At 46.3% G+C, this 1,100,334-nt stretch overlaps 1 protein-coding gene across 4 annotated transcripts; it reads left to right on the top strand.

The window, feature by feature from the left end:
- Nucleotides 1-244,737: 244,737 nt before the first annotated feature.
- LOC144782641 (uncharacterized) lies at nucleotides 244,738-834,009 on the top strand. 4 transcript variants are annotated; one of them, XR_013601190.1, is made up of 7 exons: nucleotides 543,910-543,992; nucleotides 562,492-562,646; nucleotides 584,717-584,843; nucleotides 741,538-741,667; nucleotides 751,338-751,362; nucleotides 751,523-751,755; nucleotides 833,208-834,009. XR_013601190.1 is itself a non-coding variant. In XM_078661997.1 (6 exons), the coding sequence occupies exons 5-6, from the start codon at nucleotides 584,740-584,742 to the stop codon at nucleotides 594,498-594,500; spliced, it is 336 nt and encodes a 111-aa protein (XP_078518123.1). In that variant the 5' UTR covers nucleotides 244,738-244,840; nucleotides 244,964-245,045; nucleotides 543,916-543,992; nucleotides 562,492-562,646; nucleotides 584,717-584,739; the 3' UTR covers nucleotides 594,501-594,658. The 4 variants fall into 4 exon arrangements, 3 of the variants coding, with proteins under 3 accessions (XP_078518123.1, XP_078518124.1, XP_078518125.1); XM_078661997.1 differs by lacking the exons at nucleotides 741,538-741,667; nucleotides 751,338-751,362; nucleotides 751,523-751,755; nucleotides 833,208-834,009 and adding exons at nucleotides 244,738-244,840; nucleotides 244,964-245,045; nucleotides 594,269-594,658 and having other exon boundaries at nucleotides 543,916-543,992; XM_078661998.1 differs by lacking the exons at nucleotides 741,538-741,667; nucleotides 751,338-751,362; nucleotides 751,523-751,755; nucleotides 833,208-834,009 and adding exons at nucleotides 284,398-284,415; nucleotides 594,269-594,658 and having other exon boundaries at nucleotides 543,916-543,992.
- The last annotated feature ends 266,325 nt before the right edge of the window (nucleotides 834,010-1,100,334 follow it).

Genomic DNA, 1,100,334 nt, shown 5'->3' on the forward strand with positions numbered 1-1,100,334 from the left:
TGAAGGACAGGGAGAGGATTCGCCTCTATGGGCTGGCTGAGAAGAGAAGATCTCCTTCTAGAGGCAGGACACCGATGAAGAAGAGGAAGGAGAGAGCATCCACTCCATCCAGAAGTAAGATTCCAGTGTGCTCTCCATCGGCGTCGGGCTCGGCCCCTGAAAATCCTCGAAGAAAGGTACGTCGAATCCTCCGCAGTCATCAACCCGGTGACGATCGGCATTGAGGAATCGCTCTCCGTTGGTGTGGGCTCACCCAGCGTCGAGAGGCAGATCTCTGCCATCGATGTGGCGTTCGGCGTCGAGACAGGCTCCGCCGTCATCAGGTGACCGGCCATCCACGTCGAAGTATGCATCTCCGTCGGCGTCGACGTCAAGACAAGCTCCGCCGTCGCAGGGTCAACAGCGATCGGCGGCGAAGCATACTTCTCCAGTGTTAGGGGTGTCTTTCATAGATTCACATGCTTGAATATTCCCCGTCGTCGAAGTGGGAGTCCCACGGTACATAAAATAGTAGTAAAATATATATATATATATATATATATATATATATATATATATATATATATATATATATATATATATATATATATATAGAAAAATTATATAAATATAGATATACATAAGAAATGTAATACATATAAAATATATATAACGTAAAGTTAAAAGTACCATAGAACTGAAAAGGCCCATAGAAGCCTTAAAGGGAGAATTCACTTTAGTAACATATCTTAGTCATTATAATGGTCCACATTCCAGCCAATCAGGCAACAGCACCCTCTAGAACCTTCTCCTCAGAAGCTCAAGCCCTCAGATGTTCTAACGTACGTCGTGTGAAGGGAGTCTCCCTGAGCTCTGCTCAGTTTCTTCAACTCTTTTGCTCATTTCAATTGTCAAAATGTCTACAACTAAAAAATCTTTATTTATACCTTGTTCATCCTGTGGAAAGCTTCGCCTTTTTCATGAAGATCCTCACAGTAAGTGTACTTACTGTCTTTATCTGGACCATGAAGTAAAGAACTGCAAGTTTTGCAGGACCTTCTCTCAAAGACTTTAAAGGATAGAGAGGCCTGTCTCCGTCTGTGGCAACAGAAGTTGAAGACTTCCGGAGATACTATTTCTGACATGGAAAGCGTGTCTTCTTTCCATTCTAAAGCCTCTCTCAAGCGTGGGTCAGAGCCTGAGATGCCTTCTCCTTTCCTGAAGAGAAAGAAGCTCGTCGACGCTTCTTAATCTGTCTCCCCACAGGATTTGCTGGCCTCCACGCCTACGGGACCTGGTTGTCTGGCGTCGCAATCCCAAGCTGTGCCCTCGTCATTTAAAATGGGCGCCAGCTCGTCGACGGGACCGTCGACGCCGTACCAATGTTGACGACGACATGTTCAATGTCTACGAAGACGACGACGTCTACCTCGTCGTCGACGCTCCCCAGAGGTGAGCCCTATTTCCTCTATTCTTAAGATATCGTCGACGGCCATTAAACCTGCCTCGTCGAAGCATTCATCGTCGAAGGCCCCGTCGACGCGTCCATCGTCGACGGCCACATCTTCGTCGATGGCCACATCTTCGTCGACGGCCAAGACTTCGTCGACGGCCAAGACCTTCGTCGACGGCCAAGACTCCGTCGATGGCCAAGACCTCGTTGACGGCCGCACCCTCGTCGAGTCTTACCAGTTCATCGACGGCGACGTTGACGATTCCACCTTTGTCGACGACTGTCTCGTCGACGGCGATATCCATGTCGACGACTTCCTCTTCGTCGTCGACTCCGTCGACGGCACGCAAAGCTACGTCAATGAAGGCAAAGAAGAAGATATTATCTCCGTCAACGGCTCCATTGCCATCTACATTTGTTTCCACTGCCACCTCGTCACTCGCTACTGCAACTACTTTCACGGTGGTCATAGCTTCAGTGGTCAAACGCCCAGTTCCTTTGAGTCCTATGACTGAAACTCTACCAACACAATTATTTGAGTCTGCAGAAGACGATTCTGATGACGGTTCCTATGTGAATGACGTTTTTCGTCCTGCATCCAGCCCATCTGAACTCAATATAAGGTGCCAAGAAGATGATGAAGAGTATGAGGAGGAAGGGTGTGCTCTCTTTCCTGTCAGTGATGCTCGCTTTGAGGCACCTTTGAATGACTCAAATACCATCTTCTTTGGTGACCAACCTACAGAATATGTTAGATGATTATAATCGCAGGTTCCCTCCATCTGCGCCTACTTCACCAACTCCTCAACCTGCGGCGCCAGCACCCATACATGCGGAGATGCCGCAGTCGCCGGTCCGTGCGCGGCCAGATACTGATGATGATGCGGATGTGCACCAGGACACTGATCAGGATGAAGATAATGTCCTCGCGGATTGGGATGATTATAGAACCCAAACACCATCTACGCCACCGACATCGCCTTTGCCTTTCCCGCCGGTGGACATTGGAAGCTTTCATAATTTAATGGTGCGTGCTGCCAAACGTTTCCATTTAACCTTAGAGATGCAGCAAACGGATTGCTTCCTCTATGATTTCAAAGATCAGCCTCTAAAGCAAACCCATACCATCCCAATTATAGATTTTATTTGGCAAGAAGGCCTTAAACTTATGGCACGACCAAATTCCTTCCCAGCTGTGTTGACACGTCTGGACAAACAGTACAAGGCGCCTGCAGACTCTCCAACATGCCTTGTTTCACACCCAAAGGCAGACTCCTTCGTAACGCAGGCTGCCCAGAAGCGTTCAAGGAATCCGGCCACTCCGCTTACCTCCCCTCCGTACCAAGAAGGACGCCTGTTGGACTCCATCGGCAAGAAATTTACCACCATGGCTGCCACAACGGTCAGAGCGGCCAACTCCCTGGCCATCCTTGGAAGATATGACCGCCAAATGTGGTCAGAGATCGCAGCTTTGATTGACCAGCTTCCAGATTCCGTCCGAGCCGAGGCCCAGACGATAGTCCAAGAAGGGGAAAGATCTCTTCAGAGATTATAGATTGCGCTGTTGGCATCTCTTCTACAGGGTTCAGACAACTTGCTGGAGCCGCTGTTTTACGACGCCGGGGCTGGCTCAAATCTACAGCTTTTCGCCCCGAGGTGCAGGCGAGAATTCTTGACTTGCCATACGATGGTGATTCCCTTTTTGGCACGCATGTCGACGACGCTCTGGAATCCATCAAAAAGGACACAGATACTGCTCGTGCCTTAGGAAGCCTCCAGTACAGGAAACCGCCTTTTCGAGGAGCACGTGGCAGAGGTGGCTCTTCAACTTTTCGTGGCTCCTCCCAATATCGCTCATATGGCGACATCAAGCAAAGATACAGCTACCAATCTCAAAATCGCCAGACCGATTCAAGTCCTTATCGGAGGAAAAATAATTACAGAGGGGGAAAAACCTCCAAAAAGCAGTGACTTCCCCAACAAGTGCTCTCCGACTCTGAAGATTGGAGGTCGAATCTCCCAAAACTTCTTCAATTGGTCTCATATCACCTCGGATCGTTGGGTCCTAGATGTCATCTCGAAAGGACATCTTCTCGAGTTTACAAAATTTCCACCCACCCGTCAACCTTCTGGTCCCCCCCACCTCATCTAAAAGATTTGTTGGCTCAAGTCAAGATCATGATACAAAAAGGGGCTGTCGAAGTGGTCCCTCGAGCACAACAGGGCAGGGGCTTTTATTCCCGCTTCTTCTTAATCAAGAAAAAATCGGGAGAATGGCGCCCCATTCTGAACTTACGAGCCCTCAACAAATTCATCAAGTCACAAACTTTCCGAATGTTGACCCTACTGGAAATTTTGCAATACCTCAATCCCGGAGAGTTCCTCTCCACTATCGACCTCCAAGGTGCATATTTTCATGTGCCAGTACATCACAAACACAGAAAATATCTTCGCTTCACTGTCGGATCGAAGCACTTCCAGTTCAAGGTGTTGCCTTTCGGCCTTCGATCAGCGCCGAGAGTCTTCACGAAGATCATGGCTCCGGTCGCAGCTTTCCTTCGCCTGCAAGGCATTCAATTTTAACCTTATCTGGACGATTGTCTAATAAAAGCATAGACACGTCAAACAGCAAGACAGCATACTCAGGCCTGTCTGTCACTTTTTCACACCTTGGGCCTCTCTGTGAATCAGGAAAAGTCCCATCTTCCCCCCTCACAAAAGAGAATCTTTCTAGGAGCCTTAATCGATTCTTGTCTGGCACAGGTGTTTGTGTCCCAAGAGCGACACCTTCGCATACTCAAGATGGACGCTTATCTCAAATCAAAAAAAGTCAGTTTCTGTCCGGATCTTGAAATCTTTTCTGGGCATGGCCTCCTCTTGCATACATCTGATCCCACATTGCAGACTTCACATGAGAGTCATACAGAAGGAGGTGGACAAACAATGGAAACAAAAAACGACAAACCCTACCTGACCCCCCACATTCAAACAGCTTTAGAATGGTGGGCTCACCTTCCGAATATCGCCGCCGGACGGCCCTTCCAGGAGACAGCTCCTACGCTCACCCTCACAACGGATGTTTCCTTGGAGGGTTGGGGGCACACCTCGAGGGAATGTCGGTCAAGGGCAAGTGGACTGCAGCTCAACGCACATGGCATATAAATCGACTAGAACTCTTGGCCATCTTCCTTGCCTTGAAGTCTTTCCGGATATTGATACAAGGCCAATCGCTGCTGGTGCGGACAGACAACACCACCAGCGTGCACTACCTCAACAAGCAGGGAGGTACGAGATCTCTACTGCTTTCCAAACAGGCGCAAGAAATCTGGAATTGGGCAATTCAACATCAAGTTCACCTGACAGCAGTTCATGTGCCGGGCGTCTCCAACACCCTCGCCGACTGTCTCAGCAGATTTCTGGCAGACAATCACGAATGGGAACTCCACCAACCCATTCTGGACTACATCTTTCGTCAGTGGGTGCCAACCACAGCTGGATCTGTTTGCGACTCCAACCAACCGCAAATACCTACGCTTTGCAAGTCGGCATCCCCACATAGAGTCGAGTGGGAATGCGTTTTCGATCAACTGGTCGAGCGGATTCGTCTACGCTTTTCCCCTGCTCCCTCTCATTCCGCGCCTGCTGCACAGGATGAAGCTTCAACCATGCCATGTCATACTGATTGCACCCAGGTGGCCACGTCGCCCGTGGTTCACAGACCTCCTCCTATTGTCCATGTGCGATCCGATACCACTTCGCCCTCTGCCTCACCTGCTTGCCATGAACCAAGGCCGCATTTGCCATCCGGATCCGGCATATCTCCAACTGCATGCTTGGAACCTGAACACAATGAGTTTGCAGGTTTGAATATCACTCCGAAGTGCAGGAAAGTGCTGGCTCATGCACGCGCTCCTTCCACCATTAAAACATATCAATTGAAATGGAAGCGGTTTTGTGTCTGGTGTCACAAGGAAGCTCTTGATCCAATGCACACCAAGCCGGAGCAAATCCTGCATTTATTCTTATCTCTAGCGAAATCATGACTTTCTCATCCCACTCTTAAAGTCTTCCTGGCAGCGATTTCCCGCTTTCGTCATGATGGGACCACATCTTTGTATTCCTCTCGGATCATTCGGCAGTTCTTCAAAGGCCTCTTTCGAATGTATCCGCCTATACGTCGTCCTCCGCCTTCGTGGCGCTTAAATCTGGTTTTATCTCAGCTCCTCCTACCCCATTTTGAGCCAATCCTGTTGTGAATCTATCTAGGACCCTAATTAGATATCCCCGATTCATGCCCTTATGTGGTTATAACAAAACATAACCTTATAAAGGCATAAGAATCATGTCCATATTTAGCCATAGCCAATGCAGTCCAAATACGGCAAGGCTACTCCCATAGACTCCTAGAAAGTACAACGCGTTCTTTAAACAAACCAAGCCTCCAGCAGCCCGGGAATTCCCCCTGCTTTTGTTTTGATGTATACAAGAACTCCTGGAGTCCAGAAAGAACTGTTAGTTCTTAGTGACGTCTTATGTCCAACCTTACGTCAAACTCGTCACCTTTCAGGTATAAATATACCAGCATTTGCTTTAAGCAAACACACAGTGTTTTGGAGCAGAGCGGCTATCTACTTGCCCGACGCCCAGCTGATGCGAGTGCTGAAGGAAGCCGACCCTCCGATTTGACGCACTGAGAGAGACGCTGTCTTTTCTCCTGCCGAGAAATCCAGCTCCGGTGTTTCCAGTCACCCTTGCGGGATGCTGGGAGATCGAGTCCTGAGAGAGAGATACAAGACCTCCTTCATTCTATAACCAAGGCACGGGGCTGATTAAATCCTTAAAAATATTCTTGATTCAGATTCTTGGCAAAAAAACAACTTAACTTAAACTGCAACTTACTTACTCCTTCCCACGTATTAGGCTTAGGTCAGGTACACCGGGGTAGGCGTATATTAGAAGCACCAGTTGAGTACGTTAATCAATGTTTTTATGTATGTATATATTTTATCCGTTTTAAAGTATCATATGGCTAAGAAACCATATCAATGCTTGTACAGTATTATTTCATAATACTACTTTTACTGTACGCATTTTACTTCATGATAAGTATTGCAATTGTGGCAATTCATTTCTCTTGCATGAGAAAGAAGACTGCTTAATAAATAACAACTTTTATTGAAAACGCCCGTCTCTCTATTTCTCTGCACTCCTGGTGAAATTAAGCATGCACGATTGACTGAGTGAAATAACTGTCTATTGTTTTCACACGACTCTGGAGATATACTCTTTATTCTGAGGGAGACAAGTTGTCATGTTTATGCGGTTGTCAGAAGCTAATCCCTTCTTGTCTATTCAGGGAAGTTAACACCTCCTTGTTTACTCGAGAAAGTTTCTAGTGACCTCTGAGCTAGCTGGCAAACCTAATTAAGTCTAACATAGACAGTAGAGACCTAGATGACCTCAGTCCTACCTCTAAACTGCTGTTTATGTTATTCCAATGCGCAGAGCCTATTGGGAATATAGGAACTACACTACATGGCGCCCAACGTTTGGTAAGGCGATAATCTAACGCAAGACTCTAGAGTAACTCAGTCGTGCTTTTCACACAGACCCCTTTTTCCGTAAATACTCCAAAAGACATCTGGAGTGGGTAAAAGGTTAATATCCGCCGGAACTTAGTAGGATGAGAATCCTATGTATTAGTTTTTGGTTTAGTCAACGTTGAAGGATACAGTGTTCCAAAATATTGTCCACCTAATCTTTGTTTCCCTTGAAACTTGCTCTGCAAACAAAGCTTTCTGTCATTAAAATGGGAGAAAGTGAAGACGAAAGAGAGAGAGCTAGAATAGCAGCTCAACTCCTAGCGGATGACACAAGTCTCCGAGAAGAAGACCCGAATGCTATAATCATTCCGGTAAATGTAAGAAGAACTATAACTCTTAAACTTATAGAAAATGGACTATCACCAAGAGGTGGTACAGTCATATTGGTGGTAGAGGCCCATGAATATCGGCAGACAGAGGTATTCAATTCATGGATACATTTTCCAGCAGCACACGCTGTGACACAAGATTTCCACTATTACAAAATAGAGGAACCTCCGGATGAATACGCTCCTTTCGAGGACGTTGAAATTCCACTAACAAACCAAGAGCACCTGCTCTGGTTTAATGGCACCCTAACACATCAAAATCACATCACCAGGCTCGGTCCACTCGGTAGACCAGGAGCCATGTGGCCGGTTCTAGCCAGCTACACACCACATCCTGACATTGAAAAGATGTCAAGTGAAGAACTTTTAGTTAAACTAAAAGAATTAACAAAGACATACAGAGAATTAGTTCAATTGGCAATGGACGATATAACATACCTCCAGAAATTGAAAGAAACAGATATAGCAGAACAACCTTTTGAACTTGCCAGAATCATAGAAAAATCCTATGAAGAACTAGGTACAGATAGTTTGGGTGGGAAACCACTAAAACCCCAACTAACTGAAAATCCTGAAAAAACATTTATTAAAAATAATCACATTACTTCAAAAAAGAGTTGGGAGGGTAATAAACAATCCACTCCCAGAGAAAAACGGTTTCAATCCAGAGGAAGGTCTCCTCAACGAAGAGATAGATCTCCAGAACGAGGAGGCAAGTCTCCCCAGAGGGAGCCCTCTGAGAAAAGATACAACCTTAGAGATAGGGATAAATTGAGGAAACCTGACAGATATCAAGATATTGATACACGTCCCTCTTGATCTTTTCAGAATTCCTCACAGAAATCGGAAAGAAGAGGACGGTCAGAACACAAAGAAGAGCACGTCAAGTCCAAAGACATGGACCCTGCTCATCAAAGTAAAAAATTACAATTTCCAAAGAAGAAGGTAGCTAGTATTAAAATAAAACATCCCCAGGATTCTGAGGACACAACTGAAAAACGGAGAGTGGGCACAGACAATGCTAGACAGCGCAACAGAAGTAACCATAGCTCGCAAGATCCTGATGAATCTTCTGGAGACAGTGGACACGAATGAATACATTCAAGTGGAAACTGCAGACAACAGAGTTAGCAAACCCCATAAATTATATGAAATAACATTACGTATAGAGGGGGACAAGACTAGGAAAGTAAGGGGTCTCTTTTGGGATAACCTTTCGAAAGACTATGACATCCTGTTAGCTTAGAAAGACTGGCCACCAGAGTTTGTCAGGGAGTGCCCTCATGGCGAAGAAATGATTATGCCTGCCTTCTCAAATCACATTCCAATTCATAAAAAATACACATTTGCTAGAAAATGGGCAGTGGCCCAAGCTCCTGCATTATATAAAAAGCATGTAGGATGGGATGAGGATTCTCCTCACCATAACATCCAGTTAAAAAATCAACCAACTGCACAGAGGCAGTATCCTGTTAATCAAGAAGCTAAAAAACAAGACAGGGAGATCTTGGATCAACTTGAATATAAGGGGGTGATTGAAACATGCACCTCACAAATGAACAATCCTTTGTTTCCTGTCTCCAAGCCAGACGATTCATATCGTCTAGTTTTGGACTAAAGACAGCTAAACTCCTGCTGCAAAACATTTGCAGTACGAAACTCACACAGTGCAGCACTAATGAATAACATCGTGCGCAAAAAATATAAAACGACATTAGATATCTCAAATGGCTTCTTTTGTCAAAACATTGCACCTGAAAGCAGGCATTTGACCGCTTTCTCAACAATGGGAGCGCAAAAACAATTCTGTCGACTCCCACAGGGATTCAGGAATAGCCCAGGATTATTCTCAGCAAGGGTAACAGAGTTACTACAAATGTATGATGATGAGGCATTATCATATGTCGATGACATCTATCTTACAGATGACGACGTGGAGACACACTTGAAAAGAGTGAACACCATAATACTTGGATTCACAGCTGAAGGGTATAAATTCAACTTTAAGAAGTCACGAATTGCCCATCTAACTGTCCTGTTTTTAGGATATGAATTATCAAGTGAAGGCAAAAGCTTAGCAGACAATTTCATCAACGTGATGGCGTTCACGTTGCATGGAATTCATTGGCTAATCGAGCCACAGCGGCAGCGGTTCAACCGGCTTCCGTAGCCACAAAAAAGCGTTCTAAAAAACACATAGATGGAGAAACCATGCTGGCAGCTCATTAAAAGGCGACTATGCAGCATTACCTCTCAACTATCCACTCAGTAATACATACACAATTGATGCAAACTCCGTTCCTTTTGCTCAAATCCCTGGAGTGGGGGACAGAGTAATTCCAAACACGAACCGGAGGGCTTACTTGATTCAAGAAGCACACATGGGACAGGGTCTGAGGCACCAAGAGATCGTGAAATCTTGAAAAGAATTACAATCAGAATACTGGTGGCCGGGGATGAGCCTGCAAATTTACAACTTTGCAATGGATTGTCAAGACTGCAACAGAGATCGCAGTTGTGAACCGGACCAGACTACTGCCAGGACACCTTTATTAGAAAGCATCAGGCTATCTATACGCAGAAATCCAGCCGGAGAAATGCGTTCCCATAATTATTAAGACTAGATTCACTTAAAATGTAGGCCCCAGCGCTCGGCTGACGCCAGAACTGTTATAAAAGATTTGCGAGTCTTTATCGGTGTGAGAAGTTGGCCTGATATATGATGCTCACTAGTTCTAGTGATCACCTTGTATCAGTCCAAACAACCCTTATGGTGATTGGTTGTAAGTCAACCTTATAGACCAGCTATCCTAATGGTAGCATGGACAAAGCAGTCTTAGGCTAAACTCTTTTGGCATGTGAAGCCAGCTGTTTTACCACAATATAACCCCTTGAATACCAAGTGAAAGGACACCACACAGGTTGTTATGAAAATAAACTGTATATTTATTAATCACAACACCTCTGAACTCTTTATGAGGTCAGAGGGCTAAAAACATGACAATCTCTTACGAAAAATACTACAAGTCGCACAAAATTACAATGGTGCCCTAGGGGCACGACAAACCATATACTAAGTAAGTGGAATGTGAAAGTCGATAATCGGAATGGAGCTGTCCAGAGGCTGTAGGATCGATGGGACCACGCTATACTAACTTCAGGTAAGTAATAGGAGGCCCACGGAACGTGTGTGCAGAGTGTGAACTCACACGCGAGATGCGTAACAACGTCTATGGACAGTACAGTTCAAAGAAAAGGTGAGTACGGACAATCCTGACTAGGTAGGACTATAACGACTGTGGAACTGGACACTAGGACAGTTAAACTACCCTTGAGCATCGAAATGCTCTCGTTACCTCACCCACGGGCCGCGGGTGCATAGGTGTCAAAGTGCGTCGGGTTCTCGCGTTGAAGTCTATGGAGCCTGAAAGAAAAGATGCTGCAGGCGACCAGGAGGAAGATGTCCGATGCAATCCAAGGGTGGATTGTTGAAGAAGGAGACCTGAAAGCAGAGGGGACAGTGTTCACAGTCACTAGCCAGTGACTGGAGTGGAACCAGGAAGAAACCAGATGTCGACGTCGCGATCAGGTGAAGAGTGGACGCTTGACTCTGCAGCCACGTGGACCAGGAGGTTTCTTCGACGACCAGGATGGAGGCACGAGCTGTCCCACACAGGCTCTCGCTGTCGGCGGTGTTGGATCCGGGATTGGAGGCAACAGGCCTTGGCAAAGGCAACCCACGCGGTGAGTGAAGAAAGCGTCTGGTGCGGACTAGGAGAGTCCGGGGTGCCCCTCTTTTGGAAGGGAGCAAGGGCAAATCTGGAGCAACCAGATCAGCAGTGAAGATTCAAAGGTTCGTCGTCTAGGATGCCACTAGCCAGCCGGCAAGTGACCAGACAACGCGTCGAGCAGCAAACAAGCAGAAGGGCCCCACGCAGATCTCGTGGATGCTGGAGGGCTGATCTTCGGTGCAGGGGCTGCTCGGGGCTGGGGCTTCTCAGTCCCCAAAGCACTTGGTCGAGTTTACCTCGGGAGTCGTGCTGGAAGCGAAGTGCAGGTTCGTTCAAGATGGCCGGTCCCACGTGTCTCGTTGCACCCACGGGTCTCAGCTTTGCTGCAGATGTGAGTTGAGGTCGGAGAGGTCTGGGAATCCGGGTCTCGTCGGGCTCTGAAGTCTGGATCCTCGAGGGAAGACGACAAAGTGAAGCCTGCTGGACGCTTGATGGTGCCTGCAGTTGCAGGGTGGACACTCCTTGTCCACAAGGGAGATTCTTCAGTCTTCTGTGGAGCAGAACGTCGAAGGCCAGAGTTTCTTCTTGTTGAATAGTTCAGGATAATCTAATTTGGAATGGGACCAGCTCTTACCTTAATTCTCCTAAAGGGGGCTACACTACTGACTAGGTCCCTCCCCTGGGTGGGACCAGGACGGAGGGTGGCTACACCCCCTATCCTTTGTCCGGTTTCCCGCCAGAGCTGGGGCAGGGATGCCCCAGCAACTGGTTTGAACCGGTGTATGCACAGGGCACCTTGTGTGCCCCAGGCATGTCTCATTCCTTTCAGGCCTCCCTACCTCTATACACAAAATCCTGTCTGGGGTGGTGCTAGCACCTCCCAAGGCAGGAAACCCTTTGTCCAAGCCATCCTCGCTGGAAGGACTCCCAGCAGCAGGAGGTCAGACTTGTGTCTGTGGTGGCTGCATCCATTTTGTGATGCTGAGGCTCGAGTTAACTTAAACCGGGGTTCACAGTTACATACATGTTGTGTCCCTCTAGAAGGGTGGAATGCTACCCCCGTCGCCAGAATTGGCGAGGGGGTAGTATTCCAATTCGTATGACACCTTACTCGACATGTTTTGATAATGTTATACCAGAGTTAGCATTTAACCGCAAGGTTGATAATGCACTTAAGAGTATATGGTATAGCGTTATCATGGAACAGCTATTAGGACTTGGTTCCGCAAGCTGCAAACAGGCTCAGCTCATGCCAGAGCACCATCTCACATAATTCCAAACACTCTGCCTTCAGGATTGATAAGGCCTTCCATAGGAGTGACTGATAGGAATCTATGTGTCCATTTTAGGGTTAGATATAGGTATACTATATCTACAGCAAAGGGTGTTTACACCACCTTGCCCCAGCTGTCATGCAGCCAGTTGTGTCAGATTTAGATGGCCAGCCAGGGGTGGCATAATACATGCTTCAGCCCCTGGTAGGCCCTGGGTACACCTATGCCCTGTGTACAGGGACTGATAAGGTGGCCCAGTACCAATTGGTAAATGCACCTAAAGTACATGCTTGTCAATTTAGAGAGAGAACAGCTAGGCTGTGGGTCTGATTAGCAGGCCCACAGCCAGGGAAAGTCGTAAACCAGTGAAGCAAAAAGCAAAAATCTGGGGTGACCATAGGATTGCAGACCCCACTCTCCTACAATCGGCACATACGCAATTGGCATGCTACATTCTGACCAGGGTCCTGCTTTTAGCTCTCGAGCTTATAAGGAGGCCATGACCAGCATGGGCATTGCATTGCGGTACTCTTGTCCATTCCATCCTGAGGGAAATGCGGTAGTGTAAAGAAAAAACCGGGACATAAAGCAATCTATAACGGCGAGGGTATTAGGTTCGGGTGATGGGTGGGTCCAACATTTAACAAGTGTCCAACGTAGTCTTAATAATCTGCCAAGAAATTCTCTAAAAGGTCTCAGTCCGTATGAACTATTGTTCGGTACAAGAATGCATATTCAGGACCTTGATAGCCAGACTTCAGTGGTAGAAAAAAAATGCTTTGATATCAAAGACCGTTTGGCTGTTTTACAGGACTTAAATGAAACAAGACGAAACCTGAGCAACGTAAAGTTAAAGCAACAGCCAACAGCCACTGAAGAAAAACCACCTGTCCCAGCAAGACCTGTCTGGATTCCAAAGATTGGGGATCTGGTCAGAGAGAAGATCGCGGTGAAGAAGGAATTTGGGCGTTCTTACAGAAAAGCAGTACCTGTCTTAGCTGTCAGCGGAACAAGATCAGTTGTACTACCGCCCCTTGCTGGTAAAAAGGAGAACAGAGTTGTATCCATCGACCTGGTAAAACCACAATCATGTGGCCAATAATAAGTAGTAGGCCCAGTGGACCAAGAAATAGCAGAAGACCAAATCTTGCTACAATCCAAGAGGTTCAAACTGAGAGACTAATCACATTTGATAAACCTGCAGTGAATAAAAAAGGACTATGCAACAAAGCCATAGAACTTGTGCCTCTAGAAACCCAAATTGCAACAGTTCGTCAAGAAACACCTGTCTCCAACGATGTAGCCTCAGAATATGCTAATGAAACAAAGACAAAAGCAAAGACAAATGAAAATCCGGAAGCAATTCCAACAATTGACAGAACTGCATCTGGCTACTTCATCAATTTCGATGACTTTTCTGATTATCCAAGTGACATGAAGAAACGCCAGCAACAAAAACTTTCAAAAAAAAAAAATGACTAAACTCTTTCATCAACTAAAAGAAACATATCTGATTTCACCATGGATTGCATTTTGGATTGTGTTAGGTGTACTTTTCCTCCTACTTTGGCTCATCATGGTTTTATGTTTGGGTAGATTTATTGATGGAAAATATAGTACAATGGACACAGCAAGTCAGAACATCAACTTGGTCCTAAAGCCTCACAGATCTTCACGGTAAACATCCTTTACAACGCAACTTTTACCACGCAGTGCCTTTACGACACAACTTTTACAACGCAAACTATTACAACGCATAGCGCTGGGGGGCGCTCTAGGATAGGGAATAGGTTTAATGTACTATCCAACACCTTCCCTACTATCCACGGGGACTGGAGTTGGAATAGTAAATTAAACTATTCACTATCCAGCGCCTAAAAGCACTATGCTTTGTAAAGGTATGCGTTGTAAAACTTGCGATGTAAAGGTAGGCGTTGTAAAAGTATGCGTCATACATCCATCTTCACACATTGAAAAAAGAGAACTGTCATCAGTAAACATAACAGCCAATCCTATACCTGGTGGGGTAGCATGGGACAAATCGGATTATAAAATCTATGGCCCGTTTGAGCTCTTGAAATATCCACATCAATTCAAGGTTTCCTTAAGTGACTTTGTGACACCAAGTACTTTATCTGATGATTGGGACTTTGAAAATATTAATAATATGATGTCAGATTTAGTAATGTCAGCAAAATTTACAGAACATTATTATTTACAGGGTTCATCGAACTATGAAGAAATGTACTCTTTTAACCACTATGGTCATCACTATTTGCATAAATCTGCTCAAACTAGAAATGTTTTAACTTATAATCAATGGGAACATTGTCCAACACCGCCAAAAGGCAGCTCGAAAACATTTAATAAGAAATTCACATACTTCTCAGGGTTTAACAACAGTGATCCAGAAACGTTTTATTTAAAAATGTTAAATAAGACAGGAATGAAAACAATGTTGACAAATACTAAATTGATTTATTCTAAAAAAATATGATAAAATGTCTACATTTGGTTTTGAATTTTGGAAAAACAACATTGAAACAAAAACCATCTGGGGTTCAAAAGACTGGCAGGTACAAGGTCTAGAAGCATTATTTAGAGCCTGCATGATCCCAGAACAGATAATATTCCTGAATGACACCATTCAACAGACAACCTGTCTTGGTTTAGCCAAGATAAAAGACTTAAACAAACCGTCTATTCCGAAGCCCATACCTGATAGTAATAGCACTACAGATGTGGAGATAGACGTATCCCATATTTTACACCAAAACAGAACAAATCCTAATTGGAAAAAATGGTTGATCTGGCCCACAGACACAAATAACTGTCAAGATAGATTCCTGAACAAAACACAGGGGTTCAAACAGAACAGACCAGACCCAAGATATTCCCAGAGACAACATCCAGGGATAGTTACAACATATAGTGTAGGAGAACTCTGCCTTAAGTGGCTACAGAAATCCACACTGCCAGAAATTAAGCAACACTTGACTTTACTTAAAGAAGGTGCTGACTTGCGAGATTTCATACTGGGACCTCGCAAACAGCGTCAAAAACATTTCATATACGCCAGTATATACGCTGCTTACAACGAAGCTTGGAAAGTAACGCAAATTGAAACTGCAGAAAAAATACAAGAAATTGATCGTATAAATTTGGAAAAATCCCTTTCTGTAGTGGACAATGGGTTAACGTCTCTGTCCTCCAGAATGTATTCACTGGACAGCATTGTATCATCTGCTATTGATATAATAGAATGCTAACAAGGGGTTTTATTTAGTAATACCTTAGTGGCAGGTAATTGGTCGATCTCTCGTTGAATGTTTTTATGACCAACTTAATAAAATTAAGACCTGTACTTAAAATAAATTATGTCACTTTTAATTTTGACCAAGTGGTGAAAACTCAACAGAAAGAGAGCTACACGGGAAATGATTTTGATAGAAATATTATTTTATATAAAGTTTTCTTCATCAATGGTACAGTTATATAAGAACAAATCAATAGACAAACAAATGGACAAGAAATTAATAAATTTTCCTTTGGTCCACTTGTGTTGTGTTCCACTCAATATTGATACATGACAGCTTATCCTGTTAAATATATACAAAGATATCGCTGTGCAAAACAAATCATAATCAAAAGAAGTGGACAAGTAAGTCGACGTTTCAGCCTTATGTTTGTTAAGAATCCTTAAGGCTATCTTCAGGACCTTCAATCTTTCTGGATTGTGACCCCCTGTAAATGATACAATAACCATTATTGTTACCTTGAAAAACTTAAATTCTATTTACATTTCATAACCCGTGAGCTAAAAGAAAGCAGACAATCTATGTGTGGCTTTGAGTAATATATACAATCATTTTCACAATGTTTATATCAAATGCGAAACCATAATAAAACATGCAACCTGAATCTAAATTGCAGAGACATGATCTGTACATTGGCTCACTAGTCTGATCGGAGCCTGTTTCAATTAATAACACCAAACATTTGTATCTATCTCTGTGTTCTCGGTAGTAAAGCTTCAATTTAGAAATAGGAATCATAGAGCAAAACAAGTTTACATTTTCCGAAGTAACTGTTGACTCACTTGGTGTATTTAAAATACCTGTGTTTCCAGTATTCGTCGCCGCCTGTGTGATTCGTGTGGGACTGCGTGGGACCAAAGTTTAAAATTCACCTGGCAAGAGGAACATTTAGATTTGTGAATTGTACTAGTTCCTTATGATTTAATTTATACAAAGGTACAAGTGACCACATCTCCTATTGGGAGGTGACTGAGTTGGACATTTTACCTTTTTGCTGGTGAAGAAAGGGTATGCGTAAAAGAACAATCCAACGCGCCCAGTTCACATCAACAACGAATGTCTGGAGAAAAGAAGGAGTATTTTAATGTCGTGTTTGACATGGCCCACGAGGTCGTTTATATTTAAAGCTAGCCGTTTAAACTATTTTATACATGCCAATCAATGTGGATTCTGGATAATAAATAAAAAGAAATCCCTGAAATGAATCTATGGTCAATACATATTAATAGAGTCATCTATTCGTTAGTGTGGCGCTGGTCTTTTTCAAAGCAATTGATGGACCTGGGGAGGGCGCTATTTGTGGACCTGCCCCTATGTCCTTGCCGGCTATAATCGCTAATAATTTTCTAGGGCCTCATCAGAAATCCATTCTTCAGGCAACCTTTGTTTTTTTAAAAAGAGAAAAACGCTGCAACCTTCTTATCAACTGGATTCGCAGATTACTGACTAAATGTTTTAATCGCGGAGAGCGCATGAGAACGCCTAACTAGTAGGGACAGCGAACTTACTTGATGAACAGCAGAGCTTCGTTCAGAGTGGCGTAGTCTCGCGAGAGTTCGAGTCAAAACATGGCTTGACCTCGTTTGTTTTTATACTCTTTGTTTACACAGACTCCTCCCTGTCAGAGGAGAGGAACTCTGGACGCCATGATTGAATGGGTATTTCAACTACCTACAAAGTGTACACAGTCTTGTTTGTATTATTTAGAGTCTAGTTATATTCATAATCCAAATATCCAAATAAAATTATCAGTTCAGTGATATCGATAAATGGCAAGAAAAATCGAATGAGGTATATTGTTAATAAGTGCTACAGTAATCTGAAAAACAAATTTATACGGTATCCACATAATTGCTTGAGACACATTTACATGCAATATACATATGCACAAGAAGTCATTTTGAGTAACCATTTCGAATGTGGATTAAAACACAGCTTATTTACAATAGATTATTATTATTATGCAGTTTGACATTGTATTATCCTGTGCTGTCATCCGGGATGGTGCTCACAATCTGTCTCTCATGTGTCCCCGCTTTGTTGAAAGTATATATACAGACAATAGGATCACTGTTTTAACTTAAGTTGGCCTAAATATGCCACTTTCATCTGGAATTTGATAAATAGGTCATCATTGTTCTATCTATCAGTTGATCTTATATGATCCTACGCTGTCATCCAAGTGGGTGCTCACAATCTTACTGCCCTATATACACATTATGGGACCAGTATATGTCTAACCAGCCTATGAGGTCTTACTGTGCATCATCTTGAATTTACCTCAAGCAAGCCAAAGTGTGCCATTCTGTTGTAGAATTCAGTCCTTGTTTAATACTATTGGCTGTCTCTATCCAACGATTTTCCTTTCACAATCTTACTGCCCTATATACACATTATGGTAAAATGTCCAACTCAGTCACCTCCCAATAGGAGATGTGGTCACTTGTACCTTTGTATAAATTAAATCATAAGGAACTAGTACAATTCACAAATCTAAATGTTCCTCTTGCCAGGTGAATTTTAAACTTTGGTCCCACGCAGTCCCACACGAATCACACAGGTGGCGACGAATACTGGAAACACAGGTATTTTAAATACACCAAGTGAGTCAACATTTACTTCGGAAAATGTAAACTTGTTTTGCTCTATGATTCCTATTTCTAAATTGAAGCTTTACTACAGAGAACACAGAGATAGATAAAAATGTTTGGTGTTATTAATTGAAACAGGCTCCGATCAGACTAGTGAGCCAATGTACAGATCATGTCTCTGCAATTTAGATTCAGGTTGCATGTTTTATTATGGTTTCGCATTTGATATAAACATTGTGAAAATGATTGTATATATTACTCAAAGCCACACATAGATTGTCTGCTTTCTTTTAGCTCACGGGTTATGAAATGTAAATAGAATTTAAGTTTTTCAAGGTAACAATAATGGTTATTGTATCATTTACAGGGGGTCACAATCCAGAAAGATTGAAGGTCCTGAAGATAGCCTTAAGGATTCTTAACAAACATAAGGCTGAAACGTCGACCTACTTGTCCACTTCTTTTGATTATGATTTGTTTTGCACAGCGATATCTTTGTATATATTTAACAGGATAAGCTGTCATGTATCAATATTGAGTGGAACACAACACAAGTGGACCAAAGGAAAATTTATTAATTTCTTGTCCATTTGTTTGTCTATTGATTTGTTCTTATATAACTGTACCCTTGATGAAGAAAACTTTATATAAAATAATATTTCTATCAAAATCATTTCCCGTGTAGCTCTCTTTCTGTTGAGTTTTCACCACTTGGTCAAAATTAAAAGTGACATAATTTATTTTAAGTACAGGTCTTAATTTTATTAAGTTGGTCATAAAAACATTCAATGAGAGATCGACCAATTACCTGCCACTAAGGTATTACTAAATAAAACCCCTTGTTAGCATTTTCTTATATTAAATTGAAGCCCAAGCTCGCAAGGGTATATTGGGTCACCCACTTTTATTGAATTGATATAATAGAGCAGGACTTGCTAATGTTACAACATGGTCAGTCTCAATTACGTTCCATTGTACAGCTAGGGTGGACGTTGCAAAACCTGCGTTCAGGCTACGTGCCATGGCGTCTAATCAACACAACGTCATTATTTTCTATCTTTAACCTTACTGATAAACAAATCAGTTTGGCACAAAAAGGAGCAGACTATACGATTCTTAGCATTGAAAAACTCCATTGACAATGTCAGAGAGACCTGTCATTGAATGGATAATACATGGAACGATTACAATCCCAATAACAACTTTCCAGTTTAAATATTGCCAAAAGTATATACAAGCAGGCCTGTATGAAAGGTTGGGTAAAGGATACATCAAATCAACCTGCAAACTACCTTATACACATAAATGTTATCGTAAAGGGAAAAAAGAGGTATTCCTTAGTGGTAACAATTGTAAAAAATCACTAAGCGGTACACTTCTGTGTCAAGGTATTAACTTGCACGAAGCCTGCGAAGGTTCATCAAATAACCTTTCATTTCACCTGCACGACACTCCTGCAACACAGATAGAGCCTTTTTTCAGACAGCTTTCCAACGGCAGCTATGTTCTAATAAGTGACCACAGCTGTTGTGGCATGGTGCCAGGAAAAGCCTATCTCATAACCGTTACTTCCAGGGTCATTTGCTGTGTGCAAGTATTGTATCCAAACAGCAATCCAGACATGGAGGCTGCAATATGGCGTTCTTTGAATATCTCTTCTATTCGAATTGATACTTTAAGCAGAATGAAGTCTATTCTTTTACAGACAACTGTACCTTTAACCTCGACCAAAGAGACATATGATCTGCAAGTTGCAAGGACAGCGGCAGAGATACATACCCTATTATCAACAAATTGCCCCGTACATTTCGTAGAAATGTTAGGTCAAATTTTAAACATGTCTGATACCAGTGGCATCGCACATGTATTTAAGATAATTTTTTCGGGACTGTTAGCACCCTGTGAAACAGTTCTGGGCATCTTCCCGAATTTTGTGCATTCTGTATTTGGCGGACTGCCTCTTCTTTTGGGACTCGTAGCAGGAATTTCATTTTTGTTCCTTCTGCTTCGATATGGCAAGCCAAGCAACAGACAAAACTCAGGCTACAATGGAAGAAACGATGCTGGCCATACGTTACAGAGAACGGATCACTAAAGTCCTCGGCTTTGCCTGGCTAAGAGATCTGAGTACTACCTGCTTTCTTTCATTCAGACCAATCTGGCAGGATTGCATCTTACCTGTGCTTCGATGTCTGCTATGCGGAGAAGAATGCGTGTTGGACGTCTGTCTTACACTACCATCAGCAGTACCTTTGGATATCAATACTTTGCTTGGTTCGGTAACGGCTCATGCAACGTGTTGTCCCCAGCGGCTACCTATTCTGATGACGGCATTCGTTGAGACTTCACCATTACGATTAGGTGGCGGTGAAGTACGAGATGAAAGCAGCACCACACAGGTACAACCTTCTGTGTGCATTGCTGATCCAGAAATCGATGATAGCAATGATTCTCACATTTGCACAATTTCAGCTTTTTCGAACTTGGTCGAACTTTCACCTACTGTTGTCAACCAATTTTTCGTAAGCCTGTCTGATATGATGTTCTCTCCTAACAACGAGAATAACTTTTAAAACAACGAACACACAGCGTTCCCTGAACTCTGAATTCGGCCTTCAGTTTTTGATAAACAACACTACTGAAAACAATTGGAACTATTTTTCCCCTGAAAACGAAATATTTTTTCCATTTCCAAAATATTTACCTTTTTTTTGGCACATGGTACTCTGCTTAAAGTAGAACTATTCTTAGAGAACAGAACTTCTATTTTTAGAGACTCTAGAGACAATATTTTACCTCAGCCTCTAGCACATGTACAGTATTGTATAAATATGTGATGAAATGGTCTCGACCTTCTTTTCTGTATTAAGAGCCATTTCATAAATGTAATTTTCGCAATTCATTCAGCCGATATTTTTATATGCATTATCTGAATGATACCACTGCTTGAAAGACATACAGTATAATACTCATTTTCGTGTATACACCATACACCATTTTCAAATGCAATCTAAGTATTTTGGGGTGGGTTGGAAAACACACATGCATCGTTATATGTTTAGTATTGCTTAGTATTTAGTAATGATGGACATTAATACGTGGAGTGGGTGTTGTGAATCTATCTAGGACCCTAATTAGATATCCCCGATTCATGCCCTTATGTAGTTATAACAAAACATACCCTTATAAAGGCATAAAAATCATGTCCATATTTAGGCATAGCCAATGCAGTCCAAATACGGCAAGGCTACTCCCATAGACTCCTAGAAAGTACAACGCGTTCTTTAAACAAACCAAGCCTCCAGCAGCCCGGGAATTCCCCCTGCTTTTGTTTTGATTTGCACAAGAACTCCTGGAGTCCAGAAAGAACTGTTAGTTCTTAGTGACGTCTTATGTCCAACCTAACGTCAAACTCGACACGCCTCACCTGAGGCTGGACATTCATCACCCCCATCGGCTTCCAAGCATTGTTAGACGTCGAGGACTAGATCGTCGCCGGTGCATTCGACGTCGAGACCAAGGGTGAAATATACAAAACGTCGTTCGATGTCGAGACGGCGATCTTCGTCGACGTCGTGAAGTGTCCCACCATCGACTTCATTGACGTCTACCAGGCAATCAGCGTCGAGGGAACGATCGACGTCAAGAAGGATTTCTCTGTCGCCCGCACGCTCAATGTCGAAGGCGAGGTCTGTGGGCTCCAGGCATTCGACGTCACCCCATTCAACATCGAAGTACACAGAGAGATCGACGTCGAGGAGACAATGAGATTCTCGGGGTGCACCAGTAATGGTGACACAGAGCAGATCAATGTCAAGACATTCTCCATCGATGTCTCATCGTGACGACGTTCGCGATGCAGTAGCCGCAGAGAGGCCTCCCTGTAGGAGAGTAGGGTCTACTCCTATGGTCACCCCCACTTTTTGCTTTTGCTTTACTGGTTTTCGACTTAGATGTGGCTGTGGGCCTGCTAATCAGACCCACAGCCCAGATGCACTCTCTCTAAATTCTAACCATGTACTCTAGGTACATACACAACTGGGAATTGGTTCACCTTGTAAGCCCCTGTAGAAGTGTACCTTAGGTACTCAGGGCATAGGTGTAACCAAGGCTTACCAGGGGCTGCAGCATGTATTATGCCACCCCTGGCTGGCCACTCAAACTGACACAACTGGCTGATCACTCAGCTGGGGCAAGGTCGTGTAAACATCCCTTGCTTAGGTATAGTATTCCTATATCTACCATTATATATAGACAGACAGTAACCTATAAGACACTCCTATGGCAGGCCTTAACAATCCTGGAGGCAGAGTGCTTGGTTATGTGTGAGATGGTGCTCTAGCATGAGCTGAGCCTGTCTGCAGCTTACGGAACCATGTCCTTATAGCTGTTCTATGATATTGCCATACCATATACACAACAGCCCCAACAGCGCTGGGATGCCTGGCTTCACCTTGGGGGTGCCCTGGAGGGGGCATCTAACAGGGAAAGCCAGGAAGGGTTCCACAGCGGTATAGAGCCCCAGGATGCCCCGAGATGGGGCGGCAGTGCGCTTTACAAGTATACACACATTTACATTTACAAGTGCATTAAAATCCTCGCGGTTGAATGCTGACTTTGGTTTGGCTTTATCTAAACATGTCGTGTAAGGTGTCATACCCTTTGGAATACTACCCCCTCTCCAATTCTGGCGACGGGGGTAGCATTTCACCCTTCTAGAGGGAGAAGACATGTTAGTTCTGACTATCCCGGTTAAAGTTAACCCTAGCCCCAGCATCACAAAATGGATGCTGCTGCCACAGACACAAGTCTGACCTCCTGCTGCTGGGAGTCCTTCCAGCGAGGGAGGCCTGGACAATAGGTTTCCTGCCTGGAGAGGTGCGAGCACCACCCCAGACAGGACTTTGTGTATTGGGACAGGGAGGGCTGAAAAGAAACAGACACTGCCTGGAGCACTCTAGGTGCTCCATGCATACCCCAGTTCAAACAGGTTGCTGGGGCACTCCAGCCCCAGCTCTGGGGCGAAACTGCACAAAGGAAAGGGGGTGTAACCACCCCCTTCCTGGTCCCACCCATAGGAGGGACCTAGTGAGTAAACCAGCCCCCCTTAGTTGTATAAAGATAGGAGCTGACCCAGGAGACTTTAGATTAATCCTGATGAAACTTTGAAACGAAACTCTGGACCCTTCGACATTCACCTGAGCTGAAGACTGAAAAATCTCCCTTGTGGCCAAGGAGTGACCACCCTGGGAAACCAGGCACCATCCAGCAACTCGACGGCTTGCTTTTTCCCCGTTCCCGCCTGAACCCGAGCACTGAGCCTGACAAGACCTCGACTCCCGGACCTCTCTGACCCCACTGCACGACACCAGCACAGCTGAGCCCCGTGGAAGGCGTCGGAACCCGTGGACCCAGGCAACTTGGAAAATCTTCAACTTGCTAACAGCGCAGCTCCTGAGGCATCCTCGAAGCTGTGCACTGGGAACTGAGACACCCCGACAACGAGCTCCACCTGCACCGAAGACCAGCCCTCCACACTCCACGAGATCTGCGTGGGGCCCTTCTGCTTGTATTCTGCTCGACGCGTTGTCCCGGTTGCCGGCCAGTTGGCTAGTAGCCCTGTGACGACGATCCTTTTGAAAATCCAATATTGGTCTGGTTGCTCCAGACTGGCACTTGCTTCCCTGAAAAGGTGAAGTACCTCAGACCCTCCTGGTCTGCACCAGAAGCCTTTTGTGTATCCTGCGTGGGTTGCCTTTGCTTAGGCTTGTTTGCTCCGATCTTGAAGTCGACCCCTCCATCTGCGAGAACCTTCGTGGGACAGCTCCTCTCCAGCACCTGGTTGTCCTCGACGCCTCCTGGTCCGCGTGGCTGCAAAGACAAGCTTCCCGACAGCACCTGATGGCTCCTCGACAACATCTGGTTCCTTCCTTGTTCCACCCGGTCACTGGCTAGTGACCTAGACTCTGTCCCTTCTGCTTTCAGGTCTTCTTCAACTCCGATCCACCCTTGGATCCACCCGGACATCTTCCTCCTGGTCGCCTGCAGCATCTTCTTCCAAGGCTCCATAGGAATCAACGAAAAAACCCGACACACTTTGACACCTATGCACCCGCAGCCCGTGGGTGGGGTAACGCGAGTACTTCGGTGCTCCTGTAGAGATTGACTATCCTAGTGTCTAGTTTTGTTAGTTGTATCTTCCTAGTTAGACCGAAAGTGTCCTAAATCTTCGTTACTTACCTTTTTAAGTTCCCATTGACTTTCTATTGACTCTCGCGTGAGTGTACTGACACTGCATGCGCCGCCTGTGGGCCTCCTACTCCTAAACCTAAGGGTCAGATAGTGTAGCCTCAGCGATTCCCTAGGCCCTAGGCCTCTTCCTTTCACAAGTCGTGGTTCTTATACCACTTACTTAGTATATGGTTTTACGCGCCCCTAGGGCCTAACTGTAAATTGTGCTATTTCAAGTATTTCTGAGAGTAACTTGTTATGTGCTTTTGCCTCTGACCTCATAAAGAGTTCAGAGGAGTGTGTTAGTGAATAAATACATATATTTTATATATATCCTGTGTGGTGCCCGTTCATTTGGTATTCAAAGGGTTACATATGGTAAAACAGCTGGCTTTAAACGCCCTCAAGAGTCTTTTAGCCTAAGACTGTTCTGTCCACGCTACCACTAGGATAGATGGTCTATAAGTTTGACTTACAACCATCACCATTAGGGTTGTTTGGACTGGTGCAAGGTGCTCACTAGAATAGTGAACATCATATACCAGGCCAACTTCTCACACTCCCACTCTATTCGGAGCTCTCCACACTGCATCTGAAAGAGACACGTTAGTGATAGATTCCTTACCTTAGAATATCCCCAGGCGTCAGACTGGATCCGGAAAATTTTGCATAGCAATACCCCTGCGCGCCGGCAGGCGTCGTCCGCGGCTCCGCGTCCGTCGTCCGCGTCGTTACCGCCGGAATGACGTCGTCAGAGTACTTAGACACCGCCCTCGCGCGCTGACGTCAGTTCTTCTTTTTCCGCGCCAGCTAGCACTGATCCGGAGAAGCTCTACCCCTTAGTTATTTTTCGACTAAACTTTTTGATCATTTCTCTATTCGAGTCTTCGACTCCTACGGTGCCGGTAGGGATGCCCGGGTTCAAACCCTGTTCCAAGTGCAGCCGACTGATGTCGGTTACCGACCCCCATCGCCGGTGCCTTCAGTGTCTAGGCCTCGACCACGACAACCGCACCTGCTCCGACTGCCGGGCCCTGACGTCCAAAGCTAGGCGGGAGCGGTCCCGCAAGCGACTGGAGCTCCGGCAGTCGGCCCTGCGCCGCTCCAGGTCCCGGTCCCACAGGAGGTCGAGGGACCGGTCGCGGGGTCGGAGCCCTCGTAGCTCCGAGAGTCGGCATCGGTCTTCAGGATCCAGGTCCTCAGGTAAGAGGCATGAGAGGTCGGAGAGACGTCATCGCTCTCCAGACACCACCCACGCGGCTCCGACGGAGTTGCGGACGTCGCCACCTGCCCCATACCTTTTGGTCCCTGGGCACGGTGCGTCGCCAGAGGAGATCGAGCGGTACCTCATGGCCATGAGGTCCCTCCCTCCTCCGCCGGGTTCCGTGGCGTCTTCGGGCCTAGCGGGTCGATGCTTCGGCCCGACGCCGTCGGGTGCTCCGGCCCCGGCGACTTCAGTCCCGGCGCCGCAGGCCCTCACTGGATCTCATTACGGATGCGGGTCGGCGCCGGTCGACCTCACCGGCGCTGGCCCTGTGGGTGTCGCCCCCGGCGCCGCCTACGGGCGCCGTCCCCGATCCTGCCCTCGATTCTGTTCCGGCGCCGCTCTCGACGTCGTATGGAGATTTCTATTTCAACGAACCGGCCCCATCTGTTGAACCTGAACTACAGGAGATGGGTGACGAGGGTGGTTGGGAGGGGTCTATGGACCCTCTGACACAGGAGTGCCAGTCTCAACAGGACTGGACATATGAGCTTGGGGAGGCCAGTCGAATTGACACTTCGCCAGACACTGGATTTGTCTCCACTCCTACCGTGGCTACGGAGGAGGGGGCTGCCTACAGTGTAGTGTTGACGCGGGCGGCCAAGGCCTTAGGCCTGACGCTTCCCGTCGCGGCCGTGAGGACTAACCTCCTCACTGAGGTCCTTAAACCGCAGGCATGCTCCACTGAGCCTCTGCTGCCGTTTAATGAGGCCCTCTGTGACGTTCTTGTGGGCACTTGGTCCATTCCCGCTACAGGTCAGCCTGTGGATGGGAACGTGGCCAGACGCTACCGCCCGTCCCAGGGCGACCCTTGCTTTTTGTCCACCCATCCCACCCCCGAGAGCCTGGTCATCCAGGCTTCCACTTCCCAGACCGCATTCCCGACGGCTCCGCCTGATCGGAAATCCTTGGGCCTCTCTGCCCCACGCCAGCAAACGGGTGCCTTTCGCTCCTTTCGTGGCCAAGGAAGGGGCGCTCCCACACGTGCTGCCAGCCACGCACCACAAAGTACTACACAGCGCGGTGGCGGCATGGAAACCACCGTGGTGGCGTTCGGGGACAACGGCGAGGCCAGTCCACACCTTCCTCTGCAGCACACGCCTCAAAACCCTCCTAGTCCGTGCTTTCAGGCCCATGTGACGCCAGTGGGAGGCAGGGTCCGCCATCACCTCTTCCACTGGCGCACTGTCACGTCGGACAGGTGGGTGCTGCAAATCGTCCGAAGGGGCTACTCCCTCCCCTTCGAGGCGACCCCTCCAGCCATGCCACCGCAATACCACCGCGTCTGGGGAAACCCTTGACACTTCTGCAAGAGGAAGTTACGGCCCTCTTGGCCAAGGGGGCCATCAAGCGCGTTCCTGGGCCAGAAGTAGGGTGTGGTTGTTACTCTCACTACTTTCTGGTACTGAAGAAGGGCAAAGGGGGCCTACGCCCTATCTTGGACCTACGGAACGTCAACGGCTTCCTCCGGAAGGAGAAGTTCAAGATGCTGACATTGGCTCAGGTCTTAGCTGCCCTAGACCCTGGAGACTGGATGGTAGCGTTGGACTTGCAGGACGCTTATTTTCACATGCCCGTCCTGCCGGCCCACCGGCGTTACCTGCGGTTCACGGTAGGCCACGAGCATTCAGTTTACCATGCTCCCCTTCGGCCTTACCAGCGCCCCACGGGTGTTCACGAAGGTGATGGCGGTGGTCGCAGCTCATCTGCGTAGGTTAGGGGTTTCAGTCTTCCCCTACCTCGACGACTGGTTGTTGAAGGTGGGCTCGCCCCAGACAGTCGTCAGTCACCTCCAGACCACGGTCGACCACCTGCACCTGCTGGGGTTCTCCATCAATGTGCCGAAGTCACACCTGTGTCCCTCTCTGAAGCTCCTCTTCATCGGAGCAGTTCTAGACTCGGCGCAGTTTATCCTCCCGAACAGCGGGTTCGGGATATTCAGGCTATGATTCCGATCTTTCAGCCTTTATCCCGAGTCTCGGTGAGGTTGACGCTGTCGCTTCTGGGGCTGATGGCCTCCTGCATCCTTCTGGTGCATCACGCCCGGTGGCGGATGCGGGCTCTGCAGTGGGACCTGAAGTTTCAGTGGGCCCAGCATCAAGGCAACTTGTCCGACCATGTCTTGATCTCGGAGGGCACTGCAAGTCAGTTTATTTATTTATTAATGCAATTTATTTAGCGCACAAATACCCTAAGGTGTCTCGGCGCTGTACAGATCAAGTGCAGAAAGGGGTCAAGTTCTTACTGAATAAAAAGCCATGTTTTTAATTGTCTCCGGAAAGTCATCAAGGAAGGACAGGATTTTATATGAAAGGGAATAGTGTTCCAAAGCCTGGAGGCCGCAACTGTGATGCGTCTGTCCCCCCAATTCACTTTTTTAGTGCGAGGAATTTGTAGCAGATTGGCTGTAGAGGAATGCAATGCTCTTTTGGGCGTGTCAGCTGACAAGGCTTTCTTTAAAAATTCTGGCCCTATGCTGTTCCTAGCCTTGTAGGTGATGCATAGCGCCTTGAATTTAATGCGGCTCCTGACCGGGAGCCAGTGCAGTTGTCGGATAATAGGGGAAATGGAGGAGAATTTGGGAGTATGGGTCAGGATTCTGGCAGCGGCATTTTGGACAAGTTGTAGCTTGTTCAGTACTTGTTCTTGGGCATTTAGTAGTAATCCATTACAATAATCAACCTTAGATAGAACTAAAGTTGACATCAGGGTTTTGCCTGCGCTGGCTGGTAAGAACGGCAGTAATTTCTTGATAATCTTTAAGGTATAGAAAGATGCTGAGACTACCGCATTGGCATGGTTTACAAATGATAGCTTGTTGTCAAATAGAACCCCTAAGTTCTTGACTTTATTGACCGGTGTTGGGGGAGTGCCTAAGTCAGAAGGCCACCATACTGGAGACCAAGACGGGGTCAGGCTGCCAAATATCACGACCTCCGTCTTGTCTGAGTTTAATTTTAAACAATTGTGATCCATCTAGGAACTGATGGCCATCATTCCATCCTGAAAGTTAGCCGCAACTGTTCCTCCGTTATTATGAACAGCCAGCACCAACTGGGTATCATCAGCATAGGAAGTTAACCCAATACCGTATGATTTAATGACCCTCGCCAAGTCCGACACATAGATGTTAAATAGCGTCGGGCTTAGCGAGTATCCCTGGGGAACACCACACGGTAAGGAGAAAACAGGGGAGAAGAAGCCACCCAGTTTAACTGACTGCTCACGGCCAGAGAGGAAAGAAGTAAGCAGTGATTTGGCTTTGTTCTGAATGCCAATCTTTCCGACACGGTCGATCATAATGTTATGATCGACCGTGTCGAAGGCTGCAGACAAGTCCAATAACTGCTGCGCCTCCTTGATCCATGATCACTCTGATCTCCTCTGCTGCCTTTATTAGGGCGGTTTCAGTTCCATGACCCTTCCTGAATCCGAATTGGGTCTCATCAAGAAGATTATTCTGGTCGATGTAATTGGCCAACTGATGATTCATAATTTTTTCGAATATTTTTGAAGGACAAGGAAGGGATGCGATGGGTCGGTAGCTTTTGGATTCTGAAGGGTCCAGACTTGTTTTTTTTAATAAGGGTTTGATGATTGCCTTCTTCCAAACCGAGGGATAGGAACCTGAACAAAACATAGCGTTACAAATGTTTGTCAGGATGGGAGCTATCAAATCAGTCACTGGTTTAATTATCATAGGTGGGCATGGGTCCAGTGGTGATCCTGACTTGATAGTTGCCATAATTTCCTTTATCTGTGTAGGGGTAATTTGAGTGAATTCAGACAGAGCTGTGGAAATAGGGGAGTGATTTGTATTGGAATTGAAAGGTTCTGAGATTGATTTTGTGGAAAAGTTGGCATGGATGTCGTTGACCGTAAGTTTGAAAAAATCTGCCAGTTCGTTACAAAGATTTTGAGATGGTTCGATGGTAGTGCACATGGGTGGGGTGGAGAGATTCGAAACCACTTGGTAGAGTTGTTTAGTGGAATTTTTTGCTAACTCTATTTGTTCCATATAATATTTTTGTTTTTCTGTAATTAGCAGCTTTCTATAAGAGGCTAGGGCTTTTTTGTAGGCATCTCTATCATTGTTGTCATAGCGTTTTCGCCAACGTCTTTCTAAATTTCGACAACATTGCCTTTCCAGTCTGAGGGTTTCGGAGAACCGAGGGGCGGAGGGTGTATTGCGATTTGTCCGTATAGATTTCACAGGGGCCAACACCTTAAAGGCATTATTGAGCCAGGCCATATAATTTTCTGAGGCGATGTGGGCATCCTTTGTATCCCTTGGTTGGGTAGCGAGCAGGGTGGACTGTAAAGTTCGATCGTCCAAATTCTTCCAGTCTCTGAATTGTGTGAACCGGTTTGTCAGGATTGTATTTTTAACATTCCTGGTTGTAATAGTAAACATTAGTGCAGCATGGTCCGTCCATGTTAATGGTCGTAATGAAAGTGAGGTGATATAAGGGTTATTGGAGAAAATACCGTCCAATGTATGCCCAGCCTGATGGGTAGGAGCGGTATTCAGTAATTTGAGACCTGCAGAGGAAAGGTCAGACAGTAACATTGACGAATCTCTATCATTAATAAGATTTTCTAAATGAAAGTTGAAATCACCTAATATTGTGTAGTCTGGATTAGCTGCTGCGGGCTCTAGTAGTGTATTGAGGGATGCTAGAAAGGGGGTTCGAAGGGAGGGTGGGCGGTAAATAAGGGTACCATTGAAGGATTGTATGGGGGAAAGTTTAATGCAAAAAGCGAATGCTTCCGCTGACTCAAGGTTAGTTGGTTCTATCCTTGTGACCAAATTATCTCTATATACAATGGCGATACCGCCTCCTCTTTTCCCTAGGGGTCTGTCCTGCCTGACCACAAAATATCCATCCGGGACGGCTGTACGAAGATCAGGACCGGATGATGGATCCGTCCATGTTTCTGTTATAAAGAGGAGATCTAGGTTCTGGCTTTGTATAAGTTCACAGATATCCTCTTTATGTTTTATAAGTGATCGAGCATTAATAAGCGCACATTGTGTAGGTTTGGCCATGGTGTTTAGTTGGGGTGAATGTTGTATTTGTTGAGGATCTGGGAATGTTAACTTATACATGCAGTTGGGACATTGTACGGTTTGTAGGTTGATTAGAAAGTCTACCTTAAAGTGGGGACAACGCGAGCTTCTCATTGTGTTTCTTATGTTCCTCAAATGATTGCTAGAGTATGAGATAGCCTTACCTCCTTGATGGAATCTAGGAGGGCCAGGGGGCATGGCGCTCAGCGCGGTCTTAGCGCGGACGGGCGCAGACGGGCTTGCCTTTGGCGCGCCGCCGGCGCGCCTGCTGCGCCCGCCCGCTGCGCTGTCGGGGATAGTTGTTCATTTATAGGAGGAGTAGAGGAGGGTGGGAGTCAGCCAGCAACTGGAGCGCTGCCCCTGCCTTCCCCCAAGATGGCGTCCGCCTTCTCTCGCCCCAGCAAGTAATCTGCTGTGCGAGGAAAGTAAGTGGATATAAGGGAGAGCTTGGGACTGGAACAAGTGCAATGTCAGGTTAAAATCACAAGACAAAAACACAGGGCGTGATATTACAATTTTAAAAATTCGATCGTGAAACTAGGTAAAAACGTGAATAGCAGCAATGTTACAACAAAATCCCTCCTTGTCTAACAACCCCCGGCTTCCGCCTCAGGGGTGTGAGTACACTTAATCTGTGCTGCGCGTCGTTCGAAAGCGGGGTTTTATATCAGCTGGGAGGGCGGGAGTCAGCCAGCAACTGGAGCGCTGCCCCTGCTTTCCCCCAAGATGGCGTCTGCCTGCTCTCGCCCCAGCAAGTAATCTGCTGTGCGAGGAAAGTAAGTGGATATAGGGGAGAGCTTGTGACTGGAACAAGTGCAATGTCAGGTTAAAATCACAAGACAAAAACACAGTGCAGTGGTGGCTCACGGACGGCGATTGGGTCAGCGGCAGATCCCTCTCCCTACCCCAGCCGGAGCACGTAGTTGTGACGGACGCGTCCCTCCAGGGCTGGGGGGGCCACATGGGAGAGGCAGAGATCAGAGGCCTCTGGTCACCGGCGGAGTCCCAGCTCCACATCAACCTTCTGGATCTGCGGGCGATCCGGCTTGCACTGAAGGCATTCCTCCCCTCTGTCCGGGGGAGTGTAGTGCAGGTGTTCACGGACAACACCACTGCCATGTGGTACTGCAACAAACAGGGTGGGGTGGGGTCGTGGACCCTATGCCAGGAGGCTTTGCGCCTCTGGCAGTGGCTGGAACATCAGGGTGTGACCCTGGTGGTTCAACACCTGGCAGGTTCCCTGAACGCCAGGGCGGACGAACTCAGCCGTCGGTGCATGATGGATCACGAATGGCGTCTGAACTCGGATGTGGCGCAAGGCCTCTTTCAGCAGTGGGGAGAGCCTTGGTTAGATCTATTCGCCACAGAAGACAACGCGCAATGTCATCAGTTCTGCACGTTGGAATTTCCAAGGCGGCATTCGCTCGGAGACGCTTTTCGTCGCGAGTGTAGTTGTGGTCTATTGTACGCCTTTCCGCCTATACCACTTCTGCCCAGAGTGCTGAAGAAGATCAGGCGCGACCGGGCCCAGGTTATCCTTGTGGTTCCGGATTGGGAACGAAGGTATTGGTATCCAGAGCTACTCAGCATGTCTGTCGATCCCCCGATTCGTCTGCCTCTTCAGGAGGACCTTCTGTCGCAGCAGCAGGGGACGGTCCTCCACCCGAACCTGTCCAGTCTCCACCTACAAGTTTGGAGATTGAGCGGCGACAGTTGAGGCTATTTGACTTGCCTCCTGAAGACTTTAATTTCATTCTGGCAGCCAGGCCTCCCTCCACAAAGTCGGTATACGCCTGCAGGTGGAACAGATTTGTGGCATGGTGCACAGCAAAGGCTGTGGATCCACTCTCTGCCCCCCTTTCTGAAGTTCTCCTCTTCCTTCTTTCTCTTGCCCAGCAGGACTCTGCTCTGGGTACTATTAAGGGCTACCTTTCTGCCCTTTCCGCCTTCTTGAGGCTACCTGATCAGCCATCTTTGCTCAAGTCCCCGATTGTAAATAGGTTTTTGAAGGGCATCACACACATGTTCCCTCCTGTTCCATTCGTGATGCCTCAGTGGGACTTGAACCTTGTACTTACTTTTCTGATGTGTGCTCCCTTCGAGCCGCTTCATAACTGTCCTCTCCTTCTTCTTACTCTAAAGACTGCTTTCCTGGTTGCCATCACCTCTGCCTGGAGAGTGAGTGAGCTCCAGGCTCTTTCTTCCAAACCTCCTTTCCTTTCTGTCCATCCGGACAAGGTTGTGTTGCGGACAAGACCCTCTTTCCTGCCCAAGGTAGTCACAGCCTTCCACATCGGGCAGTCCATCACCTTGCCCACCTTCTTTCCGCCTCCGCATCCCTCTAAAGAGGAAGAGCAGCTCCATCGTCTGGACCCAAAATGTGTGCTGTCATTCTATCTAGACCGCACACGCCAGTTCCGGGTGGATGACCAACTCTTTGTTGGTTACGTGGGCGCTAAGAAGGGACGGGCGGTGCACAAGCGGACCATCTCTCGGTGGATCATCTTGTGCATCCAGGCGTGTTACTCCTTGGCTAAGAAAGAACCTCCTATTGGGCTGAGAGATCATTCCACTTGGGCCACGGCGACTACGACTGCCCTAGGCCGAGGAGTGCCCTTGCAGGACATTTGTCAGGCAGCTACATGGGCCTCGCTGCACACGTTTGCGAGACACTACTGCCTGGACAGCCAAGTCCGGAGGATGGCTTCTTTGGCCGCTCCGTCCTCCAGGACTTTCTGGTGTGATCATTGGTTCGCAGACCCACCACCAGGGTTGGTATTGCTGGGGTATCTATTCTAAGGTAAGGAATCTATCACTAACGTGTCTCTTTCAGATGCACAAGTTACTACTTGTGTAACGATATATCTGTAAGAGACATTAGTTAATGATAGATTCCTTACCGACCCACCCATCCTCCCCGTTCTGCGAACTGTCAGAGGGAGAGTTATTACAGGGCAGGAGGGGTCAGGTGCTGGGGCGCAGCGGCTCAGAAGCCTGCGCTGGGAAGAGTGAGCTAGGGACAATTGGGGTGGGTTAATTTGTACCCGGTTGTGCAGGAACCCTTGCTCTAAAATAGAGAAAAACAGATATATGAGCCGTGGAAACTGAGGCTGAAAGTCTTACAGGTTTATTAAAAAGGTACAAATTCTAGAAATTACAGTCACAGCATGAAAAATCACATAAGTTCATAGTCCAGCGCTCCGCATTTACTGAATGTCGCATGGACCAATTTTGATTATACTAAATTATACTAAATACAGTTTCCTGAATGAGAGTGAGTCTATACTTAGAAGCACATGTAGGCTTTGAGGTAGATTTGTTTAAAAAAGGTGAAGCACACTTCATTGAGAATTCTCATATATGCCTATAAATGAGAACTTCTGTAATTATCATGGAATACAAAGTACATATTATTGGGAACACTCACAAAACTATATGAGTGAGATATCCTGCAATCATAATAGAAAAGCATGTAATGCGATTAAAGTTGACACAAGTTTAAAAAACATTTGCTGATATATATTTTCTTATTATTAGAAAAAGCAGCTAAAATACAATACAGGTAATATATATATACATGAAGTACAAAATACTTAAACAAGACAAGTCTCAAGCAAGACAAGGGCCCTTGGAGACAACTCGCTGCCTGAATACCTACAAACAGACGAGGAGTTGTCCGAAGATATTCTTGCGGACCTCCTTTTTATATGTTTCAGGCTGGTAAGCCGTTCACGTCATCTCACGCCATCTCGTACCACATGCCCTTCCATCGTCACCTACAGCCTGGCCTGTACCTTTCCCATCCATACGCCCAAATGTAGCCCTATTCTTGTAAATGCGACACGTACACTTGTCTAGACTAAGGTCGTGCCTTGTTGACTGGAAGGTTGTCATAAATTCTACTTGGGCGGCAGAATAGGCAGAAAAGTGTTATTATTGCGCAAAAGAATTCTATTAATGTGTGTATGTACCAGTCTGTAATGCTTGTCGCCACATTTATCACCCAATCTTGTCGTAGCTGCGGTGTGAACTTCCCCTTTTCTCATGCACAGCCTTAGGTGGTGGTCCGGGGTGTGTTGAAAGAATAGTGGGGAAGTTGAACTTTAACGTTGGTGAACTTAGCACACAGTAGGGTGGGGGCTAGAACTAGGAGTGCAGAGCCTCGCAGAAGTGGAGCTGGGTGAAGCTTGGGTCAGACCTGCTTTCTGATTAAACTAAGAGAAAATGGCAGTACTCTGGTCAACTTAACTGAGGCCTATAACTTTCAAGCAGCAGGGCCTACACAGGGGTTAATGCTGGCTAAGCGATAAGAATATCCCAGGATATTTATACAGTAAAATCTTCCCCTCCATCAGAACCGATATCTATGGTTAAGGTCATCCCCTTTCAGGGCCCTAGTTTGGCACCAGTGTTGGTTCTATCATGGCTCTGCGTATCTGGCGCGGAAAAGCTGTGTATCAGAACTGACGTCAGCGCGCGAGGGCGGCGTCTAAGTACTCCGACGACGTCATTCCGGCGCTAACGACACAGACGCGGAGCCGTGGACGACACCTGCCGGCGCGCAGGGGTATTGCTACGCAAAATTTTCCGGATCCAGTCTGACGCCTGGGGATATTCTAAGGTAAGGAATCTATCACTAACTAATGTCTCTTACAGATATATTGTTAAACAAGTAGTAACTTGTGCTTCTCATCACTCTCAAGGGCCTACAAGATCACCAAGAGTCTCTCCAAGGAGACAGCGTTCTCCAGTATTAGGGTGTCTTTTATAGTTTCACATGCTTGAATATTCCCTGTCGTCGAAGTGGGAGTCCCACGGTAAATAAAATAGCAATACAATACTAATAACATATGTATGTAAAAACATAACATAAAATACACACTAGAAATAGTTGCAAATACCAAGTCATAATTACTACATAGGAATACAGGGCAAGAGAGAAAAAACACGTGTAGCATATCCTTGTCGTTATGTTAGTCCAAAGTACAGCCAATCAGGCGCAAGCACCCCTCCGGAACCTTCTCCTCAGAGCTCAGTCCCTCAGATTTTATACCGCACATCGTGTGAAGGGAGTCTCCCTGAGCTCTGCTCAGTTTTTTCTACTACTTCTGATTTCAAGTGAATTCTACTATGTCTTCAAATAAGAAGTCTTTATTTAGACCTTGTTCTTCTTGTGGGAAGTTGCGGCTCTACTCTGAAGATCCCCACAAGAAGTGTATCTACTGTCTTTATCCGGACCATGAGGTAGGCAAATGTAAGATCTGTAGGACCTTCTCCCAGGAGACCCTTAAAGATAGGGAAGGTCGTCTCCTCCTCTGGTTACAAAGTTTAAAAGACAAAGATTCAGCTCTTTCTGACGCAGAAAGCCTGGTGTCAGGAACTTCTAAAACCGCCTCAAAACGTAGCAGTGTGAAGGAATTGCCTTCTTTTTTGAAGTAAAAGAAACTGTCACTCAAAGAGGCTCCTGCGGTGTCTTCTCCTCCTCCTGCTACGCCCACGAGATCTGACTCTCAGGCGTCTACGGCTTCTTCCCATCATGTTTCTGCCAAAAAACATGTGAAATCGTCGACGGGAGGGTTGACAATCGTTCCGATGACGAAATCTGCCGTCTCTGGCTCGGCGACGACAACAGTGACGACGACTTCTGCTTCTGGCACGTCGACGACGGCTGCGTCAACCTCATCCATGTCGACGAAGGTATGTCTCAGCTTTAAAACAGTCTCGTCGACGATACCTATCGCCTCGTCGTCGAAGAAGACTCTTTCGTCGACAGCAAGATCTTCGTAGACGAAAGTCGGTAAGAGTGCCTCCTCGCCGTCTACTCCGTCGACGGGTGCTCCGTTGACTGCAGCTTCATCGTCGATGGCGGCTCCGTCGACCGTGGCCCTGTCGACGGCGGCTCAGTCGAAAGCCTATGCCGTCGTCAGCGTCTACTTCTACTTTGACTATTTCATCCTCCTTTGCTTCATTGCCACTGGTGCCGCTTCCTTAATCCATCGTTGACCCTTTGCACCAGCGTCGACAGGTGCCAGTGGACCAGATATCCATTCCAAGTGACACGCAGCCTCCATCACCCTTGTTTGCCACAGGTTCTGAACAGGACTCTGGTTCTAAGGAGGATGTAGATGATCATTTTCGAGCGGCACGAAGCCCGTCTGAATTGGTTATTTAAATGCCAGGACTATGGGGATGACCATGAGGATCCGTATTTTCAAGAAGATCGTTCTATTCAAGTTCCTACAGCGACACTGCCTCTGTCTCTCATCTCCAATCTCCAGCACATGTTGGAAGATTACAACAGGCGTTTCCCTCCATCTCACCAGGGTTCACCCGTGCCAACTGCACCTGCGCCTGCTACGGCTCCTGCTGCTGCCCCACTGCCACAACCAGCAGCGCCATCTCCTCAAGTTAAAACTTCTGTTCAGATACACACTACAGTGTATGCTGATGAGGATGATGATGTCCGCCCAGAGTGAGAGGATGGTGAGGTTCAGGATGATGACGATGACGATGGTAATTTGGCCAGTGGGACGATTACCAGATACAGACCCCATCCCCGCCTCCCGTGACGCCAGGCGATTCCTCTCCTGTGGACATTGCAAGCCTCCACCAGCTTATGGATAGAGCGGCTCAACGCTTTAAGCTGCCTAGGGTCCAAAGAGATGAAGACTGTTTTCTATACGATTTCAAAAGTCAACCGTTTAAGCAGATCCATACGGTCCCTATCATCGATTTCATCTGGAATGAGGGGGTAAAATTTATGCAAACGCCAAATTCCATCCCGGCGCAACTGCCTCGCTTAGAGAAAAAGTACAAGACGCCACATGGTTCACCAGCGTGCCTGATTGCGCCTAAACCTGATTCTGTGGTCACCCAGGGTACTCAGCGCCGCTACAGAAACCCAACTTCTCCCATTACGGCTCCTTCTGATTGGGAAGGTCGTCGCCTTGACGCCATTGGGCGAAAATTTTCTACAATGGCCTCTACTACAGTGAGAGCGGCAAATTCCTTAGCCATATTGGGACGCTACGACCATCAGATGTGGTCTGACATGTCTACCTTTGTGGCCGTCATCCTGGAGTCCTCCAAAGCAGAAGCTTTAAAGATTCTTCAAGAGGGAGAGAGAGCGTCGGAAGAAATCAGTGACTGCTCTGTAGACATCGCTTCCACTGGCTTCCGTCAGCTCGCAGGGGCAGCTGTTTTGCGACGTCAGGGTTGGCTCCGCTATACCTCTTTTTGCCAGGAGGTTCAGGCGAAAATCCTGGATATGCCGTATGACGGCGAGTCACTCTTTGGTGCGCACGTCGACAGGGCACTGCAAACGATAAAAACGGACACTGACACTGCTCGTTCCTTAGGCACTTTGCAGTTCCGTAAGCAGCCCTTTCGTGGTGCGCGCGGACGCGGCACCTCCTCTAATTTGCGTGGTGGATCCACTCAATACCGCTCCTACAATCAAGGACATCAACGATATTCCTCCCAGCCACAACAGTCCTCCCGTCAGTAATCTTCTAAATCCTATCGAGGGAAGTCATCCTATAGAGGTTCTGCTTCCAAAAGACAATGACTTGCCTTTTCCGCACAAAATTGGAGGTCGAATATCCCTGTTCTCTTCTCAGTGGTCCTTAATCACCTCGGACCGTTGGGTACTGGACATTGTAGCAAAGGGCCATGCTCTGGAGTTCGTCAAATTTCCTCCTCAAACTCCTCCATCTGGCCCGCCTCCAGCCCACCTCAAAGAACTTTTCAAACAAATTCGTATTATGATCCAAAAAGGTGCCATCGAAGTGGTTCCCAAGTCTCAAAAGGGGATGGGATTCTTTTCCCTCTTTTTCCTTATCCTCAAGAAGACAGGAGATTGGCGTCCGATCCTGGATTTACGAGCACTGAACAAGTATCTCAAGTGCCAATCCTTCCGCATGCTAACGCTCGTGGAGATCTTGCGTCTTCTCTCCAAGGACGACTTCATGACCACCATCGACCTCCAGGACGCCTATTTTCATGTGCCAATTCTTCCACGGCATTGGAAGTACTTACGCTTCCGGGTGGGACAGAGAGACTTTCAGTTCAGGGTGTTGCCTTTCGGCCTACGCTCCGCCCCTCGTGTCTTCACAAAAGTTTTGGCTCCAGTGGTGGCTTACCTGCGTTTGCAGGGCGTCCAAATTTTTCCATACCTGGACGATTGCCTCATCAAATCACAATCTCGCAGCCAGCTGTCTCGGGATACTCAACTCTGTCAGGACGTATTTCGCTCCCTCGGTCTTTCCATCAATGCCGAGAAGTCGCAGGTCGACCCAGCTCCCTGCAGAAACTTTCTAGGCGCCACTCTGGATACGTCACTAGCCAAAGCATTCGTCTCTCACGACATCAGCTGAAGAGTCTCAGCCTAGTGGCTCTTATTTGTTCAAACAGTTCGTTTCAGTTCGGATCTTGATGTCATTTCTGGGGATTGCGTCATCATACATCTCTCTGATCCCAAATTGCAGGCTAAAGACTCTCCCCGTCCAAGAGGAATTGGACAGACAGTGGCGTCAGGTCACCGGCTCTTTCAACGACCTGATCAGTGTAACCGCTTGCATGAAGGCGACTCTCAAGTGGTGGGCGCAACCGTTCAACATTGCAGCAGGGACTTCTTTCCTCACCACCGCTCCAGTACTCATTCTGACCACGGACGCCTCCTTGGACGGATGGGGCGTGCACCTTCAAGGGCTGTCTATAAAGGGCAAGTGGACTTTGTCTCAGCGCTCTTGGCACATCAACACGCTGGAATTGATGGCCATCTTTCTGGCACTCAAATTGTTCCATCTTCTGATCCAGGGAGAATCGGTGCTTATCCAAACGGACAATACAACCAGCATGCACTATGTCAACAAGCAGGGCGGAACCAAATCTCCTCTCCTGTCTCGGCTGGCTCAGACGATCTGGGACTGGGCACTCCGTCACCAAATTACCCTGACCGCAGTTCACCTACCAGGCATCTCCAACATCCTAGCGGATTCCCTCAGCAGGTCCACGTCTTCGACCCACGAGTGGGAGTTACATCAGCCAACGCTCGACTCAGTCTTTCGACTGTGTTGCGACTAAGTCCTGCCCTATGTGTGGGACCAGGAGGGGGGTGGTTACACCCCTCTCCTTTGTTCGGTCTCTCCCCAGCTCAGGGGCTGGTGTGCCCCAGGAACTGGTTTGAGCCGGCATATGCACAGTGAGCACCGGGGTGCCACTTGCAGTCACCTTCCTTTCAGCCCTGCCTACCTGGGATACACAAAATCCTGTCTGGGATGGTGCTAGCACCGCCCCTGACAGGAAACCCTTTGTCCAGGCCTCCGTTGCTGGAAGGACTCCCAGCAGCAGGAGGGCAGACTTGTGTCTCGGTGGCAGCACCCATTTTGTGCAGCGAAGGTTCTGTCTAACTTTAACCGGGGTTACAGGTTACATACATGTTGTGTCCCTCTAGAAGGGTGGAATGCTAACCCCGTCGCTAGAATTGGCGAGGGGTTAGTATTCCAATTCGTATGACACCTTACTCGACATGTTTTGATAAAGCGATACCAGAGTTGGCATATAACCGCGAGGATTATAATGCACTTAAGAGTATATGGTATGCGTTATCATGGAACAGCTATTAGGACTTGGTTCCGCAAGCTGCAAACGGGCTCAGCTCATGCCAGAGCACCATCTCACATGATTCCAAGCACTCTGCCTTCAGGATTGTTAAGGCCTGCCATAGGAGTGACTGATAGGAATACATGTGTCCATTTTAGGGTTAGATATAGGTATACGATATCTAAAGCAAAGGGTGATTACACCACCTTGCCCCAGCTTTCGTGCAGCCAGTTCTGTCAGATTTGGATGGCCAGCCAGGGGTGGCATAATACATCCTGCAGCCCCTGGTAGGCCCTGGGTACACCTATGCCCTGGGCACCTAAGGTACACTGTACAGGGACTGATAAGGTGACTCAGTATCCAATTAGATATGTACCTAAGGTACATGGAATCCATTTTACAGAGAGAGCAGTAGGCCTGGGGTCCTGAATAGCAGGGCCCCAGGTCAACTAAGTCAGAAAACCAGCAAAACACCAGGCAAAAAGTTGGGGGCAACCATAGTCAGGGATCTACCTTCCTACACATTTGACCTAACAGCTGGTTATTGGCAGATCAGGTTAGCTGAGGATGCCAAGGCCAAAACAGCATTTTCTACCCCAGAAGGTCATTACCAATTTGTGGTGATGCCCTTTGGTTTGAAAAATGCACCTGCCACTTTTCAAAGGTTGGTGAACCAAGTTCTCACTGGGTTGGATGACTTCTGTGCAGCATATCTAGATGATATTGCTGTCTTTAGCTCCACCTGGGAGGATCACCTGATCCGCCTGAGGAAAGTTTTGGAGGCCCTGCAAAAGGCAGGCCTCACTATCAAGGCTACTAAGTGCCAGATAGGGCAGAGTCAGGTTGTGTACCTGGGCCACCTTGTGGGTGGAGGTCAGGTTCAACCATTGGAGAGCAAGATACAGGCCATAAAGGACTGGGCTCCTCCAACCACCCAGACACAGGTCAGAGCTTTCTTGGGCCTGTCTGGTTACTATAGGAAGTTTGTCAAAAATTATGGGTCCATTGTGACACCCCTTAATGACTTGACAAGCAAGAAAATGCCAAAGAAAGTTCAGTGGACAGTTAGCTGTCAGAAGGCATTTGATGACCTAAAGCAGGCCATGTGTACTGCACCTATTCTCAAGAGTCCTGACTACTCCAAAACCTTCATTGTCCAAACAGATGCATCTGAGTTGGGTGTGGGAGCTGTTCTTTCTCAACTGAATATTGATGGTCATGACCAGCCCATTGCTTTTATAAGCAGAAGGCTGACCCCTAGAGAGAAACGTTGGTCAGCTATTGAGAGGGAGGCCTTTGCTGTGGTTTGGGCCCGGAAGAAGTTGAGGCCATACTTGTTTGGAACTCACTTCAAGATTCAGACCGACCATAAGCCCCTCTTATGGCTAAATCAGATGAAGGGTGAAAACCCCAAACTTCTTAGGTGGTCCATTTCCCTACAGGGGATGGACTTTACAGTGGAGCACAGACCAGGGACTGACCATGGCAATGCAGATGGTCTCTCCAGGTATTTCCACTTAGAACAGGAAGACTCACCTGGTCAAGGTTAGTTTAATGTCCCTAAGTTTGGGGGGGAGGGGTTATGTAGGAGAGTGGGGTCTGCAATCCTATGGTCACCCCAGATTTTTGCTTTTTGCTTCACTGGTTTACGACTTTCCCTGGCTGTGGGCCTGCTAATCAGACCCACAGCCTAGCTGTTCTCTCTCTAAATTAACAACCATGTACTTTAGGTGCATTTACCAATTGGTACTGGGCCACCTTATCAGTCCCTGTACCCGGGGCATAGGTGTACCCAGGGCCTACCAGGGGCTGAAGCATGTATTATGCCACCCCTGGCTGGCCATCTAAATCTGACACAACTGGCTGCATGACAGCTGGGGCAAGGTGGTGTAAACACCCTTTGCTATAGATATAGTATACCTATATTTAACCCTAAAATGGACACATATATTCCTATCAGTCACTCCTATGGAAGGCCTTATCAATCCTGAAGGCAGAGTGCTTGGAATTATGTGAGATGGTGCTCTGGCATGAGCTGAGCCCGTTTGCAGCTTGCGGAACCAAGTCCTAATAGCTGTTCCATGATAACGCTATACCATATACTCAAGTGCATTATCTACCTCGCGGTAAAATGCTAACTCTGGTATAACATTATCAAAACATGTCGAGTAAGGTGTCATACGAATTGGAATACTACCCCCTCGCCAATTCTGGCGACGGGGGTAGCATTCCACCCTTCTAGAGGGACACGACATGTATGTAACTGTGAACCCCGGTTAAAGTTAACTCGAGCCTCAGCATCACAAAATGGATGCTGCCACCACAGACACAAGTCTGACCTCCTGCTGCTGGGAGTCCTTCCAGCGAGGATGGCCTGGACAAAGGGTTTCCTGCCTTGGGAGGTGCTAGCACCACCCCAGACAGGATTTTGTGTATTGAGGTAGGGAGGCCTGAAAGGAATGAGACATGCCTGGGGCACACAAGGTGCCCTGTGCATACACCGGTTCAAACCAGTTGCTGGGGCATCCCTGCCCCAGCTCTGGCGGGAAACCGGACAAAGGATAGGGGGTGTAGCCACCCCCCTTCCTGGTCCCACCCAGGGGAGGGACCTAGTCAGTAGTGCAGCCCCCTTTAGGAGAATAAAGGTAGGAGCTGGTCCCATTCCAAATTAGATTATCCTGAACTATTCAACAAGAAGAAACTCTGGCCTTCGACGTTCTGCTCCACAGAAGACTGAAGAATCTCCCTTGTGGGCAAGGAGTGTCCACCCTGCAACTGCAGGCACCATCAAGCGTCCAGCCGCTTCTCTTTGTCGTCTTCCCTCGAGGATCCAGACTTCAGAGCCCGACGAGACGCGGATTCCCAGACCTCTCCGACCTCAACCTGCATCTACAGCAAAGCTGAGACCCGTGGGTGCGACGAGACACGTGGGACCGGCCATCTTGAACGAACCTGCACTTCGCTTCCAGCACGACTCCCGAGGTAAACTCGACCAAGTGCTTTGGGGACTGAGAAGCCCCAGCCCCGAGCAGTCCCTGCACCGAAGATCAGCCCTCCAGCATCCACGAGATCTGCGTGGGGCCCTTCTGCTTGGTTCCTGCTCGACGCGTTGTCTGGTCACTTGCCGGCCGGCTAGTGGCCTCCTAGACGACGAACCTGTGAATTTCCACTGCTGATCTGGTTGCTCCAGATTGGCCCTTGCTCCCTTCCAAAAGAGGGGCACCCGGGACTCTCCTAGTCCGCACCAGACGCTTTCTTCACTCACCGCGTGGGTTGCCTTTGCCAAGGCCTGTTGCCTCCATTCCCGGATCCAACACCGCCGACAGCGAGAGCCTGCGTGGGACAGCTCGTGCCTCCATCCTGGTCGTCGAAGACACCGCCTGGTCCACGTGGCTGCATAGTCAAGGGTCCACTCTTCAACTGATCGCGACGACGACATCTGGTTCCTTCCTGGTTCCACTCCAGTCACTGGCTAGTGACTGTGAACATTGTCCCCTCTGCTTTCAGGTCTCCTTCTTCAACAATCCACCCTGGGATTGCACCGGACATCTTCCTCCTGGTCGCCTGCAGCATCTTTTCTTTCATGCTCCATAGACTTCAACGCGAGAACCCGACGCACTTTGACACCTATGCACCCGCAGGCCGTGGGTGAGGTAACGAGAGCATTTCGGTGCTCAAGGGTAGTTTAACTGTCCTAGTGTCCAGTTCCACAGTCGTTGTCGTCCTATCTAGTCAGGATTGTCCGTACTCACCTTTTCTTTGAACTGTACTGTCCATAGACGTTGTTACGCATCTCGCGTGTGAGTTCACACTCTGCACACGCGTTCCGTGGGCCTCCTAGTGCTTACCTGAAGTTAGTATAGCGTGGTCCCATCGATCCTACAGCCTCTGGACAGCTCCATTCCTTTTATCGACTTTCACATTCCACTTACTTAGTATATGGTTTGTCGTGCCCCTAGGGCACCATTGTAATTTTGTGCAACTTGTAGTATTTTTCGTAAGAGATTGTCATGTGCTTAGCCCTCTGACCTCATAAAGAGTTCAGAGGTGTTGTTATTAATAAATATACTGTTTATTTTCATAACAACCTGTGTGGTGGCCTTTCACTTGGTATTCAAGGGGTTATATTGTGGTAAAACAGCTGGCTTCACATGCCAAAAGAGTTTAGCCTAAGACTGCTTTGTCCATGCTACCATTAGGATAGCTGGTCTATAAGGTTGACTTACAACCAATCACCATAAGGGTTGTTTGGACTGATACAAGGAGATCACTAGAACTAGTGAGCATCATATATCAGGCCAACTTCTCACACTCTCCTCCCTCAACATGCAGCACATAGGGGGGGACGATGTCCACACTGTTCCCGCTTCTGCGTTGTGCCAATGCTGAGCCAACCCCGAGGGGCCACCACATATACCGCTCTCACCAGCCCAGGTGCATGTAGCGCTGCGCGCTCGACCCCCGCCCCACCTCCGCAGCACAGGGGACAGGCACACAACACCCCACTCACCCTGGCTCAGTCGGGGATCCTTCAGCGGCCGCTCCACTTCTCATGCGCCGATCGTCTCCCTGCAGCTCTTTACTGTGGTGACCCCAGCGACCTCAAAACTCTCTCCTCGTCCGCTGCAGGCTCAGAATACCCAGTGGCACTCACGCCAGCTCCCGGCAGCTCCACCACCAATCGGCACCACGGGCTTCTCTTGGTCTCTGGGGACTCAATTCCGCCACAGCTGTACTCCGACGGTGCCCCGATCACACAGCTCCGCGACGTGCCCCGTTGTTGGTCTGATTCATCCTCTGGTCTGCCGCTCCGTCGCCATTTTCAGAGCTCAATGCCGGGTTGGTGCGGGTCCCGGACCTCAAACCACGGGGCTCGCCGTTACCAGCCGTCGCCTTCCTCTGCAACCGGAGCAGGTCCCCAGTATATACTCATGTTCGGGGTCCGGTTACCTTCACCGCAGGCTTCTAATGTTTTCCGTGTAACAGTTTGTCAGCACCATCGGGGTCCCGCCGCCGTTTGGTCTGTCCTTGTCAGACGGATCCAGACAAACAATTCGTTCCTCTGGCCTTGCAGTTGGCCCTCTTCGCTCCGTTCCCGAGGCTCTGGGTGGCGGGAGCCCTTCAGGGACCCGATGCGCTGGGTCTCATACGCGGTGGTGGGTAATTAACAGGATTTATGCAGGGATCGGGCACGGAGCTCCGGGCTCACGCCGCCTCTCCCATTGGCGTCCAAGCCACGCCCCCCCTCACGATGAGTGAGTGATATTCACGCTTTCACCCTTAAGCCTCTTTTCCTCCAATTTAAATCGGACTGTGTAGTGCTTCGCACCAACCCAGCGTTTATGCCTAAGGTGCCCACTGATTTTCACATTAATGAACCTGTTTTCTTAAAAACTTTCTTTGCCAATCCTCAATCTCCGGCAGAGCAACGCCTACATTCCCTTGACATTAAAAGATGCCTTAAATTTTACATCAACAGGAGGGCGCCCTTTCGCAGGTCCGATCAACTGTTCATTGCCTATGGACGCACACACAAAGGACGTCCTGTTACCAAGCCAACTATTGCACGTTGGATTTCTTCCGCAATTGTCTTCTGCCATCAGAAAGCCGGCAGGCCTCTTCAGTGTTCAGTGAGGGCTCATTCCACCAGGGCATTGTCATCCTCTACTGCCCTCTTTGCTGGTGTACCGCTCCATCAAATTTGCCGAGCAGCCATGTGGTCCAGCAGGCACACTTTCACGAAACAGTACTGCCTGGAGGCCATTAACGAAGCTGATACGGCAGTGGGACAGGCAGTGCTTCGCAATCTTTTTAACTAAAGTGAGCCTCTGTCTTCCCTCCGCCTTTATGGTTTTATATGGCTGTTGTGATTACTTGCATGACTTTATTATGTCTCTTTGAGTTTTATACATGCTTATGCATGGCTGGTTCGAGCCTCACACCGGCTACTACTGCTCACTATTCTATTCAAGCATGTGAATCTATGAAAGACACCCTAATACTGGAGAAGAACAATTGTTACTTACCTGTAAACAGGTGGTTCTCCAGTATTGGTGTCTTTCATAGATTCACATGCGACCCACCCACCTCCCCATAGAGGCTCGCTTCTCCTCCTAGACTCTTTTGTCACTCCTGTGCTACGAAAATCTGAGGGACTGAGCTCTGAGGAGAAGGTTCTGGAGGGGTGCTTGCGCCTGATTGGCTGTAGTTTGGACTAACATAATGACATGGATATGTTTCAAGTGTTTTTTCTCTCTTGCCATGTATTCCTATGTAGGAATTATGACTTGGTATTTTGCAACTATTTCTAGTGTGTATTTTATGTGTTATGTTTCTACATACATATGTTGTTAGTATTTTATTGCTATTTTATTTACCGTGGGACTCTCACTTCGACGACGGGGAATATTCAAGCATGTGAATCTATGAAAGACCCCAATACTGGAGAACCACCTGTTTACAGGTAAGTAATAATTGTTCATCTCCTTCCATCATCTTTCTCCCGGGTAGCTTCAACCTCTTCATCACTGGCAGACAGTATCCACAGGTCATACTCAACGGCCTGCAGAATACACCAGCCCACTACACAGATTTCCCTTACAGCGTCTCGTGCAGGAAGTGGACAGATCACCCATCACTTGGACCAGAGAACACAGAGGCAGATCCCCTGAACGCAGGTCAACTCAGGGGCATCACAAAAGACGGCATACACCGTCTTGGTCATCCTCTTCAACACACTCATCGAAGAGGGATTTCTCACCTACCCTGATGGATAGTCCTCCTTCCAGAGTGTCGCCTATAGATGATGTGAACACTTTTCATGATGTTCTCACCAGAGGAGCTCATGAGCTGGGCATCACCATGTCAGCTACTCAGACGACCACGTCTATTATTTTCAAGACTCTTCATCAAAAGTCTGCAGCTAGACCATTGCTCCCTCTGGTCCCTGGAATCATTGAGCTGGTAATGGATGTCTTCCTAGCTCCATCAACGGCTAAAGCAGCTCCAGCACAGATTGTAAAAAAATACAAACCAGCAGCATCGGATCCTCTTTTCCTTAGATCATATCCACCTACGGATTCGGTGATTATTACTGCAGCAAAAAAGATGCATGCAGTTGCATCTTCCTCCTCCGGATAAGGAGAGTAGAGCACAAGATTCTTGGGGACGGAAGGCTTGTGGTTCGGCAGCATCTTCTCTGCAAGTGTCCAACGTTGCAGCTCTCCTGGGTCATTACGACAGATCCTTATGGGATTCACTGGAACGCTTTAGAGACAAACTCCCAAAGGAGGATCAGCAGGACTTCTCTGAAATCATTCAGGAAGATGCTCTGGTGGCCAACCGGGTAATCAGCACTGCAGCAGATGGTGTGTCTCTGGCAGCTCACTCTTATGCTCATGGCATATGTGCACGACGATCTTCCTGGTTGCGCCTCACAATATTAAAACCGGATGCGCAGCAGCGTATACTGAATCTTCCTTTTTCTGACACCTTACTGTTTGGGGCCCACACAGACGAGGAAATGGCGAGAATTAAGGCCAAATTAGACACCTTAAAGGCGGTGAGCTTAGAGAAGAAAAAGGTGTATAGGAAGCGATACATGCCCTACAATCGGAAAGGTAACCAACAGAGAGTTCAAACCAATAAGTGGTCACAAAACAAACAGGGCAAATCCCAATACCAAGGCCAACGCTCTTCAAGGGGAGAGGAGGTCATCAACAGCAGTCCTCCTCCGCAACAACAACTACACTAGCACTGTTGCGCACTCCAGTGGGAGGAAGTATAGCAGGTTACATTCAAGAGTGGCTCAACATAACCAAGGATCAGTGGGTGCTAAATATACTAGAAAATGGGTACGCACTAAGCTTTTGTGCATCTGTGAGAAGTTGGCCTGATGTGCAGTGCTCACTATTCTAGTGATCACTATATATCAGTCCAAACAACCCTTATTGATGATTGGTTGTAAGTCAACCTTATAGACCAGCTATCCTAGTAGCATGGATACGAGCAGTCTAAGGCTAAGACTCTAGAGGGCGTGTTAAGCCAGCTGTTTTACCATCACATTACCCCTTGAACACCCAGTGAAAGGACACCACACAAGTGTTATGAAAATAAACAGTGTATTTATTAGAATCACAACAACCCTGTACTCTTTATGAGGACAGGGTGCTAGGCACACAACAAAACTCTTACGAAAATACTTAAGTTAGCACGTTATACACAAATGCCCGAGGGGCACGAAAAACCATATACTTTAAAAGTGGAATGCGAAATTACTAGCAGGTAAGTACAGTACTAATAGGCTTTGGACTCGCTAGGACTTGACTATAGAATCGTTAGATTACTTCTAGGAGGCCTAGGGGACTCGGGTGCAGAGTGTGCACTCTCACGCGGGATGCGGGACAAAGTCTATGGAAGCTAGTAAAGGCAAAGTTAGTGTTCACGGGCGAACCCGACCTGGTAGGAAGAAAACGACAGTGGATCCTGACCCTAGGATAGTGAGGCTATGCTGGGACACCGAAGTGCCGAAGTTACCTAGCCCAGGGGCTGCAGCTGCATAGGTCTGAAAAGACGTCGGGGATCTCGTTGCCGGACCAGGAGCCTGGAAGAAGGAAGTTGCTGGCAGGCGACCAGTGAAGGAAAGTTCGTTGGATCCAAGCCTGGATCGAGGAAGAAGAAACCTGAAAGCAGAGGGGACCAAGTTCTTGAATCACTAGCCAGTGATTAAGTGGGCACCAGGATGGCACCGGGCGAAGTCACCTCGACTAGGTGAGTGGGCGACGCTGGCTCTGCAGATCTCACGGACCAGGAGGCGTTGTCGGCGACCAGGATGGAGAGGCGAGCTGTCCCACGATGGATGAAGCTGTCGGCGTCGAAGTTACCCAGGATTGGGCAACAAGCCTTGGCTAATTCAAGCCCACGCGGTGGACTCAAAATGGCGTCTTGAGTGGACCAGGAGGGTCCGGGGTGCTCCTCTTTTGGAAGGGAGCAAGGGCCAGCCTGGAGCAACCAGACCAGCAGCAGAAATGTCGTCGGGCGTCGTTCAGAAGGCCACAAGCCAGCGGGCTAGTAGCCAAACAACGCGGTGAGCAGCAAAAAGCAGAAGGGCCCCAAGCAGATCGTGGAGATGCTGGGAGGCTGCACTTCGGTGCTGGAGCTGCTCAGGGTCGGGGCTTCTCGGACCCCAAAGCACTCACCAGGAAATTACTCGGCGGGCTTGCTGGAAAGAAGTCGTGCAGTCTTGAAGATGGCCGGTCCCTCGAGGTCTCGTCACACCCACGAATCTCAGCGTGACTGATGATGCAGGTAGAGGTCAGAGGTGCCAGGGAAGCCGGTTCTCGTCGAGCTGGGCAGTCTTGATCCGGAGGAGAGACTTGCAGCAGACCGCAGTGTTCTTAAGATGGTGCCTGCGGATGCAGGGTGACTACTCCTTAGTCACAAGGGAGAAATCTTAGGAAGAAGTCTTGAGTTCCTTTCGTGGAAAGTAGTTTCAGGATTCAAAGATGATCTGATTTGGAAGGGGGCCAGTTCCTACCTTTATCCTGTAAAAAGGGGCTGGCACGCGACTAAGTCCTGCCCTAGGGGTGGGACTAGGAGGGGGGTGGTTACACCCACTTCCTTGGCGGGCTTTTCCGCAGCACAGGGTCTGGAGTGACCCTGGAACTGGTTCCAGCCAGCCTATGCACAGTGAGCACCGGGGTGCCACGTGCAGTCACCTTCCTCTAAAGCCCTGCCTACCTACAATACACAAAACCCTGTCTGGGACGGTGCTGGCACCGCCCCTGGCAGGAAACCCTTTGTCCTTATCTCCTGCTCTGGGAGGACTCCCAGCAGCAGGAGGGCAGACTTGTGTCTCGGTGGCAGCATCCATTTTGTGGAGCTGAGGCTCTGTTTGACTTTAACCGGGGTTAGGGGTTACATACATGTCGTGTCCCTCTAGAAGGGTGGAATGCTAACCCCGTCGCCAGAATTGGCGAGGGGTTAGTATTCCAATTCGTATGACACCTTACTCGACATGTTTTGATAAAGCGATACCAGAGTTGGCATATAACCGCGAGGATTATAATGCACTTAAGAGTATATGGTATGCGATATCATGGAAACGGCTAAGGGATGGATCCCGAAAGCCGCAGACAGGCTCAGCTCATGCCAGAGCACCATCTCACACGATTCCAAGCACTCTGCCTTCAGGATTGTTAAGGCCTGCCATAGGAGTGACTGATAGGAGATCTGTGTGTCCATTTTAGGGTTAGATATAGGTATACTATATCTACAGCAAAGGGTGAGTACACCACCTTGCCCCAGCTGTCGTGCAGCCAGTTGTGTCAGTTTAGTTAGTCAGCCCAGGGGTGGCATAATACATGCTTCAGCCCCTGGGAGACTTCTGGGTACACCTCAGCCCTGGGTACAGGGACTTGGAGAGGGCCCAGTGCCAATTCAGTACCTGAGTACAATTTGGATAGAGAGAACAGCTAGGCTGTGGGTCTGATTAGCAGGCCCACAGCCAGGGAAAGTCGTAAACCAGTGCAGCAAAAAGCAAAAATCTGGGTGATCATAGGATTGCAGACCCTACTCTCCTACATGACCCCCCCCAAACTTTGGGACAATAAACTAACCTTGACCAGGTGAGTCTTCTTGCTCTAAGTGGAAATACCTGGAGAGCCCATCAGCATTGCTGTGATCAGTACCAGGTCTATGCTCCACTGTAAAATCCATCCCCTGTAGGGAAATGGACCACCTAAGCAGTTTGGGGTTTTCACCCTTCATCTGATTTAGCCACAAGAGGGGCTTATGGTCTGTCTGAATGGTGAAGTGAGTGCCAAACAAGTAGGCCCTCAGCTTCTTCAGGGCCCAGACCACAGCAAAGGCCTCCCTCTCAATAGCTGACCAATTTTTCTCTCTGGGTGTCAACCTCCTACTAATGAAAGCAATAGGCTGATCATTACCATCAAAATTCAGTTGAGACAGAACAGCCCCCACACCCAACTCAGAAGCATCTGTTTGGACAATGAATGGCTTGGAGTAATCTGGACTCTTTAGGATAGGTGCTGTGCACATGGCCTGCTTTAGGTCATTGAATGCTTTCTGACAGCTTGCTGTCCACTGAACTTTCTTTGGCATCTTTTTGCTTGTCAGGTCATTAAGAGGGGTCACTATGGAGCCATAATTTCTGACAAACTTCCTATAGTACCCAGTCAGGCCCAAGAAAGCTCGAACCTGAGTCTGGGTGATTGGAGGAGTCCAGTCCTTGATGGCCTGTATCTTACTCTCCAGTGGCTGAACCTGGCCTCCACCTACAAGGTGGCCCAGGTATACAACCTGTGTCTGCCCTATCTGGCACTTGGTGGCCTTGATAGTGAGGCCTGCCTTTTGCAGGGCCTCTAACACTTTCCTCAGGTGGACCAGGTGATCCTCCCAGGTGGAGCTAAAGACAGCAATATCGTCCAGATATGCTGCATAGAAGTCATCCAGCCCAGTGAGGACTTGATTCACCAACCTTTGGAAGGTGGCAGGTGCATTTTTCAGTCCAAAGGGCATTACCACAAATTGATAATGCCCTCCAGGGGTAGAAAATGCTGTTTTGGGTTTGGCCTCCTCAGCTAACCTGATTTGCCAATACCCAGCTGTCAAATCAAATGTACTTAAGAAGTTGGCAGAAGCCAATTTATCTATAAGTTCATCTGCTCTTGGTATTGGGTGGGCATCAGTCTTAGTGACTGCATTGAGGCCTCTGTAGTCTACGCAAAACCTCATCTCTCTCTTACCACCCTGGGTGTGAGGCTTTGGCACTAGAACTACTGGGCTAGCCCAAGGGCTATCTGAGGGCTCAATGACTCCCAGCTCCAACATTTTCTGCACTTCAGTTTTGATGCAGTCTCTAACATGATCAGGCTGTCTGTAGATTTTACTCTTGACAGGCAGACTGTCTCCAGTGTCAACATCATGGGTACACCAATCAGTTTGGCTGGGTGTCAGAGAGAACATATGTCTGAAGGATTGCAGAACTTGCCTGCAATCCTGTTGCTGATGTTCAGAGAGGCTGCCACAAAAGACAACACCATCAACTGATCCATCATCAGGATTCTGAGTGAGCAGGTCTGGGAGAGGGTCACTCTCTTCCTCCTGTCCCTCATCTGTGGCCATGAGCAAGCTCATGTCCTTCCTGTCAACATATGCCTTGAGCCTGTTAACATGGAGCACTCTGAGAGGGCTCCTGGGAGTTCCAAGGTCCACCAAGTAGGTAACCTCTCCCTTTTGCTCAATGATGGTGTGGGGCCCAGACCATTTGTCTTTCAGAGCTGCTGGGGCCACTGGCTCCAGCACCCACACCTTCTGTCCTGGCTGGTACACAGTCAGAACAGCCTTTTGGTCATGCCAAGCTTTTTGAAGTTCTTGGCTGGCCTCAAGGGTTTTAGATGCCTTTTCCATATACTCAGCCATCCTGGAGCGGAGACCAAGTACATAGTCCACTATGTTGGTTGCAGGCTTTTTGAGAGGTCTCTCCCATCCTTCCTTCACCAAACACAGGGGTCCTCTTACAGGATGCCCATACAGAAGCTCAAAAGGGCTGTAGCCAACCCCCTTCTGTGGGACCTCTCTGTAAGCAAACAAGAGGCAGGGGATCAGGACATCCCATCTTCTCTTAAGAGGTTCAGGTAGTCCATGAATCATCCCTTTGAGGGTCCTGTTGAATCTCTCAACAAGCCCATTGCATTGTGGATGATAGGGTGTGGTGAACTTGTAGTTCACACCACACTCTTTCCACATGGCAGTCAGATATCCTGACATGAAGTTTGTACCTCTGTCAGAAACGACCTCCTTTGGAAAACCCACTCTGGAGAACACTCCAACTAGGGCTCTTGCCACCACAGGGGCTGTGGTGGTCCTCAGGGGAATAGCTTCAGGATACCTGGTGGCATGGTCCACCACCACCAGTATAAACTTGTGCCCTGATGCTGTCTGGGGTTCCATTGGACCAACAATGTCAATCCCCACTCTTTCAAAGGGGACCCCCACCACAGGTAGTGGTATGAGGGGGGCCTTTGTTGTGCCACCTGACTTACCACTGGCTTGGCAAGTGACACAGGAGCGACAAAACTCCTTGGTATTCTCATTCATATGGGGCCAGTGAAAGTGTGAGACAAGCCTGTCCCAAGTCTTTGTCTGACCTAAGTGACCTGCAAGGGGAATCTCATGGGCCAAGGTGAGAAGGAAACCTCTCAGAGACAAGGGGATGACCAGCCTCCTGGTTGCACCAGGCTTGGGGTCTCTTGACTCAGAGTACAGGAGTCCATCTTCCCAGTATACCCTGTGGGCACCTGTGGCATTCCCTGCAGCCTCAGCAGCAGCCTGCTGTCTGAGGGGTTCAAGGGAAGGGCAGCTCAACTGTTCCTTCCCCAGGTCTGCTCTGGAGGGTCCCCCTGAGCCCAGAAACTCAACTTGATCAAGTTCAAGCTCTTTAGGCTCAGTTTCCCTCAGCTCTTCCAGATCAGCCTCCTCAGAGACTTGATCCTCAACCTGGGGCAAGGGGGAAGGCAAAGCCTTACCCTTACTGCTCTTCTTCTTGGAAGGTGTCTGGTCCATCATTTCAGGATCCAGCACCTGTTCAGTGGGGCATTTTCTGGCCTGTGACCTAGTCACAGCAAGCACATGTGCTGGCAAGCCTAACATTTCCATGTGAGTCCTCTGCTCCACTTCTGACCACTGTGATGACTCCAAATCATTGCCCAACAAACAATCAACTGGGAGGTCTGAACTGACTACAACTTTCTTTTGTCCCTTCACTCCACCCCAGGAGAAAGCCACAATTGCCACACTATGACTAGTAGTGACATTGCTGGCATTGGTCACCAGGAAATCAGTACCTGGCATGATCTGTCCAGGGTCCACAAAGTTAGGCGTCACCATGGTGACACTGGCACAAGTGTCCCTATAGGCCTGAGCCATTTTGCCATTAATCAAAGGTGTCTGCCTGTATTTGCCCAAAGTATTGGGACTTATTTCAGGGGACATATCCATATCCCCTGTACAGACAAGGACAGCCTGAGTGAGTGTGCCAACTAAGTTGTCAGACCCCTCAGTACCCAAGGTTAACCCAACTAATGCCTTGGGAGGTACACTACCACTACTGACTGTACTAGGGGGTGCAGTTGCCTTAGGGGCTGTAGTGGCAGGAGTTTGTCCTCCTCTTTTGGTGCACTCACTAAACCAGTGAGATTTACTTTTACAGTACTGGCACCACCTTTTTGACTGGCCTTCTTGAGTCTTCTTCTTCTGGGAAGCCTGACCCCCACCCTCTTTGGTTTGTTGGGGACCTGGTGAAGACTTCTGGTCATTTTGCTCATTCTTAACATTACCCTTCTGGTCTGCTTTCTTCTGACCACCCTGGTTCTGGTTCTGGTTCTGCTTGATCCTTGTCCTGACCCATTTGTCTGCCTTCTTTCCCAATTCTTGGGGAGAGGTCAGATCTGAATCAACAAGGTGCTGGTGCAGCAACTGGTTCTGACAATTGTTTAAAATTTGTTCTCTCATCATTAGATTATACAATCCTGTGTAATCTGTAACCTTGCTACCCAGCAACCAGCCCTCCAAAGCCTTAGTGGCACAATCCACAAAGTCAGACCAGTCCTGAGACTGAGTTTTCTGGGTGTCTCTGAACAGCAACCTGTACTGCTCAGTGGTTAAACCAAACCCATCAACCCGTGTATTCTTCAGGACCTGGTAATTGTTAGCATCCTCCACTCTTGTAGTGAGGAGCTTATCTCTACCTTTACCATCAAAGGAGAGCCACAGTATAGCTGCCCACTGACTCTGGGGAATGCACTGCACAGTGCAGGCCCTCTCCAGAGCAGCCATCCATTTCTGGATATCATCCCCTTGCTTAAAGGGGGGCACTATTTTAGTCAGGTGTTTAGTATCTAAACCCTTCTCTCTATCTCTTGGGAGATTGCTGCCACCAGTGGGAGCTAACCCACTCATCTGCTGCTCTCTTGCCAGGGCAAGCTTCTCTTTGGCCAGGGCAATTTCTTCCCTTTCAATCCTCAGTTCAGCTTGTCTCATCCTAGCTTCATGCTCCCTTCTCTGAGGGGAAGTAAATCTCCTCTGTGGAGGATTCCTTCTCCCCTGAGAAGAGGCATTAGAGTGCAGAGATCTATTGGAGTCCCTAGAAAGAGATCTATCTCTCCTAACTCCAAGGTTAGGCCCACTTCGGGTTAGTACTGGGGGTCCCCCAGATCCTAGCCCAAGTAAGTCTAAGTTGGCCCTGGTTAGCCTTCTGACTACCTCAAGACCTTTGTCTACCTCATCCCCAGAGAGTTCCTCTTGATCCTCCTCCTCAACTGCAGTAGCAATGTTGGGGAGATCTGGATCCCCAGAGGTTCCCTCTAAGGCTGGCATGTTCTCATGTAACTGAGAAAGCTTTCTGGCATCATATGTCTCTAAGAGACCTATCAGAAAGGGAATGGTGGGGTTAGACCCCTGCTTCAGTTTTCTGGAGACACAGATCTGTCTCATCTCCTGGAAACTGAGAGCTGCATATCTTGAAGTGACCTGTGGAGGGTCAACACTGACCAGGGGAGTCTCAGTAGAATCTCCCTGGGTAGACATGTTTTTCTAGTGAGGTGTAAGTGGTGCACTTACCTACACTATATGTTTGCCTACTGATCCCTTGCTAGAGTTGTAGTTTAGGGTGGGCTAAGCCCTAGGAGCTACAACAGCTGGTTCAGTAGAACTCAGAGTATTCTAAGCTAAGTTATATGTACCTTTAGTACTTATGTGATCTTTCACAAGATATTCTTAGGGCATGTGTGGTAAAACAACAGCAAGCTCAAATCCCAACCGCTGCTCACCAATGTGAGAAGTTGGCCTGATGTGCAGTGCTCACTATTCTAGTGATCACTATATATCAGTCCAAACAACCCTTATTGATGATTGGTTGTAAGTCAACCTTATAGACCAGCTATCCTAGTAGCATGGATACGAGCAGTCTAAGGCTAAGACTCTAGAGGGCGTGTTAAGCCAGCTGTTTTACCATCACATTACCCCTTGAACACCCAGTGAAAGGACACCACACAAGTGTTATGAAAATAAACAGTGTATTTATTAGAATCACAACAACCCTGTACTCTTTATGAGGACAGGGTGCTAGGCACACAACAAAACTCTTACGAAAATACTTAAGTTAGCACGTTATACACAAATGCCCGAGGGGCACGAAAAACCATATACTTTAAAAGTGGAATGCGAAATTACTAGCAGGTAAGTACAGTACTAATAGGCTTTGGACTCGCTAGGACTTGACTATAGAATCGTTAGATTACTTCTAGGAGGCCTAGGGGACTCGGGTGCAGAATCTGCACTCTCACGCGGGATGCGGGACAAAGTCTATGGAAGCTAGTAAAGGCAAAGTTAGTGTTCACGGGCGAACCCGACCTGGTAGGAAGAAAACGACAGTGGATCCTGACCCTAGGATAGTGAGGCTATGCTGGGACACCGAAGTGCCGAAGTTACCTAGCCCAGGGGCTGCAGCTGCATAGGTCTGAAAAGACGTCGGGGATCTCGTTGCCGGACCAGGAGCCTGGAAGAAGGAAGTTGCTGGCAGGCGACCAGTGAAGGAAAGTTCGTTGGATCCAAGCCTGGATCGAGGAAGAAGAAACCTGAAAGCAGAGGGGACCAAGTTCTTGAATCACTAGCCAGTGATTAAGTGGGCACCAGGATGGCACCGGGCGAAGTCACCTCGACTAGGTGAGTGGGCGACGCTGGCTCTGCAGATCTCACGGACCAGGAGGCGTTGTCGGCGACCAGGATGGAGAGGCGATCTGTCCCACGATGGATGAAGCTGTCGGCGTCGAAGTTACCCAGGATTGGGCAACAAGCCTTGGCTAATTCAAGCCCACGCGGTGGACTCAAAATGGCGTCTTGAGTGGACCAGGAGGGTCCGGGGTGCTCCTCTTTTGGAAGGGAGCAAGGGCCAGCCTGGAGCAACCAGACCAGCAGCAGAAATGTCGTCGGGCGTCGTTCAGAAGGCCACAAGCCAGCGGGCTAGTAGCCAAACAACGCGGTGAGCAGCAAAAAGCAGAAGGGCCCCACGCAGATCGTGGAGATGCTGGGAGGCTGCACTTCGGTGCTGGAGCTGCTCAGGGTCGGGGCTTCTCGGACCCCAAAGCACTCACCAGGAAATTACTCGGCGGGCTTGCTGGAAAGAAGTCGTGCAGTCTTGAAGATGGCCGGTCCCTCGAGGTCTCGTCACACCCACGAATCTCAGCGTGACTGATGATGCAGGTAGAGGTCAGAGGTGCCAGGGAAGCCGGTTCTCGTCGAGCTGGGCAGTCTTGATCCGGAGGAGAGACTTGCAGCAGACCGCAGTGTTCTTAAGATGGTGCCTGCGGATGCAGGGTGACTACTCCTTAGTCACAAGGGAGAAATCTTAGGAAGAAGTCTTGAGTTCCTTTCGTGGAAAGTAGTTTCAGGATTCAAAGATGATCTGATTTGGAAGGGGGCCAGTTCCTACCTTTATCCTGTAAAAAGGGGCTGGCACTCGACTAAGTCCTGCCCTAGGGGTGGGACTAGGAGGGGGGTGGTTACACCCACTTCCTTGGCGGGCTTTTCCCCAGCACAGGGTCTGGAGTGACCCTGGAACTGGTTCCAGCCAGCCTATGCACAGTGAGCACCGGGGTGCCACGTGCAGTCACCTTCCTCTAAAGCCCTGCCTACCTACAATACACAAAACCCTGTCTGGGACGGTGCTGGCACCGCCCCTGGCAGGAAACCCTTTGTCCTTATCTCCTGCTCTGGGGGGACTCCCAGCAGCAGGAGGGCAGACTTGTGTCTCGGTGGCAGCATCCATTTTGTGGAGCTGAGGCTCTGTTTGACTTTAACCGGGGTTAGGGGTTACATACATGTCGTGTCCCTCTAGAAGGGTGGAATGCTAACCCCGTCGCCAGAATTGGCGAGGGGTTAGTATTCCAATTCGTATGACACCTTACTCGACATGTTTTGATAAAGCGATACCAGAGTTGGCATATAACCGCGAGGATTATAATGCACTTAAGAGTATATGGTATGCGATATCATGGAAACGGCTAAGGGATGGATCCCGAAAGCCGCAGACAGGCTCAGCTCATGCCAGAGCACCATCTCACACGATTCCAAGCACTCTGCCTTCAGGATTGTTAAGGCCTGCCATAGGAGTGACTGATAGGAGATCTGTGTGTCCATTTTAGGGTTAGATATAGGTATACTATATCTACAGCAAAGGGTGAGTACACCACCTTGCCCCAGCTGTCGTGCAGCCAGTTGTGTCAGTTTAGTTAGTCAGCCCAGGGGTGGCATAATACATGCTTCAGCCCCTGGGAGACTTCTGGGTACACCTCAGCCCTGGGTACAGGGACTTGGAGAGGGCCCAGTGCCAATTCAGTACCTGAGTACAATTTGGATAGAGAGAACAGCTAGGCTGTGGGTCTGATTAGCAGGCCCACAGCCAGGGAAAGTCGTAAACCAGTGCAGCAAAAAGCAAAAATCTGGGTGATCATAGGATTGCAGACCCTACTCTCCTACAGCATCCCCAAGAGACATTCCTCTGGTAAATTCTCGTCATCTGCATCTACATCTCCTGAGTCAGGAAGTGTCGACCCTTCTCGAGAAAAAAGCAATAGAAGAGGTCCCTCGTGCACAGAGAGGAAAATGAGTATTCTCAAAATACTTCCTTGTTCAGAAAAAAGACCAACCGAACAAGTTCAGGCCCATATTAGATCTACGGGCTCTGAACAAATACCTCCAAAAAGAAAAGTTTCGAATGTTGGTGCTCCATCAAATATTTCCACATCTGAAAAAAGGCAATTGGATGTGTCTGGTGGACCTTCAAAATGCGTACGTTCACATTCCAATCTCAACACGACATCGCAAATTCTTGCGATTCATGGTGGGAACAAGACATTACCAGTTCAAAGTCTTGCCCTTCGGCCTAAAATCAGCTCCAAGGGTATTCACAAAATGCATGACAGTTGTAGCGGCAGCATTACACGCCAAGGTCTGTACGTGTATCCATACCTAGACGACTGGCTGTTGAAGGGATCATCTCCTCACATGGTGAAGGAACACCTTCACATCTGCATGAATCTCCTTCAACGCTTAGGCCTGCATGTCAATCTGGACAAATTGGTCCTTTAGTCGACTCAGTCACTCCACTATCTGGGTGCCAATATCAACTCCGACCTAGGAAGAGTGTTTCCTTCGGCGGAGAGACTGTCATCAATGAGAGTCAAAGGAAACATCATCCTTCAAACTCATCAGCCATCAGTGAGACAAGTGGCTTCTCTACTGGGATTGATGGCCTCTTGCATTTTTCTCATACCCAACGCCAGATTGAGGATGAGACCGTTACAGCAAGATCCAGAGGACAAATGAAATCAATCCTTGGGTCAGTGGAACGACCGGATTCTCCTGTCACCTGCAGCAAGGAAGTCCATTCTCTGGTGGCTGCAGCCGCAGAACCTTCTGGTAGGCGTTCCTTTTCACCAACCTCTGTCAGAGCAATCTCTGATCGCGGATGCGTCGCTTCAGGGCTGGGGAGCACATCTGGGTCATCTGCAAACTCAGGGCAGATAGACCACCAGAGAACAGACATATCACATCAACATGCTAGAACTGCGAGCGGTTCATTCAGCCCTCAAGGATTTTCAGCCGTCAATACAGACCGGATCAATCTTAGTTCAAACAGACAATACAACCACCATGTATTATTTGAACAAACAAGGTGGAACGCGCTCCCGTTCTCTGTCTCTCGAATCCCAGACGATCTGGCACTGGGTGCTAGCCAGGAACCTATCGATCACGGCAGTCCATCTGCCGGGAGAGCAAAATGTGCAAGCAGACGCCCTCAGTTGTCACTTCCAAGAGCAAGAAGACTGGGTGCTCAACGACGAAGTGGTAGCAGACATCTTTCAGCAATGAGGCCATCCTTTCATCAACCTCTTTGCAGACGATCAAAACAGAAAATGCCACACCTTCGCATCCAGGTTTTACCAACCAGGAATGAGGGGGAATGCACTTTTGATCAATTGGTCAGGGACGTTTGCATACGCCTTTCCACCCCTCCCTCTCATTCCGAAGATGGTGGCCAAACTTCTGAGATCCAGAATGAAGATGATCCTCATAGCACCGGACTGGCCTCGCCAATGGTGGTATCCGGATCTGTTGCAACTCTCAATTTGTCCACATCAGAGACTTCCGTGCAGGCCGGACCTTCTCACCAAGATGGGAGGGAAGATTCTGCACCCCAGCCTTCCCTCGCTCAGCTTGACAGCATGGCTCGTGAAGTCCTGCAGTACGGACATCTGAAACTCCCTCAAGACTGCATGGACATTTTACGGGAGACAAAGAGACCTTCCACAAGAACCTCATACTCTCTTAAGTGGAAAAGGTTTTACTTGTGGTGTGTCCGTAATGGTTGAAGTCCAATTAACAGGCAAGAGGAGGTAATCTTGCCTCACTTACTCTACTTAGCCAAATCTGGTTTAAAATATTCTTCCATAAAAGTGCATTTGGCAGCTATCAGAGCATATCGTAAATCACCTAGTTAACCTTCCTTTTTTCAACTTCAGGTGGTCATGGACTTCCTACAGGGGCTGAACAAGGTCTATCCCCCTGTTCCACCTCCTTCTCTTCCTTGGGAGTTGAACCTAGTATTGTTAAAATTGATGGTACCTCCATTTGAACCCGTTCATAAGGCCACATTGCAAAATCTTTCTTGGAAAGTAGTCTTTCTAGTGGCGATTACACCTGCACGCAGAGTCAGTGAGATACAAGCACTCTGTTCCAAAGAACCCTACACGGTTTTCCACCACAATAGGGTGGTTATGCAAACTCACCCTTCCTTCCTACCCAAGGTTGTGTCGGAGTTCCATGTTATTCAGATGATTTCTCTACCCTCTTTCTTTCCCTATCCTACCACACCAGCGGAAAGGTCTCTTCATTCGCTAGACCTCAAGAGGGTTCTCAAATTCTATTTGGAAGCAACGAAATCCATGAGAAAGTCTGATCAATTGTTTGTAAACTATGGCTTTGTTAGAACAGTCTTCCCAGCTTCAAAAAGATCCATTTCGAGATGGATAGTATCTTGTATAAAGTTAGCCTACTAAATAGTAAATAAGCCTCTGTTCGCTTCCCCTAAAGTTCACTCGACTAGGGGCAAAGCTGCAACGGTTGCATTCCTACACAATGTACCGATGGCCGAGATTTGCAAAGCAGCAACTTGGAAGTCGGTCCATACATTTACCAGACATTACTGTCTGGTTTCGGACCCCAGAGCAGATACCCAAGTGGGCCAGGCCTCCTTGAGGAATCTGTTCCAATGTTAACCTATTGTAGTCTGTATATGCCTTACGGCTGGTGTGTATGAATGATTCTCTGTTTACTTGCCCGTGGGATAAGGAGATGGGCTTGCTATTCTATTCATGTGCTTATGACTATTGATGAGGATCCCCTGAAAGAAAGGATAAGTTACTTACCTGTAATCCTAGTTCTCTTCCAGGGGTATCCTCATCAAAGTCATAAGTAACCCACCCGCCTCCCCGGGCAAGTGAACATGATACATATATTTATTTGTAAAACGGTCTGCTGTTATCCGCAAAGAACAACTGACCTAACTGTCACCCCTGAGGCATGATGGGAAGCTAGGGGTCATGGCTGACTTAAAGGCACGGTGCCAGTTTATTCTGAGTGTTTCTGTGGGTTAGCTTTTCAGCTTTCTACACTAACGTTTCTACAATGCAGCCTATGTGCTGACAATGTTTTTCATTTTTCCTTGCAGGATTATCATTTCTGCTGTATAATAAAGCAGTTTTCAAAGGCTTTATATCTCCCTGCTTTATTGGAATGTACTTATGTGCAAATAATTTGCTTGCAACATTGTTCAGCATGACTGTGGAAGGCTGCATTGTGTTTATATATATATATATATATATATATAAATATATATATATATATATATATATATATTTATATATATATATATTTATATATATATATATATATCTACATATATTGGATATGGATGTGTTTCCGGGGTCCCGCACGTAGGCGGGAATATTCAATTGCTTATGACTTTGATGAGGATACCCCTGGAAGAGAACTAGGATTACAGGTACGTAACTTATCCATCTGCACCATAAAACCCAGGGTACCTCTATGGGAAGCACTTTTGCCCCCACTCTGGCCTGTCTCTACATCGCCAGCTTTGAATAAGACCAGATTCTGTGTACTATCAACCCTTACACTGCCAATATTTTACTTTGACACAGATATATAGACGATATTATGATCCTCTGGGAAGGAGATAGAATTGAGTGTGAAAATGTTTGCAACTGGGTGAATACGCTCAGCCCTAATTGAAGTTCATGAAGAACATCTAAGACAAGGGACTCCCCTTCTTAGATCCTCTGATCACCGTCACAGAGGGGAGATTGACAACCGCTACATTTAAAAAAATGACAGACAGTAACAGTCTGCTTATATAGTAGCCATCACCGGAAAGAGCTCCGGGACAACCTCCTATTTGGCCAATTTCCCAGGCTCGGCCACAATTGCAGCACCACACAAGATTTTGAGATACAAGCACAATCTCTGGGCATGAAAGTGGTGGCACGTGACTATCCACCTCATGGTGTAAAAACAGCATGCACGAGGGCAAGAAACAACAGCAGAGCAGCCCTGCTAGAACCACATACCGAAACATAGCAAGATGTGATAATGTGTCACCATATTCACACCTAATTCCAACAAGATGCAAAAAATCATCAGAAAGTATTGGGCCATTCTAGAGGCAAGCAGTCTGACATTTCCTAGACACAGGTTTGCCTATGAACGCACCACTAACGAAAAATTTGCTAGCTAACGTAACAAAAAGTTTCAATTCTATTAAGGACACAGAAGCGATGATTAGACTTCATCTCTCTTCACTTTATTGTAATCAAAATACTTCAGTAGCCATTTTAAGTTTGTTAAAAATCATTTGAAAACACTACATCTCCCATGAACACCAGAGAGTGACATCAATATGTTCCTACCAATGGTATCATAGTCCATAACATCCTGTGTCGACCTTCTAGCTTCCTCTTTCTTATTGCCATGGCTGTCAATCGTCATTTTACTGTTCTTGTTTGTTAGTCTGCCCCTGTAATAAAGGGATACCCATTACTTGCTACGGTAACAACATTTCAAATATCATACCACATTAAGATTCCAAATTAGAACAACAAAATCATATAACTCAACAGATTTCATATCATAGAGCATTCGTTAATAACCTCAGCTTGACTTCAATTAAGGGAGAGGAAGAATTCTTAAGGTAGGCTAATCCTTGCCTCTGTGTCCTTAATAGAATTTAAACTTTCCGTTACGTTGGCTAGGAAATGTTTCACTCTATGTCAGGACCCGGAGGGGAGGACTAGGCTAGTTCAAAGCGTATTCACTACCACGCTTGCCAGAGAGGGACCCGGTCTAAAGTAAAAGGTCTTGAAGGTGGAGTCATTAGACCAGTCTGCCGCATTGAGGAGATCCTCAAGACGGACTCCTAGACAGAACGCCTTTGAGGCCATGGCCCCTTTGACTGAGTTGGCTCCCAAACGGGAAGTATCAATTTCTGCTTCTTGCAATCGTAGGAGACGAAACCACTTTGTGGGTTTGGTGAGTGCAATTAGTAATTTAGTAATTGTTTCTCCCCATGACGGCGGAGTTCTTCAGTCATAACCTCATAAGCCTTAATAGTGTGAACCATACACAACTTAGGATTTCCCTGCAAAGCTGGGTAAGAAACTGATGAAGAATTAGATTTCATTCTATGAGAAATATGAAATAAAACTCCTTCCGGGGTAAACACTCTACCTGTTGTATCCAGGGCTCGGACATCCGAAACTCTATAACAGGATAACAGAGATTAATGGATTGCCAATTTTGTCGACAGTTGATTTTCTGGATGGATATTTATTATGAGGCCAAGATTGAAATAATGCCAGGACCTTGTTAACATCTCATAATGATGTGTATTTGGGTTCAGGAGGAACTAAGAGTCTAAGTCCCCTTAACAGTTTCCTTACCAACGGATGTTCTCCGACTGGGTGATCATCCACATGCAAATGACCTGCCGAAATTGCTGACCTGTAAGTATTGATCAATAAGCGAAACCCTGGGAAGCCAGACTCGCTAGTAAATTTACTACATGGACAACATCTGCCCTCAAGGAATCAATTTGGTGTTGATGACACCAACATAACCATCGCGACCAAGCGGAACTGTATTGTCTGTTAGTATTATCTGCCCAGGCCTTAGCAAGCAAGGAAGAAGCTTCTGATGAAAGGCCTGGGACTTGCCAGCATTGCCTGTAACCCTCCAGGCCATAAGACGAAGAGATCCGGCTAGGACCAAGGGGTGAGGATTGACTTGTGGATCCCAGAGGAGAGCCGGAAATTGAGGTAGAGGGATTGGAAAATCCCAATAAAGTTCCATCATCACTAGAAACCAAGCTTGAGATCTCCAAACTGGGGTTATCACCACTACTTCTGCCTTATGTCTGGGCACCTGTGCCATCAACCGGGTTATCATGGCGAACGGGGGAAACGCATACGGTTGTTCCCTGCTCCAATCCTGTAGGAAGGCATCCAATGCTGTCGCCTGTGGATCCGGTCTCCAGCTGCAATACCTGTTGAGCTGGAAGTCCAGACAGGATGCAAACAGGTCCATGGTGAAAGGACCCCACCTGTTCTGGATTTGTCGGAAGATCTGTGGATTCAATTTCCACGGGCTGACATCTCTCCAATGCGAGAGTGCCAGTCGGGAATCTGATTGGAGCTCCCAGGAAGATGTTCCGCTGATAAGTACATTTGATTGGACTGACAATGTTCCCAAAGGGTTCGGGCCAGATCTGACAGTGTCTTTAACCTCATCCCCCCAGGTGGTTGACGTAACGTACTGCTGCCACATTGTCCATTTTGAGGAGTACGGAGCATTTCACCTTCTGTTAGGACCAACAGTGGATCGCGAAGGATCCCGCCATCAACTCCAATCAGTTGATGTGTAGAGAACGTTCAGCGGTGGAATATTTTCCACCTGTGGAGAAATCCCCACAACGTGTGCCCCATCCGGAACCGCTGGCGTCTGACTCGATAATGAGGTCGGGTTGAGAGCCGAAAATCGTTCTGCCGTTCCAGGCTTCCATGTGGCTTAGCCACCAACCCATCTCTTCTTTTGCTTCGGACGAGAGAGGAATCATTTGCAAGTACAACAGAATCTTCTGAAGGTGTTCGATTTTCAATAATTTACAACAAGGGGTGGTGATGGACAGAGTCTCTGAATTAAGCAGAGTACTCTCACCCAGTCAAGAGATCAGGGCTAGATCCAACACCGTTTTTTAGCTCATTGCACCATCCCAGTTTCAGAACCTGGCTGTATGCAAATTAGTCTGTCCCTGGCCCAGTGCATCATGGGAACAGGGCAGACCAGACTACAAAAGCCAATTCTTACACTGGGAAGGAAACAAGCTTCCGGGGACCGGTTTCTGCCATTTCAGGCGTCTTCGGCCCGGCTTGCTTGAATCCTGATGGTGCAATGAGCAAGGGACTCACATCTGAGTACACCCTTCCACGCTTAGGGTGGACAAAATAATTTACAACAAGGGGTGGTGATGGACAGAGTCTCTGAATTAAGCAGAGTACTCTCACCCAGTCAAGAGATCAGGGCTAGATCCAACACCGTTTTTTAGCTCATTGCAACATCCCAGTTTCAGAACCTGGCTGTATGCAAATTAGTCTGTCCCTGGCCCAGTGCATCATGGGAACAGGGCAGACCAGACTACAAAAGCCAATTCTTACACTGGGAAGGAAACAAGCTTCCGGGGACCGGTTTCTGCCATTTCAGGCGTCTTCGGCCCGGCTTGCTTGAATCCTGATGGTGCAATGAGCAAGGGACTCACATCTGAGTACACCCTTCCACGCTTAGGGTGGACAAAATAATTTACAACAAGGGGTGGTGATGGACAGAGTCTCTGAATTAAGCAGAGTACTCTCACCCAGTCAAGAGATCAGGGCTAGATCCAACACCGTTTTTTAGCTCATTGCACCATCCCAGTTTCAGAACCTGGCTGTATGCAAATTAGTCTGTCCCTGGCCCAGTGCATCATGGGAACAGGGCAGACCAGACTACAAAAGCCAATTCTTACACTGGGAAGGAAACAAGCTTCCGGGGACCGGTTTCTGCCATTTCAGGCGTCTTCGGCCCGGCTTGCTTGAATCCTGATGGTGCAATGAGCAAGGGACTCACATCTGAGTACACCCTTCCACGCTTAGGGTGGACAAAATAATTTACAACAAGGGGTGGTGATGGACAGAGTCTCTGAATTAAGCAGAGTACTCTCACCCAGTCAAGAGATCAGGGCTAGATCCAACACCGTTTTTTAGCTCATTGCACCATCCCAGTTTCAGAACCTGGCTGTATGCAAATTAGTCTGTCCCTGGCCCAGTGCATCATGGGAACAGGGCAGACCAGACTACAAAAGCCAATTCTTACACTGGGAAGGAAACAAGCTTCCGGGGACCGGTTTCTGCCATTTCAGAGCCGAAAATCGTTCTGCCGTTTCAGGCTTCCATGTGGCTTAGCCACCAACCCATCTCTTCTTTTGCTTCGGACGAGAGAGGAATCATTTGCAAGTACGACAGAATCTTCTGAAGGTGTTCGATTTTCAGCCGTTGTAGGGTCCTGTAATAAAGAGGACCCGGAAAAATTGCCTGGATAGAGGACAACAGAAGTCCCACTATCCTCGCCAGTTGCCGAAGTGACACATGGGATTTGGACATTGTCCTCCGCAGTTCATGCTGAATTTTGGATAGTTTTCTCGTTGGTAGACTGAGAGTTGCTTCGGTTGCATTCACAACGAAGCCCAGAAATTCCATCAATTGGGATGGGATCAGAGCTGACTTGCTCTCGTTTATTACGAAGCCCAAAGATTCCAGCAGATCTACTGCCGTCTGCAAATTTATCGAAAGTCGAGTTGGGCATTGGTCCATAAATGGGATGTCGTTGAGGTAGACAATAAGTCTCATCCCTTGAGCACGTAAATGTTCGATAACCGGCCTCATCAGCATGGTGAAGCACCAAGGAGCTGAGGAAAGGCCGAACGGAAGGGCGGTGAACTCGAAAACTTGGGTCTCCCAGTAAAATAGTGGGAATCGTCGGTGCAGGGTACCGCCAAATGGGCGTCCTTCAGATCTAGGCTGACCATCCAATCGGAGATCTGGAGCAGGTCTCGCGGGAGGTGAATACCCTCCATTTTGAAATGATAATAGAGGAGCCAAGAATTGAACTCCCTGAGATTGAGAACCGTGCGTTGACCACCGTCTCTCTTTTCCACTAGGAAAATAATGCTGACAAAGCCGGAGGGTGAATCACTGAACAAACTATTGCCCCTTTCTGCAAAAGGCTGTCCACCTCCTGGCTCATCATTGCTCTCTGTTCGGGAGGAACAAACAGAGGAGTGGGCGGGTGGGGTTGGGCCGGGGATCCATAAAACTCGATGTGGAAACCTTCTTCCATCTGTAACACCCAAGCATCTGTGGATAACTTTCTCCAGTTCGATTGAAAACGGGCCAACCGCCCCGCAATGGAGATCCCCATAGAATCCTGAATTCTCACCTTGAGTATTGTTGAAGTTGCCCCTTTGGCTGACTTTGCCTCCCGACGACGGTGGTAGGACTTGGTCTGATAGAAATCTCTGAATTTTTCTGGGTCTTGCCATTGGCCACGCCTAGAATGGCTGCCTATGGAGGCTGTTTGGAATGGGCGGCTGGATGAGCGCCCCCTACCTCATCTGGCTGAGGCAAAAACACGGGGTGAAGATTGTTTTAATTGAAGAGTGCGCCTTGTCCAAAAACGTGAAAGTATTGACAGATTTGCCCAATTGCTTTATAAAAGTGTCCCCAAACAGATTCCCCTGGCTATCGTCCCCACCTCCGATGTGGAGAGCTTCCCTAGTTTGAGGTCAACTTTAATCAGGAGGGACCTCCGCCTCTCCGTGGAGATCACGCTCCCCAGAAATATTATAGCCCCCTGGGCCCAGTTGGACAGTGCCTCTGGGGATATAAGGGAGCCGGAGGCCTTGGCGTTCTCCGCTGTAGGAGAGTAGGGTCTGCTATCCTATGGTCACCCCAATTTTTGCTTTTTGCTTCACTGGTTTTCGACTTAATGTGGCTGTGGGCCTGCTAATCAGACCCACAGCCTGCTGTTCTCTCTCTAAATGCACAGACATGTACTATAGGTACATCACCAATTTGGTACTGGACACCTTGTCAGCCCCTGTACCATGCACTATAGGTGCCCAGGGCATAGGTGCATCCAAGGCCTACCAGGGGCTGCAGCATATCTTTTGCCACCCCTGGCTGGTACTTAAATCGACACAACTGGCTGTTCACACAGCTGGGGCAAGGTGGTGTAATCACCCCTTGCTTAGATATAGTATACCTATATCTAAACCTATATCTGGACACATATATACCTATCAGTCACTCCTATGGCAGGCATTTACAATCCTGGAGGCAGAGTGCTTGGTTTTATGTGAGATGGTGCTCTAGCATGAGCTGAGCCTGTCTGCAGTGTTCGGAACCATTTCCTTACTGCTGTTCCAGTGATACTGCCATACCATATACTCTTTTTTTTTTTTTTTTTTTAAACCTTTATTGTACAAAGAAAGCTCACAAATACGGGCCTACAACCCCACGGGCTGGCCACCACACGGTAAAAAACGTAGCAAAGGAGAATAGGTTCTTCACAGGATATGGCACCAGGAGCACAGGAGAAACCACAAAAGCCATCGAGCAATCAGCACAAACAGAATAACAAAAGGTTAATTTTCTAATACGGGGCGGGGGAACAGAAGAATAACGGGCCGTGGAAGAAACAACAAGGGAGGGGCCGCGGCAAGCCGCCATTTTATGAACACAGGATGAAACAATAAGCCATACAAACATAGCTACCAAAGAATATACACATAATCGGAGTACAAAGAAGCTACAGTGGCATCAATCAAACCGCGCCCACCCTTCACCGTCCCCACCCAAAATGAGGAGACAGAACCAAAAAGGCCCCCATTGCAAAATACAATACGATACGCACCCCAACGGAAATAAAGAGACCCCCACAAAGGAGGAAGGGGAAGAGGGAAAAAGGGGACAAAAGAAGGGACTCCCACCAAATCACGCACCCCCAGGAGACAAGACAGAACAACATGACCCGGCAAGTGATATACCAAAAAGTCGATACCAAAATAACCAGCGGGCCACAATCAGACACACACCGGGATACGAACGCCACAGAAACTCCCCAGGGGGACACATGAGGAGACAGAGTCCCGAAAAGGTGAATACACAAGAGCCATAGAACAAAAAAAGGAAGAAATAAGGGGGGAAAAAGACCCCCCAATAGAGACAGACCCCCCCCACCCACCCCTAAGCCCACCCTGCACCCCTGCAGAAGGCTACGGCCTACCCCCCCGCAGTGTGCCTGTCGCCCTAATTAGAACCCGAAATATAGCGGAGCAAAGTGAAGTCGGAAACAGAAGACAAAAACGGGAAGGGCAAGGGAAGGGAACACGGGATGGGAGACACATACATACACATACACGGGGGAGGGCTGGGAAACAGGAGGAAACGCACCCGGCCACCCGCCTGAGTCGAAGGTCCAAGACCCCGGGAAGCCAAAGAATATCAGGTTACAGTCCAAGAGCACCAAAGAGTCACACATAACCATACCAGGACACGTTGACCATCCAAACCAGTACAAGACTACCGCATGCAGATGCTAGTGCACATCAGCCCTGTCCCTGTTTGTCCAAATTGGGAACAGTCCGATCCAGCGAGGTCCAGGCCACGAAGAACAGAAGGCAGACAGCAGGAAAATCCAACGGCAGTCCAGAAAATACACGTGAAGGACAACACGGAAGATCCAGGAAAGTCACGAAGTGTAGCAAACGATGCAGGCACAGGTCCAAGGATATGTCCAAAGAAACCGACCCATCTGGGCCAGCACAGGAGAGATCGCCGGGCAGCGGCGGCAAAAAGGAACCGGGAGAGTCATGAAGGTCAGGCCGAGCAAAATCCAGCTCCCGGGCCAGAGGCAAAGGAAACAGAGCTGGAGGAGGAGGCACCATCAAGTTCCGCACACCCACGGACGCGGTCGTAGCCGGGGCCAATTCTGCCAGGATAATTCCAGCTGCACCCCGCAACGGCAAAGCCACATCCGGCCGTGGGGGCCCGGGAGGCCCGTAGCGAGGAACCATCTCCGAAGTAATGACAGGCGCGGCCACCAAGAGTCGCCAGGAGAGCAAGGCATCCAGGATCTCTTTAAGTGCAGGAAAACCTTTACAGTATTCGTCACCCGGGCCATGCGGCGGGCCTCCAGCGCTCGTCCAGGCCCGGCCAAGACAATTGGGGTCGGTCGCCATTTGAGAGCCCAGCAAGGCCGCGCGGCCGCCAACCTCCGCCGGGGCGACGGCAAGGCAAGTGTAGTCGCGCCGACCAGCGGCAGAGCACCCCGGGCAGGAAGGGGGGCCACCAGAAGAAAGGGACCTCACCGGCCACCCAACGCCGCCGGTCCCGTTCTCCGAGTCCGGACGGCAAAATCAAAATGGCCGGGCCGGAGAACAAAGGGGGAGCAAGCCGGATACACGAGGAGCTCCGGCAATGGAAGGCAGCGCCTCCACCAAAGGCCTCCTCCCCACGGGAATCAGTCAGGAAGGACCTCCGGCCCACACGAACAACGGCCTTCCGACCACCTCCACCGCGCCCCGGAGGGCAGCACCGCAGGCTCCGTCCGGCCCGGGAGCCGGCAAGAAGATCCAGGCCAGTCCGCCTCCGACACCCCAATACAATCGGGGGCACTGCACCGGATCCACCGCAGCCAGGATAATCGAAACAAGAGGTAAGTGCCTGCAGGGCGTCGTAGCACTACCACACAGCAAAGAGGGCTTCCCGGGGCAGGATAACAGCAGGATAAATGTGAAAATACAGGCGGGCGAACGGAGCCGAGCTAAAGCGCGGCCATCTCGGTCGCGAGCTACCCATATACTCTTAAGTGCATTATAATCCTCGCGGTTAATGCTAACTTTGGTTTGGCTTTATCAAAACATGTCGTGTTGGGTGTCATACATTTTGGAATACTACCCCCTCGCCAATTCTGGCGACGGGGGTAGCATTCCACCCTTCTAGAGGGAGAAGACATGTTACTTACTGCAAATGCGGTTAATCCTAACCAGAGCCCCAGCATCACAAAATGGATGCTGCTGCCACAGACACATGTCTGACCTCCTGCTGCTGACCGAATCTTGGCAGAGGACGCCTGGACAAAGGGTTTCCTGTCACAGGGAGGTGTCACACCACCCCAGACAGGAGATAGTGGATTGTAGCAGGGAGGGTTGAATGAAACTAGACACTGCCTGGGGCGCACAAGGTGTCCCTGGGCAGATTCCAGTCAAACCGGTTCTGGGGCACTCCAGCCCCAGTCTTGGCGGCAAACTGGACAAAGGAAAGGGGTGTAACCACCCCCTTCCTGGGTCCCACCCATAGGAGGGACCTAGCAGGTAATCCAGCCCCCAGATTTGGAATATAGGTGGGAGCAGTGCCAATGCACATCAGATTATCCTGACTGAAACTTATGAAACAAAACTCTGGACCCTTCGACATCCGACTCGACGTGGAAGACTGAAGAATCTCCCTTGTGGTCAAGGAGTGACCACCCTGTGCAAACAGGCACCATCCAGCACCTCGACGTTTGCTTTGTTGCAGTTCCCGCCGAAACTCGAGCGACAGAGACCGACAAGAGCCAGCTATCCTGACTTCCAACAGCCAGATCCACAGTCCATGCAGAGCTGGGACCCGTGGAGGCGACCTGAAGCGTGGGAGCGGCCATCTTGAATAAACCATGAAGCGATGACCGTGCAGCACCCGAGGCTCCCACGAAGCTGTGCATTGGAGTTTGAGATGCTCCAGTCCCGAGCAGCTTTTGCACCGAAGCTCACCCCTCCACACTCGACAAGTGTTGCGTGGGGCCCTTTTGCATTTTCCTGCTCGACGCGTTGGTCCGGTCGCTTGCCCGTTGGCTAGTGGCCCCAGAACCGACGAACCTAAGAATTTACACAGCTGGTCTGGTTGCTGCAGACTGGCCCTCGCTCCCCTGAAAAGGAGCACCCGCTCTGACCTTGCTGGTCCGAGTGTTAAGCCTTCTTCGAATCCTGCGTGGGTTGCCTTTGCCAAGGCTTGTTGACTCAGATCGTGAAGCCGACACCGCCAACAGCGAGAGCCTTCATGGGACAGCTTGTGATTCACTCCAGGACATCCTCGGTGCCCCAGAGTCCACGTGGCAGCGGAGACAAGGCACCCGACATCGACCTGATTGCGCCCGACATTGCCTGGTTCCTTCCTGGTTCCTTCCTGGTCACTGCCCAGTGACCCAGACTCTGTCCCCTCTGCTTTCAGGTACCCTTCAGCTTCGATCCACCCTTGGATCGCACCGGACACTTCTCTTGTGGACGCCTGCAGCATCTTCATCCTCAGGCACCATCGAACTGCGTGACGAAACCCGACACAGATTGGCACCTGTGCACCCGCTTCCTGTGGGTGAGATAATTTACTAGCGCCGGTGTTCCCACACTGGTACACACCTCTAGTGCCTAAGTCTAAAGTTTGGTAGTCCTAGTCCAGTCGGAAGACTCCTTTTGCAATAACTTTGTAACTTTTACGCACCATTGACTTTAAATTGGTGCAAGCCGTGCTTCCCGCACTGCACCCGAATCCCGCGGGCTAATCCCGTCCTATCTGTTGTTAGTCCAGTGTAGTCCCAGCGATTCACAAGGCCCTAGGCCTTACCCCCAATCGATTAGTGATTGTTATACCACTTTTTTGATATATGGTTTGAGTGGCCACCGGCCTCATCCAAAAACGTGCAACTTGTCTATGTTATACTGTGCTTTTATTTAAACGCTTGTGCTTTATTGCTCATAAAGAGTAGTGGGGATTATTCTAAGAATAAATACATATATTTTTATAATATATAACTTGTGTGGTGTCCTTTCATTTGGTATTACAGGATTGCATGTGGTAAAACAGCTGGCTTCACATGTCCTTTGGAGTTAAGCCTTTAAGGCTGCTTAGTCCATGCTACCCCTTGGATAGCTTGTCTATAAGGTTGACTTACAACCACCACCATAAGGGATTGTTTGGACTGATACAGGGTGCCCACAGAACGGTGGACATCATATACCAGGCCAACTTCTCACATTGGTGAGCAGCAGTATGGATTTGAGCTTGCTGTTGTTTTACCTTTGCAATCTTTTTATCAAATTGAAAGATCACATTAAGTACCATAGGTACATATAAAAGCATAGCATATTTGAGTTCTACTGAACTTCGTGGTTGTAGGTAGAAGGGCTTAGCACACCCTAACTACAACTCACTAGTAAGGGACAGTAGGAAAACACTTAGTGTAGGTAGGTGCATCACTTACACCACACTAGAGTCATGTCTGGCACAGGTGAAGCTACAGGCTCTCTACCTGTGAGGGTTGACCCTCCACAGGCAACCTCCAGCTATGACAACTTCAGCAACAAAGACTTGAGTGCCCTGTGCACTGCAAGGAAGCTGAAAAAGGGTCACAACCCTATCATTCCTATCATGATAGCCATCCTAGAAAAGGATGACCTTGAGAAAGCTAGAATAGCCCCCTCAGGATCAGGAACAGGAGTGAATCCCCCAGACACTGAGAACACCTCCCCAGAAGTAGAAAATGAGGAGGTAGACCCTGAATCAGAAGGTGAAGAGTCAGATCATGGTCAAGGGGATACCCAGGTACCAGTGGTAAGGCTTAGCCAAGCCAACTTGGACCTACATGGAAATGGAGAGGGCCAGCACCTCCCCAGAGTACATACCCGGATTCTCCAAGGCAATAGGAGAGAGAGAAGCCCTTCCAGGGATTCTCACATTTCTAGTGCCTCAAGGGAATCACAGAGAGGAATAACTTCCCCTCAAAGAAGACTGCATAAGGCCAGGATGAGAGCAGTTAATCTCCAAATAGAGAGAGAGGAATTAGCCCTGGCCCAAGCTAGACTTGCTCTTGCAAGATAGCAGAGATTGAGTGGGGAGACTCCCACTGGTGGCAGCATTATCCCAAAGGATAAAGACAGGTCCTATGATCATAGAAACCTGAGTAAGATTGTGCCCCCCTACAAAGATGGGGATGATATCCACAAATGTTTAACTGCTCTTGAGAGGGCCTGCATGGTACAGCAGATCCCTGAGGATCAGTGGGCAGCAATCTTGTGGCTCTCCTTTTCTGAGAAAGGGAGAGATAAGCTCCTCACAGTTAGACCTGAGGATGCTAAAAACTACTCTGTCTTGAAGAGTGCTCTTATTGATGGGTTTGGCCTAACCACTGAGCAATACAGGTTGTTGTTCAGGGACACCCAAAAAGCACAGACTCAAGACTGGACTGATTTCGTTGATTGTGCCACTAAGGCTCTGGAGGGTTGGTTGCAGGGAAGTAAAGTTTCAGACTATACAGGAGTGTACAATCTTATAATGAGAGAGCAGATCCTTAATAACTGTACAAACCAGCTGTTGCATGAACACCTTGTAGACTCTGATCTGACCTCTCCCCAAGAATTGGGAAAGAAGGCAGACACATGGGTCAGAACAAGGGTTAAGCAGAAACCCCAGAACCAAGGAGGTGATCAGAAGAAAACAGACCAGAAGGGTGGTAATCAGAAAGATAAAGACCAGCAGTCTTCTCCAGGCCCCCAAACTAATAATAAGGAGAGTGGTTCCCAAAATGGAAAAAAGAAGAAGAATGATGGCCCAAAGAAACCTTGGTGCAATACTTGTAAGTCCACTTCTCACTGAGGAAGTGAATGCACTAAAAGGAACCCAGTGGCTACTACTGCAGTCCCTAAGACACCTGCACCCCCTAGTACAGTTAGCAGTGGTAGTACACAACCCAAGGGGATAGTAGGGTTAACCCTGGGATCTGAGGGGGAGACTGGCTTAGTCAGGATCCCTACTCAGGCAGTTCTGATCTGTGAGGGGGACATAGCTATGTCCTCTACTGTGAGTCCTAGTAACCTGGGCAAGTACAGGCAGACGCCTTTAATCAATGACAAAATGGCTCAGGCCTACAGGGACACTTGTGCCAGTGTCACTATGGTGACACCTAACTTTGTGGACCCTGAACAGATGATACTAGGTGAGAATTACCTAGTGACCAATGCTAGCAACACCACTACTACACATAGTGTGGCTGTTGTTAATTTCTCCTGGGGAGGGGTAACTGGCCTCAAAAGAGTTGTTGTTAGTGCAGACCTCCCAGTTGACTGTTTGTTGGCCAATGATCTGGAGGAATCATTATGGTCAGAAGTGGAGTACAGGACTCATGCAGAAATGCTAGGGATTTCAGCACATGCACTGGCTGTAACCAGTTCCCAGGCCAAGAAGTGCCTACCTGAACCTGTGGTGGATCTTGAAACTATAGACCAACCACAACCCAAGAGAAGGAGCAAGAGGGTCAAGGCAGTGCCTTCCCACTTGCCCCAGGTTGAGGATCAGACCTCACAGGAGGGTGATTCTGTGATCCAAGAGGAGACTGTCTCTGAAGAGCTTGAACCTGATCAGGTTGAGTTTCTGGGGACAGGGGAACCCTCAAGGGCAGACTTGGGGCAGGCTCAGTTGACTTGCTCTTCACTTGAACCCCTCAGACAGCAAGCTGCTGCTGAGGCTGCAGGGAATGCTCAAGGTACCCATAAAGTATATTGGGATGATGGGCTCCTTTATTCAGAGGCTAGAGACCCCAAGCCTGGTACAACCAGGAGGTTGGTCATACCTTTGCAATTTAGGGGCTTCCTTCTAACCTTGGCCCATGATATTCCCCTTGCAGGACACTTAGGCCGGAACAAGACTTGGGACAGGCTTGTCCCTCACTTTCACTGGCCTCATATGTCAGAAGATGCCAAGGAGTTTTGTCGCTCCTGTGTCACCTGCCAAGCCTGTGGCAAATCAGGTGGCACCACAAAGGCCCCCCTTATACCACTACCTGTGGTGGGAGTGCCCTTTGAGAGAGTTGGGATTGACATTGTTGGACCAATGGATCCCCAAACAGCATCTGGGCACAGATTTATCCTGGTGGTAGTGGATCATGCCACCAGGTACCCAGAGGCAATTCCCCTGAGGACCACAACAGCTCCTGTTGTGGCAAGGGCCCTACTTGGAGTTTTCTCCAGAGTGGGCTTTCCAAAGGAGGTACTTTCAGACAGAGGTACTAACTTCATGTCTGGATACTTAAAGGCAATGTGGAAGGAGTGTGGAGTGAACTACAAGTTCACCACACCCTATCACCCACAGTGCAATGGGCTTGTTGAGAGATTCAACAAGACCCTAAAGGGAATGATAAAAGGATTACCTGAAAAGCTCAGGCGTAGATGGGATATCCTTTTACCCTGCTTACTCTTTGCTTACAGAGAGGTCCCACAGAAGGGGGTTGGCTACAGCCCTTTTGAACTTTTGTTTGGCCACCCTGTGATGGGTCCATTGTGTCTTGTGAGGGAAGGATGGGAGTTACCTCTCAAACAGCCCAAACTTGATATTGTGGACTATGTACTTGGTCTCCGCTCCAGGATGGCTGAATACATGGAGAAAGCATCCAAAAACCTGGAGGCCAGCCAAGAATTACAAAAAGCTTGGCATGACCAAAAGGCTGTTCTGACTGAGTACCAGCCAGGACAGAAGGTGTGGGTGTTGGAGCCAGTGGCCCCAGCAGCACTCCAGGACAAATGGTCTGGACCCTACACCATAATGGAAAAGAAGGGGGAAGTCACCTACATGGTGGACTTTGAAACCCCTAGGAACCCCCACAGGGTGATCCATGTGAACAGACTGAAAGAATTTGTTGACAGAGAAAGCATGGGCTTGCTCATGGCTACAGATGGGGATCAGGAGGAAGAGAGTGACCCTCTCCCAGACCTGCTTTCCCAAAACCCTGATGATGGCTCAGTTGATGGAGTAGCCTTGGCAGGCAGCCTCACTGACCAGCAACAGATGGACTGCAGACAAGTTTTGCAAGCCCATAGACACATGTTTTCACTCACACCCAGTCATACTACCTGCTGCACCCATGTGGTGGACACTGGTGATAGTCTACCCGTGAAGAACGAAATTTACAGGCAACCTGTTTATGTCAGAGATTGTATCAAGGCTGAGGTGCAGAAAATATTAGAACTTGGAGTGATTGAGCCATCAGAGAGCCTCTGGGCCAGCCCAGTAGTCCTTGTGCCAAAACCTCATACCCAAGATGGAAAGAGAGAAATGAGATTTTGTGTGGAATATAGAGGTCTCAATGCTGTCACTAGGACAGATGCTCATCCCATTCCAAGGGCAGATGAGCTCATTGACAAATTGGCTTCTGCCAAGTTTCTGAGCACATTTGATCTGACAGCTGGCTATTGGCAAATCAGGTTAGCTGAGGAGTTAAAGGCCAAGACAGCATTCTCTACCCCCAGTGGGCATTATCAGTTTGTGGTGATGACCTTTGGTTTGAAGAATGCACCTGCCACCTTCCAAAGGTTGGTGAATCAAGTCCTTTTCGGGGTTGGATGACTTTTGTGCAGCATATCTAGATGATATTGCTGTCTTTAGCTCTATCTGGGAGGATCACCTGATCCACCTGAAGAAGGTTCTGGAGCCCCTGCAAAAGGCAGGCCTGACTATCAAGGCTACCAAGTGCCAGATAGGGCAGAGCAAGGTTGTGTACTTGTGCCACCTAGTAGGTGGGGGTCAAGTTCAACCATTGGAGAGCAAGATCCAGGCCATACAGGACTGGGCTCCTCCAACTACCCAGACACAAGTCCGAGCCTTCTTGAGCCTGACTGGGTATTACAGAAAATTTGTAAAGAACTATGGGTCCATTGTGACACCATTAAATGACTTGACATCCAAGAAGATGCCCAAAAAGGTTCAGTGGACAGTTAGCTGTCAAAGGGCATTTGATGACCTGAAGAAGGCCATGTGCTCTGCACCAATCCTTAAGAGTCCTGACTACTCCAAATAGTTCATTGTTCAAACAGATGCTTCTGAGTTGGGGGTGGGAGCTGTGCTTTCACAACTTAATATAGATGGTCAAGACCAGCCCATTGCTTTCATTAGCAGAAGGCTGACCCCCAGAGAGAAACGCGCTAGTAAATTTACTACATGGACAACATCTGCCCCCAAGGAATCTATTTGGTGTTGATGACACCAACATAACCATCGCGACCATTTGGAACTGTATTGTCTGTTAGTATTATCTGCCCAGGCCTTAGCAAGCAAGGAAGAAGCTTCTGATGAAAGGCCTGGGACTTGCCAGCGTTGCCTGTAACCCTCCAGGCCATAAGACGAAGAGATCCGGCTAGGACCAACGGGTGAGGATTGACTTGTGGATCCCAGAGGAGAGCCGGAAATTGAGGTAGAGGGATTGGAAAATCCCAATAAAGTTCCATCATCACTAGAAACCAAGCTTGAGATCTCCAAACTGGGGTTATCACCACTACTTCTGCCTTATGTCTGGGCACCTGTGCCATCAACCGGGTTATCATGGCGAATGGGGGAAACGCATACGGTTGTTCCCTGCTCCAATCCTGTAGGAAGGCATCCAATGCTGTCGCCTGTGGATCCGGTCTCCAGCTGCAATACCTGTTGAGCTGGAAGTCCAGACAGGATGCAAACAGGTCCATGGTGAAAGGACCCCACCTGTTCTGAATTTGTCGGAAGATCTGTGGATTCAATTTCCACGGGCTGACATCTCTCCAATGCGAGAGTGCCAGTCGGGAATCTGATTGGAGCTCCCAGGAAGATGTTCCGCTGATAAGTACATTTGATTGGACTGACAATGTTCCCAAAGGGTTCGGGCCAGATCTGACAGTGTCTTTAACCTCATCCCCCCAGGTGGTTGACGTAACGTACTGCTGCCACATTGTCCATTTTGAGGAGTACGGAGCATTTCACCTTCTGTTAGGACCAACAGTGGATCGCGAAGGATCCCGCCATCAACTCCAAGCAGTTGATGTGTAGAGAACGTTCAGCGGTGGAATATTTTCCACCTGTGGAGAAATCCCCACAACGTGTGCCCCATCTGGAACCGCTGGCGTCTGACTCGAGAATGAGGTCGGGTTGAGAGCCGAAAATCGTTCTGCCGTTTCAGGCTTCCATGTGGCTTAGCCACCAACCCATCTCTTCTTTTGCTTCGGACGAGAGAGGAATCATTTGCAAGTACGACAGAATCTTCTGAAGGTGTTCGATTTTCAGCCGTTGTAGGGTCCTGTAATAAAGAGGACCCGGAAAAATTGCCTGGATAGAGGACAACAGAAGTCCCACTATCCTCGCCAGTTGCCGAAGTGACACATGGGATTTGGACATTGTCCTCCGCAGTTCATGCTGAATTTTGGATAGTTTTCTCGTTGGTAGACTGAGAGTTGCTTCGGTTGCATTCACCACAAAGCCCAGAAATTCCATCAATTGGGATGGGATCAGAGCTGACTTGCTCTCGTTTATTACGAAGCCCAAAGATTCCAGCAGATCTACTGCCGTCTGCAAATTTATCGAAAGTCGAGTTGGGCATTGGTCCATAAATGGGATGTCGTTGAGGTAGACAATAAGTCTCATCCCTTGAGCACGTAAATGTTCGATAACCGGCCTCATCAGCATGGTGAAGCACCAAGGAGCTGAGGAAAGGCAGAACGGAAGGGCGGTGAACTCGAAAACTTGGTTCTCCCAGTAAAATAGTGGGAATCGTCGATACAGGGTACCGCCAAATGGGCGTCCTTCAGATCTAGGCTGACCATCCAATCGGAGATCTGGAGCAGGTCTCGCGGGAGGTGAATACCTTCCATTTTGAAATGATAATAGAGGAGCCAAGAATTGAACTCCCTGAGATTGAGAACCGTGCGTTGACCACCGTCTCTCTTTTCCACTAGGAAAATAATGCTGACGAAGCCGGAGGGTGAATCACTGAACAAACTATTGCCCCTTTCTGCAAAAGGCTGTCCACCTCTTGGCTCATCATTGCTCTCTGTTCGGGAGGAACAAACAGAGGAGTGGGCGGGTGGGGTTGGGCCGGGGATCCATAAAACTCGATGTGGAAACCTTCTTCCATCTGTAACACCCAAGCATCTGTGTATAACTTTCTCCAGTTCGATTGAAAACGGGCCAACCGCCCCGCAATGGAGATCCCCATAGAATCCTGAATTCTCACCTTGAGTATTGTTGAAGTTGCCCCTTCGGCTGACTTTGCCTCCCGACGACGGTGGTAGGACTTGGTCTGATAGAAATCTCAGAATTTTTCTGGGTCCTGCCATTGGCCACGCCTAGAATGGCTGCCTATGGAGGCTGTTTGGAATGGGCGGCTGGATGAGCGCCCCCTACCTCATCTGGCTGAGGCAAAAACACGGGGTGAAGATTGTTTTAATTGAAGAGTGCGCCTTGTCCAAAAACGTGAAAGTATTGACAGATTTGCCCAATTGCTTTATAAAAGTGTCCCCAAACAGATTCCCCTGGCTATCGTCCCCACCTCCAATGTGGAGAGCTTCCCTAGTTTGAGGTCAACTTTAATCAGGAGGGACCTCCGCCTCTCCGTGGAGATCACGCTCCCCAGAAATATTATAGCCCCCTGGGCCCAGTTGGACAGTGCCTCTGGGGATATAAGGGAGCCGGAGGCCTTGGCGTTATCCGCTGTAGGAGAGTAGGGTCTGCTATCCTATGGTCGCCCCAATTTTTGCTTTTTGCTTCACTGGTTTTGACTTAATGTGGCTGTGGGCCTGCTAATCAGACCCACAGCCTGCTGTTCTCTCTCTAAATGCACAGACATGTGCTGTAGGTACATCACCAATTTGGTACTGGACACCTTGTCAGCCCCTGTACCATGCACTATAGGTGCCCAGGGCATAGGTGCATCCAAGGCCTACCAGGGGCTGCAGCATATCTTTTGCCACCCCTGGCTGGTACTTAAATCGACACAACTGGCTGTTCACACAGCTGGGGCAAGGTGGTGTAATCACCCCTTGCTTAGATATAGTATACCTTTATCTAAACCTATATCTGGACACATATATACCTATCAGTCACTCCTATGGCAGGCCTTTACAATCCTGGAGGCAGAGTGCTTGGTTTTATGTGAGATGGTGCTCTAGCATGAGCTGAGCCTGTCTGCAGTGTTCGGAACCATTTCCTTACTGCTGTTCCAGTGATACTGCCATACCATATACTCTTAAGTGCATTATAATCCTCGCGGTTAATGCTAACTTTGGTTTGGCTTTATCAAAACATGTCGTGTTTGGTGTCATACATTTTGGAATACTACCCCCTCGCCAATTCTGGCGATGGGGGTAGCATTCCACCCTTCTAGAGGGAGAAGACATGTTACTTACTGCAAATGCGGTTAATCCTAACCAGAGCCCCAGCATCACAAAATGGATGCTGCTGCCACAGACACATGTCTGACCTCCTGCTGCTGACCGAAACTTGGCAGAGGACGCCTGGACAAAGGGTTTCCGGTCACAGGGAGGTGTCACACAACCCCAGACAGGAGATAGTGGATTGTAGCAGGGAGGGTTGAATGAAACTAGACACTGCCTGGGGCGCACAAGGTGTCCCAGGGCAGATTCCAGTCAAACCGGTTCTGGGGCACTCCAGCCCCAGTCTTGGTGGCAAACTGGACAAAGGAAAGGGGTGTAACCACCCCCTTCCTGGGTCCCACCCATAGGAGGGACCTAGCAGGTAATCCAGCCCCCAGATTTGGAATATAGGTGGGAGCAGTGCCAATGCACATCAGATTATCCTGACTGAAACTTATGAAACGAAACTCTGGACCCTTCGACATCCGACTCGACGTGGAAGACTGAAGAATCTCCCTTGTGGTCAAGGAGTGACCACCCTGTGCAAACAGGCACCATCCAGCACCTCGACGTTTGCTTTGTTGCAGTTCCCGCCGGAACTCGAGCGACAGAGACTGACAAGAGCCAGCTATCCTGACTTCCAACAGCCAGATCCACAGTCCATGCAGAGCTGGGACCCGTGGAGGCGACCTGAAGCGTGGGAGCGGCCATCTTGAATAAACCATGAAGCTCTGACCTTGCAGCACCCGAGGCTCCCTCAAAGCTGTGCATTGGAGTTTGAGATGCTCCTGTCCCGAGCAGCTTTTGCACCGAAGCTCACCCCTCCACACTCAACAAGTGTTGCGTGGGGCCCTTTTGCATTTTCCTGCTCGACGCGTTGGTCCGGTCGCTTGCCCGTTGGCTAGTGGCCCCAGAACCGACGAACCTAAGAATTTACACAGCTGGTCTGGTTGCTGCAGACTGGCCCTCGCTCCCCTGAAAAGGAGCACCCGCTCTGACCTTGCTGGTCCGAGTGTTGAGCCTTCTTCGAATCCTGCGTGGGTTGCCTTTGCCAAGGCTTGTTGACTCCGATCGTGAAGCCGACACGGCCAACAGCGAGAGCCTTCGTGGGACAGCTCGTGATTCACTCCAGGACATCCTCGGTGCCCCAGAGTCCACGTGGCAGCGGAGACAAGGCACCCGACATCGACCTGATTGCGCCCGACATTGCCTGGTTCCTTCCTGGTTCCTTCCTAGTCACTGCCCAGTGACCCAGACTCTGTCCCTTCTGCTTTCAGGTACCCTTCAGCTTCGATCCACCCTTGGATCGCACCGGACACTTCTCTTCTGGACGCCTGCAGCATCTTCATCCTCAGGCACCATCGAACTGCGTGACGAAACCCGACACAGATTGGCACCTGTGCACCCGCTTCCTGTGGGTGAGGTAACTTACTAGCGCCGGTGTTCCCACACTGGTACACACCTCTAGTGCCTAAGTCTAAAGTTTGGTAGTCCTAGTCCAGTCGGAAGACTCCTTTTGCAATAACTTTGTAACTTTTACGCACCATTGACTTTAAATTGGTGCAAGCCGTGCTTCCCGCACTGCACCCGAATCCCGCGGGCTACTCCCGTCCTAACTGTTGTTATTCCAGTGTAGTCCCAGCGATTCACAAGGCCCTATGCCTTACCCCCGATCGATTAGTGATTGTTATACCACTTTTTTGATATATGGTTTGAGTGGCCACCGGCCTCATCCAAAAACGTGCAACTTGTCTATGTTATACTGTGCTTTTATTTAAACGCTTGTGCATCATTACTCATAAAGAGTAGTGGGGATTATTCTAAGAATAAATACATATATTTTTATAATATATAACTTGTGTGGTGTCCTTTCATTTGGTATTACAGGATTGCATATGGTAAAACAGCTGGCTTCACATGTCCTTTGGAGTTAAGCCTTTAAGGCAGCTTAGTCCATGCTACCCCTTGGATAGCTTGTCTATAAGGTTGACTTACAACCACCACCATAAGGGATTGTTTGGACTGATACAGGGTGCCCACAGAACTGTAGACATCATATACCAGGCCAACTTCTCACATTGGTGAGCAGCGGTACGGATTTTAGCTTGCTGTTGTTTTACCTTTGCAATCTTTTTATCAAATTGAAAGATCACATTAAGTACCATAGGTACATATAAAAGCATAGCATATTTGAGTTCTACTGAACTTAGTGGTTGTAGGTAGAAGGGCTTAGCACACCCTAACTACAACTCACTAGTAAGGGACAGTAGGAAAACACTTAGTGTAGGTAGGTGCATCACTTACACCACACTAGAGTCATGTCTGGCACAGGTGAAGCTACAGGCTCTCTACCTGTGAGGGTTGACCCTCCACAGGCAACCTCCAGCTATGACAACTTCAGCTACAAAGACTTTAGTGCCCTGTGCACTGCAAGGAAGCTGAAAAAGGGTCACAACCCTACCATTCCTATCATGATAGCCATCCTAGAAAAGGATGACCTTGAGAAAGCTAGAATAGCTCCCTCAGGATCAGGAACAGGAGTGAATCCCCCAGACACTGAGAACACCTCCCCAGAAGTAGAAAATGAGGAGGTAGAACCTGAATCAGAAGGTGAAGAGTCAGATCATGGTCAAGGGGATACCCAGGTACCAGTGGTAAGGCTTAGCCAAGCCAACTTGGACCTACATGGAAATGGAGAGGGCCAGCACCTCCCCAGAGTACATACCCGGATTCTCCAAGGCAATAGGAGAGAGAGAAGCCCTTCCAGGGATTCTCACATTTCTAGTGCCTCAAGGGAATCACAGAGAGGAATAACTTCCCCTCAAAGAAGACAGCATAAGGCCAGGATGAGAGCAGTTAATCTCCAAATAGAGAGAGAGGAATTAGCCCTGGCCCAAGCTAGACTTGCTCTTGCAAGAGAGCAGAGATTGAGTGGGGAGACTCCCACTGGTGGCAGCATTATCCCAAAGGATAAAGACAGGTCCTATGATCATAGAAACCTGAGTAGGATTGTGCCCCCTACAAAGATGGGGACGATATCCACAAATGGATAACTGCTCTTGAGAGGGCCTGCATGGTACAGCAGGTCCCTGAGGATCAGTGGGCAGCAATCTTGTGGCTCTCCTTTTCTGAGAAAGGGAGAGATAAGCTCCTCACAGTTAGACCTGAGGATGCTAAAAACTACTCTGTCTTGAAGAGTGCTCTTATTGATGGGTTTGGCCTAACCACTGAGCAATACAGGTTGTTGTTCAGAGACACCCAAAAAGCACAGACTCAAGACTGGACTGATTTCGTTGATTGTGCCACTAAGGCTCTGGAGGGTTGGTTGCAGGGAAGTAAAGTTTCAGACTATACAGGAGTGTACAATCTTATAATGAGAGAGCAGATCCTTAACTGTTCAAACCAGCTGTTGCATCAACACCTTGTAGAATCTGATCTGACCTCTCCCCAAGAATTGGGAAAGAAGGCAGACAAATGGGTCAGAAAAAGGGTTAAGCAGAAACCCCAGAACCAAGGAGGTGATCAGAAGAAAGCAGACCAGAAGGGTGGTAATCAGAAAGATAAAGACCAGAAGTCTTCTCCAGGCCCCCAAACTAATAATAAGGAGAGTGGTTCCCAAAATGGAAAAAAGAAGAAGAATGATGGCCCAAAGAAACCTTGGTGCAATACGTGTAAGTCCACTTCCCACTGGGGAAGTGAATGCACTAAAAGGAACCCAGTGGCTACTACTGCAGTCCCTAAGACACCTGCACCCCCTAGTACAGTTAGCAGTGGTAGTACACAACCCAAGGGGATAGTAGGGTTAACCCTGGGATCTGAGGGGGAGACTGGCTTAGTCAGGATCCCTACTCGGGCAGTTCTGATCTGTGAGGGGGACATAGCTATGTCCTCTACTGTGAGTCCTAGTAACCTGGGCAAGTGCAGGCAGACGCCTTTAATCAATGACAAAATGGCTCAGGCCTACAGGGACACTTGTGCCAGTGTCACTATGGTGACACCTAACTTTGTGGACCCTGAACAGATGATACTAGGTGAGAATTGCCTAGTGACCAATGCTAGCAACACCACTGCTACACATAGTGTGGCTGTTGTTAATTTCTCCTGGGGAGGGGTAACTGGCCTCAAAAGAGTTGTTGTTAGTGCAGACCTCCCAGTTGACTGTTTGTTAGGCAATGATCTGGAGGAATCATTATGGTCAGAAGTGGAGTACAGGACTCATGCAGAAATGCTAGGGATTTCAGCACATGTACTGGCTGTAACCAGGTCACAGGCCAAGAAGTGCCTACCTGAACCTGTGGTGGATCTTGAAACTATAGACCAACCACAACCCAAGAGAAGGAGCAAGAGGGTCAAGGCAGTGCCTTCCCACTTGCCCCAGGTTGAGGATCAGACCTCACAGGAGGGTGATTCTGTGATCCAAGAGGAGACTGTCTCTGAAAAGCTTGAACCTGATCAGGTTGAGTTTCTGGGGACAGGGAGACCCTCAAGGGCAGACTTGGGGCAGGCTCAGTTGACTTGCTCTTCACTTGAACCCCTCAGACAGCAAGCTGCTGCTGAGGCTGCAGGGAATGCTCAAGGTACCCATAAAGTATATTGGGATGATGGGTTCCTTTATTCAGAGGCTAGAGACCCCAAGCCTGGTACAACCAGGAGGTTGGTCATACCTTTGCAATTTAGGGGCTTCCTTCTAACCTTGGCCCATGATATTCCCCTTGCAGGACACTTAGGCCGGAACAAGACTTGAGACAGGCTTGTCCCTCACTTTCACTGGCCTCATATGTCAGAAGATGCCAAGGAGTTTTGTCGCTCCTGTGTCACCTGCCAAGCCAGTGGCAAATCAGGTGGCACCACAAAGGCCACCCTTATACCACTACCTGTGGTGGGGGTGCCCTTTGAGAGAGTTGGGATTGACATTGTTGGACCAATGGATCCCCAAACAGCATCTGGGCACAGATTTATCCTGATGGTAGTGGATCATGCCACCAGGTACCCAGAGGCAATTCCCCTGAGGACCACAACAGCTCCTGTTGTGGCAAGGGCCCTACTTGGAGTTTTCTCCAGAGTGGGCTTTCCAAAGGAGGTACTTTCAGACAGAGGTACTAACTTCATGTCTGGATACTTAAAGGCAATGTGGAAGGAGTGTGGAGTGAACTACAAGTTCACCACACCCTATCACCCACAGTGCAATGGGCTTGTTGAGAGATTCAACAAGACCCTAAAGGGAATGATAAAAGGATTACCTGAAAAGCTCAGGCGTAGATGGGATATCCTTTTACCCTGCTTACTCTTAGCTTACAGAGAGGTCCCACAGAAGGGGGTTGGCTACAGCCCTTTTGAACTTTTGTTTGGCCACCCTGTGAGGGGTCCATTGTGTCTTGTGAGGGAAAGATGGGAGTTACCTCTCAAATAGCCCAAACTTGATATTGTGGACTATGTACTTGGTCTCCGCTCCAGGATGGCTGAATACATGGAGAAAGCATCCAAAAACCTGGAGGCCAGCCAAGAATTACAAAAAGCTTGGCATGACCAAAAGGCTGTTCTGACTGAGTACCAGCCAGGACAGAAGGTGTGGGTGTTGGAGCCAGTGGCCCCAGCAGCACTCCAGGACAAATGGTCTGGACCCCACACCATAATGGAAAAGAAGGGGGAAGTCACCTACATGGTGGACTTTGAAACCCCTAGGAACCCCCACAGGGTGATCCATGTGAACAGACTGAAAGCATTTGTTGACAGAAAAAGCAATGGCTTGCTCATGGCTACAGATGGGGATCAGGAGGAAGAGAGTGACCCTCTCCCAGACCTGCTTTCCCAAAACCCTGATGATGGCTCAGTTGATGGAGTAGCCTTGGCAGGCAGCCTCACTGACCAGCAACAGATGGACTTCAGACAAGTTTTGCAAGCCCATAGACACATGTTTTCACTCACACCCAGTCAGACTACCTGGTGCACCCATGTGGTGGACACTGGTGATAGTCTACCTGTGAAGAACAAAATTTACAGGCAACCTGACCATGTCAGAGATTGTATCAAGGCCGAGGTGCAGAAAATGTTAGAACTTGGATTGATTGAGCCATCAGAGAGCCCCTGGGCCAGCCCAGTAGTCCTTGTGCCAAAACCTCATACCCAAGATGGAAAGAGAGAAATGAGATTTTGTGTGGACTATAGAGGTATCAATGCTGTCACTAGGACAGATGCTCATCCCATTCCAAGGGCAGATGAGCTCATTGACAAATTGGCTTCTGCCAAGTTTCTGAGCACATTTGATCTGACAGCTGGCTATTGGCAAATCAGGTTAGCTGAGGAGTCAAAGGCCAAGACAGCATTCTCTACCTCCAGTGGGCATTATCAGTTTGTGGTGATGCCCTTTGGTTTGAAGAATGCACCTGCCACCTTCCAAAGGTTGGTGAATCAAGTCCTTTCTGGGTTGGATGACTTTTGTGCAGCATATCTAGATGATATTGCTGTCTTTAGCTCTACCTGGGAGGATCACCTGATCCACCTGAAGAAGGTTCTGGAGCCCCTGCAAAAGGCAGGCCTGACTATCAAGGCTACCAAGTGCCAGATAGGGCAGAGCAAGGTTGTGTACTTGGGCCACCTAGTAGGTGGGGGTCAAGTTCAACCATTGGAGAGCAAGATCCAGGCCATACAGGACTGGGCTCCTCCAACTACCCAGACACAAGTCAGAGCCTTCTTGGGCCTGACTGGGTATTACAGAAAATTTGTAAAGAACTATGGGTCCATTGTGACACCATTAAATGACTTGACATCCAAGAAGATGCCCAAAAAGGTTCAGTGGACAGTTAGCTGTCAAAGGGCATTTGATGACCTGAAGAAGGCCATGTGCTCTGCACCAATCCGTAAGAGTCCTGACTACTCCAAACAGTTCATTGTTCAAACAGATGCTTCTGAGTTGGGGGTGGGAGCTGTGCTTTCACAACTTAATATAGATGGTCAAGACCAGCCCATTGCTTTCATTAGCAGAAGGCTGACCCCCAGAGAGAAACGTTGGTCAGCCATTGAGAGGTAGGCCTTTGCTGTGGTTTGGGCCCTGAAGAAGCTGAGGCCATACTTGTTTGGTACTCACTTCCTAATTCAGACAGACCATAAGCCCCTCTTGTGGCTTAATCAGATGAAGGGTGAAAATCCCACACTACTCAGGTGGTCCATTTCCCTACAGGGGATGGACTTTACAGTGGAGCACCGCCCAGGGACTGACCATGGTAATGCAGATGGTCTCTCCAGGTACTTCCACTGAGAACATGAAGACTTATCTGGTCAAGGTTAAGTTTAATGTCCCTGCGTTTGGGGGGTGGGGGGTTGTGTAGGAGGGTAAGGTCTGCTATCCTATGGTCACCCCAATTTTTGCTTTTTGCTTCACTGGTTTTCGACTTAATATGGCTGTGGGCCTGCTAATCAGACCCACACTTTGCTGTTCTCTCTCTAAATTCACAGACATGTACTATAGGTACATCACCAATTTGGTACTGGACACCTTGTCAGCCCCTGTACCATGCACTATAGGTGCCCAGGGCATAGGTGCATCCAAGGCCTACCAGGGGCTGCAGCATATCTTTTGCCACCCCTGGCTGGTACTTAAAGCGACACAACTGGCTGTTCACACAGCTGGGGCAAGGTGGTGTAATCGCCCCTTGCTTAGATATAGTATACCTATATCTAAACCTATATCTGGACATATAAATACCTATCAGTCACTCCTATGGCAGGCCTTTACAATCCTGGAGGCAGAGTGCTTGGTTTTATGTGAGATGGTGCTCTAGCATGAGCTGAGCCTGTCTGCAGTGTTCGGAACCATTTCCTTACTGCTGTTCCAGTGATACTGCCATACCATATACTCTTAAGTGCATTATAATCCTCGCGGTTAATGCTAACTTTGGTTTGGCTTTATCAAAACATAGAAACAGAAAGTTTATGGAGGGTCCAAGGGGAGAAACTATTATAGACCTGCTGGTACCTAGTCCCCCAACTAATCACTAAAACACATGGAAGGTACTACAGGTCTGACAAACACAGAGGGAGAGAAAAGAAAATAGCAAATCTCTCTTTGGGACCTAATAGTGTCCTCTTTTCATACCCAGACTACACATTTGATCTGGAGAAAAACAAGAGAAAAGAGAAGATACAAGAACAGGAAAAGGATACCCATCAGCCCACTCATAAGTGGAATCTCGTCATCTGGGTATGTGTTGGTAAATGGTGTCCTCTAGGCTCTACCTTGGAATGGATCCATAGGACTGCCTAGCGATGGACCCAGAACATTACACCAACAGATGACAGTATATGTCGTGTTTGGTGTCATACATTTTGGAATACTACCCCTTCGCCAATTCTGGCGACGGGGGTAGCATTCCACCCTTCTAGAGGGAGAAGACATGTTACTTACTGCAAATGCGGTTAATCCTAACCAGAGCCCCAGCATCACAAAATGGATGCTGCTGCCACACACACATGTCTGACCTCCTGCTGCTGACCGAAACTTGGCAGAGGACGCCTGGACAAAGGGTTTCCGGTCACAGGGAGGTGTCACACAACCCCAGACAGGAGATAGTGGATTGTAGCAGGGCGGGTTGAATGAAACTAGACACTGCCTGGGGCGCACAAGGTGTCCCAGGGCAGATTCCAGTCAAACCGGTTCTGGGGCACTCCAGCCCCAGTCTTGGTGGCAAACTGGACAAAGGAAAGGGGTGTAACCACCCCCTTCCTGGGTCCCACCCATAGGAGGGACCTAGCAGGTAATCCAGCCCCCAGATTTGGAATATAAGTGGAAGCAGTGCCAATGCACATCAGATTATCCTGACTGAAACTTATGAAACGAAACTCTGGACCCTTCGACATCCCACTCGACGTGGAAGACTGAAGAATCTCCTTTGTGGTCAAGGAGTTACCACCCTGTGCAAACAGGCACCATCCAGCACCTCGACGTTTGCTTTGTTGCAGTTCCCGCCGGAACTCAAGCGACAGAGACTGACAAGAGCCAGCTATCCTGACTTCCAACAGCCCGATCCACAGTCCATGCAGAGCTGGGACCCGTGGAGGCGACCTGAAGCGTGGGAGCGGCCATCTTGAATAAACCACGTAGCGCTGACCGTGCAGCACCCGAGGCTCCCTCGAAGCTGTGCATTGGAGTTTGAGAAGCTCCAGTCCCGAGCAGCTTTTGCACCGAAGCTCACCCCTCCACACTCGACGAGTTTTGCGTGGGGCCCTTTTGCATTTTCCTGCTCGACGCGTTGGTCTGGTCGCTTGCCCGTTGGCTAGTGGCCCCAGAACCGACGAACCTAAGAATTTAAACAGCTGGTCTGGTTGCTCCAGACTGGCCCTCGCTCCCCTGAAAAGGAGCACCCGCTCTGACCTTGCTGTCCGAGTGTTAAGCCTTCTTCGAATCCTGCGTGGGTTGCCTTTGCCAAGGCTTGTTGACTCCGATCGTGAAGCCGACACCGCCAACAGCAAGAGCCTTCGTGGGACAGCTCGTGATTCACTCCAGGACATCCTCGGTGCCCCACAGTCCACGTGGCAGCGGAGACAAGGCACCCGACATCGACCTGATTGCGCCCGACATTGCTTGGTCCTGGTCTGGTTCCTTCCTGGTCACTGCCCAGTGACCCAGACTCTGTCCCCTCTGCTTTCAGGTACCCTTCAGCTTCGATCCACCCTTGGATCGCTCCGGACACTTCTCTTCTGGACGCCTGCAGCATCTTCATCCTCAGGCACCATCGATCTGCGTGACGAAACCCGACACAGATTGGCACCTGTGCACCCGCTTCCTGTGGGCGAGGTAACTTACTAGCGCCGGTGTTCCCACACTGGTACACACCTCTAGTGCCTAAGTCTAAAGTTTGGTAGTCCTAGTCTAGTCGGAAGACTCCCTTTGCAATAACTTTGTAACTTTTAAGCACCATTGACTTTACATTGGTGCAAGCCGTGCTTCCCGCACTGCACCCGAATCCCGTGGGCTACTCCCGTCCTAACTGTTAGTCTTGTGTAGTCCCAGCGATTCACAAGGCCCTAGGCCTTACACCCGATCGATTAGTGATTGTTATACCACTTTTTTGATATATGGTTTGAGTGGCCACCGGCCTCATCCAAAAACGTGCAACTTGTCTATGTTATACTGTGCTTTTATTTAAACGCTTGTGCTTCATTGCTCATAAAGAGTAGTGGGGATTATTCTAAGAATAAATACATATATTTTTATAATATATAACTTGTGTGGTGTCCTTTCATTTGGTATTACAGGATTGCATATGGTAAAACAGCATCATATACCAGGCCAACTTCTCACATCCGCCATATCCATGATTTTCGCCAGGGGCCCGGCGAGATTCAGGAGTTTATCCTGGCATGAGCGCCAGGAACTATCAATCCCTTTTTTGGGATCACGTACAAATTTGGTGAGAAACGCAGCCAATTTGGGATCTATCTTTGGTGTCGTGGCCACTTTCCCTTCCAAGGTAGGACAGGGACATTTTGCTTTGAGGCAGCCCCTCACTTCCTTATCTAAAGGCTTCCTCAGCCGGCTGGCCATGTAGGCTGCCACTTTGGGAGCCAGACACCATTCTGCTGATCATCTGAGTTTAGTAAATCCTCTTGGGTGGTTAAGTCAGTGTCCGTAGGGAGATCATACCCTCCCAGTGGGTTTGTTGTCAGAAGCCATGGTCTAGAAGTATCTCCATCGGAATTGTTGGGTGAGTCATTCCCATCCCCTAAATCCGTCTGTGGTGGTGAGAGCGGAACCACCCCCGAGGAGCCCAGTGTCTGGGCATCCAGGATGGGCTGGGCATCTAAAAAGGCTTTCTTAGGGCGTGCAAAAGAGTCCAAATCAACCCCTGGACCGCTTTGAGGGGTTGCTGAGATTGCATCTGGAATGCTGCTATTCTCTTCTCCAGGGGGGCACCCACCTGCATCACTGCCCTTTGAATAGATGCGTTCATGACCTCTCAAAACTGATCGTCAGCAGGAAGGTAAGTAACCACTTCCTCTTCCATATAGTCCCCAGCCTTCTCATATTCCATGAGGGTTAATATTAATTAAGGGAAGATTCCCACTTACATTGGGTTGTTCAGAGTCTTAAAGACTAATTAAATCAGTGTAAATTTCACTGACAGTGAATGCAGGGACTGCCCCCTATATTTCTGTGGGATAAAGTGCCTGGGGTGTCCCTTTCCACTGAAAAACAAAGTCTTACCCTGCAGGGTGTTTTCCCTTCAGGCACCGGCTCATTTTAATTACACTGGGTTCACTATGCGAGTGCAGGAACAGCTGTTATCAAAGCTGCAGCTTGTGTGTGAATCCCTGCCAATTTCAATATACTATGGAACCGCGCGCTCCTTCAACCGCCCCCACGTTTGGTAATTGCAGCTGGAACAAAGCGTCAGCTTCAAAGAGAGAAACTGACGTTTTCCGGCTGCCTGGAGACAGAAGGATGTGCTGCGTGTGTACACAGGAGCGCTGGCCCCCTGCTGGTCGGAAGACCGCACCACACTACGAGCCTCAGAGGAAACAGCCGCTTAGGAGCGAGGGCTCCCGCTGTAATAATACCACCAATTAAAGACAATTACGCCAATTATGAGCAATTATGAGCGGGCGTAGAGCGGCAGGCTCTCGAGCGCTCACAATATCACAAAGTAAACAGCCTAAAGAATACTGGAGTAAAGGCACTGCTGGAGCAGCGAAGAAAGAGGAAGCTAGGCGGTTGACATAGGATGTTATGGAATGGACTATGATACCATTGGTTGTAACATGTTGATGTCACTACCTGGTGTTCATGGGAGATGTAGTGTAGGAAGGGGCGATCTCCGAGGGTCAGGTGGTGCTCACCCGACCACACCAGGACCCACCTCTCCCACAGAACTTGCCGAGTCTTGATTGTGAGGTCCTCACCGGGGAGGACTTCGGGTCTAGGATCGTACACACTGAGCTCACACCACACTACGAACAGACACCACACCGGTGGGTTTTAGTAACAAGATCTTTATATAAGCAAATAGCGAGGTAGCACTCTTATATACACAGGGGTCAAGGGACCACAAAGTCTTGGAGGATTCGGGAAGGGGGAAGCGGGACAGTCTTTTAGTCTCTGGGTCAATACGAGCCGTACCCTACGCACAGCTCTCAATCCTCGAGCCGGGGGGTACGAGATGATAGTCGTACTGGTTGCCTCACCTCCGTCGAGTCGGCTCGGTCGTGAGGGTAGTCTCGATGGTCCAGCCGGACCAGAGTATTCCTTGAGCCTCGACGAGGTCAGCAGGGCTTGATCGGGAGAGGTTCGTGAGAGCCGCGACAGCGTCAGCAGGGCTCGGATGGTCTTTGAGGTCGAGCCGCGACAGCGTCAGCAGGGCTCCGGTGGTGCAAGTTCAGCTTGATCCGCGACAGCGTCAGCAGGGCTCCGATGGTTCAGTTCAACTTGAGCCGCGACAGCGTCAGCAGGGCTCCGAGGGTTCAGTTCAGCTTGAGCCGCGACAGCGTCAGCAGGGCTCCGAGGTTTCAGTTCAGCTTGAGCCGCGACAGCGTCAGCAGGGCTCCGAGGTTCCAGATGAGTTCTTCTTTAGGGTCAGCCGCGATCAGATCAGCAGGGCTTCAGGTCCAAGATACAACTGCCCGCTAGTTGTCGGGTGGGCCCAGTTATAGTCCTTCTGCTCTTTGATCTCCGGGCCCTCGCAGGCGGAGGTCTCAAGCCCTGGGGGCTGGTCGTTGGCGAGGTCCGGCGGTTGGCTCTTTGATCCCTTTGAAAGATGGGTCCGGGAATTCCCAGACGCCCAGCGGGTCTGGAGCCAGCCCTCGTGGAGGCCAGAGGGGTGATCGAAACTGGCCCACAGGGGAGGCCCAAGGTGTGACAGATACCAGTCTCTCAGGGGAGGCCGGAGGTGCCATCGAAACTCCCTGGCTTATCTCACTCGGGGAGCCCTTTACCCCCCGGCTGGGACTGGCGCGCCTTTGGAGTCTGGGTTTCGCTGGGGCCGGGGTCACGCTAGGCCCAGGGAGACAGGGATGTCAGGGAGGGAAGATGGCGTCCGGGCCTTGTGGGGCATGCCAGGTCTAGGCGCTCGGAGCCGGGAGCGGGACGGGGACGTGCGGCCTGGTCGTGGGTTTACGGGGGTTCGGGCTATTCTTTCGGGGACGCTGCGCAGGGGCTCAGGGTACAGGCCTACGCTCACAGGGTTCTGAGGGACAGAGACGGACCACGCCACGAGGCCGGGTCCAACATGTAGTTTTTTCTAATGATTTTTTACAAACTTAAAATGGCTGCTGGAGAATTTTGATTACAATAAAGTGAAGAGAGATGAAGCCTAATCCTCGCCTCCGGGTCCTGACATAGAATTTAAAAGACATGATTGTCCGCACAAGACCACAGAACCCACATGGTCAGCGTAGTGCCCTCTTTAGGATCTTCCCCCAGTAAGGGATCTCTTTCATGTATGGTCGGTCTACTCACTTAAGTCACTCAGGAAATCAGTCTTGATGCAACACACACTTGGATTCAAAAGACACACAAACTGTAATTCAGAAAATGGTGTCTACATGATTAGCTGTCCATGTGACAAAAAATAGATTGGGATGACGACTAGACCCATCAAGGTGAAATTCATGGAACACTGCAGCAACATCCGCTGCAGAAAACTGACCACTAAAATAAGCACACACTTTATCGCCCTAAATCATGCCCCTTTTGACACTCGCTGGACCATACTAAAAGCACACCAACACATAAGCAAAGGCACCCTATTCAGAAGAGAGCAGAGTTGGATATTCCTAATTTTTAACCATCAGGCCGGTCACAATGCGGATATACCATGGAGTGAATTGGATGATTGACCTCCTGCCCCATGACTATCCTCTGATACCTCTCAGTTGACCACCTATAGACTGAGACCATACTAGAAGCACACCAACAAATAAGCAAAGGCGCCCTGTTCAGAAGAGAGCTGAATTTGATATTCTGCCTTTTGACCCATAAGGTCGGCCTCAATGAGAATATACCATGGAGTGTATTGGATGACTGACCTCCTGCTCCATGACTATCCCCTGATACCTCTGATAATCCTCCCCAATCTTGTTTTCTTGTTGCTCAACAAGTTCTCCACATGACGCCCTATTTGAGAGGGGACTTCCACTACCCCAACCCTCACCCCTACTTTTGTCTGCCTCTTTCAAGGTGGCGTCCACACCACTCTTCGCCCTACTTGCGGCTCATTATGTTGCAATCCATGTATTGCAACCTTGGTTTACATGCCCCCAACTGACATTCCCTCTATTGATTGAGGCTACAGTGTTCCACATCGTTGCGCCCTCATCTAACATGGAGCACATGATGCCACGAAGTGCTGCTCTTGGGCGTACTTTTGACCGCGATATACATTTAGAGTGGCCACTCTCTAGGCAGTTACCCCCATATCTGCCAGTGCCACAGCTTACCCATTTTCATGGAATGACCTTTGTGACAAGAAAGGGTTTTTTACATGATTCAACCTTCGCAGTGGTAAGCTAGGTTTATCACCCCTTCTTATATGGCACCCACACCAAGTTGCCTTTTCATTGCTCCAGCATTTCCTTGTTCTCTCGTAGTGGTTTTTCATGTATAGTCATAAGCGTAGCATATTCCCACCCTCTTGCAGGGGACCCCAGAGCTCTTTTTCAAAGATATCTTCTTAAGTGCTGCAGTTCGCCTTGGATAGTCTCTTAAGAAAGTCAATATGCAGCCTAGTAGACAGGATACAGTGGTCAAAATCTACGTGCCTCCTATGACATCTGCAAAACATTTTCCAGCCGTACCTTGTGTGACAGAAGAGAAGATTCGCCTGCAAGGTAAGGACGAGAGACAGCGCCAGAAAGAAGCCAGTGGGACCTCTGAGCGTGGGGAAGATAATTCTTCCACCAGAGCTCTTCCCTCAGCCTCCAGTGGTTGTGGAAGGTCTGAAAGGCATTTTCCAGGTCAAAAACGCTATAAGTCACGGTCGACGTCGAGAAGATCAACGTCAAGAGGTGGTACGTCGCCAACATGCTTGACGTTGCTAAAACGTTGCAGATTAGCATCAAGACATACAAGAGCGACTTCGAGATCTACCCCTCCACGCTGCCCGATGTCTAGGAGTCTTTCGGCATAGGTAGACTAGGACTCACTGTCACTGAGAAGGCGTTGCCCGATGTGAGACCTAAACGTCGAAGAGACATGTCGATGTTGAGAAGCAGGGCGACGTCAAAATCGAGAAGGAGACTAAGATCAATGTCGATGAGTCCCTCAACGTCAAGAAGATCCCAAACAGCCTCTTAAAGACAGCGGATTTATTTGTCAGCAGAATATTCCAGATCTCCTTCTCTTATAGAACGGCCTTCTTCTCCCATACCTCGTTCTCCGATGCCTAGTCCGCATCTTCTGCTGCTTCTACCAGCTCCTCCACCTCCAGTGGTTCCTATTCCTCTGGTGTTACCAGTACAGCCGGTCCCGACAGCACCTGACATTCCTCTTCCTCCAATACCTCAAGTGCATGCATCTCTAGCTCCCAGGCCATGTTCAAAGTCAAGGTCACACTATCGATCACTTCACGCTGTCATACCTCTGGTCGCTCTTCAACCAGATCGAAGCACTCCCGTTCCAGGCATAGGTCATATAATAGATTGCAATCACAATGACATCGCCATCATGAAGATACGGCCTCCTCTACTAAGGATTATTCTCCCACCTTGTCAGACTCTCCACATCCTCGCACCTCTCCGATTGATGACATCTGCACCTTTCAAGTGGTTCTGATACGAGGTGCAGCCAAACTGAACATTCCAGTGGGAGTTGCAATGCCAGGCCTTTGTTAGCACTAGTGCCGGGTTTACTTGAGCCCGCCATGCACGTGTTTTTAACACCAGCAGTAGTAAAGTCACTCCCATCCATGCTCCAGATGAATATCGTCCTCCAGATCAGGATCCATTATTTTTGAGAGCTGATCCACCACCTGATTCGGTAGAAATTCTGCCTGCCTGAAAATCTCATGCCACTTCAGTCCCTGCCACATCTGCCACTGATAAGTAAAGCAGACGGCTGAAGTCCTCAGGCCGCAAGGTCTGCAACACTGCGGCTACGTCCATGAAGGCGGCCAGTCCTGGACAGGTATCACGGAGCCTTATGGGATTCCATCCTGCATTTTGCAGAGCATCTCCCACAGGATCAACAGGAGGATTTTTTAGAGATTGTCCAAGAGGGTGCCATGGTCGCTAATCAGATAATCAGCACAGCTGCGGATTCTTCTCTCGTGGCAGCGCACAGCTACTGCCAATGAGTGTCTTTACACAGACATGCCTTTTAAAGCCGGATGCTCAACTGCGTGTATACAAAACCTGCCATGCTCCATTTCCACGCTATTCTGCTCTCACTGAGATGATGAGATGGCCCAGATGAAAACAGAAATGGACACTCTAAACGTTGTAGATCTGGAAAGGAACAGCGCAGACCATTTTCTTCCCATCGTTGTTTTTCAACGCAGAGTGTTCAAACCCCTAGGTGGCAATCTGGGAGACATCAACAACAATACCAAAGGTCCTACCAACACCCGTGCAAGCAACAGAGGGGATGTTCGCCCCAACAAAACAGTCAGGAAGGCCGGCAACCAACAGCTTCTAAACCCTGAACTCTCCCTTCCCCCTCTTCCGTCACTATCCGGTATGGGGAAGCATCTCAAATTATCTCAAAAAGTGGCAACGTACTACAACAGATGCCTGGGTCTTGATTATTGTAAAGAATGGCTATTCTCTCAGGTTTACTGCCCCACCACCGTCCATCCCACTGAGGGCATCCGCGACCCACCTCGACCTTTTAAAGAAGAAAGTCAACATCTTAATCCAGAGGGCGGCGGTGGAACCGGTTACTCTTAGGCAACAGGGAAAGGGCATTTACTCCAGGTCCTTTCTAGTGCCAAAGAAAGACAAACAGAAGTTTAGAACTATTCTCAACCTCAGGCTCACCAACAAATGGATTTGCAAAGAAAAGTTCTGGATGCTGGCTTTACATCAGATATATCCTCAACTTCATCAATAAACAACAAAAGAGAGGTTAATGTCTCTTATAAGCCACTTGGATGGAGCCACCAGATTTAATATAATCGCACCCTATTTGGGTTTGAAGGAAAGCCCTCACACACTGACCTAGTCAATGTCATGCTTCATCATCGGGCCCCACCGAAGAGACCTAGTGCCTCTTCGGTGTGCTGCGACGCCAGAAGACTGCGGAGCTGGTATTGTGTAACGGGAGTGTTGTGAGGATAAATAAACTTAAACTTGAAAGTGTCTAAAGGGTATCTGAACAAAGTTTATTAGTGATCCCTAGGACACAAATACAAGAGTTCTATGTGTCTGAATTGTAAAGCCAAGGTAATGGTTGGATTAATTCAGAATTAATATATCATTAGTATGTCAACATGTTTCAGCCTTAGTATTGGTTTGATTTTACCTAGGCATTCGTCAGGACAATGATAAACCCCGGCGGTATGGACTCTCTAATCGTCCACCCTAACCTGGGGACGTGAAAGTGAAAAAATAAAAGGTGTTTAAAGTGCATAAAAATGGCTGTGGTGGCAGCACAAATTCAAAAGCACCAAATCTTGGATGACTGGTTAATCAAGACAGCATCCTTTCCAGAAGCCCAACAGCAGATCAAGTGGACATGCTGGCTCCTTCATCTCTTTGGCCTTCACATCAACTTTCCCATGTCCACATCAACTTCAGTTCAGAAATTGCACTATTTAGTAACACAGTTCACAAAAAGTTGTATCCTTCGGAGGAACGGCACATCTATTCTCCAGAAGTGTCACAATCTTCGCACAGCGTACAATCCAACGGAGCACATAGTCTTGTCACTTCTCGGCTCGATGACCTCCTGCATTTTCCTCACTCCCAATGCTCACCTTCACATGCGTCCTCTCCAGGAGTGACTCTAGGACCAATGGGACCAACTGTCAGATCTCTCAGGTGGTGGTGCTCCCTGACCAATCTCCTGCAGGAGATGCCCTTTCATCCACAAGATCCTACACAGATAGTCATGACAGATGCTTCCCTGCTCAGCTGGGGAGCACACTTGGGTCACCTGGAGATAAAAGGCTCATAGTCGCTGAAGGAGAGGACGTATAACATCAACTTCCTCGTGCTCTGCGCATTTCATCTATTGCTCAAAGCCTTTCACCCATCTTTCACCACCAGCTCCCTGCTTATACAGACAGACAATATAACCACCATGTACTACCTGAACAAGCAGGGGGGAACAAGGTCCAGAGCCCTCTATCAAGAGGCCTAGTCAATCTTGCACTGGCTCCAGGAATCTAAGGATAACAGCCACACATCTTCCAAGCATCCAGAACATCTAAACAGATACTCTCAGCAGGGTTCTCGACAAGAATCACGAGTGGGTGTTGAACAAAGATGTCATTTAAGATATCTTCTGCTTGTGAGGCACACCTTCTATCAATCTTTTCGCCTTAGCAGAAAACCAAAAAATGCGACAACTTCGCCGCCAGGTTTTACCTTCCAGAATCATTGGGCAATGCTCTGTGGATGAACTGGTCCAACACATTTCTTTACGCCTTTCCACCAATGATTCCCCTGATCCAGGCAGTCCTTCTTAAACTCTCATCCAAGACAGCCAAGATGATCCTCATCACACCAGGATGGCATAGACGGTTGTGGTTTCAAGACCTGCTTCTCTGGTCACTGCGTCCACATCTCAGGCTGCCCTGCAGGCCAGATCTCTTAACGAAATTTGGAGGACGAATCCAAACAGATAAACCCTACATCTTGCAAGGAAGATGTGATCCTTCCATATTTGTTACACCTTGCTAAATCTGGCTTGCAATTTTCCTCCAGTAGAGTCCACAGTGTGGCTCTCAATGCATACAGGAAAAGTCCTTCCCAAACTTCTTTCTTTCAGATTCCCATCATTAAAGATTTCTTGGAAGGGTTAATTAAGGGTTTTCCCCCTGCTAGGCGCCCTTCTCTATGGGAACTCAATGTGGTTTTGTCATGTTTTATGTAGCCTCCTTTTGAGACCATACATAAGGCTTCTCTTCAACATCTCACTTGGAAAACTGCATTCCTTGTGGAAATTATCTCTGTGTGCAGAATTAGTGAGATGCTCACCCTCTGTGCTCAAGAACCAGTTACAGCTTTTTATTCAGCTAAGGTAGTAATGAGATCTCATCCCAAATTTCTTCCTAAATTCATTTCTGATTTTAGTGTAAACCAGACAATTTGTTTACCCACTTTCTTTCAAAATCCATCTACTCCAGCTGAGAGAGCTTTTAACTCTCTGGATGTCAAAGGAGTGTTTAACTAGATAAAACTAAAGCCATTCGCAAATCTCAACAATTATTCATCAATTATGGCCCAGTTCGCACAGGATTGACTCTTGTATACTTTTCTGCTATCAGCTAGCTAACAAATCTCTTTATTGTAAACCTAGAGTGCACTTCACTGGGGGCTAGGCAGGTTCTACTGCCTTGATGAGAAATATTACATTGGCAGATACCTGTAAAGCTGCTACATGGAGATCAGTCCACACATTCACTAAACATTACTGTCTGGACGCGAGAATGGATGCTCAAGTGGGACAGGCGAACCTTAGGACTCTCTTTGCCTGATAGCCTAATTATTCTTGTGTCTACTCCACCTCTGTAAGGGAGTTGGGTCTGCTATTCTGTTCTGTACTTATGACTATACATGGAAATCCCCTAAGTGAGAATGTATAGTTTCTTACCTGTAACTCCAGTTCTCTTCCAGGGGATACTCATTATTAGGCATAAGCACTGAATAATCCCCGCCCACGTGTGTATAATTCAGCTATTACCGCCTGTAAAAAAGCACTGAGGTAACTGCCTCTGGCTGAGCATGATGGGATACTGGATGTCTCGGGTTCCTTAAAGGCACAGTCTCCTTTTTCTTCCTTTATAATGGCAGCCTATGGACCACGCTGCTCTGCATTTCTTCATACTTCTCTCACTTTACAAAAGGGTCTGTGAATTTCTTTTCCTGTTATTCTTTGAAATGTACATGCATGGGGGTTGGGCCACTGTAGCAATGGTGTGAGACGTGCCTCTGGTGTGCTCCGTCTCCCTGGGCCCTACTGTAAGGCGATTAAAGCACTCCGGAGCGGCGGCGGGGACCTGGGGCGCATGACTCTGCGCTTGGAGACCGCGATGGCTCACCTGTTCACCAATCATGCCCTGGGAGTCCGGCTCCCCAGCTGGAGACAGCAACGAGCGGAGGCAGTGGCTGGCAGCTGCCATTTTGAGATCGCCGACTGGGCCCGCGGACGAGATCGGAGCAGCGCTGACCGCCTCTGGCGCCCTCGGGAGCGCTAGGGATTCTACCGAGGCTCCTCGATTGCTGCTTGCCTCCACGCCAGAGCTGACAGACACCATCTGGCGCTTCCAGATCGAGAGGAGCTGAAGAGAAGGATGGCGGCTGCCATCTTGCTCAGGTACTTGCGGCGCGCCCATGCCCGCCTCTGTTACATCGCCACAGCACTTGTCAGGCGTCCCCGGTCTGAGACTGCGCCCATCCCTTTGGGGGAAACCGCCTGGGGCTATTGCTCCTGCTCCCGTGGGCTGTGGGGGCGGGCCGAACCACTGCTTGCACCTTGTGCTGGCGATACATTGACTTTCATCAGGGGCATCCCGTAGCCAGAATCAACGCCTTTGAAACTTGCCACAGCATACCTGGGCGCCGCGTAGGCCTACACGTCGGAACTGACAGCAATGGCAGGGGTGGTCAGTGGCTGTCATCTACATCTAAGCAACCGCGGCAAGCCCACACCCCTCCCTTATTTCAGGGGCACAGTTGATAGCTCGGCTGATGTGCTCGACCGTGCTCAGTCCACATGGGGCCCCCATTGGCGGCTTGGACAGCTACAAGGACTGTAGGGAGCGGAACTGCTTGGCGGCTGTCTGGGTGGTCCTGGATTGAGCCCAGGAACCCCCGTTGATGCCAAGGCCCGGCTGACATCGCACCTGACTGCCGCAGGAGATCCTTGGTCGTGGCAGCAGGTGGCCCCAAGCATCTCACATTGGCCTTCGCTTAATCTAAGCCAGAGTGTGGCCCCCCTCGCCCTTGATACACAGAGAGCGCCTGGACGGGGGATCTGGAAAGCGGCCTCGCCCTCCCCTAGCAACCGGTGTGGAGACTGGAGGCTGTGTGGCTGCGGAGAAAGCTCACTGCTACAGCGCGCATTGGGTGCATAACAGCATTCAGCGCACCATATACTAGAGGCAGCCAAACAGCAAGCGCGCTGCCCCGGGGGAACACTCCGAAGACCAGTGCAGATCACCTTGAACACCGCTGAGTACGTGGTTGACGCACGTGCTACACTGAGACCTGACTCTGTGAGTGGCGTGGAACAACCCCACCCTTGGGCACCCCTCATTGCCCTCCTAGACAGATCGAGGCATACAGCACACAGCATAGTGAGAGTTGCCTTCACAACCCCCTGGCGACACGTTGAGTGGGCAAACTCCACCAAGTGACGGTCCTCCATGTGTGACTCCATAACTGTACGCCTCTGGACCTCTGCTATGCCGCGCTCTCAGGCACATAAAGAAAACTCGGTGATATCTTTGTGGAGCAAGGTCCCACCATCGGAAGTGGCAATGCAGTCCTAAGCTTCGACGCCGGTTCCGACGGGCGGGGAACCCTCTGCGCCAGTCACCCAAGGATAAATGGACCGGTTCCTGTAGGAGATACGTACTGATGTCTCTTCCCTCAAAGAGGAATTTAAGTTGGGGCTCCTTGATATCTGAAGAGAATTAACTGAGGTGGGGACCGTGTTGATGACCTGGAGCGAACTGTGGATGCTCGGTCAGAAGATCACAAGATGCTACTGCGGCTCATGTGTGGAAAAGTAAATTTTGTCATGTTCTATGTCCCTACGTGTCATCCATCATATGTTATGTGTGCATGACCAATATGCATATGTATTCCCCATGTCCGATTCAAGACGCAATTATAGTTGTGTCCACCTCTGGTATGTCATTTCCCAGTTCTCGTGAGTAATATGAGTATCAGGCCTATGTAAAGTTATGTTGCCACGTTTCTCAGTGTGCACGTTATTTCATTATAAAGTCCCCGTTTCTAGGCCTCAACAGGGCCCGGACATCAGATTCAGCTCCTGTCTCCCGAACCCTCGCTGAGGAGCGATCCAGCCCCCACCTGTATCCTCGACCTTTCGCTCACTTCCTGCCTCGCAGTGCCCGGTGCAGCTTGGCTCTGCCTCTGAGTCTGCCAAGACTATGTTATGATTCCAGCTATCAGTTTAGTCCTCCTTCTCTGCATTCCCAAGCTACTGAACTGCATCAATAGTTTCCGTCATTGTCTAGCCTATTCGGCCCCATGTTAAGAGAAATACTGTATTTAATGGTCATTTAATATTCTTCATCACGCACTACATGTAGAATAAATGCATGCTCTAGCCTTAGAGTCTGTTAGCTTTTCCCCTCATGACTTCTAGTTATATATATCAACATGTTCCCTAAACATTAGATACCAGATAGGGTTTAGGTACATGTCGCTCCGACCCTCCAGACTTTAGTCTCTGCTCCTAGCACAGAGTTCATAGCCCCCAGCTTCTCCTAGTAACACGTCATTGCCAGTTTGCGCGCACCATCAGGTTAGAGGTCCCGGCTCCTTAGGTAGCCCCCTCCAATGTTTCCGCCCATTCATGACATATTCTGTTACATTTGCATCACATGTCTATGTGCACACCCAGTTACACCCTCTTTAGCCCTTATCTTTCGCGACTGTTTCGCGTCATGCCTCTTGCTCCACCCACTGCTACGCCTATTGCAATGTAATGCTATGTGTTTGCGCTATGTATATATGCTCATGTACTGTTATTAAAAAGTTATTCCTTCCTAGCCTTCTTGTCCAGATCCTGGCAGCGCTGCCAGGCTTGCCATCCTATTCCGTGCAGGTTGTCCTGTTCCTGTCCTTATGCTGTAATAAACCTGCAAAACTCCTACTACCTCGAATTTTGACTCTTATTTATTGAGCTATCTGTTATTCATTCATTCATTCAAAAATAGATCCGGTATTATTTATTTATATACCACAGAATGGCGCCCGAATAGGGACTTGCCCTTTCCCCACGCGTCGGTGAAGCCACGCCGACCCCCTGACCCTCTGCAGTCGTGACGGAACTCTTCTGCGCAGTGGCAGATATTTCTGCTCAAGTATCCCTCAGGCCCACGGAGAAGACGGAGGAGGCGGTCCAGCATCCAAACGAGACGGTGGAGGAACGCGGCGAGTCCCGACCAGAGCCCAAGCCAAGAGTCCAAGGTCCGAGGTATCCGGAGGTCCACCCGTAACTGAAGTCCGAAGTCCGAAGTTCGTCGTCCGTCGTCGTAGCAGTCCAGTCCAGTCCGAGGCCTTCCGTTCTTGCTGCCCGGTGAGTACCGTTACTGGGGTGGTATCTAGACAGGGTCAATTTAATTGACTCTGGTCTGTGGGTTGGTGGTACACAGTCCCACAAACGAAGTGTTCACTTCGGTGGATACGGGTCCTGACGTGTCTCTTTAAGAGACCGGTAAGTTTCGTACTGTTTCAGCAGTGCATCTAGTTTCTGTTCTAGTCAGTTCTGTTCTCGAGAAATCTCAAGTTTTCTGTTCGCAGTATTTCCAGGTAGTATTCTGTTCGAACTGTTATTTTAAATGTCCTTCATGTATTTTAATGTCGTGGTATGAATGGGGGAATAAGTATCGTGTTTATTGTGTATTGTATTATGTCCAGATTATAGTCCAGTCATGCCGCTCTTCTCAAAATTACGTCAGTTAAAGACTAGAAAGGGTCTGCTGGAAGCAGCAGTTCCCGTCCCGCCCAGGGACAGTCCAGGTCACTTTATGTATCAGAAACATGGCATAAGTGCCATATTGTATCTAGATTTATGGGTAGAGTATACCAAACAGTTAGAAGAAAAGTATAGATGGCCCGTATCGGGTACATGGGATGCCGAATGCATCATGCGAGTAGAAGAAGCATTATGGAAAAAGAAAGCCAGACAATCACAGAAAGATGCCATTGAGTTATGGCGCAAAGAAGCTCATAAAAGAACCGAAAAAGAAATCAGAAAGTCAGAACTAAGTAGAGAATCCCAAGAACGAGCCCAAGAAAGGGAATTAATCGAGATAGGTGAACGAGTTAGAACTGAGCAATCAGACAGACAGAGGAACGCCCTCATTAAGGGTATGTATCCTCTTCTTGCCGAGGGCTTGCCAAAAGCGACCCCGGAGGCATCTAGTAATTTCCCGCCACCGTTAGTTCCGACCAAGCTACGTCACAAACCGACCGCAGCTGATATTTTCATCTCGTCCTATTTGGACGACACAATCCCTGAATATGTAAATCCTGTCCGCGCTCCGCCAGTCCCTGTAAATCAGGTAATTCCTACTCCCCCAGACACCGGGGTGCCCTTAACAGCCCCCCCGGGTCAGCCCGCCATACAAGTCCAGCCCACGTTACAATTACCCACCCTGCCAGGACGAAAAGCATCAGTTGATGATTCTAGTTTAGGGGCTGCAGGAGGAGGTCTTCCTCAAACCCCGCCGCCATACAAGCGTTTATCGGCACTCGAATTACATGCTCAAGCATCACAGCGTACTCCTAAAAGTAATAAGTCTGTTGCAGAGATCAGGCAAACCCTTGGCGAATGTGTCTATGACCCAGTTCCAGGCGAGTTTAATATGGTTTTATATTCCGTACGCTATCAGACAAAGTGATTCCATAGTTTTAGGACACTCCCTGACAGTACAAGTTCCACACTCCGTGGAAGTTCTTTTAAATAGAACACAAACACAGCACTTGACAATTGCACGTTTAACGGGTTATGAATTGACACTGTTTCAGCCACACATAGAAATCAGACGCTGCAACGTCCTGAACCCTGCTACACTGTTGCCATCAGCTAGTTCAAATTCTGCCGCACACAATTGTGTGGAAGTAGTCAACATTACGACAAAGCCAAGACAAGACCTGACAGACATTCCGTTACTAGATCCCGACCTGACACTTTATGTGGATGGGTCATGTATGAGAACTAGTACAGGAGATTTAGTTGCCGCGTATGCAGTGACTACTGACACTGAAGTTATTGAGACACACCGCATTGACACTCTGTCCGCTCAAGCAGCAGAGCTAGTTGCTCTGACACAAGCTTGTATACACGCCAAGGAAAAGAAAGTTAATATTTACACAGATTCACGCTACGCATTTGGAGTCGTACACGACTTTGGAGTGCTCTGGCAGGAGAGAGGTTTCATGACTTCTCATGGAACCAAAATTCAGCATGGTTTCCTTATCCAAGCTCTGTTAGATGCAATACATTTACCGACATCCATTGCTATTATGAAATGCAAAGCACATACGAAAGTTACTGACATTATTTCCCAAGGTAATGATCTAGCAGATCGCACAGCCAAGCTTACAGCACAGACTCCAGACATTCAAGTTAATCCGACACAGACACAAACTCCAGATCTGACTACATGTATGACAGTTAAGGACCCCACCCAGGATGTCATAGATATCCAGTTACATGCTACTCCCGATGAAATCAAGAAATGGTCTGAACAAGGAGGGGTCCAGACAGATCAAGGATGGGTAACGAAGGGTAGAACCACATGGTTTCTCCCCGACTCTATGGTTCAAGTTATCATTAATACCGCACATAGTCCAGCACATTTAGGAGAAAAAGCAATGTTAGACAGTATCCAGAACATTTGGTTCAACAAGCATTTACGAGCTGCAGCCAAGCAGAAAGTCCGTACCTGTATGATATGTTGTCAGTTTAATCCAGGTAAAAGTGTCCCGGTGGAACAAGGGGGATTCCAGCCTCCTGACCACCCTTTTGAGGTCCTCCAGATGGATTATATTCAGATGGAGCGATGTCGAGGTTTCAAGTATGTTCTTGTAGTTGTATGCGCTTTGTCCAGATGGACAGAAGCATATCCAGTCCCAGATTACACAGCCGCGACCACTGCCAAGCAGTTGGTTCGTGAGTTTTTCCCTCGTTATGGACTCCCTAGAGTCGTATATTCTGATAACGGTCAGCCATTCTCATCTGAACTCATGAAGCACGTTTCCCTGTTGTTAGGGTACCAGTGGAAGTTTCATTGTGTACGCCATCCTGAAGCAGCTGGTCTGGTCGAGAGACATAATCAGACTCTGAAAATCCGAATTGCCAAAATATGTAAAGAGAAAGGTGTGGACTGGCTAGTAGCTCTGCCAGTTGCTTTGTTTTATATGCGCATGGTCGCACATTCCAGATCAGGTCTGTCCCCGTATGAGGTCGTTTTCGGCCGCCCCCCTAACATGTGGGGTACTCCTAGACCCCGAAGTATTACTGATGTTTCATGTAATATGCTGACAGATTACCTAGCTTCCTTGATGTCTGCCCTCAACTCATGTCGTTCACAGGTTGCCGCCGCATTTCCAGACAATACCGAGGTGGCCCCGCATGAAATCGTTCCAGGTTCAATGGTCCTCGTACGTAACTTCGACAGATCAAGTCCGCTGGAGCCACGTTGGAAGGAGCCCCGTCAGGTCCTCCTCACCACCCGTACAGCCGTGAAATTGGAAGGACGCCGCGGCTGGGTACACCTTTCGCACGTCAAGAAATTCTACGGATTAAAGCCGGTCTCCAAGAACATTTCCCAGGATTTAAAAACTTGTCAAAACATTGTTCCTAAGGACTGTCCCGCAAATGACATTGACACAACCCCTCCCCTGTTAGAGAAAACTCCGCAGCAGGAGTATAAGCAAAAGCTACGGTCTAGTAAAATAAGTCAGCCAGTTTGATTGTATAAGTCCTCCCCTAGGTGAAACGGTTAGACTGTTTCTGACATGTATAAAATAGACCCCCATAGTGAGAGAGTCAGTCAAAACTCAATCCGATGTATCGTTTTTCTAAGTTTCATATTATTTCTCAGCCTTTTGACTTCCTGCACTAGTTACGCATTTTATCTGTGTTTTCCAGTTCCTCATGTAAATAAGCATTCTAATATTACAGTAGAGCACACGTTTAGTGATCTGCCTCCTCATGAATATTCATACCGCCTCGCTATGCGTAACAATACTTTTATCCGCATGTTGCATTATTCACACCAGACCAGCAATGCCACTAATTGTTGGGTGTGTGGTCGACTCCCCCCTTTCCAGACGTCAAAGGGAGTTCTGCCACTCTTTCCTTATCCTTTTTCACATAATGGTTCGTGTGGAGCATGGTCCACGTTAACGTCATCCTCAACAGATATGTCTTTTCTTAACAGCACATGTTTCCCAGACAAGCATGGTCCCCCCCACAGAACAGGTTTAGATCTAGAAAATGAAGTGTACAATTTAGGTAACTATTCGTCGAATTTTATGGTCCTGAATGTTCAGTCTGATACTACTCCAGACTCACCTACTATTTCAGTGTTACCAGTCAAAGGCGAATTATGTGTCCGAAATTATGGTTCTATACACGTAGGACATAGTGATTGTACTACTATTGTCAAGTATAGTGACAGTGGGAAATCTATTTTTAAAGCTTCACGTCATTCTTATTTTGTTTGTGGTCAAACTGCATATGTTCGTCTGCCCCTCGATTGGGAGGGAACCTGTTACATTGCCTTCCTACTGCCACCTGTTTTTCTAGCCCCACCTGACTACCATAGGAATTCCTACCTAGTGCATACTAGACACAAGAGAAATCTCCCGATTGTCGACTATACTGAAACTGCTGCAGAGCAATTCATTGATATTGATAAAGGTGTTTTCCCTTATTTAGGTACAGTTGTAAATAGTAAGCTAATCCGTAGGTTAACAAGAACCCTTGAAGCTGTAGTAGATGAGACTGCCTCCGCTCTAGGTAACTTAACCGAAGAGCAATCCTTTATGAGAATTGTTGTGCTCCAGAATCGTCTCGTCCTTGACGTCATACTGGCCGATAGGGGCGGGGCCTGTAGACTCATCGGATCCAGTTGCTGCATTTTCATTCCAAATAACGCGCCGTCTGTTTATTCAGCTATAACCAGACTTCATAAAATTGCCCATCTGTTACACCAAGATCCAGGCACCTGGACATGGTCCGGTTGGTTCTGGAATATAATTTCCGCCTGGGGATGGAAAGTCCTGTCCTTTCTAGGTATCGCAGTAGCGATCATATTCAGCTGCTGCCTCTGTATACAATGTGGCCCTGCGATTTGCGGCATGTGTGCTACCTCTTGTATTCCTAGTCCCAAGCCCCGTTCTAAATCTCGTTCCAAGACAATTCGAGATGAACAAATGGTACTGTATGAAATGATAGATGGTATCATGAATATTGATGTTTCCTGATGGAAACGTAGTGACAAGGAGGGAATGTGGAAAAGTAAATTTTGTCATGTTCTATGTCCCTACGTGTCATCCATCATATGTTATGTGTGCATGACCAATATGCATATGTATTCCCCATGTCCGATTCAAGACGCAATTATAGTTGTGTCCACCTCTGGTATGTCATTTCCCAGTTCTCGTGAGTAATATGAGTATCAGGCCTATGTAAAGTTATGTTGCCACGTTTCTCAGTGTGCACGTTATTTCATTATAAAGTCCCCGTTTCTAGGCCTCAACAGGGCCCGGACATCAGATTCAGCTCCTGTCTCCCGAACCCTCGCTGAGGAGCGATCCAGCCCCCACCTGTATCCTCGACCTTTCGCTCACTTCCTGCCTCGCAGTGCCCGGTGCAGCTTGGCTCTGCCTCTGAGTCTGCCAAGACTATGTTATGATTCCAGCTATCAGTTTAGTCCTCCTTCTCTGCATTCCCAAGCTACTGAACTGCATCAATAGTTTCCGTCATTGTCTAGCCTATTCGGCCCCATGTTAAGAGAAATACTGTATTTAATGGTCATTTAATATTCTTCATCACGCACTACATGTAGAATAAATGCATGCTCTAGCCTTAGAGTCTGTTAGCTTTTCCCCTCATGACTTCTAGTTATATCAACATGTTCCCTAAACATTAGATACCAGATAGGGTTTAGGTACATGTCGCTCCGACCCTCCAGACTTTAGTCTCTGCTCCTAGCACAGAGTTCATAGCCCCCAGCTTCTCCTAGTAACACGTCATTGCCAGTTTGCGCGCACCATCAGGTTAGAGGTCCCGGCTCCTTAGGTAGCCCCCTCCAATGTTTCCGCCCATTCATGACATATTCTGTTACATTTGCATCACATGTCTATGTGCACACCCAGTTACACCCTCTTTAGCCCTTTTCTTTCGCGACTGTTTCGCGTCATGCCTCTTGCTCCACCCACTGCTACGCCTATTGCAATGTAATGCTATGTGTTTGCGCTATGTATATATGCTCATGTACTGTTATTAAAAAGTTATTCCTTCCTAGCCTTCTTGTCCAGATCCTGGCAGCGCTGCCAGGCTTGCCATCCTATTCCGTGCAGGTTGTCCTGTTCCTGTCCTTATGCTGTAATAAACCTGCAAAACTCCTACTACCTCGAATTTTGACTCTTATTTATTGAGCTATCTGTTATTCATTCATTCATTAAAAAATAGATCCGGTATTATTTATTTATATACCACACATGTAGTGTGTTTTATCTAGGTACCTGAATCAATATCGTATTCTTTGCCCTTGTCCGGTTATAAATCAATAATATCCCTGCAACGGCACAGAAACCCTTTTCATAATTCGGTCATAGCGCATGCTGTCACATTAAGCAAGCCTAGTCCTCCAGCCCCCTAGAAAGCACACCGAGTTCTTAAACAAATCCAAGCCTCCAGCAACCTGGGAAATCCCCGCTGCTATTGTTTTGATTTCGTCCGAGAACTCCTGTAAAGCACTGTAAGAACGACCAGTCCTTAGTGACATCTTTATTGACGTCTTATGTCCATCCTTACGTCAAACCCGGCACCTTTCAGGTATAAATATACCAACGCTGCCTTAAGCAAACACACGGTGGTGGTGAATCTGGAGCAGCGACTACTTGCCCGAGAGCCCAGCTGATGCGAGAGCCCACGGACGCTGCCCCTCCCTTTTGACGCGCTGAGAAAGACGCTGTCTTTTCTCTTGCTGAGAAATCCAGCCTCCGCGTTTCCAGCCTACCCTTGCGGGTGACTGGGATACCGAGTCCTGAGAGAGAAATACCAGCCCTCCTGCCTTCTAATACCCAGGTACTGAACTGACTAAACCCTTACAGAGAATTCTTGAGTCAGATTCTTGGCAAACCAAACTTAACGTAAACTGCTACTTACTTACTCCCTCCCATGTATTAGGCTTAGGGCAGGTACACCGGGGTAGGCATAGTTAGAAGCACCAGTTGAGTACGATTAGTCAATGTATATATGTATGTATCTATTTTATCCATTTTAAAGTATCATATGGCTAAGAAACCATATCAATGCTTTTACAGTATTATTTTATAATCCTGCTTTTACTGTATGCACTTTACTTAACTATAAGTATTGCAATTGTAGCAATTCATTTCTCTTGTATGAGGAGAGAGACTGCTCAATAAATAACACCTTTTATTGAAAACGCCCGTCTCTCATTTTCTCTGCAAACTGAGGTACTGGGTTTTTCAGAACCGGTACCGAACCGGTAACCCAGTGGTGTCAGGGTACACACCCAAAGACCTCGAGTACTTTCTTGATTTAGACCACAGAAACTCAGAGTCTTCTAGGTGAAGTCAAGGATCGATTTTATTGGCTGCAACCAAGTAACAGGTCCTAGAAGTACAACAACACGGGATGTATATTCTCAGGAGACTGCTCAATCTTACAAAGCCAGGCTTCTCTTTTTATACAAAATATTCAGCTCCAGGCAAACATTCTTACACTTACAGTAGACTATTCACATATTTTCACTACAAAGAAAAAAGCAGAGTCATGATGACAAGCCCACATTCCAATTTGTTCAGCCCACAATAAATTACCCGGCAAGGCCCAACAGTTTCATCAGATATCGGTGGACCCCCAATAAAAACGGGCACCTCCTCCTCGTAAAGCAAGTCAGAGAGAAAGGAACAGGGACAGGTGGGAGCAAGATTAGGCAGGGTGTGTGTGCGATGAATAGGGTTTATGACATGTTGTGCCTTGATGCTATCTCGTTCGGCCACTGGGAGAGGAACTGACCAAACAGGTTCGGCCTGGGGCAATGGTTTCAGCCTGCCCAGGTCAGAGAAAAGTCAATTAAGGTGCACGTGTCCTTTGGAATCGAATTTAGCTGTATTATAAGCCTATGTCAGGTCAACCCACAAAATGGCTGCCGTACACAAAATGGAAGCCAAGGGTTCAAGACGAAAATGACGATTTCGAGGTGAAATCGTTACTGGAATATGACGAAAATGCTCGTATATAGTGTACTAGCCATTCTCGGTATTTTGATATAAAAATTGTCATGCTACGACGAAGTTTTATTCACGAGTCCAGAATTTTCAGAACTACAAACCCTCCTTTTGCCCTTACCTAGGCAATTTAACCTAATTTCATGCTAATCCGAGTCCAGGTCTATATTCCTAAAGTCATTGAGATGTTGCTGTAACATCATTCTAGTACTTAGCTCGTCTCTTGATACAGGTTTCCTTACACATGATGTAGCACAGAGGCCACATATTGCAGGAGCACACTGCACGCACAGACAGAACAGGAAAAGAATGGCTAAGACCATCCCAATGACCATCAGAATTTTCCATCCCCAGCCGGATATCAGTTCCCAGAACCATCCCATTAATGACCAATCTCCTTTATCCACATGAATAGATTCGGAAATCTTATGCAGTTTAGAGATGGCCTGGTACACTGTTGGAGCGTTATCTGGAATGAAAACATAGCAACTCGATTGGATCAATCTACATACCCCACCTCGGTCTGCAAGTATGACATCTAATGCGACCCTGTTCTGAAGGGTCATAAGACGATCCGACTGGAGCTCAGCAGTCAAGTTACTAAGGGCACCAGCAGTTTCAATTACGGTGGACTCAACCACCCTTGTCAATTGCCTTATGTTCCTGCTGTTAACCATAGGTCCCCAGAACGGCAGAAAACCCTTTACGAAGTCCCCAAATTCTTGTCCTGCAGTGTCTTCTTCGCTGAAGACACCTCTAACTAACCTTGTCTTGTGGTAATCTGCCGCCGCTGTGTAGGTGGGAGGCAGCAGGAACTAAACAAAACATGTGCCCGAAAAGTCAGGGGGCAACCATGTATAGGCTCTATCATGGCAGATGAAATAGGTACCCTTAGCTGCTAAGAACGGAGGGGAAGTCTGAGATGCAAAAACATATGTTTCAGTGCAGATGCTTTTCCCTAGCTGAGCTCTGGGATTCTTGCCAGTACCTTGCAGACACAGGTGACCCTGATGGGGTACAATCCAAATCGGGGAAGATCTCTTAGCTTGCTGTTTCTCACTCAGAGTAGCTCCATATCCGGTTACGTTCCATCCTATGTATACTAGTGTCTCATCTCTAGGGATAGTTTCGTAGGAGATATCTTCCTTAATCATGTCTACAATACCCTTAACTAGTGCACTATTCTTAGGATTGTCTGTTACAGAACGTAGGGGGTAGACTTCATGTGCATATATGAACATTGTTCTGTATGCCCACACAGAACCATTGTGGCTGAAAGGCAGGACCAGATAAGGGATACCTTTATCTGTTGTGTGGGGCATAATACCACAACACCCAACAGTTAGTTGTGTTCATTACTAGTTGGTGTTGGTGCAAAAGCTGAACAAAGGAGTTATTAATAAACTCTAATCTCCTAGCGGATTCGTGGTCAGGAAGGGGTTGAAAAGAGTGTAGGGAAACAGTAGAAGGAGCAGGTATAGTCGATGTAGTGGGTGCAAATGTTACTCGAAAAGAGAATAAAACATAACTTATTAAAAATATCATCACACTGAATAACATGAAAATGCACAATATAAAAAAGCTTTTCTTTGTCATTATTTTACGTATCCTGGCTTTAAAGTTCATTGTTTTGGCAGGTCTCTCCATCTCGAAAAACTCCATCCTCTCTAAAGTGCTGCCTGCGGTGGGAGGTTGTTTCTGCTAAGGAATGCTTCTGTCAGTCTAGGGCAACTCCCTTGGACCAACCAGAACTGTCGACCTAACGTCGTCAGCTGCACCCCAAAGACTTTGGGCAATCGCGGCCCTAGCAGCGGAACCCGGATGGCGGTTCGGAAAACAAAAATAAGCAAGTTTCTCAGATGGGAGAGCTGCGCTTTCAAAAATAGTACTTGTAGGAGAAAAAAAGAATTTTATTTGTCCATAGGTCTCGGCCTCAAATTGTATCTTTGCTTTCCAGGTATGGTATGATCTCGGAAAAGGAGTTCAGGCTCTGTAGTGTCCAATGGAACTGACGGCGATACAGCTGGTTGCAAAATGTTGTCGCTCTCTTTTTCAGTAAGTGTTCCTTTTACACGTGCATCACTGAAAGGCAGAAAACGTGGCACAGTTTCAGTCTCTGAGTCGGCGACACCCTTCTGGACCCACTGGTCGTATGGCAGAGGTAAAGGTACCCTCTTGCAGTGGACTCCGTGGATCCAGTGCTTCTTCCCTTCCACTCGAACAGCTGATCTCGTGGAAAGAAGGACGAGGTGCGGTCCGGTCCACCTGGGCTGGTCGTTCTTGGTTCGCTGGAAATTCTTCACGAAAACCCAGGTTCCAGGGTCGATGGGGTGACCTGGAGTCTCAGAGACCGGAGGCAGGGTGTCATGGACCTGTTGGTGTAAAACACGCAATTTAGCTGTCAATTCGTACAAATAATCAAGCAAAACAGGGTGTTCAATTTCACTGAACTTGGTGGGCCTTGGCACTCCCCATATGTTGGCCGGGCGGCCAAAAACTCTCATATGGACTAAGTCCCACTCGCGAATGCACAGTCATTCTGGTGGATAGGAGTGCTAAAGGGAGAGCGTCAGGCCATTTAATACCAGAGCTCGCTTGGATTTTGGCCAGTTTAAGTTTTAAAGTGCCGTTGTAGCATTCTACTAATCCAGCTGATTGGGGGTGATTTGCAGCGTGGAACTTTTGCTGAATGCCTAGCCCTTCACATACTCTCTTCATCACACAACCCACAAATTCACTCCCATTGTCACTCCAGACCATTCTAGGCATTCCGAATCTGGGGAAGTACTCTTTCACAAGGGCTTTAGCTGTGGATAAGGCAGTGTTGTCTTTTAGGGGGTAGGCTTCCACCCATCTTGAAAAGGCACAAACAACAACGAGTACGGATTTTAAATTGTTGCACCTCTCCATGTGGATGAAATCTAGCTGCAAAACCTCGAACGGATACGTAGGAGGTGCAAAATGACCAGCTGGAGTTGGAGTTCCCCTACCAGGATTGTGTTTCAGACACACCATGCAATTCTTGACGACATTCTCTGCACACTTGGGAATTCCTGAATTTTGCCATACTGGAGCCAACAACTTGCAAATCCCTTTCACGCTGATATGAGCCATTCCATGAGCCATTGTAACCACTGCAAGCACATATGCATCGGGTAACAACCATCTCTGATGCTCTGACAATTCAATCCAACAACCATTTGCATCCATTCTACCTGTACTTTCTCTCCACATGTTCAACTCTTTCTCTGTAGCCTCAGCTTGAATAGACTTCACACTCTCTATCGTGTCTTCACACATTCCAACATCACCAACCCATCTTGCAGGGCCTGCAACATACATTCGGCTCATCACATCCCTTGCAGTTTCTTTCGCGATTTCGTCAGCAAATGCATTTCCACGACCAACATCATCAGTCACCTTCTTGTGAGCACTACATTTCACAATCGCCACTTGCAGAGGCAAGGTCAGTGGGTCAAGAAGCTCATTCACCAACTGACCATGCTGAATCTTAGCTCCATGCGAAGTCAGGAACCCACGTTCTTTCCACAATCGTCCAAAACTGTGAGCCACTCCAAACGCATACTGGCTATCGGTGTAGATGGTCACTTTCATTCCTTTTGACAACACACATGCTCTCGTAAGTGCAATCAACTCTGCTGCTTGAGCTGAATTATGTGGGATACGTGCAGCTTCAACAATTGTATGCAAAGTCGTGACAGCATATGCTGCAGTCGTGTCACCATTCGGGAGCTTGAAGCATGAACCATCCACCCATAAGGTACCATCACACTTTACAAGGGGAGTATCTAGGAGATCTATTCTCCCTTTCGTTTCTTCTTCTGTTCTAAGAAAACAATCATGCTGTTCTGAATCATCTAACTCCTCTACAATTGGCAACAACGTAGCTGGGTTGAGAGTGTTGCATCTTTTTATGTGCACATGACTTGCTAACAAGGTTAATTCGTAACCTGACAATCGAGCACTAGTTAAGTGCTGTGTCTTGGTTCTGTTTAACAACGTGTTTACTGCATGTGGAACCATCACAACTAACATGTTATTCATCACTAGACCAGCAGACTGTCGAATAGAAACAGCTGCTGCCGCAGTTGCTCTTAAACAACTCGGCAATGCTTTAGCTATCGGATCCAAAGTCGACGAAAAATATGCACATGGACGCTGCTTGTCTCCAAACAACTGAGTCAACACTGATAATGCACAACCCTCTTTCTCATGGACATACAATGTAAAGGGCTTACTGTAGTTGGGTGTACCTAACACAGGAGCCGAACATAATGCTGTGCGCAATTCAAAAAAACTTTTCTGACACTCTTCAGACCAAGGAACGGGATTGGGTGTATCTTTACACGTTAATGCCAGCAAAGGTTTGGCTAATAACGAAAAATGTGGTATCCATTGCCTGCAATATGATGTAATGCCCAAGAAAGCACGCACTTCTCTCTGTGTTCTTGGCACACTCAATTTCGCTATTGCCTGAATTCTTTCTGGGGTCAGTTTCCTTCCCTCCTTCGATAAGAGGTGACCTAAGTAGGTCACTTCTTGTCGACAATATTGTAATTTTGAGAGAGACACTTTGTGATGCAAATCACACAAATGACGCAACAAAGACAATGTGGCTTCTTTACAGATTTCGTCTGTATCTGCAGGAACAAGCAAATCATCTACATACTGAATGAGGGTAGCGCCATCAGGTAAAACAATCGTATCAAGCTGTGTTTTTAAAGCTTGACTATATATTGATGGACTTTCACAGTAGCCCTGTGGAGCGCGTTTAAAGCGGAAGCCAAAAATATCCCTGCTCTCCTCAGCAATCGGGATGCTGAAGAAAGCATTCTTCAAGTCAATCACCGAAAACCAGGTTGCAGAAGCTGGAATCATAGTCAATAGGGCAGTAATGTCAGGAACAACTGGAAATTGTGGCACAACTATTGTATTCACCTCTCTAAGATCAATCACAAATCTGTAAACAGGTGGCTGGGAAGGGTCAGTTCGTTTCAAAACAGGCAGAGCAGGACTATTGCAAACGTTGCCTCTTGTCTCTTCAATCACATCTTTTTCAATCAAATCGTAAATGATCGCTAGTAAAGCTTTTTCACCTTCACTAGAGATTTTGTATTGGGGAATTCGTGGCATTTTAACATTGGCTTTCAATGTTACAACATATGGTGGTATTTCTAAAAGACCCACATCATTAGGACCAGTAGCCCAAAGAATATCAGGAAGAAACGACAATTCTGTTGGAAGTTTATCCCTTGACAAATACATTGGAGAAACCACTTTCTTACCTAAAGTAAGTTGTACTCCTGAAGGAGAACAGTACAAAGTCGCATACAATCTTTTTAACAGATCTAATCCTAACAAGTTTTCACCACAACCTGTTGTCAGAATAAGGGGTGCTTCGAATTCACAAGGTCCAACAGAAAGGGACAAAGGGTCAGAAATCGGGTTTCTAACTGGGGCGCCAGAAAAACCTACTGATACATTCATTTCGCCAGACAAAGGTGCGCCAGGGAGTTTAGAGTGCATAATAGAACTCTTTGTAGCACCAGTATCCAACAGAAAAGGCTCTGACACACCTGATGTAATCACCTCAACGTAAGGTCCACTCTGATCTACTGGAACTGAAACAACTCCCTCTCTTTGTCTATGGCTGTCCTAGCAATCATTACCGTCCATATTCTCATCTTCTGCATAGTAATTATCAGCGTAGTACTGAGCCGTCCTACCAGATGCGTTATTCTGCTGATCGAACCTATTCATCGAATTTTGAGGTGGAAAGGAACGAGCGTTCTGGGGGAAATTTCCACGTCCTCTACCTCTAGGCGCTTGCTGAACACCTCTACCTCTTGTGTTTGACACACCATTCGCGCGCTGTAACAGGACAGGGCAACTATACTTAAAATGACCCTCTTCCTTGCAATATGAACACTGATTGGGACCTACAGGGACACGTGGCTGTGTATACTCGACTCTTTGCGAGTTCCTCTGATACTGTTGAGGCTGCTGATAATTATTCTGATAGTTACTCTGAGCACCACTATTTTTACCACCACGTGGTGGATATGCTTGCTGTAACAAAACCTTCGTTTTCAACTCTTTAGTTTTCTTCTCTGCTCTATCTTTCTCATCTTTGTCTCGATTTTCGTAGTACTGTGCAGTAGCCAATATCTGTGCTGAAGAGGAAACTGCCCAAGAACTCTCTGAATCTTTTAATTTTTTACACAACTCGGGAAGCAGATTATGCACAAATTTATCGACGAACAATCGCTGACCACCTTCTGTGCTCATATCTTGACCACTGTGGTCGACAAACGTTTCTTCAAACCTGGTGAAGAAATCAGACACTGTTTCATCTTTCTTCTGCTTACACGCAGACAACTTATCCCAATTTACACGCATCGCAGGCATTAAAGTTTTCATGTAATCAATGATTTTACCAGGAAGTTCTGCTACTAAAGGCTCAGGTTTAGCACCACCAACTTGTCGGTCATCTGCAGCAGCAATATTAGCCCATGAGTCACCTAACTCCTGATCATGATCTGCATGACGAATCTTTCCCCATAAAGGCTGTGGAACAACGTTCCCAAACAACATGTCTATGTCAGCTAAGTTCATGATACGTGACCCAGCAGTCTGTGACAACTCTTTGTAATACCCTGCAGGATTTTTACGGGGATCAGGCAATGTCTGTTTAAGGGCCAAAACTTCAGCTCGCTTCCAAGGAACATGTACCCACACACGCTGAAAATGTGCTGGTATAGCTGGGGGAATATTATTATGACCAGCTGCTACTTCTTCCTTCCATACCGGAGGAACTTCTCTCATGGGATATTGTCTTCCCTTCTTTTTACCAGAAGAATCAGATTCAAACAACGACTTAGAAACACCTTCAGTCCTAAGTGACAACAACGTCGCAACTGCTTTCTTAACATCTGAACCCACAATTGCACCTTTTGAAAACTCGAACCGTACATGGCTCAACTCAGGAGAATTAGAGTCCAAATCATTTTCCTCTAAATCTTCACACAGGAAAACAAGCATTTTCTCACAAACGTATCTCTGCTTCGATGTTTCCCACTGGGTGAAGACATCCATAACACATTCTAAATGATATTTTTCCGGGTCAGCGACCCATTTATGTGCCAAACAATTCAACGTTTCCTTCTCCCTAGAATCAGGCAGTTGACTACGCAATTGCTTGCGCTCTGTGTCAGGAGTCACACTCGTTGCACCAAAGAGAGGATGCAAAAAACTAGCGACAGTACTAGCCACTCTCTGACGAACAGAAGGAGAAGTCGATGAAAAGACAAGAGGGAAATCAGGGTGAGACGAGGCAGATGCAGAGGCAGTGTCAGGAGAAGTACCAGGAGTGGTAGTCGTCATAGTAGTTAAAGTTGTAAGAAGTATAGGAGGAGCAGATGTTAAAGACGGTGGCCCTTGAGGAGGCTGCACCGGAGGAGCAGGAGCCAACTGAAGAACAGCTGGTGGGTGCTGTAGAGGAGCAGGAGGCAATGCAAACACAGGTTGCGCAACTAAAGGTTGCGGAGGTGCCGTAGCATTTTGCGCATAAGGGGGTGGCGAACTTAACAAATGCGCCATTAAGGGATCTTTTTCAAGCTCTTTTGCTGCATCTTGCTGAAGAGGCGGCAAAACTGGATAGCATTTATCTATTACCATTTTACGTTGCCTGTGCAACTGCTCACTCATCTGTTCTTCTTCATTGTCTTTAAACTGCATAGCAGCTTGCATTATCGAAATACCCCTTTCTCTCTTATTTTTCTTTGCTAATTTAATTTCCTTCTGTTTGGCTTCCTTACGCCATAGGCGAAAAGAGTCAAACATCGCCGGCCGGGCTTTCTTCTTAAAAAGTTTAACTTCGAGGTTATCTAGGATTTCTGTGTCAAAGCTACCATATTGGGGCCATTTTAAAACACCATCTTTTCTAGTGTATTTGATCCACACTTCATTGTATGTGATGGGTCCTACTCCATGTTTCACATACAATTCATAAGTCGGAGTTCCAATCGGAGGAACCGGACACGAGTCCTCCAATCGGGAGTCCCTATTATTACCACCAAGACAAAACAAATTTCCAAATCTGCTAAGACCAGGCATCTTCGCTCTCTAGTCTAGCTTCAAACTTCAAAGGATTATCGATTACGATATTCTCGTGAATACACGAGTCATTTGGCTTTGGCACTTGCAAGTTCCAAAAAAGTGATCCCAAGGGGATACCCAAACTAAGACCAACTAAGGACTGGAAGACGCTCCACTTATACTTAACTGAGATATCGATGACGTCACCAGAAGACTCGTCTTATCGTTTCGCTCTACCAAACTTCAAGGGTCCAAATCAGGGCGATAGCCAGGGCAGCAGTCCTTTGTAGCCGTCGGGAAGCAGGGAACCTCGCAGCAAAGACTTTCGGACCACGTCGACATGCAGGGGTCGATGAAGTGGTTGGCCTTCCTCCAGAATTTTCACACGAAGCTCCTCACAAACCTCTGGCTGGACCGGTACCGCTGGTATCGCCCCACGTTGGGCGCCAACTGAGGTACTGGGTTTTTCAGAACTGGTACCGAACTGGTAACCCAGTGGTGTCAGGGTACACACCCAAAGACCTCGAGTACTTTCCTGATTTAGACCACAGAAACTCAGAGTCTTCTAGGTGAAGTCAAGGATCGATTTTATTGGCTGCAACCAAGTAACAGGTCCTAGAAGTACAACAACACGGGATGTATATTCTCAGGAGACTGCTCAATCTTACAAAGCCAGGCTTCTCTTTTTATACAAAATATTCAGCTCCAGGCAAACATTCTTACATTTACAGTAGACTATTCACATATTTTCACTACAAAGAAAAAAGCAGAGTCATGATGACAAGCCCACATTCCAATTTGTTCAGCCCACAATAAATTACCCGGCAAGGCCCAACAGTTTCATCAGATATCGGTGGACCCCCAATAAAAATGGGCACCTCCTCCTCGTAAAGCAAGTCAGAGAGAAAGGAACAGGGACAGGTGGGAGCAAGATTAGGCAGGGTGTGTGTGCGATGAAAAGGGTTTATGACATGTTGTGCCTTGATGCTATCTCGTTCGGCCACTGGGAGAGGAACTGACCAAACAGGTTCGGCCTGGGGCAATGGTTTCAGCCTGCCCAGGTCAGAGAAAAGTCAATTAAGGTGCACGTGTCCTTTGGAATCAAATTTAGCTGTATTATAAGCCTATGTGAGGGCAACCCACAAAATGGCTGCTGTACACAAAATGGAAGCCAAGGGTTCAAGACGAAAATGACGATTTCGAGGTGAAATCGTTACTGGAATATGACGAAAATGCTCGTATATAGTGTACTAGCCATTCTCTGTATTTTTTTTTCACAACTGCACCATTCTTGGTATTTTGATATAAAAATCGTCATGCTACGATGAAGTTTTATTCACGAGTCCAGAATTTTCAGAACTACAAATCTGGTGAAACTAAGTACGCACCTTTGACTGAGTGAAATAGCTGTCTTTTGTTTTCACACGACTCTAGAGATATACTCTTATTCAGGGAGAGCAAAGTTGTCATGTTTTATGGTTGTCAGAAACTAAATCCCTTCTTGTCTATCCAGGGAGGTTAAACTCCTCCTCGCTTATTCGAGAAAATTTCTAGTGAACTCTGAGCTAGCTGGCAAAAACTTAGGTCTAATATAGCCAGTAGAGACCTAGATAACCTCAGTCCTACGTCTACACTACTGCAGATATTATTCTAATGCGCAGAGCCTATTGGGACTATAGTGACTACACTACATGGCGCCCAACGTTTGGTAAGGCGATAAATCTAACGCAAGACGTTAGAGTAACTCAGTCGTGCTTTTTCACACAGACCCTTTCTCCCATAAATACTCCAAAGACGTCTGGAGTGGGTCAAAGGTTAAAATCCGCCGGAACTTAGTAGAAAGAGATTTCTATGTATAGTTTTTGGTTTATTCAACGTTGAAGGATACAGTGTTCCAAAATATTGTGCACCTAATCTTTGTTTCCTTGAAAACTTGATCTGCAAACAAAAAAACCTTCCTGTCAGTAAAATGTCAGACGGTGAAGGAGATAGGGAGACAGCTAGAATAGCAGCTCAACTCCTAGCGGAAGACACAAGTCTCCTACAGCAAGACCCGGATACAATACTCATCCCGGTCAGCATAAGAAAAACTATAACTATTAAACTAATAGAAAACGGACTGACATCGAGAGGTGGTACAGTCATATTCGTAATTGAGGCACATGAATATCGGCAGACAGAGGTATTCTATTCATGGATAAACTTTCCAGCAGCAAACGCTGTCACACATGAGTTCCACTATTACAAAATAGAGGAACCACCGGATGAGTACACTCCTTTCGAGGAGGTGGAAATCCCATTAAAATACCAAGAGCACCTGCTCTGGTTTAAAGGCGCCCTAAAACATAATAATCACATCACCAGGCTCGGTCCACTAGGTAGACCAGGAGCAACGTGGCCAGTTCTAGCCAGCTACACACCACATCCCGACATTGAAAAAATGTCAATACCAGAACTTTTGGTACAGTTAAAACAACTGATTAAAATACATAGACAATTAGTCCAATATGTAATGCGGACTTCAACAGTCCAACCAGCTATTAACATTCCACAGCTGACCCCTCATCAGGGGAATACAAATAAAATAACACCACAGAACATACAGTCATGTCTGAGTAAAGTACCCGCAAAACGGGAACAAATTCCATTCTGGTTAGCACAAAAATCACTCAAATAGAGGCAGTATTTCCGGATACTACCCCTACTGAGAAACACAGAATTCTGACTATCTGTCTTCCAATGGGGATCGCACCACATGTGGAGGACTGTGACACTTGGGGCACAGTCTTTGCTTCCATTTACACAAAAACACATGGTGTTCCGTCCATGGCGGTAATACCAGATGTGCTAAGACAAATTCAAAACAAATACGGTCCAGAGCATGCTTTAACTCTGGGTATGAAATTACTGAGAGACTTCAAGCAGGTCTCAGCTTTATTATTATCTAACATAAAGGGAGAAGCAGCATCTGTGGCGATCCGCCAGAAATTGAAAGAAACAGATATAGCAGAACAGCCATTTGAACTTGCCAGAATCATAGAAAAATCCTATGAAGAATTAGGAAGAGATAGTTTGGGTGGGAAACCAGTAAAACCCCAACTAACTGAAAATCCTGAAAAATTATTTATTAAAAATAATTTAAACACTCCAAAAAAGAGCTGGGATGGAAATAAACAATCCACTCCCAAAGAAAAAAGATTCCAGTCCAGAGGAAAGTCTCCTCGGCGGAGAGAAAGATCTCCGGACCAAGGACACAGGTCTCCCCAGAGGGAGCCCTCTGAGAAAATATACAACCTTAGAAATAGGGATAATTTGAAGAAACCTGATAGATATCAAGATATTGATACACGTCCCTCTCGATCTTTTCAGACTTCCTCGCAGAAATCGGAAAGAAGAGGACGGTCAGATTACAGGGAAGAGCACGTCAAGTCCAAAGACAAAGAACCTGCTCATCAAAGTAAAAAACTACAATTTCCCAAAAAGAAGGTAGCCAGCATTAAAATAGTCAAACATGCCGAGGATCCTGAGGATACAGCTGAAAAACGGAGAGTGGGCTCAGACAATGCTAGACAGCGCATCAGAAGTGAGTATAGCTCGCAAGATCCTGATGAATCATCTGGAGACAGTGGACATGAATGATTACATTCAGGTGGAAACTGCAGATACCAGAGTTAGCAAACCTCATAAAATATACGAAATAACATTACGTATAGAGGGAGATAAGACTAGGAAAATAAGGGGTCTATTTTGGGATAACCTCTCCAAAGGCTATGACATCCTTTTAGCTGAAAAAGACTGGCCACCAGAGTTTGTCAGGGAGTGCCCTCATGGCGAAGAAATGATTATGCCTGCCTTCTCAAATCACATTCCAATTCATAAAAAATATACACTTGCAAGAAAGTGGGCAGTAGCCCAAGCTCCTGCATTATATAAAAACCATGTTGGATGAGATGAGGACTCTCCTCCTCACAAAATCCAGTTAAAATGTCAACCAACTGCACAGAGGCAGTATCCAATTAAGCAAGAAGCTAAAAAACAGGTCAGGGATATCTTAGATCAACTTGAATACCAGGGGGTGATTGAAACATGCACCTCACAAATGAATAACCCTTTGTTTCCTGTCTCCAAGCCAGACGATTCATATCGTCTAGTTTTGGACTACAGACACCTTAACTCATGTTGCAAAACCTTTGCAGTACAAAACTCACATAGTGCAGCACTAATGAATAACATCGTGCGCAAAAAATACAAAACAACATTAGACATCTCTAATGGATTCTTTTGTCAAAATATAGCACCTGAAAGCAGGTATTTGACCGCTTTCGCAATAATGGGCTCGCAGGAAAAATTCTGTCGACTCCCACAGGGGTTCAAGAACAGCCCAGGATTATTCTCAGCAAGAGTAACAGAGTTACTACAAATGTATGATGATGAGGCATTATCTTATGTCGATGACATCTATCTAACAGATGATGACTTGGATACTCACTTGAAAAGAGTGAACACCATAATACTTGGGTTCGCAGCAGAGGGTTACAAATTCAACTTTAAAAAGTCACAAATTGCCCATCTAACAGTCCTGTTTTTAGGATATGAATTATCAAGTGAAGGCAAAAGCCTAGCAGACAATTTCTTAGAGAAATGTGCTATAATCCAAGCACCAAGAACGCTGAAAAACTTACAATCTTACAACTTTTCGTATATCCATATTTGGAAGACTGGCTGCTAAAAGGTCCTTCCCCACTGCAAGTGGGTCACGACTTCCAGTTCTGCCTGCAGCAGTTGCACGACCTCGGGCTGCATGTAAACAGGGACAAGTCGGTGCAGCAGCCCACCCAGACCATCCACTATCTCGGCTCCGTTCTGGACACAGGCGTGGGAAGAGCGTATCCTTCGGAGGAGAGACTGTCTTCCATGAAGCACAGATGCAGGCTTCTGCTCCAAGCGCAGAATCCGTCAGTCAGGCAGGTGGCATCCCTGCTAGGATCCATGGCGTCCTGCATCTTCCTAATTCCCAACGCCAGGCTGAGGATGCGTCCTCTGCAGCAGACTCTGGAGGACCAGTGGGATCAGTCGACAGTTCGCTGGGAGGATCAGATCTCTCTCTCTCAGGCGGCCAGATCCTCACTCTCATGGTGGACCCAGCAGCGGAATCTGATGGTGGGAGTCCCTTTTTACCAACCGCTACCAGTGCAATCGGTGGTGACAGACGCATCTGTGCAAGGCTGGGGCGCGCACATGGGGTGCCTTCAGATTCAAGAACGGTGGTCGGCAAAAGAACAGACCTACCACATCAACATGCTGGAACTCCGGGCAGTCCATCTAGCTCTGAGAGCTTTCCTGCCTGCGATCGAGTCCGATTCAATCCTGGTCCAGACAGACAACACGGTGACCATGTTCTACCTGAACAAGCAAGGTGGAACTCGGTCACGCCCACTCTCCCTGGAGTCTCAGACCATCTGGCACTGGCTACTTGCCCGGAACCTCTCGGTGGTGGCAGTGCATCTTCCAGGAGAGCTAAACATCAAGGCAGACGCCCTCAGCAGACACTTCGAAGATTAGCCAGACTGGGTGCTGCACGACGAGGTGGTGGCAGACCTTTTCCATCGTTGGGGTCGTCCGGAAATAGATCTGTTCGCGGACGATGAAAACACAAAATGCCACGCCTTCGCGTCCAGATTCCACCGTCCAGGGACAAGAGGGAATGCTCTTTTGATGGACTGGTCAGGGACATTTGTCTACGCTTTTCCTCCGCTGCCCCTGATCCCGAAGGTGGTGTCCAAGCTACTCAAATACAACATGACCATGATTCTGTTAGCTCCAGACTGGCCACGGCAGTGGTGGTACCCGGACCTTCTACATCTGTCGGTGCTTCCGCACAGGAGACTACCTTGCAGGCCGGACTTGCTGTCCAAGATGGGAGGGAGGATTCTTCATCCCAACCTTCCCTCACTGAACTTGACAGCATGGCTCCTGAAGTCCTACAATACGGACATTTAAATCTGCCTCCTGATTGTATGCATATTTTAAAGGAAGCGAAAAGACCATCCACAAGAACGTCGTATGCGTTTAAATGGAAGAGGTTTTTTCTTTGGTGTAGAGAGCATCACTTTGCTCCCACGAAGGTACAGGAGGATATTATTCTCCCTTACCTTCTGTACCTAGCAAGATCTGGTCTTAAGTATGCTTCGATCAGAGTGCATTTGTCTGCCATTACAGCTTACAGAAAGTCACCTAGTCAGCCCTCCTTTTTCCAAATGCAGGTGGTCAAGGACTTCTTACAGGGGTTAAAGAAAGTGTATCCCCCTGTTAGAAACCCTTCACCTCCGTGGGAGTTGAACCTGGTGTTGTCTAAGTTGATGGGCCCTCCTTTTGAGCCCATCCACAGAACTTCCTTGCAGCACTTATCTTGGAAGGCCGCTTTTTTAGTAGCGATTTCTTCAGCGCGCAGAGTAAGCGAGATACAAGCGCTATGTTCCAATGAGCCTTACACTGTTTTCCACCATAACAGAGTAGTCTTGAGACGCCGACTGTAGATGCTGGCAGGGAAGCGCCCTCCCCCCCGTATAGGAGGACGATCACCACACCAACAAACTGCACCTGCGCCCCGCGAAGCACCAGCTCGCACTCTGACTATGCACCGCAGGCACCGCCTAACAGCTCCAGCCCGGGAACAACCCCCCCCCCATTTCTCCCTTCACACTGCAGGATACCCTACCACGCCCCGCCTCGCAACTGCTGCCGCACACGAGAACCCATGATGATCTCTCCCCCCCCCCCCCTTTGACCTCGCTTGCTTTCCCAACCCCCCAGGTTTTCCCCGCCATTGTATAGGCATAGGGAACAGTTTGTTCACTGGTCATGTTCCCCGACCAGGCCCCTTTCTTATTTCAAACGAAGACACCGGATGCATCATGTCACTAACGAGAAGCGATACCTTATTGAACTCATGCTACCCACCGACTGCGGAGTCACGATAGCGCTTACACACTACGAGAGGTACGGACTCGTATTCCACCACGCGCACGCTAGCCAAGGATATGCTGCGCCGTGTATTGGCCACCGCCTCATCCTTTGCGACCTCCCACTAACAGCACTGGGGAGACACACATGCACCACACTGCTGGATATCCGGGCCTTGATCGAAACGGCTGCAGACTAGCTCCGCCAACCATAAACGCTTGCTCCTATGCCTCAGTGAGCTATACCAATACACATTTTACCACACCCCAGTAAGCATTACGACCGCGAATCTGGTGAAACACCTACCGACAATCCCCCCCCACTATTGGCTAACCTCAGCTGCTTCCTAGGCTAACTGTGGGGACTTGGGCGATTACCATATTGGCACTAATGCTGGGTGAAAACTGCAATGCTATTCTTGACAACGAAAAACAAAATCATAAGATCTGTCACTTATTCAGCTAGATACCAGATGTCTGCAAATGCATTTTCATAAGATTCGCCGCCGGCCCCCGGGTTGTCGGCTAAATGGCTGTGTCATCCAGTTAAAGATTTACTTGATTGTTCTCTGCTCGGCTGGCCCCTGTGAGCCGTACAATGCCAACTGTATGATGACAAACTTGTGCAAAATAAAGGTCTTCTAAAAACCCCAAAAAAATAACAGAGTAGTCTTGAGGGCGCATCCTTCTTTTCTCCCTAAGGTGGTGTCTGATTTTCACATCAATCAGTCCATTTCCCTGCCATCTTTCTTCCCTGATCCGGCGACCCCAGCTGAGCGGTCGCTTCATTCCTTAGATCTTAAGAGTACTTAAGTTCTACTTACAGAGTACAAAAGGGATAAGGAAGACAGATCAATTGTTTGTTAATTATGGCGACATGGGGGGGCGCTAGAGGGCGCACTGCGGGATGGCTGGCTGAACTGTCAGCTCCGCCGGATGGACGCCACCATACTGACCATTTCGCCCTTCTAAACCACCGACCCAGCTGAACTGCGACCAGCTCCGCGTGTCGGAAGCTAACGCCGTCAAGATGATCTGATTCTGACGGAGTTTGGTGAGCTGCACGGTGAGAAAACAGCGGAAACCCAAGACGCCGCCGGGGCACTGACAAGATGGCCGCGCCTGACGGCTGCTGCTTTGAAGCGACCAACTGACCAGCGGAGCGCTGAGGGTTGCGGCGGCGTGATCTCAGGCCGAGCCGCAGCGGCTGTAGGAGCAGCGAGGCGACAAGACAACGGAGGCCGGTAGATGCGGAAAAAAACGGAGAAGTCCGGTGTGCGTTCCACTGCGCCTAAGATGGCGGCGGCGCTGGAACGCACGAGACCGGCGGTATCGGCGGCCCCTGGGACAGGCGGCATGGAGCCCCATCGGGAGCGGGAATAGCGACTGACGAGGTGAGCCAACCCAGCGCTAAGCGCCGCCTGACCAGACCAGCTGACCCCCCAGACCGGCGAGCTCCCTGCACAGTACGCTCAACGGAGGTGCGTGGAGCTTCCCTTGAAGAAGTAGACGCCACCTCCCACACCCACAGCGAGAGAGTTCTGGGCCGGAGTGCGCCATTGGGTACTCACCACGTCTAAACTCTGACACCGGACCGGTATCGAGCAGCAATCCAATCAACGTCCCCTTACTGCCACACCCGGGGGTAAATGAGCAGACGCACCCAGAGGGGGGGGGCCCAGGCACCAGCGGGAAAGAGCACGCTAACGGCCGGCAGCCCACACGCGGCCGCACAAACCTCGCCACTACCACTGCGGACTATGGGGAAGCCGGACAAACAACAGTCCAAGCTCCCCTTTGAAACAAGGAAGCAGCCCAAAACAATGTCGGCCACCCTTGAAACCGAAGGTGACGTTGAAATGGCGGAGGGGTCTGCCATGGAAGCGGTGCTTCGTGCAATCCAGCAGAGTCTGCAGGAAATGAATGGGAAATTGGACAGCGTGGTGCAGCGAGTGGACAGTATGGCGGCTAAAATAGAGAAGCACGACGAGCGCCTGGAGGAAGCAGAACAACGGATATCCAGGGTGGAAGACGACCATGCAACCACGTCGAAGGTATGCGGAGGACTGGAGAAAACGGTGGAGACCCTTCGAGCGAAGGTGGAGGACCAAGAAGCGAGGTCCAGGAGGAACAACATCCGAATTTCCGGCCTGCCGGAATCCACCAACACAGGGAGGATGGAAACGTACATAGAGTCCCTCCTAACAGAAATCTTTGGCGCCGACAAACTGTCCTCAGTGTTCCTGATCGAGAGAGCGCACCGCTCCCTGGCGCCAGTCCCGAAACCGGGGGCCGCTCCACGAATGATCATAGCGCGTACGCTCAACTATAGGGACAGAGACACAGTCCTCCGACTCGCCAGAGAAATGGGAAAAATCACACACCAGGGTAACACGCTGGAATTCTACCCTGATCACACCATGGCGGTGCAGCAAGCACGAAAGGAATTTGCGCCGGTGAAGAAGAAACTGCGTGACCTTGGTCTGGAATATGCCATGCTGTACCCGGCCAAACTTAAAATCACAAACCTGAGTAAACCGGTCATCTTGCAATCAGTACAGGCGGCGCACGAATTCATCAAACAGCAGGGGAAGCGAAGGAAGGAACAGAACAGAGCGGAACCGACCAGCGATGTGGAATGAACGATAGGGTGGCATGGAAACCTTGATGAACACGAAAGCGGCCCAGGGACCAAGCAGAGGCGTATGGGTGGCACACACTGACTCACCCCGGAACACTTGGCCTGGAGGTGTACTGCCACAGACCTTTCTTTTTTGAACACTGAAGCAGCGGACCTGAGATGTCTGTCCTCGCAGTGAGTAATGGGGGACCATGGGACCACAGATGGCTGCAAGACGAGGCATCATAAACAGGGGGACAAGTGGCTCCAATGGTAGTAGCGTGTAGTGAGGGGGGTGCAGACGCTAGCCCTAGGACCAACCCTCGTTGCTAGCACTGGAACGAACCGCAGCTACCGAATATCCCTGAGGTATATCGAATCTTGATGGGGGGAATTGTTCGATGGTGCCCGCCTACTTTTTGTTGGAATTTGGTAGGTGGAGGGTGAAAAACTACACACACGACATAAAAAAGTCGACATGGGCGTCCGTCCACGTCCACTACGTGGATGGAGATGTGTGAACCTGGCGATACCCCCGAGCGGGGGCGCCCCAATATGTGTTTTCAAGTTCAGATTAAGTTAGTTAAGGGATGGCTTTGGCACAGTTCGGGCGCTAAAGTGGGTGGGGGGGAAAAGGGGGAACTGGGTATGTTTGAATCGTCGACTCGGTGTCTGAGAAGCATGGCAAACTCCAAGACCATACATGAGCGCACACTATGTAGTAGCGGCCTCACCGACCTGGCGGGGATCACGCATCGAACACTTCACTGTTTACTGCCTGTTTGGAGCCGTACACGGCTGCCACACTTTGAAATAGAAGCCAAGATGAACACAAATGACTATGGCGAGAGTTAACACATTAACCCTGATCACGTGGAATGTGAGGGGACTGGGGAACCCGAGAAAGATAAGGCAGATGTTTGCTTATTTTGACAGATTGCATGCGGATATAGTGTATCTACAGGAGACACACCAAGATGCTGCACACACATCTACACTAGGGACACGGTGGGCTGAATCAGTCACGAGCTCTAACTACTCAACGTACTCCAGAGGGGTTAGCATCCTCATACGTAAGGGAACACACTTTGACATTACGAATGTGACCAGGGACTCAGAGGGCAGGAGTGTGATGGTGGAGGGGAAGGTCAGGGGACAGAGACTCCTGTTACTAAACACGTATGGCCCTAATGTGGATGACCCGGGGTTTTACAGGAAAATCTGGCAGACACTCGCAGATACACATATAGACCACATACTATGGGGAGGTGATTTTAATGTCGCGCTACAGGATCAATTAGACCGGGCTGCACACACCACGGAACACCACAAAAATGCCAGACATATGCTGCGGGACGCAATAGAGGACCTCCAGCTGACAGACATTTGGAGGAAGAGTAACGCAGGGATCACCGCTGCTACACACGTTAATGCTGCAAACAACAGCTGGGCGCGACTAGATTATTGGCTTGGTACCAGAGAGATACTAACATGGGTTCGACACATCTCACATCCGCCCAGGACACTGTCAGATCACAATCCAGTTTTGCTAAAGATAGAGGTCCCTCATTATGAACCGCCGCCCTTCACTTGGCGTTTCAACGCGACAGCTCTGAAAGACCCACTGTATGCCACCACAATACATGAGGCAATAATAGATTACTTCGCTATAAACGGCCCGTCCACGGATGACCCCTGCCTCCTGTGGGAAGCGTTTAAGGCCACAATCAGGGGGGCATGCATTAGCACGTCATCAGGCATACTGAAGGACATCAGGCGGCAGCTGCGCATGCGCGAAACAGCGATACAGGAGCTGGAAGACAAATACACGCACACTGGAGACACTAAGGTGCTAGGAGACATACACACCCTTCTGACAGAACACAAACAGTTTGCATCGGATGAACTCAAATACGTCACTAAACGGGCGACGGCCAGACGCTACGGGGAAGGAGGTAGACCGGGTAGGGCACTGGCAGACAAGATATGCTCAGGGAGGGCCCCACAGAATATAACAGCCATCTGTAAGGACACGGGGGAAACGGTGAGCGACATCAAGGGGATTATAACAGAATTTATGACACATTATGGTACACTTTACCAAGCGCGCCCTACGCCCACGCAGGGAGAATTGCTAGCATACATGGAGGATGTGGAGTTGGCCTGGTTGTCAGACGGGCACAGAGAGTACCTAGCACGTCCTGTCACGATCGAGGAGGTTACGGACACAATCAAGCGGCTGCCGAACAACAAAGCACCGGGGCCGGACGGGTACGTGGCAGAATTTTACAAAGAATATGTGGATCTGCTTGCACCACACTTGGTGAAGCTATACGGGGCGTCACACGCAGCCCAGACCCTACCGGGCTCCATGAGGGAAGCCTTACTCATTGCGCTCCTAAAGCCGGGTAAGGCGGAGGACAAATGTGACTCATACCGCCCATTGTCCCTTTTGAACGTGGACACAAAAATAATAGCCAGTCTACTGGCGGACAGACTGAAACCGCTCATGCCACTACTAATCAGGCCAGACCAATCGGGGTTCATGCCTGACAGGGCCACCACACACAACACCCGCACACTCTTTGCGTTGGCCCATTACCTATCCCCAGACACGAAAGCAGTGGCAGTGCTACTTGATGCTGCCAAGGCATTTGACACAATAGGATGGGCCTTCATACAGGCGGTCCTGGTGCGCATGGGTTTCCCCCCGTTGTTCCTGGGCTGGATTTCAATGCTGTATAACAATCTGTCGGCACGCATACGAATAAACAAACATGTCTCAGCACCCATCCCGATATGCAGAGGGACGAGGCAGGGCTGCCCGCTCTCGCCGATGCTCTTTGCATTGATCCTGGAGCCATTGGCATGTAAAATACGACAGCACCATCACTACTCAGCCATACAGATGCCGTCACGCCCCATCCACATATCGTTATACGCAGATGACATGGTGCTTTATGTCAAAAACCCGGCACAAAACCTGAATCCACTAATGAGGGAGTACATTAAGTTTGGGAGCCACTCCGGTTTACAAATTAATTGGGATAAATCGCTCATTCTAGCCCTGACGGATAGCACACACCCTATACCCCTGGACTACCCACTTGAATGGCAGGAGGAACCCACGAAATACTTAGGTGTGTGGTTCCACAGGGACCCAGAACTTGTTATACGCACCAATTATGGGCGAGCGATAGAGGACCTAGGGGAAAAAATAAAAAGGTGGAATAAACTCCCGTTATCCCTGGCGGACAGGACTGCAATCGTGAAGATGGTGATACTGCCCAAATTTTTATATTTATTTAATAATATCCCAATAAAGCCGCCGGCGGTAGTGTTTCGCAATATCAACTCCTTAGTTCTTAGTCTGCTGTGGGCCGGAAAACAAGCGCGACTGGAACTACGCACCATGACACTTCCGTATGCCCAGGGAGGTTTCAAGGTACCGGACCTCTATCTCTATTATCTGTGCGCCCAAGCGCAATTCGCACATTATTGGCATCACGAGGTACCCTTCCTGACGCATGTGGCGGTAGAGGCGGGTGATGCAGACCCGATACCACTGGTGAACATACTGTTACATAAACGCCCCAAGCTACATGACAGAGACATTAACACGGTGGATACCACCACGGACGCATGGCGATTGATGGGCAAGGCAGCTAAGGCACTGCCACTGTATGCCCCTGCTCTGCCTTTGGCACACAACCCACATATCTGAGTGACACAGGAACAGGTGGGCATGGATTTGCTGCGGAGGGCGGGCATAGATACAATGGGTGATTTGTATCCCAATGGGGTCTTCCTAACGATAAATGAAATGCAATACATCAGCAACCCGTCCCTACTATTCACCTTTAACTATTATAGGCTCCAAAGAGCACTTAGGGAACACTATCCGACGCATCCAGAGGAGCCGACCCCGCTAGCACCCCTACAACTCCTTCTCACGACGCCTGCGGCATCGCACCTGGTATCTAAATTATACACTAGCTTACAGGGAGCGATAGGGGGCAACACAGACAAAGCTAGAGTTAGGTGGGGCGAGGGACTAGTGACACCCATCGAGGAGGAGGAATGGGCAGCAGCATGCAAGCTAACAGACGTGCTGACACCAAACGGTAACCTGAGAATCATACACTACAAATACCTCCACCAAGTGTATTATACACCGCAGAGACTGCAGAGATATGGGTTACAAGAGGATTCGAAGTGTAAAAGGTGTAAGCAGGAGGGGGCGGATTTCATGCACCTGGCATGGCATTGTAGCAAGGTGGCGGGATACTGGGTACGAGTGGTGCAAATGCTGAATGCCATGTTGGAATCTGCTTTACTATGTGATGCCAAGATGTGTCTCTTGGGTATTGAACCAACATTGAGAGCGACGAGGCGAAAGTTTTGTGCGGTAGCGTTGTTGCTGGCGAAAAGAAGGGTTTCAATGCACTGGAACAGTACAAAAGGGCCAGAGGTTAAGAATTGGTTAGAAGATATGGTGTATTGTCGCGACACTCTGAACACCTATGAGGAGGAACTGCCAGCCAGATCGAGACCCAAAGACTATTGGGAATACCTCAGAACCTACTTGCTGGAACGGGGCAGGGTAGAGGGAATGAATGCGAATGATTAGAAATACTACATGAAGTGTGATTAACGGGTGTACGAGAATACTGAGGTATGGGAAGGGAGGGAGGATGCTGTGACACAGAGTATACGTTTTTTGTTGATGGACACTCCGGGTTAATTTAGGGGTGACACCATCCAGTTTACAGTTGGGAGAATAAGTAACCAAAAAATGTGTGAACACTGGCAAGAATATACATAGCTGGAGCACTGAATTGGATAGTGAATATGAAGACGATGTTAAACGCCGCCGGTCCTATGGATGTCGGCTGATGGGCTGTGTACATAACAGAGAGAGCCCGACTGGGCAAGAACAACTGTAGCCGACCACCATTGGTTGTAGGCGACTCACTTGTAAAGTATTTTCATATATGCTAAGTGCGAATAAACTTCTTACACCAAAAAAAAAAAAAAAAAAAAAAAAAAATTATGGCGACATGAGAACTGGGTTCCCAGCCGCTAAGAGATCCATTTCAAGATGGATTGTTTCATGCATTACCTTAACTTATCAGCTGGCGAAAAGGAACTTACCTTTACCTCCCAAGGCTCATTCCACCAGGAGGAAAGCGGCCACTGTTGCATTCTTGCATGACGTCCCGATGTCAGAAATTTGCAAGGCCGCAACCTGAAAATCAGTTCATACTTTTACGAGTCACTACTGCCTAGAGTCTGATTCCAGGGCTGATGCTCAAGTAGGCCAGGCCTCCTTGAGGAATCTGTTCGGATAGTGGTTTTTTACTCTATCCTAGCTTGGTGTTTTTAACTAAGCTTACTGATGATATTTACTGTATTTTCCTTTTCCCACAGGGAGATGAGGTGAGGCTCGCTATTCTATTCTAATGCTTATGACTATTGATGAGGATCCCCTGGAAGAGAAGGATTAGTTACTTACCTGTAATCCTAGTTCTCTTCCAGGGGTATCCTCATCAAAGTCATAAGCAACCCTCCCGCCTCCCCGGGCAGAGGACTATTTGAAGTTGGAGATATTGTTAACCTCTTAGTTTTCATGGTTTTTCAGTCTCCACAAAGAACAACTGACCTAACTGTCACCCCTGAGGCATGATGGGAAGCTGGGGGTCAGGAGTCATTTTATTGCATGCAGCTACAGTTTAGCGTTTCAGTCTTTTTAGACTGTGTGTTTGCAATGCAGCCTGGGAGCTCCCTATGCTTTCAGTGTTTTAGAAGAATTTCTACTGTTTTCTGAGCATTAAAACAGTTCCAAAACAAACTTTATTGTTGTTTCTCATGTTTCTAATGCATGTTATTCCTGTATGGTGGAAATTCTTTACAGCATGATTCAGCTCTAGTGTTTATTAGGCTGCAATTGCTTATTTTTATATATGGTTATATATATGTGGGGCACATATAATATAGTGTTTCCAGGGTCCTGCGCATGGGCGGGAATATTCTAATGCTTATGACTTTGATGAGGATACCCCTGGAAGAGAACGTGGATTACAGGTAAGTAACTAATCCATCTTAAGGATGTAGTATCTAAAGATCTGGATTCTGTGGAGTTTAAGAATGATAGTGGTAATAGGGAGTTAACGCTTACGACTTGGCTAAATGATGATTTTGTTAGAAAAATAATAGCCAATGCTAACAAATTTGAAAATTGGGGTATTAAGGTATGGAGACTTCAAGGTTTGCAATATCCGACTCCGTTAATCCTGATCAAAGCCTCGAGCAGTCCGGTTGTAAAGAAGGATGCCCCAAAATTAATTAAGGCAGATCAAGTCAGAGTCTTGAAAGGCGCCTCAGGTCCATCATCAGAGCTAAACATGTTATGCGGCATTAAAATCAGGAGCTGCCAGCCAGGTTCACGAGTATGTGAGGAATTAAAAATAGTCTCTGAGCCTGTTGAAGATTGGAGTTGGCTCCCGTCAACATTAACAAGAATAAATTCAGTAAAGATAGATTGATGCTGGGGTACTCTAGACAATGCACCATCTTCTTTTAAACTTTGTTCTTGGAATACGAATGGTTTTAAATCACTTATTGAGGATGTAAATGTTGTAGGCTTTTTAAAATCTTTTGATATGTTAATTTTGCAAGAAACATGGAATATGTGTAGCAAACCACTGATTGGCTATTTTGAATATTTAAATTTGGCGTCTAGGGAGGCAGTTTTTGGTCGGCCAAGTGGTGGTCTCTCTATATATGTTTCTTTAAGTCTTGATGTTGAGCACTTCGAGATTGACCTTCAGGTCAAATGGATAGTGCGTTAAATTAATTGCTAGACAATCGCTAATTTTTTTTAATGTTTATGTAAGTTCGAAAAAAAAGGTTAGATCATTACCATTTATTCAGTTATGGGAAATGGTGAAAGTGCTATACTATGATCATATGGATTCACAGATGATCATCTCTAGGGATTTTAATACTCATCTTGTATTGTATAAAAAGCGGGCAATTCAATCAGAACTTCTAGCCCAATGGTCTAACTGTGAGTTTATTAAATATAATCTAAAGATTATGCATGATAGAGAGGATATACCAACATTTAACAAATCCGGTAACTCTTCTATAATTGACTATACAATATTGTCAGATAAACTTTCTGATTTAGTCCAAAGTTATGAGGTAGTCCCAAGGATTGAGAGCGATCACAATCCCCAAGTTATTTCTTTTAATTTCCCTTTTGATCATTTGCCAGAAGCCAGAACACTAAGAATGGCCCCAACCGCTTTTAATCTTAAAAGGCTGATATGGAGCGATAAAACTGAGAAAGATATTTTGGAGTTCCATTCTCATCTAATTCTTGAAGTTCAAGCTGTTAATTCTAAAGGGAATTCGATGGTTGCTCTTTGTCCTCCCTATGTGATTCTCTTTTGGATACATTTTCTAAACAGGAACCCTCTGGGGGTATTTTTTTGAACCCGAAGAACCCAGGGTGGTTTTCCCATCGCTTATTGTACTTGAAAAGAAACCTTAATAAAACAATAAGATCACTGTATAGAAAGGCAAAAGGGACTTCTTACTTTTCAATGTCTCTTAAAATTAGAGGCCTGAAAAGGGGATATAGGAATGAAATCTGGAGGGCTAAACAAACGTACTATGAAGAGACTTGGTCCAAACTACATTTCGCATGCAAGTCCAAGGACTCGCGATTATTTTGGGGCATTATTAATAATTTAGAAAATGGTAATTTTAGAAGTAATAGTGCCAACATAGATGAATTAAGTTGGGTAAACTTTTTTAACCTCTCTGCTGCTGAGGATATTCCCCTGCTGTGCTGGTAAATCGTGAATCCCATTGTTTCATGACGAGCTGGGCTCGTCATGAGCGTGCGAGGAGGCTACACCATGACGAGCCCAGCTCGTCATGAGCGTCGAAGGGGTTAATAATTTGAAAATAGCTTCTCAAGGCTCACAGTGCGATGATGCCGAACATTATCAACATCATTGCCAATTGGAGCCAGTAGAAGGGCGTCTTCTCTCTAGTGTCAGTGATTCACTATGCTCCCTTGATATTGAGCCATGGTCGGTTGATAAAGTTAAAAAAGTCTTAAGTAAGATTAGATCTAATAGAGCACCTGGCCCCAATGGAATCCCCAATGCCATCTTTAAAGCTAAAATAACGAATTGGCCAGAGTTATTAACGCTCCATTTTAATGATATTCTTAAATCCGGTTGTATTCCGGAATCATGGCAGGGAAGCATTATTCAGCCAATTTATAAAAGTGGACCCCAGGACAACCCTGCAAATTATCGCTTAATAACTCTTACAGATGTAGATGCGAAAATATTTGCAAGTTGTCTGTTAGATGAACTCGAGTCTTGGGCACTAAGAGAAGAACTGATTCCAATTTTGAAAACGGGTTTTAGAAAGGGTGAATCAATTCTCACGAATTTGATTTTACTGACATTATTAGGCGAAAGAGCAAAATGTAGGAAACAAAAATTGTACATCTGTTTAATTGACTTAAAAGCCGCTTTTGATTCTGTCCCCAGAAACATTCTTTGGATGAAGTTAATTAATTGGGGTATATCAGAAACACTTTTAAAAATGATCAAATTATTATACTCCAATACTTGGGTACAGATCAAAATTGGCGACGGCAGACACTCTACCCGTCGCCTTGAAACTAATGTCGGCTTGAAACAAGGGTGTGTCCTCGCTCCTTGCCTTTTTAATTTATTTATGTCTGATCTCCCAGCCCATTTTAATGACGTTATCTCACACTCCCCTTCTGTGATGGGTAAAGAAATTAAATACTTACAGTATGCAGATGACACCATTTTACTTAGCCAAACTGTAATAGGGTTAAAAAGGTTAATAAATTCCTTTAATATATATGTTACTCAAAATGGTTTAACAATCAATACAAAAAAAACAAATGACAATAGGGAAAGGCAATTTGATTGGAATATTAACGGTTTGACTATAGACTGTGTTAAAACTTATAAATATTTGGGAATCACATTTGACGATGGATTGACATTTAGGCAGCATTTTAACAATTTAGAGGCTACAGGTACTTACCCCAGTATTGGAACTTTCATAGATTCCCATGCTTTGTATCATTCCCCGTCGTCGGACTGGGAGTCTCGGTAATAAAAAATATCATAGTAGTAGGTACAAAAGAGAAAGGAAAGGCCTAGGCCTCATTCCCTTTTGTAACATATCAGCCTCTTTTTGTAAAAGAGACCAAACTCTAGGCGTCAGCCAATCAGAAGAGCCTCACCCTTAGAACCTTCCTGAAGGAACCTCAGAGCCTCAGATTTTCTACCGCACGTTGTGCTAGGGAGTCTCCATTGAGCTCTGCTCTATTTCTACTCTTTAAAACTCCTTTCTACAGATATTTCTTCAGAATTTTCTTCAGGTTTCTTCAGGAAACTCTTTCTTCTTCAAAATGTCGGAGGTTGAGAAGAAGAAAGCCCTTTTCAAGCCCTGTTCCACCTGTGGGAAGAAAAGGCTGTTTGTGGAAGACAAACACAAGGATTGCATCTACTGCCTGTATCCAGATCACAAGGCAGAGGACTGTAAGATTTGCCGCACTCTCTCCACCAAGACCTTGAGAGATCGTGCTGGAAGGCTTCTTACATGGTTGCAGAGGCAGAAGGAAAGGAAACATGGAGTTTCCAGTGATGAGGAGGAATCGGCGTCCTGTGCTTCCTCTAGCAGGTCAGTGAAGAGGGGTAGAGGTTCCCCATCTTCCTCTATTGGGCGCCCCTCTAAGGCTTCAAAGAAGACCCCCAGGGAGTCTGATGGCCGGGGTTCAGGAGGTTCCCCCCACCACAGTGGGTCGGGCAAGGCAGAACTGGTTTCGCCTCCTAAGGGTGAGAAGACTGACCCAGCCTTCAAGAGACCCTCTTCACACTCTTCAGAGAGGAGTTCCAAGTCCTCTACGACGAAGACTTCGTCGACGACGAAAATGAAGCCCAAGCTCCAATTGGTCCCGTCGACGGGCTCGTCGGCGGGAGCGTCGACGACGAAAGCTTAGTCGTCGTGTAAGAAGAGCTCGACGACTGCAGCGTCGACGGGAAGTATGCCGACGACATCGTCGACGAAGGCGAAGACATCGTCGACGAAGAAACCATCATCGTCGACGACGGTGTCGACGACGGCAGTACCGACGTCGACTTCGACGACGGTGTCGACGACGGTCATGTCGTCGACGAGTGCTTCGACGACGACAACAATTTCTACATCGACGGCGGGCTCGTCGTCGGTGGCGTCGACGACGACATCTACTATTCCTATCTCGTCGACGAGGATTTCACCGGCGTCGACGGACCAACCAACGATACTGGCTGCAGAGAGAAGGGTAACAATATCTCTCACAAGGATCACGCCTGAAATGACATCCCCAAGGAGGGTGACCTCATTACCCCCAACGATGTTGCTAGACCAAGAGTACTCTGAGGGAGACGGTCAGGATGGCTTTGATTATGCGAATAGCCCATCTCAGCTTCTCATTAAAAGTCAAGAGACGGACTCAGAGGAGGCATATGAACAAGGTGGAGGTGACTACCCACAAACAAACCACTTAATGGACTGTGAATCACAAGACATGGTTTCAGTCCCGACGTCCTTCCTGCATGACCTGCACAAGATGTTGCAAGACTACAAGTCCAAGGCCGAGCGACCAGCGCCGAGGAGGTCTACTCCGTCAACACCAGTAAAGGACCACTCTTCAATTGTCCCTCCTGTACACCCAGTGCAGACTCCTCCTCAACCACAGCGGCCAGTGCCCCAGGCTGCGTCTGGAACAGCGGATGATCCGGATGGGGATCATGATAATGATATGGATGCGTCATCCGGTGATAATCAGGACTCGGATCAGGAAGGGAATGAATACAATGACTACATCATCCCGGATCCAGCTTCGCCCCACCAGGACCTAGGTGATTCTCCTCCTGCTGACATTGGCAGTTTTCACCAACTGATGGAACGTGCAGCCGGCCGATTTAAGTTGGTATTGCCTGCGGAAACCACAGACTGTTTCTTGTACGATTTTAAAGACACTCACCGCAAGACTACGAGGTCCATTCCGATTGTGGAACATCTATGGAAGGAGGGTTTGAAGACCATGAAAAACCCAGCGACGGTGGTCCCTGTGCTACCGCGCCTTGACAAAAAGTATAAAGCGCCGGATGATGGACCGGCTGCCCTGACAGGTCATCCCAAGCCGGACTCTGTAATCTCACAAGCGGCGCAAAGGAAGTCACGGAACCCTTCTGCTCCCTTGACAGCCCCTCCTGACAAGGATGGACGGCGGCTGGATAACACAGGCAAGAGATTTTCATCCATTGCTAGCCTTCTGGTTCGCGCCGCCAATGCTTTGGCAATATTGGGACGATATGATCGCCAGTTATGGTGCGATATAGCTCCCTATTTGGATCAGCTTACACCAGAAAACGGGCTGGAAGCCAAGAAAACCTTGCAAGAAGGTGAAGCGGTCTCCATGGAGATAATAGACTGTGCCATGGACATTGCCACAACGTCCTTTAGAGCTTTGGCAGGAGCGGCAGTATTAAGACGCCAAGGGTGGCTAAAAGCGACTTGGTTTCGGCCAGAAATCCAAAACAAGGTCCTTGATCTACCTTTTGATGGCGAGGCACTCTTCGGCAAATTGATCGACGACACGCTGCAAGACATCAAAAAGGACACGGAGACAGCTAGATTGCTGGGAACACTCCAGTACCGCAAAACTCCTTTTAGGGGCACAAGAGGCAGAGGTGGCACCTACAGAGGCGCATACCAACAACTATTCTTCGAACAGCTCTGGGTACCAGCCGAATCGCCAGTCATACCAACAAAGGCAGGGCCAGTCCTCTGGTTATTCACGGCCTTACAACAAAGGCAAGCAAGCGGCCCGTGGACGAGACTCGTCCAAACGCCAATAGCGGCCTTCTGGCTCTGCCTACTGCTCCCTCCTCCGAGAGATCATCAGTTGGAGGCAGGGTGTCAAAATTCCTTCTGAACTGGTCCCAAATTACATCGGACCGTTGGGTGCTCAACATCATCAGACGGGGACATACTTTGGAGTTTACGGAAGTCCCTCCACCCAGACCCCCATCAGCCATTCCTTCAAAACATCTGCATCTCCTGCGGCTAGAGGTACAACAAATGCTCCGCAAAGGAGCGATAGAGCCGGTCTCCTCCAATCAACGGGGCCACGGTTTCTATTCCAGGTTCTTCCTGGTGAGAAAAACGCAGGAGAAATGGCGCCCCATCCTGGACCTCAGGGAGCTAAATGCCTATCTCATCTCCTTATCCTTCAGGATGGTATCCCTACAGGACGTTTTGAAAATGGTCAACCCGGGGGATTATATGGCCACACTCGATCTGGAGGATGCGTACTTCCATATCCCGATTCACCCAGCGCACAGAAGGTTCCTACGCTTCACAGTAGCAAAGAGCCATTTTCAGTTCAGAGTCTTGCCGTTCGGCCTTCGCTCTGCTCCAAGGATTTTTACGAAGGTGCTGGCACCTGTAGCAGCATTTCTGCGGAAAAACCACTTCCAGGTCTTCCCTTACCTGGACGATTGGTTACTAAAGGCCCCGACCAGAGCATTAGCGCAGGACGCGGTGCAGGCTTGCACCACTCTGTTCCAAAATCTGGGTCTCACCTTGAACATGGAGAAATCCACGCTGCTGCCGTCACGGACAGCGCGGTTCCTGGGAGCGATGTTGGATTCGCGGCTCTCAAAAGCATTTCCTACTCGAGAAAGGGTACAGAAACTGCAAAGATTAGCAGGAAGCCTTCAAAGAAAAAAGTGTCTTTCTGTACGCAGCTACAAGTCGCTGTTGGGAGTGATGTCATCTTGTATACCCCTGATCCCGCACTGCAGGCTCCGGATGCGCCCCCTGCAGGAGCAACTGGACCTCCAGTGGCAGCAAGTGCACGGATCGTTCGACGACAAAGTAATGGTCACTCGAGAGATGAAGGAGGCGGTGCTTTGGTGGTCGAATCCACAGAACTTATGCCAAGGTCTATCCTTCGCAAGCGTTCCATCACCTCACATACTGACGACGGATGCGTCATTGGAGGGATGGGGAGCAGTGATGCAGGACCTGCAGGTCAGCGGCCATTGGTCTCCAAGCGACCAAAAGCTACACATCAACCTGTTGGAGCTGAGAGCGATCAGGCTAGCCCTTCAAGCCTTTCTTCCGCGTCTCCAGGGTTCACAGGTGCTAGTCAGGACGGACAACACCACGGCTATGCATTATGTGAACAAGGAAGGAGGGACGAGGTCACTCCCCTTGTCGCGAGAGGCTCAACAGATTCTGGAATGGACCATTCTTCACGGAATTTCTCTAAAGGCGGAGCACTTACCAGGAGTGCTCAACGAGGGAGCCGACAGGCTGAGCAGGCTCGCCTCAGTCAGTCACGAGTGGGAGCTGAAACAACAAGTAATAGATCTACTCTTTCAAAAATGGGGCACACCAGAGATGGACCTTTTTGCAACGCCGACCAACAGAAAGTGCCTAGCCTACGCCAGCAGGTTCCATCACCAAGGCTCATTGGGCAATGCCCTATCGATAGCCTGGACGGGGAGGTTTCTCTATGCATTTCCACCGATTCCCCTGCTTCCTCGTCTCCTCAGGAAAATGAGGACGGAACCATGCAAGCTCATCCTTATAGCCCCGGCATGGCCAAGACAATTCTGGTACACCGAGCTCCATCTGCTATCGCTAGTACCTCCGATAAGGCTGGAAGATGTTCCGGATCTCCTGGCAATGTCCGAAGGACAAGTTTGGCATCCAGACCCAAGATCGTTGCACCTGACTGCATGGCTCCTGACCAGCGAGAATACATGAATGTTCCTCTTTCCAATGAGGTCAAAGACATCCTCTCTCAGGCAAGGGCTCCGTCCACAAACAAAACATACAGACTGAAGTGGAAAAGATTCTGTATCTGGTGCAAAAAAGAAAAGATTGATCCTTTCACGTCAAAACCTCATCAGCTCCTACCTTCCCTACTCTCGCTAGCTAAGTCTAATCTGTCCCATTCTACTATCAAGGTTCATTTAGCGGCGATTTCGAGATTCAGAAGATCTGATTCTGGTCCTTCGTTGTGGTCGGCAAGAATTGTCAAACAATTCCTCAAAGGCCTGTTCAGGGTCTATCCGCCAGTGCGATCTCCTCCTCCAACATGGCATCTAAACTTAGTCCTGGCTCAACTAATGAAGGGACCTTTTGAGCCGATTCACCGCTCAGACCTAAAATTCTTATCATGGAAGTTAGCTTTACTCTTAGCCCTCACATCAGCGAGGCGAGTGGGGGAGATGCAAGCCCTAACTATCCAAGAACCGTTTTTGCAGTTCAAAAAGAACACTACCATCTTAAGGACGAACCCAAGGTTCATTCCCAAGGTCCCCACTGAGTTTCACCTAAATGAGCCGGTCATACTAAAGACATTTTTTCCGAACCCAGTCACTCCAGCAGAAAAGACATTGCACACTCTGGATTTGCAACGCTGTCTAAAGTTCTACATGGACCGAACCAAAGACTTTAGAAAATCTTCACAATTGTTCATTGCTTTCGGCGGTCCAAACAAAGGTCTCCCTCTGTCTAAACAGGGGATCTCGAGATGGATTTCAAGTGCCATTCTGCATTGCCACAAGTTAGCAGGAAAACCTCTAGTGGGCAAGATCCGTGCTCACTCGACGAGATCAGTGGCTTCTTCTACGGCCCTCTTTGCGGGGGTACATATCAAGGACATCTGCAGAGCTGCTACCTGGAGCAGCGTGCACACGTTCACTAAGCATTATTGCTTAGAGTCATTGCAGCAGGATGACGCGGCTGTGGGCCAGGCTGTCCTGAGAAACCTCTGCAAGTGATGGGTGAGCTTTCCTTTCTATCCCACCTTCCATGGGTGACACATTTTGTACTTTTCTGGCTAATGTTATGGTATACTGCTTTACAAAATGTGTTTATGGTGTTTACTGCTTGCTATTCTGATACAAAGCATGGGAATCTATGAAAGTTCCAATACTGGGGTAAGAAAACAAGTTACTTACCTGTAACTTTGGTTCCCCAGTATTGGTAACTTTCATAGATTCCCATGCGCCCACCCACCTCCCCGGGGAAAGCTCAGCCTTCAGCAAGAATGGTGTCTAGCACACTACGGCTACGAAAATCTGAGGCTCTGAGGTTCCTTCAGGAAGGTTCTAAGGGTGAGGCTCTTCTGATTGGCTGACGCCTAGAGTTTGGTCTCTTTTACAAAAAGAGGCTGATATGTTACAAAAGGGAATGAGGCCTAGGCCTTTCCTTTCTCTTTTGTACCTACTACTATGATATTTTTTATTACCGAGACTCCCAGTCCGACGACGGGGAATGATACAAAGCATGGGAATCTATGAAAGTTACCAATACTGGGGAACCAAAGTTACAGGTAAGTAACTTGTTTTCTTCACTTGCCTTTGCCTTTAGAAAACTGAGAGATAAGCTATTATGCCCCAATTTCGATCATTTGCTGAAGGTCATGAGAGCAAAGCTTATCCCATCCTTGGACTAAGGTACAATAATCTTTCGGGGCAAGGATGAGAAACTGCTTGATGACATAGAAGTAAGGACGTATAAATCAGTTTTCAGGATTCCTAAACAGATTTCTCGTGCTAATTTAAGACTGGAATATGGTTTAAGGAAACAGTTTTTGGTCCGTGAAGCAACATTCTTAAAAACCTTATTGGCACTATCTCGAGCCGATGAAGGTACGTTAGCAAATGTGTGCTGGCGTGAGATTTTGAAGGGCGAATATTCAAAAAGCTGGCAGGATTATCTATCTGAGTGTCTATCTAATTTTGAATGCCCAAATTTAGTAGATGAAGTGAGGAGTAAAACGGTTTATAAAAAAATCTATTAATTTAACCGTTGCTCTGCTGTCAGAAATAATGGATACAGATGAATTGAGGAAAAAAAAACACTTCTGGTCTAGTCCAACATTATTTGCTTTTTCATTTAAAACCCTTGACCAAAAAGAAATTTATGTTATTAAGGTTTGGCATATATCCAACTAAAGACGGAACCCCAACATGGGAGTATAAATGGTCATCGAATATTTGTAGGCCTTGTGGGCTGTGTGAGGAAACTTTGCTGCACATTGTAACACTATGTCCAAAACTGTTGCAGGAGAGGAAGACATTTCTAAAACCCATTTTTAAAGAAATGGGAGTTAGAAGTTGTAGAACGGCAATTATATTCTGCTTAAATTGTGTCAATGTTCATATTATACATCAATTTGTTCAGTTCATCCTCAAAGTGGAAAAGAAATTATGTAATGTTGACATCTTAAGTAAAGAATAAATCCGTTACGGCAACGACATGATGATTTTTATTGTTTTTAGGGAGTAGGTGGGCTATTTTACTGCATTTTTAATTCTCTTTGAAATTGTGTAATATATGTATGTTGTAAAATCAAGGGTAATTTTATAACTACGTTTGGCACATTATGTTCAGTTATTATTTATGATTTTAGAGGTCAGAGCAGGTGCACTTTATCCCCGATAGGAGCCTTGTATTATACATCATTTTTTAACATTATATTATAACTTTTTGCTGCTAGCATAAGGCACTTTAGCTTTGTCGTGGAAATATTTCATGCACATTATATTTTGCTGCTAATAGCATAAGACACTTTAGCTCTGTAGTTGAAAATCTAATGCACTTTATATCTTGCTGCTAATAGTTACAGATAATCTGTAAAAAAAAAATGTCATTTGTTTTGCTGCTAATTGTTATTGAAAAACTACTAATACTTGCTGCTAGCACATTGCACTCTAGGCACATAGGAATCAATGTAAAGCGATTCCTTATTTGCGATTCGCAATTAAGGAATCGCAAATAAGGAAAATTAAGAAATCGCAAAAACTTTAGCGAATTCTTAATGCATAGGAATTTGCGATTCCTAAATTGCGATTCCTTAATTTTCGCAATTTAGGAATCGCAAATTCCTACAATGATGCATGTGGCTGTTTATATCTTGTTGCTAATAGGTACAGGCAATCTGTAAAAATTGCTTTTTCTTTTTGCTGCTAACTGTCATTGCAAAATTGTTAATATTTGCTGCTAGCACATTGCACATTAGTTTTGGTAACGTGAGCACATTACACTTTATTTAGTCATTGTGGACTGCTGTTGACAAATGGACATTATTTGCTGTTAGCATAATGCATTATAGTCCCTAACTGGAAAATGGTTAAACAATTGTTGATCAATTTATGTTAAGGCACTGTATCCGTATATGTTCAATCAGACTTTGTGCTTGATATGTACTTTTTTTGTAATGATTTTAATTAATCAACAAATAAACAAATAAACATTTATCCTATCCGTATGCAAACACGATAACCGCATATATAGGACCGAGATATAAGATGCAGATTAGAGGTGCGCAAGCCAACATTTTGAAATGGAGAGATAAGGGTCATTTTGGCTTCAATAGTCCGAGAACAAGCCAAGCATTGAAAATATTTGGCATGTCAATCATGCAGCAAAGATTTCAAAAGAGTCCATTTCTTTAATACGCAAAAATGTTTCACTGTAGTACATCATATTGATAAAGGCTATTTATTACAAGCGAGTATATTGAACTTATGCAAACACGATAACCGCATAAATAGGACCGAGGTATAAGATGCACATTAGTGGTGCGCGAGCCAACGTTTTAAAATAGAGAGATAAGGGTCGTTTTGGCTTTAATAGTCTGTGTACAAGCCGAGCCTTGAAAATAATTGGCATGTCAATCATGCAGCAAAGATTTCAAAAGAGTGCATTTCTTTAACACACAAAAGTGTTCCACTGTAGTACATCATATTAATGAGGGTTATTTATTACAAGCGAGAGTTTTTAGATGTGAAATAACTAGCATTCATGCCCCACCCTGATGGCGATGCTATTAATAAAGTAAGAGGCAAAGCAGCAGTCATGCGTGCCTTCTATGTGGCTTAGATCCTTGCTATAGATAGAGCGACATTATAGGTTAGTAAATCAAACATACAAGGTTTGTGTACAGTGCACTTCCTGAACTCACGTATTTCAACGTACTCTCATATTAATAAATAAATAAAATACTTGCTTAGGATCACACAATTTAGTCAAGTAGGGCAGCTGACATTGATCCCAGATTTTCCAGTTTCACAGTGTGCAAATCTGAGCTGGATGGGCATCTCTGAAAACAAAGGTCAATGCTTGGTCTAAAAAATAATATTACAGCTTTCTCTCTCCTAAAAGCTTTCTTTCTCCTATTACTCCATTTCAGTGCAAGTTAGTGTGGAAATTCAACTCCTTTTATTTTTCTCTTGACTTACTTTTTGGGCCCCCGAAATGGTGGTCTGTATGCAACAGCCATGCTGTAATGAAACAAAAACGCTTAATTCTTTTTTAAATGCATCCCATTTTCCTTTAAGGACAAAAACTGCTTTATTTAAAAGCAGTCCCAGACACGGTGGTCTGCTGAGCCCAGCAGGCCACCATACCTGGGAGGGCCTGCCATTCCCAATGGGGTCGCAAATTGCGAGAGGCTCATTAATATTCATGAGCCTCTCAATTTGCGACCCCATTGAGATTTGCTAACAGTGTGAAATACAACGTTGTACATTGGAAATAGCGCCTCGCAAAATGTGAGTCACAAAGAACTCACAATTTGCAAGGCACTATTTCCCCGGTTGCACATCTGGCCCTTAGTCTTTTATAGTAGCAACTATTTCACTCTCAACCCCAATACAGTATTCTTTCCCCTGCTGGCATGGTAAATGGGGACAAAAAAAATCGTCCATCACATTCTTTTTTCCAGGAACAAATTTTATCCTAAAGCTATACTCTTGTAACTTTGATGTAAGTCTGGTTATTCGTGCTGTTGAGTTACATCCCCCTCCCGGAGATAATATATTAACCAAAGGGCTTATGATCCGTCCGCAACAAGAATTTGCTGCCCCATACGTAATTCCTGAAATGTTCTGCAGCCCAGATGCACGCCAATAGCTGTCTTTCGTTCACCGCATACCTACATTCTGTTTCACTCAAAGTGCAAGATGCAAATTCCACATTCCATTCTTCCTTGCCACTCTTTTGGGACAATAGACCACCCATACCATACATGCTCACCTTCACTGTGATCATACACTCTTTTTTTGTGCAAAAAGGTTTTAGCAAGAGTGCTCCCACAGTCTCTTGTTTTATTTGCACAAATGCCGTCTGTTGTTTGTCCACTTAAAATCCGTTTTCTGTCTTAGTAGTTCTCTCAAAGTTTCCATCTTAGTAGAAAAATTACAAATAAACTTGCTGTAGTATTCACACATACCAGCAAAAGAAAGCGACTGCTCTTTGTTAACCATATCGATGCTCATGACGAGCTCAGCTCGTCATGAGGTACACTTCTCGTACGCTCATGACGAGCTCAGCTCGTCATGAACTCATTGGTTTCCGTTGAGCGTTAGCGCACAGCGGAAATATGCGCCGCATCGATGCGGTTAATAGGTGCTGCAGCATTGGTAATGGCTTTGAGGTTCGATTGTTTCGGCACTACACCATCACCCGAAGATGTGTGACCAAGGTACTCAACTGATTTTTGAACATTTTACATTTGCATCCCTTAAGAGTCAAATCTTGCTCTTTCAGTCTACTACTTACTATGATGATATGTTGCAGATGTTCCCCTTCCTTCTTGGAGAAAATTAAAATATTATCTTGGAAGCATTTGGCATTCATATCAACATCCCTAAATATTTGAAACATTTCCCTCTGAAGCACGGACGCCAAAGAGGCTAATCCAAAATGCATTATCGTAAATTGATACCAACTATTAGGGGTAATAAAAGCTATTAAGTGTTTGGACTCTTCTGATAATACAATTTGATTGTATGCTGATCTGCGGTCGAAAGTGGAAAACATTTTACATCCTCTAACATGAACACCACTTCATTGATGTTGGGCAATGGGTGAAAATCCACAAATATACTCAAATTCAAAGCCCTTAAATATACACATAATTTCTATTTTTTATCGGGTTTGGGGGCTACAACTATGGGAGAAACACTTTATGCAGATTCAGTTTCTTCAATTATATTGTCTTTAACCTAATCATCTAAAACTCCTTTCAATCCATCTCTCACATTGATGGGTAAATCCATCAATTTTTGTGACCCGTACAGCATTACTTTTGATTTTGTTTTTGTGCACAAAATCTTATAATTTTCCCAACTTTTCTGAAAACACCTCTGGGAATTGTTCTTTAACCAATTTCTCATCATCACTTTCCCCAGTACACAGCACCTGTTCTCCAATGTCATCATCACACAACAACACTGATACCCTACATCGTGGATTCAAAATTATCCCTGACTTTCACTGATCCTTCCATTTCAGCATATTTGCACCTTTCACAGCTCCATAAACTTTAATCATGGCACTTCTCCCTTTAAATTCTCTCTTCACACATATGTAGCCAACCATGTCAATGGTGGATCCATCGAAACTCTCTACAATTATATCTAATGGTTGTAAACTACCAATGCCAATGTTTCACACAAAACTTTCCTTAAAAAACTCCTTGGTGATCCAATGAGAACCTGAATCCATAATGAAAGTAAGATCTACCCCTTCAACTTTGACCCAACATCTGGGTGAATTTTTTACAGTGCTTTCATCCAAATTTTCTGCTGTTTCTTGTAACAACACAAACCACTACTACGGTCTGAATCTTTCTCACATTCACTCACATATCTGCTTGTTCTTGCATCCAAAGTGCATAATATTTTCCCCTGCATCTGAGTAACAGTTCTTCTGATATCTCTGCAAACGATAGCAAAGTTTCCCACCAGACCACATTTCTTACATTCTCTGTGCACAGCAGGACACCAAACACACAATGCTATATGCGTACTACACCCGCATCTGTAGCATATTTCACCTTTCTGGCTTGTCTGATTTCCAACCATCAGAGTAAACATTTGACCTTTGCCCATTAGCATTATTGCCCAAGTAACGACCATCATCAGAAGGTTTAACAGTGACAACATCCTCAACAGCTCCTTCACAGTTGACATCCACTTCTCGGATTGTTCTAATGCCTTTACTGTTGGTTGGGTTTTCTTATTCCTCACAAGTGCTATAATTTGGTCTCTTATCAATTTGTCTGACATGACCCCAAAACTGCACTTCATTGACAGCATTCTTAATGCCGTCAAAAATTCATCAAATGACCCGCATTCTTTTTGCGTTCTCATATAAAACTTTAATCTGTTTAGCGCAATAATAGTGGTAGGTTTAAATCTTACTTCCAATCTCATAAGGCTTCTTTATTTACATCTAAATCACCTTGTCCGCTGGCCAGCAGTATTTGGGGCAGAGTCCTAAAAACTGCTTGACCCTCAGAACCAAGGTAGTGTACTAAATGTTTTTCTTCCGTTCTTCACCCATACGTTCGCCATCAATGGCTTTCCAAGTATGTGAAGAACTCCTCTTTCCATATAATCGTGGGACTAGGAGGCTCTCCTTTATTTTGCAGAAATGTAGCTGGCTAGGTTAAACTGCATAACATCAATAGCAACGTGTGACAGTGTCAAAGCAAAATGGAGATATAGTACCTATGCCACGTGTCTCCCACATCTTATCATCAAATCCTCAAGAATCAAGAAACTTGCTAACTTACAACTGTTCTAAAACTTGTTTTCTAAGGATACATAAAAAGCCCACATCAGAGACAATACGAAAATATATTATAATCTGTGGTAACCCACTAAATCTACTGAGCAAAAGAGCATATAACACACCTTAATATATGGTCTGCAAGTCATCAATGATAATAACTCACACGGACCGTTGTGCGTATCACTGCGGAAGACAGTGTGATACACAAGCTTCCCAACTATAATGTTGAGAAAAGTGGTATGCATATCCCCGTGTGCAGGTCAGTTCAGTTTTTCAGTTTCAAAATGCTTTATTCGGTTTGTATAGATACAACCATATAGCAACATTCATAAATACAATTGAAGTCACTTTTATAAAGAATGATGAAACTACTAAAACAATTGCATTAATACAGGCAAAAATAAAATCTAAAAGAGAAAATAATCACTAAATATAGCGTCAGTTTACACGTTTTATGCAAGGCATGCCGGGGGGGATAATACTAAATAAGAGACCTACACAGGGCGAAAAGTGCAGTAATGTGTGCAAAATAGGCAAGGATTGGACATAGCACTTAACGACAATCAGCAAATTAATGCAAAACATATCACATCAATATACCATAGAGTAATCACTTGTAAATAGCAGCCCTTTTTTTACATTTAGTACAACATGCAGATAGGTGGTACTTTAAACAAGAGACCTATTCCAGGCCTAAAGTGCAATAGCATGTGCAAAATATGCAAAGAAAAGGTGCAGGTCAAATAACACTGAAACCCGTGTTACTCCAGTATTGGAGCTTTCATAGATTCACATGACTGAATCATTCCCCGTCGTCGAGACAGGAGTCTTCAGTACATCAAAAAGCAATGCCTCGTAGTATAGCAAACTGAAAAGAGGCCTAGGCCCATTTCTCTTTTGCAACCCATAACCTTTGTTATGTAAAAAGGACCAAACTTTTCCCTGAACCTATCAGAGCTCCTCACCCTCTAGAATACTCCTGAGAGAACTTTTTGCCCCTCAGATTTTCTACCGCACGTTGTGCTAGGGAGTCTCCTTTGAGCTCTGCCCAAACTCTAGCATTTCAGCTTTTGAGGAACTCTGTTTCTTTATATCTTCACTTCGATTTGAGAATACTTTGGCCTGTTTTCAAGTACATTCTGTTAGAATGTCTGTAAAAGAAAAGAAGGGTCTATTTAGAGCCTGTGCTACCTGCTCTAAGAAGATGCTCCACACTGATGACCACATCAAGACTGCATTTACTGTCTTTACCCTGATCACCAAGCCAAGGACTGCAAGGTATGTCACACTTTCTCTAGTAAGACCCTTAGAGATCGTGAGGGACGCCTTTTGATATGGCTTCAGAAGCTGAAGGAGGTAATCCCTAGTGACAGTGATCAGGAGTCCTCCTCTACGTCTAGGAGATCTCAGAAGAGAAGAAAATCTCCTCAGACTAATTCCGCAGGGGTACGGCCTGGTAAGGCCCTAAAAAAGACCACTCATTAGTCTTCAGGGCGTAGTCCTTCAAAATCTCCTCAGCCAAAGGAAAAGGAGAGTAAAGGATACACGTCTGGTGAGAAATCGTAAAAAAGATCCACTTCTGAGCCATCCAAGTCACCAACTCTGGCTAAAGAATCCTTCAGGAAACCATCTTCTATTCCTCCTGTGGATAAAACCAAAAAACCTACATCGTCGACGGAATCGTCGATGAAGAAACCATCGTCGACGGCGACAAAAACAGAGGTACAGAAAATGACAAAACTACCAGCATTGCCTGTTATAACGGTGACGACGACATTGATGACGATGGCAGCGATGACGATGACCACGTCGACGACATCGCAACATCATTTCAGGAGGAGATGGTTGGTATGCCATCCTCTATGATGATGGACTTGCAGACTTGCAGTTCATGCTAGCAGATTATAGGAAGAGATTTCCACCGTCAGGAGCCCCTCAAGAAATTCCACTTCCACACCCATGGTTCATTCCGGCTAGTCCAGTTAGAAGCAGTGAATCGCTGCAAGAGATTACACCTCCAATGCCTCAGTTCAACATCACCATGATCCGGTTACCATGGACGATGAGGACCAGGAAGAAGGGGAGATCACGGATCCCAACAAGGATTGGGACGACTACCTAATCCCATCTTCGGCATCACCCACACCAGGGCCTGCGGATACTCCACCAGTGGATATTGGTGGATTCCACAACTTGATGGAAAGAGACGCGAAAAGGTTTCAACTTCCAATGGCTAAAACTCAGACGGAATGCTTCTTCTATGATTTTAAGGAGCCGTATCATAAATCAATTCGATCCATACCAATCGTCAACCTTGTGTGGGAGGAAGGCTTGAAAGTGATGAAGACGCCAGCGACGGTTACACCTGTACTCACTAGGTTGGAAAAGAAGTATAAGGTCCCTTCGGACGCACCATCGTGTTTGCTGGATCATCCTAAACCGGATTCGATATTTTCACAAGCAGCGCAACAAAAATCAAGAACCCATCAGCGTCTATTTCTGCACCTCCGGACAGGGAGGGAAGGCGTTTGGACAATGCAGGGAAAAGATTCTCCTTCTTGTCGGCTCTTCTCATCAGAGCGGCAAACGCCCATGCTATTCTGGGCAGATATGACAGGCAAATGTGGTGCGATATGGCTCCATTGAAAGAGGTGGTATGCACACCGTATTTCACAAATTGTAATCAGTTTTTGTATCGTCCATTTTTCAACAAACTTTGCAAATTGCGTGAGAAACTGGGCTGTGCTTAGCCCTGGATGCACTTTAATGAATGCAAACATGTGGGGAGCACTTGGTAAATGCTCCACTCCCAGATGCACTGCGTTTAATGGATACCAGATCCAACCTCTGTTTAGCCATTTGACCTAGCTCCAAATTCACCCAATAATTATTAGAAATGCTTTGCCAAAATTTCTTTGTCTCATTTAGCCATTATTTTCCACATAACAAAACGTGCTGTATTTTGGTAACTTCGCATATTAACGAGTGCCCATCCGGACTTCTTCAGAAAATACGGTCCAAATACACTGTGTAGTTCAGAGCAGTACTTCTTTATTTAGAACCCAATGCATTTCGGACTTAAATCCAGCCCTTCATCAGGGGTAACTGTAAATTGACAATAGCAAATATTATGATTCAGAAAAGGGGGTGGTGATGAACAGAGTGCCTGAATTAAGCAGACCACTCTTACCCAGTCCAAAGATCAGGGCTTGATCCATCACCGTTTTTTAGCTCACTGCACCATCCCAGCTCAGAACTTGGCTATATGCAAATTAGTCTGTTCCTGTCCCAGTGCATGATGGGAACAGGGCAAACCAAACTACCAAGCCAATTCTTGTACTGGGAAGGAAACAAGCTTCCGGGGACCGGTTTCTGCCATTTCAGGCGTCGTCGACCCGGCTTGCTTGAATCCTGATGGTGCAATGAGCAAGGGACTCACATCTGAGTATACCCTTCCACGCTTATGGTGGACAAAATGATTCAGAAAAGGGGGTGGTGATGAACAGAGTGCCTGAATTAAGCAGACCACTCTTACCCAGTCCAAAGATCAGGGCTTGATCCATCACCGTTTTTTAGCTCACTGCACCATCCCAGCTCAGAACTTGGCTATATGCAAATTAGTCTGTTCCTGTCCCAGTGCATGATGGGAACAGGGCAAACCAAGCTACCAAGCCAATTCTTGTACTGGGAAGGAAACAAGCTTCCGGGGACCGGTTTCTGCCATTTCAGGCGTCGTCGGCCCGGCTTGCTTGAATCCTGATGGTGCAATGAGCAAGGGACTCACATCTGAGTATACCCTTCCACGCTTATGGTGGACAAAATGATTCAGAAAAGGGGGTGGTGATGAACAGAGTGCCTGAATTAAGCAGACCACTCTTACCCAGTCCAAAGATCAGGGCTTGATCCATCACCGTTTTTTAGCTCACTGCACCATCCCAGCTCAGAACTTGGCTATATGCAAATTAGTCTGTTCCTGTCCCAGTGCATGATGGGAACAGGGCAAACCAAACTACCAAGCCAATTCTTGTACTGGGAAGGAAACAAGCTTCCGGGGACCGGTTTCTGCCATTTCAGGCGTCGTCGGCCCGGCTTGCTTGAATCCTGATGGTGCAATGAGCAAGGGACTCACATCTGAGTATACCCTTCCACGCTTATGGTGGACAAAATGATTCAGAAAAGGGGGCGGTGATGAACAGAGTGCCTGAATTAAGCAGACCACTCTTACCCAGTCCAAAGATCAGGGCTTGATCCATCACCGTTTTTTAGCTCACTGCACCATCCCAGCTCAGAACTTGGCTATATGCAAATTAGTCTGTTCCTGTCCCAGTGCATGATGGGAACAGGGCAAACCAAACTACCAAGCCAATTCTTGTACTGGGAAGGAAACAAGCTTCCGGGGACCGGTTTCTGCCATTTCAGGCGTCGTCGGCCCGGCTTGCTTGAATCCTGATGGTGCAATGAGCAAGGGACTCACATCTGAGTATACCCTTCCACGCTTATGGTGGACAAAATGATTCAGAAAAGGGGGTGGTGATGAACAGAGTGCCTGAATTAAGCAGACCACTCTTACCCAGTCCAAAGATCAGGGCTTGATCCATCACGTTTTTTTAGCTCACTGCACCATCCCAGCTCAGAACTTGGCTATATGCAAATTAGTCTGTTCCTGTCCCAGTGCATGATGGGAACAGGGCAAACCAAACTACCAAGCCAATTCTTGTACTGGGAAGGAAACAAGCTTCCGGGGACCGGTTTCTGCCATTTCAGGCGTCGTCGGCCCGGCTTGCTTGAATCCTGATGGTGCAATGAGCAAGGGACTCACATCTGAGTATACCCTTCCACGCTTATGGTGGACAAAATGATTCAGAAAAGGGGGTGGTGATGAACAGAGTGCCTTAATTAAGCAGACCACTCTTACCCAGTCCAAAGATCAGGGCTTGATCCATCACCGTTTTTTTAGCTCACTGCACCATCCCAGCTCAGAACTTGGCTATATGCAAATTAGTCTGTTCCTGTCCCAGTGCATGATGGGAACAGGGCAAACCAAACTACCAAGCCAATTCTTGTACTGGGAAGGAAACAAGCTTCCGGGGACCGGTTTCTGCCATTTCAGTCGTCGTCGGCCCGGCTTGCTTGAATCCTGATGGTGCAATGAGCAAGGGACTCACATCTGAGTATACCCTTCCACGCTTATGGTGGACAAAATGATTCAGAAAAGGGGGTGGTGATGAACAGAGTGCCTGAATTAAGCAGACCACTCTTACCCAGTCCAAAGATCAGGGCTTGATCCATCACCGTTTTTTAGCTCACTGCACCATCCCAGCTCAGAACTTGGCTATATGCAAATTAGTCTGTTCCTGTCCCAGTGCATGATGGGAACAGGGCAAACCAAACTACCAAGCCAATTCTTGTACTGGGAAGGAAACAAGCTTCCGGGGACCGGTTTCTGCCATTTCAGGCGTCGTCGGCCCGGCTTGCTTGAATCCTGATGGTGCAATGAGCAAGGGACTCACATCTGAGTATACCCTTCCACGCTTATGGTGGACAAAATGATTCAGAAAAGGGGGTGGTGATGAACAGAGTGCCTGAATTAAGCAGACCACTCTTACCCAGTCCAAAGATCAGGGCTTGATCCATCACCGTTTTTTAGCTCACTGCACCATCCCAGCTCAGAACTTGGCTATATGCAAATTAGTCTGTTCCTGTCCCAGTGCATGATGGGAACAGGGCAAACCAAACTACCAAGCCAATTCTTGTACTGGGAAGGAAACAAGCTTCCGGGGACCGGTTTCTGCCATTTCAGGCGTCGTCGGCCCGGCTTGCTTGAATCCTGATGGTGCAATGAGCAAGGGACTCACATCTGAGTATACCCTTCCACGCTTATGGTGGACAAAATGATTCAGAAAAGGGGGTGGTGATGAACAGAGTGCCTGAATTAAGCAGACCACTCTTACCCAGTCCAAAGAGCAGGGCTTGATCCATCACCGTTTTTTAGCTCACTGCACCATCCCAGCTCAGAACTTGGCTATATGCAAATTAGTCTGTTCCTGTCCCAGTGCATGATGGGAACAGGGCAAACCAAACTACCAAGCCAATTCTTGTACTGGGAAGGAAACAAGCTTCCGGGGACCGGTTTCTGCCATTTCAGGCGTCGTCGGCCCGGCTTGCTTGAATCCTGATGGTGCAATGAGCAAGGGACTCACATCTGAGTATACCCTTCCACGCTTATGGTGGACAAAATGATTCAGAAAAGGGGGTGGTGATGAACAGAGTGCCTGAATTAAGCAGACCACTCTTACCCAGTCCAAAGATCAGGGCTTGATCCATTACCGTTTTTTAGCTCACTGCACCATCCCAGCTCAGAACTTGGCTATATGCAAATTAGTCTGTTCCTGTCCCAGTGCATGATGGGAACAGGGCAAACCAAACTACCAAGCCAATTCTTGTACTGGGAAGGAAACAAGCTTCCGGGGACCGGTTTCTGCCATTTCAGGCGTCGTCGGCCCGGCTGGCTTGAATCCTGATGGTGCAATGAGCAAGGGACTCACATCTGAGTATACCCTTCCACGCTTATGGTGGACAAAATGATTCAGAAAAGGGGGTGGTGATGAACAGAGTGCCTGAATTAAGCAGACCACTCTTACCCAGTCCAAAGATCAGGGCTTGATCCATCACCGTTTTTTAGCTCACTGCACCATACCAGCTCAGAACTTGGCTATATGCAAATTAGTCTGTTCCTGTCCCAGTGCATGATGGGAACAGGGCAAACCAAACTACCAAGCCAATTCTTGTACTGGGAAGGAAACAAGCTTCCGGGGACCGGTTTCTGCCATTTCAGGCGTCGTCGGCCCGGCTTGCTTGAATCCTGATGGTGCAATGAGCAAGGGACTCATATCTGAGTATACCCTTCCACGCTTATGGTGGACAAAATGATTCAGAAAAGGGGGTGGTGATGAACAGAGTGCCTGAATTAAGCAGACCACTCTTACCCAGTCCAAAGATCAGGGCTTCATCCATTACCGTTTTTTAGCTCACTGCACCATCCCAGCTCAGAACTTGGCTATATGCAAATTAGTCTGTTCCTGTCCCAGTGCATGATGGGAACAGGGCAAACCAAACTACCAAGCCAATTCTTGTACTGGGAAGGAAACAAGCTTCCGGGGACCGGTTTCTGCTATTTCAGGCGTCGTCGGCCCGGCTGGCTTGAATCCTGATGGTGCAATGAGCAAGGGACTCACATCTGAGTATACCCTTCCACGCTTATGGTAGACAAAATGATTCAGAAAAGGGGGTGGTGATGAACAGAGTGCCTGAATTAAGCAGACCACTCTTACCCAGTCCAAAGATCAGGGCTTGATCCATTACCGTTTTTTAGCTCACTGCACCAACCCAGCTCAGAACTTGGCTATATGCAAATTAGTCTGTTCCTGTCCGAGTGCATGATGGGAACAGGGCAAACCAAACTACCAAGCCAATTCTTGTACTGGGAAGGAAACAAGCTTCCGGGGACCGGTTTCTGCCACACAAGCAAGCGTGGAAGGGTATACTCAGACATGAGTCCCTTGCTCACTGCTCCATCAGGATTCAAGCAAGCCGGGCCGACGACACCTGAAATGGCAGAAACCGGTCCCCGGAAGCTTGTCTCCTTTCTGCTGAAGAATTGGCTTGGTAGTTTGGTCTGCCCTGTTCCCATGATGCACTGGGCCAGGGACAGACTAATTTGCATATAGCCGGGTTCTGAGCTGGGATGGGGCAGTGAGCTAAATAACGGTGATGGATCAAGCCCTGATCTTTGGACTGGGTAAGAGTGGTCTGCTTAATTCAGACACTCTGTTCATCACCACCCCCTTTTCTGAATCATTTTGTCCACCATAAGCATGGAAGGGTACACTCAGACATGAGTCCCTTGCTCACTGCTCCATCAGGATTCAAGCAAGCCGGGCCGACGACGCCTGAAATGGCAGAAACCGGTCCCCGGAAGCTTGTCTCCTTTCTGGTGAAGAATTGGCTTGGTAGTTTGGTCTGCCCTGTTCCCATGATGCACTGGGCCAGGGACAGACTAATTTGCATATAGCCGGGTTCTGAGCTGGGATGGGGCAGTGAGCTAAATAACGGTGATGGATCAAGCCCTGATCTTTGGACTGGGTAAGAGTGGTCTGCTTAATTCAGACACTCTGTTCATCACCACCCCCTTTTCTGAATCATTTTGTCCACCATAAGCGTGCAAGGGTATACTCAGACATGAGTCCCTTGCTCACTGCTCCATCAGGATTCAAGCAAGCCGGGCCGACGACGCCTGAAATGGCAGAAACCGGTCCCCGGAAGCTTGTCTCCTTTCTGGTGAAGAATTGGCTTGGTAGTTTGGTCTGCCCTGTTCCCATGATGCACTGGGCCAGGGACAGACTAATTTGCATATAGCCGGGTTCTGAGCTGGGATGGGGCAGTGAGCTAAATAACGGTGATGGATCAAGCCCTGATCTTTGGACTGGGTAATGGTGGTCTGCTTAATTCAGACACTCTGTTCATCACCACCCCCTTTTCTGAATCATTTTGTCCACCATAAGCGTGGAAGGGTATACTCAGACATGAGTCCCTTGCTCACTGCTCCATCAGGATTCAAGCAAGCCGGGCCGACGACGCCTGAAATGGCAGAAACCGGTCCCCGGAAGCTTGTCTCCTTTCTGGTGAAGAATTGGCTTGGTAGTTTGGTCTGCCCTGTTCAAGCCCTGATCTTTGGACTGGGTAAGAGTGGTCTGCTTAATTCAGACACTCTGTTCATCACCACCCCCTTTTCTGAATCATTTTGTCCACCATAAGCGTGGAAGGGCCTACTCAGACATGAGTCCCTTGCTCACTGCTCCATCAGGATTCAAGCAAGCCGGGCCGACGACGCCTGAAATGGCAGAAACCGGTCCCCGGAAGCTTGTCTCCTTTCTGGTGAAGAATTGGCTTGGTAGTTTGGTCTGCCCTGTTCCCATGATGCACTGGGCCAGGGACAGACTAATTTGCATATAGCCGGGTTCTGAGCTGGGATGGGGCAGTGAGCTAAATAACGGTGATGGATCAAGACCTGATCTTTGGACTGGGTAAGAGTGGTCTGCTTAATTCAGACACTCTGTTCATCACCACCCCCTTTTCTGAATCAATAGCAAATATTATGTCATTTTTAAATGGTACCAAAAGCTACTATATTAGCATAATCTATATTACTCCTTGCATATATCTTATTTTGTGCTCAAACAATCATTATTGAATGTCGGTGATTAAATTGCATAAAACATACCAAGCCCCTTATGCTGAATCTTCTTGACCCTGTTACCCATATTAATAACCCACCCTGAAACATAATTAGAAACAACATGATTAGACAAAAAATAACTGTGAAGTAAACCATGAAACATCCCACTTTAACTCTGATTTCAACCTTTAAAAGTTTCCCTCAAACTGCAATTCCTATACATCAACGTGCACCTGTCTGCTAGATCACAAGTTCTTCCCCTCCTCAATAGGACTAATCATCCTTTACTCAAATCACATGTGCGTGCTAGCACTGTCTCTCCTCCCGATCTTTCATGCTACTATCGCTTTCATATATTTTTCCTGACGGGTGCACAAGACGCTTACTTATGCTCTTGCCTTTTTAATATTACAAACCTTAGTGTGTCATACACCCCTTTAAGTCATCCAAAGTCCGGGCATACCTGCTCGCTTAATCATCTCTATTCCCCGTGCGGCATGTGCCAAGGCAGTTGTTTGTCTCCGTGTACCAGACCGTCACTTTTAAACAATTCGCGCTCCGCCCTCCCTTCCACATCAACAGATACATCACCTGACCCCTTACAAACTACTATGTGAACTACATTACCCATGGTGCACTACGATGTACACTTAGGTAATTCGTGCTATAATGAAACTCAGCGCCAAACATAATACATATATGCATAATGTCCCAAGTCTTATTTAGCCAAAGTCAATCTGTGCATTTCCTCTCTCGTTACCACCATCCTCAAATGTTGCTCGGAACTAGTTGTTTAACCATATGTGGAGTCTTGAATATAATAGGTCTTTTGTTCAAGTTTGACTTTGTGCCGGGTGCAAAACCAACATAGGGCAAATATGTAGAAACATTGAAAGAGGTGGTATGCACACCGTATTTCACGAATTGTATTCAGGTTTTGTATATACCATTTTTCAACAAACTTTGCAAATTGCGTGCGGAACTGGGCTCTGCTTAGCTCTGGATGCACTTTAATGAGTCAAACTTGAACAAAAGACCTATTATAAGACTTGTGACATTTGATATATTCATGTCTCCGAGTACCCTGTCCACCAAACCCATGGTCCACCTATCTCATTTAGAAACCTCGCAGGGTATGGGTGCAATTTGTTTTTTGTTACCAAAACACAAAAAAAGTTGAAAAGTTTGACAGCTGGCTGTCATTGCTGATGGTACCATCCAACACTTTTCCTACATTGTCCGGAACCGTCATGACTGTCGTTTGGGTCAATGTAAGGTGGACACTCTGCAGGTGCTGACCACTTGCACCAACCATATTTCTCTGATTGGTTTTTTTTAATTTTGTGCCGTTACGACTCTATCTAGCTGTGTTTGTATTTTAAACTTAGGCTTTTGCTTGCATTTTTAAACTCGCGCATTTCACTGTACTTACCCTGACGACTCGCCTCTGTCCTTGGTCCGCCGCGGCTTGTGCCGATTGTGCGGAGGGACGAAGAGGCGTTAGTTTCACTTCCGGTTTGCCGGCTTGCCAGCCGGAAGTGTAGTCAGCCTTCCAGCGTTTCACTATCTGCCTTCTGCCCTACATAAGGCGGGGCTGTGCAACGGACGCATATGCTGACAATTCTGCATACTCAATCGACCGCTACCCGCGGCCCATCACTGAGATGACCATGTGATGCAACCTCAACTGTGACAAAGCGTCACACATCAATAAGACAACCTAAACAGCGACTAAAAAATTCAAAATGATTGTGGAGTAATGAGGCTACTGCCTCGGTATCCAAAAACTCACCACTGTCAGAAGGAATCTGACAGACGAAAACAAGACAGCAGACGGACGCGTGCAGCGGTGCGCCAAAGGCAAACCCGTCTGCTCCCGTCCGCGCCAGACCGCTGCCAGCTGCCTGGACCTCAGCTCGTTTTTCTTTTCAGTTCATTTTTATTTATTCTTTTAATAGTTATTCCCAAGATGTCTCTGCTCAGGTATTCTAGTCAGGAGCTGAAGGGTCTTAATCCTTCTTCGTCTAAACATCCAGTTGGTTCAGTTATTGCCTCTTCTTACTGTTCCTGCTTGTGAAACTTTGGCTTCTTGGACATCCACCCTTACTAAAATTTCCAGACCACTAAAGGCACTCTATCTGAAAACACGTTCTATTCCCAAACATGCTGTGGAAATCTCGAGTCTTATTGACTCCGAATCACCAGATATATGCTTTATTACTGAAACCTGGTTACACGAGCATGCCTCTCCAGATGTGGCCATTGCGTTTCCTCCACAATACAAAATAATAGGAGTGGATAGGGAAAAGAATAGAGGAGGTGGTCTACTTATTGTCATTACTATTCCGGTTGTGAATATCACTTCTTTAGAGTCCATAAGCACAAGCAATATGGAAGTATGTATTTTTTAAAATGGATGGTCTGTCAGGAGGAGCATGGAGAGGTGCATTAGTATACAGACCTCCAGGTCCTAAAAAAGAGTTTCCACACAAACTATTGGAGGTTATTGCTCCGCATGTATTAGCCTCTGACTCCTTCCTTTTGCTAGGGGATTTTAACTATCATGCAGAATTACTACATGATACCGATCAGCTAATCTCAAGTATCAGTACCTTGGAATTAGTCCAATTGGTAACTGGGCCTACGCACATTGCGGGTCATACACTTGATCTATTGTTGACAAATTCTACAGAGATCAGGGTTGAGTCTCCGTTACTATTAGTGTGGTCTGATAATTTTTTATTAAAATTCACCATTCTGGATCACACCATCAATATGGTCCCTTGTAAGGAAGTAGTATGGCTACGATCTTGGCGTAAAGTTCCTTTACCTCTTTTTGCTGCTACTTTCAGGCCAATGCCACCCAGCCCTAATGACAGCATCGATTCATGTGAGATTTCCCTAGATAGAACTATAACCAACACTCTGGACAAAATTGCTCCTCTTACCAGAGTTACTCTTAAAGCTCGAGCCGCTCCCTGGTTCACTGACTAACTAAAGTTACTGAAGCTCTCCTGTAGGTCCGCGGAGCGGAAATGGAGGAAAACCAAAGATCAGACTGATTGTGTATCATACAAAGGCGTTCACCATAAGTACATGGAAAACATAAGGCATACAAGGAAATTGTTTCTCTTTAATCGTATTGAGAAGGCAGCAAATTCAAATAAGGAGCTCTATCAAATTGTAAAAGAATTCTCTATTCCTCCTGTTCAGTCCCAACTTTCTACTTCCCAAGACTGGATAGATTCTCTCTCAAGCTTTTTTGAGGAAAAGATTATGGCTATCCATACTGTTTGATAATTGTAATGACTTGGGGAATTCTCAGTTAACTCCTTCTGATCCCCCTTACATCTTGGATGAATTTACCCAGTGTAGCTCTGCAGAGGTGACTGAAGCCATTATTAAAGTAAAAACGGGTTATCCAGTATTGGGGTATCTTTCATAGATTCACATGCCTGAATCATTCCCCGTCGCCGAGGTGGGAGTCCCACGGTACATAAAAAAGCAGTGCCAAAAGTAAATTACGGTAGTAGGCCCTATGAGAAGGCCTGAGGCCTAGATTGTAGTAGCCTAACTACCTCATTATGCTAAAGAGACCAAAGTCTTTGTCCCAGCCAATCAGCTTACAGCACCCTCTAGAACCCTCTCTGCAGAGCCAGTTCTCCTCAGATTTTCACCGCACGTCGTGTGGAAGGGAGTCTCCCTGAGTCTTGACTCAGTTTTCTTCAGAAGCTTCAGGATGACAGACAAGAAGGCCTTGTTCAGACCTTGTAGGACATGCGAGAAGAAAAGGGTCCATGTTGATGATCAACATAAGGACTGCATTTATTGCCTTTATCCAAAGCATGAGGCAAAAAGAAGTCATCTACGCTACTGTCGACGACCGTCTCATCGATGAAGAAGCACTCGCCGACGATGAGCCCGTCGACGACATCGACAACGAGTCCGTCGACGACCGTGGGCCGTCAACGTCGATTCCATCGACAACGGGCCGTCGAGCCCATCGACGGCGGTCCCGTCGACATCAATTCCGTCTACAACGATTCCCTCGTCGTCGACGATCGTTCTATCGTCGACGGCTATGTCATCGCCAGCAAAGCCAAAGGATTCTGCCTCATTGAAGCCTTTCAATACTAAACAGGCTTTCTCTACCCCGTTATCTTCCAAAACCTTCCAGCTGGTATCATATCAGAGGCAACAAGGCTCTTACATTTCACCACTCATGCCTTCTCATCTTCTAGAGTCTTACACTGATGATGAAGAAGATGATTTTCAGGATGACGACAACGAGGGAGCTTTCGGAGTGGCTCACCATCCATCTGAACTTAATATTAAGTGCCAGGATGATGACGAGGATGATTCATATGCACATTATTATCAGGAGGACATTGTAGTGCCTCATCATATGGAATATCAGAGGTGACCCCAGAGTTCAGAAGCCAGTCACTTGCCGCCAAACTTGATTCAGGACTTGCAGGCTATGCTCGCGGATTATGAACAACGTTTTCTGCCACAAACAGCTCAACCTGCGGCCCCGGTTCCTCCGCCTCAAGTTTCACTGCCTACTCCAGTCACGGAAACTCCACTACCTGGTCTACCGACACAGACACCGGACACTTCTACGGACGAAGAAATAGAAGAAGGAGAGCTTCCCTATATACCTCTATTGGATCCATGGGACGACTTCGTGATCCCTATGCCGTCTCCGCCAAGTCCTCAGCCTTCAGACTCGCCACCAGAATATATAGGTGGATTTCACAATCTTATGCAGCGCGCTGCAACTAGATTACAGCTTCCAGTGACGGTGGAGCAAACTGAATGCTTTTTACATGATTTTAAAGAGGAGACTAGGAAGGTGTCTCAAGCTATTCCTATCATTGATTACATCTGGAAAGAGGGCATCAAGGTGATGAAAAACCCCGCATCTGTGCCTGCGGTATTACCAAGGATTGATTAAAAATATAAGGCCCCACTCAGCAGTCCTTCATGCCTCATTGGGCATCCGCGGCCGGATTCGGTCATCTCACAGGCCGCGCAACAAAGATCAAAGAACCCAGCCACCCCCATAACTACACCACCAGATAAGGAAGGGCGGCGTTTGGACCTTATTGGCAAGAAATTCTCTACTATGGCTGCTGTATCCATCAGAGCGGCAAATTCTCTGGCGATTATAGGGCGCTATGATCGTCAGATGTGGTCCGACATGGCTGGACTCATAGATCTGATCCCAGAGGACAAAAGACAAGAAGCACGCAAGATCCTACTGGAAGGAGAGCGCGCAGCAGCAGAAACTATAGACTGCGCACTAGACATTGCGAACACAAATTTTAGACAGCTAGCAGGAGCCGCTGTTTTGAGACGTCAGGGCTGGTTGAAAGCTACTACCTTTCGGCCCGAAGTACAATTGAAAATACTAGACATGGCATATGACGGAGAGTCCCTGTTTGGGAAGCACATTGACGAGGCTCTCCAAGAAATCAAGACGGACACTGATACTGCAAGATCCCTAGGTTCACTGCAGTAAAAAAGAGGATCTTTCAGAGGCGCAAGAGGACGTGGCTGCTCTTTCAGAGGAGGTTACTATCAACAAGGCAGACAATATCAGCCTCAATATCGTCAAAACTATCAATCCTCTTATCGTCAGTCCGGAACAACTGGTTTCTCTCGCCAAGGAGGACGTAGGCGCACAAACAATCAAGGGCGAGACACTCTCAGAAAACAGTGAGGTCAGTTGGGCGCCAACCTCAATTCCTTCCCTCCCTGTGGGCGCTAAGATATCTGCCTTCCAACAACAGTGGCAGCACATCACTACCGATCAATGGGTGTTGGATCTAGTACAGAAACACCCTGGAGTTTATCACCAAACCTCCAACAACTCCGCCCAGGGGTCCCCCTCCCCCTCGTCTTCACTTATTGTTCAAGGAAGTTCATTCAATGCTTCTCAAGAACGCTATTGAGAAAGTTCCAATCCATCAGAGGCGAACAGGTTTCTATTCTAGTTTTTTCCTCACAAGAAAGAAATCAGGGGAATGGCGACCGATCCTAGACCTGCGCAATCTCAACATATATCTCAAGAAGTAGGGTTTCCGAATGGTTACTTTTTCGGACATTTTAAGTTGCATCAACAAGGGAGATTTTATGGCTTCTTTGGACTTAGAAGATGCATACTTCCATATCCCAATCCACCCAAAACATCGAAAGTATCTCCGTTTCACGGTGGCTGGCGATCATTATCAGTTTCAAAGTACTTCTATTTGGCCTCAAGTCGGCTCCAAGGATTTTTGCAAAGTGCCTGGCCCCGGTGGCGGCAGCACTACGCTCATCAGGGGCCCAGGTTTTCCCGTACTTGGACGATTGGCTAGTCAAAGGTCCGTCAAAATTCAAGGTAAAGAACGACATTGCACTCTGCCGCAATCTCTTTGCATCTCTAGGCCTCATGGTCAACGAAAGCAAATCTCAATCGATCCCGAGAAGGATCCTGCTTTTCCTAGGAGCCTGCCTCGACACAATACAATGCAAAGCATTCTTGTCTCAACTCCGTCTACAAGCTTTGGCCATGAAAATATCAAGAAAAAAGTCTCTTTCAGTTCGCCCCTCGCATCCCTTCTAGGGATGTGCTCTTCAGCCATAAATCTCATTCCTCTGGCACGTCTCAAAATGAGGCCTCTTCAGGATGAGCTACAACTTCAGTGGCACCAAGCGACGGGCTCTATCGAGGACACCATCACAGTCACCACGCACATGGTAGAGGCTCTTCAATGGTGGATACAACTACACAAAACTCAAGCAAGGTCTGACGTTCTTGCAAACTCCTCCAGATTTCATTCTGACAACGGATGCGTCCATGGAAGGCTGGGGAGGTCATCTCCAGGACTTACAAGTACAAGGCAACTGGTCTCAGAAATACAGACAATGCCACCTCAACAGTCTAGAGCTGAGAGCCATTTTTCTCTCTCTACAAGCGTTCCTTCCCAGAATTGCAGGGTCCTCTGTACTGGTCCGAACGGACAATACCACCAGCATGTTTTATGTAAACAAGCAGGGAGGAACGAAGTCAGCTACACTGTCAAAAGAGGCCCAAGAATTATGGAAATGGTTGACACTTCACAACATAACTCTAAGGGCAGAACACGTCAGGGGCCTCAACAATACCCTAGCAGACAAACTCAGCAGGTCATCGTCGGATTGTCACGAGTGGGAATTGGACAACAGTCAGCTAAGCAAGGTGTTTCGAATTTGGGGCAAACCAACATTGGATCTATTTGCAACCCAGCAGAACAAAAAATGGCGGTATTACGCCAGCAGATTCCCTTAATAGGGATCAAGAGGGAATGCCCTGTCCATGCGATTGTCCGGGACCTATGCTTACGCCTTTCCTCCGATCCCGATGATTCCACGAATCCTACGCAAGATGAAGTTAGAGAGCTGCCGTCTCCTTCTAATTGCGCCCAGATGGCCTCGCCAATTTTGGTTTCAGGAGCTCATGTTACTGTCGCAAGAGCCTCCGATCAAACTCCTGCCAACTCCAACACTACTGTCACGCAACGAGGGTCAGATACTTCACCCAGACCCTCAATCGCTGAAATTGCTCGCATGGCTCCTAACTTCTTATAGTTCCAACACCTCCAAATTCCTCAAGACTGCCGAGACATCTTGAAGAAAGCACGAGCCCAGAGCACATTGAAAACTTACCGTCTCAAATGGAAACGTTTCTGCGCCTGGTGTGCTTCAAGCTCTTTACACCCTATTGAAGCTCAAGCGGAACAGATCCTTCCTTATCTTTTGCATCTGGCTCGCTCTGGTCTTTCTTTCTCATCGATAAAGGTCCACTTAGCCACCTTCCTGAACCTGGATAAAGTTGCTAACACTCCATCGCTCTGCTCTTCATCGCTAATAAAACAATTCATGAGAGGCCTCTTCCGGGCTTATCTCCAGTTAAGTCTTTACCACCAGAATGGATCTCAACACGGTCCTTTCACAGTTGATGAAGCACCCATTCGAACCGATCCACAAATCCGATCTGAAGTTCTTGACGTGGAAAGTCGCTCTACTTCTAGCCCTAGCTACCGCTAGAAGAGTAGGAGAAATTCAGGCCTTTACAATTAAAGAACCCTTCTTACATTTCTCCCAGGAGTATGTCACTCTTCGAACTAATCCAACTTTCATACCCAAAGTGCCTTCTCAGTTCCACCTGAATGAGCCGGTAAAGTTGCAGGTTTTCTTCCCAAATCCTACAACTCCGGCGGAGAGAACATTACATTCCTTAGACGTTAAGTGATGTTTAAAGTTTTATCTTCAGAGAACGAAGAACATAAGGAAGTCAGATCAATTGTTCGTGGCTTATGGCCAGACTACATTGGGAAAAGCGGTCACTAAAGCCACAATTTCCAGATGGATAGCCTCAGCTATTCATTTCTGTCACATCAAAGCTAACCGACCACTACAAAGGACTGTACGGTCTCACTCTACAAGGGCTATGGCAGCGTCTGCAGCATTGTTTGCAGGAGTGACGCTGGAGAACATTTGCCGTGCTGCAACATGGAAGAATGTTCACACATTCACCAGACATTACTGCCTGCAATCAGCAAACCAGGAGGACGCGGCAGTTGGTCAAGCGGTTTTACGTCACCTGTTTCCATAAGAAAATATTCAGGTAACAAATGTCTGTTTCATTTTATAATGAGTGTCTATATTGTAGATTCAGATAAAGAACTACGGGCCAGATTTAGGAGCCCAAATACCGGTCGGTAACGGCCGTTTTCGGCCGTTACCGACCGGTATTTGGGTTTTGTATTGTAGGGGGCCTTTGATTTACAGAATCGGTAAATTTACCGATTCTGTAAATTTACAGAATCGGTAACTTTACCGATTCTGTAAATCAATATGTAGGTGGCACTGTAATCAGTGCCACAGGCCCTTACCGAATCGTTATTTACCATGGAATACTATTCCATGGTAAATAACGAATTCCTGTGTACATGAACATCTGTGCATGTACATCTGTGCCATGTGACACACATACATGCCCTTAGGGCATGTATGTGTGCCACATGGCACACAAGCCAGAAACAGGGGTGCAACAGGGTGTCAAAGTGACACCCTGCCCCCCTTGCAAAATCGGTATTTTTACCGATTCGGTAATTACCGAATCGGTATTTGCTATTGATTCAATGGCAAATACTGATTCGGTAATTACCGAATCGGTAATTACCGAATCTTACCGATTCTGTATTTTTACCGATTTTTTACCTACATAGCAATTACCGATTAGTAAATACCCAATCGGTAAAATTCGGTATTTACCATTCGGTAATTTACTATTACCTACATCTAGCCCTACATATCTTGCAGGTTAATTGTTATGTTATGCTAATCTTCCTTTCCTGTGAAATACGTTATTAATACTTATGACTACTGTTTTATTAGTAGACTAGCAGCCCGTCCCGACGTTGTCCAGGGATGAAATCGAATGTCTGCAATGCTTTCAATTTGCAAGGCAATTTATTTTTAAAACTTACTCTGAATCGCCCCATCACCGGGCTCAGGCCCTGCGTTTTTTTTTTTAAACTTACTCTGAATCGCCCCATCACCGGGCTCAGGCCCCGCGTTTTTTTAAAAACGTACTCCGAATCGCCCCATCACCCGGCTCAGGCCCCGCGTTTTAAAAAAAACTTATTCTGAATCGCCCCATCACCCGGCTCAGGCCCTGCGACTCAGAATCACCTCATCACCCGGCTCAGACCCCGCAGAAGAATGCGTCCACTGTGAAGCCATGTCCTCAATGCAATATGGGAACGTTTGTGTCCGCTGCAGACGTGAACGTGTTTGTGCGCTCCACCTGACGCTCCGCTCCAGCTGACGGCAATTAGACGCCCCACATCGCGTCAACATGGAACGCCCACAACAATGGTAAATGCAACACCCACTTGTATTGGGACGACGCCCACTCGTATTGGGACGGCTCGGCTCCATCCAAAGGAAATTACACGCCCCACATCGCGTCAACGGCCAATGCCTACAACAATGGTAAATGCAACGCCCCCTCGTAGTTCCAGCAGGCCGCGCCCACCGCTCTATGCACATGCCCATGCACAAGCCCAAATGGTAAATGCAACTCCCCCTCGTTTCAGGACGGCAGTCCCAGCATGCCGCGCCCATCGCTCTATGCACACACCCATGCACACGCCCATGGCTTTCCAGCAGAACGCCCACGCCCACAACGGACTACTTTCCCCTAACGTTCTTTCTTTGGCCCACTGTTGCGGTAAATGCCACCCCCTTCTCACTTAGCGCGGGGACACGCCGAGATGGCGTAACCATGCGCTTTATAAAAAAGAGAAAAAAATGTATATGGTGGCCAGCTGTATAGCCTATGTCCATCTGCTGCAACTGTCCTTTCCAATGCTGTATTGGGTGTTGTGATTGGTGCTGTGGTTCCTGAGATTACCCGCCTCAAAGGTTTGGGCTCTCGCTTTATTATATTAGTATAGATCATGTCATTTGCAATTGTTGGTTGTTTGTCATAAGTTTATGGGAGTATATCACAATAAGTCTCCCACCATCCGCAACCGACTTTTGCTTGGCTTACTGCTTGCTATTCTGATTCAGGCATGTGAATCTATGAAAGATACCCCAATACTGGATAAGAAAACAAGTTACTTACCTATAACTTCAGTTATCCAGTATTGGTATCTTTCATAGATTCACATGCACCGACCCTCCTCCCCGGAGAGACAGTTTTCTAGTTTTGGGATACTTATTCCCACTTGTGCTAGCGAAAATCTGAGGAGAACTGGCTCTGCAGACAGGGTTCTAGAGGGTGCTGTAAGCTGATTGGCTGGGACAAAGACTTTGGTCTCTTTAGCATAATGAGGTAGATAGACTACTACAATCTAGGCATCAGGCCTTCTCATAGGGCCAACTACCGTAATTTACTTTTGGCACTGCTTTTTTATATACCGTGGGACTCCCACCTCGGCGACGGGGAATGATTCAGGCATGTGAATCTATGAAAGATACCAATACTGGATAACTGAAGTTACAGGTAAGTAACTTGTTTTCTTCACCTACCGACCCTCTGTCACCAAAAATCTTTCTTGTGGTTGTCCCTGTGCTCCTAGACTGCCTCACCGATTTATTTAATAAATCTTTGTCAGAATCTGAATTTCCTACACTATGGAAGATTGCCAGGGTCAGGCCCATATTAAAAAAATCGACTGCAGACCCAAAACTCCTAAGTAAATATCGCCTTTATCGCTGCTTCCTCAATTCGGTAAAATGCTTGAGTTCTTGGTCAATAAACAGCTTGTTGTCCACCTTGAGAGCCATGGACTGCTTGATCCTTCTCAATCTGGTTTCAGGGCAGCTCATAGTACCGAAATAGCTTTGCTGGAGGTAACTGATAACATCAGGTGGGCCTTAGACGGGGGGCAGACATCTATCCTCGTCCTGCTTGATTTATCTGCAGAGTTTGACACCATCTCCCATGGCATTCTTGAACGTCGGCTTTGGGAGATTGGTGTCAGGGGAAAGGCTTTTCAGTGGCTTAAGAACTACCTAACTGATCGTACTATGATAGTACAGGTGGGAAGTACAAAATCCTGTAGTAGATCACTTTTTAACCTTTATGTGACACCTCTGGCCAAAGTGATTCGATCCTATGGTATTGAGGTTGTGTCTTATGCCGACGACACTCAGATCTTGTTCATTCTCGGTCCAGACCCATCAGAAACCAAGTCTTGCTTCAAAGACTGTATGTCTCAAATTGAGAAGTCGATGTGTACTAACCATCTTCAGTTGAATGGTGGGAAAACCGAGAAAATGCTTTTTGGCAAGGGGGATGAGTACTGGACACCTGACTGGTGGCCCTCTAGCCTTGGCCTCTGTCCTACTCCAACTCAGTCAGTGAGATATTTGGGCTTCCAAATGGACAATAAACTGTCAATGAAAGACCATGCCAATAAGACCTTTGGCGCTTGTTTCAGAGTTATGCGTAGCCTGCGTACATTTTTAAGTGGATTCCACTGGAGGCAAGAAAACCCCTGGTCCAGGGACTTATCATCCACCGTATGGACTATGGGAATGCCTTACTGGCTTCCACCAATGAAAACCTTTTATCCAGGATGCAGGTTCTGCTTTAAGGTACTTTGCTTGATGCATAAGAACATGTACGAAAAAGGCCCAGCTTTCTGGGCTAAAAAACTAACATGGTATCAACCTGGCAGAACTCTGAGATCCAGCAATCAAGCGCTTCTTCTGTCTCCCAGAATACGCACTACTACAGGTGGAGGGAGGTCTTTCTCCTTCCTTGCTCCGACTTTCTGGAATAGATTACCATTACACCTACGCCCCAAAAGTGATCGCAACTGTTTTCGTAGGAATTTTAAGACATGGTTGTTTGATATCTTGCTGCATCGAAGTCTTATCCTCTCAGAGACATCCACCAGCGCCATGAGACTCTCGAGTGATATGTGCGCTCAATAAATCTTTATGATTTGATTTGATTTGATAAGGAGTTGCCCACAGGGCAAGCAGACAATTCAAACTTTGGCGGGCAGAGTTCCCTCGTGATGGCGGATATATTGTACTCTGCCAAACTGACAAACTAAACTCCATCCGCCAGACTATAAATCAGATTCACTTTTTGATGAAGAGATGATGTTGAGCATGCAGGCGGGGAAGATCTTAAGTTCATGTTTCCCTTAAATTATCAAGATTAACCACTCCAAGAGTTAGAAAGTTTTCTTATGCAGGTCTGTGAGAAGTTGGCCTGGTATATGATGTTCACTATTCTAGTGATCACCTTGCACTAGTCCAAACAACCCTTATGGTGATGGTTGTAAGTCAACCTTATAGACCAGCTATCCTAGTGGTAGCGTGGACAGAACAGTCTTAGGCTAAAAGACTCTTGAGGGCGTGTAAAGCCAGCTGTTTTACCATATGTAACCCCTTGAATATCAAATCTAAGGACACCACACAGGATTTATATAAAATATATGTATTTATTCACTAACACACTCCTCTGAACTCTTTATGAGGTCAGAGGCAAAAGCACATAACAAGTTACACTTAGAAATACTTTAAATAGCACAATTTACAGTTAGGCCCTAGGGGTGCGTAAAACCATATACTAAGTAAGGGGTATAAGAACCACTACTTGTGAAAGGAAGAGGCCCAGGGCCTAGGGAATCGCTGGGGCTACACTATCTGACCCTTAGGTTAGGAGTAGGAGGCCCACAGGCGGCGCATGGAGTGTCAGTACACTTACGCGAGAGTCAATAGAAAGTCAATGGGAACTTTAAAAGGTAAGTAACGAAGATTTAGGACACTTCCGGTCTAACTAGGAATGTACAAATAACAAAACTAGACACTAGGATAGTCAATCCCTACAGGAGCACCGAAGTACTCGCGTTACCTCACCCACGGACTGCGGGTGCGTAGGTGTCAAAGTGTGTCGGGTTTCCTCGTTGATTCCTATGGAGCCTTGGAAGAAGATGCTGCAGGCGACCAGGAGGAAGATGTCCGGGTGGATCCAAGGGTGGATCGAAGTTGAAGAAGACCAGAAAGCAGAGGGGACAGAGTCTAGGTCACTAGCCAGTGACCGGGTGGAACCAGGAAGGAACTAGACGTCGTCGAGGAGCAATCAGGTGCTGTTGGGAAGCTTGTCTTTGCAGCCACGCGGACCAGGAGGCGTCGAGGACGACCAGGTGCTGGAGAGGAGCTGTCCCACGAAGGTTCTCGCAGATGAAGGAGTCGACTTCAAGATCGGAGCCAACAAGCCTAAGCAAAGGCAACCCACGCAGGATACACAAAAGGCTTCCGGTGCAGACCAGGAGGGTCTGAGGTACTTCACCATCTCAGGGAAGCAAGTGCCAGTCTGGAGCATAATAGTGTCCCATTTTTTTACCCAGACCACACAGTTGATCTAGAGAGTTAACATTGTTATACCCAAAGACATGAAAGGTAGAGAAGATACAGAGTCTGAGGAAAAAGTACCCATCAGCCCACTCATAAGTGGAATCTCGTCATCTGGGTATGTTTGTGTTGGCAAATGGTGTCCTGTAGGCTCTTCCTCGGAAGTGAATTTCGAGGCTGCCTAATGACGGACCCAAAACATTCCACCAACAGATGGCAGTGTATGAGCGGGAGGGGCTAGAAGTTTGCAGTGCTCAAAAGAAGAAAAGAAAGGAAAATGATCCAAGTGATTCTAAAAATACCTACAGTGATGTCATAGAAAACTTTATTGGGTCTGACCATCAAAGTGGTATGGTTAAAAAACAGTATAATGATAGCATGCAAGGAATTGCTACCCACCAGATATGTTATTCGGTCAACATGTTTCAGCCTAGAAACGGCTTTCGTCAGGACCTCTATGGTGCTACTGCAACACTTACTATTGTGATGTGATGTGTGATCTACACCCGCTTTCCAAAATGAAAATGGTGTATCTTCTCCTGTATATACAATGTGCGAAAAAACAAACACAAAACACAATAAACCAACAACAGAACAGGATTATTAGTATACAGTTTGTGTATCTCTTATCTCTGTAATGTAACCATATTCATTCATTGGTAGGACACTCACCCTAATTGCAGGGAGAGAGAACCTCACCTCACCTGGCCACTGCTCAGGATAGAAGGAGGCCACGCACTGGAAAATAAACAGGTACATTTTTTAAGGTAAATCCAGAGGCAATTGAAAAAAGAGAAAAAAGTTTAAAACATCTGTATTTGTGATACACATGGGAGAACAAAATGGCAAGAGCAGATTTGCATTGCATCAGGAAAAAACGCCCAATTAGAAACTGACTACACTGGCATGCGCTGTCCTGCATAGTAAAATAGAGCAGCTATCTAACCAGAATGTCAGCGACAAAAGGCGCCTGCTCCTATGCTATCAAATGGTACTTTCAACAAGCAGAGTACATATAGCATCTATCTGAGTAGACCGCAGTCACTAACCTCTCCGTCGTTGCCTCGGGGTAGAAACTGAGCCGAGGGGGAGGCGATGATGAGAGGTTGTGATCGGTTTAAGTATGCATAGTGGCGGACCTGAAAGGAAGCTGTCGCCACAAACGGATGCGATTGGTTTTCAGCATCCTAGGGGGCCGACCAATGGCCGCCGACCTCGCATTGAGCCACACCATCAACACTGACGGACCAATCAGAGCCTGCAGCTCGGGCGGTCAATGATGTTTGACAGCGCGTCCATGGCTGTCAAATATTACGAGCAGATCTCGAAGGAAAATGTTCCAAGCAGATCTCGAAGAAAAATGTTTGCGGGAACCATTCAGCATGACAAAAGGTTCTGTGACAATTCTAAAACCCATGTTTGAACTTGTGATTTCAGAAAAACGCAAAACCAGAAAATGTAAGTGGCGGACCTTAGTGAGAACTAATCTCAGGGACGTCACTGTCGGCTCACGCATTGGTTGCGGCGGAACCAATCAGCAGCGTCTTTTAGTTTCCAAACAAGTGTCCGCTTTTTAGAGGAAAACGAGTGTTTTCAGTCGCTGGTGTAGCCTAAAAAACTCGTATTGGGCTCGACAGAGTCTATCTTGGTCTGTCTATAAACCATCAAATGTTTTCGGAATTTACGAGTGATTTCAGAAAAAGCAACCCAAACAGGTGTCAGCAGTGGACCTTGGAGAGAAACCAAATCAGGGACGTCACTGTAGGCTCACACATTGGTTGCGGCGGAGCCAATCAGTCGCGTTTATTAATTTCCATACAAGTGTCCGCTTTTGGAGGAAAACGAGTGTTATTAGTCGCTGGTATAGACCAAGTAACAGCTTGTATTGGACTCAAATGTTTAACCAAAGTATGTCTAGGCGCTTGAACACTATAATGCTTATGGCAAATATGAGTTAACAAAATCTGCACCGTGACCAAATGGTTAAGGGGTAGAGCAGCCTCGGGCCAACAGGTCACACTGTGGTAACGTAATAATCATGCAGAATAAGTGCCACGCGCTCTGATATAACAGAGCCTCTAAAGTACCCAATTGGTCTCTTAGTTGTAGGCCTGAAATGGGGATTAAAGAAACCCGCGACACCCAATGGACTAAAGCAGCACACACTTCAGAAAACACCTGTTGAACAAGAAAAAAACTTTTCTTATCTATTCTTAATTCTCTCATTTGTTAGACAACTTCAGAAGAGAAAATATCACACATTCAGACTAATCGGTAGGCATTATTGATGAGAAGGTGGATTAACCTATTGTTGATGACATGAAATAGGATGTAGTGTAGTGTATACATATAGATATACTCAAGTATACACTCACAGCTGCATCCATGGAATGGCATCGTTCAATCCCTCCGTGTCACTGCAGAGTTTGTAGACCCATCTTTGCTCTTTCCTTAAGAGAAATAGTGAAACATCAGTGACGTGACTTGGTATATACGGTTGTTCCAAGACCAACCACCTAAGGTCGTCAGGATTGTGTCTTTTGTCAAGAAAGTGCGTGGTGAGCCGTGTTGCCTGTTTTTTGCGCCTCATGGTGCTCATATGTTCCTGAATGCGCAATTTCACTTTTCTTGTGGTCATACCTATATACCTTAAACCACAAGGGCAGGTAATCTGGTAAATCACTCTCTCACTATTGCAATTTGTGTGGCGTTTTAGTTGCCATGATCGGGTAGTGCCAATGTCTACTGCAAGAGTCTTAGTGGTTAATGGACACACTGAGCAATTTCCGCAAGGATGGTGTCCCTGAACTGGTGGTAAATTCCAGAGGGTGGGTGTTGATTCCCCCACTTCTTGTCGAGGTCTTGTGTGAACCAGAGAGTCTCTCAAGTTGTTCCCTCTTTTAAATGAAAAGAGTGGAATGGGAATGTTCTCGCCCGAACTATTCAGGATGCGCCACCTCTTTCTGATCATCTTCTGAATTTTGGAAGATGATGTATTGTACGTGGTCACACATACCAGCCTGTCCATGGGTGGTTTTTTAACAGGGGGTTCCAACAAAGCTTCACGATGGTTGTTCGCAGCGCGTTTCAAAGAAGTGCGGACTAGAGTGTTCGGATAGCGCCGCATTCTCAGCTTAGTGGAGAGATCTTTCGCTTTGAGACGGAAATCTGTTATATTCGAACAATTCCTCCGGACCCTCAGGAACTGCCCGAAAGGGAGGTTCTCACGGAGGGAGCGGGGGTGATGACTGTCGAATCTCAGCAATGAGTTTCGAGCCATCGGTTTGCGATAAAGAGAACTTGCCAGATGTCCATCTTGTGGAAAAATAACAAGATCCAAAAAAGGGAGCTCTGTCCTGCTGTATTCTAGAGTGAACCTTAGGTAGGCATTCTGACCATTCAACCACTCCTGAAAAAGCAAGAGGGATGGTACATCACCGCGCCAGACGACAAGAATGTCGTCAATGTACCTCTTCCACATCATCAATTGATGATGATGTGGGTTGTTGTTACTCAGTACATGGTGGGTTTCAAAATGGTGGACATACAAATTCGCCAGGCTAGGCGCAAATTTGCTGCCCATCGATGTCCCCGATATTTGCAAATACAGGGATTCCTCAAATGCAAAGAAATTCTCGGTCATGGCAATCCGAGCCAGTTCCATGACAAAATGAATGGGTGTTGCCAAGTCAGAAGGAAAGTTCTCCAATAGTTCTTGTACAGTTTGTAATGTTTCAGTTTGAGGTATACAGGTGTACAATGATTCGACATCAAAGCTCGCTAGAATGTCAGTATTGATGTCGAAGAGAACCTCAGGTAGTGTACGAAGAACGTCTTTTGTGTCCTGAAGGTAGGTTGGCATTGTTTTGACAATGGGACTCAAAAAGACATCGACAAAAGAGGACAAGGGTTCGAGCAAAGATCCAATACCCGAAATGATCGGACGACCCGGCGGTGGTCTGGTCGGTTTATGAATCTTTGGAAGGATGTAAAAATAGGGAGTGATAGGACACTTGGTGACTAAAAAGGTTGCCTCTTGTGGAGTGATCCAGCCCTCTGTGCTGGCTTCTTCTACCAGATGTTTGATCTCATTAGTGAGTCTTGTGGTGGGATTTTCAGCTAAGGGGGTGTAGAACTGTGTGTTACCTAGTTGCCTAAGACACTCAGCCCGATAGTCAGTTGTATCTTGAATGACTATGGCACCACCCTTGTCCGCCGGTTTGATCACTATTCTCGTGTCTTTCGAGAGGGTATCAAGGGCTAATCTGTCTTTTTTTGATGTATTCTGATATTTTCCATCCTTGGAGAAATCGATCGATTTGAGATCTTGTAATACTGCTGCCTCGAAAGTACCAACTTTGGACGGTACTTGTTGGAGTAGAGGCATGAAAGTGGATCTAACTTTCAGACCTGTGCTAGTATCAATCGGTGTGTCTTCTTCTTTATTTTTGAAGAAATAGTGTAACCTGATCGTTCTGAAAAAACGTTCGATTTCCCCTCGTATCAAGAAAGGTTCACCGCTGTTGGTAGGGACAAAGCCCAGGCCTCTGTTCAAGACCTCCTGTTCAGTGGGGGTGATCACCCGACTACTTAGGTTCACTACCAAATCTTCATTATTCTGAGGTCCGGTAATCATTGACCTCGTTTGTTGTGAGTCATTGCGGGGTCCTGGTTGTCTGCCCACTGCACTTGCCCTTGGCTCTGACCTCTCCGTCTGCCTCTGTTCCAACCTCGGCCCTGTCCCAAAAAAGCCTGGTTGTCAAAGTACTGAGGCTGCATGGGGTAGTGAGACATGGGTGGGGGAAATTGGGGATAACCCCACGGGGCTGGTGGCCACCATGACCCTGTTTGATACATGTTCCCACGTCCATTGTATCTCCGATTTGGTCGATTACCACGGCCTCTACCTCTAGGCTGACTATTGTCTCCACTGTCTGAGCCAGAGGAATCAGTGTCTGACGATGTAGCATATGAAGAACCTAGAGTGTGTTTAGGTTTATTGGAGTCGGTGGGAGTGTAATTATCACTGGTGTAAGGATACACCTTCTCATGTGAGAATTTCGCCAAGTCTTTTTGGAATTTTTCTATTTTGGCAAAAAAGATTGGTTCCTTATACTCCTTATTGGCTTTGTTGGAATCCTCTTGTTGTTTATCAAATTTCTTAGTTGTTAAAGTGGTCTTAATTTGCCCTTCTAGGATTTGAATCTCAACTAGGATGGCATCTGCAATTCTTTTGGCTGTAGTGATGATCAAAATCAGCCAGTCTCTTGTACATCGCCAGGCTATTATTGACCAGTCTTTAATGAAGGCCTTATCAGTTAAAAAAAGCCTGGGCGCATTGGTCACTATAAGGCCTGTAGGTGAACATTTCCCATGCAGATATTCCGCCATTATCTGTCCGTGTATGATGGTGCGTGAATGACTCTTTTTAAGATTTAATACTGTTTCCCAGTCTCGCACAATCGCTGGAGCTGGGGTTGGAATCTGGTCTAGCATACTTGGATTCTCAGATAAAATGGATGAGAGAATCTCATCATCAAAACCCAAACCGCCAAAATCCGCCATGGTATCACCAAATAGAGATGAAAATGTGCACAAAGATTTAAGTGCACTTACTCACTCTTAAATTCCGAAAACATTTGATGGTTTATAGACAGACCAAGATAGACTCTGTCGAGCCCAATACGAGTTTTTTAGGCTACACCAGCGACTGAAAACACTTGTTTTCCTCTAAAAAGCGGACACTTGTTTGGAAACTAAAAGACGCTGCTGATTGGTTCCGCCGCAACCAATGCGTGAGCCGACAGTGACGTCCCTGAGATTAGTTCTCACTAAGGTCCGCCGCTTACATTTTCTGGTTTTGCGTTTTTCTGAAATCACAAGTTCAAACATGGGTTTTAGAATTGTCACAGAACCTTTTGTCATGCTGAATGGTTCCCGCAAACATTTTTCTTCGAGATCTGCTTGGAACATTTTCCTTCGAGATCTGCTCGTAATATTTGACAGCCATGGACGCGCTGTCAAACATCATTGACCGCCCGAGCTGCAGGCTCTGATTGGTCCGTCAGTGTTGATGGTGTGGCTCAATGCGAGGTCGGCGGCCATTGGTCGGCCCCCTAGGATGCTGAAAACCAATCGCATCCGTTTGTGGCGACAGCTTCCTTTCAGGTCCGCCACTATGCATACTTAAACCGATCACAACCTCTCATCATCGCCTCCCCCTCGGCTCAGTTTCTACCCCGAGGCAACGACGGAGAGGTTAGTGACTGCGGTCTACTCAGATAGATGCTATATGTACTCTGCTTGTTGAAAGTACCATTTGATAGCATAGGAGCAGGCGCCTTTTGTCGCTGACATTCTGGTTAGATAGCTGCTCTATTTTACTATGCAGGACAGCGCATGCCAGTGTAGTCAGTTTCTAATTGGGCGTTTTTTCCTGATGCAATGCAAATCTGCTCTTGCCATTTTGTTCTCCCATGTGTATCACAAATACAGATGTTTTAAACTTTTTTCTCTTTTTTCAATTGCCTCTGGATTTACCTTAAAAAATTTACCTGTTTATTTTCCAGTGCGTGGCCTCCTTCTATCCTGAGCAGTGGCCAGGTGAGGTGAGGTTCTCTCTCCCTGCAATTAGGGTGAGTGTCCTACCAATGAATGAATATGGTTACATTACAGAGATAAGAGATACACAAACTGTATACTAATAATCCTGTTCTGTTGTTGGTTTATTGTGTTTTGTGTTTGTTTTTCGCACATTGTATATACAGGAGAAGATACACCATTTTCATTTTGGAAAGCGGGTGTAGATCACACATCACATCACAATAGTAAGTGTTGCAGTAGCACCATAGAGGTCCTGACGAAAGCCGTTTCTAGGCTGAAACATGTTGACCGAATAACATATCTGGTGGGTAGCAATTCCTTGCATGCTATCATTATACTGTTTTTTAACCATACCACTTTGATGGTCAGACCCAATAAAGTTTTCTATGACATCACTGTAGGTATTTTTAGAATCACTTGGATCATTTTCCTTTCTTTTCTTCTTTTGAGCACTGCAAACTTCTAGCCCCTCCCGCTCATACACTGCCATCTGTTGGTGGAATGTTTTGGGTCCGTCATTAGGCAGCCTCGAAATTCACTTCCGAGGAAGAGCCTACAGGACACCATTTGCCAACACAAACATACCCAGATGACGAGATTCCACTTATGAGTGGGCTGATGGGTACTTTTTCCTCAGACTCTGTATCTTCTCTACCTTTCATGTCTTTGGGTATAACAATGTTAACTCTCTAGATCAACTGTGTGGTCTGGGTAAAAAAATGGGACACTATTAGGTTCCAGAGAGAGATTTATATGGACATCTCTTTCTTTTTTTCTTCAGACTCTTAGTACCTTTCGTGTGTTTTACTGACTAGTTGGGGGACTAGGTACTAGTGGGTCTATAAAAACATCACCCCTTGGACCCTCCACCACCCTTTTGGTTTTTTTGTTCCAGTCTGGAGCAACCAGACCAACAATGGATTTTCAAAGGAATCGTCGTCACAGGGCTACTAGCCAACTGACCAGCAACCGGGACAACGCTTCGAGCAGAACACAAGCAGAAGGGCCCCACTCAGATCTCGTGGAGTGTGGAGGGCTGGTCTTCGGTGCAGCTGGAGCTCGGTGTCGGGGTGTCTCAGTCCCCAGTGCACAGCTTCGAGGATGCCTCGGGAGCTGCGCTGTTAGCAAGGTGAAGGCTTCCCAAGTTGCCTGGGTCCACGTGTTCCGACGCCTTCCACGGGGCCCAGCTGTGCTGGAGTCGTGCAGTGGGGTCAGAGAGGTCCGGGAGTCGAGGTCTTGTCAGGTTCTGTGCTTGGGTTCCGGCGGGAACGGGGACAAAGCAAGCCGTCGAGTTGCTGGATGGTGCCTGGTTTCCCAGGGTGGTCACTCCTTAGCCACAAGGGAGATTCTTCAGTCTTCAAGTCGGTTGAATGTCGAAGGGTCCAGAGTTTCGTTTCAAGTTTCAGTTCAGGATCAAATCTAAAGTCTCCTGGGTCAGCTTCTACCTTTATACAACTAAAGGGGGCTGGTTTACTCACTAGGTCCCTCCTATGGGTGGGACCAGGAAGGGGGGTGGTTACACCCCCTTTCCTTTGTGCAGTTTTGCGCCAGAGCTGGGGCTGGAGTGCCCCAGCAACCGGTTTGAACTGCGGTATGCATGGAGCACCTAGTGTGCCCCAGGCATGTCTCATTCTATTCAGCCCTCCCTGTCCCAATACACAAAATCCTGTCTGGGGTGGTGCTCGCACCTCTCCAGGCAGGAAACCTATTGTCCAGGCCTCCCTCGCTGGAAGGACTCCCAGCAGCAGGAGGTCAGACTTGTGTCTGTGGCAGCAGCATCCATTTTGTGATGCTGGGGCTCGGGTTAACTTTAACCGGGATAGTCAGAACTAACATGTCTTCTCCCTCTAGAAGGGTGGAATGCTACCCCCGTCGCCAGAATTGGCGAGGGGGTAGTATTCCAAAGCGTATGACACCTTACACGACATGTTTAGATAAAGCCAAACCAAAGTTAGCATTCAACCGCGAGGATTATAATGCACTTAAGAGTATATGGTTTGGAAATATCATAGAACAGCTATAAGGACATGGTTCCTTAAGCTGCAGACAGGCTCAGCTCATGCTAGAGCCCCATCTCACACATAACCAAGCACTCTGCCTCCAGGATTGTTAAGGCCTGCCATAGGAGTGACTTATAGGTTACTGTGTGTCTATATATAATGATAGGTATAGGAATACTATACCTAAGCAAGGGGTGATAACACACCCTTGCCCCAGCTGAGTGATCAGCCAGTTGTGTCGGTTTGAGTGGCAAGCCAGGGGTGGCATAATACATGCTGCAGCCCCTGGTAGGCCTTGGTTACACCTATGCCCTGAGTACCTAAGGTACACTTCTACATGGGCTGACAAGGTGAACCAATTCCCAATTGTGTATGTACCTAGAGTACATGGTTAGAATTTAGAGAGAGTGCATTTGGGCTGTGGGTCTGATTAGCAGGCCCACAGCCACATCTAAGTCGAAAACAGTAAGCAAAAGCAAAAAGTGGGGGTGACCATAGGAAGCAGACCCTACTCTCCTACACAACCCTCCCCCCAAACTTAGGGACATTAAACTAACCTTGACCAGTTGAGTCTTCATGTCCTAAGTGGAAATATCTGGAGAGTCCATCTGCATTGGCATGGTCAGTCCCAGGTCTATGTTCCACTGTAAAGTCCATCCCCTGTAGGGAAATGGACCACCTAAGAAGTTTGGGATTTTCACCCTTCATCTGATTTAACCATAGGAGGGGCTTGTGGTCTGTCTGAAACTTGAAGTGAGTGCCAAACAAGTATGGCCTCAGCTTCTTCAGGGCCCAAACCACAGCAAAGGCCTCCCTCTCTATAGCTGATCAACGTTTCTCTCTAGGGGTCAGCCTTCTGCTTATGAAAGAAATGGGCTGGTCTTGACCATCTATATTCAGTTGTGAAAGTACAGCTCCCACATCCAACTCCAAAGCATCTGTTTGGACTATGAACTCTTGTAATCTGGACTTTTCAGAATAGGTGCAGTACACATGGCCTGCTTCAGGTCATCAAATGCCCTTTGACAGCTAACTGTCCACTGATCTTTCTTTGGCATCTTTTTGGAAGTGAGGTCATTCAGTGGTGTCACAATGGACCCATAGTTTTTCACAAACTTCCTGTAGTACCCAGACAGGCCCAAGAAAGCTCTGACCTGTGTCTGGGTGGTTGGAGGAGTCCAGTCTCTGATGGTCTGGATCTTCCTCTCCAGTGGTTGAACCTGACCCCCACCTACCAGGTGGCCCAGGTACACAACCTTGCTCTGCCCTATCTGGCACTTTGTGGCCTTGATAGTGAGGCCTGCCTTTTGCAGGGCCTCTAAAATATTCCTCAGGTGGACCAGGTGATCCTCCCAGGTGGAGCTAAAGACAGCAATATCATCAAGATAAGCTGCACAATAGTCCTCCAGTCCTGTGAGAACTTGATTCACCAACCTTTGGAAAGTGGCAGGTGCATTTTTCAAACCAAAGGGCATTACCACAAATTGATAATGTCCTCCTGGGGTCGAAAATGCTGTCTTGGCTTTTGCATCCTCAGCTAGTCTGATTTGCCAGTAGCCTGCTGTCAGGTCAAATGTGCTCAAGAACTTGGCAGAAGCCAATCTATCAATGAGCTCATCTGCCCTGGGGATGGGATGGGCATCTGTCCTAGTGACAGCATTGAGACCTCTGTAGTCCACACAAAACCTCATCTCTCTCTTACCATCTTGGGTGTGAGGTTTTGGCACCAGGACTACTGGACTGGCCCAAGGGCTCTCTGAGGGCTCAATAACTCCCAGCTCCAACATCTTTTGGACCTCTGTCCTAATGCAGTCCCTCACATGGTCAGGTTGCCTGTAGATTTTATTCTTGACAGGCAGATTGTCACCAGTGTCCACCTCATGGGTGCACCAGCTTGTCTGACTTGGGGTCAGGGAAAACAGATGTCTGAAGGACTGAAGAACTTGTCTGAAGTCCTGTTGCTGATGTTCAGAGAGGCTGTCAGCAAAGACAACACCATCTACTGACCCATCATCAGGGTTCTGAGTAAGCAGGTCTGGGAGAGGGTCACTCTCTTCCTCCTGCCCCTCATCTGTAGCCATGAGCAAGACCATGTCTGCCCTGTCGACAAATGCTTTTAGTCTGTTGACATGAAGCACCCTGTGGGGGCTTCTGGGAGTCCCAAGGTCCACCAAGTAGGTGACATCTCCCTTCTGTTCAACTATTGTATGGGGTCCAGACCATTTGTCCTGGAGTGCTGCTGGGGCCACTGGCTCCAACACACATACTTTCTGTCCTGGCTGGTACACAGTCAGCACAGCCTTTTGGTCATGCCAAGCTTTCTGAAGTTCTTGGCTGGCCTCAAGGTTTTTTAGAAGCCTTCTCCATATACTCAGCCATCCAGGAGCAGAGACCAAGTACATCGTCCACTATGTCAAGTTTAGGCTTTTTGAGAGGTAACTCCCATCCTTCCTTCACAAGACATAGGGGTCCTCTTACAGGATGCCCAAACAAAAGCTCAAAAGGGCTGTAGCCAACCCCCTTTTGTGGGACCTCTCTGTAAGCAAACAGAAGGCAGGGTAAAAAGATGTCCCATCTTCGCCTCAGCTTTTCAGGTTACCCTTTTATCATCCCTTTGAGGGTCTTGTTGAATCTTTCCACAAACCCATTGCACTGTGGGTGATAGGGGGTGGTGAACTTATAGTTGACACCACACTCCTTCCACATTGCAGTTAGATATCCTGACATAAAGTTTGCACCTCTGTCAGAGACAACCTCCTTTGGAAAGCCCACTCTGGAGAAAACTCCAAGTAGGGCTCTTGCCACAACAGGAGCTGTTGTGGTCCTTAGGGGAATAGCTTCTGGATACCTGGTGGCATGATCCACTACCACCAGTATAAATCTGTGCCCAGATGCTGTTTGGGGGTCCATTGGCCCTACAATGTCTATCCCCACTCTTTCAAAGGATACCCCCACCACAGGTAGTGGTATGAGGGGGGCCTTTGTTGATTTGCCACTGGCTTGGCAGGTAACACAGGAGCGACAAAACTCCTTGGTATCTTCTGACATATGGGGCCAGTGAAAGCGAGGGACAAGTCTGTCCCAAGTCTTGTTCTGGCCCAGGTGTCCTGCTAAGGGAATATCATGGGCCAAGGTAAGAAGGAAGCCCCTAAATTGCAAAGGTATAACCAACCTCCTGGTAGCACCAGGCTTGGGGTATCTAGCCTCTGCATAAAGGAGCCCATCATCCCAATACACTTTATGGGTACTTTGAGCATTCCCAGCAGCTTCAGCAGCAGCCTGCTGTCTGAGGGGTTCAAGAGAGGAACAATCTAATTGAGTCTGCCTCAGATCTGCCCTTGAAGGTCCCCTAACCCAAGAAACTCAACCTGATCAGGCTCAAGCTCTTCTAGGACAGTTCCTTCTGGGATCTCAGAATCCTCCTCCTGGGAGGGCTGATCCTCAACCTGGGGCAGGGGGGAAGGCACTGCCTTAACCCTCTTGCTCTTTCTCTTGGGTAGTGTCTGGTCTATTGTTGCAAGATCCAGCACTTGTTCAGGTAAGCACTTTTTGGCCTGTGACCTGGTCACAGCAAGGACGTGTGCTGATATTCCCAGCATTTCTGCATGGGTCCTATACTCCACCTCAGACCAAACTGAGGTTTCAAGATCATTACCTAACAGACACTCTACTGGAAGGTCTGAACTCACAACAACTCTTTTGAGGCCAGTTACCCCTCCCCAGGAGAAGTTAACAACTGCCATACTATGGGAGGTAGTGGCATTGCTAGCGTTGGTCACTAGGTAGGTTTCACCTAGTATGATCTGTTCAGGGTCCACAAAGTTAGATGTCACCATGGTGACACTGGCACATGTGTCCCTGTAGGCCTGAGCCATCTTATCATTAATAAAAGGTGTCTGCCTGTACTTGCTCAGATTACTGGGACTAACAGTAGAGGACATTGCTATGTCCCCATCACAGACAAGAACAGCCTGAGTTGGTACTCTAACTAGGCCAGAGTCCACCTCAGTTCCCAGGGTTAACCCTACTACACCCTTTTGCTGGGAACCACCACCTACAGCTGGACTAGGGGGAACAGTTGCCTTAGGGGCAATGGTGGTTGGTGCTGTGCCCTTCTTGGTGCACTCACTAAACCAGTGAGAGACTGACTTACAGTATCCACACCAGGGCTTCTTTGGACCTTCTTGTTTTTGTTTGTTCTTTTTGGAGCCACCCTCCCCCTGTGCCTTTTGGGGGCCTGGTGAAGACTTCTGGTCTTTTTGTTTCTGCTCATTACCCTTCTGGTCTGCCCTTTTCTGATCACCCCCTTGGTTCTGGTTTTTCTGCTTAATCCTGGTTCTGACCCATTTGTCTGCCTTCTTTCCCAATTGTTGGGGAGAGGTCAGATCAGAGTCAATCGGGTACTGATGCAATAGCTGGTTTTGACAGTTGCTAAGGATTTGCTCTCTCATGATCAAATTATACAATCCTGTATAGTCCCTAACTTGACTTCCCAATAACCAGCCTTCCAGGGGCTTAGTGGCACAATCAACAATATCAGTACAGTCCTGAGTCTGTGTCTTCTGGGTATCTCTGAACATCAACCTATACTGTTCAGTGGTTAGGCCAAACCCATCAATCAGAGCACTCTTCAGGACAGAGTAGTTGTTAGCATCCCCATCACTAACTGTGAGGAGCTTATCTCTACCTTTTTCAGAAAAGGAGAGCCATAAGATTGCTGCCCACTGACGTTGGGGTACCCTCTGCACTTTGCAGGCCCTCTCCAAAGCAGTAATCCACTTAAGGATGTCATCCCCTTCTTTATAGGGGGGCACAATCTTGCTTAGGTGTCTATTTTCATAGAACCTATCTGTATCCTTAGGGATATTGCTGCCACCAGTGGGTTCTAACCCTCTCTCTCTATGCTCTCTAGCACGAGCAAGCTTCTCTTTGGCTAGGGCAACCTCAAGTTCTTGCTTCTCAATCCTAAGAGCAGCCTCTTTCATCTTTGCCTCATGTTCCCTTCTCTGAGGGGAAGTCATCCCTCCCTGAGCAAGGCCACGAGAGCCATTTGAAGCCTGGGAGTGGAGAGAGTCCCTGGAGTGGGATCTCCCTCTTCTCTGCCTCTGGTTAAGCCCATTCGGAGGTCTGTATGAGGGCTGCTCATACTGACTCCCATGTATGCTTAAGTTAGCCTGGCTAAGTCTTCTGAATGGGACCTGGCTGTTTACCTCAAGATCAGAATCATCCTCCTCTTGCTCATCTACCTCATCTGGTACTATAGTATCAGTGGTATCTTCTGTGGAGGGAAGGACTTCTTCTGCACTACCTGAAGCACCTGAGTCAGGTGTCTTTTGAGCATCATACTCTTCTAAGAGCTCAACTAGGAATTTGAGGGTAGGGTTTGAACCCTGTTTTAGCCTTCTAGAAGTACACAATTGTCTCAATTCTTGGAAGGCTAAGGCTTCATATCTTGAGGCAGTCCCCAAGGGATCTACCTCTGGAGGTAGAGAACCACTTGGGTTCACTGTCTGAGACATGGTTTCTAGTGAGGTGTGGTGTTGCACCTACCTACACTATGTGTTTTCCTACAGAACCTATCTAGGAGTTGTAGTCAGGGTGTGCTAGGCCCAGGCTCTACAACAGCTAAGTTCAGTAGAACTTAAGTATACTAAGACTTGTTTTTATATGTACCTACAGGTACCTATGTGATCTTTCAAATGATATCTCAAGATTACAAGTGGTTAAACAACAGCAAGCTCTAATCTCAACCGCTGCACACCAATGTGAGAAGTTGGCCCGGTATATGATGTTCACTATTCTAGTGATCACCTTGCACCAGTACAAACAACCCTTATGGTGATGGTTGTAAGTCAACCTTATAGACCAGCTATCCTAGTGGTAGCATGAACAGAACAGTCTTAGGCTAAAAGACTCTTGAGGGCGTGTAAAGCCCGCTGTTTTACCATATGTATGTGGCACGGTGGAGAAGCAGACCAGGATAGGCAGGTTTCTAGTTAAGGGTTTTAATATCAATAAGGTATAACAAACAAGACTTTTGTTTGATAGAGTCTCTGGTCCAAAGCAAAAGGCAAGGTACACCCGTCTCTGGTGCAAGGGATTCTGGGAGTTGTAGTGTGGCTTGGCCGGTCCTCTTGGAAGGTGGGAGTTCAGCTGGGTTATGCTTGGCAGCCGTGGCACATAGGGAGAAAAAGAAATAAAGAAATCCCTGTAAGGGTTTGTTTGCTATCACAACAGTGGCGCAGGGAATCAGGGGGAAGTGTAGAGGATTGCCACCTTACCGTCACCAGTGTTTACATGCCATTCAATACACGTTGCTACACCGAAGACAGGCTCTGGTCTTGATCTCTCCTTTTTACTCCCCCTTTAGAGCCCTCTAATGCGCGCCCCCACACTGAGCAAAACTGACCCCGTACCTTGTGGAGCCACGTCCCTCCAGGGCCGTGGCTCGAGTCTTCGCGTTGCCAGGTAGGGTCTGGCTGCCCGTCTGTTTCCTCGGCTGGGTCCGTCCCGCTCCGGCTTGTCTCCTCGGTTGGGTCCGTCCCGCTCCGGCTCTTCTCGGTTGGGGAGTCTTCCTGCTCTCCTTGAAGGTTTCCTGCGTTCACCCATGGGCTCACCAGGTAGGTCCTTGCAAACGTCCTCTCCTCGCTTTCTTCGTCCGTTGGTCCTAAGGAACGCCTGCTTCCTCCGGCGGATTCCGATTTGAAGAACTCCGCCCCACGTGATCTGTTCAACTGATCCGGGAAGCCCGACGTTTTAAAGGGCCAGCACTTCTCGGGCAAGCTCTGTGAATACATGAGAGGAGACGAGGACAGATAATGTGGAAAATGTTCCATTGCAGGGACTCCGGGCAAGCTCTGTGAATACATGAGAGGAGACGGGGACAGATAATGTGGAAAATGTTCCATTGCAGGGACTCCGGGCTGCTCATCCTCACACACCCCTACCCCAGTTTGTTCACGATTGGGGAACAATAGAAAACACGAAAGGAAGTCAGCATTCGCATTCTCCGTACCCTTCCGATGGATAACCTCAAAAGAGTAGGGCTGTAAGGAGAGGAACCACCGGAGAACGCGCGGATTGTTCCCTTTATTGCGACTCATCCATAGTAATGGGGCATGGTCCGTAAAGAGTAGGAAGTGGGCACCTTCTAGATAATACCGGAGTTTCTCAATTGCCCACTTAATGGCGAGGCACTCCTTCTCAATTACAGGTTACTTCTGCTCCCTAGGAAACAGTTTTCGACTGATAAAAAGGACAGGATGTTCAATGCCTTCAGGCGAAGCTTGGGACAACACGGCACCCAGACCATGTTCGGAGGCGTCTGTGTGTAGTAAGAAGGGTTTTGAGAAATCAGGAGAGCGGAGAACAGGAGCAGTTGTTATTGCTGTTTTTAAGGCCTGAAAAGCCTTCCTAGCACCAGGTGTGGGTTGCTGGAGGTCCCTGCTCTTTCTATGCTTCTGGAGTAAATCAGTCAAGGGCGTTGCTAGTTCAGAGTATTGAGGTATGAAGCGCCTGTAATACCCAAGGAGCCCCAGGAACGCTCTAACTTCTTTTTTTGTGGATGGAAAAGGGGCCTCCACTATAGCCTTCACCTTCTCTGACTGGGGCTCTATGACTCCATTACCCAAGAGATAACCCATGTATTTTACCTTTCTAAACCCAGCTTTTGATTTTTTTGCATTAATATGCAATCCAGCAGCTTGAAGGGCGGCAAATACTTGGGTACAATGCTGCAGATGGGTGTCCCAGTCAGGGCTGAATATGACTATGTCATCCAGGTAAGCTGATGAGTATTCCTGGCAGTTTTGCAATACCTGGTTCATTAATCTTTGGAAAGTGGCAGGTGCCCCATGCTACCCGAACGGTAGGACCGTGAATTCATATACGCAGCTAAGGGTAGCGAAGGCAGTCTTTTCTTGGTCCTCTGGTTGAGTGTTAATAGTGTGCTCTGCTAGAGCGGTTCTCCTTGGCAAATCAGAGAAGATATGTTCAAAATGAGTTAGTGTTTTCAGAAGGGTATGCTCCTGTTCCTTGGTTAAACCTGGATTAATAACCAATTGTTTTATTGTAGACGTGGCAGAGAAGAGGTCCTCTATGTGGTGTACATCTTGAGGGGGGGACCTAGCCACTTCTTAAGAAGATTTATATAGTATAGTTGACATTTTCTAGGGTTGACTTGTATCTTGTAGGACGTTAGTCCGACCTTTTCTGTCACTTTGTAGGGCCCTTGCCACCCTGACTTGGTTTTACCTATGGCAGCAGGCAAAAGGACCTACGGACAACTGTCTCCACTTCTTCCCTCTATTGCACAGTATTTGTTGTTTTGTTTGTGCCTTCTCTAGATTGAATCAGCGAACTCCCTTAGTTTGTGTACCTTAGAGCGCAGGCCTCTGGTATAGTCAAGAAAGGATTTCGTTTCTTCCTCCTTTACTTGCTCCCACACTTCTTTAGTGATTTCTAGGAGACTTCTGGGCCCTCTCCCATACAGTAGTTGGAATGGAGAACAGCCTAAGCTTGACTGAACCTGACTCCGTACCACGTATAAGGCCATTGGAAGCAACATGTCCCACTCTTTCCCCTCTACAGACAAGAGTTTCTTTAGGGTTAGTTTAAGAGTGGCGTTGTAGCGTTCACATAGACCATCCATTTGGGGATGGTAGACTGAAGTCTTAATATGGGAGATGTCCACAGTTTTACATATTTGGCTCATTAGCTTTGAAACAAAAGGGGTCCCCTGATCAGTGAGTATTTCCCTAGGGAACCCAACCCGGGAAAACAGTTCCATCAGTTTTTCTGAAATATTCTGTGTTGTAGGAGTTCTTAAAGGAAAGGCTTCCGGATACCTCGTAGCGTAATCCACTACAACCAAGGCATACACGTGACCCTTTTTGGTGCGTGGAAGGGGCCCAATAAGGTCCATACCAACCCTTTCAAATGGGTTACCTACAACCGGAAGAGGCTGCAAGGGAACCGGCGGGGGTTTATACGGGTTCTTTTTCTGGCAGACCTCACATTCCTGAAAAAATTTAGTGACGTGTGAAAATATGCCAGGCCAGTACAAATGTTGTAACAACATCTGGATTGTCTTTTGTGCCCCTCTGTGTCCAGCCAATAGGTGCGAGTGCGCAAAAAAAGGACCTGCTCCCTAAATGCCTGAGGCACTAACAACTGAGAGGTGTCTCCCTGCTTTCCTACCCAATACAACAATTCATTCTGTATTTGAAAGGACGGGTAAGATGGAGAGGCCTGCTCTGCCTGTTCCCAAGCTGGGCGGAGGGTTGGGTCATTTTTTTGTGCATACCTGAAACTGGTATCCAGGAGCCATGGGGCTTGAGTGAGGAGGGTTGAATGGGGTGATGGGGATAAAGGGCGCTTCTGTAGCTTTTCCTTTAAAAGGAACAAAAAGGACGGGTTGTCCTGCCCTATTATCATCTGCTCTGGTAGAGTGGGGACAACTCCAAGCCTCACGTCTAAGGTTTGCCCCGTAGGAAGTGTTACTGGAATCCCTATCAAGGGGTAGGCCCTCACATCCCCATGGACACATCTTATGGGTACTGTTCTCTTGATTACCCCTGTTAAAGGGGTCACCAAGGACTGCAGAATTACGGACTGCTTACATCCGGAATCAAGTAAAGCCTTCACTGTTGTCCCTTCTACTTGTACACTTACGTGAAAACTAGGACCCAGTTCTGCTGAGTATAGAATGGAACGCGGTATACATCCAATGTCCATGGGCTCTTCCTGCTGTTTCTTCCTGGGACAATTCCTAGCGATATGGCCCCACTTACCGCATTCAAAACATTGTGGGTTACGAAGTGGAGGAGGTTATAACTTGAATGGTCTAGGTTTCACGCCTTCTAGGGCCGGTTTGACTGGTTTCTTTTCTGGTTTACCCACACCACCCATGGGTTTTGGGGTCTTGTCAGAGTCCCAAGGTAACGCCCTAGGTTGAGCTCTGTTAAACGTTGTGGCCATCTCTACGGCTTGTTCTGGGCTAAGCTGATGATGTTGTTTGAGCCACCTCTGAATGGGATACGGGAGAGCCTCGAGAAATTGTTCCAAGTATATCATGGCCATGATCTCGTCCTTGGAGTGTAGCTGGGGTTTTAGCCACTTATCAGCAGCTGCCTTTAACTTGAAGTACAAGGTTTTTGGATTGTCGGATGACGTGCATCTTTCTTTTCAAAACTTTACCCTGTAGGCCTCAGCGTCCATACCCATGTGGTCTAGGATAAGTTCTTTAATTTCCTTGTATGGCGTGTTACCGTTGGGGTTGGCTACTTGGTAAGCAGCTTGGTCTTCTCCGGTTAGGAGAGGGGAAAGGAAAAAAGGCCACTTAGCTTCGGGCCATCCACAGGCCCGTGCTGCCCTCTCAAAATTAAGAAGAAAGGCATCTGGATCCTCTCCAGGGGCGTACTTTTGGAGGGAGACATTGGGACCGGCACCCGCTCGTATTTGCAGTTGTGTGGTTAGATCCCTGCGATCATCAGCCACTTTCAACATCTGATCGGCGTGGTTGGCTAGGCCATATTTTATAAGTTCCCGGTGTGCATAGGCAGAGGGCATTTGTTTTTCCACCGCCCATTCCAGCTTTTCCTGGCCGCGAATTAACTGCTGAATGAGGTTTTCCATCTTGGAGGCGACCTAATATCCCACTTCTGACACCACATGTGTCGCAGTGGAGAAGCAGACCAGGATAGGCAGGTTTCTAGTTAAGGGTTTTAATATCAATAAGGTATAACAAACAAGACTTTTGTTTGATAGTCTCTGGTCCAAAGCAAAAGGCTAGGTACACCCGTCTCTGGTGCAAGGGATTCTGGGAGTTGTAGTGTGACTTGGCCGGTCCTCTTGGAAGGTCAGAGTTCAGCTGGGTTATGCTTGGCAGCCGTGGCACATAGGGAGAGAAAGAAATAAAGAAATCCCTGTAAGGGTTTGTTTGCTATCACAACAGTGGCACAGGGAATCAGGGGGAAGTGTAGGGGACTTAATCGTCACCAGTGTTTACATGCCATGCAATACGCGTCGCTACACCGAAGACGGGCTCTGGTCTTGATCTCTCCTTTTTACTCCCCCTTTAGAGCCCTCTAATGCGTGCCCCCACACTGAGCAAAACTGCCCCCGTACCTTGTGGAGCCACGTCCCTCCAGGGCCGTGGCTCGAGTCTTCGCGTTGCCAGGTAGGGTCTGGCTGCCTCGGCTGGGTCCGTCCGCTCCGGCTCCTCTCCTCGGTTGGGTCCGTCCCGCTCCGGCTCTTCTCCTCGGTTGGGGAGTCTTCCTGCTCTCCTTGAAGGTTTCCTGCTTTCACCCACGGGCTCACCAGGTAGGTCCGTGCAAGCGTCCTCTCCTCGCGTTCTTCGTCCGTTGGTCCTAAGGAACGCCTGCTTCCTCCGGTGGATTCCGATTTGAAGATCTCCGCCCCACGTGATCTGTTCAACTGATCCGGGAAGCCCGACATTTTAAAGGGCCAGCACTCCTCGGGCAAGCTCTGTGAATACATGAGAGGAGACGGGGACAGATAATGTGGAAAATGTTCCATAGCAGGGACTCCGGGCAAGCTCTGTGAATACATGAGAGGAGACGGGGACAGATAATGTGGAAAATGTTCCATTGCAGGGACTCCAGGCTGCTCATCCTCACAATGTAACCCCTTGAATATCAAATGAAAGGACACCACACAGGATATATATAAAATATATTATATAATATTTATTCACTAACACACTCCTCTGAACTCTTTATGAGGTCAGAGGCAAAAGCACATAACAAGTTACACTTAGAAATACTTTAAATAGCACAATTTACAGTTAGGCACTAGGGGCGCGTAAAACCATATACTAAGTAAGTGGTATAAGAACCACGACTTGTGAAAGGAAGAGGCCTAGGGCCTAGGGAGTTGCTGGGGCTACACTATCTGACCCTTAGGTTAGGAGTAGGAGGCCCACAGGCGGCGTGTGCAGTGTCAGTACACTTACGCGAGAGTCAATAGAAAGTCAATGGGAACTTTAAAAGGTAAGTAACGAAGATTTAGGACACTTCCGGTCTAACTAGGAATGTACAACTAACAAAACTAGACACTAGGATAGTCAATCCCTACAGGAGCACTGAAGTACTCGCGTTACCTCACCCACGGGCTGCGGGTGCATACGTGTCAAAGTGTGTCAGGTTTTCTCGTTGATTCCTATGGAGCCTTGGAAGAAGATGCTGCAGGCGACCAGGAGGAAGATGTCCGGGTGGATCGAAGTTGAAGAAGACCTGAAAGCAGAGGGGACAGAGTCTAGGTCACTAGCCAGTAACCGGGTGGAACCAAGAAGGAACCAGACGTCGTCGAGGAGCAATCAGGTGCTGTCGGGAAGCTTGTCTTTGCAGCCAAGCGGACCAGGAGGCGTCGAGGATGACCAGGTGCTGGAGAGGAGCAGTCCCACAAAGGTTCTCGCAGATAGAGGGGTCGACTTCAAGATCGGAGCCAACAAGCCTAAGCAAAGGCAACCCACGCAGGATACACAAAAGGCTTCTGATGCAGACCAGGACGGTCTGAGGTACTTCACCTTTTCAGGGAAGCAAGTGCCAGTCTGGAGCAACCAGACCAACAATCGATTTTCAAAGGAATCGTCGTCATAGGGCTACTAGCCAACTGGCCAGCAACCGGGACAACGCGTCGAGCAGAACACAAGCAGAAGGGCCCCACGCAGATCTTGTGGAGTGTGGAGGGCTGGTCTTCAGTGCAGGTGGAGCTCGGTGTCGGGGTGTCTCAGTCCCCAGTGCACAGCTTCGAGGATGCCTCGGAGCTGCGCTGTTAGCAAGGTGAAGGCCTTCCAAGTTGCCTGGATCCACAGGTTCCGACGCCTTCCACGGGGCTCAGCTGTGCTGGAGTCGTGCAGTGGGGTCAGAGAGGTCCGCGATTCGAGGCCTTGTCAGGCTCTGTGCTCGGGTTCTGGCGGCAACGGGGACAAAGCAAGCCGACGAGTTTCTAGATGGTGCCTGGTTTCCCAGGGTGGTCACTCCTTGGGCACAAGGGAGATTCTTCAGTCTTCAAGTCGGTTGAATGTCGAAGGGTCCAGAGTTTCGTTTCAAGTTTCAGTTCAGGATCAAATCTAAAGTCTCCTGGGTCAGCTCCTACCTTTATACAACTAAAGGGGGCTGGTTTACTTACTAGGTCCCTCCTATGGGTTGGACCAGGAAGGGAGGTGGATACACCCCCTTTCCTTTGTGCAGTTTCGCGCCAGAGCTGGGGCTGGAGTGCCCCAGCAACCGGTTTGAACTGGGGTATGCATGGAGCACCTAGTGTGCCACAGGCATGTCTCATTCTATTCAGCCCTCCCTGTCCCAATACACAAAATCCTGTCTGGGGTGGTGCTCGCACCTCTCCAGGCAGGAAACCTATTGTCCAGGCCTCTCTCGCTGGAAGGACTCCCAGCAGCAGCAGGTCAGACTTGTGTCTGTGGCAGCAGCATCCATCTTGTGATGCTGGGGCTCGGGTTAACTTTAACCGGGATAGTCAGAACTAACATGTCTTCTCCCTCTAGAAGGGTGGAATGCTACCCCCGTCACCAGAATTGGCGAGGGGGTAGTATTCCAAAGCGTATGACACCTTACACGACATGTTTAGATAAAGCCAAACCAAAGTTAGCATTCAACCGCGAGGATTATAATGCACTTAAGAGTATATGGTATGGCAATATCATAGAACAGCTATAAGGACATGGTTCCGTAAGCTGTAGACAGGCTCAGCTCATGCTAGAGCCCCATCTCACACATAACCAAGCACTCTGCTTCCAGGATTGTTAAGGCCTGCCATAGGAGTGACTTATAGGTTACTGTGTGTCTATATATAATGGTATGTATAGGAATACTATACCTAAGCAAGGGGTGATTACACACCCTTGCCCCAGCTGAGTGATCAGCCAGTTGTGTCGGTTTGAGTGGCCAGCCAGGGGTGGCATAATACATGCTGCAGCCCCTGGTAGGTCTTGGTTACACCTATGCCCTGAGTACCTAAGGTACACTTCTACATGGGCTGACAAGGTGAACCAATTCCCAATTGTGTATGTACCTAGAGTACATGGTTAGAATTTAGAGAGAGTGCATCTGGGCTGTGGGTCTGATTAGCAGGCCCACAGCCACATCTAAGTCGAAAACCAGTAAGCAAAAGCAAAAAGTGGGGGTTACCATAGGAAGCAGACCCTACTCTCCTACAAGGTCCAACACAATTACATTTCTTGCGAAGCCTTCTTAGATTCCTTCCTTTGTTTACAGCTTTAGCTCAGGAATTAAAGAGTCTTTTTTCTAGAGAGCTGTAAAACAAGTATTGCTCCAGTATTGGAACATTCATAGATTCCCATGCTTGAATCATTCCCCGTCGTCGAGATCGGAGTCCCCGGTGTATATATAAAATAGCAATAGAAATCACTATAAAAGAAGAAACCAGGCCTAGGACAATTCTAGTTTTGTAACATATCCACCTCTTTTTGTAAAAGAGACAAAATAAAATGAACAACCAATCAGGTTAGCCTCACCCTGTAGAACCTTCCTGAGAGAACCTCAGACCCTCAGATTTTCTACCGCATGTTGTGCAAGGGAGTCTCCACTCAGCTCGGCCCAGTTTTTTCCTGTTAACCTTACTTCTACAGTTTTTTCACCTGTTTTTCTTCAAGACCTGCTTGGACCTCGTGTCAAGATGTCTGATATGGATAAAAAAGCCCTCTTTAAAGCTTGTGCAACTTGTGCTAAGAAGAGGTTGTATGTGGAGGACAAGCACAAGGATTGTATATACTGTCTATACCCAGACCGTAAAGCAAAAGACTGTAAAATATGCCGCACTTTTTCAACAAAGACTTTGCGAGACCGTGAGGGGCGTCTCTTGACCTGGCTCCAGAAGCTCAAGTCAAGGAAGGAACCAGTCTTCTCCAGTGACACTGATGAGGCATCCCCTGCTACATCTTCCAGGAGGTCTATAAAAAGGGGTAGATCTTCTCCTTCACCTTCTGAAGACCGTCCTGGTAAGGCCCTGAAAAAGACCTCTCATAGGTCTGAAGGGTGTAGTTCTGGCGAATCTCCTCACCGAGGTGTAAAGGAGAGGGAAGGACTGTCAGCAGGAATGATATCTGAGAGGAAATCCAGCTCTGTTCCTCCATCGGCTCCAAAAGCTCTTAAAAAGCCCTCATCTCTCTCTTTTGAGGTAAAATCTTTGAAGAAAGTTCACTCGTCGACGACGTTGTCAACTACTCTGACGACAAAATTGTCCAAGGTACAGTTTAAGGGGTCCATTAGGATGTCGAGCGGTGGCACCACTGCGTTGCTGGCGGTGCTTAAAAATGCATTTTCCCGCCCGCGAGCAGTGGTACTGACGTCCGCCATATTAGTATGGCCAAACATAGACAATTTCCCGTCTGCTGCGTGCGATGCGCACCGCCATCAAAGTGCGCCCGCCACGGCGGCGGTGGGAGCCAATATAGACTCACCGCCGTGCGGAATGACGTTTGCCTCGCTCCACAAATCAGGATGCCTCAAACAAGCAGACGCACCGCTGCGTGCACACCGCACAATCAGAGATGGCGGAAGTTCGACAGCGGAGTGCGAAACCTGAGTCCCAGTCCACACCACCCGGTCACGAATGCCATGGACCCAACTGTACATGTTTTTCCGGTGCTGTACCTGCTACTCATGGACCGCTGCGGACGCCGCCGCAGGTACGCAATTACACAAACACAACACATAGGCTGACACAGGGTCCAAAGCCACAGCAGACACCCTGGTGGGGACAGGAACACATCCACAAGGGTACCCACACATGACCCTCCAGTCACCCCTCTGCGTCCTGGACACACATCTTCCGCGACCATGCAGCAATGCCCCGGACACGTCACCGCAGCGGTTAACACAAGGAAATACATGCGCACAAAGCAGAAGGCAGAGCCAGTGCCAGACATGGGCAGGGCACAAAGACCACAGGGCCACACCTCCTCCCACCACACATTAGCACATCCAAAGAAGGCGGACTGGGAGATGACTGTGTGTCATGGACAGTTGGAGCACTTGACCGTGAAGAGAGAGGCCCAGCTGAGGTAGAGCTATCAGTGGCTTGGCAAGCTGGAGGGCTGCTTGGACCAGGTGGTGTAGTGGCACGTGGAGGTGTAGTCATGCTGACGTGGGACACAGTGTGGCTAGGAGATTGTGGAGGGGTGCCTTTTGACTTCTTGGGGAGTCTAAATGGCCTCACTGTCTTGGTAGGAGTGGGAGGTGGGGCGGACACAACAGGCACACTCTCCAACAAAGCTGCATCAGGTGCAGACGCTGGCACTCCCTCTGGGGATGTGCTGGATCCAGCTGAACGCTTCGCCTTGCCTCGCCTTTGCCCCTCCATCCCCTGTTTAACAGGTGTTACCCCTACAGTGCCCTCCTTCCCCGGCTTCACTGGGCTTGGAATGGGAGTCGAGGTGGTGGGTGAATCTGCCTTGGAGCCCTTCTTAGGTGTACCCTTGCCATGCACCACCTCCTCAGTGGGCACAGAAACTGCATGTTTCTCTTTGCGAGATGCTTTAGGGACAGGAGAGTCCTTAGCTGGGGATGCCTGAGGTATGCTTCTTTGCCTTTTGGGCTTTGGTGTTGCCTGACGGGCTTTTGAATTGGGGTGGCTTTGGTCTTCTGTGGGGATGGTGTCTGAGGCGGGTACCGCTTGGGTTGTTGCTGCTGTGTGCTTCGTGTGCTGTAATGTGACTTTGAGGTATGTGGACCGTGGTCACTATCGTCAGACTTGGCCACTACCTGGGGGGTGGACAAAGGCCCCGGAGCTGGACTAGGAGTATGTCCCTTTTGAAGGGCAGACGTCACTGTGGAGGACAAAGCCTGGACAGTTCGGTGCAGCCCACTCATGCCTCAATGTATGGCCTCCATGAAAGCAACCACCTTGGCCAATTTTTTGTCATGGTACTGAAGGCATTGAGGAGAGCTGTCTGGCCTACACACAGCTGGCACAAAAGCTCCACAGACTCAGCACTGATGGCAGCAGGGGGGACAGGAGCAGGAGCAGCGGTGCCAGGTGTGAAGGAAGCTCATCCCCTCTTACTGAGCCAGACACAGGCAGCACCAGAGGAAGTGGCTGGGAAGGTGGGAACTGGCCACTGTGTGGATGAAGATGATGCAGAGTCCCCATTCCCTGTGCCCGCCAACATGGGTGCATCCCCACTGGCATCAGATGATGTGGTACTTTGCGTCTCAGGCTCTGGATTCCTCCTGCAGACTCCGGTCCCCCTCTGAGGCGCTGGTGACATCTGTGTCACTGGGCTCCTGTGCAGCTGTTGTGCTAGTTTCACCCCCACTGGGGTCCGTATCCTGTCCCTGACCACAGGAGATTGTGCATGAGAAAGAGATGTAGGGTCAGGTCAGTGGCAGCAACAGAACAAACCGATGCAAGCAATGCATTACATAAGATGACCAAATCTACATGTTGCACACCACCCTATAGACTCAAACAGTGCGTGGAACCCGGATTTCCAGTCATGATTGAGCCATGTGATCGCCACACAGCACAACACCTTGCTTGTGGCTCTATTCAACCAGACACACAACTAGCTCTGCGCACACCTAGGGACATGATGGGGGCACACCACTTGTTGCCACTGACAGATCAGGATGGAACAGGAGGGGACAACACAGACACAGACTACATGACAGTCCACAATGGCGATGAGCCCATGCCACCCACCATATTGTACTTTAGGATCCAAAGACTGGTGCACAATATTGTCAGATGTCTAGGCCTCCACAGTATGGGTGCATGCAATGGATGCATTGATGAAGGCACACTCAGATTGGGAACACTGCAGTTCACTCCCAATGTGATTCCCCAGACTACCCCAATGCAGAAGAAACCTGAAGAGCACAACTCAGCCTGCAATGGAAATGCACTGCATGGAAAATTACCTTTTTAAATACAGGTAGGGCAAATGCATGACACTGGCACCCAGCATAGCAGCCACTTACATGCTACTGCATCACACCACCAACATCACATAGGCCAGCGCCGGCACAGGCTCTGTACACATACAGCCACTCCCAGCTAAAGTCACCCTCCCCAAATACTCACCCCTGGCTTGCTGCTGATGCTCCTTCAAACGTGCATCCAGCTCAGGCTGAGTCACCGCAAAGATTCGGCCCATTAGTGGTGTCATGCTGCGCCGTGCCAAACGGCTGGTGCGAGGAAGCAGCCCCAAGGTCATCTCCGCCACATTCTTTGCCAGCCGGCTGATCTCGTCCCACCTCTTGGCTGCAATGGCCCTCCACACGGCCTTACGCTGGTGTACCTTGAGCTGCAGGCTTGGGAGACAAGAGGGGGAAATGATCAGTGACACAGTGTAATGTACCATCATCTATCAGTATAGCAGCAAGATACAAGCTCATTACAAAATCAACGATATGTCCATCAGAGAGTAGGGTACATCTTACATGGGACATCTGCATGGGATAAGCTGATGTGAATGCATGCAGGTGTGAGGGGGAACACAGTCCCTGCAAATCTCACACACATGCAGGATGCCAGCTGTTAGATTTTGGGGTCTCTAGTTGGCACAGGTAGGTACTTGTGACAAAAAGGGACCCTCTCCTCTAGTCAGGACAAGGGGGTTACACACCTAAAATAACCCCTGCTCACCCTCTAGGTTGCGTGGCACGAGCAGTCAAGGCTTATTTCAGAGGCGTTGTAAGTTAAACATTTGTGACCACATACAGTAACCCAGCGACAACACTACAAATGGACACCACACAGTTTTTATATAAAAAATAAGTAGACTTTATATAGAGTTACCACAAGACCATATGATTACTTTAAGATGGTAGATTTAAGCTTAGTTCAGTTCAGTTCTTAGATGCGACACTCTGCGTCAATGTACCTTAAGTTGCGTTGCGCTTCCACGACAAGCAATGTCGCAGCGATGGGAAATGCGGCAAAGTTCAGATACAAAGAAATAAAGACGTGAAGATCTTCTTAATTACACTGGTGAGTACACATGCCATGTTTGTGTATGTGTTTTGTAGATTGGCTTGTACCCCCTCACATGTCACTTATGAATTTGATGGTCGATGAGGCAGGACAGAGTTGTTGTGGACTCTTCAATGTGTACACATGTCAATGTGTTGTGGTGCAGTGACAATCACAGCCATGCTCGTCTCAATGTATGATGTAGTTTCTTGCATGGCCTCTTATGTCTGCTCATGCACACAAATCATCATTTCTGCGCCAACTGTGGTCATTGTGTTGTGGATGTGTGACAGGTACAGCAGCTAGGTATGAGACAGTGGGGTTGATTTGTTACACATATGCTTGATGCTATAATCCCATTACTCCAGTATTGGAGGCTTCATAGATTCACATGCCTGAATCATTCCCCGTCGTTGAGACTGGAGTCTCCGGTACATAGAAAAGCAATGCTTAGTAGTATAGCAAACTGAAAAGAGGCCTAGGCCTATTTCCCTTTTGCAACCCATAACCTTTGTTATGCAAAAAAGGACCAAACTTTTCCCTGAAGCAATCAGATATCCTCACCCTCTAGAACACTCCTGAGAGAACCTTTTGCCCCTCCGTTGTGCTAGGGAGTCTCCTTTGAGCTCTGCTCAAACTCTAGCTATTCAGCTTTTCATGAACTCTGTTTCTTGCTATCCTCACTTGGATTTGAGGATACTTTGACCTGTTCTCAAGTACATTCTGTTAGAATGGCTGGAAAAGAAAGGAAGGGTCTATTTAGAGCCTGTGCTACCTGCTCTAAGAAGAGGCTCTACACTGATGACCCACATCAAGACTGCATGTACTGCCTTTACCCTGATCACCAAGCCAAGGACTGCAAGGTATGTCGCATTTTCTCTAGTAAGACCCTTAGAGATTGTGAGGGACGCCTGTTGATATGGCTTCAGAAGTTGTAGGCCAGAAAGGAGGTAATCTCTAGTGACAGTGATCAGGAGTCCTCCTCTATGTCTACGTCTAGGAGATCCCAGAAGAGAAGAAAATCTCCTCAGACTCATTCCTCAGGGGAACGTCCTGGGAAGGCCCTAAAAAAGACCACTCATGGGTCTTCAGGACGTAGTCCTTCAAAATCTCCTCAGCCAAAGGAAAAGGAGAATAAAGGACACACTTCTGATGACAAATCTTCTAAGAGATCCACTTCTTAGCCTTCCAAGTCACCACCTCTGGTAAACGAATCCTTCAGGAAACCATCTTCTATTCCTCCTGAGGGGAAAACCAAAAAACCTACATCGGCAACGAAAACAGAGGTACAGAAAATGTCAAAACTGCCAGCATTGCCTGTAAAGTGTCGACGTCAGCGTCGACGGTAGCATCGACGCCAGTAACATCGCCGACGACGATGGCAGCAATGACGACGACTACGTCGACGGCGGGATCGCTGTCGACGGTGACGGCAACATCGACGACGAAGGGGAGATAACGGATCGGTTTTAGTGCGAACAGACAACACAACCGCGATGCACTATCTCAACAAGCAGGGAGGCACAAGATCACTCTCTCTATCGTGGGAAGCCCAGAGGATACGGGAATGGGCTGTAGGACACGGAGTATCTCTAAAGCCTGTGCACCTTGAGGGAGATCAAAACATTACAGCGGACACTCTCAGCAGGCAGAGGACGACCTGCCACGAGTGGGAACTCAACCAAGACACATTACTGGGAGTCTTTGGCAGATGTCGAGTACCGACATTGGATCTGTTTGCCACAACCCAGAACAAGAAATGCCAGTTTTTTGCAAGCTGGCATCACCAACGGGAATCGTGGGGGAATGCGTTTTCGATAGCATGGTCAGGCGTCTTTGCCTACGCCTTTCCACCGATTCCTCTTCTACCGCGAGTGCTCACAAAGATGAGGAAAGAACCGTGCAGGACAATATTGATAGCCCCGTTGTGGCCCAGGCAGCACTGGTTCACAGAGTTACTCCTACTATCGGAAAAGATTCCAATACGTCTGCGGCCGATACCAGCACTTTTGACTATGGCTCAGGGACAAGTGCGGCATCCAGACCCGAAGTCACTGCGATTAGCGGCCTGGCTCCTGAATACCGTGAATTTCACCAATTAGACATTCCGGCGGAATGCAGAGAGATACTATCAAAGGCAAGGGCTGACAGCAATATTAAAACATATAGGATGAAATGGAAGAGATTCTGGTTATGGTGTCAAGAACACGACCTGCATTCTCTGAATGCGGAGACCCATCAGATCATCCCTATATTTCCTTCTGCTGGCAAAGTCAGGTTTAGCCCATGCCTCTATTAGAGTACATCTAGCGGCGATCTCTCGTTACAGGAGAACCTCATCGGGTCCGTCCCTATGGTCAGAAAGGATTATAAAAAAGTTCATGAAGGGGCTGTTTAGGGTTTACCCCCCTGTCAGACCTCCTCCTCCACTATGGCAATTGAACATTGTTTTATCCCAGTTGATGAGACAACCATTCGAGCCAATTCACAGAGCAGATCTTAAATTCTTATCCTGGAAAGTGGCTTTACTAGTAGCTCTCACTTCAGCGCTCACAACTCAGGTGCCTTTTCTGCAATTCATAGAGGACAGGATGGTCCTCAGAACTAATCCCAAATTTATACCAAAGGCACCAACGGATTTTCATTTGAATGAGCCATTGATCTTTAAAAGATTCTTCCCTCGACCATCGACAACTGCGGAGAGAACTGTCCATACTTTGGATGTTCACTGTTGTTTAAAATTTTACTTACAAAGAACAAAATCTTTCAGGAAATCTACCCAATTATTTGTGGGTTTTAGTGCCCCCAGAAAGAGGTTCCCATTGTCGAAACGGGGAATTGCAAGGTGAATTTCAAACGCCATACAATACTGTCATCAGGCGGCTGGGAAGCCGTTGAATGCATGTGTTTGTGCACATTCCACGAGAGCGGTGTCCACCTCCACTGCTCTGTTTTCCGGCGTGCCTATCCAGGACATCTGCAGGGATGCTACCTGGAGGAGTATGCATACTTTCACCTGACATTACTGCCTAGACACTCATGCAGAGAAGGACGTGGCAGTGGGACAAGCTGTACTGAGGAACCTTTTCCAGTAACGGTGAGCCTTCTTTACCATCCCTCCTTCCTTTGTTGGTAAGATAAGCACATTTTATTGTTGTATGCCGTATTATATATGATTTATGAACATCTATCTATGTGTATTTACATACAGCTACTGCTATTGTTAAATGACATATGTTGGCTATTTTAGGGGCTTAGGTGATGAAACAAAATGTGCTATAGTTTACTGCTCGCTATTCTTATTCAGGCATGTGAATCTGTGAACGCTCCAATACTGAAGTAAGAAAACAAGTTACTTACCTGTGACTGTAGTTCTCCAGTATTGGACGCTTTCATAGATTCACATGCACCCATCCTCCTCCCCTGAGAGGCTCACCTTGGCACAAAAGGTGTTTTATGGCACACATGCACGAAAATCTGAGGGGCAAAAGGTTCTCTCAGAAATGTTCTAGAGGGTGAAGAGCTCTGATTGGTTCAGGGAAAAGTTTAGTCCTTTTTTGCATAACAAAGGTTCTCCAGTATTATGGTGTCTTTCATAGATTCACATGCTTGAATAATTCCCCGTCGTCGAAGTGGGAGTCCACGGTACATAAAATAGTAGTAAGAAACATATATACATAAAAAAAAATATATATATATATATATATATATCAATCAAACACTCCGTTTTTTCGTGCTCGCGAACGACAGAGAAACGGACACTTGCTGGTTTCCTCTAGAGGCAGGTATTTATTTTTCAATTATTTTCCGTGAACTGCCATGTGTAACCATACATATATATATAAAAAAATAGAAATATAAATATCAAATAGTATGTGTATTTAAAAGTAAAAATTTTGAAGTACCATAGAACAGTATTGACCCACAGAAAGCATTGAGGGAGTGTTCACTTTACTAACATATCCACGTCGTTATAATAGTCCACATTCCAGCCAATCAGGCTGTAGCACCCTCTAGGACCTTCTCCTCAGAAGCTCAAACCCTCAGATTTTCTACCGTACGTCGTGTGAAGGGTGTCTCCCTGAGCTCTGCTCAGATTCTGCTTCTTCAAAATCTACAGAATCTCAAGAATATGTCTTCTTCTAAAAAGTCTTTGTTCAGACCGTGTGCTGCCTGTGGAAAACTTCGCCTTTTTTCTGAGGACCCTCATAAAAAATGCATTTATTGCTTATATCCAGATCATGAAGTGAAGAATTGCATATTGTGTAGAACCTTTTCGTCTAAGACTCTAAAGGATAGAGAGGCCTGTCTCCTTCTGTAGCTGCAGAAGTTGAAGACCTCAGACAACCCAGTTTCTGACATAGAGAGTGTGTCTTCCCACCAATCTAAGACCTGTCTTAAGTGTGGGTGTGAGACTGAGATTCCTTCTCCTTTTCTTAAAAAGAAGAAGCTCACGGACGCTCTGACTCCAGTTTCCCCACGGGGTCTACCAGCCTCTACGCCTGCGGGACCTAGTTCTCTGGCGTCGCAGACTCCTGCTGTGCCCTGTTCCTCTAAAAAAGGTGCCAGCCCGTCGACGACGACGAGATCCATCGACGTCATCCCTACTTCGACGACGACCTGCTCTCTGTCGACGACGACGACATCATCTACCTCGTCGACGATGGTTCTAGAGGTACGGCCTATCTCGTCGACGATAAAAATCTCATCGACGGCCACGAAATCCGTCTCGTCGACGGCTCCCCCAAAACGTCACTCGTCGATGAAGGCTTCGTCGTCGCGTACATCGTCGTCGACGCTAACTTCTTCGTCGACGATGGTCTCGTCGTCGGCAGTCTCGTCGGTGGTAGTCTTACCATCGACGCTGAAGGCCTCGTCGACACCAGCACCCTGTTCGTCGATGCCGGTTTCGTCGTCGAAGATGGCCTCGATGACAACATCGACGACGAGCTCGTCGACTGGACCGTCGACGGTGCATTTTTTTTGGGCGACTGCAACCACCTTCACAGTGGCAACAGCTACAACTAGTGACTCTTTCCTAAAACGACGTCCCTCACCACAGGTCTTGAGCTCTTTGCAGCATCCAACAAGTCCGCCTGCTCAACTATTTGCATCTGCAGATGAGGATGCCTCTGAAGGTACAGATGTAGATGACAACTTTCGAGCTGCAAGTAGCCTGTCAGAATTGCATATAAAATGCCAGGATTATGATGACGACGAACTGGAGTCACAATCGTCGTTTTCCACCCTCTACGCAGGCCGATCTACTAACAACACCAATACCGGTGTCAGTTCTGGTTGTACCGGCTCGTTCACCAGTTCCTCAAGACGCCGATGATGACGATAATCATGTGGACCAGGATGATGACACTGTTCTAACAGATTGAGACAATTACCAAGCTCAGACTCCGTCCCCTCCTCCCGATTCACCTCTGGCATCTCCTCCAGTGGATATAGGAGGATTCCACCTTTTAATGGAAAGGGTGGCGAAACGCTTTCACTTACCTTTGGTCACTAGACGAGAGGATTGTTTCCTCTATGATTTCAAGGACCGGCCTTTGAAGCAAGTGCGTACCATACCTATTATAGACTTTATCTGGCAGGAAGGACTCAAACTCATGCAACGGCCTAATTCAGTTCCGGCTGTACTGCCACGCATTGACAAAAAATACAAAGCACCTGACAATTCACCTGCCTGCCTTGTTTCCCAGCCAAAGCCAGACTCTGTAATTACGCAGGCTGCCCAAAAGAGATCTCGTAATCCGGCTTCTCCACTAACATCCCCGCCTGACCAAGAAGGTCGCCGCCTGGATACTATCGGCAAAAAGTTTTCCACCATGGCTGTGACTACAGTAAGGTTGGCAAATTTCTTAGCCATCCTCGGACGATACGACCGACAAATGTGGTCGGAGATCTCAGCCTTTGTTGACCTTGTTCCGGAATCATCCAAAGCAGAAGCCTTGAAGATCCTACAAGAGGGTAAAATAATTTCGTCAGAAATTATAGATTGCGCAATCGATATTTCCTCTACAGGATTCAGACAGATGGCAGGAGCCGCAGTCTTAAGGAGGCAGGGCTGGCTTAAGGCCACGTCCTTTCGACCTGAAGTGCAAGCAAAAATACTTGACATGTCCTTTGATGGGGAATCCCTCTTTGGCAAGCATGTAGACGATGCCTTGGAGTCCATCAAAAAAGATACGGACACTGCTCGTGCATTAGGATCTCTCCAATATCGGAAGCGACCTTTTCGTGGAGCACGTGGCCGGGGCTCCTCATCCTCTTTTCGTGGCTCTTCCACTCAATACCGCTCCTATAATGACAACAGACAGCGTTACTCTAACCAGAATCAAACAAGACAAACTGATTCTAAACAGTATAGGAGAAAATCTACCTACAGGGGAGGCAATTCCTCTAAAAAGCAATGACTTTCTCAAAACCAAGTCCCATCCTACTGAGAAGATTTGAGGTCGAATCTCCCAATACTCTGACAATTGGTCACAAATAACGTCAGATCGTTGGGTCTTGGACGTGATTTCAAGAGGCCACGCACTAGAATTTGTCAAGTTTCCTCCCAAAAGCCCTCCAAAAGGTCCCCTTCCTACACACTTAAAGGAACTGTTTGCGAAGGTTGCAGTTATGATCCCAAAGGGGCAGTCAAAGTGGTTCCCCGATCACAACAGGGGACACGTTTTTATTCCCGATTTTTTTCTTATCAGAAAGGAATCAGGAGAGTGGCGCCCAATGTTAGACCTTAGGGCCCTCAACAAGTACATCAAGTCTCAGACTTTTCGAATGCTGACATTGACAGAAATCCTACAGTTCCTAAACCCCAACGAGTTCCTCTCTACAATCGACCTCCAAGATGCCTATTTTCATGTGCCAATCCATCAGAGGCACAGAAAGTACCTACGCTTCAAGGTAGGAACAAAGCACTTTTAATTCAAGGTTTTACCTTTTGGCCTTCGGTCCGCTCCAAGAGTCTTCACGAAGATCATGGCTTCAGTGGCGGCTTATCTACGCCTGCAAGGCATACAAATGTACCCCTATTTAGACGATTGCCTGATAAAGGCCCCAACATTTCTCACAGCAAAACTACACACTCAGATTTGCCTATCAGTCTTCAAAAACTTAGGTCTTTCAATCAGTCAAGAAAAATCACAAATACTTCCGGCACAGAAAAGAGTCTTTCTGGGAGCATTAATAGACACAACCCTAGCAAAGGTGTTTGTTTCAATGGAACGCCAAGCACGCATCTCCAACATGGTGACTCCTCTACGCTCAAAAAGGTCTGTTTCAGTCCGAAATTTGAAATCCTTTCTGGGCATGACCTCATCCTGCATTCCGTTGATCCCCAACTGCAGGTTACATATGAGAGTAATTCAGGAAGAGTTGGACAAACAATGGCGACAAGTATCAGGCACGTTCAACGACACAGTCTCACTGATGCCTCGCACACAAGTAGCATTGGATTGGTGGGCTCACCCTCCCAACGTCGCAACAGGGCGCTCTTTTGAAGAGGCAGCTCACACACTTACCCTTACCACAGACGCTTCCTTGGAAGGTTGGGGTGCACACCTCCAAGGACTGTCCATGAATAGCAAATGGACTGCGGTCCAATGCATGTGGCACATCAATCGCCTAGAGCTCTTGGCCATCTTTCTCGCTCTAAAGTCCTTCCGTCTCCTAGTGGAAGGAGTGTCAGTATTAGTGCGTACGGACAGCACCACCAGTATGCACTACCTCAACAAGCAAGGAGGTATGAAATCACTGCTGCTCGTCAAGCAGGCACAGCAGATCTCGGAATGGGAAATAAAACATTGAGTCCAATTGACTGCAGTTCATGTTCCGGGCATCTCCAACGCCCTTGCACTCTCTCAGCAGATCTGACACCGGCAACCACGAGTGGGAACTCCACCAACCAACTCTGGAGTATGTCTTTCGTCTGTGGGGCCAGCCGGATCTGGATCTCTTTGCGACTCCGCTCAATCGCAAATGCCTACACTATGCAAGCTGGCATCCCCTCAAAGGGTCGAGCGGGAATGCATTTTCGATCAATTGGTCGAGAAAATTCGCATACGCTTTTCCGCCGATCCCTCTTCTGCCTCGCCTCCTGCACAAGATGAGAGCACAACCATGTCTCATCCTGCTAATTGCACCCAGGTGGCCGCGCCGACCATGGTTCACGGACCTCCTTCTCCTCTCTCAGTGCGAAAAAATAACTCTTCGCCCCCTGCCTCAACTTCTTACCATGAACCACGGACAGATCTGCCATCCAGACCCGGCATCTCTCCAGCTGACCGCTTGGAACCTGAGCACCTTGAGTTTTCCCATCTAACTATTGCACCTGACTGTAGGGAGGTCCTCGCTCATGCACGGGCTCCTTCCACCATTAAAACGTATAAATTAAAATGGAAGCGCTGTTGTATTTGGTGCGACTCAGTAAACATTGACCCTGTACTCGTTACCCCATAGCAAATCTTACCTTTCTTCCTCCTCCTGGCGAAGTCAGGCCTTTCTCATTCCACTCTGAAGGTCTTTCTGGCTGCGCTTTTCCGCTTTCGACATGATGGTTCCACATCTGTATACTCCTCTCGGTTCATTCGCCAGCTCTTTAAGGGGCTATTCCGGATGTTTAGACCCATCCAACGTCCTCCGCCTTCATGGTGCCTGAATCTCGTCTTGGCCCAGCTTCTCAAGCCTCCATTTGAACCAATCCACTCAGCGGATTTGAAATTCCTTACTTGCAAGGTTTCCCTCCTGTAGGAAGGTGGATACCTGACTATGGTTACCCCCAACTTTTTGCCTAGTGTTTAGCTGGTTTTCGACTTAGTTGGCCTGGGATCCTGCTATTCAGGACCCCAGGCTATCTGCTCTCTCTGTAAAATGGACTCCATGTACTGTAGTTACATACCAAATTGGATATTGGGTCACCTTTTGTGAGTCCCTGTATAGTGTACCCTAGGTACCCAGGGCATAGGTGCATCCAAGGCCTACCAGGGGCTGCAGCATGTATTATGCCACCCCTGGCTGGCCACTCAAACTGACACAACTGGCTGTTCACTCAGCTGGGGCAAGGTTGTGTAATCACCCATTGCTTAGGTATAGTATCCCTATATCTACCATTATATATAGACAGACAGTAACCTATAAGTCACTCCTATGGCAGGCCTTACCAATCCTGGAGGCAGAGTGCTTGGTTATGTGTGAGGAGGTGCTCTAGCATGAGCTGAGCCTGTCTGCAGCTTACGGAACCATGTCCTTATAGCTGTTCTTTGATATTGCCATACCATATACTCTTAAGTGCATTATAATCCTCGCGGTTGAATGCTAACTTTGGTTTGGCTTTATCTAAACATGTCGTGTAAGGTGTCATACGCTTTGGAATACTACCCCCTCGCCAATTCTGGCGACGGGGGTAGCATTCCACCCTTCTAGAGGGAGAAGACATGTTAGTTCTGACTATCCCGGTTAAAGTTAACCCGAGCCCCAGCATCACAAAATGGATGCTGCTGCCACAGACACAAGTCTGACCTCCTGCTGCTGGGAGTCCTTCCAGCGAAGGAGGCCTGGACAATAGGTTTCCTGCCTGGAGAGGTGCGAGCACCACCCCAGACAGGACTTTGTGTATTGGAACAGGGAGGGCTGAAAAGAAACAGACACTGCCTGGAGCACTCTAGGTGCTCCATGCATACCCCATTTCAAACCGGTTGCTGGGGCACTCCAGCCCCAGCTCTGGCGTGAAACTGCACACAGGAAAGGGGGTGTAACCACCCCCCTTCCTGGTCCCACCCATAGGAGGGACCTAGTGAGTAAACCAGCCCCTTTTAGTTGTATAAAAATAGGAGCTGACCCAGGAGACTTTAGATTTAATCCTGATGAAACTTTGAAACGAAACTCTGGACTCTTCGACATTCACCTGAGCTGAAGACTGAAGAATCTCACTTGTGGCCAAGGAGTGACCACCCTGGGAAACCAGGCACCATCCAGCAACTCGACGGCTTGCTTTGTCCCCGTTCCCGCCGGAACCCGAACACAGAACCTGACAAGACCTCGACTCCCGGAACTCTCTGACCCCACTGCACGACTCCAGCACAGCTGAGCCCCTTGGAAGGCGTCGGAACCCGTGGACCCAGGCAACTTGAAAAGTCTTCAACTTGCTAACAGCGCAGCTCCTGAGGCATCCTCGAAGCTGTGCACTGGGGACTGAGACACCCCGACACCGAGCTCCACCTGCACCGAAGACCAGCCCTCCACACTCCACGAGATCTGCGTGGGGCCCTTCTGCTTGTGTTCTGCTCGACGCGTTGTCCCGGTTGCTGGCCAGTTGGCTAGTAGCCCTGTGACGACGATTCCTTTGAAAATCCATTGCTGGTCTGGTTGCTCCAGACTGGCACTTGCTTCCCTGAAAAGGTGAAGTACCTCAGACCCTCCTGGTCTGCACCAGAAGCCTTTTGTGTATCCTGCGTGGGTTGCCTTTGCTTAGGCTTGTTGGCTCCGATCTTGAAGTCGACCCCTCCATCTGCGAGAACCTTCGTGGGACAACTCCTCTCCAGCACCTGGTCGTCCTCAACGCCTCCTGGTCCGCGTGGCTGCAAAGACAAGCTTCCCGACAGCACCTGATTGCTCCTCGACGACGTCTGGTTCCTTCCTGGTGGTTCCACCCGGTCACTGGCTAGTGACCTAGACTCTGTCCCCTCTGCTTTCAGGTCTTCAACTTCGATCCACCCTTGGATCCACCCGGAAATCTTCCTCCTGGTCGCCTGCAGCATCTTCTTCCAAGGCTCCATAGGAATCAACGAGAAAACCCGACACACTTTGACACCTATGCACTCGCAGCCGTGGGTGAGGTAACGCGAGTACTTCGGTGCTCCTGTAGGGATTGAGTATCCTAGTGTCTAGTTTTGTTAGTTGTATCTTCCTAGTTAGACCGGAAGTGTCCTAAATCTTCGTTACTTACCTTTAAAGTTCCCATTGACTTTCTATTGACTCTCGCATGAGTGTACTGACACTGCACGCGCCTCCTGTGGGCCTCCTACTCCTAACCTAAGGGTCAGAGAGTGTAGCCCCAGCGATTCCCTAGGCCCTAGGCGTGGTTCTTATACCACTTACTTAGTATATGGGTTTACGCGCCCCTAGGGCCTAACTGTAATTGTGCTATTTAAAGTATTTCTAAGTGTAACTTGTTATGTGCTTTTGCCTCTGACCTCATAAAGAGTTGAAAGGAGTGTGTTAGTGAATAAATACATATATCTTTTATATATATATCCTGTGTGGTGTCCTTTCATTTGGTATTCAAGGGGTTACATATGGTAAAACAGCTGGCTTTACACGCCCTCAAGAGTCTTTTAGCCTAAGACTGTTCTGTCCACGCTACCACTAGGATAGCTGGTCTATAAGGTTGACTTACAACCATCACCATAAGGGTTGTTTGGACTGGTGCAAGGTGCTCACCAGAATAGTGAACATCATATACCAGGCCAACTTCTTACACCTCCTACTCGCACTTACGTCATCCCGGCGTGTGAGTGACATACAAGCTTTTACCATTCAGCCCCCTTTTCTACAGTTTTCAAAGGACGCTGTCATACTACGTACAAACCCTACGTTTATACCAAAGTTTCATCAGACTTTCACCTTAATGAACCTGTGATGCTCAAGACTTTCTTCCCTAGCCCTCAGTCTCTGCTGAGCGTACTCTTCATTCGCTAGACCTGAAGCGATGCCTCAAGTTCTATATCCAGCGTACTGCTGCATTTCGAAAGTCAGACCAACTCTTTGTGGCATATAGGCGGATGCGCAAGGGACATCCAGTCACCAAGCAGACCATCACTCTTTGGATTTCTTCTGCCATTTCTTTCTGCCATCAACGGGCTGGCAAGCCTCTTTCTGCTCCGGTGCGAGCACACTCGACGAGAGCAGTAGCATCCTCTACTGCCCTGTTTGGTGGAGTGCCTCTGCATCGGATCTGCAGGGCGGCAACGTGGTTCAGCAGGCACACGTTCACGAGGCACTACTGTCTGGAGACAGCTAACGCTGCGGACACTGCTGTGGGTCAAGAGGTGCTTCGAAATCTCTTCAAATAAAGGTGAGCCTCTGTTGCTTCCCGCCTCCTGTCATAAACGTTTTTCTTGTGCAAATAATGCATTGTTACCAATATGTCTTTATATGATTGCACTTTTCATCATTGCCTTTTATGATTATTTTTATTTTGGCTTACTGCTTTCTACTCTTATTCAAGCATGTGAATCTATGAAAGACACCAATACTGGAGAACCACAGTTTACAGGTAAGTAACTTCTGTTCTTATGGGTTGCAAAAGGGAAATGGGCCTAGGCCTCGTTTCAGTTTGCTATACTACTAAGTATTGCTTTTTTATGTACCGGAGACTCCCGTCTCGACGATGGGGAATGATTCAGGCATGTGAACATATGAAAGCTTCCAATACTGGAGAACTACAGTTACTGGTAAGTAACATGTTTTCATCGTGCCCATGTGTGATGTGGCCAGATTCCTATGTGCAATCACATTGACCAAGGTAGTGTTTGAGGTACTTGTTTTGTGTAAGTAGACAGGTGTGCCCTTTGTGTAGTTGAAGCGGTCCCTTCATGTAAGCTGGTCTGTTACTCAATTTTTATGGCAGTCATTGTTGTCGTTGTGTCATCCAGAACGTGAGATGCTGTGCCCATCTCATGATGTATTGCATTGACTTGTGTCCACTTTTATCTCAACTAGGAGGAGGCCAAATCTGCTGCGTCACTTGACGGTGCTGGAGGGCATGGAAGATGTTGCGATCATCCAGAAATTCCGTCTGGATAGAGCCACCCTAAAAACCCTTTGTGATATGTTGGAGCCCCACCTGTAGCCTTGCCGGACATATCCAATAGCTTTCACCCCAACTTATAAGGTGATGGCAGCCCTGCATTTTTTTGCCACTGGATCGTTCCAGGAGACAGCAGCCAACGCTGGTGGAATGTCACAACAGATGTTCAGCATGGTGCTACATGATGTTCTGTCCCCCAGGATGATATACAAGGACAGATATATCCATTTCCCCAGGGGTGCTGATTTGCCACCTGTGAAGGGAGACTTCTATCCCCTTGAGCACATCCCCCATGTTGTTGGTGCCATAGATTGCACCCATGTCAGCCTTGTGCCACCACAGGCAAGTGAGGACATTTACAGGAATCGCAAACATTACCACTCCGTAAATGTTCAAGTGGTGTGCCTGGCAGATATGATCATCTCCCATGTGTGTGCCAAATTCCCAGGCTCAGCCCATGACTCCTACATCCTGGGTAACAGCATTGTGCCCCAGCTGATGGCTAATCTGCTTCCCGTGCGTGCATGGATTGTGGGTGAGTATGCCTAGTCGTATAGCGTGCTGGGTGTGTGACCTGCTGCCCTCTGCTTCAGCGATGTTGTGATGTCTATTTGTGTTTGTCATGCCTAGGTGACTCTGCATATCCCAACTGTCCCTGGTAGCTGAGCCCACTGCGGAATCCCAGGACACCAGCTGACGTACGCTACAATGATGCCATTGGAGGACACGTCATGTGGTGGAGCGTACTTTTGGTCTGCTCAAGTCACGTTTCCGCTGCCTGGACAAGACCGGAGACGCACTGGCATACTGGCCCGGGAAGGTGTCAGATTGTAGTGGCATGCTGCATGCGCCACAACCTAGCCATTCGCAAGGATATTCCCCTGCTCCTGGATGATGATGAGGTACCACGGCCCCCGCCAACAAACCAAGGTAGGTTTTGACATGCGTCAACAGCTCATCACCCGCTACTTCACTTGAAGGTGGGTGACAATGTACAACGTACTCATTGTCTGATGATATTGCTGTTGTCATGAAGGGGTACGTGAGAAGTGTAACAGAAGCCAGTTGTAGACTCAGCAGTGGTTGGCAATGTTTCCTGGACAGGTTATTTGGGGACATGTACAGGACGTGTATGTTGACACTTGTTGCCCATTGTGACGTGTGCATGTTGGCTTATCTTGATGGTGGGTGTTGTGTGTTTTCTGTGATGCCACACCCAGACCAGTGAATGTCGTTCTGTTGTGTTTCCCTAGGTACCTTCAACCTCTCCTTTCCTTCATACACTCCAGTCTCCTGGTACATTGCAATCATGGTGAAGACTGTGCATCCTGGAATAAACACAGAGCTGATACAACAACATGTGCATGTAAGGTGTGTTTCTTTACAATGGGGACATTTGACAGGGGGAATGACTGCTGATTGGTCAGTGAGTTGACAGTCATGGTACATGAGGTAATCGGGTAGTCACCAAATGGATGTGGTGACCCAGTCCAACAGACAAATGCCATTCACAAGGCAGTGTGGGGAAGGGCAGTCCAAAGAGTCTATGCAGTTGTGAAGAGGGTTGCCATCAGGTCTGGCTCCATGACTGGTGTGTGGCAGGTGCTTTGCCTCCAGATACTCCTGGTGTCTTCTTAGGGTGGCCCCTTCGTTGCTTGGGAGGAGGGGGCCCTGCAGCAGGGCCAGTGGGGTCTGAGGATTCACCCCTCTCTGTGGGTGCAGTGGAGGTTGGTGAACTGTCATCCTGCGGCCCACCAGAGGGAGGTGCAGGTGTTGTTTGTGGCACAGGCCTGTCCCTCAGTACCGCCACTTGCTGGCCCAGGAGGTCCACAATTTGTCCCATGCGGGTGTTGATGGACCTCATCAGCAGGATGAGCTGGCGTAACAGGTCGTCCGACCGGCCCGTTTGTCCCTGGGCCTGTTGATAAGCGCCAAGGACTCTGGTGATGTGGTCCAAGGATTGGGTCTCAGCCTCCTGGTGTCTGTGGGTGACCCTGCCCCTCCCACCTACCCTGCTGCCATGGACCTGTTGCCTCACCACTGTGTGCACCCGCATCCTCTCCCTGATGTCTTCAGTCGGTCGTGTGGGGTGTTCATCCTCAGGGACAGGGAGGGTGTTGCAGGCAGCACTGGTGGTGGTGTTGGTGGTGGTGGCGGTGGATGCACAGGCCGTAACAGCAGGGGTCTGCAGTGAAGTTGTTATTACAGCAAATGTGGGGGGGGACGATGGGTTCCTGGGACCTGTTGCTCCCTGGCACACCAGATGGGCCGGCTTCAAGCTCATCATCCAGAGGATCTTGGGTGTCTACATCCGAGAGTCCATGTACCGGGGGGAGACTGGCTCTGCAGGTTGCTGGTGTTGTCCTCTGCAGTGAGTTCTTGGTCACCTGTTGATCAGATGGGAAATGGTCATTAAAGTGCACCCCGCAAGCTCTGTGTTAGCTGTGTCATTCACTGTTTGTATACTACACAATTGACTGCTCATCACATTGTTTTCTATGTGCACTACTGTGCCTCCTGACATGATGCAGTGGTACATGCATTACTTGTCCATGGTGTGAAGTGTCAATGCATACCATGCAACCCATGCCTAATTTATGATTACAAGGACCTGTTGCCATCTAGGGACTGGCACAACATGTTTTTAATTGAAAACTCCTTGTTGATTTGTCTGACCTGGCAGACGTTTACACCTGGGCATGGACTGGCCATTGGCATCTCCTGCATACCTGTGTCATGTCATGTGCATAGCTTGATTTGTACCACCACACATGCTTTCTTATTTTTGTAATGGTTCTTGTTGCTCTGCCCCCATGGCTATGCACATGTCTATAGGTGATGTGCATGTTTTGTCCAGACTACATTCTACAGCTGCATTGGTGTGTGACACTTTAGTAGCTGTGACAGTTTCCTTTGCTTAGATGTGTGCACGCTGTCCATGGCAATGGGCTCGGTGTGAATAGTTGTGCAGTGAGAGGGCTGGTGTTGTCATATGGCACAATTTCTTTTGTGACAAATGTGTGCGTGCACGTACTGGCTACTTACCTGTTACGTGCTCACATTTGGCTTTGTAATGTCACACATCTGGGGCATGGTGGGAGTGGTAGTATAGGCCTCCCACACATAAACAGCTCTACATGGCAAGATGGCTACCTACCTGTTAGTTTGTTTGGTGTACTGCAATGGCTTCCAACTGCTTCTTGGTGGGGTGGGTGGAGTGCTCCATCCTGCTGGGCTGTGAGCCAGGAACAGGGTGGAAGTAGTAGTGCAGGTCTCCCTCCCACAAACAGCCCTCTCAGGGAAGATGGCTACCTACCGGTTAGGTGAGGGTGATCTATAAAATGGCTGCATGCTGCTTCTGGGTGGGGGTGGTGCTCCTTCCTGCTCAGGTGTGGGCCAGGGGGCATGGTGGGAGTGGTAGTGCAGGCCTCCCACACACAAACAGCCCTCCATGGCAAGATGGCTACCTACCTGTTAGTTTGTTGGGTGTACTGCAATGGCTTCCAAGTGTTTCTGGGTGGGGTGGTGGGAGTGCTCCATCCTGCTGGGCTGTGGGCCAGGGGGCATGGTGGGAGTAGTAGTGCAGGCCTCCCTCCCACAAACAGCCCTCCCAGGGAAGATGGCTACCTACCTGTTAGGTGAGGGTGATCCATACAATGGCTGCATGCTGCTTCTGGGTGGGGATGGTGCTCCTTCCTGCTCAGGTGTGGGCCAGGGGGCATGGTGAGAGTGGTAGTACAGGTCTTCCACACACAAACAGCCCTCCATGGCAAGATGGCTACCTACCTGTTAGTTTGTTTGGTGTACTGCAATGGCTTCCAACTGCTTCTGGGTGGGGTGGGGGGGAGTGCTCCATCCTGCTGGACTGTGGGCCAGGGGGCATGTGGTAGTAGTAGTGGAGGCCTCCCTCCCACAAACAGCCCTTCCAGGAAAGATGGCTACCTACCTGTAAGCTGGTTTGGTGTACTGCAATGGCTTCCAAGTGCTCCTGGATGGGTGAGTCCTCCATCATGCTCAGGTGTAGGACATCGGGCATAGTGGGAGTAGTGGTACAGGTCTCCCTCCCCCAGACAGCCCTCCCAGGGAAGATGGCTACCTACCTGTAAGTTTGTCTGGTGTACTGAAATGGCTTCCAACTGCTTCTGGGTGGGGTGAGGGAGTGCTCCATCCTGCTGGGCTGTGGGCCAGGGGTCATGGTGGGAGTAGTAGTGCAGGCCTCCCTCCCACCAACAGCCCTCCCAGGGAAGATAGCTGCCTACCTGTAAGTTTGTTTGGTGTACTGCAATGACTTCCAAGTGCTTCTGGGTGGGTGAGAGCTCCATCATGCTCAGGTGTGGGACAGGGGGCATGGTGGGAGTAGTAGTACAGGCCTCCCTCCCACAAACAGCCCTCCCAGGGAAGATGGCTACCTACCTGTTAGATGAGGGTGATCCATACAATGGCTGCATGCTGCTTCTAGGTGGGGGTGGTGCTCCTTCCAGCTCAGGTGTGGGCCAGGAGGCATGGTAGGAGTGGTAGTACAGGCCTCCCTCCCCCAGACAACCCTCCATGGCAAGATGGCTACCTACCTGTTAGTTTGATAGGGACAATGTTATGGCTGACACATGCTTCTGGGTGGGGTGGGGTGGGCTCCATCTTGCTAAGCTGTGGGACAAGGGGGCATGGTGGGAGTTGTAGTGCTGGCTCCCTTTACACCGGCCGCCATGGTGATGTTAGTGGCTACGTTTGGGGTGAACGGGAGTGGGTGAATGTTGGATCTGTGAGACATGTTTTGTGAGTGTGTGGTGCAGATGAATGGTATTTGTCCTAGGTGGTGTAGCTTTGTAGTTGAGCAAGACAGTACATATCAGTGTGGTGGTAGTCATTGGTTTGTACTTACCTGCCTCCACTCCCCCGGCTACTCCTGTGAGACTCTCTGGATGCAGTATGGCAAGCACCTTCTCCTCCCATGGTGTGAATGTTTTTGGTGGAATGGGAAGGCCACCGCCACTCCTCTCAGCCAGGTCCCGGTCCTTGCATCTCCTCTCTTTGACAACCCTCTTCAGATCATGCCACCGCTTTATGATCTCCTTTTTGGATTGCGAAGTTGCCGCTACTGAATTGACCCTTTGGACTATCCTTGCCCACATTTGTGTCCTTGTGGCTAATGGTGTCTGTTGGATTAGGCTACCAAACAGTTGTGGTTCCACTCTGAATACCTCATTTACCATGACTGTCAACTCTCTGTGAATTTGGGCATTTTATCTGTTGACATGGTGTGTGGTGTGCAAAGTGTTTGTGGGTACAGACAGGGGTGTGGGTGGTGGGTGTGGTTATGATGTGTAAGGTGTGTGATGTGCAGGGGGTTGGTGGTGCAGGTGTGGAAGTGGTGGTGGTGCTGTGTGTGGTGTGAGTGGTGCTGGTGTGTTGCTTTGCCTATCCTTTGTTGTGAGGGTTGGTGGCCTTCAGTCTTAGAAAGTTGCAAAGGATTGTGGTGAGGGAAGGGGCTGGTTTTGTACTCAGCTATGTGCGTGTGTCCAAATGGGGTATTGCTGTCAGGTGTGTTGTCCTGGGAATTGTATTTTACTTTTTGCCATGTGTTTGTATCATTGGGATGTGTTTTGTGTATTTGGGGGACATGGCTAGTTTGCTGTGTGCACTGTTTGGCATTATTGTGGGTTTTTTGCTTCGTCCGCCATATTTTCCACGGATCGTCCGCAGCGGTGGCTATGCTGCAGCTCTTCCGCCGGCTCTCCCATTCATTCCAGTGTGCGACCGTGGCGGTCGGAAACAGTGGAATGGACCGTGGGACCTTCGGGGATATCCTAATTTTCCGTGCGGTGTCTCTACCTTCCAAACCCCCTCACGCCACTGTTTCAAAATATCTCCGTCTTCTACGTTTGGAAGTCCATCAAAGGGGCGATAGAGCTGGTTCTCTCAGCAGGGAGAGGGTTTCTACTCCCGGTTCTTCCTGGTCCGAAGAATTTAGAAAAGTGGCACCCCATTCTAGATCTGAGAAAGCTCAACACCTATCTCATCAAACAATCGTTTCGAATGGTTTCTCTGCAGGACATCCTTAGTCTTCTCAACTCAGGGGATTACATGGCCACATTGGATCTAGAGGATGCATACTTTCATGTACCCATCCATCCAGCCCACAGGAGGTTCCTTCGCTTCTGAGTAGCCAAGAGCCACTTTCAGTTCAAGGTCCTGCCTTTTGTACTCCGATCTGCTCTGCGGATCTTTACAAAAGTATATGTGGCAGCTTTTCTACGAAAACAACTGCATCAGGTCTTCCCTACCATCCTACACTGCGCATATCTTACGCCAGATAAATTACACCGTTACTATCCAGATACATGATTCACATGACCCTGCTGTCAGGCACTAGAGGCGAACTTTAGGCACATGTTTTGGTTTTGTCCATCCATACAGCAATAGTGGGACACAGTACATCATACACTTCAAACAACTGTCAACATCCTGAATATATCCACATGGGAGACATGCGCTTTAGGAGTCTTCCGGAAAAAGAAGTCTGTAAAATTACAATGGCAATTTACGTCATTAGCCATCCTTCTGGCGAAGAGAAACATAGCCATGCACTGGAGAGCCCCTACAGGACCACCAGAGGCAGCTTGGGTGGGGGCGGTGACCAAATGGGGGGTAGCAGAGGAGGAGATCTTGAAAGAGGAGGAAGTGAAAGGTACCTGCAAACTCCCAATCTCCATGGAGTGGTCGCAGTTATTAATTCAATTCAAACAGGAGACAGCTGCAGGGGAGGCACCTGAGACAACACAGCCCCCACCCAGCATCCCCTCCCAACCTCCCAGGTCGCAGACCCCAGTGCCGGGCGAGTGACACCTAGGCAGGAGGGCAGACTAGAGTAGACAGACAACACCACTGGGACTGTTGTCTACCCCCATGACCGCTCCCTTCCCACCCAGAGGAACCTGCGACACACCCCTCGGACCGATAGCCAGCTCACGTACCACTCGTCACCACCACATGCCCTCGGCTGCCCCTAGTATTTCCCCTCCCCTCCCAGTTTGGGAGATGTTTCATTCCACAGTTTATAGTTGAGTTTCTTCTCGGCGATTTGGAAGCCGACTTACCTGTAAAGTACCAATGGCCAGACCCATTACAAGGGATAGCATACACAGATAGCGGGGAGGATGCTGTACCAATCCACACAGCCATATAACTCAAGGGACCAGACACAGCAGGATGCATCATCACATAACAAAGCACATCAATAATAGACCTATGGGTGATGATATGTTACCGTACATGGAAGATTAGAACCTCAATGGAATTGTTATTCAGTGATCATTGTTGATACTCCGCAATTGCAAACATAATGGTTAAACTATGATATATCTGAAGTCTCACATGAGAATCTGTAATGTAAAACCCTAATAAAAGGATTAAAAAAAAAAAAATCAGGTCTTCCCTTACCTGGACGACTGGTTGCTGAAGGCTTCTACCAAGCATGCAACAGAAGAATCAGTCTCTGCGTGCACACACCTTTTTGACAATCTCCGGCTGACTCTCAAAGCAGAAAAGTCGACTCTCTGTCCATCCAGAATAGCCTGATTCCTGGGAGCCATTCTGGACACTTCCCTCAACAAAGCTTTTCTGACCCTGGAGAGGCAAGAAAAGCTGATGGCCCGTATACTATTAAAAAGACAGTCACTTTCAGATCGCCTCTACAAGTCCCTCCTAAGATCCATTTCCTCCTGCATTCCTCTAATCTGCAGGTTGCGGATGCGCCCTCTCCAGGAGGAGTTGGACTTGCAGTGGCGCCAAGTCAACGGATCCTTCGAAGACACAATCTTCGTTACCATGTCCTTGAGGGACGCCGCATCATGGTGGACGAACGAGGAAAACATTTCTCAGGGCCTCCATGATCACCCCAGCTCCTCAGATAATAGCTACAGACGCCTCGCTGGAGGGCTGGGGAGCGGTCTTACAATACCTTCATGTAAGCCGCCGTTGGCTGCCCCAACATCGCCTTCTACTTATCAGTCTGCTGGAGCTCAGAGCGATTCGCCTGGCTTTGTAGGCTTTTCTTCTGCGAATACAGCAGTCTGCAGTTCTTGTATGTACAGACAAAACGACGGCCATGCAGTATATAAACAAGGAGGGCGGCACCAGATCTCGTCTGTTGTCACAAGAAGCCCAGACAAATTGGGAATGGGTGATTCAGCAGGGGATATCGCTCAAAGCGGTGCACCATCCAGGCATTCTCAACGAGACGGCGTACATGCTGAGCAGACTGGAATCAGTCAGCCACGAATGGGAACTAAACCAGTCCAATCTGGAAGTGGTTTTCTGCCTATGGGGCAGGCCTCCCATAGATCTCTTTGCCACACCTGAGATCAAGAAATGCCGATTTTACGCAAGCAGGCTTCACCATCCAGGATCATTGAGGAATGCGCTTTTGATGACCTGGTCAGGTGTATTTGTTTATGCTTTTCCCCCCATTCCGCTGATCCCCAGGCTTCTCAGGAAGCTCAAGACGGAACCTAGGAAGATGATTTTGATAGCTCCTGCGTGGCCCCTACAGTTTTGGTTTCACAGAGCTGCATCTCTCTCTCCCGGGACCCTCTGCTTCTGTTACAGCCGATTACTTCGCTGTTGACAATGTCCCAGGGCCAAGTCTGGCACCCGGATTCTCAATCCCTGCAGTTGTCGGCATGGCTCCTGAGCACCGAGAATTTCTTGGTTTGACCCTTTCAGCAGAATATAGAGATATACTTTCTCAGGCACGAGCCCCAAGTACCAACAAGACATACAAGTTGAAGTGGAAGTGTTTCTGCATTTGGTGCCAACAAGAGGGTATCCATCCTCTTTCTTCTGAACCACATGAAGTTCTTCCTTACATTCTTTCATTAGCAAAATCAGGGCTGGCTCACTCATCTATTAAAGTTCATCTTGCCGCCATCTCTCACTTCAGATGCACATCTTCTGGTCCCTCCCTCTGGTTGGCAAGGATAATTAAACAGTTTCTCAAGGGACTTTTCAGAGTCTTCCCTCCAGTCAAGCCGCCGCCTCCTCTTTGGCACCTTAACATGGTTCTCGCCCAGCTCATGAAGCATCCCTTCAAACCTATTCACCGGATGGATTTGAAATTTCTCTCCTGGAAGGTGGCTCTTCTGATAGCCTTCACTTCGGCTAGGAGAGTGGGTGAATTGCAGGCTCTCACCATTCAGGAACCTTTTCTCGTTTAAAAAAGGGACAGTGAATCTCCGTACCAACCCAAGGTTCATACCGAAAGTGCCTTCAAACTTTCATTTGAATGAGCCGGTCATGTTCAAAACTTTTTTCCCTCAACCTACTATTATCAGAAAAGGCAAGAAAGGCAGAAAAGGCACTCCACTCACTGGACATTCGGAGGTGCTTAAAATTCTATCTTCAACATACTAAAGACTTTATTTATTTTATTTATTTATTTAGTGTATTTATAGGGTGCAAACCTGTCACCCAGAGGGCATCCTGGCGCTTGAACTTGAGCGACAGCACTATTCACTTACACAGCATTTTTAGGAAATAAGTGCGTTTTAAGAGCTTTAGGAACTCTCCTCAACTATTTGTGTCTTTTAGCGTCCCTCGTAAGGGGTTTCCCCTTTCCAAGCAGGGGATTGCTCGTTGGATTACCAACGCTGTCCAGTATTGTCACAGAGCAGCGGGTAAGCCACTTGAAGGTCGGGTCCGTGCTCACTCCACGAGGGCGATTCCTTCTTCGACAGCCCTCTTTGCCAGAGTTCCTATCCGAGAGATCTGCAATCTGCAGAGCGGCAACCTGGAGCAGTACTCATACGTGTACAAGACATTACTGCCTGGATTCTTCACCGCAGAGTGACACAGCAGTGGGCCTGGCAGTCCTGAGGAACATATAAACGGAAAGGGGATCAGAGCTTAAAGGTCCAGAACCAAACAATGATACTTGTAACGGCCTAATCATTCAACAATATGTCTCGGTGCATTGAGTCTGGGATGTGACCCACACACATCCCAAAAGAGTGGTCAAAGACCACCACTGTCAGGAACACAAAATTAACCCTGCACCGAGAAGGACCAATTCTTTTTTGTAATAATACTCTAGTACATTTTTTTTTTTAAACTTTATTTTTTCAGCAGAATAAACAATACTTTCCCCCCCCAAAAATTGGCATCAATGTACAGAGAATACAGGTGTACGCAGTTCACACTCCCAGCACGGCTTCAACAGTTGCAGATAGAACAGGAGTCGCAAGAACCAGATCCACGGGATACAGTGCAAGTATAGAAACTGACATAAGGTAACATGTGCGTAGTCATCAGGGTATTAACCCAGCCCCTACTCTCCCTCCCCATCACCCGCCACCCCTTCCTCAGGTCCCGATTCCTCGGACGAGAACAATGCAGCACTAGTAGCATCAGAGTCGCTGTCAGTCGACCCCACAGCACACATTATACGCCATGCAAGCAAGTCCTCCTGTAGCCGCTCATCTCTACGCGCATGTTGCATGTGCGTTTCTTCAGCCAATGTCCATTCCCCCACATCCCGAAGCCATAATGTCACATCTGGCGCCCTTTGTCCCATCCAGGTGATAGCCATCCGCTGTCTAGCCAGCACTAAAAGCAGCTGCAGCATCTTATGACAGATTCCTCTTCTTAGGTTTGGGGACCAGGGCTAACAAGCAATGGATCTGGGTCAAATCAAGACGCAGTCTCGTGACCCTCCGGATGTGGGCTACTACTACCCTCCAGAAGTCCCCGACCAGCGGGCACTCCCAAGCTAAATGGAGAAATCCGGCTCCTACCGAACCGCACCGAGGACAGGTATCCAATTTATCCGCTGCAATGTGGCGCAGAGCAACTGGGGTTACATAAGTGCGATGCATGAAGTTAAAGTGGATTAATTTGAAACGTGCGTTACACGACACCTTCTTGGTGAGCGTCCCTATCCGCCCTCGCTGTCCCGGGTCCAAGGCAACCCCTAAATCTGCCTCCCACGCCGCCCAGGACGGAGCCACCGGGGGCGCCGAGTCGCATCTCATCGCTGTATATAACAGCGTTATCAATCGACGTCCCGCGCCGCACGACAGCAAGATATTCAAAGTATGGGACACCTGGGGTGCCTCAGGGAATTGTGGCCACGTCACTCTCGCCATGTCCCGCAGGGCTCCATAGTGAAGGTATTGGCCCCCAGTAAGACTGAAGGCCTCGATAGCTCTCTCCAGGGTCACAAAGGACTCGTCCGGATATAAGTCTGCCAATGTGTCGCAACCGCCCTCACGCCATTCCCGAAACGACATGTGCTCTTCCATTAGAGTGACCGGTGCCAATATCCATATTGGCAGCTCCCTATGAAAGGGGGCCCGTCTCAGCACTCTTTCCACCACTCGCTGCCAGATCCCCGCGGTATGCCGAACAATATACGGCAGGTTGCCATCAGCTCCTCTGCCACGCATCAGAGCCAACTGCAACGCCGTCTCATCTGCGCTGCCAGCCAGGAGTCGCAATTCCCAATTTTCCGCGCCTGCGAACCAGCGCGCAGCCGGTATAAGTTGGGCCGCGTAATAGTATAGATCAAAGCGTGGGGCCTCCAAGCCCCCCTCCTCCCAGCGTCTGACCATCGTACGTAGCGCAACTCTGCTGCGTCTGCCTGCCCAAAGCAGGGAGGTAAGCATCGTATTAAGCTTATTGAAAATTCGAGGAGGAAGAGGACAGAGGGTATTCTGTAGGATATACAATATTCTAGGCAGCATCACCATCTTCGAGACGGCTAGTCGTCCCATGAGAGAGAGTGGAAGCGTATTCCAAAAGGATACAGATTGTTGTAGGGAACTAAGCACACGGTCGGCGTTTCGGGCCAGCGATTGTTCATCAGAGACAGCCACCTGAATACCCAAATAGCAGAAGGCCTCCATCTCCCACCGCAGCCCCAGGGACGGGAAACCCACACGAGGGTCTTCACCGCATCCCGCAAGGGGAAAGATCAGGGATTTCACAGGATTAAGACGCAGCCCAGAAGCTGCACCAAAGCGTTCCAAGTGGCTTAACAGGATCGGTATCGACTCCCTCGGGGAGGTCAGGTAAAACAACGCATCGTCCGCATAAAGCGAAACTAGGTGCACCACATCCCCCACTCGTATTCCCCAGGGTGCCATTTCCGCGCGTAGTGTCACTGCAAGGGGCTCAATCGCCAGAGCGAACAGGAGCAGTGACAGGGGGCACCCCTGGCGGGTGCCCCTGCCCAACCGCCACTCCTCCGAGCGGGCCGCTCCGAGCCTGACCCTGGCCGTAGGCGCACTGTAAAGGATACGAATCCAGGTGCAAAAGAGGGGCCCCATCCCCGCCAACCGAAGCACCTCCAAGAGGTACCCCAGATGACAGTATCGAAGGCTTTAGCCAGGTCTATCGACACCAGGACCTGAGGATCCTCCCTATCGCGCACCTCATCTAGAACGTGGTTCAGGCGCCGGAGATTCATGGCGGTGTTGCGGCCCGGAATGAACCCGCACTGATCATGATGAACCAAGTGCGTCATATGTGGAGCCAGCCGGGTGGCTAAGGTCTTAGTAAGAATCTTGGCGTCAGTATTAATTAAAGTGATCGGTCGGTAGGCCGCAGGATCACAGTCATCTCCACCCGGTTTCAGGAGCATACAGACCTCACCCTGCTGCATAGTGGGCGGGAGCGCGGCTCGCTCCATCGCTTCATGGTAAACCTGCAAGAGACGGGGCGCGAGGGTATCAGCAAACGCCTGGTAGAACTCTGGGGGAAAACCGTCTCCTCCCGGCGACTTAGCCCTCGGTAGGGCGGCCACCTCCATCTTGACCTCATGAAGCGTCACTGGAGTATCCATGTCCTCAGCATCCTCTTTAGAGAGGGTCTGAAGGGGCAAATCCCAGAGGTGCGACTGATAGGACGCCTCTGTCACCAGGGGGTCAGCAGTATAGACCTTTTGCAAATGTGTGCGGAGCACCGCAAGAAGTTCCCGTTCGAGTGTACTAGGACTCCAGCGGGATTTCTCAACGCAACAATCCGCGCAGGGTCCGATTCCCTACGGAGAATCCAGGCCAGCAATCGGCCTGACTTGTCCCCCTCACGGTGAAGACGTTGGCGATATCGACCAAGAGTGAATCTATCTAGCCGGTCTAGGATATCATGGACGCCTTCTCGGGCTGTCCGCTCAGAGTCCATGGTCGACCCATCCAGGTCCGGTAAGGACTGGTAGTGACTGAGGCGCTCCTCCGCACTCGCGAGGTCACGGGGCAGCTGTTTACGGACTCCATACGTCAGACCCATACAGGCGCCCCGCACGACTGCCTTAAGGGCATCCCATTTGGTCGCATAAGGGATATCACCCACTTCCCAGTTCAGGTCCAGATAAGTACGCAGAGACGTCTCCACGTGGTCCCGTCCCACCGGATCCTGCAGAAGATCCCCTGGCATCCGCCAGGTTCTTGGGCGGGAGGATCGGTCCACCCACTGTACCGTGCACGCCACGGGCGAATGGTCGGATAAGAACCGGGCCTGATGTGTGACCGATAAGACTAGGGATGGACCAATGTTGGCCGCAAGGACCCTGTCGAGCCTGCTATGTGTGTTATGGGTGGGGGTATAGCAAGTGTAAAGCTTCAGTCCTGGATTACCGAGGCGCCAGACATCTACAGCACCAGACTATCCATCACCTCCCGGAGTCGTGTCGTCATCCGAGGTTTGGTACCCGCCCGGGGTGGATGCCTGTCCAGCAGTGGATCCAGTACACAATTAAAATCTCCAAACCAGAGGAGGGGGGCATCCAGGTCCGTCGCTATAAGCTCCTGCAGGCCAGTAAAGAAACTCGGGTCATCTATGTTAGGTGCATAAGAATTCACCAGCAGGAAGTCCCTCCCATCCAGTTTCACACGTATAAGAACATATCTGCCCTCAACATCAGCCTCAACATACTGGACCGCTAGGGGAACCCCCGGAGCCACCCAGATCAGGACCCCCCTAGCATAGGTAGAGAAGGAGGAATGGAACACCTGACCCCTCCACTTCCTTGCTAATTTAAGAGCACCCTCTTCATTCAAATGCGTTTCCTGTAGGCACGCCACTGATACTCCATGCCGACGAATGAAGGATAGCACCCTATGTCGCTTGGAGCAAGTACCCAGGCCACGCACGTTCCAAGTTAAAAATGTGAATCCCATAAGCGTTGGTCTTGCCCATCCGGGCACCCAAGTTGAACCTCTGCAAACAGCCACCTAGGGGCGCGAACAGTAGTACACACTATGGCAAAAACAGATACCCCTCACAACTCCCCCCAACCCCACATTACACGCAACCACTCAACCCCTGAAACAGTCCCCCCCCCTCCCCCACCCACGAGCAGGAATGACTCAACAGGAAAACACACCCTCCCGGTCATCCCACGCCAGCGCCATCCAAAAACAAGAGGACTCAACACCCCATCAGAACCAGTCCCCCCACCCCCACCCGCGAGCAAGAGGACAGCAACAACCAAGAACGCCACTCTGCCCTTCCCCTGCCAGTGCCAGGACGTGCACAGCCACCCCATACAACACACGCACCCCACACTCACACACAACCAACCAAAACCACCCACCCTCCCCCCCAACTCCCCGAGGACCCAATGTTCCAGGACAGTCTCTGTAAATGTTCAGGAAAGTCAGTTCCAATGCTGGGCGACGGTACGCCATAAACTCTTGGACCTCGCACCACATCGCCTCGGCCAACATGGGTTCCATCCTCCGTTCAGCTTATCAACCAGGGTTCCCAGCGCCAGGTAGAGACAGCACTGGGCAGGCAAAAATCCAGGGGGGGCGACTCACCCAACCTCCCAGGGCAACAACATTTGTACAAAAACAGTACCTCATATCAGAGTTCACTCAGGCCGTGTGTCGGAGAGGGCAGTTTCCGGTATCACCGGGGGAGCAGAGTGTACATCCAGCAAAGTTTCCTGCAAGGTGTCTGGGACCAGGATCTCACCAGGTGCAGGGGCCTCAGGCGACTCCGGAGCGGCCCCCGCCGTTGACGGCCTCACGCGAAGCGCCCCATCCTCTCCTACGGTAATCCGGGACCCAGACCTGCGTCTCCCTCGGCCTCGCCGGCGCCTCGGGGGCCGGGTCCCCCAGGTCTCGCGGGGGCCACCACGCTCACCAGGCGGTAAGTCGTCTCCCCGTATCTCGAGCCACTCCCACACCTCTGCCGGGGACTCGAAGAAATGAGCGCGCCCTTGGGAGAGCACCTTGAGTTTGGTCGGGTAAAGGAGCATGTATTGTAGCTTCATGTCCCGAAGTTTCTGCTTGACTCCCAGGTAGGACTTCCGTTGCTCCTGCACTTGTTGAGTATAGTCAGGGTAGATGGAAACACGACTATTTTCAATGGTGATGGACTCCATTTCTCTCGCGGCCCGTAGAATACAATCACGATCCTTATAATTTAAAATCTTCGCAATGATGGCTCTAGGTGACTCGCCTGGGCGTGGAGGGGGAACCAGGGCCCTGTGTGCCCTCTCAATGACAAAGACACTGGACAGTCCGGTCGGGCATAGCTGGGTACGGATCCATGTCTCCAAGAAGCGTTCAGCGTTTCCCGCCTCAAGACGCTCCGGCACGCCTAGGACCCTGATGTTGCTCCGACGGGCCCTGCCTTCCGCATCTTCCGCTCTTCTCTCCAGTGCACGGGTAGTGGACGTCAGGTGCGCGACCGATTTCTGCAGGGTGGCCACTTCAGTTTGCAATTGCGCGATGTTGCCCTCCGCGTCTGATACCTTGTCCGCCACCTTACGAAGGTCCGTCCGGAGGAGGTTTACATCGATCGACACACTCTCGATCTGCCTCTCCAAGGCCGAATGGGATCCCTGGATTGCCTTCAGGATCTCCGCTTGGGACGGTTCATGCGGTTCATCGCCCCCATCGTCCGGACCCGTCTGCCGCGTGATCCTCTGTGACGGCAGTCTTGGGGTGGTATACTGCACGATGGTGTTGGGTTGGGAGGATTTCGCAGTCCTATCCTTGCGGGTCGTCATCCTGGGGGGCAGACCGGGAGCCCTCTTGAGGCGCTACAGCTAGGACTCGCCCGGTCCCACCGGGTAGGCCCAAATCCCAACCGCAGAGCGAAGGCGGGAGGACCGGTGGAGAGGACAATCCAGCAGGGCGCCCCAGGCAAATCCGGCCCACGCGACGACCCCCACCACGAGCAAAGGGAGAGTGGGGCAACCAGTGGGCAAGGTGCACTCACCGAGCTGGGCGGGAGGACTTCCAATAACCAGATCAAAAGCAGCTTACTTCCAACCAGCGCACCCCGGGCGAGCCCCCTCCAGTTCCAGGAGCAACAGTGTGATTTTCTAGCCTCCGGGGGCAGCACAGTCCGAGTTCAGCTGCCACACAGGGGGGGGGGGGCGCTCCGGCAGCCGGGGAAAATATCACGTAGTTTATGGGGGGGCCCCAAGTCGCCCGTGTCCCCCAAGAGTCGACACCGCAGGACGCCTCTAAGCGCAAGGTCCACGTGGAATGGTCTCCGTAGCACTCCGCAGTAGGGACGGAGGCCGCAATCCCCACTGCCACAGGGAAACCACAGGGGGCAGTCTGCGCAGGCCGCACCGGCTCCCCCTGCAGAGGCGGGCTTCAATGTCAATATGTCCGGCGGGCCAGCGTCCAGCTCTCAGCGATTACACCGCCTCAGTCCCCCAGGAGTCGCCAAAAGCCCCAGGCACCAGGTGAAACACTCACCCTGAGCTGTTCTCCGCAGCCGGGAGCTCCGGTGTAGGATAGGGTCGGTGGGGGGAGGGGTCAGCACCTCAACCCCCTGCACAGGTCAGCGGGAGTCACCGGACCCCAGCTCAGCCCTCCACAGGCCTCACAGGACGTCCACAGCAGGTCTCCGATCGTCGGGGGGGTCCGCCGTGCACGCGAGCAGCTCCCCAGCCGGGAAACTTCTGCAGCAAGCGGGCCGCACGCACCGCTACTTTCTCGCGCAGGCCCAGTCCGCGGTCTCGCGTAGAGACAGGCGGAGCCCTCCGAGCGCGGCGGCGTCAACGGGGCACCGGAGGCTCTCCTGGCGACGTGGCGGTCCCAGACGGGACGAGAAAAGGATCCGGACCGTCAGCTCCCCTTTGGAGGGTCCAGCAAGGATCTTATTGTCAGGATATAAAGGGTCCTCGGACGGAGCTGGTGAAGCTCACGTCCTGTCGGCCATGCTGCTTGGCCAGGCCCCACTCTAGTACATTTTAGTTAAACAATAAAGCAACATATGAATGAATGGCTTCCCAAATGAAAAAAGACAGATGGTTGTATTGCTTGATTGTAGTCAAAATAATTCCTTTATTGAAAAAGCACTTTATTCTTTAAAATCACCACACAATTGCAGCCAACGCGTTTCATCTCTTCTTCAGGGCTAGAAATAAGTACAAAACACTATTTACAATGTGATCACATCATTTTAAAAACATATAATACACATAGTCCAGAAAATTAATTACTGTACTAACAATATTCTGCTATTGGTCAACATCATAGTTGAGCATACTTCTCATCATATAGATGAATAATCAACGGGAAGCCAATTTAGCAAAGGGAGGGAAACAAAGCAGAAGAATACATCATCAAATTTCTTGGTAAAAAAGATTTTTTGATCTATGTAAAGACAAGCTATTGACTCAACACATTTTTTTAAAAAGACGAGAATAGCATGTATATAGTCATCTCTGTAAAGAGCAACATTCACTTATATCCTGAATAGCTTTAAATGTGATGTATTGGCATATTTTTAGGAACCATAGTTTTTCAGTGATTCATATTAGGTCTGAACATTCCTGTGATCTACAGGCACATATAATAATATTTGCACTCTAGCTCATACCTTAAAGAGTATCTGTGTCTGCTGCTGGTATTATTGAGAATTCACGCCAAATCTAAAACACGTGACGAAAACACATTGTATTTATAAATAAAACACAATTGTAACAATTCTATGATTTAAGTTTTGTTATATTGTCACGCTAGAATTTCTTTTGTTTTTTAAGATGTTTTTTAAGAAAGCCACTATCTCAAAGCCTTATTTTTATTGCTCCTATTTATATAAATGAAAAGGGTTGACTTAAAAAGCGTGCACCATCCGCATAACTATATGGCAAATCTAGTATGAAATTTACACACATTTGAGGGGAGACATGATCAATCAATGTAGGAAGGTAGATCCCTGACTATGGTTGCCCCCAACTTTTTGCCTGGTGTTTTGCTGGTTTTCTGACTTAGTTGACCTGGGACCCTGCTATTCAGGGCCCCAGGCCTACTGCTCTCTCTGTAAAATGGATTCCATGTACCTTAGGTACATATCTAAATTGGATACTGAGTCACCTTATTAGTCCCTGTACAGTGTACCTTAGGTACCCAGGGCATAGGTGTACCCAGGGCCTACCAGGGGCTGCAGCATGTATTATGCCACCCATGGCTGGCCATCCAAATCTGACACAACTGGCTGCTTGACAGCTGGGGCAAGGTGGTGTAATCACCCTTTGCTTTAGATATAGTATACCTATATCTAACCCTAAAATGGACACACAGATCTCCTATCAGTCACTCCTATGGCAGGCCTTAACAATCCTGAAGGCAGAGTGCTTGGAATCGTGTGAGATGGTGCTCTGGCATGAGCTGAGCCTGTCTGCGGCTTTCGGGATCCATCCCTTAGCCGTTTCCATGATATCGCATACCATATACTCTTAAGTGCATTATAATCCTCGCGGTTATATGCCAACTCTGGTATCCCTTTATCAAAACATGTCGAGTAAGGTGTCATACGAATTGGAATACTAACCCCTCGCCAATTCTGGCGACGGGGTTAGCATTCCACCCTTCTAGAGGGACACGACATGTATGTAACCTATAACCCGGTTAAAAGTCAGACAGAGCCTTAGCATCCACAAAATGGATGCTGCCACCGAGACACGTCTGCCCTCCTGCTGCTGGGAGTCCTCCCAGAGCAGGAGATAAGGACAAAGGGTTTCCTGCCAGGGGCGGTGCCAGCACCGTCCCAGACAGGGTTTGTGTATTGTAGGTAGGCAGGGCTTCAGAGGAAGGTGACTGCACGTGGCACCCCGGTGCTCACTGTGCATAGGCTGGCTGGAACCAGTTCCAGGGTCACTCCAGACCCTGTGCTGGGGAAAAGCCCGCCAAGGAAGTGGGTGTAACCACCCCCCTCCTAGTCCCACCCCTAGGGCAGGACTTAGTCGCGTGCCAGCCCCTTTTTACAGGATAAAGGTAGGAACTGGCCCCCTTCCAAATCAGATCATCTTTGAATCCTGAAACTACTTTCCACGAAAGGAACTCAAGACTTCTTCCTAAGATTTCTCCCTTGTGACTAAGGAGTAGTCACCCTGCATCCGCAGGCACCATCTTAAGAACACTGCGGTCTGCTGCAAGTCTCTCCTCCGGATCAAGACTGCCCAGCTCGACGAGAACCGGCTTCCCTGGCACCTCTGACCTCTACCTACATCATCAGTCACGCTGAGATTCGTGGGTGTGACGAGACCTCGAGGGACCGGCCATCGCCAAGACTGCACGACTTCTGCACAGCAAGCCCACCGAGTAATTTCCTGGTGAGTGCTTTGGGGTCCGAGAAGCCCCCACCCTGAGCAGCTCCAGCACCGAAGAGCAGCCCCCCAGCATCTCCACGATCGGCGTGGGGCCCTTCTGCTTTCTGCTGCTCACCGCGTTGTTTGGCTACTAGCCCGCTGGCTTGTGGCCTTCCGAACGACGCCCGACGACAACACTGCTGCTGGTCTGGTTGCTCCAGACTGGCCCTTGCTTCCCTCCATCGGAGAAGTACCCTGGACCCTCCTGGTCCGGCTAAGACGCCATTTTAGGTCCACCGCGTGGGCCTTGCATTTGCCAAGACTTGTTGCCCAATCCTGGGTCCAGCGACGTCGACAGCAAGAACCTTCGTGGGACAGCTCGCACCTCCATCCTGGTCGCCGACAACGCCTCCTGGTCCGAGAGACTGCAGAGCCCAGCAGCGCCCACTCACCTGACTGCGGTGACTTCGCCCGGTGCCATCCTGGTGCCCACGCAATCACTGGCTAGTGATTCAAGAACTTGGTCCCCTCTGCTTTCAGGTTTCCTTCTTCCTTGATCCAGGCTTGGATCCATCGAACTTTCCTTCACTGGTCGCCTGCCAGCAACTTCCTTCTTCCAGGCTCCTGGTCCGGCAACGAGATTCCCGACGTCTTTTCAGACCTATGCAGCTGCAGCCCCTGGGCTAGGTAACTTCGGCACTTTGGTGTCCCAGCATAGCCTCACTATCCAAGGGTCAGGATCCACTGTCGTTTTCTCCCTACCAGGTCGGGTTCGCCCGTAAACACTAACTTTGCCTTTACTAGCTTCCATAGACTTTGTCCCGCATCCCGCGTGAGAGTGCACACTCTGCACCCGAGTCCCCTAGGTCTCCTAGAAGTAATCTAACGATTCTATAGTCAAGTCCTAGCGATTCCAAAGCCTATTAGTACTGTACTTACCTGCTAGTAATTTCGCATTCCACTTTTAGAGTATATGGTTTTTCGTGCCCCTCGGGCATTTGTGTATAACGTGCTAACTTAAGTATTTTCATAAGAGTTTTGTTGTGTGCTTAGCACCCTGTCCTCATAAAGAGTACAGGGTTGTTGTGATTCTAATAAATACATTGTTTATTTTCATAACACTTGTGTGGTGTCCTTTCACTGGGTGTTCAAGGGGTAATGTGATGGTAAAACAGCTGGCTTAACACGCCCTCTAGAGTCTTAGCCTTAGACTGCTCGTATCCATGCTACTAGGATAGCTGGTCTATAAGGTTGACTTACAACCAATCATCAATAAGGGTTGTTTGGACTGATATATAGTGATCACTAGAATAGTGAACACTGCACATCAGGCCAACTTCTCACATTGGTGAGCAGCGGTTGGGATTTGAGCTTGCTGTTGTTTTACCACACATATCCTAAGCATATCTTGTGAAAGATCACATAAGTACTAAAGGTACATATAACTTAGCTTAGAATACTCTGAGTTCTACTGAACCAGCTGTTGTAGCTCCTAGGGCCTAGCACACCCTAAACTACAACTCTAGCAAGGGATCAGTAGGCAAACATATAGTGTAGGTAAGTGCACCACTTACACCTCACTAGAAAAACATGTCTACCCAGGGAGATTCTACTGAGACTCCCCTGGTCAGTGTTGACCCTCCACAGGTCACTTCAAGATATGCAGCTCTCAGTTTCCAGGAGATGAGACAGATCTGTGTCTCCAGAAAACTGAAGCAGGGGTCTAACCCCACCATTCCCTTTCTGATAGGTCTCTTAGAGACATATGATGCCAGAAAGCTTTCTCAGTTACATGAGAACATGCCAGCCTTAGAGGGAACCTCTGGGGATCCAGACCTCCCCAACACTGCTACTGCAGTTGAGGAGGAGGAGGATCAGGAGGAACTCTCTGGGGATGAGGTAGACAAAGGTCTTGAGGTAGTCAGAAGGCTAACCAGGGCCAACTTAGACTTACTTGGGCTAGGATCTGGGGGACCCCCAGTACTAACCCGAAGTGGGCCTAACCTTGGAGTTAGGAGAGATAGATCTCTTTCTAGGGACTCCAATAGATCTCTGCACTCTAATGCCTCTTCTCAGGGGAGAAGGAATCCTCCACAGAGGAGATTTACTTCCCCTCAGAGAAGGGAGCATGAAGCTAGGATGAGACAAGCTGAACTGAGGATTGAAAGGGAAGAAATTGCCCTGGCCAAAGAGAAGCTTGCCCTGGCAAGAGAGCAGCAGATGAGTGGGGTAGCTCCCACTGGTGGCAGCAATCTCCCAAGAGATAGAGAGAAGGGTTTAGATACTAAACACCTGACTAAGATAGTGCCCCCCTTTAAGTAAGGGGATGATATCCAGAAATGGATGGCTGCTTTGGAGAGGGCCTGCACTGTGCAGTGCATTCCCCAGAGTCAGTGGGCAGCTATACTGTGGCTCTCCTTTGATGGTAAAGGTAGAGATAAGCTCCTCACTACAAGAGTGGAGGATGCTAACAATTACCAGGTCCTGAAAAATGCACTGGTTGATGGGTTTGGCTTAACCACTGAGCAGTACAGGTTGCTGTTCAGAGACACCCAGAAAACTCAGTCTCAGGACTGGTCTGACTTTGTTGATTGTGCCACTAAGGCTTTGGAAGGCTGGCTACTGGGTAGCAAGGTTACTGACTTCACAGGATTGTATAATCTTATTATGAGAGAGCAAGTCTTAAATAATTGTCAGAACCAGTTATTACACCAGCACCTGGTAGACTCTGATTTGACCTCTCCACAAGAATTGGGTAAGAGGGCAGACAAATGGGTCAGAACCAGGATTAGGCCCAAGAACCAAGGTGGTGACCAGAAAAAGGAATCAACCAAGCCTCAAGAGAAGGGTGGGAATAAATCTACAGATCAAACCACATCAGGGCCCCAAAAATCCTCTGAGGGGGGTGGGTCCCAGAATCCTTCCAACAACCAGAAGAAACCTTATTGTTATCCCTGTAAACAGGTGGGTCATTTAAAAACTGACAGCAGTTGCCCAAAGAATAACAATAAGGAAAACATACCCCCAAGTAACATTCCCAAACCTCCTGTTACTACTAGTAGTAATCCCCCAGGTGGTGGAAGTGCCCCCAAGAATTTGGGTGCATTTACTTTGGGAGTTCCTGGGGACTCTGGCCTAACCAGGTCCCCTGACTTAGATACTCTTGTCTGTGAGACTGGCATGGGGTTTGCCAACTTCACAACTTGTCCCAACACTTTGGGTAAGTACAGACAGGAGCCCCTCATCAATGGAATGAAAGTTGAGGCCTACAGAGACACAGGGGCTAGCATCACCATGGTGACTGAGAGTCTAGTCCCCTCAAGGCAACTTTTACCTGGTGCCACATACCAGGTGGTAAACATTGATGGAGTGAAGAAAACTCATCCCATGGCAGTAGTAAATCTCAGCTGGGGAAGTGTCACTGGCCCCAAGAGAGTGGCAGTGTCATCCAACTTGCCGGTAGATTGCCTACTGGGGAATGATTTAGAGACCTCAGCCTGGGCTGAGGTAGAGCAAGAAACCCATTCTAGAATGGTAAACCCCCATGGTAAGGTTAGTGGGGCAGTGTTAGCCACAGCCCCAGTCCAAGATGCCCTCCCTGAACAGGTCAGGAGGGTTGTGCCAGTCACAACCCAATCTCAGACAACTTCCTTCCCAGAACAGGTTGTCAAGGCTGTCATGGTAACAGCCCACACCCAAACTGAGCCCCCTCCTGAAAAGGTTGGGAGAGTTGTGATGGCCACAGCTCAAACTCAGACAGATGATAGTGTTGTGAAGCCTGAAACTATGGATCACTCCACTCAGACAGAGAGCATTGAGGAGGAAGAGAAATCTCCCTCCCACCAGACTTTAGGAAAAGATCAGCCTCCTCAGGGAACTGATCTGACCCCTTGTGAAGAAACTGCCACAGAGGTAGTCAGGCCTAGCCTGGCAGAACCCCTGATGTCAGTGGACCCTTCCAAGGTGGGACCCAGTCTGGAGCAGGTAACCTGCCCCTCTCTACCCTGCCTCAGTCAGCCCCGGGCTGTAGAGGTCAGGGAGGCCAGTGGTGGACCCCAAGGGGCCCCCTGTCCAAAAGAATTTCCCAATCAGCAGATTAAGGGCACTGAAGCTAGTAGTCCTAGCCCAGTGAAAATAAAACATACTCCTGAGGGATCCCCCTTAAAATTAGTTAGGGACCTCCCACAGATGGACACTGTTGGGCACAGCCAAACTTGGGACCTGAGGGCCCCAGACCTGACCTGTCCCCCCAGTAAGCCAAACAGAGGGACCCAACCTCCAGCTGTAGGTAGCCAGAGGTTGACCCTGAGAGCCCAAAACAACTCAGTCTTGGAAAGAAAGGCCTCTATGGTGGAAAATGATTGGAGGAAGCTGAGCCCAAAATTAGTGGAGCCTCACTTCAGTACTCCATTTCAGCACCAGCCTTTTCCTTTGCCAAAACACACCACAGGTAGAGATTCCCTATGGTGGAGACCCTCAGATACCCTTAGGGTGAGGGATTGCTTAGTGGACCATGAGATAGGGGGTAACCATGCCAGTGCTGGTACTTCCTTATATGGCCACTCAGGCAATATAGGCTTACCTGGCAAGGCTAGCCTTATCTCCTTTCGTTTGGGGGGGGGGGTTATGTAGGAAGGTAGATCCCTGACTATGGTTGCCCCCAACTTGTTGCCTGGTGTTTTGCTGGTTTTCTGACTTAGTTGACCTGGGACCCTGCTATTCAGGGCCCCAGGCCTACTGCTCTCTCTGTAAAATGGATTCCATGTACCTTAGGTACATATCTAAATTGGATACTGAGTCACCTTATTAGTCCCTGTACAGTGTACCTTAGGTACCCAGGGCATAGGTGTACCCAGGGCCTACCAGGGGCTGCAGCATGTATTATGCCACCCCTGGCTGGCCATCCAAATCTGACACAACTGGCTGCTTGACAGCTGGGGCAAGGTGGTGTAATCACCCTTTGCTTTAGATATAGTATACCTATATCTAACCCTAAAATGGACACACAGATCTCCTATCAGTCACTCCTAAGGCAGGCCTTAACAATCCTGAAGGCAGAGTGCTTGGAATCGTGTGAGATGGTGCTCTGGCATGAGCTGAGCCTGTCTGCGGCTTTCGGGATCCATCCCTTAGCCGTTTCCATGATATCGCATACCATATACTCTTAAGTGCATTATAATCCTCGCGGTTATATGCCAACTCTGGTATCGCTTTATCAAAACATGTCGAGTAAGGTGTCATACGAATTGGAATACTAACCCCTCGCCAATTCTGGCGACGGGGTTAGCATTCCACCCTTCTAGAGGGACACGACATGTATGTAACCTATAACCCGGTTAAAAGTCATACAGAGCCTTAGCATCCACAAAATGGATGCTGCCACCGAGACACAAGTCTGCCCTCCTGCTGCTGGGAGTCCTCCCAGAGCAGGAGATAAGGACAAAGGGTTTCCTGCCAGGGGCGGTGCCAGCACCGTCCCAGACAGGGTTTGTGTATTGTAGGTAGGCAGGGCTTCAGAGGAAGGTGACTGCACGTGGCACCCCGGTGCTCACTGTGTATAGGCTGGCTGGAACCAGTTCCAGGGTCACTCCAGACCCTGTGCTGGGGAAAAGCCCGCCAAGGAAGTGGGTGTAACCACCCCCCTCCTAGTCCCACCCCTAGGGCAGGACTTAGTCGCGTGCCAGCCCCTTTTTACAGGATAAAGGTAGGAACTGGCCCCCTTCCAAATCAGATCACCTTTGAATCCTGAAACTACTTTCCACGAAAGGAACTCAAGACTTCTTCCTAAGATTTCTCCCTTGTGACTAAGGAGTAGTCACCCTGCATCCGCAGGCACCATCTTAAGAACACTGCGGTCTGCTGCAAGTCTCTCCTCCGGATAAAGACTGCCCAGCTCGACGAGAACCGGCTTCCCTGGCACCTCTGACCTCTACCTACATCATCAGTCACGCTGAGATTCGTGGGTGTGACGAGACCTCGAGGGACCGGCCATCGCCAAGACTGCACGACTTCTGCACAGCAAGCCCACCGAGTAATTTCCTGGTGAGTGCTTTGGGGTCCGAGAAGCCCCCACCCTGAGCAGCTCCAGCACCAAAGAGCAGCCCCCCAGCATCTCCACGATCGGCGTGGGGCCCTTCTGCTTTCTGCTGCTCACCGCGTTGTTTGGCTACTAGCCCGCTGGCTTGTGGCCTTCCGAACGACGCCCGACGACAACACTGCTGCTGGTCTGGTTGCTCCAGACTGGCCCTTGCTTCCCTCCATCGGAGAAGTACCCTGGACCCTCCTGGTCCGGCTAAGACGCCATTTTAGGTCCACCGCGTGGGCCTTGCATTTGCCAAGACTTGTTGCCCAATCCTGGGTCCAGCGACGTCGACAGCAAGAACCTTCGTGGGACAGCTCGCACCTCCATCCTGGTCGCCGACAACGCCTCCTGGTCCGAGAGACTGCAGAGCCCAGCAGCGCCCACCCACCTGTCTGCGGTGACTTCGCCCGGTGCCATCCTGGTGCCCACGCAATCACTGGCTAGTGATTCAAGAACTTGGTCCCCTCTGCTTTCAGGTTTCCTTCTTCCTTGATCCAGGCTTGGATCCATCGAACTTTCCTTCACTGGTCGCCTGCCAGCAACTTCCTTCTTCCAGGCTCCTGGTCCGGCAACGAGATTCCCGACGTCTTTTCAGACCTATGCAGCTGCAGCCCCTGGGCTAGGTAACTTCGGCACTTTGGTGTCCCAGCATAGCCTCACTATCCAAGGGTCAGGATCCACTGTCGTTTTCTCCCTACCAGGTCGGGTTCGCCCGTAAACACTAACTTTGCATTTACTAGCTTCCATAGACTTTGTCCCGCATCCCGCGTGAGAGTGCACACTCTGCACCCGAGTCCCCTAGGTCTCCTAGAAGTAATCTAACGATTCTATAGTCAAGTCCTAGCGATTCCAAAGCCTATTAGTACTGTACTTACCTGCTAGTAATTTCGCATTCCACTTTTAGAGTATATGGTTTTTCGTGCCCCTCGGGCATTTGTGTATAACGTGCTAACTTAAGTATTTTCATAAGAGTTTTGTTGTGTGCTTAGCACCCTGTCCTCATAAAGAGTACAGGGTTGTTGTGATTCTAATAAATACATTGTTTATTTTCATAACACTTGTGTGGTGTCCTTTCACTGGGTGTTCAAGGGGTAATGTGATGGTAAAACAGCTGGCTTAACACGCCCTCTAGAGTCTTAGCCTTAGACTGCTCGTATCCATGCTACTAGGATAGCTGGTCTATAAGGTTGACTTACAACCAATCATCAATAAGGGTTGTTTGGACTGATATATAGTGATCACTAGAATAGTGAACACTGCACATCAGGCCAACTTCTCACAATCAATGATCCATTTCTTGATCGATAACACATAATTCCATGCACCCTTATCATAATATTTATACTCTAATTCATACCTTGATAAAGAGTCTGTGTGAGCTGAGAATATCTTTGTCAATTCTGGCCAAATTTAAAAACAACGTTGGAGACCCAATCTATCTATAAATAAGCACAATTTATATGACGCCATGAGTGTATATTATGAGAAATACATTTTTTTTCTAACTTATTCTTTATTCTCATTCCACTGTTTATAAAGGATTATACATATAAATAACTTACTAATAATAGTTGATCTGATGCATGGCGCTATCAGCACACACTTAGTCGGGAATACACCTATGTCTCGGCAGTCCATTAATCAGAATGTCAAATCACAAGACATTACACCACTGAGACAATATAAAGATCGTGGGTGTGTGAACAACACCCATTATAAAAGGATTACTAGATTTAGTGGTGGGTAAACATAGAATCCTTGTACCCTTCTAAGATGGCGCTCAGTATCATGGCCGGGTCATGTGACTGGACGGTTCTTAGGTTATCATTTTAAACTTCTGTTTTGGTATAAATCTGAATGTCGAATTACAAAAAACCACACCACAGAGGTAATGTAAAGATCCTGGGCATGTGATTATTCACCCATTATAAAAGAATTACTAAACTCAGCAGCTGTTAAATATAGAATCTTTGGACCCTTTAAAGATGGCGCTTAGTATCACGGTCAGGTCATGTGACCGGAACATTGTTTTCAGTAACAGGTGTGGGTACTTTACCTTGTATAAATGGCACTCAAGTAAGCTATTCGGTGCAACACGACTTTGACGGAACCGGACTACTCTGTACGCCTGTAGGAATTCATATTCCCAGTAAGTTCCGAGATAGGCTTGACTGACTTGGAGTCTTATTACCCGTGTGGGGTTTGGTCAATTGAATCGTCCAGGGAACGCTAGTCACAGTGGGTGACTTACTAACTGCTAAGATAGGGATATTTTGAGACGCTGTTTTAAACTCAGAGATCGTTTAGACTATTTGTGACCACTCTAGTCTGTTTACCAGCTGTACCGTTTGGGGGAAGATTGCTGACTATACGGTTCGTCGACACTGAATTAACTCAACGGTAGTATAGCAACTAATCTAACACACATGCAGTGTTACGCCACATACATTCTGTGGGCTAATGTGTTACTCTATACAAGTTCTCTATGCTAAAGTTCATACCCAGCACAGGCTCTCTGGGCCTAAGAGCGTACCTGAAGAGTAATTGTGCAAGAGGACCAGTATGACAGGTAACTGTTATAAGACGATAAATTCTGTTAGCATTAGACTTTTTACTTACATTATGTGGGCACGTACATCTAGTATGGCTAATAATAGTACCACCGCAATGTTTAAACTTGTATGCGGTGTTAATCCAGAAGGACGGTTTTTACCTGAGAGTCTTCCTATGGGGCTACCGTGCATAACACTAGTTGGATTGGGAATCGCCATAAGATGATAAACTGCGTTCTTCTTAAAAACTTAAAATGCCAGTGTGCTAGCTCCATTTTGATCGCGATATAAAATATATAGAACTATACGTCATAACGAATCGAGACTTAATATCAGTTTTCTATGTCTCTCCACAGAAGAAAACCCCTTTGAATTACTGGTTTATACTGAATTACCAGCCAACACTATATTTGGGTGAATTTTATGGCACGCACAGGCGTAAGACCAACTATTATTAGTAAGTTATTTTTATGTATAATCTTTTATAAATAATGGAATGAGAATAAAGAACAAGTTAGAATTTTTTTTTATTTCTCATAATATACACTCATGGCAACATATAAATTGTGCTTATTTATAGATAGAATGGGTCTCCTACATTGTTTTTACATTTGGCCAGGATTGACAAAGATATTCTCAGCTGACACAGATTCTTTATCAAGGTATGAATTAGAGTATAAATATTATGATAAGGCTGCATGGAATTATGTGTTATTGATCAAAAAATGGATCATTGATTGATCATGACTCCCTTTAAATGTGTATAAATTTCATACTAGATTTGCCATATAGGTATGTGGATGGTGCACGCTTTTAAGTTGACCCTTTTTATTTATATAAATAGGAGCAATAAAAATAAGGAATTGAGATAGTGGCTTTCTTAAAAACATCTTAAAAAACAAAACAAATTCTAGCGTGACAATATGAAGAAACTTAAATCATAGAATTGGAACACTTGTGTTTTATTTATAGATACAATGTGTTTTCGTCACTACTTTTAGATTTGGCGTGAATTCTCAATAATACCAGCAGCAGACACAGATAGTTTTTAAGGTTTGAGCTAGTGTGCAAATATTATTATATGTGTTTATAGATCACAGGAATGTTCACACCTAATATATGATTCACTGAAAAATCTATGGTTCCTAAAAGTATGCCAATACATCTCATTTAAAGCTATTCAGGATATAAGTGAATGTTGCTCTTTACAGAGATGACTATATACATTCTATTCTTGTCTTTTTTTTTAATGCGTTGCAACAATAGCTTGTCTTTACATAGATCAAAAAATCTTTTATTACAAGAAATGTGATGATGTATTCTTCCGCTTTGTTTCCCTCCATTTTGCTAAAGTGGCTTCCCGTTGATTATTTATCTATATGATGATAAGTATGCTTAACTATGATGTTGACCAATAGCAGAATATTGTTAGTACAATAATTAATTTTCTGGACTATGTGTATTATATGTTTTTGAAATGATGTGATCACATTGTAAATAGTGTTTTGTAATTATTTCTCGCCCTGAAGAAGTCCCATGAGGGATGAAACACGTTGGCTAGCAATTCTGTGGTGCTTTTAAAGAATGAAGGGCCAGATGTAGGTAGCCCCTTACCGGTCGGTAACGGCCAAAAATCGGTATTTTCGGCCGTTACCGACCGGTATTGAGCATTTGGGATGTAGGAGACCGAAAATCGTCCGATTCGGTAAATTTACCGAATCGGTAAAGTTACCGAATCGGTAAACATTCCGATTCGGAAAATTTACTGAATCGGTAACTTTACCAAATCGCAACGGTTTGCGAATCGGTAAATTTACCGAATCGGTAAAGTTACCGAATCGGTAAAATACCGAATCGGTAAATAAGAAGTGGTAAAATTGAATATTGAGATGTAGGTAAGCTCTTAAATACCGAATTTGCTTGAAATTCGGTATTTAAGAGTCGGTATTTACCATGGATTGTTATCAGGTGGTAACCAGGTGCAGCCTATAAAAAAGGACCCAAAAGGCAAATCTTTTTGCACAATGGCGGCATTTTATGTCATTGCAAGATGGCTACGGCTACAGGAGGAAGGAGAGAGGGAATGGCAGAGAGAGGAGCAGGTATACAGACAGAGGGTCACCTTGTTCATGCTCACAGAGGCAGAGATACTCCAGAGGTACAGGTTGACCCCAGACACCATCTTGGACCTCATCAGGGACCTCCAACCACTGTTGGAGCACACTACCCGAAGGGGACACGCTATTCCACCCCACGGGCAGGTGCTGTGCAGCCTACACCTGCTTGCGTCTGGGAGCTACCAGAGCGTGGTTGCTGCCGTAGGTGGGGTGACCCAAAGCAGCCTGTCACGCTTTTTCCAAAAATTCCTTGACGCCATGTTACAGAGGATGGAGCATTATATAACTTTTCCTGCAACCCATGCTGAACTGGTCCAAACAAAATCTGACTTTTACCAGATGGCGCGATTCCCCAATATCATTGGCTGCATTGATGGCACGCACATTCCCATTTGTCCCCCTGCTGCCACTGAATATATATACAGGAAACGGAAGTCCACCCACACCATCAATGTGCAGGTGATCTGCAATGCCAAGTGCGCCATCACTGACCTTGTGGCAAAATTTCCAGGGAGTACCCACGACTCCTTTATATTTCAGAACAGCGGCATCTATGCACGGCTGACAGCAGGGGAATTTGGTGAGGGATACCTCCTAGGTAAGACACAGTGTTCGACCCCTTTAACACTATTGCAGTAAGAAGTACATTTATGCATGTGAGTAATGTATTCCCATTTCCTTTTAGGAGACAGTGCATATGCCCTCCGCTCCTTCATACTCACCCCTACCTCAACCCCTCAACACCAAGCCAAAGGAGATATAACTGGGCACAAGAGCACAAGAAATTTCGTTGAGCGTACCTTTGGTATCTGGAAAAGCAGGTTCAGGTGCTTGCACAAGAGTGGAGGTGCACGGCAGTATACCCCCATCACCTGCTGTAAGATCATTGCTGCCTGTGCTATGTTGCACAACCTTGCCGTGAAGAAGGGGACTTAGGTGGAGTTGTCAGACTATGAGGATCATGACGACGAGATTGCTGTGCCTGAAACACAACCTGCTGGAGTGTCAACACCAAGTGATGGCAGATACAGACGTGAGGAGACTACACGCAACTATTTCTGAGTAAGTAATGAGACAAAGACAGGTTGTGTATGAGAACAACGTAATTTAATGTTGCCACAACGTTCAAGCACTGAAGTGCAACAAAATAAACATTATAAACGTGGGGACTGTATGTCCCGGGTTACTTCACCCATGACCTGCAATGTCACTTGCGCCCGCGCTTCCCTGAGCCACTAGGATGTTGGTCGATGTTTTCAGCATGCCCTGCAGCCTCAGCTGGGCGACTGCTACTCCTCCGTGGCTCCACTACAGCGCTTGCCATGCTGCTCCGGCTACTATTGTCTTCAGCCTCTGCCACGTCCAGGGCAGGATCCTGTGCAGTGTGTGAAATCAGCATAGCCTCTAGTGCACTTGTGATTCTTGCCATGCCCCTGGTGACCTCAGCCGTGTTCTGTGTCAAGGCCTCCTGCATATTTATGCCCCTACGACATAGCAGGGATGTGGCAGTGGCCAGACGATTGATGGCCGTATTGTGGACACGGGCCTCCCTGTGCCTTGTGTGGGACAGACTGTCTAGTTTGGAGCAGAGCTGTGTAATTGAGTTGCTCATCTGCTGCATCCCTGCTGCAATGTCCGCATTTGTTTTTGCAACCTCCTTATTTGACTCAACAATGTCTCTCATGCCCTTCCCCATGTCTCCTATTTGCTCATTCAGGACTCGGAATTGGCGATGGCAGGCTTGGATGGATTTGCCCTGCATCCTTTGTATGCGCACCATGCTCCCCTCCAGCCCACGGAACACAGTGCCATCTCCACGTCCACCTGCACTGCTGGGTCTGCGTTGTCTTCTGCGCGCTGTGACTGGCTCATTTGTGGACTGCAGTGCTGCAGAACTCACATCTACAGTGACTTGAGCTTCACCCTCTGCTGCCTCCATTACTGGTAGTGAGGCCACGACACGCCTCCTGGCTGGTGGGGTTGCAGGAGTGGACAGGAATAGTGATGGGGAGGTTTCTGGTGAGAATACCAAGGGAGGGGATTGTGAAAGCTGTGGGGAGTGCGGCAACTCTGGGGTCTGTACAGTGTCATCTTCATGCGCGCTGCCAGTCGTGTCACCCTCCTCCTGCGAGGCTTGTACTTGGCTTGGCCCTGCTTCCTCACTCTCCTCCCTAGCTGGTGCAGTCCCTTCTGTGTCTGTGGGTCGACTGCCAGATTTTGCCCCTAGGTTTAAATAAGCGTATATCAACTGAGTGCTACTGTGTCACAGTCACTACAATAAATGCTTTACACATTTCACTTTCATTTATCTGCATTACTTTCAGTGACTTGCTGATGTCTGCGCAGTTACACATGGTCTTACATTAGCTGACTACATTTCCCACAATGCATTGCTCCTGTATAGTGCTGGCAGTACTGGACTGGGGTTGGCTTGTCCACAAAGGGTAAAGGGAAGCAGGTTGGTATGGGGTGTCATGCTGCGCATGCGTCTTACCTTTTTTTGTTGCTCTGGCTGAGCTGTCCACATCTCCAAGTCCCAAGACGCTGTCTGCCTCAATGGTTGAGGCCACCAACTCCTCCAGGTCAGTCAGGGGGGGCGCTGAGTTCCTGCCTCCACCGGTGACACCAGCTTGCTTGTGTATTTCAGACATCTTCTTCTTGGTGAGGCTCTGGATGTCATAACATCTTTTTTTGAGATCCTCAATATTCCTGGGTGTGACTCCCACTGCATTAACTTTTTCTGCAATTGCCAGCCAGATTTTTCGTTTGGCAGACACAGGAACAGTGAGGGAGTGCCTGCCAAAAAGTTTGTTGTGCACTCGCACTACCTCCTCCACAAGTACCTGCAGCTCCATGCTGCTGAACTTTATTTTCCTCTTTCTTTCTGCCTTCTGACTTTCACTGCTGCTTGCCATATTTTCTGGTAAACCTTCAAATACAACTCTCCCTGCTGCTCTGTGTCTCTGCTCAGCTCTGACTGCCTCTCCAGAACCTTCTAATTAGTTGCAGCTGCCTGGTTAGCCACTTCCTGGTAGGGAGGGGGAGGGTGGTAGCACCTGATTGGCTGTTTTCCTAAGTTTCACTTTTGCTTGCTTTCCGATTCGGTATTTACCGAATCGGTATTTCATATTCATTCCTATGGGCCTTTTGGCCCATAGGAATGAATGGGAAATACCGGTTCGGTAAATACCGATTCTGTAAATTCCGAATGTCAGATACCGAATTTTACCGATTCGGTAAAAAATACCGATTTTTTCCCTACATCTCATTTACCGATTCTTGATTACCGAATCGGTAAAATTCTGTATTTAAGAATCGGTAAATGACATTTACCTACATCTGGCCCTAAGTGATTTTTCAATAAAGGAATTATTTTGACTACAATCAAGAAAAATAACCATCTGCCTTTTTTCATTTGATAAGCGATTCATTCATATGTTGCTTTGTTGTTTAACTATAATGTACTAGAGTATTATTTAAAAAAAGAATGTGTCCTTCTCGGGTGCAGGGTTAATTTTGTGTTCCTGAGGACCTCTTTCATTGAGTGGTGAGCTTTCCCTTTCTACCCTCCTTGCGTTTCTCTGCGTGTGCGCTTAGCACATTTTTAGATGTTCATTTGCTTGTTTCTTCCTTTTTTCCTTATGTTTACAAATGTGTTTAATTTCCATTGATTTTTTATGTTAATGCTTATAATGGTTGAACAAGGAATTAAGGTTAAAAATATGTGCTCATAACTGCCAGCTACTCTGATTCAAGTATGGGAATCTATGAAAGTTCCAATACTGGAGTAAGAAAAGAAGTTACTTACCTATAACTTTGGTTCTCCAGTATTGGAAACTTTCATAGATTCCCATGCGGCCAACCCTCCTCCCCTGGGAAAGCTCAGCCTTCAGCAGTTTAAGTTATGCTTTTACACTACGGCTATGAAAATCTGAGGGTCTGAGGTTCTCTCAGGAAGGTTCTACCGGGTGAGGCTAATCTGATTGGTTGTTCATATATTTTATTTGGTCTCTTTTACAAAAAGAGGTGGATATGTTACAACACTAGAATGGGCCTAGGCCTGGTTTCTTCTATTGTAATGATTTCTGTTACTATTTTATATATCCCGGGGACTCCCATCTCGACGACGGGGAATGATTCAAGCATGCGAATCTATGAAAGTTTCCAATACTGGAGAACCAAAGTTACAGGTAAGTAACTCGTTTTCTTAAGAGACATTCTTCATGTATTAAGAGACATTCTGTCATGATTAATTAATTGATACTTGCTTCTTCCCTACAACTCCAGGTTACACCTATTTGATTGTTAGAAAAGTTTACATTTAGAGGTCTTGGATGTTCTGCTACGCGCAAGATGTCTTTAAACTAAGGCAGTAACCTCTAGTACATAACTATTTTTACTTTGTGGTGCAGATCCTACTCCTAGAATCTCTTCAAATGAATCATGTTGTACATTTTGAGGTTTGTTATTTCTCATGCAGTAAAGAAAGATCTCAACATCGGGGTGGATGCCTGGTAGCGATATCAGCATGTGTTTATTTTCCTAACCAGGAATCTTTGATAAGAATTACCATTCTAGCCATACACATAAAATGCCTGCAAAACAAGCTATTCCCGGTTTAATTTCAGAGTTGTCCAGTGGAACCTAACTTTAGTTCTGACCTACCTGATTGGCCATTTGTTCCAATGCATGGCTGCCCTCTGAGGACTCTGTTACATCAGCGAGAAGGGAGGACTGCAAGCTCTACGTATTTCGTCCCATTCACATTTTTTTTCCAAGGATAAGATAATGTTTATTGCTCAAAGTTGTTTCTGAACTTCACTTTCGCGTTTTTGCAGCGCTTCTCATCTCTCAAAAGATGACGTGAAACCGCACAGACTAGATTTGTAAAGAGCTCTAAGCCATTGCATTCACATATTAGTTTATTACAGGGTGCATGACTGTCTTTAGCTGTTAAATTCCTTCTTACAGTACTTTGAACCCAGTCATCGGACAAACCATTGTATATGGATTTCTTTGTTCATCAAAACATTTTGTGAATTGGCCGATAAGTACTGGGTTAGCACTCACTAAATGAGGGGCAAATCAATCATGTCATTTCTTCTGAGAGACCTTACAATTGAGTCCTTCTACCAAGCACTGTCTGGAGTGCACCCCTTTGCTAAACATAACTCCCTGGAAGAGCAGGGCAAAGCACAAATGATATTTGCAACAGCAGAGTTTCAAAGCTTTTTTTATTTAAGATAAAAGGTTAACCTCAACCTTTCCCCTTCAAGATACTTTGGAGTGGTCGGCAGGAGTAAATGTTCATTAGAAGAACAAGTTTATGCCCATACAGGAGAATTCTTCCTGATGACAATGACAGCTCCCACACATTCCATTGTTCTTAGTATTCCCCTTCTAAAGAACCGATTCCGATGCGGGCAGGAAGGGCTCCGACCTTCCTGCCCGCATCGGAATGTGCAGTTCCTATTCCTTTCCGACCGAGCCATTCTGATGGGCTTGGTTGGAATTTAATCCGACTCAGGTTTTCGGATGGCTTACGACGGGCTCGGAGAGTCTGTCGGCCATCCGGAAACCCTTTAGTACTTCCCCGGCCGGGTCATTCCGGCCAAGGGAGCAGTTTCCCACAGCCTTTCGGAATGCATGCTCTCATTGAAAGATATAGGCATGTGACCAAACACGTTTCAGTCACATCCTACTTGCAGGTCTGTAGTCGACAACAGGAGGTCGTTCGGTTACAGCTCCTGACCGATGTCGGACGGACTCCGGTCCGTCCGACATCGGAATCAGACCCCAAGTTGGGATAAGGTAAGGGTGTTCTTTTCTCTTTTATAATGTTGTTCCACCCTCTCTTTCCTTACCTTCTGTAGGGGTGCAGAAAATAGTTGGAGTTTTAATGATGTTAGTGACTGCTGTGGCACTTTACATGTTCTTCCAACCTCATTTTTGAGGAAGTCACATGGCTCCATGACCAATGCAGAGCAGTGTAGACTGTCATAGGTGATTTGTCGTTCCTGAAGTAAAACTCAGTTCTAGTCTAGTTTCAAGGAATAGAGTTAGTATAAGGACTCTACTGGAGCTGTCATATCCTTCAGAAAGAATGTTTCTGAAGGTAAGTAACTTGAGATAAGGCTGCAAAAAATGAGATGCTGTAGCAACACTTTACAGGTATCATTGTTTTAATTTGTATTAATGTAATTAATGACAGATTAGAACAGCTAAGAAAGAAATTGAGAAAAGTTCACCTAACTGGAATGAGATTATATGACATGAATTATATGTTTAAACATTGGTTTGTTCACATTAATAATACTATGGTAATGTGTCATCAATTATTTTATGCTTTTTGTAGTGAGATGTCGAAGATTTGGTTGATTTTAGTTCAAGATGAATTGTTGTGCATCATTTCTAACGTCCTGATGAAGACGGTTTGAGTTGATTTGAAGCCGCAGCCCAGCGCGAAGTGTCTCCTAGATTTGACCTTACTTTACTGTCTGCTGAATTAAAAATGTCTGGTTATTTGAACATTTTGACAGAAAAATAGGAGGGTCAAATAGAATTTTAAATGAAATTAATGTAATGATCAAATGTCTTAATGTTGGATAGCTTGATTTATTTGTTTATTGTCCTAGTTTTAAATTCAATTTTATACATTTTAACAGCTTAATTTTAAAGCTATGTATGATTTGTGATGGTTGTTATAATAAAATAACTTATTTGTAATTGTTGTATGTTTTGTGTTTACTATCAGATTTTTCATGTAAGTATTTTTTAAGCGAAAAAATGTCATAAATGCTAGGCCTGTATTTGGCATATTTGGGCCAGTATAATGTGGATGCGGATGGTGTTTGCTGGTATTATTTGACTGTGTCTCAATAAATAAATTGCGGGTGGTTGTATGCATGGTTACCTTTTGACAAATTTGCATGTACAGTGAAGATTTGTGAGCATGTTTCTGTGAAGGAACTCCTAAATAAGGTAATCATTTATGTACCTTTTTGGGATTACTAAAATATGGGAAGACGCATCCCATAGCAGGCGCTTGCTATGTCAGTGTTATCAGCAAAGAAGCCATGAAACACTTGTACGATATGCATCATAATCTGGATTCAGAAAAAGTAGGTAGGCACAGCTTTCAAATCATTTATATTATAATCACTAAGACTGATGTATTATATTGTACATGAGTGTACCAATCCCACACATAATTTTTCTCTGTCGCAATTTGTTGTATTTCATGGTGCGTCGTAAAGTAGTTTCACTCCAGACTTGTTTTAATTTTTAGCACTGTGTTCAGAAAGGATGTTATATAGATATATATGCAAATTAACTAAATTGTAGCCTGATGAGTTGATAACTATACATTGCTAAATTGCTGATGCATAGGGGTTTGTAGTGTCCCTTTATATTTTGGCTGAAATTGACTGCATTGCTGACATGTTTAATGTTTAATGTAGCGTGGTTATTTTTTGAAGGTTGATATTTGTAATGTTTTCCAATTTTAAGGGCTGGTCCAGGGAAATAGTGTAAAAAAGAATTCTGACTTTATTGACCTATTGTGTTTCAGCAAAGTTATGAGTGCACCAAACATCTTATTAGGTCTCGCCTATGCAGCGCGCATGCGCTGCATATTATTATTATTATTATTTTGGTTTTTGTATAGCGCGTAGTCACCCTTGAGTATCCCAGCGCTGAAACCTCGAACTCCTAACGGGGGGCACAGGAAAAGAAAAAAAAGAAAGAAAATTCGGAGAGAATCAGGGAAAAAGGAGGGTTTTGAGGGACTTTCTGAATCGAAGGAGGTTTGGCTCAGCTCTGAGGTTTGGGGGAGAGCGTTCCATTTTCTGGCTGTGTTCACCGAAAATCTGCGGCCGCCTATGCGGGTTTTCTTCACCCTGGGGACGACAATAAGGTTTCCTTGTTCGGACCGAAGCGCTCTCGAGGGTCTGTATGGAGTGATCCAGGCGCTCAGAATGGGGGGACCTGTATTGTTCAGGACCTTGTGTGCCAGACAAAGGGCCTTGAAAGCGACTCTTTCCCTTACGGGGAGCCAATGAAGTTTTTTCAAGGCGGGTTTGGCCGAAGTTCTTGCTGGGGTGTTTGTAAGCAGGCGGGCTGCGGCATTTTGAGTTTTTTGTAGTGTTTGCAAGGTGGCTTCCGGCGCCCCGAGGTAGATTGCGTTACTGTAATCCAGCCTTGCTAGCACTAAGCCTTGAATTAGTAGCAGGCGGGACTGGAATGGGAGTAGGGGGAGTACTTTCCTACATGATCTCAGGAGCCCGTAGGCATAGGCAAAAGACCTTTTGCAATCGCTTCGGCTTTTCAGCCAAATAGTGCATTCGTTCCATTGCCTTCAATGGCAACGCGTGCCCGGGTGGCGATTCATTTGCGGGAGCGAGTGGCGCCATATGGTAGCAATTATGGCTCCCGCAAGGGAATCGCGCAGTGCGAAAGTGAAGTAAATGCAAATTTCCCCATATCACAACTAGTTAGTTAATTTTAGTATTTAATTTTTATTGCCGTTTTCTTAACCGCATGCGTGCGGGCGGAATTCCGCTCGCACGCTGACTTTTGCGGATTCGCATGTTACGTGACGAGCTGGGCTCGTCATGAGCGTGCGAGGAGGCTACCTCATGACGAGCCCAGCTCGTCATGAGCGCGGAAGGGGTTAATACAATGTTAAATACCCATATTAGAGCAGTCTGGTACTAGTGGCGGCACTCGTGTGTTTCATGGGGCTTTCCTGCATGTGTGCAGCTCAGTGATTGTAATCCATGCATGATGTTGGACATTACTCAGATTCTACTCTACTTTGATCAGTGCAGCAGGTGCACCAACCCTCTGATCTATTTTAGGCCGTTCTTTTAAATTACCCCCCCCGCCCCACCCGTTATTCTGCTCCTTTGTTAGGCTTCCTATGTTTTAGCCCCACATGGAGCGACTGCAGTTCCCGGATATGTAATTGATGTTTCTGCACAATCTCTGCTTGAAACAATGAGCCATGTTCTCTTGGGCAGGATCCAAGCCCCCGGGATTAAGGGGGAGGGGGCTCTCCAGGAGGTGTTATGGCCAGCATCTCCACAGGACTCACTCTGTCTCACAGGGCGTTGGAGGGGGGTGCGGGTGACTGTGTGTTGGGCGGGAGGTGGGGGTGCAGTGCAGCCGAGCTGGCTCCTTCAGATGCAGCGCTCTGTGCTCTGCCTCCTGTGCCGGGTGAGTGGCTGCGCCATTAATGACAGAGGAGGCGCTTAATTGGATAATTACACACGCACAGAGAGCTGCTCTGGTTAAGAATGCCCTGGAATGCGATACTTTACTGATTTAAGGGTAGACTGTTCTGTCTGGATAATCAGATAAGACAGAGACAGGCAAGTGACAAGGGTGGTTGAATCAAAAAACGTGACAAGGCAGGAGATAAAGCGAACATTGCAGGCAATTGCGAAGAGAGCAGGCACACTCAGTGATGCGAGTGGGGTTGGTTTGCCATCTCTGTTTCTTTTGCTATTTTGCTCCGCCCTATGAAGAAACCCAAATGCAGAATTCATATCTGCTTGTGTGTTTACTCTTAACTGCGCTCTGTTGGACGGGGGGATGGGGGTGTTGCTTCACCGCACTGCATGCCGCCCCCTACGTCTTCGCTCTTAAAAATACCTATACTTTTATATGCCGGGATCTTGAGATTCTGCACATAAATCCCTATGTGAATAGCAAATAATCGTAAATGTACACGGAAGTGTAATTTTGCCTTTGTGAATCAGGCGAAGATACTGTTCCATAACTACCCGCCTCTCCATTTTTCTGCCATGGGGGAGCAGCCTGGGTTTTTACAGAATCATATTTATTGTAGCAAGAGCATTTCCGACCTGATGTTTCGTCAACATTAGTGCCAGGTGTCGGCATGGGAAACCATCAAATACCATACTTTAGCGTTTTATAAAATGTACAGTCTGAGGTAAGGTGAAAGAAATAGGCCCAGGGTCGCACGGTTCTTTGGTGAAACAGCGTCTCCTCCACTGCCGTGCCTATATACCCATCTGACGTCGCACGCACAGCCTTCGCCTCGGGAGTATATCTGTAGCAACTGACTTTATCTGGATACAGAAGGGCTGTGCACACTGGCAACGGGTTTGACTCAGTCTGTGACTGACTGATCTACATTCATTCTCGCATTCTCTCTGCAGGGAGCTTTTTTGTCGAATGCCATCTGTTGTGCTGCTCGACTGAGAACCCCTGTCAGAGCACTCCTTTGCTAGGATAGCGCCCCGGGCAGATAGAAATTTGGCGCCCTGGCTGACGTGGGCTCCTTGGCGCAATAGTCAAACGCAAATCCTGGCTAAGAGCTCTAGCCTGGCTACCACTGCCTAGTTTGCTGGTATAGATCCCTGGTCCCAAAGAAAGTTGGGGGGCTGCCTGCTGCTGGTGAATAAAATAAAGCAGTAGGGAGCCCCTTTTGTATCCACCGGTCAGCTCCTGGCTGATGACATCACAGCAGTGACTGGCTTCCGAACACTAACATCCCTGTGCCTCCCCCAACTCACCTGAATCACTCATAGCTCAGGTCCATCACAGTGGTTTTTTCTGGGTGGTGCTGGTGGTGTGTGGTGAAAGGGAATGACAAAACAGACAGTTCTCATCCAGGGGATACTCATCAATAGTCATAACCTATGAATAATCCTCGCCCATGTGCTGGATTCGAGAGCATATCAAAAATACATATATATATGCATATGTGAAAACATATACATGCAGCCTAAATGTTTCCAACATAGCAAAAATGCTGAAATTACATAGGTTTGCATTGTGGTGCCTATACCTTCCCAACCCATAAGGAAGAGAGGAAGCAGTAACCATTGCCATATCACAATTCTTTAGTGCCATAGAGGAAGGTTGTAATTGCAGGCATTTGCCTGTAGGCTGCAGTAGAGTATAAGAAACAAAGAAAAACTGACATCTTGCCTTTTAAGGGTAACCGTGCCTTTAAGACCTCCAGGAGACCCCTTGCTCCCATGATGCACCACAGGTGGCAGTTAGGTCAGTTCTTTTTTCCATCTCCTTCTATGAGGATCCTGGAGCTTGCGCTCTTCAGTTTTTTGACTGAAAGTGATTTTGTTGATATTTTTCTTAGAAAACTCAACATTTTCTGACTTCTAAAGGCTTATTCTACTGGTTTTTTGGGTTTACCATAAATGTTTTCAATCAGAATGCCAGCCTTATTCAGGAAATGCCCTTCCTGTGGCAAGAAGATGGCACTGGCAGATCCACACTATGTGTGTACTGTGTGTCTTCCATCCTCACACAATCCTGACCGGTGCTACCACTGGCAGAAGTTTTCCAGGCAGACTCTGCGCGACAGGGAACGCATAAAACTGTATGCCCAGCTGGAGAAGGACCTAAGCCATCATGGAGGTGGCCATGGAGTCTTCAAACCACCTTCTCCAAGCAAACAACACCAAAAACGGCGACATACCACCTCTCCTGAGTCCAGAAAGAAGAAGGTAACAGGAGAGTAGAAGTCGATGTCGAAGAGACCTAGACACTCTTCAGCATCGAGGGACAAATCACCTTCTCGACGTCGAGATTCTCCGCCGCATGCAAGTAAAGCGGCGTCGAGGCACAGCACTTCAGGCTTGAAGGCTGTGGGTCCTGAGAGACCTGAAAAGTCTCCTTCGACATCAAGGCTTCCGTCGATGTCGAGACACTCTCCGCCACCCTCGAGGGGGTCGGTGTCGAGAGTCACGACGGCGAACATTTCGCCGCGAGAGGGCTTGTCGACGTCAAGAGCATCGTCGAAGTCCCATCACTCGACGTCAAGAAGATCGACGTCGAGGTCCCCAGGCCGCAAGCCAAGGTCGACGTCCCCAGGTTGACGTCATAGGTCGACGCCGAGGTCGACGCATCGCTGTAGGCGATCGACCTCGAGACCACCGTTCACAGGCAGGAGATAAAGCGAATATTGCAGGCAATTGGGAAGAGAGCAGGCACGCTCAGTGAGGCGAGTGGGGTTGGTTTGCCATCTCTGTTTCTTTTGCTGTTTTGCCCCGCCCTATGAAGAAACCCAAATGCAGAATTCATATCTGCTTGTGTGTTTACTCTTAACTGCGCTCTGTTGGACGGGGGATGGGGTGTTGCTTCACCGCACTGCATGCTGCCCCCTATGTGTTCGCACATAAAAATACCTATACTTTTATATGCTGGGATCTTGAGATTCTGCACATAAGTCCCTATGTGAATAAAACATCTCGTCGCGAGAGGGCTTTTCGATGTCAAGAGCATCGTGGAAGTCCCACCACTCGACGTCAAGAAGATCGACGCCGACACAACGTCATGGAAGATCGACGTCGAGGTCCCCAGGCCGCCGACGAAGGTCGACGTCGAGGACCCCAGGTTGACGTCATAGGTCGACGCCGAGGTCGACGCATCGCTGTAGGAGATCGACCCCGAGACCACCGTCGACAGCCGGACGACGTTCCCATAGCAGGTCACCACGATCGATGCCGATGGTGACGTAGACTTCATCGACGTCGAGGCATTTGAAGTTGAGGGAAAAAATTGCAGCGGCTACAGAGGAGAACCGGCGTAAGTCTATATCCAGGTCCAAATCGTCATCTGGAGAGCAGTCATCATCCCCAGGACTGCATATTGTGCAGATTTCACTGGAGAAATCTCCCAGAGCTGGAGAGAAGGGGGCCTACGGTCTGTCGCCACGCTGGCTGCAAGGTGTCGGGACAGGTGACCGCAGCAGTCCGGGCTCAGACTACTCCTGTACGCACTCGCCATCCAGGACCTCTCCTCAGAGAAGCGCTCCTGCTAGACCCTCCAAGTTTCCCCCCAGAAGACCAAGATCACCTTCCGCGCACCGATCACGGTCCAGGGGTCGCCACTCTCCCCCCAGAACACCAAGGTCGCCGTCCCCACACCTATCACGGTCCAGAGGTCGTCACAGCTCTCATCATGACCATCCCCATAAGAGTAGACGCACAAGATCACCCACATTGTCTTCCTCTACGAGATCCTCGGTTCGGGACTACTCTCCAACCTCTTCAACTCCTCTATCGCGAGTGTCTCCCAGAGATGACATTGCGACTTTCTCAGATGTCCTGGGTAGGTCTGCAATGAAATTAAACATCACTTTGCATACCCCGGCAGTTCCCACGTCCATCATCTTCGACACCTTACACCATCGTACAGCGCCTAGACCTCTGCTTCCTTTGGTGCCAGGATTCTTGTAACCAGCCATGGCCACATTCCTCACCCCTGCTATGGTGGGTTCCCTCCCATCCAGGATTGCCAAAAAGTAAAAGGCCCCAGCCGAGGATGCCTTGTTTCTCAGAGCTGATCCACCAGCGGATTCCATCATTGTGGCAGCAGCCATGAGGTCTAATTCCGCGTCTGCGTCATCTTCTGTCCCCCCGGAGAAGGACAATAAGCAGATGGACTCCTATGACAGAAAAATGTGCAATACTTCGACTTCATCCATGAAGATTGCGAGGGCCTCAGCCCTTCTCGGGCGATATGACAGGTCTCTTTGGGACTCCCTGACAAGGTTTACAGAAAAACTCCTGAAAGAAGACGGGCAGGACTTCAGCGAAATTCTACTAGAAGGTGGGCTAGTAGCCAATCAAATTATAAGTGCGGCAGCGGATGCTTCAGATCTTGCCGCGCATGGTTACTCCCATGGCGTCTGTTCTCGGCACTCAGCCTGGCTGCTCCTCACCGGCCTCAAGCCTGATGCGCAGCTGAAGTTTAAAACCTTCCTTTTAATGGCTGTTCCTTGTTCGGGGCACACTCCGACGGGAGATAAGCAAGATGAAGGTAGAGCTGGATACTGTCAAGGCTGTTGGTCTGGAGAAACGAAAGGAATTCCGTAAATGCTTTCGTCAGGGCGATAAACGTTCCTTCCAGCAGAGGGTTCAAACCCCTCAATGGTCCTCCCAGAGCCAGCAGCGGTCACAATTACACCAAAAGCGCCCTGGAAGAGGAAGAGGGAACAACAAGCAGCAACAGTCCACCTCTAAGCAGCCTCCCAAACAGTGAGGCTTTGCTTTCTCGCACCCGTTTGCCACTCCGGTAGGAGGGAGTATCGTTTTCCACCTGGAAGAGTGGGAAACCATAACAAGAGACAAATGGGTGCTGAATATTGTGTAGCATGGTTACTTGGTAAGTTTCAAGTCTCCCCCTCCGCAAGTGACCCCGCAGTTGAAGCACCTTCCTCAACTTCAAAATCGGCTGTTACGAGACGAAGTATCCATCCTCCTCTCCAAGAGGGCCATAAAGGAGGTCCCATCTCTCCAAAGAAACCAGGGGGTATACTCTTGGTACTTCCTAGTCCAAAAGCGAGGAGTAGCCAAAGAGTACAGACCTATCCTCGACCTGCGCCTGCTGAACAGGTTTATAAGAAAGGAGAAATTCAGAATGCTAGCACTGCATCAAATCTTTCCGCACCTTCACCAGGGAGACTGGATGTGTGCCATCGACCTGCAGGACGCCTACTTTCACATTCCTGTCTCAGTGAAACATCGCAAATTTCTCAGGTTTCAGGTCTCTTGCCACCACTACCAGTATAGAGTGCTTCCGTTCGGACTTAAATCCGCCCGCGGACATTCTCCAAGTGCATGACGGTGGTGGCTGCCTTCCTCCGCAGGCGGAGGAACTTCGTATATCCATACCTAGACGACTGGCTCCTGAAAAGTTCCACCCCTGCGCTACTCCAGAGCCATCTCTTGTACTGCCTCAACCTGATGTATTCCTTGGGGTTGCAAGTCAACTACAAGAAGTTTATCCTCAACCCCACGCAACGGATTCACCATCTGGGCGCCTCCCTGGACTCCGCAAAGGCAAGCAAGTGTCCTTCGGAGGAGAGGTTGTCATCAATGCTTCTCAAATGCCACACCCTTCTCGACACTGCACGTCCCAGAGTCAGGCAAGTGTCTTCACTGCTGGGATCGATGGCCTTGTGCATCTACATTGTGCCCAATGTACATGTGCCCGCTACAACAGTCCCGAGAAGATCAATGGTCCCAGAGGTCAGGTCTCTGGGAGGATCGTGTCTCTCTACACCAAGCTGCCAGGGACTCCATCAGATTGTGGATGAAACTTTCTCACCTTCTACAAGGAGTCCTTTTTCATCAGACGCCTCCAACACAGATAGTGGTCACAGATGCCTCAATGCAAGGCTGGGGAGCTCATATGGGCCAGCTTCAGGTACAAGGTCTCTGGTCCGAGACAGAAAGAAGTTATCACATCAACTTCTTGGAGCTACGGGTGGTCCATCAAGCACTCAAGTCCCTGTATCCGTCTCTTCAATCCAACCACATTCAGATTCAGATGGACAACACAACAGAAATGTTCTATCTGAATAAGCAAGTGTGATGTATTCCTATAGGTTCTGTATCGATCCCCCTATTCCTGACCCTATTCTGGTTAACAAGTTAACTAGCAGCCATCCCATGAGGCAGAAAACCCCCATGATGCAGGAACCGTTATCTGATAAAGCCACACTACGGCACAGGAACGTGTTATCTGATTAAGTCATAACGCTTGCCATCTAATTAGACAAGCGATATTCCTCCAGCCCCTGATAAGGCATACGGAGTTCTCAAAACAAATCAAACCTATGACAGACCTGGGAAAAACCCTGCGGCCATTGTTTTGATTTCACCGAGAACTTCAGCAAAAGAAAGTGCTAACGACCAGGTCGTATGACATCCTTATTGACGTATCTATGTCCATCCTTACGTCAATCTCGGCACCTTAAAGGTATAAATATTACTGATATTGCCCTATGCAAACACACGCAGTGGTGACGAGATCGGAGCAGCCAGACTTGCCGAAGCCCAGAGCAGAGCAGACCCCGCTGGCGCAGCCCCGCCTTCCTGACGCGCTGAGAACGAGACGCTGCTTTCTCCTGCCGAGAAATCCAGCTCCGGCGCTTCCGGGTAGCCCTCGCAGGCAGCCTGGAATATCGAGACCAGAGACGAGAGATACCATCCCTCATTCATCCTAGATTCCAGGTACAGAACTGAATAACCCCTTGCAGAGAATTCTTTAGTCAGTCACTTGGCAAAACAAACTTAACTTAAACTGTAACTTTCTATTCCCGCCCACGTATTAGGCTTAGGTCAGGTACATCTGGGGTAGGCGTAGTTAGAAACACCAGTTGAGTACGATTAGTCAAATGTAAATGTGTATGTATTCATTTTATTCATTTTAAACCTTCATATGGCTTAGAAACCATATCAATGTTTTTACAGTATTATTTTATACTTCTGCTTTTATTGTATGCACTTTACTTAACCATAAGTATTGCAATAATATCGATCCATTTCTCTTGTATGAGAAAAGAGACTGATCAATAAATAACATCTTTTATTGAACACGCCCGTCTCTTCCTTTTCTCTACAATCTGGTGAGACTAAGAATGCACGTACTGACTGAGTAAAATAAGTCGTCTTTTGTTTTCACACGACTCTAGAGATACACTCTTGATTAGGGGAGAGCAAAGTTGTCATGTTCTATGGTTGTCAGAAACTAAATCCCTTCTTGTCTATCCAGGGAGGTTCAACTCCTCCTTGCCTATTCGAGAAAGTTTCTAGTGAACTCTGAGCTAGCTGGCAAAACCCAAAACTTTAAGTCTAATATCGACAGTAGTAGACCTAGTTAACGTCTGGTCTAGGCCTATACTATTGAAGGTATTATTCCAATGCGCAGAGCCTATTGGGATAATAGGAACTACACTACATGGCGCCCAACGCGTTTGGAAGGGCGATAAAACTAACGTAAGACATTTAGAGTAACTCAGTCGTGCTTTTTCACTCAGACCCCTTTTTTCCCATAATACTCCAAAGACGTCTGGAGTGGGTAAAAGGTAATATCCGCCAGACCTCGCAGGAGGAAACTCCTATGTATGGTCCTTGGTTTAGTCAACGTTGAAGGATACACTGTTCCAAAATATTGTGCATCTAATCTTTGTTTCCATAAGAAACCTGATCTGCAAACAAACTAAATAACCTTCCTGTCGGTAAAATGGTAGACAGTGATGAAGAAAGAGAGACAGTTAGGATAGCAACTGAACTCGCAGCAGCTGATAATGCACTGCAAGATGCTGACCCGGATATAATACTCATCCCGGTCATCAAGAGGAAATCTATAACTTTAAAACTTATAGAAAATGGGCTGACACCTAGAGGTGGCACAGTCATATTCGTGATTGAGGCACACGAATATCGGCAGACAGAGGTATATTATTCATGGATACATTTTCCAGCAGCAAATGCTGTAACAAAGTACTTCCACTATTACAAAACAGAGGACCCTCCTAATGAGTACACTCCTTTCGAGGAGTTGAAAGTACCACTTCTGGACCGTATTCGTCTTGAATTTGTTTTAGCACATCTGGTATTACCGAAATGGATGGAACACCGTGCGTTTTTGTGTAGATGGAAGCAAAGACTGTACCCCAAGTGTCACAGTCCTCCACGTGTGGTGCGATTCCCATTGGAAGACAGATAGTCAGAATCCTGTGTTTTTCTAACGGGGTGGTGTCTGGAAACACCGCCTCTATTTGGGTGATTTTTTGTGCTAACCAGAATGGTATTTGTTCCCGTTTAGCTGGTACTTTACCTAGGCAGGATTGTATGTTCTGTGGTGTAATTTTATTTGTGTTCCCCTGGTGAGGGGTCAGCTGTGGAATTTTAATTGCTGGTTGAATTGTTGAAGTCCGCATCACATATTGGACTAATTGTCTATGTAATTTTATTAATTGTTTTAGCTGTGTTAAAAGCTCTGCTTGAGACATCCCATTGATGTCTGGATGTGGTGTGTATCCGGCTAGGACCGGCCACGTTGCTCCTGGTCTACCTAATGGACCGAGCCTGGTGATGTGATTATTATGTTTTAGGGCGCCATTAAATAAGAGCAGATGCTCTTGAAATTTAACCCGCTTTAACTCTTGGTATGAAATTACTAAAAGACTTCAAGCAGGTCTCGGCTATATTATTAGCCAACATAAAGGGAGAAGCAGCAAACGTGGCGATCCGCCAGAGGTTAAAGGAGACAGATATAGCAGACCAACCAGCTGAAATTGCCAGAATTATAGAAAAATCCTATGAGGAACTAGGTAGAGATAGTTTAGGTGGAATACCAGTAAAACCACAACTGATTGAAAGTCCTGAAAAAATATTTTTTAATAATAATTCAACATCACAAAAAAAGAGCTGGGATGGAAACAAAAAATCCAATCCTAAAGAAAAGAAATTCTAGTCCAGAGGAAGGTCTCCTCGGCGGAGAGAAAAATCTCCGAACCAAAGACACAGGTCACCCCAAAGTGACCCCTCTGGGAAAAGATATAACCTTAGAAATAGGGATAATATAAAGAAGCCTGATAGATATCAAGACATTGATACACGTCCCTCTCAATCTTTTCAGACTTCCTCGCAGAAATCGGAAAGAAGAGGACGATCAGAACAAAGAGAAGAGCACGCCAAGTCCAAAGACAAGGAACCTGCTCATCTAAAAAAGAAATTACAATTTCCAAAAAAGAAGGTAGCCAGTATCAAGGTAGTTAACAATGCCGAGAATACTGAGGACACAACTGAAAAACGGAGAATGGGCTCAGACAATGCTAGACAGCGCAGCAGAAGTGAGCATAGCTCGCAAAGTCCTTATGAATCTTCTGGAGACAGTGGACACGAATGAATATCTTCAAGTGGAAACTGCAGACACCAGAGTTAGCAAACCTCACAAAATATATGAAATAACTTTACGTATAGAAGGGGATAAGACTAGAAAAATAAGGGGACTATTTTGGGATAATCTCTCCAAGGGCTATGACATCCTTCTAGCTGAAAAAGACTGGCCACCAGAGTTTGTCAGGGAGTGCCCTCATGGCGAAGAAATAATTATGCCTGCCTTCTCAAATCATATCCCAATTCATAAAAAATACACACTTGCCAGAAAGTGGGCAGTAGCTCAAGCTCCTGCTTTATATAAAAATCATGTAGGATGGGATGAGGACTCTCCTCCTCACAAAATCCAGTTAAAATCACAACCTACTGCACAAAGACAGTACCCAATTAAGCAAGAAGCTAAAAAACAGGTAAAAGAAATCCTAGATCAATTAGAATACCAGGGGGTGATTGAAACTTGCACCTCACAAATGAACAACCCTTTGTTTCCGGTCTCCAAACCAGACAATTCATATCGTCTAGTTTTGGATTACCGACACCTTAACTCATGTTGCAAAACTTTTGCAGTGCAAAACTCGCATAGTGCTGCACTAATGAATAACATAGTGCGCAAAAAATACAAAACAACATTAGACATCTCTAATGGATTCTTTTGTCAAAACATAGCACCAGAGAGCAGATATTTGTCTGCATTCTCAATAAATGGCACTCAAAAACAATTCTGTCGGTTAGCCCAGGGGTACAAGAATAGCCCAGGGGTATTCTCAGCGAGAGTAACAGAATTACTACAAACATATGATGACGAAGCATTATCTTATGTCGACGACATATACTTAACAGATGATGACTTGGATACTCACTTGAAGAGAGTGAACACCATAATACTTGGGTTCGCAGCAGAGGGTTACAAATTCAACTTTAAAAAATCCAGAATTGCCCATCTAACAGTCCTGTTCTTAGGATACGAATTATCAAGTGAAGGCAAAAGCCTGGCTGACAATTTCCTAGAGAAATGTGCCGTACTCCAAGCACCTAGAACACTAAAAACCTACAGTCAATTCTAGGCTTCCTAAATTTCGGAAGAACATACATCGCAAATTACGCAGAAAGGGTCAAACCCCTTTATGATCTAATAAAACCAGATTTTAAAAGAACCAATTGGACTCAAATACACACAGAAATTTTGAGATCCTTACAAACAGACATGTTAATTAAAACAAAATTAGAAACACGTGATAACACACGCAATCTTGTGATTCGAGTCATCCCAGGAAGATGCGGATTCACATACCTAACCTCTAATGAGGGAGAAAAGATACCAATTGCATTCAAATCACACTTATACACAGAAGCTGAAAAGAAATTCAGCATTAAAGAAAACATTGTTCATGCAGTTCAAACCGCAATAGCTAGAGAAAAAGATCAAGCGGACGGTAGACGTATCACAGTCAGAACAGCAGAATCAGCCTTTGAGGCATTAACAACACCTTGTAATTTACCAACAACAACATTGAATCCGGAATGGATACAATGGGTGAATTCAATTACAACGGACAAAGTATACTACTACCTTGATCCAGAACTAAAGGAATTGAAAAATCTAGAATATGAAAGAACATTCCCTCTGCCTATCGACATTCTGCCCTTACGACAATACGCTTGTGTAATCTATACAGACGGACATGCTCAACCCTCCGTTTGGGGAGAACAAGCATACAACCCCACATGTGAGATTACAAAAGAAGTGTGGCGCGGAGGTAAACTAAGACCTCTATTAACAAAAACACACTCAGTAGAAACTAATTCAGAACAACAGACTGAAATAATAGCATTGAAAATGGCGCTAGATAATGCGGATCGCGAATTCCCGACACTTATAGTGTCCGATTCATATTACTGCGTCAAATCATATAACAACGATTTGCAGACATGGATTCAAAACGGTTACAAAGATGACACAGGTGCAACAATAAAGCAAAAACTGCTTTGGGAACAAATAGCTCTTTTACAAAAAGAACTACCAAAGACTCACGTGACACATTCACTGAGTCATCAGCGTGATGGCGTTCACGTTGCAGGGAATTCATTGGCTGAGACAGCCACAGCGGTAGCAACTAAATCGGCTTCCGTAGCTCGAAAAAAGCGTACAGTGAAGTATATTGACGGTGAAACAGTGCTGGCGGTGAAAACGTCATCATAAGGCGACTGCTCAGCGCTACCGATCAACTATCCACTCAATTATACATACATAATCGATGCAAACTCCGTCCCATTTGCTCGAATCCCTGGAGTGGGGGATAGAGTGATTCCAAACATGGACAGGAGAGACTTGTTAATAGCAGACGCACATATGGGCGAGGGTCTCAGACAACTCAAACTAAAAGATTCTCTGGAAGAATTACAATCAAGGTACTGGTGGCCAGGCATGAGCCTGCATCATACCATTTTTGTAAAGAACTGCCCAAACTGTAACAGAAATCGCAGTGGTGAGAGAAACGGTGTAATACCGTGTCGTTTCACTCCAGAAAAAATCAACAGTAAAAAGCAAAGCGTCCGATTAACATATACAGGCTAGTTTCCACTTATAATGTAGATCATCAGCACTCGGCTGACGTCTGGACTGTTATACAAAGATTTGCGAGTCTAAATGGCATATACGCTAAGAGCATGCTACGTTTGACCATTGTTTTCAATCTGGCCCTCCAGCCTGAGGGGAAACATGGCCAAATGAGCATAGCACAGCGGGACTCTTCTCACTTCCTTCCTGAGGGATACGGGATGGTGTAAAGAAAAAACCAAGGCATAAAGCTATCTATAACAGAAAGGATATTAGGTTCGGGAGCTGGATGGGTCAAACATCTTATAAGTGTCCAACGTAGTCTAAATAACTTGCCAAGAAATTCTCTGAAGGGATTCAGTCCGTACGAATTATTATTTGGAACTAGGATGTTAGTCTTAGATCTCGACAGTCAGACTTCAGTGGTAAAGGAAAAATGCTTTGATATCAAAGATCGTTTGGCTATTTTGCAGGACTTAAACGAAACAAGAAAAGACCTGAGCAACATAAAGTTGAAACAGCAGCCAACAACCACTGAAGAACCACCACCTGTCCCAGCAAGACCTGTCTGGATTCCAAAAGTCGGGGATCTAGTCAGAGAAAAGATCGCGGTAAAGAAGGAATTTGGGCCTTCTTACAGAAAAGCAGTTCCTGTCTTGTCTGTCAACGGGACAAGATCAGTTGTACTACCGCCGCTTGCTGGTAAAAAGGAGAACCGAGTTGTATCCATCGACCTGGTAAAACCACAACATGTGGCCGATAACAAATAGTAGGCCAAGTGGACTCCCGAGAAGTAGTAGAACACCAAGATTTGCTACTAACACAGAGGTTCAATCTAAGAGGCTAATCACATTCGAAACGCCTACAGAACTACAACAAGGACTATGCAACAATGCAATGGAACTTAGACCTCTGAAAACCCAAATAAAAACATTTAGCAGAGACACACCAATCTATAATGAAGTAACAAACGACTATGCAAGAAACAGTAATCCTGAAGCATTTGGAACAATTGACAGAACTGCATCCGGCTACTTCATAAACTTCGATGATTCCTCTGAAGGCTTCACTGAATCAAAAACACAGCCATCAACAAAAACCTTTAAAGATAAAGTTAAAGTACTTTTGAAACAACTGAAAGAAACATATCTGATTTCTCCATGGATTGAATTTTGGGTGGGTTTTGGTGCATTTATCCTCATACTTTGGCTCATCATGGTACTAACTTTGGGACGCTTCATTGAGGGAAAATATGCTAAAATGGACACAGCAAGTCAGAAAATCAACTTGATCCTCAAACCACACACATCTTCACACGTCGAGAAAAGAGAACTTTCTTCAGTCAACTTCACAGCCAATCCTATACCGGGTGGGGTAGCATGGGACAAAACTGACTACGAAATTTATGGTCCGGTTGAAATCCTGAAATATCCACACCAAATTAAGATCTCGTTGAGTGACTTTGTAAAACCAAGCTCATTTGCTGATGATTGGGACTTTGAAAGTATAAATAATATGATGTCTGACTTAGTGATGTCTGCTAAATTTACCAAACATGATTATTTGCAGGGTTCGACAAATTATGATAGTATGTACTGTTATAACCACTATGGTAACCATTTTCTACATAGATCTGCACAACCTAGAAATGTTTTAAATTATATTCAATGGGAACATTGTGCAACCCCTCCAAAAGGAAGCTCAAGAACCGTTTATGACAAATATTCATACTTTTCAGGTTTTAACACAAGTAATGCCGAAACATTTTATTTCAAATTGTCAAATAAGACAGGGACAAAGACCATGATAACAAACACGAAATTGATATATTCAGACTCATTCTTTGAACAAATGAATACTTTTGGTTTTGATTATTGGGACAAAAATGTTGAAGTAAAAAGTGTTTGGGGTACAAAAGAATGGCAAGTACAGGGTATAGAATCTTTGTTTAGAGCCTGCATGATCCCAGAACAAATTATATTTTTGAATGACACTGTTCAACAAACTACCTGTCTTGGCTTAGCCAAAATCAAAGACTTAAATAAACCGTCTATTCCAAAACCAACAATGAACAGCAATAGCTCCACAGATGAAGAGATAGACGTAAATTATGTATTAAACCAAAACAGAACACATCCTGATTGGAAACAGTGGTTGATCTGGCCCACAGATACTAATAACTGTCAAGACAGATTCCTGAACAAAACACAGGGGTTCAAAATGACCAGGCCAGACCCTAGATATTCCCAAAGACAACACCCAGGAATAATAACCACCTACAGTGTGGGCAAATTATGCCTTCAGTGGCTACAGACTTCCACACTGGCAGAAATTAAGCAACACCTAACTTTACTTACTGATGGTGCTGACTTGCGTGATTTCATTATGGGACCGCGCAAACAGCGTCAGAAACGTTTCATAGCAGCCTCTGTATATGCAGCATACAACGAGGCCTGGAAGGTGACTCAAATTGAGACAGCAGAAAGAATACGGGAAATTGACCGTATTAATTTGGAAAAATCACTTTCTGTAGTGGACAATGGGTTAATGACTCTGTCCTCCAGAATTTTTTCTCTGGACAGCATTGTGTCTTCAGCAATCGACATAATATCGCAAGACTTGCTGTTGTTACAACACGGTCAGTCTCAATTGCGTTCTATTGTACAGCTAGGCTGGACGTTACAAAATCTGCGTTCAGGCTATGTGCCTTGGCGTTTAATCAACACAACGTCACAATTCAATATATTTAACCTTACTGATAAACAAATCAGTATGGCACAGAAGGGTGCTGATTATACAATTCTGAGCATTGAGAAACTCGAGAGATTACCAGTGACAATGTCAGAACGACCTGTCAGTGAATGGATAATACATGGGATAATTAATATTCCAATATCAACCTTCAGTTTTCAATACTGCCAAAAATATATACAGGCTGGCATGTACGAAAAATTGGGAAAGGGGTACATTAAAACAACATGGAACTTGCCCTATTCACATGCATGTGTCAGTAATAAAGGACAGAAAGTGTTTCTTAGTGGCAATAATTGTGCAATGTCACTGAGCGGTACACTTCTGTGTAATGGAATTAGTTTGCATGGAGCCTGTGAAGGGAACTCAAATAACCTTTCATGTCACCAGCTAGGCGCACCTGCAACAGAGATAGAACCATTCTTTCAAAGACTCTATAATGGGAGTTACATTCTAATTGTAGATCGCAGATGCTGTAGTCTTATGCCCGGGACTCCTTATCTCGTAACTACGACTGCGAAGGTCAAGTGCTGTGGACGCTTATTGTTCCCCAGCTCCCTTCCAGACAGGGAGGCAAGGGCATGGCCCAACTTGAAAATTACTTCTATTCGAATAGATACTTTATGCTTCTTCAGACGCCGACCAGACTCACGTCATCAAAAGAAACGTATGATCTCCTAGTCGCAAGGACGACTGCAGAGATTCACTCCTTATTATCAACTAATTCCCCCATACATTTCGCAGAAATCCTGAATGAAATCTTAAATATTTCTGATACCAGTGGAGTCTCAAAAGTATTTAAGACAGTATTTTCGATGGCATTAATACCATTCAAAGCCATACTGGGTATTTTTCCAGATTTCGTCCATTCGATTTTTGGCGGACTTCCCCTCATTTTGGGACTAATTGCAGGAATCCTATTCTTAGTCCTCATATTTTGTTATGGCAAACCATGTCACAGACAAAACACCTGCGACAAGGGAAGAAACAATCCTAGCCATTGGATACCGTGACCGGATATCAAAAATCCTGGTACTATCCCGGCTTAGAGACCTGAACATGACTTGGTTTCTTTCATTTCGACCAATGTGGCATCGATGTGTTTTACCTGTATTAAGGTGCTTGCTATGCGGAGAAGAATGCGTGTTAGACACCTGTCTGACTCTACAATCAGATGCGCCAATGGATGCAGAAACATTGTTGAGTCCAATAAAGGCTCATGCTTTGTGCTGCCCTCAACGGCTACCAATCCTGATGACGGCATTCGTGGAATCTTCACCACTACGATTAAGGGGTAGTGAAGTTCATGATGAAAGCATTGATCAGGTACGACCTTCTGTCAGCCATACTAATCAAAACGTCAATGGAGACAATCATGCGCACGAATGCATGGTTACACCTTTTTCCGAGTTAGTGGAACTCTCCCAGGAAGCTGTTGACAACTTTTTCGAGAGTCTAAATGATATGATGTTCTCACCAGAGCAGAAATAGAGACTTTTGAGCAAGCTCGCACACGGCGTTCCCTGAATTTGGCCTTCAACTAGAATAGCAAAATACCATGAACGATTTTCCCTCCAGTTCACGGACAGCAATTTTTTTTTCAGCGGCCCCAAAATATTTCTACGAATTTTTCGGGACACTTATTTTCTGCTTAAAGTAAGAACTATTCTTAGAGAACTAAGATTTCTATTTTTAGATACTTTATAGACATTAGCTGCCCGCTGGTATGTTCATAATTATTTTATTCTGTGATGGAATGGTCTCGAAACTTTTTTTTGTATTAAGAGCCATTTCATGTGTAAATTCTCATATACAAATTAGTGGTAATGTATAGATATGCGTGATTACTTTAGCATTATTGTACAGCTTGAGTGCATATATTACATGTGACTGTTTTTTCCGTATATTTGATAAATTCAAAATGCATTTATGTATTTTGGGGTGGTAAGGTATACACGATACTCTACAGTATGTTTTACTATGCATAGATTTGTAAATATGTCCATAGTTAGCGTGGAGTGGGTGTGATGTATTCCTATAGGTTCTGTATCGATCCCCCTATTCCTGACCCTATTCTGGTTAACAAGTTAACTAGCAGCCATCCCATGAGGCAGAAAACCCCCATGATGCAGGAACCGTTATCTGATAAAGCCACACTACGGCACAGGAACGTGTTATCTGATTAAGTCATAACGCTTGCCATCTAATTAGACAAGCGATATTCCTCCAGCCCCTGATAAGGCATACGGAGTTCTCAAAACAAATCAAACCTATGACAGACCTGGGAAAAACCCTGCGGCCATTGTTTTGATTTCACCGAGAACTTCAGCAAAAGAATGTGCTAACGACCAGGTCGTATGACATCCTTATTGACGTATCTATGTCCATCCTTACGTCAATCTCGGCACCTTAAAGGTATAAATATTACCGATATTGCCCTATGCAAACACACGCGGTGGTGACGAGATCGGAGCAGCCAGACTTGCCGAAGCCCAGAGCAGAGCAGACCCCGCTGGCGCAGCCCCGCCTTCCTGACGCGCTGAGAACGAGACGCTGCTTTCTCCTGCCGAGAAATCCAGCTCCGGCGCTTCCGGGTAGCCCTCGCAGGCAGCCTGGAATATCGAGACCAGAGACGAGAGATACCATCCCTCATTCATCCTAGATTCCAGGTACAGAACTGAATAACCCCTTGCAGAGAATTCTTTAGTCAGTCACTTGGCAAAACAAACTTAACTTAAACTGTAACTTTCTATTCCCGCCCACGTATTAGGCTTAGGTCAGGTACATCTGGGGTAGGCGTAGTTAGAAACACCAGTTGAGTACGATTAGTCAAATGTAAATGTGTATGTATTCATTTTATTCATTTTAAACCTTCATATGGCTTAGAAACCATATCAATGTTTTTACAGTATTATTTTATACTTCTGCTTTTATTGTATGCACTTTACTTAACCATAAGTATTGCAATAATATCGATCCATTTCTCTTGTATGAGAAAAGAGACTGATCAATAAATAACATCTTTTATTGAACACGCCCGTCTCTTCCTTTTCTCTACAATCTGGTGAGACTAAGAATGCACGTACTGACTGAGTAAAATAAGTCGTCTTTTGTTTTCACACGACTCTAGAGATACACTCTTGATTAGGGGAGAGCAAAGTTGTCATGTTCTATGGTTGTCAGAAACTAAATCCCTTCTTGTCTATCCAGGGAGGTTCAACTCCTCCTTGCCTATTCGAGAAAGTTTCTAGTGAACTCTGAGCTAGCTGGCAAAACCCAAAACTTTAAGTCTAATATCGACAGTAGTAGACCTAGTTAACGTCTGGTCTAGGCCTATACTATTGAAGGTATTATTCCAATGCGCAGAGCCTATTGGGATAATAGGAACTACACTACACAAGGAGGCACCAGATCACGAGTCCTGTCTCTGGAAGCCCAATCCATATGGCAGTGGCTGCTTGCCAGGGGCCTCTCAATCGTCGCAGTTCGTCTTCCAGGAACCCTGAACGTGCAGGCAGACGGTCTCAGCAGAGACTTCGCAGAAGCGCATGACTGGGTGCTCAATGACGACGTCGCTCAGGAGGTCTTTCGGCAATGGAGAGTGCCAGACATCGATCTGTTCGCAGACGTGGCAAACACGAAATGCCCCTTCTTCGCATCCAGATTCCCCCCAGCAGGGATCACGGGGGAATGCACTTTTGATCAGCTGGTCGCAGACATTGCTGTACGCTTTTCCTCCGCTCCCTCTGATCCCGGGGGTCATACAGAAGTTCTACAGGACCAACACCAGAATGATCCTGATAGCGCCAGAGTGGCCACGCCAGTGGTGGTACCCGGATCTCCTTCAACTGTCAGAGGTTCCACATCGGAGGCTGCCCTGCTGCCCGGACTTGCTGACCAAGAACGAGGGGAGAGTGTTTCATCCCAACCTCCCTTCCCTCCGATTGACTGCATGGCTCCTGAAGTCATACAGTACGGACATTTAGACCTATCGGCAGACTGTATGGATATTCTTAAAGAAGCTAAGAGACCCTCCACCAGAAAGTCTTATGCTTTCAAGTGGAAGAGATTTTACCTTTAGTGTAAGGACAACGCTCTTGATCCGACTCAAGGTCAGGAGCAAGTGATTCTTCCATATTTACTGCACTTGGGGAGGTCAGGCCTGAAGTATCCCTCCATCAGGGTCCACTTAGCTGCTATCACAGCTTATAGAAAGTCTCCTACCCAGACCTCATTCTTCCAAAAGCCTTTGGTCAAAGATTTCCTAGAGGGGCTTAAGAAAGTGTTTCCACCAGTGAGGCCCCCTCTCCTCCCTGGGAGCTTAACATTGTCCTCGCCAAGTTGATGGGTGCTCCTTTCGAGCCTATTCATAAGGCATCTTTACAGCATTGGACCTGGAAGGCTGCTTTCTTAGTAGCCATCACTTCAGCCCGCAGGGTGAGTGAGATTCTGGCCCTGTGCTGCAAGGAGCCTTACACTGTGCTCTACGCCAATAGAGTGGTGCTGCAAACTCATCCAAGCTTCTTGCCGGAGAGATCTTTACATTCTCTAGACCTACAGAGGGTATTGAAGTTTTACCTTGCTAAAACCCTTCCGGCTATTATCAACTATGGTTCTACAAATACCGGGCTGGCTGCTTCCAAAAGATCTATTTCTAGATGGATCGTCTCCTGTATAACCTTGTCCTACCAACTAGCCTACAAAGCTTTGCAGGGCAGACCACGAGCACACTCTACTAGAGGGAAAGCTTCTACTGCAGCTCGTCGCAACATTCCTATATCTGAGATTTGCAAGGCGACTACATGGCGCTCAATACATACCTTTACACGCCATTACTGCCTAGATTCGAATGCACAGGCCAATGCCCAGATGGGGCACGCCTCTTTGAGGAATTTGTTTGCATAACTGCTATTTGAATGTGATGTTACTTCATGTTCTATATGCTCTGTTGCTCGTCCACGAGACTTGGGGTATGGGCTTGCAACTCTATTCATAGATTATGACTATTGATGAGTATCCCCTGGATGAGAAGGATTAGTTATGACTTTGATGAGTATACCCCTGGATGAGAACTAGGATTACAGGTAAGTAACTAATCCCTCGGTTTGCGCCCTGGTCCCAGATCGTCCATGCCTAAAGCAGGCCTTGTCCCCAGCACTGCGTGTTCAAACAGCATGGTAGAATAAATGCATGCAATGAATATGGGTACACGCGCAAAGCGTGGGCATTTCTTTGTTATGGCATCAATATTTGCATAGTGCCTTCTATAACCAGTTTGGCACCGTAGCGCTCCTTAACTTAGGCGCTCATTGTGGTAGGGATCTGTTGTCCTGGTATGTTGTGAATGGTTTTACGTAGATAGTAATGCCTAAACAAGAAAGCATAATGCAGTAGGCATAGCGAGCCAACTCCAAGCGCTTAGGATGGCGAGCACATCGCTACGTTCCCACTCCCCACCAGCGTGCAGTAAATAGCACGTCCATTTCTTTGCCATTTCTGGAGCCTTCTGCGATGATTCTGAGGGTAGCTTGCGCTCCTTGCCCGAGATGCACAGACCTTCCATTTTATACCTCTCTCCCCCGTATTTGTTTTGCTGCTTGTTTTCTATCTCACATACACATCAGCCCTTGAGTCTTAATGGGGGCGACCTTTCACCTGCTGAGCTGAGCTATCTATACAGCACATACATAACACCCTGATCTTGGGGCCTCCTCCTCAAACTGCACCCCGCCTTCCCTGCGCAGAGAAATTTTTTGTCACACCCGAGAGGTACATGGAGGGCAGGGACATAGCTATCATTAGTTCAGCAGGCACAGTGGCACCAGGTTACAAAGCCCCGAGGAGTGTACTGGACCCCCCATAGTTGCTGTTGTAATTTATTTATTTATGTTTTGTATAGCGCTAGCTGGACCCGAGGGTATCAGAGCGCTTCACAGCAATTACAGATAAGCATCAAAAAGACAAGGAGGACGTAAACAGGGCAGGGAGCACAGGGGGAAGTTAAAGTCTGTACAATAGCAACATGAGCACACTACATGGGGGAGATCAAGAGTGAGTCATCCGGCTCTCTCTGGGAGCATAGAGATAGAGATCTAACAAAGTCAAGCGAGGGGTTCTCGTTACGATCCAGCCCGCCCAAGAAAGAGGGCTTTGAGTAGCATCTTGAACTTCGGGAAGGAGGCGGTCATTCTGATGTGGGGGGGGGAATGGAGTTCCATATCTTGGGAGCATTACCCGCAAAGGACTTACTAGATGTTTTATGTTTCTGTGATTTCCTCTTGCACTCTGCCATTTTGGTCTATTCCTTAGTGATAATAGGGTCTTCACAAAATTGCTGCCATACATCCCCAACCTTCTTGCGTGCCACTGGCTTATCAGCCTGTAGTGCCTGTGGCTGCAATTTTTGTGTACTGGAGAAACTGTCCTGGTCCCAACTCGAAAGCCACAAATGCATCGTGTATGATCATAAATCTAGCTGCGGGATAGAGATCAGACAGCCTAGCACATCCACCGCCCTGCCAGAGGTCAACTGCCATAGTCTGAGCTATCCGTGCTAAGGGCCTCACTATTCTGATGTCTAGGTATGTATGCTGCTCTCCGTAGTACACCCTGAACGGCTCTCTCCCAGAGTCGGATTACCATGTGGTAGGGTCTTGGGCACACTTTTACCTCTCATAAGAAGGGCCCCTAGATTGTGGTTGCCATATGCAGTAGCGAGTAAAGTCTTTTCCAAGTTACCACCCTAATCTAGCTAGTGAACTACATGTTGCAACTGAGCTGCTAAGTAGTATAGCTCAAGGTCTAGTACCTCCATCTCCTCTTTGTCCCACTCCAGTTAAAGAGTGGACAATCCCACTCTGCATCCTTTCTCTACCCACATAAGCTCCACCAAGAGCCAATCTAATTCTGGGAACACCTGTCGAAGAATCTCGTACATGATGCTCTGGAGCACATACAAACAGCGGGTTAGCTCCACCATTTTGGTCAGTGCTATTTTCCCCGTTAGGGAGAATTTTAAGGTATTCTTGCATTTAATGGAAGGACAGAGATTTCTTATAACATGCCCCAGTTTCATATCATGACATTGTTGTGCCCCATGTGCAATTTGCAGCCCGAGATATCAAACACTCTCCTTTTCTCCGGGCAGCCCATGACTCCGGAAGAGATTCTCAGGCTATCCCTTTCAAGTGCCCAAGTGGGATCAAGCCAGATTATAAATGATTAAGATGTAGCCCTGATATCTCCCCAAACTCCTTCACAGAATTTAGGAGGATTGGGACAGATGCTGCAGGCTTACGTAGATATGTCATTGCGTCTTCAGCCTAGAGAGAGACAACATGAACTGTCAAGCCTGTCAATGCAGCACTTGACGAAGTCGACCTGCGATGGGCTCTATCACCAAGGAAAGCAGCGGGGGGAGGGGGCGATGGGCAACCCTGCTGCATACTCCTCACGAGTAGTAACTTGTCAGAGACATATTTCCCAGTCCATACATGCTCTACGGATTGTATGTAAAGCAACTTATTCCATTGAATGTACTTGATCCCAAGTCCCATTCGCTCCAGTACTATCCAGACGTATTCCCAGCCAACAGAGTCAAAGGCCCGTTTCATATCCAGAAAGGACAGTCAATATTTTTAATTTTCTATGCAAGGAGCGTTCGTTACATGTGCTAAACGACGCAAGTTACAGAGTGTAACCCTGCGCGGAATGAGCTCCGATTGGTCCACATGGACAAGCCTCGGTAGGTATATGAGTAAGCGTGCCGCCAGGACATGGCTGACTACATTTTATTTACATTTAACATTACAAGGGGGTGGAAGACAATGAGGGGCTCCCTCTTGGGCTTTGGGAACTCTCCTCTCTCTAAGACCTCTGGATAGACCATCAACAGTTTGTCTGACCATGTCCCAGGAAAGGCCTTATTGAATTCAGCTGAGAATCCATCCCCACCTGATGCCCCCCAGCCCCACTCCCAAGATTCTTGGCAGTCTTCAGGGAGTCTATCATTGTATGGAAGACCTCTTCTTTAGTTAGTGGAGCATCAAGCTCTGCACGCTTCACCTCGCTTAGCCGTGATAGCGACGGTGCATAAAATGATTCATTGGCTGGCCAAGGTGGAGAATAGACCCCCCAGCACCCGTAGATGTTCCGCAAACACTGTTGGGATGGGTGAATGCAATGTCAATGAATGTCATGATATATGCGGCCTGACAACAACAAAATCAGTAAATGCAATGTGAATGTATGCCAAAGCCTGCCAATATATACCATAACTTGTACCCCCACAGCAGAGCCGACATCAGCAATAATGATAGCAATGTCTGTCATGATCAAGGCTTGTATGACAATATTATTGTTGCCAATAAGAACAATGTCAGTGTACATTCAGACCAAAGCAAATATACCTTTGACGACACCAGTAAGAACAAAATCAATGTATGAAATGACAGCTGTATGCACCCTGTTGGTAATGTCGATAAAAATTATATTAGTGGCTGCCAAATTATTTTTAGGAATTCCAATGAGCTTGCATCATTGCTGTCCGATTCATGGATTCAAGGTGACCTCCTCATCAACCCCGAGTCAGAGATACATGGCAGGTGGGGTCCCCCATTAGTTACAGGCAAACACGCACCCTGGGAAAATCCTGATTGATTCCACAGATAGATGCACCACAAACAAGTGCAAGATAATTGGCCCCAATAAAACCTCTTTGGACAAAAGCTTGTGTTCCCCAGAAAAACCACAAAGCTAGATACCACATGTAGATAGGTACACTCAACCAGTCAGTACACGACATGCACACCACACTTAGGGCCAGATGTAGGAGGCCATTTACTGTCCGGTGACGATACCGAATTCAGGTGTGCATGCACATCTGTGCATGCACACCTATGTCATGTGACAGACAGACATGCCCTTAGGGCATGTCTGTGTGCCACATGGCGCACATGCCTGTATTTGGGATGCTAGAGGGTGTCAAAGTGACACCCCCTGCACCCTTGCTGGAATCGGTATTTACCGAATCGGTAAATACCGATTCGGTATTGCCCATTGATTCCTATGGGCTTCAATGCCCATAGGAATCAATGGGCATTACCGAATCGGTATTTACAGAATCGGTAAATACCGAATCTTAACGATACGGTATTTACCGATTCAGAAATACCTACATCCCCCCCCCCTTTATTTTACCACTTCTTAAATACCGAATCGGTAAATTCGGTATTTAAGAAGTGGTAAAATAGAATTACCTACATCTAGCCCTTAGTGATCACGCGCTCCTCACACCGGACATCTGGGCACATACACACTGGCCCACATAAACTCTCCCCTAGGTCGAGAGCTATCTGTGACCTTATCAAATGCGCACATGTGATTGATTCATGACTAAGATGCTCTTTTGGAATGTAGAGAAGATTTTATTGTACCTCATGAACTGTATAAATTGACGGCCAAAACTTTGTACATCATGAGATTTTGAGCAGACGCATTCTGTCCAGGCTCTCCCAGTCCAAGGTTTAATTTAACCAACTTGTTCATGTCTTGCAAGACGCCTTTTGTCTTTTCATTTATGTAAGGTAAATTCATATCGGAGCAACATTTTGGCAAGCTAGATAGGAGAGATTGGAAGGACCTCGGCCCGACTGTATTCATCTACCCAAAAAAGATCGGTGAGCAGACATCATAACTGGTTATAAGGTCTGCTGAATCCACGGGGCGGATATCCAGCCGGAGACAGCTGTCATAGAGTAAGAGACTACGGGCCAGATGTAGGAGGCCATTTACCGACCGGTAACGGCCGATTTCGGCCGTTACCGACCGGTAAATGGGTATTTGTGATGTAGGTGGCCAATTTTACCGATTTGGTAAATTTACCGAATCGGTAAAATACCGAATCGGTATTTTTACCGATTCGGTAACTGCCAGATGTAGGTGGGACTCTTCTGAGTCCCAAAGGCCTTACAGATTCGGTATTTTACCACCCAATCAAATTGGGTGGTAAAATACCGAATCCAGGTGTGCATGCACATGTGTGCATGCACACCTATGCCATTTGACAGACAGACATGCCCTTAGGGCATGTCTGTGTGCCACATGGCACACATGCCTGTATTTGGGGTGCTAGAGGGTGTCAAAGTGACACCCCCTGCACCCTTGCAGGAATCGGTATTTACCGAATCTGTAAATACCAATTCGGTAATGCCCATTGATTCCTATGGGCTTCAATGCCCATAGGAATCAATGGGCATTACCGAATCGGTATTTACAGAATCGGTAAATACCGAATCTTAACGATACGGTATTTACCGATTCAGAAATACCTACATCCCCCCCCCTTTATTTTACCACTTCTTAAATACCGAATCGGTAAAATTCGGTATTTAAGAAGTGGTAAAATAGAATTACCTACATCTAGCCCTACGGGCCAGATGTAGGAAGGCCTTTACCGGTCGGTAACGGCCGAAAATCAGTATTTTCGGCCATTACCGACTGATATTGAGCTTTCGGGATGTAGGAGACCGAAAATCGTCCGAATCGGTAAATTTACCGAATCAGTAAAATACCGAATCGGAAATATTACCGAATCGGTAAATTTACCGAATCGCAACGGTTTGCGATTCGGTAAATTTACCGAATCGGTAAAATACCGAATCGGTAAATAAGAAGTGGTAAAAATGGATATTGAGATGTATGGAAGCTCAGAAATACCGAATTTGCTTGAAATTCGGTATTTAAGAGTCAGTATTTACCATGGATTGGAATCAGGTGGTAAACAGGTGCAACCTATATAAATGGCCCCAAAAAATGCAATTCTTCTTGCACAATGGCGGCATTTTATGTCATTACAAGACGGCTACGGCTACAGGAGGAAGGAGAGGGAATGGCAGAGAGAGGAGCAGGTGTACAGACAGAGGATAACCCTGTTCATGCTCACAGAGGCAGAGATACTCCAGAGGTACAGGTTGGCCCCAGACACCATCACGGAACTCATCAGGGACCTACACCCACTGTAGGAGCACACTACCCTAAGGACACACGCTATTCGTCCCCATGTGCAGGTGCTGTGCAGCCTACACCTGCTTGCCTTTGGGAGCTACCAGAGTGTGGTTGCTGCGGTAGGTGGGGTGACCCAGAGCAGCCTGTCAAGGTTTTTCCACAAATTCCTTGACGCCATGTTACAGAGGATGGAGCATTATATATCTTTTCCTGCAACCCATGCTGAACTGGTCCAAACAAAATCTGACTTCTATCAGATGGCACGTTTCCCTAATATAATTGGCTGCATTGATGGCACGCACATTCCCATTTGTCCCCCTGCAGCCACCGAATATATATACAGGAATTAGGAAGTCCACCCACACCATCAATGTGCAGGTGATCTACAATGCTAAGTTCACCATTACTGACCTTGTGGCAAAATTCCCTGGGAGTACCCACGACTCCTATATATTTCAAAACAGTGGCATCTATGCACGGCTGACTGCAGGGGAATTTGGTGAAGGATACCTCCTAGGTAAGACACAGTGTGTGACCCCTGTAACACCTATTGCAGTAAGAAGTACATGAATGAATGTGAGTAATGTATTCCCATTACCTTTTAGGAGACAGTGCATATGCCCTCCGCTCCTTCATACTCACCCCCTACCTCAAAACCCAGCCAAAGGAGATATAACCGGGCACACAAGAGCACACGTAATGTGGTTGAGCGAACATTTGGTATCTGGAAAAGCAGGTTCCGATGCTTGCACAAGAGCGGAGGTGCAAGGCAGTATACCCCATGTTTTCATTTGAGGTTGAATCTCCTCTTTATAACTAGGTTTTTGTCAGTAGAATATTGAAAATTAGTGACCAATTGTACTAAAGTACCCCTGATATTTTTCTGAGGTCCTTTAATTTTTCCTTTCTGACAGAGCGGGGTCTCCCTATTCCCGAGTGGGTGACCGGGTGAGGTGAGGCACATTCCCACATAACGCTGGGTAAGTTCAGACATTTTGACCATTTGTGATTCATACACATCAATCCAGTAGTATTCTACAAACTACTGTGTGACGGCGAGACTTTCTCTACCGTATTGTTTGTATGTATGTTGTTTGTCTGTTGCATCCTTGAAACCATTTTTCACGCTATTGAGTTGTACACTTTTTTCATCTTGTTTTAGGACAGACGGTATGATTGGATTATCACCAGTACACATCTGGGCTCAGAGTAACTGGTAGGATTTATCCATTATTAGTGTACAAATTCATTATTATTGTAAATTCATTTACTCTAATTTGCAGTCGCAGTATTCACCAGGTCCTGAAGAAAGCTAGGACCAGTTGTCCATCTAGCTGAAACATGTCGACCTAAATACACCATGCCTTGGCATAGTTATTATTTAAAACTATTGAGGCATTGTTTTTAGTTTTGACCCTAGTACCATACCTAATAAACTGACTTTTGGTTCTTTGAGTCAATTTTATTTTTCACTTTCACTCTTCACGCGCACTGCACTCCATTGGCATCACTAGTGAGTCACTGTGGTCTATAATTATATCTACAAAATCCATCTTTGCATCAATTCCAGGTGCCTTGATTAAGAATTGGATTTATGATACATTTCCCACGTGACGATACTCCACCAGATGGGTGGGCTGATGGGAATCTTTCTTAGCCCAGTGCTATCACTACAGTGTCATTAATGGATTCATGGTTTCAGACTCAACATGGCATACTTACAGTGACTTTGACCAGGTTTCTTCTGTTTGTTTTGCTAGTATACCCCCATCACCTGCTATAAGATCATTGCTGCCTGTGCCATGTTGCACAATCTTGCTGTGAAGAGGGGGACTGAGGTGGAGTTGTCAGACTATGAGGATCATGACGATCATGAGTGTCAACACCAAGTGATGGCAGATACAGACGTGAGGAAATGACACGCAACTATTTCTGAGTAAGTGATGACACTGAAACCTATATTGAAAGCACAAGCTTTTGTTTTATTTAGTATATTTCCAGGTATGTTAAAGAACAAAAGTGCAACAGTAAGCATTTCACAGCAATGCTCACAGTGAGCAAACACACACAGACAGGTGTTGAATCCACCCACCATAGTTGTATATTGTCACTAGGCAGGTTTAAATGGCACAAATGTGCAACTAATTTTTTTTTATCTATGATTTTAATGTCCAATGGCTGTAGGCCATATTATCAACAGTTTATTTGCGGCCACGCTTTGCACTAGCAGGTGTATGTGGCTCAACCTGTTCACTGGGCGTTTGGCCTGTAGCCTCACCCTGTCGCCTGCTGCTCCTCCTTGTCTCTACGACATGGGGGCTTGCCGTGCTGCTCCTACTGGTGCTACCTTCAGTGTCCGGCACGTCAATCGCAGCAGTTTGTGCACTTTGGGCATTGAGTAGAGCCTCCAGCGCACCGATCATTCCGGCTATGCCCCTTGTCAGCTGATTGCTGTTATGAGTCAGGACTTCCTGACTATTCATGCTACGCCTGCATAGCAGGGATGTGGCTGTTGCCAGGCGGTGGATAGATTTCTCAGTTCTCTCTGCACGCTGCTTCTCCCTGCGCCTTGATGTAATTTCAGAGTCCAGTTTTGTGCACAGTTGCTGCATGGATTGGGACATGTCATGTATGCCTGTTGCCATGCTCTTGTTAACTTCCACCAGCTCCCTGATGCCCTTACCAATTTCCTGCATGGTGATGTTGAGGTTTCGCATTTGTCTTTGACAGGACATGATGCCCTTGCCCTGCGTCCTCTGAATCCTGACCATGGATCCCTCCAGGCCTTGGAAGACACTGGACCCCTCCACACGTGCACCTACACTCCTTCCTTGTACTGTGCGGCGTCTACCGGTACTTGGTACAGGCTCTGTGATGGGCTGCAGTGTGGCAGAGATGGCAGCTTCAGGCAAGTTGTGTGAGTCTTCACCCACCATTTCACCAGCAGCTGTCTCCATTTCCAGCAGTGGGGAAACGACATGCCTGCTGCTAGGGTGTGCAGCAGGTGTTTCTATTTCAAAGGATGCTGGCATTTCGGGTGACGAAACCAATAGTGGGGACTGTGTAGGTATTGGGGAGGCCTGCATTTCTTCACTGATGTCAGGTTCTTGGGAAGGTGGCTGCCCACTCGGAACACCTGTATCCTGTGATGCACTGGGACCTGGCTCATGACTGTCATCCCTCTCGGGTGCCATGCCTTCTGCCACCTCAGACTGCCTTCTGGATGTGTGACCTGTGGACATATGAGCACATATCAGCTAGGTGCAAATGTCTCACAGCCACTACAATTAAACATATGAAATTGCACTTAGTACATGCTGTCTGCCCTTCATTATGTATGCATTCATTTGACTGACTTGGTGATTACAGTGCTGTGTGACATGCTCTTTCATTAACTGACTACGTCTACCATGATGCATTGCTACTGTTTGGCGCAGACACACTGGGACTGGGGTAACTTAGCTTCAAGGGGTGAGGGAAGGATGAGGGTGTGAGGGGGATTGCATGGCATGCATCTTACCTTTTTTAGTTGCAGCTTTCGCCGAGCTGTCCACTTTTCCCAGTCCTTGGACGCTTTCAGGCTCCAAGGTTGTGGCTACCATCTCCTCCAGGTCGGTGAGGGGGGGTGCAGTGTTCTTTCCGCCACCTGTTTGAGAGGCCTGTTTGTGGTGGTCAGCCAATTTATTTTTGTGAGGCTCCTTAGGTCATAGAACCTCTTTTTTAAATCTTCAGTGACTCTGGTGGTCACTCCCACTGTATTTACTTTCTCTAGGATGTCCAGCCAAATCTTCCTTTTTGCTGATTCTGGCACAGTAAGGTACTGCTTTCCAAAAAGTCTGTGGTGAACCTTTACCACCTCCTCAACAAGGACCTGTAGCTCCATATTGCTGAATTTGAGCTTTCTTTTCCTTTCAGTCTGCTCTGTGTCCTTGCTGCTTGCCATGTTTAAATTTGAAAAGAGCACAAACTCTGTCTGCTTCTGCTCCCAGTCTCTGCTCCAACTGCCTCTCCAGAACCTTATAATTACTTGCAGCTGCCTGTGTAGCCACTTCCTGGTAGGAAGGGGGAGGGTGGTTGCACCTGATTGGCTGTTGTGTTAAGTTTCACTTTTGCTTGCTGTCCGATTCGGTATTTACCGATTCGGTATTTCCAATGCATTCCTATGGGCCTTTTGGCCCGTAGGGATGAATGGGAAATACCGATTCGGTAAATACCGATTTGGTAAATACCGATTTGGTAATTTCCGAAAGTCCGATACCGAATTTTACAGAATCTGTAAAAAAATACCGATTTTCCCCCTATCATTTGAATACCGAATCGGTAAAATTCGGTATTTAAGAATCGGTAAAATCAGATTACCTACATCTAGCCCTACATCTGATCCTTAGTTCCAACTTGTTGCTTATGGCAAACTAGTACAAGCACGTATATAACGCTTTTGTTTTCCTCCTAATCAGTACGCTAGAAAAAAGCAGAGGTAGTTACCTGACATTGAGCGTGGAGCATAAGGTAAGCCTCATCTCCGGATGTGAGTAAGGCATAGCCTGGCTTTGAGCTTGGAACAGGGTTTACCTAGTTCCCGGATGTCAGCAAGGGATAGCCTCGACCGCTGGACTTGGTGGCAAGTCGGTTTGCATAGGCTCCAACACTGATAGCACCTGATAGGAGTGAGAGGTGTTCACTTTTAACTCTTTACTGGGATAGATGGGTGTTAGGCAGTGATACGGACAACCCCTGGGTGTAATGTAGGGTATAATTCAGAAGTTAGGAAAACAATTTTGGACTTGGGCGCATCAGGTATAGCTTGTGTCTGGCTGCAGAGGGACAATAGTTTCAGCTTAATCCATTAATCCAAATTATTTTTGCTATTTTTGTCCACCAAGCCCATAGTGACAGACTATCAGGCTCACCTGGATCTGCGTGCTGCGCAGAGCATCCCCTCTCCACGAGCTATAATCACTAGGAAAGGGCTCTGTTTTTGGACAAAATAATTTTTTCGTTTAACCTTTTTAGTCTCTTTTAGCTACTTTCCATTTTTTTAACATTTATTCTTGTTGTGGTACTGTTGAAGTTTGCAAAATCCTGACACTTGTTTAAATGTTTAGTCTCATTAGAAAGCCTATGCTTTTAGGTGATAATAATCATTTTTCTCAAATCAAAAGTTCATGATTGCTAATTTTTTCTGCTTCAAAACGGGGGGCGTGGCTTGGCTGGCTGCACGATGGCCGCACTGTAAGTGGGCTCTGCCGGCCAAGTTTACCTATCCGTCAAAATCCGACAGACATCGCAACTAGACCGGCACTGCAGGGTGTTTTCCTGATTCCGGAGCTCCGGCGACGACTGCTGCTCCGTCTTGCACCCCGCTGCGAGACTCACCGGCGGAGATCAGCGCCTCGTGTCTGGCGCTGCAGACTTGGGCCGGAGGCCTACCCAAGTGCGGCCCGTAGGTCGCTGGTGCTGGCGGACCTTCCGACGCTGCCGGAGCGGGTGAGTGGCGCTGCCTTGGTTGGGGACTGCTGCCGGGGTCGGGGCCGCTTGCTGTGCTGGCTGGTCTGTGGTCGCCGCGGCCTGGTCACGGCCCTCTGGACTCGGGTGCGTGCCGCGGCGCCCGACTGGTACTGAGGGAGCGGCGCCCCCCCCTTGTAATCCTTGGCTAGCTGCCCCCCTCTGGGGGCGCGCGCAATCTCACGACCGCTATTGCCTGGCGCGGGGGGCGCCCTGCTAACTGCCATCACTTTTCCCCTGCGACACCTGCTCCCGGCCTGGGCCTACTGAGTGAGCCGGTGAAGCCCCGGCCTGGATTTCTGGCCCTGTGGCGGGGGTGACCCGGTTGCTGCTTCCCACCCCCTGTGGTCCCTGTGTGCCTACCACCGGTCCTTCGCTACACTACTGCAGCTGGCAGATACTCCTCCTCCCTGACCACGGCGACGGTCCCCTGTCGGTTGCTGCTTGCCTCTGTGGCGCTACACTACTCCTCTGGCCTCCTACCTGTGGTGTGACCTGCCTTCGCTCTGCCGCCAGCCTTACCACTCACCACCTGTGCCTCTGGCTGCCCAGGGGGGCTCTGTCCGACACTGCTGGACCCGCTGGGCCGGGGGTAATCTGCTCCACCCCCCCTCCCTCATAGTTCGGCGGGAGACGCCTCCGGGGTGCCGAGCCCGTGACCCTTGCTGACCAGTGGGTTTCTACGGGGTATCTCCATCGTGCTCACTGCTGGATCCCCTGGGGGTTCGTCTCTTCCTGCTGTCGCGGCGTCCAACGCCCCCTGGTCCTAGCGGGGGTGGACTCCTGTTGGGCCGCCCTTCTGCCCTACCCTCTGACGCTTTTCGGTCCCCCTGGCTGGCATGCAGTGCACTTCTGTCCTGAGGTGCGTGGGGCACACGCGGTAGCTGGGACCCTCTGGCTGTAACGCCTGATCTGCCTCTGCTGTCTCCTTAGCCGGCCGGGGTCTGTTCCCTTTCACCTGGCTGCGTGAGCCTGTGGCGGCCCTGTACCTGTCGTCCCTGGTGGCCTGTTGCCTGCTGTTGATCTTTCCTTGCTCGACATCATGGGGAAGAATGATCTGAGGCAACCCAAGATCACCTTTGATCTGCGCCGTTCTTCTCGGCAGGACGTTGAGGGTGCTGGGGGGTGCGGACTCCGCTACGGGGGCCACCGAAACTTCGCCTTCCCGCAATGACGACCTCAAAGCCATAATCCTGGAAGTCAAGTCTGCGGTAACGGGAATTGCTGCTCAACTGGATCAACTTTCAGCCCGTCTTGATCATGTGAAGTCGCGGGTGGATTCCCATGACAATCGCCTGCTACACGTCGAATCCCGGGTATCCGATGCCGAGGACTCTGCCACCCAGGACCGACAAAAACTGTTGCAGATGGACAAGCTTCTTGCGGTCATCTGAGAAAAAAATGAGGACTTGGAGGCCCGTTCTCGGAGGTGCAATTTGCGCATCACGGGCCTTCCGGAGTCCACGAACAATGCCAAATGGAGGACTTTGTTGAGGGGTTGCTCAAGGAGTTGTTTGGCGAGCGCCTGTCCAACGTCTTCATCGTCGAAAGGGCTCATCGTTCGCTGGGTCCTCGTCCTCGCCCTGACCTTTCCCCACGTCCGATCATTGTGAAGATCTTAAATTATCGAGACCGTGACACCATTCTCCGGGCGGCCCGTGAGAGGGGTACCATCAACCATCAGGGCAACAACCTTTCCTTCTATCCAGACTACACCCTCGCCTTGCAGGCCGCCCGGAGAGAATTCCTCCCTGCTAAACGGATTCTTATCAAGCATGAAGTTTCCTACTCGTTGGCCTACCTGGCTAAGCTGCGAGTCCGTCAGGGGGCTAAGACACTGGTCTTTCAGGACCCGAAGGAGGCCATGGCGTTTGCCAAAAAACTAGACAAGGAGTCCCGCTCTGCCACCCCTTCGTCTCAACCTGATGGGTCCGGGCACCTCAGTGACATAGAATGAGTAGTGTTGCCTTTTCTGTTGAATGGTTCTCCTTTATTGATGTCTGTGGCCTACTGGCTTGGCCACCCTGCTTCCCTGCAGGGGTGTATGCTGGGTCCTGCCATGCCCCCACGGGATGATTCCCAGATCCACTCTTTTGTCTTCCTCTCCTGGTTGTGGGTCCCCGGGGTGGGGTGGGTGGTATGCTCAGCCTGATTGGGGGGGTTGGTGTGGGTGGGGGGTGGTCTGCGGGTTTGTCTCTGTGTTTCAGTTCTGGTTCTATCCGGGGGTGGGGGAAGGGCTACTTCCTGCCTGATTGGGAGGCGGTGGTGGGTGGGGTCGGGTGGGGAGCTGAGGGATGTTCTGCGGTTTGTCCTCTATGTGAAACTTGCAGAGAGGGTTTTGGGGGGTGGGTGGGAGGGGTTGCCTCTCCAGGGAAAGGGTTGTTTGTTTTCTTTGTTGTCGTTTTACTGCCTTTTCTTACTAACACAGGTTCTAGTGCAGATAGGGCCCACTCTTTATGGTCCTTGTTTTTGGCATCTAATGTGAGACACTGAAAATTTTCATGTCTTTGGTCCATTACCTTTGCAGTCTCTACCCTCCAACGTGCTGTCTCTGTTATGCTGATCTCCCCCCGGCCTTCCTGGCTCTCCCCCCTCTCCCTTTCGGGACAGGCGTGCTCCCTGCGATGGCCCCCTTCCCGTCTCAGATCTTACAGCGTCCATGCTCTTCTGCAGGCCCTTCCGCCCCACTACAGCTCCACTGGGCTGCAAGCGGCTTGGCCTCCCGCCCTGCGTTTTGTGTCTGTTCGCCCTATATCCCCTGTCCTATGGCTGATTTAAATTGCTGGTCCTGGAATGTCCGTGGCTTAAATGACCATCGTAAGGCCCGTTTGACACATGCCCACCTGCAGCGCCACAATGTAGACATTTGCCTCCTTCAGGAGACCCACCTGCTACCTGATTCGACCTCCAGGCTGGGCGCACGATACTGGGGGGAGTCTCACTCCTCCACGTACTCTTCCTACACCAGGGGTGTCTCCATCCTGCTGCGCCGCGGTCTCCCCTGGCAGACCACTCGGGTCATGATTGACCCTGAAGGTCGGTATGTAATCCTCCACGGGATGCTGCTTGCTCAAACGGTCACCATTGCTTCGGTGTATGGCTCCAACACGGATGACCCTGAGTTCTTCTATGCGGTTTGGCATTTGATCTCCTGTGGACCTGCGGCGGTAATACGGGGTGGCGATTTCAACGTCATCCGCAGATTTGGACAGGTCAGGCTCTTACCGGTCTCACCCGCGCGCGGCCGCTGCTTTGTCTTCCATCTCGTCGGAATATTTGCTAGTCGATGTTTGGCGTCACCTCCGGCCTGAGGCCCGGGAGGGCACGTGTATCTCGGGTGCTAGGGGCTGTTGGTCGCGCATCGACCTCTGGCTGGTTTCGCCGGATGTCCTCTCCTGGACTGTGGCTGACACTCACATGGTGCGTACACTTTCCGACCACGCTCCGGTCCGTCTACTTCTGCGTCCGCTGGACTCTCCGCGCCGCGCTTTCACCTGGCGCCTTCCTTCCAATGCCCTCAGGCATACCGTCTTCTGTGACGAGATTCAAACCGCCATAGTTAACTATTTTGAGCTCAATGTCGGCTCTGTAGATTCGGCCTCCACGCTATGGGAGGGATTCAAGGTATTCATTCGGGGTGAGTGTATATCCAAGCAGGTTGGTGTCCTCCGGGCCATCGGTTCCACGCTCACCAGGCTTGAGGGGGAGATCCGGGATCTTGACGCCTCCCTCGCGGACAGCGCTGACCCAGACGTGTTGGCGCTCCTGCGCCAGAAGTACTCTTCTGAATTCTCTGAGGAAGCCGGCCGCGAGCTATCCTTTCTGCGTAGGGAGGGTCGGGCTCGCCGCTTCGGGGAGGGGGACCGCCCGGGACACACCCTCGCCAACTTGCTTCGCCCGCCGCGTGCCTCCTGTTACATTACTGCCCTCGCTGACGGCGGTCCGGATCGCACCACCTCTTCTGAAGAGTTAATTCCCTATTCCTTGCCTTTTATTCCCGGCTGTAATCAGCCTGCACCCCCCCCCCGGGGGACTTTGATAAATACTTCGCGTCCATTGCGTTGGTCTGGCTGGCAGACTACCACCACAAATTTTTAGATGAACCCTTTTCAAAAGAGGAATTATTGCCGGCGACTAATGGGCTGCCGTGTGACAAAGCGCCCGGCCTGGCCGCCTTCTACATGCAGTTCGCCCCAATCCTGGTTCGGCAACTTGCAGCCATGTATAATGAGTCCTTTGATACTGGCACGCTCCCACCGTCACTTCGCGAAACCTCGCTAACATTGCTCCTCAAACCGGACAAACCTGCAGACCGATATGATTCCTACCGCCCCCTCTCCCTCATTAATATAGATAATAAAATTTTCGCTAAACTCATCGCCTCCCGTCTCCTTCTTTTAATGCCAACCATCGCCCTCCCCGACCAATCTGGCTTCATCCCGGGCAGGGCAACCTCCCATAACCTTCGTACTATTTTCTCGGTCCTGCATCAAATTAACCCCGGCCTTCCGGCGGTGGCCGCGCTGCTCGATGCCACCAAGGCGTTTGACATGTTGGAGTGGCCGTTCCTCTTTTATGTCCTCTCACGTATGGGCTTTAGTGCTCACTGTTTGAGGAATATCAAACTGCTTTACACAGCCCCACTCGCTCGGTTACGCATCAATGGGCAAATTACCGACCCTATCCCCATTTTGCGTGGCACGTGGCAGGGCTGCCCTCTGTCGCCCATGCTTTTTGCCATCGCTATGGAGCCCCTGGCCGCCCGCCTCCGACAGCACCATACCCACAGAGGCATTGGCTTCTCGTCCCGCTCCCTTTTGGTTTCCATGTATGCTGACGATGTCACCCTCTATGTCCGACACCCCCAGGAAAATCTCAGTCCCTTGGTTCGGGAGGTTATTCAATTCGGAGGGCTTTCGGGGGGTCCAGATTAATTGGAATAAGTCAGTACTTTTCCCAGGGGGCGGAGCTTGCCGGCAACGTTGATGGCCGCCTAATTCCTTAGCTCCGCCGGCACTCGCACAAAATCCTTCATTATCCTGGTACAGAGCCACAGTTTTGACCCCCCACCATTGTACGCCGGAAGGGACCGGAACTCTGGCGGTCCCGCAGTGTAGAGACCCGACACCGTGAGAGGTGCGCGCCGCACTGTGAGGAGTTGCGCGAAGATAGGCCACAAGCCGCGGTCTCCAGCAGCCATTGAATCCGCGCGACGTGACCGTACGGGCGGCTACGGGGTGTGTGTCTACCCCGAGGGCCGTGGATCGGTCCCCACGCTGTCCGGCCCGGAGTGCCCCTAACGAGGACGAGCACTGAGGGGGCGGTGGCGCAACCCTAACTGGACCGGTCCCGCATTGGTGAGTGCTCGAAACAGCCCCGTGTGGCGTTGAAGAGGCAACATTGGGACGGTCCGCCATCTTGAAGACAGACCCGGCGGTGAATGAGGCTTCCTCTGGTCGGGGCTGGGGACGGCTTGCCCGGACCGGGGACACGCCTGAAGGCCCTTTGACATCGCACAGAGACCTGAAATACATATAGGGGCGCCAGTGGGACGCCTGCAGCGTGGGGTACTACCTGACTCGCCGGAAACTCCCATAGGTGACCCACCCGACCGGAGCTCGGTGAACGCTGCTTTTGGAGGGGCAGTGGTAACTCCACCGGGGACAGGCGCGCTCTCAGTGTGCACCAACGAATGAAGGAACGGCACTTAGCACAAGCGAGTGGCGGCGCAGAGTGAGTGGGAAAGTGGCTTAAGAACCGCAGTCAGCGTTTACGGCGCCTGGCCTGATCTGAAAGGGAGACACAGCCTAGCACGACTGGACAAACTGTAACGTACGGGCTCGGGCCCTTACACGTTGTTAGCACAGCCTAGCCAAGTGGTTGGAGACGGACCCGGAGCTGAGCCCGGAAGACTCCTACTCCCAGCGGTTACATCTGGACACTCTGTGGGTGTCCCGGCCAAGGCCTACACCTAAACACTGATTGTGCTGGAAACGACTGGTCCAGCGAGATGGGGAAGGGGGATAAGACACAAAGCAGACTCCCCTTTGCACAGAGACGGGTGCAAGTACAGAGCCCTCCAACACAACACAGGGAGAACGAGCATCCGGATGAGGAGCAGACTGTGGACACCGACATCAAGTCCATGCTCCGCTCTATGGAACAGAGCCTGCAATCCAGCATCTCTGCGCTGGGCACCAAAATGGACGCCATGACGTATAGGATGGACCGTATGGCCGAACGATTGGACAAAGACGCAGAGAAACACGACATGGCAGAAAGGAGGATAACGAAAGTCGAAGAGGCGCAGACAGAACTGGACACGGTCCACAAGCGGGTGGAGAACCTAATGAGATCTCTTCAAGATAAGACGGAAGACCTGGAGGCGCGTTCACGACGCTGTAACCTACGCATAACGGGCCTGCCGGAGTCCACGCAGACCGGCAAGATTGAACTATTCATTGAGAGGCTGCTGTCGACGCTACTAGGTGAGGGGGTGTTCTCGACAATGTTCGTGGTGGAACGCGCGCACCGATCCATGGCCCCGCAGCCACGCCCGGGGATGCCCCCCCGCCCAATTATAGCGAAACTGCTCAACTACAGAGACAGGGACACGACACTCAGACTCGCTAGAACCAAAGCGGACCTACAATTTGAAGGATCGGCGATATCAATCTTCCCAGATTTCACAGCCAGAGTGCAGGAAGCACGTAAACATTTCGCTCCACACAAAAAACGGCTCAGGGAACTCGGACTGGACTACGCGATGTTGTATCCTGCCAAACTGAGAGTCAACAAGCAGGGTCATTCGCACACCTTCACGGACCCTAATGAATTGCAGAAGGCATTGAAGAGTTGGTCAAGGGAGAAGAGGAACAAGGACGTGGAATGCTCAGCTGACGGTGATAATAGCCAATTGGATGAGCAGGAGTGACCGGGACCTTGGCCATCAATGGCAGATTGGACTAGCGGCAGACACTTGCTGGCAGTAGTGAATCCCAGTTGTGCTAACGTGGTGGAGATATCTGATTGACACATTCCGCGAACTGGCAGACGGCATGCAGATAAGTAAAGATGGGTCTCAACTTGTACAGGACAAATATGTCGTAGTCTGCATATGCGAGTCAGGGGCGGACATATATATCTAAAGCCTCATCGGGATATCTGAGTATGGGGCATGCTGCCTTTCGAGGTGGGGGGGAGGGAGGGACAGTTTTCCCCTAAATTGCACTCGGTGGAACTATTCAGAGCTCTGAACACCGCTCAGGGAGTGCACGGCAGAGGGAGGAGGGGGCCTGACACAACACTCTGTGAATATTGAGGTTCAGGAAAAGTCAGGCGACCTTATGCCTCGTGCGCAATGCATTGTTACAGTTCTAATAACAATGTTAGTGGGTATGAAGCGGGGGTGGGTTGGGAGGGTTGGGGACCGACAAGATCAAGTTGGGGAGGGTCTGCTGTGGGAGGAGGGAGGGGGGAAGAGGACTGTTGTTGGTACACTACTGTGCGTAATGCCTGCTCACACTGCCTATGCTAACCTTGCACTTCCTGTTGTCATACATGGATTTGTCTCATTGAAACGATGTCTACTACAAACAGGGTAACCATGAAGGGGGAGATGGGTACACTCAAAGCAATGACATGGAATGTGAGAGGTCTGAACGATTACCGCAAGCTTAGGAAGGTAGTTAATTACTTACAGCGCCATGAGGTGGACCTGGCATTCATCCAAGAAACACACCTACCTCTTTCCAGTAAAATGCTACGCAGTATAGGGCTTGAGGGAAACATCACGGCGGCTGGATTCACAACACATTCTAGAGGGGTGCTGACGTGGGTGAACCCCAAGGCCAAATTGACCTTGTCATTGTTGAGAGCAGACCCAGATGGCAGATATCTACTATCTAGATGCACGGTGAAGGGATACGACCTCATAGTGGTAAACGTCTATGGTCCTAATTATGACTCCCCGGACTTTTTTGACACTCTTTCTCAACACTGCCATACATACACTAATGCTCAGATGCTCTGGGGAGGAGATCTTAACTTAGTACTAAACCCGGAACTGGATAGGTCATCAGGCCCGCCGCGCAGGATCTCGGCGGCGGCTCTGAAGATACAAACGGAGCTCATCACACTAGACCTGGTAGACGTGTGGAGAAGCAGACATGCTGGGAAGGGAGGATTCACACACTATTCCGCATATCACAACATTCACACTAGAATTGATTACTGGCTTATATCTTCCTCAGTGACTAGATGTCACAGCTCCTGCACGGTGCTGGCGCGAACTCTCTCGGACCACTCGCCACTTCTCTTGACCCTTGAGACTCCTGCGAGAAGAATACCACCCTTCACGTGGCGATTCCCACCGTACTCACTATTAGATGAGCAGTTTAGGGGGGAGATGGCTGAAGAAATTGAGAGGTACTTTGACACTAACATTGGGTCGGTTGATAGCTTCCACACAGTCTGGGAGGCATTCAAGGTATACATTCGGGGCATCGCAATGTCGAAGCACTCGAGTGTCCTCAAGTCCATTAGACAGAGATTAAAACACTTAAAACAGCAGCTGACAGAGCTGGAAAGGCGACAGCTACGCGAAGCTGATGACAACGTGGCGGCAGACATCAAGTCCCTCATAGCGGAATACAATGAAGAAGCTGACAGGGAGGTGCGGCATATGGGGAAATATGCCATGGCCCGGTCACTCGGTGAGGGGGACCGTCCTAGTTCCCTCCTGGCCCGGATCTTGAAAAACTCTAGACGACCACAGGTAATATCTGAGCTGGAAACGGCAGACGGAGTAATCCTTACGGAGGAGACCGAGATAGTTGACGAGTTTAAGTCCTACTACTCGGGTCTATACACTTTCAAATCTGGGAATATGGAAGACGATATTGATGACTATCTGAGCCACATACAGTTACCCTTTCTAAAGGATTCCGATCGGGAATTCCTGATGCAACCCATACACAAGGATGAAATTGCGGAGGCGCTGGCGGGCATGCGATCAGGCAGTGCTCCAGGGGCTGACGGTGTCACCGTAGGCTTCTATAAAGCATTCCAGGATATTCTGCTCCCACACCTATCTGCGCTATTCGATGAAGTGTGTGTCGAGGGCACTTTGCCGCGATCAATGAGAGAAGCACTGATTGTGACCATACTCAAACCTGGCAAGCCCTCAACCTCATGTAGCTCATACAGGCCATTGTCCTTATTAAACGTAGATGCCAAGATCTACGCCAAAGTGTTGGCGACAAGACTGGCACTACTAGCTCCGGAGTTGGTAGCGCCGGAGCAGGCAGGATTCGTTCCCGGCAGGAACCTCACCTATAACATCAGGATGGTGCTGGGCACTATGCAGCACGTCCGACAGGACACAAAAGCAATAGCCATTTTCCTCGACATGGAAAAGGCATTCGACTCAGTGGAATGGCCCTTCATGGTACGGGTCTTGCGGAGAATGGGACTAGGCGAGCCGTTCTTGTAAATGATAGGGGCACTGTACCATCACCCCACGGCTCGCCTCCACATAGGAGATCGAGTATCTGACTCCTTTTCGATTAGCAGAGGCACCAGGCAAGGCTGCCCGCTATCGCCGCTACTGTACGCGCTGGTGGCGGAACCACTGGCCTGCGCCCTCAGGGAGTATCACAGTCACGAGGGGATTAGCTTCCCAACGTACAAAATACCATATCAACATACGCGGACGATACACTACTATACGTTCGTAACCCGGACGTGAACCTCCCGTCGGTGCTGAGGGAAGTGGTGCGCTTTGGGGCCCTCTCGGGGCTCAAGATAAATTGGGCCAAGTCAGTGGCGTTCCCACTCACTCCGAACACGTCGCAATTCGACATGGAATATCTGTTACAATGGACGACTGAGCCTGTCAGATATCTTGGTGTTATGCTACATACTGACATTGGACACTCTCGTACGAGAAAATTACGGGACTTTGTACAGCAAATTGGAAGACTAGGTGGAGGTATGGTGCAAACTGCCGCTTTCACTGATGGGCAGAGCAGCCATCATGAAAATGGTGATAGTCCCTAGATTGCTGTTCCTATTTAACAATCTGCCGATAGTGCTCTCGAAGGCCTTTTTTAAAACACTGACACAACTGCTGACCAAACTGGCCTGGGGTGGCAAACAGCCCAGGGTGAAATGGACAACACTGATGCTCCCTTACGAACTAGGGGGACTTGGAGCCCCAGACATGGAACGGTACTACAGAGTGGCTCAGGCCGCACACTTACACACGTGGATCCATGGGCAAGAGGCTATACCCCATGTCAGAATGGACTGCTTGTTTGCAGACCCCCTACCGCTTCCCGCAGTGGTCTTTCGACCGGCGGACCGCAGAGTTGGCATATTGGACTCGATCACGACCACCAATCATGCTTGGCAGGCGCTACTGCGGGCTCGAGGCGAAGCATTGCTGCATTCGCCCCTTATGCCTATTGAATGGGCGTTGTGGCTGTCCCCCATAGCAGAGAAAGGAGTGATACGAGCACTGCACATACATACATACACATACATACTTCCGGCGCCTTGTTTAGTGAGGGCGTAGTGAAAACCTGTGAACAGGCCGTGTCGGCCTTGGAAGGGGCTTCGCTCCTACTACGGTTCCAATATCACAGGATCCGCAGTGCTTTGTTGGAAGTATTGGGCCCTGAATTAGCAGAACCACAGGAGATCCTGGAGCTTACATATGTCATTAAAACGCCTTCCCCCAGGAGGCTGGTGGCTAATCTATATAGAATGCACAGAATACGGGGGGAGCAGTCGCCCTCAAAGGCAAGAATGGACTGGCAGAGTGACCTACAGGTCACGATAGATGATGGTATGTGGGGGTATTGCTGCTCAAGCACTAGGAAAATATCATTAAACGGCAGACACAGGCTGATTCATTTTAAATACCTACAACAAGTGTATTATACGCCGGAGAGGCTCCATAGGTATGGCCTCAGACAATCAGCTGTTTGCGATAGGTGCAATGCACCGCTGGCAGACTTTATGCACCTTGCTTGGTGGTGCCTAGGAATCCGCAAGTTTTGGGACAGCGTGTTTGCTGAAATGAGCTCAGTCCTGGCTACTGACCTGGCTCCGGACCCGGCTTTGGCGCTCCTGGGCCACTCTACGAGCCTACCAAAGGCCCTGCGTAGACTAACAGACATGGGTATGCTGATGGCCAAACGAGTAATTGCAATGTGCTGGATGAGAGGACCACTCCCCACCTTGAAAAGATGGATGCACGACATGCTATACTGCTGCACTCAAACGGAGTGCTACAGTGAACTTCTCCCCCCTGTGAGCCGACCCAAAATTTTTGGGGGGCTTTATCAGGAATACTTGAGATTGCGAGATGTAGAAGGGGAGGCAAATGTGGAGGAGGGGGATACACAGGTGCAACCACTGAATTAGGTTACTTCTACAGAGTAGTTGACATATCTGAGGACATGGGGACGAATGGGTGGGGGTAGCATGGAGCAGGGGTACCAAAGTTGACGGGGGGATGGGTAGGGGAAGGGAGTTGGTCTGTTTGGAGTTTAGTTCACAGGAACATTATAATGGAGCACGCAGTGTAGGCCCTTTTAGTTGTACTGACTTGTAACCCAGTATGGCGAACGCGCGCAGAGAGATGAACATCCAATCTTTATAAAGGAGAAGGGGGAGTAGTGTATGACAATCTATTGCTTATGTGTATTTTAACGCTTATGTGCCACCGGTCCCCCGGGATGTCGGCTGAAAGGCTGTGTCAACTTGCTCTCTGAAGCTTGTCAACAGAGGTGTTCGCTGCCGGCCCCCTGGTTGTGGCAACAAGCTGTGTGTAAAATTGATTTGAACGAATAAAGGTCTGTTTAAACTGTAAAAAAAAAAAAGTCAGTACTTTTCCCCCTGACGGATGCCACTCCTCTGTTTGTGCCTGACTATCCCTTTGAGTGGGCTACAGGCCCCACCCGCTATCTTGGCATTTGGCTGAGCAGTGACCCGGACGACCTCTGGAGGTCCAATTTTGGCCGTGCTGTGGATTGGCTGGAGTCTAAGATTCCCCAATGGTCCCGGCTGCCCCTATCCCTTTCTGGCCGCGGCGCTGTCGCAAAGATGGTAGTCCTCCCCAAATTCCTTTATCTATTCTCTAACATACCTATCCCTCTGACTGCTTATTTTTTCCGCAGGCTGCGCACTCTTATGGTGTCCTTAATCTGGGCGGGGCGACAGCCCAGGGTCGGTTATGAAATTCTGACCCTGCCGATGGCCGCTGGTGGTCTTGGTGTGCCTGATCTCCGGCTATACGCTCTCTGCGATCAGGCCGGTTTCCTGCATTTCTGGCTGCATCCCACCCCATACCAGCCTCACGTTGCGGTGGAGTCTGATGTCACTGACCATGTCATGAGTGATGTAATATGTGACGTCATCAGCAGTGCATTGCACGCGCAAGTTATAGTGAGTCCAACTAACTATAACATGGGAATTTCATTGGTTTTATGCGAATAAAATTTCCAGCTAACTATATGTTTTGCCAAACTATGAAAAGCACCGCCAACAAATTTTCAATCTCCACCATGTGTGGTTAGTAAAGTCTAGGAGCAGTAAATGTTTCAAATCAAAAGACGCTGTATCCGTAAATGCAAAAAAGTTCAAGATTCCTTTAATGATCCAATTGAAATGCCAGCCAACGCGTTTCGTTCCGTCAGGCGGAACTTCTTCAGGGCGCAATAAGTGTAGTCAGGCGTCTTGATCTTCCAAATCACAGTATCACGATCCAATTATTTTAGGCAGTAACCTGTCAGGGTCAAATTATGGGACCCCCAATTGGCGTCTTGGAAATCCACACGCCGGATCTTTTCCCGCAAACGTTTGCGGGAAAAGATCCGGCGTGTGGATTTGCCTAAAATAATTGGAAACTGTGAATCACATTGAGAACATAGAAGATATTTTCTAAGGGTAGTACCCTTAAGACAAGCATCTAACACTATCAAGAATGAAGATGGAGAGATAGGAATAATTTCTGAGGAACATACCCTTCAAAACCGTAAGGTGTACTTTACACTATAAACACATTTGGCGAAATAATTGGAAAGAGACTTTCCGATATACCAATAAGAGAGTAAACATCTTTGAATCTGGATCAAGCCCGCATATAAATTACTCATATTGAGGGTACCAACTCGTGTCCCAATCGTGATACTGTGATTTGGAAGATCAAGACGCCTGACTACACTTATTGCGCCCTGAAGAAGTTCCGCCTGACGGAACGAAACGCGTTGGCTGGCATTTCAATTGGATCATTAAAGGAATCTTGAACTTTTTTGCATTTACGGATACAGCGTCTTTTGATTTGAAACATTTACTGCTCCTAGACTTTACTAACCACACATGGTGGAGATTGAAAATTTGTTGGCGGTGCTTTTCATAGTTTGGCAAAACATTGGTTTTCCCAAGGATTTGGGATATACTCTCAGGGCAGGGAGTATTTGAAAATTGCACGCTATTTGAAAGATTGAATGTATAGGAATATTGGTGACTTTTGAGTTGGTGCTGTGTAGTTGTGAAAGTGGTCCACTGCCCATATCCCCTTTTTTGTAGAAAAATCTTCCAGCTAACTATAACTGGTGTCAAACCTATGGTTTTTTCAGTGAATTTCATAGGTTTTGTAAATGCTATTTCCTAACTATAACGTGTGTAAAACCTATGGTTTTTTCAGTGAATTTCATAGGTTTTTTAAATGCTACTTCCTAACTATAACGTGTTTAAAACCAATGATATATATATATATATATAAAATTTCTATGGCAAAATGAAACCCCTCATTTTGTTCCTTTTCATATTAAATGTATTAAGTGTTACTACAGTAGGTAATATATATATATATATATATATATATATATATATATATATATATATATATGAACGAAACGCCATTCTTTTCCACAGTCGAACAGAATAACGAGAGTGAGCCCAGATTTAGTGCTGATATTTTCGGTGATTTATTTAAATATTCCACCAGCCATCCGCCATAACGCGTTTCACCTCCAACGAGGCTTGATCACATGACGTGGATTGAAACAAACAAGGGTCTTAAATACATCCATACATGGGAGCGGCTTCGCGCTTAAAGTGGTAGGTGCATAATTGGACTTTCAAAGTTCCGTTTTACACAAGATTGAGGGCAAGTGCCCAATATCGTCATATTTCAGTCATTTCTATGTAACGGCATAATGTATACATACAGAGAAGCATTTCATCTCAAACCACAGTTAATTGAAGAAAAGAAGGTAATGGGTTTATCAAAAAATATATATATATATTACTATGTACAAGCAACTATTTTACACCGATTATATACAATCTATCTCTGTAATAATACTCCTTTGAAAAACATATCCCAAAATATATATATATCACACTATATTCTGTAATTCATATATCTACATTAATTTTTACATATCTACACATTAAACAGATTTCCCATTACATATAGGATCTATAAAAGCATGCATATTCATGTTTGAGATGTGATGTTGTTGAGAATATTGTCATTAATATTTGATTGAAGTTGCTAATTCCCATCGAGAAACAAATGACGTTACAACTGAACAAATATCAATCAAAAACTTTTTCAAAGCACCACCCTTTTAAGTAATGTGTACGACCCTTGCGTGCAGCTGTGAACTCCAAAAGTATATAAAAAAACCCTGAATAAAGTGCTAGTGTTTGCATGAACAATAAAAATAAAGTAAAAAAAAGTAAAAAAAGGATGTTTCACAGTAAAGAGAAGTGATATATGCAGGATACCCAGGGGGAAGATTCACATAATAGTGCATATTAATCGTGTGTACTCCAGTACCAATCTATGCAGTAATATTTAATTAGTATGTTATGAAGCCTGCTACAACTGGGAAGGGCGAAGAAGGCCACTATCAAATGTAAAGGGGGGGATCAGGTCAGGGGTGCATCGGATTTACTAAATCACGCAGACATAGGGATTATTAAAGATGTTCTAAAAAACATTTACGGAGCCTTGAGACAGGTGTAAAGATCTTCTCGATCATTAAGTCCATTCGGGCTCTTTGTATTCATTTCGAGAATATATCTCGTCTCGAGTAAACGCAATCTGCCCTCCCTGTCACCCCCCCGTTTTAGCGGCATCACTGTGTCTACCAGATAATATTGTAGATCACTCGGGTCACTGTTATGCACAGCCTCAAAGTGGCGTGCCACCGGGTATGCCTGATCCTTGCTCCCTATAGCCCTAATGTGTTGGAGAATCCGCTTATGTGCTGCTGGGCGAGTGCTGCCCACATAACTCAAGCCACATGGGCATTGTAGCACATAGACGACGAACTCCATTTTACATGCGAGTCTTTTCGTGATGGGAATAGGGTTATCCCTGAACGGGCTGATGTAATGGGTTTTGTTAGTCCCGATTTTGCAGGCTTTACAGAAAGCACATTTTTTGAAGCCCGTGCTTAAAGCTTCCCATGTTCCCGAGGTAACAGGCTCCAAAAGGCTGCTGGTAAGGGCATTTGCCATAGAGGGGGATTTTCGGAAGGTGATCTCCGGTCTGAGCGAAACATCACTTCCAATTACAGGGTCCCCTCTTATCAGATTCCAATTTCTTGAAAAGATCTTTTTGATGGCGGAGTGCTGTTGGCAGTATGGGACTATGACCCTAGAATTTACATGGGTGTCAGCTGGATTATCAATGGGGACTTTGCTCCTGGGTGTCAGTGCTTGCTCTCTAGTGACGGAGTTAGTTTTTCTTATGGCCGTCTCGAGAACCCTATCGCTGTAGCCCCTTTCAAGAAAGCGTTTCCTGCACTCCTGTTGTGCTACTTGGAAGTCAGATTCCGTACTGCAAATTCTTTTCATTCTTAGCATCTCCCCGTAGGGGATGCTATTAATTAGATGACGGGGATGCTGACTAGAGGCGTGGAGCACTGTGTTACCAGCTGTGTCCTTCCTATGTAACCTGGTTTGTATTCTATGATTTTCCACATACACTTGAACATCAAGAAAATTCACAGTTATTTCATCAGCATGGTGTGTAAAATACAAGTTGTATGAATTAACATTTAGTTGTTCCACAAATCGCTCAGCATCTGATTTTTCGCCCTTCCAAACCACAAAGAGGTCGTCAATGTAACGGAGATACAGTGGTACATGAGATGTCATAATGTTACCAAATGTGCCCATCAGGACCCGCTCCTCCCAAAGCCCCATATGGAGGCATGCAAAACTCGGGGAGAAGCAGGCCCCCATTGCGACCCCTCTCATCTGTTGATATGCCTGCCCGTTGAAAAGAAAAAAGTTTTGTTCTAGGCAGAGTTTCAACATGTCCAAAAGCATTCGATTGTGGTTGGAGCAATTCTCTGACCGTTTGGACAAGTAATACTCAACTGCCTTAATTCCATCCCGATGTTTAATGGAAGTATATAGGGCAGTGACATCTAAAGTCATTAAAATGTACTCATCTTCCCAAACCAGGTTGTTCAGCTTGCAAATGAAATCGGTAGTGTCTTTGACATATGATGGTAATGTTAAAACCCATTCCTTTAAAAAGAAGTCTATGTACTTGGAAATGTTCTCAGTTGCGCTGTTAATTGCCGAAAGTATAGGTCTGCCAGGTGGTACACATAGATTCTTATGAACTTTCGGCAACAAATATAAAGTGGGTATAACTGGACAATCTTTTTTGAGGAATTTAAATTCATCATTGGAGATTAATCCTGCGCTCTTCCAGGCTACCAGTTTGGCATTCAAATTGGACCAGGCAGCTTTAATGACAATGGGGTTACTTTTTCTGTAACAGTCCAGATCGCTTAGCTGTGATTCTGCTTCTTTGATGTAGTCGTCCCGATGCCACAGGACGATATTTCCCCCCTTGTCCGCCTGTTTTACAATGATATTTTTATCCGCCTTTAGTTTTCTTACCAGGCTGTTGTAACATTGATTCTGTTGACTAAGAATTACATGTTTCTTGTTAGTAGCCGTGTATAGTTGTTTCAAGTCTTTGATGATAAGGTCTTGGTAGAGGTCAATATTATCGTGGGTCATAATAGGAGAGAACGTTGATTTCCTTCTGAAAGGTGTAGATGTTTCGATGTCTTCCCTTTCAGTTTGTTGGAACTGTGTATTCGATAGTCCCTCTTGCTGCAAATTCCATATCTCATTGAATGTTGTGTCCGCATCCATTGGGAGAAGTGTGGGACTGGCTGCCACAGAAATGTTATGTTGTTTGTACGGGTGTGTACGGTGGTATTTGCTCAATTTGAGCTTCCTAATGAAGCGGTAGTTGTCCATTCTGGTATTTGCATAATTTATGTTACTGGGGGGACAATAAGACAGGCCTAAGCATAAGATTTGTTTTTCTTTATCGCTTAAGGTGATGTCTGTCAGGTTTATGATTGTAGTGCCGATGTTGAGGGTTGAGTTTGAAACCTGTTCCAATTTCCTCTTTTCCCACGATTGCCCCTCTTTCCTTCCGCCCAATTTCCTCTCGTTACATTCCCGGCGTTGGGAGCGTTTGAAGTTTGCCCTCTGGCGTTTTGTTGGGGGTTTACTTTCGATTTTGACCTGAGAGTATCCCGGCGGCTCTCGCAGAGGCAATTTACCTCTTGTGCCGGTGATAATTTTGTAAACCCCTCTTGCAGGTTTTTTCTCCTCCTCTGCTCGTTTTCAGAATCGCTCTCCGCCGCTGAGCTCAAGTCCGTAGATGAGGCTGATGCTGTTGCCTCTTGTCTTGCCTTAGGGTTGTTTTTGCCTACTTGTGCTTTTATATTGTCAAAACGGCGTGCAAAGGTGAAGATTTTGCCGTGTAAATAGTCCAGCCTATCCCTCTCAAATTTGAAGGTTTTCCGTTTTTTAATTATTTCCTCTTCTTTAGCCAGCCTTATCATCATTTCTTCACGTAATTTTTTGCTTTGTTCAGTTACCCCAATTGTTAACAGATCAGCTTCCATTGCTTCAATTTTCAATTGTAGTTTTTCTCTGTCCCTGTCAGCGTATTTAGCCAGGATTGCCATCAAACGGGCGGAATATTCTAAGTTCGTATCTGCCCACTCGGCAAGCATCTCCGGGTCCGGGTCCTCATAGCTCGGGGCTAGAGTACTCCTCAAACCCCGTGGAATGCGCTTAACATCAAGGTACTTTGTGAGGGAAGTATGCTCCCACCACTTCGACTGCTCTTTCTTCATCAGTCGTTCCAGTTTACGAAAAGTCTCTTTAATATTGGGATTGTCGGTGCCTCCCGCAGCATCCCCAGTTGTAGTTGTAGGCATTGTTGTTCCCTCAGGGTTTTCCACAAACATGTGGCCTGCAACCTCCACCCTGCGTTTCAATACGTCAGCGGACATATTGGCTAGTTGTGGTGTACTAGTACTTCACACCAAAAAATACAAGCGGATAAGCGCGTTTTCAGAAAGTTCTTAGCGCTTCACGCTCGGCACACTCCCCACTGCGAAATCTCGGACAGCTGTCCTACCTGGGCTCGGCTGCCGACGGCTCCTCCTGCACTTTGCCGGATACACCGCGACTCCTTCAGCCTGGATAGATACGTTTGCTTTCTCGCAGGGGCTCGGGCAGCTTCCTCCTACCGGAGTAAAGATTCAATTCCGGGTTACGAAATTCTAGCTTCCTGCTGCAACACGCCCAAAGAAATCAGGGAGGAGCTGTTCAGTCGTACCACAAACGCTCCTTGGTACAGTTAGATGAACGAAACGCCATTCTTTTCCACAGTCGAACAGAATAACGAGAGTGAGCCCAGATTTAGTGCTGATATTTTCGGTGATTTATTTAAATATTCCACCAGCCATCCGCCATAACGCGTTTCACCTCCAACGAGGCTTGATCACATGACGTGGATTGAAACAAACAAGGGTCTTAAATACATCCATACATGGGAGCGGCTTCGCGCTTAAAGTGGTAGGTGCATAATTGGACTTTCAAAGTTCCGTTTTACACAAGATTGAGGGCTATATATATATACTATATATATGCATATGTGAAACATATAATTGCAGCCTAAAATATTTCCAACCTGGCAAAAGAAACGCTGAAATTACATAGGTTCGCATTGTAGACACCATACCTTCCCAACCCATAAGGAAAAGCAGGAGCAGTAAACATTTGTCATACAAAACAAAACCTGTAATTGCAGGCATTTGCCAGTAGGCTGCAGCAGAATACTAAGAAACAAGAACAAACTGGCACCTTGCTTTTAAGGCAGTAGAGTAAGGGTCCGTGCCTTTAAGACCTGCAGGAGACCCCTTGCTCCCATGATGCACCACAGGTGACAGTTGGGTCAGTTCTTTTTTCTGGCTCCTTCTGAGAGGATCCTGGAGCTTGAGCTCTTCAGTTTTTGTGACTAAAACTGATTTTGAAGAGATTTTTTTCAGAAAATTCGACGTTTTCTGCTTTCTAAAGGCTTCTTCTGCTGGTTTTGTGGTCTTCCATAAAATCTTTCCAGTCAGAATGCCAGCCTTATTCAGGAATTGTCCCTCCTGTGACAAGAAGATGGCACTGGCAGATCCACACTCAGTGTGTATTGTGTGTCTTCGATCATCACACAATCCTGACCAGTGCCACCTCTGCCAGAAGTTCTCCGAGCGGACCCTGCGCGACAGGGAACGTATAAAACTCCATGCACTGCTGGAAAAGGACCAGCAAGCAACATCAAAAGCGGCGACATTCCACCTCTCCTGACCCCAGAAAGAGGAAGGGGACAAGATATTCACCGTCGAAGTCGCCGTCGAATAGGCCCAGATACTCTTCAGCGTCAAGGGACAGAACACCATCTCGACGTCGAGACTCTCCGCCGCATGCAAGTAAGTCGGAGTCAAAGCACCACACTTCGGGCTCGAAGGCTGTGGGTGCTGAGAGGTCTCCGTCGACGCTTCCGTCGACGTCGAGACACTCTACGCCGCCCTCGAGGGTGTCAGCGTCGAGAGTCGTGACGGCAAACATCTCGCCACCAGTGGGCTTGCCGCCGTCGAGAGGGTCGTCGAGGTCACACCACTCGACTTCAAGAAGATCGACGTCGACACAACGGCATGACAGATCACCGTCGACACGACGTCATGAAACATCGCCGTCGATCGACGCCATGGCAGATCGGCATCGAGATCTCCAACACGACGCCGAAGGTCGACGTCGAGGTCTCCTCATCGCTGTAGGCAATCGACATCAAGGTCACCATCGAGACCCCATTCAACTCCAATGGTGACGCAGACCTCATCGCCGTCGAGGCACTTGACGTTGAGGGAAAAGATTACAGAACAGTCGGTTCCAAGGTCCAGATAGTCATCTGGAGACTGGTCATTGTCTCCAGGACTGCATATTGGGGAGATATCACCCAAGGTATCCCCCAGACCTGCAGGGGAGAGGGCCCACGGTCGGTCGCCTCACCATCAACAAGGTGCCGGGTCAGGTGGCAGCAGTAATCTGAGCTCAGATTACTCCCGCACATATTCGCCATCCAGGACCACTCCTCGGAGAAGCACTCCAGCTGGACCCTCGAAGTCTCCCCCTAGGAGACCAAGATCGCCTTCCAGACCAAGATCACCATCTACACGTCGGTCTCGTTCCAGGGGTAGTGGCGGCCATCATCACGACAGACCCCATAAGAGAAGGCGCACAAGATCACCCACATGGTCTTCCTTTACAAGATCTTCGGTCCAGGACTACTCCCTGACCTTCTCGTCAACTCCTCCATCACGGGTGTCGCCCATCGATGACATCTCGACTTTCACGGATGTGCTGGGTAGGGGTGCAAAGAAACTCAATATCACTTTGCATACCCCGTTGGTGCCCACGTCCGTCATATTTGATACCTTACATCACTGTACAGCTCCTGGACCGCTGCTACCACTAGCGCCAGGATTTTTGGAACCGGCTATGGCCCCCTTCCTCACCCCTGCTATGGTGGGTTCCGTTCCATCCAGAATTGCAAAACAATACAAGGCTCCGGCAGAGGACCACTTGTTTCTCAGGACTGACCCACCAGTGGACTCAGTTATTGTGGCTGCAGCCATGAAGTCCCTTTCAGCTTCTAAGTCATCCTCTGTCCCCCCTGAGAAGGACAGTAAACAGATGGGCTCATATGGCAGGAAGATGTGCAACACTTCAGCGTCATCAATGAAGGTTGCGAGCGCCTCAGCCCTCCTCGGGAGATACAACAGATCTCTTTGGGACTCCCTGGCACGATTCACCGAGAAGCTTCCCAATGAGGACCGGCAGGATTTCACCGAAATTCTGCAAGAAGGGGGGCTGGTAGCCAATCAGGTGATAAGTGCTGCAGCGGACGCTTCAGATCTCGACGCTCATGGCTACTCCCATGGAGTCTGTTCACGACGCTCAGCCTGGCTGCTTCTCACAGGCCTCAAGCCTGATGCCCAGAAAAAGATTCTGAACCTTCCATTTAATGGCTCGTCTTTGTTTGGGGCTCACGCTGACGACGAGATGAACAATATGAAGGCGGAGCTGGACACTGTCAAGGCTGTTGGCCTTGAAAAACATAAGGAATTCAAGAAACGTTTCCGTCAGGGCGACAAACGTTCTTTTCAACAGAGGGTTCAAACCCCTCAATGGTCCTCCCAGTACCAACAGAGATCCCAGTTCCGACATAAGCGCCCTGGAAGAGGAAGAGGAAATAAGCAGTCCACCTCTAAGCAGCCTCCCAAGCCTTGAGTCGTTGCTTCCTCCGCACCCGTTAGCCACTCCGGTAGGAGGAAGTATAGTTTTTTACCTGGAAGAGTGGGAAACCATAACAAGAGACAAATGGGTGCTGAATATTGTGCAGCATGGTTACTTGCTGTGGTTCAAGTCTCCTCCTCCGCAAGTTCCCCTGCAATTCAAGCGCCTTCCTCAAATTCAAAGTCGGCTTTTACAGAACAAAGGAAGAGGTGTGGCGCCGCGGCCAGGGCGACTGACTCCGGAATCTGGGGATCACGGTTCGATCCCCGGCACCGGCGGCAGATTAGCCCAGCACCATGTGACTCTGGGCAATAGCTTGCTTAATCTTCCCGACGGCCCCCAGCGCCTAGAGACCCTAACGGGTGATTGTGCGCTTTACAAATGTGGATATTATTATTATATTATTATTATTATCCTGCTCACCAAGAAGGCCATAGAGGAGGTCCTACCCCTTCAAAGAAATCAGGGGGTATATTCCCACTACTTCCTAGTCCAAAAGCAAGGAGTAGCCAAAGAGTACAGACCTATCCTCGATCTGCTCCTGCTGAACAGGTTCATCAGGTAGGAGAAATGTTGTATGCTGGCCCTACATCAGATCTTTCCGCACCTTCATCAGGGAGACTGGATGTGTGCCATCGACCTGCAGGACGCCTACTTTCATATACCTGTCTCAGTGAAGCATCCCAAGTTTCTCAGGTTCCAGATAGCTCGTCACCACTATCAGTATCGAGTGCTTCCGTTCAGCCTCAAATCTGCCCCGCAGACATTCTCCAAGTGCATGGCGGTGGTGGCTGCCTTCCTCCGTGGACGGAAGATATTCGTCTACCCATACCTAGACGACTGGCTCCTGAAAAGCTCCACGCCTGTTTTACTTCAGAGCCATCTTTCCTACTGCCTCAACCTGATTATTATTATTATTATTAATGGAAATTTGTATGCAGAAAGCGCGACTAAACCCGGAGGCATCAAGGCGCTGAGGATGGAAACCGGAAGGCTCAGATATCAGCCAGGGGGGATTAGAGATAGGCCTCTTGGAATAGCCAAGTCTTGAGTGCCTTGCGAAAATGTATATGGGAAGGAATCACCTTAAGGTCATTGGGGAGTGTATTCCAAAGTCTGGGCGCAAGGAAACGAAAAGACCTTCCACCCCATCTGGCCTTGGCGATACGGGGGACAGTGAGAAGGTATTTACTGGATGAACGGAGTGTTCTCCCAGGGACATAGTAGGCCACCAGGGCACGAATAGCCTCAGGTCCAGATTGATTCAGGGCACGATGAGTAAGGCATAAAGCCGTAAAATTAATCCTTGACTGCATTGGAAGCCAGTGCAGGTCTTTTCTGATAGAAGTGCCCGAGGAACGTTTAGGGGCACTTACAACAAACCGAGCAGCCGCATTCTGAACGGTCTGGAGGCGCTGGATAAGACCATTGCTAATGCCAAGATAAAGGGCATTGCAGTAGTCAAGTCTGGAGGCAATGACTGCTATTGCCACCTGTTTGCGTGCCTCAGGGGAGAGATAATGAGTAATCTTTCTCAGAATCCTCAGGGCATTGCAACAGGTGGACACAGTCCTACTAACCTGCTTGTCCAGAGAAAGGGAGGTATCCAGAATAATCTCAAGGTTGCGGGAAGAAGACGTCGGCACAGGACAGGCCCCAAGAACAGACGGCCACCAATCTAAGGACCAGATCTCACTTTTGCCCCCAAAAACAAGGACCTCCGTCTTCTCGCCATTCAATTTGAGGAAGTTCTTGACCATCCATCCGGCGACCGCCTCCATGCAGTTTTTGAAATTATACGCAATGGAGCTCACAGATTGAGAGATGGAAGCCATAATCTGCGTGTCGTCGGCATAGGAAAGAACTTCCAGCCCAAAGGATCTTATAAGCCTGGCGAGAGGAGCGACGTAAATGTTGAAAAGCGTCGGGCTCAGTGAGGAGCCCTGGGGGACCCCACACTTCACGGCCTTAACAGATGACATGTATTCGCCAAGCTTGACCCTTTGCTTCCGTTGGTCAAGAAAGGAGGCAAGAAGATTAAGTGCAGAACCCTTAACTCCCCGCTCACTGAGTCGGCTGACAAGAATGGAGGGGGACAGGGTGTCGAAAGCCGCCGTAAGGTCAAGTAACACCAGCAGGGTGGTATGACCGGTGTCGACCTTAGAGCGAATACTATCGACCACCACTGTAAGTGCCGACTCAGTGCTGTGGGTCCTCCGGAAACCATGCTGAGAGGGATCCAGAGAGTTGGTGCTGTCAAGGAACGCACTTAGGTGAAGGTTAAGATGAGACTCCAAAAGTTTAGCAGGGGCAGGGAGAAGGGAGATGGGACGAAAGTTCTTTAATGTCCCGGGGTCCAGTGTAGGTTTTTTTAGAAGGGGCTTGACGGTGGCCAATTTCCAGGAGAGGGGATAAATCCCCTCTGAGATGGCCATATTCATCACATCCATCAAAGGGGGAAGGATAGTGTGTCTACAGTCTTTAAGGACCTTTAAGGGGCATGGGTCCAGAGGAGATCCAGACTTCCTTGGGGTTGCAAGTCAACTACAAAAAGTTGGTCCTCAACCCCACCCAACGAATACACTATCTGGGCGCCTCCCTGGACTCCGCAGAGGCAAGCGTGTGTCCTTCGGAGGAGAGGTTGTTATCAATGCTTCTGAAGTACCGCACCCTTCTCGAAACCCAAAGTCCTACAGCCAGACAAGTGTCGTCACTACTGGGATCGATGGCCTCGTGCTTCTACATTATGCCCAATGCACGCCTTCACATGCTGCCTCTGCAGCAGGCACTTGAGGATCAATGGTCTCAGAGGTCAGGTCACTGGAAGATCGTGTCTCTCTCCACCAAGTTGCCAGAAACTCCATCAGATGGTGGATGAAACGTTCTCACCTGCTGCAAGGGGTTCCGTTTCATCAGTCGCCTCCAACGCAGACAGTGGTCACGGATGCCTCAATGCAAGGCTGGGGAGCTCACATGGGCCAGCTTCAGGTACAAGGTCTCTGCTCCGAGACAGAAAGAAGCTATCATATCAACTTCTTGGAGCTACGGGCGGTCTATCTGGCGCTCAAGTCCCTGTACCCGTCTCTTCAGTCCAGCCACATTCAAGTTCAGACAGACAACACAACTACGATGTTCTATCTCAACAAACAAGGAGGCACCAGGTCACAAGTTCTGTCTCTGGAAGCTCAATCCATTTGGCGGTGGATTCTGGTGAGAGGTCTTTCCATCACTTCCAGGGACCCTGAATGTTCAGGCAGACGGTCTAAGCAGAGACTTCGTAGAAGCGCACGACTGGGTGCTAAACAAAGACGTCGCTCAGGAGGTGTTTCGGCAATGGGGGGATACAGACATTGATCTGTTCGCAGACGCGGCAAACGCGAAATGCCCCGTCTTCGCATCCAGATTCCCCCAGCAGGGATCACGGGGGAATGCACTTTTGATCAGCTGATCTCAGACATTGCTGTACGCTTTTCCTCCACTCCCTCTGATCCTGGCGGTGGTACAGAAGATCTTACGCTTTCAAGTGGAAGATGTTTTACATTTGGTGTAAGGACAATGCTCTTGATCCGATTCAAGGTCAGAAGCAGGTGATTCTCCCATACTTATTACACTTGGCAAGGTCAGGCCTGAAGTATCCCTCCATCAGGGTTCACTCAATGGCTATCACAGCGTATAGGAAGTCTCCTTCCCAGACCTCATTCTTCCTAATGCCTGTGGTCAAAGATTTCCTAGAGGGGCTTAAGAAAGTGTTTCCACCAGTTAGGTCCCCCTCTCCTCCCTGGGAGCTTAACATCGTACTCACCAAATTGATGGGTGCTCCTTTTGAGCCTATTCATGAGGCAACCTTGCAGCACTTAACCTGGAAAGCTGCTTTCTTGGTAGCCGTCACCTCAGCCCACAGGATGAGTGAGATTCAGGCTCTTTGTTGCAAGGAACCTTACACAGTTTTTCATGCCAATAGAGTGGTGCTGAGGACTCATCCGAGCTTCCTGCCCAAGGTGGTCTCGGATTTCCACATCAATAAGACCATCACACTGCCTACTTTCTTCCCTCAACCAACCATTCCCCCGGAGAGATCATTACACTCCCTAGATCTCCAGAGGGTTTTGAAATTTTACTTGGCTAAGAATCTTCCACTTAGGAAGTCTGACCGGCTCTTTGTTAATTATGGTACAACTAATACCGGTCTGTCAGCTTCAAAAAGGTCTATCTCTAGCTGGATCTGCTCCTGTATAGCTCTGTCTTACCAATTAGCTAACAACATTTTACAGGGAAAACCACGTTCACATTCCACTAGAGGGAAAGCGTCGACCACAGCTCTCCTTCGCAACATTCCGATATCTGAGATTTGCAAGCACCTACATGGCGCTAAGTACATACCTTTACCTGCCATTCCTGCCTAGATTCAGATGCACAGGCCGATGCCCAAGTGGGACAGGCCTCTTTGAGGAATTTGTTTGCATAACTGCATTTTAAATGTGAAATGGATACATGTTTTCTGTGTACGTGGTTGCTCGTCCGCGAGACTTTGCATATGGGCTTGCTACTCTATTCATAGATTATGACTATTGATGAGTATCCCCTGGATGAGAAGGATTAGTTACTTACCTGTAATCCTAGTTCTCATCCAGGGGTATACTCATCAAAGTCATAAGCGACCCAACCACCTCCCCGGACAAGCATTACTTAGAAGTGTTTTGTTTAATGAATACGGATCTGCACAGGTGCTTAGGCACCTCCAAAAAGAACTGACCCAACTGTCACCTGTGGTGCATCATGGGAGCAAGGGGTCTCCTGCTGGTCTTAAAAGCACTGTACCCTTACTCTAATGCCTTAAAGGCAAGGTGCCAGTTTTTTCTTGTTTCTTAGTATTCTGCTGCAGCCTACTGGCAAATGCCTGCAATTACAGGTTTTATCTATGGCAATAAAGTATTGTTTGTATGACAAATGTTTACTGCTCCTGCTTTTCCTTATGGGTTGGGAAGGTATGGTGTCTACAATGCAAACCTTTGTAATTTCAGCTTTTCTTTTGCCAGGTTGGAAATATTTTAGGCTACAGTTATATTTTTCACACATGCATATATGCATATATATATATATATATATGTATTTTCTATATGCTATGGGATCCCGCACATGAGCGGGGATTATTCATAGATTATGATTTTGATGAGTATACCCCTGGATGAGAACTAGGATTACAGGCAAGTAACTAATCCTTCTACACTCACCAGACAACAGACACCAGACACCAAAGTAACGACAACAGCCACCCGACACTGGACCACAGACAGCGAACACTAAAGGACAGGTCCCGGATGACAGACATTTCCCGAAGACAATTTTACATTCTACAAATGCTTCCTAAATTACATTTTCATTTATCTTTGTACATACTCTCCTTAGCCGGGGTGCTTTTGAGCCCCTCCGGAACCAAGAATATACATGATTTTGTAAGATTGACATTCTTGCAAAGCATGCGGAGATACCTCTCACCTTACATACACCTACACTGAACTAAACGCTAGTATTATCCTGTATTAGGGGTGTCTTTCATAGATTCACATGCCTGAATCATTCCCCGTCATCGGGATGGGAGTCCCCGGTACATAAATAAAGTAATGTCCTATTAGACATATAGAGAAAAAAGGCCCAAGGGCCTTACATTAGTAACATATCCATGTCCTTTTGTAGAAAGGACTAAACTCAAGAGAAGAGCCAATCACCTATCATCCCCATCTAGAACCCGCCTGGAAAGAACTCCAGTCCCTCAGATTTCCTACCGCACGTCGTGCTAAGGGAGTCTCTGAGCTCTGCTCAGTTTTCTTCTCAACTGGGTTTCCAGTGTTCTCTGGTGATATTCTGGACTGTGGTTCTCCATATCCTCATGGTTGAGACACAAAAAAGGGTCTTTTTAGGCCCTATGGTTCCTGTGGGAAGAAAAGGCTACATATAGTGAGTAGACTCTTGAGGCGGAAGCCGGGAGTCAGGGAACGCATTTCTGTGTATTTGCTGCATTTTATTTACCCCCACCATTTAGTTGATCGTAAATCTAGTTGTGTGTTAAATAATTATTTCAATCCATTTATTTTATTTTTCACCATTAGTAGATCGCAAATCTAAGTTTGTGTGGCTTTTAAAACTTTCACTGTGTCACATCTTTTTAATAACATTCATCGAACGCTGTGCTGTTTCGGTGGAGTTTTAAAAAATAATAACACCCTGCCCCTACCTCCTCCTTCGCACACCCAGACAGTCCAAGCTGTTCTCAGTAGCCGATTAAGGGCCTCTGGAACGCGGGACTAGCACGACCAACCTCTCTTCAGGCGCCATATTGGGCGTACCGCAGGCTCAGCGGGCTAGTGTTTAGGGCGATTAGGCCCAGCACTACATATAGAGCTGCAGCCTCTGCGACACGGTGATAGTGAGTAGACTCTTGAGGCGGAAGCCGGGAGTCAGGGAACGCATTTCTGTGTATTTGCTGCATTTTATTTACCCCCACCATTTAGTTGATCGTAAATCTAGTTGTGTGTTAAATAATTGTTTCAATCCATTTATTTTATTTTTCACCATTAGTCGATCGTAAATCTAAGTTTGTATGGCTTTTAAAACTTTCACTGTGTGACATCTTTTTAACAACATTCATCGAACGCTGTGCTGTTTCGATGGAATTTTAAAAAATAATAACACCCTGCCCCTACCTCCTCCTTCGCACCCCCAGACAGTCCAAGCTGTTCTCAGTAGCCGATTAAGGGCCTCTGGAACGCGGGACTAGGCACGACCAACCTCTCTTCAGGCGCCATATTGGGCGTACCGCAGGCTCAGTGGGCTAGTGTTTAGGGCGATTAGGCCCAGCACTACAAAATGCCCCTCCTACCCCGGCCGCGCAGCGGGCGCGACGATGGCGCGCCGGAGGTGCGCCAGAGGTAAGCCCGTCTGCGCTCGTCAGCGCTAGGCAGAGCTCAGAGCCCGACACTATGGGGGGACTATCTCAGGCCCCACTCAAATACTCTAGAGACGCCCTAATGCATATGAAGCAAAATGTAGCATCCCACTGCCTACACTCCATGTCAGGGGATAGTCTCTCCACCCACTGCCTTCACTGCCCTTACAGGTTTAATCTAGACGGGCCTTGTCGAAACACCTCAATCTCATTTCGCATGGCCCTAGTCAATTGCAGATCGCTCCCTAAACACGTCGTAGAAATTTACCATATCCTAGTCGACCTCCAGTTGGAAAAACTTTTCCTAACAGAAACATGGTTAGGACCAGACTCAGATCCCGACATCAGTAAAGCTCTTCCACCAGGCTATCTTATTCAGCACTTAGATCGATTAAAAGGAAAAGGAGGGGGAATTGCCATTATTTATAGGGACCATCTGTCCTGCCGTCTTCAGGGCAGCCCACTCTCTGATTGCGAAAATGTTCTATTTATGATCCAAGTCTCCCCATGTAAATCTCTCTCGGGACTTCTTATTTACCGCCTGCCAGGACCAATGGGACATTTCTGCAGTTCACTCCTAGAACAGTTAATCATACTGGCTGCTACCCATTCTAGCTTTATGATTTTAGGGGATCTTAATATCCACTTCGATAAGAGCGAAGATAAGCTAGCTTCTGATCTACTCTTAGACCTTGAAACTCACCAGCTCAAGCTGGAAAGTCGGAGTCCCACCCATATGCTAGGACACCTCTTAGACCCTATCTTTTCCAACATCACTGACCTCACAACCTTAGGTCCTACCCCGATACCATGGTCTGATCACTTCCTAATAATACTGAACTGGCGACTCTCCAGCCTCGCCCGCCCTAGACCTCCACCTAGTAAACCTACACGTTCCTGGGCTAAATTAGACCCAGAGAAATGGAAGTATAATCTGGAGCTTTCTCCTCCATCTTTGGTCCCGGATCCTGTTCTAGCCGACGCAGTTTTCTAAATGAATTGGAGAGACACTGGATAAAACTCTCCTGAAAAAATCCACCTGCAAACCACGAGATAAAATCACCACGCCCTGGTTCACCAAGGAAGTGCGCCTCGTAAAAAAGCTCTGCAAAAAAATTGAACGCGAATGGAGAAAAAACTTTGATCACACCAAAAAGCTAGAATATAAGCTCATGATCCTTAAATACAAAAAAACTCTTAAAGTGGCACAGTCCAATTACTTCGAAGAAAAAATCAGGCTATCTGCCAATTCTTCTAGGGAGACCTTCCAAATTGCTAAACAACTCCTAAAAATCCCCGACCCTCCTTCCCCTGTGGAACCCTCGGTCAGCCGGTGTAATGAATTAGCCGAGTTTTTCGATTCTAAGGGTAAAAAAATTCTCAACTCCCTTCCCTCACAACTACCGGACAATTCACCCCCCCCCCACCTACCTAGATCTACACCCCAAACTCTGGAGCCCCAGCTGAATCGGTTCCCTCCTATGACAGTAGAGACGCTATCCCCAATATTACAATCAATAAAAAGCGGATCCCCTTTAACATCTTAAAATCAGTTGCCCCAACTATTTCGCCTTTCATAGTGAACTTGATTAACATCTCGCTTTCCCATGGCACTGTTCCACCTAGTTGGAAAAAAGCAACTATTAAGGCACTGATCAAAAAACCACACTTAGATCCCCTGGACTTAAGCAATTTTCGACCGATCTCCCTCCTACCAGGCACCAGTAAGATCGCAGAAAAATATGTAAATCGTCAACTCTCCGACTACCTGGAAACCAATGGCCTTCTTAAACCCTCACAGACTGGCTTTAGACCAGGCCAGAGTACGGAGACTGCGATGTTGGCGGTGGTCGAAGAGGCAAGGAAAATCATCGACTCAGGAGGATCAGGGGCAGTGATCCTCCTGGATCTCAGTGCGGCCTTCGACACCGTCAACCACTACACACTGGTCCACAGGCTCAAAGAGTTGAATATCTCAGGGACGGCCCTATCCTGGCTGGAATCCTTCTTGAGGGACCGTTCCTTTCAGGTTACAGATGGTAATTTCACCTCTAAGTCAACACCTATACACTGTGGGGTCCCTCAGGGCTCGTCCCTGAGTCCAACCCTTTTTAATGTGTACATGTCCCCCCTCGAGAAGATTGTTGCCCCATTTGGGATCAAGCTTTTAACCTATGCGGACGACACCCAGCTGGTGGTATCCCTTAATCAGCATGACCATTCTCCCACTGACCTTTACACCTGTCTTAGTGACATAACAACATGGATGGATAAATCACACCTTAGGCTCAATAGTGAAAAGATTGAGATCATGGTCCTGGGCAACCAGTCGTACTTTCGCTCTGAGTCCTTGTGGCCTCCCTGTATGGGCTTGCCCCCTATCCCCAAGCATGAGATCAAGAGCTTGGGGATATGGCTGGACAAAGGTCTTAACTTTTTCACCCAAGCGAGGAAAACGGCCGGAACCTGCTATGGTCTTCTACGGACCTCTAGAAAAATCCTCCCTCTGCTCCCTGCAAAATCCCAAAAATTATTGATTCAGGGCCTAGTGATGTCCCGATTGGACTATGGTAACGCCCTGTATCTAGGGGCCCCCAATAAGGTGCTGGTGAAACTCCAGACTGTGCAAACACCGCCGCCCGTCTTCTCACAGGGACACACAGCCGTTGCTCGACCAAACCAGCCCTCAAATCACTGCATTGGCTGCCCATCCAAGAAAGGGTGCTTTGCACCACCCATAAAATTCTTCACAGAAAAGCCCCTCCCATCCTAAAGGATCTTATTGCCCCCCACAAAACCATCAGAACCCTTCGTTCCTCACTTTCAAACTTGGCTGCAGTGCCCAGAGTTAGGAAAGCCCGCTCTGGAGGCCGATTGTTTTCATACAATGCTTCCAAGTAATGGAATGCACTCCCCCCAGACATCCAAGCCCAGCCCAACCTTCTTTCTTTTCGCAAGGCACTTAAGACTTGGTTGTTCCGTTAAATCCAATTTCCCTCTCAACCTTCTCTGATCTATTACTAGCGCTGGGACGCTCACGGGCAGCCATGCGCTTTACAAGTTTGTAAAAAAAAAAATATATATAGATGACCAACATCAAGACTGTCTATATTGCCTTTATCCAGACCATTCTTCCAAGGATTGCAAGGTATGTCGTACCTTCTCCACTAAAACCCTCAAAGATAGTGAGGGACACCTCTTAATCTGGCTTCAAAGGCTGAAAGACAGGGACCAGCTGGAATCTTCTGAAGAAAGTGAAGGCTCTTCAGTTTCTTCTAAGTCTTCTAAAAAAAGACCAAGGGTGGCTTCTCCTGGCCCGTCGGCACAGCCTCCTCAAAAGAAGACACAAAAAAAGTCTTCAGAGGTCCACTCCAAGGCTCTTCCATCGAAGGTGTCCTCTCAGGAAGTCCCCACCTTCAAGAAGCCTACTTCTACTTCGTCGACGACGACATAATCGACGACGACTTCAGCGGCGAGGAGAGCTGTGTCTACAGCATTATATGTATCTACGTCGACGACTACTGTTTCCACGTCAATGGCAACGTCGTCATTGACCTCGTCGACGACTACGACCCCATCGTCTACGGCAGGTAAGACCGTGTCATCGACGATAAGCATCAAAAAGACACCGTCGACGTCGGAGCAATCGTCGACGCTGCGCTCGCCGACGACTGGGTCGTCGACAAACTCGACAACGAAGACAACATTGTCGATGTCTACGCCATCGTCGACGAGGACACCGTTGACGAAGACGCCGTCGACAAGATCTCCAGCAATGACACCAGTATCAACGACGGCTCCTTTGGCGATAACTCCACCGGCTACGGCACCCGTCGAGGTTTCACCGTCGATGACCACTCCGTCAACGGGCTCGTCGACAACGATGGATTCAAGTCTCAAGAGCACATATGTGCATCTGAAAATTACGAAAAAGACGCTGACGCCGGCTCTAACATCGCCAAGCAGAGTCCAACCATTGCCTCCAGCATGTCTTCTTGAAGAGGAGGATTCAGATGAAGGGGACATGTTCCAAACTGCGACAAGCCTCCTACACCAATGGTTTGCCTTCCAGCCTCTTTAGTCTCGGACTTGCAGTACCTCATTACCGATTACAAACAAAGGTTTCCAAAGTCTCCTATACCTCAACCCTCAGCAGTATCTCTCTCACCAAGACCACGGCCTCCACCTTTAAATTTTCAGCCGGATCTGGTCAATTTATCACATCCTCCGTCTACTGAGGACGACGAGGAAGAAGACCAACATGAAGAGGGAGAGCTTCAAGACACTCAGTCTAATCACGATGAATGGGATGACTATGTTATTCTCTGCCTGGCTTCTCCAGTACCTGCATAAGCAGACTCGCCACCAGGAGACATCGGAGGGTTCCATAATGTCGTTGAGAGGGCAGCTCAACGTTTTCAAATTCCCATGGTTTCTCTCCAGCAGGACTGCTTCTTATATGATTTTAAGGAGCCTTTCAAGAAATCTGTGAAATTGATACCCATAATAGAATAACTGTGGGGACAAGGTGTTAAAATTATGCAAAACCCCTCCTCAGTACCTCCGGTGTTACCTCGCTTGGACAAGAAATATAAGGCGCCTGATACTGTGCCGGCTTGTTTAATAGGACATCCCAAGCCGGACTCGGTAATTACACAGGCGGCTCAGAAGAGGTCCAAAAATCCTTCTGCCCCGTTAACAGCTCCGCCGGATAAAGAAGGCCGAAGGTTAGACAACATTGGAAAGCGTTTTTCATCGATGTCTGCATTGACAGTAAAGGCGTCCAAAGCCTTAGCGCTTTTGGGGCGTTACAATAGACAGTTATGGGAAGACATAGCCCCATATCTAGCGGCCTTACCTGAGGAATCAAAGGAAGAGGCAAAGAAAATATTACTAGAAGGTGAACGCTCAGCGTCAGAGATAATAGACTGCGCGATGGATATTGTAACAACTGGATTTCGCCAGCTTGCCGGAGTAGCAGTATTGAGACGACAAGGTTGGTTGAAGGCAACTTCCTTTCGTCCCGAGATACAATCAAAAATCTTAGATATGCCTTATGATGGCCAATTTCTCTTCGAACCGCAAATTGATGAGGCACTCCAGAGTATAAAGAAGGATACGGAAACTGCCAGAGCATTGGGGACTCTACAATTCAAAGTCTGTCCTTTCATGGTTCAAGAGGGAGAGGACAGTCCTCTTTTAAAGGGGATTACCAATATCGGTCATCATACTCTTCTGGGCAGCAACATCGACCACAGTATCAGCAGCTCCAGCAGCAGCACCAACAATCCTCTTATGGCAAAACGTCCTTTCGTGGTAAAGACCAGCGAAAAGGCAACGCTCATAGACAATGACCCTTCACTTCAGCCAGTCTCTAATTCATCTCCACCCTCAAGGATGGAGGAAAGATTTCCCATTTCCTAAAAAATTGGAAGCAAATTACCACGGACCGCTGGGGTCTACAATTAGTTCAATTCTGCCATTCACTGGAATTTGTTCACATACCTCCCCAAACCCCTCCCCATGCTTCACAAAAATATACGTCTGCTTCTCCAATGCTCCAGATGGGGGCGATAGAAAAAGTCCCTCTGTCTCAACGAGGGAAAGAATTTTACTCCCGCTTCTTCCTAATTCAGAAAAAGGAGAAGAAATGGAGGCCATTTTTAGACCTCAGATCCCTCAACAAATTCCTAAAAAAGCAGTTGTTTCATATGGTAACAATCCAGGAGGTCTTACAACTTCTAGATGTGGAGGATTACATGGTGTCTCTGGACCTTCAGGATGCTTATTTTCACATCCCGATTCACTGAAATCACAAAAAATTCTCTCAGCACAATGGGTCCAATGCACAGGGTCATTTGACAATCTCATAAAAATGACTCCTCAAATGGTCAAGGCTCTACAACGGTAGATGTCTATTCAGAATCTTTCTCAAGGCTTGCCCTTCTTGCTTCCAGCTTCACCACATATCATCCAAACAGACGCCTCACTGGGAGGCTGGGTAGCTTTCCTCCAAGTACTGCAGATAAGCGGAAAGTGGTCCCCCTTCGAAAAAAGGCCTCATAAATCTCCTTGAGCTGCGGGCGGTCTTCTTCGCACTTCAAGCTTTTCTCCCAAGAATCAAGAATTCTCTAGTGCTCGTACATACAGACAATACCACGACGATGCACTATCTCAACAAACAGGGAGGGACTCGCTCTCTAACGCTCTCTCGCGAGTCGCAGAAAATATGGAACTGGTTGATCCTGCACAATATCTCCCTTCGGGCAGAGTATGTTCTGGGCATGGACAATGTGCTAGCCAATTTGCTAAGCAGGCAGCAGACAACGTCTCACGAGTGAGAACTGGATCAGGGGATCCTCAACCAAATATTCTCACAATGGGGCACTCCTATAATCAACCTATTCGCCACAAAATACAACGCCAAATGCCAACACTTCGCAAGCTGGCATCCCCAGAAAGGATCTCTAGGGAATGCATTTTCGATCGCATGGTGCAACGTCTTTGCATACGCCTTTCCGCCATTTCCAATGATTCCCAGAGTCCTCAGGAAATTGAAAGCGGAGCCTTGTACACTCATTCTAATAGCACCAACTTGGCCATGCCAACATTGGTTCACAGAACTCCACCTTCTTTCTCTGGAACCGCCAATACTGTTGAAGCAGTTTCCATCTCTCCTCACGATGAACAACCAGCAAGTCCAGCATCCGAATCTGGCATCACTCAGATTATCCGCTTGGCTCCTGAGTTCAAAGAACTTCAGAATTTAGATATTCCGCCAGATTTTAGGGCCATTCTGGCTCGAGCACGATCAGACAGTACCAATAAGACATACTCTTTAAAATGAAGAGGTTTTGCATTTGGTGTAAAACGCAGAAGATACATCCTTTTTCTTCTTCTCCAGAACAAATACTGCCTTACCTTCTCCATCTGGCAAACTCGGGCCTTGCTAATGCCGCATCAGAGTCCACTTGGCGGCGATATCCCGTTACAGAAGATCTCCTACTGGTCCTTCTCTATGGTCTCACAGGTTGATCAAACAGTTTCTTAAAGGTCTCTTCAGGACTTTTCCACCTGTGAAAACTTTACCGCCTACCTGGCAACTTAACACAGTCCTTAATCAGCTCATGAAGCATCCCTTTGAGCCGGTACACAGGGCTGATCTGAAATACCTCTCTTGGAAGACGGCACTCCTTCTCGCACTCACTTCTGCAAGACGAGTAAATGAGCTCCAGGCCTTCTCAATTCAGGAGCCCTTTCTGCAATTCAAACAAGACAGGGTAATATTACGAACAAATTCAAAATTTGTACCAAAAGTCCCGTCGGACTTCCATCTCAGCGAACCTGTAGTCTTGCGGTCTTTCTTTCCAAATCCCCATACTGCAGCAGAAAGAACGCTACATTCTCTGGACCTTAAACGCTGCCTAAAATTTTACATTGAGAAGACAAATCCTTCTGTAAATCCAACCAGCTCTTTGTGGCTTATGGTAGACCCAGGAAGGGCCTTTCACTCACTAAGCAAAGTATTTCTCGCTGGATCTCTGCAGCTATTTCATTCTGTCACGAACAGGCGATGCAACCCCTGCAATTTAAAGTACGAGCCCACTCTACTATAGCAATGTCTACATCCATGGCTCTTTTCGCAGGTGTGCCTATCATAGACATTTGCAGAGCGGCAACATGGATAAAGGTGAGCCTTCTCTTCATCCCACCATCCTTTCTCATGTGCGCACATTTCTTTATTGTATTGTTTGATGGTATTTGTGCTTACAATTGACTGTGTATATTCTATACCATCCGAAATGTGCTTATCATTGCTTGCTACTCTGATTCAGGCATGTGAATCTATGAAAGGCACCCCTAACACTGGATAAGAAATGCGTTACCTGTAACTGCAGTTATCCAGTATTGGTGTCTTTCATAGATTCACATGCAACCCTCCCGCCTCCCCTGGAAGGACTCATCTAATTCTCTCAGTGCTGCGCTTAGCACGGTGCTTCCGAAAATCTGAGAGACTGGAGCTCCTTCCAGGAGGGTTCTAGAGGGAGGTGATAGCTGATTGGCTCTTCTCTAGAGTTTAGTCCTTTCTACAAAAGGACATGGATATGTTACTAATGTGAGGCCCTTAGGCCTTTTTTCTCTATATGTCTAATAGGACATTACTTTACTTATGTACCGGGGACTCCCATCCCGACGACGGGGAATGATTCAGGCATGTGAATCTATGAAAGACACCAATACTGGATAACTGTAGTTACAGGTAAGTAACGCATTTCTTACTCCTGCACTACACAGTACACTGCTACACAACACCCGGTACCAACATGTCTGAGGTAGGCACACAAACCAGGAACAGATCATTTTACATCTGTTCATTGATACCTCACGCTGTAAGCGCAGACAGACTGTATTTAGTGCAAGAGATAGCCCTTGTATGAGCAAAATCCCTTGTTCATCTGTACCTCTGTAGGATCAATACAAAAATCCAACCCAATAGAGCAGTACCCTATAGGACATTAGTAAACATCACCCGGTATGAGACCAATTCCACTGCACTATATATCTTCACTGCGGTCCCAGGGCAATGGACCCTAGACACAGAGTTCGGCACAGGGCCTCTCATCTTAATCATGCGGGGGAAATGAAAAACATGGGAGGGGTCCAGTGCCAGCATAGAAACCATGTGCCAAGAAATCTGGGATAGCAAGATCAATAGGTACACCTGGTTGGAGGGAAGGAGCAGTCCCTAATCGTACAGAAAAGTATGTTGTACTCTTTCTGTTTCAGAGGCAAAGGAACCATAATGTTGGGCAGCAGCGCAAATTGTGGCATAATACCACACATACCGGCACCTCCAAGATGATGGATATCTATTGGCAATGTGGTTAACTTGCCTACACCCAACTTGGTCTTGGATGGCGGGGCTTCTGCTCTCTCGTGACCATACATAACCCAACCCTGGTCATCCCTGGCAATGGTATATCTGCGCTGTCTCAACATCTGTTACAGAAGAAAACAACTCTGTTGCATCAGACTCGAAGGAGAACTGCAAATTATTCTGGCTGGGCTCAGTTCAAGGACATTTCAGAAAAATTCAGCCTTTTCACAGGAACTTTAATAAACACTGAGGGTCAATACCCTTTTTCACTGTACAAACAGAAGCAAATGCCCACTGGTTACAAATAACCAGATGGGAACTAATGTGAATGATAAATAATACTGAGCTCTGCCTAAACCCAATCAAAGAAGAACTGAGAGCCATCTGCCTTATTGTGATGCAACATCGGTATGTGTTGAACTTGATGACTGTGGTGAAGTGTGGGGTGTGTGCCAAGATTGGTGCTTCCTGTTGTACTTTTATCCCCGGAAATGACATGAACAATGGGACATGAGCCTGAGCCATCCAAGTTCTGGATAATCTACAAGCCAATATGGTTATGGAGGTAGGTGCCCTGGAGCAAGACTGGTTGCATAGTATATTTTCGTGGCTCCTCTTATGGATGTCTAAGTTACTGACATCTGTAATGTCGATTCTCCTTGCTGTACTTCTGTTATGTGGATTCATACAAGTGGGGGTTTCTAGCTGGAAAAAAAGCAGTCCTCAAATTGGGTAGTATGCACTTAGGGAAAAAGCAATCAACACCACACATACTTTCAAATAACTTGACTATCATGACATTCAAGGAGGATAGTGTAGTAGAAGACTCAGCTAGCGGGGGAATGATGGGATGGGTAAATAGAAAGTCAATTAATGTCATTATGAATGCAGGCCTGACAACAATAATATCAGCAAATGCTATGTGAACGTATGCCACTGCCAGTGACCACATAACCTCGTCAATGCCCGTCAGTGGGTTCACTGACAAAACATTGACACCCAAAACATCCCCATAAAACAATATTGAGTCATAAATATAGATGTCAAAAATATCGACATCCTATATTTCTAAAGGTAAGTAGAAAAATATCGAAAAATAAATATAGGTGTGAAATATATCCTAAAATAAAATATTAAATATATTAAATACTAGCAGCCCGTCCCAACGTTGTCCGGGTATAAAGAGTTGAGTGGGTGACAGGTCGCGCTAGAGATGCGCAAGTGGGAAAGTGCAGTCAGTTTCAAGGTTAGTGTGCCAGCAGGGCCGCTTAGTCGCGTCAACCGCCGCTTGAGGCTGGCTTCAGCCCTGGTTGGTGTTGGGCGCCGTGTGTAAATTCGTTTATGCAGAGAGGTGAGTGACAGCGCCCAGGAGACGCTGCAGTTATTGTCCCCGCAGGCATGCTCAGCGGCGTGTGCCCCCGCTTGAGGCCCGGCTCCAGCGGCGACCGTTTTACAATGCGAATTATGTGACCCTTGAAAGTTATTTCCTGGTATTATTTTTTTAGGACCCACATGGCGTGAAGGCAGGAACGTAACGTCAATTTAGTAAAGCACCGACGGCATTGGGCCCCAGTCTGTTTGACACGCACCCAGCACAAGACGCACCCAGCACAAGGCACACACTGCATTCGGCCCCAGTATGTGTGACACGCCCCCAGCACAACGTGCAGGCCCACAAGTGAGTAGAGCGAACGGTTACTTACCACTCCTCCAGCTGAACGCAGACGCCCGTTGAACACATACACCGAGGTCGTGATTGGCATCATAATTTAGGAATGTGGCGCGATTGTTGGCGGACGATTGCTGTGCCCATTGTCCATGGCCCTTGCTCCCGTGCAATTCCGCAATTGACGCACCCATTGTCGTTTGTCACGGCCCTTGCTCCCTCGCAATTGGCGTGCCTCTAGCTGAACTCAGACGCCCATTGAGCGCTCTTGCTCCCGTTAATTTCCGTGCCCATTGGCCACGCCCCTTGCTCCCGTGCAATTCCACAATTGCCGCGCCCATTGTCGTTTGTCTTGCTCCCGGGCAATTGCCGCGCCCATTTTTGTCACGCCCCCAGCCTTTGTCACGCCCCCCAGCACAACGCACATGTTTATGGAACGCTTTCTTTTTGTCGTCATGCGGCGCCCCGCCCACGCACAGGCCCACAAGGGACTACTTTGCTGGCAAGGTTCTTTTACCTTTCAAATGTATATGGTGGCCATCTGTATAGCCTATGTCCTTCTGCTGCAACTGCCCTTTCCAATGCTGTATTGGGTGTTGTGATTGGTGCTGTGGTTACTGAGATTACCCGCCTCACAGGTTAGGGCTCTCTCTTTATAATATTAGTATAGATTAGTATAGAATACACTTAATTTAAAACAATGGATTTAATATACATTTTAACAAACATTTCAGATAACTTAGCTTAAAAAAGTTAAACACACATATATAATAATTATTATATATATTTACTGTAATACAATTAATAAAGTATTAATGTACATTTATTTTATAATTATAAAAATATAACAAATAAATATATATATGTATATACATGTACCAATAACATAAAATGTATGTTAAAAAAAACCATTCAATTATTAATTAAAACATTAAATTATTTAAAACTATTTCAACCTAAATATCTCACTCCAGTCAATACAACAGTAGGGAACGTGTTGGATAGCGGAAAGGTAAAAATTACTATTCACACTGTGTTGGATAGCGGCGGGGTAAAAATTACTTTCTCCAGTATTGGGGTGTCTTTCATAGATTCACATGCCTGAATCATTCCCCGTCGTCGGAGTGGGAGTCCCACGGTACATAAAAAAGCAATAAGATGCACATAATAACCAAAAACCCTTGGTAATAACCAACCAGGAAGTAAAGTAGCCCTAAGCTACAAGAGCAAAAACTTCCACACTCATGACTATCTTAGTCATTTTGTATAGACCAAACTGCAGCCAATCAGACGACAGCACCCACCAGAATGTTCTCCCCAGAGGCTCAGGCTCTCAGATTTTCTACCGCACGTCGTGTGAAGGAGTCTCCCTGAGCTCTGCTCAGTACTTCACAACTTTGGCTGGTTTTTACCTACTTTTAGAATGTCATCTTCTAAATTTCTCTTCAGGCCTTGTGAATCTTGTGGGAAGCTCAGGCTTTTTTAGGAAGATCCCCACAAGAAATGTATTTATTGCCTGTATCCGGTCCATGAGGTAAAGGATTGTAAGATCTGCAGGACCTTTCCTCAGAAGACCATCAGAGACAGGGAAGGTTGGCTTCTTCTGTGGCTGCAGAAAATCAAGGATCAGGACAACCCCCTATCTGAGGTAGGAAGGGTAGCCTGAGGGTCAACTATATCCTCTAGGAAGAGGATGGCTGAGGAAGAGGTATCTTCTCCTGGGGTTAAGGTGTCGAGAAAAGCTCAATCCGCCAAAGATTCTAGCTTGCCTTCCTCCTCTTCCTCAAAAAAGGCTTCTCCACCTTCAAAATCTAGACTTTTTACGCGCCCAAGAAAGTCTGGAAAGTCTTTGTCATCAAAAAGACTGTTGTGAGAAGTTGGCCTGGTATATGGTACTCACTAGTTCTAGTGATTACTTTGCACCAGTCTAAACAACCCTTATAGTGATGGTTGTAAGTCAACCTTATAGACCAACTATCCTAGTGGTAGCGTGGACAGAACAGTCTTAGGCTAAAAGACTCTTGAGGGCGTGTAAAGCCAGCTGTTTTACCATATGTAACCCCTTAAATACCAAATGAAAGGACACCACACAGGATATATATAAAATATATATGTATTTATTCACTAACACACTCCTCTGAACTCTTTATGAGGTGAGAGGCAAAAGCACATAACAAGTTACACTTAGAAATACTTTAAATAGCACAATTTACAGTTAGGCCCTAGGGGCGCGTAAAACCATATACTAAGTAAGTGGTATAAGAACCACGATTTGGGAAAGGAAGAGGCCTATGGCCTAAGGAATCGTTGGGGCTACACTATCTGACCCTTAGGTTAGGAGTAGGAGGCCCACAGGCGGCGCGTGCAGTGTCAGTACACTCAAGCGAGAGTCAATAGAAAGTCAATGGGAACTGTAAAAGGTAAGTAACAAAGATTTAGGACACTTCCGGTCTAACTAGGAATTTACAACTAACAAAACTAGACACTAGGATAGTCAATCCCTACAGGAGCACCGAAGTACTCGCGTTACCTCACCCACGGGCTGCGGGTGCATAAGTGTCAAAGTGTGTCGGGTTTTCTCATTGATTCCTATGGAGCCTTGGAAGAAGATGCTGCAGGCAACCAGGAGGAAGATGTCCGGGTGGATCCAAGGGTGGATCTAGGATGAAGAGGACCTGAAAGCAGAGGGGACAGAGTCTAGGTCACTAGCCAGTGACCGGGTGGAACCAGGGAGGAACCAGACGTCGTTGAGGAGCAATCAGGTGCAGATGTTAAGCTTGTCGTTGCAGCCACGCGGACCAGGAGGCGTCGAGGACGACCAGGTGCTGGAGAGGAGCTGTCCCACGAAGGTTCTCGCAGATGGAGGGGTCGGCTTCAAGATCGGAGCCAACAAGCCTAAGCAAAGGCAACCCACGCAGGTTAAACAAGGAGCTTCTGGTGCAGACCAGGAGGGTCTGAGGTACTTCACCTCTTCAGGGAAGCAAGTGCCAGTCTGGAGCAACCAGACCAACGATGTATTTTCAAAGGAGTCGTCGTCACAGGGCTACTAGCCAACTGGCCAGCAACCAGGACAATGCGTCGAGCAGAACACAAGCAGAAGGGCCCCACTCAGATCTCGTGGAGTGTGGAGGGCTGGTCTTCGGTGCAGGTGGAGCTCGGTATCGGGGTATCTCAGTCCCCAGTGCACAGCTTCGAGGATGCCTTAGGAGCTGTGCTGGTAGCAAGTTGAAGACTTTCCAAGTTGCCTGGTTCCACGGATTCCGACGCCTTCCACGGGGCTCAGCTGTGCTGGAGTCGTACAGTGGGGTCAGAGGAGTCCTGGAGTTGAGGTCTTGTCAAGCTCTGCGCTCGAGTTCCGGCGGGAACGGGGACAGAGCAAGCCGTCGAGTTGCTGGATGGTGCCTGGTTTCCAGGGTGGTCACTCCTTGGCCACAAGGGAGATTCTTCAGTCTTCAAGTCGGTTGAATGTCGAAGGGTCCAGAGTTTCGTTTCAAGTTTCATCTGAAGTCTCCTGGGTCAGCTCCTACCTTTATACAACTAAAGGGGGCTGGTTTACTGACTAGGTCCCTCCTATGGGTGGGACCAGGAAGGGGGGTGGTTGCACCCCCTTTCCTTTGTGCAGTTTTGCGCCAGAGCTGGGGCTGGAGTGCCCCAGCAACCGGTTTAAACTGGGGTATGCATGGAGCACCTAGTGTGCCCCAGGCATGTCTCATTCTATTCAGCCCTCCCTGTCCCAATACACAAAATCCTGTCTGGGGTGGTGCTCGCACCTCTCCAGGCAGGAAACCTATTGTCCAGGCCTCCCTCGCTGGAAGGACTCCCAGCAGCAGGAGGTCAGACTTGTGTCTGTGGCAGCAGCATCCATTTTGTGATGCTGGGGCTCGGGTTAACTTTAACCAGGATAGTCAGAACTAACATGTCTTCTCCCTCTAGAAGGGTGGAATGCTACCCCCGTCGCCAGAATTGGCGAGGGGGTAGAATTCCCAAGCGTATGACAACTTACACGACATGTTTAGATAAAGCCAAACCAAAGTTAGCATTCAACCGCGAGGATTATAATGCACTTCAGAGAATATGGTATGGCAATATCATAGAACAGCTATAAGGACATGGTTCCGAAAGCTGCAGACAGGCTCAGCTCATGCTAGAGCACCATCTCAAACATAACCAAGCACTCTGCCTCCAGGATTGTTAAGGCCTGCCATAGGAGTGACTTATAGGTTACTATGTGTCTATATATAATGGTAGGTATAGGAATACTATACCTAAGCAAGGGGTGATTACACACCCTTGCCCCAGCTGAGTGATCAGCCAGTTGTGTCAGTTTTAGTGGCCAGCCAGGGGTGGCATAATATATGCTGCAACCCCTGGTAGGCCTTGGTTACACCTATGCCCTGAGTACCTAAGGTACACTTCTACAGGGGCTGACAAGGTGAACTAATTCCCAATTGTTTATGTACCTAGAGTACATGGTTAGAATTTAGAGAGAGTGCATCTGGGCTGTGGGTCTGATTAGCAGGCCCACAGCCACATCTAAGTCGAAAACCAGTAAAGCAAAAGCAGAAAGTGGGGGTGACCATAGGAAGCAGACCCTACTCTCCTACAACTGTCACAGGAAGTTTTACCTCAGAAAATGTCCTCCGTTGACAATCATCATCGTCGACGCTTCTTCAACGTCGGCGGTCACCTTTTCACCGCCGAGGCCTAAAATGATAATGTCTTCAGCCTCTTCCCTGTCGACGCTGGTCTTTGTTTCAGTTCGAACCATCTCGCCGACGAAGGTAACGATAAGGAGGTCCCGTCGAAGAGTGCATTGTCGACAAAGAACACCTCGACGGCGCCTACCCCATCAATGGATTCCTTGTCGACGAAGATCACCTTTGCCATCAACGACCTCAGCGTTGACGAAAATTTCATCGACGTCTAAGGCCACATCGTCGACGAAGATTGCCTTGTCGTCGAAAACATCATCGACGATGATTGCCCCGTCGACGAAGTTGACTGTCTCGTCGGCGGCCACTATCCATACACCATCTCCGTCGACGGTCCTACAGTCGACGCCTCTTCTTTCGTCTTGTAAAGAATTACAAGTTTGGTCTGCTGCACCGTCTGCAGTCCCCTTTGCCTCGCCGTCTATGGCAGCTTCTTTATTAGAAAGACGGGGCTCTTCATTAGCGGCTACTCCCATGCTGAAGTTGCCTGAACAGGGATTGGACTCTGAAGAGGATGAAGAGCAATCAGATGTGGATGAGATGTTCCGCGCAGCTAGGAGTCCATTTGAGCTGCTTATAAAATATCAGGAAGAAGAGCAGTTCCTTGAGCCTACAGGTCAGGCTCCTGCCACGGTGCCTATGTCACAGATGCCGTTAGCTCTCCTCAACAACTTACAGTATATGTTGGACGACTACTATTGCCAGTTCCCTCCACCTGAATCGGCAGTTGCTCCGTTCGACACCCATGCCTCAAGCCACTGTATCGGCGTTTAGACCTCCGAGACAATCTTCTCCAACACCAGCATCCGAAATGCGATCTACAATTCCACCTTCTCCGGCGCCATCCCACCATTCCCAGGAGGCTGTCACCATTGATGGGGACATGGAAGAAGGATAGGTTGATGATAAGTCTGTACTGTCGGAGTGGGATGACTATCAAACACAAACCCCATCACCATCTGCTCCACCTGCTGCGGACTCTCCACCTGTAGATATTGGAGGTTTCCATCTTATAATGGAAAGAGCAATGAAAAGGTTTCTAATTTCCATGGAAACGAAACAGGATGACTGTTTCCTTTACGATTTTAAGGACCAACCGCAGAGGCAAGTGAAAACAATTCCCATAATAGACTTCATCTGGAAAGAGGGGCTGAAGGTCATGTCAACACTAATTCTCTCCCTGCAGTCTTGCCTCGCGTAGACAAAAAATATAAGGCACCACACACCTCGCCTGCGTGCCTTATAAGGCAATCAAAGACTGATTCAGTCATCACCCAAGCGGCTCAGAGACGGGCTAGAAACCCCTCTTCACCGGTAGCCGCTCCACCAGACAAGGATGGCAGACGTCTGGACTCCAGTGGCAAAAAAGTCTCAACTATAGCTGCAACTACTGTCCGTGCTGAAAACTCCCTAGCAATATTAGGGAGATACGATAGACAAATGTGGTCAGATATCTCACCATATATTGAAAAGCTTCCAGAGCCTGAAAGATCAGAAGCCAGAAAGATCTTACATGAAGGGGAGTGTACTTCTGCAGAAATGATCGATGCAGCAGTAGATGTAGCATCTACAGGCTTCAGCCAGTTGGCGGGGGCAGCAGGGCTGAGAAGGCAGGGCTGGCTGAAGTCAACATCCTTTCGCCAGGAGGTCCAGGCTAAGATTATCGACATGCCATATGATGGGGAGTTTCTCTTTGGCCAGCATATCGACGAGGCCCTGCAGGCCATAAAGAAAGACACAGAAACGGCAAGGTCACTGGGAAACCTGCAGTTTCATAAGTCGTCCTTTCGTGGTGCCAAGCGACGTGGATCCTTCTCCAATAGAGGGGGCTACACTCAGCAACGATCGTACCAAGCCTCTCAAGGTAACCAGAGGTATCAACCATACAAACAGCAAACATACGGACAGCAAGGTAACAATTACTCGCAAACAAAAAGGAGGTCTTCTTATCGGGGACGAGATTGCTTCAGAAAACAAAGAGTCATACCAGCTGCCACCAATTCTGCCCATTCCCAAGTCAAAAGTTGGAGGAAAAATATCCAGTTTCAACTCAAACTGGTCCAAAATTACTACAGACAGGTGGGTCCTGGACGTAGTGGCCAGGGGCCACACTTTAGAATTCATCAAAACCCCTCCAAATTCTCCTCCCAAAGGCCCACCTTCAGCTCATCTCAAGGAGCTGTTCTCCCAAATAAATGTAATTATTCGGAATGGAGCGATCGAAAAAGTCCCTCAATTGCAAAAGGGAACGGGGTTTTACTCGAGGTTCTTCCTCATACGCAAGAAGTCAGGGGAATGGTGCCCATCCTCGACCTGCGTGCCCTCAACAAATACCTCAAAAAATTGTCCTTCCAGATGTTAATGCTTCAAGAAATCCTCCAGATTCTTTCGGTAGGGGATCACATGGCCACCCTCGACCTTCAGGATGCTTATTTTCATGTACCGATCCTTCCCAGGCACAGAAAGTTCTTAAGATTCAGAGTGGCTGGCAGGGATTTTCAGTTCAAAGTTCTCCCATTTGGACTTCGTTCAGCGCTCCCTGTTTTCACGAAAGTGTCAGCTCCAGTGGCAGTTCATCTTCACTTAGAGGGCATTCAAATCTTCTCATACTTGGACGATTGCCTTATCAAGGCCAGTTCTTTAGTAACAGCAAGAGCGCATGCTCTAAGATGCCTGTCACTATTCCAGTCTCTGGGTCGCTTAATCAATTTCGAAGAATCCCATCTAACTCCGTCTCAAAGAAAGTCATTCTTGGGAGCCACACTAGACACTCAACTTACTCAGGCTTTCGTCTCAAACGAAAGACAGCTCAAGATCTGCAAGATGGCTCGCCTACTGCAACAAAAAGAGTATGTTTCAGTTCGGATGTTCAAATCTTTCCTAGGGATGATCTCATCCTGCATCCCTCTGATACCCAACTGTCGTCTCCGAATGAGAACTTTACTAGAGGAACTCAACCTCCAATGGGTGCAGGTTTCGGGGTCGTTCGACGACATGATCAGCATAACTCCTCGTATGAGAGAAGTCTTTAACTGGTGGATTCAAAGAAAGAATTTGCAAGAGGGATGTGTATTCCTGACGGAAGTACCACATTTTACCATCACCACGGATGCTTCCCTCGAAGGATGGGGTACACACCTTCAGGGAATGACTGTCAACGGTAAGTGGAATGTGCAACAAAGTGGCACTTCAATCTTCTAGAGCTGTGAGCCATTTACTTGGCCTTGAAGTCCTTTCGAACGGTCATCAAAGGGTCCTCGGTTCTAATTCGGACAGACAATACAACAAGTATGCATTACTTAAACAAACAGGGTGGTACAAAATCGGCCCTTCTCTCCCAGCAAGCCCAGGAGATTTGGGATTAGACACTGGGTCGCAAAATCCATCTTTCAGCGGTTCAAGTTCCAGGGATATCCAATGTACTAGTGGATTCTCTCAGCAGATCTGCAATATCCAATCACGAGTGGGAGATCCATCAACCGACGTTGGACCGAGTCTTTCGGGAGTGGGTAAATCAGGGGTAAATCAATTATCTTTATTTAGATATAACACATATATCTTTAAAAGAAGGTTACAAAATTCACATTGTGTATCAATAAATAAGATTTAAAAATCATTGAAGAATAAAAACATGGTCAATTAACAGTCATTATAAAAACGGAAATTGTCTTCTCTTAAGCCTCTTTAAATAAAATAGAGTAGCTTGAAGCATGATGTATAGGGAAAAAAGTCATCTCTTCCACCCTTTTATATTATACTCGGCATCGATGGTATCCTGCTTTTAGGAAGCATCCGACATTCCTGAGGCTACTGATCGTTTTATTTTAACCTCCCTAAGAGTTGGAAAATGGGAGGGACACTTTAGCAGGGCCTCTTTTGATTGAAATTACGGTATGCTTGCAGAATGAAGTTTATGAGTCTTATGTTTAAGGATGTGTTTTCCGGATTTAAAGCTACCATGATTGCTTGCCTGCAAGTCCTGGCACCCAGCCTATTCCATTCTGGTTTTAGTCTCCGCCTGCGTTCTGAATTAAAAGCTGGGCAGAGGCAGATCACATGCGACATAGTTTCAGCTGTTTTGCCACACCCTCTACAAGTTAAATCTTCAGCGGTGTGTCGCCAGGAGGGTAAAACTTTCAGGAATCGCCAGTCGCCCATTCTAATGGCGATAAGGCTGCGTTTTAGATGGAGTGAATATGTACAGGCCAGATAGGAGGCGGGGGCTAGCCGTCTATAAGAGTTTACAAGAGCCCAGGCGTGACTGCGTTTCAAAAAGAGTGCTTTATCGATGATACTTGATCTCAATCTCACACCCTTTTTTGGGTGAATGGCGTCTTTAAAGAGACGGCCGTATGTTCCACCTGGATTTTTCTGGGTTATTTCTTCCCAGACTAGGGATTCTAATGTATTGGGGTCCGCTTGTCTTAGTTTGTGACTGAGATTAAGATATGCCCCGATGTTGGAGGCATCGTAGTTTGTCAGTCCCATCTCCAGTCTTGGCAGCTGGAGAACCTTTTTATAAATTTTGGTTGTGTGCTGGTTCAAGGCTGTGTTCATTTTCCCCCCCAAATAACTCTATGCCATACGATAGAGTAGGGCCAATTTTTGCTCTCATCACCTCCAAAAGAGGTGATACGGTTGGGTCTGAGAGATTTTTTGCAAGCTTACCTAGTGATACCGCAAGAGTTTTTGCTTTGACTGCGATCTCATTACGCTGCTTTCTAAAATTGTATTTAGAATCCAGGTGGACGCCTAGATATTTATATGACTGGCCTGTTACGAGGCTTATGTTGTTGAATGACCAACCACCACCTGTGTGTCGTTTCTTACCAACAGGAACAACTTGCGTTTTTTTTAAGTTGACCTCTAATTGGTTAATAGTCGTATAGTCATGCAGTTTATCAAGGAGCCTTTGTAGGCCAACCCTAGTGAGGCTAAAAAGGACAAGGTCATCGGCGTACAAAAGGTTGCTTAGACCCAAGCCACCGACTTTTGGAGAATGGCTGTTGGTATCATCCAGGGTCGCCGACAGATCTGCTATAAACAGGTTAAAGAGAAGGGGGGCCAACACACATCCCTGCTTCACGCCCCTAGTTGTCATTATTTTCCGCGAGAGATGTGTGCCGGACCCTAGCTTCACCCGAACCCGAACCCATGTACGCGAGTGGAGTTCGATAATTGCTTGTAATAGATTCCCTGGAATCCCCCACTTCCTTAATTTTACCCATAGAGCCTCCCTGGGGACTCTATCAAATGCTGCTTTGAAGTCGACGAAGCAACAAAACACTAACCTAGATGTTAAAAGTGCCTTGTCGACTATAGTTGAAATTGCTAGCGAATTAGTGCTGGTCCCTGAGTTTGCAACAAACCCTGTTTGATTAATTGGCAACAGTTTATAGTCCTTTGCCCATAACTTTAGATCCACCAGTAGGAGGCCTGCATAATGCTTGGCTTCAATATCCAGGAGGGCAATGAGTCTGTAATTGCTCGGTTGGGCACGTGATCCTGATTTGTAAATTGGGTGGATTATGGCGCCCCGCCATGAGTCCGGGATTGTTGCTGTTCTCAGAGCGTAATTGAAGAGATTAGTTAGTGTTCCGGACCAGAAGGCAATGTCAGATTTAAACAGGCTCTGTGGCAGGCCATTTGGGCCCGGAGCCCCATCAGATCTTGCTTTTGTCATTGCTGTGGCTACTCTTTCTTGTGTCACCTCAAGGTCCATGTTGGCGGGGTGTAAGCAGTCGGCGGGTAGACTCCGTGTGGTGGCAGGCCCATGGTTAATCTCATTTAAAGAGCTGCTTCCTTTGGAATCTGGGTATTCTGGAGACTTATCCAGTCTGATTCCCGGATGTTTGCAGATCCAAAGCTCGATGTGCTAGGATTAGTGTGGTTAATAAGAGCCCAAAATTTTCTAGAGTTTTTTTGCTTACTCTCCCACACCAGTTTGCACCAAAATTGGTTTTCGTGAGATCGTTTATCTTTTTTGATCGCCAGCTTGAAGGATCTTTGAGTGGTTTGATAGTGAATTGTACGTTCACTGTTCCCCGGAGATTTAGCCAGTGCCCGCAGAGCTACGTTTCTGGCTTTCTTAAGTGATTTGGTATGCTGTGAGATTGTAAACTGACGCGTCTGAGTTACCCTTTCGGCCTGATACTTTGCTGGAAAAAGGTGAGTCAGGTGGGAACAGAGCATTGTCCAGGTTACAGTCGGGACTGCCTCTTGCTCGGTTCCTATTCTTATGATGTCCGCACTTGCTTGGAGGATATTCGGGCTAATTTCTTCAGTCCATTTAAGGCGCTTTAGGTTTTCTGTATGTATTCCCCGGCATGCTGATGGTGCAGTTTTGTGTTTCACAGGGTTTATATTAAAGGAAATAACCTGAGGCCTGTGGTCGCTTTCGGTTCTTGGATACATTCGGAAGTTGGTTAAACAGTGGAGCAGGGCGGCATTGCAGATAGTATAATCCAAGTAAGATTGCTTGGTGCCGTTTGTCCAGGACCAGTTTGGCGGGGTGTCACCTACTGTTCTGCTGTTGATGACAAGGTAACCTGCACTGTAACATTTCATCACACAGAGCTCGCCCAGTCCACTTTGAGTTTGGATGGGTGGTTTGGTTTGATTTATAGCCTCGTGATTGAAAGTAGGAAGGGCCCATCAATGTCTGCTACGTTGCCTTGGAATAAGTAGGTATTAAAATCCCCCGTAACAATACAGTCTGAGTTCCAGTGTTCCGAGGCTATATCGTTAATGATTTCCGTTAAGCGTGTCAGATGCTCTTTTTTGTACGAGTGCTGGGGTTGATGTATACGTTTAAAAGGAGCAGTGGACGATGTTTCCGCCAAGCATTAATTTTAACCCCAAGTAGCCAATCTTCCTCAAGGGGCAGTCGTGAGATTGGACCTTTTAAGGTGTTTGAAATGTATATTGACAGGCCACCTTTGGGGTGACCAAAGCGGCTGTCCCTAAGTGCTGGATTCCTTAACTCGATGTACCCGATGACTGGGCACCCTTGTGTGGCCCAAGTTTCCTGCAGGGCTATTACTGAATGTTCACACAGGAAAGAAAAGGTATCAGGATCCTTAATTTTTTGCTGGAGGCCGCTTATATTCCATGACCATAATGAGATGATAGAGTCCGCTTATATATTTAATGCTGCTTCTGGGGGAGGTGGCGTTGTCAAGCGTTTGAGGCCAAGGGCCACTGCCTCTGGTTCGGGTGGTCATTCTGAGCTTTTGGTCGATAGAATGGCTGGAAGCCAATCCCATCCTTGGCTGGTGTCGATGTTAGTGACCTCTGTGGGACGGATATTCTGATCTTCCTCTGGCCCGATGCGTTTTTTAAGATTGAATATGTTTTCTGGTGGTCTTTCAATCTTATGATTCCAGTTTTTTGCGGTGGTGTTGGCTGGTTTAGTAGGGCGGTGGGGTAGCCTGGGGTGTGATATGGGTACGCTCGGATGCCCCATTCCCTTAATATGGCTTTGTGGTCCAAGAACATGCCTGCCCAAGTGGCCGATTTAAATGTCACTAGCGTTACCTCCGACGGTTGGGTTCCTCTTGGTGGGAGAAATTCAATAGATTCAATGTCCTCTGATACTAGACCAGGGAATCCGGGGATACCATTTGCCAGTTTTATAATGTTCGAACTGTTAAGAATGTCTTGGCGGCCCTTTGATTTGTATTCGGGTGCCAATAAAATGTGGGAATATGACGGGTCATTTGAGGGCTCAGTGTGTTTTTGACTTGTAGCCAACTTATTGGGTTTAATAGTAGACGGACCTTCATCCAATTCTTGCTCCTGTTGCGTTGAAAGATGGCGGGCCTTCCAAATGGGCCGACGCTTTGTAGGCGAAGCTGTTTTCTGATTGTAAATTGTTTTCATCAATTTCAATCCTGTCGTTGTGCTGTCTGTCTTTGATGAAAATGAGGCATGCACGGGTTTTAATTTCGCCTGGGTCTCTGTGGGTCCTGGTGTACTTAATTCATCGATTTTCGTGATTGTCTTTTCTACCACAGGGCCAGGCTCTTTTTTTGCGGTTCGCACTGCTGGTTCTCTTGCCTCATGTAGGCTCCCCGCGGTTAGTTGAGTGACTGGTGCAGGTAAATCTCCTTCTGATTTGGACACTCCAGGGTTTCCTGAAGGTGAGAGTGCGTTTCTTTCACTGGGAGCCTGTTTGTTGGATGCCATTGCAAAGAGGGGGTAGTATTCCGGGTGGGCAGCAGTTGTTTTTTCCCTTGCTTTGTTTCTCTGTTTTCGCTGGCGCTTACGTTCTCTTTTGCTAAGTTGAGGTACAAACGCTGGCAACTCTTCCAAAGTAGGAGGAGCAGGGGACGCGGGCTGGTCTTTGGACCTATCGGTGGGTGATCAATGCTCATAGTGCTCATAGTACACCTACACGAAGTCCCAGCGTTTTCCGATGCTGCTTCGGCCAGGTCAGATTGTAGGTGGCCGGATTTTGACTGTTCGCTCGGCCAATTTTCCCTCGTTTGGCTTAGTGCCTTTGTTTGTTGTGGGCTGCAGGTTAGCTGAATCTTCGATCGTGTCTGAAGGATTTTTTGGTAACGGACAGGGAGTTATACTTGGGTTACCGCCTTTCAGCATCCTAACTTCTTTTATAACACTAGTTAGGAAGTCAGGAAGCGAAGAGAGTGAATCAATAATTGGAGAACAGCAGCATACCGACTGTATGAGCTTTGTCGAGGCTTGTGCTCCAAGTATTAGGTTGTTCAGTTTATCAAGTTTGTTGTCAATCCCTGACGTGAACACTGCCAGAGTGTTTAAGAGATCGACCTGCACGTCCAGTTTGACCGAGTGATAGTTTAATGCAATGACGGTTTGTTGGAATGTTTGCAAGAGTTGAGGCCAGACACTGATAGCTATGGGGTCTTCTTGGATTGTGTTAGGGGTGGTGTTTGACGTGTTTGACATGACCTTGGTAGAGTTTTCAGTATTTATAAAGAAAAATGACAGGTCCGCCAAAAGCTGGTCACTTGGGTCGGATTTATTGGGCGACTTTTGTGGCGATGGCTTTATTGCTGCTGGTGTCGAAAATGCAATATGCATTGGGCTTGACGCAGTCAGTTGGTCCATAGGTGTGCTTATTGTTTGAGGTGAGTCGGATGCTTGGAGAGGGTTATTACTCGCTTTGGTACTTTGAACATGGATTTGGGCGAAAGTTTGCTGTTGATGTGGAGCTGTTGATGCTTCTTTTGAAACGGCTGGGTCTTGACCGGGAGGTTTTGCCAGTGATTCCGATTTCTGGTTTTGAGCTATGGAGGGGCTTAGGGCATCCCGTAGACTCATTGGGGATGTTTGCAGCGGGCAAACTCCTTGGATGTCCGGTGCAGTGGGGCGTAATTGCTGACCGGATTCCTGTGCTGGTTGCGGCTCTGATTGGTTGTTAGTAGTGAGCGATACAAGGCTTGCGCCCCCCAGACCTTCCGGCATAGGTTTGTTCAGTGCTGATCCGAAGATGAATACCTCCGCAGGATGGACTGTCCTTTTGGCTTCAATTTGCCAATGTTGTGGGGATAGTGGTTGTTGAAGAAGTATACTTGTTTTGGGCTGCCTAAGCGAGGCTCCACACCTGGTTGTCTCCTGAGTCTGAGACTGCCAGAGATTATTAGACGGTGTTGGAGTTTTTTTAAGTAGTCCAACAAATTCGAAGGTTTTCTGTCGGATGACTTTTCCATGATCATGTTTTTTTGACTAGGATTGCCAAAGCCTTTTGATGGAGATCCTTCCGCTGTTAAAATTTCGTTGCTAGCCCGGGTGGACTTGTGGGTGCCCGGGCTGTCCAAATGGAGGTCCTTGGCCAATTTCAGTTGCTTGGATTTCCTCTGTTTAGGTGCCAATAATGCCTTTCTTACTCTCCCAGGTCTCATGACTTTTAGCTGCTAACAGGAACCGGTGCTGCAGAGGTAGCTGGAATCACTGAAGTGGCACTAGTGCGGCGCTGGTGTGGCACTTCCGGGGCTACTTGTGGTCAGTGGAGGTTTGCGGTAGATCTGATGGGTCCAGTATGATGGGTTCGGTGTGTCTGAAGGATGTTTGGTATAAAATCTGTGCTCATAGGTTGTTTGCTGACTTGTCCGGGCTTCAGCAGGCTTCAACGGTGTCAGTTGATTGGATGCTGGGAGGGGTGGGGTGGAATGAAGTATAGCACTGCTGACTTACAGTTGTGAGTTAACCAGGACACAGCTAGGTGGCGGGACGCAATGGCAGTAGGCAGTCGTCGGGGAAGGGGGTGATACCAGCAGTGGGTGAGTCAATAGCCCTTGGCGGTCAAGAATTCAGGACAACATCGCGACTCCTAAAACAAGGGTTAAGGTATTTAAGGTATTCAAAGCAATTGTTAGGTGGTTGGTGGTTAGTTATTGATTAATAGCCCCTGCAGGGTCCTGCAACAGCAGCAGCAGCAGCACGCCACAGAAGCACACCACAGAAGCCGGGTGCTCTTACAGCACAGAACACAGAACTTGCCGAATTTGCAACGATTTGCAACAATCTCAACTAAAAACAGTTCATGCAGAGCACCATGCACCCACGAGTTTTAAATTTTTTTTTTCTTTTTTGATGTTCAGTGATCAGTGCTCTGTGGTGCTCAATGCGCGATGCAGGGTCGCTGACCTCCTGGGGTAGCAGTATCGCGGTGGCTCCGCATCGCTTATGACCCCGCCCGTCCGTTTATCAGCATTTTGCCCCGTAATGCCTCGGGCCGCCTCTCACCTCTTTATTGTTCCTTTCCTTTCCTTTCCGTACTGTCTCTGGCTTGACCCCCAGTCTCCCAGTCCCGCTCTCGCATCCACTGCATCCACTGCAGATCCGCTCAGGTCAGGTCAGGTCAGGTCGGTGGGGTGAGGTGCCGCCGTAGCTCTCCCACCTTGCTGCTGCTCGGCGTGGCGGTTCCGGCGTTTTTGGCGTTTTCGGCGTTTCGGCTTCGGCTCTCTGCTGCGCTCTACTGGACTTGTCGTGACTTAGGAGTGGGGTCACCCCGATCTGGACCTGTTTGCAACAATTCAGAACCGCAAATGCCCATACTTTGCAAGCTGGCTTCCCCACAAGGACTCATGCAGGGATGCGCTTTCGATGAACTGGTCTCAGATATATGCATACGCCTTTCCTCCGATTTCGTTAGTTCCCAGAGTCATCCACAAAATGAAGAGACAGCCGTGTCGCCTCATTCTCATTGCTCCCAGATGGCCTCGCCAATATTGGTTCACCGAACTTCTCCTCTTATCGGAGTGCGATCCCATTCAGTTTTGACCAATACCGAACCTTCTGGCCATTCAAGGGGGTCAAATTTGTCACCCGGACCCAGCCTCCTTGAAATTAGCAGCTTGGCTCCTCAACACATTGAATTCGCACATTTAGATATCCCTGCGGATTGTCAAGAGGTTTTAGCCAATGCTAGAACACCTGCCACGATTAAGACATACAAACTCAAATGGAAGAGATTCTGTGCCTGGTGTCACTGCCAATTTACATCCAATTCATGGTAAACCAGAACAGATCTTGCCATTCTTTCTTCATTCGGCTAGATTGGAGTTCAGTGGGGGTGTGTGGCTAAGATGGCTGCCTGAGCAGACGTGCTGCTCCGGAGCTCCCGCCGACGGCCAGCCTTAGCACCGGCCCCTCACGGTCGCTCCTGCGACAGGTCGGCACCCATCCACGCCAGACTTTGCCGGGACCCGGTGGCGACAGAGCGGAGGCGTCCAGTGACCCCGGGCATGCTACCTGCCTCCCCCAACAGGCCAACGCGATCAAAGGAGGCCTGGCATGGCCTGGTGCAGCGGCGGCGCGGCGTGAAGTAGATCACGCCGCCCTTTGCCCCAGCGGAGTCTGTGTGCTCCGGGAACCCATCCACGGCACAGTAGATTGCCCCGCTGTGCCACGACCACACCGGGCGGGTGTGCTTCACTCCCGGGGCGACCACCGGAGACAGTGACGAACGAGATCGGGCTGACCACCATTTTGGATTGGGACCGGCCCGCTAGGCTGCATCTCCTGCCGAAGAGGGCAGCGCAGTAACCCCACCACGGGAATCAAGGCAAAGGGAGGCCGCGGTTCTCGGCCTCGGGGGACACCGGAGCCCCGACTTAATAACAGCCCCAGTGGAGGGACCCGGAGACACGGCCGTGAGGGGGCAGCACTGCCGCCATTTTGTGGCTGGGACACCGCCGGCCGCGGGAGGCAGATCCGCCGAAGAGGCGAGTGACCGGTGGGCGCTACGGAGGGTCCCCTGGGGACCAACTGGGCCATCCTGAGACAGCTCATTTCCCAGCCTCCGTGCAGGTTGGAAAAGGCCCGGAAACGTTGACAGCGGCAGGCCCAAGCTTTTCCTCCTCAGTGCCCAGGCGGCAGAGAGATGCAGCGGTGGAGACACCCGGATATGCCGGCCGATGCAGAAAGGAAGGTGAGCAGACGCAGTGTGGCATAGGAGGCTGGTGTGGCGCCGTTGGCTACCTGTGGGCCATTGCGGTGGACAGAGGGATGGCGCAGGAACGTCTTACTATTTGGTGGGGAGGACTTGCCGCCCCTGAGGACACCTACTGGGATTCCGCCCCCTGGTGCACGAAGAGAAGGCTGGCGATTGTGGTGGCAGGGACGGAGCGATCCATCGGGATTCCCCGAGGGCCTAGCCCGGGCTCCAACAGTGCAGCGGTGACTGGGGAAGCGTGTCGCTCACGCCCGGCCCAGGCCTTCATAGTTACAGGCCCGGGGACGGATTTTGCGAAGCAGAGCGCCGGGAGTGTACCCCACCAGCAATATAGGGGTAAGGAGTGGACACAGGGGAGGGCTCCGCAGCCTGCACACGGGTGGAACGTGAGGGTACAGCCAACCAGAATGGTATGACTGAGTGATTGTTTGGAATATCCGAGGGATCTAAGGTGTAACAGCGGGAGCGCCCCCGGACACCACCTCAGAAGCACTTCCCACGCCGATCTCCTAACGAGGAGGGGGAGACGTTCACGGTCGCCACCGGTTGACAACAGACCGGCCCTGGAGCCAAGGGGGAACACTGTACAACGCTCCCGAGCCCTGAGTAGTGTGGGTTATGTCCTCCTCCAGAACTCGGAAGGACTAGACTATCAAGGACTTGTTCGTCAAAGCACAAGTGGACAAAATGGCCTCTAATGGGAAAGCGGGGCCCTCGGATCTGCAATCCGGGAGGGTGGACGGAGCGGAACCCATCACGAAGGCGTTTCTTGAATCTATGTTCACCGCCCTGAGGGAGGACATCCATACCTTGAAACAAGTATTCACATCTGAGATCCGAGAGGTCAGGCGCGATATGGACGGCATTGACGAGAGAGTGGCAGACCTGGAAGGGAAGAGCGACGGGAGAGACACGGAAATGGCAGCTCTGCAACAAGAACTTCTCAGGATCCATGACCAGCAAGTGGACCTTCAAGCACATGTCGAGGACTTGGAGAATAGGTCTCGGCGCCATAATATATGCATCAGAGGGTTGAGAGTGGACGAGAGCTCAAAGGACCTTTTCACCTATTCCAAGGAGCTCTTCAATCACATCCTAGGCAGGCCACTAGAGACAGAGTTGCGGTTGGATCGAGCTCACAGAATGGGACCCCTGAGGGCCCTGTCAGCACTGCCACCCGATATACTGGTTTGCGTGCAGGACTTTTGCACCAAGGAGGCCATCCTGCAGAAGGCCCGACAAATGCACCCTATACAGTTTTGGTCCGACACTCCGGTGCTCTACCAGGATTTATCTGCTCTCACTCTCCAGAGGAGAAGAACCTTCAAACCAATTACTCAGCATCTACAGCAACGCAATATCACCTACAGCTGGGGCCACCCGTTCCGACTAGTGTTCCGCATGGACAATAAACTGTACCAGCTGCGCTCCCTGTCTGACGCCTGCAAGTTGTTAGGCGTGGATTTGCCAGACTCGGAGAGCGGGGAGGCCGACTCCAGAGAAGAAACAGAGGACTCTAGGCCCCGATGGCGCATGCAAGGGCGCAGGCGTCGGCTCCGGAAACCCCGATCTACTGAGGTAATGGAGGGCAGGAAAGCAGCGCTGGAGGCTGTCTCGGCAGATCCCTCAGGCGGGCCCACTTGCTGACTTTGGACACAAACCTCACTGTCTGCCTGATTTTCCATGGCCCAGGCCGTTGGCGGGAGGGAGACATCGTCTCTGTGGATTTTTCACCCCAATAATTCTAGACTGATCAACCATGGTTGATGGACTATTTACTTGTGCTCTTTTTTCTTAATTAGATTGTTTGGTAGTTGGGGAATTGGGGGGGGGGGTTGAGGGAGGGGGACCAGTGGTCCAAGTCTTGTTCTGCTCCAGTGCTCGTGTAGATTCCCCGGCCAGTATGATCCCTCACTGTCAGGCACTCCTGATTGCTGGGGCTGACCCACGTGGCTCCTTATTTCCTCAACATGGCCATGCCACTAATCTGTCATGCCCAATACCACTCTTAGTGTCTTAACCCTCAATGTGAGGGGCCTAAACAACCCTGTGAAGCGCAGAGCAGTGTTGTCATGCCTAGAACACACCCAGGCTGATATATGTTTACTTCAAGAAACTCACCTGCTAGGGCGAGACTGTTATAGATTAAGGGCGCGCAGGTTCCCCACTCAGTTCTTCTCCTCGTGCTCTACTAAAACGGCTGCGGTCGTGATACTAGTGGCGCAGCGCTTTCAGGGGGAAATTCTACACAAAAGATCTGAGATCCAAGGGCGACTTTTGGCTTACCGTTTCGCTTTAGGCGGACTAACGTTCACTATTGGGTTCCTGTATGCTCCAAATGAAGGTCAGGAAAAGTTCCTACACTCTGCCCTAAATGAGATCACCCTACGCCAGATCGCAATATCATTTTGGGGGGTGACTTCAATCTGCTATTTGACAACCAACTGGACAGATCCAGCCAGCGCACACACCAGGAGGGGGCGAGGGCTGGGGAGGCTGCGTGATCTGGGGCTCTGTGACCTTTGGCGTACTCTCCACCCTCTAGACAGGGAATACTCCTACTATTCCAACGCTCATAAGACCTACGCCAGACTTGACCATCTACTAGTCTCAGCCCCGATACGCTCATTCATGAGCTCAGTTGAAATAGGGGTGGCCTCATTATCGGATCACGCTCCAGTGGTTGCCACACTCTCCCTTCCACCCACATCACGACCTTCCAGGGTTTGGCGCCTAAGGGACACTCTCCTACATAGAGCCGAGGTTGTAAAGCACATACATACGGCCATCACTGACTACCTCTCACATAATGCGAATGCAGATACATCTCTTGCTACACAATGGGCAGCGCTGAAGGCTGTGATTAGGGGCAAATTCATTGCTCTCTCAACGGCAGATAACAGGGAACGCCAGCGTAAGCGCGAGGAGCTCACAAGACAGGTCCGTGAATTGGAGCAAATGCACCAAAGGACGGGTGCTCCCAGCGTGTGGCGCCAGCTCAAGGCTGCCCGCCAACAATTAGTGGCACTTGATCAGGATAGGGCAGAGTATGCAGCCCTTCGGCTGTGGCACGCCTTTTATACGGGGGGGATAGATGTGGACGCCTGCTGGCAAACAGGCTTAGAGAGGCATGCCAACGGCAGGGGGTTAAAGAAATTTCCCGACCAAACGGAATTTTGGTCTCTGAGGATACGGCTATAGCAGAGACGTTCCGTGACTATTACGCTAACCTCTACACCGGGGGCCCGACATCTGGCTCCGAGGAGGTTGCCTTTCTGGATTCAGTCTCCCTTCCATCTCTGTCTCCGGCGCAGGCCGAACACCTCGATAGGAACATTCAGACGGAGGAAGTCATTGCAGCTATATCACGCCTTAAATTGGCGAAAGCCCCGGGCCCAGACGGCTTCCCGGCTGTTTTTTACAAAACATTCTGCGTGACACTTGCCCCAATCCTTACTCGCCTATTTAACTCCTTTGCGGAGCAGGGGGCAATCCCGAGTGATCTGTTAGGAGCATCCATAGTAGTGCTACCCAAGCCGGGGAAAGACAAAACCAAATGCGGATCATATCGCCCGATCTCCCTCCTTAATGTTGATCTTAAACTGTACACTGGAATTCTCGCCGCGCGACTAGGCCCCCACATGCCGGGTCTTATCGACCCAGACCAGGCAGCCTTTATCCCCGAACGCCAGACATCTGACAATACTAAAAGGATCCTCCACCTCATAGAGGAAGCCACACGGGTACCCGGAGAGTACATGATGTTAGCCATAGATGCCGAGAAGGCGTTCGACCGTGTCCACTGGCCCTATTTGGAGAGAGTGCTAGAGAGGATGGGGATACGGGAAAAGTTTTGCACCCTTATATTTAATTGTTACAAATTCCCTACAGCCGCAGTCTGGGTGAATGGGTACACCTCCTCTTCCTTTCCCATAGAGAGGGGTACAAGACAAGGGTGCCCACTGTCGCCCCTCCTATTTGTCCTGAACATGGAGCCCTTGGCTCAAAGAATTCGGCAGAATCAGGCAGTGGAGGGGATCAAATTTGGTGGCCATGTTCACAAGATCAGCATGTATGCCGATGACGTGCTGATATCCCTGACTAACCCGAAGGAAGCCCTGCTGGAATGTTTGGCGGATCTTGATGCTTTCACTCAGGTGGCCGGCTTCAAGGTCAATGCAGACAAATCTTTGGCTTTGGATCTATCGCTGTCGCGTTCTACCAGGGAATACCTGCAGACCTCATTTCCCATACAGTGGGCAACGGACACTATCCCATACTTGGGGATACAGTTAGCCTCCTCCCTTCCTACCGTAGCCTCCGCTAATTATGCAGCTCTAAGGGGGACCATCCGTCGCGAGATGGGTCGATGGAAGCATCACCCCCTCTCCTGGTTGGGCAGGATCGCGGCAGTCAAAATGACCATGTTGCCCCAGATTCTTTATCTCTTCCGCACCCTTCCCCTTCGGCCACCAACGGGGTGGATAAGACAGACACAGCCCGATTTAGCCCAGTTTATTTGGAATGGCAGGAAACCAAGGATGCAAAGAGCCCTGAGATGGGAGGCCTAGGGGTTCTCGATTTACAGTTGTACTTTCAGGCGGCTCAGTTACGATACTTGGTTGAATGGAGTAGATGGGAATCGGAGAAACACTGGTTGTTTCAGGATCAGGCAGTTGCGGCGAGACCGCTGCAAGAAATCCAGTTCTTGCGTAAACCACACAGGCCCCCTAATTTATATGCTTCGCATATAACACGGGTCCCTTTGGAAGTGTGGGATGTCACCAACATCAAACATGACCTTACTTCCTTTCCATCCCCCCGCACTCCACTGATAGATAACCCTGACTTCACTCCGGGCATGGATAAGCTGGCCTTTGCAGGCTGGAGGCCAGCTGACTGCCGGGTCCTGTCCCACGTGTACAGAGCTGAGGGGGTTATCCCCTTTCCCCAATTTAGGCAGGAATACGGTCTCCCTGAGACTGAGCGGCTAAGGTATCTACAAGTGCGTCACTGGGCACTCCAGCCCCAGATACGCTCGAGTGCAAATAGGTAGCTATCCTCCTATGAACGCTGGCTTATCACCCATACATCAGATACTAAACTCGTCTCTGACCTATATAAGATGCTCCAGGTTACTCAGACACACACATACAGCCCTAGCAGAGAAAGGTGGGAGAGGGAACTAGGTAGAACACTCAGTCGCAAAGTGTGGGAGGTGATATACTACCAAGCTCGACACTCTGCATACCACATGGGGTTGACGGAGACCTTCACAAAAGTCACAACATACTGGTACTATACTCCGGAGAGATTACATGCAATTGATCAACAGCGGGATAAAACTTGTTGGCGTGGCTGTGGACAGGTAGTCACTCTGGTGCACTTGTTGTGGGAATGCACACACATTCAACCCTACTGGACTCAAGTGCTGGCGGAAGTGGATAAACATTTTGAAACAGAAATCCCGCGCTTTCCAGCTTATGTACTGTTGGGTCTTCCTAATCCCCTTACCTATCCGCTGAAATCCCATAAAGGTACACAGATAGCTATTGCTCTAGGTTCGGCAATGCAAAATATACTGGCACATTGGCGCACTCCCAACATACCCTCCTTTGTGGGTTGGCTCCATAGACTGCGGCATGTCCTGGGAATGGAAAAGTTGACCCTTACGTTAGTGGGGGAGGGATCTACCTACAATGAGCTATGGCACCCATTTCTGTCACTCTTGGCGACGGAGTTCCGGGAAGTCACATGTCCACTAACCCTGAGCGTAGTGGGGCTACGCGAAGCTTCGTGAAGCGGGCATGAATCTACACCCACCCACGTGCTTCGCGTAGCCCCACTACGCGCTGACCGCCTCCCTCCCGCCCTCTTCTACACCCCTAATTCGGATTCTAAATAGGTTAAAAAGTAAAGAAAAGCACTTACCTTTTATGCGGTGTCCCGGGGCTCCATCTTCTTCTTTGCGCCGACTTCTTCCAAACCAAATGCGCATGCGCCGGCGCCCGCGCATGCGCATTTCTCTCAAGAAATGCGCATGCGCATTTGGTTGGAAGAAGTCGGCGCAAAGAAGAAGAAGAAGCCCCGGGATGCCGCTTAAAAGGTAAGTGCTTTTCTTTACTTTTTAACCTATTTAAAATCCAAATTAGGGGTGTAGAAGAGGGAGGGAGGGAGGCAGGCGGCGGGCAACTTGCCTACTACGCCTACTTTGCGAATCGCGTAGTAGGCATCACTACGTGCAATCCGTGGGCGGAGCGAAGCACTCTGCCCAGGGTTAATGTCCACGATATCTTAGACTATTATGCCTTACAGAATCAGGGAAAGCGGATCATTAGATAGGACATCGGGAGGGGGGGGCTGGAGGGAGATGGCTGGGCCTGACGGGGGGGTACGGAGCACTGGACTGGGGAGGGAAGGGGGTTTCTTTGGGGGGGGTTATTGTGTTTGTGCCTTTTGTTCACTTCTTTTTTTTCTTTTTCTTGTATATTTCCATAGCCTCCTTCCATGTACAAGACTTAGATTGTTACCTTACTACATATTGGGCTGGCGCTCTTGATTGGCACTGTTTGGTTGTATTGAATAGAGATAACTTTGACTGGCTGAATGTACATGGATTTGCTTATGTGTTCAAACCCAATAAAGACATTTAAACCATTTGGCTAGATCGGGTTTATCTCATTCCACGCTGAAAGTATTTTTGGCAGCCATTTCGAGATTCCGTCAGGATGGCTCTACCTCTCTTTATTCTGCTAGAATAATTCAACAATTTTTTAAAGGACTATTCCGAATGTTTCCTCCTATTTGACGTCCACCTCCATCCTGGTATTTAAATGTGGTGCTCGCTCAGCTCATGCGTCACCCCTTTGAACCTATTCATAAAGTGGATCTCAAGTTCCTTTCATGGAAGGTTTCTCTACTTTTACTCTGACGTGCCACAACCCCTCTATACCCCCCTCATCTCTACTCCACCCTGACTCTATCTCTAACGACATCTTTACCAAAAACAATGCCTCCTGGAAGGAATTTCGGCCAGTTTCTGAATCTACTGTCCTCAATATCATCTCTAAACTCAAACCATCTTCACACACCTACGACCCTCTGCCCGCCCAATTGGTCCAGGAACTCAAACACATCATTGCCCCCATCTGGACCAATATCATCAATTCCTCCCTTGCCACGGGTTGTGTTCCACCATCCCTTCAACTTGGTCAAATCTCTCCCATCCTTAAAAACCCCACCCCTGATCCTAATGACCTGAATAATCTACGCCCTATCTCTAATCTTCCCTTTCTCTCCAAAGCCCTTGAAAAATGTGTACTTTCCCAATTAGACAAACATATCACTTCCTTCAATCTCCTTGACGTTTTCCAGTCTGGTTTTAGAAAAGGTTGCAGCACAGAAACTGCCATGCTCAGTATCACTGATGACATTCATCGCTCTCTTGACGAAGGTGAATCCTCCCTCCTTATCCTCCTCGACCTCTCTGCGGCATTCAACACTGTCCACCATCCCACCCTTCTTAATACTCTTAAAGACCGCTTTGGGTTTGAGGGCATTGTTCACCAATGGTTCTCCCATCTCCAAAACAGATCCCAACAAATTAAACTCAGTCACTGCCTCTCCAAACCTCAACCTGTCTCACTTGGGGTCCCTCAAGGCTCTATCCTTTCTCCTACCCTATTTAATTTATTCATGGAACCACTCACCCTCATCCTTAAACAAGCTAATATTAACTACCACCTCTATGCGGACGACACACAACTTTACTACAAGATCAAATCCCGCCATGACATCCTTCTCCTCAATGATACCTTGAATAAAGTCCAATCCTGGTTCCATCTGAATCATCTCAAACTAAATCTCCAAAAGTCATTCTTTTCACCCCCAAAAACTGCTCTCTGCCTATCCAACTCTGGATCAATGCACTTAACTGCTCCCTCTCCACTTCTAACTCTGTTAAATCCTTGAGCATCAGCGTTGATAAGAATCTTACTCTCATCCCTCACATTAAGAATGCTGCGAAAAGTGCTCTCTTCTCCCTCCTCCACCTTAAAAAAATAAAACCTTTCATTCCAGCGGATGACTTCAAAATTGTTGTCCAATCTCTTGTACTTTCCAGACTTGATTATGGTAACGCCACCCTTGCGGGCACCCCTAAAGTCCACCTTACCCCGATCAAATCTGTCCTCAACCTGGCTGCTAGACTCATCTCTGATTGTAAACGATTCAATCACATTTCTCCTATCCTCAAAAACCTTAACTGGCTCCCAATTGAAGGTAGATCCACCTTCAAGTTGGCATGTATAACTCACAAAGCCCTTCACCAATACACCCCCTCTTACCTCTCTGACAAACTTCAAAAAGCTGGGTGCTCCAGGTCCTTGAGAAGCACCAATGCCCTTGTCCTCATCCCCCCGAAACTCAACTGTACAAAGACACAATCATGTGCATTCTCTGGTAATGCCCCTACGATTTGGAACTCACTCCCCAAAGATCTTCGCTGCAACCCCTCCTACCCTCTCTTCAAAAAAAGACTCAAGGTGCTTCTTCTAAACAAATATTGGGGCACCTAAGTCCCTATACTGATTCAGTCCTCATCTCATTCTCCTCAACCCACCCCGTCTCTCTTCTTTTCCTACTGCCTCCCCTCCCTCTCCTTGTACCCTTTTCTCTCCTATCTTTCAACCCATCCTCATCTCCCCTGAACTACTCCCTTTCCTCAATCTCCTCCTCTAACTGAAATGCTTTATCCCATGCTAATTTCTATTCACTTTGTAACGATGTTCTATTTTGTTCTAGATGCTTATTTGTTCTTTTGTCTAATATTTGTTCTAGATATGTACTTTTATTATCTGTCTGTAAAGCGCTCTGATACTCCAGGGTCCAGTAGCGCTATATAAAACCTTTTTAAATAAATAAAAAATAAAATAAAAGACGTCAGCAAGAAGGGTCAGCCATATTCATGCGTTCACGATCAACTCTCTTTTCTTACAATTCACTTGAAATTCAGTGGTGCTTCATACCAATCCAAGTTACATGCCTAAGGTTCCCTCTGAATTTCATCTTAATGAACCAGTAATTCTAAAGACATTTTTTCCAAATCCGCAAACAGCGGCAGAAAAAGCTTTGCATTCCCTAGACATCAGGAGATGTCTCAAATTCTATCTCCAACGAACTGCAACAATGCGGAAAACAGATCAGTTATTCGTAGCATATGGAAGGCTACGTCAAGGATACGCTGTATCCAAACAGACTATAGCCCGTTGGATGTTCTCAACGATTAGTCTGTGTCATCAACAGGTGGGAAGGCCTCCACAATCTATGCCAAGAGCACATTCTACTAGAGCGTCTCCTCTTCCACCGCTCTCTTTGCTGGTGTGCCTCTTCATCAGATCTGCAGAGCGGCAACTTGGTCCAGCAGGCATACGTTCACCAAACATTACTGTTTGGACACTGCAAGTGATGCAGATACTTCAGTGGGACAAGCAGTTCTTCGCAATCTTTTCAAATAAGGTGAGCCTCTGATCTCCCTCCTCCTCTATGCTCTTTTTAGACGCTTATTCTTACATGTTATTCTCTTTTACCAAGCATGCATTTGTCACCATTATTCATTTAGATCTACTCGTATTGCATTGAAAGGCATGTTTGCATATATACTGTGATACAAGGAGCGTCGAATGAGCATTATGATTTGTACTGCTATCTACTCTGATTCAGCATGTGAATCTGTGAAAGACACCTCAATACTGGAGAAGAACAATAGTTACCTGTAATCTGTAGTTCTCCAGTATTGGTGTCTTTCATAGATTCACATGCACCCGCCCACCTCCCCACAGCTCCTCTGGCGATAATGTTGGCTTCACGCCTGTGCGAGAAAATCTGAGAGCCTGAGCCTCTGGGGAGAACATTCTGGTGGGTGCTGTCGCCTGATTGGCTGCAGTTTGGTCTATACAAAATGACTAGGATAGTCATGAGTGGAAGTTTTTGCTCTTGTAGCTTAGGGCTACTTTACCTCCTGGTTGGTTATTACCAAGGTTTTTTGGTTATTATGTGCATATTATTTCTTTTTTATGTACCGTGGGACTCCCACTCTGACGACGGGGAATGATTCAGGCATGTGAATCTATGAAAGACACCAATACTGGAGAACCACAGATTACAGGTAAGTAACTATTGTTCATTCCCACTACAGTCAGTGCAACAGCAGGGAAAGTGTTGGATAGCGGAGGGGTAAAAATTACTATTCCCACTCCAGTCAGTGCAACAGTAGGAAATTGTTGGATAGCGCAGAGGTAAAAATTACTATTCTCACTCCAATGAGTGCAACAGTAGGGAAATTGTTGGATAGCAGAGAGGTAAAGAGGATGTTACTTACCTGTTATCCTAGTTCTCTTTCATGGGTATACTCAAAGTCATAATCCCCGCCCACGTGCGGGACCCCGGAGCATATACAAAAATACATATATATATGTGTATGCTTAAGCTAAAAAAATCACAGAGTACCTCCAAAACAAACATATATACACGTGTACATATATAACATACAGCCTATACCCCAGATAGGCTAATATACCAAAATTACATAGGTTTCTCATTAAAGGAAAATAATCCTACATATAAATACTGTAACACAGCCCTTTATATTCAGAGGAAACAAACTGGTAATAGCATGTAGTTAGCCCATAGGCTGCATAAATGAAAAACATCACCGTACTAAAAAACTGGCACCTAGCCTTTAAGACTTCTAAGAACCTGGACACCGTTCTTTTAAGACCTCCAGAAGCCCCCTGCTTCCATCATGCACCACAGGTGACAGGTCAGTTCTTTTCTACGGTGTACTAACATATAGGAACAAGGACATAATGTGAAAAACCCTACTGTACTGTCAATACTCGTCCATGGAGGCAGGATGGTTGCTTATGACTTTAATGAGTATACCCCCGGAAGAGAACTAGGATTACAGATAAGTAACTTATCCTTCTCTTCCAGGGGATATTCATCAATAGTCATAAGCACTGAATAGAATAGCAAGCTCATACCCACTTTTCCATGGGCGAGCAACAGTTCTAAGTACAGCAAAGATAAAACTTTAAAGATGAATTATCCAAACAGATTTCCTAGCGAGGCTTGCCCAAACTGCGCATCCGCCTGTGTGTCAGAGTCCAAACATTAATGGTGAGTGAAAGTGTGTACTGATCGCCATGTGGCCGCTTTACAAATCTCTGCAATCGGTACATATCTAAGGAGAGTTGTGGTTGAGGCCTTTTCCACTGGTGGAATGAGACTGTGGTTTGCCTGGGAGGGACTTGTTGGCTAACTGGTAAGACAAAGAGATATAAGAAACTATTCACCTAGAGATGGACCATTTGAAAGTTGCACAACCAGTATTTATGGAACCAAAGTTTACAAACAGGCAGTCTGATTTTATCAACGCCTTGGTTTTGTCTAAGTAGAATTTCAGGACCCTCTTAAGGTCTTGTGAATGAAGGGACCTCTCCGGAGGGTTTGAAGGATTAGGAAAAGGGTAGGCAGAGTGATGGCCTGATTAATATGGAAATCCGAGACCACGTTAGGTAGAAAACTCGGATAGGTTCTAAGAACTACTCTGTTTGCATGAAAAACAATATAAGGCTCATTACAGCACAAAGCCTGAATCTTACTCACTCTGCGAGCAGACTTGATGGCCACTAAAAATGCGGTCTTCCTTGACAAATGCTGCAGAGAGGCTCTGTGAATACGTTCAAATGGAGCACCCATCAATCTAGCAAGAACTATGGTAAGCTCCCATGGTGGAGACAGAGCTCTGATCGGTGGGTAGACCTTTTTTAACCCCTCAAGAAAATCCTTAACCACAGGAATTTGAAAAAAGGAAGCCTACATTGGAAACGTTCTTTCTCCAGTATTAGGGGTGTCTTTCATAGATTCACATGCTTGAATATTCCCCGTCGTCGAAGTGGGAGTCCCACGGTATATAAAAAATAGCAATAATGCTAATATAACATAAATGATAATATCATATAATAATAAAATAGAGATAATACACTGTAAAAACCTCTACAATGGTAACTTCCATAGGAAGACAGTATAAGAGAAAAAACTCATTTGTAACATATCAGTGTCATTATGTTGGTCCAAACTGCAGCCAATCAGGCTCACGCACCCTCTAGAACCTTCTCCTCAGAAGCTCAAGCCCTCAGATTTTCTACCGCACGTCGTGTAAGGGAGTCTCCCTGAGCTCTGCTCAGTTTTCTTCAAAGTTTGTCTCTTCAAATTATTTTTCCAAGAATGTCAAGTAAGAAGTCCTTGTTTAGAGCTTGCTCTTCATGTGGGAAACTACGTTTGTTTGAGAAGGACCCCCACCAAAAGTGTATTTACTGCCTGTACCCTGACCACAAGGTGGATGAATGTAAAATCTGTAGAGCTCTTCCTTCTAAGACTCTCAGAGACAGGGAAGGTCGCCTTCTTATATGGTTGAAGCGCCTCCAAGATAAAGAAGATGTTCTGTCAGACGCAGTAAGTCTTCAGTCAGGCTGTTCCACTGTTCCTTCCAAGCGTGGGAGTGTTCAAGACTTGCCTTCTCCTTTTCTTCAGAAAAAGAAAAAGCTGGCTTTGCCTGTGGCACAATCTTCAAATTCTATGCCTTCTGTGTCAACGCCCACGAGACCTGGCTCTCAGGCGTCTTGTCCAGGCTCTATCAGTATCCTGACAGTCCTGACTCCCAGGTCGTCGACGGGCTCGTCGACGACCGTTCCGTCCACAAGATTGGCTTTGCTGTCTTCGTCGACGACCTCTGTGACGACGACGTCTGCTTCCTCGTCGTCGACGACGGTGATGTCGACATCCTCGACGTCGACGAGAACTCCTACGATCCCGTCGACGATCCCTATTGTCTCGTCGGCGACGAAGTTGCCGTCGACGAAGAAAACCTCTTCGACGTCGAAGAATTCCTCGTCGACGAAGGTCCCGTCGACGTCAGCCTCTCCGTCGACCACCTCGTCGACGTCGGCATCGTCGACGAAGAAGGCAACGATGGTTCCGACGACGAGAGCCCCGTCGACGTCGAGTGCTCCGTCGACCAGCTCCATGACGACGGCGTCGTCGTCGAAGAAGGCGACGCCGGTTCCGTCGACGAAGGTACCGTCGACGAAGGTACCGTCGACGACGATACCGTCGACGAAAGTATCGTCGACGAAGATACCGTCGACGAAGACACCGTCTCCTCAGATTCCAGCAAAGACGGCTCCGTCGACGCACGTTCCGTCGACGACGATACCGTCGACGACGAATCCCTCAGTGGGCCCTACCTCGTCGACGATGGCGATTTCTTCAGCGGCATGTTCAGGATCCTCGTCAGGATCGGGTTCTTTTGCCACCATGCCTCTGGTACCACTGCCTTCCTTGACCTCTGGCAGGGATTCTTCTATGCAGCTGCCGCCTCCTGATCTCCAATTACCCTCGCCTTTGATGGCAACTGATCACGAGACTGGATCTATGGGGGAAGATGATGACGATGAAGCTCACAGTCCATCAGAATTGATTATAAAATGTCAAGACTCCAGTTCTGACCAGGAGGACGTGGAGGAAGTGGTCCAACCGGATGACCAATTTGTCCAGTTGCCTATGGCATCTTTTCCAGTTTCTTTGTTTTCAAACCTCCAGCATATGCTGGATGACTACAACAGAAGGTTTCCGCCTACCCCTCAGGGTACTCCAAGCCACGCTCCTGCGGAGGACTCCGGCCCTGCCACCCATCCACAGTCTTTGGAGCAGCCTATTTTGACAGAGCTTCCCCGCCCTCACCCCCCTCTTCTTCCGCAACCTGGTGCGCACGGGGTGGATGAGTCGGACAGTGAAGAAGGGGAATTACACCAGGATACTGACGATGATCAGGATCCAGATATGGCGGATTACGACGACTATCGGATACAGACACCTTCTCCGCAACAGCCAGAGGCGGGTGATGCGCCTACCATTGATACAGCAAGCTTCCATGTGCTGATGAATAAAGCGGCGGACCGCTTTAAATTGCCGAGAGAACAACGGCAAGAAGATTGCTTTCTCTACGATTTCAAAAACAAACCATACAAACAAATTCACACCATACCAATCATAGAATTTGTATGGAAAGAAGGGATAAGAATTATGCATTCTCCTAACTCCTTGCCGGCACAAGTCCCTCGCCTGGAAAAGAAGTACAAGGCTCCTGCGGGTTCACCTGCTTGTTTGCTGTCGCATCCCAAACCGGACTCGGTTGTCACACAGGCGGCACAGCGACGATCCCGTAATCCGGCGACTCCCCTCACTACTCCACCTGATAGAGAGGGTCGACGTTTGGACGCCATTGGGAAGAAATTTTCCACCATGTCCTCTACATCGGTACGCGCTGCAAATGCGTTGGCCATTCTAGGTCGCTTCGACAGGCAAATGTGGTCGGACATTTCCGCATTCGTTTCTCTAATTCCAGAAGCGTCCAGAGCGGAAGCCCAGCAAGTTCTCCAGGATGGCATGAGGGCGTCAGAGGAAATGATTGACTGCGCGATTGATGTGGCGAGTACGGGATTTCGCATCCTCGCCAGTGCTGCGGCTCTCCGCCGCCAGGGCTGGCTTAAATCCACTTCTTTCCGGCAAGAAGTCCAGTCGAAGATACTCGACATGCCCTATGACGGTGAATCTCTTTTTGGCGCTCACATTGACGAGGCGCTTGAGTCAATTAAAAAGGACACCGATACAGCAAAATCGCTAGTCTCCTTACAATTTAAGAAGCAGCCCTTTCGTGGCGCCCGTGGAAGAGGTTCGTCTTCCACGAATTTTCGAGGAGGACACACTCAGTACCGCCAATTCAACCAAGGCAATCAACGTTACTCCTCTCAGCAGTCTACTCGCCAAAATCAGTCACGACCCTATAAAGGAAAACCTACTTATAGGGGTGCCAACAACAAACGCCAGTGACTCTCATGTCACACAAGGAGTTGGAGGGAGAATCTCGCGGTTTTATTCCCAATGGTCTCTGATAACATCGGACCAATGGGTATTGGACATTGTTCGCAAGGGTCATGCCTTGGAGTTCACAGAGATTCCTCCTCATTCTCCGCCATCAGGCCCGCCACCTCCCCATTTTCTAGAATTGCAACATCAAGTTCGTCTTCTCATACTAAAAGGTGCAGTCGAAGTGGTTCCTATATCACAACAAGGGACAGGTTTCTACTCACGTTTTTTCCTCATTGCCAAGAAGACGGGAGAGTGGCGGCCTATACTGGATTTGAGGGCGCTCAATTTCTTTCTGAAACAGCAGTCTTTCCGCATGCTCACATTGTCAGAAGTCTTGCGGCTTCTCTGCAGCGGAGATTTTCTGTCCACGATAGATCTGCAAGACGCCTATTTTCATGTGCCGATTCTGCAACAACATCGCCAATTTCTGAGGTTCAAGGTGGGCACTGTCCATTACCAATTCAAGGTGCTGCCTTTCGGCCTCCGTTCGGCACCTCGTGTTTTCACGAAGGTCCTGGCCCCAGTCATGGCTTATCTATGTCTTCAAGGAGTGCAGATTTTTCCTTATCTGGACGATTGCCTTCTGAAATCTCCGTCTCCTCTTCAGCTGGCTCACGACACAAGTCTCTGCCTGCGGACTTTCGAGTCGCTGGGGTTGACCATCAACGTGGACAAGTCACACTTAACACCATCACAAAGAAGGAACTTCCTGGGTGCCATTCTCGACACGGAATTATCAAAAGCCTTCGTTTCCCAAGAACGACAGGTGAAAATAGTACGTCTGGTCACCCTCATCCGTTCAAAACAGTCAGTTTCTGTGCGCATGTTGAAGTCCTTTCTGGGGATGGCGTCGTCCTGCATCGCTCTGCTTCCGAACTGCAGGCTCCGCACTCGCCCTATTCAGGAGGAACTAGACCTGCAATGGCGCCAAGTGTCAGGATCCTTCAACGATCTAGTGAGAGTCTCGTCTCGCATGAAAGACAGTCTCCTTTGGTGGAGAGAACCATCCAACCTAAACGAAGGAGTTTCCTTTCTGGCCCTTCCTCCGGATCTAACGCTGACCACAGATGCATCCATGGAGGGTTGGGGAGCTCATCTCCTAGACCTTTCAATCAAAGGGAAGTGGACACCGTCACAACGAACATGGCATATCAACAGATTGGAGCTGCTGGCGATCTTCCTTGCTCTCAGATCTTTTCTGCCAGTAGTGCAAGGAGAGTCCGTGCTGGTTCAAACGGACAACACAACCAGCATGCACTACATGAACAAACAGGGCGGCACAAGATCTCAGCCCTTGTCTCGGCTAGCTCAGAAGATCTGGAACTGGGCTCTTCATCATCGAATCTCCCTGACGGCGGTCCATCTGCCGGGGGTTTCAAACATCCTAGCGGATTCGTTGAGCAGGTCCACATCGTCTACCCACGAGTGGGAGCTTCATCAACAAACTCTGGACATGGTGTTCCGCCGTTGGGGTCGTCCCCTGATGGACCTTTTTGCCACTCCACTGAATCGGAAGTGCCCCGCCTTTGCGAGCTGGCATCCTCATCCGGGGTCCAGCGGCAACGCCCTTCTCATGGACTGGAGCGGCCTGTTCGCCTATGCGTTTCCTCCCATACCATTGGTGCCGAGGACGTTGTGGAAGATGCGCAGGCAACCCTGCCACTTGATACTGATTGCACCTCGTTGGCCCAGACAGGCTTGGTTCTCGGAACTTCTTCTGTTGTCCCAATGCACGCCCATTCGTCTGCATCCACGTCCAGATCTTCTGTCCATGGACGAGGGCCAAGTCTGCCATCCAGACCCGACCACTCTTCAGTTATGGGCATGGAACCTGAATTCCTCGAATTCGCGAATTTAGAGATGCCCCAGGAATGCAGAGAGATTCTGGCTTCTGCTAGAGCTTCCTCAACTGTTCAAACGTACAAACTAAAGTGGAAACGGTTTTGCCATTGGTGCGCAGAAGCAAATGTCCACCCACTCACTTCTGCCCCAGAACAGCTGTTGCCCTTCTTTCTAAGCCTTGCTCAGTCTGGCCTCTCTCATGCCACCTTGAGGGTCTTTCTGGCAGCTATTTCACGTTTCAGGCATGATGGCTCAACCTCTCTCTGCTCATCCAGAATTATCAGACAATTCTTTAAAGGTCTCTTCAGGAAGTTTCCTCCTATCAGACGCCCGCCTCCGACATGGCAGCTCAACGTGGTATTGTCACAGCTCATGAAGCCTCCTTTTGAGCCAATCCACAGAGCAGACAACAAGTTTCTTACCTGGAAGGTCGTTTTGCTTTTGGCCCTAACGTCTTCTCGCCGTGTCAGCGATCTTCATGCTTTCACAATCAAGCCTCCTTATTTGCAATTCAAACCAGATGGGGTGTCTCTTCGGACCAATCCCTCTTTTTTGCCAAAAGTGCCTACAGATTTCCATCTGAACGAACCTGTCTTCTTGAAGACTTTCTTTCCGAATCCACAGTCACCGGCAGAACAACGCCTTCATTCCTTAGACATCAGCCGTTGTCTAAAGTTTTACATTTCAAGAACTGCCCCCTTCCGCAAATCAGATCAGCTTTTTGTAGCATATGGAAGAATGCGAAGGGGACATTCAGTGACAAAACAGACACTTGCAAGATGGCTCTCAGCAGCCATATCCTACTGTCACCAACAAGCTGGCAAGCCTTTACAGGGTCCTGTGAAGGCACATTCGACGAGAGCGATGGCGTCCTCCACCGCCTTGTTTGCCGGAGTGCCTCTACACCAGATTTGCCGGGCGGCAACGTGGTCGAATAGGCACACCTTTACCAGACATTACTGTTTGGATTCCATCAACGAGGCGGATACCGCAGTGGGGCAAGCAGTGCTTCGCCATCTCTTTAAATAAGGTGAGCCTCTGTTCCCTCCTCCTTTCTCTTCTGTGATTGCTATATGCTTTTAAGCTATGTGTTTACTTCTTGTGAAGATGCTTGCAATCCCAGTGCTAAGGAGTTACTGCTATCTATTCTATTCAAGCATGTGAATCTATGAAAGACACCCCTAATACTGGAGAAGAACTATTGTTACTTACCTGTAAACAGGTGGTTCTCCAGTATTGGTGTCTTTCATAGATTCACATGCGACCCACCCTTCCTCCCCTCAGAGGCTCTCTTCTCCTCATACGCTATTGTTACTAGTGCTACGAAAATCTGAGGGCTTGAGCTTCTGAGGAGAAGGTTCTAGAGGGTGCGTGAGCCTGATTGGCTGCAGTTTGGACCAACATAATGACACTGATATGTTACAAATGAGTTTTTTCTCTTATACTGTCTTCCTATGGAAGTTACCATTGTAGAGGTTTTTACAGTGTATTATCTCTATTTTATTATTATATGATATTATCATTTATGTTATATTAGCATTATTGCTATTTTTTATATACCGTGGGACTCCCACTTCGACGACGGGGAATATTCAAGCATGTGAATCTATGAAAGACACCAATACTGGAGAACCACCTGTTTACAGGTAAGTAACAATAGTTCGTATGTATGCTGTAATAGCTCTAGATGGACCTTTATAAAGGAAAATTGAAGGCCAGATTTGGCCAGGTACAGCAAATGCGGTAAAATCACCTGCTCTTGACCTCAAATGGGATCATGACAATTGTCCATGCACCATAAGTAAAATCACTTCCATTTGAAAGCATACGGTTTTCTGGTGAAAGGTCTTCTGGCTTCTTTAAGTATGTTCATACAGTCAGAATACAAGTCTGAGTGCCCGTATTGAAGGACTTCAGGAGCCATGCTGTCAATCCTAGAGATGAGAGGTTGGGGTGGAACACCTTCCTCTCATTAGTCTGGTCGGCATGGTAACCTCCTGTGCAGAACCTCTGATAATTGAACAAGGTCCAGGTACCACCACTGACAAGGCCATTCTGGTGTGGTCAGTATCATTCTGGTCTTGGCCCTGTAGAACATGTTGATCACCATATGTATCAATGGAATTGGAGGAAAAGCGTAAAGTAATGTCTGGGGCCATTTTACCAAAAGCCCATTCCCTCGTGACCCCGGTTAGTGAAACCTGGATGCGAAGACTAGGCATTTTGCGTTTGCCGCGTCTGCAAACAGGTCGATGTATGGGACTCCCCATTGGTGGAAAATCTCCTGCATGACGTCGTTGTTTAGTACCCAGTCGTGAGCTTCGACGTAGTCCCGGCTTAAGGCGTCTGCCTGGACGTTGAGAGTTCCCGGGAGATGAATCGCCACAACGGCCAGATTTCTTGCAAGAAGCCATTTCCAGATGGCCTGAGCCTCCAGAGAGAGAGGTCTTGGCCGGGTTCCCCCCTGTTTGTTCAGATAATGCATTGTTGTGGTATTGTCCATTTGAACTAATAGGGAATGTGAATGGAAGGAAGGGAACAGTGATTTGAGTGCTAGGTGTACCGCTCTCAGCTCTAGGAGGTTGATATGATACCCGTGTTCTGTCTCTGACCAGAGTCCTTGCACCTGACGAGAACCCATATGAGTCCCCCAACATTGGAGGGAAGCATCTGTGACGATTGTCTGAGTAGGTAGGGCCTGGTAAAAAGAAATTCCCTTCAGCAGATGTGATCACTTCATCTGCCATCTGATGGAATCCTTAGCCGACTGGAGGAGAAACACACGGTCCTCCCAGTGACCCGATATCTGCGTCCACTGGTCCACCAGAGATTGCTGCAGAGGACAAATGTGTAGTCTGGCGTTTGGCACAATGGAAATGCATGATGCCATCCAGCCTAGCAGCGAGGACACCCGTCTGACTGTGGGATGCTGAGAATGGAGAAGATTGCGGCATTTTTCACGATTGACGAGAAACTCTCCTCTGAAGGACACACGCTTGCCCTTGCAATATCCGTAGAAGCACCAGGTTGTGGATCTTTTGGATCGGGTTGGTCGACTTTTTGTAGTATACTTGTAGGCCCAGATTGCTCAACACTTGAAGGCTGTATGAGAGATGACTGAAGCAGAGTGGGTGAGGAGCTCTTCAGAAGCCAGTTGTCCAGGTAAGGATATATGAATATCCTGTTTGCGAAGAAAAGCCGCTACTACTTCCATGCATTTCAAGAACGTGCGGGGGCTGATTTGAGCACAAATGGGAGAAACTTGAACTGGAAGTGCTAGAGAGCTACCTGAAACCGCAGGAATTTCCGATGTTTCCTGGAAATCGGTACGTAAGAGTAGGCGTCCTGCAGATCTATGGAACACATCCAGTCCCCTTGGTGTAGTTGACGAAAGATTTGGTGCAGTGCTAACATCCAAACTTTTTCTTTGTGGATTTATTTGTTTAAAAATCTCAGGTCAGGTATTGGTCTGTACTCTCTGGTAGGGCCTCTTTTCTGTACCAGAAAGTAACGAGAATAGATTTAATTACAAGACCGGAAGCTACCATTATGCATATACTTTTATTTGCTGCCCAAATATGCAGCCCTTTAAAGAACATTAATACATGTTTGCTGCCCAAACATGCAGCCCTTTAAAGAACATTAATACATCATAAGCATACAGAGTGTTCGTCAACAAGTATAACTATCCAAATCTCAAGTTCCAGTCGGCTCTTACATTTTGAATACCTGGAATAAACTCTGCTCTTAGGATAATCTTGTGTTCCCAAAAAAACATACCAAATTTGACGTGCTAAGTCTGAGAGTACCTTGGATCTCACACCTCCTAGTCTGTTTATATAGGATACTGCTGTGAAGTTGTCTAAGTGGATTAGAGTGTTTGAGTTCTTTAGAAGGTCCTTGAAGCTAATAACAGAGTTCAGGGCCGCCAGCATTTCTAAACAATTTATATGGAGAAACTGTTCCTCCAGGGATCTGTTGCTTCCATACTGGTCTTGATTACAACTGTTATGGTATCTTTAATTTAAAGTTTTTAAGTCTAAAATGTGATTGTATTATATGTTTAGCCATAATCTATATTGGTTTTACGTGAATCGCTTCTTTGTGCGCCTTTGTAACTTTCAGGTTATTGTGCCTTACAACACAATTGTTTTCAAGTAACAGATTTGTTTTCCATCTTATTTAATAGCCTTCCAATGTATGGTTGGCTTATTTCCTCATTTCTTTTCTGTGCCTTCGCAATAGTGAAAATAACCCCGCCTTTGGTGCCTTCGCAATAGGAAAAAACCAACGCTTTCGAGGTGAGGCATGACTTCTCCGACGCCTCAGCTGGCTTTCTTTTTAGAGAAATCTAACAGAAAATAACTTACACTGTCGCACGATCTCCTTGACAACGTGCTCTAGCAGCAACTTGCCTGGAGCCTCCAGGCAGAGCTCTGTGCCTCTAGGTCACCCAATGAAGTCCTTCGTCTTCTCCTCCAGCGTAGGCATGGTAACAGCTCTAAACAAGGGCAGGAGGAAACCGCTACATGGAGCAATCAGCTTCCCATTTTAGGCTTTTATTTAAGCCTTTTTTTGATCCTCTCGCACCACCTAATGACCCTTTGCGTTACGTTTTTTGACTGTTTTTATTCACATCGAGAATTAAATACAAAACTTCACAATCAAAGATTCATAACCAATTTTAAAATAGATATAAAGCTCTCCATTAGCTTATTAACCCTCATAATAACTTATGAAGATGATCCTAACTCCCAGAACCAGGGAGAATCAGGCATTTTGGGAGACAATATTAGAAAATAATTACAGGAGGATCTCAAAGCTTCCCTTAAAGAAGTAGTAGATGCTGCATTGTCTAAAAGAAAGGGGATCTCCCACTGAGGATAATTCGTTTTCACTCTCTGATGAGGATTTACCATCTACCTCACTGCCTAAAAAAAGGGGAAAAGTTGCTCATAAAAGCAAACACCTATCTAAAGCTCTTGAACCGACTTATACTACTGGTAGCCCTCGCACTACAATAGATTCAGGTGCTCGCTGCAGCACAAGAGAGAATGGCCACCTTTACAGGGCACAGAGAAAGGTAGCCCATGGCGGCACAATAAGAATGAGTGACCTTAATTGCACAATAGATGTAGAAAATACTATGTCATCAGTAGATAACATCTTTGATAACGATTTAGACAAATTTGTTTTTGACACACAGGATAAATTCGATCTGCTAGATGACTTGGATGAGGATATTGACCAACCCTCTACTTCTCAGGGAATTAAAGACCCTTTTGGGGAAGAGATGTTTAATCCCATAACCATTAAGCACCCACCCAGCGCAGATTGGTGGCCGCTAGAACATGTCTCCCACTTTTTAAGTTTCTGGGTCAAAAAAACCTCGACAAGGGCACACACAACCTCCTTAGGAGTGACTGTCCAAGACCCTCTACAGAGGACAAGGTGTGCATCACTTCTAATTTGGATCCCGGGATCATAAGTTTCCTTTTCAAATATGGCAAGGATCCTAGGAAAGGCATAGCAAGGTGTCTGAAACAGTCCCAGGATAAACTCCTGGATATCCTGGTTCCCCTAACACGCATCTTGGACATGACCGAAGATCCCAGGGGAAAAAATATTCCAGTAAACATTGATCTTTTAAGAGGTTGGACGCAGAGGGCCTTATGCATGCTATGTAACACAAATGCAAACCTCATTATGGAGAGACGGAATTCCATCCTGATAAGAACTAACCCCAAATTGGCAGATCTTGCCTCCAAGGAAGATACTAACCATACCAATGGCCTCATCTTTGGTGAAAATGTCATTAAATCCTTGGGCAAATATGTTTCAACCTTCTCCCTTCAGCAAAGCACAGTACAACATGCCTAGGGTTTTTGCCTCACGTCCACTTTTTGGAAGGGCTTACAGAAGGGGACCACCTGCCAGCCGTGGATTCTTCAGGTCCCAATTCTGTCAGCAAGAATACAGAAACCCCCAGTACTATGGGAGAGGCTGCCGACAAATTGTAACTTCTACCCTCAAAGGGATAGGACCCAGAGAAAGAGCAAGAGCCTCTACTCAAGGTTATCAAGGTGAGCACCTCTTCCTCTTCTTCGTTACTAAAAGTGGGGAGCAGACTAAAACTCTTGCCCAGAATTGGTAATTGATAACTCATGACCCCTGGGTTTTAGAAACAGTTACTAGCCTCAAAATCAATATTTGGGAAACACGCCATCAAGTCAGGGAACCGAAGGAATTACATTTAGAAGAAGATAAAATGTCTCTTATAGACATAGAGGTATCTCAGATGTTAAGCAAAGGTGCTCTAGCAATAGTAGGCAAACAAGACACTACACAAGGTTTTGTAAGTACAATATTCCTGGTAAAGAAAAAGGACAAGGGTTGGCATCCAGTCATAAATCTGAGTTCTCTTCCAGGGGATCCTCATCAATAGTCATAAGCTCTAGAATATTCCTGCCCATGCGCGGAACCCCGGAAACACAATCATATATGTGCCCCACATATATGTATCTCCATATATATATACATTTATATAAAATAAAAAAGCAAATGCAGCCTTATACACACTAGAGCTGAATAATGCTGTAAGGACTTTCCATTATATCATAAAGAATGCATTAGAAAACAGAAAAACAACAGCAGAACATGTTTAACAAGCATTTGCAATGCAATATGTCTCGCATTAATTAAGTTTGAGCTATTGGCATTGCTAAATATTGCAACACCAATTGCAACAAAAGTCTATAAATTGTAGGCCCAAACAAATGTGTATTTATTTTTTTAGTAATGGTGGCATGCTGCGCTTTAGATGAATATGTTTAAAAGTAAAGTGCGCCATACTGCGATTGCTACAATAGTTAATTGTGGATGTGTTAACAATTGATGTGTGCACTTATGGCTGGTGGTGTGTGTGCCCGTAGAAATTGTGCACTGATGGCTGGTGGTGTGTGTGCCTGGTGGAAGTGTGCACTGCCGGCTGGTGGTGTGTTTGCCTGGTGGAAGCGTGCACTGATGGCTGGTTGTGTGTGTGCCTGGTGAAAGCGTGCACTGATGCCTGGTGAAAGCGTGCACTGACGGCTGATGTGTGTGTGTTTATGTGTGTGTGGTTGTGTGTGTGTGTTTATGTGTGTGTGCCTGTGTGGTTGTGTGCTTATGTGTGTGTGTTTGTGGTTGTGTGTGTGTGTTTGTGGTTGTGTGTGTGTGTGGTGTGTGTGGTTGTTTGTGTGTGGTTGTAGTTGTGTGTGTGGTTGTGTGTTTGTGGTTGTATGTGTGGTTGTGGTTGTATGTGTGGTTGTGTATTTGTGGTTGTGTGTGTGTGGTTGTGGTTGTGTGTGTTGTGTGCGTTTTTGTGTGTGTGGTTGTGTGGGTGTTGTTCTGTGTGTTTATGTGTGTGTGGTTGTGTACTGCCCGAGGCTTAGTTAAACACCTGCCCTCCTGTCATAATCAACATGGAGCTCAGCTAAGCTATGCCAGGCCCTGAGCAAGAAGGGCCACAGTAAAACCGGTCAGTGCACAATCCATGGACGAGCGTCGGGCACTGTCCCAGGCTAACACCACCCTCTCAACCTCCTCATCAGAAGGTACGACAGCAAGCACCCACAGGTGATGAGTGGCCATAGCAACAGCACGAAGGCTGCACCATAAAATGTGTCATGGGGCATCCCTTGCGAATCTATCCAATGTTCCTTTGCCAGGGCTCCTTGTGGACTAAGAGCTCTACTGAGGAAGAGAGAGTCAGAACCAACACAGCTTCTGCTGTATTGCATTATTTCAACAACTGCAAACTCGATGTATTCATAAAGTAGAAGCAGTTATGAAAAACTGTGTGGGTTTAGACACTAGCAAATATTCAACAGAATAGCATGGAGGGGAGGCTTTAGGAACGCAGGCAGGAAATTCCCGAAAACACACTAAAGGCGATGCCTGGAATGCTTGAATATAGTATAAACTACTGACACTCGCGCTAGGTAGCATTCCAACCCAACATATATTTCACCTACTATGCCACTCTCGACAGAGGCCCCAATCATGGGAATGGTTCAGTCTGAACTGCCAGGCGAGCGAGGCTCCTTCCACAAGGGTACACAAGCAACCCCAGACCATGTTAGGTCTTGTCAGTGAACTATAACATGGTAGACCTCCGGCAACAGCAACCACAGGGAATACAGTTTTGTAAATACCATCACAGAAGAGTTAAAGGATGACATTAGAAGTGGATGCCATAACACAGATAGATACAGTCTGCCGGTAATGCTGGACAAGAATAAAAACACGTTTGGTTAATTGTTTCAACCAGAAACCCACAGTGAAAAAAATGAAACTTATTCTTCCATTAGTCACAGTGGCTGGGGGTAAGTTGAAAAATAAGGAGTGTAGTGTAATCTGATGCAAATACGAAGGAATTTGCATGCATAAGAATGAATACACTTGCCATCTTGCATTATAATCATTAATAAAGAGGGGCAGGGGGCCTGAGCAAAAGTTGCCTCACTTGGATTCAGGTGTGTTTCACCAATGGAAACTAATCCGTGCATTTTTTTAACGCTCCCCCCACCTTTTTTATAAAATTTCACCAAAGCAGTGTTTTGAGGAAAGGCAATATGCAAATGTGGGCCACTTTTTTTGCGTGCCCGGGCCCATTTTTATTCCCAGTCCAACCCTGGTCGCCAACGGCCCTGCGGGAGAGGGAGAGGTTGTTTTCTCTAACCACGTTGGTGTGTGATTGGGTGGACTGGAGGGTGGGCATTTCCTTGCAGAGATATTCCACACGGGGTTATTTGTGCACGGAGGTTTTCAGTGGGGGTTGTGGCCTTTTGTCCTTGTCCATGACACTCTTCTCGCATGCAGCGAGGGTGATGCCTTCGACTCAAGGATATGTATAGGTAGAATGAGAAAATACAGTCCGGTGGCTCAACTGGATGATAGGTATGCAGAATGCTGCAGGCAACTCTTCCGTCCTAGTGACATTGGAGTTCTTTGTGTCTGTGTTCCCACCTGAATTCTTGGTTGTGCTTAGTTCTGAAGTGTGCACGAGGCAGAGAAAGCCTCGGGGGAATGCTGGCTCTTCCTTTTTGCGTGCTCTAGTGACAAACCATTGAGGCAGTCAGGGTGTCGCCTCCTCTACTCACGAGCCAGAAGGGTCCGCCCAGCGCACGTGAGAAAATGATTCTGCTGTCTTTGACGTGACATCTGCAGCTGGCCAAAGACTTTCCGCCTAGGTGACACTGGTGTACATGGAGGAAGACGTTCCTTGTAAAGTTGATCTGTCGAAGGAGACTTCCACTGAATCGACCACAGCGACAAACTGATTGTCACATCCAGAGGACAAACGGGGAATCTGGAATTGCCTATATGACCACGCCACCCAGAGTCTGCTGAGAGGAGAACGGCACGGAGTCATTCATAGAGAGATGGAGGCTCAAACAGGCACAACAAGTTGCATATGAAACTTGTGCATAAACAGATAACAATAGCTTGTTATCGTTGCCTTATGCTACCACCTTCTGGAGAATGCTGGGCACCGCAATGCTGTCCATTTATGATAAACTGATGTAACCCTGTCGCGCGAACATGCGAAAGTAAGAGCAGCTGAATCCTGTGAAGTCCGGTTAAACCTAGGAAGTTAATGTATTTTAAACGTACTATTTATTTAATAAGCATAGGCCGCGTGGCTGTAAAAGTAAAGCCGCGCAGCCGCGAAATGAAATAATTAAAAAACTCGCGAGTGGTGACGCGCGTGGTGTGCACACGCATCACCGCAAGTGCTACCTTGCCGGCGATTAGCATGCTATAGTGCGCGCTCGTGTGCGCGTTCTAGAAAGCTGATCGCTGGCAAAGTAGCATTTCTCAGAGCCCCAAAATGTCTCGGGCAAGACCAGTGCATGCGCTGGATCAGGCCGAGACCTAAAAACTGTTTTAATGCTTAGCACTTAGCACAAACTCTTAGATAGGACTGAAAGCATTGACAGCTCTCAGGCTGCATTGCAGAAACATAGCCTAAAAAGGCTGAAAAGCTAACTCATAGCAACATAGCAATAAACTGGCACTGTGCCTTTAAGGCAGTCATGACCCCCAGCTTCCCATCATGCCTCAGGGGTAACAGTTAGGTCAGTTGTTCTTTCCGGCTCCTTCAGGAAGGATCCTGGTTACACAGCTCCACTTCTTTCTGATTTTAGTCAGAAATAATCTCCACTTTTTTGGAAGTTTTTGACTTACTTCGGCGTCTTTCATCTTTTGAAGTAAAGTTCTGTCTTTTTTTGACAGTTTTGGGAATTTTTTCCTCTCAAAATGTCATCTCTCTTTGACCCCTGCCCTTCTTGTGGAAAAAAGAAGGCCAGGTCAGACTCTCATGAGGTCTGTATTCTTTGTTTACCTAAGGACCATGTCCCCAAGACTTGTCCTCATTGCCAGTCCCTATTCAAAAGGACTCTAAAAGACAGAGAAAGGACCCGTCTTTATGGGCTGGCAGAAAAGGCATCTTCCAGAGGCAGGTTACCGGTGAGGAAGGGCTCCAAGAGGGCGAGATCTCCATCCAGAAGTAAGGTCCCTCACTCTTCTGCTTCAGCGTCGGGCTCGGCGCTGAAAAATCTACCCCCGGTGGGTCATTTGTCCAAGAAAAGACCATTGACGGCGGGCTCGGCGTCGAGAAGACATCGTCATTCAGGTACGTCGTGGACGACGAAGAATCGTGATCCTCCGCTGTCTTCGACCCGGCGACGATCGGCGTAGAGGAGCAGAAGCTCTTCGTCAACTCGGCGACGATCGGCGTCGAGGAGTAACAGCCCTCTGCCGTCATCAACCCGGCGACGATTGGCGTCGAGGAGCAGAAGTCCCCTGCCGTCGTCAGCTCGACGTTCGGCGTCGAGGGCAGGTACCCCTCCGTCATCGTCAGTCCATTGACGATCGACGTCCGAGGGTCAGGAGTCCTTCGCCGTTGCCAACCCGGCGACGATCGGCGTCGAGGATTGGAAGCCCTCCGCCGTCGTCTCGATGACGATCGGCGTCGAGGATTGGGAGCCTTCCGCCGGCGTCGAGGAAGAGGACCCCTCCGCTGTGATTAACACGGCGATGATCGGCGTCGAGGAGCAGGCCTGACGTCAAGACCCACATTAGTGAGGTCCGGAGAAGGATCTGTGGTTCTAGTGACAAAATCAGCGTCACAACACTCATCTTCTCACTCTTCAAGACATACTTCAGCGGGGCATTCTCCATCTGCCTCACCAGAAAGACATTCAGACAGACCAAGTCATAGATCTTCTTTGCAGCACATGGAGGCTTCCCTTGCTGTTCATTTGTCCCTGAGATGGCTCCTTCCCCTGCATCACTGGAGTAAGGATACGGTAGCATCCCGACGGATGCAAGAATACGCCAGTCCGGCTTCATAAATCACCTCTGCAAAGATTGGTGCAGGAAGTGGATAGATCGTCCTCGCCCAGATGTGGAGAACGTGCGGGCAGGTCGCGGGAGCGCAGGCATAGTTCCCATCGCAAAAGAAGAAGGTCCCCTACGTGGTCTTCCTCTTCCACTCGATCCTCGAAGAGGGACTATTCTCTCACTCTATCGGATAGCCCTTTGTCAAGAGTATTACCGATAGATGACATTAACACATATCATGATGTGCTTCAGAGAGGGGCTCAGAAGCTGAACATTGAAATGTCTACTGCTCAGATGGCAACAACAGTTATTTTTGAGACTTTACATCAGAGAGCAACTTCTCGTCAGTTGGTTCCCGGTCTTCTGGAACCGGTGATGGACATTTTCCTCACACCAGCTACGATTAAGGTTGCGCCTGCGAGGATCCAAAAGAAATACAAGCCGGCAGGAACAGACACTGTGTTCTTGAAATGAGATTCGCCTGCGGACTCTGTTATAATTGCGGCAGCGAAGAAAACTCACGCAGTAGCTGCGTCTTCATCAGTCCCGCCGGATAAAGAAAGTAGGTCCCAGGACTCTTGGGGACGAAAGGTTTGCGGGTCTGCTGCATCATCGCTCAAAGTGTCTAGTGCAGCAGCCTTATTAGGTCGCTATGACAGAGCCTTATGGGACTCCTTGGACCGCTTCAAGGAAAAATTACCAAAGGAAGATCAAAAGGATTTTGAAGAGGTCATCAAGGAAGGGTCGCTTGTTGCCAACCAAGTGATTAGCCCAGCAGCAGATGGTGCTACACTGTCGGCGCACTCATATGCGCATGCAATTTGCACCAGGAGATCCTCCTGGTTGAGACTAACAGCTCTCAAGCCAGACGTTCACAGAGGATCTTAAATAATTGCGGAAGCGAAGAAAACTCACGCAGTAGCTGCTTCTTTGTCAGTCCCGCCGGATAAAGAAAGTAGGTCCCAGGACTCTTGGGGATGAAAGGTTTGCGGGTCTGCTGCATCATCGCTCAAAGTGTCTAGTGCAGCAGCCTTATTAGGTCGCTATGACAGAGCCTTATGGGACTCCTTGGACCGCTTCAAGGAAAAATTACCAAAGGAAGATCAAAAGGATTTTGAAGAGGTCATCAAGGAAGGGTCGCTTGTTGCCAACCAAGTGATTAGCACACCAGCAGGTGGTGCTACACTGTCGGCGCACTCATATGCGCATGCAATTTGCACCAGTAGATCCTCCTGGTTGAGACTAACAGCTCTCAAGCCAGACGTTCACAGAGGATCTTAAATCTCCCTTTTTCCGGCTCCTCCGTTTGGCACCCATACAGATGAGGAAATGGGTAGAATGAAAACCGAGCTCGATACCCTCAAAGCAGTTGGATTGGAGAAGAAAAAAGAGTTTAAATGACGGTACAGACCCAACCAACGCAAGGGCTACCAACAGAGGGTTCAAACCCCTCAATGGTCCCAGAATAAGAACCAAGGCAAGTCGCAGTATCAAGGCCGCAAGTCCAACAGAGGTAGAGGAGGTCATCAGCAACAGTCCTCTAACACGGCCAGATCGGCAGGGAAACAATGAGCAGGAGCTTCCTCTGGCACCGTTGCAGGAAGTGCTTATAATCTTCTGGAAGAGTGGTGCAGCATAACGAAAGATCGTTGGGTGCTAAGTATACTGCGCAATGGATACGCACTATGTTTTCGTGTGCCTCCAAAGGACATTCCTCCGAAAAGATCTCGTCCTCACCAGTTAAAGTTGCTTTAGCAGGAAGTGATAACCCTTCTGTGAAAAAAGGCCATAGAAGAGGTTCCTTCCGCGCAGCGAGGGAAGGGAGTTTACTCCAGGTACTTTCTTGTGCCCAAAAGAGATCAGGAGCACAAATTTAGACCTATCCTGGACCTTCACTTGCTAAACAAAGTCATCGTGAAAGAAAAGTTTTGCATGTTGGCCCTTTATCAAATATGTCCACATCTACAAGCAGGAGATTGGATGTGTTCGGTGGACCTCCAAGATGCGTACTTCCATATACCTATCATTCAACGTCATCGCAAATACCTTCGATTTGTGGTAAGCAGCAAGCATTATCAGTTCAAAGTCTTACTCTTCGGACTGAAATCTGCCCCATGAGTCTTTACTAAGTGCCTGGCAGTGGTGGCGGCGGCCCTACACAGAAAAGGTCTGTCTGTCTACCCTTACTTAGACGATTGGCTCCTCAAAGGGCCATCTCCTCAAAAAGTAAGGAGCGATTTTCAAGTCTGTCTAAATCTGCCCTGCAGACTGGGGCTTCATGTGAACATGGAGAAGTCAGTTCACCAGCCCACCCAGACAATCCATTGTTTGGGCTCGACTCTGGATTCAAACAAAGGAAGAGCGTTTCCTTCGGAGGAGAGACTTTCTTCAATGCAGCAGAAGTGCAAAGCTCTGCTCCAGACAGATCGCCCAACAGTCCGGCAAGTGGCATCTCTGCTGGGATCAATGGCCTCTTGCATATTTCTCATTCCCAATGCCAGGCTGAGAATGAGACCGTTGCAGCAAGATCTAGAGGACAAGTGGGACCAAGCAACGGGTCGCTGGGAGGACCGACTTGTGCTCTCTCAAGCAGCAAAGTCGTCCATCATGTGGTGGACTCGGCCGCAGAACCTATTGGTGGGAGTCTCTTTCCATCAACCAGTTCCAGTGCAATCGTTGATAACGGATGCATCTCTGCAAGGGTGGGGGGCACACATGGGTTGCCTTCAGATGCAGGGCCGGTGGTCCCCAAACGAGCAGTCCTACCATATAAACATGTTGGAGCTACGAGCAGTCCATCTGGCTTTGAAAGCTTTTTGGCCATCGATCACGTCCAACTCGATCTTGATCCAAACAGGCAACACGACCACCATGTATTATCTAAACAAACAGGGTGGTACGCGCTCTCGCCCTGCCTCGGAATCTCTCAATCGTGGCAGTGCACCTTCCAGGGGAGCAAAACGTGCGAGCAGACGCGCTCAGTCGGCACTTCGAAGATCAGCCAGACTGGGTGGTACATGACAAGGTGGTGGCAGATATTTTCCACCAGTGGGGTCGTCCGTCAATAGATTTGTTTGCAGACAACAAAAACAAAAAATGCCACGCCTTCGCAACCAGATTCCACCGTCCAGGGGCAAGGGGGAATGCGCTTTTGATGGATTGGTCAGAGACATTTGCATACGCCTTTCCTCCTTTGCCTCCGATCCCAAAGGTGGTGTCCAAGCTCATCAATCCAACATGAAGATGATTCTGATAGATCCAGACTGGCCGCGTCAGTGGTGGTACCCGGACCTTCTGCAGTTGTCGGTACTCCCCCACAGGAGACTGCCTTACAGAGCGGACCTGCTGACCAAAATGGACGGGAGGATTCTCCATCCCAGCCTTCCTTCACTGAACTTGCCAGCATGGCTCCTGAGATCCTACAATATGGACACTTGAATCTGTCACAGGACTGCATGCATATCCTAAAAGAGGCTAAGAGACCTTCCACGAGAGTGTTGTACGCTTTCAAGTGGAAGAGATTCTGCATATGGTGTTTTCATAATCATTTTGATCCTACAAAGGGGCAGGAGGAGGTCATTCTTCCTTACCTCCTTTATTTGGCCAAAGCGGGTTTGAGATATTCCTCGATCAGGGTTTACTTGTCAGCCATTACGGCATACGGAAAATCCCCCAACCAACCTTTTTTCCAATTGCAGGTGGTTAAGGATTTCCTACAGGGGTTGAAGAAAGTGTATCTCCCGGTTCGAACTCCTTCTCCTACTTGGGAATTGAATCTGTTGCTGTCTAGATTGATGGGTCCTCCTTTTGAGCCCATTCATAAAGCCAGATTGCAGCACCTGACATGGAAGACTGCTTTCCTGGTGGCAATAACGTCAGCGCGCAGAGTAAGTAAAATCCAAGCGCTGTGTGCTAAAGAGCCATATATTGTGTTCCACCACAACAGGGTAGTGTTAAGGGCTCACCCTGCTTTTTTGCCTAAGGTTATATCTGATTTCCATATTAATCAGTAGATATCCCTACCATCCTTTTTTCCCAATCCCGCAACTCCTGCGGAGATGTCTCTCCACTCCTTAGACCATAAAAGAGTTCTCAAATTATATTTGGAGGGCACAAAGGGTATAAAGAAATCGGATCAATTGTTTTTGAATTATGGTGCCATGAGAACAGGCTGTCCAGCCTCCAAGAGATCCATTTCAGGATGGATAGTGTTCTCTATACAATTGGCCTACCAGTTGACAAATAAACCCCTTTTGTTGTCTCCTAAAGCACACTCCACTAGGGGAAAGGCGGCCACAGTAGCTTTCTTGCATGATGTTCCAATGGTGGAGATTTGCAGGGCAGCAACCTGGAGATCGGTTCACACTTTCACAAGGCATTATTGTCTAGAATCCGATTCCAGGACGGATACTCAAGTAGGCCAGGCCTCCTTAAGGAATCTATTTGGATAGTAAGATGTCTATCTGAGCTCAGTTATCTGAGCTGGTTGGTTAATTTACCGTTCTGTTTCCTTTGCCGGCAGGGAGATGAGGTGAGGCTCACTATTCTATTCTAATGCTTCTGACTATTGATGAGGATCCCCTGGAAGAGAAGTATTAGTTACTTACCTGTAATCCTAGTTCTCTTCCAGGGGTATCCTCATCAAAGTCATAAGCAACCCTCCCGCCTCCCCGGGCAAAGGATTATTGTATTTTTAAAGGTAATGTCAACTCTTTGTGTTATGGCTTTTGAGTCACCGCAAAGAACAACTGACCTAACTGTCACCCCTGAGCCATGATGGGAAGCTGGGGGTCATGACTGCCTTAACGGCACGGTGCCAGTTTATTGCTATGTTGCTATGAGTTAGCTTTTCAGCTTTTTTAGGCCATGTTTCTGCAATGCAGCCTGATGCTTTGAGTCCTATCTGAGAGTTTGTGCTAAGTGCTAAGCATTAAAACAGTTTTTAAACATGTTCTGCTGTTGTTTGTCCCTGTTTTCTAATGTATTCTTTATGATATAATGGGAAGTCCTTACAGCATTATTCAGCTCTAGTGTGTATAAGGCTGCATTTGCTTTCTTAATATACACATATATATATATATATATATATATATATATATATATATATATATATATATATATATATATATATATATATATATATATTCCACACAGTTGCAGGAACCCAATTTGAAGACAGCCACTTAGTCGTGTAAGTATTCACTGGTTTAATGGAGAACGCGCTGGCAGCCCAGCTGAACAGAAAGTCACTTCTTCAAAGTGAAACGCCGGACGCGTTTCGAAAGCCCCTTGCTTTCTTCTTCAGCGGCGTTAGTGAAGCTTGAAAGGAAATGCGCGCTGTTTATCACCTGCCACAGTGGGCGTGGCCGACTGCATGGCCTTGTGGTTATTATAGTCCCAAGTGGGCGCGCTAGTCTTCCAAATGTAAAACTTGATAGTATCCCAAGTGGGTGGAAGTTCCAAAACTGTCAGGGAGCTGCCCTGCTTCATCGTGTCCATCATGAAAGGAGCGCGCGTCTCCCTGCAAAAGACGCTTGCTCCACGACCATCCAATCAGCCAGACGCTTTGCGTTGTCTGAGGACCCGCTATGCCTCGGTGAGCTGTCCTCGCGACCGGGAAGGCCGCTAATATTCCACACAGTTGCAGGAACCCAATTTGAAGACAGCCACTTAGTCGTGTAAGTATTCACTGGTTTAATGGAGAACGCGCTGGCAGCCCAGCTGAACAGAAAGTCACTTCTTCAAAGTGAAACGCCGGACGCGTTTCGAAAGCCCCTTGCTTTCTTCTTCAGCGGCGTTAGTGAAGCTTGAAAGGAAATGCGCGCTGTTTATCACCTGCCACAGTGGGCGTGGCCGACTGCATGGCCTTGTGGTTATTATAGTCCCAAGTGGGCGCGCTAGTCTTCCAAATGTAAAACTTGATAGTATCCCAAGTGGGTGGAAGTTCCAAAACTGTCAGGGAGCTGCCCTGCTTCATCGTGTCCATCATGAAAGGAGCGCGCGTCTCCCTGCAAAAGACGCTTGCTCCACGACCATCCAATCAGCCAGACGCTTTGCGTTGTCTGAGGACCCGCTATGCCTCGGTGAGCTGTCCTCGCGACCGGGAAGGCCGCTAATATTCCACACAGTTGCAGGAACCCAATTTGAAGACAGCCACTTAGTCGTGTAAGTATTCACTGGTTTAATGGAGAACGCGCTGGCAGCCCAGCTGAACAGAAAGTCACTTCTTCAAAGTGAAACGCCGGACGCGTTTCGAAAGCCCCTTGCTTTCTTCTTCAGCGGCGTTAGTGAAGCTTGAAAGGAAATGCGCGCTGTTTATCACCTGCCACAGTGGGCGTGGCCGACTGCATGGCCTTGTGGTTATTATAGTCCCAAGTGGGCGCGCTAGTCTTCCAAATGTAAAACTTGATAGTATCCCAAGTGGGTGGAAGTTCCAAAACTGTCAGGGAGCTGCCCTGCTTCATCGTGTCCATCATGAAAGGAGCGCGCGTCTCCCTGCAAAAGACGCTTGCTCCACGACCATCCAATCAGCCAGACGCTTTGCGTTGTCTGAGGACCCGCTATGCCTCGGTGAGCTGTCCTCGCGACCGGGAAGGCCGCTAATATTCCACACAGTTGCAGGAAATCAATTTGAAGACAGCCACTTAGTCGTGTAAGTATTCACTGGTTTAATGGAGAACGCGCTGGCAGCCCAGCTGAACAGAAAGTCACTTCTTCAAAGTGAAACGCCGGACGCGTTTCGAAAGCCCCTTGCTTTCTTCTTCAGCGGCGTTAGTGAAGCTTGAAAGGAAATGCGCGCTGTTTATCACCTGCCACAGTGGGCGTGGCCGACTGCATGGCCTTGTGGTTATTATAGTCCCAAGTGGGCGCGCTAGTCTTCCAAATGTAAAACTTGATAGTATCCCAAGTGGGTGGAAGTTCCAAAACTGTCAGGGAGCTGCCCTGCTTCATCGTGTCCATCATGAAAGGAGCGCGCGTCTCCCTGCAAAAGACGCTTGCTCCACGACCATCCAATCAGCCAGACGCTTTGCGTTGTCTGAGGACCCGCTATGCCTCGGTGAGCTGTCCTCGCGACCGGGAAGGCCGCTAATATTCCACACAGTTGCAGGAACCCAATTTGAAGACAGCCACTTAGTCGTGTAAGTATTCACTGGTTTAATGGAGAACGCGCTGGCAGCCCAGCTGAACAGAAAGTCACTTCTTCAAAGTGAAACGCCGGACGCGTTTCGAAAGCCCCTTGCTTTCTTCTTCAGCGGCGTTAGTGAAGCTTGAAAGGAAATGCGCGCTGTTTATCACCTGCCACAGTGGGCGTGGCCGACTGCATGGCCTTGTGGTTATTATAGTCCCAAGTGGGCGCGCTAGTCTTCCAAATGTAAAACTTGATAGTATCCCAAGTGGGTGGAAGTTCCAAAACTGTCGGGGAGCTGCCCTGCTTCATCGTGTCCATCATGAAAGGAGCGCGCGTCTCCCTGCAAAAGACGCTTGCTCCACGACCATCCAATCAGCCAGACGCTTTGCGTTGTCTGAGGACCCGCTATGCCTCGGTGAGCTGTCCTCGCGACCGGGAAGGCCGCTAATATTCCACACAGTTGCAGGAACCCAATTTGAAGACAGCCACTTAGTCGTGTAAGTATTCACTGGTTTAATGGAGAACGCGCTGGCAGCCCAGCTGAACAGAAAGTCACTTCTTCAAAGTGAAACGCCGGACGCGTTTCGAAAGCCCCTTGCTTTCTTCTTCAGCGGCGTTAGTGAAGCTTGAAAGGAAATGCGCGCTGTTTATCACCTGCCACAGTGGGCGTGGCCGACTGCATGGCCTTGTGGTTATTATAGTCCCAAGTGGGCGCGCTAGTCTTCCAAATGTAAAACTTGATAGTATCCCAAGTGGGTGGAAGTTCCAAAACTGTCAGGGAGCTGTCCTGCTTCATCGTGTCCATCATGAATGGAGCGCGCGTCTCCCTGCAAAAGACGCTTGCTCCACGACCATCCAATCAGCCAGACGCTTTGCGTTGTCTGAGGACCCGCTATGCCTCGGTGAGCTGTCCTCGCGACCGGGAAGGCCGCTAATATTCCACACAGTTGCAGGAACCCAATTTGAAGACAGCCACTTAGTCGTGTAAGTATTCACTGGTTTAATGGAGAACGCGCTGGCAGCCCAGCTGAACAGAAAGTCACTTCTTCAAAGTGAAACGCCGGACGCGTTTCGAAAGCCCCTTGCTTTCTTCTTCAGCGGCGTTAGTGAAGCTTGAAAGGAAATGCGCGCTGTTTATCACCTGCCACAGTGGGCGTGGCCGACTGCATGGCCTTGTGGTTATTATAGTCCAAAGTGGGCGCGCTAGTCTTCCAAATGTAAAACTTGATAGTATCCCAAGTGGGTGGAAGTTCCAAAACTGTCAGGGAGCTGCCCTGCTTCATCGTGTCCATCATGAAAGGAGCGCGCGTCTCCCTGCAAAAGACGCTTGCTCCACGACCATCCAATCAGCCAGACGCTTTGCGTTGTCTGAGGACCCGCTATGCCTCGGTGAGCTGTCCTCGCGACCGGGAAGGCCGCTAATATTCCACACAGTTGCAGGAACCCAATTTGAAGACAGCCACTTAGTCGTGTAAGTATTCACTGGTTTAATGGAGAACGCGCTGGCAGCCCAGCTGAACAGAAAGTCACTTCTTCAAAGTGAAACGCCGGACGCGTTTCGAAAGCCCCTTGCTTTCTTCTTCAGCGGCGTTAGTGAAGCTTGAAAGGAAATGCGCGCTGTTTATCACCTGCCACAGTGGGCGTGGCCGACTGCATGGCCTTGTGGTTATTATAGTCCCAAGTGGGCGCGCTAGTCTTCCAAATGTAAAACTTGATAGTATCCCAAGTGGGTGGAAGTTCCAAAACTGTCAGGGAGCTGCCCTGCTTCATCGTGTCCATCATGAAAGGAGCGCGCGTCTCCCTGCAAAAGACGCTTGCTCCACGACCATCCAATCAGCCAGACGCTTTGCGTTGTCTGAGGACCCGCTATGCCTCGGTGAGCTGTCCTCGCGACCGGGAAGGCCGCTAATATTCCACACAGTTGCAGGAACCCAATTTGAAGACAGCCACTTAGTCGTGTAAGTATTCACTGGTTTAATGGAGAACGCGCTGGCAGCCCAGCTGAACAGAAAGTCACTTCTTCAAAGTGAAACGCCGGACGCGTTTCGAAAGCCCCTTGCTTTCTTCTTCAGCGGCGTTAGTGAAGCTTGAAAGGAAATGCGCGCTGTTTATCACCTGCCACAGTGGGCGTGGCCGACTGCATGGCCTTGTGGTTATTATAGTCCCAAGTGGGCGCGCTAGTCTTCCAAATGTAAAACTTGATAGTATCCCAAGTGGGTGGAAGTTCCAAAACTGTCAGGGAGCTGCCCTGCTTCATCGTGTCCATCATGAAAGGAGCGCGCGTCTCCCTGCAAAAGACGCTTGCTCCACGACCATCCAATCAGCCAGACGCTTTGCGTTGTCTGAGGACCCGCTATGCCTCGGTGAGCTGTCCTCGCGACCGGGAAGGCCGCTAATATTCCACACAGTTGCAGGAACCCAATTTGAAGACAGCCACTTAGTCGTGTAAGTATTCACTGGTTTAATGGAGAACGCGCTGGCAGCCCAGCTGAACAGAAAGTCACTTCTTCAAAGTGAAACGCCGGACGCGATGAACACGATGAAGCAGGGCAGCTCCCTGACAGTTTTGGAACTTCCACCCACTTGGGATACTATCAAGTTTTACATTTGGAAGACTAGCGCGCCCACTTGGGACTATAATAACCACAAGGCCATGCAGTCGGCCACGCCCACTGTGGCAGGTGATAAACAGCGCGCATTTCCTTTCAAGCTTCACTAACGCCGCTGAAGAAGAAAGCAAGGGGCTTTCGAAACGCGTCCGGCGTTTCACTTTGAAGAAGTGACTTTCTGTTCAGCTGGGCTGCCAGCGCGTTCTCCATTAAACCAGTGAATACTTACACGACTAAGTGGCTGTCTTCAAATTGGGTTCCTGCAACTGTGTGGAATATATATATATATATATATAGAGAGAGAGATACATATAGGTGGGGCACATATATGATTGTGTTTCTGGGGTCCCACGCATGGGCGGGAATATTCTAGTGCTTATGACTTTTATGAGGATACCCCTGGAAGAGTACTAGGATTACAGGTAAGTAACTAATCCGTATCTGAACAGATTCTTGACTTACAGACATTACAAAATGGAAGGTATTCACCTGTTGAGAGACATCCTACAGTCAGGAGACTGGTTAGTAAAACTAGACCTCAAAGACGCCTACTTCACGATTTACAAGGACAGCCAAAAATATCTCTGTTTCAGATGGAGAGGCATACTTTAACAATTCCCTTGCCTCCCTTTTGGGCTGCCCTCAGCCCGTGGTGTTTCATGAAGGTACTTCGTCCAGAGATTAATCATTTACCTAGACGACATACTCATCATGTCACAGGACAAGCTAGAGGTACAAAATCATTTACTTATGATTAGGAGTTTTCTGAAAAGCCTGGGTTTCTTTATAAATATGGACAAATCAGTTCTAACTCCCACTCAAATGATAGCATTCCTGGTTTTCAGGTAGATTCGGTCATACGCCATCTGATTTTACCTCACAAGGAAGTGGTAAAAATAAAAAAAGACGTGAGGTCAGTCTTATCCAAGGACACGATACTAATTGATGACCCTGCAAGGGTTTTGGGTCTTCTTTCATCCTCCATCCAGGCCATATCTCCCGGGCCGCTACACTACAGAGGTTTACAGAGACTGAAGACCTTAGGTCTAAGGAAAGGTCTATGGTACGAAGACTCGATTCCCCTTTCACCAAATGCACGAGAGGATTTAACATGGTAGCTAAACAACCTCGGTGCATGGAACAGCTCATGGAAAGAGTCAGATGCAAGCAACAGCGGCTGGGGAACCCGTCTAGGAGAATTAGAGAAAGGGGGAAGATAGTCCCTGGAGGAACAGTCTCTTCATATAAATTGTTTAGAAATGCTGGCGGCCCTGAACTCTGTTATGAGCTTCAAGGACCTTCTAAAGAACTCAAACACTCTAATCCACTTAGACAACTTCACAGCAGTATCCTATATAAACAGACTAGGAGGTGGGAGATCCAAGGCACTCGCAGACTTAGCACGTCAAATTTTATATTTCTTTTGGGCATACAAGATTATCCTAAGAGCGGAGTTTATTCCAGGTATTCAAAATGTAAGAGCAGACTGGAACTTGAGATTTCTGAGGGATTACAGCGATTGGAAGTTACATCCAGAAGTCTTCGCTCTGATTCAGGACCTATGGTTCCCAATCCAGATAGATCTTTTTGCGAGCAGATTAAACTTTCAGGTTCTAATCTATTTCAGCTGGAAGCCAGACCCCCGGGCTACAGCATTAGACGTTTTTCTTTAACCTTGGGGCAAGAACATAGCCTATGCATTCCCCCGTTTCTCCTTAATCCAGAGAGTCTTCTGGAAGGTGAGAGTAGAGTTGAGACTCCCTTCTGGAAATCCTAAGTGTGTTATGTTATGTTATATTTATTCTTATATAGCGCCTAATCACCGATTAGGCTCTTAGCGCTTTTCTTGAGAGCAGGCCAGGGAGCATTTGGACGGTTACATAACATCACAGGCAGGGCGGGGTGAGATGGCGTGCAAGGCCTCCCTAAACAAGATTGTTTTAAGCTGTTTCCTGAATGGTAGAAGTGCAAGTTACTTGCATAGATGATCCAGCAGTAGATTCCATAGTTGCGGGAGTAGGACGGAAAACGATCTACCTCCTTTGGACACCCTGTTTTATCGTGGGGGAACCAGGCAGCAGGCCTTGGAGGATCGTAAAGTGAGAACCGGGACGTACTTCTCAATGCGTTCTTTGATGTATAGCGGGGCTTGGCAGTAGATTTCTTTATGTGCAATACAGAGGCCCTTGAATTTAGCTCTTTGCTTAAACGGGAGCCAGTGTAGCTTGCACAGCAGGGGTGAGGCATGTGTCCTTCTCGGCAGCCTAAAAATCAATCTGGCTGCGTCGTTCAGTACCACCTGTAGTTTATTGATAAGACACTGAGGAAGGCCAATGTATAAGGCGTTGCCATAGTCTAGTCTGGAGAAAATTGTTGCTGATACAATCGTCTGTGGTAAGGCAGTTGAAAGAAGGGGAACCACTTTCCGCAGTTGTCTCAGAAGGCCTATGCATGTTCCGACCACTGTGGTGACCTGATTGGCCATCGAGAGCTCAGAGTCAATCTTAATACCCAAGCTTTTCAAAACAGGTACTGGTGTGGGGGAGGTACCCAGTTCTTGGGCCCAGAAACTGTCGCTCCAAGGATTGTTTTTTGTGGTTCCCCGGAGCGATGGAACTGGCTGTAGACATCCCTCGTCTAGTTCCAGCATCCCTGGGCCTGGTTCAGGACCCCTAGGGTGAAGAACTCCCTTTGGTTTTAGAGGTGAAAATTCACCTTCTTGTCTGGAGGATTTCAGAGGACCTAATAGATATACAGACCTTTCATCAGCGGCTACGAATTTACTGGATGAATCCTGGGCTCCAGGAACAAGGAAAAGATATAAGGGTGTGTGAAAAAAATGGTGCAGTTGGTGTTTGGAGAGGAGTTTGGATCCTGTGGAGGTCACTGTTCAACAGATAGCAAACTATTTAGCAACCCTTTTCAACTCTGGTCTCTCTTATAGGACCATTAATTGTTACAGATCCTTTTATTTCATCTGGGCATGCTTTAGTGAATAATCTAGCAATAGGTAGCAACTCTCTTATCAAACGAGTAATGAAAGGGGTTAGACTTAAAAGACCACCCGAAGCCCATTATGATTCCTTGTGGGATGTTAGTCTAATTTTCAAAGTTTTTGTATCTTGCAAGATAATACCTTCTTATCTCTTAGGCAGATTCCCTTGAAGTTGGCAACTTTACTTTGCCTAGTTTCTTTCAAACGAGTTTCAGATATAAAGGTTCTCTTCCAGGGGATACTCATCAAAGTCATAAGCAGTGAATAATCCCCGCCAACGTTCAGGGATCGGGGAGCTTATACCAATATATATATATATATATGTGTGAAACATAATACTTCCCCCCCACCAGAGCGGCTAACGGGAATGGGGGAAGCCAGAGCTCATTGTTTTGCAGATTGTTTCGCTGCAGAAGATGCTTGTCTTGCAGCTCCCCTTTCTCGACCAGGCCTTCGCTGATGGTAGGGAGACCTGGGCTGATGTTGATGCTGTGTGCACCAGTGAGGAGTTTGAACCCTCTGCTGGAAGGAGCGACTGTCGTAGGGTCGGAACTTGCGTCAAAACTCCTTTCGTTTCTCCAGACCAACGGCTTTCAGAGTGTCCAACTCCGTTTTCATTTCGGACATCTCATCATCTGCATGATATCCAAAGAGAGATGTGCCATTGAAGGGAAGATGTAGAATTCTCTGCTGTGCATCAGGTTTCAGCCCAGTGAGACGGAACCGGGCTGAGCGTCTAGCGCAAATGCCATAGGAGTAGCCATGCGCTCCCAGATCCGATGCATCTGCAGCTGCATTAATGACCTGGCTTGCAACCAAGCCCCCTTCCTGCAGGATTTCCTGAAAATTTTACTGATCTTCTTTAGAGAGCTTCTCCGTGAAACAGCCCTAAGAGTCCCAGAGAGATCTGTCATACCTCCCCAGCAAAGCAGAGGCACTAGCCACCTTCATTTCATTACTGATGCTGATGTGTTGCACATCCTTTTGCCCAACGAGTCGAAGCTCACGACTGGGTACTAATCGCGCAGGACACCACCAATTGAGAGTACCAGCCATCGACCTGTTTGCAGACGCAGCAAACACAAAATGCCCTTTGTCACCAAGCAAGGTCATGAGGGAATGCTCTTTTGATAAAATGGTCTCAGACATTACTTTACGCTTTTCCTCCGATTCCATTGATACCCATGGTGATCAACAAGTTAGACAGGGCCAAGACCAGAATGATACTGATTGCACCAGAATGGCCTGGCCAGTGGTGGTACCCGGACCTTCTTCAGTTATCAGAAGTTCCACACAGGAGGTTACCATGCTGGGCAGACTTACTATCCAAGAACGAAGGGAAGGTGTTCCAACCCAACCTCTCATCTCTACGATTGACAGCATGGCTCCTGAAGTCCTTCAATACGGGCACTTAGACTTGTCTTCTGACTGTATGAACATACTTATAGAAGCCAGACAGTCTTCCACCAGAAAATCATATGCTTTTAAATGGAAGCGATTTTACTTATGATGCATAGATAATGGTCATGATCCCATTCAGGGTGAAAAGCAGGTGATTTTTTTTACTGTATTTGCTATTCCTTTGCCAAATCTGGCCTTCAATTTACCTCTATAAAGGTCCAGCTAGCAGCTATTACAGCATTCAGAAAGTCTCCTATACAGGTTTCCTTTTTTCAAATCCCTGTGGTTAAGACTTTTCTTGAGGGGTTAAAAAGCTCTACCCACCGATCAGAGCTCCGTCTCCACCATGGGAGCTTAACATAGTTCTTGCTAACTTGATGGGTGCCCCATTTGAACCTATTCACAGAGCTTCTCTGCAGCATTTATCATGGAAGACCGCTTTTTTAGTGGCCATCACCTCTGCTCGCAGAGTGAGTGAGATTCAGGCTTTGTGCTATAAAGAGCCTTATACTGTTTTTCATGCGAACAGAAAGGTTCTTAGAACCCATCTGAGTTTTCTACCTAAAGTGGTCTTGGATTTCCATATTAATCAGGCCATCACTCTGCCTATCTTTTTTTCTAATCCTCAAACCCTCCGGAGAGGTCCCTTTCACTAGACCTTAAGAGGGTCCTGAAATTCTCTTCACTTGGAGGTGGCGCAAGGTCTCTTTCAGCAGTGGGGAGAGCCTTGGTTAGATCTATTCGCCACCGAAGAGAACGCCCAATGTCAGCCGTTCTGCGTGTTGGAGTTTCCAAGGCGGCACTCGTTTGGCAATGCCTTTCGTCGCAAGTGGACTTGCAACCTCCTGTAAGCCTTTTCGAGTGTACCACTTCTGCCCAGAGTGCAGAAGAAGATCAAGCGCGACCGGGCCCAAATCATTCTTGTGGCTCTGGACTGGGCACAGAGAGTCTGGTACCCTGAGCTTTTGAGCATGGCCATCGATCCTCCAATCAGACTGCCTCTGCGGGAGGATCTTCTGTCGTAGCATCAAGGGACGGTCCTCAACCCGAACCTGTCCAGCCTCCACCTTCTTGCGTGGAGATTGAGCGGCGACAATTGACAGCTTTCGACCTTCCTCCCGAAGTCTGTAATGTCATCTTGGCAGCCAGGCGTCCTTTTACTAAATCAGTATATGCCTGTAGATGGAACACATTTGTGGCATGGTGCACAGCAAAGGCTGTGGATCCTCTTTCTGCCCCTGTTTCAGAGGTTCTCCTTTTCATTCTTTTTTGACCCATCAGGGCTTTGCTCTGGACACTCCTAAAGGTAATCTTTCTGCCATTTCGGCCTTTCCTTGCCTTCCGGATCAGCCTTCTTTTTTCAAGTGCCCTATTGGTAACAGATTTCTGAAGGGCATTACTCATCTCTTTCCTCATTCTCCTCTCGTAATGCCCCAGTGGGACTTGAATCTTGTCCTCACTTATCTTGTTTGTGTTCTCTTTGAACCCCTACATAATTGTCTTCTTCGTCTCCTTACTTTGAAGACTGCTTTCTTGCTCACCTCTGCTCGCAGGGTGAGTGAGCTTCAGGCTCTGTCTTCCAAGCCTCCCTTTCTTGCTGTCCATTGGGACAAAATAGTCCTCCGTCCTAGGCCCTCTTTTCTGCCCAAAGTGGCTACCCCATCCCACATAGTTCAGACCATCTCACATTGCCTACCTTCTTCCCGCCTACGCACTCTTCCAAAGAGGAGGAGAGACTCGACCATCTGGACCCAAACCGTGCGCTGTCTTTCTACCTTTACCGCACTAAAGACTTCCGGGTGGACGATCGACTCTTCGTGGGTTATGTGGGCGCCAAGAAAGGTCGGGCAGTGCACAAAAGTACCATCTCTCGATGGGTCGTCCTACGCATTAAGATCTGCTAATCTTTGGCTAAAAAGGAACCTCCAGTAGGACTGTGTGCCCACTCTGCCAGGCTAACTGCAGCCTCTATTGCTTTGGGACGTGGTGTTCCCTTACTTGACATCTGCCAGGCAGCCATGTGGGCATCCTTGCATACGTTTACTAAGCATTACTGTCTAGACAGCCAAGTCTGGAGAGACAACTTTTTCGACTGTTCTGTTCTCCAGGACTTCCTGCTGTGTACTTAGTTCGCAGACCCTCCTCTGGGATTGGTATTGCTGGGGTATCTAATCTAAGTTAAGGAAATCTATAACTAGTAGCAGCTTTCAGATGAACAGCTTACTTACCTTTGGTAACGATGTATCTATAAGAGACAAATTAGTTATAGATTCCTTACCGCCCCACCCATCCACCCCATTCTGTGAACTGATTTCTAGGGATAGGGTCCCCCTTGCTGGGCCCTAGTTTTGTGCACCTGTGGTCAGGGTCTTGCATGGCTCTGCGCTTCTGGCTTGGAAAGTCGTGTCAGAACTGATGTCAGCGTGCAGGGGTGGCGTCTAAATAGACACTGCGACATCCCGGTGACCACAATGCCCAAGACGGACGCAGAGTCAACCAACGCCACCTACCGACGCGCAGGGGTACTGCTAAGAAAAAATTGCTCTGGATCCAGTCTGACGCCTGGGAATAATTCTAAGGTAAGTAATCTATTCTATGGTAAGGAATATATAACTAATATATGTCTCTTACATATATGTCTAGATACATCGTTACCAAAGATAAGTAACTTGCTCATTGATCTGTTTTATTGGATTGTGCAGCCTTTGCACCTTTATCCTTGCCCATTGTGGTAACAAAGCGTCAGTCTATAGCCACTATTCCCCAGAAAGCCCGTGGCAACACAGTTCTCTTCCAGGGGATACTCATCAATAGTCATAAGCACTGAATTATCTCCGCTCATGTGCGGGAACCAGGAACATATAGCATAATACATATATATGTGTATGTAGTAGAAAAGGAGTACATAGTACGAAAATATTATATACATATACATGTATAAACCAATATTATGCAGCCATAAACATATCCAATAGGCTAAGAAAGCCAGAATTACATGCATTTCGCTAGTATGAAAATAACCCATAACATAATGTAAGAGAAGGACATGTACAGTAATTGCATTCCGCAAAAAGAAACGTTTTATTTTCATCAAAGAAAACTGGTAATGACAGGCAATTAGCCTAAAGAAGGCTGCATAAATAAATAACATCCCTGTACAGAAAAGGAAACTGGCACTTCGCCTTTAAGGCCTCAGAGAATCTGAACACTTTGCCTTTAAGGCCTCCTGGAGAACCCTGCTCCCATCAAGCACCACAGGTGACAGTTAGGTCAGTTCTTTTTTCCGGCTCTTTCTCAGAGGAACCTGGAGCTTAAGCTCAAATGATTTTGGCTTGTTTCAGTCAGAATTTATATTCTACCTACTTTATTCGATATTTCTTGTTGTTGGTGGTATTTTTCAATCTTTTTCTGACTAATTGGTCATTCTTTTTTAGTCAGATATGCCACCTTTATTTTATAAATGTCCTTCCTGGGGGAAGAAGATGTCTAAATCCGATCCTCATTCGGTCTGTGTAGTGTGTTTACCTTCTTCTCACAATACAGACACATGTTACCACTGTCTTCAACTTTCACAAAGAACTTTGAAGGAGAGAGAGAAGATCAGACTCCTTGGCTTACTGGAGAGAGGATAACATCATAAAAAGCGCCCAGAGAGTCATCTTTCATCTGGAGGGCCCTCCTCACCGAGAATACGGCGAAGATCTGCTTCACCAGAAGCTAGAAGTAAGAAAAGACTTCATAGCGTGCCGTCGAGACAAGCTGAAAAAGTAAGATCAACGTCAAAGACAAGATCGCCGTTGAAAAGTAAGTCCAAGTCAAAACCAGCGGAAAAAGTAAGATCGCCGTCAAAGACAAGATCGCCGTCAAAAAGTAAGTCGACGTCATGACCTGCGACTCAAGCGACATCGACGTCAACGCCAGTGAGATCGACATCGAAGACCGGTTCACCGCCAAGAAGTAGATCGATGTCGACGCCTGAAAAGCAAGTGAGATGGACGTCAGGATCACCGTCGAGACATAAGTCGACGTTAAGACATGCTTCGGGCTTGAATCATGATAAATTGCAGTCGACGTCGAAGCGACCATCGACATTAAGGAGGTTGACATCGAGATCTCCAGCACCTGTTCAAAGGTCGGCGCTCTTTGTCGAGGTCAGAGTCGACGTCGAGGATACCACGTGATCATCAGCGGTCGACGACGTCAAGAGCTTCGTCCCATAGATCTCCGTCTTCCAGAGTGTCACCTCCACGGTCATCGTCGATGGTGGCTCATTCTGGTTCGACGTCAAGGGACAGACAAGGTATCCCTGCGGAAGAGTTGGAAAGACCAGCGCCTAGATCACGGCGCTCGACTTCGAGGGACACTTCTTCTTCTTCGCTGGGGATAAATATTATTTAAGTTAGGCTGGAGGGCTCTCCGGTGCGCAAATCACCTCCTATTAACATGTCTCCTGGATGGATTGAGGACATTAGACACTGGAAGATGCAACCTAGACCTAATGAGAGGCCTCTTACCATGGAGTGCTCAAGGCCTCCTGCTACTAGGTCCCCGAGATGTTCCAGATCACCGTTAAGACGGCGTTCACGCTCAAGAGAGTGCTCCAGATCACGCCGATCTCATACGCCGAGGAGAAGACAGAGGTCTCCTACAATGACCACGTCAACAAGGTCATCGTATAAAGACTATTCTCCTACAATTTCATCAACTCCACCTTCCAGGGTCTCCCCTGTTGATGATCTTGGGACATTCAGTGAGGTGTTATGCAGAGGTGCTAACAAGTTCAACATAACCATGTCTGTACCTCAGGTTACTTTATCCGTTATATTTGAAACTTTACACCATAAGTCTTCGGCGAAGCCTCTACTACTTTGGGTGCCAGGGTTGCTGGATGAGAACTTTTTTAACACCTGCCACAGTGGGCTCCGGCCCCTAAAGGATTTCAAAGAAATGTAAGGCTCCAGACCAAGATCCCTTATTTCTGCGTACCGACCCTCCACCGGATTCTCTTATAGTCGCCGCTGCCAGGAAAGCACATTCTGCTCCGCCAGAGAAGGATAGCAAGAACATGGACTCCTTGGGACGGAGAATGTGCAGTACGGCAGGATCCGTGATGAGAGTGGCTAGTGCAGCCGCTCTACTGGGGCGATACGACCGATCGTTATGGGATTCCTTAACAAGATCCGCAGAGAAATTACCCAAGGAAGATCAAAAGGATTTCTTGGAAATTATGCAAGAAGGAGGCCTGGTTGCTAACCAGGTTATTAATTAGTACGGCGGCCGATTCTGGTGATTTAGCAGCTCATGGATATGCCCATGGTATCTGTTCATGAAGATCAGCGTATCTTCGCCTCACGGGCCTCAAGCATGATGCTCAGAGGAAAATCGTTAATTTGACCTTTAATGGATCGTCGTTGTTTGGGTCTCATGCAGACGACGAAATGGCTAAAATGAAGACTGAGTTAAATACTCTTAAGGTGGTAGGCCTTGAAAAAAAGAAAGAATTTTGTCATCGCTTTCGCCCCTATGACAAGTAGTCTTTTCAGCAGTGAGGGCAAACCTCTAACTGGTCATTGCAGAACCAGGGTCAAACGCTACAAAGGTCCCAGTTTCAACAACGCAGACCGGGACGGGGCAGAGGAGGTAACAAACAGCAGTCGGCAGCGGCAAAGTAGCCACAGAAACAATGAGATGGGTATTCCTCCAAAGCTGTTGTCCACTCCGGTAGGAGGAAGTGTTTCATCATATCTGGAGGAGTGGAAGCATATAACAAAAGACAAATGGGTCATCGTTATTTTTCAAAATGGATATCTTCTCAAGTTTAAGACCCCTCCTCCATCGATACCTCCTAGAGGCATTTCTCACCGCGACCAAAGATTGTTACAAAAGGAGGTGAACACCTTAATAAACAAAGGAGCTATAGAGAAAGTTCCAACTTCTCAAAGAAATAAAGGTCTACACTCTTGTTTCTTCCTTGTGCAAAAATGAGGCCCCACCACTGAATACAGACCTATACTGGATTTGAGACTGTTAAACAGATTCATTCGCAGAGAGAAATTTCGAGGGTTAGCACTCCATCAAATTTTCCCTCAGCTTCACCAAGGGGATTGGATGTGCTCCATCGATCTGCAGGATGCATACTTCGACGTACCGAAATCAAAGAAATATCGCAAATTTCTACGGTTTCGAGTGTCTGTCCAGCATTACCAGTATTCAGTTCTTCCGTTCCGCCTAAAGTCAGCTCCCCGAACATTCTCCAAGTGTATGCCTGTGGTGGCCGCCTTCCTTCGCAAGCAGAGGATATTCACTTATCCTTACTTGGATGACTGGCTCCTGAAGAGCTTATCTCCAGCTCTGCTGCAGGATCATCTCTCGAGCTGCCTTCAACTGCTACACAACTTGGGCCTTCACGTCAATTTAAAAAAATCTATACTAAACCCAACACAAAAGATCTCTTATCTGGGTTCTTTCCTGGACACCGAAAAAGTAAGCGTGTGTCCTTCAGAGGAGAAGTTGTTATCAATCTAAGGAAAATGCCTGAACCTTCTTCACACGCAGTTCCCGACTGTTCGTCAGGTATTATCTCTACTGGGATCAATGGCGTTGTGCATCTTTATAGTACCAAATGCACAATTACACATGCGTCCACTACAGCAATGTTTGGAGGACCAATGGATGCAAGTATCAGGGTGCTGGGAGGATCAGATAATTCTTCAGTAAACAGCCAAGCATTCCATCCGGTGGTGGAAGAAGAAATCGCACCTGATGAAAGGAGTCCCGTTCCACCAGGACCATCCAACCCAGACTCGTCAAGGACGCTTCTCTTCAGGGTTGTGGTGCTCATATGGGCCCTCTGCAAGTACAAGGTCTTTGGTCCGACTCCGAACAGGGTTACCACATCAATCTGCTAGAGTTGAGAGCCGTACATCTAGCTCTCAAGTCCCTGTTTCCGTCGTTCAAGTCTCGATCCATTCTAATTCAAACGGACAATACAACGACAATGTATTATTTCAACAAACAGGGAGGTACCCGATCAAGAACGCTCTCCATAGAGGCTCAAACCATATGGAACTGACTTCTGGCAAGAGACTTGTCAATAGTAGCTGTTCATCTACCGGGCTCCCTCAGTTCTCAGGCGGACTTCCTCAGCAGAGACTTCGTCGAAGCACACGATTGGGTTCTGAACAACGATGTCACACGCAGCATCTTTCGAGAATGGGGAATGCCAGACATCGACCTGTTTGCAGACGCGGTAAACGCAAAATGCACCGTCTTCGCATCCAGGTTTCCCCAGAAAGGATCTCAAGGGAATGCCCTTTTGATCGAATGGTATCAGAACTTACTGTACGGTTTTCCACCGATCCCATTGATACCAATGGTAATCAACAAGTTGTACAGGGCCAACTCCAGGATGATCCTAATAGCCCGGAGTAGCCTCGTCAATGGTAGTTTCCGGACCTCCTTCAACTATCGAAAGTGCCACACTAGAGGTTATCATGTTGTCCGGATCTTCTATCCAAGCAGGCAGGGAGTGTATTCCACCCCAACCTGCCCTCCCTCCGGTTGACAGCATGGCTCCTGAAGTCATCCAATATGGTTGCCTACAATTGAATCCAGACTGTATGGATATTCTCTAAGAAGTGAAACAACCTTCCACGAGGAAGTCATATGCCTTCAAGTGGAAGCAATTCTTCCTATGGTGTGTTAACAATGGACACGATCCCATCCAGGTTCAGGAACATGTGATTTTACCTTATTTGCTGCATTTGGCTAGATCTGGGCTTCAGTTTGCTTCTATTAAAGGTCACCTTGCAGCAATCACGGCCTATATGAAGTCCCCCAACCAGACTTCGTTCCTTAGAATTCCGGTGGTAAATGGAGAAAGGTTGAGAAAGGTTTACCCACCAGTCAGATCCCCCACTCCTCCATGGGAGCTTAACATTGTGTTGACAAAGTTGATGGGGGTTCCTTTTTAGCCGATTCATAAAGCTTCCCTACAGCATTTAACGTGGAAAGTTGCGTTCCTGGTGGCCATTACTTCCGCTCGCAGGGTGAGCGAGATCCAGGCTCTTTGCTGTAAGGAACCTTTTACTGTGTTCCACGCTAACAGAGTAGTTCTCAGAACACATCCTAGTTTTTTGCCTAAAGTAGTCTCGGACTTTCACATTAACCAGACTATAACTTTACCTACTTTCTTTCCGAATCCTGCGAATCCTCCAGAAAGATATCTCCACTACCTAGATCTCAAGAGGGTTCTTAAGTTTTATTTGGACAGAACAAAGACTCTGAGGAAGTCAGACCGTTTGTTTATTAACTATGGTCCTGTTAACACAGGTTCTGCAGCACCCAAAAGATCCATTTCCAGATGGATTGTTTCTTGTATTCTTCTGTCATACCAGTTGGCCAACAAATCCCTTCCAGGGAAGCCAAAGGCCCATTCCACTAGGGGAAAAGCTTCTACCACGGCTCTCCTGAGGAATGTCCCCATGACGGAAATTTGTAAAGCAGCTACATGGCGATCAATTCATACCTTTACTCTCCATTACTGTTTAGGTACGGACACACAGGCAGATGCTCAGGTTGAGCAAGCCTCATTGAGAAACTAGTTTGCTAATACTGTTTAATATGTATATGTCAAGTTAGTTTTCTGTTTTTTGCTTTTCCGCTCGGAAGTGGGTATGGGCTTGCTATTATATTCAGTGCTAATGACTATTGTTGAGTATCCCCTGGAAGAGAAAGATAAGTTACTTACCTGTAATCCTAGTTCTCTTCCAGGGGTATACTCATCAAAGTCATAAGCACCCTCCCGCCTCCCCGGACGAGCAGGAACAGTTTACTGGTGATTCTTGCATCTTGTATGCAGGTTCCTACAGGTTTCTTATACCGTACAAATGAACTGACCTAACTGTCACCTGTGGTGCATGATGGGAGCAGGGTTCTCCTGCAGGCCTTAAAGGCAAAGTGTTCAGATTCTCTGAGGCCTTAAAGGCGAGGTGCCAGTTTCCTTTTCTGTACAGAGATGTTATTTATTTATGCAGCCTTCTTTAGGCTAATTGCCTGTCATTACCTGTTTTCTTTGAGGAAAATAAAATGTTTCTTTTTGCGGAATGCCATTACTGTACATGTCCATCTATAACATTATATGTTATATCTGAAAGAAACAGGTTAGTATTAGATTCCTTACCTTAGAATATCCCCAGGCGTCAGTCTGGATCCGGAAACTTTTGCGTAGCAGTACCCCTGCGCGTCGGTAGGCGTCGTCTGCAGGCGTCCCCTGCGGCTCCGTGTCCGTCGTCGGCGTCGTGCGCCGTGATGACGTCGCTGGAGTATATAGACGCCGCCTCCGCGCGCTGACGTCAGTTCTTCTTTTTTCCGCGCCAGTTAGCGCAGATCCGAAGAGCAGTACTCCGGTCTTTTGACCAAGTTTTTGATTAATTCCTAATTCTTCTACGGTGCCGGTAGGATGCCCGGTTTCAAGAGTTGCGACGGGTGCGACCGCCTGATGTCGGCCCCATACCCGTCGGTCCCTGGGGAAGGCGCGTCGCGCGAGGAGATTGAGGAGTTCCTCATGGCTATGAGGGCGATATCTCCTCCGGCGGGGCCTATGGCGCCTGCGGGCCCGTCGGTCCCGTCTGGGGGCCCGAGCGGTTCGGGTGCTCCTGCCCCGACGCCGCCGGCGGCTCCGGCCCCGGCGCCGCTGGGTCCCTCAGGTTCGTCGCCGGCTGGTCTACCGGCCTCTCTGGCGCCGATTCCATTGGGCCAACCCGTGGTGCCGCCTCCGCGCGACGCCGTGGCTCCGCCGTCGGTTCCGGCCGGCGTCGGGTCCCCGGCGCCGCGCGGCGCCACCCCCATTCCCTCTCTGACTCTTGACGCGGAGTCGGACCGGCATCGTCCGACGCCGAGTCCGGCGCCGTTGGGGCCCATTGGCTCCGAGGAGCCAGTCTATATCGTCGACCCAGACTACGGCGATGAGGACGAGTATGGAGAGGGTTGGGAGGGGTCTGAAGACCCTTTATCCCGTGCCTGCCAGTATGACGTGGACTGGGTAGGTGACTTGGGTGATGCCAGTGGTCTGGACGAGTCGCCCAACCCTGGGTTTGTCTCGCCTTCCCCTGTGGCGTCAGAGGCGGGGGCTGCCTATTCGGTGGTCCTGATGAGGGCTGCCAAGGCCTTGCGCCTTGAGCTCCCCGTCGCTAAGGTCAAACCTAACATTCTGACCGAAGTGTTTAAACCGCAGTCATGCCCTCAGGAGCCTCTGCTGCCGTTTAATGAGGCCCTGACGGATGTCCTTTTGGGCACCTGGTCCAGGCCCGCTTCCGGTGCACCGGTTGACCGGAACGTTGCCAGGCGTCACCGTCCGTGCTCGGACGATCCTGCCTTCCTCTCCACCCATCCCTCCCCGGAGAGTCTGGTGATCCAGGCCTCCACTTCACAGTCCGCATTCCCATCGGCCCCGCCCGATCGGGAGTCAAAGCGGTATGACCAATTTGGCAAAAAGGTCTTTTCCTCTTTGAGCGCTGGACTGCGGTCTTGTAATACCGCGTGCCTTTTGGGCCGCTACACCCACTCCCTGTGGGATACGGTCGCGGAGTGTTTGCCGCAATGCCCGCAGGAAGTGCGGGACAAGCTCAACCAGGCTTTGGTTGAAGGCCGGGACGCGGCGAGGTACTCGATCAGGTGTGGTCTTGACACGACCGACTCGCTGGGACGGGCTATGTCCACGACGGTGGCGATTCGTCGCCATGCGTGGCTGAGATCTGCCAACTTCTCGCCGGACGTCCAGAATGCCCTCATGGACATGCCATTTGATGGCAGTCGCCTGTTCGGTGACAAGGCGGACAACGCGCTGGAGCGCTTCAAGGACTCCAGGGTCACGGCCAAGTCCTTGGGTCTTTCGACCCAGCGCCAGCAGACGGGTTCGTTTCGCCCCTTTCGTGGCCAAGGAAGGGGCGGTCCCACACGTGCTGCCAGCCACGCGCCGCAGAACGCTCCCCAGCGCGGTGGCGGCCGTGGATTCCGCCGTGGTGGCGGTAGAGGGCAGCGGCGAGGTCAGTCTACACCTCCCCCCGCTGCAGCCTCCAAATCTTCCTAGTCCGAGCTTTCGGGCTCACGTGACGCCAGTGGGTGGCAGGGTTCGCCATCACCAATCCCGCTGGCGTGCGATTACATCGGACAGGTGGGTGCTGCAGCTCGTCCGAAGGGGCTACTCCCTCCCCTTCGAGTCCACTCCTCCAGCCATGCCACCGCAGAACCACCGTGTGTCGGGGGACCACTTGACACTTCTGCAGGAGGAAGTTACGGCCCTCTTCGCCAAGGGGGCCATCGAGCGCGTTCCTGGGCCAGAAGTAGGGTGTGGTTGCTACTCCCACTACTTTCTGGTGCCCAAGAAGGACAAAGGAGGCCTCCGTCCTATCTTGGACCTAAGGGATGTCAACGGCTTCCTCCGGAAGGAGAAGTTCAAGATGTTGACTTTGGCAAAGGTCTTGGCTGCTCTAGACCCACAAGACTGGATGGTAGCGTTGGACTTGCAGGATGCGTATTTTCACATCCCCGTCCTGCCGGCCCACCGGCGTTACCTGCGGTTCACGGTAGGCCAGGAGCACTTTCAGTTTATCGTGCTCCCATTCGGCCTTACCAGCGCCCCACGGGTGTTCACGAAAGTGATGGCGGTGGTCGCAGCTCATCTGCGCCGGTTAGGGGTTTCAGTCTTCCCCTACCTCGACGACTGGTTGTTGAAGGCGGGCTCGCCCCAAACAGTCGTCCACCACCTTCAGATGACGGCAGACCTCCTGCACGAGCTGGGGTTTTCCATCAATGTGCCGAAATCACACCTGTGTCCCTCTCAAAAGCTCCTTTTCATCGGAGCGGTTCTCGACTCGGCGCAGTTTCGGGTTTATCCTCCGGAACGGCGGGTTCGGGATATTCATGCTCTGATTCCCATCTTTCAGCCGTTATCCCGGGTTTCGGTCAGGTTGACGCTACGGCTTCTGGGGCTGATGGCCTCCTGCATCCTACTGGTGCATCACGCCAGGTGGCGGATGCGGGCTCTGCAGTGGGACCTGAAGTTTCAGTGGGCCCAGCATCAGGGCAACCTATCCGACCATGTCCTGATCTCGGAGGGCACTGCGAGACAGTTGCAGTGGTGGCTTACGGACCGCGATTGGGTCAGAGGCAGATCCCTCTCCCTTCCCCAACCGGAGCACGTGGTTGTGACGGACGCGTCCCTCCAGGGCTGGGGTGGCCACTTGGGAGAGGCGGAGATCAGAGGCATCTGGTCTCCGGCGGAGTCCCGGCTCCATATCAACCTGTTGGAGCTGCGGGCGATTCGCCTAGCACTGAAGGCATTCCTCCCCTTTGTCAACGGGAGTGTAGTGCAGGTGTTCACGGACAACACCACCGCCATGTGGTACTGCAACAAACAAGGCGGAGTGGGGTCGTGGACCCTTTGCCAGGAGGCTCTGCGCCTCTGGCAATGGCTGGAACGTCAGGGTGTGACTCTGACGGTTCAACACCTGGCAGGTTCTCTGAACGCCAGGGCGGACGAACTCAGCCGTCGGTGCTCGGTGGATCACGAATGGCGTCTGAACTCGGACGTGGCGAACGGCCTCTTTCAGCAATGGGGAGAGCCGTGGTTAGATCTATTCGCCACAGAAGAGAACGCGCAATGTCATCAGTTCTGCGCGTTGGAGTTTCCAAGACGGGACTCGCTCGGCGACGCCTTTCGGCGCGAGTGGAGCTGCGGTCTGTTGTACGCCTTTCCGCCTATACCACTTCTGCCCAGAGTGCTGAAGAAGATCAGGCGCGACCGGGCCCAAGTTATCCTTGTGGCTCCGGACTGGGCTCGAAGATACTGGTATCCCGAGCTACTCAGCATGTCAGTCGGTCCCTCGATCCGCCTGCCCCTTCAGGAGGACCTTCTGTCGCAGCAGCAGGGGACGGTCCTCCACCCGAACCTGTCCAGCCTCCACCTCCATGCGTGGAGATTGAGCGGCGACAGTTGAGGCCATTCGACTTGCCTCCTGAAGTCTGTGATGTGATTCTGGCAGCCAGGCGTCCCTCCACAAAGTCGGTATACGCCTGCCGGTGGAACAGATTTGTGGCATGGTGCACAGCAAAGTCTGTGGATCCCCTTTCTGACCCTCTTTCCGAGGTTCTCCTCTTCCTTCTTTCTCTTGCCCAGCAGGGCTCTGCTCTGGGCACTATCAAGGGCTACCTTTCTGCCCTTTCCGCCTTCTTAAGGCTACCTGATCAGCCATCTTTATTCAAGTACCCTATTGTACTGAGGTTCTTGAAAGGCATCACGCACATGTACCCACCTGTTCCGTTCGTGATGCCTCAGTGGGACTTGAATCTGGTTCTGACATTCTTGATGTGTGCTCCCTTTGAGCCGCTTCATTCCTGTCCTCTCCGTCTTCTCACTTTAAAGACGGCCTTCCTGGTTGCCATCACCTCTGCCAGGAGAGTGAGTGAGCTCCAGGCTCTTTCTGTTAAACCTCCTTTCTTGTCCGTCCATCCTGACAAGGTGGTTCTTAGGACTAGGCCTTCTTTCCTGCCCAAAGTTGTTTCTGCTTTTCACATCGGGCAGTCCATCACCTTACCCTCCTTCTTCCCGCCTCCGCATCCTTCAAAGGATGAAGAGCGGCTCCATCGTCTGGACCCAAAACGTGCGCTTTCATTTTATATGGATCGCACACGCCAGTTCCGGGTGGATGAACAACTGTTTGTTGGCTACGTGGGTGAGAAGAAGGGAAGGGCGGTACAGAAACGAACCATCTCTCGGTGGGTCGTCCTGTGCATCAAAGCATGCTACTCTTTGGCTCGGAAGGAGCCTCCTGTTGGGCTGAGGGCCCATTCCACTCGGGCCACGGCGGCTACTACTGCCCTGGGCCGGGGAGTCCCTTTGCAGGACATTTGCCAGGCGGCTACGTGGGCCTCGCTGCACACCTTTGCGAGGCACTACTGCCTGGACAGTCAAGTCCGGAGGGATGGCTTCTTTGGCCGTTCGGTCCTCCAGGACTTTCTGGTGTAGGTTTGTATTGGTTCGCAGACCCACCACCGGGGTTGGTATTGCTGGGGTATCTATTCTAAGGTAAGGAATCTAATACTAACCTGTTTCTTTCAGATGAACAAGTTACTTACCTTCGGTAACGATATATCTGTAAGAAACAGTAGTTAGTATTAGATTCCTTACTTCCCCACCCATCCTCCCCGTTCTGCGAACTGATACCTAGGGTTAAGGACATCCCTTTCAGGGCCCTAGTTTCAAATGGCACCAGTGTTAGTTCTCACACGGCTCTGCGTGTTCTGGCGCGGAAAAGCTGTGTGCAAAGAACTGACGTCAGCGCGCGGAGGCGGCGTCTATATACTCCAGCGACGTCATCACGGCGCACGACGCCGACGACGGACGCGGAGCCGCAGGGGACGCCTGCAGACGACGCCTACCGACGCGCAGGGGTACTGCTACGCAAAAGTTTCCGGATCCAGACTGACGCCTGGGGATATTCTAAGGTAAGGAATCTAATACTAACTACTGTTTCTTACAGATATATCGTTACCGAAGGTAAGTAACTTGTTCTTTAATACTAGAGAAATGCATGTAATTCGGGCTTTCTTAGCCTATCAGATATGTTTAGGGCTGCATAATATTGGTTTATACATGTATATGTGACTAATTTCTTCGTACTTTGTACTCCTTTTCTACTATATACACATATATATGTATTATGCTATATGTTCCGGGTTCCCGTACATGGACAGAGATAATTCAGTGCTTATGACTTTGATGAGTATACCCCTGGAAGAGAACTAGGATTACAGGTAAGTAACTTAACCTTCAAACATCCGTCTCCTGTGGGTTCCACCCTGGCAGGCTGTCACAGCATAGCAGTGGTAGGCCCCTCACCTCATCAGTCTGCCATCCACTGGTCCTACAGCGCCAGCCCAGTGCCTTCAACATATGTTGCACACGAGGAGCGAGAAGGTACCAGCCACCATCTGCATCATCGATAGACGCCATCTAGGAGATACCTGCACCCATGTACACTCAATGGCAGCAGGCAAGGGGCACACTCAATCCCTGGGGGCTCTGTGCTTCAGTAGGTCACCCAAAGTTCCTCAGAGGCACTTGTCATCTCGTCGCAGGGTCCGATATTGGGAGGAAGGATCACAGTGTTAAGTCCTGCTGCCTCTGCCTAGTCTCTCCTTGCCAGCAAGAGGCCTAAGCTGCCACCCCAATGGTCGCCGTCAGTCATCCAACTCTGCCCGTCCCAGCCTCAGAGGCTGTCCCCGCAGCCCACAGACTTTGCCGCTAACAACTGCAGTCGCAGACAAGCTCTCCATTGTTGTCCACGTCCACTTCTAAGCTGCACTACCCAATATCAGGCTGCCATCTTGCTAGGAGTTACTTTACTCAAGGTGACTTACGTGCCTCGCCCATTCATCTGTCCATCTCCCGGGCCCCGTCTGGGGGGAGTCGGTCCACTTGATCACCCAGGTCCAGGCAGCTCCGGGGGAGCCCAAGCCCCCACACTTCCAGTGAGCACACGGGGACGCCCAGCACTGAGTACTACCTGGGCCTGCAATATGCCACTCTTGGTTTGCCAGAGCCGTCTCTCACCAAGCCTCATGCAGGACCCTTCAGCTATGCCCCCCAATGCAGGGTCAGGCACTGAAATATAGGTGCAGTTGGACTCCAGGGCAGCAACAGCATTGTTGCAAGGACCTCCGCAGGTTAAGTATTGCATGATGCAGCAGGCTTCTGTTCTCAACACCGGGAGTAACTGGGAGACACATCTACTCTACCCAGCCATCTTGGCTGGCCACACCATCTGCATCAAACATCTTTATACAGGATCCCATTGCTGGTGATTTCATATCAGTGTTACACATCATAACATAATTAAATAAATAATTAAAGTCACCTCCTACACAAGAAATTAATTTTAGGTACACAGCACAGGTGCAGAACATTTCTGACTGACAGAGCTACTACTTCTCTACAGATAAGGTAACATTGGTGTAGCAGACAAATGCCCATATATAGATCTTGGTAGATATTTGGCCATGAAGGGGTCATTATCATAGTGTGAAGCTTTAAATATTGTATTAATATCAAGCGATAATGTGCACAAGAGACAAAAAACAGAGATCAACTTAAATCAAAACAAACCAAACTGTGAGTCTTACTTGGGCCACAAATTGAAGAGGCATTAGACAAAGGGAGTGAGATGAGCAAGAAATCCATAAATGCTCTCCAGTTTCTGCTCGAGTACACTACATTTATGTGGTATACCTTGAAGTCCAGCCTAATGGTGTACAGTGAGTCAAACATACTCGATTAATATAATATTATTTCATTCAGAATAACAATACATTCATGTATAAGAACAAAATGCATCTCTCTTGATAAATTCACCAGTTATGAACTCCACGTTAACCTGACTCAGAAATACTTGGCAGGCACTGAGGCCCAGGCCTGATGGCACTGATTGAAAGGTCACAGGTGGGGTGTCACGTAGCTGGCAGACATTGCGCAAACAGGAAACTCCACATCAATCCCACAGATAGGTACAGCAACACCAGAATGGTCATGGGAGTTTGGCCCCAATAAAGCACACAGGGCCGGAGGGGTACACACGTTCCCAAAACACCATAAAGTTAGATGCCACATACATGAAGTTAGGGACACATAGACAATAAGGACACAGCACAGACTGCACGCAGTGATCACGTGCTTCCCATGCCAGATATCTGGACACATTACCCACTGGCCGCATTGTGTCCACGCAAGGTTGAGACCCGCTGGGATTCGTCTTCGAATACATTAATTTATGGCTCCAAAGACAGAGGTTCATATTCCTTACCAAAAAAGGATCACTGGAACTGTTTTATGACATTCAACAAATTGTAACAAAAAAAACAATGGCCGATCGATTGTAAGTTGAGTCAGTCCTAAGACCATATGCCTGTAACTGTAAACAAACTTCCTGTTTTGCCAAACGCCTCTTTACTCTTGTTTTTTCAAGGTATTTCATGATTCAAGCAACATCACAATTGTACTGCTGAACAAGGTCAACAGTTCATGTTGCTTATAGTAACATCTCATGTCCACCCAGCAGCATTTATGATGCTATTGAGGTTGTCCTATTTCAATAGAATTGTCCCTTCATACTCTAAGGATTGTTACACATTTTTCGGGACATGGGAGTCTAGTTCAAGTCAAGTCAAAGGATCTTTATTCGGATATGTAAAAAACATCCATAAAAGTACATAATCATCACAACAATCCTCATAATAATCAATTAAAACAATATAAAACAATTTACAGATAACACAGTGTGATGGTTGCCTAACAGTCTATAATAGGTGGGAACTATCTAATTATATCATTATAAAAATACATCACTCTATGGTCTAGGCTGACACTTAGTAGATGTAAACATTGTATAAACTAATTAGCTGTGTGCCAAGCATTAAAAAACGTTTTGCAAAGTGTCATCAATGTACAGTGGGAACTGCTATAAAGTGCAGATGTGCAATAGATAAATAAATATTCAATTTCTTATACAAAACCGCAATAATGTGCGAGCGATCAATTTATCAGGGCATATTCATAGTTGCTCTGGAACGTATCGCTGATTGGAGGAAGCAGCTTACTCCGAAAATTACTTCATCACAGCTCAACAGTATTTGTTCCTTAAATGCTAGATTAAAATCCACCACAGCATGCTCTTTAAAGTAGGGGATTAGGTAATGTTTTGTATATCTAGCATAAAAACCACAGAAAAACAAAAAGTGTAACAAGCTTTGTTTACACCCTAGATTACAGGGACATTGCAATTTCTCCAGGTTTTTATTGAAGCCCAATGGGAATGATAAAGAATATTTGATGCTTCCATCCCTGAGACGAAAGAGCAAACGTCTGTTCCACCTCCTTAAATTTTTTCTAAGATATCCCTGCGGCATGTTGTTAGGCCTACCATCCTGTGACATGAGGGGAATATATCTTATGATGGCAGATTTGTGGTATTCAGTCGTTTCTCTTTTCTTTCTGATATAAATTGCCCCTCTTACTAGCTTATGTTGTGCTTGCTCGGTGGCTCGGTGGGAGGAGAATAGGTGCTCCATACCCACGCTTGCTAAGCTTCTTTTTACTGCCCCCAACCAAGGTATGTAGTTTGCCCTGTCACACCTTAGGCAATCCATGATTATTTCTTGGGTCAAAGAAGCAGCAGGATTCCGCCATATCTTTAACCAAAATAGTGCTGGTCTTGACCTGATGAAGTCCTCCACATAGAAAAGATTCAGCTCCCTGTGGCAAACATAGGTGGGTGCTGAGATAGATGCCCCCAGAACCTTTCTACAGAATCTGTTCTCTTCAATCTGTATACTGGCGCTATTTGAGTACCCCCACACCTCTGCACCATAGGTTGCCGTAGGTAGGCATTGGGTTCTGTAAATTTGTAGTAGCGGGATTACTATCTCAGCACGTTTAGGTTGTCGAAGGCTAATTATAGAATTTATTGCCTTACCCAGTTTGTTCCTCCCGTGTGCCACATGGGGCTGCCAGGATCCTGTGTTAGAGAACATCAGGCCAAGGTAGGGGAAAGTGCTAGTGCTTTTTAGGGCATCGCTCCCAGACGCAATATGCTGAATGCTATGTTTTTTGGGCCCACACGACATTATATATGATTTATTAAAATTGGTACACAGACCAAGATCCGCCATATAGGAGACGAAGCCCGTTATTAAAGTGTGCAGTGCTGTCAGGATCCGAGTATTCCCTGGTCGCTGATCGGCATCAGCGAGGACACAGACACAGTGAAACTACAGTTCCCGGCATCCCGGGGATAACGTTACGTGCGAGACGTCAGGCACGCAAACCCAGACGTAAAACGGGACATCGGAGAAGAAGCAGCGCCGATAATTCTGCTGTTAACCGGAGACTGTGGTTAGTACTTGCTGTCTGTCTGGTAAGAGTTGCATCCTGGTTTGTTGGTTATTTGCTGGTAATCCCCGTGCCGGATTTGGGCTTACGTCTTTCGAGGGAGGCGAGGCGGAGCCTGTCTCGTTCTCTCTACTTGTTCCTGGGGAAGCCCGATCGGCAGAGAGAGATTAGTCTGGCGTTTTGTTCTGGGGACAGCCAAACCAAATACACCTCTCCGTGTAGTCGCATGACTCGAGCGGTTTCGAGTACAAACGATCTTCAGGTGGTGTTCAAGTGAGTGAAGAAAGACTGGTTGGGGCTCCAGCCATATTCGATTGTTACTTGTCTCCTACCTTGGGATTTCGTATGAAGGGACACTAAATTCTTGGAGCACCAGACATTTCACGACAGTGTTTATTAAGCAGCCTTGGTTAAGAATCCATTAACCCAGGCTTGGTGCATTTTCCTTTCGTTGTTTTCATTAGTTGTTTCTCTTTATGTTCAAACTACAGGGGAGCTGAATTGAGGGAGAATCAGAGGGATTTAGTCTATCAACAAAGTATGAACTTATGAATACATAGGTATGTGGTGAGAGTGCTAACAGGAAATGTTTTACGGTGTAGTTAGGGATAACTAAACATCTGCCTTGCACCTTTCCCTTTGCAGTTGATGAATCTCTGATCTCGCCTCATTCCTCATCCCTGATTTCTGCCTTCAAACTTTTCTTTTACAGGTAGGGACGAGGACAATACTTGGGGAGGAAAAGTAGTGTGTTCTTGTTAATGTGACTTATGAGTGTAGGTTACAGATATATACTCAGTGTATGCTTTTATCGTTTCAGGTCTCCTTCCCTGCCGTCCCCTTCCTTTCCTTCCCTCGCCTGACTATCCTAATAGTCTGTGTATATCCTCCAGACTCTTGGGGACGTCGTGAGGAGGAAGTTATAGGCAAATCAGCACAATCCCGAAGAAGCAAGAGGTGGAGCCTGACAGAATTATCGGCCTACGAATATATCCTCTTCCTGATTGTGCTGAAGCAAGTCATGGCTACTTTAGACGATGTCATTGCTGCCCTGGCATTAGTACAAACTGAACTTGCGGCTCCTAACAGGGAAGTTGCTGCCTCAAGAGCAGAAACTGCTCAGTTACGGGCCAGGGTAGACAGGATCCATGGAAACCCTTTTGATGCAGGAAGTAGTACTGGCACAACACCAGTTCCTTTGGTAGTTGTAGAAATGCCCACCCAAATGCCTTTGGCCCCCCCGGAGAGGTTTTATGGGGATAATAAGAAGATACAAGTGTTCATGACCCAGGTAATGTTGCACTTCATGTGTAAACCAAAGATGTTCGCCACTAATCAGGCTCGGGTGGCTTTCTTGATTTCCTACCTTGGGGGTGAGGCGGCGCAATGGGCAGTCCCTGTGGTGAGAAGAGACGACCCCCTTCTTTATGATTGGGACGAGTTCCGGTCTGAATTTGAAAAAACATTCGACCGGAGGGCCGAAACCTTTTCTGCAGATCGGGAGCTGCTGGCCTTGAAACAGGGCAACGCCGACTTGGTGACTTATCTTAATCACTTTCGTCGCCTGGTGGCCGAAACTGACTGGCCAGAAGCTAAACAAACCGCTTTGTTCTATCAAGGCTTGAACGACGATTTAAAGGACGTGTTGGCCCACATCGACCCTCAACCTCGCACATGCACAGCAGTAATCGAGCTTACCCTGCGTCTGGATCATAGGATGAAGGAGCGGAAAGGCGACCACAAACCCAAAGATCGAGCTGCGGTGCCTTTGGATCGAGGAGGATCAGGGGAGAAAACTTCTGTGACATCAGAGCCTATGGATATTGGGGCAGTAAGGGCATCATTGACTGCGAGCGAAAGGGATCATCGACGCAAGCAGGGTCTCTGTCTTTATTGTGGGAAGAAAGGACACTACTTACGGGATTGCCCGATTAAACCGAAGTCAGGAAGATACAGGCCCGGGCAAACAGCCGCGGGAACATCAGAGATGGGGTCGTAAAACTACAAAGCTTGAAGGTGGACGAAAGGGTGCCATCAAGCAAACACGTTATCCCTTTCATAACGCCGGGTGGGGAGCAGGAGAAGAGCCATCTGTTTCTTGACATGATTCTGGTCATCGCCTCTGAGGAAAGACAGGTGAGGGCTATGGTCGATTCTGGCGCCACAGGCTGTTTTATGGACTTTGCAGAAGCTGACCGATTGGGTGTGGGGCGCATAGTCAAGAAACACCCTGAACTGGTATATGCGGTTGAGGGTAAAGAGTTAGAAGCCGGGCCTATCAAACACCACACCCCGGAATACGAACTCATCTGTGACGCATACCACAAAGAACACCTGTCCTTCAACATCATCCGAGCCCCACAGTATGGAATCATCTTAGGACTCCCTTGGTTGAAAAAACATGAACCCTGTATACAATGGTCTTCCGGAACGGTGCAATTCACGTCTACATACTGTATGGAACATTGTAATGTGCTAGTCGTTAGTCCCTCGAAAACCTTGGCCTCTATGCAACACATAGCCACTGCTGCCGAAAAAGAAGTGACTTTACCCTCTTGTTATCAAGCATACAAGACTGTATTCAGTGACACACAGGCCGAAGCGCTTCCACCACATCGGGAATATGACTGCCAAATAGACCTTGTCCCGGGGGCGGTGGTCCCGAATGGAAGAATATATGCTCTTACGATACCGGAGAATGAAATCCTACGGACCTACCTGGATAAATATCTTGCACTGGGTTTCATACGTCCATCCAGATCCCCGGCGGCATCTCCTTTATTTTTCATACCAAAACCCAATGGAGAAAAAAGGTGTTGCATTGACTACAGGGCTCTTAACACCATCACGGTGAAGAACCAATACCCGTTACCACTCATCCCGGTGTTGCTGGAACAGGTACGATCCGCCAAAATCTATACCAAGCTGGATCTAAGGGGAGCCTACCACCTTGTACGCATTCGCCGAGGGGACGAGTGGAAAACAGCATTTAAGACGCGGTATGGGCTTTTTGAGTATCTGGTGATGCACTTCGGGCTCTGTAATGTCCCAGCCGCATTCCAATTCTTCTTAAATGAAGTATTGAGAGAATATCTTGATAAATACGTCGTGGTGTACATTGACGATATTTTGATCTACTCAGACACCACCGAAGAACATATAGATCATGTGAGTAGGGTATTAAGAGCCTTGATGAAGAATCAGCTGTATTGTAAAATCACGAAATGTGAATTCCACGTCACCACGGTTGAATTCTTGGGTGTGATGCTCACACCATCTGGTCAAGTCATGGCCGAGAGAAAGATCAAAGCCATAATGGAGTGGCCCCGTCCGTGCAACGTCAGGGATATCCAGAGTCTGTTGGGATTCGCCAACTTTTACAGGCGTTTTATTCAGGGGTTCTCTGCTATGGTAACACCCTTAACCCGACTCACCAGGAAGAATGTCCGGTTTGTGTGGGATAAGTCCGCTCAAGCTGCGTTTGATCAAATGAAAATCGCCTTTTCCACAGCACCGGTCCTGATGCACGCCAATCCTGAACTACCGTTCACCGTGGAAGCAGACGCGTCTGAAGTCACGATAGGCGCTGTCTTATCCCAAAGAAAAGAAACCACTGGACTCCTGCATCCAATTGCCTTTCTGTCACGGAAGTTGACTCCAGCTGAAATAAATTACACGATCGCTGAGAAGGAATTGCTCGCGATCCGGGAGGCATTCTTGGAATGGAGACAATGGCTATTGGGGGCAAAACACCAGGTGACGGTGTACACAGACCACCGGAATTTACAGTTCATGCGTGCAGCCCGCCATCTAACCCCTCGTCAGTTACGATGGAAGTTGTTTTTTGAGGAATTCCAATTCATCGTCACGTATAGACCTGGTGCCCAGAATAGGAAGGCGGACGCACTAACCAGGCAAGAAAACCCGGAGATGCATGCCGACAAACCTATCCGGGCCATCATCGAGCCCTCAAAAGTTCTGTGTGTTACTAAATCCGAGGATTTTTTGGTGGGTGTAAAAACAGGTGCACAATCATGTGTATGGAGAACTTGGTTGAGACATCATAAGGAATGGAAAATGAGGCAAGGTGTGCTCATGAAAGGAACACAAGTGCTGGTGCCTACTAAGACGTTGAGGAGAACGGTGTTTTCTTGGTGCCATGAATCTCCTTGTGCTAGCCATATGGGATACACAAAAACTCTTGACAAGGCGTTAAGACAATTCTGGTGGCCTTCCATCCGTCCGGATCTTTGTCGATGGGTGAAGGAGTGTTCAAAGTGTGCCTGTATGAAGTCAGATCGTCAACAACCACAGGGACTGTTACAACCATTGCCCACTCCAGAAACCCCTTGGGAGAGATTTTCAGTGGACTTTATAGTCGGCCTCCCTAGAGATCAAGGGAAGACCGCTATCATCGTGGTAATAGATTACCTTACGAAGATGGGTCACTTTATCGCATGTAACCAGGTTCCCACAGCAGGTCAGTTAGCACATCTCCTTTTGGTTCACGTAGTCAGATTGCACGGCCTTCCCAGGGTTATTGTATCTGATAGAGGGACCCAGTTTACGGCTAAATTCTGGAAAACATGGTGTACAGAGCTGCAGATCAAGTCGTCGCTCTCCACCAGTTTTCACCCTCAAACTGATGGTCAGACGGAGAGGCTGAACCAGTCACTTAAACAGTTTTTGCGTTGTTATGTGCAAGACAACACTGATTCATGGGTGAAGTGGTTATGGGTAGCTGAAATAGCCTATAATAGTGCTCAACATTCCTCTACACTTCATTCCCCTTTCTATTGTTCATATGGGCATCATCCCAGGTTTACTCCCCTGGTGCTCCCGCATACCACCTGCAGATTGCCTGAAGTGAATGAAAGGTTGGTGCGTGTGCATGAAATTCTTCACGCCACTCGCAAAAACCTTGAGCGGGGTAAGGCCAAATATAAATACCAGGCGGATAAACGCCGCCGGCCTTGTCCAGTGTACAAGAAAGGGGACCTGGTGTGGTTGTCCACGAAACACATTAGATTCAAGAGGTACAGTGTATTCAACCCTAAATTTATAGGGCCATACAGAGTTGTGAAGCATGTTAATCCTGTGGCTGTGCAGCTGCGCTTACCTGCTCACTTTCGGATCCATCCTGTTTTCCATGTGTCCCTCCTGAAGCCTTCTCATTGTCCTGTGAGGCGGGCTCCTTTACCCATCTGGGTCCAACAGGACAGGGAGTATGAGGTCCGGAGGGTGTTGGACTCAAAGTGGGTGCGGGGGTGTTTGCTGTATCTGCTTTCCTGGAAAGGCTATGGCCCCGAGAAGAATTCTTGGGAGCCTGCCAGTGCAGTGCACGCTCCGGGATTGGTGGCGAGTTTCCATCATAGGTTCCCGTGCAAGCCTGCTGCCGGTCAGCGCCCCTTGTAAAGAGGGGTGTACTGTCAGGATCCGAGTATTCCCTGGTCGCTGATCGGCATCAGCGAGGACACAGACACAGTGAAACTACAGTTCCCGGCATCCCGGGGAGAACGTTACGTGCGAGACGTCAGGCACGCAAACCCAGACGTAAAACGGGACATCGGAGAAGAAGCGGCGCCGATAATTCTGCTGTTAACCGTAGACTGTGGTTAGTACTTGCTGTCTGTCTGGTAAGAGTTGCATCCTGGTTTGTTGGTTATTTGCCGGTAATCCCCGTGCCGGATTTGGGCTTACGTCTTTCGAGGGAGGCGAGGCGGAGCCTGTCTCGTTCTCTCTACTTGTTCCTGGGGAAGCTCGATCGGCAGAGAGAGATTAGTCTGCCGTTTTGTTCTGGGGACAGCCAAACCAAATACACCTCTCCGTGTAGTCGCATGACTCGAGCGGTTTCGAGTACAAACGATCTTCAGGTGGTGTTCAAGTGAGTGAAGAAAGACTGGTTGGGGCTCCAGCCATATTCGATTGTTACTTGTCTCCTACTTTGGGATTTCGTATGAAGGGACACTAAATTCTTGGAGCACCAGACATTTCACGACAGTGTTTATTAAGCAGCCTTGGTTAAGAATCCATTAACCCAGGCTTGGTGCATTTTCCTTTCGTTGTTTTCATTAGTTGTTTCTCTTTATGTTCAAACTACAGGGGAGCTGAATTGAGGGAGAATCAGAGGGATTTAGTCTATCAACAAAGTATGAACTTATGAATACATAGGTATGTGGTGAGAGTGCTAACAGGAAATGTTTTACGGTGTAGTTAGGGATAACTAAACATCTGCCTTGCACCTTTCCCTTTGCAGTTGATGAATCTCTGATCTCGCCTCATTCCTCATCCCTGATTTCTGCCTTCAATCTTTTCTTTTACAGGTAGGGACGAGGACAATACTTGGGGAGGAAAAGTAGTGTGTTCTTGTTAATGTGACTTATGAGTGTAGGTTACAGATAGATACTCAGTGTATGCTTTTATCGTTTCAGATCTCCTTCCCTGCCGTTCCCTTCCTTTCCTTCCCTCGCCTGACTATCCTAATAGTCTGTGTATATCCTCCAGACTCTTGGGGACGTCGTGAGGGGGAAGTTATAGGCAAATCAGCACAATCCCGAAGAAGCAAGAGGTGGAGCCTGACAAGTGCTTTGGGTGTGCGGCCCATAAGGACCGCGTCGTCCGCATATAAGAGACAGGGGAGTAATGTACCATTAATACTGGGGACATCACTAGTTTGTTTGGACAATGAATTACTTAATTCATTTATATACAAGATAAAAAGAAGGGGGGCTAAGACACAACCTTGTCTAACCCCCCTGCCTATTAAAATGTCCTCTGAAACCTCCCCTTCATTATTTATTCTAACGCGGGCTTTCAAGTCACTGTGCAGGTGGGCCAAAAAATATACAAGAGCTTTGTCCAAACCATCATTTAAAAGAACCACCCATAATTGGGAGCGGTTAACAAAATCGAAAGCTGAACTTAAATCCATAAAACCTAAATACAAAGGGACTTTTTTGGCTATGATGTATTTGCCCATTATTAGATTTAAGTTCAGACATTGCTCCACTGTCCCCACGTTACTTCTAAAACCCAGCTAACACGGGTGTAAAATCTTATTGTCCTCCCCCCAGGCCCTGATCTTATTAAAAATGACTCTACCTAGAATCTTCAAGGTGTTATCAATTAAAGATATAGGACGGTAACAACTAGGATTGAGTCTGTCACCCTTTTTAAAGATGGGGACAATAATACTATTAGACCAGGTCTCCGGGGCAGGGGTGTGGGACAAGTTGTTAAAGACATTACACAATAAAGTTGACCAAAATTCAGGCTCTGATTTAATTTGATCGATGGATAATCCATCAGGACCAGGTGCTTTGTTGCCTGCGCTTTGATTTATGGCATCTTCCACCTCCGTTATCGTGATGTTAAGTGCCATAACTGGGTAATTGATGTCAACTGATGCGCAAGGTGCAGCATAAATATTTGTGAAATGGTCTTCCCACATTTTACCTGATATATTACAGTTCATAGGGGTAATATTTGATCCTATAGACCTCAGAGATTTGACCTCGCCCCAGAACCCGACAACATCTTTGAGAGCAGCTGTGCGGGCAAGGGATTCCCACTGGTCCTTTAATAGTTCTTCGGCCCGAATTTTCGTGGCGCGCTTATAGTGTGCCCTCAATAGTCTTACCAGGGGCTGGTCCCGTGGTTCTGCTAAAAGAGCCTCCCGTAGTTCCCGGTTTGCTTTAGAACCGGAGCTATCAAACCCCCTGGGGTCTTTGTTAGGGCGTGTGACTGGTTTGGAGATCTCCTTTTTAAAAGCCTCACATAACCGTGCGAAGGCCACAATAATATCAGGGCCTTGGAGATCGCTGGATAAGCAGGTATCAACCAATTGGGGGTACTTATTAATAATGCATGCTAAAAGCCCCTTATTGTCTATCCCTTTCCAGATTACTCTGAGTTTATCAGTTGATGCCGCCAGGTTAGTTGCCCATATTTCCTGTCGCTTATCCAATCTTTTAATAGAATTAAAAATAGTCAGAATTGGGTTGTGATCACTGTATACAGTGCTGGGGACGTCGGCCTTTATTAAACAGTCCACAAGTAGAGAGGAAATAAATACATAGTCAATTGTGGAGAAACAGCCGCGCCCAGTATATGTAGCCAGGGGCCCTTCGCCCGTAATGCGACTGGCAATCTCCATGGCATTGACTAGGTCACGAGTGGCTATGTGATTAAGTAGTTCCTCCCCTCTTTTACAAGTTAGCACCCGACTGAAAGGGGCAGCTGAGTTGGTGTTACCCTTGTGAATGTGGGCACTGAAGTCACCTCCCAAAATAATCCCATCAAATTTCCCGTAGGTATGTCCATCCACAATGTTATCAATAAAATCAAACAGCCTTATAAAATTATTATTTGGTTGAGATATAAAATCATTATTATAAAAATTAATTAGACACAGCTTTATCCTACTAGAATAGATTAAAGCCTGAAAATTCTCATCATTGGTCACCAGAGTTTTGGTTTTTCCACCAGCGGTAATCTTTACCCATAATGATAAGCCTCCACTAGGTCGTCACGCGGCCGGACATGGTACAATATGGTTATGACAAGTATAGCCTTCAAGGAGGAGACTGCTAGTGCACCATGTTTCCTGGAACATTAGAATGTCGAATTTATTGATCCATTGAATCAAGTCAATGGATTCCATTTTTGCTTTTAGACCAGCAATGTTCCAGCTTAGTACGGTTAACCTATCGGTAGGGGTAGCGGCTGGGATAACAGGATCAGTTGTATTTAGTTTCCCTAGCGATATAACCTCCGTACAAGGCTTGGGAACAGTAATGGTGGAACTTAGTTTGTTATTACACTGGGAGGCGTTATCTTTGATCATGGGCCTTTCTGTGACATCTGGAGAGCCCGTGGATAGTCAACCCTGGCTCTCTAGGTCAGATAGGGCACTAAATCTGTTAAATAATGGGTAGATTGGTGTAGCTGGATTGGATGGTCTCTGTGGGGGGTCTGTAAAAATATCCCAGAGATTGAGGGGTCACAGCGGTTGAAGGGCTGAAGTAGGTATTATTACTGTTTAAAAGATATGTTACGGTTGAGGGATGCCTGAAATTCATGACAATACAATCTCCATTGATGTTCTTAGGCGAGGGACCAACCCATCCTACCCCTCGTACTGTCAAGATTTCACTAGAAATCTGCATCCCAACGCCTTTATACCTAGACAGCCAATCAACACACTTATTTTTTAACTGAACCCAAGACTCTCTTTGATCCTCTTTCAAGAGGGGGACTCCTGCTAGGATTGAAACATACGGGCAGGCTTCAGGGGGCAAATGGAGGACTGGCCCTGTTTGTTTTTTGGGCCGGGTAACATTGGTTGACCGGTTGTTGGAGACACCATTTTCTGGTTTCCCCGATTTCACAGAAGCAGACCCCGTTGGGGCTCCCGCCATCCCACCAGTAGAACAGGGCTGCCTATCTGGTACCTGCGACACGGTCTGGGGTGGTTTATTCGCAGTCGAACCTTGTGATGGCTGAAGCTGGTTTCTCCCTGTATTGCTATCCCTGGTTACACTCTTAGTATCCAATGTAGCACAGGTGGGCCATTCCCCATAATGCCCCTATTGACAGCCTCCATATCTTTCAGGAATCGGTCTCCCCTTAACTGGTCAATACTAATAGTACCTTTCCTTTTTACATCCTCCTTTTTCACCAGGCTTTCTAATCGATCCAGTCTTTTAAAAATCATATTAAACTGTTTATCCATTTGACTTTTCATTTGTTTAAAAATTGAATCTACTATAGTTTCAATAAAGTTCCCATTTAATTTGTCCTGTTGAGCATTTCCCGTGGTTGTCTCAGTCTGTGTGCAGGCAGAGTTTTGCTCATAACTTGTAGCGGCAGTGACGGTATTGATGTCAACTGAGGGTACAATCTCTGTCTCAAGTCCCCTACTGGATGTGGTTTTCCCACGAGACCACATACTCTGTGGGGTAGGTTGTCCTTTGTTGCGAGGTGGTTTTTTCCTCTTGTTCGGTGTTGGTTTAGTGGGACCTCTCTTCCTTTTCTCTCCAACTGACTTATCACTGGGAGCCGAGGAGGGAATGACAGTAAGGTCCGTGAAATCTTGCTGTGAGTCAGTGATGGTAATAGTGTTACTGTCCACTGATAAAACAGGGGGTGAGTTTGCCGGCAAGACAGTTCTAGATTGTGACCACTGGGGAAAGTGGCAAAGTATCAGTCGTACAAACTGGCTTTGATTCTGGGGGTTCTAAGTATGAACTTGACAGTCCCACAGACATTCTTCTTTCAATGTTAGCTATCTCAGTGGTGACTAGGTTAAAGGCATTTTCCAGCATACGTTCAATTGAGGCAGGTATGACAGAGGGAGCTTTCGTCGACTGGATTGTGGAGTGTAGGAAGGTAGATCCCTGACTATGGTTGCCCCCAACTTTTTGCCTGGTGTTTTGCTGGTTTTCTGACTTAGTTGACCTGGGACCCTGCTATTCAGGGCCCCAGGCCTACTGCTCTCTCTGTAAAATGGATTCCATGTACCTTAGGTACATATCTAAATTGGATACTGGGTCACCTTATCAGTCCCTGTACAGTGTACCTTAGGTACCCAGGGCATAGGTGTACCCAGGGCCTACCAGGGGCTGCAGCATGTATTATGCCACCCCTGGCTGGACATCCAAATCTGACACAACTGGCTGCTTGACAGCTGGGGCAAGGTGGTGTAATCACCCTTTGCTTTAGATATAGTATAGCTATATCTAACCCTAAAATGGACACACAGATCTCCTATCAGTCACTCCTATGGCAGGCCTTAACAATCCTGAAGGCAGAGTGCTTGGAATCGTGTGAGATGGTGCTCTGGCATGAGCTGAGCCTGTCTGCGGCTTTCGGGATCCATCCCTTAGCCGTTTCCATGATATCGCATACCATATACTCTTAAGTGCATTATAACCCTCGCGGTTATATGCCAACTCTGGTATCGCTTTATCAAAACATGTCGAGTAAGGTGTCATACGAATTGGAATACTAACCCCTCGCCAATTCTGGCGACGGGGTTAGCATTCCACCCTTCTAGAGGGACACGACATGTATGTAACCCCTAACCCCGGTTAAAATCAGACAGAGCCTTAGCATCCACAAAATGGATGCTGCCACCGAGACACAAGTCTGCCCTCCTGCTGCTGGGAGTCCTCCCAGAGCAGGAGATAAGGACAAAGGGTTTCCTGCCAGGGGCGGTGCCAGCACCGTCCCAGACAGGGTTTGTGTATTGTAGGTAGGCAGGGCTTCAGAGGAAGGTGATTGCACGTGGCACCCCGGTGCTCACTGTGCATAGGCTGGCTGGAACCAGTTCCAGGGTCACTCCAGACCCTGTGCTGGGGAAAAGCCCGCCAAGGAAGTGGGTGTAACCACCCCCCTCCTAGTCCCACCCCTAGGGCAGGACTTAGTTGCGTGCCAGCCCCTTTTTACAGGATAAAGGTAGGAACTGGCCCCCTTCCAAATCAGATCATCTTTGAATCCTGAAACTACTTTCCACGAAAGGAACTCAAGACTTCTTCCTAAGATTTCTCCCTTGTGACTAAGGAGTAGTCACCCTGCATCCGCAGGCACCATCTTAAGAACACTGCGGTCTGCTGCAAGTCTCTCCTCCGGATCAAGACTGCCCAGCTCGACGAGAACCGGCTTCCCTGGCACCTCTGACCTCTACCTACATCATCAGTCACGCTGAGATTCGTGGGTGTGACGAGACCTCGAGGGACCGGCCATCTTCAAGACTGCACGACTTCTGCACAGCAAGCCCGCCGAGTAATTTCCTGGTGAGTGCTTTGGGGTCCGAGAAGCCCCGACCCTGAGCAGCTCCAGCACCGAAGAGTAGCCCCCCAGCATCTCCACGATCGGCGTGGGGCCCTTCTGCTTTTTGCTGCTCACCGCGTTGTTTGGCTACTAGCCCGCTGGCTTGTGGCCTCCTGAACGACGCCCGACGACATCACTGCTGCTAGTCTGGTTGCTCCAGACTGGCCCTTGCTCCCTTCCAGAAGAGGAGCACTCCGGACCCTCCTGGTCCACTCAAGACGCCATTTTGAGTCCACCGCGTGGGCTTGAATTAGCCAAGGCTTGTTGCCCAATCCTGGGTAACTTCGACGCCGACAGCTTCATCCATCGTGGGACAGCTCGCCTCTCCATCCTGGTCGCCGACAACGCCTCCTGGTCCGTGAGATCTGCAGAGCCAGCGTCGCCCACTCACCTAGTCGAGGTGACTTCGCCCGGTGCCATCCTGGTGCCCACTTAATCACTGGCTAGTGATTCAAGAACTTGGTCCCCTCTGCTTTCAGGTTTTCTTCTTCCTTGATCCAGGCTTGGATCCATCGAACTTTCCTTCATTGGTCGCCTGCCAGCAACTTCCTTCTTCCAGGCTCCTGGTCCGGCAACGAGATTCCCGACGTCTTTTCAGACCTATGCAGCTGCAGCCCCTGGGCTAGGTAACTTCGGCACTTCGGTGTCCCAGCATAGCCTCACTATCCTAGGGTCAGGATCCACTGTCGTTTTCTTCCTACCAGGTCGGGTTCGCCCGTGAACACTAACTTTGCCTTTACTAGCTCCCATAGACTTTGTCCCGCATCCCGCGTGAGAGTGCCCACTCTGCACCCGAGTCCCCTAGGTCTCCTAGAAGTAATCTAACGATTCTATAGTCAAGTCCTAGCGAGTCCAAAGCCTATTAGTACTGTACTTACCTGCTAGTAATTTCGAATTCCACTTTTAAAGTATATGGTTTTTCGGGCCCCTCGGGCATTTGTGTATAATGTGCTAACTTAAGTATTTTCGTAAGAGTTTTGTTGTGTGCCTAGCACCCTGTCCTCATAAAGAGTACAGGGTTGTTGTGATTCTAATAAATACACTGTTTATTTTCATAACACTTGTGTGGTGTCCTTTCACTGGGTGTTCAAGGGGTAATGTGATGGTAAAACAGCTGGCTTAACACGCCCTCTAGAGTCTTAGCCTTAGACTGCTCGTATCCATGCTACTAGGATAGCTGGTCTATAAGGTTGACTTACAACCAATCATCAATAAGGGTTGTTTGGACTGATATATAGTGATCACTAGAATAGTGAACACTGCACATCAGGCCAACTTCTCACATTGGTGAGCAGCGGTTGGGATTTGAGCTTGCTGTTGTTTTACCACACATGCCCTAAGAATATCTTGTGAAAGATCACATAAGTACTAAAGGTACATATAACTTAGCTTAGAATATTCTGAGTTCTACTGAACCAGCTGTTGTAGCTCCTAGGGCCTAGCACACCCTAAACTACAACTCTAGCAAGGGATCAGTAGGCAAACATATAGTGTAGGTAAGTGCACCACTTACACCTCACTAGAAAAGCATGTCTACCCAGGGAGAATCTACTGAGACTCCCCTGGTCAGTGTTGACCCTCCACAGGTCACTTCAAGATATGCAGCTCTCAGTTTCCAGGAGATGAGACAAATCTGTGTCTCCAGAAAACTGAAGCAGGGGTCTAACCCCACCATTCCCTTTTTAATAGGTCTCTTAGAGACTTATGATGCGAGAAAGCTTTCTCAGCTTGATGGGAATATGCCAGCCTTAGAGGGTACCTCTGGGGATCCAGACCTCCCCAACATTGCCAATGCAGTTGAGGAGGAGGAGGATCAGGAGGAACTCTCTGGGGATGAGGTAGACAAAGGTCTTGAGGTAGTCAGAAGGCTAACCAGGACCAACTTAGACTTACTTGGGCTAGGATCTGGGGACCCCCAGTACTAACCCGAAGTGGGCCTAACCTTGGAGTTAGGAGAGATAGATCTCTTTCTAGGGACTCCAATAGATCTCTGCACTCTAATGCCTCTTCTCAGGGGAGAAGGAATCCTCCACAGAGGAGATTTACTTCCCCTCAGAGAAGGGAGCATGAAGCTAGGATGAGACAAGCTGAACTAAGGATTGAAAGGGAAGAAATTGCCCTGGCCAAAGAGAAGCTTGCCCTGGCAAGAGAGCAGCAGATGAGTGGGTTAGCTCCCACTGGTGGCAGCAATCTCCCAAGAGATAGAGAGAAGGGTTTAGATACTAAACACCTGACAAAGATAGTGCCCCCCTTTAAGCAAGGGGATGACATCCAGAAATGGATGGCTGCTCTGGAGAGGGCCTGCACTGTGCAGTGCATTCCCCAGAGTCAGTGGGCAGCTATACTGTGGCTCTCCTTTGATGGCAAAGGTAGAGATAAGCTCCTCACTACTAGAGTTGAGGATGCTAACAATTACCAGGTCCTGAAAAATGCACTGGTTGATGGGTTTGGTTTAACCACTGAGCAGTACAGGTTGCTGTTCAGAGACACCCAGAAAACTCAGTCTCAGGACTGGTCTGACTTTGTTGATTGTGCCACTAAGGCTTTGGAAGGCTGGCTACTGGGTAGTAAGGTTACTGATTTCAAGGGATTGTATAATCTAATTATGAGAGAGCAAGTCTTAAATAATTGTCAGAACCAGTTATTACACCAGCACCTGGTAGACTCTGATCTGACCTCTCCACCAGAATTGGGTAAGAGGGCAGACAAATGGGTCAGAACCAGGATTAGGCCCAAGAACCAAGGTGGTGACCAGAAAAAGGAATCAACCAAGCCTCAAGAGAAGGGTGGGAATAAATCTACAGATCAAACCACATCAGGGCCCCAAAAATCCTCTGAGGGGGGTGGGTCCCAGAATCCTTCCAACAACCAGAAGAAACCTTATTGTTATCCCTGTAAACAGGTGGGTCATTTAAAAACTGACAGCAGTTGCCTAAAGAATAACAATAAGGAAAACATACCCCCAAGTAACATTCCCAAACCTCCTGTTACTACTAGTAGTAATCCCCCAGGTGGTGGGAGTGCCCCCAAGAATTTGGGTGCATTTACTTTGGGAGTTCCTGGGGACTCTGGCCTAACCAGGTCCCCAAACTTAGATACTCTTGTCTGTGAGACTGGCATGGGGTTTGCCAACTTCACAACTTGTCCCAACACTTTGGGCAAGTACAGACAGGAGCCCCTCATCAATGGTATAAAAGTTGAGGCCTATAGAGACACAGGGGCTAGCATCACTATGGTGACTGAGAGTCTAGTCCCCTCAAGGCAACTTTTACCTGGTGCCACATACCAGGTGACCAATATTGATGGAGTGCAGAGAGATCATCCCATGGCAGTGGTCAATCTCAGCTGGGGAGGTGTCACTGGCCACAAGAGAGTGGCAGTGTCACCAAACTTGCCTGTAGATTGCCTACTGGGGAATGATTTAGAGCTCTCAGCCTGGGCTGAAGTTGAGCAAGAAACCCATTCTAAAATGGTAAATACCCATGGTAAGGGTAGTGGGGCAGTGATAGCCACAGCCCCAGTCCAAGATGTCCTCCCTGAACAGGTCAGGAGGGTTGTGCCAGTCACAACCCAATCTCATACAACTTCCTTCCCAGAACAGGTTGTCAAGGCTGTCAGGGTAACAGCCCACACCCAAACTGAGCCCCCTCCTGAAAAGGTTGGGAGAGTTGTGATGGCCACAGCTCAAACTCAGACAGATGATAGTGTTGTGAAGCCTGAAACTATGGATCACTCCACTCAGACAGAGAGCATTGAGGAGGAAGAGAAATCTCCCTCCCACCAGACTTTAGGAAAAGATCAGCCTCCTCAGGGAACTGATCTGACCCCTTGTGAAGAAACTGCCACAGAGGTAGTCAGGCCTAGCCTGGCAGAACCCCTGATGTCAGTGGACCCTTCCAAGGTGGGACCCAGTCTGGAGCAGGTAACCTGCCCCTCTCTACCCTGCCTCAGTCAGCCCAGGGCTGTAGAGGTCAGGGAGGCCAGTGGTGGACCCCAAGGGACCCCCTGTCCAAAAGAATTTCCCAATCAGCAGATTAAGGGCACTGAAGCTAGTAGTCCTAGCCCAGTGAAAATAAAACATACTCCTGAGGGATCCCCCTTAAAATTAGTTAGGGACCTCCCACAGATGGACACTGTTGGGCACAGCCAAACTTGGGACCTGAGGGCCCCAGACCTGACCTGTCCCTCCAGTAAGCCAAACAGAGGGACCCAACCTCCAGCTGTAGGTAGCCAGAGGTTGACCCTGAGAGCCCAAAACAACTCGGTCTTGGAAAGAAAGGCCTCTATGGTGGAAAATGATTGGAGGAAGCTGAGCCCAAAATTAGTGGAGCCTCACTTCAGTACTCCATTTCAGCACCAGCCTTTTACTTTGCCAAAACACACCACAGGTAGAGATTCCCTATGGTGGAGACCCTCAGACACCCTTAGGGTGAGGGATTGCTTAGTGGACCATGAGATAGGGGGTAACCATGCCAGTGCTGGTACTTCCTTATATGGCCACTCAGGCAATATAGGCTTACCTGGCAAGGCTAGCCTTATCTCCTTTCGTTTGGGGGGGGGGGGGTTATGTAGGAAGGTAGATCCCTGACTATGGTTGCCCCCAACTTTTTGCCTGGTGTTTTGCTGGTTTTCTGACTTAGTTGACCTGGGACCCTGCTATTCAGGGCCCCAGGCCTACTGCTCTCTCTGTAAAATGGATTCCATGTACCTTAGGTACATATCTAAATTGGATACTGAGTCACCTTATCAGTCCCTGTACAGTGTACCTTAGGTACCCAGGGCATAGGTGTACCCAGGGCCTACCAGGGGCTGCAGCATGTATTATGCCACCCCTGGCTGGCCATCCAAATCTGACACAACTGGCTGCTTGACAGCTGGGGCAAGGTGGTGTAATCACCCTTTGCTTTAGATATAGTATACCTATATCTAACCCTAAAATGGACACACAGATCTCCTATCAGTCACTCCTATGGCAGGCCTTAACAATCCTGAAGGCAGAGTGCTTGGAATCGTGTGAGATGGTGCTCTGGCATGAGCTGAGCCTGTCTGCGGCTTTCGGGATCCATCCCTTAGCCGTTTCCATGATATCGCATACCATATACTCTTAAGTGCATTATAACCCTCGCGGTTATATGCCAACTCTGGTATCGCTTTATCAAAACATGTCGAGTAAGGTGTCATACGAATTGGAATACTAACCCCTCGCCAATTCTGGCGACGGGGTTAGCATTCCACCCTTCTAGAGGGACACGACATGTATGTAACCCCTAACCCCGGTTAAAATCAGACAGAGCCTTAGCATCCACAAAATGGATGCTGCCACCGAGACACAAGTCTGCCCTCCTGCTGCTGGGAGTCCTCCCAGAGCAGGAGATAAGGACAAAGGGTTTCCTGCCAGGGGCGGTGCCAGCACCGTCCCAGACAGGGTTTGTGTATTGTAGGTAGGCAGGGCTTCAGAGGAAGGTGACTGCACGTGGCACCCCGGTGCTCACTGTGCATAGGCTGGCTGGAACCAGTTCCAGGGTCACTCCAGACCCTGTGCTGGGGAAAAGCCCGCCAAGGAAGTGGGTGTAACCACCCCCCTCCTAGTCCCACCCCTAGGGCAGGACTTAGTCGCGTGCCAGCCCCTTTTTACAGGATAAAGGTAGGAACTGGCCCCCTTCCAAATCAGATCATCTTTGAATCCTGAAACTACTTTCCACGAAAGGAACTCAAGACTTCTTCCTAAGATTTCTCCCTTGTGACTAAGGAGTAGTCACCCTGCATCCGCAGGCACCATCTTAAGAACACTGCGGTCTGCTGCAAGTCTCTCCTCCGGATCAAGACTGCCCAGCTCGACGAGAACCGGCTTCCCTGGCACCTCTGACCTCTACCTACATCATCAGTCACGCTGAGATTCGTGGGTGTGACGAGACCTCGAGGGACCGGCCATCTTCAAGACTGCACGACTTCTGCACAGCAAGCCCGCCGAGTAATTTCCTGGTGAGTGCTTTGGGGTCCGAGAAGCCCCGACCCTGAGCAGCTCCAGCACCGAAGAGTAGCCCCCCAGCATCTCCACGATCGGCGTGGGGCCCTTCTGCTTTTTGCTGCTCACCGCGTTGTTTGGCTACTAGCCCGCTGGCTTGTGGCCTCCTGAACGACGCCCGACGACATCACTGCTGCTAGTCTGGTTGCTCCAGACTGGCCCTTGCTCCCTTCCAGAAGAGGAGCACTCCGGACCCTCCTGGTCCACTCAAGACGCCATTTTGAGTCCACCGCGTGGGCTTGAATTAGCCAAGGCTTGTTGCCCAATCCTGGGTAACTTCGACGCCGACAGCTTCATCCATCGTGGGACAGCTCGCCTCTCCATCCTGGTCGCCGACAACGCCTCCTGGTCCGTGAGATCTGCAGAGCCAGCGTCGCCCACTCACCTAGTCGAGGTGACTTTGCCCGGTGCCATCCTGGTGCCCACTTAATCACTGGCTAGTGATTCAAGAACTTGGTCCCCTCTGCTTTCAGGTTTTCTTCTTCCTTGATCCAGGCTTGGATCCATCGAACTTTCCTTCATTGGTCGCCTGCCAGCAACTTCCTTCTTCCAGGCTCCTGGTCCGGCAACGAGATTCCCGACGTCTTTTCAGACCTATGCAGCTGCAGCCCCTGGGCTAGGTAACTTCGGCACTTCGGTGTCCCAGCATAGCCTCACTATCCTAGGGTCAGGATCCACTGTCGTTTTCTTCCTACCAGGTCGGGTTCGCCCGTGAACACTAACTTTGCCTTTACTAGCTCCCATAGACTTTGTCCCGCATCCCGCGTGAGAGTGCCCACTCTGCACCCGAGTCCCCTAGGTCTCCTAGAAGTAATCTAACGATTCTATAGTCAAGTCCTAGCGAGTCCAAAGCCTATTAGTACTGTACTTACCTGCTAGTAATTTCGCATTCCACTTTTAAAGTATATGGTTTTTCGGGCCCCTCGGGCATTTGTGTATAACGTGCTAACTTAAGTATTTTCGTAAGAGTTTTGTTGTGTGCCTAGCACCCTGTCCTCATAAAGAGTACAGGGTTGTTGTGATTCTAATAAATACACTGTTTATTTTCATAACACTTGTGTGGTGTCCTTTCACTGGGTGTTCAAGGGGTAATGTGCTGGTAAAACAGCTGGCTTAACACGCCCTCTAGAGTCTTAGCCTTAGACTGCTCGTATCCATGCTACTAGGATAGCTGGTCTATAAGGTTGACTTACAACCAATCATCAATAAGGGTTGTTTGGACTGATATATAGTGATCACTAGAATAGTGAACACTGCACATCAGGCCAACTTCTCACATGGAGGTATTATTACATTTTCCCATGTTAAATAATAATAGGCTCACCTTTGTAGCATCTTAGAGGGGTGGCCCGCCCGCCCACTGTTGACCCCTGACGGCCACAGACGGCCTGCCCTTTGCCCGGGCTTAGCCCGCCCGCGTCCCGCGATGCGGGAGGCGTTCTGGTGTTTTATAGCGCCTCCGGGCGCTGCGATGACGTTGCAGGTGCACCCTAACCTCCGGGGCACCTGGGAATTGTAGTGCCGCCGTGCAAGCACCGTGATGGCAGAAGCCGTTCCCCTCACGGCTGGAGATGCGGCTGGCTTGAGGCACCCTGGTCGCTGGAGCCGTTTCCCTCACGGCGTGGATAGCAGCAAGGTAGGCGCTTCCTGAATGACCCTAGTTAGTTAGTCTACGAACGTGCCAGTAGCATCAGGCTTATAGGAGATCATCTTCAGGAGTGCTTGTTAGGCCATTTCTTACTTTCACCATGACATTTCTTGGTCTAAGATCCAAGTGATTTATCACACTGTAACTTGTGTGGTTTTCTGACAGTCTTCTCATTGGTCTCCTGATTTAGCATTTTGTCCTCTAAAACTCAGATCTGTCTAATTTTATAAGATGATTTATTGTAATTCTGTTTCAGGACCAGAGGCGAAGTTTATGCATAATGTCCTTTTTTATTATGCCTTGCTGCTTCACAGAAAACACCCATCAACTGCATTTCCCATAATATTTGGAAGAAATAAAACAATAACACATCCAGTAAGCTATCCGTTATCCCTTCAACAATTGTGATCACTTCCTTCTCCTCCTGTTTCTTCTTTCCAATCAATTGCACTATTTTTATGGAATGCTTAATTGCTGGCTGTATTGAGATTGAAGGTGGGCCCTCGTGCCTTGTTTCACATGTTTTCCCCCCTTACATATAACGGATCGAGGAATCAGCTTTTCGATTCCTTTCATGGCCTGGAGAGAAGATCGGGGCACCCTGGTGCACAAAGGTCCTCCGACTGCTAGAGGACGTGCATGCTTTGTTCCACCTCTGAGTCCTGCAGACCAGCTTCTTGTTGAGTGTCATCGCTGGCCTTCTGCCCTGAGAACTTTGCTAACTGCTCAGCCTGAGCACTTCCAGGCGGAAGTGCTGTCATTAACGCATGTCTTATCTGTACATATCTACACTGTTCAGAGGGGGCTAAGTCGTATTGCTGTTGTAGGGTAGCAAATGAGAGTACTGCTCCTTTCTGCCACATATCCCCAATCGTTGATATGCCTATATCATCCCAACGCTTAAAACCCTTGGTGTGCCTAAGTTTCCCCAACTGCTTTGTGTCCCACAGTGGAGTAAGCTGCGTCAAGACCCCTTGCCACCCCAGTTTTGCCTGTGCTGCATGCCATTGCAAGAGTGTGTGTCTCAGTGGCCCAAACTTTGTCAGAGCTAATTTATTATCGTAGAGGGGAGCCAGTATACCAGACAGTCCCAATTGTGCTCTGTCTGCCTTTAGTGCCGGCTCCGACTGTGGAAGGTGTAACCATTGATTAATTACTTTTAATTGGGCTGCCCAATAGTACAGGAAAATATTTGGGAGTGCTATGCCGCCATCATACCAGCTTCTTGCCATCTTGGCCTGTGCTATACGTGCGGGCTTATAGCCCCACAGCAGAACAGAGACCTGCGCCGCAATTGTTTTAAAATATGGGGTTGTACTGGGTAGCGCGTATTTTCTAAAATGTATAAAAACCGTGGCAGAGCCATCATCTGAAAAAGTGCTGCTTTGCCCAGTAAGGTCAGCGGTAACGATTCAAAGTGTCGAATGTCTCGCTTGAGACGGTCGAGTGGTGACTGCAAATTTCAAGTCACAAGTTTATTTATTATGATAAGGAACTCTTTATGAGGTCCACATAAAACAACATATACAAAGCACAAATACTTAAAAAGAAAAGAAAAAGAAGATATTTTCATCACAATCACATGAGATATCTTAATACAGGTCCAAAAAACATTTAAAAAAGTTGTACAGTTTAAAAACAAACATTTCATTAGGAGGGTTAATCAAGGCTGCCTTAAACGAAGATGCTGATAATATGTTAAGTTGTAGGCAAATTGATCTTAACCATCTACGCCTGCAAGGCATCAGTGTAGGGCAGATGAACATCACGTGATCTAGATCCTGATCATGTAATTGGCAAAGATCACAGCGTGCCGAACAACCAAACCAGCTGGCTTGTAAAACTTTTAGCGGAAGCAAATTATGTCTTAATAAGTACACCAGGCGTCTCACGCCATGGGCGATGTTCCAGTACATATATGGTTGTGCTTTCCGCAGGGTATAAGATTCAATAACAGGCGTACAACCTTTTTTCGCTAGACAGAAGTCTCTATCCAGGCAAAACCCCAATTCCCACGTGGCTGACTTCAAAACTGTTTTTAATTGATGAGAGGACAGTAAAAATAAAGTCTCCTCATCCAATTTCAATTGTAACACAGCAAGTCTAAAGTTTTTTACAATTGATGAGAAGTCATTAAAAGATCCTAATAATTCCTTTTTTATAAGGTCTCTTAAGGTATTGGGTTCACCTTTAGATAAAGCTACTACCCAGCGTATAATACTAGCAAGACCTTGAACCCTGCTGCTACGTAAACCCAATTCCTGTCGCAAGGAAGCAGTCGAGTTTGCAGTGCCTACAGACATTAAACTCCGAAGAATTTTTCCTTCTGCAGAGTTTAGAAAACTCCATTTTTTTAGATCAACTAATTCAATTCCATATAACAGGGAGGCTGGAACTTTAGCTCTAAAAACATCTAAGAGAATAGAAAAATGCCTTCTACCTGTTGCTTTATATAGGGAAACTAAGCTCTTTCCCTGAGAAATAGCCTTCCGGGAATTATTATCTATGTGTGATTTGTCACTTAGATTGTGAGTGACAATTTTACCTAAAAAGGTATAAGATTTCACACATTCTAGTTTTTCCCCCCCCACAACCCATGAAAAGTTAGAACCTTTAAGCTTCTTTCTACCAGAAAAACAAATCACCTTGCTTTTTGCCGTATTTATTGATAAAAAATGACTTTCCGCGTATTCAAAAAGTGCATGCAACCGATTGTTTAAGCCCTTTGGGGTGAGGTCCAAAATTAGGATGTCGTCTGCATACATAAGGCATGCAATTGGAACACCCCCCAAGGATGGGGCAATACCGGCGCAGGCAGAAAGAGTGATGGGTAAATCAACAATATATAATGAAAATAGCAACGGAGCCAAAAGGCAACCTTGCTTCAACCCATTAGATGTTGGGATTAATTTGGATACGCCGCGATCACCTCCAAGTAGAACTCTGCACCAAGTGTCAGAATATAGGGCACGAATTAACTTAATAAGGGAAGCAGGCATACCAAGGTTAACTAACTTTCTCCACAACAAATTTCTATCTACTTTGTCAAAAGCGGTGGAGAAGTCAATAAAGGCGCCATATACCTGACCACCCCGAACTTTCACATATTTTTCATTGATGACTTGCAATGCGGTCAGGTTATCTAAGGTTCCATGATTTTGTCTGAAACCTGTTTGCTCCAGAGGAAGGATATTATGTTCAGATACCCAATCGTTAATTAAAGAAAGCACACACTTTGCAAACACCTTACCAATGGCGTCAAGCAAGGCAATTTGACGATAATTTTGTGGTAGATCTCTTGCCCCTTTTTTATACAAAGGGACAAGGATGCTTCCTTTCCAGGAGGGGGGGACTATTCCACTTAAAAAACAGAATTTAAACACTGGAAAGAGTATTTTACTCCAAAGTTCACTCTGGTTTTTTAATACTAAAATTGGGATTTTATCAGGACCCATCGCACCAGAGGAACGCATGTTCTTAATGGCACATTCAATTTCCTTTTCTGTTGGACAGTCAAGTGTAACAGCAGCATTATCGAATCCAACATTAATACCATGAGAATTATTTTTACTGTACAACTTCTCAATATAGTGAACCCACACCTGTTCCTCAATGGCAATGGGCGTAGGACTGGCTCTAGTACCGCAGCCTTTGCCAATTAAGGACCAAAAGGTCTTAGTTTGGTGGTTAAAAGAGGCTTCCCTCAATTGAATCCAGAGGGCGTCTTCCTTAGAGCGTTTTAAACGAGCCTTAAGCCTAACTCTCCTTCTTTTCAAGATGGACAACTTAGACTTAGCTTCTTGGGTAAAACATAAAAATTGCCCCCTTACAACTTTATTTATTTCTCTATTTATAGCCCGCAAAGGGTAAGGGGCAACAAAGGACTGTTTCACACCTGATTTCTCCTTTGCACAAGCGGTTACAGAATCTAAAAAATGAATAAAACAAGACAGCTCTCTCCCCTCCCAGAGAGGAAGATTCTCGACAGTAACACACAAAAGAGGCGCCAGGTTTTCCACAGTACTGAGGTTCCAAAAACATTTCCCTGAGCTGGAATAAAAATTCACAGAATCTATATCCAGCCTCCATGGAACCACTTTCTGAAGACTAATGGAAACAGAAAGCGTCAATACATTATGGTCACTAAGATTCGATTCAATGACCTTCATATCCTTTAATAGGTGGAAACCGGCATAATCTATCATGATAAAATCAATAATAGATTTTCCCTTATTAGATTTACGAGTAAAAGCTGCCGGGATATCAGACGGAAGCCTCCCATTTACAATTAAGCAATCCGCTTTAAGTAAACCATCTAAAATAAGTTTACCTCTTTTGTTAGTTTTTATGTTAGGGGGAAACTGGGCTGAAGGTATATTCAGAGACTCTTCCAATGGAATATTTCTAAACAACTCCAACCCGCAGTTAGATACATTACAATTTAAATCCCCAAACATTAACACATGCGGAGTTGGAGAGATCTCCAAGACTTTAGTTAAAAAAGTGAATAAAGTTTTTAAACCATTATTAAAACTACAGTTGGGAGGAATATAAATGTTTACCACAATCAGCAATCTATTCGGGCAATCATCAAATACATCTTTCAGAGTTATTGCATGAAACAGTTTTCCTGGATCCAAATAGTGTGAATAGTTCCATTGCAATCTATTAGATAATAAACATGCTAAGCCTCCCCTAGCATGACCTCTTCTAGTGCTGGTTGCGTTAAAATCCAAAACAAAATAATCTTTATCCAAAACGAAACTTCCATCGACCCAGGTTTCTTGCAAGCAGATTATATCTGCCTTTTGAGCATGAAGGAAACCTAATTTCTCCTTATAATCTTTGAATCCGGCAGTGTTCCATGAGATAAATTTCAGTTCCCTGTTAAAAATTAGAATCCTGAGTGGAACGGGGAGCAGATTTACTCGCAAGAACTCCAGGAAGCCAACTCCATTTGGATTGGTCATCCTTCACCGTTTGCTTAAGGGGAGGGTTTTTATAAGAAACCAGCCTTTCATTTCTGGCCACACAAACTTTTAGGTTCTCAGAACCAAGATTAGACCAATCTGACAGTCGCACATCTGAATTAGAGGAAAATGTTAATGAGGGATTAGCAACATTATTTAAAGTACATTTTTCCCCAAAGTGGGGCATCACATCTATCCCTCTAATTTGTAATTCCTCAGCCCATTGTAAAACCAGGTTTAACACCACTTTTGAATAAAATTTCACCCTTGTTGATCTTAAAGGTTTCCCCGCATAAGATTTAAGGAGAAGTACAAGATCTAAATCGGATGTTTGAACTAATTTCAAGCCTTCGATCTCTTTAAAACAGATCAATAGGGCAGATCTATTCAAAATTAAATCTGGTTCAAAAAGGGGAGAAAAATCAAGATATAACGTATCCACAATTGTTTTTTCTTTTGGAAGGACAACTGTCGTTAAAGATGGAGCCTGAAAGGGTATTGCTATAGGATTTAAATTAGACAGAGGCGGAATAGTAAATGGAGAGGTAACCTTAGATAAAACTTGGCAAGAACCTGGATTAACCTTACAAAAGGAAAAGGGATTAGTGGATGGGAGAAAAACCTTAGGAAGAAAAGGATTAGTTAAATTTACTGGACCTAGATCAGAGGAGGGGGCGTCATCCTTGGGCGATGCCACCATAAATTCAACCTTAGGGGTGAGAGACTGCTCCACCTGCGGAGAATCATCTATATTTACTTCCACATTTTTTTCAAAAAGAAGTTTCCTCTGTCTTTTTTTGGCAAACCTACGGATAGGTTTCCTCTTCTTCATTCTAATCTTTTTATGTTTCAGGGGACTCGTATTTCCCATCAATCCCGTTTTTCCTTTAGAAATTTCCTCTTCCTTATTTAATGGCAAGGAAAATATCGGAAAGAGGGAAGGCAAATCGGATTTAGAATTAAGAGGGGGAGTTGCTATTACCTCTATCTTATCACTATGAGGGGCTATACAATTAGCACCGGCCGAAACCACTTTGGGGGGTTTAGAGATAGCTGTAAGTACTATGGGCTGCCTTTCCTTTTGACTTTCTATCAGGGGAGAAGAAGGCGCTAAATCCAAATCTGCTGAAGAGGCAGGAGCGCTTATTTTCTGAGGCATCAACAGGGAAGCCACTGGAATAGGAGGATCTGATACTAACTCGATTTTATTTAACAGGAGAACTTGCAAAATCTGTGTTACGGTATCAAAAATACATTCCGAACCTCCCACAAACTTTTCCAGCAATCTTAAGATCGAAGACAAGATAGATTCCAAAGAGGACAAAGAGTTAGAAATTAGCCTCCCGTTAATATTTGGGGAACCCTCGGCTAAATTGTTCAACACTGGCCCTGAGCAGGTTGTAAAATTTAATTGTGGGAGGGAGAAATCTAATTTATTAGAAGGAGTGCTACTTAGGGGATCAGTACTTGAAATCGTTATAACATCCTCCAAAGGCACACCTTTAGAATTCCCCTGAACCAATTCCACCCGCGCCCTATGAGCTGTTAAATCAATATCAGGCAGAGTGAATTCATTTCCTACTACAGGGGATGTAACTGACGAAGCTAGTAAAAAATCAGTATTCATTAAAACTTTAGGTGCATCCATTAATGTAGCTTTAGAAGGAGCATTATCTTCAGATTTTGCGGGCATATTGCCCGAAGAATTAAGGTGACTATTCTGATTCAGAAATACATTATTTAGCGTCGAAGATGAACCCCTTAGTTCTTCCGAACTAACTAAAATTGGCAAAGATTGACTGGCCACCAAGCTTAAACTAGAGGAAACATCAATGACCCCATTAACAGGCACCGCAACATTAAAACCTAGAGTTTCGGTCGTGGACTGTGAATCAGTGGGTTTGTCTTTCCCTTTATCCCAAAGATTAAAAAGCTGGCATTGACCCTTCAATTGCATAGTAGACGCTATTTTGTTTCGTAGGGGATTTGATTTAGTTTTCGACCCAGATCTCCCCACAATCACTCGTCCAGAGCGTAATTTTTTAGCCGTCATGAGACTATATTAAAAAAGGGAGGAAAGTTAAGAGAATAACGATTGTAAAGTATAATACCAGATTAACAAAGCATAAAAATACAAAATCAGCCTATGGATGCAACAAAACAACTTAAATTACAACAGGAAAACCAAGGGAGAGGGGCCAGCCCGGCCTCCTTCGGCCTCTGACGGCCTCAGACGGTCCCGCCCTTGTCCCGGGCTTCTCCCGGCGCACTCCCGCGCGCTCCCGCGTTGCGGTGTAATTGAAGAGAATTATAGCCGCGCTGAGGTGGGGGAGGAGCCAGCAGGGAGAGCGGGTCAGCTGCTGGTGATGCCGAGTGTCAGGCGCTCCTGGGACTAGAAGTCCGCGCCTGACCACGCTCGCAGCCCTGCACACACCACACCACAGAGGCTCAGTTGTAGGCGGTCTTCAAAGGCACAGCGCCCTTTCAGCAGCGCTGGAAACACCCAAGGCGAAGCGGGACCCGCGGAGCGGGTACCGCGAGCAGTTAGCAAAGGAGATTATGTGAAGAGCAGCTCCTGCGTGCTCACAGTCCGAAGCTCCTACTGCAGACCAAACGAAGAACAGGTGAGGAAACAGCCAGAGAAACTAACAAGCTGGATTATAGCCGCGCTGAGGTGGGGGAGGAGCCAGCAGGGAGAGCGGGTCAGCTGCTGGTGATGCCGAGTGTCAGGCGCTCCTGGGACTAGAAGTCCGCGCCTGACCACGCTCGCAGCCCTGCACACACCACACCACAGAGGCTCAGTTGTAGGCGGTCTTCAAAGGCACAGCGCCCTTTCAGCAGCGCTGGAAACACCCAAGGCGAAGCGGGACCCGCGGAGCGGGTACCGCGAGCAGTTAGCAAAGGAGATTATGTGAAGAGCAGCTCCTGCGTGCTCACAGTCCGAAGCTCCTACTGCAGACCAAACGAAGAACAGGTGAGGAAACAGCCAGAGAAACTAACAAGCTGGATTATAGCCGCGCTGAGGTGGGGGAGGAGCCAGCAGGGAGAGCGGGTCAGCTGCTGGTGATGCCGAGTGTCAGGCGCTCCTGGGACTAGAAGTCCGCGCCTGACCACGCTCGCAGCCCTGCACACACCACACCACAGAGGCTCAGTTGTAGGCGGTCTTCAAAGGCACAGCGCCCTTTCAGCAGCGCTGGAAACACCCAAGGCGAAGCGGGACCCGCGGAGCGGGTACCGCGAGCAGTTAGCAAAGGAGATTATGTGAAGAGCAGCTCCTGCGTGCTCACAGTCCGAAGCTCCTACTGCAGACCAAACGAAGAACAGGTGAGGAAACAGCCAGAGAAACTAACAAGCTGGATTATAGCCGCGCTGAGGTGGGGGAGGAGCCAGCAGGGAGAGCGGGTCAGCTGCTGGTGATGCCGAGTGTCAGGCGCTCCTGGGACTAGAAGTCCGCGCCTGACCACGCTCGCAGCCCTGCACACACCACACCACAGAGGCTCAGTTGTAGGCGGTCTTCAAAGGCACAGCGCCCTTTCAGCAGCGCTGGAAACACCCAAGGCGAAGCGGGACCCGCGGAGCGGGTACCGCGAGCAGTTAGCAAAGGAGATTATGTGAAGAGCAGCTCCTGCGTGCTCACAGTCCGAAGCTCCTACTGCAGACCAAACGAAGAACAGGTGAGGAACATGTTCTCTTCCTTGTCACCTGAATTTGGTTTTCTTACTAAAACCTGACTGAGCCCGACTGCAAATTTAGTTTATAGAATTCTGCAGAATTTGTTGTGACGTAAACCTCCAAATATTTAAACGTGTTTTCTGCCGTCCAAAATGGACAGCCGTCCGGCAGGCGCGGTGGTGGACCATGGAGAACGTACATAGTGGATTTGGACCAATTAATGGGATAACCAGAGGCTCGCCCATAAGCCGTGCAGACATCTAAAAGGGTGATTATAGAACATCTAGGGGAAGAAAATATAACAGGATATCATCTGCGTGTAGGGAGATTTTATCCTCCCAATCATCTGCCCATTTAAGGCCCCTAATAGTTGGTTCCCATCTTATCCATTCTACCAATGGCTCCAAAACCAGGGCAAACAATAGTGGCGATAGCGGGCAGCCCTGACGTGTGCCCCTGGCTAGGGGGAAAAATTGCCGATATATGGCCATTAGCTGTGACATGTGCCATGGGTTTCGTGTACAATAATCAGACCCAGGCGCAAAATCGCGGTCCAATTCCCAAGTGGTGCAGCACCACAAAGAGGAACGGCCAGTGAACCATGTCAAACTCCATGTGTGCGTCTAACGATAGAATCACCGCCGGCTCCTGCACAAAGTCCGCACGTGCCATCACCCCATGCAGTCTTCTTAAGTTAAGTGCTGTGTTTTTGCTGGGCATAAAGCCAGATTGATCCCTGTGTACGAGCTTGCACAAGTGTGGTGTGAGTCTTATCGCTAGCAATTTGGCGAGTATTTTGGCCTCAGCATTCATGAGTGAAATAGGACGGTATGATGTGCACTGATCCGCCGGCTTCCCCGGTTTCACAATGGCTACTATAGTGGCCGTACGCTGGTCCGGGGGGAGCTCTCCTATCTCTAGGCTTTCTGTAAACATATTTCACAGGTATGGCACAAGTGAGTCCGTCATTTTTTTATATATTTCGATCGGTATGCCATTAGGCCCCACCTCTTTGCCCGATTGTAATGCTTTAATAGCTAGTGTCACCTCATCCGTCGTGAGGTCACCTTCCAGTAATTGTGCTTCTTCTGGAGTTAGTTGGGGCATTTTAAGGTCTTTTATATATGTCAATGCTTCCTCTTCTAAGATTGTAGAATCAGAAGAGTATATTTTCATGAAGTGCTGTGCCAGCATATTTACTATTGTGTTTGGGTCTGTAATGGGCTGCCCTCCCTCCGCTGTTAGCTGCGCTATCCATCTGTCCCTCTTCTCCCGTTGGTCCAGCCATGCCAATAGTTTACCTACCTTGTCTCCAACGTCATAAATGTTCTGTCATGTGCAAGCCCGTTGCTGTTTGGCAACGTATGCCTTATGTCGTCGCTGCGCAGTCTGCAAGCTGTGTGACGCTTCGGAGGTCGGGTCATTGGCGTGTTGTGCCTCCGCATTAATCACCTCAGACTCTAAAGCCTGTAGTTCTGACTGCCCTTCTCGTTTATAGCGTATAATAGTGGCGATCGCCTGTACCCTAAGAAATGTCTTGTATGCCTCCCATAAGGTGACAGAGGAGGCGACGGAAAATAGTGTTTTGTCACCTTACTCAAGTCCCTCCTAATCTTGGGATTACGTAGATAGACCGGGCGTATGGGATAAGTCCGACGCCTCGTCTGCTGGTGATGTCTGTAGTTAATCATCAGTGGGGAGTGGTCAGATATGCCCCGTGGCTTGATGTCTACACTGCTGATATTGCAAAGGCCACCGATCGACCTCAGGAGATAACCAATTCTGGAGAGACTATTATGAAAACTGGAGTGATAGGTAAACTGACGGACAAAATGGTGATATTTCCTCCAAAGGTCCACCAATGAAGCTCCCCAAGCGTGAAGACACTGATGTAGCTGTACGTAGGGGGAATCTATCCAATGACTCATCAACCACCAAGTTAAAATCGCCCCCAACCAGTAGTTCACCCTCCGGCAGCCCCAATAAGAATGCACTAAGATCCGAGAGGGCCATCGCCTACAGTGCTGGAGGTATGTAAACAGAAATAATATTGATATTCCTCCCATCCCACTGTGCATGTATAGCGGCAAATCTACCCGCCCCATCGGATTTAACGTCTTTGATGATTAAGGGGAGCTGCTTCTTTATCAAGATACCAACCCCTCTAGAGCCTGAAGTAAACTCGGAGAGGACTGCCATTTTATAACCCCTTCTATCCAGGGCCTTAGTAGATGTGTTCGTGAGATGTGTCTCTTGTAGTAGCACCACTGCTGCGACTCCCCTTTTAATGCTCTGTAAAACCAGGCCCCGTTTGACATTCCACGTGAGTATGGACAGTGACGGGGTCATTGCATCTGACCCTCCCTGTGAGTTAGGTAGTGAGTTATCCCCCATTGTCATATTGAAGGGATCTACAACTGCAAGTGACTTGTCCCATGTGAAGGCCAATGTAAGTTCCTGCGAGGAGTGACATCGTGCAACAATATCTACATCTTTGCATCGCGTAAGCAACATACAACCAACATGTAAAAATTCCCCCCCTCCATCCCCCCTCCCTGCCTACCTGCCTTGCGGACTTAAAACTGCCCGCCACCCCAACTCAGCAGAGTGCTGGAACTGCAGTTGCATGTATGTACAGGGGTGGGAAAGTCCAAGGAAGACCAATCATCCCCCCCCAGTCCCTGAGTCCCGAGCCATTGTTCAATCCCTTGTCGTTAAATAAAGTAGGTGAGCCCTGCCCGGCGGCCAGGCACATTTCTTTAATACAGGAAAAAGGAAAGGGAGATACTTCCCTCGTGCTTGAGGAATTCAGTCCCCGGAGTCCTTATGTAGATGGGCATCCTCCCCCTCTTCCTGTTCGGTTTCTTCGGATTCGCCGTCTTTGCCCCAGTTGTCTGCGCCTCCTTCCCGGTCGACCTGACCTCTCCACCGGACGCCACCCTTCAAGCCAGTCGTGCGCTTCCTCTGGCGTATCAAAAAACCAAGTCTTCTTGTCTGCCATCACTCTGAGCTTTGCTGGAAAGAGCATAGAGTACGACAGTTCGCAGGATCTCAGTGTTTTTTTAACCTCAAAAAAGCTCCTGCTGCGCGCCGCGACCGCCGCCTGTAATCCGGGAAGAAAGAGATCACCGAGTTTTGTATCCGTATTGGTGGGGCCACTCGCTCCGTCTGGAGAATAGCGTCTCTGTCCCGAAAATTGAAAATGCGTGCCAGCACTGGTCGTGGGGGAGCTCCTGGTCGTGGTCTCCCTCCCGGTACCCTATGAGCCTGCTCCACAGAAAAAAAGGTTGAGAGGCCCTTAGGTTGTAGCTTATTCTTTATGAGATCTTCAACGTAGAGGTCCATGGCAGGCCCCCCCTCGGACTCCGGAAGCCCAGTTATTCAAACGTTATTCCGGCGGGAGCGCCCTTCCTGTTCGTCCAGCTCTGCCGCCATACGTCTGTTGTCCTCCTCTATGTATGTATGTATGTGTCTTGTAAAGCGCACTGCTGCCCTGAGGCGTCGTGGCGCTGTAGACCGCTGGGGAACCCATCCTGGCTATCCCTGTGAGATGGTCCCTACTGGGAATCTCCAAGGTGAAACCAGGCATCCCCGGCGAATGTGGGGGGCCGTTGTAGAGATGAGGCAAGCTAATGGCCAGAGTTGCCGAGTGTGTTCCCTGGTTAGAGTAGGCACCAAAGCGAGAATTATCGAGTCCGCTGACCCTGGTCCACGACCCTGCCGCTTCGGGAATTGAACCCTGGTCCCGGGCTGTTCTCTGCTTCCGGGTCTGCCGCCTCTAACCAGTGAGCCACACCACTCCACTCTAGTTGTGTCACTTTCTTTATCAGGAGTTTAGTGTCCTTAGTGAGGGTTGTCGTCACTTATTCTACTTCAGTTACTCTTACCACAATTTTTTGTAAACCCGCTTGTAAGAACGTGACGTCCGTAGAAATCGTACCCACAGTGGTCTGCACCTGGTGGAGGGCCGCCATCACATCTTCCAGTGTTACTTTGGAACCTCCTTCCTCCTCCGCGCCTTTAGCCCCAGCTCCTTTATTTTGATCTGGCAATGGGGGGGGGAGGGGGGGGGCTGTGGTCGTCTAATGGGTAGGACGGGCAGCCGCTCCGTCTGCGTAGAGTGACAGCAAATGAGCACTGTGAGGTCAGACTCAGGTACCACCTTGAGACCGCAGAAGTTGGTTGGGATTCCTCTGAACAAGTAGCAGCTCTAGCTCGGGTGTGCAGGGAAGGTGCAGCGTCGGTTATACACGATATATCGAAGGTTATGGCCATTCCCCCGATTTGTACGTGGAAAGTATGGTTTCCATTTCTTCTACAACTTTCTTGAAATTCTCCAATCCATCTACCCCATCGTCCTCACATTCTCACAGATCCGGAGGGCCTTCCCCATCACCTGATAGTGGAAGGCAACCTCCATCTGATGGCATGGAGGATTACAGGAAACACTGAAAAATCTCAGGCCTATCGGATCACAATGAAGGACTCAGAAAGCAAGGACACAGACCATGACCAAGACACAATAAGTCTGTTTGGAACACATGGTAGGGTATGTGACAACAATTGGGTCCCATGCGGTGAGACATTCCCATACAGATATTTTCTTGTGGGCTTGGCTTTCCAGGTTATGACTTACAGGTTGCTAAACACGTCGATCTGCTATTTCGGTAGGGCATGTGCCAGTTGACGAAACACAAGTGAGCCAGCATCCACTATTGTGTAAATTTGGCAGAGATATCAGTGTTTTCCATTTGTTCCTTTCTTGGTCTTTGAACAAATAATTGAACAGGAAACAGTTGTTTGGTAAACTTGCAATATTATTGTGCTTGATTTCTTGCAGAAGAGTGTCAGATCTCTTGTTAACACAGGAGGTACACAGGGTTACCTTTACAGTGTGCAGGAGTACCAAAACCCATACCTGAGTGAGCCAAAATCAAACATTTAGGGACTCAACCAAGTTGCGATTGGTAGAATATTTGAAAGCGCATGAGTATATCTGTAAACCCCCAGGAAATAGATCATCATTTCTCTCAAGCAAATAGTCAAAGTAGTCTCCAACCATCACCAGATGGATTCATTGGATTTTGCTTTGCAAAGGGCAGGTATTAAACGCATCTCTTTTTGGAGCAAGGGGCACCATGGCATCCAAAGCTTTTTCTTTAGGAGGGAGGCTAGAGGGCATAATGAATGTGGTAGACTGGCCTTGAGACTCAATATTTAAGAGGTTTTACTTTAAGCTCAATTTTGATCTTGCTTTCTTAATGGTAAATAAACTTTAAACTTGCATAGTCCTTGACTCTGGTCCTGACATAGAATGTCACAGGAGCAAGGATTATCCTCCTCACTAAATATAATAGATAATTCCAACCCATTATCTTAGTTTTATCCTATGAGAAACTATTGAAAAATTATGTCATCTTCATTGGTCAGTAAGTAAACTATTGGGCTATTTGCATACTGTAGTCTCAAATGATGCATAGCAAATGGAAAAAGTTTTTCAGGCAGTGACAGAGACCTGTCAATCTCACTGGCAGTATGTTTCTTTTGTAATTAGGGATTGATCAATAGACCGAATGATTAGAAAATTAGTTTATTGCTGTTGTCATGCGAAGGAGGACGACGAAGGAAGTGATCACGACTGTCGAAATGACAGCAGATAACTAATCAAATGTTCTAATGTTTCCCAAGGATTAAGGGAGATGTAGTTGATGGTTGTTTTTCTGTGAGAATGCTGGACAGAGTAAAGAAGAAAGTTATACATAATCCTCACCTCCATCTCTATTGCATCTAGCATAAAACCTGGACTTTTTAGGTAGTCACCGTCAAGTTTGAAGCACAGACGTATCCCTTCTTTAAATCCCATCTTTCACAAAAGGTAAAAACACTAAAACAGCCCTTAAGGAGCTTCCACATGTCTGGATCCCTACCCCTCTAAAAATGAGGACATTTTCTTATGATAAAAAATAATTAAAATATCTGACTCTACCTCATTGCCTCGAGATCATGTAACACAACCAATTGGTTTTGATTTTTGGAAATATTTATCCTGTAATGTTTTTAACTGACTTATTCACAAAGAATTCTACAACATCTTTTTGTTAGGCTTTTTAGCCCATCTAATTAAATGTCTTGGTTTTCATTGGAGAAATGGCAGCCATTATTGGTTCTTGTAACATACTTTTTAATGGGATGTTAGAAATTTAGGTTTCACTTTATATGTTCAGAGTTTTGTATTGTCTCTTTTGTATTTTATGTCTGATAACCAGATCTCTTTTATAGCGCTCTGTCACCCACTGAGTCAAATCTGCATTATAAGGAACTGCTAACAAACAAATAAACAAGCTTTAGCAAAGTCATTATGTCTGGCTTTAATGTGATAAACTCAGCAACCTGTATTTAGGCATGTCTCTGTTAGTTTGTATTACAGCATTAAAGCCGGGCCTATTTTTAGAATTCTAATAATACATTGTGATTAGGGGTTACTGCCCAGCCTTAAATCTTGGATAGCATCTATATTCACCACATGGCTGAAAACCAGATGAAGAAGAAATGTGATCTAAAGCAAGTCTACGGGACGATGGAAATGCATAAAACCAACTAAAGAAAATGTGCATCTTTGTTACTTAATGAACTTTTTCAAGACCATGGTTGTTTGTGTCTTACGCTTGGCCTAAGTGTGTACATGTTCTAAACTGGAACATGTGTTGGACTATACATGTGAATCAAAAACACAAGCATGCTGTTAATGAACCTGCAACGAAAGGCAAATTAACGAGAAGAAAACTGGTGTATATTAATTAGCATGCACACAATAAGAAATGGCAGTTCTCTGATACAATAAAATGCTGCATTGTTTTCATGAATAACGTAAAATCCATTAAATATTTTGTATATATTCAGATTGTTTCCACTATCCACGAGATCCAAGATCTCAAATTGTTGATTTGTGCTCATGCCAACCTTGTAATGAGTTTGAGGAGCTTTGTTTTCTTTTTGCCCAATTTCTTCTATGAATGGGACAGACTTCTTTCAGCAGGTCACCCCTTAATACCAATTACACCGATTATGACATGAATCCTGTAACGTTGTGTGTGAGCATTGTGAGCACCTGGGACAGTCAGTGGTCAGAAACCAGCAGTTAGGTGCAGTGCACCCTTAAAATGATTGTCACAAACATAATTCCATATATCCAATTATGTTGGGTACATTTTCCTGCCTTAGAAATATTTACCTGATGCCAACATAGATGCAGAAACATTTCCCCAATCAATAGCTCTCCAGCACTGCAACTCCATTAACCCAGTATGTGTCAGCATTGGACTGTTTCATGAGGCAACCTGCATTGTGACATAATTTTCTGTTTCTCTGCATCTCATTGATGCGGATCTGGAGTGATTCACTGTGTAAATTCCTCACTTTTCAACAGAAACTAGGTCAAATGTACACCCCTGAGGTAGATGTCCTTTTCACACCAACACAACATCTGCATGTGGTATCTGAGCTCCCTACACAACAACGTGACCTATGACTTCGGCTCATCAGGCTCTTTCTGGCTAAGGACTGAAGGGATATACAGAGGCCTTCCCTTTCAGTTACATCTTTGGACTGTTATATTCCATATAGGTTACATAATATAGGCACAGGTAACATTGCAACCCTTCACCTAAATCCTTCCCTACATTACACACACAACTGTTTAAAGGGACTGACCTTTTACCTAAATACAACACTGCATTCAGAAAGCGGGTTTTCCCTAGTTCGAATCTCATACATTATGCATGAGGTTTCTTGGAAGCACAGCAGGGCTACCATCTCCTGTATCATATCTCTGTATAAAGTTCAGGCCCGACGTCATCCTTCTGCCCGACACAGTAACACAGCAAGGTAGGACCCCTGGGGAGACCTATGGGTGTATATATACACCACATCTTGCTTAGATAGATAGAGGGGACTGAGACTTCCCAGCTAACACACTGACCAGAGAATCTGAAGTTCCTGCATGCAGATTCTCCAGCCCACAGTGGTCTGAACATCCCTCGCGGGGTGTCCAACTCGAGACCAGGACGGGGTCCCACAGTCTCTCACTTCAGGTAATGGGGTTCGACTAAATCTTAGAGTGTTTCTTGACTGAACACCTACATGCATGCTAGGTACATTTAGGTACATCTAATTAGGAAGCATCGTAGGAGTACGCACCTCTTACTGTCATATATTTTATATACCTGTGTGTATACATGACTAATACAAGATGGTAGAATTATACCATCCTTTTACTGTCATTGTACTGCTAATCATATATATATGCTCCTGTCTAACGGTTGCTGCAGCCCATCTATTCTACACTAGAATAACAACTGTGCAATAAATCCTTATTGTAAAACTCCCGACTGTTTATTCTGTGTATCTCTCTGAGAGAAACTAAGTAAGCACGAGTGGCTGAGCGAAAGGTAGTACACAGTTTCCACGATCCTGAGGGATCAGGGTTGTCATATTCTGAGGTTGCCAGGAACTATTCTTCCCTTGGTAAGAGGAGATTCTAGTGGCACTTTGAGCTAATCGATACAGAAAGGCTAACATACCCGGTGGGTGTGTATGGAATCAGTCTGCCACCAATCCCACAGTTTATGTAATCTAAACATGCAGATCCTATATATGTCATATAGGAGCTCCACAACATGGCGCCACCAACGTTGGTTGGATACTTATTTAACAGTAGAATCTGAGTAGTTGAGTTGTGCTATTCTCCGAGACCCCTACTCACAAAACCCAGAGACGTCTGGAGTGGGTGGGCACAAACTCCACCCCAGCTGAGTAAGTGAAAAATCCTATTTATTGGCTGTTGGTTACTGAAGCTTGAAGGACAATTTGTTCCTAAAATTGTGCAAAATACCTTATCTTAAATCCCATGAAAAGTATTTCTGTGTTCTAAACACGACTACATAGGACGGAGAATTAGACCAGTGCACCTCTCAGACGAGGAGGAAGATGCAAATGCAATACATTTTGCACCAAATGTTAGATATGCAGTCACCCTAAAACTGCTTTTGCATGGTTTAGCAGCTAGGGGTGGCGCAGTAGTGTTCGTGATTGAGGCACACAAAGCATATCGAACAGAGGTATTTTTTTCTTGGGTTACATTCCCAGCAGCAAATGCAAGAACAAAAACATTTCATTAATACACAGAAGATGAAACACCAATGGAATATGGTCTGTATCAGGACATTGAAGTTCTGCTAACGTACCAAGAACACATACTGGTTTAAAGGCGCTCTCCCCCATACAAGAAGTAGAGTAAGGCTTGGTCCGCTCAGAAGAGAAGGAGCAACATGGCCAGTATTAGCGGCCTACACACCACATTCTGACATTGACACAATGCCACGAGATGAATTACTCATACAGCACAAAGAGTTGATAAAACTTTACAGAAACATGACGCAATTAGTCATGAGGACACTTACAGTCCAAACAGCAATGGTTACAACAAATACAGTTCCTTCTCAGAGTACAACTACTAAAATTACACCACAATCCTTTGTTTTGAATGTGACTTCTCTCCAATAAGCCACACCCAATCACTGCACTCCCACCTGGGAGGCAAAAATATATTTACACCTTTGAATAATATACACTTTTAAGCATTTCTTACCACACTGGCACAGCAAGACTGCTACACAAAACAAACAGCACCTTTTGAAAAGGAGTTTTATTTAACAAAATGCAAAGACTATTACTTTTAGAATAAGACATGGGGTTTATTACATAATACTCTCTAAACAAAGGCTGTCTCAGATACCAAATGCAAGTGGCTCATTTATTACATTCCACCCCATGACCCTCGACCATCTCCATTCATATATACTCAACAAAACCACAAAAGCATATGTCAAAGCAAGTCTCAACTGAAAGACACAATTATGTCATTTCTCAATTGAAAGCAAACCATCTAAAACTACATGTCATAATTAAAAGAAGGCTGCATTTTCCAAATACATGTAAAAGCAATAACTCCGGTGCTAAACTGAAAAGCACAAAAATAACTCTTACATATCTGGATACACAAAATAAATGAATCAAGCTTTTGAACTTCTACTGCTAAGGCAGCCAAACTATTATGAATTGCCCGCTGAAAAAGAAAAGCATCATCTAAAGGTTTCTCACTGTGCAGTCTCTAGCTCAGAAAATATCTGCTCAAATTGCAGCACAACATCTCAGTTGTTCACTTTCTTTTGTGTTCAAACTAACAGTTTATCTGTGTGAAAGACACACAGCTCTTGAATTCTGTTTCCCTCACAGGTCAAGAAAACAACTCCAATTGCAGTACATTCTGCTGCTCACTATTCATTGGAAACCTAACAGTCTGTGTGAAAGGCACACAGCATTCACGCTAGTCGCATCCTCTCCATCTCCAACACATCAGTTCAGTTCGCTTGGCATAGAAGGACCAAATCCGGTCCATTCAGCAAAGGCTGACCCCATCCGGTCCGGTCAGCAACAGGACTTCAGCTTCCACCGTCCGGCTTGGCAGCTCCACCAGGCTTGGGTGGGGGTACGGGAAGGGGAGGAGTTAGGGATAGGCCCATGCACACGGGGGAAGACGTCACTCACACCCCGGCACCGCAATATGGAAATCTAAAAAAAGAAAAAAGCATCACTCTTCTTGCAAAAAACATTTTTCATCACTGTCTGAACAGCTCTCCTCTAGCTCTGGGGAATTGTCCGAGAATTCTACCCACGCTTTAATCTCTGAATCCTTGGTATGAGAATGGAACTCTCTTTTTCTCTCTACAGCAAGAAGGGCTGGGGCAGTATCCTTCATGACTTTCTCCACTCACTGCTGGATACTTGCTCCCTTTATCTATTGGCAGAAACCCAAGACACTTCATCTGCTCCGGTAATTTTCCTTTCCTCATCCGGCATTTCACTTTCTATGGGACTTGTCTGGCTTGTGCATTCTGGCACATAAGAATCACAATTCTGATCAAATCTAGGGGAAATCCCTTCATTTTCTGCCCACCTGCTTGTATGTTCTTTATCTCCTAGGTGCTCATATTTAGGTATGCACACCAAATCTGAATCATGTCTCCAAGACTTCAGCCTTGTCATCTGTAAGGAAATCAAAGGTTCAGTCATGTTCTGTCAGCACATTCTGGGGAATCTTATATTCTCAATCTCTACCCATGGACTTTTCATGAGGACCTGAGAAATCACATTGTATTTCATAGTAATACTCTTTGTCCAGTATCTGTCAATGCGCAATAACACAAAAGTATCTGTAACAAAAAAACAAAACTATCCTTTCCCTGTTCATTACAAAAACTATAAAGAACACATTTCTCTTGAACTGGCACACAAAATACACTGTCACATTTCTAAATTGCTGCATTCATTTCCTAAGATAACATTCCTCTCTGTAAAACAGAATTCATTATTCACCAACATGTCTAATTTATACCTACGAAAAGCAATCGTCAACTCAAAAAAAAAAACTGATCTGTTCATTTTCCTCACGTTTTCTAAACTCACATGTTTTCACCTCTGACTCATCCTAGCTGGCCAAAACAAATGGCTTCAGTACATTTGTAATTCTGTCTTAAAAAATAAAACTAACTTGTTTTTAAATTGCTTTAAAAATACATCTCTTCAATTAATGTTCAAACCTGTTTCAAGGATGGCAAAAGGACACCATTTAACTCCTATACTCTGTACCTTTTTCCTACTTCATTTTTTCAAACTATCAAAAGCTGCTGTCTTTGTGCTGTCTCTCAATCCCCCTTAAGCGCTGCACCCCCTCCGTAAGGTTTCTGCGGACCCTGCTGGGCCTATTGCTAAAAATAACAAGCAGAGCCTTCGTTCTGGTCCCCACCTTCCTTATTTCCTCCAAGGCCAAAGTGCCATGCACGCCTGCCAACTTTCGTCTGCTCCTATCTGCTCTGCAACTCTCCTCATGGGAGGGAGGAAACCTGCGCATTTGCAAGCCTCCCAAACATCCATCTGAAAGAAGCTGTCTCTGTCTGCTGGGGTGAGGAGCTGGGATGGCCCCTCCGGTGGGAATTCCTCCTCAGTCTTCACTGCACCATCACTGACTGTGTATTTCATTTCTCCTCCTGCACCAGGTTTTTACGTGCCATCCACTCCCAGGACACATTTCATGTCTGAGACGGAAAACAGCGTCACATTTTTTTTCTGAACCCTTTCACCTCTTGTCAGAGTGAAACAGAATTCACAAGCTAAACATTTTATTCATCGCTAATTCATCTCTGTCTCCCTTTCTTCTGTTCTTATCTCAAAGCTATAAACTGCCCCATCAGACCATGAGTCTGTATTTCACTTGTCCTAGTGCACATTTAAATGCGTGTCTGTGCAGCACAAATTCACACTTCATGTTGAATCACTTCCTATGTTAAAATAATGTATATTCATGTGGTTCAGGGGAGGAACAAACTGGGCAAGGCAATTAACTCCATAATCAGCCTTCAGCAAACTAAACGTGCTGAGGTAGTAAACCCGCTACTGCAAATCTATAGAACCCAATGCCTACCAACGGCAACTTATGGTGCAGAGGTATGGGGGTACTCTAACAGCGCCAATATTCAGATCAAAGAGAATAGATTTCGCAGGAAGATTGTGGGGGCTTCTATCTCAGCACCCACTTACATTTGCCATGGGGAGCTGAATCTTTTTTATGTGGAGGATTTCATCAGGACAAGACCAGCATTATTCTGGCTAAAAATATGGCGGAACCCTGCTGCTTCTTTGACCCAAGAAATAATCCTGGATTGCCTACGGTGTGACAGGGCACATCATATACCTTGGCATGGGGCAGTAAAAAGCAGTTTGTCAAGTGTGGGCATGGAGCACTTATTTTTTTCCTGTCAAGCCACCGAACAAGTACAAGATAAATTAGTAAGAGGGGCATTGTATAACCTATACCAGAAAGAGCGAGAAACATCTGAGAAATATAAACCTGCCATCATAAGATACATTCCCCTCCTGGTACAGGGTAGCAGGCTTAATAACATGCCGCAGAGATACCTTACAAAAAACTTGGGAAGGTGGAACAGACGTTTGCTCTTTTGTCTTAGGTATGGAAGTATCAGATTCTCCTTATCATTTCCACTGGGCTTTAATAAAAACTTAGAAACCTTGCAATGTCCCTGTAATCGAGGGTGCAAGCAAACCTTGTTACATTTTTTGTTCTTTTGTGGTTATTATGCTTGATACACACAACTTTATTTAATTCCATATTTTAAGGAGCATGCCATGATGGATTTTAATCTAGCATTTAAGGAAATATTACTGTTGAATTGTGATGAAATAATCTTTAGAGTAAGTTGCTTCCTCCTATCAGCGACACGTTCTCGAACAACTATGAATATGCCTTGATAACTGAATTATTTGTATAATATTGTGGTTTGCACTAGTGTCTGAATCTGTTTATTGCACTTTATAGTTGTCCGCACAGCACATCGGCGATATTTTGCACATAGCCAATCAGCGTATATACTGTTATATTTTATACCTAGCCAATTAATTTACACCATTGTCTACAATTATTGAGGGCCAGCCTAGTTATAAAGTGATGTATTAACAACGTTATGATTGACGGTCCCTATCAAATACAATTGCCATGCATCCATTGCACAAATTGACTATATATTTTTAAAAAATGTTATACTGTTTTTAATCATTTATTATGTGGATTGTGTGATAACTTTGTACTTTTATGGATGTTTCATATATCCGAATAAAGATCCCTTGACTTGACTTGACTTGTATATTCTAGTACTTCTAATCAGACCATATTTTTACATTTGTTACATTTTACAAATTCAGAACAACCAGGACAACAAGAAACTCTTTCCAGGCATTTTCAGAAAAGGACCTAATTTCTTAATTTGCCTGGGAAAGCAATTGCAAATGCTCCTTTTATTTTATCATATTCTCAAAGAAACCAAACAATTTCAAGCGCTTTTCCCAAAGCTGTCAAACAAAGAACATCCCACATTTAAGGGTTCCAGTCAATTCCAACCTGTACTTATTTTGCAATTTATTCTGACAGGCTAACATTGCAGAGGTATTTTTGGCTCCACAAACCATGTCTCTGATGTCTCTAATTCACACTGCAGCTGAACATGTTTTGTATACATTTCTTACTAAACACTTGAAAGGGATCCAGCCCTTTCTGCCTAACGTAGCAAATTATTTATAAGCACTTTTTACAAAATACACACTTCAATTCTCACTCAACCCAGCACAATTAGCTCACTCACGGGCTAGCACACCATATGGGTTACCGCCCATCCAAATATATACATATATCAATTGGTATCTGAGAGTCCGCTTTAAATGTCTAGAAAAACATATTTCTTCCCCTTTTAAATCAATGTTCATATCCTGCAACCGACTACGCCAAAAATATTTTGAATGTGGCTTCTTACCAATAAGCCACACCCAATCACTGCACTCCCACCTGGGAGGCAAATATATAATTACACCTTTGAATAATATACACTTTTAAGCATGTCTTACCACCCCAGGCACAGCAAGACTACAACACAAAACAAACAGCACCTTTTGAAAAGGAGTTTTATTTAACAAAATGCAAAGACTTTCACTTTCAGAATAAGGCTTGGGGTTTATTACATAATACTCTCTAAACAAAGGCTGTCTCAGATACCAAATGCATTAGATTCAAATATATGTAGCAAACTTATAATCTAAAGGCATGAATCAATATCTGAGCAAACTATAATACTGATTAATAAACAAGCAATAACTGATATAAGATAAGATACACTGGACGTCCTGCAAAAGATCAGAAAGAAATATATACAGAGTAGAGGATCACTCTGGATGTGCATCTGCCACACCACAAAGAAAACACCTCAAACGATCACAGCCACTGGCTCACATCACAATGGCAATAACCACAAAACGCAGTACATCACCTGATGCATACACTGCCCACTTCTGGCCAGGGGAAGTCTTCACACAGCTGGATATCAGAGCTCAGCAATCAGGGTTCAATCCGAGATAGACACGTCTGCCCTCAATCGGAATCCAAACTCCCAAAACTTCCACTTCCACCAGACCAGTGGAGGCTCCCCCTTTTAATACAAATGGAAACATTGGTCGAAGCTTCTAGCAAGCCTCGCCTCCTTTTCCCATCAGATTCCGCACCACTCCGTGCGAAGGACACAGCATCGGTTGATCAGGCCTTTGCTATGACTTTGAGAAGGAGCCTGTACATTCCTCTGATAAGAAACGGTTTCTACTAGCACACAGAGTGCAGAAAACAAGTGAAAGCAACACATTCCCTCTTCAGCTCTGCAGCTTCGTGCAGGACAGAAAGACCCAAAGCAAGATGGAATTGAAAAGCAAGATGACAGTAGAGCATGTTAAAGGCAATAGTCAGCACTGCCATAAAGCAAGGTAAAGTCAGAAAATAGAATGGTCAAAGCCAATAGTAAGAATGCATAATTCTCACCAATGCACAATACAATACACATTCCTGCACAACTGCACACCTTCAAATGCACATCCCACACGCTCTGCTCTTGGCAAGACTGTTCCACTCCGTAACAGCTCCCACTGAAAGACAGCAAGATTACAGAACAGAAGAGAAACAGGCAAATGCAGGACCATCCTACATTAAGGAACACACTAAAATCAATTAAAATGGTGGTGGTGAGGGTCATCATAGGGTGCCAAAATCACAAGAGTGGCTCATTTATTACAACGTTACACGCAGTAATGGATAAAATGTCCACGAAACGTGAACAAATGCCATTCTGGCTAGCTCAGAAAATAACACAGTTAGAAGCAGTATTCCCAAAGACCAGCATTCTGTGAGAAACACAGAATGCTGACAATCTGCTTCCATGGGGATAACACCACAAATTAAGAATTTTGTCTCTTGGGGTACGGTCTTCGCTGGTCTATCAAAAGTGAGGCATAGTTAGACAAAAACACATCGGGATCTGAGTCGTAAACACAACCTGTTCATAAATTAGGAAAGGAATCCCATCAGCTCACCTAAGTGGCAGAACTTTATCATCTGGGATTAGTTGTGGATTGCACAACAAGTGCAGCTGACCATATGAAGTGGAAAGCTGTTCTGGGCTGTAACACCAGTGATGGATAAAGCCACAACTTGATTGTAGTTAGTGGTGCTGAAAAATTTGCAGTGCTACAAAACATAAAGAAATAAGTGCAATCTAAAATTGACTACTAAGATACCCCCAAAAAACTTTTAATATACGCTATCATAGTGTCAAACCTAAAAACAGTGTGCTGATAGTTTGACAAAATAACTTTCGAGATGTTTGATTTACGGGTCTACATGTTTCAGCCGCTCGGTTGAGTTTAAACCTAATGGCTTTCTTCGGGACCAACATTTAAACACTGTCCAAATGTGGCAAAACTGTGCTATATCAAATATAAACAACTCAAAATGGTTGGTGCGATACACCCTACCATACTCTGTAAAATCCAAATGTAAGGCGAGTCTCACAGGAGTCTTGAATCCATTCCTAAAAAAAATATGACAATACAGAATAGTGAAAAACGTTGACACCAGGCCCTCTGGTAACTGCCAAACAAAGCTTCAAATTTTTAACAAAATACGTTAAAAAATGACAAACAATTTCACATTTGGTCACAATAGTAAACAATGGTAAACTCACCCATCATTATGTGGGAGCAATCCTCACCTCACCTGGCAACTGCTCAGGGAATGAGGCCCCGCTCTGTATATGGGTAAAAATGTATGTAGACAGAGTAAGTATCCCTGTCTGTCTCTTTCCCATCTTGTATACAGAACCTTATTACAAATAGAAGCAAAATACCACAGCCTAACCCGGAGGCCTTTCAAGATGAATGTGCTTATAGATCTAAAATGGATGACCCCATTCAGATGTTTTTCCAGCAAAGTCTGGACCACCTTCAGCAATGGTAAAAGCGTTAGAAACGCCCCACAGATGGTGCTCAGGACTTGATAACCAGTCTTTTGATAAACCAAAGATCCCCTTAGTAAAAAGTTAATGAAAACAGATCTCAATCCAGAGGTAGATCTCCTCCACAGGAGCCCTCCGAAAGGAAGTACAAAATTAGGAATAGGGATAATATTAAGAAACCTGACAGGTATCAAGATACTGACACACGTTCCTTTCGTACCTTTCAGGGTTCATCTAAGAACTCTGAAAGGGAAGGACAGTCAGGCAGACAAGAAGAGCGTACAAAGCCCAGAGACAAGCAACTCGCTCAAGACTATACTTCCAAAAAAGAAGATAAGCACAAGTCACAGTTCAAAAAGAAGGTTGCAGGTCTAAAGGTCAGACATACCCAGAATTCTGAGGACACAACTTCTGATCGGGGAATGGGCTCTGACGATGTGAGACAGTGCGGCAGAAGTAACAATAGCTTGCCAGAACCTGATGGGATTTCTGGTGACAGCGGACTTAAATGATTATATCACAGTGAAAATGCCTGTTCCTTGGATGAGTGTCCCGCATAAGTTAGATGAAATAACACTCCTGATGGAGGGGCACAAGCCCAGGAAAGTTAAAGGTCTCACTTGGGAGAACCTAAAGATAGAATATGACATCCTATTAGCTGAAAAAGATTGGCTGCCAGCATTCGTTATGGAGTTCCCTGAGAGAGAAACAGTAATGTTACCGGCTTTTTCGACCTCGTTCCTATTAATTTTAAACACACATATGCAAGCGAGTGTGCCCTAGCCCCGGCATTATATACAAACCATGCCGGTGGGATGAGGATTTAACCCACCATGTGTTACGTGATTTCTCCTAATGCACAGAGCAATATCCAATAAAGCAAGAAGCTAAAAAACAGGTCAGGGAGATCCTAGATGAACTTGAATACCAAGGGGTAATTGAAACATGCACCTCTCCAATGAACAATCCTTTGTTTCCCGTAATGAAACCAGACAACTCATATCGTCTCGTTTTAAGACATATGCAGTCCAAAATGCATACAGTGCAGCATTGTGCGTAAAAAATACAAAACATTAGATATCTCAAATGGATTTTTCTGCCAAAATATAGCGCATGAAAGCAGGAATTTAACCGCATTCTCCGTGATGGGAGGCAAGCGGCAATTCTGTTGACTACCTCGGGGGTATAAGAACAGCCCAGGGTTGTTTTCAGCCAGAGTAACTCAGTTACTCCAAAATTTTGATGAAGAAGCATTGTCCTATGTGGATGATATTTATCTAACAGACGATGATTTAAAAAGACACTTGACAAGGGTGAGCACCATAATTTTGGGATTCGCCTCTGAGGGCTTCTAATGTAACTAAAAAATCAAAAATTGCCCACCTCAATGTCTTGTTTCTGGGATATGAGCTGAGAAGTGAAGGGAAAAGCTTTGCAGCCAATTTCTTTGAAAAATGTGTACTGCTCCAACCTCCAAAATCATTAAAAGCCTTACAATCGATTCTGGGATTCCAGAATTTTGGCAGAACATACATTTTGTATTACGCAGACAGAGTAACACCTTTCTATAAATTAATGAAAACTGACTTTTCAGTTAGACAATGGACACAGGAACACACAGATATCCTACGTTCCCTACTAGAAGACATGATTGCTTAAAAACATTTACAGACATGTGTAAACGTATGCAATCTGGTGATCTGTGCAATAGTGGGTCAATACGAGTACACTTACTTAAACTTCAATGAAGATGAAACTGTACCCATAGCTTACAAATCACACCTGTGTACAGACGCAGAGATGCGTTTTACATCAACAGAAAAAATTCTAACAGCAGTACAAACCGCTGTAGCAAGAGAAAGAGCACTGGCTCAGGGAAAGCGCATAATTGTCGTGAGCCCTGTACCAGCCTTAGAGGCTGTTACGAAGGCTAGCATTCCTAATGCAAAAGCCTTACATCCAAGATGGATGCAATGGGCTAATTTTCTTACTGCAACGGATGTTGAATACAGATTTGATCCAAGTCTAAAAACACAGGTATTTCTGCAATATGAACATGAAATCATGCCTCTAGATCAATATAAATATAACATTTTCACTGACAGATCTGATCATCTGGCCATAAGGAGTAAGCGGTACAAAAGGGGGTGGTGATGGACGGAGCATCTGAACCAATCAAACACTCACACCCAGTCAAAAGATCTGGGTTTGATCCATCACCGTTCTTTAGCCCACTCTGCCACCCCAGTTCAGACATGGCTATATGCAAATCAGTCTGACCCTGTGCCTCATGGGAACAGTCCAGCCCGAACTGTCAAGCCATGCCTTCCCTGGACCGGAAACAAGATTCCGAGGCCCGGTTTCTGGCATTCCAGCCGTCTTCAGCCCGGCTTGCTTGAATCCAGTGGCAAAGTGAGCAAGGGACTCACGTCTGAGCATACCCTGCCACACTTATGGCGGCCAAAGCGGTACAAAAGGGGGGGGTGATGGACGGAGCATCTGAACCAATCAAACACTCACACCCAGTCAAAAGATCTGGGTTTGATCCATCACCGTTCTTTAGCCCACTCTGCCACCCCAGTTCAGACATGGCTATATGCAAATCAGTCTGACCCTGTGCCTCATGGGAACAGTCCTGTAACAAACCGGGTCTGGCGTGTGGCACAGTAAGGCTGCGCCAATTCAAGAAACAAACAAAACAATTTGCCAGTACTGTGCAATTTTTTGGATTTTTTGTTGAAGAGCTACTAATTGCTCTCTCGACAATGACCACTCTTTCAGTCCAAACAATTTATGAAAACATAGTTTTTTTATTTTTTATTTATTCCGAACTGTCTTTCAGATTTTTCTAGTTCATGTATTTCGCAGTAGTTTGTTCTGCGGTATTTTTAGAGTACGTATATACTATCTATCAATATACATAACACAGAGGAGGAACAGGGAAATACACGCAGGAAATGATAAATCAATGGGTTATGCAACAATTAGACAATTGACACAAAACATAGACACTGGACGACATTGAACAATCATAGATATCTAAAGGAGGTTGGGGCGGTGGGAGTTGGTGGCATTTCTCTCAAACTGTTTGTCATAGAGAAACAGATTTTGGCTTTGTTATATGTACGATTCAGCTTATTTACACTCAAATCATATTTGAATCCAACTGGATAAATGCTTGCATTAACCACAGTATGAAACAATCCAAGTCAGGCCACCTAACCACTAGCGCCTCAATTGGTCGACGCGTTTCGAATCCTAAAACTTTGATTAGGATTCTCTTCAGGACCACACAAAATCAATCTGTGGAAAAACAAATAAAAAGCAAACTGTCAGTGGAAAACAGAGAGACTCCCAACTTTCACTCAGCATCCAGAACACACTCAAAAAGTTACCTGTCAGTGAAATGGTTTGGGCACGATGATTAGCTGAAAAATCAAAGAACATTCTTATTCAGACCCTATTTAAAATTAGGTTTGCTACACTCAGAATTACGGAAATCTTGTGTACTCACTAGAATGTAGTGGTATCAAAAACCTCATAGGGGCATCCAAACTGGCGAAAGATCCATTTCTTGTGTTGTTTTAACTCAATTCGGGATCCGACCTCGAAACTTAATCTAAAAAGAGAAAACAGCAGCTCTCAGTGCGCTATTAAGGGCTCCTTACTGCATGAATCAACCCTGGTGGTGCCACGAGCGGCGGCATTGTTGCACCGCGCTGTAACTAATGGCGGGATTGTCACTCTGCACGACGCTCCTAACTACATGCCTGAACGGGGATATATCTAACGCGAAGCGGCTCCGGCAAACGAATTGTAAAGACCGCTGACCTGGGTTCTGGGCGGTATCTTAATTACCTGAGATTGTGCGTCTTGTTCCTCCACTGGGTCGCGGTTGACAGTGAACGCGATGCTGGTTTTCGCAGGGTTGTGTAGTTTTGAAGTCAGGGTTGTTTCCGGGTTCAAGCTCTATGACTCATGGGAGTTGTAGTTTAGATGGTATGACTCATGGGAATTGTAGTTTTGAGGAGAGTCCGCCACACTTTGGAGCGAGCGCTGCACTCAATGAGAACAAGGGAAAGGGACTCAGAATTAGTAATCAAATGCCAGCGGATGTATGTTTGATTAATCAGAATTTGGATTCACTTGGCTGGTAGAGCGCCCATTGCGATTGTTAACTTACAGACTATATAGTTCCGACATTTCATTCAGACCTTGTGTGGTCGTATTAAATTTCAAAATCAGCATGGCCTCTCTTTGGCGTAGTTTGGCCTCTACATCTCCGCCTCTTGGGTCATGGTCAATTTTGGATATTATGGTCCATTTCAGATCTTGTTCCCCATGTCGCTCGTCGAGCCAATGTTGGACCAATGGGGCGGTCATCACTTTTTTCTTTATTCGAGACTTATGTTGGGACATCCTTTGTCTGGTTACTTGCGTTGTTTTCCCTATGTACAACTTGTCACAGGGGCATAGGATACCATAAACGACATTTTTGGATTTACAATTCGTAAATTGTTCGTGCTTCCAAGATATTCCTGCATGTTGGAACAGATCCCCTTCTATAGTAGATGAACAACAGAGGCATGTGCCACATTTATGGTGGCCAGTGATGGGTGGAAGATTCACATATTCCCGAACTGTCAGTGTCTTTTGTTTTGGTATTGCTGCTCTCACGATGTAATTTGCGATGCTCTTATCTTTTTTATATGCAAACAAGGGGCTTTCTGTGAATTGACTGTTGAGGTCTTTGAGCAAATGCCAATTTTGATGGATCAATCTTTTAAGCATATTAGATGATGGACAATATGTCGAAACACAGACCACGCGTTGTTGTTGATGCTTTTTTCTTCTCTCAAGTAGATCCTCTCGTGGTGTCCACCACGCTCGTTTGATTGCTTGTTTTAATAGTTTGGCTGGATAGCCACGGGCTAGAAGTTTCTCTTTTAGGACCTCCGCGTGTTCCATAAATTCGTCTTTGAAGGTGCAGTTTCTGCGGATGCGCAGAAACTGTCCTACTGGGAGATTTTGCTTAAGGCTTCTCGGGTGGTTACTTGAGAAATCCAGTGCCTTGTTGCGGTCTGTGTCTTTTTTGAACAGGGTAGTGACTAGTTGTCCATTTGCACAATATACCTCTACATCCAAAAAAGACATTCTGGTGCTCGAGGTCTGCAGTGTAAATTTTATGTCATTTGTCCTGTCATTGATCCAAACATGAAATTGGTTTAATTGTTCCGATGTCCCTGACCATGTGAAAAAGATGTCGTCAATATATCTTACCCAGCCTCCTATCCATTGGAGAAATGGGTTGTTGTTATAGATGTACCTTTCTTCATATTGGCTCATAAAGAGGATCGCCAATTCCGGGGCAAAAGGACAGCCCATGGCGACCCCCTTGGTCTGAAAGTAGAAATCATCGCCGAATTTGAAGTAGTTTTTAGTCAGAGCTAATTTGGCGAGTTGTAATATGAATTCAGTTGGTATTTTTGAAGGCTGAACTCGTTTATCCAAGAAGATCTCCAGGACCTCCAATGCCTGATCTTGGGGAATTTGTGTGTAAAGTGAGACTATATCCATACTCACTAGCAGGTCTTGGTTCTCATTGTATGGTATTTGCTCCAATTTTCTCAAGAAGTCAGTGGTGTCCAAAAGAAAAGATTTGACCGTCAGTGTAAAAGGTTTCAAAAAGAAATCTATAAATTTCGAGACCGGTTCAAACAGTGAGTCGCATCCAGAGATTATGGGTCGTCCTGGGTTTTTTTTTTCGTTTTTGTGTACCTTTGGGAGTACATAAAATAATGGAATCCGTGGGTGTTTATTGGATAGAAAATTGAATTCATTTTTTCCAAGAAAACCTTGTTCAAGTCCATTGTTTAGAATCTGGCTTAATTCTTTCTGTAATTCCAGAGTGGGGTCCTTGTTAATTTTCCGGTAACAGTTTGGATCTGATAATTGTTTGGTCACTTCCGAGATGTATTCATTTGTTCCCCAAACTACTATCGACCCGCCTTTATCGGCTTGCTTCACTATAATGTTTTCGTTTTGTTTGATAGATTGCAGGGCCGATTTCTGTTCCTGAGACAAGTTTGATTTGGTATATCCATTCCTCTTCATTTCTTGTGCAGCCAGAGCTGAAAGTATGGTTTTTTCGAAGTATGTTACCTCCTTGGGTACTTTAAAGGCTGGCGGGCAAAAGCTAGATTTCTTCCTAAAGCCAGTTGTTTCGATTTGAGGAGGACTCTCTTTGTCCGCAAAGAAGGTTATCAATCGGATCTTACGGCAAAATTCTATAAATTCAAGCTTCAACCTGACCTGAGTATTCAATCTTTCTCAAACTGCTCTAACTCCATCTGAAATAAGCGTCCTGGAAAAGGGACTTACTTTTGTACCATCGAAGTTTACAGACTTTGTCAGGTTGAAGCTTGAATTTATAGAATTTTGCCGTAAGATCCGATTGATAACCTTCTTTGCGGACAAAGAGAGTCCTCCTCAAATCGAAACAACTGGCTTTAGGAAGAAATCTAGCTTTTGCCCGCCAGCCTTTAAAGTACCCAAGGAGGTAACATACTTCGAAAAAACCATACTTTCAGCTCTGGCTGCACAAGAAATGAAGAGGAATGGATATACCAAATCAAACTTGTCTCAGGAACAGAAATCGGCCCTGCAATCTATCAAACAAAACGAAAACATTATAGTGAAGCAAGCCGATAAAGGCGGGTCGATAGTAGTTTGGGGAACAAATAAATACATCTCGGAAGTGACCAAACAATTATCAGATCCAAACTGTTACCGGAAAATTAACAAGGACCCCACTCTGGAATTACAGAAAGAATTAAGCCAGATTCTAAACAATTGACTTGAACAAGGTTTTCTTGGAAAAAATGAATTCAATTTTCTATCCAATAAACACCCACGGATTCCATTATTTTATGTACTCCCAAAGGTACACAAAAACGAAAAAAAAAAACCAGGACGACCCATAATCTCTGGATGCGACTCACTGTTTGAACCGGTCTCGAAATTTATAGATTTCTTTTTGAAACCTTTTACACTGACGGTCAAATCTTTTCTTTTGGACACCACTGACTTCTTGAGAAAATTGGAGCAAATACCATACAATGAGAACCAAGACCTGCTAGTGAGTATGGATATAGTCTCACTTTACACACAAATTCCCCAAGATCAGGCATTGGAGGTCCTGGAGATCTTCTTGGATAAACGAGTTCAGCCTTCAAAAATACCAACTGAATTCATATTACAACTCGCCAAATTAGCTCTGACTAAAAACTACTTCAAATTCGGCGATGATTTCTACTTTCAGACCAAGGGGGTCGCCATGGGCTGTCCTTTTGCCCCGGAATTGGCGATCCTCTTTATGAGCCAATATGAAGAAAGGTACATCTATAACAACAACCCATTTCTCCAATGGATAGGAGGCTGGGTAAGATATATTGACAACATCTTTTTCACATGGTCAGGGACATCGGAACAATTAAACCAATTTCATGTTTGGATCAATGACAGGACAAATGACATAAAATTTACACTGCAGACCTCGAGCACCAGAATGTCTTTTTTGGATGTAGAGGTATATTGTGCAAATGGACAACTAGTCACTACCCTGTTCAAAAAAGACACAGACCGCAACAAGGCACTGGATTTCTCGAGTAACCACCCGAGAAGCCTTAAGCAAAATCTCCCAGTAGGACAGTTTCTGCGCATCCGCAGAAACTGCACCTTCAAAGACGAATTTATGGAACACGCGGAGGTCCTAAAAGAGAAACTTCTAGCCCGTGGCTATCCAGCCAAACTATTAAAACAAGCAATCAAACGAGCGTGGTGGACACCACGAGAGGATCTACTTGAGAGAAGAAAAAAGCATCAACAACAACGCGTGGTCTGTGTTTCGACATATTGTCCATCATCTAATATGCTTAAAAGATTGATCCATCAAAATTGGCATTTGCTCAAAGACCTCAACAGTCAATTCACAGAAAGCCCCTTGTTTGCATATAAAAAAGATAAGAGCATCGCAAATTACATCGTGAGAGCAGCAATACCAAAACAAAAGACACTGACAGTTCGGGAATATGTGAATCTTCCACCCATCACTGGCCACCATAAATGTGGCACATGCCTCTGTTGTTCATCTACTATAGAAGGGGATCTGTTCCAACATGCAGGAATATCTTGGAAGCACGAACAATTTACGAATTGTAAATCCAAAAATGTCGTTTATGGTATCCTATGCCCCTGTGACAAGTTGTACATAGGGAAAACAACGCAAGAAACCAGACAAAGGATGTCCCAACATAAGTCTCGAATAAAGAAAAAAGTGATGACCGCCCCATTGGTCCAACATTGGCTCGACGAGCGACATGGGGAACAAGATCTGAAATGGACCATAATATCCAAAATTGACCATGACCCAAGAGGCGGAGATGTAGAGGCCAAACTACGCCAAAGAGAGGCCATGCTGATTTTGAAATTTAATACGACCACACAAGGTCTGAATGAAATGTCGGAACTATATAGTCTGTAAGTTAACAATCGCAATGGGCGCTCTACCAGCCAAGTGAATCCAAATTCTGATTAATCAAACATACATCCGCTGGCATTTGATTACTAATTCTGAGTCCCTTTCCCTTGTTCTCATTGAGTGCAGCGCTCGCTCCAAAGTGTGGCGGACTCTCCTCAAAACTACAATTCCCATGAGTCATACCATCTAAACTACAACTCCCATGAGTCATAGAGCTTGAACCCGGAAACAACCCTGACTTCAAAACAACACAACCCTGCGAAAACCAGCATCGCGTTCACTGTCAACCGCGACCCAGTGGAGGAACAAGACGCACAATCTCAGGTAATTAAGATACCGCCCAGAACCCAGGTCAGCGGTCTTTACAATTCGTTTGCCAGAGCCGCTTCGCGTTAGATATATCCCCGTTCAGGCATGTAGTTAGGAGCGTCGTGCAGAGTGACAATCCCGCCATTAGTTACAGCGCGGTGCAACAATGCCGCCGCTCGTGGCACCACCAGGGTTGATTCATGCAGTAAGGAGCCCTTAATAGCGCACTGAGAGCTGCTGTTTTCTCTTTTTAGATTAAGTTTCGAGGTCGGATCCCGAATTGAGTTAAAACAACACAAGAAATGGATCTTTCGCCAGTTTGGATGCCCCTATGAGGTTTTTGATACCACTACATTCTAGTGAGTACACAAGATTTCCGTAATTCTGAGTGTAGCAAACCTAATTTTAAATAGGGTCTGAATAAGAATGTTCTTTGATTTTTCAGCTAATCATCGTGCCCAAACCATTTCACTGACAGGTAACTTTTTGAGTGTGTTCTGGATGCTGAGTGAAAGTTGAGAGTCTCTCTGTTTTCCACTGACAGTTTGCTTTTTATTTGTTTTTCCACAGATTGATTTTGTGTGGTCCTGAAGAGAATCCTAATCAAAGTTTTAGGATTCGAAACGCGTCGACCAATTGAGGCGCTAGTGGTTAGGTGGCCTGACTTGGATTGTTTCATACTGTGGTTAATGCAAGCATTTATCCAGTTGGATTCAAATATGATTTGAGTGTAAATAAGCTGAATCGTACATATAACTAAGCCAAAATCTGTTTCTCTATGACAAACAGTTTGAGAGAAATGCCACCAACTCCCACCGCCCCAACCTCCTTTAGATATCTATGATTGTTCAATGTCGTCCAGTGTCTATGTTTTGTGTCAATTGTCTAATTGTTGCATAACCCATTGATTTATCATTTCCTGCGTGTATTTCCCTGTTCCTCCTCTGTGTTATGTATATTGATAGATAGTATATACGTACTCTAAAAATACCGCAGAACAAACTACTGCGAAATACATGAACTAGAAAAATCTGAAAGACAGTTCGGAATAAATAAAAAATAAAAAAACTATGTTTTCATAAATTGTTTGGACTGAAAGAGTGGTCATTGTCGAGAGAGCAATTAGTAGCTCTTCAACAAAAAATCCAAAAAATTGCACAGTACTGGCAAATTGTTTTGTTTGTTTCATGGGAACAGTCCAGCCCGAACTGCCAAGCCATGCCTTCCCTGGACCGGAAACAAGCTTCCGAGGACCGGTTTCTGGCATTCCAGCTGGCTTCAGCCCGGCTTGCTTGAATCCAGTGGCAAAGTGAGCAAGGGACTCACGTCTGAGCATACCCTGCCACACTTATGGCGGCCAAAGCGGTACAAAAGGGGGTGGTGATGGACAGAGCATCTGAACCAATCAAACACTCACACCCAGTCAAAAGATCTGGGTTTGATCCATCACCGTTCTTTAGCCCACTCTGCCACCCCAGTTCAGACATGGCTATATGCAAATCAGTCTGTCCCTGTGCCTCATGGGGAGTAAGCAGCAATACCGCACCGCATGTGCAATCGTTAAAGGTCGCATGCAGGACGGAAATTTCCATCCGAGTTGTACAAAAACACAGTCTCTAGGAGACTGCACGGCTCAGCTGGCAGAATTAAAAGCACTAATACTTGCACTGGTAAATATGGATCACATAGTCCCCACATTAATTGTGTGAGGTTCCTTTTACTGTGTGCAGTCAATCAATAAATACCTACATCACTGTGAACAGAATGGGTTCAAAGGCGAGAAATGCTCTGGGAACAGGTAGTTGAGTTGAAAACGATCTACCAAGGGCTCACGTGAGACACACACTGAATCATCAGCGTGATGGCGTTCACATTGAAGGGAATTCATTGGCTGATGAAGCCGCAAAGGGGGCTGTTCGTACGGCTTCCGTAGCTGCACTTGCTTTCATTGCTTCACGCAAAAATAGCTCAGCAGTACCAAAGAAATTTCTACTCAAGTACTCCTACAAGTTAGATGTAAACAACATTCCATATGCTCAGCTTTCTGGAGTGGGGTATAGAGTAATACCAAATATGGATCGTAGGCAAGGCTTAATATTAGCAGCACACAGGTGTTTGGTTTCCGGGCACATAGGGGTTACAGCTGCTGTTTCCTTGTTGAAACAACGCTATTGGTGGCCAGGTTTAGCTTTGCCGACTAAAGACTATGTCTTGAAATGCGACATCTGTCAGCAGATGAAAGGCTCTACCATAACATGCCCGGCGCAGACACCATTATTAATAGCAGACAAACCGCTTGCTTGTGTTTATTTGGATCACTGCGGCCCATTACAATCTGATGGGGCCTACAAGTATATCATGGTTGTAGTGGATCCTAGTCAAGATTCCAATGGGTATGGCCTCAGCGCTCGGCTGACGCTTGAACTGTTATCAAAGATTTGCCAGTCTTCATAGGGACATACGCAATCGGCACATTACACTCCGACCGTGGCCCGGTGTTTAGCTCTCGGCTTTACAAAGAGGCCATGGAAGGTTTTCGTCTAGCATTGCGGTACTCTCTGTACCATCCTGAGGGTAATTCGGTTGTGGAGAGGAAAGACCGGGACTTAAAGCAATCTTAACAGCTAGAGTATTAGGCAAGGGTGGTAGCTGGGTCAATCATTTATATGGGGTTCAGAGAGCATTGAATACACTGCAAGGAGGTTCTCTTGGGGGTGTCACTCCATATGAGGGCCTATTTGGGACGAGAATGAGGGTACCTGATCTGGATTGTGAAGGTGCAGTGGCGGATGAAAAATCTTTTGACATCCATAATTGTTTGGCTATCTTACAGGACCTAATAGAAGCATTACAAAGCAATGTCCAAATGAAGAGGACCCCTACTGGGGAAGTCAAGTCAGTCACTGCAAGACCTGTCTGGATACAAAAAGTTGGTGATCTGGTCAGAGAGAAAATAGCTGATAAGAAATAATTTGGACCATCATACAGAAAACCTGTACCGGTCCTAGCAATTCAAGGAACAAGAACTGTACTTCTGCCGCCTCTTGCCGGATAAAAGGAGAAAAGATTTGTCTCAATCGACCTAATCAAACCACACTATGTGGCCGATACTGAATAATAGGCCGCAGGACTCCGATATAGCAGACTCCCTCCTCTAGCTACAATTCAAGAAGTTTAGACGGAAAGACTCATCATGTTTGAAGAGTCTTCTGCAAGGAATTAAGGACTAAGTAATAATGTTATGGAACTCGTTCCTCTTGAACCATAAATATTAATTCAAAATCAAAATGAAAATCAAGTTTCAATTCGACCATGTACAGATATCTCCATCAACATGTCACAGCAAGAGCAAGCAACTTTTTCCACAAATCCTGCAGAAATACCAAAAATTGATCAAACTGGACCTGGCTACTTCATGAACTTTGAAACGTTTTCTTTGGATCCAAGTGAACCTGAAACGACGCCAGCCCAAAAATCACGCAAGCAGCAAGTTAAAGACTTCATAAACTTTCTCAATAAGACGTACCTGGTATCGCCTTGGGTAGAACTATGGGTAATTACCAGTATACTTTTTTGCTTTTCTGGTTAAGCTCAGTGATAGTTTTTAGCATGCTTATTAATGGAAAATACCTTCGACAAAGCTCTGTTGGCAAAAGGTTAATTTAATTTTAAAACCACACCAATCATCTCATCGAGAACAAAGAGACTTGTCATCAGTGAACATTACAGCAGTTCCTATACCTGGTGGTATAGTTTGGGGCAAGGTTGATTTCGATATATTCGAACTGGCTGAGCTTTTAAAAATTCCACATTTATTTAAAATAATATTGAGTGATATCATTACCTCAAGTACATTCTCTGATGATTGGGATTATGAAACTGTAAATAACATGTTGACTGATTTGGAAAAAACTGCTGTGTTTTCTAATATTGAAACATTGGAAAGCACATCGGATTTTGAAACAATGTATTGTTACCAACATTATGGTCATCATGTTCTGCATTAATCTGCTAATCCTAGAAATGTGTTAATTTACCACCAGTGGGAACATTTCCCAACTCCGCCGAAAAGCAGTTTAAAAACATTTGCACAAAAGTTTCCATATTTTTCAGGGTTTAACATGTCTGACCCAGCCTCATATTATTATAAGGTTGCACCAACACCAGCGCAGAAAAATATGTTAACAAACACCATACAGATTTACTCCGCTTCCTTTATTGCCCAGTTGTCTGACATGGTTACGACTTATAGAAAGACATCATAGATTTAAAATCCATCTGGGCTACTAGAGAATGGCAAGTGAAAGGAATGGAATCCTTATTTAGAGCATGCCTCATCCCTCAGCAAATCATGTTTTTGAATGAACCAGTGCAACAGACGTCTTGCCTTGGACTAGCCAAGAACAAAGACTTGAACATGTATCAAATGCCAACACATCATACACCGAGGGTCAATCAATCAATCTATACTACTATAATAAAGGAAGAACTTTCAGCCTTTGAGGCGGGTAAACTCGGGAACCACAGCGCCAATCCACACACCCGATACACCGTTCGAATCGTCAGGGTGTGTAGATGGTTATAGGCTATATAACTTTTTTTTAAAATGTGATTTAAAAAATGTACAGTAAAAAAAAAAGTAGTCCCTTCGAAGTAGCGCCTGCCGCGACGTGCGTGCTCACGTCAGGAGCGCGGGGAGGAGCGGCGTCCAGGAGCGCGACGAGGAGCGGCGGACATGGCACGGGGGAGGAATGGTGACGTGAGGAGCAGCGGACAGGCCAGCGGCGGTGCGAGCAGCGGACAGGCTGGAGGAGCGGCAGCTGAGGTAAGGGAGCGGCGGACATGGCACGGGGGAGGAGCGGTGAATTGAGGAGCAGCGTACAGGCCAGCAACGGTGCGAGCAGCAGACAGGCGGGAGGAGCGGCGGCTCAGGTAAGGGGACCCATGTCGGGGCCGGTGGGGGTCGGGGCAGGCGAGGGACGGGCCGGACGGGGGCCCGGGCTGCTGCACAATGTCGGGGCGGGCGGGGGTCGGGGAAGCCTGTTGCACCCGGACAAGGTCGGGACGGGCTGCTAGTACATTTATAAAGCGCGCTACTCACCCATGAGGGTCTCAAGGCGCTGAGGGAAGGGGGGCAGCTGCTACTGCTGGAAGAGCCAGGTCTTGAGGTGTTTCCTGAAGGTGAGATGGTCCTGAGTCAATCGTAGGTGGTTGGGAAGGGAGTTCCACGTCTTGGCAGCCAGGTAGGAGAATGATCTTCCTCCGGTGGTGGCTCTGCGTATTCCGTGGTACGCTGGCGAGGGCGATTCTGGCGGAGCGGAGCTGGCGGGTTGGAGTGTGGAACTTGAGGCGACTGTTGAGGTATTCGGGCCCGTGTTGTGGAGCGCTTTGTGTGCGTGGGTGAGGAGCCTGAAGGGGATCCTTTTGCTGACGGGAAGCCAGTGCAGGTCTCTCAGTTGGGCAGATGTCCAGTCAGCTGGTCATGAGGGCCTGGGTGACGGTCTTTCTGGTCTCGGTTGGGATCTACCGGAAGATCTTTCGGAGCATGCGCAGGGTGTTGAAGCATGAGGATGAGATGGCGTTGACTTGCTTGGTCATCGTGAGGGAGGAGTCCAGGATGAATGCTAGGTTGCATGCGTGGTCCGTGGGTGTTGGTGCGCTGCCCAGGGCTGCGGGCCACCAGTAGTCGTCCCAGGCGGATGTGGATGGTCCGAGGATGAGGACATCCGTCTTGTATGAGTTCAGTTTGAGACGGCTGAGTTTCATCCATTCTGCGACGTTTTTCATTCCTTCCTGGAGGTTGGATTTGGCTGTGGCTGGGTCTTTGGTGAGGGAGAGTGTCAGCTGGGTGTCTGCGTATGAGATGATATTGAGGTTGTGCTTGCGTGTGATGGCGGTGAGGGTAACATGGCATCACAGGAGGAGATTACAGTAGATGACGTTACACTATACAACAGATCAGACCCTGATTGGAAGAAATTATTGATTTGGCCCACAAACACAAATAGATGTCAGGAAAGATTCATGGGTAGAACCGAAGGGTTTGGTATCCACAGGCCAGATCCACATTATGTACAGAGAGAACATCTAGGGGTAGTGACATCCTATAGCAGTGGTTGCCAAACTGTGCCCTGCGGCACCCCAGTGCGCTGTTAGGAGTAGCCATGGGCGCCGCGCATAATGTGAGAGAGATAGCGTTTGGCCGTGTGCTGAGCAAGCTTATAATCAAGTTGTGAGAATGTGGAATGTGGGCCAGTAAAATATGCGTCTTTTGACGCCTAACTGAATATAGCAAGTGACGCATATTCCAGACGCAGTGCAACTCACGGGGGAGTTACAAATGCCACCTGCATAATCCGGGAACATGGTTTGGCCCAGGAGCGCAATGCCGCCATACGTGCGTACGTGCTCTCATAGACGAAGCCTCCGCATACACAGCAATGACTGTTGAGTGTTATTGCTGCCCGTCGTGTTCTGCCGTGCCTAGGACGACCCTCTTCACAAGTTACAAGTAGGTAAGTCACTGCGCTTATTGACGGTATTAATTTGACAAGTCGAGTTTGAAAGGGACAAGTTAAATAAATGTGCAGTGGCCCACAGTCTCGTTGGAAAACAGGAGTGCATCTTAAGGAACACGTAGGCTCCTCGCAGAACAAATTACGTAAACAGGTGCATATGAATTAAATGTATGGTGCAGTAAAGATTCGAACAAGAGTTATGTAGGGGGGAAACACAGACTCGTGACATTTTCACTCAAGTCAAGATAAAGATTTCAAATTTTGCTACAGCTTCACATAGCCCGTGTATTTATATGCTGGCTGCTGTTCCCGCACTTTGTGTGAACTTGAAGAAACACTGTGCCGCATTTTATAAACCAGAAATTCCAATGGGCAAATTCGCTTTGGAAATAGGCCGTAATGCAGCCAGGATTAATTTCCTGACCCCAGTCTGACCCTCAGCCAAGGCCAGGCAGGAAGCATGTAATAACTGAAATAACCTGTTTCCCTTTTAGCCTCAGTGAAAGCAGTTCATCATTGTTCCCTCCGTATATTTCCCCATGTTAGTGACAACATAGGAGGCCTCCCAAATTAAATAAATATAAAACATTTCCTGGAACTGGTACTACCCATCCCTATTTCTAACACTACTAGCCTAGCGCTTACCTCGGACGAGGCATCGCAGCTCTGATATGCAAGTTCAGCTCAGACTGCATCAACCTGGGCATCGGAGAGGCTGTTAAATCAACCCAGACTGGTCCACGTATGTTTTATTTCTGTGAAGAGGAGTGCGGCAGGGGAATGGGAAATACAGGAAACTAAAAGTGACACCAAGACTTCAGTCTGAGAAAACAAGGGCAAGCAGCAGGTGGAAGAAGGAATACACTGGGGTAAATTATAGTGTGAAAAACTCAAAGAGGAAGAGAAGGAACGCAGGACATAAGGGCAGAGAGGGCGGAGAAAAAGAATGTTGAAGAGCAAAGGCAGCAACAAGAGGAGGAGGAACAAAAAGGATGTGGGAATAGAAGACGCTTTAGCAGGCTTTTTCATAGTTTAAAGTTTCACAAAGCGTCATTAACTGACCAAAAACAGATACAGCAGAAGCTGCAACAATGCAAGCTTCCTTAAAGCACTGAACAGGCACACATATAGCTGCTCTTTTTTTTTTAGCTTTTAGTAGTGCATTCTTGGGCTTGTAGTGTGCCTTTTTTACATTATTATGCTGAGTATTTCTCGCAACTCATAGCTAAAATGCCTGGACTGCTCGGAGGTGTCATACTCACAGAAGGTGATGGCAGGAATGCTTCGATCTGTCTAATCATGGAACACTTGATAAAGCATATTTCACTGAATCCATTATTAAAGCTTTTATTAAGCAACTGCCTTATTTTTATTTTGCTACAAATATGATTATAATACCTTCATTGCATCCCAATAGATTTCAGGGAGACAACTGGAAGAACTCCCGAGGTCGAGCTCACATTACCCCACCGGTAAAAAAATGGTGGGGAGCCATGGCCAACTGCCAATTAGATCAAGGGAGCCAAAGGTCGAAAAAGTTTGGGAAACACTGTACTATAGTGTTGGGAAGTTGGGCCTTGATTGGCTAAAAACCTCAACACTTACAGAGGTGAAACAACACTTATCCTTACTATCAAAGGATGTGGATCTCAGAGATTTTTTAGTAGGTCCCAGAAAGCGACGTCAAATAAGTTTTTATTATGCTATCTACAATGAAATCTGGAAAAATATCCCAACAAGAGGCCCCAGAGCGATTACGTGAGATAGAACGTATAAATCTAGAAAAATCTCTAGCAGTGGTAGACAATGGGTTAACTTCATTAACCTCCAGGATATATTCCTTAGGCAACATTGTATCTTCTGCAATAGACATATTAGAACAAGACTTGTCCATAGTACAATAGTGGCAATCACAATTACGTTCTATTATGTTGTTAAGCTGGTTGCTACAATCTTTGCGTGCACACTATGTGCCTTGGCGTTTTATCAACCGTACGTCTCTGTTCTCTGCATACAATCTAGCGGATAAACAGATAGAAATAGCACGGAGGGGAGCAAAATATGCAAAGCTGCATATCGAAAAACTGGATAGATTAGCCTTTACAGTGGCAGAATCACCGTCCACAGAATGGTTAATCCATGGCCACATAACTCTACCGGTCACCACTTTTCAGTTTCAGTATTGCCTTGAACGAAAACAGGCAGGCATATATGTAGAAATGGGTAGGGAATACATCAAGGAATCATGTGAAATACCGTACTGGTTTAGATGTTGGATTGGGGATAAGGAAGCATTTCTAAGCGGTACTAACTGTGAGAACACTTTAAGTGGATCACTCATATGCCAGAATATAATGCTGCATGGGGTTTGTAATGGTTCAGTAGCAAACTTGTCCTGCCACTTGAGGGGTGCCCCAGCTGCAGTGATCACTCCGGTATTCAGGCTACTTTCTAATGGGAGTTACTTGATTCTGTACGATCAAGGTTGTTGTGGACTGCTGCCGGGCATCGCATATCTGGTAACCGCGAGGTCCAGGGTTACTTGCTGTATGCAAGTATTGGTTCCTCAGACACATACAGTCAGGGAGGCACCGTTATGGCCTTCACTGAATGTTTATTTAATATGGTTTGATACTCTAAGCAGAATGAAAGTCATGCTTCTACAGAAGTCCTTGCCCCTAACCTCCGCACAAGAGACTTTTGATCTACAAATAGCAAGGTCTTCGGCACAGATACAGACGCTTATACGTACGAACTGCCCCTTCCATTTCATAGAAATGGTTAATCGTATCTTTAACATGTCTGATATGACAGGCATTGTCCAGCTATTTAACACCATAGGTTCTGGACTTCTAAGCACCTTTCAGACGGTAGTTGGAGTCATACCAAACTTCATTAATTCCGTGTTCGGAAGCATCTTTGGAGGACTTCTGCTGATCCTGTTTCTAATAGCAGGCATCCTGATTGTAATTTTTCTGCTAAGCAATGATCGTCCCCATCACCAAGGAGATGGAAAAAGCACGCCTGGAGCTTTAACCCCTTCCATGCTGATGACGGCCCCCAGTCGTCATGCACTACAGTGCTCGTGTGCTGATGACGGCTGGGGGCCGTCATGACCGCACCCGCGTTGAAATCTTCAGCACAGGAGCAGAATCGGCCCAGCATGGAAGGGGTTAATACCGTGATTGCATGGTGCAACATCTTGGCACACCTCACCTAAGGGAACTAAGTGCATCTTGGTTCTTGTCATTTAGACCGGTCTGGATTGACGGCATCTTACCTGTCCTGCGATGCCTGTTCTGCGGAGAAGAATGCGTGTTAGACCTTTGTCTGACACTCCCATCATGTGCGCAGCCGGACGTACATGCTTTACTGGACCCGATAACGGCCCATGTGCTGCAGTGTCCACAGTGTATTCCAATGCTGATGGCGGCATTCCTAGAGCCACCACAGGTAGTAACTACACCTGTTGGTATGGACAACGGCTCCCCCTCTGACACCCAGGCTTTGGACGACGCACAGGCTGCCCCAGCAACGGCTGTGGTCAGTATAGAAGATCAATTGACATAATCTGCGAGGTGATACAGAGACTGTCAAATGCGGAAGCAAGCAACAAAAATGTTGTGTCGACCAGCTAAAACACATAAACATTTGACTAATTTGGCTCGTCGTGTGCTGGAAGAAATTTGGCCTTTTTTAAAACAAGCTAAAATTGGAAATTGGAATTAGGGTTCCACAATACCTCCTCAATTTTCTAGTGAGGCTTCATTTAGGGAACTATGCCCAAGTAAGATGTGGAAAACACGGAGAACTTTCTGCACGTTTCCACGTCAAAAAGGGGGTACGCCAGGGATGCGTTCTCGCACCCACTCTATTTTGTCTTTATATCAACGGGCTCATAGACCACCTAAATAACATCAAGGATAATGACGCCCCTAAACTAGTTTCGGGGAAGGTTCCCGCATTGATGTTTGCGGACGATACCTTGCTACTGTCCATATCGCCAACGGGTATACAACGCACTCATGATGGCTTTGCAGAGTTCTGTAACATGATGGGCTTGGAGATTAACCTAACTAGGACCAAACATATGGTCTTCAATCCCCGAAAAACCACTCGTCCAAATCCTTCCCTAAATGGTACACTCCTGGAAAGGGTGAGGATATTCGAGTATCTGGGTATTACTCTATCAGAGCACTTTGAGTGGGGGTCCCAGATGGCCAAGGCGAGACTTAGGTTAACTCAGACCGTGGGTGAGATTATGAAATTGCACAGAACTTCTACATTCAAGCCAGCTGCCCCTGTTGTGGAAATATATAAAGCCCAAGCAAGGGGGGCAACTCTATATGGGGCGGAACTGTGGGGGCATTGCGCTTCCTCAAACCTTACGAAAGTGGAGAATAACTTCATGAGGCAGTTACTGGGCCTTCCTTGTAGCACCCCCCCAGGTTCCTCTCCGTATGGATTTGGGCATGAGGCCGATTGACGAAGAGATTGCCCTTAGGCCTATTACATTCTGGCGCCGGGTGTGGGTGACTCCAGAGTTGTCCTTCTACAAAGCCGAGCTCAAGGAGATCCTGTCTATTCCAACTACTAAGAAAATACCGTGGCTTTGCCACATAACGGATCTCTTTGCTAGGCTAGGCAGGAAGTACCTCTGGAAAAACCCTGAGATATCATGCCCATCGATTTCCAGGCTGGATCTAGTGCAACACTATAGGCAATCCAACTTGATGTCCCTACAGGAAAGCACCACTGGCGGTCGGATGACATTAGAGTTCCTACAAGTAAGGGATGTATACAGTTAAGAACAATTTCTGGATGTGATCTACCCCCCACTGGCCAGGAAATTGTATATACAATTTAGACATGGGAACCTTCCACTAATGAGCCACACTAGCAAATGGGCCACAGAGAACATGGGAGATTGTCCAGCGTGCAATTACAGGGTAGAGTCTGAAATCCATGTATTGTTTTTCTGCCCTGAATACCACCTGCCTGGGCGTTGCACAGAGGACTACCGAGTCTTTAAATACGATATGCACCCTCCAATTGTTTTCGCTGTATCACGCTTTTTAAACACTATTTGGACCATGTGTTGGGGCTTCCTTAAGTAACATTCTGGGATGAAACTGTAAAAGGCCACAACAGGGTTCAGCAAATAGGGAATCTTGCCTCAGCCTTCCGTTTTACTCATTGTTTTTAATTGTGAATATTTTAGTCTGTCGTTAACCCAATGGTAGCTTTGGATGCCTTTGTATGATCTGCGTGACTGTAGATATATGATTGCGAGTGTGCACACATTCTATTTTTTTTAATATCTACTGTGTTTTTGTAATGATTCACTTTTATGGTCCTAGTGTCTGAAATAAAGTTATTGACTAACTGACTGACTGACTGACTGAAATTTATTTCTAATGCTTATAGTGGTTTGGACTATTCCTACAGACACTTTAGAGCTATGGCTTGAATACTTGTAAAACATTTTTTTAAGATTTTAGAATTTTAGAAGTTTTAAACATTTTTAGCGAAACAAATGTTTTTGTTATATAGTTTTTGCTATACATATGTCGACCAGTTGGAATAGGAGTGGGTGTTATATTCCATATAGGTACCCTAATATAGGCACAGGTAACATCACAACCCTTCACTTAAATCCTTCCCTCCATTACACACATAACATTTACAGGGACTGACCTTTTATGTAGAAATGACACTGCATTCAGAACGCGGGTTTTCCCTAGTTCGAATCTCATATATTATGCATGAGGTTTCTTGGAAGCACAGCAGGACTACCATCTCCTGTATAATATCTCTGTATAAAGTTCAGGCCTGACATCATCCTTCAGGCCGACACAGTAACACAACAAGGTGGGTCCCCTGGGGAGACCTATTGGTATATATACACCAAATCTTGCTTACATAGATAGAGGAGACCAAGACTTCCCGGCTGACACACTGACCAGAGACGCTGAAGTTCCTGCATGCAGATACTCCAGCCCACAGTGGTCTAAAAAGGGTGTCCAACTCAAGACCAGGACGGGGTCCCACAGCCTCTCACTTCAGGTAATGGGGTTTGACTAAATCCTAGAGGGATTCTTGGCTGAACGCGAACACGCATGCTAGGTACACTTAGGTACATCTAGTTAGGAAGCATCGTAGAAGTACGCACCTCCAACTGTCATGTATTTTATATACCTGTATGTATTCATGGCTACTGCAAGATGGTAGAACTATCCCATCCTTTTACTTTCATTGTACTGCTAATTGTATATATATATATGCTACTGTCTAACGGTTGCTGCAGCCCATCTATTCTACACTAGAATAACAACTGTGCAATAAATCCTTATTGTAAAACGCCCAACTGTTTATTCTGTGTATCTCTCTGGGAGAAACTAAGTAAGCACGAGTGATTGAGCGGAAGGTATTACATTGTTTCCACAATCCTGAGAGCACAGGGTTGTCATGTTCTGAAGTTGCCTGGAATAATCTCTCCTTGGTAAGAGGAGATTCTAGTGGCACTGTGAGCTAGCTGATACAGAATGGCTAACATACCCGGTAGGGGTGTACGGAATCAGTCTGCCACCAATCCCACAGTTTATGTTATCCAAACATGCAGATCCTGTATAGGTCATATAAGAACTACATGACATAACAAGGTATGATATTCCCAAAGATCTTCCCATAAAAAGGAGAAAAATATGATTGAAAGGAGAATTATGATTCTACCTCAAAGAAATGGCCCCATCCCTGGAACTGTTATGTTTGTAGTGCTTTTTCCCAACGCTGGACTTACCTTGGGCTTCAGAGCCAATGCCAATATATGAGAAAATAAAGCAGGAGTTCCACACACTGCTGACTGAGCAGGGGTGTGTAATTTAATGAAATATCTACTTGTCCATGGGGCAGGTTGCTTCATAAATCTACTTGTCCTGTAACAAAATCCACTTGTGTCTTTGGTGCCATGTAGTGCGGCAACAAATTATGGCAGCAATCTCAACATATAAGAGTTCTGAAATGCCTCTCTGATTATGCCATGACTCATACCATTGTAGCGTTTGAATACTTGCAATCCCCTGCCACGTTCCCGCAGATCTACATACTGGGGCTGAAGGTTGTGGTAAGCAATAGTTCCAGGGTTAGAATGCCCTTTTGAGGCTGTGCAAATCTACTAACTTGCATGTTTTAGGGGTTTTCAACAACTCAACTCTTATCTTTTCCAATACTGAGAAATGTTGGAAATGTACTCCAGACATAAACCTTCTTCCAGAGTTGGGAAAAAAGTGGTTGAAGGGAAAGTGAACTTGCAAAAAGTCAGATTTTCGCACGAGCAAATCTACTCATACATATTTGCTCATGCTAAAATGCAGTTCACAAATATTTTCTAGGAGTACTATTTCTTGTCCTACTTCTGTAAATTCTTGGGAATTCCCGAAAGCTTTATAGCTGCACTTAATGCAAGGACATACCATGGGTGCACTTTTGAGACTTGCTTTAATAATTGGTCCCCTAATTTGGTATGGCATTGACCATGACCTTTTGCTTTTATTAAAATTCTCTGTATCGGCTGGCTTCAGAGTGACAGCATTCTGATCTTTCACAAGGAGCATATCTGCACACAAAGTAGTTTTGTTCAGTGTCATAACTACTGTGTCAATGTGAGCTTTTTGAGACCAAAAACAATTTTTGCTTTTGCCAACGTTTGTTTAAATGGTGAGGGCCTGACAGCTCCCACACCAATAAGGTTTTACAAAAACCTTGCCTTAACAATTCACACATTGACAAAACTAAAAAGCTGACCACCAATTTCAGACCTACTGACTTTGCCAATGCTTGCTTATTTTTGTTTCCCATAATCTTACTGAAACTAGTTACAGTGGTTTTCCATTATGAATATTTCTTGGAAATACTAGCATGCATCAACATGTTACTAAATGATACTGCAAAGAAATTGTACCTTAGATTTTACAGTAGTTTAGTAAAATGTTTTTTTCTGCTTTCATTTTTTAATGAATATTTTATTTTGAAATCAAAGAATCATGAATCTTTCTTTCAAGCTTCTGCAAATATTTGCCTCAAATCAGAACATTCTGGGAGTATTATATATAGCCTGCTATTGCTAAACTTTGAGATCGTGTGTACAGATTTTTATACTGGAACCACTGTCAGTAGTACAGTCAGGGCTTACAACATTTAGTTAGAGTGCTCACCCTAATAATAAAGGCTTTCAATTAATGAACCATAAATACAAGTTTGAACAGCATTACCATATGGACAAAAGTTTTACCTTAACTGCAGACAATGCCCTTTCCTGATCCATAATGTGTTACTGCAAACTGGCAGCCAGAGGTTTTGTGCTGTAGGAGGTTGGGCCTACTTGTCCAAAGGACAAAATACACATGAAAACATGTTGCCCCTGACCCCAAACAATATGTCCTGGGCAGGTCATGTGTGACATATTCAGAATGGGCTTGTTGTCCTCTGGTCCACTCTCAAATGAAGGTCCAAATCCCAGAGACAGAAATGATGGAATAGAGTGATCTCCTTGATGTATTGCTAACTGTTGGACATGAAGGATTAATGTCTTTTAAACACGTGTGTTACTTCTTACCTTCTGGCATACAGTAGATGGTCAGCAATGCTCTGATTGTGATACGAGATAAGCACAAGTGCAACGACTACCAGAGAGACAAGTTTGCTTTAATTCTGCACTGCTTATGGATGTAATGGAACCGTGGATGATGTTTTGTTGTTGAAAAACTAATAAACAGAATTTCTTTTCAAAAGGTCAAAATCCCAGGGGGTTGGTGGTTCCAGGGGCCGCAACCCCCATGCTGCTCATTACTGCACCATTACTGGCTCTGGACATTGTGTTGCCTCAAAAAAGCTGAAGTTTTTCTTGGCACAAGCCTTGGTGCTTGCTCAGCCCTTGAAAACCGCAGTGATATTCCAAGTGGCTAATTTTGATGGTGTGCAATTGTGTGAACCCCTCTTTAGAGCACAAAGGTTTCCCTGCCTCGAGGAATTATTTGGTTCCATCTCTGGTTCCTGATAGACTATGGCTGCATGAGGGACAATGATTCAAAGGCCTACCATATTCTTCCTCTTGCTGGGCTTAAGCTTGAGCTTCAAAACGCTAACTGACTCAACACTTCACTGGAAGAGTATATTCCTTTTCCCTCTGGCTCTTTTTCTGAAGAGGTCTATTCCTTCGCTACAGTGGTGTGAAAGGCAGCGTAGTCTTCAGCGCTTGTCTTGGCAACCACTGGGGCTAAATCTATCATTTTGATGCAACCTTCCTCTGCAGTTCTGAACTTTCAAAGACACTTTTGGAACCTATTCTGATCAACTGAGAGAATCCCTTCTCTGGCCCTTTGATACATAGAAGATTTTCTTAATATCATGGCCCTACTCTTGATGACCCAAAGTTTCTGTGGTGTCACCGCTCTACAGCTGCTCAACCCAAGGGTACCAGCATGCTGAAACCACTTCGTAGGCAGTTCTACACCATATTCCACATGCATCCAGAAAAGGGTTAGCTGACTGACCGCCTGTTCTGAGCTGCAGGGACATAACAAGCTCCAGAGGCTCCCTGCAACAGCCCATCTGACCTGCAAATGGACCTGTCTGAGCCCTGCTGACCTCTACTTGAGTGAGTTCCTGACCCCCATGAGGTGTCCTTCAGATCCTGGACCCTTGGTGTGGCATCAGTTTAGCTCCTCTCCAAAGAAAAGGAGAAATCCTAAACGTTAAGGCTCTTTGGAACCGTGAACAGGGCTGTTTGCACCAAGATCTTGCCGCTTACACCAGTCACCAACACAAAACAGCAACCGCGAGCTCGGCAACACAAGATCTACATTTCACGCTACAGCATCAAAAGATCGCAGCGACCGCCAACACAAATCTCCAGCAGTGACCGCCCATGATGTCCAACAGGATTTTTGCATGACAGCAATAACCGTCTGTGACACCTAGCCTGCTCTTAGCGCAACATCGACGACCATCCAAGATGCTCTCCCTGCTCCTCGCAGCCCCCACCAGCGAGATCGGAACTCTTCGTGCTGGACTTTGGAAGATAGCTTTTAATGGGACTAACCTGCTTCCTATATTCGGCCCATGCTCCATGGTGGTGGGCCTGAAGTTGTGACTTTCATCCTGTCTCGCACAACCAGATAACCAGATAACACTTTGTGTTTTTAGGTGCATTACTTACCTGAAATCTTTAACATTTCATATCTTGGGTTCTAATGATTGGATTTTCGTTGTTGTGGTCTCAAATAATTTATTACATGTTGTTATATGTTTCTAAATTAGTGTTCGATTTTTCTTGTGTTGTGTTTTTATTTTATTACTGTTTGAAGTGCTGCATAAATACTTCACACATTGCCTCTAATTTAAGCCTGACTGATTTTGTGCCAAGCTATCAGAGTTATGCAAAAGAAACAATTGATGGACGGAGTGCTGGACAATGCAAACATTCACCCCCAGTCACAAGGATCTCGGTTAAATCCATCCCTCTTTTGCTCACCCCACCACCCCAGTTTGGACCCAGCCATATGCAAACCAGTCTTCACCCTGTTCCTTGTGGGAACAGTCCCAAACTGCCAAGCCAGGTCCTCCCTGGACTGGAAACAGCCATCCTGGGACTGGTTTCAGGGCTTCACCCTTCATCAGCCAGGCTGGCTTGAAATCAGTGGTTTAGTGAGCACAGGACCCACGTCTGGGCATACCCTTCCCACTTAAGACGACATATGCAAAAAAAACAATTGAAGGACGGAATGCTGGACAATGCAAACATTCACCCCCAGTCACAAGGATCTGGGTTAAATCCATTGTAGTTCTGAAAATTCTGGACTCGTGAATAAAACTTCATCATAGCATGACGATTTTTATATCAAAAGACCGAAAATGGCTAGTACACTATGTACAAGCATTTTCGTCATATTCGAGTGACGATTTCACCTCGAAATCGCCATTTTCGTCTTGAATCCTTGGCTTCCATTTTGTGTACGGCAGCCATTTTGTGGGTTGCCCTGACATAGGCTTATAATACAGCTAAATTCGATATCAAAGGACACGTACACCTTGATTGACTTTTCTCTGACCTGGGCAAGCTGAAACCTTTGCCTCAGGCCGAACCTGTTTGGTCAGTTCCTCTCCCAGTGGCCGAACGAGATAGCATCAAGGCACAACATGTCATAAACCCTTTTCATCGCACACACACCCTGCCGAATCTTGCTCACACCTGTCCCTGCTCTTTTCTCTCTCACTTGCTTTATGATGGGGAGGTGCCCGTTTTTATTGGGGGTCCACCGATATCTGATGAAATGTTGGGCCTTGCCGGGTAATTTGTTGTGGGCTGGACAAACTGAAATGTGGGCTTGTCATCATGACCCTGCTTTTCCTTTGTAGTGAAAATATGCGAATGGTATACTGTAAATCCAAGAATGTTTGCCTGAAGCACAATATTTTGTATAAAAAGAGAAGCCTGGTTTTGTAAGCTTGAGCAGTCTCCTGAGAATATACATCCCGTGCTGTTGTACTTCTAGGACGCCTGTTACCTTGGTTGCAGCCAATAAAATCGATCCTTGACTTCACCTAGAAGACTCTGAGTTTCTGTGGTCTAAATCAGGAAAGTACTCGAGGTCTTTGGGTGTGTACCCTGACACCACTGGGTTACCGGTTCGGTACCGGTTCTGAAAAACCCAGTACCTCAGTTGGCGCCCAACGCGGGGCGATACCAGCGGTACCGGTCCAGCCAGAGGTTCGTGAGGAGCTTCGTGTGAAAATTCTGGAGGAAGGCCAACCACTTCATCGACCCCTGCATGTCGACGTGGTCCGAAAGTCTTTGCTGCGAGGTTCCCCGCTTCCCGACGGCTACAAAGGACTGCTGCCCTGGCTATCGCCCTGATTTGGACCCTTGAAGTTTGGTAGAGCGAAACGATAAGACGAGTCTTCTGGTGACGTCATCGATATCTCAGTTAAGTATAAGTGGAGCGTCTCCCAGTCCTTAGTTGGTCTTAGTTTGGGTATCCCCTTTTGGGATCACTTTTTTGGAACTTGCAAGTGCCAAAGCCAAAGGACTCGTGTATTCACGAGAAATATCGTAATCGATAATCCTTTGAAGTTTGAAGCTAGACTAGAGAGCGAAGATGCCTGGTCTTAGCAGACTTGGAAATTTGTTTTGTCTTGGTTGTAATAATAGGGATTCCCGATTGGAGGACTCGTGTCCGGTTCCTCCGATTGGAACTCCAACTTATGAATTGTATGTGAAACATGGAGTAGGCCCCATCACATATAATGAAGTGTGGATCAAATACACCAGAAAATATGGTGTTTTAAAATGGCCCCAATATGGTAGCTTTGACACGGAAATCTTAGACAATCTTGAAGTTAAACCTTTTAAGAAGAAAGCCCTGCCGGCGATGTTTGACTCTTTCCGCCTATGGCGTAAGGAAGCCAAACAGAAGGAAATTAAATTAGCAAAGAAAAATAAGAGAGAAAGGGGTATTTCGATAATGCAAGCTGCTATGCAGTTTAAAGACAATGAAGAGGTACAGATGAGTGAGCAGTTGCACAGGCAACGTAAAATGGTAATAGATAAATGTTATCCAGTTTTGCCGCCTCTTCAGCAAGATGCAGCAAAAGAGCTTGAAAAAGATCCGTTAATGGCGCATTTGTTAAGTTCGCCACCCCCTATGCGCAAAATGCTACAGCACCTCCGCAACCTTTAGCTGCGCAACCCGTGATTGCATTGCCTCCTGCTCCTCCACAGCACCCACCAGCTACTCTTCAGCTGGCTCCTGCTCCTCCGGTGCAGCCTGCTCAAGGGCCACCGACTTTGACATCTGCTCTGCCTTTACCTCCTACAACTTTAACTATTATATCGACCACCACTCCTGGTACTTCTCCTGACATTGCCTCTGCATCTGCCTCGTCTCACCCTGCTTTCCCTCTTGTCTTTTCATCAACTTCTCCTTCTGTTCGTCAGAGAGTGGCTAGTACTGTCGCTAATTTTTTACATCCCTTCTTTGGTGCAACGAGTGTAACTCCTAACACAGAGCGCAAACAGTTGCGTAGTCAACAGCCTGATTCTAGGGAGAAAGAAACGTTGAATTATTTGGCACATAAATGGGTTGCTGACCCGGAAAAATATGATTTAGAATGTGTTATGGATGTCTTCACCCAGTGGGAAGCATCAAAGCAGAGATACGTTTTTGAGAGAATGTGTGTTTTTCTATGTGAAGATTTAGAGGAAAATGATTTGGACTCTAATCCGCCCGAGTTGAGCCATGTACGTTTTGAGTTTTCAAAAGGTGTAATTGTGGGTTCAGATGTTAGGAAAGCAGTTGCGACGTTGTTGTCGCTTAGGACTGAAGGGGTTTCTAAGTCGTTGTTTGAATTTGATTCTTCTGGTAAAAAGAAGGGAAGACAGTATCCCATGAGAGAAGTTCCCCCACAATGGAGGGAAGGGGACGCGAATGCTATCCCACCTGTCCAGCCTCATTTTCAGCATGTATGGGTACATGTTCCTTGGAAGCGAGCTGAAGTTTTGGCCCTTAAACAGACATTGCCTGATCCCCGTAAGAATCCTACAGGGTATTACAAGGAATTGTCACAGACTGCAGGTTCTTGCATTATGAATTTAGCTGACATAGACATGTTGTTTGGGAATGTTGTTCCCCAACCTTTATGGGGAAAGATTCGTCATGCAGATCATGATCAAGAGTTAGGTGACACATGGGCTAATATTACTGCTGCAGATGCCCGACAAGTTGGTGGTGCTAAACCCGAGCCTTTAGTAACAGAACTTCCTGGTAAGATCATTGATTACATGAAAACTATAATGCCTGCGATGCGTGTAAATTGGGATAAGTTGTCTGCATGTAAGCAGAAGAAAGATGAAACAGTCTCAGATTTCTTCACCAGGTTTGAAGAAACGTTTGTCGACCACAGTGGTCAAGATATGAGCACAGAAGGTGGCCAGCGATTGTTCGTCGATAAATTTGTGCATAATCTGCTTCCCGAGTTGTGTAAAAAGTTAAAAGATTCAGAGAGTTCTTGGCCAGTTTCCTCTTCAGCACAGATATTGGCTACTGCACAAAATTACGAAAATCGAGAAAAAGACGAGAAAGATAGAGCAGAAAAGAAAACTAAAGAGTTGAAAACGAAGGTTTTGTTACAGCAAGCATATCCGCCACGTGGTGGTCAAAATAGTGGTGCTCAGAGTACCTATCAGAATAATTATCAGCAGCCTCAACAGTATCAAAGGAACTCGCAAAGAGTCAAGTATACTCAACCACGTGTCCCTGTAGGCCCCAATCAGTGTTCATATTGTAAGGAAGAGGGTCATTTTAAGTATAGTTGTCCTATTTTATTACAGCGTGCAAATGGTGCTTCTGGTGTAAGAGGTCGAGGTGTTCAACAAGCATCTAGAGGTAGAGGACGTGGAAGTTTCCCCCAGAACACACAGTCTCTTCCACCTCAAAATTCTATGAATAGGTTTGATCAGCAGAATAACGCATCTGGTAGGACAGCTCAGTACTATGCTGATGATTACTATGCAGAAGATGAGCATATGGAAGGTAATGGTTGCTAGGACAGCCATAGACAAAGAGAGGGAGTTGTTTCAGTTCCAGTAGATCAGAGTGGACCATACGTTGAGGTGATTACATCAGGTGTGTCAGAGCCTTTTCTGTTTGATACTGGTGCTACAAAGAGTTCTATTATGCACTCAAAACTCCCTGGCGCACCTTTGTCTGGCGAAATGAATGTATCAGTAGGTTTTTCTGGCGCCCCAGTTAGAAATCCGATTTCTGACCCTTTGTCCCTTTCTGTTGGACCTTGTGAATTCGAAGCACCCCTTATTCTGACAACAGGTTGTGGTGAAAACTTGCTAGGATTAGATTTGCTGAAAAGATTGTATGCGACTTTGTACTGTTCTCCTTCTGGAGTACAACTTACACTGGGTAAGAAAGTGGTTTCTCCAATGTATTTGTCAAGGGATAAACTTCCAACAGAATTGTCATTTCTTCCTGATATTCTTTGGGCTACTGGTCCTAACGATGTGGGTCTTTTAGAAATGATTCAGAAAAGGGGGGTGGTTCAGAAAAGGGGGGTGGTGGTGATGAACAGAGTGCCTGAATTAAGCAGACCACTCTTACCCAGTCCAAAGATCAGGGCTTGATCCATCACCGTTTTTTAGCTCACTGCACCATCCCAGCTCAGAACTTGGCTATATGCAAATTAGTCTGTTCCTGTCCCAGTGCATGATGGGAACAGGGCAAACCAAACTACCAAGCCAATTCTTGTACTGGGAAGGAAACAAGCTTCCGGGGACCGGTTTCTGCCATTTCAGGCGTCGTCGGCCTGGCTTGCTTGAATCCTGATGGTGCAATGAGCAAGGGACTCACATCTGAGTATACCCTTCCACGCTTATGGTGGACAAAATGATTCAGAAAAGGGGGGTGGTGATGAACAGAGTGCCTGAATTAAGCAGACCACTCTTACCCAGTCCAAAGATCAGGGCTTGATCCATCACCGTTTTTTAGCTCACTGCACCATCCCAGCTCAGAACTTGGCTATATGCAAATTAGTCTGTTCCTGTCCCAGTGCATGATGGGAACAGGGCAAACCAAACTACCAAGCCAATTCTTGTACTGGGAAGGAAACAAGCTTCCGGGGACCGGTTTCTGCCATTTCAGGCGTCGTCGGCCCGGCTTGCTTGAATCCTGATGGTGCAATGAGCAAGGGACTCACATCTGAGTATACCCTTCCACGCTTATGGTGGACAAAATGATTCAGAAAAGGGGGGTGGTGATGAACAGAGTGCCTGAATTAAGCAGACCACTCTTACCCAGTCCAAAGATCAGGGCTTGATCCATCACCGTTTTTTAGCTCACTGCACCATCCCAGCTCAGAACTTGGCTATATGCAAATTAGTCTGTTCCTGTCCCAGTGCATGATGGGAACAGGGCAAACCAAACTACCAAGCCAATTCTTGTACTGGGAAGGAAACAAGCTTCCGGGGACCGGTTTCTGCCATTTCAGGCGTCGTCGGCCCGGCTTGCTTGAATCCTGATGGTGCAATGAGCAAGGGACTCACATCTGAGTATACCCTTCCACGCTTATGGTGGACAAAATGATTCAGAAAAGGGGGGTGGTGATGAACAGAGTGCCTGAATTAAGCAGACCACTCTTACCCAGTCCAAAGATCAGGGCTTGATCCATCACCGTTTTTTAGCTCACTACACCATCCCAGCTCAGAACTTGGCTATATGCAAATTAGTCTGTTCCTGTCCCAGTGCATGATGGGAACAGGGCAAACCAAACTACCAAGCCAATTCTTGTACTGGGAAGGAAACAAGCTTCCGGGGACCGGTTTCTGCCATTTCAGGCGTCGTCGGCCCGGCTTGCTTGAAACCTGATGGTGCAATGAGCAAGGGACTCACATCTGAGTATACCCTTCCACGCTTATGGTGGACAAAATCATTCAGAAAAGGGGGGTGGTGATGAACAGAGTGTCTGAATTAAGCAGACCACTCTTACCCAGTCCAAAGATCAGGGCTTGATCCATCACCGTTTTTTAGCTCACTGCACCATCCCAGCTCAGAACTTGGCTGTATGCAAATTAGTCTGTTCCTGTCCCAGTGCATGATGGGAACAGGGCAAACCAAACTACCAAGCCAATTCTTGTACTGGGAAGGAAACAAGCTTCCGGGGACCGGTTTCTGCCATTTCAGGCGTCGTCAGCCCGGCTTGCTTGAATCCTGATGGTGTAATGAGCAAGGGACTCACATCTGAGTATACCCTTCCACGCTTATGGTGGACAAAATGATTCAGAAAAGGGGGGTGGTGATGAACAGAGTGCCTGAATTAAGCAGACCACTCTTACCCAGTCCAAAGATCAGGGCTTGATCCATCACCGTTTTTTAGCTCACTGCACCATCCCAGCTCAGAACTTGGCTATATGCAACCCCCTTTTCTGAATCATTTTGTCCACCATAAGCGTGGAAGGGTATACTCAGACATGAGTCCCTTGCTCACTGCTCCATCAGGATTCAAGCAAGCCGGGCCGACGACGCCTGAAATGGCAGAAACCGGTCCCCGGAAGCTTGTCTCCTTTCTGGTGAAGAATTGGCTTGGTAGTTTGGTCTGCCCTGTTCCCATGATGCACTGGGCCAGGGACAGACTAATTTGCATATAGCCAGGTTCTGAGCTGGGATGGGGCAGTGAGCTAAATAACGGTTGTAGGAGAGTAGGGTCTGCAATCCTATGATCACCCAGATTTTTGCTTTTTGCTGCACTGGTTTACGACTTTCCCTGGCTGTGGGCCTGCTAATCAGACCCACAGCCTAGCTGTTCTCTCTATCCAAATTGTACTCAGGTACTGAATTGGCACTGGGCCCTCTCCAAGTCCCTGTACCCAGGGCTGAGGTGTACCCAGAAGTCTCCCAGGGGCTGAAGCATGTATTATGCCACCCCTGGGCTGACTAACTAAAACTGACACAACTGGCTGCACGACAGCTGGGGCAAGGTGGTGTACTCACCCTTTGCTTTAGATATAGTATACCTGTATCTAACCCTAAAATGGACACACAGATCTCCTATCAGTCACTCCTATGGCAGGCCTTAACAATCCTGAAGGCAGAGTGCTTGGAATCGTGTGAGATGGTGCTCTGGCATGAGCTGAGCCTGTCTGCGGCTTTCGGGATCCATCCCTTAGCCGTTTCCATGATATCGCATACCATATACTCTTAAGTGCATTATAATCCTCGCGGTTATATGCCAACTCTGGTATCGCTTTATCAAAACATGTCGAGTAAGGTGTCATACGAATTGGAATACTAACCCCTCGCCAATTCTGGCGACGGGGTTAGCATTCCACCCTTCTAGAGGGACACGACATGTATGTAACCCCTAACCCCGGTTAAAGTCAAACAGAGCCTCAGCTCCACAAAATGGATGCTGCCACCGAGACACAAGTCTGCCCTCCTGCTGCTGGGAGTCCTCCCAGAGCAGGAGATAAGGACAAAGGGTTTCCTGCCAGGGGCGGTGCCAGCACCGTCCCAGACAGGGTTTTGTGTATTGTAGGTAGGCAGGGCTTTAGAGGAAGGTGACTGCACGTGGCACCCCGGTGCTCACTGTGCATAGGCTGGCTGGAACCAGTTCCAGGGTCACTCCAGACCCTGTGCTGGGGAAAAGCCCGCCAAGGAAGTGGGTGTAACCACCCCCCTCCTAGTCCCACCCCTAGGGCAGGACTTAGTCGCGTGCCAGCCCCTTTTTACAGGATAAAGGTAGGAACTGGCCCCCTTCCAAATCAGATCATCTTTGAATCCTGAAACTACTTTCCACGAAAGGAACTCAAGACTTCTTCCTAAGATTTCTCCCTTGTGACTAAGGAGTAGTCACCCTGCATCCGCAGGCACCATCTTAAGAACACTGCGGTCTGCTGCAAGTCTCTCCTCCGGATCAAGACTGCCCAGCTCGACGAGAACCGGCTTCCCTGGCACCTCTGACCTCTACCTGCATCATCAGTCACGCTGAGATCCGTGGGTGTGACGAGACCTCGAGGGACCGGCCATCTTCAAGACTGCACGACTTCTTTCCAGCAAGCCCGCCGAGTAATTTCCTGGTGAGTGCTTTGGGGTCCGAGAAGCCCCGACCCTGAGCAGCTCCAGCACCGAAGTGCAGCCTCCCAGCATCTCCACGATCTGCGTGGGGCCCTTCTGCTTTTTGCTGCTCACCGCGTTGTTTGGCTACTAGCCCGCTGGCTTGTGGCCTTCTGAACGACGCCCGACGACATTTCTGCTGCTGGTCTGGTTGCTCCAGGCTGGCCCTTGCTCCCTTCCAAAAGAGGAGCACCCCGGACCCTCCTGGTCCACTCAAGACGCCATTTTGAGTCCACCGCGTGGGCTTGAATTAGCCAAGGCTTGTTGCCCAATCCTGGGTAACTTCGACGCCGACAGCTTCATCCATCGTGGGACAGCTCGCCTCTCCATCCTGGTCGCCGACAACGCCTCCTGGTCCGTGAGATCTGCAGAGCCAGCGTCGCCCACTCACCTAGTCGAGGTGACTTCGCCCGGTGCCATCCTGGTGCCCACTTAATCACTGGCTAGTGATTCAAGAACTTGGTCCCCTCTGCTTTCAGGTTTTCTTCTTCCTTGATCCAGGCTTGGATCCATCGAACTTTCCTTCACTGGTCGCCTGCCAGCAACTTCCTTCTTCCAGGCTCCTGGTCCGGCAACGAGATCCCCGACGTCTTTTCAGACCTATGCAGCTGCAGCCCCTGGGCTAGGTAACTTCGGCACTTCGGTGTCCCAGCATAGCCTCACTATCCTAGGGTCAGGATCCACTGTCGTTTTCTCCCTACCAGGTCGGGTTCGCCCGTGAACACTAACTTTGCCTTTACTAGCTCCCATAGACTTTGTCCCGCATCCCGCGTGAGAGTGCACACTCTGCACCCGAGTCCCCTAGGTCTCCTAGAAGTAATCTAACGATTCTATAGTCAAGTCCTAGCGAGTCCAAAGCCTATTAGTACTGTACTTACCTGCTAGTAATTTCGCATTCCACTTTTAAAGTATATGGTTTTTCGTGCCCCTCGGGCATTTGTGTATAACGTGCTAACTTAAGTATTTTCGTAAGAGTTTTGTTGTGTGCCTAGCACCCTGTCCTCATAAAGAGTACAGGGTTGTTGTGATTCTAATAAATACACTGTTTATTTTCATAACACTTGTGTGGTGTCCTTTCACTGGGTGTTCAAGGGGTAATGTGATGGTAAAACAGCTGGCTTAACACGCCCTCTAGAGTCTTAGCCTTAGACTGCTCGTATCCATGCTACTAGGATAGCTGGTCTATAAGGTTGACTTACAACCAATCATCAATAAGGGTTGTTTGGACTGATATATAGTGATCACTAGAATAGTGAACACTGCACATCAGGCCAACTTCTCACATTGGTGAGCAGCGGTTGGGATTTGAGCTTGCTGTTGTTTTACCACACATGCCCTAAGAATATCTTGTGAAAGATCACATAAGTACTAAAGGTACATATAACTTAGCTTAGAATACTCTGAGTTCTACTGAACCAGCTGTTGTAGCTCCTAGGGCCTAGCACACCCTAAACTACAACTCTAGCAAGGGATCAGTAGGCAAACATATAGTGTAGGTAAGTGCACCACTTACACCTCACTAGAAAAGCATGTCTACCCAGGGAGATTCTACTGAGACTCCCCTGGTCAGTGTTGACCCTCCACAGGTCACTTCAAGATATGCAGCTCTCAGTTTCCAGGAGATGAGACAGATCTGTGTCTCCAGAAAACTGAAGCAGGGGTCTAACCCCACCATTCCCTTTCTGATAGGTCTCTTAGAGACATATGATGCCAGAAAGCTTTCTCAGTTACATGAGAACATGCCAGCCTTAGAGGGAACCTCTGGGGATCCAGATCTCCCCAACATTGCTACTGCAGTTGAGGAGGAGGATCAAGAGGAACTCTCTGGGGATGAGGTAGACAAAGGTCTTGAGGTAGTCAGAAGGCTAACCAGGGCCAACTTAGACTTACTTGGGCTAGGATCTGGGGGACCCCCAGTACTAACCCGAAGTGGGCCTAACCTTGGAGTTAGGAGAGATAGATCTCTTTCTAGGGACTCCAATAGATCTCTGCACTCTAATGCCTCTTCTCAGGGGAGAAGGAATCCTCCACAGAGGAGATTTACTTCCCCTCAGAGAAGGGAGCATGAAGCTAGGATGAGACAAGCTGAACTGAGGATTGAGAGGGAAGAAATTGCCCTGGCCAAAGAGAAGCTTGCCCTGGCAAGAGAGCAGCAGATGAGTGGGTTAGCTCCCACTGGTGGCAGCAATCTCCCAAGAGATAGAGAGAAGGGTTTAGATACTAAACACCTGACTAAAATAGTGCCCCCCTTTAAGCAAGGGGATGATATCCAGAAATGGATGGCTGCTCTGGAGAGGGCCTGCACTGTGCAGTGCATTCCCCAGAGTCAGTGGGCAGCTATACTGTGGCTCTCCTTTGATGGTAAAGGTAGAGATAAGCTCCTCACTACAAGAGTAGAGGATGCTAACAATTACCAGGTCCTGAAGAATACACTGGTTGATGGGTTTGGTTTAACCACTGAGCAGTACAGGTTGCTGTTCAGAGACACCCAGAAAACTCAGTCTCAGGACTGGTCTGACTTTGTGGATTGTGCCACTAAGGTTTTGGAGGGCTGGTTGCTGGGTAGCAAGGTTACAGATTACACAGGATTGTATAATCTAATGATGAGAGAACAAATTTTAAACAATTGTCAGAACCAGTTGCTGCACCAGCACCTTGTTGATTCAGATCTGACCTCTCCCCAAGAATTGGGAAAGAAGGCAGACAAATGGGTCAGGACAAGGATCAAGCAGAACCAGAACCAGAACCAGGGTGGTCAGAAGAAAGCAGACCAGAAGGGTAATGTTAAGAATGAGCAAAATGACCAGAAGTCTTCACCAGGTCCCCAACAAACCAAAGAGGGTGGGGGTCAGGCTTCCCAGAAGAAGAAGACTCAAGAAGGCCAGTCAAAATGGTGGTGCCAGTACTGTAAAAGTAAATCTCACTGGTTTAGTGAGTGCACCAAAAGAGGAGGACAAACTCCTGCCACTACAGCCCCTAAGGCAACTGCACCCCCTAGTACAGTCAGTAGTGGTAGTGTACCTCCCAAGGCATTAGTTGGGTTAACCTTGGGTACTGAGGGGTCTGACAACCTAGTTGGCACACTCACTCAGGCTGTCCTTGTCTGTACAGGGGATGTGGATATGTCCCCTGAGATAAGTCCCAATACTTTGGGCAAATACAGGCAGACACCTTTGATTAATGGAAAAATGGCTCAGGCCTATAGGGACACTTGTGCCAGTGTCACCATGGTGACACCTAACTTTGTGGACCCTGGACAGATCATGCCAGGTACTGATTTCCTGGTGACCAATGCCAGCAATGTCACTACTAGTCATAGTGTGGCAATTGTGGCTTTCTCCTGGGGTGGAGTGAAGGGACAAAAGAAAGTTGTAGTCAGTTCAGACCTCCCAGTTGATTGTTTGTTGGGCAATGATTTGGAGTCATCACAGTGGTCAGAAGTGGAGCAGAGGACTCACATGGAAATGTTAGGCTTGCCAGCACATGTGCTTGCTGTGACTAGGTCACAGGCCAGAAAATGCCCCACTGAACAGGTGCTGGATCCTGAAATTATGGACCAGACACCTTCCAAGAAGAAGAGCAGTAAGGGTAAGGCTTTGCCTTCCCCTTGCCCCAGGTTGAGGATCAAGTCTCTGAGGAGGCTGATCTAGAAGAGCTGAGGGAAACTGAGCCTAAAGAGCTTGAACTTGATCAAGTTGAGTTTCTGGGCTCAGGGGGACCCTCCAGAGCAGACCTGGGGAAGGAACAGTTGAGCTGCCCTTCCCTTGAACCCCTCAGACAGCAGGCTGCTGCTGAGGCTGCAGGGAATGCCACAGGTGCCCACAGGGTATAATGGGAAGATGGACTCCTGTACTCTGAGTCAAGAGACCCCAAGCCTGGTGCAACCAGGAGGCTGGTCATCCCCTTGTCTCTGAGAGGTTTCCTTCTCACCTTGGCCCATGAGATTCCCCTTGCAGGTCACTTAGGTCAGACAAAGACTTGGGACAGGCTTGTCTCACACTTTCACTGGCCCCATATGAATGAGAATACCAAGGAGTTTTGTCGCTCCTGTGTCACTTGCCAAGCCAGTGGTAAGTCAGGTGGCACAACAAAGGCCCCCCTCATACCACTACCTGTGGTGGGGGTTCCCTTTGAAAGAGTGGGGATTGACATTGTTGGTCCAATGGAACCCCAGACAGCATCAGGGCACAAGTTTATACTGGTGGTGGTGGACCATGCCACCAGGTATCCTGAAGCTATTCCCCTGAGGACCACCACAGCCCCTGTGGTGGCAAGAGCCCTAGTTGGAGTGTTCTCCAGAGTGGGTTTTCCAAAGGAGGTCGTTTCTGACAGAGGTACAAACTTCATGTCAGGATATCTGACTGCAATGTGGAAAGAGTGTGGTGTGAACTACAAGTTCACCACACCCTATCATCCACAATGCAATGGGCTTGTTGAGAGATTCAACAGGACCCTCAAAGGGATGATTCATGGACTACCTGAACCTCTTAGGAGAAGATGGGATGTCCTGATCCCCTGCCTCTTGTTTGCTTACAGAGAGGTCCCACAGAAGGGGGTTGGCTACAGCCCTTTTGAGCTTCTGTATGGGCATCCTGTGAGAGGACCCCTGTGTTTGGTGAAGGAAGGATGGGAGAGACCTCTCAAAAAGCCTGCAACCAACATAGTGGACTATGTACTTGGTCTCCGCTCCAGGATGGCTGAGTACATGGAAAAGGCATCTAAAAACCTTGAGGCCAGCCAGGAACTTCAAAAAGCTTGGCATGACCAAAAGGCTGTTCTGACTGTGTACCAGCCAGGACAGAAGGTGTGGGTGCTGGAGCCAGTGGCCCCAGCAGCTCTGAAAGACAAATGGTCTGGGCCCCACACCATCATTGAGCAAAAGGGTGAGGTTACCTACTTGGTGGACCTTGGAACTCCCAGGAGCCCTCTCAGAGTGCTCCATGTTAACAGGCTCAAGGCATATGTTGACAGGAAGGACATGAGCTTGCTCATGGCCACAGATGAGGGACAGGAGGAAGAGAGTGACCCTCTCCCAGACCTGCTCACTCAGAATCCTGATGATGGATCAGTTGATGGTGTTGTCTTTTGTGGCAGCCTCACTGAACATCAGCAACAGGATTGCAGGCAAGTCTTGCAATCCTTCAGACATATGTTCTCTCTGACACCCAGCCAAACTGATTGGTGTACCCATGATGTTGACACTGGGGACAGTCTGCCTGTCAAGAGTAAAATCTACAGGCAGCCTGATCATGTTAGAGACTGCATCAAAACTGAAGTGCAGAAAATGTTGGAGCTGGGAGTCATTGAGCCCTCAGATAGCCCTTGGGCTAGCCCAGTAGTTCTAGTGCCAAAGCCTCACACCCAGGGTGGTAAGAAAGAGATGAGGTTTTGCGTAGACTACAGAGGCCTCAATGCAGTCACTAAGACTGATGCCCACCCAATACCAAGAGCAGATGAACTTATAGATAAATTGGCTTCTGCCAACTTCTTAAGTACATTTGATTTGACAGCTGGGTATTGGCAAATCAGGTTAGCTGAGGAGGCCAAGCCCAAGACAGCATTTTCTACCCCTGGAGGGCATTATCAATTTGTGGTAATGCCCTTTGGACTGAAAAATGCACCTGCCACCTTCCAAAGGTTGGTGAATCAAGTCCTCACTGGGCTGGATGACTTCTGTGCAGCATATCTAGACGATATTGCTGTCTTTAGCTCCACCTGGGAGGATCACCTGGTCCACCTGAGGAAAGTGTTAGAGGCCCTGCAAAAGGCAGGCCTCACTATCAAGGCCACCAAGTGCCAGATAGGGCAGACACAGGTTGTATACCTGGGCCACCTTGTAGGTGGAGGCCAGGTTCAGCCACTGGAGAGTAAGATACAGGCCATCAAGGACTGGACTCCTCCAATCACCCAGACTCAGGTTCGAGCTTTCTTGGGCCTGACTGGGTACTATAGGAAGTTTGTCAGAAATTATGGGTCCATAGTGACCCCTCTTAATGACCTGACAAGCAAAAAGATGCCAAAGAAAGTTCAGTGGACAGCAAGCTGTCAGAAAGCATTCAATGACCTAAAGCAGGCCATGTGCACAGCACCTATCCTAAAGAGTCCAGATTACTCCAAGCCATTCATTGTCCAAACAGATGCTTCTGAGTTGGGTGTGGGGGCTGTTCTGTCTCAACTGAATTTTGATGGTAATGATCAGCCTATTGCTTTCATTAGTAGGAGGTTGACACCCAGAGAGAAAAATTGGTCAGCTATTGAGAGGGAGGCCTTTGCTGTGGTCTGGGCCCTGAAGAAGCTGAGGGCCTACTTGTTTGGCACTCACTTCACCATTCAGACAGACCATAAGCCCCTCTTGTGGCTAAATCAGATGAAGGGTGAAAACCCCAAACTGCTTAGGTGGTCCATTTCCCTACAGGGGATGGATTTTACAGTGGAGCATAGACCTGGTACTGATCACAGCAATGCTGATGGGCTCTCCAGGTATTTCCACTTAGAGCAAGAAGACTCACCTGGTCAAGGTTAGTTTATTGTCCCAAAGTTTGGGGGGGGGGGTCGTGTAGGAGAGTAGGGTCTGCAATCCTATGATCACCCAGATTTTTGCTTTTTGCTGCACTGGTTTACGACTTTCCCTGGCTGTGGGCCTGCTAATCAGACCCACAGCCTAGCTGTTCTCTCTATCCAAATTGTACTCAGGTACTGAATTGGCACTGGGCCCTCTCCAAGTCCCTGTACCCAGGGCTGAGGTGTACCCAGAAGTCTCCCAGGGGCTGAAGCATGTATTATGCCACCCCTGGGCTGACTAACTAAAACTGACACAACTGGCTGCACGACAGCTGGGGCAAGGTGGTGTACTCACCCTTTGCTTTAGATATAGTATACCTGTATCTAACCCTAAAATGGACACACAGATCTCCTATCAGTCACTCCTATGGCAGGCCTTAACAATCCTGAAGGCAGAGTGCTTGGAATCGTGTGAGATGGTGCTCTGGCATGAGCTGAGCCTGTCTGCGGCTTTCGGGATCCATCCCTTAGCCGTTTCCATGATATCGCATACCATATACTCTTAAGTGCATTATAATCCTCGCGGTTATATGCCAACTCTGGTATCGCTTTATCAAAACATGTCGAGTAAGGTGTCATACGAATTGGAATACTAACCCCTCGCCAATTCTGGCGACGGGGTTAGCATTCCACCCTTCTAGAGGGACACGACATGTATGTAACCCCTAACCCCGGTTAAAGTCAAACAGAGCCTCAGCTCCACAAAATGGATGCTGCCACCGAGACACAAGTCTGCCCTCCTGCTGCTGGGAGTCCTCCCAGAGCAGGAGATAAGGACAAAGGGTTTCCTGCCAGGGGCGGTGCCAGCACCGTCCCAGACAGGGTTTTGTGTATTGTAGGTAGGCAGGGCTTTAGAGGAAGGTGACTGCACGTGGCACCCCGGTGCTCACTGTGCATAGGCTGGCTGGAACCAGTTCCAGGGTCACTCCAGACCCTGTGCTGGGGAAAAGCCCGCCAAGGAAGTGGGTGTAACCACCCCCCTCCTAGTCCCACCCCTAGGGCAGGACTTAGTCGCGTGCCAGCCCCTTTTTACAGGATAAAGGTAGGAACTGGCCCCCTTCCAAATCAGATCATCTTTGAATCCTGAAACTACTTTCCACGAAAGGAACTCAAGACTTCTTCCTAAGATTTCTCCCTTGTGACTAAGGAGTAGTCACCCTGCATCCGCAGGCACCATCTTAAGAACACTGCGGTCTGCTGCAAGTCTCTCCTCCGGATCAAGACTGCCCAGCTCGACGAGAACCGGCTTCCCTGGCACCTCTGACCTCTACCTGCATCATCAGTCACGCTGAGATCCGTGGGTGTGACGAGACCTCGAGGGACCGGCCATCTTCAAGACTGCACGACTTCTTTCCAGCAAGCCCGCCGAGTAATTTCCTGGTGAGTGCTTTGGGGTCCGAGAAGCCCCGACCCTGAGCAGCTCCAGCACCGAAGTGCAGCCTCCCAGCATCTCCACGATCTGCGTGGGGCCCTTCTGCTTTTTGCTGCTCACCGCGTTGTTTGGCTACTAGCCCGCTGGCTTGTGGCCTTCTGAACGACGCCCGACGACATTTCTGCTGCTGGTCTGGTTGCTCCAGGCTGGCCCTTGCTCCCTTCCAAAAGAGGAGCACCCCGGACCCTCCTGGTCCACTCAAGACGCCATTTTGAGTCCACCGCGTGGGCTTGAATTAGCCAAGGCTTGTTGCCCAATCCTGGGTAACTTCGACGCCGACAGCTTCATCCATCGTGGGACAGCTCGCCTCTCCATCCTGGTCGCCGACAACGCCTCCTGGTCCGTGAGATCTGCAGAGCCAGCGTCGCCCACTCACCTAGTCGAGGTGACTTCGCCCGGTGCCATCCTGGTGCCCACTTAATCACTGGCTAGTGATTCAAGAACTTGGTCCCCTCTGCTTTCAGGTTTTCTTCTTCCTTGATCCAGGCTTGGATCCATCGAACTTTCCTTCACTGGTCGCCTGCCAGCAACTTCCTTCTTCCAGGCTCCTGGTCCGGCAACGAGATCCCCGACGTCTTTTCAGACCTATGCAGCTGCAGCCCCTGGGCTAGGTAACTTCGGCACTTCGGTGTCCCAGCATAGCCTCACTATCCTAGGGTCAGGATCCACTGTCGTTTTCTCCCTACCAGGTCGGGTTCGCCCGTGAACACTAACTTTGCCTTTACTAGCTCCCATAGACTTTGTCCCGCATCCCGCGTGAGAGTGCACACTCTGCACCCGAGTCCCCTAGGTCTCCTAGAAGTAATCTAACGATTCTATAGTCAAGTCCTAGCGAGTCCAAAGCCTATTAGTACTGTACTTACCTGCTAGTAATTTCGCATTCCACTTTTAAAGTATATGGTTTTTCGTGCCCCTCGGGCATTTGTGTATAACGTGCTAACTTAAGTATTTTTGTAAGAGTTTTGTTGTGTGCCTAGCACCCTGTCCTCATAAAGAGTACAGGGTTGTTGTGATTCTAATAAATACACTGTTTATTTTCATAACACTTGTGTGGTGTCCTTTCACTGGGTGTTCAAGGGGTAATGTGATGGTAAAACAGCTGGCTTAACACGCCCTCTAGAGTCTTAGCCTTAGACTGCTCGTATCCATGCTACTAGGATAGCTGGTCTATAAGGTTGACTTACAACCAATCATCAATAAGGGTTGTTTGGACTGATATATAGTGATCACTAGAATAGTGAACACTGCACATCAGGCCAACTTCTCACAACGGTGATGGATCAAGCCCTGATCTTTGGACTGGGTAAGAGTGGTCTGCTTAATTCAGACACTCTGTTCATCACCACCCCCTTTTCTGAATCATTTTGTCCACCATAAGCGTGGAAGGGTATACTCAGACATGAGTCCCTTGCTCACTGCTCCATCAGGATTCAAGCAAGCCGGGCCGACGACGCCTGAAATGGCAGAAAGCGGTCCCCGGAAGCTTGTCTCCTTTCTGGTGAAGAATCGGCTTGGTAGTTTGGTCTGCCCTGTTCCCATGATGCACTGGGCCAGGGACAGACTAATTTGCACATAGCCAGGTTCTGAGCTGGGATGGGGCAGTGAGCTAAATAACGGTGATGGATCAAGCCCTGATCTTTGGACTGGGTAAGAGTGGTCTGCTTAATTCAGACACTCTGTTCATCACCACCCCCTTTTCTGAATCATTTTGTCCACCATAAGCATGGCAGGGTATACTCAGACATGAGTCCCTTGCTCACTGCTCCATCAGGATTCAAGCAAGCCGGGCCGACGACGCCTGAAATGGCAGAAACCGGTCCCCGGAAGCTTGTCTCCTTTCTGGTGAAGAATTGGCTTGGTAGTTTGGTCTGCCCTGTTCCCATGATGCACTGGGCCAGGGACAGACTAATTTGCATATAGCCAGGTTCTGAGCTGGGATGGGGCAGTGAGCTAAATAACGGTGATGGATCAAGCCCTGATCTTTGGACTGGGTAAGAGTAGTCTGCTTAATTCAGACACTCTGTTCATCACCACCCCCTTTTCTGAATCATTTTGTCCACCATAAGCATGGAAGGGTATACTCAGACATGAGTCCCTTGCTCACTGCTCCATCAGGATTCAAGCAAGCCGGGCCGACGACACCTGAAATGGCAGAAACCGGTCCCCGGAAGCTTGTCTCCTTTCTGGTGAAGAATTGGCTTGGTAGTTTGGTCTGCCCTGTTCCCATGATGCACTGGGCCAGGGACAGACTAATTTGCAAATAGCCAGGTTCTGAGCTGGGATGGGGCAGTGAGCTAAATAACGGTGATGGATCAAGCCCTGATCTTTGGACTGGGTAAGAGTGGTCTGCTTAATTCAGACACTCTGTTCATCACCACCCCCTTTTCTGAATCATTTTGTCCACCATAAGCGTGGAAGGGTATACTCAGACATGAGTCCCTTGCTCACTGCTCCATCAGGATTCAAGCAAGCCGGGCCGACGACGCCTGAAATGGCAGAAACCGGTCCCCGGAAGCTTGTCTCCTTTCTGGTGAAGAATTGGCTTGGTAGTTTGGTCTGCCCTGTTTCCATGATGCACTGGGCCAGGGACAGACTAATTTGCATATAGCCAGGTTCTGAGCTGGGATGGGGCAGTGAGCTAAATAACGGTGATGGATCAAGCCCTGATCTTTGGACTGGGTAAGAGTGGTCTGCTTAATTCAGACACTCTGTTCATCACCACCCCCTTTTCTGAATCGGTCTTTTAGAAATACCACCATATGTTGTAACATTGAAAGCCAATGTTAAAATGCCACGAATACCCCAATACAAAATCTCTAGTGAAGGTGAAAAAGCTTTACTAGCGATTGTTTATGATCTGATTGAAAAAGATGTGATTGAAGAGACAAGAGGCAACGTTTGCAATAGTCCTGTTCTGCCTCTTTTGAAGCGAACTGACCCTTCTCAGCCACATGTGTACAGATTCGTGATCGATCTTAGAGAGGTCAATAAAATAGTTGTGCCACAATTTCCAGTTGTTCCTGACATTACTGCCTTATTGACTATGATTCCAGCTTCTGCCACCTGGTTTTCGGTGATTGACTTGAATAATGCTTTCTTCAGCATCCCGATTGCTGAGGAGAGTAGGGCTATTTTTGGCTTCAGTTTAGGAGGTCGCAGCTTCTGCTTTAAACGCGCTTCCCAGGGCTACTGTGAAAGTCCATCAATATATAGTCAAGCTTTAAAAACACAGCTTGATACGATTGTTTTACCTGACGGCACTACTCTTATTCAGTATGTAGATGATTTGCTTGTTGCTGCAGATACTGAGGAAATCTGTAAAGAAGCCACGTTGTCATTGTTGCGTCATTTGTGTGATTTGCACCACAAAGTGTCTCTCTCAAAATTGCAATATTGTCGACAAGAAGTGACCTACTTAGGTCATCTCTTATCGAAGGAGGGAAGGAAACTGACCCCAGAAAGAATTCAGGCAATAGCGAAATTGAGTGTGCCAAGAACACAGAGAGAAGTACGTGCTTTCTTGGGCATTACCTCATATTGCAGGCAATGGATACCATATTTTTCGTTATTAGCCAAACCTTTGGTGGCATTAACGTGTAAAGATACACCCAATCCCGTTCCTTGGTCTGAAGAGTGTCAGAAAAGTTTTTTTGAATTGCGCACAGCATTATGTTCGGCTCCTGTGTTAGGTACACCCAACTACAGTAAGCCCTTTACATTGTATGTCCATGAGAAAGAGGGTTGTGCATTATCAGTGTTGACTCAGTTGTTTGGGGACAAGCAGCGTCCATGTGCATATTTTTCGTCGACTTTGGATCCGGTAGCTAAAGCATTGCCGAGTTGTTTAAGAGCAACAGCGGCAGCAGCTGTTTCTATTCGACAGTCTGCTGGTTTAGGGATGAATAACATGCTAGTTGTGATGGTTCCACATGCAGTGGACACGTTGTTAAACAGAACCAAGACACAGCACTTAACTAGTGCTCGATTGTCAGGTTACGAATTAACCTTGTTAGCAAGTCATGTGCACATAAAAAGATGCAACACTCTCAACCCAGATACGTTGTTGCCAATTGTAGAGGAACTAGATGCTTCTGAACAGCATGATTGTTTTCTTAGAACAGAAGAAGAAACGAAAGGGAGAATAGATCTCCTAGATACTCCCCTTGCTGAATGTGATGGTACATTATGGGTGGATGGTTCATGCTTCAAGCTCCCGAATGGTGACACGACTGCAGCATATGCTGTCACGACTTTACATACAATTGTTGAAGCTGCACGTATTCCACATAATTCAGCTCAAGCAGCAGAATTGATTGCACTTACAAGAGCATGTGTGTTGTCAAAAGGAATGAAAGTGACTATCTATACCGATAGTCAGTATGCATTTGATGTGGCTCATAGTTTTGGACGATTGTGGAAAGAACGTGGGTTCCTGACTTCGCATGGAGCTAAGATTCAGCATGGTCAGTTGGTGAATGAGCTTCTTGAATCACTGACCTTGCCTCTGCAAGGGGCGATTGTGAAATGTAGTGCTCACAAGAAGGTGACTGATGATGTTGGTCGTGGAAATGCATTTGCTGACGAAATCGCGAAAGAAACTGCAAGGAATGTGATGAGCCGAATGTATGTTGCAGGCCCTACAAGATGAGTTGGTGATGTTGGAATGTGTGAAGACACGATAGAGAGTGTGAAGTCTATTCAAGCTGAGGCTACAGAGAAAGAGTTGAACATGTGGAGAGAAAGTACGGGTAGATTGGATGCAAATGGTTGTTGGGTTGAATTGTCAGAGCATCAGAGATGGTTGTTACCCGATGCATATGTGCTTGCAGTGGTTACAATGGCTCATGGAATGGCTCATATCAGCGTGAAAGGGATTTGCAAGTTGTTGGCTCCAGTATGGCAAAATTCAGGAATTCCCAAGTGTGCAGGGAATGTCGTCAAGAATTGCATGGTGTGTCTGAAACACAATCCTGGTAGGGGAACTCCAACTCCAGCTGGTCATTTTGCACCTCCTACGTATCCGTTCGAGGTTTTGCAGCTAGATTTCATCCACATGGAGAGGTGCAACAATTTAAAATACGTACTCGTTGTTGTTTGTGCCTTTTCAATATGGGTGGAAGCCTATCCCCTAAAAGACAACACTGCCTTATCCACAGCTAAAGCAGTTGTGAAAGAGTTCTTCCCCAGGTTCGGAATGCCTAGAATGGTCTGGAGTGACAATGGGAGTGAATTTGTGGGTCGTGTGATGAAGAGAGTATGTGAAGGGCTAGGCATTCAGCAAAAGTTCCACGCTGCAAATCACCCCCAATCAGCTGGATTAGTAGAATGCTACAACGGCACTTTAAAACTTAAACTGGCCAAAATCCAAGCGAGCTCTGGTCTTAAATGGCCTGATGCTCTACCCCTAGCACTCCTATCCACCAGAATGACTGTGCATTCGCGAGTGGGACTTAGTCCCTACGAAATAGTTTTTGGCCGCCCGGCCAACATATAGGGAGTGCCAAGGCCCACAAAGTTCAGCGAAGTTGAACACCCTGTTTTGCTTGATTATTTGTACGAATTGACGGCTAAATTACGTGTTTTGCATCAAAAGGTCCATGACACCCTGCCTCCGGTCCCTGAAACTCCAGGTCATCAGATCGACCCTGGATCTTGGGTCCTCGTGAAGAACTTCCAGCGAACCAAGAACGACCAGCCAAGGTGGACCGGACCGCACCTCGTCCTTCTTTCCACAAGATCAGCTGTTTGAGTGGAGGGGAAGAAAAACTGGATCCACGGGATCCACTGCAAGCGTATCCCTCTGCCTCTGCCATATGACCGGTGGGTCCAGGAGAGTGTCGCCGACTCAGAGACTGAAACCGTGCCACATTTTCTGCCTTTCAGTGATGCACGAGTAAAAGGAACACTTACTGAACAAGAGAGTGATAACATTTTGCAACCAGCTGTATCACCATCAGTTCGATTGGACACTACAGAACCTGAACTCCTTTTCCTAGATAATACAATACCAGGAAAACAACGGTATAATCTGAGGCCGAGAAATACGAACTAATAAAAGTTTTTTTTTCCTCCAAGTATTATTTTTGAAAGCGCAGCTCTCCCATCTGAGAAACTTGCTTATTTTTGTTTTTGGAACCGCCATCCAGGTTCCGCTGCTAGGGCCGCGATTGCCCAAAGTCTTTGGGGTGCAGCTGACGACGTTAGGTCGACAGTTCTGGTTGGTCTAAGGGAGTTGCCCTGGACTGACAGAATCATTCCTTAGCAGAAACAACCTCCCATCGAGGGCAGCACTTTAGAGAGGATGGAGTTTTTCGAGATGGAGAGACCTGCCAAAACTGTGAACTTTAAAAACCGAATATGTAAAATAATGACAAAGAAAAGCTTTTTGATATTGTGCATTTTCATGTTATTCAGTGTGATGATATTTTTAATAAGTTATGTGTTATTCTCTTTTCGAGTAACATTTGCACCCACTACATCGCCTATACCTCCTCCTTCTACTGTTTCCCCACACTCTTTTCAACCCCTTCCTGAACACGAATCAGCTAGGAGATTAGAGTTTATTAATAACTCCTTTGTTCGCCTCTTGCACCAACACCAACTTGTAATGAACACAACTAACTGTTGGGTGGAGGGCGTGGTTTCAGCGCCGACCGGGATGGCTGCGTGAGCGAGTTGCTCCGCGCCGAGTCCCGTCTTTCCTCCTGATATCCATCGCCCCGTGTCGCCTGGCGGCTGCAATCGTGGTCCGGAGGGGCCGCTGACCTACTGGGGAACATCCGACCCCAGTCGGAACCCTAGGTGACGAGTGCGGGAGGACCTGGCGACCGGCTCGATCTGGCGAGCAAACAAAGGAAAGATGGCGGCGCCGCCTATGTGAGAGCTCCGTGGACGGAGCGGTGAGGGGTGCCGGACCTGCTGCGGGCACCCGGAGGGCCCTCGTGCGGCAGTGTGCAGAGCGGTAGACCGTGGGAGCAGGCCCTGTGCAGCGGAGGAGGTCGGCGAGGGATTACCGGTGAGAGCGGCGCCCCTCCCCCACCTGTTCACTCGGACGGCTGGAGGGCTGGGCCTGGACCTGCGCTGCGCCGGTGGAGGCGCTGCTAGACTGCTAGACTGTGAGGCCGCCCGACCGCTGGCTGTATCGCAGCAGGGGCCATTTAAATACGGCGGAGGGCAGCGAGTTGCCGGGGCACTGGGGGGGCGGCCACCCACGGCGCTTGTGCACCCCGGGACACGGGAAGACGAGGCGGCGGCCGACGGACCGGTCCATGGAGGTGGGCCCACCCGGTGGAGGACAGGGATACGCCGGGCCGACTACACAGTGCTAGAACCCCAACGTGCGCGGTGCTCCACGAGGGCCAGTGTTGCCGGGGACAGTGAGCTCAGCCTACCCAGGGACTCGAACGCTTCACTGGCCGCCTTTTCAATAGAGTTTGCTCACCCTGGCCCTGGCGGGCTTTGCAGGCGCTCGGAGTGTGACGGTGGGGCAGCGCGGAGTGCACTCCTGGACTGGAGGTTGACGGCTGGCCGTGGAGGGGGAACGGTTGGCACCGCGTGTTCCCGCTTGACCTGGGGATTGGAAGCCGTGCTCTTTGAGTTATTCCGCTGGGCGATTCCTGGTGGGCCTGGCCACCATCAGAGGGGGCTGCTCGAGTGGCTGGTTTCCTGCATTCAAGATGGCCGCGCAGGGAAATGGCGACGCCGCGCCGGAGGCCAGAGGACGTGGATGACGGTTTCCCAACGGAGCCCTCCACACAAGAACAGAGGCTGAACCTCCGCCTGGATGCCATCTTGGCCGCGATCACGGCTACGAAGGATGAGCTGCACCAGGACATTGCGCAGGTGGCGACGGGGCTTGGCCTGCTGAGAGCAGACCATGCCAAGCTCTCTGACAAAGTGAAATCTAACGAACAACTGCTCCAGGAGCTGAAACCGGCGGTGGTCACCGCGGAACGTAAGCTTGAAGATGTTATTCACCGACTGGCGATACTGGAGCGGCGAGCGGAGGACGCGGAAGGCCGCAACCGGCGGAACAACGTGCGGGTGGTGGGTCTTCCGGAGAAGATCGAGAAGGATGACGCGGTGGCCTACATGGAGGACTGGTTCAGAACAGTGGTGGCGCCGGAGGGCCTGTCCCCCTTCTTCTCTCTGGAAAGAGCGCACCGGGTGCCCGCCAGGCCGCCCCTGGAGGGCCGTCCGCCCCGACCGATGGTGGTCAAACTGCTGCACTATAAGGATCGGGATCTGCTGATCCAAAGGGCGAGATCCGAAGGGCCCTTCCAGGTGGAGAACAGTAAGGTGACAATTTTTCCGGACTACACGCAGGAGGTGCAGCGGAGTAGAGCTTCTTTCCTGTCGGTGAAGAAAGAGCTGCGAGAAGAGGGGTTCCAATACTCCTTGCTTTTCCCGGCCAAGCTGCGGGTCATCGTTGATGACAGGACTCACTTCTTCCAAACGCCCGATGAAGCTTGGTCCTGGCTGGAACTGTACCGTGCGGGGACGGATCGTGCACATAGGCCCGCCAGGGATCAGCAACCGCCGGCCAAGATCAGGAAATCACAGCGCATCCGCTCCCGGACTCGCCGCCAACGGGCCGAACGAGAAGCACAAATGCTGGCCGACAGACAGAGCGCGTTGGAAGCCACGGCGAGCATCACAGGATCGCAGCGTGAGGACGCTTCCAGAGGCTCGGCTTCGGACGAGGAAGGGGAGAAGACCGGTGATGATGACTCGGAGGTGGGGGGAGCGCAGGGGCCAGAGGTCACCCCACAGACATCAGATGGTATATTTAATGGATGAGGCCACTGGCAAATGAACATTTTTGGGAGACCTGGAGGTGCGGACACTACTAACTTCTATTGGACTGCCAGGTATGGGGCTGCTTTAGCAGTGTGGGGCTACGGGCGCGGGGTGGCGGCTCTGTCGTCCTGGTTTGGGGCTCCATAGCCCTCTTCAGACCCTTAAGGTCCTCTGTGGTGACGACCACAGGTTAGCGTGATGTGTTGGGTGTTTACAGTTTGGAACGGGGCTGAAGCTGGGTTATTAGGCCCTGTCCTGGGGAGGGGGTTGGTGGGAGTTCAGGGGGATGTTTTGAAGGGGTTACACAATTGCTGCAATGCGGGTCACATTTGTTGGCATGCGCCGCTGTTGGGATTGATGCTTTATGGGGACGTTACCTAACCTGAAATGTGTCACATGGAATGTCCGAGGCATTCGAACTCTGGTAAAGCGCCACAGGGTACATGCCTACTTAGTGAGGCGGGGCGTTCAGATAGCGATGCTTCAAGAAACTCACCTGACGCAGCAGGAGTGCAGGGCACTACAGAAGAGGTGGCGGGGACAGGTGTTTGGTACGACGTACTCGGCATTCGCCAGAGGGGTGCTGATATGGATTAGGGCGGGCACGCCATTCGAAGTTACGAGTCAGAGAATCGATTCAGAGGGCCGATATGTAGTAGTGGAGGGGTGGCTATATGGTAGGGAGGTGGTGCTGTGTAACATCTATGCCCCCAACGCTGATCAAGCGCATTTCTTCGAGGGTTTATCGCGCTCACTGGCGCACTATTTGGCAGGCCCTGTATTGCTGGCGCGGAATTTTAACTCCATTAACTCCATTACTGATGTGCTGTTAGACAGGTCGCACCCGCCCCTAGTGGACTCCCCGGTGCGCCGACTTGCGACCCATAGGCGGGATTGGCAGGAAAAGTGGGGCCTAGTAGATGTGTGGAGGGCGCAACACCCCGAAACTAGAGATTACTCATTCTTCTCCGCGCTGCACGATCTGCATGTTAGACTGGACTCAGTGCTGTGCACCTGTGCAGCACCTCACTGGCGAGTGCGGTGACCCACTCAGAGTATTTGTCCCGGACCATCTCTGACCATAACCCCCTGTTGCTCTCTATGCAGTGGCAGCTGGCGAGATCTGCGGTCCCAACGTGGCGACTTCGTCCGGAGACGCTGGAAGATCCGGTGTTCTGCGACGCGGTCCGCCAGGGAATAGACAGCTATTTTACGGAAAATGTTGGGTCGACGGCGTCCAGAGCGATTGAATGGGATGCAATGAAAGTGGTGGTGAGAGGGGTGTGTATGGGGCGGTTTCTGACCGTGAGAGGAACAGTGCTGAATGATCTTGAGAAGGCGGAGGAAGTGCTGAGAGGGGTGGAACGACAGAGACCCGAAAGGCCGGAGTTGCAGGAACGATTGTTGCAAGCTAAGGAGAGAGTGGCGACTGAGACGGAGAGATTGAGGTGTTTTGATTATAAATTGTATGCTGTCAGAGTGCATGAGGAGCGGGACAAAGTGGGCACGCTCCTTGCGAAGCTGGCTGATCCGAGCCCTAGAGGGTGCCCGATCATGAGTGTGCGACGAGAGGACGGGGAAGTGGTCTACTCGCAGTCAGCGGTCCTGGGGCGCTTTCAGTCCTACTATACGGGACTGTATGCTAGCCACCTCGACGCAGCTGCTACGGAGATAGAGGATTACCTGGATCAGATCCCTTTGCCGCTACTGGATGTGGAGGATGCTCGGGACCTGGGAGGCCCCATCACCCTAGCAGAAATAAAAGGGGCAATTAGTCATATGGCACGGAATAAGACCCCAGGGGTAGATGGACTACCGATAGAGTTCTACGCTAAATTTACGGAGGAGTTAGCGCCCAGGTTGCAGATTGTCTACGCGGAGGCGAGCCGGGTGGGGCGGTTGCCTGACTCTATGAGGGAAGCGCTGGTAGTGCCGCTGCTGAAGCCGGGCCGGGATGTGTTGGATGTCTCTTCTTACCGCCCATTGTCTATGCTAACTGTAGACTACAAGATCTTGAGTCGTATTCTAGCTACCAGGCTCCTGCCACTGATGACCTCCCTGGTGCATGGGGATCAGGCGGGATTCATCCCCTCTAGGAGCACATCGATGAATATCCGTCGGTTGATCGGGGTCATTGATGATGCTGCTACGGCGGAACAGGACCCGGTAGTGTTGACGGTCGATATCGAAAAGGCATTTGACAGTTTAGAGTGGAGTTATCTAGACAGCGTGCTGCAGAAATTCGGAGTTGGGGAAGAGTTCCGAGGTTGGACGAGAGTGCTTTATTCCTCGGCTACGGCGCGGGTGCGGCTGGGGACCATGATCTCTCCGGCCTATCCGGTTTGCAGAGGCATGAGGCAGGGCTGTTCACTGTCCCCTCTGCTATTTGCCTTAGCGATGGAGCCGCTAGCGGCGCAGGCAAGGTCGGGCATCGTCTACGACGGGATTGCACAGGGACCCGACTCGCACTATATATCGTTGTATGCCGACGACCTGTTGTTGTACCTAGCGGATTCTGGGAGGGCACTGGAAGGCGCGGTGGACATGTTGGGCAGGTTCGGCAGGCTGTCAGGCCTCAGGGTGAACTGGTCTAAGACATGTGTGTTTCCGTTGCGAAAGTCTACGCTCTGCCCGCAACTCACGAGACCGGTAGTGTGGGAACCCTCTTGTTTTGTTTACTTAGGTGTGCGCATCTACCACGACGCAGCGGACCTCCTTGAGGGGAACGTGGGGCGCTGCATCCGAGCGCTGAGGGGCAGTACGGACTTCTGGGCCTCTCTCCCACTGTCCGTGCTCGGTCGAGTAGCACTGTTGAAAATGGTGGCACTCCCGCGGCTACTTTATTATTTTAGAACACTGCCGGTATGGATCCCGCAGGGAATCTTTAGGGAGCTGAGGACGTTGGTGACTGGCTTTCTCTGGGGCCAGGGTCGCCGGAGGGTGGCTTTGACCACCTTGATAAGACCCAAGTGCGAGGGAGGGATGGCAGTCCCCGACTTTGAATTATATTATCTGGCGGCGCAGTTACAGGTCCTGACACAGAACGTGGCCAGAGAATTTAGGGGGCCTGATACTGCCCGAGGGGTAGGCGTTCGGAGGCATGTCCTGTCCTCTATCATGATGCAACAGAGACTGGCGGGAAGGGATCTCACGATGGAGGAACGGACGCTGAGATTATGTTGGAATAGGAACCTGAAGAAGGCTGGGAAGCGCCGGCCGTATGCGCCGGAGATTCCGCTGGGAATGCTGACCGCCTTGCCGCACGGGGGGGGGATTGGTCCCCTTTATTAACGTGGGAAGAACTGGGCTTGCAGATGGCGGGAGACCTCTATGTGGACGGGACGCTGGCCCCATTCCAGACTTTACAGGAACAATTCGGCCTGCCGGGTGGCACCTTCCTGTTGCATGCGGCGGTTGTAACGGCGATGCAGCGGCATTGGGGGGGTGGACTGGTGGAACCGGAGGTGACGATGGTGTGCCAATATGTGGTGATGGCCGCGGGCACCGTCAAGGCGGTAAGGTGCCTCCACAGCAGAATGTTACATGAAGGACTGGTGCCTTTGGTTGAGTTGAAGTCTCGAGCCAGTATAGGCAAACCAATCCCGGATACCGTGTGGAGCCAGGTGTTACACAGGACCTGGAAGGAGACGAGGAATGCGAGGTTCCAGCAGGTGCATTTTTTCATTCTCCATAGGGCGTATTTGACCCCGGAGAGATTACGTCGACACTTCCAGGTGCTTGACGCCATGTGCCCGAGATGTCTAGAACCTGAGGTAGATCTGGACCACATGCTGTGGGGGTGCCCGAAACTAGGGGACTACTGGCCGGAGGTGGGGGAACTCCTGAACGCTGTCACGGATAGGGAGGTGGACTTTGACATGGCTGCCTGTCTGCTTCTTTGGTTCCCGCACACTAAGAAGACCAAAGTGACGAGCAAATTCATTGGGATGGGCTTGATTCTGGCACAGCGCGAAATCACTTGGCATTGGAAGTCTAAAGAGGGGCCGTCTGTGCGGAGATGGAGGAATGAATTGTTGAAGTGGTCGGGCTGTGAGAGTGTGCTCAGGATGCGTCAAGCGACCAGAACTGGCAACGAGAAAAGTTTAGAACTGGCGCGGTCCTGGGAGCTGGTAGTGCAGGCGTTAAGGGACTACATGACTGAAGGCGAGGAGCCTGACCAGGTATAGGAAGGGATTCCATGGGGACTACTTGTTTGTCTGTTTCTCCTGGTAGATGTCCATCATTAGAGCAGGAAGGGAATATGGGAACCCGCATTAGCAGCAGTTGGTGGGGGGGGGCTAAGGGAAGACACCGAGGGAGGGGGTGGCTGCCGCCCGGCGGCAGCCTCCCGGAACTGGGTAGCCCTGGGAGGTTGACTCGGCGATGGGTGAGAAGTAACAATGGAATGGCCTAGGGCTAGATGGAAAAGGTTGGGTTGGTTGTTATGGGGTAAAAGCGGATATGATATGTTAGAACTGACCTATGGCCCGGGCAGGGCAGGCACTGAGGTACCTACAGCGAACTGGTTAATTGCTGCGCCGCCCAGCCTCCGGGATGTGGGCTAATCGGCTGTGTATTGATTTGCTGTTATACTGTGTGCTGGGGGCCGTCAGTGTATAGGTTGGCCTATTGAACGGGTTTATTTCTGCTTCTGCAATAAAAATATATAAAAAAAAAAAAAAAAAACAACTAACTGTTGGGTGTGTGGTCTTATGCCTCACACAACGGATAAAGGTATCCCTTATCTGGTCCTGCCTTTCAGCCACAATGGTTCTGTGTGGGCATACAGAACCATGTTCATATATGCACATGAAATCTACCCCCTACGTTCTGTAACAGACAATCCTAAGAATAGTGCTCTAGTTAAGGGTATAGTAGACATGATTAAGGAAGATATTTCTTATGAGACTATCCCGAGAGATGAGACACTAGTATACATAGGATGGAACGTAACCGGATATGGAGCTACTCTGAGTGAGAAACAGCAAGCTAAGAGATCTTCCCCGATTTGGATTGTACCCCATCAGGGTCACCTGTGTCTGCAAGGTAATGGCAAGAATCCCAGAGCTCAGTTAGGGAAGAGTATCTGCACTAAAACGTATGTTTTTGCAGCCCAGACTTCCCCTTCGTTTTTAGCAGCTAAGGGTACCTATTTCATCTGCCATGATAGAACCTATACATGGTTGCCCCCTGACTTTTCGGGCACATGTGTTGTTTCGTTCCTGTTGCCTCCCACCTACACAGCAGCGGCAGATTACCACAAGACAAGGATAGTTAGAGGTGTCTTGAGTAAAGAGGACACTGCAGGACAAGAATTTGGGGACTTCGCAAAGGGTTTTCTGCCGTTCTGGGGACCCATGGTTAACAGCAGGAACATAAGGCAATTGACAAGGGTGGTTGAGTCCACCGTAATTGAAACTGCTGGTGCCCTTAGTAACTTGACTGCTGAGCTCCAGTCGGATCGTCTTATGACCCTTCAGAACAGGGTCGCATTAGATGTCATACTTGCAGACCGAGGTGGGGTATGTAGATTGATCCAATCGAGTTGCTGTGTTTTCATTCCAGATAACGCTCCAACAGTGTACCAGGCCATCTCTAAACTGCATAAGATTTCCGAATCTATTCATGTGGATAAAGGAGATTGGTCATTAATGGGATGGTTCTGGGAACTGATATCCGCCTGGGGATGGAAAATTCTGATGGTCATTGGGATGGTCTTAGCCATTCTTTTCCTGTTCTGTCTGTGCATGCAGTGTGCTCCTGCAATATGTGGCCTCTGTGCTACATCATGTGTAAGGAAACCTGTATCAAGAGACAAACTAAGTACTAGAATGATGTTACAGCAACATCTCAATGACTTTAGGAATATAGACCTGGACTCAGATTAGAATGAGATTAGGTTAAATTGCCTATGTAAGGGCAAAAGGAGGGTTTTTAGTTCTGAAAATTCTGGACTCGTGAATAAAACTTCATCATAGCATGACGATTTTTATATCAAAAGACCGAAAATGGCTAGTACACTATGTACAAGCATTTTCGTCATATTCGAGTGACGATTTCACCTCGAAATCGTCATTTTCGTCTTGAACCCTTGGCTTCCATTTTGTGTACGGCAGCCATTTTGTGGGTTGCCCTGACATAGGCTTATAATACAGCTAAATTCGATATCAAAGGACACGTACACCTTGATTGACTTTTCTCTGACCTGGGCAAGCTGAAACCTTTGCCTCAGGCCGAACCTGTTTGGTCAGTTCCTCTCCCAGTGGCCGAACGAGATAGCATCAAGGCACAACATGTCATAAACCCTTTTCATCGCACACACACCCTGCCGAATCTTGCTCACACCTGTCCCTGCTCTTTTCTCTCTCACTTGCTTTATGATGGGGAGGTGCCCGTTTTTATTGGGGGTCCACCGATATCTGATGAAATGTTGGGCCTTGCCGGGTAATTTGTTGTGGGCTGGACAAACTGAAATGTGGGCTTGTCATCATGACCCTGCTTTTCCTTTGTAGTGAAAATATGCGAATGGTATACTGTAAATCCAAGAATGTTTGCCTGAAGCACAATATTTTGTATAAAAAGAGAAGCCTGGTTTTGTAAGATTGAGCAGTCTCCAGAGAATATACATCCCGTGCTGTTGTACTTCTAGGACGCCTGTTACCTTGGTTGCAGCCAATAAAATCGATCCTTGACTTCACCTAGAAGACTCTGAGTTTCTGTGGTCTAAATCAGGAAAGTACTGGAGGTCTTTGGGTGTGTACCCTGACACCACTGGGTTACCGGTTCTGAAAAACCCAGTACCTCACCATCATTCTTGTGCTCACTACACCACCCCAGGTTGGACCAAGCCATATGCAAATCAGTCTTGACCCTGTTCCTTGTGGGAACAGTCCAGCCCGAACTGCCAAGCCAGGTCCTCCCTAGACCAGAAACAAGAATCCTGGGACCGGTTACAGGGCATTACCTTTCATCAGCCAGTCTAGCTTGAAACCAGGGGTGTAGTAAGCACAAGACCCACGTCTGGGCGTACCCTTCCCACTTAAGGCTAGATATGCAAAAGAAACAATTGATGGATGGAATGCTGGACAATGCAAACATTCACCCCCAGTCACAAGGATCTGGGTTAAATCCATCATTATTTTGCTCACCACGCCACCCCAGTTTGGACCCAGCCATATGCAAATCAGTCTTTTTTTTATTTTTTTATTTTTTTTATTTTTTTTGCAATGACAACATTTATTTAACATACATTTCTCTAATCAGGTATAAAGACAAGAAAATAACCATACAATGTCACAAAACACAAGCAGTAACTTAATGGATGGTGAAACAGTTCTAAAAACATAGCTACATTAAATTCTTAGAATCCTACTTTATTTTCAACCAGAGTTCATCATTCTTAGAGAATCTTACTCCACGGTGACTAAATCAGGTTTTCCCTCCCAGAATAACATTTGGCCAGAGGTGTTTTAGCTGCCATACTTTTGGTTTTAGAATACTTACACCCAAACAACTTTCCATTGAAGGAGTGAATTATTCAAGGAAGCCACATAGTCCAACTCACATTTCTGACAGTATATCAGTAGTGAATGCTAATAGCGCTTTAAAGTCCATGCATCAATAAGAACGGCAAAGACAGGAAAACATGCACAATGTGTCAAGGTAATTGCTTTCTTTATAAAATGAGCTGATGGAAAGGTTCATTTACTTAAATCTAAACACTTTTTTGTAGCCTGTTCACCTACATTAATCTTTTTTTTTTGGAAACAAATTTTTATTGTTGCTCTAGGCGTATCATCCGAGAATATAGGAGGACACGGGCTGGCGTCAACATTCAGCCAGTACCCGTCCATACCGCAACTTTTCTTTTGCTCGTGAGGATTATTCAGACATCCAAAACAACAGTACAGTGTTAAAAACCAAAGCTAATGACGAACGTCAACAAATAAGAAAAAACATCCCCTGAAATACAGCTTCTACTATGCCCCCCCCCCTCGTTCCAAAGTCCGTCTACCCTTTGTCGTCGGAGTTACACCCCCAGGAGAGAAAACAGGGATCCACAGCAAGACATTTAACGTGCCCAATCCCCGTCTCCACATTTGGGTGCCTCAAACAGCAAGTACCACAAAACTCCCCTTCAGATCCCCCGTGCGATCACTCTAGTCCGTGGTATTGCCTCCACTTAGCCCACACTCTCCGGAACTTCTTGGGGCAGCCCCTAGCTTTATATGTCACTCTCTCGGCCGCCATATAGAGGTCCAGCCCTCTCCTCCATTCCTCCAGGTCAGGCGGTTCGGCCACTCCCCAGCACCGAGCAATGTCTCTCTTGGCCACCACCAATTCCAGCACTAGGAATATGGTCAAGGGGCGGGCCAGATCGACTTCGGTCGTCAGCCCCAACAGCGCTAGTTTTGGGTCGCGGGATAAAGTGATTCCCAGGACCTCTTCCAGTTCCCCGAATACTTCCTCCCAGTACTTTTGTATGATTGCACAGCCCCAAAGTATGTGGTAGAAGCTCCCCTCTGGTTGGTGGCATCTAAGGCATGCAGTGTCCATGACCCTCCCCATTCTGTACAATCGCACCCTGTAGTAGTAAGCTCTATGCAACACCTTCAGCTGTATGAGGCGGAGTCTGGACTTAATCGCCACCTCACGAGGGTGCATAAGGACCATCTCCCAATCCAGGTCTTCCATCTCCCCCGTGTCCGCCTCCCACTTACTCCTCAGGTCCTGCAGGGTTCCCAGTGTATTATTGGTTAGCGTTCGGTACGTGAGGGACACCGCTCCCTCCCTATTTGCTCTTGCAATAGCCTACCCTCTAACGGGGCGTATTCTGGGATGTCCGTCAGCACGATGTTCTGTGCCCTCCAAGCGTGCCTTAGCCGTGTGTATCTGTAATATTGAGTGTTGTGTAGGCCGAAATCTCCCTGTAAGGCTTGGAATGTTTTCAGTTCTCCCCTAGCAACCACGTCCCCTATGGTTGAAATGCCGATGTCATCCCACTGCCTAAAGCCCAACAGTTTATGAAGTTCACCCAACCACGTACAGTGCCATAGTGGCGTCTGCCGGGTGGGTCGTTTGTCCCATCCCATGCGTTTGGTCGCCCGAACCCATGCAGTCAACGTGATTCTGGTAGCTGGCAGAAGGTGCTTCCCCCTTGGACCTCCGTATAAGTAGTGTAGGACGTTCGTGTGAGACCATTGTGATCGTTCTAACGCATAGGTGGGGTGATCTATTGGTGCATGCAACCATTCATTTATCGGGGCAAGGTGTTCCGCCCAATAATACGCCTCCAGGTTGGGAAGAGATATCCCACCACTGTACTGGTGTCGCTGCAGCGTGGCCAAGGCTATTCTCGGGTGTTTCCCCAACCATAAGAATGTTCGCAGATCCGCGTGGATTTTAGGCAAGGTCGTAGGCGGGAGTGGGTAGTATTCATTCTGCAGCGCATAGAGGAATTTTGGGAGCAGGATCATTTTGTATAATGCTGCGCGCCCTAGTAGGGTGAGCGGGAGCTGTCTCCACCGGTCCATTTCTAATTTCGCACTCGCCATGATGCGGGTCACGTTATTACTAAGGGAGAGTGTCTCGTCTAGCGTTATGTACACCCCTAGGTATTGGAATCCCTCCGTGGTGTGGATGAGGAGTTCCGGTAGGCAACCCCTGCGCTCTCGGCCCCGTGGGTCATACAGAATCGACTTATGCCAGTTAATAGTATGACCCGATCTCGCTCCGAAGTCATCCAACTCTTGGAACAGGACCGGTATCGTGGCCTCCGGCTCCGTCACAAACAGCAGGACGTCATCCGCGTACAACGAGATTTTTTCCTGGGCAGCTGCCGAGTCTCCCCAGGTGAACCCCCTAATACCCTGATTCTGTCGGATCCGAATCGCTAGGATTTCTATCGTCAATGTGAATAGAAGGGGGGGACAAAGGGCACCCCTGGCGTGTTCCCCTGTTGATGTGGAATTCGCGTGACAGTCGGCCATTCACCCTCACTCGTGCCGTAGGAGTGGCATATAGGAGTCTGATCCATTGTAAGAACTTAGGGCCAAAGCCGAATCTCCGGAGCGTCTCAAACAGGAAGGGCCAGTGTACTGCATCGAAGGCTTTTTCTGCATCCAAGGAGAGAAACCAATGGGGCTCGCCCCTCTCCCGGACTTCCTGCAGCCAATTATGAGTGCGGCAGAGGTTTAATTTAGTCGCCCTGTCCGGCAGGAATCCAGATTGGTCCGCGTGCACTAGTTCAGAAATCACCCCCCGCAGGCGTCTAGCAAGGACAGTGGCCAGAATCTTCGTCTCCATATTGAGGAGAGAGATCGGACGGTAGGAGGCGCACAAGTCTCTGGGTTTACCCTCTTTATGTATAGGGACAATCGTGGCCGTGGCCAGATCAGGTGGCAGGCTTGCCACTTGGAGTGCCTCAACAAAGAGCTTTTTAATATGGCGTTGCAGCAGGTCAGCCGTACGTTTGAAGAATTCCGCCGGGAAGCCATTGGGGCCCGGTGTCTTCCCCGGTTTCAGGGATGCAATTGCCTCCGCAATCTCATCTAGTGTGACCTCAGCTTCCAGGTCCGCAATGTCCTCCTGGGACAGTGTCGGGACCTCCATGTCGCATAGATAATGGCTGGCTTCAGCCTCGCCCCCCAAGTCTCTAGCTCTATAGAAATCCTCGTAATACGTGGCAAAGGCCTCTGCTATGGCCTCGTCCGTACAGGCCGATCTGTTCCCCGTCACTTCGATTCTGTCTACCCAACGAGCCGCCCTCTCTCTCTTGCTCAGCCATGCCAAAAGTCTACCAGATTTGTCACCAACATCGTAGAGGCGGTGGAGTGTCGCTAGCGCCTGTGTGCGTGCTTCCCCGGTGACAAGTTCTTTATAGTGCCTTTGTGTGTCTAGCAATTTCCTGAGTATTCTATCTTCCTTCCCATGATAATATTCTGCCTCAAGGGCTAAGATCGAGACCTCCTCAGTCGCGACCGCATGGTGCAACTCCCTCCTGGCCGACCCCCTTCTGCTGTTTATGCGGTCTCTGAGAACTGGCTTAAGTGCTTCCCAGAGTGTGATCCCTGACTCCACTGAACCCTCGTTCTCTGCTACATACACCTTTATGTCTGCTCTAATCCCCTTCAATAAATCCGGTGTTTGCAGGTCCCACGCCGTAAGGTGCCATTCCCTGGTCTGACTCCCCCTCCCACGTCCCAGGTGTACCGACAGGGGGGAGTGGTCCGAGATCCCCCGCGCCTTGTATTCCGCTATGTCATTGACCGTGATTTCTTGCCTAGAGGTGAATATGTAATCCAGCCTGGAAAAGACCTTATGGGCCCCGGAGTAAAAGGAGTAGGCCTCCTGTGTAGGGTGGAGCCAGCGCCAAACATCCGTGAGTCCCAACGTGTGCATTTGTCGAGCCAGCGCCGTGTCGTGTCCCACCGTACGTGGGGTCCCCGATCTATCCCCTGTGGTGCACATTACATCATTGAAGTCCCCCCCCACTATCTGGATCGTATCTGCCGTGTCCAAGAGGATAGCTGTGACTGCCGCGAGGGTGCGCGCCTGGAGCTTCGGTGGGGCATAGACTGAGACTATTGTGTACCTGCGCCTCCTCCATGTGCCCTGTACTCCTGCATACGTCCCCTGTGGGTCTAACCATGTACGGGTGATGGTGAACGGTGTGGATTTTTTAACGAGGACCGCCGCCCCCCTGGAGTCCGCCGTGTAACCCGAGTGTGGAAGCACCACATGTCTACCCCTAGCTATAAAGACGCACTGGGTGCCTCTTAAGTGGGTTTCCTGGAGCAATATAATGTCCGGCGCCAGTCTTTTGAGATATGCATTGACTAGGCCCCGTTTGATCTTAGACCCCAGGCCATTCACATTCCAAGACAATATCGTGACGCCAGTGTCACTGGCGTGGGTGTGATCTAGTGGATCTGCCATTGTATGTTCTCTTCATATTTCCAGGTAGGGCTCCCCGGGTGAGGAGGTGTAAGGTGCGTAGTGGCATGTAGTCGCTGTTTCTGAACTTGTTCCCCCCTCCCGTCCCAACTCCCCTGTACCCCCAACTCACAAGTGCAAAAAAAACGTGTCCTCCCCCACCCCACCTCCCTCCCCTTCCAGTCGCTCCCTTTCCAGGGACCTAACCATCCGCAGGAGAAGGTCTGTCGCCCTCCCACCTCTCCCTCCCATCACACACCCAACAACTGAAAAAACAAGAAAAACAACATAGAAGGGCATGCCAACTTGCGTGTTCCCGGTACCGGGCTGCTATCTCAATGTCCCCCGGAAGTCCGTGTTCATGAGTGCGAGTCTTGGGTGTCCGCCACGGGACCCAGTCCGGATGAGTCCTGTTCCAGCAGCTGTATCTCGGTGACCAGGGGGTGGACCGATTCGGCCCGATCGTCCTCTCCGTCTCCCCCGGAAACATGCTCCTCCGAATCACCCTCCTCGTCGCCCTCTGATCGGATACCATTTCGTAGGCTGCTGAACCTGGAGCCCGAAGAGTTGTTATTGTTTGGGGACGCCGATCTGCCCCCTCTCCTCCCGCTGGTGGTGCGGGTCTGGTAGGGAGTCGCTGGTTTACTTCCCCTGAACTTTCCGGATCGTCGCCTCCGTGGTTTCGGATGTTCCCATCGTGTCCTTTCCCTCAGCGATTGGTCTACGGCGTCTCTGCCCACTGCTTCCCTACTGTTCAAAATGGGACGTTCCTCTAGCCATTGCCAGGCGTCCTCTGGGCAAGTGAAGAAAATGGTTTTGTCTTTATAAATGACTTTGAGTTTCGCCGGGAAAAGGAGCATGTAATCCAGATTCAAGGCCCGTAATTTCAGCTTCACCGAGTCGAAGGAACGGCGTTGCTTGGACACCTCCTGGCTATAGTCTGGGAAGATCATAATCGTGGCATTTTCAAACCGGATCTCCCCCAGCTTCCTGGCTTCTCTAAGGATTAAGTCTCTGTCGGCATAGTTGAGGAATCTCGCTATGACCGGCCTCGGTCTCGCGCCCTCCGGCGGTCTGGCCAGTAGCGCCCTGTGGGCCCTTTCGATCACGAAACAAGTAGAGAACTGAGCCGTGGGGAAGGTATTCCTGAGCCAGGTGTGGAGGAAGGAGGCCATATCCCTCCCTTCCAGTCCCTCTCTAAAGCCCACAAAGCGGAGGTTGTTGCGGCGGGACCTATTTTCGGCATCATCCACCTTCCATTGCAAGAGGCGGTGCGAGGCCTGGAGCTCCGCCATGTCCTTCTTTAGCGCTGTGATCGATGACTCGTTATCCGTGACTCTGGTCTCGGCCACTGTCACTCTTTCTGTTAAATTACGAAAGTCCTGACGTAGCAGCGTTATCTCAGAGCCTACTTCTCCAATTTTTCCCTCCAAAGCCGCCCTCGATTCCTGGATGTCACTTCTAGATGCCTGGATGGCCGCCAGGAGCATTGCCGTTTCTGTGAGCGGTCCAGGCGTATCCGGTCGCTGGTCCCCGTTTGGCCTTGATGTTGCAAAGTTGTCCATAGGGCCTTGCTTCGTCGGTTTAGAGATCGGATCTCGTTTTCCCATGACTACCACCGCTACAGGATCGGCTGCTGTCTGTTGTAATCCTTACCGAAGGCAGCGACTAGTTGCAGTTGCGCGCCCGTACCCCCGGCGCTTGTGCCAGGCACTTCGTCACTTTCTTCGGGTGCAGCCACTAGTCGGGTGTAGCTCCGGGGGGGGGGCCGTGAGGGGGGGGGCGAGTGCCGCCCGACCAGTGTTTTGTAACTCGAGTCCCTCCGTTGAAAGTTCACGTCCCGTCCCCTCCCCGTCGCCAAGGAAGCTTCAAAGGCAGGTGGAGATCCCCGGGTGTCCAGGGTGTCGTTCCCACTCCGGTGCCCAGTCGTTGCCGAGGCGTACTCTCCCTCCACCGGAGGGTCGCGGTGTGGTGCCTGCTGGGGATTCGCTCCTTTCGCCACCCGCTGCTCGGCGTTCTGTGCCTGGCCCTCGCTGCCCAGAGCCGGACCCCCAGGCCCACTCCTCCGGTCTCCCCCCGAGAGTAGGTAGGGGCGCTGGACTATGCAGTGGACCGCGGCCGTCGGCGTCTGTTGTCCTCCGCCGCCTGTCTCTGTACCCCAGGGGGCCTCGCTGCGGCGCTGCACGATGCACTAGGTGGGTCGGGTGCAGGGCGGGAGGGGAGGGGGCCGCACTCACGGCAGCTGGCACTGTCTCTCACCCGGTGAAGATCACCGGCCTCCACCACAAGTTCCTCCCCCGGATGGCCTCACCTTCAGGACGCCGTGCCCCACACGTGGGTGAGGGAGCCACTCCACACCGGTTGTTCTTGCTCCGCGCCGTCGGGAGGAGGGGGGGGGGGGAAGGAGTCAGGACCAGACGTCTCCCGCACTCGTCCCCCGACCACAGCCCAGCGCCGGTATCCACCCCTCCGGGATCGCTCACCGGCTCCAGTCGGTGGCGGGCGCCATATTGGTAAAGGCAGTCAGTGGGCCGACCCCGATGTCCGGGCACCGCAAAGGCTGCACTCCTCCGCCCCGGGACGCGGATCCGCCCCTCCAGTCGTTCCGATTCTCTGCCGGCTCTCCTCGCTCACCCAGCCGGGGCCTCGCGGTCGTCCCCGCTCCCTCGGATCCACAGCCTAAGTCGCCGCCGCCATCTTGCTGGATGCGGGTGCACCCGGTCCGGTGTCGATTACGGCGGGGATCTGGAGAACCACGGCGCCGACGGTGCCACCAGGTCGGGTTCCGATGCAGCGCGCCTGTAAGCACTGCCTGATGTGCTATTTGTGTCCGGAGTAGGATTTTAAACGTCGGATTAGATGGCAGCCCGGCCGGAGCTCCGGCTAGACACGTCTTAGCCGGCCATGCTGCTACCACCTACATTCATATGCAAATCAGTCTTGACCACGTTCCTTGTGGGAACAGTCCAGCCCGAACTGCCAAGCCAGGTCCTCCCTAGACCAGAAACAAGAATCCTGGGACCGGTTTCAGGGCATTACCCTTCATCAGCCAGGCTAGCTTGATTCCAGCTGCACAGATTAATTTGGGGTTTGCATGTGTTTCTCCCTGACAGCGATTGTGGTTGCTGCTTAAGTAGGGTTTCACCACCCCCTCAACCAGTAACCGAATTTCTAATAGAAACCATCTATATGAGTCGACCATGATTGATTGTATAGAACGTAGCTGATAAGGCCAACAGAATTAGCATGCAGGTGGCACAAATGAATATAACGGAGTCTATGTAATCAACTATTCAGGCTGGCTAGTTAAGTGCTGTATGTATTGAGTAACTTATTGTCTGTAATATGTTTGCTGAGTATGAAGCAAGGAGCTTGTCTTCAAAACGTTTGTTGAGCAGAATAGTGACATGTTTTTCAAGGATCTTTTCTAACCAATGAATGTTAGTCATAGGGGCTGCTCCTCCTTTGGAGCGGAAAGGCTTCGCCCAACTTAAATGCCCCCAAGATGAAAAATAAAATGGTAATTCATTACCATGTTATTTTTCAGTTTCCCGTCCCAAACTGAAAGTCAAGACGCGGTGGGGCTAAATGAGAGCAGCAGCAGCCAGGAGGGTGGGCAGTTTCTGCACTTTTCAAAGTGTGCATGTCCCTTTGGCTAGCCATCTTGCAACGGCCAGCCAGATATGCACACTTTGAAATCTCTAGCATAGCTGTTTTAAGGAAGCTTTGTTAGAGTAAGTGCAGGCCTCCAGAGCGCTGTGTAGCTCTGAGACAGGCTGCTATCTCCAATCAGGGCGCTGCTTTCATGCTGGTGAGAGCAGCGCCATGTTTGGTCACAGAGTTGCTGGGGCCTGCACTGCAGTCGCAACGAGGTCCGGAGCAAAGTGGTCCTGTAGTGAGGTAAGTGTTTTTTATACATTTTAACTTTATTTGCATGCCCGTTTATTTTTATATTTTTTAAACATTTTTTGCACGCAACCGCTGCTCTCCATAGATCCTAGCCACCACTGGTTAGGACGATAGTTTGAAATATTGTTTGGGTCTAGATATGGTCATTAAATGAGCAATGAACTGACAGACACTTTATTTCACACCATACGTTTGAGAACGGTTAGAAATTAGCTTCGAGAACCTTTACAGAAATATCATTTTGATAAAAACTTGTGTTTAGATCTTTGATGTTTGTTAATGGGCGACCAAAATAGTCAAGAATCTGCTCCAGTGATTATGCAAAGTGTGGGTAGAGGGACAGGTGATGTCGTCAGATCCATAAACGGGATTGTAGTTCTGATTTTCATAATCCTTGTGAAGAAGAAAATCAAGAAAGCCATTACATTTCCTATGGCTAGCAAGTGTTAAAATGGTGGTGAGTGAGATGAATTTGCTTTCACCCAATACAAGTGTTGTGTTTGTTTGTTTAGTGAATTACTTATGCCATTATTGTATTTTCTTATTGCTTTTTTGCTCTTGGTTAGTGCACAGTGTGAATTTTTTTAGCACTACTTTCGCCCCAGTACCCTCAGTTCTTGTCTCACACGGAAGATTTATTCACAAAAGCAAGAGTTTATTTTGTTTGTCGACACTGTCACTCGATGCAGTGGTGCAATGGAGTTAATTTCCTACAAATCCATTTGCTAAGGCTACTCTTCATAAAGAATCAAAGATTCGTGTGTCTGTGGGATAGAAAGTTGTACCTCAGGAAGATTAGCCCTTCACATGGCAAATGTCATGTACCTTTTGGGTGACATGTCAGCACCCTTTGGGAGCTAGCAAACCGTTCATGGGTGCAGGGACATCTTAAGGATTTTGGGTGCCTTGGCCCAGAGGCATTTTGGGGGCCCCTGTTCAGAACAGCTTTGGACATATGATCCAATGTCAGCTCTTTCATGCACTTTTTGGCCAGGTCACTGACAGACAGTGCACAGGCACATTGGTCACCGGATTCCAGGTACGTTGGCCAAATACACTTGGCCCTATTCCTTTTGCCTCTACTGCTGACAGATACATGGGTGTTTTGTTGGTCTCAATCTCACCATGGGCAATCAAGTCCCCCAAGTAGCCCAAGGGTGTTTGCTCACTCTGTGAATGCCACTTAAAACCTTCACCTGGCTACTATTATCTTTAATATTGACTATTGCAACGGCCTTTATTTGAGCATTGCCGACCATTTGATACACCATTTCCAGGTAATTTAAAACAGAGCAGCAGGCTTATTCTCAGTCTTTCTGCTGTGCACATATTACCCAACATCTTAAAGATATGGACTCACTCCCAGTGTGTCAACTGGCTCTCTTTTAATGTCTACATTGTGCATAAAACCCTCCATGACATAGGCCCATTTTACCTAAATGAGAAACGTATTTTTCACTCTACCACCTGCTCCTTACAGTCTTAGTACATACAACAACTGTCCCTAGAATCGACTGTAGTAAAAGCAGTGGTCGTTCCTTTTCCTGCCTAGCTGCCAAGCACGGAAACTCCATTCCTATTCATCTTTGTACACAATCCATCTTCACTCACTTTAAGAAATATCTTAAGACCCGGCTGTTACAGTAGCTGTGCCGGTCTGTTTCCTTCCTTTGCTGGATGCCATTTGTTAGATCTGGGGGTCTCTAGTTGGCAATGGTAGTCACCTTTGTCCAAATAGGGACCCTTACTTCTAAGTCAGGATAAGGGGATTACACACCTTAATAACCCCTGCTCACCCCCTTGGTAGCTTGGCACGAGCAGACAGGCTTATCTCAGAGGCACAGGTTTTATAAAAATAAGTATTCTTTATTTAGACTTAAACACAAGACCACAAACGACAAAAATCCACAATACTACACTTAAGATTATTTAAACGATGATTAAAGGTGCTTAGTTCAAGTTAATGGTAAATGCGACAAAGTTCTCAACAAAGTACCTGGATACGTAACGCAAAGTGAAGAAAAGGCTCGCAAAAGGGGAGATGCGTCGGTTCCGTGATCCGGGAGAATGGTTGCGTACTGCCTCAATGCTTGCGCAGAGTAGGGGACTCGTCATGAGCCTTAACGGTGCGGAGGTGATGCGTAGATTCTCAGCCTGCGGACCTGTTGCGGTGCGCAAAATGGCACCTTGATGCGATGCGACGATCCGGTTGCGATGCGAGAAGATGGCGCCCTTAATGCGGCGATATGATTAGATGCATTGACGCCCTGACAGCCTTGCGACGACTCTGTACTTTGGAGCCGTGACAGACCCTGCGACACTCTTCTCCGGTGATGCGATGGCGACTCTCTCGATGGCGTCACGCTTCTCCGGTGATGCAACAGTAGGCAGTTTCGATTAACACCTGCTTCCAGGGGGATGCAGCGAAGGCTCGCTTCTCTGGCGTTGCGATGATTTCAGCTGTGGCGGCGACACGCTTCTTCTCGATGCGTCACGCTTCCAGCTCCCAGCGGCACGCAAGTGTCTGGAGTCAGAATTCCCCGCAAGGACATTCAGGAGGGAGCTGGAGGTGATGTCTTTTGTCCCTGAGACTTCAGCAGGAGGCTAGCACAGTTCAAGCCCTTGGAGAATATTCTGTAGATGAAAGTCCTTACAAATGTCCTTCTCCTTTCCCTTGGCAATGAAGCAACCACTGCAGGCCAACCCAGCAAATAGCACACTGGCAGAGGGGCAGTCCAAACTCCTGCAGCTTCCTTGGTTCTTCTCCTTGGAAGAAAGGTTTCTTGTTCAGAAGTGATCTAATTTCTTGGGAACAGGGTCCCAATATTTATACCCCAAAATTCTTTGTTCTCTGAAGGCCAAACCAGTTCCTGAGCACTTTGTTTACATGATTCCTCCTCTCCTTTCACAGTGCAGGGCAGAGACATCAGACAAGCCACAGGGGGTGGAGCCAGCATTATAGAGGGAAGGCCCAACCCTATTCAGGTCCCAGGTGCAACTCACCCCTCCCATCTAGATGCAGATCTCTCTATTCACCACTGGGCTGCCCCAGCCTGTCTCCTGGAATTTCCCAGCCCTGTCACTCACAAACTCCGACAAGGAATACACAACCCAGCAGAGGCAGGCCTGGATAGTTAGGCAAGAAAAAAACCTACTTTCTAAAAGTGGTATTTTCAAACACAAAATATTAAAACCAACTTTACTAAAATATATATTTTATTATTCTGAGTTCAGGCATACTAAATTCGAATTTCTACCATGTTCCCTGTGTCAGTTAGGATTATAAGAATGTAATAATCTAACTGCCTATTCTGGCCTATGAGAACAGGTAGCCTTCAATAGTGAAAAACGAAAATGGCTGTAATTCACTATTAGACCATGCTCCACACATCAGAGCATGTCCTACCTTATACTTACAATGTACCCTGCCCTTGGGCCTACCATAGGGGTGTCTAATATGAAGAAAAGGGAAGGTTTAGGGACTGGCAAGTGGGTGCACTTGGCCAAGTCGACATGGCGGTGCTAGACTGCACACAGTCCTTGCAATGGCAGGCCTGAGACACACTTTACAAGCTGCTTCTGTGGGTGGCACAATCAGTGCTGCAAACCCACCAGCAGGATTTGATTTACAACCCTTTGCACACATGGTGCTCGGTACTAGGGACTGACAGATAAATCAAATAACCCAATCATGGAACACCAATTAGTACATAAATTTACCATTGGGAGCACTTGCACTGTGGCACTGATTAGCAGTGGCACAGTGCCCAAAGCATAAAATCAGCAAAAACATATCAAAACAGAGGAGGTAATCCGTCAAAATGGAAGGGAGACTCACGCCAATGATGCAGACTCTAACACCCTTCCTAGGTTATTTGCATCACTTTACAAATTTGAAATAATAATAAATAAGAAATGAAGAGCCATACAAGGAATATGCTTGTGGTTTAATTCTGCATGATGCTCTTTAGTGAAATTTGTAACACACTCCTCTTTAAAACAAGACTATAAAGAGCCTGGAGGTGCTGGAATATTTTGACAGGCCAGATGATGAATCTCTTTTCAAGCACAAGAGGGCTTTATCCTGCTCATGCTATTCTTAAAAAACACAAGTGCTAGAGGTAGAGACAAGATGGCCGACTGATCGAACATGCTCGATTGGAGCTCCGGCAACACGCATTTAGAGTGCCCCCCGTAAGGGGCTGATAAGGTTTGGGCCAGGGCCTAATTACTGCACAGAATGTTCACACTTTACTTTGTTCCTCCCGAAGATCACGTGCGACCTCGAGCCCCTTTATTTATTCCCTCGGACCGAGCCCAGTCGTGAGGGATGAGGTGCCGATACATTACATTGTCCTGTAGAGGCCGGGATGCTTTCTACATCCCTCCTTTCCTTTAGATTTTAAGTAATGGAAATGTGAAAAGAAAGAGGATAGGAACATTAGAATAAAAGTTAACATTGTCGACGACTCAGCCATGTCCAGGTTTAACTGCACCCGGTGGTTCAGCAAGCATAGTCTCTCAATTTCTGACTGGGTGCGGGGTTGGGCCTCAGCAAATACCTTTGGCTGTGAGATGATTTTCTGTCTTGATCTGTCACAACACTCCCCGATGGTCTCTCACTGTCCCCGCTCTCTGTGGAGCCCTGAGGACTTCCATGCGGAGTACCTGTAACGTCCTGGCCCTGCACCAGCTCTGGAGTCGCACTCGGACTTGCAGATGGTCCCATGGACACGTCCACGGGGTCCTCTTCATCCGACGATGCCCTGTCCGGACAGTGGGCCCCCTCGACTTCCTTAAACCAGGACATGTTACGCACCACTGTGTGTCGGCCTCGTTATGCAGTGACCATAGTTCCCTCACTCTGGTAACTGTCCACACCTCTGGTTCGTATGGTGTGCGCTGTCCATATCCAGACTTGGCGGTGCCCAGTTGGGATCTTCGGGCTATGAAATCCCTTGAGGAGCGTTTCAACAGGAGCTTGGCTGGGGCACACCCATTGTCGAATTAGGTGTCTGACGGTAGGCAAGCAGGAATTGGTGGGGACATGTCTCTGGGTCCTGTTGCTGATCCACTCTGATTCGCAGTGCCCTGTTCAGGGTCCGCATGGACCGCTCGACCTCGCCGTTGGCTTGAGGCCATTGAGGTGTGATCCTGCGGTGCTGGATGGTTTGACGCTCAATAAACTCATGAAAATTAAATGAATGAAAATAGGTGCTTATAAAGCACACAGCTACTCCACAGAGTGTTCCAGTGCTGAAAGACCACCGAAAAACAGTAAACCAGTGCTCAAAGGCCAGGACAAGCCAAGAAGAGAATTACTGCTGGAAAAGCCAGGTTTTTAACTGTCTCCTAAAAGTGAGCAGATCCTGGACCTGCCTATGATGGAGAAGTAGACAGTTCCAGGAGCGGGCGGCCAGCACTTGAAATGAGCGACCGCCCACCTGGGAGCGGGCAAATTTGGGGATAAGCATCAGAGACTGCCTTGAGAACCTCAGGGCTCATTGTGGTGCGTAATGTTGGGACCCTACGCCTTAAATATCCGGTGCCTGTGCCACGGAAAGCCCGAAAAGCCAGGACCAGCACTTTAAACAGGATCCTCTTCCATATTGGAAGCCAGTGCAAGGCCTTCAGATGGATTGTCATGCGTGCTCTGGGACCCACCATGAGAATGGCTCTGGCCGCCACATTCTGAGCCACCTGCAGACGATTCAGTAAGTACTCAGGTAGGTCCAGGTACAAGATGTTAATGTAATCTAGCCTAGATATAATTAAGGCTTGGACTACAGTCTTCCGATACTCGACCGGTAGCAGGGAAAGGAAATTCCTCAACACTTTTAGCATGCCAAAACACATGCCGGCAACGGTCGGATTTGGCCTTTCATTGTTAGGGTGGCATCTCGCTTAACCCCTAAGTTCTTCACAATACTGACTGGAGCTGTGGGAGGGAACATATACAGAGGCCACCATTGGTGCCAAGATTTGCAGTGCGGACAACCAAAAAAGATCATTTCTGATTTTTCAGGGTTACACTTCAATTGATTAAGCCATAGCCAAGAAAAGACATCCGTCAGACAGGTGTTAATCTCCTTGCCTCTGAAATCAGATCCTTTGTCACACGTAAACAGCAAGTGTGTATCATCACCGTATGATACTATCTTAGCGCCGTGGGACTCAGCTAGAAGTGCAAGAGGAGCCATATAAATAATAAACAGCAGGGCCGTACTGGGAACAGATACCTGCCCTGGCAAACTGCTCAGCTGCCCCGCCTCACCCCGGGGCGAGGGAGAGTGCAGCCGAGCAGCTTGCCGACCCCCGGTAATAAAAACAGCCCCCAGGTGCCCAAAACCGGCCCCACCCTAGCGGCCTTCCAGGGAAATGCCCGGTGCCCACTATGGTCAGTCTGGCCCTGTTAAACAGTTACTGGCTAAGGATAGACCCCTGTGGGACCAAATTTCCTGCTGGTGGTCGTTCAAAAAGGAGGCAAACCACTTGAGTACCGTGCCCCCAATGCCGCATTCCAAAAAGCTTTGCAAGAGGCAGCCATGGAGCACGGTATCGAAAGCTGCGGAAAGGTCTAGAAGTATCAACACCACACTTCCACCTTTATCTAGTTGCTCTTTGATGGTTTCAGAGAATAAGGCTGTTTTGGTGCTAAGATGGGCTCGGAATCCAGACTGACTATCATGAACTACTTAATTGACTTCCACGTATTCTGTCAGTTGTAGATTAAAGTACTTTTCGAAGATTTTGGAGAAGACATTCATGAAAGTCCTGCCCCTGGAAGAGTGGTCCATTGTCGGACTTCACTCCTTCTGGCAGTCCAAAGGTGGCAAAGATCGTTTTGAGCGCCAGTTGAACGTGTGTGAACGCCGTTGGGGCTACCAACTCCACCACTGGGAACTTGGAGAAGGAATCCATGACGACCATGATGTCCCTCCTGTCCGGGAAGCTCCAAAAGTTGACACTGACTTTGGTCCAGGGTGTGTCGCAGGGTTCCTTGGTGATCATCTGCTCATGTGATGGTGCAGGGATAGCATTTACTTACTTCAGCGTCGACCATGCTGTCCATGCCTGGGAATCAAACTTTTGCTTGGAGCCGGGCATTGGTCTTGGCAGTCCCTTGGTGTCCCTGGTGAGCTAGTGTGACCATCCATTGGTGTAGGCCTTGGGATCACAATTTGCTGCCCTCTGAGGACCAGCCTGAACCCGCTGATGCTGAGTTCGTGCCTTACCCTCTATATTTGTCTTCAGGAGTTTTGCTCTTCTGCCGGGAGTGCGGCCTGTCCGTCCAGAAACCGATGCCACTGCCCGTTCTCTAGTGCTTCTTTAACCCTAGTCAAGGTGTCGTCCACTACGGTGGTGTGGTACAAGTCTTCCTTGGTGATGGCCAGCGGGCAGGCATTGTCTTTGATCATGCATACGAAAGCCTCAGTGTTCACGCTGTCATCTGGGGTCTTGTCCCCTTCCAACGATGTGGGATGTCTTGACAAGAAGTCAGCGGGATTATCTGCTCCCCGTCTATACAGCAACTGAAAGGAGTATGCCTGTGGTTGTACTGCCCACCTTTCAATTCTCGGGTGCGCTTCTGGTGGATCCGCTGAACAGAGGTATTAGGGGTTTGTGGTCTGTTATTACTCCGAAGGGGTGGCCACACAAGTATATATGAAGATGCTGGCAGACCCATCTGATGGCAAGAGCCTCGTGCTCTATTTGTGCGTATCTTGTCTCTGTAGGTGATAGGGCACGGCTGGCATAAGCTACGGAGACATAGGTCCCTCTAGAGTCCTCTTGTAGAAGCACTGACCCTAGCCCAACGTGGCTGGCGTCGACGACCAACTCAGTCTTCCTTTTGGGGTGAAAGTAGGCCATTGTCATCTGATCTAAGAGTGCCTTTTTGATGCCTTGGAAGGCCACTTCCTCTTGAGGAGTCTACTCCCAGGGCGTTCCGGTATTGGTCAGTTGTCGCAGCTGCTCTGGTATCGTGGCAAGGTTCGGGAGTAACCGCCCACAGTATGTCTCCATCCCCAGGAAGCTTCTTATTTCGGTGGAGTTCTGGGGTACTGGGGCAGTTCGGATGGCTTCTGCCTTGCGAGGATCGACTCGAAGCCCATCCCTTGAGAACACATAGCCAAAGAAGTCTATCGACCCTTGATAGAATGCGCATTTTTTCTTGTGAAGGGTGTGTCCGCATTCAGCTAATCTTTGGAGAGTGGCTTTCAACCTGGCATGGTGGTCTTCCAAGTTCTGGGAGTAGATCAAAATATCATTGCTTAGATTGACCCCCCTACGAGGCCGGAGAGAGCTTCCCTGATGGCATTCTGGAAGACCTCCTCCGCGGATGACACTCCAAAGCTGAGTCGTGTGTATCTTCGGAGCCCTACATGCTTGGAGAAGGTGGTAATGTACCGGCTCTCCAGCGCCAACTCCAGCTGATGGTAGCCTGAGTTCAGGTTGAGTTTTGAAACCACTGGGCGCCATTTAAATCCGCTACGATGTCATCCATCGTTGGGGTCACGTTCCGCTCCCTACGAATGGCTTGGTTAGGGAGCCTCATGTCTACGCATAGCCTGATCTCCTTCGCTTGCTTTGGCTTCGCCGCTTCCACCAGCGGGGGTACCCACGGTGTGGGCCCTGACACCTTCTCTATCACTCTGAGGTCCTCTAGGTTCTGTAGTTCTTGCTCCACCAGGGGACGAAGATGAAACGGTATGCGCCGGTGTTGGAGTGCACGTAGCTGGATGCTCTGATCCATGTGAAGTTTAACTTGGTGCCCTCTGAGCTTGCCCAGTCCTTTGAATAGCTGCGGGAATTCTTTCATCATGTCTTCCACATGGTGCCCATGTACTTGTTTGGCAAAGAAGCCCAGCTCCAAATCTTCCGCCGTGTGGCAGCTCAGCAACGTGCCTTTCTTTCCATCCATGTTGTGGAAGGTGGTTTTCACCTCATATTTGTCGCTGGAAATTTCCACTTCCATCATTCCCCTCAGTGGTATGGGTTTGGTGCCCCATACATGTAGATTTTGGCAGCGCTGGGTGTCAGCTTCAGTTTGGGCGACAACTTGTCATATTGGTCCGAATCCATTACATTAACAGACGCCCCAGTGTCGATGAGGGCCTGTACAGGAATCCCATTGACTTTGATGTGGCACAGCGGGGGAGGGCGTCCTTTGTGACCCCGTCTTCCTGCAAATTATATGACAAACGTGTCATCGTCGTCTTCATAATAGGCATTACCTCTTGTTCGGGTGTGTCCTCTTTATCTTCTATGACCTCTAGCGTGACATTCCTGAGGTTAGCCTGGTGCCCTCTGGTCGGGCCTCCACGGGACCTCCCCCCTCCACAGCGGCAGACGCTAGCGTTGTGGTTAGCTTTACCACACTTTGAACACGTCTGTCCTCTGGCAGGACACCTGTCCTGTTCTCTGTGATCGAACCCACAGTGTCCGCACTTGCCACTCGGTCGGCTCCCTGTAGTTCACCTCTGATTCACGCTGGGTGCCTCTGTATGGCGTCTATGGTCTCTTCCTTCACTTGCACCACTTTTGGCGCCATTGCAGTCGGTGTGTTTCTCACTCGAACCGCTTCCATCTCATCCGCCAGCTTGTCCGACAGCTCATGAGATCGGGCGAGTATCAGGATCTCATCCAGTGAAATCCCTGGTTGTCGAAGCATTTGGCGCTGCAAGGTGTCAGACTTGCACCCCTGTATAATCTGGACCCTGATTTCCTCATTCTGATCAATTCCGGTACATGTCATGGCAGGCATCCTGGGTCGCGCGTCAAACATATCCACTGTTTCCGCTTCCGTTTGTCGAGCCTGGCGCAACTTGAACCGATTGTAGTCCGGGTTCATTTGCGGGTCAAAAGATCTGTTCAGGGCTGCAATTGCTGCATCATACTCATGGACGGTCCCTGTGTTTGGCATTGTCTCAAAGAGCTCATACAGCTCATCTCCCCTGAAATGCATGAGTAGAAAGCGTTTTACCGTGCCATCTGTTTCACGTGTTCCCGTGAAGTAGGGATTGAGGCGGCCTACCCAGAGCTTCCAACGAGGTGCTGCGGTGGCCGGATCTGCCAGTTGGCTGAATGGCGGTGTTGGTGTCACAAACGCGTGAGTGTAGGGCGCCAAAGGCGCTTGAGCTTGCTGTTGGGGCGGTGGTGGATCCCCCAGAGTGCCCTCTCAACTCTGTCTGTTATGTTCAGGCTGTCTGGCTGGTCTCTGCGTAGACCTCTAATCCTTGAAGCCGCCCTCTGTGCTTCCACCTTATTGCTTTGAGGGCTGACAGTAGTCTTTACTGTTTGTTTTATTTGGAATTTGCCTGGTGTGATTTTGCTGTATGCGCAGTGTAGCTAGTGTCCCTCGCCGTTTATTATTATTTTTTTTTGTAGGCAACGTCTCGCAGTGTAGGTAATGTCCTTAGCCCTTGTTACAGTGCCTCTTCGCTGCTAGAGGCTCTGCTGTGCAGTCGTATGCACCTGCTGTGTCCTGCTGGGCTCCCCTTCGCATCTTGACTCTGCCCCCAGAGACTCCTGAAGACTTCACCCCGCCACGTGGTGCAGTCGCGGGCTCCCGCTGTGGCAGGCCTGGTGTGTGTCCTTGCTCAGCGTCATCCCGTGCTTCACACACAGCCACTTGCACTAGGGAGCGCCCTCGTCTTTTGCCCATGGGAAACGCCCGCTTTCGTGCCGGTAGCGCGCACGTGTCAGGCTGCTGCTACACCGTTGCACCAGCCTAGACGAGGCAGGCGTCTCCAGGCACAGCTCCTGCTGGAGCACAGGAATGCGCCAGGGGACTCACCTCATACAGCCGCCGGGTGCTGGCTAGACTCCGAACCGGTGCAGCAAAGGAGACACGTAGCAGCATGCAGGGAACGATCAGCAGCAGGCTCTCCTTCAGGCAAGTTGTGATGTCACTAGGCGTCAGGGAGGCAGGCACACGTCGTGTAGCCCACATGGGGCCATCTCCTCATCTTCGTCGCCAGTGTAAGGGGCTGATATGGTTTGGGCCGGGGCCTAATTACTGCACAGAATGTGAGACACGGTCACACTTTACTATTTTCCCACCGAAGGTCAATTGAAACCTCAAGCCCCTTTATTTATTCCCTCGGACCAAGCCCGGTCACGAGGGATGAGGTAGCGATTCATTGTCCTGTCGAGGCTGGGTGGCTCTCTACACCCCTCAATGTTATTAGCTTCCCCCTGCTGTTGGCAAGGCACACCATTGTGGCCCTCCTCCAGGCGTTTTACAGTGCGGGGTCTCGGTGTGTTGGCGGTCGACATTGTTAAAGTTGGTGAATCGTAATGGCCATGGACAATGATGGCCTGTTAAGCCTGGATCTCGAGTGCGGATGTTGGTGTGCCTGCTTCGGCACACCAGTTGCTGATGCTGCAGAGGAGAGATAAGCGATACCAAAGGGGATGATGTGGGTCCCTTGCTCACTTTGCCACTGGATTCAAGCTAGCCTGGCTGATGACGGCTGATTAGCCAGAAACCGGTCCCAGGATGCTTGTTTCCGGTCCAGGGAAGACATAGCTTGGCAGTTCGGGCTGGGCTGTTCCCATGAGGCACCGGGTCAGACTGATTTGCATATGGCCATGTCTTAACCGGGGTGGCGGAGTGAGCTAAAGAATGATGATGGATTAAACCCAGATAAGTTGACTGGGGGTGAGTGCTTGCATTGTTCAACACTCCATCCATCATCCCCTTTGGTTTTGCAGAGAGATGGCTGGGCTGCTCCGGGCCGGTGTGTGCGGGAACTGACGCTGGTGGCATATAGCCTGAAAGGATCAAGACGAGGCTGCAGCCGTGTCGGGTGGCACTGGTAAGCGCCGCAGCCCTACTCGGAGAAGACGCAGTGAAGGTGTGGGTGGAGCGCTGGGGCCCCCTTCGCCGGTCAGAGGCATATCTGATGACAGATGCTATAATTGTCATCACAGTGCTGCAGTGAGTACTCCTAAAGAGGAGGCCCCAGCCACTGGAGTTTATCGAGGCTGTGGGGTCGCTTACCATTAATTAACTGTGCCATATACAAGACTGCCATTGGAGTGCTGTAATGGGTGATATACACTTCCTATTACTTGTTTTAATGGCAATGAGATAGAGTGGCTGTTTAAGGTAGATCCAATATTGCAAACTTCCCTCCCTATTGTGTAATTGCCTTGACCTGGAACTGGCATCTGGGGAGAGGGGGGCCTAAGAGAGGATTCACTGTACATAACATTCTATGCGTAGGGGGAGTTTATCACCTTCTTTGTTGTTGGTGAACACTGGATTACACCGAGCCAAGTTCTGAACTAAGCTGTGAGTGGGTGTAACGGAGCCCCACCTATGCTTGCATGCCGCCCAAACTTAAGGGAGGTGCAGGTGCATCCTCCAAAAATCGTAACCCAATTGAAGAGAGTATTGCTAAGATGACATAGGCTGGTGCCACACATGATACTGACATGGAAGTGGAACCTGCTCCTCCGACTAATCCTGATATCAAGAATTTGATACTAGAATGGACTAAAAGTATTACTGAATAGATAGATGGTGTGGCGGTAACAGTGACTTTACTACGTCAAGACACAGATAAACTCTGCAAGCGCGTACAGGACTTGAGATCTAGGCTTGATACTGAGTAGGAGTTAGCTGGCACATATACGGGTCAATTGAAAGATCAGGAATTACGCAACAACCGGAAGTGAAGACTGCGGACTTGGAAGACTGGTCAAGGAGAAATAAAGTGTGCATTCTTGGATTGCCGAGGGAACAGAGAGGATGACCGGTGGGATTGTTCTTGGAGAACTGACTTCCTAAAGTGCTCACAGAGTTACAAGTGGCCCTCCACATGAGGACAGAGCTCACAGGACTTCTGAGGGTAGACTTAAACCTGGCGCTCCTCCTTGTATGTTGATTGCGCTTATATTTTATGGTACAGAGACAAGGTTCAGATTTTGGCTGCAGCGCATACACACGGGAAAATACAGTACAACACACTCATATTACCAAGATTATGGCTTTTCCACTCAAAAAAATCATACATCACTTCTAGAAGTTTAAAGGCAATTGAGAGATAAAGGGTGTAATTATGCTCTGCTGCCACGGTGCGGTTAAGAAGTGATTGGGAAGAGATATTTCTTTGAACAGCAGGAGGAGGTCATGCAGTTTCTTGAATATCATTGATCGTCCATAGCTGCTGTTTGATATAAAAGATTTGTCAGCTGGTGCGATTGAGTAGGGGAAGAAGGGTTGATGCTCCATCCGATTCTGAGGGGGGTACATTATATTCGATTATGACCAGGGTGAGTGTTGACCAGAGTAGAAATGGATGAGTTGAGCGTGTTGCTGTTGGAATGCTTGATGTAAACAGCACTGCTGCCTCTGGGAGATCCTATATCAAGACTCTCAGGAGCCATCGAGCTTTTAAAGGGGAATTTACTTGTATTCTTGTTAGGGGGAGAGCGATGATGACTGTGGAGGCCAAGTTGGGGTAGGGAAAACTTCCCTATTATTATCCATGATGAAAGGGAGCAACTACAATTCAGCATTAATTGTTTGGAGCACTTGATGATGCAGACATGTGACTTGATATCTTTGAATATACATGGTGGTGACGGTATTATCTTGGAAAGTGAAGGGGATTCAAAACCCTGTTAAGTGACAGAGAATATGGTGTATTCCCGCAGGCAGCAAGCATAAATACTTATGTTACAGGAAACACATTATTACCCAAGGAAGTTTAAAAAAACTACGAGCTACATGGGCTGGGAGGCTGTGGTACTCATGTTTTACCTCCTCAGCTTGAGGGTTACTGTGGGTGGATAATGGTGTTCCATTATGGGTCAATACAGAACTGAAGACCTCAGATGGACAGTATATAGGGGTGGTAGGGGAGCTGGACGGTAGACCTACAGTACTATTCACTTCATATGCATGCAACTTGGACACTCCTGATTTTTGTGAGGGATTGACGAAAGTCCTGGCCTCCTATGCTCACTATAAAAATATTTGGATGGGGGGTTATAATTGCATATTGAATGGGTAGCTGGATAGCTCCCGGCAGATGAGACGACCGTTAGGTAGAACGTCCAAGGCACTCTTGGAAACAATGGACACGCTACATTTATTGGAACTTGGAGGGCAGTCCATGGTCCAATAAGGGAATATCCTTTCTACTCTCCATCCCTTGGTGCATTTTCCAGTATCGATTACTTGCTAACGAACCCTGAGCAAGTACTTCAGTTTGATGAGATGTAGCACCTTGATCGCACACTATCAGATCATGCTCCCCTGGTGGCTATGATGCGTTCTCAGTCCCATGTTAATCCTCTACAGTTATGGAGATTCCCAAATCGGGCATTACACGATAAGGCATATAGAGAGACAATTCTCACAGCAGCGAGGGAGTTTTTTTTACATTAATACTGGTATGGTCATCTCAGCTGGAACTCCTGGGGAGGCTTTTAACATAACTATAAGAGGTAAATGCTTGGCGAATACATATGGGTTAAAGCGATCATCAACACAGACAGTGACCGCTTTGGAGCGTCAGATTGGGGAAATATATAGATGGGCTCTTCACACAGATGAGATCTGGGAAGAGCGATGCAAATTGTAGGGGGACCTAGTTGAGGGGCGAGAAACTCTATGCCATCATGATTTTGAAATATATGCGGAGCTGCAACATAAACATGGGGATACTCCAGGCCTGCCACTAGCGTTGTTGGTTAATAGAGAACGGGTTGGGAATGCAGTGACTGCGATAAAGGATAAACAGGGAAACATACTCACATACCATGATAATATAGTAAACCAATTTGCAGAATTCGACTCAGAACTATATACTCAGCAGGAGCATATGATGAGGTGGGCATGACTGCACTCTGATATTCAGCTTGACTGCCGGAAGCAGATGCTGAGATGCAAGAGGGGCTAAGTACCCCAATAGATGAAACAGATGTACGGAGGGTGATTACGCAAATGAATATCGGGAAAATGCCAGGGAATGATGATCTGGGAGCAGAATTTTATAAAGAATATGTTGAATTGTTATGTGGGCCACTCTCGAACATGTATAGGGAGGCATTTGAAAAAGGGGTTCTACCTGATACATTGAGAGGCATAAATTGTGAGTTTGCCAAAGCCAGGACGTGATATGATGTGAATCATATCGCCCGTTGTCCATGATCAATATGGACGCTACTGTTAGGGAAGATTTTGGCTCGTCGCTTGGCTAAAGTGGCCAGGGGCACTGGTTCATCCAGATCAATCAGGTTTTTTTGGAGGCCGCACTACCACTACTAATATTAGGAAAACGTTTCCTATACTAGAACAGGTTCAACAAGGGGAGGAGTCTTCTGCATTTGCAAGTTTGGATGCACACAAAGCGTTCAACACTGTGGGTTGGCGGTATATGAGGGGCTATAATCTAGGTGAAATTGACTTAAAATGAGTATAATTACTTTACACCGAAAGCCGGGCCCGGGTGAAAGTAGGGAATGTGTTCCCTGACAGCTGGATGGTGCAGAGGGGGACTAGAGAGGGTTATCCCCTGTCTCCATTGATATTTGCATTAGTTATTGAGCCCCTGCCAAGTCTATTACGGGCTTGGCATGGGAGAGAAGGGGTGACGGTAGGAACGCAAAAATAGTTAATATTGTTATAGGCTGACAATATTTTGTTAACTTTGCGAAGCCCTGTATGAAAGTCACCTATGTCATATTAAAGACGTAGGAGCTCGTTCTGTGTTGATGCTTAATACAGATAAATTTGTTATTTAACCGGTGTGGGTGCCGCAATTGGGAGATGAAGTGATATCATATTACAGAGAACACTCATTACGTTTTTGGGAGTGTACCTATGCTCCAGTGTGAAAGAAATGTATGAGGCCAATGTTGTGAATTTATTGGAGACTAGAACGTAGTACCAAAAAGATGGTTAAAGTTTCCTATGTCTCTAATGGAGCGAATGGCAATTAGTAAAACGTACAAACACAGCAGCAGACTAAGGTCAAGCACCTCAACTCCTTGAGTTTCAAAAAATGATAAGCAAGATAAGTGCACCAATTTCCGACATCTGCTGCTGAAGGATGCCTATTTACAATAAGAATTCAGAACAAAATGAAGGTGCACTTCATAAAAGTCAAGACAGGTAACAAGTAAGTACTTTACAAAATTCTTCTTTTTATTAAATTCTTGAAAGAAACCACTGGCACACAGCCAACGCGTTGTCTTGGCACCAACGGGCAGTCCCATATCATATGATAAAAAGTGGCCGACTGTCGGCAGCCCTTCAGACACAGATCATCTGGTCGGGACCCAATTTTTGCTAGAGTTATCCCTGTCAGATATGATCGGTGTAAAATACGAAGTTGAATAAGTCGAAATCTAAGTGTGATGGCAGCCTCTTTAGGTGACATTAGCGCCTGTCTCCAATCCTCTTCATCAATCGACCCAAGGTCTCCCTGCCAACGCTCCTTAAGCTTCCCGAAGGAATCAGGCATATTATTACTGAGTTTCTTATAAGTGAGGGAGATCGCTTTGGAGTGCAACTGCCCATCCAGCAGACGATCCTCGAGAGGGGATGATTCTGGTATATCCTCACAGCTGGGGAACGCCGTCTGCAAAGCATGGCAGATTTGTAGATATCGAAAGACCTCACTCGGCGCCAACCGGTAAACCTGCTGTAGCTCCTCACACCGGAGAATCTTACCCTTTTTGATCAGGTCATGAACTGTTGAAATACCAATCATATCCCACCTGTCGAATCCCAGGTGGTGGCAAAGCATACTGAGTTTCTGCGAACACCATAATGGTGTCACTTTGGTAAGCATGCCTTTCCAGCCTAATCGGGAATTAGCTAACTTCCAGATCTGCACCGTGTGTTGAGTGGGACCTTTAAAATGTTACCTCCTAGTATGAGAGTAAAGCGCTCCAAGATACCCGGATCGATCCATCTGATATCTATCCAGAGCACATGCCGGGTCATCCGGCGGGACATATCGCCACCTATTGACAGTCACCAATTGCGAGGCCTAATAATACAGCCGTATATCAGGCAACGCGATGCCCCCCTTCATTAAATTCTGAAGAGCAATCCTTTGGACCATCCCAGAGTAGTGTACGTACCTCCCCTTCTACTGCAGCAAAGTACGTATCCGGCACCTTATGCGGGCAGTTCTGGAGAATATATAAAAATCGTGGAAGGGCCAGCATCTTAAAAAGAGCAGCGCGGCCTACCAGTGATAATGGCAGTGACCTCCAATGCTTTACATCGGTCCGCAGCCGTGCCAGCGGGGGGCCAAATTGCGAGTGAAAAAGAGAGCTGTATCCGGCGTGACGAAGATTCCCAAATACCTAAACCCATCCTCCGAAACCACCAGTGCACAATCTCTTAGGAGGCGGGGAGTCTATCCATGAAGCACATATAACACCGACTTGCCCCAATTAATAGCATACCCTGAATACTTCCCCAAATTTGTGAAAATATTGAGGACCATACGGATGGACCTATATGGGTTTGCAAGGTATAACAATATATCGTCCGCGTGAAGAGATATTCTGTCTTCGCACTCGTCTGACCATCGCATACCCCTTGTGATTATGTCACGCCGTATCCATGCTGCCAAGGGCTCTAGCATGAGCGAGAACAGCAACAGCGACAGGGGGCAGCCCCGTCTGGTGCCTCTTCATAAGGGGAACTGCCTGGATGTATAATTGTTCACTCTGACCTGCCCTAAAATGTCGGTGTAGAGTAACCATACCCACCGTATACATTTAGGGCCAAGCCCTGCTCTCGCCAGAACTTCAGACATGTAGGGCCATTCGATCGAGTCAAACGCCATAAAGGCATCCAGTGACGGTATTCCTGCATCCTTCTCTAGATATTGCCGGCGAGCCAACACATTATGGAGCCGGCGTATATTAAGAGCCGTGCTCCGCCCTGGCATGAAGCCGGATTGGTCCGGGTGTACAAGGGAGGATATCACCGTTCCCAGCTGCGTGGCGAGGACCTTCGCTAAAACCTTCGCCTCAACATTGATCAAGGAGATCGGCCGGTAAGAACGACAATCAACCACCGGTTTGCCTACCTTATGAATTTATGAATTACTACAATACTTGCCAGCCACTGGTCCGGCGGTAGAATCCCCTTCTCCCAGCTTTCTTGATATATTTCCCGCATGTGCGGGACCATTTGGGAAGCCACTACCGTAAGAAACTCTACCGGGGTATCATTGTGCCCCATCGCCTTCCCAGATTTAATTTGGCCGATGGCTTTTCGAATCTCCTCATCGGATAGATCCGCATCAAGTAGCTCCCTATCTACGTCTGAAAGAGTCGGTACGTCGCTTTCTGCCCGTAATTGACGCAAATCCACCGCTGTATAAGACGTCGAGGGTGAGTACACCGTTTCAAAGTAATCTGCAAATGCGTCCGCTATTTCGCCGGGGCGGAAAAGAACCTCGACACTTGGCATCGTCAATCGGGGCACCCACCTCAAGCCTTTCCAGCCATGCAAGAGTCCTTCCCGCACTATCTCCAAGCTCATACAGCCTATGGTGGGTAGCCGCCTGTTTAGACAACATGTGTTCCCGCGCCTTAAGCTTGTATTCCTCCTTTTTAGCGTCAGGCAATGCAGCGCCTCCTTCGAAGGGTGGAGCGCATGCGCCGACTCAAGTTCTCGAAGGGCTTCCTCCAGCTGCACCAGAATCACACACCGTTTTGCAACCTATTTCACTTTTAACGACAGGGCATAGCCTTTTAGAACCACTTTATACACCTCCCATATCGTCTGTGCCGACACTACCGACCCTACTTTCTCCTCCCAAAAATATCCAGTCTGCACCCCGAGCTCTTCCCTGATATCCGGGATTTTAACAATAGTGCTACTCTGCTGCTTATCCCCATGAGTAAAGTCTATTCCCACGGGGGAGTGATCCGATAAACCCCTGGGGTATGTCCTGGGCAGCCTCAAGTTACCCACTGAGGCTGCGCATATCAAAAAATAATCAATTCGGGAGAGGCTGCCATGCACACTAGAAAAATATGTAAAGTCAGTAGTAACGCCTTGCAGCTCCCGCCACACATCCGAGAGGCCCAATGCCGTGGTAAACTCTGCCATGAGCTCATTAGGCCTTGCCCCCTGCCTTTGCGGGAATCTGTCAGTCGTATCGTCCATCGTCATGTTGTAATCCCCAACCATTAGCAGAGAACCATCAGGGAGATCAGTCAGTACCCGGCCTAACTCTACTAAGGCATCCTTGCCAAGCGCTGGTGGCAAATAAACAGAAACTATGTTCAAGGCCCTCCCTTCCCATTGGGCCTCAACCACCGCAAACCGCCCAGCAGAATCCGCTCAGGTTTTACGGACAATTAATGGAGTATTCTTTCAAACCAGGATACCTGTACCCTGAGATCCGGTGGTATAGTCAGCATGCACCAAGAGCCTATACCCCCATCTATTCAGGGCCTTACTTTTGTTGCCAACCAAGTGAGTTTCCTGCAGGAGAACCAAGTACCGAGATTGTCTCTTCAAATACTGTTGGACGATGCCTCTCTTTATTTTATCGACTAAGCCATTAACATTTCAGGTAAGGACAGATAGCACTGAATCCCGCTCAGCTCCCATCCCCCAGCACGGCTAACCTCATAGTCCCACAGGTCGAGAACACAGCCAACAATACCACTCGTAACTTGCAAAGAAAGGAACCAGCATAACATTTTAGTCTTTCACATAAGAAAGGAACATGAAAAATAAAACAGTGTAACGCACTACAATCACTGTGAAACTCTTTCCCAAAACCCACGATAGAACCCATCACGGCTGCCGGCAACATCCTACAGGTCAATAACATAGCTAACATTGTGGTACGCAGCTTGCAAAGAGAAAAGGCACCAACATCAAAATGTAGTCTGTCACATAAAAGAAGAACATTGAAAATAAAGCAGGTCAATACAGTACAGTCCCCATGAGGCTCTTCCCCAAAGCGCACTCCAGGCAAATTGTTCAGTCCACAAAATGAAAGTGCATCACTGTGTGAAAACCATGCACAACCACAAAATGACCCCCCACCCTTCAGCTCCCACAACTACCCCCCTCCCTGCCTCCCTGCCTGTGGATTTAGAACTACCCACCCCAAACATGGGAGAGTGCCTCTCACCCCCCTGAAATGCTAGGAATGCAGAGGGAACAGGTCCTCCCTTCCGCAGACACGTTTGACAGTTATCGCAAATTACGGCCATCCCATATGTGTAGAAAAACACAAATACACATCATATCACATCTGTTAAGTTTACCAATAATGTCATGTCATACATTCCCGAGTGAAAAAAAAAAAGAAAGGGGTCTCGCATCACTGAACTTAAACTCCCCCCTCCAGCGCCCCCTACTGTGCAGTACCACCAAATCAAACCTTCCGCCAATCAACACCAAAGTCTTCATCCTTGCTCCTCCAATCCACTAGTCTCTGCCGCTTGGTCAGTTCTCACCACCTCAAGCCGGGTCCCTCGCTGCGGGCCAGTTCTGTCCGGATGACCCCTCCGATGATTACCCACTGTGCTCTAGCCCTCCATCCAGTCCCAGACAGCCTCCGGTGAGTCGAAGAACCACGATTCCACTCGTAGTCGTGCCGGGAAGAACATCGCATATTGCACCTCCCGATCTCTCAGCTCCCTCTTCACCGCCTGAAAACTTCTTCTCTGCGCCTGAACCTTGGCCGTGAAATCTGGAAAGAACGTCACCTCATAGTTACCTATCTTCAAAGGTGGACCGGACCGGGATGTCTGCAGTATTATGTCTCTGTCTCGATAATTAAATATCCTCGCAATCAGAGGCCTCGGGGTGCTCCTGGCTTCGGTCTACCACCCGGCACCCTATGTGCTCTTTCAATGGAAAAGTAGCTGGACAGCGTCTTAGGTTTTAGATGCTTTGTGAGTAATTCCTCCACATACAGGTCCGCAGCTGGCCCCTCCGTCCGTCCGGGACCCCTAAAATTCGTATGTTGTTACGGCGGGCCCGGCCTTCATAGTCATCCAACTGACATTTTTTCCTGCTTTTGCAGCAGTTTGCGCACCTGACTTTGGAGGTCCAACGTGTCCGCCTACAGGGTACCTGTGACGATTTTAATTTCCTTGACCTTCTCTTCCATTTTCCTGAAGTCCGCTCTCAGTAGCGAAACCTCAGCAGTGACCGAATCCACAGAGGTACGTACTCCCCCTATCGCCACCACAACATCATGAAGAGTTGGTTCCGGACCCGGCGCGTGGGCCACCACCTGCCCCTCCTTCTCCGGCCTTGGTGAGTCTCCTTTTTCTCCCACTTTGTTCCATGCGAATTTCGCCAGCTGTTTCTGGGCGTTCGCCTTAGATCCTTTTCCTCCCGTCGCCATGTCTACAGAATCCAGGGTCCGCAGATAGATGCAGAAGACACCCAGCCGACACGCCTTCAGCCAGTCAACTTGAGCCAAACATAGATACAGTATGGAAAATCACCAAGGACCCAAGTTTTATCCCAGCAGGTTGTCCACCACAGACACTGGTCGATCGCAGGAGTCAGGGGCCCCCACCTCCAGCACCAGGCAGATATCCACACGCTCACTTCTTCCTGATCCCCAACAGCACTTTAGAATGTAGCACCTCTGAGAAGGTCATCTAGCAGGGCCCGGCATGGAGGGCCGACACCCACTCCAACACTTCAGGTCACCAGCGTAAAATCAACAAGGGCCCGTGCCTATGCCAGGGGCCCACGCCTGCAGGTACCCCCTCCATCACCAACAGTACCGTGAGGCAGAACCAACCCCACTCTTTTCGTAGCAGGTGTGCATCTGTAGCGGTTCAGGCGGGTCCCAGGTCTCAGGTGAACCCATGCGAACACTTGTGCGGTGTAATCGTTATCACACCGCTACCACTGCTGCTGTCACTCACTTTGTTTATGCCCACATTCCATGGGCGAGGTTGAATCCCCTTCAGATGGCTTCCGATAATTCTCAAGCCCCCAAACAGCAATGCGGCCCAGGTCACCAGGGAACCCGGTCCTCAGGCTCTCCAGGCAGCCCCTTAGGAAAGTTTCCCGCAGCTGATAGCCAGCGCCGGTCCCGCAGCCAAATCTCCAGCCTCGGGAGCGCACACCGCGTCACTCTCCGCCGATCCTCCCGACGTCAGTCAGCCCAGGCCAGCACTCCAAAGCAGCCACCTATACCTGACGTTGGCAGCCCCTCCACAGCCCCTTGCGCACCTCAGGTCTCCGCCGTGCCGCCTCCGCACTCCGTCGAGACGCTACCCAGCCGCGTTATCCAGCTAGGCCCAAAGCCGGGGCCTCGATTTGTGGGAGAACTCCCTGCGTCCCTCCGCTGCACACCACAACAATCAGGGCACGTCCCAGATCCGGCTGCTCGGGTCCCCCGTAGCCACAGTCCAGCGCACCTCCTCACCGCTAGGTAGGTCATTCCAGGAAGGGGACCCATATCCACCTCCAGGACGATGCCTGCAGCCGGTCGCCACTCGCGTCCACCATTTTGCACTCGGGCCCCTCCAAGCTCAAACTCAGGCTGTCTCCGCAGACGGGCAACTCATCGTGGGGTCTAGAGGGTCGCTTCGGGGGGGTTCAGTTAGCATGACCCCCTCATATCAGCATAGCACTCGGTCGAGGATGGCCTTAAATAAAACAAATGTCCGCCGAAGAGAAGGAGCCTGTCTAGGCTGCGGCCATTGCTCACGGCTGCAAGCCACGCCCCCACATACCTCAGATTACTAACTGCACGTCGTGTGAGAAGGAGTCTCCCTGAGCTCTGCTCAGTTCGGTCTGTTGGTGAACTTTTGACCCTACTGTTTCCACTTCAGAACTCTCTGGAAAGGAAGAGGTATTGTTTTCTTCATGTTGGAAAAATGTTTGAGGGCTCTAAAAAGAGATTATTTAGACCCTGCAGATCTTGTGGGAAGGCTAGACTGTTTTCTGAGGACCCCCAAAAAGACTGCCTATACTGCTTACATCCCAACCATGTACCCAGGGATTGTAAACATTGCAGGACTTTCTCTGCTAAGATATTAAAAGACAGAGAAGCATGTTTACTTCTGTGGCTACAGAAGAAGAAATCCAGATCAGAGTCTGGTTCGATGTTGAAGAGGGTCATTCTACTTCAGAGCGTAAAAGAAAGCTGGAGTCTGCTTCTACTAAAACTGACATCATGAAGCCAAAAGTCTGTAAGACCAAGGACAAATTGCCGGCTTCTCTGCCTTCTGTGAGCACTTCTCATAGAAAGTCTGAATCATCTTCCTCAGTACTACATACTTCTCTTAAAGCGTCTGTGGAAAAAAACCACCCTGTCGACGGCAGTCCCGTCTACGAGGGCAGCGAAATTGATGACAGTCAATCCCTCACTGACTGTCAATGACGGCAACACCAACGGCGGCTTCGACGACAGGCGTTACATCCCTTACCATGTCGACGGCCTCGTCGACGGCTGCCCTGACAACCAAAGCATGCTTTTTCGACGCCCTCGACGACGACCTCGTCAATGACGACCTAGTCGACGATGCTATTCAAATCGCCAAAGATACAAGGCTCGTCGACAATGATAACAATTAAAAGGATGCCACCATCGATGACCTCATCAATGAAGAGAAAAAAGAGCTCAATGACGCCGGAATCAGGAAGGATGTCATCAGAGTTGGGATCTTGGAGTAAAATCTTGCTGCTTCCTCCTTCTCATTTATTGGAAATGCAGGAATCAGAGGAGGATGGTTCATTTGGGCCTGTTTATAGTACATCGCAGCTCAAGGTAAAATGGCAGGATACGGATGATGAAGACGAGTATCAAGACAAGTCGGAGTATTTGGAGGCGGATTTCTCCTTTAAAGTTCTCCCACCTCCAAAATCGCATAGGTACGAATCTTTTCAGGAGAGTAATAATTTTGAGGAAGAGGAGGATAATTTCCCGCCACCTCGGGAAGATACCATATCAGTGCCAATCTTGTTGATTCCGGACCTCAGACACATGATTAATGATTAATAACTAATACAAACGCTTCCCGGAAGCTAATGGTCCTGTGCCCAGCACCCCATGTAAGCAGCAGGGTACACCTTCTTTTGAGACTACACAGCCACCACTGGTTCCACAGAAGGCACTACCTCCAAGAGTAATAGCCATCAGAGATGACGATATAGAGGACCAGCCAGAAGAGGGAGAGCTGACACAGGATGTGGTGCCTGTGGGCAATACATGGGACGAGTATGTTGCACCATCCTCTCCGTCTACACCAGAAGACATTGGAGGATTTCAAACACTGCTGGAGCGGGCCTCACAGAGGTTAGACTTATCTCTTCCCGTGAAACAGATGGACTGTTTTCTATATGATTTTAAGGATTCCGCTAGGAAATCAATTTGGGCCTTTCCAATGATGAATTACATCTGGGAAGAAGGTATAAGTTCCTGAAGCAGTTCCGAGAAAGGAGAAGAAATATAAGTTTCCGGAATCTTCTCCGGCATGTCAAATTGGTCATCCAAACCCGAGTCGGTTGTCATGCAGGCAGCCCAGAGGCGCTCTAGGAATCCTGCGGCTACATGTTCTACTCCTCCTAATAAGGATGGCAGAAGGCTGGATGGTACAGGAAAGCATTTTTCAGTGAAGGCGGCCACTTACATCAAGGCATCAAATGCATTAGCCGTATTAGGTAGGTACGACCGGCAAATGTGGTCCGATTTGGTACCTTTCCTAGATCATCTTCCGGTCACTGTGCTAGATTAGGATTCTCTCTTATGAACTGCAGAGTAACAAAAGAATCTCTGTGACAAAAGCAGTAATCCACTAATCTATGCACATAGAATACTGTTTTTTTGATCCAGCCGAGAAATAAATTCTCAAATCCACGTACCTGCCTCCAGTATCTTTTTTAATTCATTATATTTTTCATGTATATTTGGAATGGGGTCCATTATTTTCTGAATTTACTCATTATAATCCCTTACTATGGCTGTTAGTTTTTCCTTGTCGTACACTAACCATGTTCAATGGGGCGGCAGTGAGGGTGGTGCTATGAAGCACCCAGAAATGTGCTATAGTGATCCTTGCTTCTACAGCATATGGATAACTAATATCCCAAATACAATATTAAGGGTCCATTCTGAGTCTTCTGCTGTATTGCCAAACAACAGGGTTAATAGTTCTAGTTTTAATTAGATTCCAGTTATAGTTCTAATTTGCTCTACTATGCTTTTCCATAGCTCTTGTACATTGTTGCATGACAGACACATATGTCTGATTGTGCCCCTCTCCCCAAATCCCCTCCATTTAAGATATCCCGATCCAAACACTGTATGAAGATTAGCTGGGGTCAAATACCACCATAATAATCATTTATAGAAGTTTTTGTGTTGGCTGCATATTGATGCTTTTGCCACCCTAGACCATGTGATCATGAATGATTCTTCTGATATTTGTATTCTCAGATCTGTTTCCTAAGCAGTTATGTATGTGAGCTTATTTTTAGCTGTACGTCACGTTTTAGTCTGTATAAGACTGAAATATCTCTTTCTGTACAGTGTTCTTTCAGTAGGGGTCCTATTGCAATCAGATTTCTATTGGCTTCCCTTCTCCCCTCCCTCTAAGTCATCCTATGAATTCATCTGGGTGTATTTACAGGGGTGATTTTGTGGGAGCTGCCAATGTTGTTGCAATGTTTGCTTAGATTTGGGAAGCTTCTTGTCAAAGAGTTTACCCAGTGACCCCTTAAGCCATTTCAGCCATCCTCTGAACCATCTGTGTTGGTGACAAGGTGGGAAGTCTGGGTTATTATGAATTGTGGTCAGTTGGAATGGAGATACGGTGACGCTACTAGTCAAATAATCAACTCCAGGATTGCATTGTGGAATTCCCTCAGAACTGTGTTATGTCTAACCAGAATGAGCCTATGCAGTTGGTAGGGTTACCGCTTTCCTTTTTTCTCACAGAACCCATTGATGCTTGAAAAGAGGAGAGCGTTTTTGCACTTCTACTTGCCTTGTGGGTAACCTCCTCCCGAATCTTGCATGCAGTCTTCTCTGAGTGAGACAAAGAAACTTTTTGTATTCCAAGTTTTGACATTTACTTTTCACTTGATCCTGGTCTAGAGGTTATACCACTTGTTTGTTGATTTGGGGCCATATGTATCATTCCAATTTGCGATCGCAAACGCCGAAATTCACAGAATTTCAGCATTTGCGATCTCAATTGGACTTAGTGGTATGTATGAAAGAAAAACTGCCTCGCAAAATAAGGAATCACTAAATGTGCGATTCCCTATTTTGCAATTGCATTTAAGGAATCGCAAATTGCTATTCCTTAAATGCAATGTAAGAAGTACAGAAAAAGTGCAATTTGGCCTTAAGGAATGGCAAATTGCCACCAACTTTAAGTTGGTGGTAACTTGCGCTTTCTCTGAAAAATGCACTTTTTTGCATTTTTCAATGTGGCGCACATACATGCCCTTAGGGCATGTATGTGTGCCACATATGCACATTTCAGGGGTGCAACAGGGTTTCCTTTTGACACCCTGGCACCCTTGAAATTGCATTCTCAATTTGCGATTCTCTAATTGAGAATTGCAAATTGAGAATTTCTTCCTTAATTGCGATTCGCAATTTGCAATTCGCAATTAAGGAATATGTAGGATTCACAAAATTATTTGCAAATCCTATATACATAGCGTTTTGCGATTCTCAAATAGCAATTCGCAAAAAAATCGCAATTTGAGAATCGCAAAATCAAAGTTTGATACATATGGCCCTTGATCTTATAATTTTGCTTTCCAATCCAGCAGGGTGCCAGTTTTCCTAGGGTGTGATAAATCCTGTAGGATGATTGTTGAGATCATTAATTCGGGGTTCATTATCAGATTGGCTGCAAACGGTTGCTTTATAGGGCTGTGCAAATGTGAACAGGTCTGAATGATGTAGAACTAGTAATACACAAAAATGATGACTGTGTGTCAACTTCTTGCCTCACAAATGTCGGTGAAGTCAGGGATTTAAGAGGGTGATCCCATTAAGGTCAGTTAGGAAATCACTCTTTTTTGGGGGGTAGTAAAGGTTTGAAAAGTGGATGACTATTAAAGCCTGTAGAGGCACTTTATTAATTAGGCGGCTGAATAGAAGTAAAAACAAGACATCTGCCAAATGCAGCTGAGTTAACATGAATGTGAATGCTGTTTTTATTTTGTTACATTTTGAACAGATGTAACACTTCTCAGCAAGTGAAAAAACTACCCCACAGAAATTTCATATTCATAAGCAATTGGCAGAAAGCAGTTGCTAAGGCCTTCAGCTGAAACAATGGGTCCCTTTGTGTGATGTGTGAGTGGGCATGGAGACGGATGCTAGAAACATTTTTCTAGAAAGGATGCATTTTCCTTTGAGCTTTATCAGATTATGGTAAAAAGGTAGGTCACTTTATTTAGAAACTATTTTAACTTCATTTTATTATGGAATTTCTAACTCCATCTCTATAAGTGTACGGACTTTTCTTCATTTTCTACGCCTTTCTTTTAGAGAGACAAAGTTTGCTCATCGTCGGGAGGTTTACACAGTTTGAGGCAGAAGAAGGCTGCTTTGGAAGAATTTCTGAAGTAAGTGAGACAAAAGCATGACCTGGTTGAGGGGGGGGGCGTCTTCCAGAGTTTTAGCAGCTTGGACAGGGGATTGTCTGCCTTATTTACCTAACTGTGGCGAAACTGAATATTTCAGAGGGTGGCTAACGAACTATATATGCCAGCTACCTAAAGAAATATTGTTTTGCAAAGGGTGAATGCCTGGATAGAGTCTACAAAGCATAGATTAAGAACTTAGGGGCAGATTTACGTTTCCTGGCGCATCCCTGCAAATCAGCAGGGATGCGACAGGAAACTTGCGACACGCATCTCAATCCTTGCGCCACCACAGATGCACCGCATTTACAATGCAGCGCATCATGGCGCAAGTATAAACAGATGCCTGTCGCATCTGCTGCCGTAACGTTGGCGCATGCCAGAGTTGTGTCGCGGGCGCGACGCAACTCCAGCACTGTGCCAACGCTGCCTATGTCTAACATGGTGCGTCAAGCCTTACGCCTGCTTCAAGCAGGTGCAAGGTTTTGACGCAGTGGGGTCGGAAAAGTGACTGAGTGAAAACTTGTAGATTTCACTCAGCCACTTTTCCGAGGTGTTCCTGCACCTGAATGCCCCCCCCCCTGCGCCAGAACTCCCACATGAAACCTGACGCAGGTTTCATATGGCGCAGGGCTTTACAACGTGACGCATCTAACTAGAAGCGTCACTTGTAAATACGCCGCCGCTGCGTCACAGAAGTGACACAACAGTGGCGCAAAAGTGACATACAGGGCTTGTAAATCTGCCCCTTAGTTCTATCACATATCTGGAAATTCCTTGTCACCCGGGTTACAAAACCTTTTATTTTTCTGACAAACATGGATACGCCCACTGGGTTCTAATTTTCCTTTTTTTGAGAGGTATGTTTGGTAGTCTGTCACAAGCTGAGTGGTCCAAGTTTGCATTCTTTCTGATGTCAACTACTGGAGTGTGGAGCTGTGATTAACTCTACGGATGACTTCTTCTGTGAGGTTGCAGCTGCAAAAATGTCCCTAGGTCAGACACCTATTGCGACTTCAGATGGAGATCACTGTTACTCAAAGATTGGGGCGGGGGGGGGGTGAGGGTGAGTGGGGGTGAGAAGCAGTAAGAGGGTCATATTAGAATGCATCATGGGCTATCAGGATGACCTCAGTTTTTTGGCCACGAAGGTTGAGGCCACCACTTCTGCCCCCTTAGAATAAAGAACATGGCCAGTCTGCGGAAATCATCTCGGTAGTGGGTGGTACCGACATTTATCACACCGGAGTATTATCAGCCTAGGAGTTGAATGAGTGGCAAGCATTCCGGATATATATTCCTTAATATATATACAGAATGGCCATATATTAAACAGCAGCTGTGATAGGGTTACCTAAGAGACTTCACAGGTCACAGCAATTGCACCCGTTAATCTATTGCTGAAAAAGGAGTGCCAAATATGTGCTCACGGTCCGAGTTGCTCGCGCCTCTGTTCTTTCAATGTTTCCTCTGTACTTTGCATCACGTATGGCGTGCCAGATTTTTCTCTGCCGCCCATTCTGCACCCTCTGTCCACGTGGGAATCCCACGAAGCCTCCTCCATGTCATTGCTGAGGTGCTATGTTTGTCCCTGCGGATGATCGTTTTGAAGGCAAGGTAAGAAAAATGTCCTCATAACATCAATCTGCAATGGAAGGTGAGATTTCGTGCAATTTCTCTAGCTCTCTATCTGCAGGAGTCTGGACTATAGGCCTCTCTTAGCAAATGAATTTATGACTCAGTCGTGACCCATCATTCTTAGAATGTGTACCTCCTTCGTGGTCGCCTTCTGTCATTTTTCTTTGATTTCCTGCTTTCTTTCTAGCACGAATTCTCTAATGATGCACCATTTTCTCATGTGTTTTTTTAGGTTTTACAGTCAGTTGGCAACAGCCTAACTTTATGCAACATGGACTTAGAGTGTGCTTTGTTCAATCCCTTGCTCGTGATATGATGGCAGTAGCATTCCTTTCTATCTCATTGTTCTTCTCCTAATTCAAGCGCTTACCTCAATATTTTAGTATTTATCACACCAAAGGAGCATTTGGTAGGAGACTCTTTCGTTGAGGTATTGGGGTTCGGTGTTGTGTCAGGAATTTGTAGGCGTGAGTGAGTAGCTTGAAGGTTACCCTCTTCTCGACGGGGAGCCAGTGGAGGTGTTGTAGGTGCTAGGTGATGTGTTCATGTCATGGGATGTCAAGGATGAGCCTGGAGGCGGTGTTTTGGATAGTCTGGAGTTTCCAGAGCAGTGATTTGTTAATTCCAGCTTAGAGGGCTTTTCCGTAGTCCAGTCTGCTGGTTATGGGTGCTTGGGTGACTGTCTTTCTGGATTCGGCGGGGATCCACTTGAAGGTCTTGCAAAGGATGCAGAGGGTGTTATAGCATGAGGAGGAGACAGCGTTTATCTGTCGGGTCATGGTGAGGGAGGAGTCAAGTATGATGCAGAGGTTGCAGGCGTGGTCCGTGAGAGTAGGGGGACTGTCGAGGGCGGAGGGCCACCAGGTATTGTTCCATTCTGAGGGGGTGGGTCCGAGGACGAGGACTTCTGTCTTCTCTGAGTTGAGCTTCAGACAGCTGCTGCTCATCCAGGAAGCAACGTCTTTCATTCCTTCCGGGAAGCTGAGTCTGTTGGTGTCTGGTTGCCTCGTGAGGAAGAAGATGAGCCGGGTGCTATTGGCGTAGGATACTATGCTGAGCCCATGTTTTCTGACGATGGTGGCGAGGGGGGCCATGTAAATGTTGAAGAGTTTGGGGCTGAGCGATGATCCTTGGGGTACTCCACAGTTGATCTCAGTGGGTTCGGAAAGGAAAGGCAGGAGTCTGATTATTGGGTTCAGCCGGTGAGGAAAGAGCAGATCCAGCCGAGGGCAGTTCCCCGAATGCCGGCGTTGTGGAGTCTGGCGGTGAGAGTGTGGTGGGAGGCAGTGTCGGGGGCTGCAGAGAGGTCAAGTAAGATGAGGGCCGCCATGTGGCCCTGGTTGAGGATGGTGCGGATGTCGGATGTGGCGACGAGGAGAGCGGTCTCGTGGCTGCAATTGCTACGGCATCCAGATTGGGAAGAGTCGAGAATGGAGTTGGCTTCAATGAAGTTCGTGAGTTGAGTGTTGATGATCTTCTCTGTGACTTTAGCCCCAAAGGGGAGGAGAGAGATGGGTCTGTAGTTTATGAGGTCTGTAGGGTCTGCGGAGGGCTTCTTGAGGAGGGGCTTGACTTCCGCGCGTTTCCTGTCGTCGGGGAAAGTGCCTGATTTGAAGGAGGCGTTGATGGTGCGTCTTAGCTCAGGAGCGATGGGGGCGGCGGCTCTGTGGAAGATGTGAAGCAGGCAGGTGTCCATGCGGGCTCCTAAGTGAATGCTCTTCATCGTTGTGGTGGGGCCTTCGTGGTGACAGAGTCCATGTTGAGACGGTAGGCTGGCTGACGTTGCTGGGGGTGGTGGTGGTTTCGGCATCAGGATTTGGATTTACCAATGCTTTTCTTACTTGTTAGTAACCATTTCGTTGATCATTTTAAGGCGCTTAAGTGTAACCAGTTATAGAAGCCCATTAATAAATAAATACAGGGTCATAGTACTCACCTGATGGCGCGTTGTTAAGTGGATGCTGAGAGTGAGTGTAAGGAAAAAGGTTCAAGAAATCTGTGCATGGGGATGACCCAGTGCTTAATATGAACTGGTGGGGGCAATCAGCACTAATTTTTGGAAGAACCAGCACTTTATTTTCCTCATCAGATTTTCTCCTTGAGCAAGAGAGTGAGAAACACACAATGGTGGAAAAAAGGAGGAAAGGAAAGATGGGAAAACATGACAAAAAGGAGAAAGCATAAACCTGCATGAATGAGAAAACTGGCAGGTGGTCTGTGATGGTGGATGACCATGCAAGGGTGAACAGTCAAAATATCGACTTCAAAATATGGACTGGACATAATATCGAGTTTTAAATATCGACTGGACGAAATATCGATGAACAGAATATAGACATCAAAAATATCGTTTTTAATAATATTGATTTTTTATAGTGTTTTTTATGTTATTATATGTGTGAAAAGTGTGTATTTATGTTATAAATAATAATAATTAATGACATTTTTATTTTTTTATTTTTGCGTTATTTAATTTAGTAGCGGGTTGTGGGTTTATAGGGGAATAGGGTGGGAAGTAATTTAATAATAATTAATTAAATATGTAAATGTATTTATTGTTATTAATTTTTAATTATTTGTTAATTAATTTATATTTGGTAATTAATTACATTTTAATTGGCAATTAATTTAAATTAATTGATTAATTGTTAATTATGTTAATTTTTCTAATTTATTTTCTGTAGCGGGTTGTGGGTTTATAGGGGAATTGGGTGGGAAGTAATTTATTAATAATTAATTAAATATGCAAACATATTTATTGTTATTGTTGTAGAATTAATTGTTAATTAATTTTTTATGGGTAATTAATTAAATTAGAATTGCTAATTAATTTTATTTAATTGATTAATTGCTAATTATGTCAATTTAATAATTTATTTTCTGTAGTGGGTTGTGGGTTTATAGGGGAATAGGATGGGAAGTAATGTATTTATAATTAATTAAATAAATCAAATTCAATTTATTGAATTTAATTTGAATTTATTGTAAATTAATTTTTAAATGTTAAATTATTAATTGTTAATTTGTAATTAATTTGTATTAATAGTTAAATAATTGTAATAATTAAATGTAATTTGTAATTTTAATGGATTAATTATTATATTATATTAAATTCGTAATTACTTTTAATCAATTTTTGATACATATTAAGTTATATTTATTGATATAATATATGAAGTATTTAATTTCGCTACTGTTGCACTCTCTGGAGTGGGAATAGTAATTTTTACCCCTACGCTATCCAACGCTTTCCCTACTGTTGCACTCTTTGGAGTGGGAATAGTAATTTTTACCCCAACGCTATCCAACGCTTTCCCTACTGTTGCACCCACTGGAGTGGGAATAGTAATTTTTACCCCTACGCTATCCAACACTTTCCCTACTGTTGCACCCACTGGAGTGGGAATAGTGATTTTTACCCCTACGCTAGCCAACACTTTCCCTACTGTTGCACTCACTGGAGTGGGAATAGTAATTTTTACCCCTACGCTATCCAATGCTTTCCCTACTGTTGCACCCACTGGAGTGGGAATAGTAATTTTTACCTCTACGCTATCCAATGCTTTCCCTACTGCTGCACTCTTTGGAGTGGGAATAGTAATTTAAACCCCTATGCTATCCAACGCTTTCCCTACTGTTGCACTCTTTGGAGTGGGAATAGTAATTTAAACCCCTACGCTATCCAACGCTTTCCCTACTGTTGCTCTAACTGGAGTGGGAATAGTAATTTTTACCCCTACGCTATCCAACACTTTCCCTACTGTTGCACTCACTGGAGTGGGAATAGTAATTTTAACCCCTACGCTATCCAACACTTTCCCTACTGTTGCACCCACTGGAGTGGGAATAGTAATTTAAACCCCTACGCTATCCAACGCTTTCCCTACTGTTGCATTCTTTGGAGTGGGAATAGTAATTTAAACCCCTACGCTATCCAACGCTTTCCCTACTGTTGCACCCACTGGAGTGGGAATAGTAATATTTACCCCTACGCTATCCAACACTTTCCCTACTGTTGCACTCACTGGAGTGTGAATAGTAATTTTAACCCCTACGCTATCCAACGCTTTCCCTACTGTTGCACCCACTGGAGTGGGAATAGTAATTTAAACCCCTACGCTATACAACGCTTTCCCTACTGTTGCACTCTTTGGAGTGGGAATAGTAATTGAAACCCCTACGCTATCCAACGCTTTCCCTACTGTTGCACTGTTTGGAGTGGGAATAGTAATTTTAACCCCTACGCTGTCCAACGCTTTCCCTACTGTTGCACCCACTGGAGTGGGAATAGTAATTTTTACCCCTACGCTATCCAACGCTTTCCCTACTGTTGCACTGTTTGGAGTGGGAATAGTAATTTTAACCCCTACGCTGTCCAACGCTTTCCCTACTGTTGCACCCACTGGAGTGGGAATAGTAATTTTTACCCCTACGCTATCCAACGCTTTCCCTACTGTTGCACCCACTGGAGTGGGAATAGTATATTTTACCCCTACGCTATCCAACGCTTTCCTCACTGTTGCACTCACTGGAGTGGGAATAGTATTTTTTACATTTTGCTATTGTACGTTAATAATATTGGATATTATTTAATTATATTATGTTAATATATATATATGTTTTAACAAATATGATTGTTACATTTTTGTATAACTTTTATTAAATATTTAATTATTATAATTTAATTTAAGTATTTTTAAGTATATTTTAGTAATTAATTTTAAATTTTAATTTAATTTAACAGTTTTTAATAAAGTCGATATTTTTTAAAACTATATTTTTGTAAACGATATTTTGTACTCGATATTTTTGTACTTCACTGTTTGTACATACAAACTCGATATTTTGTCTGTAGATATTTTTTCCCCGATATTTTGTCTGTAGATATTTTTTCCCCGATATTTTGGGTAGTCGATATTTTGTCAGTCGATATTATGTCAGTGATCCCCATGCAAGCATAGGAGATGCTTAGTGCTTGTAGAGCTCACCGTGTGCGCGCTTAAAAATCCTTTGCGGGAGGAGCTTGGCGGGCATCCGAGATGGCCGCGTGAGCACAGCGCTCCCCGGACCCCCGCCACTCCCGGCATGATATCCTGAACATATCCTGACTCCTTACGAGGATTTGTGTAGAGGACGCTGAGCTGATTGCCCTGGTACTTTTGTAATTTGATTTGGACCCGGGGTGCCGGAGTTACGGTGATTCGAACTTTCGGGCTCCGCCCTCGAGGTATGCCCGGGACTGGGTGAGGCTCTGTGGCCGTCTTGGAGTTGAACAACAGCGGCAGGGGGATTCGACTTGAGGGTCCCCCTCTTAAGTTTCGGTTTCGTTTCTGCCTCAGACTGAGACATCTGGCAGGGGAGCCTGGCCTGGGCTGGATCCGGGGCGCGAGACGGCTGTCGGGCCTTTGGCTGGTTGATTCTCCTATTTGCTGGCCCTATACTAATGGTACCCTAGCGGCGGTTCTTTGGTCCCGAAGCCCTACTTTCCTGTGGCCATTCCATCGAGCCTGGTAACTCTCCTGGTGACGCAGTTCTAGCATGGCGGGCAGAGGGGACCGAGAGACTCGGAAGACCAAGACGCCCCTGCGTGGGGGCCCGGTCCAGTCTAACGTTATGGACCGCTATACCCATTCAAAAGGGTCCCCCGGAGCCGCCCTGCCCGGTTCAAGTACTGCTGACCACATTGTGGACGCCTCAACGGAGCCGTCCTTGCAAGACATCATGGGCGCCATTTCTGGCATGAAGGAGACGATATGCCAACAATATGAAGCTTTGGCCCACAAAATCGACACCGTGGCCATTGATGTGAACTCGATTCGAGCCGACCTGTCGAAAACCAATGAGAAGGTGAAGTCATTGGATCTCAAGTCGTCCAGCCTCACGGAAGATGTCTCGGAGATACAGACGGAGATCGGCAACCTCCGTAGGGTGAACGATTTCATGACCCGGCGCTTGGAGGACTTTGAGAACAGGGCACGTCGCTGTAATGTGCGCGTGGTAGGAGTTCCGGAGAATCCAGAACCTCACTCTGTTGATCTCCTTGTTGAGGACTTGATCCAGAACTACCTCTCTCCGTCTGGTCTGAGTAAATTTTTCGCAGTGGAGCGTGCCCATCGTGTTCCGGGGGGCCAGGGTAAGCCAGGTGCCCCGCCGAGGCCTATTGTTGCGAAACTCTTTCATTATAGGGATCGGGACGCTATCCTGCAAGCATCACGTGTGAAGGGCCCGGTGGCCTTCGAGAAAGCCACGGTGAACTTTTATCCGGACTTTTCTCAACAGGTCCAGAAACAGCGTATGGGCTTCCGTGGTGTCAAGAAACGTCTCAGAGACATGGGGTTACGCTACGCTATGCTTTTTCCGACCAGGCTGCGCGTTGAGTACAATGACCGGGCCCTCTTCTTTGATCGGCCTGATTCTGTGAATGACTGGCTGGACTCTCTGCCTGACCGACCTCCTGCGACTGAGTCCGCCGCCCACCCGGGTGGTGCTGAGGGTGGTGTGGAGAGCTGAACGATTCGTCTGCACCTGGGCCCTCGTATAGAGTAAACTTTTCAGGGATACTATGCCTCAGTGCCTCTACTGTTTGTGTGTTCTCCTCATTATTTGTCTAGCTCGGGGTGGCGGGTGGGCCAGAGCCTTTCCTCCTCCGGGGTTCTTTTTGTAGAATGGGGGTTTTCTTGGGCGACAGGCACACTGCATGTTGGGGTGGCTTTTTAGCATTTTGCAGGGGTGCAGGGTGGGGGGTGTTTTCTTGATTGTTGGGGGGTGGGTGGTTGGGATGTTCTATGTTTGTGTGTTATGTTCTCAAGGCGACTCAATTTTGCTTCTGATGTTTCTTATGTCATGCTCATTGCAGAGGGGTTTCGGCGTTTCTGTGTGGGATGGGGGGTAGCGGGTTGAGGTTTGTTTCATGGAATGTTAATGGTCTGGGAGATCGCATTAAGCGGAGTGTGGTGTTAAAATGTCTACGCCGTTTATCTCCAGATATTGTTTTTCTACAGGAAACTCATTTGGTGGGCAATACGTGTCGTGCGATGAATAGGTGGGGATATCGCCTTGCCGCACATTCAGGGTTTACCACGGGTTCCAGGGGGGTGGGTATCCTTGTTCGGGCTTCCCTCCCCCTAGCTATTGATGATGTGATCCTTGATGATCGAGGGCGCTATGCTGTCCTCGTGGGTCGTTATGAAGGTCGTACCCTCTCCTTGTTTACTGTTTATGTGCCCCCCGGCCTACAGACTTCTACCTTTTCCGATTTGGGCCGTGTGTTGTTGAACCTCCCTGATAGTACTCTCTTTATTGCAGGCGACTTTAATTCTGTGTTCTCCGGTCTACACGATCATTACCCCCCTAGAGATACTCCTTCAGCCCAACAGTGGCTGGGTGGGTTCTTGGACACGTTTGGCTTGGTGGATTGCTGGAGGCTTCTGCATCCTACCCAGCTTCAATACACTTTCCATTCGGGGGCCCATGGGAGTCTGTCTAGACTGGATTATTTCCTGATGCCCGCGGCGCAGACGCCGGCGGTGCGTGAGATCAGACACCTCCCCCGGGGCATCTCCGATCATTCTCCGCTCTGGCTTTGTTTCGAGTTTGGGGTGGAGGCGGCGGGCCGAGTGGCGCCTATTAACCCCTGGTACCTTGCCTCCCCTGAGACCCGCGACCTTTTGACTAAGTCTTTGGATGCCTATTTTTTAGACAACGAGGGGTCCGTTTCCTCGGCGGTATCCCTGTGGGAGGCCTTTAAGACAGTGATTCGTGGGCAGGCCCTCTCCCTTATTGTTGAATCCAAGAAGGCTAGGAATCGGGAGGTGGTGGACCTTGAGAGAGAGATTGCGGAGAGGGAGGCCGACTTAGAGTCAGATGTCACCTCTGATAAACTCCACGCCCTGGGTTTGAAACAGTTTGCCTATAAGTCCTTGGTCACGGATGCGGCTAAACTGATGTTCCGGGAACAGCAGGGTCGTCTGTATGATGTGGGGGACAAAGCGGGTAAATTGTTGGCGTGGTTGGATAAGAAAGAGAGAGCGAATCGTGTGGTGCCTGTGATTCAGTCGTCGAATGGTGTCGAAGTGACAGACCCGGTTGGAATAGTTGAATGTTTTGTGGAGTATTTTCGTGTGGTTTATACCCCTGTGTCTGGACGGGATATGGCTGACTCTCGCCTTTTGTTGCGCGATATCGCTTTGCCCAGTGTTTCCGAACTGGATCGTGTCTCGTTGGAGTCCCCTTTTACTACGGATGAGAAAGCGACTGCCATTCGTTCGCTCCGTTCGGGCAAGGCCTTGGGCCCGAATGGGTTGCCGATTGAGCTGTACAAGCTACGCCCTGACAGGGTAGCGCCCTATCTTCGTGCCATGTTTTTGGAGTCCCGGGAACGGGGTATTCTCCCGTATGACCAGCGTCTGGCTACGATAGTTGTAATTCCCAAAGACAGGAAACCGCGGGACCTTTGTTCGTCTTATAGGCCCATTTCCCTGTTAAATGTTGAGCCTAAGGTCCTGGCTAAGCTTCTGGCGACCCGCCTACTGACGGTCATTAGTGGCTTGGTTCATCCGGATCAGTCCGGATTTATCCCACATCGCAACACGGCTCTTAACCTACGTCGTCTCCACGGTGCTGTTGCGAGGGCGGGGCTTCTGACGGAGCCGGCCATTTTGGCCTCGTTAGACGCCTCGATGGCCTTTGACACTCTCGAGTGGCCCTATCTTTGGGCGGCTCTCGAAAAATTTGGTTTTGGACCTGAGTTTATTGGTTGGGTGAAGTTGTTGTACGTTGAACCCTTAGCGCAGGTAGTGGTGAACGGTAGAGTCTCAGTCCCCTTCTGTCTTGGTAGGGGGACCCGTCAGGGTTGCCCCTTGTCTCCATTGCTTTTCGCGCTTGCCTTGGAACCGTTAGCTGCGTGGCTTCGATGGGAGCCTTCACTCAAAGGGATCCGTTGGTCACCGGACTTTGAGGACCGCGTCTCTCTTTACGCAGACGACATTCTTCTATATCTTACCTCCCCGCGTAAATCTTTGAATGTCTTATTTGATGTTCTTACTTCGTTCGGTGCTAATTCGGGCCTTGTTATTAATTGGGCTAAGTCCTGTGTGTATGTTCTTTCGGGTATTTTGCCCCCTTTGCCGGACAGATTTCCTATCCAGGTGGTCCAGTCTGGCTTCAAGTATCTGGGGATTTTTATTACCCTGGACCCCTCACTCCGGTTTGAGCGTAATCTCCTCCCCCCGCTTCTTAGACTGCGACTGGATGTGGCCCGTTGGCGTAAGTTACCCCTATCTCCTCTGGGTAGGGCAGCTCTTTTTAAACTGATGTCCTTGCCGCGGTTCCTCTACGCACTTCAAAATTCTTATGACGACATTCCCGCTACATATTTCAGGGAGATCGAGAGTCTGCAAATACAACTGATTTGGGACGGACGTCCACGTATAGCCCTTGCGAAACTTACCATCCCTTGGTAGGACACGGGCATGGCGCTCCCCGATATCAAGAGATACTACTGGGCTGCCCAGCTATCTGCCATTAACCACGCGGTGTATTCGCCGGGTCGCGATCCGGCCTTTGAGATGGATAGGTTCCAGCTGCCGGGAGGGGACTTTAATAGAGCGCTTTATTCTAGATCGGCCGGGCGCCATATTGCGGGCCCGTCCAGGACCGCAGTCAACGTGTGGCGCGCCGCGAATGTGAGTTTGGGATGGGAGAATCGACTGACGCTGGCGACTCCGCTTTATGCTTCTGAACGTTTGGGGTGTCTCTGGTCTACTAAGGGCTTTGACCGCTGGGATATGATTGGGATTTGTAAGGTGGGTGATGTTTGTGTGAATGGTAGCGTGAAGTCATTCCAGGCCCTTAAGGCAGAATACGGCTTGAATGATAGAGAGTTTTTCCGGTATCTGCAGGTCCGGCATGCCCTGGCCTCAGTTCTGACTCCTGATGTGGCCCTGCCCGAGTCCTCCCCCCTTGAAGATCGTATACTAGATGGGCACCTGCCCGACAGCACTATCTCCCTTATTTACAAAAAATTGATTCATAATCGCGTTGATTTGTTGGTCCGACTCAGGGAGATGTGGGTCGGTGACGGATTGGAATTAGATGACGAGGATTGGCAGTCGGCCCTCTCCTCTCCGAAAGAGGTCGCCATTCCCGCCCGTCTTCGTTTGGTGCAGCTTAAGATCCTCCACCGGGTGTATGTGACTGGTCCGCGTCTGGTTGTAATGGGTTTTTCCCCGGATGGCTTATGTAAGCGTGGCTGTGGGATGAGCGCTACCTTTATGCATATACTTTGGGAGTGCCCTGTGGTGGCAGCCTATTGGGTGGATGTGCTTGCGGTAATGACTGTTGTGACTGGTGTTGCCCTGCGGCCTGAGGCCCGTCGATGCCTGCTAAACGTGTGGGAACCCTCCGATTACTCTGTGGCCCAGACTAGATGGGCGACCTTGGGTTACATGGTCGCGAAGCGTGACATTGCGCAACTTTGGGGCGCATCCCGACCTCCTGACGTTTCGGTGTGGGAGGATAACATGGACTGGTCCATGTTCCGAGAGAAGACCGTCTATGTGGCTAGGGGCAGACCCAGGGCGTGGACGAAAATTTGGGGTCAATGGAATGCATATCGTGGAGACATTTGTACCCCTCCCTTGGTTGCCACCACCGATGTTATCCTGTCTCCCTAGGCTGACGTTCCCGAAATTTTTCATTCTCTTCTAGGATTTTCCTGTCCTCCCTGCTTCCCCCCCCCCCGGCCTTGCCGAGTCCCATTGATTTACCTTGGTTTACCTGATTAGTGGCCCTCCCCTCTGACATCCGGGCTGACTTGATTGCTGCATTCGCCTTGTTTGGTGTTCGTTATTTTAATGTCTAATATAGAAAATTGTTGTGTCCTGTCCTATGTCTGGAGCAATTTTACTCCATGATTCGGTCTGGCCACGGAAATGATTGTTTACTTCCTGTGTCGTGCTTTGCGACTTAGCGGCCAGCCCGTGTGGTTGTAGGCCCATCTTTGTACTTTTTATTTGATTGCTCAATAAAAAAATTTTAACCAAAAAAAAATAAAAATAAAAAAACAAATAAATCCTTTGCTTCTGTGAGGTTTAATCAGACACGGAGGGCCTGTTGCTTCCTGTATAGAGGAATTGACATGCAAAGATATGTAAGCATAAATAACTGGTCTCCTTACAATATTTATGTCCACAGGCAACATTTTCCTGATTGTTTTCCACTTTCCCGAATTTCATCGACATACTCCAGAGTGGTGTGATGGCAGTTATACCTCAGTAAATTTTCTTTTTAAAAAAAATAAAGGCAAAATCATGCATTTTCCTGTACAGTTATCATAGAAAAAGCTAAAAGGCGCAATAGGTTCAACAACAGTACATGAACTAGGGGCAAGCACATATTAATGCTAAACTAGAATGAGGGATAGTATCTTTAGTAGAAGTCCTTAGTGCATGTTTCCAGGATGGAAAAAGTTCCCCAACTTAATAGGTGGCAGTTATGAGTAATTATGACCATAGAGGTGTCACATTATTGGTCACAGTGTGTTTCCTTAAATATTAGTGATTTTAACTTTAAGCCTGCAAATGTATGTTGCAGTCCTATCACTTTTCAGGTCATACTGCGTGCATACTGATTGGCTGTGACAGACCATATACTCTGTATGCCCAGTTATGTCTGTGCCAGGAAAAGCGTTAATATGTCCAGTTTCTGTCAGACTGTTTTTGCACGCTCACTAACACATGCGTTCTTTGAATGTAATAGTTTTGCTCTTTAGCCATTTACAGGCCTTCCATTTCTAGAGTTTATGTGCCTGTCACTATGTTTTTAAAACAGCCTGTCTCCTGTCACTGCTTCCATCATCTGCTAGGTCTGCTCAGCATTATTAACTCACAGGTGCAAAACCTTATACTAAGACAGTGTATCACTTAGCTACCCAACTGCCTCTGTGAAACGTTAAATGGTGAGTTACATCACAAAGAAAATCATAAGTGTGGAAAAAATGGCCAATTAGTGCTAACATTTTGTGACTATAAGCACAAAAAATAAGTACTGCTTATTCTTTAATATCACCATAAATTACAATATGTTCCATTCAAAGCCCTGTCACATCATATTCTCACTTGCTTCTTCAAGTAAACCGTAAGAAAAGGCATTCGTGCAGCGGTGCAAAATGCAAAAACAATGGCCATTGTATTTAATCTTTTTCAACTTTAAAACTGAAAGAACACAAACGTTTTTTTTCAGGGGACAGCTCATGAAACAACAAACTGTATGTTTGAATACCTACTGTGTTATGACTCATTTTGCTTCACATAGCATGCACTCCAGGCAGATATAAGGGTCCAGGCGTAGCCACAAATAAACAATAAGTTAAAAAAAACACTATTTTTTAAAGCGGGTTTGGAGACTGTCAGGTGTCTGTAACAAATCTATTCCCCTGCCCATAGTCAACTATTTCCATCTCGTTCATGCACTCTCTCACCATGTTTCTTTCTACCCCTATCATGCTCTCTTGCACCCTATTTCTCTCACATCGTCTTTCTTTCTCTCTCCCTCACCCTGCCTCCTACGCCCTCTCTCACCTGTTCTTCGTCTTTCCCTTTCGTTTCGTCCATGCTGCATCAAAGCATTAATGCTACGCATTCAGTAGAATGAATGACCATGTCACACAATACGAGGTCTTGAATGGGTCAAATGCTGCACTTGCTTCTACTGTGACTGATTAATAACGAACTCAAACTCAGAATCTGAGTCCACAGGCATCTAATGCCACCTTATCCTTGACGCTCTTCATCCCTTTTTAACAATGAGTTCAATCTCTTCTCCATCCTGATGTCACTCTATCCTCGGAATCATTTGACTGCTCAACATGTTCATCAGGTGGGGTGAAGGAGGTAAGCTTCCTCGTTTTCATTTGATGAGCACAGGATGCTGTAAAATCATGCACCACATTTAAAATTGAGTACCGGTGTAGAGAAAAACATTGTTTTTTCTTTTGTCAGTCCTGCATCTCTAACAGTGGGCATTCTAGAAGGTTTCTTTGTGTGATGCTTAGGTTTTGACACCTATTGTGACATTATTTACCGGATGACCCCTTGATAGTAGTTTATGGACCTGAGCTCATACTTTGCATGATTTCCTATTATTCTTATCAGTCCGATCAGAGTTGGCTCCAGAATGAAAAATAAAACACTACTATTCTGAGGCAGAAAGAAAATCCCTATCTAAGCATCAGCTCCGCTGTCTTCCATTTTCACAGTATTTTTTACCAGAAGCATTTTTTTTCACCTATTGGAGGTTCCAGGTAAAATGTAACACGTTCAGCAGATACTCTCTAATACTTGGTGTAAGTGAGAAACTCTTCGTTCCTTACTCAGGCCAAGAGGGAAGATTCCCAAGTGGCTAAAACAACTTATTTTACGTTGTGTAGATCATGGGAGGGGGAGGAAATAGTTTTCCCGAATTCACAGTGCTTTTGCAGGCACAGATTTGTCACTGCATGAGCAAATTTGGATAGTCCCCTCTCCATTACATGCACCATCAGGTTATTTGTCTCCGCACCCTCACTGCAGCCGCTTGTCTTTAATTGTTAGCTTGTGTTGTTGAAGATATCATTGTGAAATATCTGGCTACGATGATGGAAGCGTGTTCATTTTATACTACAACACCCTCTTGAAATATATATTTATATGACTCTGGACCATATAGTCTGAAGTAATACATTCTTGAATGCAACTGTTTTCACTTCAAGTTGATCGTCGGCACTCAATAAAACACATACCCTTACTGCAGTTTTTCTCTGCGTAGCACAAACCAATAGCAGTGTTGAGTATCAACTTGAAAGTACAAAATCTAACGTACTGTTAAATGTGTGTGAATTGCTCTATTGATATTAAGAGCCAGTCCTTACTATAGAAACAATTGCTTCAAGTTTATATCCTCTCTTTAACTTATCATCATGTTATCAGGCATAAAGCATGTGGCTCAGTCCACACTCTGTCTCTTTACTACTAGACTTCCCTCCACGCATTCTCCCGCCACTGCCCAGGCTAAAGGACTGATCTGATAAAAACATAACATTGGAAGCCGGAGGCTAGAATGAAACCCTGATCTCACAAAGAACACAAGGCCAAATATACAAAAGGCATTCTTGTTGCTGTTGAATGGTTTGTCACCTGGAATTCTATTTGCTTTGTGATGTCACTGTTGTTCTTATTAGTCTATTAAAAAAAATGTCCTGGTCACAAAAAGTCCTACTTCATTGACAGTCCGAAGCCTGTGAAGGACAACCAACATTTATCCATTCTGAGTGAAATATATATTTGTTTATACACGTGTCGTTTGATGTTAAATATTCCATCAAACATTATGTCACAAGATAAACCCTGCTTGTACAGATTATATAAGCCTTGAGAAAGCCCTGGTCTAACTGACCACTATAGGACGAAACACGTATCGGCTGCAATTGTTCTCTATACCACCTTGGAAAATCATGGCAATCTATGTATCATGAAATAATGATGAACATCAAAAGCATAAGATAAAAGAATAAAAAAATAAACACATAGGTAAATATCAAATTGGAATCACGTGGCTTCTTGATCAAAAGAATTTCAACATTAACTAAGGAGGAGTACATACTCACTAGTTTTCCTACGCTTATATAAAGAGGTCAAAAATGTCAATTACCTCAAGTCAACCTCCTCCAACTAAATACAACAAATTGGCAATACCATCCAGGTAAAGGATCTCTGGACCTTTCTTTCCATATCAAATCTTCCGCAAAATAGATTCTTTTACCTGGAGTGCCGAAAACATTCATCCATGCATTCCCATTCCCTGCACGTTGACATTTATAGGACTGGCGGAGACCTCATGCTACCATTACACATACATACTTATATACATACATACAGTACAGAGGAGTGGGTTTTGGGTCAATTTAATTCACCGCATGTTACTGATACACACATCACACATATGTGGATTAAGCTGCCACATTAGTTACCCATCCAGCGAAGGTGCCGGAGACTGCCCAGAAGTAAGCGCACTCCACCGCATGCACACAGTTTAAAAAAAAAAAAAGATTTCTTTTTATTAATACTTAACACATTAAACTGTCAGCGCTTACATATGCACACAGTTTTTACAAGCTTTTTACCACCAACTCACTAACTTATTTTAAGCGGTTCTTAACCTCGCCTTTAATGTTTTAAGTCTCTCTTTTTTAAATACTTCCTCGGTCCACCACAGCAACCATTGCTGATTGAGTGGAGGGCAGCTGTTGTTTCTGTTTTTAAAAGTCAAACAGGCTTACCTGCACCGCGACTCGCTATCACTCCTTTTTGCCCCCAGACGCTTCACAAATCCACCCCGATCCTAGTGGTGGGAGGTCCCCTCAGCAGGGGTGACCCGCACACACTTCCGCTGGGCCAGCCTCGCACAGCCATCTTTGAAGTGAGACGGTCTAGTCTCTCTCAAAGTGACGCGGGCTTTTGGCCATAAAAGGCCAACATGGCACCGGCAGCGCGCCTAAGGCAAGCCATCTGCACCTGTCCGCGCCTGGACCACACCCTGCGCCAGTCCCCCTGGTCCATTTGACCAAATGATAGGGGAGACTATCAGCTACTCACGCAATGCCTTGTTATCCTTAAGACCACCAGCTGACAGCATTGCAGATACTCTGCACTGCATTCCTGCCCAGTCCCCCCTGCCTAACTCTTGCCCCTCAAATGCTGGCTCATCCAGGATAAACTGGCAGCACATTTCAGGGGCTAAGGGGCTAGCTGATCAGGTCAACCAAAAGGGTAGGGATCCCAGAATCGCAAGCATTACCTGTATGCCTGTGAATACAAGGTCTTTAGTGAAACATCATCAGGAATTTTCCAACCTGATCATAAACCAGCACGCAGACGTGACATTCATAACAGAAACCTGGGCAGACCTTAGCAGAGGTCCTGAAATGGTCGCAGCCACCCTCCCCCCCCCAGGCTACTCTACCTACAGGCTTGATAGACAATTTAAAAACGGAGGAGGGCTAGCAATATTGTACAGGGATCACTTCAAAACGACTTTCGAACCTCTTACCACTGCTGGGTTCGAGGCTTTAACCTTTTCTGTGCAACCGCCAGGTTTACAAGCCATTAAGGGTCTGCTGATATACCGGCGCTAGGATCAAGGGGTTGCTTCATAGACAAACTTAGCCTACCAATGGAATCCACCATTACCAATGCCAACTACCTGGTACTGGAAGATTTTAACTTTCATTTGGAAAATGAATCAGACCCAGACTCCCAAAAACGTATCAAATTCATGACCACTTTTGGGCTATCCCTAATCACGAAAGATCCGACACACAGAGCAGGACATATGCTTGATGGAATTTCTCAAACTGTAAGGCTACTATCTTACTCCCTTCTCTCCCTCTCACCTGGTCCGACCACTAGGCAGTCAACTAGCCCAGTAGACGCAGTTTATAATGAATCTGATTTTAACATTAGTAGTCACCCATTCTTTTCCAGCAAGAACACTTTCAAGCTTAATAAACTGGAGCTCAGTGAGTTTCCTTTCCTTACTGAAGAAAGGACGATCAAACGGATTGCTCTTACTAAATCAGCCTAGCCCTCAGATCTCTGTCCGCCAAAACCTTTACAAGATCCAGGAGAGACGGTTGCTCCCATTTTGACAAAACTAATGAACAGCATTATTACTACTGCTCAGTACACCAATGAATGGAAAAAATATTCCCCCTCTACTCTTAATCCCAATGCTGTATCTAGCTTTTACACATGGTGGCCAAAATGCTTGAAAGGCACTTTAACAATGCCCTTTCTGATTTCCTGAATAGGCATGAACACTTGGATGAAGCCCAACATGGCTACGGATCTAACCACCGAACGGAAACAGCTTTGGGAGTAGCTTTAGAAGCGATCAGCACCATTTTACACAAAGACAAGAGAGGCAGCCGTGTGTCTTCCTGATTTGACAGCGGCATTCGATACGGTGAGTCATGGGGTCCTCATTCATCGCTTAGCCCACATTGGGATTTGTGGTGCCGCTCTTGAACTTTTGGCTTCTTTCCTTTCAAATAGGGAACAGATGGTTTGTCTGGGTGATTTTAAGTCTAATCCCTTTGTGTTACTGTGCAGCATGCCACGGGCTCTACAAGCCCTACACCGTTTAAAATTTGTGCTGTCCCTTTCCGTAAACTTATTAAATCCTTTGGCTTCTTTGTTATTGCTTATGCTGATGATACTCAAATTATTGGCCCCATTTTGAGCAACAGTGAAGAGGTTGCTAAGAAGTTTACCAATTGCACGTGTGAGGTGGCCAAATGGATGAGGCTTAACTGACTTATGCTAAATTCAGCCAAAACTGAGGTTTTACTCGTTGGCAAAGACACTTCATTTTGGAATTCCCTCCTGGTGGCCTTCTTCTCTTGGAACTCTCCCAAGATCAGCGCCTATTGTTAAGAACTTAAGGTTAATGTTTGATGTTAATCTCACCCTTAGAGGCCAGGTTAGCAAAATCATTATGTCCTCCTTCTTCATCATAAAAATACAAAGGAAATATTTTCACTTTATCCCATTCGAGCTACAAAAACAAGTAGTTATTGCTCTGGTTTTGGCTAGAATTGACTACTGCAATGCGCTATATCATGGTCCTAACTCAGACACTTTGGACAGCTTGTGCAGAATGCTGTTGTTTGGCTTTTAAACGATATTCCCAAATTACATTCAGTGGCACATGTGCTTAAGGAACTTCCTTGGCTCCCACTCAAGAAACGGGTAACCTGTAAGGCACTGTGTTTGGACCATAAATCCCTCTGGGGGGTTGGTCCAAAAGCTTTGCAGAGAAGGTTTAAGTGGTATCTACCCAAAAGACATCTGCGCTTCTCTTCACCCTGAAGCTTGGTAGTACTTTATAGCAAAAAAGTCTCATGTGGAGGCAGATGTTTTGTGTATTCCACTTGTGAACTGTGGAACACACTCCCCCTGGAACTTAAACACCAGCCAAATGTCTCCATCTTTAGAAAGCAACATAAAACTTGGCTTTTTCAGCACTTCTTTAGGCTGGTACCTTTTGCAGTACTTCTACTTGTCAGCGTCAAGACACCTTTTGGCATTCGTCGTGCTTAACCCCTTCGCTGCTAGGCCTTCTCCCCCTAACACCCCCTGTGCTAAGCCTCTTTTTTTACTGTTTGGCGTAGTTCGCTCTTAGGCCCCCTAAACATTTTGTCCACATAAGGCATCCACGCAAATTTTGCGTCCTTTTCTTCCAACATTCTGGGGTGTTCTAAAAGTACCCAGGGTTTGTGGATTCCCTTGGAGGGGACCGAGAAAATAGCCAAAATATAGCTACATTTTGGGTTTTAAAAAAAAAAATGGGGAAAAAGTGCTGCAAAATAAAGCAACTCTGATTTCCTTGCAAATGGTATGAACGAAGGGTTTGTGTTGCTAAAATCACAATCTTCCCAGCTTTCAGGAACAGGCAGACTGACGTTTGTCAGAAAACCAAAATTCTTTACACAGTTTTGCCTATTTAGTGAGTCATAACCTATTTTTCCTATTTTTTGTGCTTTCAACCTCCTTCCAGTTAGTGGTAGAAAACAATATTGGATCCTGAAAAGCAATACATTTCTGAAAATGAGACAAAATTCTGAATTCAGCAAGTGGTCATTTGTGTAGATCCTTCAAGGTTTTGCTATAGAAAGTAACACAAATTGAGTTGAAAAAGCAGCCATTTGTGCCTACGTTTTCACCTGTAATTTCTTTAGATTATGGCAGATTTCGTAAAGCAATATACCATTACATCCGCTGGACCCTTCTGGTTGCGGTGATATATAGAACTTGTAGGTTCACCAAAAACCTGAGGTACCCAGAGCCAATAACTGACTGTTCTTTGCAATCAATGGTTTTTCATTGTGTACAGGGTATACAGCAATTCATTTTGCAAAATATAAAGAGTGAAAAAGAAGTATCAAGGAAAATGAAAACAACATTTGGAATTCAGAAGGAGTGGTAATTTGCACATCCCTGAATTTGTGGGTATCCATACTACCATGTGAATTAGAGGGCATTTTTCAAAATGCCATCTTTTTAAACGATCGATTGTTGCGCGTAAATCCTCCTGAGGCGGAAGCCGGGAGACTAGCACATTTTTAAATTGTACTTGCTTGATTTTAAAATTGTATTTATGGCTCTGGACACTGAACCGTTTTATTATTGTACTGGGGTACAGGACGCTCTGCTTACTATGATCCCCCCCCATTTCCTGATTGCTCCCCTTACAGCCGAGTTAGGCGCTGGAACGGGTAGAGCTAGCTTTGGCCGCCATATATGGGGTAGCCCGGGATCGCCGCTCTAGTAGTTGGCCACTTCAAACCTCGCCCGCATATGAGTATCGCACTATCACGGCCACGCAGCGGACGCGCCGGCGGTGCGCCGAAGGCGTGCCCGTCTGCGCCCGTCCACGGCAGGACGGGGCCCGGGGCCGGAACCCCTGCCCATTACGAGAACAGAAACAGTGGTAGTAATAATGATAGATTACAGTATACCAGACAACAACTACTCCTTCTCTGCCCTAACATCAAAGATAGTTGCCGCCATACCTTGCAAGCAGATACACCTCATCTACGCTGTGCGGACTGTACGTTTGCTTCCCAAATCTTGGGAGTCAGAGGAGAGGAAGCAGACAAAGTTAGGATGATGCTATTAAACTGCCGCTCATTGAAGAAACATAAACTGGAAATATATGATCTGCTTACGGATTATGGCCTGGACAAACTTTTTTTTACAGAGACATGGCTGGATGAAGCTTCGCTGCCCGAAATCCTTAAGGCTTCTCCTCCAGGATACTGTTTACTTAGAATTGATAGGGAAGGCCAGAGAGGAGGGGGGTTGGCGCTAATTTATAAAATAATAATAATAATAATACCGACATTTGTAAAGCGCACAGCTACCTCTGCAGGAAGTGTCCCGGCGCTGTCCATATACCGCTTAGGAACCCTTCCTGGCTTCCCTGTGTGGTGTCCACTCCTGGGCACCCCCCAGGTACAGCCAGGCATCCCAGCGCTGTTGGGGCCGTTGTGGAGATTAAGCAAGCTATTGCCCAGAGTTGGACCCATGATTAGAATAGGCACCGAGGCGAGAATTATCAGGTCCGAGGAAATTGAGCCCAAGACCCGCCGGGGCGGGAATTGAACCCTGGTCCCAGGCCAGACCTCTGCATCAGGGTCTGCCGCTCTAACCATTGCGCCACACTTCTCCATAAAAGTGAGCTGCAATGCACTCTAGAACAAGTTAAATTGCTAAATAGGGAGGTCGGCTTCTTTACGATAAAAATTTGCCCCAAAAACATTATTAATGGCTTCCTGATATACCGACCACCAGGTGGGACCACACAGTTCTGCGACAACCTGACAGAACTGGCAACTCAGCCAGCACTCCGCTACAAGAAACTCCTCATTCTGGGGGACTTAAACCTCCACTTTGAGGATATCGACAGCGGGGAGGCACAGGCAGTTGTCGAAACAATGAAATCATTAATGTTAAATTTACAGTCACTCTCTCCCATGCATCAACAGGGTCATCTTCTTGATCCTGTCTTTGCCAACTGGGAAGGTATAAAGATCTCCACCCCGATAAGAATGCCATGGTCAGATCACTATCTCATTCCTTTTGAGGTAGAATGTGGCTTACACGAATCAGGGAATAAAAAGCCTAGATCTCAAAAACGAAGAGACTGGAAAAAGTTCAATCAGGAAACATTTAGGCTTGCCCTGCTGAATGAACCACCCCCTCGTAGTGACACTTTACAAGAAGCATGGAGAAGGTACGAAGAATGGATGTCAAATGCCTTGGACACAGTAGCACCATGGACATATAAGCCCCCGTCAGAAGGACTAAAACTTCTCCCTGGTTCTCCAAAGAGCTCATGCAGAACAAAGCCAAATGTAAAAATCTTGAACGCTGTTGGCGTAAAAATTACAACCCCGGGTGTAAACTTAATTATAAGACCGAATTAAGAAAATATCATAAACTCTTGAGAGCAGCAAAAGGTGCATTCCTCAAAGAAAGAATTGAAATGGCAGATAACCCTACTATAAAGAACTTTTTGCCATATACAAAGAACTTACGGTCCCCGCTAGACTATCGGCCCAAGACACTTACTTGAACGAGCTATGTGAATCAATAGCAGACTACTTTGTTAATAAAGTAGAAAAAATACATGCCTCCTTTGTGGAAAAGTAAATTTTGCCATGTTCTGTGTCCCTACGCGTCCTCCATCATATGTTATCTGTGCATGATTAATATGCATATGTATTCCCCATGTTCGATTAAAAGACGCAATTACAGTTGTGTCCATCTCTAGTATGCCAGTTTCCAGTTCTCGTGAATACTACGAATATCAGGCCTATGTAAAGTTACGTTGCCACGTTTCTCAGTGTGCACGTTATTTCATTGTAAAGTCCCCGTTTCTAGGCCTCAAAAGGGCCCGGACACTAGATTCAGCTTCTGTCTCCTGAGCTTCGCTGAGGAGCGATACAGCCCCCACCTGTATTTCTGACCCTTCACTTACTTCCTGCCTCGCAGTGCCTGGCCCAGCCTGGCTCTGCCTCTGAGTCTGCCAAGAGTATGTTATGATTCTAGTTATCAGTCCAGCCCTCCTTCTCTGCATTCCTAAGCTACTGAATCGCATCAATAGTTTCCGTCATTGTCTAGCCTTTACGTCTCCATGTAAGAGAAATACTGTATTAATGGTCATTTAATATTCTTCATCACGCACTACATGTAGAATAATGCATGCTCCAGTCTTAGAGTCTGTTAGCCTTTACCCCGATAGCTTTTGGATTCTATCAACATGTTCTCTAAACATCAGATACTAGATACTGCTTAGGTACATGTCGCCCTGACTCTCCAGACTTCAGTCTCTGCTCCTAGCACAGAGTTCGTAGCCCCCAGCTTCTCCTAGTAATACGTCATTGCCAGTTTGCGCGCACCATCAGGTTAGAGGTCCCGGCTCCTTAGGTAGCCCCCTCCATGTTTCCGCCCCATTCATGACATATTCTGTTACGTTTGCATCACATGTCTATGTATACGCCCTGTTACACCTACTTTCACCCTTATCTTTCGCGACTGCTACGCGTCACACCCTTTGCTCCACCCACCGCTCCGCCTATCATATGTACTGTAATGCAACTGTTTTACTATATATGCTTGTGTATTGTTATTAAATGTTAGCGCGCTCATCCCTTATGCTCATCCCAGATCCAGCCCCGGCAGCTGCCGGGCCCTGCCATCCTATTCCTATGCAGGTTGTCCTGTTCCTGTCCTTTATGCTGTATTAAACCTGCAAAACTCCTACTACCTCGAATCTTGACTCTTATTTATTGAGCTATCTGTTATTGCTATGCCTAGTCAAACCTAGATCCGGTATTATTTATTTATATACCACATAATGGCGCCCGAACAGGGACTTGCCCTTTCCCCACGCGCCGGTGAAGCCACGCCGGCCCCCTGACCCTCTGCAGCCGTGACGGAACCATACCGTGCACGTGCAGATATTTCTGCTTCAAGTATCCCTCAGGCCCACGGAGGAGACGGAGGTGGCGGTCCAGCATCCAGACGAGGCGGTGGAGGAACGCGGCGAGTCCCGACCAGAGCCCAAGCCGAGAGTCCAAGGTCCGAGGTATCCGGAGGCCCACCCATAACAGAAGTCCGAAGTTCGTCGTCCGTCGTCGTAGCAGTCCAGTCGAGTCCGAGGCCTTCCGTTCTTGCTGCCCGGTGAGTACCATTGCTGGGGTAGTATCTAGACAGGGTCAATCTAATTGACTCTGGTCCGTGGGTTGGTGGTACACAGACCCACAAAACGAAGTGTCCACTTCGGTGGATGCGGGTCCTGACGTGTCTCTTTATGAGACCGGTAAGTTTCGTACTGTCTCAGCAGTACATCTAGTTCCTGTTCTAGTCAGTTCAGTTCTCGAGAAAATTCATGTATTCTGTTTTCCGTATTCCAGGTAGTATTCTGTTCGAACTGTTATTTTAAATGTTCTTCATGTATTTTAATGTCGTGGTATGAATGTGGAGTTATTATCGTGTTCATTGTGTATTGTAATTACGTATTGTGTCTAAGTTATAGTTCAGTCATGCCGTTATTATCTAAATTACGTCAGTTAAAAACCAGAAAAGGTCTGCTAGAAGCAGCAGTTCCTGTCCCGCCTAGGGACAGTCCAGGTCATTTTATGTATCAGAAACATGGCATAAGCGCCATATTGTATCTAGATTTATGGGTAGAGTATACCAAGGAGTTAGAAGAAAAGTATAGATGGCCCGTATCAGGTACGTGGGATGCCGAGTGCATCATGAGAGTAGAAGAGGCATTATGGAAAAAGAAGGCCAGACAGTCACAGAAAGACGCCATCGAGTTATGGCGCAAGGAATCTCATAAAAGAACCGAAAAAGAAATCAGAAAGTCAGAAATAAGTCGAGAATCCTTAGAACGAGCCCAAGAAAGGGAATTAATCGAGATAGGTGAACGAGTTAAAACCGAACAGTCAGACAGACAGAGGAACGCCCTCATTAAGGGTATGTATCCTCTTCTTGCCGAGGGCTTGCCAAAAGCGACCCCGGAGGCATCCAGTAATTTTCCGCCACCCTTAGTTCCGACCAAGCTACGTCACAAACCGACCGCAGCTGATATTTTCATTTCGTCCTATTTGGACGACACAGTCCCGGAATATGCAAATCCCGCTCCGCCAGTCCCTGTAAATCAGGCACTTCCTGCTCCTCCAGACACCGGGGCACCCCTTGCAGTACCTGCTACGGTCCCCCAGGTTCAGTCCGCCATACAAGTTCAGCCCGCATTTCAATTTCCCGCCGCGCTAGTACGAAGAGCATCAGTCGATGATTCCAGTTTAGGGGCCGCAGGAGGGGGTCCTCCTCAGACCCCGCCGCCAAATAGACGTCCAGGAGCAGTCGAGTTACATGAACGTGCGTTACAGCGTACGCCTAAATATCAGTCCATTGCAGAAATCAGGCGAGCTCTTACTGAATGCTGTTATGATCCAGTTCCAGGCGAGGATAGTATGGTTATATTTTCCGTGCGTGTTAGGCAGGTGTCCGAGTACTTGGTCACTTTACCGAATATGAAGGAAGATCTAGACAGAATATATCGTTTCATCCGTACAGGGGATGATCCAGAAAGTATTAGTGAAGTTATGTCTCAAAGGAAAGTTGAAGTCCAGCTCATGATATTAAAGTTTCTGATTAATTGTCTAATAAGAGAACAAGATTATCCGACCAAAGATCAAGCCGAAATGAGAACCCTGACAAGATGGAGTGATAATATAGCCGACGGTAAGCATAGAACTATCGGTAGTATAGAGAGTATGTACAAGAAAATTCGTAAGGAAATAATAAGGTTACATGATCAACGTAAGGCAGCACAAGTAAGCGAGAAAGAAAATGACTCTGCGGAAGAGGTAGAGGACGAGAATCCCGCCAGAATAGCGTATGTAGGAAAATCTAGATTTCCAGACCGCCATTTACGCCTAGAACACAAGTCAACTTTCCATCATCCAGCACCAGAACAAAGTTCTCTAGAACAAGTATTTCAAGCTACCGACCATATTCTGAAATCACGAATCGGTTATAGCGAGTTAAGTACTATGCATGAACAAGAACTAGTCCGATCAGCAGTCCGATGGATTACTGATTCTACCACTTTTCCAGACGAAATAGTGGCACAAATGTTTCTGAAATTGCCCCCAGCCGAGCAACGACTGGCGGGTATGTATATGATTCAACACCTCATTACTTTGTATGAGGGTCAACATTCTGATCCAGGTCCGTTACACGATGTCCTGAACGAGTTACTCCAGTATAAATGGAAAGGTTTAGGTACCGATTTAATTAGTGTAATTCTAGAACAGCGCCACAAATATAGAACGTTCTTGAACCCGCATTTTGTTCATGTCTCACCCCCAGAAAGTAAACCCTTTTACATAGACAGACAGAATCCGTTACGAGAAGTCCACCCAGTTAGAGGAACGGGTGGCGAACTAGAACGAGTGTTTGTTTACACCCCGATTACAAAGATGGAACTCTTAGAGATGAAAAAGTTAATTCCCTGTCATGATAAAGATCCAGCAGGGTTCCACCGAGAATTAAAAGACATGCTCCGTATGGGAGAATATACGTATCCAGACGTTATTAAAATGTTAAAAGTCCTATTGCCCGCAGGGGTATATGAGAAACTCAAGGAAAAAGATTGGGAGGTGGGAGAGAAAAAGATCGATTGGGCAGTCCTAGAAGCTGAAGATAAGGCACGAGTACCAGGTACCGGTCTTGGAGACAAATGTAAAGAATTACCAGAATTATTGATTCAAGTTTTGCCCAGATTATTAACAACTAAAAAGGAAGACTGGGATGCAATCTCAGCCTGTAAACAGAAACAAGATGAAGATATTAGTGATTTTTATTCTAGATTTGAGAAATGTTTTAGCATAAACAGTGGCCTCAAGACAAGTAGCGAGTCATACCCTCACCTTTTTGTTACTAAATTAGTCGAGAATTCAAGTCCACCAATTAAAAACCGAGTTTTGAAAGTCGAAAGTACCTGGCAAGCTAATACCCCGTCCCAAATGTTACAGATGCTTCAATATCACCAGAATAGAATCAGAGAAGAGCAAGAACACGAGAGAAAACGTATGAAAGACACGAAAATGAAAGTACTAGTTGCACAATCTGTTCCTCAAGACAGTCAGAAGAGGGGTCCGAATCAAGCCAGTCATCCTGCAGCTCCCGTTAAAGGGAACTGCAATTATTGTAAACAGCCAGGTCATTTTATAAACGAGTGTGCAGTTCTGAAACACAACATAGCTACCGGTAAGACTAAAGAAAGACCACGTCCGCCTAGACAAGAACAAGTTTCACAGACTCCTCAGCCACAGAATGCACAACAGACAGTTACTGTACCGCAGCCCATCGCTGCAACACAGCATGTTACACAGCAGATGTACCAGTATGCACAGTCCGAGTATCCAGAGTATCAGCCATATTCATGAAACAGCCTAGAGAGGGAGGTAGGCTTGCCTCTCATCGAGATACCTGTAGATCAAGAAGGTCCCTATGTTCACAGTCAAGTACTAGGGAAAGACAGAAAGTTTCTGATTGATACAGGGGCAAGTAGGACCACTATAAGTCACGCCGAAGTTCCAGGGGCTCCGCTCTCAGGCTCTAGAAATGTTTCCCTTGGATTTTCGGGAAAGCCTATTGTAAATGAAATATCAAAGCCAGTTACTCTAGAAGTAGGTCCATTGTCCCGCACTACTGATCTGTTACTTACTAAGTCATGTCCAGAAAATCTATTAGGCATTAAAACACTGAAAGAGTTAGGTGCAGTTATATGCTGTTCCCCAGAGGGAATACGATTGTTTCTTCGTGACTTCAAGGGTCACTATGTATTACGAGATTTTGATCCGAGATTGTCCAATGTCCCGCAGCATCTATGGGCACAAGGTCCAACTGATGTTGGTTATATGCAAATCACACCCCATCGTGTGACTCTCAAGCCAGGTGTAGTCCTGCCACGAATCAGACAGTACAGATTGCCACCTGAGGCTGTAGCAGCCTTATCCAAAATCATTGACGAGCTCATGGCTCAAGGAGTAGTGGTAGAAGCTGACTCCAATGTATGTAATTCTCCGATCATTCCAGTCATGAAACGTACTGATCCAAATGCACCTCCAGTATATCGTTTAGTGATTGACCTTCGAGAACTTAATAAATGTATTATTCCCCAGTACCCAGTTGTCCCAGATATCTCTTCCCTATTGACAGCCATTGATTCCGAAGCCACATTTTTTACTGTCATAGACCTCAAGAACGCGTTTTTCAGTGTCCCCATTCATCCAGACAGCCAGTTTCTTTTCGGATTTTGTTTAAATGGAAGGAGCTATATGTTCACACGCGCTCCTCAAGGTTTCACAGAAAGTCCTAGTATTTACAGTCAAGCACTCAAGAGACAACTAGACAACATTCACATGCCAACTGACACTGCCCTGCTCCAGTATGTCGATGATCTACTGATCACAGCCCGTTCTGAACATGCTTGCGAACGAGCATCCCTTACAGTCTTGTATTTCCTAGCCGAGATGGGGCACAAGGTGTCCCCTTCGAAGCTTCAATTCTGTGTCCAGCAAGTGATCTATTTAGGCCACTTACTGTCCAAGAGGGGTAGGCAGTTGACACCAGATCGTATTCAGTTAATAGCGAGTCTTCCTCAGCCCAAGACCCAGAAGGAGGTACGTGCTTTTATCGGCCTTACTTCTTATTGCAGACAATGGATTCCTCAGTATGCATTTCTAGCCAAGCCACTGATACAGTTAACGACACAGGAGGCAGCCGTATCGACTGTCCTCCCTTGTACATCTGAACATACACTTAGTTTTAATGAATTAAAGAAAGCCCTATGCCAAGCTCCAGTTCTAGCTACACCGAACTACAGTAAGCCTTTTACACTTTTCGTCACAGAACGTGAAGGTACAGCATTATCTGTTCTCACACAAGATCAAGCAGGACAATACAAGCCTTGTGCTTATTTTTCGAGCACATTAGATCCTGTAGCCCAGGCTCTGCCTGCGTGCCTCAAGTCAGTTGCAGCCACAGCACTAGCTATCAGACAAAGTGATTCCATAGTATTAGGACACTCCCTGACAGTACAAGTTCCACACTCCGTGGAAGTTCTTTTAAACCGAACACAAACTCAGCACTTGACAATTGCACGTTTAACAGGTTATGAATTGACACTGTTCCAGCCACACATAGAGATCAGACGCTGCAACGTCCTTAATCCTGCCACACTGTTACCGTCAGTTAATCCAAATCCTGCCACACACGATTGTGTGGAAGTAGTTAACATCATGACCAAGCCAAGACAAGATCTGACAGATATTCCATTACCAGATCCCGACCTGACACTTTATGTGGATGGTTCATGCATGAGAACCAGTACAGGAGAACTAGTAGCCGCATATGCAGTAACTACTGACACTGAAGTTATTGAGACACATCGCATTGACACCCTGTCTGCTCAAGCAGCAGAGCTAGTTGCTCTGACTCAAGCCTGCATACACGCCAAGAACCTGAAAGTTAATGTTTACACAGATTCACGTTACGCATTTGGAGTTGTACACGACTTCGGAGTGCTTTGGCAGGAGAGAGGTTTCATGACTTCTCATGGAACCAAGATTCAGCATGGTCTCCTTATTCAGGCTCTGTTAGATGCCATACATTTACCGACATCCATTGCTATCATGAAATGCAAAGCACATACGAAAGTTACTGACACTATTTCCCAGGGTAATGATCTAGCAGATCGCACAGCTAAGCTTACAGCACAGTCTCCAGACATTTCAGTTAAGCCAACACAGACACTTACTCCAGATCCGACTACATGTATGACAGTTAAGGACCCTACACAAGATGTCATAGACATACAGTTACATGCTACTCCTGAAGAAATCAAGAAATGGTCCGAACAAGGAGGGGTCCAGACAGATCAGGGATGGTTGACGAAGGGTAAAGCCACATGGTTTCTCCCCGACTCCATGGTTCAAGTCATTATCAATACCGCACATAGTCCAGCACATTTAGGGGAAAAGCTATGTTAGACAGTATCCAGAACATTTGGTTCAACAAGCATTTACGAGCTGCAGCCAAGCAGAAAGTCCGTACCTGTATGATATGTTGCCAGTTTAATCCAGGTAAAAGTGTCCCGGTGGAACAAGGTGGATTCCAGCCTCCTGACCACCCTTTTGAAGTCCTCCAGATGGATTACATTCAGATGGAGCGATGTCGAGGTTTCAAGTATGTCCTTGTAGTTGTATGCGCTTTGTCCAGGTGGACAGAAGCATATCCAGTCCCAGATTACACAGCCGCGACCACTGCCAAGCAGTTGGTTCGTGAGTTCTTCCCCCGTTATGGACTCCCTAGAGTCTTATATTCTGATAACGGCCAGCCATTCTCATCTGAGTTGATGAAACACGTTTCCCTGTTGTTAGGGTACCAGTGGAAGTTTCATTGTGTACGCCATCCTGAAGCAGCCGGTCTCGTAGAGAGACATAATCAGACCCTGAAAATCCGCATCGCCAAAGTATGTCAAGAGAAAGGTGTGGACTGGCTAGTAGCTCTGCCGGTCGCCCTGTTCTATATGCGCATGGTCGCACATTCCAGATCAGGTCTGTCCCCGTACGAGGTCGTTTTCGGCCGCCCCCCTAACATGTGGGGTACACCTAGACCCCGAAGTATTACCGATGTTTCAAGTAATATGCTGACAGATTACCTAGCTTCCTTGATGTCTGCCCTCAACTCTTGTCGTTCACAGGTTGCCGCCGCATTTCCAGACAATACCGAGGTGGCACCGCATGAAATCGTTCCCGGATCCATGGTCCTAGTGCGAAATTTTGATCGTTCAAGTCCGCTGGAGCCTCGCTGGAAGGAGCCCCGACAGGTCCTCCTGGCCACCCGTACAGCCGTGAAGTTGGAGGGACGCAAAGGCTGGGTGCATCTTTCGCATATTAAAAAATGTTTGGGATTGAAACCAGTTTCAAAGAACATTTCCGAGGATTTAAAGGACTGCCAAAGTACTATTCTTAAGGACTGTCCCGCAAAAGACACTGTTACTGCACCCTCCCTGTTAGAGACAACTCCGCAACAGGAGTATAAGAAAAAGTTAAGGTCTAGTAAAATAAGTCAGCCAGTTTGATTGTCTAAGTCCTCCCCTAGGTGAAACGGTTAGACCGGTTTCTGACATGTATAAAATAGACCCCCATAGTGAGAGAGTTAGTCAAAACTCAATCCGATGTATCATTTTTCTAAGTTTCGTTTTATTTCTCAGCATTATGATTTCCTGCACCAGTTATGCATTCTACCTGTATTTTCCAGTTTCTCATGTAAATAAGTCTTCTAATGTTACAGTAGAGCACACGTTTAGTGATCTGCCTCCTCATGAACTCTCTTATCGCCTCGCTATGCGTAACAATTCTTTTATCCGCATGTTACATTATTCACACCAGACCAGCAATGCCACTAATTGTTGGGTGTGTGGTCGACTCCCCCCTTTCCAGACACCGAAGGGAGTTCTGCCACTTTTTCCTTATCCATTTTCACATAATGGTTCGTGTGGAGCATGGTCCACGTTAACGTCATCCTCAACAGATATGTCTTTTCTTAACAGTACATGTTTTCCAGACAAGCAAGGTCTTCCCCACAGAACCGGGTTAGATCTAGAGAATTAAGTTTATAATTTAGGAAATTATTCTTCGAATTTCATGGTCCTGAATGTTCAGTCTGATACTACTCCAGACTTACCTGCTATTTCAGTACTACCAGTCAAAGGCGAATTATGTGTCCGAAATAATGGTTCCGTACATGTAGGACATAGCGATTGTACTACTATTGTCAAGTATAGTGACAGTGGGAAATCTATTTTCAAAGCTTCACGTCATTCTTATTTTATTTGTGGCCAAACCGCATATGTTCGTCTGCCCCTCGATTGGGAGGGAACCTGTTACATTGCCTTCCTACTGCCACCTGTTTTCCTAGCCCCATCTGATTATCACAGAAACACACATCTAGTACACATTAGACATAGAAGGGAGATCGAGTCCCCGATTGTCGATTATACTGAAACTGCTCTAGAACAGTATACAGATTTCAATAGAGGTTTCTTCTTCTTTATAGGACCTATCCAGAATAGCAAGCTAATCCGTAGGTTAACAAGAACCCTTGAAGCTGTAGTAAATGAGACTGCCTCTGCTCTAGGTAACTTAACTGAAGAGCAATCTGCTATGAGATTTGTCGTTTTGCAAAATCGTCTCGTCCTTGACGTCATACTGGCCGATAGGGGCGGGGCCTGTAGAGTCATCGGATCTAGTTGCTGCATTTTCATTCCAAATAACGCGCCGTCTGTTTATTCAGCTATAACCAGACTCCATAAAATTGCCCATCTGTTACACCAAGATCCAGGCACCTGGACATGGTCCGGTTGGTTCTGGAATATAATTTCCGCCTGGGGATGGAAAGTCTTGTCCTTTCTAGGTATTGCAGTAGCGATCATATTCAGTTGCTGCCTCTGTATACAATGTGGCCCTGCGATTTGCGGCATTTGTGCTACCTCTTGTATTCCTAGTCCCAAGCCCCGTTCTAAATCCCGTTCCACGAAAATTCGAGACGAGCAAATGATACTGTATGAAATGATAGATGGTATCATGAATATTGATGTTTCCTGATGGAAACGTAGTGACAAGGAGGGAATGTGGAAAAGTAAATTTTGCCATGTTCTGTGTCCCTACGCGTCCTCCATCATATGTTATCTGTGCATGATTAATATGCATATGTATTCCCCATGTTCGATTAAAAGACGCAATTACAGTTGTGTCCATCTCTAGTATGCCAGTTTCCAGTTCTCGTGAATACTACGAATATCAGGCCTATGTAAAGTTACGTTGCCACGTTTCTCAGTGTGCACGTTATTTCATTGTAAAGTCCCCGTTTCTAGGCCTCAAAAGGGCCCGGACACTAGATTCAGCTTCTGTCTCCTGAGCTTCGCTGAGGAGCGATACAGCCCCCACCTGTATTTCTGACCCTTCACTTACTTCCTGCCTCGCAGTGCCTGGCCCAGCCTGGCTCTGCCTCTGAGTCTGCCAAGAGTATGTTATGATTCTAGTTATCAGTCCAGCCCTCCTTCTCTGCATTCCTAAGCTACTGAATCGCATCAATAGTTTCCGTCATTGTCTAGCCTTTACGTCTCCATGTAAGAGAAATACTGTATTAATGGTCATTTAATATTCTTCATCACGCACTACATGTAGAATAATGCATGCTCCAGTCTTAGAGTCTGTTAGCCTTTACCCCGATAGCTTTTGGATTCTATCAACATGTTCTCTAAACATCAGATACTAGATACTGCTTAGGTACATGTCGCCCTGACTCTCCAGACTTCAGTCTCTGCTCCTAGCACAGAGTTCGTAGCCCCCAGCTTCTCCTAGTAATACGTCATTGCCAGTTTGCGCGCACCATCAGGTTAGAGGTCCCGGCTCCTTAGGTAGCCCCCTCCATGTTTCCGCCCCATTCATGACATATTCTGTTACGTTTGCATCACATGTCTATGTATACGCCCTGTTACACCTACTTTCACCCTTATCTTTCGCGACTGCTACGCGTCACACCCTTTGCTCCACCCACCGCTCCGCCTATCATATGTACTGTAATGCAACTGTTTTACTATATATGCTTGTGTATTGTTATTAAATGTTAGCGCGCTCATCCCTTATGCTCATCCCAGATCCAGCCCCGGCAGCTGCCGGGCCCTGCCATCCTATTCCTATGCAGGTTGTCCTGTTCCTGTCCTTTATGCTGTATTAAACCTGCAAAACTCCTACTACCTCGAATCTTGACTCTTATTTATTGAGCTATCTGTTATTGCTATGCCTAGTCAAACCTAGATCCGGTATTATTTATTTATATACCACACCTTCACGAGTGGCACAGATCTGTCGCTTAAACGGGCGTAAAAGGGAGAAAACCCAGTCAATAACTCTCACCTGACGTGCTTTAAAATTCCAGATAGACAGGAACTGCTGAGTATTGCCAACAGTATTCAGTCAGGATCCCCCAGTGATGTAGTTCCTCCAATACGCTTTAAGGGAATCCTGGAGAGCATAATTGACTACATCGGTCACATGGCAACCCTATCTTTTCAAGAGTGCCATGTGCTAGATGTGTGGAAACGGCTCAGGTAATTCCTTTGAAAAAGAAACCTAACCTGCATATCTCCCAGCTACAGAACCTCCGCCCCATCTCACTTCTCCCCTTTTGTATGAAAGTGGTGGAGAAAATAGCAAATGTGCAGCTTATGAAATATCTTGAAGAGGAGCACCTGCTTCACCCTACTCAGTCAGGGTTTAGAGCCAGTCATTCTACGGAATCAGCTGTCCTCTTCTCCACAGAATGTCTGAGGCAAATTGCAGATGAGGGGCAGACAGGCAGTGTTGGTATTATTAGATCTAAGTGCGGCTTTTGACACCGTATCGCACACCACACTGTTGTCTCGCCTCTCAGAAATGGGAGTAGAAGGATCAGCCCTCAAATGGACAAAATCTTTCCTTGAGAACAGAAACTTTCAAATGCACTACCCTCCTTTCGTATCCTCCCCCCGGGGGTTGAGACATGGGGTTCCACAGGGCTCCAGTTTGAGCCCTACACTGTTCAATCTATACATGGAACCCCTGGCTCATATCGTGGAATCATTTGGAGTAGACATCGTCACATACGCCGATGATACTCAATTAATGATCACACTCACGCAGGGTCAGAAGGTAGATGCAACCAATTTCTCCAACTGCCTTTTATCAGTGGCAAGTTGGATGAATGACAACTGTCTGCGCCTTAATGGTGATAAAACTGAACTATTGGTTATCGGTAAATCATCTTCTGTTTGGTCACCTGCGTGGTGGCCACCTGAATTAGGCCCGACACCCTCTCCCTCAGAGTTTGTGAAGAATTTAGGAGTTACACTGGACCCTAGTCTATCTTTTAAACAACATGTTAGTAAAGTAACAGGAAGATGCCACGGCATACTTAAAACATTACGAAAAGTACTAGATCTTTTGCCTATCAGTGCTAGGAAGAGGCTGATTCACGCATTGGTCACGTCCCATCTTGACTATGGTAATTCCCTGCTTATTGGTTTAAGCAAGAAAGGACTACATCAGCTGCAATGTGTTCAAAATGCAGCTGCTCGCTTGGTACTGAACCTGCCTCGCAAAACATCAGGGAAACTGGCACTGTCAAAGCTCCATTGGCTTCCCATTAAGGAACGTATTAAGTTCAAAACGCTGTGCTTTGCTCATCGCATTGCCCAAGGGAAAGGCCCAGCGTATTTGCAAAAACTCCTAACTATTCACTGTTCTACACGCACTCTGAGATCTGTAGGAACAATGATGTTTAGGGTGCCTCGTATTCGTAAGGCCAGGATGGGCGGCCGCTCTTTTAGGTTTCTAGCGAGTAAATACTGGAATGAGCTTCCCATTCATCTCCGTATGGAACCTTCAGAAATGAGATTACGACTTAAACTCAAAACCCACCTCTTTCCTGTTAACTAACGTCCCTTGCTTCCACTTATTTTCTGGCTCCTTGCTTTAGGTCATCGGCTTCTCGGGGGTGAACAGCAATCTTAGCTCGGGGACACACTGACTTTAGTGTAACCAGGCGCTTTAGAAATGGTTTTATTATTATTATTATTTAACACACTGTCTTACATTTGGAAGACAGAAATATATAGAAAGTCTTTTTTATGATGGAAAGTTCTGGGAATTGCGGAAAGCCACAAACTTCCACCTAACCAGCATTCCCCTAAGTCTTCCGATAAAAATGGTACCTCACTTGTGTGCCTAGTGGCCGTTATAGGAAACGGCCCAAAACGCAACGTGGACACATCACATTTTTTAAAGTGAAAAAACTGACCCTTTTTCGCAATGTGCCTAGCTGTGGACTTTGAACCCTAGGTTAGCCAGCACCTAGCGAATCCTAGCACACCTGTACATTTTTTAATACTAGACATCCAGGGAAACCCAGGATGGGGCGACTTGTATGGCATACCTCAAACTTTGTTGAAAAAAAATCAACACATTTTCCTCCTATTTCTGTCATGGGAAGTTCTGGAATGTGTGGGGAGCCACAAACTTCTACACACCCACATTTCTCCCAAGTCTCCCAATAAAAATGGTACCGTAGGCCTAGTGCCTGTGTCAGGAAATGGCCCAAAACACAACGTGGACACATCACATTTTTCCAGTGAAAACTGACCCTTTCTTTACTGCCAAGTACGAGATGACTAAGAAACCCCTGATCAACAGAACAAAACAACAAAGCACAACAGATTGACGTCTTGTGAGAGATTGCCTTGAGTAAATGATCTAACCAACTGATACAAGTATCTTACAACCCAAATTTCCAGAAACAATTTGAGAATCGACAGCATGATCAGAGGGCCGATGGTCTACAGAGACCATACCAGGACCAATGTATTGCGTACAGATTGCCAGGACCTGTTTGGAGCCACCCCAAATTATATGGTTGCTGTATCTGTCTAATTGTGACCCCATAGGGACATAACGTTTCCTCTTTATTCCAGTTCTCTGGCCAGAATTCAACTGGTGATGCTGGTTGCTCTGCATTCCAGAGCTGTTGGGATTCTATATCCAGCCTCCAGTTGTTGTTAGGCACTTCACAAAATCCCAATTCAGAGTCCCAGCTTGTTTGATGGGTGGGCCAGTCCCTTAGGTGCCCTGCCAACTGTACCCTAAACTTCGTTATGAGCTTTCAGTTACTTGAGGTTACTTGAGATTCGCTGACAGTCTAGCCATGAGACACAACCTAGCCTCAGACCCTTGCCCTCACCACACCTTCACCAAAGTACTCCTACCAATCAACAAAGCACTGTACCCCATCCCAAATGCCTTCATTGACTCAGCAACATTCCAAATTCTGGAAACATGCCATCATCATGCCCCTGCTCAAGAAGCCAACTGCTGACCCAGACATGTTTTCCAACTACAGACCCATCTCCCTCCTACCATACCTAGCAAAGGGCTTTGAGAACCTAATCAACTGATGCCTCACTGACCACCTCAGCAGCCACCAACTCCTCAATGCCCAACCACAGCACAGACACAGCTCTCATCGCTGCCACAGTCAACATCTGCTTGATCCTTCATAAAGGAGACACAGCAGCCTTAATTATCCTGGACCTGTCTGCAGCATTTGACTGGGCATCACACCCCATCCTCATACGGCACCTACATGAGATTGGCATACAAGAACCCGCTCTCTGCTCCTTCTTAATGGATTGAATACAAGCTGTCAGCCTAGCACCTCTGAAGCCTGCAAATTAGTGGGGAGTGCCTCAAGGCTGATCACCCCACCTTCATCATGATCGCCATACATGATCCCGCTGGCCAATATCAGCCGAACACAAAACGTCAACATCCCCTCCTCAGCAGAAGACGCGCAGCTCATACTCTCCCTCTCAGAAAAGAGCCAGCCCAAGAAAGATGTTCACCATCTGCATGATCGAAGTCATTAACTGGATGAAAGACAACTGTCTCAAGCTCCTCATCGACAAGACAGAAGTAGTGATCCTCAGCACGAACACCTCATCATGGGACTCCAACTGGTGGCCTGCAGAACTTGGACCCAAAGCTCACATCATAAACCTTGATGTAATCATCGACTGCAAACTGAACTTGACTGCACAAATCAATGCTGTCACTGCATCCTGCTTTCACATCCTGATGATGCAGAGAAAGATCTTCAAATGGCTCCCCTGCAAAACATTAGAAAAACTGTCACTCATGCCCTAGTCACCCTCAAGTCCCTCTATGGCGGTTTCTCCAAGCAACTCACTACAAGACTACAAGACTACAAACCATTCAGAACTTAATAGTCAGAAAACTACACCCCACCTACCTGAACAGTTGCATCTCCTTCCACCAACCAGCCAGACACCTCCGCTCTGCAGGACTCCTACTCACTCACAAAGCATATGTATACAGTACCAGATCAGGAGGATGGATCATGGCTTCAAAGCATGGAACGACCTCCCACTCCGCATCTGAACCTCCTCCTCTCATTGAATTCTGCACGAAGTTGAAGATGTGGCTTTTCAATGAACCAGGCTACCATAGAAAGGGCTCGGCATACAGACCTGCTCAGCGCCAGGATACCCTTGCGGTTGATAGTGCGCTTTACAAATACACATAACATACCTTAACCTGACTGAGCTATCCAGCCTTGAAAAAGGGGCCTCAGAGAAACTACAGCACCTCACAGCAAAGTCTGCCGGGAACACAGAGATCGTTCCTTATGAAATGGCACCGACAGTAAGGCCCAATACTATCTGAATTGTAGAACTTTACCATGTAAAGGTCGTATTCCCTCTCAGCAATTGCTAAGATCATCTGTGTTTTTGCGTTGCTTGCTCCATATTTTAACTGCCCCATCCTCCATGTGAGTAAATAAAGACCTTATTACTTACAGATGTACATCTGACTTGGCAAAGAGTTTATTAAGATTACATACCCCTCAGAAATGGGTCCTCCACCCTCCCCCAGTTCTAGCATCAAAAATCTGGGGGTGAGATGGGATGCCGACCTCTCTTTCTCAGCCCAAATCCAACAAGACTCCGCTGGTTGTTTTAGTAAACTAAAAAAACTTTGTAAATTCTGGCACTTGCTACCAGAAGATTGCTGTAAATCTGTAGTCCATGCCATTGTTACACCTCGGCTGGACTACGCAAACGTCTTATATCTTGGCCTGCCTATTTATGCGATTAGACGACTGCAGATGGTGCAGAATGTGGCTGCGAGGCTGATCAGACGCATCCTCTTTAGGCATCATGTCTCTCCGCACATGCGAGATCTGCACTGGCTTCCAATAGCAAAAAGAATAGAATTCAAAGCTCTCACCCTGGCCTACCGCGCACTGAAGGGAAAGTGCCCCAGCTATCTTAAACTAAGACTGCGCTGTTATAAACAGGTTCGGTCTTTGCGTTCAAACACTCAGAACCTGCTTTATGCCCCTCGCTTCGCGAAAGCCCAGCTGGGGGGAAGAGCAATTTCTGCTAGAACAGCAAAAATGTGGAATGCCTTGCCGATGTTCCTCCGTCACGCAAATACAGAGTCCTGTTTTAGAAAATCACTAAAGTCATGGCTTTTTAACAACAATTAGGTATGCCCCTGTCTTTTTGATAACATCCCACATGTCACTTGCTGTTTGAGCGCCGGGACACCCCTGTTGTTGAGGTAGCTGTTCGCGCTTTATAAAACTTCAGTATTATTATTATTATACAGTATCTGATTTCCAATGGCTGTTAACCATCTTTGCCTCTGGAGGGACAGGAATAGGAAGGTAGTGATTAGGTTGTCCAACCTCTGATTGAAGAGCAGTCGTGCATGAGGCATGGGTACAGCAGGACCCTACCAAGATGCAGCTGTAAGATTTCTTTACTCTTGTGGCCCTCTGATTGAATCACGTGGCTTCTTGCACGAAAGATCTTCCAGTTACTACTCCCAAAACAAAGGAACACTGTGGGTCGCCCACCCCCCCTCCCCCAATGACTGACAAGCCAGGAATTGGTGCCTGTAGTCTCCTTGCATGTGTCTGTTGCATTGCATGCTATGTGTAATAATGGGCCAGCGTAAAGTGAGTGAGGCCAAGAGGGAAAGTGAGTGAGGCCAGGAGGTAAAGTGAGTGAGGCCAGGAGGTAAAGTGAGTGAGGTCAGGAGGGAAAGTGAGTGAGGCCAAAAGAGAAAGTGAGTGAGGCCAGGAGGTAAAGTGAGTGAGGCCAGGAGGGAAAGTGAGTGAGGCCAGGCGGTAAAGTGAGTGAGGCCAGGAGGGAAAGTGAGTGAGGCCAGGAGGGAAAGTGAGTGAGGCCAGGAGGGAAAGTGAGTGAGGCCAGGAGGGAAAGTGAGTGAGGCCAGGAGGGAAAGTGCTGCTGAGATCATCACGGAGTCGTGGGAAACTGGCAGAAGTCGAACAGGGGAGAAGGAGCAACACCATGATCTGCTGGCATTAGCTTGTGCCACTTGTCACTGAGGTGGAGTCCCCGTCTCTAGATGCGCAGGTTTGCTCATGCCGCATTTCCTATCCTACCACCTTCTTTGCTTGCGGGTGTCAAGATCCAATCAATGGTTTGCAACCGCATTGCAATTCCCTAGGAAAGGGAGATACTTTTTCTAACAATTCATAATGAGTTATATAGTGTGTATGCTGAGAGCCATATAGACATTTATGACTCCTAACATAGCTTTAGTAGTTTGCGACTATGGATTTTGCACTCACAAGGCCAGCAATTGTGCACTTTGGGTCTCCATATTAGTAATACACATCAAATACAGCACAGAAGAATAAGGGGGAAAACATAAACGAATCAGCACCTAGCAGAACATGTGACCTTATCATAACAAAAAACTTTAGAATTCACAGTCTAAATCTTTTTTTGTATGTTAGACTCCACCTTTTTATCTTCTGCTATGGAGGAGGAAGAGGAGGATGAAGAGGACGAGGAGGAGGAGGAGGGAGACGAGGAAGACGAGGAAGAAGAGGAGGAGGAGGAGGAGGAGGAGCAGGATTCAGGGTAAATAACCATATATATATATATATATATTATGAAGTACAGAGACAACTTGAGCAAACATATTTTATATATATATATATATATACTTACATATATATTAAAACAAGTTTATGAAGTCTTATGTATATACATATATATTAAAACAAGTACATTAGAATCACAAATATGTATGCTCAAGTTGTCTCTGTACTTCATAATTATCGCATTGTATTTATTACAAGCTGGAATCACTGTGACTCTGTCTCAGTATATGCTAGTTTGCACTCTACCCATAACTTCTTCATAAAGCTGGAGTCCATCTCTCGTCTCACATTCTGACTTGCTCCTTTACCTTTAAGGGTCTCCAGCCTTTGCTTATTTACTGTGGTTATTACTGTAATTTTTACTAGCATTGACACTTAACAAAATTAATTTTCACCCATATAACAGATAATTTTCAGCACAAGCAGGACTTCAAATCATGGTGGTAAATTCCGTCTAAGTGTGGCAATGTGGCATCAATGCTGTGTATCATTGCTCTAGTAGGCATGTCCTTGATATTGGCGTGAATGGTGCTACTGCCCACCACATTTGTATTGGCAGGCAGCAGAAACCTTATCCATACAGAGACAGCACACTCGCAGCAGAATAAAAACACCCAGCCATTATTTATGGATGTACACTATACAACCATCAGATGTCATCAAAGTCTTTTTTCAACCACAGATGGCCAACTAAGTTAAGTACTTGTACATCTGTTTGACATCCCTTGAGGCCTGCTGTCATGCTAATCCTTCTCTTCTGATGACAACTATGTTGTCACCACCAGCCAGCACTCTTCCCTATATATATTTCTTTTTTTATTTCTTTCCTTATCTTTTGTCATCAGACTGGTATATAGTTAGAATACTTCAAGCAAGGCTTGTATTTCGTCCTCCCATTAATTAATTGTGTTTTCTGTCACAATTACTCATTCTGTAAGCTGCAGTTTGAGAGTGAATAATCAAGACCTACCAGGAAGATTTAAGGCCTGTTGACAGCTATGGGAGAATTAACGCTGATTGAGGGCTTTGTTACATGGGATTAAGGACAGCGGGGTTGAGAGAGTTTTCAAGTTATTTAGGCAGAGGCATATGAATGACATGGCATAAGACCTTTGCACTGTTGCGCACATCATGATATATACATATATATATATATATCGCGCTCACAACTCCTTTATTACTTCAAAGATGTTGCAATCAGGGGGACGCTTTTCAAAGTTCTTTATTGCAGGCAAAACAAACGTGTTTCGGCGTGACGCCTTCCTCAGTGTTCATTGCACACTGAGTTAACCACGTTTAAATCATTACGAGTTGGGAATCGCGATAAAGAAAGGACCAAGCGTCTATTGTTAACAGAGACGCCATGTTGAAAAGGTAAATATATCATTCATTCAGTACCGATATCTCATATTATTTTACAAAATTAATTCATCATAGAGATCAGATAAACATATTTAACATTATTTGATATATTTACAATCACCTTTCATCATTTATATTTGTACTTCAACATCATAGTTGTTCACAAATCTATCTTGCCGTGTATCGGCCCCAGTCCTTTCATTAAATTATCGTTCCCCCTCGAAAGCAGTTTATTCGGCACGTGTTCAATGTTCATTGACCACTTGTATTTTGGAAACAAATGTAAACCGAGGAAGGCGTCACGCCGAAACGCGTTTGTTTTGCCTGCAATAAAGAACTTTGAAAAGCATCCCCGTGAGTGCAACATTTTTGAAGTAATAAAGGAGTTGTGAGCACGATATAAAGCGGTCGGACCATGACCGCAAACTGCACCCGCCCAAGTGAGTGCTTCCGTTCTTCTTGTTCATTGGAAGCGTGAGAATATATATATATATATATATATATATATATATATATATATATATATATATACATACATACATACATTAATATATATATATATATACATATATTTATTTATTTATTTGTGAATCGCCTCTTGCTCACTCCGTTGGAAAAAGACGATGCGAACCCAGGATTTGGTGCAATTCTATTTTATTTTGTTTCCCACCGCCGCCATAACGGGTTTCAGCCCTTTAGGGGCCTTGATCACATTACACGTTAGAGGAGCGGTCGAAACCTTTTAAAGTGACAGTGCTGAATAACGTGACTCATAATCATCATAGACATGGAAAAAATGTAAGTACTCTCCAAACTTCCTTTCGAGTTTGGACATTGCGAAGCAAGTATATCAAGACTTGGTAATGTGCAAAACGAACAATAACGATATAAATATCATTAAATATGTAGTTAAGTAAATAAATATTTAAGAACATACATATAACGCTCATAAAATTGCCAGGTTAAAAAGGCATATAAACACATTACATTGGATGAAATGCATATTAAAAAGTAAAACAAATGTACATTTTCCCCATATATATAGCAGCAAAAATCCAATCCTAACTCGGTTCAATCAATCACATTTCATTACAAATTTCTCTAAAAAAAAGTGAGAGTGGAAGAATAGATATATCCTACTGGCAGTTGTCAGTAGGTAGTTACAGTAGTAGTTACAGTTAGGATGTAGATTCCATAGGGAGAGTGTTTTTTCATTTGGCAATAACTTTGGATTCACTTAAGGAATTCTTGCAAATTTTCAAAACTAGTATGACACTCACTCCAGTTGCTGTCTTGAAAGTATTGTGGTGATCCATCAAGCAGGGCCAAGAAAAAGAGGAGGTCCTAAAACACGTGTTAACCTCATGTTAAATTCTCATAGCAGCATTACAAACAGCTACACCACGAATTGCAAATGGAATTAGACCAAATTTGGCAGGAAGGTAGATGTTGATCCAGGGAAGTGCTATTTTGTGATTTATTGTAAATCCGTTCAGTAGTTTTAGAGATATTACTCGAAATCCAAACCAAGAAGTGTTGGCAGGCATCTTGAAGTCGAGTCCCACAAAAAACATTAAAAACGGGGCAGCTTAAGGGACCCCTCCAAGGCAAACAATTTGTTCTTTTTTATTTCAGCTGGAGCCATAGCTCCTGCCGAAAAATGTAAAAAAAAGGAAGCATGGACTCCTGCGCTTCTCTACTACTAAGCCCCCAGGTAGGCTAGGTTCCGGGCATGCAGCCAAAATAGTGAAAAAGAGATGGGGGGTCTTGAAGACACCCCTGTGCCCCGGGGACTGCCACCTTCCAGGGGCTTATGCATAAGTAATGGGAGTGTCTCGTGGGTGTCCCAGGGCCCACCACCTCCCCAGTGTTATTGTTTAAATTAAAGCGTGGTCCTACAGCCTCCCCAGCAGCCCTGGGGACTGCCACACAACGGGGGTTAAAAAAACACAATTTGAGGAGACCACTCGGTCCCCCGTGCCTCGGGGACCCCCACCTACCCGGAGTTATTTGATGTATAATGGGAGGCCTCACAGACCCCCGGGATCTGGGGATCACCACCTACCGGGCCCAAATACATTTTAAAAAATGGGGGGGGGGGTGCACTGCCCCCTTGCTGGGCCATTCTTGGCCCCGGGCACCGCCACCTCCCTGAGCAGGCCCTAGTCCAAAAAAGGAGGGGGGCTTCTCCCCCCCTTAGAGCAAATAATGGCCCTGGGGACTGCTAGCCCCCAGGGAAATGGTGGTGTTCCCCAGGGCTTTAAAGTTTCTAGGAGGGGAGCCCCATGCCCCTCTCCTACTTATTTGGACATGCCCCCAGAGCCTGGCACACCTGAGGGCCGATTAGAAATGAAGTGCGTTCGCCCGCGCTCCGTTTTTAACAAAAATCCCATTAGGATTCACAGATCCAGAGTGACTTCTGCTGATTTGTTTTGTTAAAGATGATCTTTCAGCCCTGCAGGCTGGAATCCCTAAATGCCATGCAGGAAGCAGTTAAAAATTGCGACCTTGCATTAAGGAATCGCAAATTACTACCAACTTCAAGTTGGTGGTAATTTGCAAATTCCTGGAAAAATGCACATTTTTGCATTTTTCTAAGTGGCATGTGGGGCACACACATGCCCTTAGGGCATGTATGTGCACCACATGTGCTCACTTACCTTTTTTGGGGGTCCATCACGGTTTCCTTTTGGCCCCCTATCACCCTTGTAATTGCATTCGCAATTTGAGATTACCAATTTGGAAATCACAAATTGCGAATGTCATCCTATTAATTCCTATGGGCCTCTAGGTCCATTCCTTAATAGCAAATCGCAATTTGCGATTTGGTATAAAGTAATATGTACGAATCGCAATTTTGTTTGCAAAACCTGCATACATTGCATTTTGCGATTCCATAATAGCGAATCTGTAAAATTCTCTACCATGGCCTTGAAAAATGTAATGTGGATACATCTGGCCCTGTATGTATAGGAGCTCCAAGATTTGGTTGAGCCCACCAGGTGGCAGTGTCCTATGTAGGTGAAAAGAGGCACCAATGATGGAGCATTCCACCAATGGGTGAGTGAGGTGTTGCTTCTTATTATTTTTAATGATCCTGTACAGTAGGCCTTTCAACACGGGCATAATTAATCTCTCAGCTGCCGCTTTTGTGGGGTGGTGTTTAGATAGGTGGGTGGGTATTTGGAAGGAAGACTTTGTAACCTCTCATTGTCTCCTTGAGTGGGAAATGACTAAGAATGTAGTCCCTATCCAAAGACAGATACCTGGATACCAGACTCCCCAAATTCCAGTGGCAAAAGTGATGGATTAAACTCAGATCAGTTGACTGGGGGTGAGTGTTTGTATTGTCAACGCTCCGTCCATCATCCCCTTTGGTTTTTCTTTGCTCGTCCTAAGTTGGCAGGGTATGCTCAGACGTGAGTCCCTCGCTCACTTTGCCACTGGATTCAAGCATGCCTGGCTGAAGATGGCTGTAATGCCAGAAACCGGTCCTGGGAAGCTTGATTCCGGTCCAGGGAAGACATGGCTTGGCAGTTCGGGCTGGACTGTTCCCATGAGGCACAGGGTCAGACTGATTTGCATATGGCCATGGCTGAACTGGGGTGGCGGAGTGAGCTAAATAACGGTGATGGATTAAACCCAGATTAGTTGACTGGGGGTGAGTGTTTGTATTGTCAACGCTCCGTCCATCATCCTCTTTGTTTTTTCTTTGTTCGCCATAAATTGGCAGGGTATGCTCAGACGTGAGTCCCTTGCTCACTTTGCCACTGGATTCAAGCAAGCCGGGCTGAAGAAGGCTGAAATGCCAGAAACCGGTCCTCGGTAGCTTGTTTCCGGTCCAGGGAAGGCATGGCTTGGCAGTTCGGCCTGGACTGTTCCCATGAGGCACAGGGTCAGACTGATTTGCATATGGCCATTTCAGAACTGGGGTGGCAGAGTGGGCTAAAGAACGGTGATGGATTAAACCCAGATCAGTTGACTGGGGGTGAGTGCTTGTATTGTCAACGCTCCGTCCATCATTTCCTTTGGTTTTTCAGAGTCCACCCAAGCTAAGCCCCTGAGCATGAGCATTAGGGTCAGTGATAAAAGAAATCTGGCACCTAGTGTTAAAAACAGCTGTAGCAGTTTTTCAGGTTTATCTCAAGTTGTTGTGTGTGCTTTTTTTATAACTGAACTATGTGCCTATGGGTAAAGTCCTAAATGTTTGTGAAGAAAAACAGTGACCGAACATTGATGCCATTGACCCACTATTTACTGTGTCATACTGAAGCTGAGTAAGGTTTCACTCTTTATCCTTGCTACTCCGAGAGATTTAGGTATACAAAGAATAACTAAAGCGCAACTTTACTGCCCAGTTGGATTGCAGTAGGATTGTGGCCCAGGGATGCCAGTGGTAAACTGCAGAAGGCTTCACCCAACTTGAAAAATCCAAAGTAGTTAACCTTGTTAATCCTTTATATGTGGTTTTCTCATGGATGGTTCCTGATTTTTAAGCACTTTAGGGCATATGGATGAAATTTCCAAATAGCAATTACCTATTAGTGATTTTTTGGTGAATCACACATTGGTAATTGCCATTTGAAATGTATTAAAGTAGTCACAGTTGAAATAGTGATGCAGTATTAATTCAGATCGCTAATAAGAATTACCCTAATAGCAAATTGGGTCGCAAATAAAGGTTGATAGATACTTTTGTCGCTGTCAAATGACATTACATCCAGGAAGTAGTTCCCATTTTGAACTTTGGAGAGGATTGCTGTTGGAAGTGTTTTTGCGTATCCATTCTCAATCTCCCTGAGGGTTTGCTAGCCACCCCTTAGGTTTTTGGAAATTTCAAGAAAAGAGACAGAGAGCAAGCTGGGGGCGAGAAAAAAGAAAACTCACATTTTCTGAGAAAGAACTAGAGATACTAACAGAGGACTGTGTGCGCCACCATGATGAATTTTTGGGAAAGCATCCCTTGCAGTGGCTGAATCACATAAAAAATGGAAGGTAATGCAGCAGAAAATTGATACAGTGGGTGTCGCTCCAAGATCCATCGAGGAAATCCATAAAAGATAGTATGACCTTAGATCCAGCACAAAGGAGAAGGTAGCAACTCGGCTAACTGAGACCAGAGCAACTGGAGGAGGTCTCCCCCACTGCCCTACCTCCAGTGCAATAGAGCAATTTGTGGAAACAACCTTGGAACCAGAGTCAGTGCAAGGATTCAGCTCAATTGATACATCTGAGATTCTCAGAACCACTCAAAGTAAGTGTACTGCAAGTCTCTGATAACTATACTAAATACGTATTAAACTTTGCATAAACACATTAAATATAGTGTATAGGATTGTTTAAATGTGGGTATATTAGAAAGCAATAAGATTAAACATGTGGGCCAAAAATATGTCTTTAAAATAAATACCCATGCATTAACAGTGCATCATGTGAGAGGTAGTACATTCACCATGGAGTGGGGTGGTGTGGCTCACTGGTTAGAGGCGGCAGACCCGGAAGCAGAAGTCGGCCCGGGACCAGGGTTTGATTCCCGACGCGGCAGGGTCGTGGACCAGGGTCAGCGGACTCGATAGTTCTCGCCTCGGTGCCTACTCTAACCAGGGGTCGCACTCGGCAACTCTGGGCATTAGCTTGCCTAATCTCCACAACGGCCCCATCAACGCCAGGGATGCCTGGCTCCACCTTGGGGATTCCCAGCAGGGACCATCCCACAGGGAAAGCCAGGACGGGTTCCCCAGCGGTATACAGCGCCAGGACGCCGGCTGGCAACAGTGCGCTTTACAAGTATACACATTCATTACATTACCATAGGCTGATGTGACTTCTCTTAAATATATTTTTTAAACACAACAAAGTTAATCACACATCGCTTAGCCATAGTACAGAAAATAATTATGATTCAGTTTTCAAACAGATATCCATGCTCATGGTAGTGATGTTTCTGAAGGCAAGGGGCTTCAGGATTGCCAAAGCCACTCGGAGAGACACTGGATGTTAAGGGCATAATGCAACACACCATGCTGAAGCAATAATACAACAGACACAGTCAGTAAATGAAGTGTGTGGAAGAATCACACAGAGTCGGAGACGAGAACCTGTAATCAGGCCAAGAGAACTTTATGAAAGATGTAGATGTCGCACTCGCCATGTTGCCAATGCTCCATCTCAAACAAACAAAATTGGTGACATCTTCAAAATTTGCAAATTTTTGGTGGCTTGGCGGCATCAATGCTCAAGGTTCAGCATATGCAACAGAGGGAAATAACCTGGTTAATACAAAACTTACTAATATTGAGAAAAGTATACCTTTTTAGATAATTTTGCAACAGCCCTAGCTGATAATCAAAGTACCATGAATGCAAACATTCGCAATCTCACAGATGCATTCAAGACTGTAGATATATATATGTGCATTTCTAGGGCAATATATATAGATATTAATGCAAATTAACAAAAAAATCAAGAAACGCAGAGGAAAACCACAACAGTGCACTCTGGGACACACCACCAGCTGCTGTAATCACACCTTGATAGCCACCAGACTTTAATAGATGCCAACTGCATAACACCTGTACATGGGTGGAGATGGATGTACTGCATAAGGTGTGTCTCTCAAGCAGAGCCTTTAAATCAGCAATCAGATCAAGGATTACTGCACTACTTAGGCTATATACCTGGTGTATATCTCTTCATCTGTTTGTAGAAAAAGTGATCCCCTCAGTGTGAGGATTCTCTGCTGTCTTCTCCGCCCTCTCTGGCACTGCCAAAATCCTCATTCTACTTGCTATGCCATAACGAGCCGCCATTTTGGAAACACCTGATGCATTTTGGGACTCTTTATATTGTTTGTACATGATTACCACCTGGGTTGAGGTGGTGGTAAATTGCAAGTGCACATAATGTTTCTGCAAATGTTTGCGATTTGCGACTGGGGTGAACATATGAATAGCGAATCGCAAATAGCGATTTCTTATTTGCTATTTGGAGTCAGTAAATTACCAGGCCACAGTGCTACATTTAGGACTGCAAATGCATTTCTTACTTTCTGATGTCATTGTTTTGTGACCTGTATTCATTTTGCGACTGAGTACCGATTCATAGTGGTTATGTTCAAATGCCCTTTACTCCTTCTTGCCATGTCGTTGTCTTGAACGTAAAGTAGTCTATTGATATTTCACTTTCCTTTCACTAATTTTGTACTCCTGTTTAGGGCTATGCATAGCCGATCGATTTTAGGGGACTTCGAGGTGACACAGTTTACACTATGTATAGACCCTGAAAGAAAGAAATATTGCATGTCCCAGTGCTTTCAAAATTTGGTCTATGCATTGCCTTGTGTGACTGTATAATGAAATGTTGGGCAATGCTGTGGCATGCGCTGTGCTGCATTACATGTTCCTGCGGTATGTGTTCCATGGATAGAGCATGGGCGTTCCTGTGCATCCACCCATGGAATTTGATGCATTCCCAGATTTACTAATGGTAGTAGTGCCAGAAAGGTGCATCTACCTCACTGAGACATGATGAGGAGAAATATGTTTATTTCTGCCATCCGCATTTCACGCAGCCTAGCAATTTTGCTTGCTGCACTGTGCGAAACATTATAATTATGTCCCGTGCTTAATTTGAGCTGGTAGGTATTTGTCTTATTGTAACAGTGGGACGGATGTATGACACTACAACGCATGCTTTTACCACGCATGCTGTTACAACGCAGTTTTTACAACGCATGCTGTTACAACGCATAGCGCTATGGGGTGCTGGATAGTGAATAGTTTAATTTACTATTCCAACTCCAGTCCCCGTGGATAGTAGGGAAGGTGTTGGATAGTAAATTCCCTATCCTAGGGCGCCCCCCAGTGCAATGCGTTGTAATGGTTTTCGTTGTAAAACCTGCGTTGTAATAGCGCTGCGTTGTAAAAGTTTCGTTGTAAAGGATGTTTCCCCAGTGGGACAAAACCAGTTTTATTTTATTGCCAAGTTGTGTGGATGTGTGACTGACGCCTAGGTGACCTATGTCTTTGTCTTTCTTTCTAGTGAGAGTGACAACCGACCCAAGTATATACGTTGGCTGTGGACTTTTTTTTGGTGTAACATTCTAGTGTGGCTGGCATGGCCTGTCAGCTGGCACATGGCTTTCTTCTACACCATCGTTACTCCACTCACAAGTTGCTGTGGCCTAAAGAAGATCACCGAACTCTTGCTGAAAGGGATGAACATTGGCCTGACCTGTGGCCTCTACATGAAAGAAGGCCACGCCCTCTGCTAGTGGACTCACCACAGGCCAAACGTCACCGACATTACACTTTCCTATTTCTCTTCAAGATACATGCAACATATTTTTTTAAAACAAATACCGTTACATTGATTGCCTGCTCCAGGGGAGCTTTCAGAAATCATGTCATGTTTTTTATTAAAAGACTACTTACTTATCTTCTTGCGTGTTTTTAAGAGTCAAAGCACGAGCACTCAAAAGTTTTGTTACGTAAATGACGCAGCAACCATCGTGTTGAAAAGATAGTTTGTCACCGCTTGTGTGTCACATAGTGCATTTGATAATATATCAATGGATTGACATCTGTTAAAAGCAATAGTTTTTAAACAAGAATCTTTCTAAACCAGGGGCGGCTCTGCCATTAGGGCGGAGGAGCATAGCCCCACTACTTTCTCGCAGTGCGAAAAGCAGAAACATAAAATGGTATTTTAAATGCCATTTTATGTTTCGGCTTCTGTCACTGCGAGAAAGTAGAAGGGTATGCCTGGTTGGGGTCGGGTGGATGGGCGGGTTGGGGAGGAGTGGCTTGCCCAATGCTGTAGACCCTGACTGTTTAGTCGGCTCTCTAGGGCCGACCAAATCAGTCATGCGCACTATGCCTTTTCTCTATGTAGGCCAGCCTACATAGAGAAAATGTCCTCCCCTTAGGCACCCGGCTGGGCTCCGTCCCCACTGCCATTGCAGCGTTGGGATTGGCTTAGGGGAGGGGAGGGAGGCTGCCTGTGACAATCCCCCAAAATGAGGCACGACGGAGTGAAGTAATTTGGTTAAATTGGGAAGCTGGGATATCTGGAAATACATTCCGCAATTCAGTCACTGGAGGAATATCTCCTTTTTGCTCCCTTTTGCCACCAAAGGACAGTGCCAAGTGTTCATTTATTTCTATGCTTAAATAGATATTACCCCATGTTAAGGAGGGAAAAAGTAGAATTGCGTCACCCATTGCTCGATGTGTGAAAGAGGAGGCATTAAAATCCAGTGAAGAAACATAATATGTATTTTTTTCAACACATTTTTGGGGGGCTTTCCACAAAGTTAAGCATTAACACAATACAGTAATGCAGTTGCGGCGATTTCGTGGCCTGTGTATGATCAATTCATGCAGCCAACAACTTAATCCAGGATCTTTTGAAATTATAATTCCATCCCCTGAGTCGCCCCTCTTTAATTTGTAAAACTTTTTACGACCCCTTCAGCTGTCAACAGCACCGGGCACCGTCAACAGCCTGTGAGCCTTTTGTGACGCAGCAGCGGCATAAACCATGCGCCACGTTGCGCCTTATTTACAACGTGACGCATCTCGGGAGATGTGTCACGTTGTAAAGGCCTGCATCACATGAAACCTGCGTCAGGTTTCATGTGGGCATTCCGTCGCCGGAACGCCACGTAAAAGTGACGCCGTGAAATCTGACAAGATTTCACTGAGTCACTTTTACGGCCATGTTGCATCAAAACCCTGCGCCTGCTTGAAGCAGGCGTAAGGAGTGACGCGCCATGTTGTGGATAGGCCAGGTTGGAACAGTGCTGGAGTTCCGTCGTGCCCGCAACACAACTCAAGCAGTGCGCCAACCTTACGCCGGCAGATGCGACACGCATCTGTTTATCCATGCACCATGATGCGCTGCATTTACAATGTGGTGGCGAAAGGGTAAACTTGCGTCACTCATCTTTCCTGGCGCATTCCTGCTGATTTGCAGGGATGCGACAGAAGTTGTAAATCTGCCCCATAGTCTAACATCAGTGGCGTATCAAGGTGTGGTGGGGGTGGGACGGGTAGGGGGGTGGTCCGCCCTGGGCGGCACTAGTTTTGGGGGCGGCTCTTACCTGCAGCCGTCGTGGGGGGCCAATGCAGGAATCACCAGCACCCCCCACCTTTACATGCAGTTGCCGCGGGGCGGAAAACCCAGGGACTGCCACGGGCGGCAAAAGGTCTAACTACGCCACAGTCTACCATGCCTGTGGGGCACTACCATGAGGTCCATCGCTCCAACCCCACTCTGAGCCTGGAATATCTTTTTGCCTTGCTCTGCACATGCCGCAGGCGTGCTCTTATGTCTCCCCTCGCTCACCCACCCCTGCTTCCACTATCTTTAGCGGCCATCCTCCGCAGTCTTCCAGGGATGCCATATTTTCTAAAACGTTCAATGACACTCCCGGGTGTTGTACACCAACTCCTCTTACCTCATACATCAATCTAGGTTTCCCTCCCACATCAGTAGTGTGTGCTCCCCATTTCCACACAACAGCCCGCTGTGCCATTGCCAAGGCCAAGTTACAGAAGAGCAATGTATACCTATCCATGGTCTGTACCCCCCCCTAGATGTCCAGGGTTATCAATTGAGGTGTGAGCTGGCTCTGTATCTCTGTCACTCCGGACTCCCCCACACTCTCCCTAAATCTGCTCACCGGCAGGCACTTCCACACTGTATGCAGCAGGGTATGCCACCGACCGCAACCCTTCAGACATAGGCAGACTCAACACCCCATTTTCTATAGCTGCACACATGTGTAATAAGCTTTATGCAGGAGGAAATTCAGCTGCACCAGGTGCAAGCCCGCCTGTATCACCATCTCCCTTGGGTAGAGGCAAGCTTCTCCCCACATCATCCTCCAACCTCCTCAGGTCCTTCTCCCACCTGTCTCTATGGGTATCAAGCAGGAGTAGGCTATGGGCCAGCAGTGTTGTGTGGTCCTGGTATATTGCATGCACATGTAAAAGGACAAGCCAACATCCAGAATTCCAAAGGCGACTCCGTCGTTAGGTCCACAAAAAGAGCATGTACAGCATTTGCACGAATCGGAGATATTATGCCCCGACAGATCATACTCTGCCTGCAAGTCCGGGAAGAGGATCAGACTCCCCTGTCCTTCCAGATGTCTCCCACCACCAAAATCCCTAGCATATCCCAACATCCATGACCCTTGATCGCTCTGAGCTCCCACAGAGGAGTCTGCAAAGTGTATCTCCTCTCCCAGACCAAGAGCCGCGCTGCTCTCCTCCATATGTCCACCACTAGGGCAGTAGGTGATGGCAGCAATCGGGTCCCCCCCCCCGGCCATACAAATACCTCATGTAGCCTTACGGTCCCAACGCCCATTTTTTTTCCAGCATGGAGGGGTCCTGCTGGTCTGAAAAGACCCAGTCATTTGCCAAGTGAGCCACAGGGTAGTACAATTTCAGGTTGGGCAGGGCAATGCCCCCATCCAATGCCTTCCTAGTTAATGTCACCAGGATGATTTGGGAAACCCTCCTATTCCACAGCAAGGCTATAGTAACATTATCCACTTGTCTGAAGAACCCTCCAGGCACAGCTTAGGACATGTTCTGGAGAACCTATACAGATTTTGGTAGGTATATTATTTTGTAGAGCACCACCCTACCCATCAATGGCAACAATAGGGAGAACTAGGCCCTTATTTTTCTTGCAAGCCTTCAAAATCTTCTCCAGATTTTCCCGGAGAAACAAGTCCTCACTAGTAGGCACAAAAATGCCCAGGTATCTGATACCGTGGTGCACCCAGCACACCGGGAGGGACCCCAGGGAAGGAGCCCAGTCAGACAGAGGAAAAGCAACCAATTTGCTCCAGTTAATGTGGAGCCCTGAGTAGATCCCTGAAAATATCTAGGCTCCCCAATATGCGCAGCCCATTTTCACCAGGAACCCCACAAGTGCGGCCATTCCACCGAGTCAAACACCTTTTTGACATCCAACACCAGGAGGACTGCTGGTTCCCAAATCCAACCCCTGCCCTCCAAGCACCGAAACAGCTGTCTGAGATTATGGTGGGTTGCTCGATAGGGCATAAAGTCTGACTGGTCCACAGCCAGCAAAGACTCAACCACATTCGTCATACTTGTGTCACCAGTACCCATTCCAACACCTTTACCTCCACATTGATCAAAGAGATAGGGCACTAGGAGGCGCATTCCACCCGTGGCTTCCCCTCTTTGTGCATGGGCACAATTAGAGCCTGCTGTGAATCCTTTGGTAGTTCCCCTAACTCTCTGGCGCCACATAACAGCTCCTCCAGTTGAGGCACCACCTGTGTCGAAAGACATTTAAAGAACTCGGAGGGAAGGCTATTGGACCCTGGAGCCCTCCTCCCCTTCGTATGGGCTTCTGCAATCTCAGAGTCCATGATCTCAGCATCCAGAGCTTCCCTCTCCTCTTCTCCACAACAGTTATTAGGAGGTCCTGGACAATCTCACGCACCCCTCACCTGCCTCCTGTCCACATGCCCTATAGACCTGACAGCCTTAGGGTGGTCTTCCCCAAACATTTTGCCTATTGCCGTATCTGTTTGCTGATTTTGTTCTGTTGGCCTAAGGAATCTGATCACCTTACCACTGCTAACCAGTGTTAAAGTGCATGTGCTCCCAATCAGTCAATCAATCAATCAATCAGGGATTTGTGAATCACCCTACTCACCTGTGAGGGTCTCAAGGAGCTGCTCTCTTCCATAAACATGGTTTCACTGGCTTATCCAAAACTGGCATATTTTTAGACATTTTACTTCTAAGTAAAGTGTACTACATGGGCCTGTAAATTAAATGCTACTAGTGGGCTTGCAGCACTGATTGTGCAACCAACACAAGTAGCACTTTAAATATGTCTCAGCCCGGCTAATGCAGAGCCTGGGTGTGCGGTTTACACAACCATGTGGACGTGGCATTTAAAAACCTTTGCCATGCCTGAATCTCCCCTTTTATTACATGCAGGGTACCTCTTAGGTAGGCCCTAGGTAGCCGATAGGGCAGGGTGCTGTGTGATATAAAGGTAGGACATGTAACGGTAGTGAAAAACTCCCAAATTCGTTTTTCACTACTGTGAGGACTCCCCCTCTCATAGGTTAACATTGGGAATTCCTATTACACTTGTAAGCTGTAATTCCTGATTGAGAAGGAGTGTCTCTCTCATACTTCATATCATTGGAATGGTGATGATAATTGCTCTTTAAAGGTACAGTTGAATTTATCATCACTTTGAGAAAGAAGATATGTTTCTGCTCTTAGCCCTGTGTGCCTGCAGCCTGTCTCCAATACACATCTGGGGCGGGTCACAGCTGAACTTTGTGGATTCCTTCTAGTCAGCCACACATAAAGGGAGCTTAACTGTGACTGATGGGGCATCCACGTCCTGATGGGTCACCCTGGGCAGGATCGGAGGGAGGAGCTGACACTTATACTTGATTAGGCTGTATCTTCTCCCTGCACAAAGGGCTGCATAACCCCTGGAGTAAGTCTGGAGCAAGAGCTGAGAGGGAGGACCTCGGTGCACTTCAAAGCCTCTCTTAGAAGTCACCCCCACTTCAAAGGCACATCTGGTTATAAGTAATGGCTCTCTGATCCTATCACTTCAGTACACTACTGGACCTGTGAAGAACTCTGCCAGGCGGAAGGACTGCTGTGCTTCTACAAGGACTGTAACTCTGCTGGACTGATGCTCTGGAAGAAGTGCTTTGCTGCTATACTGCTCTGCTGCCCTCTGCACTGCTGAGGAAGGATTGGATCCATCTCACTTGAAACCAAAGGGACTGCAAGGGAAGACTGACTTGCCCCCTGTTCTAAAACTTGAGGACATCAAATACTTTTCAGCAACCTGCAACAGCACCTGGACTTTGCAAACTGCAAGCCTTGCCCTTCCAAATGGTACAATTCCAGCCCTGGGCCCTTGTAAGTGGGTGTAAAGTGCTGCAACTGCTGAAATCCATGCATTGATGCCGTTGAGCTGATCAAAACTGGCTCATCTCCCATGATGGGGATGCATCACTGCTACCGCAAAGACCGAAGACATTGCATCAACGAGTGCATGACTCATCGCCTCCAGTTCCCGACAAATAGTCTACATCCTGTTGTTCGACGACAACACATTCTTGATTTGCGTGGCTTGACACAAATGCATCACCTTCAATTCTTTGCTTCGGCAGTGATGCATCATCGCCTGTTGCTTCCCGCATCTCAGCTCCGTTGGAAACGCAACAAAGGTACTTTTCAATGGGCCAAGACTGGTCTTTGTATCCGACCCATGCGCCATCACGGTCAGCTTGAATTTTGAGATTTGCCTGTGTCGAGTGTAACCAGATATAACTAGTTGACACTTTTAGCACTATAATTTCATTAAGTCTTTAAACATTCATAACTCCGGTTGTACTTATTGGATTTTTTTAGTATTGATACTCAATTTTATAAGTTGGTGTGGAGTCTTTTTGTGGTGTTTTCACTGTGTTACTGTTTGAAGTGTTGCACTAATACTTTACACATTGCTACTTGAGTTAAACCTGACTGCTCTGTGCCAAGCTACCAGAGGGTGAACACAAGAGGGTGAGCACAGGATAATTTATGATGTGTATCTGACTTACCCAGACTAGGATTTGTGGTCCTGGCATGGACAGGGTCTATACCTCTGCCAACCAGAAACCCTCTTTCTAACACCTCCCCAAGATGGGCCACCAGTACATTTGCTACACCGTCCAGGGTCTCCACCACTGGCTCTTCTCTCCTCTGGAGTCGATAGATCCATCTCTACCCTTCATCCCTCTTAGCCAGCCATGCCAGGAGTTTCTCCACTTTTTCACCAAATTCATACACCCCCCCCTGCTGCCCCCTAAAGTGGGCCCAGGCTTTCCGCTGCTGCAGCCCTCTATAGTCCTCCCTCAGCTGCTCAATGGTGATCACCAAATTGGGGGTAGGAGCACAGACTAGGGCCCCCTCATTCTAAACAATATTTGCATCGAGGTCCTTGCACTCCTTGGGACATATTTACAAAAAAAGTCAATCAGTGCTACAAGTCATCTGTCTGCGGTGGTTTGCGTGACAAGGAAAGGGCAGGACTGCGCTGTAATAGAATACAGCACATGTCTGCCTTTGTCACTGCGCTGGAGCCATTTGGTTGTTCAGCGCTAATTCAGGCACCCTTGCACTATGATACAAGGGTGACTGTGTTGCATGCAGGAATGTTTTTGTGCAGGAAGGTGCACCTTCCTGCATAAAAACATACCTGAGAGGCATATGCACACATAAAAAGAGGGAGTAACAAGCAGAAATAAAGATATTTCTCCCCATTATTTTCCCTGGAAAAAGGCGTATTTGTTTGCCCATTTCTAGGTCCACACTTTTGGTTAAACTGGGAATGCATCAAAAACCAATGTAACCCAATGCAGGGATTTGCGCTGTGTTGTGTTACACCAGATTTGTGAAGCCACTCTGGGCCACGCAAGGTGGCCTCATGCGGCTTCATAAATCACATTTTGGTATGGCGTCGTGCTTGGTGCAAGTGCGAACCAACCCCTCTCATAAATATGTCCCTGTGTCTCTCTCTGGCTTCTCCCCCACCATATGCAAGATCAACTGACCCCGGATCATCGCCTTATATGCCTCCCATACGACCGGAACCCACGGGACCCCCTTTTTTCTACAAACTAGGCCTTGGTCGCTTCAGCCAAAAACCGCTATCGTCCCAATCTGGGAGCTCCCATGAATCAATGGTCCACCCTGGCTTCAGACTCCTTCCTGGTTCTTGACTGTGAGCATCAGGGAATGATCCTAAATGTCCCTAGGCAAGAACTGGGTGTCCCCCCACCAGAAAAGCGCTCATATTCCCTTATGGACGGCATTTCCGCCATTGGCATTATAATGACGGTTTCTGACAGCCAATCCATGTTGGCCTTTCCGACATTGATTGGCTGTCAGAAACTAACTTGGGGGGGGGGGGGCTAGCAGGGCCCCTTTCCCCCCTGGCCCTTCGCATTTGGGGTTAGGGGGCACCTTAGGTGCCCCCTAACATCCCTGCACTGTGTGGCAGGCACTGTGAGGATGCTTACAAACTTAAATTTTTCAATGGGAGCTTGTGCCCCGGTTGGATTGGTCCGCCGCCCAGGCTCTCATTGAAAAATAGAAGTTGGCGACCGCATCAAGTGTGGTGGCATCCTAATGGGGTTGTCGCAACTACCGACCTACGGTCGGTCCGTTTCTTCCCCGAAACGATGTAGTCGGCGGCAACTCCGACAGACATCGTAAATAGGGCCAGATGTACAACCCTTTTTTGTGGGTGCAAACAGGAGGTCCTCCCGTTTGCGGCCGCAAAAAAGGGTAATAGCATGTACAAATGTTATTTTGCGAGTCACTGACTCTCGCTTTTAGGTCCCTTCCTAATAACGAGTCAACATGCTATGTACTAATGTTTTGCTACCGTATTTGCGACCGCAAAACACTTGTAGTTTACCACCTACATCAAGTAGGTGGTAAAACACTTGCACAGGGTAATGGGTCCCCAAGGGACCCCTTCCCCTTTGGGAGTATGTGGGCAAATATTTTTTAAGAGCAGGCAGTGGTCCCAGAGACCACTGCCTGCCCTTAAAAAAATGAAACTGAAAAGTTTCATTTTTCTTTTTTATATGCATCCCATTTTCCATTAAGGAAAACAGGCTGCATTTAAAAGAAAAAAGAACTGCTATATTAAAAAAGCAGTCACAGATATGGTGGTCTGCTGCCTCCAGCCACCATCCCTGTGAGTGCTAGCCATTCTTAATGGGGTCGCAAATAGTATCTGCCTCATTAATATTAATGAGGCATGCAATTTGCGACCCCATTAGGAATCGCAAACAGCGTTTGAGACACCGGTGTGCATTCCAATTAGCCCCCAGTACCTTAGTGTTTTTTTTGTTTTTTCACTGGAATTAGTAATTTAGATATAAGTAGTCAGTTGTTGGCGTTCTTGGGGAATAGCCCAGGCCGTTAATTAACTGTATATTTTATCTATTTTTAAATTGTTTAATGTAATTTAAATATTTTTTTTTTTGTTGTTTTTTTTTTTTAAAACCTTTATTGAGTTAATCAAAGTATGACAAGCGCAGGCCTACAACCACAGAGGCCGGCCGCAAACACAGGAATCAGATCAGGAATCATGCACGTATATACGACCAAATAACGTCGACAATACAGATACAGCATGTGATTGTATATGCCTCAACGCAGCAGGATATCAAAGGTTTAATTTTAAAGTTATAAAGAAACAGAAGTGGCTGTACTATCGGTGGCGTCACACCATAACATGAAGTTAAATAGAGATGGGGGGGAGGTACCCCGCAGTGCAAACAAGTCCAGGTGATGAGCAATATGAACCTTGGGCACACTATGCCCGCCGAGGCTGACGAGGAAAAAAAAACAATGTAATAACAAGCGATTAGCGAGCACACCCTCCCGAAAACCCACCCTCCGGAGACAGTAAGGTATAGGCAAGTATAGACGCCAAACAGAGAAAGAAAAAAGGATAAGGAGAGACAGCCAACCCTACTGTAAGGAAGGAAAAACCCTACCCAAAGAAGAGGAAAGAAAGAAAGGGGACCATAGAACAAAACAAACTAAAATAACAAACCCCCCCACCACCCGCCACCCTGCACCCCTGTAATGGCTACGGCCTACCCCACTAACAGCGTGCCTGTCGCCCCGGAACACCCCAAAGAAGGGAAATAAAGAAAGCGGAGGAGGAGAAGAACAAACATACTCCCGGCCACCTATACCCCCCACCATTAGCGACCTCCCCAAAACATTTTGTCCATTATTAAAAGCGAGTATTAAGCACCGATATGGGGAGGACCTCAACCAAAACCACCCGACTCCCAGTGAGATACACGGTACAATCCTGGCATAGATCAAAAAGCGTAGCTAACCCCAAAAGTCAAAGACAACCATGACAGTTCGGTTCTTCACCATAATCTACGGCGCCAAAGCCAGCAATCTCACAGGAAGCGAAGCGTCCCAGATAATACAAAGCAGTGGCATCGGATCTAGGGCAGGATACAAGATGAAGTCAGCCCTGACCAGTGCGATTCTTTATGAAAACCCATGCCACCCAAGCCACAGTATTTATGTGGTAATCGAAACGTCCATAGCAGTTCGAAGCAGCTGAATCGGACCGAGGACAGGATACAAGATGGCGGCATCCACAGGACCAACAGGGAAAGATGAAGGAGATAAGCAAACCTCTCCGACGGTCACCAAAGAGCTGTTCTTGGCGATCAAAACCTTCGGCAACGATGTTTCGCCGATCAGGAGTCATACCGGGAAAGCTAACTACGGTCTTAGGTGCAACATTCACGAGGCCAAAATCATCGACGTGAGCTGAGTCAGGCTGCCGCGCGGGAACCTCAGAACAGTAGGCCAAATCTTCCACTGGAACCACAGAATGCTGATCGTGTGTCGCAGCATCATCGTCCGGTCGCAAGCAGATATTTCCCAGCGTTTCTGACATTCGGTCATACGTGACTGAGAATTGGGAGTGGAGCGCCCCAATGGCGGCCATCACGGACCTCAACGATGGTGCGCCATCAGTCCTCTCCATCTCCCCCCCCCAAAGAGACGAAGCAGGACTCGAATCCCAGACTCACTTCCGAGGCTCCAGGCACACACGAAGCCAATGGCAACAGCAGGCGCTCCCTCAGCTGGTGATCACGACACCTTCGCCGACCGCGGGGGCCCCCCCTTCAACACCGCCGTCCCCAGCAGGGTCTCCGGGCGAGCGGCCCCCGACCGCGGCGCACGATGCACACCCTGTGTCACGAGACTGAGTCCTCAGTGCCAGCTGGCAACTGGATTGCAGATCGGAGATGCAGAAAAAGATCCGAGTACGGAAGACCAGACGAAACACTGGTTCCACAGCCGCTGTTGATCAATTCCAGCCCGGATGGGCTAGAAATCGAGGTCCCGGCTTCAGCCCTGGAGTAGGCCGAAAATGGAACACGACATAACTCCGCCACCCAGTATGTTAGGGAGTCCGGGATTGCACCACCGGTATCAGGCGAGCTTCATACACACGGGAGTCCGGCGTAGGTAAAGGATAAATGACAGGATATGCGAGCTGCCGGCGGAGGTCAACGGAGCCGGGAGCTTAAGCAGCCATCTTGGATCGTAGCGTAGCTCCTCCCGTAATTTAAATATTTAATTGGCTAATAATTATAAAATGTATTGATTAACTGTTATTTTAATTATTTAAGAATACATTGTGATTTATAGTGTTTTTGGATAATTATTTAGTAATTCAAATTTCACTTCTGGGTTGTGTTTGTGTTGTAGGCAGGATTGTTATTGTGCAGGAAGAGGCACCTATCCTGCAAACAACACAATCCTCAGAGTCATCTTCCTCTTTCTAAGTGTGCTGCACAATGCAAGATATTTCTTCTTCTTGTGTATCCGGTGGATAGGTGTCCTATTCTGACGCATTCCCAGGACTACCAGTGTTGGTAAATCTGGGAATGTGTCAGATTGCATGGGTAGATGCATGTTAACATATCCACCCACCCTCCATCCACAGCACGCCTCTCTGCCACAGAGTAATGCAAGGCAGAGATTTGTGCTGCCTTGCGTTACTTTAGATTTATCAAGCCACATTACTATGCACGGTGCCTTGCATGGGTTAATCTCACTTACTTTTTGTTATTATATAGAATTGTGATTCTTTTTCATTTATACAGTATTTATTTTATTTCAATATTTGTTAATAATTCTTTGATGTTAGGTTTTTACATTTGGTTGTTTTTACTGGAGTGAGAATAGTAAATTTAACCCCTCCTGTGTCCAACACCTTCCCTACGATTGTTTAGATTTTAGTCAGAATAGTAGATTTAGCCCTTTTGAAGAACAACACCTTCTCTACTGTTGCTTACTTTAGAGTGGGAATAGTAAATGGAACCCCTTTGAAGTTTAATAATTTCCCTACTGTTGCTGAGGGTGAAGTAGGAATAGTAAACCGTACCCCTCCAAAGTCTAACACTTTCCCTACTTTTGCCTACATTGCAGTGGAAATAGAAAATCCAACCCCTCCAAAGACCACTGTAGGTGATAGTGGAGTGGGAATATTAAATCTAACCATTGTGAAGTCCAACACTATCTCTAATGTTGCCTAGACATGAGTGGGAATAGTAAATCTAACCCCTTAAAAGTCCATGTTCTTTAAGGAAAGTGGAGCAATTTTCTTCTGTTTATTTATATTGTTTTTAAATTAATTATTGTGTTTACTGTTGTTTGTTTTTATTTATTACCCCCTATTTTCTTTCCCATATCATCCCCCTTTCATAGACAGTAATGCATCCAATTCTCGCCCACATTCCATAGTTCCCCTCCTCTTGAATCTTTCATCTTTAATTTATCATTATTGTTTTGCCTATGTTGGAAAAATGCTAAATTTGCCTGTTTGGATGATCCTTCCTCGGCTTGTTATTTTATATCAACTATTACACATTATGTAGATCATGAATTGCAAAAAAATCCTCACAGCATTATGTATTTATGCCGCATGAGTTAAAGGTATGGTGTCCCCCCATCGCTAATAGGTCATGGATAGCCTAAATTGCTGTTTTTTTTGCTTTGATTTTCTCGTGTCTCTCTGTTTTTGACCAATTTGTGACCTTATAAGGATGGTTAGGATGGATGTGTTATTGTCTTTTGTGTTCTTCTAATGAGGGTGGCCTAGTAGTACATAAAATCAGCACATTGCGGTTTGTTTGACAAAAGGTAGATGTATAAAGATGTGTAATTAACTATTGTGAACCTGGCCTAAACATATCCATTGTCTTATTTGGCAGAGATATGTCATATGATGCGTAGTAATTCACTAATTGGCATAATAACCTGTATTTTTCTAGCAGGCCATTATTTTATTTTCAGACATACACCCCCCCACCATCACTTGTGACTCATATTGAGAGATTTGTTGGCCTACATGTGATATTTTTCTTGTGTATTCCTCAATGGAAAATTATAGTTAAATGATGAGGGTGACTCAACCTTCAATGCGTAATATATAGCCACAATAGGAATTTGTTTGCATTGAACATGTTTTCAAGGAAATTAGGTCACTGGGGCTGGATTTCTGACTTCTGTTCACGCCATGTGCTCTATGCGCCGAGTGCCATAGAGCATGGTGGATGACAGGGTTTTTTTCCATAAGGGTCACCAAAACAACGTGATGAGGTACTGTGCACGACAGCGGTGAAGAAAGGAGAAGTGTAATTCTTGGATGAACTGTATACTTTTGGAGCGCCCCATTGTGGTACAATAAGTAAAATCTGAATTGGTCATTGCAACTTTTAATGTTAATTTAATCCAGGAGTATGGATTGCAGATTTCCCGTAATAACAATGGACGGGCTAAAGACATTGGTACGGGACTGACCAATCCCTCTCTCCCTTCTATTCACAGCATCCAATGGAAAATGAGCTATGACTTTAAAAGTGCCGTCATGCGTCTGCTTGTTTTACATGCGAGCTAGAAGAAGGCAGAAAGCCGAAACGCGCCATCGCTATTAAATGGATTAAAATTAACCCTGTGAGTGCAGTGTATTTTTAGGACACAGGAGCTTTGATGTTTTGACTGGACCCAGCGCCATTCTTGTCTGCACCCGTCACTAAGAGTGCAGCGTTCGCCAAGGTGGACAATGGAGCGGAGTATGTCATGGCGTCTTGCACCGCCACATGGGCACCTGAGGCACCAGCGTCGACATAGTCGCCAGCCATTCAGACTGGTGAAGATCCGGATATTTATGACTCCTGCGCCGAGTGCCATAGAGCCTGTTGGTTGATGAGGGGTTTTTCCATAAGGGTCACTAAAACAACATGATGAGGTACTGTGCATGACAGCGGTGAAGAGAGGAGAAGTGTAATTCTTAGATGAACTGTATACTTTTGGAGCGCCCCATTGTGGTACAATATGTAAAATTTGCATTAGTCATTGCAACTCTTCATGTTAATTTACTCCAGGAGTATGGATTGCAGATTTCCAGTAATAACAACGGAGGGGCTAAAGACAATGGTACGGGACTGACCAATCCCTCTCTCCCTTCTATTCACAAAGTCCAATGGAAAATCAGCTATGACTTTAAAAGTGCTGTCATGCGTCTGCTGTTTGTTTTACATGCGAGCTAGAAGAAGGCAGAAAGCCGAAACACGTCCTTGCTAATAAATGGATTAAAATTAACCCTGTGAATGCAGCATGTTTTTAGGACACAGGAGCTTTGAGATATATATATATATATTCACTGAAAAACCATAGGTTTCAGGGGTGTTATAGTTAGCTGGACATTTCACTCATACAAAACCATTGATATTCCTCCGTTATAGTTAGTTCTGCTAACTATAACTCGCGTGCCCGCAATGCGCTGATGATGATGTCACATATTACACCATTCATGACATGGTCAGTGACATCACTGATGACATCACTGATGACATCTCAAATGACATCACTGATGACATCACTGATGACATCCTCCAGTGAATGTGGTTTAGTTTGAAATTTAAATATGTATTACTTATATACCAATCTGTATTAAAGATTGAGTAGATATATAACTGTCTGGGTGGATGATTTACTTGCAGTCTGACTGTCTGTTTAAGTGAGTAATTAAATAACTCACTTAATACATGGATTAGTAACTAAACTATGTGAATGTGTGCATCACTGTCTCTGTTGTTGTATACCATGCTGCATCAGTTGGTCACTAACTACATGATTGTGTATATTAGTAATTGATTAGTTAGGTGAGTATTTGTATGGGACACTGAGTTTGTGTATGTGGTTGGATGGGTTGTGTGTAACTCTATGCATAGATGTGTGAATGGTTGATTGACTAAGTGTATAGGTTTATAAGTACATGTGGAAACAGTTGTTTGGGTGACTGAGTGTATTTATTTGTGTGCTGGTGACCGAATATATGTTTCACTTGTACATCTTCAACAAAGTAAAAAAAATAAAAAGCATTGTATGTGAGACTTGGTGTATATAAATAAGTATATTTAAGAGTCAGTGATTGTGAGAGTAACTATATGAATGAGTGTATAATTGTAATGGTGATTTTTTAACATATTAACCATGAGTTACTATGTGTTTGAATGAGGTGTTGTGTGTAATATTGTGTAAGTGAGTAAATGTAAGTGTGATTGATTTTTTTCATGAGTGAGTAGGATGACTGCATAACCCAATAAGATGACTGCAGGTGTGTCAATGTCTATATATGTGTATAAGTGTATTTCATAGTGTTCTATTAATTAGTGACTGCATGTATAAGTGATTCTGTTGTTGAATGGGTAGTTGTGTGTGTAGACTTAGGAATCAGTGATTGGGTATGTAGTAATTGGTATTGATGTGTCAATGGTTTCAAATATTGTACTCTGTATTTTGCAGTGAGTGATAAAAGGTTATACTAGTGTATGACAAGGTGTATCAGATTGTCACGTGGATGATGTCATCAGTGATGTCATCAGTGATGTCACTGACCATGTCATGAATGATGTAATATGTGACTTCATCAGCAGTGACTTGCGGGTGCGCGAGGTATAGTTAGCAGAACTAACTATAACGGAGGAATTTCAATGGTTTTGTATGAGTGAAATGTCCAGCTAACTATAACACCCCTGAAACCTATGGTTTTTTCAGTGAATTTCTAAGGTTTTTCAAATGATAATTCCTAACTATAACCTGCTTGAAACCTATGGTTATTTTAGTGAATTTCAAATGTTTTTTAAATGATAATTCCTAACTATAACCTGCCTGAAACCTATGGTTTTTTCATTGAATTTCAAAGGTTTTTTAAATGACTATTCCTAATTAAAATGTTCACCTCTTTCCCATACTTTCAACAAGAAGCCAAATCTGTAATGCTACTTAAAAAAACAGGCAATAGTTCCACTTACCATTAGCAAATTAGCATCAACATTTAAGTAGTGTAAGGACGTCCACTATATACTGCGTAAAATACATCCAATTTATACCCATATTTAAAGAGGAATATGTGATAGAGGTACTAATTATAAATTTTCATATCGATATCTCTGCTGACTACTGCCTTCGATCTACAGTGCGGACAGCAGGGTTCACAACTTCAAATCAGCTTTGAATCTATACTACGGAGAGCATGACATTTAGCCTTGATTTATTTAAGGTAGTGATAATTGTACTTTATGTCCTCAGATTTTGTTAAAGAATATGATTAAAAGAATTTCTTGTTGTTTGTGATAACTACAGCTTTCGATCTACATTGTGAGGGCTCACGATTCAGGTGGAATGGCGATTTTACATGACGCATTCCAGTAGGCAAGAGACATTGTACCAGTGCGACCAGCCTGAACCACGAATCATCGCACGGTGCGCACACGCTGAGTTCTTCAGGTACCACTAACTCACTGCATCACAAGTCATCTCCCTGTGGCCTTATTAAGACAGAATTCACTAGGCAAAAAACATTGCTCCCAGTTCAGCTGGCCCACACCACGCATCATTGCTGGCTATGTAGACGCTGAGAGCCACACCTACCACTAACTCTATACAGCTCAAGTCAATGCCACATGGCTGTGGGCCCTTCCTGACGACTGCCTCCGGTCTATACTGCGAACAGTAGGGCTCACAATTCAAGATTAGTACCGATGCAAATTGTGTAAGAGACTATAAACGGTTAAGGAAACCAAATGCAACATCGCCAACAAACATACGTCCCCATTTTGAGAAAGTTAGAATACACTGCGTGAAGTGCAATTGTTTAATTTGTTATGGGGAGCAATCAGTAGACCTAGTTTGCAGAACAATTGATAACAATTGATGGTAGTTTTTTTCCCCCCTCAAAGTACATGCAATCCATTATGCAACATTCAATGCTTTCAGTGCAACCCGTTCAGACCACGCATCATCACAGGGTGAGCACACGCTAAACACCAGACGTACCACTAACTCAGTACACCATAAATAATCGCCCGAGGCTTTACTAAGGGAAAATTCAGTAGTGAAAAAACATTACCCCCAGTGCAGCCTGTCTGGACCACGCATCATCGCAGGTTATGTACACGTTCAGTCCCAAAGGTACTACTAACTCAGTGCACCATAATTCATCGCCACGTGGCCGTATTCAGGCAGAATTCAACTGACTCTTCATTCATTATTTGCAGAGTGCAGTACCAAACTAAATAAAACATCTATCAAACCCTATTCAAAATCCCTTTAGTAGCCTTCCTTCAAAAACTTCTTTTACATCAGTTCTAGGTTTAGTTGAAAAACAAAATTCACGCTGCAAGTGCAACGGCACACTCAATGGCAGTCTACACTGCAGACAGCACAGGTCACAACTTGAACTATAATGTCCCTGAAACATACATATTTCGACAATGTATTCCATACATGTTTCATCTATTTTTTTAAATTGTGATTACAGATTGTGCAGTCCAGTAGGCAACACGCTGACTACCAGATGCACCATAAATAATCGCCACGTGGCCTTATTAAGGCAAAATTCAGTAGCCAAAAGACATACTTAGCAGTGCGGTCTGCCTGAACTACACATCATCGCAGGTTCCACATAAACCGACCCTACCTTAGTGCACCACAACTCATGAACCCTTTACGATAGAATCTTCTGTGTATTATTTCACATGTAGTGCGCCTACCTTTGTACAGAAGATGTCATAAACCATTTACGATTGAATATCTATGTATGATATCATGATTACTATTCTACTTGTTACCAACAGCAAAGTAATAAAATGGAGTCGAGCACACATGCCTGTACACACTTCAACTATCTATTTGTGTCTGTGTATATATTATGTTTGTAAAATGCTGCTACTACGCCCTACCACATTATATTGTGATATAAATAGCATATACAACTATCTTACCTCTGACAGTAAGTGTGGGCTATTACTCCTTTTAAAAAAAATGTTTTTAGCATATTTATATAGCGCAAAATTAACCCAAAACTATGGGCCCGATGTAGGTAGCCCTTTACCGATCGGAATCGGCCGAAAATACCGATTTTCGGCCGTTTCCGATCGGTAAAGGGCTATGGAGATGTAGGGGCACATTTTCGGTAATTTTACCGAATCGTTATCATTACCGAATGGGTAAATTTACCGAGTCGGTAATATTTACCGATTCGGTAATGATAACGATTCGGTAAAATTACCGAAAATGCAATGTAGGTAGCCTATGTTCCATCAGCACATGGCTTACAGAAACGGTATTTTACCATGGAATACAAATCCATGGTAAAAAACCGATTCCTGTGTACATGCACATCTGTGCATGTACACATGTGCCATGTGACAGACAGACGTGCCCTTAGGGCATGTCTGTGTGCCATATTGCACACATGGCCGTTTTGGGGGTGCTAGAGGGTGTCAAAGTGACACCCCCTGCACCCTTGTGAATTCTTTAATTACCGATTCGGTAAATACCGAATCGGTAATGCCTAATCATTCCTATGGGCTTCAAAGCCCATAGGAAAGAATGGGCATTACCGATTCGGTAAATACCGATTCGGTAATTAAAGAATTGTTAAGGATTCGGTAACGAATCCAGATGTTGGGACCTACATCCCATTTACCGATTTTAAAATACCGAATCGGTAAGATTCGGTATTTCAAAATCGGTAAATGGGATTTACCTACATCGGGCCCTTTATCAGCTATTTACATGAGCACCGTATTTACAGTACATTTTCAGGCACGCATAGATTACGTCATTACTCTATACAATAACAGGATGTGGACACAACTCCGAGCCTCGAACACTGATTTCCAGCACCATGTTCAACAGTATATCTGAATGACACATATGTATATATATTATCTGCCTCTCATGTGCCCAAAACTGCAGCTTAAACCTTTCACAACCCTGTATTACTACAGCTACAACACTCCACTGAATGTACAACAAACATTCATATTCACAGAAATGCGTCATGTCCACCATCTTTTTTTGTATGCAACTATGAATTAATATAGAGTCAGTGATACCCCGTACCTTCCATGTTGGCCATGTTGTGGAACTTTATAGATATAATGACGCATTTGCGTTTAAGACCTGTGTGACGTCAGCACTACAAGACGGACACCCGAATCACTTGATTTCCTATATAGCTCACGACGGAACCACGCCCATAGCTCCAGAATCATGGTTCAGAGCCTCGCGCAGCACTGGCATACGTCAGGCCAGCCCACTCCTCTTACGCTTACAGGAAAAAACAAAAACGCAACATTGTCTAGATTTCCATTGTACTGATTTCTTAGCTCCAGGTCTAGTTGTCAGAACGGCACACAAGCACTCCCTCATGCCTGGTATACACCCACACCCATCCAGCACATGCGTCACTACACACGTGACTCTACCAATAAAAAAGACGGGGCGCACGTGCTCTAAGCCATTTTACAGTTGCTCCCATTGCAAGCGCTGTGATGGCCCGTCCAAGTGGTTCGGACGCCTCATGTAGGCCCAAACCATCGACCAATCACTTCCCTTGCGCAGATTTTCAAAAACATTTCATTGACTGTTGTGTGCTTAACTGTAGCTTCCTGAGCCTAATGTTGATTGCCTTGTTTTTTATATGTGACCTTATGATACACTCACCATGTATAAAGCCACTTTGTAACGCACTTTATTTTACAATGCGTTTCAAAAAACAAGTTGTGGTAGGGTGTTTTTAACTTATACTGTCTACTCTGCTTACGATTTTGTTGACTGTGAAGGTATTTAGAAACATCTTTCTAATTTCTATTCTATCATAATTGTGACGACTTTTCTAGTTTAGCGTGGAGTACTGTGTCCTTTCATTAAATGTATAATTCTTCAAACCATCCTTGAAATGAAAAATGCACAAGTTTTCCAAATATTTTTATTGAGTCTTTTAAAATCATCACATGGGTGAGTTGTAAAATCTTTTTTTCATTCATTGGTATTACACATTGGACCACATTTTTTTTATTTTATCATAAGCACTCATTCCTTATGTTTACATTATATAAGTGTTGCCCCATCATCTTTATTTAAATGATATGGGCTTTTTTTTACTTTCAGATAAACACTCCCTCACTACTTCATCTTTCCTTTTTTATGTACATTTCATTCAATTATTACATTTAAAAATCATATTTAAAAAATAAAAGCATTATTAATTAACATTTGAAGGCACAATTATATAATTTTTTTCATAAAAAGTGCTTGATAATCCTTCTGTTCTTTACGAGTGAAAATTGGTAAAACCACTACTCAATATAAATACTTTTAACCCATTTTCACTCAAAGATAAAGAGTATTCTCCTTTATTCCAAAGTATTTCCTTTTTGCGTCGATAGTGTATTTATAGTACATTTTTCAATCATTACACTTGCATTCTTAAAAAAATATTATTTATTATTCTTTCAAATCCTCTGTTGAAAGTCATCCAACTCCAATTGAGGGATCATAAAGTTGAATGTAAACTAAATTATACATTAACAATATGTCCCTCTGTGGAAATGAAAGGTAAACTCAAGATGATACCATTGCTCCGAATCATTACCTGACACGAAGTAATTCCTTAATTCAGCTATATTTCTTGTAATGGTTCTTTCGTCAACTCGTTATTATATTCCATTTAAACTTAAACATACTGCATTCTATAATCATTTAAATATTTTTGGTTTCTTTTTAAAAATATCAAACATATACCATTTCACATAATTTACCTCTCTTTGATATTCTTTCCTTACTCCGTCGTAATTCATTCAACTCCTCTGGAGGGGACATAATGTTTTATGTATTTTTAAATATACATTAACAATATGTTCCCTCTGAAGAAATGAAAGATATTCTCAAGATGCTTCCGCAGCCCCGTATCATTACCTTCCTCGTAGTTTCTTCACCCGTATTGATTCTCTGAAACCAAACTAATCATCCCACGGGTGTGATTTATATACTTTTCCGTTAGTTAACACTCTATGGGATCAATTTATTACTCCTCCCTCTTTTAACTCCCGTTTTTCAGTTGACAGGTGCTCTCATTTCCACTGTTTTAGTACGTCACGTGTTTATGTAAACGTGCCTCTTTCCATACTTTTTAACTTTCGAATAATTTCAAAAATGCTTTATTTAAACTTGTTTTTCTTATAAAAGCATTTCTATAGGCTACTCTCTTTTTTTAATACAAGTATTTACATTCATTCCCCTTTTTATTCCAGACTGGTTATTCTATTAACTGCCTTTTTTCTAACTTTTTTTTTAATACTCTTCATCACCCTAAACCCCTATTTTCACTGCATCCCGTGCCAGAGATTCTGTCTATTAATCTTCGAGTATTCTAATTCATACCCGAGTATAAATGTATTTAATTCCATTAATCAGTGTTTTCATACATTTCTGTAACTAATATTTATAATCTTTATTTATAGTTCCTGCCTACATTTTAATACACTACCCCACCCAAAACCCCTATTTTCCCTGTATCCCGTGCCAGAGACATTTCCTTTTATTCTTTGACTATTTTAATTCATACCCTAGTATTAATTTGTATAATTCAATTAATCCGTGTTTTTTTTAATGCATTTATCTAATATTCATCATCTTTCTTTATAGTTCTTATCTTGATTTTAATACACTACCCCACCCAAAACCCCTATTTTCCCTGCATCCCGTGCAAGAGATACTCTCATTTAATTATCGAGTATTTTAATTTATATCCGAGTATTGTTTTATCTAATTCCACGAATGCGTTAATAAACTAAATTGTATATTATAAAATAATACCTATGTATTATTTTTTGAAGCAAGTACTTATTTACATTTAAAAAAATTGCGTTGTAATGGCATGCGTTGTAATTGAATAAGCGTTATAATGGCATGCGTTGTAATAACATGCGTTGTAAAGGAATATACGATGTAAAAGTTTCGTTGTAATAGCATTACGATGCGTGCTACGGACAGACCGCACTGGGGGTAATCTTTTTTGACTACTGAATTTTCCCTTAATAAATAAAATCCAAACCAGATTGCCTTTCCATATGCATGTTAGCAGCTCCCCATGCGGAAAAACAATGCCGGCTCCTGAAGGACGCGAGGAGCCGGCAGGACCATGTGGGCATTGGCGCTTCCCCCACGGTCCCCAACGTTTTTTATAAGCCCCAGGGGATGGGGTCCCCGAGGATGTTAGAAATTACTGATAGGGGCTATTTTTTATATGGTAAAATTAGAAGTCGCACACTCAGTGCGGTGCTCAGTGCAGCCCCCTGGTGTGCACACGTTGGATACACAACTCATAATCTGTAGAGTGCGCGACTCCAGCGCGTTTGGTGCACAACTTCTACGCGTTTGGGAGCCGGCATTGCTTTTCCACAAGGGGAGCTGCTAACAACATGTGGAAAAGCAATCTGGTTTGGATTTTGAAAGAGAGAACAGAATTCCCTGCTCTCTCTTTCAAAATCCAAACCAAGTTTGCTATGGGAGGGCGGGAGCTGCGAGACTCCCGCCCTCTCATAGCAAACAGCAGTGTCCCGGGGGTAGGCACCCTTGGGGGCGCTGGTCCCCAGGGCCCTCGAGGGCTCCAGGAGAGGGGACACGCAGCCCCCCTCCCACAATACAGAAATCTACGGGGCTGGTGGTCCCCTGGGGTTTGGGGGGAACGTTCATCCCTCCTCACAAATTATACTGGGAGGGGCTTTTGAGCCCCTCCTAACAATTTATTTTATAGCCCCGGGAGGTGGCAGTCCCCGGGGCTGGGGAGGGCCCCCTTTAAATGTAATAATTTTGCCCCCGGGATTTGGCCCCCCAGGGGCTAAGTATAAAAGAAGATCCGTTCTATTTTCTTTTTTTTACAACAGGACCCGCGCACCCTGCGCGCACTTTGTGTTTTAAAAAAAAATTAAAATTAGGGGGTCCTGGGAGTCCTTCTGGGACCCCCTAATCAGGTCTAGAAGGTCAAGGTATTTCTACCCTGCCCCCTTTATACGTTTTCCACACATATTCTACAGACTTCTTCAGCCTCACTTCTACCGAGGCACAAAATGGCTGCCAACAGTTCCTAGTTTCGAATGTTGACAACCACTTGACAACCAATTAGCAGTCAGCGCGTGAGCGGAAGGGTACGCTCAGGATGCGCTCAGGCTGCGCTCACGGTGCGCGCATGGTGCGCAGATCCTGCGCCGCCATAGATATATAAATGCTTTTAACTGTAATTTTCTCAGTAGCTACTGAACAGATTGACACCATTTAAGTAAAAGGCACGAGTCTGAACTGAGGACTACCTCTTTGCGAAATTTGGTGTAATTTTGTTCAGCAGTTCGGGCTGTAGCTGTGGCTAAAGGTCCTATGGGAAATTGCATGGGGAAAATGCGTTTTGGGACCCCCTTTTTCTCAGCCCCTGCTTGACGAATCACCATGAAACTATTAGGATAGGAGCAGACTGGAGCTGACTGTAAGTCTTGACAATTTCACGAAGATTCGCCAGCCAGCACCAAAGTTATTCCAAATAGAATGTTGAGGATTTCCTATGGAAAATAGGTCCTAACTATAACTACCTACTGGCGACCGCCAGTAGGTATAAATATATATATATATGGATTGCTATCAACAGTCTGTACTGGCCCCACTGGTGGGCAGTTCCTTTTGTATGTAGTCTGACACGCACATTTAGAATACTGTGGGGCAGTGGACAGGATGAGCCTGAGACACACGGAATGTTATGGATAGATAGATTGATAGATGGCTAGATAGATAGATAGATAGATAGATAGATAGATAGATAGATAGTAAATATATACCCAAAACAAGTCACACTCGTTCCAATTAAAGAAATGAACCGTCAATCCAGAATTGCAGTAAAAAATTTATTGGTATCCTCTAAGGAACACATATCATACTACACCGTCGCCTAGTCATATGATTACATTGTTAATGGCACATGATCACTTTGCACTTAAACTCTTTTCTTTTCAAATAACTTGTCACCTTACTTATTCAGTTGGGTATTGCATCCAATGATAGTTTTGTAATTTTGAAAAAAGATCCATGGTCTTAGTGAGCCCAAGGAGCATCATGGTTATTGTAGGTATCCTTTATTATTATTGTTTGCTTATTACACTGAATATATTAACTAATGCTCCCACTAGTGAATCTCAATTGATACAGGTGCCAGTCGGTATATTGAAATGTGTTTTCTATCAGTGTGGACGGTAACATCCACTTTGAAAATCATGATTACCTCCTGGAGTTACTTTAATATTTTACCAATTAAATTCCAAACTTCCATAATTAACATGTCTGATTTCTACTTTGACATCCATACACGTCATATTTAAGTTTACTTTTCATTTGTGTGGGCAGTGACATCAACATTCAAGCACCTGATTTCTTCCTGGGGTTCCTTCATTGTCTTTCAAAATAAAATTGTACTCCATGATTATCACAATTCATAGGTGTGATTCGAACTTTAGTCCACTTTGCATATATATTTGCCTCCTCTATTGCCTCTTGTGTTTCACTTATGCTAGTTGATCTTTGCTCCCCCAAAGGGGTCATTCCTGATTTCATCACACATTTTTGAAGATTCATATTGAAATAGGCATCGTGCAATCATCCGTCTCCAGGTTGCAACAGTGGGAGAATTTTTTGACCTTTTCTGATGTGCATATTCATACCTTAACAGAATTGAGCCTACACCACACACTTTTCAATCTTCTAATGATCAATCCAATGGCGACTTCAATTGTTCATATAATGTTCTCTTTTTGTCAATTTATTAGCCCCCATCTTATGTGCCACTAGGCCCATAATTGCGATTGCTTGCTATTCATCTGCCTTTAACCACAGTAAGTACACCTACAGGAAAGAGAAAAAAGAGAAAATGAAAATGCATTTGTAGCTGTATCAAACCATGTAAACCATTAACCACATAAAATGCATTTACAAAATGTTGATAAACATTTAAAAACAAAGTACTACACTCTACTCTTCAGATAGGCCTCTCAAAATGACTGCTTGTAAATGCACCCTCATCTCCTCTGCTGAGTTCAGACCATCTAGATACTTTGTTTCAAAGGATATACCTTGATTTCATCCTCATAGGGTTGATTGTCAGTTGCACCCCTGCTAAACTTCAGCAGCCTGTCCATGAAGTAGTAATTGAGCAACTTTTCATTACTGTTATGTCTTCAAAAGAAGTGCCTGGCTACTGAGTAATGTTTGTCAGGGTTTTTAATTGTGCTCAGGTATTCCTATAGTCTTTTTTTTTTTAACAACAGATTTTATTGATTGTACATGGTACATACAGGGTTGTGACCCAGAGGATAAATGAAGACGAATATCGGTGACATTACTAATCACTGATCGTAGTTTCTGTAAAACGACTGTTAACAACAATAACAACCTTGCGCATTTCCACCCAAATCCCCCCAAATTATTAAACACACAATTGAATATGTAGTCCAAAGGGCTCACGTAACCCTCTCATGTGTATAGGGTCCAACACCAGTACGGGGTCATAGCTTATCATGGGTCTGAGGTAATGATGGGAGGTAATTCTATGCCTTGGTAATCTGCCCACTGCAGCCATATTTTCATATGTTTCTGGGGGCATCCCCAAGCCTGAAAACACCCCTATCTCTGCATTCATACATTCATATATGGCCTTTTTCCATCTACTGATCTTCAGAGGAGACTCACTTTTCCACTACTGAGCAATATCTCGTTTAGCGATGGTAACCGCTAAGAATAATACGTGCTGTTTGTATCTGTTTTCCCCAGTACTCCGTGCTATGCAGTAACAGTAACTTTGGTTTGAGCCGCAGATCCCATGCCAGCACCTCACTCAGGCAAGCCACCAACCTCTGCCAGAATGGTTGTAATGCAGTATATCTCCAGACTGTATGTATAAATGTTCCATCGTCTGCCCCACATCTCAAACACACCGGGGATTGAATGGCATACATCTTCCAAAGTCGGATTCGCGTGTAATATACGTGGTGTAAATATTTTAACTGTATAAGGCGGTATCGTGTGGAAACTGCTGTGCCTTTGTGGCTAGTCAAGGCCTCTGCCCAATCATCATCTGTTATGTCAGGTATGTCCTCTTCCCAGGCCTTTCTGGTCTTATGTAGTGTGGTATGGTTGTGGGTTGTCAGGGCTTGGTAGATGTGACGGATCTTATGTGTGCCTATGTCACCCATCAAAAAGCGCCCTTCTAATGGATGCAATTCGGGCAAGGTGTCAGTCAGTTGTAATATGGGGGTGAGTGCATGCCTGAGCTGAAAGTATTTAAAGAATTGAGTCTTGTACAATCGCTACTCTGTCTGGAGCTGTTGAAACTACTTAAAAGCAGTGCCTCGTACCACATCCCCCAAGGTGGAAATTCCCACGATGTCTCACCCACGAAACCCCGCAAGAGCTGCCACCTAGTGCAACATAGTGCTGTGCCACAGCGGTGTCGCCTGGGTCAGGCGGCCGCGCCATCCCATCTGTTGGACCGTAGCCCGCCATAGTCGGACTACGGTACTGCTAGCCGGGGGCAGGAAACCTAGGTTCTGAGCACTATATAGAAGCTGGAGGAGTGGAACGTTTCCATTGCCATGTGGTCCAAGGTAAACGCTGGGTCCGATGGTGAATTGTACCACCATTCATTGACCACTTGCAGATGAGAGGCTGCGTAGGAGGCGTAGATGTTTGCCACTGCAATACCACCACAATATGCTGACACAATGCACGTGTTTAGAGCCATTCGCACCGCCCCTTCATGCCAGAGAAATGTATTGTGTATGTCATTCACCTGTGCAAACCAAGCCTGTGGAATGGCATAGGGGAAGTTCTGGAGACTGTAGATTATTCTGGGCAAGGACACCATTTTAAAAATCGCTGAGCGCTCGAATAGTGAAAGCGGAAGAGAGGACCAGACTGTTGACTTGTCTCTGAGGCTGTTGAGAAGAGGATTGATATTACGAGACCACGGCGGCTGTGGACACGGCGACATAAAGACGCCTGGGTACTGAAATCCAATAATTGTTCGGCCCATTTCTCTCGGCTCTGGTGCCCGCACACCGGGAATAATACAGACTTGGTGGGGTTCGTGTGGAACCTGGTGGTTTGACCAAAACCAAGCAGGATCTGTCAGGATCTATCATAAAGCGCCTGCCTAACACCTAGAACTACATTTCCCATGATCCGCTATCATGAGGAAGTATATTATGGACCATCGCGTTGGGCCGATGCGCGTAATACTGAACTTCCTGTTTGGTCAAGGCCAGACGTATTGTTTCCTTGGTGAGGAGTTTCACCGTTGGGAATCTTGCCAGTTGGCTGTGGATGATGACACACAACTTGTTTGTTGCCAGTAAGAGTTGCTTCGAGGTCGGAGCGCAGAGGTGAGCCCCCCCCTCCAGCGTTACCAGAGGCTGAAACTGCTTTGCAATTCCAACGGGGCGCGGAGTATTTGATCGGCTCGCGCTGCCGTTTTTCTTCTTTATTTTGGGTACACTGAGCTGAGCACAGAGGTGGTCGCAGTCTTGTGTTACCATTTGGGTACATATTGATTATCTCACAAAACGGGAGCAGCGGAGCGTGGTAGTTTATTGCTACACGCTACCGTGTTCAATTAAGGTGCTTCTAAGGGCACTTAAATTACCGGAGCGTTAGTGGTGGACGCAACCACACGCTGTCGGTTATTTATCAGTTTCGTCTTTGGGGATTATGAGAGCGGAGCGCGGTGGTGGTCACAACCACGCGCTACCTTTTTTTTGGTTTTAAGGTCCAACTAGACATCTATTGAGCAGAGTGCAGTGGTAGTCGCAGCCGCACGCTGCCTTTCATTACCTTTTTTTTCTGAAATAACACTGATACTTGCTTCTTATTTAGTTTGGACATTGTTCTTAGTAGTGTGCTTTCGGGATAGTGGTCGTCCGTCAACTTGCTAAGACTCTTTCTTTATTTTGTATTGGGAAGATCCGGGACATATTTCATATCCTTTTTTTAAGAACCTAGAACCCACTTATTGGCAAAGACCCTCCATATAGTATGGTACGCTGCTTGCACCAAATACTGTTTTCTGTTGGCATATGTTTATTATGAGTCAAGGCTATTCATGTGGTGTTTTGTTTACAGGAGCATACAGACTGAAGTACTGTTTGCTGAATGCAGAAAGTTTTGCTACAACCCCTATCTATACTAATATAATAAAGAAAGAGCCCAAACCTTTGAGGCGGGTAATCTCAGGAACCACCGCACCAATCACAGCACCCAATACAGCGTTGGAAAAGGCGTTGCAGCAGAAGGACATAGGCTATGCAGATGCCCACCATATACATTTAAAAGGTAAAAGAACCGTGCCAACAAAGTAGTCCCTTGTGGGCATGTCTGCGTTGTGCTGTGGGCGTGTGCTGGGGGCGTGGCAAACGCTGGGGGCGTGTGGTACGTTCCTCCCTTCATGTCATGTCTCATATCCTGTGCTGTGGGCGTGTGCTGGGGGCGTGGGCGTGTGCAGGGCGCGGGATTACGGGGAAAAAAAGCGAGCGTTGTGCCCAATATTTCATTGTTTTTTCTTCCCAGGTTCTGTACATTCTAGCTCCGGGTGTCCACCCTGCTCCCTTTAAATACCCCTGCACCCCATAATCATAACCCACCCTTACTCCTTAAAATACCCCAACACCCTTAAACACTAACCCAACTTAACCCTATAAATATACCCTGTACCCCAAAACCCAAACCTATCCCTAAACCCTAAAAATACCCCTGTCCCTCAAAACTCAAACCTAGCCCTGAACCCTATAAATACCCCTGTACCTCAAAACCCAAACCTACCCCTGAACCCTAAAAATACCCCTGTACCCCAAAACCCAAACCTAGCCCTGAACCCTAAAATACCCCTGTACCCCAAAACCCAAACCTAGCCCTGAACCCTTAAAATACCCCTGTACCCCAAACTTACCCCTGAACCCTAAAAATACCCCTGTACCCCAAAACCCAAACCTAGCCCTGAACTCTTAAAATACCCCTGTACCCCAAAACCCAAACCTACCCCTGAACCCTAAAATACCCCTATACCCCAAAACCCAAACCTACCCCTGAACCCTAAAAATACCCCTGTACCCCAAAACCCATACCTATCCCTAAACCCTAAAACTACCCCTGTACCCCATAACCCAAAACTATATCTGAACCCTTAAAATACCCAAACACCCCAAAACATATACCTCAGTACCCCAAAACATTTACCCCTATACCCATACTTACCTTATCAAAACATTAAAAAAAACATGCTTTTACCATTCATGCATTTACAACGAATTTCGTTGTAAATGTATGCGTGGTAAAAGCTTATACAATGTAATGCCATGCATTATAATGGCATTGGGGAGTCATGGTACTTTCGTAATGAAAGTATGCGGAGTGATGGTATGCAGAAAGAAAGTTGCGGAATAATTGGTGTTTACCCTCCCCCGGTAAGTACATTGGTGGCACGGCGGCCCACATCTCCAGCAACATACTCATATTTTTTTCACCACCGATTTGAAAAATGCACAGGTCTCTCTCATTGATGGCCAGCAAGCACCGACATACACTTTTAGACACACCTCCCGCCACAAGTTCTAGAATTGCGAACTTTAGAGCTGGGGAGCTACGTTTGAATCTCGGCATCAGCTCAACATCCTGTGATTCCCGTCAAATCGCTTTGTCTCCCCGTGCCTACCACAAATGAATGTGTTCTTCTGTAATGTAAATTGTGCTCATGCCATGTTGTCGAGTTCGCGCTATATAATATTGCAAGGAATAATAAAGTAGGGAAACTCGAGTTCACACACTACTGAACGCGCACTCTTAAGTGCATCAGCAGTGCACTGTGAATCGGAGCGTTTCACAGGCCTGTCACAGATAAGAAATGCTATCATAACGAAATCCTACAAAACAATATACTACTGGCCGGCAGCAATTCATACCCGGACAACGTCGGGACGGGCTGCTAGTCAGGTATACAGGGCTTAGCGAGAATTCATGAGTGTAGACATATATCTGGGCTTTGTTTATATTTTTTCTGTTCTTTTCTCGTTTCAGGTTCTTATCCCTGCTGACCCTTCCCTATCCTTTCCCTCGCCTGATAGTTCGAACACCCTGTGTGACATACTCAGGGTGTTGGTGACATCAGGAGGTAGACCCTTATTTGCGGTATCCGGATCCTGCGGAGCATACCCTGACAGGATCTGCAAGATACAGGGCCCCGAAAACCACAGGTCCGTCATCATAAAGAAAAGGACATCATCCGCGTACAATGCAATACGGTCCGATGGAGACGAGTCCCAATTAAAGCCCCTGAACACCGGGTTGCCACACCACCAGGGGTTCTATGTCAAGGGTGAACAATAACGGTGACGGGGACAGGCCTGTCGCATACACAGCATATTGGAAATTGGGGCAGAGCGGTGGCTGGCAACCCGAACCGAGGCAGTAAACCATGTGTAGAGGAGGGGCACATAGGTTTGGAAACGTGGGCCGAAGTTGAGGGCATTGAGGAGACAAAAGAGGTATGTCCAGCTGAGGGAATCAAACCCCTAGTTGATGTCTACAAACATCATGGCTGCAGGGCGCCCGAGCATCGGGGCTCTAATCATAGCAATATGTACACATCTGATGTGTTGTGTGGAGAGGTGGGGCATAAACCCTGACTGGTCAGGGTGAATCAGGTCGTGTATACAGGAGCGAAGGCGATCTGCAAGGACCTTGCCCAGAAGCTTAGGTCCAAAGTTAATCAGAGAGATAGGTCTATATGATGCGGGATCTTCTGGTGGGCGTCCCGGTTTTAAGAATAAGACTATCTCTGCATGTCGCTATTCCAGGGGGAGTTGGGATTCGTTGGCGGCCTCTTGTATGGCACAGAGCAGGTGAGGGCCCAGTTTGACCATGTGTGGTCTATAGGCTTCTTTTAACTTGGTTTTTTACACTGCCCACATATCTTTTTCTGCATGGACACACTAATATATATACCACCACCAATATATATACATCACACAATCAGAGTTACATGCAAGGAATTTCTGTATTCGTTATTTATACTGTATGGTCCCCCTTCTCCTAACTGCTAGTAAATGCTTTGAAGTTTTTAGCTAGGAAGAATCCCTTGGTCACTCTCATACCCATTGCTTGTATTCTTTTAAATTCCCTCTGAACTAGAATTTACCTGCTAGATTGACTCTTCCTCTATTTGTGATGAGTGAAAATGGGCTTATGTCACTACCAGTAATATTGCCAGCTCTCAATGTGCCCATTGTTTTCTTATTATTCCACTCACTCTCTTGAAATTACTGGTGTATGTGGTAATGAGTCTGACATCATCGTCCTTCTTCTGATTCTGCTTGATCCTTTTTCATATATATACCTCCAGGGTGGGCGAAGCTCACCAAGCTCCGTGCTGAGCCCTCTACTATTTAATGTGTATATCCGTCCTTTGGCTGATAGGGTAGAAGAGGTGGGTCTTTTCAATTTTTTTGTATGCGGACGACACCCTGATTACTTTCTCCTTTTCCTCGGACAAGGGATGGTAACCCTCAGTTCTTCGCTCAGGTCTTTGCAAAGTCACGTTTTGGATGCACAATAATCTGCTCAAACTGAATGGAGATAAGACTGAGGTTATGATTTTAGGGAAGAATAAAGGTCTGTGGGGCCCTCAACATTGGCCCCCTGAACTGGGAGCGTTGCTCCCTATGTTCGTAACCTGGGTTTCATGTTTGCAGAACATTTGTCTCTGAACCAGCAAGTTTTGCGGATTTCGGCGGTGTGCTTCACTATACTAAAATGGTTTTTAAAAAATCATATGGATGATTCCTCTCTACGCCCAGAAAACAGTAGTCCATGCCTGGGTAACTTCCAGGCTGGATTATGGTAATGTTCTGTATCTGGGCCTGAACAAAGCCTTACTTCAGAGGCCCCAAGTAGTACAGAATGCGGCTGCCAGATTATTGTGTCGGGTGCCGAAGTTTTCATAAATTGCCAGTTTTCTTCACGGCCTTTATTGGCTGATGGTGGGGACTTGGATCAAATTCAAAGCTCTTTGCTACATGTTTAAAATCAAAATAGGAGTCGCCCCCTTATATCTACAAAAGTTAGTACAGCATTAATAGCCTCTACGACTCCTTTACTCAGCCCACCAGATGAGGTTTTTGGCCCCTAAATTTAAATTCTCCCGCATGGGCAATCGGTCTTTCTCCCATCTGGGTCCTACTTTATGGAACTCGCTTCCCCTTTTTCTTTGTAAGGTGAACAACTATGGTCTCTTTCGCAAAAGCTTGAAAACTTGATTATTTAATGCTTAACCCTTTGTTTCCTGATCTTTGATCTGGCTGGTGCCGGGAAACCCCTTGGGGTAGCTGTGCGCCTTACAAATTTAAATAAGATAACATCAGACACACATAGGAACGAGCAAGCACAACATCTATTGGTGCCTTCACTAGTCTCACATAAAATAAGTAGTCCTCTTCTTAGCCCCCCATCTGGCTCTCTCTCACCTCCGCCCACTAGCTCCACACATCACCAGCAGCATCCCATTTTCCCTGACTGCCAAGCGGAGCTGCTGCCCGTCAAGCAAGGCTGCGCTGCTCCTGCTACGGCATCCTTCCCTGCTAGCCATTCACGCTGCAGCCCGGGCACCTTGCATGAATCTGGCTTCAGCTGTTAAATCTTTGGCAGGCCGGGAGCACTGTACATGTGCTTCGTCCACAAGCCTTACACATGTGTGCATACCATTCTAACTAAATAGGGTTAGCTGAGCGGCTGAGCATGCCGGTAAAGGTAAACTCCGCTCTGTTTGCGGTTGGAGTGCAGAGTAGCAAAACTCTATGAACTTCGCCGGTGGAGTGGAGTTTACTGCCCAGGCTTAATCTCTATCTCTCTATATATACACTAGCAGCCCGTCCCGACGTTGTCCAGGTGTGAATTGCTGCCGGCCAGTAGTATATTGTTTTGTAGGATTTAATTTTTGTTTTTTTTCAAAACTTTATTTGTGAATGTATATTCATCGCATAATCATACATTATTAAGCAGCAGACATGTAATACATCACGCTTTTCAATTTACTCCCAGTCCGTAAATGGAGGGCTAAATCTCAGTAACTAGGTCGTTCCCGTACAGATTTATGCACAATATCAGGGTCCTCTGTTATTGCCAGGACATGCCCCATACCCACCCTCTCCCTCCCCAACTATCCCTCCCCCACCCATCCTACCCAGGTGTCTATAGTCTCGTAACTGTTCAGCCTTAGCTCCCCGGTGTTGACCACTCTCCTTCCGGAATAAACGATATAAGCCTATCTAACCACATCCGTTCCGTCTCAGTGTCCAGTATACTCAGCTGTCTTCCCTCAGGGTGTAATGTGCTCAGTCGTCCTGGGACAGTGGCTGGTCCAAACCATCTAACTCCAGTAGCATGACCTCCCAATCCTGTGCCATGGGAGTTTTCCGCCTCCCGCCTTCCTCCTCTTTTCTAAGGGCAACACATTCTGCTCTGCCCCATCTCACCACCTCCGCTCGCCATGTCTCTACCCTGGGCGCTCTTGGGGACTTCCACTGCATCGTAATCGTCCTGATCGCTAAGAGGAGGGCAAGATCCACTAATCACAGTTTGGGGTACAGGGGTATTTTTAGGGTTCCGGGCTAGGTTTGAGTTTTGGGGTACAGGGGTATTTTTAGGGTTCAGGGCTAGGTTTGGGTTTTGGAGTACAGGGGTATTTTTAGGGTCAGGGGTAGGTTTGGGTTTTGGGGTACCGGGGTATTTTAAGGGTTCAGGGCTAGGTTTGGGTTTTGGGGTACAGGGGTATTTTAGGTTTCAGGGGTGGTTTTGGTGTACAGTGGTATTTTTAGGGTTCAGGGCTATGTTTGGGTTTTGGGGTACAGGGGTATTTTTAGGGTTCTCTCTCTCTCTCTCTCTCATCAAAACGAGTTTCTCTTTCTCCTGGTAAAGAAACCTGTCATCCCGGTGTTCTATATGCTCCCTAAGGTACAAAAACATGCCACAGACCCGCCATGCAGACCCACAATCTCGGCCAACCAAAGCCTTTTAGAAAATACCTCCATCTCCCTGGATTACTTCCTGTGATAGTATGTGATCAATTTTCCGTCCTATTGTAGAGACACCATGGATTTCCTCTCTAAAATACAGGGAATCCCTTGGAAGGACTCATTTATCCCAGCTACAGTGGACGTAGTATCCCTGTATACTTGTATTGAACATAGTTTGGGACTAAAGGCATGCAAATATTACTTTCGGGACAGACTGCTCTCTGTGTATGATCACACTATACTTTTGATAAACATGTTGCAATTTTGTCTACATAACAATTGTTTCCTTTTTAGGATAAATGGTACAAGCAATACACAGGGACTGCCATGGGAAGCTGCTTCGCTCCCAGCTACGCCTGTATGTTCATGGAGCGGTGGGAGGCGGAGCACCTTTAGCACAGAGAAAATGAATCCTACATGGATAATCTTATCCTGTGGACCCGCTACATTGACAATACTTTTTCTGATATGGGATGGCCCACAGGATCAGTTACACAGCTTCATCACAGGCCTATCGGATAACACTCTAAATCTCAGGTTTAGTAGTAAGGTTCATGACACCAGGATAGAGTTCATTGATGTCCTGGTTGAGGTCAAAGATGAGGTTTTACACAACAGTTTGTTCAGAAAGGCCACAGCAGGGAACAGCTTATTACAGACATTACAGACACCACCCAGATGGTTTGAAGAGGAGTATCCCATATGGAGAGCTCCTCAGGGCAAAAAGAAAGCTCGAGAGAGGCCTATGCTATGGAGGAAAAGGATATGCTGGGTCGGTTCAAGACCAGGGTCTACACCGGCAGAACTATCAGACTAGAAGTAGAGAAAGCATCCACGAGGGACAGGTATAGCCTATTGGTTCCTAGGAAAAAGGACAACACCAAGCAGGAGGTGAGACTGATAACTACTTTTAACAATGCCTCACAGGCAATCCAAAGAATAGTACCTAAACACTGGCATCTGGTCAGGAATGATGGGGTGATAGGATATATATATATATATATATATATATATATATATATATATATATATATATATATATATATATATATATAAAACTGCTCCACTTGCTCCAAAATATCCCAGCCGGGATTAAAAGCAAAGTAAGGCACTCACGGGGTCTGTCAATCTCAGCAACAGTATTTATTCAACAGACGCGTTTCGGGAGAGCGCTCCCTTCGTCAGTGTTTCACACAAAACGCGCGTAACAGCAGCATGTTATAACATTTCATTTCCGTCCGTTAAAGAGTCCAGAGCATACAGACAGTGTGGGACAGACGGCGCAGCGAGGGGTTTTGGAGAAATCTCAGCGGAGCAGTATTGAGATATTCCCGGGATCGGGTTATCAAGTGGACATTAAATTATGTTTAACATGTCAGAACGCAAAGGAGCGGCAGTAGACATATTCAAAAATAAGAATCCTGACATTTCAAAACCTCCGAATAAAAAGACCACGGAAGTTACCAACGCTTTGACTACACAGTACAGGAAGTTGGAAAAACTCTATGAGAGGGAGTTGCGCAAGTGGTGGGAGGGAACATCACTGCAGGGATATATAGAGGTTCAAAGGGTACCAAGGGGACTGCGTATTTTCACTGTCCCAGCCTATGAGAACCCAGATCCCCTCCTACTAGAGACTTGGGCCTCACACATTGCATCCTCATGTAAAGGAATGCTTGAAATTTTGGTCCAATTCGCATGGAGCGACCGGGAGAAGGTTGTAAAGGAGATCGAAGAATTGGAAGAAGAACTTTCCAAGAATCCAGAGAAAGTGGAACAAGAACGACTACGGGCGGCCATGAAAACAAGATTGGGAAAATACGAGACTAAGATCAAAATGAGGAAACAGGAGAAATTTGACCGAGACGAACGTGATTATATGATGGGAAGGGTCCTCACCTTCTCCAAAAAGTACGACCAACCGCGTAAAGATCTGGCGAAGAAAAAACAATCACCAGGTGCGTCCACGGAGGGAAGAGTGGAAACCTCCGACTCGGACCTCACTGCCAGTGAGGCATCAGGTGATGAAGCGGCTGGCACCTCCATCACGACATCGGAGACTCCTTTTCAACGGGAGTTTGGAGTAATAAGAGAAAGCTGGCTGAGGGGTGGCAAAAACAAACCCCCGGAAGACACAGACAAACCAGACGAGGTGGATGGAAAGGGAAGAGGCAGAGGAAAAACCAACCCAACGATGAGAGTGAAATGGTAACAGAAACCAACCATCTCACCATTGTGAACTTGTCTGAACGGGTACTAACATCAGCAGAAGAGTCTGTTCTAAAATTGGGGCTGACATTCTGTCCCAACGCTAACTTAGAGTACACACAGACCCGAATAGACCTCTATAAATTCGTTCGGAAGGTCAAACTTCACAAATTCTTCAAAATAAAACCAACGGCCCTAGAAACCAAACATCTGAGACAAAATAAGAAAAATACAGATCTCCTTACGGTCAATGATTTGACTGCGTGTGAAATGCTGCAAAACCTCCGTGCTGAAGGGAACAGTGAAGTTAATGAAACTACACACACATTAACACAAAGACTGTCTTACGTGGATGTTGCGCAAGAGGTTCCAAAGAGTGGACTGAAACAACCATCCAAATTTGTGCCTCAGACGGCTGTAGATGCGATAGACATCTTCTCGGATACAGTCGTCAAGGATTTGATGAAATTGAGAACCAAGCAGATCCATCGACCCAAATCCTTCAACATCTCTAAGGAACAGAGGCTGGCAATAACGGCCCTATCCAATGATCAAACCATCGTATGTAAACCCTCGGATAAGGGAGGTAACATCGTGATCTTAACAAAGGACCAGTATATATCGGAGGCAATGCGGCAATTGCAGGATGGGAATTGTTATGCCAAAATAACGAGAAAAGAATATGCTGAAAGCATAGAAAAATTACATGAAATCTTGAAACATTGGCATGGAAAACAAATGTTAGACCTGGAAGAATATTTGTTTTTAAAAACATTACATCCTATCCTACCAACATTTTATCACCTTCCCAAGGTCCACAAATGCATCAATAATCCGCCGGGCAGACCCATCATTTCGTCCATTGGCGGCCTAACTGAAAATCTGTCCAAATACCTTGACCACTACCTGTTTGAATTTGTGATCTCACTTAAGTCATATATAAGAGATACATCTGACTTTATTGAGAAAATTGAAAAAATCGAGTGGCATTCAACTTATACACTCGTGACTCTTGACATCACAAGCCTTTACACGGTTATCGATCATGAGAAAGGCCTGTCTGCTGTAAAATACTTCTTGGATAAGAAACCTTTAAAATTTGCAATGCACAACAAAATGTTGTTGAACCTTATCCAATTCTGTTTGTATTTTAACATCTTTACATTTCAGGATCAGATATATAAACAACTATCTGGTACAGCGATGGGTTCCTGCTTCGCCCCCAGCTACGCGAACTTGTTCGTGGGCTGGGGGGAGGAGCAGGTAGCCTGGGCCCCACAACATGAGAGTTCCAACAGGAGGGTCATTGCTTGGTACAGGTATATCGACGACCTGTTCCTTGTTTGGGATGGGTCTACAGAAGAGGCCAAACAGTTTGTCCAATTACTCAATAACAACGAGTGCAATCTGAGATTCTCAGGGGAGATTAATAAGGAGCAGGTTAGCTATCTAGACTTGTTGGTCACCATAAGGGATAATAAAATTTGCACCTCCTTATACCGTAAGCCAACTGCGGGAAATAGCGTTTTACACGCCACAAGTAGCCACCCTGAAAAATTAGTGAGGAGTATCCCTTACGGAGAACTACTCAGATTGAGACGCAACTGCACTTTAGACAGTGATTTTGAAAAGTCTGCACGAGAGAGTATCGAGAGATTCTCTGAAAGAGGATATAAACGCAACCTCCTAAACAGTGCACTTGATCGAGTCAGAGGACTCTCAAGATGCTCTCTTTTTGAACCTAAGACCAAAACCAAGTCGAATGTGGCAAATCAATTTCGAATGATAACCCCCTACTCAGCTAACTCCTGGCAATTAAGAGCAATTATGCATAAACACTGGCACATTTTAAAAACTGATCAGATAGTTGGACCAGATTTGCCAGCTGCTCCTTTGATCACTTTTGGTAAGGCCAGAAGCATACGAGATCATCTGATCCACAGCCATCTTAGCTCTACGAAGAAGAGTTCTGGGACCCTGAATGAAACCAAAGGCTTCTTCCCGTGTGGCAAATGTAAGGCCTGCGCCTTCAGTAGGCATACATTGTCATACGAGGTAAGAGGTGTCAAAGGGGGAAAGAGAATACAGAAGTTTATGTCCTGCCACACGGACCACGCAGTTTACTGTTTGGTATGTCCATGCCAACTTAGATACGTTGGCAGCACAATCAATCCGGTAAAACTACGAATACTCGAGCATATGGGAGCGATCGCGAATAAGGATTTTTCTTATCCGGTCGCGCGTCACTTCGCTATCAAGCACAACAGCAATAGGGATCTACTTAGGTTCTTCTGTGTGGATTATGTAGTGGATAATCCCAGAGGAGGAAATAGGTTACAGATGCTCAGAAGGTTGGAGTCCCGCTACATATTAGATATGGAAACGAAGGCCCCAGGGGGGCTTAACATGGGGGAGGAATTATCAACACACCTGGGCTAGACAATAAAAGATTAGTTTTTTGCTGTGAAATGCTCTTGAAATAATGTCAGCAGAGTAAGCTGACATGGTTTTGGTTCACACTGTGGTATGGACAAATTCTGTTGATTTTGGTTTTGATTTTGACCTTGGAATTGTCATTTGGTTAACCGAGTCACATCTGATAAATGCTTAGGTCCTGTTCTGATAACTGAAGCTTTGGTACCGTTTATAACAGATGATGTGTGTGTATTATGCAGTAACCTGCCTTTGAATTTAAAAATGTGGAGTTATGGCCATGAGGTATACTGAGACATTGAGCAGCCGTATGGGCTGCGATGCCGATCCACGGCGAGATTCTGACAGGCAGACCTGTTGGTCTGTAGTCGTTATGCACTAAACTGGTGCTTGTAATTAAGGGGCAGTATGATTTCTGCCAAAGCCGATTCACGGCGGTAAATTGAGATCCCTTCATTTAGAGGGTTACTGAATACGCATTTTAGCGTTTTAAAATGTTCGCGTTTATGTGAATTACCAGTAAACCTCATGGCCATCAACATTGAATATAATGAATAATAACTACTATTCATGCAATAAGGTTGAAGGTTTAATGAGATCACACACTTATCTTTTGCAAATGAGGGTATTAGACACTACAAGATGGCGCGTATGACTAAGACTTACAGTCTGTCCTTTGTTTATGTCTATGCCCGCTTTGACGGAAATGAAATGTTATAACATGCTGCTGTTACGCGTGTTTTGTGTGAAACACTGACGAAGGGAGCGCTCTCCCGAAACGCGTCTGTTGAATAAATACTGTTGCTGAGATTGACAGACCCCGTGAGTGCCTTACTTTGCTTTTAATCCCGGCTGGGATATTTTGGAGCAAGTGGAGCAGTTATTTTGTATCGCGGTGCACCACCGCGAAAAACGGCACCCGCTGCAGGAGTGACTCGTGAATGGTGCAACAGGAGCGTTCATATATATATATACGTATGGTGTGTGATCAAGAGCACGTGTTGCTCGAAACGCGTTACCTGAGAGGAGAATAAAACCTACCTTACTGCAGCCTGGGGTCCGTGTCTTCTATTGCAGGAGTGTTTTGCAGTGTTTGGAGACTTGGTTTCTATATATATATATATATATATATATATATATATATATTTATATATATATATATATATATCCTACTAACCAAGTGGTAGTCAACAGTATTTAGTTATAGTTAGGACATCGTTTCCAAAGAAAAAGTGTGTTCTGACTTGCTTATAACTTTTAGCGCTGTTTGAGGAATCTTCACAAAAGTTTCCAAAAACAAAGTGGCACACTATGTCTAGTTCTGCATGGAAAGTGTCAGAGTGATCCATCAAGCGAGGGCTGAGAAAAAGGGTGGGGGTCAAAAAATGTGCGTTCGTCATGCAATTTTCCCTAGGGATTTTGAACACAGATTCAGCCTGAACTACTGGACGGAATTACACTAAATGTCGCAGAGAGGCAACTGTTGGTCCAGAAAGACCCCTTTTTGTGGTTTGTTGTAAATCCATTCAGTAGTTGCAGAGTTATTGAAGAAAAAAGAAATATAGATATCTAGGGACATGGACCCTACCGAGATGCCCTGTGGGGGATCTGCAAAGTGACACAGCACTAGGGGTGGCCATTTTAAGTATCAGCAAATAGTTCTGGGTCCTTAAAATGTATCTGAAAAATGAATAAAGGTATCAGGGTTGAGGTACCCTGACCCCATCAGTGTGTTAGAGACGTGTCAGAGGGACCAATGTTGGGTACGAAATTGAGTTTTATTGTTCTTTTTTTCCAATTCAGGAATCCGCGGATCCTCTGTGTGGCTCAGTGTGGCCCCCCCACATAAATCCTTGATGGATTCTTGAATCTTGCCACACTTAAAAAAAACACTCAGACTCCCATACAGGTACCCTCACACCCATTTAGACACACCAACTCATAGGCACTCACAGACCTATTCAGAGACCCACGCATCCACTGACATACCGAGTCACATACTCATGTATGCAGTCACACCTTCTCACCGACTCACGCAGCCACTTACACACCAACTCACAGACCCATGAGGGTACTCACAGATGCACTCAGAGTCTCACAGAGATGCTTTTACACCCACACAGGCACTGTTACACCCACTCACAAACCCACACAGCAACTCACATGTGAACTCAGAGATCCACACAGGCACGCAAAGACCCACTTACAGACCTAATCACAGAAACTAACACACCTACTCACAGACCCATACAGTCACCCACACATCCACTCACATATCCACTCTCAAAGGTTACAGGTTACCGTTAGGAAATAAAATCAAAAAAGCCTTCCCAATTCACAAAAAAACCCAAAGGGTTACAGGGACGTTATAGTAAGGGAACAACATTAAAGAAACAGAAATTCACTGAAAAAAACAAAGGTTACCGGGATGTTATAGTTAGGAAATAGAATAAAAAAACGTAGAAATCCACTGAAAAACATAAAAGATTACAGGGATGTTATAGCCAGGCCCAGTTTATATATGCACAAAACCACAGAAATTCAGCAGTTGTAGTTAGTTGAGCTAACTATAACTAACACCCCCACAATACAGTACTTATGTCCTCACATACTACACCACTCATGACATGGTCAGTGACATCACTGATGACATCTCAAATGACATCACTGATGACATCTTCCAGTGACTGTGAGTGTTTTCTAAATGTTTATGAGTGTTAAACATATATACCAAGGTACTACAAAAGTTAAATTAGTATACTTTGTGTACTACTAATGAGTGATACTATTTCTAACATATTATGTGAGAGGCTGTGTGACTGTGTGCAAGTGGGTGTGTTGTATGAGTGGCTGCATGAGTGAATTAGTGGGTGTGTGCGTAGCTATATGGGTGAATATGTGGGTGGGCGAGTAGCTGTATGGATGTGTGAGTGACTGTATTGGTGTGTGAGTGGGTGTCTGAGTGGCTGCATGGCTGAGTGAGTGGGTGTGTGAGTGGCTGTATGATTGGTGATTGGGGTGTGTGATTGGCTGTATGGGTGACTGAGTGGCTGTGTGAGTGACTGTATGGATGAATGTGTGTATAAGTGGCTACATGGATGAGTGAGTGGCTATTTGAGTGGATGTTTGGTTAAGTGTGTGGGTGTGTGAGTAAATGTATTAGAGAGTGAGTGTCTGTGTGAGTGACTGTATGGGTGAGTGAGTAGGCATGTGAGTCCTTGCATAGATTCGTGAATTGGTAAATAAGTGGTTATGTGGGTATGTGAGTAGCTGTTGAGCGGCTGCATGGGTGAGTGAGGGAGTGTGAGTGGCTGTATGGGTGAGTGAGTGGCTATGTGAGTAGGTATATGGGTGAATGGCTATGGGAGTATCTGTATGGGTGAGTGAGTGGGTGTGTGACTGGTTCTATGGATCTGTTAGTGGGTTTGTGAGTGGTTGTATGAGTGTGTCTATGAGTGGTTATATGCGTGTTTAAGTGGATGTATGAGTGGTTCTGTGGATGATGTAATCGGTGATGTTCTCATTAATGCCATTTGAGATGACATCGGTAATATCACTGACCACGTCATGAGTGATGTAATATGTGAGGCCATAAGCAGTGCATTGTGGGGGTATAAGTTATAGAAAGCTCAGGAAACTATAACTGCTGAATTTCTATGTTTCTTTGTGTGTAAAATCTGAATTTAACTGTAACGTCCCTGTTAGACCTGGCACCATTGGCGTGGGTCTCCCTTCCATTTTTTCTGTTGCCTCATGTGTTTTTGCTGGTGTTAGATGCTTTCGGCACTGTGCCACTGCTGTCCGGTGCCACAGTGCAAATGCTCTCTACTGTAAATGAATGTATTAATTAGTGATTCCATGATTGACTATTTGGTTTACTTGTCAGACCCTAGTACAGTGCACTGAGTGTGCCCAGGGCGTGTAAATCCAAATGCTGCTAGTGGGCTTGCAGCACTAGCTGTGCCACCCACAGAAGCTGCCTTGTAAAATGTGTCTAAGGTCTGCCATTGCAGAGCCTGCGTGCAGTCTGGGACTGTCATGCTGACTGGGCAAGTGCACCCATTTGCCAGTCCCTAAACCTTCCCTTTTCTTCATATTAGTCACCTCTATGGTAGGCCCAGGGTGAGGGTGCATTGTAAGTATAAGGTAAGACAAGTCCTGATGTGTGTGGCATGTCCTAATAGTGAATTACAGCCATTTTCGTTTTTCACTATTGCAAGGCTACCTGTTCTCCATAGGCCAGAATGAGCTGTTAGAATTATTACATGTTATAATCCTGACTCAGAGAACATGGTAGAAATTCGAGGTTAGTATGCCAGGACTCAGAATGATAAAATACATCTTTTAGTAAAGTGGGTTTTAATATTCTGTGTTTGCAAATACCACTTTTAGAAAGTAGGTATTTGCTTGCCTAACCTTTCCAGCCTGCCTCTGCGAGGTTGTGTATTCCTTTGTCTGGTTTTGTGAGTGACAGGGCTGGGGAATTCCAAGAGACAGAATGAGTCAGCCCAGTGGTGAATAGAGGGACCTGCATCTAGATGGGAGGGAGGAGTTGCACCTGAACCTTGAATAGGGCTGTGCCTGCCTTCCACAATGCTGGCTCTACCTCCTGGGGTGCGGCTGATGTCTCTGCCCTGCACACTGAAAGAAGAGAAGGAAGATTGTCAACAAAGTGCTCCAGGACTGTACTTGCCTTCCACAATGCTGGCTCCACCTCCTGTGGGGAGTCTGATGTGCCTGCCCTATGCTGTGAAAGGAAAGGAGAAGTCTGGTAAACAGAGTGCTTCATAACTGGTTGGTTTGGACTGGGCACAAGCCCCTCTCCCCTCAGAGAACAAAGGATTTTGGGGTATAAATATTGGGACCCTGATCCCAAGAAATTAGATCACTTTTGGACTACAAGACGAAACCTTTGCAGAGGAGAGGAACCTGAAGAAACTGAGGAGAGACTATTCCCAAGCTGAAGTGCTGCTTGAGGGATTGGCCTGCAGTGCTTGCCTGACTGCCAAGGAAAGGAGAAAGAACTTTGTGTACTTTACTTTCAACTTGTAAAAGATCTCCAAGGACTTGGAAGAGAGCTTGCCCCCTGACAGAAGTGTCAGGACCAGTAGACTTCACCAGCCTTTGTGGATTGCTGCTGGAAACGCTGTTTCAGTGGCTACAGAGGCAGGGAGCTGTGACCGACTCTCCCTACCGGCCCGGTGTCCTGTAGGCACTGCATCGAGCAACGTCCACTTTGAACAACGCAATCTCTGAGCTCACTGACTCCGTCCTGATGCCTTCACCAAGCCGTTGCCTGCACAGCGACGGGTGGACACCGGGACGTGCATTGCCTTGCTACACCAACTCGTACGGGTCTGACCAACGCGGTCACTAATGCTGACTTCGTGTCCTGTGAACGCTTCGGAGTTGGGCACCGCCTCGCACGCTTTGCGACGCACCGCCCGACTCGCACCGCTGTCCGGACTGATCGACGCCAGCACCCGAACTCCGGCTCTGTCGCCGCACCGCAAGCTGGAAGCACCGCAACGAAGCCCAGTCTCGCCCTGCAACGCACGCCTTGGATCCACCGACTACGTCAACGGGCCACTGCCTGCACTGCATCGAGGGACAAAGCATCCTGCAACGCTTTCTTTTCTGCACCGCGACGAACACCGGAAGCGGCTCGCACGTCCGTGCCGGCCGCATCAAGTAAAAGGTACTGTGACTGAGTCTGTTGACATTTGAGTGGGCCCGTACCGACGCAGTCCGCTGGATTTGTTAGACTCCGTGTTATTTCAACAACACTGTAGCCGGACAGGGCTACCGACTCGCACAGAAGCTTGATTTAAGCCTTTTAACCATAACTGTTGAATTCTAATAGTACTGTGGATTATTTTTGTCATTTATTGGTCTTGTGGTAACTCTATATAAAAGAATACTTCTTTTTTATATAAAACCTTGTGTGGTCTCCATTTGTAGTGTTGTCACTGGGTTACTGTATGTGTTCACAAATGCTTTACACAGTGCCTCTGAGTTAAGCCTGCCTGCTCGTGCCAAGCTACCAAGGGGGTGAGCAGGGGTTATTTTAGGAGTGTGCCCCCTTACCCTGACTAGAGGAGAGGGTTCCTATTTGTTACAAGTACCTACCTGTGCTAACTAAAGACCCCCAAATTCTAACATTGTTGGTCAGCGGAGGGATCTGGACTTGCATTTGTGACTCATATACAGTGATTGGTGAACACTACTTAGTGAGTGCAGACCATAATGCAACCACGTACTTCTGATACTTGTTTTTGCCTGGGATCTCCATTTTTGCCAAGTAAATGCCTGATTCAACCATCATGGAAGAGGCAGCATCTGTTGCATCTGTTGACTGTGATTGGGAGGAAGAGAAAATAGAAAGCTACACCAATAAGCCGCTCAGGAGCTTCTGCAAAAAGTTTACAATTCCCCTGACCGGAATCTCCAGGAAGGAGCAGTACCACAAGGCGCTGAGGGCCTGGATTGAGGCAAGGAATGCCCCTGGAGATTTCGTGGAGTATGAGGATGCAGAGCAGCAGCTTGGTGGACCACTGGGTCTTAGAAAGGGGGGCGCCTCCTCCCCAGTGGGTAGCAGTGTTTCTGCCCGAGGTCTGTCCCCAGAAGAGTTGGCAGACAGGAAAGAAAACAGGATGCACGAAATGGAGATGGCGTAGCTCAAATTGAATGGGCAACTGGAGTTAGAAAGCAAGAAAATGGCTCTAGAGGAAAAGAGATTGCAGTTGGAACATGACAAAGTTTTGAGGGAGTTGGATTTAAAAGCCAGTGCCTGTGGAAGGTAGCGTGTATATCCCCAAAGATGTGGTAAAAGAGTTTTTTTAAAGTGATGATATTGGGCAATGGTTCAGAGCCTATGAGGTAGCCATGTCTTCTCACCGGGTCCCTGAGAGAGATTGGGGAGCGTGGTTGTGGGGAAGGTTCCTTAGTGAGGGGCGGGACAAACTGTTGGACTTGCCTTCTGAAGTCCATAATTCCTATAGCCACATTAAAGATGCACTCATGACTAGGTATGGTTTAACCCCTGAACTCTAGAGGCAGAGGTTCAGGAAGTGCAAGAAGATAGAAAACAGTACCTGAGTTGAATATGTCACTTTATTTTGCAGAGCATTGGATGGTTGGGTAGAGGGCAGTAAAGTTAATGATTTTCAAGGTGTCTTTGATTTGATTGCATGGAAGCACTTGTCTGATAATTGTTTTCCAGAGCTGCGTCAGCACCTGATTGATAGCAAGCTGACTAACCCTAGGAAGCTTGCTGTGGAGGCAGACCGCTGGGTCAGTACCAGGGTCCACAAGGGTCACATGGGAGACTCAGAAAAGGTGGGCAGGGTCCCCAGCAGAAGAGTGGGGGACAAGGGTAAACAGAGGGAGTTCCGCAGAGGGCCCCAAAGTAATTCCCAAGGGAACCAAGGGAAAGGTTCCCAGCCTCCCCCTGAGAGAAAGCAAGGGGTTTCGACAGGTAGTCCTGTTCTACAGGGGCCCCTGAGATGTTACAAATGTGAGAACCCGGGTCACAAGGCGAGTGATCCCAGGTGCCGCCTATTTGGAAAAGCAGCACCCACTGGTGCTCCACCCCGGCAGATGGCAAGTGTAGCCTTTGGGGAGGGGATTGATGTCCAAGGTGGGTGGGATCCCGCAGAAACGTCCTTTGTCTCTTTAGGAGACTGTGAGGTGGTCCATGAGAACCAACTGCCCAGGAACACTAAGAAATATGGGCAGTGGGTGACCATCAATGGCCAAAAGGTGGAGGCTCTTAGAGATACAGGAGCCAGTGTGACAGCTGTCAGGTGTCACCTGGTGTCTCAAGAGCAGGTTGTCCCACATGCATTCTGCTGAGTTGTTAACGCAGACAACACAGAGAGCCATTGTCCCATTGCTCAGGTTCCCTTTGAGTGGGGGGGTCTCTGGTACTCTTCAGGTAGCTGTGAGGCCAGCCATGCCTGTTGACTGTTTGTTGGGGAATGATTTGGAGAGCTCACCTTGGGAGAAGGTGGAGAAGAGTACTCACCTGAGGATGGTGGGTCTGCCTGACTGGGAGTGCGTGACCACCCGGTCAATGGCAGCCAGTTGGGGTGCTCAAGAGGACCTGGAGCCTGTGAGGGAGGCCCAGGATCCTGCTTTGGAGAGAAGAGGCAGGGGGCACGGGAAACCAACCCCCGAAGTTCCCATGGTCCAGGAGGAGGTAGACCCTGAGGGGGATGCCCTGGAGCCTACAGGGGAGCAGGTAGCTGAACTGGGGGACCTGCCTGAGCTGACCCATTGGCAGCAGGAAGGGGGGTCCTCCAGTGAAGAATTCTGCAGGGAGAAGAGAGAATGCCCTTCTATTGAGGGCTTGCAGCAACAGGCTGCAAGCCAGGCAGCAGGTGATCAGTCTGGGTCACATTGGATCTACTGAGAGAATGGTCTCCTGTATAGTGAGCGTAAGGTTACTGAGCCTGGGTCAGCCTGTGTGCTGGTGGTACCCCAGAGCTTCAGTGCCTTCCTACTGGGGCTGGCTCATGACTGGTGACTGGTTCTATGGATCTGTTAGTGGGTTTGTGAGTGGTTGTATGAGTGTGTCTATGAGTGGTTATATGCATGTTTAAGAGGATGTATGAGTGGTTCTGTGGATGATGTAATCGGTGATGTTCTCATTAATGTCATTTGAGATGACATCGGTAATATCACTGACCACGTCATGAGTGATGTAATATGTGAGGCCATAAGCAGTGCATTGTGGGGGTATAAGTTATAGAAAGCTCAGGAAACTATAACTGCTGAATTTCTATGCTCCTTTGTGTGTAAAATCTGAATTTAACTGTAACGTCCCTGTTAGACCTGGCACCATTGGCGTGGGTCTCCCTTCCATTTTTTCTGTTGCCTCATGTGTTTTTGCTGGTGTTAGATGCTTTCGGCACTGTGCCACTGCTGTCCAGTGCCACAGTGCAAATGCTCTCTACTGTAAATGAATGTATTAATTAGTGATTCCATGATTGACTATTTGGTTTACTTGTCAGACCCTAGTACAGTGCACTTAGTGTGCCCAGGGCGTGTAAATCCAAATGCTGCTAGTGGGCTTGCAGCACTAGCTGTGCCACCCACAGAAGCTGCCTTGTAAAATGTGTCTAAGGTCTGCCATTGCAGAGCCTGCGTGCAGTCTGGGACTGTCATGCTGACTGGGCAAGTGCACCCATTTGCCAGTCCCTAAACCTTCCCTTTTCTTCATATTAGTCACCTCTATGGTAGGCCCAGGGTGATGGTGCATTGTAAGTATAAGGTAAGACAAGTCCTGATGTGTGTGGCATGTCCTAATAGTGAATTACAGCCATTTTCGTTTTTCACTATTGCAAGGCTACCTGTTCTCCATAGGCCAGAATGAGCTGTTAGAATTATTACATTTTATAATCCTGACTCAGAGAACATGGTAGAAATTCGAGGTTAGTATGCCAGGACTCAGAATGATAAAATACATCTTTCAGTAAAGTGGGTTTTAATATTCTGTGTTTGCAAATACCACTTTTAGAAAGTAGGTATTTGCTTGCCTAACCTTTCCAGCCTGCCTCTGCGAGGTTGTGTATTCCTTTGTCTGGTTTTGTGAGTGACAGGGCTGGGGAATTCCAAGAGACAGAATGAGTCAGCCCAGTGGTGAATAGAGGGACCTGCATCTAGATGGGAGGGAGGAGTTGCACCTGAACCTTGAATAGGGCTGTGCCTGCCTTCCACAATGCAGGCTCTACCTCCTGGGGTGCGGCTGATGTCTCTGCCCTGCACACTGAAAGAAGAGAAGGAAGATTGTCAACAAAGTGCTCCAGGACTGTACTTGCCTTCCACAATGCTGGCTCCACCTCCTGTGGGGAGTCTGATGTGCCTGCCCTATGCTGTGAAAGGAAAGGAGAAGTCTGGTAAACAGAGTGCTTCAGAACTGGTTGGTTTGGACTGGGCACAAGCCCCTCTCCCATCAGAGAACAAAGGATTTTGAGGTATAAATATTGGGACCCTGATCCCAAGAAATTAGATCACTTTTGGACTACAAGACGAAACCTTTGCAGAGGAGAGGAACCTGAAGAAACTGAGGAGAGACTATTCCCAAGCTGAAGTGCTGCTTGAGGGATTGGCCTGCAGTGCTTGCCTGACTGCCAAGGAAAGGAGAAAGAACTTTGTGTACTTTACTTTCAACTTGTGAAAGATCTCCAAGGACTTGGAAGAGAGCTTGCCCCCTGACAGAAGTGTCAGGACCAGTAGACTTCACCAGCCTTTGTGGATTGCTGCTGGAAACGCTGTTTCAGTGGCTACAGAGGCAGGGAGCTGTGACCGACTCTCCCGACCGGCCCGGTGTCCTGTAGGCCCCGCATCGAGCAACGTCCACTTTGAACAACGCAATCTCTGAGCTCACTGACTCCGTCCTGATGCCTTCACCAAGCCGTTGCCTGCACAGCGACGGGTGGACACCGGGACGTGCATTGCCTTGCTACACCAACTCGTACGGGTCTGACCAACGCGGTCACTAATGCTGACTTCGTGTCCTGTGAACGCTTCGGAGTTGGGCACCGCCTCGCACGCTTTGCGACGCACCGCCCGACTCGCACCGCTGTCCGGACTGATCGACGCCAGCACCCGAACTCCGGCTCTGTCGCCGCACCGCAAGCTGGAAGCACCGCAACGAAGCCCAGTCTCGCCCTGCAACGCACGCCTTGGATCCACCGACTCCGTCAACGGGCCACTGCCTGCACTGCATCGAGGGACAAAGCATCCTGCAACGCTTTCTTTTCTGCACCGCGACGAACACCGGAAGCGGCTCGCACGTCCGTGCCGGCCGCATCAAGTAAAAGGTACTGTGACTGAGTCTGTTGACATTTGAGTGGGCCCGGACCGACGCGGTCCGCTGGATTTGTTAGACTCCGTGTTATTTCAACAACACTGTAGCCGGACAGGGCTACCGACTCGCACAGAAGCTTGATTTAAGCCTTTTAACCATAACTGTTGAATTCTAATAGTACTGTGGATTATTTTTGTCATTTATTGGTCTTGTGGTAACTCTATATAAAAGAATACTTCTTTTTTATATAAAACCTTGTGTGGTCTCCATTTGTAGTGTTGTCACTGGGTTACTGTATGTGTTCACAAATGCTTTACACAGTGCCTCTGAGTTAAGCCTGCCTGCTCGTGCCAAGCTACCAAGGGGGTGAGCAGGGGTTATTTTAGGAGTGTGCCCCCTTACCCTGACTAGAGGAGAGGGTCCCTATTTGTTACAAGTACCTACCTGTGCTAACTAAAGACCCCCAAATTCTAACATTGTTGGTCTGCGGAGTGATCTGGACTTGCATTTGTGACTCATATACAGTGATTGGTGAACACTACTTAGTGAGTGCAGACCATAACGCAACCACGTACTTCTGATACTTGTTTTTGCCTGGGATCTCCATTTTTGCCAAGTAAATGCCTGATTCAACCATCATGGAAGAGGCAGCATCCGTTGCATCTGTTGACTGTGATTGGGAGGAAGAGAAAATAGAAAGCTACACCAATAAGCCGCTCAGGAGCTTCTGCAAAAAGTTTACAATTCCCCTGACCGGAATCTCCAGGAAGGAGCAGTACCACAAGGCGCTGAGGGCCTGGATTGAGGCAAGGAATGCCCCTGGAGATTTCGTGGAGTATGAGGATGCAGAGCAGCAGCTTGGTGGACCACTGGGTCTTAGAAAGGGGGGCGCCTCCTCCCCAGTGGGTAGCAGTGTTTCTGCCTGAGGTCTGTCCCCAGAAGAGTTGGCAGACAGGAAAGAAAACAGGATGCACGAAATGGAGATGACCTAGCTCAAATTGAATGGGCAACTGGAGTTAGAAAGCAAGAAAATGGCTCTAGAGGAAAAGAGATTGCAGTTGGAACATGACAAAGTTTTGAGGGAGTTGGATTTAAAAGCCAGTGCCTGTGGAAGGTAGCGTGTATATCCCCAAAGATGTGGTAAAAGAGTTTTTTTAAAGTGATGACATTGGGCAATGGTTCAGAGCCTATGAGGTAGCCATGTCTTCTCACCGGGTCCCTGAGAGAGATTGGGGAGCGTGGTTGTGGGGAAGGTTCCTTAGTGAGGGGCGGGACAAACTGTTGGACTTGCCTTCTGAAGTCCATAATTCCTATAGCCACATTAAAGATGCACTCATGACTAGGTATGGTTTAACCCCTGAACTCTAGAGGCAGAGGTTCAGGAAGTGCAAGAAGATAGAAAACAGTACCTGAGTTGAATATGTCACTTTCTTTGGCAGAGCATTGGATGGTTGGGTAAAGGGCAGTAAAGTTAATGATTTTCAAGGTGTCTTTGATTTGATTGCATGGGAGCACTTGTCTGATAATTGTTTTCCAGAGCTGCGTCAGCACCTGATTGATAGCAAGCTGACTAACCCTAGGAAGCTTGCTGTGGAGGCAGACCGCTGGGTCAGTACCAGGGTCCACAAGGGTCACATGGGAGACTCAGCAAAGGTGGGCAGGGTCCCCAGCAGAAGAGTGGGGGACAAGGGTAAACAGAGGGAGTTCCGCAGAGGGCCCCAAAGTAATTCCCAAGGGAACCAAGGGAAAGGTTCCCAGCCTCCCCCTTAGAGAAAGCAAGGGGTCTCGACAGGTAGTCCTGTTCTACAGGGTCCCCTGAGAAGTTACAAATGTGAGGACCCGGGTCACAAGGCGAGTGATCCCAGGTGCCGCCTATTTGGAAAAGCAGCACCCACTGGTGCTCCACCCCTGCAGATTGCAAGTGTAGCCTTTGGGGAGGAGATTGATGCCCAAGGTGGGTGGGATCCCGCAGAAACGTCCCTTGTCTCTTTAGGAGACTGTGAGGCGGTTCATGAGAACCAACTGCCCAGGAACACTAAGAAATATGGGCAGTGGGTGACCATCAATGGCCAAAAGGTGGAGGCTCTTAGAGATACAGGAGCCAGTGTGACAGCTGTCAGGTGTCACCTGGTGTCTCAAGAGCAGGTTGTCCCACATGCATTCTGCCGAGTTGTTAACGCAGACAACACAGAGAGCCATTGTCCCATAGCTCAGGTTCCCTTTGAGTGTGGGGGTCTCTGGTACTCTACAGGTAGCTGTGAGGCCAGCCATGCCTGTTGACTGTTTGTTGGGGAATGATTTGGAGAGCTCACCTTGGGAGAAGGTGGAGAAGAGTACTCACCTGAGGATGGTGGGTCTGCCTGACTGGGAGTGCGTGACCACCCGGTCAATGGCAGCCAGTAGGGGTGCTCAAGAGGACCTGGAGCCTGTGAGGGAGGCCCAGGAACCTGCTTTGGAGAGAAGAGGCAGGGGGCACGGGAAACCAACCCCGAAGTTCCCATGGTCCAGGAGGAGGTAGACCCTGAGGGGGATGCCCTGGAGCCTACAGGGGAGCAGGTAGCTGAACTGGGGGACCTGCCTGAGCTGACCCATTGGCAGCAGGAAGGGGGGTCCTCCAGGGAAGAATTCTGCAGGGAGAAGAGAGAATGCCCTTCTCTTGAGGGCTTGCAGCAACAGGCTGCAAGCCAGGCAGCAGGTGATCAGTCTGGGTCACATTGGATCTACTGAGAGAATGGTCTCCTGTATAGTGAGCCTAAGGTTGCTGAGCCTGGGTCAGCCTGTGTGCTGGTGGTACCCCAGAGCTTCAGAGCCTTCCTACTGGGGCTGGCTCATGACTGGTGACTGGTTCTGTGGATCTGTTAGTGGGTTTGTGAGTGGTTGTATGAGTGTGTCTATGAGTGGTTATATGCGTGTTTAAGTGGATGTATGAGTGGTTCTGTGGATGATGTAATCGGTGATGTTCTCATTAATGTCATTTGAGATGACATCGGTAAAATCACTGACCACGTCATGAGTGATGTAATATGTGAGGCCATAAGCAGTGCATTGTGGGGGTATAAGTTATAGAAAGCTCAGGAAACTATAACTGCTGAATTTCTATGTTTCTTTGTGTGTAAGATCTGAATTTAACTGTAACGTCCCAGTTAGACCTGGCACCATTGGCGTGGGTCTCCCTTCCACTTTTTTCTGTTGCCTCATGTGTCTTTGCTGGTGTTAGATGCTTTCGGCACTGTGCCACTGCTGTCCAGTGCCACAGTGCAAATGCTCTCTAATGTAAATGAATGTATTAATTAGTGATTCCATGATTGACTATTTGGTTTACTTGTCAGACCCTAGTACAGTGCACTGAGTGTGCCCTGGGCGTGTAAATCCAAATGCTGCTAGTGGGCTTGCAGCACTAGCTGTGCCACCCACAGAAGCGGCCTTGTAAAATGAGTCTAAGGTCTGCCATTGCAGAGCAAGCGTGCAGTCTGGTACTGTCATGCTGACTGGGCAAGTGCACCCATTTGCCAGTCCCTAAACCTTCCCTTTTCTTCATATTAGTCACCTCTATGGTAGGCCCAGGGTGAGGGTGCATTGTAAGTATAAGGTAAGACAAGTCCTGATGTGTGTGGCATGTCCTAATAGTGCATTACAGCCATTTTCGTTTTTCACTATTGCAAGGCTACCTGGTCTCCATAGGCCAGAATGGGCTGTTAGAATTATTACATTTTATAATCCTGACTCAGAGAACATGGCAGAAATTCGAGTTTAGTATGCCAGGACTCAGAATGATAAAATACATCTTTCAGTAAAGTGGGTTTTAATATTCTGTGTTTGCAAATACCACTTTTAGAAAGTAGGTATTTGCTTGCCTAACCTTTCCAGCCTGCCTCTGCGAGGTTGTGTATTCCTTTGTCTGGTTTTGTGAGTGACAGGGCTGGGGAATTCCAAGAGACAGAATGAGTCAGCCCAGTGGTGAATAGAGGGACCTGCATCTAGATGGGAGGGAGGAGTTGCACCTGAACCTTGAATAGGGCTGTGCCTGCCTTCCACAATGTTGGCTCTATCTCCTGGGGTGCGGCTGATGTCTCTGCCCTGCACACTGAAAGAAGAGAAGGAAGATTGTCAACAAAGTGCTCCAGGACTGTACTTGCCTTCCACAATGCTGGCTCCACCTCCTGTGGGGAGTCTGATGTGCCTGCCCTATGCTGTGAAAGGAAAGGAGAAGTCTGGTAAACAGAGTGCTTCAGAACTGGTTGGTTTGGACTGGGCACAGGCCCCTCTCCCCTCAGAGAACAAAGGATTTTGGGGTATAAATATTGAGACCCTGATCCCAAGAAATTAGATCACTTTTGGACTACAAGACGAAACCTTTGCAGAGGAGAGGAACCTGAAGAAACTGAGGAGAGACTATTCCCAAGCTGAAGTGCTGCTTGAGGGATTGGCCTGCAGTGCTTGCCTGACTGCCAAGGAAAGGAGAAAGAACTTTGTGTACTTTACTTTCAACTTGTGAAAGATCTCCAAGGACTTGGAAGAGAGCTTGCCCCCTGACAGAGGTGTCAGGACCAGTAGACTTCACCAGCCTTTGTGGATTGCTGCTGGAAACGCTGTTTCAGTGGCTACAGAGGCAGGGAGCTGTGACCGACTCTCCCGACCGGCCCGGTGTCCTGTAGGCATCGCATCGAGCAACGTCCACTTTGAACAACGCAATCTCTGAGCTCACTGACTCCGTCCTGATGCCTTCACCAAGCCGTTGCCTGCACAGCGACGGGTGGACACCGGGACGTGCATTGCCTTGCTACACCGACTCGTACGGGTCTGACCAACGCGGTCACTAATGCTGACTTCGTGTCCTGTGAACGCTTCGGAGTTGGGCACCGCCTCGCACGCTTTGCGACGCACCGCCCGACTCGCACCGCTGTCCGGACTGATCGACGCCAGCACCCGAACTCCGGCTCTGTCGCCGCACCGCAAGCTGGAAGCACCGCAACGAAGCCCGGTCTCGCCCTGCAACGCACGCCTTGAATCCACCGACTCCGTCAACGGGCCACTGCCTGCACTGCATCGAGGGACAAAGCATCCTGCAACGCTTTCTTTTCTGCACCGCGGCGAACACCGGAAGCGGCTCGCACGTCCGTGCCGGCCGCATCAAGTAAAAGGTACTGTGACTGAGTCTGTTGACATTTGAGTGGGCCCGGAGCGACGCGGTCCGCTGGATTTGTTAGACTCCGTGTTATTTCAACAACACTGTAGCCGGACAGGGCTACCGACTCGCACAGAAGCTTGATTTAAGCCTTTTAACCATAACTGTTGAATTCTAATAGTACTGTGGATTATTTTTGTCATTTATTGGTCTTGTGGTAACTCTATATAAAAGAATACTTCTTTTTTATATAAAACCTTGTGTGGTCTCCATTTGTAGTGGTGTCACTGGGTTACTGTATGTGTTCACAAATGCTTTACACAGTGCCTCTGAGTTAAGCCTGTCTGCTCGTGCCAAGCTACCAAGGGGGTGAGCAGGGGTTATTTTAGGGAGTGTGCCCCCTTACCCTGACTAGAGGAGAGGGTCCCTATTTGTTACAAGTACCTACCTGTGCTAACTAAAGACCCCCAAATTCTAACATTGTTGGTCAGCGGAGGGATCTGGACTTGCATTTGTGACTCATATACAGTGATTGGTGAACACTACTTAGTGAGTGCAGACCATAACGCAACCACGTACTTCTGATACTTGTTTTTGCCTGGGATCTCCATTTTTGCCAAGTAAATGCCTGATTCAACCATCATGGAAGAGGCAGCATCCGTTGCATCTGTTGACTGTGATTGGGAGGAAGAGAAAATAGAAAGCTACACCAATAAGCCGCTCAGGAGCTTCTGCAAAAAGTTTACAATTCCCCTGACCGGAATCTCCAGGAAGGAGCAGTACCACAAGGGGCTGAGGGCCTGGATTGAGGCAAGGAATGCCCCTGGAGATTTCGTGGAGTATGAGGATGCAGAGCAGCAGCTTGGTGGACCACTGGGTCTTAGAAAGGGGGGCGCCTCCTCCCCAGTGGGTAGCAGTGTTTCTGCCCGAGGTCTGTCCCCAGAAGAGTTGGCAGACAGGAAAGAAAACAGGATGCACGAAATGGAGATGGCCTAGCTCAAATTGAATGGGCAACTGGAGTTAGAAAGCAAGAAAATGGCTCTAGAGGAAAAGAGATTGCAGTTGGAACATGACAAAGTTTTGAGGGAGTTGGATTTAAAAGCCAGTGCCTGTGGAAGGTAGCGTGTATATCCCCAAAGATGTGGTAAAAGAGTTTTTTAAAAGTGATGATATTGGGCAATGGTTCAGAGCCTATGAGGTAGCCATGTCTTCTCACCGGGTCCCTGAGAGAGATTGGGGAGCGTGGTTGTTGGGAAGGTTCCTTAGTGAGGGGCGGGACAAACTGTTGGACTTGCCTTCTGAAGTCCATAATTCCTATAGCCACATTAAAGATGCATTCATGACTAGGTATGGTTTAACCCCTGAACTCTAGAGGCAGAGGTTCAGGAAGTGCAAGAAGATAGAAAACAGTACCTGAGTAGAATATGTCACTTTCTTTTGCAGAGCATTGGATGGTTGGGTAAAGGGCAGTAAAGTTAATGATTTTCAAGGTGTCTTTGATTTGATTGCATGGGAGCACTTGTCTGATAATTGTTTTCCAGAGCTGCGTCAGCACCTGATTGATAGCAAGCTGACTAACCCTAGGAAGCTTGCTGTGGAGGCAGACCGCTGGGTCAGTACCAGGGTCCACAAGGGTCACATGGGAGACTCAGCAAAGGTGGGCAGGGTCCCCAGCAGAAGAGTGGGGGACAAGGGTAAACAGAGGGAGTTCCGCAGAGGGCCCCAAAGTAATTCCCAAGGGAACCAAGGGAAAGGTTCCCAGCCTCCCCCTGAGAGAAAGCAAGGGGTCTCGACAGGTAGTCCTGTTCTACAGGGGCCCCTGAGATATTACAAATGTGAGGACCCGGGTCACAAGGCGAGTGATCCCAGGTGCCGCCTATTTGGAAAAGCAGCACCCACTGGTGCTCCACCCCGGCAGATGGCAAGTGTAGCCTTTGGGGAGGAGATTGATGTCCAAGGTGGGTGGGATCCCGCAGAAACATCCCTTGTCTCTTTAGGAGACTGTGAGGTGGTCCATGAGAACCAACTGCCCAGGAACACTAAGAAATATGGGCAGTGGGTGACCATCAATGGCCAAAAGGTGGAGGCTCTTAGAGATACAGGAGCCAGTATGACAGCTGTCAGGTGTCACCTGGTGTCTCAAGAGCAGGTTGTCCCACATGCATTCTGCCGAGTTGTTAACGCAGACAACACAGAGAGCCATTGTCACATAGCTCAGGTTCCCTTTGAGTGGGGGGGTCTCTGGTACTCTTCAGGTAGCTGTGAGGCCAGCCATGCCTGTTGACTGTTTGTTGGGGAATGATTTGGAGAGCTCACATTGGGAGAAGGTGGAGAAGAGTACTCACCTGAGGATGGTGGGTCTGCCTGACTGGGAGTGCGTGACCACCCGGTCAATGGCAGCCAGTAGGGGTGCTCAAGAGGACCTGGAGCCTGTGAGGGAGGCCCAGGAACCTGCTTTGGAGAGAAGAGGCAGGGGGCACGGGAAACCAACCCCCGAAGTTCCCATGGTCCAGGAGGAGGTAGACCCTGAGGGGGATGCCCTGGAGCCTACAGGGGAGCAGGTAGCTGAACTGGGGGACCTGCCTGAGCTGACCCATTGGCAGCAGGAAGGGGGGTCCTCCAGGGAAGAATTCTGCAGGGAGAAGAGAGAATGCCCTTTCTCTTGAGGGCTTGCAGCAACAGGCTGCAAGCCAGGCAGCAGGTGATCAGTCTGGGTCACATTGGATCTACTGAGAGAATGGTCTCCTGTATAGTGAGCCTAAGGTTGCTGAGCCTGGGTCAGCCTGTGTGCTGGTGGTACCCCAGAGCTTCAGAGCCTTCCTACTGGGGCTGGCTCATGATGTGCCATTGGCAGGACATTTGGGGCAGGACAAGACCTTTGAGAGGCTTGTCACTCAATTTCATTGGCCCCAAATGCGCAAGAGTTCAGACACTCATTGCAGGACCTGTCAGACTTGCCAGGCAAGTGGAAAGAGTGGGAGGAAGCAGAAGGCTCCTCTCCAGCCAGTCCCTGTGGTCAGTATCCCCTTTGAGCATGGGGATTGACATTGTGAGGCCACTGGACCCCAAGACAGCCATGGACAACAGGTTCATCCTGGTCTTGGTGGACCATGCCACCCGGTACCCGGAAGCCATATCTCTGAGGACATTGACAGCCCCCGTGGTGGGACGAGCACAGATGGGAATTTTCTCACGAGTAGGATTCCATCAAGAGGTAGTGTCTGACCGGGGTACCAACTTCATTTCCAAGTATATGAAGTCCCTGTGGCAGGAGTGTGGGGTAACTTACAAGTTCACCACTCCTTACCACCCCCAAGGAAATGGGTTGGTTGAAAGGTTCAACCGGACCGTAAAGGGCATGATTATGGGTCTTGAGGAACCCATGAGGCGTAAGTGGGATGTCCTCTTACCATGCCTGTTGTTTGCATACCGTGAGGTGCCACAGAAATCTCTAGGGTTTAGTCCCTTTGAGCTTCTCTAGGGACACCCAGTCAGAGGACCTCTGAGTCTGATCAAGGAAGGCTGGGAGCAATCTCCCAGGAAACCTCCCCTGGATGTATATAGTTACATGCTGGCCTTCAGGAACCAGACTAGGCGTTTCTGGCAACTCGCTGAGGCGATTCTGGAAGCCAGCCAGGAGGAGATGAAACGCTGGTATGACCAGAATGCCACTCTGGTAGAGCTTTAACCTGGTCAGAAAGTGTGGGTCATGGCCCCAGTGGAGCCCTGTGCGCTCCAAGATAAGTGGACCGGACAATTTGAGGTTGTGGAGCGCAAGAGTCCAGTTACCTACTTGGTGGACTTGAGGTCTCCCAGGAACCCCTTGAGGGTCCTGCATGTCAACCGCCTTAAGCCCCACTTAGAGAGGTCTGAAGTGGGCATGCTCTTGGCGACCGATACTAGAATGGAAGAGGAGTTTGAGCCTCCTCCTAACCTCCTGTCAGCCACAGAGCAGGATGGGCCAGTGGATGGTGTTAACCTCTCTTCCACCCTGACCCCTGAGCAACAGAATGACTGCCGCCAGTTGCTGGGACAGTTTTCTGACCTCTTCTTCCTGGTTCCTGGTGTCACAGATTGGTGAGTCCATGATGTGAACACAGGAGACAGCTTACCTGTGAAGCACAAAACTTACAGGGTAACTGACAGGGTGAGGGCTTGCATCAAAGAGGAGGTCTCAAAGATGCTTGCGCTAGGGATGATTAAGTCCTCCAGCAGTACTTGGGCCAGCCCAGTGGTCTTGGTCCCAAAGGCTGCGGCGCCGGGTGCCACACCCGAACTCCGGTTATGTGTGGACTACCGAGGGATCAATTCGGTCACGAAGACCGACGCGCACCCCATCCCCAGAGCTGATGAGCTCATTGATCGGTTAGGGGCTGCACGGTACCTCAGCATGTTTGACTTGACGTCTGAGTACTGGCAGATCACCTTGACTGATGAGGCAAAGGAGAGGTCAGCATTCTCCACACCAGATTGGCATTTCCAGTTCCGTGTTATGCCCTTTGTATGTATGTACTGTATGTTGAATTCCTTGAATGGGTTCGGGAACGATAGAAAGAGAAAAAAAAAAAGAAAACCAACAAAACGAAGGATCAGGATGCATGGGTTCTTTGGGCAACAAAGGGCAGTAACCGCTCATTAAAACAGGGTCTGCCTTTTCATAACAATAGATTGTTCCTACCCACCTCAGTCTTGCAAAGAAAGGCTTTCTCTTGGTGTCATGATTCCCCATTGGCTGGTCATCAGGGGGTAAGAAAGACCTTACTGCTATTGGAACGACATTTCTGGTGGGAAACAGAAAAGGCAGATGTGTCCAAGTGGATAGGGCAGTGCGAAGAGTACGCTCGTGCAAAAAACAGACTGGAAAGAAGAAGGGTCTGTTGATGCCGCTGCCCACACCTAGAAGGCCTTGGCAGACCATCAGTCTGGACTTTGTTACCGGATTACCTCAGGATCAGGGCAAGTCCGCTATATTGGTTGTCATAGACAGTCTCACTAAGCTGGGACATTTCATCCCATGTGTGAATCTCCCAACAGCTGGTCAAACGGCACAGTTATTATTGACCAATATCATACGATTGCACGGAGTGCCCGAGGTCATAGTGTCAGACAGAGGCCCACAATTCATTGCCAGGTTTTGGAAGGTATGGTGTCAGGCCTTGCATATTGAATCCTCGCTCTCTACCAGCTTCCACCCACAAACGGACAGGCAAACTGAGAGACTAAATCAGACTCTTAAAAAATACCTCCGTTGTTATGCTGCGGATGCTCAGGATTCCTGGGTTTCTATGCTGTGGATGGCCGAGGTAGCATACAACAATGCTTGGCATTGTTCAGTGGGTTTTTCTCCTTTCCTTGCTACCTATGGTTTTGATGCTAGGATCCTTCCGGTCCAGATTCCCAAGGAGGTGTCTAATCAACCTACGGTCATGGGGCTGATGAAGAAGATCCACACCATGCACAGGAAGATAAGGGTGCATCTCCTGCAGGCAAAGAAAGAGTACAAGAAATGGGAGGATAGGCATCGGACCGAAGGCCCTGTATATCAGGTGGGCGACAGTGTCTGGTTGTCCACTTGCAACATCAGGTTCAAACTACGTAGTACGTTTCATCCAAGGTACATTGGGCCTTATACCATTGTGAAACGTATCAATCCAGTGGCCTACAAATTGAAATTGCCTGGTACACTCAGAATCCACCCTGTTTTTCACTGTAACCTATTGAAGCCTGCTCTCTCAGCAAGAAGGCGGGCCCCCCTCCGGTGGTCTGTGATTGGGATTTTGATTACGAGGTCAAGGGCATTAAGGACTTTAAGGTCAGAAGAGGTGTTCTTTGGTATCTGGTGTCCTGGAAAGGCTACTCTGCTGAGGACGACACCTGGGAACCTGTGGGTAATATTCATGCTCCTGCTGCCATCCGTACATTTCACCAAAGGTTCCCCTTGCGACCAGGTCCTAGAAGGTGCTAGGGAGGGGGATGTACTGTCAGGAACTGCCTAACTGCGCCTACATTGCATAGAAACTACATTTCCCATGATTCCTTCCGTCACATGCAGGAAGTACTTTAGGACTCAGGGCACGCTTCCTGTTGCGTGTTATTCTTGGTATTTTGGATCTTGCTGTTTCTGGCGTGAGTGAGGTCTTCGTCACGCCGAGTTCCTGGATTGCTGTTCGGGGTTTGTGGCCAAGCTACGTCGCTTCCGAATCCAAGGTAGGATTCGTGGTGTATCTTGTGTTCCGCGCGCGTTGCCATCCGCCGCGCAGTTGAAAGGATTTCTTTCATTTTTTGAGGCGTTACAGAGTACATTAGCGGGCTGCTAATAGTCTCCGTTTTTCTTTGAGTTGAACTACCTTAAAGAGGAAGGTTGCGGTTCCTCGAGAAACATTGCTAACCGTGTAAGGACTGGGATTATGGCTCACTGATTTCTAACGCGGAGCGCAGTGGTGGTAGCAACTATGCGCTACCGTGATTGTGGAGTTCCTAATTAAAGAGGGAGGAGGAATCGAGCGGAGCACTGTGGTGGTCACGACTACGCGCTACCGATTTGTTGGAAGTACTTATATTGTGACAATTGTGATAAGGTCTTCGAAACATGTTTGTGAGTTCAACTACACGTATTTGGTTTATTTTTGCATTTCTTTGGTGATCTGTTTAATCAAGCAGAACTAGTAGGAGGGGAGTGTTGTGGTTCTTGCCTCCTACACACTACCGTATCCCTTATTCTTCATCCAGGATCAATGGTCTAATTTGTATGACGGAAGCCATATGGTTCCTCGATGTTCTCTTCAGTTATAACTATTTTTTGGTAAGTCTTAGTGTAGACTACGTACATTATTGCTCATCTTACACAAAGAGGTGTTCTAACTTTGTTGTTGTGTTTCACATAGGCATTTTGTTATCGTAAGAAGAGAGGGAGAAGAGGCTGATATCTGAGTGGCTTGGTCTTTACACATATGCAGGTATACAGGGTCACTTTAGCGAGAATTCATGAGAGTAGCATTTGATTGATTGTTGTTGCTTATGAAGGTATCATTTGTCGTTTCAGGATTCCCTTTCCCTGCTGACCCCTTCCTTTCCCTCCCCTTCTTCTCTCTTCCTATTTTTCCCTCACCTAATGACTCGAACACCCTGTGTTACATATTCGGGGTGTTGGTGACATTTGGAGGTCCAATCTAGTGAAAACTCTAGCATTCCTTACTTGGTCTATCAACACAGAGATAAGGGGTAGTGGATATCGATTTCTGATGGTGTTCTTGTCCAACATGCGATCATCCACACATGCCCTCAGATCCCCATCGGCCTTTTTAATGAAAAACAGAGGAGAGGCTGCAGGAGATCTGGATGGTCTGATGAAACCTATGTCTGTATAATGTTCCAGGTATTCTTTTAAGTGTGTGGTCTTTGGTATGGATAACGCATACACTCTACATGATGGAATGGTGGCGCCCTCCACTAGGTCTATTCTACAATCATATAACCTGTGCGGGGGTAGCTGCTCTGCCATACTTTCACTAATTACGTCTTCATATTCCTGATACTCAGTGGGTAAACTAACCAGTTTTTATGCGGCAGTAGCTACCACCAATGGGGTTCTCAACATAGAGGCTAAAGTGGTTCTGGGCCCTTCCATGTGTTTCTGGCATTCTCCTGACACGAACTGAACAGTCTTTTCTTTCCAGTTGATCAACGGATCGTGGTGACTTAGCCAAGGCATCCCCAAAATTACTTCATATTGTGGGGCTTCAATGATGTTCAATGCTAGCTCCTCTCTGTATTGTATTGAATTGTATTGTAAGGGGAGCTTATAAAGCGCACTGACACCGTGGGTTTCCTGGCGCTGGTTGAATGCTGAAGGACCAGAGGGATTTAGCCAGATTGAGGGAAGAGCCATGTTTTTAGGGATTTACGGAAAAGAATGAGAGAATTAGAGGTTTTGAGAGAGAGGGGAAAGGAGTTCCAGAGTTTAGGGGCCTCTGTGTATCCCTTCCTTAACATCAACAGAAAGCACCAATGTCTCGGTCTGCTCTGTGATAAGACCTGATGTTAAGGGTTTCCCATCTACTGCTAGGACTTCTTCTGGTGTTTCCCTAGAGACTCTATCCAATGCCAAGATTGACACTAGGCCACTATCTATAAAATTACCGGTGGCCCCAGAATCAATCATGACCACTACCTGGTGAACCTGTAATTGACTTTCTAATCTCATGGGTAGGAGGATATGTGTCTCAGTGTCCAATAGGGTGAGTACAGTCAATGAGGGAACTTTCCAGGGTTGTGCTTCGCTCTTGCCTTCAGGGATTCCATCTATTGATCCCTCCGGCGGATTCAACACCGAAACAGCTACTCTTTTGTTCCTGGCCCATCCCCCCGTGGACTTGGGTTTGAAGGGGCATTCCCTTACGTAATGCCCCTTTTTTCCCGCAATACATACATAAACCTGCTGTCCTTCGGCTTTCTTTTTCTTCCTTGGTCAATGGAGCTCTAACTGCTCCTATTTCCATAGGTTCTACACTACTTTCAGTGGAAGATATTGGTCTACGGGGAGTCCATTCTGACCTAGAAGGACCTCTATCCCACCTTCTTCTGTCTCCTCCCCTTTCTGTCATTCTACCATCTAATTTCAAAGTCAAACTAATCATATCAGCACAAGTAACTGGTTGAGGATCTATTTGTGTGATAACGTCCTTTAAACCATCCCTTAACCCTTGGTAAAAAAGGGACATCCTTTTCTCTTCCGGCCAGGAGGTCTCACCCACTAACCTATTAAATGTGGTCAAATAGGTCACCAACTCACTTCTTCCTTGTTTAAGTTCTAATAGTTCTTTGTCCGCACTAAAAGTGGTGGCCCTTCGGTCAAACATTCGGTCAAATAAATAAATAAATCTCTCGAACTCAGCACGGAAAGCTGACCAATCAGAGAGTATCGGATCATCATTCCTCACTAAGGGTACTGCCCAATTAGCTGCATCACCTATTAGATATGATATAGCAAAAGCCACACAAGAGTGATTGCTAGGGAATGAGGCAGGCTTACAGAAGAAGTGTAGCATGATCTGAGTCAGGAATACCTGTGTCTTGTTAGGATCTCCAGAATACCTCTCCGGACTAGCCAGGGGAATGGGAGGAGGGACAGTAACCTGTATCTGTGAGGAAGGAGCATCTAAGGGATTTCTCGTCTACCTGTCTACCTTCTCTCTCAGTGCGGTTGCCTCTGCTTTGGAGGAGGCCAGCTCCTGTTGAACCAGAAGCAACGCCTACATTACATCATCCATGGTGGCCATACTTATACACAACTGGATCGGGTAGAGTAAACTTCTTGGGCGTGTTATTCTGTCAGATTTTATCTCCACGGAATCCAGTTGTTGTATAAAATGCTCCACCTCCAAATGTCACCAACACCCCGAATATGTAACACAGGGTGTTCGAGTCATTAGGTGAGGGAAAAATAGGAAGAGAGAAGAAGGGGAGGGAAAGGAAGGGGTCAGCAGGGAAAGGGAATCCTGAAACGACAAATGATACCTTCATAAGCAACAACAATCAATCAAATGCTACTCTCATGAATTCTCGCTAAAGTGACCCTGTATACCTGCATATGTGTAAAGACCAAGCCACTCAGATATCAGCCTCTTCTCCCTCTCTTCTTACGATAACAAAATGCCTATGTGAAACACAACAACAAAGTTAGAACACCTCTTTGTGTAAGATGAGCAATAATGTACGTAGTCTACACTAAGACTTACCAAAAAATAGTTATAACTGAAGAGAACATCGAGGAACCATATGGCTTCCGTCATACAAATTAGACCATTGATCCTGGATGAAGAATAAGGGATACGGTAGTGTGTAGGAGGCAAGAACCACAACACTCCCCTCCTACTAGTTCTGCTTGATTAAACAGATCACCAAAGAAATGCAAAAATAAACCAAATACGTGTAGTTGAACTCACAAACACGTTTCGAAGACCTTATCACAATTGTCACAATATAAGTACTTCCAACAAATCGGTAGCGCGTAGTTGTGACCACCACAGCGCTCCGCTCGATTCCTCCTCCCTCTTTAATTAGGAACTCCACAAACACGGTAGCGCGTAGTTGCTACCACCACTGCGCTCCACTTTAGAAATCAGGAATACCTGTGTCTTGTTAGGATCTCCAGAATACCTCTCCGGACTAGCCAGGGGAATGGGAGGAGGGACAGTAACCTGTATCTGTGAGGAAGGAGCATCTAAGGGATTTCTCGTCTACCTGTCTACCTTCTCTCTCAGTGCGGTTGCCTCTGCTTTGGAGGAGGCCAGCTCCTGTTGAACCAGAAGCAACGCCTACATTACATCATCCATGGTGGCCATACTTATACACAACTGGATCGGGTAGAGTAAACTTCTTGGGCGTGTTATTCTGTCAGATTTTATCTCCACGGAATCCAGTTGTTGTATAAAATGCTCCACCTCCAAATGTCACCAACACCCCGAATATGTAACACAGGGTGTTCGAGTCATTAGGTGAGGGAAAAATAGGAAGAGAGAAGAAGGGGAGGAAAAGGAAGGGGTCAGCAGGGAAAGGGAATCCTGAAACGACAAATGATACCTTCATAAGCAACAACAATCAATCAAATGCTACTCTCATGAATTCTCGCTAAAGTGACCCTGTATACCTGCTTATGTGTAAAGATCAAGACACTCAGATATCAGCCTCTTCTCCCTCTCTTCTTACAATAACAAAAATGCCTATGTGAAACACAACAACAAAGTTAGAACACCTCTTTGTGTAAGATGAGCAATAATGTACGTAGTCTACACTAAGAAGTACCTAAAAATAGTTATAACTGAAGAGAACATCGAGGAACTATATGGCATCCATCATACAAATTAGACCATTGATCCTGGATGAAGAATAAGGGATACGGTAGTGTGTAGGAGGCAAGAACCACAACACTCCGCTCCTACTAGTTCTGCTTGATTAAACAGATCACCAAAGAAATGCAAAAATAAACCAAATACGTGTAGTTGAACTCACAAACACGTTTCGAAGACCTTATCACAATTGTCACAATATAAGTACTTCCAACAAATCGGTAGCGCGTAGTTGTGACCACCACAGCGCTCCGCTCGATTCCTCCTCCCTCTTTAATTAGGAACTCCACAAACACGGTAGCGCGTAGTTGCTACCACCACTGCGCTCCACTTTAGAAATCAGTGAGCCATAATCCCAGTCCTTACACGGTTAGCAATGTTTCCCGAGGAACCGCAACCTTCCTCTTTAAGGTAGTTCAACTCAAAGAAAAACTGAGACTATTAGCAGCCCGCTAATGTACTCCGTAACGTCTCAAAAAATGAAAGAAATCCTTTCGGCTGCGCGGCGGATGGCAACGCGCGCCGAACACAAGATACACCACGAATCCTACCTTGGATTCGGAAGCGACGTAGCTTGGCCACAAACCCCGAACAGCAATCCAGGAACTCGGCGTGACGAAGACCTCACTCACGCCAGAAACAGCAAGATCCAAAATACCCAGAATAACATGCAACAGGAAGCGTGCCCTGAGTCCTAAAGTACTTCCTGCATGTGATGGAAGGAATCATGGGAAATGTAGTTTCTATGCAATGTAGGCGCAGTTAGGCAGTTCCTGACACATTTTGCTCCTCCAGCCAACCCGGACTATGCTCAGGCAAGCGCAACAGACACCCTATGAGTAGGTGGATGGATTTTACATGAGACTCTGTGAGCTGGCGACCACTGCACTCTACCCAACAAACAGGATGACATTTGCACCCAATTCATTTGGGCCTGTGCATCAGAAAAGCTCTAACACATCCTGCAGGTACCCTGGACGAAATTGTGAGTGGCCCACATGGAGGCCACGCTCCAATGGCCATCGAGGCTGAAAATATCATGATGTCAGTGACGATGACAAGTCCAAAAGTACAGTTCATGCTATTCACATCGTAGAACCGAATCCTGTCTAAATCCGCTGGGCCCGCGATGCCAAATCATGATCGAAGGACAACCGCTACTGACGCTGGTTGACACGGGAGACTGGATTAACATCTCACCTCTGTCATGCACAAGGAAATTACCACACATCCGGCATTGCGCTCAACTACCATGAGGGTGTATGCCTATAGCACCTCCAAGTCCCTCCCGCTGGCAGGAGTCTTCACTCCTACCATCAGCCACCAGGGTAAGGCAACCAGAACAAAAAGTCTATAAAAAAATCAAGGGTTGGACATGTTGCTCAGCTGCCACACCGCTGAATGGTTACAGCTGGTCCAGCTTGCATTTGGAGTCCACATCAGCGCCCTTGACTCCCTGCTTGTTAGAACAACTCTTCCAGTGCATCAGATGTGTGAAAGACTGTTTAGTCCACCACTATATTGATGAGACAGTGCAACACCAGCGAGTGGCGTTCCACCTAGGCCCCAACGTGGAAGTGGAGCTGCTTAATCTGGAGAAAGCTGACATAATTGAGAGGGTAGAGGGACTAATGCCATGGGTGTCACCTATCATCCTCACTTAGTCGCTTACTGTGAACTGCGCATCCAAATAGGAGTGGCTGCCACCTAGCATAATTCCCTTGAGAGGAAGTTAACTTGATCTACGTCTCCCAGCATTACAATCTATACTAATATAATAAAGAGAGAGCCCAAACCTTTGAGGCGGGTAATCTCAGGAACCACAGCACCAATCACAACACCCAATACAGCGTTGGAAAGGGCAGTTGCAGCAGAAGGACATAGGCTATGCAGACGCCCACCATATACATTTAAAAGGTAAAAGAACCGTGCCAGCAAAGTAGTCCCTTGTGGGCGTGTCTGCGTTGTGCTGTGGGCGTGCGCTGGGGGCGTGACAAAGGCTGGGGGCGTGTGGTACGTTCCGCCCTTCATGCCATGTCTCATATCGTGTGCTAATCCCACCCTGCTCACTTTAAATACCCCTGCACCCCATAATCATAACCCACCCTTACTCCTTAAAATACCCCAACACCCTTAAACACTCACCCATCTTAATCCTATAAATATACCCTGTACCCCAAAACCCAAACCTATCCCTAAACCCTAAAAATACCTCTGTCCCCCAAAACCCAAACCTAGCCCTGAACCCTATAAATACCCCTGTACCTCAAAACCCAAACCTACCCCTGAACCCTAAAAATACCCCTGTACCCCAACACCCATACCTATCACTAAACCCTAAAACTACCCCTGTACCCCATAACCCAAAACTATATCTGAACCCTTAAAATACCCAAACACCCCAAAACATATACCTCAGTACCCCAAAACATATACCCCTATACCCATGCTTACCATATCCAAACATTAAAAAAAAAACATGCTTTTACCATTCATGCATTTACAACAAATTTCGTTGTAAATGTATGCGTGGTAAAAGCATATAAAATGTAATGCCACGCATTATAATGGCATTGCGGAGTCATGGTACTTTCGTAATGAAAGTATGCAAAGTGATGGTATGCGGAAAGAAAGTTGAGGAATAATGGGTCTTTACCCTCCCCCGGTAAGTACATTGGTGGCACGGCGGCCCACATCACCAGCAACATACTCATATTTTTTCACCACCCATTTGAAAAATGCACAGGTCTCTCTCATTGATGGCCAACACTTTTAGACACACCTCCCGCCACAAGTTCTAGAATTGCGAACTTTAGAGCTGGGGAGCTACGTTCGAATCTCGGCATCAGCTCAACATCCTGTGATTCCAGGCAAATCGCTTTGTCTCCCCGTGCCTACCACAAATGAATGTGTTCTATAATGTAAATTGTGCTCATGCCATGTTGTCGAGTTCGCGCTATATAATATTGCAAGGAAAAATAAAGTAGGGAAACTCGAGTTCACACACTACTGAACGCGCACTCTTAAGTGCATCAGCAGTGCACTGTGAATCGGAGTGTTTCACAGGCCTGTCACTGATAAGAAATGCTATCAAAACGAAATCCTACAAAACAATATACTACTGGCCAGCAGCAATTCATACTCGGACAACGTCGGGACGGGCTGCTAGTTTTAAATAAAAACACAGGCCTTGACACTCGATGACATACAATTGGCATATGTGTGTGTGGGTTTGTGGGCAGTTTTATTTTGGACCTCCCTGCCCCACCCCAACACGAAGCTGGAGTTGCCGAATAACAAGGCCGACTGACTAGGCTTGCCTATTTCTTCCGCTGCATCCTAAACACTTTCTCTCGCTCTCTATTTTTGTCTCTTCCGTTTTTTTTCCATTCCAGCTTTCTAACATTGATACCGTTTCTTTACCTTTCTGTTCACCCTTCTTTCCCCCTTTTCTCGCTCTTGCTCTATGTCACACTCTAAAGCTTTAAAAAAAAAAAAAACAAGACTTGGCTCCCAGATTAATTTTGTGCTCATCACTTGCAACCAGTGTCTCAAAGTAGGACCTGCAGTAATTTCTTTTAGAAGAACCAAAGATCTGGGCAGGACTTTTCGTATTCTTCACTCTATCTTGCACTGCTTACCAAAAAGGTCCTTCTATAATGTGGGTGAGGTGCAACAGATTCACAGGGAACTCCCATTTTCAACTTGAGATATTGTCAGGCCCATTCCATTATTTATGGCTGCAGTCACATGACTGTGGGTGAAGCCAAACAGGCACAGTCAGGCCGGGTGTGAATAGAACCCCGTGCTCAACCTGCCACATTACATTCCTCCTTTATTATAACAACATGAACCAGAAAAACCACCAGGGAAATTCCAAGACTATAAAACTAGGGTGTCACAGTGGGGGTGGTTAGCATGGTGAGGGTCTCAGCACAATATGTATAGCAGAATATTAGCATTCTAAAACTTACCATTACTGAGAACAAGGCCCTTAAACACACATGCTTGCACCCACTCCTATGTTTGATGAATGGGAAATGGGGGATTTATGCCTGTGAATAATGGCAGGCGGATCATCCGCCCGCCATTATAATAGACCCCTTAGTGAATGCTTTAGTCAAGAATGACAAAGTCACGAAAGAACACAGGAAAGCCGTATTGAGGACTGATGCATGGCAAGATTTAGAGAAAACAAGTACTTTGAAGGACTCGAAAAAGTTCTGGAATGTAATCCATAGTCCAATATTTGTAGATGTCCCTTTTCAAAAATTGGATCATCTCATTTTGGGGGAGACCTGGGCGGAATATTTTAATTGTATTTTTAATCCTTTGCTGCTGGGATTCTGCACATACACAAAACTATGCGCAGGAAAACAGGTCCTCGTGTATAGGGGTTGTATCTCCCTACCACCTTAGTACCCAAATTCCCAAAACCGACTAGCTATAGTGCCTCATTCGTTCTCCTACATAACCACAAAGCTACAAATGATTAGACAACCCAGAACACAACACTCCCGATTCTCTCAGGAATCGCAGTAGCAAGACATACCCTTTCGCTCACTCACTCGTACTTGTCCACAATAAGAATTGTCAGTCACGGTTATATTTCAAAATGTTTATTTTAACTATTGTGCTGTTTAATGCAGTATACAAGCCACTACCAGCAGTGAAATGCATAAACTCAGAACAATTAGCATTGTTACAACTCCATAGAATAAGGCCTAACCGCCCTCCCCTTGGTAAGGTGAAGTTTATTATTTAAAAGAAGATCTTTGGGCTTTGTCCCATATCTTAGTGCCTAGATGGAAGTTTTACATCATAGGAACAGCATAGCTCTTCTCCTTGGAAAAGTCTCTCTCCAAGGGTGTGTTTAAACAACATGCATCCCCATAATAATAAAGCACGAGTTTCCAGCAGTGTAGCTGTTAGCATGTTTTATCTAGGTGCTAAGGATTAACCAGAATAGAATAACGAGGGGCATTGTTTATCGACCTTGCACATCGTGTTCATACTAAACTCCAGGAACTAGCAGAGAACACGAAAAGCAGCCAGTTCTCATGGGAAAGGCATACACAGAGTCCTACATAATAAAGTCATGTAGTAATGTGCGCAAAAGCAGCATTATGGCCGCCGAGCACAGGCTAACTTAGCAATGTCGACAATGACCCTAATGGCCATATAACACCTTTTAACATAATGAGTTCCTAGATAAGACCAAGAACAATAGAACTAGATTTAATAGGCCAAGCTATAAAATCTAGTACATCAATGTCTGTTGAGGGGTGGAGATTGCTATTTCGCAGGGTTCCCCTCTTACAGCCCCGGGTCCAGATGTGATTCCAAATGATCTTTTTAAGGAAAATGTTCCCTTGTGGGCCCCTTTTATAACAAATATAGTCAGAGCTGCCATCATTGGACCTCTTCCAGTGTCATGGAAAAAGGCAATAGTGGTTCCCGTCTTTAAGAAAGGGGATAACAATGACCCAGCATGTTATAGGCCCATATCATTCATTGATTCAACAGTTAAGAAATTGGGGAGGGTTCCTTTAGACTGCCTAGAAGATTGGTCTGTGGAGAGCAACATATTTTCAAAAACCCAATATGGTTTTAGACTAGGTATGGGCACAGTAGAAGAGTGCCTCGATTTGTCACTGATTGTTAGTAAGTATACTAAATCCATAAAGTGCTCAGTACATCTTGCCTTCATTGACTCAGTTTGCATTTGGGTGTAGAGCCACCTCTGGTTCTTGTATGTAGGCTCCATTCAAATGCCACAGTTAATATTCAACATGGTATCAACAGGGACATATTACCAAGGGCCTTATCGCCGCTTTAGCAGCACTTTTTGCCGCTAAAGCAGCGATTTTTTATGGCTTTATCAGCATCTGTCGCTAACAAGCATTAGCGACAGCTTTTTGGCGAAAGCGGCCGGTTTGGGTGCCGCTTTGCATGTCAGCGATATACATCACTAGTGACATGCAAAGTTGGCGTTCCCGACCAACAGACCTAGTAAACAGTCGCTAACAGGCCTATCGTCTATTAGCAAGGTGGCCCTGGCTCCAGTTAGCGACGTGAAAAGTCACGCTAACCGGGGTCATCGCGTTTTTTTTACACCTGCTATTTTCCCGACTTCACCATACCTAACATGGGGGGGTGGATTATGCTGATACGACCACAGGGTCGTATCAGCAAGGTTTTCCCCTTCCTCATGTAACATCGCTGGTTTTGTAGCGATGTTGGCCCTTCCCTCCCACTATCGCTGGAATATATATATCACCATAGGGCTAAATGTTGCTATAACAGCGTTAGCGTGGCGATATATTCCAGCAATAGCTGGCGAAGAAAATTTTCGCGCTAAACACGCTCTGCGATATTTTTCGCAGTTTCTTGCTAATATGGCCCAAAGTGTTTATCAATCGCCACTTTTGGGGCTGAAGTGTGGGGTTATGCTAATTGCACTAAGCTCCAAGAATTGAGAATGATTTTATCAGAAGACTTTTGATGGTCCCAAAAAGTGCTTTAACTCTCTTTTGACATCTTGAACTGAGTTTGAAGCTAGTAGAGGAGTGGGTCTTGCTCCCTTATTGCTATAGGCCAATATCTGGAACACACTGGAGTTGGATTTTACTAGATCCATTATATTGCATTGACTTTCTTATGCAAATGTTAAAATTATTCCATGGTTTAATTATCTTAACAATACTGCAAACATGCCTCATAAAAATAAATAAAACAAATTTTGTTGCGTGCACTGCATCACCAAATGCGATGCAGTGCGCGCAATGAAATTCATTTTATTTATTTATATGTTTACTTACCTGTTAAACTCCGTAATCCATACATTACTACCCCCACCCTGCCCCTCCCCCTCCCCACGTCACCGCCCGGCCGGTACTCCCACTACCGGCCGCGGCTGGGGAAACTACTAAAGCAATGCTCTTACGATCAGCCGCGGCCGGCAGGCAGAGAAGAGAAGGGTGCAAGGCAGAGAGGAGAAGGATGCAAGGCAGAGAGGAGAAGGGTGCAAGGCAGAGGGGAGAAGGGTACAAGGCAGAGAAGAGAAGGGTGCAAGGCAGAGAGGAGAAGGGTGCAAGGCAGAGGGGAAAAGGGTGCAAAGGCAGAGGGGAGAAGGGTGCAAGGTAGAGAAGGGTGCAAGGCGGAGGGGGAGAAGGGTGCAAGGCAGAGGGGTGAAGGGTGCAAGGCAGAGGGGAGAAGGGTGCAAGGCAGAGACGAGAAGGGTGCAAAGCAGAGAGAAAAAGTGTGCCAGGTAGAGACGGGTGCAAGGCAGAGAAGAGAAGGGCGCAAGGTAGAGAGGAGAAGGGTGCACGGCAGAGAGGAAAAGGGAGCAAGGTAGAGAAGGGTGCAAGGCAGAGGGGAGAAGGGTGCAAGGTAGAGAGGAGAAGGGTGCAAGGCTTAGAGGAGAAGGGTGCAAGGCAGAGGGGAGAAGGGTGCAAATTAGAGAGGAGAAGGGTGCAAGGCAGAGACGAGAAGGGTGCAAAGCAGAGAGAAAAAGGGTGCAAGGTAGAGAAGAGAAGGCTGCAAGGCAGAGAGGAGAAGGGTGCAAGGCAGAGGGGAAAAGGGTGCAAAGGCAGAGGGGAGAAGGGTGCAAGGTAGAGAAGGGTGCAAGGCGGAGGGGGAGAAGGGTGCAAGGCAGAGGGGTGAAGGGTGCAAGGCAGAGGGGAGAAGGGTGCAAGGCGGAGGGGAGAAGGGTGCAAGGTAGAGAAGGGTGCAAGGCAGAGGGGGAGAAGGGTGCAAGGCAGAGGGGAGAAGGGTGCAAGGCAGAGGGGAGAAGGGTGCAAGGCAGAGAAGAGAAGGGTGCAAGGCAGAGAGGTGAAGGGTACAAGGAAGAGAGGAGAAGGGTGCCAGGTAGAGAAGGGTGTAAGGCGGAGGGGGGGAAGGGTGCAAGGCAGAGAGGAGAGGGTGCAAAGTAGAGAAGGGTGCAAAGCGGAGGGGGAGAAGGGTGCAAGGCCGAGGGGAGAAGGGTGCAAGGCAGAGAAGAGAAGGGTGCAAGGCAGAGAGGAGAAGGGTGCAAGGCAGAGAGGAGAAGGGTGCAAGGCAGAGAGGAGAAGGGTGCAAGGCAGAGGGGAGAAGGGTGCAAAGGCAGAGGCGAGAAGGGTGCACGGTAGAGAAGGGTGCAAGGCGGAGGGGGAGGAGGGTGCAAGGCAGAGGGGAGAAGGGCGCAAGGCAGAGGGGAGAAGGGTGCAAGGCAGAGAAGAGAAGGGTGCAAGGCAGAGGGGAGAAGGGTGCAAGGCAGAGAGGAGAAGGGTGCAAGGCAGAGGGGAGAATGGTGCAAGGCAGAGGGGATAATGGTGTAAGGTAGAAAAGGGTGCAAGGCGGAGGTGGAGTAGGGTACAAGGGGGAGGGGGAGAAGGGTGCGAGGGGAGAAGGGTGCAAGAGGGAGGGCGAGAAGAGTGCAAGGCAGAGGGGAGAAGGGTGCAAGGGGGATGGTGATGAAGTTAAAAATGTGCCCCCCCTGGAAACATTTCTGCGGACGCCCATGGAACGCACACTACTTTGTGAGGGAGAGTGGGAGAGAGTGGAGACAGAGAGAGTGGAGAGACTGGAGAGAGAGAGAGAGTGGAGAGAGTGGAGAGAGACAGTGGAGAGAGAGAGAGTGGAGAGAGAGAGAGAGTGGAGAGAGAGAGAGAGAGGAGAGAGTGGAGAGAGAGAGAGAGAGTGGAGGGGGACAGTGGAGTGAGAATAGAGAGAGAGTGGAGAGAGTGGAGATAGACAGTGGAGAGAGAGAGAGAGTGGAGAGAGCGTGGAGAGACAGTGGAGAGAGAGAGAGTGGAGAGAGAGTGGGGAGAGAGTAGAGAGAGAGAGTGGAGAGAGAGAGAGAGAGAGAGAGAGAGAGAGAGAGAGAGTGGAGACAGAGTGGAGACACTCCCAGGACAACCCCCATGCCGCACGGCTCGCCAGCTGGAGCGCATCTCTGCCCAGCGCCACAGGTTCGTCCCTGGCCTGGTGCCCACGCTGCTGCTCGTTTTCTTTCTGCCCCACTGTTGCCCTCATTGTGTGCATTTTTCCATTTTGTACTTTTGATTCTGTAATTGTCTTTTTGTGCCTCTTGATTCTGCAATTGTCGTTATTGTGCCTTCGTGAATACCGTTACCCCTGGTGTGCCCCCTCCCTGCCGCTGCTCCCGCGCGGCCTCGCCCCCTTTTTCTTTTGTTACCCCATTGGCCGCCCCGCTCCGGCCTCCCAGCTGCTCCTCCCTCCCACTTGGCCTCATATGGAGCACGCGCAGCGCAGGTGAGTGTGACCTGTACCAGGACACCCCCCACGCTGCATGGCTCGCCAGCTGGAGCGCGTCTCTGCCCAGCGCCACAGGTTCGTCCCTGGCCTCGGTGCCCTCGCTGCTGCTCGTTTTCTTTCTGCCCCACTGTTGCCCTCATTTTGTGCATTTTTCCATTTTGTACTTTTGATTCTGTAATTGTCTTTTTGTGCCTCTTGATTATGCAATTGTCGTTATTGTGCCTTCGTGAATACCGTTACCCCTGGTGTGCCCCCTCCCCGCTCCCCGCTTCCCGCCGCTGCTCCCTTGCGGCCCCGCCCCCTTTTTCTTTTGTTACCCCATTGGCCGCTCCGCTCCCGCCTCCCAGCTGCTCCTCCCTCCCACTTGGCCTCATATGGAGCACGCGCGGCGCAGGTGAGTGTGACCTGTCCCAGGACACCCCCCAAGCCGCACGGCTCGCCAGCTGGAGCGCGTCTCTGCCCAGCGCCACAGGTTCGTCCCTGGCCTCGGTGCCCCCGCTTCTGCGTGTTTTCTTTCTGCCCCACTGTTGCCGTCATTGTGTGCATTTTCCCATTTTGTACTTTTGCTTCTGTAATTGTCTTTTTGTGCCTCTTGATTCTGCAATTGTCGTTATAGTGCCTTCGTGAATACCGTTACCCTTGGTGTGCCCCCTCCCTGCTTCCCGCCGCTGCTCCCTCGCGGCCCCGCCCCCTTTTTCTTTTGTTACCCCATTGGCCGCCCCGCTCCCGCCTCCCAGCTGCTCCTCCCTCCCACTTTGCCTCATATGGAGCACGCGCGTACGCGCAGCGGGTGCCCCGATTGTGCGTCGAAGTCGCGCCAAAGGCAAGCCAGTCTGCGCCCGTCCACGCCTGGACCGCGCCCAGCGCCAGGACCCCTGGCCCCCGACTATGCCAGCCCACACGACGGACCTACGACGCCACCACCCTCAACGCACTCAAACCTGGCCAGAACCCCGCCTGCTACCGAGCCACCCTGAAACGCACCCACGGACCCTTCACCTGCCAAGCCTGCAAGTTCACCTCCACCCGGACCTGCACCGCACCCGACGAACCGAGTACCAGCAGCAACCACCTCAAGCGCATCCTGCTCAACACCCGCTCCGTCCACAGACATGCCGTCGAACTCTGGAATCCTGCTCGACTCAACATCTCCGGACGTCGCCTTCCTCACAGAAACCTGGATGAACGCCTCCTCAGCGCCTGACATTGCCATAGCCATTCCGGACGGATACAAGATCACCCGGAAGGACCGCGTCAACCAGACTGGAGGAGGCATCGCCATCGTACACAAGAATACCATCCACATCACGACCAACCCCGAGGACACCTTCACCGCCGCTGAACACCTCCACTTCCAGATACACACCGATCCCAAGACCACCCTCAGAGGCACCCTCATCTACAGACCCCCGGGACCACGCACACAATTCAGCGAAGACATCGCAGACTTCATCAGCCCTTACGCCCTCCCCTCCGCTGACTACATCCTCCTAGGGGACCTCAACTTCCACCTGGAGAACAACAAGGACAGCAACACCACCACCCTACTGGACAACCTCGCCAACCTCGGACTCAAGCAACTGGTGAACACCCCCACCCACTATGCCGGCCACACACTTGACCCCGTCTTCTCCTCCAGCAAGCACATCTCCTTCAGCCACTCCACCGGACTCCACTGGACTGACCACAGCTGCATCCACTTCAGCTTCAGAATAACAACGACCCACCGCCACCCGCAACAGATTCCTCGCAGAAGCTGGAGCAAGATCACCACCGAGCAACTCACCACCTCCCTCCGCCAGAACCCCCCCGCCAGCACAACGGACCCCAACGAAGCAGCAAACAACCTCACACAGTGGCTCACCAACTGCGCTAATGACCTCGCACCACTGAAGAACCCTCCTAGCAGACCCGGCAGCAAGAAAGCCTCAAGAACTCCAAGAAGAACTGCCGCACCCTCGAGAAAACCTGGCGCCACGACCAGACCACAGACAACATAACTGCCCTCAAGCACGCCACCCGCAAACACCACCAGCTGATCCGCACCACCAAGAAGACAGCATTCACAGAACGACTGGACAACAATGCCCACAACAGCAAGGAACTCTTCAGCATCGTCAAAGAGTTCTCCAACCCAAGCGCCGTAAACAACGACATCACCCCCTCGCAAGACCTCTACGACTCACTCGCCTCGTTCTTCCACCGCAAGATCGCCGATATACACAACAGCTTCGGCACACCGACCACGCACCCAACCACCGAACTAACGCCCCCCATCACCACCCTCTGCGCCTGGACCCCGGTCAGCACCGAAGATACCACCACACCATCCACTCCGGATCACCAACCGACCCCTGCCCCCACCACGTCTTCAACAAGGCCGACTCCATCATCGCGCCCCAACTCCGGGACATCATCAACAGCTCCTTCGCATCCGCCACCTTCCTGGAGATCTGGAAGCACGCCGAGCTAAGCGCCCTCCTGAAGAAACGGTCAGCAGACCCCACCGACCTCAAGAACTACCGCCCCATCTCGCTCCTCCCTTTTCCTGCCAAAGTCATCGAGAAGACCGTCAACAGACAGCTTGCCGCCTTCCTCGAGATGAACGGATCCCTCGACCCCTCGCAGTCCGGCTTCCGAGCCAACCACATCACCGAGACTGCCCTCATCGCAGCCACCGACGACATCAGATCCCTGCTCGACAACGGGGAAACAGCAGCCCTCATCCTCCTGGTCCTCTCTGCAGCGTTCGACACTGTCTGCCACCGCACCCTAGTGCAGCGCCTCAACAACATCGGAGTCCAGGAGAAGGCACTGGAGTGGATCATCTCGTTCCTCGCCAGGAGAACCCAGAGAGTCCGCCTCCCCCATTCAGATCCGAGGCCACCGAAGTCATCTGCGGCGTACCCACAAGGATCATCACTCAGCCCAACCCTCTTCAACGTCTACATGAGCCCTCTCGCAGCCATCGCACGCAAACACAACCTGAACCTCATCTCCTACGCCGACGACACGCAGTTGATCCTCTCCCTCACCAACGACCCCGCCACCGCCAGAACCAGCCTGCATGAAGGGATGAAAGACGTTGCCGAGTGCATGAAGAACAGCCGCCTGAAACTGAACTCAGACAAGACGGAAGTCCTCATCCTGGGGTCAGCGCCGTCCGCCTGGGACGACTCCTGGTGGCCACCTGCCCTGGGCAGCGCACCCAAACCAACGGACCACGCACGCAACCTGGGCGTCATCCTGGACTCCTCCCTCACGATGACCAAGCAAGTGAACGCAGTTTCATCATCCTGCTTCAACACCCTGCGCATGCTCCGAAGGATCTTCCGATGGATCCCCACCGAAACCAGAAAGACGGTCACCCAGGCCCTGGTCACCAGCCGTCTGGACTACGGGAACACCCTCTACGCGGGAACAACAGCCAAACTCCAGAAAAGACTCCAGCGCATCCAGAACACCTCAGCACGACTCGTCCCGGACATCCCGCGCCGCAGCCACATCTCCGCCCACCTGAAAGACCTGCACTGGCTCCCCGTCAACAAGAGGATCACGTTCAGACTCCTCACCCACGCACACAAGGCTCTCCACGACTTGGGCCCGAAGTACCTCAATAGCCGCCTCACCTTCTACACGCCCACCCGCCAGCTCCGATCCGCCAGCCTCGCCCTCGCCTCCGCCCCAAGAATTCGGAAATCCACCATCGGAGGAAGATCCTTCTCTTACCTGGCAGCCAAGACATGGAACTCCCTCCCCACTCACCTACGGCTGACCCAGGATCACCTCTCCTTCAGGAAACTACTCAAGACCTGGCTGTTCGAGCAGTAGCGACTGCGCCCCCCCTCCCTCCCCCTCAGTGCCTTGAGACCATTACGGGTGAGTAGCGCGCTTTACAAATTTTTGTGATTGATTTTTGTGATTGATTGAGAGAGAGTAGAGAGAGAGTGGAGTGAGACAGTGGAGAGAGAGAGTGGGTAGAGAGGAGAGAGAGTGGAGAGAGAGAAAGCGGAGAGAGAGTAGAGACAGAGTGGAGAGAGACAGTGGAGAGAGACAGTAGAGAGAAAGAGAGAGTGGAGAGAGGGTGGAGCAAGAGAGTGGAGAGGAGAGAGAGAGTGGAGGGAGACAGTGGAGGTAGACAGTGGAGACAGAGTGGAGAGAGAGTGGAGAGAGAGAGAGAGATAGTGAGAGAGTGGAGAGAGAGTAGAGAGAGGGAAAGTGGAGAGAGAGATACAGTGGAGAGACAGTGGAGAGAGAGAGTGGAGAGAGAGGCAGTAGAGATAGAGTGGACAGAGTTGAGCGAGTGAATGTAGAGAGAGAATGGAGAGAGTGGAGAGACTGACTGACTAACTCAGAAACTGAATACTGACTGACCGAGAGACTGACTGACTGAGAAACAGACTGAGAGAGAGAGACTGGCTGACTGAGAGAGTGACTGACTGACTGACAGAGAGAGAGAGACTGATTGAGAGTGATGTCATGTATTCCTATAGGTTCTGAATCGATCCCCCTATTCCTGACCCTATTCTAGTTAAACAAACCAACAAGTTAACTAGCAGTCAGCCCATGAGGCAGAAAACCCCCATGATGCAGATACCGTTATCTGACGCAGTCACACTACGGCACAGGAACGTGTTATCTGATTAGATCATAACACTTGCGATCTAATTAGACAAGCGATATTCCTCCAGCCCCTGATAAGGCATACGGAGTTCTCATAACAAATCAAACCTATGACAACCTGGGCAAAACCCTGCGGCCATTGTTTTGATTTCACCGAGAACTTTAGTAAAAGAATGTGCTAACGAGCAAGTCGTATGACATCCTTATTGACGTATCTATGTCCATCCTTACGTCAATCTCGGCACCTTAAAGGTATAAATATTACCGATCTTGCCATATGCAAACACACGCGTGGTGACGAGACGGAGCAGCCATACTTGCCGAAGCGAAGAGCAGAGCAGACCCCGCTGGCAGCAGCCCCGCCTTTCTGACGCGCTGAGAGACGCGCTGCTTTCTCCTGCCGAGAATCCAGCACCGGCGTTTCTGGGCAGCCCTCGCAGGCAGCCTGGAATATCGAGACCAGAGAGAGAGATACCATTCCTCATTCATCCTAACTTCCAGGTACAGAACTGAATAACCCCTCACAGAGAATTCTTTAGTTATTCACTTGGCAAAAACAAACTTAACTTAAACTGTAACTATCTATTCCCGCCCACGTATTAGACTTAGGTCAGGTACACGGGGTAGGCGTATCTAGAAACACCAGTTGAGTACGTTTAGTCAAATGTATATGTGTATGTAATATATTTTATTCATTTTAAAACATCTTATGGCTTAGAAACCATATCAATGTTTTTACAGTATTATTTTATACTATTGCTTTTAATGTATGCACTTTACTTAACTATAAGTATTGCAATAATATCGATCCATTTCTCTTGTATGAGAAAAGAGACTGATCAATAAATAACACCTTTTTATTGAACACGCCCGTCTCTTCCTTTTCTCTACATTCTGATGAGACTAAGAATGCACGTACTGACTGAGTAAAATAATTTGCCTTTTGTTCACACGACTCTCGAGATTGACTCTTGATTAGGGGAGAGCAAAGTTGTCATGTTCTATGGTTGTCAGAAACTAAATCCCTTCTTGTCTAATCAGGGAAGTTAATTCCTCCTTGAACATTCGAGAACGTTTCTAGTGAACTCTGAGCTAAGCTGGCAAACCCAAAACTTTAAGTCTAGTATCGACAGTAGTAGACCTAGTTAACGTCTGGCCTAGGCCTTTACTGCTGTAGGTATTATTCCAATGCGCAGAGCCTATTGGGAAGATAGGAACTACACTACATGGCGCCCAACGCGTTTGGAAAGGGCGATAAAACTAACGTAAGACATTTAGAGTACCTCAGTCGTGCTTTCTCACTCAGACCCCTTTTCCCAAATACTCCAAAGACGTCTGGAGTGGGTGAAAGGTTATATCCGCCAGACCTCGCAGGAGGGAACTCCTATGTATGGTTCTTGGTATAGTCAACGTTGAAGGATAAACAGTTCCAACATATTGTGCATCTAATCTTTGTTTCCATAAGAAACCTGATCTGCAAACAAACAAAATAACCTTCAGGACAGTAAAATGTCAGAAAATGAAGAAGAAAGAGAGGCAGTTAGATTAGCAGCTGAACTCGCAGCGGCTGATGCTGCAGCACTAGATGCAGACGGGGATATAATACTCATCCCAGTCATCAAAAGGAGATCTATAACCCTTAAACTTATAGAAAATGGACTGACACCTAGAGGTGGCACAGTCATATTCGTAATTGAGGCACACGAATATCGGCAGACAGAGGTATACTATTCATGGATACATTTTCCAGCAGCAAATGCTGTAACAAAGTACTTCCACTATTACAAAATAGAGGAACCTCCTAATGAGTACACTCCTTTCGAGGAGGTGGAAGTACCACTCAAATTCCAAGAGCATTTGCTCTTATTTGATGGCGCCCTAAAACATAATAATCACATCACCAGGCTCGGTCCTTTAGGTAGACCAGGAGCAACGTGGCCGGTCCTAGCCGGATACACACCACATCCAGACATCGACGGGATGTCTGCAGCTAACCTGTTAACACAGCTAAAACAATTAATAAAAATTCATAGACAATTAGTTCAGTATGTGATGCGGACTTCAACAATTCAGCCAGCGATTAAACTTCCACAGCTGACCCCTCATCAGGGGAACACAAATAAAATTACACCACAGAACATCCAATCCTGCCTAGGTAAAGTACCGGCTAAACGGGAACAAATACCATTCTGGTTGGCACAGAAAATTACCCAAATTGAGGCGGTGTTTCCTGACACCACCCCGCTAGAAAAACACAGGATTCTGACTATCTGTCTCCCAATGGGAATCGCACCACACATAGAGGACTGTGACACTTGGGGTACAGTCTTTGCTTCTATCTACACAAAAACGCACGGTGTTCCATCCATTTCGGTGATACCAGATGTGCTAAAACAAATTCAAGACGAATACGGTCCAGAACCTGCTTTAACTCTTGGTATGAAATTACTGAAAGACTTCAAGCAGGTCTCGGCTATATTATTAGCCAACATAAAAGGTGAAGCAGCAAACGTGGCGATCCGCCAGAGGTTAAAAGAGACAGATAAAGCAGACCAACCAGCTGAAATTGCCAGAATCATAGAAAAATCCTATGAGGAACTAGGCAGAGATAGTTTAGGTGGAATACCAGTAAAACCACAACTGACTGAAAGTCCAGAAAAAATATTTTTTAATAAGAATTCACCAAAAAAGAACTGGGATGGAAACAAACAATCCAATCCCAAAGAAAAGAAATTCCAGTCCAGAGGAAGGTCTCCAAGGCGAAGAGAAAAATCTCCGAACCAAAGACACAGGTCACCTCAGAGTGACCCCTCTGGGAAAAGATATAACCTTAGAAATAGGGATAATATAAAAAAGCCTGATAGATATCAAGACATTGATACGCGTCCCTCTCAATCTTTTCAGACTTCCTCGCAGAAATCGGAAAGAAGAGGACGATCAGAACAAAGAGAAGAGCACACCAAGTCCAAAGACAAGGAACCTGCTCAGCTAAAAAAGAAATTACAATTTCCAAAAAAGAAGGTAGCCAGTATCAAGGTAGTTAACAATGCCGAGAATACTGAGGACACAACTGAAAAACGGAGAGTGGGCTCAGACAATGCTAGACAGCGCAGCAGAAGTGAGCATAGCTCGCAAAGTCCTTATGAATCATCTGGAGACAGTGGACACGAATGAATATCTTCAAGTGGAAACTGCAGACACCAGGGTTAGCAAACCTTACAAGATATACGAGATAACATTACGTATAGAGGGAGATAAGACTAGGAAAATAAGGGGACTATTTTGGGATAACCTCTCCAAGGGTTATGACATCCTTCTAGCTGAAAAAGACTGGCCACCAGAGTTTGTCAGGGAGTGCCCTCATGGCGAAGAAGTAATTATGCCTGCCTTCTCAAATCAAATTCCAATTCATAAAAAATACACACTTGCTAGAAAGTGGGCAGTGGCTCTAGCTCCTGCTTTATATAAAAATCACGTGGGATGGGATGAGGATTCTCCTCCTCACAAAATCCAGTTAAAATCACAACCTACTGCACAAAGGCAGTACCCAATTAAGCAAGAAGCTAAAAAACAGGTAAATGAAATACTAGATCAGCTAGAATACCAGGGGGTGATTGAAACTTGCACCTCACAAATGAACAACCCTTTGTTTCCGGTCTCCAAACCAGACAATTCATATCGTCTAGTTTTGGATTACCGACACCTTAACACATGTTGCAAAACTTTTGCAGTGCAAAACTCACACAGTGCTGCACTAATGAATAACATAGTGCGCAAAAAATACAAAACAACCTTAGACATCTCTAATGGATTCTTTTGTCAAAACATAGCACCAGAGAGCAGATATTTAACTGCATTCTCAGTAAATGGCACTCAAAAACAATTCTGTCGGTTAGCCCAGGGGTACAAGAACAGCCCGGGGGTATTCTCAGCGAGAGTAACAGAATTACTTCAACTATATGATGATGAAGCATTATCTTATGTCGATGACATTTACTTAACAGATGATGACTTGGAGACTCACTTGAAAAGAGTGAACACCATAATACTTGGGTTCGCTGCAGAGGGTTACAAATTCAACTTTAAAAAATCCAGAATTGCCCATCTGACAGTCCTGTTCTTAGGATATGAATTATCAAGCGAAGGCAAAAGCCTGGCTGACAATTTCCTAGAGAAATGTGCCGTACTCCAAGCACCTAGAACACTAAAAAACTTACAGTCGATTCTAGGCTTCCTAAATTTCGGAAGAACATACATTGCAAATTACGCAGAAAGGGTCAAACCCCTTTATGATCTAATTAAACCAGATTTTAAAAGATCCAATTGGACTCAAATACACACAGAAATTTTGAGATCCTTACAAACAGACATGCTAATTAAAACAAAATTAGAAACACGTGATAACACACGCAATCTTGTGATTCGAGTCATCCCAGGGAGATGCGGATTCACATACCTGACCTCTAATGAGGGGGAAAAGGTACCAATTGCATTCAAATCACACTTGTACACAGAAGCTGAACAAAATTTCAGCAACAAAGAAAAAATTGTTCATGCAGTTCAAACCGCAATAGCTAGAGAAAAAGATCAAGCTGACGGTAGACATATCACAATCAGAACAGCTGAATCAGCCTTTGAGGCACTAACAACACCGTGTAATTTACCAACAACAGCATTGAATCCGGAATGGATACAATGGGTGAATTCAATCACAACGGACAAAGTGTACTACTACTTTGATCCAGAACTAGAAGAATTAAAAAATCTAGAATATGAAGAAACATATCCTCTGCCAATCGACATTCTGCCTTTACGACATTACGCCTGTGTAATCTATACAGATGGACATGCTCAACCGTCCGTTTGGGGAGAACAAGCATACAACCCCACATGTGAGATTACAAAAGAAGTGTGGCGCGGAGGTAAACTAAAACCTCTATTAACAAAAACACACTCAGTAGAAACTAAATCAGAACAACAAACTGAAATAATAGCATTGAAAATGGCGCTAGATAATGCGGATCGCGAATTCCCGACACTTATAGTGTCAGATTCATATTACTGCGTCAAATCATATAACAGCGATTTGCAGACATGGATTCAAAACGGTTACAAAGATGACACAGATGCACCAATAAAGCAAAAACTGCTCTGGGAACAAATAGCTCTTTTACAGAAAGAGCTACCAAAGACTCACGTGACACACTCACTGAGTCATCAGCGTGATGGCGTTCACGTTGCAGGGAATTCATTGGCCGAAACAGCCACAGCGGCAGCCACTAAATCGGCTCCCGTAGTTCGAAAAAAGCGTACATTAAAATACATTGACGGTGAAACAGTGCTGGCAGTGAAGACGTCATCAAAAGGCGACTGCTCAGCGTTACCGATCAACTATCCACTCAATTATACATACATAATCGATGCAAACTCCGTCCCTTTTGCTCGAATCTCTGGAGTGGGGGATAGAGTGATTCCAAACATGGACAGGAGAAACTTGTTAATCGCAGACGCACACATGGGCGAGGGTCTCAGACACCTTAAACTAAAAGAGTCTCTGGAAGAATTACAATCACGGTACTGGTGGCCAGGCATGAGCCTGCGTCACACCATGTTTGTAAAAAACTGCCCAAACTGCAACAGAGATCGCAGTGGGGAGAGAAACAGTTTAATACCTCGTCGTTCTACTCCAGAAAAAATCAGGAGTAAAAAGGAAGGGTTGCGATTAACATATACAGGCTAGTTCCACTTATAATGTAGATCACCAGCACTCGGCTGACGTCCGGACTGTTATACAAAGATTTGCGAGTCTAAATGGCATATACGCTAAGAGCATGCTACGTTTGACCATTGTCTCCACTCTAGCCCTCAAGCCTGAGGGGAAACATGACCAAATGAGCATAGCCCAGCGGGAATCTTCTCACTTCCTTCCTGAGGGTACGGGATGGTGTAAAGAAAAAACCAAGGCATAAAGCAATCTATAGCGGAAAGGATATTAGGTTCGGGAGCTGGGTGGGTCAAACATCTAATAAGTGTCCAACGTAGTCTCAATAACTTGCCAAAAAATTCTCTGAAGGGATTCAGTGCGTACGAATTATTATTTGGAACTAGGATGATGATCTCTGACATTGATAGTCAGACTTCAGTGGTGAAAGAAAAAAGCTTTGATATCAAAGACCGTTTGGCTATTTTGCAGGACTTAAACAAAACAAGAAAAGACCTGAGCAACATAAAGTTGAAACAACAGCCAACAACCACTGAAGAACCACCACCTGTCCCAGCAAGACCTGTCTGGATTCCAAAAGTCGGGGATCTAGTCAGGGAAAAGATCGCGGTAAAGAAGGAATTTGGGCCTTCTTACAGAAAAGCAGTTCCTGTCTTGTCTGTCAACGGGACAAGATCAGTTGTACTACCGCCACTTGCTGGAAAAAAGGAGAACCGAGTTGTATCAATCGACCTGGTAAAACCACAACATGTGGCCGATAACAAACAGTAGGCCAAGTGGACTCCCAATAAGTAGCATAACACCAAGGTTTGCTACCAGTACAGAGGTCCTAACAAAGAGGCTCATCACATTCGAAACGCCTACAGAAGAACAACAAGGACTATGCAACAATGCAATAGAACTAAGACCTCTGAAAACCCAAATAAAAACATTTAGCAGAGACACACCAATCTATAATGAAGTACCAAGTGAAAATGCAAGAAACAGAAATCCTGAACCAATTGGAACAATTGACAGAACTGCATCCGGCTACTTCATAAACTTCGATGATTCCTCCGAGGGCTTCAGCGAATCAAAGACACAGCCATCATCAAAAACCTTTAAAGACAAAGCTAAGGAACTTTTGAAACAACTGAAAGAAACATATCTGATTTCCCCATGGATTGAATTTTGGGTGGGTTTTGGTGCATTTATTCTCATACTTTGGCTCATCATGGTACTAACATTGGGACGCTTCATTGAGGGAAAATATGCAAAAATGGACACAGCAAGTCAGAAAATCAACTTGATCCTCAAACCACACACATCTTCACACGTCGAGAAAAGAGAACTTTCTTCAGCCAACTTCACAGCCAATCCGATACCTGGTGGGGTAGCCTGGGACAACACTGACTATGAAATTTATGGTCCGGTCGAGATCCTGAAATATCCACACCAAATTAAGATCTCATTGAGTGACTTTGCAAAACCAAACTCATTTGCTGATGATTGGGACTTCGAAAGCATTAATAATATGATGTCTGACTTAGTAATGTCTGCTAAATTTACCAAACATGATTATTTGCAGGGTTCTACAAATTATGACAGTATGTATTGCTATAACCACTATGGTAACCACTTTTTACATAGATCTGCACAACCTAGAAATGTTTTAAATTATAATCAATGGGAACATTGTGCAACACCTCCAAAAGGGAGCTCAAGAACCGTTTACGACAAATATTCATATTTTTCAGGTTTTAATACAAGTAATGCTGAAGCATTTTATTTTAAATTGTCGAACAAGACAGGAACCAAAACCATGATAACCAACACAAAATTGTTATATTCAGACTCATTTTTGAACAAATGAATACTTTTGGATTTGATTATTGGAACAAAAATGTTGAATTGAAAAGTGTTTGGGGTACAAAAGAATGGCAAGTACAGGGTATAGAAGCTTTGTTTAGAGCCTGCATGATCCCAGAACAAATGATATTTTTAAATGACACTGTTCAACAGACCACCTGTCTTGGCTTAGCCAAAATCAAAGATTTAAATAAACCGTCTATTCCAAAGCCAACAATGTTTAGCAATAACTCTGATACAGATGAAGAGATAGACGTAAACCATATATTAAACCAAAACAGAACACATCCTGATTGGAAACAGTGGTTGATCTGGCCCACAGATACTAATAACTGTCAAGACAGATTCCTGAACAAAACACAGGGGTTCAAAATGACCAGGCCAGACCCTAGATATCCTCAAAGACATCACCCAGGGATAATAACCACCTACAGTGTGGGCGAATTATGCCTTCAATGGCTACAAACTTCCACACTGGCAGAAATTAAGCAACACCTAACTTTACTTACTGATGGTGCTGACTTGCGTGATTTCACTTTGGGACCACGCAAACAGCGTCAAAAGCGTTTCATAGCAGCCTCTGTATATGCAGCATACAATGAGGCCTGGAAGGTTACTCAAATTGAAACAGCAGAGAGAATACGGGAAATTGACCGTATTAATTTGGAAAAATCACTTTCTGTAGTGGACAATGGGTTAATGACTCTGTCCTCCAGAATTTTTTCTTCGGACAGCATTGTGTCGTCAGCAATCGATATATTATCGCAAGACTTACTGTTATTACAACACGGTCAGTCACAATTGCGTTCTATTGTACAGCTTGGCTGGACGTTACAAAATCTGCGTTCAGGCTATGTGCCTTGGCGTTTAATCAACACAACGTCACTATTCCAAATCTTTAACCTTACTGATAGACAAATCAGTATGGCGCAAAAGGGTGCTGATTATACAATCTTGAGCATTGAAAAACTAGAAAGATTACCAATGACAATGTCAGAACGACCTGTCAGTGAATGGATAATACATGGGATAATAAATATTCCAATCTCAACCTTCAGGTTTCAATACTGCCAAAAATATATACAGGCTGGCATGTACGAGAAATTGGGAAAGGGGTACCTTAAAACAACATGGAACCTGCCCTATTCACATGCATGTGTCAGTAATAAAGGACAGAAAGTGTTTCTTAGTGGCAACAATTGTGCGATGTCACTAAGTGGCACACTTCTGTGTAACGGAATTAGTTTGCATGGAGCCTGTGAAGGGAATTCATACAACCTTTCATGTCACCAGCAAGGCGCACCTGCAACAGAAATAGAACCATTCTTTCAAAGACTCTATAATGGGAGTTACATTCTTATTGTAGACCGTAGATGTTGTAGTCTTATGCCCGGGACTCCTTATCTAGTAACTACTACTGCGAAGGTCAAGTGCTGTGGACGCTCATTGTTCCCCAGCTCCTTCCCAGACAGGGAGGCAAGGGCATGGCCCGATTTGAAAATTACTTCTATTCGAATAGATACTTTAAGCAGAATGAAAACAGTCCTTCTTCAGACGCCTACCAGGCTCTCGTCATCAAAAGAAACGTATGATCTACAAGTCGCAAGGACGACTGCAGAGATACATACATTATTATCAACTAATTCCCCCGTACATTTCGCGGAAATCCTGAATGAAATCTTAAATATTTCTGATACCAATGGGGTCTCAAAGGTATTTAAGACAGTATTTTCGATGGCATTAACACCATTCAAAGCCATACTGGGTATTTTTCCAGATTTCGTCCATTCGATTTTTGGCGGACTTCCCCTGATCCTGGGACTAATTGCAGGAATCCTATTCTTAGTCCTTATTTTTCGTTATGGCAACCCATGTCACAGACAAAACTCTTGCGACAAGGGAAGAAACAATCCTAGCCATTGGATACCGGGACCGGATATCAAAAATCCTGGGACTCTCCCGGCTTAGAGACCTGAACATGACTTGGTTTCTATCATTTCGACCAATGTGGCAAAGATGTGTTTTACCTGTATTGAGGTGTCTGCTATGCGGAGAAGAATGCGTGTTAGACACCTGTCTGACGCTACAATCGGATGCGCCGATGGATGCAGAAACATTGTTGAGCCCGATCAAGGTTCATGCTTTGTGCTGCCCTCAAAGGCTACCAATCCTGATGACGGCATTCGTGGAAGCTTCACCACTACGATTGATGGGTAGTGAAGTTCAAGATGAAAGCAGCATCGAACAGGTACGACCTTCTGTCATTAATGCAAATCAGAATGTCAATGGAGACAATCATGCGCAAGAATGCATGATTACACCTATTTCCGAGTTAGTGGAACTTTCCCAGGAAGCTGTTGACAGTTTCTTCGAAAGCCTAAATGATATGATGTTCTCACCCGAACAGAAATAGAGACTTTTGAGCAAGCTCGCACACGGCGTTCCCTGAATTCGGCCTTCAACTTTAAAAATAAAGTCACATGAACAATTTCGCTCCAGTTCACGGACAGCAGTTTTTCCAGCAGCCCCAAATATTTTTGCATATTTTTCGGGACACTATCTTCTGCTTAAAGTAAGAACTATTCTTAGAGAACTAAGGTTTCTAAATTTTAGATAACTTATAGACATTAGCTGCCCGCTGGCATGTTCCTAGATATTTTATTCTGTGATGGAATGGTCTCGAAACTTTTTTCTGTATTTAAGAAACCATTTCATGTGTAATTCTCTTATACCAAATAAGCAATAATGTATACAAATGCGATTACTTTGGCATTTTTCTACAGCTTGAGTGCATACCATATATATATGTCTGCAATTTTTCAGTATATTTGAAAATTTCAAAATGCATTTATGTATTATTATATGTATTATTAGACTGACAGAGACTGACTGACAGAGAGAGAGACTGACTGACTGAGGTAGAGAGAGAATGACTGACTGAGAGAGACTAACTGACTGGGAGAGAGAGAGAGACTGACTGACAGAGAGACAGACTAAGAGAGAGAGACAGACTAAGAGAGAGAGCGAGACTGAGAGAGAGAGAGAGAGAGACTCAGAGAGAGAGAGACTGACTGACAGAGAGAGAGAGAGAGAGAGACTGAGAGACTGACAGAGAAAGAGAGACTGACCGACAGAGAGAGAGACTGACTGACAGAGAGAGACTGACTGAGAGAGAGAGAGACTCACAGAGAGAGACTGACTGACAGAGAGACTGACTGACAGAGAGAGAGAGACTGACTGACAGAGAGAGTCACTGACTGAGAGAGAGAGAGACTGACTGAGAGAGACTGGCTGACTGCGAGAGAGAGAGAGAATGACTGACTGAGAGAGACTGACAGAGGGAGAGAGAGACTGTCTTGAAGACTGTCTGACTGAGAGAGAGAGAGACTGAGAGAGAGAGACTGAAAGAGAGAGGCTAAGAGAGAGAGCCTGACAGAGAGACTTACAGAGAGAGGGACTGACAAGGAGAGGGACTGACTGAGAGAGAGACTGACAGAGAGAGGGACTGACAGAGAGAGAGACTGACTAAGAGAGAGACTGACTAAGATAGAGACTCACTTACTAAGAGAGAGAGACTGATTGAGACAAAGAGACTGACTGAGAGAGAGACTGACTGAGAGAGAGACTGACTGAGAGAGAGACTGACTGTCATGGAGAGACTGACAGAGAGAGAGAGACTGAGACTCTGACAGAGAGAGAGAGAGAGACTGAATGACAGATAGAGAGACTGACTGACAGAGAGAGAGAGAGACTGAGTGATAGAGAGAGACTGGCTGACTGAAAGAGAGAGACTGACTGACTGAGAGAAACTGACATAGAGAGACTGTGAGAGACTGACTGACAGAAAGGGAGAGACTGACTGACAGAAAGAGAGAGACTGACTGAGAGAGAGACTGACTGACTGAGAGAGACTGACAGAAAGAGAGAGATAGAGAGACTGACAGAGAGAGGGACTGATAGAGAGACTGACAGACAGGGGGACTGACAGACAGAGGAACTGACAGGGAGAGAGACTGACTAAGAGAGAGACTGACAGAGAGAGGGACTGACTGAGAGAGACTGACAGAGAGAGAGAGACTGACAGACTGACTGAGAGAGAGACTGACTGATTGACTGACTGACAGACTGAGTGACTGAGAGAGACTGAATGACAGAGAGATAGACTGACTGACTGAGAGAGAGAGACTGACTGACAGAGAGAGAGAGAGACTGACTGACTGACAGACTGACACAGAGAGAGAGAGAGACTCACTGACAGACTGACTGACTGAGAGAGACTGAATGACAGAGAGAGATAGACTGACTGACTAAGAGAGAGAGACTGACTGACCAAGAGAGAGATAGAGAGAGAGAGATAGAGACTGTGATGGAATTGGGGTCAAAGTGTGTATGAAGGTATGCAATGCCTCTTAAGATTGCTATTGTCTACTAATAAAAATGTATTATCAAAATGTGCTCTTTGTAGTTACATCTGCTTTTGAAATACTGCATTGTCGCATTGTCTAATGTTTTAAAACGGAAACGAGAAGGAGCAGTGGATGCACTTTTGTCAAAACTGAACGATGAGTGGGCCCGATGTTGTTTATCATGACAGGAGACTGCATCAGGAAACCCACCTAACATTGGGCAAACTTCCCAGGTCTACCTATGGCAGGGACCCTGGAATGAATGGATGATAGCCTGCTGGCAGACTAAGCCCAACCTTTAACTCCACCATCCAGAGTTACTTATAACGGCTGTATTGGTGACAGTGGCATGAAGTTGAAGTTGGGGGAATTTATAAAGCGCGCGTTTACCAAAAAGGTTTCATGGCGCTAAGCGGGTTCGGCACAGAGCAGATAACAGTTAGACCTCAAACGCTCTAGGAAATAGCCAAGTCTTCAAGCCTTTGCGGAACTCAGAATATGATTGCGAGAATCGAAGTGTGACCGGGAGGGCATTCCAGAACTTAGGGGCCAGGAAAGAAAAGCTGGAACCCGCATGTTTTTTCCTAACAAAGCGTGGGACAACCAACAAATTTTTAGAAGAAGACCGTAAATCCCTGGCGGGAATGTAGGTTAAGGGCCTGGATGCCACATATTGGGGAGCTAAGCCCGCCAATGATTTAAAAATAAGATACCTGAGTTTAAATTGGCATCTATGATCAACCGGCAACCAGTGCAGTTGCCTTAGAAGCGGGAGGGCATGATGGAATCTGGACCTACTATAAATCAGCCTAGCAGCCTGAATTTGAATGAGCTGTAGTCGGCGTAATTCATAAGCAGGGATGCCAATATATAAAGAATTGGCGTAATCAACCCTAGATATAACAAAGGCAAGAAGAATAGATTTAAGAGCATCGATGGTAAAAAACCGGGAAACCCTCCGGATGGTACGGAGACATACGAAGCAAGAGGAGACAATCATGCTAATTTGGGTGTGCATCGAAAGATCGTTGCTGATTTTAATACCCAAACTTTTCACAGATTTAGCCGCAGAAGGGGCTGGTCCAAGAGAGGGAGGCCAGAAAGTAGAACACCAAGGATTAGGGGAGCCTCCGATCAGGACTAACTCCGTCTTTTCAGGATTCAACTTCAGGTGATTCATGCTCATCCAATCCTGGATTAAGATCATGGTATTCTGAAAAAAGGAAATAGAATCAGAAGAAGAAGAAAGAGAAAATATAAGTTGAAGGTCATCAGCATAATTACACTGTGACCTTATGGTGATGCAAAGCAAAAAGTAAAGGAAAGATATAAAGATTAAATAGGAGGGGAGAAAGGGCCGAGCCCTGGGGGACACAACAGGTTACCGCACATGGATTTGAAGAAATGGAGGAGAGCTGGACCGCCTGTTGGCGGTTCTCCAAAAAAGAGGAGACCCAACTCAAGGCCACATTCGAAATACCAGCACATCTGACACGGTCGACCAAAAGAAGATGGTCGACCGTGTCAAAAGCGGCAGATAGATCCAACAGTATCAGGGCCTGTGCAGAACCCTGATCAGCACTCACTCTCAGGTCATCCAAGACCGAGAGGATGAATGATTCTGTAGAATGGGAGGGGCGAAAACCAGCCTGATAAGGATCCAGATAATTGGAGTTCTCAATGAAAGAGCTCAGACAATGGGTAACATGTCTCTCTAACACCTTGCCCAGAAATGGAAGCAGGGAGATGGGACGAAAGTTAGGGAGAATTGTAAGGTCAGCCCCTGCCTTCTTCAAGACTGGAACAATGTTAGACGATTTGAAGAGATTAGGGACGACACCCAAGGCCAGAGATTCATTGAGGAGGGCAAGAGGTGGATCAGAGCAAGCTGAGAATATCTCCCGAAGAATATGTAACGGGCAGCTGTCACTTGGGGAGCCAGATTTCGTGGCGCTCACCAAACTGAGAAAGTTCTCAGTCGAAATAGGAGGGAAATGCGTGAAAGAGTGAGTGCTTGGGGGAGGTAAAGGGGGATCAAAAAGAGGGGGAGGAGAAGATATGTGAAGTTTAATTGTAGAAACTTTAGTGAACAAAAAATCTTGGAGCAAATCACATAAGTCCTGAGACGGGAGCGGTTTAGCAGTCACTCGGTCAAGTTTAGATAGACTATTAAGAATAGAAAAAATCTCCTTAGATTTGTTGGAGGAGGATAGAATCAATCCAGAAAAATATTGTGTTTTAGCTGCGATGATTTCATTTTTATATTCCTTAAGGGTGGCGGAATAGATTGTTTTATCAGATGGGTCGTAGCATCGACGCCACTTACGCTCTGCCCGTCTAAGCTGAAGTTTCTTCGCTTGTAGGGAGGGAGAAAACCATCTTTGTGCATCGTGTGAAGGCTTACATCGAATTGATCTCCAAGGGACCAATTCGTCACAGGATGAAGTAAGCCAGGTGTTAATGGCCAGAGCCTGATCGTGAAGAGAGGATTCTGAACTGACTCCTCTAAGCAAACTAGAAGAACGGAGCGAGGCACACAGGGAAGTAATATTAACACGCCCCAGTTCCTCACTTTAGCATGCGTGGGTAAAGGGATGCTCATCGTATGTTTTAATGATAAAGCAAAGGAGACCAGAAAATGGTCAGACCACAGGCAAGGGAGAACCAAAATTAGAGAAATGTCTAAGTTAGCAGACCAAATTTGATCCAAAATATGGCCAGACTTATGTGTGGGTGACTCAACCAATTGTGTCAAATTCAAATGAGTAAGTAAATCAGAAAATTCCTTGGAGTAAGAGTCCTCCAAGGGATCCCCAGGCCAATAATTAAAAACACCTAAGATCACAATACGTGCATTGTTTACTGTTAGATTAGCAAAGATCTCCACAACCAAAATTGAAAAGGTGGGCATAGACTGGGGAGGGCGATAAACCAAGACACAAACCAACAGTGGTGAGACTGACTGAGTCTTCATAACCGAATAGTCTACTGCCGGGATTGCCGGGAAGGGCAATAAGGTAAAAGCCCATCTAGAATGATTAATAGCCGCAACCCCACCCCCATTCTTACCAGATGTACGATCTGAATGCAGAATGTAGTAAATATCGGGAATGGCCGCTAGGATGTCAGGGGAAGATGCAGGAGTGAGCCAAGTTTCGGTGAGGAATAGGCAGTCAGGCTGGATCTGGTCGAGATAGCTAAACGTCTCAAGTTGATGTTTAGCTAATGATCGAGTGTTAAGCAGGCATGCCGAGAAAGCCACGGGAGGGCAGACTGGGGGAGGGACCGTAGATCGAGTCTCACTGTCTATAGAGACAGTGGCCTCCTCAGCTAGGGGTAATATGAAGGGAGGTCCAGAACTGATAAATAAACCCAGCGAAACGAGCTTAACAATAGCCCCGCATCCCCTGCAGTATGGCGGGTCGCTGGCCTGAGAACTCTAGAATGGCACGGAGAATGTGGGGGGCCCCCCCTCCATGTAGTTTGTAGGGAGCCCCCTCAAGTTTCGTTACGCCACTGAATTGAATCCAATCCAATACACATCTTAAGACTTAGAATATAAAAATGTGACTGATGGTTTTAACAGTCTCTCTCTGTTGCCAATTTCATCCCGACTTTTCTTTGTGCCCAAAAATAGAAGAATCGATCTCCTTACCATTGATCTCAATGCTTTTAAACCAAGTAAAAAATGCTGGGATATTAAAATACCTCCACACCCCCGTCAGGTGTTTTAGCCGGGCCGATGCAGCATTCAGGACACACACAGTTGTTTAGTTGATGTGTGCCTATCTTCCCTGGAGCTGAGGCCTTAGTGACAGCATCTTACAACGTATTTTGCAGTTCACCCAGAAATAGAAGTGCTTTAAAATAAAAGTATGTGAACTGCGATACTGAGTGCAGTGGGAGCAAGGATGCAACTGCTTTGTTATCCTTTCACCTTTTGTGTAAATGTATATAAAATATAACCCAGAGACCATAAATGAAAAATAAATGCAAGTTAGAATCAATACTGTTTGAGTTGTTAAAAATGTTGCTGTTCATTTAATTCTCTGTCGTGATATGGGTTCTGGTATAATCTGTTAGCTTGGTTAATTTGATCCCCACAGGTGTGTGTGTGCGTGCATGTGTGTGCGTGGGTGTCTAATCAGACAGTTGCAGAATTGAATCCTGGTTGGTGCAGTGGAGAATAGTGACGTGTTTTCATGGTGCTAAGAATTCAATCCTGCGACTGAAAGCACTATGAGCATGCAAGTTATTATGATACATTTATGTCACACACAGTATAAGGTACTCAAAACATTGTGCAAAGATGCTGTAGTCTAATTTAGAGTTTAAAAGATGGTTAATCAGTCACAGCAGTGAGGAATGTCTGGTCCGCCTTATTACAAGGGCAGTAGATCTGTAATTTAGCGGAGAGGAGTAGTGGCCTGTACAGGTAAGCCGGTGGGGCCCGCCCAGCCCCACCACGCTTACCTGCATGGACCGCCATTGCTGTTATGTCTGTGACAGAGTACATGTTTGCCAAAATTTAAATCAGGTCCTGAGTGTTTATTATAAGTGACTATGTTACAAATATACATTTTGACTTATAAGCAATTAAACTGTAGCTAGTGCAACTCCTTTTTAATTCAATTAGAAAGACCACTGCAGAGGTTAGCAGATAACACACTTGCATTACATCTCCAAAAATAATAATTCTTTTTCACCATAAAGCCTTGAATTACTCCACCATTTAAAGCCATATACTGCTTCCCTTACAGGGTTTAGATTGCTTACCAACTGTACACTTAGGTTTATTACAGGCAACAGAGAGTTAAACAACGGGAGTATTGACATTTTAAGTAACGCAGCACAACCTATTAGTGAAATTGGCAGATAAGCCCATTTAATCAGTGGTGCTTTGGTCTTCAGTATAGGGGCATAATTTAACTTATTGATGTCTTTTGATATCTTCTAAATATTAGGTCCCTTAATATATTTTAGGTTTATCATTGTGCATTTCTCACATTGTATTTGGTAGGCACTCTATCTGAAGGATTAATACCTTTGTTTCAAGTTGATTGATTGTATTTCTTACTAAAGTGTCATACTCTCCAAACAGCTGTTGAATATTGTTTATATAGGATTCTTCGGGTGCTAGAAACATAAGTATGTAATGTGCGTACATCTTTAGCTTAGGTGTGTTGATTACTGGTGATCTAACATACACATAACTTCTTAATACTACAGCCAGCGCAGTCAAACTATGGAACTCTTTACCTCCAAACATAAGATCCACAGATAACTACCTTATCTTCAGAAGACTACTTAAGAGTTGACTTTTCCCCACCCCTACTCAAGCACACATATACAGCATATACCTCTGTATATAAGAATGTATTTGGACTATAGATGTGTACCTACATATATGTATTGCTTTGTATAAATGTATATAATAATTATTTTTTAAATATATAGGGCCCGATTCACAAAAGTAATCTAAGACAAAGTCCTGACTTTACGACTTTCGGTATCCACATAAGGCATTTAAGAGTACTAAAGTTAGGATTTTGTCACAGTCAATCTTGAGTTTTGCTCTTGAGTTAAACTTAAGACAAACTTAAGTGTAACTAAGACAAAGTCCTAACTTTACAACTAGGATATTGTCTCAGTTAAACTTAAATTTAACTTAAGACCAAACCTTAGGTTCAAATAAGACAACATTCTAACTTTAGTACTCTTAAAAACCTTCTGTGAATACCGAAAGTCATAGTTAGGATTTTGTCTCAGATTACTTTTGTGAATCCGGACCATAGATATTTGTTAGTTCTGCTTAACAACTGTACATAGTATTTATAGTTACAATATTCTGAATTTAACAAGTATATATGTGACTGCATAAATAAGTAAATCTTTTATCAAAACAATGTATCTACAATTGCTTCACTATTAAATTACACACACAAAATTACTTTAAGTACAAAGGCACTTGAAAGTCTGTGTTTATTAAATGCAACTTAAATCTACATATATCATCTTCCATGTACTTAAGTATCTTTATATTTATTACTTTGCTACTAATTTAGTATCTCCCATGTACTACCCTATATCTCACAAAATACATCTCACAATATATCTTCTACCTCCACTCTTACTCATCTCAAACCTCATTCCACTACAGAATAACAAACTAACATGTCCACTGCTCAAAATAATGTAATATTTCCCGTATAATAATTCACCACTTATCCTTTTTGGGTTCCTGAGTAGCATGCTACTCGCCGAAAAGCACTTCAACACCTCAGCAGGGGTAGCAAGCGCTATATATTTCTCCACTAACCTTTTCCCATACAAATAACGAACTTGCATGTACACCACTCAAATTAATTTCATATTTCCCTATACTAACTCCCCACTAATCCTTTTTGGGTTCCTGAGTAGTGTGTTACCCGCCGAAAAGTGCTTCAATGCCTTGTCAGGGGTAGTAAAGCTAAATAAATGCAATTACAATAACAGTAGTGGTCACAATCCAGAGACAAATCTCCACTGGTTTAGATCAAGAATTTTCTCATTATCAGGGGTGTGGCCAAGACCCGGAGTGAAATGGCCGCCTGAGCTAGTTGCTCTCCGAGCCCTTTTCCTCCCCCGGCTATCCTGTAATTTTATCCTGAGGCCCCGTGGTGGGTGAGTGCACTGGAGTGCTAGCGGAGCCTCCTCAGCCAATTTCCCACTGCAGACGGCCGTCGGCACTCGGAGTAATGTGCTCCGGAGGCGGTGGGCCTACGTCCAGCAGTCAGTCCGTGGCCTCGATTTCCGAGCCTCGCTTCAGTGCGTCGAAAGGAGGTGCGGCCAGAGATACGGGCCGCCGCCGCCTGATTTGATCCCGGGAGGAAGAACCGGACAGAGCAGCACGTCTGGAGGCCCTGAAGCGGCACCGGCCCAGCTTATTGCTTCAAGATCCGGACACTGCGCTCTGCACTGGAATGCCCCCGACATCACCGGCCTGCGGAACTGCATATCGGGCAAAAGTGAAGTGCGGTGAGGCGAACCCGGAGAGGGGGGCAGCCCGCTCTGTGGCAGCTGTAGCGGATTTCAGCCCTGTTAGCCCCCCCATGGTATGATTCACTGGGGGAGCCCTTAACCCCACAGAGGCCCGACACGGCCTTGGAGAGAGAGCCTGACACACATCGGGCATGGAGCCCAGCAGAGGGCAGCAAGGCAACTAGTCGCTGACGGCCCCCTGGTTCTGTGGGCATACTGATTCCAACGCACACTACTCCAGGCCATCTGTACATGTACTGCTTTCTGGGAAGGCATAATGAAACTAGAGGAAGGTGGGGGGCCTCCAGAGATTGCTAAGCAGCCCGAACATACTCCTTTGACTGCTGCCTCCTCGCCGGTTCGGGTGTCTAGTGGGACCCGTGTGTGAGTCGCTTGTACAGACTGCATCACTATTCGGACCCATCTGGAGGTGGGCAGGCTGAGTTCTGCTCCTGCTGTCGCAGACTGGGCTTTCATATATACTTTCAGGCACAGGGGCGTCCATTATAAGGTGCTTATAACATATCTCCCAAATGGTGACAGAAAAGAACAAAGTGACTGGCGCTAGGGGCCAAAAGGCGATACAATCCAACAGGCTCGATCGCTACACCCTACGCAAAGACTTGCTTCACAGTCGTCAATCTGGAGGGGGCACGGCCAACAAACAAGGAGGGGAGGAACAGGAGCTATCCTTGAAAGATGTGATGAAAGCAATCACCACTGGCAAACTGCGCTCGAGCACAAAATTGACTCTATTGCCATAGAAGTCAACTTGATCTGGGCCGACCTCACCAAGCTGTTCGGGAAAGTCAAGCAGGTGGAAATCACCACCGCCAGTCTCATGGACGACGTCGCTCAGTTCCAGGGTCAAATACCAGACATCCACAACTTGAGCAAGACCACGGAACTCAAGCTCGATGACCAAGAAGGACGCCTATGCCGCAATAACCTACAAATTTTGGGTATGTCGGAGTAAACTGAAGGACAAGCACCGTACCTATTTGTGGACGATCTTGTGCTACAACACCTAAAACTTAAGGGACTCAGTACGTTTTTTGTCATTGAAAGAGTGCACCGAGTCCCTGGCGGCCGTCCCAAATTCGGGGCCCCCCACGGACCGATTCTGGCGAAAGGGCTCCATTTTTGGGACAGAGATGTGATCCTCCAAAATGCCAGACTGGGAGACCCACTTCGCTTCGAGAACGCAGACATCTCCTTCTTACCCGACTTCACGCAATGGGTCCAGCGTCAAAAATGTTCCTTCACGGCGATAGAGGCGAAACTCAGAGAGAAGGGCTTGAAGTATTCGATGCTGTTCACAGCACGTCCCCGAGTGGAAGCTGGCGGGAAAATCTGGTTCTTTGAACATCCGGAGGGGGCAGCGGACAGGCTTGAGTGCCTGATCAAGATGCGGGGGGAGAGGCCTCCATACAGGCCCACGACTGAAAAGGGTGGCTTGAACACGTACATTCCTTTAGCCAGCTCTCTCTTGTATTGGACTATGCAGGTACTGGTTGTGGAGGGTTTTAGATTCGAGGAGTTACCTCACAAAACCATGACTGACTGCTGGTCCTTTGGATTATATCGCCTACACTGGGGTTTCTCTTCCTTTTTGGTTATTTTCGGGGAGGGGGGCGGGACTACGGGGGGCCACATCCGTACTTTTTCTACAAATAGGTTTTTTTGGGCGACAGGCACTCTGCAAGTTTTCAATGGGCAGTTTTGAGCCCAGAGTGCAGGGCAGCAGGGTGGGGGCAGTTGGGCACCGGGGCGTGGCGTAGTTTGGTTGGGGAGTTATATTTCAGCATCGTTAGGTTCACACACTTACACTTTGTCTTGTTGTATTGGCAGAGGCGCCAGACAATGGAAACCTGAACAACGAGCGACATGGGGGACAAAAATGTTAGGATTTTAAGCTGGAACGTAAATGGCATGGGGGACAAAATCAAATGCAGTGTAGTTTTGCAATACATCAAACGACAGGCCCCAGATGTCGTGCTCTTACAAGAGACGCATCTGGTGGGTAACCTCTGTAAGACTATGCATAGGGGAGGATATAAAATGGTAGCGCACGCAGGTTTTACGACTGGCTCCAGGGGTGTTGGTATTATGATCAAAAACTCCCTCCTGCTTGAGGTGGGCTCTGTCTGGGCAGATGATAGAGGCAGGTCTACAGGGATTACGGGCACATGGGAGGGCAGGACGATCATGCTCTTATCAATATATGTGCCCCCGGGCTTGCAGGCCTCCACCTTCAACGACCTGGGTTCCCTTCTCCTCACTGTCCCTGATGGCCTCCTAATCCGGGGTGGTGATTTTAATGCAGTGGTCTCCGGCGATCTGGACCGCTATCCTCCGAGGGAGATTGGTCTATCCGCCAGCTGTCTACCTGAATTCCTTGACACCATGGGGTTGGTAGATGCTTAACGGGTCTACCACCCTGACCAGATTCAGCACACCTTTCACTCTGGCGCTCACAACAGTTTGTTCCGCCTTGATTACTGCCTGGTCCCGGCAGCCCAAAGTGCTAACATACACAAAATTATACATTTAGCCAGGGGCATATCAGATCAATCAATCAATCAATCACGGCATTTGTATAGCGCGCTACTCACCCAGGATGGTCTCAAGGCGCTGGGGGAGAGGGTTACGTCACTGCTCGAACAGCCAGGTCTTGAGCTGCTTCCTGAAGGAGAGGTGGTCCTGGGTCAGCCGAAGGTGGATGGGGAGGGAGTTCCAAGTCTTGGCGGCAAGGTAGGAGAAGGATCTTCCTCCCGCGGTGGCTCGGCGGATGCGTGGTACGGAGGCGAGGGCATGGCTGGTTGATCGTAGCTGGTGGGTGGGCGTGTAGAAGGTCAGGCGGTCATTGAGGTACTTTGGGCCCAGGTCGTGGAGAGCCTTGTGTGCGTGGGTGAGGAGCCTGAACGTGATTCTCTTGCTGATGGGGAGCCAGTGCAGGTCTTTCAGGTGGCCAGAGATGTGGCTGTGTCGTGGGATGTCCAGGATGAGTCGTGCGGAGGCGTTCTGGATGCTTTGGAGTCTTTTTTGAAGTTTGGCTGTGGTTCCGGCGTAGAGGGTGTTCCCGTAGTCCAGTCGGCTGGTGACGAGTGCCTGGGTGACGGTCTTCCTGGTTTCGGTGGGGATCCATCGGAAGATCTTGCAGAGCATGCGCAGGGTGTTGAAACATGATGAGGAGACGGCGTTGACTTGTCTGGTCATCGAGAGGGAGGAGTCCAGGATGAAGCCGAGGTTGCGTGCATGGTCCGTTGGTATGGGAGTGGTGCCCAGGGCAGGGGGCCACCAGGAATCTTCCCAGGCGGAGGGCGATGATCCCAGGATGAGGACTTCCGTCTTGTCTGAGTTCAGTTTCAGGCGGCTGTTCTTCATCCACACTGGCCCCTATCAACCCTTGGTATTTCAAAAACCCGAAACTTCGCTCAGCCCTGGTCAAAGCCATAGACCACTACTTTACTGAAAATGTAGGGTCGGTATCCTTGCCCCGGTCTCTGTGGAAGTCTACCAAGACCGTGATCCAAGGTCAAGCTCTGTCCTTGATCTGTGAGGCGAAAAGAGAAAAACAGAAAGAAATCCTGGACATAGAGGCCGATGTCTCACGACTCAAGGGCGACCTTGAGGCCGGTGTGACACCAGAGAAATTACACCTTCTGAGCCTAAAACAGCACAACTATAAATCCCTGGTTACGGACAGAGCCAAATTCCTGAGTAGAGAGCGTCAGAGTAGGCTATATGATTTGGGTGACAAAGGGAAATTACTAGCCTGGTTAGACAAAAAAGACTGGGCGAGCAGACTAGTCACCGAGCTAAAGGACGAGGAGGGCTCCTCTCTGACTGAACCCCAAGACATTATTGATAGATTTGCTGCCCATTTCCAACAGGTATACTTGACTGTGACTCCTCACACTGAGAATGACTCGCAAGAACTCTTACATGATATCAGGCTCCCTCACCTCCCCACGGCTGACCTTGACTTTATGGACAGTGAGCTGACCACAGAGGAGATTGCACAAGCAATACGTGCACTAAAGACGGGCAAAGCTCTTGGCCCAAACGGTATTCCTATTGAGCTATATAAATTGTAGCCTGATAAACTCGCTCCCCACTTGAAGTCGATGTTTGAGGAGTCACTAGACCATGGGGCCTTACCGAGAGATCAGCAGATTGCCACTATAATTACTAATCACAAAGAGGGGAAACCCCGTTGTTAATGTGCCTCATACAGACCGATCTCCCTCCTCAATGCCAAACCCAAAATCCTGGCCAAGCTCCTGGCTTCCCGCCTGCTGAAGGTGGTAGGCACCCTGGTCCATTCGGACCAATCTGGATTTATGCCACACAGAAATAAAGCCCTGAACTTACGCAGGATTCACGGCGTGCTGAACAGGGCTCCTACCTTACAGGAGTCGGCTGTGATCGTGTCACTTGATGCAACTATAGCATTCGACACGGTGTAATGGTCATATCTCTGGGCTGTACTGGCGAAACTGGAGTTCGGGCCAAAATACATTAAATGGGTACATCTTCTATAACGGGAACCCCTGGCGCAAGTGGTAGTTAACAACCAAAAGTCAGCTGCATTCCCACTTAGCCGTGGAACACGACAGGGCTGCCAGCTTTCTCCCCTTTTAGTTTCCCTCGCACTGGAGCCCTTGGTGGCGTGGATCCGACAGGATCAGATGATACAAGGGCTGAGATGGTCCCCCGGATGGGAAGACCGTATTTTGCTTTATGCGGATGACATTTTACTCTATCTGGCCTCCCCATCGAAATTCCTGATAGTGGTTCTGGATATCCTGGTGGTATTTGGTAGGTTTTCCAGATTTGCGATTAATTTGGGCAAATCTTTGGTCTTCGCCCTATGGGGGACCCCCCTACTCCTCCGAGAAATTATCCTATCCAGGTCAACACAACAGAGTTCACATAACTTGGCATCTTTATCTCTCATGATGCGTCGGTCCGATATACCCAAAATCTCCTCCTGCCCCTACGCAGACTTAAAAAAGACATTAGAAGCTGGAAAACGCTTCCCCTCTCCCTATTGGGTAGGGCGGCATTATTTAAAATGATGTCTCTACCCCGTTTTCTTTATGACCTACAAAACGCTCTGGACCCGGTACTTGCGCAATACTTTAAAGAACTGGCGGACCTACAGAGGGATTTATTCTGGGATGGTAAACCACGTATTGCTTTACTAAATTGACCCTGGATTGGTATGATGGGGGCATCAGTCTTCCAGATATTAAAAAATATTACTGGGCTGCTGTGACGACGGGGACCCGGATGCCGGGCCCCCTGGCCTACCTAGTAATGTGTCTACTCTCTTTCTGCAGCATACTGAGGCGTGGAAAACCCCTGACATCATCGCTGGCCGGCCCGGGGAAACCACCCTACGGCCCTGCACCTTTAAGTGGGCAGAACCAGTCCTGGGACACACCCCCTACACCGAGGTAAAACCCGTCCCAGAAACGACTCAGGTGTGCGAGACACCTGGAGGAGGCGGAGGTGACTGGTGGCGAGAGTGGAGTGGGAGCGAAGGAGAGTGGACATCGTGTGAGCAGGAAGAACGGAGGTCGGACGAGGAGATTCAGCAGGAAGATCGGAGGGCGGAGAGAGAGGTCGAGCAGGGAGAGCGGAGGTCGGAGGAGGAGTACCAGCAGGAGGAGCGGAGGACGGAGGATCCGAGGGCGGAGGCGCCGAGGCCAGAGACACCGGGAGAGCGAGACTGCAGCTACACCATCAAGCCAGGAGGCCAACGGGAAAACGCACCGCCCAGCCACACTTCCCGCGAAGTGTGGCTTGACCAGGTACGGTCCAGGTTCAGAGGGTGGGCGGGCACTAGACGGAGCAAGCCACCCTGAGAGCACTCACACGCGCCCCTCCATAGCACTAAAAAAAAAAAACCCTCTCACTGAACCCATACACTCGGCGAGGGGACAGAAGTGCACGTGTGACCTCCTCACCCCTTTTTCCCTGCACTGTGTCCTAGAACAAGGACAGCATAACTGAGACACTTTTCTTTTCTTTGCCGGTATCGGGCGGACGTCGAGACGGCGGAGAGACGGCCTACAACCCCCAGGAGGCAGTGGGAAAGGAGACCGGGAGCCGGAATCATCACGACGGAAGAAACGGACACACCCCTCCCGTTCTACCGAGTGCCTGTTCAGAAACGCAGACTGTGCAAATCAATAAAAGCTACATTACCCAGAGCCCCTGTGTCGGTCAATCTCTTTGAGAACCATCCCGAAACCCCACAAGTGGTAGAGAATGCGGGCACAGTAGCGGAACCCATCCAGGACACAAAGATGGATGAAATGATACAGGCGCTGGTGAAAGGACAAGAACAGTTAGCCTGGGCGGTGGAACAACAACTCGCCGCCGCCCAACTAGACCGGGACACCTTTCGCAATACAGTAGTCTCACAGCTGGAGGGGATGCGGGTTACTGGCGACCCTGCCAGTCTTCACGTACGAGAAAGCCGCCCCTCTCCAACACCACCTGGCATCGCACTGCAGAAGTACGTAGCCGGCGAGGATCCGGATGCGTTCCTAACCAATTTTGAGAGGGTTGCCTTGGCGTGTGGGTGGCCAGTGGAGAAATGGCCGTTCTTTTTGGCCCCATTGCTGTGCGGGGAGGCCCAGGCGGCCTATCAGGTGGCCAACGGAAACGGCCAGACCCCTTATGGACAGATCAAAACCATTATACTGGACCATCTGGGCCTGGACGCGGAAGCTTATCGAGTGCGCTTCCGCAAGGAAAGGGGGCAGGCAGGCGACAACCCTAAAACCTTGTTCTTCCGACTGAAAACTGCAGCAGACAAATGGCTAACCCCAGCAACCAGCACCAAGGAACAAATCATGGACAGGATATACCTGGAGCAATTTGTGAAGTCAAATATCTAACAAACAAACCAGCTGGGTAGGAACTAAGATTACCTAATGCATATACTCATCAACATTCTATGTGGTCACCATTAAATTTAAGACATTTCAAATTCAAATTATCAATTGTTGATTAATTGTATAGACTTCTGTCAGACAAAAAATTATTATAAAAAACTATAAAAAGAGGGAGTAAATACACATGTATATAACACAACAGAATTTTTATTATGACACAATAAATCAACCGAAAAAATTGAACAAGAACCACAATTCATAAAACCTTCTTGTATCAATTTATAATTAAAAATTACAGATAGCCAAATAAAAAAGACTTTCAAATGTGAATAACTAAGGTTCCTTCTAAATCCTAAAGTATAAAGAAAACCTATATTCACAAGAAACATAAAACGTGGCCAGAAAACTAATTTCTGTTCGACGCGTGTTTCGGCGTTTCCACAAACGCCTTCTTCAGGAGCCACAAGGTTATACTGTAATAATCTTTAAAGGAAAAGAAGAGAGAAAAATATTTACATTTACCTTCTGTCCATTCTAAAAACATCTCATTATCATTATACAAAAAAAATATGTACACATTCCCTCATAATTCAAACATTGTTACATAAATTTCTATTTACATCATAAGCATCTATCTTGAGCCGTGAACCACAGTTCTCATTTAATCAACATATTCCTATCTTACACCAGCTGTCTTATTCATCTTACATCACATAATTATTTACAAAGGAGAAAAATTTCTCAGTTCATGATGGGTTTCTAGAGCAGTTAAGTCACAGATTTAGAATATGGCAATAGAGGGGTACCTCACTAGTGTTAGGAGATACAACCTAGTAAAGACCAAAGTCATTTTAATGTTTAAAGAAACACAGGGCTATCCCTTACTGAGGTATCATTTATTATGCAATGCAGGTGATAAGTTGTATTTAGGGGTCTACTTACTTTAAAAGGGGAAGGAAAAGGACTTCCCAAGTTCAGAATATTTCATGTACCAATAAGGCACTCCACTTCTGTTTAGGCAAGAGATGTCAATTTATGTCTGTAATTTTCAAAAAGGAGAGAGGGAGGGGGGCCAAGTTACAGCCTCTATTGTATTCTCATAATTGCAAGTACATGTTCACCATCAGCAATAAATAGCGGCCAACAGGGGCAAAATATCTTTATGTATTAGCATCTTTCATATTTTGGCTTCAAAAATGACCCTTCAAAATTGCAATGATGCAAGCACCCCATATGGTGGCGTCTTATATATTGGTCTATTATTTACTTCTCCACTTTCAAAACTGTTTTACATTCTATCCCATGGTAAACGATACCAAACTATCATCAAAAGGACCCCAGAATAACTACATGTGTTAACATCTAATACGAATAATCATTACTGCCTTAAAGCTGGTTACTCAAATATCCCTTCTACTTACTTTAGTTAGAGTGAAAGACTCGTTTTCTCACTGTTCTGTTTTTTCTGATTGCAGAATGAAAATAATTCACATTCTTAGAGCCCGGTTATTTCAGCGTATTCTGGAAGCCGGCATTTCCAAAACTGTCCGCAGAGAAACCGGAGTTAACTGCATGTATTAGCAACCAATATGATTGATCATTACTGCACTAAAGCTAGTTTCTTGAAAATCCCTTTTACTTACTTTGGTTAGATTAAAAGGCTCGTTTTCTCAATGTTTCGTTTTTTCGAAGTGCAGAGAGAAAATAATTCACACTCTCCGAGCCCGTTTTTTTCGGAGTATTTCTGGAAGCCGGTATTTCCTGAGGAAGAGATTATATTTAATTTTTAATGGGCATCCCACTATTAGAGAGGTGGATACTCGAGTTTATCTAAATTACTGCTTAACAGCAAAAACGGGGGACGGCGTTCTAAAACTGATTACTTAAAAATCCTTTCTACTTACTTTGGTTAGATTACAAGGCTTTAGATAAACTCGAGTATCCACCTCTCTAATAGTGGGATGCCCATTAAAAATTAAATATAATCTCTTCCTCAGGAAATACCGGCTTCCAGAAATACTCCGAAAAAAACGGGCTCGGAGAGTGTGAATTATTTTCTCTCTGCACTTCGAAAAAACGAAACATTGAGAAAACGAGCCTTTTAATCTAACCAAAGTAAGTAAAAGGGATTTTCAAGAAACTAGCTTTAGTGCAGTAATGATCAATCATATTGGTTGCTAATACATGCAGTTAACTCCGGTTTCTCTGCGGACAGTTTTGGAAATGCCGGCTTCCAGAATACGCTGAAATAACCGGGCTCTAAGAATGTGAATTATTTTCATTCTGCAATCAGAAAAAACAGAACAGTGAGAAAACGAGTCTTTCACTCTAACTAAAGTAAGTAGAAGGGATATTTGAGTAACCAGCTTTAAGGCAGTAATGATTATTCGTATTAGATGTTAACACATGTAGTTATTCTGGGGTCCTTTTGCTGATAGTTTGGTATCGTTTACCATGGGATAGAATGTAAAACAGTTTTCAAAGTGGAGAAGTAAATAATAGACCAATATATAAGACGCCACCATATGGGGTGCTTGCATCATTGCAATTTTGAAGGGTCATTTTTGAAGCCAAAATATGAAAGATGCTAATACATAAAGATATTTTGCCCCTGTTGGCCGCTATTTATTGCTGATGGTGAACATGTACTTGCAATTATGAGAATACAATAGAGGCTGTAACATGGCCCCCCTCCCTCTCTCCTTTTTGAAAATTACAGACATAAATTGACATCTCTTGCCTAAACAGAAGTGGAGTGCCTTATTGGTACATGAAATATTCTGAACTTGGGAAGTCCTTTTCCTTCCCCTTTTAAAGTAAGTAGACAAAATAAATAGAACTTATCACCTGCATTGCATAATAAATGATACCTCAGTAAGGGATAGCCCTGTGTTTCTTTAAACATTAAAATGACTTTGGTCTTTACTAGGTTGTATCTCCTAACACTAGTGAGGTACCCCTCTATTGCCATATTCTAAATCTGTGACTTAACTGCTCTAGAAACCCATCATGAACTGAGAAATTTTTCTCCTTTGTAAATAATTATGTGATGTAAGATGAATAAGACAGCTGGTGTAAGATAGGAATATGTTGATTAAATGAGAACTGTGGTTCACGGCTCAAGATAGATGCTTATGATGTAAATAGAAATTTATGTAACAATGTTTGAATTATGAGGGAATGTGTACATATGTTTTTTTGTATAATGATAATGAGATGTTTTTAGAATGGACAGAAGGTAAATGTAAATATTTTTCTCTCTTCTTTTCCTTTAAAGATTATTACAGTATAACCTTGTGGCTCCTGAAGAAGGCGTTTGTGGAAACGCCGAAACGCGCGTCGAACAGAAATTAGTGTTCTGGCCACGTTTTATGTTTCTTGTGAATATAGGTTTTCTTTATACTTTAGGATTTAGAAGGAACCTTAGTTATTCACATTTGAAAGTCTTTTTTATTTGGCTATCTGTAATTTTTAATTATAAATTGATACAAGAAGGTTTTATGAATTGTGGTTCTTGTTCAATTTTTTCGGTTGATTTATTGTGTCATAATAAAAATTCTGTTGTGTTATATACATGTGTATTTACTCCCTCTTTTTATAGTTTTTTATAATAATTTTTTGTCTGACAGAAGTCTATACAATTAATCAACAATTGATAATTTGAATTTGAAATGTCTTAAATTTAATGGTGACCACATAGAATGTTGATGAGTATATGCATTAGGTAATCTTAGTTCCTACCCAGCTGGTTTGTTTGTTAGATATTTGACTTCACAAAGTGTTTATCCCTGTCCCTTGGTTTCCTTATTCCAAAACAGGGGGTCCTTGTTTTTTTGCACCAATATACCTGGAGCAATACCTCGAAGCCCTCCCCTACGGAACACAACGATGGCTTCGGCAGCACTCAAACCTCTCCACCGCCCAGGCCATGGATATGGCTTCCACCTACGCCCGGGCGCAGCCCAGACTCCACAACGCCGAGCCGGAAAAACCATCCAAGCCTCCTCCTAGGCCAGAGCGACGGATGAGAGCTCCCCCAGGGCTTCCCCTACCTCATCCCAGACCGTCAGCTCCAGAACAACCTCCCTTCCGGGGTCCGCAGTGTTTTGATTGTGGAATGTGGGGGCACATAGCCCGTCTATGTCCACAGAAAAGGGCTCCGGAAGAACCCATGGACATCCACTACTTGCCCAAGACCGTCATGTATTCAGCGGAGCTGGGAGGAGCATACCACGTGAGTGTTACTGTCAACTGGATGGTTGTGAGGGCTCTCCTAGACTCGGGGTGTAAGCAGTCGGTGATCCGGGGTTGCTTTGTGAAGCCCCTTCAGGTAATGCCGGGGGCTGCAGTATTTATAAAATGTGTGCACGGAGACGTGAAGGACTACCCAGTGGCTTTTCTCCCCCTTGAAGTAGAAGGGAAAGACACGATGGTTGTGAAGGTGGGGGTTATGAACACGCTTCCCGAACTTCTGATCCTGGGTACTGACAATCCCCATTTTCTGGACCTCTTCAAAGACCGTATGCAAAGGGAAGGTAGAGACAAAGTGGCCGTCCCCGCCATGCTGGCTGCAGGACCCTGGGAGGGGGATAGGAGTTTCCGCTTTGCCCAGGCCAACGACACCTCGCTGTTCAATGCCTGGGAGCAGGCCCATAGTGAGACACCCACCACATCTGAGACGTATCCGCGCTTTTTGATCAAAGATGACCTCCTCTACCGTCAAGCCAAGCAGGAAGACCCCATGCAGCTGCTGGTGCCGGCTTGTTTCCGCGAGCAGATCATGTTTTATGCCCACACCCACCTGCTAGCAGGGCATATCGGGAGCGAAAAAACAACCCAAAACGTGCTCAGGAACTTTTATTGGCCGGGGATATATCACGATATCAAAGTACACTGCCAGACGTGTGATCTTTGTCAGAGGAAAAATACTCAGAGACCTCCAGCGGTTCCCTGCAACCCCTGCCGATCATAGGAACCCCTTTCGAAAGGGTAGGAATGGACCTGATCGGTCCGTTGCCTCCGACCAAAAGAGGACACAAATATGCACTGGTTATAGTGGACTACGCCACTCGTTTCCCGGAGGCGTTTCCCTTGAAGACACCCACCTCCCGCAACATAGCTGAGAAATTCATGGAGTTGTTCTCGCGGGTGGGTTTTCCCAAGGAAATCCTTACGGACCAGGGGACCCCATTCATGTCTACGGTGATGAAGGAGGTATGCCAGCTGCTAGGACTGCACCAGATCAAGACCTCGGTGTACCATCCACAGACAGATGGTCTGGTAGAGCGCTATAACGGAACCCTAAAAGCAGTATTGAAGAGAATGTTGGCCGTGAACAACACTGATTGGGACGCTCTGTTGCCTCTGGCCCTCTACGTCATACGCGGACAGAGACAAAGCAGTCTGGGGTGTTCAGCGTTTGAGATGTTATATGGAAGACAACCCAGGAGTCTCCTGGATATGACGAAAGAAGTTTGGGAGACGGAACAGACGGGGGAAACACGAACCCTGTTAGAATACAGCACGAACCTGAAGAACAAACTGGGAAAAATCAGGGAACTCGCTTTTACCAACCTCGAGAACAGCCAAAACCGTCAACAGGTCCAGTATAACAAAGGGAAAAGATGGAGAACGCTTCTGGCGGGCGACTGGGCCCTGGTACTGCTGCCCTCGACGGCGAAGAAGTTCCGGAACGAATGGCAGGGTCCCTATGAAGTCATCGAGGCCATCGGAAAGACCACCTATCGCCTGCGTCTCACCGGAAGGAAAACCCAGATTTTCCACATTAATCTCTTAAAGAAATGGCTGGGACCGAAACCGGTGGCGGCCCACCTGGCGACCCCCGCAGTAACACCCACGGAAACCACATCTGGTGGTTAATGACGAACTGTTTTTGTACGAGCAGGAGGGGTTACAAGACACCCTACGCCCCTTTGCTCCCATCTTTTCGGACCGTCCCGGTATGACCTCACTGGCCGAACACCGGATAGAGACACCCGTCGGGACCACAGTCAAACAACGGCCATACCGGATACCAGCCGCCAAGAGGGATGCCATAGGGAGAGAAGTCGACGAGATGATGAAAATGGGCGTCATCAGACCATCCCGGAGTGAGTGGTCCTCGCCCATAGTAATGGTGCCAAAACCAGACGGCAGTAGACGTTTCTGTATGGACTTCCGGGCCTTGAATGCGGTGTCCTCCTTCGACTCGTATCCGATCCCTCGGATCGATGAACTCATCGAAAAGCTAGGGGAGGCCAAGTACATAAGTACCCTAGACCTGACCAAAGGGTATTGGCAGGTGCCATTACGGGAGGAGGACCGAAAAAAGACAGCCTTCGCCACGCCGGATGGCCTCTTTGAATTCAATGTCCTGCCCTTTGGCCTACATGGTGCCCCGGCCACCTTCCAAAGGTTGATGAATCGGGTATTGAAGGGGCATCAGCGATACAGCTTGGCCTACCTCGATGATATCATCATTTTTAGCCCGTCCTGGGAAGAACACTTACAACACCTAAAGATCGTACTCCAACAGCTCAAGGACGCCGGACTCCACGTAAACTCGAAGAAATCCAGGATCGGGTTCCAGAAGGTCAAATATCTGGGCTATCTCCTGGGGCACGGGGCCATTGAGCCGCAAATAGAAAAAGTGAGGGCGATCGCTGACACCCCTTTTCCCAAAACCACCAAAGACATGAGGGCCTTCTTGGGGCTCGTAGGCTACTACCGGAGGTTTATACCATCATTTTCGGACGTGGCGGCCCCCTTGACGGACAAATTGAAGAAACAGCACAAAAGGGTGGACTACCATAGCCCCACCCCTGCCATGTGGAACGCCTTCCAAACCCTGAAGAAGGCCATCACGACGAGTCCAGTGTTGACATCCCCGGATTTTAATAAACCCTTCATCCTGCATACTGACGCCTCGGACTTTGGCATCGGGGCGGTATTGTTTCAGGACACGGGGGTGGGAGGGGAAAAACCCATCCTATACATCAGCCGAAAGCTTTTTCCTCGTGAGATTCGGTATCCAACCATCGAAAAAGAGTGTCTTGCCATACGTTGGGCCATCGACAAACTGAGGTATTACCTGGAGGGGCGTCCGTTCGTGTTATACACGGACCATGCCCCCCTTTTATGGATGAGCAGGAACATCTCCAATAATCCTAGGGTCATGAGATGGTTCCTGGCCCTGCAGCCCTTTCGCTTCCAGGTCCGCCACAGGAAGGGGTCGGAAAATGTCAATGCGGACTTTTTGTCCAGGTTTCCTCTCCCCGATCGGGAGAATCCTAGGGGGGAGGTGTGTGACGACGGGGACCCGGATGTCCGGCCCCCTGGCCTACCTAGTAATGTGTCTACTCTCTTTCTGCAGCATACTGAGGCGTGGAAAACCCCTGACATCATCGCTGGCCGGCCCGGGGAAACCACCCTACGGCCCTGCACCTTTAAGTGGGCAGAACCAGTCCTGGGACACACCCCCTACACCGAGGTAAAACCCGTCCCAGAAACGACTCAGGTGTGCGAGACACCTGGAGGAGGCGGAGGAGACTGGTGGCGAGAGTGGAGTGGGAGCGAAGGAGAGTGGACATCGTGTGAGCAGGAAGAACGGAGGTCGGACGAGGAGATTCAGCAGGAAGATCGGAGGGCGGAGAGAGAGGTCAAGCAGGGAGAGCGGAGGTCGGAGGAGGAGTACCAGCAGGAGGAGCGGAGGACGGAGGATCCGAGGGCGGAGGCGCCGAGGCCAGAGACACCGGGAGAGCGAGACTGCAGCTACACCATCAAGCCAGGAGGCCAACGGGAAAACGCACCGCCCAGCCACACTTCCCGCGAAGTGTGGCTTGACCAGGTACGGTCCAGGTTCAGCGGGTGGGCGGGCACTAGACGGAGCAAGCCACCCTGAGAGCACTCACACGCGCCCCTCCATAGCACTAAAAAAAAAAACCCCTCTCACTGAACCCATACACTCGGCGAGGGGACAGAAGTGCACGTGTGACCTCCTCACCCCTTTTTCCCTGCACTGTGTCCTAGAACAAGGACAGCATAACTGAGACACTTTTCTTTTCTTTGCCGGTATCGGGCGGACGTCGAGATGGCGGAGAGACGGCCTACAACCCCCAGGAGGCAGTGGGAAAGGAGACCGGGAGCCGGAATCATCACGACGGAAGAAACGGACACACCCCTCCCGTTCTACCGAGTGCCTGTTCAGAAACGCAGACTGTGCAAATCAATAAAAGCTACATTACCCAGAGCCCCTGTGTCGGTCAATCTCTTTGAGAACCATCCCGAAACCCCACAGCTGCCCTTCTGGCCGCCATAAGTCATGGTACCCATGGACGGGGCGACGACCCAGGATACGCCATGGACAAATGGTTGCTTCCCGGTGGAAATTACAGCAGGGCACTCTATTCGCGGCCCAACAGATATATACTGGCGGGCCCCACCAGACATTCGGTTCGGATTTGGCACTATGCAACCACTTCTCTTAGGTGGGGACATAAATTAGCGCTGGCGACCCCCCTCTGGGACTCTGAATCACTTGGTAGCCTATGCAAAACAAAAGGCTTCGACAGATGGGACCTCATTGGTATTACGCAAATTAAAGACCTCTGGGGGAAGGGGGGAGTTAAATCCTTTCACACATTACAGGTTGAATATGAACTAGCAGATACAGAGTATTTCCGCTATGCCCAAATCCTACACGCAGCCTGGAGGCTCCTACCGGCGGGCTCCATCCCGCCTGAGGGCTCACCCTTGGAGGACAGGATCCTTGACGGCCACCTCCCCGAAAAGACAATTTCCCTAATATACAGAAAATTAATACACAATATGACCGACCCCCTTCAGGTACTGCGGGAGAAGTGGGTGAGTGATGGGATTGAGATCGATGATGAAGAATGGCAGGAGGCGGTATCTTCTCCCAGAGTGGTTGCCATACCGGCGCGCCTTCGTCTGGTGCAGCTTAAAATTATTCACTGTGTGTACGTCACCGGGCCGCGATTGGTCCACATGGGCGTCACTGACACAGGGAATTGTAGGAGAGGGTGCGGCCACTTGGGAATCTTTTTGCACATCATTTGGGAGTGCGAGTTTGTCAGCCTTTTTTGGGTGCAGGGTACATGAAGTAATATTCACAGTGCTACATATCCTTCTTTCACCGGAGGCGAGACACTGCCTCCTTAACATTTGGGAACCCATAGACCTCAATACTCACCAGACACAATGAGCTACCCTAGGATTTATGATTGCAAAAAGAAATATAGCTCAATTGTGGGGAGCGGCAAAGGCACCTACACTAGAGGCATGGAAGAGAGATCTCGATTGGTGTATGTTTAGGGGGAAGACGTGTACATCGCTAGGAGTTGCCCCAAAAAGTGTATACGTATCTGGAGCCCTTGGAATAGATTCTGGGGCGACATCTGAACGCCGGCTGAATGCCCTGAACCATGTGTCCCCTCCACCCCATGAAGTTCCTTTCTTGAGTTGTAACGTAATCTTTGTCTCCCCCTAATCGTCATTGTATATTTCATCTTGGCGTCCTCTGTATTGTATCTATGAACTGATGCATGTTTTCTATAAAAAGAATTATGTAAAAAAAAAGAATGTTCTAATGTTTAAGGTTTTGAGCTCATATCCTGCGACTTTTCTTTTTGTTGATACTACGTCGAGTTTGTCTCCTCAGGCATAAGAAGGAAAGTTCAGGCTCAAAGTAAGTAAAATTAGAAATTGTTCAAATTAATAAAAACTGTGAGCAGATTTTCAGAAAAAACAAACAAGGTTACAAAGAGAGGCTGAGCTATGAAATGTGTAAATAATAAATAATCACCAGGAGGACAATCATTGAAGACAGTTGTAGAGACACATAGGAGGATCTAGTCATCCTCATCCTTAAAAGAGCTGCTAATGCTTCCGGAGAACCAGCTAGGAATGGAGTCAAATGAAAAGAGAGACAGAGTAAATGTGTGGTTTTTGTGATTGGCAAAGGGCAACTAATTGCATTATGTTTCTTTCAGTTATAATGCTCTGCACAGAGTAGAGAGCAGAAGAAAACTCTACAATAAATCAATTGAGCCAGGGAAGATGGCAAATAGGAGCTGAGCAACCTGAAGCATTCTTTTCACATCCCGTTACATTTCCTCCTCAACTTCCTAGTTTCCTTGTGAAGAGATGCATAGGGGGAATGGTATTTGGGAAATTAGCATCTCCTCCTTCAGACTTCAGGATTAGCTATTGAGTCTTTATATTTTATCTGTTTTTATTTATTTATTTATAAAGTTGTATATAGCGCAAACTAGACCACGGAAGGCTATCAGAAGGCTTTACAAATGTTACGGCAAGTAGAAAGCAGGATAACCGAGAAACATAAATGCAAGTAGAAAACAAGACAACCAAGAAATATAAATGCTTTTGGTACCTGTTACAAATCAGGCAAAGGAGTGAGTTAAACATAAGGATTTGGCGACAAGTGTACACCCTGGTTTGTGGAGTGTAACAGGTCAGTATAAATGAGTCATTGGGTTCAGGGTAGAGTTTTATTCATTAAAAAACGTTTGACTTCTTTTTTGAAGGATGTGCTTGAAGGGTTCAGTCTGACTTCAGGGGGAAGGAGTTCCAGATTCTAGGTGCTAATCCGGAGAAAGTACAATTGTAGTTTTTTTCCCCTAACTTTTTGAGGTTTCAATTGTAAAGTGCTGGTGCTTTTCGACGATCTGACACCACCTGACAATTCCAGTTTATCGGCTAAGTACTTTGGTGTGTTGAAGTGCAAGGCTTTATGTGTCACGCAAGTCATTTTCATCTGTATTCTTGCCTCATAAGAGAGCATGTCAGGACATGCTGTGAGCACATCAGGAGTAATGTGGTTGTTCCTTTTCAATCCAGTGATGAGCCTTTCAGCCGATACTATGAGTAGCTGTATAATAGTACAGTTAAGTTAATTAATAAATATGTAAGACACTGTCCTTTCAACTATAAATATCAAACAAACAAAATATTACGACACAAGAAATAAAAATATGAAAGCATTGCAATATCTATGAACAATTATGAATCCCTCATCACAGGCAAGACATCTTTTAAAGCCATGAAAAATCTTGCCAATGCTCCAACTACATCCATATATTGCATATGTAGTAAAAATATTCAAATATCTTGGTGCCGATTTCACTTTTATATTAAACTCAGGTTTTGAAAATTTGCGAGGTACATTTAAAAAGTAAAAACAGTCCATTACAATATGTAGGGTGGTTTAATGTTTTTTTAACCAACAGCTACAAAAACCTTTTGGATTTTTAAAAGTCGCTATTCCAGCTGGGTGAGATAAAGTCCAATTCTGAACCTCAGGATTGCATTGTGCATTGCCTGTTTAGGCAACTTATGAAGGTAAGGGAAAGAAACACTGAATTTCTAGACATCACAAATAACAACTATAGATGCTTTTTTCCTTAAGTAATCCAGATCGTTTTCTCTACCCCTCTCATCTTTAATGCATTCTTTGATAGGGTGGTAAAGTAAGCAATAGGGCAATAGTTTATTTGTAATATATCCGCCATATCAACAAGCAATTTTTTTATTTCTCTGGCCCAACCTAATTTACTTTTCATTATTTTATCTTTGCATAAGGAGGCTACCTTTGACTGTTCCAATAGCATTGATGTGTCCCAGAATATCTGAGACCGGACCGAAGCTATCCTTAACAATGATTATAATCCAGTTACCATCCTTATTGCTTTGGGCAATGTGCATTTTGGTAGGTAGAGCAAATTATTTATACACAGCCCCTCCAGTTTTGCCCAGCCCCGATATTCACTCATCCCCAGTACCTCTGTCCAATTTAGAAATTGTGGTTAAACCATGGCCCTTAATGCAGTGAGGACTGGGTGAAGTGATGGGTCATCGTAGTTACTTTTAAATGTTTTCAATCCACAGATCGTCAAACAGGCATTAGAATTCAGCATATCTATGTGCAACCTCCTGGGAAGAGATTTAGTGAAAATCATTCCCCAAAACGCATGTTGTAGTAATATCTCAACTGTGTTCTTCCCAATAAACCAACCCTTCCACACACTCTTTTTGCCAAATACCATAGTTTTAGTCTTATCAAAATGTATTACCAGATACTTTTTTTTACAATAATATCTAACTTCGTCCAATCTCCTTTTGATTCTGAGTGCTATCTAAGATTATCAGATGATCCGTATAAAGGAGGCAAGGAATTTGAAAGCCTCTTATTTTTAGTGTGAATGACTGTGAAGACTGTTAAGTTTTGGGATGATCTACTAAGTACAATGCAAACTATTTCCCATATTTGTTTTCTTTGAGAGGCCCCGCCTTTATCCACTACTAGCAGTCCGTCCCGACGGTGTTCGGGTATGAATTGCTGCCGGCCAGTAATATATTGTTTTGTAGGATCTCGTTTTGATAGCATTTCTTATCTGTGACAGGCCTGTGAAACGCTCCGATTCACAGTGCACTGCTGATACACTTAAGAGTGCGCTTTCAGTAGTGTGTGAACTCGAGTTTCCCTACTTTATTTTTCCTTGCAATATTATATACTGCGAACTCGACAACATCGCATGAGCACAATTTACATTACAGAAGAACACATTCATTTGTGGTAGGCATGGGGAGACAAAGCGATTTGCCTGGAATCACAGGATGTTGAGCTGATGCTGAGATTCGAACGTAGCTCCCCAGCTCTAAAGTTCGCAATTCTAGAACTTGTGGGGGGAGGTGTGTCTAAAAGTGTATGTCGGTGCTGGCCATATATGAGAGAGACTTGTGCATTTTTCAAATGGGTGGTGAAAAAATATGAGTATGTTGCTGGAGATGTGGGCCGCCGTGCCACCAATGTACTTACCGGGGGACGGTAAACAACCATTATTCCGCAACTTTCTTTCCGCATACCATCACTCCGCATACTTTCATTACGAAAGTACCATGACTCCGCAATGCCATTATAACGCATGGCATTACATTTTGTATGCTTTTACCATGCATACATTTACAACGAAATTCGTTGTAAATGCATGAATGGTAAAAGCATGTTTTTTTTAAATGTTTGGATATGGTAAGTATGGGTATAGGGGTATAAGTTTTGGGGTACAGAGGTATATGTTTTGGGGTGTTTGGGTATTTTAAGGGTTCAGATATAGTTTTGGGTTATGGGGTACAGGGTTTTTTTAGGGTTTAGGGATAGGTATGGGTTTTGGGGTACAGGGGTATTTTTAGGGTTCAGGGCTAGGTTTGGGTTTTGGGGTATAGGGGTATTTTTAGGGTTCAGGGGTAGGTTTGGGTTTGTGGGTACATGGGTATTTTAAGGGTTCAGGGCTAGGTTTGGGTTTTGGGGTTCAGGGGTATTTTTAGGGTTCAGGCTAGGTTTGGGTTTTGGGGTACAGGGATATTTTAGGGTTCAGGGGTAGGTTTGGGTTTTGAGGAACAGGGTTATTTGTAGGGTTCAGGGCTAGGTTTGGGTTTTGGGGTACAGGGGTATTTTAGGGTTCAGGGGTAGGTTTGGCTTTTGGGGTACAGTGATATTTTTAGGGTTCAGGGCTAGGTTTGGGTTTTGCGGTACAGGGGTATTTTTAGGGTTTAAGGGGTAGGTTTGGGTTTTGAGGTACAGGGGCATTTATGGGTTCAGGGCTAGGTTTGGGTTTTGGGGTACAGGGGTATTTTTAGGGTTTAGGGATAGGTTTGGGTTTTGGGGTACAGGGTATATTTATAGGGTTAAGATGGGTTAGTATTTAAAGGTGTTGGGGTATTTTAAGGAGTAAGGGTGGGTTATGATTAAGGGGTGCAGGGGTATTTAAAGGGAGCAGAGTGGGATTAGCACACAATATGAGACATGGCATGAAGGGCGGAACGTACCACACGCCCCCAGTGTTTGTCATGCCCCAGCACACGCCCACAGCACAACGCAGACACGCCCACAAGGGACTACTTTGCTGGCACGGTTCTTTTACCTTTTAAATGTATATGGTGGGTGTCTGCATAGCCTATGTCCTTCTGCTGCAACTGCCCTTTCCAACGCTGTATTGGGTGTTGTGATTGGTACTGTGGTTCCTGAGATTACCCACCTCAAAGGTTTGGGCTCTCTCTTTATTATATTAGTATGGATTATGGATTACTCTCGCCCAATTTAATGGAATGCTCTTAAGATTCTCAGTACGTCTTCTGGAATTCCCATAGTTTTTTATTTTGTCCATAATATTTGATGGTTTACCAAACATAAAGGGCTCTCATCACTTCAATTGGTTTGCGGGCAATCGCCCAGAGACTGAAACAATGATCAGTGGTGGAATGATCTTCTCTAAAGCCCCCTTTCTCCATTGGGATCAAATTCTCTTCTTCAATTCATACTTCAAGACTGTTCAAAATAATCTTCCCATACATCTTGGTCCCCGCATCTACAAGGCTAACAAAGCCTTGTGAAAAAGGTCTTTGGGAAATTAGCATCGGCTCCTTTGGACGTCAGGATCAGCTGATATGTTTTAATATAATATGAATAGCTGTATACTCGGCCCAGAAACCAAGATATGGAACATCTCAGTATCAATCAGAACTGCTCCAACCCCGCTTTCATTTAGGAAAGACTGAAGACTCATGTCTTTAAAGAACACTACATCACAATGCAATAACAGTCCCCTTCTGTCAAATAAAAAATGTGATGGGAAAAATACTTGCAATAATTCTAGACAATGACAATTGCTCTGGGTAATATTCCAACCTATCATTCTCCCCAGCTCAGGAAGGACCTGGCCTAGCAATTCAGACTGGACTGTTGATGTTGGAGAAGGGTCAAGATTGGTTTGCGTTGTATACTTCAGTATGATGCCCTAGGTGGGTCCTATGCACACTCTGCCACTGGATTCAAGGTATACTTGAGTGATGAGCCCTAATCGGGGTGAAACCAATCTTGGGTTCCTTGTGCTCTGGTTCATGGAGAACGTGGCCTGGCAGTTTAGGCTGGACTGTTCCAAATGGAACAGTGTCAAGACTGATTTTCATAGTCCAAACTAAGGTGGCATGGTGTGCAAAATACCGATGGATTGGGATGTGGCCCAAAGTAATTACTAGTGGCTGAGATTATTCCATCCATCACTTTTTTGTGTACTACATGCCACTTCTGTTCCCAGAACTCAGCTGCCTCGCCATTCATGTGTTGACCTTCGGTCTGATTACTTCTTTGGGAGTGTGGGAGCAGAGCTGTCATGCTGCCGCTCCGCTCCCACAGCATCGAACCTGTGTGAGCACCGCCCACCAGATTCCGTGTTTTCTTCTGTCTGGCAGGCGTGTCTTTGGTGGTCCCACAGTGGTGCCTCTGAAAAAGAGCATCACAATGGGAGCGTCAAAGGCAGTTCCGCAGTCCATGCCGTGCAGGAACTGGGGTGCGTGCACACAGGGGGCACAACATATGTCCCCATACATGCACACAATGGCCCTGGGTCAACAGGGGAGTCTGTAGGGCCTCCTTTGTTTCCTCTTTGTCACAGTTATCATGGCAGGATCACCACCATGAAAACTGTGGCATAAAGGAAACTCGTAATATGCTGAAGCCCATTGCGGCCTCAAGACTGCTGTAACACAGCCAGGGAGGTTGCAGTGGTCCCAAGGCACTCTGACGGCCCAATTTGTAATAGGGCAGTCATACTGCCGGTGCAGCAGTGCCCGCATGCCACCGTGGCTTTTGCGGTCTATCAGACCGTCGTAGTCATAATTAGGCCCTTAATCTTTGCCTTTGACACTGTACAGTACTCTGCTGCCTTTTGGCCAAGGCCCTGCTATAGAAATGCATAAGCTTGTATTTTGGTGCATTTTATATTTTTCTGTATTAATAACAATGTGCAGAACTTGGATTCACTCTTGAGATTACTAATTTGCTGTGATTTATAAAAGTGTGTATTTCTGGCTTATGCTAATTAGGTCTCAATTTGGGCCCTGACGTCATCGTAGACAAAATAGAGGTCTCCTTCTGCATGTTCATAGTTCATAATCTCTGCAACACACAGTAAGAACAGTCATGTTTCTTTATCTCCATTGACGTTCTTGCTGTTCTCAAAGAAAACTTCCCAACACAGACACAGTAGTGTTGCATTTCCCAAGGCCTCTCCGCTATCTCACTGTATTACATTCGTTCACAGTAGTTTGCTTTGCTGTTCTTCTTATAATTAGATTGTCCTGCCATCTCTAGATAATATTCACATATGATGGGCAGAATCAATATTCATGTAGTTGGATAGTGTTTAGATGCTGAGGGAATATAACGCTTCATAGAACTGCGCTCTCATTTGCTGAGATAAGAATTATTTTGGTCACACCATGATGATTTAGCAGTAATAGCTGATGTTCAGTGCAAGAGGGCTGTATATAAACCCCGGATTTTGGAGGTGAACCAGAATCTTTTCGATTCTCCTAGGGATGTTGCTGTTTTCTTGTTGATTATGCTGCTAACTTGGGAATTTTTCTGATTTGTACATTATTCTGTGTTGTCCTACTGTGCTGAGAGCCATCTTGTCATTGATTTTTTTATACATCTGCACCATGGCATTTTCTTATTTGACCTTTTGAATTTTTGTAATAAATATTAACATTTCTATTCCTAGAACTCAGTTATTGAGTCTGTCCTTAATTTACATTTTTTTAAACATTATGTAAGGTGTCTTATCTCAGTGACATATTGCCACCCGTGAGCTTGCTATTGAGGTCATATTTTGAGGTGTACAAATGTAGTTTTTTTGCGCCTACCCTTGTTTGTATTTCAAATGTGCATTTTTTCCTGATTCTAAATTTGCGTGTCTCTCGGAATGGAAGCCTATATGTGCACTCACGCTTGCGTGCTTGTAAAGTTGAGCATTATCAGAAGGCTTATGTAATGTAACAATGCCATCATCTCAAAATATCAGCTATAGAGTACAAATACATGTAAATCTGTGGCTACTTGAATTTTTTGGTTAATCTTGCTTGTGAGCTTTTTTCCACCTGCTCTCAAACAGCACATCTACTGGCCTGGTATTCATGACAGATATCACTGAGAGACACTCTCAAACACCTACTTGATAATAACCATCCACAGAATTTCCAAGACGTGATATAGCAATACAGTAGTTCTCAAATTTGAAGGATTTGCACATCTTTACAGTGAACTATAAATGAGTGTGTTATTTGTATGTCTGTTATGACATGAAGTAGAGATACTTTAGATAGGTCTATTAGAATAAGACTATCTGCCTACTACAAGTATGGTGGTCTGGAACCACCACCCCGGCAGTCCGACTGCCGTATTACGATACTGGCACCAAAAGACCGCCGCCACTGCCAGGATCCAGGATCCTGCGAAGGTGGTGGAGAAATCAGGTGGGAATTGTTACGTGCAGATGCTGGTGCAGCAAGGCAGATGTCGACCTGCCTTTCCCCCACGCATTTCATGAAATGCTTGGCGGAAAGAAATGGAAAGGGACTTCCAGTGGGGCCCTGGGCAATTCTGCCCATCGGGGTGCGTGCGGGGGGAACATGATGTGCCCCCCAAAAAAGTGCATGGTTGTGCATGCACTGTGTGGCATAAACAACATGGTGCATGCCACGCAGTGCACAAATGTGCTGTAGGCGTTGTCACGGCTGCAGCATAATGTTTAGGCTCTCCTATAAGCCAAACATACCTGAATTGTGACGGGAAACAGCCACTACAACGCGGCCGTTTCCACGGAAACATTAACCACGCATGCATTACAACGCATGCGTGGTTACCACGAAAGCCTTTACCACGCATACCATTACTACGAGGTACGTAGTAAAGGTATGTGTGGTAAAGGGTAACAAAAAAAAGGGGGGCTTGCGGGGTTTCCCCCCCAATAAAAATAAACTCACCTCAAAAAACGTCGAGTTGTGCAGGAAAACGGCGTACTTTAAGAGGAAACGGAAAGAATCTTCCGTTTCCTCTTAACGACGTACGACGTCACCACGAAGTATTAGAGGAAAAGCCTATGCGAAGAAAAAGTGTTCCGTTGTAACGCATGCGTGGTAAAGGCATGCGTTGCAACGGAATTCGTTGTAAGATCACATATTCAACTGTGACACCTCTGCACTTAGAGCCCTGGATTCAACTCGGAATCTGTCTTGGCAGTCTTCCTGGAACCACTGCGGTGGCGGCCCTACAGGATGCAGTGGAGTAGCAAGGTCAGGTGGTACCCGGTGCTGAAAAGTTCTTGTCACCCCCGGCTTGACAAAATTGCAAAAATATGTTTAAAACACATATTTTTGCCATTTAGTCACCCCCCTCAGTGATGACACCTGGACCCACCACACCCCCCCTTCCTACGTCACTGACAGGAAGACCGCCAAACTCTTAATCAGGGGCAAAGTTCAGTTACTTATTAAGTGTATCACATAAGACCCAACCAGGAGCTGTGATCTCTTTTGTTGAATCCATCTTCATTAAACACAAGTGATTCCTGCCACAAAACACTGACATCTTTACAGCAACACAGTGCATTTGACCAAGTGATACAGCAAAAAATACCCCATATCATCTACCAAATAAACAAATGATAAAAGGCTCATGTTACTCATGCACAACACTGCTACCCAATAATAGCAGCTCAAAAACCATTGCCACAAAATGTACAAAGGTTTTCTCTCAGCACACAGAGTTCGACAAGCATCATGCCCAACCGACAACACTGAAATTAGCACACCAGGACAGTACATAAACGCACAGGATACAGAACATAACAATACCCCTGATCTGTAGAAGACATCACAAATTGCTTACATCCCACACCCACATATGTTTATTTGATCTCATCTACTAAAATTGTTCTTGAGTATAGACCGACAAAATCATAGCAATTCTTCAGATCATATTCGAAGCAATCACTGTCTTAAGTGAAAATTACTTCCGACCTTTCTTTAATTTCATGGAAAAAGTAGCAGGTTTCTTATGTGCCCATGCTCTCGGTGTACCCCACTTGTTTTTGGGACAGTTGAGAGGCAAAACAAGGTGATTTAAAATGCTGAGTTCATACTCAGGTCTAGGATTGACTATTATGCCGATAACCAGGGGAGCAGTAATTAGTGAGAAATAGGTTTGAAATGTTCAGATATTAAAAAAAAAACAAAGGGCGTGATCTAAAATTAAACAGTCCAAAAGTTATAGTGTGAACGGACATGAAAGACGTAACAGTATCAAATACAATTAAAATTCCTGCGACATTTTAGATAATAAAGAAATTAACTTGAAAAAGAGACCCACCTGTTGGTAATGCTGTCTCGCAAGAGATTCCTATTCAATGCTCATTGGCAGGTTAGCAGTTGCTAGGGCCCTTCACTGGAACAATGGGCCCCTTTGTGTGATGTGATTGGGCATAGAAACAGCTGCAGGAGGGGCATCAACAAGGGTACCTAGAAGGAAGGAACATTGTCCATTTGGCTTTATCTGCTGTTAATAAAAAAAGGTAAGATCTTTCTCTTACAAACTATTTACCAAAAACAGTAATAGGAAATGTAACTATTGGCTGCTCCTATCTACTCCCCGGTGTAAATGCACAGCTTTACCTTCCATCACCTTCTAATGTCGAAAAAACATAACCAGGTGATGGTAATCTGGATTTCACTTTCATAAAGTTTCAGAGTGACATATCCATACTTAGGTTATTTGCTGTCCCTGACAAACGTTGTGTAAATTGCCTTTTTTACTAACTCATTTCTGACTCTGGTTATTATTTAAAGTTTGTGACTGAAAATACTGTTATTTCTAGATTAAACTCTACACACGGAGTAGGATCCACCAGCTGGAACCCTCCTACTGTATTACCCATGCGATTGAGGAAATTCTGCATGCGGATTTTATTTAGTTTTTTGCTTCCTCCACAAATTGCAGTATTTTCAGTTGCCTCCAAACTCTAAGGGGGAGATTTACAACAATGTTATGCCTTGTTTGCATCACAAAAGTGATGCAAATCGGCGCAAATTATTTTTTTCAGATTTACTTTCCAAGTAAAACTTGTTTAGCACTGGAAATAATGTGAAAGTAACGCAAAGCAGGTCATAGTGCTGCTTTGAACTACTTAGCACCAAGGGGGCATACCGTGGGTGGTGCATGGGCGTTCCCATGCAACCACCCAAGGTTTCTGCCGCTAAACTCTATTTACTAAATAAAATAGACAGGGTTTAGTGCCAGAAAATGGCGCCCTTTTGAAGTAGGCGCAAGGAAGGAGAAATGCTTTCATTTCTCCCTCCTTTTCCGACTTTGTGCGTGTGCTGCACTGTACAGCACACATACAAAGAGGGAAAAGGCTTAACGTTAATCTAGGCATGGTACTTTGTACTGGAAGGGTATGATTCCAGTACAAAACCTATGCTATACTCCCAGAGACACCCTTGCACCATTACTCAAAGGTGTCTCTGTGGCGCACTGCAGCTGATTTCAGCACCGGTGCTAGGGAGAGGGGAGGAGAGTGCCATATTTCAGTAAACGTGGTGCTCTCCTGCTCTCTCCTTTTCATGCAGCGCAGTATTTTACGGCTGCTGCACTACGCTGCACGAAAATGTGGAAAATCTGCTCCTTTATGATGTTCTTATTTAGGATAACTTAACAACATATTACATGATGAAACCAAACAGATCTATCTATCTATCTATCTGTCTGTCTGTCTGTCTGTCTGTCTGTCTGTCTATTCATTCAAACAAATAGTTAAAAACTCGAAGCCTCATTTGTGAGGTTTTGATCTATGGTGGGCCGCAGGGAATCTTGCTGCTCTGCCCGACTTCAAAACAAAAGGGCATGAATGCGCCGTTTCTATGTGATACAGGGCATTCCTGTCCTTTTCCCTGGCGCCGGTGCACAATGGGCTGCCGTGCGCCACTGAAGGCACCCTTGCACCATGCGTTACAGAGCTGATTTTTTTTTGCAGGAAGGAACACTTACCTGCACAAAATCAGTCCATTAAGGCGATTTCCTTTTTGTATGTGTACTGCAGAATGGCAGCATGGCATCCAAACCAGGCCACCAAATGGTTTCCTTGATTTTCCTCCTTGTATACCTTCATGGGCCCTATTGAAAGCGGCAGTTGATGGCGCAAAAGTATTGAGGTATCAGAGGAATGTATACAATCTGTACAAAGTGAAAGTGGGAGTACTGCTCATGTAAGTGCAGTTAGTGGAGGAAACGATGTGAAAAATAAAGGTAGCACTGTGGAGGCTAGGACAAATGAAAGGGTACGTACATCTAGCAAGGGGATCCATAGCTGGTCTCCGGGGTAGTATCGGATTTTGGACCTCACTCCCCTTATCTGTTATGGGCCGCATAGCGATAGCAAAGATGGTCATGCTACCGCGCCTGCTTTACTATTTCGTGAACCTGCCCCTGTGTATTCCGCGCCGCACCTTCGAGTCCCTTAAATCCTTATTGATTACCCTGATATGGGGATCGGGCAGACAGCGGATTAGCCTGCCGAAATTACAACTCAGCACCTCTCAGGGGGGTCTGGGTGCCCCTGACTTCCAAGGTTATTTTTACGCAAGTCAACTTCAGTGGTTGTCTTACTGGTTGGCCGGGAGAAACCTCCACGAAATCGGCTGGACAAGGGGTCGGCTAGACCGGGGTGACTTACACGCCTTACTGCTACCCAGAAGTAGGATTCCGCGTGGGTGCCACCCACTGCTCCGCACTGCCCTCCTATGTTGAAAGAAGGCGCTAGCTTACACTTCCACGGCTCTGCCTTACGCAGATAATATCCCATTGCTGGGTATCCCGACGCCGCAGGGACGACTTATCAAATACGCCCTTAGAGAGTGGACGGCAAATGGAATTGAAGGAGTGGGCAGTTTCTTTGGGGATGACCAATTGTTGGACCACCGCACCTTTGTGCATGTGACTGGGACTTCGGACAGACATTACTTGCTACACGCCACTGTCTCCCATTACATCAGGACGACATGGGCTCCACAACACACTCACCCACAGCAACACGAACTGGTGCATCTGGTACACTACATGGGGGCTGGTGGTCACTTAGTACGATGGCTGTACATCGGGATTAGGACTCATGCTGCACTCTCCCTTGACACGCTGCGGGAGACTTGGTCACGGGATACAGGGGAGGAAATGACAGACACCACCTGGCGATTGGCCCTGGAACACCCAAGGAGGGTCTCCAGAAATGTGAAATTTAAATATATTCAAGCCATGATCCTCCACAGGGCGTACCTCACCCGCTGCGGATCCACAAGATGTTCCCCAACGCCTCCCACCAGTGCCCGCGCTGTAGGGCAGACGAGGCGGACTTCCTCCATATGCTCTGGTCGTGCCCACGGCTGAGAGGGTACTGGAGCCAGGTGTGCCAAACGCTACGAGAGATATCTCAGATACAAGTGAAGGAGAGTGCACTATACTGCCTGGCGGGAGCCCGGCCTCGGCCCAAACCACTAAAACCCAAGTTAAGATTTCTGGACTTAGCCCTTCTGTTAGCGATCAGGAACATCACGATGCGGTGGAAGTCCCCAAGAGGGCCTCGGGTGGAGACATGGCGAGCGGACGTGGCAAAATGGGGTAGAATAGAATGTGTTGCCCTTAGGAAAGAGGAAGAAGGCGGGAGGCGGAAAATCCCGATGGCACTAGACTGGGAGGTCATGCTGTTAGAGCTGGATGGTATAGACCGGCCCCTGTCCCAGGACACATGAGCGCACTGAGGCCCCGAGGGAACACTGTAGATTGTACAGGGCACTGAGGCGGGATTTAGGGGGTCGAAAGAACTTCTACTACATAATCCGGGTAGAGAACGGATGGCGCTGGGGAGCGGAGAACGATCTAACAGGAGAGATTGAGCACCAGGGTTAGCAGGGTGGGGGAGGGATAGTTGGGGAGCGAGTGGGAGGGTCTACAAATGCGTCCTGATAATAACAGAGACATTTCCTACTGTACGCAAATCCGGATGAGAACAATCTAGGGGACGGAGCTCTGCCCCCTATCTGTAGAATGGGAGAAAATTGAAAAGCGTGATGTATTGCATATCTGATGTGAATTTTGTACACAAATGTGACGAATATACATTCACGAATAAAGTTGTTTTTTTAAAAACATCTAGCAAGGGGATGTTGTATTTTAGGTGTAGTTCAAGTAGCCATTTGGGTAAATCTAACGGGTGTCTATCATTGAACAAGGTGTGAAGTACATGCAAGTAAAAGGGCCATTTTAGCAGCGTGTGTTATAGTAAGCAGCAAGAAGGTAAATCAAATTGTGGAAGACAATAGATAAATATAATTCATATATTAATACAGAAAAATAATGCATATAATGATACAGGACAACTATCCTAACTGATAATCACCAACATTTGCAGGTGGTTTCCTCACTCTTGCACACACGCATTCCTCCCAAAATCATTTTACCTTCCATTCACAGCACAGCCACCACCACTACTTCTACCACCACTTCCATTTTGCAACACGTCCACTTCCAGAGCAATATAATTTCCCAACATTTAAGGACTACCACCACTCATATCACCAGGATCCATTTAGCAGAGTGTGTAAAAGCATGAATAAGAAGGTAAATGAAATTGTGGAAGACATTACAGATTAGGAGGAGAGTTTGCAAGGAGTAGTGTTGAGCGTACAAGGTGAGCAAGTAAGAAAGCCACAAAATTATCTAATTGTTTAATACATATTGATTGTGTACATATTGAAACTATGGTGGATTCCTGTGCGTGGTATGCTATAATGGGCAAAAACATGTTGAAAGGTTGTGGCCTGCCAGGGAATTGTGTGAATCGGATGTCAATCCAGGTAGCTATCTATTCAGGTCACAAGATTCCTATGCAAGGATTTCTGTGGTTGAATATTGAATTTGGTTATAGGGAAAGTTAATGTAGGGAATAAAGGGGCCATGGACCTATGTTGGCCACACATAATGGAACTGGGTATAAAAATTGATTCTTGCATCTATCCGACTGTGTACTCTGGTCCTAAGAAGGAGTCTTCCAATGTTGACACAGCTTCTTGTGTGGATCTTATTGTCCAAAAAATAAGTGTACATAAACACTCACCTGCGTGGAAGACTCCTTCTTTTTCCAATAATGGCGATAAGGATGGGATGGAGCAGTGCTGGCAGGCAGAGCGTGAAATTTGATGGATTCCGAGTGCCTGTTGTAATTCTGTGCTGGATTTCCTGAGCCATTGGTAGGAAAAGAAGGGGTCTTCCATGTAGGTATTTATGTATACTTATTTATTGGAAAATAAGATCCTCTGAAGGCGCGAGCCAGTGTGTGGCAATACAGATCCCTCAGTGACTCCAAACTGCCAAACCCAGCCGACATACCTAGAACCATGCCACATCCTTCCATGTTCCACATTTCACAACCACTCTGATATTCTACCTCTCAATCTCTATCCCACATTATTCACTAGTCAGCTTTCATGTTTATCTTCATTCACCTTCCCCATTTTTCCTTTCTTCCCCTTCTTTCCTCTTTTTGTGAGATTGATTTACAGAATGCACATTGATCCCCAAAGGGAGAGCCCTGTGCTGAAATCAAAACAGAGACAAGAAAGAAACCCAAAAAGCAGTTAGGATGCCGCCATATTCTGAATAATCTGCAAACGTGACAACAAATAGTCTGCCATGCCAACGTACAGAGCATTCCCATAATCCATTCAACTAATGAGAGCCTGGATGATGGTTTTACAGCACTGGATAGGTATCCAGTTGAAGATCATGTGCAGTAGGCACAAAATACAATAGCAGGATCTACATAGGAAATTATCTTGTCCTTCATAGAGAAAAAGAGAGTCATCATAAAGTGTGATCTCTAAGTATCATGCAGCTTTGTCGGGAGTGGAAGTAAGGCCAAGTTTACTTGTCCACTAGGTGTCATTGCAGATGAAATATGCCTTCCCAAATAGGATCACCCTTGTCTTTTGTTATTGTTATTGTTAATGTGGGTTTGTATAGCGCCAAATCACCGACAGGTCTCAGGGCGCTTTTGACCACAAAACATAGCAACCTAATCAGCAATGGGGGAACGAGTGGAGACTATACTGGGCTCAGCGCTGCTCTGAATAAGATAGTCTTTAGGGTCTTCCTAAAGTGGAGCCGGTTTCCATCTTTACGAAGAGCCCCAGGCAGTTTATTCCAGATCCTAGGCAGTAGGACCGAAAAAGATCTTCCGCCTTTTGTGGCCAGTTTAAACCGAGGGCACCTGAGCAGTTGAGCCTCAGAGGACCTCAGACTTCTTTCAGGCCGGTAAATCTCCAGCCTTCCTTTGATATAAGCAGGGGTTTGCCCATAGATGGATTTATGGGCTATGCAGAGACTTTTAAAGACAGACCTTTGCGTCACTGGCAGCCAGTGAAGGCTCTGCAGCAGCGAAGAGGCATATGATTTCCTTGGAAGTTTGAAGATAAGTCTTGCCGCATCATTTTGAACCACCTGCAGTCTGTTGATTAATACCTTTGGTAAACCCAGGTACAGTGCATTTCCGTAGTCCAGCCTCGAAAGTATGGTGGCAGAGACTACAGTACGAAGCATGGACTGGGAAAACAGCGGAACGAGTTTGCGCAGTTGTCTTATAAGACCGTTACAGGTTCCCACAACGGTAGAGACCTGGCTCACCATTGAAAGGGCGCTATCTATCTTAATGCCAAGGCTTTTGACCAAATCCGCTGACTTGGGAGTGGGGCCCAATTCCTGGGGCCAATACAGGTCACTCCAAGGGGAGCAGGTGGATGAAACTATTAACACCTCGGTTTTTCGGGGTTAATCTTCAGGAGGTTCCTAGACATCCAGTTAACTGTGTATCTGAGTACCTCCTGTGCCTGTGACTGGGCCCGTTCAGTGTCATCCACACTCAACAACAAATGAGTATCATCCGCGTAATTAAATACGCGGCAGCCCATTTCCGCCAAAGTTTTTATTAGGTACAGATTAAACAGGAGGGGGGACAAGGCAGAGCCCTGAGGAACCCCACATGTGAGTTCTCCCACTCCTGATACCATATCTCCCAACTGAATCCTCTGGGTTCTCTCAGATAGAAAAGATTCCAACCATTGATATGCTGAATCCCGAAACCCAAAACTAGCCAACCTGTCCAAAAGTAGAGTATGGCTGACAGTATCAAACGCCGCTGACAGATCTAAAAGTATCAGCGCGCTTGGTTTTTTACTGTCAGCCAACAATCTAAGGTCATCCAGCACCGAGAGCATGACCAACTCGGTGCTGTGGTGTGCTCGAAACCCTGCCTGCATCTCATGGAGAAGATGGTTAGACTCCAGGAATGATGCCAGGGATATCAGCACATGTTGCTCAAGAACTTTGGACAGGAATGGTAGCTGGGAGATTGGCCTATAATTTTTCAACACTTTGGGGTCTGCGCCTACTTTCTTTATTAGCGGTTTCACCCGAGCTTCCTTAAAGCTAACTGGTAGCCGTCCTGTGACTAATGATTTGTTCAACATCGACAAGATGTGATCCTCTAGGCTAAGGCGAGCTAGGTGAAACACACTTGGGGGACATGGATCCGCTGGAGAGCCTGACTTTGTTTTCCTCATCAATGTTTCGAGGCCTAATGAATCTATCAGGGGGAAATTAGACATATGGGTGCCCACCAGATTTTCAGTAACCTGTGGTTCCATAGGGTCAGTGGCAGTGTTTTTTATCTCCTTTAAAATGATGTCAACCTTATCCAGAAAGTATTTCAGAAAGGTATCGCAACTGATTGTGGTATCCGTATCTTGTGCTCTCTTGCTTAATTCCGCAAGTATTCTGAAAGTTTCCATCTGGACGTTGTCCGCCTCATTAATCCGCCTTTCATAGAATGTAGCTTTAGCCTCCTGTATGTATTTTTTATAGGTACGAAACATCTGCCTATAGTGTTCATAGGATTCTTCATCTTTTTTCCTCCTCCAGATTCTTTCTATATTGCGTAGTTCTTTCCTCTGCTCCCTCAGAGTAGGGGTGAACCAAGGGGCACCTTTCCCACCGCTATTCATCTTTTGAGACTTCTCGGGTGCAATCAGATTTATTGCTCTAGTCAAACTGTCCATTATGACCTTACACTCCTGATCTACATCGGCGTCAGGATCTATAGGTTGGACGAGTTCCATGAATTTAGTGGTCAGCGTTTGCAAATCAACGTCTTTCCACTTACGAGTCTTTTTAATTTTAGGTGGTGGTTGCGGTGGTTTCGCGCCAACAGGAACATCACAATAGATCAGATGATGATCTGACCATATACAGGGAAGCACTTTCACTAAAGTAACCTTAGGATCTAAGGTCCAGATCAGATCAAGGATGTGACCCTTTATGTGCGTGGGGGAGTCTACCAACTGTTTAAAGCCCAGGGAGGACATGGTTGTCTCTAGCGAGTCGGCTGCAGAGTCTTTATTTTCCCTGTCCCAATGGAGGTTAAAGTCTCCCGTGACTACTATGTTTTTATACCGTGAGCATATATCATACATGCTAGTCATAAATAGGTCGTTAAAAGCCGGGGTGGAATTGGGTGGACGATAAACAGTGAGAATAGTTAGACACAAATTGTCAAACATAATTTTCACTGCAAGCATGTCAGCCAGGTCTAATGTTTCTGCCAATATTTTAGTTACAGCTAATTGTTTTTTAAATAAAATTGCCATTCCCCCCCCCACGGGCATTTCCAGCATGATTATGCCAGTGTATATCATATCCTGACGGAACAGCAGCTATGATATCAGGTAGCGAGTTTTCCCCAAGCCATGTCTCGGTCAGCGTCAATATATCTATGTCTTCATCTTGAAGCAGAGTGAAGATCTCCAGATTATGACATTGCATAGACCTCGTATTTAAGCTAGTTAATTTCAGGGTATAGTCAGGAGTAGACTTACCTGTGTGTGGGTTTCGAATGGACAGCTCGTTCAATATGGCTAGCGTGGCTGGGTCTAAGGGATATAGTCCCGTATTTAATCGAAGTAAATCGTCCCCTGTATACATAGACCAACAACCAGAGTTCCCAACCCCTGCGCCCGTCCGTGCGCGGACGGGCGCAGACGGGCTGGACTCTGGCGTGCTCACGCTGCTCGCGAACGCTGCGCGTCAGCATGGCCGCCCTAAGTAGCGCTCGGCCAACCACTAGTGCGGCAACAAAGATGGCGCCGCCTGGCGTCACGACCTTCCCCTAAGATGGCCGCTAAGGGGTGAAAACGGACCCGCAAAATGCGGTGTATTTACAATTAGAGTGCGGGTGAGTGGGACTAAAAACAAGGTAAAATGAACCCAACAACAACAAAAATACAGAACAGGATATTTAAAGTCTGTTGTAATTAGCGCTATTGAGTGCGTAAAATGCGCTGTCAGTTTAGCGCTCCAGAGCTCCTAAAACGCGAACTCCCTGGCGCTGTAGATTGAGGCAGCACGCCTTTGTAAGTCAAGGCAGAGCCTCGGGTTTGCCCGCCCTAAGTAGCGCTCGGCCAACCACTAGTGCGGCAACAAAGATGGCGCCGCCTGGCGTCACGACCTTCCCCAAAGATGGCCGCCAAGGGGTGAAAACGGACCCGCGAAATGCGGTGTATTTACAATTAGAGTGCGGGTGAGTGGGACTAAAAACAAGGTAAAATGAACCCAACAACAACAAAAATACAGAACAGGATATTTAAAATCTATTGTAATTAGCGCTATTGAGTGCGTAAAATGCGCTGTCAGTTTAGCGCTCCAGAGCTCCTAAAACGCGAACTCCCTGGCGCTGTAGATTGAGGCAGCACGCCTTTGTAAGTCAAGGCAGAGCCTCGGGTTTGCCCGCCCTAAGTAGCGCTCGGCCAACCACTAGTGCGGCAACAAAGATGGCGCCGCCTGGCGTCACGACCTTCCCCTAAGATGGCCGCCAAGGGGTGAAAACGGACCCGCAAAATGCGGTGTATTTACAATTAGAGTGCGGATGAGTGGGACTAAAAACAAGGTAAAATGAACCCAACAACAACAAAAATACAGAACAGGATATTTAAAATCTGTTGTAATTAGCGCTATTGAGTGCGTAAAATGCGCTGTCAGTTTAGCGCTCCAGAGCTCCTAAAACGCGAACTCCCTGGCGCTGTAGATTGAGGCAGCACGCCTTTGTAAGTCCCTGTTTACTTTCATACAGTGGATCCTCATCCACGTGGCTACAGATGTCAAGCACTTAACCAAATCACATATTGTAGATAGGCCATTTTCAGTGATTGATACAATTATTTGGTTCATCAACATATGTTAATATATATAAATCCCAGGCTCTTACACTGTCTACCAATGGGGTCATTTCGATAATAAACAGTGTAGGACTTATGGAGGGGCCTTAAGGGTTGCAGCAAGTGATAGACATCTGAACGTGAGGTGAATAGTTTGCAATCTTCCTGACAGGAAGGATAGAAACCAATGGAGGGAGGTCGAACATAGCCCAATCTTGTGAAGTCGCTTGATGATCTTGGCCTGGGGCACTGTATCAAAGGCTTCAGAAAGATCAAGAAGAATGAGAGCAGCAGATTGCTCTCATCCACGGTCAGCCTGATGTTAGTCACAGCAAACAGTGCAGTGTCCATGCTATAATTAGTTCTGAAACCTGTTTGGGAGAACATCCAGCAAGTTATTCTGCTCTAAATAAAGCAGTAGCTGTGAATTTATTAGCTTCTCAATTAATTTTGCTGGATAGGGAATCAACAAAAGCAGGTAATAATTTGCCAGATTTAAGGGGTCTGCTCCTGAGTTCTTCAACACCTCCCCCATGGAACAATTGGGGCATGCTTCATTCAAACATGTAGTTCCACTGTTGTCCAAAGAGCGCTACTGAACACGTCAGTTAGACAGGGGCACAGTGAAGTAGCATGGTGAGAAAAAATGATGTGGTGACAGAGGTCTTGACTTGATCTGACTGCAGCCATGGCAACGTAGGGCATCATGGGTTTGAAAATTCCAGGTGACAATGGAGGCCGGATGTTGATCTTCAATTTCAGACAGAAAAGATGCAAGTTTGGATTGAGGAACAAAGAGGGAATAGATTTTATTTATTTTTTCCTCAAAATATTGTGCCAGGTTGGTGCAAAGAGTAGCAGAAGCTGGTATTGACTGCCGGCAAGCAATAGCATGAGCAAGATGCGGATCACTGACATATTATCTATGTATACAATTTAGAAATACAAAATATCAGAAAATAAATATCATTAACAAAAATATTGACTTCCTTATTTAAATAATAAAACCACAAATATCAAGAACACAAATATTGCTGTTAAAAATATAGATTTTTACTTATATCGAAAACAAAATTATCGCCACTTTCAAATAAACATATAAAATGTCAAAAATATTTAATCACACAATGTTTAGTACAATAATATTGCCAAAATAATTTCATTATCATTATGAAATATATAAAAAAACTTTTTATATAAAAAAGTTATTTAAAATAAACATAAAACATTTTATACACATGTTTAATAAAAAAATAAATAAATCACATCACTAAAATATTTACAATTCACCCCAATGAGCTATATAACTTAATTCATAACAATATAACAAAAAAATATTTGCATTAACTACAAACATTTAAATAACAACTTAAATGCTAGTAAATATATGTATATATATATCCAGTGGCAGTTCCTGTGGGCTTCCCAAGCACCGGTGGTGCTGGTTACAAGGCATCCGCCACGCCTCTATGTATAAATTCCCAACTCCTTTCTCCTTCCAGAAACCAGCACTCCAAAGGAATTTCACTCGTTTTGGCCTCGACACGTAGTCTGTCAAACATTATAAATAAAACAAAACTTAGCATTCATATATAAATGTTTATTTTTAAATTGAAATATATATGTTTAGAAATGTGAAAATATACATTAAATACCAACAATGCTAATTAAATAACACAAACTATTTATACTACAAACAAATACAATTTAAACAAAGGATTCCACACAAAACAAATTAAATAATCATACTCTATCCTCAACCATTTTTAAGAAAGTGTTGCGAACTAAAGGGATCGCATTTACTGTTCCCAAGTTGGGGAAAGTGTTGGATACCAATTGGATGTCATTTTACTATTCCCATTCCAATATATACCAATTAGAAGAAGGTGTTGCCCACTAAAAGGGTGACATTTGCAAGGGTGAACTGCAAAGTTGAGCTAACCCCGGTGATACAAACCATAAAACCAAATGGCTTTTCTACTCTCCGAGGGGGACTAATAAACGCCAGATCAATGTGTAAAAATGGAGCGCATGTGCATGACCTAATCACGGAAAACGATCTGGATTGCCTGTTCGTTACAGAAACCTGGCTTAAAGCCTGGTGCACCCCTGACGTTGTTTTCACCTTGCCACAAGGGTATCTTATCCAGCGTTTGGACAGGCCGATACAACGCGGAGGAGGGGTTGCCATAATCCATCGTGACTCGGTCAAATGCACCACGTTTGAACTCCCAGATCTTAAGGGGGCAGAAAGCCTGGGTTTCAATCTTCATATGCATAATACCACCTTTTTTACCCTGTCTGGAGTATTGATATACCGACCACCAGGCCCACAGAAAAACTTCCTAGACAGTCTAGCTGAGGTGGTTAGTAACCTTGCACTCAAATTTGCCAATTTTACTGTCCTAGGGGATTTAAATCTTCACCTTGACTCTGACTCAGATTCCAGTGCGTCTTGTTTCAAAGAGCTAATAGACGTACTGGGGCTGACCCTACTGACACGGGACTCCACTCACAAGGCAGGACATATTTTGGATTGCATATGTACAAACTTAGCATCCTTAAAGGTAAAACAGCCCTGCCCTTTATTTTGGACTGACCACATGTTCATCCCATTTGACCTCTCAGTTGAGGGGAAGGGGCTTAGAAAGGGTGTCCCTAGGGTTGACACCAGCATGAAACATGACTGGAAAAAAATTAGCAATGATCCAGATCTGCAACAAAGAGCCAGGGCACTTAAACCTCTTTTTACGGGTGTCACGGAGGCAGACAATAACAGCTTCAATCATTGGATTAAAGAAATCAGTGGGCCCCCCAAGGCCAAAAACCAGAATAAAGTACATCACAATAAAAAAACGGCACCCTGGTTCTCACTCTCCTTGAAAGAGAAACACGTTGAGGTTAGAAGACTGGAGAGGAAATGGCGTCGTCTATACATGGAAGAAGACCTCGGCCATTATAAAGAATCTAGGAGGCAATATCATGCACAGATAAAAACGGCCAAAAAAGACTACTACTTAAAAGCAATTGATTCCTCAAACAACTCACAAAAAGAGATTTTTAGGATAGTCAATGATTTTACGAAACCAAGGTCCCTCCTACCTGAAATCCCTCCCTCCCTAACCCTGTGCAATTCGATTGCAGATTATTTTGTTTCAAAAATATCAAACCTTACTAAGGATTTTTCCGAACCACCGATGGCTAAGGCAGTAGAGGATCCAGAAACCCCCTCGGGAGTAACACAACTCCGGGATTTTCTACCTATTAGCTTAGAAGTCTCACGTCAACTGATTTTGTCAACTAAATCAGGTTCCCCCTTTGATCCCTGTCCCCCCATGCTGATACATGCCCTGGTAGATACGGTTAACCCTACCATAAATAGTATTATAAACTCATCCCTGTCCTCTGCCATGATTCCATTGGAATGGAAGCTGGCGGCAGTAAAGCCACTGCAAAAAAAATCATTGCCCGATCCCACCACACTCTCCAACCTCCGCCCTATCTCCTTGCTGCCGCTGCTTTCTAAAATGACTGAATCAGTGGTGAACAAACAGCTGACTAAATTCCTGGAGGATGAGGATATCCTGCACCCTAATCAATCTGGGTTTCGGGCCTCACACTCCACTGAGTCTGCCCTCTTGTACACCGTGGAGACATTGAAGGCCGCCATGGATCAAGGGAAGAAGGCCGTCCTTGTCTTGCTTGATCTATCGGCGGCTTTCGATACGGTGTCCCACTCAATACTGATCAGTCGTCTGGTGGTAGCAGGGATAGCAGGCACTGTGCTGGATTGGTTGAAGAACTTCCTTGATCACCGTAGACAGGTCACGGTGTTGGGAGAACACCGCTCAGAGGAAAAAAGTATACAAACAGGAGTGCCCCAGGGCTCCACTCTGAGCCCGGTACTGTTTAACCTGTACATGACCCCCTTGATTGAGCTGATCTCGTCCTTTAACATCAGTACCATTTCTTACGCTGACGATACTCAGCTCATCTTGGTACTAGACGGGGAAAACGGAAAGGCAGAGGAAAATCTAAAAGACTGCCTCACTGCCACCTTTATTTGGATGCGTGAGAACCATCTCAAATGTAACACCGGGAAGACCGAAATTATTCCTTTCGGCCCCCAAAACCCCTTTTCCCCCAGTCTCTGGTGGCCATTGGATGTGGAGTCCCCCCCAGATACCATTGCTACGGCCCGAAACCTAGGGATCAGGTTTGACAGTGCCCTATCTTTTAAACAGCAGGCAGGGGCAGTGGCTGGGTCTTGCTTTAACACCATCAGAGGACTTAGAAAGTTTTTTGACTTTCTGCCTCTGACTGCCAGGAAGACGGTGACAGTGGCACTTGTAACATCTCGTTTGGACTACTGCAATAGCCTATATGCAGGACTAAATCGATCTGTCCTGCATAGGCTGCAGGTTGTCCAAAATGCCGCTGCGCGTCTGGTCCTGAAATGGCCGAGGAGGTCATCGGCCTCGGCCGCTCTCAAGGCCCTACACTGGCTACCCATCCACAAACGCATACTGTTCAAAATCCTCGTGATTACCTTCAGAGCATACCATCGACAAGGACCCAAATACTTTCTCCCTTGGTTCAAACTGTATGCACCCACACGTTCCCTCAGATCAGCTAATATGAACCTATTACAGATACCCAAATTCAGACTTTCAACAAGAGGAGGTAAATCCCTCGTTACCTTGGGTGCTAAGGCCTGGAATAAACTCCCACCCAATTTGCGTCTGATCTCCATTGAGAAAGACTTCCGCAAGGCTCTGAAAACTTGGATTTTTAACCTCTCAGATACGGTCTGTATGACACTGGTTTAGCCAGAGTGTTTCAGCATGGACAAGATGGATGTTGCGAGCTGATATTTTCCGGCCTGTCATCTAGGCTACGGGCTATAAGCGCCAAGATACTCCCTGGAGTGACAGCTGCGCTATATAAGTGTATAAAATAAATAAATAAATAAATAAATTTACTATTACCACTCCCATCTATACTAATTTGGCCGAAAGTGTTGGACACTAAAGGGGTGACATTTACTATTCCTGCTCCAATCTGTACCCATTTAGGGAAGGTGTTGGTCACTAAAAGAGTGACATTTACTATTCCAACTACAATTTAAACCAATTTGGGGAAGATGTTGCACTCTGAAAGGATGACATTTACTGTTGCCATTCCAATCCATACCAACTTGGGGAAGGTGTTGGACACTTTTGTTTGTCGTCATATCACCAAGAATGCCTACTACAGTCAATGTCTGTGTTGGGGGTACACAAATAGCACCCAACCAGATGCTATATGGGCAGGTAGCAATCATTTATAACAGATCTCTCATTCACATACATAGACATGGACCAGGACTTGTTGAAAGAGCCTTGGTATAATCATTGGACTGTCTCTCCCTGTCTTGCCTTCTGCAATGACTCGTATGATTCCCACAGAAGCTCCCTTTTCCGGGTATGGACTACTTTATCCAACCTGCATACATGATCACCCACTCCTTCACTGAAGGGGACTCTGCTTGAACCTATCTTTTGCAGATTTCTATTCTAGCCAGCAGGACCAGGTAAAACAATAACACTCTTTGATCTTTGCTGAGGACCTTTGCACCAGATCCGCTTTTATCTACTCCAAAAAATATCAAGATGGGGCTTACCTGTAAACCACAATCTGTTATGACATGTAACACCTTACCCACCTCTTGCCAATAGGGAACCAAACCTGGATATTCCATGAGCATGTGCATGTCATTGGTCCCCTTAAACCTGCCTCTTGCACATCTGTATTCTCTTTTACTCTTAAACTCATCCAATTTCGCAGGAATCTAGTAGCATCTATAAAGAGTAAAGAGATGGTTCATGTTTAATGGAACAGATTTCACTATAGCATACAACAATTTGAAATATACTTGCCATATCTCCTCCAGCTCCTCGTTTGTCAAGTCATGCTCCCAGACTCCATATCATGGCTTAGCCCTTTCTACCTGCGGCCATCATGCCCAAACATTCTACCTGCCCATTGCTCCCATGACAGTGGTTTCCGTTGGCACAGCAAGTACTCCCAAGCCATGATCACAAATCTTCTAATGGGGCCACACAGCTTATGGATAAAACACCCTGGAGTCGCTGCTGAGTCCCAAAATGGTGCTAGTGGAATATAATACGGAAAACCCATAAATGTTCTCATGTCGTGCCAGAATCTTGCAACTGCTTGGGAGAGCTTGAGTCCATTTTTTTTTCTATTTAAGGATTCAAATTTGTACAGAAAACCTGCTTCAGTTATACCCTCCTTAAGGCTCTTCCATAGTCTCCCTGTCAAATGTGAATCAGAAGTTCCTATTAACCCTCTACAGTTTTTTAAATGAAAGGCCCAGCAGTATAACTGTAAGCCAGGTAAGGCCAGTCCCCCTTTAAGCAACTTCCTTATGAGCTTTGTACAAGCTATTCTGACCCCTCTGAAGCTCAAAATGAAGTTACTAATTTCTCCCTGAAACTTCTTTAACATCTTCTTATGAAAGGTTAGGGGAATGTTGTCAAACAGAAAGGTGAACTTAGGCAGGATCATCATCTTGACTAAATTAGTGCAGCCATAAAGTTTTAGAGGTTGGTTTTCCCATCTAGACAGCAGTCCTTTACGTTCCCTAATGACCGTATTTAGGTTGGTTCCCACCAAGATATCTAAATCTTTCACCACCCTAATACCCAAGTATTTAAAGGCTTCTTTTCCCTCACACCCTTACCAGTTAAGATTCAAAGCCATTATCTCTGTTTTATCTTTATTCACTTATTATCCTGTGAATTTACAGAAGATTGCACCTCCTTTTGTATTTCGAGATATGATTTACTGGGGTCTGATGTAAATATGATCAGGTCATCTGTATACTAGGCTAGCTTCTTTGTGAACCCCCAAGCAATACTAAAGGGAACAATACTATTATTTAACTTTTGGGCAAAAGGTTCTATATATATGTTAAACTTGAGGGGAAGATCGGGCACCCTTGCCCCGTCCCTCTCATGATCTTCACATGGCTAGATAAGCTCTTGGTAACCAATATCCTCACCCTCGGAGAACTATAAAACAATGTTATCACCCTACAGAAGGTTTCTCCAGCCCTAGGTGTTTTCATACTTTTGCTAAGTAAGTCCAATTAACTTGGTCAAAGGCTTTTGCAGCATCTAACGTATTCACTGCTAATAGTATAGAGTTGGAGGTGGCCAAGTCTGTTCTTCCCATAAGAGAGTGAGTCAATTCATATAAATTTCCTCCTGGCATAAAACCATTCTGGTCCTTGTGGACAGGCTTCCCAACTACACTAGCCTGTCTCTACACCATAATAGCTGCAAAGACCTTGTAATCACAGTTTAGCAAGGATACCGGACTATTTGACTCACACCTATTGTGGGGCTTGTTAGGTTTCAGTATTAGACTGATAGTGACGTACTGCCAGGATGCGGCGGGGCATAGATACCTCCATTAAAATAGTATTAAATGAAGACCTCCACCATGGAACCATTATTTCTTTCAAAGTCACAGAAACTTCAACAGAGAGACCATCCAGCCCTACGGGCATTTGCCTTCTTATGTTTACTTAATACCCCATTATTTCTTCCACTTGTACTATGCGTTGGACACTAAAGGGGTAAAAATTACAATTTCCACTACTATCTAAAACATTTTATGCAAGGTGCTACAGACTAAGGGCCAGATGTATCAATGCTTTTTGGGATCGCAAAATTACGTTTTGCAATGTATCAAATATTTTTAATTCGCAATATGGGTAATCGCAATTATTTGTGATTACCTAAATTGCGAAAGCAATTTGGGAATCGCAATTTGGGATTCCCTAAATGCAATTCTTGTAGCTATCACAAATTGCGAATTGGCACTAAGGAATCGCATATTACCACCAACTTCAAGTTGGTGGTAATTTGCAAATTCCTAGAAAAATTCAATTTTTAGCATTTTTTGAAGTGTCATATGGTGCACATACATGCTTTTAGGGCATGTATGTACGCCACATGTGCACACATACATATTTCAGCGGTGCATCAGGTCGGCGTTTTGGGCCCCCTTGCACCCATAAAATTGCGTATTTGGTACTCGCGAATTGCGAATTTCTTCCCATTCATTCCTTTGGACCTCTAAGCCCATAGCAATGAATGTGAAGGCATTCCTTAATAGCAAATCACAATTTGCAACTCACTATTAAGAAATATGTAGGAATCGCAAAATGTTTGCAAAAACCTACATACCTTGCATTTTGGAATCGGTAACATTTGCTATTATAGACTCGTAAAATGTAATCTTGAGAAATATGGCCCTTAAACTTTTGTATGCACAATCATTACTCCATAGTGACATATACTTTTTCATCTATAAAATAAATGAAAATGTACTTAAAAATATACCTAACCAAAACTACCAATCTAAATTTTCATATTCAAATATTAGCATATAAAAGAATATTTTTATCACTGATAATAATTAATACATGTTTAAAAATATTACTACCATTCCTAAGCTTTGGAATAATCCAAAATGAACAACAATAAAATAAAAAGAAATACAAAACCAAATTTTAGAATAACAATAAAAAAATCTATAGTGACATTATAATGTTCTACCTATAAATTATTTAAAATATTTTAATAATGAAACATTTATATTTTTATTGATATGATTTTTTAATTATTTACTTATATAAAAATTTTAAAAAAATTAAATGTATATTTATTTGCATTTTGGAAAAAGATTACATCATAACGTTCATATAAATTTAATTTTTATATTTTTTTATATTTCTATCTTTTTATTTCAGTATTCATTTGAATAGTGACTATAAAATAATAATTTGAATGTATTTTCATTCATTTACATTGTATTTACTTATACACTATTATTTATAAAAATTTCTAATGTAATGAGCTAAATTAAAGCATTTTACAATATTAATTTGCAAATCATTAAAATAATTAGCATTAATATTCATTAAAATATCCACTTTTCAAAAATCTACCCACCCTTATCCCCTGAAAACCCAATATCCCACTTCTAAAAATAAATGATAAAAGCATGATTTTTATAGATGAATGCAACTAAACTCCCAAATTTCACCAAAGCCATAATTAATAAATTATCTTAGTAAAAACACAAATAAAAATAACGATTAAACATATAATTAGAACACTTTGTTCTGAAAAAAAAACAAAACATATAATTAGAACACAGTACAATAAATGACGTACGAAATGACACAAATGATATTTTCCTAATCATTATTTTTTGCAACAATATGAAAAATAACACTTAAAACAATATTGTTTACCTTCAGTATTCCTATCAACTGTATTTTTGACATCCTGATATTCTTGTCACAATCTTTTTGTATTACGGTATTTTTTCACGGTATTTTTGGTCCAAATACCCCAAGATCCTTCACGATTTTGAAAAGTTTACCAGAGGAGTTCTTACTTTCCTCTATCTTTTGGGAAAAGGATACAAGATTGTGTGGTAGTCTTTGAGGATAGCTTTACAAATAAGTTTGTTGCCTTTATCTTTTGTCTGTTAACAGCATCTTGCTAAATAGTTACATTGCATCCTGGAGGTGTCTTCTGGGGGTTTACACCTCCCTGCATAGCTAATTTCCTGCATGCCCAGGTGCAAATGTGCCTAGGGGAGCTGGAGGACTGTTTCCTCTGCTGAGAGTCAACCCTAATTCATATCACATCAGAGGAGGTACAGCCTTTGAAGCTCACCACCTTCATGTGCCACTTCACTAGCCTGCTTGGGAGGAGGGAGATGTGACCTCTTCCTGTCCAAGCCTATGTTCTTGACTCCTGGCAGTGATCACACTGCCTGGCATGTGGTTAGAACGCTGTCTTAGCAGCAGCAGGCATGGGAAACTGTGGGCTGGTCAACCAGAGCACAGAGACGCATGGGCAACCAGGTTGGCAACCTCTAAGGTACCACATGGGTGCATGTCACATCACCAAGGGCACAAGGATCATGTCAAATGTGAGAAGGCACGTTGCTTGATACCAAACATGACATATTTTAGTGGTACTATAATGGAGCTGTAAATCTCAAGAGTGCCCTGTTTGCAGGCCATTTTATGCTATGGACCACTAACACTTATATAGTTTCTAATGGGGAACACCACTATAGGGACATGTAGACTTGCATGTATGTTTCCTCACCTTCAATATACTGCACCCTGCCGCTTGGGCTGAGGCGGTCTATATTTAGGGACAACTCACATATACGTATTTCAGAGGTAGCACATTCAGCTGTGTGACACATGGTGAAGGCACAGATGAGTTCAAGCAGTATGCACTGCTTCTACAGTCTGCAAAGGCAGGCCTGTTGTCATTAGTTTGCTTGTGTCACCCAGGGTGGTAGAAAACTGTGCTGCAGCCTGAAGACCCCTTTACCACCTATGTCCTTGGTACCCCTGGTATCACATTCTAGGAACTTATGAGAAGGTAACGTTTTTGACAATTTGGGATTACCAAGTTGAAAATAACAGTTTTGGGGGAGAGCACAGGCACTGGGACCTGTGTAGCAAACATCAGTGCACTGTCAGATTCATTCCCATAAGCACATAGACCTAACTGTATGGGGTGGGGCTATACAAAAAGGGGAACATTTCTACAGATAGGTAAGAGTGTTGAAGTTTTAACAGGTTGTGAGCCTGGTCCTATTCTGCTATGGTGTCATAAAATGACTTAAAGTTTAAATACCTTCACATGACACCATTTTTAAGTATCAAATGAGCTTTGACATAAAATGAACCCCTCTTGAGGGTGACTAACACATAACAACATGAAGGGAAAATAGTGCCAGGCAATGATTCCAAGAAGAACATACAGGAAACAAATATAAAATCATTATGTGAGGCTATAACATGGCGGGGAGTTTCGAAAAACACTTACACTGCACAGCTCAAACCAGCGCAAAGACGCATAACATATTCATATACGGTTTGCTCTTTGATGAGTGGTGCAGCAGTTTCCATGTCATATAACAAGGTAGTTGTGGATTTTCATGAGGTTTTGCAGTTAACTGGTGAGTTGTATGACTGAATTCCACAATATACTAATTAATAGGATGTTGAAGGTGGGCCAGATTTATCAAAGTTTTGCGTTGCCCTTGCATGGCATGGCCCTGCATGGCATGATAAATGTAGAGTTATGCAAGGCAGCGCAAAGCACTGCCTTATGTTAATCTGCGTCAGGGAGACATTCCATGGGTGGATCGTGGGTATTCCCACATGTCCATCCATGGATTTTGACGCATGCCCTGATTTACCATAAGTGGTAGACCTGGAAATGCGCCAAATTGCTAAACCTCACCAGGTGAAGTGTAACAACGAGAAATATCTTTATTTCTCCTCATTTATTTCCTTGGACCTTACCGAAACAGTTTTACAACACAGCATACATGGCCATTTTCATCATTTGCTCCTCTCTTTGCTGCTCACCATATTCTCCTCAGACGGCAAAGTAAACTGTCAGGGCACTGTTCTGTACCATTTTGCAGTGGAGCAGAGCCTGTGTTATGCTTTCTTCTTCATGCTGCATCTGCCATCTTCCTGCACCGTAATGTCAAAGATCTGAGGCAGACGGAGAGGGCTGCTTAAGGAACATTCATTAGTATCTCTTATGCACACCTGCTTGACCCAGCATGTAAGTTTATTGCCATACATAATTTTTTACAATACTTCTGGCACTTTGGAGACAGCGTTTTTTCTTTGCAAACTTCTAAATGCCTATTTCTGTCATACATTAAGGTTTTTTCCCCAAAACATTGACACACACAGCTTTGTGACAATTATAGACTGAAAACAACAGTGCCTGTCACTCTTTCTACTATCAAGGGCAGACTGAAAAAAAGATCTAAGCTCCCTCCTTTTGTCTCAATGGACGTTTTACTTGAGGAAATTAGAGCACTGGGTTCTTACATGGAAGAAACCAATGCAGAACTCCAAAACCTTGAAGATAGAACTAGAAGGTCCAGGATGGAAGAGAAAAACTTGACATCTGAGCAGCATATTACAACCTTTAACACTACTACTCTTGCAGTTAATCAACTTCAAACCCACGTCTGCCTGCTTCAAAAACAAGTTGAAGATTTAGAGACTAGAAATAGAAGAAATAACCTACATATTTATGGACTGCCTGAGGGTTCTGAAGGCCCGATTCGATTTCATTTTTCAAAACATTTCTTCCTAAACTAATTAATTTACAGTAGTCATCTTCACTCAATATACAGAGAACCCACAGATTAGGTCACCTACGTAGTACTGCTTCTACCTCCAAAAAGCCCAAAGGCGTCATCCTTTACATTCTTGAATATACTAACTGGCTACTGTTCTCTCAGCAGTCAAGGCAATGAAAAGGATCTCTTGGTCTGGTAACATCATTTACTTCACAAAGGACTACACTACAAATACGGCAGACAGACAAAAATAATTTTCATCTATGAGACCAGCTCATTGATGCCTCGGCACTCATTTTGGTCTTTCCCATACATGTTTGTTTAAAGTGACTTACAAAAACAAGACGTCTACCTACTAAGACCCATCTCTATTTAAGGCATTTCTTCAAGACGGTAGAGTTGAAACGTATACATTTCTTGACCTGTTAAACCTTGATATTCTTATTTCAACCCAGTGTTATTCATTTTGAACAGCTCATTCCTTATTGCATTGCTTCTCTGACCTGCATGTGTTGTTTAAAATGTTTTTTTCTTCATTTTCTTGTCTATAACAGTTATCACATGCCTCTTCAGACTAATAATATTATTCCTTTCACAGGTATTACTTTTCCTGTTTGAATTGTGCTGTTCTTCATCTACCCTTTTTCAACAAGTCTTCTCGAAACCCGGCTGTGTCATCTCTTCCATGTGGTCTCACCACCCCGATCCTCCTTTGAAAATATCCTTAGGTATGTTTTCCTTTTCTTATGTGTTTTATATTATGTTCTCAATTCTCATTTTCTTAGATACACTTTGCTACATTCCCCATTTCTTTCCTTTTTCATTATCTGTTCTCTTATCTTTATGTCTTTTCTTTATTCAATTCTCTCCTTGTTGTACAGTAAAAATCAAATACCTAGGATTATGGTTCTCTCCTTCACTCAAAAGATCTATCTCATTAAGCCTAGATGAATGCATACAAAAATTAACGTCCTTAGTTAATCGTTCCCACCCTTTACATCTATCCTCGTGGGGTTGCCATGCTTCTATAAAGATGATGTTGGTACCCATTGTTTTATACACTAATTCCAACATCCCATTATCCATCCCCACTAACTGTTTTCAATGTCCCGCAAAGGAAAACAGATGGGCTTAGCTTTGGGAGGGGCGCTTCAAAATATTTTTATGCACTGGGGCACGCAAAAGATACCCACATGCACAGGTTGGCTCCATAAAGTATGGTATATTCTAGGGATGGAACGCATTCAGGCCTCCCTCACAGGCACTGTGTCCAGATTTAAAGAGGTATGGAGGCCCCTTCTGACCCTGTTGTCAACTGAATTCAATAAAATTACGTGTCCCAAGTACCTCTGATTCCTTCGACTAACAGCAACGGAAGACTCTTCCGAGGTAAATTGAACTCTGGCCGGGTCCAGTCTCTTCACAATGGCTGTACAGTGGAACTAGGAAATATGCACACCAGTGGGGGGGGAGGGAGAGAGGGGTGGGGGGATTTCACTGTTTCATTTTAAGGGGGTATGTTTTCACCTCCTTAGGTTATTCCTTTTCCTGCTTAAAAATACAGATTGTTTCACATACTCCAGGAGAAGTATGTTGATAGCGTGGGTCACAGTAGAGCTGAATGTATTAGAAATGTTCCAATGGTAAAATGATCACTGAAATTTATGATGCGGAGCTGCAACTGTATGTTCAATGAAAATGCTAATAAAAAGAGTTAAACCTAAATGTTTTAAATGCACCAATTCCATAAAAATCCGGTATATCTCTAATGAAACTAAAACGCCATAAAACAGATGGCGGCGTTAATTTCCCTGATTTTCTTAAATACCAATCAGCTTTTATTTTAAAGCAATCTATTCATTGGCTTTCAGAATCTTCTCCATTTTCTCATTTATGGTCAGACCTGGAGAAATGCTTTCTCTTTCCTTTCTCTTTTCGTGAATAATTTACTTTCTCCAGAAGACCAAATAATCTCTCCGCACCTCTTTACAAACATCTATGTAATTTGCCAGAACCTTCATTGCCGTATAAATCCATTCCTCAATGCTACAATTTGGCATAGTACTTCATTACTACATAATAACAAACCCCTTTATTGGAAATCTTGGGGGAATTCTGGACTAATATGGGTCAACCACCTCTCTATCACTAACTTCTTTCTGACCTTACTACAAGCTAACAGTCTTTTAACTGTCCATCTTCCTTTCAAAATAAGTTTCAAATACTAAAAAACATCATAGTGACTGCTCACTATCATTTTCAATCTTGTGTCAACCAACCTGCATCACCCTCCTCTACATTAGGGACTCTTCTTCTTACAAATCCAAAAGCTTCCACTATTTACAATTCTTACAACAAAAATCTCATTGACTGATCTAAAACTGACACTAAATTAGCCTGGGAATGTGATTAAGAAGTAATGTGGCCTGCCTCTACTTAGCGATGTATCTGGATACAATTACAGAAAACATCTTCTGCCGCTAACACTACACAAACATTATTTTACATCTACAACAGACTCTTCATTTCTCCTGCTACACTTCACCACATTTTAGTTGGCCATTCTAGTCACATCCTGCAGACATCAAACATTTATTATTCACTTGTCCCTTAGTTCATACTTTAATAACAAAAAATTGGAAAGACTTCTCCCAATTATCCTTTTAAGCGTGGTGGTATGCAGTGCGTCACATCCAACGACTTGACACTTCATACTGTCATCCTCTCTCACTAGTTCTTAAGTGCTCTATTTTTTGGTCTCCAATCACAAATTTTTTGACTAAACAAGCACACCCCTCTTGTCAACATCAACTGAACAATAAGGACGTTCTTAAATCTTCTTGATGTTCCTTTCATTTCTATTTTATAAGGAAGATTTATTTATGTATCTTTAAAGTACATATCAATGAATAACAATATTTTATATTGCCCTCAGATTGTTATTAAAATTGACCATATATGATTATCTTGTTATATTATCCCCCTTTTTCCCCTCTAATACATCTTTCTTAGAGGTTTGAATGCATTATTAGGCTGTATTTTGTTTAAATCTAATAAATCAACTTTTAACCTGAAAAACTAATTACAAATTTGTAAGGCACAAGTAGGATATTATATCTTCATCTCTAATAATATAGATTCACCTACTTCATAGCGTATGCCTTACACTTACTTGAATCTCCTCCAACCCATCCATCCAAATATTGGTTCCCACTAACCCGGATTTGTCCGTATTTCCTCTACTCCCAGCGTTTATCCACTAACCCTCCCTCTTATCAGCTTTTTGTCTCATCCTGGGACAATTCTAGAACCAACCCAGCTGAACCGTATTTACGCGCCTGTTGAACTGTTTTTGTTCCATTGGGGTTCTATGCATGTTGAACATGTCTTCTCTTGTTGCATATATAATGCGCTGGTACCTTAGGGTTTAAGAGTGCTGTTTAGGAACACTTAGCAAAATAAACCAATCAATATATAAATAAGGAGAATTTAATATGTGATGAACATAGAATTGCTTCGGTGCCCCATGCTTCAATATATCTACAAATTAAATCTGATTTACTGTGGCTACCATTCACTTCTTTTCTATCATCTGATTCACCTTCTTTATAGTTTCTTCTTTTATTCTCCTTCTTCCATCCTTTTTCTTTTTTTTCTCTCTATCTTCTTTTCCCTCTTTTCTCTCTTTCCTTTCTTGAATACTGTTTGCTTTTTCCCACTTCTCGCAGGTTCCTTTTACACCAGTACAAATGTTTTAAGTCCTATTTATTTACTCAATTTGCCTACAGATGCTTTGTATGTATACTTTTTCTGCATCAGAACTGAATAAATATATTTGTATTCCTATGTTATTTATCTCAAATAAAATGTATTTAACAAAACAAATATATATAAATAAGAAGCTAGAAGGGTATAGCTATTTTCAAATGAAAGAAGCAAGTCAGCAAATGTCCTAAACTGTGAATAGAACTCAAGGCTTGAGTAAAGTCTCTGTTCCTTGCAATTCTGAATTACATCTGTCGGCACCACACACATTAATAACCTTTTCCATGCTAATGACAAGGTGAACTCGTCATGAGGCACACTGGATCTGTGCTCATGACAAGGTCAACTCGTCATGTATAATGGGGAACATAAATCTGTAGCACAGGAGGGGAAAAGCCTTAGCAGCCAAGGTGTTATAGCTCCAAGAGCCTTGGTATGAATTATACCCAGCAACTCCACCCAAAACAGTCATTGATATTGAGGGCATCAGTAATTCTGGATCAAGGGGACCAACTATTCAACATTAAAGGTGGCACCCTGTGAGCCAATTAGAAATGAGGAATTATTGGAGTAATCTGTAATTCTGATTCAGATTTGCCTGGGTATTTTTAATTTTACCTCTGGGAATTCCCCTAGAGAGAGTCTCTGAGTAAGAGACACCAGATCTGCAGAGTTACAGCAGAACTCTTATCTCCGATGGGGCAGGTAACTCCTGTTACAGAGCATTGATTTCTGGCTGCCAAAGTAAGTGGTCGGTTTCCTGCCCGGAAAAGGGACCTCAGAGTAGGCACTCACTATATTTATAATAACCCAAACTTGGCTGGCAGAAAATCATCTCAAATTGAATGCCCTAAAGACCGAATTCCTATTAATAGCTCCTCCGGCTCAAATCCCCAAAATGCAAGATTGGATCAAACATATTACAGCGTTCAAAGTTCAACCAACTATCGTAGACTCAGCGAAATCACTAGGAATCACTTTAGACAGTAACCTCAACATGCAAAAACATATCAGCAATGCTACAAAGGGAGCCAACTTCCAGATAAACACATTGAGGAAAAAGAAACCCTTCCTACCACACAATGACTTCAAACAGGCAGTACAAACTCTGGTTATACCCAGAGTGGAATACGGATGTGTCTCTCTCTGTGGCCTACTCAAAACATCAACTGCACCACTTAGAGCCTCAATCAACGCCACAGCAAGACTCATAACTGGATCTAAACGTACCTCCCACATCTCCCAGACCTTCAATCCTTGAACTGGCTACCCCTGGAGGCAAGAATCCAGCTGAAAATTGCCTGCATGACACACAGAGCTATGCATCACAAGGCACCCAGCTATTTGCCACAGAAATTGACGATCTCGGGTGGGTCCAGATCCTCAAGAAGTGCGGAAAAACTACTACAGAAACCACAAAAAATTCCCTAAGAAAAAAACTTATAACAGATCCTTCTCTGGGATGGCACCCAGAATTTGGAATGCCCTACCCCCAGAAACCAGACTCAACTCTTCCACTACCTATTTTAAAAAGGAAGTTAAAGCCATCCTCATGGCCAAGTTTACATGATTAAAATTTACTGAAACCCTGTGACGAGACGCACATGCGCCCCCACCTACAAGACACTTTCTTTTTTGATGTTACACCTAATTATGCTGTTTTTACTATATGCTTTGTACATATGTTTTGATCTGCTCTTACTTTCGTTATTAGTAACATTTATTATTTGTACAGTGCTCTGATATCCGCTAGGATCTTGTTCGCGCTCTATAAAACTTTCAAAATAAAGGCTGAAATATGTATTGTTGCATAAAAGGTCCATGTTTCTACCTTCAGTCATCTGCAAATGTCTTTGACCATGTCGTTTGCAACCAGCCGTTGGAGCCATATTGAAAATGGAGGTCGAAAATACATTGTTGAAAATAACTGTATACAAAAACATTGGTGTACGTGAACATGGAAAAAGGGGTGAATACACCAGAGATTTATGTGTGTAACACTGTTCACCACTGTTACTTCATAGCTATCAAAATCAGGCAGGAGCTAGGTGCAAAACTCAGAGATTTAGAAAGTTGATCTTCATAGTCCGTTCTGCCTGTAATGCTTAAGATCCTCCTGGATGTATTTCAACATATTGTTCTAGTACAGCTATGAAGAATAGTTAAACTAACACCCACGTTTCTCGGAGAACATTAACCCCTCCGCTGCGCTGAACGTTCCGCGCTGGTGCAGCACTGAAGGGGTTAAAGGACCAATTATGAGTTTGGCGGTACTCCTACAGCACCGCCACTGGCGTGCTGCCAGGAGGACCGCCGTACTCGTAATTAGCCCCTAAATAGACCAGCCATTATTATAAGAGCATGTAGCTTCCGTAAACCCTTTAGGAGGAGATGCACCTAGTGACCTTCTACCTCTGAGATTGGCATAGGATTCTGACAATCACCAAGAATTTTATTCTCCGAAACCTTTTACTTGGATTGGAAGTATATAAACAGTGGGATTCACATGGACGTGTAACAAGTATATAACGTACATTCACTGTAAACAGAAGGCAATTTATCTATTTTTCCTTACCAGTTCATTTTTTAACAGTTATAAACAAATAGAAGTGGGCCACTGCCTATAGAATTGAAACAAAGGAGTAATTCAGCCTCCAAAAAGAGAATATATACATTCAGCTACATGTGGAATACCCAGATATACTCTGTCACAACTACCTGTTGACCCCAGCAAGTGCCCTGTGGACAGTCCCAAATGTTGTTAAGGTTATTTCTTTTTTTGGGGGGTATGTTTGGGATATGTTTGAGATATCACTCAGACAGTCAGTGGTAGAGGTGCAATAAAAAAAGGCATGGGAACTGTGATTCTGTGTGCAAAGAGGGGCAGGGTGAGTGAGCGTAGGGTCAGGGACAAACTATTCTGTAACTGTTTTTGGTCTTTCACCTTTAAGTAACTATATATCAAATAAAGAACAGCTTGAATAAATAAACATGAATTCTTTTTAAGTCAATCAGTGGGAAATGCACTATTGTGCATTATGAAGCCTCTATTAGTTAATGCACTGAAGAGTCTGTGTGTGTAACCAGAGAGCCATAGAAGTGAATCCCGGTTGGCACAGTGGATAATAAGGACTTGTGTATGTTCAGTACTACGAGGTCCCAATGAAAAGCACTGTGAATATGTAAGACATTATTTTAAACTTACTTTACACGCAGTATAAGATAGGCCGCTTCAAAATGTGCAAAAAGGTTTAGGATAAAAAAGTGCTTCCAAAATATCAATTTTAGAAATACCCAGACTGTTTATAGGGCCTTTTGGGGCAGATTTACAAGCCCCTTGCACTACCAGTGCGTCCCATTTTGGGACGCATCCGCAGCACATTTTTCTGCCCCATATTTACAAGGACAGGAATAGCCATCCTGTGTGGCTTTTCCTGTCCTTGTAAATACGGCCCCTTTACGTACAGCACTTTGCCTGAAAGGGGCATTCCATGGGTGTTGCTGTGGGTGTTCCCAACCAACACCCATGGAAACTGACACATTTCCAGATTTACAAGAAATCGTAAATCTGGAAATGCATCTGAATGCTACGCCTTCCTGGTTGAGACGTAGGGAGGCGCAACAAATAGAAATGTACTAATTTCTCCTCGTTTTGTTCCTCTTTCTATGCATGCTGAATTTTGCAGCACACATAAAACGAGGAAATACCTCTAATGTTTGTTTATGTACAGGAAGGTTTCTCATCCTGCGCATAAAAATAAATGACGTTTTACAAGTTGTAATGCAGCACACATAGAAGATGAAAAACGACATTTCTGATTGTTTATGTGCAGGAAGGGAATCCTTCCTGCACATAAACAATCTCCCCATGGCGCAGTCATCCTTGCACCATGGTGCAAGGGTGTCTTTGCCGGCGCAGGGCAGCAGTTTGTGCGCCAGCGCAGGGGGAAGCACAGAGATGTGACATATTGTTGTAAATATGTCGAATCCCTGTGCTTTGAAAGTAACTCAGTGCGGCGCCCAAAATGGCTTGCAGCACGCATTGAGTCACTTTCCTTGTAAATCTGGCCCATAGTTTTTTAGAACTATCCTTTAAAAACACAAACTGGTAACTCCCTCGAACTACCACTCTAAAAGAATAAATATGTATCATCAGGTTGCTTCAAGAGATTCCAGCAATTAAAGCCAATACCGGTTTCCAAGCGCCCTTTATGTTTGCAGAATAACCAGTTGTGAACATTTGCATTTCTTTCAGGCAAGCAGGCACCTTGGCAATAAGACTTGTTTTGTTGTCTGCCCTTCTCTCGGTTGAACAGCAGAGGAAACTCCTTCTCTTACATTTCAGCTGAAGCATTTCAGCTCTCGGAATTAATAGTCCCGAAAGATTAACTCTTCACTAAAAGTTGGAGGAAGTATTTTCCTTAAATTAAAAATTATGGGCACGTTATGTCCCTCAGATCCCTCCCACTTTTACCTCTGCATATAGTTAGAAACATTTCTTCTCTGTACAGTAGAAAGGTTTCGGCCTAGGCCCATTCACTTTCCCAAAAACAGAGATAAGTCTGAGAACTTGGAAGGTCATCGCACCCGAACTAGGCGAACAATCAACTCCTCCCTCTTATACGGCATCTGCCCAGACGACTCGAAGCATGCAGAGGTGAAACCCCTCCTCAAGAAACCAACGGCCGATTCAACTGACCTGAAGAACGACTGCCCATCTCTCGCCTCCCCTTTGCAGCCAAAGTAACCAAAAGACTTGTGAACGCCCAACTGACCGCTTTCATTGAAGAAAACTCCATCCTAGACCCATCCCAGTCGGGCTTCCGCAGCAACCACAGCATGGAGACCACCCTCCTCGCCGCCACCGGCGACATCCCTATGCTGCTAGACCAGGGTCACACCACAGCCCTCATCCTCCTGGAACTCTGCACAGCTTTCGACACCGTCTTACATCGCACAATAACCACCAGACTCCACAACGCAAGATCCTTCCTCTCTGGCAGAACCCAGAAGATCAGACTCCCACCCTTCCTCTCCAACCCCACTGACGTAATCTGTGGAGTACCTCAGGGATCTTCACTAAGTCTGACGCTATTCAACACTACATGGCCCCCATCGCCGCCATCGTCAGACAACACGGGCTCAGCATCCTATCCTATGCCGACAACATACAACTCATCCTCTCACTCACCAAGAACTCAGAAATCACCAGACTCAGCTTCCAGGAAGGATTGAGAAATGTAGCCGCCTGGATGAAGGATAGGTGCCTAAAGCTCAGCTCTTAGAAGACCGAGGTCCTCATCCTCGGACCCTGCACCTCCACCTGGGACAACACCTGGTGGTCCTCCGCCCTCGAGAGCCCAGCCACCCCGACAGACCACGCTCGGAACCTTAGCATAATCCTCGACTCCTCCCTCACCATGAACTGCCAGATCAACGCCGTCGCGACCACCAGCTTCAACTGCCTCCGCATTCTCCGCAGGACCTTTAAATGGATCCCACCTGACTGCAGAAAGACCGTCACCCACGCATTTATAACGAGCAGACTAGACTACGGCAACGCACTCTACGCTGGAATCAACAAAACTATTCTACACAAACTCCAAACCATCCAGAATGCCGCAGCCAGGCTCATTCTAGGGACTCCACGCCACGAACACATGACCCAACACCTTCGAAACCTCTACTGGCTCCAGTCGGGAAGAGGATCACCTTCAAGCTCTCTCACCCATGCCTACAAATCCCTCAACAACATCGGACCCAAATACCTCAACGACTGAGTTTATTTCCACGTACCCAAGACGAACCTCGACTCTGTTGACCTCGCCCTGGCGGAGGTCCGTAGCATCCGCAGAAACAGAACCGGCGGGAGAGCTTTCTCCTACATAGCAGCCAAATTCTGGAACAAGCTCCCGGTCAACATCAGACGCTCCCCAACCCTTCACATGTTCAGGAAGGACCTCAAGACCTGGCTCTTCGACTGACCCGGAGCTGCCCCCCCCAGCGCCTTGAGACCCTCACGGGTAAGTAGCTCACTCTGCAGTTTGGCTGGATATTTGCTGCAGGAGTTGGTGAAGAAGAAAGGGTGTGTGTCATGGGACGCACTACCAGGAATAGCAAGATTAGGACCATGAATTAGGTCCAGGCAGGCCCACTTGGGGATGATCTCTCAGAAGCTTCACTCGGTCCCAGACATTTGATATCCCAAAGATTGCCAGAATGCTCGTTGATGTTAGTAGCCGGGGCACTGCTGGTGGTAAAAGTCTATGGCAGATCGCACCAGATTTTGCAAGTGGGGGCAATTTTGCATTACATCACAGGGTTGAGTTTAAGATTGCTGGCGTTTTTCTCGCCATTATTTCAATTTTCAACCCCAAAATATTTCATAATGTTGGGCTTACTCTTGCATGCACTTCAGTTAGATAGATTCTAAAGTATAATTTGTATGATTATTTAAATATGTTTGTGTTTGCTCCACTGTTAAGCTTGGTGTTATAGTTCAGCTTCTTAGGCTTCACCTTTTTTGTAGAGTCCCTTATATTTTCATATCACCAGTTTCCATGCTTCCATTTTTAATGATAATACCGCCTTAGAGTATTTGTTATTGACTTTACTTTCCGGTTGTTTTTCCAGCTTCTCAATACCAGTGCATTTAAGGGTACGTACATTTTCAAATCAATAAAAGGTGGACTAGTGTAGAGCAAAACATTTAATATTTAATAGCTGTAAATAATAAAAACTGGTGGTTGAATAGCACTGATGTTCCAATGAATGAACTGACACTGAGACTTTGGGCGCCCTTCTCTCTTTTTCTGTAGAGCTGCCATGACACAACAACCTCAATGTTGCCTCTGGGGATGCTTCTGGTTTTTCGTTTTGATCATCATCGCGTGGCCAATTAGCATGATCCTGGCTTTTATCTACACTCTGATTGTCCCCTGCACAGCCTGCTTTGGTCTTGATAAAGTGACTAATCACCTGCTGAAGGCGGCAAACATAGGCAAGACCTGTGCTGAGCGCCTGAAGACTGGGCATCCCCTCCGCAAATGAGGTATGTTTAGGCCCCACAAACTTTTTCCTGATATATATGCAGTGTTGGAAATGGAAAATATTTACTGCCAAATCTCAGCATCATGGACGAAAAGAAGGTAAGTGGCAACGAAAAATGTCAACAGGGTTTTATACAGATTCTGCATTGGGAGTTCAGCTTTGACAGCTCCCACAACATGCAACTCTTTAATTTATTAACATAGGCCACGCCCTATGGAGTAGCCCTGTTTTGCTTGTCTTTTTGTCTTTCCTCTCCCTTTACATATCTTTAATGCTTTTATATAGTGGCACATTTGTAAAATGTTTTGTTAGAGGTTTAAAAAAGTATGGAATGTTTCAGGTTTCCACAAATATTTTAAAGAGCTGGAACATCTGAAGGATTTTGGGGGCCCTGGTCAAACGTATTTGGTGGGGGGCTCTGTTCAGAACAGCTTTGAATTCATGATCCAGTTTCAGCTCTTTCATATCCTCTTTGAGCAGGTCACTGACAGTGCATAGACACACTGGTCCAAATTCTAAAAGTGTTTGCATCTAATATTCAGGGAGAGAGGTGTGTTTTCAATATTGTAATACAGCAGCAGCCCATTAATATTATTGCAAATGATATCTCAGACACCTTTCCGTTTCTCATATGTGAAGTCCAATTTTGATGTTTAAGGAAACTATTTATGGATATTGCATGAAACCTGAACACAACATTTCTGCGCAAAATGTCTGTAATAGACTCACACATCACCCACATTAGAAATAAATGAAAGGAAAACAGTATTTAAAACATTTGTTTAAGGTTTATTCAAGGTCATTAGGGCAAGACTCTCTGTGGAACAGAGCTGGCTCTATCAGGGCCCACCTGAAAGTCTGGGACCCTAGGCCAGAGTCCACTTTGCCTATGCCTTAAAATGTTTCTGTCAAAGAGTGAATGATGCCTATTTTACTGTGAGCTTAATGACTGCACACTGATACTCCTTGATCCAGGTCGACCTTATGGCTTGTTATTAGCTGTTTTGATCCTAATAAAATGACCAGCTCAAGGATAGTGGGTTGCATTAATACAGATCCCATGCCCACTGCCAGGGCTTTCTTCTTTCCACTACATGCTCTCCCATCAGTTCAATCTTTCCCCCACTTGACACTTGGTCCATTTCTCTTCTTTCACCAACTGCCCAGTGCCAGCACTCATGTTGCCCTTCTCCTTCCTGTCCAGCCCCCTCTCATCACTCATTCTCTCAGCCAATCACCTGCTCCAGTTCCTTCCAACTTTAGGGAACTAATTCTCACCTAAACACTCCAGCTCAGAATGTTTAACTGCACAAAACCCCTAGAATGATAAAACATGTGAAAGAAATATCAGACCTGTTCCTGATCAACTAACAAAGGGGCTGAACAAAAGCCCATGCGCTGTATATGTTGATGCCATGATCTCTGTAGACAGCTGAATCTACCTTGAGCTAGATCTAAAAAATCTAGCTGTAGCCAGAACTTAAAAGGACAATGCAGAATAAGCCCAACCTGAGATGGTGACCACATCTGGAGGTGGTACACTGTGACTGCCAGCTAGTGTAGTACTTCAGGGAAAATTCATTCTGCAACAATCAGATTATGTGCCCCAGCTTTGAAGCCACATATTAGGGGTAGGCCTAGGTGTAATGTGAATTATGCTGGAGTAATCAGAGTCATTTTGAAAATGTTGCATTACTGTTGTGATGTGAGATTACCAAAAATTACCTAATTACCATAGTTTGCATAATTTGGATCAAAAACGTCTTACCAAGAGCACGGCATTAGGGCATCAGCGGCTGCTGATGTTTTTGTTGTATTGCAGTTAGCACTATTTTTTTGTGCAAAAGGCATCCTCAGGTTACGTTTTTTTCCGCAAGGGTGCATTTTGTGCCATTGTAAAGTTATGCTCCTTGCATATTTCTGTGTAATTTTCATATCAAATGATGCAAGCTACGTCCACCCAAAAGCGCACTTGTGATAGTAAACCCCATACCCACCCATGCTGTCACTTTCCAAGCTCTCCCTTGCCAGACCCCCGGCACTGGACCCTTCCTCAGTCTCTTGCCTGCTTCTTAGTACACATTTCCCATCAGCAACTGCTGCTTTGTCCCTCATGCACTCATTCCTTGTCACTGTTTTCTTTGCCTGCCCTTTTGCCCGACCCTGCTCCCACTTCCGAGACACCAATGCTTCATTCTTCCTCCTTCACTCATTCACAGTGCTTCTCCCGACCCCCCAACTGATTTCTCATCTAGATATGTGTCAAGAATGTTTACCACTCAAACTATCTGTTGCAAATGTAGGTGAAGTATCGGGACATAGCTGGTTGCTATAGCTTGGTGGGAGCATTACGGGTCCCGCCAAGCAAATAGCAAAAGCTGCTCTGCTTTCAGCAAGTGAGAGCATTTAAAATGCTCTCGCTTCCTGGAAGTGGGGAGAGGAGTTGGCCTAATGGCTAGGGCGGTGGACATCCAATCTGGGGAACCGGGTTTGAGTCTCGGCAATCAGGCTGAACATCCTGTGACTCTGGGCAAATCACTTAATCTCCCCATGCCTAACAAAAATGAATGTGTCCTCATGTAATGTGACTGGTACTATGTAAAGCGCGCTGATACCCGATACCGGGTCAAGTTTGCGCTATATAAACACCATAAAAAAATTACCAAAAAAAAGCGGAGCAGAATTGCTTTTGGAACGAGAGAGCTGCATGTTTAGCCGCTTCTTCTGTCCAAAAGCAGTGTTTGATCCCGCAGGATGCAGGGAGCTGACAGGGATGGGGGGCCTTCAGGCTCCCCCACGGTCCACAGCAAAGTGTCTGGGTACCCTGGATGGGACCAGTGCACCCAGATTAGAGGCCAGGCACTGGGGGAAGGGGACCCCAGGGCTGAGATTGGCCCAGGAGGGGGACTGCGTGGGCCCCTCCCATTATTTAATTATTTAAAAATAAATAAAAGAGGTGGGCCCTGGGGGATAGGGTTCCCGGGGCCAAAATCAGCCTGGGAGGGGGGCCTCTGGCCCCCTTTCCTTAAGTGTATTTATTTTTTAAAGTGAAAAAAGCTGGGCTCCCAGGGATGGGGTCACAAGGTCCAAAATTGACCCAGCAATCAGCAAGTCGCGCGGAGGCTCATCCCCCTTCTCCACCACTCTGCAAACGCATCTCCTGGCACACTTCTGGTTGGGGGATGAAGTCGCCTTGGCTCCAGAGTGTCCTCTAGGGCCAACTAGCCCTCTTGTTACCTCCAGTACGTTCCAAAGAGTACGATTGCTGAGAGGATTTTGGGAAGAAACGCTTCTTTCTCCACCACTCTGCAAACATGCCTCCTGGCACACTGCTGGTGTAGGATGAAGTCCTTTTGGATGTTCACAGTTCAGTGGGGCCAGGAAGCCCTCTTGTTACCCCCAGTAAGTCTGGCAGAGCAGGATTCCAGAGAGCTGGTTGGAGGCCCTGCCCCCTTTCTCGACCACTCTGCAAACATGACTACTAGTTAAAAAACCTATAGAAATTCACTTAAAAAATCAAAGCTTACAGAGACTTTATAGTTAGGAAATAGAATTTGAAAAACCTTAGAAATTCACTTAAAGAAACCAAGGTTACTGGGACATTATAGTTAGGAAATAAAAATAAAACAAGTGAAATTCAGCAGTTATAATTACCTGAGCTAACTATGACTTACGTCTCTGCAATGCAATGCTTATGACCTCACACATTTCAACTCATTTATTTATTTATTTATTTATTTGCAGGTTTATAACGCGCTCGAATCGACTCCCGGAGGAGTATCTCTGCGCCCAAAAAAACCACCAGAAACACAGTCGAAAACAGTCAGTAAGGAAGTGGATTAGTGGATTAGTTCTGAAACAAAAACGTGTTGAGTTGTTTCCTAAAGCTCAGATGTTCTGAGCATTGCCTGAGCGCCAGAGGGAGCTTGTTCCATAAAGTAGGCCCGACAACAGACAAAGCCTTGCCACCCTGTCTGACCTTCCTTACAGCTGGCACTCTCAGGAGAAGCTGGCTGCTGGACCTAAGAGACCGGACAGGGTTGTATGGTATAAATTTACCTGTCCAGTGTGATGGCCCTAATCCATTTAAGCTCTTATGAATTAAGCAGCAGGTTTTGAACTTTACCCTATTTCGGACTGAAAGCCAGTGTAATTTATCCAGGAGGGGCTTTGACAGCGATCTTAAAGGGGCGTTTAGCACCAGCCTAGCTGCCGTGTTTTGCACCACCTGGAGTTTAGCTAATACTCCATCATTAGCTGACAGTAGGAGCCCGTTACAATAGTCAATACGACTAAGTATCAGGGCCTGCACCAAGGTTTTTCTGGTGAAATCTGGCAGCAGGGGAAAGACTTTCCGCAAAAGACCAATGATGTGAAAGCAAGAGCCCACCACAAGATTGCCATGCTGCTTAAGGGAGAGCTCACGATCTAGGTGCACCCCTAGGTTTTTCACGAACTGCTTAGGTTCAGGCACTGGGCCAAGATCCTGCGGCCACCAATCCGGGGTCCACATGATCCTAGCCTCCCCAAAGAGCATGACCTCTGTCTTGCCTACATTACATTGGAGGCAGTTAGATGACATCCACTTGGCCACTGCCTTCATGCCCTCGGAAAATGACGTCCTCACTTCGTCAGTGAGAGCTCTGAATGGAAACAGGAGCTGAGTGTCATCCGCGTAAGATACCGGGATGAAACCGAACTCTCTCAGGATTGTAGCCAGGAGGGCCACATAGATGTTAAAGAGAGTTGGGCTCAAACAGGAGCCCTGTGGTACCCCCTTGGTGATCTCAGTCTCTGCCGATCGAAATGTGCCCATGCTGACAGACTGGGTGCGATTAGATAAAAAAACTCCTTAACCAGGCCAATGCTGAATTCTCAAGGCCGATCTTAGCAAGCCGTCCGAGCAATATGTTGTGGGATACCGTATTGAACGCCGCCGATAAGTCTAGCAGCACCAGGACAACAGAATGACCCCTGTCCTGGTACATATGAAGGTCATCTGTCACTGACAGTAATGCAGACTCAGTGCTATGTTTAGGCCTGAAGCCAAATTGAGAGTGATCTAGACTACCGGCCTGTTCGATAAAGTTCGATAAGTGCCTATTCACATGTTTTTCAGTGAGTTTTCCCATGAATGGACCAGGGATATCGGTCTAAGATTAGACAGATCCGTCCAAGGGATAGCGGAATTTTTCCTGATGGGTCTAACCAATGCCTTTTTCCACTCCCCGGGAACCCGGCCTTCGGTCAATGAAAGATTCACGAGGCGCTGGATCCCTGGGCCCAGTGTATTCCCCACCACCGGCATCATTCTAGCTGGAATGGTGTCTGAAGGGCTGCCACTCTTAATCTGGCTTACAAAGCATTCAACCTCTTCCAGAGAGATAGGGGGGAATGTGCTGAGGGTGGTCGGGCATGGTTCTTCTTCCTCACCCAGGGGCAAAGATGCTCCTCCTATGGAAGACAGGTTAGCATTAGTAATGCTATCATATATCCTGTCTATCTTGTTTGTGAAAAACTGTGATACTTCATCACACAGTTGCTGCGAAGACAGTTCAGGGCTTTCTCACGCAACTGGTTTCACAAAGGACTGCAGCATTTGGTACAAAACCCTAGGGGTATTACCCGCAGCTGAAAGTAGGGAGGCAATGTGATTCTTTCGTGCACATCGAATAGCCTTATGATAGATGGTGAGGGCCACCCAGTAACGGTTCTTATCGTCTTCACTGCGGGTTGTTCTCCATACCCTTTCCAGCTTTCTGGCGGACTGTTTAAGAGATCGTAGGTGTTCAGAGAACCATACTTCCTGCTTGTGAGCTGGACGTGGTTTGAACACTTTCATAGGAGCAATCATATCCACAGCAGCGAGGATAACTTGATTGAAATTGGCTAAGGCCATTTCCACTCCCTCCGAGGAGCTAATAAGGTGCTCAACAAACCTCTCCTGAAAGGCTTCCGGGGTCACCTTATGCCATTGCCTCCGTCTACAGGGCAGAACTAGTGCCTGAGAGGGGGTTTACCTAAATACAATGTGTGGAATTCCATGACAAAATGGTCTGTCCAATTTACTTGTGTGGGGGGGAGCACTTAATAGTATTGGGTTTATTAGAGAAGATTAGGTCCAAGGTATGTCCTGCCTGATGTGTGGGACCAATGTTCATCTGTGTTAGACCAAGTAATGAGAGATCAGTCAATAAAGACTGTGCCTCCCCACATTCCTACAGTTCACTATGAACATTAAAATCTCCAAGGAGAATGAATTCGCTCTCCGAATTAACATGTCTAGCCAATGCCTACAGTAGCGAGATAGAGAAATTAGCACAGGGGCCGGGGGGGGGGGCGATAAACTAGTGCCCCTTTACGGCTGATCTTAGTGGAAGTACAGAACTTAAAAATCAGAAGTTCCAACTCAGGCGTGCTGCATTCCTCTAAAATAGAGATCGATAGATCGCTTCTATAAACAATAGCTATACCTCCCCCAGATTTAACTGGGCGATCTAACCTAACTATTTTGTAGCCCTCCGGAAGCCCTAAGGTGATAGCTGGGACCGAATGGGGTTTTAACCATGTTTCGGTTAGAAAACAAAGGTCTAGTTGTAACGATGAAACTAATTCCCAGACCTCACTATAATGCTTAGGCAAGGATCTGATATTACACAACAGGTTCCTAACATCTAGTTGCGTGTTTGATCCTACCCCCCTAATGGGAACATGATAATGGTCACAGGGTATTCTGTCGTGTTGAGCCTGAAAGTGACAGTTTCGACATGAGAAAGGGCCCTCCGGGGGTGCTCCTCCCACCCCTGAACAACCCAACTGAAAGGACGTCCATAAATCTAAAAGGTCCAATGATGAGTAGCTTACCCGAGTTGTGACATGGCAGGCTGGATCAGCAGATGTAAGTACCATATCCCCTTGCCCCGTCCGGTCGCGGACGGGCGCAGACGGGCTTCTCTTTGGCTTGTCTTAGGCGCGTCCTTAGGCGCACCCCTGCGCGCGACCGCTGCCGCTCAGAGCGACGAGAGGGCTATATAGCCCTCGCAGTTGGGAAAGCTAGAGCGCTAACCGCTCGTGAGGCGGAAGTGTCTGGCTCTGCCTGTCCGCCCTCCGCTCTACGGTGGTAATCACCGAGTCGGACCGAGGCGTGCAGGCTAGTGATTGAGCTCAGACTTCCCTGAGTGATCCGCGCGAGTGAGTAAGTGAAATAAATTCAGATTACCATACAAGTTTAAAAAATGTCATCAGTTTTTAAAATTACATTAAAATGTAAATCGCGCTACAGCAATCACTTCCACTGAGTCTTGCTTACAACAGCGCTTGCTGGCGTCTAAGCGGGTCAGGGGAGACTCTGCCACCGTCCACACCTTACCACAAAGAGCCTGCCGCTCCTCGCTGCCTATGTAGCCCTCGCAGTTGGGAAAGCTAGAGCGCTAACCGCTCGTGAGGCGGAAGTGTCTGGCTCTGCCTGTCCGCCCTCAGCTCTACGGTGGTAATCACCGAGTCGGACCGAGGCATGCAGGCTAGTGATTGAGCTCAGACTTCCCTGAGTGATCCATGCGAGTGAGTAATTGAAATAAATTCAGATTACCATACAAGTTTTTTTATCTGTTTTTAAAATTACATTAAAATGTAAATCGTGCTACAGCAATCACTTCCACTGAGTCTTGCTTACAACAGCGCTTGCTGGCGTCTAAGCGGGTCAAGGAAGACTCTGCCACCGTCCTCACCTTACCGCAAAGAGCCCGCCGCTCCTCGCTGCCTATGTAGCCCTCGCAGTTGGGAAAGCTAGAGTGCTAACCGCTCGTGAGGCGGAAGTGTCTGGCTCTGCCTGTCCGCCCTCCGCTCTACGGTGGTAATCACCGAGTCGGACCGAGGTGTGCAGGCTAGTGATTGAGCTCAGACTTCCCTGAATGATCCGTGCGAGTGAGTAAGTGAAATAAATTCAGATTACCATACAAGTTTAAAAAATGTCATCCGTTTTTAAAATTACATTAAAATGTAAATCATGCTACAGCAATCTCTTCCACTGAGTCTTGCTTACAACAGCGCTTGCTGGCGTCTAAGCGGGTCAGGGGAGACTCTGCCACCGTCCACACCTTACCGCAAAGAGCCCGCCGCTCCTCGCTGCCTATGTAGCCCTCGCAGTTGGGAAAGCTAGAGCGCTAACCGCTCGTGAGGCAGAAGTGTCTGGCTCTGCCTGTCCGCCCTACGCTCTACGGTGGTAATCACTGAGTCGGACCGAGGCATGCAGGCTAGTGATTGAGCTCAGACTTCCCTGAGTGATCCGTGCGAGTGAGTAAGTGAAATAAATTCAGATTACCATACAAGTTAAAAAAAATTCATCAGTTTTTAAAATTACATTAAAATGTAAATCGTGCTACAGCAATCACTTCCACTGAGTCTTGCTTACAACAGCGCTTGCTGGCGTCTAAGCGGGTCAGGGGAGACTCTGCCACCGTCCACACCTTACCGCAAAGAGCCCGCCGCTCCTCGCTGCCTATGTAGCCCTCGCAGTTGGGAAATCTAGAGCGCTAACCGTTCGTGAGGCGGAAGTGTCTGGCTCTGCCTGTCCGCCCTCCGCTCTAAGGTGGTAATCACCGAGTCGGACCGAGGCGTGCAGGCTAGTGATTGAGCTCAGACTTCCCTGAGTGATCCGTGCGAGTGAGTAAGTGAAATAAATTCAGATTACCATACAAGTTAAAAAAATGGTATCTGTTTTTAAAATTACATTAAAATGTAAATCGTGCTACAGCAATCACTTCCACTGAGTCTTGCTTACAACAGCGCTTGCTGGCGTCTAAGCGGGTCAAGGGAGACTCTGCCACCGTCCACACCTTACCGCAAAGAGCCCGCCGCTCCTCGCTGCCTATGTAGCCCTCGCAGTTGGGAAAGCTAGAGCGCTAACCGCTCATGAGGCAGAAGTGTCTGGCTCTGCCTGTCCGCCCTCCGCTCTACGGTGGTAATCACCGAGTTGGACCGAGGCGTGCAGGCTAGTGATTGAGCTCAGACTTCCCTGAGTGATCCGTGCGAGTGAGTAAGTGAAATAAATTCAGATTACCATACAAGTTTAAAAAATGTCATCAGTTTTTAAAATTACATTAAAATGTAAATCGTGCTACAGCAATCACTTCCAATGAGTCTTGCTTACAACAGTCGCTTGCTGGGGTCTAAGCGGGTCAGGGAAGACTCTTCCACCGTCCACACCTTACCGCAAAGAGCCCGCCGCTCCTCGCTGCCTATGTAGCCCTTGCAGTTGGGAAAGCTAGAGCGCTAACCGCTCGTGAGGCGGAAGTGTCTGACTCTGCCTGTCTGCCCTCCACTCTACGGTGGTAATCACCGAGTCGGACCGAGGCGTGCAGGCTCGTGATTGAGCTCAGACTTCCCTGAGTGATCCGTGCGAGTGAGTAAGTGAAATAAATTCAGATTACCATACAAGTTTAAAAAATGTCAACAGTTTTTAAAATTACATTAAAATGTAAATTGTGCTACAGCAATCACTTCCACTGAGTCTTGCTTACAACAGCGCTTGCTGGCGTCTAAGAGGGTCAGGGGAGACTCTGCCACCGTCCACACCTTACCGCAAAGAGCCCGCCGCTCCTCGCTGCCTATGTAGCCCTCGCAGTTGGGAAAGCTAGAGCGCTAACCTCTCGTGAGGCGGAAGTGTCTGGCTCTGCCTGTCCGCCCTCCGCTCTACGGTGGTAATCACCGAGTCGGACCGAGGCGTGCAGGCTAGTGATTGAGCTCAGACTTCCCTGAGTGATCCATGCGAGTGAGTAAGTGAAATAAATTCAGATTACAATACAAGTTTAAAAAATGTCATCAGTTTTTAAAATTACATTAAAATGTAAATTGTGCTACAGCAATCACTTCCACTGAGTCTTGCTTACAACAGCGCTTGCTGGCGTCTAAGCGGTCAGGGGAAACTCTGCCACCGTCCACACCATACCGCAAAGAGCCCGCCGCTCCTCGCTGCCTATGTAGCCCTCGCAGTTGGGAAAGCTAGAGCGCTAACCGCTCGTGAGGCGGAACTGTCTGGCTCTGCCTGTCTGCCCTCCGCTCTACGGTGGTAATCACCGAGTCGGACCGAGGCGTGCAGGCTAGTGATTGAGCTCAGACTTCCCTGAGTGATCCGTGCGAGTGAGTAAGTGAAATAAATTCAGATTACCATACAAGTTTAAAAAATTTCATCAGTTTTTAAAATTACATTAAAATGTAAATCGTGCTACAGCAATCACTTCCACTGAGTCTTGCTTACAACAGCGCTTGCTGGCGTCTAAGCGGGTCAGGGGAGACTCTGCCACCATCCACACCTTACCGCAAAGAGCCCGCCGCTCCTCGCTGCCTATGTAGTCCTCGCAGTTGGGAAAGCTAGAGCGCTAACCGCTCGTGAGGCGGAAGTGTCTGGCTCTGCCTGTCCGCCCTCCGCTCTACGGTGGTAATCACCTAGTCGGACCGAGGCTTGCAGACTAGTGATTGAGCTCAGACTTCCCTGAGTGATCCGTGCGAGTGAGTAAGTGAAATAAAGTCAGACTCATGACATGGTCAGTGACATCACTGATGACCAGAACCTGCTGCTAGACTGAAGAAACTGTTTACCAGATCTTCATTGGTGCAGGACTCATTATAGAGATGCTCCTAAGGGTAATCACACCTGTTTACCCTTCGGATGGTTCTTTCCCCAAACACTCATTGTTTTTCTTGGCCCTCATGATGATGCATGCTGTCAGCTGCTAATACGATACTGTGTCAATGAGTGTTCCTGTACCCCTGTTGCGGCACAGCACTACGATCTACTCCAAGATGCTCTATTAGCTGAGCTGGCAGTTTACTATCACAAGTGCTCTTTTGGGTGGACGTAGCTTGCATAATTTGATTTGAAAATGACACAGGATTACACAGAATTAGGCAAGGAGCGTAACCTTACAATGGCACAAAATGCACCCTGCGGAAAAAACGTAACCTGAGGATGCATTTTGCACACAAAAAATAGTGCTAACTGCAACACAACAGAAACAGCAGCCGCTGATGCCCTAATCCTGTGCTCTTGGTTAGATGTTTTTGCTCCAAATTATGCAAACTGTTGTAATTGCGTCATTTTTGGTAATCTCACATCACAACAGTAATGCAACATTTTCAAAATGACTCTGATTACTCCAGCATAATTCACATTACACCCAGGCCTACTCCTAATATGTGGCTTCAAAGCTGGGGCACATATTCTGATTGTTGCAGAATTAATTTTCCCTTAAGTGCTACAGTAGCTGTCAGTCACAGTGGACCACCTCCAGATGTGGTCACCATCTCAGGTTGGGCTTGTTCTGCATTGTCCTTTTAAGTCAGACCACCACATCATTCTCTTCCATATCAACCAGCCGGCCCTATCCTTCCCACCCACTCAAGCCTCCCCTAAGTGGGTCAGGAACACATCCAGAGTCCCCAGAGACAAGCTAGAAGAAGGACTCAGCTCACTCCTCCCAAACTCGACGGAGTCCCTCTCAACCTCAGAACTATCATTCCAACCTGGAAACTCACCCTGGATCAGCTGGCACCTTTGAAACTAAAAAAGCCCAGAAGCATTCCCTCTAGGTCATGGTTCTCTACTGACATTAATGAGGAAAGAAGACACCTCAGGTCCCTGGAAAGAACTTGGAGGAACAACCCCACCTCCCTCCATCGGGATCAACTCAAGGCAGCACGCAAAAACTACTATATTCATATCAAGAGCAAAAAGTCATCCTTCTTCTGTACTGCGTTAGACAATGCCAAAAACCGCCCCAAAGAACTCTTCAACATCATTAGGAACCAAACCTCCATTCCAGTGGCAGCCAACTTGGCGGCGTCCAAAACCCACTGCGACAACTTTGCGAGCTTTTTCAATGAAAAAAATCGCCACAATTGATCGTTCATTCAGCTCGAAACTCTCCTCCTACTCAGAAACCCGGAGCCCAGCAACTAACCACAACCCCCCAGTAACCTCATCTATCCGTTGGTCATCCTTCGAGCCGGTCAAGGAGGAAATGATAAGCAATGTTATCGCCTCTGCTAAACCCTCATCTCACTCCCTCGATCAACTTCCCTCGAGACTGACCAAGGAGCTGAAGCTCACTCTAGCCCCAATTTGGGGAAAGATCATCAACAGTTCCTTGAGGGAGGGTTTCATTCCTGACTGCATTAAACTAGGACAAGTCACACCACTTCTAAAAAAAACTGGCCTTGAGCCCTTGGACATGAAAAACTTCAGACCAATGTCGAACTTTCCGCTCCTATCCAAAATTCTTGAAAGATGTGTGCTCTCACAACTAACCCAACATCTAGAGAACACTAATCTACTTGACCCTCACCAATCTGGGTTCAGAAAGGGCTGCAGCACTGAAACGGCATTCCTAAATGTCCTAGATGATCTGCACATGTCACTCGACTCCAACCAATGTAGCCTTCTTATCCTCCTTGACCTCTCTGCGGCGTTCGACACAGTTGATCATTTCCTGCTACTCAATGTCCTCCAGCAGAGAGCGGGCATTGAATAGACGGTCTTAAAATGGTTCTCCTCTTTTCTCAACAACCGCACTCAAAGAATAAAGATAAACAGCTTTGACTCAGATCCCCTCCCCATCAGCAGAGGAGTTCCCCAAGGGTCAGTACTCTCCCCGCAACTCTTCAATATCTACATGGAACCCCTCACCTCACTTCTAAGGAACTCCAACACCCCCTTCCACATCTACGCGGATGACACACAACTCTATTTGGAAACCACATCAATCGCAGACATTCACAGACTAAATGGTACACTCAGGGAGGTCCAACACTGGCTCTCAGCCAACCACCTCAAACTTAATGAAGAGAAAACGGAAGTACTCCTCATTTCGAATAAAGATGAAAACCCCCAAATAGTGGAATGGCTCAAAGCCTTAAATGCCCTCAATGTCTCTCTAGTGCCAACGGACTCCCTAGGGATTACTCTCGATCCCAAACTGGACATGAATAAACACATCTCAAAAACCGCCAAAACTGCTTTCCTGAACTTGAAACTTCTCTACAAAATTAAACCCTTCCTCCACCCCAAAGACCTGAACAGGCCACTCAGGCACTGATGCTCTCCAGAATTGACTATAGCATCGCAGTGCTGACTGGAACAGCCAAGTCGCACCTGGGACCTCTCACCTCCACCCTCAACGCAGCAGCAAGAATGGTCACAGGAACAAAGAAATATGAGCACATCTCTCCGGCACTCAGGAACTGAAGTGGCTCCCGATAGACCAACGAGCTAGCTTCCGTACAGCCTGCCTCACACATTAAGCCCTGCATACAGGCAAACCAGAATACCTGGCCACCAAACTCAAAAGGGCCGGTCAATCCAGGAACCTCAGAAGCTCCAACACACTCCTACTCATCCCCCTGAAATCACAGAAACACAAAACCTCAAATAAATCCTTTGCGGGGAATGCTCCCAGGATCTGGAATTCCATCCCCCCCATATCAGAATGACCGCCTCCTTCCCGCAATTCAAAATGCTACTCAAAGCCCTCTTCCTCGAGCGGTCTGGTTCGTAACGAGAACCCCACGTCTGATTGTGAAAGTTCGCTATCTCTTTGAACCCAGAGCCGGATGATTCGCTCCTGATCTCCGTCCCGCATTGCGCTCAAGTTGTTGTTGTACAGACATTATTTCCTGCTTGTGTTTCTGGCTCCTGTTTTTTTTTTTTTTTTGTCCTTATTTTCCTCTGATGCTTATCTGTATTTGTTGTGAAGCGCTCTGATACCCATGGGTCTAGCCAGCGCTATACTAAACTTCTATAAATAAATAAATAAAAAAAAAAAAGAAATTCTGGCTACAGCTAGATTTTTTAGATCTAGCTCAAGGTAGCTTCAGCTGTCTACAGAGTTCATGGCATCAACATACACAGCGCATGGGCTTTTGGTCAGCCCCCTTGTTAGTTGATAAGGCACTGATTGTCTGATATTTATTTCAAATGTTTTATCGTTCTAGGGGTTTTGTGCAGTTAAACATTCTGCAATGTTAAGCCGAATTGGTGATCTGTCAAAAAAAGCCCATCTTGTTTTTAGGTCTCACCTAGGCAGCGTTTGTGCTGTCTTTTCGAGACATGCTGTATTCAGTTTATGGTCATTAAGCTCTGCCCATGTTCTGCTCATCTTTACAATTGCCTCCTCTTCATCACCTTTATAATGATGGCTTTTGATTCGTCAATAGGCTTAGTAGTCCCTCCTTAGTATCTCCCTCTCTCTTGTTGTTACCTCCCCTAAGGACATCCCCTCTTACATGTGTTCTCACTCTGTAGCTTTCATTAGCAGTTCAGGAGAACTATTTACTTAATGTACACAGCACTCAAGGGGACGCCAGCACTAGTGGCCACTTTTTGCTTTGGTTGACTTTTCCCTTCCTGCCTAACAGGCTTGGCATTTGCATTTCTTTGTTCCTGTTCATCAGACATGTTCCAAGGGGCCTGTTTGTGCACTTTACCCTCCTGTATTCTATCTACTTCGTTGGTTGCTTGTTTCCTTTGAATTGCTCCGCCACCACTTGTTTCAGATTCAACACTATTTCAATTTATTTGTTAGGAGCTTAATTTTATTTATTAGACTTGGCATGTTTTTTGTAGAGACGACGCCAAGACTCAATCCCTGCTCCGCAGGCACAAGGTCAACAGCTCTGTATGCTACACCACATTGCAAGCTTGAAAAGCAAACTTGCTTTTCTACTTATTGAGAGCCCAGCAGCTCACAAGATGATCGTACAGGCCCTCATTTATTTTGTGTTCAATTATCTCAATTGAAAATGGTGATTGTAGTGTTGCACGTTGTCTTGCGAGACTACAGGATCTGCATACACTTTTCTTCAGTCTAGTTTCGTTTTTGTAAACATTCCAAATAGGAGGGACTGCCTAGTATTGGATGCTTTCAGTGAGTTTTGCCTGTCCCTTGACTTCACAAATGTTCACCGAGAAGTGCGGACGCGGGTAAACTGTGGGTGGCCTACATTTACTTAATGCTATTTGCATTGGTATAACTGAACTGAACTGAAAAATTATGTTACAGGTTTGTGCTGAGTCTAAATCATTGCACTGATTACAATATTTGAGAAGTGCAATAATTAATCTGTTGAGCCAAATGGTTCAGTTTTTATTTACAAGTTTATTAAAATGCTCCAAAGCACATTATGCCTTAGGCTTTTATGTTGTAAGGATATTTCCCCTTTCTTTATCTTCCTTCCAAATAAAGCTTGAAATGCTGAATATATAAAACAAAATGGGAGTTGCACTGCAAAACCTTTTGACAAACCTACTAAAGAGTCCGAGACAAAGGTGGTTTGGAGATTTTGCCATACAATGATTTTCCATTCCTTCCACTCAAAGAGCTGAGATAGTTCCCTATAGAAAGAGGGTTACAGTTTGTAATGTTTTTATGTCTAATACGTCCACATTAACTCCAATGCATGCCATGCAACTAGGAAGCTACCCAAAGAACATAGGCTGAGAGTTTCAGAGGAGGAGTCAAGCTGCAAACTACAAAGCATGGCTCAGAGGCGTTCTGCCTCCTCATTTCTTCCTCTTCTTCTTCTTCCCTCTTTCTGTCTTTGTCTTGCGCCACCTCTCTTGCTGAAAACCATGACTTCAACAAATAGATATTACCCTCTCTTTCCTCTCCTTTCCTTTCCTTTATTTGTTCCCTTGCAAAATGGATCATCGGGTGGAAAATTGCACCATGCAATACCTTGTTTATGCGTAAACTGGAAAACATTTAATGCGATCCATATCAGCGCTTTTCCGTATTTTAGTTTATAATGTGTACCGCAGCCCTGTGTTCAGGGATGTGGTCTTTTTAAACCATACTGCTTACGTTTTGTAGGGATGTAAGCAATGGATATTGAAACAGGTCCCTTCCAGTCCTGTACTCATGTTATTAACTTTGCAGGCAAAAACACTCAATGAATTCTGAATAATAAGTGTAAAAGCGTTAAGGGAACTATGTTGTTCCTGCTTACATTTCACATGTTCTACTAAATCTAGCATTCCCTATGAGTGTTTCCTATTTCTAGGATGTTGTTACTTTTTTCTTTTTCAATGAGCATATTACTCTTATCTCCCCTCCCGTATAACCTATTTCCCATTTTCTGCTTCTCCAGCGCCAAGAGGTCATACGAGTGGCAATAGACCTATGTACATGGAGGGGGGCGCCGCGCTCTGGATCCAGTCAGGGGCTTTCTGGTCAGAGGCCCGCCACCCATGCAGAGTATCGAAGGGGGGGTCCTAGATCTCAGGAGCCACATTGCCCACGGGAGACGCAGGGGCTATTCTTACGTTATTGTGGTTACCATCATCATAAACGAGTACTGGCATCTTTATTGAGCCCAAAGAAATAAATTACAAGTTATTAGACTAGCAAAAGTCAGTATAAAAAAGTATGTGTCGAAGCCACACACTCCCTGTGATCTGATGTGCACAAAAGCAGAGATGGGGTTTTAGCACCATCGGTGCTCATGACGAGCTCGTCATGAGGCACGGTGGTGCTGTGCTCATGACGAACTGAGCTCGTCATGACCTGCGCGGCGCTCACACACGGGGATAATTACCCTGATGTTCTGAGTGTTCCACGAAAATGGGTGTGGTCATGACGAGCTCAGCTCGTCATGAGCACAGCGCCACTGTCCAGCGTGACGGGCCGAGCTCGTCACAAGCACCGTGGGACTGCGCGCGCCCCCCCTCCCCCCAGCGCCGCGGGGGAATTCGCCCCACAGCGAAGGGGTTAAGCCTTTATCAGCCCAGCATTTAACAAAAGAAGTTCATGGGGTAATGTTATTACCACCATATTGCCCTTTCTGGCAGCAAGAAAAGATATCAAACAGGAGTATCTTCACATTTTCATTTACACTTTGTGAACAGGAATTCAATATGGCAAGCCAGCAGCGTAGGCTTTAGGGCGGGTGGACTGGTGCAGCTTAACTGGAGGGGGGGCACTGAGCTCAGGCGGGGAAGACGCTGTGTTTATCAATAACTTCCAATTTAATTTCCAATTTAAAAGGACCCGCTGCAGTCTTCCTCCTGCATTCAGATTTCAGGCAGCAATTAAAATGTAAAGATAACTCTTGTTATTAGTGTTCCTACTAGAGGGTTTTGTCTAGTCAGTGGCAGTTTTGACTCCCCAAAAAGTGAAGGGTTAATATGCCTGCTGCAAAGAACAGATCTGTATTTTATGTGGATAGCTGAGTGGATTAGTAACGCCAATCTTTACTAGTGCTTTTAAACAAATATATGTGAGAGAGGGGCTGTGAAGAGATGAGAGGCACTTTTGCTGGGTAGTAGTGAGGGAATCCGAGGAGGAGGTCATGGGGGAGAGCCAACAAAGTTTGATGCAGCGGGCACCATCAGCACTAAAGCTAGCCCTGCAAACCAGTGTTAGGGGATGTTTTGTGACCTGTGAACACAGCACCTAGTATCGTGATGTGGACTACACTCTTACATATTCAATAATGTAGGCAGACAGACAGCCACCTACACCTGCCGAAATGGCCTTGTAAAGGATGATGGTAAAGTTTTTAAGGCCATATTATCAAGAACGGCGATAACATTATCACTGCTTTAGTGGCAGAAAATTGCAGCTAAAGCGGCAATAAGGGGCTTGATAATATGCCCTTGTGAATTCCCATAGAAGCCCAGGTTCTGGTGTGCAGGACATCAAACGTGAGCTTCTATGGGAATTCACGAGGGCATATTATCAAGCCCCTTATCGCTGCTTTAGCGGCAGTTTCCTGCCGCTAAAGCAGCGATAATGTTATCGCCATTCTTGATAATATGGCCCTTGGTCTGCTTGTCTATACAGGTATGGTAATGGGGGTTACTGAGGAGTCTCATGGGGTGAGTCCCATTACGGGTTCAAGGACAGACCGCTACATGAGACTGTAAACGTGTCCCTTAACTTTATTCTGTAGCGTGAAAGAATAACTCTGAAATGTGGTACCACAGGTTTGAAATTTTCATCTGTATGTCATCAGATTTTTTCACACAAATCTTGATATCAAAGCTCAAGTTTATAGACGTCATCAATTTCAGTCATTACACTGTACTGTACAAAGTAAATTGTCCATTTCACAGACTTTAGAATTGAGGAGATATCACTCGCTTGCATGTGCTATGTCCTCTGTGATCTCTTCTGCCTGATGTCTTGACCTCCACAATTGACCTTGTGGAGCACTTCGGAAAACCAGTAAGTGTGAATTGAGGGTGCTGGGCATTAGTCTTTTGAGACTTGCACATTCTCTTAAATGGCCTCTCGCTCATAGATTGCAGTCAATATGACATATGGGCATTCACCTGCAAGTATGAGGCAACAGCCACGCCGGAAAACAAACCTTACTCACTTTTTGTGATGACTGTCAATCTTTCAATCTCAACACACTACTTCATCATCTTTCTATAGAAAGCTACTGCTTTCACTTGAGGAGCTGCAGAGTAAGTGGCGCATGTTAGGGTCAGAGGGCCAGATTTACAAGCCCCTTCCGACACATTTGCGCCGCTATTGCGTCACGTCTGTGACACACCGGCATCGTAAACAATGTGCCACGTTGCAACATATTTACAACGTGACGGATCTAGGGAGATGGGTCACGTTGTAAAGCCCTGAACTTGAAGCAGGCGTAAGGAGTGAGGCAGCACAATAAGTATAGGCCGCCCCTGAGCATTGCTGGAGTTGAGTTGCGCTTGCGAAACGACTCCAGCAATGCGATGCCCTTACAACACACATCTGTCAATCCTTGCACCACGGTGCACCAAATTGTAAATGTGACGCATCCGTGGTGGCGCAAGGGTATTTCGCATCTTTACTGGCACATCCCTGCTAATATGTAGAGATGCGCCAGTCCTTGTAAATCTGCCCCATAATGTCTTATAACTTTGAAGAATTCTGGAGCAGTTTTTCTGAGGTCAAATGATTCACAACAGTTTAAGATCAGCAATATAATTAAATTCGTAGTCCTTGAGCCGTGTGTCAGAATCACTGATGAGTTGCCCGCGCTTTCTCGACTAGATTGGAACATCTACCTCTCATTGTCAACCTACATCTGGGTCGGGAGCTATTTCTGCATATGATCGTTCAAGCGTTCATAAATATATGTGCCAGAAACCGCTAGCTCAAACACAATGTCTTTTTCATTTCAAAAAGTTTTCATTTTTCCTTCTGCATACTGCATAAAACAGTACATATATAAGTGGTAGGTACAATGCATAACAAAACATGGATGGTCCCGTTATTCAGCGCCAAGATACCCCATTATGGGTGAACATGAGTTTTACAAATACACGTTATGTTATGTTAAGTAGATACAGTCAAACAACCCTGAATATATTACTCAAGGAGGGATGGGTCAGGTAGAGATAGAGATAGAGAGACAGTGGTAGGGGGAACAGAGACAATGGGTGTGTAAGAGCCCAGACTAGCAGATGGGCTAGTTGGTTGTATGTTATTACAACGAACTCCGTTGTAACGCATGCCTTTACCATGCATGCGTTACAACGGAATGGTATTTCCACGCTTTTCCTTCTCCACGAATTCTTCCGAGGTGACGTCATACGTCGTAAAGAGGAAGCGGAAGTTTTTCAGTTTCCTCTTATACGACGCCGATTGCCTGCACATCTCGACTTCAGGGTTTTTTTTGGGGGGTTTTTGTGGGGGGGAGCCCCCCAACCCCCTTTTTTTAATTGTACCCTTTACCACACATGTCTTTACTACGTACCTCGTAGTAAACGTATGCGTGGTAAAGGCTTTCGTTGTAACCACGCATGCGTTGTAATGCATGCGTGGTTAAGGTTTTCGTTGAAACGGCCGCGTTGTAGTGGCCGTTTCCCGGGCTAGTTCAGCAGGTACGTGTGCTTAAGGCGGATTGACGTTTTGTAGATATGTGTCCAGCTTAGCCACAATCGGCGAGAGGAGCCGCTATTGAAGTTAGTGTTGTGTAAGGTATTACCCGAGCTTCTTATAAAGCAGACCAAGGCCTACCAAGTGGGGTATGAGATATTATTATAGTTCTTCCAATTAGATAAGGACGTTTTTTATGCATGCAGTCAGCAGAAGGTCAAATAGCATTCTGTCCCAATGAGCTAGGGATTTAAAGATTTGGCTATCAATATCTGCATGAGGCTAAATTATGCGTCACGGAGAACTTGACATTGAAGACATCACTTAGTGAATTTTCAATACGCACCCAAAGAGGGCAAATGTATTTGCAATAAAAGAGTACGTGGTCAAGGTCTCCTATATGCTCAATGCAGTGCATCTGAATCCGTAAGGCCTCGTTTTTGTAGGCGTTCTGGAGTCCAATATGATCTATATATTGCCCAAAGTCTGCATTGTGATAGTAGAGGGGAGATTTTACGTTTTAACAGAGAGCCCCATATGTTTTTCCAATTGCTTACTGGGAGAGGTGAAAGGTTGAGTTTAGAACAGGAGTCATTCCATTTTTTTAATAGGCTTGTATTTTGATTTTAGCATTTTTTGTAGTGTTTTATAAATAATGGCGCCAGTATGGCCTGTATAGAGAAAGGTTAGGCAGTCTGCACTATGTGGCTTGTTGATACCATGAAGGAATTTCTTTAGCTTTAGAAAGACATAGAAAACTATAGGTTGGTGGTTACATTTTTCCGCAGGTGTGCGGAAGGGAACGGGGTGACTGGGGTAGATATTTCATAAAAAGTATTCCTGCCGAGGCCCAGGTTTTTCACAATTGGAGGGATGGATCTATGTTGCGGGTTTATTGAACCATATTCTGAACCTTTTAAGTTACTTCTCATGTTCTCGTGCACAGTAAAATAATCATTTATTATGCCTTAAAAGCTAATACAATTGAAAATATAATGACAAATGTGTTGTAGAATGCACCATTTTGGGGGAACCCCCCTAAAACTCCCCATTGAAGTGGTCAAGTTTGCGCGCTGCACTCACTATGGCTTTGCACTGTACAGGGGCTGGTCTGACAAATTTACCAGGACTGTTTTTGGGCTCCCAGTGATGCCCTGATATTTTCCAAACCTGCTGGACACCTGTAACAGAAGCTGACGTCATTATCAGGACTCCAGAGACTCACCCTCGAAGATTACTTTCAGTAAATGGATTCGGGCCAGACTGGGAACTAAAAGTAGCCCTCAAGAACAGCTAGGGGAAGTTCTCCCTTTGGATATTTTTTTTAATGAGGAAATTGGTGCATTTTAAAACATGTTTTCATCATATACTAAAATGCTATAAAGTTTAGAGCATGGTAAATATTTATTTTACAGTGCACCATGATATCGAATGACCCTTCCAAAGGGTTTTTTAAAATGAATACACAATCCAGTCAGCGAGAGAGCTGAGACTGAAATACATTTATCCTGATGCTGCAATTTACAATTTAGTCACACAACTACATTTCCTACTCTTCCCATGCCTTCCACACTAAACTACTTTGTGAATTCAAAATGGCATTTTTATGTTGGCATATGTAGCTAAATGCTGCTGCACTGAAATGTAGTGAGTCACATTCCTCTCCTGATGAAGATCAAATGTATTCTTGCATAAAAATCTAATCTAATCTAATCACACAAGTAAACATAGAATTATAAATGGGTAACATTGAATTACAGGCATGTTTTTCAAAGGAAAATTCAACAGTCAACAAGAGCGAAGCACAAGTTATCTATGACAGAAGATGAAAAACATCCTTGTTATTCACTGCCCACCCCCGCAATCATCTGCCCCAGCTTTCAACAGCAATGCAGCATTAGAAGAGTCATAGGGGAGCCATACAACAAATGCTCAACAGCCCCATCCCCCATCCTGTGATACACGTGGTCACCTTACCCACCCTTACCACCCTCTGGTCATCACTACCCACAGGAAAAAAACAAAGGACACCTGTGTCATCCTCCCATACCACCCTCACCATTACTTTCCTCCTGCAAACATTAAAAAGTACCTCAAGCAATCAATCAGGGACTTGTAAAGCGCGGCTACTCTCCTATGGCCTGGAGTCCTGCTACCCTTATGCACCCCTCTGGTGGTGCTGGACTTGCATGACACCACATGACAGGCACTCTGAGAGCCCTACCAGGAAAGCCTGGAATTCCTTTATGATTTTTGATGTAGCAACATTGTGCAATAACCTTTATTTGCCACTGTTGCTACATCATAGCAGTTAATCAGATTTGTGAGAGCAATATAACAAGCTCACTGGTGCTCGCCTTGGAGCCTTAACCTCCATTTGGCTATATCGGAGGACAGAAATAAATAACTCCAGGGGTCAGGTGCCTGTGTGCCAGACACATTTGGACATCACTAGCTTTAGAGTTGAGTCATTGCCCAGCCTGACAATATTGCATTAAAATTATGTGTACCATTTTGTGCTGCACGGGTAAGCAGTTTGTTGAGACTGCATCCTCACCACTCCACAAGCTATGGGATGGAGGAAGAGCCATGTCTATGCCCAGCTCCATCATCCAAGTCATACAGAGACTATTTTAGGAGAACTGACACATGTGGGGTCTAGTCCAAACTGCATCTCCGGATCAGTGTTAGTGTGAACACCACATTAACAATCACACTGACCAAACCCGGACTGTCCCCAGCCATTGGACCATCGCTGTCTGGTCATGGCGGAGAGTAATGAGGACCATCACTGCCTGGCCATGATTAAAAGTAATGAGAATGAGAAGTTGGCCTGGCATATGCTGTCCACTATTCTAGTGAGCTCCTTGCACCTGTCCAAACGAACCTTACTGATGGTAGGTTTAAAGACAACCTATATAGAAAGCTATCCTAGTGGTAGCTGTGGAGAGCAGCCTTCAGGCTGTCTTAGAGGAATGTAAAGCAGCTTGTTTTACTAGTCTATAATCTCATGAATGACCAAATGAAAGAAGAACCACACCAGATATATATATACAATATATGTATTTATTTTAAACACATCCCTCTAGTCTCTTTATAAGGCTAGAGGCAAAAGTACATTCAGTAAACTTAATTAGCACACAGTAAATTAGCACAATATACGTTGAGCCCTAGGGGCGTACCAAACCATATATTAAGAAAGTGGTATAAGAACCACGACTGACATAGATACAAGGCCTAGAGCCTTTAGAACCACTGGGTCCAGCAGAAATCACCCAAGGTAGTGACACAGGCGACCCACGGGGGACGCATTCAGTGTCTAAACACAGCCACGAATCACCATTAACTTCTACGGGGAAAGCCGCGGTTGGAATTTTAAAGAAAAAGAACACTAGGAAAAGGACTTGGAGCAAACCCCTTTAGAACTAGGAGGTTCTAGAGTCAACACCCACGGGAGCACTGGAGTACTCGAGTTACCTCACCCAGGGAAGCGGGTGCATAGGTGTCTTTTGAAGTCGGGTTTCATCGTTGATTTCAATGGCGAGTTGCTGCAAAAGTGCTGCTTGTGACCAAGTGGAAAGTGTCCAGCTGGATCCAAGGGTGGAACAGGGATGTGAATCACCTGAAAGCAGAGGGGACAGAGTCTGGGTCACTTACCAGTGACCAGGAAGGCGATGAGCGGATGCCCACCGATGTTGGGTGATTTCAGGTGAAGAAGGTGAAGCTTGACTCTTAAGCCACGAGGACCAGGAGGCGTCGACAACAACCAGGTGCTGGATTCGTGCTGTCCCATGAAGGATGTCGAGTGCTGCGGTGTCGGTTTCCGGATTGGACACAACAAAGCCTTGGCAACAGCAACTCACGCAGACGAGATTGGCTTCAGTGCAGACCAGCAAGGTCTGATGTACTCACCCCTTGGTGGGGAGTCAGGGCATATCTGGAGCAATCAGAGAAGCCCAAGGAAAAGAAGAGTTACCTTTGCGGGGACCCACCACTTGACGGACCAGTGATCGTGAAGGGACCTCAAGCAGAAATGCTAGTAGCGGGCTCACGGAACACTTGTGGAGTGTAGGCCCATCAATCTTCGGTGCAGATGGTTCTCGGGGCTTGGACTATAAGTAGCCCAATGCACAACTTCGGGAAAGCTCGGGAAGTGGATACACTAGCAAATGTGCACGGTGTCGAGGAGTTCCGGTCCTACGTCACTCATGAGGGCTTTGGGTCTCAGCTTTGCTGGTATCTCGTGTCGGCCTCTGAGAAGTCTGGAAGTCTATGTCCTGAGTCACAAATACTTCGGGATCTGGTGGGAGCCTTGGAAATGCAGACCGGCTAGATGCTTCTTTGTTGCCTGTTTGAACTGGGGAGTCACTCCTTGACCCCAAGGGAGATTCTTCCATCTTCTAGTCGTGTACAATGTCGAAGTTCCAGGATATATGTTGCAGAGTTTCGTCCAGGTGTAATCTGAAGTCCTAAGGACTGAGGTCCCATACTTATACTAAGAAAGGGGGTTGGACATACTCTGGGGACCCACCTATGGGAGGGTCAGGGAAGAGGGGTGGTTACAACCATTCCCTTTGTCCAGTTTCATGCCAGAGCAGGTGCTGAGTGCCCCTGCAGCCGGTTTTAACTGTGATATGCACAGGGACGCCAAGTGTGCCCCAAGCACTGTCTGAAAAGCATTCTCTAAATGCACCCACCCAGCCCCAATACACTAAAGCCTGAGTGGGAGGTGGTTACACCTCCCTGTGACAAGAAACCTATTGTCCAGGCCTCCCCTGCCGGAGTTTCGTCCAGCAGCAGGAAATCAGACTCGTGTCTGTGGCTGCAGCATCCATTTTGTGATGCTGGGGCTCTTTTAAACTATTACCTGTTAGGTCAGTGTGCACCTGTCTCTCCCTCTAGAAGGGTGGAATTTTACCCCCGCTGCAAAGTCCGGCGGGGGGATAGGATTCCAAAGTCTTTGACAGCAAACACAACATGTTTCCATGCAGCCATTCCAAAATTAGCATTAACCGCGAGGTTATAATGCACTTAAGAGTATACAGTCTGGCTGCATCACAGAACAGCTACAGAGAATAGATTCCGAAAGCTGCAGAGGGGTCCTGCACCCTCTCACACAAAACCAAGCACTCTGCCTTCAGGATTGATAAGGCCTGCCATAGGAGTGACATATAGGTGTATGTGTGTCAGTGATTAAAGGTAGATATAGGTAACCTATATCTTAGTAAGGGATGCATGCACCACCTTACCCAGGCTGCAGTAGTAGACCTGTGGTGCCATTTTGGAAGGCTTCACAGGGGTGGCATAATACATGCTTCAGCCCCTGGTAGGCCTCTGGGGTACCTATGCCCGTTGTACCTAAGGTACTATATACTAGGGACTCACAAGGGTAACCCAGTAACCAATCTGGTGTGTACCTAATGTACATGCAATCAATGTAGAGAGGAAGCAGCTAGGATGGGGTCCTGGTTAGCAGAGCCCCAGCCAGACTAAAGTCGAAAAACAGTGAAACACCAGCAAAAAGTGGGGGCACTTTGAACTATATACGTTTTACTGCTGCTGTATTTATGACAGCTGAGATCATGGGTAGCAACATCAGTGTCCCGTAGATCAAAGTGCAATTCAGAGGGGAAACATCCTTTACAACGCAACTTTTACCACGCAGTGCCTTTACAACGCAGGTTTTTCAACGCAAGTCATTACAACGAATTGCGCTGGGGGGCACTCTAGGATATGTAATAGTATAATTTACTATCCAACACCTTCCCTATTATCCACGGGGACTGGAGTTGGAATTGTAAATTAAACTATTTACTATCCAGCACCCCCCAACGCAAGTCGTTGTAACGACTTGCGTTGAAAAACCTGCATTGTAAAAGCATGCGTGGTAAAAGCATGAGTTGTAACAACGTACATCCAGTTCAGAGACAGCAGCCACTTACTCTGACCATATCTAATTGAAGTCCGTCAGTGGGAGACATACCTTATATCTGAAAAATGTTGGAGAGGTAAAAGGGTTATAGGAGAACTAAGCTGCTGTTTTGTTTTAACCTCTGGTCAATGTTGTCAGAACCCTATAACCTTTCAGAGGCAACAGTCTGACTCTTGACTGACATGGCTGTAGCCCTCACGGCCTTTCAGAAGCAAAGGTGGGGTTTTAAATTGTCTTTTTGATCTACCATCCTTTCAGAGGCACATGCATGACAGATGGCTAAGATACCGGTAGCTACAATGGTCTTTTTCTAAGAGACACTGCTGTTAACATAAACATCACAATTAGGTCTGGGCAGAATTTCTATTATGCCAGAGTAATTTCTGTAATTCTTTCTCTTTGATGCAGAATTACCAATAATAATGCAATTACTCCTGCTCGTGAACTCAAAAGTACACATTTAGAGAGCGTGAGCGGCCACTTGCACTTGCTATCCCTGTTCTGCTGTATTCAGCTCTATTAATTAGTGCAAAATGCATCCTCATGTCTATTTTGGTGCAAGGGGTCATTTTTGTACTAAGAAATAGCACTAAAATACAGAATTACTCTTTGCTTGCATACTCTTTCAGAATTCGTAGAAAATCTATAATATTTGCGCTACACGGAATTGCCCACTCCTAATCACGATGAGACTATTAGGTCCTCTCTTCTTCATAGCCACCCACCTGTTTTGGCTCCTCTATATTTTTGTTTATCAATGGTGTGTGTTTAAAAAATAAATAAATAAGGGCCCTGTGTTAGTAGTGCTTTTCTGATTCCCCACTCAGCTCTAGTTCTTCGTCCATCTCACGGCTAGTGTTTCATTAATTGCCATACAAGTGGGTGATTGACGCATTTGCTCTTGTGATGAGCAGATAGCCATTTTCAAGAAACCTTTAACTGTAGATTGAAGCTGCAATACTATGTTCATTTCTGGCACTGCAAAACTATTGCTAACCAGCAATTGCATGCCCCCCTGAAATACAAAGGTAAGTGGAAAAGTCCTCTTTGGGACAGGGGTGAGGACATTTCTCAGGTACTTCAGCTCATTTTATATTTAAACTGGCCTTTCCTTTAGAATCCCTGGTATCTAGTCCAAAACGTTCAATAAAGAGCAAACTATGCAAGATGTTTTCCCCTGGACAGTGGGGCTGCACATCAGGATTCAACACATTTGAGCAGGGATCCAGTTGAACAAAGTCCACTGTAGCTTCCTCCTCAGCTATGAATCAGCTGCTGACACAGAACTGATGACCAGAGGAGCATCAGCAGGTCTAAAGTTACTCTCTACAGACTCAGACAGAAAGGAGATGTGTTGGCCTGCAGGGTCTCAGCTCTTTACATATTTAAAGTTTTATTGAAAGACGCTGGAAGATACCATACATCTACAAACTGTTAAAAATTGAGAATGGGAAATGCCCAGTAATGACAGTAACATAGATTATACGCAAGATATAGATATATAAGGACATTTATAAAGGAGAAGTGAGTGAGGGATGGAAAGGGATACATGAAAACATTATATCACAGAGAGAAAAAGCATTGCATAGTTATAACAATGTATATTTGAGAGAGATAAGTGAAATGCTATTGTAGCTTGAAGCCCTGTGGCAGAGGGCAGAGGGCTTGCGCGCAGAGCGCTGGATATTGACTTTATATTTTTAGAACTTGCTCACCCTGCTCTGCTGACTGCTAGCAGCCTCCTGCCTTCACCGTCCCGCTGATTACGAGCGGCGGACGGCAATCTTGTTTTTTAATTGACTCCCCCCCTCCCGCCCTCCTGACTCCTCCCCCTTCGCGTCATAGCCTACATAGGCTCCGCCCACCTCCCCTCGCGCGTAGCTTGAAGCCCTGTGGCAGAGGACAGAGGGCTTGCGCGCAGAGCGCTGGATATTGACTTTATATTTTTAGAACTTGCTCACCCTGCTCTGCTGACTGCTAGCAGCCTCCTGCCTTCACCGTCCCGCTGATTACGAGCGGCGGACGGCAATCTTGTTTTTTAATTGACTCCCCCCCTCCCGCCCTCCTGACTCCTCCCCCTTCGCGTCATAGCCTACATAGGCTCCGCCCACCTCCCCTCGCGCGTAGCTTGAAGCCCTGTGGCAGAGGGCAGAGGGCTTGCGCGCAGAGCGCTGGATATTGACTTTATATTTTTAGAACTTGCTCACCCTGCTCTGCTGACTGCTAGCAGCCTCCTGCCTTCACCGTCCCGCTGATTACGAGCGGCGGACGGCAATCTTGTTTTTTAATTGACTCCCCCCCTCCCGCCCTCCTGACTCCTCCCCCTTCGCGTCATAGCCTACATAGGCTCCGCCCACCTCCCCTCGCGCGTAGCTTGAAGCCCTGTGGCAGAGGACAGAGGGCTTGCGCGCAGAGCGCTGGATATTGACTTTATATTTTTAGAACTTGCTCACCCTGCTCTGCTGACTGCTAGCAGCCTCCTGCCTTCACCGTCCCGCTGATTACGAGCGGCGGACGGCAATCTTGTTTTTTAATTGACTCCCCCCCTCCCGCCCTCCTGACTCCTCCCCCTTCGCGTCATAGCCTACATAGGCTCCGCCCACCTCCCCTCGCGCGTAGCTTGAAGCCCTGTGGCAGAGGGCAGAGGGCTTGCGCGCAGAGCGCTGGATATTGACTTTATATTTTTAGAACTTGCTCACCCTGCTCTGCTGACTGCTAGCAGCCTCCTGCCTTCACCGTCCCGCTGATTACGAACGGCGGACGGCAATCTTGTTTTTTAATTGACTCCCCCCTCCCGCCCTCCTGACTCCTCCCCCTTCGCATCATAGCCTACATAGGCTCCGCCCACCTCCCCTCGAGCGTAGCTTGAAGCCCTGTGGCAGAGGGTAGAGGGCTTGCGCGCAGAGCGCTGGATATTGACTTTATATTTTTAGAACTTGCTCACCCTGCTCTGCTGACTGCTAGCAGCCTCCTGCCTTCACCGTCCCGCTGATTACGAGCGGCGGACGGCAATCTTGTTTTTTAATTGACTCCCCCCCTCCCGCCCTCCTGACTCCTCCCCCTTTGCGTCATAGCCTACATAGGCTCCGCCCACCTCCCCTCGCGCGTAGCTTGAAGCCCTGTGGCAGAGGGCAGAGGGCTTGCGCGCAGAGCGCTGGATATTGACTTTATATTTTTAGAACTTGCTCACCCTGCTCTGCTGACTGCTAGCAGCCTCCTGCCTTCACCGTCCCGCTGATTACGAGCGGCGGACGGCAATCTTGTTTTTTAATTGACTCCCCCCCTCCCGCCCTCCTGACTCCTCCCCCTTCGCGTCATAGCCTATATAGGCTCCGCCCACCTCCCCTCGCGCGTAGCTTGAAGCCCTGTGGCAGAGGGCAGAGGGCTTGCGCGCAGAGCGCTGGATATTGACTTTATATTTTTAGAACTTGCTCACCCTGCTCTGCTGACTGCTAGCAGCCTCCTGCCTTCACCGTCCCGCTGATTACGAGCGGCGGACGGCAATCTTGTTTTTTAATTGACTCCCCCCTCCCGCCCTCCTGACTCCTCCCCCTTCGCATCATAGCCTACATAGGCTCCGCCCACCTCCCCTCGCGCGTAGCTTGAAGCCCTGTGGCAGAGGGCAGAGGGCTTGCACGCAGAGCGCTGGATATTGACTTTATATTTTTAGAACTTGCTCACCCTGCTCTGCTGACTGCTAGCAGCCTCCTGCCTTCACCGTCCCGCTGATTACGAGCGGCGGACGGCAATCTTGTTTTTTAATTGACTCCCCCCCTCCCGCCCTCCTGACTCCTCCCCCTTTGCGTCATAGCCTACATAGGCTCCGCCCACCTCCCCTCGCGCGTAGCTTGAAGCCCTGTGGCAGAGGGCAGAGGGCTTGCGCGCAGAGCGCTGGATATTGACTTTATATTTTTAGAACTTGCTCACCCTGCTCTGCTGACTGCTAGCAGCCTCCTGCCTTCACCGTCCCGCTGATTACGAGCGGCGGACGGCAATCTTGTTTTTTAATTGACTCCCGCCCTCCTGACTCCTCCCCCTTCGCGTCATAGCCTATATAGACGTCCCTCATGCGTCAGCGCAGCGGACGAGCGCAGCGGGCGCAACGTAGGCGCACCGGAGTCGCGCCAGAGTTAAGCCCGTCTGCGCCCGTCCGCGGCAGACCGGGGCTAGGGGCTACCACCCCTGGTCCCCTCATCCAATATTCTTCCGCTGACTTGACGCTACTCCAAGGCCATTGGCCCCTCGATCCTTGTACTATTCACCGGACTACTCTTTTGGGCTGTAATTCTCTCTGTCATGCCTGCCCACTCGGTTGCCCTTCTCCTCTCGTGTCTCCGTCGGCTCCCGTCTCATCTACCATCCTTGATTCTTATTCTTCCCCCTTATCTATTATTTTACTCAATACTAGGTCCGCCATCAAGCACCACCAGGAACTTTTCATCCTATTAGACACTGACAAACCCGATCTTCTGCTGCTGACGGAAACTTGGTTTTCGGAAGCCTCCCTTCCATCCTTATTGGCTGCCCTCCCCTCGACTTATTACGCTATCCGTGCCGACCGTCCTGGCGCGAAAGCGGGCGGAGGTGTTGCTCTCATTGCCCGCTCTGATCTCCAGTTCCAACTCCTAACTTCACCCTCCTTGGGAGGAATTGATTACTTGGTGGCCCGTTCTACTTCTCTTTCCCCCCATTTAGCCATTGTGCTTGTCTACCGCCCTCCCCAACCTACCCCATCTTTCCTTCCGGCCTTTCAAGATCTACTTGGCACCCTGGCGGTCAACTATGCTTCGGCCCTAGTCCTCGGGGACTTTAACTACTGGCCCTCAGACCCCAAGGAATGCGCTTCTTCGAAGGAATTCTCTGAAACTCTCCTTTCTCTCAATTTCACCTCCTTTGTTCACACCCCTACGCACATTCACGGCCATATCTTAGACCAGGTTTGGTCTCTCAACTGCTCCCTATCTACACTGTCTGTTGTCCCTTGCACATGGTCCGATCACTTTCTAATTTCGTTTTCCCTTAGCCGCTGTCTGACCAAGACCCCTATCCTCACTAAAAATTCATGGGCCCGTAATTGGGGTAAGGTCAATCTGTCTGATCTCTCAACTTCACTCCTGGCCTCCTCTCCCCTTCTATCGGGACTGGGTTCCGCAGCCCAAGCCAAAGCCATTGATTCATGGCTCATGGAAGGAAGTGACTGCTTGGCTCCTCTCCGGCGCACCTCGATCAGACGCCCTAAAGACGCCAACCGGTGGTTTTACAACGAGCTGAAAGAACTGAAGCTTACGGTTCGTAGGGCAGAACGCAAATGGAGACGGGACTACTCCCCCGACTCCAGGACCCGTTACGTCCATCTCCTAGGGACCTACAAGCAAACCATCACTGAGGCCAAGAAAGCCTATTTCTCGGCCAAAATTTTGGCGGCCGAGAACCAACCAAAGGAGATCTTTGCCATTACCCACGATCTGGCCTTCTCCGATAGGACCTCACTTAAACCCCCCCCTCCCAGAAACTCTGTGATTCACTGAATCTTTACTTTGTCGAAAAAATTTCGACAATCAAAGCCAACATTCCCCCTCCATCCTCTTTTTTTGTTGACCCCCCGCCTCCCGCCGCCCAAGCCTTGCTCAATTCCTTTCCTCCTCTTTCTGAAGAACTCTTCCTGTCCCTCCTTCCCAAAATTAAATCCGGTTCCCCTTCCGACATATGCCCGGCACACATTCTACGGCAGGTTTATACTGTCTGTTCCCTGCCTCCTCTGGGCTTCCTTAACGACTCACTGGCTCGAGGGGTTGTCACTCCATCGCTAAAAGCCGCTTCCATCGTCCCCATTTTGAAAAAGCCAGGAGCCGACCCCTCTGTGATGGCCAATTATCGCCCCATCTCCCTCCTCCCCTTTCTGGCAAAGGTGCTTGAGCGACATGTTACATCTGTGCTCAGCTCCTTTGCCGAGGAGAATGGGAGGCTGGCTCCGTGTCAGGCTGGGTTTCGGCCCAAGCACTCGACAGAGTCAGTGGTGGTGTCAGTATTAGACACCCTCAGAGAGGGCATGGACATGGGCAGATCTCAGGCGCTGGTCCTCCTTGACTTGTCCGCCGCTTTTGACACGGTGGATCATTCCATCTTGCTCTCCCGTGTCAAGGCGGCGGGCATAGGAGGCTCAGCCCTTATCTGGCTTTCATCCTTTTTGAGGGGCCGGACCCAGGCGGTCCACCTCGGGGAGTTTTCAGCTACCCCCTGCCAGGTCCAGTGCGGTGTTCCTCAGGATTCTTCTCTCTCTCCTTTACTGTTTAATCTGTATATCGCTCCTCTTATCTTTGCCTTACAGCAGCTGGAGGTCACGGTATATAACTATGCCGATGACCTCCAGCTCATCTTTAATCTGTCTTCTACCCCTGATTCTGTCTCTAATTTCCAATCTATTCTATCTTTCATCAGGGACTGGATGAATTTCAACCACCTGAAACTCAATCCCGACAAAACGGAACTTGTAGTGACGGGTGGTTGCTCCAGTCCATGGAACTCTCTCTTTTGGCCCCCCTCCTTTGGTTCTCCTCCCACCCCTGCTTCCTCTGTTAAGACTCTTGGCATCAAGCTAAATGATAAACTCACTTTGCACTCCCAGATTGGTTCGGTGGTTTCTTCCTGCTTTCTTACTCTCCGTACTATCCGCTCCATCTCTCGCTTCTTTTCTTTCTCTGCACTCAAACTAATTATGTCCGCACTGGTCCTGTCCCGCCTGGACTACGGGAACATTTTGTTCAATGGTATCCCTCAGTACAGCCTGCGTAAACTGCAACTAGTGCAGAACCAGGCTGCCCGCCTGGCCTTCGGTCTTCCCAAATTCCACCATACCTCCCCCCTCCTGAAAACCCTCCACTGGCTCCCTGTGCGGGAACGCGCCTTGTTCAAATTAGGCTGCATGGCGTTCCAGGCCAGGACTGGCCTGGCCCCCCTTTTCATTTCCTCTGCCATCAAGGCCTATGTCCCGGGCAGAGACCTCCGCTCCTCGGCGCAACTTCTTTTAGCAGTACCCCGCTACCGGAAAAAAAAACAGGGTGGCTCTAAATTTTCCACTCTCGCCCCCATGTTCTGGAATTCTCTCCCCTTCCACCTTAGGTCCCTACCCAGTATTCCAGTTTCCGCAAAGCTCTGAAGACCTTTTTATTTTCCCAGTCTATTCTCTCGTAAGCCCTGCCTGCCTTTCCAGTCGACTTCTTAGTAACTGTTCTTGCCCAGTTGGCTGCCTGCTACTTTAGCGCCAAGAAACCGCCCAGGTGTACGTTGCGCTTGATAAATATTTTAAAACTTAAACTTGTAATACATATTAATATGGAGCATAATTCAGGTTGGTTTTGTAACTTCTATTGAAATATCTGTAGTTAAACAACTTGAATTAGTCAAAAATGAAATTACCAGAGACTATAAAAACTGTTGGTTAACAGCAAGTGAAATAGATTACGCATAAGCACTATCTATTCTATGATTGTAATATACAGTATTCCATCAGGATAAGAAATTAACATCTTTAGCAGAATTCCAGTTCATGGTAATTTTCTGAAGTGCAACGGCAATGAGGAGGTCAATTAATTTATCACCTTGAGCAAAGGAAATCCAATCTAGAGCACAACAACCCAGATATTCATCAGAGGAAATGGAATCTTAACATGAACAATATCTATTATCTGGGACCAAACCTTCATCCAAAATTTCATACAGCAGGACATGTAAAATGCATATGACAACTTTAACAATGTTGTTCTTCACAAGTACAACATTTCAAAGTGAGGGCAGGATTAAAATGAGCTAAAGTTGTGAAGGTAATAAGGAGGCAATTATACATAAAATAAAGAGTTTGCGCCGTATTTGCTGCATGCAAAGATTTAAATATTTTTAACCAAACTATGACCCAAAGTTCAATGAACCAACAAAATGTGAAAGTTCAATTTGCATAACAATTGTATTTTGGACTTAGTTCTATAAGGATTTTGAGGTTTTAATGTTTTATAAAGTACTGATGCCTTTGCGTTAGCTGACAATAAAGGAAGTAGTAGGGAAGTGTGATAAGAAGTGAGAGAAGTGAGAAAAGAATAGTTTCAGGAAATAGCAGTAACTAATGACATATAAGATATCTCAAATGACTCAGGTAAATGAAAACGAATTTGAGCTACAAGAGATTCACTTAATATTATATGAACCTATATTATTCCTTTATTTTTCCAGGTTTTCCAAAAAATAGTTTTATTATTAGTTTTAATACGTTCACTATAACAGATGAAGGATTTCAGAAAATTGTCTTTAGTCTGAGTAGTGGAGAAGATGAAAGGAAATAGTAGTTTAAAGGTATAGGCTTTGGTTGAGGTATTAGTCTCATAGGACATGATTTAAAAGATATTCACTCATTAAAAGAAAATGGGGAAATACAAAAAAGAAGATTGAGGAGTTGATTGAGAATGCAGCCAGAAAGAAGCTTGTCTTAAACAATATGCGGAATGGTAATTTGTAAAATCAGGAAGAGAGGAGAGAGGAAAGAGCTAATCTGGTTTATTTTCCTTGCCATAACAAGGTTAGTAAAAGTCAATCCATTTTCTTAAAATACGTTACTGGAATAGTCACTGAACTCATGGACATTATATATAGAATTGGAGGAGTAGGAACCATTTTCATAGAATCTAATCTACCCCACCAAAATAGGTAAAGAGGATGCCACTGTAAAGTAAGAGTTGTTAACTTGTGAAGAAGCTCTTCAAAAGTTATTTCTATGAACTTTAATACTGAGTTTGTAAACCATAAACCCAAATATGTTATTTTGGAAAGATCCCACTAGGAAAGTGAAGATTCAAACAAGTGCCTGGTACAATACTTGTTAAGAGGTCTAATTTCTGATTTGTCTGAATTACGTTCGTAATTAAATCCTTAAATGAAAAAGAACCTTAATCAGATATTATAGGTTCCTTTTGGAATAGTATTTTTGGTTTTAAGATAGTTAGCCAAAAGTTTCCCGGATTTGTATTGACCCTCATGATATCTACCATTATGTCAAAAGATACACGCTGAGGTATCCTGAGTAGAAAGAGTGCTAAAATGGAGTTTAGCTTTAATAAGGATATTTAAATATTCATCATATTTAGAATGATAATAAGAATACTTAATATAGTTTTTAAATATTATCTGTAAGAGCCTTTATTGAATATGAAATTGCCTCTGTTTGGTGGTGTTATAATCAATGAGAAACCCACAAGCTGCAGCTTTGAAGGCATTCCATATTTTTGGAACAGAGATGTCTTGAGGATTATTAAGGGGGAAAACGAATCTGTAAATGTAACAACCTTAGAAGTAAAAGTAAGATCTAACAATAGAGAATTCTCAAATCACCATAGTTTTTTATGAGGTGAGTAAATTGAAATTAATAATGACTGGAGCATGATCAGAGATGAGAATGGCACCAATTTCAGCATGCATTGTGTTATAGAGCTTTAGTAGTGAATATGTAATAATGTGAGATTTTGAATGGCTGACAAGTGAGCAGAAGCTGTATTCCCTCAAAGCTGGATTAACTATTTTCCAGAAGACAATAGGAACATTTTTTGAAATCATAAACTGGACTTGCTTTTGTAGCTTATTGGGAATATATTTTACCCTAGAGTTTCTATCTAGGATAGAGTCAATAAAATGATTGCAGTCCCCACCCATAATAAAATATTTGGTATTATATGATAGTAGTTTCTTTGCTAAATCATAACAAAAGGAGTGATTGACCAAAGTTGGAACATAAATATTAAAAATGGTTATAGAGATTTGGTTAATAATTCAATCAACCACAACCCATTGACTCAGATGAGAGGGACTCCCTGACTGCCATAAAAAAGAACAGGTTAGAATTACACTGCAAGGGCCATTTATGATAGAGATCTTGAGGAAGAACACTGTCCCTAAAGGGCTGTTAGTTACTAATGAACCTCAGATATTTCTGAACAACAAAGAGTTCCGAAAAAGTGGTCTTTTATAGCGTGGAAATGCACATAAGATTGGTTGGCATTGATTATAAAAACACCCCAAAAATAGTGGACTTACTCTTTGATGTACAAACCGGCAAAAACAATTGAAGGCTTCAGTACATATCTCTGTGTTTAAGAATAAATTCAAGGAAATTAATGCAGATCACTCACAGTACAAGGAAAACTTAAAAAAAATCTAAACTCACTTAATAAAAAAACAGATTAAGCCATGAAAAGGTGTTCCCATACATCACTGAAGAACACTGCAAAAAACCTCCATTGCCCCAGAGACGCCAGTCCAGAAAAAGACCCACCCCATTGGACTGGACTTTTAGCTCAGGGGACAATAAAAGCAATAGCCGCAGTGAGGACGTGGGGTCCAAGGGGTCCATCTAGAAAGTATTACCCAGATCCTTTAGCCAACCTTCCCATGATGCCCTACAGGTACTGGCCTCAAGCATTCACACCAACACCACAGATGTTTCCTTTCCATCAAGCAAACAGGGAAAAGGGAAAAAGTTTAAAGGTCAAGCAGCCAGATTATAATTATTTACGAGCAATTTTGTTTAAATCTCTAGGAAATCAGACCCAAAATCAATAATATATACTCTACCTTTAGCTGCTTCACTTTTAAATTTTAAAGTCATCCAACACATACCTAAAATTTCTATTCTTCTCCCTGCATACCCCACTGCACGAATATCAGGACTGTATATAATTGGATAACATTCTTTGGACCAATTATTTTCAAAAGATTTGTTAGATATAAGAGTATATATTACTGATTTTGCGTCTGATCTACTTGGGAAAAAAATAAAACTTATCTTCAAAATATTAAAAGCTACACTCTTTACCAATGATGATGTTAAAAAGACTGGTAAAAATTATAGCTAATTACTTTACTTGTACTCACGAAGTCTTATATGATCTTGATCTGGCCTTAATCTTTTTCTTTGAATCCAAGGATGAGATGCTGCTTTCTGCTCTTTGCACAGACCCTCGATGCCATGAAAAGAAGAGCCTTCACAGGTTTCTTTGTAGCTTTCATGTAGTTTATTTATTGAACAGAATCACAGCAGAGAGCAGCTCCTTCTACATCAATAGCTCTTTTCAACTGATACCCATAGAATTGGCTAGCTAAGTAACCAAGCTATGACATAAGCAAGTAGACATCTCTACATATCTCCCTTCTATACAATACAACAAATAGAATATATATATACATATATATATATACATATATATATATATATATATATATATATATATATATATATATATATATATATATATATATATATATATATATATATATATATATGTATATATATATATATATATATATATATATATATATATATATACACACAATAATAATTAAGTAAGAAGGAACAAAAAGATCTAAAGACTAATTTATTCACTAAAAATAGAGAAAGTAAACATAAAGATCTATATCTAATATTCCACAGATATTTCTAAGTAATATTCTATGGCCTACACACTTTACAAACATTTCCTAAACTCCATATAGTATCATCTTCTAAAATCACAACAAATGTATTGGTTAAACAGCCAGGGGGCATACTATCAAGGACGGCGTTAAAAATTATCGCCAGTTTAGCGGCAGAAAACTGCCGATAAAGCGCTGATAATGTGCTTGATAATATGCCCTTGTGAATTCCAATAGAAGTCCATGTTCTGGTGTGAACATGGGCTTCTATTGGAATTCTCCCGCTAAACCGGCGATAATTATAACTCCGACCATGATAATATATGCCCCCAGGTTTTTAACTTCTTACGAAAATTACTGAAAACAGTTTAATTTCTAAGAGGTGGAAGGAGAGAGTTTCAAAGAATGTCTCAATGGCCTCCGCCAGCTCCTCCTTAAAGGAGGCAACCAGCAGTGAGTACGGGGGGAAGCGCCAGGCAAATGGCGGAATGCGCATCGCCCGGACCGCTACTGTCAACAGTATAGGGGAGTGGTCTGAATATGTACGCGGTAAAATAGTGCATGCGTGTATCATCCGTGTAAGGTGGGCTGTAGCTAACCAGTAGTCTATCCTGGTGTGTATATTATGTGGGGCCGAATAGTGTGTGTAACCACTTTGGGTAGGGTGCCGGTGTCTCCATACATCGCGCATATCTAGTCGAACGATTTGCGACTCTAGCGGTCTAGCTGAGGCCGAGGGACGGTGGTCGGGCCGTCTGATCTGTCCAGGTGTGGTTGTCTAGTCATGTTGAAGTCGCCCCCCCCAGAGCGCGTCCCCTCTTAAGCACGTCGCGACCTTTGCCGTCAAGTCCGTGTAAAAGTCAGGGTTGTCATTATTGGGGCCGTAGGTGTTCACTACACAGATATCCATGCCCTTACCACAACACCTCGTGATTGTGTAGCGTCCGTCTCTGTCAGTCACTAAAGGCGTCATCTTAATGGGTGTCTTCGGGTTGACCCACGTGAGCACCCCCCTGTTGTGCGATGTGAACCCAGCAGCATGAGTGTTCACCACCATGCCCCTAAAGCGTCTCCTGTAATAATGCAATATCAACACCATGCCGTGCAAGACATTGTAATACCTTTCGAACCTTTCTGTGGTCGTTGAGTCCACGGACATTCCAGGTTATTAGCGTCAAAGTGTCCAAGTTGTCACTAGGGGTGTCCATCCTATCTACGGCGGTCTGTGTGCCTGTTCCAGAATGTTTGCCTGCATACGCATCCCAACACTGTGTTGTGCCTTGAGTCATGTGAGGCAACCCATCGAAATTGCCCATTGGCAACAAACAAATTTCGCATTGTGAAACTAATACACTACAACGCTCCCCAATCCCCCCACCAACTCCCTCCCACGCCTGCCCATCCCCAACTAGGCCGCTAGCAAACCCTCTCCCCACATTTGCCTACCTTGCCTCCCAGAACCCCCCAGAAAACCCCCAAGCCCTCTAGAACCCCAACAAAACTTTTACCAGATTCAGTGGGAAACACGCAGGGGCAAAGGTAGCCAACAATGTGCAGGCTCTCTGTAAAGTCAAGAAAAAAAATGGGATGCTGCACGCCCCTCCCCCACCTCTAAACAAAAAAGACAAAACATTTTGCGTGCAACCAAAAAGTGCTGCTGTGATGCAAACCCGGCATGACCAAAGAACAGTGCATTTGTTACAAACCGCAGTATACATTCCAATGTGTAAGAAAAATAGAGTGGAAGACCTGTGTCTCCTGAGCCTCTGGCTCTTCCATTAGTGCGTGTATGTATCTAGGGGTCATACCTAACACCCTCCATCACATCCCCCCTGAGCCAACCACTGTTCAGGAAACTGAAACCCTCCAATGTGTCCGGATAGTGGCGCCCCCCTGCATCCAGACCCGCATCTACATACCCCCCTCCCTCCACCCCCAGAAAAATGCAAAGCAGAAGATGCTCCTTATCTGCAAGAGTCACATTTATTCCTGGTCATCCGTGGAACCTCCCGCTGCTTCGCACAACCTTTCCTGGGAGGAGCGACTCTCCTTACGCCAGTCCTTTTGAGCCCTAGTGCCTTAGAGTCCGTAAATATCAGGGATTTCCCCTGCCTGTTGATCCTTAATTTTGCCGGATATAGCATTGCGTAATCCGCGCCCAACTCCCGTAGCTGTCTTTTCAACGGTTGGAACTGAAGCCGGGCCTCCTGTACCCTTGCGGTGAAGTCGGGAACAGCGAAAGGGTCGAGCCCTCATATTGGAGTGGTTGTTTCTCCCTTGCGAGTCGCAATGCCACATCGCGGTCCCTGTAGTTGAGCAGCTTAGCTATGATAGGCCGAAGCGGGGCTCCCGCTTTGGCCTCGGGCCGAGAGATCTATGAGCTCGTTCAACCACAAACATGGCGGGGAAGGTTAAATCACCCAGGAGGGTCTTCAGGAGATTTTCTATAAAGATTTCCATGTTCCCGGTCTGTGTGGTCTCCGGCAGACCCGTAATGCGAAGGTTGCATCTCCGGGAGCAGGCCTCCAAATCCTCCGTCTTGTCCTGGAGTAACTGCATCACTTAGACAGTAGTTTACCATCTGAGTACAAGGAGGTCTGGGCTTCCTCCACTTCGGAAAGCCTACGCTCGGACATGTCCAGACGCTCCGCGTGTTTATCGAGTCTCTCCGCCATGCGATCCATGCGATAGGTGAGCGCGTCCTTCTTGGTGCCCAGGGAAGCTATACCCCCCTGGAGGCTCTTTTCCATTGCTAGTAGCAGACTGCGGATATCTTGTTGGGGAAAGTCTTCCGTAGATTCGCGCTCACCCTGGTCTTTCCCCGATGCCGTATCCCCTGGTTTGGTGCCTTTAGGATCAAAGGACAGCTTTGTCTGAGTCCTGTCTGTGCGCCCCATTCTCACCAGGCCTAGTGTTCAACTGCCTTCCTGCACTGACACTCTATGCCACACCGTTTAGGATTTAGCCAAGCTTCACCAGGGCCGTCAGCTGCGCCCCGCGTCCAAAGCGCGGTCACCTCCTCAGCTCCACCGGGCTCCAAATCGAGCTGGTCCTCTCATAGGTCTCCCCCGTCCCGGGGCACCGATCGGCAGTACCAGGGCAACGTAGATCACGCTAATGGGCTTCCAAATCCTCCAGGCCCTTTAAGGGTGGCGCGCTGAGACCTCAGTGTCAGGCAGGGGGGCATAGGGGGAGGGCACGCAGTCACACCCAGGGGCTCCAATAGCAACGGGTAACACCCTACCGTATCGCTGCGCCGTTCTCGTGTTCTCCGGGGCCAGTTCCCAGCACAGCCCAAGTGGGGCCGCCGTCACAGTCCCTCCACTTCACTCGGAGCTCCCAGATGGGACCCGCCCACGCAGCTCTCCTAGCATCAAGGATTGTGGACCATGGTCTTACCCCCGGACAATAGACTTCAAGGCCCCTCAACCTCCAAGAGAAACTCGGGGCCCTGTGCACATCAGGGGGGGCGCTCAGGCTGCAGTCACGCGTCTTGCGTCACAGCATAGTTTCTTTCCCCTCCTTGTATCGAGCGTCCAGGCCTGCCCGCGCAGCCCACGTCAGGCACGCCGAAAGCGCAGGGCAGGAGCGGTCGTCAGGCCCAGCAGCCGCTCCGATCCCAGCAGCCGGCGCGGCCGTCGCAGCCCCCGAGGCGCGTCGGCCTTCACACCTGCACGCAGTCGCTCCTCACCGCAGCGCCGCGCTCCACAGCACACTCCGGCACCTCGCAGTCCAGGTGCCGGAGAAACAGACACGTCGCCGGGGTCAGGGCAGTGGGAAGCACCGCCAGCAGGCTCAGGGCGCATACCTCCGCAGTCGCCTCGAGCATCCGGGTCACAGCGGCAGAGTATATCAGCTGCAGCCGCGTCGTTAGCGGCGGCCCGCGTCCTAAGGATAGTCCGGTGCTCGCTACTGTAGGAGCCGCTCCAGGCCCAAAGGATCGCAGCACACCAGTTGGGGAACCGCGGGGGCCAATCTCACTCTCGTCAAACTCGGTGGAGGGCCAGCGACACCAGATCGCAGTCTGAAGTCTACAGAGATGGGTTAACACGCAGGATAATTAAAGGATCATTGGCGAGACGGGGGAGCTCTGGGCTCAAGCAGCCATCTTGGTTGCAAGCTAGCTCCGCCCCCAAGGAAAAGATTATTTGGGTATTGTCGGCATATGAAAAAATTGACAACCCCGCTTCTTCAGCAATAGTTGCCAAAGGCTCAACATACACATTAAACAATAATGGGCTCAAAATGGAGCCCTGTGGGACTCCATAAGATGAAGGAAAAGTTTTGGATGCTACCTCAGAAGAAAAAATCTGGAAAGTGCGATTAGTCAGAAAGTCACCAAGCCAATTAAGGGCTGGGCCAACAATGCCCGATGATCTTAGGGCTTTCAGTAACACGTTGTAGGACACCGTGTAAAAGGCTGCACTTTTGTCTAGCAATATAAGTGCCGCAGTATCCCCAACATCCAGATTACCACGCAGCATCTCAGTTGCCCCCAGGAGTGCAGTTTCTGTTGAAAAGCCTTCCCGGAAACCGGACAGCGATGGATGTAAAAACTTTTGAGAAGCAACAAATTTAGTTAGTTGTGTATTGATATGTTTTTCTAGAATTTTGGAGTATACTGAAAGCAAGGAAATCGGGCGAAAATTGGACAATTGCGTTGGGTCTGCATTATTTTTTTTTTAGAAGCGGAAGGACCATAGCATGCTTCCACTCAGCTGGAATAGTTGATTCTTTTTTTTTTTAAATATATTTTTATTGCAGAATCAGGAATAAACATTTTCAACAGGCCGACCTATACACCGACGGCACCCAGCGCACAATGCGATAGTAACACAATACACAGCCGGTTAGCCCACATCCCGGAGGCTGGGCGGCGCTTCAATGAGTCCGTGCACTGGAGGTACCTCGGTGCGTGCCCCATCCGGGGCACAGGTCAGGTGTAGCACCTCGTTTCTGCTTTTACCCCAAAACAACCAACCCACCCTCACCATCGAGTCCTAGGCCACTCCAATATCAGGTCACTGAAACATCACGATTACCTTCCTGGGCCACCCGGTTTCGGTAGATTGCCGCTAGCCGGCAAACCACCCCCTCCCACAATTTCCTCCCAGTTCCCTCCCCCACAACTGCTGCTAATGCGGGTCCCACCATCCCCTTCCTGCTCTAAGGTGACAACTATCAGGAAATTTCGACAAGCAAGTAGTCACAGGGAATCCCAGCCTATAACTGATCAGTTTCTTCGCCTTCAGTCAGGTAGTCCCTTAACGCCTGCACCACCAGCTCCCAGGACCGTGCCAGTTCCAAACTCTTCTCGTTACCAGTTCTAGTCGCCTGGCGCATTCGTAACACACTCTCACAGCCCGACCACTTCACCAGTTCATTCCTCCACCTCCGTACAGACGGCCCCTCTTTGGACTTCCAATGCCAAGTGATTTCACGCTGTGCCAGTATCAATCCCAGCCCTATGAATTTGCTAGTTACCTTGGTCTTTTTGGTGTGCGGGAACCATAGAAGCAGGCAAGCGGCCATGTCAAAATCTACCTCCCAATCCGTAACAGCATTCAAGAGGTCCCCTACCTCAGACCAGTAGTCCCCCAATTTCGAACACCCCCACAGCATGTGGTCCAGATCCACCTCAGGTTCAAGACATCGTGGGCACATGGCATCAAGCACCTGGAAGTGTCGGCGCAACCTCTCCGGGGTCAAATATGCCCTATGGAGCACAAAGAAATGCACCTGCTGGAATCTCGCATTCCTCGTCCCTTTCCAGGCCCTGAGTAGCACCTGACCCCATACGGAGTCCGGGATTTGTTTACCGACGCTGGTCTCCCAACGCGACTTCAACTCAGCTAAAGGGGCCAGACCTTCATTCAACAGCCTATTGTGAAGACAGGTCACCGCCTTGATGGTGCCCGCAGCCATCACCACATATTGGCACACCATTGTCACCTCCGGTTCGGCCAATCCACCCCCCCAATGCCTCTGCATAGCCGCGACAACCGCCGCATGCAACAGGAAGGTACCGCTCGGCAGGCCGAATTGCTCCTGTAAAGTCCGGAACGGGGCCATTGTCCCGTCCACATAGAGGTCTCCCACCATGTGCAAACCCAGATCCTCCCACTCTAGCAATTGGGACCAATCACCACCGTGTGGTAAGGCGGTGAGCATCCCCAGCGGAATCTCCGGTGCATAAGGCCGGCGCTTCCCGGCCCTCCTCAGACTCCTGTTCCAACACAATCTAAATGTCTTCTCCTCCATCGTGAGATCCCTACTAGCCAGTCTCTGTTGCATCACGATAGACGACAAGACATGCCTCTGAATGCCGATCCCCCGGCCACCTTCAGGCCCCCTGAATTCTCTGGCCACGTTCTGCGTCAGGACCTGGAGCTGCGCCGCCAGATAGTATAACTCATAGTCGGGGACAGCCATCCCTCCCTCACATTTGGGTCGCATCAAGGTGGCCAATGCCACCCGTCTGCGACCGAGGCCCCAGAGAAAGCTTGTCACCAACGTCCTCAGCTCTCGAAAGATACCCTGCGGGATCCACACCGGCAACGTTCTAAAATAATAAAGGAGCCTCGGGAGTGCCACCATTTTCAACAGTGCCACACGGCCCAGTACCGATAGCGGGAGAGAAGCCCAGAAGTCCATACTGCCTCTCAGCGCTCGAATACAGCGCCCCACATTCCCCTCAAGGAGGTCTGCCGCGTCGTGGTAGATGCGCACTCCTAGGTAGACAAAACAAGAGGGTTCCCACACTACCGGCCTCGTGAGCTGCGGGCAGGGCGTGGTCTTCCGCAACGGAAACACACAAGTCTTAGTCCAGTTCACTCTGAGACCCGAAAGCCTCCCGAACCTGCCCAACATGTCCACCGCGCCTTCCAGAGCCCTTCCAGAGTCCGCTAGGTATAGTAACAAGTCGTCGGCATACAGCGAAATATAATGCGAGTCAAGTCCCTGTGCGATCCCGTTGAAAACAACTCCCGTTCTCGCCTGCGCCGCCAGCGGTTCCATTGCGAGGGCAAAGAGCAGAGGGGACAGCGAGCAGCCTTGCCTCGTGCCCCTACAGACCGGATAAACCGAGGAGACCAAGGTCCCCAGCCGCACCCGCGCCTTAGCCGAAGCATAGAGCACTCTCGTCCAGCCCCGGAACCCCTCCCCAACCCCGAACTTCAACAGCACGCCATCTAGGAAATCCCATTCTAAGCTATCAAACGCTTTTTCAATATCAACCGTCAGCACTACCGGGCCTGGTTCCGCCATGGCAGCACTATCGATGACCCCAATCAGCCGACGGATATTCATCGAAGTGCTCCTAGAGGGGATGAATCCCGCTTGATCCCTATGCACTAAAGAGGTCATCAGTGGTAGGAGCCTGGTGGCTAGGATTCGGCTCAAAATCTTGTAATCTACAGTTAGCATAGACAACGGACGAAAAGAAGAGACATCCAAAGCATCCTTGCCCGGCTTCAGCAGGGGCACAACCAGCGCCTCCGTCATAGAGTCAGGCAACCGCCCCAACTGCTTCGCCTCCGCATACACAACCTGCAGTCTGGGCGCCAACACGTCCATAAATGTAGCGTAAAATTCAATCGGCAATCCATCCACCCCCGGGGTTTTGTTCCGCGCCATATGATTGATCGCCCCTCTTATTTCTGCTAAGGTGACGGGGCCCCCCAGGTCCCGGGCCTCCTCCTCATCCAATACCGGCAAAGGGATCCGATCTAAGTAATTACCAATGTCCGCGGCCTCCACCTCGAGGTGGCTGGCATACAGGCTCGTGTAGTAGGACTGAAAGCGCCCCAGGACCGCTGTCTGCGAATAAACCACCTCGCCATCTTCCTGTCGCACACTCATAACCGGACATCCTCTAGGGTTCGGATCAGCCAACTTCGCAAGGAGCGTGCCCACTTTATCTCGCTCCTCATGCACTTTCACCGCATACAACTTATAATCATAGCACCGCAATCTCTCCGTCTCAGTCGCTACCGCCTCCTTAGCACGCAACAAGCGGTCTTGCAGCTCCGGCTTCTCGGGTCGCTGCTGTTCCACCTCTCTCAGCACTTCCTCCGCCTTTGCGAGGTCATTCAGCACCGTCCCTCTCACAGACAGAAACCGTCCCATACATACCCCCCTCACCACCACTTTTATCGCATCCCATTCATTCGCTCTAGTCACTGTTGATCCAGCATTGACCGTGAAGTAGTCGTCTATGCCCTGTCGGACCGTGTCACAGAACGCCGGGTCATCCAGCGTCTCCGGACGGAGTCTCCACGTGGGGACCACCGATCTCGCCCGCTGCCATTGCACAGAAATCAGCAGTGGGTTATGGTCCGAGATGGTCCTAGCCAAATACTCAGAGTGAATCACCACATTCGCCAGAGATTCGCAACACAGCACCGAATCCAATCTAACATGCAGATCGTGCAGTGCTGAGAAGTAGGAGTAATCTCGAGTTTCGGGGTGCTGCGCCCTCCACACATCCACCAAGCCCCACCTCTCCTGCCAGTCCCGCCTATGGGTCGCAAGTCTGCGCACTGGGGAGTCCACCAAAGGCGGGTGTGACCTGTCCAACAGCACATCTGAGATGGAGTTAAAATCCCCCGCCAGCAGTATAGGGCCCGCTAAATAATACGCCAGTGAGCGCGACAAACCCTCAAAGAAATGCGCTTGATCAGTGTTGGGGGCATAAACGTTACACAGCACCACCTGCCTACCACACAGCCGTCCTTCCACCACCACATAACGACCTTCCGGATCAATTCTCTGACTCGTGGCTTGAAATGGCGTGCCCGCTCTGATCCATATTAACACCCCTCTAGCAAATGCGGAGTAAGTCGTGCCAAACACCTGACCCCGCCACCTCCTCTGTAACGCCCCACATTCCTGCTGAGTCAAGTGAGTCTCCTGAAGCATCGCTATCTGAATGCCCCGCCTCACCAAGTATGCATGTACCTTGTGGCGCTTAACCATAGTTCGAATACCCCTGACATTCCATGTGACACATTTCAAATTAGGCAACGTCCCCATAGAGCATCAATCCCAACAGTGGCCCACGCCAATAAATGTGACCCGCATCACAGCAATCGTACAACCCCTCCAAAACACACCCCTTAACTCCCCTCCACCCCCTCCCCAGGACAGGGCCTAGTAACCCAGCTTCAGCCCCGTTCCAAACCTCAAACACCCAACACATCACACTAGTCTGTAGTCGACACCACAGAAGACCTTAAGGGTCTGGTGAGGACAATGGAGCCCCAAACCAGGACGGCAGAGCAACCACCCCGCGCCCACAGCCCCATACTGCTAATGCAGCCCCATACCTGGCAGTCCAGTAGAAGTCATGAACATCCAGGCCGTACAAACAGTTCAGCGGCCACGAGCTTCACTCATTAAATATACCATCTGACGTTTGTGGGGTAACCTCCGGCCCCTGCGCTCCCCCCACCTCCGAGTCTTCATCCCCGGTCTTCTCCCCTTCCCTTTCCGAAGCCGAACCTCTGGAGGCGTCATCTCGCTGCGAGCCCGTAATGTTCGCCGTGGCTTCCAACGCACTCTGTCTATCGGCCAGCATTTGCGCCTCTCGCTCGGCCCGTTGGCGCCTATTCCGGGAGCGGATGCGCTGCGACTTCCTGACCCTGACCGGCTGCACACGATCCCTGGCGGGCCTGTGTGCACGATCCGTCCCCGCACGATACAGCTCCAGCCAGGACCATGCTTCATCCGGTGTTTGGAAAAAGTGAGTTCTGTCATCAACGATAATCCGCAGTTTGGCTGGAAAGAGCAGGGAGTATTGAATCCCTTCCTCTCTCAGTTCTTTCTTCACCGACAGAAAAGAAGCCCTGCCCCGCTGCACTTCCTGCGTGTAGTCCGGAAAAAGCGTCACCTTGCTGTTGTCCACCTGGAAGGGCCCTTGGGATCTCGCCCTTTGGATCAGCAGATCCCGGTCTTTGTAGTGCAGCAGTTTGACCACCATCGGTCGGGGCGGCCTACCCTCCAGGGGCGGTTTGGCGGGCACCCTGTGCGCTCGTTCCAGCGAGAAGAAGGGTGACAGACCTTCCGGCGCCACTACCGTCCGAAACCAGTCCTCCATGTAGGCCACTGCGTCACCCTTCTCGATTTTCTCCGGGAGCCCCACCACCCGCACATTGTTCCGGCGGTTGCGTCCTTCCGCATCCTCTGCCCTACGCTCCAGGAGTGCCAGGCGACGAACCACGTCCTCAAGTTTATGCTCCGCGGTGACCACGGCCGGTTTCAGCTCCTGGAGCAATTGTTCGTTGGATTTCACTTTGTCAGAGAGCTTGGCGTGGTCCGCTCTCAGCAGGCCGAGCCCCGTCGCCACCTGCGCTATGTCCTGGTGCAGCTCGTCCTTCGTGGCAGTGATCGCGGCCAATATCGCATCGAGGCGGAGATTCAGCCTTTGCTCCTGCGGCGAGGGCTCCGTCGTGAAACCGTCCTCAGCTTCCTCCGACCTCCCTTCCCTGTGCGCCGGTGTCGCGGCGGCTCCAGTCCCCTGCGCGGCCATCTCGAGCGCGGGACGCCCGCCTCGCGTGCAGCCTCCACCAAAGGTGGCCGGTGGCGACAGCTCCTCCGAACGTACCGATCCCGGGCCCGCCCAGCACCAACGATGAGACAGCCAAGCAGGCGCAGATCTCTTATCCCCAGGGCTAGCGTGGTCATGTGGAGCCAGCTGTCCCACGCCCTCGCCCAGCCGCCAGCCTCTGGTCCAGAAGTCGTAAGCCCCACCGAGCAGGCGGGCAGCCGTGAGTCCGTTGTCCCGGGTTGATCAAGCCCTCTGCCCCTAGTAGCCCCTGACTCCGTGCGTCGCAGCCAGGGCGACCAAGCCTCTCCGCCGTGTGCGGTCGGGCCCCACGGTACCCCGCTGTCTCAGCCAGTAGCAAGCGGGCAACACACGGCCCCAGGTGCGGAGAGGATCAAGCCAGAGCTGCGGGAGGCGCCCGAAGCGATGCACCAGGCAGGGACCGGCAGCCGCCTCCACCAGCAAGCAGGTCACTCCACTGGCAATGTACCGGGCAGAAACTGCAGTCTCTCCATGGTGCTCTTGCCCATCTCCAAAGGGATTGCCAGCAATCACGTCCAGCACTCCAAGCCCAGACGCAGCTCTCCTTGCAGTGCCCTGAGACGCTCCTAAGTGGGCCGGAATGCGCCGGCCACCCCGGTCACAGTGCACCCCACAGTTCCAATCCTGTGTACCCACGCTGGTCACCAAGCGGGGCCCCCCCGGCGACCGACCCTCCAGCCGCTACTCAGCCCGCTCACCCTCCGGGGCGTTCAAGCGCCGTGGTCTGCTGCTCCACCAGCGCCCTGATGAGTCTCCGCTCACTGCGGTAGTTCGGCGGCCCCCCCTGCGGCACACACAGCAGCCGGGCGGCCCTTCTCACTTGTGGGAACTCCGGCCGCACTGCCCGAGCCCAGCTCTAGCGCTCCAGTCGGCCGGAGGAGCCGGTGGAGGAGGGGGCGCCGCCACCGTCAGTCCTCCGCACTGTTCTCCGCAGCCGCACCGGGCCCGCACCCGCTGTCCGTTCCTTGGGTCTCCGCCACGCGACGGACCTCCAGGCGCCTCCAAACGGCCCCGCACCGCTCCTCACACAGGTTCCGGAGCTTCACTCCGACGGCGCCGCCATCTTGATTCCTTTGTCCTGCCGAGCCGGGCCGATCGCCAGGTCCGGTCCACACGGCTTCCAGGGTCCCGACGGGGGTTAGACGGTCCCCACCAGGTCAGCGACCCGCCAAGACCTTATTTGTAGCTGCCAGGTAGCATGGGGCAAGGTAATTCAGGAGTAAGGACGGGACTCGGCGCGGAGCAACTCGCTCACGCCGCCATCCCGGTCGGCGCCGAAACCACGCCCCCTGGAATAGTTGATTCGTGTAGGGAAGCATTAAGCAGCTCCAAAAAACTTTCAAGACAGAAAGATCTATTTTCTGCATTACCGTAACAGGAAGCTGGTCTCTAGGTGAGCCAGACTTGAGGCTGTTTAAAATTTGTTTCAAGGAAATAACGTCTAATAATGCCCAATCTTGAAGATTAGAACTAGACTCAGTAGGCTGAGCATCCAACTGTTCAGCCCTGCTTGATGTGAAAGGGATCTTGGTAACTGGCTGTAAAATATTAGTCTGCTTAACATTCAAAGCAGAGTAGATTTTTTCCACTTTTCCAAGAAAAAACTTGGCTAATTCCTCACATTGTGCTACAGTACATGAGGGGGGACAGGTAAATTACCTGCACCGGACAAATCTTAAACTACTTTGAACAGGGTCAACAAAATAGAAACAGGTCAATGCAGCACTCTCAAGACTTGTTGCGTAGATTCTATCAGTATAGATGATTATGAACTAATCTTGTAGAGTTATCAATCAAAAAGACATGTATTCTGGATTATTTCCCACTCATTGGAATAAAGAGTTCAAATGCTATGCAGCAAACTTCAAATTATGGATCCAGACCCGATATTGTACTTCCAATTCTTTATTTTCATAGACATATAAAATATTCCAGCTCACACCGCCGACACGTGTTTCGTCTCTTTGAGACTTTTTCAAGGCTGGAAGCATAAAATATAACTACAATCAATATTCTCAAAAATATACTAAATATTTACATCTCCTATCTATATACAATTAAAAATAGAATATAATACACCTATATACATAAATGATATTTGTTTCTTGAAAAACCACAAAAGAAGAAAAGCATACTATTCATCACACAGTGCACCATGGACAAATACATTAAGTAACATAAGAAATGTTCTATGATCATGATTTAATTCCAGCTTAATAGAATAAAGCAGGTGTGTTCACAGTAACCGTTATTCCGTGCAATTCATAAGCACGTGGCATATAGCTATGTGGATATTTGTCATGTATTCCTATCGGTTCTGAATCGATCCCCCTATTCCTGACCCTATTTTAGTTAAACTAACCAACAAGTTAACTAGCAGTCAGCCCATGAGGCAGAAAACCCCCATGATGCAGATACCGTTATCTGACGCAGTCACACTACGGCACAGGAACGTGTTATCTGATTAGGTCATAACGCTTGCGATCTAATTAGACAAGCGATATTCCCCCAGCCCCTGATAAGGCATACAGAGTTCTCATAACAAATCAAACCTATGACAACCTGGGCAAAACCCTGCGGCCATTGTTTTGATTTCACCGAGAACTTTAGTAAAAGAATGTGCTAACGAGCAAATCGTATGACATCTTTATTGACGTATCTATGTCCATCCTTACGTCAATCTCGGCACCTTAAAGGTATAAATATTACCGATCTTGCCATATGCAAACACACGCGTGGTGACGAGACGGAGCAGCCATACTTGCCGAAGCCAAGAGCAGAGCAGACCCCGCTGGCAGCAGCCCCGCCTTCCTGACGCGCTGAGACGCGCTGCTTTCTCCTGCCGAGAATCCAGCACCGGCGTTTCTGGGTAGCCCTCGCAGGCAGCCTGGAATATCGAGACCAGAGAGAGAGATACCATTCCTCATTCATCCAAACTTCCAGGTACAGAACTGAATAACCCCTCACAGAGAATTCTTTAGTTATTCACTTCGCAAAAACAAACTTAACTTAAACTGTAACTTTCTATTCCCGCCCACGTATTAGGCTTAGGTCAGGTACACGGGGTAGGCGTATCTAGAAACACCAGTTGAGTACGTTTAGTCAAATGTATATGTGTATGTAAATATATTTTATTCATTTTAAACATCATATGGCTTAGAAACCATATCAATGTTTTTACAGTATTACTTTATACTATTGCTTTTAATGTATGCACTTTACTTAGCTATAAGTATTGCAATAATATCGATCCATTTCTCTTGTATGAGAAAAGAGACTGATCAATAAATAACACCTTTTATTGAACACGCCCGTCTCTTCCTTTTCTCTACATTCTGATGAGACTAAGAATGCACGTACTGACTGAGTAAAATAAATTGCCTTTTGTTCACACGACTCTCGAGATTGACTCTTGATTAGGGGAGAGCAAAGTTGTCATGTTCTATGGTTGTCAGAAACTAAATCCCTTCTTGTCTAATCAGGGAAGTTAATTCCTCCTTGAACATTCGAGAAAGTTTCTAGCGAACTCTGAGCTACGCTGGCAAACCCAAAACTTTAAGTCTAGTATCGACAGTAGTAGACCTAGTTAACGTCTGGCCTAGGCCTTTACTGCTGTAGGTATTATTCCAATGCGCAGAGCCTATTGGGAAGATAGGAACTACACTACATGGCGCCCAACGCGTTTGGAAAGGGCGATAAAACTAACGTAAGACATTTAGAGTAACTCAGTCGTGCTTTCTCACTCAGACCCCTTTTCCCACATACTCCAAAGACGTCTGGAGTGGGTGAAAGGTTATATCCGCCAGACCTCGCAGGAGGGAACTCCTATGTATGGTTCTTGGTATAGTCAACGTTGAAGGATAAACAGTTCCAGAATATTGTGCATCTAACCTTTGTTCCATAAGAAACCTGACATGCAAACAAAATAACCTTCAGGACAGTAAAATGTCAGAAAATGAAGAAGAAAGAGAGGCAGTTAGATTAGCAGCTGACATAGCAGAAGCTGATACTGCACTACAAAATGCAGACCCGGAGATAATACTCATCCCGGTCATTAAAAGAAAATCTATAACCTTAAAACTTATAGAAAATGGACTGACACCTAGAGGTGGTACAGTCATATTCGTAATTGAGGCACACGAATATCGGCAGACAGAGGTATATTATTCATGGATACATTTTCCAGCAGCTAATGCTGTAACAAAGTACTTCCACTATTACAAAATAGAGGAACCTCCTAATGAGTACACTCCTTTCGAGGAGGTGGAAGTACCACTCAAATTCCAAGAGCATTTGCTCTTATTTGATGGCGCCCTAAAACATAATAATCACATCACCAGGCTCGGTCCTTTAGGTAGACCAGGAGCAACGTGGCCGGTCCTAGCCGGATACACACCACATCCAGACATCAATGGGATGTCTGCAGCAGAGCTGTTAACACAGCTAAAACAATTAATAAAAATTCATAGACAATTAGTTCAGTATGTGATGCGGACATCAACAATTCAGCCAGCGATTAAACTTCCACAGCTGACCCCTCAACAAGGGAACACAAATAAAATTACACCACAGAACATCCAGTCCTGCCTAGGTAAAGTACCGGCTAAACGGGAACAAATACCATTCTGGTTGGCACAGAAAATTACCCAAATAGAGGCGGTGTTTCCTGACACCACCCCATTAGAAAAACACAGGATTCTGACTATCTGTCTTCCAATGGGAATCGCACCACACATTGAGGACTGTGACACTTGGGGTACAGTCTTTGCTTCCATCTACACAAAAACGCACGGTGTTCCATCCATTTCGGTAATACCAGATGTGCTAAAACAAATTCAAGACGAATACGGTCCAGAACCTGCTTTAACTCTTGGTATGAAATTACTGAAAGACTTCAAGCAGGTCTCGGCTATATTATTAGCCAACATAAAAGGTGAAGCAGCAAACGTGGCAATCCGCCAGAGGTTAAAAGAGACAGATATAGCAGACCAACCAGCTGAAATTGCCAGAATCATAGAAAAATCCTATGAGGAACTAGGTAGAGATAGTTTAGGTGGAATACCAGTAAAACCGCAACTGACTGAAAGTCCAGAAAAAATATTTTTTAATAATAATTCACCAAAAAAGAACTGGGATGGAAACAAACAATCCAATCCTAAAGAAAAGAAATCTCCGAACCAGAGACACAGGTCACCCCAGAGTGAACCCTCTGGGAAAAGATATAACCTTAGAAATAGGGATAATATAAAAAAGCCTGATAGATATCAAGACATTGATACACGTCCCTCTCAATCTTTTCAGACTTCCTCGCAGAAATCGGAAAGAAGAGGACGATCAGAACAAAGAGAAGAGCACGCCAAGTCCAAAGACAAGGAACCTGCTCAACTAAAAAAGAAATTGCAATTTCCAAAAAAGAAGGTAGCCAGTATCAAGGTAGTTAACAATGCCGAGAATACTGAGGACACAACTGAAAAACGGAGAGTGGGCTCAGACAATGCTAGACAGTGCAGCAGAAGTGAGCATAGCTCGCAAAGTCCTTATGAATCATCTGGAGACAGTGGACACGAATGAATATCTTCAAGTGGAAACTGCAGACACCAGGGTTAGCAAACCCCACAAGATATACGAGATAACATTACGTATAGAGGGAGATAAGACTAGGAAAATAAGGGGACTATTTTGGGATAATCTCTCCAAGGGCTATGATATCCTTCTAGCTGAAAAAGACTAGCCACCAGAGTTTGTCAGGGAGTGCCCTCATGGCGAAGAAGTAATTATGCCTGCCTTCTCAAATCAAATTCCAATTCATAAAAAATACACACTTGCCAGAAAATGGGCAGTGGCTCTAGCTCCTGCTTTATATAAAAATCACGTAGGATGGGATGAGGACTCCCCTCCTCACAAAATCCAGTTAAAATCACAACCTACTGCACAAAGGCAGTACCCAATTAAGCAAGAAGCTAAAAAACAGGTAAATGAAATACTAGATCAGCTAGAATACCAGGGGGTGATTGGAACTTGCACCTCACAAATGAACAACCCTTTGTTTCCGGTCTCCAAACCAGACAATTCATATCGTCTAGTTTTGGATTACCGACACCTTAACACATGTTGCAAAACTTTTGCAGTGCAAAACTCACACAGTGCTGCACTAATGAATAACATAGTGCGCAAAAAATACAAAACAACCTTGGACATCTCCAATGGATTCTTTTGTCAAAACATAGCACCAGAGAGCAGATATTTAACTGCATTCTCAGTAAATGGCACTCAAAAGCAATTCTGTCGGTTAGCCCAGGGGTACAAGAACAGCCCGGGGGTATTCTCAGCGAGAGTAACAGAATTACTTCAACTATATGATGATGAAGCATTATCTTATGTCGATGACATTTACTTAACAGATGATGACTTGGAGACTCACTTGAAAAGAGTGAACACCATAATACTTGGGTTCGCTGCAGAGGGTTACAAATTCAACTTTAAAAAGTCCAGAATTGCCCATCTGACAGTCCTGTTCTTAGGATATGAATTATCAAGTGAAGGCAAAAGCCTGGCTGACAATTTCCTAGAGAAATGTGCCGTACTCCAAGCACCTAGAACACTAAAAAACCTACAGTCGATTCTAGGCTTCCTAAATTTCGGAAGAACATACATTGCAAATTACGCAGAAAGGGTCAAACCCCTTTATGATCTAATTACACCAGATTTTAAAAAATCCAGTTGGACTCAAATACACACAGAAATTTTGAGATCCTTACAAACAGACATGCTAATTAAAACAAAATTAGAAACACGTGATAACACACGCAATCTTTTGATTCGAGTCATCCCAGGGAGATGCGGATTCACATACCTGACCTCTAATGAGGGAGAAAAGGTACCAATTGCATTTAAATCACACTTGTACACAGAGGCTGAACAGAAATTCAGCAACAAAGAAAAAATTGTTCATGCAGTTCAAACCGCAATAGCTAGAGAAAGAGATCAAGCAGACGGTAGACATATCACAGTCAGAACAGCAAAATCAGCCTTTGAGGCACTAACAACACCGTGTAATTTACCAACAACAGCATTGAATCCGGAATGGATACAATGGGTGAATTCAATCACAACGGACAAAGTGTACTACTACTTTGATCCAGAACTAGAGGAATTAAAAAATCTAGAATATGAAAAAACATATCCTCTGCCAATCGACATTCTGCCTCTACGACATTACGCCTGTGTAATCTATACAGACGGACATGCTCAACCCTCCGTTTGGGGAGAACAGGCATACAACCCCACATGTGAGATTACAAAAGAAGTGTGGCGCGGAGGTAAACTAAAACCTCTATTAACAAAATCACACTCAGTAGAAACTAATTCAGAACAACAAACTGAAATAATAGCATTAAAAATGGCGCTAGATAATGCGGATCGCGAATTCCCGACACTTATAGTGTCCGATTCATATTACTGCGTCAAATCATACTACAAGGATTTGCAGACATGGATTCAAAATGGTTACAAAGATGACACAGACGCACCAATAAAGCAGAAACTGCTCTGGGAACAAATAGCTCTTTTACAAAAAGAACTACCAAAGACTCACGTGACTCACTCACTGAGTCATCAGCGTGATGGCGTTCACGTTGTAGGGAATTCATTGGCTGAAACAGCCGCAGCGGCAGCCACTAAATCGGCTCCCGTAGATCGAAAAAAGAGTACATTAAAATACATTGACGGTGAAACAGTGCTGGCAGTGAAAACGTCATCAAAAGGCGACTGCTCAGCGTTACCGATCAACTATCCACTCAATTACACATACATAATCGATGCAAACTCCGTCCCTTTTGCTCGAATCCCTGGAGTGGGGGATAGGGTGATTCCAAACATGGACAGGAGAAACTTGTTAATCGCAGACGCACACATGGGCGAGGGTCTCAGACACCTTAAACTAAAAGATTCTTTGGAAGAATTACAATCACGGTACTGGTGGCCAGGCATGAGCCTGCGTCATACCATGTTTGTAAAAAACTGCCCAAACTGCAACAGAGATCGCAGTGGGGAAAGAAACAGTTTGATACCTCGTCGTATTACGGCAGATAATATTACCAGTAAAAAGAATGGCTTGCGATTAACATATACAGGCTAGTTCCACTTATAATGTAGATCACCAGCACTCGGCTGACGTCCGGACTGTTATACAAAGATTGGCGAGTCTAAATGGCATATACGCTAAGCGCATGCTACGTTTGACTATTATTTTCACTCAAGCCCTCCAGCCTGGGGGGAAACATGGTCAAATGAGCACAGTCCAGCGGGAATCTTCTCACTTCCTTCCTGAGGGTACGGGACGGTGTAAAGAAAAAACCAAGGCATAAAGCAATCTATAACGGAAAGGATATTAGGTTCGGGAGCTGGGTGGGTCAAACATCTAATAAGTGTCCAACGTAGTCTCAATAACTTGCCAAGAAATTCTCTGAAGGGATTCAGTGCGTACGAATTATTATTTGGAACTAGGATGATGATCTCTGACATTGATAGTCAGACTTCAGTGGTGAAAGAAAAAACCTTTGATATCAAAGACCGTTTGGCTATTTTGCAGGACTTAAACAAAACAAGAAAAGACCTGAGCAACATTAAGTTGAAACAACAGCCAACAACCACTGAAGAACCACCACCTGTCCCAGCAAGACCTGTCTGGATTCCAAAAGTCGGGGATCTAGTCAGGGAAAAGATCGCGGTAAAGAAGGAATTTGGGCCTTCTTACAGAAAAGCAGTTCCTGTCTTGTCTGTCAACGGGACAAGATCAGTTGTACTACCGCCACTTGCTGGTAAAAAGGAGAACCGAGTTGTAGCCATCGACCTGGTAAAACCACAACATGTGGCCGATAACAAACAGTAGGCCAAGTGGACTCCCAATAAGTAGCAGAACACCAAGGTTTGCTACCAGTACAGAGGTCCTAACGAAGAGGCTCATCACATTCGAAACGCCTACAGAAGAACAACAAGGACTATGCAACAATGCAATAGAACTCAGACCTCTGAAAACCCAAATAAAAACATTTAGCAGAGACACACCAATCTATAATGAAGTACCAAGTGACAATGCAAGAAACAAAAATCCTGAACCAATTGGAACAATTGACAGAACTGCATCCGGCTACTTCATTAACTTCGATGATTCCTCTGAGGGCTTCAGCGAATCAAAGACACAGCCATCATCAAAAACCTTTAAAGACAAAGCTAAGGAACTTTTGAAACAACTGAAAGAAACATATCTGATTTCTCCATGGATTGAATTTTGGGTGGGTTTTGGTGCATTTATCCTCATACTTTGGCTCATCATGGTACTTACTTTGGGACGCTTCATTGAGGGAAAATATGCTAAAATGGACACAGCAAGTCAGAAAATCAACTTGATCCTCAAACCACACACATCTTCACACGTCGAGAAAGGAGAACTTTCTTCAGCCAACTTCACAGCCAATCCAATACCTGGTGGGGTAGCCTGGGACAACACTGACTATGAAATTTATGGTCCGGTCGAGATCCTGAAATATCCACACCAAATTAAGATCTCATTGAGTGACTTTGCAAAACCAAACTCATTTGCTGATGATTGGGACTTCGAAAGCATTAATAACATGATGTCTGACTTAATAATGTCTGCTAAATTTACCAAACATGATTATTTGCAGGGTTCTACAAATTATGACAGTATGTATTGCTATAACCACTATGGTAACCACTTTCTACATAGATCTGCACAACCTAGAAATGTTTTAAATTATAATCAATGGGAACATTGTGCAACACCTCCAAAAGGGAGCTCGAGAACCGTTTATGACAAATATTCATACTTTTCAGGTTTTAACACAAGTAATGCTGAAGCATTTTATTTTAAATTGTCAAACAAGACAGGAACAAAAACCATGATAACCAACACAAAATTGTTATATTCAGACTCATTTTTCGAACAAATGAATACTTTTGGTTTTGATTATTGGGACAAAAATGTTGAATTGAAAAGTGTTTGGGGTACAAAAGAATGGCAAGTACAGGGTATAGAAGCTTTGTTTAGAGCCTGCATGATCCCAGAACAAATGATATTTTTAAATGACACTGTTCAACAAACCACCTGTCTTGGCTTAGCCAAAATCAAAGATTTAAATAAACCGTCTATTCCAAAGCCAATAATGTTTAGCAATAACTCTGATACAGATGAAGAGATAGACGTAAACCATATATTAAACCAAAACAGAACACATCCTGATTGGAAACAGTGGTTGATCTGGCCCACAGATACTAATAACTGTCAAGACAGATTCCTGAACAAAACACAAGGTTTCAAAATGACCAGGCCAGACCCTAGATATCCCCAAAGACATCACCCAGGGATAATTACCACCTACAGTGTGGGCAAATTATGCCTTCAATGGCTACAAACTTCCACACTGCCTGAAATTAAGCAACACCTAACTTTACTTACTGATGGTGCTGACTTGCGTGATTTCACTTTGGGACCACGCAAACAGCGTCAAAAGCGTTTCATAGCAGCCTCTGTATATGCAGCATACAATGAGGCCTGGAAGGTTACTCAAATTGAAACAGCAGAGAGAATACGGGAAATTGACCGTATCAATTTGGAAAAATCACTTTCTGTAGTGGACAATGGGTTAATGACTCTGTCCTCCAGAATTTTTTCATTGGACAGCATTGTGTCTTCAGCAATCGATATATTATCGCAAGACTTACTGTTATTACAACATGGTCAGTCACAATTGCGTTCTATTGTACAGCTTGGCTGGACGTTACAAAATCTGCGTTCAGGCTATGTGCCTTGGCGTCTAATCAACACAACGTCACTATTCCAAATCTTTAACCTTACTGATAGACAAATCGGTATGGCGCAAAAGGGTGCTGATTATACAATCTTGAGAATTGAAAAACTAGAAAGATTACCAATGACAATGTCAGAACGACCTGTCAGTGAATGGATAATACACGGAATCATAAATATTCCAATCTCAACCTTCAGGTTTCAATACTGCCAAAAATATATACAGGCTGGCATGTACGAGAAATTGGGAAAGGGGTACCTTAAAACAACATGGAACCTGCCCTATTCACATGCATGTGTCAGTAATAAAGGCCAGAAAGTGTTTCTTAGTGGCAACAATTGTGCGATGTCACTAAGCGGCACGCTTCTGTGTAACGGAATTAGTTTGCATGGAGCCTGTGAAGGGAATTCATACAACCTTTCATGTCACCAGCAAGGCGCACCTGCAACAGAAATAGAACCATTCTTTCAAAGACTCTATAATGGGAGTTACATTCTTATTGTAGACCGCAGATGTTGTAGTCTTATGCCCGGGACTCCTTATCTAGTAACTACTACTGCGAAGGTCAAGTGCTGTGGACGCACATTGTTCCCCAGCTCCTTCCCAGACAGGGAGGCAAGGGCATGGCCCGATTTGAAAATTACTTCTATTCGAATAGATACTTTAAGCAGAATGAAAACAGTCCTTCTTCAGACGCCTACCAGGCTCTCGTCATCAAAAGAAACGTATGATCTACAAGTCGCAAGGACGACTGCAGAGATACATACATTATTATCAACTAATTCCCCCGTACATTTCGCGGAAATCCTAAGTGAAATCTTAAATATTTCTGATACCAATGGGATCTCGGGGGTATTTAAGACAGTATTTTCGATGGCATTAACACCATTCAAAGCCATACTGGGTATTTTTCCAGATTTCGTCCATTCGATTTTTGGCGGACTTCCCCTGATCCTGGGACTAATTGCAGGAATCCTATTCTTAGTCCTAATTTTTCGTTATGGCAACCCATGTCACAGACAAAACTCTTGCGACAAGGGAAGAAACAATCCTAGCCATTGGATACCGGGACCGGATATCAAAAATCCTGGGACTCTCCCGGCTTAGAGACCTGAACATGACTTGGTTTCTATCATTTCGACCAATGTGGCAAAGATGTGTTTTACCTGTATTGAGGTGTCTGCTATGCGGAGAAGAATGCGTGTTAGACACCTGTCTGACGCTACAATCGGATGCGCCGATGGATGCAGAAACATTGTTGAGCCCGATTAAGGTTCATGCTTTGTGCTGCCCTCAAAGGCTACCAATCCTGATGACGGCATTCGTGGAAGCTTCACCACTACGATTGATGGGTAGTGAAGTTCAAGATGAAAGCAGCATCGAACAGGTACGACCTTCTGTCAGTAATGCAAATCAGAATGTCAATGGAGACAATCATGCGCAAGAATGCATGATCACACCTATTTCCGAGTTAGTGGAACTTTCCCAGGAAGCTGTTGACAGTTTTTTCGAAAGCCTAAATGATATGATGTTCTCACCCGAACAGAAATAGAGATTTTTGAGCAAGCTCGCACACGGCGTTCCCTGAATTCGGCCTTCAACTTTAAAAATAAAGTCACATGAACATTTTTCGCTCCAGTTCACGGACAGCAGTTTTTCCAGCAGCCCCAAATATTTTTGCATATTTTTCGGGACACTATCTTCTGCTTAAAGTAAGAACTATTCTTAGAGAACTAAGGTTTCTAAATTTTAGATAACTTATAGACATTAGCTGCCCGCTGGCATGTTCATAAAGATATTTTATTCTGTGATGGAATGGTCTCGAAACTTTTTTCTGTCAGAAACCATTTCATGTGTAATTCTCATATACCAAATAAGCAATAATGTATACAAATGCAGTTACTTTGGCATTTTTCTACAGCTTGAGTGCATACCATATATATATGTCTGCAAAAAAAAATTCAGTATATTTGAAAATTTCGAAATGCATTTATGTATTTTGGGGTGGTAAGGTATACACACTACTCTATAGTATGTTGTACTATGTTATACTATGCCTAGATTAGTAAATATGTCCATAGTTAGCGTGGAGTGGATGTCATGTATTCCTATCGGTTCTGAATCGATCCCCCTATTCCTGACCCTATTTTAGTTAAACTAACCAACAAGTTAACTAGCAGTCAGCCCATGAGGCAGAAAACCCCCATGATGCAGATACCGTTATCTGACGCAGTCACACTACGGCACAGGAACGTGTTATCTGATTAGGTCATAACGCTTGCGATCTAATTAGACAAGCGATATTCCTCCAGCCCCTGATAAGGCATACGGAGTTCTCATAACAAATCAAACCTATGACAACCTGGGCAAAACCCTGCGGCCATTGTTTTGATTTCACCGAGAACTTTAGTAAAAGAATGTGCTAACGAGCAAATCGTATGACATCTTTATTGACGTATCTATGTCCATCCTTACGTCAATCTCGGCACCTTAAAGGTATAAATATTACCGATCTTGCCATATGCAAACACACGCGTGGTGACGAGACGGAGCAGCCATACTTGCCGAAGCCAAGAGCAGAGCAGACCCCGCTGGCAGCAGCCCCGCCTTCCTGACGCGCTGAGACGCGCTGCTTTCTCCTGCCGAGAATCCAGCACCGGCGTTTCTGGGTAGCCCTCGCAGGCAGCCTGGAATATCGAGACCAGAGAGAGAGATACCATTCCTCATTCATCCAAACTTCCAGGTACAGAACTGAATAACCCCTCACAGAGAATTCTTTAGTTATTCACTTGGCAAAAACAAACTTAACTTAAACTGTAACTTTCTATTCCCGCCCACGTATTAGGCTTAGGTCAGGTACACGGGGTAGGCGTATCTAGAAACACCAGTTGAGTACGTTTAGTCAAATGTATATGTGTATGTAAATATATTTTATTCATTTTAAACATCATATGGCTTAGAAACCATATCAATGTTTTTACAGTATTACTTTATACTATTGCTTTTAATGTATGCACTTTACTTAGCTATAAGTATTGCAATAATATCGATCCATTTCTCTTGTATGAGAAAAGAGACTGATCAATAAATAACACCTTTTATTGAACACGCCCGTCTCTTCCTTTTCTCTACATTCTGATGAGACTAAGAATGCACGTACTGACTGAGTAAAATAAATTGCCTTTTGTTCACACGACTCTCGAGATTGACTCTTGATTAGGGGAGAGCAAAGTTGTCATGTTCTATGGTTGTCAGAAACTAAATCCCTTCTTGTCTAATCAGGGAAGTTAATTCCTCCTTGAACATTCGAGAAAGTTTCTAGCGAACTCTGAGCTACGCTGGCAAACCCAAAACTTTAAGTCTAGTATCGACAGTAGTAGACCTAGTTAACGTCTGGCCTAGGCCTTTACTGCTGTAGGTATTATTCCAATGCGCAAAGCCTATTGGGAAGATAGGAACTACACTACATATTAACATCATCTTCATAGTTATAACTCACTTCGCTGTTGAGTGAAATTGAAATTACGACACCAGTACCCCGCCTATCATGCCCTGAGATTAGACAAGACCTACCAAGGAGTTTGAGAATGTAGACACGATCTAAGATGTTCTGTTGGGACAGTCCGTGTCTCTCAACGGTAAGATGGATATTTTTGGTAGTCACATGAACCGTCCTGGTGTATCTCCTACAGAATAAGTTAAGAGATATCTATCATCTACTGTATAGAAAGGCTTAACCGGAGAGGTACTCCATTACTCTAAAGCATATATCTAAGTCCACCACATAGGTACCAACCCATGGTATTTGGATATTATTGTTTGATAACTTATGGCTATATCTAAAACATCACATTTGTAACATTTTATAACCTGTTTTTAAGAAATTGGTAGTATTAGAGGACATACCAAAATTAATTTGCTGGGAAGACACGATCTTAGAAATCCTGATCAAACAATCCGTGTTTATCTGTGATAAGTCAATTAATTCCAGATGTCACATAAGCTTCCTAGGTAGATTTCTTAGACATTCTACGACAAGCCCATACAGTGTTAAAGTAGGCACAGGTGGGTCTTGTATAAGTTATCAAATACTAAGAATCAACTTCTAATGGATATCTATACCTCTTAGTTGGAAAAGATTGTTTTGTTGATTCCGGTGGTCATATTAATCTCCCAAGTAAGTTTCCTATAAAATGAGGAAATGCTGAGATTTAACATCTCATACTGCAATAAATAGTTCCAAAAGTTAAAGACTATACTACAATATTGTATACACAAAGTAAAGAAATTAGTTCATAATCTTCTATACTGATAGAATCTACGCAACAAGTCTTGAGAGTGCTGCATTGACCTGTTTCTATTTTTGTTGATATTGGCACTTTTGCTATTTGACACCCCTGGTGGTGGGTGTATACCAGGCAATAATTTGCACCTCTTTATACTACATTGATATAATTGTACAAACATTATTTTACGTAGAACATTCCTTATTGAGAGATGTATTAGCATCATGTGCGGACGTTTTCTCTTTCATTAGAGGAACACTACCACCAATCTTTTTCATGCTATTTTGAACAGGGTGTTAGGACTATTTTGTGCATTATGTATAGTGGTTTTCACATATTCTACTCTGGCAGTGTTACAGAGAGAGTGGTAGGTTCTTATGGCCATTTTATATGCAAACATAGACTCAATTGCGTAGTCCTTCCCCCAGCGTCTTTCAAGCGCTTTGCATTTACCTTTTTCTTGCTTTAACTTCTCCGAGAACTATGGGGCAGGCGGACGGTGACTGTTCATTTTCTTCGTGGACAGAGGGAGACACCTGTCAATAGATTTTGGAATCTAACCATTACATTTATCTAGGTCTGCTAAGGAAACCTGGTTAATATCGGGGCAGTATTAGCTAGAAGCGTATTAAAAGCTTCAATGTTCAACTTCCCTCCATTCCTACATAGAGCTTTACTGCCAGGGACAGTAGCAGGACGATTAGGCAGGTCTTGCATGATTCTAAAACTGGCCAGGTGGTGGTCTGACCACGTCACTGGGAGAGCTGGAGAACAAACAATCTTTAAAAGATTGGAAAAAATAGGATCCAATAAATGCCCAGCCGTGTGGGTGGCACGGGGAACAACCTTTATAACGCAACTTTTAGCACGCAGTGCTATTACAACGCAGACTTTAAAACGAAAACCATTACAACGCATTACACTGGGGGGCGCTCTAGGATAGGGAATAGTTTTAATTTACTATCCAACACCTTCCCTAGTGTCCACGGGGACTGGTGTTGGAATAGTAAATTAAACTATTCACTATCCAGCACCCCCCAGTGTAATGCGTTGTAATGGAATGCGTTTTAAAACTTGCGTTGTTACAGCATGCATGGTAAAAGCATGCGTTGTAACAACGTACATCCGGGTGGCACCATAGTTGTGAAGTGAAATGTTCATAGCAGCTAAATCCAGGATCAAGGTGGTGCCTACCACACATGCCGGGTCCTCAAAATGAAGGTTAAGATCGCCCAAGATAGTAAAATAGGCAGTATTCAGAAGATAAGGAACAATCAAATCAGGAAGAGCAGTAGCCCAAGGTCCAGCAGGCCCAGGAGGGCGATAAAGCAAAAGCCCTTAGAAAGTAAACTGGGGACTCAAGGTCAGTTTAAATAAAGCGGCCTCACAACCTATAAGGGTAAAATCTTCAAATTTACATGTATATAACTTATTGTCAATAATCGTAATTCCATCCCCTATTCTATCTTTCTTGTCCTTCATCATTATTGCATAGTTAGCAGGCAAAGCAGTGGCCACATCAGGGCCGGAGCTATCATGTAGCCAAGTCTCCGTGAGGAACATGGCATCCAGTTGCTCACAAGACAATAAATCAAAAATATCTGCTTTATGCTTTGCAAGTGGGCAACAGTTAATGTTAAGAAAAGTCAAAACTTGAATACATGCATTGTCGGCCATACCGAAAGCTTTCCCTAATACCTTAGGATTGGGTAAAGTAGTGGTAGAGAAGGCCTTGGTGTTATTATTGCAGGAATTAAATACATACTGACAATGAATGCAGCAAGAGTCTATAGTTTCCGGATAAAGTAGCACACATTCAGTGCATTGCCTGGAGCGCAAAGCTAATAGTTGGTCATGAGAGTAGTTAATAATAGTATTGCTCATTTGAGTAGGGTTCCTAGCCCCTATGCCCAGCCTGGCACGGACGGGCACAGACGAGTTTGCCTTAGGTGCGCGCACTGCGCGTCCAAACTGAGTACATTAAGCAACATTATGGGCAGACGGCGTGCAGTGACTAGAGCGCTAACTGCAACCAGCGCGTGGCCCAGGCAAAATGGCCGCCTGCCGCCGAGCAAGCGAAGTTAAAGGATTAGGGAGGAAATGGAGTTTAACACACTCCGGAGCAATTAGCAGCAGTTCAAAAAATTAGCAGCATAACAGTTAAAAAGCCCCCATATGATCATTTTAAAAACACAATTCCCACAGTAATTCATTAAAACAAGGCTAAGCCACTAGAAAAGATGACCTGTCAAGTAGAAGGCATTGAATGCTAAGCTCTGAAGGTTTTCCAGAACCGCAATAAGAACAAGAAACATTCCCTAGAGACTTTAAAAAAGAACACTGATCTGGTCATAAAGCCAGCAGATAAAGGGGGAGCTATAGTGGTGATGAACAAAGCCATGTATGACTGTAAATGTCTCCGCCTACTATCAGATGGAGGGAGTTACGAAATCCTTCCTACTGACCGAACACCAAGGCTTACTAATATAATCAAGTCTATGGTGGAGGAAGCACTAAGCCAGGGTTGTATTACAAAGCTGGAGGCTGAATTTCCAATTGCTGACAAACCAAGAACCCAGAGGGATAAGATTACTCCTGGAACCTCTGTACAGTTCTATGATTGGTTACTTGGACCGATTGTGAAAACATTGACTTCTTATCACCGTGACACAAAGGATGTTCGTTGTCTACTCCAAGAGATGGAGATTACTACTCCAGATACCATGATAATAACGATGGACATAGAAGCACTAAATACCAGCACCCCCCAGAGACCCCTTGAAGTGGTAGAAAGAATATTGGAAAAAAAGAGTAGTATTTCATGACCCTGAGACACTTTGTCATGGAATGCACTGAACTGGCACTCACAGAGAATTTCTTTGAGTTTAAGGGGGCGTTATAGCATCAAATACGGGGGACTTCAATGGGGAGTACCTTTGACCCAAGTATGGCCTGCCTATCTGTATACCAGTTTGAGGCAGATCATATATTCACACAGGGAAATCCATATAAAGACCACATTAAATTGTTGCATGGATAGTGTGGCACGGTTATGAACAGCTCGTTATGGAATTTGCAGAGTGGGTAAATACTAGAGACAGACATCTGTAATTCACACATACTGTGTGTAAAAAAGAGGCGATAGTTGCAGACCTAGTAATTACAATTCACCAGGAAGGTAGCAGGATTAGAGTTCATAACAAAACCACAGATAAGAACAGTTTACTCTAGTATGAGAGTTTCCAGTTATACCAGAATTTACCTGTGGGACAATTCTTACGGACGAGACATAATTGTTGCTTATTAGAAACATTTGAGACACAGGCTACGGCACTTGAAAAAAACTCTTGACCCGTCATTACCCCCAAAATGCTGTAAGAAAGGCACAGAAGAGAGCAAAGGACAATAACAGGGAGCACTACTCGAAACCTACCAAAAACCAGACTCAGATAGAGTCGTGTGTATGACTACATATACACCCATTTCTAATAAGGTTCAGAACATTAACAAAAGAAACTGGTAGATTCTGAATGGTTGGACAATACAATGGTCCCCCCACTCTTCGTATTCATTTGGAACACCAATCTGTGTGATTAACTGGCCCATACAAAAACACCATCTTCATACGTTTCACCACAGACAACAGTCTGGGACAGCCAACCCCCTGTTGGTCATTACCCATGTGGAAATTGTATCTCCTATCAGTTCACAAAAGCGACAAAAGAAATGGACATAAAAACAGGGGGTCCTTGGATGCCAAGAGCACTGACTAATTGCAACAGTGAAAATGTTGTAGATTTAATTACTTGCCCGTACGGCTTATTCTATGTTGGAATGACAACTTGCCAAGTAAAGGTGCGGCTAAACGAACACCAAGGCATGATCCATTGTTAAAGAAACAACCCAAAGCTCACACGCTACTATCTTGACCAGATTCATAAAGATGTGGACATGACATGGGTGGTTCTAGAGAAAGTGAACGTCAGCACCCCAGATCCTCAGAAAAAAGCTACTCGTAAGGGAGTAAAGATGGGTGCAAGATCACCAATCTATGACATTTTAGACCCATCCAACTGTATTACACCACACATAAGCCCCAGTGATCATGTAAAACAACTTTGAGAGGCCGGAATTTAGGAAGCTGGTACATATCCCCATTATGTGGTTAGGGATAATGCAGCTCTTAAGGGGTGTGTTTCCTCAAAATAAATATGAAAAATAAAGGTTCCCTCCTTAACTGAAAATAAAAAAAATCATGAAAAAGATGTCTTTGATCTGAGGTAATTATCCCCCCCAAAAAGTACTTTAGTATGCGAATCGGCTATGCTCTGCATATACTCAGCAGTCAGAACATACTGCCAGCTTTACTAGAAGAAGCATTTTGTGCACATTTACATGGTTTCAGGACTACACGTCCCATGAATCCTAAACATGGTACTGAAGTGTCTGGCCTACAGATGTTGCCGTAATGACGCCAGACAACCTCTGTACGATGGGAGGTTTCAAAATACCTAATCACAAACGCCGCTGCAGGTGTGGGTGATCACTTCTCAGCAGGGAAACACCAAGATGGTGTCTCACTATAAATTGGCGTCTCTCCTGCCCCTCCAGTACACAGCGGGAGGAAGGAGCTGACGCAATTAGGTTTTTTGTCTAGAACGCACCTTGATAAAATAAGAGGATAGATGTGTGTGGTGATAATGTATCCCTTTATTTTAGTAGCCGCGAGTGATAGTAAACACCATATTGAATTGATACTTGACTCCCTCCCTTTTATTACTTGTAGAGTGTAAATACAGGGGCTACTAAGCTCTCCTTCCATCGGGCGCTTAAGACCTGCTAGTGGGGTAAGATTGTGAGCTGGTCTCACAACAAAAGACAGATCATTATTTTGGGTTTCCTCACATGTACAGTGCCACTTACCACCGAGCATGCGAATGTTGCATGCTTACGGTTGTCCTTTATCCTCATATTTATCATCACATCAAAGAATATTTTTATCTGTTTGTAGGTATATATGGGCCAGATACAGGTCACTCTTTTGCTTGCAGCGGCAAAATTAATGTAGTTTTATTATACTAGGTTTCAGTGTTTTCCGTCCTGAAGAATGCCACGGACTCACAAGATTATATAGACAGGGAACAAGGGGACCCTTATAGTCAGAAGAGACCAAGGGTAGTAGTAAGTTATTAGAGACAGCGGTTCCTTTCAAGGAAAATACATACAGATAACCAGAATACTACAATTAGGATTGGGTCTACTCGTGTCCAAATGGAGGATATTTAGAATATATTTACAAAAATGTAAGCTAAGCAATACATAAACATTGAGTGAGCAGGACATGACGGGGTTTTAGGAAATCAGCAGATTTCCTTACCACAGGCATATGACTTAAAAGTGACTTTTGGTGAAAATACAAAATAACAGTAGACACAATAACAAAAGCATCTTATACTCCACATGAATCTCAAATGAAGGTTAGAGTTTACGATGTGGTCGTTGACGGCGTTTCGATGCCCAACAACGATTATGGGATCATCATCAGGACTAGGCAATCGAAAAATGCCTGGGAAGTTGCTGATGAGGCAAGTAGTGAAGCTGTAGGTTCATAGGAGGGAACGATCCCAACCAAGGCTGGTGTGTCGCACTCTGATGGTTGCCAGATGAACTGCCACAAGGAGGAATAGGGCTGCCAGCACCAGCGTAATGAGGGTCCAGTTGGCTGGGAGGAGGTGGTGGGGGAGAGCGAGGTCTCGGTTCCCACGGGATCCGTGAATCTGGATCATTGGTGGGTCTAAGGGATAGCAAGTTGAAGATCTAGAGAGGTGAGGTCAGAATGAGGGGTTGAAACACTTGGAAGCCTGGAATCGGGCTGCATTGATCGATGGAGATAAGGGTGCAGAGTGCCTGTGGCGTAAGAAGCTGCGATCGCTGAGCAGGAAAGTCAAGGGAGGCCCGGGAATGCTGGAACACCATGAGCCATCAGTCAGAAACATGTTGATAATATAGTGCTGATGGGGTACTAATTCCCCTTGTACCCACAGTTGGTTTAATATCAAGTGTCATTCCTAGTAAATAAAAAGGGATATTTATGATGTCACATTGGCTTTTAGGACACTTAGATCAAGGGTCCGGTCTTGGTTAGATGTGCCTCCCTGACTACAGGTGAAGGCCCACTCTTCATCAAACCGGGCTTTTGGAGAGCCTGGGTTGTCCTATGATCAAGCATGACACCTGGTGGTGTGTGAGGACATCCTGTAACATTTGTGTGCATGTTCAACTATGGGCATTATGTTGAGTAGAACAATGAGGGATACATAACTAGAAAAATTAAGAAATCTCGGGTAGCTTGTTGGTGTGAAAGCATCTGATGATGTTGGCCAGTTGGGTCATGCATACGCTGAAGATTGTAGGGCTGTGCCCTGGTAGACATCACAAATAATGTCCTTGGTTTCAGAGGTGAAAGTTGGTATGTGGACCCTCTATGTTTTTCCAGTGAGAAAGGAGGTGAATTACCTGATTGTGGCCCCTTGGATGCTGATGTGGTGGGAGTCTTTCCATCAGTATATGGTGGGATATTGTGTCGAAGACTGCTGAGAGGTCAAGAAGGCTTAGGGCAACTGAATCTTCTCGGTCGAGGAGGGCTTGAATGTCATCAGTGGCTGCGATCAGCTCAGTCTTTGTGCTGTAATTGCTGGAGAAACCGGATTGGGAGGAGTCGAGTAGCTGGTTCTGCTCCAGGAATGTCATGAGCTGCCTTTGATACTCTTTTCCAATACTTTGGCAGGGAATGTGAGCAAGGAGAGTGGCCTGTAGTTGTTGTAGTTCGCTGAGGTTTGGGGAGGGTATTTTAAGTAGTGGTTTGACTTCAGCGTGTTTCCAGGCATCAGGAAATGTTGCAGTGGTGATTTAAGTGTTGAGCACGGTGATGAGTTCTTGGCCTACTCTTTGGCCTCTGAGTTTGAAGATGTGGTGCAGGAATGGGTCTGTGTGAGCTCCCGAGTGGATGGATTTTATAATGGAGGTGGTGTTCTGGGCGTAGAATTGGTTTCAGGTGGTCAGTCTGTGGTTCATGTCAGTTGTGGTGAGGGTGTATCCGTCAATGAATTCCATGGGTGTAGGTTGGGGTTCTGTATATAATTGTCATCTTGTCATGGAAGAAGTCAGTGAGGTTGTCACACAGCTCCTGTGAGGGTGTGAGGTATTCTATGCTGGCAACTGGGTTGGAGAATTCCTTAAAATACCTCTTAGTACTTGAAGGGAGCTCAACTCCAAGACCTCTCTCTCTACATCTCACCCTTCCCAATTAAAAAAATGTATCACCATGTAACATGCATTGTCACACAATATATCCCATAGTCAAGAAATAACTACCTACTAAGAGTTATATGGCCACCTCCTCTCCAGTGTTCAAGACCATTCGGAAACAGCCTGATGTCAAAATGTTGACATTGTAGTCCAGATCGTAGAAAGTGGAGTAGGGCAGGAATATTGCTCAGCATCTCAACCTGCCCTCACTTATGTACCCTTACTCCTCGGCATACAAATCTTATTTGTTAAGTACAAGGTCAATGTAAGTTTAAAGCACATCTTTAGTATCTGTGGTTCCTAAGGAAGCCATTAGTAGAAAGCGAAGCACACCTGTGAATAGTTTGCAATAAAAGAAATGTTTATAAGAATATCTTCTGGATGAATGTCATGCACTTATACTGCATTTGAACCACTGTGAGTCCTTGAATGCTGATAACATTAATCAAAACTTAACTCTGCCTCACACAGATCTTACAAGTTTTTAATGACTTCCACATTATATTACAGATATTTATGTCTCATAACCCTTATTATAATCAAAATGGTGTCATTCCTTACCTGCAATTAGGCTTCTCCTGCGTTTTTCGTCATTTTGTGAAGCGCACAGTAACTCTCCAATAGGGTCAAGAGTGCACTATACAAGAATCAAAATAAAAAAGACCAAGTGATCTTTGTTCTTCTGTTACAACACTAAAGGGGAATTCAAGAGACTTATATGTTGGGCTCAAGACACTAATGTGGTTATTTGGAGTTTGGAGGATGCTGGACATCCCAAAAAGTAGTCAGATGTTATGTCCACCTTATTTAGAATGTAAAGCCATATGTGTACTCTAAAGAGAGCCAACAGGACATCCAACTATATTTGGCAGATTTCCCACATCTGCCAAACTCTTTGTAGCCCCTTAAAATAGAAGCTGAGCACCAACTGAAATAGTTTAAATTACCATCCATTGGATTCTGCTCATCAATCAATTAATAAATATAACTTATTTGGTCTGATTGGAGATAGGCCATAAAAGTACATCGAAATATTGCACATAGTCATAAACACAATTTAAAAAAATTATTTTGTATTAAAAACAGGTAAAAAAGGTGTATGTACATAAACAGCTTCAGAATTCCTCAAAAGCAATTCGTAATCAAATTTTAAAACATCATTACACTCATTCAGAGTATGACAGCGAATTTAAAGGAATGATAGGGAAGGAAATAGAACAAAAACCTCTTATCGCATCCGTTATGCACTCCTACTATCCCCAAAATTAAGCCAAAACATCTCAGCCAAGCTTAATATATTAAACCATAAGTCTAACGGATTAACCTAACATGGTATTTCTAGCCCTAATGGCTGCTTTGAAAAAGGCACAGACACTGAAAACAACTTCATGTAAACTCAGACATTGTAAATAAAGGAGAGCTGGTCTACAACGTCGGAAACCTAGCCTCCGTAACACAGGTGTTAAAAAGTGCTTTCGTGCTAGGCTGTGCAAATTGCAGAAAAACACAAAATGCAATTTTTTTGAAGAATAAGGACCAATGAATTGACCCTGCTCTGAAGCAAAAAAGAAGTGACTGCTCCCATCTTGACAAGTTCAATGATAAATATTAGGGGGGATTTGTCTTTATGTAAAAGACTACAATGATGCAACACCGAGGGTTTAGGTAACTCGTTTGCACAATAGTACTTAAATAATATATTCACCTCCTTCTTGTCATGTTTGGGGATACCACTGGGATCAGTAAACCAAGAGGTTATACTTAGGGATGCAAAAGTGTACCGTATGTAACTCAGCCACGGTATGGAATAAGCCTTATCCAACATCAGGCACTCAAATATAATGTCTTTATAAAGCTTAGCTGCTGGGTTCAACCAAATACGGACCCATAATAGAAGTGGTGCCAGCTGAATCTTGTCTTCTGTAAAGCCCTAGTTGAACTCGAAGTGGGTAATGAGACTAGAGGAGGACAGAGGTAAGCTCAGCATCTGTCGCATAAAGCTTTTTTCCCCAACCTGTAAAGAACTACATTTAGTAAAATCCCAGACTCCCGCACCCATAGATGGCTGCGCTAATGCATTGCGAAGTATATACCTTCAGTGGAGGGAACACAGTCCCCCGAATATCTGGCCTAAGAAGATTGCAAACTGTGCCGGCGATTTTATTTAGTTTAGCTCTGGCCTTAGCAAGATGGGGATTCCGTGACACTGATGAACTAAAGGTTAACCCTAGATAACAAAAGTTATCAACACTTGTCAATTCGTGCCCATTGATACTAACTTTGTTTAACCTTAGTCTGCCGGGACCACAAGACATGCCCCCACATGCATCAATCTAGGATTTTGCATTTCTTAAATAGCGAAAATTAAGGAATCGCTATTTAGGAAATGCAAAATCCTATGCATCAAGAAATCCTAAAAGTTTTTAGGATTTCTTAATTTTCGGAAATTGCGATTCCTTAATTGCGAATCGCAATTAAGGAATGGCATTACATTGATTCCTATCTAGGCCCATAGGAATCAATGCCGTTTTGCATTTTTTTTTTTTGCACTCGCAATTTGTTGATGCATTGAAAGGGTGCAGAGGGGGGTCCAAAGGACCCCCCCCCCGCACCCCTGAAATGTATTTTCAAGTGCATGTTTCACACACACATGTCCTAAGGACATGTGTGTCTGTAACATGCAAGTTTAAAAAATGCATTTTTTTTTCTTTTTTATAAATTTTCGCAAATTAACACGAGGGTCAACCTCGTGTTAATTTGCACTTCCAATTTCAAAATTCGCAATTTTTAAAAAAATGATGCATTGCAATTAAGGAATCGCACAAATGCGATTCCTTAATTGCATTTGCATTTTTAAGAAATGCAAAAAATAGCGAAATATGGCACTCTGTTTGATGCATCCCAAAAACGTATTTAGGAAGTGCAAACGGCCGAATTTACCGATTCGCCCCGTTTGCACTTCCTAAATAGGTTGATGCATGTGGGGGATGTGTGACTTAGTAACATTAGTTTTACGTTCAGGTTGTGCATACAAGAGGCAAAACAATCCACCTGATGGCTCAGTGTGTTTGAGGTAGAGGCTAGCAATACCCTATCATCAGCATACAGTGAAGCCGGAATTGGGGAGCCGGCAATTCTAGGTATATCTAGATGGGAGGAGGATAAATGAGCTGTTAGACCATTAATATATAAAATAAATAACAAGGGTGCCATTATACATCCTGCCTCACTCCACTCTGCAATGGAAAATCAGAAAAGAGCTCCACCTGAGAGTTTATTTTTTATTTATTATTATTTTTTTTTTTAAAACCTTTATTGTACAGAAGGCGCTCACAGATACGGGCCTACAACCCACCGGGCCGGCCACCACAATAAATTGACATACGAGGCGATACAGGAGTGACAACAGGATTACTAAATAGCTCATATGAAGGCAAGGGTAACAAGTCGTCGAGCCGCCATCACGGACAGGATAAGAGTAGGTTAATTTTATAATAGAAAAAGGGGGTTTCGCAGGATAATGACAATCTGTAGAGTCCAGAGGGCCGCGGTGGGCCGTGAGCAAGCCGAAGTTTCGAATACAGGAAAAGACCAAAAGAACAGTCACATTTTGGCAAAGGCAGAACGCGAGTCCCACATCAATAACAATCACAATCGCTGCTCAACGCCCTCCCACCACTACCATGGTACATAATAGGAAAACAGCGAAAAGTACGCTTACGAAACTAAAAGCCCTCCGTTACAGCAACCCAGGAAAGGAAAAGAAAATTAAGGGGGGGGGAAAGGGAAAATAAGGGAGGAAAAGGACATCGGAAAAAAGGAGGGGGAAAGTGAGGGCGCAGCGTCAGTGCACGCCCCCCACGGCTAACAAAGCACCCAATACTAATTCGGCTCAAGGAACTAGTGGCACAGGAGAAACGAATGCGTAGTAAACCGTAACAGCAGACATACCAAAAGGGCCATGCCAGCACCAACACCCCGGGGGGCGGCGTGCCGACACCGCGCCACGAAATTAGGGGATACATAAGAGCCATAGAACCAAAAAAGGGGAACAAAGGAAGATACAATAAAACAAATCCCCCCCACCACCCCGCACAGCCCACCCTGCACCCCTGCAGAAGGCTATGGCCTACCCCCCAGCAGCGTGCCTGTCGCCCTAATTAGAACCCGAAATATAGAAGAAATATAGAAAGAAAGAATCACGTAGATAAAAAGGGGGGAGGGAAGGGAAAACAGGGAAAAACAGCGGGAGAGGAGCCACAGAATCAAAACCCCTTCGGCTCCCACCCCCCCGCCCGAAAATACTCAGAGCCCATGGGAAGATAGTAAATACACGGATAAGCTCCAGGAACGTTAAGAAGTATCAAACAGAATCATACAATTATAAACGGATCACCCAACCATACCACAAAATAGCAGTCCACAGAGGCAAGATCAGCTCAACCCTGTCCTCGTTTTTCGCAAACTGTAGTCGTCCAACAAAGCAGGAACCAGATCACATGGAAACGGAGGTGAATAACAGGGAGTCGAATCACAAATACACTCAAGTCATAGCGATCGCGACACGGATGATCCAGAAAGTACAGTAACCACCTCAGGCAAAGCAGGCACAGTTCCGAAGAGAACACGGAGAAAGCCGGTCGGTAAACACACATTACAACGCATTTTTTACAACGCACTACCATTACAACGGGACTTTTACAACGCAAATACTATTACAACGCATGTATTTACAACGCAGTTTTTTACAACGCAGGTACTTTTACAACGCATACCATTACAACGTAAGTATAAGTAAGTATATAATTATATTTAAAATGTTATATGTTAGTTTTTTTTTAAAGGGGTATTTTTAGGGTTCAGGGTCAGTTTTGGGATTTTGGGTAAAAGGGTATTTTTAGGGTTCAGGGTCAGTTTTGTGTTTTTGGGTAAAGGGGTATTTTTAGGGTTCATGGTCAGTTTTCAGTTTTTGGGTAAAGGGGTATTTTTAGGGTTCAGGGTCAGTTTTCAGTTTTTGGGTAAATGGGTATTTTTAGGGTTTAGGGTCAGTTTTCAGTTTTTGGGTAAAGGGGTATTTTTAGGGTTTAGGGTCAGTTTTCAGTTTTTGGGTAAAGGGGTATTTTTAGGGTTCAGGGTCAGTTTTCAGTTTTTGGGTAAAGGGGTATTTTTAGGGTTTAGGGTCAGTTTTCAGTTTTTGGGTAAATGGGTATTTTTAGGGTTTAGGGTCAGTTTTCAGTTTTTGGGTAAAGGGGTATTTTTAGGGTTTAGGGTCAGTTTTCAGTTTTTGGGTAAAGGGGTATTTTTAGGGTTTAGGGTCAGTTTTCAGTTTTTGGGTAAAGGGGTATTTTTAGGGTTCAGGGTCAGTTTTCAGTTTTTGGGTAAAGGGGTATTTTTAGGGTTTAGGGTCAGTTTTCAGTTTTTGGGTAAAGGGGTATTTTTAGGGTTCAGGGTCAGTTTTCAGTTTTTGGGTAAAGGGGTATTTTTTGGGTTTAGGGTCAGTTTTCAGTTTTTGGGTAAAGGGGTATTTTTAGGGTTCAGGGTCAGTATTCAGTTTTTGGGTAAAGGGGTATTTTTAGGGTATAGGGTCAGTTTTCAGTTTTTGGGTAAAGGGGTATTTTTAGGGTTTAGGGTCAGTTTTGGGAATTTTAGATAAAGGGGTACAAGAAAAAATAAAATAAAATTAAATATAAATTAAATTAATAAAAGTAAATTAATTTAAATTAAATTAAATTAAATACAATTACATTAAATATAAATAATTTTAAATAATATACAATTAAAATAATTATATATACTTACCAATACTTACGTTGTAATGGTATGCGTTGTAAAGGTACCTGCGTTGTAAAAAACTGCGTTGTAAATACATGCGTTGTAATAGTATTTGCGTTGTAAAAGTCCCGTTGTAATGGTAGGCGTTGTAAAAGTATGCGTTTTAACATCATATATCCAAGCCGGTCCAGCGGCACAGTCACAGGATCTTCGTTCGGCCATGTGAGGCAAAAGAGGAAAAGGAGACCCATCAAGGTCGGTCCAGACGGGATCCGGCTGGCGAACCTCCAGAGCAGACGGAGGCACAGGATGAAGAAGGGCAGCGGACTTCCGTATATCCACACCAACAGCAGCCTCCAGGTCCACGACCCCAAGGAAAGTTCCAGCAGCACACAACAGAGATGAAGCCGCACCAACCGGAGGGGGCCCGGCAGGCCCAGCCAAGGGACCTCTCTCCAGGATAGCGACAGGTGCGGTCATGGGCGCCCCCCAGGAGCGCCGGGCGGCGAGGATGTCGCCAAGTGTAGGCTCACCTTTGCAGTATTCAGAAAACGTGCCGTGCTGCTGATCCGCATCGCCGGTCCCAGCAAGGCCGAGAGTCATGGGGCCGGCCGCCATCTTAGAAGCCCGGCGGGGCCGCTGCAAACACCAACCCCCGCCCGGATACCAACGGGGCCAAATAGGATACCGGAAGCCACCGGCGGAGGTGCCACCAGGGCAGGAAGGGGGGCCACCAGAAGAAGGCGATGCGCCGGCACCCCACACGCCGCCGGCACCGTTCTCCAAGCCCGGGCGGGGGAACTCAAAATGGCCGGGTCGGAGAACAAAGGGGAGACGAGCCAGATGTACGGTTAACCCCGTCCATGGAAGGCAGCGCTCCAACACCAGGCCACAGGACCGCCGGACCAGGCCCGGGGGGCCGCAATCGGTCTATTAGCACATCGGCCTCTCCGACCGACTCCACACCACCACCAAGGGCCGGCCACCGCACCCCGTCCAGCCCGGGCGCCGCCAGGGAGTGCCAGGCCCGGCCGCTCCGGAGGCCCCGAAGCAGACAGGGGCGTAACTCAGGATCCGTCACACCCAGGAACCACCGGAGCAAACAGTAAGCGCCTGCGAGGTATCGTCGTTCCACTACACATCGTAGAATACTTCCCGGGGCAGGATAAAGTACAGGATAGTTGTTGCAAACAGGAGAGTGAACGGAGCCGAGCTAAAACGTGGCCATCTCGGACGCGAGCTTGGCTCCTCCCCCCCACCTGAGAGTTTAAACTGACTCAAACTTAGAGGTCTGAGTGTAGACAATACCGAAAGTTTACTAAAGGGGATCTGCGCCTTGATCCACTAACATTAACCAAAGTTTAGTTCTGTTCACTAAATCAAAGGCAGTGGATAAGTCAATAAATGCTAAGTAAATAGGGGAGCTCCTGGCCTCAGTGTATATAGAAATAGTCAGCACCAGGTTAAGACATTGATCGATAGTTGCTAATTTCGGCAGAAAACCAAATTGAAACGGGAAGAGTATATCTTCATCAGCTTCCCATTTAACCAAGAGGTCATAGATGACTCTTTAAATGATTTTGATAGTACTGTGGATGAGAGAAATAGGCTGCTAGCACTTAGGCGACATACAGTCCCCCTTTTTAAATATAAGTACTATTGTTGCGGTGGTCCACGAGGGTGGAATAGTAACTGATATATAGGTATTAAATGTATTAGTAATAAGGGGACCACAAATTTCAGGCATGGATTTCAACAGTTCCATAGGTACTCCATCTGGGCCTGGTGCTTTCCCACCTTTCCTATGTTGGCTAGACAGTTCCACTTCCTGTACTGTTAATAAAAGTGGGGGTGAATTCTGAAGTCTATTGTGGAGGATCGCTAACATATTTGGTGCGTCCTCAATGTGGTGGATAGAAGCAAAGTGGGTAACCCAGTCCCACCCAAGATGTTGTTTTGCAGGAGAGGGTTAAAAGGGGAATTCCTAGCTCTAATATGCTTTACTAAGTCCCAAAAGGATTTGCTATCCCTTCCCTAGGAAGCATGTTCCAAATGGTGCCAATCTTGTTTGTATATTTCCCTCTTCCTGTTTATGACTGCGATTTTATACTCAGAGCATGCCAGAGAGATTTGACTCCCGATCCTGGGACATGCGTTCAGAGCTATCCTCAGCTTCTTATTTACCTGTGAACAGGCCCCATCGAACCATCTTGGGTCCATATTCAACATACGAAATGGCTTGAGCATGGACTCCCTAATTTGGCATATTAGCCTATTATAGTGTAAGGCCATAGAGTCTTGTTTGTTCTCCACTAGACAGTAAAAGAATATATTTAAGTGTGACTTAAGTAAGGTTGCTAATGCAGAGGCGGCTGCTCCATTAGGGAGGAGGAGAGTCTCCCCACTGCTTTCTTGCAGTGTGAGAAGCAGAACCATAAAACGGTAAAACTGCCATTTTATGTTTCTGCTTCTTGCTCTGCGAGAAAGCGGAAGTGCTTGGTTGAGGGCAGGCGGGGAGGCGTTACTGCTGGAAAGCAGGGGAGGAGTGGTGAGCCCAATGCTGTGGGCCCTGACTGTTTGGTCAGCCCTCTCGGGCCACCAAACCAGTCATGCACACTCTTTCTTTTCTCTATGTTGGCTGCATTCAGTCTACATAGAGAAAATGGCCTCCCCATAGGTGCCAGGCTGGGCACCGTCCCCACCAATCACAACACTGACATTGCAGCATTGTGATTGGCTTAGGGGAGGGAAGGTGCTTGCTTCCTGTTCCTTACTGCGGGACCTGGCTAGGAGCTGCCACAGTGCGGGACCCGGAAAGGTAAGTTTATTTTAATTTTATTAATTGAATGAGAACCCCCACGCTACCCCCACCTGCCCACCCTACCCGCGAGTCATGCTGGCCGCGATTGTGCTAATCAGTCTATGGGCTTTTTCAGGTGTCAAATTAGTCTTAAGCCATCCAAAGAATGTTGCGTAATGGAGGCTAGATTTCTACTAGGGGCTAGTCCCTCAAGCGGTAGAAGCATAGTGGCGCTCAAGGCATTATGATTGTAACAGTCTCTGGGCAGGATCTCTCCTTTGGAAAAACCAAGGCAAAAATTACATATAGTATATAAGGAAGCCTCCCCTCCCCCTGAATGATGTTAACATGTTGCTCGCTCTCCCTAAGGTATCAAGTAAGTCAACCAGACCTTGAGCAGTAAGATCGAATGGCATACAGGCGGGGCCAACGGGCCCGTTCTTGGTGCCCTGGGAGATGACGTGGCCCTATAAGCGGAGGGGGTAAATCTCCTCCCCCTTTTGGTTTTGTTGCACCCTGGATGTTCCAGTCCCACCGGTGAGTTAGCAGGCAGCAGTGGCAGCGGGGTCAAACAAGTATGTCCCAGTTTCCAGTTGTTTAGGGTGCTGTTGACTTTGCTTTGGTATTGGGTGTCTGCTCAGATGTTTTGGTGCACACTACAGTTGTTTGGTGAGCTGTTGGGTGGCTGGATCCACTCTTGTATTGTAGTTGCTCTGAAGATATTCGGTTCTTGCTCAGATTGTTGGGGGTGCTGTTGGCTCCACTGATGTATCATAGGGTGCGCTCTGCACCTGCTGGGGGTGCGCTCAGATTGCTGCAGATGCGGTTGGAGTTCTGGCTTGGAACATGCTGTGTTGGGTTAATGCTGCAGTTCTTGGGTGTACTCTCAGATTGCTGTGTATCACTCTTGCTGCTGGGGAAAACGTTGCAATGTTGGACACGCTCTTGTGCTGTTGCCGCCTTATATTGCCGGTCCTCTCTTCTCGCTCGACCCTTGGCTGACGTTTGCATGCACTCTCAGTTGCTGATGACTTCACTCTCAGATCGCTAGACTCTCACGCTTTGCTCTCACACTACCGGGTGGTTTGGTGAACGCTCACATCTGGCTGGGTCCCTTCTCGGGCCGTGGGGCATGCTCTCGGAGGTCTGGAATGCGCTCTCCAGTGTGGTTGGCCACGTGCTCAGAGCTTTGGTCTAGCTCTGCGGTGTCCGCATCTGTTCTTCTTGTTGAGGGTCCTTAATGAGTCATGCAAGTGGATTATGAGTCTTGCAAACCCGGTGTATTCTGGGGCCAGAAGCCCCCAACAGATGAGGATTCTTCTCATAACTACCCAACAGCAGCACATTTTAACTTGATTTCAGATGAAGGAAGGGGGACCCTACTTGATTTTTACACCAGGGCCCTACAATGCTTTGATGTGCACTGGCGTTTGCTCTTTGCTCAAAGCCAACTCTATTGATAACAAACAAAAATAAATCTCTTCACTACCCTTAAACACTCCTGCAGCTCCATGAAATTCAGCCCTGCTTGCTGCCTGGAACCCCTCTACAGAAACATCTGTGCACTTTGCATAAGAGCTCTCTCCACTGAGAGCAGCTCCAAACTAATCCTGTAACCCCACATTCTAAACTTGAGAGGCGCCCTTGTCTCCAAACCTTCTAAGACTGATGTTTCCTGCATGGTTTATATTATAAATACTAGCTAAAGACTATTGCATATTAGCATCCGATTTGAAATGCTGAGGGTGGCTTATACAGTTAGAATGCCTGTACCAGGCACTGTTGTATGATTGCATTGTCGGTTCAGTGGCAGGGACATGAGGCAGGAAGAGATAATTGTTTTATTGCCCACATGATGTCAGATGTGAATAGTTGTTCATTGCCTTTTCCCTTACAATGTGTTTTCACAATTGAATTGAGTTCTTGATTGCAGGCAATTAACTGTAGTTACACCCTCTACAGAAGGAGTTAATCTAATGGTAACACCTTGAACACAGGACAATGACACTTACATATTTAACACATCAGAGCCTCCTCCTCTCTTATTGAGTTCTGCAAGAAGCTGAAGACCTGGCTTTTCGCATGAGCACCTTAGGGACAATAAACCAGCCCACCTGCCCAAGTGCCTGGATACCATTGGGGGTGATTAAATGTGCTATACAAATCCTATAACATAACGTGTAACTACTATTTTACTTACAATCCTCTGTCTCACGTAAAGGGTTTCTGCAACACTCTACCACTTGTTCGTATACACTACAGAATTAAAGTTTATGAAACTCCTTTGTTTTAGGTGTTCAGCAAATAAATAAATGCACATAGGAAGAACCCTGTTTCCACTCACCACCTATTCAGTGTAATCATTGCTAATCCTAGATCCATAAATAATATGATTTTGCAGCTCACTGTTAAACGACACAATATAACATATTTGTAAAATAATTGTTATCTAAATTAGATATATGACATTTCAAACAGCTAAATATTTGACAGATAATATCATTACAATTGTTAGTTGCCTTGGGATTGGAGAAAAGAGTTGTGTGACTTTTTAATTAGCCTTGTGTGAAGGATTTTTAATACAATATGCAAATGTTTCACTAAATTTATGTTTGTGTTTTTACACAGGACTCTGGAGAGCACATACTATACTTACACATGTGTTACCACAATAACTTTCCTGAGGACCACCGCTTCAGGAGTTGTGTTCATGAATGGAGAGACTGGAAAGCGCCAGCATGCTTCTAAAGCATCATTGTTCCTTCCTACACCATATCTTGCGGATCAATCATGTTTTTATAAAGTATATTTTGGAAATGATATGCATGCCAAATAAAAAAAAGACGACATTTTATCAACCAGTTTACTCTGAGATATCTGTTTAAACAATGCAATTCCTTTTTAGGTCCGGCTACTTATAGAATGTGCTCCCTTGCTTGTGTAATCCACATCAAAATTATACACAGAGAAAGACTTTGGTTCAGCCCCATTCTGCCATTGGTTTGTCTTCTGTAGTCAGGCATTCCTTCATTAATGTGTCTTTCACATTTTGGATGATGAGTATTTCAGTATCACTGTTATCAACTAACTATTGACTATTAGGTGTGTTAGTCCTCCTACCTCAAGAATCCATTGCAGTGCATGGATGCTTAAGTGAATCATTCATTCACTTCAATGGATGCTCATTTGTGTTCCTAAAAGTGTTTCCACGCTCCTACTGATGGTGTACAAACGATGATTTTACAACTTAATGTTATTTTGATTTGGTTTTCTTCTGAATGTGATTTGTGGTTGTAAATGTCCCATACCCGGCCACTAGTACATGCTTGTTATTTTCCCTTTTTCCCATTCTTGTTACTTTTCGGCACTGATGTTGAGGGTGTTTTTGCCCCTTAACATACTTTGCACCTAAATGTGATTTGTCATTAAAACCTCAATGCTGCTTTCTTTGTATTAATGGTGATTTTGAACTTACAACTAATTGTACAGCAAATTGAGTTGTGTATCTGAAGGTTTTCCATTCACCACATACCTACCTATATTGCACTATGGATGATTGTGCACCTCAATGTATGTTAACCAATTCGCAGGATTTTAACCCAAATATGACACCTTACTAACCAATGTTCTCTCTGTGCAGAGAGACTATGTGGCATATTATCAAGGGCCTTATCTCCGCTTTTTTGGTTTCAAGAGCCAAAAAAAGCAGATATAATATTTTCACCCTACTTACAAGGCGGTGCTAACATGCATTAGCGCATGTTAGCAGCCGTTTTCCAGATGCATCGCTCTGCATCTCTAATGAGATGCAAAGTGGGTGTCACTGGGCGTACCCCTCACGGAATACCATGTAAATTATCGCTATATGCACATCGCGATATTTACAAGGCGGCCCACAACACGGTTAGCGAACCTGACTTATCTGCATTATCCAATGGCAGGTGGATCGTCAGGCTGAGTGCACCTTGGCCTATCAACAACGTTTTTGCCAATCCTGTGGACTTATCGCTGGATTTCTGGCGATATCCCCTCCTACAACGCCGCTATCGCTGGAATTTTTTCACCCTGGAGAAACAAGTTGTTAATAAAGCACTAACCGGGTGATAAATTCCAGCAATAGCAAGCAAAAAATAAAAAAGCGCTAAACGCGCTTTGCGATATTTATCGCCGTCTGTTGCTGATATGCCCCCATGTATCTAACTACAATGCCACACTCCTGATGACTTTCCACCAAGGGTACTTTTTGGACCTAAATATGATTGTGCGCTTAAATGTGATATTTGTTCCTACATTTATTTTCAAACTCCTATCTATGTTAAACATTGGATGATTAGTACCTAAATGTGATTTTACTTATAAAATAGGCATTACACCGAACTGGGTTCTGTTCGTAAATGTGACTTTTACTCCTAAAGGGGCTTGTACACTCCTGGTGGTGTTGCAACAAGGGCAAATTTGCATGTGTGTTTTTGATTCAGAAAGTAATAAGTCCAAGGGTGATTTATTAAATTTATTTTCAACCTGTATGTAATATTGAAAGTTCATGTATTTTTCCTCCGAAATGTTCATAAAAATCTCTAGGGTGATTGTGTAGTAAATGCGACTTTATATATAAATGTGTTTGTTCCTGTCCTACCACAGTTCTGGTTACTTTGCACTAAAAGTGAGTGTGCACATACATGTGATTTGTGCTCCTACGGGCTTTTTATACTGACGTTGATGTTGCACCAAGTATGATTTTGCATCTCAATGTGTCTCTCAACCAAATGCAAGGCTTCACTGATGCACACCTTTTACACCTGAACGCTCCTCTGCCTTTTGGCTAGGTTTGTTTCATAGAAATACCATATTAGTACACCCCATACACATAATGATTGATGTATCGATGATTTAGTACCTACATAATGATACCACACTTCTGCTTACTTTGTGCCAAGGTTGATTTTGCTTATAAATGTATTTTAGCAGATATAAATGTTTTGTTATTTAACCTAAATGCATTTTTACTCTTGTAAATGATTTCACACTCCTGTTGATCTTGCACCAGAAGTGATTTGCACGTAAGTGCGTTTTTGTTCCTAAATGTGATTTGTGCTCCTACAAGTGGTTTCAGTTTGCTGTTGGTGCTGCACCAGTGGTGATTTTGTGCCTTAATCATTTTTTTCCAAAAGTGACTTTGCATTGACACGCGATTTTCCAGCTGCATCTGAATTTACACCTATCTGTGTTTTTGTCTTAGGTGGAGTTTGTTTCCGGATGTTGCACCATGGACAATTTCCGTTTGCTTCATGTGACCCTTTAGGGTAGACTAAGACATCTGGTCATAACAATGAGTTGTGAAAAGGATGACAAGTAATGGATTCAAATAATTGTACTTATTTGGCGTGCTGCGTGGAGGGATCTGGGAACCCTATGTCACATGTGTTTTCCTAAACCAATGGAGGGAGATCTGCGGTGATACATGGGTATTGATCACACCAGACATGCTTGACTTTATGTTTTGTGTTGTGTGTATATACGTGTGTATGTGTGTGTAGGAGTGCATGTACTATTTAATTATTAATTTGACAATTTTATATAGCTCTTGTGCAGTAATGAAAAGTGGAGAGGAGAGAAAAACAGACACACAGTGGACAGTTTATGTCTGGTAAAGCTGCCGTTGGTGCGATTTTAGGTGTGGTTTTAACAACATCAGAGAAGGTTTGGTTCTAAGATCTACCGGCAGAGAGACCCAAAAAGAAGCTGCCGCTCCAGAAAATTATTGGTGCTAAGCGGTGTATCAAGAAATAGGCTGTTCCTACTTCTAAATCCATGTTGTCTGCCCAAGATGTTGAATAGGTTGGCTATGTAAGGAGGGGTATTTAGGTGCATTGCTTCGTATGTCAGAAAACCTCATGAATTTTGTCTTTGAATTTAAAGGCCTAGTTGTGGAACGAAGAATGACTTTGACAGGGCTGAGTTCTTGGATGGGTGAACAACAGCGATAATTTAATTAGTAGGTTAGGTGGGAATACTGGAAACCACTGCCGCTTGATCTCAGATGGCAACTGATGGCTCGGGTCTAGTTTACGCTATATAAAACTATAATACATAAATAAATAAATAAAACCTAACTTAAATGCCAATATCTACCATCACTGATCGGCACAGAATTCTGCATAACCTTTACTACCTTGCATGGGGCATAAAACCTCCTTTAAGTATGCTGCCTGCATTCTTTACCGTAACCCATTGGCTAACTCTAACCTCCACTGAAAGAGTACCATACAGGTTATCAAAATATTTCTTACACTCTCCATGTGTTTTGTTTGTATCACCCCTAACTTTTTCCAGAGACCAACCAACTACATTAGATTTAACCAATGTACCTGGTTGGGTCTGGACTCTTCCTCTCATGATTTCAAAAGGACTATACCTTGTTCCAGTAGATCTGTATTTCCACCTAGGCTTCATCACCTGTAATATACAGTTAGATTCAATATTTATGGCCAATGGTATACTCCCCTTCAAAATTTGTCGAAATCTCTCAACCATTTTCTTGCTGCTGGAGCATTACAACAATAAAGTCCTAAGCAATTCTCATCTTCTCAAAAAATCTTTATGCCTCGTATGAAGTGAACTTCATGCCCTTATGACCCTACAAATATGATGGTATACCTTCTTACATGCACTTCATGTAGAAAGGGTAAAAAACTGTGTATACCCTCCCTTTGCCAGCTCGTACATAGGGATCTGAAAGCCATACGTACTATTATACATACAGTTCTGACTCTTACCAGCAGGACCCATTAGTGCATTCTGCCACTATCCCAATTTCATCTTCCATATCTGGCCATCACTGTACACTTCAAAAGGATGTTGCTAGTTTTTGAGCATATAATTCTTTCACGTCTTGATAGGATATCATCAAACACATTTAACCTAGTCACCTGCCAGAATGGGTTGTGGCACCTATACAATGTGTGATGTGCCCAGGAAGGATCTTAAAGATAGCTCAATGCTATTCCTGAGTGAAACCAGATCTATGACTGTAATGGGCAAAACTACGGTCATAGCACACCATCTTACTCTGACTTCTGTAACTACACAACCATATATTTTGTTATTATTAGAGACTATGACGGATTTCTGCTAACATGTTTTCGACTGAACATATTGCACAGATCAGTAAGTTTCCCTGAAGTAAATGATCGGTCGAAAACACTTTGTAACTGCCCATGTGATGACGTGTCTGCTCAGTCGTCTATACATATATTGCGTTTCTGCACATTCTACTCTATACCTAGAAAAAGATTAATTATCCCTGTGCTAAAAAGTTTGGGACTGAGCCGATATCGCCCTGCATTCTTGGCGCTATAATTTCTGGATAATGTATTCACCATTGCCTCTGTTATTGCCTTTTAAAAAAATGTTTTTAAATCTCGTACATCAATTGTGATATGACTTTTAAATGTGTAGAGCTTTTATTATGATTGTGGAATTTTTTGTGTGACCTATGAACTGTGCTTTTATGGTTAACTTTTTCATAGTAACCGAATAAAGCTTTTTGATTGATTGATTGGGTTGTGGTCACTCTTCACAGTGCCCTTCTTTTCACAATGAAAGCTAAACGTGCTTTAAAGCCCATACACCATGCAGGGCTTGTTGTATATCTCTGCAGCAGGTCATATTGAACTAGATGAAAATGCAATACCAAGACTGTTTACTGCATTCAACACACTGGACTAAACAGTGGATGCCAACCCTTTGTTGGATGCATCTGTTTTTAGCAGGGGCAGCTCCTCCGAGGAGAGTCGCACCACTTCTGAAACGCAGCAGGCAGGAGTAAAATAAAATTATAATAGAACTTTTTTATTGTCATATTATTTTTGTCTGCCAATCCGTGAGTCTAGGGTGGGTCTATGTCGCATCAGCAGCAGGGGGGGATGAGTGGTCGTAGGTTCATGTCCGTTTGGCCGGCTGGCCTCTGTTGGCCAAACTGACATGCACACTTGGATATCTCTAGGCTACTCCTTGGAGATATCCCCAGTACTCAGGGCACAGGCTCCCACTCCCTGTTGGAGCGTGAGACTGAACCGCTCTGCTCAATTCCAGCTCTGCTGTCATGCTGGGAGTAATAGCAGAAGAGCAGCGTTGGAATTGTGTGGGGCGCTGGGAGCCTGTGCTCCTGGGTATTGGAGTGCTGAGAGCAGAGGAGCAGCGAGGTGCGGCTTGGGAACAGAAGATCCTGGTGGCCTGCAGCGAAAGGTAAGTGTATTTTTTAAATTAATATTATTTTTTTCCCCGCCTGCCCCCCCAGGTCTGATTGGCAGTAGGCTCCGCTGGTTTTTAGGATGCAGTTATCTCAAGGATCAAACCTTGTAAAGCATGAATAGTACAAATAGCATTTTATATCAAGACAAAATCCCTCTGATATTCATGGAACCACAGAAATCTTATTTAATCTACAGCAATTGTGTGTTGTAATATGTTTTTTATCAGCAAACGTAAGCCCTTACTTTGCAAATAGTTCTACCAGCCACAAAAACGACTGAAAATTGTCTTAATACTGGGATGCTTGAGCATTTTTGATCGAATCATTCAGTTTTACCTTTAGGCTCAATCCTTCTCCACTAATGTTGTGCTCCAAATAGGTTACACTCTTCTCTGCAAAGTTGCACTATGACTATTCAACCTTCAACCCATGCTTGTTTAAAATTCTCATAACTTTTTCCGATCTGACATTAGATTCTTTCTAATCCTCCCATGATCATTATGTGGATTTTTGAAAACTTTTCTTACACTGTTCTTGATTATACATTTGATCATAAACACATTGACCTACTGCCACTGCAGATACTAACTGAAAGGGCTTCTGCTTAAACTGGTAACATCCATGGGATGTAATAAACGCAATATACCTTTTACTGTCAGAATGTAATGGTATTTAATGGTATATACTATAATTTCTCTTGTTTTAGATAGTGGGACCCCATCTATCAATACGCTATTCTTACATCTAAACCCTAATCTAATTTTGCTCTTGGCTCTTCATGCTTGCTACCAAGGTGTCAAGCAATATGATGTTTTTGTGGGTTCAATAACATCTGCTTCCACAACCCAAGCCACATTACACCTGGGTTTGAATACCTTTATTGGCATTTGACTAAATATCATGTAATGCTTGCAAGTGTTTTAAATCCTACTGGTGGTTGCCAGTAGGTAGTTATAGTTAGGACCGTGTTTTCATAGGAAAAGTGTTTTTTGACTTGCCTATATATTTGGCGCCAGTTGACAAATCTTCATAACATTTTCTAAACTGCCCCAATGAATCTTGTTATGTATGGAAAGTTTTGGGTCGACACGTCAAGTTGGGGGGGCGAGAGAAAGGGGGGGGTCTAAAAAGTGCCTTTCCCTTGTTAATTCCAATTGGAGCTTTAGCACAATCACAGCTTGAACCACTGGACGAAATTACACCAAATTTAACAGAAAAATAGATTTGATCACGCAGAGCCTGCTTTCAGTTATCAGGTGTAAATCTGTTCAGTAGTTTTTGAGAAATTAAAGGAAATCCCCTAGAGGGACCTCGCAAGGGCAGAAAAGCACTTTAAAAAACAATTGCCACGAAATTGCGATGAATTCGCAAATTTGTGCCAAAAATGAAAAAAAAGCAAGCACAGTCTTTCATGCTTGTTGTTGCATAAGCCTCTGGACGTGTCAGGTCCTAGGGGCATGCCTTCTTTATTAGATTAAAGGAGGGGGTTCATGGGGTCCCCCTCCATGGACATTTTTCTGCCCCGGGGACCACCACCTCCCTGGGGCTACTGTTAAAGTTAATGTGGTGGGGCTTTGTCGACCTCCGGGCCACGGAGACCACCTCCCTGGGGTTATAAATAAAATGAATGGCCCTTCCAAGCCCCGGGGACCACCACCTCCCTGGGGCTTATGTTGAATGTAATGCAGGGGCCTGTGGGGACCCCCTGAGTCCCAGGGACCACCAGCTTACTGGAGCTATAAATACAATGAATAGTGAGTGTGTGGACCCACCAAACCCCGGGGTTCACCACCTTCTGATGGCTACAATTAACATTAAAGAAGGGATCCTCCTAGCCCCTCGGGGACCACCACCTCCCAGGGGCAAAATGAAAGAAAGAAGAGGGTCTATGCAACCCCCATCCTGGAGCTCCTAGTGTGTCCCGGGGTGCCCACCCCAGGGCAATAACTGCTTGCCTTTACTTGGCAGAAGCTAACAGCTTCTGCCAAGCAAATGCAAGCAGTTTGGTTCCAGCAGGCAGGAGCTGTCAAAGTGAAACCGCCTACTGGAAGCAGAGGTTTCATCCCCTTCCCTACCTGCTGACATCGGAGCATGGAAATAGATGAAACTGTTGCTCTTGCACACAAGGAGCTGCATTTCCAGCCGCTCCCTGTGTGCAAGAGCAATGCTGGATACCGCAGGAGACAAGGTGCCGGCTGGGATCGCGGGGGCTATGTGGCTAACCCTGTGGTCCCATAGCACACTGAGTGCCCTGGGTATGCTCCAGGGCAGCCAGAGAAACATTGCCTACCTGGGGAATGGCGTCCCCAGGGCCAAAATCGGCCCAGGGAGGGGGCTATGTGGCCACCCCCCAGCACAAATGTGGCCGGGTCCTTGAGATTGGGGACCCAGGGCATACATCGGCCTCCCTTCCCCATTTTAGAGGGAAAATAAAGGGCAGACAACTAGCAGAAAAGGCAAAACAGGGGGCAGAAAAAGTGATCAGAAAAGGTAAAACAGAGGGCAGAAACACAAGCAAAAAAGGCAAAACAGAGGGCAGAAAAATGAGCAAGAAAGGCAAAACCGAGCAGAAGAGGGCAAAATAGAGGGCAGAAAAACAAGCAGAAAAGGCAAAACAGAGCAGGCAATGGCAAAATAGAGAGCACTCAGACACTCACACTCCCGCTCAGAAGCTCACTGAACCACATTATATCACTCATGAAATGGTCAGTGACCTAACTCATGACATCTCAAATGACATTACTGATGGCACCATACATAGAAACACACTCACTCACACTCCTATACAACCCCTATACAACCTCATACACCCACTCACATACCCACACTGTCACTCACACAACCACTTACTCATAAAGCTACTCATACAACCAGTCACTTACCCATACAGCCACTCACACTCACTCACTCACCCATACAGCCTCTTACACACCTACTCACAAGCCAACACAACCACTTACATACCCATTCACACATCCATGCAAGCACTCACACATCAACTCACACACCCATACATCCATTCACCTAGGCACTTACTCTACAATACAGCCACTCACACACCAACTTACTTAACCAAACACCCACTCAAACAACCATACAGCCACCTATACAGCCAGTCACTCACTCATGCAACCATTCAGACACCCACTCAACCATCCATACAGCCGCTCACACAGCCACCCACTCACCCATACAGCCACTGACACATCCACTCACTCACCAATATAGTAATTCACACAGCTACTCACACACCAACGCATATACCTGTACAGTCACTCACACATCCACTCACACATGAATCCAGACAGTCAATCAGCCACTCACATAATCTATGTAAAAAAATTAGTACAGAAAGTATAATATTTTAACTTTTGTAGTATCTTGTTATGTATGTTTAACACTCATAAACATTTAGAAAACACTCACACTCACTGGATGATGTCATCAGTGATGTAATTTGAGATCTCATCAGTGATGTCACTATTCATGCCATGATTGATGTAATATGTGAGGTTATAAGCAGTGTATTGCAGAGTGAACGTTTTAATTAGCTCAGCTAACTATAGCTGCTGAATTTCACTGGTTTTGTATGAGCGAAATCTGAGCCTAATTATAATGTACCTCTAACCTTTGTTTTTTTCAGTGAATTTCTAAGTTTCTTTTAAATTCTATTACCTAATTATAACATACCTGTAATCTTTTTCAGTGAAAAAAATATATATACACATACATACATACACACATATATATATTTATTTATTTTTTCACTGAAAAAAACAAAGGTTACAGGGACATTATAGTTAGGTTTAGATTTTACACACAAAACCATAGAAATTCACAAGTTATCTATTATCTCAAGTAACTATAACCTGTGCCCTTAGGTAACTATACCTCACTCCCCCACTATGTACAGTTTTCTCATCAATACTTTCACTGTAAATGTTGCAGAGATATTATCAGTGATCTTACAGAAGATTTCATGAATGATGTAATATATTGGGAACTTAGAGTGCACGGCGAGGGCGTGAGTTATAGTGCGCTTAGGGCACAAGTTATTGTCACTTGAAATAATTCACACACCCAGCTACTCAGACTCCCATGCACACATGGATACACACAGTCACACAATATAGGTTAGCAGTAGTACCACTTAGTAGTAGTACACCTAGCATACTAATTTAACTTTTGTGGTAGCTTAGTATATATGTTTAACACTCATAAACACTTAGAAAACACTTACACTCACTGGACAATGTCATCAGTGATGTCATTTGAGATGTGTTCAGGGATATCATCTGTGATGACTTGAGTGATGTATTTTAAAGGGGAACAATGTACTCAGCTCTCACCAGGATAGGACAACAAAGAGCCCACTCATCACAGTCACTACTGATTGCGCTCCAATAGATCAACACATTTGTCTCCACGAAGGCATAAGATACACATTTTTTTGACCCCCCCCCCTTCTTATCGCCCAAGTATTACGGATAGCCTCAAAACTTTACATGCACAACTAGAATCACCGGGGCTCTACCACCAGTAGGTTCCTATGTCCACATGTGTTGGTTTTAGAAAAAAGTGGCTGGCACGCTGGTATCCAGTTTACAAATTTATTACACCAAACCCCCCCTCACCCCAACAGACGCGTTTCGCCTTTGCAGGCTTCGTCAGTGTTACGTTAGTGCAAAAAAAAATAATAATAAATAAATATATATATATATATATATATACATACATATATGTGTGATGTGTGTGTGTGTATGTGTGTGAGAGAGTGTGTGTGTGTGCGTGCGTGCGTGTGCAAAAAAGCTGTTATATTGTTCCTGGAGTGGTGAAAGGCCTTTGTTATTTTACATCTCGGCATGGATGGCACTGTACTAATCATATGCTTATAGACTTTGCTGTAGAAATGGCAAAAGACTTTGGCGCTTTCGATCTTGCCGTGGATGGCACTGTGCTAATTCTATGCTTAAAAACGTTGAGGTGAGCGAGTGTCGCTGGTGTTGTAGGGTGCTTCTATAGAGGAGCAGCTCTCCACCTAAACTTGAAAACTACCCAAAATGTACCCATAATTTATGCAGCACTCTATGGGTGAATTGGTACAGTTTTGATATATATATATAACCAGGAGGTAGTTATAGTTCAGACCCAGTTTATATCGTAAAAGCGCTTTTTGGTTTGCTAACAACTTTGGCGTCCTTTGATGAATCGTCACGAAATTTCCAAAACTAGTGTGGCAGTCACTTCAGCTAATTACCCCACATATTACATCAGTCATGACAACTTCTAGGAAATCAATGATAATATCACTGAAACATTTGCAATAAAATTATTGACATGGAAACTGTGCATGGCAGGGGCGCAAGTTATAGTTACCTTAGAGCAGAAGTTTTAGCTATAATTGTAACTGCTGAGTTTCTATAGTTTTCTATGTGTGAAAATGAAACCTAACTATAACATCCCTGTAACCTTTGTTTTTTTGTGGAATTTCTAAGTTTTTTTTAATTCTACTTCATAAATATAACAACCCTGTAACCTTTGTCTTTTTCAGTGAATTTCTACTTTTTTAAAATACTATTTCCTACCTATAGTGTCCTTGTCACCTTTTTTTTATTTATATATATGTGTATATATATATACATATATATATATATAAATGTATATATATATATATATATATATATATATATATATATATATATATATACATATATATACATTAAAAAAAGGTGACAAGGACACTATAGGTAGGAAATAGTATTTAAAAAAAGTGGAAATTCTCTGGTTCTATATGAGTCAAATGTTCAACTAACTATAACGTCCCTGAAACCTATGTTTTTTTTAGTGAATTTCTAAGGTTTTTTAAATGCTAATTCCTACCTATAACATCAGTAAAACGTATGTTTTTTGCATTTATATATATATGCAGGATAGTCTTGTGTCTAGTAGCCCCGAGGTAGCTGCAGCTTCATGGCTTAGTGGAAGCAAAGGATTTTTGAGATGCTCTATTTGTAAAGCATGTAAACACGGTATTAGCAAAACAGAGGTTACTACTCCTCTCTCTCCCTTTCCTATTAAAATCAGACAGAAATTAAACTGCAAATCTGAGTTTGTAGTTTACGTCCTGGAATGCCCATGCGGGTTGAGGTATGTGGGAAGTACTCGACCGCAAGTGCATAAGCGAATACTACAGCATTTGCGAGCTATCACCCACGCAGATGTGACATACCCTGTAGCCAGGCATTTTGAAAGTAAACATGGAAAGGATGCATCCCTACTAAAGTATTTTGCGATAGATTGTGTTCCTCCCCAAAGGAGAGGTGGTGATAGGGAGTCTCTTCTGCGCAAATTGGAGACTCGCTACATAATACTACTAGATACCAAGGCACCGCAAGGTCTCAATACTGGGGAGGACTGCCACACTTATCTCTAAATACTATTTTTAACCTCATGTTATCTAGACTATGCAATGTATCTCTTCCTTTGTCCACACTATGTATTCTTGTAATAAGTTTTTACCTTTACTATTGTAATGAGACTCATGAAATTCCATTTGAATGTTAAACATGTCCCTGAAAATCTCCATGACCATTTTAAATTCACTAACAGTTTGTTAATCTTATCACAATTCTGGGAGCACTTTTGTTGCCATCACTATGTTTACACAAGTAGCGATTTTTTGCACATGTACAGTAACTACAACTGGCTTTCAAATAAGCAGCCCACTTGGGCATTACTGCAAGTAATTAGGAGTTCATGACAACGTAACCTTAATTTGCAATTTGCTTTGTACAGAGTTTGGTGTTTTTAATGGTTATATTTTATCTGTATATAACTATTTAATTGGCTTTTAACTTTTATATTATTTTAAAAGTTGGATATAGCCGTTGCCATGTTGACTCTTGTAAGTATATGCCTAGTTGTTGTAGATGGTACGTTCTGGTTAATGATATCTGTACATACTAAACCAGTAGTGACTATTATTGTCTTGGGAATATGTGCAATTCGGACATTTATGTCGAAATGTAAAAGTTGTAACAACATGGAAACACTAATAGTATGTTTTCTGTTTCCATTGCATGTGATGGCACCTTTGCACTTTAAAAGGGTGATCAGCCCTCTTGACGCTTGTCATGTGATCAAGGCTATCTCTAGCCGAAACGCGTCATGGCGGACTGGTGCTGGGCTAAAATACAATAAAAACATTTGCACCTTCTCTGGGTCTCGCTGTTCCTGTTTGCTGTCTGACAGTGATTGCTGTTGCTGTCCATTTGCATCGCGGGAACACCACGTACCTCATATATATATATATATATACATAGACTGAAAAAAACATAGGTTTTACTGACGTTATAGTTAGGAATTAGCATTTAAAAAACCTTAGAAATTCACTAAAAAAACATAGGTTTCAGGGACGTTATAGTTAGTTGAACATTTGACTCATATAAAACCAGAGAAATTCGCCTCTTATAGTTAGTTGAGCTAACTATAACTTGCGCACTCGCAATGCACTGGTGATGACGTCACATATTACATCACTGATGACACACGCAAGTTATAGTTAGCTCAACTAACTATAACAGGCGAATTTCTCTGTTTTTATACGAGTCAAATGTTCAACGAACTATAATGTGCCTGAAACCTATGTTTTTTTTAGTGAACTTCTAAGGTTTTTTAAATGCTAATTTCTAACTAACGTCTGTAAAACCTTTGTTTTTTTCAGTGAATTTCAAAGGTTTTTTAAATGTCAAATTTTAATGTTTATAAAAACCTATATTTTTTCCATTATATTTTTAAATATTTTGGAACTTCTTTTTTATACTTTTTTTTACTTTAAAAATGATGTAATTTTTTATATCTTCCCCCAAAAATATGTATCACTTTTTTTTTGTTGAGAAAACTGCACTCCCATACCGGTAGCGTACCAAGCTTCATCACCACGCGAATCCCATCCACCATATTGCTAAACTCGTAAATGATGCGCATTTCGTATCCGATGGGTTAGTGGCACCGCATCCCGCGTAACATCATATACGCATGAAGTTGTCCCAGCTGCTACTTCGGTATCCGACGGGTACGCAGTACCAAGCCACGCGTTACTTCATGTATGTATGGGGTCGCGCCCACTGCGGATTGTGTATGCGACGAGTTCACGCCGCCAGGCCTCGTGTTACATCACAGACGTATGGTGTCGCACCGGGGACGCCATTCCCTCCTTTTTTTGGTCTCAAAAGTATATCTAAATAACTTCAAACAGTATATGAGAGGAAGCGATAATCTAAAATATTTTAAACATTTATATATTTCTCACTGTAATAAACTTATATTATGATAATTATATTTCCTCAAAATCGCGTCGGGTGCGACCTCCTTATACGCTCGGTGCGCGATTGCCATGTGACCTCAAAAAAAGCATTTGATTGCTTCATAACATTTCCCAGTGTAACAGGTGGACAACCCCACCCATTTTAGCCATTCTCTCTATAGCGTTTGATGAGACACACCCCTTCTGCTTAGAGAGCTTTTTTGAAAAGTGTTTTGCTATATACACATATCTTATACTACACACAACATGCAACAATCATCTTGATCAATATTCATGGTCTGTACATTAGCCTTCCACGTGTGATGGCCATGCACCTCAAACGTTACATAAAAAACAAATGCATGTTACACGATGCCCCTGGTGTGTGTGTGTGTGCACATTATTGTGCTGCCGTTCGGCCTGGGTATTGGTGGCTCTAAGAAGTATCATCAGCCACGGGCAGGGTGCACATCCTAGATCACATGTGACAAACAGTGAACAGTAATGTGTAGATTTGTATTGCTGTAGGCTCTGTAGTCAGGCTTTACCAATATAGTAGTGTGATATATGTGAGACTTTCAGATTCACGTTTGACATACATTGCTTGAATGTAATGAGCTTTATCACTGTGTATGACGTAGCCTCACTGATGATCCTCCCTCCATCCGAGCACATTTACATGTGTGCGGTTCGCAATAGCAACACTTTAAAAAATACCGCACACCATTGACATGCGTGTCTGTGCATATCCACAAGCTTGACAGTGACATGTGATGTTGGCCATTCAATGTTTTCGAACAGCATCTCATTAGCGATAGGTGCCGCCCTCCCGGTACATGCTACATTAATGTAAATTGCACATTCTGCGACGTCAAAACTGCAAAAGAAACACACATAAGTACACTTTCTGGCCAGGCAGGAACTGAACAACGCCCAGATCCCCGGAACAAATATTCACACCCGACACTGGCCTGGCATACACAAGCTCAGCCCACTTTGCATACATATAAATAGGATAATGACAACGCCACATGTCCGAGTTCTTCCACACTGCCTCAGGTGATTTGGCCGCATCCACCTCGCATATCACAATGCGCAAAAAAATAAAAGGGATCCATGAGGTGTACACCATCCTGGCAATCAACACTGGCTCTAAATTGTGAACCCTATTGCCAGCCGTGTTTTGAAAGGGATCCTTGAGGTGTACACCATCCTGCAATCAACACTGCAACTGAATTGTGAACACTGCTACCCGTAGTGTTTGCACACACAACAATGACAACAATGACAGCAGGTGTGCAGTGGAGCCTGGGTGCACAGCAGCGGCAATTGAGCACGGTGCTGTGGGAGGGGTGGGATGCATCGGCCTGAGTGCGCAGGTGCGAACAAGCGATGTTGCCATGCGTAATGATGTGATCTCTGACCTTATTCAGTCACATTCTGTCTCATTTTAAGGACCTGCTGGACCGTACTGTAGGCCTCAGCCAGGGAGCAGCGCTGCCCTACCTACATGTGGCGTTGTCTTTTAGGGCACTGTAGTGAGCTCATTACTATGTGTACATGCACACAGGCTTCCGCCACTGCATTACATGCGCACATTATGCTTCTAGCATGCGCTTTGTTCCTTTGTCTGTGAACGTTGGTATAACATATTATTATTTAACCTTGTGTATTCTCATGCACTCCAACTCCTCTTTGAACCACGATTACCACTAACAGTTTGTAGATCGTACTTCAAAAATGAAGGATGTACTGAACTGGTGTTTTCTATTAAGCTTGTAATAATCCTTAATTTACCTCCACACGTTTCCAACATTAAATTATGTCTCCCTTTTCAGACACTGAATTAATTGACCCAAAATGGGCGGAGCGGGTGCTCACCCCGTAATGATGCCCTGGGCATTCTGACACCTTCCATCGTGGTATCAAGAAACCGTCCCCGACCAGAGACCTGCTCTCCCACCCTAAAAAAGTACCCCGGACTCAGAGCTTGCACTAGCACGTCATTGGACACACCAATGGTGGCAGGTGAGCAGAGAAGCCTTGGTGCGCAGGACCTACAATTGTACAATTGAGCACAGTGTGAGGGAAGGGGCCTGGGTGCAGCAGCCTGGGTGCACAGGTGCAGGCAAGCAATGTTCCCGTAGCTAATAATCTAATCTCTGGCCGTACTGCAGGAGGGGTTAGGTGCATCAGCCTGGGTGCGCAGGTGCAAACAAGCGATGTGGCCGTCCATAGTGATGTGATCTCTGACCTCATTCAGTCACATCTCTGTCTCATTTTAACGACCTGCAGGACCATACTGTAGGCCTGAGTCAGCGGGCAGTGCTACCCTACAGACACGAGTAGAGAGCAGTGCTGTGGGAGGGGTGGGGTGCATCAGCCTGGGTGTGCAGGTGCGAACAAGTGATGTTGCCGTGCGTAATGATGTGATCTCTGACCTGATTCAGTCTCATTTTAAGGACCAGCCGGACCGTACTGTAGGCCAGAGCCAGCGGGCAGCGCTGCCTTACAGACTCATGGCGTTGGCTTTTAGGGCACTGCAGTGAGCTCATTACTAAGTGTACATGCACACAGGCTTCTGCCACTGCATTACACACACACATTATGCTTCTAGCATGAGCTCTGTTCTTTTGCATGTAAACGTTGGCATAACATATTATTATTTACCCTTTTGTATTCTTGTGTACTCCAACTCCTCTTTGAACCACGATTACCACTAACAGTTGGTAGATTGTACTGCAAAAACAAAGGATGCACTCAACTGGTGTTTTCCATTAAGCTTGAAATAAACCTTCATTTACCTCCAGACGTTTCCACCATTAAATTATTTCTCCCTTTTCAGACACTGAATTGATTGAGCCAAAATTGTCCAAGACTGATTTGCATATGGCCATGTCTGAACTGGGGTGGCTTGGTGAGCAAAATAACAATGGATTAAACCCAAATCTGTGACTGGGGGTGAATGTTTTGCCATTGTGCAACATTCCGTCCATCATCTTGTTTGTTTTGCTGTTCACCCTATGTGGGAAGGGTATGCCCAGACGTGGGTCCCGTGCTCACTAAGTCACTGGAGTCAAGCTATCCTGGCTGAAGATGGCTGATAGCCAGAAACCGGTCCTAGGATGCTTGATTCCAGCCCAGGGAAGACATGGCTTGGCAGTTCGGGCTAGACTGTTCCCATGAGGCACAGGGTCAAGACTGATTTGCATATGGCCATGTCGGAACTGGGGTGGCTTGGTGAGCAAAATAACGATGGATTAAACCCAGATATGTGACTGGGGGTGAATGTTTTGCCATTGTGCAACATTCCGTCCATCATCTTGTTTGTTTTGCTGTCCACCCCGTCATGATGCCTCGGCATTCTGACACCTTCCATTGTGGTATCAAGACACCGTCCCTGACCGGAGACCTGCTCTTCCACCCTACAAAGGTACCCCGGACTTAGAGCTTGCACCAACACGTCGTTGAACACACCGATGGTGGCAGGTGAGCAGTGAAGCCTGAGTGCGCAAGACGTACAACTGAGCACAGTGACGGGGGAAGGTGCTGGGGTGCAGCACCCAGGGTGCACAGGTGCAGGCAAGCGAAGTTCCCTTAGCTAATAATGTAATCTCTGGCCTCATTCATATGTTTCATTTTAAGGACTTGCTGGACCACACTCTATCTCGCGGACCCCAGAGTCCTAGACAAACGGTTGACGGGAGGTAAACACTGAGGGCTGGGTGCAGTAGGCCGACGCTCTGTCTCCTCCTCCCTCTGTTCTTTTGACTTTTCCTCCCCTTCTCCCTTCCACCCACTCCCTCTCCCTCCCATTCTCACTATCTTCCTTTCATTCGGACTACCTTTCTTTCCTCTTCCACATGGCACACATACTTATGTTTCATTTTTGTCTTGCAGGTTTTGTACGCTGCTTCCGGAGGAGTCCCATCCATGTATTTCATGTTATACTGTTGTTTGTTCTGATAAACTTGCGTTTCCTTTTGTTTGTGTTGTTTTAATGAAGGTTATTTTTTTTCCAATAAATAAGTGAGTGTATAGGTCTTCTTTTTCTGACAACACTTGTCTGTAGTTTATTGTGAAAATCGTCTGTTTATAGGAGGTTACGATGGAAAACATTAGTAATTTTGCACCTACCAAATATAAACCAACAGAATATTACATAAGTGAAGCCTGTGTAATTCTACAACTGCAAGGGTTCTATGCGTGTATCACTTTATAACACCATGAGTACTGCCCGTGTGATTACAGAACCAATAAGGCACTGCCTAGGACCACCGAGGCTTCAGGGACTGCCGAGGCCCACACTGTATATTTAAGTAAAACCCCGTAGGGTGGGGATCCCCGGACTTCAGTTGGCCTCGAAGCCCCCGCACAATTAGTAAACAATACCCGGGAAGGTGGCGATCCCCTAGGCTGCGAAACGTCTCTGTGTCCTCCCGCGCCTAATTTACATGTGACTTTCAGATCCCCAGTCCTACAGAGACCCTGCAATATAATAATAGATTTGACCACAGAACATTACCCACCAGGGGCCTCATTTAAATGAACGGGTGAGACCCAGCTTCTCTTTTTTTTTTTCATTTTTACCATCTGGATCCGCTCTATTAAAGCAATACGAGGTTTTCCTCCCCTCGCTTCAACTAGTCAAACCAGGATTTGCTATCACAGGGTGGAAGGCATGCACCCGCCCTCTAATAGCAAACATAAATGTCCTGCTGATGCACAACCCGGGACATTGTATGAGCTGCGCCTGGGAGGTCACGCTCCCTAGGACCATAATGCATTGGTTTGTATAAACACATACTAACACTACTTACACATGTGTAGTACAGCAACCAGAGTGTAGTGAAGACCCAGAGGAAGTGCAAATCTAAAAATATAAATCCTACCAGAGGTCGGATGACATATTTCAATGAGCCGACGACCCTGGGATGAGTAGAAACAGCTACACGAAAAAAACGGGTCTTCAGCACAACGCAAGCAACAAAATATTGGTGAGTTCTGCCTTCTTTTTACCTTCACCCGTTCTTTGCCAAATTTATGTAGTGAAGAGGCAGACAGCAGTGGATCCGATAAGTAGATTTATTGCAGGAAAACAAGATACCTTAAACACCCACCAACAGGAGCAGACAGTAAGACAACCGTCTTCTCAAGCACAGTGTACAAACTCCCTAAGGTTCCCCTCATGACAGCCCTACATTCTAACATTACATACTTACATTCTAGTAAATTACATACTAACATTCTACTATGACTTACATTGGAATATTACACAGAGCACATGACTTTACAACAAGGAGCTCATGCTTTCATCCAAAAGTCTTGCGACCGGTACGGGTGAGTAGTTTGCTTCCCACTCCCTGTATTGTATAAACGCAAACTAGCACTACTTCCAGAGGTATACTACAGCGCCGAGAGCACATCACTTTACAGCAATGAGCTCACGATTTAGGCTCACGGTTTAATCCCCAAGTCTTCAGACCAGTAGGAGAAAGTAGTTCGAAACCCACTCCCTATATACTATAAAAGCATACTAACACTACTTACACAGTTATATTACAGCGGCTAGTATCCTACAGCGCCTAGAGCCCATCACTTTACAGCAATCAGCTCACTTTGATCCCTGAGTCTTCACACCGGTAGGTGTGAGTACTTCGCTTCCTGCTTCCGGTATAGTATAAACACACGGTAGCGGTCAGTAGTTCGCTTCCCACTCCCTGTATGGTATAAACGCCTACTAACACTATTGCACATGTATACTACAGTGCCCAGAGCCCATCTCTTTACAGCAATCACCTCTGTTTGAAACCCAAGTTTTCACACCGGTAGGCGTGAGTACTTCGCTTCCCGCTTCCGGTATAGTGTAAACGCACGAAAGCGGTCAGTAGTTCGCTTCCCACACCCTGTATGGTATAAACGCCTACTAACACTACTTGCACACGTATGCTACAAAGACCAGAGCACATCACTTTACAGCAATGAGCACACGATTTAGGTTCTCGGTTTCATACCCGAGTGTAGCAGCATATCATCTCAGCACCATGTCACTATGAGCAACACCGCACTTTCAGACCGGTAAGGGTGAATACTTTGCTTTGCACTACTCCCCCACAGAGATTACAGTGTTCCTACACTCCTTTCCTACCTTTTTCACCCTTTTTTTCCCCTTACTCGCTTCAACGAAATCACAAAATGGGGGCCAACACTTCCTAATTGCAACCGCTCGCAGCGCTCGCAACCAATAAGCAGCAAGCTTGTGCTCGTAACGCCTCAGGCAATCAGATGGCAGAATTCCCAAATATCGATATCTGTAAATTTCTCCAAAACTACTGAACGGATTTACACCAAATACACAAAAACATGCTTTCTAGACCAAGACCCTTCTCCCTGCCAAATTTGGGGAAATTCAGTTCACCCGTTCGACCTGTAGCCTTGTCTATAGTTTCCCATGGAAATTAACATAGATTTTTTTCACTTAAAAAACAAAGGTTCAAATAACATTATAGGTAGGTCAATATGTCAGAGCTAACATTAACATTTTGAACTAAAAAAAACACAGAAATTCACCAGAACTTGCGCCCCACCATGCACTGCTAATGACCCCCGGGGACAAAATCAAAGGGGCTGGTGGCATGCTGACATCCTCCCAGAGCCTTATTAGGCCCCTGGGATCCCATCCCCTTAAGCTATACCAATAAAAAACAGGGAAGTGCACCCCATCCGGATCTCAGTTCACCCTGGGAATCCCATCCTACAGGGCCCCAACTATTTTAAAGGGGAGGGGGCCAAGAGGTCTCCCTATCCAAACACCATTAGGCCCTGGGGACCCCATCCCCAGGACCTTGTTATTTATAAAGGAAAGTGGGGCCCTCTGGCCCACCCCCCGAGCCTTATCAAGCCCTGGCGACCCCATCACCTAGGGCTGTTGTTTTTTTTAAAGGGAAGGGGACTGGGAGGGTGGCCTCTGTCCCATCCCATAGAGCCACTTGTTAAATGAAAGGGGTGGGGGTATTTGGCCCCCTCCACGAGTCTTGAAAAGGGCCTAGGGACCCCATCCCCCAGGGCTGTGTATTTTGTAAAGGGGATGAGGGCCCCGCTGCCCCACCTGAGGCCTTTTTGGCCTTGGGAACCCTCTCCCCCGGGTCCTGCTTTTAAAATGGGCGGGTGTCCTGGTACCCACCCAAGGCACCCACCATACACTCATTGAGGGCCACAGAGGGAGCCACAGGGCTGCCATGGCCCCAGGTGGCTACCCGCATGCTGCAGGAGCCAGCATTATTCCTGCCCGAAGGGAGCAGCTATTTCTTCTGCTCCCTTCATGTGTGAGTAATCTTTTGATCTGTTTCCCTGCTCGCATCAGTGCATGAAGGGAAACATATCAAAAGCCTGCTTCAGCTGATGGGAGCATTTTCAAAGCTCCTGCCTCCTAGGAGCAGACTTTGTGTTTGCTCCTGGTTGGTGGGAGATTAAAAAATGCTCCCTCCAGTCGGGAGCAAACACTGGTTCCCTGTCCACTCCAGAGCAGGCAGGGAAACCACTGTGTCCTGGGGTAGGCTCCCCGAGGCACAGCATGTGAGCCGGCCCTGGTGGATGGGGTCCCCTGGACCATTAATGGCTCAGGGAGTGGGGCACCCTCCCTTTTTCTAAAGTTAGTGGCCCGGGGAGATGGGATCCCCAGGACCTTTTCAAGGCTCAGAGAGGGAGCCACTAAACCCCCTTCCCTTTTTAGAATATTCAAGCCCCGGTAGTGGGAACCCGGCACCTATAAGGCCTCTGGGAGAGAGGGCCTATGGCATCCCTCCCCTTATTTATTAGATTTGGCCACAGGGGAGGGGAACCCAAAGGCCAAAAGCAACCGGGTGAGGGGGGCCATGCACCATCCCCTTTCTTAAGTAATGCGGCCCTAAGGTTGGCTCTCCAGGGCCTATAATTACTCAGGGAGAGGGGCCAAGCACCCACCTCCCCTTAAATTACCTATGCGACCCTGGGGATGAACTCTCTGGGGCCTATGCTGAAGAATATGGCCCCAGCCACTATTTTTTTCTTCTCGATCCCATAGCTGTCTTGCGTGGTCGCTGCAAAATGTGCTGATTTTTTTTGTATTTTGGCCAAGGAAAGGAATCTCTACCTTGCCCCCTTATATTATTTTTTTTTACACTTCAAGACAGGGGGTTAGGTCCCTGAGCCCTGTGATGGCTGCCAGCAACATTTTTCGCATGTTGCTGGCAGCCAATCAGATTGCTCGCTCCCACAGAAGTCAGACAGCTAATTAGCCCAAGGAAAAAAAAGCTTCCTGCGCCAATGTAAATGTAAATTGATATGTAAATTGATACTTGTATAGCGCACTACTCACCCGCAAGGGTCTCAAGGCGCTTGTACGAATACCGCTGTGGAACCCATCCTGGCTTTCCCTGTGAGGTGTCCACTCCTGGGCACCCCCAAGGTGGAGGCCAGGCATCCTTAGCGTTGTGGGGGCCATTGTGGAGATTAAGCAAGCTATTGCCCAGAGTTGCAGAGTGAGACTCCATAATTGGAATGAGCACCGAGGCGAGAATTATCAGGTCCGTGGAATTTTTGAGCCCAAGACCCGCCGAGGCAGGGAATTGAACCTTGGTCCCGGGCTAGACCTCTGCATCAGGGTCTGCCGCTCTAACCATTGAGCCACACTTCTCCAGCCAATCAGAATGCTCCATTTTAAAACTGACTCTCCTGCAGAAGTCTCTTGAACTTCTGGTGGGCCAACCATCCTGATACACAAATATTGTTGCCCCTTAATTTCTAAAAAAAACTACTGAACAGATTTACACAAAATCAAAAAAGCACAATCTATGGATCAAGATCTAGCTGCCTGCTAAGTTTGGTGTCAGCAGTTTTTGATGTACAAAACAAGCTAAACAGAGCACTTTTAAAAAATGTTTTGTGGGGAATCGCGTATCCTATGGAAACGTTGACCTAACTATACCTACCCAGTTGTGACCGCCACTTGGTGTGTATGTGTGTATATATATATATCCAAACAAGAAATGCGCCAGGACCCGGTTCTTGGAAAAAGGTGCTTTTGTTGCAATTGGCGCAGGCAGTCACATGACAGAGGCACCTGACGTGTTTAAGCTTATGCTTTTCTCAAATGTGTGTCCTCAATAAGTGCAATGTCCCAGTTGTACCTGATCACATACCCGTCAATTGGTCACACTCCAAATCCTATAATGAGACAGCGTACTCTTTGTGTGATCTTCGTGATGTTACCAACTCCTGTCTCATCTGCCTCGCTCATGTGACTGCCTGCTCACAGCCCCCCCCAGCCCCGGGGACCGCCACCCCTGGGGGCTTCTGAATTACATGTGTGGGGAGGCTCAAAGGCCCCCCCCCAAGCCCTGGGGACCGCACCCTCAGTGCTTATCTAAAATGTTTGCAGGGGGCTCATGGCCCCCCGCAGCCCCGGGGGGGCCATGAGCCCCCCGTGTGGGGGGTCTTGAACCCCCTCACATGCCCCAGGGACTGCCACCTCCCCAGGGCTCTAAATATTAAAATTGGGGGTTCCGTGATGGACCCCCAAGCCCCGGGGACCACCACCCCCAGGGGCTTTGTAAATGGTGGTGGGGGCCACCTCCTGGAGCCCTGTCACGGCACTGGGGAGGACACTGCAGTTTGCTACGGCAGGGCGGGGGCCTCGCGGCTCCCGCCCTGCCATAGCAAACTCTGCTTTGGTATTTGGAAGAGAGAGCAGGGAAACCAGAGATGCCTAATCTCTGCTGATGACAGATAATAATCTAGAAACACGTGTCCAGAGATGGCCAGCACTAATCTGCACCCACCTGGTGAAACACTCTAAAGACTTTGCAAGTGTACTCGCCTGTCGGACTGCATCTACCATGATGCTTAGGGGCGACCCTGCTGGGAGGTGAAGCAGTGTGCTCCCAAACCAATATTCTACCTAGTGGACTACTTGGACCCTAGGGGGCATATTTACAATAACTGGCGCATCCCTGCAAATCAGCAGGGATGCACCAGTTACTGTGCGCTACGGCTCCGCCATCATGGATGCGCCGCAATTACAATGCGGCGCACCATGGTGCAAAAAACGGCACAGATGCGTGACGCATTTGTGCTGTAAAAGTGACGCATTGCTGGAGTTATGTCGCAAGCGCGACGCAGCTCCAGCAATGCTCTGGGGCCCTATGCAGTTAATGCTGCGTCAATCCTTACGCCTGCTTCAGGCAGGCGCAGGGTTTTGACACAGCATGGGCCTAACAGTGACTGAGTGAAATCTTGTAGATTTCACTCAGCCACTTTTAGGAGGCGTTCCTGCGCTGTAACGCCCCCCCTGCACAGGAATGCCTACATGTGGCGCAGGGCATTACAACGTGACGCATCCCCCAGATGCATCACGTTGTAAGTACCCCTGCACCATAGAGCAGGATTCGCGCCGCCGCTGCGTCACAAAAGTGACGCAACGGTGGGGTAAATGAGGCGCAAGGGGCTTGTAAATCTGCCCCTAGGTACCCTCAGGATTCAAGGGGACTTAACCTCCCAAATTAAAATGGCCACAGGGCGCGTTTACACAGTGGTGAAGGGAGGGGAAGGGGCCTGAGGTGACGCGTGCAAACACGCCATGTGGCGCGTTTGAATTTGGGGAACTAGTTCCCCTTCAATCCTGAGGGACGCTGGTGGCCAACTAGGTGTTTCCAGTAAATTCCACTGCACTGCGTTGCAGAGAGGTGGTCCAGGGCATGCCCCTTTTTACACCTCTCTGCAACACAGCTCTGTGGCGCTAACTGGAGATACCTGGGGGCTAGTTGGACCCAAGGGACACTCAGGATTCAAGGGGACTTTATCCCCCGAATGAAAATGGGCGTGTATGCACACATGTCACCTCAGGTGTGCAAACGCGCCCTGTGGCATGTTTTAAGAGGTAGTTTTAATCCCCCTGCCCTATTATGTGCTAGGGTCTTACAGAGGAGGCCACGGTAATCACAGGGGTACCCCAAAGCATAGTGTTCCCTAGTGTATGTAGGTGTTTTCACTGTATTCTAAGTGTCTTTTAGCATAGCGCTGGCTCTAGGACTGGTTAGTCAGAGTCAGTTACGACCAGTACCCATCTGAAAAAGTTGAGGGTACAGGATGCTTTTGCAACAAGGCCTCTTTCTGCTCCTTTGTTTGTACTTTCTGCACATCTTTCTTCTTCCTGCACCTTTCTTCGTCTTTGAGGACTTCTGTTGCTTCTTTCAGCGTTTCTTTTTTTTCTTTGTGTGCGGTTTTCTTCTTTCTTCACATGTCCTACCTCTGTAGGCATAGTTAGAAACTAGCATTGAAAAAACATTTGAAATTCACTTAAAAAACAATAGGTTTCAGGCATGTTATAGTTAGAAATTAGCATTTAAAAAATCTTTGAAATTAACAGAAAAAACCATAGGTTTTAGGCAGGTTATAGTTAGAAATTAGCATTTAAAAAACCTTAGAAATTCACTGAAAAAAACATAGGTTTTAGGGAAAGTTATAGACATTTCACTCGTACAAAACCAGAGAAATTCCCCTGTTATAGTTAGTTCAGCTGACTATAACTCGCGCCCCCGCAATGCACTGCTGATGACGTTACATATTACATCACTCATGACATGGTCAGTGACATCAGATCCTTTTTTCGAGGAATACGAGGTAATCAGAGGACTCAGACAGCGACCCGCGGCAACCACACACCCACCAACAACCCCAAAAGGAAAACGAGGAGGGGCAGGCGGGGACGCTCAAGGAAGATCCACCCCGGTAGTAACAAGGAGCACCCGAGGGAAGAACTGGAAGAAATGATGGTGAGAATTCCAAAAGAAAATACCATAATGAATCTATCGGATAGAGAACTAACCTCAAAGGAAGAAGAACTATTAAGACTTGGATTAACCTTTTGCCCAACTCCGGCATTTGATTACACACAGACTCGAATAGATCTATTTAGATTTATTAGAAAATTAAAATTGCAGAAGATACATACTCTTAACCCGAAAGTGGATGATGGAATCAGAATTGAGGAGATTGATCCTCTAGCAATGATAACAGGCAAAGATCTACAGGCAATTGCGGTGGCACAGACTATGATTGGAACGAGCCACACGCAAGATTGGGACATCCAACCCACACAGACTTTGGAGGACTGTGGTATCACACAGCAGGGTTGTAAAAGTGGAATGACTATAAAATCCAGAACCAACCCGAGGACATCACACGATGGAATTGACACGTTTCAGGAAATAGTCATTGAAGAATTGAAAGGCCTACAGGCTGAAAACTTTAATTGTAAAAGGAAAAATCTGAGTAAGGAAGAGTGGGCTGTTATCCAAAATCTAAAACAAGATGAAAATATCATCATAAAACCCAGTGACAAAGGGGGAAATATTGTCATCCTGAAACGTAGCCAATATGAAGACGAGGCCTTTTCCCAACTGAACAACAAAGAACATTATGTTGAGATAAAGAGGATAAAATATACAGAGAGTATTAAAGCCTTCAGTGATCTAATTGAGAAATGGAAGGACAAAGGAATTTTGGACTTCAAGGATTGGAAGAACCTGAAATGTGACTTCCCTCAAATTGCAACATTTTATCACCTACCAAAGGTGCACAAGAGTAAAATATGGCCACCTGGTAGACCCATCGTATCTGCCAAAGACAGCCTATTGGAGAAAACTTCGAGCTATATCGACAGCTTCATTGCCCCATTTGTGAAAGATCTTAGTTCGTATCTCAAAGATACGAAGGACTTTTTGAGAATTATACAGGATGTCAAGTGGGAAGAGGATATGATCCTAATAACATTGGACATTGCCAGCTTATATACGTCCATTAGACACGAAGACGGTCTCATGGCAATGAAAAGCTTCCTAGATCTTAGACCGATAAAGTACAGAAGCCACAATGCTATGCTGTTGGAGCTTACTGACTTCTGTTTAAGAAATAACATATTTTTGTTTGCAGGGAAATTGTACCTACAACTGCAGGGGACCGCGATGGGCACGTGCTTCGCCCCAAGCTACGCAAATTTATTCGTGGGATGGTGGGAGAAGCACGTGGCCTGGGCGGGGAAAAATGACAGGTGGATGAACAACATTGTCCTGTGGACCCGCTACATCGACGATTTGTTTTTGGTGTGGTGGGGACCACGGAATGAGGCTGAGAGATATATTGCTGAACTCAATAAAAACAATTTGAATCTCAGTTTCACAAGCAATGTTAGCAAAAGTGAGGTATTCTACTTGGACCTTCGGGTCTATGTGGAAAATGACACAATACAAACCGCTGTGTATAGAAAACCAACGGCGGGCAATACTATATTGCACTCACGCCGCTATCATCCCCGCAGTGTCATAAATAACATCCCTTTGGGAGAGTTTTTGCGAATGAAACGCAATTGCTCAACCACACAGGAGTTTGAAAAAGCTAAGGAACAGTCTAAAAGAAGATTCTCACAGAGAGGATATGGGAGAGGAATTCTAGATCAAGCGGAAGTGAGAAGTAATCTAGTGGAGAGAAAAGATCTGCTAACTGACAAATTGAGCACCCCAGATTCTAAGATCAGATTAATTACCGATTACTCGGAAAAGTCTCCAGAAGTTTTTAATATAATGCGAAAAAACTGGAAGATTTTAAAATCTGATTCCGTAATTGGAAAGTCGATATCTGACTATCCTCTCATCACATACAGAAAGGGGAATTCTTTTAAAGACCATTTAGTGAACAGTCACTACGAAAAGAAAAGAAAGAAAAAACCTACTGTCTCAGGCTTCTTTCCTTGTATGAAGTGCAAGGCCTGTAGAAACTCTCAAAAGGTCAAGGAATACCCAATTCCAGGCAATAAAAAGAAGGGCAGAATAACTAAACTGGTAAACTGTAACTCTGACTATACGGTCTATTGTCTGATATGTCCCTGTGGGAAGAAATACATAGGGAGTACTGTAAAACAAACCAAACTCAGGGTCCTTGAACATATGAGGGCAATCACCTCAAAGGATCCGAGCTACCCAGTAGCCCGTCATTTTGAGCAGACACACAACAGCAACAGTAATCTTTTGACTTATTTCATTTTGGACCAACTAGTCAGGACAGAAAGAGGGGGAAACTGGGTGAAAAAACTAAGAACCTTAGAATCAAGATTTATCATCCAGTTACAGACCAAGACCCCGGGAGGGATGAATAATGAGGAAGAGATGTGGACTCACATCTAAACAATCCCTTCCAGTCTCTAACTCTGTCTTCCTGTGAACCTGGAAAAATAGACATGTATACTGTTTTCCTCTAGTCAGACATGTCTGTTCCGCTACCCTGTATACCTATTTAAAAAAAAAAAAAGAATTCGTTTTGCTCATGGCGAATCACACTGACAATTCTAAATAATGGTGTGATGAAGGAGTAGGCTTACTCCGAAACGCGTAGGACGTTGCATCTGCATTAAACTGCACCATTTACTGAGGCCACGGCTCCCGTGTTGTTCTTTCTGATATCACTAGAAGGAGGACGCTGGTGGAGTGTGTTGAATTTTAGGGGGTGGCTACCCCTGCCGTGAGCCCGCCGACATAGAGGCAAAGGTCCAGCTACAATTCTGTGTTTATATATATATATATATATATATATATATATATATATATATATATATATATATATATATATATATATATTACCCACTGGCGGTCGCCAGTAGGTAGTTATAGTTAGGACCTAGCTACCATAGGAAATCCGCAGCATTCTATTGGGAATAACTCTGGCACCGGTTGAGGAATTTGTGTGTAATTTTCCAAAATTTTGGCCAGCTCCGCTTCGCTCCTTCCCCGAAAGTGTTGGGGGGATTCGTGAAGTGGGGGCTGAGAAAAAAGGGGGGTCCCAAAACGTGTTTTCCCCATGTTAATTTCCATAGGTCGTTCTGACAAGTCTACAGCCCGAACCGCTGAAACGAATTACGCGAAACTTTGCAAAATTGTAGGGACTGGTACGTAGATGTGCCTTTGCTATATTTGGTGAAAATTGCTCCAGTGTTTTTTTTGAAAATTAACTTCAAAAACACGTATATATCTATAGGGCGCTCCGAGCGCTCACCGGTACGCGTACCGGTGAGCGCACCCGGCGCGCTACGGGAGTGCGCGAGCAGAAAGCTGATTGGCTGTATGATGTCTGTCAACATTCTTAACAGTCCAGAGAGTCCGCCATCTTGTGTCTCGGGAAAATCGAGACACCTGAGGTGAAAAAAAAGGGGGGAAATGACTAAAAGGGGGCAGACCCCCCCTGACCCCTATGTTTTTTGAGGGAGGCTTAGAAGGACCCTGAAGGGCCCAAAAACTATTTTTTAAACATTTTTCGTGGGGTAAGAGCTGGGTGCGTTCCCGGGTACGCTCTCCGGTACGCGCACCCTGAGCGCACCACGGGGGAAAACAGTGTAAAAAAATAGAGTAAAAAAATAATGTAGAGTGTTTAGAGGTAAGTTAGCTCTGAAAAGAGCTGTTGTGTTATGTGGGTGTTTTTTGTACCTACAAGTAGGTACCAATGCAGAGTCTCAAATTCAAGAGGAAGACTCTATTCCCCTCATCTGAAAAATGTACACCATCTCTCCTTTAGATGCCTTGCATGTTGTAACGCAAGTTGTTGTGGTAAATGGAACCCATACCATAGTCTCTGAAGAAAGCAGAAACAGATTTATTTACATGTTTCCTTGCTTTCTCAATCTGTGGACAAAATTGGTTGGACCAGTTCCATTTTTGTCTTTGGCATATATTAGAAAATACCAAGGCAGTTTTTGGAAAAAGTGACATCAATGGCCCAAAGATGTCCTTTAAAAGCATTTCCAGACCTACCCCAGTCAAAGTGCCCAAGTCATTGCCACCACAGTGCACAATTATAAGGTCAGGGTGTGGAAGATGCATAAAGGATTTTATGAGTGGTATCAATTGGTGACTTCTTAATCCTCTCTGTCCAATCCACACAATGTCCACATTTGGTAAATCAAGGTTGGAAAATCCTTCTGATGCTTGCAAAGTTTTCACTCCAGAAGACATAGCTATGACCCACAAACCAGACTTTTGGCATCTTGAAGGTAGATGTGCTTCTATTCAGATGAGTTGTGGAAATGAAATGGCAGTTTGAAAGTAGGAATTATTAAAGAAAAGTGGTTGAGATTCAGTGCACTTGAAAACCTAGAAATGATTGGTGCTTTCTTTAAAATATTCACTGAAAATTAGAGTGCATGCTTTTTTTTTAAAGAAGTAATTTCAATGGTTGAGAAAAAGTCATTTAAAGAAAGATTGCATTTGATTAGCTAGCATATTGAGAGGTCAATCACCCTTGGTGTATTCTTTTGCAACATAGTATGATGAACTTCTGAACTGTGTGCTGGATTAGGAGGGAGTTACCATGGAAACAGGGTGAATGAGCACTGGGGGGATGGGTGAATGTTATGTGAGTTTCAAAGTCTTCAAATGTACAACCAATTAAAATGTGCAGTTTGGTTTTGAATTTGTGTGGGAACAATTTTGATTGGTTATGTACAAGAATATGGGTCTGAAATGAGTAAGAATCTGTGCCATTATTCTCAGGCTCCAGTGAAAGAAGCATTATTCAGAGATTCTGCTTAAGAAAATCTGTTGAGTGTGAATGACACTGTTCTACATCTTTCAAAGCATTTTTAAAGGTGAGTAATGATTCTTTTAATAAAGATAGAGTGCTGTATGCACTATGGGGAAGATTAAGAAGCATTCTGTGCTTCTTTATTCTTGCATTTTGTGTCATGTTTTTTTGTAATGTTGTTTAAAAATAAAATGGTGCATATTGGCAATGTATTTTGAAAATGAGTTAGGTTTCTGCTTTGTTTCTGTAGTGGTCATTTAAATGAGCTGTGCTTTGTGTCAAAAACGATTTAGTATGCAAAATATTTTCTGGAAAAAAGTCTGCTTTTTAAATTTTGGAGAAGCATTACACTGACTTTCTGTTTGAAATAAGAGAAAACATTTTCACATTTTTCAATAATGTCACCTGTGCCTTGTAACAGTTTGCCTGGATTAGCTTAAAGAGTATTCTTTGCTTGTGTCTCACTTTACTTTGTGCCTGTGTGTAATCTGATATATGATTCATTTAATGAAGATACACTGCTATTAAAAATATGGTAGTATATGTTATTTGAAGACATGGTAGATTACATGTAACGTTCTGGTCATGTGCCTAAAATCACACTGATGGATGAATCAAGCTTCAGTCACAGTGTGATCTTAGGCACATGACCAGGATGTTACATGTAATGAGTAATTAATGTTATGTCTTGCTTATATATAGGTGGACTGTTTTTGGCCTGTAGAGACTGTGAAATTATATGAGTTAAAACACACATACTGCTTGTAGAGACAGACATGGTAGATTATATGTAACATCCTGGTCATCTGCCTAAGATCACACTGTGAGTCAAGCTTGATTTTAAATGGATGTGGGTGAATAATGTGATTAATTGATGTCTTTAAAAATATGGAATTACATGTTTTTAAAGACATGGTAGATTACATGTAACATCGTGTACATGTGTCTCAGATCACACTGTGAGTGAAGCTTGATTTAAAATGGATGTGGGTGAATGATATGCTTAGTTGATGTCGTTAAAAATATGGAAGTACATGTTTTTTGTCCAAAGGGAACAGAAAGGGTAGATCACCCAAGGACGTTTATTTAGACGAAAATAACTTGGTGCGACCATTTTGGTAAACTTTACTCAGAAGATGTAGAGGGGTTATACACACAAAATCCAGAGTTCAACTTAGAGCTGAGTATCGTACCATTAAAATTTAGTTTAGAGTAAACTAAGCAGGCAATAGGGGCTATTAAGGCGGGCAAAGCTCCAGGACCGGATAGGATCCCTGGAGATTTATTAAAACACGATGTGGAACTATGGGGACCATAGATCAACTTCTTATGTAATTCTATAGTGGCTGGAACGCCAATTCCTGAGAGTTGGAAAGGGGCAGAAATCATAACAATATTCAAAAAAGGAGATCGTTATGATCCGGGCAACTACCCCCAATTAGTTAATTGACCTTTTACAGAAGGTTTTTGCCAGGCATATTTTAAACCGACTTATAGAGTGGATAGACGAGACCCAAATATTATCTAAATACCAGGCAGGGGTTCAGACCAAAAGTTAGTACAGTAGATCAAGTGTTCAGGTTCATGTGTATCTGCTGGAAGTACATTAATATAAGGAAAGGTAGCCTGTACGTGGCATTTATAGACCTGCGGGCCGCCTTTGATCTCGTTCCACGGAATCTTCTGTGGATAACACTATGAGACATGGGGGTCCCAGGTGAGCTACTTAACGAATTAATTAGATTACACACAGATAACTATGCAAAAGTTAGATGGGGAAAGGATAGTGAATTATCAAAGCCCATACCTGTAAGCCGTGGCGTGCGCCAAGGATGTGTTTTGGCACCTACGCTATTCTCACTGTACGTTAATGATATACCAGAGTTTTTAAGGAACTGTGACCATGACTCTCCAAGGTTAGGAGACGAGGCAATCACGGCATTACTTTTTGCCGATGATACAATCCTCATCTCACAGACCCCGAAGGGTCTCCAAAACCTGGTGAATTCCTTTAATGGTTACTGTGAAAAGAAGGGGCTGGAAATAAACTCATCCAAAACAAAATACATGTCAATAAACCCACAAAAGTCTTTTAAGAAAAATGTGGCCTTAAATAAACAAAAATTGGAACATGTGGAGAGTTTTAACTACCTAGGTATCACACTGGACAGTAACAACTCATGGAAGGGACACCTGACAAAGAGTAGGTTGGCTTTTAAGCAAAATTTCATGCCCATCGTAAAAGTGCACGGAGCTAGTGATTCTAAAGCCATCACACCGGCACTGGAAGTCTTCAAAGCAAAGGCCCAATCAGCTGCACTTTATGGTGCTGAGGTTTGGGGACATTGCTGTAAACATAAATTTGGACGGGAAGAAAACCACTTTGTGCGCAGGTTATTGAAAATACCAACTAGAACCCCACTAGTTCCAGTATTCCTATATCTGGATCTTAGACGGACAGATCATCATGCAGCTCTGAGGCCATTGATGTATTGGGTAAGGTTATGGACAACCCCCGAGTTGTGTAACTATAAAAAGGGATTGAAAGAAATTACCCAGATTGACGAGTACAAGAGAATTGCATGGCTAAAACACATTGAACATTGGTGTATCAGGTTAGGGCTGTCCCATTTCTGGGACGAACCCCATAATATGACTTCGGTGTGTAAAAAGATTTTAAAAACTACCTATTGGTCCCATGTTAATGACGAGCTATCTCATTGCCCATCTACTGGTATATTGACCCAGAAATTTGTGTCCATAAAAGACACTGCTGCATTCAAAACGTTTATGGATGAGATAAACCCACCACTAGCAAAAACATTATATTTACAATTTAGATATGGGGTATTACAGACCCATGCTCATACGTGCAAATGGGGAGTAAGAAACGAGGATGGTATCTGTACCCTTTGCCCACTAAAGGCCAAGGAAGATGATGCCCATATTTTGTTTTTCTGTCCCGTTTATGCGTCACCTAGACAGCGTTGGTTAAAACCCTTGTGTAAAAATGTGGGTGTCAGGACGTATAAAGAGGCGGAGCGTATTACAAGATCTAATACCTCACAACTGGTGGTTTTTGGCATAAGCAGATTCTTACTCAATGTGTTCCTTATTGGAAAACGTTTTGGACATAAACTATAATGTAATAATGAAATCTGCAGTTTTCCCCTACAATGTTAAATAACGTAGAATGCACTGAGTCTACTTTTTGTATAAATTACGTGGTTTTAAAGATTTTAATCTAGGTTTTATTCTGGCTTTTTATAAAGAATCAACCTTTTTTACGGGTTTAATTAGATTTTATGTAATATGAATAATTAATTACACAGAATTAACTGTTACTCTGCCCCACTATATATGAATTGTAATGTGTCCTGTGATTAATTGTTGTCAAATGTACTCTTTTAGTTTCCGTTTGTAAATGTCTTTTTCTTATCTGTACTTCCTGCTTTTATGGCTATAAGCCGAAATAAAGTTGAACTGAACTGAAATGGATCTGGGTGAATGACATGCTCAGTTAATGTCTTTAAAAACATGGAAGTACATGTTTTTTAAAGTCATGGTAGATTGCATGTAACATCCTGGTCATGTGCCTAAGATCACACTGATGGGTGAATCAAGCTTCACTCACAGTGTGATCTTAAGCACATGACCAGAATGTTAGATGTAATGAGTACTTCCATATTTTTAAAGACATCAACTAATCTCATTATTCACCCAGATCTATTTAAAAAGAAGCGTGACTCACAGTGTGATCTTAGGCACATGACCAGCATGTTACATGTAATCTACCATGTTCTTAAAAAACATGTACTTCCATATTTTTAAAGACATCAACTAAGCACATTATTCACCCACATCCATTTAAAATCAAGCTTGACTCACAGTGTGATCTTAGGCACATGACCAGGATGTTACATGTAATCTAACATGTTTGTCTCTGCAAGCAGTATGTGTGTCTCTGCTCATATTATTTCCCTGTCTCTACAGGCCAAACACAGGCCACCTATATATAAGCAAGACATAACATTAATTACTCATTACATGTAACATCCTGGGCATGTGCCTAAGATCACACTGTGAGTGAAGCTTGATTCACCGATCAGTGTGATCTTAAGCACATGACCAGGATGTAACATGTAATCTACCATGTTTTTTAAAAACATGTACTTTCATATTTTTAAAGATATCAACTAAGCATATTATTCACCCAGATCCATTTAAAATCAAGCTTGACTCATAGTGTGATCTTAGGCACATGACCAGGATGTTACATATAATCTACCATCCCTGTCTCTGCAAGCAGTATGTGTGTCTCTGTCATATTATTTCACTGTCTCTATAGGCCAAAAACAGGCCACCTATATATAAGCAATACATAACATTAATTAGTAAATCGTTTTTGATACAAAGCAAAGCACATGTAATGTAAATCAGCCTTTTGTTGTATACTAGTGTTTATATCGTTTACTTATTGTAATTGCTATGTAATATGTTTGTAGTGGTCTATAATATGTTATTTTGTGTTTACCACAGATTATAATCATCTATACAAAGAAAGAAAAAGATGCCTTCCAAACAAAGACGTGAAAAACTTTATAAAAAATTTTTAAGGTCTAAGGAAAAAGAAAAACAAGACTCAACCAAAACAAAATCTTCAGAGAAAAAAAATAATGCTCCTGGTAAGCAAACTAAAAAATTTCTCAGGAACTTATTGAAATATACAAAAAAACGTGTGTTTTTAAACAAGAATAAGACACCTGTAATTAGAAAGAAGACAGTGTGTCCCTTTAAAAATGTTAGACCTGTACAAGGAGATGATATTGTCTACAACAAAAAAAGGAGAAATCAATTTATTGAAATTCATAGACGAATGTTTTTTAACAGAATTATATCTATTTTATTAAAAAATGTAAAAAGGTATAAAAAAAAGACCGCTTTTTACAAGAAAAAAAAACATAGTTAAGATTGTGGATGAAGCATTTAAAGTGAAAAATAAATTGTTTAGTTTAGTAATGAATAGAATTCGTACACTTGATAAGGTAATCAATGTGTTCAAATCAAAATGTAAGTGGAGGAGAGTAATTAATCAGACTCATTATTGTGATGTTTTTTCTGGAGAATGGAAGCATAGTTCAAGTTGTGAGCCATTTTTTAATGAAGAAAGTTACTTTCAGGATAATGATTTGGTGCATGCAGTTGACACCAGTGGTCGAGCATATGAGGTGAAGGGCGGTTGTCCGGTTGAAAAAGAAGAGATTGTGCCTAGAAATACAGAAGAGGTGTTAGCTGATGAAGTTTTAGGGAGATGTCCTAAGGCTCCAGTGTATACTTGGAATTGTAGTAGTATTTGTAGTGTGCGACAGGATTCAATTGATTTGTTTCGCACTTTCTTACGGACATACACTAAGAAAAGTGTGAAACAAAAAATGAAAATTTTACAAGAGTTAGATCCTTGTAGAGTGAGAGAAAAAATAGGTTTGCAAGGGCATTCACTGGCTTGTCTTTCAAGAAAAGTTATATCAGAGTGTTTTTCACCATTTTAGGATGTTAGCAGTGCATCATAATAAAGTGATGAAATTAGTGAGAAGGTTGTATTATGCAAAAAGTCCAGCACTTAAACTAAAACAGTTAAACAGTGCTCTTTTGCATGGAACTGAATTAGATGTCATTTGTGATGAAATTAAGTTTTGTTACTTTGGTGAAAAAGAGGTCAGTGCAGCAATTGATACAGTAATAGAAGGTAATGTAGAAGAGAATGTAGAGATTTTAAGTACAGAAAAATTTGAAAATGAAATTACAAACTTTAAGGTGAATTCAAGTGAAAGGCCTAATTTTACTTGTGTGTGTTGTCGACGAACTCATTATAAGCATCAGACTAGATTAGTTGATTTATATGTAAAAAGCGAAAAGATAAATAATAATGAGTGGAAGGATTTTGCAACTTATTTGTTGGTTGAAAATTGTTTTGATTTGGGTTCTGATCAACGTATTTGTAAATATTGTCATAAAAAATTTAATGAAAACAGAATGCCTGCTAGAGCTGTTCATAATAATCTGGAGTTGGTAGACATTCCTTCTGAATTGATGGATTTAAATACCTATGAGTCTATTCTGATTCAATGTGTGCATCCTTTTCAGGCTATTGTTCGCATGGAGCCTAAGACAGGGAAATTGCCTCCTTCAGATTTACAGAGAGGATTAAAGGGAAGAGTTGTTTATTTGCCTCTAGATTTCGAGAAAAATATTGATACAATTGGTGTCGAAAAAGTAGAAGAGGAACCTCTGGTTATTCTAGTTAATGGTGTTCCGACAAAAATTAAGAAAATCTGGCAAGAATTAGTGGATGTTAGGAAAGTCAAAAAGGCAACGTTGTATCTGGTAAAAAATAATCAGTACTATAAAAATGTGTATGTGGGAGAAGAGGAAACAACTGTACAAGACGACACTGATGTCTCTGCTGGGCAAATAGAAAAAGTTGATGTCTCTAGAAGTGAAGAAATTTATGAACATTATAGTGTTCATCCATTGCATTCCAAAGAAGTAATGGGGAATGCTATTGACTTGTTTCAGATGAAAAAAGCCAAAGGAAGTCCCATTAGTGTATGGGAAGAAAGTTTGGAAGCTCGTTGTTTTCCACAGTTATTTCCAACAGGTGAAGGTGGACGATATGACGACCGACCTGTTCAAATTCCTGCATCTGAATACCGGACTTCAAGATTATATGCAGAAGATCCAAGGTTTCATCAATGCATTCCATATTTGTTCCATCTACTGTTTGAGAGTGATTTGTCTGGACTTTCCTATGCAGTAAACCATATACTGAAAAGTGGAACACATCTTCAAAATGTTTCGGCAAGGGATTTTATGGATAAAGTGAAACTGCAAGACAGTGTTTTGGAATCTCAGCTAATTAATCTCATGGCGTGTCAGTGTGGTACTAACGAGTATTGGTACCGTCGTCATGGGGAATTGAAATGTATGCTAAGAAACTTAGGAACTCCTACATGGTTCCTCACTCTTAGCTGTGCTGAGTATGCTTGGAAAGACTTACTTGAATTTCTACGAGAGGCAAATAAAAACATTGAAAATATTGAATACAAGACACCTGGAGAACTGTGCTCTTTGGATCCAGTTAATGTATGCAGATATTTCAATCATAGGTTTGAAGCTATGATGTCTTTTATTACAAACAAAAAAAATCCTCCGCTTGGAGAGGTGTTGGATTTCTTTTGGAGAAAGGATTATCAAGCAAGAGGTGCTCCTTATATACATATGCTGCTATGGATTAAAGGTGGACCAAAATTTGGAACAGATTCAGATGAGAAAGTGATGAGTTTCATTGAGCAGTATTCTACATGTGCTGTTCCGAAAAGTACAGAAGAAAACAATTTAAGACATCAAGTTTTACGCTTTCAAACCCATCGTTGTGGGAAATACTGTCGTCGAAAATACAAATCCAAGGACAAGTGCTACACGAAATGTCGTTTTGCATTTCCACGTCCAGTAACATCGAAAGGAAGAGTCAACAATTTTATGTCTGCTCCGCGACATACTGTGACAAGAAAATCACCCAAAAATACATACAACCTAAGAAGAAATGAGGAATCCAAATTCATAAACGACTACAACCCAGTCATTTTGTCCATGTGGAATGCTAACATGGATATTCAATATGTGGCTGACAACTCTATTGCTGTGGCTCGATATGTGACGTCTTACATCACAAAATCAGAAAAGACGGAACTGAAGGAAATGTGGGAAGAAATTTCACATGAAAAGAGTCTAAGCAAGAAATTATACAGTTACAGTCTGAAGATGTTGTCGCATCGAGAAATTGGAGCATATGAATGTTCTGATCGGTTATCAGCAGCCAGTCTATATGCCAAATCTAGAACCATCATTTGGGTGAGTCTAGGTCTTGCTGCAACACGAAACCGAGTTTTGAAATCTGTACAAGAAATAGAGTATTTGGCGGAGAAAGAACCAGACAGTACAGATATTTTGAAGACAAACATGTTGGATACATACTATCCAAATAGAAGTACTCACCTTTAGAACATTTGTCTCTATGAAGTTCTGCAAACCTATACTTTTAAAAACAACGTCACAGAAGACATCAATAAATCTGTATATGCAGTAATTGGTTGTGAAGGCTGTCTAGTGAAACAAAGAAAAGGCCATTTGATTAATCATCGAAAATTGAGTTGTGAATCTCCAGACAAAAGGGAATTTTATTACTTAGCTCTTTTGCAACTCTTTAAGCCTTGGCGTACAGAAGAGGAACTACTTGGAGATTTTCTTACTTATGAAGATTCGTTCAATGCAACCAAGGATACCATAGAATGTCCTGTTTTTTCAAATTATCTGCAAATGTTGAACGAGGAAATACAGCAAGAAGCTTCAATTGCAGCAGAGATTGCTAGAGACAGTTCTCAAGATAGTCAGAGTTCTGCTTCATTGAGTCAGGATCCACTAGGAGGACCAATTATACAAAATGAAGCTGCCACTGCCATGGATGAAGTTGAAAGAGCCATGGAACAAGCTCAGGAGGATGGAGTTCACTTAGAAGATTTGGAAAAAGAACTAAACGTTGAGCAGAGACAAATATATGACGAAGTCACAGAGCACATTGAACATGGTTTATCTCATGACAAAAAAGAGTGCTCATGTACATCATTTATACCTGTCCGACTGTATGTGAGTGGAGAAGCAGGAACTGGAAAAAGTCTCCTGATTAAAGTGATTGCAACATATTTGCAGAAAACAACGGAGTCATCACTCTCTTGTGTTGTTACTGCTCCAACTGGGTTGGCAGCACACAACATTAAAGGGATTACTTTACATCGCTTATTGATGCTGCCAGTGGAGCATGATAACAAATTACAATACCACAAGCTATCTGGAGAAGCTTGTTGTGAAGTTTCAAGAGTCCTAAAGAAAATGAAACTTCTTATCATTGATGAAGTAAGCATGGTATCAAATGTAATGCTTGCTTTTGTGCATTTAAGAATGCAAGAAATTCTTAAAACAAAGTATGATGTGTTATTTGGAGGCAAACATATCATCGTTTTTGGAGATCTATTGCAACTAACTCCAGTGAAAGGACAGCCAGTGTTTAAAATGCTTACGCATGAAGATACCAGGAAGTGCCTAGGAAGCATTGGAAATGTTAACATATGGTTAAATTTCAAATATGCAGAACTGTATCAAAATATGCGACAGGCAAAGGATGAAGATTATAAAAATATTCTACAAGATGTAAGAATTGGAAAACTAACTGAGCATGGCAAAGAAGCTTTACATGGACGATTAATTTCAAATTTGTTTCCAAAAGAAAACATTCTCCCGGAGAATATTTTTATGAAAATTCCTGAACACAAATCTGTTATATGCTTGATGCCAACTCTAAAAGAATGTTAAATCTTCAACAACAAAATGTTAAAGTTGGAAAACCAAGAGATTGTGAAACTGGAAGCTATTGATAAAATAGAACATGAAGGAGCAACTATTGTTTTGTCTGAAAAGTTGAAATCAAAATTGGATACTTTAGAGAAGACAATATCTAAAACTGCTAGATTAGAAAAGACTCTGTATGCATCTTTAAATTGTCGTAGAATTTTACGACGTAATTTACATGTGGAAAGAGGTTTAGTAAATGGAGCAATGGGTCATGTTGTTGATTTTGTGAATTACCGAAATAGAAATGGAATTGAATTTATAAAAATTAAATTTGATGGTATTGAAGAAGTACAACAAATCAGTTGTTGTTCTGCTCGATTTTTGCTTGTGAAAGATTTATATGTCCGCCGAAAACAGTTTCCTGTTTCTGTGGCATATGCAGTGACTATTCATAAATCTCAAGGTTTAAGTGTGGATACTGCTTTGGTGAATATTGGAAGTTCTGTGTTCAAGGAGGGTATGGCATATTTTGCTTTATCTCGAGTCAGAACTTTATCTGGATTGTACTTGATTGATTTTGATGAGACAAAGATAAATGCAGATCTAAATTGTGTAAAAGAATATAATAGGTTAAGAAGAGAGTATGCTCCAAATTTACCTCAATATCCTCTATTTGAAAAGCGTGTGGTAGGCCGAAAAAGAAGAAATGATAAAAATTGTAGTGAAGTTGTAGCAAAAAGAAAAAAAGTAGATGAACCAGTAATTGTAAGCAGAAAGGAAAAGGATTCAGGTAAAGATGTTGTTGGATTTCAGTTTGAAAACAATTCTGGTGTCAACTGCTATGCTAATGTAGTGGTTAACGTTGTTTTTTTTCTCCAAACTGTACAAGAACAGATTGCTGAAAATCGTGATCAAACATTTTGTTGTTTATTAAATTCTGTGTTTGACAAATGTAGCAGTGATAGAACAAAAATACAAAGTGTTTCTGAAATTCGAAATGTTTTAGACATATGTTCTGGTCAAAAACAATTTTCACAGAATATTCAGCAAGATTGTCAGGAATTTCTAATGTATATGCTGGTTGTTTTTCAAGATGAAGGTGTAGATGTAGAAAATCTTTTTGGCCTTTCTTATAAATGGCAGCATGACTGCGACAATTGCTCCTTTTCAAGTAGTACTACAATAGACACTGAAAGATTTATATATTTGACTTTACCAGACTGCAAATCAGTGTCATTTAATAATCTAGTTAGACAAGCAAATCAAAGCATGGTCTGTACTCAATGTAAATCTGCAATGCTATCAACATTATTCATACAAAGATATGGACAGTATGTAATTTTAATGTTCCAACGATGTAGACCTGATGGAACTAAATTGACAACTTTAATAAAAAATGTTGTGGCTTCTCAATGATCAATTTCAAGAAGAACCTTTACAACTGCAGCAATTATTTACCATGATGGTCCTTCAACAACATCAGGACATTACACAGCTTATTTAAAGTGTCATAAAGGATGGAATCACTGTAATGATACTCAATTGACTTTCAAACACCGTTTGCCTTCTGACTTACAAAATTCTTACCTAGTGTTCTTACAACCGAAATTTTAGGGAAGGGTAATTGGCCTATGAAGATTACAGCAGTTATTAAAATTTAGTTTGCTGTTCAAAATTACTTTCCAAGTGACAGTGATGAAGATAATTAAAAAAATGTAGTTCTGATAGAGGTAGTATATGTATTTCACATAGTATGTGCTGTGAGTATTATAGAAAATATTAGTAAAAAGTAAGCTAGAGGTGGAAATAAAACTATTGTTTTATAATGTAAAAGATGTTGGAGCTTTTCTTTCAGAAACTTGGGTAAATGAAAGATTAAGAAGACTCTTGACTAATTTCCAAAGAAAAAGACTTTCCATATACTATTTGGCCTCGTGGAAAAGTACATGGATCAAAAGTGAGTTAAGATATGTTTTTTCAAAATGTTATATTATTTATTCAAACGTACTATGGGTTTTTTAAACACAATCATTTTGATTGTGGTTTTTTTTGGCCACTGTTATATGATGATTAGTATTGAAGTCACTGTTTAAAGTGAAATTCAATATATTCTGAGAACAGCAAAAATAAACCATATAACATGTTGTACAAATTATTTTGTATTATCTAATATATATTATTTTCCCCTTCTCTTATGCTCACTCATCTATTTCCACTCTCTATCACTCCTTTTAACTCACCCTCACTGGCCTTTTCTCACTCTCATTCACCTCCCTTCTCTTATTCCACTTTACTCACTTATCCTCATTCTCCACTCCTTCACAAACCTTTCCCTCTCTCCCATCCACCACTCTCCAGCTGTCAGTCACTCTAATTCACTTACCTTACCCTTCTTTCTTTTCTTTGTTCCCTTAATAATTTCCCTTTTCTCACACACCTTACTCCACTTCACTCACTCCTTTTCTCACTTCCTCTGTCTTCTCACATCCTCACTCTCCTTTCCTCACTTCGTCTCTCTTAGCCTCACTCTCTCGATCCTCTCACTCTCTCACTCATCTTCCATCATGTTTACTCCCTAAAACTCATCCACTCTTCCTTACTTACCTTTCTTTGCTCTCTCACTCAGTCCCTTTCTGTCACTCTTTCCTTCACTACCTCTATGTTCTCACTCCTTCACTTCCTTCATTTCCTTTGTCGCATGCTCACTTGCTTTTATCCTCTCTCTATCTTTCCTTTTTCCTCAATCTCACTGCCCTTCACTGACCCTCCCTCACCCTTGTTCCCTTACTCCAGTACCTTCAGTTGGATGTATGACATTACAACGCATGCTTTTACATCGCATGCTTTTACAACGCTGTTTTTACAACGCATACCATTACAACGCATAGTGCTTTTAGGCGCTGGATAGTGAATTGTTTAATTTACTATTCCAACTCCAGTCCCCGTGGATAGTAGGGAAGGTGTTGGATAGTACATTAAACACATTCCCTATCCTAGAGCGCCCCCCAGCGCAATGCGTTGTAATGGTTTGCGTTGTAAAAGTTGCGTCGTAAAGGCACTGCGTGGTAAAAGTTGCGTTGTAAAGGATGTTTACCCCTTCAGTTATTCTCATTCATCTTCCTTAACTCCCCTTCCTCTTTCTATCCTCACGCACTCACCTTTTCCCAGTCCTTTTCTTCCCTTTCTTCCCTTCCTTTGCTGTCTCAGTAATTCTCCTTCCCTTAATCACCTTACTGCCCTTTACTCACTCTTTCTTTTACTCCCTCTGTTCTCTTATATTCTCACGTGTCTTCCCTCACTCCCTCTCTGTTACCTTCACTCCCTTACGACCCTACATTCACCCTCACTCACCTTCCATGCCTCATTGTCATTAATCCACCATTATTCTTTCCTGCTTCTGTGTCACTCACTCCCCTTTCTTTACTCCCCTTTCTTTCTTTAGTTTTCCTAATGCACATTCCTTTACTATCTTACTCACTTTCACTTCATTTCTCTCTCCTGCTCTTCTTCTCTGTCACTGAATGTATCCATGTCATTATCCTTTTAGTAATTTGCTCTCCCTCTATTTCTTTTTCACTCTCTCTGACCTTCACCATTCCTTTGTTTTCCTTTCTGAGTCCTTCACTCCTACTTTACCTCTTACTACTCTTTTATGACTTTTAATCTCCTACTTTGTCTCTTGTATTGTAAGATATATATTATAAATATTCAAACTTTTTTTTCTCTTTCACAGATCTTAAATTTACTGAAAATATGTAATTAAGTTTACATTACTTATAAGGTAAGTCAGATGTACAAAATTAACTTTCTCTATACTCTTTTCCTTAACCACACTACTCTTTTCTAATGCTGCCACACCCCTGTTCCCTTATTGCGCTTGCCCCACTTATTCTGAATCCCCATGTTTACTCCCCTTTTCTTCACTCTTCTCTCACACTCACCTTCTTTCAGACCTTCTCCTTTACTTTCCTTCCTCTCTCTTCCTTTCCTCGCTCCTTCACTCTATTCCCTTCCCTTACTTTCCTTACTCCACTTCACTAACTCCTTCTCTTACTCCCTCTGTCCTCTTAGTTCTACACTCCCCTTCCTTCATTCTCTCTCTGTTAGCCTCATTCTTTCCGTCCCCTTAGTCTCTCACTCCTCTTCTGTCACACTCACTCCGTATAACTCAGACATACTCCCACACTCAACTTCTTTCAGACCTTCTCCTTCACTTTCCTTTCTCTCTCTTCCCTTCTTTCACTCCTTCACTCTTTTCCCTTCTCTTACTGTCCTTACTCCACTACACTAACTCTTTCTCTTACTCCCTCTGCCTCTTAGTTCTATACTCCCTTTCCCTCATTCTCTCTCTGTTAGTCTCATTTTCTCCATCCCCTTAGTCTCTCACTCCTCTTCTGTTACGCTCACTCCCTGTAACTCAGCCATACTCCCACAGTCACCTTCTTTCAGACCTTCTCCTTTACTTTTCTTTCTCTCTCTTCCCTTGTTTTGCCCCTTTACTCTTTTTCCTTCCCTTACTCTCCTTACTCCACTTCACTAACTCCTTCTCTTACTCCCTCTGTCCTCTTAGTTCTAGACTCCCCTTTCCTCATTCTCTCTCTGTTAGTCTCATTCTCTCCATCCTCTTAGTCTCTCACTCCTCTTCTGTCATGCTCACTCCCTGTAGCTCAGCCATACTCCCACACTCACCTTCTTTCAGACCTTCTCCTTTACTTTCCTTCCTGTTCCTTCCCTTCTTTCGCTCCTTCACTCTTTTCCCTTCCCTTACTTTCCTTACTCCACTTCACTAACTCCTTCTCTTACTCCCTCTGTCCTCTTAGTTCTACACTCCCCTTCCTTTATTCTCTCTCTGTTAGTCTCATTCTCTCCGTCCTCTTATTCTCTCACTCCTCTTCTATCACGCTCACTGCCTATAACTCAGCCATACTTCCACACTCACCTTCTTTCAGACTTTCTCCTTTACTTTCCATCCTCTCTCTTCCCTTCTTTCACACCTTCACTCTTTTCCCTTCCCTTACTCTCCTTACTCCACTTTACTAAGTCCTTGTCTTACTCCCTCTGTCCTCTTAGTTCTACACTCCCCTTCCCTCATTCTCTCTCTATTAGCCTCATTCTCTCCATCCCCTTAGTCTCTCACTTCTCTTCTGTCACGCTCACACCCTATAACTCAGCCATACTCCCACACTCACCTTCTTTCAATCCCCCTACTTCACTTCCCTTCCCCTCTCGTCCCTTTTCACTCATTTTCCTTTCCTTTCTCACTGCACTCCACTTCACTCACTCCTTTTGTATTTGTTAAGAATACAGCTCTTATTGGAGGTAGTTCTAAAAAGAACTGTTTTTTTCTTCTTTTTAGGTTTTCTTTGTGAACAAAAACAAAAACAGGGAATGTCAAACTGCTCAACAGGAGCAAAAAAAAGAGTAAAAATTAGGGCTGGGGACGGCAGCGGTGGTTTTCCCTTGTTCGGACAATGTTCATAATACTTTGTTCACCGTAACAAAGTAGTTCATCACAGTCTTTATATTTTATACTGATGCCATCAAAATAGGCTGAATATTAGGAATCAGCTGTTCAGGTCTCCCTCTCACTGATGATGCAGTTGGTCCTCCAGTCGAAGTTAAAGCACCATCCCTTGGGGGATTTCGTGCCAGAGCCCTGACACTCTCCCGGGCATAGTTCTGGGGGTGCCTCCTCTGAACGTGCCGAATCATGGTCGAATTGCCAAAACTGTGCTTCCTTGTAGGGTCACCCCGTGAAAGGACAGTTTGGCAAATTCTGCACACCACCTTTGGAGCATTCGCATTTTTTTACCTGCTGGTATAGTAAAAAACTTCCATATGAAGTGCTCCTTTACCCTGGGCTGAGGAGCCCCTTCCTGAATGAACTTATCCGAGTCCTCACTGCTACTGGTGGGTCTAGCAGCCATTATATTCCCAAAAAGGTAGAGCAAAAAAGAACAGGTCTTGCTGTCACAAAAGTGAAAGAAGAAGTGAAGGAAATGGGTGGGGTTTTCATTATTTGTAAAAAAAACTGTTCACAACCAATGAAAAGAGTTTTTTTAAGGTCACATGACTTGACGCGCTTACGCTGCGCGCACCGGAGTGCTTCCGGGGGCGCTTACGCAGCACGAACGTAGGCGCTACCGTGGGCGCTTACGCGGCGTGCCTAAATGACGTTTTGCTAGCTTTACGGAAATGCAAAATCATTTTCATTCGGAAAATCAAAAATACTACTTTTATAAGTATGGTACTGAATGTCTTGCATTATTATTTAGTTTTCATACATATTTTTTTTTTACGAATGCAGAAATAGCGCTCTCGCTGCGCTATCGGGTGAGCTTACTGGTGCGCGCACCCTGAGCGCTCCAAGACAAAATGATACGGGTAGGCTTACCGTGGCGCACACCCTGAGCGCCCCAGGAAAAAATGATTTAAAAAAACATGACAAATTCATTGAATAAATAATTAAAAAAAATAATAATAATAATTAATAGTTATAAAAAACAGCTAATAAAAAAACACTAAAAATCGTAGGCTAAAAACTCGATATACAAAGGAATTAGCTTTTAAAAAACCTTTGAAATTCACTGAAAAAACCAGAGGTTTCACAATCGTTATAGTTAGGAATTAGCATTTAAAAAACCTTTGAAATTCACTATAAAAACCATAGGTTTCACATTTGTTATAGTTAGGAATTAGCATTTAAAAAACCTTTGAAATTCACAGAAAAAACCATAGGTTTCACACCAGTTATAGTTAGCTAAACATTTTACTCATACAAAACCATTGAAATTCCCACGTTATAGTTAGTTGGACTCACTATAACTCGCGCGCCCGCAATCCACTGCTGATGATGTCACATATTACATCATTCATGACATGGTCAGTGACATCACTGATGACATCACTGATGACATCTCAAATGACATCACTGATGACATCACTGATGACATCTCAAATGACAACACTGATGACATCGCTGATGACATCTCAAATGACAACACTGATGACATCGCTGATGACATCATCCATGTGATAATACAATACACCTCCTCACACTCTAATCTAACCTTTGACACACCCAGTGTTAAATACAAACTACCATTCCTGAAACCAATGACACAGCAATACCAGTTACCACATACGCACTCACTGATTTTTAGGTCTACACACACATCCACTTATTCACCCATAATTCACCCATACCATCACTCAAATATTCAGTCACTCATCAATACAACACTATCATATGCACTCATACACCTATACAGAGACTCACACACTGCCACTCATACATGGAGTTACTCACACACATAGTCAGTCATGTAAAGAATCAATCACACTCCCATTTCCTCATTTATACAGTTAAACAAACAAAACCTTACTTATTTAAACATAGACTAACACATACTTACTCAGGTTTCAGGTTTTAATGTCTTTATTTCGATGATAAAATCATAAAAGACAATTTTAACAATCATTTAAAACAATTTCATTATCCCTACATAATACAAAAAATGTTATAAAATAGTTACGTCTATATATAATCAACGGTCTAGACTCTATTTAGAATCCACAGTTAAAAAGTTATTAAACCATTATTAGAAGTGAACAAGACATCAAATTTAACAATTCTTAGAAATTAAATTTAACAATTCTTAAAAATATATTTGACATTTGCTAAAAAGTACTATGCAATTTACACACTTTATTTAATCATGTGGCGGTTGAATTCCTTCTTGCTCTAATTGCCCATGCCCAGCCTAAATATTTGGCCAAACATGTCACAGTGAAATCAGTTGTATTTGTTTTTAAGGCCCATATTGCATCCGAGGATTTTTTACATTTCATGCGTTTAAAAATGGGTTTTAGCCATTTTAAACGGGGTTCTCTATATTGGGGGCAGGCGAACAAAAAATGGCCCTCTGTTTCCTTACACCCGGGGCAGTAACTACAAAGATTGGTAGTATTGTTGCACCAGGATGAGGTAAAGGAATTAAGGGGTAAAGAGCCCACCCGAAATTGGTGGAACAGTTTTCTGTCCAATGGCCTGGAGATAAGATCCCAGTATATCTCACGAGCCGGATCCAATTTGAATCTTAAAAAACGCCCCGTTAAATCATCGAAACTTGATGCATGTGCCAACGAATGACGAGTTGAGGCCCAAAATAAACTCTTAAATTCCTTTTTCGGGGGGAAATTGTTAGTGCTTGGCGAAACCCACAGATGGCTAAGACCCATATCACAAAGGCTCTTTTTCACCGAGTGAAGCCAGGGGATTCGCTCTGAGCGCCCAATTGCCTTCACCTCGGTTAGCTCCTTTGCAAAGAGTGCCAACTCCTCCGTAGTCCACAAACGCCTCCAGGTAGACACTACTCTATACCTTGCCATGTCTGTTATTGGAAGGCAACCCATGTCGTGGCAAAGAGGGGTTAATGGAGTTGATTGGGGAAGCCCCACTAGGTTGCGAAGAAACCTACACTGGATTTTATACAAGCTTGAGAGATCCATAAAACCCCATAGCTCAGCCCCATAGAGTGTTGCAGCATTAATTTTGACATCATAAATTTGTAATGCAGGGGCAACCCTTTTGGTGATAGATTTCTTTTGCTCTCGCAGGAGACAGCCAGTCAATTGGGCCAATTTTAACTGCTGGGTCTCTATTTGTGGTTTCCAAGACAAACGGTAATCCAGAGTGACCCCCAGATACGTCATCGTGTCAACTTGATCCAGGTTAACCCCGTTAAGTTGAACACTACTACGTATTGGTTTTTTCCTGGAGAAAACCATAAATTTAGTTTTCCCCACATTTATCTGGAGGTCATTTTGGTGGCAGAATTCCTCAAAGTGATTTAGAGCCCTCTGCAGACCCCCCCTCGTCCTTGATAAGAGGAGGGTGTCGTCCGCAAAGATCAACATTGGGAATTTAGTCCCCGCCAGGGACGGTGCATCCGTGTTGATAGACCCGAAGAATTTCACTACCTGATCTATGAAGAGTAAGAATAGGGTGGGTGCGAGAACGCACCCCTGACGGACTCCTCGTGACACTCGGAATGGGTCCGTAACTTGCCCTTGTGCCCCCCATCTGACCCTAGCGAAATTATCTTCGTGTAGTCTAATAATAATTTCCACTAATTCCCCCGGCATTCCTAGGTCCCTTAATACCCGCCATAATTTTTCCCTCGGCACCAAATCAAAAGCCGATTTCAGATCTATAAAAGCAGCAAAGATGGTACCACCGCCAAGTGTGACAGTCTTCCAAAAAATCATACAAAACCTCAAGACCTGGTCAATGGTACTTGTACCAGATCTGAAGCCCGCCTGTAATGGGGACAGTATTCCTTCAAGCTCCATCCACCCAAGAACCCTCACCAAAATCATTCGAGCAAACACTTTTTGAAAGCAGTCAATTAAGCTGATCGGGCGGTAGTTCCCAGGGTTTGATCTATCGCCCTTTTTGTGTATGGGGAGGATCTCCGCCCCTTTCCAGGTCTTGGGGATGCGGGCACCTCCTGCTATGGTATTGGCTATACTAGTTAAGTAAGGTACCCAAAGGCCTATATTTGCTTTGAATAGGTCTGCCGGAATTTGGTCCAAACCAGGTGCCTTCCCCCTCTTTGTTAACCCTAATGCATACTCCACTTCTGCTTCAGTAAAAGACAGGGTCGTAGTGCTGGGAATTGTTACCATCAACATAGTTGGTCTGGATAAGGAGTCTACGGCTACTGGGCAAAATTGGGTAGAGTAATATTTAATCCAGTCTTCCGGGCATACATGGTTAGACGGAGTACGAAACTCACCATCCTTTCCACTTTTGACTATATCCCAGAATTTGGTCTGGTCGTTTGATTTACTGGCGTCTAGAAGATCCGCCCAAAACTCATCTTCCCATTCCTTTTTAGCCACCCATTGCACCTTTTTATACCTTTTCCTGGCCTCTTTAACTGCACCAGAATCTCTAGATTTAACTTGCTCAATGAGATAACTATGGGCCTCTCTACATTCTCTATTGTACCATTTTGCTCTTAAGGGATTCGAGTGCCCAATGTTTGACTTACATGGCTTTGATAAAATAATTTTTAAGTTCAGAAAAACATTTGTCATGTAAGCCCATCATCTTATGTAGTTCGCCCTGACCCCGCTCAACTGCAACGGTCCTCATATTGTTTAAGGCGTTTGTCACCACATTTTCAATGTCGGCCTGTATTGTTACATCATTTGAAATTAGTGACCACTTCACTCTCCTCCGATCATTTGCTAAGGTTACAACCCCGAGCCCCCTTGGATCAGGTTCCCCTAATCTTATCTGATCAAACATTTTAAATTTCAGGGACAGGGGGTTATGGTCACTTTCTGGACGTATTATGATTTCCATGTCATCAATTACACTCCAATATTCCATTTTTATAAAGATGTAATCAATCCGACTTTTCCTCACACCATTGTCAAAAGTGGGTTTAGCTTCAGTGTCCGATTTGGTGCGTCCATTCACTGCCCTTAGTCCCCAAGTAAGACAAAAAGCTGTCCAGTTCAGAGCAGCCTCCGTTGCTTTAACTGGAATTTTATTGGAAAGTTCGGGGATCTTCCATGTGGCATCTTCTTCAAACCCCCAGTTATCCTCCGGCAGATACAATGGCTCAATCGTACAATTGATATCCCCTGCTAGAATGATTAGTGAGGCTTTATTCCAGCCCGTTAATAGCGTGTCTAAAGCACCAATCAACTTGGGGCATCGGCCGCCAGGGAGGCCTCTGGAATATATGTTAATAATAAGCATGTCCTGCCCCCCTGCTTTGCTCAACCTAATAGCCAGTATGTCAGGATTATCTATATACAATTCGGCAGCTGAAAAACACCAGGCCTGTTTTACCCATGTGGTTAATCCCCCAGACGCCCGCCCCTTTGTACCTTTTATTGCAGGTTTAGAAAAGTTTATGTATCCAGCCATATAAAACGGAGCTGTAGCCCACGTTTCCTGCAGCAATACGACCTCGTAATTGCCTATAAACCCCAACCAATCCTCCAATTCCAAGCGTGACTTGGCTCCAGCAACATTCCAAGACACCATATATGAGCTTAGTGAGTCTATCTCTGCATGATTGTTACTGACAGGGATAGGGGAATGGGGGCTCAGTAGGTAAGTATCTATTGGTCCAATTTCTTCTATATTAGAAGTGATAATATTAGTCCCCACAGGCTCCCTCTGCATCCTGGCATTATGGAGCGTGAACAGTTGCTCCTTTGCTAGTTTTTGGATGCGGGTGGGAGGGGTGTACACTCCTTCAACTTCCACTGATACTAAGTTAGGTAACTGGGTCGTTGCACATAGTCAGTCCACCCATTCTAGGTCTGACAGTGCCTCAAATTGGTTGTGAAGGGGAGGATAATATTGGGGGTAGTGTATTGCAGGCTCTCGGGGTCTTACCCCTTTAACTTTCCATGGGTTGTGGCCCATATAGTTAGTTTGGTGTATATGGGGGTAGAAGTAGCCAAGGTGTAAGGTCTGAACATCACCCAGACGGGCGAATCTGGCTTTCCTCTGGATTCTGTCTACTACCCAGTGATCTCTGAATGAAACTAAAATACAGTCCCCTTCCAAATCTTTTTCGCCCTTTCCTACCCATTCTACTCTCCTAACATAGAGGATTTCGGTAGGGGATGACGGGGGAAGTGGGCGATGTTTATTCAGCCAGAATGTGACCTTATTCCGCAAATCCGCTTGAGATTCTTTAAAACCCTCTCTAAGGGGGGCCACTCCTGTTAGTACAATAGTATATTGTGACGCTTCTGGGGGCAGATTAACTCTCAATGGATTTCGTGTGGTTCTATTATTAGTCCTCTTATTCCTGTCTGTATATGGGGTTTTATTATCCCTTCCCAATGCAGGAGTGTATACCGGGGTGTTTTTTTGCTGATTTGATACACCATTCTCTCGATCTTTTTTCCCCTGAGCATTGTTGGCTGCCAATGGATGTTTGGCCTTCGGTGTTTCTTTGACCGGGACTCTACTAGCAGGTGGTATTTTTACCCCCGTTTGTTGTTTCTTATTTATATTAATAGTTGGTGTCACCGCCGGATTGGTTTTGGTTATCCCCGTATTTACAGTTGTTCCCCCAGTTGGATTTGGGCCCCTCAACTTTATACCAGTAGGTATTAGATTTTGTAGGAGGTCCATATTAATATTAATAGCTGCTTCTAAGACATCTATTTTAGCGGACATTATCCTAGTATTCTCTATAACCGGAAGCAGTAAAGATTTAACCATTGCTTCCATTTTTGCCAACAGGGCATCATCACTGCTAAAACAGGTTGGACAGGTGTTTGAAGACCCAGAGTGGGCCAGTGATGGGCAGTACACTATTGGGGGTCCTTGAGTAGACTGGAAGTGGGAGGAGCTATTTGCGTGATCTAATTTAAGTTGTTTCTGTATCATGACTCCCTGTGGACTTGAAACATGTTTTCTTTTTCGTGATGCCTGATTGGGAATTACTGGTAGCGGGACGGGGGTACTGGGTAGGGTAAGGACATGTACTTGCGGGTTTCCTGGCGAAGTACACTTATCATTCTCAATAAGTAGGCTATCCCCATCTGTACTAGTCAAACTATAGTCAGGGTTCAGATCCGTATTTTCTTGTGACCTAGGTGTTATTGCTTCGACCCCATCCTCATGGACTATTATGTCAGCGTTTGATGTAGAAATGCAGTTAAACGCTGCATTGGTTAGTGGGCTTTTAGCACAGGCCAGAGCACCTAGTGAGGAGCGTTTCCCAGTAACTAGGTCCAGGGACAATCTATGCTCAACCTGTTCAATTTCTTTTTCTAGTATTCCTGTGGCTCTGGTAATAAAAGCATCTAGGGGGCCTGAAACAACACCCTGTGAAGTTTGAATATGCACTAGTCGTTGTTTACCAGATCTCAGGGCCATATTTATGTGCAGGTGTTAGAGCCTCTGGGTACAGTTTGTCAAAAGTATCTAAATATAAAAATAAAATGAACCAGGGCTCTTGGCCCAACCCAACCTCGTCCGGCCCCGGACGGCCACAGACGGTCCCGCCCTTGTCCCGGGCTTCTCCCGGCGCACTCCCGCGCGCTCCCGCGCAGCGGGAAAGACTACTCCTCTTAAAGAAGCACAAGGGTGACCTAGGGGGCGTGTCCGGCAGGGAGAGGAGCCCAGCTGACAACGGGCGCGCGGGGACTCCTGGGAGTTTGAGTCCACCCGCTCTACCCTCGCAGCCCTGCCGGTGTCCACACGAAGCCCCTAGCAAGTATCCCACAGCCGCCTGAGTCCGCGAAGCGGGACCCGCGCAGCGGGTCCGGCGAGCAGCAACGGCTCAGCAGGCTGGATTCAGGTGATGCGAAGGTCCGTGACGTGGCAAGGATTCCCGGTGAGGTTTTCCACTCCTGTGCGGGCTGGAGGCGCTTAAGTGTTGTTAAGTTGGGGGCGTGTCCGGCAGGGAGAGGAGCCCAGCTGACAACGGGCGCGCGGGGACTCCTGGGAGTTTGAGTCCACCCGCTCTACCCTCGCAGCCCTGCCGGTGTCCACACGAAGCCCCTAGCAAGTATCCCACAGCCGCCTGAGTCCGCGAGACTCTCTTTTACAATCACTGATACAAGTACACAGTCACTAATGCAATCACAGGTTGTCATATATAGTTAATTTTATAAGCCAACTCTCACATGCACTGTGTTTTACATATGTACTTACTTGGACATGTAGCACTGAGATATCCATTCACTCACCAACACACCCATGCACACAGTAAACCGCCTATAGAGCTGTTTCCACATACAGTCTTGAACCCATACACCAAGTGAATCAACTGCTCACACATCTATGCACAGACTCACACACCTCCCAGTCACCTCCACAAACACTCACTCTCATATACAAATACTTGGGTTACCAATTAATTACCCATATAGTCAGTCATATAGCTACTAATCAATACATGCAGCAGCTTACACAACAACAGACATAATGATGCACACAGTTTAGTCACTAACCCATGCATTCAGTAAGACACATTTAATCTCCCACTCATACAGTCAGTCACGCACCTACTAAATCGATTACCCAGACACTCATACATACACTCATTCTTCAATATGTTAAACACATTTTAACTTTACAGGAACACACATTCACTGGATGATGTCATCAGTGATGTCATTTGAGATTTCATCAGTGATGTCATCAGTGATGTCATTTGAGATGTCATCAGTGATGTCACTGACCATGTCATGAATGATGTAATATGTGACATCATCAGCAGAGGATTTCGGGGCGCGCGAGTTATAGTGAGTCCAACTAACTATAACGTGGGAATTTCAATGGTTTTGTATGAGAAAAATGTTTAGCTAACTATAACTGGTGTGAAACCTATGTTTTTTTCTGTGAATTTCAAAGGTTTTTTAAATGCTAATTCCTAACTATAACAAATGTGAAACCTATGTTTTTTTCAGTGAATATATATAAGGATATTACTAATGCCAAGCCACCAGGACACGTCAAATGAATTATTAGAAGAATGGGGTGAATTCATTATACAATCTTCACTGGGACTGGTAGGCATACTAGTGAAACACATTGAAATTGGTTTAGAAAAGATCCAAGTTGAACTAAATGAAATAGAAAAAGAAGTCGCGCAATTGAAATTAAACAATGACATGGTCAAATTTAAGGAGGATCTAGAAAGCCAAATTGAAAAGCATGAGGATACAGTGAGAGAAAGGAAGCACAACAAATTTATCCGTGACACGGTGGATTATGAGGAAGGTCGAATCTTTACCTTCTCCAGGAAGTATGATTATTATAAACAATTATCTTCCAAAAATCAAACAGGATATATGTCCGCAAGTGCCTCTTCCCTATCGTCTTCGGTAGCATCAGTGGAACTAGGTGGTGAAGAACCAGGAACATCAATTAATAACGAAAACAAGCCTTTTTTAGAGGATATGCGCCTCGTGCTGCAACAGCGACAGTGGGAACAGCAGCGAGGCGCTCAAAATCAACAAAGAGGAAAAGGACGGGGACGACAATGGACATTCCCCAAAAAAAGACAAGAAGGGGGAAAAGGAACAAACGAAGCAGCCCCAAAAGTGGGAACAGAAACACGGAGCATGCGCCAGAAGAAGGGGACCTAAATAACGAATTACAAATCATAAATCTGTCAAAGAGAATTATAACAGAAACGGAAACTTCTCTACTCAAAAGGGGCATAAATTTCTGCCCTAAAAAGAAAATGAATATGGCTCAGGTGCGAATTGACTTCTATCTATACATACGAAAAATCAAACTTGCAAAATTCTTTGAAGAGAATAAGATGAAGCCCAAAAAAACTCAGATGAGTGAAGAACTCCCCGAGGGTTTAAGAACAAGGGATGCCCCTGCATATACTACACTAATCAACTTAGATGTAATGAATGAGGAAGAATCAACACTAAGTCAAGCCATTGCTCAGGCAGGAGCAGGTCTAAGCCAAAAGAAGCCAAATTCAAAATTCTATCCACAATTAACCCCTGGCAACAAAGTGGATATGTTCCAGGAAGCTGTAATACAAGATCTGCAAAAAATCAAAGGAATTAACTATAAGGACAATTTAACATCAGAAGAACGACTAGCACTGAAAAACTTAACCATGGACGATCAAATCGAAATCAAAATGGCTGATAAAGGGGGAAACATAGTGGTGTGGGAAAAGAGTGCCTACATCACTGAAGCACATCGTCAATTAAGAGATACAAAACACTACGAGAAACTTAAAGGTAATCCAACAAAGGAAGTAAAAGAAAAGTTGGATAATAACTTACAACAATGGAAAGAGAAAAACTTGATAGATGATGATGAATTGAAATACCTGACAGTGAAACACCCCATTACAGCCACTATTTACTTTTTGCCAAAAGTGCATAAGGACAAAAAGAACCCTCCTGGGAGGCCCATATTATCAGCGAAGGGCTCCCTACTTGAACCAGTCTCAAACTATATTGACTTTTTTCTGAAGCCGTATGTGTTACAACTAAGTTCCTATATTCAGGACACTAATGATGGAAACTACAAAACATCCCGTGGCAAGACTCCTACCAACTCATAACTATGGATGTCATATCCCTATATACAAATATTGAGAACGAGATGGGGATAAAGGTGTGTGATCACTTTCTACAGGAGAGAAACATCAAATATCGGAATCATAATCAAATGCTCCATGAAATGATTTTATTATGTTTATCCCAAAACATTTTTCTATTCGGTGAAGAACTCTACCGACAAAACAACGGGACTGCTATGGGCTTTTCTTTTAGTCCAAATTACGCTTGCTTAGCCATGGGCTATTGGGAGAAAGAAGTTGCATGGGCACCAGAATATGATAATATGACCAGCAAAATCATGTGCTGGATCAGATTTATCGATGATCTCCTGATTATTTGGGATGGATCCCAAGATGAATTTAAAGAATATCACACAGCCATTAATGGAAGCATGGCAGGGATAAACCTGACATATGAAATCAGCAACCAGGAAATAACCTTCCTAGACACTCATATCTATATCAAGAACAATGAGATACAATCAACCCTGCACAGAAAGTCTACTGCAACCAATGCTACATTAGAAGCAACGAGTTTTCATCAAAATTCGTTAATCTCTAGTATCCCCTATGGAGAGTTCCTCCGAATAAGACGCATATGTAGCGAGGAATCAGAATGGCAAAGACACAGTGGGGAAACCAAAAAGAGATTTAAAAATCGGAAATACAATCAAGGAAATGTAGAACAATGCTGGCAGAGAGCAAATGCAAAAACAAGAGAAGATTGCCTGAAACAACATACCATGAAGAAAGATGAAAAAGAACCAATCAGATTGATTACGGATTTCGCAGAAGGAAGCAAATTGTTCTTAGACATTTTAAGAAAAAACTGGAAAATTTTGCATTTGGACGAAACGGTGGGCAAAATAGTTGGAAATCACCCAACGGTAACCTTCCGGAGAGCCCCCAATTTGAAAGATCAATTGATCCATAGCCATTGCAAAACACAAAAGGACAAGAAAAAAGACTGGCTAAAAACAACTGGTTTTATCAAATGTTATGGGTGTAAAATGTGCCAAATCGCCAAACAAACAAAAGAGGTGAGGATGCCAAACAACAAGACGTGGCAAATACGTCAACTGATCACGTGTAAAACTGAATTCACAATCTATGGAATTGAGTGCCCATGCCCCTTACTATATGTGGGAAGCACGAAGGGTGAGTTGAAAAAACGCATCATGGAACATGCAAGAGCAACCACGCACAAAGATCGAACAAACGCAGTGGCCAAACATATGGAACAGGCGCACAATGGAGACTGGCTGAAACTCAAATTCTTTGGCATAGAAACAATACCAAAACACATCCGTGGCGGTGACAGAGAGAAAACTCTAAGACAAAAGGAATCACGCCACATAATAAATTTCAGAACCCTAAACCCGTGGGGCCTTAACCAATCGGAGGAGTTGTACATTCATCTCGGCTGAACAGAAGCAGTAAAGTCAATTGACAAATGACAAGATGAGTAAGATCTGGAATTTGGAGAAAATGAAGATGGAGATAAAACAACACCTCACTAGAGGGGAGAAAACAAATAGAAAACAAATCACAAAACGCAAAAAAGAAATGACTCCCACCTGAGGGATTGAACTGAAAACATGAACAAAACTATCAAAAGGCAAAAAGACTTTGATTCCCACTGGAGGGATGATAATATAAGGGATGAAAAAGCCTCAAGTGGTAGGAACTTTCTTAGGAAAATAAGATGTCATTATTCTCCTGATGATTAAAACTGTCAAAGAGACTTTAATTTTACATAAAAGAAAAAAACATAAAAATTGTAAAACTACTATAACCACAATGCCGAGCGATTATACAGAGGAAATGATGTAACAATCATGTGACTGCCTTAAATAGGTTTGGAAAATAGCAGGAAGTTGATCGTGACCAAGATGCCTGCGGCATCGAAACGCGTTGATCTTATGCTTTCCAGTGCCTAAACTGTGAATAAAAGAAAATTGTGGCAAATCTAAGGGAGTGCGCCCATTTATCCCTCTTGCTGGAGGGAGAGTGTGATGTTATAAAACGGCATGGTTCCGCCGTAGGTGTCAGCACCCGTGATGAGCGCTTAAGAGTCGGGAGCCTGTGAACCAGCGTGTGGATATATATATATATATATATATATTGGTACAAGCAGGACACGCATCTTTCCAGCAACTTTGCCTGTCACGATTGGTGCACCGCGATACTACGTGGGAGGAGTGCTGCTTACCTAGGCAACACACTTGGGAGCAAGTTGGGAGCTCTCGCAGCCGAGTGAGGGACACGTCAAACTGCAACACTGCCCTCTTACAAGAACTCGGTGAGCACTGTTGTGACAAGGGCAGACACCGCCCACTAGGGACTGCACTGGCTTTTAGGTGTCTGCTCTCCGAGAATCGATGTCGGGTTTTCGCTGTTACAGTGCTATGATCACCTGGAGTGTCCTGTCCATCGTAGCAGGACATCTGACTTAAAATGAGGCCGGGCAAACCACTTGTGTTAAACCTCGGCAGCATTAGATAAAGTTTGTAAGGAACGAAACACGTCTGTATAAATGCCGGACTAAAGGATTTTTTGCAGTTACCCTTGGAGTCTCGTGGTGTTCCCCGACTTTGCGAATTCAAGAAGACTGGTGCTGATATGTATATATATATATATATATATATATATCAGTCACAGCTGCTACTCTGTGGAACGCTCTGCCAATCCAACTACGCGCCGAACCTAACCACATGAAATTCCGGAAGCTACTCAAGACCCACCTTTTCCCGAAATAACCCCCCTCTCCCCCCCTGCTTCCTTCCCCACTGGTTAATGCAATCTCAGCGCTGGGACGCTCCCGGGCAGCCATGCGCTATAGAAATAAAAAAAAAATAAAAAAAATAAAAAAATATATATATATATATATATATATATATATATATATATATATTCACTGAAAAAACCATAGGTTATAGACCATATATAGTTAGGAATTAGCATTTACAAAACCTTATTTTACTCACACAAAACCATTGAAATTCCATATATAGTTAGTTGCACTAACTATATATCGCGCACCCGCAATCCACTGCTGATGATGTCACATATTACATCATTCATGACATGGTCAGTGACATCACTGATGACATCACTGATGACATCTCAAATGACATCACTGATGACATCACTGACGACATCTCAAATGACATCACTGATAACATCTCAAATGACATCACTGATGACATCACTGATGACATCTCAAATGACATCACTGATGACATCATCCAGTGACTGTGTGTTTCTGTAAAGTTAAAATGTGTCTTACATATTGAAGAATGAGTGGAAGTATAAGTGTCTGGACAAAGGATTTAGTAGGTGCATGACTGAATGTATGAGTGAGTGATTAAATGTGTCTCACTGAGTGCATGGGTTAGTGACTAAACTATCTTAATTTGAGCATCATTATGTCTGTTGTTCTGTAAACTGCTGCATGTGTTGATCAGTAGCTATATGATTAACTATATGGGTTACTGATTGATTGTCCAAGTATTTGTATGGGAGACTGAGTGTGTGTGTGGCTGGCTGGCTGGGAGGTGTGTGACTCTGTGCAGATCAATGTGTACTTGTATCAATGATTTTATAAGAAGGTAAGTATGTGTTAGTATATGTTTGAAAATGTAAGGTGCTCTATGTTTAACTGTATAGACAAGAAAATGGAAGTGTCATTGATTCTTTAACAGGACTGACTACGTGTGTGAGTAACTCCATGGATGAGTGGCAGACTGTGAGTGTCTGTATAGGTGTATGAGTGCATATGATAGTGTTGTAAAGATGAGTGATTGTATGTATGAATGATTGTATGGGTGAATGAGTGAATGTGTGTGTAGACATAGGAATCAGTGAGTGCGTATGTAGTAACTAGTATTGGTGTGTCAATGGTTTCAAAAATTATACTCTGTATTTAACACTGGGTGAAACAGAGGTTATATTAAAATGTGAGGAGATGCATTGTATTGTCACATGAATGATATCATCAGTGATGTGGTCATTGATGTCAAATCAGATGTCATCAGTGATGTCATCAGTGATGTCATTTGAGATGTCATCAGTGATGTCATCAGTGATGTCACTGACCATGTCATGAATGATGTAATATGTGACATCATCAGCAGTGGATTGCGGGTGCGCGATATATAGTTAGTGCAACTAACTATATATGGAATTTCAATGGTTTTGTGTGAGTAAAATAAGGTTTTGTAAATGCTAATTCCTAACTATATATGGTCTATAACCTATGGTTTTTTCAGTGAATTTTCAAGGTTTTGTAAATGCTAATTCCTAACTATATATGGTCTATAACCTATGGTTTTTTCAGTGAATTTCATTGGTTTTTTAACAGCTAATATCTGTAGCTGTAAAATGTATTCTTCTTTAAATCCAAAAATATATTTTATATGTTTATGAATAATTTTTTTTTTAAATATTTTTTTTTCTTCGTTCCCGCTTCGCGAATCAGGAAGCTTCCCGTTAGCTGACCTTGATGCCGCGAAATAGACCGCGAGCCGGTAAACGTTTCTTTACCGCAACTGCCGCGTTAGAAAACAACATCGTGACGCCTCCCGTCCGCATGACGTTTCACGTTGTCGCGTGATACGTCATATGACGTGCTACGTTAGCGAACTGGTACGCGAAGCGAGTCGCAAAGCGCAGGTTTCTGGAAGCAAACCGGGAGGCCCTGCAAAGCGCTTAACGTAAACACAGCAGGTCATGTGACTTGGTAATAACACTTTTCATTGGTTCATTTCACTTTTGGTTTCCTAATGATGTAAGACTAGGTCATATAATCTAAAATGAACACTTTTCATTGGTTGAGAACTCTTGTTTTTCCCAAATGATGAAAATCCCTCCTTCTTTCCTCACTCTGACTTTCATCATTGTGAGAGAAAGACCCTTTGTGATCACTGAGCAATGGCTTCTTTAGTAGCTTCAGCTGGTGCTTCCCCACCACCTCCACCACATCCAAGGAAGAGTGGACCACCTGCTCAAGTTATAATTCAACAAGAAGAGGAAGAAGAGGAACAGAACGACGAGCACGAAGAGAGGCAGTTATTGCCTGAGGAGCCCAGGACGTCTCACCGGAAAGAAAACTTCATTTGGCAATTTTTTTAAATTCCCAAAGGTCAGAAAAAAGTAAATGCAAGATACGTAACTAGCCTTATATGTCAAGATAGACTGTCCAGAGGAACCGAGAAAAAATACAGTTTCGGAAACTACACAATGCATCGCCATATGACTAGGTGGCATCCTAACAACTACAGTGCTGCACAGTTTCGGAACGACCTAGATAATCTCCCTATTATGGCCAGAAGATCTGTTGTACCGGAAGTAACGGGACCAGAGGGCAGGGAGATGGTGCCAAATATACAAATGAGATTTGGTGAAGTAAAACACATCTGCGTATATTGCGATGGATTCATTTGCTACGGAGAAAGAAGCATCACTCTGATCAACAGAGCTATTGACTATCATATGCAAGTTTGTACGAAACGCCCAAAATAATAAATACTTTTTTTTTGTTTTGTTGCTCCTGTTGAGCCCTTTACAATGAATTGTTTTCATTGCCCCCTCCAAGAAAAACCCCCAAAAATATAAAACTGTTCAGAAAAATTCAAAAAAAGTAAAAAAATGTTCCGAAAAATAATAAAAAAAATATAAAACAACAAAAACAATTTAAAAAAAAGTTCTTTTCAGAACTACCTCCCCGTTATTAAAAAATTGGTACAATATTTGGAACTGTGCCAACCTCTATTTCTCTTAGTTCGCTTCCCAGTTCGCTCGCCGGTACGCGAACCGGAAGCGAACCAAAAACAGTAAGTATAAGGGAAGGAAACAGACACTTATGTTAAAAGAAAGACAGCTATAGGGGAGTAAACTAGAGATACTATTACCCGTAATCCACTGCTGATGATGTCACATATTACATCATTCATGACATGCTCAGTGACATCATCAGCAGAGGATTGCGGGTTTTTTGGCAACGTGCCTTATCCACGGTTTAATAACGCTGCCTTTTGCTTTATATAAGTTTTCAAATTGTATGAAATATATACCAATAGGTCGTTATGAACCTTTAGGTAGTGCTTTTCTTCATGAGGTCTGGTCGCTTCCATACACATACAGATGTTTCAAAGATGATCAAGAAGTTTATCTGAATGGAGAGGAATGCACTGAGACGCCAGATCATTCACTAATGTGTAGGCACATACAGTTACACGGTTCATGCAACAAACAACGACCAAATATGGCTTGCGTGTTGCAAGGCACGCCAGTTCCTGCTATCATCCCCACGTTCAAGTTGTTGGAAAATGGTAGTTATTTGATGCTCAATAATGAAGATTGTTCTGGGTTAATTAAAAGTATTCCTTTTATCGTAACAGTAAGTGAACGGGTTATTTGCTGCAGAAATGTTCTATTTCCTCCCACACATGAACATAGGGAGTTTTCAATCTCGCCACAAATACCAACCTTGGGAGCAGATTTCAACGGCATGGCAAGAATAAGAGCTCTTTTGTCTCAGAGAGAGGTGGCCTTGAGTTCGGCCCGTGAAACTTTCGTGCTTCACATAGCGAACACCCGTACAGAGGTGCAGACCCTTTTCAATTCAGATTTGCCTTTCCATTTCAGCAAGATGGTTCGGACTATCTTTAACGCATCCTCCACAAAGGCCCTGGCGCACTTTTTAAAGTTGTTACCAGTGGTCTCGTGACTTCATTTGAGAAAATCTTTGGAGTCATCCCTGCTTTCTTTCATTCTATTTTTTCCACTCTGCTTCGTGGATTGCCATTTTTACTTGCATTACCAGCGGACGCTCTTGTGCTTTTTTACATTTTTAAATATGGATGTCCCTCCTATGCAACCTCCCGCCCTGCAGCTGCTGACACTGTTCCGCAATCGCATGCTAGAATATTATGGCACAATGCCGTTGGCGATATTAAGCACGGCATATGGATTATCTTTTCAATTCTCCTACTTCACCTGTGTCCAGCCTGTATTTCACTGCCTGACCTGTGATTTCGATTGGGCCATTGATTTGTGTCTCTGCGGACCGGTTTCTCCTGACGTCGACTTTAATCAGCTGATGACTCCTATCATTACTCACGAGTTGGTTTGTCCTGGCGAAAGGATTATGGCTGTGGCATTGATGCATGGACTAATTGGTCCCTGGAATTTACTGGCGGCAACACAGTCTTTCTTGGAACAGAGCTTTCTTGAAAACCCACCGAGCTGTCCTCTGATGGTGATAGAGGATCCGGTGCTGGGAGAGCACGTATGTTCTTTTCCGCTTTTAAATTGGATGGCTGAACTCTTTTCGGATGAAGACGGTGACTTCCTATTGGAGGCTGTTGCAGCTTATTTTGCATACACAGTTATGTCATAGACCTTTTTCTTTTTTGATATGCTGAGTACTAGCATTTCATTGACAATTCATTGACTTATTTGTCAAGTTTTTATTATTTAGCTTGCCTATTGGCTTAAGACTCGATAAAGTACTTGGCTGTTTTATTTTTCTTTAGCATTAAATTTTCCTAGTTTTTAATATTTTACCTTGCGGACCGTCCACATATAAAGTTGCAATCTGCTCTCATGAGATGGCACTTCTATTATCTTATTCAGTTTGTTTCCGGATCATGGGGAGGTGTCATCTAGGTCCTGGATATCTTTACACCGTGTTAAGTTAGCATGGGCTCATTACCGGTTTAAACGCCATTTTTCCTTTTTTGCAACTTCTGCACACGACACTTACTTGTTGCTTTAGCTTTCAACCTAATAGTTCATCGTGATTTACATGAGAATAATATGTTATTGCTCTACTATCTGCTTTACTTGTTAAACTATATCTGTACAGCGAGTGCTGAAGTTTCAAGAACAACACGATACAGAATTGTTATGAGGTCTGATCTCCACGACTTCATACTCATAACATAAGTGCAGCTTCTGCCAATTCTGGGCATGAGGCGGGTTTTATATTGCTTTGCCGAACACACATACACAACACTTGATGCGGTTCACATGAAGAGAGAGCTGGTGTATGCTGATGTGATTCCTTCAAATCTAAGACACTAAAGTATGGGCACGCCCTAAACCAACACAAAGAGACCTTCTTAGCAAATAATATAATATGTGTATTAGGGAGGGTGAGATATAAGCAGCCGCGGGCCGTGGAGGGAGTTACGATGGGGCAGGGAGGCGGGGAGGGGGAGGGGCAGGGTGGAGCCCTCTCCACCCTGCCCCTCCCCCTCCCCGCCTCCCTGCCCCACCGTAACTCCCTCCACGGCCCGTGGCTGCTTATAAGTGTTGATAACTCTTATTCATTTACAGCATGTTAACATACTGTCACCATTCGCTTTTTATGTACTAGTAACTATGCTGGTAATTTTGCTACTGATAATATGTGTACTTGTATTATCTAAGATACTACGCCTGAGAAGACGGCATTAGTAAATAAACATTTCAAATACACATGTGTTCTTCTTAACTCCATGTTCTGGTTTCTAAGAAATATATAACGACCGACTGTTCATGAGTTCCACGTATCCTGAGGTACTATAAGTTCATATTCTGGATTGTCTAAACATTGAGAGTTTGTTATATCCAATGTGACACTGTACCTAGCTTGCTAAGGGGTTTTTGAGTACTAAGGTGAGTTTTGGGGCACCCTAATTCGCCGAGGTTCCAATCCTCTGTCCACAGTTCTGTGTGAGAACAGAAACCCTGCGACAGGGGCACCCCCAACCCTTCCTGGAGCTTCATCACACTTGCGATACAACTCCAGCAATGCGCCACCTTTACGGCACAGTTACATCACGCATCTGTGCTGTTTTTGCCCCATGATGCGCCGCATTGTAAATGCAGCACACCATAGGTGACGGAACAGCGGCACAGAATGACTAACACATCCCTGGTGATGCGCCAGTCATCATAAATCTATCCCTATGCTTCTTATCTTGTTCGAGATGAACCGCCATATGTATCATCAAAGTTTTTTGCATTTCCTAAATAGCGAACTTTAAGGAATAAATAGCGATTCTTTACCATTCCTAGTTTGCGATTAGCTATTTGCTAATTACAAATTACCCATTCATTTCCTTCATTTCCATAGGGCGGTTGGACTCACTTTTAGCTCGAACGGCTGAATGGATTTCCACGAAACTTGGCAAAATTGTAGGGACTGGTAGCCCGATGTGCCTTTGCTATGTCTCAAGATATATGCTCCAGTGGTTTTTACGAAAATTAACTTTGAAAAATATATATTGGGCTACATTGGCCTATATATATGTTGGAGCCCAAATGTAGCCCAATGTAGCCCAATGAAGCCCAATGAAGCCCAATGTAGCCCAATGTAGCCCAAAGATGGCCGCCAGAGACAAAAAAAACAAATGTAGCCCAAATATCAGCCAGATGTAGCCCAACTATAGCCCAGTGACAGAATGACCAATCAGCTTCGCAAACCTCCGTTACGCGAAGCGGAGCGCTGTTACAGATATATATCTTTTTTTGAACGTTAATTTCTCAAAATCCACTAGAGCACATATATTGAGACCTAGCAAAGGCACATCGGGCTACCAGTCCCTAATATTTTACCAAGTTTCGTGCAAATCCATTCAGCCGTTCGATTATTATTATTATTATTTTTTTTTGCCCCGCGGGGCCCTTTTAAAACCTCCACATCAAACCTAGGGGGTCAGCGAGGATCTACTATTCCCCCTTATGGTCATTTGCCCCTTCGCTTTGGCCTCCTCTTGTCTCTCGATCCTACCGAGAGACAAGATGGCGGCCGCTACGGACTGTTTGGAATGTTGACAGACGCCGGAGAACCAATCAGCTTCGCTTCACAAAGCTCCGTTGCGCGAAAAGTACGCGTCCTGGAGCGCTGCCCGGTCCGCTGTTACAGATATATATCTTTTTTTAAACGTTAATTTCTCAAAATCCACTGTAGCACATATATTGAGACCTACAAAAGGCACATCGGGCTACCAGTCCCTACAATTTTGCCAAGTTTCGTGCAAATCCATTCAGCCGTTCGGGCTAAAAGTGAGGCCAACCGCCCTATGGAAAACTCAATGTTAAAAACACGTTTTGGGACCCCCCTTTTTTCTCGGCCCCCCCTTGACGAACCCCCCCCCCAAATTTTCAAGGGCTGCTTAGAAACAAAATGTGCCATTTTCCTGAAAATTTCAGCCAATTCCGTCCACAATCTCCAAAGTTATTAGACATAGAATTTTCAAAAATCCCATAGAGAAAAAATCCTAACTATATATACCTACTGGCGACCGCCAGTAGGTAATATATATATATATATATATATATATATATATATATATATATATATATATGCCACAAATTTCACTCCGAAAAGGAAAACAGAGGCCAGAGGGGGATCCTTTGGTGAAGCTTTTATTGCCCAGATGCACAGGAAAACAGTGGCGGCAAATATATTTCGGCGATGTCCGTGCCTTCATCAGTGCCCTTCACTGTGTGGAGCCTTTCAAATATTGTCCAATAGTCCTGCTCCTTTAAATGGTTTGGAGGCCACTTCCCTCCTCCCACTGAGCAATGTCGCTCACCTGTTGAGAGTTTCCGGATGAATGCCGAACTCCAACTCCCAGCATGCACTATCACCCTGCAGCCGGGATGGTGAGGTGGGGGAATTCTTAAATGTTCGTCATTTGTAGTGGCTTGATGCAGGTATGGATAGAGGACACCCGCTGTTAACATCGGAGCTTCCAGGCATCACCTCGGGTCCCCTCGGATCGCAGCAGCCATCAGCCAAGGTAGGTATACAAACGGGGGCAGCTGAGTAGCCACACAACGCCCTGTTTGAAGCAAATGCCTCAGACCGTGAAATACAGTTCCTTGAGTGGTGGCGGACACCGGGCTGTTCGTTTACACGAGGAAAAGAAACACTGCACGCAGTGCGATCGCCCACCATGCCCGGGCCACTTGATGCTGCGAGGCCATCCGTACAGCGCTGCAGGCTAGCGCTGATAATATGCCACAAATTTCACTCCGAAAAGGAAAACAGAGGCCAGAGGGGGATCCTTTGGTGAAGCTTTTATTGCCCAGATGCACAGGAAAACAGTGGCGGCAAATATATTTCGGCGATGTCCGTGCCTTCATCAGTGCCCTTCACTGTATATATATATTTTTTTATTTTTTTTAACACAAAGGACGCCGCACTCAACAACTTGCAGTTTTCAAAGTTTTAATCGGTGCCTAGTCTGACACACCAACGCGTTTCAGCCTAACGGCCTTGCACCCGCTGCAGAATATTACAGAACCAGGATTGGAACTATATATATATATATATATATATATATATATATATATATCACGTTAAGCTCCCAGCAGCATTTTCAGCGCGAACGGAGAAACGGACACTTCGATAGCTTTCCAAGTTGCAGGTATTTCTTTATTAAGATTTATTCGTGAACTGCATGTGCGCAAAAAACAAGACGCGTTTCGGCAAACTCGGTCGCCTTGATCACTCAACGTCAGTATGTGAACCCAACACATTTAAACACCCACAGGCCAATCCTGCGCTTAGGTGTCACATGGTCAGTAGAGAATATGGTAAAAAGACTCTTTAACACCACACTCGATCTACTAGAGGCACAGGCGGCTGTGTAATACAACACTGAACTACACATCTTTACACAATGTAGGGATAGACAAGTGCATCCGTTTTTAAACAATTAATATCTGTACAAATACATTTATCAAATTAATGTTTTGTCACAACAATCATTAAAGAAAATCTTCTTTCATAACAAAACAGTATTGTTTAAAATCATGATAGCATAACTAATTTCTCATCTTTGCAATTAATTCCCCTAAATGGTTTATTTCATCCATAATACTGATAGAATCAACACTTTTATGTAAATTGACTATCATCATTCAGTGTAAAATTATCCTTCACAGCGCGCCCTAACTTTAAAAAAAACCCGAAAGAAAGTGCAAGTGGTAAGGTGCTATGAACATAATCTCCCATATCTATAGTTATGAACAAATAATGCTCAAACCATTGAATGAGGTCCCGTCCGGAGCCTCAATATGTGATTCATCATGTCAGGTAAAGAAAAAGAGGCGATGGGAGCATACACCATCACCTGTATTGCTGTCATAGAAAAAATTCTATATATAAAATACACAATATATACATAAATATTGCCGAAGAAATTTAATTTCCTCTTTATAGTCATCTATATGGCCATTAAATTGCATATATAATGTATGGAAATCCAAAATATAACTAGAAAATCCAAAAGAACAGACACCCTCAAAAAAGGACTAATCCAGAACCATACTTAATACATTTCATGTCCTACTGTGATATCAAATAATACGTATGATATGAAATCTGTGCAAATGCGCCATTAAATAGTATAAAACCAATCATTCATAAAACTCCATAAACAAATGGTAATGTTTGTACCCACATTCATCTATATGTTCCTGCTTGTTTTTTGTCACAAAATGTGTGTGTGTTGTGTGGCACTGTATAAGTGTTATCTGCTGGTTGGTGTGTCCACATGTCTGCCTGTTTATTTATATGTGAACTTCTATGTCTGTTAGTGTGTACTCGTTATAGCCTGCATGTGTTTTGGTATGTGTACATGAAAGTCTTAAGATGGGTTGCTCTATCTGTGTATGTGCATGTTTGTGGAACTTTTTTTGTGAATGTATGTTGTCAAGCTCTACATGTAAGTACTATACACAAGCCAAACCTATCAGCTTTGCTCTGTATCTTTTTGTTTTCACCTCCAAAAGGTGCTGAAGGAGTTAATAAACCAGCGAGCTCTCCACCAGGTGATAGCACCAGTGAATTCCCAACCCCACTGAGGCTACTCCCAAGCTTAGTACCAGTCATCTCCACTGACCCATCAATTTCACTTACTCAAAATTGGTTCTTCGAGGTACCATCTGCTTCAAGTTCTAGCCTGCAAGCTGAATTCCAACTTGAATGTGGAGGCTGTCTCTTTTGAAAGAATTCTGATGTTTCCATTAATAGTCATTGTTTTTTCCTTGCCAAAGTCCTCTTCGAAATCATCTTTGAAACAGGGGAATTGCCTCTTTAGATGCCTTTTAGTGGGGAAGAAAGTGTTGCTGGTACACATATTGTCTGGTGCTTAAAATCTCCATCCATTGTTAGCCCTGCCTCTTAAACATTCTAGATTTCTTACCCATTGATAGATCAGCACTTGCTAAGGTTCCAGAACTTAAGCAATCGGCTCCTTTGTCTGATGTAGGGAGGACATGGATACGGCCACTGGAGAGGATGAATAAAAGCTCGTACAGAAATGGAAAACTTTTCTTCTTCCACATAGTTTAGTTTCAATTAATGGTAAGCCCCCTTTGCTTTCAAAATAGTTACATGAGAGACAGTCATAGAAAGGAAAATTGGACTCTATGTATTCATGTATTTCCTGTACACTTGCTGCAAAATGAAGCAACTTGCACTTTCCAAATTATTTCAGATTACAAAAGATTACCTGATAATGCTTGAATGGCTATCCCGTCCTCCTTATTACTATAATACTATATGTATATATAGTAATGAGGTGAATCAGATATACGTTACATTTGTGGTGGAATACCCATCCTCCAAACTCAGAATCAGTTCCTTAGATTTTATATCGCATGAACCAGGCTTCAAAATGTGGTGTTTGACAAGTTACAACAGGAATGACCCCAATCATGAAGATGTGCTTGTATGTCAGAATACTGAGTGCAAAAATATTGGTTTATAAAAATATCGTGGTCAAAATATCCACAAGCAGTATAAAGTGAAGGTAGGTGAGTATAAGTTTATTATACTTAACTCCAGTTTTAGGTACCTTTATGGTATATATCTGGTATACATATTCTAGAAGTTGACTTATTGGTCATTATATTTTCACATGTTAAAATTCTGAAACTATGTCAGAGAAAGTAGAAGTGCATCATAAATCAGTGATTTTGCAAAATCAAATCAGGGTATTCAAGCGCTCAGACTACTGCTGCAGGGCTCAGTAGAACAGCCAGGTATTGAGTACTTTTCTGAATTCCAGCATGGATAATGAGGTCTGTAGGTGAAGTGGGAGGTTGTTCCAGGACTTTGCAGCGAGGGCGGAGTAGGTCACAGGGAGGTATGAGAAGGAATAAGGAGGTGACAAAACTGTAAATTTAAATAACAATATAAATATGAAGAAATTATCTATAGGGTCATATGGAGAGCTCTTGAACAGATGAAAACCATGAGTTCATAGCAGAGAGGAAATGTATAAATTACTTGCAGTAATTCCCTTACACAGAGTACATTATTCCTTGCTTCATACCTTCTACTACGAAGGTAAATCTATCTTATGCTTGTCCAATCCCCTTCCTAGAATAAATGTAGCAACTCCAGGGTAAGTATGTCTGGATTACCTCCCTAGTAGAAATTGTGCCATTTTCCTGAAAATTTCAGCCAATTCCGTCCACAATCTCCAAAGTTATTAGACATAGAATTTTCAAAAATCCCATAGAGAAAAAATCCTAACTATATATACCTACTGGCGACCGCCAGTAGGTAATATATATATATATATATATATATATATATATATATATATATATATATATATATGCCACAAATTTCACTCCGAAAAGGAAAACAGAGGCCAGAGGGGGATCCTTTGGTGAAGCTTTTATTGCCCAGATGCACAGGAAAACAGTGGCGGCAAATATATTTCGGCGATGTCCGTGCCTTCATCAGTGCCCTTCACTGTGTGGAGCCTTTCAAATATTGTCCAATAGTCCTGCTCCTTTAAATGGTTTGGAGGCCACTTCCCTCCTCCCACTGAGCAATGTCGCTCACCTGTTGAGAGTTTCCGGATGAATGCCGAACTCCAACTCCCAGCATGCACTATCACCCTGCAGCCGGGATGGTGAGGTGGGGGAATTCTTAAATGTTCGTCATTTGTAGTGGCTTGATGCAGGTATGGATAGAGGACACCCGCTGTTAACATCGGAGCTTCCAGGCATCACCTCGGGTCCCCTCGGATCGCAGCAGCCATCAGCCAAGGTAGGTATACAAACGGGGGCAGCTGAGTAGCCACACAACGCCCTGTTTGAAGCAAATGCCTCAGACCGTGAAATACAGTTCCTTGAGTGGTGGCGGACACCGGGCTGTTCGTTTACACGAGGAAAAGAAACACTGCACGCAGTGCGATCGCCCACCATGCCCGGGCCACTTGATGCTGCGAGGCCATCCGTACAGCGCTGCAGGCTAGCGCTGATAATATGCCACAAATTTCACTCCGAAAAGGAAAACAGAGGCCAGAGGGGGATCCTTTGGTGAAGCTTTTATTGCCCAGATGCACAGGAAAACAGTGGCGGCAAATATATTTCGGCGATGTCCGTGCCTTCATCAGTGCCCTTCACTGTATATATATATTTTTTTATTTTTTTTAACACAAAGGACGCCGCACTCAACAACTTGCAGTTTTCAAAGTTTTAATCGGTGCCTAGTCTGACACACCAACGCGTTTCAGCCTAACGGCCTTGCACCCGCTGCAGAATATTACAGAACCAGGATTGGAACTATATATATATATATATATATATATATATATATATATATCACGTTAAGCTCCCAGCAGCATTTTCAGCGCGAACGGAGAAACGGACACTTCGATAGCTTTCCAAGTTGCAGGTATTTCTTTATTAAGATTTATTCGTGAACTGCATGTGCGCAAAAAACAAGACGCGTTTCGGCAAACTCGGTCGCCTTGATCACTCAACGTCAGTATGTGAACCCAACACATTTAAACACCCACAGGCCAATCCTGCGCTTAGGTGTCACATGGTCAGTAGAGAATATGGTAAAAAGACTCTTTAACACCACACTCGATCTACTAGAGGCACAGGCGGCTGTGTAATACAACACTGAACTACACATCTTTACACAATGTAGGGATAGACAAGTGCATCCGTTTTTAAACAATTAATATCTGTACAAATACATTTATCAAATTAATGTTTTGTCACAACAATCATTAAAGAAAATCTTCTTTCATAACAAAACAGTATTGTTTAAAATCATGATAGCATAACTAATTTATCATCTTTGCAATTAATTCCCCTAAATGGTTTATTTCATCCATAATACTGATAGAATCAACACTTTTATGTAAATTGACTATCATCATTCAGTGTAAAATTATCCTTCACAGCGCGCCCTAACTTTAAAAAAAACCCGAAAGAAAGTGCAAGTGGTAAGGTGCTATGAACATAATCTCCCATATCTATAGTTATGAACAAATAATGCTCAAACCATTGAATGAGGTCCCGTCCGGAGCCTCAATATGTGATTCATCATGTCAGGTAAAGAAAAAGAGGCGATGGGAGCATACACCATCACCTGTATTGCTGTCATAGAAAAAATTCTATATATAAAATACACAATATATACATAAATATTGCCGAAGAAATTTAATTTCCTCTTTATAGTCATCTATATGGCCATTAAATTGCATATATAATGTATGGAAATCCAAAATATAACTAGAAAATCCAAAAGAACAGACACCCTCAAAAAAGGACTAATCCAGAACCATACTTAATACATTTCATGTCCTACTGTGATATCAAATAATACGTATGATATGAAATCTGTGCAAATGCGCCATTAAATAGTATAAAACCAATCATTCATAAAACTCCATAAACAAATGGTAATGTTTGTACCCACATTCATCTATATGTTCCTGCTTGTTTTTTGTCACAAAATGTGTGTGTGTTGTGTGGCACTGTATAAGTGTTATCTGCTGGTTGGTGTGTCCACATGTCTGCCTGTTTATTTATATGTGAACTTCTATGTCTGTTAGTGTGTACTCGTTATAGCCTGCATGTGTTTTGGTATGTGTACATGAAAGTCTTAAGATGGGTTGCTCTATCTGTGTATGTGCATGTTTGTGGAACTTTTTTTGTGAATGTATGTTGTCAAGCTCTACATGTAAGTACTATACACAAGCCAAACCTATCAGCTTTGCTCTGTATCTTTTTGTTTTCACCTCCAAAAGGTGCTGAAGGAGTTAATAAACCAGCGAGCTCTCCACCAGGTGATAGCACCAGTGAATTCCCAACCCCACTGAGGCTACTCCCAAGCTTAGTACCAGTCATCTCCACTGACCCATCAATTTCACTTACTCAAAATTGGTTCTTCGAGGTACCATCTGCTTCAAGTTCTAGCCTGCAAGCTGAATTCCAACTTGAATGTGGAGGCTGTCTCTTTTGAAAGAATTCTGATGTTTCCATTAATAGTCATTGTTTTTTCCTTGCCAAAGTCCTCTTCGAAATCATCTTTGAAACAGGGGAATTGCCTCTTTAGATGCCTTTTAGTGGGGAAGAAAGTGTTGCTGGTACACATATTGTCTGGTGCTTAAAATCTCCATCCATTGTTAGCCCTGCCTCTTAAACATTCTAGATTTCTTACCCATTGATAGATCAGCACTTGCTAAGGTTCCAGAACTTAAGCAATCGGCTCCTTTGTCTGATGTAGGGAGGACATGGATACGGCCACTGGAGAGGATGAATAAAAGCTCGTACAGAAATGGAAAACTTTTCTTCTTCCACATAGTTTAGTTTCAATTAATGGTAAGCCCCCTTTGCTTTCAAAATAGTTACATGAGAGACAGTCATAGAAAGGAAAATTGGACTCTATGTATTCATGTATTTCCTGTACACTTGCTGCAAAATGAAGCAACTTGCACTTTCCAAATTATTTCAGATTACAAAAGATTACCTGATAATGCTTGAATGGCTATCCCGTCCTCCTTATTACTATAATACTATATGTATATATAGTAATGAGGTGAATCAGATATACGTTACATTTGTGGTGGAATACCCATCCTCCAAACTCAGAATCAGTTCCTTAGATTTTATATCGCATGAACCAGGCTTCAAAATGTGGTGTTTGACAAGTTACAACAGGAATGACCCCAATCATGAAGATGTGCTTGTATGTCAGAATACTGAGTGCAAAAATATTGGTTTATAAAAATATCGTGGTCAAAATATCCACAAGCAGTATAAAGTGAAGGTAGGTGAGTATAAGTTTATTATACTTAACTCCAGTTTTAGGTACCTTTATGGTATATATCTGGTATACATATTCTAGAAGTTGACTTATTGGTCATTATATTTTCACATGTTAAAATTCTGAAACTATGTCAGAGAAAGTAGAAGTGCATCATAAATCAGTGATTTTGCAAAATCAAATCAGGGTATTCAAGCGCTCAGACTACTGCTGCAGGGCTCAGTAGAACAGCCAGGTATTGAGTACTTTTCTGAATTCCAGCATGGATAATGAGGTCTGTAGGTGAAGTGGGAGGTTGTTCCAGGACTTTGCAGCGAGGGCGGAGTAGGTCACAGGGAGGTATGAGAAGGAATAAGGAGGTGACAAAACTGTAAATTTAAATAACAATATAAATATGAAGAAATTATCTATAGGGTCATATGGAGAGCTCTTGAACAGATGAAAACCATGAGTTCATAGCAGAGAGGAAATGTATAAATTACTTGCAGTAATTCCCTTACACAGAGTACATTATTCCTTGCTTCATACCTTCTACTACGAAGGTAAATCTATCTTATGCTTGTCCAATCCCCTTCCTAGAATAAATGTAGCAACTCCAGGGTAAGTATGTCTGGATTACCTCCCTAGTAGAAATTCCAGCTCGTTCACCCAAGCCTCACCCCATCAAGCTGATCAGGCTAAGACCATTCAGGAGGCAGGACAATTATCACTGGAATGAGGAAAATGGACTTGGAGTAGTGGAATTACCATAGGTAATTGAGTCATCACCTCATCACCCCATTTCTCAATAGTCCTTCATCTATGGATAATACCAAAGTGAAAAAACCTTAGGAAGGCTGACTCAAACAGAGCTCATAGTTAAAATCCAAAGAGGCTTACAATTACAACATACACAAATATTTATTAAAGAATCTTAAGGAATTGTTACTTTATAGTTAAGAAGAACGCTAGCACTAAAATCAATAGCACTTGTACTCTTCAATTAAAAAGGATAGTGCTTGGTAAACATGGAAGGGATTGCCCAAAAGGTGGCACTACAGATCTCCACCAGTGAAGCGCCTTGTGCTTCCGCTGCTGAGTGAACCTACACTGCACCACAATAGAACAGGAAACCTGATAGATCTTATAAGCTCATGAAAAGTACAATGTCACCCAACTGCTGTGCGTAGGAGTAGAGAGTTTTGAAACTTTCTTTGATGCACGAAAAAATAACAACAAACGGGGTCATTACAATGGCGGTCTGACCTGAGTCCGCCCGCCATTGTGGTGAGAATCGGGACCGCACACCATGCATGTGGCGGTCCAGCACACCCAATTAGGATGCGACCGCCACTATGGCAGTCGCATTTTGCACTTTAACATTGCGGCGGGTGCTGCTGACTGCAGTAACCACCGCGATGTTAAAAATGCATGTTGTGCATTTCACTGCACTATGTGGCAGGCACCACGTGGTGCCTGCCACTTGGTGCAGTGAAATGTAGGGGGGTACCATAAGTACCCCCAGTGCAGAAACACCACCCCCAAACACAAGGAGGGCCTTCAACAGGCCCCCAAAACCAATCTCCGACAGCCTTTCAATGGCAGTTTACCCACCACGTAAAGGCTGGCTGAAGTTAGCATCCTAATTTGGCAGACGGTGCCTGATAGGCACCACCACCATTTTATGGATGCAGACCGCTCCACCAGGCAATTGGAATGATTGCCTGTGGCGGTCACGTGGCGGATGGTCATTGCGTACACCATGTTTGCAGTCTGGATCCCCCCCATTGTAATGTGGAGGGGGAAAAATTGCGGTCCGATAGCGGAAGGCCCGCCACCGCACGGCTGATGGTGGCGGGCCTTCTGCCATCATAATGACCCCCAAAGTTATCAACCTTTTGAAAAGAATCCACTCTCTCCTTAAAACTGCCCTTTTAACATTGAAATAAAGCAGAACAATGGGGAATATTACCAACAACTAGCGATAATTATCGCTGTGTTGGCTTAGCGGCAATATTTCTATCGCCGCCCTTCACCTGTTTTTATCGCTGAGATACCTTGCTATTAGCAAGGTTTATCTCAGGAGCGATAAAAAACAGGCGAAATGCGTGATTATCGCTGTCAATACAGTGATATTCAGGCATTACCGTGACAATGCTCTTAGCCATGTTATCCACCTCTCATTGGATAACATGGCTAAGAACTGGTCAGGTCTGGCGTTAGCTTTTGGAGATATTCGCGCTTAGCGCGAATATTTCCCAAACTACGCCTGTGTTGATCATAGGCGATAGCAATTGCAGCGACTGTTTTCAGTCGCTGACATTTTGGCACGCCCACTTTGCATGTCATTAGCGATAAATATCGCAGACATGCAAAGTGGGCCCCAAAATGCCCGCTATCGCCTACAAGCTGTCGCTAACTGGTGTTAGCGACAGCTTGGTAATAGGGCGATAAAATTATCGCCGCTTCAGCGGGAAAAAGTCCCGCTAAAGCGGCGATAATGGCCCTTGGTAATATGCCCCAATATTCCCAGGAGATGCTGGTTTAGGAAACAACTTAGAGAGAATCAATTCTAGTTCCAAATAAATAAAATATACTACCCTAGGAACAAAGGATGTCCTAATCATAAAATCAATTTATCACAAAAGATTCCGATAGATGTAGGGTTACAGAAAAGAGATCAGAACTCCCCCAATCATCTGCTTGAAGTCATACCTTTTAGAAAGAAAACATTTAAAATTAAGAACATTACATTATTTGACATGAAAAGCAGTGAGATGGTGTTTTTGTGAAACTCCAAAACCCGCAGCAGAGCACAACTGGCGACTAAACTTTCCACATGAAGGGAAATAGAACAACATCTCAAAAGTTGTAATAAGGGGGGCTCACAGTACTGTGCCATCCCTCTTCGTGAGCTTTAATAGAGGCCCGCTGAAAGCTAAAAGTGGACTCAAATTGGAAGAATCTGCATGCTACCTCCTGGACGAGTATCTAGCCCCTTGCTGTCACACTCTCCTTTGTAAGAAACCCAAAGATGCGAATATGATTTTTACATAGACTTCCTACTTGTACCTTGAACTGCAATAATTAATTCTCATGACATCCCCATGATCTATAACTGCCCGTGCTCAATCTCCAGGCCAAAAAGAACAGGTGTCCTAGAACTTTCTGTGGGAGAGACGGATATCTCAGGGGAGAAGGAAGTGTTAAGAACACACAATCTGGGCAAGTCATCAGCTGTCAAAGGAGAGGAATCTGGTTGGAACAGGCCAAGCTGGAACTATTAGAATCACTATGTCTACTCCCTCTTGAAATCTGTCAATAACCTTGAGGGCAAATGGGATGGGGCAACATCATATGGAGGACCTTGTGTCAAGGGACATAAATGAACATCTCCTCTGTAAGTTCAAAACACCTCACTCAAACCTTGACCAAAACTGAGCTGTTAGAGATCTATTTTGCATTTTGCAAAGACTCGTGAACAGGTGAGGCTTTAAACGATAACTCTTGGAGGATGGAAAGGCTCAACTAAACTTGTTCTCTTCCATATTGTCTAGCCCTTTTATATCTGATTCACTGAGGGAGATCAGACATTTCTCTGCCCATATAAAAATTGAGTCTGCTACTTTTGCTAGTATGAAAGTGATTCCCCTTCCACCTATTGATATAGCCTTGTGAAGTCACATTGTCCTTCCTGACCAGAACCGCTATGTCATCAGCAACGGTGCAAATCTCAAGAGGGCTGGATAACTTGCCTGCAGTTATTACCAATTTGCAGAATGACTCTTTTCCTGCATAGACAGAAACACTAACATCTCTAACGGTGCATTCTAGCCGAGGCCACTTCAATCTGTTTTACTAATCAGTAGAGAAAAATTGCAGCAAAACAGCGATTTTTGAAGGTGTTGTGTCTTCAGCCAACAGCAGAGCTCACTTCCAATGTTCTGGGTTAATGGTATCGTCCTCCTCAAGTCCTGAGAACTTTGAATCCAGTCTGATAGTATGAATCTCATTGTTCCAAAATGAGACCTGGACCACGGAACTGCTAATAGTACAGCTGTGTGTCCCTTAGAGTCTGAATCTAGGTACTTACATGCTGATTGATAATCTTGGTTTACAAGGGCTAAGAGATGTGACTTGATTCTATTAGTGTGCTTGGATATTACAGAGAGGAGAGATGCATCATCATTGAGAGAAGTGGCGCTGACCCTGAGAGGGTGTATGCTTGGAAATTACGGAGTAGAGAGATGCGGCATCCATGAGAGATGTGACACTGACCCTAAGAGGGAGTAGGCTTGGATATTACTGAGGAGAGAGGTGATACTGAACCTGAGAGATGGTACACTGACCCTGAGAGGGAGTATGCTTGGAAATTATGGAGTAGAGAAATGCGGCATCCCTGAGATCTTGCACTGACCCTGAGAGGGAGTATGCTTGCATATTACTGAGGAGAGTGATGCAGAATCATTGAGAGATGTGTCACTGACCCTGAGAGGAAGTAGGCTGGGATATTACTGAGGAGAGAGGTGATACTGAACCTGAGAGATGGTACACTGATCCTGAGAGGCAGTATGCATGGAAATTATGGAGTAGAGAGATGCGGCATCCCTGAGATATTGCACTGACCCTGGGAAGGAGTAGGCTTGCATATTACTGAGAAGAGTGATGCAGCATCATTGAGCGATGTGGCGCTGACCCTGAGAAGAGAGTGTGCTTGGATATTACAGAGAAGAGAGATGCATCATCACTGAGAGAAGTGGTGCTGACCCTAAGAGGGAGTATGCTTGGATATTACAGAGAATGTACTGTAAAGCGGTATTTGTATAGCGCTGACTGCCACTCCGAAAGGAGCATCATGGCGCTGGTTGAAGGTGAGAGGGGGCCCGAAGAATCCTAAATGAGTGAAAGGCAGGATTCGTCTGAGGCGCAACATACCCAAGTCTTCAGTGCCTTCCTGAATTGGTTTCTGTTTTTAGCAATCTTAGATGAGTTGGCAGAAGGTTCCAGGCTTTGGTCCCCAAGGCGGCCACTGTTTTTCCTCCTTTTGTTTTACATCTGAAAATGGGTGGTTTAAGGAGGTTGGCTGACGAGGACCTAAGGGTCCTGGTTGTGATGCAGTTAGTGAACCGTGCTGAAAGGTACTTTGGTCTTAATTTAAGCATGGCTCTAAAGGTGATTTGGAGGATTTTAAAGAGTATTCTCTTGTACAGTGGAAGCCAATGAAGGGCTTTTAAGGCTGCTGATGCCGAGTGAGTGGAGAGTGGGAGTTTTAGAACTAAACGCGCTGTGGCATGTTGTACATCTTGTAGTTTTTTTAGTGTTGTTTTGTTGGCTCCTGCCAGAAGGTAGAGGACAGGGGTGTAGCGGCAGCAGCGGGGGCTATCTTCAGGCTATTCACAGGAGACCAGCAAGCACCCCTTGCGCCAGGTCGAGATTCTCAGGGAAGCTACCAAGTGGCCTGCCTGACCTCAAAATGGCAGAAGCCTACTAGCTGCCTCTCTGGGTGAGCCACAGATGCTGGGGAAAGGGTGCAGCAGCAGTGACGGGGAAGCTTTCTTCACACACAACCAAGGATTAGTTGGTATGCTAACCCGGCCTGATCACAACACCCAAGTGAGTAATACTAGTAATACTAGTGCTCGGCAGTCAAGCTGGCGCCCAACATAGGTTAAGACCATACGGCAGTCTTTCCTACAGCATTTGATGCATTGTGTTAGCTGGATCCCATGAAGCTAACCCAGCGGCCCATCAAACTCCAGTGTCCTTAAGGCCCTGTAGCTGCACCTGAATCATAGTCATTGGCTGCAGCTACGCACCGTCCCTCTACATACAAAACACCCCTCTGAGCAAGACGTTTCCACTACTTTCACCGCTAGGAACCCTTTTCCCTTTGACATCGCCAGTGATCTCTCCTTACGCCCTCCGACCTGGAGGCGAGCTGGAGGACGAGGTGGACGGCGCCTCCCAGCAACACCAGGACTGATGCCTTCTTTGGAACTATGACTATGCCCCACGGGCTGAAACTATAACTATTTGTGCATACCCTTGGCCGATGCCCGGTGGAGCTGTCCTATGCAGCTGTAGAAGATTCTTGCTCTGGGTCACCCCCTCGGCCGTCACCTACCCAGCTTGACATCAGACATTGTTTTTCATGGTTCTTCATGGTTTTATCTGTCTCTCTCGTCGACTGCTTTGTTCCCCCTGGAGTAATTTCCCACTTCAGGTCTACCTGACTCTGTCTGCTCTCCACTCTCCTGTTTACCTTCCCCCCCCCCACCCCCCCACTACCTTACACTCCCCATAAGACGTGTGTCTTGGATATGCTATGCGCTAATATCTTATATTATTGTGTAAGCTCGCGTTTTTCTCCTAAGCATGTACTGCTGAGTGCAACTGTAACTGTAACTGATGTAACTATGTAACAGTGTACTGAAGCAATGTCCTATCTCATGTAAAGTGGTCTGATACCTCCGGGTCTAGCCAGTGCTATATAAAACTTTTCAAATAAATATATTTTCTGACCTTGGAGGAAAACAAAATGAAGATCCACTCCAAATCTGGCTCCAACTAATTCAGTATTCTTGACTAGTTCCAGTTGATCAGCAGACTATGACCCTAAAGTACTGACATAAACTTCTTCACATCCTTCAAAGCATGATCTTTTCATGCAGAACGTATCATTCAGCCATCTAATTATGGGTGCACGGGAATGCCTGTCTCATGCAAACAATATACAAGAGAAGCCATCAGTTTGACCCATAATGGTTGTCAATCTTTGGTTTTAAGGGCTAAATCCCTAGACCATACAAGCATATGAAAAATTCTGAGAAGCGGTCAAAACCTGTGAGCATCCTCCAGTACACCCACCACAATGAGGGTGCTCTCCAGACCACACTTGCCGGAGTATCTTCTTTACTTGTCCATGTACACTCTCCAATGCATGCAGGAATGTTATCCTGCAACGGGATGTGAGAAGACGGGCTCTTTCTTATTGTACACCATCCTGCTTTGGGGCAACTACCAAGGTCAGTATCTCCTCGCATTTGGAGCTCAGGATAACACCTCAGCAGTGCGTCACTGAGTTATATGGGCAATTATAAAAAGGTATAAGATTACAATATATTCTTTTTGTACCCAATCAAACCTCGGTCCAAGCAGTGCAGGGACCGAGGAATTATTAATCACTCTGAGGTCAGTGCCTAATGGTATCTGATCTATGGATAGATTATATTTTACTGTGTTGCAACATTTATATAGCCCTTACTTTGCTTATGTGGTTCACTGAACACTTGTCTGCATGGACAGCATGATACGCCATGTAGAAGGTGTGGATGGAAGGGTGTTGTCTTTGTTTTTGTGTTTCCCTGTTGTGTGTGATGAAACCCGAGGTGCTCTTATCATGTTATGGTATGCAACGATTAGCAGTGTGGTATGTAAAGAGGTGTGTGGGCATGCAGTTTATAGTTTTCACTAATATTGCATCTTTGTAGAGCCCTGCTGGTCTTTTTGTGGCATTTCTTATGATCATAGCCCACTATGCTAGTTACTACACAGGGGTGTCCAACTTGAGATATTTTGTTTAAAGGTTTATGATCCTCCATAGCCATGCTTGGAAAGACAAATGGTGGGGAAATCAACCAGAAAGCAGTCTGTTACTATCATGCTATACCTGACAGTCATTGTGAGATTCAAAGAAGCAGTCATAAAAAGTAGCTAGTTGGGACCTGCGGTGGTGGACTAGACTTGAGTCCTCTGATTAACCAGCCGTTTGTGGCAGCTCTTGTCATTATTCCATGCCTCTTCAGTTGGTAATGGCTGATTTATGGTCTGGTACCATACAGCAGATATGTCTTATGTGAGTACAAGAGGACTGAGCATAATAAGGGAGTTTTTATCCAATATGTATGAACTATAATTGGCTGCTGACACCTGAATGTTATAGTACTAGTACTTAGTGTGGACCTGAAGGGTTATATAATACATTATATTGATACATTTCAATAAATATCTTGATATTACCATATAACTCCAAGGCTAGCCATAGGTCAGACCCTTGTAACCTTCTTGGACTTAGAAAGTAGTGGCTGGTTAGGCTGTTCCACATCTGTTGGTTGTAAACTGTAGATTGTACTTGAAGCAATTATCACTCTTGGTGCTATCGCAGGGTTGATTATCTTGGATGTTTTCAAGTGGCTTCTGAAGGATGTATGCTGCTGAGTGCTACAAATCTTTGCTGGTAGAGATTTCTAGAGCTTGATAGTTTGTACTGAGAAAGCAGTGCCTCGTAAGAATTCCTTATAGCAAGATAGTTATGATCTGTGATAAAAGCCTGGAGTGCAGGGTCCTGTTTTGTTTGTATTGCTTGTAATTAACTTGTGGGCATAGTGGTCCTTTTCTTTGGGAGGCTCTGTGAACAATACAGAGTGTCTTGAACATGGCTTTTCCAGTTATCAATAGATGGTGGAGTGATTGCAGGACTGGACTCATAAGTTTGCTTGTGTGAAGCCGGGAAAGTCCCCTGAAAGAATCCTGGTGTTGTGCATCGCTTTAATACAAACACTTGAACACTGAACCTTAAGAGAAACTAGACCCAGAATGTAACTTACATCAGCCGATCCAACAACATCTTTCACTACATGAGCTGCTGAGGAGGGTACACTGAAAGAAAATACAAAACCGAGGAAGGGCGAGGACAGGTGCCTCTCTGAACTCATAAAGGGGATTACACTGAGGAGGGAAGAGGCTGGTACAACAATGACAGAAGGCCTTTTACCAGGGCAAATTGGTTTCTGGACCGAATTCTAGAAGGCATCCGTGTCTTAGTAAAGAATTGATTTTATTCTCTCTCTGACAACATCATTACTGATGCTCATACATTTTAGACTGACCTTTATTTAAAAAAAGGAGATCACATTTTTAGATGTAAAAATTCACTCTAGGATTCTTTTTGCACAATTCTTTGTAATAGGTCCGTTCTAGTATTTGTGTTAATGAATTTGCATGAACGTTTTCCAACTATTTAGTTTCCCCGCACACACAATTAATGGATAGTGTGTTCAGTGTCTAAAATCGAATTATGCTTCACAACCAAAGTTTAAGAGTGCTGGATATTAAACTTTAACTGGACTATAAGCATTCATTGTACTAGAAATAAGTCATTAGAACCCTTCTAATGCAAAACCCCGCAAAGGCTGCGAAGCAGATAGTGTATTCATACAGCACACATTCACCGAAGAGACATAATGTTAGAAGAGTGACTGTTACATCAAGACATGACCAAACAATAAATCGAAATGAAAATGTTTTCAATATTTTCAGAATTGAAGATTTGATGCAGCTCAGGCTAATAAAGCCCAGGAATTCCAGATCTTTGCAGCTGCAACTGAGAAACCTCTGTCCCAAAAGATACATGTAAGAGTTCTTCACATTTTAAGCACAACCATTGGTAAATGCATTAGGTTTCACCTATGTGATTACTAATAAGCTATTTTTCTTGAAAGTTGTAGCTTTCTGAATAGTTGTACAATATAAGTTGCAGAAAGTCTGTTAAAGTGTTATGACCTGTGTATGTACAAAAAGGCAATATATTGAGCTGTTACTAGTGGTAGTAAATAGTAAATAGTAAAATATAGAAATAGTTTGTGTTTAGAGGAGTAATGACAGCTTTGGCCCTGGTGCCTCGGCACCTGCTAAACCATTCAAATGATGACCCTATTGCCTGTAAGGTAACTGCACTTGTGACTGCCTGTTTAGTAGTAAAATATTGGTGTATATAGGGGTTCCTAGAGCTTTGGGCCCGGTGTCACTGCACCAGCTGCACAATTGAATTCATGACCCTAGTGCCTGCAAGGTAACTACACTTGTGACTGCTTACTTAGTAGTTAAATATAGCAATATTTAGTGTTTAGAGGAGTACTGACAACTTTGGGCCCCAGTGCCACTGCACCTGCAGCACCATTCAAACCGTACGCCCTACTGCCCGTTATATAACTGCACTTGTGACTGCTTGTTTAGTTGAAAAGTTTAGCAATATTCTACGCTTAGTGGGATCCTTAGAGCTTTTGGTCCTGGTGCCACTGCACCTGCTGCACAATTCAAATAAATCAAGTCCCTTTTAACTGCAAGATAACTGCAGTTGTGTCTGGCTGTATAGTAGTAAAATATAGCAATATTACGTGTATCGAGGAGGTCATGACAAACGTTAGGCCCGGTGCCACTGCACCTGCCGCACCACTCAACCCTGTTGGTTGCAACGTAACTGAAGTTGTGACTGCCTTGTTGGCAGTAAAATATAGCAATATCAAGTGTTCAGTTGGGTGCCTAGAGCTTTTGGTCCTAGTGCTACTGCACCCGCTGCCTTCTAGATTAATGCACTTGCGGATGTCTTGTTTAGTAGTAAATTTTAGCAATGATCTGGGTTTGGTGGGGTCCCTGGAGCTTTTGGCCCCAGTGCCAGTGCACCTACTGCACCATTCAAATCAAGTCCCCTTTAAATGCAAGGTAACTGCAAGTGTGACTGCTTATGAAGTATTCAAATATAACAATATTATATGTTTAGAGTAGTTCTGACAACTTTTGGGCCCGGTGCTACTGCACCTGCTGCACCATTCACACCATGACCCTGTTATCTGCAAGATAACTGCACTTGTGGTTGCCTGTTTAGGAATCAAATATAGCAATATTAGGTGTTTATTGGGGTGTCTGTACCTTTTGATCCTGGCGCTGCTGCACTATTGAAATCATGACCTTAGTGCTTGCTAGAGTACTGAACTTATGACTGCCTGTTTAGCTGTAAAATATAGTAATTGTATGTATTTAGAGAAGTTCTGACAACTTTTGGGCCAGCTGCTACTGCATCTGTTGCACCATTTAAATCATGACCCTATTGCCAGCAAGGTAACTGTAGTTGTGACTGCCTGTTTAGTAGTAAAATGTTGCAATATTTGGTGTATAGAGGAGTTCCCAGAGCTTTGGGCCCTGGTGTCACTTTACCTGCTGGACCATTGAAATCATGACCCTAGTGCCTACAAGGTTACTACACTTGTGACTGCTTGTTTAGTAGTTAAATATAGCAATATTTTGTATTTAGAAGAGTCCTGACAATTTTAGGCCCCGGTGCCCTTGCACCTGACTTGCAGCACCATTGAAATCATGGCCCCAGTTCCTGCTAGATAACTGAACTTGTGACTGCTTGTTTAGTAATAAAGTTTAGCGATATTTTATGTTTAGTGGGGTCCCTAGAGTTTAAGGCCCTGGTGCCACTGTACCTGCATCTATTCAAATCAAGCCCCTTTTAAAAGCAAGATAACTGCAATTGTGTCTGCCTGTAGAGTAGTAACATATAGCAATATTAGGTGTTTCGAGGATGTCATAACAAATTTCGGGTCCGGTGCCACTGCACCTGCTGCACCATTCAAATGATGTCCCTGTTGTCTGCAAGGTAATTGCACTTGTGACTGCCAGTTTAGTAGTCAAATATAGCAATATTAAGTGTTTAGCGGGGTGCCCAAAGCATTTGCTCCTGGTGCTACTGCCTCTGCTGCACCATTCAAATCATGGCCCTATTGCCTGCTAGATAAATGTATTTGTGACTGTCCTGTTTATTGGTAAAATTATGCAATAATCTGGGTTTGGTGGGGTCCCTAGAGCTTTTGGCCCCAGTAGCACTACACCTGCTGCACCATTTAAATGAAGCCCCTTTCAACTGGAAGGTAACTGCAATTGTGACTGCCTTGATAGTAGTAAAATACAGCAATATTAGGTGTGTGGAGTGCTGACAACTTATGGGCCCGGTGCCACTGCACCATTCAAACCATGACCCCAGTGCCTGAAAGATAACTGCACTTATGATTGCCTGTTATTTGTCAAATATAAAAATAATCAGTGTTTAGTGGGGTGGCTGGAGCTTTTGCTCCCGGTGCCACTGCACCTGCTGCACCATTCAAATAAGGACCCTAGCACTTGCTAGATAACTGCACTTGTGACTGCCTGTTTAGTAGTAAAATATAGCAATATTTGGTGTTTAGGAAAGTTGACAACCTTGGCCGAGGTGCCCCTTTACCTGCTGCAGCATTTAAATCAAGCCCCTTTCAACTGCAAGGTAACTGCAATTGTGACTGACTGTATAGTAGTAAAATATAGCAATATTAGGAATTTCGAGGAGTTCTGACAACGTTTGGGTCCGGGGCCACTGCACCTGTTGCACCATTCAAATCATGACCCTGTTCTCTGGAAGTTAACTGCTCTTGTGACTGCCTGTTTAATAGTAAAATATAGCAATTTTAGGTGTTTAGTGGGAGCCTAGAGCTTTTGGTCCAGGTGTGACTGCACCTGCTGCACCATTGGAATAATGTCCCGTTTTCTGCAAGGTAACTGCACTTGTGGCTATATGCTTAGTTTTAAATTAGAGCAATAATCTGGGATTGGTGGGGACCCCAAAGCTTTTGGCTCTGGTGCCACTGCACCTGCATCACCATTAATATCAGGTCCCCTTTAACTGCAATGTAACTGCAATTGTGACTGCCTGTTTAGTAGTCAATTATAGCAATATCATGGCCTTATTTATAAGCCCTTTGCGCTGCTGTAGCGGCTCTTTTTGTGACGCTTCGGTGGCGCAAGAGCCTGCTTCATATTTACCAAGGAAGCACTTAGCCACTTTTTTGGCTTAATGCTGCCTTGTAAATATTGTTCCCTTTAACACAGTTATGTGTGTTAAAGGGGCATGCAATGGGTGTTGCTGGGGTCAGTTCCAGCAACATCCATGGCTATTTGACACAGCTCCAGATTTATGAGAAATCGTAAATTTCCCTTTTCTATGTGTGCTGGATTCTGCACACACATAAAAAATAATCTATGCACGAAAATATTCATCCTCGCAATGCAAGTACCCTTGCACCATGGTGCAAAGGTGCCTGCATTTGCGCACGGCAGCCCAGTGTGCATCAGCGCAGGGGAAAAGGACAGGAATGCGCCATATCTGATAGATACAGCGTATCCCGGCCCTTTTCTTTTGCCGCACAGCCCAACAGCAAAAAGTCATAAATGAGGGCCTATGTGTTTAGAGAAGTTCTGTCAAATTTTGGGCCCAGTGCTACTGCACCTTGTGCACCATTCAAATCATGACCCTGTTGTCTGCAAGATAACTGCACTTGTGGCTGCCTGTTTAGTACCAAATATAGCATAGCTCTTGTATATTAACTTTATTTTTATCATGCAATGTTTATTACAACATTTAGAATTTGATCATAACGACCAAATAGATTAATTTGAAAAAAACAAAGCGATAATGCCTACAAAGTGCAAAGAAAGGTACTGAAGCATGAATAGGAAATGCCACAAACGTTCTAAGGCTAAATCATCTGCTTTACACAAGTAAGTAATAAAAAGCAAGCAATCCAGCATACTGTAAAAGTTTTCTACCTTTTCTGTAGGAAGAGATCGTATCTTGACAGTAAATGGGGCTTAAACAGTGTGAACAGCTTTAGTAGAAGTAACATAAATGCATGCAGCCAGGGGAAGATAACAAAAAAAGTTCCACACAAAAACGAATGAACACAGTAATTCAGCTTTGGGATACTATTGAGCCCCATTCTAAGCTATCTATATCTATCTGGGCATCGGGTGCAGAGTGAGCAGTGGTCGCTGATCCGCCTGGATCTGGAATCCTTGGTATTAAGGACAGGACAGGGCTGCTGTCCTCAGAAGATCTTGTCTTTCTTGAAATGCGGCAGTCTTCCCAGTGTTCTTGGAAGTTGCTGGCTATGGAACAGGATTGTGTTCTTTGCAGGCTTGAGAAGCACTGGTTTGTTTACAATAGTCTTTGGGAAAAGGATCAGTTTGCTAAAAATCAATACAGAGAAAATTGAAGTGCTCTTCGTAAGTAAAGACCTCCATCACAACTCAATTACCAGGGACACCTGGGTTTTTACTTTGCACTCTCTCCCTTACCTCTCAAATTAACACAATAGATTTTTGATGTTTCATCACTTGCACTTGTTTTGTAAGATTACTCCTTTCCTTCCTATAGCTGCTCATCAGAATCTTATTCCAAATGGTAAATCTTTCCTGCTTGGATTACCATAAATTGCCATGTCTCAGATACCTTCCTCTATTCTTGCCTGGCTTTCAAGAATTCAAAACGCTGCAGTTTGCCTCATCTTTTAGCTTCCACGCAAGCCTCAAATCTCTATGTTCTTATCTTCCCTACAATGGCTACTCATTCTTAGTTGCATCACTTACAAATTCCTTTGCCTAGCAGCATATCATTATTCTGATACCAGGTAGCTTCAACAGAAACCCTCTCACTACATTGAAGCAGAGGCCGAAGATGGCACCCCTAGGGCCAACCATCAGTGGTCAAAAAATAAACCGACGGGGATCAAACTCAGAATACCCACTATTCAGGTTTTTCAGGTTTTAAAGTCTTTATTTCGATTCATAAAAAAATCATAAAAGACAGACATTTAACAAACATTACTTAAAAAAATACATAATCTTTAAATTCATAAAACTAGAATTAAATGACAAGATAGTCAAACCTGAGAAAAAAATTACTAAGATTAAGCTCATGAATAAGAAACGCTAAAGTTTACAGATAAATTCCAAGCAATTTTCAATAACATGAGCAGAAATTAATATTAAAATTGACAGCCTGATTTGGTAGTGCTCGGTACATCACGGAGGAGCATTAGCATGATCAGTACAATAGATATATTATGGTTTCAACCTTAATATCCAAGCCCATCCCAGGTATTTGGCCAGGCACACTGAAATAAACTCAGAGGTGTTAGTTGTTAATACACGAATAGCCTCTTCAGATTTTCTTATGGGCATGCGCTGGAACAGTGGCTTTAACCATTTGGCTCTAGGTGCTGAATATCTAGGGCAGACAAACAAGAAATGTCCTATAGTTTCCTTGTGGCCGGGGCACCATCTGCAATGGTCCATAGTACTCATTTTCCAAGTTTTAGTGAATACATTCAACGGCAATGCACCCACCCGAAACTGGTGGTAGAGTTTCCTGTCCAGTGTTTTGGAGATTGAATCCCAATAAAGTTCACGGGACGAATCCAACTTAAATGACAGGAACCTACCCGTGAGATTGGTGCAGCTTGAGGCATTAACTCTAGACTGGCGGATCATGGCCCAGTACAGTTCCTTGAAAGCTAGTTTAGATGGAAAAGTGCTGGTGGAGGGGGATATCCAAAGTTGCTCTAACCCCATATCCGTCAGGATAGATTTTACCATTTTGAACCATTTAATTTTTCCTGAACCCCCAAGTGACCTAACTTCAGCTACCTCGTTGGCGAATCGGGTAAGTTCAGGGGTTATCCACAAACGCCTCCAAAAAGCAACCAATCTAAATCTGGCCATCTCATTAATCGGGGGGCAGCCCATGTCCAAGCAGAGAGGGATGGAAGGGGTTGACTGTGGCAAACCCACTAGGTTACGCAGGAATTTGCATTGTATTTTAAACAGACCCATGAGATCCATATAACCCCACAAATCTGCACCATATAAAATTGCTGGGTAAATTTTACCCACTATTCACTTCCATCCTCTTTGGACCTCATAGGGGTCAGCCAACCTCACATATCTTGTGGCCTACTACACCTGCAATGACAATACTTCTGGATGGGTGCAATATGAATGCTTTGTTATCCTATAAGTATCAGCTGATTAATGGGGAATGAACAGTGGAACAATGGCAGTTAGCAGCCTAGACTCTCACCCATTTAAAGAGTGAACTGGTCGCTTAGAGTGGTGCGGAATACATGAAGACACAACTGGCATCACACTTCATGCAGAGCGCTCGGGTGCTTCTGTGCTGATGTAAAGCTCCATCCAGCCCTCCAAATTCTACAGTATGGACTCCATGCCCTCATCCAGTACGTGAAATGTAACACCTGCCTAGCCCCTCCAGGCACCATCACCACATGACCCAAGCCTCCGCACAGCTACAGTCAGAGCCTGAATCGCTGCGACTCTCAAGCACCTTTCAACACAACAGCGTACACCCGGTTTTGGAAACGGCCTTCCAAAGACATGAACATGTTCTTCTCCTTGTTCAGTGTCCCACTCATACTGGTAGATGGCACCATGCCCTCCAGCCTGAAACTCTTTATGGAGATAGTGGGGGCATCCAAAACAGTGACCAACCCACCAAAGCAGGAGGTGTCACTAGAGGCCATATTCAAGGATATCACCTCTACCGGGTCTGGATTATTCACCATGGACACGAAAATGAGATACTTCACCCAAGACATAAAGCTTGTAAAAGCAGACATGGGAGCGTCCCATGCCAGAGTGGAAGGAATAAACCAACAATTGTTTACAATCGAGGACCTATGGTTTCTTAAGCAAAAACTTGTGGGTTTAGAGACTCGCACATGACAGGACAACGCTAGATTCTGCGGCATTCGGGAAAATGGAAAACTCTTAGTCCTTATTGAGCTAATCTCTCTTTCAAATCTGCTGGAAATTCAAAGAGGTCACAGGACCAGATCACATTTCCCATCCAACAAAGACTTTCCCAGACCCAGCCCTTTATCGCCTGTTTCCTTCTTCTGACACAGACTTTTCAGGTGCTTTCAGAAGCCGTAAATATGGCCCATGTGACTTAGAGGGATGCAAAAACATATTTCTTAAGAAATGGGACTTTATCTATGGCCTTCTAGATCTGGCTACAATGTGGATAGCGCTTGATGGGAATTCCAGAGACTTCACTGATCTGACAGAATTTACCATCTTCACAGCAGGTTTAAAGAACCCAGATATGGACACGGCAGCCCCACCGTCAACAAAGGGGAGCAACACTTTGACACAGAGCATTGCCAATATAACCTGATATGGCAGACATCTGAACAAGCCTTCCAAAAACAACTTAAAAAGAGAACAAGTGATCAAATCAGCAGAGGAGATCATGCACTCTTTATCCCAAGACAAGTCTCAGTCCTCGCTAAAACCAAAATCTCCTTCAGAAGAAAATGGCATTTTCTACCCAAAGGTCAGTACCTGAACTGAATGATATTAGGAGACAGAGGACTTGAGAAAGTATACCCTTGGACAATATCTGACATCCATATCCATATTGCCCCTTTATCTCTTCTTACATGACTCCCGTATTTTCCACTGCCCCATATTAGTATGCATCCTTCTATGACATGCTTCACCTACTTATCTATCTATTCATACTACTCTAACTTTGTCTTCTTCCTCATAGGTCTCTATGGTGGTTTAACCAGAACAAATGTACACCTCTTACTTTCTTTTAATAAACTGTTCAAAGCTAGTATGTGTTATGTGTTTTGTTCATACATTGGAAATGTGAAACCCATGATTTATCCATGACCACCCTTCAAGATAATCGTGCCTCATATACTACTAAATCAATCGGCCACCAACCCTCAAAACACTCTCCTCCTTCTCCATAGCCATAAAATCCAACATAACAGGTTACCAAGGACACTCATGATGAATTCTGTCAACTCAATAGGAGCATACCAGACGGATGAATGTCTGCGATAGGAAAGATAGTCCACGTTCCCCCCTGTCTCCATGAAGATGCAACCTCTTAGGACCTTCCTATCACATTCACCTTCTTTCGCAGCCCTCCCTCATCATACACCCTCACATTTCCACTGTGCCCCGGAGACTCTGCCCTCCTTCTTTCCAGAGCCCCTCTTTAGGATATGCATCACTATAACTAACACTCACCCTGGCCATAGCCCTTCTCTTGTGAAGAACTGGAGTTACTTGCCAAGTTTCCTCCACAGTTGACAGCGCGTCAGGCAATACTGACTCTACTTCTTACAATACTATTACTCTCCAGATCTAAATACTAAATCTTCATTACCCTACCATTCGTTTGGATATCCTTTAGCCATCCTATAGCCATCCAACTTACAGTAGATGCTCTTGTTGCCCTGGCAGGGACATGGTAGCCCTATACTGCTTCTCATGCTTTGCATTCCCTTTACCTCTTTGGCCTCCCATGTTACTTATAGCTGACTCCGTTGCGTCACTTTTGTGATGCAGCGGCGGCGCAAATCCTGCTCCATGGTGAGGGGGTACTAACAACGTGACGCATCTGGTAGATGCGTCACGTTGTAATGCCTTGCGCCACATGTAGGCGTTCCTGTGCAGGGGGGGTGTTCCGGCGCAGGAACGCCTCCTAAAAGTGGCTGAGTGAAATCTACAAGATTTCACTCAGTCACTTTTAGGCCAATGCTGCGTCAAAACCCTGTGCCTGCCTGAAGCAGGCGTAAGGATTGACGCAGCATTAACAAGATAGGGCCCCCAGAGCATTGCTGGAGCTGCGTCGCACTTGTGACGCAACTCCAGCAATGCGTCACTTTTACGGCACAGATGCGTCACGCATCTGTGCCGTTTTTGCACCATGGTGCGCCGCATTGCAATTGCGGCGCATCCATGATGGCGGAGCTGTGGCGCAGAATAACTGGCGCATCCCTGCTGAATTGCAGGGATGCGCCAGTTATTGTAAATATGCCCCATAGGATACAGCCTTCAATCGCACACAGATGTTTCTTGGAAGAGGCCAAAATGGAGCTTAATAACCTATATATGTCCTAAGCTGAATACATGCTTTACAAACTTAAAGCTCTTCACTGCTGAAAAGCCGTTTGATCACATAGAGTAGGAACATATGTTCCATACTCTACAGAAAATGGAGTTACTGGACAACTTTATTACTGAATTGTGTAATTCGAACAGTGTCATTCACTTAATATTTGTATGAACATATTTTTGTCAGAAACTAGGGTTCAGCTGAAATGAATTTTTATTAAACAAACATTATTTAAATCAACAATATTGAGTTTTTTTTTAAGGACAAGAAGTAAGAGTAAATAGAAAATAGGAGACCCCAGGTGTGTAATCAAACCAAAACGGAAATCACAAAGGAAAAGGTGAAGTAAGAAATAAACATTTAAAGAGTATTGGTTGATGAGGATCAAGAGAATTAATCAATGAATCACAAAGAACGTTGTCTGTCGCTGTAAGTGTGTCGACAATATTTCGACCCTTAGAAGGATAGGAGGGTCTCGTCAGGACTGAAATTGTCTGGGATTGTCTGAGAATGTTGAGGCGATGCTCAACATAAACATAATGAAACCATTGAGGGTATCGGAATAATTCCTGCTCATTGAGCTCACATCTGCGCTGAGTAGGGAGTGGATTGAATAGTTCCTGACTGTGATGGGAGCCGCTACAATGGAAACCGAGTCTTGTAGAAACATAAACCACGTAGTAGGCTATCTTCAAAGTGATAGTCCCTTGTGGGTCAATAAGTGCTCCTATTATGCTGTCTCGCAGTGATTCACCGAGGCAGCTCTCAGTCGAATATGCTTAACATAATGCCCGTTCCAAGGATTGCCTGATGTCCCTGTTTGCATGGACATAAGTGTTGCTCTTGTTTTTGTTTAAATATGCTGCAGAATGAAGCACACATAGAAAGAGGAAAAAACAAGGAGAAATTTAAATATCTCTCCTTGGTACGCCTGCTCTGGGGACACGTGCAAGATTTTGGTGCTGCCCCAGGTTTACCTGAATAAGTAAATATGGGCAACGTCAAAGTCCATGGGTATTGCGTGGTAAAACCCACCACAACGCCCATGGAATGCCTCCTTGACACAGTAAGGCAAGTCAGCAACTTGCGCTGCTATGTCTTACTCCATACCTATGAGGCCCTACAAAGCCATGCAGAGTGGCTTTGCGTCGCCTCATAGATATGATTGAAAGGCTTGCGCCACCAGAGCGTAAAAAAAAGTGATGCTTCATGGCGGCAGCCTCTCATAAAGAAGCCGCTCAGTATATTGTACATTAGCGCTCTCCCTGACTGTCCAAGTATGATTAGTGGCCCTCTGAAAAACACAAAGTGGCCTCATAAGAACAGCTCTTAACAGCAGGATAACATATAAACGATTCTGGGCCAGTTGGTCTCTTTTCTTTGATCTAAGGACAGAGACCTCCAAAAAGGAAACCCTAAATACTATTCGAAGGGCAGGCAGGATAACAACTCAATATGGATCCTGTGCCTCTCCTTGCTACTAACAGTGAAAGCTGCTATGAAATAAAAGTGGTGGGGCACTGTGGGGAGCAGCACAGGGGGCAGTGCAAGGGGCAGCACAGGGGAGAAAAACAATAAAAAAATATTACTTACTGTATGCAGATGATGCCGTCTTGATGTGTCGCACCCAAGTGGGCCTACAAAGACTATTGGACAGTTTTGCTGCTTATATGCGCGACGTAGGTCAAAGGGTAAACACATCAAAAACGTTCATCATGAGATGTGGCACTGGGTGTAATAAATGTGGAGACATGTTCATTGATAAACAAGGTATACATTTGATCAATAGTTTGAGTTATTTGGGAATAGTATTTGATAATAAAGCTACATGGGTGCAGGCCGTGCAGATGAGAAAACTCGCTTTCATGAAAACTACTGTAGCCCTAGTTAATTTTTCAAAACAATTAGGAATGAGACCCCGCAAGTCCTACTACAAAGCTACAGGGCTAAATGTGTATTGACAGGCGTGGCCAAGATGGCGGAGTGAGCGGACGTGTATCGCCACTGCTCCTGCCAACGGCCCTGTTTCAGCACCGGTTCCGGCGCCTCCAGGCCCGCATTGTGGGGCATCGGACTGTCGGAACCGACTATTAAGCAGGACGGAACCGGGGATAGCGGCGGAGGCGAGACACGCGGCGAATCTACTCGCCTGTAGCCCCGAGAGCGCGAGGTGCCCCATCCCCCCGCCGTACTGAAAGTGAGGCCGGCCTCGGAGGTGGAGCGCGACCGAGCGGCGGCCCCCTGTCTCGGCGGTCGCAGGGCAACCTGAGGCGGGCAACAGCAGCGTTCGCCAGAGTGAGGAGCCGTGGTCTACGGCGATTGCGGAGGCAAGCAGGCGGCCGGCGGCGCCGAGGTGGGGGCCCGGAGGACGGCAGAGCTGCCGGGAAACACCGAGAGGCCCAGAGACCGGAGGGGGCGCACGGCAGAACAGAAGGCCGGAGGTGAGACCCGGGACCGGAGGACACGAGAGGTGAACCGGTGAGCCCAGAGACACTGCAGCAAGGATCGACCGGAGGGGAGGGGGCTCCCTCGGCGGGCAGACCGGCCCGGTGGTGGTTGGGACACTCCATTAGCTACGTGCCAGAGCTGGGCCCAGCTAGCCCTGTGGGGTCTACGGCGGACGGCAGCGAGTTGTGAAGCGAGGCCAGAGGCATTGGGGGCACAGCAAATCATTCCCATCTGGAATCTGCCCGTCCCGCTCAGGAGGCTAGAACCGATTCAGGCACGGAAGTGGGGGCGCCACAGTGGAGAAGGGGCCCCCACAGACGGTGGTCGAGGTAGCGTCCGGACGATTGGGGGAAGGCGAGGCATATCAGGACAGAGCAGGGGCGGCTGGCTAAAGCGGAGGCCGCCTGGGCATGAGACGGCGGTCAGCCGCGGACAAAGGTGACTCAAGAAGGGAGAAGCGCCAGGTTGACTGGCCGGAGCACACTGGCCCCGTGGGGACCCACTACCACCCTACAAGCACGGTGAAGGAAGGACCCCACCGAATTGGCAGACAGAGACCGGAATGCCGGGTGGTACGATTACCAGGGAAGCGGGATGTCTACGAGCATGCCTCCCCGGGGCAAAACAGTGAAGGAACTGTTCGCCAAAACACAGACCCCCCCACAGAAGGACGCAGTAGCTCCGACGCCGATGAAGATGGACCAGACCTCTGACAACGGAGCGGAACTCATTACGAAGGCCTTTCTGGAGTCCCTCTTTGCGTCCCTGCGGGATGATATCCAGACCTTCAAGACGGAATTCACCAGCGAAATCCGGGAAGTGCGGCGTGAGATGGACGGCATAGGGGAAAGGGTGGCAGACTTGGAAACCAAAAGCGACGATAAGGATACGGAACTCGCGGCCCAACAACAGGAGATCCTCCGACTGCACGACCAGCAGGTGGACCTACAGCTCCACCTGGAAGATCTAGAAAATCGCTCCAGACGCCATAACATTCGCAACGTGGCTACGTCCGATGCCACCCAAGATGCGTTTCGCTACGCTAGGGAACTTTTCAACCATGTGCTGGGGTGGCCATTAGACTCACCCTTACAGCTAGATAGAGCCCACAGGACCGGACCACCCCGCGCGGCAACAGCGCCCCCCCCGGACATATTGGTGTGTGTTCAAGACTACCGTACCAAAGATGAGATACTACAGAAGGCACGCCAGAAACACCCGATAGCTTTCCAAGGCACATCGCCACTGTTATTCCAGGACCTGGCGGCGCTCACATTGCACAAGCGCTGTCTTTTCAAACCGGTCACAACATATCTGCAACAGAACAACATCCCATACAGCTGGGGCCACCCCTTCTGTCTCGTTTTCAGACTGGAGAATAAACAATACCAGCTCCGATCGGTCTCGGAGGCCTGCACGCTGTTAGGAATAGAGACACCAGAGGAAGGCGCCGAGGCCCCAGGAACCACGCCAGAGACGGAGGGAAGAAGACCCCAGTGGAGCCAGCAGCGGAGGCGGAAACGAGTCAAGAAACCTCCGGCGACGGAGATTGCAGCAGGTCAACGCGCCGCAGTGGATGCAGTAGCCACAGATAACGGCACCGGCCCCACAGGATGATGGTCTCGCTGACGCCTATTGACCGGGATTTTGCTGGAGTTACGGTGCAGGGGCAGGTCGGTGGTCATCGGACCCGGCTACTCCAAGGCTACACAATGGGCAGGGAGTGGGTTGGCAACTCTAGATGAAGAAGGATGAGCTAACTATCCTCACATTGAACGTGCGCGGCCTGAATATTCCCGTTAAGCGCAAAGCGATCCTGCTTCAGCTAGAACAGTCTCAGGCGGACATATGTCTCCTGCAGGAAACACACCTTCTGAACAAAGATTGTCACAGGCTGAGGTCTTGTAAATTTCTACTAGTTGCACCCCCGTTCCCTCACAGGAGTGTCACCCTAGGCACAAGCTTCAAAAGCTGAATCCCAGCAATAATAAACAATGTCATTCGTTCTGTGGTTTAATTGGTGATCTTTAATTCTTGTTTTCACCAATTCATTCGCTTTAAGTTCCAATAAATTCAGATTAGGCGTGAATACAAGTTATTCCAATGCATTTCGGTGCATTAGGCACCTTCATCAGGAAAACGCCTGAAAATTAAACACATAACATAATTTGTAATCAAAAGTTTTCTTCTCGGAAAACCCTTCCGCTGACACTGTTGGGCAGAGCCGCACTTTTCAAAATGATGGCGCTGCCCCGTTTCCTTTACGTCCTGGAAAATACTCCAGCGTTGGTCCCATCGTCGTTCTTTCGACAAATCTCGACCCTACTATCTAGCCTATTGTCGGGTAATAAACCAGCCAGGGTGGCACAGGCGAAGCTGACTCGAGACTGGTATGGTGGGGGGATAGCACTCCCAAATTTGGAACTGTATTACTGGGCAGCCCACCTCAAAGTGATTAACCAATGGTTGCACAGGCCGCAAGAGCACCCAGCGTATAGGGCAGACAGACAGCAGCTAGGAATAAACACGCTTCTAGCCCCCCTCTACAATAAAGGATTGACGGGGAAACTCAACGGCCCGACTAAACACACTGTGACATTGTGGCATAAAGCTCAATCACGACTGAAATGGGAGGGGGTGGTTACGCGACTCACGCCCCTGTGGGACTCCAAAACTCTGGGAAACCTGAGACACAGCAAAGGCTTCGAGCAGTGGGATAACATCGGGATATCTGTGGTGGGTGATATGTGGACGAAAGATGGGGTGGTTTCGTTTGAGACCCTCAAAGAACAGTACGACTTGGGCAATACTGAAACGTATCGTTACATACAGATTCGTCACGCGTTGTTGTCTGCAATACAACCAGGCACTAATGTCCCAGAATCGGCCCCACTGGAGGACCGACTACTTACAGACTACATGGAGGCTAGGGCTACTTCCCTCACCTACCGTAAACTTATAAACAACCTGCCCGACCCACTACAGAAACTGAAGGACAAATGGGAGGGGGAATTGGGAGAATTGGCTGAAACAGACTGGAATGCGGCGCTGGCGTCACCTAGAGAAGCAGGCATCTCGGCGAGATTTAGATTGGTGCAATTTAAAATTCTGCACCGCGTATACTATACACGCACCACTCTGCACAAAATCCACAAAGCAGATACTCCATACTGTTTGAGGCACTGTGGAGAGGAGGGCACACTGTACCACACCCTATGGTCCTGCCCTAGCATGGTGGACTACTGGCGGCGAATAACACGCACGATGGCCCAGACTTTACAAATCCCAATTACGCCCGACCCCAGAGTTTGTTTGCTGCATGTCTGGGGCCCGAACGACCTTACACAACGGGGCAAGCAATGGGTGGTCATTGGCATGATGCTAGCAAAGCGAGATATAGCGCAAAAGTGGGGATCATCCGAGACACCGACACTGGCACAATGGTGCCGGAATATAGACATGCTTATGGTGGTGGAAAGGGCAGTGTACCGACAGAGAGCCAACCCACGCAAGTGGAATAAAATATGGGCACCTTGGAACACTTATAGGGGGGATCTGTGTGAACCGCTGTCAGAAGAAGGGGACATGGATAGCTCAGAGGATGAGGGTGATGCAGAATAGAGAGAAAGGGAAGGTGGAGTAGGGCCACGACGGGGTAGCCCCAGGGTTGTCTGAACTCTTCGGGATGGCATGATGGACCTGCTAATTGTAATGTTGGTGGCTCTACCCGTTGTCTTAATACGTATGAACGCTCCAATGATCTATCTATAATGTACCAATTAGCCAATCGCTGACCTTTTGTTATTTCAGAGAGTTGTCTACAAATGGGAAAATTGCACTAATGGTTGCTTGCAGCGGAATGTTGATGCTGCATCCAACGAAATGTATATGACCGTCTTTTGCGATGTATACTGCTACAATAAAAATTGTTTTATAAAAAAAAAAAAAGTTTTCTTCTCTATCTCTAAATTCAAAGAAGCATATTAATTCATCATATACTTTGTACCCCTGAAGTTAAAAAGTTAAGTAACTCGATCTAAGCTGCACACATTTTAAAGCGTTTCTTCGTATGCAACATTCGTAACAGGCTTAACTACCACATTCTAACCGTTGACCCATGTATCTTTATACATTTCCCGCTGCCGACTTAGACGTTCGCTTGCTGCGTTCCCCGTTCTATCTGTCGGTTGAGAATATATCCTAACTTCGCGTCTCACCTTAGTTAAAACAGGATTCGTTTCCGTTACGAGCAGCGTCTCCGCTCCATGCTACGCTGTTGATTTCAAACACGATGCTTGCGCAAGAAACCTCCGGCGATGGAGATTGCAGCAGGTCAACGCGCCGCAGTGGATGCAGTAGCCACAGATAACGGCACCGGCCCCACAGGATGATGGTCTCGCTGACGCCTATTGACCGGGATTTTGCTGGAGTTACGGTGCAGGGGCAGGTCGGGGGTCATCGGACCCGGCTACTCCAAGGCTACACAATGGGCAGGGAGTGGGTTGGCAACTCTAGATGAAGAAGGATGAGCTAACTATCCTCACATTGAACGTGCGCGGCCTGAATAATCCCGTTAAGCGCAAAGCGATCCTGCTTCAGCTAGAACAGTCTCAGGCGGACATATGTCTCCTGCAGGAAACACACCTTCTGAACAAAGATTGTCACAGGCTGAGGTCTTGTAAATTTCCCCATCAATATTTTTCCTCATGCCCAGATAAGAAAGCGGGTGTTGCGATCATAGTGGCACAAAAGTTCTGGGGCAGGGTGTTGGGGAAAATGGCTGAGACCAAGGGGCGCCTACTGGTCTACAGGTTTGCAATAGGCGACAAGACTCTTACGATTGGTTCGATATACGGGCCCAATGATGGTCAGGAACACTTTCTCCACAGAGCGCTCACTGATGTCACCGACACAACTGACCATCACATAGTTTTGGGCGGGGACTTAAATTTGGTTTTTGACAACACACTTGACAGGTCCAGTTAACGCACTACACAGGTGGGGGCGCTCACAGCAGCAGGCAAAGTCAGTTTGCAGGAACTAGGATTAACGGACTTATGGCGCGCGCTGCATCCCGGGGAGAGGGACTACACATACTTCTCAGCTGCACACCAAACATATGTACGTCTTGACTACCTGCTTGTTTCCACTGCCACCAAAACACTTGCCACCAGCGCTGACATAGGAACTGCTTCACTCTCCGACCACGCTCCAGTGAGGGCTGTCCTCACTATGCCAGCTACCCAACGCTCAAGTAGGGTTTGGCGTCTCCGAGATTCACTGCTGCAGAAGAAAGTGATGGTCACTAAGATCCAAGGTGTGATCACTGACTACCTCACACATAACAGCAACGACGACACCACGCTGTCCATGCAATGGTCTGCGCTGAAAGCGGTTCTTAGGGGTGAATTTATATTGCTCTCGACTGCAGAAAATGTAGAACGTCAATCTAAGAGGGAAGAACTCACACAGCAGACCAGGGAACTGGAACAGATGCACCGGAGGACGGGGGCTCCGAGAATATGGAGGCAATTGAAAGCGGTCCGCCAACAACTCGCAGCCCTCGATCTAGATAGAGCGGAGTACGCAGCACTGCGGCTGCGCCACGCCTATTATACGGGTGGAGATAGGTGTGGGCGCCTGCTGGTTCACAAACTTCGCGAGGTCACGCAGCGCAGGGAGGTGCGGGAGATAAGAAGGAGCGATGGCATTACAGTAGACGGAAACCAAGCCATAGCGGAGGCCTTCAGTGCATTTTATGCAGACTTGTACGCAGCCGACCCCCCTAACCCGGAAGCGGAGACAGAGTTCCTGGCAGATATCCCCCTGCCGGGGTTGACGCAGGAACAAATAGACTGTTTGGAAGGAGACATTTGACCGGAGGAGGTCCTTTCCTCCATCTCCCGGCTCAAATTAGGCAAGGCCCCGGGACCAGATGGATTCCCGGTAAGCTTTTATAAGACATTCTGTAGCCAAGTGGTCCCGCTACTCGCCCGACTCTTTACCTCTTTCGCTGAGGAGGGAGCGATCCAGAGAGACCTACTGGAAGCGTCCATCACGGTGATACCTAAACCAGGTATAGATCCCGTGGAGCTTATAGACCAATCTCCCTCTTGAATGTCGATCTCAAGCTTTATACGGGGATCCTCGCCTCCCGCTTAGGACCATACATGGGGGGACTGATCAACCCGGACCAATGTGGATTTATTCCTGAGCGACAGACCACAGAGAACACTAAACGGGCTTTTCACCTCCTGGAAAAAGCCGCGCGGACAGAGGGTGAATATATGATGCTGGCCATAGATGCCGAAAAGGCATTTGACAGAGTACACTGGCCTTACCTGGAAAAGGTGTTGCTAAAAGCGGGGATAGGGCCTAAATTCCGAACTAGGGTGTTTAATTGCTATAAATTCCCGACAGCAGCGCTCCGAGTCAATGGATGCACGTCCCCACAGTTTAAAATCGAACGCGGCACAAGGCAGGGCTGCCCATTGTCGCCCCTATTGTTCGCCCTATACATGGAGCCTCTTGCACACCTTTTGCGGTCGGACCCGGAGGTGCACGGTATCAAATTCGGGGGTGTCGTCCACACCATAAGCCTGTATGCCGATGATGTGTTGATATCTCTCACTGACCCCCAGAGTTCTCTTCCGGCATGCATCACGGATCTCAAGAGATTCGGCAGAGTCTCTGGCTTCAAGGTCAACATGTCTAAGTCGGTGGCCCTCGACTTGTCCCTGGATACCACTACACGTGCCCATTTGCAGGCACTGTTCCCCATACCGTGGACGAAGGACGCGGTCCCATATCTAGGGATTCAACTGGCACCCTCTCTTCAGGCCTCGGTGGATCTCAACTACTCCAACCTGCGGCAGAAAATCAGGCGTGAGTTAGGACAATGGAAGTATTATCCGTTGTTTTGCATGGGTAGAGTGGCGGCTGTGAAGATGACGGTTCTCCCCCAAGTGTTATACCTCTTCCACACGATCCCTCTTGTGCCACCTCGAGGCTGGATAAAACTGATGTAGTCAGAACTGTCACAGTTCATATGGAACGGGAGGAATCCCCGTCTGAAGCGCCAGATCGCCATGCTGGCACCAGAACAAGGCGGAATCGGGATACCAGACTTAGCAACTTATTTTCAAGCTTCCCAGTCCCGTTTTCTAGTGGAATGGGTTGGATGGGAATCTGGGAAACACTGGCTGTGTCAGGACCAAGCAGTCGCGGGGCGGACTCTGCAGGAAATCCCCTTTATGAGACGGGAACATAGGCCTCCCAATCTCTATGCATCCTTCAACACGCGGGTGCCCCTGGAAGTCTGGGACCGAGTATGGGTTAGTCAAGAGCTCACCACCTTTCCCCCATTACACCCATCATCGGGAATCCAGAATTCCACCCGGGGATGGACGAGAAGTCGTTTGCGCGCTGGAGGCCTGCGGGTTGTCGGGCACTCCATCACGTCTATGACCCAGAGGGGGTGATTCCCTTCCAGCAGTTTCGGCAGGAATTCGACCTACCTGAAACGGAAAGGCTCCGTTACTTCCAGGTCAGGCACTGGGCGCTCAACGCCACAGTACGGTCGGCAGCAGATAGACACCTGACAAAATTCGAATACTGGCTGATCTCCCGCACAAACGACAAACAACTGGTCTCAGACCTTTACAAGATGCTCATGCAGAAACACAAATACACCTACAATGCAGGCAGGGGGCGTTGGGAACGGGAACTGGGGAGAAACTTGACACACAAGGAGTGGGAGGGAGTCTACTATAGAGCGCGCCACTCAGCCTATCATATGGGACTTACAGACACCCTTACGAAAGTCGCGTCATACTGGCATTACACCCCCGAACGCCTGTACGAAATGGATAGCAAACAGGATCCTCGGTGCTGGCGCGGTTGTGGTCAGATTGGCACATTAGTTCATGTACTCTGGGACTGCCCACTTTTACAAGAATACTGGAGCCAGATTATAGGGGAGGTAGACATACACTTCGAAACAGAGATTCCCCGCTTTCCCGCTTATGTACTCCTAGGATTGCCTAATGCACTGACTTATCCACTGAAATCGCGGAGAGGTCGACTGATAGCGATTGCATTGGGGTCAGCAGTGCAGAACATAGTGGCGCAATGGCGATCCAAACACGTCCCCACATATCAGGGGTGGCTTCACCGCCTCTGGATGGTTCTGGGCATGGAGAAACTGTCATTATCCATGTCGGGGGAGGAAGCGCGCTATGCGGAGCTGTGGAAGCCATTCCTGTCCCTGTTGGCGTCTGAGTTTAAGGAGGTGACTTGTCCTAAGTACCTCCGGCTGTTGAGATTAACGGACACCGAAACAGACCCCAAAAACACACTGCCCCACCATTGAAGGTTGAGGGGCCCTGGGCTGAGGCTAAAGCGGACCATGGATCAAGGGGTGGGGGGGCGGAGGGAGTTAGGGGGGGGTGAGGGTTTGCGGGGGGGAAAGGGGTTCGGGGTATGGGATAAATTGAGACTGTCTGGGAGGGATCTTCCCTTCTTTTCCTCTCAGTTTCATTTTGGGTTGGTTACTGAATTACTGAGGATAGGGTTTTAAAGTGGCTAATAAGCCACAGAGCACAGGAAGGGGCTCGAAGATAGACTGATGGACATTCAACATCCGTAATGCAGATAACAGGGCTACTGGTCTTTAAGCAGATGGGGGAGCACTGAGGCCCCAGAGATGCTCTCCAACCACAATATGTTTATGACGCGGCCGGCCCAGGTTGGGTTGTAGGCGGCTTGCTGTGTATAAAACTGCTTCCTCATAACATGATCAGTGGTTAGTGCCTTCCTTAACACTGCTCGGTGGGTCGGTCCCCGGACTGATCTGCTACTCTTACATGACATTACTTTTTTGCTCCCTGTTGTAAAATCATTAAACATATGTAATACTAAATGTGTATTGACAGCCTTGTATGGCTCGGGTTTGTGGGGCATTTTAACATCCAACCTTTACAAACGGTTGAGACTCAGTTCCTAAGATATATTCTGGCCCTCCCGAGTAGTGTATCATCATATGTCTGACACATGGAACCTGGGGTTCCATTCTTAACAGATTTAATTAAAATAGAACCAATTATGCTCTGGCACAGGATATGGAGGTGTGAAAAAACCCACTTGAATCAGGAGATTTTAAATGATGTTTTAGGAATGACTGGTGTGTTAAAAATGAAATGGTTAAAATATCAGGGACTTTCTGAGTGATCTAGGATACCCTGAGTTTTATAATGAGCCAACCACAATGAGTCTGATGTCAAGAAAAGAACTGAAATATAAAGGCTTATCACTACTTGAATCATGACGATTATCAGAAGAAATCGCTAAGCCCACAGTACTGCACCATCAGATGATAGGAATAACTTTTAATATCCAACCCTATCGCATCTTAGTGCGTGGCCAATATGACAGACTGTTGTTAACAAGATTTAGATTAGACATTTCTTCACCATATAACCAGTTTCCCAAATATGAACGAATGGGTAAGGGTGATGCAATTATGCCCCTGTAATAACACATCCGAGTAAACGACAATTCATGTAGCTTTTGTCTGTAAATGTTATAATCTACAAAGGAAAAAATGGTTAGTGCCACTTTTAAAGAAGCTTGCTTTTAGAAGATGCCAACCAGCGTTTTTAGCTTTACAATTTTTAGACAATGAATTTATGATATGGATTTTAACAAATTTCCTCAAAAGTGTGATAAAATGTAGGAAGTCGATAGTACTGTGATGAACTATCTGCATTATAATTTCATCTCTATGGGAAAGGAGCCAACTTTTTTAAAAGTTTGAACAACTATGTATTTTTATGATGTGCTTTCATGATTCTCTTGTACAGAAATAGAATAAAGCTTGTTTATTACTTACTATTACTTACTTGCCGGCTGCCTCCTCATGCTCTTCTGCTCTTCTCGACTCCCGCCATCTATGCAAAAGCTCCCAGACTTGCCTATGCCATTCCAGATGCTTCTCTTTTGTTGGTAACACCCAGCATGAGAGAAGCTCCGGAATTGGTCTGAGTGGGGTGGTTTGAGGCTCAGTCAGGGCCTGGAAGCAGTGCGCATGTCGGTTTAGCTGTCCTAACTTTGCCGACCAAACTGATATGCGCACTTGCAGTATTGCCCACCACTCCTCCTCCCTGTTGGTGCTACTGTCCATTAGGATGGCCTGGCCCCACTCCAGACTCAGCTTAACGGAGAAGCCGCTGCTGGCTCCTACTGTACCCCTGCATCTTCCCCTATGCCCCTGTTCCCCTCTCGATGCCTATATTTCACATGTGTATGTGAAAATGTGTTCATATATATGGCCCAAGATCAGCAAGCATGGAGGAGCAAGGCAACAAATTTGGGATAATGCCACCCTAAGGCTTACAGGTCTAACAGGAACTTTAAAAAAAGAACTAAAATATGACCGGACAGGGGTAGCAGCAAAGAAGCTGGGGAGGAGGGGGGAAATGAACATGAAAACACATGCACTGCCAAGGAGTGCTGAAAGAAAAAGAAAAAAAATAGTTTTCTAAATGTAAGTAGTGGAAGGATAGAAGTCAACAAATCAAAATTAGGAAAAAGAAGCTGGGCTCCAGCCTAGCCACAAACAGAAAAGGAAGAAAAAGCCATCAAATAAGAAGCAAGCAAATGAGGTAGACAGGACGCCATGAGCAATACTAGTATTTTACACAATAGGTCTTTCTTAACAATTTTGTTTCCTTCGTTCTAGTTGTGGGATATGCATGTGCTCCGGTTCTATATGAAATACTGCAGGCGTCTATCTAGATAGACTTCTAGGAGTTGAAAGTTGAGAAAGTCTGCAGATCTGTGATTTCACATCTAAAAATAAAATATCTTGCTACCAGAGTATTGGCTTGCTTTTAAATATTCACATTTGACGTGATAGTCACTTACGTTGCACATTACTTGAGAATAATGTGTCAGAACTAGTACAGACAGATTCAGTCACACAATGGGAAGATTGTAACTATTTTGCATGACCCAACCCTGTAGTATCCTACTACAATAACGACGCTACACATGTATATATATATGAGCTCTTTATTAAGCTTCCTCTATGTTCCCTGTCCCTACTCTAACTGTGTTAGTTCCTGTCCCCCGGCTCCTCCCGTTCCTGTTCCTCCCCTTAACTCCACCCCAACCACTGACTAGACTGTATCACGCTATCACACCTCCCCCTTTGTTAACAAAAAAGAATACTTAGCGTCCAACATGTTTATAGTTCTTCAATCAACCCCACGGGTCTGCAAGCCGCCTGTTTAGGCTCTGGAGACACGTCTTCCTTTCCTTGGTGTGGCTTTCCGTTGCTTTGACAAAGATCATCCCTGAACACAGGAGTGCATCTTTGAAGTTGCGGAATGTCTCGTTTGATCTTATTGTTCCTAGGGCCATGGTGGTTTCCTATGAGCATGTGAGTTATCCACTCATCTTCAGTTTCTGAGGCGGCCATGATTGCATCTCGGGAGGCGACCGTGAAGGGCTCCGCTCGATAGCGGCACTCCGTCTTCTTTGGTGGCTCTTGTTCAATTGACGCTCGATCTCCTCTGTGAGTGGATGTTGTTCTGGTTCTCTTACGAGCACTTGCATATAAGGCTACTTCCTTTTGTCTCGTCCGGTCGGGGGCAACACTGTCCTCCTGTTCCGCGTCATGCATGCCAGCCGGTGGGGCGCTATCTGAAAGGATCTTCCCCATGCTGTTAGGGGACTCATCTGCTGCCTCTGGTTGTCTTGCCCCGAGGCTGGTGAGCCCTTCAGCCATCTGGGTATGGACCTGTTTCTCCCTCATCCGATGACGATCTGTCGCTGTCGCCTCACCTGGTCTTCCTTGCAGAGTGACTGGATAGCCTTTTTCCATCCAGTTGGTGATGTCCTTTATGTCCGTTTTTCTTCTGTAGGCCCTCTTAGTCAGTCTCGCTGACCCCTTTAGAGGTGATGGTATATTGTTGATGTCTTGATATACCTGTGACTGACATGACATGTTATCTTGCGGGGTGATTGAGTGTCCAGAGACATCGATATGAGTTGCGTCGCTCTGGATGGGAAGAGTGTCCGGTGGTTCTGTGGTGTGTTCGAGTGATTGATGCCTTGGCCATCGTTGGGACCATGACTCGTTCGACCCCAGAGATCGGACAGACATGCTTTCTGAATCGGAGGAGTCTTTTGTTGATGCTCTTTGAGAACATTCTTTTGAGGGTGTCTTGAATGGTAGATTTCCAAAACAGGTAGGCCATGACGAACTGCTCCTCGAGTCAGAGTTATCTTTGGGATGGTTCTCCGGGTACCTTTTCCGACATGCCTTCGTTGTCATTTCGATGGAGAGGTTGTTTGATAACCACATGTTTATTTCTTGCGGTTGATCTCCGGGCGTTTTGTCTCTGCCTCTCTCGTATGGTGATGATGGCCTCCTCTCACTTGCCTCGTTGTCTCGGGTGTCGTGTGCGCGTCTATCTTCCCTTTTCCGGTGTCTGAGTGACTCATTCTGTCTTGTGTGGTTTGTTTCTTCCTCACGCTTGTCTGGTGTCCTGACACCTGGGTTACAGGTGCGATGTGTCTCACTGCTTGATGCTTTCTCCGACTCATCTCCAGACTGTGGCGAGTGGCGAGGTGTTCTGGCGTGTTCGTGTACTGATTTCCAGTGTTGACGTGTCTGGTCCGGTCTTCCATATTTTGTCTTTCTTGCCCCTTTGTTGGACAAGTTGTCATCTGGTTCATCGATGCGATCTGTCCTACTGGGCACTTCATCTGCTTTAGAAACGTTTGCGCTATACCTTGAACGACCCCTTGGTGTTGCCCAACTCCTTGAAGTTGAAGAACCCCTTGACGTTGAAGAACTCTTTGAGGCTGAAGAACTCCTTGAGGTTGTATCACTGCGGCTGTCGTAATCCTGGGTCCTCCCGGTCTTTCGTATTGTTGACTCAGAATATTTCATGTCACTTTGTCTCTCCCGCTGTCTTATCTCTGGTTCGCCTTCACTCTCCCTGTTTCTTGTTTTGTTTATTGCTGGGGCTAATTCTTGTGATAATTCTCCTGCTTTGACCCACACTCCAACTTCGGCCTTCTTGATGATTTCCTTTAGTGACCACTGCCCTCGAAGGATCTTGCGCTTCGTGTTAGAACTTGAACAGCCTTCGATTATCTGGAGCCGAACTGCTTCCTCATTTGTAAATGTGTTGAAATGGCAGCATTGTACCAGGCTCTGCAGCCGAATGATGAAGTTTGGTAATGGTTCTCCTGGTTCCTGCCGTGTTGTGCTGAAGGCAATGCGAACATGATCCACGTCTGCCTGTGCGCTGAAATAGGCACGTAGTTTCTCTTGGAGTCTTTTATAGGTGTCTGTGTCCTTGTCAGAGAATGTTCTGATTAAACGTCGGCCCTCATGACCCACCAGCTGGAGGAGGAGTGTCAGACATTTTCCATCTCTTCGTTCACCGATTGCGTCCAGAAAGTCGTCCAGGGATTCCAGCCACTGGTTCCATTTGGGACCCAAACTCTGAATGTCAGTCTGTGTCACTGGGGGTGGTACTTCAATGCAGGGATTGGACTTGTGTGTTTCTTTTCTTACCGACATGGTAGTGGAGTGTGCTAGTATGACAATGTCACAGGACTGTTCACTTTGTTTCCTGTTTTCTTTCTCGGTATGCTTCAGTGAGTTGAGCTTGGATTTCCTGAGTTCGAAATGGCCACCATTCAGCTGCACTATGCGTGACTCGTGGCGCCGCAAACTCCCGCTTTCTTCTGTGTTGTGTGCTAACTGAAGGTGGTCGTCGGCGCTTCCGCAATGATACGTGACAGCGTTGACATCTTGTTTTTGCGTTTTGTTCCAGACTAGTGCAGGTTGTCCAGTCACTTAGTTGATGAGAGAGGCTTCTTTGGTGTTTGTTTACTCCTGCTTCTGGATCTGCATTTGCTTCCGTTTGTCGCATTCGAGCTTTGTACTGGCTTGTGCTTGTTGTGTTTATCGTTGCCTTGGCGTGTGATTGTTGCTAAAGTCACTTCAATTCATCACACTTCTTGGTGCTTGTATCAGTGCTCAATGGTGCTCACGGTCGTCTTTGTTGGTTACTTGTGCTTGCTCGTGCTTGCTTCATCTGTATTTCTTGCCTTTACCAATGCTTGTCGTGCTTACTGTTGTCCTTGTTTGCGCCTGTTTACATATTGCGCTTCTGGCATTTATTTGTGCTTGCTTGTGTTGGCTCTCTTGCATTAGCTTGTGCTTGTGTTTCTTATTTCACCTCTTACATTTGCCAATGCGTGTTCTTGTATCTTTGCCAGGGCTTGTTCCTTCACGCGTGTCAACGTTCGTGCATTTACCTTTGCCAGTGCTTGTTTCCTTGCTTTCTCTCTTACAGTTGCATGTGCTTGTTTCTGATTTGCTGCTTGCAAGAGCTCGTGCTTGTTTGCGGTTCCTCTCTTTACACTTGCTTGTGCTCGTTCTCTCCTTGCCGCCTGACCTTAAAATGGCCGCTCACAGTCCTCACATAGGGGATGTCTGTGGCTGCCTGACCTAAAGATGGCCGCCGCTGTGAAGTCTCGGCTCTCACGAGACTTGGCTTTCTCCCCAGTGTTTCAGTCTCTCGGCCCCCTCGCCACACTCACCGGGTGCAGGGGCTTCCTTTTGGATGCAGAGGCCGTCGCTGCCTCCACCACAGCAGCGAACGGCACAGGTACGACCGGGGTGAGCTCCCGACGTCGCGTCCTCTGTCCCTTCTAAGACTCACGCTTCGGGGGTGAGCTTTGAATTTCTTTTGGCGCACGATCGCGCTAGCTGCGTTCTTCACGGTACTCACTCGCAGCGCGCCACGCTCCACGCAGCCTCCACAGCCACGGGCTTCAGGACACGCAGGCAGTGTTCCTGGTGGCTCAGTCTTCGCCGCGGTGCTTCCTTTCGTCGCGGTGGTCGCGAGGGCAAAGTTCTCACTCGCGCCACCGGGGACAGGGTCATGCAGCGTCACGGGATCATCACTGGTTGCACGATGTGCCTGATCCCACCCTCGTCGCCAGTTGTAGTATCCTACTACAATAACGACGCTACACATGTATATATATATGAGCTCTTTATTAAGCTTCCTCTATGTTCCCTGTCCCTACTCTAACTGTGTTAGTTCCTGTCCCCCGGCTCCTCCCGTTCCTTTTCCTCCCCTTAACTCCACCCCAACCACTAGACTGTATCACGCTATCACAAACCCCCACACCCCCCTCCCCCTCCGTCCATACACCGGCCTGCTAATGCCTTAAGAAAGATTGTGTTCACAAAAGGTTGTCTGAAACACGTACATCCTTCTGTCCTTGATGGTTCTCTGCAATGGCCACATTAGTTTTTCATTTCTAAATAGAATTTAAGTTAGTTATGTGGGTGCCTTCTGAAAAGTATCTATTTAACACTCATGGTGGGAAACCTTGTTGAAGGCTAACTTTTTTTAGTCTAGTCTGTAGGCTAAAATTACCAGTGGGACTGTTCTAAATACCACTGTTATGTTTCTCTTGCAGACAAACTAGTGTAATTCTGTTCTTCCATCATTCCTCCCAACAGAGATGAAAGCCGGCAAGGGCGTGTGCATAACCTTACTATGGCTTCTGTTGTTGGTGTTTGTGGCTTGGCCGACTAGCATCCTCATGGGTGCCATCTATGGATGTCTGTCTCCTTTCACGACTTGCTTTGGACTGGATGATTTCAACTCGTTTCTACTGCAAGGGGTGAACATGGCAAGGATGTGTGCCTTGAACTTAGTAAAGGAAAGGACTCCTACTGGCAAGAAGGATGAAGAAGATGTAAATAAGGTAATTCCTCGCTGTCTTGAATTTTGGGGGTCACACCACAGTAGTGTATTCATATTTCCTACTCTTTCATTCTATTTTTCATGTCCAAAACACATGGCTCTTCTAGTGTATGTTAGTGCCCTGTTCTGAATGCTGCCCACATTTGTACATTTGTAGAGGAAGTTAAAACTTCTCTCCTGTCAGTGGCGTAGGAAGGGGGGTGCGTGCCGCCCCGGGTGTCTTCACTGAGGAGGGTGACAAAATATCAAACTTTTTGCCATTTTGTCAAGCCGGGGGTGACAAGAAGTTTTCCTCTCCAGGTACCACCTGACCTTGCCACGCCACTGCCTCCTGCATGCTACTTCTGGATTTCCAAACGACCTTTGCCCAATGGTCATGTTGCAGAATCCTGCCTCCGAGAAAACTCAACTCAGCCTTTCCTTGAAAGAGGTTCCCAATCCGAAACACGTGGAAACTTTGAGACATTTCTCCATCCTATAAGCAGGATGTTCTTGATGCATATGATTGCTCTGTTACACACTTTTCCAAATTCCAAAGTTCACCTCTCCTGACAGCTGGAACTATGGATTTAATCAAGGCCTCAGAACTAAATCAGTTTGATTCATCTTTGACAATGATGACTCAGCAGGTGTGATCCTGTTGGACCACTCCTCCACTTTTGATACTGTTGATCCTGTGCCACTGATCTAACACCTGAAAGTAATCAGCATGGGTGGAATGGTACTGCAGTCATTCCAGTTACCTTTTGGAGGTGCAATTTCAAACATGAATGCTTCCTCCTTTCAGGTCCGTCAGACTGCGTTGAGGTGAGTGGTGTGTCAGTGCTCCACAATTTACCTATTCTCTACAATACTTACCGCTGGTCTCTGTCCAACCTTATTAAGTAAATAGGTTAGAAAGCCCTGTCTTAGGTCTTAAACATGGATAAGGTCCAGCTTGTCGAAAGACTGAACAAGCATGCTTCTACACTGCTGTTGAGATAAAAATGTAATATTAGCAAGACTCAGCAGCCTTTCATTGGTAAAAATGAGGCATTGGAAAAGCACAATGTGCCCTCATTGGTGGGAAGTCTTCTGACAACAGCTGTAAAAGTATCATCTTTGGGTGCTTCGAAAGAATATGATGCAGTTGGTATTGCCTTCTGCATTTATTCCAGACCTCAAAACTGCAACAGCGTCTACTGTGGTCTGATTACCCATCCTAAGGTCTTTTTACAGTGTGTGCAGAATTTTGCTGTCAGGATAGTCAATTAACTCAAAAAGGGAGATTGTTTCTTAGCAGCTCTTTGGGGCTACAGTGGTTGCCAGTATAAACAAAGAGTGCACTTCATTTGTTAGGTCTAACTCAAGTCAAGTCAGAGAATCTTATATAGCGCTCATATCACTGGTAGGTCTCATGGCGCTAGCAGAGATTCCAAAGACTGGAGGTCATATCCAATAGACTAACTCACAAACTGTTCTATGGCCACGAGCCACTACAATAGTCAATTAGTTCAATCCCTAGGTTTGTGTCCGATCCATGTGATCTGAAAATCTTTTTTTGTTCCATAATCATTGGATCAAGAATGAACATATTAGCGGGAGCTTCTTTAGATATTTTACCCATAGACATTGTAACAAAGCACCACGTGAGTTAGGTAACCTTAAGAATTATCTGGCTTTTAGGTGGGTTTTGAAGACCTTTCTCTTCTGTCAATCCCTTGTTGTTCTCTGTCATTTGATGCTGTTTTAGACTTTTTTCTTGGTTGTTGTGTTTTTGTTGTCTTGGTGTCCTGAAGCCATCTATATATTCAACTTATATTCAAAGGCATGTGTTCTTATTGGGTATGTAGAAATGCATGATAGGAGAGCATATTACATAGTATGTACCCTTATTTATTTATTAAAGTTAGTTTTACTCAATCCCGTACCGCTGTACTGTAAAACAAAACTGGGGGTCTTAGCTCTGGATGTTTTCTAAGGTAGTCCATCATAGGTCACAGTCCATATTCTGATTTTCCTTGTAAGACCTAATTAGTATGGGGGTACGTTTTGGATGTTACCCCTATATTTCTAGTTTTGACACTCTATGTAGTCATCCCAAAATATTGCAGCTAGCATGTACAAATGATCATATAAATAACACATTCAGTATTGCAATTGATCTGGATTTTTTGTTTCCACGGGTAAGCGAGACTCAGATCCAATTGAGTAAACTGATCTAATTCAGATCTAATTCCTTGGTGTCAGTGGTGAATCTACAGATGGTGCAACTCCCACAAGGGTGATGTCCCACTACTCGAGGTAAGGAGAGAGTACCTTTGACAAACTTGAGATCAGCAGTTCTATGAGCCAAATGGTAGTAGCCGTATTTTCACTGCCAGTTTTTCAGACGGGTATAACTAATATATTTTACGATATCTCTCTTCATCATAGTCAGGTGGCCAGTTCACAGTGCACATGAGTGGATGTGACAATGTGGATATGTGGTGGGAAGAGTATATTTTGGTGGTGCGCTTTATTGAGGTGTGCAGCAAAGATTTGTGTAATTACAACCTTTATTATAAAACGCATGCTGTTTTACAGAATAATTTGTCGAATATTGAGACACTAGTCTATGTGCCTTCAAATATATTTCTTTGGTGGTCAAGAGGACCAGAATAAGGCGTGCTAAAGGACAGGGTGTAACCTTTTCCCTTTCACAACTATTTATATTACACAATCACTCCATGGAAGGGATAGCGTTAGGGAGTTAAGGGACCATCCTGACGAATGCCGTTGAGTAGTTAGGGGGGTAAATGGTGGGCAGAAACATGTTGACACTATCTCCAGTCCTGCATAATATAGTTGCCTAAGCATTCCGCTTTTAATCATGTGATATGAAGGGACCAATGAAGTGCTCTTAATTCCCTCCCCTAAATATTTTACCCCTTTTTCTAGGTACCATGTGATCTCACCCTTAGGAAGGCACACAACTCTAGTGCTCTTATAAGAGGTCCAGTGGGACACCCTTGTGTAACCTGAAGTTACCATGGTGAGGTGGGCTTGATGATGAAGCATGTCACATCTGTGAGTGAGGCCCTTTGTCTTTTATATGGAAGATCCTTAAAACTGTCTCTCATCCTTCAGGGTATCACTCCTTCCTAAGAAGGGTCTCAGTATCTCGTGTGTGCCTGGTACTGCATTGTTACATACAAAGGAGTTAATTTTACTTACATAACTGATTCACAGGTTTAATTTAATTAAACCCTTTATTTCAGTTGCACAGGAGGTAAAAGCAAATTATTCAAGATTCAAATGCAGCCACAGTGAATCAAACCACAATATGTGGAAAAACCTCACGTCTTCTGAAGTGCTTAATCTCTTCACTGGGATAAAGCACATAGGTGACTGTGTATTCTTTGTACATTACAAAGTCTAGAAAAATAGCACCTTTTCTGTTAAGGACTATCTTGAAAATATGGTAAAGATGCTTATATGGCTGATTACATTGTATTGTATAGAGCACATCTCTCATGTGGCTGTGAAGCTCATCAATTTGCATCAGAGTCCTGGGTGCCCTTTCGAAGTGTATGGTTGGAAGGATTCTGGATGTAGTATGAATCAATGAGAGAATGATTGAAGAAAGTATTTGGAAAGGGAACGTGAATTCCTAATGCTTTCAAGGTGATAATAAATTGATAGTTCAGTATCTGTGAAAAAAATCTCGAAATACTAATAAAATATATAAGTTTTCAAAGCTTTCCTCCATTAGGCTGTTATCTGCTTCCATTATATTGTCCTCTATCAGGATTTTGGTTGCGTTTCAAAAATATACTTCCACCATTGTGCAGTGTACATCACTGTGGTAAGCATGAATTCTTAGTCAGGACTCTGGAGGCGAGGATTAGGCTTCAACTTCCTTCACTTTTATTTCAAAGCAGCCATTAGAAACACATTTTTCCAACAATAAAACTACATTTCCCATGCAGCCTTGGGAAATAGAACAATTAAACACTTCATCCAATGAGCGCCCGGCACGACTTCTTCATATTCCCGTAGATGTTTTAGCTTCCTCTTTCTTCACTACTCTCAGCAGCCTGAGATAAGTGGCTTTAACCTTCTTTGCTGTAAGTGTTTTATTGCTTTACTAGACACGTTTCTAGGTGATCGCTTCTTGTTTTTTAACCGCTCTGCTTTATTGATTGCATCTAATACCCATTTTCTTCTCAGCCCTGCTGCGTGTCTGTACCACCCCAATTGGCCGCAGACTCAATTTCACCAGCATGCATGGAGCTAAACACCTGTACCACAATTAAGACCCAAGCATACCACATTTGGGACCTGCCCAGGCAGTTATTACTAACCCAGCGTAATGAACTTCGCTCCGCTAGTGGAGTTTGCGGAGATTTATTAACTCCACGTAGCTGAGGCAGCTACTAAACTGCACCCACAAATACTTCAATAAAGCAACTTTACATGCTAAAAAGCATATAACCAATTCACAATAATGAATTTTGAAAATGAAAAATATCAGGCAATGAGAGACGTGATGATTTTTGGGTCCCCCCTAACCTAGGGGGAGGACCAAGCAAATGCCTTGAGTGAATATTATAGTATTCAATATCAAAATAATTCTACAATGAGCTGCAGTTCAACTAGTCGTTACTAGGTGTCCCTCACGAGTCAAATGCAAAAGCATTGAAATTATTACATCAAGCTGCTGTTCAACTAGTCGTTGCTAGGTGTCCCTCAAGTCAAATGCTTTTGTATTTGACTCATGAGGGACACCTAGTAACGACTAGTGGAACTGCAGCTTCATGAAAGGGTTTCAATGCTTTTGCATTTTTCTCGTGAGGGACATCTCATAACGACTAGTGGAACTGCAGCTTGATGTAATAATTTCAAAGCTTTTGCATTTGACTCGTGAGGGACACATAGTAATGACTCGTTGAACTGCAGCTCTTTGTAGAATTATGTAGTTGTACTCTGCCAACTGCACCACCATTAGTTATTACCCTATGTATTAATCAGAGAGTGTTGACCCTTATGGGAGTGAAAAGAGGTTAGGGACTCCCCACGATACTTACCCCAGTGCTTCTCAAGTAGCGCTCCTCTCTGGTTAGCACCATGGAGGAGTTTGAGGACTATTGTGAGGAGGAGGAGATCACATACCTCCCTATAGATGACCACTTTTGTCAGGTCATAGATGTTTCCATTTTCAAGGCTGTGTCTCAAGTGGTGGTGTCTTTGGAGAAGCACATTCAACAACTGCAGGCTCAATGTCATAGAACCCTCTCAACGAGGGACAACATTCCAGGGCTTCAGGCCCCCATACCTCAAGGGCAGCCTTTCACTTCCACCCTAGATACCAAGTGCAAGTGCGTAGATGAGACAGGGGTTGATTTAGATGCATTTGCAGGTCTAAAAAATTAATGTATTGCTCCCTGCCACAGCCCTCAGGTCTTCACAATCCAGATACTTCTACAGAGCACTTAGGGCCTAGCTCACCATCCAGGGGGGACCCCGATGACTTGTCCCAGGCATCCGATGAGGATGGGGAACCCAGCAGACCCTGGCGTCTGTCAGGGGACCCCCTTCCCGTGGGGAAGAGAGTAATGGGACTGAATTCCAGAGCTGGTATATCTGCGCACGGTTGAATGAGTCCTGGCCAACAAAAGTGCAGCTTACATTGCCAGATGGCTAAGAAAACCTCTTGATAAAGAGGTCAGGAGTTGCCTCAGGGTCAAATGCCCCAGATTGTCCCTAGTGGGTAAAGGGTCCCTCACCCGGAGGTGGACGTAAACATGGCAAACGTCCTAGCAAAATGTATTAGGGATCCAAAAAAAGGCATTGACCGCTCTTGGTGAGCTTGTCAAGACAAGCCCTTAGATGTGACGCGACCCTTGGCCAGAGGGCGGAAGACACCAAAGCCTCAGGTTCCCTGGTGTCACCCTGTGGCCCTCTCTGGCTGGGCCCAAAGCGTCATTATATATTTCAGGAATGAAAATTGTGCAATTTCATGGAGAGACGTAGGTCACTTTTGATAAAAAATGTATCCCAAACTAGGGGAACTCTCCACATCAGAGGCAGGGCAGATAGCGATAGGTAACATTTTGGGAGACCCATTCAAGAAGGAATTGGGTAAATTTGTTAGTACCTTTAATTCACTCAACAAAGCTCAGTCCTCAATCAAGTGAATATTCACTCCATGTGTGTTTGCCAGAGCCGGTTGTGGCAGAGGGCAATAGACCGGCTGCGCCTATCACTAAGCCTCCTACCAAGGTGCCGAACAACACAGGAGTCAGTGGCAAGACCCAGTCAAGTTTGGCAATTTCTACCCCACCAGACCCTACCCTCTTCGGCGCGTACCAAGGGGGTTATACAACGCCTTCTATAGCACCTCACAAGGTGAGTATAAGGAGCTCTAAAGGAGTCAGACTGGAGGCAGAGTGGGGCTTTTCTCCCACAACTGGGCATTGCTGACTTTGGATCTGTGGGTCCTGCAAATGATCAAAGGCTTTCAAATAGAGTTTTATGATTTCCCAACCCAATACACCTGTCCCAAGCCCCTAGTAATCTACCCAGATCTATTAGCATTAGTGGAGGGCGAAATCTCCCAGCTCATGCAAAAAGCAGTAATCGTACCAATATCCTCCCAATGGGTTTCTCAGCACTTGGGATGGAGGTCACCGACCAGTCATCAATTTGAGGGAATTCAAAGGGTGGCTGATATATTGCCACTACAAGATGGAAAGGATTCATCTGCTCAGGGACTTGCTACAGGCGCAGGATTGGATGGTCCGTTTGGACCTCAAGGATGCTTACCGGACAATTCTCAGCTTTAGTCCTCACAGACGATTTCTACCATTCCAAAGGGGGTCTCAGATATTCGAATTCACATCCCTCCATTTCAGTCTGTCTTCCGCTCTTTTGTGTCTTACCAAGGTCATGAGGCCACTGGTGGAAAACCTGAGAGCTCAGGGGATCAGGATGATGGTCTACTTCGGGTACTATCCCTGAGGTGCCTCTAGGCGTTCAACAAGACATACACACGCTGAGGTCTCAGCAACCTACCAGGGCTGGGGTGGAACCTAGAACTGTTTTACCAACCATTAATCTCCCCCCAGAATCCCTCCCCTATGTAAATGTCTTGACAGGGGTCTCCCCCCTAACTAGCACCCAGAGGGAGACTCAGCTAGAACTTAGGAACAAATGTCTACATTGGTTAGTAACGCACAGGCAGCTCACTTATGAAAGGGCTGGGGAAATTTTTATGGTGCGGCAGGTAGACAGGGTGGGTGCCAAAAAGAAAAACAATTCGGGAGACTGTGTGGTTGTTAATTTTAAGAACCCCCAGATTGTATGCTCTTTACTTAAGCAAAAACCTGCCCCCGGTGATGCTCTGACTGTCCTAATCCCGGGAGGGCAAACCCCCCTCCAGAAAGACTATACAGGGGGGGGGTCAATGGAACCCCACTTACAGTCACCTCAATAATTTAATCTGCCCGTTAGTAATCGATTCGGGCCTCTGGAAGATGTAGATTGACCATTAAGCCCATTGAGCATGGACACCTCTAAGGATAGCCAGGAACCCAGGGTAGGGAGTGTGCTGGGCATCCAGGGAACCCCCGACCAGGTGCCCCTGGTGGCACCAAGCACTGAAACAGGGATTGATGTGCGGCCCAAACTGGTCGGTGGGGCCCTGGAGCAACAAACCCCACCACCATTGTCACATCCAATACATGTTTAACCCTCCTAATGTTGTAACAGAGGCTCTAAAACCATTTAATATAGAGGCACCCCCCGACTCCCCTCGGGGATTCCCCAGTGCACCTGGCGTGCTAAAAATTCTATCATGGAATGTAGCGGGCATTAAGGGAAAACTTTCTTGCCCTGAGTGGGGACTTTTTGTGGACCAGTATGAAGTGTGTCTTTTCCAGGAGACATGGGCCAGAGATGAGAGCATTAGGGTGGGATTTGCATCCTTTAGTATCTCAGCCATTGTGATAGATAGGGGCAGACCGTCTGGTGGACTAGCTATATGGGTAGCCTCCCATGTGGGTTGCAAACTCACCCCGCTGAACACCCTTTCGAATGACATACAATCTGTAATGCTCAGCTTTCCATCCACTCTGAGGATAGTCATTATTAATGTTTATTTGCGCCCTGTAAGTTTGTCCCAGGAGTCAAAAACACTCGAAAAACTAAACTCTTTTATTCTTAAGGTGCAACCTAATTCGACCCTGATAGTCGGGGGTGATTTAAATTGCCACTATGAACCTCTTCTAACCACACAGGACATGACCATCAGCGAGGAGGATTTACAGTGGGCCATCCCCGACCCTCAAACTTATCCAGTTAAAACATGGACACCCCTAGAACTCCAATTAAATGCTATCACTCTCAACCACTCACTGAGAGCCTGTAATGGCAGTACACACTCTGACAGGCCAGGGAAAACAACATTTAATAGAATTGGACAAGCATCGCTAATAGACTGTATTTTAGTAGAATGCAGGTTTTGGAACAGGGTCTTAGATTTTTAAGTAATTTAGCGTGTTGATATCGATCACAACGTGCTAGCACTAACACTAAAGGTCCCGGACACAGGAATCTCCCCCACTAGTATTTCCCCCAAGATGAAAGGCTAACTCTTACCTCCAACAGGAGGCGAATAAAGTGGGGGGCACTAAAACAAACACCTGAGAAACTTGCAACCATATACGAATTGGTTATACCAACTCTACAAGAATTTACAAGTGTCCCGGTCCATTGGGATATTCCTGCCAATGTTGAATTGGTTAAGACCTTGCACAAGAACCTTATAGATAACCTAGCTGATAACCTAAACCCGGTAGTTCGCCCTAAGAAAACAACAAGGCAACCTATTCGTGGTTTAATGATACTTGCCGCAAGGCAAAACGTTCGTTGCTATTGGTCATCAAAGAGAACAACAAGTCCCTAACTAAAACTAGGAGGGCCCAATACAAAGAAGCTGTCTCCAGTGCAAAGCAGCTATGGGAGGAAAATAAATGGGGGGATATCAAGACCGCTCTGTTAAATCGGGAATTGAGGAAGTTTTGGACGATTGTCAGGACTGGTAGTAGCGAGCCTAATCCAGTGGGCGAACCAAATATTCCTGCAGAACTGTGGGCTGATCACTTTCGGGGGTTATATGTAGTAGATTTAATCCAGGACTCCCACCCAGCTAACTATAGAGATTTGGCGGAGAATCTGCACCAAATTGCTATAGCCCCCAGCCTTATTTACAACAAGGGGTGGTGATGGACAGAGTCTCTGAATTAAGCAGAGTACTCTCACCCAGTCAAGAGATCAGGGCTAGATCCAACACCGTTTTTTAGCTCATTGCACCATCCCAGTTTCAGAACCTGGCTGTATGCAAATTAGTCTGTCCCTGGCCCAGTGCATCATGGGAACAGGGCAGACCAGACTACAAAAGCCAATTCTTACACTGGGAAGGAAACAAGCTTCCGGGGACCGGTTTCTGCCATTTCAGGCGTCTTCGGCCCGGCTTGCTTGAATCCTGATGGTGCAATGAGCAAGGGACTCACATCTGAGTATACCCTTCCACGCTTAGGGTGGACAAAATTATTTACAACAAGGGGTGGTGATGGACAGAGTCTCTGAATTAAGCAGAGTACTCTCACCCAGTCAAGAGATCAGGGCTAGATCCAACACCGTTTTTTAGCTCATTGCACCATCCCAGTTTCAGAACCTGGCTGTATGCAAATTAGTCTGTCCCTGGCCCAGTGCATCATGGGAACAGGGCAGACCAGACTACAAAAGCCAATTCTTACACTGGGAAGGAAACAAGCTTCCGGGGACCGGTTTCTGCCATTTTAGGCGTCTTCAGCCCGGCTTGCTTGAATCCTGATGGTGCAATGAGCAAGGGACTCACATCTGAGTATACCCTTCCACGCTTAGGGTGGACAAAATTATTTACAACAAGGGGTGGTGATGGACAGAGTCTCTGAATTAAGCAGAGTACTCTCACCCAGTCAAGAGATCAGGGCTAGATCCAACACCGTTTTTTAGCTCATTGCACCATCCCAGTTTCAGAACCTGGCTGTATGCAAATTAGTCTGTCCCTGGCCCAGTGCATCATGGGAACAGGGCAGACCAGACTACAAAAGCCAATTCTTACACTGGGAAGGAAACAAGCTTCCGGGGACCGGTTTCTGCCATTTCAGGCGTCTTCGGCCCGGCTTGCTTGAATCCTGATGGTGCAATGAGCAAGGGACTCACATCTGAGTATACCCTTCCACGCTTAGGGTGGACAAAATTATTTACAACAAGGGTTGGTGATGGACAGAGTCTCTGAATTAAGCAGAGTACTCTCACCCAGTCAAGAGATCAGGGCTAGATCCAACACCGTTTTTTAGCTCATTGCACCATCCCAGTTTCAGAACCTGGCTGTATGCAAATTAGTCTGTCCCTGGCCCAGTGCATCATGGGAACAGGGCAGACCAGACTACAAAAGCCAATTCTTACACTGGGAAGGAAACAAGCTTCCGGGGACCGGTTTCTGCCATTTCCGGTAGCTTGTCTCCTTTCTGGTGAAGAATTGGCTTGGTAGTTTGGTCTGCCCTGTTCCCATGATGCACTGGGCCAGGGACAGACTAATTTGCATATAGCCAGGTTCTGAGCTGGGATGGGGCAGTGAGATAAATAACGACTAGTGGAACTGCAGCTTGATGTAATAATTTCAAAGCTTTTGCATTTGACTCGTGAGGGACACATAGTAATGACTCGTTGAACTGCAGCTCTTTGTAGAATTATGTAGTTGTACTCTGCCAACTGCACCACCATTAGTTATTACCCTATGTATTAATCAGAGAGTGTTGACCCTTATGGGAGTGAAAAGAGGTTAGGGACTCCCCACGATACTTACCCCAGTGCTTCTCAAGTAGCGCTCCTCTCTGGTTAGCACCATGGAGGAGTTTGAGGACTATTGTGAGGAGGAGGAGATCACATACCTCCCTATAGATGACCACTTTTGTCAGGTCATAGATGTTTCCATTTTCAAGGCTGTGTCTCAAGTGGTGGTGTCTTTGGAGAAGCACATTCAACAACTGCAGGCTCAATGTCATAGAACCCTCTCAACGAGGGACAACATTCCAGGGCTTCAGGCCCCCATACCTCAAGGGCAGCCTTTCACTTCCACCCTAGATACCAAGTGCAAGTGCGTAGATGAGACAGGGGTTGATTTAGATGCATTTGCAGGTCTAAAAAATTAATGTATTGCTCCCTGCCACAGCCCTCAGGTCTTCACAATCCAGATACTTCTACAGAGCACTTAGGGCCTAGCTCACCATCCAGGGGGGACCCCGATGACTTGTCCCAGGCATCCGATGAGGATGGGGAACCCAGCAGACCCTGGCGTCTGTCAGGGGACCCCCTTCCCGTGGGGAAGAGAGTAATGGGACTGAATTCCAGAGCTGGTATATCTGCGCACGGTTGAATGAGTCCTGGCCAACAAAAGTGCAGCTTACATTGCCAGATGGCTAAGAAAACCTCTTGATAAAGAGGTCAGGAGTTGCCTCAGGGTCAAATGCCCCAGATTGTCCCTAGTGGGTAAAGGGTCCCTCACCCGGAGGTGGACGTAAACATGGCAAACGTCCTAGCAAAATGTATTAGGGATCCAAAAAAAGGCATTGACCGCTCTTGGTGAGCTTGTCAAGACAAGCCCTTAGATGTGACGCGACCCTTGGCCAGAGGGCGGAAGACACCAAAGCCTCAGGTTCCCTGGTGTCACCCTGTGGCCCTCTCTGGCTGGGCCCAAAGCGTCATTATATATTTCAGGAATGAAAATTGTGCAATTTCATGGAGAGACGTAGGTCACTTTTGATAAAAAATGTATCCCAAACTAGGGGAACTCTCCACATCAGAGGCAGGGCAGATAGCGATAGGTAACATTTTGGGAGACCCATTCAAGAAGGAATTGGGTAAATTTGTTAGTACCTTTAATTCACTCAACAAAGCTCAGTCCTCAATCAAGTGAATATTCACTCCATGTGTGTTTGCCAGAGCCGGTTGTGGCAGAGGGCAATAGACCGGCTGCGCCTATCACTAAGCCTCCTACCAAGGTGCCGAACAACACAGGAGTCAGTGGCAAGACCCAGTCAAGTTTGGCAATTTCTACCCCACCAGACCCTACTCTCTTCGGCGCGTACCAAGGGGGTTATACAACGCCTTCTATAGCACCTCACAAGGTGAGTATAAGGAGCTCTAAAGGAGTCAGACTGGAGGCAGAGTGGGGCTTTTCTCCCACAACTGGGCATTGCTGACTTTGGATCTGTGGGTCCTGCAAATGATCAAAGGCTTTCAAATAGAGTTTTATGATTTCCCAACCCAATACACCTGTCCCAAGCCCCTAGTAATCTACCCAGATCTATTAGCATTAGTGGAGGGCGAAATCTCCCAGCTCATGCAAAAAGCAGTAATCGTACCAATATCCTCCCAATGGGTTTCTCAGCACTTGGGATGGAGGTCACCGACCAGTCATCAATTTGAGGGAATTCAAAGGGTGGCTGATATATTGCCACTACAAGATGGAAAGGATTCATCTGCTCAGGGACTTGCTACAGGCGCAGGATTGGATGGTCCGTTTGGACCTCAAGGATGCTTACCGGACAATTCTCAGCTTTAGTCCTCACAGACGATTTCTACCATTCCAAAGGGGGTCTCAGATATTCGAATTCACATCCCTCCATTTCAGTCTGTCTTCCGCTCTTTTGTGTCTTACCAAGGTCATGAGGCCACTGGTGGAAAACCTGAGAGCTCAGGGGATCAGGATGATGGTCTACTTCGGGTACTATCCCTGAGGTGCCTCTAGGCGTTCAACAAGACATACACACGCTGAGGTCTCAGCAACCTACCAGGGCTGGGGTGGAACCTAGAACTGTTTTACCAACCATTAATCTCCCCCCAGAATCCCTCCCCTATGTAAATGTCTTGACAGGGGTCTCCCCCCTAACTAGCACCCAGAGGGAGACTCAGCTAGAACTTAGGAACAAATGTCTACATTGGTTAGTAACGCACAGGCAGCTCACTTATGAAAGGGCTGGGGAAATTTTTATGGTGCGGCAGGTAGACAGGGTGGGTGCCAAAAAGAAAAACAATTCGGGAGACTGTGTGGTTGTTAATTTTAAGAACCCCCAGATTGTATGCTCTTTACTTAAGCAAAAACCTGCCCCCGGTGATGCTCTGACTGTCCTAATCCCGGGAGGGCAAACCCCCCTCCAGAAAGACTATACAGGGGGGGGGTCAATGGAACCCCACTTACAGTCACCTCAATAATTTAATCTGCCCGTTAGTAATCGATTCGGGCCTCTGGAAGATGTAGATTGACCATTAAGCCCATTGAGCATGGACACCTCTAAGGATAGCCAGGAACCCAGGGTAGGGAGTGTGCTGGGCATCCAGGGAACCCCCCGACCAGGTGCCCCTGGTGGCACCAAGCACTGAAACAGGGATTGATGTGCGGCCCAAACTGGTCGGTGGGGCCCTGGAGCAACAAACCCCACCACCATTGTCACATCCAATACATGTTTAACCCTCCTAATGTTGTAACAGAGGCTCTAAAACCATTTAATATAGAGGCACCCCCCGACTCCCCTCGGGGATTCCCCAGTGCACCTGGCGTGCTAAAAATTCTATCATGGAATGTAGCGGGCATTAAGGGAAAACTTTCTTGCCCTGAGTGGGGACTTTTTGTGGACCAGTATGAAGTGTGTCTTTTCCAGGAGACATGGGCCAGAGATGAGAGCATTAGGGTGGGATTTGCATCCTTTAGTATCTCAGCCATTGTGATAGATAGGGGCAGACCGTCTGGTGGACTAGCTATATGGGTAGCCTCCCATGTGGGTTGCAAACTCACCCCGCTGAACACCCTTTCGAATGACATACAATCTGTAATGCTCAGCTTTCCATCCACTCTGAGGATAGTCATTATTAATGTTTATTTGCGCCCTGTAAGTTTGTCCCAGGAGTCAAAAACACTCGAAAAACTAAACTCTTTTATTCTTAAGGTGCAACCTAATTCGACCCTGATAGTCGGGGGTGATTTAAATTGCCACTATGAACCTCTTCTAACCACACAGGACATGACCATCAGCGAGGAGGATTTACAGTGGGCCATCCCCGACCCTCAAACTTATCCAGTTAAAACATGGACACCCCTAGAACTCCAATTAAATGCTATCACTCTCAACCACTCACTGAGAGCCTGTAATGGCAGTACACACTCTGACAGGCCAGGGAAAACAACATTTAATAGAATTGGACAAGCATCGCTAATAGACTGTATTTTAGTAGAATGCAGGTTTTGGAACAGGGTCTTAGATTTTGAAGTAATTTAGCGTGTTGATATCGATCACAACGTGCTAGCACTAACACTGAAGGTCCCGGACACAGGAATCTCCCCCACTAGTATTTCCCCCAAGATGAAAGGCTAACTCTTACCTCCAACAGGAGGCGAATAAAGTGGGGGGCACTAAAACAAACACCTGAGAAACTTGCAACCATATACGAATTGGTTATACCAACTCTACAAGAATTTACAAGTGTCCCGGTCCATTGGGATATTCCTGCCAATGTTGAATTGGTTAAGACCTTGCACAAGAACCTTATAGATAACCTAGCTGATAACCTAAACCCGGTAGTTCGCCCTAAGAAAACAACAAGGCAACCTATTCGTGGTTTAATGATACTTGCCGCAAGGCAAAACGTTCGTTGCTATTGGTCATCAAAGAGAACAACAAGTCCCTAACTAAAACTAGGAGGGCCCAATACAAAGAAGCTGTCTCCAGTGCAAAGCAGCTATGGGAGGAAAATAAATGGGGGGATATCAAGACCGCTCTGTTAAATCGGGAATTGAGGAAGTTTTGGACGATTGTCAGGACTGGTAGTAGCGAGCCTAATCCAGTGGGCGAACCAAATATTCCTGCAGAACTGTGGGCTGATCACTTTCGGGGGTTATATGTAGTAGATTTAATCCAGGACTCCCACCCAGCTAACTATAGAGATTTGGCGGAGAATCTGCACCAAATTGCTATAGCCCCCAGCCTTATTTACAACAAGGGGTGGTGATGGACAGAGTCTCTGAATTAAGCAGAGTACTCTCACCCAGTCAAGAGATCAGGACTAGATCCAACACCGTTTTTTAGCTCATTGCACCATCCCAGTTTCAGAACCTGGCTGTATGCAAATTAGTCTGTCCCTGGCCCAGTGCATCATGGGAACAGGGCAGACCAGACTACAAAAGCCAATTCTTACACTGGGAAGGAAACAAGCTTCCGGGGACCGGTTTCTGCCATTTTAGGCGTCTTCAGCCCGGCTTGCTTGAATCCTGATGGTGCAATGAGCAAGGGACTCACATCTGAGTATACCCTTCCACGCTTAGGGTGGACAAAATTATTTACAACAAGGGGTGGTGATGGACAGAGTCTCTGAATTAAGCAGAGTACTCTCACCCAGTCAAGAGATCAGGGCTAGATCCAACACCGTTTTTTAGCTCATTGCACCATCCCAGTTTCAGAACCTGGCTGTATGCAAATTAGTCTGTCCCTGGCCCAGTGCATCATGGGAACAGGGCAGACCAGACTACAAAAGCCAATTCTTACACTGGGAAGGAAACAAGCTTCCGGGGACCGGTTTCTGCCATTTCAGGCGTCTTCGGCCCGGCTTGCTTGAATCCTGATGGTGCAATGAGCAAGGGACTCACATCTGAGTATACCCTTCCACGCTTAGGGTGGACAAAATTATTTACAACAAGGGTTGGTGATGGACAGAGTCTCTGAATTAAGCAGAGTACTCTCACCCAGTCAAGAGATCAGGGCTAGATCCAACACCGTTTTTTAGCTCATTGCACCATCCCAGTTTCAGAACCTGGCTGTATGCAAATTAGTCTGTCCCTGGCCCAGTGCATCATGGGAACAGGGCAGACCAGACTACAAAAGCCAATTCTTACACTGGGAAGGAAACAAGCTTCCGGGGACCGGTTTCTGCCATTTCCGGTAGCTTGTCTCCTTTCTGGTGAAGAATTGGCTTGGTAGTTTGGTCTGCCCTGTTCCCATGATGCACTGGGCCAGGGACAGACTAATTTGCATATAGCCAGGTTCTGAGCTGGGATGGGGCAGTGAGATAAATAACGGTGATGGATCAAGCCCTGATCTTTGGACTGGGTAAGAGTGGTCTGCTTAATTCAGACACTCTGTTCATCACCACCCCCTTTTCTGTATCGTTTTTGGCCACTATAGGTGTGGCAGGGTATACTCAGACATGAGTCCCTTTCTCACTGCTCCATCAGGATTCAAGCAAGCCGGGCCGAAGAGGCTGAAATGCCAGAAACCGGTAGCTTGTCTCCTTTCTGGTGAAGAATTGGCTTGGTAGTTTGGTCTGCCCTGTTCCCATGATGCACTGGGCCAGGGACAGACTAATTTGCATATAGCCAGGTTCTGAGCTGGGATGGGGCAGTGAGATAAATAACGGTGATGGATCAAGCCCTGATCTTTGGACTGGGTAAGAGTGGTCTGCTTAATTCAGACACTCTGTTCATCACCACCCCCTTTTCTGTATCGTTTTTGGCCACTATAGGTGTGGCAGGGTATACTCAGACATGAGTCCCTTTCTCACTGCTCCATCAGGATTCAAGCAAGCCGGGCCGAAGAGGCTGAAATGCCAGAAACCGGTAGCTTGTCTCCTTTCTGGTGAAGAATTGGCTTGGTAGTTTGGTCTGCCCTGTTCCCATGATGCACTGGGCCAGGGACAGACTAATTTGCATATAGCCAGGTTCTGAGCTGGGATGGGGCAGTGAGATAAATAACGGTGATGGATCAAGCCCTGATCTTTGGACTGGGTAAGAGTGGTCTGCTTAATTCAGACACTCTGTTCATCACCACCCCCTTTTCTGTATCGTTTTTGGCCACTATAGGTGTGGCAGGGTATACTCAGACATGAGTCCCTTTCTCACTGCTCCATCAGGATTCAAGCAAGCCGGGCCGAAGAGGCTGAAATGCCAGAAACCGGTCCCCGGTAGCTTGTCTCCTTTCTGGTGAAGAATTGGCTTGGTAGTTTGGTCTGCCCTGTTCCCATGATGCACTGGGCCAGGGACAGACTAATTTGCATATAGCCAGGTTCTGAGCTGGGATGGGGCAGTGAGATAAATAACGGTGATGGATCAAGCCCTGATCTTTGGACTGGGTAAGAGTGGTCTGCTTAATTCAGACACTCTGTTCATCACCACCCCCTTTTCTGTATCGTTTTTGGCCACTATAGGTGTGGCAGGGTATACTCAGACATGAGTCCCTTTCTCACTGCTCCATCAGGATTCAAGCAAGCCGGGCCGAAGAGGCTGAAATGCCAGAAACCGGTCCCCGGTAGCTTGTCTCCTTTCTGGTGAAGAATTGGCTTGGTAGTTTGGTCTGCCCTGTTCCCATGATGCACTGGGCCAGGGACAGACTAATTTGCATATAGCCAGGTTCTGAGCTGGGATGGGGCAGTGAGATAAATAACGGTGATGGATCAAGCCCTGATCTTTGGACTGGGTAAGAGTGGTCTGCTTAATTCAGACACTCTGTTCATCACCACCCCCTTTTCTGTATCGTTTTTGGCCACTATAGGTGTGGCAGGGTATACTCAGACATGAGTCCCTTTCTCACTGCTCCATCAGGATTCAAGCAAGCCGGGCCGAAGAGGCTGAAATGCCAGAAACCGGTCCCCGGTAGCTTGTCTCCTTTCTGGTGAAGAATTGGCTTGGTAGTTTGGTCTGCCCTGTTCCCATGATGCACTGGGCCAGGGACAGACTAATTTGCATATAGCCAGGTTCTGAGCTGGGATGGGGCAGTGAGATAAATAACGGTGATGGATCAAGCCCTGATCTTTGGACTGGGTAAGAGTGGTCTGCTTAATTCAGACACTCTGTTCATCACCACCCCCTTTTCTGTATCGTTTTTGGCCACTATAGGTGTGGCAGGGTATACTCAGACATGAGACCCTTTCTCACTGCTCCATCAGGATTCAAGCAAGCCGGGCCGAAGAGGCTGAAATGCCAGAAACCGGTCCCCGGTAGCTTGTCTCCTTTCTGGTGAAGAATTGGCTTGGTAGTTTGGTCTGCCCTGTTCCCATGATGCACTGGGCCAGGGACAGACTAATTTGCATATAGCCAGGTTCTGAGCTGGGATGGGGCAGTGAGATAAATAACGGTGATGGATCAAGCCCTGATCTTTGGACTGGGTAAGAGTGGTCTGCTTAATTCAGACACTCTGTTCATCACCACCCCCTTTTCTGTATCGTTTTTGGCCACTATAGGTGTGGCAGGGTATACTCAGACATGAGTCCCTTTCTCACTGCTCCATCAGGATTCAAGCAAGCCGGGCCGAAGAGGCTGAAATGCCAGAAACCGGTCCCCGGTAGCTTGTCTCCTTTCTGGTGAAGAATTGGCTTGGTAGTTTGGTCTGCCCTGTTCCCATGATGCACTGGGCCAGGGACAGACTAATTTGCATATAGCCAGGTTCTGAGCTGGGATGGGGCAGTGAGATAAATAACGGTGATGGATCAAGCCCTGATCTTTGGACTGGGTAAGAGTGGTCTGCTTAATTCAGACACTCTGTTCATCACCACCCCCTTTTCTGTATCGTTTTTGGCCACTATAGGTGTGGCAGGGTATACTCAGACATGAGTCCCTTTCTCACTGCTCCATCAGGATTCAAGCAAGCCGGGCCGAAGAGGCTGAAATGCCAGAAACCGGTCCCCGGTAGCTTGTCTCCTTTCTGGTGAAGAATTGGCTTGGTAGTTTGGTCTGCCCTGTTCCCATGATGCACTGGGCCAGGGACAGACTAATTTGCATATAGCCAGGTTCTGAGCTGGGATGGGGCAGTGAGATAAATAACGGTGATGGATCAAGCCCTGATCTTTGGACTGGGTAAGAGTGGTCTGCTTAATTCAGACACTCTGTTCATCACCACCCCCTTTTCTGTATCGTTTTTGGCCACTATAGGTGTGGCAGGGTATACTCAGACATGAGTCCCTTTCTCACTGCTCCATCAGGATTCAAGCAAGCCGGGCCGAAGAGGCTGAAATGCCAGAAACCGGTCCCCGGTAGCTTGTCTCCTTTCTGGTGAAGAATTGGCTTGGTAGTTTGGTCTGCCCTGTTCCCATGATGCACTGGGCCAGGGACAGACTAATTTGCATATAGCCAGGTTCTGAGCTGGGATGGGGCAGTGAGATAAATAACGGTGATGGACCAAGCCCTGATCTTTGGACTGGGTAAGAGTGGTCTGCTTAGTTCAGACACTCTGTTCATCACCACCCCCTTTTCTGTATCGTTTTTGGCCACTATAGGTGTGGCAGGGTATACTCAGACATGAGTCCCTTTCTCACTGCTCCATCAGGATTCAAGCAAGCCGGGCCGAAGAGGCTGAAATGCCAGAAACCGGTCCCCGGTAGCTTGTCTCCTTTCTGGTGAAGAATTGGCTTGGTAGTTTGGTCTGCCCTGTTCCCATGATGCACTGGGCCAGGGACAGACTAATTTGCATATAGCCAGGTTCTGAGCTGGGATGGGGCAGTGAGATAAATAACGGTGATGGATCAAGCCCTGATCTTTGGACTGGGTAAGAGTGGTCTGCTTAATTCAGACACTCTGTTCATCACCACCCCCTTTTCTGTATCGTTTTTGGCCACTATAGGTGTGGCAGGGTATACTCAGACATGAGTCCCTTTCTCACTGCTCCATCAGGATTCAAGCAAGCCGGGCCGAAGAGGCTGAAATGCCAGAAACCGGTCCCCGGTAGCTTGTCTCCTTTCTGGTGAAGAATTGGCTTGGTAGTTTGGTCTGCCCTGTTCCCATGATGCACTGGGCCAGGGACAGACTAATTTGCATATAGCCAGGTTCTGAGCTGGGATGGGGCAGTGAGATAAATAACGGTGATGGATCAAGCCCTGATCTTTGGACTGGGTAAGAGTGGTCTGCTTAATTCAGACACTCTGTTCATCACCACCCCCTTTTCTGTATCGTTTTTGGCCACTATAGGTGTGGCAGGGTATACTCAGACATGAGTCCCTTTCTCACTGCTCCATCAGGATTCAAGCAAGCCGGGCCGAAGAGGCTGAAATGCCAGAAACCGGTCCCCGGTAGCTTGTCTCCTTTCTGGTGAAGAATTGGCTTGGTAGTTTGGTCTGCCCTGTTCCCATGATGCACTGGGCCAGGGACAGACTAATTTGCATATAGCCAGGTTCTGAGCTGGGATGGGGCAGTGAGATAAATAACGGTGATGGATCAAGCCCTGATCTTTGGACTGGGTAAGAGTGGTCTGCTTAATTCAGACACTCTGTTCATCACCACCCCCTTTTCTGTATCATAGCCCCCAGCCAGCAGGTTGAGGAGCCTGAGGGGATAACACTCCAAGAGATTACTTCTGCAATAGAAAAATGACCTTCAGGAAAAGCACCGGGCTTAAATAAGCTTCCTGGGGATGTGTTCCGTGAAGAACCTAAGGTTTGGGGCCCTTACCTTTGGGTATTATTCAATGATATCCTGAACGTTATGGCTATCCCCGATACCTGGGCGGGGCCTAAATTGTCCCAGTCTTCAAAAAGGGCTCCCCTCTGCTCCCGGCAAACTATAGACCGATCAGTTTGATCGATGTCACACAAAAAGTGTTTGCACGGGTGCTATTAGATCGGATTCAGGGTTGGTTGGAGGAGAATGACATCATTAGCCCATACCAAGAAGGCTTCAGGAAAAACACCTCCACAGTCGACCAAATTTATAGATTCCAGCTTATTATTTGGAAGACGATATCAATAGAGGGTGGCAGCCTCTACTTGATATTTGTGGACCTGAAGACTGCTTTCGGCCTGGTGCCCAGAAACAAACTTTGGGGGGTCCTAAGGGAACTGGGGATTCCCACCTATCGACTTAAACTCCTTATCAAACTCCATGATGCTACCTACGCCCAAGTAAGATGCGGCAGGGGTGGGGAATTAACAAACAGGCTCCCAGTTGACAGGGGGGTAAGACAGGGCTGTGTCTTGGCACCGACCCTGTTTTGCCTCTATGTCAATGCACTGGTTGCGTACCTTACGGAGGCAGAGGACAACGATGCCCCCAAGTTAGCGAACTCTAAGGTACCAGCTCTTATGTTCGCTGACAACACTCTTTTGTTGTCTAAATCGCCAATGGGCATCCAGAGGATATTAGATAGGTTTGAATCCTTCTGTAGTAGCAGGGGTTTGGTCATCAATACCTCCAAAACTAAGTTTATGATAGTCATACCACCTAAAAAAACACGACCTAGCCCTCACTTAAATGAAACCACACTGGAAACGGTGTCCGTGTTTTACTATCTGGGCTTTACCCTTTCCAAAGATATGACATGGACGCCCCAACTAGTCAAAGCTAAACTTAGGTTAGCCCAGACTACCGAGGGAATAGCCAAACTGTTAAGGGAATCAACAAACAAACCTATTTCCCCAGTAATTGAGATCTAGAAGGCACAAGCAAGGGGAGCTGCATTATATGGGGCGGAACTCTGGGGTCATTGTTCTTCCACTTCTCTAGCGGTAGTGGAGTACAGCTTCCTCAGACAAATACTGAGTCTTCCATCTAGCACCCCGCTAATCCCCTTGCAGTTAGACCTGGGCATTACCTCGATAGAAGATGAGGTAGCATTGAGACCATTAACCTTCTGGCGTAGGCTCTGTCTCACCCCAGAACTAGCACAGTACCAAGAAGAAACAAAAGAGCTCCTATCCTACCCAGGTGAAGCGGAACAAGTCCCTTGGTTTGCACATGTTAAGCAAGAATGTAAAAGGATAGGCAAACCAAACCTCTGGAACAATCCAGCTGAAACCAGTCCTTTGACCTCGCCACATGTACTAGTGAGGACTTATCAAACCCAAAAATTTGAGGCCATCCAGACTAATTCTAAACTAGGCATCCTAACAATGCAGTTCCTCACCGTCAAGGAGGGCTATAAATTGGAACCCTTCCTTGACGATATCTTACCTTACACAGCGAGGAAGTTATATGTTCAGTTTAGGCATGGCACTCTACCCCTTCGGGCTTTTACTGGGAAATGGGCTGGGCAGCCCGATGGTGGGTGCCCTGCTTGCCAACAACCTCAAGGAAACTGAGCTGCATGTCCTATTTTTTTGTCACGGCTACCGTCTGTGAGGCGATGCTGGCTCACACAACTTTGCCGGAACTAGGGGTTTGTGCAATGCAGGGAGGCCTTCAGAGTTTTAAAATATGACACCTCCATGCCGATTGTTTTTTCGGTCTCCCGTTTCTTAAATGCAATGTGGCGGAGGAGGCGGACCTTTTTAGAAAAGGAAAAACAAGCACAATTTGGAGCCCATCACAAATATAAGAAACCAGCCCACTGGTAACTCATTGCTATCCTAGGGATACAGTAATTTTTAACGTTTTTAAATTTAATGTAGATAGAATTTGTTGTTTTAAATTATTTATTTATGAACTTTTCCTGTTATCCCGTATGCTTGAGTTTAATTACATAAATGAACTGTTGTGCTATTGAACTTTTCCTTATGTACCCCTGTTTTATCCCCGATTTTTGGCCTTATAATATTGTAATGTCTGGATGAAATTGATATGTTTGTCTTTTGGCAATTAATTGTTCTTAGAATGTATTCCCTTCCCAGCATCCCTCGTTTTATATAATATTGTCAGTTCTTTTATATTTGTATTCTTTTTAAGGTCCTACCGACCGAAATAAAGGTGTTGAACTGAACTGATAGTCTACTTGGACGATATTCTCCTGTTGAACCAATGCCCAGTACATCTGGTGTTCCATTTGCAGATGATGGTCGACTCGCTAGAGTCACTGCTCTGTGCTATCAACGAGAAGAAGTCATATTCCATTCCTTCTCAAAAGGTATTTGTGGTGGTTTTCATCAAAGCTACCCTAGTTCTTCCATCTGGGAAGCTCTCCAAGATAAAACACAACTTCAAATGTACCCTAACCAGGGCGGTGATCTCCTTAGGTCACCTGGCCAGGATTGTAGGCCTCCCCTCATCATAAATACAAGCTATATTTCCAGGCCCATTGCACTACCGGGCACTCAACAGCACAAGATCTCCCACTTGAGACGGGGTCTTTTCTACTCCCAATCGATCCCTCTTTCAGGGGAAGCAAACATGGAAATCCAATGGTGAGTAGCTCATATGCAGGCGAGGAATGGTTGGGCTATCTTCGGCTCCCAACCTGATCTGGTGTTGGAATTAGATGCCAGTGATTCAGGTTGGGGACCACACCGTGGAAAGTTAGCATCAGGAGGAAAATGGTCATCCACAAATGTGCTCTTCATATAAATTGCCTGGAACTGATGGCGGGGTCCTTCGCTGTAAAATTCTGGTCCAGAGACAAAGCACAATGCTGTGTCCTCCTAAAGATGGACAATGTAGCGCAGGTCTGTCACATCAACCGCCTAGGCGGTACAAGATCAGAGACTCTTTCAGATCTTGCCCGTGAACTCTGGGATTACTGTTTGATGAACCAGATATCCATTTTGGCAAACACCTCCCGGAATCTCCAATCAAGTGGCAGATTGGCACTCCTGGCATTAGCGGGATACCAGTCTCTGGAAACTTCATCCGAGAGTGTTCCTGGAGATATGGAGCCGTTGGGGGCCATTCATGACAGATCTCTTTGTCTCCTGATTGGACCACCAACTGGCGAGGTTTTGCAGCTGGGGTCCGGATCCCAATGCAATCACAACCAATGCATTTCTCCAAGAGGGGATTGGGGAGAAAGGGTATGCGTACCCTCCATTTGAATGATTATGAGACTCTCTACTCAGGTGCGACATCAGTGGGCGGACCTGGTGGTGATTACCCCCATATAGAGGTTGCAAGCATGGCTACCAGTTCTAATGGAACTTTCTTGGGATTTTCCAATCCTTCTACCCCTCTTTCCACATCTCCTGAAGGATCCCCAGGGGAATCTACATCATTTGTTAAAGTTAGGGTTGCTTCGCCTTATTGCATGGTGGATGACATGGAGCATTGGAGAGTCCTAGGAATTTCTGAGGAAGCTTCCACATTACTCTCCGGAGCTTGGGCAGACAACACAAGTCAAAGATACCGATCGGCCTGCTCACAATGGTGGAGGTGTTGTCATCAACGGTAGCTGGGTCCAGTGGGTGTGATGTTGTCCACATCCTAAATTTTCTGGCAGCTTTGTGATCAGAGGGCTTAGCTTATAGATTGATTAGTACCTTCCGTTCTCCCATTTTGGCAGGACATATCCCAACTGATGGATCTCCGGTAGGCGAACACCCTCTCCTCAGGAGCATTCAGTTGTCCGTTACTCCGGAAACTCGCTATTCTAAACTGTAAGATGTTAATAAGGTTTTACACTGTTTAAATCATTGTCTTTTAATACATACCTGACCAGGAAGGACATTTCAGCAAATTTGGCCACCCTGCTGTGCTTTATTTCCTGTTGCATGGTATCGGATATGAGAGCACTGTATTTGACAGGTAGAGTATTTGCTCCGAATAAAGTGATCTTTAATATTTCAAGGAGAATGAAATGTATTTCCAAATTTCTGTTTTATCCAGCTTTTCCGGATGTCCCTAAATTATGTGTTGTTAGGGCATTCAAGGCTTATGAAGCTTTGACCATGGCTATACGTCACCATGGGGAATGTCAGTTACTGATTAACCTCACAAAACCATACAAGACAATTTCTTCTACTACCATTGCACGATGGGTCAGATGAGCATTCAAGATGCAGGAACTGATATCTCTCAGTGCAGAGCCCACTCAGTAAAAGGGGTGATGGCCTCTAAAGCTTTTTCACTGGAAGACATTCTAAACTCAGCTGACAGGTCCTCAGATTCTACCTTTAAAAGATTTGGTCTTAAGCTGGTTATTAACCTGGCATCGTTGGTGGTGGAGAAGCTTTAAACTAGCCTAATCCTCACCTCCAGGTGCCTGACATAGAATAAAACATTACCTAGCTATTGTAATGGAAAGTTTCAATTCGATTAAGGACTGGGAGGTGAGGATTAGCCCACACTTCCTAATGATGGAAATCTTACCCAATTTAAACTGTAATGTTTATGTATGTGTATAATGTTCAAAGGTCATTGCTTAATTTGAGTTAAGATCTAATGAAAATATTGCTATGATAGTGGTTAAATCAGTTGTATGTAAATATTATGAATAGTTTATTTGGATGGAATTTTTCAATTACTTCTTTGTTTCACAGGAACTGATTCGAACAAACAAAAGTGACTTGTACATGAAGCAACAGAGTTCGTACAGCAAAGAAGGTGAAAACTACTCATCTCTGACTGCAGTGAAGAGCGAAGAAAGAGAAAGCTAGAACGTCTACGGGGAATATGAAGAGGACGTGCCGGGCGCTCATTGGATGAACTGTTTATTTGTTCAGGTTCCCAAGGCTGCATGGGAAATGTAGTTTTATTGCTGAAAAAATGTGTTTATAATGGCTGTTGTGAAATAAAAGTGAAGGAAGTTGAAGCCTAATCCTCGCCTCCGAGACCTTAATGGAATTGAAACTTTCTGTTACGATAGCTAGGAAATGTGTAATTCTTGGGGGAAGTACTGACACAGGTGTGCCAGTAGATCCTTACCACCTGTAGGGTGATAAGAGCCATCACTAATGAGTATCATTGGGATCCACCAGCAATAACTTTTGTCGATTTATCCAGGAGTGGCAGAAGCTCCACACAAGGAGGCATAGTTAATCAATCAGAGATTACTATATATAGTCCACCCAGGAGGGACAAAACCCTGTCCCTTGCATTAGCGATTAATCAATAAGAGAACATTACAAGTAGTTCTCCAGGAAGTGACACAACCCCCAAGGTACAATTAAGCAACCAGGTACAAGATTTTGGAATCCAACCAGCAGCAACACAAGCCCAACCACTGGAGGCACGATTAATTAAACATGGAGTACAGTGTGAAATCCAACAAGGAACAAAAAAGGAGCAACCATTATACAACATTTGTGAGAATCCACTTGTCCGTGGTAGGAACCGCCCATATTAAGCTATATTACATAGGCTGAGAGGTCTATCTCAGAATGGTTGTGCCCACCGTGGATGGTGCTAAGAAAACCAAAAGGAGAGGTTGCTAACAACACTTTAATGGAAAGGATGCATTTAGGAGGGTATGTGCACCAAGGAAGAAGTCATGGGAGTGAAACAGGGCAGGGATTCTGGACGTATGCCCTTTTTTCTAGGTCCTAGCAAGTCCACAGAGGAACATCACCACAAAAAATGTACAGGTCAGGCCTGCTTTCTAATATGTGAATACCCTTTGTAAAATGGGCGCGGAGATAAAAGCCTTGGCTGCCCTCCCCTCGTGATGATCCAGGGTCAGACCCAGGATATGGGGTCCAATGTTTAGTTAAGACCACAGTCACTGTATTGTAGGACATATATCACTACATTATTCACACAGATTGTATAAATGGTCAATTAAACATCAAGGGGCATATTATCAAGACCAGCGTTAAAATTATCGCTGCTTTAGTGGAAGGAAACTACTGCTAAAGCGGCGATAATGGGCTTAATCATATTCCCTTGAGAATTCCAGTAGAAGCCCATGTTCACACCAGAACATGGGCTTCTATGGGAAATCACAAGGGCATATTGTCAAGCCCATTATCGCCGCTTTAGCAGCAGTTTCCTGGCGCTAAAGCGGCGATAATTTTAATGCCGTTTCTTGATAATATGCCCTGTAGTTCCTCTCTAGTTCCTGAACTTGTGTATGAAACGATGGTCCTCAAATGTTTCTGTGTACGATGACATCTTAGCAGATTTATCTTGGAAATTGCATATTCTGCACTTTTATAAAAGGAAGATTGGGTAATATCAAATTGTGTAGACAAGTGAACCGCAATGTTGCAAGAGGAGTTCAAAAAGAAAGTTCTACGTAATGCACATTTATCAAGGGTTGTCAGTGACCAGAAGTGCTCCTCAATATCGATGAAAAAGTAGGGGAAACAAGCTTTACAACGCGGTCTTAAGCCCCCCGTGCCGTTTCCCCGCAAGCGGAATACTGCTTGCCTTAACCAGGCATATGTCTTTACCGCGCATATGCCTTTACCGCACATATGCCCTTACCGCACATATGCCTTTACCACGCATATGCCTTTACCGCGCATATGCCTTTACCGCGCATATGCCTTAACCAGGCATACGCGTGGTTGAGGCAGTCGGTGTTCTAGCTTTCTAAGCAGATGGGCTGCGAGAGAAACCAGAAGGATTGCAGCAGGAAGAAGGACCGGGACATGCCTTGGTATGTTGAGCGGGGGCAGGGGGGAGGTGTGGGTAGGCTTTAGAGATGGGGACTGGTTTTAGGGCTCAGGGCGGGGAAATGAGTTTAAGGTATTATTTAGGGCCGGGGAACGAATTTTAGGGCTCAGGGCAGGGGGAAGAGGCAGTTTTCAGGACTGGGGCAGATTGCAGGGCTGTGGGCGGGTTTGCTGTGGTTGGGGTAGTCTTTTTTTTGGATATGGGGCTGGGTTTTAAGGCTCAGCGTAGGGGGCTGCCATAGTTGATAGGGCTTAGGCAGTTAGATTACAACACCGGATGCCGAATTTTAGGGCTCAGTGGAAGGGGGCTTGAGGTGGGATCTTTACCACACAGATACCTTTACCAATCATGCCTTTACAACATAATTAGTCGTACAGGCATGCCTGGTAAAGACATGGTCGTTGTAAAGACTGAGTGGTTAAGGCATGCCGAGTTTCGGCATACATGGTTGTGTCACACAACCCAAAGCAGGCTTGTTTCAATTCTCAAAAAGTAACTTTATTGGATTACACCTTTTAAGGGTATTGACTATAGTTGGTAATTTAGTTTCTTTTCTGCTGCTCCACATTTTATTATTAGTCGAACATTATTTAAGTGAAATATGGGTGTGATCTGTTATGAAGCCTCATATCACTGTTTTGTTGTCTGTTGAGTCAGGTATCACTAGCCTATTTTGACATACAGGGAGTGATTTAATATATGGTAGACATCTCTTACTCAATCAGGGCGGAGGAGTAAATTACTCCATCAACCTGGTGGAGTAACCCCATATCAAATTTAGAAATGGCCGTCAAGTCAGTCATTGTCAGATACTGCCATCACAGTAGTTCCTGTAAATGTTTTTTTAAAATTTGACATAGCCGGTCATTCAACTTTTTTGTTTTCTACGGGAAAAAATCCCCCTTTAGCCGTGGGAGTTACCTCTCTTCATCCATGCACTGAGTGACTCACCCTTGCATTGATGCATCCATTCATCTACCCATTTACTCATTCTTGAATTCACCCACATGTCTATCCACAATAAAGTACACAGATCCTTCCAATCAATGAAGAGGTGTTTCACTTATTAACCAGACCTATTGATTTGGCCAGGGCTTGCTTTAGGTTAGTGTGACCGGTGCCACAGCAGTGTGCGCCAAGCTCGAGTGGCGCTCTGTTTTAAAATATCTTATTTTAAAGCACATGCTGCAGAGTTCCTTGTGTGTCCAGCAATTTTCAGGCAACAATAAAAAATGTCAATATCTATCTACAAATTTACCTCCCTGCTGGAGAGAGATGGAGTTTTGTCTAATGGCAGTGTTGTCTCAAAATAATGTAGCACAGAGAGTTAACCTGCCTACTGTAAAAACACGTACCATGCAGATCACTGAGTTGTATTTTAAGTAGATAGCTGGATGTGTTAATGCTTTCGTCACAGAGATCCCTATCTTACCTGCAGTTTCCAAGTCACAATTCTAATATAGCACAGTGAACTTTGAACTGGCATCAAAGAGACACATGCAAACAGCAAGTTATAGGTTAGAAGCGTACATATTTTCAGTATGTTCTCTGAGGGGGTGGGGGGGTCGATTGGGCCTCCGAAACCGAGGAAGGGAACTCTTTGCATCATTGCCAAGGGCAAACCCAAATCATGACAGATTGTTCAAAATTCTGCTGTCGTGGGAAAAGTATGCGCCAATTTACAGAGATTTACACTCCTAAAAAGAATATAGCAGTCATTGATCCTTATGGTTCAGGAACTACATACAAAGCAGAAGAACTTGTTAGGGCATAAAGCTGTACATGTTGTGCGAGAGCTCCACTATTTATCCATACACCAGAGTGTATAATCGGAAGGACTCCAGATTATGATTTGCATTGGGTTGTAAATCCCACCACACACTTTGCATTGGCTTTGCATTAAAAAGGAACACAAATCTGGGCCACAGTGTATATATATTATATAGCTCTCTACGGTTTCTAACATCATTTCTGAGGCATGATCCATCCACATAATAAACAAGTTTGCTATTATGTGTAAGTGCGTTAGATAGAGCAATCGTGAGTTTTTAGTCAAGAGTTCTGTAAGAAGCAAACAATCATGAGGCTCTCCCATCTTGTACAGTGCACACTAGGGCAGTTGGATTCAGTGCTGGGCAGTGGACTCACATGATGTGAGAAGCAGAGAACAATAGGTTCTCATATCGGCCCAACAGTGCAGTGATAAATGTTGGTGTTTTTGTTATTTGCAATAAAACAGCTACAGAAAGGGGAACAGCAACAATCAAAGTGGAACCCAAAACAATGTTTTAGAAGCTTATACAGGAAGGTCTGCTCTAGCCACAGACCACAAGCAAGACAGGAGAGCCTTTCACAAGGGTGACAGAGAAAAATACTATGCATTGGGTTTCTTCTGGTCACCACGATTTTGCACCAACTGCCCTAAGGCACAATCATTCTGTTCATAACAAGATTTAGTAAATGGTTTGGAATAATCTGGCAATCCTAAAACAGGTGCAGAGGCTAATGCTTGTTCCACCTGCACGAACGCTCGATCAGCCTCCTCCTGCCACTGAAAGGGCTCTGAGGTATCTTTCATAACATTTATTTTTATTTTTATTTTATTTTTATTTTAAAAGTTTTAAATAGCGCTGGCTAGATCCGGAGGTATCAGAGCGCTTTACATGGGCATCAGATCACAGTTACAGGTTACATCGTTACAACGGTTACACAGTTATAAGAGCATGGCAACATAGTTACTTGTATGGTCGAGATAAACAATAAGCACAAATACGTAAGGGGAAAAGCAGGCAGGGGGAAAGATTCAGGGGAGGGGGAAGGAGCTGGGGAAGTAGACAGGTAATAAAGGCGGGAAAGAGGAGGGGAGGGTGAAGGACACCGCATGGAAAGAGGAGGGTAAGGGCGACGGGGAACACAAACCGGTAGACGAGTCAAAGCAACGTCCAAAGTCCAGTAAGCTGTGATCCCAGGGGAAGTGGAGTCACTTCCCTATCTCAGTTGCGGGAGGCTCCCTTTACACAGTGGACTCTCTCAGAGGGGTCTCTGAGACTCCAAGGCCTACATTCTGGATCCTTCCCCAAAAAGGGGAGAAGGAGTGCTTTGGCAAGGGGTGCCATACCATACCCCAGCTGTGAGTGGCTTCCTTGGTGCAGTGGACTCTCTCAGCGGGTTCGCTGAGAATCCAGAATATAAATATTAGATCTTTCCCCAACAAGGGGAGAAGGAGTGCTTAGTCAAAGGGCACAAAGGACAGGAGGCTAGGCAGAGTAGCAAGCAAGATGAGAGATTATGGGGAGAGGGGATAGGAGCTGGGGAGGTAGACAAAGAGAGAAAGAGTACTAAATGGGAACAAATTTTATTAATATGTTATTATATAGCGCTGGCTAGACCCGAGGGAATCAGAGCGCCTTACATGGGGAACGATAATGTTGCAATTTACATCAATTAAAAGTTACATAAGTATCAAGAAAAGCATTTAAAGAACATAGGGGACAAGGTGAATGGAGCAAGGAAGGGTAAGGAGATAGGGTAAAGGGGTAGGAGAAAGATAGGACGTAGAGATGCACACACGCAAACACGCAAACATCGTCACATGCACAGACAAGCACACACAAATGCGCTCACACTCTCATACACGCAGACATGCACATACACACAAGCACACATCAAAAACACAGGCACACATTCATTCACATGCTCCAGAACAAAAATACCCAGAGGTGCAAAACTCAAAGTGCATTTCCTACAACATCCCGCCACTCCCAAGAAAGTGCATACATGAAGACAGTGACTGGGTGTGGTAACTTACTGATGACTTCTATCTGGTCTGCTTTCCCCAGCTGCCTTGCCTAAATATCACCCATAGATGACACAAAACTGTTGTGTTTTTTGAAGCCTTATACCACTATCTTAGCCAACTCAGTGAACGAGAACAGACCATTCGAGGAAGACTACCGTTTTGAAGTCCTTCTTTAGACCTAGGTAAAAGATCGAAGAAGACTCTGCAAAGTCCCATGGGAGTCTCCACCACACTGTAAAATCCCATGGGAGTCTCCCCTATATTAGCAGGCCATTGCCGAATTGGAAAAGGAAATATTGACTCATTTCGTGAATAGGAATCGAGAAGAAGGTAGGGCCTAAATTAACAATAGTAAACTATTTTGCAGGGATGGATTTACATGATAGGATGGGTATTACAATGCACACACTGACAACAAACTTTCTTACCCACTTTTTTGTAGGGAAGTTGATGTATTACATACACTTACTGTAAGCACTAGAACTCCTTGTTTGATTAATGCTGCGATGACAAGTTGAATTTCAGCTTTGGGATCCAGGTGCTCAGGAATCTGTGGGATGCAAGGCATTTTCTTCATATGGTTAATCTTGTTCTTAACTGGCTCGACAGAAATCACACAACCTATGCAGTAGCGGCTGCCTCTGTATGGGGTGGTGGGCGGGGGAGGAGTAGGAGGGCAGGCAAGAAAAAATAAATAAACTTCCCTTTTTCGCCGCTGCACATCTCTCCTCTGTCCTCGCTCTCTGCCACCCGAAGCACCCAGTCTCCTGGGCTCTCCCAGCCAACCACAACGCTGCAGGAGCAGCATTGGGATTGGTTTGAGTGGCCTGTTTGGCCGCTCAGGCACTACCTGGGAGCCTAGGCATGTTCTCGACTGGGCTGTGCAACATAGCTCAGTGGAGAACATGCAAAGTGTGCATGACTGTTTGGCCGGCCCCGGAGGCGCATGCGCACTTAGAGAAGGAGTACAAATCACTCCTCCTCCCTCTGACAGTGGTGAGCCAGTCCAGCCCCGCCCGACCTGGCTTGAGTCTCACAAAGAAAAAGAAAATGAAAAGAACTTCATGTTATTATCCTTTTATTTCGGCGACGCTCCTACGCCTTAGCGGAGCAGCCGCCACTGAACCTATGTCATTTGCAAGTTCTGACCATATAGAAGAAGGAACTAGTTTAAGCAAAATTTCTGCATCACACATTTTAATTTTTTTATTCAAACTCCCGGATTTGCATAAAACAGTCAATATGTCTTCATCTTCTTCTCATTTGTTTTAGGCACATTGGTACACCCCTTTGCTCTTGCAGTAAAACATGCAATTACAATTAATTAACAACCTCACCCTAACAAATTGGTGGGTGAAGTGTGAATCAACAAAAAAGCATGTCGATTAGTTATAGGTCTGTGAGTAACCGAAACGTTATTAGTAGTATGATTGGGAACCATCATATTTGAAATGCCAACTGCATCAATGGACACGCCTGAGAGAGGCAATAAAGAGAATTCAGATGCTTTCAGAGCTCAACAGCTTGCACTGGAATCAATGAGACGCAAAATGGGTTTACAGTTGATCACACATTCCAAAGATGGACCATTTTGACAGTCTGTGATCATGGTATTCATGACACCTCCCGAGATGTCCTAATAGCAGAGGTACTGAGTTTGTTTTATTTGATTCATTGAGGTACCGCTGGTTGTGTCAAAACATCCATTAAATTAAACTTGGGCAGTCTTGTTTCCAATGTCCCAATGGCCCACATAAGTCAACTTCAAGAGTTGCAGTCCCTCTTCTCTTTCCCTATTTTCATCCAACATGCATGCTCGCGCCGATTTCCTACTAGGTTCCCTTCCTTTAACAATTTGTTGAAATAATTATATCTGTAACTCCAGCTTTTTGTATGATTCGTTTTTCCTTTTTGCACTGCCAGGCAGTGATTGGTGACGGTGATCAACTCAGCCATCATTTCCGTTTGCAACTCAATAGAGATAGTACTCATTTGTGCCTGCACAAAGGCAGCCCCTGCAGCTTCCTGAACAGAGTCAGCAATGCCTGAATATTGTTAAAACCTCATTCTATAATCTGTATAGATACTCAGAAGGGACTTCCCTTTATTCTGTTTAATGTTTAGAATCTCAAGGGCTGATTTAGAACTTGGCGGTCTTTCTCTGTCTGTCAGATTGGCAGAGGATATTACACCCAACCCTCTGATGGACAGAAGAGTGCCAAATTTAAAATTTCACCACCGACCCAACAGGGATCTCCATGCGTTCACTGGAGCTCCCATTGAGGTACTGAAAGATTGGTGTGTGCCGCTATCCTGGTCATCTAGGAAAGAACTTCTCTTGCTTTTTCACGTTACTCAAAAAGTTTAAATGTACTTACCAATATTTTTTCCATTAATTCTGATTATTCTCATCTAGTTGTGCCCTGAAGATCATGTTTCTAAGTTTTTATCAAATACAGCTTGTGTTCCTCTTTTCTGCTATTTTCAATTGATCGTACCAGCTCGATCTCCTGCTTCTGAAATCTTAGTCTTTAGATCTGTTATCTCTTTCTTTGTGGTCTTATTTGTTTGCAGATTGTGACCCAGGTTGTGGCTCTTAAATTGTATCAGAAGAACTCTCTTGTACAACTCATAAATAACTCCCTAATGTCTTCTTTAACCAACATTGACTCAAACAGGAGGGAAGATATGGCGTAACAGTCAGAGCTGCCGACTTTGGAACTGGGAAACCAGGTTAGAGTCTCAGAGTCAGCTCAACATCCTGTGATTTTGGGCATATCACTTAACAGTTGCAGCTCCTCCGCTAAGGCAGAGGAGCGTCGCCCCACTGCTTTGCAGCAGTGAAATAAAGTAAAAATAAAATGATAATAACTCGAGGTTATTATCAGTTTATTCTTTCCCTGCTGCGGCAGCTTTGCGGGGGAGGCGGAGCTGCTCTGCTGACAGATTAGTGGAGGAGTGGTTTGCACTCCCTAAGTGTGCATGAATGTTAGGCTAGCTGCCTCGGGCCGGCCAAACAGTTATGTTCAAATATTTCAGAATTGTGATAGTCTTGTGCCAAGGGTAAATATGTGGAATCCTAGAGTAAGAGAATCCCAAAGTCCGTTTTTACGTTTTGGGTACAGGAAGTCCAATATTGTGTTTTAAGTATTTTCTTCTTTATTCAAATACAAGTGAACAGAAAAATAGCCGACCAAGGGCTTTTTCAAGGCAAGCTGTAGTGATCAAGTCCACGCAGGTAGAGGTGGTTCAGGGAGGTTTAGTCAGGATAGTTACAAGATCACAATCAGGACCATATCAAAACCCCACCCGGAGCAGCCAGCATGCTGCTCAGCCCAGCCAACTGTGAGTATTTCACTCACAACATTCCATGTTATGTCATTGCACCAAGATTCCATTGGCAGGACTAGAATAACATCAGAGTCAAGATACAACACAAGCTAAGAGAACTTCTAAGGGAAAGGTCAAAATTTGTTAGATTGTCATCGCTTGGGAATCTGAAACAACCTGAATCGGGATGCGTAGTGCAGTCTCTGTGGTCATGCGCATTTTGCATTACAGCCTGGGTGCAGAACATGCCCAGGCTCCCATTCCCTGGCTGAGCGCTGAACCAAGGCTCTTAGGACAATCACAACACTGCATTGCAGCGTTGTGATTGGCTCAGGGGAGCCACAGCCTGGGTGCTTCCTGTTCCTGGAACAGCGGCCGGGAAAGACGATGGCAGGACAACGGAGGAGAGGCACAGCGAGGGGTTATGTTTTTTTAAAACCGTTTTTTACACACCTCTTACCCCATCTACCCTGCACCCCCCGCCTGTCACTTAATTTCCCATGCCTAACAAAAAAATAAGGAGTCCTTGTGTAATGTAACTGGTGCTCATGTAAAGTAAAGGGCTCCAATACCGTTCTGGTCGAGTTCGCGCTATATAAATCTGCACAAAAAAAAACCCAGGTCCATCAAGCATGAGGTGTCCAGCCTTAATCTACAGTCGTCATGAACTCTACTACTGCATGGTCTTATATGGGTGAACACCTGATCACTTTAGGTGCCCTTTTTAAGGAAATAATCTGACATAGCATACTGGCTGTGATGCACTGAGCAAAAGGTATAGGTGTGACTACTATCTGATTGTTGTGCCAGACATCCCTTAACCTTACGTCATGCACCCATGTCATGAAATCAAAGCTTGCTTTATCATTCTAGTTGGAGATCTGGGGTTCTATGTAAATCCTCATCCAACAGCCCATGTTCAGATCAAAATGTGTGTGCTTCTAACTCAGACAGGTGAATCTCCTGAAAGAAAACACCCCCCAGCCAACCCTGTCACGGATAGGTCCTCGAACGATCTGTTTGTTCTCCTTCTCGAAGAAATGCTAACTACTCCCTTCAATGATGGTACTGTGTATAGAATAGTATACATGAAAGGTGTCAAGTGTCTCCTTATGAGGGTACCAATAGGTGAAAAGACCACAACTGGGGCAAAATCTCCTTGACAATTTTGTTGAAAAAGATTAATAGATATGATGAAAAATGCCAGGCACCAAACTCCTTCTTTAGGACCAGGAAAGGGAAAAGAGCCATGCCAAATATTACAAGAATGACCCAGCAGACGATTTTAAAGCAAGGAACATAAATCACAGACAAAAATGGAAACAAGAGATGAAGACCGCAATGAAAAATAAGGGAACACATGCATTGCATCTTTCCCTTAAAATTGCCTTCTAACAAGAACCGACATCACAGGAAACAGAAGTAAGTCATACAAATCCAGAAGGTTTAGGCACCTTTTAGGGCCAAGATTTGACCCCCAAATACTTCAGCGGCGGTTCCTCCATGGGAGCGGTAGAGCGTCGCCCCCACCCCGCCTGCTGGACAGATAGTGTAAAAAATGAAATGGTAATAAAAAGATTATATTATTATTTTATTTTTGACACTTTCTGCCAGCATACAGAGTATGGTGGCAGGGCGGGGCCAGTGTGTCAATGCTGCCAATGATTGGCAGCAATGAGGAGTGGCCATTTAAGTTTGCATTGCGAATGTTGGTTTGGCCGGCTACCTTGCTACAGCCAAAACAACATGTACAATTTAAACCTCTCCAACCCGGCTGTCTCGAACAGCCGGGTTGGAGAGCAGGTATAGACCTACTGTCTCTTTAGGAGCGTAGAGCAAGTCTGCTCCAGCCAATCAAGACACTTCATTCTGCGCTTAACAGCATCTTGATTGGTTGAGAGTTGGCTGTGGGCTTTGTGCTCGGAGGAGTGCTGCAGAAAATGAGGTCATACTGCATCGAGTGGCAGTGTAAGGTAAATAATTTTTTTAGGTGTATTTTTATATTAATGTGTATATTATTTGGTGTCTATTTATGTTAATATGAATATTATTGTGTATTTGTTATGTACATTATTTGTATATGTATATATGGGTGTATGTTATGTGTATTATGTGTATTTGGTATGTGACTTGTCACCAACTGCCTCTGACATTATTATTAATTTTTGGCGCAATACACTAGATTTCACAATGTGGCGAATATTATGCTATGGAGATTTGTTTAAGACTAACTTTGGGAGTTACATAAGCACTCAGTTCCCTATCTCGTACAGGTGAAGAAACAGGAGATTAACTAAAACGTTTACATAAAGTGTACATCCAGGCCTTTAGATGTTTTAAGAATAGCCGAAAGGGGGGTGGAGACCGCAGGTAAGAGATAAGAAGGACCACATCCTAGCTGCACAAACTGAGGTGGTTCTATTTGCTGTGTGCACCTTCGGTGTAGCGGAATGACGCAGGTGGCACTTTTTGTGGGTCTGAGAGAACAACTAGGGTCACACAATTAAATCATGGTGCCCAGAAAACAGATTGCATATATATGACTTTAAGGACAGACAAGTAAATAGCTCTCACGGCACACGCACCCCCATTCCCTGATGGATGGGCCAGGATAGATTTTAGAGTTCATTTAGGTTGGTTTGGCTACTCATCATAGTACTTAGAACAACAATATCTTGCCCATTCACTTCTCCAAGGATGCCCCAGAAGTGCTGAACCTTGAGGAAGGTTAGAATAAATGTTATCACTTACCCTAGGCCTATATAATTTCTTAAGTGAAGAAAGTCTATATCGTGTTAAACCCAAAGGTTTGAGTATTGCATACTGAACCCAAAAACGGTGACATAATTAACAATGCAAAGCCCAAAAATTGCAACTTCAAAACATGGATGGACTTCCTAAGATTTTGCAACTATGCCAAGGTTTGAATGTGGTTAAGAGTAAGACTCGAACCCCTAAAGTGATGTTGTAGATACACAGAAGGGCAGGAGCACTGATGCAGAAGGGCAGGTAGGGACAAGGGCATAGGTGTAAGTGGGAGAGGCTTAATTCAAAAAGTAATTTGGCCACCTGTGACTTGTGTGTACAAAAATTGTATTGGAAAATAACAAAAATTCATTCTGGTCTCTCCTGCCATAGGATTTAAAATGGTACAGTGCTGTGGTGCATGTTTTGGACAGGACTGGTCTTCGGGCATTAACCCATCAGCATCACCTCATGACTTGCCTGGGTCTTGAAAGCATGGCAGAGTTTCTATTGCAACGGTTGAACCTTTGCAAGACTTATGCTCAGAATGCTATTAAAAGACATGGAGGATAACAAGCAGTGACTGCTCCATGGAGACCCTAAGCTCACCTGGATTTTTTAATTAATGTAAATTGTTTGTAAGAGGGAAATACTTCAGATAACCTTTTCTTGTAATAAAAATAACATATTCTCTGAGTGTCTTTGATATGACTTAGTGATCTAGCTCATGCTAAAGGAAAATCTTGGAAGAAGTGGGTAGAACCAACATTTTGGGCATGCATCCTAATTATGAGGTCTATACCTCAGTATACACCTCATAATAACGTTAATCATTATAATCAGTATAATGATTAACATAATATATTGCCCTACATATTGTTCACAAAAATATCACCCGGATGGAGTTAATGGTAGAAAATCTACACAAAAATAAGACAATATTTTCTATCCCAGTGGAGATAACAGCAGAAACTCTACACCCACACAGGACGATATTTCTGTATAAGATATTTAGTACACCACAATATTTATGCCAGACGATGTTTCTGACTACCTCATCTCTATTAAGGACAAGTGTAGCCTGTTAACAACACTAATGTGCATCACATCTCTGGGTAGTGGCTGAAAGAAAGCTTAGTGGTGCACCCCATGGGACCACGCACAATTCCCGATATACGTAAATTGATAAATAGAGTGACATAGCTTTGTGCAGATATGTGTCATTGATCTGCCCATGATTTCCTACACTCAGTGTATAAAATTGGGTTGGGGACACTGGCCAGGTATTCCGTTTGAAAATTACCATATGTGCAGCAAGAGTGGGATTACCGATACCTCTACACAGCTTCTTTAATAAGCTACACATGGCATGTGAAGGGGCTGGGATTCTTATCTAGATTTTTACCTTATCAATTCTCCAGAATCCCAGTACAGGTCGACTGGATCTTTTTGTCTGCTAAGAATTGTAGAGGGAAGGTTTCCAAACTCATAATCAAACAGCTTTTCAAATCGACAATCAAATCCAATTTAAAGTACCACTGACTACGAACAGAAGTTAAGAATTTATTACAAAGTCAAAAATAATTGGACATACAAGCACCTCAGCAAGAGGTTAAAAAAATAGACTGGCACTAATACAAACATAATCCTACGAAGGAGTCTCAGATGACTCAGAATGAAAAGCAGAGTCAATTCTAGGAACATCAGGCATCCAATCACCGTTCCTATCTGAAGTCTGGACTGCATTTACAATAGAAAGAAAAGGTTAATCTGTCCCTAAACTAACTCTAAGGTGACATCCCTATTTAACAATTCCCTTCAGGCAGGAGTAAAGGTGTCAGCCATGAAGACTCCCTAAGAAGTGCATTCACTTTTGTCAAAAGAGTAGACTAACTACTGAGCTCGTTCTAAGATGCTCCTTCCTACACCCCATTCTGCCCTAAGTTCCCTCGACACTGTCTAAGTTGCCTACATCCTGCTCTAGCAACCTGCTGACAAGTTCTGCTCTCCACCCTCGGGGTCTGCCCCTAATACAAAACTCCCAAAATCGTAGATACGCCCAAGGCACGCCCCCCTGGGCAGGTGTCGGTCTTCGGATTTTTCCAGCATGGCATCCTTCCATCCAGCATCCGTTGAGGTGTCCTTGGGTCCCAGGCACCTTCTCGCCAAATGTTGCAGATGAACATTCCTCTGGCACCTACTCGTCCTCACTCCTACCGGCCTAACTTCCAAACAAAGGATCTTTCTACCTAACAAGCTCCGTGGCCTTGCACTTGCAACTGGAATACGCAAGAAGCAACCTTGTGCACATCCAAAGTTACAATTCAATATTTGCTGAGAACAGCACCCTTCCCAACAAGCAGCTATTTCACAAGAATAACCAATGCTAACTAAAGAAATTATAGCTAGGCCTCTACCGGCTTTTCTTCATGTCCTAATGCATTTCTAAATTATTCTACATTACAAGCAATGCACTCTATTCCATTACAAAGACAACATTACATTTAATTTCTAAATGTAAGTCCTTCTCTACATTAAAATATCACATTCTATCTCCTACACGTGCAACTCTTAATATGGCACGTTTATTAATCCTACAATACACACGTTTAGTAGCATTTCTACCTCATATAAAGCGTTACAGTCCTGTTAAGGCTCTACATTAATTTGCATCGTCATGAATACATCGATTACACATTGTACTAATTCCCAACCTACTGTTATATTTCTAAAACACGTTAGTATACCCTCTAAATATGTGGGTGCTTATGACGGGGAATATGGTGCACCCCTACAATTTTCAGAATGACATGGCGCTCTCTCACATGCTAAATAGGTATAGTTTGCAAAGATGTACAATGAAGGTGAGTGTTGTTTTGAATCTACACAAAGTGCCTGTGGGTCTAGAAAAAATCCTATCTAAGGCATGAAATCAACATGTGTTGAACTATGAGGGAGGAAAAGAAAAAGAAAAAGAAGAAGAAAAAGTCCTATGTGAATATGGCACAATAGGGTGTCTCTAGGGCATGAAATGTACCCATCAGTTACCGTCCGGTACCGCCCTTGTCATCATCTGGGTCTCCTCACACCAAGGAGAGTTCGATTGTAGCCACTTAGTGTGGAAGTGGGTACCAGAAAACCAGTGATGTAGGATGGATGTGGGAGTAGCTGAACAGATATGTTAGGGTAACTGATTTGCAGTGCGTATGAAAACAATGAAAAGGAAGTGATGTGTATTGACTAGTGTGGATAAAATTAGAGAGATAGGAGGGAATTTTTTTTTAATAGTGTCCTTCTATCTTCAAATATTAAAAACAGAGCAGAGAAAATAGCAGGTTAAACAAATATCTGCTAGGGAAAACTAGAGGTCAACATGTTTCTGCAGTCAAAGGACTGGGATTGTCCGCTGCATTCTTCAGGAACAATTACTCGCTACTGCAAAAATAAATATAAAAGCGAAAAAAACTAAATTTAACAACCACATCACCTGGGAACCCTAGGTGTATAGGGTATATCCTCCGTATCACTGGATTCGTTTCCAGAAGCAGAAGAAGTCATGCCATAGAATAGGAAAAAGAAGAAATGTCGGTATCACAATTTATATAACATCAACAAACAGCGTTCGTGGCTGGTTAGTACAAATGTGTCAGCAAGAGTATACAATATTCCTCTGTGTATTGAAATCACATGTGCCCCCTTACCTATTAGGTAGGAGAAATAGGTTTCACCTCACCTGGCTAGGGCTCAGGTAATTAGGAGCACCGCTCTAGTAAAAACAAATAAGGAGGGAAATGAGGGATTAGGAGATAATCACTCAAATACCTTATCTATGCACAAAACATCCGTACACATGATCGTAAAGAGCCAAGAAGACTCACAAAAGGCCATAATAGACCTCTTAGTAAGTCTCACACCTTCGCATGCCCTGATACCTTAACTACTGCTCAAAGATTGTGTGAGCCACTGCAGTAACAGAACACCTAATGGTTGTACGTAGGTGTTAATAAAGTTATTCATTCAAATATTGTATTCCGACATTCCTATGTGGAGAGACAAAATGCTCAATGCCAGCCCAAGCACCTCTATAGCTATTAGTACATACTATTCCGGGCACTAAAGTGTTGATAAACACGAAAGCACCCTCAAACACCTCATACAGTCATTCACAGACCCGTGTCGTTGGGAAGACCAACACACAAACAAACGAGTCAGCGCGTACACCGAGGCGTGAGTAAGGCCGTCTGTACCTCTAATGAAAAACACGCATATTTTAGCCGCAGTTATAGACCAGGACAGTGCTTCGCTTGATGGCCCCAAATACGCTCTCCCTCACTCACCTCTCCGTCGGTACTCCGGACGTCCCTCCGAGCCAGTTCGGGGAGGTGAGGAGTGAAGAGCGAGCGCCATCTTTATTCCGTGAACTGGCGCGCCACAGAGTAACGTGGACACGTCAGATTGCATGCCGGGTATCGGGCATGCTGGGAGTTGTAGTGTTGTAATTGTTACATCGCAAAATAACCCTAGATTTTACACGTATTCTATGTCGTAGTTTTGTAATAATCACATCACCAAGACACCCCAGATATTGCATGTTTAATCTGAGGGACTCGTCCCTATTGTACGATTTAGGCTTGGGAACAGCGTAAGCAGACAAAGTAGAGAGATATTGAATTCTGGTAACTTATTTTACAAAGCGATTTGGGCACGTTCGCAGTACAAAAAAGGGGCTGCTGTTGCCTGATGTATTTTGGTTCGGAGAGGTGTGCGCCATCTTTGTTCCGGGATCTGGCGCGCCGCTAACTCACGTGGACGCGTCAGATAACATACCGGATATCAGGCATGCTGGGAGTTGTGGTATTGTAATTGTCACGCCGTTATAGAACCCCAAACTACACATTTATAATATGTTGTAGTGTCATAAAAATCACGCCACCCAGATTAAGGGGCCACTTACGATGGAGGATTTTCCGCATCCTCCGGGCCGACGGAAGCCACCGCCGGCCCGGAGGATGCGGAAAATCCTCTGCGGACCCACCAAAGACCCACCGCCACATTAGGATGGCTGGTGGGTCCTGGTTTCCGTACGCTGCTTTTCCGCCGCGGTTGGCTTACAACCGCGGCGGAAAAGCTCTAATATGGTGACGGTGTCTCTCAGACACCGTCAGTCATATTAGGATGGCCTGTGAAAAATGCTTTTCTGCGGCGGGTTTTCCGCCGTGGAAAAGCATGTGTAACTTCACTGCGGGGGCCCGTTGCGGGCCCCCTGGGTGAAGGGGGGTTAGGGGGGGGTGCACATGGGGGTACCTATGGTACCCCCCTGCATTTGTATGCAGAAATCGGCAGGCACCGCACGGTGCCTGCCGCTTTCTGCATACAAATGCAATGTATGCATTTTTACCATTGCGGCGGATGCAGCTTGAAGCCGCACCCGCCGCAATGGTAAAAATAGAGGATGTGACCGCCAGGGTGGCGGTCACATCCTAATTGCACAGAAGGGAACTCCGCAGGCCATGCGGAGGTTCCCTCCTACTCTATGGTGGCGGACGGACTCAGGTCCGTCCGCCATCATAATCGCCCCTTAATGTGTGTAATATGTGGGACTCGTCCCTCTTTCACGTTTTAAGTTTGAGACCAGGGTATATAGAACAAAATCTGCTAACTGCTACACACCGTTTTAGGGCACACTCGCAGCACACGATGGGACTGCTGCTGCCAGATATATGTTGAGCATTCCTAACCAACATGGAAGTGCACAGCCATATATAAGAAAGGCAAGACAGGATACTACTTGGTACACCATATGCCTACAATACAATGACACTACTCTAATAAAGACCCCATGAATTGTTATGTAGTCAGTCTGGGCTGATGCATTGAGAGCAAACAAAAGGGGGAAATTAAGGGGAAAATTAGAGGGAAATTGATGGATAACGGAAAATTGTGAAACAAGGGCATAGGGTACATAATGCAACATTCCAGAATCTGCTGGAAAACTATATAGGGATACAGTCTGTTTTATGACTTCTAATCCTCTATAATGATGATGTCAGTCAGTATACTCGCGACTATGACCGCTCACTTATGCATGTTATGGGGTTGCACAGTATGCATGAGTAGAAAGTCCATCCCTAAATTGTATGTTATATACAGAAGACTTGTAGTCAGGCTAAAAAGACCTAACGTCGGTGAGTTCATAATGACAACCCGATTATGAAACTGTGGTCAGATTGTGAAACATGCGTCATCACAGTGACATCCACGGGATGTCTTCATTCAAACCCTCCTTATCTGAATTGAGTTTGTACAACCACTTCTGTTCTTTCGCAAATAAATATTTGCTAATGTCAGTTACATGATCGGGAATGAAGGGTTGTTCAATTACAGTCCATGTAAAATCTGTTGGGCCATGACCAACCTCAAGGAAATGACTTGTTAGGCGTGTTGCCTGTTTTTAACATCGGATCGTGCTCTTGTGTTCAGAGATTCGAAGTTTAATTTTTCTAGTTGTCATGCCGACATATCTTAGGTGGCAAGGGCATGTTATAAGGTAAATTAACTTCTCGCTGTTGCAATTTGTAAATTTCTTCTGTTGCCAAGGGCGATCCGTCCCGATGTCTATGCTCACAGACTTCTGAGTTTGTGGACATGCTGCACATGAGCCACAGGGATGGTGACCCTCTACTGGCGGTAAATCCCATAGAGTATCAACCGCCCAAGGTATTTTGCTTCTTGGTCTCGTAAGTACCAATTTGTCTTTTAAGTTAGAGCCTCGTTTGAAAGCGAACAATGGCAGCGGTAGAGTATCTGTGCCAGTATTGGGCGATGGTCCAGTGTCTCTTAATGATCTTTTGTATCTGATTAGATTCCGTGCTAAACGTGTTAACAAAAGTCATCCTCTCGGTTTTCTGTTTAGGGATTGGTGGTTCTAAAAGAGCCTCGCGCATATTATTTGCTGCTCGTTTCAGAGATTTCCGTATTAATTTTCTATGGTATTTTCATGTAACTAGCTGTTTCTCCAACACATGGGCATGTTCATAAAAAGACTCTCTGGTTGAACAGTTTCTCTGAATCCGAAGGAACTGCCCATACGGCAGATTGTCCCTGAGGGCTCTAGGATGACAACTGTCAAAACACAAAAGTGAATTTCGTGCCATTGTTTTTTTATAGAGCTCTGATATCAAGAGATCTAAAAATGATAACTGACTTTTGTCATACTCCACAGTGAAACGTAAAAAATCGTTCCGCTGGTTCAACCATTGTAGGAACTCAAGTAGTTCTTCAATGGTTCCTCTCCAGACGACAAAGATGCCATCAATATAACATTTCCATACCCGCACAGCATTGCGGTATGGATTCGTCGGTGTTAAAACATGCGTCTGTTCAAAATGGTGTACGTAGAGGTTAGCCAAGCTAGGGGCGAAAACGCTTCCCATGCTGGTCTCTGACGTTTGTAAAAAAATGGTATCTTCAAATCGAAAGAAATTTTGTTTCATTGCCAGACTAACACAGTTCATTATAAAATGAACTGGAGTTATGAAGCTGAGATCTCTTTCGCATAACAGAGTGGCTACTACGTCTAGGGTGTCGTCCTGAGGAATCGAGGTGTACAAAGATTCAACATCGAATGACACCAAGAGATCTATAGTGGTGTCAAATTCGATGTCAGGTAATATTCGTAAGACATCCTTAGTGTTCTGAAGGAATGTCGGCATTGCCTTGACCATATGGCGAAGAAAGAAATCCACAAATGTAGATAGTGGTTCCAAGATCGAACCAATCCCAGATATTATGGGACGTCCAGGACGGGGTCGTTGCTTTTTATGAATTTGTGGGTGAACATAGAAATACGGCATGCTCGGGTGAGTGGTCTGTAGATAGTTTCCTTCTTGTGATGTAATCCAACCCTCAGAAAGTACTTCCTCCACCATATGACCAATGGTATTCCTGAGTGTTGTTTTGATTCACAAACAACATTTCACCACTCATTACCGATAGAATATGCTAACAGCTCAGAGACTGTAATAAATTCTGCATATATGTGTCTCTTAATGGCCCACATATTTATTTAGTCCTTTGTCCCATCTACAGACATTGTGACCCATTAACAAACTGCATTTTGTAGTATGTAAAGTAGTATTATAGTATTACTACTCACATACTATAAAATGCAATTCACAACCTAAGGCTGGAGACCTCTGACTCTCCTACCTTCTCTGTTTGAAGATCTCTACATGCATAGATGTGCATTTCAGACGTAAATGTGGGACTGGCAAGGGGCATGTAGAGTCTTCAAGATATTGAGCACAAGGATCCTTGTAGTTCTGGGCAGACTTTAAACAGGAATTACGCAAGCAGCTGTGGAGTGTTAAGGTGTGTTTATTAAAGTCATGATGCAATAAGTGCAGTTAGTTGTGTGATTGTATGTTGGAGAGTTTAGATGCAAGTTGCAAAGCCTCCATGTGTGACGTGTTACATTTGCATGATCCCGGGCTTGGGAGGACACTACAGCTGGCAACGAATAGAAGATACATGCCCTGAAGAAAACTGCTCTCCCTGAGAGTTTGCAATAGTAAACCAAACTGCTCGTGCGTGCCACGTGCGTCCCAAATCGTACGAAGCAGTCTGAGGTCAGCGTATGTGGCGGCAAAATCAGCTCCAGCCCGAGCATGGCCCTAGAAGAAGTTGAAGGCCTGACAGAAGAGCACATTTGAAAATCCTTCTAGAATTTGCTGGTAAGGCTGAAAGAAGAGATACTGGCTGCGCAATAACACAGAGCCATCTGCCATGCAAAGCAAATGCTAAATGCAGTTATAACCAGGTATGAAAGCAGAAATGTACTTACCAACATAAGCGAGTGAAGCACTTTTATGACCTTCGATCTGTCGTGGTGACCATAGTTCAAGCACACGGGCTGTTGTTGCAGAAGTTGTCGAAGCTGCCGGGTACAGCGTAAGCTGTCAGAACAGCAGATGCTCTCAATGGCAGAAAAGGAGAGTGCTAAATACAATGCAGCTGTGTTTCTGAAACCAGCAACGCCATTCGACACGGCGAAGAAACAACATTGGTGCCAGGTGGGCTGCATGGATCAAACATTCGATGACTTCATAGATGCACTAGAAGAAGAAGATGCAAGTTCATCAAATACTTAAGGAATCTTGCTGTTGATAGAATCAAAGAAGTGATCTAGAAAGCCTCGCCAACTGAAGAAAAATTGTACCAAAAGATAAAAGAAGCGTTGGAAGCCAAGTTTAATCCAATGCTGGAAGTCGACTATGAAAGACACATCTTCAACCAAGCATGACAACAGGTTGGTGAAACAATGGATGAGTTTGTTGAAATACTTGATACACTCATTAAGCATTGAAAGTTCTGTGATTTCACCAAAGAAGAAGCCAAGCATCTAAGAATCGTCAATGGCTGCCTATCTAATTTGTTTAGAAGGCACATGTTGAGAGAAACACACAGTCTGGAGAAAATGCTCATGGCTGCAAGAGCAGAAGAACAAGCAGATCAACAAGCTGCTGATATGGGAGCGGGAACGGCCTATCATGAATTGGCTCCTACTGTGAAAACCAAGCACAGGCAAAGATAAGAGGCAAGTAATTCAAGATCTTTAAAGAAATCAAAGTTATGTTTCAGGTATGGGGTTTTGATTCCCCATGAAGGTAAGTGTCTAGCCATAGGACAGATGTGCAAAGGTTGCAGGAAAGAAAACCACTTCATAGTGGCTTCCAAAGTGAAAGAGATATCAAATACAGCGAGAAGAGAAAATGGGCGCCATAGGTTCCAGAAACATTCTCGCCATGCCCACAAAATCAAAAAGCGACATCAACTTTGACAAGTAGAAGCAAGGCTGGATGATTTGTTGATAAGCTCATCATACAAAGGCTCTTCAATATAGCTGTTGAGGACCGATACAGAAGATGGGTGTGTGCTAATGGTAACTACCAAGGTCCAGCGCACACATGTAGGATTAGCTTATACAGAACACCACAATTCAAAAGAAGTTCACCAAACACAATGACAAACTTCATTTGGACATTGTCCCAAAATCACGCTGAAACTGAATGATCAAGCAGTAACTTCCATCATCGACAGTGGTGCCTCGATCAGCATCATGCCTGTGGAAAGGTTTAACAGCCGGTGCCTTGGACTACTTCTGAACCACTGCAAAGCCAAGGGTCATTCACAGCTACCCTGCAACACAAAAAGACATCTTTGCAAGCGCTGATCCATGTCCACCAAGGAACCTCATCCAGTGCATGCCTGCTCAGCTTTGCCACTGCTGCTGGCATGGGACTAAAATCAGTCTGAAATTGTAAGTCAGTCCCAGTTGTTGTTTCATGGTTTAGGAAAACTCAAGGAAATGATATTGTAACTTCATATTAATGAGGGCAGTCTCCTTGCTGCACAACGGCACTGCTGAGTTGCTTTTCACTTGCAAGAAGCCGTTGAACAAGAACTAGAAATGCTTTTGAAGCATGACATAATTGAACGATCCACAAGTCATATGCCAAGGGTTTTTCCTATAGAGGTGGTGCCATAAAATGACAGTGGAGGTGCAATGCTCATTGGGTGTTAATACGTGCCAGGCAAACAAAGCAACCGAGAGAGAAAGACATCCTGGTGCCCACATAGCAGACATGATCATGCAATTAAACATGACCAAAGTCTTTTCCTGCATTGTCTTGTATAAGGGATGCCATCTACTTGAGCTCGAAGAGAATTGCAGATACATTTCTACTTTTTCAACTCATGTTGGTTTGTTTTGGAGAGTCTTCAGCGGTGGAAATATTTCAGGATGTTATACGCCAAGTAATTCAACCTGTTACACATGCTTTTAATTACAGTGATGACATGCTGGTATTTGGGATAACACGAAAGGAGCATGAGAAGGCTCTCACACAAGTGTGTCAGTTTCTTGCTGATGCAGTCCTCACTTTGAATGCAGCAAAGTGTGAGTTTCACATGACCAAACTTAAATTCTGGGGGTACACATTCTCTGAAAGGAGAATGATACCTGACCCAGATAAGGTGAAAGCACTGTCTTTTACTTTGTTCCACACAAGATGCAATCATTCTGCCATCCTTCTTAGGCATGGTGAGTTACTGCTCAAGGTACATTTGTCACTTTGCGGCAGTGAGTACCCCTTTGAGAGACTTAACAAAGCAAAATGTCCCATTCCAGTAGTCTCCTGAATGCGAAATTTCAAAAGGATAAAATATGCAATTGAGAATGCCATGGCCTAGTTTGACCCCAAATTAAATACTAAGAACAGTGGAAGCAGGCACAGTGGGGTCGGGAGCCATCCTTGCTAAACACAATGGTCATCCAAATGCTCAGAGACATATTGTAGCCTGTGCCAGTCGAAGCTTGTTTGAAACTGAACATGCCTATTCTCATCCAGAAAAGGAGAGTCTGACCGTATTATGACTATGGGATTGTGCAGAAGCCGGGGAAAGAACAATACCTGCTGATGACTTTTTTTGAGTGCCGCTACAGTGCCACAGTTTGACATCTAAAGCTGCTGAAGAGTATGCCAACTTCATTGTGAGGTCCAGCACGCCCGCAGCCCTATCAATTGAACAGATTATTACTGCAACAAATACAGATAAGAACATGATTACCCTTAAAGACCTAATTTCAACTCAAATGTGAAAGAAAAGCATTCAACTCTTTGCTGACGATGTTAAATAAAAAAACATAAAAAATGTACACCATGTACTATCCGTCACCGGAGTGGGTATCATATGGAGAGGTTCGAGAATGCCCATGAGGCACAGGGTCAGACCGATTTGCATATGGCCATGTCTGAACTGGGGTGGCTGAGTAAGCTAAAGAATGGTGATGGATTAAACCCAGATCAGTTGACTGGGGGTGAGTATTTGATTTGCTCAAACGCTCCGTCCATCATCCCCTTTTGTATCGCTTTGTTTGCCCTAAGTGTGGCAGGGTATGCTCAGACGTGAGTCCCTTGCTCACTTGGCCACTGGAATCAAGATAGCCTGGCTGATGAGGATTATGAATCTGAAACCGGTCCCAGGATGCTTGTTTCCGGTCCAGGGAAGACATGGCTTGGCAGTTCGGGCTGGACTGTTCCCATGAGGCACAGGGTCAGACTGATTTGCATATGGCCATGTCTGAACTGGGGTGGCTGAGTGAGCTAAAGAATGGTGATGGATTAAACCCAGATCAGTTGACTGGGGGTGAGTGTTTGATTTGCTCAAACGCTCCGTCCATCATCCCCTTTTGTATCGCTTTGTTCGCCCTAAGTGTGGCAGGGTATGCTCAGACGTGAGTCCCTTGCTCACTTGGCCACTGGATTCAAGATAGCCTGGCTGATGAGGATTATGAATCCGAAACCGGTCCCAGGATGCTTGTTTCCGGTCCAGGGAAGACATGGCTTGGCAGTTCGGGCTGGACTGTTCCCATGAGGCACAGGGTCAGACTGATTTGCATATGGTCATGTCTGAACTGGAGTGGCTGAGTGAGCTAAAGAATGGTGATGGATTAAACCCAGATCAGTTGACTGGGGGTGAGTGTTTGATTTGCTCAAACGCTCCGTCCATCATCCCCTTTTGTATCGCTTTGTTCGCCCTAAGTGTGGCAGGGTATGCTCAGACGTGAGTCCGTTGCTCACTTGGCCACTGGATTCAAGATAGCCTGGCTGATGTGGATTATGAATCCGAAACTGGTCCCAGGATGCTTGTTTCCGGTCCAGGGAAGACATGGCTTGGCAGTTCGGGCTGGACTGTTCCCATGAGACACAGGGTCAGACTGATTTGCATATGGCCATGTCTGAACTGGGGTGGCTGAGTGAGCTAAAGAATGGTGATGGATTAAACCCAGATCAGTTGACTGGGCGTGAGGGTTTGATTTGCTCAAACGCTCCGTCCATCATCCCCTTTTGTATCGCTTTGTTCGCCCTAAGTGTGGCAGGGTATGCTCAGACGTGAGTCCCTTGCTCACTTGGCCACTGGATTCAAGATAGCCTGGCTGATGAGGATTATGAATCCGAAACCGGTCCCAGGATGCTTGTTTCCGGTCCAGGGAAGACATGGCTTGGCAGTTCGGGCTGGACTGTTCCCATGAGGCACAAGGTCAGACTGATTTGCATATGGTCATGTCTGAACTGGAGTGGCTGAGTGAGCTAAAGAATGGTGATGGATTAAACCCAGATCAGTTGACTGGGGGTGAGTGTTTGATTTGCTCAAACGCTCCGTCCATCATCCCCTTTTGTATCGCTTTGTTCGCCCTAAGTGTGGCAGGGTATGCTCAGACGTGAGTCCGTTGCTCACTTGGCCACTGGATTCAAGATAGCCTGGCTGATGTGGATTATGAATCCGAAACTGGTCCCAGGATGCTTGTTTCCGGTCCAGGGAAGACATGGCTTGGCAGTTCGGGCTGGACTGTTCCCATGAGACACAGGGTCAGACTGATTTGCATATGGCCATGTCTGAACTGGGGTGGCTGAGTGAGCTAAAGAATGGTGATGGATTAAACCCAGATCAGTTGACTGGGCGTGAGGGTTTGATTTGCTCAAACGCTCCGTCCATCATCCCTTTTTGTATCGCTTTGTTCGCCCTAAGTGTGGCAGGGTATGCTCAGACGTGAGTCCCTTGCTCACTTGGCCACTGGATTCAAGATAGCCTGGTTGATGAGGATTATGAATCCGAATCCGGTCCCAGGATGCTTGATACCGGTCCAGGGAAGACATGGCTTGGCAGTTCGGGCTGGACTGTTCCCATGAGGCACAGGGTCAGACTGATTTGCATATGGCCATGTCTGAACTGGGGTGGCTGAGTGAGCTAAAGAATGGTGATGGATTAAACCCAGATCAGTTGACTGGGGGTGAGTGTTTGATTTGCTCAAACGCTCCGTCCATCATCCCCTTTCGTATCGCTTTGTTCGCCCTAAGTGTGGCAGGGTATGCTCAGAACGGTGATGGATCAAACCCAATACTTGTGACTGGGTGTGAGTGTTTGATTGGTTCAGATGCTCCGTCCATCACCACCCCCTTTTGTACCGCTGAACGTACAGATCAAACATCTAAGCCTATGTCATTGGTTTATAATCAAGGTACCCCTCAGCTACCTCAAATCATCCAAACTGGCAGACCAGTGCGCATGCCTCAACGACTCATTGAGGAAATATGATGTTAATGTTCTTTGTACTTTTTGTTTAACAAAGGGGAGATATTAGGAACTAGGACAGTTCAAGGCGGACTTTAAAAAGGAATTATGCAAGTTGCTGAGAGGTGTTAAGGTGTGGGTATTTAAGTCATGACGCAATGCGTGCAGTTAGGTGTGTGATTGTATGTTGAAGAATAAAGATGCAAGTTGCAGAGCTCTGTGTGAGGCATTTTTTATTTCCATGCTCCCCGGCTGGGAAGGATGCTGCAGGGGAGTATCTGGAAATTGGGTAATGCTTATCTTAAATCGGAGGCGTTTAGGGAAATCGAAGAAGGGATTTAGAGAGGGCCATGCTAATGCAAACACACACATAAAAGAATAAAACCATTGGTATTCGAAAAAAATGGAAACTTACTACAACCCTAAAGGTGTCAAGAGAGTTGTAAATTAACTCCATCCCAGCCTTGGAGTATGTCGTTCAACACACATGGCCACTTACAGGTACTGCAATACTCTCCTACCTAAAACAATGGAGGCAGGGAATTGAAATAGCAATACAAAGGAACTAATGTTAAATGTATTAAATTATATATATTTAATTTAATGTTAAAACTTATACCTATATAATTAATAAATATTTGTTTGTTTTATTTGAAGCCTTAACAAGAAACATAATTGGAAAATAAATATTTTGTTTATTTTTAATCTGCTACATTTTAAATAAAAATATGTTAATGATGATGTGAGTTTTTTTAATTACTGATGAAGAAATATTTATAAGCTAGCTTTTTTTATTTAATTCACATTTCAGTTGAAGAGTTAAAGATGAGCTAAGGTGCTGTAATATTTTCTTTTCTTAGTTCTATATTAATAATAAGCATCTTAAAATAAGTTTCATTCATATCATATGTTAAAATATTTTGGTAATTTTTAAAGAATAATACTTTTTTAAAGAGTAAACATTTTTATAGGATAGCTCCGCCATGGTGGTGGCGATCCCCACCTATTGCTGCAGACCATGAGCTTTTAGTCTTTCATGATATTATATATTTTTTAAAGGGGCACAATTTTGTTAATTAGGGAGACCCCTAGATTATGGAAGCTGTGATTATGTAGAGAAGATGGGGTTAGAACTCCGACCTCATGGCTAGATCTACAGACTTGAAAATGAGTGTATACCCACCAGGTATGTTTCCCAGTGTTAACCTCAGCCTATGATCACTTAACATTGAAGGGGAGGGGGGCTGTGAGTGGGTATTTTCTTGCCCCAGGATTTAGCTAAACATCAAACAGAGCTCCCCAGAAGTTATGCAGGTAAGGCACAAAATGAGTCAAAAGAAACATGTAGGAGAGATCAGAAAATAATTTGAGTGTGAGGGTCAAGAGTCACAAGGGCAGGCAGTTTAATTAGCCTGTGACAAACGAATGTACTAGAAGGGATCCTAGGGGCATGTAGACCTATTGGTGTGTGAGGAAGTTTGGGGTTCACGTGGGACACAGTGGTGCACCTGGGCACATGGATAAATATTTTATAACAAACATAGCATTGGTGTTTCTCAAGCCACCATCAATAAAGCACATTCCAATCTTGTGCTCTGTTAGATCTCTGTGAACTTCTACGTCAGCTTTTATTGTTATGTATTAATATATGGGTTGAGGCTGTAATGAGGCTTATCTAAAGTACTAACTATGAAGCTCTTGGATAGATATGAACCGGCCTGGAGCCAATCAAATGCTGCTTTTTGGTAGTGGACAGCTATCTGATTTACAATATGAGTTATGTACATTTTAACAAAAAATATCTCATATTGTTGAGCTCTGACATATCATGTAGCATCAGATGACTCAAAAACAGGAACAATGAAACCAGCTCTGTGTATAATTACTCCTGTGCTATATTGGGTGAGTAACAACTGTAGTGGGAGAATAAGCCATGACCAGTACACATAGGAAAACACCAGTTCAGGAATGTTAAATTAAAAAAATATAAATTCAACTTTTTTCTTGAATATTGAATATTCTTCGAGTTTATTATTTCTTTTAGAAGGTCCATTTTTTCTGGTCCTGATCGTTAATTATAAAAAAACAAAAGAAAACTATTTGTCTTTGGCAGAGCACATGCTTAACTTGGTATTTTGAAGAATACTAAGTCTACCGTCTGGTGAAGATAAGCGTTTCTAATAGTCCAGGTCTGTAAAGAAAAGACACAGGGTTTAATTATAAGTATGGACAAAAGGCCATCAATCCTCTAAGGTCCTGCTTCCATCAGTCCTACAGTGGCTCACCCCTGTCGCTTTGGTGGAAATTGTCACCATCTGGCATGGCGTCAGAACTTTTGGCAAAATGTGTTACAAAGGCCACACTGTTACATCTACACTCACTAGGCCTCTCACCCCCACTGCACCCACCGGCAAGAAACAAAAGATCCCCGATAAAGAGCCCCGGTTTCGTCAGGCATTGCAGCGCCGACCTGACGAGGGGCAGGCTCAAATGATGAAGCATGACACCTAGCTTGCTGGATGTGTGAGAGCCCTAGTTCCGAAAGGAGAATTCCCCCTCCTTCATGCACACATGAATTCCTATTACCCATTTTAATTACTAGAGAGGAACTCCGTACCATTCTTTGCAATACAAAGGCCACACTGCCATCTATTGGTGGCTCAGTTGGCCTTTTTGTTTTTATGCCTCTCATGGTGGTCCTGGTCAGAAAACTATATCAAATAACAACTAGAGAGAAAGGGCATGAACAGGCACTTCTGTACCCCAGTCAATATATTAACAACAACTAAGGAGTGACTAAGTGCAAATGAAAAAAAAAATATTTAAACAAAAAATCTAATTAGTGTCTTTATCTTTCTATATATCTCTCTCTTGCTAACCCCCTCAAGAACAAAGAAACCCCTTAAATGCAGTTGTAGCAGCAGAAACATGTTGACCAGTTATTAAAGCATGTCACCAACTAGTGATGAGTGAGGGTCCTTTTACAAAAAAGACAAGATTTCCTTTCCTTCTGGAAATCACACAGGGACATTGGTTCCCCTTAGGAATATTTTTCTTTAAGGGGTTTCTTTGTTCTTGAGGGGGTTAGCAAGAGAGAGATATATAGAAAGATAAAGACACTAATTAGATTTTTTGTTTAAATATTCTTTTCTTCGTTTGCACCTGGTCAGAAAACAACAGGGTTGGAACTGTCGCATAAGCAGGGTGGGCCTTCAGACATTTTAAAGGCAACAGCTCTTTGGCTGGAAGGTCAGTGGCGAGTCATTTCCAAGAGCGATGTCAGCTAAGTCTCAAAAGTATTTCAGCCACCTCTAAAAGTACCATGGAAACCAAGTGGCAAGTAGATGAGAAATCTGCTACTCAGCATTGTATCCCACGCTGATGACACCCAGCTCATCCTCTCACTCACAAAGAAACCCGAAGACACCAGACTCCGCTTCCAGGACGGAATGAAGAAAGTGGCAGCCTGGATGAAGGACAGCTGTCTGAAGCTCAACTCAGAGAAGACTCAGGTCCTCATCGTCGGACCCTGCACGTCCGCCTGGGACACCACTTGGTGGCCCTCAGCCCTCGGGAAGCCTCCCATCCCTACGGACCACGCACAAAACCTCAGCATCATCCTCGACTCCTCCCTCTCCATGAACCGCCAGATCAACGCAGTCGTTTCCACTAGCTTCAACTGCCTGCGCATCCTCTGCAAGACCCTCAAATGGATCCCCCCAACTGCAGAAAGACGGTTGTATGTCAATACAACGCGGTTGTTACACCGCACTACCATTACAACGCAGGCTTTACAACGCAAGTCATTATCACGGTTTGAGCTGTAGGGTGCTGGACTTAGGAATAGTAAAATTTACTATTCCAACACCAGCCTACGTACAGTAGGGAAGGTGTTGGAATAGTAAATCTACTATTCCTTAGCCTAGAGCGCCCTCCAGCTCAAGTCGTGGTAACGACTTGCGTTGTATTGCCCGCGTTGTAATTGTAGCGCGGTGTAACAACCGAGTCGTAATGGATGTTCCCCCCAACACCTGCGAGAACTCCACTGGCTTCCTCGAAGTCAAGAAGAGGACCACCTTCAAGCTCCTCACCCACGCCTACAAATCCCTCAACAACATCGGACCCAAATACCTCAACTAGAGAGTCTCCTTCCATGTACCCAAAAGGAACCTCCGCTCCGCTGACCTCGCCTTGGCAGAAGTCCCCCGCATCCGCAGAACTAGAACAAACAGGAGAGCCTTCTCCTACATCGCAGCCAAGACCTGGAACGAGCTCCCCGTGCACATCAGACGCTCCCCAATCCTGCAAACCTTCAGAAAGGACCTCAAGACCTGGCTCTTCGAGTGATCCGAGGTGGCGACTGGTCCTGAACTTCCCCCTCCCCTAGAGCCTTGAGACCCTAACGGGTGAGTAGTGCACTCTACAAACCCTTGATTGATTGATTGACTAATTTCATTATGGCCCCCCTCTAAATGATGCACACAGTCTCTGCCCACACCTGCTCCATTTAACCATACTCAAAAGCTATCAGCATGATTCGTCAGCAGTGCTCATATAAACCATTTTTATCAATTCTAATCTTTTTGCTATAGACAAAAAGACTTGAATAAGCCCAGGAATTGTTTATTGATGCCATCTTTGGCGGGAGCAGAGCTGACATTTTGCAGGTGCCATGTGGTGCTCCAGTCTTTTTCTTGTCAAAAGAGCTTGCTCATCTTCGCATTCATCACCATAGTCTTGCCCACGGTCAACCCATGAAGCAAGTTCTCGTCCACCTTATCCAGTCTCATGCAAGTGGTGACAGGGGCCAGAATTTTATAGACCACTCCTTAAACAATGCTGACCGGCCAGGTAAAAGGGAGCAACACCACAAGCCAGACATTGAAACAAGGAGTCAACACAGTGGATTCCACTGGCAAGATAAAGGTAAAGAACAGGGCATTGCGATTGCGGGAATGCTTCTTGTACAGAAATAAAGTTGAAATACCGTAGTTACTACTGCATTCATATAGTACCTTTACCCAATTGCATTGTACAGCAGTAAATAAATATAAACACTACTGGACTAACAAAAAGTTGCAGACCTACCTTATATTAATATTATTATTATTATTAAATTAGTTTTGTAACGCGCGCAGCTACCCAAAAAGGGTTTCCCGGCGCCTAGCACACAAATTGCTAGAAAAGAGCAGTCAAGAACCATTTGCTACTCGAAAAGCCAGGTTTTAAGATTTTTTCAAAAACTGAGATAGGACAGGTCATTCTTTAGGGACACCGGAAGAGAATTCCAGATTGAAGAGCCAAGACAACAAAAGGAACGGCCTCCCGTTCTTGCAAGTTTAAATCTGGGAATCACGAAGTCTCCATGGGCTGTAGAGCGCAGGGGACGAGAAGGAATGTAAGGATGGATGAGCTCTTGCAGATACGCTGGTGCCACACCTTGTTTGATTTTAAAGATGTAACACAGGGTTTTAAATGTAATTCTTTGATCAATTCGAAGCCAGTGAAGGTCACGTAAATACAGCGAGATGGAAGCATGTCTAGGAACTTGAAAAAGAAGGCGTACTGCAGAGTTCTGGACTACCTGTAGCTTTTTCAATACCGTTTGGCAGCTACAAGGATAGAGAACATTGCCGTAATCGAGGTGAGAGGTGATGAGTGCCTGCACTACCGTGCGTTGGGTTGAGGCAGGAAGCATCCAAATGATCTTACGAAGTCACCTCAAGATCGTGAAACAGATGGCAGCAACACTCGCCACCTGTTGTCTCATAGAAAGACTATCATCAGTAATGATGCCCAGATTACGGACATCGGTGACAGGTAGGGGAAAGGAACCCATTTCCTGAGGCCAGTGGTGAGGGCCCCATAGGTCCTTGTGCTTACCCAGGATAAGGACCTCAGTCTTATCCCCATTTAACTTAAAAAAGTTAAGGCGCATCCACTCTGTCACTTGCCGTAGGCCGTACTGAAGGGCAGATGTCGTAGCGGCTTTAGTGGTGGACAGCGAAAAGACAATCTGCGTATCATCCGCATACGAATATAGGGAAAGACCCGCATCTTCCACAATCTCTGCCAGAGGTCCGACATAGATGTTGAAGAGCAGGGGGCTTAAAATGGATCCCTGTGGGACTCCATATGCTGATACGCAGATCTTAGATGATGCCTTAGCAGAAAAGACTTGATAAGTGCGACCATCAAGGAATGAAGCAAACCAGGATAGGGCAGTGCCTTCCAGCCCAACAGACCTAAGGGCGTTGAGCAAGATGTTATGCGACACAGTGTCGAATGCGGCACTCAAATCTAATAGAATGGGTGCCGCAGTTTCCCCTTGATCTAAATGGTGGCGCAGTTTCTCAGTGACCCCAAGCAGACTGGTTTCAGTTGAAAAGTTGTCTCTGAACCCGGATTGTGAATAATGAAGAAAGCCAACTCTGTCTATGTGTTGTGTCAGTTGAGTATTGATATGTTTCTCCAAAATTTTGGAGAAAGCCGGAAGCAGAGATATAGGTCTTAAGTTAGATAGTACAGAAGGATCTGCTCCAGCCTTTTTCAACAAAGGGATGACCATGACTCGCTTCCATTCGGGGGGGTACCAAGGCCTCCTGCATAGAGGCGTTAAGAAGATTGATAAGGATGCCTTTAGATGTGGCAGAGAGCTGACAAAGGATGTTAATAGGTTAAGGATCAAGAGGAGACCCAGATTTAATACTGTTTAAACCATTTTGGAAAGACGTCTCTTCAAATGGGTGCAAGGAAAAAATCTTGGCTATCTGGTCACAATTACTGTGATATGTAGGGTCCAATGCAGAAGCCATACTACAAGAGGAAGTGGAAGGAGCAGAGAGTGACTTGTAAATGAGTTCGACCTTCTGAATAAAGAAGTCAGCAATGTTGTTACATTTATTTTCATCAAACACAGGAGGGGGAGGGATGGTATAAGAACCAGCTAACTTCTTCACTTCCGAAAATAGAGACCGACGACGATTGGATGCCTTAGTTATTGTGTTAGCAACACCAAGAATGCGTGCCTCTTTACACGCCGAATGATAACTTTTAAGAGCAGCTTTGTAAGCATCTTTACAAGTTAAAGAATATGATCTCCTCCATCTTCTTTCTAGTGCTTTACATTTAGACTTAATAACTTTAAGATCGTCTGTAAACCTTGGGGCAGGGGGGTGATGAGTAAAGCTGCGTTTGGGTAAAGGGGGCAGACAGATGTCAATGGCATTGGTTAGCCAGTCCGAGACAGCAGTATTTAATGAAAGCAAAGGTAAAGTGACATCAGGTATGCTAGTAGTAGAATAGTGTTAAAAGACTCCATATTCAACTTGCCCCAAGGTCTAAGACTACCTGAGCTAGTAGGAGTGGCCACTACCCTCGATGTAGAAGGCTGCAGGTTGAATGGAATTATAAAATGGTCGGACCAATCTAACTAGAGCGCAAAATTGGATCGAGAAGGTGTCCCGCCTTATGAGTAGGGCCCTGATTGCATAACCGTAAGCTTAGAGCCTCCAGATCAGATAAAAAAGTGCGGCAGATGTTATTTTTATTATCTTCTAGGTGAAGGTTCAGGTCACCTAGAATTGTAAAATTCGCTGCCTTTAAAATAAAGGGAGCAATAAGGTCAGGGAAAGTGGAAGCCCAGGGGCCGGGCTGTCCCGGAGGGCGATAAATTAAAATGCCAGACAAAGTCAGCTGAGGGGATACCGAGTGTTTAAACAAAGCTGCTTCAGACTCTGTGATGGAAATAGCTTCAAATTTACAAAAATGAGTAGATTTATAAATTATAGCAATCCCCCCGCCTTTGCCTGTGTCACGATCTTTGCTGGCGATGACATAGCCAGGAGGAATAGCAGTGGCAATGTCGGGGCCCAAACTGGCATGAAGCCATGTTTCGGTCAGAAAGAGTGTATCTGGATGTTCAATACTAAGAAGGTCAAAAATATGCTGCTTATTTTTGGCCAGAGAACGACAGTTAAGGCTTAAAAAATACAAATTCTGGCGACATGCCATTTTAGCAGAGGTGGTGCTGTGACAGACTGGAAGGCCAGTTCTGGAAATGGTGTTTATAAGACGCATAGGACCCAATGTAAAATTGCATTGAATGCAAGTAAAGCCACGATAAGGAGGAGTACATACAGCACATTTAGGAGAAATATATTTACTAAGTCTGTGAAGTTGCGCAGCTGAGTATGTAAATCACTTACTTACAGTGATCGCATTTTGACCATAAATTCTGGCCGCTGGGCGTGGACGGGCGCAGACGGGCTTGCCTCTGGCGCGCCATCGGCGGGCCTGCTGTGCGCGCGTGCTGCACGCTTGCATCTGTTAACTAAAATAGAGTCAAGGACCATAGAGTGCGGCTAGAATGTCGCTCGAAATTATACCAGCGAGAGGTGTCTGTGCGGCTATAGAGGCTGAAAGTCAGGGGGCGGCCATACCATAGAGTATGGGATCATACAGAGCCAGGCAAACAACTACCACAGGTACAAATTTAAAAACGATTTTGAAGCAACAGCATTCCAAATTAAATACAACAAAAAAGTATATATAGAACTAAGTTCTATGTGAATAAAAATTTTAGTGTGCAAGTATACGAAAATGAAGTTCTTTTTAAAAGAGAGAGAACACAAAACTACAATTAAAATTAGTGTTTGACAAGCATTTAGTGCGCAAAATGTAACTATATATACCAATCTGAGCAATTTCAGGAGAATGAGTTGTTAACAATTTTCGGTAAAATCTTATGGACTGATTTACAAACGTAAATTAACACTTTTGTGTAACTTAACTATTTTTTGCAACTCACAAAAGAATTTTAAGAGTAGTATCTTTACAACTGCACAGTCTCTACACTCGTGGCAGAGACTATGCACATTAAAAGATAGGCTGTCCTAAAGATACTACGAGTAAAACTATTTTGTGAATTGCAAAAAATTGTAAACTTACACAAAAGTGCAAGTTTACCTTTGTGAATCGTGCCCAATGTATGTAAGCCTATTGCAGACAAAACATGAATATAGATTTTTTCTGTAGCAAAACAACACTGACTTTGAAGAAGCAAAGTAGCAGGCTACTTAGAAATATGAATTTGTGGTGCTAAATTGACCATCGGGCAAGGTAGAAGAGGTCATGAATAACAGAACGACCCTAGACATTTTATGTAATCCTGGCTCTGGATTTTAGCAGCAAGCATAGTGTCTTCACATAGCCTCTTTCGTGAGCAAACCTTGGATATGGGGCTGGCTTCCTCTCGGTTGTAGGTTCTACTCTGGTTTTTAAATGATTGACACCATTAAATAGAAATGAGGTCTCCAAGTTCGGGATCTATCAGTTAGTCTGAATGTTACGTCATGTGGTAGTTCCAAAATTCCCAAAAGCCTTATTTTCACTCCTGGACTTACCCCGAGGTCTGCAATCAGTGTAGTGAAATGAAGAAAGAGTGTTAGGGGCCATTTTGAATGCTTTCTCAATTCTACAGTAACTCACAGTGTCAGTGTGTATCTGTGTCGTTGTGTACTGAAAATAAAAGATGATGGGCCCGATTCACAAAGGTAAACTGAGACAAAAGCCTACTTTTTCGACTTTCAGTATCCACAAAGGACATTTACGAGTTAAACTAAAGACCAAAACTTAATTTAACTGTGACAAAAGTCTAACTTTACCAAAATATTATTAAAATATTGTTATTGAGATGTTTTTTTCAATTATTCCACAAAAGGAGATTGCAGAAGTGTAAAATACACAATTCATCTCAGTGATCCTTTAATACAATTATTTATCATGATATTAAGATAAATACATGATAAGATAAACATCAATTCATATATCAGGAATAGTGTGAAGGATAAAGTGCAAATAGTGCTTCAAGAATAGATTACCACAACACTAGTTGGTGCATATTCATATCAGCTAGTCTGTTCCCATAACATCTTAATTCAGCAGCTACAAAGGGAGTAGTATATATTGCCACAGGGGTACATGAGGAAATCAAAGAGAAAAACTACTGGCTGTACTTCCTATACATAAAAACACCAAGAGTATTCATTCCCAAAGCACTGGCAAGTGTGTCCCAACCCACCTATGTAAATGTTCACCCGTTTTTAAGCTTTTCTTCCTTTTTGGGTATATAAATTATTTTCTATATTGTGTATCAACAATAATCGGGCTAACCATTGGTGAAATGTTGGGGGTGGATAAAGCCATGCCGAGGCTATGAAGATACAGACAACGGACATAGTTTTAAAGACAAGGAACTACTCTAACCTAGTGACCATGTCATTTTCTATGCCAAGTAAAATTTGTTGGGGGGTCATGGTAATTTCCAAGGATAGTGCCAATTCTACGAACCTGGTTAGCTTTTGTTTCAATACATGCAATGCAGATCAAGTGCTAAGCATGTGCACCAGGTCTACTTCCTTACTTTGACAATGGGGGCAGCAAATAACTGGAATCCCCACCCCATTTAGCAATGTTTGCAGGTGTACAGTACAGGTTAGTGTTTTTAAATGTTGCACCTGCAATCTTGCTGATAACAATAAAGTATGACCTAACTCCAGAGATTCATAGAAACAACAAACAATAGTATCTAGCTACCTCTGCCATTTGCCAACATGTTTTCGCAAATATTCAGGCATGGCACCTCTAAGATAGTCATAGATTTGTCTAATTGTACACCTGGAATCATTATCCATGAGCTCCATCATGGTCAGCTTACCAAATCCACTAGGTCCCCTTCACCCTTTTAAAAGAAAAGGAAGGAAGTAGTGACTCTGAAGAAAATTCTCTCTTATCCAATCCATAGCCCTTCTGTAATTCTTCAAATGTTGCAATTGTATCTCTTATATAGAAATCCCCTAGTTTCCTAAGCCCCTGGCCTCCCATCTGAGACAACAAGGGCCCCGAAACAGCGAGGTTAGACATTGAGCTCCCTGCATTGGCGTATAATACTTAAATTTCCCTATTCAAATACTGTCCCACATAACTGCCCAGATCTTAAAAGCCGCATGGAGGGTCTTAAACATAACTTTCTTAAAATAACTGTCATCTTAAAAAAAAATGCTTTTAGCATCCTCCCCCATAAGTAACTCATATAGGGGAGGACTACTTTCACAGTTGCTTTCTCTCCCACCGATAAGGGATCTCATATATTGTAGAGCTGCAGCCCATTGATAGAATTTAAAATTAGGAACAACTCAACCACCTCTTTCTCTAGATAGAATCAAAGCCCTTATGGCTTTAGCATATGATGAGATAAAGCTGCTAACTATGTCTTCCATCATTTTAAACCATTGGTTTACAAACTCAAGTGGGATTGACCTAAAGGATACAACACCTTGGGTAAAAATAGCATCTTAACAACATTGCTGCGGCCCATAATAGACATATGTAAGTTATCCATCCTCCATAAATCTTTTTCAGCTTTATAAAGTACTGGGTCCAGATTAGATTCGACAATCTGGTCAAGTTCTGATGAAATGATGATGCCCAGGTAGACTGATTCTCTCACAATGCGAACATCAGCAGTTTGTGCGTATTTATTAACTGCCACCTGAACCTTATGGTGGTTTAGCCAGACAATTTCCCAGATTCTGAGGCTTCTTTTCCTACATCCCGCATTGCTGCTGCTGGGTCAGATGTCACAACTGCAATACCATCAGCATACGCCAAGATTTTAGCACTCCTGCCATGAAATCGCAGAGGCTTAATAAGAATGTTATGCTACAGTCTCCTAATCAGAGGATCAGTGTACAGAGCAAACAATAAAGGGGACAAGGGACAACCCTGTCTTGTCCCTCTTGAAATTCTGATAAGACCAGACTGCCCCCCCCATTATTTGGAGCCAGGAGGTGGGATTACAGTAGACAGATTTAATCGCCCTTATATAACCTAACCCTATCACGTACCATTTCTTAACTGCCCATAGGTAGTACGAGGCAATCCTATCAAATGCATTTTTGCATCTAATAGGGCCAGAGCCATAGGTTCCTCCGAGATTTCTGCTGCATCAAACAACGTTATGACGCAACAAACATGATCCATAGTTCCCCTCTCTTGTATAAAACCATGTTGCCAAGGAGAGACCAATTTAGCAATAACTTGACACAGCCTTTTTGCTAAACAGTTACAATATAACTTGGTGTCACTGGGTCTTGCGGCGACTTCCCTTTTTTAAGAAACACTGCTATATTGGTCTAGAGCTCATGACTCAGGTCTCTGTTGTCCTTTTGTGCCTTTTTGTGCCTTGAGGAATACCTCGACCAAATCGGCACTTAGAGCATAGTAGAATACTTTATAAAATTCTAGTGAGATTCTATCCGCCCCAACAGCTTCACCAGAGGGGAGATCCATAAGAGCTGTATGAACTTCATCTTTAGAGAAAGGGGCATCTAAGAAATCTCTATCTTCAGGGCTAAATTTACTTCAAGATATTACTCCAAGATATTTCTCAATCTCATGATTGTGTATTGCCCCTTCAGCCCGATACAATACATCATAATAGTCTCTGAACACTTCACGGATTACGCAGGAGTCGGTGACAACGTGGGACTCTCTAGCCTTCATTTCTGCAATCTCCCCATATGTAGGTTTCTGTCTGTTGTGCAGAGCAAGCAAATGACCTACACACTCACTATATTCTTAGCAATTCATTTTATGGGACACATACTTTTCCAAAGCTTTACTTGCAGAGATTCTATTAATAGCAGATTTAGCTAGAGTGAGGTTGCGTCAGAGCGATACTGGATCATCTCCTCCTGAGGCAGCAGCAATAAGTTGAGTCTCAGTATCCGCTAATTAGTTTGTGTTTTCTGGTGGTTCACACTGAAATTAAGAGGCTCTCCTCTGACACTTGCTTTAAATGCATCCCAAACCATCCAAGGAGGAGCACTGCCCCTATTATGATCTAAAAACTCCGAAATCCATGTATTCATATAGGCAATATAATTCTCATCGTAAAGTAGACCGCTTTCAAAAGACCAAGCATGCATTGACTGTATGCCCCTGATGTTCGGTATCTCGATGACTAGGGATTATGATCTGACTTGACTCTTGGGTATTCCCTGCAAATTGACATTCACCGATCACCCATATGCAAGCACTATCTCAATTTCTTGTAAAATTATTCAACGTCCTGTATGCTGTCTTCTGGTGCTGTTCGAACAAATATGAAACATTTAACAAGAGGACTTTCCCCAAATGATGAAACCCAGTAACTGAATAGAAAACATTGATTCATGTTAGAATTTTACATCCATACCATGGAAACTTCGAAGTAAGCAGGACACCATCAACAATGGAAAATAAACTATTGTGACATCAGTTTAACTGTGCTCTGGGGGGCCTGTTGGGCTAGGTTGAGCACGGGATGGGAAGCACAAGTGAGTGACAAAGATGGGTTCCATCTTGTTCAAAATGGAGTTTTACATAGATATGTGGCTTCATTATAAGAAATTAATAAATACACTTCTATAAATCCTAGGACATTTGTTTCAATTGTAGTTGTGTTAATTCATTCTATATATGTAGACCCATGTGTAAAATTACATAGAAGTCATCATTATTGATACATAAAAATATAACCACTAAAAACATGTCCAAAGCCCTCCCGGATTCCAGAGCAACATGTTGTCAGTGAATCCTGGGCAGCCTGTCCTTAGGAGTTCATGGTGAGACCTGGATATTAGTGGCTTCAGCTGGGCCTTTTATGTGCTGTCCTGTGCAAGGGACATCCTTTTAAAGGCTGGATCTTTGCTGGGAGCATCCTGCAGTGTCTTATAGCTTGTACCTCATCTGTAAAACTGTAGAATTGTTGGACAACCTAAGTGTTGGGATGATGCAAGTCTGATACCCTGCACTCCATCAGGAGAAGTTGGCCTACACTCATGCTAGCCCACAGTGCACTACTTGCAGGATAACAAATGTGTGTGCAATCTCAGAACATGACAAACCTGACTCTCCAAGGAATCGTGGTAACTGATCATGGTAACTTATTGAGAACCGTTTCGCCTGGACGCTCATGCATACTTAAAGACATATGAAAGAAATACACAACCTGCCATTTAAAAATGTAGTCAAGCAGTGAGATTCATGAGTAAAATATATGTGCTGCAATTACTGATAGAATGAAACAGATTAGCATGATAAGCAATACAAGAAAAGTTGAGAGGATGAATTATTACACCATTGTGGTTAAACAATGAATTTATGCTGTCATATATTTGTAGCGTAATATAGTGTGCCTACCTAGCACTCACTAAACTAGTTATTTCATGGATGGTTGATCCGCCGAGAATCTCTGCCGGGTGATTTAACTCCCCATTACCTGCTGGCAAGTGTCATCAGGCTGTCTGTTTTGGTCTAGAGTGGGACATCCCCTTTGAGATGACAGGGATCAGCTGCCCCCAGATTTTCGGCAGTCCACCACCTTCAAGTGTCAGCAGGGTGCTCCTATGATTAAATGAGGTAGTAGATTTGTTTGTATAATAAACAGTGCCCATGCTGGATTGTCGAGGTCTATGTCAGGCCATAATTGTTGATGTTAGCTAGATAGTGTTGTCGCCTACCGGGCAACAATAAGCCATGAGATTTGTGCAATGAACTTTGTACATTATACTGAATATTCAATGCGTCGTGATAGTGTAAGCAAATGCAGTTTCGGGAATGCTATCCTGCACTGATACGTACGCAAATGTATGTCAAAAGGCACTGTGCTGCAGAATGAAGGGAAATTAAGAAACGTGAGCATGAAAATGGGGTTGTTTCTGACCGGGCCACATGGCAGCAGGATGCAGAGCACCAGCCTCTTAGGAGATCCTGATTTGCTCTCTCTTTTTCAGAACATTTAAGCCCAAGCAGACTTTAGACATGTTCATCTGTCCACTGTTGGAATTACACACGTACTCTGTGCATACCTTACAGTCAGAATCTGTTCAATCAATCTATCCCTCTGCCCTACCATTCCTAGGGAAAGCCTAGCACAACACAGCATGCCATGAAAGCGCTGCTATCGATTGGGATTAAGAAGAGTATTTAAGCATAGCACACTCATTGGTACTCAAATTGCGAATGAAATTTCAAGGGTGTCAAACGGACGCCCTGTTGCACCCCTGAAGTATGCAAAAAAGTGATTTTTTTCGGAAATCGCAAATTACCACCAACTTCAAGTTGGTGGTAATTTGCGATTTCTTAAGCCGAGATCGGAAATTTTGGGTGCTTGCAAAATTGCATTCAAGGAAGACAATTTGCGATTCCTTAAATGCATTCGCAAAATAGGGAATCGCAAATTTTGCGACTCCTTATTTTGCGATTGCCTTTTGGGATGATACATCCCAAAAGGCTTGTTCCCATTCGCAAACGGGCCCACGAAGGGGAAAACCCTTGATACATCTGGCCCTCTGACACTTGAAGAGAGGTAGCAATCAGGGAATGTCAGACATGCACAGGCATTGCTAAAGTAGTTCCTTCGAAACAAGAGAACCCCTCCTTCTCAGTTTTGTGGCTCTATTGCAATGTGCATACAGTCATTTTATCAAGGGGCTGAACATCTTAATGCACTGGATGCTAGACAGCAATATATAAGGGATAGCTTTCTGACACTCATTTATTCAATTTGCCCTTGTGGACAAATTACAGAGCTAGCAACTTTATGATACTTTCAACCATATGCCTGAGTCTAGACAATGCAGTATTGTTTATTTTTGTTGATTCTGTGATGTCTTCACAGAGAAGTATTTGGAGTACTAGTATCACAAAGCATCACTAGTGAGCGGAATGCCTCAAGCAGCCTACTTGACACTAGGCCAACTGTCACAGCTGAGATAACTTTCAGTATTTTATATTTCTCACCCCAGCGAAGATTAGTCCTTAGGTTTCTAAAACAGGCAACAAATGCAACTTGTTAAGACTTGTCAGCCTTAGGGTGGACTTCCCCCAAACCTTTTGCCTAATGTCCTCCAATTTTGCTGGATTTTTGCTTTTGTTGGCCGTGGGACTCTGTGCACTTTACCACTGCTAACCAGTGCTAAAGTGCTTGTGCTCACTTCCCTAAACATTTTTTCATTAGCATATATCAAATTAGCACATTTAATTTACCTATAAGTCCCTTGTAGATTGGTATACCATATACCCAGGGCCTGTAAATTAAATGCTACATAGTCCAAACGTAGAAATGTTCACCACAGCTTTGACTCAAAGCCATCCAGTGATGACGCTCCCTCCTCACCTACCTCCAGCAGCCTTGCCCCTCTGAAATGTAACTTTTCAGTAATTTTTCTTCAAGAAGTTTTTTTAAGTCCGAAGGTAAGTGCTGACCGGGCCCAATCCACATCTTGTTGTGTAGTTTTCACAAATCAGTAGGAACTGTGCATTTGTGGACGACATAAATGTAAGATGGTGGAAGACTGATTCAATTCACCCCCACAGGATATGTTGTCCGTTGAACCAGCTAGCTCGCTGTACCACCGTTAGCTCCTTAAACCTAAACAGGGAGCGAACAGTTCTGGCAACCACTGAACATGACAACTCTGTTTCCCCAGGAACCATGGTGATAACTGAAAACTTTCGCTCAGTCACTCATGCTTTCTTTTGCTCTGAGAGATATGCAAAGAATACACAGAGGGGCGTTTTCCATATGCATTGAACCAGAGGGATTCTTGAATAAAATATGTAGGCTGTGATGATTAACAGACAGAAACAGATAAAAGTTACAATGAGTGAGCGTCAACACAGAAAATAAAACAAAGAACTCCACCATCATGTTGAGACAGGGTACATATTCATATAAGAGATTGTAACAATCGAACGTACCACTATATGTGTAGGGTGTAAATATATGGGTTGCCAAGGAAAACCCTGTCTGGATGATATAGCCCCTTTACCTGATGGGTAAGAGTGTGTGACCACGTCTAGGTCACAAACTAGACACCCATCACGGAGATCAGCTGCTGAGTGAAAGCTTCAGCATGCAGGGACCCCTTGAGATCAGCAGAAGTGTCTCCTCTGATTATGACAGGAAACAAAAGGCTATATATAGTAAATGGTATCCTTGCCTCGGGACGCGATTGTAATTGGGTAGCCATTGTTTATGTTGCACAGATAGCTGTGTTGGCAAATGGATGTAATAATAAAACACATTTGTATTATGTATGTGAGATGCATTGCACCAAATGCCAAGGCAGGGCAGTGTGATAGGATTCTCAAGAAGTGTTCTGTGTCAGCAAGGTCAGTGTTTCTGCAAAACCAATCCAAGCATCACAAATGCAAGATGTGCATCAAATGTTAATGTGGCAAAGAGAAGGCAACTTAAGGAAGAAGGATTTGTGAATACGCAAGAAATTTACTAATTCCGACTGGGCCTAACTCCGACACATGACACCGAACTGCGTTCCATCGTGGTTGGAACTTAACTTTCAACTTTGACCCGGTCTTGCATGACCAGATGTCCGTGGTTAGTGCTTTGATCTTTTAGGTGCTATTTTGAACCTTAACATTTTTTAATTCATAACTCTGATTCCGCTGATTGGATTTTTGTTGTTTAGGTGTCAAAAACTTCATGAAAATGTATCCTATTTTTCAAAATGGTTTTGCTTTTTTTCTTGTGTTGTGTTTTCACTATATTACTATTTGTGTGCTTCATAAATACTTGCCTCTACGTTAAGCTTAACAGCTTTTTGTGTAAAGTTACCCAGGGTGAAGGACAGGTTAATTTAGTGACTTTTTGTTGTTCACCCCGCAAGGCATTGTGGCTGGTGCTTGACCAAGGCTCACACCCCAGTCCACCACCAATCCAATTTCCCAAGCAACTTTTCTAAATAAACCTTCAGCTGACCCAGTGGAACCTTCAAACTACAGATTCACCTCTCATTTGCCCTTTATTTGCAAAATAATACAAGATTGAGGTAATACAGTATCTTCTGGATTTTGTAGACTCCAACAATATTCTGAGTCAGGCAAGTATGTTTTACACTGAGGGGCGGAGTGCACTAGAATGGCAATAGATGATACCAATTAAGACCTCCTCTCTGTTGGCATTAGGCAAATTGATATCCTAATCAATGTGTCCTCTGTGTACAATATGGTGGTTCATAAAATAAATCCAGAGTGCCTGGGAAAGTGACCCGAATCAATGGAAATACTCTTCAGTGGTGAAAATTATTCATATCAAAACATAGCCAGCAGATCTGAAGTGGTTCCACTCTCCATTGTCCCTTCAATTTTTTCAACATTTACATGATCAAGATAATTCCTCAATAACACACAGAGCTCCATGTGTACATTTGATAATATACAACTCACATGTTTTGGATGACCAGATAGCAGTTTATAAGGGACAGGTACCACTGCTTTAATAGTGCAAAGACCAAAATCCTCAGAGTTGAAGAACCTTCTGTTGACAGCCTATCTTTCAATAGAACAGAGGAGTTATTAAGGTACCTCATTCTGAGCCTAGACAGTTAAAAATCTTGAGAGTCTAGTTCAACAACAAAAATAATTAGTGGGGCATATTATCAAGGAACAGCGTTAAAATTATCGCCGCTTTAGCGGCAGGAAACTGCCGCTAAAACGGCGATAATAGCCTTGATAATATGCCGTAGAAAATTCCAATAGAAGCCCATGTACACACCAAAACATGGGCTTCTATTGGAATTCTCAAGGGCATATTATCAAGCCCATTATCAACGCTTTAACTGCAGTTTCCTGCCGCTAAAGCAGCGATCATTTTAACGCTGTTCTTTGATAATATGCCCCAGAGTTTGTTAGTTATTAGTGAATGCTCAGACCAAAATCTGAAACTGACAATTATCTGATTTGTTTATGCGACACATGAAAACCAGATCCAGCTCTGACCTGTAGAGTGGGAGGAAGAGCATTGTTTTACTGTATAGTTTTTTGATGATGAATGAGGAATTAGAGTGTAAGGACATCTGTGCCATCATGTGCTGAAATGAATTGTGTCTTAATTAGGGCTGATATCTTCATGAAGGTTGATTGCAACTCCACCTCCATTTGGAGTTGCAGCTGTCATCTGTTTGATCTTGGATTGGGATGAGTTTTAATACATCTAGTGGGATTTATACTTCCTGTGCTCATATCTCTGTATTGACTACTGTCCCTGGATTGTGTGTCATTGAGGGAGGAGACTGGCTCATGGTTTGTGAAGTAGGTGGTAATGTGATATGAACACTTATTAAAGAGTGTGGTACTGCTGCTTTTATTGGGTCTGGTATGGCCACCCGCCTCCAGCTGTGCTTTCTGACTAACCTAACACTTTGTGGTGTTTGATATAATGTCTGATATTTAACTTAGTATCTAGAGCAGCCTCTTCAACATCTAAATGGGCATGAACCTATGTTGTGTGACATATTATTCAAAATAAACACAAATTTCAACCTATTTCCCATAACATCGCTGCGATACCCATTCTCCATCTCTATACTTTATCCTTTCCCATCCAGAGATCTATCTTATCATTCAGTTGACTGTCAACCTCACCCATCCTAGAACTAAGTTTAGGGTGTTCACTGTAATGCAAACATGTCTGCCCCTCTTTTGAATAGCAAATGTTTTTTTTTTTTGGAATGACTTTCAATTTGCTCAAAATTGTTGCATTAATGGATCTCTTCTTCACTCTTAAATCTTTCATTTCAGCATAATTTCTCCTCTTTACTTTACTGGGATCATCAACTCTTGGTGTTTCTGCTCTCTCACTTAACTTTCATGGAGGAGCAGTCACTGGCGTGCAAATAACTAAAAGGGGAATAGCCATATGCCCTTAAGGAGCATTCATACACGGAATTATTACAGTTACACAGATGTGAATACATGAAAAGATCAGTTAATATTCACATTTTTTAATCATGTCAGTAAGTATGTGATGTTTCTATATAGTGAACCCAGCCAAAAGGCAGCGGAGCAATGTCCAGGATCAAAATGAAGCATAAATGTAATGTTCTTTCAAAAACTTTTACTTGTAAAACGCTCTCCCCTGAGGCGGAAGCCAGGGGATCCTCTCTCTATCCTTTCTACCACTAGGAGAAGATTGTTAATTGTCTGACCACCTAGCGAATATTTTAATTGTGTAGATATTTTAATTTGCAATTTTAATTGCCCTCACTTCTGTGCGAGACTGCTTCGCTAGAGGCGCGAACTCAGGCTCCTCCGGGCTACAGCGCTGCCGTCTCCAGGCGCAGTCACGTGACCTGACCCACCTCACCCGCCATCTTGAGGGAGGTAAGGGTTGCGGTCTAGTACTTTCAATCCCCCCGCCCTCTTAGAATTCTTAAGGGGCGGAGTCGCGGCGTTTTGGCAAAACCTTTACTTGTAAAACGCTCTCCCCTGAGGCGGAAGCCGGGGGATCCTCTCTCTATCCTTTCTACCACTAGGAGAAGATTGTTAATTGTCTGACCACCTAGCGAATATTTTAATCGTGTAGATATTTTAATTTGCAATTTTAATTGCCCTCACTTCTGTGCGAGACTGCTTCGCTAGAGGCGCGAACTCAGGCTCCTCCGGGCTACAGCGCTGCCGTCTCCAGGCGCTGTCACGTGACCTGACCCACCCCACCCGCCATCTTGAGGGAGGTAAGGGTTTCGGTCTAGTACTTTCAATCCCCACGCCCTCTTAGAATACTTAAGGGGCGGAGTCGCGGCGTTTTGGAAAAACTTTTACTTGTAAAACGCTCTCCCCTGAGGCAGAAGCCGGGGGATCCTCTCTCTATCCTTTCTACCACTAGGAGAAGATTGTTAATTGTCTGACCACCTAGCGAATATTTTAATCGTGTAGATATTTTAATTTGCAATTTTAATTGCCCTCACTTCTGTGCGAGACTGCTTCGCTAGAGGCGCGAACTCAGGCTCCTCCGGGCTACAGCGCTGCCGTCTCCAGGCGCTGTCACGTGACCTGACCCACCTCACCCGCCATCTTGAGGGAGGTAAGGGTTGCGGTCTAGTACTTTCAATCCCCCCGCCCTCTTAGAATACTTAAGGGGCGGAGTCGCGGCGTTTTGGCAAAACTTTTACTTGTAAAACGCTCTCCCCTGAGGCGGAAGCCGGGGGATCCTCTCTCTATCCTTTCTACCACTAGGAGAAGATTGTTAATTGTCTGACCACCTAGCGAATATTTTAATCGTGTAGATATTTTAATTTGCAATTTTAATTGCCCTCACTTCTGTGCGAGACTGCTTCGCTAGAGGCGCGAACTCAGGCTCCTCCAGGCTACAGCGCTGCCGTCTCCAGGCGCTGTCACGTGACCTGACCCACCTCACCCGCCATCTTGAGGGAGGTAAGGGTTGCGGTCGGATATATGACAGTACAACGCGTACCGTCACAACGCATACCTTTACAACGCGGCCGTGACAACGCTAGTCGTTACCACGACTTGCGTTGGGGGGGCGCGGATTTCGAATAGTTTAATTTACTATTCTAACACCAGTCCCCGTGGACCCTAGGGAAGGTGTTAGGATAGTAAATTAACTATTTTTAGACCTTGAGCGCCCTCCAGCGCAAGTCGTGGTAACGACTTGCGTTGTCACAGCCGCGGTGTAAAGGTACCGCGTTGTGAAAACATCGTTGTAAACGATGTTTACCGTTGCGGTCTAGTACTTTCAATCCCCCCGCCCTCTTAGAATACTTAAGGGGCGGAGTCGCGGCGTTTTGGCAAAACTTTTACTTGTAAAACGCTCTCCCCTGAGGCGGAAGCCGGGGGATCCTCTCTCTATCCTTTCTACCACTAGGAGAAGATTGTTAATTGTCTGACCACCTAGCGAATATTTTAATCGTGTAGATATTTTAATTTGCAATTTTAATTGCCCTCACTTCTGTGCGAGACTGCTTCGCTAGAGGCGCAAACTCAGGCTCCTCCGGGCTACAGCACTGCCGTCTCCAGGCGCTGTCACGTGACCTGACCCACCTCACCCGCCATCTTGAGGGAGGTAAGGGTTGCGGTCTAGTACTTTCAATCCCCCCGCCCTCTTAGACTACTTAAGGGGCGGAGTCGCGGCGTTTTGGCAAAACTTTTACTTGTAAAACGCTCTCCCCTGAGGCGGAAGCCGGGGGATCCTCTCTCTATCCTTTCTACCACTAGGAGAAGATTGTTAATTGTCTGACCACCTAGCGAATATTTTAATCGTGTAGATATTTTAATTTGCAATTTTAATTGCCCTCACTTCTGTGCGAGACTGCTTCGCTAGAGGCGCGAACTCAGGCTCCTCCGGGCTACAGCGCTGCCGTCTCCAGGCGCTGTCACGTGACCTGACCCACCTCACCCGCCATCTTGAGGGAGGTAAGGGTTGAGGTCTAGTACTTTCAATCCACCCGCCCTCCCCGCCCCTCCACATGGATAAAAACACAGGACCTTCCCGTCCGCGCAGCGGGCGGGCGCAGCGGGCGCGCCGGCGGCGCGCCGTCTGCGCCGGGACCGGGCCAAGGGCCATAACCCCTGCCCGACTGGTGCCAAACATTAGCCGGACCTATACCCAACATCGCTTATTGACACTCCGGCCACCACCTAACACTTGTTGTGCTAGGATAGACCCCTCTGCAGTCCCCACCAACCTTGCCACTTATTGCCCCCATTGTACTTGCACAATACCTATACGATTACCCCTCGCCAATACTAAACAAGTAAGGAACGAAAAAGAGGACGTTATTACAATCGCCTTGATTAATGCCCGCTCACTTTGTAAGCACAGGCAGGAGATTGCAGACCTTATGACTGATTTCAAATTGGATATACTGTTTGTTACAGAAACATGGACAGATGAATCATCAGAGCCAAATCTGGCAATTGCAGTACCCGAGGGATATAAAGCTTACCGCCAGGATAGATTCAGACAAAAAGGGGGTGGACTGGCTATAATAGCCAGAGATCAATTTCCTGTTAGAACGAACTCTATTCCGTCCACCTCCTGTGAAGCCATGCAGTTTGCCATTAAGCTATCACCCCTCTTCAACTTTAAAGGAATACTGATATATCGCCCCCCTGGAACGAAAACAGCATTCCTAACTAATATTTATACCACGATGGAGTCAGTTGCCACTGAAAGTGCATTTACGGTCCTAGGTGACCTGAACTTTGATCTGGACCAAGGTCACCTAACAGACACTGCTACCCTAATTTCCGACATGGAAACGTTGGGGTTAAAACAATGGGTTACTTCCCCCACCCACTCAGCCGGCCATACCTTGGATGCCATATTTTCGAACGTAGAAGGTCTACAAATAACCAATATTTTACCCATGCCGTGGACAGACCATCACGCAATATTTGCTAAACTTACCATCAACACCCCTCCTAATAAAAAATCTATCTCAACACCTCAAAAATATTTTAAAGATTGGAAAAATATAAATCATGATGACCTTAGATCAAATCTGGACTGTACTCGCCCAATGTTGTCTACCGACCCTAATTCTGCACTACTTCAATTTCAGACCTGGTTGGGCCAGGCTACAAATCAACTAGCTCCCACTAAAGTATTATCTAGAAATAGAGCTAAACCCACTGCCCCATGGTACAACGAGGAATTAAGGTCACAAAAACAAATTAACTGGAACAAGGAAAGGCACTGGAGGAAAACCTATGACACAGCCAGTAAAATAAGCTATAAGGAATCACTGGCACTCTATAAAGCCATGATTACAAAGGCGAAAAAAGCTTTTTTTTCCTACCAAATCCAAAAAGCTAAAAACTCAAGCAGACGACTGTACCAAATTACCAAATCATTGTCAGGCAGTACCCCGGATATCACTCCCCCCCCTTCGCAGGCTCTATGTGACTCTCTAGCCTCCTTTTTCTTCACTAAAGTTGATGACATCTATCAGGCCTTCTCGGCCAAATCACCCCCAAGGAAAGCTAATTCCTTCACACTATCCCCAGCAAATACGTTTTCTAGTTTTCAACCAGTCACAACTGACCACATAAGAACTATAGTGTCAACAATGAAATCTGGATCGGCCCTGGACCCTTGTCCTTTTTCCGTCCTCCCGCTTGTAATGGAGTCTATTATCCCATTACTTACTCAAGTTTGTAATTCCATTCTGCTCTCAGGCACATATCCAGACCTGCTAAAAAAAACCCTACTAAAACCCCTGCTAAAAAAACCTTCCCTCGACAAAAACGAGCTAAAAAACTACAGGCCCATTGCGAGTCTCCCGTTCGTAGCCAAAGTAATTGAAAAAGCTATGAACACCCAGATATCTGAATACATTGAAAAACACCACCTCTTGGATGACACGCAATTTGGGTTTCGGAAATACCACGGGACAGAAACAGCCTTAATTAAGGCTGCTGATGATATCAGGGTAATCAGGGACCAGGGGGGGACAGCGATCCTGGTAATGTTGGATTTATCAGCGGCCTTCGACACGGTCGACCACACCATCTTGGTTGACCGTGTCGAGGGGTTCGGTATCTGTCACTCAGCTAGAGACCTACTTGCCTCCTTCCTGGCCAGAAGAACGCAGGCCGTCACCTTAGGACCTTTTCAATCGGCACCACTTTCATCACCATGTGGAGTTCCCCAAGGCTCATCCCTCAGTCCAACACTATTTAACATCTATGTGTCGGACCTTGCTAATACCATCAAAGCACACGGGATGAGCCTAACCTCCTATGCCGACGTTTGGTGAACATTATCTGCGCCATCTTGCCTCTTCCCCTGATGCCACACTTTTGTCGTGCGCACCCGCCATTTTAAGATGCCTTGATCAGAGCGAACCCTTTTGCATGCCGCTGGCCCCTGATATAGCCCTTCGCCCTCACTAAGCCTGCACGCTGACCAACCCCCTGCTTGCACCTGCCTTGTATCATAAACCCCTCTTCGGCGCTGCTCTGCCCCAGGCCCTCATCCTGTTCCCAGCGCGACACCTCCCTTCTTCCCTTTCACGATCCCCGGCCCTTAGATGAAAACCCCCTTTTTTTCCCCGTGTGCCCGTTTGTCTTCCCCGTTCCCAGGCCGACACCTAGCACTGCCGATACCATTCCTTGCCCCTCCCCGTACAATAGAAAGCTTCCCCCACCAAAGGATCCCCGGGTTGATCAAAGCCCCCACTCCATGAGATCCGATCAAACCCCCCACATTCCGTGAATCGGCGGAATATCCAGCTGCGCGATACTCATCACCTGTTGTGACTAGGGTGGGGACTTCAACTGTAAATGTGTGTGGGAACGGGCCCAAAGGGGAGTTCCGGGAATGTCTTTTCCATACATCAAAGCTTTAACATGAATATGTAATCTGCAATAAAGTCATAAAACAGTGTATAAGAGGCCAGGCCTCAGAAATGTAGCTAGAGCACCTCAGAACGATACCTTCTGCCCGTTTTGTTGTGTTCTCCTCCGGAGAGAATAAAAAAACCTTGTTTCCTGCCTTCCAGTCTCCAGCGCCTGCCTCTTCATTGATTAAATAACTAGAGGGTCACAGAGGCAATACCGCCGGGCAAATACCGATTGTCCCCGACCCGACTCAGGTTTAACAATTGGCGTCCCAAGCGTGGGGCCCATCAGCGACTCGTGGATCCAGTGGGAGAGGTCCCGACGACAGAGTGAACGACTGCAACGATCGGGAGAGCTCTTGCCCAATAGACCCTCGTCTGGCAGCCGATCATCCGAACTTCACTAGTTCCGAACAGACCTCTCTCGAGTGATCTACGGTCCTGACTGGGAACCATTAGGAGTGCCGTGAGAAATACGAGAAAAAGAGGACGAACGGGCGCTGGATTCGGAAGACAAGAAACTGTCCACATGGTCCGGGTAAGGTCGTGTAATCACGACAAGTTGCTTGATTATTCATAAAATACTAGTATTACTCTTTGTTTGACCTATTTGGAGATTCACTGTCTGCACACGGAGAAACAGTAGGCTCCTTCTCTTTTGCAAACGGTGAAGGATAGGTAACGTAACCGTCGCGCCTATCTTTCTCCCCCACTGACTCTATTATTTCTTAACGGTTTTTGGGAGACTCCCCTCTCCCTCACTGATTAAACTGGGTTCTTTGACCCCGAACTACTGTTCACAGATTGTCTTCTGGAGATTCTCTGTCTGCAAACCGGAAACAACAGCTTCCTCTTTGCGGTTAGTGAAAGGGTAGAGGACGCAGACTTTTGCGCCCTACTTACTCTCCCCATTGTCCTTTTTCTATCCTATTTATTTATTTATTAATTGCTTGATTGTTCCGCGCTCTTGGTTACTCTTTTTTATTTTTTGTTCATGAGGTATTCACTGCCTGCAAACAACGTAGAATAGGAATATTCTGTCTAGTCTTTGCACCTAGTGATAAGATAGGCACTGCTGACTTATTAGTCCCTCGTTACGAGCCGTCATGTCTGTCTTCTCCCCATTGATTGATAATTGGTTCAGCCCGGACCGTGTATTAGAGGTGGACCATATAGCTCCACTAGAAGGCACCCCTAATAAGGACATGTTCATAAACTATGGATTAGTTACCATAGCCTATAATAAATTATGGCACAGGTATACCAAAGAAAGTCAAGACAAACAGTGGCCACTGGCAGGATCTTTTGACCTTGATAAAATAGAAACGTTAGAAATAGCCCTTCGAAATAATAAGACAACGCCTATTATGCTCGACAGTCTCGGTATGTGGCGCAGAGAGGCTATGCAACGACAGAGAAAAGACGAGGACAAACCAAGTAGAGAAATATACCGACAGGACAACCCCAGGACACCGCTACCCACAAGTTATTCCCCGACACTACGCAAAAGACGACCAGACTTAGGGCCAGACCAATGCGCTTTTTGTAGATATGTCGGACACTGGAAAGCCCAATGCCCGACTCTACTGAGCGTGAGTAAAGGCAAAGGGCCGACAGGAACGACAGATCGGCAGTATGAGAAAAAGCGCGAGACAAAGAAGAACCCGACTTACATAGACAGACCAGATAGAACCACCACGTTTGATTATGCCCGATGGCACAGATTTCGCCAGGACAATTTCAGCGGCATGCTCAAGTTCTCCTAGGTCGGGCAACGTCAAGACGGGAACCCAGCCACGCTTTAAGATTCACAAACGGAAAGAGATAATTATGACCAATAACTGTTTTATATTCGTCTTGGGTCTTTGTATGTCGTACTTGTACTGTCCCCCCCCCCCCGTCTGAGTTTGTGTATATAATGTACGAATCTGCGTCATCCCTCTACACGTGTTTCCGTGTTACTCAACCTCTGTTAAGCAGAAACTTAGCATAAAAGCAACCTGGAAAGAAAGAAATGGTACAACAAAATCCGTAGACCATTGATGAACTTGAACTTTTAATTTAACACAGCAAACAAGAAATAATAACGGTAAACTGTAGAAAATGAAAGTCAAACAGAACATTCGCCCCCCCCCATTCTGGAACCTTCCAAAGTAGGGCAGGGTTACGGCTACGCCCAACCAGCGGCAACCCATATAAGGCGGGCCCCGCTGCCAACTCTTGGTCAGGAAATCTTAACATATGGGGAAGCCGGAGGAGAGGCAGGGGCCAGCGGAGTCCAGCCGCAACGGCCCTAGGTAGTTTCCAGTAGTCCCGCCACATGCCTCCTCGGCCCAGCCGCAACGGGCCTGGATAGACTTGAGTAGTCCCGCCACATGTCCAGAGAAGAGCGAGGCACCTCTTCCTTTTCTCCTCCGCAACAGCCGCAGCAGCCCTGGGCGGCGGATGCCCTGCCCATACCCCTGCAGGAATGCGTCCAGGTCGGGCCGGGAGGGAGAGGCGACGCGGACGAGCCTCTCCCACCTCCACCGATAGGAGGTCTCCCAGCCCCCGGCCCAACGCCGAACACCCCCAGTCAGGCGATGGTGCCCATACTTGCACAGCACCGAACACACCATGGTGGCACCCCAGTATTTGCGCAGCACCGAACGTGCAATGGTGGCCATATTTTCGGAACACCAGACCTGCAATGACTGCACCGATACTCGTGCCGCGCCGAATGCGCGCCACAGGTGGCCATACTCCCACAGCACTGAGCACAAGACTTGGGGAACACCGGATGTGGAGAGACCTTCATGCGGGGCGATGAAAAAGAGCAGCATGGAGTGCACCGGGAGAAGGAGACGGCGCGAACGAGTCTCCCTCGCCCCCCCCAGGTGGGGGCATCACAGCTGCACCCCAGCTGAACGTCCCGCTTTCACACAACAGGGACCTCTTCCTTTCACTCCGAAGGATCTCTTCCACTCTTGCAAACTCGACGAGAGTGGCCCCTGTAGGGCCTCAAAATGGCGTCTGGGTCCGCTGGAAGGCGGGCCCCGGCCACTAGAGTAACTTTGACCAGCAATATAACTCGGACATTTGCCCACTGGGGCACGAGCCCCCATCTCCGACAGCATCTCCGCAGCCTTGAAGATCCTACAAAAGTCCCCGGCGGAACCTTCGGCCTCTGCAGGTTTCCGGTAAGGGACGGCTGCCTTGACCGCCAACGAAATAAACATGACATTGCCACTCCTTCTGTTAGCATGAATTCTAGAACTGCCGAAAAGGACTCTGGTCCAAACTGCCAGTAATGGGAAACATTTCCCCCTGATGCTACTTCCGGACTGAGCCGGCCCCGCCCAAAATGGCGCCGGTATCAAGAGGGACTTGCGAACACCTCGTGGTGTTCCTTCGCACTAATATAAACTTGATGTTCTGAGACTTTATATGATCCTTTGTACACTTGGCTAGAAAAGACAAGGAGAGCTCACTCGACGAACAGTATGAAAGGATCCCGTTAAAAATGTTGATTACAAATGTACAATGTATTATATTTTTATAGCTGATGTATAACCTCATCTATGACGCACACATACAGTATGCATATAGGAAATCTGATTGCAACTATTATGATTAAGCTTCTAAATTATGAAATAAATGCCCTCGAACCCCCAGCCAATTAATAGACGTTTTAGTTTCCTGCAAATGAATGAATAAAACTTTCCAATGTATTTGTTTCCGCAAGACGACACTCCCACTGTACGCGCTTTAACCATTGCCATGTCCGACCAAATACGACTGCACCCTCATCATCCACGTATTGAAATGATTCCGAGAAATAAAGGTTTTCGAAACTATGGACGGGTATTGCATGCTTTATTTTAAAAAAAATGTGGGATCGGTGGGAAAGTTCTTTTCTGTGCACCCTACTCTGCTCTCTCTTTAAGGTTGAAAGAAGATGGTTGCCCAGCCCTGGAGGACGGATCGGATCGACAACACGACACTCTGCCTTCAAAGTACGCGACTGACTCATGAACTCTCGCGTGGAGGAAGACCTTGACTTCCAAGGATGGGTAAAACGAATGGTGTAAATGAGGGAATGTAAAAGGAGGGTGAAATGAAATGATGTAAACGTTATAAAGAACAACGTTCCAAGGTATCAGGGAACGGAGCTGACCCAAGAACCGAAGAACCTTAGAACGCCACAGCGTTGAAGGAGGTTTAAGGATCCCGATAGTGAGATACGTCCTTTGACTAGATACCTCGCACTAGGCACCTCTGGTTTCCTTTTCACGTTCCCCGCACACGACCTATATGGACACACTGCCCCCCCCCCCCCCGACTCCAGAAACCATATCCCCGGGGACTCTGCCCCGAGGAGGGAAGACGAGTAAGAGGTGAGTAAAGGACTCTTGAATACATGTATTTAAATATGCGCGAATGCTGTTCCCTCCCCTCCCCCCTTTTTTCCTCCCTCTGCAGGTTACATCAGAAATTACAGCCGAGGTGTGGCGACGATCTGAAGCCTTGCCATGTCTAATACACGAAGCAGACTAGCGCCGCAAGGTGGTGCCTAAGCACGCCTGCAAACTACTCACGTATCGAACAAACCCGAAAAATTAGCACGACCTGATAAAAAGTGATCACCCTTAAACCAGACCGGACGAATGAACCCATGTCACATATGATGCGAAACTGAGAGAATGTGTGTGTGTGACCGAGGCGCTGACCCAACTGGTCGAAGGACCGAGAATGCGAGAAAATGCGACAAAATGGTACCTCCTCTCTTCTTTCCTTTTCTCAAGGCACGTCCCCTCTACCCTGTCTAATACTCAAACTGCATGATTACAAGATCCTAACGCAGACCCGTGAATGTCCTTTACTGTGTAATGCACTAAATAGCCTTTCTTGACTACACTGCCACCCTCTCTGTTGCACGTGTACTATTTAGCCTGCCGTTGCACTCTCTCTCTCTCTCTCTCTCTCTCTCTCTCTCTCTCTCTCCTTCTATTTTTTGCACTCCCACTCTTCCGAGCGATTAGCCCCGAAATTGGCAGACTGCCACCCCTAGCGCACCACCTAATTGGCTTCAAATACCGTCAGTATTTGCACAAAAACTTGTCTTTAATACAATCACCCTGAGACCGTGTCATTACCTCTCCTTTTCCGCTAGAAGTCAATGAACCGAGGTTGGACCGTAAGGGAAAGGACAGGTAAGACGACAGAGGTTCCCTAATCTGGCCCGTAATAAGGGAACTACATGTCAACGGCTCCTATGGTATAAAACAAGGACCTCAGAATACGCGACCCTCCCCGCCCCGAATTGTCGCAATACCCAAACAGGAAAAATGATCACCCCTGTTACATCCCCTGTATCAGCCGCTCCAAACTGGAGTTATGAAACTACCCCTCATTCCCGGTTGGGAGGAATGGGTCGATTTACGCCCTTACCACAAGTTTCTATGTCCCTAGTTGTCTCCCATAAAACCCCTGTCTTTTCTGATTAAGTACTCAGGCCGTAGGAAGCTACGTAGGAACCAGAATGATGTTTTACAAGGTTAAAAGACTAGACCAAAGTGAAGAAGTCGTTGAAATGAACCCTGTTTAGTTGAAAAACAGGACGCATTGATAAAAAGAACTGTTTAGCCTATGTTCGTCCCACAGCAAAATATCTGTTTAGTACCATGTCGATAGCACACAGTACCCTTGGTAAATATAAAGCCCTAGAGAACGGCATAACTTTGTCAAGCCCGTCTTACGAAGGTGGGTCTCCATCAGATAAACTGTCGAAACTGTAATAAATAATTATGAAGGAAAGCCATAATACCTCCAACAGGCCCGTCATCGGTCATTTATATGTTAGTTGTGAACCCTAAAATAACGGACGTTTTCATTTCTATCTGAAGCTGGGAGAGAAATAGACTTTTGTGATTTCCTTCCTCTACAAATTCTCTAAAGACTGTCTTTTCAAACTCGTTTAAGGGTACGGCTGTCAGGAGAGAGAAGGACCGGATGTGGGAGCACGAGGCCTGACTGCAGACTATGGAACACCTACGACATGGGCCAAGGCGAGACCGCGACAGAACAGAGCTACAGGACGAGGCACTACCTCCAGCAAAGTGAGAAGAAAGGGCTAAACTGATGCCCCCGCTCTATGTTCGAATGTGTGCCGAAAGGTCCCCGCTCTCCAGACTCGGTCATGAGCCCGCCCATCTGAAGTCTCTCGTTCCCCTAGTTTGTTCCTAATTTGGCCTTGCTCCATCCCCCTTTTTCTCCGACCTACCCTATGGACTGTTTTGTACGCTCTTCTTCCATCTGAACTTTCTGACAATCACCTCAAAGGACACAGGGCGAAAAGGACCTTTCCGACCAGAAACGCGAGGAAAGGGTCGTGCCCTGCAACGCAGAACTTAGAATAGAGCTGGACTTGTAGCTCCACCGCCGGTGCTCCACAGCGCCAACGAAAGACAACAAAGAATAATGAGAACTCGTTAACTTCGAACATTTGACATCCTCAATCACCGTTTCTGCTATGCCTCATTTCTCTCCCAGCCGCCATTGTATTGATCATGCTCCAATCCGAATCTGATATATGTAATAACCTACCAGTTCACGTTATGAAATGTACTTGCTGCTCTCGCTACAGAACCGTTTTTTGTATTACATTTTTATGACTTTCCTGCTAAAACAAATTGATCAAAGTTTATCAAATAGGTCCACCTCCTAAAACTAGAAATGTTAAAATGTATTGTTTACAACTCTTTTCATCTAGGGTTCCTACCGTTTTCTTTCTCATGCCCACCACAATAGAACCGAGTAGAAAATGAACCAGCAAGATGTCTTGAATATGTTAAAGACGATACCCAGTTGGTTTTAGCCATTAAAGGCGACGGAGATCAAGTGGCAGAAAAATTCAAAAAGGGACTGCTAGATATAGGAGAATGGATGGCCACTAACTGTTTGAAATTGAACTCAGAAAAAACTGAGGTAGTCATCTTTGGACCTCTTCTCCCAGCCTGGCCATCAAGCTGGTGGCCAGAAGCTTTTGGCACCCCTCCAAGCCCGACAGCCAAAGTCAGGAATTTGGGAATCATCTTCGACGTAGGACTAAACTTCATGGACCATGCTAATAAAACAGTATCCACTGCTCCTCTCAAGCTGAAGATGATTAGGAAGATTCGCCCCTTCCTCCCGGAGTCAGCAATTAAAACTTTGGTCAGCTCTTTAGTGCTATCAACTCTGGATTACTGCAACGGCCTTTTCCTTAATGCACAATCCAGGGTCATTAGCAAACTACAATCTATTCAGAACGCAGCAGCACGTCTGCTCTCTGGTAAAACAAAACATGAGCCTATATCAAAAACTATAAAGGAATACCATTGGCTTACCGTTCGTAACAGAATACACTTCAAGTCCTTATGCATAGTATATAAGGCACTCAAAAACCAAGGACCACACTTCCTGAAAGAGCAGCTTCAACTGTATAAACCAAGTAGACTGTTACGATCAGCTACCCTCAACCAACTAGTAATTCCTCGCTCCAAAACTGTGTCTTGGGGCGACCGCCGTTTCTTGGTAGCAGCCCCGAAGCTATGGAATACTCTTCCCCAAAACATTAGGCTGAGCCCTTCCCTTCTTCACTTCCGCAAACTCCTGAAGACATGGCTGTTTGATCAGTGATTCCCCTCCCTTCCCCTCTCTCCTCTCCACAAGTAACTGTATTATTAGCGCCGAGACGCCTGAGGGTATTCGTCGCGCTTTAGAAATGCCAAAAATAAATAAAAATAAATAAATAAAAAGGTGCGTCTTCAACTCTTTCATAAATTAGAGCAGCTTTGGAGCGATCTTGATGGATACAGGGTGTTGTTCCAGATTCTGGGATCAGAAATGTGCGCTGCCATGCTTTTTTTTCTAGTCTGCAGTCTGGTGGCATCCTTGCTGTGGGTTTGCCAACAAAAACAGCGGTGGTGAGCTTGTCTGCAAGTTAAGCAGGAGTGCTGGTCCTGATGGTTTTGTACATGATGCAGTTCGTTTTAAAGATGGGGAAGGTTGGCAAGTGGAGACAATGGTGTTCCACCAAGATTGGGGGGATATGATTATATTTCTTCAGGTCCTTGAGATTTGTTGTGACATGTAGTATGCCCTAAGGGGGTGTCTGAAGGAAGTCAGGAGGCTGTGCAGCAGGGTATTACCACCATTCGGATTCGAGAGTAAGAGTGGTTGAACAGAAGCTTGGAAGTCACTTTCTTGAGGAAACAAAGAGCTGATACGAGGCCATCTTTGTTTTTCGTGCAATGTGTTCCTTGAGGTTGCAGATGGTGCCGATGGTGAATCCAAGTGACTTGGCATTCAGTAATAGATTGGATCAATTTTCATGTCATTGAGCGAGTGTTGTGCTGTTTCTTGTTTATTGTTCTTGGCAAATACCAGGAATTCTGCCTTGGTTGGGTTGAGCTTCAAATAGGTGCTGGACATCCAGGTCTGGATGATGTGCAGGCAATTTTTGGGGCAGTGGATGTCTGAAGCAGGGGAGACTTTCAATTCGAGTCGTGTATCATCAGCATATTGTTAAATTCCGATGCTCTCAGGAGGGCATAATCTATCATGCATAAGGTTCTCTGAGCTGCATCGTGATCCGATACCAGTCTGGTAGTTGTGGAAGAGATAGCATTAATGTAATCCTGAAGTTGTACAAAGACTGTTACTTCAATGGCCTTCCCGATGAACAGTAGGTGAATGACGGGCTGATAGTTGGCAAGCACATCAGGTGTAGGCTTTTAGAAGTGGGAGGATCTGGCCTGTCTTGAGAGCTTTTGGGAAGACGCCTTGAGTGAGTGAGACAGAAACAATGGCGAGTAGAGGTGAGGGAGCCTTTCATGAAGGACGAAGGTGATACGTCATCTTCATAAGAAGTGGCTTTGAGTGCTGAGTATGTATATATAGGACTTTAAAGGATGGCCAAAGCAGGTTTCTGCTGGAATGTGTGCACATAAGAGCTAAAGCAGGCTTGGTATTGTTGAAGTGTTGTTGGGTCTTCTGCATCTTTTGACACAAGAAGTAGTTGATTGCATTGCACTTTTCTGTCGAGTGAGGAATACGTGGATCTGGCAGGGTGTTGATGCAGTGCTTGTTTTGAAAAGCGTTCTGCTTCTGGTGTTGGTATAGTGCTTTGCTTCGGCTGATGTGGCGAGCTGTGTCTGTGTTGCACAGAGGGACTTCAGTATCATGAAGCAATTGAGAGTTCTGTTTTTCTTCCATTTTCTTTAATGTCCGTGGATTTATTGTCATCAGGGTCTTTGAAGTACCAGGGTTTTGAATGCTTTGGCTTGCATGTGTGTGTTTCAATTGGGGAGTGTACGTTCACATAGTTTTCCAAAACAGTGTTTAAGTTGTATAGACGTGTGTGGGTGTCACATGTCGCGCTGACATTGTAATGGAAGTGAGAAAAATATTGGGTTTTGTACGTCAATATTAAAGAAGACAATATAGAATGATATAGTAATTGTAATTTTAAGTGATTCGTCAAAAGGCTATGTAGACATTATAGGAAGAACATCACACCCAGCAATGAACTTGGAGTGTTAAAATTGAAGCTGTTTATATAAAAGCATCATTTTGTGATAGCTGCTATATTGAACCTAAATTCTACCTCAGATTGTTTTTACAACATTAAGAATAATTGTAATCAGTAATATATGAAAGGGATTTGTGATCTAAATGATTGTGGCAACTTTTTGCTAGTGGCTGTATCTGAATTCCCTTGCTAAGTTAGAGCCTTGATAAAGCAGAGTGTGTGTTCTGTGACCTCAAAGTGAGAAATGTGAACTATTTTTTATGTGAAGAATAAAGTTGTGAAATTCCAAATCACTAACTACACAACACGATCTCTTAGACTTTTTGCACATCTTTGGAAATTTGCTGTGTTAAATATGTATTAATATGATGTAAAATGTAATGACGAGAAGCTGTGCATATTTAATATTGCTCTCTATACGCATTTTAAAATGTGTCTATGCGGAGTCAGGGGGTTCCTGTCATTAGATGGGTAGAAATAACAAGACCTATAATTCCCAAACAAACCCCTTTTGTAGTATGTTTCTCTTTTTTGTTTACTTCAAAATGTATGCACCAGAAATTATATCTGTTAATAAAAAATACATTATTTATTTAAAAACGTTTAAATAAATATTTCACCATGTTCTATTAAAGATAAACCTTGCATGATCTGAACAACTGGGAATCGTGAGGTGGTCTTGAAGTTGCTCTAGTCTTTGTCTACGGATTACCAGATGGTCCTTGCATCAGATATGTAGCACATGACTTTGCCACGTTCACCCCTCGGAGTAAGAAGTTGTAGATCGCGTCAAATCCAAAACAGGTGGTAAAAGGAGTCAGAAATCCATATATGGCTCCCATCAGAATGCTAAGGGGCCAGGCCAAAAACACCAGGACTATGAACCAAAAAGCTTTATATAAAATAACCTGGATATCAGCCATCTGTAGGTAAGGAGAAAGACAAAAAGAGGATTACCACATTGTGTACTTTACAGAAATAAGGAGACGTTTTCATCCATCAGGAATTTCCCCCCACATGCATCAAGGTAGGCTTTTGCGATTCCTTAATTGCGATTATTAAGGAATCGCAATTATGGAGTCGCAAAAGCCTATGCATGTAGGAATCGCAAAAAAATTGCAATTCCTACACATTTCTTAATTGTGACTCGCAAATTGCGAGTCACAGTTAAGGAATGGCTGCCCATTCATTCCTATGGCCTAGTGGCCCATAGGAATGAATGGGAATTGCATGCTCAATTTGCGAGTACCCATTAGGTACTCGCAAATTGCGCATGCAATTTCAAGGGTACAGGGGTGCCAAAAGGACACCCTGTTGCACCCCTGAAATTGTAATGTGAAGCCATGTTGCGCATGTGTGTGTGTAACATGTAACTTTGAAAAATGCAATTTAGTAAATTTTTCAACGTTTTCGCCAATTACCGTCCCGTTTCATTTCAAGGTAATTTGCGCCCCTGAATAGCGACATCGCTATTTTAAATTGCATTATGCATTGCGTTTAGGGATCGCAATTTGTGATTCCCTGAATGCAATTGCAATTTAAGTAATCACAAATTCTGCGATTCCTTATATTGCGTTTTTTGCATTTGGGATGATGCATCCCAAATGCAAAAATACCGGTCACAAAGGGGCAGATTCTGAGAATCTGCCCATTTGCGACCGGTTTTTCGTTTGATGCATGGGGCCCCTTTGTGCCTTGTATGTATTCAGGAAAGACATAATGGGAGCCAGTGTTTTCAATATTGTGCTGTCAAAAGTTTTTAAAAAAAGACCAAGAAAAAATAAAATGGAAAAAACATATACCTGATTGTATTCCAGGTTTTTTTTTTGCAGCATAATTTGGAAGTAAACATGTGAAAAACAATTTTGTTGCCGAAGAATTCAAGGAGATCGAAGAAGAGGGTCGAAAGGGAAGAACAGGAAAACCCTTACAAAGTTGCTTGTCTCGTGTTCCCACACCTCTGCTGACGTCAGTGCAGGGATGGGCCCCACAAGAGTTGGTTTGGTGGTGGGTGGGGCCTGAAAGATGAACCACATTAGAGCTTCTGAGCTCTCTCCATGCTTTCCCATGGAGGCCAGCGTAAGATGATTGGTTCATGAAGTTGTACACGCAAATCAATACATGTTTAGCCGAAAAACGGGTATTTTTTAGGGGAACGGCAGGTTTCTTTTTTTTTTTTAATTAATTTTTATTTGGCAAACAAGTCAGAAAAAAAGAAGAAATATACAATACATATTCTTGAACGTACATTTTTGAGTGATAACAGGGATATGTCATGTATTATAAATGTACCACAAATACTAAACATGGCTAAAACAAAAATAAAATAAAAGAAAAAGGAACCAAGAAAAGAAGAACATTCTATCTTTTGATCCTTAAAGATTGTGCTTAAGGAAAAAACATGAGATACAGCTTGTGTCCTTTAGAGTTATACAAAATTAGTCCATAACTTTTCTGTTTTTGCTACAGATTTTTGACCTCTACCCTTAGCAAGGGCCTTTTCCATAGTATAAATTTCATGTAGTAAGTTTAACCACTCTATGAGGAACGGCGGGTTTCATAGAACAATGGAACCTTACACTTAAAAGTGGTGTCAACATTTCAACAATAAAAATATTTTTTTCCAATCTATTAGTGGATTGCCATCACATTTAGGAATTATTTTCCTGTACTTCCAAAAACACTTAAACGAGCACCTCTTCATTTGGTATTTGGGCAGCATGGATACTTTTCTAATCATCACACTCAGTAAATATTGTTTGCTGGTTGTGTTTTAATATGAATTTATTTTGAGTAATTAAGTTATGAATCGTATAGATTTTTGATCTGACCTAGATAGCGTTGGCTGCTTCACTAGCCGGATAAAAAAAATCATAAATAAGGAATACATATACATAGAGATTTCTGCTTTTGGTTAGCTCTATATCATGTGTCATTCACATTTTTCTCATGCCCGCTAAGATGACCAACTGGCACGGGTGCAAATTCAGGACAGTAAGTGTAAAAATTCAGGAGAAAGGGTCAAAATTCAGGACAAAACTTCGGGACAAAAAGTAAATTTTACAGACACATCAGAGGAAGTTGCGCGATAGTATAAAAGGAAGTAAACAAACAACCACTTAAGTGCAAGTCAAAATACGTTTATATTAGGTTAAGACAATCGTGTACTTCATGGTTGTTTGGTATGCACTGAGCTTTGAGCAACTGTGCAGGTCTTTTTGTGGTATTTATTTCATATGATATTAATCTATTTATATGGTTACTGCACTGGGTTGTCCGGTCTGATATTTTGTTTACAACTCATGGTCCTAAGCAGGCATGTTTGGTGAGAGAAGTGGTCAGGAAGATCTGCCCGTATAGACTTTGTTACTAGCATCTCGTATATGAGCACCATTGTGAGATGTAAAGCGGCACACATAGGTGAACTAAAGGGAAGATGGCTTTGATGAACCCACTATAGGGAATCCATCATGGGTGTTTCAGCAAGTCGCAGAGAGTTGCACTAGCTGACGGAAATCACAAAGGTGCTTTTTCCTGCAGCTTTCTTAAAGAAGGCATTGTAAATACACCTCTACATAGTTTATTTTTTATGCCTTGCCTATTGCTACAAACAGAATATACATCTCAACAACAGCTCATGGCACTATGAGGCTCTCCCTAAAACCTTACACCTAATACATAACATGCAAACATTTACAATAACAAGTGTAACATTCAAGTAGCAGTTGGGTGTCACTCAAAATGTCATATGCATGATGTATAGATCCCACACATAAGCACACAGTAAATACTGAATAGTAACACATAGGCAAGGGAGTAGCCAGAAAAGTTAAATACCTCCCACTTTGAACTAAAGCTGTGATGGCACCAAGTAATCACAACCCTCCCCAGAAGAGCTCTCTTTTTTTAGGATCTAGCCATTCATGCTTCCATCAAACACCCTGATACCCACAATTTCAAATTTACATTCTGTCATCTATTAATTATTTCATCCATCATTCAGTCTTTCACATTCATTCTTTCCTTCCACCGGTGTGGCCATCCATATCCAAACCTTTTCAACCATTTGCAAACATATCAATCATCTATTCTTCCATCCCTCATTTCACTCATCCATCCACCCTTTAACCCAATTCATTCCTTTCACTCATCCATCCACTCTTCCACTCATCTATCCAGTCACTCATCCATCCAACAATTTACTCTTTCACCCAAGCCATCCTTTCACTCACCCATCCACCCTCCTAACATCCATCCATTCACTCATCCATCCAACCATTTTCCCTTTCACCCATCCAGCCATCCTTTCACTTACTCATATATCCACTCAGTTACTCATCCGTCCACCCATTCAGCCTTTCACTCATCCATCCATCCTTTCATCCACCTCTCCACCCTCCCTTTCACTCATGTATGCATTATTTCATTCATTCATCTTTACATTCTTCTTTTCACTCATCCAACCACCCATTCACCCATCCCTTCTGCCAATCATTCATCCATGCTTTCACGTATGCATCCATCCATTAATCCTCCCTCTCCCTTTCTCTCTCCATTCCCCTTCCACATAGCCACCCATCCTCCCACCCAACCTTCACACATCTACCCACTCATCCATTTACTCATCCACTCATGAAGCCATCCATTGACCCAATCACTTATCCATCCTTTCACTCATCCACCCATCCTTTCACTCATCCACCCATCCTTTCTCTCATCCATCCACCCATTCAACCTTTCACTCATCCATCCATCCATCCATCCTTTTGTCCATCTACCCTCCCTTTCACTCACTCATCCATCCACCTTTCCACCCATCCATCCACTCATCCATCCAATGATTTACACTTTTACCCATTAAGCCATCCTTTCACTTACTCATCGAGCCACCCAGTCACTCATCCATCCACTCATTCAACCTTTCACTCATCCATCCATCCAACCTTACTTCCAGCTCTCTACCCTCCCTTTCACTCATGTATGCATTCTTTCACTCATCCATCTCTACATTCTTCTTTTCACTCATTCATGCACCCATTCGCCTCTGCCAATCATTCATCCATGCTTTCACTCATCCATCCATCCTCCCTTTCTCACTCCATTCCCTTTTTACTTAGCCACCCATTCTTCTATCCACCCTTCACCCATCCACCCACTCATCATTTTACTCATCCACTCATGAATCTATCCATTGACCCTATCACTCATATATACTGTCACTCATCTATTTATCCTTTCCCTCATCCACCCACCCTTTCACTCATCTATCCATCCTTTTGTTCATCTACCCTCCCTTTCACTCACTCGTCCATCCTTACATCCACCCTTTCACTCATGCATTCACCCATTCATTCACCCTTTCACTTATCAATCCATAAATCCATCCATCATTGCTCTCAACCATCCACCCACTCACTCGCCTATCATTCCTTCTTTCACTCATTTATCCATCCTTTTTCTGATCCATCGACCCTTTTACCTCTCCATCTAACCTTCCACCCATACAGCAATCTATTTACCCTCATCCATCTTTCCACTCACGCATCCATCCATCCTTTCTCTCATTATCCATCCATTCACCCTTTCACTAATCTATCCATCCATTTATGCATTCCTTCACTTATTCACTCACCCACCTTTTCACATTAATTATGAGCTGAGCCTTTGTCTACTGAGTTGCAGACAGACGAGGCCCATAAAGAACATCACCCTCACTGTAGTTCTTAATGCAAGGGGTGGAGAGGGGTGGGGAGGGTTCACTATGCCCCTCCACATAGGCAATCTGAAGACTTGGAAGTCATGAGTCATGCATGATGCACAGTGCCAGAACATGAGGTGACTGTGACATAGTGTTGTTTCCAGGGCTTTAATTGGGATTAAAAAACTGGGGGTCTCTCCAAGGGGTGTGTCTGATGTAATTAAGGGCGTGGCTTAAATCGCCTAAGCTAACAATTTGTGCTGAGCATAATGTGCCGCCCGACTGGTATTTTACTGTTTATGTCATTGCAACCAGTAACATTAGACCTTCAACTAGCCATGACTATTGACTTTGTCAATGGATGTTAGTTGCATAAAATAAATAAAACAGCAGCAACTATAGCTGTGTTGAACAAGTTACTTACCTTCGGTAACGATATATCTGGTAAAGACATAATCTAGCCGCAGATTCCTTAACTTAGAATATCCCCAGGCGTCACACTGGTCCTGAAAATTTTGTGCAGCAGCACCTCTCCTCCCTGACGTCGTCTATGAACGTGACGTCAGCGGAGCCATATATGCCCCGCCCCGTCGCGCTGACATCAGTTTTCATCAGAAGACTTTTCCGCGTCAGAACGCGAAGCCATCACCAAAACTGTGAAAATATGGGAACAGTGTGCAGAAAAAGAAAAAACAAGGTATGGTGAATAAACATCACTTTAGAAAGACAGTGCCAAGCACTGTATACTGTAAACTGAGGGAGGGAAAGAACAGAACACCACTCTGAGAGGAAGTCCCGCAAGTGTAAAGTCCCAACCTCCCCAGAGGCAGAAGAAGATGCAGAGCAAAGACAGGATAGAACCCTTGGCCCGTGTGAGCCTGTGCCACCAGAGGTACAAGACCCATCATTGAGCTATAGCTCCTCTGTGAACCATCACAGCAGCCAGCAGACAGGCTGCAACCACAGGAAATGACAGTGAAGGACAACCAGTCCAGAATCCAGGAGCAAGGACAAACTACTATAAGGGTAACCTAAAAGAAGACGTCAAATCCAAATAATGGATCTGCCGAAGGCTGCTTTGTCGGAGACTGCAACCGCTAGAGTGCAGGGGGGGCAAGAGACCGCAAGCGGTTGAAGAAGATAGAAGAGAGAATAGACTCACATCGGACAACCCAGGGTAAGGGTTGTAAAGGACACATGTCATATGAGCATACCGTCCAATCACAAGAAAGGGCAGAGCAAAGCCACGAAACAGAATGTAACCTCGTGAATGGAGTGGAAAGGAAATGTCACCCCGCAGAGGAATAAAGCCACCCAAAGGGAGGTGAAGGCAAGAAGCCCAACCTGAAAAGGTGGTCGCAGGACGGGGAGGATTGGCGGGCGTTAAGGAATCTGCAGCTAGACTATGTCTCTACCAGATATATCGTTACCGAAGGTAAGTAACCTGTTCATCTGATAAAGACATCTAGCCGCAGATTCCTTAACTTAGAATAGATACCAAAGCCATTTCCCATAGAGGAGGCGGTACTGCGACTAAACCCCACCAAGGTCCAGAAAGAACCTAGTGGTCAACAACATGACCAAAGGAGTGTCGCCTACCAAATGACGAAACACAGTGGGGACAAAATGACAGCGCAGCCAAACACCAGACCCCTGTGCTCCAAAGAGAGCAGGAATCAAGGGAAGGCTAGGGCACCACAGCCCATCCAGAATAACACGAAAACCCCCACATGTAGAGGGGATGAGAGAAGAAAAAACACCAAGCTAAAAAGCTTGCACCTGATTGAAAAAATGGTGAACCTCAAAAGAGTCATGAAGGATCAACAGGATCCAAGGCGTCGACAAGCAGCCAGGGCTAGCCCAGTTAATCACTCAAACAGCGTAAAACAGTGTTAAACTTGCTCCCGTAAAGATTCGAAGACAGCAGGAAAATGGCCGCTGCCGAGCACGGGGTGACATGGAAGAAAAACATACCTAGTAAGAAACTGACATGAAAAGAAAGTGCAGCACCGCGCATGGAGGAGAACTGAACCGTATGGCGTGAACGAACCGCAGGATGCGACAGTCGACAAAGCCAACCCAAAGGACCGGACAAGTAGTATGGTGGAGAAAACGCATGTATTATTTAAAGCACGGATAGCCGCGCTAGAAGAAGCAAAAAGCTGTCTGCCACACGCATCCAGCCACCGGGATTCCCGGGTGGGAGGAAACAAAGGCAAAATGGAGGAGTCTTGTAAACCAAAAGCCGCCTGATGTTCCAGGCCCTGAGCAGCTGGATGGAGAGACAGACAGAGTGGATCCCCTGGAGCAGGACGGTGCCTAACGACAATGGCCAAATCAACCGGGGCTCCACAAGAGGGCCGTGCCCATGTGCCACGCAGGACTTCCCATAAAGCACCCCCAAGGGGTAGCGAGGGTTCCATTGTAATGGGCTCGAGATGGAGCAGATCCGGTAAGGGATCGGAAAAGAGGGGTACCACAGGAGGCAGAAAGCCAAGGATAGCAGCTGCCCTGGCGATAGTCCGCGCGTAGGCGGCCCCCAACTCAGTAATCACCCTAGGAGAGGACAAGAGGCCGTCTGTAGGAGATGGTTGGAGGCTAATTCTACCAGTCGCCATAAAGAGCGGGGCTGGGGACCGGCCTGAAGGCCATGCCACACTAGGGACCTGCACCAGTGGCTCCAGACCAGCATCTAAAAAGGCTACAGGAGGTACCAGTGTCGCTCAACCCCGCTGAGGGGACAGGAACGAGGAATCCGGAGCAACCCCAGGCATGGGCCCCGACATTGAGGAAAGGATGGGCAACGGCAGGATGGATGTGTCGACAGTGGAGTCTGTGGGCGCCACTTCGGAGTCAACAGGACGCAGACGGCCTCCACGAGGGATGCACCCTCTACGCCAACCGGCGTCAGCTGGGCGTGGCCTTGAGCGATGAGCCTGGTTTTGGGTCCGACGTGGAGCCTAGCTCCAAGATCGGCGTCGTTGACGCCGCTCCCGCCGTCCGTGCAGGAAGCTGCACAAGGCTATGTGGTGACTGGTGGTGAGAGCCTGGCGTCGAACCCAGCGTTGCTGGCAGTGCCGGCGTCGCCGCCGCCACTGCCTCTGTCGTCCGCGCAGGATGCCCCACAGGGCTATGCGCTGACTGACGAGGAGCGCCGGCGTCGAACCCGGCATCGTCGGCGTCGCCGCTTTCGCTGTCCGAACAGGAAGCCGCACAGGGCTATGCGCTGACTGGCGGGGTGTGCTAGATCGACCAGGACGGTCTGGGCCACGGCCCAACGTCATCACCTCGGCTGCAGAGTTGGAGTCGGTGCACACAACCCTGGTCGGGGAAGGATCCACCGACGAGGGCCCGGCCTGATTACCCACCACCTCTGTGGGGCCCAAAGGCATGCCAGGGAGAGAAGGAGACTCAAACTAGGCCTGAAGAGCCCGGGAGTGGAACTCCATTTGGGTGAGCGCCACTCCAACTCCTGGGAAAAGAGGTTAAGGAGGAGGTGACCACCGGGCGCCCGTAGCTGACCCCGTAGGAGAAGAGTGGGAGCCAGAGGCACGCCTATGAGAGGTGGATCTCAGTGGACGCTTGTGGCTCCGCTTACCTTTCTTAGGGCGCCTGTTGCGGGAGCGGCCACGGGAGCGAGCCCCCTCTGGAGAGGGAGAGCGGCAACGCGAAGAAACTGGCCCGGACAGCCACGCGGCCAATAGCTTCATACGGCGTTCCCGAAAGGACTTCGGCTTCATCTGTGATCAGTCGCCGCATTGCTTGGAATCGTGGTGCACACCAAGGCACCACATGCAAATAAGGTGCAGATCAGTGCCAGACATCTGACGCGCACAGTCCTCACAGGCTTCGAACCCCGAGGGCATTGCACACTTTTCCGGTGCGACACCAATGGTGTCGAGAAGGCCCAAAAGTAGGCCAGGAACTGCTGGTTTCCTGGATCCGCGTTGTGACGCGGAAAAGAAGAAAACTGATGTTGGCGCGCTGGTGCGGGGCATATATGGCTCCGCTGACGTCACGTCCATGGACGACTTCAGGGCGGAGTTGTGCGGCGCCGCCCCCCCGGCACGCAGAGGTGCTGCTGCGCAAAAATTTCCAGACCAGTCTGACGCTTGGGGATATTCTAAGTTAAGGAATCTGCGGCTATACGTCTCTATCAGATGTATATAATATTAAAAATGCACATAGCAGCATGGGTGTTTTGTACATTTCTTCCATCTAACCCTAACAGAATGTTCTGCACTAGACAGCAGCAGAAGGAGGCCCCCACATGCTGTAACGCAAACTGACCCATTATCATTCTGTATGTGACAATCAGCCAGCATACAGAATGACAATGGGTGGGTGGGGCTGCTCTTGTGCTCCGAGGGTGAATGCGAGGCCGCCCCATCAGGGAGCTGAGGCCTCTCGCAAGGGGAACAGCTCTACTTCCTGCAAGGCCCAAAATTCTGGACAAAAGGCGCCCGTAAAAGGGATTCTCGCAGACAACGGATGTGAGATCCAAATAACGGTCGGTCCGTGAAATTTACGGACGATTGGTCACCCTAATGCCCGCAACAGCATCTAGCATGGGGCAATGACTCAGCACCAGTCAGCCATTGCCCATTGGCCTCTGGCCAGGCACTGCTGTGCATGGCCTCATACCCTGGGAAACCTTCTCTGACTCAGGCGGCTTCTTTTGAGTGGTTTGCGGTTTCTGATCCATATCTACAAATTCTCAATAGGCAATGCACGGGTCAGAGAAGGCTGCCCTGAGTTAGTGGTACCCAGGCGCAGAGCTTGCCCTAGAATCAAAAATCCTTTGCTGAATTCGCAGATTCACGACACCTGAAGTGATAGTTGAGCTCTCCCAGGCGCGGGTTTGATTTTAAATCCCACGGATTTGCGAATCTTGAAGAGGATCTGCAAAGGCCACAACTCATTTAAATGTTTTTCTTTTAATTTAAAACCTGGGGTACCTTTAAGGGTGCCTCAACTGTGGCCGGGAAGAGGTGGTGGTAGTGGTGGTGGGGAGGGGGTGAGGGTGGTAGGGGTTGGGCCAGGGTGTGCTTACCAAGCCCCTTATATGTCCTTTTTAGGTCTTGCCTTCGCAACGCGCATGCGTTGCAAAGTAAAAAGACCTTTTCCTGTCGCTTAGGCTTTTCAGCCAAGCACGTGCACGCGTTCCATTGCCATCAATGGCAACGCGTGCACGTCAGGAGATTCACTGGCGGGAGCGCGCCACCATCTGGCAGCAATTATCGCTCCCGTGAGTGAATCGCGTCTGCCCCCCTCCATCCCCACCCACCGCGCGAGGCCCGTGTGTTTGTGTTTGTTTCCTATACGTAGACTGACTGTAGTACAAAGATCAAAGTAAACCGCGAACCCTCCGGCGAGCTGCGTGCGCATGATGCTTGGGAAGAAGTCTTCCGTGCCGACCTGTCCTGCTGGAGCTCAAAGTCCTCTCCCGGCGCGCGCACCTGGCGCACCTCTGAGGCACGTCTGCAGCTCGCGCAGGTACGGCCTCTACCTGGCACTTTGAAGTGGTTTTGGACTTCTGTCACCACCAACAACTGATGTTTCATCAACTTCGGTGGGCATGTAAACACGCACGTGTCTCTGCTTCAAGAAGGGCTGTGTACCCGCAGGCTCAGGGGAATCACGGCGCTCCCTCTCTGGACGGATGAGTCATGCCCTCCGCACACCCTGTGAGGTGCAGCCGCCATGACCTTCTGGGGAGTCTGTTCTCCATAAACTTAAGGGTGATGTGCGTCCTCTTTCAGCCGGTGACTTGGGTCGTACACAGACTGGTTTGGTGTAGACTTTATGGACTGAGGGTGCATATCCGCCATACAGCACAATACAACACGAAAGGCATTGCCTTAATGGGAATGGGAGTCAGGTTCACAAAATTATTGGTGCGGCCTGGGTCACATTACCCGTTTTTGAACTTCAATTAAGAAGAACTAGGACAGGAGTGCAGCAGGCTTATCCACTTGTGAGGAAGCCACACATCTTCAAGCTGGGTTCCAGGGATTAGAGGGACGGATTTTTTCACCCTATTACCCATTTACAAAACATGGATCAAATAATGCATTTAAACGCACAAGTTTGTTGCGAAGCCATAGGGTCTGAAAGGGCACTTATCAAATATTCTAGTATTTTCACAGTGCGCCACTGAAGCAAGACAATTCCCATAAGTTCACCCTGTATGTCAGGAGTTACCTCCACTAGTCCACTGGCAGAATTTCACCAAGGTTATGTCACATATTTTAAGAATTTACTCAAGTATTACAAGGGCATTTTGTCATGGGTAATAGCAAGAATAATATACAAAACGTTGTTGTCAAAACTTTCCCATAAATATACAACATGAACCATGGCGGCCCCACAGGTCAAAATGTACCTCCTGCGTGCAAGGACCAACATTTTGCCATTGGTGTCTCCATACCCTGGTGCGCTCTCTTATGACAGGAACTACCTCCAATATGTCGGCACTAGCCTATTGCCACGTACACCCCCATATGCTAAGAATTACACCCAGAGTGCCAGGGCCTTCATTTCTTCATTTTGCTTTGGTAAAATCAACCTCCCCTCCCTCCGAAATATGCTGTTGGTGCCATCTCCCGTAAGCCCAGAATTACCTCCAGTATGCGAGGACCAATCGTACACTAGCAAGCATAAAACTCACTCACATACCCGCACTGTCATATACACTTGATCTCATGCACACTCACACTTGATAATAGCATTGTCAGTCCTTGATTCCATGCATAATGTGAATGAAAGAGGCACTTACATTTAAAAGGTGGGTAGCGTTTATCTTTGATTCTCATGTGGTTCAACAGTAACTGTATTGAAAATAGCGTAGCCCACATTGAAAAAATAAAAAAATAAATCTCATCTTGGTGAACGTGTGTCATGTGAGACTCCTTCAGGCGGTCCTTTCTTTGTAGCAAGCAACACTGTGCATGTTTGAATTTTCACCCCTTCATAATATTAAAACAAAACTACAAATCCCAGAATGCAGCATTGAGGACTCCAAGCACAGCCCTTTGAAGAAACACCTACCTCTTTTAAAGAAGTATTCTGCTTTCCAAAGACTTCTGAGTGAATGTATTTTGAAAGTGTACGGTCACTATATCCCATGACAAATTATCGTTACCTTTAAACTTTCAAATGCGCAGAATTCTTCCTATTTTCATTTCTTACTTTCTTTTTTTTTAACATTTGTTTATTTTCTTTGCGCATGTGAATGGACATGGGGTCAATACGTGATCAAAAGTTACTTAATGCTTTTCTCCTTAAAATGGTCTGGGACAATACAATGGCTATAACATTTCCCCTAAAAATAGAACGGGGAGGGTTTTTCTCAGATACCTCGAAGCAACCCAGCCCATCAAACTATTAGGGGGATTTTTTTGCTTGCATTATGATTGTGGTTTTTTTTTCTCTTCATTTTTGGTCATTCTAGAGCAGGCGCACAACACCCATTGGGCTTAAAGGGCTTCAGTCACCCCCTTCCCCCCCTGTCATGTGTGTCAGCCTGGCTGAGACTGCTTATTGGCCTTCACACGCAATGTTTTTGCTCTGTTGTGGGCTGGCGTCCGTCATCTTGTAGCTGCACCCGAGTACTTCACAGGTCTTTAAAAGAGCCTTTACTTGTTAACGAGACGTAGTTGTTTTTCACCCCTCCTTAGAGCCCCTGCACCTCCACTCGGCATATTGCTGAAGGAGTCAGCCCTCCCACCTCCCCACCAAAATGTGCCTTTAGTTGCGCCTCTGTTCTAGAGAGACTTTGTGGTTCTTATACCCATCTCCTACGTTAGCCGCCCCCTTACTTTTGCTTATATTTCATTACGGTTCCTAATAGTTTTCCCCAAGTTTGATGCGGTTAGACATATACAGGGCCTACTTAGGTGGCGCATTCAAACCTTCAGTGGCGCATTCAAACCTTCAGTTTTTCCATAGTGAGTAGTATTTTTACAGGATCAAAAATAGGACAAATTGGAACTTGGGATACGGGGAGATGCATTCAATTGCTGAGAATCACAGAAATCTGTGATTTTAAACGTTAACCTGGGTCCTCGGCCAGCATAATAATTAGTTTTTCGCTCCCAGTCTGGTGCGAAAAAGTCTATGTTGGGTCCTTCCTTTATGTTAGAATAGAATCTTATTATGTCCATGTTCCCTGCGTGGAACATCGAATGTGGGAATCTGGCAGTTGCTGCCTGGGAGTTGTCGGGACTGGCCAAGAATAAAGATCTTCCCACATACCTGATGTATGCTCTTCTTTTCACTGGCGACGAGGATAGGATGAGTGGATTAATATGTATCCTGATGTTTTTTGTGATAAACTTGGGAAACTAAGAGGTTTTCAACATCACATTGTTTTAAAAGATGGCGCTAAAGCCATTGTGCACAAAGTGCGTAAAGTACCTTTGAGTTTGCGTGCTGAACTGAAAGAGGAGCTTGAACGGTTGTGTCGCATGGATGTCATTGAGGCCATTGAGGGAACCGAATGGTTGGCTCCCATTGTTCTTGCACGTAAGGCTGATAAGTCCCTTAGTATGTGTGTGGATTTGCGCGATTTGAACGCCAATATTTGGATTGACCGCCAACCATTGCCGAATATCAATGAGATGTTGGCTGCGCTTGACGGGGCCAAGTATTTTTCTTCCTTCGACATTTCTTCGGCCTATCATCAGGTTGAGCTTTCCAAGGAATCAGACATCTTACTTCCTTTGTCACTCCGAATGGCGCGTTTCGTTACAAACACATGCCTTTCGGCCTGGCATCGGCTTCCGCTGTGTTTCAACGTTTAATGGGTTACCTGTTTAGGAACACAGCGGGTGCCGTGTTCTTCCAGGATGACACATGCACCCACCGTGGCTGAACATGACAGCAGAGTAAAATTAGTTCTTGATACTTGTAGGAAGGTGGCTACCTGACTATGGTTACCCCAGATTTTTTGCCTGTGTTTAGCTGGTTTTTTGACTTAGTTGACCTGGTTCCCTGCTAATCAGGGCCCCAGGCCATCTGCTCTCTCTGTAAAATGGATTCCATGTACCCTAGGTACATACCACCAATTGGAAATGGACTCCTTGTCAGCCCCTGTAGAATGCACTATAGGTGCACAGGGCACAGGAGCCACTAAGGCCTACCAGGGGCTGCAGCATATCTTTTGCCACCCCTGGCTGGTTCTTAAATTGACACCACTGGCTGATCACTCAGCTGGGGTAAGGTGGTGTAAACACCCCTTGCTTAGATATAGTATACCTATATCTAAACCTATATCTGGACACATATTAGCCTGTGAGCCACTCCTATGGAAGGCCTCATCAATCCTGGAGGCAGAGTGCGTGGTTTCATGTGAGATGGAGCTCTAGCATGAGCTGAGCCTGTCTGCAGCTGTCGGGAACAAATCCCTAAGCTGTTTCAGGATAATGCCATACCATATACTATTAAGTGCCTTATAATCCTCGCGGTTATTTAGCAACTTTGGTTTGGCTTTATCAAAACATGTCGTGTAAGGTGTCATACGCTTTGGAATACCATCCCCTCGCCAGTTCTGGCGACGGGGATGGCATTCCACCCCTCTAGAGGGGTAAGACATGTTACTTTGCTTTAATGCGGTTGATTTCTCCAAAGACCTTAAGATCCCCAAAATGGATGCCTCTGCCACAGACAAATGTCTGGACCCCTGGAGCTGACCGAAACCCAGTCAAGGGGGTCCTGGACAAAGGGTTTCCTGTCACAGGAGGGTGTCACCGCCCTCCAGACAGGAGATAGTGTATTGTAGCAGGGAGGTTTGAAAGAAACCAGACACTGCCTGGGGCGCACAAGGCTGCCCCTTGCATAATCCGGCCAAACCGGTTCTGGGGCACTCCAGCCCTCGTGCCAGGGCGGCCTGGATCAAAGGAAGGGGGTGTATCCACCCACTTCCTGGGTCCCACCCATAGGAGGGGACCTAGCAGGTAATCACGCCCACCAGATTCGAATAAGAGTGGGAGCAGTGCCAATGCACATCAGATTTCCTGGAAGAAACATTTGAAACGATATTCTGGACCCTTCGCCCTCCATCTCAACGTGGAAGCCCGAAGAATCTCCCTTGTGGTCAAGGAGTGACCACCCTGCAGCAGCAGGCACCATCCAGCCCTCGACGTCTACTTGGTTGCAGTTCCCGCCGGAACTCGAGCGACTGAGATCGACGAGATCAAGCCTGCCCAGCTTCTAACAGCCCGATCCACAGTCCCTGCAAAGCTGAGACCCGTGGAGGCGACCGGAAGCGTGGGGCACGCCATCTTGAAGTGACCACGAGACGCTGACCGTGCAGCCCACGAGTGACCCTCGAAGCTGTACACCGGGGTTTGAGAAGCCCCCACCCTGAGCTACTCCTGAGCCGAAGTTCAGCCCTCCACACTCGACGAGTGCTGCGTGGGGCCCTTTGGCACGATTTGGCTCAACGCGTTGGCCCGGTCACTTGCCAGCTGGCTTGTGGTCCCTGTGCCGACGAACTACAAAAGAAGACTCGTGATTCTGGTTGCTCCAGATCCACACCAGCTCCCCTGAAAGGGAGCCCCGACTCTGACCTTCCTGGTCCGAGTGAGACGCCATCTTCCAATCCCGCGTGGATTGCTCTTACCAAGGCTTGTTTGCTCCAAACCGGAAGCCGACTGCACCGACGGTGAGAGCCTGCGTGGGACAGATCGTGACCTGCTCCTGGACGTCGCAGATGCCCCAGAGCCCACGTGACAGCGAAGAGAAGCGCCTCGACGACCACCTGATTGCGCCCGACATTGCCTGGTTCCGTCCTGGTTCCACCCTGGTCACTGCTGAGTGACCCAGACTCTGTCCCCTCTGCTTTCAGGTACTCTACAACTTGAGTCCACCCTTGGACTCCACCGGACACTTCGTCTTCACCCTGCCTGCAGCCCTTTCAGCTTCAAGCACCAAGAGCCTGCGTGTCAAAACCCGACGCCACTTCGACCCTGTGCACCCACTTCCTGTGGGTGAGGTAACTTTGCTCCGCCGGTGTTCCCACACTGGTGCACACCTCTAGGGTCTGTGTGTTAAGTTTTGTTCCTCTAGGTTCAGCGGAAGTGTCCTTAAACTTTAACTATTTGACTTTTACGCACCATTGGTTAACATTGGTGCATGCGTGCGCTTTCCGCACATCTCCCGAATCCCGAGGGCCATTCCCGACTTCAGCATTGCTTGTCCTGACTGCTCCCAGCGATTCCCTAGGCCCTAGGCCTAACCACTGTTCGAGTGGCCTCTCTTATACCACTTGTTTAGTATATGGTTTGAGTGGCCCCCTGCCCTCATCCATAATTGTGCAACTTTGTATGTTTAAACAGTGCTTTTGATTTAACGCTTGTGCCCCTTTATTCATAAAGAATACTGGGGATTGTTTTTAGTAATAAACACATATATTTTTATAATATATACTTGTGTGGTGTCCTTTCATTTGGTATTACAGGATTGTATGTGGTAAAACAGCTCGCTTAACACGACCTCTTAAGTTAAGCCTTTAGGCTGCTTAGTCCATGCTACCACTAGGATAGCTTGTCTAATAAGGTTGACTTACAACCAGACACCATAAGGGGATTGTTTGGTCAGGTAGTAGGTGGTTCCAGAATTGGAAACATCCCCTACCAGGCCAACTTCTCACATTGGTGAGCAGCGGTGCGGATTTGAGCTTGCTGTTGTTTTACCATTGCAATCTTTATATCAAATTGAAAGATCACATCAAGTACCTCTAGGTACATATAAAATCAAAAGCTTAGCATATTAAGTTCTACTGAACTTAGTAGTTGTAGGTTGAAGGGAGTAGCACACCCCTGACTACAACTCACTAGCAAGGTCCAGTAGGAAAACACTTAGTGTAGGTAAGTGCACCACTTACACCTCACTAGTAACCATGTCCGACACAGGAAAGGCCTCAGGGTCTAGTCCTGTGACAGTTGACCCTACCCAGGCAACTTCTGGATATGACAAACTAACCCGCAGAGACTTGATTGTCTTGTGCAAAGCAAGAGGGTTAAAAAGGGGCAGAAGCCCCACCTGCCTGACCCTGATAGAACTCCTAGAACAGGATGACTTAGAGAGGGCAAAAGCAGCTTCCCTAGATACAGGAACTGGAGGGAACCCCCCTGCAGTTGATCCCCCTGAAGAGGAGGATGATGATGACTTGGATGAGGACTCAGATGCTGGGGACTTAGAAGTACAGGATCAGGGTAGCCAGGTTCCAGTTGGTAGGCTTAGCCAGGCCAACTTGGACCTACTGGGAAATGGAGAGGGCCAGCACCTCCCCAGATCCCAACAAATGATTCTCCCAGGCAACAGAAGAGTGAGATCTCCCTCAGGGGACTCTCATCTTTCTAGTGCCTCCAGAGAATCAGAGAGAGGCATGAGTGCTTCTCAGAAAGCTGAGCATAGGGCTAGAATGAGGGCTGTCAGACTCCAGATAGAGAGAGAGGAGGTAGCCCTGAGTCAAGCTAAGCTTACCTTAGCTCAAGCTAAACTTGCCTTGGCAAGAGAGCAGAAATTGTGTGGCTTAGATGCCACTGGTGGCAGCAATATTCCTAAAGAGAAACCCAGGTCCTATGATAGTAGAAACCTGACAAAGATTGTGCCCCCCTTCAAAGAAGGGGATGACATCCACAAATGGATGACTGCTCTTGAGAGAGCCTGCATGGTACAGCAGGTTCCTGAGGAACAGTGGGCAGCAATCTTATGGTACTCCTTTTCAGAGAAAGGGAGAGATAAGCTCCTCACTGTTAGACATGAGGATGCAAACAAATACAAAGTCCTGAAGAGTGTTCTGATAGATGGGTTTGGCTTAACCACTGAACAGTACAGGTTGAAGTTCAGAGATACCCAGAAGACACAGACTCAGGATTGGACTGATTTTGTAGATTGTGCTACTAAGGCTCTGGAGGGTTGGCTACATGGCAGCAAAGTACATGACTTTACAGGATTGTATAATTTGATTATGAGGGAGCAGATCCTAAGTAATTGTCAGAACCAGCTCTTACACCAGCACCTGGTAGACTCTGATCTGACCTCTCCCCAAGAATTGGGAAAGAAGGCAGACAAATGGGTCAGAACCAGGATTAGGCCTAAGAATCAGGACAGTAACCAGAAGAAGGAGTCTACCAAGCCTCAAGATAAGGGTGGGGATAAAAGTAAAGAAAAGACTTCCCCAGGGCCCCAAAACTCCAAGGATGGGGGTGGGTCCCAAGACACTTCTTCAACTGAGAAAAAACCCTATTGTTATCCCTGTAAACAGGTGGGGCATTACAAAACAGACAGCTGTTGTCCCAAGAATAACAATAAAGAAAATATACCTCCAAAGCCAGCTTCAACACCTCCTGTTACTGTCAGCAGTAATCCCCCAGGAAGTGGAAGCACACCCAGGAATCTGGGTGGGTTTACCTTTGGAAATCAGGTGGACCCTGGCCTATCCAGGTCCCCATCACCCAATGATCTTGTTTATGAGGCTGGCATGGGGTTTGCCAACTTCTCTGCTTGCCCAAATACTTTGAGCAAGTATAGACAAGAACCCATCATCAATGGTTTAAGAGTTGAAGCTTTTAGAGACACAGGGGCTAGCATCACCATGGTGGCTGATGGCATAGTCCCCTCTAAGCAACTTTTACCTGGTGCCACATACCAGGTAATAAACATTGATGGCATCCAAACAAATCATCCCATGGCAGTAGTAAGTCTCAGCTGGGGAGGTGTCACTGGCCCAAAGAGAGTGGCAGTGTCCCCCAACTTGCCTGTAGACTGTCTACTGGGTAATGATTTAGAAATCTCAGCCTGGGCTGGGGTTGAACAGGAAATCCATTCTAGAATGGTAAATTCCAATGGAAAGGTTAGTGGGGCTGTAATGGCTACAGCCCCAATTCAAGATGTCCTTCCTGAAAAGGTTGGTAGGGCGGAGATACTCTCTGCCCCATCTTTAGCAAAAGCTCTTCCTGAACAGAATAGCAAAGCTGTTATGGTAACAGCAGAAACCCAAACTGAGTCTCCTCCTGAAAAGGTTGGTGGGGCTGTGATGGCCACAGCCCAAACTCAAACTGACACGTGTGTTGTGAAACCTGAAATGATGGATAACTCCACACAAACTGAGAGCATGGAGGAGGAAGAGAAATCTCCCCCTCACCAGACTTTAGGACAGGATCAGCCTCCTCAGGGAACTGATCTTACCCCTGATGAAGGAACTGCCCCAGAGGTGGTTGGGCCTAGCCTGACAGAACCTCTGATGTCAGTGGAACCTTCTCAGGTGGGACCCAGTCTGGAGCAGGTAACCTGCCCCTCTCTACCTTGCCTTAGCCAGCCCAGGGCTGCAGAGGACAAGAAGGACAGTGAGACCCAGAGGGCCCCCTGTCAAATAAAGCACCCCCATCAAAAGATTAGGTGCACCAAAACTAGTAGCCCTAGTAAGGTGAAAACTTTAAAAACTCCTGAGGGAGCCCCCTTAAAAACAGTTAGGGACCTCCCCCAGATGGATTCTGTTGGGCACAGCCAAACCTGGGACCCAAAGGGCCCAAACCTGAACTGTCCCTCCAGCAAGCCAAACAGAGGGACCCAGCCTCCAGCTTTAGGTAGCCAGAGGTTGACCCTGAGAGCACAGTGCAACTCAGTTAAAGAAAGAAAGGCACACATGGTGGAAGATAATTGGAGGAAGCTAAGCCCTAAATTAGTAGAGCCTCGCTTCAATACTCCACATCCAAACCAGCCTTTAACTTTGCATAAACACACCCAAGGTAGTGATTCCCTATGGTGGAGACCCTCTAATACCCAAAGGGTGAGGGACTGCTTAGTGGACCATGAGACAGGGGGTACCCATGCTAGTGCAGGTACTTCCTTATATGGCCACTCAGGCAATATAGGCTTACCTGGCCAAGGATAGCCTTATCTCCTTTCGTTTGGGGGGGGGTTATGTAGGAAGGTGGCTACCTGACTATGGTTACCCCAGATTTTTTGCCTGTGTTTAGCTGGTTTTTTGACTTAGTTGACCTGGTTCCCTGCTAATCAGGGCCCCAGGCCATCTGCTCTCTCTGTAAAATGGATTCCATGTACCCTAGGTACATACCACCAATTGGAAATGGACTCCTTGTCAGCCCCTGTAGAATGCACTATAGGTGCACAGGGCACAGGAGCCACTAAGGCCTACCAGGGGCTGCAGCATATCTTTTGCCACCCCTGGCTGGTTCTTAAATTGACACCACTGGCTGATCACTCAGCTGGGGTAAGGTGGTGTAAACACCCCTTGCTTAGATATAGTATACCTATATCTAAACCTATATCTGGACACATATTAGCCTGTGAGCCACTCCTATGGAAGGCCTCATCAATCCTGGAGGCAGAGTGCGTGGTTTCATGTGAGATGGAGCTCTAGCATGAGCTGAGCCTGTCTGCAGCTGTCGGGAACAAATCCCTAAGCTGTTTCAGGATAATGCCATACCATATACTATTAAGTGCCTTATAATCCTCGCGGTTATTTAGCAACTTTGGTTTGGCTTTATCAAAACATGTCGTGTAAGGTGTCATACGCTTTGGAATACCATCCCCTCGCCAGTTCTGGCGACGGGGATGGCATTCCACCCCTCTAGAGGGGTAAGACATGTTACTTTGCTTTAATGCGGTTGATTTCTCCAAAGACCTTAAGATCCCCAAAATGGATGCCTCTGCCACAGACAAATGTCTGGACCCCTGGAGCTGACCGAAACCCAGTCAAGGGGGTCCTGGACAAAGGGTTTCCTGTCACAGGAGGGTGTCACCGCCCTCCAGACAGGAGATAGTGTATTGTAGCAGGGAGGTTTGAAAGAAACCAGACACTGCCTGGGGCGCACAAGGCTGCCCCTTGCATAATCCGGCCAAACCGGTTCTGGGGCACTCCAGCCCTCGTGCCAGGGCGGCCTGGATCAAAGGAAGGGGGTGTATCCACCCACTTCCTGGGTCCCACCCATAGGAGGGGACCTAGCAGGTAATCACGCCCACCAGATTCGAATAAGAGTGGGAGCAGTGCCAATGCACATCAGATTTCCTGGAAGAAACATTTGAAACGATATTCTGGACCCTTCGCCCTCCATCTCAACGTGGAAGCCCGAAGAATCTCCCTTGTGGTCAAGGAGTGACCACCCTGCAGCAGCAGGCACCATCCAGCCCTCGACGTCTACTTGGTTGCAGTTCCTGCCGGAACTCGAGCGACTGAGATCGACGAGATCAAGCCTGCCCAGCTTCTAACAGCCCGATCCACAGTCCCTGCAAAGCTGAGACCCGTGGAGGCGACCGGAAGCGTGGGGCACGCCATCTTGAAGTGACCACGAGACGCTGACCGTGCAGCCCACGAGTGACCCTCGAAGCTGTACACCGGGGTTTGAGAAGCCCCCACCCTGAGCTACTCCTGAGCCGAAGTTCAGCCCTCCACACTCGACGAGTGCTGCGTGGGGCCCTTTGGCACGATTTGGCTCAACGCGTTGGCCCGGTCACTTGCCAGCTGGCTTGTGGTCCCTGTGCCGACGAACTACAAAAGAAGACTCGTGATTCTGGTTGCTCCAGATCCACACCAGCTCCCCTGAAAGGGAGCCCCGACTCTGACCTTCCTGGTCCGAGTGAGACGCCATCTTCCAATCCCGCGTGGATTGCTCTTACCAAGGCTTGTTTGCTCCAAACCGGAAGCCGACTGCACCGACGGTGAGAGCCTGCGTGGGACAGATCGTGACCTGCTCCTGGACGTCGCAGATGCCCCAGAGCCCACGTGACAGCGAAGAGAAGCGCCTCGACGACCACCTGATTGCGCCCGACATTGCCTGGTTCCGTCCTGGTTCCACCCTGGTCACTGCTGAGTGACCCAGACTCTGTCCCCTCTGCTTTCAGGTACTCTACAACTTGAGTCCACCCTTGGACTCCACCGGACACTTCGTCTTCACCCTGCCTGCAGCCCTTTCAGCTTCAAGCACCAAGAGCCTGCGTGTCAAAACCCGACGCCACTTCGACCCTGTGCACCCACTTCCTGTGGGTGAGGTAACTTTGCTCCGCCGGTGTTCCCACACTGGTGCACACCTCTAGGGTCTGTGTGTTAAGTTTTGTTCCTCTAGGTTCAGCGGAAGTGTCCTTAAACTTTAACTATTTGACTTTTACGCACCATTGGTTAACATTGGTGCATGCGTGCGCTTTCCGCACATCTCCCGAATCCCGAGGGCCATTCCCGACTTCAGCATTGCTTGTCCTGACTGCTCCCAGCGATTCCCTAGGCCCTAGGCCTAACCACTGTTCGAGTGGCCTCTCTTATACCACTTGTTTAGTATATGGTTTGAGTGGCCCCCTGCCCTCATCCATAATTGTGCAACTTTGTATGTTTAAACAGTGCTTTTGATTTAACGCTTGTGCCCCTTTATTCATAAAGAATACTGGGGATTGTTTTTAGTAATAAACACATATATTTTTATAATATATACTTGTGTGGTGTCCTTTCATTTGGTATTACAGGATTGTATGTGGTAAAACAGCTCGCTTAACACGACCTCTTAAGTTAAGCCTTTAGGCTGCTTAGTCCATGCTACCACTAGGATAGCTTGTCTAATAAGGTTGACTTACAACCAGACACCATAAGGGGATTGTTTGGTCAGGTAGTAGGTGGTTCCAGAATTGGAAACATCCCCTACCAGGCCAACTTCTCACAATACTGTAAAATCTTATGGTTTAACACTCAGGAAGGATAAGTGCAAATATTTTTGGGAGGGTGTTGATTATTTAGGGCATCATATTTCTAACAAAGGGATTGAACCGAAGGTTAAAATTTTAGATGCTATTCAAAATGCACCTCCACCTTCCAATAAGGACCAACTGCGCTCCTTTCTGGGATTGGTGGAGTACTACGCAAAATTTGTTGGAAATTTTGCTGACAAGACTTCATGCTTAAGGGAACTTCTCAAGAAGAATGTCAAGTTTGTATGGTGCGACAAGTGTGCTTATCAATTTTGTGTCTTGAAAAAAGAAATTGTTCAAGCTCTCTCTTTGAAACTATTTAACATCAATGACAAATGTATTGTTTCTACCAATGCTAGTGACATTGGGTTGGGTGCAGTTTTGATGCAGAAAAGGAGTGACGGCCGTGAGGAGGTAATTGCATTTGCGGCTCCTATTCCACCATTGAGAAGGAGGCTTTGGCCTTACGGTGGGGCGTTCAGTATTTTCGGAATTTCTTGTGGGGCAATGAGTTCACTCTTAGGACCGATCATAAGCATTTGGTGGACCTTTTCACCACTAAGGGTGGTGGTCGTGCCACTCCCAGAATTGCCAAATGGCAATATAGATTGCAAGAGTTTAATTATCGCTTACAGTATGTACCTGGTGTCAAAAACAACATTCTCGTCTTCCTCTGGCTAGTGATCTCTCTCTTCATTCCGATGATTAATTAATTAATTAATTATGTGCTTATATAGCGCTGGAATCACTCCCGAAGGGGTACCTCCGCGCTTCGACCGCTGCGAAACCCTTCCTGGCTTCCCTGAGAGATGGTCCCTTAATGGGTATCTCCAGGGTGAGACCAGGCATCCCCGGCGGTCTGGTGGGGCCGTTAGTGAAGATGAGGCAAGCTAGTGCCCAGAGTTGCCGAGTGTGATCGCTGATCAGAGTGGGCACCGAGGCGAGAGAATTATCGAGTCCGCTGACCCTGGTCCAGAAACCTGCCGCGTCGGGAATCGAACCCTGGTCCCGGGCCGTCCTCTGCTCTCGGGTCTGCCGCCTCTAACCAGTGAGCCACACTACTCCACTGATGATCTTGATGTGGTGTGTGCTGTGGGTGCTGTGGCTGATGTGGCTAATGGTGCGCTCTCTGAGCAAGAGTGGCTGCGTGCCTTGTCTAAGGATGAGGAAATTAAAGTGGTTGTGGACTTTTTAGTTCATGGTTGGCCTGTAAACAACGTTTTATCTCCTGTGTTAATAACTTTTAGGAGGGTTTGTGATGAGTTGTCCATGGTGGATGGCATTTTACGTAGGGGTGGGCTTTTGGTTGTTCCTAAGTGCATGCAAGCCAAAATTTTGAATCTCGCTCATGAAGGTCACCAGGGTATGCGTGCAATGAAACGCAGAATTCGTGAGGACTTTTGGTGGCCAGGTGTGGATAGATCCATTGAGCATTTTGTCAGGGACCGTTGTGCTTGCATTCTCAGTGACAAGTCTGAGGTCACTAATCCGTCCCCTGTTGATCCTTTGCCTGTCAAAAATGTGCCTTGGTCTAAACTGGCTTTCGATGTTGCTAGACCGTTTGGAATTTCTGGTGGGTCACCCTTGTATGCTTTGGTTTTAGTGGACTACATGTCTAAATGGCCTGATGTCAAGTTTGTTGAGTGTGTTAATTCATCTTCTGTCATTGGTTTTCTTAAGGAAGTGTTTCTTCGTGAGGGGTTTCCTGAGGAGCTGGTGACTGATAATGGGACTCAGTTAGTCTCGCGGGAGATGCAAGATTTTCTGAGGGAACTTGGCATCAAGCATGTGTTGACATCTCTTTACCATCCCCGCAGCAATGGATTAGTTGAACGCTTTAATCGCGTTATTAAGGATCACCTACAGTTAGCCCTTGGGAATGGTTTGTCATGGCGTGCAGCGGTTGCGGATATGTTATGGGCTTTCCGAACTACTCCACATATAAGTACGGGTATATCTCCTTTTACGTTACTTAGGGGTAGAGTTGCTGGTTCTAAACTGAACAAAGATTGGATGTTAAGGAAAGTGGTCGATCCGTCTAAACTTAGTGGTGTTGTTTTTTTTTAAACTTTATTTTTGTTCAATTGCAATTGCACAGAATACAACAACAGGTGCTCCCCCTACCCCCAGGCATCTTGTAAGAACAACAATTGATTACAGGGCGACAGACTCATTACGGCACATTTCGGATTAGGACAGTCTCTGAATCATAAAAGAGACGCCGTCTATGTGAAACTTCGGGACCCGAGTGCCATATCACAGGCACTAAGGGTTACCCACCGCACACGTTCGGTCTATAATTGGATCAAGTTGCAAAAATAACAACCTTTTCGACCTCCTTACCTCGGAGGCTTCCTCCTGTGAGCACAGTGGCCCTTGCACCAAACGACTACTTCCAGGTGTTTTGGGCTCCCCATTATATACCTACAATTGACGGCCGGACCGGCGAAGTAAGATTCACCCGACGGTCATCCTCACCTCAGAGTTCCTTTTTATGAGACTTAACGCTCTCAACGCCGTGCAAACCTTGATAGAACCCCGGTCTAGGATTGCACGAGGCCATTTAATTTTATACCAACCCCGACTGGGCGCTGATTGCTGATGAACCTAAACGGTCATTCGGCTTCAACATCAAACAAGTTTCTCTGATTCAAGTCACTTTCGCTTATCATAACTCGCCCTGACGAAGTTCCTAAGAGGCAAGAGGAACGAAACGCGTTGGCTGTGCCTATGTTTTATGAATAACTTTTGAATAAAGAAGAAGAAAATCCACATTACCACTTCTTTTTTGACTTCATTTGAGTGCACCTTCCATTTTGTTGCTTGTATTTTCATTATTTTGCACATCCTTTGGCAGAGGGTGTGGGAAGAGATTGCACCATCCTGATTTGAGAACTAGATGAACCGTAGTGCTTGACCTGGTCTACTGCCTTGGTCCTTGTGTTTTACATCATAAAAGAGATAAATCAACAAAAAAAAGTCAAGGGTCATCATCATATCGCAATTAATAAACATCGTAAGTGAGGTTCAGACCAGGCCCCACATCAGGTACACACCCCAGAATACACCCCTCAGTCGTCCTCCTCCCCCTCCCCCCCAGAGCCCCGCTCGGTTGTTGAAAATAACTCGGCACTAGTCCCCTCTGAGTCACTATGTGATGAGTGATCCTCTGTGTTCAGACCCTCCAGACACAGAACTCGCCAGGCCATCAAGTCATCTTGTAACTTCTCATCCTTTCTAGAGAGCTGCATATGCGTTTCCTCCGCAAGTGTCCATTCCCTCAAATCTCTAAGCCATACATCCACCTCAGGGGCCCTCTGTCCCATCCACGCCATGGCTACCCTGTGCCTCGTCAGGACCAGCATTAATTGTAACAATTTAAATGTGAGCTTCCGCCTCTTGGGCCTGGGGATCAGCCTTAACATGAAGTGCAAGGGGGAGAGCGCAATACGGAGACCAGTAGTGAACCGAATACGGGCCACCACGTCCGTCCAGAAATTCACAACCAGCGGACACTCCCAGGCCAAATGCAGGAACCCGGCCCCCCTCCCGCCACACCTGGGGCAATTGTCTCATCTATTGTCGGAAAAGCGACTAAGCGATAGCGGGGTGAGGTATGTGCGGTGTAAAAAGTTGAAGTGCATAAGCTTAAAGCGGGCATTGCAAGACACCCTACGCGTTACTATCCCCCACGCCTACGCTGTCCCTGATCCAGAGGGGCTCCCAAGTCCGCCTCCCAAGCCGCCCAAGAAGGCGGTACTGGAGGGATCGAGTCGCATTTCATCGCAGCATAGAGCAAGGCTATCAACCTCCGGCCCTTTCCACAGGACAACCAGATATGTAAAGTGTGGGTCATCGGGGGAATCTCCGGACACTGCGGCCAAACCGACCGGACCACGGACCGCAGGCCCTGGTAATGCAGATAATGCCCACCGCTCAAGCCAATTGACTCTTCCGCCTGTTCATAGGACAGAAAGACCTCCGAGGGGTAAAGATCCGCGAGGACCTCACATCCTCCATCTCTCCACGTACGGAAAGATAAATGTTGCTCCAGTTGAATTATGGGTGCCAATATCCAGACCGGCAATTCCCTATGAAAGGGTGCCATGCGGAGGATCCGTTCCACAAAGCGTTGCCATTCCATGGCCGTATGTCTGACCACATAGGAGAGGCCGGGACTAGCCCCAGAGCCCTGCATCAGGGCTATCTGGAGTTCTTGCACCGTGGCCCTACCCGCTAGCAGCTGAGTCTCCCAGACCTCCACACCCGCAAACCACCGTGCGGCCGGGAGGAGCTGCGAAGCGTAGTAATAAAGATCAAACCGCGGGGCCTCTAAACCCCCTTCCTCAAAGGAGCGCACCACTGTACTCAAGGCAACTCTACTACGACGCCCCGCCCAAAGGAGGGACGTGAGCAATGAGTTGAGAGTCTTAAAGATCCTAGGCGGTAAGGGACACAGCGGGTTCTAGAGGACATACAATGTCCTCGGGAGCATCACAATTTCGCGACTGCTAGACGTCCCATGAGAGACAACGGCCGGGTGTTCCAAAATGTGACGGACGACCGGAGAGAGTCAAGTACCCTATCTGCATTTCGGGCAAGGGACTGCATCTCCTGCGAGGTGACGTGAATGCCCAAATAACCAAAGCTATTCTGCTCCCAGCGGAGCCCAAGGTCCGGCAGGGCCTCTAAGGGCACCGCGTCGAAACCCTACAATGGAAAGATCAGTGACTTACTGCGGTTTAGGCATAGACCCGACACCTCTCCGAAGCCATCCAGAAGGTGTAGCAACTGCGGGAGCGCCTCTCTGGGTGTCTTTAAATAAAACAATGCGTCATCCGCATATAAGGAGATGACATTACAAGTGTCCCCCACCTGAATGCCCCATTGTTGCAACTCCAGGCGTACCCTGACAGCAAACGGCTCGATAGCAAGAGCAAAGAGTAGAGGCGACAGAGGGCACCCCTGTCGCGTGCCCCTGCACAACCTCCACTCCTCTGACCTAGCGCCTCCCAGACGGACCCGAGCGGACGGGGAGGTATAGAGGATCTGCACCCAGCGGGAGAAGTGCGGTCCAAATCCCAATAGACGAAGCACCGCCCGAAGGTAGCCCCAGTCTACAGTGTCAAACGCCTTGGCCAAATCTATGGAGACCAAGACCATCTGTTCCTCCGTACCTTGTACCTCATGCTGGATGTGGTTCAGTCGCCGCAAGTTCATAGCCGTATTGCGCCCGGGGATAAAACCACATTGGTCTTGATGGACCAAATGCGTCATATAGGGGGCCAGTCGAATGGCCACCAATTTAGTAGGAATCTTGATATCCGTGTTAATCATAGTGATCGGTCGGTAGGAGGAAGGGTCGTGTTTATCTCCCCCGGGTTTAAGGATCATGCAGATCTCTCCCTCATCCATGCTCGGAGGGAGCTCCCCGCGTTCGAACGCCTCAAGGAAGACCTGCAGAAGAAGCGGTGCCAGCATATCCCGAAACTCATGGTAAAACTCGGGGCGGAACCCGTCACTGCCCGGCGACTTCGCCCGTGGCAGGCATGCCAACGCTCCGTGAACCTCGTGCAGCGTCGGGCCGACGTCCAGCTCCTCCCGGTCCGAGACCAAAAGGGTCGAGACGGGCAGTCCCTGCAAATAGGGGAGGTATAAGGCCTCCGTGATATCCGAGTCCGCCGTGTACACGAGCCGCAGATGAGAATGGGGGACCCCAAGAAGGGCCCGCTCCGAATACACCAACTCACCGCGAGAGTCCCGAAGGGTCACTATGCGCTCAGGGGCCTGTTCTCGCCTCAAAATCCAGGCCAGTAGCCTCCCTGTCTTGTCTCCCTCCCTGTGGAGACGCTGCCTATATTGGGTCAACGTATATTTGTCGAGCCTATCCAGTATATCATGAAGCCGTGCTCTGGCTACCCGCTCCTCCGCCTCCTGTGAGCCACCAGGGCCCACCAGTTGCTGGGCCTGCAGGAGGGTATCTTCGCCCCCTGGAGGTCCCTCGGGAGCTGCTTCCTGATGCCATATGTTAGACCCATACAGGCGCCTCTCACTACCGCCTTCAAGGCCTCCCACTTAGTGGCCGCGGACATGCCTCCAGCCCCCCAATTGAGGGCAACATAATCCCCAATAGCTGTCCCCACGTGGTCCCTCCCCACCTGATCACGGAGTATGTCTACAGGGAGCCGCCATGTACGGGGCCGAGGAGCGGGGGCCCGCCACTGCACCACACAAGCCACTGGGGAGTGGTCCGACAAGAATCGGGCCAGGTGTGTCACCTCCACCGTCACATGAAGGTCAGTGTTCGCGATCAAGACCCTGTCCAGACGACTATGAGTATTATGCGTAAGAGAATAGCATGTGTACACCTTCTGTGTTGGGTGTCTAAGACGCCAAACATCCACTGCCCCCACATTATCCATGACCTCCCTGAGCTGCGCCGCCATGAGGGGTTTTGTACCCGCCCGAGGCGGGGACCTATCGAGGTCCGGGTCGAGCACGCAGTTAAAGTCTCCAACCCAGAACAGCGGAGTCTCCAGGTCGTCGAGCAGGGCGCCCGGCAGCGTCCCGAAGAATGCCGGGTCATCAATATTGGGCGCATAGGAGTTCAAAATGATAATGTCCTTACCATCAAGCTTGGCTTTAAGCAACAGATAACGCCCCTGAATATCCGCCTCCATATACTGGAGGGCGAACGGTACTCCGGGCGCCACCCAGACCAGGACCCCCCGAGCATACGTGGAGAAGGACGCGTGGAACAGTTGCCCCTGCCATTTCTTTGCCAACTTCTGCGCCCCATCATCCACCAAGTGGGTCTCCTGCAGGCAAGCTATAGACACCTTGTGCCGGCGGAGGAAGGAGAGAACCCTGTACCTTTTTTTACAAGTGCCCAGACCCCTCACATTCCAACTCAAAAATGTATACCCCATGACTGCCAATAAAACACACTCCGCCGTGCCCAGCTAAATACAGAGCATGTCACTTCCGGTGCCCGACCTGTAATACAAATGATGTCATAAACATTTTCCCTCAACGAATGCTTGAAACAGTCCCCCCCCCCCACCTACGAGCATGATACCGGCAACAACCAAACAAGCCAATCTGCCCTCCCCCTGCTGGTGCCAGGACGTACACAGCCACCCCAACCACCCCACACTTCAATCACCGACAAAAAAAAACAATAAAATGAACACCCCCCCCCCCTGCCCCCATCATGACCCACAATCCTAACACAGAGCACCAGGCTCAACTAAGAGGTGAAGTTCCACACGAGCCTATCGCCATCTACACAACTCCGCTCCCCCCACACAAACGCTCCCAGTGGGGAATGAAGGACCACCCGTCCCCACCCCGTCAAGTGAATTCGTTTTAAGGGCATTACTGAATCATGTAACACTAACACAGTACCAAAGGCCCCCAAACGATCAATATACATCACATGCCATCCAGAAAGTCCCCTCAAGGTGGTACCGACTCTGCAGGCCGCTCAGTCCCCCTGGTCTCTGGGATCACCGGAGCGGTGAGAGCCACTTCCCGTGCCGTAGTCTGCAGTGTGTCTGGTACCAGGATATCGTCCGACCCGTGGGGTTTTGAGGCCCCCGAGCCATCTTCAGCATCCGACTGCGCTAAGAGCAGAGCCCCATCGGCTCCCACCGTGACTCTATGGTGCTCCTCATATGCGGAGGTCTCAGTGCGGCGCCGCCGCCTGTTGGGGCGCTTCCGTGGAGGGCGGGTCCCCCACTTCTCCCAGGGGCCACCACGTTCACCTGGCGGGAGGTCATCTCCTCGGATCTCCAGCCACTCCCAGACCTCCCCTGGGGAGTCAAAGAAATGCGCCTTCCCCTGGGCAATCACCTTGAGCCTAGCCGGATATAGTAGCATGTACTGCAGTTGCATTTCGCGTTGCTTCTGCTTGACCCCCTGAAAGGACTTCCGCTGCTCCTGGACCTACTGGGTATAAGCCGGGTATATGAAGATCTTGCTATTTTCGATGGTAAGATTCGCTGACTCCCTCGCCGCCCACAGGATGCAGTCCCTGTCCCGATAGTTCAATATCTTAGCTATGATGGCTCGCGGCGGAGCGCTGGGGCGCGGCGGTGGAACCAACGCCCGATGAGCCTGCTCGATCACAAAGACATCAGACATGCCGCGGGGACACAGCTGCGTACGAATCCAGTTTTCAAGGAAGCGCTCAGCATTCCCTACCTCCGTCCGCTCCGGCACGCCAAGGACCCTGATGTTACTCCGACGAGCCCGTCTCTCCGCGTCCTCAGCCCTTCGCTCTAGGGCATCCGTGGTGGCCGTGAGCTGGGTCACCGTCTTCTTGAGGGAAGCCACCTCGCCCTGCAACTGTGCTATGTTGCCCTCAGCGTCCGAGACCTTGTCCGCTACCTTTGGAGGTCTGTGCGCAATAGGTTGACATCAATGGACACAGTTTCAATCTGCCTCTCTAGCGCCATGTGGGAGCCCTGAATCGCCTTCAGGAGTTCCGCCCGGGAGGACTCACCGGGGAACTCCGCACCATCTTCCTGGCCAGATTGGCGGGTGATCCGCTGGGACGGCAGCCTCTGGGTGGTGTATTGCGTTATGGTGTTGGGCTGGGTAGAGCGAGACATTCTGTCTTTACGCATGGCCAAAGTCCCCACAGCACAATGGAGCTTGCCAACAGGTCAGCCGAGCTGGGGCCCAATGTCCCGCAATCACACAATAGTTAGGTCCTGGCTCCCGGGCGCGGTGACACCCCACTCCACTGTTCAGCCCAAATCGCAACCGTCCAGTCAAATTCCCGAGGGCGGTAAGGGCCAGGGCTCAGTCCCCGTATACACTTCTACCCCACCAAGGGCAGCTGCGAGGTGCGAGATCCACCACTCCCCCACGGCCCCAGGGGCAAACTCCAACGCCGAAGCACAACAAAGGAACAATGAGGGATTTAGGACTCACGTGGGCTCATACAGTGTCTGGGGGACTATAATAATGGCGGCTCCGCTATGCTGCAGGCCCCCCTCGCAATGAGTTACGCCCGAGGGGATCGCTCCCTTGGCTCCTTCCGATACTCCTTACCCTCCAGCACAGCGAGGGGGTCAACACCGCAGAGCAGGGCCCCTCAAAGCCAATCCCGGGGACACGCCACAGGCGGTATGGGTCTCCTCCTCAGGACCGTCCCACAGTAGGATCCACGGGCTTCGGGCAGAGCAGTGCCCGAGCGCGGCAGGCAGAGTCTGGGTGGGCCCCCCAGCAACCACAGCCGGCACCGTCAAGCACCGGGCCAGAGGACCCACAGGAGCAAGGATAGCTCTCTCCGGGGGGGTCCGGAAACTCCAGCCCCACGAACAGGTCACCGATGCGTCCCAGAAAGTGCGGGGACCGCCCACGACAAAGGCCGGGCCGTCCGCACCCGACCGGTGCACGCCGCAGATTTGGACTCCGTGCGGCAGGCAGCCGCCGTCAATTACCTCATCTGGGGGTCGCTCTGGTATACCCAGCCCCTGCGGCGATCAGATGGGGCCTCCGCTGGGCAGCGCCTCAAATAACAATGTCCATAGGCGCGGGGGGTGCCCAGGTAGAGGTCCGGCCCCGGAACGCGGCTCAGCAGTCACAGAAACGGGCGCCGCCGGCCCTCACCGACCCCCCTCCTTATCCCCAAACAGCTGGAGTCCGCCAGCCGGGGAGACCGTCGCCGAGGGACCTCACTGACTGCAGGGCTACCGCGGGCCACCGGCAGGAGCTCCGCACCAGGGTCCGCGACCAGGCCCCGATCCCCGGCCTCGCGTAGAAAGGCGGGCGGGCAGTGCTGTCTGGGCCTCACAGCCGGCGGTTTCACCGGCGCCACAATTTTTCAGGCTGCAGATCGACCCTGCAGACCGAGGGGATCGCCCGACCCACTTCTCGGCCCCTTAGATGCCTGGGCAGGATCTTCTAAAAGGATTACGGGGTCCGACGGACGGGACCTGCCAGAGCTCACGTCCTGTCGGCCATGCAGCTTGGCCACGCCCCCACACTTGCACTTAGTGGTGTTGTTGATGTCAGAACAGCTGTTCAGTCCAAGTATGGCATTGTTTCTGGCGAAGGGTTCTCCTATGTGTGTGGGTGATTGGGTGAGAATCAAGAAACCCGGGTTCATTCGCAAGGGTGATTCTCACTTTTCTGCTCCTTCAAGGGTTAAAGCGGTGAAAGAACGAGTAGTGGTGTTGGAGAATGGGAAGGTGTGGAACAAGTGTGCCATTTCTATTGTTCCTCATTCCAAAATTGTGTATGTGGGTGAGAAGATGGGTGTCCGTGTGTTGACTCTTCTGTTAACTCTTCTGCTGACTCTTCTGCACATGCTACTCTTGACTCATCTTCTCGTCCTGGTTGTTCTTCCTCTAATGTTATTCCTTCCAATAGGTGTGGTCAGTCATTCTCCTTTGCCCACAAAAGATCTTCTTCTAGGATGAGATCTGTGCCAGCCAAGTTTCGAGATTATGCCATGTATTGATATGCGTGTATTGTTATTTGGAGTTTTTGAGAATGGATTGTATTGATCTCTTCGTTGCCTATTTTCATCTTTTCCTATTTTATTTTTTTAGCTTATTTCTTTTTTTATTCACTCTTTTCTTTTTCGTTGTGGAAAGGGAGGTGTGTTGGGTCCTTCCTTTATGTTAGCATAGAATCTTATTATGTCCATGTTCCCTGCGTGGAACATCGAATGTGGGAATCTGGCAGTTGCTGCCTGGGAGTTGTCGGGACTGGCCAAGAATAAAGAGCTACCCACATACCTGATGTATGCTCTTCTTTTCAGTCTACCAGGAATAAAGTTTTATTCATGCAATGCGGATGGCGGAAGGAAAAGTTGCAATATTCTTTAAGCTTTTGTTTTACATTTTTATTTTATTTTTGACAGCATTGCTTGTATTATTTAATGTCAAATTGGTATTACTCGTTTATTTGGAGCTGACTGCAAAATAGATTACTATTAACCAAAAAAACAGTTTGCATGTTTAATACACATATACGTGCACAGTCTGCCCTGATATTGGCATCGTTGTGGCAATATCAGCCACAGTTACTAATAGCGTTTTTTGGGCGTGTGGAGGAGGGTGGGGTGAATTTAACGTGAGAAAATTGGTAAGAAGGATACAAAAAAAAATTGTTAACACTATTTGTTGCTTCCCTTTGTGTGCTGTCCCCAGATCAACGACCACAGAAAGCAAAACTGCCTCCATATTTAACTACAAACTCAATAAATGTCCGTAAATTGAGTTGAGGTATCGATTATCGGCCAAAATAATCAGACCCAGACACATGTTTAACGAATAGCAAAAAAGGTCACCTTTATTTTAAATTAGGTAAACTCCAAATTCAGGCAATTGACATTTATAGACTATCCACAATTTAGTAAAATGTGCCAAAACATTTAAAACTTTCCTACGTTTAAAATATTAGCATTTTCAGATCGAAACCACCAATCAATATATAGTAACATTCCTTCCAAACCTTGTGTTTCATTTCTCTTCCATTGATACCTTTTTCGTTGTGGAAAGGGAGGTGTGTTGGGTCCTTCCTTTATGTTAGCATAGAATCTTATTATGTCCATGTTCCCTGCGTGGAACATCGAATGTGGGAATCTGGCAGTTGCTGCCTGGGAGTTGTCGGGACTGGCCAAGAATAAAGAGATACCCACATACCTGATGTATGCTCTTCTTTTCAGTCTACCAGGAATAAAGTTTTATTCATGCAATGCGGATGGCGGAAGGAAAAGTTGCAATATTCTTTAAGCTTTTGTTTTACATTTTTATTTTATTTTTGACAGCATTGCTTGTATTATTTAATGTCAAATTGGTATTACTCGTTTATTTGGAGCTGACTGCAAAATAGATTACTATTAACCAAAAAAAACAGTTTGCATGTTTAATACACATATACGTGCACAGTCTGCCCTGATATTGGCATCGTTGTGGCAATATCAGCCACAGTTACTAATAGCGTTTTTTGGGCGTGTGGAGGAGGGTGGGGTGAATTTAACGTGAGAAAATTGGTAAGAAGGATACAAAAAAAAAATTGTTAACACTATTTGTTGCTTCCCTTTGTGTGCTGTCCCCAGATCAACGACCACAGAAAGCAAAACTGCCTCCATATTTAACTACAAACTCAATAAATGTCCGTAAATTGAGTTGAGGTATCGATTATCGGCCAAAATAATCAGACCCAGACACATGTTTAACGAATAGCAAAAAAGGTCACCTTTATTTTAAATTAGGTAAACTCCAAATTCAGGCAATTGACATTTATAGACTATCCACAATTTAGTAAAATGTGCCAAAACATTTAAAACTTTCCTACGTTTAAAATATTAGCATTTTCAGATCGAAACCACCAATCAATATATAGTAACATTCCTTCCAAACCTTGTGTTTCATTTCTCTTCCATTGATACCTTTTACTCGTTTTCCCTTTCTTTTCCCCAACTCAAGGATGGGTAAGCCCGCTCCAGACTTACTCACCCAAAACAATGCCGCATACTACTAAAAGCCTGGGAGCTACCTATCTAACAGTGGCAACTTGAGTATATTTATGAACACATTTTTTTTTTTTTTTGTAGGGATGGGAGGGTGGGACTTCAATAAAAAAACGCCTCCCGCCACCAAATATCGCCTCAGGACTGCCTTCAGCGCGCGCCTCTGCATTCTAAACCGCGCGCCCCTACGCAATACTTAACTGCCAATCACCATTGTTATAGGTCTAGTTGTTGAATAGGGCTCCTTGCTCCTATTGGTTGCCAGGCGCGCGGACAGCTCTTAGGGTCCAGCGTGTATATAACTGACGTCATGGATTGAGAGTGGAACACATCGTGACTCTGTGCAGTCACTGCTCATCGCACAAGCTCTTGTACTTCATGAATAAAGCTTCTTAAAATTCATTCCTTTCTTCTGGTATTTCTTCACCTTGCCCCATTCACAACATATGGCGACGAGGACGGGATTCGATTAATTTGCGAGCTTGTGGATGAGTTGTCTTCCAGCTTCGTGTTCATTTCTTCAAGGCAAGTGACGATATTCATTCTTCTTCATGAGTGAAGTTATGATTATAATTCATTCTTCGTTATTTTTGGGGCTTTCGTGAAGCGGCATAAAGATTCCTGCAGGTGGCAGTGTTGAATTAGGAACAGTGTTTGATGAAAGAATATCGCGTGGAGATGATCGCACTTGCCGAGCTGTTTCAAGAATAATTTCAGCGTATGAGGTATATGAAGTGAAGTGTTGTAAAGTTTCAGTCACAAGCGACGGTTTCTGCATCACAACTGTCATCTGTCAACCGCCTCAGCTGAGCGGCAATCAGTTACTTTCTTCATACGTCATCGCGTCTATTACGTGGGTAACGTGACGCCATTTTGGGTGCTGGTTTCAATCGGAACACTCAGCCTCACAGTTATGTTCAAGATATCCAAGGTACTTTCAGGAAAACTTTTATTGTATTAATTTATGCGAAAATAGAGGGAATTTTATATTCAGGTTCGCGCTGTGCCAAAGGAATCAGGAGTTCATCGGTGTAAGTTATATGTTTAAGGGGTGTTACCAGAAGGAGAAAACACCCGGGTCAATTCGTTGCTTCCCAGGAGAAATTGTAGCTTGCTTCATTCTTGTGCAAAGTTGTAATCGGGGGTAATTTCGTTGTTTGTCGATTGGTTCCAAGAACTTAAAGGTTATGGTGAACTGAACAATCGTAAAGAATAAACAAGAGAGAGGTTCACATTTAGAGATTCCAATTTATAGAACTGCAGAGACAAGTAATAGCTTTGCATTGTCATTAATGTGTTCCACTTTACTATCAGATGTTAATGCAGATTCCGTCAATCAATTTTACCTATGAAAAATTCTTCGTTATTTTCTACATTGGTATGTAAAAGTCAGGTCGAGTCAGAATATTAGCCTTTCAGCAGCAAATAAGAAAAACGGGTCACAGTTAAGTGCTTAGCTAACAGAAGGTAAACTGTTTTGTTGGTTCAGCTTGAAAGTTGAAATCAATTTACTATTTATTTGGCACATACCTATTATTCCCTATTAGAACACTGTCTAAGATTCGCATATTTCTTCTACTAAAATAATCTGTTTATGCACTGAGATACTGTTTTTTATAGAAAAGTGTCTATTCTGTGTAAATTCATTTAATAGTCAAAACTTTGCTTCACAATTGATATCAGAATTAAAAGAGAGTCAGGGGAAGGAAGTCAAGTCATGTCCAGCGAGAGTATTTTTAATGCTCCAGCACATTTTCTAGAAATCCCTGGTAAACCTGTTACAAAATGGAAGATATGGTACAAGGCTTTTGAAAATTATTTAGTTGCGATCAATGGCAAGAAGTTTGACGCCGAACGTAAAAGAGCTATTCTTTATGGACTATTAGGAGTTGCAGGCCAGGAAATTTTTGAAAGCCTACCAGAATATGAACCAGTGCCGGGACAATTCATTCCCCTGGATGAATTTCAGGAGGCAGTGAAAAGGTTAGAAAAACAATTTGACGAAGAAGAGAACATTATGGTGGGCAGACATCGATTTGCATTAAGGAAACAATTAGAATCAGAAAATGTAGAGGAATATATTGGGAGTCTAAGGGTGTTAGCCACCAAGTGCGATTTTGGTGACATGGCAGATATGTACATTCGCGACCAATTTGTGTTTCATTGCTTTGAACGAAAAATTCAGGAACGATTACTGGCCTGTAAGAAACCTACATTGGCTGAAGTGATAGATATTGCCAAGGGCATTGAAAGGTCACTAGAAGGCAGAAAAGAATTAGCAAAAGTAAATGAAGAATCTTGTTCTAGTGTGTCGTACGTAAACGACAGAAGGCGAAGAGAATATAGTAACGAAAAATCATACAGTTCTAACTATAAGTCTAATTCTTCCCCTATCATATGTTTCAGATGTGGTTCCCTTAACCATAAAGCAGATTCCATAAGTTGTCCAGCAAGTAAGAAAAGATGTACTAGCTGTCTAAAGGTAGGGCATTTTGCAAGTGTTTGTGGTAAATTTGACCAAAAGTACAACGATAGAACAAATATTAACATAGTGGATGATTTTGATGAGAATATGTGTTCCAACATTGTTATATAACCTTCTCCACCGTGTTAGATTAGGGCCTCATCCTCTCTATTCCCTCTCATCAAATATCAGTCATGACTTTTCTACAGTATAGGTGGTCTACTAAAGATCATGCAGAATATAGAAATCATACCAACATTTCGGGCAAATAGTAAGTACAGCAGTTCAGAAGAACTTATAATAAGTAGATCTTGTGAAAGGTTTAAATGATATATTTGTCCTTTAGACTAATGTATTCATTTCAAACATAGATGGTTCTACACTGGGCTAAGAAAGAAGGTGGTGGAAATGGAAACCGGTCTACAGTCATGGGATGCTTCCTGTTTAAATCATCTTGTGAGCAGCCCAAGAAGTAACGCTCAAAAGGAGGACTACGGTGTAGACCATATCTTACTAGGTCTGGTTCCTTCACCCATGATAGAGACCTCTTATTATATCCTCCAAATACAAAGAACTTTTCGGAAGGACGCAGATCTCATCTTGAACATTTTTCACAAGTTTTGTCTCCTATGCCAATATTCAAAAGTCATTTACAACAAGGGGTGGTGATGGACAGAGTCTCTGAATTAAGCAGAGTACTCTCACCCAGTCAAGAGATCAGGGCTAGATCCAACACCGTTTTTTAGCTCATTGCACCATCCCAGTTTCAGAACCTGGCTGTATGCAAATTAGTCTGTCCCTGGCCCAGTGCATCATGGGAACAGGGCAGACCAGACTACAAAAGCCAATTCTTACACTGGGAAGGAAACAAGCTTCCGGGGACCGGTTTCTGCCATTTCAGGCGTCTTCGGCCCGGCTTGCTTGAATCCTGATGGTGCAATGAGCAAGGGACTCACATCTGAGTATACCCTTCCACGCTTAGGGTGGACAAAATTATTTACAACAAGGGGTGGTGATGGACAGAGTCTCTGAATTAAGCAGAGTACTCTCACCCAGTCAAGAGATCAGGGCTAGATCCAACACCGTTTTTTAGCTCATTGCACCATCCCAGTTTCAGAACCTGGCTGTATGCAAATTAGTCTGTCCCTGGCCTAGTGCATCATGGGAACAGGGCAGACCAGACTACAAAAGCCAATTCTTACACTGGGAAGGAAACAAGCTTCCGGGGACCGGTTTCTGCCATTTCAGGCGTCTTCGGCCCGGCTTGCTTGAATCCTGATGGTGCAATGAGCAAGGGACTCACATCTGAGTATACCCTTCCACGCTTAGGGTGGACAAAATTATTTACAACAAGGGGTGGTGATGGACAGAGTCTCTGAATTAAGCAGAGTACTCTCACCCAGTCAAGAGATCAGGACTAGATCCAACACCGTTTTTTAGCTCATTGCACCATCCCAGTTTCAGAACCTGGCTGTATGCAAATTAGTCTGTCCCTGGCCCAGTGCATCATGGGAACAGGGCAGACCAGACTACAAAAGCCAATTCTTACACTGGGAAGGAAACAAGCTTCCGGGGACCGGTTTCTGCCATTTCAGGCGTCTTCGGCCCGGCTTGCTTGAATCCTGATGGTTCAATGAGCAAGGGACTCGCATCTGAGTATACCCTTCCACGCTTAGGGTGGACAAAATTATTTACAACAAGGGGTGGTGATGGACAGAGTCTCTGAATTAAGCAGAGTACTCTCACCCAGTCAAGAGATCAGGGCTAGATCCAACACCGTTTTTTAGCTCATTGCACCATCCCAGTTTTAGAACCTGGCTGTATGCAAATTAGTCTGTCCCTGGCCCAGTGCATCATGGGAACAGGGCAGACCAGACTACAAAAGCCAATTCTTACACTGGGAAGGAAACAAGCTTCCGGGGACCGGTTTCTGCCATTTCAGGCGTCTTCGGCCCGGCTTGCTTGAATCCTGATGGTGCAATGAGCAAGGGACTCACATCTGAGTATACCCTTCCACGCTTAGGGTGGACAAAATTATTTACAACAAGGGGTGGTGATGGACAGAGTCTCTGAATTAAGCAGAGTACTCTCACCCAGTCAAGAGATCAGGGCTAGATCCAACACCGTTTTTTAGCTCATTGCACCATCCCAGTTTCAGAACCTGGCTGTATGCAAATTAGTCTGTCCCTGGCCCAGTGCATCATGGGAACAGGGCAGACCAGACTACAAAAGCCAATTCTTACACTGGGAAGGAAACAAGCTTCCGGGGACCGGTTACTGCCATTTCAGGCGTCTTCGGCCCGGCTTGCTTGAATCCTGATGGTGCAATGAGCAAGGGACTCACATCTGAGTATACCCTTCCACGCTTAGGGTGGACAAAATTACACCCAGAATACTCTCACCCAGTCAAGAGATCAGGGCTGAAACTGGGATGGTGCAATGAGCTAAAAAACGGTGTTGGATCTAGCCCTGATCTCTTGACTGGGTGAGAGTATTCTGCTTAATTCAGAGACTCTGTCCCTCACCACCCCTTGTTGTAAATAATATTCAAAAGTCAGCATACTTGAAACAAATGTCATATTGTTATATGCAAGGGGAAGGGGATGCTGTCATGTTTCCATTTGTATATTGAATCATATCTCCTCAAGTAGTGTGGGATAACCTATCCTAACCAAGCAGTGTTATTATAACATAGTTTTAGGGTCATACCTTGGTGAGCCCCCTTACTAAACCTAGCATACAGTACTAAAGTATTTTACATTTACGCGTACTTCTTTTTAGTCATGTTATTGTTATTAAGTGCTTAGAGGGGTGCAAAGATTTACTAGTTTCATCATGAATTCCATGCAACTGTTACAATTAAAGAGCATGAGTTTATTTAATTAGTTTTCCCATAAAAAAGGGAGATGTTATAGGTCTAGTTGTTGAATAAGGCTCCTTGCTCCTATTGGTTGCCAGGCGCGCGGACAGCTCTTAGGGTCCAGCGTGTATATAACTGACGTCATGGATTGAGAGTGGAACACATCGTGACTCTGTGCAGTCACTGCTCATCGCACAAGCTCTTGTACTTCATGAATAAAGCTTCTTAAAATTCATTCCTTTCTTCTGGTATTTCTTCACCTTGCCCCATTCACAACAACCATGCTCGGCCTGACCCATTCGGGCGAAAGATCCCAGGGGTAGACCGCTCGCGCTCTGCTCCCCCTGGGGCCCGCATTTTATTTTTATTTTGTATCGTTGAGATTGGAAAATATTTTTTCATTACAACAAAAGTAAGCTGGCTCTCAGTTTGGTTATTAATAGAACAGATCACTTCCGCAAAGAGACGTAGCCTTCTGCCCTCCTCTTCCCCCAGGGTTCATCGCGCACTTCTGCGGCACACTTCCGGCCATTTGTCAGCGCAGGTGTTTTTACAAATCGCCTGCAGTCTTCATTCCACTTCTTCAGGCTGTCAGTCATTCACAAGGGAATCACCACTTGAGGGGCGGCTTCCAAGGCTCTGTGGCAAAGGAGGTGGGGTCTTGAAAAGCTCTAGCCCAATGTCCTTTCAACGCCACAGAGGACGCTTGAACATGCAACTCTCTGCGCCAACGACCTGCCAACTCCAGGGAGAACAAGGGGGTTTCCAGGATGCTGTGGCAATATCCTTCTAACCCACCGAGGACGAGGGGGCATGAAAGCTCTGCGTCAAAATGTCCTTCCAATGCCATGGAGGACATGGGGGCTTGCAAAGCTCTGTGCCAATGTCCTTCCATTACCCCACACTAATATTCTTCCAAAGCCATGAGGGACTAGGGGGCATGCAACTCTGTGGCAAGGCCACGGAGGACGAGGGCGCTTGCAAAACTCTGCGCCAATGACCTGCCAATGCCACGAAAGGAGGGACTTGCAAAGCCCTGCACTAATGTCCTGTCAATGCCATGTATGACGAGGGTGTGTGCAAAGCTCTGTGCCAAGGTCCTTCCAATGCTACCAATGGTCCGGAGGACTCATGGGCTTGCAAAGCTCTGTGCCAATATCCTTCCGATGCCACTGGGAACAATCATTGGAATAGCAAATGGGTCTCGCTTTTGGGACCTTATAAGTATTAAGTTATGCAGCACAATATCCTTGGTGAAACAACATCATGGCTAAACACTTATAAGGTCCCAAAGGCAAGACCTATTGGCTATGCCAATGCTTGTTATTTTTAGGACTTGAGACCATGTTGTGAAATAAGATTGTTTTTTTCTATTTATATCTATCAATTTATTTTCCCTTTGTCTAGTTTTATATTTCATTATGTTTTTAAAGGCTGGTTGGTACCTGCGTCTATCTAACTGCATGAGAAGATTAGAGCTTGAATACAATTACCTGCATCACCATTAAATGATCTCAGGGCGTAAGTTAGGGATAACGGATATTCAAATATTTCCATATTACATCGCTACAATTTCTTCTCTCCAGATATGTGAGTCAAAGCCATAGGTTCGTCTCTTTTGGTACTGGACCGGCATACATTTGAGAAAACAGTTCTACAGAACAGAGAGTTGAAAATGAGGATTTTATCTCATTATTCAATGTGTACTTTTGTGTATAAGCCGTAAGCATAGTCAGCAACACGTGTCATCTTTGCTTCTTCCTTCTCATTCCTATCAAATGTGAAAACTGGGAGAACGAGTGCATGCAAAATTGTTTTCAGGTTCTGCCCTCATCACAAAGTCTAATTTATCCGGGCCTAGAGGCTTTCTTCTTTATGAGTATAGGGCTAGAAGAATTGAAAATAATTTTAGGGTCTGATTGCGATGTGGAGCACTGTTGCGGTTTGGAACAGCCCAACCTTAGGTCGGCCATTCAACCGTATGATTGCAATGCAACTGCCCATATGGCGGTCGCAAACATCCATTTTTCAATGGATGCTTGCGCAACGGATGGAAAATGCCCACAGCACAAGCTTCCATTGAAAAACGGATGTTTGTGAACATTCCTGCACCACGCGGTGCCTACCACACAGTGCAGGGCTGTTTAGGGAGCCACCATAGATGCCCACCCAAGCCACAACGTGGAGAGCCATGGGGGAGGGGGCCCTGCTAGTGGCCCTCAATGTTGCTTTCTGATCACCTTTGCATGTTGGAAAGGCCTACATGGAATGGCTGTCGGAAACCAACATCATAATACAGACGGCGGAACCACTGCCCTTAAGGGATTATGATGTCTTTCCGATGCACCAACGGGCTCTTTGAGCCCCTCGGAACCAACCCAGGATCTGGTGCCAAAAGTAAATCCATCCCTCGGCTTTCAATTAAAGCTACTAAAAAGGAAAGACACTGGATTTAGGAGCATGGAACACTCAGCCTAGTATTGAGACACCAAAAGGAAAAACACTCATGCACCAGTTACTTAAAACCACTGTCTTATCCCAGACGCTCATGGCATAGAATTAAAAAAACAACATATGTTCACTGTAAAAGCACCTGTTATCCTTTTATCTCCCCTACCCCCACCCCGTCCAATGCTTGTGAATACCTGTCATCCCATTATCTCTTCATTTACACTCCTACGTTTTCCTTTTTGCAGTTTTATTCCTATGAAGTGATTGGCAAGCTTTTATATGTAAGAAACACTCATTAAATAGATTATTAAAATATAAAAAAGTGCAGTTGAGTGGGGCACAGTGTCCTGTCAACCTCCCAATCAACTCCATATCATGCCAGCAAATCACTTTTAAAAAGATCTTTTTGTTGTTCAATCTTTGACCTACCTACAGCCATCCGCATGTTCTAACACAGTGACAGTTCATCCCAGAATATATGAGCCAGTGATATTATGATGCAGTTTTCTTTAATATGTAGCCCTACCTTATGACATGGTGCCCCCTTGACAAGGTCTTAAGCTCGTGTATTTAACTCAATCCACAGTCTAGCCAGACAAGAATTCTTGCAGGACACAGAGATTGCCTGAGGTACCAACTGCCATGCACTTATAAGAATATCCTCTTAGTATATTCCCAGATGTTAACACCCTAAGAAAAATGTAGATGATTTTCATTTGTTTGAATTTTATTAGAGGAGTAGCCAGCAAACCACTGCCCGCTAGGCTGTAGTCCATCAACCTTTTCCTTGCACACGCCCCCAGTGTTTTGCTCCCAATTTGCGGATTCATGAAAATTCTGATTTTCAGGCACACTATTTTCATGATCTCTAGAGATGGTTTACACCAAAGACAAGGATGTTCACATTAGTTTCTATGTATATAGTTGTATAATGTACTTTTTTTTTTACTTTACAGTAAAACAGATTTTTCATGCACATCTGCAGTGAGCTGGTTCTATCTTGTGGACACTTAGCACTGACCATATAATGTAAAGAACTCAGGGCTAGACCTCATTTGATGACCGCACCTAAGGCAAGGGTGGATATCAGTGGGTCTGTTATTTGTCAATCAGCCAGTAACATCTACATTACACTAGCTATTTAACTTACACTAAGAGGCCAGTAGCAATGAAGTACCCACAAAGTAAATTCTGATCCACAGCTTTGACCTGGTTGTTGTATTCATACAACGCTTTAGAAGTTTTTTCTTAATCGTCAATTTAGGGTAACAAATAAACTGTACATACTAATGATTTTTTGGTGAATATAGGAGTAACCCAGGACCTAATGTTGTTGTTCCTAAAATTATTTAATAACAACGTTAATTAACTTAGTTTAGGTATGTTATGTTATGTTAATGTTATGTTATGTTAATCAAATTTTTTGAGCGCGCAGCTGCCCCAGCAAAGGGGCGTCCCGGCGCTATATCAAACAAGGTATGCTACATTTTCATAGAGGCACCCTTTTGTTAAGATGATTGCAATTTTCAATGGTATGCTCATCTTTCTCCCGCTCAATCCTCATCCTAATCAATGCTCCCCTGTGAGTCTTCTCTCCCCAAAGTTGTTGCGGCCACAGCAATGCTTATTTTCCTTAAGATGCATGTATTTATTTATTTAGAAAGTTTTATATAGCACGAACATGACCACGGATTGTATCAGAGCGCTTTACAGATTATGCATCATGAAGGGTATAAGAAACAAAACAGATTAAACAAACCAACAAATTCAAAGTCTGAAATTGTCCAACATTCTCATGAGAGAAAAACAGACACAACAGAATCGACAGCACGACAAGATCACAGTCTAGAATTGTCCGAGATACTCGGGAACCAGGTGGCTGAGCCAGAGCCAACGAGTATGGACCCAGAACCAGATGGAGGAGCCAGGCTAAGGCAGAAATTTCTTCATCAGGAGCCCTTTGACTTCTTTTTTGAAGACGGCAGTGGAAGGGTTCACCCTGACTTTGAGGGGAAGGCTCGCTTATAGGTCTTTTTTCCCCTGAATTTTTGTGGTTTTAGCAAAAGGGTGCTGGCGCTTCTGGAGACTCTAGAACCACAGGAGAGCTCCAGTATCCACGCAAGGTCCAGCAGGGTCTTGAAGTGGATGGCTTTGTGAGACATGCATGCAATTTTTAACTGTATCCAAACTTCATAGTAAGCCAATTAAGGTCACGCAAGTCCGGACAGATGTGGTGGTATGTGTTTGTGCCAGTTAAGAGCCTAGCAGCAGAATTGAGGGTAGCCCTAAGAGGAGCCGTCCTCACTCTAGGCAGGCCGCAAAGTGTTGTGCTACCATAGTCCAGCTTTGAGATCACTAATGCTTCTACTGCAACCTTTAGGTCATGCACATGGAGAAAGGATTTGAGTTGCCTAAGTAGGCTGAGTTGGAAGTTCGCTCCTTTGGTGGAGGAACTGATGTGCTGCTGCATGTTCAGGCTTTTGTCAATAATGGTACCCAGAGAAGATGCCAAGTCCACGAGGTGTGGTCTACAGTTAGGAGCAGTCAGCTTATTCAGCCATTGTTCCATGACAAGGGATTGGTTGTGGGGTGAGATCAGTAGGAATTCAGTTTTAAGAGCATTTAGCTTCAGGTGATTACTTTGTCAACCAGCTTTGTGTTTCCAGCAGGACTGAGTTGAGGTACTGAATGTCTTCGGGGGAGACGATCTTCAGGTATGGTTGGGTATCGTCCGCATACATATGATAATGAATGCTGGATGATTTTCTGTCAGAGGCTCCATGAACAGGTTAAAGAGCGTGGGGGACAGTGCTGAATCTTGGGAAACCCCCAAGATGACCGGTGCAGGACGGGACAAGAATTCATTCTCACCTTGAAGCTTTGGGATCTGTTATAAAGGAACGAAGAGAACCACTTTAAAACCTGCCCAGACAGCCCCATCCTATGTTCCTGGAGGTCAATTAATTGATCATGTTTGACAGTATCAAATACTGACGAGAGGTCAAGAAGGATCAATAGGCACGACTCATTGTGATCCAGCATTCTAAGCGCATCACCCACGATGTGCCTTAGTGGCGCCTTTGTACTATGACCTGGGCGGAAACCAGATTGGCATTGGTCCAGGAGATGGAAATGGTCGATGTGGTGACAAAGTTGGGAAAATGTATTGTGAATGAAACTTTCCATCATGTTCCTGATATATCATTCTGAAGGACTCTTCCACTGCAAGTTCCGATGTTGGCTTGTTAACATTTTAGGGTATGAGTGTTTGTCTGTGAATGTATCATAATATATTTTACATCTCCGGATTGCTGTTGCTGTGGAAGCTAACAGAAGGATTCCTTTACGTTATTAGTGTTATAAGGCCTTAACTGACAATCTCTTTTCTAATTTGGCAAATAAGTGCTAACGATCGTCATGCCATACTGAATCTGCAGTTTTGCTAATTCTTAATTTGTAAAATGTGTATTAAAATCCCTGGTTTTGTCGTTATGGATAACTTTTCTTTTCCTACCAAGACTGTCCGTTTTTAGGTCTCGCGACCTATCAATGCGCGCAAGCGCATTGAGCGGAGCGAGAATTCATGTCCTCAAAACGCTCGTGAAACCAAGGGCTTCTTGCGCTGCGGTTTTCATTAAGTTCACGTGAATCACGTGACCAAACAAGCACGCGCATTCACGGCCGCACAGAACATCAAAGGGCTTCGCCCAGCGTGCGCTCTGCGGCTTCTCCTCCCCTAACACGCTTCTCCTCCCCTAATTAATCATGGCTGGCCGGCCAGCCGTACTTTCAGTTTCCTATCTACTCTGTTCCTTTGTCCGCCGTTCATGTTCACTACCTAACTACGCTACGAGATTTGTTTAAATCTTGACGCCCACATCGTCATTAAACCTTTGAAGACGGAGTTCATCAACACAGGACACGAATTCACCGTTTCATTCACGGTAAATGCAGGGTCATTGGTCCATCATTTAGACATTTTACGAGTGACACTCCAACCCTCTCACCACTCTCACTTAACTATCTACTCTGTTCCTTTGTCCGCCGTTCATGTTCACTACCTAACTACGCTACGAGATTTGTTTAAATGTTGACGCCCACATCATCATTAAACCTTTGAAGATGGAGTTCATCAACACAGGACACGGATTCACCGTTTCATTCACGGTAAATGCAGGGTCATTGGTCCATCATTTAGACATTTTACGAGTGACACTCCAACCCTCTCACCACTCCCACTTAATTATCCCAGTCTCATCCGCTGTCCTTCCCCCGCACTTCATCTTGTACTCACCTCCCGCCACCCCTCCCCCCTTTTCCATCGCCACCATTTCTACCACTTCATCATTCATGCTGTTAAACAACAGCTACATCAAAATATAAAACGTCAAAAAGGTCGCCCTTTCTGTTGCTCACGAAGTTTGCTATGCAAACAAGCACTGGCGTTGCCAATAGGTTTTGCATTTGGAAAGTTGGAGCTATTGGTTTTGTAAATGACATTTTATATTTATAGATTGTTATTGACAATGCCAATAACGATATATAAATATAAAATGTTATTTACAAAACCAATAGCTCCAACTTTCCTACTGCGAGACCTATTGGCAACGCCAGTGCTTGTTAATTTTTCTTTCCCGTCAAGATGCTATCAGCAGTGCTTAGTTTGAGCTTGGCACTAGCACCTGATTGCCAGCAACGGGGATTATGACAGTCTACCACATGGTGGCACTGTCTGGCTAATTTAGGTATGAGCACACCAACAGCTGTTTATTAATTCAATGTACATTTAAAACTACTAATACCTGCCTTCCAATACATTCTTATAGCTTTGTGGGCTGGAATAGTATGAATTGTCACACTTGTAAGAGTGTGATGGTTAGTAGCTGTGTTTGTACTGTCATTGGCAGCTGACAGACGCAATGTGTGGTGCAAGGTGCAGTAGTTTCCTGACGAGAGCGCCGGCACTTATTCTTTTCAAATTAAACACTGGCTATTAGCATTATTTATGAGTCTGACATTTAGATTCTAGAGGTACTTTACTGCGTATTAGCATTTGAAGGCAAGTGAGGATTTAACGATTTTTGATTTTGTACTTTGTATTTGAGGCTTCATGACATTCACTCATTTCTCAGAAATGCTTATTATGAGATTTTTGTAATAAAACTCTTGCACTTTATATTCATCTAGAACTCCGTTATTGAGTGGTCCCAGTCCCTATCTGATTTACTCTGCTAATTGTTGGGCCTGATGTTGTGGATGGTGGTGAAATGTAAGATTTTGGGGTGTGTGAATTATTGGGGTCAGCTCTCACAATGCCATTTAAGTAGGGTTTGTGTTATGATGTGTGCTTGGTGTGCGTGGGTGTGTCTCGTGAGGGTGTCTCGTGAAGGTTGTATAATTCTACATTGGAATACAGTTCTTCAAAAGAATGTTAGGCTGACGACACTCGACAGTCGGCAGTTGCACTGGACTGTCGAGGTAGTCGGATGCCAGGTTGTGTTCTGGTAATAAACTTACCTTAATCTTCCTTCTGCGTGGCTATTTATTGAAGAGGCATCTCAACATATTTGGCGACGATTACCTAATGTTGTTCCTGTATCTTCAATTGTGTTTCCTGGCTTCATACACAACCTGGTGATCGGCGACTCCTCTGTTCTTCATTTCTTCGTGCACCTCATTGGATTGCTGAGTCCTGTGGTGATTTCTGGCATATTTGTGGCGTTTTCCACTTTCCAGGTGCTGTTTTGCGCATTTTCTACTGTTTTTAGATTTGCGTTAGTGCCGAGTCATGAGCCTTCCTTTTAACGGTTGAGCGCTCGTCACTCCTACGTATTACGTGCAGCTGGAACGCACGTCTATTCAGCAATGGAACGCATTTGCAAGCGTGCGTGACGTATTTCGTCATCGACGTGCCGCCATCTTTAATTGCCCGATTGCATTACTTCCTGGATACTTCTCGATAGCCGGTTCGATTTATGATGTTCCTCGGCTAACACAGGTACTGTTTCTGTTTTAAGGATTATTGTTTCTTCATCGTTTGTGCAATCGATTTTACAGTGATTTGCACACTCAATTTTTGACGCTGTTTGTGGCATCTTGTGCAAGTCCTTTCACGGTGATTTGCACACTTGGTTTGGAATACTTCATCTTGGATATTTGTTTATGGTGATTTTGCACAGGCTGAAAATGAAAGCATTGATGACTTTGTATCCAGGTTGCGTGAGTTGTCCATAAAGTATTGTTTTGGTAATATGACTGACAAATTAATTTGTGATCAACTTATTGTTCAATGTCGTCATAGGAAGATTCAGGAGAGCCTTTGGGCTGCGAAAGATCCGTCTTTAAAAGATGCTATAGATATGGCCAAAGTTATAGAAGAATCTCAGAAATGTATAAAACTACTTGAACGTAGAGATAGGAGTTCTTCTCAACTTAATAATGTCGAATCAGATGTCAATGAGGAGAGTGTTGATGTCAGTGTAGTTCCAAAACGATTTAACAAAAGCAACAATGCTGCGAATTTTTCTTCCAATCCTAAAGGAAAGGAGTGTTGGCGTTGTGGTAGTCAATTTCATATGGGGGATTTCAAGAAGTGCTATGCTCTTGAACAAGTTTGTAGGAAATGTGGTCGCAAAGAACATTACTCTAGGATGTGCAAACAAAATGAAAATTCAGACAAAAACAAGCCCAAAGTTAATGTTTTACAATCCTCAGACCATTCTCAAAACACAAATAGAGTGTTGATTGTACAAGAAAACACTAATTGTCTTGTTGCTGAAGTTGATGTTGATGCTCGTAGATTAACGAGACCTGTGGAATTCACAGTGTGCGTGGGCAGAAGGTGTTTCTAATGGTTGACTCAGGCTCTCTCTTCACAATAATTCCTGAGTCTTTGTTCACTTCTTTTTGGAAAGGGGTAACTTTATCAGAAAAGGACATTAGTCCAGTAGGCTATCAAGGTCAAACCATTGATTTTTTGGGCTATATGTTTGGGACCATTACTTTTGGAACTAGGACTGTTGAAGGGAAAGTGTATACTGCCAAAGATGGCCACCAATTTTGGGGTGGATGCACCAATTTGATTTGCTTATCATTATTAACCCTAGGTCACCCAATTGCATTATGGTGGTTGATGATGACATGCAAATTGGGGATATTTTGAATGATGTGCGTGGGGTTTTTGAAGACAAATTGGGTTGTGTTAAATATTATTTACACAAAATTATTTTGAAACCCAATGCCACACCAATCCAACACAAACTTAGGAAAGTACAGTTGTCGGTAAAACAAGGTCTCAAAGAATTGCTTCATGATTTATTAAAAAGTAAGGTTATCGAGTCTGTTGAAGCATCCCCATGGATTTCTCCAGTAGTTTTGACACTTAAGCCTGATGGTCGCCTTAGATTTTGCATTGATCTCAGGTCACTTAATCGTGACATAGTTGTTGACACTTTTCCCCTTCCCAATATCAATGAACTCTTACAGTCAGTAGGGGGTGGTAGGTACTTTTCGAAGATAGATCTCAGAAGTGCTTACCATCAAATCAGGTTGCACCCAGAGTCCAAATCACTTACTGCGTTCATCAACAGAAGGAACATTTCAGTTTACGCGAATGCCGTTTGGCCTAGCCTCGGCCGCAAGTGTTTTCCAATGCATGATGTCAAATATGTTTGAAGGGTTATTAGGTGTAGTCTTTTTCCAAGACGATATCCTTGTGTTGGGCAATACTGTTAATGAACATAAAGCGGTTTTACGCCAGGTTTTATGGAAATTGGAGAACACTGGGTTGACTGTTAACAAAGACAAATGTGTATTTTTATCTGAAGAGATTGAATACTTGGGTTACACCATTTCAAGTGGTGGGATTTCCCCTAATAATAATTTGTTGTATGCCATTCTAAAATGCACCTCCTCCTAAAGACAATGATCAACTCAGGTCCTTTTTGGGCATGGTTGAATATTATTCGAAATTTGTTAGATGCTTTGTGGATATTTCTGAGCCATTAAGAATTTTATTACGAAGAGGAAATAAGTTTGTGTGGGAACGGGCACAGGTTGACTCTTTTCATCGAATCAAGAATGAAATTTGTAATGCTGGGATTCTGTCTCCTTTTGATCCTGCATGTAAATCGTATCTTACTGTAGATGCCAGTCTTACAGGGATTGGTGTGGTATTTTCCCAGTTGCAGCGTGGTACTGAAAAGACTATTCCATTTGCGTCTAGGACCCTTATTCAGGCCGAGCGAAACTATTCTGTAATTGAGCGTGAAGCTCTTGCTGCAGACTGGGGTGTTGAACATTTTAGAGTGTATTTGTGGGGAGTGAAGTTCATCTTAAGAACAGACCACAAGCCTTTTGATGACAATTCTATCTGCGGGTGGCGCATGAAAGGGTTCTGCACGCCTTGCTGAGTATCTTTAGGATATGTGTTTATTTAGGGTTGGCGCAATGTTCAAGCTGACTGTTTATCTCGCATGTCTGTGGATTGGGAGCGTGTTGATAAAAATCTTGCTGATAACTTGTACAATGAGGAAGCCATTGCCTCAGTGAATGATGTTTGTGAATGTTCTTTAGATGCTTTCTCCAAAGCTCAATGGATGAGCGAAATGCAATCGGACTCTACGTTACAAGAGGTGGGTTCGTTGATAAAAAAAGGTGCTTCTCATGAGAGCATGATATCTATTTCGGTCAGACCTTTTTGGAAACTGTTAGATGAATTATCTCTTTCTGGCTCTGATGTAATTATGAGAGGAGATCGTTTTGTGCCACCTTGTGGTTTAAGATTACATATTTTTAATTTAGCACATGAGGGCCACTTAGGTCAAGGAATGACCGTCAGAAGAATTAAACAAGAGTTTTGGTGGCCAGGGATGGATGAACAGATTAAAAGCTGGGTACAAGTTTGTAATTCTTGCAGAGAGAGTGAGAAAAGATAAAAAATTGGTATTCAGAGTAGCATGGGTCAAATCACCGATCCGGGCAAACCCTGGTTTAACATTTGTTTAGATTTTATAGGTCCTTTATCTGATTTGCCAGTCTATGTGTTGAATTCATGAAGGACATTACCACAATTTCTACCATTAAAGTGCTTGAAGGTCTTTTTCTGCGTGAAGGTGTTCCACATATGATTTTGACAGACAATGGTACACAGTTAACTTCCAATGAGATGAAGTGTTTTTTTGAAAAGTGGGGAGTTCAACACTCGTGCACTTTGCTATACAATCCCATGGGTAATGGTATTGTGGAAAGGTTAAACAGATTAATTAAAGGCACCATTCAACTTGCTGTAGCTAATGGTTTATCTCCCAGATGTGTTGCTGAGGATATGGTTTGGTCTTATCGAACTACTATTCATAGTGTCACTCTAAAGTCCCCTTTTCAGCTTATGCGAGGACATCTTCCAGGCTCAAGATTAGTACCTGCATGGCTTAAGGATTGGGTGCATTCTGGAGGTGAAAGTGTTCCTGAAGTTGTTGGAGATAAGAGTGAAATAGGTGATTGGGTTAAAGTCAAATCTGGCAGAGTCAAAGCTGGGTTGAACAAATGTAAGGGACCTTTCCGTGTTGTCAGCGTAGGAAAGTTCTTTGTTGTTCTTGATGGTGGTGAAAGGTGGAATATAAGGAGAGTGGCATTGTATCAGAAGGGAGGTCTTTGTGTTAAACAGGTTTGTGAAGATGATGAATGTTCAGGTGCCATGTTCATTCCAGACTTATCTTCCAATAGTTATCCACAACAGTCCAGTGAAGTCTTCTCTGTTATCACAGGGTGGTGACAAGGAAAATGGGGATGGAGTTAATCTTGAACACAGAGTGCGCAGACCACCTACATATCTGAAAGTCTATGTTACATTTTAATTATCGCGTTTGTTTGTTGGTTTACCTTTTTATTTAATTGTTTTGTTTGTTTACTAAGGAAGAGGATGTGTTATGATGTGTGCTTGGTGTGCGTGGGTGTGTCTCGTGAGGGTTGTATAATTCTACATTGGAATACAGTTCTTCAAAAGAATGTTAGGCTGACGACACTCGACAGTTGTGTTCTGGTAATAAACTTACCTTAATCTTCCTTCGGCGTGGCTGTTTATTGAAGAGGCATCACAACAGTTTGCCATCATCCTTTATAGACGCTAGCATAGTTATGGTTCATATATGATAACCTATAGCCACAGTAAATATTCTTGGAGATTGAAATGCAGTAAAAAAATCTATGAATAACTGAATTATTTGGGTCTTATGACTGCACATGTATTTCTTGGACACTGCCATGTGCACTGGCCCTTTAATTATTTACACAGATGTCATTGTTTATAAAGGGAGGCTAGGAAGTTTAGTTTCAAGGTCAGAGTGAACATTAAGGGTGATTCTGGTTTGGGAACCAGTTATTGTCTATTTCAATAAATAATGTATCAGTAATGTACATGGCCTGAGGCACCCACACTTTAGTTCTCGACAGTGGCATAGCAAGGGTGCAGTGGGTCTTGGTGAGTGTAAGGAAGGTTGGTCCCACCTATCGCTGTTTAACTATTAAATTACCACAATAATCAGGGATCAGGCAGGCCCTCATTCCTTCTGACACTGGTAACACTGCACCTGATGAACCATTGTTACAGGAGAAATATTTTCTGAAACAAAGAAGCCTTACCGCCTGGGTAAAAGAGATAAAGTGAAGAGGAAGTGTAGCCTTTCTTGAAGGAGCTTGTTTCTGCCACCCCATCGGATGTTTCCATGCTCACTGGAAGATCAGAACAAAGAGGTCCTCAGTTCCAGTTCTGGAACCTTGGCTGCTGCAGCTGTGTGACTGGGCAAGGGGGATAGAACTCATGGGAAGCAGGTCCTTTTATCTGATGCACACTTTAAGGGCTTTGGCAGCTTTGCACATCACTCCCGTGGCAGGGGTAGCACTTTTTAACAAACATCCAATCCAGCACTGGGCCCATAGGATTGCTATATTATAAATCTTTACTCGGCATACCTTACCACAGAGGCATCGGTCATCTGATGGATTGTTCTTCATCGTTGTGCGGGGTGGAATCTAGGATAACCCACTGTCAGTCTACTCAGTGAGGACCATTCAGTGGTAGCCAACTCTCAAGCACAGTTTGAAAGAAAGAACAATAATCTCAGATAAATAACTTAAACAGTTCTTTAAAATAAATGAATTATTGTAGTAGACATTCAACATTAATACAAGCAAGTAACCTCTTTAGAAATTCTGTCATGCATACTAATGGACGCAGCAAAATTCTAAACATTTAGTAAATCAAATCAAAAAATGCAAAGGATGGTTTCCAAGGTAACAGGATGCTTCAATTAAAAATCGGTCAAAGAGACACAGGATTCAAGTTAAAGTCCACTAGGGAAAGTACATAGGTATAGACAATATGAAATTGAGTATTTATCACAGGTTCAGGCCTGGATTCCCACCAGAAAGCTCCAAATAGTCCAGCAGATAAGTTTGTTAGCATAAGACAATAGGATACAAGATAGTGTTTGACATGCAGAATAGAGTCAAGGACAGAGGTGGCTCCTCCGTTAAGGCGGAGGAGTGTCGCCCCACCTGCTGTGAGCAGTATTCTGTGGGCCACCGGCTGCGCTAGTGCAATCATGATAGTGGGGCGGGGCAGACAGATTCCTGCGTATTGCAGGATGACTCCTTCAAGTGCTCAGCTCACATGACAGATTGGGCAGCTGTTCTCTGTCGGCCAATCTGTTATGCGCACTTCAGAGTTTGCAATCCGAATGCTATAAAATAGCCATGGGGTTGCTGGTACAGCCCCAGCCTCAAAATTAACGCTGGGTTAGCCTGCTCCAACCAATCCTGGAGCTACTGCACAGCTCCAGGATTGGTCGGTTTCGCATTCAGGAAGTAAACCACCTTCCTTTCCTGCTCGTCGTCGTTGGGAGAGAAGAAAGGCAACATATCAGTGAGTTTTACGGCCTGAAGAGCTCCTCCAATTTTTAAAGTTGTTAGCTGCCCCATGTCAAGGAAGTGATGGAAGAATGGCAACGGCCACAGTTCTCAAGAGCATCGCCAAAAACTCCTCCGGCAGCCAAAACCAAAGAAGTATCAGGGGAGCCCACTCCTCCTAAATCCAATAGTCTACATAGTGCATATTTGTCATCATGACGTCGTTGTCAGTCCTCTGCAGCGTGATCCCAAGTGAACAGTCTTCTGTTTACAGGTTCAAATTGATACTCCAGGAACTTTTCCCATACGATTCATGAGAAAAGACAGTACATTGCATCCTCCCTGATTTGTCGACAAAAAGCTTCAGCATTGTTGCTTTGTCCATGGACACAGTCAAAAGGTTAGGTTCTCATGGAATCCACACAATAGAGAATTAAGGAAAAGTTAACAAATAAGCAACATTTGGAAAGGCGTCAAAGTTCATTGCATCAGGCCATGGAAAGACACAGCCACATGAGAAGAGTTAATTTATGCATCTTTAAACTCACATTTCAAGTAGTGTATAACTCCTAATTTATGTTAAAAGTCATTATAAAAGCACTCAAATATATCATATATAAGCATTCTATACTGTTTGTCAGTGATTAATCCCCATAAATGCCCAATTGTGATTATGGTGAACTACTACATTTTCAAAAACAGCAATGTTTAAATGATTTTTAAAGCAGCTGTTCAAAATCGTTTCCATAAATCTAAAATCTACATATTATTAGGCATCTAAAATTAACAATTTCTAATCTTTAACATGTAACATAAAAGCTTTGCACCAATAGGTGTTGTGAAGTCATTATTCAAGAAAAGCTAAGCTTTCATGTTTCATCTTCACGACACCTTTGTTAGAAATATAATAAATTAGTTATAAAATTAATCTCAAAATCACTGTTTATTGACTCTACCATTCTCGAACTAACCAAGCACACTTTTACGGTGCCGGATGGTTCAACTTTACCCATTTTTAGTGTTATTTTTCGACACACGTGCAAGCTGCATATTTAAATTTCGTAGTTGTGTTGGGTGGTTTTGTCTTAATCAGAAAAATCAGTAATTTCGCTCAAACACTCCTCTAGTGGTCTATTTGTCACTCTCTTTTATTAACCATGTTTACAACACGGCGCATGTTAACAAGGCTGCAAGAATACAACAATTGCAGAATAGATCGCACAAGTGGAGAGCACTGAAGAATCTGCATTCCATACTTGTGTAGCTCATCTAATCATTGTTTTTCTTTGCACTGTGGCTCTTGTAGTTCTGTTTATCTCAGGAAGAGAAGTATGATATTGTAGCATTGGTATGGCACTTTCCTACCCTTTAAGGAACCCCAAAGAACTTTCTGGATGGTTGAGTAAGCAGCTACTCAGTTTACTGTGTTTGATCAGTAGTGTGTTTGATCATTTAGGGGCATATGTAGGTAATTTCCATTTTGCGATTCACCAATATAGCGATTTTTAAGGAATCGCTATTTGAGAATAGCAAAATGGAATGTAGGTAAAAATTCTCAATTTTTTTGCGAATATCTAACATTCCTTAATTCCGATTAGCAAATTGCGAATCGCAATTAAGGAATGGGTGTCCCATTCATTCCTTTGGGCTAAGAGGCCCATAGGAATGAATGGGGATACATTCTCGAATCGCGATTTTCTATGAGAACTTCGCAATTTGAGAATCGCAATTCCAAGGGTGCCAGGGTGTCCAAAGGACACCTGTTGCACCCCTGGAATGTGCCTCTAAGTACATGTGGCGCACATACATGCCTTAAGGGCATGTCTGTGCGCCACATGGCACTTTGAATTTTTTTTAAAAGGCTTTTTGAAAGGAAATCGCAAAATACCATCTACTTGGAGATTCCTTAAATGCTTGAGCAAAATAAGGAATTGCAATTTTTGCGATTCCTTACTTTGCTAATGTGCACCTACATACCAAAGCACCGTTTTGCGAATTGCGGCGTTTGCGAATCGCAAACGCCTACCTACATATGCCCCTTAATCTCTATGGGAGGTATTTTGCTGTAATGCTTGAGATCCTGCGGTGTACTTCATGTGTGCTAAAATCATGTTTGGACATAGTTATCATATTTACCATGCTAAACTTACCACCACTATCCATTACTGCTTCAGAGAACTTTGCAGAGCTCTGTCAGTGAGACTGAGCTTGGATATTAGGCTGCTGATGAAAACACACTGCAATACAAAGATACTGATCTAAATAAGTCTTTCACTGACTTCTGAGACTTCACGGAATTTACTATACACCTTGAAAAAGTCCTTCACATTTCTTGCTGTAGAGCATAAAACATGTTTCGACTTGGCCGTGAGTATATGGAGAATGACGTAAAATATCAAATATATTAATCTGAATGGAGATTAAATATGATATCACTTATGGTATAATTTGACTGAAAGTCTTTTGTTTCAATAGACACAAAGAAGATATAAGAGACACTGGATCCTACATTTCGGGTGTCTTTCTGCTACTTCTCTTTCATCAAGTTTCAGGTTGAGTTCAAACCCAGTTCAAGCAGAATGTGGTAAATAAATAAATAATACCCTATTTTTGACTAGATTTATAACATAACAGGTAGCTCAATAAATAAGAGTCAAGATTCGAGGTAGTAGGAGCTTCTGCAGGTTTATTACAGCATAAGGACAGGATCAGGACAACCTGCATAGGAATGACCCAGCAGGACAACTGGGGCCCAGCAGCTGCTGGGGCTAGGTCTGGGATGAGCGCGCTAACATTCAATAACAAAACACAGGCATATATACATAGCGCGAACACCTAGCATTACATTGCAGTAGGCGTAGCAGTGGGTGGAGCAGAAAGGCATGACGCGTAGCAGTCGCGAAAGATAACAGTAAAAAAGAGGTGTAACTGGGAGTATACATAGACATGTGATGAAAAACGTAACAGAATATGTCATGAATGGGCGGAAACATAGGAGGGGGCTTCCTAAGGAGCCGGGACCTCTAACTTAATGGTGCGCGAAAACTGGCAATGACGTATTACTAGGAGAAGCTGGGGGCTACGAACTCTGTGCTAGGAGCAGAGACTAGAGTCTGGAGGGTCGGAGCGACATGTACCTAAACCCTATCTGGTATCTGATGTTTAGGGAACATGTTGATATAAACTAGAAGTCATGAGGGGAAAAGCTAACTTGACTCTAAGACTGGACCATGCATTATTCTACATGTAGTGCGTGATAAAGAATACTAAATGACCATTAAATACAGTATTTCTCTAACGTGGAGCCGAGTAGGCTAGACAATGACGGAAACTATTGATGCAGTTCAGTAGCTTAGGAATGCAGAAGAGGAGTACTGAACTGATAACTGGAACTATAACATACTTTTGGCAGACTCAGAGGCAGAGCCAAGCTACACCGGGCACTGCGAGGCAGGAAGTAAGTGAAGGGTCGAGGATACAGGTGGGGGCTGTATCGCTCCTCAGCGAGGCTTTCAGGAGACAGAAGCTGAATCTGTGGTCCGGGCCCTTTTGAGGCCTGGAAACGAGGACTTTATTATGGAATAACGTGCACACTGGGAAACGTGGCAACATAACTTTACCTAGGCCTGATATTCGTAGTATTCACGAGGACTGGAAACTAACATACCAGAGGTGGACACAACTGGAATTGCGTCTTTAATCGGACATGGGGAATAACATATGCATATTGGTCATGCACACATAACATATGATGGATGAGGCGTAGGGACACAGAACATGGCAAAATTTATTTTTCCACATTCCCTCCTTGTCACTACGTTTCCATCAGGAAACATCAATTTTCATGATACCATCTATCATTTCATACAGTACCATTTGCTCGTCTCGAATTGTCTTGGAACGGGATTTAGAACGGGGCTTGGGACTAGGAATACAAGAGGTAGCACACATGCTGCAAATCGCAGGGCCACATTGTATACAGAGGCAGCAGCTAAATATGATCGCTACTGCAATACCTAGAAAGGACAGGACTTTCCATCCCCAGGCGGAAATTATATTCCAGAACCAACCGGACCATGTCCAGGTGCCTGGATCTTGATGTAACAGATGGGCAATTTTATGAAGTCTGGTTATAGCTGAATAAACAGACGGCGCGTTATTTGGAATAAAAATGCAGCAACTAGATCCGATGACTCTACAGGCCCCGCCCCTATCGGCCAGTATGACGTCAAGGACGAGACGATTTTGCAAAACGACAAATCTCATAGCAGATTGTTCTTCGGTTAGGTTACCTAGAGCAGAGGCAGTCTCATTTACTACAGCTTCAAGGGTTCTTGTTAACCTACGGATCAGTTTACTATTCTGGACAGGTCCTACAAAGAAGAAGAAGCCTTTATTGAAATCTGTATACTGTTCTAGAGTAGTTTCAGTATAATCGACAATTGGGGACTCCCTTCTATGTCTAATGTGTACTAGATGTGTGTTTCTGTGATAATCAGATGGGGCTAGGAAAACAGGTGGCAGTAGGAAAGCAATGTAACAGGTTCCCTCCCAATTGAGGGGCAGACGGACATATGCAGTTTGACCACAAATAAAATAAGAATGACGTGAAGCTTTGAAAACAGATTTCCCACTGTCACTATACTTGATAACAGTAGTACATTCACTATGTCCTACATGTACAGAACCATAGTTACGGACACATAATTCGCCTTTGACTGGTAGTACTGAAATAGCAGGTAAGTCTGGAGTAGTATCAGACTGAACATTCAGGACCATGAAATTCGACGAATAATTACCTAAATTATATACTTCGTTTTCTAGATCTAAACCTGTTCTGTGGGGGAGACCTTGCTTGTCTGGAAAACATGTACCGTTAAGAAAAGACATATCTGTTGAAGATGACGTTAGCGTAGACCATGCTCCACACGAACCATTGTGTGAGAATGGATAAGGAAAAAGTGGCAGAACTCCCTTCGGTGTCTGGAAAGGGGGGAGTCGACCACACACCCAACAATTAGTGGCATTGCTGGTCTGGTGTGAATAATGTAACATACGGATGAATGTGTTGTTGCGCATAGCGAGGCGGTAAGAATATTCGTGAGGAGGCAGATCACTAAACGTGTGCTCTACTGTAGCATTAGTAGACATATTTACATGAGGAACTGGTAAATACAGAAAAAATGCGTAGCTGGTGCAGGAAATCATTATGCTGAGAAACAATATGAAACTCAGAAAAACGATACATTGAAGTGAACTTCGACTGACTCTCTCACTATGGGGGTCTATTTTATACATGTCAGAAACAGTCTAACCGTTTCACCTAGGGGAGGACTTATACAATCAAACTGACTGACTTATTTTACTAGACCTTAATTTGAGCTTATACTCCTGTTGCGGAGTTTTCTCTAACAAGGGAGGGGTTGTAATAATGTCTTGTGCGGGACAGTCTTTTAAAACAATGTTCTGGCAATCTTTCGAATCCTGGAAATCCTTGGAAATGTTTCTGGAGACGGATTTCAATCCATTGAAAAGTTTTACATGAGAAAGATGGACCCACCCCTTCCTGCCTTCCAACTTGACGGCAGTTCGGGTGGTCAAGAGGACCTGGCGTGGCTCCTTCCAACGTGGTTCCAGCGGACTTGATCTGTCGAAATTCCGGACCATCACAAGGGAGCCTGGAACGATCTCGTGCGGTGCCACCTCGGTATTGTCTGGAAAGGCGGCAGCAACCTGTGAACGACATGAGTTGAGGGCAGACATCAAGGAAGCTAGGTAATCTGTCAGCATATTACATGAAACATCGGTAATACTTCGGGGTCTAGGAGTACCCCACATGTTAGGGGGGCGGCCGAATACGACCTCATACGGGGACAGACCTGATCTGGAATGTGCGACCATGCGCATATAAAACAAAGCGACTGGCAGAGCTATTAACCAGTCCACACCTTTGTCTTTACAGACTTTTGCAATGCGGATTTTCAGAGTCTGATTATGTCTCTCTACGAGACCGGCTGCTTCAGGATGGCGTACACAATGGAACTTCCACTGGTACCCTAACAAAAGGGAAACGTGCTTCATTAACTCTGAGGAGAATGGCTGACCGTTATCAGAATATACGACTCTAGGGAGTCCATATCTAGGGAAAAACTCACGAACCAACTGCTTGGCAGTGGTCGCGGCTGTGTAATCTGGGACTGGATATGCCTCTGTCCACCTGGACAAAGCGCATACAACTACAAGGACATACTTGAAACCTCGACATCGCTCCATCTGAATATAATCCATCTGGAGGACCTCAAAAGGGTGGTCAGGGGGCTGGAAACCACCTTGTTCCACCGGGACACTTTTACCTGGGTTAAACTGACAACATATCATACAGGTACGGACTTTCTGTTTGGCTGCAGCTCGTAAATGCTTGTTGAACCAAATGTTCTGGATACTGTCTAACATAGCTTTTTCTCCTAAATGTGCTGGACTATGTGCGGTATTGATAATGACTTGAACCATAGAATCGGGGAGAAACCATGTGGCTCTACCCTTCGTTAACCATCCTTGATCTGTCTGGACCCCTCCTTGTTCAGACCACTTCTTGATTTCATCGGGAGTAGCGTGTAACTGTATATCTATGACATCTTGTGTAGGGTCCTTAACTGTCATGCATATAATCGGATCTGGAGTATGTGTCAGGTTAACTGGAATGGCTGGAGTCTGTGCTGTAAGCTTGGCTGTGCGGTCTGCTAGATCATTACCTTGGGAAATAATGTCGGTAACTTTCGTATGTGCTTTGCATTTCATGATAGCAATGGATGTCGGTAAATGTATGGCATCTAACAGGGCTTGAATAAGGAGACCATGCTGAATCTTGGTTCCATGAGAAGTCATGAAACCTCTCTCCTGCCAGAGCACTCCGAAGTCGTGTACAACTCCGAATGCGTAACGTGAATCTGTGTAAACATTAACTTTCAGGTTCTTGGCGTGTATACAGGCTTGTGTCAGAGCGACTAGCTCTGCTGCTTGAGCGGACAGGGTGTCAATACGGTGTGTCTCAATAACTTCAGTGTCAGTAGTCACTGCATACGCGGCGACTAGTTCTCCTGTACTAGTTCTCATACATGAACCATCTACATAAAGTGTCAGGTCGGGATCTGATAACGGAATGTCTGTCAGGTCTTGTCTTGGCTTTGTCGTAATGTTAACTACTTCCACACAGTCATGTGGGTCTGGATTTGAACTAACTGATGGTAACAGTGTAGCAGGATTCAGGACGTTGCAGCGTCTAATTTCTATGTGTGGCTGAAACAGTGTCAATTCATAACCTGTTAAACGTGCAATTGTCAAGTGCTGAGTTTGTGTTCGGTTTAAAAGAACTTCTACTGAATGTGGGACTTGTACTGTCAGGGAATGCCCTAAAACTATGGAATCACTTTGTCTGATAGCTAGTGCTGTGGCTGCAACCGACTTGAGGCACGCAGGCAACGCCTGGGCGACTGGATCTAATGTGCTCGAAAAATAAGCACAGGGCTTGTATTGTCCTGCTTGATCTTGTGTGAGAACAGATAATGCTGTACCTTCACGTTCAGTAACGAAAAGTGTAAAAGGCTTACTGTAGTTCGGTGTAGCTAGAACTGGAGCTTGACATAGGGCTTTCTTTAACTCGTTGAAACTGAGTGTATGTTCAGATGTCCAAGGGAGGACAGTCGATACGGCTGCCTCCTGTGTCGTTAACTGTATCAGTGGCTTGGCGAGAAAGGCATACTGGGGAATCCATTGTCTACAATAAGAAGTAAGGCCGATAAAGGCACGTACCTCCTTCTGGGTTCTGGGCTGGGGAAGACTCGCTATTAACTGGATACGGTCGGGTGTCAACTGCCTACCCCTCTTGGACAGCAAGTGTCCTAAGTATACCACTTGCTGGACACAGAATTGAAGCTTCGAAGGTGACACCTTGTGCCCCATCTCGGCCAGAAAATACAGGACTGTAAGTGATGCTCGCTCGCAAGCACGTTCAGAACGGGCTGTGATCAGGAGATCATCGACATACTGGAGTAGGGCAGTGTCAGTTGGCATGTGAATGTTGTCTAGTTGTCTCTTGAGTGCCTGACTGTAAATACTAGGACTTTCTGTGAAACCTTGAGGAGCGCGTGTAAACATATAGCTCCTTCCATTTAAACAAAATCCGAAAAGAAACTGGCTGTCTGGATGAATCGGAACACTGAAAAATGCATTCTTGAGGTCAATAACAGTGAAGAACATGGCTTCGGAATCAATGGCTGTTAACAGGGAAGAAATGTCTGGAACAACTGGGTACTGAGGAATAATACATTTATTAAGCTCTCGTAAATCAATCACTAATCGATATACTGGGGGTGCATTCGGATCAGTACGTTTCATGACTGGAATGATCGGAGAATTGCATACATTGGAGTCAGTTTCTACGACTACTCCTTGAGCCATGAGCTCGTCAATAATTTTGGATAAGGCTGCTACAGCCTCAGGTGGCAATCTGTACTGTCTGATTCGGGGTAACACTACACCTGGCTTGAGAGTCACACGATAGGGTGTGATTTGCATATAACCTACATCAGTTGGACCTTGCGCCCATAAATGCTGCGGAACATTAGACAATCTTGAATCAAAATCTCGTAATACATAGTGACCCTTAAAGTCACGTAGGAACAGTCGTATTCCCTCTGGGGAACAGCAAATAACTGCACCTAACTCTTTCAGTGTCTTAATGCCTAATAGGTTTTCTGGACATGACTTAGTAAGTAACAGATCAGTAGTACGGGACAATGGACCTACTTCTAGAGTGACTGGCTGTGATATCTCGTTAACGATGGGTTTTCCTGAAAATCCAAGGGAAACATTTCTTGAGCCTGAGAGCGGAGCCCCTGGAACTTCGGCATGACTAATTGTGGTCCTACTTGCCCCTGTATCGATCAAGAACTTTCTGTCTTTCCCTAATACTTGACTGTGAACATAAGGACCTTCTTGATCTACAGGTATCTCGATGAGAGGCAAGCCTACCTCCCTCTCTAGGCTGTTTCATGAATATGACTGGTACTCTGGATACTCGGACTGTGCATACTGGTACATCTGCGATGTAACGTGCTGTGTTGCAGCAATAGGCTGTGGTACTGTAACTGTCTGTTGTGCATTCTGTGACTGAGGAGTCTGTGAAACTTGTTCTTGTCTAGGCGGACGTGGTCTTTCTTTAGTCTTACCAGTAGCTATGTTATGTTTCAGAACTGCACACTCGTTTATAAAATGACCTGGCTGTTTACAATAATTGCAGTTCCCTTTAACGGGAGCTGCAGGATGACTGGCTTGATTCGGACCCCTCTTCTGACTGTCTTGAGGAATAGATTGTGCAACTAGCACTTTCATTTTCGTGTCTTTCATACGTTTTCTCTCGTGTTCTTGCTCTTCTCTGATTCTATTCTGGTGATACTGGAGCATCTGGAGCATCTGGGACGGAGTATTTGCTTGCCAGGTGCTTTCGACTTTCAAAACTCGATTTTTAATTTGTGGACTTGAATTCTCGACTAATTTGGTAACGAAAAGATGAGGGTATGACTCACTACTTGTCTTGAGACCACTGTTAATACTGAAACATTTTTCGAATCTAGAATAAAAATCACTAATATCTTCATCTTGTTTCTGTTTACAGGCTGAGATTGCATCCCAGTCTTCTTTCCTAGTTGTCAATAATCTGGGTAAAACTTGAATCAATAATTCTGGTAATTCTTTACATTTATCTCCAAGACCGGTACCTGGTACTCGTGCCTTGTCTTCAGCTTCTAGAGCTGCCCAATCGATCTTTTTCTCTCCCACCTCCCATTCTTTTTCCTTTAACTTTTCATACACCCCTGCGGGTAACAGGACCTTTAACATTTTAATGATATCTGGGTAAGTGTATTCTCCCATACGGAGCATGTCTTTTAATTCTCTATGGAACCCTGCTGGATCTTTGTCATGACAGGGAATTAATTTCTTCATTTCAAGAAGTTCCATCTTTGAAATCGGAGTGTATACAAACACTCGTTGCATTACGCCCCCCGCCCCTTGGACTGGGTGGACTTCTCGTAACGGATTCTGTCTGTCTATGTAGAATGGCTTATTTTCTGGGGGTGAGACATGAACAAAATGCGGGTTCAGGAACGTTCTATATTTGTGGCGCTGTTCTAGAATGACACTAATTAAATCGGTACCTAGACCTCTCCATCTATACTGGAGTAACTCGTTCAGGATATCATGTAACGGACCTGGATCAGAATGTTGACCCTCATACAGAGTGATGAGGTGTTGGATCATATACATACCCACCAGTCGCTGCTCGGCTGGGGGCAATTTCAGAAACATTTGTGCCACTATTTCGTCTGGAAAAGTGGTACAATCAGTAATCCATCGGACTGCTGATCGGGCTAGTTCTTGTTCATGCATGGTACTTAACTCGCTATAACCGATTCGTGATTTCAGAATGTGATCGGTAGCTTGAAATACTTGTTCTAGAGAACCTTGTTCTGGTGCTGGATGATGAAAAACAGACTTGGGTTCTAGGCGTAAATGGCGATCTGGAAATCTGGATTTTCCTACATACGCTATTCTGGCGGGATTCTCGTTCTCTTCCTCTTCAGGATCAGAGATACTTTCTTTCTCGCTTACTTGTGCTGCTTTACGCTGTTCGTGTAACCTTACTATTTCTTTACGAATTTTCTTGTACATACTCTCCATGGCACTGACGGTCTTGTGCTTACCCTCGGCTATATTATCACTCCACCTTGTCAGGATTCTCATTTCGGCGGGATCTTTAGACGGGTAATCTTGTTCTCTTATTAGACAATTGATCAGGAACTTTAGTATCATGAGCTGAATCTCGGCTTTCCTTTGAGACATAATCTCGCCAATACTTTCTGGATCATCCCCTGTACGGATGAAACGATATATTCTGTCTAGATCTTCTTTCATATTCGGCAAGGTGACTAGATACTCGGTCACTCTCCTTACACGTAAGGAATATAAAACCATAGTATATTCGCCTGGAACTGGATCATAAACACATTCGTTAAGGGCTTGCCTGATTTCTGTAACAGACTTATTACTTTTAGGAGTACGCTGTGATGCTTGAGCATGTAATTCGAGTGCTGATAAACGTTTGTGTGGCGGTGGGGTTTGAGGAGTAGCTCCTCCTGCGGCCCCTAGACTGGAGTCGTCTACTGAGGCTCTACGTCCTGGCAGAGTGGGAAATGGAACTGTAGGCTGGACCGGGGGTACCGTAACAGGTACTCCGGTGTCTGGAGGAGCGGGAAGTGCCTGATTTACAGGGACTGGCGGAGCGCGAACAGGATTTGCATATTCGGGGACTGTGTCGTCCAGATAGGACGAAATAAAAATATCAGCTGCGGTCGGTTTGTGACGTAGCTTGGTCGGAACTAATGGTGGCGGGAAATTACTGGATGCCTCTGGGGTCGCTTTTGGCAGGCCCTCGGCAAGAAGAGGATACATACCCTTAATGAGGGCATGCCTCTGTCTGTCTGACTGTTCGGCTTTGACTTGTTCACCTATCTCGATTAATTCTCTTTCTTGGGCTCGTTCTTGGGATTCTCTACTTAACTCTGACTTTCTGACTTCCTTTTCCGTTCTTTTATGAGCTTCCTTACGCCATAACTCGATGGCATCTTTCTGTGACTGTCTGGCTTTCTTTTTCCATAATGCTTCTTCTACTCGCATGATACATTCGGCATCCCATGTACCCGATACGGGCCATCTATACTTTTCTTCTAACTGTTTGGTATACTCTACCCATAAATCTAGATACATTATGGCGCTTATGCCATGTTTCTGATACATAAAGTGACCTGGACTGTCCCTAGGCGGGACAGGAACCGCTTCCTCTAACAGACCCTTTCTAGTTTTTAACTGACGTAACTTGGAAAAGAGCGGCATTCTAAACTTGAATCGGAACACAATACAATACACGAAAAACAATAACAATTGGGAAAACAATTCAGGCATACCACGACATTGGAAATACATTGAACAATATCATAACATAACAGTTCGAACAGAATACTACCTGAAAATACTGAAAACAGAAACAGAACAGAATTCTCGAGAACGGAACAGACTAGAGTTACTGGATGCACTGCTGTAACAGTACGGAACATACCGGTCCCATAAAGGAACGCATCAAGACCCGTATCCACCTAGGTGAACACTTCGTTTGTGGGCTTGGGTACCACCAACCCACGGACCAGGAGTCAATTTAGACTGACCCTGTCTAGATACTACCCCAGCAATGGTACTCACCGGGCAGCACGGAACGGAGAGCCTCGGACGGGACTGGACTACGACGGACTTCGGACTTCGGACTTCAGTTACGGGTGGGCCTCCGGATACCTCGGACCTTGGACTCTCGGCTTGGGCTCTGGTCGGGACTCGCCGCGTTCCTCCACCGTCTCGTTCGGATGCTGGACCGCCTCCTCCGTCTCCTCCGTGGGCCTGAGGGATACTTGAAGCAGAAATATCTGCACTTGGCCGGTATGGTTCCGTCACGGCCGCAGAGGGTCAGGGGGTCGGCGTGGCTTCACCGACGCGTGGGGAAAGGGCAAGTCCCTATTCGGGCGCCATTATGTGGTAAATAAATAAATAATACCCTATTTTTGACTAGATTTATAACATAACAGGTAGCTCAATAAATAAGAGTCAAGATTCGAGGTAGTAGGAGTTTCTGCAGGTTTATTACAGCATAAGGACAGGATCAGGACAACCTGCATAGGAATGACCCAGCAGGACAACTGGGGCCCAGCAGCTGCTGGGGCTAGGTCTGGGATGAGCGCGCTAACATTCAATAACAAAACACAGGCATATATACATAGCGCGAACACATAGCATTACATTGCAGTAGGCGTAGCAGTGGGTGGAGCAGAAAGGCATGACGCGTAGCAGTCGCGAAAGATAACAGTAAAAAAGAGGTGTAACTGGGAGTATACATAGACATGTGATGAAAAACGTAACAGAATATGTCATGAATGGGCGGAAACATAGGAGGGGGCTTCCTAAGGAGCCGGGACCTCTAACTTAATGGTGCGCGAAAACTGGCAATGACGTATTACTAGGAGAAGCTGGGGGCTACGAACTCTGTGCTAGGAGCAGAGACTAGAGTCTGGAGGGTCGGAGCGACATGTACCTAAACCCTATCTGGTATCTGATGTTTAGGGAACATGTTGATATAAACTAGAAGTCATGAGGGGAAAAGCTAACTTGACTCTAAGACTGGACCATGCATTATTCTACATGTAGTGCGTGATAAAGAATACTAAATGACCATTAAATACAGTATTTCTCTAACGTGGAGCCGAGTAGGCTAGACAATGACGGAAACTATTGATGCAGTTCAGTAGCTTAGGAATGCAGAAGAGGAGTACTGAACTGATAACTGGAACTATAACATACTTTTGGCAGACTCAGAGGCAGAGCCAAGCTACACCGGGCACTGCGAGGCAGGAAGTAAGTGAAGGGTCGAGGATACAGGTGGGGGCTGTATCGCTCCTCAGCGAGGCTTTCAGGAGACAGAAGCTGAATCTGTGGTCCGGGCCCTTTTGAGGCCTGGAAACGAGGACTTTATTATGGAATAACGTGCACACTGGGAAACGTGGCAACATAACTTTACCTAGGCCTGATATTCGTAGTATTCACGAGGACTGGAAACTAACATACCAGAGGTGGACACAACTGGAATTGCGTCTTTAATCGGACATGGGGAATAACATATGCATATTGGTCATGCACACATAACATATGATGGATGAGGCGTAGGGACACAGAACATGGCAAAATTTATTTTTCCACAAGAAGCACAGGCCATATTCACTTTCATGCTACTAAAATGGTAGCAATGATGAGGCGTGCATCGGTCCCTCGTGTCCTTCTTTGTTACATGGGTCTCCATGGATCACCAGGGTACAGAGATGCTCTGACCCAGGAGGTTTCGGCCACACATTACATACACGGTCCTAGGGCATCCATGCCGAGCAGAAATGCAGCTAATGTAAGACATGAATGTTTGAGCCAATCAGGAGGGGAAACACTGGAATAGTGTATGACAGAAAAACAAAATGAACCATTCGTAAAAGGAAGCTGAGGGGTGATCCAGGGTCAGATAATATTACCCCAGACTATAAAGGTCTGATTCACAAACGTAAACTTACACATGGGTGTATGTTTATGCTTCCTCAGTATTCACAAAACTGCATTAATTACTGAATAGTACGTTTATGAGTGTAGAGACTCCGCAGTTAGGGCAGAAAAACTCTGCGCATACAAATATAGGACAGACCTATCTTTTGATGTGCGGAGTTCTCTGTCCGGCTGCAGAGTCTCTGCACTCATAAACGTACTATTAAAATGCAGTTTTGTGAATACTAAAAAAGCATACACCTAAACGTGTACGTTTACCTTTGTGAATCAGACCCTAAGTGACACCTTGAAGTGTGATGCTGCAACTCAAGAAGATAAGCATATCCAATGCTTCAAGGGTGATAGCTCCAAGG

Source organism: Lissotriton helveticus, chromosome 9 (genome assembly GCF_964261635.1).
Source record: "Lissotriton helveticus chromosome 9, aLisHel1.1, whole genome shotgun sequence".
Classification (NCBI taxonomy): Eukaryota; Metazoa; Chordata; class Amphibia; order Caudata; family Salamandridae; genus Lissotriton; species Lissotriton helveticus.

Bases quoted from the DNA above. Each gene is read 5' to 3' on its own strand.
- LOC144782641 (XM_078661997.1), top strand. From the start codon at position 584,740: ATGGAGGAGGAAGAGGAGGATGAAGAGGACGAGGAGGAGGAGGAGGGA. The intron at 584,844-594,268 runs GTAAATAACCAT...CTTTCTTTCTAG, and splicing joins GAGGAGGAGCAGGATTCAGG to TGAGAGTGACAACCGACCCA.